Genomic DNA, 1,143,410 nt, shown 5'->3' on the forward strand with positions numbered 1-1,143,410 from the left:
TTGATGGGGGGTGGGAGGGAGGGGAGGGTGGGTGATGGGTATTGAGGAGGGCACCTTTTGGGATGAGCACTGGGTGTTGTATGGAAACCAATTTGACAATAAATTTCATGTATTGAAAAAAAAAGCATAAGAGACTCTTAAAAACTGAGAACAAACTGAGGGTTGATGGGGGGTGGGAGGGAGGGGAGGGTGGGGGATGGGTATTGAGGAGGGCACCTTTTGGGATGAGCACTGGGTGTTGTATGGAAACCAATTTGACAATAAATTTCATATATTGAAAAAATAAATAAATAAAAATTTAAAAGTAAGAAGTAAAAAATTCACTTTCAATGATTTCTTAAGGGAGGAATCTTTCTCATCCTGTTACATACTAGTGTTCTAGTAAAGGTAACAGTTTAAGAACGTTTGCCTTTCTTGGATCCAAAGGAAAGTGCTAGATTAACAAGCACCGGGTTATCGTGCCTGCTATACTGCCTTACATCTCTAGAGTCTTCCATATGAAACTTTAGATACTTCACATTTATAGTATTGTAGTACTATTCTTATTTTATGAATAGTGAAACAAAGGCTGAAGACTAAGGGACTATCCATGATCACAGGTCATGGAATCATAGTAAGGAAGTAAATTCTCAAGAGTGGATCCTCACTCAGTCATTTTGTTGAGATCATCTGACCACAGGGTAGAGAAAATGACTTGTACAGATATGACAATGAGTTTGCCTACAAGGATTAATAAATGCTCTTATTTGAGAGGTTTTCTGACTCAAATATACATTTTCTTAGAGCAACCGAGGCTGGTAGGCATATTCTCCCTAGTCATTATTTTTCACGAGGTACCGCAGGAACAGCGCTTAGAGACTATGAGTATTCCAAGAGTCTAAGAAAATGTTGGAGAAAGGGGACAATATATATGGGAAAATCACAAAATTAGTCAACTTTTAATTCATTGTCTGCAAAATGTAGCATTACGGTATTTTGGCAACCGTGGTTCGACTCATGATTTTGTGTCAGTTATAAAGTGTATTTTAATATCTGATGAGTACATTTGAAACATGTTTGATGTGACATTATGCGTTTCAAAGAATGCCTAGAGCTTATGAAGGACCTCTTTCCTAGGGCTACCTGGAGACAATTATTCATCAAATGCCAGCTCAAGTGCCACTTCCTCTGAGAGCCGCTCACTATTCTGCATTTCTGCTTCCTCTAGGCTAAAGAGGTAAGCACTTACTTCTTGGTGTCCTGATGATAATTTGTTCAGACTGCTATTATAATAGTTGATTATAGTTTTGGATTGTTTGTTGGTTGGTATGCTTTAACATACTGCCTGGATTCTTAGTTTATCGAGGGGAGGGACCAAATATTACTCATCTCTATTCCCAGTATTGAGAACAGTACTGGTAACATGATAGGTGCCCCACGGTTGTTTAATGATTTGAATTACTTTTCTGTGCAAATAACAGAGTATCTAGAAATCTCCCAGTACAATTATACTTTTTGGGGAATCCACATGTATTTATGAAATGTACATAATTTTGAGACTTATACTGGATTGTTTTACCTGGTTCGCTTTGCATCTCTAGTAGTTTTTCCTAGAACTACCTGGGTAGACAAAGAATGTTCGAATTAGGTTTGATCATTTAACTTTCTACCAGTAGCCTGAAGCTTCCCCAAAATGCCTCCTTCCTCCATTCTCTTATTCTATTTTCTCTTCCCACCATGTTTCCCCCTCTTTACTGCTTCCATTTTGGACCAATTTTGAATGAATTTTTGGACCTAGCATCATTTCTTTTGAGAATTATTTATGTGTAAGAACTCTGAAGATTCAAGATTTTCCCTCCTATAAACCTTTTCATAATTTTCTCATTCTTCTAGGCTGTTTGTTTCCTATTTACATGGAGGGAAAAATGCAAGAGACACAACATGAGTGTTCTCTTAATATTTTTACACTTACCCATTCTCGATTAATTACAATGATATGCTGCAGATGTCCAGCATAAACTGCATCATTTAATGTGTAATTACACCTTTTAGATGAATTCCACATCTTATTGCTGTTATTTTCCATGGACTGGAGCAGTTATGTGCCTGAGCAGAATTAAGTTTCCATCATCCCGTGTCATAGGATATTACCTCATGGAAGATGAGAGTGAAGTAAAAACTAGCATGAAGAAAAATTTTTCTCAAGATAGAAAAAGTGGCATTTTGGGAATTCTTTGAGGTTACTAAAAGATAGGAAACTGTCAGATACCACTATTAATTCATGTATAAAAATAATCTCCATTTTACATATAGTGAAACTGTACACATGACAGTGAGTAGTATTGCCTCTAGAGAAATAGGTTTTCAAGAAATATTGTATCATGGACTTGGTAACAATACTGTTCATATGCTTCAACTTTATTCATATGTGAGAATACCTATCTTTTAAACCCAAGAAAAAAATTTTAGTGTTCAAATGATAAAAGGGTAAAAGCAATATATAACATAGGGTTTTTTTGTTTTTTTTTTTTTCTTCATTTTGAACCTCATTTTTTATGTTGTCATAGAACTAACAAGAAGTGCAATTTTGGGGTGCCTGGGTGGTGCAGTCGGTTAAGCCTCCGACCCTTGATCTTGGCTCAGGTCGTGATCTCACAGTTTGTGAGCTCCATCCCGGCATTGGACTCTGTGCTGATGGAGCCTGCTTGAGATTCTCTCTCTCCTTCTCTCTGCCCCTCCCCCGCTTGTCCTGGGCAGGTTCTTCTTCCTTTTCTAGCCTTGCAAAATGCTGGGAAGGTCTGTACCTCGTCTGGCTTACTGAAGACTGTTCTCTTCTGCTCCCTTCCCCTGCCTGCCGCCCAGGAAGCTCAGGGAGCTGGCTCTGTGTGGGCGATGGGCAGCTTCCGGCATAGGGATGGGACTTCAGGGCAGGCGTGCAGTCTGTTGAGTCCCTTAGTTTTATGTCTACATGTGTTTCTTCTAGTAGACTAACATCTCTTAAAAGATAAGACTCGATATTTATTTTCTGACAACTGCAGTACAGAGCATTGTATATAGAAATGGTTGCTAAATAAACAATTGAGTTAATAACCCATTTCTGAATACACTAGAAATTTAAAGGACAATGAAAAACACAGATTACTTTAATAAGGTCTGGACATATTCATACTTAATAATATTGTTTAGATGTAGAAAGCTTAGGAAGATTTTATTTTCTCCCAGTCTTCCTCCTAAACTGTACATATTGTAGTTTTACCATCGACAAAGTAGGAGAGTTAAATGCTTCTTAGTGTGAAAAATAAAAACAAATTATAACTAGGGCGCCTGGGTGGCTCAGTCAGTTAAGCGTCCAACTTCGGCTTAGGTAATGATCTCATAGTTCGTGAGTTTGAGCCCCACGTCGGTCTCTGCTGACAGCTCAGAACCTGGAGCCTGCTTCAGAGTGTGTGTCTCCCCCTCTCTCTCTGCCCCTCCCCTGCCCATGCTCTGTCACTCTCTGTCTCAAAAATAAATAAACGTTAAAAAATATTTTTTAAAAAACAAATTATAACTTAGCATATATAGAAAGCAAAGAAAATATCACTCCCAACCTAACAGTGTAAAAAGTGCAGACAACCTACAAAACCAGGATTTGGGGGGAATCTACTAGAAAGCTGAGGATGTAAGGTAAAGCAGGTTGACTAAATTCCTTAGTTGTCTCCCAAAGGAGAAAGAGGACAAAACAACTATTTTGTCTTGACAGAATGAAGGTGATAGAGATGATTACCATACAAGTCGGTAAGAGGGAAAAAAAACTCTGGACATGGCCCCAAAGACAGTGAGTAAAGAAACATCTATTTAAGAACATCTATGACAATTCAGTAACAAAGGTGAGAGTCTGTAGTATCTGAACCAAGACTGTGTCTTGCTCCCTGTTCCCAGCTCAGTGAGGCAGATACTCTGTTCCACACTACTGCTTTCAAGAACACCAGACATCTTCCTCTCAGCTCCAAGAGGGAGACTTTCTTCCCAGGAGGAGTGGAGCATTGTTGTTTACCTTTTCATCCCCAGCTGCTTGTTACTAAGGTCATGTCCTGGGTGGGTGCATTTGAGAGACGGATAGGTCCCTTCTTCTACTCAGCCCCCACTCATGGGACAGACTCTGCCTTGGGTGCAGCACACTAAAATACTGGGGCCTGGTCAGTTTTGCCCTGACTTTGGAGCTGGTGGTTTCCCACTAAGAGAGACAAGCCAAGAGAACCCTGTGCTCCTGTTCTCACCTACTGAATGCTGAATTCCTAGAGCATGGTGTCACTCAGAAGACTGCCATTGTCCCTATCCTTAAATCCAGAACTTTGGCTCAGAGATCTTGCCTTAGCAGGAGAAACAGGCCAAAAAAACAGACAGCTACTAATTTCTTCCCAAGGCACTGACTTCATTTGCAACAGAGTGAAGAAATTCCAGGCTAAACTCAATTTCAAGAATAATGGAGGTTGTGGTGAAGCCATTTGGGAGGAGATTCAAGCTACAGGCTAAACTATAGGTCAGTTTGTTTCAAGGAGAGAACTAGGGAATAATTCGGGGAGGAGAAGTCCTGGCATCAGAACAAAATGAAATGTTTATCAGAGATTGTTCCTTCAGAGGAGTCATATTTGATTGGATTCGTTTATAGAACAAGTTATGCCCCAGGGCATTATTAACAAAATAGATCAGCTAGCTGGTAATTGGTAAAGTTTAACTTTTAGAGATGATTAGGGGAAATAGATGGAAAAAGTCCTACGAGTACCACTGTCATCTCAGTGTGACTGGGCATACCTGAATTTGTACTACCCTGGGGAACAACATCACAGGCTGACATTAAGGGTAGGGAGAGATTAACTTCACTAAAATAATCCGGTAAGTCACTAGACAAACAAATAATAATAACAAGCCCAATGGTAAGGGGTGGAATAATGTTCAGAGTTGCTACTATATATTATATAAAATTGCCAGTTTCCAAAAGAAAATGATGAGAATGTAAAGAAACAGGACTATATTGGTAAAAAGGTCAATCCATCAAGATAAAATGATTATAGGCATATATGCACTCAACATGAAGCAAAAACAAGAGAAGTAGGTAATTCAACAATAAGAGAGACTTGAACATCCCATTTTCAATAATGGGTAGAAAATCTAGATAGATCAGCAAATAAATAGAAAACTTGATCCACACTATAAACCAACTAGAACTTCAGACATTTTTGGAACGCTCACCCAACAAAAGCAGAATATGCATTCTTCTTAAGTGCTCACAAAACATTCCCCAGGATAGACCATATGCTAAGTCATAAAATGAATCTTGATGACTTTAAAAGGATAAAAATAATACAAAGTATGCTCTCTGGCCACAATGGAATGAAATTAAAAACTGATAGCTGGAAAATTTTGGGAACTCCTAAATATTTGGAAATTAAACATCACGCTCCTAAATATCCAATGGGTCAAAGAAGGAATCAAAAAAGAAATAAGAAAATACTATGCCATTAATAAAAATGAAGACAACATACTAAAATTTATAGAATGAGACTAACATAATAGAGGTAGATTTATAGTAGTAAATGTCTATATTAAGAAGAAAGATTGAAAATCAGTAACCTAAACTTTCACTTGTGAACACTGAAAAGATACCTAAACCTAAAAGTGAGAAGGAAAAATAAAATAATAAAGATTAGAGCAGAAATTAAGGAAATAGTGAATAGACAAACAATAGAGAAAAATCAATGAAACCAAAACGTTGGTTCTTTGAAAAGGTTGCTAAAATTAATAAGTCTTTATATTGATCAAGAAGAAAAAGACTCAAATTATTGGAATCAGAAATGAAAGAGGGAGCTTAACTGCTGATCCTAAAGAAGTAAAATGAATTTTGGAAGAATCCTGTATAAACTTGTATGCCAACAAAATAGATAAATGGGAAAATTCCTAGAAATGCACTAACTACCAAAACTCTGGGAGGAAAAAAAAAAAGACATTTGAACTTGACTTATATAATATGTGAAAAGATTGAGTAAGTAATTTTTTTAAAATCCACCAAAGAAGCCCAGGTGACTTCACCACTGAATTCTACCTAATATTTCAAGAAAAATTAAATCCAATTATTCACAAACTTTTCTAAAAAAATTAGAAGAGGAGGGAATACTTCACAACTCATCTTTGAGGCCAGTATTACTATAATATCAAAATCAAAGATATATCACACAAAAAAATAAAACATAAGTATCCCTATGAATGTAGACAAAACCCTCAAAATATTAAACCAAATCCAGAAACATTAAAAAAAAAAAAAAGAAAAGAAAAAAAACCACACCATGACCAATGGGATTTATCCTGGGAACATAAGGCAGGCTCAACATTTGAAAATCAATGAATATTATATATTACAGTAGTACAATAAAAAACAAAAATTACATGGTTCTCTCAATAGATGTAGAAAAGGCATTTGACAGAATCCAATATCTTTTGATAGAAAAGGCACTCAACATACTAGGATTAGAAGGGGATATCCTTAACTTGACAAAGAGCATCTATTGAAAAACCACAACTAATATGACATTTAATGATGAAAAACTGGATGTTTCCCTTAACATCAGAAAAACATAAGTATGTTGTCTCAGCTTTTATTCAGCATTGTACTGGATGTTTCAGGGCAGTTATGCAAGCAAAAGAAATAAAAGATACCAAGAATGGAAAGGAAATAGTAAGATTATCTCTATTTGCAGAAGACATCATTTAATACATAGAAAATCCTAAATATTTCACTAAAATGAATTAGAATAATAAATAACAAGACTAATTGAACTAAAATAATTAGAACTAATAAAACGAGTTCAGTTAAGTTTGCAGTATACATGATCGATATACAGACATCATTTGTACTTCTGGCTGCTTGGAAATAATACTCCAAAAATGAAATTAAAAATTCATTTGTGATCGTGTAGGAAATAGTAAATTATTTAAGAATGAATTTTACAAGAGAAGGACAAAACTTATAAAAGGGGGAAAGCTAAAGAAGATGTAATAATTGGAAAAATCCCATGTTCATGGATCAAAACACTTAATATTAATTTTTTTATGATGCAGTACTCCTAAAACTAATCCACAGATGTAACATAATCCACATCGAAGTTTCAATGGACTTGTTTATGGAAATTAACAATTCGATTCTATAATGCATACAGGATTTCAAGACCCCGAGAATAGTCAAAATAAATTTGAAAGAATTACATATAGAAGACTCACATTTCCCTATTTTGAAATTAACTTCAAATCTTGAGTAACCAAGACAGTGTCATACCGGCACAAGGATATACAGATCAGTGGAATAGAACGCCTGCACATCTGTGGTCGGCTGGTTTGCAACAAGGGTGCCAAGACCATTCAGTGGGAAAGCAAGAATCTTTTCAACAAAAATGGCTGATACAACTGGATTTGCAAAGAATTGCCCCCCTTCCTCCCACCATATACAGTAATTTACTCAAAATGCATCAAAGCCTAAATGCAAGAGCTACAGCTATGAAACTCTGAGAAGAAAACAAAAAAAATAAATAGGTCAGTGTATTTAATGTACAGTGTTCTATTAGTTTCAGGTGTACCATAGAGTGATTCACCAATTCTATACATTACTTGTTGCTCATCATAAGTGTATTCTTTTTTCAATTTTAATTCCGGTGTAGTTAATGTTGCATTATATTAATTTAAAGTGTACAGTACAGTGATTTGGCAATTCTCTATATTTAGTGCTCATGATGGTAAGTGATCACCTTCACCTATTTCACCAGTCTCCCGTCTACCTTCCATATGGTAACTATGAGTTTATTCTCTATGTTTAAGAGTATTTTTTTGTTTATTTCTTAAATTCCACAAGAGTGAAATCTTACGGTATTTGTCTTCCTCTTATAGACATAATCACTTTGCATTATATTCTCTAGCTGTATCCATGTTGTTGCAAATAGCAAGACTTACTGAGGAATATTCCATTGTGTATATGCCACTTTTTTTATCCATTCATTAATTGATGGACACTTGGGTTGCCTCCATAATTTTGCTCTTGTAAAATAATGCTGCAGTAAACATAGGTATGCATATATGCATTTAATTGGTGTTTTTGTGTTCTTTGGGTAAATTCCCAGTACTGCAATTACTGAGTTGTAGGGTAGTTCTATGTTTAAATTTTTGAGCAACCCACATACTGTTTCCCACAGTGGCTGCCTCACTTTGCATTTCCACCAACAGTACCGGAGGATTCCTTTTTCACCACACCCTTGCCAACACCTGTTATTTCACGTGTTTTTGATTTTAGCCATTCTGACAGGTGTGGGGTGATATGGTATTTTATTTATTTCCCTAATGATTAGTGATGTTGAGCATCTTCTTCTGTGTCTGATGGCCATCTGTATGTCTTCTTCTAGAAAACTATCTGTTCATGTCTTCTGCCCATTTTTTATTTCGATTATTTGCTTTTTTGGTGTTGAGTTGTGTGTATTTATATATATGTGTATATGTATACACACATATATATATACATATATACAAATAAATATACATATGTATGCACATATATATGGCAAAATATATATATATATATATGTGTATATATATATTTTCTTTTTTTGGATACTAATGCCTATCCAGTATGTCATATGCAAATATCTTTGCCCACTCAGTAAATTGTCTTTTAGTTTTCTTGATTGTTTCTTTTGCTATGCAGACGCTTTTTATTTTGATGTAGTCCCAGTAGTTTATTTTGATTTTGTTTCCCTTGCCTGAGGAGACATTTCTAGAAGAAGGTTACTATGGCTGATGTTAGAGATATTGATGCCTGTGCTCTCTTCTGGGATATTTATGGTTTCAGGTCTCACATTTAGGACTTTAATCATTTTGAGTTTATTTTTGTGTATGGTGTAAGAAAGTGGTCCAGTTTCAGTCTTTTGCTTATAGTATAGTTGTTCAGTTTTCCCAACACTATTTGTTGAAGAGAGTGTCTTTTTCCCATTGCATATCCTTGCTTCCTTTGTCATAGTTTAATTGACCATATAATTGTGGGTTTATTCTGGGCTCTCTAATCTATGCCATTGATCTGTGTATCTATTTTTGTGCCAATACCATACTGTTTTGATAATTAAAGCTTTGTGTAGTATATCTTGAAATACGGGATTATGATGATTACTGTAGTTTTGTAGTATATCTTGAAATCTGCAATTGTTACACTTCCAGTTTTAGTTTTCTTTCTCGAGATTGCTTTCTTTGGGGTCTTTTGTGGTTCCATACACATTTTGGGATTCTTTGTTCTAGTTCTGTGAAAAATGCTGTGGGTATTTTGATAGACATTGCTTTAAATATTTAGATTTCCTTGGATAGTATGAAGATTTTAACAATACTTGTTCTCCCAATCCATGAGCATGGAATATCGTTCCATTTGTTTGTGTTCTCTGCAATTTATTTTATCAGTGTTAGATAATTTCCTTGGTTAAATTTACCTCTAGGTATTTTATGATTTTTGGCACTTGTAATTGGGATTTTCTTAATGTCTCTTTCTGCTACTTCATTATTAGTGTGTAGAAATGAATGTATTTCTATATATTGATTTTGTGTACTGAGACCTTACTGAATTCATTCATCAGTTCTAGTAGTTTTTTGGTGGAGTCTTTAGGGTTTTCTATAGATAGTATCATGTGATCATCCAATAGTGAAAGTTTCACTTCTTTGTTATGAATTTGGATGTCTTTTATTTCTTTTCTTGTCTGATTGCTGTGGCTAGGACTTTCAGTGCTATGTTGAATACAATGGTGACATTGGACATCCTTTTCTTATTTTGTCTGTTAGGGGAAAAACTCTGTTTTTCGCCCTCCAGTTTGATGTTAGCTTCAGGTTTTTCATATATGGCCTTTATTATGTTGAGGTATGTTTCCCTAAGCCTACTTTTTTGAGGGTTTTGATCGTGAATGAAAATTAAAAACTTTTTTTGCTTATAAGAACACCATCTAGAAGTAAAAAGACAACACCCAGAATGGCAGAAAACAATTGCAAATCTTGTAGATATTGCTGAACATGAAGGTGAAGCTGGAATGCTTAGAAAAACTTTGGCACCTCAAGCCCCATTCTAAGTGCAAGGTAATAATAGCCAATAGTATTTGAAATCTGTGGCAAAGAGAAGGTTATGAGATAAGTAATAAAATCCATAAATAGTCAAACTCCTGATTAAAATAACAATCCCACATACCGGTAGTATAACAACAACAAAAAAAAGTCATGCTGCTTTGTTAGGCATAAATACTACTTTGCTCAGTCTCGACTATTCCATATATGATAACCAAGAATTTAGTAAAAAATTATCAGATAAAAAGAAAGCCAATCAATAATGAAGAGACAAGGTAATCAAAAGATCCAGTCTCAGAATGACCCAGATGTTGAAATGATATGAAAATTTTATTTCTCTAACCGTGGCTTTTCCCAGAGGGGTAAAAAAAAAAAAAAAAAATTTAAATAACTGGAATTAAGGGCACCTGGGTGGCTCAGTCAGTTAAGCTCCTGACTTCGGCTCAGGTTACGATCTTATGGTTTGTGAGTTCAAGCCCTGCGTTGGGCTCTGGGCTGATAGCAGTCTGGAGCCTGCTTTGGGTTCTGTGTCTCCCACTCTCTCTCTCTGCCCCTACCTCACTCATCCTCTGTCTCGCTGTCTCTGTCTCAAAAATAAATAAATATTAAAAAAATAAAATAAAATAATAGCTATTGAAAAACTGGGCATCATGTAGGAGCAGGTGGCAATTTTCAGAAGACTGGAAGAAACTTTTTTTAAGCATCAAATAAGAATACTAAAACTAAAACCTATAACATAGAGATGAAGAATTTCTCCAGTGGGCTTATAAGCAAACCAACCATAGCTGGGGACAAAATAACTAAATTTGCAGGTAAATCAGTAGTCATTACCAAAACAGAAACCCATGGATTAAAAAAAAAGAAAGGAAAAAAAGAAAGAAAAAATCATCCAAAATAGAACAGAGCATTCAAGAACTTCAAGACAATCACAAGTGGTCTAACATACATGGAATTGGAGTCTCAAAAGAAGAGAGAGAGAGAGAGAATGAATCACAATGTCAAGAGATAATGTCCTCAATTTTTTCTAAAAATGTATGGGGAAAATAAAAGCCCAGATACATGAACCACAAAAACTCTTAGTAAGATAAATTTCCCACAACACACCTATATACATCATAGTCAAATAGCTAAAACTCAGTGATAAAAAGAAAAATTTGGAAAGTAAGCAAAAACAAAAACTACATACAAAGGGACAAAGGTAATAATTTCATCACTTTCATTGGGAAGTGTACACTTGAGAATAAAATGAAAGGACATCTTTAATAAATGAAAAATCTCTCAACTTAGACTTGGTTACTCAGAAAACATGTCTTTATTTTTTTTTATTTTTTTTTTCAGTATATGAAGTTTATTGTCAAATTGGTTTCCATACAACACCCAGTGCTCCTCCCAAAAGGTGCCCTCCTCAATACCCATCACCCACTCTCCCCTCCCTGCCACCCCCCAATCAACCCTCAGTTTGTTCTCAGTTTTTAAGAGTCTCTTATGCTTTGGCTCTCTTCCACTCTAAACCTCTTTTTTTTTTTTTTTTTTTTTTTTTTCCCCTTCCCCTCCCCCATGGGTTTCTGTTAAGTTTCTCAGGATCCACATAAGAGTGAAACCATATGGTAATCTGTCTTTCTCTGTATGGCTTATTTCACTTAGCATAACACTCTCCAGTTCCATCCATGTTCAGCAAACATGTCTTTAAAAATGAATGCAAAATGGGGCACGTGGGTGGCTCAGTTGGTTAAGCATCTGACTTCTGTTTAGGTCACGATCTCGTGGTTCACAGGTTCAGGCCCCGTGTCAGACTCTGTGCTGACAGCTCAGAGCCTGGAACCTACTTCATGGATCCTGTCTCCCTCTCTATCTGCTCCTCCCCCGCTGATACTCTGTCTCTCTCAAAAATAAATTAAAAAAAAAAAAACATTAATAAAAAATGCACAATAAAGACTTTGTCAGGCAAACAACAGCTGGGAGGATTTACTGCCTCAGGCCTGTGCTAAAAGAAATGTGTAGGCAGTTCTTTAGACAAAGGAATATTCTGTCATATAGAAATTGAGACCTCCTCAGAGAAATAGTGTAGCAGAAAGCATAAAAATAATAGTAAGATATGGGCACCTGGGTGGCCCAGTTGGTTAAGTGTCCAACTTCAGCTCAGGTCATGGTCTTGCAGTTCATGAGTTGAAGCCCTGCATTGGGCTCGCTGCTGTCAGCACAATGCTCACTTTGGATCCTCTGTCCCCCTCTCTCTGCTGACCCCCTCCTCTCAAAAATAACATTAAAAAATTAATGGTAAAATATAACATATTTTACATAATCTTAATTGCTTTAAGAGATAATGCAGTAGTAGTAACAATGCCTTACACTATATATGAAATGATATTTGAAGGTTGATTATGATACATTAATGATGTGTAGTCATTAGTCATCATTAATGATGGCAGTCACTTAAAATAATTTAACAGTATTCCTATCTAGTATAGGAAAATCTATGGAAAAAAATGCTGTAGTCTAAAAACAAGTTGTTAAATAATGAAGACCTCATCGCTTCTTAAAATGCATTTGTTATGCATTGAAAATACAAATGCATTTTAATTGTCTTTAATCCCCAAATCAGTAAACTTTCCCTAAAATACCTGTGATTAATATGGCAAAGAATTTAATGGAAAAGGTGACCACCATTTTGTTCTCTTCATACTTACAGCACTATCAAAGTTTAGAAATATTTTGTTCTAAACAGCAAGCAGTAAGATGAGGTCTTTCCATTCCTTACTATAGTAGGAAAAATAGTGAATTTGCATTATAAAATCACCTTTCAGGACATCATGTTTCAAAATATAACATCAAAAATCTGTAGACAGTGTGAAGAGCCCCAGGCGATAAGAGGAATGTTAAATGTAGAGTTTTCCATGTGAAGAAATAACACTGGTCATTTTTTCCTAATATTTTTTATTTTTACTTACACTGATATTTTGGATCCAGAAGACATTGGAGAAATAGAATATTTGTCTTTCCAGTTGTCATAAAACATATTTGGTTCCAATGGAACAAAACAACAAGTAGAATTTTTAATCCTAATACAAACTTTCCTGGTTTTTAAGCTTTCAAATTATAGTTATTGTTGTAATATGATTAATAGAATCACGTCAAACATTTTTTTGGCATTAATTGAACTACATTTATTTCAATCTTGGGTTTGATGATGTTTTTATGCTCTACATGGGAATAGTAGTGACTGGTTTTCTGCAGTGTCTTTCCATCCCCCTTTCTTTTCAGTTCTGCCTCTAGATGCTGCAGTAGATCAAAGCTTTTCAGAAGCAGCATCGTGCTCATTGTCTTTCGAGTCATGGTACGATAGAGAGTGACAAAGAAGAACAAGAATGTTTGGAACAGCTATAATAGTATCTATTATGCATCAATCATAGAAGGACGAGCTGAATTGTGTGGAATTGATATGTGCCTATTGTCAAAGCTTTTTCTGTAACATCAGATAGAAATAATCATTCTGAGGCAGGCTTTCCTGGGAAAGATATCCTCTGTCTCTCGGACGTGCATTTTCAGTGCGGTAGGTGGTTCTGCAATTAACGTAAGGCACAGCAAATGAGTAATTCAATTTCAAAGAATTGGTTTTAATTACTGTGGCAATACTAAATGATCAAGCATTGAAATGGATAATACTACGCAATGAACTGGCAGTCCTCTGAATTAGAAATTGTCTATTTTCATATATATTTTTTTAATCTGGCAAGTAGCTTAAATGTGGAGAAATGCAAATGCTTCACGGAACTGCAAGTGGGTATCTGCCAAGTAGGTATCCATTAAGAGTAAAATATCTGATGCTCTTAAGAATCTTGAAATTTGTTTTCAGAAATCTCTAGGTCACAAATGTCCTACCTGACACATGCATAATTTGTCTTGTATACATACTTAGGGCACAGGTTACTTGGCACCATTTTCTTATGTTCACATTTATAATTTAAATGAAAATGTTAAATATTTTATTCTAATTAATCTTATAAAATATCTGATTATGGCATATGTCATCAAATGTCCTTCAAAAAGTGAAATTCAAGGTCTTTTTGTAACGGTTTTTCAGGGACTCATTAAAACAAATTTTTTTTAACGTTTAATATTGAGGGACAGAGACAGAGCATGAGCATGGGAGGGGCAGAGAGAGGGGGAGACATAGATTCTGAAGCAGGCTCTAGGTTCTGAGCTGTTAGTACAGAGCCCGATGTGGGGCTTGAACCCATAAACTGCAAGATCATGACCTGAGCTGAAGTCGGATGCTTAACCAACAGAGCCACCCAGGCGCCCCTTCAGGGATTCATTTTGTAGGAAGATATACAAATTTATTAAAAACCTTTTGTTAAATAAATAAAAACATTATTTAATAAATATTTTTATTCATTTAATAAATATTTTTAAATTTAATAAATATTTATATTTATTATATTTATATGACATATTACAATATATTTATATAACATAATGATTATATTTATTATTTATTAATTTAATAAATATTTTATTTATTTTTATTTATAATTAAATATTTATTTATTATTTATAAATAAATATTTTATTTACTTATTTATAAATATTTTTACTTATTTATAAATAAATATTTTATTTATTTATTAAATAAAAATATTAAATTAAAAACATTTATTATTTATAATTTTATAAGGTACAAAAAGCATAATTTTTCAATAGACACATTATTCGTTTTTTAACATTTACTCTTATTTTGAGAGAACGCAAGTGGGGAAGGGGGAGAGAAAAAGGGAGGTAAAGAATCTGAAACAGGCTCCAAGCTCTGAGCTCTTAGCACAGAACCTGATGCTGGGCTCAAACCCATAAACCGTGAGACTGTGAGCTGAAGTTGGATGCTTCACTGGCTGAGCCATCCGGGTACCCCACAGACACATAATTAAGAATGTAAATCAACTAATTTTAGATGGATGAACAGTTGTTAATAACATTGTATGTTAATTATACTTAAATAAATAACATTTTAATTTTGTTTCATTTTCTAATTTTAATGAAAATAGAAAAAAGGTACAAAGATGAGTAAGTTCTGTGGATAAATTTTACAGCATGGTGATTATATTTAATACCTTATAAAACATACTCAGAAGCTGCTAAGAGGAAATATTAGGGGATCTCATCACAAGAAAAAAGTTGTAGCTACAGGAGCTGACAAATGTTAACTAATATATATATATATAGATATATATAGTGATTTGATATATATATATCTATATATATATAGTGATTTGATATATATATCAAATATATATATATCAAAAATGATTTGATACATATAAATATATATAATGATTTGATATATATACATACATATATACATATATATATCAAATCATTATATATATACATACACACATACATATATATAGCAAATTATTATGTTATATAGTTTAATACAGTGCTGTATGTAAATTATGACTCAATAAACCTAGCATAAACGTAATTCTTCACTATAAAAAATAATTTGCATTACTGAATGCTAACAAGCTTGAAAATCCAGATAAAATTGGTGATATTCTAGGGAAATTCCAGTCACAAAAAATTGATTCAAGAGATGATTGAAAAGTATGTAGTAACCATAGAGGAATTGATAACTCAGAAGGCACAATTGGCTTCCAAGGAAATCACATCAAATCTTCTAGGATCAGATTTCTGTGCTATTTAAAATATTCTTAACCACCATTCCCCTTTCCAGTTATAATACCTGCATTACACCGTTAACAAAACTAGAAGATGGCAAAGAAAAATATAATTTTGACTCATGTCACTTATAAAAATTGACACAAATATCTTGAATTAAATTTTATCTATTTTCAGGCCAATTTAGTTCTCTTTGATGGGAATTTACATCTTAAGCAAAGACACATGAGAATGAAAGGTGGTTGAACTGAAAGTAATAGAAATAGATAAAGCCTTGATGATTGTGACCTCCTTCCTGCGACTATGATATTCAAAGCAACTCTGCAAATACTTCACATGTTCTTGTTATTGTCGTTTTTCTTTAATTTTGTGAACTTCCTAGTATTTTTGTAGTATATCCTTTTGTCTTGCTTAATTAAGTTGGGCACAATCAGTTTTTGTTGCTAACAACCAAAGAAACCAAATTAATCATAAATTAGGGCTTGCCTTTGTCAGCTGGAAGTGCCTTTACAAAAATACCTTACACTGGATGGCTTAAACAATGGAAATTCTTTTCCCAGTTCTGAAGGCTGGGAAGTCCAAGATCAAAGTGCTCACAAAGTAGGTTTCATCCTGAACCCTCTGCTTTTGACTTACAGGCAGCTGCCATCTCACTATGTGCTCGCATAATCTCTTCCTTGTGTGAGGGGAGAGAGCAGGAGAAGTAGGCTTTCTGTTCTGTGAAAGGGGTTCTATGAGGGTACTAGTCACATCACAAGGCCTCTACTTCATCCATATCAAATTACTTCCTAAAGGCCTCATCTCCAAATACCATCAAGTTATGGTTAGGCCTTTCATATGTGAATTTTGGAAGATACAAGCAGTAATACTGTTACTACTCTTGTTATATAGAGCCTGCAATGTTGTTGTGTGTGTGTGTGTGTGTGTGTGTGTGCGCGCTGTTATTAGCTCACCGTTAATAGAGGGGGGAAATAAACTAAGAATTGGCTGAAAATAGAATAAGAACGTAAAGTTCAGATTCTGATTTAGAGAATGACCTGTAATTACAGATCAAGGATGGATTAGGATATTTACCCCTTTAGGTTTCTAACAATTCCTTCAGTCTTCTTTACAGATAAATTCTGCACACTGTCCACTATTATGGATTAATTGTATTAATCAAAAGTTAAGTTTTTAAAAAGGTAATTAAAGTAATATAAAATATCTTTGTAGATTTTCAGAAAGCTTTCTGTGATATGAAAATAACATGTAAGAGCAGGACAGATAAAAGCAACTTTCTTTGGAAACTACTTTCAAAATAAAAACTCACTGGTGAAGGTAAATTAACACTGAATTAGTAAAGTTATTAAACTGCTTTTAAAATAAACAATGACGAATCACAGTATTTGCCAAATTTTCATAGATTAGATTTAGTAGAACATACTTCAGTTTAACTTTGCCATTGTTTTCATTCCCAACAAATACAATTCCACTTAACATTTACTTTCTAATAAACATTCTGTGGTGGAGATTTGGAAATATGTTATTCCTCAGTAACCAATTTATAGGGTCTTGCTTTTATTTCAGATGCAGATCTGTCAAGTATTGAACTACATTAAACTTGGAAGCCAAATAAATAAAGGCCTAAGGGGCACCTGGGTGCCTCAGTCAGTTGAACATCTGACTCTTGATTTTGGCTCAGGTCATGATCCCAGGGTTGTGGGATCAAGCCCTGTGTTGGGCTCCATGGTGAGCATGAAGCCTGCTTGCGATTCTCTCTCTCTCTCTTTCTCTCTCTTTCCACCCCCTTCCCTCCCTCTCCTTCTCCCTCCCTCCCTTCCTTCCTTCCTCTGTCTCTCTCTCCCCCTCTCCCTCTCTCCCCCTCTCCCTCTCTCCCCCTCTCCCCCTTCTCCCCCTCTCCCCTTGTGCCCCTCAGCCACTCATGTGTGCATGCTGTCTCTCAAATAAAAAACAAAGGCCTTGATATTAATCTGTACATGACAATAATTTTCAAGAAACGAGGGGTATTTAATGCCAAGTTACAATTATCAAGAATGTCCACAAATTAGGGATGATTTCCCAGCTTCAGTTAGCAGGAAATGTATTCATTTAAGGGACATTAGTTCTGTGCAGGTGGGTAAGTAGCCCACTTAATCCCACTAATTCTATGCTATGTCTGTATTCAGGTACTACATTAAACAGAAAGAAAGGAAAAGTCTTTATGTCTAGACAATGTGTGATTCAATAAAGAGATTTGTAGTGATGGTACAAACTATTGATACAAGTCTAGGGCTCTCAAGAACAATAAAGATATATATGTAGATGCAGTTATTAATAAAGGTATCTATATTTATCAGTGCAGATTGGTATATATAGATCTGTGTGTAGGCAGGTAAGTTGGCAAGTAAATAGATCTAGAGAGAAAAAGATCATATGCTGGTTTGTGTCTGATCTTGAGATTCAGGCCTGAATCCTTTCTTTTGATACCTTTCTTTAGTCTATCTAAATCTAATTAAGACAGCTTTACCATGGCCTCATAGAGAGAAGTCACTTCTCCATACCTGCCTACCTGAGCCAAGACAGAAAGTGCTCTTGATGGTCAAACTCTTTTATCAATCACCTCCTCTATGTTTGCACAGTTGTTGGGTTTAAGAGCTTTGCTGCTCAATAAGGACCAATTGTGACGGTCCAGAGGCAGATCTTTCCCATATAGGTATCATAGGGGAAAATATTGAAGAACTTACAGAGAAGTTTAAGGGCAGCTTTTATAGATTTTTTTCCCTTTTTAATCTAAAGTTGGTTGATTTACATTCTTAATAATGTGTCTTGGAAAATTATGTTTTTTGTAGTACCTATAAAGCTATAGAAAACCCTCCAGTTTTGGCCTATAGTTTTTTTTGTTTGTTTGTTTTGTTTTTGTTTTCCCCAAGTGTCTTTAACTGGTCTTGATATCAGGGTAATGCTGGCTTTGTCCAATGAATTTGGAATCTTTTCTTCATCTTCTATTTTTTGGAATAGTGTGACAAGAATAGTATCAGCTCTTTAAATGTTTGGTAGAATTCACCTTCGAAACCATCTGGTCCTAAACTTTTATTTATTAGAAGATTTTGATTATTGATTCAGTTTCATTGGTAGTAATTGGTCTGTTTAAATTTTGTATTTATTCCTGATTTGAAGGTTATATGTTCCTAGGAATTTATCCATTTCTTCTAGGCTGTCCGCTTTGTTGGTGTATAATTTTTCATAAGCTCTTTGATCCTTTGTATTTCTGTGGTTTCAGTTGTTATTTCTCCTATTCATTTCTGATTTTATATATTGAGTCTTCTCTCTTATTGGATGAGTCTGGAAAAAGGTGTATCAGTTTTGTTGGTATTAAAAAAAAACAGTACCTGATTTCACTCATCTGTTCTCTTTTTTTCTCAATCTCTGTTTCATTTAATTCTGCTCTAATAGTTATTATTCTGTTCCTTCAACTGGCTTTGGGCTTTGATTCTCTTTTTTCCCTCCTTTAAGTGTAGGGTTAGGTTGCTTATTTGAGAATTTTCTTCTTGAGATGGACATGCATTGCTATAAACTTTCCTTTTAGAACAGTCTTTGCTATATCCCAAAGATTTTGGACTATTAGGTTTTCATTTCCATCTGTTTCAATGTATTTGTTGATTTTTTCTTTGATTTATTGGCTGACCCATTCACTGTTTAGTAGCATGTTATTTAGCCTCCATGCATTTGTGTTCTTTCCAGATTTTTTCTTGTGATTACCGTGTACATTCAGACCATTGTGGTCAGAGAAGAGGCATAATATGATTTCAGTCCTTTTGAATTTGTTGAGACTTGTGGCCTAACATGATCTGTTCTGGAGAATGTCCCATGTGCACTTGAAAACAATGTGTATTCTGTTGTCTTGGGATGGGATATTCTGAATATATCTATTAGATCTATCTAGTCCAATGTGTCACTATCGATTTTCTGTCTGGATGATCTATCCACTGATGTAAGTGGAGTATTAAGGTCCCCTACTATCATTTTATTTCTGTCAATTTCTTCCTTAATATCTCTTAATAGTTTCTTTCTGTATCAGGTGCCTCCATATTGGGTGCATAAATACTTACAATTGTTATATTCTCTTGTTGGATTGTTCCCTTTATCATTTGGTAATGTCCTTTTTTTGTATCTTGTTACAGTCTTTGTTTAAGGTCTATTCTTTCTGATATTAATTACTGTTACCCATCTTTCTTTTCACTTCCATTTGCATGGTAAATATTTTTCCATCCCTCTGCTTTCAAGCTGCATGTGTCTTTATGTCTGAAATGAGTCTTTTGTAGGTAGCATATACATAGGTCTTGTGTTTTTTTTTGTTTTGTTTTTTTTTGAGAGAGAGAGAGAGCGCGTGTGAGGCAGGGGGGGTGGAGAGAGAGAGAGAGAGAGAGAGAGAGAGAGGGGGAACATCTTAGGTGGACTCCATGCTGAGTATAGAGCATGATGTGGGACTCAGTCTCATGACCGTAGATCATGATGGGAGCCAAAATCAAGAGTCAGATGTTTAGCCACTTAATCAGCTGTGCTGCACAGGTGTCCCCTCGTCTCGCTTTTTGTCCTTTCAGTCACCCTGTGTCTTTTGATTGGAGGTTTTAGTTCATTTACATTCATTTACATTTAGTTCATTTACACACATTATCATTGTAATGATATTTACACTATTAATAGTTGTATACTTATTGACATTTTGTTGCTTGTTTTGTTGTGTTTGTGTGTTTTTTCCCTGTCTTTCTTTTCTTGCTCTCTTGTAGTTTGCTGGCTTTCTTTAGTAATGTGCTTGTATTCCCTTTTCTCTATTTTTTGCATCTCTTCTACAGATTTGATTTGTGGTTACTGTGAGGTTGACATAATAGCGTTCTGTGTATAGTAGTCTACAGTAAGCTGATGGTCACTGAAGTTTGAACTCATTCTAAAAGCACTAAATTTTCACCCCCCCCCCCCAGCTTTTTATACATGTAATGTCATACTTTATATCCTTTTATTTTGTGAGTCCCTTGACTGATATTCTCAATGTAATTGATTTTACTGCTTTGGGGCTTTAACTTCCGTACTGGTTTTATGCATTATTAAGCTAGCACTTATGTTTGTGTATACCCATAAAAAAATTTCTTTTAGTAATTTTCTTCTGATTATGGCCTTTTCTTTACACTTAATGTGTTCTGCAAGGCTGGTATAGTGGCGGTGAACTCTTTTGTTTGGGTAATTCTTGTTTCTCCTTGTATTTTGAATGATAGCCTTGGTGGGTGGAGTATTCTTGGTTTGTTTTATTTATTTATTTATTTATTTATTTATTTATTTATTTATACATACATACATACATACATACATACATACATACATACATACTTTCCATACTTTGCCACTTTCTTCTGGCCTGCAAATTTTCTGCTGGAAAATATCAGTTGATAGTTTTATAGGGTTTCCCATAAAATAGTATGTAACTATTTTCTCTTGCTGCTTTTCAAATTCTTTATCACTATTTTTTGTCATTTTAATTATTATGTATCTTGATGTAGACTTCCTTGGGTTGATTTTGTTGGGGGCTCTCTGTGCCTCTTGGATCTGGGCATCTTTTCCTTCCCAGATTATGGACATTTTCAGATATTATTTCTTGAAATAAATATTTTGCCGTATTTCTATCTCTTCTCCTTCTGAGATCCCTATAATGCATATGTTCTTTTGTTTGATGATGTTGCTGGATTCCCTTAACCTATTCTCATTTTTTAATTACTTTTTTCTTTTTGCTGTTAAATTTGATTGTTTTCTATTACTCTGTCTTCCAGTTCACTGATTGGTTCTTCTTTCTCCTCTAATCTGTTGATTTTCTCTAGTGTATTTTTAACCTCACTTATTGAATTCTTCATCTGTGATTGGTTCTTTTTTGTATTCTCTCTGTTGAATGTTTCATTGAGGTCTTCCACTCTTTTCTCTAGGCCAGTAAGTATCTTTATGACCGTTACTTTGAGTTCTGTATCAGGTATATTGCTTTTCTCTGTTTCATTTAGTTCTTTTGCTGTTATTTTGTCTTGTTCTTTCATTTGGAACATATTCCTTGGTCTCATTTTGTCTAACTTTGTGTGTTTGTTGCTGTGTATTAGGAAAGTCAGTTGTATCTTGTGATCTTAAAGTGGTGACTTTATAAAGCAGAGTTCCTATGTTGCCTTGTAGCTCAGTGTCCCCTGTTCATCAGAAGTAGGTGCTTCAGGGGTCTCTCCTATGTGAGTTGTATGTGCCCTCCTGTGGTGTCTGACCCTCATTTGCTCTCAGTCCAGGGGGCTGCAATGACCCACTTTGCCTATTTTAGGCACGGTTTGGTTCTTGTGCTCTTAAGAGGCTAGTCTGGGGCCACTGTGGGCTTGTACTTAGGCAGTGTCAGCAGTCAGACCAGAGGTCTTTCCCTGTCTATCTGTTGTGGCTGCAGTAGCACAGAGTGGCATGGTTTTCTCCCTATCTTTGTCCCCTGAGAGACATTTGTTGGTGGATGGAGCCAGCACTTAAACCAGATGCTGCCTGGGCTGCAGGTGCACTGACGGTCAGGGCACTTTCTATTGTCAATTACAAGATTTGGGTGTCAGGACTTCCAGGGTACTGGAATGTGGGGTTACCTTTCCCTTTCCTCAGTGCAAGAATCCCTTTGATGCCTCTGATGGGGCTGCTTGCAGTAATGGGATGTGGCAAGAGCTGCTTTGGAAGGACTCCTGCTGATTAGGCTGGTTAGATGGGGCAAATCTGCAGGAAAATTGGAGGGAGGGACAGGACCCACGCTGTTAGCAAGTTAGGTAAAGGGTGTTACTGTTATTTCCTGCAGTGTCTGGCTATCTACATTGGGAGTCAGGGGCAGAAATGGCGTTTGTGAGCTCTTTTGTTCTTGGAGAAGGCCCCTCCAGCTTGAGTTCTGAGATTTGTAGTGAATCTACTTCCTGTGTTCTCAGGGTGCTTTTCAGACTGCTCTCTCTATGCTCTATCTTGGCAGGGTTGTTTGTTATGCTTTCTTTCTCTAAGGGCGGGACCTCGGTTTCCTGTCACCCTCCAGTTATCCCAGAGTAAGCCTGCTCATTTTTAAAGTACCCAGATTTAAGCTCTGCTTCTTTTAAAAGCTGGCAAAGTTAAGCTCCACTGGTTTTCAAAGCCAAATGTTAATTAATGGGAACTTGTCTTTCCAGTGCAGATCCCTTGTATCTGGGATGCCTACTGTTAGATCTGCTCTTCTCCCTTTTTTGTGCTGTGGTGTCCCTCCAGTTTATAGTTAGTCTTTTAGGAGTTTGTTTCATGACAGCATCTCTGCCCTTGTTACCCTTTTTGGTGTCGTCCTCTCTAGGGTTAACTGTGGAAAGTCTGTTCTGCCAGTCCTTTGGTCATTTTTCAGGTTGGATGCACTGATGTACCTGTTATCTAGGTAAGTCCCTGGAGGTAGGTAAGCTTAGGGTCCTTCTATGATGTCATCTTTTCAGAAGTAGAATTTTGTATCTTTTACCTATTTTCTGCCACCCCTAAATTCCCAACACCCCATTTCTGGCAAACAACAATCTGTTTTTTTGTTTCTGTGAGCTTTTTGTTTGTTTGGTTGGTTGGTTTTTTCCAATTTCAGTGTTGTTTTTCTTTTTGTTTTTTTGTTTTTTCTCTCCTATCTGGCTTGTTTCACTTAGCTTAATACCCTAAAGGTCCATCCATGTTGTTGCAAATGGCAGGATTTTCTTATTTCTCACGGTTAAATTATAGTCCATTGTATATACACAGCACACAGCATATTTCCTTTATCATTCATCCTTCGATGAACACTTAGGTTATTTCCATGTCTTGGCTATTGTAAATAATGCTGCAGTGAACATGGGGTGTAGATAACTCTTTGAGATAGTGACTTTGTTTCCTTGAGGTATATATCCAACAGTGGAATTGCTGGATATTATGGTACTTCTGCTTTTCCTCTTTGAGGAACTTCTATACTGTTTTCCACATGACTGCATCAATTTATATTCCCACCTACAGTGCACAAGGATTCTCTTTTCTCCACATTCTCACCAACACTTGTTATCTCTTGTCTTTTTGATTACAGGGTAATGTGATAGCTCAGGGGTAAAGTGATAGCTCAGTGTTGTTTTAATTTGTATTTCTCTGTTGATTAGTGATGTTAAATACCTATTCATATACCTGTTGGCCATTTATCTATCTTCTTTGGAAAAAAATGTGTATTTAGTTCCTCTGCTCATTTTTTAATTCGATTGTTCATTTGTTGAATTGTATCAGTTCTTTATATATTTTAGATATTAACCCCTTCTCAGATATATGATTTATAAATTTTTTCTCCCATCCTGTAGATTACCTTTTCATATGGCTGATTACCTTTTGCTGTGCAGAAGCTTTTTATTTTGGTATAGTCCCTCTGCCTCTCAAATTTCAAAATCTGCCCAGTATTTGTGAAAGCTTTCTCTTTCTTATTCTTCTTGTTTTTATATGTATTTTCTTTAGTTCATTAGACTAAATTAATGGCTTATTTCTTTTATTATGTTGCTGTAGTGCATGGGTTTTTTTGTCAGTTATATATATATGTGTGTGTGTTAACAGTATTTTTAAATTGTGCAGTTAGCCTTCATTAGACACTTTTTTATAGAATTTAATGGTTCAATTTGTTCTTTTGACAATTTAAATTGACTGTATAAGTAAATTCATATTTATTGGTAAAGAATAATTAAAGTAATAAAATTTCATGTGCACACAGCTTTGGGATAACTAATACAAAGTTTTGTCATTGTCGTATGTGTATTTGTGTGTGTTTTTTTTTCCATCTCCATATATTACACAATTGAATAGTTATTTTTCCTCTTTTTTTACCTGGTTTTGGGTAGTGAGTCAGTTCCATCCATCTGTACTACATGTCATATGACCCTCCCACAGTGCTTTCTGTGGGATAAATGGAACACTGGGGAGCTGGCACCTTTATCTTTTGCCTCTTGACTGCACTGTTTCAATAAGTGAGTAAAGATTTGATTGGTATTTTTAGTTGGGCTTGTTATCCTAATGGACTATTTCAACACCTGGCAGCTTGACAGTAAGGTTCAAAATGTCTTTTGATTTTACCCAGAGGTCCCATTTTCAACAAAATTTACGAGGCTTGTAACGAAGAAGAAAGTATAATACAAAAAAAGCAGTCGATACAAATTCCATCTGAAGAACCTTAGATGTTGGACTTACTAGACAAAGACAAAATGATTTAAACTGTGCTCGAAGAACTAAAGAAACTATGTGTAAATAACTGAAGGAAAGTATGAGAATGATATCTCACCAAATAGAATCTCAATGAAGAGATACAAATTATAAAATGGAACCAAATTGAAATTAGAGAGATGAAAACTAACTGAAAAAAAATTTACTATCAAGGCTCACCAGCAGGTTCAAGCATGCAGAAGAAAGTAGTAGTGCACTTTAGCATAGGACAATTTTCCACTCTAAGAAACAGAAGGAAAAATGAAAACCTCACAGGCCTGTGCGATACCAGTGGGTATGCAAACACATACATATAGCAGGTAAAGAAGGCGGGGAAAAAGAGGAAAGGGACAGAAAGATTATATGAAGAAATACGGGCACATTACTGAACACGTTTATAAAGCTCAAGAAACTGTATAACTCTTAGAAGAAAACATAGATATAAAACTTCTTGACCTTCCAAGTGACAAGAGTTTCTTAGATATTGCACCTAAAGCATAAACACAGGAAAAATAGATAAGTTTGATTTCAGCATAATTAAGAAAATGTACATTGAAGGGCACTATTAAGAAAGTGAAAAGACAACACAAACAATGGCAGAAAATGTTTGCAAATCATTTATCTGATAACAGTTTATTATTCAGAACATATGAAGAATTCTTATAATTCAACAATAAAAAGAATCTATTAAAAAATGGAGAAAATATTTGAATAGACATTTCTCCAAAGAAAATACACAAATGGCCAAAAAACACATAAAAAGATGCTCAACATTATAAATTATTCAGGAAATCCAAGGTAAAATCAGAAGTACCACCTCATAACCACTAGAGTTGCTATAATAAAATATATGGGCAATAACATATCTTTGTGAAGATGTTTCTTGGTACTTGAAAGAGTCAAACATAGAGTTACTATACGATCCAGCAGTTGCACTCTTTAATATATAACAAAAGAACTGAAAGCACATATTCACACAACAACTTATACATGAATGTTTATAGCAGTTCTGTTCAGTATCAGCCAGAATATGGAAACAGTCCTGATGTCCATCAACTGATGAATGGATAAACAGGTGTGGTATATCCATACAATGGAATTTTATTCAACAGTGAAAATCACACTTCTCTATTTTTCCTTTGTTTATGCTTCAGGTGCAATATCTAAGAAAGTCTTGCCACTTTTCTTCTAAGAGTTATACAGTTTCTTGAGCTTTATAAATGTGTTCAGTAATGTGCCCATATTTCTTCATATAACCTTTCTGTCCCTTTCCTCTTTTTCCTCGCCTTCTTTACCTGCTATATTCAACAATGAAGTATTGATAAATGGTACATAATGGATAATCTTAAAACCATTACCCTAAGTGAAAGAGCCTGACATAAAAAATCACAGATGTATTCATTTATGTTAAGTGTCTAGAATTGACAAATCAATAGAGACAGAAAGATTAATGATTGCCAAAGAATGTAAATACACTAAAAGTCCTTGATTTTTGCAGTTTAAAATAGAGAACTTTCACCGTGCTTTTGATTTGTATTTCCCTAATGATGAGTGAGATACCATCTCACACCTGTCAGAATGGCTAAAATTAACAGAGTACGTAAGAGAGTTATTGGTGAGGATGTGGGGAAAGGAGAACCTCTTACACCTTTGCAGCCATTCTGGAAAACAGTATGAAGGTTCCTCAAAAAAGTAAAAAGTAGAACTACCTATGACTCAACAATTGCACTAGTAGGTATATACCCAAAGGATACAAAAATACATATTCAAAAGGGTGCATACACCCCAACGTTTATAGCAGCATTGTCAACAATAGCCAAACTATGGAAAGAGCCCAAATGTTCATTGCAGATGAATTGATAAAGAAGATGTGGTATATATACACAATGGAATATTACTCAGCCATCAAAAGAAATGAAATCTTGTCTTTTGTAATGTCATGGATGGAGCTAATGAAGTAAATCAATCAGAGAAAGACAGATACCAGATAATTTCACTCAGGTGGAATTTAAGAAATGAAACAGATGAACCTAGAGTAAGGAAAAAAAGTGAGAAGCAAACCATCAGAAACTTTCTTAACTATAGAGAACAAACTGAGGGTTCATGGAGGGAGGTGGATGAGGGATGGGCTAAAGGGGTGATGGGGTATAAAAGAGGGTAATTAGTGTGATGAGCATTGGGTGTTATATGTAAGGAATCACTGAATTCTACACCTAAAACCAATTTGACCATACATGTTAACTAATGAATTTAAATAAAAACTTGAAACTAATAAAATAGTGAATTTTATGGTATATAAATCATATCTCAACTAAAAACATTTAAAAATGCATAGTTTATTAATTTTCACAATGATAATACTTGTGTAACAATATTTAAGCCAAAAAAAGTAGGGCATTGTCAATATTGCATATCTCCTTTTGGGGTGCCTGGGCGGCTCAGTCGGTTAAGCGTCCGACTTCTGCTCAGGTCATGATCTTGTGGCTTGTGAGTTTGAGCCCCGAGTTGCGTTCTGTGCTGACAGCTCAGAGCCTGGGATCTATTTCACATTATGTGTGTGTGTCTCTCTCTCTGCCTCTCCCCTGCTTGTGCTCTTTCTCTCACACAAATAAAATAAAACCTTAGAAAAATATTGCATATCTACTTTAATGTTGTTTTCAAGGTTTTAAAATCGATGTTTGCACACCAAAGTACTGTATTACTAATATATATGATGTTTTTGCCTATACTCTATTACTCCAAATTATGCATGTGAGGTTCATTAAAGTTGTTGCAAGTAGCTATAGTATGTTCACTTTCATTGCAATATATTTTTTTCTATTTTATTATACTACATTTGATTTAATATATGCATATTCAATTGACAGAATTTGGAGTTTTTTGTATTACAAATAATGCAGTAATCTTGTATATGTTTTTTGATGCACATATGCATCAGTTTTGTTGATTGCATATTTTTTTGGATGTGCATATGAATGCGATTTCTAACAGGCTGAATTGCTGGATTATGGGGTATACATAAGCCTAGCTTTAGGAGATAATGACAAGGAAATTTATACCATCACCAGCAAGTATAAAGGGTCCAGCTGCTTTATTTCCTTAGCGTTGTCAACACTTTGTGTTTGCAGAATACTTGGTATTTGCTTACTGTTTTAGTCAGCTCTGGCTGCTGTATCACAGACCAGGTGGCTTAAACAACAAATTTCTCACAATTTTGGAAGCTGAAGTCCACTATTAAGGTGCTGGAAATTTAGGTTTCATTCCGAGGCCTCTTTTCTTGGCTTGCAGGCCGCCACCATCTCACTGTATGTTTAACATGATCTCCTCTTTGTGTGCTTATGAGAGGAGAGAGAAAAGCAGGTTTTCTGGTGTCCCTTCTTAAAAGGATGCTAATTCCATAATGAAGGACCCACACTCACACCTACTGACCTCCCAAAGGTCTTATCTCAAAATACCATTACATTGAGCATTGGAGTTTCTTTTCTTTTTTTTTTTTTAATATTTATATATTTTTGAGAGAGAGAGCAGGAGCAGGGGAGACACAGAATCCGAAACAGGCTCCAGCTCTGAGCTGTCAGCCCAGAGCCCAATGTGGGGCTTGAACTCATGAAGCATGAGATCATGACCTGAGCCAAAGTCAGATGCTTAACTGACTGAGCCACCCAGGCGCCCTGAGCATTGGAGTTTCAAAGTATGGATAAGGGGAGAGGGACACAAACATTCAGTCATAGCAGTAATTAGCATTGTCAGTCTTTTTTAATTTAGCTATTCTGTCTGACATGGTAGTACATATTAACCTAATATTTACTGGTACATAGTATACATTTAATTTAGATTTACCTGATGATTTATAAGGTTGAGGATTTATTCATATGTGTATTGAATCTTTTCTTTTGTGAATTTTATATTCAAATGGCTTGCCAACTTTTTGGTTGCTTTTTTTTTCTTTTTTATGTATTTTTTTAGTATGGTTACTAGAAATGTTCTTTTTAATTTTTTTTAAATTCCAGTTCAGTGAACATGCAGTGTTATATTAATTTCAGGTGTACAATAAAGTGATCAGCAACCCTATACATTACTTAGTGTTCCTCACAATAAGTTTTCTCTTAATCCCCTTTACTTATTTCACCCATTCCCCCCCACCTACCTCCCCTCTGGTAGCCATCAGTTTGTTTTCTATAGTTAAGTGTCTGTTTACTGGTTTGTCTCCTTTTTTCTTTGTTTTGTTTCTTAAATTCCATACATGAGTTAAATCACGTGGGATTTGTCTTTCTCAACTGACTTATATCACTTAGCATTATACCCTCTAGGTCTGTCCATGTTGTTGCAAATAGCAATATTTCTTTCTTTTAATGGCTGAGTAATATTCCTGTGTGTGTGTGTGTGTGTGTGTGTGTGTGTGTGTGTGTGTGTGTATGTGTGTGTGTGTGTGTCTGTGTGTGTGTACGTGGGCGTGCATGTGCACATGTGCATGTGTACACGCCACATCTTTATCCATTCATCTATAGATGGACACTTGGGTTGCTTCCATAATTTGACTTTTATAAATAATGCTGCATTAAACATCGGGGTGCATATATCTTTTTGACTTAGTGTTTTCGTATTCTTTGGATAAATACCTGTGGTAAGTCTATTTTTAATTTTGTGAGAAACTTCCATACTGTTATCCACAGTGGTTGCATTAGTTTGCATTCCCACCAACAGTGCAAGAGGGTTCCTTTTTCTCCACAACCTTGCCAACACTTGTTTCCTGTGTTTTTGATTTTAGCCATTCTGACAGGTGTGGGGTGATATCTTATTGTGGTTTTGATTTACATTTCCCAGATTATTAGTGATGTTGAGCATCTTTTTTTGTGTCTGTTGGCCATCTGTATGTCTTCTTTAGAGAAATATCTGTTCATTTCTTCTCCTTCTCCTTCTCCTTCTTCTCCTTCTCCTTCTCCTTCTTCTCCTTCTCCTTCTCCTTCTTCTCCTTCTCCTTCTCCTTCTCCTTCTCCTTCTCCTTCTCCTTCTCCTCCTCCTCCTCCTCCTCCTCCTCCTCCTTCTCCTCCTCCTCCTCCTCCTTCTCCTTCTCCTCCTCCTCCTCCTCCTCCTCCTCCTCCTCCCCGTTCTCCTCCTTCTCCTTCTCCTTCTGTTATTTGGGGGCACCTGAGTTGCTCAGTCGGTTGGGCGTCCAACTTCAGCTCAGGTCATGATCTTGCAGTCCGTGAGTTCGAGCCCCACATAGGGCTCTGTGCTGACAGCTCAGAGCCTGGAGCCTGTTTCAGATTCTGTGTCTCCCTCTCTCTCTGACCCTCCCCCATTCATGCTCTGTCTCTCTCTCTGTCTCAAAAATAAATAAACGTTAAAAAAAATTTATTATTTGGGTTATTTGGTATTGAGTTGTATAAGTTTTTTGTATATTTTGGGTACTAACCCTTTATCAGATATGTCATTTCCAAATATCTTCCCCCATTCACTAGATTGTCTTCTAGCTTTCTTGTTTCCTTTTCTCTGCAGAAGCATTTTATTTTGATATAGCCCCAGTAGTTTATTTTGATTTTGTTTCCTTTTCCTCGGGAGACCTATCTAGAAAAATGCTGCTATGCCTAACATCAGAGACATTGCTGCCTGTGCTCTCTTCCAGGGTTTTTATGGTTTCAGGTATTATATTTAAGTTTTTAATCCATTTTGAGTTTATTTTGTGTATGGTGAAAGAAAGTGGTCCAGTTTTATTCATTTGCATGTAGTTGGCCATTTTTCTCAACAGTGTTTGTTGAAGAGAGTATCTTTTTTCCATTAAGTGTTCTTGCCTCCTTTGTCAAACACATGGGTTTATTTCTGGGCTCTCTTCTATTCCACTGATTTATGTATCTGTCTTTGTGCCAGTCCCTTACTGTTTTGATTACTTTATCTTTGTAATAGATCTTAAAATCTGGGATTGTGATACCTCCAGTATTCTTATTTTTCAAGATCAATCTGGTTGTTCAGGGTATTTTATGGTCCCCTACCATTTTAGGATTCTTTGTTCAGTCTGTGAAAAATGCTGTTGATATTTTCATAGGGATTGAATTAAATTTGTAGATTGCATTGGGTAGTATGACATTTTAACAATATTCATTCTCCCAGTCCATTAACATGGAATATCTTTACACTAGTTTGTCATCTTCAATTTATTTCATCAGTGTTTATAGTTTCAGAATATAAACTTTCACCTTCTTGGTTTAGTTTATCCCTAGGTATTATATTATATTTGGTGCAATTTAAACCTGATTGCTTTCTCAATTTCTTTTTCTGCTACTTCATTATTAGTGTATAGTATTGCAACAGATTTCTCTATATTGATTTTATATTCTGAAACCTTATTGAATTCATTTATCAGTACTGGTAGTTTTTTGGTGGAGTTTTTAGAGTTTTCTATAGATAGTATCATGTCGTCAGCAAATACTCAAAGTTTTATTTTTTCCTTACCAATTTTGATGCCTTTTATTTCTTTTTCTTCTCTGATTGCTGTGGCTAGGATTTCCAGTACTGTGTTTAATACAAATGGTGAGAGTGGACATCTTTATCTCTTCCTGATCTTAGGGGAAAAGCTCTCAGTTTTTCACTATTGATTTTGGTATTAGTTGTGGTCTTTTCATATATGGCCTTTATTATTTGGGGGGAGGGCTTTATTATGTTGAGGTAAGATCCCTCTAAACCCACATTGTTGAGAGTTTTTATCATGAGTGGGTGGTGCATTTTGTCAGATGCTTTTTCTGCATCTATTGAAATGATCATGTTTTTTTTTTTTTTCTTGTTAAAATGGTGTATTATGTTGATTAATTTGTGAATATTGAGCCACCCTTGCATCCCTGGAATAAATCCTTCTGGATCATTGTGAATGATTATTTTAAATGCATTGTTGGATTTGATTTGCTAATATTTTGTTGAGAATTTTACATCTATATTCATCAGGCATATTTACATATATTCCTCTTTTTTGGTATAGTTTTTATCTAGTTTTGCTATCAGGGAAATGCTGGCCTCATAGAATGGCTTTGGAATAAATTTTGGTTGTTTTTTTCTTATTGATTTGTAGGGTTTTCAAATATATTTGATGTATAGGTACTTTTTTGGTTTTACGTATTGTAAATAACTTCTTCCGCTCTGTGGTTCATTCTTTGTTGTCTCTTAATGGTGTATTTTATTGCACAGAAATTTCTAAAGTTAATGTCTGATTTAATATTCTTTTCCTTTATTCTTAGTTATTTGATTGTTTCAGAAAGTCTTTGCCTTCATGGAAATAATTATCACGTTTTTCCATATCTTCTATGACTAAGTCAGTATAGGATGTTTATTATTGTCTGTTTTGTGTTATTATTGTTTATCTTTATGTATACATCAAAATACACCTAGAATTTATTTGCATGGTAAAATACATTGTGGGAATCAGGTTTACTCCTTTTTCTTTAAAAAAATTTCTTTAAGTTTTATTTATTTGAGAGAGAGAGAAAGAGAGAGAGCATGAGCAGGGGAGAAGCAGAGAGAGAGAGAATCTCAGGTAGGCTCCATGCTGTCAGTGTGGAGCCCAATGCAGGGCTCAAACTCATGAACTGTGATCAGAATGTTTAATGACATGAATCAGTGTCCATTTTTAAGTGGATCTTTAAGTTATTTTTTTACTTTTGTGACTGCTTTAACTGATTCATAGTTATAGAGTTCTTCATTTCAAGATGTGGTGTGTGTCTAGTTTCACTGAAATGTCACAGTGGGTGCTTATAGAAGTGTGTTGCCTTTCCACTTGTAATAATTAAAGAGCAGGATCTTGAGTTTGATGATGACTTAGATATTAACCCTTGCATTAGTTGATAGACACATTAGCAGTGAAATGGAGAACATTTTGCAAGTTGATACAAAGAAAACCAGAATAACATTAAGTTTCAAAAAGATGTCATTGGTTTGACAGTGAAAATACATATTTGAAATCTTATTTTTAAGAGGTATGTTGGAAACAAACAAAAAAAATATCTCACAGTCTTTTTATGGATTTTTCCTGTTTCTTATTTTTAAGAATTAAATTTAAGACTACTTACTGAAAAAGATACTGCCATGAACATAGCTGTTGGTTTACCTGAAGCACATGCCCTTAACATGCTAAACACAAGGCAGTTATTTAAAGGATGTGTGAATCTTCAGTTCTTATTGTGACATATGTGAAAAATGATTGATGGTCAGGAAGATTAATAGAGCAAAACAAAATCTTACACAGTTTCTTCAGGGTACCATCTAAATGTAGAAAAAGGAATAGGCAAAGATGAAATGGTATAATAGAATGATGTATGACATTTATATGTCAAGAGAACAGTGTTAACCTGTACTTGTTTATCACATATTTGCTAGTTTGCTTACAGATAAATATGCCTTGTCTTATTTGTAATTTATTAATCTAGAAATTGGTCAGTTCTAGTTAAAATACATATATTGGGAAATATTTTTAGCACTTATTGGGTTTATAGAGATTACTGTTGTTCTATTTATAAGAAAATATTTCAACATTGTTTTAAACCAGTGCTGAGAGAACTTTATGGGATGAAAATGTTCTCAGTGTTTTCCATTATAGTGTTTACTGGCAACACATGGCTATTGAGCACTTGGCATGTGACAAGTGCAATTGAGGAAATGCATTGTTAAAATTTTATTTAATTTTAGTTAATGTAAATTTCACATTAAATGTCCACATGTGGCTGATTAGCATAGTCAACAGCATGCTGTTTTACATTTATCTGAGTTAAAACATGTTAAAATACTTAGAACAGTATTTTTTAGATAATCAGTACTTATCACTTGTTGCTATTGTTATTAACATTATTATCTGTATATTTTATAGTATATTTATGTATAGTATAGTATAGTATATTTATAGTATATTTTATTTTATAGTATATTTTGGGAAATAGGCTGGTCACATGAATCCAGCTAACAAGATATTGTCTTAAATATTTATGCACTAAAAGCTCTAAGAATCTGTCAGCAGTACTCTTTGGTATCCATTCTCCTGACATCCACTGGCTTAAAAAAAATGGTTTCATTGGATTCTCTGGTGTGAAATTTGAGATCTTTTCATGATTTAAAAGCTGAATTATATAAATTGTGAACTCTCTATACTTCTTGTTCTTTCTTTCTCTATTTTCTTATTTCTTTTATATTTTTAAAATCACAACGGGGAAGATTTGGATTTACATCAGTAAGTTGTCAGAGGAAGAACAATGCAAATAAAAATAAGTTTTTTATTTCTGAATCTCACATTAAATGATGAAAACAACATAAGCACATATCTCTTCTATCTACTGGATAAGAAAAATCAGTTTTGTCCTTTAAGTTTCATAGAATTGCAATATTCATTTATTTATTAATGTTTATTTACTTTGAGAGAGTGTGTGTGAGCTAGCAGGGGGAGGGGCAGAGAGGGGGAGAGAGAGAATCCCAAGCAGGTCCACGTTGTTAGCACAGGCCCCATGCAGGGCTTGAACTCACCAACCAGAGATGGTGACCTGAGCTGAGATGAGGAATTAGACACTGAACCGACTGAGCCACTCAGGTGCCCCTGCCATATGTATTTATAAGACCTCACACAATGTTTGATTTAAACATTTTAAGGGGCACATAACTTGCACCTGAAGATAATTTTAACTAAGAATACCTTCATTTCTAGTCTGTTGATTTTCTGTTGTTATCCTCAGTTTGGAGCTACCTCAATATGAGATCATGAATTCCCTCAATATTCCTGTGAAACAAGCCAATTTAATTTGGATAATCATTGCTATTATCTTTTTTTTTTTTTAATTGCACTTTTACTACATTTTTCATGTAGTCGCCTTGAGGTCCTTTACAAAACCATACTTAGATTTTAACCTTCTGCTGTTCTATAAGCTTAGGCAAAGATCCTGAATGTAACTGGCTGATAGTTTTAAGCTACAATAAATGCAGCTTCCCAAAATGCTTATGTCCCACAATGCCAGAGGCCAGACTTCAACAACAAGAATAACTGATCCTCTTTTGTGTGAAGTTTTCTAGGACCAGAAATTGTGATGTCAGTAGGAAAGCAGCAGTTAGGAAAAGATATTCATAGAGAGCACAACTAGAATATAGTTAATGGGCTTCAAAAAATTAACTGGGATAAAATTTGAAATTAATCTATTGCAAGGCTGATCAACAGTAATATGTATTTTTTCCAGTCTGTATTCTCACAAAAGGCACTAATGTTGGTAGTATAACTTACACTGAATATAGCTGACCTTATTTAGAACAGATACTGATGGTTGCTTACTTCCTGGCTGTGTCCCCTTTATCCTAACTGTCCTCTGATTTTGTTCAAGGATCTACCTTCATATACTTGTCAGTGAGCTTCATAGGTCTATTCTCAGCCTAGAGGTGAAGGGTGTCAGCCAGCCATGTTGTCCTCATCACCTTTGAAGAGGTTGACTTGGCATGGGCTCCATGTCTCTCCTGGCCAATAAGAGTGCTGTTGCTGGGAGTGCATCCTGAGAAGGGTTTTTTTGTTGGTGAAAAGATACAAGAAAAAAATGGGCCCTGTTCTGCCTCTGAACTTCACTGGGAACACAACAGTGATGCAGCTTGTGTAGCTACCATCTAACCTGTCAGGGAGCTAATTTGAGAACATAGCCTATGAACTGAAACTTGTAAATAACCAGAGTCCTTGCTAAAGGCACGGAGCTTTTGCAATAACCAATCAAAAGAAGTGTTCTCCCAATTTCCCGGTTTTGTGTATAATAATTGCCACATTATTTAAACCATAGGAGTAGGGATTTTCAGTTTCTTGTGGTCCAAAGTTTCATAACTCATATATTTCAGTATTATTTTTATGTGTAAATGAAGATAGGTGTTAAATAATTATTTGAATAAAGGCAAGTTTAGGATGATAATTTCACATTTTTTTCCAGATACAGAAATACCTTTTACTCATGGTTATCTGGATTAGGATTACTATGATTTGTCCATGCCTGCTAGCTTGTATGCTGAATTAGTTCACCTTTTTGTTTCTAAGTTCTATCTCATATAAATAAGAATTTTAAAACTTATTTAATATTCAGGATATAAAGCAGTTTGATTTGTGTTTTTTTAAATGACCATGATAAAATCAAAGGAAAACAACATCAATTAGAACATTTTATTAAAATATTCAGATGTATAATGAACTTAAGGTTCTGATTCAGATGCCATGAAAACATTTAATATATTCAGTAAGAAAATTTATTTGTAAATGTAATAATTAGTATTCTGAATCCCTTCTATTTCTACTATTGCATAAGATGAGTTTCCATCAGATTTCACAGACTAGAATTTTCTATAAACTACATACCCTAGATCATACTTGATCTTGATGGTACTATTTCAGATGATTAGATATGGTCTCCAGGCATCCTGATGTTGTGCCATATAATGGGTTTGAGAAGGAGTATACAGAACTCTAAAGAAAAACACATTGAAAAGGTTAGGATTTTAGGCATTAAAATAATAGACCTCTTTCTAGATCATGCAGAATGAAGTGAGCATTCCTGACTCTCTCCCTAGTACCTTTAGTCCACACTTACTGTTGACAGGCCTAATGTTGGTGTGTGTATCCAAGGCCATTGGGGCATAGGACTGCCTTATCCTCACCTCTGGTGAGACAGGGGAGTGCAGTGGCCAGAATCTTGACTCTTTCTAGGGTGCTGGTTTCTCTAAGTCTGCTGTATTGATCACAGTTGAGTTAAACAAAACAAACAAACAAACAAAAAATACAAAACCACTACCACCGCCAACAACAAAAAACCCCAGCTTTTAGTTCAGAGACTTACAGTTTACAGAATATATTAGGAAACCTAAAATGTGGAGTTTTTTTTAGGACAGACACCTTGATTTCTTCAACAAATCACAAAGAAAACATGAGAGAGAAAGAAAATGGAACCTAGAGATTAAGAGTCTTAGGAAACATACCTGTCAATTTGGATGTATATACCATATATCTATCCTGATTTTAAAAATACAGCAACAACAGCAGTTGAACATTGAATATTTGATGATATCAAGGAATTATTATTAAATGTTTACCTGTGATATTATGGTCATATTTTTTAAAAGTCTTTATTCCTTAATGGTACAACTGAAGTCTTTACATGTGAAATGAAATGATATCTGGGATTTGCTTAAAAATACTCTGGTTGACACCAAGTGAGCCCTAATGTAAATTATGGACTCTGGATGATATGGAGATACAGATCTGTCTGTGTAACAAATGTACCACCTCTGGTGCAGGATGTTGATAATGGGGTAGGCCATGTGTGTGTGTGAGGCGGGGGAGGGGATATAGGAGAGCTCTGTGTGCCCTCTGCTCAATTTTGCTATGAACCTAAAACAGCTCTAAACAAAACAAAGTCTTAAGAAAAAAAAAAAAAAAAGCAAACCACCATCACCGCTCTGATGTGTAGTGGGAATGGGTAGCAGTAGAGGTGAAACAAGAATGACCATGGGTTGGCTATTACTGAAGTCGGGTGATGGATATACAGCAGTTCATTATACTATTCTCTCTATATCAGGATATGAGAATGTTCTCTGAGTTTTTAGAGGAGTATTTTTTGGAGAGGTCAATTTCACTATTACAAAGTCAGGAAAGGTACATTTGGTTTAAAATAAAGTTATTGTTTCTGAAACAACAGAAATCAAAGCAGCAACAAAGTTCAAGAACTGTGACAGATTTCTTCTCTAGCCTTTCTTAATGGAAAGGAAAAAAAATGTGAAAGAGGAATTGTTTTTAATTAGGATAGAGAAAAGGAAATTGTTTCCAAGGTTCTCTAGAGTCACTGACTGCACTCATATGCATACATAGTAGAGTCTTGAAAGCACCTTGAAGGGTGGGTCTTGATATGAACCCCCACCTGTGTGCCAGAGAAGCCATTTCTCAATAGAAAGAAAAGATGTACAGCACCTTCCTAGCAGCTTTTTAATTACTACAAGTTTATAAGATATTAATATAAAAATGCTAAATTTAAGACTACATTTTATATCATTTGTATCTTTCAGATACTAAATGTTAAAGATTTAAAAAAAGTAAATTTTCCTTCCTTTACTAAAAATGAAGTAGCTTTGTGTTACGCCTGTCTACTTTGCCAAGAAGATAAATTACATTAGGCTTCTTAAATATCCATTTATTTATTCATTGGAGGGGCTACATTTTAATTTTTGCTGTGTCTTGATTAACTTGACGTATCATCCAAATTAATTCTCTCTGTGCTCTGTGAAATATCTTCTTGTTTTCATTCCTACCAAAACAATACTAAAAGTATGTATGACATCATTAGTAAATAAAACACACAAAAAAGTCAAGTGTTGTGTTAACCTTCAGCCATATCAACCAACTCTCCAGAACTACTAGAAACTGTCTGATCTGGCACCTTGTTACTCATTTCAGTAATGGTAACAACTGTTCATGGCCTATTTTCATTTAAAAAAATAGGGGGGGATCAACACTTTTGTTTTCTATATGCTCACTTTGACAAGAGAATGAATCAGATATATTTCTAAAATCGGATGTAAGGAGGTTTTCATAGATAAGAAGTGACATGTCAGGCTAATCCTATTTTATACCCAAATGAATGCTCATATTATCTACTTAAAGAGATGAAAAAGATTTTATTGCCCATTTTCTCTCTAGACTACTTATTGCACTAAATAAGGAATGACCCTAAAAAGGCCCAAGAAAGATGTAATACACTTTAATTTTTCCTTTAGTCTTCTGAGTTATCAGGTAATAGCCTTTTACTGCTCACACCTAAATTTAAAGGGAGCACAGAATGCTATCCTCCCTTTTGTCTTTGGGAATAGAATACAAAGAACAGTCAATAAAGAGTTACTACGGGTAGCTGACTAATACTCTGGATTAAACTGATATTTTCCAGATTTGTCAGCTCTCGTTGAGTATGAATAGTGACCACAAAGCCACTTAACAGTGAACTGACTTTACAAGCAGATTGAATCTGTCCTGGAATGGAAAATTCTCACTGCACATTTAGAGCAACTGAAATTCCTTCCCATTTCCAATGAACTGACTCTGCTAAAACATTCCTCTTAGCCATGATGTGGAAACATGTCCAGATGACCCTGTGTGTGTGTGTTTCTGCTTCTGAAACAATACAGTTCACCATTAGCACTTACCTCCGTTTTCTCTGGGTCCCTCCAGTTCCCATAAACTGGATTAACAAATGCTTGGTTAACACTTGCTTTAGTTTTCCTTAAAGCACACAGGGCCATTAAAAGAAAAAAAGAAGAAGTATTAAATGTAGCACCGTCCTTTTTCAGGTTATTATCTGATAGACATATTTGAGAGACACATTGTCTAAACAGCATACTTATTTTTATGAATGTATTATCATAAGTAAACTTTTTTTTTTTCTTTTCTTTTTTTTTTAAGGACACCAAGGCAACCACATTCTTGAAAGCAAATGTAATTTGAACTCTGGATATTTAGATCCAAATAAACACAGGCAAATAAAAAGTGGCATAAATCAGTATTAAAGTTGATTTCTTAAAATGTTACTCAAGTAATACAAAGGATACAACATTAAAAAGTGCTGCCTATACGGAAAGGCCACCTTAGATTTCAAAAGTACCAAACCACCAAATCCTGAGGACTATTTTTCATGACAGTGTCTGTTACAAAGATCTATGGCAATGAATCAGTGCTTAACATTTTAAATAGCAAATGGAAATATGAGTGTTTTGAAGAGTTCTTAATGTTAGTGTTTTTTCTTTAATGAATCATAAGAAATATGTGTTTGATAATGTCCTTGATAATCTCACATAGTGGTCTAGGTCTGCTTAATTTACTCTGATTAACTGCACTCCTAATGATCACTTTCTTTTTATTCTTAATTACTTAAGGGTCAATAGACTTATTAGAAGACAACAAGCCCTGGAATAGTTGGCCACAACTGGAATAAAAAATGTATTCATGACAGGAACAAAAAAATATAACCAGATAACTAAAGATACTTCATTAAAGATTCCTGGAAAGATCCCATACATGTACACACACACACACACACACACACACACACACACACACACACATAATGGAGAATGGAAGACCAATTGTAGGATACTTGCCAGTGTCTTGAAGGCAGCCAGGAGGGAAAAAACAAACATATATAAACGTGTGTGTGTCTGTGTGTTTGTGTGTGTGTGTGTGTGTGTGTGTGTGTGTGTGTGTGTGTGTGAGAGAGAGAGAGAGAGAGAGAGAGAGAGAGAGAGAGAATATTTTTGCCTAGTCAGGGTATAATGGCAATAAGTCTGTCAATAATATACCTGTAAATCCTAAGGGAAAAGGTTATGAAGACGAAACTCTTACTTGTTTTTTCAAAAGAAATTGTCAGAGTTATAACCTCTTATTGTCATTCACCAAACCACATAATCCTCTTCTAAGAAAGAACAGTATTAGTGAGTCCAGCAGCCTAATCTGGGTAATAGTGTTTGACTGGCAATACGTTTCTCCTGTGGATTCAGTCTTCAAAGCTTCCTAATTTCCACTATTTCTATACAACTGGCTTAAATATTCAATAGCTTAACCAGTTCACACTTATTGTGTCTGTGGCTATCAATGCATAGGGACATATATACCATCTATATTTGTGGATTATTATTTGAAAGAAATCATAGAGACACTATTAGTGAGTCAACAAGTATCTGTTAATTCCTTAACTGTATCAAGTGAATACTTATGAGTTGCTACAGTTAGGTTGAATAAATGGTATTTGAGTCTTTGCCTTTCCCTCCTCCAAGACTAGTAAATCCAAGTTCTCAGAGTAGTAAGCTCAGTAAGTGATGTAGTTACGCACAGGCCTCGGCAGGGTTGCTTTTAGAGTTGAGACTGGGTAGGGAGTTGAAGAGAAGTTTCAAGATGCCAAAACGAAGGCTGGAGAGAGAGCACATGGGGGTAGGGAGTAACAAAACAAAATGGAAATTAGGAACTAGATAAAGATCAGACAACTGCAGACACAGCTCAGCACAGCTCAGAAAAATTAATCTCAGCTGAAATCAGGCATGGAATCAGGAAGCAAGAGGAAATCTAAACCATAGGGTCAGACAGGACAGATGATCCAAAAGCCAGGCAGACAACCAGGAACTGAAGGAATAGGCTTGGAAGTCAATTGGATAGAAGTGAGGTACAGGCAACACAAAAGATCTTGATGTGAGAGAATTAGTTTTGGCTTTGCTGGGACCCCAGGTGACCTAGACCAAGATTGGCAGGCAGAAGGAAGGTAAACTGATCAATCTTCCAGTCCTGTTAAATTCAGCTATGGGAGCTACTTCTGAGAGAATTTTAGGTCTTAACTAATGTTCTCTTAAAATGACAAAAGCAAAAAAAAAAAACAAACAACTATAGGTGCCTAGCCTTTGGGGATTGGGTGACCACAAAGAAAAAAAGGTGATACTTAAGGACGTGAAGTTGTAGTAAAAGAGGAAAGGTCACAGTATGAGTAGTATGTGAGCAATGGTAAATTCTTCCTACTTTAAATTATGTTTATTAGCAATCACAGACGACTATTTTTCCCACATCAAAGCTATGTCTCCCAACATTAGAAACTTCTGAATTGTTAGGCTTAATTCTTAATAGCTTTCCTGTTTATAGGGTAAAATATTACCCATCATCCATAGAGAGTTCCATTAAGTAAATTTCTAGCTAGTGTCAACTCCATACGTTTACTATTTTAAGTACTATAATTTTCCATCTGTATCAGTTATCTATGTTTGATATTCAAACATAATTTTACTTAAAATAATAGAAATGAGGAAATCTTAAATGATAGAAATGATTCCCTTGCCTTTGGGGATGTGTCAAGTAAGAAATTGCTACGGCTGAGGTCAGAGAGGTCTTTTCCTGCTTTCTCCTCTAGGGTTTTGATGGTTTCCTGTCTCACATTCAGGTCCTTTATCCATTTTGAGTTTATTGTGGTTTATATACACAATGGAGTACTATGTGGCAATGAGAAAGAATGAAATATGGCCCTTTGTAGCAACGTGGATGGAACTGGAGAGTGTTACGCTAAGTGAAATAAGCCATACAGAGAAAGACAGATACCATATGGTTTCACTCTTATGTGGATCCTGAGAGACTTAATAGAAACCCATGGGGGAGGGGAAGAAAAAAAAAGAGGTTAGAGTGGAAGAGAGCCAAAGCATAAGAGACTCTTAAAAACTGAGAACAGGGGCGCCTGGGTGGCGCAGTCGGTTAGGCGTCCGACTTCAGCCAGGTCACGATCTCGCGGTCCGTGAGTTCGAGCCCTGCGTCAGGCTCTGGGCTGATGGCTCGGAGCCTGGAGCCTGTTTCCGATTCTGTGTCTCCCTCTCTCTCTGCCCCTCCCCCGTTCATGCTCTGTCTCTCTCTGTCCCAAAAATAAATTAAAAAAAAAAAAAAACAAAAAAAACTGAGAACAAACTGAGGGTTGATGGGGGGTGGGACGGAGGGGAGGGTGGGTGATGGGTATTGAAGAGGGCAACTTTTGGGATGAGCATGGGTGTTGTATGGAAACCAATTTGACAATAAACTTCATATATTGAAAAAAAATGATAGAAATGATAGAAATTAAAATGAGGAAAACAAAATGTTTGATTATCAAGTTTTCTGCCATTTCTAACATTGTATGGTACAGTGATAAACCTGTATTAGGCTAAAATATGCTATGTTTAACTTACTGTATTTGTTAATAGGCAGATGGCTCTAATAAAGTTGAGGTTTCAAAGAATCTCACCACCTTCAGGAATCAGCAAGGAATTGGCTTAGAATTTCAGGGTAGAGAGAAAAGGTAGCATGGATCACATGAGTTTTCCATCTATAACTTAATCTTTCATTCCCTTAAATTATTATTAAGCTTCTGTATCCAATATGTACAGACACTGTATACAGTGGCATTTTGAGTGGGCTAAAGAGAGATGTCAGTGTAGAACTAGGATAATTCTGATGGAAATTTTGACTTTAAATTTAGTGAGCATATGTATAACTCTAAAGGAATTCACTTCATGGCTTATTAACTAACAAAATTGTTTTAGTGTTGATTAAAAACATGGAAGTATTGGGGCACCTGGGTGGCTCAGTTGGTTAAACATCTGATTTCTGCTCAGGTCATGATCTGGTGGTTCGTGGGTTCAAACCCCACATTGTGCTCTGTGCTCACAGCTCAGAGCCTGGAGCCTGCTTCAGATTCTGTGTGTGTCTCTCTCTCACTGCCCTGCCCCTGCTCATGCTCTGTCTCTCTCAAAAATAAAAATAAATGTTAAAAAATTAAAAAAAAAAAACACGGAAGTGTTTATCTTAGGTATCTGAAATTATTGTAAATGGTCAATGAAGAAAAACTAAAAAACTCATCTATGTTACTGGATGTAACATAGTTAAACATGACTTTGAGGTAAATGTTTATTATATGTATTTATTAACAGCTTTATTAAATTATAATTCATACACCATAAAAATTTACACATATAAACATGTAATTAAATGTTTCTTAAAATTTTATTATTAATTTTAAATACTGTGGTGTGTGTATATATGTACATATATGTATATATATACACATATATATATATAACATAAAACTTGACATTTCAACCATTTTTCAGTGTATAATTCAATGGCATTCATTATATTCATAGTGTTATGCAACCATCACTTCTACTCACAAAATGTTTTCATCACCAGAAATAGAAATTTTGTAACCATTAAACCATGATTTCCCATTTCTTCCCATTCTCCTTTTCTTCCAGCCCCTTTTCCTTCTTTACCCCTGCTTTACTTTCTGTCTCTATGAATTTGCCTATTCTAGGTACTTTGCATAGATAGAATCATTATAATAGTTATCTTTTTGTGTCTGCTTATTTCACTTGGTATAATGTTTTCATGATCCACCCATATTGTAGCATGTATATAAACTTAAGTGATTTTTATGGCTGAATTATATTCCATTGTGTGCATATGTTGTACTTTGTTTACTCATTCATCAGATGATAGACACTTGAGTTGTTTTCACCTTTTGGTTATCGTGAATAATGTTACAAATGTTGGCAAAAAAATGTTTGAGTCCCCATTTAAGTTATATATCTTTTCATGTGTGTGTTTGCATTTGTATATCTTTACTGAAGAAATGTCTATAAAAGTCTGCTTCTTTTAATCACGTTGTTTTTCTCTGTTGAGTTGTAGGAGTTGATATATATTCTGGATATTAAACTATTATCAGATGTATGATTTCAAATATTTTCTTCTGTAGGTTGTTCTTTGACTTTTTGGATAATGTCCTTTGATATATGAAAGCTTATGGTGAAGTCCAGTTTATCTTTGTTTGTTTGTTTCTTGGGCTTTTGGTGTCATACCTAAGAATACGTTGCTATCTTTTCATGTGTCTGTTGATCATCTGTATGTCTTCTTTGAAAAAAATGTTTATTCATGTCCTCTAACCATTTTTTAATTGGGTTGATTTTTGGATGTTGAATTGTAGAAGTTCTTTATATATTTTGGATATTAACCCCTTGTCAGATTATATCATTTGCAAATATCTTCCCAATCAGTAGGTTGTTTTTTTGTTTTGTTGATGGTTTCCTTCGCTATGCAAAAAGCTTTTTATTTTGCCATAGCCTCAACAGCTTAATTTTGTTTTTGTTTCCCTTGCTGGAGGAGACACATCTAGAAAAATGTTTCTGTGGCTAATGTCAAAGAAATTACTGCCTATGTTTTCTTCTGGGACTTTTATGGTGTCAGGTCTCTATCACATAACCAGGGAGATGCAAATTAAAACCACAATGAGATAATACCTCAAACTTGTCAGGATGGCTAAAATGAAAAGAAATAGCAATTGTTGGAAAGGATGTGGAGAAAAAGGAAACTTTGTGCATTCTTGATGGAAATGAAGATTGGGATAGCCACTGTGGGAAAACAGTATGGATGTTCCTGAAAACACTTAAAACAAAAATGGAATTACTATATGATCCAGTAATTCCACTAGTGGGTATTTACCCAAAGAAAACAGAAACACTAATTCAGAAAGATACATGCACCCTATTTTATTTCAGCATAATTTCTAATAACCAAGATATGGAAGCTACACAAGTGTCCATACATAGATAAAGAAGTAATGTGTGTGTGTTACACATATATTGGAGTAACACAGCCATAAAAGAAAAGAAAGAATTATTTTAAAAAGGGGGGATGAAATCTTGCTATTTGCAACCATGTGGGACCTAAAAAGTATAAGGCTAAGTGAAATAAGTTAGACAAGGAGAAATACCATATCATTTTACTCATATGTGGGATTTAAGAAACAAAATGAAAAAAAAAAAAAAAAAGACAAAAAACCCAGACTCTTAAATACAGAGAAAAAACTGGTAGTTACTAGAGGGGTGGTGAGTGAGAGGATAGATAGATAAAAGGGGAATAAGAGTATGCTTATCTTGGCGAACACTGAGAAATGCATAGAATTGCTGAATCATTATGTTGTACACCTGAAATTAATATAGCACTGTATAATTATGTTTGAATGAATGAATTAATAAATATCTAAATAAATAGCACTGCTAAATACCAGGTCTTGAAGATTCACTCTTACATATTCTTCTAAATATTTTATGGTTTTAACTCTTATATTTAGGTCTTACATCCATTTTGTGTTACTTTTTTGTGTGATGTGAGGTAGGGGTTTAACTCCATTCTTTTGCATGTAGCCATCCAGCTGTCCCAGAACCATTTGTTGAAGAGACTGTTCTTTCCCCGTTGAATGGGTTTGGTTTACATTTGTCTTCTCATTTTTAGTCCATTGATCTACATGTATATTCACTTGCCAATACCAAGTATTTTGTTTGCTGTAGCTGTGTGGTAAGGTTTGTTTGTTTGTTTCCTTGCTTGCTTGCTTGCTTGCTTGCTTTGTGGTAAGTTTGAAATCAGAAAGTATGAGTTCTCCAACTTTGTCCTATATCAAGACTGTTATGATTCTTTGGCGCCCTTACAATTCTAGATAAATTTGAGGATCAGTTTTCCATTTCTGCAAAGAAAGGTTGTTGGAGATTATGTTCAATCTAGATCACTTTGGGTAGCATTGACATCTTGACAATATTAAGTCTTTCTGTGAATTGGAGATGTCTTTCAATTTATTTAAGTTTTCTTTAATTTCTTTTGGTAATGCTTTGTAATTTTAAGTGTAGAAATTTTTCACTTCCCTGGTTAGATTTATTCCCAGGTATTTTATTCTTTTATATGTCATTGTCAATGGGATTGCTTTCTTAATTTCTTTTTCTGCTTTTTCGTTGCTGGTTTAGGAGCACAGCTGATTCTGTGTTTTGAATTTGTATCTTGCAACATTGCTGAATTCATTTATTTGCTTTAGGTGCTTTTTTTTTTGGATTCTTTAGGATTCTCTATGATCATGTCATTTGTAAATAGAGATAGGTAAATATTTTCCTTTCCAATTATTTTGTCTAATTTCTCTGTTTAAGTTTCTTACTGATAGATACATTTATCTCTAGCTTCTTGGGGCTATAAAACCTTTAATAATATAAAACTAAATTGTAATGATACTGTAGTAGAAAGATTATTATGGGAGTGTTGCGTAGTGTTATGGTAGAGTCTGTCACTTAATGTGACCATCTTTAGACTCGATAAGTGAGTAGTAACCTTTATGTAGGTTGAAAGTAAAGGTGACAGTGAGTTCAAGTATCACTCTGAATGTTGAAGAATGGTGGTCAGGAAAATGATAGGAAAGACAGTGCCCAAGGTGTTCTGCTGAAAAGTATATGTTTCAAAATGAACATCTGTTTACACACATCAGAAGTTTATTAATTAGTAATTGTAATCCACTTTTATAATTAGTTTTATTGGGAGTGTCTTATATTACTTACTAAATTAATTGCTATTTTTGGCTATCAGTGGGTTAATTTCTTTTTATTAACAACAGACATGTTTTTCTCTAAGCTACTAGTATGTCATTTGTGTGTCTGACAAACTAGTCAGCCTTCTTAGTCTAATCAATCAAACACCTTAGTCCCCACTACTATCTCATGGGAACAAGCTGTCACAGTTTTTTTCTCATATTAAAAAAAAAAGGCTTAGAAAATGCATAGAGGAAAATGAGCTCAAAACTTTAGTACAAATTACAAAAGTAAAAGGAAATATCATTTGAGATGGCAATGCATGATGATTCCTGTTACATATATGTGGACAGTATCAGAAAACTCTGTTGTACAAACCTCTATGCTAAAAAGTATGGAGAACTATGATCTCAAATTGAGGTAATGCAGCTATCAAGGTGATTTGAAGGAATAAACATAATTTATTTACCAAATATATTGCTCTTTGTGTGTGTGTGTGTGTTCTGTTCTCATTCTTCCACTAATGAAATTATTCGTATATATTGTTTCAAAATGTTGAAGAATATTCTAAAATACAAGAAATGATCATTCTAAGTGCCTGAAGGAAAATTGTGCTCTACAAAGTGATGACTCATTTCTAAAGATGTTCAAATGATAGAATGTTGATGATGTTGTTTATATTTTATATTTATTTAAACGTGTCCAATAATTCTAGGACACATACTATGTACTAAAATATCGTGTTAGTTCCTGGACTTACAGAGTTAACTGTTCAGTATATGGTTCCTGCCTCTAGAACTTTTTTTGGAGTGTGGCAGCTACTGGACTTCTGTCTCTCAGATGAAATTACATGTCTGCACAGTGCCTACCACAAGAAGGTGCCTAGTAATAGTTGAGTGCTATTCTCTTTACCTTTTTTTCTTACTCTTCCCTCCTTTTGTATCTGTATCTTTCTTTTAAGTTTCCTGCTTCTTTCTCCTGACCTCAAAGCCTGATTTCAATGAAGGGGCGTGGGATAAATAAAAATAATAAGGAAGTATCAAATTAGTAATAATCAGTGTAATACTTTTTTAAAAATATATCAATTTACTAATTTTAAGAGCTAGCAAGACCTTTGCAGTCATCTTGTTCATACCTATTTTACAGATAGGGCAGGTGAGACTCTTCTACTAAACCACAAGTCTTCTGGTGGATAAAGTCTTGTCTGGTTTACTCTTCTATCACAGTACCTAATGCAGTAGGAATCAACTGAATATTTATAGAAAGAATAACTTAGTGAATGCATATACTCCAAAGCATTAATGATGATGGAACAAAATCCACTAACCTGCTCTCTGTTCTGTTCCCTCATGTCCACTCCCAACAATACACTTCATCAATACCCAGAGAGAAAAGGGAATCATTTTTACTATTGTTGTCATGGAGCCTTCCACTTAGCCCAAGATTTTAAGTGAGCCAGGGGCCTACTTTTGCCCTCTCTTTGCATTCGTTTTTCAGTTCATTAAGGGCCAGCCCAGAGGAGTAATTTGGGGGCTTCCCTGAAGATGAGAGGAAAAGGATAGGTGTGGACCTTCTATCTCCTTCTATGACATAGAAACTGAAACAGTCATATGATTAGAGAAAAACTAATTTGGTACAAATAACTCATATTAAAGTATTTGAAAAATACAGGTCTGAGTTCCTCATATGTCATATGTATCTCTGAAAAATGAGAGGTATGAAACATCCATGTATAAATATGAGGATCTTGAAATAAATTTTCAGGCTATGAAGTATTTGATTTGCTACTGCTGGGGAAAAATGTTTTCTAACCATAAAAGTACATGTGACCTTTTTTTTAAAAAAAGGATCCATCTCAATTATGAAATACAGTCATTTAAGAGATTGAAATAGAATTCATTTATTCTGGGAATCATGCCTATTTTGTTAAATTTTGCTTAGTCTGATGAATGGTGAATCTGTGGTGTCCCACAGAGGTAAATCTCAACTCTACTCTCCCTGTTTCCACCTCTGTCATTTAAAACTCTTTAATTTGGTTTTTCCAAATGTTCCCAGTCTTAAGACTTTGTTAGTATGCCTCAGCCTTTCTGAGTGTGCTAATCTTCAGATAAAAGGAAAATATAAAATCTTAATAAAATAAAGTATTTCTGGGTTACCACTTTTATTCATCTATTTTTTAAAATATTCATTATTTTTGAAAGCAAGAGAGACAGAATGTGAGTGGAGTAGGGGCAGAGAGAGAGGGAGACACAGAAACTGAAGCAGGCTCCAGGTTCTGAGCTGTCAGCACAGAGCCCGACACGGGGCCTGAACCCACAAATTCACGAGATCATGACCTGAACCAAAGTTGGATGCCTAACTGTCTGAACCACCCAGGCACCCCTTATTCATCTGTTTTTAATTTCATTAAACACATTTCTCTCTGTCAAGAAGAGATCTTTTTAAAGAAATACTTGTTTCTTAATTTGGGTACCACTAATTTTTTTCTCTGTCCCATCATACAGATTAATGAATGATAATTTTTTTTGCTTCCTGATTTTAGATTGATGTAGTGTGTTTCCTATGCAGTTGTCAGTGCCATATGATTCACATATATCATCTTTTTTTTTCTCTCAAAGCCTTAAACAAGTTTTATTTTATACCTGCTATCTGTTCATTTCCAGTTCAAATTTTAGCCAGTTTGAATAAACTGTTTTTAAGGAGAATTATTACAAATTATAAAATTTAGACCTTATTTTGTTCTTTTTGTAGTAAGGACATATTTTCCTTGCAGTGTGCAAAGATAAGTACAATAGAAGAATGTAAAATAAGTAAGAAGTACATAGGAAGTTGAAGAAAGGAATTCTGATAACTGGAAAATAGAGCCAGAGGTGAGGAGATGGACAGTACATGAAATGGATATCATGAGAGTCAATATATTTACTAACTGAAGGATACAACTTTGACTTTCAGATTCTTCTTTAAATTATTTAAATTTAAATTTAAACAGGACAATCAGCTACATAGGTAGTACTTTCAAGAAGAAACAGACCAGGTACTTAAGTAGCACATCTCTAACTCAGGAGAAAGACATAAATATCTGTGTATCTTCTTGGTGTAATCTAGGCTAAAAGAGTAACAAGTCCCCACAACATTATTTAAGAGAGGACATAATGGGTTTTACTAGGTTGTTTCAGTTGATATTTTTCAAAATAATCATACTGAATGCCAAAATGTGCTTCAGTAAAAATTGTCTAGGCGAGAACACCAACTTGTGCTTCAGTAAAAACTATCTAGAAGAAGGTGGTAGCAAGGAGGGGGCTGAATTTTATGGAATTTTTGAAGCACTACAGTGTCTCAGAGAATTTGATTTTGGGGAGCATTTTCATATGTTTGTATTTATTACCAAAAAAAGTCAACACCGAGATTACTTTTGTTGTAGGTAATTACAGAGCAAACATTAAATGTGTTATAAGAATCTGTTGGTAGAATGAAATCACATGACACCATGAGGCATTATAAGAATAAGTTGAGTCTGTTAAATCAACTTTTTTTATTGAAAGTATACTTCTATAAAATACTATATAATCCGACTACTGCTAAAGAAAAAAAATCATGAAGTGTGGCAAATGGAAATATTCAGCGATATAATAGTCTCTATTTCTAGCAATATATTGACTTTTTTTTAAAGAAGACAAACTAGGAGGGAAAAAAGGAAAAAGAAGAACCAAGCCAATTTTTAAAAAGCAGGAATAAATTAGGGGGGAATGTCTGTGACCTCAAGTTTTCATTTCCAACTCTTTAAGGAACAAGCTGAACCAAATGTTTGGGTGAAAAAGTTCAGAAAGAATTGGGTTTGCAAACATAACCAGAAATGCCACAAAAAGGAGAGGAAAGGATTAATCATCTGGGGTCACAAAACCAAACAACTGGGACACTGAATTTTGCTAAACTCATTCACATGATACAGCAGCTGCCATATTTTTCTCCTGCTCTTTTCAGGCAGGAAATAAATATCACGGACTACAAAACCTGTCACTGTTCAACGCGATCTTGCTGTGGCAGAGTGCCTAAATGGGAACATGCCCAGGAATATGGACACGATTAGTATGAATAAAGCTGACCCAGGTTCCTGTAGCTTAACCTTAAGGAGACCCCATGCTGCCAATGTGAGATAGTCTCTACTCGGCTTCTCCTCATCTGAGTGCAGTGTTAGCACATTCACAGCTGCCTAATGCGAACCAGATGCAGAGCTGGGGTTCCTGTGGAAATGTGTTTGATAGCACACTCTGAGAATCTCTCCTGACCTAGTAAAATTACTAGGAGTCAATCTTTAGAAATAGAGAGGAAGACAAAGATTTATACAGAAAGAGGCTCATCACAAATTATTGGTAATAATGAAACATTAGATACAACTTAAATGTCTAATAATAGGAAAATGGTTAAATGATGATACATATACTTGAGAGGACATTAAATAGCTCTTTCAGGTAATAATTGTTTAAGGGCAATGTTTCTCCAAGTGTGGTCTGTGAACTACTAGGGGTCCTAGGACCTCTTAAGGAGGTGTACAAATTCAAAATAATAATAATAATAATAATACCCATTGGTAAAGATCCAAAGTGTGAGCTAGATCAATGAATTTTTATTTTAACAGACTTTTTCATTGTGTTGATATTTGCACAGATGGTGTAAATGCAGTGATGGGTAAAACTGTCAGTGGCCTTGGCAGGAAATGAGGCAATGGTACCCACATGTACATTGCATTCTTCACCACCATATATTCAGAGTAAACTTTTTGAAAAGTCAGTTTCATTTCAAAATGACCTTGATGAAACAACAAAAACTGATTATACTGAATCTCAACTTGTTCAGGTAATTTTTTTTAATATTATGAGAAGTATGCATAAAGTACTTTTATGCCATATTAAAGTGCATGTTATCTTATGGAAAGCACTGCAAGATTGAGTTGCATGCTCAACTAACTTCTTTTTTCATGGAATAACATTTTTATTTAAAAGAATGACTTACAACCTGTGGTCATTCAGACTAGAGCATTTGGCAGACATTTTATTGAAAATGAACAAAAGAAAGGCTGATAATCTCAGAGAAAATACCTGACAATATCTCTTGTTAATGATGAAATCTGAACTTTCATACAAAAATTAGAATTTTGAAAAACTTACGTTTTCTATCATGAGCACAACAGCTTCCCATCATTTTTAAGACTTGTCTGATGAGATTTTTTTCTTAAGTTGCCTAATGAATTGTTTCAACATTTGACAAGCTACATAACTCACTGAACTGGTAATTTTCTAAATGAAAAATGTTTGGCACTACAAAATCATACATAGGTAAAAGATCTATACAAAGTGCTAGATAGACCAGTGAATTTTTAATGTAACAATGCAAAAACTTTACTGATAGTATTTCAGATTCCACTTTACAACTACACTTCAAGAAACTACCACAATGTCAAGTTTTGGTGTAGTAAAAACTATCCATGATTACTCAAAAAGCTATGAAAATATATCTCCCTTTTCAAAAAAAAAAAATACACACACACACACACACACACACATATATATATATATACACACAGATATATGTAAGATTGAATTCTTTACCTTGCTAACACATACTTTTCCTTCAGTAAGATTTTGCTATCTCTTCTAAAAATATTTCCTTTTTCTTTATTCTATAAATGTGACACCATAAGTCCTACTGTTGATAAAGGTCACTTTTCATAAAATGCTATGTATATTATATGTGTATAACATATATATATATATATATATATATATATATATAAAATTATGTTTATGTGTTTTTTCTTAACATTTAGTGGATGTATTTTAAAGTGAACTAACATAATTTAAAATTCTTCTCAAATTTAATTTTTAATATAAATTTCCCTAGCTACAAACCACATAAAAAATTCTTTGGGGTTCTCAATAACTTTTAAAGATGTAAAAAAGGTATCTTGAAAGTAAAATATTTGAGAATGATCAGCATAGGGAAAAAAGAAAATTGCAGACAACAACTCAGATTTCAAGATGCAAGTGTGTGTACGTGTGTTTATGTGTGTGCACACTGATAAAAGTTTGGAAGAAGATCCATCAAAATGGTAACCATATGTATCTCTTAATGTGACATTACTATTTTTATTTTTTTTTATTTTTTATTTTTTATTAACATTTATTTATTTTTGAGACAGAGAGAGAGCATGAACAGGGGAGGGTCAGAGAAAGAGGGAGACAGAATCTGAAACAGGCTCCAGGCTCTGAGCAGTCAGCACAGAGCCCGATGCGGGGCTCGAACCCACGGACTGTGAGATCATGACCTGAGGCGAAGTCGGACGCTTAAGCGACTGAGCCACCCAGGCGCCCCTCTTAATGTGACATTAAAGATAATTTTAAATTCTTTTCTGGCACTTTGTTGTATTTCCCAATTGATCTTCATGAAGTTGTTATGTATTAAGAATCCTGGGGGAGGTGAGATGGTTTTACAATTTGGAGGATACCAGGAGGCATTTCCCCTGCTTGAGCTTTGTACCACCCTGCCCCAACCCCTGGGAAGTCATTTACCTAAGCTAAGATCTGCCCCCCTCACCAGTTTTTCCTGATTGTCCTCTGTTAGCATTTCTTCTCAAAGTTTACAGTTCAGCCTTGCAGCACTACTTAAAGTTTTTGGAGGGCTGTGCTTTTTCATAAATCTTGCTTTTGCTCTTAAGTGCTCTCTTCACTGGCCAGACCCTTCGTTCACTCTGGAGCCAAATAAACTTCTCTTCTTTGTATTCCGCTGCGTGTGGTGCGTTTTACTGTCAGAACATATAGTACTTTTTTAATTGGAATGAAATATTTTTCCATGTAAATTGCTGTATATGAAAACTCTCTCTAATTTCCTTATTGAATTCTCTTAGATACATAATCTCTTTGATTGAAACTGATTGCAATGTTGAAGTTAATTATCAGTCTTCATGATTTCCCTTAGCAATCACCTAGCAACTTACCGCTTTTTAAATCTTTTTAGACAATTTAAAACTTACAGCATTATATGAAAATCTGTCTAGAAAAAAATGGGCTTATTTTATTATGACTCATGAGTTTCCACAAATTTTTAAAAATATACTCTATTTTGGGGGATGCCTGGGTGGCTCAGTCAGTTAAGTGTCTGACTCTTGGTTTTTGGCTCAGGTCATGATCTCATGATTCGTGGGTTCGAGCCCTGTGTCGGGCTCTGCACTGACAGTGTGGAGCTTGCTTGGGATTCTCTGTCTCCCTCTCTCTCTGCCCCTCCCTTGCGGTCTCTCTCTCTCAAAATAAATAAATAAACATTTAAAAATATATATGTACTCTATTTTGGATTTATTAATATATACAGTTAAAGCTCTCAGATCTATGAATAAGTTTAGCTTATACTTTAAAAAACAGGAGAAAAATAAAATTGTATTTTGTTTATTCTCAAACAACCTATTTTAAAAACATAATTAGAAATTATAAGCACCCAAGCATACAAATTAGCATTTTATATAGGTTTCTTGCAAATAATCATTCCCTGTTGATGCCCAATAAATTTCCCACCATTTTTTCTTACATTACCTGTGTTTTATTCACACTAACCATGCTGTTCTCTGTCACAATTTGTGCCTTTACACAAGTTGTTCTGTCTTTGTGATGTTCTTCCTCCTTTCCATCTGGTAGATTTTAGTTCATGAATTCAGATTTGATAAATACAACACACCCTTCAATCTCTCCACCACATTACTCTCACCTCTGAAGCAACGTGAGCCTCTTTACCTGTGTTTCTCCGTTGCTGGGTAGGAAGTGACTGTATGTGCTTAATATATGCTTCTTGAAGAATTGGAATTATCTGCTTTTCTATATTCCTTCTTCACCAGAGTATAAATTATTATTTATTTTTGTATTCCCATCTTTAGCACAATGCCTACCACAAAATAGGTGCTTAATAAATGTTTGCCAACAAATACATGGATGGGTTGCTAACAGTTTATGAATTATGGGTTTCGTTTTTATAAAGATGCATATAAACTGGTCTTTTACATTCTGTTGTCATTCTGTCTTTTGATTCATTAGTTAGCTAGAAATTTTAACACAGTAAACAGATTGTTGAACTAGTAAGAGTATCCCTAAGGATGCTTTAAGGGGAAATCGTGTGAAATATGGTTTGAAAGCAGAAAAGAATCTCTCAGGAGGATAGCAAAGCGATTATTGAAGAAAAATTATGAAACTGATCCCATCCTACCCTTTAGTAAACTCTAATGAAGAAAAACATTTAGCATTCTGATTCTCCAAAGTTGCTGAATGTGTCTGCTTCATGCCGTGGTAAAGCTATAGGATTTACTAATAACACACCCCCTCACTTATCTTCTGCATCCTGTCCTTTCTCATTGAAACAGGCTCCCTCTTTTGAGGAGCAACTCTGATTTTCATACAACACTTTCATCCACTTTGATTTCTTGGACAAAGAAAACAAATGAAACAAGGTCTTCTTGCTATGTAAGATTTATAGTAAACAGGGACAGGTTGCTGTGAAGGTTTGAATCCTTCCCTGGGGACTATTTCTACCAAACAGTCACCTGTATTAATATGGCAAAATGCCTGTCTTCAGATCAAATAATTAGAACATGGGGCTGTTATGCAGTAGAGTGCACTTTATAAGTTTTACACAGATTTTATTAGACTATTTGGAGTCTGTGTCCAATGACTATAGATTTGAAATAGGATAGTTAGCAACAGCAATATATACACTTATACCATAAAGCTTGCATTGTTCAAGACTTGTATTACTCATAATTGCATATAAACTGATTTTGTTTAGTCAGTATCTTAAATGATCAGGGAATTAGTTATTTAAAGAATTACTAGATATTTAGTACAAATAGCAAATGTATTATAAATTCAAATGGAATTTCTAATTTTGTTTCTGTATAAAATATGAATATTACTTTCTTAAAAAGAGTTCATCTATACACTCATTTGGAAAAGATTTCTCTAAGAAAATAGAATGAGAATAATAATATAAATAAAATTGTTAATCAGATTACCAATCAGATTGATAAGATTAGGTGTCAGATACCAGGCAGTGTTTTCAGAAACTTGAGGGCAAAATCTGTCATATGAATAGACATCTCAATGAAATGGTCTAGTATGAGGACAGTATTGAGAGCCGACACGATTACTCTTTCAATTAAATTCAATTTCCTGAAATTCCCAGGCTTTTGGATGCTCAGTTTTTTTCCATAAATTTTAAATGATTATACTTGTAGGTTTTTTGGTATCCTCTAATGTTTGTTATTAATATTCTAGGATTTAAGCTTCTGATTATGGACTGAATTTGTAGCCCATCATGGGCCTCATTAATGAGTCTTCCAAGGGTTACACATGTAGGCATCATTTGGTATTCCTTTATTTGCTTTCAGCTTCCACAGAATATGATACAATTCGGTCAAGCTGGATGGAAATTCTTCAGGTAAACCCAACAATGATATCCCAATGTTTAGAGTCTTCTGCAAGGATTCTAGTACAAATAAATTCTGGAGCACTAAGGCAAGTAAAATATTGCTTTGGAATATAAAATGTTCATTTGGATTCCAACACCCTATGGTAAATAGTTTGAAAGATTCAATTCAATAAAATCATTACTGAAATGAATTCCTAATTGCTACTTGTTGAATTTAGGAATATAAATATGAATAGAACAAGGATCCTGCCATCAAGAGGCTCAAAATATGTTATGAGGCATCAAACCAAAAGTCAATATGGTAAGTGAAAAACAAGGCTAAGAACAAAGCTTTGAAAGCTTAGGAGTGGTTACTTCTTTCTGTCCAAGGTGATCTGGGAAGATTCACAGAGGATACCACTTTTGTGATTAGCCTTTGAAAGTCTTCCCTTTTACATTTTATTTCTATGGTAAAGGAAGAAGTAAACATAGCATTTCTGGAAACTTGCCCTATATTTCTTTGACTAATAAGTTCTTGGCCATTATAGTCTGGAAAGATGGCAACTGGAATCACTCATTCTATGTCTTGGGCGTATTTAGCCCATAGAGCCTCAGTCCGAAGACTCATATATTATTGTAAACCTACAGATCCAAACCATCTGATTTTTCATCTGCCCTACATGTTATTTATGAAATTCATAGTTTGTGTTAGGCTGGGTACAGGATAAACAAATAATGCTGTCCCTGCTTTCCAGAGATTTATCTACAAATAGAATTATGAGTGAGTTCCAGACATTGTTGTTTTTAACCATCAGTTGTTGTTTGGTCAAGACCACCATACAAATAGATTTGTCAACTATCTTGTCTAATAGTTGAATTGTCATTTAGGAATTTTTTAAAATAAGCCTTAACCTGTCTCGGGGTGCCTGGGTGGTTCAGTAGGTTGAGCGTCCAACTTCGGCTCAGGTCATGTTCTCACAGCTTGTAAGTTCGAGCCCTGTGTTGGGCTTTGTGCTGACAGCTCAGGGCCTGGAGCCTGCTTCAGATTCTTTGTCTCCCTCTCTCTCTGCCCCTACCCTACTTGTACTCTCTCTCTCTCTCAAAAATAAATAAACAAATTTAAGCATTAACTATCTCAGGGAATTATAATACAAATATAAAGGTAGGACACCACTCAGATTGAAGACACCCTAATATCTGAAGGTGTAATACAGTTACATTACAACCAGAGAATAATCAGGGCCTAAAGAACCAAGTTCAATATTCTGTTTGAATAATGCAGTTTTGGAGATAGGAGAAAACTTTAAAATAATTTATTATTTCCCATTATGTAGAAGGTGTAACGTGGGTTATAAGAAGGAGTAATTTGTGCAATGTTAACATTTTAACCCTATAGTTATATTTTATATTAAAGGTGGGACAAAAATATATGGATGGCACTTCAAAACCATGCTTTCATGATTAGTGTTTCTTAGGAGAAGGCTCAGTACAAAAAAATAAATAAATAAATCTAACTAGAGATAAATATATAAATAAGAGTGATAGTAAACATAATACATAGGCCCTAAATTGTGGGGGCAGCCTGTAAATGATTATAGTTTGGGCTTTTATACATAAGAAAATACAGAATATCAAAATAGTTTTCTTCCAGTTGCCCAAATCCATCTTTAGTCCTGAGTTTTTGGATCTCTGTTAGTGGTGTTACCAATCACACAGCGCCTAAGTACAATACCCTCAAATCAACTTTGACAATTGCTTTTTTCTCATCTCCTATATTAAGGCATTCATCACTGTTCAGGTTCAAGTATTCATCATCTCTCATCTAAACCTCTTGAGTATGAAGGGTTATGTCCCAAAAGATTAGATCTTTTTCTAATCTATTCTCATGCTCTGCGTTGTTTTTTTTTTTTTTTTTTTTTAAACACAGATATGATCTTGTCATTCTTCTGCTTAAAACACTTTCCTAGCTTGTATCAGTTAAGGCCCTGCCAGGAAATAGCTGACATACTCAAATTGGGAAATTGAATATTTGATAAAGGGAAAGTTTACAAAGGTATGGCCAGGGTGTAGAGAAACAGTAAGCGATAGCACAGTAGACTGGGCCAGTCATCAGGCCTGTTATCACCGTAGGCTGGAAGGAGGAAGAAGAGAGATACTGGAGAAGGTAGCTGCAGTTTGCATAGGGCCTTTTGACAGCCCTGTGACTTCTAGCAGCCAGCAGGAACTTCACTGCAGGAAGCAGCCAGGGTGATGAAAACCCAGCTCTTCTCTTTTTTCCTCCTTCAAAGTACCTCACTTTGGCCAAACATAATGTAAATTCAGATGACAAAGAAGTCCATAAATGCAATCCCTGAAGGCCAAGTCTCCAGAGGCACCTTCTACCTTTCTCTACCCTCTTTAATGGAAAAGAGTGGAGGGGTGGACCTGAGGGGAAAGACAAAATGGCCAGCACTCAGCTCTTTTTTTTTTTTTTTTTTTTCTTAAGTGAATTGAAATCTCCTAAGTAGGTATTCAAAACCCTAATCACCTCTCTACAACATACTTTACTATCTGTAATTTATTGTTCCCCTCCCATATTCTGTAGTTACATGAACCATTTTTTAAACCAGGAGTTTCTACATTTTCTTTTTTTTTTTGAACCCCTTTCCACATCTCCACCTGGTTTATCTTTCAAGTCCCCATACAAATTCCATATCCCTTTTGTAGCCCTCTTCATCTATCCATCTGAATTGCGAGCTCCCTTGAATATGCTGCCTCCATGTGATGGCTCAAGACTTGACCTGTATACCACTCACCCCACTCACGTGAGAGGAGCTCTGGCTCCAGGAAGTCTCTGGTCACAGGGTAGGAAGTGGGTTACAAGAGGAGTAGAAATGTGACAGTCTTGGGACAAATACTTTTTCCTCTAAATACTCTGTCTCTTTTCTACCATTTCAGGCAAAGAAAACAGATGAGAATTAGGGGAAAAGTATCAGGGAACAGGTGGCCTAGGCTTCTCTTTAAAATAGAGAAGAAGAGAGAGGCAGAAGAGGAGGAATCACATGTGACCCAATACCATTTTTAAGGGGAGGATTTTGTATTCATTGATTGACTCATTCATTTGTGAGAGAGCAGGGGAGACAGGCAGAGGGAGAGAAAGATAAAATCTCAAGCAGGCTCCATGCTCCCTGTGGAGAAGGGGAGGATTTTGAAACCCTGTTCTCAATTTCCCTTTTCTAGCTCAAAGCAAACACTTAGCAAGATTGGCAGGACATGGCTACAATATACACAGGGACTGAGATTGGGGAGTTAGGTTCCTAGATCTTAACAGCAGTATTTCTTGTGGGCAAATGCACAGTGGAAAGAGAAAAGGTTTGCAAGAATTATGAAATGACCTTGATTGTTGCCCCGGGACCAGGGCAGGCTCAATAGTGACACCGTAGCTGTAAAAGCAACTGAATTCCTTGAGGCATAGGGTAAGTGGGGTTTTGATTTTTGTTAAGGATAAGTATTCATTCCTGGGCCCAAGTTAGGTCTATCCAGGGATTTCGAACTAGAAGAGCTAAACTTTCCTCCAAAGGTACACATTATCAACATGGTGTTTGTACTGGCAAAAGGTCCAGTAGACAGGATATAATATTATAGGGATAGATACGTTATTTAGGGGCCAGGGGCACTCATTCACCCATCTCAAATAATAAGAACATCTGCATCTCCCATGGGGTTACAGGCAGCTGATTCAGCTTTTGGGATCCTAATCACCTCCTTTCTTATCAGAAATACAAATACCAGCCATTCTCTTGATTATTCTTTCCTTCCATCTTACCCCCCAAATATTTTGGTTTACATTTCTATTATACTCATCACAGTTAAACATGTATTATGAGTCAGAAAGCAGGGGTATCATATATCTTGGAACTTTCTCAAGATTAGCACATCTTAATAAATGTTTGTGGAGTTGAATCATGAGGCATTCCCAAGATCGCATTCAGGTCACATTGTTTATTTTTAACTTTAATTAGTGTATTTATTAAATTAACACATTCCTTCATGAGTAACTACCACAGTGCAGCATAATAAACAGCTATATTGCCATTTTTTCCCCAGGTAAAGAAGATATCATCTAAAATAGAAAAGAAGTGGGTGTATTATGTGGCTTCAGGTAAGGTAAAAATAGTCCACCATTTGTATTCTTTATACTTGATTTTTAAGTACATGTTTGATTATTACATCTACTCTTTTGATTAGTGAAACAACTCTAGAAGGCTGCCATATTTGTTACTTCCTCTAAAGTAGCAGGAGTATAAATCTGGTAGATATTGGGCCATGGGGAAAGGGATACTAGATACCTTACAGAGACCTTTCATGATGACCCCCATATGGCCCCACATTACAGTGCCTTGTATAGAGTGCCTGCAGTCATGTTTGTAGTACTGGCCCTGCCTCATATCTCTTCCATAGTTAATTTGACCAGAAATGGAGTCTTGACCCCAAGTAGGCTAATCAGAAGATCTACCTTTGGAATATGTACTGGGGACAAAAAGATAAACATTTAGTTTCTCCACATGTCTGGACATGTAATGGGTACTGATACCTAGCTACTAGGAGAAACCATTTAGTAATAAAGACAGGGAGTAGAGGAAATATGTCTTCAGAGAGAGAATCACCAAGCAGAGAAGCAAAAAGAAACAGAGATGAGAAGCAGATAAGAATACCATTGGGTCCAGGCCTTCCCATCCCCATTCATTGCTGTCTTTGAGCCCTGGGAAATGTACATTTTTACACTAAATTCTTTGTTTTGATTAAGCTAGCTTGGGATTCTTTCTTCCCCTGCAAAGGGTCCTCACTAATATATTTGGTAGCAAGTAGCTAACAGAAGGATCACAGAATGTATAATAAAATCTAGGAAACAAATCTCTAAAAACAACTTTAAGAGGCTTATTGCTGTATGTAGCACTGAGCCTGCAGTGCTCCATCCTATATTTTTTAAAAAAATTAATAAAATTTCTTTCAAGTCATTGAAGGGTTTCTTATGCTACAGATTGTTTTTATAAAATCTAATGGAAAATCATAAGTTTTATTTAGAGAGAGTGACAAGTTTCCTACTTACATTTATTCCTGTGCAACTCAATTTGGTATTATTTTCAGGGAGAATCAACAGACTTAAAATTTGACATGCAACTTTTTTATTTAAATGTAATCAATAGACAGAAGCAGTGTTTTTGGTGATGCTCAGAAGAAATGATGGTCAATAAAGTGTCCTGTATTGGGCACCGATTATGCATACAGAGGTAGATACTGGGGACATAAAGACTGGTTAATATGGAAATAGTTAAGTAATAACACTACATGATGATGCTGTAATTGTCTTCCTGAGGACATTCTGACAGCTCAGTGACTAAACCTGAAGGAATGCCAGGATGTTTTTGCTTGGTATCCAAAATATATGGGTTTTGATAGCTCTGCCAGGCAGAAGGTGTGGAAAGCCACGTGTTTTGGGGAAAAGGTGAGACTTTAGTCAAGTGTAGGGGCTGGAAGGGGCGGGGTGGTGGAAAGTTAAACTTGGTACAGTGGTCTTTGAACACTGTCACTTGAGTTTCTCTAAGTAACTTAGAAGAGAAAAACTATGCATCTCCTCTTATATGTTTAAGCTAGCATCTAAAATCTTTATTGTAAGTTTCGTGGTTGCAAAGGATATAATTTCTGAAATATTTAGGTGAGCTCTTTCAAATTATTGAATTTGTCTGCCATGAAATCTAAATGACAAAGTCACTCCTGCTTTCTAATCAAATAAAACTTGATTTTCAGAAAAAGACGGACTTCATTGTTCAACTCAAATAGATATGTTAAAATGTGTTCCAGAGCAATCATCTCAATTAATTGAAATTTCACATTCTAAGTGGGAAAGGAGAGAGAAAAGTAACTTGGCAAAAGATTTCTCTCCTGCTCCCCCTTTCAGTACTTCTTAACTCCAATATCTTGCTACACGAATCTCTTTTTGGGAGGCTATATTCTCATGTCATGCCTCTATTTGTCTGCCCCCCCCCCCATGTCCTCCCCTGTCCTCCCCCTTATAATTTATTTTAAAGAGATTCAGGATATGTGTGAGGTAAAGCGACCACCTGTGAAAGAAGAAATGAGAGAGGAGAAGTGGCAGGCCGGATGTACCTTTCTCAGTCGGAAGAAAGTATGTGAAATTTGAACATCACCTAGAAACTGCTTGTGGCATGTACCTTGGAGAGAAGTATTTGAGACTTCTGGTAAGCATCCTCCAGTCAGGAGACCCCTGGTAGAGAGAACGGGATCAACTCCAGTTCTATTCTCTCTGGTTCCTCTGAGGGGCTCCTCTCCTCAGCCCCACAAGTGACCTCAGGGCAAATGTGTAGTGAGCAATTCAGAAGAGCATTAACCAGACTGAGAGTACAGTCCTGAGTGATATTATTGTTAGGCAGTAATAGGGAATAAAACCTTTTGAGATTTTGGAAATAGAAGAGAAGGTACTACGATAAAGTGGACAGGGAGGTAAATCAGAGGGTCACAGACAGAGATGCTGTGGAACCTCAAGCACTGGACCTTGCCTGCCTCTTCCAGGGAGGTAGTTTAAAAACATCAAAGTGCTTGTTTTCGTTTACAGTCATTTACTTCTACTGTGTTCTATCATCATTCTTTGATCTTGGTCCAGTTCACATATCTTGGGCAAATTTTATAACTATATTGTCGCTTTTAATGATTAAAAGTTTTTAATGATTGAAACATAGTCCAGTCCACTTGAAAGCTGTAATATCAGATTCTAACCTCAGTTTGTGTCCTGCTCCTTTCCCATTTCACACTTGACATTTGACCATGAGACACTGCTTACAGTAAGGAAGATGATGAAGGTCATGATCTGGCTTTAAGACCCCCTATCCCTTTTCTCGAGGGTTAACTTTCTGGTGTGGACACAGAAAGAGAGGAAATGGGAGGCTGAAATATCCTTTTTTTTTTTTTTAATGTTTATTTATTTTGTGTGAGAGAGAGATTGACCATGTGCAGGTTGGGGAGGGGCAGAGAGAATGGGAGAGCAAGAATCCTAAGCAGTCCCATGCTCAGCACTAAGCCCCACACAGGGCTCCAACTCATGAACTGGAGCCAAAATCAAGTCAGAAACTTAACCGACTAAGCCACCCAAGCACCTCTGGAATATTCTTAATATCTAGTCAACTATCAGTAGGGGGCCCCCACCCCACCCCTGCCCATTGCACAATGAGTTTATGTAGTTCTGACTTGTTTAGGTGGACTTCCCCTGTCATGGACTCCATGGTGATAGTATATGGATTATGTGTGTTTGTGTGTATGTGTGTGTTTGTGTGTGTATAAGTCAGTTTCATTTGGACCCCTCCTATCATAAATATCTATCAAATAAAAGAAAGAAAAGAAAGACAGTTGTGTCAGCCTTCAGCTCAGCCTGGCCCCTGCTTCCCTTCCAGGAGGGGCATTACCTCACCTAAACTGACAGGTACCCAAACAACCCTACAACTCCAGTTTATCTCCGTTCTCTGTGCTTTTTCAAATGGACTGAAGAAGGAAGTTCTAGGTTCTCTTCCATTCCTTTGGAGGGTCATGCATAACTGTGATACAGTATAATCTCTATTCCCATCTCCTGCCCTCTTACTGTTCCAGGATATATTATGCCACAGACCTTTTAAGGCCAACAGATGCAGAATACTCCCACATGGCTATCTATTTTCAGAACACTAAGCCAAAAATTATCTTAGTGTCTTTCTGCAAAAGGTACATGTGTCAAATACTCCTAAGAACTTTTTTTCTTCTACACTTCGCTTTAATGAGCACTAGGAAGCAAATTTTGAAGATTTTTCACCTTTGTTCTGGGCATTACCAATCTGAACTGTTGATTCTCTTGGGAGCCTCCCATCGTTTGATATTGGGTAGAGCTAGTGGTTGTATATCACTCCCTTTCTTCATAGGAAAGTGGTAAAACCTCTTACCATAAATATTGCACTACCCCAAAGACAATGACTCCAAGAATGCCTTTATCTCTTCTTTCCAGTCCTTTCTTTATGGTAGACTAGAGAGATGAAAGATTGGGTGATGGCAGTATAAATGATTCTACTTCTTCCATTAGTAAGCCTCAGTGGGTTGTATCTGACCCCAATTATCAGTAGTCTTTGAAAGTTCTTCAAAATGTGTGTTCTGTGGACCTTTTATTTGCGGAATGTAGCCAGTTTCACTGAATTTCTTGTGACTCTTCTGTGAGAGGTGTTATTATTGTCACCTAAGAGTTCGATGTGTTCAGACAGGGTGATAAAGGCAATTATATCTAAGCTTTTCAGCTTAAATAATGAAGTTACCCTTTATTTGGGGGACCTCAAAGTTAGGTTCCAGAATATGGAAATGACGGATACTAATGTCTTACGATGTGTAAAGTCAATGTATCTAGAAAAAAAAAGTCTATGTAGAAGTGTAGGAAATGGTTGAAACATAATATGGATCTGGAGCTTGGAACAGAATTTCAGGAAGAGAAAGATGATTTGAAGCCATTAACATATAGACGGCATAAAGCCTTGGAAATGAATGACATCTCCATGGAGAATGTGTAGAAGGGGAAGGGAAGCAGATATAGAGGCAAGAGGAGCATTAATAAGGTTTGGAAAGAAGGAGAAAAGAGACCAGAAGTTGAAAAAAAAAAAAAAAAAAAAAGCAGAGGAAAGGTTAAGAGAGAATGAACAAGGGCTCCTGGGTGGCTCAGTGGGTTAAGTGTCCAGCTTTGGCTCAGGTCATGATCTCACCGCTCCTGGGTTCCAGCCCCACATTGGGCTGTGTGCTGACAGCTCAGAGCCTGGAGCCAGCTTCACATTCTGTGTCTCTCTCTCTCGTGTGCCCTGCCCCGCTTGCACTCTGTGTGTGTCTCTCTCCTAAAAATAAATGTTTAAAAAAAAAGAAAAAAGAGAATGAACAAAGAAACAGATGAAGGGAACACAGAAATAGAGTTCCTTGAAGAAAGAGTATGAAGAACAAGGACAAAGGGAAAGTATAAAACTGAAGGACAGAAATGGGAAAGAAAAGGAGAAATGGCTGTCAGGCTGTGGCATAATGCCAACGGAATTTGCTTGAGAGATGTCTCCATAGCCCCAGTTATACAGGCTGTCCAACACACATCTGTGGGAGTGAAATTTAGGCTGCTTTTTGAATGTTCTCATGGGTTGTGTTAATATGAGAACTTATACATATTGTGATGTTTAATTTTATATGTCAGCCTGGCTAGTCTGTAATGCCCAATTGTTTATCCCAACACTGGTCTGGATGTTGCCATGAAGGTCTTTTTAGGTATGATTAACATTTTCAATCAGCCAAGTTTAAGTAAAGCAGATTACTTCCATAATGTGGGTGGACCTTGTTTAATCATTTGAAGACTTTAACAGCAAAGATTGAGGTTTCCAAAGAAGGAACTCTGCCTCAGGGCTACAAATTCTATATTCTACAAATATAGAAACCTATATTTGTTTCTAGTCTGATAGTTGCCTGACAGATTTTGGACTCAAGCTGGCACCATCAACTCTTACATGAATTTCCGACTTACCAGCCTGCCCTACAAGTTTCATGCTTGGCAGCCCCCATGATCACGTGAGAGAATTTTTTAAGATAAATCTGTTTCATATATTAGTATTTCAAATTATATTAATACACTTAAAAGATTATTTCATAAGTATATTTTTATATAAGTATGATATAAATGAACATATCTTATAGAAATATGTTTATCTTAATATATCTTATTCTATTAAAATGTATTAATATGTTTATGTATTAATGTCCTATATTATATATGTTAATATATTAAGATATTTAAAGATGTACATATACACACACAAAGAGAAACATTACAGTACTCATCTAATTATTTCTGGAACTCTGGAGAACCCTAATATAAGTGTGCATTCTAGCACAAAGTCAGTATTTCATTTAATAGCTTTGTGTATATCTTTCTCACTAGATTACAAATTCCTTTAAGTCCAGACTGTTTCTCATTCATGTTTGTATCCATTTTGTCTGGTATATTTTAGGCACATAAGAAATTAAAGAATTAATAGATGAGTAAGATCTTCTTGATAGTAATAGATTGAAAATGTCATATCTCTTTTTTCTGATGAACACCATAATTCTGTAATAACTTCCTTAATTGATGATGTCAAGATTGGTGCCTGCTAATTACCATGATTGCAGGCTGGAGATCTGAGAAGAATTCATCAAGTAGGAGTCATACAAGTTGGCACCAACGCAAATGCAGTTATCCAGTATTCTGTGACACATTGGTGTTGCTGCAAGTCTAAATCTTTGATCGCAAATTCTGGCATGCAAGAGATGATATATTTTTCTTTAATTTCTTAAAATTTCACTAAATCTAATTCTGAGTCCTTATCTTGCTCAGTTCATGGAAAAGTCAATCACTTTCATTATCGGGGTGACCTGTATCCCATATGGGTGGATAGATGGGTATTGGGTAAGAACTCCCAGGGTCCTCAGTGGCAGTGTAGATTGTAAGCTCTTCTTGGTTTTTTGTTTTGTTTTGTTTTGTTTTGATTTGATTTTGAATTCAATTATGCAAAACATACAGCCTTATATTAAGTTTCAGGTATATATTATAATGAATCAAAAAGTTCTACACATTTCTCAGTGCTTATTAGGATAAGTGTACTCTTCTTCCATTTTATCTATTTCACCCATTGCCCACCCACCTCCCTGCGACAACCACCAGTTTGTTCTCTGTATGAGTCTGATTTTTTGTTTCCTTTTTCTTTGTTTTGTTTATAAAATTACACATATGAGTGAAATCATATGGTATTTGTCTTTCTCTGACAAACTTCTATCACTTAGCATTATACCCTATAGATCCATCCGTGTTGTTGCAAATGGGAAGATTTACTTCTTCCTTACAGCTGAGAAATATGCCATTGTGTGTGTGGACAGAATACTGTCCGTCTATGATGGACACTTGGGTTGCTTTCATAATTTGGCTATTGTAAATAATGCTGCAGTAAACATAAAGATGCATATACCTTTACTGGGTAAATACTCAGTAGTGGGATTACTGGATCAGATGGTAATGCTATTTTTCATTTTTTTCGACGAACCTCCATACTGTAGAGTGGCTGCACCAACATGCATTACCACCTGCAGTGTATGAAGGTTCCTCATTCTCCTCATCCTCACCAACACTTGTTATTTTTTGTCTTTTTTTAATTTTAACTATTCTGACAGCTATAAGGTGATATCTCATTGTGATTTCAATCTGCATTTCACTTATGATTAGTGATGTTGAACATCTTTTCACGTGTCTGTTGGCCATCTGTGTCTCCTTTGGTAAAATGTCATGACCTGACACTGAGGACCTAAATGGTCAGATCCCCTGCCCATTACTAAGTAGATTGTTGTTTGGGTGTTGATTTATAGAAGTTCTTTATTTACTTGGATATTAACCCTTTATCACATATATCGTTTGCAGATATCTTCTATTCAGTAAGTTGCCTTATTTTGTCAGCTGTTTCCTTTGCAGTGCAAAAGCCTTTTTTATGGTATAGTTCCAATAGTTTAATTTTACTTTTGTTTCTCTTGCCTGAAGAGACATATCTAGAAAAATGTTTCAATGGCTGTCTTCAAGGATTACTGCCTATGTTTTCTTGTATGAATTTGTTGGTTTCAGGTGTCACATTTAGATTTTCAGTCCATTTTGAGGTTGTCTTTTTTGTTTGTTTTTGGTGTGGTCAATTTCTTTCTTTTGCATATAACTGTCCAGTTTTCCCAGCACCATTTATTGAAGAGATGTTCTTTTTCCCACTGTATCCTCTTGTCTACTTTTGTTGTAGATTAATTGACCATATAAGAATGGGTTTACTTTTGGGCTCTCTATTCTGTTGATCTATGTGTCTGTTTTTATGCCAGTAGCATACTGTTTTGATTACTACAGCTTTGTAGTTTATCTTGATATCTGGGATTGTGATACCTCCAGTTTTCTTCTGTTTTCAAGATGACTTCAGCTATTTTGGGTCTTTTGTAGCGCCATATAAATTTTAGGATTATGTGTTCTAGTTCCATGAAAAATGATATTGGTATTTTGATAGTGATTGCTTTAAAACTATAGATTACTTGGGTAGTATGGACATTTTAACAGTGTTGGTTCTCCCAGTTCATGAGCTTGGAATGTCATTCCATTTGTTTCTGTGATCTTTAATTTCATTCATGAATGTGTTAAAAGAGGTTTCAGAGTAAGGATCTTTCACTTTGGTTAAGTTTATTCTTGGTATTTTATTATTTTTGGTGCAGTTATAAACAGGATTATTTTATTAATTTCCCTTTCTGCTACTTCATTATTAGTGTATAGAAATGCAGTCGATTTCCAAATGTTAAGTATGTATCTTGTAACTTTACTGAATTAATTTATCACTTCTATTAGTTTTTGGTGGAGTATTTAGGGTTTTCTATAGATAGTATCCTGTCATCTGCAAATATTGAACCTTTTACTTCTTCATTACAAATTTGGATGCCTTTTATTTCTTTTTCCTGTCTGATTGCTATGGCTAGGATTTCCAGTACTCTATTGAATAAAAGTGGTGAGAGTGGACATCCTTGTCTTATTCCTTATCTAATGGGACAAGCTCTCAGTTTTTCACCATTGAGTATGTTGTAAATTGTGGGTTTTTTTTTTCATATATGGCCTTTATTATGTTGGGGTATGTTCCTCTAAACCCATTTTCTTGAGTGTTTATCATGAGTCAGGGTCATGCTTTGTCAAATGGTTTTTCTGCATTTATTGAGATAATCCTATGGTTATTATTCTTTCTCTTGTTAATGTGATAGATCATATTGATTGATTTGTAAATACTGAACCACAGTTATCTCTGGAATAAAGCCCACTGGATCATGGTAAATGCATTTTTAGAGGTATTGTTGGATTTGATTTGCTAATATTTGTTGAGGATTTTTAAACCTATGTCATCAGAGAGACTGGCCTGTAGTTTGGTTTTTTTGTAGTGCCTTTAGCTGGTCTTGTTATGAGGGTAATGCTGGCTTTGTCCAATGAATAGAAATCTTTTTTTCATCTTCTATTATTTGGAATACTTTGAGAAGACTAGGTATTAACTTTTCATTAAATGTTTGGTAGAATTCACCTTTGAAGCCATCTGGTCCTGGACTTTTGTTTGCTGGGAATTTTTTTTTTTTTTTTGATTATTGAATCAATTTATTTGGTAGTAATTGATCAAATTTTGTATTTCTTCCTGATTCAGATTTGATGGTTACATGTTCCTAGGAATTTATCCATTTCTTCTAGGTGTCCAATTTGTTGGCATATAATTTTTCATAATTGCTATAATTCTTTGTATTTCTGTGGTTTCAGTTATTTCTCCTCTTCATTTTGCTTTTATATATTTGAGTCCTGTCTCTATTGGCAGAGTCTGGATCAAAGTATATCAGTTTTGTTAATCTTTTCAAAAAACAGTACCTGGTTTAATTGATGTGTTCTCTTGTTTTCTTGGTCTTTCACTTAGTTCTGCTGTCATCTTTATTAATTTATTCCTTCTACTGGCTTTGGGCTTTGTTTTTCTTGCTCTTTAGGTGTAAGGTTGTTGCTTATTTGAGACTTTTATTCTTGAGGTAGACCTCTGTTGCTATAAACTTCCCTTTTAGAACAGCTTTTGCTGCATCCAAAATATTTTGGCCTGTTGGGTTTTCATTTACATTTGTATCAATGTACTTGTTGATTTTTATTTGATTTATTGGTTTAGTAGCATGTTATTTAGCTTCCATGTATTTGTGTTCTTTCCAGATTTTTTTGTGATTGATTTATACATTCATACCATTGTGGTCAGAGAAGAGGCATGATATGATTTCAGTTCTTTTGAAATTGTTGGGACTTATTTTGCGGCCTAACATGTGATCTGTTCTGGAGAATGTCCCATGTGCCCTTGAAAACAATATTTATTTTTTTGTTTTGGGATAGAATGTTCTGAATATACTTATTAGATCCATCTAGCCCAATGTGTCATTCAAAGCCACTGTTTGTATGTTGATTTTCTGTCTGGATGATCTATCCATTGATATAAATGGGGTATTAAAGTCCCCTAATATTATTTTATTATGGTAAGTTTTTTTCTTTAATATCTTTCAATAGTTGCTTTATGTATTAGGTACTTCTGTGTTGGGTACATACATTTTTTATTATTTAAAAAAAAAATTTTTAACATTCATTTTTGAGAGAGAGACAGCATGGGGGGGGGCGGGTAGAGCGAGAGGGAGACATAGAATCCAAAGCAGGCTCCAGGCTCTGAGTTGTCAGCACAGAGCCCTGACGCAGGGCTCGAACTCATGGACTGTGAGATCATGACCTGAGCTGAAGTAGGATGCTTAACTGAATGAGTCAACCAGGCACCCTGGGTACGTACATTTTTACAATTGTTTTATTCTCTTGTTGGATTACTCCCTTTATCATTAACTAGCTAATGTTGTTGTCTCTTGTTACAGTTGTTGCTTAAGGTCTATTTTATCTAATATCAGGTACAGTTACCCAATTTTTTTTAGTGCTTGCATTTGCATGGTAAATGTTTTTACATCCCTTTGCTTTCAATCTGCATGTGTCTTTAGGTCTGAAGTAAGTCTCTTGTAGGCAGCATGTATATAGGTCTTGCTTTTTAATCCAGTCACTCTTATGTCTTTTGATTGGAGTTATTATTCCATTTACATTCAAAGTAATTATCAATAGGTATGTCTTTACTGACATTTTGTAACTTGTTTTATGGTTGTTTGTGTAGTTCTTCCCTGTTTCTTTCTTTGCTTGCTCTCTTCCCTTGTGGTGCTCTGGCCTTCTTTAATGATATACTTGTCTTCCTTCCTTTTTATTTTTTTGTGTATCTGCTATAGATTTGTGATTTGTGGTTACCATTTGGTTATATATAACATCTTACGCATACAGCAATCTACATTAGATTGGTGGTTGCTTAAATTGGGATCCATTCTAAAAGCACCAGATTTTTACCCCCTTCCAAGTTTTATGTGTATATTTTATGTATCCTTTTATTTGTGAATCCCTTAACTGATGTTTATACATATAATTGATTTCACTGTTCTTCTGTTTTATCTCTGTATTTGTATCATATGTACATATCTAGTACATGTACGTATTTTATTTCACTTTATTTTTAAATTTATTTAATCTCTACACACAGTGTATACAGAGCTCAAACTCATGACCCTGAGATCAAGAGTCATATGCTCTTCCCACTGAGCCAGCCAGGTGCCTCAAATCTGGTACTTTTCTTGTTTTTATTTGCTTATGCCAGGTTTTTTTCATATTTTCTTCTGTTTATAGCCTTTTCTTTCCACTCACAGTCCATTTTAACATTTCTTGTATGACTGATTTAGTGGTGATGAACATTTTTAACTTGTGTCTGTGAACTCTTTGTTTCTGTTTGTATTTTGAATGATAGCCTTGCTGGGTAGAATATTTTTAGTTGCAGGTTCTTTCCCTTTCAGCACTCTGAATAGATCCATCTCCCTCCTTTCTGGCCTGCAAAGTTTCTGATGAAAAAAATCAGCTGACAGCCTGATGGGTTTCCCTTGTAGGTGCCTGTTTTCTTTTCTCTTGCTGTTCTTAAGATTCACTTTTTATCACTACTTTTTGCCATTCTAATTATTATATGTCTTGGTGTGAACCTCCTTGAGTTGATTTTGTTGGGGTCTCTCTGTACCTCCTAGATTTGGATTTGTTTCCTCCCCCAGATTAGGGAAGTTTTCAGCTATTATTTCCTTAAATACATTTTCTCCCCTCTTTTCTTTCTGTTCTCCTTCTAAGATCCCTATAATGTGATTGTTATTACACTTGATAATGATCCTGAGTTCCTTTAATCTATTCTCCATTTTTATTATTATTTTTCTTATTGCTTTTCAGCTGGTTGCTGTCCTCCAGGCTGCTGATCCATTCTTCTGCTTCCTCTTTAGTTTACTATTTATTTCCTATATGTAGTTTTAAATGTTTGTTTATTTATTTTGAGAGACTGAGTGAGTGGGGGAGGGCAGAGAGAGAGAGAGAATCCCAAGCAGGCTCTGTGATGTCAGCATGGACAACAACATGGGGCTCAATCCCAGGAACTGTGAGATCATGACCTGAGCTGAAACGAAGAGTCCAACACTCAACCGACTGAGCCACACACGCACCCCTCCCTATAGCGTATTTTAATTTCAGTTATTTAGTTCTTCATTTCTGATTGGTTGTTTGCTTATTTTAGGTTTTCTGTCTCTTTGTTGAAGGTGTCAGTGAGATCCTCCACTCTCTTCTCTCATCCAGTATCTTTATGACCACCTCTATCAGGTATATTGCTTATCTCCATTTCTTTAGCTCTTCTGTTGTCATTTTGTCCTCTTCTCTCATTTGTGATCTATTCTTCCATCTCCTCATTTTGTCTAAGTCTTTATACTTATTATGTAATAGGAAAGTCAGTTATATTCTGACTTGAAATTGGGGCCTGATGAAGAAGAGGTCCTGTGGCGCTTTGTACAGCACTATCTCCTGTTCACCAGAGCCAGTGACTATAGAGGTGACCTGTGTATTGCATATGCCCCACTGTTGTGGCTGAGCCTCATTTGCCTTCTGTCCATTCAGCTGCAGTGGCGCCCTTTCTCTTTTGTGGGTAGGATTTGGTCCTTGTGCTGTTAAGAGGCTAATCTGAGTCTGTCCTGGACATTAACTTGGGTTAGACCAAATGCCTGCCATCAGCCCATTTTCTGGGGCTGTGGAATCATGAGATTGCAGGACACTCTCCCTGCATTGTCCCCTGAGAGCTTTTCATTGGTGAGTGGGGTCTTCAGTGAGACAAAATCTCTGCCCCCTATCTTTTAGGGTTGCAGTTACCCTGAACTACAGGGCTTTTTCCTTGTGCCGTCCCCTGTGAGGTTTGTGTTGGTGGGTGGTATTGGCAGTCTGAGTAGATATCTGCCCACAGTGCCCTGCTAGAGCTGCAGTGGGATTGATGTGTGTGGTTATTTTCCCTTCTCCCCAGAGCAGGAGTCACTTCGGAGTGGTGCTGTTCACAGTTGTGTTGTTTGCAGGGTGATATTCATCAGAAGCTATGGAGAGACTCCACCCCAGTGGAGCAGGTTGAATGGAGTGAGTCTTCAGTAGAACACAGGGTGTGTGGTGTTAGCAAGGTAAGTGGAAAGTGTTACCGGTTCCTAGCAGGGCTACTTGTAGAATGAGACTTGACAGTCGCTGCTTTGGCGTGACTCCTGCCCAGTTGTGCAGGTATGATGAGGCATATCCATAGGAGGACACTGGGGCAGGGTATGTAGTGTTAGAAAGCTAGGTAAAGAGTGTTCATACTCATTCTTGAAGGTGTCAGGGGGGAAAATGTCACCTTCTGGCTCTTATTTTCTTGGATAAGTCTCCTGATGATCCCTGCCCTTCCAACATCCATTCTGAGATTAGTAAAGATACCTACTTTATGCATACCCCAGGTACTTTTTAAACTGCTGCTTCTATGCTGTATATTTTGGAGGGGTGTTTGTTACACTCTGTCTTTAAGGGTGTGGAGTCAGTTTCATACTGTCCTCTAGCTCTTCCAGAGTAGAGCCTGCTGATTTTTAAAGCACCCAATTTTAAGCTCTGCTGGTTATAAAAACTCCAATAGTTAAGCCCCACTGGTTTTCAAAGTCAAATATTATGGGGGCTTGTGTTTCCAGTGCAGGACCACCATATCTGGGGTGCCTATTGTGAGGTCTGTTCATCTACCTGCTTTGTGATTGTGGTATCCCTCCTGTTTGTGGTTAATCTTGCGGGAGTTTGGTTCCTGACTGTTTTCTGTCCTTTCTGCCATTTTTAATGTGGCCTCTGCTCTAGAATTAACTGCATGGGGCCTCTTCTGCCATTCTTTGGGTCATTTTCTGAGTTAGTTGTACTGATGTGGCTATTATGTAAGTATATCCATGGGAGGAGGTGGACTTAGGATCCTCTTTCTCTGCTGTCTTCCCAGGCTCTCCTTCCAATTGGGGTCTTCCTGGTTTTGCATTAGTTCCTTTAGGTGCGGCAGCTATGGGTCTCTGTTCTGTATATTACTTGGACCATGGGAGTCTTAGCCTGAAACACTGATGTTAAGAGTTCACTGGGAGAGCCAAGAAAATATCTGTTGTGCAGTTCCCCAGGCATCACCAGCAAGTGGGACACTCATGTCTTTTAATCTGTGCAGAATGCCACTTTCCCTTTCATGTCATTATCTAAACTGCTTTTAACATAATGTGAAAAGTAAACTTAAGGCTTTTTACTGAAAAAAGAATGATTATTATTAAGGAGCTCCTACATTATGCCCAGAAAGAAAAAAAATCCATAAAGTATAGAAACACAAAGTTACCTGCATATAAAATGGAGTAAAAGAAAAATAGAGCAAATGAAATGTTTCAGAAAATTGTTTTACCACAGTACCTTTTACTCAGTAATCAAAGGCTTACCTGACTGGTCCTTTTCTGTTTGCAAGAAAACACAAGACTGCAACTGTAATATGAATCATCAAGAAAGCTGATCCAATGCCCAGGAAAGTCCATATGTCTGGAATTTCAAACCAATTAAAAAGATAAATATGTAGTGAAAACCATTACAAATTCCAAATTGAAGGAAATATTTAGTCACAATGTCACCTACTATTCTGAGGGTATATGAAATCTGCAGGAGAAGGGTTAACCTTGATGTGGCATCGATTTCCTTTCCATCCTTGTCCACAACTGAAAATAAGATAAAAACTTAAGTTAAAAAAAAAATAAGTGGAAACATAGTTTAGCAGTACTATCATGGAATAAAATGATGAATGTCAATAATCGTACAAGGGAGTATGGGTAACTTTGATAAGAAACCAAAAATATTAAACCAAAGCAAAAGCAAAATTTTTCTGTTTTCATAATTGTGTAAGATGACTTTCATAAAACTACTTATTACCTCCTTGGGGTAGCTGGGTGGCTCAGTCAGTTAAGCATCTGGCTCGATCTCAGTTCAGGTCATGATCTCATGGTTCATGAAATTGATCCCCACATCAGGCTCTGCACTGACAGCATGGAGCCTACCTGAGCCTCTCTCTCTCAAAATAAATCAATATATTAAAAATATATATTTATCACCTTCTTGATTTTATTTATAAGATAGGAGCTCAGCTTTCACATTCTCCTTTGTTGTTTTCAAAACTGTGACTTGATTTTTGCAATCCCTATCAAAATAACACCAGCATTCTTCACGGAGCTAGCATAAACAGCCCTAAAATTTGTATGGAACCAGAAAAGAACCTGAATAGCTAAAGCAATCCCAAAAAAGAAAACCGAAGCTGGAGGCATCACAATCCCGGACTTGAAGATGTATTACAAAGCTGTAATCATCAAGACAGTATGGTACTGGCACAAAAACAGACACTCAGATCAGTGGAACAGAATAGAGATCCAAGAAATGGACCCATAAACGTATGGCCAACTAATCTTTGACAAAGCAGGAAAGAATACCCAATGGAATAAAGACAGTCTCTTCAGCAAATGGTGCTGGGAAAACTGGACAGTGATATGCAGAAAAATGAACCTGAACCACTTTCTTACACCATACACAAAAATAAACTCAAAATGGATGAAAGACCTAAACATAGACAAGATGCCATAAAAATTCTAGAGGAGAAATCAGACAAAACCTCTTTGATTCAGCCACAGCAACTTCTTACTCAACATGTCTCCAGAGCCAAGAGAAACCAAAGCAAAAATGACCTATTGGGACTTCATCAAAATAAAAAGCTTCTGCACAGCGAAGGAAACAATCAGGAAAACTAAAAGGCAAGTGACAGAATGGGAGAAGATATTTGCAAACGACATATCAGATAAAGGGTTAGTATCCAAAATCTATAAAGAACTTAATCAAACTCAACACCCAAAACAAAAATAATCCAGTGAAGAAATGGGCAAAAGAATGAATAGACACTTCCAAAGAAGACATCCAAATGGCAAACAGACACATGAAAAGATGCTCAACATCACTCATCATAGGGAAATACAAAGTAAAACCATAATGAGATACCATTTACTCCAGTGAAAATGGCTAAAATTAACAACTCAGGCAATGACAGATGTTGGCGAGGATGCGGAGAAAGAGGATCTCTTTTGCACTGCTGGTGGGAATGCAAACTGGTGCAGCCACTCTGGAAAACAGTATGGAAGGTCCTCAAAAAATTAAAAATAGAACTACCCTACAACCCAGCAACTGAACTACCAGGTATTTAAGTGATACAGGTGTGCTGTTTTGAAGGGGCACATGCACCCCAATGTTTATAGCAGCACTATCAACAACAGCCAAAGTATGGAAAGAGCCCAAATGTCCATCAGCAGATGAATGGATAAAGAAGATGTGGTATATATAAAGAATGGAGTATTACTCGGCAATCAAAAAGAATGAAATCTTGCCATTTGCAGCTACACGGATGGAACTGGAGGGTATTATGCTAAGTGAAATTAGCCAGAGAAAGACAAATATCATATGACTTCACTCATATGAGGACCTTAAGATACAAAACAGATGAACATAAGGGAAGGGAAGTAAAAATAATATAAGAACAGGGAAGGGGACAAAATATAAAAGACTCTTAAATATGGAGAACAAACACAGGGTTGCTGGAGGGGCTGAGGGAGGGGGATGGGCTAAATGGGTAAGGGGAATTAAGGAATCTAGTCCTGAAATCATTGTTGTACTATATGCTAACTTGGATGTAAATTAAAAACAAAAAAAGTTACTTGATTTTTACCAGTGTCCAATCCAATATTACTTTATTGATCATTTGTCTCAAACCTTAAAGCTAGCACTCTTTTCAGTAGTGAATGGATTTCTGTTTTCCAATACTGATGGGAATATTCAAATTGAAGATTTACATATCGGAGAGAATATTTATCCCAAAAATCAGGATGATCCTCCAAGTACATAGATTTGAAATCAGGTAAATAATCTCATTGGATATACCTATACTACTACTAGGATTTAATTAACTTTGCTTTATTTAGGGATGTCATAATGAAACCTAGAACACGGGGAGTATTTCTTTTATGGGTGGCTTTCTGAATGTTCAGAAATGGGATTAGTTTGTACATCAAAGGGAAATAAGGTTTATTCTTAAGCAGTAAGTATGTCATTTTTTTTTTCTGGTATAAATGTGTTTGCATGGAAGTGTGAAAACTTACATACTCATTTTTTCCCAAAAATATCAGAATAGAAATGATTATTTGTATTTATGTTTGGTTGAATTTTCTGCCAAGTTCATGGTACATGCCACAAAACAGGATTAAAAAGTAGCTTTTGAATGTTCTGTGCTTTAAAGCTGTGTGTTACAAGCAATGCTTCTTCAGTACACAGTTACTGTATTTTCCCTCAATCTTTTTGAATTTGAAAATTTGAATGCTTTTTAATGTTTATTTATTTGGAGAGAGAGCAAGCTGGGGAGGGTAAAAGAGAGAGGGAGGCAGAGGATCCTGAGCAGGCTCCTTGCTGTCAGCACAGAGCTCGATATGGGGCTCAAACTCATGAACCATGAGATTATGACCTGGGCCAATACCAAGAGTTGGACACTTAACCAACTGAGCCACCCAGGCGCCCCTAGAATTTGAAGGCTTAATGGCAATTCCTTCACAAAAGCAGTAGCTTCTTTCAATATAGAAAGCTTACTGATTCAAGGAAGTCCATTAGAATGCCATTTTTCCTTCACAGAACTAGAATAATACTAAAATATATATGAAACCACAAGAGACCCTGAATGTCCAAAGCAGTCTTAAAACAGAACAATGCTGCAGGTATCACAATCCCAGATTTCAAGATGTACTACAAAGAAGTAGTAATCAAAACAGTATGGTACTGGCACAAAAATACATAGATGAATGGAAAAGAATAGACAGCCCAGAAATAAACCCATGTTTATGTGGTCAAGAAGTCTTTGAAAAAGGAGGCAAGAATATACATGCGGAAAAGACAGTCTCTTCAATAAATGGTGCTGGGAAAACTGAACAGTTAAAAGCAAAAGAATGAAATTGAACACTTTCTTACACCATACACAAAAATAAACTCAAAATGGATTAAAGACCTAGTTGTGAGACCTGAAACCATAAAACTCCTTGAGGAAAACATAAGCAATAATTTCTTTGCATTGACCTTAGCAACATTCTTCTGGATACATCTCCTCAGGCAAGGGAAACAAAAGCAAAATTAAACTATTGGGACTATACAAAAATTAAAAAGCTTTTGCTCAGCAAAGGAAACCATCAACAAAAGGGCAAGTTACTGAGTGGGAGAAGAAATTTGCAAATGATACATCTGACAAGTGTCTGCTTGAATGTGTCTTTTAAGATAAATTCCAGTGGGACGTACCTTGGAATACCAGTTCAAAAAAATACTGGAGAGACTTCTGGGTAAGATGGCAGAGTAGGAAGATCCTAAGCTCACTTCATCCCACAGATACATGTAGGTAACAACCATATCAATGTAAATAACCCAGAGAATGACCCAAAGACTGTCGGAACAGACTCTCCACAGCTAAATGTAGAGAAAAGGTCATTTTGAAGAGGGTAGGAAGGGCAGAGATCAGGTTGGAAGCCAAACTGATCCATGAATGTATGTGGGAGGGACGGATGCTGGTGTGGAGAGGGGAGAGGAACACAACAGACACCCAGACAGGAGACCTTCACTGGGAAGAGGAATCCATTTAAAATTTGGCTTTGAAAACTAGATAGGCTTAACTTCATGAGTTTTTTAACAATCACTGGGGCTCGACATCTGAAACTTTAAAAATCATTTTGTTTTGGGGCACCTGGATGGCTCACTTTGTTAAGTGTCTAAGTCTTGATTTTGGCTCAGGTCATGATGTTACAGTTTGTGAGATCATGTGCCACATCAGGCTCTGCGTGACAGTGCAGAGCCTGCTTGGGATTCCCTCCCTCCCCCCCCCCCCCCCCACCTCACTCACACTTTCTCTCCAAAGTAAATAAATTTAAAATAAGTAAATAAATTAGTGGGTTTGGCTTTGGGAGAGCCAGAGGGCTATAGGAAACTCAGTCCCTGCCCTTAAAGGGACGGCATAACAACCTCCCTGAGATACAACATAGAAGCAGCAGTTTGAAAAACACTGGGGTATATGGTAAGGAGATTTGTTTACTAATCTCAGAACATTTGCTGGAGGGACAGGGATCTGGGAGACTACTCCAAAAACAAAAGAACTGGTGGCACCATTTCCTTGTACCATCCCCTGCCTAGATAACAGTGATACCTCCATGAACCAGCACAGCTTGAACACTCACGACCTAGTTAGTGGTTCTACCCCCACTCACTCAGCAGTTTTCCAAAGCAGCCACAGGTCCCCTCCCACAGCTGACCAGTGCTAACCTTGCTAATACCACTCACCTTGTCCCTGCATTTTTCTCTGTACCCACCTCCTCCCTCCAAACTGGTGCTGGCAGGAGTTTCCAAAGCAACTTCAGGTCTCCTCCTACAGCCAACTTGTACAAACCTTGCTAAAACTGATGTCCCTCCCTTCCCACTGTGTTCTCCTGTGGACCTGCCCCTTTCAACATGCACTTGACTGGAGTCCATCCAAAGCTGTACCAAAGCGTGCACTGTGCAAGCAGCACAGACAGGTACCAGCACCACTTCAAAGTCCTGCACTGTGGGGAGGGAAAAAGAAAACAAAACATACCAGTTTTGTGGTCACAGCCGTAGGCTGGGGGCAGACATGTGCTCTGGATTCAGGCTCTGCCCACCAATGAAAGCTGCTGTGGGGACAGCACCAGGGTGATACCACAGCTCTGGCAAATGCCCAGTCTGATCCAACTGAAGCCCAAGGAGACCCTAGACTGGCCCTTAAACAGAAGGATCAACTCCTGTCCATAGCAAGAAAAGAGAACCATTGCAGGCAACTGGAATGAAAGTAAATGTGGTTCAGACATATTGGTAGGATGCATATAACATATCAGATACACTTCTGAAGCATCAGGTTCTCATGAATGGGGGACATTGTACTATAAAGCTCTATAGGGGTTCTTTTTAATAAAGCCAGTACTTTCAAGAGAAGGAGATGTATCTGAATTTTCTAACACATAGAAACAGACTCAAAGTGAGTTAGACAAAATGAGAGAAATATGTCCCATATGAAAGAACTGAACAAAATCTCAGCAAGAGAGCTAAACGAAATGGAGATAATATGCCTCATAAAGAATTCAGAATAATGGCCATAAAGATACTAAACTTGAGGAAAAGAGTAGAGAATCTCAGTGCCACCTTCAACAAAGGGATAGAAAACATAAAAGAACCAATGAGAGATGAATTAATATGTGAAATTAAAAATACACCTGAGAGAATAAATTGTAGACTAGTGGAAGCAAAATAATGGATTAGCGACCTGGAAGACAGAGTAATAGAAAGCAGTGAAGCTGAACAGGAGAAAAAAAGTGAGATAGATTAAGGGAACTCAGCAACACCATCATGTGTAATACTATTCACATTATTGAGATCCTAGAAGAAAAAGAGAAAAGGGAGAAGAGCATCTATATAAATAAGTAATAGCTGAAAACTTCCCTAATCTGGGGAAGGAAACAAAACCAGATCCAGGAGGCACAGAGAACCTGCAACAAAATCAACCCAAGGAGCTTCACATCAAGATACATAATAAACTGGCAAAAGTAGTGATAAAATTCTAAAAGCAGCAAGAGAAAAGAAAATAGGTACTTACAAAGGAATCCCCATAAGCTATCAGATGACTTTTTAGCAGAAATTTTGCAGGCCAGAAGGGACGTGGCATATTCAAAGTGCTGAAAGGAAAAAAAACAAAAAAACAAAACAAAACAAAAAAACAAGCCCTAAAACCAAGAATACTTTAACCATCAGGGCTATCACGCCAAGTAGATGAAGAGTTTTCCAGACAAACAAAAGTTAAAGGAGTTCATCAACACTAAACCAGTTTTACAAGATATATTAAATTCGGACTCTTTGAGTTGAAAAGAAAGACTATAAGCAGCAGTTAGAAAAGTAGAAAGCACAAAAGCAATAAAATTAAGTATATTAATAAAAATCCATCAATGGATTCACAAAATGAAAGAATGTAAAGCATGAATGACACCATATACCTAAAATGTGTGGAGGAGATGAGTAAAAAGTTAGTGCTTTTACAATGGGTTCAAACCTAAAGTGACCATCAACTGAATACAGTCTGCTATATGCATCAGTGTTATATATAAACCTATTGGTAAACACAAATCAAAAACTGGTTATAGATACATGAGTAAAGATAAAGGAATCCAAACAAACAACTAAAGAAAGCCAGCAAAGCATGAGAGAAGATAGCAAGAGAAGGAACAGAGGAAGAACTATAAAACAACCATAAAACAAGTAACAGAAGGGTAATAAGTACCTATCAATAATTACTTTGAATGTAAATGGACTAAATGCTCCAATCAAAACACACAAGTTTGACAGAATGGATAAAAAAGCAAGACCCATCTATATGCTGCATACAAGATACTCAATTCAGACCTAAAGACGCATGCACATTGAAAGTGAAGGAATGGGAAAGCTTTTGTCATGCAAAATGTGAGTGAAAAGAAATCTGGGATAGCAATACTTATATCAGAGAAAATTGACTATAAAATAAAGACTGCAACAGAAGACAAAAAAGGATAGTATGTAAAGGGAAAAATCCAACAAGAAGATATAATGATTGTAAATATTTATGCACCCAACATGAAAGTACCCATGTATTTAAAGCAGCTATTAACACAAAGGAAGTAATCAATAGTACAATAATAATAAGGCACTTTAACACCCCACTTGTATCAATGGACAGATCATCCAGACAGAAAATCAGCAAGGAAATGGTGGCTTTTAATGACACACTGGACTAGATGGATCTAACAAATATACTCAGAACATCCCATCTTAAAACAGAAGAAAACACATTCTTTCAAGGGCACATTTCCAGAATAGATCCCATATTAAGCCACAAAACAAGTCTCAACAAATTCAAGAAATTGAAGTCACACCATGTGAAATTTGGACCACAACCATATTAAAGTAGAAATGGACACCAAGAAGAAAATCTGAAAAGAACACAAATACATGGGGTTTAAATAACATACTACTAAACAATTAATGGGTAAACCAAAAGGGCAAAGAGGAAATAAAAAAAAAATACATGGAGACAAATTAAAATGAAACACAGTGGTCCAAAATCTTTAGGGCACAGCAAAAGTTGTTTTCAGAGAAAGGCCTACCTCAAGAAGCAAAAAGAATCTCAAATAAACAACCTAACCTTATTTCTAATAGATCTAGAAAAAGAACAAAGAAAACACACAACTAGTAGAAGGAAGGAAATAACAAAGATTAGAACAGAATTTTAAAAAAATAGAAACTAAAAAACAAACAAAAATAATAGAACAGATCAATGAAACCAGCAGCTGATTTGTCAATAAAATTGATAAACGATTATTAGCCAATCTAATCAAAAAGAGAGAGAGGGAGAACTCAAGCAATATCAGAAATGAAAGCGGAAAATTAACCAATATGACAGAAGCACTAAGGATTATAAGAATATTTGTTATTAAAAATTATTTGCCAACAAATTGGTCTACATAGAAGGAACAGATGAATTCCTAGAAACAAATAACCTCCCCAGAATGAATCAGGATAGTCCAAGACCAGATGGCTTCAAAGGTAAATTCTGTCAAACATTTAAAGTAAAGTTAATACCTATTCTTCTAAAACTATTTCAAAAAGAGAAGAGGAAGGAAACCTTTCAAATTAATTCTATAAGGCCAGTATTACCCTGATATCAGATAAAGACACTATAAAGACACAGATCTACAGGTCCACATTTCTGATAAACAAAGATGCAAAAATCCTCAACAAAATACTTCCAAAGTGAATCCAACAATACATTAAAAAAATCATTCACCACAATCAAATGGGATTTATTTTTGGGATGCAAGGATGATTCATTATTCACTAATCAATGTGATATATCACATCAGCAAGAGAATGGTTAAAAACCATATGCACATCTCAACAGAGGCAGAAAAATCATTTGACCAAGTACAACATTCATGATAAAAGCGCTCAACCATCTACATTTAGAGGGAATATATCTGAACATAACATAATAAAGATCATATGTAAAAACACCCATAGCTAACATTATACTCAGCGGTGAAAACCAGAGCTTTTCTCCTAGGATCAGGAACAAAACACATCATCAGTTTTATACAACACGGTAGTGGAAGTCCAAGCCCAGCAATCAATAAGAAAAAGAAATAAAAGGCATTCATATTGGTAAGGAAGAATTGAAACTTTCACTATTTTCAGATGACATGATAGTATCCACAGAAAGTCCTGAAGATTCCACCCAAAAAAACAAAACAAAACAAAACAAAACCCTTAGAACTGATAACTGAGTTGTGTAAGGTCATTGGATACAAAATCAATAAGCAGTAATCTGTTGCATTTCTACACACTAATAATGAAGTAGCAAAGAGAAATTAAGAATACAATCCCATTTACAATTACACCAAAAATAATAAAATACCTAGAAAGAAACTTAACTAATGAGGTGAAATATTTGTACTTTGTTTTTGTTGTTGTTTGCTTGTTCATAAGTAACCTCTACACCAAACATGGGGCTTGAACTTACAACCTTGAGATCAAGAGTCACATACTCTACCACCTGAGCCAGTCAGGTGCCACCTGAATTTTGCAAGCTATTAAAACTTTGATGAAAGAAATTGAAGATGACACAAACAAGTGGAATGCTATTCCATGATCATGGATTGGGAGAACAAATGTTCAAGTGTCCATTCTACCCAAAGCAATATACAGATTTAAGGCAATCCCTCTGAAAATACCAACATCATTTTTCACACAACTAGGACAAACAATCCTAAAATTTGTGTTGAACCACAAAAGACCCTAAATAGAGTGACCTTGAGAAAGAAAAAACAAACAAACAAAAAAACTGGTGGTATCACAATTACAAATTTCAAGATATACTACAAAGGGTAGTAATCTAAACAGTATGTTACTGCCACAAAAACAGATACATAGATCAGTGTAACAGAATAGAGAGCTCAGAAATAAACCCACAGTTATATGGTGAATTAATCTCTAACAAAGGAGGCAATAATATGTAATGGGAAAAAGAAGTCAACAAATAATGCTAGGAAAACTGGACCACTTTCTTACAGCATACATAAAAATAAAGTCAAAATAGATTAAGGACCTAAATTTTAGACTTGAAACCATAAGATTCATAAAGAAAACAATGACAGTGATTTCTTTCACATTGGTCATTGAGTCTTTTCTAGGTAAAGTGCAGGCAAGAGAAACAAAACCAAAAATAAGCTACTGGGATTACATTAAAATAAAAAGCTTCTATAAAGCAAAGGAAACCCAATGAAACAAAAAGGCAACCTACTGAATGGAAGATGAAATTTACAAATGATCTATCTGATAAAAGGTTAGTATCCAAAATATATAAATAACTTCTACAACTCAACACCAAAAACACAATAATCCAGTTTAAAGGTGGGGAGAAGACATTAACAGACACTTCTTCAAAAAAGACATACAGGCAGTCCATGGACACATGAAAAGATACACAGCATCACTAATCATCAGGGAAATGCAAATGAAAACCACAATGAGGTATCACCTCACACTTGTCAGAATGGCTAAAATTAAAAAAAATACAAGAAATAGTTGGCAAGGATGTGGAGAAAAAGGAACTCCTGTTCACTGTTGATGGGAATGCAGATTGGTTCAACCACTATGAAAAACAGTATGGCATTTCTTCAAAAAATTAAAAATAGAATTACCATAGGATCCAATAATCTTACTACTGATTATTTACCCAAAGAATATGAAAACACTAATTTGAAAAAATATAGGCAACCCTATGTTTACTGTAGCATTATTTACAATAGCCAAATTATGGAAACAACCCAATTGTCCATCCATAGATGAATGGATAAACAAGATACATACGCACACACAGGAACATTACTCAGCCTTAAGAAAGAATGAAATCTTGCCATTTGCAACAACATGTATGTACATCGAGGGAATAATGCTAACTGAAATAAGACAGAGGAAGAAAAATATCATATGATTGCATTCATGTGGCATTTGAAAAACAAAACAAAGGAATAAAGGAAAAAGACAAAAACAGACTCTTAAATGAGGAAAAACAACTGGTGGTTGTTTACTAGAGGGAAGTGTGTGGGAAGGATACAGAAATTGGTGAAGGGAATTATTTGTGCCCTTATGATAGGCACCGAATAATGTATAGAATTGTTGAATCACTCTATTGTACAACTGAAACTAATATAACAGTATACATTCACTGTACTGGGAATAAAAAAAAAAGGGAGAAAATACAAACCATATGGGGAAGTACTATGTATCCTCCCTGTGCACCTCTTACCTATCTATATCTTTTTTATATTTAGCTATGCATATGTATTTATAGATTTATATATATAAAACCTGGTGGTGAACAAATGGGAATATCGCATGGCCTCTTCTTTGATGTTTCTTTGAGGAGTTTATACTGAAAAAATTTTGATGTTAATTCTTTTTCAGAAACAGGTATAAATGTGATGGATAAAAGGAAAAATAAAAACAGATTCAGTTGAAAGTTTACCTATGAAAATAACAGGAAATAATCTTCCTTTCAGTAAGTACATAAATATATCACTGATTTTTTTTGTTTATTTACTTATTTATTACTAAAGATCAATTTTGTTAAAGTATAGGTCAAAGTCATGTAATCATCTCAGCTAATATGAGAAAAGTAATGGGAAGGAATGTAGTTTAAGGGTCAAAATTAGTTTCAAAATTAGTTTCAAAATATGCTGAATTTTGTCACCTTTGCCAAAGGAATTTTGAATTTAAAAACTATGAATGAAATTTTGATTTAGGCACTTACACTACAAAATCCTTCAAAGAAGATGATTATATTACAGGAAATTGAGTATGCTACTACAGAAAAGTCTCACTTGTCTGCCATCCTGAAACAAATTATCTCTATGCATGTTTTCAGCAGGGCGTATCTTCTGTAAATATTGATAGGTTTCAATTAATTTTGAAATAGTAAAAATTACTGGAAAGTAAAAATTATATCATGAAGTATAATCTAATCAATAAGTGTGAATATAAATGAAGTAAAAATTATAATCTTGACACCCAAGTGATTCTCAAGTGATTACTTTTTTCTCAGTTAATTGATATTTCTCAGATTAAAAATAATACATGCTTCAAGTCTTAAATGAAGTTATGCACAAACATGTTAAAACATTACTCATCATCCCCATATGCACTTTCATCCTCCTGATGTAATATATTATAAACAGCCAGATATGCCTCCTTCCACTTCTTTCACTTTGTCGTAGAACACACACATGCATTGTATATATATGGGTGTTTGTGTGTGTGTGTGTGTGTGTGTGTCCATTGTAACAGAAACATCTACATCTCTCTTTAAATAGCTTTTACTTGGAACAATTCTTGGTGGACTTTTTTGAGGTCAGGTATCTATATAAACAACCCATATAGACATGAAATTTTCAGAAATTAGCATATTATATATACATTTTTAGTTCCATCTTTCTCTTATTCTTGTCCTTCCCTCTTCACCCCAATATATTGGATGGATGAAAAGGAGGAGAAAGTAGAAAAATAATTGTTGGGCTGCAGAAAGAGGCAGGTAAGAATATTTAACATTTTCATCTATTTTTATCCTAATCCTCTTCCACAGGTTATTCAGTGTTCAAAGTAATTACAGCTGTCTAAACCCTAGACTCTTTAAAAACATCCTTGAAAGGGGTAGGTAGGTCCTCAACCCTTGCAATGAAGCGGTGAGGCCAGCAGTAATGGGATACAAGAATAGCACACTGAAGTTCCATCCATCCTTTGAGCAACAACGATGAAACTAATATACTCCCCCCAATCCACCCCTTGGGACTATGAGCTGGAGGGGAAAACAGAAAATTTTGTCTGCTGTAACTACAGTTTGGTGGATTCTTTTCCTCCAAGGTAACCATAAATGTCTATTAAAAATCATTAAGGTGTTTTCAAAGGAAAAGGGTAGTCTTTTTCTCTGTTATTTTTCACATGCAATCTTGGTGGCAAAAGATATCATAATCAACTTCATTTTTGCTTAGCAAATCAGCCGTATCAGAATAAATGAAAATTAAGAAAATTTGTAATCCTGAAGAGAGAATGCAAAAATTTTTCCCTTTAGTACTAGCATGTTGGGTGTTTTTAGACTTGTTGGGGGTAAAGGTTCTTGTGAGGAGAAATAGGGTAGGGGAAGTACATGAGGTATTGAACAGAACTTGGTGGGCTGTGGCTTTGTGAATGCCAACCAGAGACTGTGAGTGTGCATTCTAGACACATGTATACGGAGCTGGGTGGCCATTAATGTAGGGTAGGTGTGGAGACTGCTGCAGATTGTCTAATGCCACCACTGAGGTACCTAAAAGAATGGGGTAATGAGATTCACCTTATTTGCTTGACAGTTAAGAACCAGAATTATCCTTTCTAGGTAATCTCCTGGCTATTTTAGGACTAAACAAGGATGAATGCAATTGTGGTTTTTACCTCATATAATCCAAAAGGATCCATGAAGACCGTGAACATTATATAATACTTGTGTTAAGATTGAAATGCATCAATCTGTATTAGAATGCTTTTTTTGTTTTAATGTCAAGAAGAATGAAAATAAATGCTGGACATGATACAATTATTTTGGAGGGCTGTTATTTTCATAGTGAGTCATTAGAGCCAATTTAATCAATAAAATTAATTGTTAAGTTTGAGAAAAGGGAAGAAAATCAGTTGTTAATTTATTCAGAAAGCACCCATAAGGAAAAAGTATATGAGGAAAGTAATTTATTGTAATATAGGGCTATTTTGTCATTTATTTCACATACCTGATGAATATATACTGACATTGGGGTATTTCACTTTTATTTTTACAACTATGGAATTTCACAGTACTACCCAATTATAGTGCATGTTGTGGCTGCCTTTCCCATATTCATTTAACCACCCATGCTGTTTCCTTTCCTTCCACCAAATCATAAGCATTTCTGTGGTTAGATTGGGATTGAACCCTCACTTGACCTCTAGGATTATCTCATTCCCATGGTGTAGTGTTTGGATTTAGGACCCTGTCCATCACCAAATGACATTTCTAATCAACAGGGATTGATTCACTAATATGACAAGATAGGAAGACCCTGAATTCATCTCCTTTATATAACACAGCAAATTACACTTATTGTAGAAGAATTCCTGAAGAAGAATGGAGAGCCAGCTGAACAGCTTCCACACAAGGAAAGAGAGAAGAGTAAAAAAAAGAAAAGCAAGAGAGATGGAGAAATGCTAACAAAGGGAACACCCACCTTTAACACTGCAAACTGCAGTGGGGAGGGATAGTATTGAGGGACACAGGAGAGATTCCTTTGTCCTTAGGCACAGGAAAAAGAAAAAAAAAAGCTGCAACTGGTTTATAAAAGAGCCAACCCTGGAACTCTATCAAATGGAGAAGCTACTAGAACTCTCTGGGTCAAAGGGACTGGAAAATGACATAATTTATGCGCCCACCCCCACCCCATGTTGAAAGTGCATACTGGAGCAGGGTCAGCACACCCTAACCTGATTGACCTTCAACAAGGCCAAGTCCCCTAGGCCACACCAGCTCTGGTTGTGGCAAGGCACAGAAAAAAAAAAAAGAAAAAAAAGAAAAACAAAAAAGCCAGGGTTTAAAAGAATAATGAGCATATAAAAGAGCCAGCCCTAGAACTCAATCAAGTGGAGGAAGCTGCTGAAATTCTCTCCAGGTAGGAGGGGCTGCTGGACACAATCTGCGCTCCCCCTATACCTTGACAGCAGGGACCAGTGGACAACCCAGGCGCCCTAACTGGCCTGGCACCTCAGTGAACCCTGGACCCCTAGCTCACACCAGCTCCAGCTATGCCACAAGAAGGCCACAGGGCGGTACACAGTGGGATACCCCTGGTTAGTGCTTACTACTGATCCAGCCTTTAAGCCAAGGTGACACAGGCACAAAGCACCATGGAACACTCCAGGCCCACACCACTTTACTTCAGACAGCTTGCTAGGGCACCCCTGGTTCAAAGTGCTCCAGAACCTGCTGTGCTGCCAGGGCACCCCTATATAAAGCACCCCAAGAACCCCTGGCCCTTGCCTACATTATTTCCCTTTACCCAGCCAGGGGGTTACTTCCTGTGTGGAGTACTTTGGGACACTCCCATCCACAGTGGCCTCAGCTCCAATCATATGGCTAGGGCACCACCTGTGCTGAGCATTCAAGGACATTCAGCTTTTATCCACTTCAACTTCAGGTGGCCGGTCAGGGCACCCTCAGAGTGGAGAGCCCCAGGACAAGCCAGCTTGCAATCACTCAGCTTCAGCTGTTCTGCCAGGGCAGACTTTGCACAAAGAGCTCAGAGACTACACTGGCCCATACCCACTTTAGATTTAGCTGCCTTGCCAGAGTGCCCCCTACACAGAGTGCCCCAGGACCCCCTGTGTGTACCCTGCCTCAGCTCTAGCCACCCACCTCTCCAGGGAACCCTCTGTGTGGAGACTCCTGGAACATGCTGGTTTACACCCACTTCACAGCTTTACTTATCCTGCCAAGGCTTCCTCTACATGGAGAGCCTAGAGGCACCCAGCTCGCATCCAGTTTAGCTTTAGCTGTCCTGCCAGGGCACCTACCGTTTGGAGAGCCCAGGGACTGCACTGCTCTGTGCCCACTTAAACTTTAGCTGCCATACTAGGATGCTCACTGGGTGGAGAGCTCCAGGATCCCCAGCCCATGCCAGCCACAGTTCTAGCCAACCAGGAAAAGAGACCAAGAACACACAGTCTACATAGGGGATGACCATACACAAGACCATTCCTTTAAGTTCAGAAGTAGCTATTCTACCTAATCCACAGAAAAACAGAAAGTATAGGAAAACAGGAATATTCTGCAAAAGAATAAGACAAAGTTTCAGACAACTAAGTGAAATGGAGATAAGCAATGTACCTGATAAAAAAACTTAAAAGTAATGATTATAAAAATGCTCACTGGGCTGCAGAGAAGACTGGGAGAAAGACCTTCAATAAAAATTATACACACACACACACACACACGTATATAATAACCAATCAGGGGTGCCTGAGTGGCTCAGTTGGTTAAGCACTTAACTCGATTTTGGCTCAGGTCATGATCTCACGGTTTGTGAGAGTGAGCTCCAGGTCAGGCTCTGCACTGACCATGCAGAGTCTGCTTGGGATTCTCTCTTTCCCTCTCTGCCCCCCCCCCACTCTCCCGTACACACATGCACCTTCTCTCAAAATAATTAAACATTAAAAAAAAACAATCATAGTAGAAGAATATTAAAAAAATATTCTATGGGGCATCTGGGTGGTTCAGTCAATTAAGTGCCCTGACTTCAGCTTGGATATCTCATGGTTCGTTGGCTAGAGCCCTGTGTTGGGCTTTGTGGAGCCTGACATTGTGGAGCTCCTTGGGATTCTCTGTCTCCCTCTCTCTCTGCCCCTCCCTACTCTCAAAAATAAACATTAAAAAAATCCTCTAGAGGGAATCAACAGATTAGTGGATGCAGAAGAATGTATCAGTTGTCTGGAAGACAAATAAATGGAAAGCACTCAAGCTGGACAGCAAAGAGAAAATCATTTTAAAACATTAGGAATGGTTAAGGGATCTCTTGGACAACATCAAATGAACAAACATTTGCATTCTAGGGGTCCCAGAACAAGAGAGGAAGAGGCAGAAAACTTATCTGAAGAAATAACTGAGTTGGTCTAACCTGGGGAAAGAAATAGACATCCAAGTTCAAAAAGCACAGAATTCCAAATAGATGAATACAAGGAAATCCACACCACAACACATATTAAAATGTCAAAGGCTAAAGTTAGAGAATTTTAAAAGCAGCAATACAGAAGCAAAAAGTTACATACAAGGGAAACCCAAGTAAGGTTCCCAGCTGATTTTTCAGTGGAAAACCTTCGCAGGAAGAACGTGACATGATATATTCAAAGGCCTGAAAGGAAAAACCTACAACAAAGACTACTGGACCCAGAAAGGCTTCATTCAGATATGAAGAAGAAAGTTTCCTAAACAAAAAAGTGAAAGAGTTTACTATCCATAAACAAGCCTCACAAGAAATGTTAAAGGGACTTCTTTAAGTGGAAAATAAATGGTCATAATCAGATATAAGAAAGTTATGAATAAAAAGATGTAAAGTATAATAACATATACATCAAATGTGGAGGAGAGTTTAAAAATAAGAGGCTTTTTTTCAGAATGTTTTTTAGCTCAAATGATCATATATTTAATACAGACTGCTATATTCTTGGGGTGTTATGTATGTACCTCATGTTAACCACAAACCCTAAACCTGTAATAGACACACATACACACAGACCAGAAAGCCACACATAAACACTACAGAAACCCACCAATCACAAAGAAAAGAGAACACATGAATAGAAAGGAACAGAGAACTATAAATATCATTAGAAAACAAAGTGGCAATAAGTACGTACTTATCAATAATTACTTTAAATGCCCTAAACGTTCTAACCAAAAAACACGTTGGCAGAATGATTATTAGAGAAAAAAAAAAGACACATCTATATGTTGCTTACAAGAGACTCACCTCAGACCTAAAGACACAAGTGGACTGAAAGTGAAGGGATAGAGAAATATTTACCATGCAAGTGGGAGGGAATAAAAGTCAGTATAGCAGTATTTATATCAGGGAAAATAGACTTTGAAACAAAGACTGTAACAAGGGACAAAGGCATTACATAATGATAAAGGGATCAATCCAGCAAGAGGATATAACATATGCACCCAACAATGGAGCACCTAAACATAAAGCAAGTATTAATGGACATAAAGAGAGAAATTTATAGTAATACAATATTAGTAGAGGACTTTAATACTTCATTTACATCAGTGGATAGATTACCTATGCAGAAAGTCAATATAAATGTCTGATGCTTTAGACCAGATGGACATAACATACACACACACACACACACACACACACAGAACATTCCATCCAAAAACAACAGGACTCTTTTCAAGGGCACACGGAACATTCTGCAAAATAGATCACATGTGAGGCCACAAAACAAGGCTCAACAAATTAAGAAGATTGTAATAATCCCATGCATCTTTGCCACCGCAATTGTATGAACGTAGAAATAAATCACAAGGAAAAAGAAAAAACACATGGAAGCCAAACAACGTGACACTAAACAACCAATGACTCTTTGGAGACAACAAAGAATCCAAGAGGAAATTAAAAAAAAAATACATTAAGACAAGTGTAAATTAAAACACGATGGTACAAAATTGTTGGGACAGAGTGAAAACAGCTCTAAGAAGGAATATATATATTAATACAGGCCTAACTCAAGAAACGAAAAAAAGCTCAAATAACAATCTAACCTTACACCTAAAGGAACTAAAAAAGAAGAAGAAATGAAGCCCAAGGTGAAAGACAGAAATAATAAAAATCAGAGCAAAAATAAATGATATGGAGACTAAAATTAAAAAAAAAAGAAACCAGCAGCTAGTTCTTTGAAAAGATAAATAAAATTGATAAACTTTTATCTAGACTCATTAAGAAAAAGGAGAGAAAGGACCCAAATAAAATAAGAAATGAAGGAGAAGTAATAACTGACACCACAGAAATACAAAGGATTAAAAGAGAATACTATGAAAAATTATATGCCAACAAATTAGATAACCTAGAAGAAATGTGCAAACTTCTAGAAAATACAAACTTCCAAAACTAAACCATGGAGAAATAGGAAATCTGCGAAGACTGATTACTAGTAATGAAATTGAATAAATAATCAAAAACTGTCAACAAGCAAAAGTCCAGGATCAGATATCTTCACAGATGAATTCTACCAACCATTTAAAGAGGTGTTAACCAAAACTGAAAAGTCACTACAAAAATGAAAATTACAGACCAATCTCTCTGACAAACATAGATGGAAAAATGTTCAATAAAATATTATCACACCACATTTAAAAATAAATTAAAAATACTATTTGCCACAATCAAGTGGGATTTATCCTTCGGATGCAAGGATGTGTCAGTATTCACAAATCAGTCAACATGATATACCATAGCAACAGAACAAAGGATAAAAATCATATGATGATTTCAATAGATGCAGAAAAAATATTTTACAAAATTCAATATCCATTCATGATAAAGATTCAACAAAGTGGCAATGAGGAAACATACCTCAATATAATATTTCATATATGAAAAACAATAGCTAACATCCTACCCAATGGTGAAAAACTGAGAGATTGTCTCTAAGATCAGGAACAAGACAAGGATCATTCTTACCAGTTTTGATCCACAAAGTACTGGAAATCATAGCCATGGAAATCAGACAAGAGAACTAAACAAAAGCCATCCATACTGGTAAAGAAGAAGTAAAACTTTCACTATTTGTAGATGGCATGATACTATTCATAGATAACCCTAAGGACTCCACCAAAAAATTACTAGAAGTGGGGTGCTTGGGTGGCTCAGTTGGTTAAGCATCTGACTCTTGGTTTTGTCTCTGGTCATGATCTCATGGTTCGTGACACTGAGACCTGCATCAATGCAGAGCCTGCTTGGGATTCTCTCTCTCCCTCTCTCTGCCCCTCCCACACTCATGTTTATGTTCTCTCTGTATATATATGAATAAATATTTAAAAATTTACTAGAACTAATAAGTGAATCAATGAAGTTTCAGAAATAAGTACAGTTTCTACACACTAACAAAGTAGCAGAAAGATAAAAAAAAAATTACAGTTGCACCAAAATCATGAACATATCTAGAAATAAATTTAACCAAGGAGGTAAAAGACCTATACTCTGAAAACAATAAAATAGTCATGAAAACAATGAAGATGACGCACACAAGTGGAAAAACATTCCATGCTCATGAATTGCAAGAATAATTTTGTTAAAATGTCCATCCTATGGAAAGCAATCTATAGATTTAATGCAGTCCCTATCAAAATATCAGTAGTATTTTTCACAGAACTAGAACAAATAATCCTGAAATTTGTATGGAACCACAAAAGACCCCAAATAGAGCAATCTTGAAAAAGAACAAAGGTGGAGGTGTCATAATCCCAGATTTCAAGATACATTACAGAGTTGTGCTAATCAAAACAGTGTGGTACTGGCACAAAAATAGATACATAGATCAATGGAACAGAATAGGGAGCTCAGAAATAAACCCAAATTTACATGGTCAATTAGTTTATGAAAAAAAGAGGCAAGAATGTACAATGAGATAAAGAGAGTGTTTTCAATAAATGGTGCTGAGAATACTGGACAGATACATGGAAAAAAGTGAAACTCGGCTACTTTTTTACACCATACACAAAAATAAACTCAACCTGGATTAAAGATCTAAATGTGAGACTTGAAGTCTTTATTAAGAGAATATAGGCATAAATTTTTCTGACATTGACTATAGCAACATTTTTCTAGATAAGTCTGAGGCAAGGGAAAGAAAAGCAAAAATAAACTATTGAGACTGTGTCAAAGTAAAAAGCTTTTGCACAGCAAAAGAAACAAATCAAAAAGGCAGCCTACTGAATGGGAGAAGATATTTGGAAATGATATAATGCATAAGGGGTTAATATCAAAATATATAATTTATACAACTCAACACCCAAAAATCCAATTAAAAAATGAGCAGAGGACCTGAAGAGACAGTCTTCCAAAGAAGACATACAGATGGCCAAAAGACACATGAAAAGATGCTCAACCTCATGAGGGAAATGCAAATCAAAACCACAATGAAATACCACTTCACACCTGTCAAAATGGCTAAAATTAAAAAGACAAGAAATAGTAACTGCTGGCAAGGATGTGGAGAAAAAGGAACCCTTATGCATTATTGGTAGGAATGTAAGTTGGTGCAGCTAATGTGGGAAATAGTGTGGAGGTTTCTTAAAACATTAAAAATAGAAATGCCATATGATCAAGTAATTTCGCTACTGGGTATTTACCCAAAATACATGATAATACTAATTTGAGAAGATATATGCACCTCTTTGTTCATTACAGCATTATTCACAATACTGAATTATAGAAGCAATCTCAAGTGTCCACTGAGAAATGAATGGATAAAAAAGATGTGATGTATACACAGACACAGGAATTTCATGCAGCCATATAAAAGGATGAAATCTTCCATTTGAGACAACATGGATAGGCCTAGGGTGTTTTATGCTAAGCACAATAAGTCAGACTGAGAAAGACAAATACCATATGATTTCATTTACATGTGGAATCTAAAAAAGGAAACTAATAGAACAAATGGATGGTTGACAGAGCATAACAGATGTGGAGGGATGGGCAAAATAGATTAAGGAGGGTGAGCACTATAGACTTCCAGGTATGGAATGAATAAGTCACAGGAATAAAAACCATAACATTCGGAATATAGTCAGTGATCCTGTAATTGCATAGTCAGGTGACAGATAGTAGCTGCACTTGTGAATGTAGCATAACATATAGAGAGGTTGAGTCACTGTGTTGTACACCTGATACTAATGTACTAATGTAGCATTGTGTGTTAGCTGTTTTAAAAAAAATAAAATAGGGATTCATTCATAGACACAGACATACATTTTTCCAGGATCAGTTTTGTCAGGTGTACATTTTGTTGCATAATTGTGCTAAAAGGCAACCTCTTTCCAACTCTGATGTGCAAAAGGAAGCATGTATCCCTGTTAAGCTCAGGAAGTACTCTTGTTACCATTTTGGAACACAAGCCAGCCTGAAGATAAAATAATAGGAAGATAGAGACTGGGGAATCACTGAGAAATGGAGGAAAAACCTTAATGGCATTGTAAACATCTCAGTCAGTTCATCTTTCAACAATGCTGCTGTACATTTAGACTTTTTTTGTTATACAAATTAGTAAGTGTTCTTTATTATTTATGTCAGTTTGATTTGGGTCTTCTATTATAAGCACATATAGAACTTTAATTTTTCTGCTTTTCCATTTCGATCTCTAAAGTTTTCTTCATTAAATCAATATTGATTTAGTGATTTAATCAATCAATGATTTAATATTGATAAGATATTTATTGAATGTCTACTATGTACAGGGTACTCGACTAGATATGTAAAGAATGGAGAAGATGTGTTTGAGAATTTATAGCGTCATAAATTTAAAGAAATAAAATAATTTAAAAATTAAGACAAAGTAAAAAATATATATGACTATAAGAAATCTTTAAAAAAAAAAAAACTGCTGAAGGAGAGAATGAAAGAATTGCTTAAAGAATCTTTATTTTCTCAGACCCAGAAAATTTAAAATGTGCTATCTCAACTAGACTTTTATGGAATAGGTGATAATATTTATTCCAAAAATGAAGTGCCTATATATGTATTATATAACTGTCTCAGAAAAACTGGTTATGTAATATATACATAAATCATCTATACTCATGGGATCTGAAGAGATACGCTCAAATTGTGTTCAAATTGTTAATGGGATCCTAAACTAACCTAGATTTCCCAATCCTTTATTGCAGTATATTTTTTCAGCTAGACTTACTCTAATCTTACAGTTGTTTTAATAATAAAGAAAATCCCTTCAGAAGCAGCATGCATTTTGGATATATTGCAGATTAGATTTACAGCATAATAGCATGAGACTTTTTTTTCTGTTTATTAGGCATTCTGTCATAACATCATGTATATTAAATTCATGTTTATATTTTTGTTTGTTTATAGAAACATGTTTAATTCTACATTTACATTCCATGCTTCAGAAAACTCCAATATACAAAGCCCAATAGGAATTATGTATTGAATGCCTGCCATATGCTAAAAATTTCTAAATACTCTAATATCTTATTTATAATACAGTAATATTACTAGATAGGAGTTATTTCCCCATTTGATAGTTGAGTAAATAAAGGCACAGAGAGGTTGAGTAGGAAGTCACCCAGAGGTATATTCTGAGTTTTACATTATGTCTCTGGCTTATCAGGATATTCTCTGTTCACTGCCTGGCTTTCCTTCCCATTATTCTTCCTGAAATTTATAATGGTGGTTAACCTGACAATTTTTGTCTGCTAGGACAGAAACACTAGGAGAAATTTTTTGTCTTAATGGTCTGAAAATGTCCATTTTCACATTAAGGTTCACTCTGGAAGCATCTCTAGGTGTAGAGGGCACAGAAGTGGCTCAGGAAAAGAAAGTAAATAATAATATCAGGGCAAATGGATTTGAGGCTAGACTCTGCCAGTTTGGTTTTGGAAGAGTCAGATAATTTCAGTTTCTTGTTGTAAGCAATAAAAATTACAACTCACCTCATAGAATGTAGATGAAAATTAAATAAAACAGTGACAAGAGAGCATACTGTTAACTGTAAAGTGTTATCTATGCCAAGTTGTTCGACACTCAGTCTTTTACTTTCTAGTGTATATCATGGTCACGCCTGTTCCTGCTGATTTTATGCCCACATGCCCTAAACAGATTGGTCCTCCACATACCTGCCCTATTTCCCATTGTTGCCTGAGCATCAGTTAAGAATTAGGAAACAGGGAAAAGCCTTTGCCACAGACTCTGTTTTTGTGGCTTATTAATTATGCCATTTTTTTTACATATGAATATGCCTAAAGATTCTTCATCCCATACAAGGGAAGAAAAAGCAGGTGTTGAAGATGCTCACTGCCTGCCATGCTCATTCCTCTTCCCAATACCCCCCTCTGGTTTCTACCTATTAGAGTACTGCAGGCAAGGAGACAGGAGTGCTATCTCAACGTAGCATGAAAGCATCAGCTCAAACCAAGTGTTTTCTGGGTCATGTGCTGAGCCTGTGTCAGCAGAAGGGGAATGGGACAGTTAAGGTACATCCTTAAAAGACCTCCTTATTACTATGGGTGAATTCATTTTAATAGAAAACAACAACAACAAAAAAGGAAAAGCCCCTAAATAATCTCTGAGCCACAAAGCTCTGAAATTCCACATTGAGCACCGGTGATTAATTTGTTTGGACTAATTTCCTCTTGATTAATTAGCTCCAGCATATTTTAAACATTAAGTATTAGGTAGAGTCCACCTGAAACAGAAAGATAAATGTCCCACCCCATTCATGCATAAGGGCCTGTTTTCTTAGCACAAACAGGAGAGAAGGAGAAATAGAATATAATGAGACTCTTTCAGTCAGAGCCAACACCTTACTCTTCTCGAAATTCGAACAGGTCTTCTGCTATTAATAGGTTCTAACCAAGGAGTTACGAAACAACTTACTTCTCGGTCTGTTTGGTAACACCCATTCATCACTCACTAACACCTGAAAAAAGCTCTTTCCATCCTTATTTGTGTGCCAGGCCTAGCTTAAATGTCTCATTGCCAGGGAAAACAAACGAGGACCTATACATTTTCTAAGCATGTGTTCATGGCATAATTTGGTGGGAACTGGTAGAGGCTTTACTCTGTTTTTTAAACTATTTGCATTGTTCTGATAAGTATAAAGTAATAAAAAGACAAATCAAGTGCTAATGTAGAGGCACAGTAATTTCATAAAATTGTAGATACTGCATATTCAAATTTAGAGGAGATTATAAATATAAATTAGCTGATGTGATCCAGTATTTTTCACTGATTCAGGATAAGGGGGAGAATGCATTTGACTGCATTTTTCCTAACAATTATGAAACTAAAGGGAATCTTAATCTGATTCTGAAATAGGACTTTCAAAGCATCAGAAATAAGAATTTTATGCTAAAAAATATGTATAAACACAATTTTTGAATTCCCATATCCATTTCTCCACTTCATCATCTCAGTCACAAAGATTCCATAAAATTACTTCCTGAATGTCTAATGTATGGCCTCCTGCCCCATTCTTCTCTGACCATGTGGCCAAAGTCACTCATCACACTAGTAACAGGTTCATAACTGGATGCCTTGCCTTCAGACTGATGTCACATTGTATAATTTTACTAGTTTAAGCCCTTTACCACTTTCTCATGATTTTCAGAATCCTGTCCAGATAAAGCAGTTTTACACAGAGGCTCATATCTGATACAACCTCTTGATAGCACAGCTGGTTTGATTTCAATTCTCCTTTTGCTCATCAAACCTTTACTCTAATTTGAAACCCCTTCACCTGAGAGATATAATCTTCCACACTTCTAGGACTTGCCATGACATCTATTCTTATTGGCCAAAATGGCTTCACTCCTTATCAATCTGGCTAACTTATATTTACCAATAAGGCCATAGATCAAACAGCATTTACCCTTGAAGAGCTTCTTTTGTGCCCTGAGTTAAGTGTACCCTCTTTGCTCCCATGGCACCCTGCAAACTCCTATGACAGCACTTACCATACAGTACAGCAATTGTCCGTTTTCTTATAAATGCTAAATTATTGAAGGGAAGTACTGTACCTGTTATACTCTTGTATAGTTAGCACAATTCTTCTCATAGATATTTGCTGAAAATATTCCTTACAGTCATCATAATAGTAGTTAACATGTGGATAATGTGTTACAGTGATCAAAGTACTTTTATTTTCACATGCAGTATTTTGTTGGATCATTGGAACAGTTACTTACAACTTGTAGATGCATCAAAATTACCTGGAAGTTTTGTTACATCACAGATTGTTCAGTCAATCCCCAGAGTTTCTTATTCAGTAGGTCTGGGGTGACCCAAGAATTTCATTTTTAACAATTTGCAGGTGATGCTAACTGTGCAGGGCCACACTTTCAGAACCAGTGCCTTAGAACGTTCCTGTGTGGTTAAATATTATTATCCCCAATTTACAAAAGAAACTGAAGCTCAGAGAGCAATGACTTTGTAAGTGGTGAATTTGGTTTCTGGGAACTGCTTAGGTTGTGATCTGGTCATTGTTCCATATGAACATTTGTGAAATACTATATTCCATTTCCTCATAAAAAGCAGTATATATAATATCAGATTCGGTCCTTAGGGGAGAAAAATTTGATAATGCAAATGACATTCTCCTGTGTGACTTCTATTGCAATTCCACTTCAGCTGGTAGTCAAGTGGTAGAGGGTTGCAAATGTAGGAAGGAAGCACCTTAATTATTTCAAATTACAGCACCACAGAAAACCCTAATTGCTTCAGAGTAAAAACCAAGCAGATAAGAAGTGTTCTTTGGTTTTCCTTTTGTTCAAACAGATTGGTGTATGGTGTTGTAGCTAATGTAATACAAAAAGAGAAAAATCCTCAAGTTGATGTTTTGAGTTTTCCACTTCTACTTATTTTTTTCTTCATCTGTTATGAAGTAATATTTCCCTGGAGTTGAATGGAAGGGGGAAAAAAGGAAGAAAATAGCAAGGAAACTAGATAATTCACAAACTGGGCAACTGAAAGTGGGTTACAAATCAATAGAAAGTAGTCTTGTTCTAAGATGAAGAAGGTTAAAGATGTTATTTTGGTGTTTTGTTTTTTTTTTCCTGTGGAATATAGTACTAGCAAGACATAGGTTTTTGAAAATTTTCTCTGTCATCATACAGAGTATGAAAGAATTTTTCTGTAAAACACAGGTTGTAATTTAGGTCCAGCAAGATCATCTTCATGGTTCTTCTCAGTGAACTGTCACACTGAAATACCTACAGACACACACACAAGCACAAATGGTAGGGCTCAAAATTGGGAAGAAAAGGCAATGGGTTGTTGGGCTCTAGAAAGAACTTCCACTAACCACAGTATCCTTAAAGGCCAGGTTTAGCATCCATGGATGTCTAAGACTCACGGTGACCTTTTGGTAAAGTAACAAGGCCCTTTATTTGCTCAGTACAAAACAAAGAATCTTCTAATGGCTTTCCATCAAACTGAGAGAAAAGACTACACTCTGCACTCTTTATTCACTAAGTCGTTATTGAGTGTCTTCTGTTTGCTAGGCCTTTTCTCAGTGCATCACTGTCTATTAAATCCCATGCTTTCTGACCTATAAACTCACTCACTCACAATATGGTAATGTTCTTCCCTAAACACACTAAGTTTGTTCTTGTCTCAGAGACTTCATGTTTTCTGCTTCGTCTGATGGGTAAGCAGCTTGCCCAAATTATGGACTAGCTTAAATTTTCATGGAATTATGTTCTTGGCTCACATTATACTCTCTCAGAAAGGCCTTAATCAACAAGTCTATCTAATATACACCACTGCCATCATTCCTACCCCATGCCTTTCCAGTAATCTGCTTACCTTAATTAATTTCCGTCATTACATTTGTTACTACCTCAATTTTATGCACACACACATGTACATCTATATGTAAACATTTAAAATGTATTTGTAAGTATTAATTTGGAAGTACACATTATATGTAATATATATGAAAAGTAAACTTATATATTATGTTAAATTATATGAATAGAAGCTTGAAAATCTCAATGAATGATTTTGCAATGATAATATAAATTATAAAATTAATGTTAGCAGTAAAAACTCAGAGTTCAATAACACTTAATAACACATGATCCTGAAAAAGTCTTAAAAATTGTTTCAAGCTGAGGCCATTTTGCAGTTTTGTTCTATCAACGTTTCAGGAAAAGGTAATTCTCATGCTTTACATGCTGTTTCAGAATATAAAAATTTACCCAAATTACTTCATAGAGCAAATGTTTGCCTGATAACAGAACCTCAAGAAATAATTTTTCTCAGAAGAGAAACTAAGAACAATGTCACTTATAGATGTTAAAATCCTAAATAAATTCCCAGAAATCTAAATACACTGTGCTATAAGGTTTAGTAAAAATTGCCTCTTCCCTGGGTTATGCAGTTATAATCCATGAAGAATAGACAAATCAATCTGTATAGGGAGCAGGACGCATTGTGGGTTAGTAGTATAAATATAGCAGAAAACCCACTGTTCTATGTTACCAGGAGATTCCTTTCAATAATGTTTCCATCTTGAAGTCACTTTACTGAATATTCTCAGGTGCTAAGTGAATAAATAATCTTTGTGTTATACAAATTCTCCTAAATATATAAAGTTGGTAATAACATTAAACTATTTTATTATTAATGAAAAATCCTTTAACATATTTCTTGGGCTTACATCAATTTCTTGGTGAATTCTCTCAAATTTCTTAATAAACAGATAATTCCCAGATTGTATAAACCCTTCTAAACATATGAAAAGATGAAGGTTATTTAATTTGTTTCATAAAGCTACATGTATCTGGTATATAAATAACATCTAGCATATCCATAAAAGCATAGATCGATCTCACTCAAAGATGCAAAATGCAGGAAAAAAATTCTATTAAGAAGTCTAAACAGTGGACAGCTGTGTGTGTGTGTGTGTGTGTGTGTGTGTGTGTGTGTGTGTGTATGTGTATAATTCCATTGTTTATAAATATGGTAGAGTATATGATGATCTTTTAGGACTACACATTCTTGGAGAAAATGAAGAATGGTAGTCCTTAATGTGTAGCTCTGGTGTTGATGGAACTTTAGGTAACCAGCTGGAGTTGGCACAGATGCAGAATCTCTGCATAAGAATTGGGCGGTGTGCCCACGTACAGAAGCCCAGGACCAGATGGCTTCACAAGTGAATTCTACCAAACATTTCAAGAGTTAATACTTATTCTTCTCAGACTCTTCCAAAAACAGGAGAGTAAGGAATGCTTCTGAATTCATTCTGTGAGGCCAGCATTACCCAGATACCAAATCCAGATAAAGACACCAAAAAGAAAAAAAAAAAAAGAAAGAAAAGAACTATAGGCCAATATCTCTGTTGAAAATAGATGCAAAAATCCTCTATAAAAAACTGCAAACCAAATCCAACAATACATTAACAAAATCATTCACCACAATCAAGTGGGATTTATTTCTGTGATACAAGAGTGGTTCACTCTACACAAATCAATGTAATGTATCAGTAAGAGAAAGGATAAAAACCACATTATCATTTCAATAGCTGAAGAAAAAGCATCTGATCAAGTGCATTATCAATTCATGATAAAAACCCTCAACAAAGTAGGTCTAGAGGGAACACACCTCAACATAATAGAGGCCTTATATTAAAAGTCCACAGTACACATCATACTCAATGAGGAAAAACTGAGAGCTTCTTCTCTAAAGACAAGACAAAGATGTTCACTCTCACCACTTTTGTACCACATGCTACTGGAAGTCCTAGCCTGAGCAATTAGACAACAAAAAGAAATGAATCAAAATCAGTAAGGAACAAGTAGAACTTTTTTTATTTTCAAATAACATGATGCCATCTATAGAAAATTCTTGGGGCTCCTGGGTGTTTCATTTGGTTCAGCATCCACCTCTTGGTTTCAGGTCACATCATGATTTCACAGTTCCTGAGATTGAGACCCACATCAGGCTCCATGCTGACAGCATGGAACCGACTTGGGATTCTCGCTCTCCCTCTTTCTCTGCCTCTCCCCTACTTGTCTCTCTATCAAAATAAAGAAATAAACTTGAAAACAAAATAAACACTACCAAAAAACTACTAGAACTGTTAGGTGAATTCACTAATGTCATAGGATACAAAATCGATATGCAGAAATCTGTTTCATTTCTATACACTAATTATGAAGCGGCAGAGAGGGACATTAAGAAAACAACCCCACTTGTAATTGCACCAAAATAATAAAACACCTGGGGAATAAACTTAACCAAAGTGGTGAAAGACCTGTACTCTGAAAACTATAAAACGGTGATGAAAGATAGTGAAGATGACACACAACAAAATGGAAAGATATTCCATGCTCATGGATTGGAAGAAGAAATATTGTTCAAAAGCAATCTACAGATTGCATTTTTCACAGAACTAGAACAAGCAATTCTAAAATTTGTATGAACACAAAAGACCCTCCAAATACCCAAAGAAATCTTGAGAGAGCATTTGGTGTTGTATGTAAGTGATGAGTTACTAAATTCTGCTCCTAAAACCAATATTTCAATATATATAAACTAAATTTAAAAATACTAAATTTAAAAATAAAAAATGTTAAAATACCAAAAAAAAAAAAAAGCTAGCAGTATCACAATTCCAAACTTCAAGTCATATTACAAAGTGGCAGTAATTAAAACAGTATGGTACTGGCACAAAAATAGATACATAGATCAGTGGAACAGAATAGCCCAGAAATAAACCTAAAATTATGTAGTCAATTAATCTTCAACAAAAGAGGCAAGAATATGCAATGGGAAAAAGTCTCTTCAACAAATGGTATCAGGAAAACTGGACAGTTACATGTAAAAAATGATACTGGACTACTTTCTTTCACCATACACAAAAATAAGTGCAAAATGGACCAAGGACCTAAATGTGAGACATGAAACCATAAAAATCCTAGAAGAGAACACAGGCAATAGTTTCCCTGACATCTGCCATAATGGCATCTTTCTAGAAGTATCTCCTAAGGTAAGGGAAACAAAAGCACAAATAAACTATGGAAACTATATCAAAATAAAAAGCTTCTCTGGAGCTCCTGGGGGGCTCAGTTGGTTAAGCATCTGACTCTTAATTTCAGCTCAGGTCATGATACCACAGTTTGTGAGGTTGAGCCCCATGACGAGCCCCAGGACAGGCTCCACGCTGACATCACAGAGCCTGCTTGGGATTCTCTCTCTCCTCCCCTATCTGACTCTCCCCCATACACTTTCTCTCAAAATAAATAAAGTTTTGTTTTTTTTTTTTAAACCTTCAGCACAGCAAAGGAAACCATCAAGAAAACTAAAAGCCTACTGAATGGGAGAAGATATTTATAAATGGCATAGCCGATAAAGGATTAGTATCCAAAATATATAAAGAATTTATACAACTCAACACCAAACCCACAAATAATCCAATTAAAAATGGGCAGAAGACAGGAACAGACATTTCTCCAAAGAAGACATACAGATGGCCAACGGACATGAAAAGATACTCGACATCACTCATCATCAGGGAAATGCAAATAAGAACCACAATGTATTATCACCTCATACCTGTCAGAATGGCTAAAATAAAAAACACAGAACAAGAAGTGTTGGCAAGGATGTGGAGAAAAAGGAACCCTCTTGTACTGTTGGTGGGAATGCAAACTGGTGCAGCTGCTGTGGAAAACAGTATGGAGATTCCTCAAAAATTAAAAATAGAACTACCCTATGATCCAGCAATCACACTACTGGATATTTACCTAAAGAACACCAGAACACTAATTTCAAGTGACATGCACTCCTATGCTTATTGCAGCATTATTGATAATAGCCAAATTATGGAAGCAGCCCAACTGTCCATCAGTTGATGAATGGACAAAGAAGTGGGTATGTGTATACACACACACACACACACACACACACACACACATATGTACATATTATATACGTGTGTGTGTGTGTGTGTGTATAAAATGGAATATTATCTAGGCATAAAAAAGTATGAAATCTTGTCATTTGCAATGATATGGATAGAGCTAGAGAGTATAATGCTAAGTGAAATGCTAAGTGAAGAAACAAAATAAATGAACAAAGGATAAAAAAAAGACAAACAAAAAAAATCAGACCCTTAACTATAGAGAACAAATAGATGGTTACCAGAGGGAGGTGTGGGGGAGGGGGATGGGTGAGAGGTGAAGGGGATATACTCTTAATAGTACACTTATAGTACCCTTATTTTGATGGGCACTGAATAGTATGTGGAGCTGTTGAATTTATTATATGGTACAGCTGAGACAAATATAATACTATATTTTACACCAGAGTTAAAAATAAATAAATAAATAAATAAAGGGTGGTGTGGCCAGTAGAAGAAAAATTACTTTTAGGGACTATTTCCTGTTGTACAAATCCCATAAACTTAAGGATAATATGTCATTAACCACCTGGCCAGGGATATGCTAGGTGCATAGGGTGAAAGAGAAAGTGTAGAAAAGAAAAAGCAAAAAGAAAAGACGCAAGTCAAGAGCCAGCTGGTGATGCTGATGCATCTTTACTAGAGACATTGTCTTATAGTCTTATGTTTCAGCAGTTTTGTTACAATAAATCCTGCTAATGATTTTACTGCCCTCCATCTACAAAGCAACAGGTATTTCCTGTTAAATTTGAAATGTTTAGTTTTAATTATTTCTGAGCACTTTACCACATTTGCAAGGAAACAAAGATGTGCTAAAATTCAGATGTTTAGGGATTTTTAAATAAGCATAGATTGAAAAATTTTATTCAAGTAACTGTTGCACTGTTCTCTACTTTGCACCACACATTATGTACTAAAACATCTTTTTAAAAAAAATCCTTGAGTTGTTTTGAAATAAGGATTTTATACTTGATTCATTTGTTTAAAAATATTTATTGGGGGGTGATGCTAAGTCCTAACTGTTAGGATAGCAGCACAATAGACAGAGTCCTGAACTCATGAAGTGTATATTTTATTGCGGAAGGTGTGTGGAGAAAGACAATAAGCAAATCTATAAGTAACTATGATGCAGTCAGAGAGGTTGCAATGCCAATGGAAGGACTGAGTTGGAAACAGTGAATATGAACAACTCTTTTGAGAATTTTTATTATGAGTTGGAGAAGATGACTGCTGGAAGCTGGAACAGAAAGTGGGAACAAGTGAGAGTTGTCTTCTTTTTTTTTTTTAAGAGTATACCTACAAGAGCATTGTTTATTAGTAATGAAGTAAACAAGAAGGGGTTGGTGTTTGATGAGAGGGGTGACATAAGAGAAATCCCTGGGATGAGACAGAATGGGTTCCAGAGCCCATGGAGGAACAGGGTCTTTTCTGAGAGAAGACCTGGAGCATGAGAACAGATCATTTGCTGATGGAACAACTTGGGAGTTCTCTGTTAATGAATCTTTTAAAGACATTGGAGGGTAATTGACAGAGATGATATAATCGGGGTGGGGACTGGAGAGTCAGGGGAGAAAGAATAAAATTGGAGTAATTTCTGACTTTGAGAAAGCACTCAATCTAGAAACACAATGGTATTTTCATGCAGTAGTGAGTGCCTATTCGAGGTCAAAATTGTGTGTGTGTGAGAGAGAGAGGAGAGAGGAGAAAGGGGAGAGAGAGAGAGAGGGAGAGAGAGGGAGAGAGAGAGAGGGGAAGAACAGTGGGCATTTTGCTATATGTAGATTTTCATAAATTACTGCATACAAACTGTTCAGAAACTCAGACTTAGGCTCCCAAGTATTGTCCTAAGACAAATACTTTCAATTTCTGTAACTGTTTTTTCCAGTGTGAACTTCCATTTTTATTATTAATATACATATGTGGTTTTTTATTTATCTATTTTATTGCGTTATATAACCAGCATCTCCTTACTCTTACTCACTGCCTCTTAAAGACCTCCCTCCACCACTCAATATAATTAAATCCATATTCAGAATTTTTAATGTTATTACTAAGTAAATATTGCTGTTCATCACTGAGCCAATAGCATACGAAGAGTAAACATCCATTTCCTTTTTTTGCTTTCTTTCTGGAATTAATTATCCAGTTTATTTACATTTATTTAGTTTTCTGTGCTTTGTGGCTAATTCTTGAAACCTCCAGCCCTCCAACAACTTCTCAATACAATTTTCCACCAGATTAAAATATCAGATAGATTATCAGTACTCTATTTCTTTTGGAAACTTCCAAAACCCCCTCTTCTGTTAGGCCAGCCTGGACCACTTACTGTGTAGGCTGCTTTTCAAGAAGTTCTAAGACTTTTGTTCACCATCAACCCTGTGTCCTGGATCCCATTTTATCCTGTTCTTTAGTTTCCTCCCTCATTTCACTACGTCACCGTGTGCATGGGATGTTCATTTTTAAAAATCTATTGTTTGAAATACTATACTTGTATTCAGTTTTTGGTTTGGCTGGTTTTGGAACTCAGGTTTGAAAATCATGTCCTCTCTTCAGTCAGAAGATTTACTAATTTCTAGATATTTCCATTATCTTCTAGTTTCCAGTATTTCTCTGATTATTCTTCATTCTTTGTATGCAAACTTTACATTCACATATAGTGTTGTCATCCCAGGTTTTCTGAAATTTCCCCATGGAGAATCTTAGTATAATTCTTTTTTCATTCACAGTACCTGGTACTTCACAGGTTTTTTTGGTTTTTGGTTTTTGGTTTTTTTTGCATTATTTCATCAAAATTCTTTTTTCTCTGCTTTATTTTCTCTGTTCTTTCTAGAACTCTTTGTGTTTGGATATTGAACATCTTGAATTGATCCTTAAATTTTCTTACTTTTATCACTTACTTCCTTGTTTTTATATATATTTATTTTAGAAGAATGCTCTGATTTTACATTTTTATTAATGTTCAAAAATTTTAATAATTATATTTCCTAAAGCTGTTTTTCTCTATTTTTATAGATATCATGCATACTATATTTCCTTAGTTTCTGAGAACACTGAATAGAATTAAACATTTTCTTTAGATCTCCACATTGTTTGTTTCATATATGTTCTGTTTTTCTATTTGAATCTACTGATTCTGTCTTTCATATTAGTGTCTTTGCTACACATTGGTTATTCTCCAGCTTTTTAGGTGTATTTAAGAGTAAAGTCCTAAACAAGATGAAAGCTGGGTGTCTGTCATTGACTGAACTGGTTCATTGAGGGAGCTAAAGTTTAAGGCTACAGCCTCCTTTTTTTGGCGCTGCCCTATTGTAGAATTTATAGTTCTTTATTCTGCTGCCATTTAGCCTCTCACTTGAGAGAGATTTCAATCTTTCACATTGTGGTGAGGGTGGGAATTTGACATGGGGAACATATAAGATTAACTGCTGCTGCTCTGGACTCTGAAGGAAAGGAAAAATGGGGATTTCACCATGAAACATGCAAAACAGGCCATTTAGGAGTAGCACTTCATGACTGCTCTCTGCTAAACCTGTTCTTCCTGTATCCAGAGTCTTTGGCACAGTTTCTTCAGAGACTAGATCTCCTGAATGGGAGTATGCAGCTGCGGGGTCTGGACATCTTTTTTTTTCTTTGTATTTTTTAGATTTTTTAAAATTTACTATAATTTATTGTCAAATTGGCTAACATACAGTGTGTACAGACTGCTCTTGGTTTTGGGGGTAGATTCCCGTGGTTCATCGCTTACATACAACACCCGGTGCTCATCCCAACAAGTGCCCTCCTCATTGCCCGTCACCCATTTTCCCCTCTCCCTTACCCCCACTCCATCAACCCTCAGTTTGTTCTCTGTATTTAGGAGTCTCTAAGAACTCCTCACAGACTTTCAAAAAGTTATTTCACAGTTATTTTCCAACTGAGTGTTCCAGTCTGACATTGAGGTACTCAGGTACTCAGTACCTCTAACTACTGGGCATTCTAGGGTATTTGTAGAGTGAATGCACTTGCACGTCATTGGGACCTCTTCTGCATGTGCTTAGATTTCAGTTTGTTCCACTCAGGTGAGTCACCCTCCACCTATATGTTATCTCCTAAAAAGTTATCAACTTCTCTTGTTCTTTGTTGTCCATTCTTCATTGCCTTGTCCTTATAGATTTATATGACATTTAATTTTTTTTTATGTATAATTTATTTTATTTTGAAAGAGAGAGTCAGGGAAGGGCAGAGAGTGAGGGAGAGAGAGAATACCAAGTAGGCTCCATGCTCTGAGCACAGAGCCCAACATAGGAATTGATCCCACAAACCGTGAGATTATGACCTGAGCCGAGATCAAGAGTCAGATGCTTAATGAACTGGGCCACTCAGGCACCCCAGATTTATAGGGCTCTTATTTGCATTATTGTTGTTATGTTGGTGGGTGTGGAAAGAAGATGGGATAAATGCATCTGCTTGACCTACCAGCTTTTATAACTTTTCTTCATCTACATTTATCTGCTCTGGTGTACTCATAGAAAAGACACATATTCAGTTTCACTCAGAAGTGAGTTTTTTCCCAAAAAGTGATTCAGAAAGAAAGTTGGAAAGGGAATTGACAATATCACGGAGAAAATACTTTCAATAATGGACCATGGGATTTTAAATTTGGTAAGAATGGAAGTAAAGACAGGAGGAAGATGATAAAGGATGTAAAAACTGGTTTGAGGTCAATGGTTTGGGAATCTGAATAAGAATAGAGAATACTGGAGTGAATATACTATGTAGATTCTGTGGTCTGGACATTATAGGGCACTGGTCAAAAAGAGTGTTATTTGAAATCTAAATAATGTAGCTGTAGGTGGTGACAATGTACAGAATGTGACCATAAAAGTGAATAGATCTGCAAGTATAAAAAAAAAAAAAAGCTAATTGGGGAGAACTCAGAAAACTGAAAGGATTGCGAGTATTTTTAAGATACACTCACTGACTCTTAGCTCACCAAGAATGAGTACGGGGATGTAAATGAATACAGCTAAAAGCCAAACCTCTTCAGGGAGGCAGATGCCAGGAACAGTGCAGAGTGGCCAATGGCGAAGCCAGATAGCACAGTTGTCAAGGGACAGTCTGTTTTCTGTTATAGCACAAAAAAAAAAAAAAAAAAAAATCACTCTAGAAGATGTTGTGGTCATGGGAAAGTTTGTTGATCACACTCTGCAGATGGAACAGAAGGAAATAACCCAGGAAAATAGAGAGAGGTGGGGTTTGATTTCAATTAGCCAATATATTTCACAAAATGAGATTGAAATTCCTTGGTCATAATAGATGGAAGACAAAATGTAAAAAAGTTAAAGTTTAAGCTAATGTCTTGAATGACTAAGTTTTGGTAGAGTTCAAGGCAGCTGCTCTATTCAATAGTGTAAGGTCATGAGCTGTCTTAGGGGAGGAAGGGAATGAACATAATCAATCCAAGTAAGTGCTTGTTTATCTACCAAGACTTTGGTAATGACCTTTGGATTAAATCTAAATTCTTGATGATACATGAAATCTTAGTATTATTTAAAAATAATATTTGTAATAAAATGCAATAAAATGTTTATAATAAAATGAAAAGTAAAAACGTTTCAATAGTACACAGTATGATTTTAATTTTAAAAGTAAAGATACATCAATGTATTTATTGGTGCACTTCTGAATTTTACATTTTTCTACAATAAATACATTAAAATATTACTTTTTTATAAGAGAAAAATACAGGGGGAGGGACTTAAGATGGCAGAATAGTAGGAGGATCATGGCCTTGCCTCACCCCTGGAACACAGTGAGAGCACAGCAAATCATTTTGAACACCTAGGAAACTGATCTGAGGCTTAAGAGGTCCATCTACATAATTTGAGAGAGAGAACCTGGAAGTCTTATTTTAACAAACAAATGAAAATACACCTAGTTAAAGGTCAAACACTCCCCACCGCAAGCAAGGAGGAGTTCTGTAAAGGACTCACCTGTGGGAAAAAGCAGCCAAATCAGAACAGCAGAGTGCACACAGCATGCACCAGAAACACTCCTGAAGTGCTAGGCCCTGGACAGTGTATCACCCCTTCTTAACATAGCATTACTCTCAGGAGCAGGAAACATAACAAGCTTTCAGGACCTGTGAAAGATAGAAACCTAGACAAAATGACAAGACAGAGGAATTCTCCCCAAAAGAAAGATCAAGAAGAAACTACAGCCAGGGATTTGCTCAAAACAGATATAAACAATACATCTGAACAAGAATTTAAAGCAACGTCATAATACTATCTGGGCTTGAAAAAAGCCTTGCTAGGCTTGAAAAGAGAAACCTTTGCTGCAGAGATTAAAGACGTAAAAATTAGTCAGGCTGAAATTTAAAATGCTGTAACTAAGTTGGAAAACCAATTGGATATAATCATGAGAAGAAGGAGAGGAATGAATAGGTGATATAGAAGATAAACTTATGGAAAATAATGAAGCTGAAAAGAAGAGGGACAGAAAACTTTTAGATCATGAATATAGACTTAGAGAACTCAGCAATTCCATAAAGCACAATATCTGTATCAAAAGAGTCCCAGAAGAGTAGGAACAGGGGGCAGAAAGTTTATTTGAACAAATTATAGCTGAGAACATCCCTAATCTGGAGAAGGGAACAGGCATTTAAGTCCAACAGGCACAGAGAACTCCCATTAAAATCAACAAATAGAGGTCAGTATCAAGATATTTCATAGTGAAACCTGCAAAAAAGAGAGATTCTGAAAGCCGCTAGAGTCAAAAGGTCCTTACCTATAATGGTAGACACATAAGACACACCAGGACAGCAAACCTGTCCACAGAAACTTGGTAGGCCAGAAAGGAGTGGCATGATATATTCAACGTGCTATGGGAAAAATATGTAGCCAAGAATACTTTACCCAGCAAGGCTGTCTTTCAGAATAGAAGGAGAGACAAAGAGTTTCCAAGACAATAAAAACTAAAGGAGTTCATAACACTAAACCAGCTCAGCCAGAATTATTAAGGGGGACCCTCTGAGTGGCAGAAATACCAAAAGCAACAAAGACTAGAAGGAATAGACAATCTACAGGAACAGCGACTTTACAGGTAATATAATGGCACTAACTTCATGTTTATCAATAATTACTCTGGATGTAAATGCTCTAAATTCTCCAATCAAAATATACAGGGTACCAGAATGGAGAAAAAAAAAAGACCCACTGATAATGCTACTTACAGGAGACTAATTTGAAACCTAAAGACACCTCCAGATTGAAAGTGAGGGGGTGGAGACCATTTACCATGCTAATAGACAATAAAAGAAAGCTGGGGTAGTCATACTTATAAAAACTATAAAACAAAACTATAATAAGAGATGAAGAAGGGCATTATATCATAATAAAGGGGTCTATATGACAAGAAGATTTAATAATTGTAAATATTTATGTCCCCAACTTGGCATATATCTATATAAATAAATCTAAAAATATAGATATAGATATATAACAAACATAAACTCATTGATAATAATACAATAGTAGTAGGGGATTTTAACACCCCATTTACAACAATGGACAGATCGTCTAAGCAAATCAACAAGGAAACAATGGCTTTGAAGGACACACTGGACCAGAGGGACTTAACAGATACAGTCATAACATTTCATCCTAAAGTAGCAGAATACACATTGTTTTCGACTGCACATGGAATATTTTCCAGAATAGATCACATACTGGGTCACAAATCAGGCCTCACCAAGTACCAAAAGACAGATCATGCCATGCATATTTTCAGACCACAATGCTATGAAACTTGAAGTCAACCACAAGAAAAAATTTGGAAAGACCAGAAATAATGGAAATTAAAGAACTTACTACTAAAGAATTAATGGGTTAACCAGATATTTAAAGAAGAAATTAAAAGTTACATGGAAGCAAGTGAAAATGAAAACATGACAGTCCAAAACCTTTGGGATGCAGCAAAAGTAGACATAAGAAGGAAGTATATAGTAATACAGGTCCTCCTCAAGAAGCAAGAAAAGTCTCAAATATACAAACTAAGCTTACATCTAAAGGAGATTGAAAAAGAATGGCCAAAAGAGTGAAAGAATTGGGCTTTATAAAGCCCAAACCAATAGAAGAAAGAAAATAGTAAAAATTAGAGTAGAAATAAATGATGCTGAAACCAAAAAAAAAAAAAAAAAAAAAAAAAAAGAAAAATAGAACAGATCAACAACAATAAAATAGGAGCTGGTTCTTTGAAAGAATTAACAAAAGTGATAAACCCCTAGCCAGACTTATCAAAAAGAGAAGAGAAAGGACCCAAATAAATAAAATATGAATGAAAGAGGAGAGATCACAACCAACACCACAGCAATACAAACAATTATAAGAAAATATGATGAAAAATTATATGCCAATAAATTGGGCAATCTGGAAAAAATTATGAAATAGAATCCAACAGTACATTAAAATAATGATTCACCACAATCAAGTGGGATTTATACCTGGGCTGCAGGGGTGTTTCAGTGTCCACAAATCAATCATTGTGACACACCACATTAATAAAAGAAAGAGTAAGAACTATATGACCCTGTCAATAAATGCAGAAAAAGCATTTGACAAAATACAGCATTCTTTCTTGATAAAAGCCCTCAAGAAAGTATGGATAGAAGGCATAAACCTCAAGATCATATGGGCCATATATGAAAGACCCACCGCTAATATCATACTCAGTGGGGAAAAACTGAGAGCTTTCCCTCTATGGTCAGGAACACATTAGGGATGTCCACTCTCACCACCGGTATTCAACATAGTACTGGAAGTCCTAACCATAGCAATCAGACAACAAAAAGAAATAAAAGGCATCCAAATTGGCAAGGAAAAAGTCAAACGCTCATGCTTCACAGATGACATGATACTCTATGTGAGAGACCTGAAAGAGTCCACCAAAAAATTGCTAGAACTGATGTATGAATTCAACAACACTGCAGGATATAAATTCAACATACAGAAACCTGTTGCATTTCTGTACCTCAATATTGAAGCAAGAGAAAGAGAAATCAAGGAACCAGTCCCATTTACAATTCCACCAAAACTTTAAGATACCTAGGAATAAACTTAACCAAAAGGTAAAAGATTTATACTCTGAAAACTATAGAACACTTATTGAAAGAAACTGAAGAAGACACAAAGAAATGGAAAAGTATTCCATGCTCATGGATTGTTAAAATGTGTTTACTATCCAATGCAATCTACACATACAATGCAATCCCTATCAAAATAAACCAGCATTTTTCACAGAGCTAGAACAAACAATTCTAAATTTGTATGGAACCAGAAAAGACCATGAATAGCCAAATTAATCTTGGAAAAGCAAGGTAAAGCAAGAGTCATCACAATTCCAGACTTTAAGCTGTATTACAAAACTGTAATCATCAAGATAGTATGGTACTAGCATAAAAACAGACACATAGATCAAAGGAACAGGATAAAGAACTCAGAAATGGACTCACAACTATATGGTCAACTTATCTTTCACAAAACAAGAAAGAATATCCAGCATAAAAAAGACAGTCTCTTCAACAAATAGTGTTGGGAAAACTGGGCAGTTACATGCAGAAGAATGGCCCACTTTCTTATACCATACACAAAAATAAATTCAAAATGATTGAAAGACCTAAATATGAGACAGGAAACCACCACAATTCTAGAGGAGAACACAGGCACCAAAGTCTTTGACCTTGGCTGTAGCTACTTTGGCTGTAGCAACTCTTACTAGACAGATCTCCAGATGTAAGGAAAACAAAAGCAAAAATCAACTACTGACTTCACCAAGATAAAAAGCTTCTGCCCAGTGAAGGAAACAACAAAACTAAAAGGCAATTATGGAATGGGAGAAGATACTTGCAAATGGCATATTGGATGAAGGGCTAGTATCCAAAATCTATAAAGAGTTTCTCAAACTCAACACCCAAAAAATAATCCAAGTAAGAAATGGGTAGAAGACATGAACAGATATTTCTCCAAAGAAGACTTACAACTGGCTAACAGATAAGTGAAAAAATGCTCAATGTTACTCATCATCAGGGAAATAGAAGTCAAAACCACAATGATGTACCATCTCACATCTATCAGTATGGATAAAAATTAACAACTCAGTTAACAACAGGTGTTGGTGAGGATGTGGAGAAAGGGGAACCTTCTTACACTGTTGGTGGGAATGCAAGCTGGCACAGCCACTCTGGAAAAGAGTATGGAAGTTCCTCAGAAAGTTAAAAATAGAACTACCTTACGATCCAGCAATTGCACTGGTAGGTATTTATCCAAAGGGTTAAAAAATACTGATTTGAAGGGGCACGTGGACCCCAATGTTTATAGAAGTAGTTTCAACAATAGTCAAATTATGGAAAGAGCCCAGAAGTCCATCGAGTGATGAATGGACAAAGATGTGGTATATATATGCAATGAAATATTACTTAGCCACCAAAAAGAATAAAATCTTGTCATTTACAATGAAATGGATGGAACTGGAGTGTATTAAGTGAAATAAGTCAGAAAAAGACAACTACCATATGATTTAACTCAAATGTGGAATTTAAGAAACAAAACAGGTGAACATAGGGGAAGGGAAGGAAAAATAAGATAAAAACAGGGAAGCAAACCATAAGAGACTCTTAACTCTAGAGAAGAAACTGATGGTTGATGGAGGGAGATGAGTGGGGGATGGGCTAGATGAGTGGTAGGCATTAAGGAGTACAGTTGTTATGATGAGCACTGGGTGTTATATGTAAGTGATGAATCATTAAATTTTACTCCTGAAACCAGTACTATATGTCTATATGTTAACTGACTTGAATGTAAATAACATCTTGGGGGGAAAAAGAATTTTAAAAAGAAACAACCAGAATCTTTAAAAACATATCACACCATGAATTAAATCATTTATTTATTTATGTATTTATTTATTTTTATTTTTTTAATATGAAATTTATTGTCAAATTGGTTTCCACACAACACCCAATGCTCATCCCAACGGGTGCCCTCCTCAATACCCATCACCATACCCAATGGAATAGTATCTGGCAATGAGAAAGAATGAAATATGGCCTTTTGTAGCAACGTGGATGGAACTGGAGAGTGTGATGCTAAGTGAAATAAGTCACACAAAGAAAGACAGATACCATATGTTTTCACTCTTATGTGGATCCTGAGAAACTTAACAGAAGACCACGGGGGAGGGGAAGGAAAAAAAAAAAAAAAAAGAGAGGGAGGGAGCCAAACAATAAGACTCTTAAAAATTAAATCTTTTATTTAGATACGGCCTTACTTAAAAAAAAAAAAAAGTTACTGTGTGAAACCTTCAGATTAATAAACCAGTTCACTTTGAGATACACAAAGGTCATGACACTTTCATCATAACATTGAACAAGAACTTTAAATCAATGATTTCCAAACTGGACTTAACATCAGGGTCACTAAGAAAACTTTTTTTTTTTTAAACGAGAGAAATAGAGCACTATCTAATGGCCTCACCTGAGAATTACTGAAGTGAGGTAACTTTCTGATGATTAGCATTTTGGAATGCTGTTATAAAACAACATAAAATGAAGAAATACAGTATAAAATGATAATTGTATTGAATCTAATAAATCATTTAATTAATGATCTAATTAGCAGGTAAACTGAACTAGTTATCATGTGTTTTTTTTTCCTCCTTTTTTCTTGTTTTTTTGTTTTGTTTTGTTTTAACACTAGAATCTTAAGTGGAGTAAAGGCATGTCATTTTACTCCTCCCGCTTACCACAAGAAAAAACTGTGGACAAATACCAGAGTCACCTTCAGAAGATTGTAAATGGAAAAGAACAGAAGGCTGTCTGGCTAAGGAGCCAGGGATGGAGTCACCCCGTGGAGATGAGTCTCCTATTGCTTTGTTTATTTTTTCCTTGCCTCTGGTATATATCTGACTGGGAAGTAGGAAAGACCACAACCCCATAAATAAATATCCATAGTTTTAATCAGTAAAGACTCCCTGCAAAGCCTCCTCTCTCTTTATTCACAAAACTGGCCAAAGGTGGCCCAGCAGAACAAAAACCTTTTAACCATACCGACCTGTTGCCTAGACCAATACCAGGGAAGAAATTGTGCCCTTTCCCCATCCCATGGGGTGAATTCTTTTGAAATTGTCTAAAAGCACCCAGATTGTGAGCTGGGGAGCCAATGTCTCTCTGAGGGTTGGGGGAGTCCTCTGGACACTGAATATAATCTTTGCTGTGAAACCCGGGTTCTGCTTTCCTTTTTGAGATTCCATTAAAAGTTCTGTAGTAGGACCCACTCAGCCCAACCGTGATCATGCTCTTGCCCCCTGCCCCCCCCCCCCACCATGATCAAACTCTTCTGTGGGCTGTCATATTAGATGAATATAAGACTTTTCTCTTGAGGGTTTTCACCTTGACATTCTCTAGAAAAACCTAGTCACCTCTTCACCTCATTTATCTACAAATTAAAGGCTATCATGGAGAGTTTTCAGATTAACTGATTCACTTTCTTTGCCCTTACTGCTTTTGTGACAGAGGTGACTTAGGTGACAGGAAAAGCCTGTGATGAACTGTAATCAGGAATCATGTTTTACTAAGTTATATACAGAACTGCACAAAATAGTGCTAAAGCACAAGCAGTTGGAAATGTTAAAACTTGACTTTTCTCTTTCTTTGGGTAATTTGATGACCTTGAGTAAATCATTTAAACTCTCTCTACCTTTGTCTGCAAATACCTACAGTATACTTTTTAAAGTCCCAGAAATGCTATGAATATATAATTGTTTCAAGAGTGGAAAACTATTCTATTTCAAAAAGAATGACAGTGTATAAATTCAATAGGAATGTATGATTTCGTGCAGTAACGAGTGATGAATAAAAAGATTCTCTCTCTCTCTTTGCCTTTTTCCGGCTGCACACTGGTACTCTGAAATGTACTTGTTGTGCCTTGTCCTTCTCCACACGGAGCTGGTTAGGCACAGACTAAATGAATACTTTCACCTTTAATGTTCTTTAAGTTCCATTCAAGCCACCATTTCACTGTATGCACTTTGCTTCAAATAATAAGTTCGTTTACACGTATTCAATTCTAAATACAGTATAGTGCTGCTATTGAATAGTACCTAATCAGTAGCAAAAATATGTGACAAAGCCTTGTCCAGTTAACTTTTTTCTCTCCAGAACTGACTGTAGTAGGTACTAATTACTATACTCTTTCATATTAAAGTAATCTGTGATTCTGTTAACAGATGCTACATTTTTGACACATTTTTAAAACTGTAAAGAATAAAGAAAGAGTAAAAAAATGGGTGTTACACTGAATCTGTTCTCACATTAGGAAGTTATTCGAAACCTCGGATTTTCTCACAAAAGCACGTGACACTCTTTTCCTTGGTTTGTTCTCTGTGATTACATTGTTGTTAAATATTAATCTGGATTTGTTTGTCTTCCTACCAAAGAAAAGTTGTTAAGTGTGGTAGGTGTGATGGGATTGGAGTAACTGAAGCCTCTACCGCCTCTCCTGCATGGAAAGACAGTTTAACAGGCAAGAACAGTTCTTTAAAGAACAGTGATCACTGTTCCTAATTAGGTTTCTCTTTCATAAAAATGTAAAGAAGTATTAATGCCACTGTTTTTATAGCATGCTATTTTTTTAATCAAGTACTTGCGAGAGAAAATACTCAATATTTTGAAATTTGAATTTGAAAATATTCAATATTTCAAGCAAGTGATTACAATTGCTTTGGACTCTCAAAAGCAAAGCAAACCAAAGAAAAATAAAACCGAGGGGCCTGGATGGCTCAGTGAGTTGAGGGTCGACTTCAGCTCTGGTCATGATCTCATGGCTTGTGAGTTGGAGCCCCGCGTGGGGCTCTGTGCTGACAGCTCAGAGCCTGGAACCTGCTTCAGATTCTGTGTCTCCCTCTCTCTCTGCCCTTTCCCCACTTGCACTCTGTCTCTCTCTCAAAAATAACAAACAGTAAAAAAATTAAAAAGAAAGAAAAATAAAACAACTTTTTCACATGGAGAAAGATGAAGGTAGCTTATAAAATAATTAGGACATTTTGAAATGATACCTGACTACCATAAATATGCCTAGTGTCCTGTTCTCCCATTTTCATATAGTCAGAATTCAGATATAACAACTTATTAACAGTGTTTTTGGTTTTGTTTCTTGTTCCCTTCTAACCTCTAAAGCCTATGAAGGCAGCAGTAAAGTCTGTCTTGTTTACTGGTTTGTTCACCACAGCCTGAGACAAGAAGCACTTTGTGGTCATCCAGGATACACATTTTAAATTAAACTATTCTAAATGCTTGTAACTTCTTTTTTGGTATCTCTGATGACTCAGAAAAAGAAGAAAATTCAGAAACCCAAAACTAAAACTGATAACCCACCTATTGCCAGAGACCGGGAGAAATTTGCTCAAGTAACAAATCAGGCAGATTGAGACAAACATACCCAAGCTTTAACATCTTGTATAGGCAGACCTGAACTGTGAGTTCACGGTATGTGCCTAGCAGAGAACAAGGAGTCATTCTGTTACTGCCACGGTGTGCTTTTATCTCTGTCTTTTTCTGCGTGATCCCCCCCACCCCCAGAAAGCAACATGACACAAAGATACCGATTGGGGCACATTGTGTCCTGTGAGATAATGTCGCCACAGCTCAAGTCACTGAAGGCAGGGATGGAGTTGGGGAGAAAATCCTCACAATAACTCAGGATATGCATTGTTCCTTACACAATTCAGTAACTGTGATTCATCAGTCCAACAGATCCAAGGGCCAGCTGGCAAGGATAGGAAATTCAGCTTAGCACCTGAGGGGAAGCCAGAAACCAGACTGTTTGTGCCCATCAATATGTTCACAGTTTGATTTGCAATGGATTTCAAATCACCGGGGCAAAAGTGGAGAGGGGACAAGGGCAACTTATATACTCTATTGTTCCTAATCCACAAGGAAAAATAAATATTCCTAAAAAATTACATCAGGGAAAGCTGAAGAGAACAGTATCCTAAAGATCCAGAGAATGATCTGCTGAAAGAAGAAATGGCTTCTATGAAGCAGACCATTGATGAAGAGAGAAGAAAATGAAATAGAGGTATAAGATAAGGAAGATTATGTGGAAATTTAAAACAAGAGTAAAAAAATTAAAATTAGAATACATATTGGAGGTAGTGGATACAGAAATAGATATTTCTTTTTTTTTATTTTTTTTAACGTTTATTTATTTTTGAGACAGAGAGAGACAGAGCATGAACGGGGGAGGGTCAGAGAGAGGGAGATACAGAATCCGAAACAGGCTCCAGGCTCCAAGCTGTCAGCACAGAGCCCGATGCGGGGCTCGAACTCACGGACCGTGAAATCATGACCTGAGCCGAAGTCGGCCACTTAACCGACTGAGCCACCCAGGCGCCCCAGAAATAGATATTTCAAAAAAATAGTTTATTGGTGGAGAGTAAACTCAAAAATCTCATCCAGTATGTAGAACATAAAGATAATTACTTTATCTATTTGTGCTTCGGTTTCCTCATCTATAAAATACATAAACATAACACCTGTATTATAGAGCTTAACCAATATATATCAATGTGCTTATAATTGTACCTGGCACATATTAAAGAAGTCTATTAAAATTAGGTATTATTATCACAAAGATTTTATTAAGCTCCTAATGTATGCAGTGAGCAGTGCTAATTGTTAGAAATACAAAAGCTAAAGCAACTGACATATTAATAAAAACTTAATCAAATGCCTGGAAGAGTAAATACCAAACAGGTAGGGGAGAGCTCCCTGCCCTAAAATAATACCGATAGCCTAGAAGGAGAAAGGAGGAAAATACACAGACAAGTCATTTTTATGGTCAGTTTGGCAAACAGTCAGTTTTCCACTTTGCGAGTTAAAACAGAAGATATCAAACCATTTGTTTTCCACATTAAACATTTAGATCTGCTGATTTTTCATTTTTTCCCTAAAAAAATTACGGTTTTTTAAATGCCATCTTTCTAACAAAATCAGTGCAGCAATATGATTATTTTGAGAGGTAAACCACCAAGAGAGACCTAGAGTATTTTTCAACTGTGGCTAACATTACAGTGAAAAATAAATGATACAAAATTAGAGGTTATGCCAAGTACCATGGTGGGTATATAGGAGAGAGTGATAAAAGTATACACTGAAAGAGCCCTGCTTGCTCCTGTGGTCTAAGTCAATACCTCTATCCCCATTTACATATAAGGAAACTGGAGATCAGAGAAGTGAGGTAAGCAGGTAGAAATGACCCAGCTTGTGACTGAGCAGCCATCAAAACCCACAACTCTTTAAGAATCAAGATCTCTCTACTATTCCAAAGTGTTGAATGCTTTAATTGTCCTTTGTTTGAAAATGGAACACAGAGACAAGAAAATTTCAGTGACCTCTTCTAACATTCATTGTGGCTCATTACATTTCTGCCTCTCACAATTAAGTGTCTGTGATGTCTATACTCTCAGGTTTTATTTTGGACTGACAAGAATATCAACAATTTATCTACAAGATCCAGGAAAAATGACCATACAGTTATAAGGTAGTACTGTTATTTTCATTGTACATAGGATTCTCAAATATATTTTGATCTTTTCTTAAAAATTTAATATCCTTTACCTGAGTATCAAAATATAATACACATATACTATTAATGTGAGTTTAATCAACAAATACTGGCTGAACACCATGAGCGGAGTGGAAGAGATATCAAGAAGTATAAAAAAAAAATAGACTCTTCTCTTTCAAAACCTATCATCTGTTTGATGTCCTATATCTACATAATAGAATTTTCAGAGAACTTCTGTACATGTTATTTTATTCAGTTCTTAGAATAGCCCTATGAAGCAGCCAAGGCAAACACTGTCATCCCATTTTAAAGATAAAGAAATTAATATTTACAGAAGTCTCACAAATAATAATAGCAAAAGACAGGAATAATCACCTAAGCTCTTAGGTGACCATGGAGATTTTTAATGATTCATGGCTTGTTCATTTTGAAATTAGTGGTATATTTAACCAGTTACTGAATAAATATGTATATAATCTGTAATATTTGATTACACTTTCTTACTTCCTTTACTTCTACAGTTAGACAAAACACTATACTGTCCTTGTAGTCATTTCTTGGTGACTAGGCAGGGCTCCTTTTTGACTAGATCTGCCAGATCTCTAGATGCAGAGGCTGCTGACACAGACACTGGAATATGCTTTCTCTTGGTTTTTGGGGGGAAGTCGCTCTGAACTCTGCGTTCTGAAGAAAGAGAAAAATAAAGCCCCGAGGACTGTGTAGAAGAATATACATTGCTAGGAGGTGGAAGAACGGAATTAATTCAACGAAGGATAAAAATCTAAGCGTAAAGGCCAAATCAGACAATAAAGCAGAGGCTGGACAGGTCAAAGAGAAAAAGGATTGAATTGGATAACCAAGAGTGGTTGGACAACTGTGATCAAAAATATACGAAAATATAAAGGTAAAGTAGGGAAAAGATTGTGAGGGGATGTGGGGTAGCAGGTTTAATCTACAAATGGAGGCATTTGGTGATGGAAGGTAGCAGGTATACAAAAACATAACAATTTTGGCCAAATATTATTTGATCCATATCTATATTGGTATAATATACGGATTTGGCAGCAACTATCCACTTACATCTTACAAAGTAAAAAAAAAAAAAATCTAAGAGCTGGTTTGCAATAGGACAGAACTACAAGGGTTTGCAAGCAGAGTGAGGAAAGCCACTGAGTGCAAAAGATTGAGGATGTCATAAAGGGAAGAGTCCCAAAGGAAAATGTTTCCCGAAGACAAGGTCAAGAGCAATATTGGGCAATCTGAGGGACAACAAATGAATAAATTGTTGCCTGCTGTAAAATCATCATGTTACTCATAAAGTATATAGCTTAGAAACATTTCCTAGAATGCCAATTTTTTGTCTCTTTAGGAAGTTTTTTATAAGACTACATGGAGACTGCAGATAAATAAATGCATAGGGTCGAAGATTAGTTTGGGTCAGACAGAAAAAAACAAAGTTCGTTGTGTGAAATATTGCCAGAGTTTTCTGGGCCACAACCAGCAAAAGGAATACTGAGAATGAATAGTGGTAATTCAGCAAGAAGTAATTGGCCCTTAATATTATTTTAATTCTATTTAATAAAGAAAAAATATCTATTTATAGAATTAGTAAATTGGAAAATTTTGGTGAATATGCCTGATTATTGTTCTCACAAATATTAATTATAACAGCACTATATTGACTATTGTGAACAATATAAAATAAAGCATTCTAAGATAATTTATCTTGTACAGATATTTTTCAAATATGATGTTAAATCTGGTTAGCATAATTAAACATAAAAATGACCTGGAACCATTAGACACTCTAGGATATATTAGGTCTAATAAATTTGGGTTAGGATATCAGATCTAGTTCTCTGTTTTTCATAACCTCTGTAATACAGAACTTTTTCTTAATGCCAATCCACCGAAATAATTATAATAGGTGCAAGAATTGATATGTGCTAGGCATTGTTTTCAGCGTTTTACCAACATTAATCCATTTAGCCTTCACGCCTACACTATGAGGTAGGTTCTATTACAGTCTTCAATTTTCACATGATAATTTTAAAGGTAGTAATGAACTTGCCCAAGCTTATGTAGCCAATTAGCATAAGAGCCAGGGTATATCAATTCAGACACCCTAAATCCCAAACTCTATGCACTCAATCATGATATTCTACTGTCTTAAATCAAGATTTTTTGCAAGTTAGTTCAGTATTGTGACTCTCTAGTAAAGCAGGAATCTGTGGAAATTATAAGAAGATAAATCAGAAATGTGATAGGTCTTCCTATTAGAGTCACTACCTACCTTAAAAAAATTATATCTGGTATTTTTTAGCAATGCCTATGTCATATGTCTAGATGTATCTCATATAGCAACCATTTTATCTCAGGTATAACGGGAATGATCTTGGATAACACCATTCATTGTCTTATTTCCACAAATATAATGACTTTCTGGATCTCTGGGTTCTTTAATATTAAGTGTATCTTCACCAACAGAAGACTGTGGGGGAGGGGAAGGGGAAAAATGTTACAGGGAGGGAGGGAGGGAGGCAAACCATAAGAGACTCTTAAATACTGAGAACAAACTGAGGGTTGATGGGGGGTGGAGGAGAAGGGACAGTGGGTGATGGGCATTGAGGAGGGCAGTTGTTGGGGATGAGCACTGGGTGTTGTATGGAAACCAATTTGACAATAAATTATATTAAAATAAATAAATAAAATCAAGTGTATCTTCAAATCATCAAAAGAGCTGACCCTTAAACATGAGTTTGAACTGCTTGGGTCCACTTAAAGGCAGATTTTTTTCAATTAATACAATACAGCACTGCAAATGTATTTTCTCTTCCTTATGATGTTCTTTATAACATTTTCTTTTCTATCGCTTTCTTTATTGTAAGAGTACAATATAAAATACATATACAAAATATGTTTTGATCGACTTTATGTTATCAGTAAGGCTTCTGGTCAATAGACTATATTGGTAAAGTTTTGGGGGAGTCAAAATTTTTTGACCGTGTGGGGGGTGGCAACCCTAATCCCTATTTTGTTCAAAAGTCAACTGTAGTTACACTGAAGGACAGGCGTAGAGTAATAAATAATATGGAGCAAGTAGGGCCAGTAATGGTCTATCAAATCACTTTTCTGTGTGTATAAATGGCAAACTCCTAGAAACGACCCTTCTTTCAAATCTTATTGGAGAAATTAAAACATTCGTTAATTTGCATTTTTAAAAATTAATTTGAACAGAAGACTGGGAGAATAACCACCACCAAAAAATCCCCAAACGGATGCATAGGTTACTTTTTTTAAATCTCAAATACAGTTCTTCCCATGTTTGCAGCTTTATTCTGTCTACACATTTTCACTATGTGTGATTTTTATCCCACAGAACATAGCAAAATATTGACCAATTGCATCATGTGTCCTTCTCTCTAAAATGAGTCTGATGTTTCACTAACTTCCGTGAGTTTAATTTCAAGTTATTTATCAGAGGAGGACTATTCCTTTGTGTTAAAAAAAAAAAACAAAAAAAAAAACGGAAAATGTTATAGTTCTTTACTCTTCATCTAAGCCAAATACGTCAAATCTTCTTAAGACCTTTATGTAGTAGGTGTGGCAGGAACTGCAACCATCCATAAATATTCAAGAACTTAGCCCCATTACACACTGCTGTGTCTCTCTTTCACATTTCTTTCTTGCATCTGATTCTCTTGATAGTCACTCCCTGATTTCCCCTCTGTCTGTGGATATTTTCAGCTTCAATTTTCATGCTATCTCATTTTCTTTTTTACTGTATTCAACGACAAAGGTAGTTTCTTATGGGAACTTTGTTCCCTAACCTCTTTTTACTTTAAGAATATTGAATTTTAGATTAAACTGAGTTATTTGTTTGCAACTGGGAGTAGTGAATGCAAAGAAAGTCAGCCATTTATTACAGCAAAGGTTTCCTTTCCAGAATATAGTGAGAACAAGAGACTGCACTATTTAATAGGACTCTTCTTTTGAGTTCATCTATGTAGAAATATGAATAATGGTCATTTGTCCCAGCCAAAGACAGCCTTTCTATCTATTTTCTTATATCTTCCTTACTGATGCTTACCTTATAAATCAGCAAAGCATTGATAAACAAGCCTTCACTTAAAGGCTTGAATTATGACTGTGTCTGATGAAATGTACTATGCTGTACATCCTAATAAGATGCATAAAAAAACCACAGTTTTTGATAAAATTTTTTCTTTCACTTCTCTTAATCTTGGTTTAGTTTTTATCCATCAAAATTGTTTTCTTTTGTTTTTTCTTATTGGAGGGAGCCTGCCAGGGGAAGCATTACTCGTACCAGGTGGATGGCAGTGCATATGGGAGGTGATAAATCATTTTGTCATTTCAAGAAAATCACAAATTCATCTGCTCCCACAGGAGACAATATTATGCTATAAAGTCTGTGGCTGCCTTTTACTAATGCTATACATGTCAGGAGGACACTCAGTAGATCAATGATAATCCTACTCATTGTTAACAAAAAGCTTAATTAAACTGTTAACATGTGATTACAGTTCTACTTGGATTTGACCCTCTGGGCGACTGCTGGGATCTGGGATTGCTGCTCAGGAGCAGAAGAGTGCTCAAATCATATCCTCATTAAGGTTTCAAAAAAAAAAAAAAATAGACAAGAGAGAAAAGGCCTAAGTGATACTGAAAGTTCCTTTGTATCATCCCTGTTTTTCTCTCTGTTTCTACTATCCTGTTCCTCTCATTACAAAGTTAATCAGTTAATTAATTAAACCCTAAACTAAGTGTGAGAGCTGTAACGGTGAAGAAGTCATATTTATCTTCATGGGTAGTCGGTACTTTAGTGAACTGAAAGGCACAGGGGTTTAAGGGTAGGATGTCTACAATTTGTAGAATATCCAAAGGATGTCACAGGAAAACAGACTGGATTAAGTCTTTAGACAACTGAAAACTTTATGCATACATTTGCATATATATATATATATATATATATATATATATATATATATTCATTCATAAGGGTAATTAGGAGCCACACACAGTGGTATAGAATTTGTTTTTATTAATAATGGAAAACTATTAAAAATTTTTAAAGTTTATTTATTTTAAGAGAGAGAGAGCACAAGTGGAAGAGGAGCAGAGAGAGAGGGAGAGAGAGAATCTCAAGCAGGCTCCATGCTGTCAGCACAGAGTCTAACATGGGGCTTGATCTCATAATCCATGAGATCATGACCTGAGCTGATACCAAGAGTCCAGCGCTTAAGTGAGTGAACCACCCAGGTGCCTCAATAATGGAAAAACTATGTTAAAATAGATCACCATGGGCCATCAAAGAATAGCTGAGATGATATCTGAAGATTAGACTATTTAGAAGTTGCCTTTGAATTATTTGCGTAGAGGTAAAGAAGAACAAAGTCTTCTAAGAGTACTATGAAAAAATCACAAGTGAACAAAGAAAAACTTGAATAGAAAGGGGGAAATGAACTTTAAACTCTTTCCCAAGGATTCGTCTCTATCCCCCCCCCCCTTTTTTTTCTGCTTTTAAACCTGTGGAAAATGGAACTTTGATCTGAGGGAAAATAATATTCATTACTTGTTTAGTTTTATTCTCGCCAGGGATCTAGAGGATTCTTTGCATTTTTAAGCTGAAAGAAATTTTCAGTTTTCTCCTTTTTAACAAATCGTTATTAACTTCTCATGTTTACTCCATACATTTTTTGAAACATTTATCACATCTATATCCCACGTACCTCCCCAGTTCACTGAGACTGCTCTCAGGTTGCTAATAGCACTGTAGTTGTTCACAAGTGGACATCTTTCTGGGCTCTTTGGACAATTCAGATGACTCCTATTGAAACTTCCCTAGGATTTCATGACACCAACTCTCCCAGTTACCTCCTTTACTCAGATTGTTCCTTATGTTCTTTTCTACACTCCTTCTGTCCCTTGCATTATATTCTGATAACTTCAAAATTAAAACCTCTAGTTCTAAATGTTAAGAGCTACTTGCTTAGCAGGTATAGATTGTGATTGATACATATTTCTTCATATATATGAACGCTAAAGGTAGAAGTTATTCCCATTTTATGGTTGAAAAAAAGAAACGCAGAGAGTTTAGGTAACTCCCATAGGTCACACATCCTGTGGTGACTCAAACCAAAAGAAGTCTGACCAAAACCATCAGCCCTTGCCACCACAATGCACTGCTTCTGATCAACCATCTCGTCTAAGCTGTTTATACTGAACTCTCCAGAAGACACCTCCATGTGGCTATTCTACAGGTGCTTCTGGGTCACTATATCCAAGGCTGAATGCAACATCACCCTGCAAAACCTTCTAATATCTGCCTCACTTTTTTCAGAGATTGTCACTCCTAGCAGCCTAGCTGTGCAAATCTGAGCATTATCTTAAGCCATTTCTTTTCACTCATCCTTATACCTTACCAGTTTTCAAATCTTACTGATTACTCTTACATCTATATATCATCTTTTGTTCCCATAGTTATAACTAACCATCATCCAGTCTTTCATCTTTCCTCACCTTAATTTAGTTCAGTAATTTCCTAAAAGATGCTTCTTGCTTCTGTGAAGTACTCATCCAAACTCCATTCTCAGAGCATCCTTCACTGTGCATATGGGGTTTTACAACATTAGCATCCAAGAATATCCCTCCTCATTGAGAAATGAGGGTAAGCCTTACCCTTCTTATCATGGCATATATGAACTTTCATAATCTTGATAGTGCTTGCCTTTAGAATTTTACCTTCCATGCCTCTCACACATGGGCTATGTTCTTGTAGCACATTGAGAAAACTGTTTTTCTTAGAATATATAACTCCTTGTCTGCTTAGTAAATATCTATTTATTTTTCAAGATTCACCTCAAAAGTGCTTCCTGTCATAAGTGAGAGGCAGAACCCACATTCCATTATAGAAATTGAACACTCCAGATGCTTGTTTTTCCAGCTTCCATGGCAGCCAAGATGTCAGCCTATGACTTAGGCTCTGCCGAAGAGAGGCTCTCACTCTAGACTTTGAATTTGGAGGTAGTGATGCATCATGGGCACCCTTGCTGGAGGTGTTGGCAGTTTCATCATCTGTTAGTTTCTGGGACAATATTGTGCAATAGTGCTATAGGCTCAACACTGGTTTTGCATGGCAGCCATGGTGATGCCCTTTTACCAACAGTTCAAGCTCATTAAGTTGGCCATTGTTCCTGGCTTCATAGCCCCTGAGCAGTGTTCTTCAAGCGTTTCTGTAGATAATGCAATATTTTAAAAATAAATTCCTTTCTACTTAAATTTATCAGAGTCATTTCTGTTGCTTGCAACTAAAAGCCTTGATTGTCATGCCCAGGCAGAATTAAGTAAGCCTACCCTGATCTCATAGCATTTTTTTGCAGAGCTGTTATGCACATCTTTCATTATATTGTGTCTCTCATGCTCATCTGTTTTCTCCACTATATTAATCATTCTGAAGCTAGGATAATTGCCTTCTTTATGTTTCTGTCTACATCCTATCACAGGTCCTGATACATAATAGTGTTCAGTAAGTGTTTAAGTGTTTGTTTGTTTTGAATGAGGATACTATTTAATGAATAATTATGATTCTGAAGTAGTTTGCTTTTCTACTTTATGCATTTTCTCCTTCAAATAATGACCTTCTTTTAAAAATAACAATGAAGCCTAAGTAAGCTCAATCTGCCTACATTGAATCTGATGATTTAAAGTGTTTTCTAAAGATACAAAAAGTTGAGAAATCAAACGACACTGTTTATCTTGTAAAAAATGTTTCTGAAATTAAGATACAGATTAACATAGGACATCTCAACTAATTCAAAGGTGTTCCAGTCCCAATCAGTTTTACCAACTCTTCTTAACTAGAAATATCAATTTCTTAACCATGATAGTTAACTTTAAAAATTACTCTAATTACACTAATGCTTAAATTATTTGCACTTGTGACCATTTACTTTTTTTTTTAAACAGGAAAAGGAGAGAAATGGATTATGGAAAGTATTCCATTACTGACTTCAATTATTCCATTTGGTTCAAGAATAGAGACTGCCCTTTGATATGGACAATGCTCCTGGAGAGGATGAGGAAACGGTTTTCTACTGACCACTCAGTACACTTACAAACAACACCCAGTACAGTCTGCTAACTGTCAGGACTGACTGTCAGGTTGAACTAACACCAATTCTCACTCTCAGTAGGAACTGTTGTTGCAGATTTAACCTAATGGGACACAGAGGAAGCAGTTAGTAGAGGCCTAGCTGACTTAAAAAGATGCATATGAATTGGTTGGGAATCTGGATTGTTAAGAAATACCAAAAGGCTATTACAAAGATATTTGTTGAGGCTGAAATCTAATTTCATTGACCTTAAACAACTCTGTATTACAATTATAAATTGATGTGTCTGTCTCTGCCACAGTTTCTACCTTGAGGATAAGAATTTTGTAGGATTTTGTCATTCATCTTCATATTTCTAAGAATAAGTACTATGCTTGGCAAATTTTTAAAAGTAAATAATCCATGATTAAGATAAAGCCCATAGGCCAATTCTTACAGTTTAAAAGCTGCTTTCTACAAGTCAATTCATTTTTTTTTCTATGACCCATTTAATGGTTTAGAGACTATTCAATAATATCCACTTTATCCTTTCCAGTGATTTCTATATTGTTTTAACCAGTTTTTTTTCTTTTATTATTCTAAGAAATGCTAAGCAATATTTTGCTTTGGTTTTGTAGCATGTGAAAAATTTAACAGTACTATGATCATAGCTGACAATAAACATATGCAAACTTAAAATTTTAATTAATGCTAATATATATGATAATGTTATTTATTCAACATAATAAACATCTAAAATACTTAACTGATTTTCAAAACAAAGCATCTTTCTCAAATTCAAATACCATTCATTGTAGGGCTACCCAGATGATACACAAAGAGCCCAAAGGATGAACTGTTCAAAACACCAATTTTTAAAAGGAATCTTTGTCACAAGATTTCTGAGGTGCACTGACAATGTGGATTGGCCCTTCTGAATCTCAAGCCCAAATTGGATCACAGTCCTGGCTTTGCTTGCTGCTAATATTATGACTTAAATTGTTTCATTTCCAAAAGTTTTGATTTTCTCCTCCCTAACATGGGGATAGCCATAGTATTATTTCGTAGAGAAGCTGTGAGGATTAACTAAGATAATGCATAAAAAGGGCCCAGAAAAATGCCCAGTGCTGTAAAACACCATATATACATGTATATGTGTATACATATACATGTATACACACACACACACACACACACACACACATACATACATACATACACACACATTAAATATACACACACACATATATATAAACCCTGCTTAGGGTTCTCTGAGCTTCCTGGATCCATGGTTTTGTGTTTCACATTAACTTGGGGAAATTCTTAGCCATTATCTTTTTCAAATATTTCTTCTGTTCCTTTCTTTCTTCACCTTTGGGTATCATTATTATGCATATGTTACAAACTTTTGTAATTGTCCTATAGTCCTTGGATATCTTATTCCGTTTTTTGAGTCTTTGTTTTCTTTGTTTTTTAGTTTTTCTGAGGATTCTAATGATACATCCTCCAGTTCAGAGAGTCTTTCCTCAGCTGTTTCCAGTCTACTGATAAGCCCATCAAACACATTATTTCTATGATTACTATTTTTTTTAATTTCTAGCACTTCTTTTTGGTTCTTTCTTAGAATTTCCATCTTTCTACTTGCATTTCCCCTTTGTTCTTGCATATCATGTACTTTATGCATTAGAGCCCTTAACATATTAATCATAATTGCTTTAAATTCCTGGCATGATCATTTTAATACCCCTGTCCTGTTTGGCTCAGATGCTTGCTATGTCTCTTAAAATTGTGTTTTTGCCTTTTGGTATGCCTTATATTTTTTTTCTTCCACAGAGCCAGACATTATATACTGGGTAAAATGAACTGCTGCATATAGATAGGCCTTTAGCAATGAGGTAGAGAGGCATAGGGGAATGGGAAGCATTCTACAGCCCTATGGTTACATCTCTGTCTTTTGGTCTCTGGACTTACGAACTTCACAAGTGTTTCTCAGATGTTTGGTTGTTTCTCTTACCCAATGTGACACAGGAGAGCTAGAATGGGCTAGAGTTGGAGATTTCTCTCCCTCCAGGTCAGCTAGACTCTGTTTAACTAGTTTTTCCTGAATGTAGTCCTTGTTAAGAATAGAATGGTCTGGAGTATTTTAAAATAGTTTCTCTTTTTTTCCCCCTACCCCTGCTGGAAGATTTCTCTGACATTCATCATGGGAACCATGTCAATCACCTGGAGGTAAATCTCAGAATATTGTGAAGATTTGATATGACTGTGTTTCCCTAGAGTTTTCAACTCTCAGCCTTGTCCACAGTGACCTCTAGCAATGTGTCAACATAATTCAGGTTCTCCTCTACCAGCACTGATTTCTGCAGTGGTTTCTGCTCTTAAGTCTCTGCTCTAGTAAACCTAGCCTGCCTGTATCTGCCTGTCTCTTCAATCCTGGGAGCATCAGTTTCCTTTGTGTCCTACCTTCTCTTGTGGCTCCAAGAAGAGCTGTTCATTTTTCAGTCTGTTCAGCATTTAGCTTTTTTTTATAACCTAGTTCATCTCAATTTTTTAACTTAGTATAGGTTCCAAATATTTGTTCTGTAGTTGTTTAGTGTACTGTTCTATGAATATCATTTAAGTTAATTTGGTTGATAGCACTGTTCAGATAATCTTTATTCTTAATTTTTGTATACTTATCATTTACTGTGTGACTGGCATTTAAAATCTTCAACTATGGTTGTGAATTTATCTATTTCTCACTTTAGCCACTGTTGGATTTATGAATTTTGAAGCTCCGTTATCAGTTAAATTATTTATATCATTAGGCCTTCTTAGTTAATTGTCCCTTTTATCAACATAAATGTCTCTCTTTATTTCTTGCAGTACTTAAAGTCTACTTTACCTACTAATAGAGCCATTCCATCTTTCTCATTCTTTCTGTTTGTATAATATATCCTTTCCTATTCTGTTACTTTCAATATAGTTGTGCCTTTAGAATTAGTATCTCTTGTAGACAGGATACAGTTGGGTCTTGCTTTTTTATCCAATCTGAGAATCTTGCTTCTAATTTGAGTGTTTAGTCCATTTACATTTAATGTAATTCAATACAACTATTGACATTTTTTCCCATTCATTGCTTTTCTTGCTTTTTTGTTTGTTTTTGATTCTTGTAATGCTTCAATCCTACTTTTAGATTTTCGGGGTTAATTGAATATTTTTTGGTGGTACGTTTTAGTTTTTCTATTGATTTTTTTAGTTATACCTTTTTAAAATTTTTTTAATGTTTATTTATTTTTGAGAAAGAGAGAGGGAGAAAAAGTAAGCACATGCACCCGAGCAGAGGAGGGACAAAGAGAGAGGGAGAGAGAGAATCCCAAGCAGACTCCATGCTGTCAGTGCAGAGCCCAGTGCAGAGCTCGAACTCACAAACCATGAGATCATGACTTGAGCAGAAATCAAGACTAAGACATTTAACTGAATGAGCCTCCCAGGCACCCCTAGTTATACCTTTTTATATTGTTTTAGTAATTTTTCTAGGACTACAAATAATGCATTCTTATCAATTCTAATTAGGGAAGCTTCACACTTCTACTTCCCACTTAAACTTCTTATTCCCCACTTTACAAATGTAATAAACTCAAAACAGTATAATTTCATTTACACATTTCAACTTGTCCTTTTGCCATTATTATTTCTCTCACTCCCATTTTTTTAAAGTTTCCTACCTCACAATATTACTATTTTCCTTTAAACAGTCAGTTGTCTTTTAAGGAAAAATCAGAAAAACATTGTATTTTTATTTATTATTTTCCATTCCTGATACCCTTATTTTTCTCTATAGATGCAAGCCTCCATCCCATATTTCCATCCCATTTCTCTTCAGACAGATATTCTTTTATATTTCTTATACTGCATGGCTGGTGATAATTTTTTTCAATTTTCAATTTTTGTTTATCTGAAAATGTACTGTATTTTACCTCTGTTTTGAATGATATTTTTTACTGAACAGTTTCTTTTTATTTCATCACTAGATTTTGGCCCAACATTATTTTTCCTTCTGTTACTTCTGACAGGAAGTCAGCCTTAATTTGTATTACTGTTTTTCTATATATAATGCATTTTTTTCCTCAAGCAGTTTTCAAGATTTTTTTCTTTCTTTTTAAATTTGATTTTCAGCACTTTTACTATGATGTACTTGACGTGGCTTTCTTCATATTTATCTTACTTGGCGTTTGCTAAGTTATTTGAATCTGTAAATTGATGGTTTTCACTAAATTTGGTAATATTTTGGTCTTATGTACTTAAATACTTTTATGGGCAATTCCCATTCTCTTCATCTTGGATTCTTGTTACAAGTATGTTAAGTCATTTCATGTCAGGTTACTTAATATGTTCCTAAGGCTCTATTCATCTTATTTGTTATTTTTTTTAAGGGGATAATTTCTATCCTCACTGAATTTTTTCTTTTGCCACTTCTACTACCCAGGGACTTTTTCATTCCAATTATTGGAATTTTAAGTTCTAGAATTTCCATTTTGTTCTTTTTTTTAGTAGCTTCCATTTCTCTGCTGAGATGCCATGTCTGTTTACAAATTAAGACCATATTTTCCTTTAATTTCTTGAACATATTTGTAATAGTTCCATTATAGTCTTTGTTAAATGCAACAATTGGAGTATTTAGGAATTAGTTTCTACTGAGTACATTTTTCCTTGACTATGGGCAATCTTTTTTTTTTTTTTTTTTATCTCTGCATTTTTGTATACTGTATGATTGTTCATCACATATTGTAGAGACCCTGGTAATTTTCTTTTGAAGAGTGTTGATCTTCTTTTGTTTTTCTTTTTTTTCTTTTTTCTTTTTTTAGAAGACAGTTCAATTACTGTTTCATTACCTTTAAACTTGTAAAGTCTTGGTTTTAAGGTATGTTAAAGCTGATCTGCTCTTCAAAGAATTTCCCAAGCTCCTCTAACTTGGCATGTCTCTACCTTCAAACTTTCTCCTTGGCATATTTGCTAAGGTTTGGTTTTTGACTTTGTTAGAATAGAGTAGATTAGGCCTTATTTGGGAGTGTGGTCCTTAATCCTAAAATGAGGTTTTACTGAGAACAAATGGAGGGTGGATGGGGGGGAGGGGATGGAGAGAGGGGAAAATGGATGATGGGCATTGAGGAGGGCACTTGTTGGGATGAGCACTGGGTGTTGTATGTACAGCAATTTGACAATAAATTATATTAAAAATAAAATACATTGAGGTTTTATCTCAGATCTGATTGTATGTGTTTCAGATGAATGCCAGTGGTATTAACAAGGTGTTAACAAGGTCTTTCTACTGTGGCTGAACCAGATTCATGACACTGCTGCCAGCACTACTTGACCTCTATAATTTCTCTTCCATTTTTGACCCCTTAACAATTGTTCTCTGGTAATCCTTAAGTAGTTTGACACTGTGCCTATAGAGTACAACATTCACAGATTTCTGGACCTCTCCCCTTCATAGCTTCTTCTTAAGTGGTGCCCTACTTTGCAAATGCCAGTAGCTTCAAATGCTCTAAAAATCATGCTCTGCTTAGACGCCTGCTTCCTGTGCCATAGTTGGGAAATTATGTCCAGGCAGAGAGTGTATGAAATCATGAGGCCTACCTCATGAGTTTCCCTTCTTCCAGGTATTATAGACTTGTGCTGCCTGTTAAGCCAGTATTGAAAAAAATATTTCCATCATATTTTTTGCCCAGTTGTATCATTGCTTACAATGAGATGGCTAGTTTGGTATCAGTTCATCCAGAATAGCTGAAAGTAAAAGTCCTAATATTTTATATTGTTGATTAAGATGTTCCACCTAGTCTACTTCCTGCAAGTATTTTTGATATATAAGATGTCTACATTCCAGTCTATGACTTTCTTGCTTAAGCAGCTGTAACGAGAATTCCCATATATAACTTAGATTACTATATGTTCTGGTGTGATACAGTAGAAAATATATATGCTGGTCACTGTCCTCAGTTCCTGACACAGTTTCTAAAACTCTTGGAATTTCCTTAGTAATACAGGTGACAGGAATATCATTTGGTATTCATAACCAGACCCTTTCAACCATAACTGAGTTTATCCTAATAAGGTAACTCTTGGTAGGTTCCTAGATAGCTTCAGCCTAGAATATGGTTGCCAAAGAAACCCACCACGCGAATTTCAGCCCCATCCCTGGACCATAGGAGACAAGGGTTGCAGATTGAGTTCAAACACCAATGGCCAATGATTTAATCAATCATGACTGTGTAATAGAAACTTGATTAAAATAAAAAATACTCTTAAATGGGGTTGTGAGAGCATCTGAGTTGGTGAACACATTGAAGTGTTGTAGGATTGCACACTAAGAGAAAGCATGTGAGTTCCATGCCTCTTTTCCATACCTTGTTCAATGCATATATTCCATTTGGTTATTCCTGAATTGTATCCTTTATAATAAATTGTTTATAGTAAGCAAACTGCTTTCCTGAGTTCTGTGAGTTATTCTAGAAAATTATTGAAACTGAGGAGGGGGTTGTGGAAAGCCCCAATTTACAGCTGGTTGGTAAGAAGTGTGGGAAGCTCAGCACTTATGCTTGGTACTGGAAGTGGGGTGCCTGGGTGGCTCAGTCAGTTAAGTGTCTGACTTTGGTTCAGGTCATGATCTCGTAATTCATGGATTTGAGCCCTGTGTCAGGCTCTGTGCTGACAGCTCAGAGTCTGGAGCCTGCTTCAGATTCTGTGTCTCCCTCTCTCTCTGCCCCTCCCCTGCTTGCTTTCTGTCTCTCTCAAAAATATTAAACATAAAAAAATTTTTTTTTGAATTTTGTAGTGGGGGCCATCTTATGGGACTGAGCCCTTTAACTTGTGGGAACTGAATTGTTAGACACCCAGCTGGTGTCTGAAGAGTTGCAGAAATGGTTGGTGTGAGGAAAATACCCACACAATTGGTGTCATAAGTGTGAGCAAAAATAGGTCAGGACTGGTTTACCTGGGACAGTCTTGGCTAGTTTATCTTGCCCAAGTGTGCCCTCTTTGATATTCAAACATGTTCTAGTTAGGAGAATAAATTATAATTACAAATTATATTCTACTTAGCGATATAACCCTGCTCATGGGTAGTTAATCCATAGTAGTGACTTTTTAATAATGTAAAGCTTAATTGTCATGTATGCCCAAAGAGACTGGGCATGTGGGACTCCTTTAGGTTAGTTTTATTCAAACACATTGGTATAAAACTGGTATGCTAAACATGATAGAAATGTCATATCTAACTTTGTGGCATCAATTATACTAAAAGAGTTTTGGAAAACATTATTATAACATAGACAGAAAACAGATATAATATGGTACATATTGTAATTTTTGCTCTTTTTAAAGATAAAGCAGGAGACTATCAGGAAATGACACACTTGCAATGAGCTGCTCCAAGCTGTACCCCTAAAACTTCTCAAGGGATACATATTTGTTTCTTTCTGCTACTAGAGGTCTTTTGGTGGGGAAAAAAATTAAGGAAGACTTACTTCTAGGTCATTTGAGGGTATTTTTCAAGTCCTACCCAGCTTTTAAAATTCTCTCTGTGCTTTTCCTCTGCTCAATAACCTCTCATAGGTCTTTTATCACTCAGTGGTCAGCACAGCTGTTATAACTTTTCTGTTAAAGACTACGTATATACCCAGCACATTTTATGTCTTCAACAACAAAGCAATGCATACTTCTGTCCCTGGTATTCCTGAACCAGGGAGAGGGAAAGGCTATCCTAAGCTTATCTCATTCAATACAGAAAACAACTTTAGGGGGCGCTTGGGTGGCTCAGTTGGTTGAGCATCTGACTTTGGATCAGGTCATGATCTCATAATGAATTCAAGCCCGTCAATGGGCTTGCTGTGGTCATCACAGAGCCCACCTCAGATCCTCTGTCCCCCTGTTTCTCTGCCCCTCCCCTGCTTATGCTCTCTCTCTCTCAAAAATATTTAAAAAAAAAAAGAAATTCGTGAAAAAATTTCTTCTTCGTCATCGTCGTCGTCTTCTTCTTCTTCCTCTTCTTTTCTTCTTCTTCTTCTTTGTCTATTATTATTATTATTATTATTATTATTATTATTATTATTTTCTATATTACTTTTTTAAAGCACACATGTGCCAAACACTGTCCTGAATGCTGGGGACACAGACATAAACACGTACTCAGCCCTGTAATTGAGAAACTAACAGAGGAAGCTTTAAAACCTACTTTAAAGCTAAAATATTTTATATTCTACAAATATTTTGGGCTAATGGTTAACCAAAAGTTGGAAACAATGCAGTAGATGAGACATTAGAATGAGTTCCCCTATTAATAATCCCAGCCAAAAGCCACATGCCAGTACCCTTCCTAATGAAAACTGCTGAAAAAGGAAATACTAACCTTTGGATGTGTCCCAGAGAAAATAAAAGAAAAACAGTGTCATATTTTTAAAAAGAAAAGAAAGAATAAGTACAGGATGACTTCATCCACATTCCAGATAACAAAACTTTGCTTTTCCTTATTTACATGAGCTACAAAACTTGTATGTAGTTAACAAAAGAAATGCAAATGAAGGACAATCAGAATCTGTTTTTGTAGGAAAGAAGATACACTGTTATTTAACATACTGTTTCAGAGTTAAGAAAATAATTTGATTCCTACCCATGTCTTATTTACTGAATTCAGAAATCATTGTCCAAGATTTTGTAAGATACAATGAAACTATTAAACATACAAAAATGATGAAAATTATTTGAAAATGTCTTTGAGTTAGAATTGATATATAATTTATGCCAAGTTCTAATCAGTACCAGATAACTGTTTACATCCAGCTATCAACATACAACTTATTTTATACGCTCTGTTACTTACCCCTAAAGGGACAATGAATGGCTTTATAAACGGTTGCTTTTCTACAAATGCACCAAAACGCTAATCATGAGGTTGATTATTAAGAGATTATTATTTAGAGTCAGTTTCAGTTTATATTCCAGTTTTGCTCCTTGTTGCTACATGATTTGAGAAAGTTAATAAAATGTTTGATCCTCAGGTCCAATATCTGAGAACAACACCCTCATGGATTTTTTTCTTAAGTGAGACAGTCCATCTCATATAGGTCAGTGCTACCTGACCCAAAGTATTATAGAAAATCATCATCATTAATTAGATGAATACCGTCTACTAACACAAATGTTTCGGTCTTGTCATGAAGTTAAGATCTTCTTGGAAAATGCTAATTTTAAGGATTTTATCACTTAGAATCTGAAGATGTCTTGCATGTAAGCATAAAGTCATATGGGTATACATATTTACATCAGTATAAATGGCCTTCCATCACTGCATATGGCCCAAATGAATGAACTGTCTCCTTGTGTTCAACTCTGACACCCACAAGCAAAGCACTGGGAGGTGTAATTTCCTTTTAGCAAAGCAGGCTGATAGGCAGTTATGGTGAGCATCTGCTGAACCTTGATACAAACTTCAATGTCTTTGTCAAATGAGTAACAATAAGGCTTCTTTACCAGACCAGGTATCTAAAATGAATTCAGAAAGGTACTATCCCACCAGATCTCTGGTTTCCATACTTAGGGGCCCTATAAGCTTACAAGCACTACGTTTGAGTGTTCTCACTCCTTCAAATCAAGAGTTTGGAGGAGAAGTGTTCAGTCAGGGGTGTCCCAAGAAACAGATGACATAGACAATTTTGTTTATTAAGGAGGGTTTGTTAAAGGGAAATTTTGTAAAAGTGAAGGCAAGGCTTAGGCAAAGCAACAAGGGGTGGAACAGTATAGGAGGACAAGTACCAGCAGAAAGTTTGAAGAGGCAGAAGCAGGGAGCTCTTTGCTGAGCTCAAAAGTAGAATTGTGGAAGGAAGGGCCCCCTGTCAGAAACTATGTTTCAGAACGGTAGTCAGTCTGCAAGATCCCAGGAGGGAGTGGGCCAGGGAAAACACTCCTTTCACCCTCTGATCCCCACTAGTGCATCCCACTGGCCGAATTCAACTAGAAACCAAAGGGCAAGGGTACCTGTTGATGCAGTCCATGGAGGTCAGCATCCCAGGCACACAGTGTGGGAAAAGAGGGTGGAGAATAGAGTGGGGGTGGGGGATGGAATGTATGCTTCAAGGAGGGGACAGAATATGCATATTTCTATTGTTGATACTGCATATTAATAAAAAAAATCTTTTGGAAAAATCATAATGTCAAAATTTAATTTGATGTGCTAGTGTGCTAGTCAAAGGCTAAAATTGTAAGAATGGGTGCTGATTTCTCCCCTCTGTTGTCAGAATTAATAGAAGTTTCCATTATAAAAAATACGTTAAAATTATTGGCCAGTTTAGCCAAGTACAACTGTGGTTAACTCAGTAAATATTATGCAGAGTCTTATTATGATGAGTTTTTTAAAATTTTTATTTTACCAGGATTACTAGTAATTATGCTAGTTGGTATACAGAAAATTTTCCTACAAATAAGAATAAACAAAGGAAATGCAAAGGCAGAGTGGACGTGATTATTGTCCACAAGGGAATGAGAGATAGCTAACTACAAAATCATTATAATTATTAAGTAATACTATGAATCAAGTTCAATGAAAGCCCCAAGAAGAAGGAGCTCTCTGGAGTCAATGGTAACACCTGTGTTTACATAAATCTGAGACTACTCCCTAAAGACAATCAGAAACACTTTCTCTCATGGTTTCCCTCTAATCTCACAATCTCATATCCCTTATTAGTAATACATGGATGCCAGAAATGATGGATTCTTTCACCTTAGGCTCTCAAACTTGAGCACCTAACAAAGGACTTCAAATTTTAAAGGACCCACATTTTTAAGGAATCTTATCTAAATCGAATTTCAGGATTTCTATATAGATTGTGTTTTTCTGTTATTTGTTGCTCTTGTTGTTCTTAGATCTTTCTAAATTATTCAGAGTATGGTGCCTATCTTAAATATAGGCTTGTCTAGTTGGATTATATGTGTGTTTACAGTACTAATTATTTTGATCTCCCCTCTTCCATTCTGCTCAGTACATTTCTAGCTTGTTTATATATATATATATAATATATATATTATGATTATATATATTATATTATATTATATAATTATATTATATATACTATATATTATATTAATTACTCACATTAAATCAATTATAATATAATTAATTATATAATTATTGTATTATATTATATTATATTATATTATATTATATACTAATATAAATATATTAATATATATTTAATATATTATATATAATTTATAATATAAATATTAATTATTATATAATTAATTATATTATATATTATGTGTATTATATTATATAATTATATATAATATAATAATATATGATTTATATATTAATATATAATATATATTACTTTCTCTTTTCATCTTTCTCTTTTACCGATAAAGTGGAAAGTCAACTATGCAGGTAGGTTGAGTTTTAATAAACAAACTCACTATTATTGGTTGCTTAGCTTAGCATAAGTACTTTCTGTGTCTCTAAGTGGATTTCAAAAGCAAGAGCACATTTTGCTAACCCTGAAAATCATGGAATCCGATATACCAGTATAGCAGAATGACAAGACATCTCAACAGATTTTCTGAAGTAGTCTGTTACCTGTTTCCTGAGTGAACTGAGCCAATATAGGGAGATGCATACAGAAACCAAAACAATTGTTTTGATTGACATAACCCTTAAAAAACAAACTATATTGTATAGTTAATGATAAATTTAGTATAGGATTAAGCTCAAAATCCATCATTTGAAGATCTATTTTTAAAATATGCTTCAGATGACCAACATCAGTTTTCATTTTGAGGGAGAGTACTTACTAATCTTTATTTTGCTCAAAGATAATCTCCAACTCCTACCACTATGAGCTTACTTGTTATTACCAAAAATAAAAGGACATGGTGTGGACATATGGACTGCAACACAACTTGTGTTATTTCACATACATGAGTATTGAATTTACCATTTAACTTTGGGAAACTCATGCCTAGTGATTGGGAAATATTTTGTAAAGCACACTTGTCATAAAATTTAGGCTGCTTATAACAGGAATAAAATCAACTAATGAGCTTGCATAAGAAACAGGCAAATTCACATTAGACTGTAAGTAGAGGAACACGGCTGCAAGGTTCATTCTCTCCTAACAAAAGCTTTCCACTCTAGGAATGTAGCAAATGGTTTCTCAGATTCCTTGAAGGTATTATTATTGTTGCATTCTTTTTTTATTGGGTCCTATAATCTATAATGGAGAACTAGAGCACCCCTAACAAAAAAAATCCTAAGCAAAGTCTAATGTTGTGAAGGGAAAAATAATATCTTCAACAGGAAGACAAAATTATTAATAGGTTTCAAGATTCTATGCTTATAAGTACCACACTTTTTTATAAAGTATTATCCACTTCCATTTTATTTGTATTTTAGAATAAACCTTTTCCTTTTTCATGCAAAGTCTTTGATGAGAAAAGGGCAATGAATGTGCATATAGTTATTGCTTGGCACCCTAATATGTATACTTTATTTATAATATTTTCAGTGTTGTGCATTATTCACTTTCATCATTTTATCTAACAATAATATTTTGAATGTTCTAATGTTCTAAATGTCACTATGCATTACTTGCGGCTTATCACATCCATCATACTATGTATGCCACCATATCAAAACATAGCCCACCATCAAAGAAGCTATACTAAATATATCTTTGGAGCAACCAGAAAACAATTAACAAAATGACAATAAGTACATAGCTATCAATAATTACTTTAAATGTAAATGAACTAAATGCTCCAATCAAATGTATAAGGTGGTTAAATGAATAAAATAAATAAGACCCATTTTTATGCTGGCTACAAGAGATTCACTTCAGATCTAAAGACACACACAAACTGAAAGTGAAGGGATGGAAAAAGATATTCCATTCAAATGGAACCTAACAGAAAACTGGAATAGTAATACTCATATCAAACAAAATAAGAGTTTGAAACAAAGGCTGTACAAAAGACAAGGATAGTACATAAAGAGTTTGATCCAAGAAGATATAATATTGTAAATATTGATGTACTCCAACATATACATTTATATGTATAAATATATATTATACATATATATAAAGTATATATATGTATATATACATATATATATATATAAAGTATATATATATGTATATATACATATATATATATGTGTGTATATATATATATATATAAAGTATATATATATGTATATAAAGACTAAATATATAAAGCAAATAGTCATAGACATAAAGAGAGAACTGATGTAATAAAATAATGGCAGTAGACTTTAATACCCCACTTACATCAATGGGCAGATCTTCCAAATAGAAAATAAGTAATGAAAATTTGGACTTAAATCATTAGGCCAGATGGATTTAATAGATATATACAGAGAATTTCATCCAACAACTGCAGAATACACATTCTTTTCAAGTGCACATGGAATATTCTCCAAGACGGATCACATGTTAGACCACAAAACAAGTCTCAATAAATTTAAGAAGACTAAAATCATATCAGGCATTTTTTCCAACCACAATGGTATGAAACTAGAAATCAATTTCAAGAAGAAAACTGGAAAAACACAAACATGTGGAGACTTACCAGTATGCTATGAAACAACCAATGAGTCAACAAAGAAATTGAAGAAAAAAATACTGTCTTGAGATAAATGAAAATGGAAATATAACTTTTAAAGATCTATGAGATATAGCAAAAACAGTTCTAAGAGGTAAGTTTATAGTGATACAGGCCTACCAAAAAAAAAAAAAAAAAAGAGGGGGGAGGGGGAGAAAATAAAACCTGAAGTTAGTAGAAGGAAGAGGATAATACAGATCAGAGCAGAAATACATGAACTACAGACAAAAGAAAAAAAAAGGAAATATCAATACAACTAAAAGACGGTTCTTTGAAAAGTTAAAGAAATTCACTAAATTTCTAGCCACACTCATCTAGAGAAAAGAGAGAGGGCCCAAATAAAATCAGAAATGAAAGAGAAGTTACGACTGACACTACACGAATACAGATGATTGTAAGAAACTACTAAAAACAATTACACACCAATAAACTGGAAAAGCTAGAAGAAATTAATAAATTCCTAGAAATAAACAACCTATCAAGACTGAATCATAAAAAAATAGAGAATTGAATAGATCATTTACAAGTGATTAAATTGTATCAGTAATTTAAAAACTCCCAGGAAACAAAGGTCTAGGACCAGATGTCTTCACAGATGAATTCTACCAAACATTTAAAGAAGAGTTAGTATCTATTCTCCCCAAATTATTGCAACAAATTGAAGAAGGAACACTTCCAAACTCATTTCATAGGCATTACCCTGATGATAAAACCAGACAGTCACCACAAACAAGGAAATTATAGGCCAATATTCCTGATGAACATAGTTGAAAAATTCCTCAACAAAATATTTATAAACTAAAGTGCAATAATAAAAGGGTCATATGCCTTGATCAAGCAGGGCTTACTTCAGTGATGCAAGGATGGTTCAACATCTGCAAATCAGTCAACGTGATATATACCATTAGCAAAAATGAAGGATAAAAATCATCGTATGATTTTAATATATGTAGAAAAAGGGAAGTACCTAAATTCAACATCCACTTAACATTAAAAAGAAAACTCTCAACAAAGTGGGTATAGAAGAAATGTACCTCAACATACCTCAACATAATAAAGGCCATATAAGACAAGCCCACACCTAACATCATACTCAGTGGTGAAAAACTGAGAACGTGTCCTCTAAGGAAAAAGACAAGGATGCCCATCCTCACCATTTCCATTCAATACAGCACTGGAAGTCCTAGCCATAGCAATGAGGCAAGAAAAAGAAATACAAAGCATCCAATTTAGAAAGGAAGAAGTAAAACTGTCACTATTTGCAGTAACATGGCACTATATACAGAAAACCCCAAAGACTCAAAAAACAAAACAAAACAAACAAAAACAAAAATTAAAACCTTAGAGACTCCATCACAAAATTCCTAAAATTAATAAATGAATTCTGTAAAGGTGCAAGATACAAATCAATATACAGAAATCAGTTGCATTTCTGTGCACTTAATGATGAAGTAGCAAAAGAGAAATTAAGAAAACGACTCCATTTACAATTGAACAAAAAAGAATAAAATGCCCAGGAATAAATTTAACCAAGGAGGTGAAAGACCTATACTTTCAATACTGTAAAACACTGATGAAAGAAAGTGAACAAAAGACAGGTAAATGAAATGCTTTACTGTGCTCACGGATTAGAAGAATTAATACTGTTAAAATGTCCACTCTATCCAAAGTAATCTACAAATTCATTCTAATTGTCATCAAAATACCAATGGTGTTTTTCACAGAACTAGAACAAAAAATCCTAAAATGTATATGGAAACACAAAGATCCTGAATAGCCAAAAAAATAAATAAATAAATAAATAAATAAATAAATAAATAAATAAATCTTAAGAGGAACAATGCTGGAAGTTTCACCATCTCAGATTATAAACTGGACTACGTAGCTATAGTACTTAAAACAGGATGGTTGTGGCACAAAAACAGAGATAGATCAATGGAACATAGATAGATCTATCTAAACATAGATCTATCTAAACATAGATAGATCAATGGAATAGAACAGAGCCCAGAAATAAACTCATAAATATACAGTAAATTAATCTATGACAAAGGAGCCATGGGTATACAATGGGAAAAGCATTCCCTTCAATAAATAGTACTGGAAGAATTGGACAGCTACATGCAAAATTATGAAATTATTTTCACTACCGCTACCTAACACCATATCCAAAAATAAATTCAAAATTCATTAAAGATTTGAATGTAAGACCTGAAATCGCAAAACTTCTGGAAGAAAACAGGTAGTAAGCTGTCTGATACCAGTCTTAGCAATATCCTGGGGGGCCAGTCTCCTCAGGCAAGGGCAACAACACAACAACAGCAAAGACAACTGGGATTATATCAAACTAAAAAGCTTCTGTACAGTGAAGTAAACCATCAACAAAATGAAAAGGCAGCTTACTGAATGGGAGAAGACATTTGCAAGTCATGCATTTAAAGAGAGGTTAGTATCCAAAATATATGGAATTTATACAAGTTAATTTAAAAAAATAAACAATATCACTAGACAATGAGCAGAAGACTTGAATAGACATTTTTCCCCAAATAAGGTATACAGACGACCAACAGATACATGAAAAGATGCTCAACATCACTAATTATCAGGGAAATGCAAATCAAAACCACAATAAAATATCATCTCATTCCTGTCAAATTGGTTATTATCAAAAAGACAAAAAATCGCAAGTACTGGCAAGTATGTGGAGAAAAAGGAACCTTTATGAACTGTTGGTGGGAATGTAAATTGGTGCAACCACTATGGAAAATATAATAGAAGTCCCTCAAAAAATTAAAAATAGCAATGCCATATGATCCAACAATTCTACTTCTGGGTATTAATCCAAAGAAAACAAGAACACAGTTTAAAAAAAAATTAACATTTATTTATTTTTGAGACAGAGAGAGACAGAGTGTGAGCAGGGGAGGGGTAGAGAGAGGGAGACACAGAATCTGAAGAGGGCACACAGCCTGATGTGGGGCTAGAACTCATGAACTGTGAGATCATGACCTGAGCCAAAGCTGGATGCTTAACTGACTGAGCCACCCATGTGCCCCCAAAACCACACTTTTGAAGACATATATACTGCTCAATGTTCACTGAAGAATTATTTATAATAGCCAAGATATGGAAAACTTAAGTATCCACTGAGAAATAAATGGACACATACACATACACACAGGAATATAACTCAGCCATAAAATATAAATGAAATTTTGCCATTCGTGACAACATGGATGTACCTAGAGGGTATTATGCTAAGTGCAACAAGTCAGACAGACAAAGACATATACCATTTGATTTGATTTATATGAGGAATCTAGAAATCAAAACAAATAAACAAAACAGAAACAGACTCATGTACCTACAGGAACCAAACTGTTGGTTACCAGACGGCAAAGGCTTTGGGGAGTGAACAAAGTGATTAATAGGTACAAATTTCCAGTTACAAAATAAATAAGGAATGGAGATGTAATGTACAGCATAAGCAATAGAGTCAATAATATTGTAACAACTTTGTATGGTGACAGGAGGTAGCTAACTTATTGTGGGCATCATTTTGTAATGTATAAAAATATTGAATCACTATGATGTACATCTGAAACTGATAGGATATTGTATGTTAACTGTACTTCAAAAAAAACTTTGGGGGGCGCCTGGGTGGCTCAGTCGGTTGAGCGTCCAACTTCGGCTCGGGTCATGATCTCGCGATCCGTGAGCGTTGGGCTCTGTGCTGACCGCTCAGAGCCTGGAGCCGGTTTCAGATTCTGTGTCTCGCTTTCTCTCTGACCCTCCCCCGTTCATGCTCTGTCTCTCTCTCTCTCAAAAATAAATAAACGTTAAAAAAAATTTAAAAAAAACCCAAACTTTGGGATGTTTAAGTCTTATAAATTTATAAGAAACATAACTTTGGGATATTTAAATCTGATAATTTTAGCCTCTTCCTCTTATTTAAGCCTATATATTTTCTTCCTTTTATTCATTAATAAAAGTGAATATCCAAGAAAAATAAATACACATGGCATTAAGATGATAATAATAGGGGCGCCTGGGTGGCGCAGTCGGTTAAGCGTCCGACTTCAGCCAGGTCACGATCTCGCGGTCCGTGAGTTCGAGCCCCGCGTCAGGCTCTGGGCTGATGGCTCGGAGCCTGGAGCCTGTTTCCGATTCTGTGTCTCCCTCTCTCTCTGCCCCTCCCCCGTTCATGCTCTGTCTCTCTCTGTCCCAAAAATAAATAAAAAAAAAAAAAAAAAAAAAAGATGATAATAATAGTAGAAAGCAATTCCTAGATGACTTCTAGTTGGATATGAAAACTATGTAGCACCATGATTTTTAAACAAAACTCCATTATTGTCACAAGTTCCTTATTAGTCTTTTTTGTTTTTATTTGAAAAACAAAAAATTATTCTATAATTTTCACATCGCAGCTCTTTTGTTGTGTGATAACATGAATGTGGTTATTTCTAGATTGTGTAGAGAGGGGAAAGGTAGAAATGAGAAAAGTGCAAGAAATGAAATGAAAGGAACTTTTTAACCACAGAGTAATAGTGACCCAGAGAGATATGAATTAGAATTAGATGCTGTTGGATACCACATTTTCCAAAATAGTCCAGTGCTATGAAACCCCACAAAAGAATGTGATACAGATATGTTTAGGGTGGCAAGGAATATTAATAAAATGTTGGATATTCAGTTTCAATTTTTTTTGAAGACTTCATAGACATTTAATTATTAAAAAAAAAACTAAGCTTTTTTTTCTTCTCCTTCTCCTTTTTCAGGATTGGAGACACCCTTGGTACTACAATCTTAGACGTCAGAAGTAACAGCTGAGGAGAAGACAAGCAGTACCCTCTGGTGGGCATCATATTCAATGGGGAGTTACTGCATTGAGGGCAAGGGAAGTGACCTGAGCTAATTTCAATTTAATTTGTGCAGCTTTGCTGTAGAAATAGACTCTATCACCACTACTGCCACTACCCCCCCCGAAAAAAAACCCCATATTTTCTGATATATTGATACAAAACCACACATTGACTTTTTAAGGCAGTAGCAACTCTAAGGTTTAATTAATGGTGACTCAAACTACAGCTTGCCCTGTTGAGTTGAAACTATTTAAAGTATCTGTGTTCTGAAAGTAATACAGTGGTTAGCTTCTGGCCAGAGGCATGTACATTGCAAATATGATAGGAGAAAATATTAATGTTCAATTGTCATACATTCATACTCTCTTATTTAAATCCCTCTGCCAATAAAATAATTAGTAAGGCATTTCTCACCCTGATTTTATGCTAAAAGACTAGAAATGCATGCTGATTTCTGTGCACTAAAGGAATGGAACACTGAGATATCAGTGGCTCCTTCAGGAATATTGTGGAAGGCCAAACTCTGATTTTGAAGTGTTATTTTATTTCTGTTATTGATTGTTGATTGTGTATTTCCCAAAATGTATAGTATGAGCTAGGGGAAAGTTGCTTCAAAAGGGTATGGGAGCCTCCATGTGTGGTGGGCAGAGAGTTATTTCAAAGGATTCTTGTGGATGGCTTCCACAAGTCATCTCTTTGACTAAGAGATGTGTCCGTTGAACTATTTCATTTCAGCCATTTTCCTAATCAAGACCATTTAAAGATGACTATACCATGCCACGGTTCTACAGAAAAATAAACATGTAAGTTTCATCCATCTATATATAATTGAACCCTATCTGGTGATATAATGGATGCTTTTTCTGAAATAAAAGCAGTCTTAAGACTAATTTTTTTCTTTGCTATACAGTTTCTTTTTTTTTTTTTTAATGAGGAGAAAAACGTTACATGTTTTTGACACTATTATCTGTCTCTGTATTTGAACTGCTGGGCCATTCCTTACTTCTATTTCCTAACTTACTTTCTGTTAGTTGTATACCTTTGAAGCTCTGAGCTATTTCGCACCGCCTCGCCGCCCTTCCTACCCTCTTCCGTGGGCCTCTGGTCTGCGCTTGACTCTGGAGACTCCCTTCTGCTAATCCTCTGGCGGTTTTCTGGGTTCTTTAGGCAGGTGTAGGTGGAATCTAAGTGATCGGCAGGACGCGCTGTGAGCCCCGCGTCCTCCTACGCCGCCATCTTCCGGAACCCCAAAGCTCTGAGCTATTTCTTTCTTTCTTTTTTCTTTCTTTCTTTCTTTCTTTCTTTCTTTCTTTCTTTCTTTCTTTCTTTCTTTCTTTCTTTCTTTCTTTCTTTCCCTCAGATAAAGCAAATTAGGAATTTAGTTTTCATGAGGCTTCTATTAAAACAACAACAACAACAACAGACAACCAACCTTCCCGTTACTCTGGTCACCCACATGACAAAAAGGAAGTTGAACTGTTTGCTGACATGTTTCTCATGGTTTGAGTCTGGGCTTCCTTCACAAGGAGTCTTGCCAAACACTCAGCTTCCACAGACAATCTTTTGTGGGAGGTGACCTCACTGGAATCTAAGAGCAAAGGCTAAAAAAAAAAATATGCCATAATAATTGCAAACAAACCCTAGCTCTGGTGAAGGATTGCTTGGTTCACATTCCTGAAGTAGCTGGAAATCTACTTCCTGGATAGTTTAATAGAATAGTAGGTCTCTTCTCTTAAAAACAACTCTTCTTCCAGACATTCAAGTTCCGGCTTCAGTGCCACCATTTTCCAAGTTATTAGAAAGGGTTTAGGATAACATTTGAACGTTCCTTCTTCATCATCCCTCACTTCATATTCAATTAATTATTAAGTTCTAACATATCTTTTCCAAAATTAATCTTCTGCTACTCTTTTACCACGGTATCACTTTACTTTTAGACTAGCGGTGTGCCTGTTAAGTTTTATGATTAATTTCAATCTCTCTAAACATTCTCTCCACTTTCGTCTCCACTCTGTTTATCTTGTGCCTTTAACACATTTGACATGTTTTCATAATCCGTGGAGAGAAACCAAGAAGGAAAAAAGAAGGCACATGGCCTTGTGCACTGCCTTGTCTAAATGCTGCTGGACTAACACTTTTGCCTTCTCTCCTGAATTCTTTGACCTGTCATGTGCTACTGTCTTTTTTTTTTAATTTTTTTTTCAACGTTTTTTATTTATTTTTGGGACAGAGAGAGGCAGAGCATGAACGGGGGAGGGGCAGAGAGAGAGGGAGACACAGAATCGGAAACAGGCTCCAGGCTCCGAGCCATCAGCCCAGAGCCTGACGCGGGGCTCGAACTCACGGACCGCGAGATCGTGACCTGGCTGAAGTCGGACGCTCAACCGACTGCGCCACCCAGGCGCCCCTGTGCTACTGTCTTTGTAGCACTATGTGGTTCCTCTCTATGAAAGTGATCTTAAACTTGTTTTGGAGATTGCATCTATCCAGGCATACCAGTATTAGGACTTAACGCCAGGTGCTTATCACATCATATGGCTGGTATATCCGTGGATTCATTTGCTATTTCTGTGAAGGGACTGGGACATTGACCTTCCTAAAATAGAATTTTGACGATATGGCTAATGTGGTAATAAACCATCAATGACTCCCCTTTGACTCTAATTCTGGACCCAGGTAGGCCCAGTATCCAGTCTTGTCACTCACTAGCATGGTGGCAAGCTCCTGAACCTCTCTATGACTAATTACTTCGGTAACAATTGATAAATTGCTTGCAAATATTTCATTTTGGATTTTTGCTCTTGTGTCTAGAAGTAAAATTGGTCTATAGTTTCTTTGCTCTATCCTTATCCACTGTTGGTATCAACATTATCCTGTCTCATAAAATGAGTAGGATGGTTTTTCACTCTCCCTTTTACATTTCTGAAACAATTGGTATAAAATAGGGATTATTGTTCCATGAAGATTTAGTAAAATTCGTTTTAAAAATCACCAGATATGGGAGTTTGCTTTGTAACTGTTTATGAAGTTAACATATATATTTTCTTCAGTTTCCCTTTTTTTAAATATTTTATATCCTTTAATTATGTCCTTTGCTTTACTAATTTTTACAGATGTATTTTTTTTGGCTTTTGTGCTTGCTAGTTTTCTTATTCTTATGCTTCTTTCTTTTCTACTTACAGAGTCTCCCTTAACACTTCTTTTTTCTCTTTTAAGTTTTCGTTTAAATTCCAGTTAACATACAGTGTGATATTACTTTCAAGTGTACAAAATAGTGATTTAACACTTCCATACAATGCCCAGTGCTTATCACAATAAGTACAAGTGCGCTCCTTAATCCCAATCACCTCTTTTCATCCATAACCCCCACCCACCTCCCCTCTGGTAACCATCATTTTCTTCTCTACATTAAGAATCTGTTTCTTTCTTCTGCATGCTGCTGTCTAGAAGAAACAGACTCTTAACTATAGAGAACAAACTGAAGGTTGCTAGAAGGGAAGTGAATGGGGCGATGGGCTAAATGAATGATGGGGATTAAGGAGTGTACTTAAATGATGGGCCCTGAGTGTTACATGTAAGTGATGAATTTTACTCCTGAAACCAATATTACACTGTAAGTTGAGTAACTAGAATTTTTTTTTTATTTTTTTGTAACGTTTTATTTATTTTTGAGACAGAGAGAGACAGAGCATGAACGGGGCAGGGGCAGAGAGAGAGGGAGACACAGAATCAGAAGCAGGCTCCAGGCTCTGAGCCATCAGCCCAGAGCCTGACGCGGGGCTCGAACTCACGGACCGTGAGATCGTGACCTGAGCTGAAGTCGGACGCTTAACCGACTGAGCCACCCAGGAGCCCCTGGTAACTAGAATTTAAATAAAAACTTGAAACATTAAAAAGAAAGAAAAAAAGCAGCACAATAAACAATTGCAACCTTATAGATAATGACACCCTTAAAAAAGTCTGTTTCCTGGTTTTCCTTTCTGTTTCTCTCTTTTTTTTTCCCTTTTCTCATTTGTTATGTTTCTTAAATTACACGAGTGAAATCATATGGTATTTGTATTCTTCTGATTGACTTACTTTGCTTAGCATAATCCTCTCGAGCTCCATCTGTGTTGCGGTAATTGGCAAGATTTCGCTTTTTTACGGCTGAGTAATATTCCATTGTGTTAAATATTCCATGCCACATCTTCTTTATCCATTCATCAGTTAACGGGCACTTGGGCTGTTTACATAATTAGGCTATTGTAGATAATGCTGCTATAAATATCAGGGTGTGTGTGTATCCCTTTTAATTGGTATTTTTGTATTCTTTGGGTAAATACCTAGTAGTGCAATTGCTAGATCGTAGGGTAGTTCTATTTTTCACTCTTTGAGGATCCTCCATACTGTTTTCTACAGTGGCTACACAAGTTTGCATCCCCACCAACAGGGCAGGATGCTTCCCCTTTCTCTACATCCTTGCCAATACCTGTTGTTTCTTATATTTTGAATTCAGCCATTTTGACAGACGTGAGGGGATATCTTATTGTAGTTTTCATTTCTATTTCCCCGATAATCAGTGATGCTGAACATCTTTTCATGTATCTGTTGACCATGTGTATGTCCTTTTTGGAAAAAATTTCTATTCATGTCTTCTGCCCATTTTTAAAGTGGATTATTCATTCTTCGTTGAGTTGTATAAGTTCTCTATATATTTTGGATACTAATGCCTTATCAAATATGTCATTTGCAAATATCTTTGTCAATTCAGTAGATTGTCTTTTAGTTTTCTTGATTATTCCCTTTGCCCTGCAGAAGACTTCTATTTTAATATAGTTCCAGTAGTTTATTTTGATTTTGTTTCCCTTGCCTGAGGAGGCATATCTAGAAAAATGTTGCTATTGCTGATGTCAGACATTGCTGCCTATGTTCTCTTCTAGGATTTTTATGGTTTCACGTCTCACATTTAGGTCTTTAATCCATTTTGATTTTATTTTTGTGTATGGTGAAGAAAGTGGCTCAGTTTCATTCTTTTGCATGTTGCTGTCCAGTTTTCCCAACACCATTTGTTAAAGAGACTATCTTTTGTCATTGGATAATCTTTCTTGCTATGTCAAAGATTTAATTACCATATAGTTGTGGGTTCATTTCTAGGTCTTCTGTTCTGTTCTATTGATCTATGTGTCTATTATTTGTGCCATCTTTCACATTAAAAGACATAAGAAAAATGTGTCTGGTTTCAATGGCCAATTGATAGGGACACTGTTTATCAGTTTATCTAAAGGTGATTATTTTTATTTCTTCATGTCATTTTTTAATTTTTTTCCAGATAATTCCCAATTTTATATTTAAAAATGATTAACAAAGTAATATAGTAATCTCATACTTTGAAAAAGATCTACTCTATCTGTACTTATATTCTTTTTTTCAATCAGGGAAATAAATTTTCCTTTTGATCAATTTTTAATATATACATTCTGATGTTGTGTTGTCATGTGTGTTTAAGTTCATGAGGAATTGTTCTTTTATCCACTTTTATTCCTGTTATAGTTTTCCTAGCCTTTGTGTTCCTATCTTAAATTAATTTTTGCCTCATTTTTACTTTGTCTACTGCTATAGCAGCATTATTTTTATTATTTTGTTCTTGGATATGTTTTCCAACCAATTTCTCTTCAATCTGTCTGTATGTATCTCTTTAAGCAGCAGATAACTGATTATTTTTAAAGCAATAATATAATTGATACCATTAGATAGCTACTTTTTACCCATTTAAATGTATTGTAATTACTGATATTTTAATATTTCTATTATATTATTTTGTGCTTCCTATTTAGTATTTTTTAAATATTTTAAAGTTTATTTACTTACTTTGACAGACAAAGAGAATGTGAACAGGGGAGGGGCAGAGAGAGAAGGAGAGAGAATCCCAAGTAGGCTCTGCCCAGTCAGCACAGAGCCGGATGCGGGGCTTGAACTCACCAATGGTGAGGTCAAGAGTCGGACGCTTAACAGACTAAGCCACCCAGGCACCCCTGTTTAATATTTTTTTATGTTTCTTTTTTTTCTCTTCTCATGGTTTCTCTGGCCGGTAGGCTATTTTTTTCCTTTCCTTTTCTTCTGCTAATATTGGAAATTATACGTTTTATTTTTATTCTTTGGTGGTAATCTTTAAGGTTTAAAATATATTCATACATTTGAAACCAGGGACTTGAAAAGATATTTTACACCCACGTTCATGGCAATATTACCAAAAGGTGTAAGCACCAGCAGTGCCCACTGATGGAGGATTGGATAAATGAAATCGTGGTAGGTGTATGAGAATATTATTTAGCCTTAAAGAGGAAGGGAATTTGGATGCATGCAATGACAAGGATGGACCTTGAGGCATTATACTCAGTGAACTAAGACAATCACAGAAGTACAAATACTATATGATTCCATTTACATAAAGTGCTTCGAGTAGTCACATTTATAGGAGGCGAAGTAGAAGGTGGTTGCCAAAGGCTGGCAGGAGGGTGGGGAGTTATTTTTTAATGAGTGGGAGTTTCAGTATTACAAAATAAAAAGTGTTCTGGAAATGAATGGTGGTGATGGTTGCACAACAGTGTGAATATACTTAATAGTCCCTAACTCTACACTTACAAATTGTAAAATGTACATTTAATGTTATACATATTTTACTGCAATAAAAATGAAAAATGTATTTATAATATCTTTATAAATGTTATGTAAATATAATATTTCTCAGATTCTAATTTTGGAATGTCTATCTTCTGAAAGGAAAAAGGAATTGCAGCACATGTAACTACACTCTGAACTCAACTCTTTCCTCTTTTTCATGCTATTCCTTTCTAGATTTTAGTTCTGCCTTTTTAAAACAAATTTTAAAAATGGGTTATTATTTTTAGAGTTAATAGTTAATAAGTATATAGAAGACTTTACCTGTTTCTTTAATCATCACTGTTTTGTGCATCCTCACTTTCACTTTGGGCTAAACATTTCATTTTGCTTAAGTATTTCCCAAGGAATTATTTATTTTTTACAAAATAATTTTTCCACTTTATTTATTTTAGAGAGAGAGTGTGTGAGTTGGGGAAAGGGGTACAGGGAGCAAGAGAGAGAATCCCAAGCAGGTTCCACACTCAGCACAGAGCCCGACGCAGGGCTCAATTCCACTACCCTGGGATCATGACCTGAGCCAAAATCAAGAGTCAGTTGCTCAAACCAGCTGAGCCACCCAGATGCTTGAGGAATTATTTCTTTTATTGGAAAGTCTATGTGTAGTGAATATTCCTAATCTCTTTATGATGGAGAGTGTTTTTTATCTCAATTTACTCAGGTGTAAAATTCTAGTTTGACAATTATGTTCCCTTAGCGTTCTCTGTTATCATCTGATGTCTATATTCCTGAGAGAATTCCATGATCAGTTTACTTGCTAAAACTTCATCAGTACTATGTAGATTTTCTTCTGAATACTTTTCAAATATTCCCTTTCTCATGATATCCTACAACTTTTTCATGCCACATTAAGGTGTGGATTTTAGTTTTTTGCTTTGTTTTGCATGCACATGTGTGTGTAGCATTTTATGTGCTAAATTTGAATTCATGATTTTATTAAATCAGAAATATTCTTAGCTACTTTATTCTTTCAATATTGCTTTTCTAATATTCTATTTTCTATGTTTTAAGATATTATAGTGGCATTACTAAAGTTCATTAATCTGTCCTTTATATTTCTTTATATATTTTAACAATTATTTCATATGTTTACTTTTTGTCTTTCTGTGTTATATTCTGAGTAATTGTTTTAAAATACCTTACAATTATAAATTCTCCCTTTAACTGTGTTCAACTTAGAATTAGATTTTATTTTTAATTTCCATGACTACTTTTTAGTCCAATTTTTAAAAAATCATAGATGCCTAATTACTTAAAAAACTTATTTTGCATTTTATGGATTGTATTCCTTTCTTTAGATTTTTGAGAACCTTTAACATATCTATTTTAAACATATTTTAAATTGTATTTTTCTTTTTATTTTACCAGGAGTATATTTCCCAGTATTTGATTTTGCTTACTGTCTATTCTATCATTAGATTTTCTTATTGCCTTTCAGCTTCACTTTGGGGGCTCATCTCGCATTGGAGTTTTCTCTCATGATTCTTGCCATGGAGTTGTTTTAGGTTACCTTTCTTAGGTTGGTGTCCATTGTCCAATCAGGTCTCTGGAATCAAACTGCTCTTGGTAAATTTTTATAGTTTACTTTTTTATTTCATCATTTTTTTTATAGCTGTGCAGTCATATTTGAGGTCCCCTGTCTAGTTCATCCTGCTCCATTTGTAGATGAGTTCTATTTAAGAGACTTCTTGCTACCTAGCCCTATCCATTTTCTCCTTCTTCCTCACCCTAAGAACCCTGAAAAACTCCTAGCTGAAAAATTATTAAACCTGTATCTTAAATAAGCATGGATTTTGGAGTATAGTAAAAATAAAACCCATTTTGTCTTCCATAGTCTTCAAATCTACATATACATCAAAATACTAATAGACCTCACGACTCTCCTGCTCAGTTTAGGTAAATTAGTAATGTGATGGTCACTTTAAGTGATAAAATCATCATGTTGGCAATTTAAATGCTCAATTTTCTGTAATAATCAAAACCCTAAACTTAAAGTTGTATTTCTTCCATTCTCCTAGCAGGAGCCAGCCAGGAGGCTGGAGGGTTGCCAAAATTTGGGAGCAGGTTGAGTTGGCATTTTCCTTCTCCCTCAACTACTTTGGTTCATCTGGCACTGGAGTCTGGGAAGCAGATAAAAAGCATCCTTCCTTGGGCTGTGCTTCCAGTTCTCTGGGCCTACCAAGCTTTTAAAGAATCTGTGGATTTTTCAGAAAGCTATTTTGTCCCTTTACTTTCAGGTTCCCTCATCTTCTGGCAAAAACACTCTGGGGAAACATGTTTTGCTTTGTTTTGTTTTGTTTTGTCTTGTTTTGTTTTGTGTGTCAGAGTAACATTACTGAGTAGAATTCTGTCTCCAGGATTTGTGCACTTTTGACCTACTTCTAGGGAAGACATACAGTTGTTTTCCAATGCCCCAGCTACTGTTTCACTGCCTGCCATTATAAGGCAATAGCCACCACCAAGTACCTCTAGGTACCTCGTGTGTATGACAAACACTAGTCCCATGACTCTTATGACTAAGGGAACTATATCAGTGCTCTCGAGAGGTCTCTTTGAAGCCAATCTCACTGTGCTTTTCCTTGAGGAATAGGGTGGGACTCAGTATGGCCAAGAAAGCTTCATAAATCAACTCCCTCGAAAGTCCTCTCTAAACATTTTTAATAACCTCAGTGTTGCACAAGGCGTCCAAAAATCAGCCTCTTATAATTTGATATTCTTACTGATCTTTACCTCTTAATCCAAACTTCCACTGAAAAATCTGTCACAGTACATTTCTTAGGAAAATGAGATATATGTGGAAATTGTCATGTGAGATTCCGGTTAAGCTCCTTTTTCCTTTCTGCCGTTTTTCTTTTCTTTTCTTTTTTTTTTTTTTTTTTTTTTTTTGAGTTGTCTAGGAAGGGGTTATGATAGAGTACCAGGCCTAGGCTGCAAGGTCAAGAGAATCACAGATTTGCTTTTGGCATCCTTGAACAGGTGAAATGATGCCAGTAATCATTTATCTCTAGAATTTTTATAAGAAAAATAATTTTCCTTAGGTTTTAATTTCACTATAGCCAGGTATCTTTTACTAGAAGCTGAATGGGCTTTCTAACTGATACACATACAGAGAGGTTCAGAGAATTGCCAAGGTCCGTCTGCTGCCTCAGACACCTTTCTATGCTTTAATCTGTGGCCTGGGAGAAAATTGCTCAGGGTGCATCCTTATCTCTGTTTCCTTGTTGCTTTTCTTTTGGGTTTAGCCAATGGAGGACAGAAACTGGAGTCTGGATGGTAGAACGAGAGAAAATTTGAGTACGTTTTGTCTGTTTCCTTCAGCTTCTCTGCCAGGGCAGTGCAGCATCTTCCCCAACTACCCTTCCTCCTTCGGCACTGCCCCCACCACCCTCACACACACCCACACCCCCCTCCTCCCCCACACACAGTTCCAGCTCTCACTGGGAACTGGTTATCCATGATCTACCCCTTGGGCCTCCAATTTTGGCTTTCTACTGCTGCCAGTCTCTTGGAGTCCCAACATCCCTTGTCATTACTTCAATCTTGCCTGTACCTTCATTAAAGTAAGTATTCTTCAAAGTTTTGTTATGTTAGCCATCTGGGATGAATTATCTTTCCTGGTGGGTCCCTGACTGACACTGCTATGTAAGTATTAAGTGTAGTCAAGGCAGAACTTGTAATTCCAAGCCTATTCTTCCTTTCCTTGCACCACACAGTATTTCATAAACTGGTTTTCAATGACTAAGATTTATATATTGTGATGTTTTACCATTAAAAAAAACAAAGGGACTTGGCAAAATACTTGTCAATATGAATACATATGTGTTCACTAGGGTGATCTATCCTGGTAAGCAATATATTCTAAAAATAATATAACATACACCGTTTATCAACGTACACCTTTTTATGTATATAGCTTGTATTCCCTCAGCATCATAAAATGCATAACAGGAAAACATAATGCATTATAATTTACCTTGTTACAGAGAAAATTCTTATAATATCGCTTTTAATTCCTACAGAGTGGAAAAGAATAATATATGTAAAGCCTTATTTCCCATATTGAAATCTGTTTTCACACTAAACGCATTCTCAGTCCGACACTCTAACAAGAAAATGGTGCTTTTTATTTTTTATCTACAAAATGAAAAATGCAATTATTAGAAGATATTTATTCCAAAATTAGAATTCTCCATGTATATGTGCAGCAAGCATGCCCTTTTAGTTCTCAGCATTGTTAGATGGTGGGAACCCTAAAATGAAAAGATTGGCTGCGAAGTGATCTTATGTGTTTTATTCTGGATCCTGGAGCCGTAAATTCAAAAGGTATGCATTTCTCTTTGTTCAATACTAAAATGCGTGTTCTCTCGTTTTGTCTTTTTGTTTTTTGCTGCTCTTGTGGCATTTGCTACAATGCATTTGTGTGTTCAGTTATTGCCTCTACACATAGAGAATGAAAAGGCAAGTACGAGTTCTATCAACACTACCACTGTAATCTCTAGACAATTATTTTTCTATATTGTGTGTTAAATTTTCCTATTTTTGTATATGTGTCCCTCAAAATTCTTTATTTTTCAGTACATAGTAAACAGAAGGATAATATGGACCTATAGATGGATAGATCATATAAAGTCTAGCCACTGATCATGAATAGTCATAATTTAATCTTAAACTTGAAGACATAAACAGTTTCCATTACCTCCTTCTTCCTCCTCATGAAAAAAAGGAAAATAAACTAAGTCTATGAAGAAAACAAAGAGATGCCCTGCATCTCAGAGGTATAGATGAACAGCAGATTAAGGCAATGGCAAACATAAACTAGGGCTTTCAGAGGGTAAGAAAAGTCCCACGGGGGTTTCAAAATTAAAATGCATTGAACTACTTAGATCTGTCAACATTTCACTAGTAAGAGGGATAGGTTCAAAAAGTTCTACCTCATTTGCTAGATTTTGCTTCTGTAAGGCAAAGATCAGCCACCTAGCAACAGCACAAAAGATTCTACTCTGACATAGTTAAACTCATGCTGGCTGAGCAGGAAGAAAAGCTATGTAGGATCAGGGCAGAGCTGGATGGCCCGCAGTTCCCGTGCCACTAGGGAGCCTGGTTTGGGAAATTGTGAAATCCGTTCTGAGGAATGACTTTTTCTCAGCATTCTTCCAGGCTCGGGTCTCTGAGCACCTCCACTGGGCTGTGCTTTACTCTCCCATTCAAGAGCACACATACACAGCATGCACAGCAAAGAAAGAAAAGATGCCATTTCCAATCAACTATCCCATGAAAATGTGGTCGTGCACATGCTAGGAAAACTGATCAAATGAAAACTGTGTGGATGAACAGGAACCATTTTCCTATACAGCTATTTTAGGGGCGGTTTTTCAAGTTCCTGCTCCTTATAATATAGACAGCTATCTCTTGTTCTCTCTTTTAAAGCAAGTCCTTTGGCATTAGATACTGCCCCAGAAATAACCCACCACTTTTCTTCCAGGAGGAAAGAAATATCTACTTAACAGTCAGGTCATACCAGAGACTTTGGAAAATATCTGGATCACAAATCCCTTGTCACCAATGACCAGTAAACGAAATCTGGGCCATGTCCGTCCTTGCAGAATGCCCTCCCTGGATGAGTCAACAGGTCATTCAAGAGGCACTTACATCAGATTGTCAAAGCAATGCAGTTTTCAGCTGTGAAAACGTATGCCTGGCATGAAAAATCCAAAAACAATTCAAGTGTACAAACACGTCACAATGCTTTCTTTCTGGGAAAGGGGCAGTGAGGGAAAATTAGGTATTACTGTGCTTTTCATTTTCATGACTCTTTTGGCATAGGTGACGAGAGAAGGATCCAGCGTTGGGAGTGAGACAGGGAGGGAGCCTTGGTGAGAGGGGTTATTTGCTTCATCTTCAATCACATTCCTAGTCTGTCTGGCTTGTTTGGCTCTGCACGAGGCAGAAAGTGTGTAATACTTTCTGACAACAGGGGAAAAAAACCAAGGGACAGGCCCATTTATCTTGGAGACACTGTGAAAAGCAGCCAGTTGGCTCTGCCTTTTACTGTAAGCGATGTTATTATTTTTTTAATACTGTAACTGTTTTTAAGGCCTTTTTAAAAAACTGCATTTCTAAGTTACAGAAGGAGTATTGGTTAAAATAAAAATGGAGAAGCTAAAATATGAAATTGCTCTCTCTCCCAAAGCTAATCTCCTTCTGGAGAGGTCACTTACAACTGTTAATACTTTGATGTGCGCACTGCTAGACTCGTTTTTTTTTCATTTTCTACACTCACATTTACTCATCTTCTTCCCCCATAGAATTTTAAAGTGCATATTATTTTGGAATTTGCATTTTTCACCTAACAATGTAGATACTTTTCTATGTCAGGATTTTTATTTTCCATTAAAAAAAAATGGTTCTATCATATCCCATTACACTATTTTGAACACTGAAGTTTGTTTCAAAACACTACCATAAAATACCAATTTCAACACATTTACGTACATATTTCGTGTAAGTATGTCGGCAGGCTAGATTCCTAGGATGGAGGTTGCTGAGTTAAACGCTGTGAATATTAAAATCTTGAATGGGTATTTCCATTTGTCTTTCCTAAAAATTTCTTTACCTAAATGTTGTATATTTAGCTTCCTAAATATACAGATTATATTCACATAATCTATGTATAAAAGTGCCAGGGCTTCTACACTCTCATAAATAGTGGATATTATTAAACTTATTTTTTTTTTGCCACTTTAGGTAAAACTAGGATTTTCAAGGGTTACCTTGTACTTACCTATTAATGAGGGTTGAATTTTTTTCAGGTATGTATTGACCATTTATATTCCTTCTTCTGTGAATAACCTTTGCCCAGCTATTACCTAATTTTTATTGTTTTGAGGGAACACTTTACATATAAGTAAATAATTAATACAATAATGAATCCCTATCTATAGTATATACTTTATATATATTTTTGTGGCCTGTTATTAATAAAATTTATGATCTTTCACCCTACTGCAGTTTTCATTCTGCTTAAGAATTATCCATGTGGTCAAATTTTCAAATCTCTTCATCTTTTCCTTTATGACTGCTAGTAAACTTAAAAATGACTTCCATACTTCAGGATTTAAAAAGAGTCCTTTATTCTGTATTTTCTCTAAAAATTTTTATAATTTTTTCCCTGTTCATCCCTTTATTAAGTCTGGGATTAATTCCTCACATGAAATATCAATAATAATTTCTATTTTAAATAAATGGCTAACCAGTCGTCCTAATATGAATTATTATTAGTCCAACCCACCCATTCTCATCTACCTGAAATGCTACCTATTTTATCCTAATTTCACATAGCTACATTAATCTATTTGCAGAAGCTTTATTCTGTTGCAATATCCTCTTTGTCTTTGTGTCCTGGCTCCTCAACATATATTACCCATGACTTTATAGCAAACTTTAATTATCAAGTACAATAAATACCAATTCTTAATTTTGTCTTTAAATATTATATTTGTGTTTTCAGGCGAACATTAACATCCACTGGTCTATTTGAAAAACAAGCAAAAACCTAAAACCCTGAGAATGTTCTTTGGTTGTCATTTGTACACTACTAAATATTGCTAATTCTAGAAAGTAAATTCACCCATATCTTTTTCCTATCTATGGAATCAGGTCTTGGACATCCTTCATCTGAGCTTTTCTCTTTTCTTTATGTAGGTCTTCAACATTTACTGTTCAGTGTAGGCCTGTATATATTATAATAATTGCTGCTATTTCAGAATTGAGTTCTTTTCCAATTATCTTATTCAATCATCATCCCTACTGGTAAAAAGGAAATTTACCTAGTCTTGCATACTTTTCATATATCCATCTATCTTTCTGAACCTTTTTTTTAATATATCATTCTAAAAGTATTACGGTTAATCTACTTGAACCTCCTAGGCTGTGAGAATATGCAACAGTATTTGTGTTGCTTCTTTTTCAATACGTTTAACTCTTATTTCTTTGCGCTTGCTCTTTTGGCTAAAACCTCTTAAGCAAATAGAAGAATCCCAGTGCTAGCAGACTGTTCTTGTTCTTACTCCTGGCTTTAAGAGAAATGCTTTGAGTTTTTTAAATAGATATACACATTTAAATTTTTTGGAAGAGAGGGACTACACTTTTGACTTTTAAAATTTCTACTATGTCACTCAATCTACTCAATTTTAACATCGCCTCTTCTTGGGACAATTTTGGTAATTTATATTTAACCATGAAATTGTTTCTTCCGTGTGTTGGATTTGAAAAACATACACTCTCATGGCCTCTCAAGCTTATTGCACAAAAGACAGCTAAATGTCCTCCTCTTTAAACAGACTTTTTAAATTTTGCAATGATTTTCATTTCCAAAACATTCAAGTTTACTATGAATATTTGTTAGTCCTTAGCACTTGGGTACTGTGTGTGAAAAAATAACAACAGAGGCCATGATCTTAAATGTTTATGGCTTGTTCTGTTTTTGACCTCGTAAAGAACTACTGTTGGTTGCTATGGAGATGATTTTGATGATGTTAAATAAGAAATTAGCAAAAAGATTACTAATGCTTCCCACTTAGATACAACATTTTAAAAATATTCTTAAGTAAATAAAACAATTACAAATTGTACATTTCAGTAATATAGAAGCCCTTTTCAATTTGTAGCTCCATTGTGGCAGAGAACGTTATTTCCTTAGTATATAGTCATTTTCCTTTTTCTCCATAGAAAAAGGTTAAGTAATTTATTCAAATTCATGGCATTAGTAAATGGTGGATGGAATTCATACCTAAACTCAGGTACATATGTTTTTAGATTCATATCTCTACATGGCATACAGGATATGAGTCATAAGCATGTGGGCTCAGGGAAAGTTCTAGAGAGGAGGTTTGGACATGATAGATGAATCTGGAATTTTTTCAGGTAGTCCAGGTGGGAAAGTGTAAAATGGGCAAAAAGGAACAATGTGAACATGCAGAGGAATAAAAGTGCACGGTGTATTAAAAAGCAGCAAACGGCCAAGTACAAATAAAGCTTAGTTCTAGATTTTTAAAATTTTTTTAATGTTTTATTTTATATTTGAGACAGAGAGAGAGAGAGAGAGAGAGAGCACGAGCAAGCGTATGAGTGAGTGGGGGAGGGACAGAGAGAGAGGGACAGAATCTGAAGCAGGCTCCAGGCTCTGAGCTATCAGCACACAGCCTGACGCAGGACTCAAACTCACAAACTGTGAGATCATGACCTGAGCTGAAGTTGGACGTTTAACTGACTGAGCCACCCAGGCACCCCTAGATTTTCTTTAAGCATTTGATTCATATCTCTACTCATAGAATCTTGCAATCATAGAATCAGGAGCCATCACATAAAATCTCCAAAGAGGAAACATGTCACAGGGGGTGATAACCTAGGAGTATAGACTTTGGCAAAAGACTTAGGTTTGAATCTGAACTCCTTCATTTTCTTGCTTTTTGTATCTGAGAAAATTACTTAATTTCACTTTTTAAATATTTTTTCCAAAAATTATAGTTTTGTTAGATATTTCCAAGTCTCATTTCCTTTACTGCTCACTTAGTACACGGTCATGTACCTTGTAGGTTTATGTGAAGGCCAAAGGCATGACAAACGCTTAAGAGGTTCTGACATATTATTGTCAACAATAACATCCCCTCCAGATTTTTAACATTTAAGTCAAATGAAAGAACTACAGCAGAGTTCCAGGAACAATTCTACATTTCTTCATTTTCCTTTATGCTGCCCCAGGCAATACCTTTCTTCAGCTGGCTTACAGAGCACTCCTTAACCACCCATATTCCAGTTAGACTCCATCATGTGGTTTACTCTGCTATACGTGGGCATTTAGGTTGTTTCCAATATTTTGAAATTATAAAAATGCTACAGTGAGTAATTCTGTGGACATACATTCTTGTAGTGTTGGAGCTGTACCAGTAATATAAATTCTAGAAATGATATTGCTAAGTCAAAAAGTATATGGATATGTAGTTTTTTTAGATATTGCCAAAATCATCTCCATAGAAATTATACCAATTTACACTTCTCCTGGCAAAATGCTTGTTTTTTCACATCCTTACCCACAGAATATGTTACTCGTCAGAGAGGTGAGAAAAAAGCGTGTTAGTACCATTTAAATGTGCCTCGCTGTTATGAGTTGAATTTTTTTCAAATGTTTGATCATCATTTTATGTATTTCAAAAATAATTGTCAAATTTTTAATATGAAGGTTGGTCTTTTCCCATGTCTTAAAATAGTTCTTTAAATATTAGGGATATTTGTCCTTTTCCTGAGATATCTGACATAAGTATTTTCTTTCAGATTGCCATTTGCCTTTTGATATTGCTTATGGTATTTTTTACAATGCAAAAAATTCTTTTTAGTCAAATTTTTTATGTAGTCAAATGTATCAATATTACCTTTGATTGCATTTAGGCTTGAGTCATTGAAAAAAATCATTTTCTTACATTCAGAATATAGAGAATTTAACCATGTATTTCTCTAGTATATATGTGGTTTCAGCCTGCATTCTGCTCCACCTGAAGATTATTTGTGTGTGTGTGTATGATGTGACGTATGGTTCTAATTTTACCTTTTCTAAATAGCTAACTTGTTGCCCTAACATTTCTTGCAAAAAAGTCCATCCTGTCCAATGATTTGAGATGCCACTGTTATTATTTATTAGCTTTTCATACGCACTTGAATATATTTCTAGATTTTCTACTCCGCTCCTCTAAATGCTTTCAAGTGCCTGTACCATACTGCTTTAACAAGAGGAGAGTTACTCCATTGCTTTCCTTTTCTTTTTTTTTTAAAGTTTATGCATTTATTTTGAGCGAGAGAGAGAGACAGCATGCATGCAAGTAGGGAGGGGCAAAGAGTCTAGTGGGATAGGGTGGCTGCAGACAAGTTGTCTTCAAAGTCTATAAATTAACCCAAGCTTTAATATTTTTCTTCCTACCTTCACTAACTACCTTACTTTTTTTTCTTTGTTTTTCTTTCCTTGTAACATCTTTCTAATCCTTTAGAATTTATATTACGTAGCTCAGTTTATTTTCCAAACATATCGATATGTCAAAAAAATGTAATAATCAAGCCTCCTTAGGTGAGGGATAATTTCCCTCTTTTGGTTCATGGTTTGCTTCTTCAGCCCTCAAACATGCCGCATTATTGGTGTTCCTCAAGAAATGGAAAACCATGATTCATCTAGTAGTTTCTACTCTTGTGGATAATTATAAACTTCTAGCATCCCAAATGGTATTTTTAAAAGTCTCTTCTCCAGGATCATAGGTAAAAACTGAAGGTCTTTCTCAAGGCACCCAAGATCCAAAGAGAAAATCCAGAGGCTTTGGTGATAGGCCCCCTCTTTGTGACCATGACGTTCTTATATTCACAATATCCCAGATGAGAGGTGGGCTTGAGTTTTCTGGCCTTACATCTCTGGGTGACAAAGATCTAGAATTCCCACATGTGGGAATGATAAGGGTTTGACATAAAGCCATCGTCTTTCCATGATGCCCTATATTCACTCTAAAACTTTGTATTCTAAAGCCATCCTCATTTAACCTTAAATCCAAAAAAAGAACACCTGTGTGTGACAAATGACGTGGATATGACATTTAATTGGAAATGAAGTTGATACTAAATGCAATTAGAAATAATTTACATTGTTATTTTGCATTTCAGTAAGATATGTTACACTTAAAGAATTGTGCAAGGATTAGTCAAAGGATGGATGTTATCTGTGAAAGCAAATACTTAATATTGGAACTAAACAAGCATTAATAGGATTCATGAGGTTTTTAAATGATGACACACCCTATATATTACACATTGTATACTACACAGAATTTTTAAAATTATATAATAGTTCTGATGGCTAGTATTCCTGTAGCATCTTTTGTATGTCAGGCATGGCACAGAGCATCTTACACATTTTAACCCCTTTAAATTTCACAACTACTCCAGGAGGCAGGTGCTATTATTTTCTCCAACTTGCCAAAGAAGAAGCCGAAACACAGATTAAGAAACTTGCCCAATACTACACAGCCAGGAAGTGAGAGATCTAGAGCCATATGTACCCACGTGCAACAACAGCAAAATATTTTATGAAGAGAAAAGAAAAACCCATAAACAAGGTGCAAAGTGAATGTGTAAAGTATAATTCACATTTCTGCAAGAAACAAATGCATGCTTATGCGTGCAAATGTGTTTCTGAAAGGAAAACCATATTCAAGTGGATATAAACCATAATACTAATGAGTAGGATTTAAACATCGGGGATTCTGCCTTTTGCCTGATACACTACTGAACATCTTCCAAAATTTATTATAATATACACATAGTTACTTTTGCAGTTCACAATTTTAATGTTATTAGAGTTTGGATGGAGAAACTACCATATTACATATAATATGAAAAAAACCCCTTAAGTCATTTCTCACACCTATGTTGTAAAGAACACTAATTCCACACATTTGTTTGTGTGATGGTCATTAGTTATTTCACTATTTGAAAAGTATTATCTACTATCAAAAATACGATTTTAAAATATGTGATTGGTGGATTTCTTTCTACATTTTGCTGCATCGATTTCCTGCCTCTAGTCCCTTTGCCTCTTAATCCTCCCATTGAATCTTCTCCCCCACGTTAGAGTTTTCTCATGTGAGAGAAACACATTTCAGATGTCACCATCTGGATTTCAAGTTTTAAAGTTTATTTAAGTACAAGAGGATGTTGCCAAGAATGCAAAACTCTGCTTGCTCAGCTGAGACTAGCTACAGTCGAGAACTTTATTGTCTATCTGGGCTAGAGGAGACCAAAATGCAAACCTCCTTACTGTAAACAGCTGACACTAAATGACATTATCCACTCAGCTGACATTCAATAAACATTACTTATGGCATCATTCGCACTTTCTTTCAGAAGACATTTAGAAATTAGTACTATGTATCCTGTCCTTCCATCAACATGCAGCTTGTGACAAGTTAATTTCCATGGAAACTGATACAGGAGAAAGTATAATCTCGTGGAGATGTAAAACAAATTACATCATGAAATAGACAAAACACTTGCAGAAACCCACTAATAATTCAGTGTCAACAATGTTAAGGCAGTGTCTGAACTTACCTCCTCATAAAAAATTTTTGTTGTTTTAATTGGTAGAGATTTTTGCTTTTTTAAGGGATAAACAACTTTTCCTAAAATATGAGTGTTGACTCAGACGGATGTAAGTATTTAAACAACTATTAATCAGTCTTTTCCAGATACTGCAATGTGTTTTGTTATGACTTGAGTATCAACCTACAATCAGTTGTCTAATAAGCAGAGCAATATATCCATTGGTCTGCTAGATTAAAAAGTCATAAACACAAATATAATGGACTATGCATCATTTCCTTTGGAATTTATGAAACTGTTTTGCACAATTCCCTAAAGGGTGAGGGAAAAATCAAGCAATCTTTGATATGCAATATAAATAATTCCCCAAAGAAATCACGAGGACTGTTTTTGTTTATGTTTGCCTTAAGTATGCAAATATATTCCTTATCTGTACCTTAACTTTAGCTGCTCAAAAACATCCATTGCATAAACTAGAAAAAGATCTTATTTATGAATTAATTTTATCCTTTGTTGTTAGAAAAGAGAAATATGAAATGTAAAATAAAAGGGGAGTCAGGAAACACACACACTAAGTTCATCTGAAATAGGATGACACCCATATAAAAAATCTTTTTATAGCCTCGTATAAATATTAAAAACAAGAAATAATGGCTACTATTAAAACTATGTCCTATACAAAATGTTAAGATATAAAATCATGTTAAGTGATTGAATTTTTTTTCTAAAATATACTCATATCTCCCCTTCTCTTGTTCAGACAGACAAATGCATAAAATGCCATTATCCACTATGTTTACCTTAATAACTTCATGTTCATTATGATGTACTGTATCAGCTTCAAGAAAAAATAAGTAAGCCAATGGCAATAACTGGTAGGAGAAAAAGTAGATGATGTTCCTTACCGACACATAGGGCCATTCTTCTCCACTACACAATTCCCACCATTTCTGCAGTAACCCAATGGACATTCTAAAAGGAAGCGTCATAAAAACAAGTTAATTATAAATATTATTAGGAAGGAGGAGGACACATTACTGTTAGTTATTGCATTAAATCTAGTCATTGAGAGTATTTCTTCCCATTTGCCACAAGCACAAGAATTCTCCCAGACTACTTCCCTGTACCCCACAAATTTGTTCAGTGGCCCTTGCTGCCCTTGATGTGTTCATTCTCTTCACATGCCTGAGTGACCACAAGAGAAGACTTTTTTCTTCTCCCCTGGATTAAGGAAAATCTACTTATTTAGAACACGTCTGCATGACATACTTTAATTGTACTGAAATTTGTTCTTTAGTGGAACATTGATTGTCTTCTGTTCCACACAGTAGCCACCATCATGGCGGACACTGCCCCGGCCCTGCTCTTTGCTGCTTGTATCATTCCCTACTTCCAGGTTAGCATGAACATTTATTTTCAAAGGTAGTTTGCTTATAGACTAAAAAGAAGGTAGATATTGTCCCATAGTCATGACTCTGGAAGTGGTTAGTGCCTTTAGGTCTTCAGGGTTCTTTACAGTCTCTTTGTAACAAACCATTCTGATCCACAAAGACCTATCACTTTCTCTACTCACTTACCCCCCAGATCGCTCTCCTTGGCTTTTCTGACACCTTCTCTCTTGCAGGATACCATGTTTCCCTAGCTGGGCTATCCTAACTCTAATACTCGATGGAAGCCTCCACTTCCTTTAATTTGTAAGCCAACACACCGATTCTGAACACCTATTAATGTCTGGTACTAGGCTAGGCACTGGATATGTACCATTAAATAATCTAGGAAGTTTAGATAGTTGCTAAAGCTGCAGGCACCAGAGACAGACTGTCTGAGTAAGAATCTCGACTCAATTTACTTGCTGTGTAATATCAGCTAAGATTGTTAATTTCTCTATGCCTCTGGTTCTTCTCTGTCAAACAGGGTTAAAAAGAGTACCCATCTCATAGAGTTGCTGAGAATGTTTGGAAACAGCCAGCTCATAGTTTTTAGGCAATGTCGACCTAAAAAAAGATATAAGTGTGGTCTTTGCTCTCATTGGCCTTCCAGCTTCATGGAAAATGCAAAAAAGTGACTAGGGCATTAAAATACAGTAGTAAGGGTAATATAATTTGGGATGGATATAATAAGGTTTACGAAAATACCAAGGAGAGCACCTAAATCAAATTTGGGGAATAAAGAAAATCTTTCCAGAAGAGAATCAGGCATTCATCTGGGGAAGGTAGGTGGTGTGTGTGTGTGTGTGCGTGCGTGTAAAGATAAGCATAAAGACTCAGAGGCCCAAGAAGAGAGTGTGGTGTGTTTGAGGAACTGAAGGAAGTTCAGCCTGATTGGACTGATAATGTGAAGCAAGTATGAGAGAAGGTCACAGACACACAGGGGCCAGATCATACAGGCTCAGGGAGGAGTTTAAACTTTAACCTAGGAGGCCATAATTTTAAGACAGGAAGTGGATGTTTCACGCTTTAAAAAGACAATTCTGGATCCAGTATATACAGTTAACAGAAGGGCTAAAACTAAAATTTGGGAGCCCAGTTAAGAGTTTTTGTAATAGTCCTATAAAAAATTATAGCTGCCTGAATGAAAGGGGTGGGGTAGGGAGTTGAGAATTGTGGGGATTTGTGAGATATTGAAATGCTGAGATCGAAACATCCTGGTGATCATTTGGAGGAGTCAAGAATGATGTTCAAGTTTCTGGCTGGGCCACAGAATTGGGGGATTTGTGGGGAATGGAGAAATGTTTTTTTTAGGGGAATGGAGAATTTAAAGGGAAAGACACTTGTGTTTGAAGTGCCTAAGGGGTCATCAAAGTGGAAGTATTCCTTGGACAATACGATTTACAGGTATGAATTCCAGGTAAAACACAGCCTAGGGCATGGATTTGAGGCCTCGGATTTCTTCCTCTGCCTTTCAGGCTTGCCCCCTCCTCTCCCCAAATCACTTGGTATCATGTTTTTAGGTGTCATGGCGTTACAAAGATACAGTGTTTGTCTTTACAGGAGCATACAAACCTTAGCAGAGAGAGAAACCATTTACTTGGGCAGAGAAAGGCTGATGATTATGAACAGTAGTAGAAAAGTAATAAGAAGAAACAGAAATTTTATACAGGAAAATAATCCATTGGAGGAAAACTCTGAAGGTCAACTATAGAGAGTCAGCTTGTGGAGCCAGTCATTGAATATTAGAAGGGGACGGATGGGGCAGGAGGAAAGAGGAAAAATCAGGAAGCAGAGAGGTTGCAGTGTGGGAACAGACTCACAATATGCCATATGTCTGGTGTCCTTTTTGTTTTTAAAAGTTTCCAGTGATTTGCTTTTCCAGGGGTACACAGTTGGCCCCTGAACAATGAGGGGGTTTGGAGCATTGACCCTCACACAGTTAAAAATCTACATATAACTGGGGCTCCTGGGTGGCTCAGTCAGTTAAGCGTCCGACTTCTGCTCAGGTCATGATCTCGCGGTTCATGAGTTATAGCCCCGTGTCAGGCTCGGTGATGACAGCCCAGGGCCTGTAGCCTGCTTCAGTTGCTCTGTCTTTCTCTCTCTGCCTCTCCCCTGCTCTCACTCTGTCTCTCTCCCTTTCTCTCTCTCAAAAATAAATAACCATTAAAAAATTTTAAAATCCATATATAACTACTGATTCCCCCCAAACTTAACTACTAATAGCCTACTGTGAACTGGAAGCCTTAACAGATAGGTAGGGAACACATATTTAGTATGTTAAATGTATCATATACTGCATTACTGCAATAAAGTAAGCTAGATAAAATGTTATCAGGAAAACCATAAGGAAGAGAAATTACATTTACAGGACTGTAAAAAATCTACGCATAAGTAGACCCACACAGTTCAACCCTGTGTTGCTCAAGAGTCAACTGTGTATCTCATCTTGCCTTCCCTTACTCTTCCCTATTTAACTAATTACAACAGGAGAGTGTGGTATTAAATATGGGAATACAGCTACATCCCTCAGGCTTCCGGGGCATGCTCTACTGAACAGAACAGATGTGAAATTTCCTTCATAAACAAGAAATTAGCTGGTTTGACTAAAAATAGCCCACTAGGATGATAAAGCATAAATATCTACAAACCTTTTAGATAAACCATTTTATGCTCATGTTTGGTCTTAAGTACAATTTTAGTCTTCCTCACATAAGGGCTTTGCTTTTTTTGAAGAAAAACCAGTAGAGTGTCTGAAACTGCAGAACATCAAAATACACACAGCTGCACATTTTTTTTCCTGGGGTCATTAATATTTACTTTGACTGCTGAGAGTAAAACAGAGCCTTGCTTTACATCAAAATAATTCTGTGGAAATTTACATATATAACCTCTTACACCAGATAATAGAACACAGTGGAAAAAACACATGCGTTGGCCAGAACAAGGAATAATGCTTGGTGTTTTGGAGGTCAGACAATTTGTAGATTACCTCTACAAGAAGTTCTTTCCAGTTTCTGCTTAAACCCAGGTTCTTTGTCCATAAGATGTAAAGGCACAGTACAATGTACTATCACCTTTAATTTACTCAGAACAATTCAAAGTAGAGAACAGAAAAAATGGAGGAAGGAGATACATATGAGTAGTTAGCAATGAAGAGATGTAATATTTCCAGTAGATAAGTAGAGTTTCAAATGGGAAGTAGGGATCTACGGGGTTGATATTAGAATCAGTATGGGTTCCCAGGCTCTTTAGCCACGTCAGTGTCTCACTGCCTTGTACCCTCTTGTATTGGTTATTATGACCATGTATCTGGAGGCCAATATGATTCAACTGACTGCATAGAAACAGCATTCTGTAAAGAATTCAAGTTCAATTCCACTCTGATGTATCACTCTGGAAAAGCAGGAAAACATAGAAATTGGACACCTATCTTTGTGTGTGTGTGTGGGGGGGGTGTCTCTTTCAGTGTATATGGAACCCAGGAAGTGACAGCTATTGTATTGTGGATTGCTGAGAAGACTGATAGTCACATGAATCCTGGTTTTCCCTCATTGATACCTTGCTCAGTTAATGTGTTATGGAACTTTGGGCTAGGTACTTCAAGTATAAAGTTTTATGTATTTAAAGTGAGGATTGTATCACCTTGCCTTCCAGGGCTGCTGAGAGGCTAAAATGAAATGTATTTATAATATTTCTATACTATTGAATGGTATGCATAACACATTAAATAATCGTTCTCACCCAGTTCTCTATATTTGGAAGTTCTTTAAATTGCCCATGAAACCTCATTTTCATTACCATTGCTCTCTCCATCTTTTCCTCTTCTCCTTCTACCATCAGGAACACCATTACCACTCCATTTACTGAAGACCTGCTCTGTGTCAAGACTGTCCTAAGACTTGTACTGCCATTACCTCATTCAGTCCTCATAGCATTATGTGATATATCCCATATATACCCTTTTTTACATAAAAGTAAAATGGTAAATAATATAACTTGCTCAAGTGAACAGCAAGGGAACAGCTAATAGTGAACTGAATTCCAGTCCTCTAACTCCAAAGCCTGTTAGTCTAAACATTTCAAATGATCTGATGCTATTCAGTTCAGAATTTCTATAACCCCTTACTGTTCCCGATATTATGATCATAAACCTCTCTGAATCGTAAGGTATTTATGCACTGTCATGGATTAAATACACGCATACACAATAACTTGCATAGTTTCAGGAGCTGTACGGATCTAAGAGTCTTCCAGAAAACCAAATGTTTTGGTGCAGGAAACCAAATTCCCAGTGGGCAGAGACTGTTCTCTTTATCTTGAAATCCCAGCACAGGGACTGCAGGGAAGATTAACTATGGCTTAGAAATTTGGAATAGCTCCATAGTACTTTACATGAGAAGTTTTTATTTTGGTTTGGTGTATGCTCCAAGTACAAAAATGTTCTTGTTGAAAAAAAAATAATTTTAACTGAGGGTACCCATTTAAAATAGAGCATATCAGAGGGGAGGTGGGGGGGGGGTGGGTGAAACAAGTTGGGTGAAACAAGATGGGAATGAAAGAGTACACTTAACCATGATGAGCACTGAGTCATATATGGAAGTGTTGAATCACCATATTGTACACCTGAAACTAATATAACACTGTATGTTGACTGTACTGGAATTAAAATTAAAAACAACTTGATAGAAAAAAATTTTAAAAAACCTTCTGAAACGGTTTTAGGCATTATTATTATCATGTTGTTGTTGTTGTTGTTGTTGTTGTTTTGCATTCATAATACCCAATCCTACAAGTTTATATTTTTAATGCCTTTTTCTAATTCTCCTTCAAATGGACAGTTATCATAGTTGTAGTATCACCTTAACATAACTTTCATTAACCTCTACTACTGCAGATGACTGGAAAGTGACTCCCTATTTAAATGAGACCAGACACATCCTGCTCAATAATTTTCTGTTGCATAAGCAACCAAAACTTGAAAATAATATGCCTTTATAACATAACTTGGGGACACACAGGCCTTGTTGAAATCTACTTAACCTGAAACACCTACGCAGAGTCTGAGGTCAATGTTACTGTTAATGACTTAAACCTCAGGTGAGGGGAGACCAGATGCTCACCACCTGCTGTGTGACCAGAGATGTTATTGGACGCTGTCAGGATTGGTCTTATAAAGTCTGTGAAATGCTGACCATAAAGGGAAATAATGTTTGAAAAGAAAGAGGAAGGCGTCATGGGCATTTTAGCATGGATTAAGCTTAGACGCCTTCTTAAACACAGAAGTGTTGACTTCATCATGTTAGTGTGGCAAACTAAGAAGTACATGCAATATAAATAGAGAACAAAAAATATAATGTGGATTTTATTTCTGAAAAGTGTTTCATTAGTTCTTCATATTACTATAACCCAGTACCTGGGGCAGTATGACCCATACTTTGTAAATGAACTGTGTGAGTGAACTGGTGAATGACTAAAATAGATGGGGCAGCCAGAACGTGTTCTCTGTTATTACCTACAGGTTGTCGATCACTCAGGAAGGCTAGTCACTCTTCTGTTTTTCTGGCCACATTTTTAAAGGTGGAATAGGTAAAATCAGACAATAAACCATATCATGGTATGATATATTTGTTCTCCTAGAGGACTCCGCTGAACAAAATCCCATCTTTATGAAAATAAATTTGGATGCTGGACATCAGTGCTTTTTCTTAATAGTTTCAAAGAATGAAACTCATTAGTATCTTTCTTACTCTGAAAAGAAACTGAAAGCGTTTCCTTTTGGGCATCAATCTGATAGAAAAGCATGCCTGGTACAGAAATAATGGCAAAGAGCATTCATCTTTGCATATTTTATGGGACCAGCTTTGCTTGCTTCTTGATTTCCTTTTGTAGTCATAAAATTCAGTGCTCTGTGAGTATTCATTTCAACAGTACAAAAAAATAAGATTTTTTTTGCACTGTGATTTGATTGTAATTACCATGTTTTTGTCACTTATAATAGTCTTCTCTCTTGAAAGATATGAAGAATATATTCTCACCTAGTTTCGATATTAAATATCTCCAATTTGTTTAGAAAATACGATTGAATATATCTTTTATTACCAATTTATATTACCTATTAGTTGTGAGAGATTTATATTGACCCTATCTATTATTTTGTGCCTCCTGCATGAAATAAAAATTCAATTACTAAGGAGAGATGTTAACAATGGACTACAATAAATTAGAGAATTTAAAAGCAGTATTGATAAAAGTATAATCACAAACATCCATTATCAACTCTTATAAATATTCCAGAGTCATGAGAGAAAAATGTTTAAAAGTCAGTCTAAAGCTTAATAAATTGGCTTTTTAATCATGACTAGATCATACAAAAGGATGGCTCTTAATGAAGTGGGAAAAATTACAATGAAAAAAATTAACATGTTAGATTGTGCTTCCTTCTTTCAGAAATCAAGCAATTCACATCAAAGGGACTATCAAATACCAATAACTTTAAGTTATATTGAATTAAAATTAAGGGTGTGATTTTTCTTTACTTGGAGACATTGTTTATATAGAGTAAGCATGAGTCCATTATATTATACAAGTTTTTATACGTGTAGCCATGTTAATATCCTTCCTGCCCCCAACCAATACTAGGAATTCAGTTATCCCATGCTTGCAATTATTTAGAATTTCAGGTTTTAATATTTGCATCATCTACAAGGTTAAGTTAATGGCTTATATTGTAAAGAATATTTTACTGGAAATAGAATACCTGAGCAGCTGGACTCATCAAGCTGGAAATCCGTGCAGCTGGCAAAACCATCACAGCGCTCGTGCACTGGGATACAGCTGTTCAAGGAGGGACACCTCAACGCGCCATCAGAACAGCTCTTATTGGCTGCAAGAAGAAAAACAATAACCATTTTTTAAATGAATTTATTCTAATGAAATAATAAGACAGTTTATTGCATCACCCTTCATCTTTCTAGTCCCCTGTTTAAATTATATATTACAGTTGTTTTTGCTTCTTCAAAAAGAAGTTTTTTGATAGAATTGTTTCCCAGCTGTGCATCCTGCAGTATCATACAGGTATGTATGTATACACTACACTGTGCACACTATGTAGTCTGAATTGTTTTTAGACTAAATTTTTACTCCAAGGCAGAGTTCTCTGTGCTTCTATTGCTCCCTTAATGTCCCTAACGTTATGTGCAACTGAAATGACAGCAACCATTACTTGTTTGAATGTTTATCAATTTCCAGATTGGACGTCACGGATAGTCACTGGGTACATGACGTAGGTCACTGCAGCTCAATGTAGTGTGACTATGTGCCTTTATAGCATGGTGCATTGGGCTCATTCCAGAGTCTCTTGTCAGCCTGACTTCAAGAGACAAGAACAGGTCTTGCTCTTCACATTTGGGTTGCTTCAGAAAGATGACTTCACTGATGGTGATCAAGAGGGCTGATCCTTCAATAGCAATCTAGTCCTGCCAAGTACTCAACCTCCCCTGGACGCTACTCTTAGTCCTGAAACTGTATTTCTGTCTTCCTCTCTCATTTACTCATTAGGACTACAATTTCCTAAAGCAGTCATAATGCTTAGGCTTTTTTTTTTTTTTTTACAAGTTAGAGCTGAATCAGAGCCCTTCACTCCAGGCTGCCATCAGGCGTCTCTTGTCTCCTGTTTGCTCAAGAACCTGGCAACCAGCAGGCCTAGGTTTCAGTCCTGATCTCTGCTCTCTGGTTCTACTCCAGTTTTGTCCCATGCTGGTGTCTGTCATGCCTCTGAGCCTTTTTATGCGCCAGCTGTTCTATCTAGCATTGCTCTGTGTTTGGAATAGAGGGAATGTTGAAGCATGAACCCATTGCACCATCTCACCAGGAGTTCTGGATAGATTTGAAAAGTACTAAATAATAATGATATTAACAAACTTAATCCAAGTCCAACAAGAATGGCTGTGCTTTTCTCGACTTATCTAGTAGTGTCATGCATAAGACCTTATTTGAACATTTTAATCTAAACCTGCTGTGACAATTTCAAGAAAGGATTTACCTGGGAAGTCACTTCTACTGAAACAAAGACAATTAAGTTTAAACTTCTCCAGCTAAATTGATAGCTTAGAACACTTGGGAATAAATATCCTCATGGACGGGTCTTGCAGATTTTGTCAGTATCATCACGATTTCTTTTCTTTCTTCAAGTATTTTTATGGGCTGGAATTGTTGAGTTATCATAGGTTACTGATACAGTTTGACAATTGTCTATCAAACTTAATTTTCAAGTTGGAATAAAATGATGCTTTTAAGAGTGTGTCTTTCTACTGACTAAAAATACCAGCTCTGAAAATTAAAGTGATGGGGTGCCTGGGTGGCTCAGTCAGTTAAGCGTCTGACTTCGGCTCACATCATGATCTCACAGCTTATGAGTTCAAGGCCCGCATCGGGCTCTGTGCTGATAGCTCAGAGCCTGGAGCCTGCTTCGGATTCTGTGTCTCCCTCTTTCTCTGCCCCTTCCCCGCTCACAGTCTGTCTCTCTTTCTCAAAAAATAAACATTAAAAAAAATTTTTTAAAAATGAATGAAAATTAAAATTAAAGTGATGCTTTTCATTGAGTCATCTTTCCTGAGGTACTAGAACATCAATTCCCACTAATAAATATTATTATTGAGCTGGTGCTACATGTGAGACTATGCTTAGCCCTTTAACTGGAGAGTACAGGGGACACTTTTTAGAAAGAGTGATCAGGACATACACAGCAACGAAAGCAAAATGAAAATAGAAAGCAGTTAACAGCTCAAAATAATAACAAGAGAAATGCCATAAGTCCAGGCTTCATTGGTACAGATAAGCATTATAAAAATAAGAGATTCCTTTAGTGCATGGAAGTATACAAAGACTGAAAGAGTAGAGTCTTGAAATGTTTTAAATTTTCATGTGTCCAGTAAAAACCCATTCAGCAGAGTGAGATTAGATCTATAAATGGGGCATCAGTAAGTTTGGCATTGGAACAGTGAGCAAAGCGGTTTGCCTTTCACTGGGAAGTTTGTGTAAGGAGGCAGCACAGACAAACTTAGAAAACAAGGCTGAAAACAGATTGTAGAAATGGCTAAGATCCCAGAAGAGATGATCTTTAAGCTTTTTCAAGAGGTCAAATAATTTTAAGATATACATTGGCAAGATAGATGATATTGCAAACCAAGTGAACTACTATATCGAATAATCTAACTCTTATAAGAGGTATTTGTAAAAAAAAATGAAAACATATGTGTGTGTGTATATATATATATATATATATATATAAATATATATATATATTCATGCATTTATATGTGTGTTTGTGTATATACACACAATTTTATCACCATTATTTTGCATTGCAAGGGGCTGAGCATTCATAAAAGATGGCAGTTTTAAGGTTTTAAATAATAGGTTGAGATTTGCATACAAAGCTGATAATACAGATCTAGTGTTGAAGCATTATTTTGAACACATCTACTTTTGAGAATACTAATCCATCCATATTCCTTCACCCAATTTCCAGGGTGACTGATAGCTTAGTTTTCAAGTTAGCTGTACAGTGAAGAGCCCTAAACTGTATGAGGTGTAAGTCCTCAACTTTGGCCCAAATAGGATTGAAATACATAAAAATACGTAAGCAAATAAATTGTTTCGATTTAGAAAAAGTTTTACTTTTTCCCTTTTATAGAAAGTTTTCAGTTAAGAGTTAAAAAATATTATGAAATTTAAAACTAAAATCGTAGTTTCTATGGCATTTAAAACACTATAACATTAAAACTAATGGATATTTATCAACTTCCTTCTAAAAGCAGGTGGCAAATTATGAATGCAATCAATATTTATTGAGACCCACACAGCAATGGACATTGTTCTGAAAACAGAAAATAAATTAAATCATTACTTTCCTTCTCTCCTTCACGTACCGCATAGACAACAAGGACAAAAAATAGCCTAAATAATCTATATATAAAATTTATAGGAAACCAGGATTTCAAAACGTTTCCCTGGACAATATCTACTTTCGCCACATTCAAACATAGTTAATGTCTATAAAAACACTTATTTCAATCTGTCATCATAGAGGTTGACACTCATACAAAAATAAGCCAGGTAACACAGAGCATGCTGTGGCTTTTAGTTCTTTCACTCAAGTGTTAGAGATACATTAAACAGAAGCAATTCATGAATCGTTTACTGGAGTTAAATTTCCCTAAAACAAAATTCCTTTTATAGATTATAATTGCTGCTTACAAAATATACGCAAAAGTAAAGTACATGTGACTAGGGGTGTGTGTCCATTTACTATTAAGATGAAAACTCACGTATGCAGTCCACATTTCTAAGAGCAGAGCGATGTGGTCTTGAAACCTGAGAATGAAGGCCATCGGTCCTTTAAGGCATATACGTACCCAGTACAGGGAAGGATGGATTTTTACTCTCTCCTTAAACTAAAACAAACTACTACTCTTACTGAACTATCTTAGCACTTTGAGTAAATTTTGTAAAACTCTAAAAACAATTTAATGGGGAAAGAGTGTTAATTTATTATGAGTATTATGCGATGCACCATAATCATCCGATTCTTCAGTATCTCTGTAAAAGAGACAATCACCACGATCTTCATGCTGAATAAAACTGAGCAATGCTTTTGTAAGAAGCTGTCGAATGCGAGGGATAATCTTTACAGTATCATTGATTGAGAAGTACCATAGGATGCTGGAATCCCAGCTAGTATATTTAAAGGCTAATAATAAAAATATCCTGATGATAAAGGTTGATTCATAAATCTGAGGAGTGTGACCCATTGTAAATCCTCTAAATGGCACTCAACTACATAAGACACATCAACTACTACTGGAATATAAGTTAAAGTTAGAAAGCAGGCAGACTGTCCACTTCCCTATCCTTTTCACAGTCATATCCGTCAGTGACGGATAGCTTCTATGTGCCTCTCCTCAAACATTCTGCAACCCCTCTCTCTGTTCCGGATCTAAAGGATGAACTATCAAGATACATCAGCATGCTTCTTGCCCACTAGCTACTCGTTGGGTTTGGCTGATGTGTAGAACCAGCAAGAGATAACATGGAGAGAAGAGACTGGAAGATCGCTAGCTGTTCCCCAACCTTTTATCAAGCCATACCTTTTTTTTTTTAATTTGTTCTAGTTTTATTTTATTTTTTAATATGAAATTTATTGTCAAATTGGTTTCCATACAACACCCAGTGCTCATCCCAACAGGTGCCCTCCTCAATGCCCATCACCCACCCTCCCCTTCCTCCCATCCCCCATCAACCCTCAGCGTGTTCTCAGTTTTTAAGAGTCTCTTATGTTTTGCAAGCCACACCTTTTATCAAGTAGCTCTCTCTGATTCCAGGTTAAGACACATCCTCCCTTCTCCCACATGCTTTGGTCTATGGGTGATAACAGCTCCTGCTTTTACCATTTGTTGCAGTTTCTTTATGCATGCTAGTTCCCTATGTACAACCTCTTTATGAAAATATTCTCAAATTTTATAACATCTATGTGCCATGTATGTCTTGTCAGGATATTGACTGACACAAGATCTGATGAAATGGAGGAATATGGGTAAGAGGAGTGCCCCTAGTTAGGTACTCTGTTCCCATATAATTAAACCATACTTATTTTTCCCTTCTTTCTTTCTTTTTTTCTCTTTTTTAAGGGAAAGGAGATATTTTTGGTAAAGATGTACCCCTTCAGTTTATTTAAAAAAACATGTTTCCACAGGAAAGACTATGGAATATGAATTATTTTTAAATGTTGAACTTATCACAGGTTTGCATAAACGTTCTTATAACTAGAATATTTATCTTTGCAAGAATAAAAGGCCTTTAAAAACCAATTGCTATTGATTTCCCTGCTTAAACTGTAACCACTTCAGAATCCTTATTCCTACACCACATTTAAACATGTGCAGGCCTCTCCAAACCAAACAACCAACCAAAAAACCTCTTATTTTGTCCTAGATCACACTGTAGGTGCAAACTTATCGAAAGGGTTGTCTACAGTTGATTTCTCTCCTTGCCTACTTTCTCTACAAAAGATTGGCATCAGAATTCTGCCCTTTCCATCCACAGCAAGTTCTCTCTCCAAGCTCACCAGGAATTATGTGTTGCTTTTCTCGATTTATATATTTTTAACCTAAGCTTACATGATCTCTTAGAAATATTCCAACCTGTAAATACTCTCTGTACTTAAGGCTTTCTAAATTTCATTTATGGTTATTATTCTCTTTTTTTTTCTGGCTTGTGTCTGTGACCACATCTCAGTGTCTTTCAATGTTTGCTTTTTCTAAACTGTCCGCCACCTTATGTTTTCCTCTCTATATTATTTCATCCACACCCACAGCTTCAAGCCTTGTATGTATACTGAAGGCCATGTGTCTTCTATGCCTTCCCCTCTCTCTCTCCAGAGCTCCACATATCCATCCTGAATACATTCTGAACATTTCTGTGCAGATGTGCCACAAATGTCACAAACACAACATGTTTAAAAATGAAGTCACAATCTTCCACTAAGAGGTACTTCTCCTCCCATTTTCCCCAGCTCAGGAGAAATGGCACATTAGCTGTCCTATTGCCCAAATCAGAAACTTGGAAACTCTTGATCACACACTCTTCTCTTCACCTGAGTGTCTCTAAAGCCTAGTCAAAATCTTTACACATTGTGTTACCCAGTCAATTCTTTTATACTTCGGTTGTGATACCTCCTAACCAGCCCCCTCCTTTACTCCAGTGTATTCTATGTACCACCTGAACCGCAGCTGGTAGGGGCATGATGGGCGAGGAGGGACCCTTCAAGATCTAGTCCTGCTCATCTCTCCAGACTTATTTCTAGATTTCTCACCATAAACTCTACACTAGTTATACCAAATATGCTTCAGGCAAACAACTTTTTCTCTATTTCTGGAACATTCTTTTTTTAAATACTTTTTTTTCATGTTTATTTATTTTTGAGACAGAGAGAAAGAGAGGGGGACAGAGGGTCCAAAGCGGGCTCTGTGCTGACAGCACAGGGCCCTATGCGAGGCTGGAACTCACAAACTGTGAGATCATGACCTGAGCTGAAGTCGGATGTTTAACCAACTGAGCCACCCTGGCACCCCTATTTCTGGAACATTCTTTAGGGGAATCAAGCATCTCTACCTCACTTGCCTAATGACAACCGTCTTTCCGAATTTGCCTCTGTGAACATTTTTCTTATTAAAATTTACAGATTCCCCAGCACCACGGTTAGGAAATACCCTATGTATTCAATAACCCTGCATTTATCTCTGTCACAGAACTTATCACATTTTATTTTCAACTACCGCTTACTAGTCTCCTTCAGGAATATATACTGTATTTACAACCTGAGTTGGTCTAATACCACATCCATCTGTATCATTAATGGCCAATACAATATGTGGCATAAATTACATAAATGAGAGTTTATGAATGAATAAATGAGTGTGAGTTAAAACAAAACAAAACAAAACATACCCTTCTAAATCAATAGGTAAGCCCAGAATAAAACAAAACAAAACAAAAACCAAAAACCAAAAAACATACCTTTAATTGTTTGGTAAACTGTCATCATTAGAGGCTTTTATTCTGTAAATTTGCCCTAGCATTTTTACTGCAGTTTATTCTGACACAGTTTTTTCTATAGAGTCATAACTTAATTAAATATTTTAGAGAGGGACAGAAGCAATACTCTCATGATACCAGTCTATTCCTAGCATGGGCTTATTTCCCTTTAGGAAGAGAACTTCCTATGTTCCTACCTCATCAAATGCCAATTTTGCAACGAGTGTCTGAAAGTATAAGGATACTGTACTTTCCTAAGCTTCTATTTAAATAGCATTCTTATTTGAAGTCAAATATCATATGACTATATTGAACTTAATAAGATTTCTATCAACCAAATTACATTAGAGTCCTCATGGGAATAGGGATAAATAATTTGGCAGGCTTTCTCTTCTTCATTCTCTTCCATTTGTTTACCTTTCTCTAAGAAAATATTCTAAAACTTGACAGGTTGGCTTTATTACAGAAAGAATGTCACAGGAAACAACAGGAACATGGAAAACCAATCTCTCAGCCTAAACTAGGAAAAGAAGTTCACTTATTTAAGACTGAAACCTTTAAATATCCAAACGCTATCTCCTCTTTCTTGAATTTGTCTGTACTCCTTTTCCGATAGTTTTAATTCCTGATGTCCAACCTAAACAAGACACCGAAATAGCCTTATATTTCTTTCAGTATCCACTCTTAACACTCATATTTCAAGCTGCTTTTTACTACTTAAAAATAAAAAGTGGCCATTAGCATGTGGTTTATGTAGTTCTATCACTGCCAACTATGCCAAAATATATAATATAGTATAATATAAAACCAAACAAATAATTAAATGTTAGTGGTGCTGTGACTCACCATGCTTTCATGATCGCCTTAATGATTTGTGAAATTACTTCATAACCAATACTCTTCCTTCCCTATATGAAATAGGATAGTTATAATAAAAGTAGAAAGTACAGAATGCAGGACTGAGGATTTCATGTATTCTCTCAAATCCTCACCGTCCTATAAGGTAGGTATTACATGAATGATGACTGAGTCTAATAACTTTTCCAAGTTTGCATAGGTAATAGGTGACAAGAATGAGATTCAAGCCTATGACCTTAGGATTTACTATTCTATGGACTCTTTTTTTTTTTGAATTTTGTAACAATTATTCTTTTTTAATGTTTATTTGCTTTATGAGAGAGGGGGGACAGAGGAGGGACAGAGAGAGAGAGGTAGGGAGGGAATCCAAGCAGGCTCCAGGCTGCCAATGCAGAGCCCGACATGGGGCGTGATCCCACGAACCATGAGAACATGATGTGAGCCAAAATCAAGAGTTGGACGCTCAGCAACTGAGCCACCCAGGTGCTCCTATTCTATGAACCTTTTTAAGTTTCTTTATTTATTTTAAGAGACTGGGGGTGGGGGCAGAAAGATAGAGAGAGAGAGAAAGAATCCCAAGCAGGCCCTGCACTGTAAGCATGGAGCCCAACACAGGACTAGAACTCATAAACCATGATCTCATGACCTGAGCCAAAACCAAGAGTTGGACACTTAACTGACTGAGCCACCCAGGTGCCCTTCCATCCCTCCATGAACTCATAATGACATGATATCTACCTACATAGTGGTCCAGGTCCAACCCCTAACTACATACCCCATATAATACATACATATATATGTGTGTGTGAAATAAATATATATAAATTATATATATATTAAAGTGAATATTTGCCTAGAGTCCTGTACTTGAGCCATCTTCATAAATATTAATAACTACATGTCCACAATCCATTTCCATAAACATTTGTTAAAATGATATCAAGTCCCATTTACAGCTGCATCAAAAAATACCTAAAGGGGCGCCTACGTGGCTCAGTCGGTTAAGTGTCCACCTCTTGATTTCAGCTCAGGTCATGATCCCAGGGTCACGGGATGGAGCCCCGCATCACGCTCTGGGATGAGCATAGAGTCTGCTTCAGATTCTCTCTCTTGCTCCCTTGCCTCTCACCCCTGATCATGCTCTCTCTCTCTCTAAAATAAAATTCAACTTAAAAAATATATCTAAAAGTAAATTTTTTTTAATTTTTTTTAACGTTTTATTTATTTTTGAGACAGAGAGAGACAGAGCATGAATGGGGGAGGGTCAGAGAGAGAGGGAGACACAGAATCCAAAACAGGCTCCAGGCTCTGAGCTGTCAGCACAGAGCCCGATGCGGGGCTCGAACTCTCGGACCGTGAGATCATGACCTGAGCCGAAGTCGGACGCCCAACTGACTGAACCACCCAGGCGCCCCTCTAAAAATAAATTTAACCAAGGAGGTGAAAGATCTGTACTCTGAAAACTATAAGATATTGATGAAAGAAATTGAAGACAATGCAAATAAATGGAAAGATATATCATGTTCATGGACTGAAAGAATTAATATTGCTAAAAGGTCCAAAATACTTAAAGCAATCTACAAATTCAATGCAATCCCTACCGAAATACCAATAGTATTTTTCACAAGACTAGAACAAATAATGATAAAATTTGTATGGAACCACAACAGACTCCAAATTGCCAAAGCAATCTTGAGAATGAAGAACAAAGCTGGAGATATCACAATGCCAGATTTCAAACTATACTACAGAGCTATAATAATCAAAACAGTAGGGTACCAGCACAAAATCAGATACACAGATCAATGGAATAGAATAGAGTTTAGCAGTAAGCCCATGCATATACAGTCAACTAGTCCATGCCAAAGGAGACAAGAGTACACAATAGGGAAGAGACACTCTCTTAAATAAAGGGCACAGAAAGATGGGACAGCAACATGCAAAAGGATAAATCTGGACCATTTTCTTACACCATACACAAAAATAAACTCAAAATGGATGAAGGACCTAAATTTAAGACCTGAAACCATACAGCTAAAAGAAAACATAGGCAGAAACTTTTGGACATTCGCCTTAGCATATTTTTCTGGATTTGCTTCCCCAGGCAAGGGAAACAAAAGCAAAAATTATTCATTAGGACTACAGGAAACTAAAAAGCTTTTGCACAGAGAAGAATACTACCAACAAAACTAAAAAGCAATCAATTTAATGGGAAAAGATATTTGCAAATGATATACTTGATAAGTGCTTAATATCCAAATATACAACTCAACACACACACATACACACACACGAATGATCTGATTAAAATTGGGCAGAGGACCTGAATAGAAATTTTTGCCAAAGAAGTCATCCAGATGGCTAATAGACACATGAAAAGATGCTCACCATTACTCATCATCAAGGAAATACAAATCAAAACTACAATGAGATACCACTTCACACCTGTCAGAATGACTAGTGTAAAAAAGACAAGAAATGACAAGTGTTGTTAAGGACACAGAAAAAAAAGGAATGCTTGAGTACTGTTGGTGAGAATGTAAAATGGTGCAGCCACAATAAAACAAAAAATAAAACAAAACACAACAACACAAAAAAATTCCCAAGAAACAGTACAGAGGTTTATCAAAAAATTAAAAATAGAACTATCATATATATGATCTGGTAATTTGGCATCTGGGTATTTACCTAAAGAAAACAAAAACACTCATTCAAAAAAATGCATGCACCCTATGTTTACTGAAGCATTATATACAATGCTTCAATGTTTCCATTATATATGGAAACAAACCAAAAGCCCATCAATAGATGAATGGATAAAGAAGATGTATATATATACAATGGAATATTATGCAGCCATAAAAGAGAATGAAATCCTGCCATTTGTGACAATATGGATGCACACAGAGTGTATTAATGCTAAATGAATTAAGTCAGATGGAGAATGACACATACCATACGATTTCACTTGTATGTGGAATCCAAAAAACAAAACAAATAAAAACAGAAACAGACTCATAAACACAGAGAACAAACTGCTGGCCGCCAGAGGCGTGGGGGTTTGGGTGTTGGGCAAAGTAAGTCAAGGGGATTAAGAGGTACAAGCTTCCAGTTATAAAATAAATAAGCCACGAGGATGAAAAGTACAGGAAATAAAGTTAATAATACTATAACAACTTTGCATGGTGAAAGATGGTCATAGCAACCACAAAAAAAGATAACAAACACATAGTAGCATTCCCCCACATGAATGGCCCAGATGTAAATACAAAAGGAAGTCAGAGAAGTTTAACAGAGATTAGAGTGACTACAAACAGAATGTTTCCAGATATGCTAAGCAAGGTCTACATGCTTTGTTTAGTAATACAATACAAACCACTATGTTACGGATGCTAGGATCATGGTAAGACTATAGACAAGTTTGTTTCACCTGTCAAGCTCTCTTTATAATTTCTAAACTGCATTTCTTCCCTGGCACACTGAGTTAGTGAAAATAACTCACAGCAGCTGGATTCATCTTCATTAAAGTGACAGTCAGGCACTCCATCACAAAGCAGGAGGGATGGGATACATTCACCGCTCGAGCACTGGAACTCCATTTCACCACAACGCTGAGAAGGGGGGCTGAGAGAACAATCCATTTCATCAGAGCCATCTATGCAATCTTCCTGTCCATTACATTTCCCTGAGAGAGGGACACACTGGAGTGTGTAGATACAAGAAAATTGATCGGCTTCACAAGGTGATGGCTGTGGTGCCACAGGACCTAAAGAGAGAGCAAGTCATTTTCGTATTAGGAGAATCATCACCCTGTTTAGTGTTGAAACATCATAGGATACATTTATTCTTGGGTAAAAATGAAACATTTTGATAATTTAAGTAATTTAATTTCCAGTGAGGAATAATATGAGCTCTACAAAACATCCAGATGCTATTAGAGAATATGCCTCGTCTTAACCTCAGAAACAACATTCTTTTTTTTTTTTTTTTGAAACAACGTTGTTAAAAATGACACATTGAAATTAAAGAAGAATTTTTGGTTTGTGCATCTTAAATTTGACCACTAAGTCAGGTTTTCCCTGAGAGTAAAGACATTTTACACAGTAAGTTAAGCACTTTGGAAAGCTGAATTCATCATTTTAGAGTTTTGTGAAGGGATTGTCATACTAGTAAATGAGTCAGTTGGATCTGAGCCACATTATCTTCAAGGTTCCTGCCAGTGCAGGATTTCATCTTGCCATCCATTATGATTTCATTGGTGCTTTAGATATGGCAACGCATGACCTTTGAGCTGTCATCAGGACCGAAGGTCAGAGAGCAGTGTGACAAACCCAAAGGTGACATCTACTTCTGTGACTCAGCCCTGACCAGGGTGTCAGAAGCCAAATTTCCCAAGTTGGAGGCACAAAAGTTTTTAAAACCTTGAAGATAATGTGGTTCAAATCCAACTGACTCATTTTACAAATGAGGATACCGAGTCCCATAAATTTTGGGTGTCCAAAGACATAATACTAGTTTAATAAATTTTTGACACATGAAAGTATTCTGTAGCAAAGGTTTAAATCAACTCTAAGCCAAAATTTAAAGCATGAGCAGAGAATGTTGACTTGCTGCTGTTTTCCGTGGTCAGAGAATATACATAATTACACTAACATGCTGGACCATTATTAGTGGAATGGTCCTTACACTTCATATTGCCTCTGTGACAGTTGTTGATGGGCTCATCAGTATATTAAGGGAAACAAATAGGTAATAGCGGGGATCAGTTCAGGAATCGCTTTGTATTCTTTACATTTTAAAACAACTTTTATTTATATATTAGTTAAATTACATATAAGATTATATGTCTTATATAGAATATATATATGTAAGCTATATATTCTATTTAATATTATATAAGAATGATCTGTCTGATGCATGAAGATGGTGCTGTGAATTCATTTGAACTTAAATTTCCAAGTTCCTCTTCCTCCTCACTCACTCAGTAGTGGTAATGTACCTAGAATATATTTACACCCAAACTCTGCAGTGAAAGCCATATATTTCAGAGATCCTTTCATGGAAACCAGCATATTTAACTGGGGTAAAAGCGTGACTTTCAGACATTATTACCATGTTCTTATTTAACGACTAACAGGTCACAGCAGCACATACAGTTGTAGGGCTCAGTGTAAACATCCTAAACTCAAACTGAGAAAGTAAATTAGATTTAAATTTTTACACCTTCATGTATGTATGTGTGTATGTATGTGTGTGTGTGTATCCCTTTATATATTTTTTCTATACCCCTATATATATAATTATATTTATATAATACAGCTCTTATAGTATTTAACCATGGTCAGATAGTTTATTTTTTTTCTTTCCATTAATCTCACATTTCAGAAAATGCGACAATCCTTTCTTTTATTTTTTTCTAAAATATTTTATACACTGAACTCTTATCTTTATGAACTCACTGAAGGTTGAGAAGTTTGGATAAACTCTGTGTATGATAAAAATTCAGAATCAGATTTAGTTATACATCTAATACTTAGCTAAGGTACTAACCCTTTCTGGAAAAAAAAACATTAAGGAAGTAATTTTACTCCCTTCATGATTTTTTACCCTCCTGTTCAAAACAGTGTGCGTGTGTGTGTGCGTTTGTGTGTGTGCTCTGTTACTTTTTTCTTTATATTAGATACATAAATACAAAATAATCTCTTTTATGTGGAGGCAGTGATTCCATTATTCTAGAATTATTTATATCAAAAGGTAGTCAGAACTCACTTGTCCTAGCTCCTTCTTTACAGGGAAGCTGGTGGGCTTATATTGACTTTCATGGACTCTTGTCTTGTGCTTCCCAGGTTCTAACAGCAAGATCAAGGTGTTAATTCCCACAGCTCCTGGGAAGTTTCCCAACAGTTCACAACTGAGTCCAGCCCCAGGAATTTCCCTCTAAAGTTATACACCCTCCGAGGATCATCTCCATTCACTGCCTGGTGCTCTGGGGATAAAATGGCCCGGCCCCTAAGCCTCGGTTTGGGACATCTATGAAAGGGATGGTGCAGCCCCAGAACTCCCGTGACATCGTCTGAGGCCCCTACTGCACCTGCATCTCAGCCCAACTGTCCCCCTACCCAGACCAGTTTCCTCCACTTCGCAGGGGGTGCTGCTCACACAATTTCCAGTAAACCTTGTGCATGAGAATCTGTGCCTCCGAGTCTGCTTCCCTGGGAACCCGACCTAAGATACTCTCCAGCCATCAAAATGTATTTTGTTTTAAATTGAATTCCCCTGAATCACATCTCACATTTTCCACTGAAGTATTTCTGATGCAAGAGGAACATGAACTTGCATCCCTAGGGGAGTCTAAATAGGCTCTTAGCCAGAAGCAGTTCTCCACAAGCTCAGCATTTCTCTTAAGTCTCTTGTTTTCTCTAATGAAAATTCTGTATTCTACTACATAATATATCCATGCTTTCTTCATATAAAAAAAAAAAACTTCCTCCAGGTATTCAAATGAAACAAGTACTCAGGGAAGATATAGTGTATTAATCTTCTGAATTCAATGCATTCTGCTCTATAATCCCTTTGAGAAGTTAAAAAAAGTTCTCCTAAAATTTTAATAACGATGTATTTATTCTTGGGTGTCACCCATGGAGTTAGCTAATCATTACAGGTAATGTAATTCTCATATAATTCTGTAAAAAATGAACAATATTGGGGTGCCTGGGTGGCTCGTCGATTAAGTGTCAGACTTCAGCTCAGGTCATGATCTCACAGTTTGTGGGTTCGAGCCCTGCGTCGGGCTCTGTGCTGACAGCCTGGAGCCTGCTTCAGATTCTGTGTCTCTCTCTCTTTCTGTTCCTCCCCCACTCATACTCTGTCTCTCTCTCGCTCTCAAAAATAAATAAAACATTAAACATTTTTTATTTTTTTAATTTTTTTTCCAACAAATATTTTCTTTTATTTTTATTTTTTTTTATTTTTTAATATATGAAATTTACTGTCAAATTGGTTTCCATACAACACCCAGTGCTCATCCCAAAAGGTGCCCTCCTCAATACCCATCACCCACCCTCCCCTCCCTCCCACCCCCATCAACCCTCAGTTTGTTCTCAGTTTTTAACAGTCTCTTATGCTTTGGCTCTCTCCCACTCTAACCTCTTTTTTTTTTTTTTTTTCCTTCCCCTCCCCCATGGGTTTCTGTTATGTTTCTCAGGATCCACCTAAGAGTGAAACCATATGGTATCTGTATTTCTCTGTATGGCTTATTTCACTTAGCATCACACTCTCCAGTTCCATCCATGTTGCTACAAAAGGCCATATTTCATTTTTTCTCATTGCCACGTAGTATTCCATTGTGTATATAAACCACAATTTCTTTATCCATTCATCAGTTGATGGACATTTAGGCTCTTTCCATAATTTGGCTATTGTTGAGAGTGCCGCTATAAACATTGGGGTACAGGTGCCCCTATGCATCAGTACTCCTGTATCCCTTGGATAAATTCCTAGCAGTGCTATTGCTGGGTCATAGGGTAGGTCTATTTTTAATTTTCTGAGGAACCTCCACACTGCTTTCCAGAGCGGCTGCACCAATTTGCATTCCCACCAACAGTGCAAGAGGGTTCCTGTTTCTCCACATCCTCTCCAGCATCTATAGTCTCCTGATTTCTTCATTTTGGCCACTCTGACTGGCGTGAGGTGGTATCTGAGTGTGGTTTTGATTTGTATTTCCCTGATAAGGAGCGACGTTGAACATCTTTTCATGTGCCTGTTGGCCATCCGGATGTCTTCTTTAGACAAGTGTCTATTCATGTTTTCTGCCCATTTCTTCACTGGGTTATTTGTTTTTCGGGTGTGGAGTTTGATGAGCTCTTTATAGATTTTGGATACTAGCCCTTTGTCCGATGTGTCATTTGCAAATATCTTTTCCCATTCCGTTGGTTGCCTTTTAGTTTTGTTGGTTGTTTCCTTTGCTGTGCAGAAGCTTTTTATCTTCATAAGGTCCCAGTAATTCACTTTTGCTTTTAATTCCCTTGCCTTTGGGGATGTGCCGAGTAAGAGATTGCTACGGCTGAGGTCAGAGAGGTCTTTTCCTGCTTTCTCCTCTAAGGTTTTGATGGTTTCCTGTCTCACATTCAGGTCCTTTATCCATTTTGAGTTTATTTTTGTGAATGGTGTGAGAAAGTGGTCTAGTTTCAACCTTCTGCATGTTGCTGTCCAGTTCTCCCAGCACCATTTGTTAAAGAGACTGTCTTTTTTCCATTGGATGTTCTTTCCTGCTCTGTCAAAGATGAGTTGGCCATACGTTTGTGGGTCTAGTTCTGGGGTTTCTATTCTATTCCATTGGTCTATGTGTCTGTTTTTATGCCAATACCATGCTGTCTTGATGATGACAGCTTTGTAGTAGAGGCTAAAGTCTGGGATTGTGATGCCTCCTGCTTTGGTCTTCTTCTTCAAAATTACTTTGGCTATTCGGGGCCTTTTGTGGTTCCATATGAATTTTAGGATTGCTTGTTCTAGTTTCGAGAAGAATGCTGGTGCAATTTTGATTGGGATTGCATTGAATGTGTAGATAGCTTTGGGTAGTATTGACATTTTGACAATATTTATTCTTCCAATCCATGAGCAGGGAATGTCTTTCCATTTCTTTATATCTTCTTCAGTTACCTGCATAAGCTTTCTATAGTTTTCAGCATATAGATCTTTTTCATCTTTGGTTAGATTTATTCCTAGGTATTTTATGCTTCTTGGTGCAATTGTGAATGGGATCAGTTTCTTCATTTGTCTTTCTGTTGCTTCATTGTTAGTGTATAAGAATGCAACTGATTTCTGCACATTGATTTTGTATCCTGCAACTTTGCTGAATTCATGTATCAGTTCTAGCAGACTTTTGGTGGAGTCTATCGGATTTTCCATGTATAATATCATGTCATCTGCAAAAAGCGAAAGCTTGACTTCATCTTTGCCAAGTTTGATGCCTTTGATTTCCTTTTGTTGTCTGATTGCTGATGCTAGAACTTCCAGCACTATATTAAACAGCAGCGGTGACAGTGGGCATCCCTGTCGTGTTCCTGATCTCAGGGAAAAAGCTCTCAGTTTTTCCCCGTTGAGGATGATGTTAGCTGTGGGCTTTTCATAAATGGCCTTTATGATCTTCAAGTATGTTCCTTCTATCCCGACTTTCTCAAGGGTTTTTATTAAGAAAGGGTGCTGGATTTTGTCAAAGGCCTTTTCTGCATCGATTGACAGGATCATATGGTTCTTCTCTTTTTTTTTTGTTAATGTGATGTATCACGTTGATCGATTTGCGAATGTTGAACCAGCCCTGCATCCCAGGAATGAATCCCACTTGATCATGGTGAATAATTCTTTTTATATGCTGTTGAATTCGATTTGCTAGTATCTTATTAAGAATTTTTGCATCCATATTCATCAGGGATATTGGCCTGTAGTTCTCTTTTTTTACTGGGTCTCTGTCTGGTTTAGGAATCAAAGTAATACTGGCTTCATAGAATGAGTCTGGAAGTTTTCCTTCCCTTTCTATTTCTTGGAATAGCTTGAGAAGGATAGGTATTATCCCTGCTTTAAATGTCTGGTAGAACTCCCCTGGGAAGCCATCTGGTCCTGGACTCTTATTTGTTGGGAGATTTTTGATAACCGATTCAATTTCTTCGCTGGTGATGGGTCTGTTCAAGCTTTCTATTTCCTCCTGATTGAGTTTTGGAAGAGTGTGGGTGTTTAGAAATTTGTCCATTTCTTCCAGGTTGTCCAATTTGCTGGCATATAATTTTTCATAGTATTCCCTGATAATTGTTTGTATCTCTGAGGGATTGGTTGTAATCATTCCATTTTCATTCATGATTTTATCTATTTGGGTCATCTCCCTTTTCTTTTTGAGAAGCCTGGCTAGAGGTTTGTCAATTTTGTTTATTTTTTCAAAAAAACAACTCTTGGTTTCGTTGATCTGCTCTACAGTTTTTTTAGATTCTATATTGTTTATTTCTGCTCTGATCTTTATTATTTCTCTTCTTCTGCTGGGTTTAGGCTGCCTTTGCTGTTCTGCTTCTATTTCCTTTAGGTGTGCTGTTAGATTTTGTATTTGGGATTTTTCTTGTTTCTTGAGATAGGCCTGGATTGCAATGTATTTTCCTCTCAGAACTGCCTTCGCTGCATCCCAAAGCGTTTGGATTGTTGTATTTTCATTTTCGTTTGTTTCCATATATGTTTTAATTTCTTCTCTAATTGCCTGGTTGACCCACTCATTCGTTAGTAGGGTGTTCTTTAACCTCCATGCTTTTAGAGGTTTTCCAGACTTTTTCCTGTGGTTGATTTCAAGCTTCATAGCATTGTGGTCTGAAAGTATGCATGGTATAATTTCAATTCTTGTAAACTTATGAAGGGCTGTTTTGTGACCCAGTATATGATCTATCTTGGAGAATGTTCCATGTGCACTCGAGAAGAAAGTATATTCTGTTGCTTTGGGATGCAGAGTTCTAAATATATCTGTCAAGTCCATCTGATCCAATGTATCATTCAGGGCCCTTGTTTCTTTATTGACTGTGTGTCTAGATGATCTATCCATTTCTGTAAGTGGGGTGTTAAAGTCCCCTGCAATGACCACATTCTTATCAATAAGGTTGCTTATGTTTAAGTAATTGTTTTATATATCTGGGGGCTCGGGTATTTGGCGCATAGACATTTATAATAGTTAGCTCTTCCTGGTGGATAGACCCTGTGATTATTATATAATGCCCTTCTTCATCTCTTGTTACAGCCTTTAATTTAAAGTCTAGTTTGTCTGATACAAGTATGGCTACTCCAGCTTTCTTTTGGCTTCCGGGAGCATGATAGATAGTTCTCCATCCCCTCACTCTCAATCTAAAGGTGTCCTCAGATCTAAAATGAGTCTCTTGTAGACAGCAAATAGATGGGTCTTGTTTTTTTATCCATTCTGATACCCTATGTCTTTTAGTTGGCGCATTTAATCCATTTACATTCAGTGTTATTATAGAAAGATATGGGTTTAGAGTCATTGTGATGTCTGTATGTTTTATGCTTGTGTCTCTGGTACTTTGTCTCACAGGATCCCCCTTAGGATCTCTTGTAGGGCTGGTTTCGTGGTGACAAATTCCTTCAGTTTTTGTTTGTTTGGGAAGACCTTTATCTCTCCTTCCATTCTAAATGACAGACTTGCTGGATAAAGGATTCTCGGCTGCATATTTTTTCTGTTTAGCACACTGTAGATATCGTGCCAAGCCTTTCTGGCCTGCCAAGTTTCAAAGGAGAGATCAGTCACGAGTCTTATAGGTCTCCCTTTATATGTGAGGGCACGTTTATCCCTTGCCACTTTCAGAATTTTCTCTTTATCCTTGTATTTTGCCAGTTTCACTATGATATGTCGTGCAGAAGATCGATTCAAGTTACGTCTGAAGGGAGTTCTCTGTGCCTCTTGGATTTCAATGCCTTTTTCCTTCCCCAGTTCAGGGAAGTTCTCAGCTATAATTTGTTCAAGTACCCCTTCAGCACCTTTCCCTCTCTCTTCCTCCTCTGGGATACCAATTATGCGTATATTATTTTTTTTTAGTGTATCACTTAGTTCTCTAATTTTCCCCTCATACTCCTGGATTTTTTTATCTCTCTTTCTTTCAGCTTCCTCTTTCTCCATAACTTTATCTTCTAGTTCACCTATTCTCTCCTCTGCCTCTTCAAGCCGAGCCATCGTGGTTTCCATTTTGTTTTGCATTTCGTTTAAAGCGTTTTTCAGCTCCTCGTGACTGTCCCTTAGTCCCTCGATCTTTGTGGCAAGAGATTCTCTGCTGTCCTGTATACTGTTTTCAAGCCCAGCGATTAATTTTATGACTATTATTCTAAATTCACTTTCTGTTATATTATTTAAATCCTTTTTGATCAGTTCATTAGCTGTTGTTATTTCCTGGAGATTCTTCTGAGGGGAATTCTTCCGTTTGGTCATTTTGGATAGTCCCTGGAGTGGTGAGGACCTGCAGGGCACTTCCCCTGTGCTGTGGTGTATAACTGGAGTTGGTGGGCGTGGCCACAGTCAGACCTGCTGTCTGCCCCCACCGCTGGGGCCACAGTCAGACTGGTGTGTGCCTTCTCTTCCCCTCTCCTAGGGGCGGGATTCACCGTGGGGTGGCGTGTCCCATCTGGGCTACTTGCACACTGCCAGGCTTGTGTTGCTGGGGATCTGGCGTATTAGCTGGGGTGGGTAGGCAAGGTGCACGGGGGCTGGAGGGGCAGGCTTAGCTCGCTTCTCCTTAGGTGATCCACTTCAGGAGGAGCCCTGTGGCAGCAGGAGGGAGTCAGATCCGCTGCCGGGGTTTGGCTCCGCAGAAGCACAGAGTCGGGTGTTTGCACGGAGCGAGCAAGTTCCCTGGCAGGAACTGGTTCCCTTTGGGATTTTGGCTGGGGGATGGGCGGGGGAGATGGCGCTGGCACCTTTGTTCCCCGCCAAGCTGAGCTCTGCCGTCCGGGGGCTCAGCAGCTCTCCCTCCCTTTGTCCTCCAGCCTTCCCGCTTTCCGAGCAGAGCTGTTAACTTATGACCTCCCAGACGCTAAGTCGCGCTTGCTTTCGGAACACAGTCCGTCCGGCCCCTCCGTTTTTGCCAGCCAGACTCGGGGGCTCTGCTTGGCCGGCGAGCCGCCCCTCCGCCCCGGCTCCCTCCTGCCAGTCCGTGGAGCACGCACCGCCTCGCCGCCCTTCCTCCCCTCTTCCGTGGGCCTCTAGTCTGCGCTTGACTCCGGAGACTCCCTTCTGCTGATCCTCTGGCGGTTTTCTGGGTTCTTTAGGCAGGTGTAGGTGGAATCTAAGTGATCGGCAGGACGCGCTGTGAGCCCCGCGTCCTCCTACGCCGCCATCTTCCGGAACCCCTCCAAACATTTTTTAAATGAACAATATTAATTGTTCTCTTTTATAAACTGAATATTCTCAGTACCACCTTACATACATATTACTAAATTAAGGAAAAAAAAAAACAAACAATGTCAATCTGAAAAGGCTACGTATTACCACATTCTAACCATATGATATTCTGGAAAAGGTGAAACTGTGGAGACAGAAAAATGATCACTGGTTGCCAGGGGACGAGGCGAAAGAGGACATAAATAAGAGGGGCGCAGGGGATTTTTAGAGCAGTGAAATTATTCTGTATGACACCGTAAGGGTGGACACATGCCACACCATAGGCTGAATGTGTCCCCCCAAATTTCATGCTGAAATGGGATGATATTTGGAAGTGGGGTCTTCCGGAGGTGATTGGCTCATGACTGATGGGCTCATGAAGGCAGAACCCTCATGAATATAAAAATAGCTCTTGCTACTTGCACCTAGTGAGGACACAGTAAGAAGGCATCATCTAAGAGAAAACAGCCACAATATACCTCAGAATCTGAATTTTAGCCAGTAACTCATATCTGATGTTTGACTTCTGAAATTTCTATGTTCTGATTTCTCCTAATCCCTTTAATTTAATTTAATTTAAATTAATTAATTTATTTATTTATTAAAATTTTTTTTTAAATGTTTATTTTGTTTTGAGAGAGAGCGAGCAGAGGACGTGCAGAGAGAGGGGGGAGGCAGAATTTGAAGTAAGCACCAGCTTCTGAGCTTCCAGCCCAGAACCCAATACAGGGCTAGAACCCACGTGCTGGGAGATCGTGACCTGTGCTGAAGTTGGCCGACAGAGCCACCCAGCTGCTCCTCTCCAAATCCCTTTTAAAATTCAACATTTAGGGGCCCAGTCAGTTAAGCGTCTTGTTCTTGATCTCAGCTTAGGTAAGATCTCACAGTTCGTGGGTTTGAGCCCCACACGGGCACGCTGCTGTCCGTGCGGAGCCTGCTTCGGATCCTCTGTCCCTCTCTCTCTGTCCTTTCCCCACTCATGCTCTCTCTCTGTCTCAAAAATAAATAAAAGCGCTGAAAATAAAATACAACATTTAAAATATGCGATACTTTGACAAATGTAGGGTGCATAGCTCAAGCACACTGGCCCATGACTTACCACGCCCGGTGAGCTATTTAGTCGGGTTGTTTAGAAACAATGGAACTGAAGTGCAAGGCCAGTGAACACACGAGGGGAGGAATACCAGATCAGCCCCAACCCTAGGAAGCTTCCTTGGAAATGCATGTTGTTCACTATGTGAGAGAGTTACTCTGCGGGACAGCATAACGTGATAAGGGCAAAAGTGAAACCAGGAAATCAAGCTGAAACAGCACATTCAGTGCCCAGAGTGTCATTTTAATATGCCCCAAGGAGCATTGTTAGAATAGGGGAAAAAATGAAAGAAAGTAAGAGAGATAGAGGGCGGTTGCTCACAAATTGGAGACTGTGAAGGAGGGAGAGAGAGAAGCAGGAAGAGACACTCCAAGAAAATGTGGACTCATTTTGACAGTACAATTCACTGTTGAATTTAACGTTGTTTCTTCTTGTTGTTGTTAAGCCAACATTCCTGAGGCTGTATCTGATTAGAGATATTGACCAGATCTGATGCTGGGGCAGGAAGGGGTAAAAGGCTGCTGTGAAAATTTAGTGTACATGCATGCACACACGCACACGTAGACACACTAATATATTCTCTCATACTAGCTGTAGGGGAATGGTTCTCAAATGAATTACAAGCCTAAAGTGTGCTGGGATCAATAATAAAGTCTATCTCAAGTTGTAGCTTGCAATGGATTTTCTCTCTGGATGTTAGAGCTGATTCAAAGCTGTACCAACAATAAAGTTACACTCACTCGCTGTACCCCACCAAGTATGCTTCCTCTAGTGGGGAATAGGTGTGCCTTTATAGAGAGCATTATAAATTATACATAAGTCACTGCTCTCTTGTCTGTATCACATGAGGAGTATGATAAACACATGAGCACTTGCTTCTGTGTGTTTCAACAGGAAGTAAGTTAGAAAGGCTGCTTTAGAGTGCAGGGGATTTGTAGGCAAGCTGATTTTGAGAAAAGTGATTCTGAAACAAGCAGAAAATCCCACAATCAGAGCTATACTAGGTCCATCAAGAAGTAAAGTGAAACCAGAGAAAGAAAGAAAGAAAGAAAGAAAGAAAGAAAGAAAGAAAGAAAGAAAGAAAGAAGAAGAGGAAGAAATAAAGAAAGAATCTGAAACCAGCAGAAAATCCCAGAATCAAAGCTATACTAGTTCCATCAAGAAATAAACTGAAACCAGGAAAAGAAAGAAAGAAAGAAAGAGAGAAAGAAAGAAAGAAGAAAGAAAGAAAGAAAGAAAGAAGAAAGAAAGAAGAAAGAAAAGAAAGAAAGAAAGAAGAAAGAAAGAAGAAAGAAAGAAAGAAAGAAGAAAGAAAGAGAAAGAAAAAAGAAGAAGGAAAGAAAGAAAGAGAAAGAAAGAAAGAAAGAAAGAAAGAAAGAAAGAAAGAAAGAAAGAAAGAAAGAAAAAGAAAGGAAGAAATAAAGAATCTGAAACCTGCAGAAAATCCCAGAATCAAAGCTACACTAGTTCCATCAAGAAATAAACTGAAACCAGGAAAAGAAAGAAAGAGAGAAAAAAAGAAAGAAAGAAGAAAGAAACAAAGAAGAAAGAAAGAAAGAAAGAAAGAAAGAAGAAAGAAAGAAAAAAGAAAGAAAGAAAGAAAGAAAGAAAGAAAGAAAGAAAGAAAGAAAGAAAGAATGAATCTGAAACTGGCAGAAAATCCCAGAATCAAAGCCATACTAGTTCCATCAAGAAATAGCAATTCCATCCTTGCCACCATATATTTTCCAGGTCTTTACCCATTTCTTGCTCTGACTTGTGATTTCGTGTTGAGTTTGGACATTCCAAGTCAGAGATGCAAAAGTTTCAAACTTGAAAATACAGTGACATCTTAATGTCCAAAGAGTTAATGGCAAGAGGTATGTATTCAATAAATAGTTCTCAAATTGATGAATACTAAATCAAGGAAATTTTACTTTCCTTGATAATAGGCAGTTAAATAACAAAAATGGATAAAATAATGAATGAGTTGACAAACTATTTCCATTGGTTTAATAAGCCACAAAATAGGGTAGATCAGAAAAAGAGAAACTGGGAACTTACTTAAAAAATATCCTCCCAATGGATTTTAATAAACCTTTACCAGTTAAAGCTATCATACATTCATATGGACATTATGGGTTTTTACCAACTGCTTCAGTAATTTCATGAAATTTTACATAAAGGACTTTTGCAAACAATGCTCTCTGCAGATATGAATAAATCTGCTCTTTTTGTTTTGTAGTAAGTCTCAGGATAGGGAAAAGGAAAAACAAAAACTAAAACTAAAACACCTGAGATAAGGGGTGAGGAACTGGCATTGTTAACTAACTTCCATATTCCCAGTAACTAAGACATTCCTCTGATCACCACCTTCTGCTTCATTCTGTGCTCTACAGAAAGTTACGATTCCTGACGTTTTGGGTCTTTCTTTGTCCTACAGGATGTTGAGTTTCACTGTTCACTCACTTAGTTTGGGAAGCAGTTGAAATACCTTTCTTACAGCAATGAAAATTATTTCACACTGATAATTTACACTGAAACACAGTGAATGCTTTTATGATTTTCATAGAAGTTCAATAAAAGAACCTTAAGTCTCAAGGATAATCTGATGGATTTTTATCTTTATGATTAATATGTTTAATGAAAGAAAAATTGATTTCCTGTTTTGAAGGGAATTTCAGTTTTAAAGGGCAGGAATTAAGCTCTTGCCAAATATTGCCATACTCAATGACATAAATGGTAAAATGTTCATTGCAAAATATATCAAATATAAATTGGTAATTAATTGTCTCCAACATATATCATTAATAATACTCAAAAATATCACAAAAAGATCACTGTAGGACTATAGGAGGGGGAAAAGATTTTACACACACACACACACACACACACACACACACACACACACACATATATATATATATATATATATATATATATATATAAATACTTCAGAATTCTTGATTGGAGGATATTTTGACTTACAATTTTATGTTCCTATTCCCTGAAGGACCCTTCATAAAGTACAAAAATTTCCATTTCTTTTTACATTGATAATAGTTATCTCTAATTGGGAGTATAACGGAATCATTTTGGTCTTATTTAATTTCAATATCTGATAGCTGAAATATTCCCAGAAAGATGGAATGTGACCTTTGTTTGGTCTAAAGGAAACAGAAGTGTGTGGCACTTATAGAGACATGTGGGGAGCATGCAGAGTATATGATAAGTCAGGAGGGCTAATCTGGCTTGTCAGAAGGGCTACATGAAAGAGCAAAGTCAAGAGTCTGACAGAAGAGACAAAAGTAAGGGAAATCTAAAATTTTCCAGAAGTTGGATCCAGTGTGGAAGCTGATAAGAACCCGAGATGCCAGATGCCAAACAGAAAGTAATCATTATTTTCCAAGTGAAGAGCTATAGCCACTCAAGGCAAAGCTAAGATAAATACAGGAGAAAGCTGAAAGAAATTCAAAATTTATATATAAATTTTGCACAGGCACGCACATGCACACACCGGAGGGTTGTTTGAAGCCATGAAGCTCTTCACTAGTGATAGAAAGGTGGAGAAGGCCTGGCAGGGGATATTGAGCAACAGAAGCAAAAAAACAAGAACAAAAACAAAAACAAAACAAAAACAAAAAACAAAAAACCTGAGACTGTGATAGAGGAGTGAATAGCCCACCGCTGGATCTCCTGCTCTCCCCCAGCTCATATGGAGGTTGCAGACTTGAAAGAAAATCAAGAAGATATTTATGGAAAATCAAGAGCTGAGGAAACAGAACATATTTCAGAGGCCCCCAAAGAGTTATCACTTCTACTCAACATCAAGGTTTGCTACGATTATATCAAACCGCTTCCTAACTACAAAAACAGTGATAGCACGATAAATGACTGAAATTGCATAAATGAAGAATTTTCTGCCATCATATAACCCCAAATAATCTAAAACGTGTGTGAATGTGGGAACATATATAAAAATATAAAATGGTAGAGTTGCTGCTGGTCATTTGTTTCTTGTCATGAAGCCTGGAACCCAGAGAGACCCTAGTGGATAACAGATTCATTCCTATTTTATCATTTCCAGATGGTGCTACGCTCCTGGTCAGATATATCTATGCTAGCGTGACCTCTACTACACACGATGTTGGACCAGGTTACGTACTTGACCTAATTTAATGCTATTCACTTGATGGCTCTATCCCATATTAACTGCAACTTTATTTAATAGTTTAAAAATTCCCCAAATGCTGAACTCTTGACTTCTAAATTCGGGGCCATTATTATTAAATGCATTCCTTTTTAAATTCATGCTTCATATTGCTTCCAGTATACATTTCCCAAAGGAAGATTCCTGCTCGAAAATGGTTCTCTAGTGCCTTACAGGATTAAATCCACTGTCCTTACAGGATGAAGTACCACTGTCCTAATGCCTGACTCAGCCTCACCTGTGTTCTCCCTATCAAATCTAAAACAGCCAAGGAATAATGAATGTTTCAGATATGACGGTATTATACTCTTTGCTGGCTGGGAAGGGACCAGGAAAGAAAATGTCATTGTCAATCCTGTGAGTGGGAAAACTTTTACTTAACAGAAATTTTAAGTATGTTGGCACCGATCAGTTACTAGATTTTTTCTCTAAGTGTAGAAGGCTTGAGATAGAGAGTGGGAAGCTCTCTCTCCATCACACTCCATATACAACTGAAGGACATCTATAAAGAGTTTTAAGCAATCTGTGAGGGAATATTGTTCAATTTCACGCACACTTTGGAAATAGCTGCTGTACATGTCTCGGGAAGGTCAAAGGAGAGAGAGATGATGGCTGGTGGTAGAGAAGACCACTCAGGAGTCAAATATAATTCTACATGGTCTTTCAGAGACCTCTCAGTTGTAGTATCTTGACCACTTCTATGAGCCAACCAGAGAAAGTGGTTGTGATACCACAACTTCCGATTAATAGGGCACTGGCACTAAAGACAGAGATAAACATAGCTGTTTAATTGAATCAGTATTAACTTTTGAGAAATATTAATAAGTAGCTTTACCTAAAGTTTGTAGTGTTGAATTATCATTACTTAAAAAACACATAATTTTTAAGACTAATTTTTGCCTTTCTGATAAAATGATTAAAAGTGATTACTAGGGGCTCCTGGCTGGCTCAGTCCGCGGAGCACGTGACTCTTGATGTTGGGGTTGTGAATATGAGACACCCATTGGGTGTAGAGATTACTTAAAAATAAAATCTTTAAAAAAAGTGATTACTTTAAAATATATTGGGTTATCTTGTCCCATGCGCGATTCTACAGAAGGCATGACTAACATTATGTTAATTATATTACAATCAAAAAGACCAGAAGGGGCAAAAAAGCAAGGTCAGTATATTTTAGAACTTGGACTGATTTCCTAATTGATTAATCATGTGCTCCATCTGGCATAAACAATCTAGCCCACCATTTCTTTAGACCTGTTTTTACCAAAACCTGGCTATTTCTCTAACTTCATGTTTTCTATTTTGAATAAGTTTATATTAGTGAAAAATAACTCATACATATAAACCCATTTATTCTTTGTTAAACCAAGAAAGTTGTGTGTTTTATTTGTTTGTTTTCTATTTTTCCCATTTCCAACTGTTTCCACAAAGAGTGACCAGTTCTTTCTGGGTAAAATGTTCTCACATGCCAGTAAGATGTTATCAGAAAAACTGTTATCAGAATTGTTGAAGTCACCTGGTTTTTAATTTAAAAAAACTTCTTAAAACAGATTTTTTAGTGAAGCAGTGTCACTTTCTTATTCAATTTCTTAGGCAACAAACAAACAAACTTGTTTTCATAAAGTCTGGATATTTTCCAGATAACAACATATGTGTTCCAGGGAATCAGGAAAACCATAATAAAAGTAGACTCTAATAGCCCAAGAGAACAAAACAGAGCCAAATTGACCTTGGCAATGAAAAGCTCACAAAATCTCTCAGACACACTTGGCCTGGTAAAACAGTTGGCCTGCTGAGTATTTCTGAGTGAAAAGAAAGGATTTAGCAAAGGTTATGATAATTTCCAAAAATGACTAGGAATTTAGGAATTGATTATTGTTTCCATATGATAGAGAAATTACTAAATCACCACACCATGATTATATATATATATATATATGTATATATATATATATATATATATATAAAACACACACATATATATAATATATATATATAAAACTTATACATTAAATATTATGTATACATTTATATGTCATACATACATAGATGCATATGTTTATATGATCATAAATAAATACGTTTATATGACAACATCAGTGTTTACATAAAAGCATTCATCTTTAAGACAGAGAGTTAGAACAGTAACTTGTGGTTTATCTTCAGGTTCAGTATAAGGTACTTGTCAAAAACAGGCTAATGGAGTATGGTTCATATTGGGACTGATTTTTCTATGGTTTTCATTTGGATTTCTTCCCCCTAATTTAAAACATTCCTTCCGGCCTGACCATCAGCAGGAAATCAAGCAAGAACCATTGCATAGTATAATATTCAAGTTTCTCCAAATGTAGTGAAGGGGGAATCCGGGTCTTGCTCCCACAAGCCTGCTTGGTATTAGCTTTTAGTGCCATTTTCTGGTTCTTGTGTGTGTGCGTGTGTGTGTGTGTGTGTGTGTGTTCCTTTAAATGTAATGTCCTTCCCAGAGTAAAAAGGAATTATCCCATCCTTTGATAAACTATGAGGACTTCATGGCCTACAATAATAGATATAAAGGCTAACAATATCCAAAAGCCAGTAAGTGAACTGGGGTTGACTGATTTTCATTTTCTTTCGGCTTTTTGTACATTAATCACTATTAATTTTAAAATTAGACCCATGATCACTAAATGAATCAAAATTATAAGAATGAACCACACATTAAAGTGTTTTAAGTAATTTTTCTACAATTGCTCTACCACTTCTGATATAAAATGAATATCTACTCTGTATCATATACTGATTTAAATTTATTTTATATTTTTCCCCAGCAACCTAAAAGTTAAAGATCACTCATTGTCACTAGAATTAAAACACACACACACACACCACCACCACCACCACCACCACCACCACCAACAACAACAACAACAACAACAACAGCAACAATGACAGGATAATGACAATGGGGATTTTTCAACATAGAGGACCCCAAAAATGACAGAAAATAAGCTATGCATATCACAAAATACCGTGTAAGATATATTAGAGGAGAACTGCAAAGTTCAAGTTAAGAGAATCTGCAAAAGGGGCTGGCTTCCTGTGGAGAGTATTAAGGATAAATTCATGATAAAAGGTGGCTTTGATCTGCCCTTGAAAGTGGAAAAGCATTTATACAAGAGGAGGTAAAGGGCAGGGCATTCCCAGCCAGAGAAGTGGTAGGACTAAAATCATGGAAGTGAGAGAATATGGCGCACAGCTGAATAGAAGCAGGAGGTCCTACTTTAAGGGATTATTTTATGGACAGAGAAAGATAAGCCAAGAGTTGTACTAAAGGATAAGAAATATATTGAGTATGCAATTGAGAGCCGCTATGGATTTTTCTTCTTCTTTATAACTTGTATGAGTTTGTATATTTTGATTAGTTTCCCTTTTATTTCTTCTCTCTACATTGAAGTACAGACAGATAATTTATTATTCCTGGTCAGCTTTATAATTTGGTCCATATACTGCAGACTATCCAAGCTTGATTATGATTAAAACAAGAAGAGGAATGGCCATCATGCAGACATGAATGATGTGGAGATTAGATATGAAAGAGTATAACTTTTAGGGGACTCTGAAGTATGGGCTTGGTCAATGCTATGCTTCCAACCAGCTCTTTTAATTATGATGGAGTGACACAGGGACCATTAGAGATTGTTCATAGTGTGCATGGCAGGGGAGTAGATAGACCAGCTTCCTAAACAAATCTTCAAAGACCGTGGAATTAGCCAGTTTTACCCTCTGATTTAGTTCATCTTACTTGCTTCCCTCTCATTTTTCTGTGTTAGATTTTCAGTATTACATTTAATTTTGGAACTATCCAAAATCCTTCCAATAAACTTAGCTTCTACTTAAGTTAGCCCTAGTCAGATTGTGTGGCTTGTAATAAAAAAAAAATTATTTTTGATGTGTTGAATAAGAAAGATGTAAGGTCTACTTTTCTGGAACTTACTTTATAATAGGTGTTAGAAGATGAATTTGGTAGCAGTATATGTGACAGTAAATTAGATAAATCAGTTATGCAGCCATTATGGAGATTCCTGTGAATAATAAGGATGCCTTGAACTAGAGTTTGGGCAGTAAAATGGAAGCAGGGGGTGGGGCGTGGGAAGAAGGCAAAATCTATAGAATTCGCTGCTTGAGGTGTGTTTACAGTAAGGGAATGCAGGGGTAAACACACACACACACACACACACACACACACACACCAAAACAAAAAAACTTATATTCTTATCTTCCCTTCCAACCCAAATCCAGGACAGCACACAGCACATTCTCAACAAACACTGACTCAATAAAGGGCAGGCCTGCTCAAGTTCACAACACACTGTGCAGTGATGAGTCTTCTCTAACTACAATGACACCTCTGCTTTCACCTGCCGGCCCTAACCCCTGAAACCTCCTTAACTGCACCCCTCCTCCTTCTCCCTGGAGTCTCTCCCTCTCTTGGTCATTCTCTATGCATTCCTTCTGCTTTCCTGATTCTCTTGTACAAATCCAGTCCTGATCATAAAATGGCAGGTTTGGAAGGGACTTAAGAGATCATCTACTTCATTTTCCTGATGATAAAACATGGTCTCAAGAGCTGAAATGATTTTCTCAAAATTATACATTTAGGCATGATTAGACTCATGTCTCCAATATTTTAGTCCATTTGTCACCTCTCCACCACTCAATACATGTTTGCTCCAAATGTCAGATATAACACTTTAGGTAACTACTCTCTCCATACCTTCAAGTAGATCCAATGAGGTTGCAACTGTTTATTTGGTGGTGTTGCATGCTCCCTGGCATGTCACTATGGGGTTCCACATACCCCCATTTGAGAAACATTGGTTTAATGCAGGATTTTCTAAAAACATCTGCTTGAATCAACCATGAAGCACTGTTGTAAAAACTATGCGTAGAGATTCTGGATTTTGGATGGGGACGGGGTGGGGGGGTTGGTGGAGGCACTTCTTTTACAGAAATGTACAGAAAGAAGACAACTTGTGGTTTAATGCCAAATGTCTTACTGTTTCTTTTTTTACTACCCTTGAAAGTATAATCTGTTCTGTAATATAGTAGGCAACAACCCAATTATACTGATGCAAATGTTAGAGATCCTGCTCATACGATCAGTTATAACCATTACTGTGATTATTTAGAATACTGATGTTTCAGCCCATGTTTCCTACACCTTGTGATGGGTTCTGGAGATGAAACAGACATGTTTCTCCTGCTCTTGAGGAGCTCAAAATTAGTCGGAAGTGATAACGCATGTATGTGTACGTACATAAAGGCATGTTTGCATGTGTGTGACAAGAGCTAAGAATAAGTAGGGGAAGGAAAGAAACGGAAGGAAGGACAGAGAAGGCTTCAATGGAATGGTGACTGGGAGGAGCTAAGAATAGAAATGACCAAGCACATTTACTGTTGGAAAGACAGAGGTTTGTTTTTGTTTCTTCCCTCAGACACATGGTGACAACACAGAGTGTGGTTGTGGAGACAGGCACATTTGCAGGTGGAAAAGAGGTTTAAGGGAGTTTGTTACAAACGGCAGTTATTTTCTATTCAAAGGATACGGGAACATTGGCAGAGTGAACAAAGTTCAAGGGAGCAGCTGGGAGATTTGAGAATTGTTGTAGAAAAGCAGTGCCAGGAATGGGAAAAAGATGTGTGCAGGACCCTGGACTGCCCAGCTAAGGTGATAAACCAACATTTTTAATGGCCTCAACAGCATGACTAGCAGCAGCCTGGAAAATACAAAGGGTTATAGTAACCCAGTTTCGAAGACTGGTAAGGTCATTATGACTGAGAATGACATAGATACTTGTATTTATTCTACAGAGTTGGTCTGATAAATAAATGTGTTAATACATGCAAAGTAGTCAGCACAATGCCTGGCACATAATTAGAACCCAAATTTATCTCTAAAAAATTGGACATAAAATAATTCAAAGTGCTGACTGACAGTGGTATTGAGATTTGGATCATTAGATCTGGGATTATTAGCGGGAAAAGTATAAAGAAGCTGTTTTACTGGGGGGGGGGCGGGAAGCAGGAAGCATTGAGAATCTGGGATTATATTTTTTCTTATTATGCTGGAAAACAGGTTTAGGAAGAGTAATCAGGAAGTAGAGGATATAATGATCAGATGAGATTTTCAGCCCTAAAATTTCAGATGGAATGATAGGACTCAGGATGTAAGTGTGGGAGCTGGTTATGGAGGAGGAAGACTTATGAAGGTGACTAGAATTGAGAAGGTTAATATTTCACACAGGCTGAATAACCTGGAAGGTGAAATTGCCCAGGATTTAGGTTCCAGAGAAAAACCATTAGAAGGATAAGAACCCATATCTGTGGCCTTAAAAAGAAGAAACGTTTTTATGTTTTTAAATTTTTAAAAATTTTTATTTTTTTAAACTAATCTCTACTCTCAATTGGGGCCCAAACTTACAACCCCAAGATCAAGAGTTGGATGCTCTACTGACTGAGCCAGCCAGGGATCCTCAAAAGAAGAAACTATTAAATGGTTCTATAAAAAAATTTTTTTGAAAGAGGCATAGCATAGCCATAAAGGCAATAACCCTATTATTTAACTTTGAAAATCTGAAGACTTTATAAAGAACATATGGCTACTTCAGTGGGAGCATCGTAAACAGCAGAAATTCAGATTTCAGTTCAGGGAATGATTTCTTACAAAAAGAGTTACTGACAAGATTCTAGGATTCTTTATACAATAAAGAATTCTAGAATTCTAGATTATACAGTAGAAACACTGAAGAGAAGGGAAATAGCCTAGAGAATGAGGGAAAGTGAATGTGGATGGAAATGATGGTTTGGAAGACGATGGGTGACCAGAAGAATCTTTACCTTGTATACTATTGCGAACCTTCAGAAATAAAGAAAGCAGACAATAATGCTCTTTTAATAGAATTAACTTTCCTCTATGTCTCTTAAAGAACTGTAATTGAAGTAATTTGGTTGCCTAGAGGACATGAAAACTTTATGGTTAAGCTCACTGCCAGAAAAACTTTACCTCCTACAACATATTTTGTTCTTCCTTCAACGGACGAATGGTACTGTACCTGGACACAAATGTTATTCATCAGGAATTCCCAGTTCTTCTATTTTTAGATAATAAAAGCAACATTTGCACATCCCATCTACTGACGAAATTACTCACCTCCAAAGACACATTCTGGGGTGAAAGAGATGTCATCAAGGGCTATAAAAACGTCTTCACTTCCAGCCAAATCAGCTTCAAATGCCACTTTAAATGCACTGTTACTAGAGAGCGGTACATATCCATACATCCAACCAGTTCTTTTATTTCCAATCACTGACCACACCAGGATGTTCAGCCCAGATTCCTCAATGGTATATACCTAATAATGGGATGGAAAAAAAAAAGAAAGAAAAGAAAAGGCACCCTTTTATGGTTTGCATGTTGTACATATATGGCATCCAGGTTTAATGAAAGAATGGAGTCTGCCAACGTGACAACACAACACCTTGACTATGATATTTCTATCTGTACATATGGGGATTACAAAGTGAGTTGTGTTTTCTTTAAGTTGTTAGATCTTCGTTTGGTTTCGTTTTGTCATGTCAATTTCCGTGTATCATATTAGGTATGGCCAAAACCTAAACAATCTTAAGAATCTATAAGAGCTGTAGAAAATATTAAACTAGAATTTCTCATTGCTAAAGGACTTCAACCATGTTTCACTGAGGTTGTTTTAAAAGAAGAGAACGCTTACAGTAAGTGAACATGATCGTATACATATTTATGTATATGTACCTATGTATGTACATATACATACGTATTTCAGAAGCCAAAACAATGTGCAGAACATATTATTTTCACAAACAGGAAATCTTCCTGAATTAACTAACATCAGTATCTAAGACCTTTTTTTTTAAGTGCAAGGACTAACATATTTAACAAATAAAAAGTGAAATAGCAATAAAGTTAGCTTTAAAACCAACCACCATGCCAAGTCCCAATAATCTTTTTAAACTGTAAAAACAATTCAAAACAAAACAAAAAATGCCACTTCCTAGTGCTCTTCAAAAGAATCTGTATTTTAAACAACAACAAAAACAAGTAAGGTTGTAAACATATTTTTCTGTATTACCTTTTTGTACCTAACTTTCAGTTATCATTTCCCTAGAAATGATAGTTATATATATTATAGTTTGTAATATAATTTAATAATCACTTACACAACTCTTTCTTTTACACGGGAAAAAAATATGACCCAGAGGAATGAAAACCCATGGACAGTAATTTTCTTCTATCGCAATGGTGTTTTTGTCCAATGAAATTCCTCCCTACTAAAAAAGTCTTACTTTCTCTCTTAATATCTAAAGATAATTTATCCTATAAAAGTTTACCCAAATTTTATACTACCAGGAAAAAATGATACCACTCATTCTGTTGCATGTAATGTTAATACTGGCATTCCACAAATATTCCCAAGAGCCACTAAATAATCTAGAGTCAGAAATTAGCACGCTGCTAATGTTCACTATTACAAAAAGTCTAAGTCTGAAATCCATAGATATTTATCCAAAGGATACAAAAATGCTGATTCGAAGGGGCACACACACCCTGATATTTATAGCAGCACTACTGACAATAGCCAAAGTATGGAAAGAGCCCAAATGTTCATCGACTGATGAATGGATAAAGAAAATGTGCTATACACACACACACACACACACACACAATGTAATATTAGTCAGTGATCCGAAAGAATGAAATCTTGCCATTTGCAATGACATGGATGGAGCCAAAGTATATTATGCTAAGCAAAATAAGTCAGAGAAAGACAAATATCATATGATTTCACTCATATGTGGAATTTAAGAAACAAAACATATGAACATAGGGGAAGGGAAGCAAAAATAAAATAAAAACAGAGAGGGAGACAGACCTTAAGGGACTCTAAAATACAGAGAACAAATTGAGGGCTCCTGGTGAGGTGCTGGGTGGGGGGATGGGCTAAAAGGGAGATGGGCGTTAAGGAGGGCACTTGCTGGGATGAGCACTGGTGCTACATGTAAGTGATGAATCACTAAATTCTATTCCTGAAATCATTATAACACTATATGTTAACCAACTCAGATTTAAGTTTCAAAAAAATCCACCTCTTAATGGAAGCTAAAACAATAAAATACATCAAGATGATCATAGACAAAGAAAAACAGAAAAAATTGCCCAAGGTTAGGAAACATGAAAAGTGAGATCTAACATCAACAGTGTGGAAAAACACACATTTTCTAGCAAAAATCACTTTTTATATTGATTCCTCAATAAGCGAAATAAGCTGAATCAATATGAAAGGAATTTGGGTCATTTGAGTGTTTCCCATCTCACACATAAGCAAACACTCATCCCAAAGAGCATTCAGTTTAAGGATCTGGTGGGTACCTATTTCTAAAATTAAATTAAAATTTTTAAAAAGAACTAAAAAGGTAAGAAGCTTCCAATTCAATATAATAACAGGACAACTTTACAAAATCAACCTAAATTGAACTGTCTCAGTCTCTCTCTCTCTTTTTTTTTTCTTCATAAATCCTAGGTTACATCACAAAGATTTAAAAGGGGTTGGTTTTATTTTATTTATTTTATAACTCTTTTTTCTGGAAAAACCAATTTAGAAAATCAAATTACATGAAAATAAAACCCCATACTTCCTGTTTTTCAAAACCCTAGTATAAATGTATTTTATTAATATATCTATTTTTATTGTTTTTCACCTCATTTTTCTCTCTGCTTTCAGTCTTCTTAATCTTCAGTCGATCTTACGTGCTCATGCCAAATTCCATTTCCTCCATCCTTCTTTTACTCTGCTTCTCCCAAATCCACCACCACATCCCTGCCTGTTCTCCCTCCCCCTGCGCCCCATCAAGCCTATCAACTCTCCAATAAACTTCAACCCATGTCATCTCATTATTTCACCCTAGTATAGTCCACATTAATTCTGAGAAATTTCACTAATTCATTATTTAATGCCAGTGAAACTTTTTGACAATCTCACGGGCTGTTTCAATCGTAACATGTATTATTAAATTGAATAATTGCATGTTATGTCCAGTGTTTCTGTAGCCACAATGGCCAATGGTAAAAGTAAGAGGATCATGTAAAGATTCCAGATGGTGATTTTTTTTAATATGGCCAATGAGAAACCCACAAAAGGATAACATTATGTATTTCTGTCTTTCAATGAAAATAATGTTCGCTGTCCAGAAAAATTGTTGTGATAACCATCAGCAAAATAATTGTGTTTAAAAAACTTTTTAGGGGCACCTGCGTGGCTCAGTCAGTTAAGTGTCCAACTCTCGATTTTGGTTCAGGTCATGGTTTCATGGTTCCTGAGATGGAGCCCCATATCGGGCTCTGATCAGCTCAGAGACTGCCTGGGATCTCTCTCACCCTCTCTCTCTGTGCTCCTGAACCACTAGTGTGCATGCACATGCACACACTCTTTCTAAATAAATAAACTTAAAAATTTTTTTTAAACATTTACTTCTTTGAAAAAGTAGAATGGCTAATATCCTTGAAAAATAGTTTAATTTGTTCCTAATTTTATATTTTATTACACATACTTTACTGAAAAACGATTTATGTTGCAATAATAACTTACTACTTGAAATAGCTTCTCAAATCTGCAACTGGACAAATAATTTGGCTACTTCTATTTTGATATTCTAAATTTTGGTTGGATGCTTACCCATTGATATCATAATAGTCAACATTATACGTTATAAAACATTTTATCATGATTTTTAACACAAAACAAAATGGATTCAAAGAAATATATAAGCATATTATGTTTAGACATTATAATCAAGATTATATTATATTCAAAGATGATGTCATAACTGAAACTATTTATGATACAGGGCAGGGAAAACTTGAAGAGAACTTGCTAAATCAAAACGCAGAATAGAATTATGTGTCATATACATACAAATATTATAATAATATCCAATTAAATTTATGTTAAGTTTTTTGAGGAGGAAACTCCTCAACATTTATTTAGGACAAGCATACCTTTGGAGGAAAATATCAACAGATATAAAGAGGTAATAGAAAATATGAGTGCTAATAATTAAATTACAGGACAGTATGGAAATGAGAGAGAAGCTATTTCGATAATGTCCGAGTTTGTAGGTTTTCCAGGTAAAAAAATTGGAAGAGTCTGAATAGTAGATTTTCCTGAAGTTCCTCTCCTGAAGCCAGTCACAATCTCTAAGGGCCTACAACACAGAAGGTAGGCTGATGCTGACTTAAACTCTCTTAATGGACACTTCTGGATATTAGAAACAATTTATCTATTTCACTATATATTTATCTTATCGAAATTAGTGCATGAAATGCATCAGTAAGATGAAACCTTGCCTATACATGGTCCCAGTAATTCCCAGCTATTCTGCTAGATGTCTGTTCATTAATCACCACTGATAGCACAAAGCAGTGAACTGAGCTACACTTAATCCATATCAGTGCAGTTTCTCTTGATTCATTTGCAAACACTTTAATTTATATAATAGAAGAAAGAAAAAATCAAAAGCAATGAGAGAAGAAATTTGCCTCAAAAAGAAGTTAGAGGCTATAAACTCATTTAATTAAAGATAGAAATAATCCATATTAATGAGAATTTAGTACATTCACATACATTATGTTATGTGAACCCTACTACACATGTGGGCCTATTGACTGCCCTCTACACATCTGGATTCGAGTTGTAGAGAGATATTAAACAATTCATTAGTCGTACACAGCACAGACTTACAGTCCTCCATATAGCATGTAAGGAGATTAGAAATCATCATTCCAGTCTTCGCAACAAGGAAAAGGCTGAGCTGAAAACCAACAATTGTTCTTAGATCCATCAGATAATTATTGTCACAGAGTAATCATGACCACTGCCCCCCAATTTGGGGAGAAAAATAGGCAGACACAAAGAATCACAACTTACCAGGGCAGAAGCCCAGGCAAAGAAACTCCTGTGGGGACCAGTAGTAGGGTAGGAGAACCTGGATTGAAATTGATGAATTGCTGGGCTTGTCACTCTGGATAAGTTTCAAAGGCAAACATTCTTGAAGGGATCCCACACTTTTGTGAACTTGACTTCTAGGAGCCCTACCAGTCTCTCACGTCGAAAATCAGAGAAAATTTTGGCAAATAAAGAGGAAAAGTAGCCATTTTGAAATAGGCACAAAGCATTCTGTTCTTCCTGGCAAGACTTGCCCTTAAGACAAACTACTTAAAGAAAACAACCTCACTGGAGAAAAGAAAATACCTAATTCCAACTCCTGGTACCTTTCCAGGTGGGGAAAGAGAAATTCAAGCCACGTCTACCCTTCCTGTCTTACATCAGGAGTGGAAACACAAACAAACAAACAAACAAACAAACAAACAAACCAAAAACTGGAAAAGCAATTGTGAAGGATACAACCCACGGATACTAAAGGACTCACTGAGACCTAATCATAGGCTCCAAACTTACCAACACATGAGGAGGGCTTCTGTGTAAGAACAGGGAAATACAATGAAATAATAGCACACTGAAGGCCTTGTTTAGAAATAAATCTCTCTGGGAACCCCAAGATAACAGGGAAGACAAAAAGAAAGACAACAGAGGAAATTATAACTGACATCTATAGTTACAACAGAGAGTAAACATATCCTAACCTCTAGCCAGATACCCATAAAACCTCACATAAAAGGCCTAATTCCTTCTACCCAGTACATCATGGCAGTCTGTCAAAAAAGACAAAAAACACAGTTTGAAGAGACAGAGCAAGCATCAGAAACTGGTTTAGATATACTAAAGACATGGGAATTATCAAGCAGGGAAGTAATACAAGTATCATTAATAAGATAAGGGCTCTAATGGAAAAAGTAGACAGTAGGCAAAAATAGATGGATAGTATAAACAGAGAGATGGAAATTCTAAGAAACAATCAAAAGGAAATACTGGAAATAAATAAAAACACTAAAAGAAATTAAGCATGCCTTTGATGGGTTCATCAATAGACTGCACACGGGAAAGAATCAGTCAGCTTGAAGATATGTCAAGAGAAACCCCCAAATCTGAAATGCAAAGAAAAAAAAGACTGAAAAAAATGGAACAGAATATCTAAGAACTGTGGAATGGCTACAAAAGGTATAATATGCATAATGTAAATACCAAAAGGAGAAGAAAGAGAAAGAAAAGAAGAAATATTTCAAGTGATAATGAATGATGCTTTCCCAAAATTAATGACAAATCCCAAACCATAGATCCTGGAAGATCTCTGAACACCAAATATTTGTCTACACCTGGTCATATGATATTAAAACTGCAGATATCAAAGACAAAAGTGAAAATCTTGAAAGAAGCCAGGTTGTGGGGGAATACCTTACTTATAGAGAAGCAAGGATAAGAATTACATCAAATTCTCTTTAGAGCCATGCAAACAAAAAGACAGTGGAATAAAATATTTAAAACGCTGAAAGAGAGAGAGAGAGAGAGAGAGAGAGAGAGAGATGGAGAAAAAGACTCCAAATTAGAATTCTGTATCCAATAAAATTATTTATCAAAATAAAGAAGAAATAAAATTTTTCTCAAACATGAGTTAAAGCAATTTTTCATTAGTACACTTGCCTTGCAAGTAAAGTTAAAATAAATTCTTTAGAGAGGAGGAAAATGATATCAGTCAGAAAATCAGATCTACATAAAGAAGGATGTTAGAGAGGAACATATGAGGTTAATAAAATAGTTTATTTTTTATTATTAATTGATCTAATAAGTAAGAGTTTGTGCAAAATAATAATAGCAATATTGTATTCAGTGATTTTAGTTTTGGCATAAGTGAAATAAATGAATGGCAGCATATCTAGGAGATGGAAAGGAGGACTTGAGAATATTGTTTATAATGTACTTACACTACCTATAAAGTGGCATAGTGCTATTTGAAAGTGGACCTAGATTTACAAGTGTAAATGCATACTGCAAACTCATGGGCCAAAAATTAAAAAAAAGTTAAAAAGTATAACTAATATGCTATGAAAAGAGAAAAAAAAGGAATCATATAAAATGCTCAATTAAGACAAAAGCAAAACAGAGTGGAGGATAAGAAAGAAAGAAAGAAAAAGAAAAGAAAAGAAAAGAAAGAGGCAAAGGAAAGAAAAGAAAGAACAACAGCTCCCAGTATAAAAGAGAAATAAATATGCTAGATATTAAGCCAAGTATGAATAATCACTTTAAATGTTTGTTTTCTAAATATACCAATTAAAAGGGATTGTTATAGTGAATTAAAAAAAAAAAAAGACCCAACTATATGTTTTCTATAAGAAACCCAGGTATCAAGGCACAGATAGATGAAAAGTAAAGGGATAAAGATACACCATGTTAATATGAATGAAAACAAAGCTGGAAAACCTATCTTAACTTTGGACAGAGCAAATTCAGAGAAAGGAAAATTATCAGGGACAAACAGGGTATAACATAACGAAGACAGTGGACAAATCTCTAAGAAGACATAACAATCCTAAATGTGTATGCAGCTAACAGCACATCAAATACCTGAGGCAAAAACTGGAAGAACTACAAGGAGAAATAGATTAATCCACTCATACAGTTGGAGACTTCAACATCCCTCTGTCAGCAATCAGATCAACAGGCAGCAAATCGGTAAGGTTATAGATGAACTGAGCAGTATCAGTCAACTTTACGTTTGTAGAATACTTCAGCAACAGCAGAACTCATATTCCTCTAAAATTCACGGGGAACACTCAGAAAGACTGATGACATTCTGAGCAATCAAATACACTGTAGTAAATTTAAAAGAATACAAGTCATACAATATATGCTCTCAGATCACAGCGGAGTTTAACTAGAAACCAGTAACAGGAAAATAGCTGGGAAACCCAAATCTACTCGGAGATTACACAACATACTTCTTAATAACACATGGGTTAAAGAAGAAATTACAAGGAAAAAAAACCTAAAATTATTTCAAACTAAATGAAAATGGAAGTAAAATTAATTAAAATTTGTGGGACACAGTGAAACAGTGCTTACGGGGTCATTTTATAGAATTAAATGCGGGTAGTAGAAAGGAAGAAAGATCTAAAATCAAGCATCTGAGCTGCTTCTTTGAAAAGAGTGATAAAACTTCTAGTCAGGCTACCTAAGCAAGAAAAAGAAGAGGCAAGAATAAATATCAGAAATGAAAGGGGAGCTATCTTTACTGATCCTGTAAAAAGATAAGAAAGGATTATTAACAACTCTATGTCCACAAATCTGATAAACTAGATGAAATGTACTAATTCCTCGAAAAGGCGTATCTTCTCAAATTTCACACAAGGACGAATAGATAATCTGATTAGGCCTATAATATTAAAGAAATGAAATGAATTATTTAAAGAGAAAGCACCAAGCCCAGACAGATTCATTGGTGAATTCTACCACACATTTAAGAAATTATACCAATTATCTACGATCACAACCACAAAACAGAAGCAAAGGAAACATTTCCAAATTCATTCTATGAGGGCAGTTTTACCCTAACATCAAAACCAGGCAAAGACATCACTAGAAATAAAACCTATACACCGAGATCTCATATAGATTCAAAAATTTCACCAAAATATTGGCAAATTGAGTCAAGTATGGTGTAAAAAAATCATAAATAACATTAGGCGAGATTTATTCCAGGTATGCTAGGCTGACAAACATTGGAAAATCAATTAATGTAATCTATTATGTCAGCAGGTTATAGAAGAAAAATCATATAATAATATTGATAGATGCACAAGAAGCAGATGACAAAATCCTATACCTATTCATGATAACAACTCTTAGGAAACTAGAAAAAGGAAAGAAGCTTCCTCAACTTGATAAAGAACATCTTTATTTTTGTTTTAAATTTTTTTTTAACGTTTATTTATTTTTGAGACAGAGAGAGACAGAGCATGAACGGGGAGGGGCAGAGAGAGAGGGAGACAGAATCGGAAGCAGGCTCCAGGCTCTGAGCCATCAGCCCAGAGCCCGACGCGGGGCTCGAACTCACGGACTGTGAGATGGTGACCTGAGCTGAAGTCGGACGCTTAACCGACTGAGCCACCCAGGCGCCCCTAAAGAACATCTTTAAAGAACCTAGTGAAAACCCCATTCTTCATGGTGAGAAACTATACACTCTCCTGCTCAGATCAGGGAACAAGCAAAAACAGGTGCCTTCACTGCTTCCATTCAACATTGTACTGGAAGTTCTAGCTAATGCAATAAGAAAAAAAAAGATATACTGATCATGAACAAATAAAAATGCCTTTGTGTGCCAGTGACATGATTGACTATATAGAAAATCCCACAGAATCAATAACAACAAAAAACTCCTAAAACTACTAAGTAATTTATAATAAAGCAAGGTTGAAGGATACAAGGTTAATATACAAAAGTCATTGATTTTCTTATAATCCAGCAATGAACGACTGGATTTGAAATTAAAAAGACAATACTATTTATATTAGCACAAAAGTACATGATTCATATGAAGAGCATTATAAAACTAATGAAAAGAACATGGAAGGTATAAATAAATGCATGATATTCCATGAGGCAGCCTCAATATTGTCAAGATGTAAGTTCTCAACTTGATATATACGTTAAAATCCCAGTCAAAACCTCAGCAAGTAAGTGTGAGGCGTCTGTCAAACTCTTTTAAAGTTTATAAGGAAAGACAAAAGACATACAACAGCCAATACAATATTGGAGAAGAAGAAACAAAGTCAGAGAACTGATACTACCCGACTGCAAGACATTTTAAAGCTACAGTAATCAAGGCAAGGTGGACTGGTGAAAGAACAGATGAATTGATCAACAGAACCGAAAAGGCAGCCTGGGCACAGACCCCCATATAGTCAACTGATTTTTGATAAAGGAACAAAGGCAACTCAATGAGAAGGATTAGTATTTTCAACACATGATACCAAAACAACTGATTCCAACTGCAAAAAAGGCAATCCTAGATACAGAACTTCCATATCTCACCCAAATTAATTAAAAAATGGCTTACAGACTTAAATGCCCACTGGCAAACTATAAAAATACTAAGAGATTATATAGGAGAAAATTCTATGTGGTCTTGGGTTGTGAGATGACTTAGCTATAAAACCAGTATCATGATCTATGAGTGAGGCGAACCTCACTGAAATTAAAAACTTCTGAGGTGCCTGGGTGGCTTAGTTGGTTGAGCATCTGACACTTCATCTCAGCTCGGGTCTCGATCTCAGTGTTTGTGAGATAGAGCCCTGAATCAGCAGGGAGCCTGCTTGGGATTCTCTCTCTCCCTCTCTCTCTCTCTGGCCCTCCCCCACTCACACATGCTCTCTAAATAAATAAACAAACAAACATTTAAAAAAGCAATTAAAAACTTCTCTGTTAAGGACACCCTTATAACAATAAAAAGACAACACAAAAACTGAAGAAAATATTTTAAAATACAAATCTAATAAAGGCCTAGTATCCAAAACACTAAACTCTTATAACTCAAAAATAAGAAAACAAACAACCCAATTTAAAAAGGGACAAAAGATCTGAACAGACACCTCACCAAAGCAGCAATACAGATGGCAAAAAAGCAGAGGAGAAACACTCGACATCAGATATCATCAGGGAAATACAAGTTAAAACAGCTAAAACACCTATGAGGACAGCCACAATCCAAATCACCGAAAACATCAAATCCCAGCAAGGAACTCTTTCTCATTGTGGATGGGGGTGCAAAATGGTATAAATACCTTAGGAGCCAATTTTACAATTTCTCACAAAATTGAACATACTCTTACCATATGATCTAGCAATTCTGCTCCCAGAGGAGTTGAAAACTCACATCCATACAAGAAATTGCTCCTGAATGATTAGAGAAGCTTTATTTATAATTGTCAAAACTTGGAAGCAAACAAGAGGTTCAATAGGTAAATGGGCCAACAAACACTGGTGCATGTGTACATTGAAATCTTATTTAGGGATAAAAGAAAAATGAGCTATCAAGCCACACAAAGACATGAGGGAACTTAACTGTATATTTCTAAGTGAAAGAAACTAATTGGAAAAGGCTATAAAACTTCTAGAGGTAATGTAGGAAAAAATCTAGGTGACCTTGGGTTTTGGTTTTGGTTTGTGTGTGTGTGTGTGGGGGGGGGGGGTTGTTGTTGTTGTTTTTGGTTTTGCTGGTTTTAGTTTTCGAGTAAGAGACAAGTTTATGGATAATAGTATGGAACAGAGTGGGTCGATGTCAGGGCTTGTAGTAATGAGCTTCCCAGTAATAGACAAACAGACAGGAATAGTCCAGACAGATAAGCAGACAGACAGACAGACAGAGGGACAGGAAAACAAAGCCGAGTGGGTAAGAGGCCAGGACCAGCCTCCGCACCTGTCGATGGGCTTCAGATCCAGTTCTGCCCTAGAGACCTAGAATATGGGCAGGGCTGGCATGGGCCTCAGTTCTCATAGTGTTCATTCTCTTCACTCTATCTCCTCACTCCTTGAAGCCAGGGGACGTTTTCCCTGTGGTTTCCTAGACTATGGAACAGTTGTTCCAGGAGTCAGGGACACAAAGGGCCAAATGTCTTGGAGACTCCCTGGGGAGGTAGAGGCCTGGGTGATGTGGGGTTAACAGCAACAAGGGGGAGAATACACTCAGTAGGACCTCTGTGTCTGGAAAATGTCCCCCACACTCCGTCCACCACACCAACATGGTGAGGTAAATAAAGTTTCAAGAGTAATTCTAACTTTATAAATTTCTGGAACATGTAAAACTATAGACATAGTAAGGAAGATCAGTGATTGCCAGGGACGTGGGAGAGGGAGGGAGGGAGGGAGGGAGGGAGGGAGGGAGGGAGGGAGGGAGGGAGTGGGTGAATAGGTTGAGCATAGGGAATATTCAGGGCAATGAAATTATAGTGTATAATATTGTAGCTATAGGTCATTACACATATGTGAAAATCTGTAGAATGTACAACACCAGGAGTAAGCCCTAATGTACTCTACAGACTTTAATAATAAAGTGTTAAGGGGCACCTGGGGGCCTCAGTTGAGCCTCCAACTTCGGCTCAGGTCATGATCTCACAGTTCATGGGTTTGAGCCCCGCGTCGGGCTCTGTGCCGACAGCTCAGAGCCTGGAGCCTGCTTCAGATTCTGTCTCCCTCGCTCTCTGCCCCTCCCCCACTCGCGTTTTTTTCTCTCTCTCAAATGAACATTAAAATTAAAAAAATAATAATAATAAATAAATAATACTGACTCCTCAATTACAAAAAAGTGTGCCAAAGTAATGTAAAATATTAATAATCATGGAAACTTGATGTGTAAAATATTAATAATCATGAAACTTGATTAATAATATGGGAACTGTGTGCATTCTGCTCATTTTCTCTGTAAACCTAAAACTGCTAAAAAATAAAGTATTAATTTACAAAATACTAAAAAATACAACTATACACAGTATAGAAATTATGGAGCTAATATGGAATTTTCCTTATTTTCTTTAATTCACTCAATTGCCTAGTTTTGAAAGGTTTATTTTTGACAGAGAGAATAAGAGCAGGGGAGGGGCAGAGAGAGAGAGAGAGAGAGAGAGAGAGAGAGAGACAGGGACAGAGGATCTGAAGCTGGCTCTGTGCTCACAGCAGAGAGCCTGAAGTGGGGCTTGAACTCACAAAATGTGATATCATGACCTGAGCCAAAGTCAGAAACTTAACTGACTGAGCCACCAGATGCCCCCACTCATTTACCTATTTTATTGGAAAAACATAAATGTCTCATTCATTTCAACACCAATTAAGCACTATTCAAATGGTCACTTGGTCTTCTAAACACATTCGCTCTCTCTTTTCTCCCTTGTCTCATTCCATCAAGCTTTCTACTTCCAGTATTGGACATTTAAAAAAGTCAGGTGGCACACAATCTCTTACCTTACAAAGGTCAACTACTTACCCCAATTTCCTCTAAAGAAACCAAGCATCTTTGCCTGATCAGAGGCAGATTGCCCTGATCAAAGTAGCAGGTATGTTAAGCTAGCAGTTTTCTAGAACTGAGCCTCACAACACAGGTAATAAAAATGTCCTTCCAATGGTATCAAAATTTCTTCAAGCTCTCTCTGCCCCACCCCTTCTTCCACATCTCACCACTCTCTCCATGAGGATCCCTTGCCACTCCTCCTAAACACCAGGGACACTCCCAACTTGGAGTGTTGCACTGTTGGTTTTTTTTTTACTCTCTCTCTCTGTTTGAAATGTTCTCCCATCTCGGCCCCCATATTTGCATGGCTCACTCCCTGGTCTCTTTCAAGAGTTGGGTCAAAATTTACATTCTCAGTGTGGCCTCCTCTGACTATACCCAGCTCTACCAATCCTCTTACTTGGCCACACTTTTGTTACATGGTCTTTGCAAAGACTACCCAACCTACTTATTTATCACATTTCCTGTTTAATGTCTGTCTCCTCATCATAGCATATCCTCTTGGGGCAGGGAATTTGTTTTGTTTACTTAGGTATGCCTAGAATACTGTCCTGCACATAGTAAGGGCTCAGTAAACATTTGCTAAAAATGAAAGAATAGAAAAGTTCAAGATTTAAGAACTTTAGGGTTGGAAAGCCATTTCAGAGACTTGCTAGTCAATAACTTCAGAGGGGACCAGGGAGAACGCCTGACTCATTAGTCAGTGATGGAAGCAGAATCCCATGTTTCTCATTGTGCGGTTTCTACCTTAGCAGATTCACTATTTTATCTGAAAAAGAAATATATCTACTTATAAGAACCAAGATTTTTCAGGTACTGCAGTGAGAGTTACCAATGTTCTCATCACTAAGTTTACAAATAATTGCTTGTTCACAGTAAAACATCACCACAGCTTTTTGGGCTTGGAGGTCACTGAGTTATAAATAACTTATGGTGTCTTAAAACACGGAATTTACCATAGGTTAAGTAGAGGAATGAGTGGCTAAAAAATGAACAACAATAACAATGAACAACCCCTCCCCCCCCCAAAAAAAAAAACTTGGAACAATGAGAATTTGAATTGAAGAACAATCTACATTTCAGCTCTGTCTTTAAAAGTTGAAGAAATATATCACTCTTTTCTTTTTGTCTTTCTCATTTGAGATAGGAGATACAGAACCCCAGCCTGTTATCTAATATCTCAAAGAAAATAAAATAACTTCATTCACATGGAGTCATTGTTAAAATTCAAAAGGACTACCCAAAATTGGTTGGTGATTATTTGTGCTATAGGGAGGCATTTCTGGTCATCTATTTCATATTTAAAAAGCATGAAGCCTTGCTTTAGTGTTTAAGTTACCTAGCAATAAGAAGGCTGAACCTTCTTATTATGATCAGGGGCTAGAACCTGATTCTAATCCTGGCCATGCCAATATTAATTGGATGTCTTAGGCTGAATTATTTAATCTCTTTCAACTTTGATTTCTTCTCTATTAAGCAGAAGAAATATTAATCCTTATTTGATAAGTACAAATTAAAATAATGTATATAAAGTAAGTACCCTTCCTTTTTACGATTTATTATTCATGTGTGTGCTATTAAATACCCTATTTTGCCTATTCTAAAAAAAGATTTAATGTATCAGGATAAGTATGTTAAAGAGAATGTTAACTGGATGACTTCATTATGAAAAGCTGATATTCTTTCATGGAATTTGAAAAAATGATTTCAGGATGCAATTTCAGGTTTTTCAGATCTTTTACAAAAGCACTTTAAATAAAGGGAACAAGAACCAGAGAGTTTTGGAAATATTCTAAGTTTCCAGTCATTAGTAACTTAGAAAGCTGGGTCTGGGACACAGGTTTCCTATATTCCAGTTGATTACTTTTCCTGAAAATCACTCAGTTTTCAATAAACAGCACAGGCTACATCAGAGAAGGATTTGCTGAGAAAAATTACAGCTACTATCCATGTAGCAATTGAAATGGCTGATTTGTATGTAGTTCTACAACATTAACTTCTCTTTCTTTGAAAGGGGCAGACTATTTAGGAGTAATCAGAAATAAAGAAACAACCAAATGTTTCTTAATAGCAGAATGACCTGGGTGGCATTCAGTATTAGGCTGATGCTCACACACGTTTTTCTCACCTAACAGTATCACCGTACAGATCAACTTCAAAATGCTTTCCAAATAACTTCTCTCAAAGTGAAGGAGAATTTACCCTGCAGAACAGCAAAGAGGAAAAAAATGGAACTGTGACCTGATTTACTTTTATTTTTTATTTTATTTATTTTTTTTTTATTTTTTTATTTTTTTGGGACAGAGAGAGACAGATCATGAACGGGGGAGGGGCAGAGAGAGAGGGAGACACAGAATCCGAAACAGGCTCCAGGCTCCGAGCCATCAGCCCAGAGCCTGACGCGGGGCTCGAACTCACGGACCGCGAGATCGTGACCTGGCTGAAGTCGGACGCTTAACCGACTGCGCCACCCAGGCGCCCCCCTGATTTACTTTTAGAGTATTCTGCAAAATTGTAAATATATGGAAAAAAAATGGTCTCTGGTTCTGATGGCTAACTGAAAACATATATTTACCTTATATTCCTCAAAAATATTCCACCACAAAGACAGGAAAAATCCTGAAATAAATCCACAGAACCTGGAAAATCATGGGTACAGGTACCAATATACAAAAAAAAAAAAATAGTTTTTAAATGACTTTCTGCAAGTTTTAAAACAACGGGAAACTGGGGGCACCTGGATGGCTCAGTTGGTTGAGCGTCCGACTTCAGCTCAGGTCATGATCTCACAGTTGGTGGGTTCGAGCCCCGCATCAGGCTCTGTGCTGACCTCCTGCTCAGAGCCTGGAGCCTGCTTCAGATTCTGTGTCTCCTTCTCTCTCTGCCCCTCCCCTGCTCACGCTTCGTCTCACTCTGTTTCTCAAAAATAAATAAATGTAAAAAAAAAATTTAAACCAAAGGGAAACTGATAAAAATACACAAAATTGAGACACTTACAAACACATAGGTGAAATAAAGATGAACAAGAAAGTGTTCCCAGCAGAATTTCAGAATAACCCGAACTGGTGGAGAACAAATTGAAGGAGCTGTGCATGTGTCACCAAATTATTCAAAGAACTTTCTAAAAACCTAGATTAGGGGCGCCTGGGTGGCTCAGTCGGTTAAGCGTCCGACTTCGGCTCAGGTCACGATCTCACGGTCCGTGAGTTCGAGCCCCACGTGGGACTCTGTGCTGACGGCTCAGAGCCTGGAGCCCGTTTCAGATTCTGTGTCTCCCTCTCTCTCTGCCCCTCCCCTGTTCATGCTCTGTCTCTCTCTGTCTCAAAAATAAATAAATGTTAAAAAAATAAAAATAAAAAATAAATAAAAACCTAGGTCAATCCTTTGTGTGAGAAGCTGTTGATTCTAGCATTCATAGCTAGAACACCCAGGGCGGGTAAACTCACTCATGAGTTTCCACGAGGGGACAAAGGGACCCCAGAAGTGAGATGATAGTCTCTTATGACTGCTATGAAGAAGTTTACCTCCTCCAACAAATAAAGAAGCTACCAGTGCACCTTTACACTAGAGCAAAAAACCAGAGATCTTGAATCAGAACACGTATTCCCTGCTCGGGGAACAAAGTTTCTTATTGAGCCTGAGGCAATAAAATACATACAGTAATAGTATTCAGCCTAGATTTATCTACATATAGGAACAGAAAACTGATAGTAAATAACCTGAGAATGGAGAAAAATTCTTAAGGAGAGACATTATATTCAACAGAATACTGAACACCATGAGGATGGCTGCTAACAGAATAAATGGGAAAGAAAATAAAGAAATATCATTAATTTCCTTGTGATATTTGGGCATCCATCATTTCTATAAGATAGAACAGGCTGATAGGAAAAAGAAGCATTTAGAGTTCCTAGAAATTAACAAAATTATTGCTAAAACAAAACCCTCAGAGAACTGACTCGCAGAATCAATGCAGATTAAATTCCAAACAGTAGATTGGAAAATGAAACAAAGCGATCCTTCTAAGACCACAATACCAGAGAACCAAGACAGAGAAACTTTGAGAATATTTATGAAGGGTTAGCAAGGATAGATACAGAATTTTCCACGTGTATTTCATAGACTTTTCTAGAAGAAGATAATCAGATAAATTACAGATGAAAATCTCCCTGAGATGAAAAATAAGGACCCATCCAATTTCTGTAGGGATTTATGAACTCCAAGGATAAAAAGAATATTTACCCACTTCCTGAGAGAAAAGTAAAATATGTAAAAATCCTGGAGGGGAAATAATCAGACATTGGTCTTCTATTAAGGCAGGTGGATAATGGATGTTAGAATACATCGCAGCAATGCCTTCAATTACTTAAGAAAAACTAATTTCGAACCAAGAACAATCAAATCACCCTTGTAATACAGGTGTGTGTGTGTGTATGTGTATATATACACATACACACATACACATTTTTTTTTTCAATAAGGAACTAAAAAAGTGTACCACCCATGCACAGTTTCTGAAATGTATGAGCAAAACATGTTAGGACTGAATAGGCCCCCACACAGAGTTCATATATTGACCCCTAAACCTCAGTACTTTAAAAGATGACTGTATTTGCAGATAGGGCCTTTAAAGAGGTGAGTACATTAAAAGGAGACCATTAAGATGGGCCTTAATCTAATCTTGCTGGTGTCCTCATAAGAAGAGGAAATTTGGACACAGGAAGACATATGGGGGACACACACAGAGGAAACACAACATGAGGCCATGTCTAGAAGGCAATCATCTGTATGCCAAGGAGAGAGGACTCAAGAAATCAAACATGCCTATACCTTGATTTTGGACCACTAGCCTCCAGAAGTGTGAGAAAATAAATTTCTGTTGCATAAATCACCCAGTCTGTGGTATTTTGTTAAGGCAGCCCTGGCAAAGTAATATACCTTCTCAAACAAAAATGAGCTTCTAACCTCTCGCCATATATACACAAAATGAATTATAAGTGGCTTAATTAGTTAAGTCTAGAAATCAAAATTACGTAGTAATAACTAAAACTAATGAGAATATTTTGTTACTTTATGACAGGAAAGGGCTAAGCAAAGCATTAAAGTCAGGGTCTATAAGACATTGACAGCTTTCTCAAAATAAAAATGTAAAAGAAGGTTGCTTTATCTTTGACTATGTTAATTTTTTTTTTTTAAGAAGTCATATTCAGCTTGGGACTCAGACTTCTAGGCAAAGCTGACTTTTGGTTCTTCCTCAAGGTGACTTTGCACCGAGTCCGTTCGCAGGCAGGTGTAAGAAATACCTTCTCCGGCAAATTCCCACATCTCTGTCTTAAAACTGTGACTTGATTTTAATATTTAGCAGCACAGCTCTTTGACTTGAGGTCACTCTTCTTTTGATGCTCTTATTATATTCTAGAGGGTAAGTCTAATTTGAAGGTCAGCTTAGATTAGCTCCATCTCTCAAGCGTCAACCATTGCATTCTCTGTGGTAATTTTCCAGCCTCATCATTTATAATTTAACAGCAACTTAGGCAAGTGTTTTTACCATCCCAAAGTTAATTTTTCTATATTCTACAAGGGAAGATACATAGCACAAGTCAGCACAGAGCTATCAAAGTATCATTGCTGGGGCACCTGGGTGGCTCAGTCGGTTGGGCGTCCGACTTTGGCTCAGGTCATGATCTCACGGCTTGTGAGTTCGAGCCTTGCATCCGGCTCTGAGTGGACAGCTCAGAGCCTGAAGCCTTCTTCAGATTCTCGATTCTGTGTCTCCCTATTTCTGCCCCTCCCCTGCTCACACTCTGTCTCTCAAAAATGAATAAACATTAAAAAAAAATTTTTAAAGTATCATTGCTGTAAACATCTGCATGCCTACCTTTGCTAGGCTGTTCACATAAGCCTGTGATTCTTACTATGTGAGAGGTAACACGTGTGTCTTTGACCCATTCTCCTATATGTAGCCAATCACAGGGGCCTAAGTGGTAAACTACCTAACAAAATGCCTGGCACACGGATATAATCTTACCTTTCTCTTCTAATCAACGAGACCTATCAAATTAAAATAAAGGATACTGATATTATATAGGAAGACACTTGAGTCTATTCTTAGGGAGGAAATTGTTAGAAAAATACAACGGTTCAGGGCGCATGGGTGGCTCACTCAGTTGGTTAAGCGGCTAACTTCTGCTCAGGTCATGATCTCGCGGTTGGTGGGTTTGAGCCCTGCATCAGTCTCTGTGCTGACAGCTCAGAGCCTGGGGCCTGCTTCAGATTCTGCGTTTCCCTCACTCTGCCCCTCCCCTGCTCACACTGTCTCTCTCTCTCAAAAATAAATAAAAATTAAAAAATAAAAGTTAATCACTAGAAACAACAGAAAAGAAGGATTAAATGATACGTAAGACAAATACCTTAGGCATCCCCCATGGCATCTCACACACACTACACATTTAAGGAGGCACATCTGACCATTTAAATAACGATTATGTCATTTTTTTGTAAAACTTGCAATTCAATCTGAATTTATTCTGAAAACTACAATATGCAGAATTATAAAATATGCAAAGTACCTTTTAGAGAATAACTATTGGTATAAAATAAAATATGACTTTGGGTTTTTTTAATGTTCATTTTTAATGTTTGAGAGAGACAGACAGTGCAAGCAGGGGAGGGGCAGAGAAAGAGGGAGACACAGAATCTGAAGGAGGCTCCAGGCTCTGAGCTGTCAGCACAGAGCCTGATGTAGGGTTCCAACCATGAACCGTGAGATCATGACCTGAGCCGAAGTTCGACACTTAACCAACTGAGCCACCCAGGTGCCCTGAAAATATGAGTTTTAATAATAAAAATATAGAGCATAAAATGTACCGTAAAAGTAACCATCTAGTTCTAAGAGGCAGTGTAGCAAAGTAATTAAAAGTGCAGATTGGAGCCACTGGATCTGGGGACACCCTGGCCTGCCATCTCCTAGCTCTATGACCTTTCACAAGTTCCTGGAGCTTTCTTGATCTCATTCTCCTCCTGTGTTAAAATGTACATAATGTCAGTATCTGCCTCACTGGAGGTTGTGAAGATTAGATTGATCTATCTATCTAATCTATCTATCTAGGACTTCAGTGTATGGCACATAGTAACCATCTGATATTTTTCCCAGTCTTTTTTTTCCCTCTGCTCTTACCATCTTCCTAAATGTCACATTAAAACAAAACAAGACAGGGGCGCCTGGGTGGCTCAGTCGGTTAAGCGGCCGACTTTGGCTCAGGTCAAGATCTCGCGGTCCGTGAGTTCGTCCGTGAGTTCGAGCCCCGCGTCGGGCTCTGGGCTGATGGCTCAGAGCCTGGAGCCTGCTTCCGATTCTGTGTCTCCCGCTCTCTCTGACCCTCTCCCGTTCATGCTCTGTCTCTGTCTCAAAAATAAATAAACGTTAAAAAAAAAAAAATTAAAAAAAAAAAAAAACAAGACAAAATTCACAAGCATGGTCCCACAAGAACAATAGTTTCCTGAGTGGAACTTCTACACGGTAATTCCCATAGGTTTTAGCAGAAATCATTTGGGTCTAAAACTCAACTCTAAGGTAAAGATCATCTTATCACAGTAGGCCAACTTCTCTGAAATATGAACAATCAGCTTCTTGAAGTCCATTCAGATGTATTAATTCATCTGTTATTGCTGAAGGAAGTTTTAGGAAGTAGTTCATTTTTTTCCCCCTGAGCAATTAGAAATTTCTGTAAATGACAAAAAAATGTTATGAAAAGTATCAGTTCCAAAAGTTCCCTCATTTCCTTTCTGTGTCTTTAAAAATGAGTCTGGAATAATAAAAGGATATCGGTCATTTTTAAAGAAATTCTCTTTTCCTGTGACAAACTTTACTGCTTTTGTAGATATTAAATAACTCACCTGAATTAGCTAAATTTCAAAACAAGCCAGAAGCTAGGAAGCTGAACTAATGGAACTAAGTAATCTCACGGGAAATTATCTGGTTCACTCAGGGCTCTATTAGCAACGTGGATCAAAATGTGGCCAGCACCATTTTAAGGAGTGCTTTTAATTTTGTATGTAGGTAGGTAATTGAAAGACAGAAAAAAACTGACCTAGAAAATAAAGTATGTTTTACTATTATTCTCTTATTTCCCAAGACTTTGAATCAAAGAACACTGATGTATATATGAACATTTTATTATTCCGAATATTATCCATTTACTATTCCAAATATTACTCCTTTAGATCAGGGTTCCTACTTTCTATAAAACACATGCCTTCTTTATGCAGGCTATTTTGCCAACTTTGCAGGCTGGGATAAATCTGAATTATTTGACTTTTTATCCTAAAATGTAATAAAAATCATAATTGAATTTCACCTTGATCTCATTGACTGTACGTGTCTTATCTACTTTGGCTTTATATACTACTCTTCATTAATACGCTAATAAAATTAGAGCGTGTTTTATTTAGAAAATAATCTATGCCAGTGAAGATCTAAATATTCATCATGTGTAGAAATTGCTTACCAGTTTATCCCTAGACTTCACTGTAAATGAAGCCACATCTTCTCTGCTCTGGACTCCTAGAAATCGTCTTCTAACTCGCCTCCTGTTGCCCTGCTACGTCTGGCCTCCTCCCACCCACCAGTCCCCACCCCTTCCCACACAGCAGCCAGACAGATCTTTTAAACTTTCGTTTTTTTTTTTTAATTTTTTTTTTAACGTTTATTTATCTTTGAGACAGAGAGAGACAGAGCATGAACGGGGGAGGAGCAGAGAGAGAGGGAGACACAGAATCGGAAGTAGGCTCCAGGCTCTGGGCCATCAGCCCAGAGCCCGACGTGGGGCTCGAACCCACGGACCGTGAGATCGTGACCTGAGCTGAAGTTGGACGCTTAACCGACTGAGCCACCCAGGCACCCTGGATCTTTTAAACTTTCAAATGAGGCTATATTATTCCACAATTTAATACTCTTGCTACGGACTGAACATGTCCCCCCAACCCCAATTCACTATCAAAGCTCCAAACCCCAATGTTTTGATTTTTGGAGGTGGGGTTTTGGGGAGGCAATTAGGTCATTAGGGTAGAGGCCCCATGAATGGGATGAATGTCCTTATAAGAAGAGACATGTGAGAGATGATCTCTCTTTGTGTCAGGTGAGCACACAGCGAGAAGCAACATCTGCAAACCAGGAAGAGGGTCCACACCAGGCACCAAATTGGTCAGTACCTCAAACTTGGACTTCTCAGCCTCTAGAATCCTGAGAAGTAAATTTCTGTTGTTTAAATCACCCAGTACGCAGTAACCTGTAATAGCAGTCCAAGAGGACCAAGACCGTCTCCAATGACTTCCTATGGTTCTTAGAATAAAATCTAATTTCCTGTGTCCCTACAAGGCCCCACATACATGAGCTGGATCTTGCCTGTTTCATCATCTCGTTCTCTCTTGTGTATTTTGCTCCGGCTATACTGGCCTTCAGATACCTTCTACGTCGAGCTTTTTCACTAGCCTGTTCTGTCTTCCTAGAACATTCTTACTCCAGATGTTCACAAGGCTGGCTCCTTCTTTTTTTTTAAGCCTAAAATCAAATGTCATCTTTCTCAGAGAGACTTTCCTACCATTCAGTGTAAAATAACTCTCTCAGCAGACCATGAGTAACTATTTATTACAGAAAACTGTTTTATTTGCTCCAGAGTATTGTATCACAAATTGAGGTTTTCATATTTGCATTTTTTAAAACTGTGTTTTCTGTCTTCCCCAGCTGAAGGGCAAGTTTTTAATAAGTTACTATAAGGAGGACAAATTTAAACTGACTGGGCTTCAGTCAAATGTTTTCATTATGTTACAAGTTAATATCTTCAAAAGATTTGTGTTTTCTTTGGGGCGGGCACTTATACCAGATAGGGCCAAACTAGAAAATATAAACTAATCTAATGTATTTCTTCTTTATTTTGACACTCTAAAAATTTATTATTAATTTTTTTTAATATAATGTATTGTCACGTTAGCTAACATACAGTGTATACACTATGCTCTTGGTTTGGGGGTAAATTCCTGTGATTCATTGCTTACATACAACACCCAGTTCTCATCCCAACAAGTGCCCTCCTTAATGCCCACCACCCATTTTCCCCTCTCCCCGCCCCCCCCCAACCCTCAGTTTGCTCTTTGTATTTAAGAGTCTTTTATGGTTTGTCTCCCTCTCTGTTTGAAACTATTTTCCTCTTCCCTTCCCCCATGGTCTTCTGTTAAGTTTCCCAAGCTCCACATGTGAGTGAAAACATGATATCTGTCTTTCTCCAACTGACTTACTTAGCAAAATACCCTCCAGTTCCATCCATGTTGCTGCAAATGACAGGATTTCATTAGAGAAATCTTAATGTAGAGAACTGGTCACAAAGCTTATGGAAAAGGTGAGAAATCACCAAGGAAATCATGAAGTATTCTAGGAACATAGTCTCACTTCTAAAACTAGAGTCAAAGGGAGGTAGTAGGTAGTCACTGAAACTGAGTTGCTTAGAAGATGGAGTCTGGCAGCCACACTTAGTGGAGGGAGGGCTTGTCTGGGTCATAAATGGAATGCAGTTAGAAACTCAGCCTAGACAAAGGACATGAGAAAGGAGGGGAAGGGTAGAACAGGAGGAGGAGGAAGAGGAGGGAGAAAGGAGGAAGAGGGGGAGGAAAGGATACGGGGAGGAGAAAGGCCTGTCTAGTCTTCCTGCTCTCAGATCTTTGGCCAGTGCCTTCCACTGGCCAAACCCATGCAGGAAAGCAGAGAGCAAAGGAGCTTGGAAAGTGGAGTTCTCTGGGATACGGAACAAAACACAGAAGGGGTAGGGATGCCTAGCGCTTAATACAATTACATAAAATTTGTGAGGACCAGAAAGCATCCTACCACAAACTACAATTTTAAATCTCTCTTAGGAGTGCCTTGCTATTTGTATTGCCTCCTAGGCTCTCTACTAAAAATCTTCACCTTAGGTATTTTCTTTGCCATATCCTTTCTAAAGGATTTATGTAATTAACTTAAGAAATAGTTTCAGGGGCACCTGAGTGGCTCAGTTGGTTAAGCATCCGACTTCGGCTCAGGTCATGATCTTATGGCTCGTGAGTTTGAGCCCCGCATCAGGCTCTGTGCTGACAGCTCAGAGCCTGGAGCCTGCTTCAGATTCTGTATCCCTCTCTGGTTCTGTCCCTCCCCCACTCACGTTCTGTCTCTCTCTCTGTCAAGAATAAATAAACATTAAAAAATGTTAAAAAAAAGTTTCAGACGAGCATAATTATACCATGTGCTTCAGAACCACATACATATACATATATAAATATATAAATGTATATGTGTATACACACACACACACACACATATATATATATACACACAAGATTTTCCAGACCAATAGTTGAGAAAGTGAGACTTTTCCTTATGCTCATCAGCGACATAAGGATACATCATGAAAACAATTTCTCTTAGATTTCTGTTACACTTAGGACTTTTCAGTAGCAAGTAACAAAAAGAGAATTTTATTGGCTCAGACACAGTAGGATCCAGGATTTGAACAGAGCAAAAACCATTCTGTTTCTTCCTCTTTCTTCAGTCGGAGTCCTTCTCTGGATTAGCTTCTTTCTCAATATCTCTCCCCACGTTGGGAAAGATGGCCTCCAATAACCCAAATCCAGCCTACAACCTTGTGCCTCATAATACAGAAGAAAGACAAATCCTCCTATCACCTGCACCAACTATTGGAGAAGGCTATGCCTTGAGTCAGCTGTCGGGGTGGGAAAAGCAACCTACAATGATGGTCAACCCTATCAAAACAATTTGTAGTACGGGAGGGTGATTTCTCCACAAGAGGCAGATGTCAGGCTTTATAATTTCCCCTATTCTTCTCAGGAGACCTGTCTGAAGATTACCTGGAGCATAAAAGCATTGCTACACTTACCTGCCGCTCTCTGGTTAGAAAAAACGATAGTCACCAAGAGCAAGGTCTCAAAAATCAAGACTTGAGGGCAATGTTTCTTTTCAAAGTTTACATATTTATAGAAACATGGCTAAAAGCAATGGGTAATGGAAATAGCTGTCTTAGGATTTCACATATGAATTTGGTGGTGGTGGGGGACTTTTAGTCTGTAGTACTAACTAGCTGGTGAACAGCTACAAGAAATAAGGATGCTCTTGGGGTGCCTGGGTGGCTCAGTCGGTTAAGTGTCCGACTTCGGCTCAGGTCATGATCTCACAGTTCGTGAGTTCGAGCCCCGCGTCGGGCTCTGTGCTGACAGCTCAGAGCCTGGAGCCTGCTTCACATTCTGTGTCTCCCTCTCTCTCTCTGCCCCTTCCCTGCTCATGCTGTGTCTCTCTCTGTCTCAAAAGTAAGTAAACATTAAAAAAAAAAAAAAAAGAAATAAGGATGGTCTTTTTGAATAAAGAGCGTTTTAACATAAACAATAGACTAATCTACTGAGTTTTCATATATTGTATATAAAAACAATGAAAAAAAAATCCCAAATCCTCACAAGATCTTCATTTACTCACCTTCTGAAACTGTTAATAATGAATCTCTCTCTGTTGTTTTTTACTAGTTTCTCTTTAGGAAAATAGACATCCATGTAGAATCAGTACAAATTCTCTATATTTTTACTTGAAAAGCTCTCTTTTCTATCAACGGCTAGTTTTTGTATTGTAAAATTGGGGAAAATACTCTACTTCATGAGGTGAATGGAAGAATCAAAAGGGAGAGTGCACACAAAGTTTAAACACCCAGCCTGAAAGATAGGAATCACTTACCAACTGCTATTGTTTACAAGGGACAATGTTTGAGATAAAGTCAATGATTCCAATTATATTTATTCAGACAACAGGTGGTTGTATAATTACAAAGCAATAACACCAGGTTCTGTGTTCTGATGTATAATCTTTCAATTAGAAATCAAGATTTCAAAATTGCTTCTGGCTGATTGAAAAGCTTGCTGATATTTCATATGATGAACTAAAAATGTAGCAACCTGCTTCTTCAAAGACATTTGTGTTTGAGGCAGATTCTTGTCTTAAATTAATCAAAAAGGGAGCAAGCCTACTGTTTTTAGGGTAAGCTGACATATGCTGAAGATCTTAAATGTCTTTGCCTTTACCTTGTTTGGGGAAGAAAATTCTTTTTATCATTATCCCTCCCATCACAGTTCTTCATTTTCCCTATCTAAATTGTTAGTAGAGGACTCATGCACAATATGCCCATACTCTTTTATCTCTAGATGATCTTTTAAATAGCATGCACCATAATTGAGTTCAGGTGGCAGCCATGAATGAGATAAATCTTGAATGAGATTAAGATGAATGACAGGACTGCTTGCCAGAGTCCCACTGTCCCAGAAAGAAACGAGAGATTAATGGAATCAGCATTGGTGTTGTGTGATTTAACAAGAAAAAATGTTTAAACACATTCTATGAATATTTCAGTGAAACAGAAATCTCTCCCTTCCTTCTGTACCTTTAATATCCCCATATTCCTGGGATCAACCATGTAGAACCAGAACCGAACAGTACACACTCCGAGGCTTGCTGGAAAGTACTGGGAAGTAGTGATTCTTGCCGTGTAGCCTTCTTTGGGGCCAGATGAGTTGACATACAGGAAGTGCTGGCCACTACCTTGAAACAGATGAATGCAACACTATCAGTACAATGATATGTGTTATAGCATGAGGAAGAATATATTTAAACCATGTGCAAATTTCACCCCCCCACACACACACACACAATTAAACACAACTCATTTTCTTTCTGTGGAGTCATATATCAATAGGGTTCAATTCTTTTGGACCAAAAAAGAAGAAAAAGAAAGTCACTATGATTATATGATTCACAAAATTCACCTCAATAGGTGACTCTTGAATTAAGTGATCAGATATTTCTGTTGACTCTGAAGGTCTATTCCTTTTCTTCTAATTTGCTCAAACCTGTCAGTTTCAAGTAAGTAAAATATTTTGTATGCTGTGAGTAGAGCAGGGACACAGGGTATTAGAGGCTGATTGGTACTGTATCTCATTTTCAGTTGCTCTGATTCCCACACTGATCAGAATAGTAGTGAATGTAATGGAGTACCAGTAAAAAAACATATATATATATATAATTCTAAAAGTGACCATACTATTTTTTTCTTAGTGATAACTTCTTTTCTCCTCAACTGCATCAGTATGTGAAAGATCTCTTCATTTAAACACCAATGGATCTTTTTTTCTACAGACATCATTGTCATAATTCATCATAGCTGCTATTCCCTTCATGGCTTTTACTATGAAAGAATGAAAAAAATATATATATAAGTATAAATATATATATATATATATACACATACACCTTTATATAACCTATATAACCTATATATAAATAAATATAAATATAAAAATATATATAAATATAAATATAAATATATATATATATATATATATATATATATATATATATAAACTTTTTCTTAGGTTAAATATTTGTAGCTTTAAATCAAAGCTATTAAAATATTTTCCAATTAAAGGTATTCCTTTTTTCCTGTGACATTTTAGTATTGTTACTGAGATACGTGGTTTCAAACCATGAATTGTGAGTTAATAGTACAAGAGGCTTCTGTTATGAAGCTTTCCTATTTAAGAGCTGGTTGTCAGGTAAATTTAGTACCCTCTGAGGAATCAGTATGTTAGTTACCTTTATCTGCCCCAACACTGAATTCTTCAATGGAAGGAACACTCATGCATTACACCCTTGAATAGAGTTAAAAATAGAAGTAGCCAGAGTGAATTGCAAAGGAGAGTTAGGTGACCACATTCGCACGAACTGATGCCATGAGTTTCTGCCTGTTCATGTTCATAGAGAACATTATTTCACCATATGGATTGTTGGTAAATACAAATATGTGGCAAATGAGACAGGCTGGATGTAGTCCTCATACGGCCTAAATAGAGATGAAAGTCTTAAGGGATTGCTTGATCTTGTGCCCATTAAAAAAAAGTAATAATAATGGGCTTTATGTTTTTGAGCAGTTTTAAGCTTAAAGGAAGTTGAAAGGAATCACAGAGTTCTCTATACTCCCTCCTCCTCCTCCTCCCCCCTACCACATGTAATTCACCTATTATTAACACCTTGCATTAGTGCAGTACATTTGTTACAGTTAATGAATGAGCCAACATTGATGCATAATTATTAAGTAAAGTCCATAGTTTACATTAGGGTCCATTCTTTCCCTTGTGTATTCCACGGACTTTGACAAATTTATAATGACATGCATCCACCATTACAGTATTGTACAGGATAGTTTCTCTGTTCTAAAATCCCCTGTGTTCCACCTCTTCATCTTTTCCTCCCTCTCTCCCCACCAAACACCTGGCAACTGATCTTTCAAGTATATCCATTGTTTCATCTTTTTATTCTGCCATATAGTTGGAATTATACAGTATGTAGCCTTTACAGTTAGCTTCTTTCACTTAGCAATATGCATCTAAAGTTTTTCCATATCTTCTTGTGGCTTGCTAGCTCATTTCTTTTTATCACAGACTGAATAATACTCCTTTGTATAGATATACCTCTGTTTGTTTATTCATTCACCTACGAAGAACATCTTGGTTTCTTCTAAGCTTTAGCAATGATGAATAAAGCTCTGAGAGCCACGGTGTGCACATTTCTGTGTAAACATAAGTTTTCAATTCGTCTGTGTATATAATAAGGAGCACAAGTATTGGATCTGATAGTAAGAGTATGTTTAGTTCTGTAAAGCACTGCCAACTTGTCTTCCAAAGTTGGCTGTACCATTCTGCACTCCCATGAACAATGAAGGAGAGTCCTCATTCCCCTTTATCCTCATCATCATTTGGTGTTGTCCGTGTTCTGGATTGCAGCTACTGTAATAGGTATGCACTGGTATCTCATTTTCATTTCAACTTGCATTTTCCTGATAACATCTTGTCACCATTTTTGTTCTTATACTTCTCTGCCACTTGTATATGTTCTTCAATAAGGTATGTGCTCAGATCTTTAGTCTATGCTTTATTGGGGTTGTTTTTTTATTGTTATGTTTAAGCATTCTTTTTATATTTTGGGCACAGTGCTTTCTCACATATGTGTTTGCAAATTTTCTCCCAGTTGCTGTCTTATCTTTTATTTTTCTTAACAGTGTCTTATACAGACCAGAAGTTTTCATTTTTTTTTTTTTTTCTAATTTTGAGAGAGAGAGAAAGAGTGCATGTGAGCAGGGGAAAGGGGTGGAGGGAGTGAGAGAAAGAATCCTAAGGAGGCTCCATGCTCCTTGCAGAGCCTGACATAAGGCTTGATCCCACGACTCTGGGATCATGACCTAAGCCAAAATCAAGAGTTGGATGTTCAACTGACTGAGTCACCCAGGTGCCCCTAGAAATTTTACTTTTAATGAAGTCCAACTCACAAACTCTTTTTCATTCACAACTGTGGTAATGCATCTGAAAAATCATCACCAAACCCAAAGACACCTAAATGTTCTCCAATTTTGTCTTTTAGGAGTTTTATAGTTTTACATTTTACTTTTAGGTTTATAATCCACCTTGGTTAATTTTCATGAAAATTTTAAGTTCTGTGTCAAGATTTTTTTTTTTTTTTTGGCATATGGATGTTCGGTTGTTTCAACACCATTTGTTGAAAAGACAATACTTTCTCTATTGAATTACCTTTGTTCCTTTGTCAAATATCAAATGATCCTATTTGTGTAGGTCTATTTCTGAGCTCTCTGTTCCATACCTTTTATCTATTTGTCTATCATTTTGCTAATATCACGCTGTCTTGATTACTATAGCCTTATGGTAAGTCTTGAAATAAGGTATTATAACTCCTCCAGCTTTGTTTTTTAACTCCAATAGTGTGTTGGTTATTTTGGGTCTTTTGTCTCTCCATGTAAACTTTGAAGTAAGTTTATTGATATCCACAAAATTGTGTGCTAGAGTTTTGATTGGAATTACATTATATGTATACATCAAATCAGGAAGAATTGATATCTTCAAAATATCCATTCTTCCTATCCATGAACATGGAATGCATTCCTATTTATTTAGATATTCTTGGTGAGTGAAACCATATGGTATTTGTCTTTCTTTGATTGACTTACTTTGCTTAGCATAATATATTCTAGCTCCATCCATGTCATTGAAAATGGCAAGATTTCATTCTTTTTGATGGCTGAGTAATATCCCATTCTGTGTGTGTGTGTGTACACACATACCACATCTTCCTTATCCATTCATGAATTGATGGACATCTGGGCTCTCTCCATAGTTTGGTTTTGTTGATATTGCTGCTGCTGTAAACACTCGGGTGCAGGTACCCCTTTGAATCTGTATTTTGTATCCCCTGGGAAAATACCTAATAGTGTAATTGCTGGATCATAGCATAGTTCCATTTTAGTTTTTTGAGGAACCTCCCTACCTCCAGAATGGTTGCACCAGTTTTCATTCCCACCAACAGTGCAAGAGGGTTCCCCTTTCTCTACATCCTGGCCAAAACCCATTGTTTCTTGTGTTCTTAATTTTAGCCAATCTGACAGGTGTGTGGTGATATCTCATTGTGGTTTTGATTTGTATTTCCCTGATGATGAATTATGTTGAGCGTGTTTTCATGTTCCTCTTAGCCATCTGGATGTCTTCTTTGGAAAAATGTCTGTTCATATCTTCTGCACATTTCTTAACTGGGTTGTTTATTTTTTGGTTGTTGAGTTTGACAAGTTCTTTGTAGATTTTGGATACTAACCATTTATTAGAGATGTCATTTGCAAATATCTTCTCCCATTCCATAGGCTGCCTTTTAGTTTTGTTGATTGTTTCCTTTGCTGTGCAGAAGCTTTTTATCTTGATGAAGTCTCAATAGTTCATTTTTTGCTTTTGTTTCCCTTGCCTTCGGTGTCGTGTCTAGTAAGAAGTTGCTGCAGCTGAGGTCAAAGAGGCTGTTGCCTGTGTTCTCCTCTAGGATTTTGATTGTTTTCTGTCTCACTTTTAGGTCTTTCATCCATTTTGAATTTATTTTTGCATATGGTGTTAAGAAAGTGGTCCAGTTTCATTCTTCTGCATGTTGCCATCCAGTATTCTCAACACCAATGGCTGAAGAGAGTGTCTCTTTTCCATTGGATATTCTTTTCTGCTTTTTGCTGAAAATGAGTTGACCATATAGTTGTAGGTTCATTTCTGGACTTTCTATTCTGTTCCATTGATCTATGTGTCTGTTTTTGTGCCAGTATTGCCTTGCGGACTACACAATTGAAATATATTTAAAATGTACATGATGATTTGATACACGTACACACTGTGAAAGGATTCCCACAACTGAGTTAATTCACACATCCATCCATCACCAAACATATTTATTATGTGTGTGTGTGTGTGTGTGTGTGTGTGTGAATACTTAAGATATACTCTCGCAGCAAATTTCAAATATATAATATGGTATTATCAATGATAGTCACCATAAAAATATGGAATATATATATCATGAATTCATGTGTCATCTTTATGTAGGGACCATGCTAATATTCTCTGTTTCATTTAAATTTTACTCTGCTGCAGAAGCAAGCACTGAAGATATTCTTTATCAAGTTAAGCGCGTTCACCTTAATTCTTAGTTTACTGAGGCATTTTATCACAAATGAATGTTGGATTTGGTCAAATGCTTTTTTCTTCATTTATTGATATGACCATTACATTTTTCTGCTTTACTCTGTTGATGTAATGGATTAAACTAATTGCATTTCAAATATTAAACCAGGCTGACATACTTGGAATAATTCCCACTTGGTTGTGCTGCACATATTTGTTTTCATTAGATTCGATTTGCTAATATTTTGTGGAGAATTTTTGCATCTGTGTTAATGAGAGATATTAATTTTTAGTTCTCCTTTCTCGTAAGGCCTTTGTTTTTGATTTGAAATGCTGGTCTTATAGAATAAGGACAGAAATGTTCCCTTTGTTTGTATTTTCCGGAATATATATAGGTGGTATAATTTCTTCTTTAAATGTTTGGGAGAATTCACCAGTGAATCCATTTAAGTCTAGTGCTTTCTGATTTAGAAGATTTTTAATTATGTATGCAATTCTTTATTAGATACAGGGTTGCATCAGATTATCTATTTCTCATGTGAATTTGGTAGATTGTGTCTTTGAAGGAATTCATCTACTTAGATTATCAGATTTGTGGGCATATAGTTGTACATAATATTTTTCTATTATCCTTTTAGTGCCCATGGGTAGGTAATGATGGTTTACCTTTTATTTCTGATAATTACAAATTTTTTAAAATTTATTTTTAGTTTGTATGGCAAGAAGCTCTTCAATTTTATTAATCTTTTCAAATAACTAGCTTTTGGCTTTGATTTTCTCTATGATTTTATGTTATTTTATTTTATTTTATTTTATTTTATTTTATAGTTCACGATTTAATTTAAATTCTAGTTAGTTAACATATAGTGCAATATTAGTTTCAGGAGTAGGATTTAGTGATTCATCACTTACATATAACACCAAGTGCTCATCACAAGTGCCCTCCTTAATACTCATCACCCATTTAATCTATCCTCTCACTCACCTCCACACCTGTACCCCTCAGTTTGTCCTCTATAGTTAGCAATCTATTCTATGGTTTGCCTCTCTCTCTTTTTCCCCCTGTGCTCATCTCTTTCATTTCTTAAATTCTACTTGGGTGAATCATATGATATTTGTCTTTCTCTGAGTTATTTTGCTTAGCATAATACACTCTAGCTCCATCCACATCATTGCAAATGGCAAGATTTCATTCTTTTCATGGCTGAGTAATACTGTTATATATATAAATATATGTATATACACACACAACTTCTTTATCCATTCAACAGTTGATGGACATTTGAACTCCTTCCGTATTTGACTACTGTTCATAATTCTGCTATAAACATCACGGTGCATGTGCCCCTTCGAATCAATATTTTTGTTCCTTTGGATAAATACCTAGTAGTACAATTTCTGGATCATAGGGTAGTTCTATTTGTAACTGAGGAACCTCCATACTGTTTTCCAGAGTGGCAGCACCAGTTTGCATGTCCACTAACAGTTTAAGAGGGCTCTCCTTTCTCCACATCCTTGAAGAACAACTGTTGTTTCCTGTGCTGTTAATTCTAGTCAATCTGACAGGTATGAGGTGGTATCACATTGTAATTTTGATTTGTATTTCCCTGATAATGAGTGATGTGGAGCATTTTTTATGTGTCTGCTAGCCATCTGGATGTCTTCTTTGGAAAAATGTCTATTCATATCTTCTGCTCATTTCTTAACTGGATTATTTTGTGATTTCCTGATTTCAGCTTTATTAATTTCTACTTTAATTTTTATTACTTCTTTTCTTCTGCTTATTTCGGATTTAAATTACTCTTATTTTCCTAGTTTCCTAAGTACACATTACTGATTTTTATATCTTTCTTCTAATATATGCATTCAATGCTAAAAATTTCCCTCTATACACCACTTTCACTGGATCCCACACATTTGTATAAGTTGTATTTGCTTTTTTATTTAATTCAAAATATTTCAAAATTTCTCTTGAGATGTTTTTCTTTGACTCATGTTATTTAGAAGGCTACTTGTTTAATCTTCAAGTATCATGGAATTTTCCAGTTATATTTCTGTTATTGATTTCTACCTTAATTCCAGTGTGGTCTGAGAGCACACATTTAGGATTTAAGTTTGTTAAGTGTGTTTTATGGCCCAAATGTGGTCTATCTTGGTGAATGTTTCATGTGAACTTGAGTAGAATGTATATTCTGCTACTGTTGGATGAAGTATTCTATAGATGCCAAAAATATCCGGTTGATTGATGGTGCGGTTCAGTTTAACTATGTCCTTACTGATTTCTGCTTGGTAGCCCATTTACTGACAGAGGGGTGTTGAAGTCTCCATCTATAATAGTGGAGTCATCTATTTCTCCTTGCAGTGCTATTAGGTTTTTTTTGTGTGTATTTTGAAGGTCTGATGTCACGTGCTTACACCATGAAGGGTGTTTGGTCTTCTTAGAGTAATGACCTTTTTATCATTTTGTAATCCCCACCTTTATCCCTGATAATTCTCCTTCCTCTGAAGTCTTCTTTGTCTGAAATTAACGTGGCCACTGCTACTTTCTCTTTATTAATGTTGACATACTACACCTTTTTCCATTCTTTCATTTTTTCCCCCATTCTTCACCTTTAATTTACCTATGTATTTATACTGCAAGTGGATTTCCTACTGATGATGATATGTGGTTCTTTAGTTTTGTTTTGGCTTCATCTTCTCTGTCTCAGTCTTTTAACTGGTGAATATAGATCAGCAACATTTAAGCTGATTATTGAGATAGTTGGAATTAACATTTACCTTATTTGTTTATTATTTGCGAATCACTGCTATTGTTCTGTTGTTGTTGTTGTTCACTCTTTTTTGGTCTTCTCTGAATTTAATTGAGCATATGATTTCATTTTTTATCATCTCTTATTCATACCAATTGTTTATAACCTTTTTAAACTTTTTCTAGTAGTTGAGAGTGGGTTTGCAATATACATTACAATTAACCCAAGTTCTCTTTAAAATATCACTATGCCACTTCATGAACAGTACAAGAAACAACAGAATTTCCCAGTAATCTCTCCCATCTCTTAAACATTATTGGGTATTTCTTCCCTGAGGTCAGTTAGGTGCTGGTAAAATAGCTTCTCTTGAAGGCAGGCTTTGTTATGAAGTGCAGAATGCTCTGGGAAATTTTCAGAATGGCTATTCTTCCCCTCCACTTTCTGAAAGTAGAAAGGACTTTCCTCTTATCCTCACTGTGAGAAACTAATAAGACTCCTGAAATCAAAACTGAGAAAAGTGTGGGGGCTCCCTAACACTGAATCCCCCTGGACTATCTCTCCAACTTATCCACATTGAGACTGCAGCAATCCATTGGTTACTGTTTAGGATTTCTTGCCCCATACTGACTCCTGTAGAGGTTTCTGTTCATGGGTGCCTCCTCCAGTAAGTTGTGATTTTCTGTTTCCACCTTCTCATCTCCAAGCTGGGGATTGTGGTTTGCCTTGAGACCTCAATTTTCTAATAAATCTAAAAAAAGTTGTTGATTTTAGTTCATTCAGCTTTTTTATTACTTTTTCTTATTAGGAAGAAGGGAATAATGACTTCCAAACTCCTTAAATGCCAGACTGGACACTGGAAGAAACTTGCATCTATTTTTTTTTTTTTAAAGTTCCTTACTGAAAATATTTTCTTCACTTAGAACGCTTCATAAAGTCTGGAAAAATAAAAAAAATCAAGAAAAATAACCAAGGAACATGACATGTGAATTATTGCTGCAAGATTTTCCTCAATATAAAATAGTGGTGGAAACAAGTTGAAAATTTTCCTGGCTTGCATGAGTGAACTGTTTTCTATCCTCACTGTTTTATGAAACACATGTACTAACAAATATTGGATTAGGAAAATTGTACACAATTTTTAGTGCAGCCACAGAAAGGTATTCTTTCCTATTTCTTTCCAAAGATGTCATATGTTTGTTTTCTTATTTGGAAAATGAAAACATACACATGGCATGCACAGCCTAGATACACCTAGACTCTGTCTGTCAAATCTACTAAAAACTATGGCTTATTCATTAAGAACATCCATTCTTTAAATCTATGCTATCTTTGATTAAATAAGAACATCTAAATGTTCCCTCATTTTATTGCCTTTTACACCCTTAAGGATTCCCAATGCATCTGGACTACAATATCAGACAAATTTTACAACATTATCCTGAATAAGGATAATACAGAATAGCCCAACTAGCTCAATTATAACTTTACTTATATAGTTAAAGCATATCATGGAATCTACTCATCCTATTTTGGGTATGAAGAAATAGCTCTGACCTAATTCCAAATAAGGCAAATTACCTTTAAGTATGTTTGTATAAAACTGCATTTCATAGCTCAGCTCTTAATTAGTATGACATACATAATGAGAACTAATATACTTCTATCTCAAAAGCAAATCATGTATAACTCAGACTTTAAATATATATCTTTCCATGCTTTACTGCTAACCTGATGTTGAAAATCAAATAGAGCAATGGAAAAAGAAATGATTGTGTTCATGGGCACAAATTTAATATGTTTTAAAAATTAGGAATTCTGGTTTAAAACCTTGTATTTTGGTAAATTTCTTCCTTTAATTGCATAAATGCATTAACCTTTCACTAACTCAGATGTCTCTTTTGAATAATTTTAATCATGTGATATTTATTTTTAAAAGGTAGGTTTTACGTTTGCATGGCAACCCGAATGCAGTCTACCCGAATTCTCCATCCTCTGTCACTGCCTATGGGCTCCTCATGTAACTCTGGTCCCAGCATCCTCAGGGTCTCAGTAATTTTTTCATGGCACCCCAGGTGGGAAGCAATATTTTGGTTTTGTTTATTAAGTAAGTCCAAACGACTTAATACTTGTTAATATTCTAACAACACTGCAGGCATTTGAAAGACTAATACACACAGATTGAAAAAAAAAATCATTCCTAAATAACTACAATCACTTGCCCCTGGAGAGTGTACTTATTAGGCATGGCCTGAACTCTCAATCCTTGAAATCAAAGTGAACATCACCACCTTTATTTCCTATCTCACTCTTATTTTCCCAAGTACTTACTTTTATCATAGTAACTACTGAAAACCAGCTTGGTAAAGATATGACGCCATTGAAAGGAATGTAGAACAATGTAATGTTTGCATTTAGGGCTGTATCATACATACGTACTTAATGTAAAAAAAAAAAAGTAAATTCACTGGGGATGATAATAACCCATCCATTCACTGCAGTATATTTATTTCAGCACAAGACAAACAGTGTTATGTAAGACTCAGCATCAAAGGCAGCAATTCCGATTATTAGTTAGGGGACTCTGGGTGAGTTTTCAAAGTCTACTCCACCTAGCCTCGTCTAATTTGCATATTCAATTTGGTCTAATAAAATCCTGCAGTCAAACACAAAAATTACCAAAGTTAGTTCCTGGCTGATGTATTAATGCATGCAAATGTGAACTTTTATCCATCTTAAAATTTAAGAATACAAAACTATGCCTGGCAATTTAGAAGCAACCATTGCAAATATAGTCATTGTGGATTTTTAATTCTAGAACTCTAGCATATCCAAGCTTGGTTTTGTAAGGGGAATGGATGTGTTGCAATGCCGTATTTTTTCTTCAGCATCATAAAGGTGAAAAGTTGCTTAGCTTCTTGAAATTATTAATAGAAATATATGAATTATCCAGGAACTATGTACTGTATCACAAAGTTATAAAAGCTTACATTGAATTATATTTTCAGAAATAGACTCATTTTTTATCTAGCACACTCAGACTAGACCCACTTTCAAACATTTATAAACTTTCAGTTGCTCCATTGAGAGCCACCTATTTATATATGTAGCAAAATCCTTGGGGAAGGTCAATCTAGCTTCCCACACAAAGTTCCGAATTTGTTAAAGCAGATAATAAAACTTAAAAGTCTCAACTGCCACAACATATTTAGGATTTAATGGTAAATCATTGAACCACTTGACTTTATCTATATGTGACTCTGGAATGATCAACCACCTTCATTTCCTATACTAACTACATTTATTTTCCCCAATGCTTACTTTTCCCAACATTCATGAAATACACTTCTATGGAAGCAGAATTTTTTGATTGCTGGTTTGAGGCAGTTTTACAGCTTTCGGCTGGCCATTTTAAAAGTTACTTAATTCTGACATATTGTATCAGAAAGTGTTCACTTAGGTTTGTAAAACTGGAATTAAATACTGCCAGATGTAGTACTCTGGAATGTGGGCATTTATTATCCATGTCTGAATGTTAACCTCTCTCTACACTCAGCCTCCTGACATTTTCTTTACATTTCAGTGTAATATTTCAATTTTGCTTGTACAGGTTTTAGGATTACAAATTCTTAAGATTCCTAGTGTACAGATTTTATATGTCAGATCTTAATTAGTTAAAATCAGGCACTGGATGGAAATTTCTCATTAATATGCAATTTTTACCTTAAAAGCTGTAAAGAATTACACACATTTTAAAAAACTGGGGCCACTTAGTGTGAAATAGTGTAAATTCAGCATCACTTTGTTCGGAATACCATTGTTATTTGACGTTAGAGTGCCAAAATATATTAGCCACCTTCAGAATCTATCAGTGTGCTTCATGGCCATTCTTTCTCACTTTGGGGTTGGCATGCAGTAAAGACTCCAATTTGTCTTTTAGATGTTATTAGCTACAATCTTGAGTTTTTGAAAATGTTTCATCAGGTTATTATGTCATAAGGTAATAAATTTGACATTTCTTTTATAAAAAGACAGTTAATACCATATTTTTTTCAGCTCCAGTGCCCTCAGAAGAATCATACTCACTTGTACTAGGGTCACATCATAAAAGACAATTTCCCACTTCAAGTGATCTGAATTCACTTCCAGCTTTAAATTGTAGGCAATTTTAGTCTTTTTTTTTCTTGCTCATAAAATAAAGCTGCCTAATGGTTTTTTAAAATGCGATGCAGTATGCCTCTCTTTCAAAACAGCAAATGCTCCCTTGTTCAGAGTTAGACTTACTTAGCTTGGTTCCAAATCCTCTATAATTTCTGCCTGTCCCTCAATCTACAACAGAGGGGATACAATGATTATCTGTTGAAATGCCCTCAATCTCTTTTCGTCTGCAAGTTTTAAAGGCTATGAAATGTAAACATGCTCAGAGAGAGAACAAAAATTTCCTTAAAGTTGTCAAAATGGCAACCACAGATACTGTGACTCTAGAGTCAAATGAAATTTTTTCATGGTATTTGATGAAAATGTCTTTCAATATATCATTTCGATTTGCTTTTTGAAAAGCTGTATAATGAATAGATTTGGCATTTCTTTATTTCTACCTTTTCTAACAGTTTATTTTTCAGGCATCACTCTCTGTTGAGAGTAATTATCACCTATTTAAAAAAAATACTTTTCACAGGGATGTAGCATTTTAATACCATTCACCAAATTTTGGTTCTATAAACTGTCCCCTCTCAAGTAATCACTGATCTGATATAAAAATGAAGCTTATAGTTGAGACATGCCAAAATGGGATATATCCGTCTATGGTGAAAGCTTTTAATTTGCTCAGCAGCAAGAATACCTCAATCACATGAAGGTGCTATATGAATCGAATTAGTTGGCACTTCCTATAAGTCGAGGTAGAGACAAAGGATTCTGAATCTCTTAATGTTCATAATGAAAGAACCCTGAAGAACCTCTTTATATATCATTGTCTTGTCAAGATGCCTTTAGAAACGTGCATTTGCTTAATAGCATTTATGTAACTTGATTTTATTTGCCAAATTGAGATTAAAAAGAAAACTTGTTTCCTAGTCATGTAGGAAGGCAGAATTAATAAAGCATAATATAATCCCTTTAGGTAATTGAGAAATGGTATGAGTTTTGCCATTTTTCGATTTCACAGCCATTTTACCCGAAAGAGCATGAAAAGCATATGAGAACAGAGGAAGATTTATTTTCATTGAAACAGAAAACAGTACTGTCGGTTATTTTAATGAATATGTAATGAGCAGAAACTGTGGGCGGTGTTGTCCAATGGTTAAGCTTGCAGGCACTTTAGCTGAAGGTTTCCATTCAAATCCTGACTACACCGCTTATTAGGTATGTGACCTTAGGCAACCTATGCAAATTCTCTCAGACTGAGAAGCAAAAAGAGATTATTATAGTAAGTAGATACTTGACCTCATGGGGTTTATATGTGACACACTACATGTAAAGTGCTTAGGCCAAAGGTGCAAATTACTGCTACTCTCCTGGGGAATTCAGAAAATGGATATAAAGATGATTCTAGTAGTACAAGAAAGATAACCCATCACAAGTTATTGATTGGACAACTACTACAGAGAAGGCACCAAGTCCTGTATTTGGATGTTAAGGATATGGACAAGTTATCGCTGGGAAAATATGAAACACACCCGAAAGAATCTAACAACAACAAAAAAGCTAGCAGCAGGTAGTATTCAGAAGACAAATTCTGGGTCAGACTATCTGGGTTCAAATCCAAACTCTGATACTTGCAAGCTTTGTGACTTTGGGAAAATCACTGAATTCCCACTATGTCTCATATTCATCATCTATCAGGTAGGATGATAATAATAATAATAATTATAATTATAAAACAGCTCACTGGGTTTATTGTGAGCCTATAATACTAAATGTTGATGTAGGTTGTAAATGCCATGTAGTTCAACTGGTAAAAGATGGCTTAAATTGGGAGACTCAGAGTAGACTTTATAGAAAACATGTCATTTTATTAACATGTTAAAGAATATAATGGAGACTGTAATAGGCAAAGAAAACAGTTTAGAGTGGCAAAAGTTCATTCTTAAAAAAAAATGAGTAAGAGGATACTTCTGGTTTCCACTACAGTGGTTTCCACTGTAGCATGTAAGAAGCTTAGGCAGCACAGTCTCATCTTCACAACAACAAAAAAGCCAGACAAAATAAAAATTAAAAACTCTTCTTAGATCTAGCAGAGAATTAGAGTAGACATCACAGGGAAACCACTGGAGACAGAAAGGCAGATACAGAGAATCAGAATTTAGTGCAGCAAAACCACAGGAGCAGGAACCACTAATGGAGCCAGCCAGCCCTGGGTGAGGGAAACTTAACCTGTAATTAAGAAATTGCTGGAGGCTTATTGTGGAAAAGCTTGAGAGATAAGAACTCCCTGGGGATGAGTCTAAAGGGCATCTCCAAAGTGTTATCTCCAGAAGCCCTACCAGATTCCCACAGTGAAGACTGTAAAAATCCCCTTTGTTTCCTTCCCGTGGGGAGGGGAAAAGTAGCCATTTTGACATGTGCCTATTTTTCTTAAAATGGTCTGTGGAGCACCTGGGTGGCTCAGTTGGTTAAGTGTCTGACTTCAGGTCATGATCTCATGGCTCATGAGATCAAGCCCCGCATCAGGCTGACAGCTCAGAGCCTGGAGCCTGCTTCAGATTCTGTGTCTCCCTCTCTCTGCCCCCCTCCTCCATTTTCTCTCTCCCTCAAGAATAAATAAACATTAAAAAAATATTTTTTTTAAATAAAAAAAAGGTCTAGACTTCCTATCTTACCTAAGAGGGCGGGAGAACTGGGAAACACGTGTGAAGGTCCCAATGAGAGAGCACAAGCTCACTGGAAGACTGAAAGAACACAGAATCCTGAAAGGCTTCCATTCCGATGACCTTTCCACTCACGGCCTCTAGTCTTTACCACCGCGTCAATAGGATCCTATATATTAGCAGGGGGCTGCAATGGAAATAACTCCATCTCTCAGGCCTTATTTTTTATTTTAATTAAGTTTATTTATTTATTTTGAGAAAGAGAGCAAGTGGTGTAGGAGCAGAAAGAGAGACGGGAGAGAGAGAATTCCAAGCAGGCTCTGCACTGTCAGCACAGAGCCCAATGCGGGGCTCGAACCCACAAACTCTGAGGTCATGACCTGAGCTGAAATCAAGAGTCCACCGGCTGCTTAACTTCCTGAGCCACGCTGGCACCCCTCTCTAGCCTTATTTAAGAAGAAGTTGCTAGGGAGGGGCACCTGGGTGGCTCAGTTGGTTGAGTATCTATCTGACTCTTGATTTTGGCTTAGGTCAAAATCCCAGGATTATAAGATCCTGTGTTGGGCTCCACACTGAGCATGGAGCCTGCTTAAGACTCTCTCTCTCTTGGGGTCACTGGGTGGCTCAGTCAGTTAAGCATCCAACTTAGGCTCAGGTCATGATCTTGCAGTTCATGAGTTAGATCCCTGGGTTGGGCTCTGTGCTGACAGCTCAGAGCCTGGAACCTGCTTCAGATTCTCTGTCTCCCTATCTCTCTGCCCCTCCCCCCCCCCCAAAAAAAAACATAAAAAAATTAAAAAAAGAAGATTCTCTCTCCCTCTGCCTCCCCCCACTGCTTGTGCATGCACACACACACACTCTCTCTCTAAAATAAAGAAAAGGAAATAAAAAGAAATAAAAGTTGCTAGGGAAACCAAAACACAAGGGAGATGCCAGAGGAACCAGGATGTCAGAGGACGTTATACTTTCTGACTCCTGCAGTAATAGTGTAAACAGAATATAGTAAACATGACCTTACTTCCTTCAACAGAAAAATTCACAAAGTAGGCCTGTTTACCTTAGTTCCTTTTACCTGGCACATTGCATCCACTATCAACCACAAATTACAAGTCATGCTAAAACAATGATATGACCGAAAATTGACATTTATAACACCCAGAACATATCTGAGGAACAAGAACACAGAGTTTGTGGGAGAATACAAATCAGAAATTCAACTTGGGGAAGAACTTGGAAAGCCCTTAATGATGCCCTAAAAGTCAATGAAGGGCTTCTGATCATTTGCAGGATCAGGAGTCACCATTCAAGAGTATTAATTCTGCATCTGTGTGAAGAGTGGCCTGGTTTAGGAGAGTATTTGCATTGGAGATGAGTTTCTTTGACATTTGCAATAGCCCAAGAGTGACTTAAGATGATAGAAGTGAAAATGCAGAGAAGTAAAAACATGTAAATTGAGAATAAAGAGCTGAATGAACATGAAAATGAGGAAGAATTGTGTTAAACAATAACAATGTCAATCACAGAAATATTAGGAGCAGGAGGAGGCGATTCTTTCTTAAAGGAAGGTAAGTTTGAGTTTGGATATGGGACTTGGAGACGTCAGAAATTATCCAGCTGACAACTGAAAATGTGAGAGCCGAACATGGAAATAGAGACTAGAGGCAGGCAGAAATTTGCAAATTTTGAGCATGGAAAGAATAAAAACTCTGAGCCAGCAAAAAGTATAGGAAGGGGTATAAAAAGTAAAAGTCAGAATAAGGGGTTAGACTCACATTTAGGTTTTGGAAGGAAGAAGAGAAAGCATCAAAGACATACATAACATTAGGAAATACACATCACAGTCCACTGCAGGTGGAAACTTCAAGAAGGTGTGCTTTATCAGTAATATAAAGTGCAACATGAGAAGAATCAGGTCAGTATGGTTATAAAATCATGAAGTCTTCAAAGAAGCTAGGACATAAGCTCCATGAGACCTGGGACTTATTTGGTAAACACACCTCACTACAGTGTGAAGATCAGTGATCAAGAGGGGGTGGCCAATAATTATTTGCTGAGAAAATAATTTTTGTAGAAAACAGATTTTAGGCCACCAAAGATGTAAGTTGGTATAGAATATAAATAAATGTGTGGGGAAAGGCAATTTGAGATATGAGAAAAAAACCAAAAACAAAACAATAGTACTTTAAAGTGAAGTTAAGAGATTAGTTTTTTGGTTTTTTTTTTCAAGGTAAGAGAATTGTGATGCTTGAAAGCAAAAAGTATGATATGGTAATAGAGAGGCAGTTTGAGAACACTTAGAAAAAAAGGAGTTAATACAAAGAGAAAAGTTTTTGAGAAGATAGAAAGGAATAAGTTTAAAGGTTCATTATTTTACTGAGAAATAAAGTCTATAAATAAATATGAATTTGGTAAATTCCTTTTAGAGAAACTATAATGCCCAGATACTTATAAAACGATGAAATAATGAAGCTGCAAATTATGGAACAAGGTAGTATCATATTTGAGCAATAATGCCAAAACCATTATTTTTGGACGTGGAAATTGCTGATATCATAAGAAGACTGTGTCACTGTTTAATGGATGTACTCTGTTAATATACATAATGAAATATTCTGAAGATAATATATTGGACTAAATTATTATAATTACACCACTTTGCTTTATAAGCAGCTTCCTCTTAAAGGAGCTTGGAAGCTGAATAGATCATCTTTGCAGGTCTTAGCTGGCAGAGTGTGAATTCATGAACAAGAGATTGCCCATCTTCAAAGATATCCAGAGACGTGTACTTTCCAATATTTCCTTAGTCGAGGCTAGTGTTTTAGTCACTTTGTATACAAGAAAGTCTTCCCTATGTGTGTGTACTACAGAACAGGGCTGTCCAATAGAAACATACTGTGAGCCATATATGGAGTCTTTGAATTTTTAGTAGCCACATTTAAGAGAGTAAAAAGAGGGGCTCCTGGGTGGCTCAGTTGGTTAAACGTCTGACTTCAGCTCAGGTCATGATCTCAGTGTCCATGAGTTTGAGCCCCGCATGGGGCTCTGTGCTGACAGCTCAAAGCCTTGAGCCTGCTTTGGATTCTGTCTCCCTCTCTCTTGCCCCTCCCCCACTTGCACTCTGTCTCTTTCTCTGTCTCTCTCAGAACTAAATAAACATTAAAAAATTAAAAAAAATAAAAGAGTAAAAGAAATAGGTGACATTTTAGTAATATATATTTTTTAACCCAATGTATCCAAAGTGTGATTTCAATACATAATGAATATACAAAAAATTATTGATATATTTTTATGTTGTTTTTTTGTACTCCATCTTTGAAGTCCAATGTGTGTTTTACTCTCATAGCACATCTCAATTTGGACCAGCCACAGCTCAAGGGCTCAACAGTTTGTGTGGCTAGTGGCTATCATATCGGACAGTGTAGGCAATAGAAGAAAAGTCTTTTGAGTCAGAGAGTTTAATATTCAAGTCCCCCTGCTCAGTCACGCCCATGGACTTCATCAGCTTTTTAAATCTTTCTAAGAATTTATATCTTCCACATCACAATGTTTTAAAAATATTAAATCAGACAACATGCCTATCTTCTTTTACACTGCCTGACTCTTAGGAGACATTTAACTGATTTTAATACCCTTTTTCTACATCCCTTTGAAATTTCTCCTCATTTTGTTTAAAAAAATTATTTTGCTTGGATTGGAATGAATGGATAAAAAGAGCAACTATTCAACACCCATTCAACCCTTTATAAAACTGAAAGCAGTAATGCAGGCCCCTTCATCCCAGTGGCTCCACATGAACATTCCTTTAATTTACCTGCCCTTCCCCCAAGCCCAAAACTCCTAACCAGCACCACCCCCCCCACCCCCCCCCCACCCCCCGGTCTCTGGCTCCTGATCGATTCTTCTTTTACCACTCTACTTTTTCCATTTTCCCCCCATGGCATTTATCAACTTCCAACAAATTATTGTATATATAATATACATTATATACATTAATTAACATCTATTAATATAATATTAATATATTAATATCATCTATTAATATAATATTAACATATCAATACAATTAATATAGTATTAATATATTAATACAATATAATTAATGTAATATAAATATATTAGTATAATTAATATATTTAATTAATATAACACATTATAATATGATATAATTATATTAATTATAACACAATGTAATTAATTAATATAATTAATTAACATCTATAATATAATTAATATATTAGTCGATATTAATATGATTAATATATAAGTATTATATATTAATATATATTATATAATTTATTTATAATGCTTGATATTGATTTTCTATCCCTCTGCTACAATGTTAGCCATGTGATGGCAGAGATCATTCTCTGATTTGACCTACATGTATTCTAAGTACCTAAAACAGTGGCTGACAAAAAATGGACTCAACGATTATTTGTTAAATGAATGAACGGGGGAAAAATAGCCATTTTTTCACCATGCCAATGAATATCATTTTGTTTTCCATTTAGTCACATGTATTTTTAAAGTGGTGGCTGAAGCATCACACAAATCACATTTCCTCTTAATACTCTTCTCAGACTTTAATGTGATTATTATTATTACGGTACATTAGTAATTAACTCCCCTTGGAGTATCCGAAAAACATCCAATTTTAAACAGAAATCTGTTCTGACTTGGTATCATAATAAAGTCCAATGTATTACTGAAGGATTAGATAAAAGAAGGATTTACAAATTACAGTCTTTGATCTATCTCAGTATAATTTGAAGATCTAGGGAAGAGACTAGTTTTATTATTATCATTTCTGTGTCTTCCCTTCTACCTGTTTCCAACTCCTTTGTTGTTTTCCTACTACCCAGTTCTTATTTCATGCTAGATGTCATACTGTCAGTATCTCTCACTTTGTTTATTTATTTTCTTACATATCTATTCATTTTTTTATATTTTGACTTTTTATTTTTTTAATATGAAATCTATTGCCAAATTGGTTGTTTAAGTCACATTCATATTTTGAGGGAACAATTTTTTTTAAACATCTTTTCTGGAAAATCTCAAATTTCTACCAAAGTAGAAGAAATATTATAATGAACTTCCACCTACTCAAGGCCTTGCTTCATTAATTTCAACCCACAGTCTGTCTTGCTTCCTCTGTATTACCACCTATACCCTCAACACCACTAATTCTGAAGTAATCCTGGATGTCAAATTAGATCTCCTTTAAGCACATCAGTATATAGTTCTACAAGATTAGACTTACTTTTTTCATAACTAGCATCTTATACTTAAAAATAACTATGTTTCCTTTTTATAATTACATTTTTGGTCCATAGTATGCATATTTTATTATTTAAAAATTTTTTATTTTAAGTAGGCTCTATGCCCAATGTGGGGCTTGAACTCACAACCCTGAAAGCAAGAAGAAAATATAACAAATGTCCACTACATTGAGTCATCCATTTCCTCCGGGGATAACTGTTCTTTTCACATTTTCATCTCTCTCTTTTGTGATACTGCTTGTCTTTAATTGCCTGATGAGTTTTGGTTATTCAGTGAAAATGCTGAATGAAGGCTTTTGTTGCTTAATGTAGGTAACTTGAAAGAATTTCCACTGCTGTTAATACAGAACTGTTTTCCTGAAAGGCTTCTCCTTTGGGAGAAGGAAAAGCAGGTGCTATAGAGGTGGGCTGGGGGTGTATGCTTTCCTGTAGGGAAGTAGTTCCTGGCCTCAGCTACACACTAAAATCTTGTGACTAGGTCTTAAAAATCTTGGTGCCTAGGCCATGATACTAACCAATTAACCAGGATCTCTGTGGACAGACACAGATACTAGTATTTTTTTTTTTAACTCTTCATATGGTTCTGATAGGAACCCACATTTGAGAACCACGTTCTTTGGTGGGGGGACTAAGGGGTAAGTTAGTAAGCAAGCAGACAGGCAAACAGAGATGCCCCAATTTTTTCTTCTTGGATGAGGTTCTCTTTCTTTATTTCCCCCTGCAAACCTATAGTGTTGATCCTGTGCAAATCCAAACATGACTTTGCCTCTTTTTTATGTTGTAATTACGTCAGGATAATCTCTTCCTAGGCCCATGTCCGATTATCTTTAGATGGCAGGGATCTGATTTTACTTTATGAGTTAAAGCGCTTCTGTGGTCATGGGAGGGGCACACAACGGGACCTGAGTGCTGGTTTTCAGGGAGCTCCTCTGAAGAACTCTTCACCACCTTTGTTGGTATTTGTATGTCAGTTCAGCCTGACCCCCCCAAAAATGCCACAAACTGGGTGGCTTCAAAAACAGAAAGTTATTTCCACACAGCGGTGGAGGCTAACATTCAAGATGGAGGTGCTAGAGGGTTGGATTTTCCTGAGGCTTCTCTCTCTGGCTTGGAGGCTCCTCCTCGTAGCCTCACATGGTCTTTCCTCTGTGTGTGCATATCCCTGGTGCCCCTTACTCTTTTTATAAGGACACTAGTCCTATTGGATTAGGGACCCATGCTTAAGACCTCATTTAACCTTAATGACCTTCTTGCCCTATCTCAGAATGTAGTCACATTGGGCATTGGAGCTTCAATATATGAATTTTGGGGTGACACAATTCTGTCCAGAACAGTATTTTTTACTTTGATCTTAGAATATCTGTGTAGCTTCCCTGGAAAGACGTGTAGTGAACCATGCTTCCCTGGGCTGGAATTTCTGTTTTTTACTCAATTCATCCTGATCCCATCTTGCCTGCCTCTTCCTGGAATATCTCAAAAATTTCTGGTCCAATAATTAGATTTTAAATGTGATTATTTAAAAAATGTGATACAGTACAGTTATTTTATAGTCTCTTTAATAACTGATAACCATGTGTGTGTGTGTGTACACGAGTGTATGCGAGTAAGATCAGTGAGTCTAGTAAACTATTGAATTAAGATTGGCTTTAACAAATTTTTTTATTTTTTGTGAGTGACAGAGAGAGAGGGAGACAGACAGTGCACAAGCACACAAGCAGGGGAGAGGCAGAGAGAGAAAGAGAGAGAGAGAAAGCAAGAGAGAGGATCCCAAGCAGGCTCTGTGCTGTCAGCACAGAGTTGAACGTGGGGCCGATCCCACAAACAGTGAGATCATGACCTGAGCCAAAATCAAGAACCAGAGGCTCAACTGACTGAGCAACCCAGGCACCCCACAAAGGCTGAGTTTTATATATCTAACTGTATCCTTGACCAAGCCCTAACCATCACAAGGAAATGAATATGAGGGTCTCCCTCTACTCTGTCGGAGACCAGAGTGAGATGGTAATATCACCTAGACCAAAATAGAGATTAAGTGGCCCTAAATATAGAGATTAAGGAGATTCAAGCAAGAGCTTGATATATCATAATTTATAACATTACGTAATGGTAAACTCCTAAATTATTTCCTAACACTTTCACTACAGTAAACAACACAATCGTTAATACCCATTAAGGACAAAGCACGCTACCAGATGTCCTGGAGTGGCCTTGGACTAGGCTCCATACACCAGGGATTTAGTTCTGGGTTTGTCATTTGCGATACAGGCTTACACAAGTCATTTAGCTTTTCTTGTTCGTCATCTGTAGGAATAATAATAATGCCTGTACCATCTACTGAAAAGGAAGTACAATTATCCTCCGTCTAGCCCCCAAGGCTCTGTCAACCAAGTATCAAGTAAGTTATATTTGTTGAACACTCAGTACCTTAAACTGCTATTGTACACATCAAGGCATTAGTATCACTAAGATTGTTTTGGAGTATTTTTTGACCTTGTGTGGTGAATACTGAATTGCACAATAGTAACTGCATGTGGGCTATAATCAGCCAGCATATTTCATCCCAGTTACTTTACAAACATCTAGTTAATTCATACCCTCAGTTAGCAACGCGCTGTGTATTTAGCGGGCACTCAGGAAATGCTTGTTGCATTCATTAGTCCGAAATACATTGCTGTTAATAAATACAGAAAGAGACAGACAGGGAACGTGAGACCTGCATAAGTATTTATCAAGTGGTTTTCAGTCTTAAATGCTGGAGGGAATATAAAAAGAGCAAAATATGTGACTCCTATCCTACCAGATTTTAGAGTTTAATTGTGGATATGGTCAATTATACCATTAAAAAGAAAATAAAGTAGTGAAGAAAGGGGGGGAAAAAAAGAGACAGAAGCTTTTGTTTTATACCTTCATTAGTTCATGTCACCCAAATGTCACTCTTGCCATTAAGTCCCGTATATACTAAGCCTAAACACTATTCATGGGCGCACGAGAGTGGATTAATGTCTGTAGTTTCTCTCCACAGCTTCCGCAATGGCTCCAAAAAGACTCATAAATAGGCCCGTGATGGGCATTGAAAATGTCCTCCTTATGGATCTAATTCTTCATCTTGGTAACAATAAGTGAAAAGATCCATAAATACAGTTTTAATTAACAGCAACGTTGAGATGTTTAGAAATAGACTGTAGGCCCTTTGAATCTGTTTGGCCTTCTCATAAAGAATTTTGTTTTTCCCAGAGGGTCAAAATTAATTAATGTCCCTACAATTTATTTAGCAGCCCATTGTTTCAGAGATGCCTAAACAAGTTCAGTGAGCCGTATTAGTGTATCAAAGATGATATAATCAGGCTGCTTTGAAGAGACTGCTCTGTAAAAATATCCTGTCTCAAGTACTGATTAACAGGGGGGGATAATAAAGTATTCTGTCAGAATGATTACTTTTCTTTATGTGCGGACATTACTTGTGTACAATATTGCATAATGACCAGATTCAAAACTTTTCATGTGGCCTCTAATGAACTCACATAAGCTACAAAAGTTCAAAAAAGAAAATATAGCCATCAATAGTCTTTAATTATTCCATTAAAAGGTATTAACTGATCACTTATGTCTGTTTTCTTTTCTTTTGAACAATGCACAGAACTTTTCCCATGTCCACCGATTATATTATTAACTTTTCCTAAACTGAGCCTAGGATACTTTTGGGCCATTAGCAAGTGTTATACTAGCAGCCGTGCTCTGGAATTTTCAAATACTGTCTTAAGATAAGGAGATACTGTTATCTAGAGACCTCACAGACATTGTATGGAAATGTCACTGTCTAGATCTTGGTTGCAAAAATGAAAATTGGCTTCTTTCTCATAAGTTCTCATGGGAGAGAAACAAGGATTTATCCTCAAGAACTATCATAAAAGTAAAAAAACAAATATTCAGCTAAATGTATATTCACTGTTGTGATGTTTACTATAGTGAAAGTGTTGGGAAATAATTTAAGAGTTTACCATTAGATCACTTTATAAATTACACGATATCCCAAAAGTAGAATATCATGTTAAAAATATTTCATAATGTATAAACTTGTTCATGAGACATTTATCAAATCACGGAATCTAGTAGAAACCTATTTTTATTTGAAAATATGTATATTAAGAAAGAATGGCAAGATACACAAACATAAAGCTTATAAACGATTATATTGCTCTATTGGAATTACTAGGCAACTTTTTTCTTTTTTTTCTACTTATTTATATGTTTAAAATTTTAGAAAAAGATGTATTACCTAGTAATGTAAAATTGATGAAAAGAAATAATAAAGAAAAACTAAATATTAAAAGAGTAGAAAAGATGATCATTCATTGTTTTTAAGTGGTAAAATTAAAAATATCCAGCTCATTTTCTGTGGGGAACAAGCTTAGGAATTCCCTGAGCCGGCACTGATGGGTTAACAAGGCATAAAGAATTAGAAAGGCATAGGATGAACACACCCAAGTTTGGGTAAACAAGATTAGGTAAATAAGGTTAGGTAAATGGGGCAAAGGCCTCCAGTGTAGGACAACAGTATAGGACAATAGCAGAAAGCTGTTTTCACAGGAAGGAAGGACCAAATTAGGTAAACAGGTAAAAAGGCCAAAGACCATAGCAGGGCAAAGTTTCCCAGAGGGGAGCTAATTAGCAAAAGAAAGATGCCTTGTTGACCCTCAGGTAGCAGGCTCTTCCTTGTTCCCTAGGCCAGTTTAGGTAATCAGAAGTGGGGCCTCATGTTTGCTTTAAACAACCTTCCACCCAGCACTAGAATCTTGTTTTGTATTGACCCAAACCCCTAACACCGCATATCTCCAAAACCCCTTTTCTCCATGCCCATGAGTTAATATTCATGGCCATGAGTTAACGTTTACAGTTTCATTGTCTCTCTGTGCATGCCCATCACACCCATCATGCTTGTAAGCCTTCTGATCTTAATAAAAAGCAGCGCAAAGATGCTTCTTCAGGGCTCTCATCTTCTCCCAGACGTTAGCCTCTCTTGCACTTTTAATCCTGTGTCCTGCTCTCTTGCCGGACAAGAGAGAACTCCAGACCCAGAGGCTATGACAATTTTCCACAGACACATGTAGGTGCTACCATCATGTATGTTAGATTTTCTTTTGAGGTGCAATTCCTGTTTTTACTTCTTTTCTTTCTTTTTTTTTTTTTTTAGACTTATTCTCCCTCTCCTCTACTCCAACCCTATCACTCATCCAAGTAATCCAAGTTAATAATATATATATATCCTTTTTAAAAAATCTTTCTCTTCATGCTTAGTTATTCATAGAGATATCTATGTAGAATTATACACGTGCACAAATAAAGGGGCATGAGTCATTGTTTTAGAAAAAAATTGTATCATACTATAATCATTTTGCATATTGCTTTTTGCCTTTAATACGTTTTGTAAATCCCTACGAATCAACTGTATAGTGCTAAACTCACTCTTTTTAGTGGCTGCATGATGTTGTATGCTTGGATTTAACAAGTTACAGGAGCCTCCAGGCTGTTCCTCTAGTTCCCAACAGGGGGCAATGTTGTCCCCAGGAGATAGCTGCCAATTTCTAAAGACATTTTGAGCTGTCAATACCAGAGAGAAGAACACTAGTAGTATCTAGTGGGTACAGGCCAGGAATACTGCCAAACACTATGTAGTGTATAGGGCAGCATCTCAAAAATTAATTAAATTACCTAAAACATCACTCGTGGCCATGGGGCACACCCGCAGACCATATTCTGATCTCAGGGCACTTGGCATTGGCTGTCTCTCTGACTGTAATCCTCCTCCCTTAGGAATCCAAATAGCTCATTTGTCACCTCCTTCAAGTCTTTTTTGAATGGCATCTTCTCACTGCCACCTATCTAACCAGCCTATCTACTGCAACACACACAACTATCCGTATGCCCACTCAATCCTACTTAGTCTATTCCTTTTTCCACTCAGCTTCTAATGGGGGACATAATTTATTTACTTATGATATATGTTCAATGATCTCTTCCTTTCTCCTAGAATGGGAACTCTACTGTGGAAGGTGTGTTTTATATTCACTAATGTATCCCCAATACCTAGAACAGTGCCTTGCATGCAATAGGCGAATAAATGAATAAGAGAACAAATAAATGATTGTATGAATGAGAGACATTCATTTTATTTCCCATTATTTTAAAAATTTTTAAAGTTTTTATTTATTTATTTTAAGAGAGAGACAGCATGAGTGGGGGAGGGGTGGAGAGTGGGGGGCGCGGAGAGAGAGGGAGAGAGAGGGAGAGAGAGGGAGAGAGAGGGAGAGAGAGAGAGAGAGAGAGAGAGAGAGAGAGAGAGAGAATCCCAAGCAGGCTCCACACTGCCAGCACAGAGCCCAATGTAGGGCTGGAAATCACGAAACTGCAAGATCATGACCTGAGCTGAAACCAAGAGTTGGACACTTAACCCACTGAGGCACCCATGTGCCCCCTCCATTATTTTGAATGACAAACAATGCTGAAGTCAATATCATTATACACATGTGCTTATGTGTTGGTTTTTTTATTTCTCTATGGCCAGAATGCTTTCCAAAAGGACATTTCCCCATAACTATGTATGAGTATCCTTCTCCAGCTACAGACTCTGCATTGCTCAACCATCTACTGATGGCTTTTGAAAACCTTCCCCAGCTGCTTATTTTGATTTGGATTTTTCTGATGACATGTGGACTTGGGCATCATTTAATATTGTTGTTGATTATTTGAATTTGATCATCTGTGAATCAGTTATGCAAATCTTTTCTGGCTGTTGAAACTGACACCTGTAGTTAAGTCTGTAAGTTATCCATATGTATCCTACTTGTAATTGGCACCATTTTTTTTTGTCTAAACTATCGTTTGCCTGTTGATTTTGTTTATGGAATTTTTAGGCCACAGCTATAATTTTATACCATCAAATATGTACATCTTTTCTTTTGTAGCTTCTGGGCTTTTAGAAGTGAGATCCTGCCTTTACAGTGCATATAGTTTTACCCTCTATTTTCTTACAAGAGTTTTATTGTTTTTATTTGTTGCATTTAAGCCTTTAGTCCATCTGAATGAATTTCTGTATATAAAAGACACAAAAGAAAACCTGGGGTTTAATTTCATTTTATTTCAGCTGTATAACCAGATATGCCAAAACCACACTAAAGACTATATCTTTTACCCCACATAATTGACCTTTGTTATATATTAAAGTCTCCTAATTACTGACCTCAGTGTCTTAATTTTCTATCCTGTTTGTTAACTTACAATCTAGTGTATACTAACTTCATGCTTTTTAAGGAAAAAAGAAAGAAAGAAAGAAAAAACTTGGTGAGGAAGAGTAAATACAACTTGGCAGGTCAAAAGGAATAAGAATATTCAATTTGGATATGAATTAGGGACCAAATTTAAAACAAAAAAGGACAGCTACACTGTAATTGAAGGTCATATTATTTTCAAGCTGCCCAAATATAGAAATAAAAGTATTCTTCTCTGTTTACTACCATAAAACGGCTGAGACAATTGCCCATACTTTTTCTTTGAAAAGTCACTTTAATTAATCCCATAAAACCTTGTTCTTTTTTCATTGGACCTATGCTTCAATTGTTTTGACCGATATTGTATTAAGTAGAGTTCTCTGGAGAAGCAGAACCGATAAAATATGTATGAATCTAGAAAGACATTTACTATAAGGAATTGGCTCACATAATTATAGAGGCTGGCAAGCCCCAAATCTGCAGTGTGGGCTGGCAGGTTGGAGACTCAGGAAGGCCAATGTGTCAGATGAAGTCTTAAGGCAGGCTTGTGGGGAATTACATCTGCTCAGGGAGGCCAGTCTTTTATGGTCTATTTAGGCCTTCAACTGCTTAGATGAGGCCCACCCACATTATGAAGGGTGATCTACTCAAAGTTCACGGGTTTAAATGTTCACCTCATCCGGGGTGCCTGGGTTGCTCAGTCGGTTAAGCGTCCGACTTCGGCTCAGGTCATGATCTCGCGGTTCGTGAGTTCGAGCCCCGCATCGGGCTCTGTGCTGACAGCTCAGAGCCTAGAGCCTGTATCAGATTCTGTGTCTCCCTCTCTCTCTGACCCTCCTCCGTTCATGCTCTGTCTCTCTCTGTCTCAAAAATAAATAAACGTTAAAAAAAATTTAAATGTTCACCTCATCCAAAAACACCATCCAAGTTGACACAGAAAAGTAACTGTTGCAAATACCTAAGGTCATTTTTTATCACTAGAAGAGCTAGATTTTATCCTTAAGAGAATTTAGAAAAGGTTTATCCCCTAAGAAAAGTTAGATTCCTAAGGGGGGAAAATCGCAGAGTACACAAGACTTCAGGGTAAAAGTAAATAAGAATAAAAGTTGACTTCCACTCTGACTCTATTACCCATAAGACCATGAAGGATTACATTAACCTCAAATCACAAGGAAGGAGGCAAAACTTGTGAAAAGTATGCTGATGTTCATTCTTACCATCATCACTTTATGTCTCTGCCCCTACATTTCAGAGGGACTGAAATAGAATGGGTGGCTGCATCATCAGCAGGAGAACTCTTATTACTGCTAATTGTACATCTTTGCCTATTATATGCATTAATCTGAATGCCCCTACTTGTTCCTGCCCCAACTGGACACTTTTTGACTCCACCTTTATGGGATAGTAAATAAAATCTTTGAGGCTCTTAAAATATGAGTCGTGGATTTCCTTGGTGTGGCAATGTCAGTTCTGAGTCTATTCAATAATCCAGAGTTTAAAAACAAGGACTAACTTTCTTTTCATGAGTTCTACCCACACACAGACATAAGGAATACTCTCTGATACTCATCCAAATTGTTAATACAGATTTCCGTGAGTGGATTATTTGGCCTGTGTGTCTCTGGTAGACTTACCTGGTGTGTGATCAAAGTCTGGACTCAATGCCTCTGCAGGAATTCTACTGCCAATGGCCCAGTCTAAGTCATCTTGAGAGTCCTGAATAAGACTGCAGGCTGTGGTCCAGTTTCCCGAAGTTGTTTCAAAATTACAACTTCCTATTGTGCTCGTGTACTGGCCTAAGGAAATGAAAATATCAACAGAATGTTCTGAAAATATATATTATATACTTTATTACACTACACTTGTGATTATTTAAAATTAATACTTGCATATTTTAATTATTTATTAATAAACGTAAAGAACCAGGACATTTGCACTCATTGGTAATATCAGTTGTCCACTGTAGGTTTTTTTTTTCTTTTTTCATCATAAAGTCTAGAAGTAGTGCACGAATACTGTCATTTATCCATGAAGGAGTTATATGGGTTGACTAATAATATTATAGATGATTGATAAAACTGTGTCTACACATGAGCAATGAACATAATATTATGATAATGCAGATAAGTCAGGTCAAATAGATCAACAGCTCCAGTTGTCTAGATGTTTAATTCAGTCCCTCTGTTTACTCTGGTGTTTGAACAGCACAGACCATTAGAGGGGCAAAGTCATTAACTAAAGAAAAGGTGCCTTTGGAGAAGTAGTAAACTGCAGAGGACACAGATGCTCTCGGCATACCATACCAATCATCCACATACATTTCAGAGCTAGTCACGAAATACTGAAAAAAGTTCTCTTCTAAGTGTTGATTGATAACTCATTAAAAATTAAGTTATTTACAATGAGAAAAATTACTATTTAATAACTGAATGTCTACTACCTAGTCATCTATGAAAAGTACCATCATCACATGGTGATATATACTTTCATTTTTCTTTATTGTTTTTCTTCTTTTCTTTGCACAACAGTTATTATTTTTGAGCATTCACTGTAAAACTGTTGTACAGACAGAATGATTGGGTTATTTAATCAGTATGAATCTACTGAGATTGTCATTGATTTTTTCCTTCCTTTTTAGAAAGATGAAGTTTGAGTTACTTTTAATATTTCTTCTCTGGATGGTTTCTCTTCATAACTTCTTCTTAACATAAAATTAATACTAGCATATAGAAACTTTATCAGAAGAAGAACTTGGCATCAAATGGATGCCAAACATATAGCAAACAAAGCTTTAATATTTCTTCAGAAAATTTTCTGGATCCCTGAAAATATTTCACTAAATATCCATATTTTTACTTCTCAGGCATGATTGCATTTTATCCCTAAATTCTAGAATCATTTTTAATTATGTACATTTCTTTCATTCATTCTACATGACATATAATGTATTTAATTCTATATTCTTATTTATGGGCTCTCTATATCCCCTTTTTATGTTTATCATTCCAGTATTGTGAAAAAATAGGTTTATATTATGGTATACAATATGGCTAAAAGAAATCCAGTTCTCCAGCTGTTTAGCTAACACAACCACAAACATGCCGAATATTCCAATATAAATACAAAAAACAGCCATATGTGTTCTTTAGAATGATGTCACATACAGCTTCTGCACTATTGCATTTCTATGTAACTGACTCCCTAACACATACGACCTACAATAATTATTCTATATCCTTTTTGAATCTCTGTAACCACTCTTGAACCTTCTGTCCCACCTTGTCTAATATATGACTTTATGTATGACTCTGAAGAGATCTATACAATCAAGATAAAATTTCTCTTATATTTCATTCTCTCTAACTCAAATTATGCCATTTTCCTTTCTCTTTTCTAGAGCTAATCTCAGTTTATGATCTCAACACCTTACCAAACACTGCTATTAGCATTCCACAGCTTCAGTGATTTCAGTTAGAAAACTTTTCCAGGCCCTTCAGTCTCATATTTTCTACCAGTTCCTTTCTTATAACTTGCAGACATAGCCAGGTGCCCCTCTTGATTTAATTTTACATGCCTAAATTTCTCACTCTGTATAGATAGCTTCACTCACCCTGGCCCATGGTCCTTCACACTTTCATGCAGATAGCCTCCAAATCTGCAGCCAGGATGAAATGGAGATGTTTATCTTCAAATGTGGGCTGAATATTCCACTTGGAATCTGCAACTATCATCTCAAAACCAAAAAGCCTAAAGTGAACTCATCACTCACCTCTCGAAATTAGTTCTTCTGAGATTATTGCTTAATTTCAGAGCATGAATCTTCTCTCTCTTTTTAAAGATGTTAACTTTGGAGCTATCTTTGATTCTGCTTTCCTCATTTCCATGTCCAATCTATCACCAACACTTGCAGGCTCTCCCTTCGAGAACTTACTCACTCTTTTCCTTGAAGTTCATAACCCCTATTACAGTTCCATTGGTTCAAGCCCCTGGTTTATTTAAAGAGTCTACTTTTTTTTTTCAGTATAGCCTTCATCATATCAACTTTACAAACCCGAACCACATTAGTTATCTCTAAGAAAGCTCTTGTGTTTTTTCCATTGCTCAAAATATCCTGTTTTTCACATTGTTTGAATATACTCTCTTAAACCCCTCGCCTTGCGTACAACAACCTTTCCTATGATGCAAAGTGTTCTTGAAACTCAATCTCAAAATTGCCTCTATGCCAGACAAATTTTTTTATAAAATTGTCTCTTAAATAAAAACAGATTTTTTTTTCAACTTTTATGTTTAGGACTACTTTTCTCTCTTTTACGAATGTTTCTCTCACCGTGGGATGCTCATTTATCAGTCATTTCTTCCCTCTCTTGTAGAGGACAGACTGCCATTGCATTTGACTATTCATCTTCATTCACTCAGATATCTAGAGATGACTTATAATTTATTTAAGCAATTGTGAGGTGCAATGTTCTCTTCTTTCCTTGTACTGATTAGTTTAGCCATAGTCTTGGGATACAATTCTAGACAATGAGCCATATTGTGAAAAAGGGACCTAGGAAAAGTTTGCCTTGTTCTTAAGAACAAATCAAAAGAAAGAGAATCTGTTTATCCTTTCTGAGGATATCACTATAAACATGTTATCCTTGGGACTGAAGAGATTATATGGATAGGTGACTTGATTAAAAAGTCAGTTATATGAAGATGGCAAGGATAAAGAAGGAAGGAGTCCATATAGTTCTAATATTTTGATAAGAAAAGTTGTTGCATTCACCAACTTTAAGGCTCCTTGCTTTTCACTTCTTGCTATTTTAGATAACACATTTTCCTTATTATATCAATCAAAAATGCAGTTGGTTCCAACTAATAAGTATACTACTAAACCCAAGTAATAGTAGCTAAAACACACAGGAATTAACTCATCTCAATTAAAAATGAGTCAGGAAGTTGTCCGTGTAAACACGGCATTGTGGTTCAACTGTGTGGTTGTAAAGCATATATTTTCCATCTTTTCTGTCATCTCGTCATCCTCAGGCTCTTCATGGTTGCATGACTGTTGTTCTTACCAGTATCACATATATTAAAGGCATTAAAAGAAGTGGGAAGAGGAGGGGTATCTGGGTGGCTTAGTTGGTTGAGCATTTGACTCTTGAATTCCACTCAGGTCATGATTCCAGAGTCGTGGGTTGAGACCCACATCAGGCTCAGCACTGTGTGTGGATCCTGCTTAAGACTGATTCCCTCTCTGTCTGTGCTTCCATCCCTGCTCATTCTCTTTAGGAAGGAAGGAAGGAAGGAAGGAAGGAAGGAAGGAAGGAAGGAAGGAAGGAAGGAAGAAGGAAGGAAGGAAGGAAGGAAGGTGGAAGGAAGGAAGTGAGGGAGGGAGGGAGGGAGGGAGGGAGGAAGGAAGGAAGGAAGGTGGAAGGAAGGAAGGAAGGAAGGGAGGGAGGGAGGGAGGGAGGGAGGGAGGGAGGGAGGGTGGAAGGAAGGAAGGTGGAAGGAAGGAAGGAAGGAAGGAAGGAAGGAAGGAAAAAAAAGGAAGGTGGAAGGAAGGAAGGGAGGGAGGGAGGAAGGAAGGAAGGGAGGAAGGAAGGAAGGAAAGAGAAAGGAGAAAAGCCTTTTTTTTTTAACTATCCTGGGGCTTTTCTTTCTAAAAGGGATACCTTCTCAAAATTTCCATGTATATCTCATTAGCCTCTGGTGGCTGCAGGGAAGTCTGGAAAAGATGGCATTTGTATTTGGTCACAAAGCTGCCCCAAATAAAACCAGAGTTCTGTTTTTAAGAAACAAAAAGGGGTGCTAGGCAACTAATAGGAACTACCATGATGTCTAAACTTGTTGAGGTCGAAATTTCTGCTACAAGCATATTAATTAATGTATCTTTTCCATTCCACCTAGCAAATCCTACTCACCTTTGAATGCTCGATTTATGTCTTATCTTTCCTTTTCAGACCATTTCAGTTCTCTGAAATTATGTGTACATGTGTGGTTTATGGCACTTAACAGCAACTATAGTCATTAGAATTCATTTGGAAATTCATTACTTCTTCATTGTAGATCGTCATCGTAATTGTTTACCATTGAATTACTAAAAACATTTCTATGTGAGTGGTATTACTACTTAACCCTGTTACAACCATAAGTGCTTCCATATAGAACTATTAAATGATAGATGATACAAGGAACTCTGTAATATTCCTTGGTGATGATTATGTGGTCAGTATTTTTTAATGGTTATTGTTTTAGAAAAAAATATTTTCTAAATTGTGACCTTTGTCATGATTCCTCGAATAGATTCAAAGCATTACTAACAACATTTAAACTACTGGCATTTTCCCAGTAGGAGGGTATTCAGCCACATGGTTGTATGGTTAGTGTAAATTTTGGTCAATTTATATTTTTTAAGAGCTGGCCCCGTAATTGATTATTGTTCATTACTCATATCCACATATTTGCCTTATTTTGCTATACCATAATGTATCATACTTGAATATTTAATACTTTATCCTTAGTGTGAAATTGCTTCATAGAGCACTACATTGATAAGAATCTCAAAGAGTCTCGGTTCAGTGGGAAAGAAGGATCTGACTGGATAATGATGTTTGTAACTGTTGTAAAGGCAGGCGAGAATGTTTTCACCCACGCCTTGCACATCCCTAGCCTAGAATACAAAGCACACTTAATACAAGCTTTAGGTGACAATGTTCTTCCATGTAAGAAAAGAGCACATTTTTTTTAACAATTTTTTTAACGTTTATTTAGTTTTTGAGAGACAGAGACCGAGCATGAGAAGGGGAGGGGCAGAGACAGAGAGGGCGTCACAGAATCCGAAGCAGGCTCCAAGCTCTGAGCTGTCAGCAGAGAGCCCGACAAGGGCTTGAACTCAGGAGCCGTGAGATCATGATCTGAGCTGAAGTCAGACACTTACCTGACTGAGCCACCCAGGTGCCCCCAAAAGAGCACATTTTTAAACTCAACTGTTTATTTTAAAAAGAAGTGGTTTCATTTTTTCTAAATGGTGCATTTTTGCAACAGAAGTTAGAGATGCAAACGAAAATTTTAGCTTTATTTATAACCTGCAGTAAAAATTTACTCATGAGGAACAGCTACATTTAACTTCTAGTAAGTATAAAGTCCATGAAATATATACACTATGACTGATAAGTTTCAAGAGAATATAAAAATAATGAAATGGAAGAGGCCAACATTATTAATCCTTGAAGACGGAACAAATATGTTCTTTATGGCATTTAATTCTCAAAGCACTCTATAGGTTGGATGTGATTATATCTAATATAAAGATGAGAAAATGAGTCTCTGAGAATTTAAATAATCATTCAGCATGTGAGGGTCAATATCAAAATGAAGTCTTCAGTTTAATAAACCAAAAGTCCATTTCTTCCTTCTATTTCCCCAAAGGTCATTTAAAAAACTTTGTCATTTATTTCATCATCCACAATAGATTATCGGATTGCAGGAATCTAACCCTGATGCATCCAATGTATCCCAAAGACTATCAACATAAAATTCTGATGAAGTCAATTTGCAGAATCAATAAGTCACCTGTATACTCCTGTGTGTGGATGTGAACAACGCCTATCATAAAGGTCTTTAGGAAAGTGACTATTTCATTTGTCAACATATTGTTTCAATTTTATTAAATTCAAATACAGCTTGCAGTTGTCCACCAAAGTTGTAGGTAACACGAACAAATATAAGTACATAACGGACTCAGTTTCTGAAAATCAAAACGGCCTTTGTACTGTGGGAAAATAAAAATCACATAAAGCAGTCCGAGAAGAAAAATGAGTGAAGGCAAGGAAACAAAAGCAACATTCATATTTGAAAACCAAAATACCTAATAACTATTTATGTTTTATAAGCCTATATTGCATGGGCACATGTAATTCTGCAACTATACTTCCAAAATAAACCATGATAACCTTATCATTATTATCACTTGTTACATTTCAAAAGTAGTAAGAATTTTTAAAATTTATTACCAACTTTAAAAAAAAACAAAGAACACTATATTTTACTATATTCCCCCTGCCCTGCCCCCACCCCACACACCAGTTTTTGCCTCCACCGTTACTACGGTTATTGAAGTTTATGACAAAGTCTTATTCATTTTTATACATTCGTTGTTTAGAAAGTTGTTCCTAGCCCATACTAAGAATAGGAATAAATGGAAGAACATATTCCATATGTAAATGTTTTCAAAACATTCCTCTCTTAAAATGAGACGAAGAAAAATTTTTAATTCTTTAAATTAAATTACTTTAAATTATTTAATTAAGTAATTATTTTTCTATGTGCATGTGAGAGCTGTCCTTTCTCCTCACTGGATTATGTATATCAATGTCATAATGTTCCAAGTATTTTTCCTTAGAATCTTTGTTTTGCTGGCGGTTATTAAATACTCTACTTGTTAGGCCCGGTGGAAAATTAGTGATTTCACAAATGGTTTGGAGCACTGTTTTAGAGCACCATTGGAATCAGTTCTCTACTGTCAGTATCAAAAAAATATTTTTTGGTGCACCTAAGGAAAACAGCTGGAAAGAACAACTAACTGGAATTTAAGTAAAAACTTAAAAAAAAAAAGAATACTAGAAAGTATTTTTCAATGTATTATAAATTTTGTTGGAGATTGCATATATATTATAAGGGAAATAAATAATAGTTTATAAAATCAAGATTATTATAGTACTGTGGCACTGACAGTACCATTTTAAGAAGTGCCTATGATTTTCACTCCCTTTTATATTTTGATTTTAAAATGAAAGTATAGGATTAATGTTGAGAAATTTATGCTAAATGAAATAAGTCAGTCACAGAAAGACAATTACTGTATGATTCCAAATACTGTGTAAAGTACCTAGAGTTGTCACATGCATAGAAACAGGAAAGAAAATGGTGGCTTTCAGGGGCTGGGAGAGGGAAAATAGATGATTATTGTTTATTTTATTTATTTTATTTATTTTTTTTAAATTTTTTTTTTAACATTTATTTTTGAGACAGAGAAAGACAGAGCATGAATGGGGGAGGGGCAGAGAGAGAGGGAGACACAGAATCGGAAGCAGGCTCCAGGCTCTGAGCCATCAGCCCAGAGCCCGACACGGGGCTCGAACTCACGGACCGCGAGATCGTGACCCGGGCTGAAGTCGGACACTTAACCGACTGAGCCACCCAGGCGCCCCTAGATGATTATTGTTTAATGGGCATAGAGTTTCGATTTCTCCAGATGAAGAAGTTCTGGAAATGGATGGTGGGGAAGTCTACAATAATGCGAATGCACGTAAGGCCACTGAACTGTACAGTTAGGAATGGTTAAAATGGTAAATTTTATATTATGTATATTTTACCACAATTTAATAAATGTAATAAATGAAAACAAAGAGAAAATGAACACTTCAGAAGCATCATTACTATAAGATGCTGAGGAATGAAAACGATATTAAGTTTAAAATAAAAACTTAAACATGACTTCTGTGGTTCTCCCTTCCTATACATGCATGACATTTTCCCAGGGGTAGAGTTGAACCCTTTCTCTCTTTGACTCTAAGCTAGACTTTTTAATTTGAATGGCCATTAGAAAGAACCAAGAGTGACATTCTAGACTTTCCAAGGCTAAGCCATAAGAATTCTTGTTGTTTTTTTCCTATGGATCCTAGAATGCTTGCTCTTGTTTTTAAATTTTATTTTTTTTAATGTTTATTTATTTTTGAGACAGAGAGAGACAGAGCATGAGCGGGGGAGGGACAGAGAGAGAGGGAGACACAGAATCCGAAGCAGGCCAGGCTGTGAGCTGTCAGGACAGAACCTGATGCGGGGCTAGAACCTGTCAACCGTGAGATCATGAGCTGAGCTGAAGTCGGATGCTCAACCGACTGAGCCACCCAGGCGCCCCTAGAATGCTTGCTCTTGAGATCATTTACTCTGGTAAAAGCCAGTCCCATGCAAGATATCTGATTATCTTGTGATAGCTATGTTATGGAAAACCCAAGCCACATTTGATTACCCTGGAGGATGAGACGCCATGTCAAACCAAACAGAGAGACCAAAGAGAACCAATGTGCCAAACATGGAGGGGATAAAGCTATCTTTAAAGTGACTCTCCTGTTTCAGCTATACTAGTTGAAGACATGTAAATCAGAGACAACTGGCATTGCTGATTCTTTTCGCAGTTAATGATCCACAAAATTAAAAGCCAAATGAAACTTTTATAGGCCCCTAACTTTTAGCGTAGTTTCCTATGCAGCAAACACTGCAACAGGTAGCCTGTGTGGTACCAAGATTCCATTCGAACGCTCGTCAGCAAGACATATGAAAAAAACTTCTTTGGATTTAAATACATACTCACATTTTAAAATTACGTACTTGCTTTTATACATGACTTTTAGACATCACTTGAATTAAAGCTTCAATTGAAAAAACAAAAACAAAAACAAAAACAAAAACAATGTGGCCAATCTAGTCGTCTTTTCCCAGAGCAATGTAACTGATAAAATGAATCATTAAACTAGTATTTATTTAAAGTGCTCATTTTTAACCTCATGTATAAAATCAACCATCTTTTGGAAAAGGCATGGAAAAGGAAATGAAAAGCAATGAAGAAATGTAGATGGCTAGGTCAGTTTCTGGCAATTAAAATTCTGACCCCAGACACAGTTCTGCACAATGACATGTTGAGAAATTTCTGTGACGAGATTTGCTGCAGTGTTTAGTATGGGGGTAAAATGGTTGAGAGAGCTGAAATTTAGATATGTGGAGAGAGAAGTTGGAGAAAAAAAAAACCCAACATTTTGGCTACTTTAAATCTACTCCAGTGCATGAAAAGAACACGTCCTCTCAGTCACCAATGCCGATATGTTACTTTCCTAATAAAATGCAAATCTGTGCTGAATGGGCTGCATTAGAGCAGCCAAGTCCACTTACCACAGTGAGCCTCATCAGACCTATCGGAGCAGTCTGGTTTATAGTCACAGACAAGGTGAGATGCAACACACTTGTTGTCACGGCACAAAAAATCAGTGGCTTCTGGGCAAATCTCAGAAGTCTCTCCCACTGGGGAAAAAGATAAAAGCAAAAAGTCATTTTTATAATATTTTATTCAATATTAGTGGTCTCTTAGTGGTTTTATAGATTCCACACTTAAATAAATGACTGATTTTTAATAGTTGTCCAAGGCAGACTTCTAGACAACCCCACCCACCTCAGTACCACATCCAATTTCTCAGTAAGTTTATGTGGATTGCACTTTCAAAATCACCTTTGATCGGCCGAGGGTTGACCATTATCTATTATCTAAATAAGTCTTATTCAAGACCCTAAAAATGTTTTGCTTTGGTTCTGGCTTAGTTTTCTAGTCTCATTTTCTGCAACTGTCCTCACGAGCACCTGCAATGAAACTACCGTATAAGGTTTCACAGATAGATCACTGGCTCTTCATCCTTCCACGTGTCCACATACATTGCTTCCTTTACCTACCCTGACCATTCCCTCCTGTGCCCCTGGTGGTCTGCTCAACCTCAAGACTCAAGGAAACAGCTGCTCTGTCCCCTTGTTTTGCCTTTTCTTTGTCATCCAAGCCCCAGGTTGGGTACCTACGTTTAATGTCCCCTAAGAACCTTTCTTATTCCTATGTGAAATGTTTACCACCTCATATAAGAGCTGTATCACATGTCTGTCTGCCCTCCAGTCTCCAAACCCCTTGGAAACCCAAGTGGTGGATGTGTTTTCTGAGGCCAAACCCAGCATCTAATCTGTAGTTTGTACTTAATAAATGCTGGGTATAATAATTGAAGACATAATGGTTTCATCTCAAGGAAGCTTAGGAAAGTGAATTAACACACAATTTTCAAAGCATTTCACACCTTTTAATTGAACATACAGGGTTCAATTAAATTAATTGAACATAATTAACATACAGTGTTATATTAGTTTCAGGCATATGATACAAAGATTTAATAATTCTATACATTACTCAGTGCTCATCAACGTAAGTATACTTTTAATCCTCTTTATGTCTTTCACCCATATCCCCACGCACTTCCCGTCGTAATCATCAGTTTATTCTCTGTATTTAAGAGACTGCTATTTTGTTTGTCTCTTTTTTTGTCTGCTTGGTTTGTTTAATAAATTACACATCTTAGTGGAATCATATGGTATTTGTCTTTAGCATTATATCCTCTAGGTCCATCCATGGCTGAGTAATATTCCATTTTATTTATATTCCACATCTTTATCCATTCATCTGTGGATGGATACTTGGGTTGCTTTGATGTAGTTGGCTATTGTAAATAATGCTGCAATAAACATAAGTGTGAATACATCTTTGCGAATTAGTGTTTTCATTTGCTTTGGATAAATACCCAGTAGTGGAATTATGGGATACTACAGTAATTCTATTTTTATTTTTTTTTAAGTTTATTTATTTATTTTGAGAGATAAAGAGAGATAAACAGAGAGAGAATCCCAAGCAGGCCCTGGACGATCAGCACAGAGCCTGATGTGAGGCTCAAACTCACAAACTATGAGATCATGACCTGAGCTGAAATCAAGAGTCTGCTGCTTAAACCACCCAGGCATCCCAGTAGTTCTACTTTTAATTTTTAATTTTTTGAGGAAACCCCATACTGTTTTCTGCCATGGCTGCACCAATCTCATTCCAATCAATAATGCACAAGGGTTCTTTTTCACTGCATCCTCAAAAACATTTGCTATTTCTTCTGTGTTCTGTTGCTGTGTTATTGTTTTTTTCCTTTCCTTTGAGTCATTCTGACAGGTGTAAGGTGATAGCTCATTGTTTTGATTGCATTTTTCTGATGGTTAGTGATGTTGAACACTTTTTTCATGTGTCCTCAGGCCCTGTGTATATCTTGTTTGGAAAAATGTCTATGTGTCCTCTGCCCATTTTTAAAATATGATTATTATTTTTATTATTCAGTTTTGGTGTTGAGTTGTGTAAGTTATTTATATATTTTGGGTATTAACCCCTTATTAGACATATCATTTGAAAATATCTTCTCCCATTGAGCAGATTGCCTTTTTGTTTAGTTGATGGTTTCCTTTGTTGTGCAAAAGTTTGTGGGTTTTTGTTGTTGTTGTTTTGCTTTTAGGCCCAATAATTAATTTTGCTTTTGTTTCCCTTGACTATATATATATATATCTTCCCTTCAGGATATATATAGAGAGAAAAATGTTTCTATGCTTGATAGCAAAGAAATTTCTGCCCATGTTTTCTTCTAGGAATTAGTTTCAGGTCTCATATTTAGGTCTTTAATCCATTCTGAGTTTATTTTTGTGTATGGTGTGAGAAAGTGGTACAGTTTCTTTCTTTTCCATGTAGTTGTCCAGTTTTTCCAACACCATTTGTTGAAGAGACTGTCTTTTCCCCAATGTATATTGTTGCCTCCTCTATTGTATAACTGCGGGTTTATTTCTAGATTCTCCTATTTTGTTCTATTGATGTATGTGTTTATTTTTATGCCATCACCATGCTATTTTGATTACTACACTTTTGCAGTATATCTTGAAATCTGGGATTGTGATACTCCAGCATTGTTTTTTTTTCAAGACTGCTTTGGTTATTTAGGGTATTTTGTGGTTCCATACAAATTTTAGGAATATTTTTTCTAGTTCTGTGAAAAATGTCATTGGTATTTTGATAGGGATTGCATTAAATCTGTACATTGTTTTGAGTAGTATGGCCACTTTAACAATTGTAACAAGTAAATTCAACCATTAAAACTTTTTAAAATGTTTATTTATTTTTGAGAGAGAAAGAGAACAGAGCGTGAGTGGGGGAGGGGCAGAGAGAGAGGGAGACATGGAATCTGAAGCAGGCTCCAGACTCTGAGGTGTCAGCACAGAGCCTGACACAGTTCTCTGGCTCACAAACCATGAGATCATGACCTGAGCCGAAGTCAGATGCTTAACCAACTGAACCACCTAGGCGCCCCAAATTCCACCAAAGATTTAAAGAAGTGTTAATACCAATTCTTTGCAAACAAACTATTCAAAAAATAAATAAATAAAGAAGAAGGAAAGTTTCCAAATTCATTCTATAAGGCCAGCTTTACCCTGATACTGAAACCAGATATAGACAATACCAAAAAAGAGAACTACAAGCCCATATCTCTGATGAACATGGATGTAAAAATCTTCAATAAAATATTAGCAAACCAGATCCAGCAATACACTAAAAAAATCATTCACCACAATCACGTGGGATTCATTTCCTGGATGCAAGGATGGCTCAATGTTCAAAAATCAATCAACATGACACATTACATTAAATAGAGAAAGGACAAAAACCATACGATCATCTCAACAGATGCAGAAAAAATTATTTGAGGAAGTACAACATAAATTCATCATAAAAACTGTCAACAAAGAGTAGAACATACTTCAACCTAATAAGGGCCATATATGAAAAATCTACAGTTAACATCATACTCAATGGAGAAAAACTAAGAGCTTTCACTCTAAGATCAGGGAAAAGACAGGTTGTCCACTCTCACCACTTTTATTCAAGGTAGTACTGAAAGCCCTAGCCACAGCAATCAGACAAGAAAAGGAAATAGACAGCATCCAGACTGGTAAGGAGGTAAAATTTTCACTATTTGCAGATGAGGTGATACTATATATAGAAAACCCTAAAGACTCCACCAAACCTGCTAGAACTAATAGATGGGATTCAGTAAAGTCACAGCATACAAAATTAATATACAGAAAGTGTTGCATTTCTATACACTAATAATAACATTGCAGAAAGAAAAATTAAGAAAACAGTTCCATTTACAATTGCACCAAAAATAGGGGCGCCTGGGTGGCTCAGTCAGTTAAGCAACTGACTCTTGCTTTTGGCTCAGGTCATGATCGCACAGTTTGTGAGCTCGAATCCTGCACTGTCAGTGAAACCCTGCTTGGGATTCTCTGTCTCCCTCTCTCTCTGCCGCTCCCCCTTTATCTATCTCTAATAAATAGAATTTTAAAAAAAGCAAAAAAAAAAATTGCACCAAAAATAATAAAATACCTAGGAAGAAACTTAATCATGGAACTGAAAGACCTGTACTCTGAAAGCTAAAGAACATTGATGAAAGAAGTTGAAGATGATACCAAAAAATTGAAAGATATTCCACTCTCATGGATTGGAAGAACAAATATTGTTAAAAGTCCATATTACCCAAAGCAATCTACAGCAGTTCACATATCTGAATATCATTGTAAATGAAATTAAGTCCAATGATGAAACTTCGTACCTTCAAAGAAGTATGCAGTAAAGGTCCCAAACTACTTTTGTCTAATTCAACAAATTAAATAAAGCTCAGCAATCCCTTTGTTACATAGATTATTATAGGTTTAGAGCTGGTGTGCCTAAGGGGAGGGTAATTCATTCGAGGGGAGGGTAATTTTCTCAAGGTTCGGTAAATCTCTAAGGATTTGATAAAAATTCATTTCCCTAGTTTTGGAATCATCCCCATAATACAATAGTTAAAGCCTGTATAATTTCTAGAAATAATTTACCAGTAAATTGCAGTATAAATATAAAGAATGAAGAGAAGGCATCTGAGAAAACAGCAAATATATTAACTGTGGGCATCAACAAGAAGAACTAAAGGTCATGTTCATTGAGTGGTTTAGAATCTTTGCCACATAATTTTTAATTAACACTAGTGAGAATTTACAGTTAACCCAGAGCAGTATGTGGATATTATTTAGTATGCAAGTCTGAGCATTGGAGATTATTTTATTTTTCCATGCCATAGGCTGTGGAGCCATATATAATTATCCCACAGAGGAAATGTGTTTTGACTTTAAATACGTAGTTCTTTAGTTTTTAAAAATGACTCAAATAGACTACATAACTCAATGAGGCTTATTTCCTTAACAATACGGAATAGCAAAGACAGGAAAAGAAATCAAGTCAGTGCTTTGAATTGCAGCAAACCAAGCAATGACTAATTTCTATAGCATATGAGTCTTACCAAGAAAAAACAAAAAAGAGCCTATAATTCTTAAAAAAGGTAGATGTTCTTTAAGACAAGAATATAATCAGACAGTTGCTACCAAAATCATTGCAGTAAATAGAAAAGGTAGATTATTTTAGTGAGAATGTCTTACATGTATTCAGCCATTTTCAATTTATTAATTCAGACAAACTGATAAAAGCAGTATTTACTAACCGGGTTGACAAATATACAAAATTAAAGATAATCCCACATATTCTGTAGTTAATAATGTAAGAATGGAAAGAACACTGGTGTTCGGAATAGAGAGTTGAAGACAATTTGGCTGGCAGAAAATGGCATATAAAAACCACTAGATTAAATATTTATTTTAGAAAAAAAAAAAAACTGACAGAGTCCTAAAGACCTAAAACTAAAGCCTAAACTTAAAAATCCTAGAAAGAAGAACAGGTCTATAATATACTATAGCTGTAACATAAAATATTGGATCCCATAAAAGCATGATGTATATGTAAAACTAATCCACTGTGGATTTGAACAAACTGCCACCAACCTGAAAATAATTCCAATTTAAAACAGATTTTATTCTGCTCTGAAACAGAATTTACAACCAAGAAGCTCTTGTACCTTTAATTTTATGTATGGATTAAAATAATTTTATACACAGGGTTCATTATACATAACTAGATATAATCGTTCTATAGACTATATTTGTGGGCAAACATTAGTTTTATCATCTTTTTCAAGGCAAGATATTCAATATGTTCTTAGTTTCAGACAGTAAGTTTCACGTGGGCATGTGTATTTTAAGCACCTTCATTTTTCATGCAGAATATACTTATCATATGCAAGACATAAAAGACATAATGGGCATATTCCCTGCCTTTGAAGACCATGCTATTGAGTTGGTAATGTCATGTCTTCTTAGGTGACTCTTCACTCTGACAGTTTCTCAGGTTTCCCAGGTTGCTGATGACTTACATTTGGAGAGTACTGGCCAAGTATTTTGTAGGATATCTTTCTACTGGCATTATTTTCCTCCTCTTGATAGAATTAATGGGTTTGGGGAAGAAAGAATACAGAGGTGTTATTTTCATCACCTAATGACAAGGGTACACGCTATTAATAGGACTTGGCACTGTTTCTGTTGACCTTGTTCCCCTGTCTGGTGAACCATGATTCTCCACCGTAAAGTTACTCTTTTTCTATCCCTTTCCATACTGCATTCTTTGGAAGGAAATTACTGGGTGCAGGCCACATCTAAGGTGAACTATGCTCTCTTCCTTCAGGGCACAGAATCTACATTGATTAATCTAAGTTAATTATTTGGAATTCTTATACATGGGAACGTTGTCTCTTCTCTCTCATTTATGTATTTATTCAGTCAATATTTATATTGTTATGGACTCAAGAACATGTATAATTTGAGTCATAATAGAAGGCAACTTTGTTGCTCAAACTGTTCAAGCTTTGGCCAAGAGGAGCTCTTTTAATTGGCTCCTCTGTCCCTATGACACACCCCATCAATGTAAACTTTTCTCTTTTTTTTACAACGTAGACTTTTCTTTTTACATACTACCTTATTTTCTAGCACTATCGGTTGCTTCACGCTCATCTTGTGTGTTTCCTGGCCCAGTCCTAGAATTTCTCCAAGAAGCCTTGATTCTTTTTAATGGAACATGCTATCAGAAACCAATCTCTGGGGACTACATTGCTTCTTGCCATTAAGGTGTCATTGTTCCTAAGCTATAATGACTATATGTTTACATCCAGCGATGTTATCAATTTGGAATCTTATTTATTCATCCTAGAAACACATATTGAGCAATTGCCAGACAACATGGTGGATACTGCAATAGTTTTTACCTTCAAAGAATTTACAACCTGGTGATAAAAGCGTATTAGTTATACATGTTTAGCCTTATAATTAAACGTATGCATGTGTTGCTCTCAGACAACAGTAAAAAGTAGTACTAGCTTATAGTGTTGCATTAATAAATATTTAATACAGTTGATTTAATTCAGTTGATGGCCTTTCAAAGTGTCTATCATCTCAGTTGGTCATTTAACCAATTAGAAAGATAGACCAGACCACCTGACTGAGACCAAGTACTTTCTTATGAATTTCCTTTTTAAAACTCCATCCTTGTTGGTTTCCTTAACACGTCAGTTTGGCAACATGTTGAAAATATGGAAGATTCAGATCTGTTTGAAGAAAGAGCAACATCTGGTGTAGAGGAGAAATAGGCTAAAGAGTATTTTGGAAAAAAAATCACGCACCTCAAACCTCCCTTCACAGATGAACTGCGTATTTCGCTTGAGTGCTCTCTGGTTCTAGAAATGCTATCAGGGGCAAGTTTGCAAGTGAAAGGAGATCTCAACACTGCTGAGGGCTTAATATCGCCTGACCCGTATTTTCAAGCATCCAGAAATTAACAATACCTTCCATAGTTTCTATTCAGCAGGAGCATTTAAATCCATCTTATGTTAGAAAAATTGCTAGGTTTTAAGAAGGTCAGTGCACATATCAGACAATTCACAGCAGGACTTCTGAAAATGCAACCTCAGTGATCTCGTGTTGAAATTATCGGAAGTGTTATCAGAGTTACTCCCCCATGTCTTAGTGTTTAGGGACACATAAAAAATGAGATTTGACTGGTGATACACAGAAGCAAGGTGCACACTAAATGGTAAATATCCTAAAGACTGATTTTTCATGTTTGTACGCAAAAAGGCGACTTTATAAACTGCTCCTAGGCATGAGACTCAGATTTTCAACTTTTAAGATTTTTTTTTCTTAGATCTGGACATATGTTAAATATCCAGTTTTCTTTATGGACTCTTCATATTATTTAAGAGCAATAGAGGCACCTGGGTGGCTCAGTCAGTTAAGCATCCGACTTAGCTCAGGTGATGATCTCAGTGTTCATGGGTTTGAGCCCTGCATCGGGCTCTATGCTGACAGCTCAGAGCCTGGAGCTGGCTTCGGATTGTGTGTGTCTCTCTCTCTACCCCTCCCCCACTCATACTCTGTCTCTCTATCTCTCAAAAATAAATGAACATTAAAATAAAAAAAGAACAAGGATTGCTGAACCCTATGCCATACACACATCAAATCAGTGACTTAACGGTTTAGACAAAAATTATTATTAGAAGGCCTGAGAAGAAGGAGGGAGAAATTAGAAGAAAACAAAACACCACCACCAACAAAACTCAGAATGTGATACCTTTATGCAAGAACAAACACTTTCAGTGGTTTAGTGATTCAGACGTCCTCACTCTCTCCCACCTCTTTTCTATCCTTCATATCCTTGTTCAGCTATCTGATGAGTACCTGATTGCCATTTTAAAAGAAGCATCAACCCTTTCCATTCTGGACCTCACAGTTGCCTCTGATATGCCAAAAATGCCTTCTTTTTCTAAACCCTCAGTTCCTTTAGCTCCTTGGCTAAACGAATGAATCCTTTTCCCGCTACTCTGCCATTTCTTCACCTTCCTTCTCATCTTGGCTCCTTTTCCAGGGCAAGTCTTTTAAATGCTAGCAGGAAAAATTGTAACCCTGCTTTATTTTGCTCTGCTCTTCCTTGGGCATCATGGTTTTATTTGCCACCTGCGGGCTGATAATCTGCTATCCACATCTCAATCTGAATGTTTTCCTGAGTTGAGAACCTTACGATACATTGTCTGTTGGATTTTTCTACAACATGTCACACATGATAAACATGACAAAAAGATGCACATCCTGCCTTCTTTTGCCTGTTACTTTATCTTTCCCTACTTCCGGCCTCACAAATATACCTCGTAATGCTCACCTATGCATGGTCCACAGATGCACATCTTTTTCACCCATTTTTGCCTTTATTACGTTTCTATGCACTCATCTCATAATCATTAGCAAAAATGACCTTGATTTTCTTAAGGTTGGTAAAATTGGTTTCAGAGAAAGAAACTCAAAAAGAATATAAGCAGTTAATCGCATCTATTATTGATCTGTATGGGTCTGACTGTAGAAGGAGGAGGACTACAACAATGGCCAATAATACACGTAATAAAAAATAATCCCATGTAAAAAAATATACAGCCTTCCTAAATTTATAAGGTTCTAGCGCCTCTCTGATTTCTATATCATTAATGGACTTTAATGAAGAATAAGAGATTTTGAAATGCTGAACAATCTAATTCAGACTTTTTAATTAGCTCATCTTGTCTATTATTTATGTAGTAACGTTACTCCAGGACACTGTTATATAATTTTCAATTTATGTGCAAATTTCAGGGTCAAACAATGATCAAGTTATGCTTTTCTGCATAAAATGAATACAAACAAGTCTAATAACAGTATTATCTTTGACTCTTGCTATTGAACTCCTTCTTATTTGTAAGATGTATAAAATTTTATTCTGCGCTCTATCGTCAATAGAGTATTTCAATCAGATCTTCAGAATTTAATAGGAGCACTGTGGACCGATGATGATTATTAAAGTTGAGACTCAAACATTTGGAGGTACTCTGTAATTATAAACTAATTTACAAAAAATTTCAATATTTAAAATATTTTTTAACAAAATCTTAACATCTGCCTGAGTAAAATCTGTAATAGCTGTGTGATTTGGTTAAATTAATTGATCTTTCTTTTAAGTTTTTTTTTTAAGTTTATTTATTTATTTTGAGAAAGAGAGAGAACAGGGGAGAGGCAGAGAGAGAGAATCCCAAACAACCGTGAGATCTCACAAACCGTGAGATCATGACCCAAGCCAAAATCAAGAGTCAGATGCTTAAATGACTGACCCACTCAGCCACCCCAAATTACTTGATCTTTCTGAGGAGCAGAACCCTCTCTGACGGATGCAGATATTCAAGTTCCTATATGGATTTGATGTGAACATTAAATGAGATAATGTATGCAGAGTTTTCAGTATATGCTGGACAGTTTGGTAAATGTTCTATTAATGTTAGCGTTTCCATATTTTCTTGATTATTGACTGCTTGCTGTCTCAAAACCTTAATTTCTTTATGTATAAAATGGGTTCTTATAAGATTTAGCTGAAATAAAATATATAAAGCTGGTGAAATTGTCCTTGATTTATAGGTGTTGGAAGTCGTAATTCATTCATCCTACGCCAGCATTCTTTCTATAACAAAACACTATTTGTGAAAACATTAATAATATTTTATATTATTTACTTTTTTAAAACATTTTTTTAAGTTTATTTATTTTGAGAGAGAGAGAGAGAGAGAGAGAAAGCACGAGTTGCGGAGGGGCAGAAAGAGGGAGAGAGAGAAGAGAGAGAGAATCCCAAGCAAGCTACACACTGTGAGTGTGGAGCTCCATGCAGGGCTTGAACTCACAAGTCGTGAGCTCATGACCTGAGCCAAAGACAGATACTTAACTAACTGAGCCACCCAGGAACCCCTATATTATCATTTACTTTCTAAACAGAATTAGAAAATGATATCAGTATTAACAGATTGTACTAATTGTTGATTACAATATGCTATGTATTGTTTTAATTACTCTGCAAAGATTAAATCAATACATTTTCACAGTAAATCAATTTTATAGAAGAGGCACAGTGTGGTTAACTAACTTGTCCCAGTCCACACTGCTGAGAAATTGTAGCATTAAAATTCAAACTCAGGCAATGATTTCAAAGCCTATCAGGCTATATAATATCTAAGATATTGGTTTTCCAATCAAAAGAAATCAAAATGAGAATATAATTAAAGTGCATGTTCTATACTTTTAAGGAAATTTGGAAAATGATAAAAATATTTAATAGTAGAGGTTTTCTTAGAACACAAAATAATACTTTTAGACTAGAAACACCTGGGTAATCAATAGATTCACTGTCAAACTCAACATTGTATTTAAATTGCTTAATATGTTTCATAAGTTATTTTAAAGAAAAGCTCACCAAACAGTACATTATTTCCTAAAGACTAAAGCAAGACTGACATCTGGGGAAAAGATGTACATTTTATATGCTAAGCTTTCAAAAAAATATATTATAATTTTTCATAATACATGTTACAAAACATCCCAAACACCTTCATGTTAATACTGTATTTGACATTTTTAAAAAATATTATGGACAGAAAATCATTTTTCGACTAGCAGTTTTGGCAGTGTTAGATTTTAGTCACCTTATTAAGACCATCTAAGAGGAAATATCTACATTGTGTAACAAAATATTGAAATATGTTTTCACATATAGGAGTCTTCAAAGCCAGAAATGGAATGGATTCAGCCAACTGGAAACTGCTATTGAAATCTGCAGACAACTTCACTGGCTCAGGACCTACTCATGGCAGGGATTTATTGGAGCCTCCCACACAAAAGTGAATAGCCGACTTATACCTGCTGCCTTAGAGTTAATAGGAAACCTGCCCCTGAGAAGTGGTAGATGGATATATATGGATATGAATATGGATGCATATACATATGGCCATACAAATATATGTATATGTATATGTATATGTATATGTATATGTATGTCTATGATATCCAGTATCATATACATATGAATAACAAAAGGCAAACAAAAAGCCAAGACACTCCTGTGAAAGATCAAAGTCAAGAGACTATATACTTCAGATAAATAAACTTAATTAAACATTATAATAAGCAAGATGGTGTGGAAATAACAAAGGGGTAGACTGACAGACCACTGAAGCATAAAAAAAGACCTAGAACTAAGCCTCATGTCTTTAGGAATTTGATTTCTGGCAGACCTGACATGTAGATCGGAAGGAGAGGAATGCACAGGGACATCAGAGAGTACGTAAAGATTTTACAATAGGGATAAAGGAATAGAGTTTTAAGGAAAGTGATCTTTAGAACTCCATTTCTAAATATGAAGCTTCTTAAAATGGACGTGCCCGTGAATGCGCCTGTGATCAGCCCGGCTTTCCTTTGTGCACTTCATTTTGGAACCATCCTTGTCACTTTACAGAAGACAGACCTTTGCATCTTTCCCTCTATTTGATGTTCAGAAATATATATGGGCAGGCTGTGGCAGTAGAGATGTAATATTTTTAGCTCATTTAATGTCTCACACGTTTTAGCCCCTATTTTAAAAAAAAAATGCTTCATTTAGACGGAATTTCATGAGATTGAAATTTAAAAAATTAGCATGAAACCATTTATACAATAGGATTTACTGCCAAAGCACATCACTAAAAATAAAGCTATTTTTTTAATTGAGAAAGCTGAAATACAAATGCGAATAAGTTTGATATTTACAGGCTCTCATCCACGTTGCCTTTGGAAGTTTATACAAATCAGCACTGCATACAGTAAAAGCTAGAGAAGTTGACACATCTATGGAAAAATGAAAGTGCTCACTACATTACTAGTAGCTACAACTTGGAAGTTCAGTTCATCACCTCACAAAACTGATTCTCTGTAATGACATCACTGTCCTTGAAGAATGAATATCAGAAGTCATTGTTCAACAGACTGTGTCACAGACTATGGGAGATCAAAAAAATCTATGCGTGAGAGCAAAGAAATTATGTTACTGACAAGAAGATAGACAAATGGCCAATAAGCACATGAAAAGGTGCTGGCCATCACTAATGGAAATTAGAAAAATGCAAATCTAAACCAAAATAAGATACCACCTCATACCCATTAGAATGACTGTTATTAAAAAAAAAAAATCAGGGGCACCTGATCTATTAAGCGACCAACTCTTGATTTCAGCTCAGGTCATGATCTCACTGTTTGTGAGATCAAGTCCCATGTCAGGCACAGTGCTGACAGCAAGGAGGCTGCTTGAGATTCTCTCTCTCCTCTCTCTCTGCCCCTCCCCCCAGTCTTGCTTTCTCTCTCTCTCTCTCAAAATGAATAAATTTTTAAAGATATCAAGTTTTGGGGGGAATATGGAGAAATTGGAATGCTTGTGTGCTGCTGTTGAGAATGGCTCAGTGACCACAAGTAACAGAACGGTGGCCTTGAAAAAACTAAAATATGATTACCATATGACACAACAATTCCACTTTTGGACATAAAACTAAAAAGCAAACAAACCAACAACAACAAAAAAACCAAAATGAAATCAAGGCCTCAGGTATCTATACACCCACATTCATAGCAGCATTCACCAGAGCCACAAGGTGGAAGTTATCCAAGTGCACGCTGACAGAAGAATGGATAAATAAAATACGTTATATACCTAAAATGGAATATAATTCAGCCGTAAAATGAAGGAAATTCTGCTGTATGCTACAACATGGAGAAGCATCTTATGCAAGTGAAGTAAGCAAATCACAACACCTATATGAGGCACTTAATCAAATGCACAGAAACAGAAAGTAGAATGCTGGTTGCCAGGGGCCAGGGATGGGGGGACATGGGGAGTTACTATTTACTGGGTACAGAGTTCCAGTTTTACAGGATGAGGAGTGATTAGATAGATGATGGCGATGGTAACACAACAATGTAAATATCTTCGGGTCATTGAACTGTACACTTAAAAACGATTAAGATGGTAAATTTTATGTTCTGTGGATTTTACCACAATTAAGAAAATGTTTAAAGGCAAAAATATTTGCTGATTGTCTACTGAAGGCTGGGCACCGTGCTAGGAGCAGGTGTTATGCAAAGCCTGGCTTTATGTTCAACTTAAATTTGGAAACGGTTTTACATTTTAAGTACACATAAGAAATTTCCAAAGTATAGATAATGCGCTTAATTTGTGGACAGTAACTTGGGGAATCATTTTATTCTAACATTAAGCTGAAGATATAATTTAAAATACTCTTCTTTTATATGCATAATAAGGGCTCACATTACTGGCTACACATTAGAATTACCTAAAGCCTGAAAAATTATGGAAGCCTGAACTCCATACCCAGAGATAAAAGTTTAATTGGTCAGGAATGAGGTCTGGGTAGAGATATTATTTTAAGCTCCCCAAGAGATTTTAGTGTGCTGCCAGGGTTGAGTGCCACAATCACTGATGCATTTCACAAAAGGAAGTAAAATTGTTTTAGCAAATTCAGCAAAGAAGAATGAGAGAGAAAGAGCAGGGCAAGAGAGAACCACAAAAAGAGAAAAAGAGAAAGGAAAGAAAACAAAGGTTTGCCTTCTCACAAAAACACAGTTTTCATAGTAGACTATGTCTAACATTAGCAACAGAAACAATGAGAAAAAAGGCTATAAAATTATGCAGGGAGAGGACTGATTTCTGCACATGGGCTTTCTGGGATCCTGGACAACTGGAGATTCTAAATTTTTCAGGTCATCTGATCACAGGCTACAGTTGACCTTTTGTACAAGGACTCCACCTGCCTCACAGTGCATATGTCCTCATGGTCTCTTGAAGACATTCCATAACTTATGGGCAAGTGCACCCCATGCCTCCCAAAAACTGTATTCCACTCAACTTCATTTCAAAGTACTTACAATATTTAATATGTACTGAGATAATATTCAATGACTCAACTCATAAAAGTATATCTTGGCATAAAATAGCTCATGCTAATGATGATCTAGAGATATATTAACAGTAGTAACAGATTAGTGAATAATAAAATGATGAACTTAACATTTTCATTTCTTTTTGGTTTACTTTCTTTGTTTTATAATTCAGTCAACATATTTAGCTTTAGTATAGAATAAAAGAACCTTTTAATACTTTGGACTATGCTTATATTTAAAGCAATTAAGAAAATGAAAGCATCACCCTTCCAAATGAATTCCTATGAGTCCTTGATAATCAGGATAATCACCTAATTCCACATTTTAGTTTCCACCAGAGTAAGACAATTAAGAGAATTCTAATTAACCACTAAGAAATAAACAACTAAAATGAAACTAGGGTGTTCCCTCAGTGCAAAGCACAACAAATTAAAAAATAAAATAGATCACACTACTAGGAAAGTAAAATGTTACCAGCATGTTGTAAAAAAGAAAACAACAACAACAACAACAACAACATGGTGAATTGTTTGGGTAGGGAACTTGGGAAAAAGGAACAACAAAATATATAAAGCATAATAAAAGTTAGACAAAATATGGTGATGGAGAAGTATGGTGCAAAGACATTTCAATATAAGCACTAAAATATAAAGATGAAAAACAGAAAAACATGAAGAACATTTTTAATTTCAGAGTATTTCTTAAACTTAATGACAAAAGCAAACCTATAAAGTAAAACCTTCATTAAATTAAATTCAATTAAATAGAACAGAATTAAATTAAACCAAGTAAATGAAATGTTCTCAGTGAAAGTTCTATAAACAATATGAAAAGACAATTAAAAGCATGAAAAACATGTTTAGTATATATCTTATAAAATGGTTTATATAATCAGTGAAGAAAGAGCATGTCCCAAATAACACAAGAAAGCAAACAACTAAATAGAAATCTTTGGCAAGGAAATGAATGGGCAATTCTCTCTCTCTTTCTCTCTCTCTCTTTTTTTTTTTTCTGATTTTATTTTTTTACGTCAATCATACCCCAATAGAGTGGTTTATTTATTTTTTGTAGATTTTTTAAAATATAATTTAGTGTCAAATTGGCTTACATACAACACCCAGTGCTCATCCCAACAAATGCTCTCCTCATTGTCCATCACCCATTTTCCCCTCTCCCCCACTCCCCCATCCACCCTGTTTTTTCTCTGTATTTAAGAGTCTCTTGTGGTTTGCCTCCCTCCCTCTCTGTTTGTAACTATTTTTCCCCCTTCCCTTCACCCATGGTCTTCTGTTAAGTTTCTCAAGACCCACATATGAGTGAAAACATATGATATCTGTCCTTCTCTGCATGACTTATTTCACTCAGCATAATACCTTCCGGTTCCATCCACGTTGCTGCAAATGGCATGATTTCATTCTTTCTCATTGCCAAGTAGTATAAATTGTATATATAAACCACATCTTCTTTATCCATTCATCAGTTGATGGACATTTAGGCTCTTTCCATAATTTAGCTATTGTTGAAAGCAGTGCTATAAACATCGGGGTACAAGTGCCCCGATGTAACAGCATTCCTGTATCCCTTGGGTAAATTCCTAGTACTTCTATTGCTGAGTCACAGGGTAGTTCTATTTTTAATTTTTTAAGGAACCTCCGTACTCTTTTCCAAAGTGGCTATACCAGTTTGCATTCCCACCAACAGTGCAAGAGGGTTCCCATTTCTCCACATCCTCGCCAGCATCTGTAGTTTCCTCATTTGTTCACTTTAGCCACTCTGACCAGTGTGAGGTGGTATCTCAGTGTGCTTTTGATTTGTATTTCCTTCATGATGAGTGACGTTGAGCATCTTTTCATGTGTCTATTGGCCGTCTGGATGTCTTCTTTGGAAAGTGTCTATTCATGTCTTCTGCCCATTTCTTCACTGGATTATTTGCTTTTCGGGTGTTGAGTTTGGTAAGTTCTTCATAGATTTTGGATACTAATCCTTTATCTGATATGTCATTTGTAAATATCTTCTCCATACCGTCGTTGCCTTTTAATTCTGTTGATTGTTTCCTTTGCAGTGCAGAAGCTTTTTTATCTTGATGAGGTTGCAATAGTTCATTTTTGCTTTTAATTCCCTTGCCTTTGGAGATGTGTTGAGTAAGATATTGCTGAAGCTGAGCTCAAAGAAGTTGTTGCCTGCTTTCTCCTCTAGGGTTTTGATGCTTTCCTATCTCACATTTAGGTCTTTCATCCATTTTGAGTTTATTTTTGTGTGTGGTGTAAGAAAGTGGTCTAGTTCCATTCTTCTGCATGTTGCTGTCCAACTTTCCCAGCACGATTTGTTAAACAGACTGTCTTTTTTTGAATGGGCAATTCTCAAAAGAAATATGAATGACCAATAATGAGCATATTGGTTAAAAAAAAAAGATTTAACCTCAGTATTAATTGTGTATGTAAATTAAAACACTCTATCAATTCACTTACTAAATTAGAAAATATTTCCTGGTCAAGAAATTACGAAAAAGGAAAACAATCTTGAGGGATGACAGGGGGGTTTAAGAAAGGTTTAAGGGCATGACTTATGGGGAGACACCCAAATTCTGAGAACTAAGCAGTAGTCACCCTTAGCAGAGAGCATATGGAGAAACAACAAAGAACAGGATGTTGTGAAGAAGGGTTTGACAATATACCTTTAAAGTCATAATTCTGTATGCTCTTAGGCTGAGAAATTGCCTAGTAGGAACTTCCGGTAGGCTATTAGGTCTCTAAACAAATACTCACTCCCTTCTTCTTCCTTAGTTTTAAATAAACATGGATTTCCTCATGGTTTGAACATGCGACAGAATTTTGGCTAATTAGTTATAAGTTAAATTGATATGCAATGTTTATAAGGAAAACTTAAAAAAAAATTTTTACAGTTTATTTGGTTATTTTATTTATTTTGAGAGAGAGGGAGGGAGACAGAGAAGTGGGGAGCATGGGTGGGGGAAGGGCAGAGAGAGATCCCAAGCAGGCTCAGCACTGTCAGGGCAGAGTGACACAGGGCTTGAACCCACGAACCATGAAATCATGATCTGAGCTGAAACCAAGAGTCAGGTGCTCAACTTACTGAGACACCAGGTGCCCCGTCTTTTAAATTACGCTTGGTATATGCTCTTTGCCTCTTTCTCCACCTTTTTTTTCTTCCCTGCCAGCTGAAAGGTACACATAAAGACTAGAGCTAAAAGTGCCTATCCTGAACTGTCATCTTCCCCACAATTGTCCATAGACCCTTCCCCCCTTCTCTGTTCCTACTGCATACTCTAAGTCGATAATGAATAATGTATTCATCTGTGTACTATACTTCAACACTTGTCTGTGGGAAGTATTATGTTAATATTTGTTGCTTGAGTGATTTGTTGCGTGAACATTCTAAGAATACATTGTCAATGTGCTCCCCATGGACTTGTTTATTGTTTACCTCATTCCCTTCATGTGATGATTCCCTCTCATCCAAATGGTCACCAGGCTGGGGTCCCAGTAGGCTTATGTATACCATAAGTCTGATGATGGTCATTTGACACAAGCTCAGTCAATCAGAGTCCCCTAACAGAGAACTTAGAAATATAACTAATGGGTTTCTGCAACAATTATGAGGTGTAGTCGTGTGTTCTGCCTATGCATGGTGAAGCGGAGAAAGCTGGTTCCACAGAGTGAGGGCAGTGAAACAGATGTACAGAGAGATGCAGTTAAGAGACGAGAGGCCCAGAAAAAGCACAACTCAAGATCCCTCTTCAATCTTGGTTTTAGAATGTTCCTGAAGCTGGACTGTGTTCCTGATCTTGGGTCTCCTCAGATTCTTGCTATCCTTAAATAAACTCCCTTTGTGTTTAATACTATTGGCAATTAAACTAGACCTAATTAATCTAGAGACTTCCCAGAAATTATCATGAGAATGTATAAAGACCAAAAGACCAAAAAGCAAACTAGTGGAAAGAAATCCAAACCACACTTGGTTTCTTTTGCTGAGCTCTTTCCTGACCTTTGAATCAACAATTTAAAACTTTGTATTTCCCAAATCTGCTGAGGCAACTCTCCAGACAATTGGTGTGACTTATTTTGCTCAAATCCTTCAAGAACCCATTCTGTATTAAACATCTTTATTCCTTTCTTAAAAGAAACTATGTATGTGCAGGGGTCTGGTTTGACCTTGGCACCCACTAGGTGTCCAGTATGTATCAGTTTCCTTTTACTGTCTCCATTTTTACATATGCAATGCATGTTTCCGTAGAACAATGGAGATTGTATGCAAGTGGCCAGTGAGGGAATTGGGCCAATACAACACAGAAGTAGTGTTGATTCCTACATGATTTTCTTCACTAATGTCTTTGCCACCAAGGAGGTATAGCAACACAGCTGAGCCAGAGAGCCAAGAAAAGATACAGGCTGTTCAGCAAGTTCTTTACCTAGTCCACTCATTCTCCACATGCTCTCTTTTGGAAGTACTTATGTATTGCATAGTTTTCCCAGTCTTTGGGCACTTTTTCCTTGTCTCCAAAATTAAATGGTCTTAATGTTTAAGTTTATTTATTTATTCTGAGGGAGACAGCCAAGAGTGAGTGTGCATGAGTGGGGAGGGGCCGAGAGAGAGAATCCCAAGCAGGCTCCATGCTGTCAGTGCACAGCCCAACATGGAGCTTGATGTCATGAAATGAACTGTGAAACCATGACCTGAGCCGAAACTAAGAGTCTGATGCTCAACCAACTGAGCCACCTAGACACCCCTTAAGCTTTTTTTATACCACCCTTCCATCACGATTTCTTGCTTGCCAACTCAACCCCCTTTTTAGGTAAAGTAATACATTTACTGAAAAGTTCCTCTATTATAATCTTAAAATGCTTTATACTGTGCTAGTATTTTTATTATGGTGGTTATTGTTTATATTAGCAGTCTACAACTCAGTTACCTATGCTTATAGTGGCTTGCCCCAATCCTATTTTCCCATAAGTCCTTTTTCTCATGTGATTATTCAAAATATGAGGTTTTTCAGAAACTCATATATGCCTCTGTGTATATGTGTTCCATCAAATAGACAAGAAATTTCGTTTCTAGCCTTGGCTTAATATATACATACAAATTTTATTGAAACCTAGTTCTTTATGTTTGATCCAATTAAGTTTCTTGAGTTCTACCTCTATTTATTTAAAGTACACCTGTAGCTTGTATATATATTTGTAATAATGTTTCAAAACTAAAGAACATACCATTCAACTGAGTAATATAAAAATTAAAAAAGATTTATCATTAATTTAAAATGGACGTCTTATTGATATGAATATTAATTTTGAATAGAAAATCATTGTTAAAATATAGTTCAGTAAAAATTGAAGTGCCATATCATCATAAATACTCTATGCAATGGTCTTACTGGCCAAGATACTAAATGTGGAAATGTTCATTGTAATTAAAACAGATTCTAATTAGAAACTACATGAACCAAGTATAATGTTAGTTTTCAGATTTATAGTGGCCTTAATAGGGGTATTTCAAAGGATATTTCAACCATACTGAAATGTATGCTCAAATAATTATTTTTCCTTAATATTATGAATGAATCAAGTTATATCATTGTGCCTGGATCATAATCAAGTATAATCACATCAATTATAGTATTTAGTTTATTGCTGTGATATGATTATAATCACAGCTTTAAATATGGACCTTTTTGACAATGGAACACTAATCTTATCAGTCATACTAAAAGTTAAATATCTGATTATTTTCTAGGTATGTAATAAATGATTTCAATATAATATTGAAGTAACTGGATCTATCCATGTCTTTGATTTTTTTTAATTTAAAATAGCTGATTAAAAATATAATAAACTCAATTGCATAGTTCGGTGTTTAAAAATATGGGCATGGGACCAAGAACAAGAATCTATGCCCTGATTTTACAAGAAGCAAATAAATCAGTTCTAAGGCTTATTGAAGAACTATGTTGGTGGTTGACTGTGACAATGAAGCGTCTCTCCTGAGGCCTTCTCAAATCAATTCAAGCAATAAAACAAAATGAGGGCCATAGTCGGCAATGATTGGGAGCAGGGGGTTGGTTTCACAAAGACTCTCCACCTCTTGCTTCTGAATTTGGCTTAGTGTCAACTTTTTTCCTCCTGACTACTTTCCCCACAAGTCTAGAGCCAGGGTTGCTGAAAGTTCTTTCTTAAAATATTTAGCATATTAGAATTGGAAAGGTAAGTATCCTTCTTTTTTACATCTTCAGCTTGAGAAAATCTGCAAAGGATTGATAGCTTGGTTGTGATTTCTTTTTGCTCATTACTCAAGCCACCACAATCCTCAGGATGTAACCTCAAAGACAGAAACGTATCTGCTCCCAAGGTTACAATGTTGGACAACCCAATGTCAAATACAACCCTGCATATGTACAGTAGAATTCTATGATAGCTCTAGCTATAGAAGTATTCCCCTCTGGAATACAGGAAATCACATGGCATGTTAGGTAAGACTAAGTAGATTATAGGACACAAAAAAAATAACCCCCAAATATCAGAAACACCATTTTTAGAGGGTCACTTAGTATACATATCTGAAAAAAAAAGTGTGAGAGAGACTTTCTCCTGGGACCAGGCAGATGGAGACAAAACATCTGGAAAATAAGGCCTCCTCTACCACAGCATTAGGAGGGAGACCCAGAGGGTTGTCCACCAGCTTGTCAACGCCTCTGCCTGGAAATGACATGTCACTTACTGAGAGCACATTGGCCACATCTTTTCACATTAATCCACTTACCCAGAAGGGTCTGGGAAACATGGGAAGAAATGGATATTTTGCAAACAGTAAATAATCTCCACAACAAACAATGATAGGCTTAAAAAATCTGTAGTCTTTGTTTATAAGTCAGCAAATTGATATCACTTTTCCGTATTGATGAAGAATCAAAATTTTTGAGTCCATAAAAATCAGTTACCTTCATTTGACTGCAGAGTCAAAATGATGAGTTTTTACATTTTATGGCATATATTAAATAAAATACACATTTATATATGTCCATGTTACTAATACTGATAATTTAAGTTGGAAGCATATAAACTATGACAAAATATCTTAAAATTTGCCCTTCACACTTTTTTAAAGTTTATTTCTTTTGAGAGAGAGAGAGAGAGAGACAGAGAGAGAGAGAGAGACAGAGAGAGACAGAGAGAGAACAGGAGGTGCAGAGAGAGAGAGGGAGAGAGAAAAAATCCCAAGCAGACTCTGCACTGTCAGCTCAGAGCCTGAAGCGGGGCTCGAACTCCTGAACCGTGAACTCATGACCTGAGCCACCCGGCACCCCCACACTTTTTGTTTTTAATAAAAGATATTTGCAGGAATGTGAAGTATTTACTTTAAATAAAGCTAATTTTTCCATTTAAGAAACTATGGGCATTTTACTTAGCCAATAGGTAAAGTTTAATTTGAAGTACCAGGTTTAAAGATATTATCTGTGCTGATATAAAGAGTATATTTAACAAATTTGGGGTATTTGCCAAGAGGAAATGAAAACACTAATTTGAAAAAAATATATATGCACCATTATGTTTATTGTTTATTATTTATAATAAACAAGATATGGAAGCAGCCCAAGTCATCTATAGATCAATGGATGAAGAAGATGTGGTATACACACACGAAGACACACACACACATACACACACACACACACATGCACGTGCTGGAATATTAGTCATAAAAAGAGAATGAAATCTTGCCATTTGCATCCACATGGATGGACCTAGAAAGTATGATGCTAAGTAAAATAAGTCAGTCAGAGAAAGACCAATACCATATGATTTCACCCATATGTGGTATTTATAAAACAAATGAACAAAGAAACAGAAGAAACAAACAAAACAAAACAAAACACAGGCTTTTAAATACAGAGAACAAATTGCCAGAGGGGAAGTAGGGAGGCAGATGGGTGAATCATTATGTTGCCCACCTGAAATTAACATAACACTGTATATTAATTAGACTTAAAGTAAAAGCTCAAAAAAGAGAATAGGATTAGCATCCCACCGCTCTCCCCACCAAAAGAGTATATTTAATAAATTTATGTCAAATCTTGGCAGAAAATTTTAGCCTTAGACACAGAAGATATGATGCAGTTATAAGGAAACCTAGAATAAAAATAGGCAGATATAATCAGATAAAGAAAGAACTGCCTTGAACTGGAACTGGTTTAGTTTCTGTAACATTTGTACATCAGGTTTACTTTATTTTCCCTCCCCCTCCTTATCGATTTTTTTTAATCCAAAATAAAATAAGCCCATAACAATAAGAATTTGTTGAATATTAAAAACTTTAAAAACAGGTTTTACAATGTTTTAAGATACTTAAATTAGTATTACTGAAACACTCCTATCAGCTGATATGCTTGATATGATATTTTAAGAGCATTTGAAATTATAGAGAAGGTAGATATGACAGGTCCGGGGTGACTGCTTTTACCCCTAAGGCATTTATCGTGATTTTAGTAATATTCCATGCTGTTGTGGCTCACTATAGCTAAGGTCCTATGCTGTTAAGCATCAGTAAGGAAATCTACCTGTCTGGTATTAGTTATTACAACCTCTGGGTACCTCAATTTTCTGGCATTTTACTGAAAATTAAACTAAATACAACGATGATGATTATGACGATAATCATATGCTTAGCATTTATTGACTAGTCAACATACAGAGTTTCTCCTCAAAGCTCTTGGCACATATTAATTTGTTAAATCCTCACAATTACCCTATAAAGTAGGTCTCGTTTTTATTGCCATAGAGAAACTGAGGCACAGAATTGATAAGCATTTATTTAAGGTCACAAGGCCAGTAAATGGCAGAGACAGAACTTAACCCTAGGGAGACCCACTCCAGCCTGCTTGCTTAACTCCCGTACTGTAAGAAGATCCCCAGTACAGAGCAGGCATTTCTGATGACAAATTTCTGAACGCTGAGACCCACTGCTATCCCCCTACCCTTTTTTCCTTCTGCTCCAGCAATGTGCTTTTCTCCTAGTAAAATTGCCTGGCAGGTCCTGAGGCTGAGGAATGCTTCACTGAGATGTTTGCACGGTCACCTCTTATTTCATTTAAGACCTTGTTCTACTGTTACCTCCAAAGAGACTGTTTCTTACCATTCTAGTCAGGGTAATAATTCTCCCTCACTTTCTCCCTGTATTATTCATAGCATCTGTAATCACATGACACAATATTACATATTACTTTCTTTATTATCCACAACTGCCACCAGAACGTAACTCAATGAAGCAGAAACTCGCTCTGATCTGAATTTTCACACATATACCAAGATTTGAGTAAATGGTTTCTATTAATCAACCTGTCTGCCCATCAATCCAGCCGTCCGTCCATCCATCCTTCTGTTCTATGGTGCTCCAAATTATCTATCCATTAGTTATTAAAAATGGGTGACTTTTACATATTTCATTAGGGTGAGGTGTTTCATTATTATTATTTTTTTACTCATTGCCATCATGGCTTTCTTTTTTTTTTTTTCCTTTTCTTCCTGGAAACATATACTTTAAAAGAAAATTGTTTGAGATCTAAAAGCAACACTTGCAGCACTCATATGTTGAGCAGAAATACAACAGCTTTTCATCTAAACTAAGTAAAGAAGGTTAAGTTTTGAAGTCAAACTCTACAGGCTTCTGTTTATAGATTTATGTATTCGTGAACTTTATATAGAGCAATCACTGTTTTGTGATCTCCCAAGTTCAATTTGAATCCAGAGTAATGCTGCACTGAAATCATTATCATCAAGCCACTATTTTTCACTCCAGATCAATTACTGTTTAAAGGACACTTAGGAGTCATACATACAGTTTTTGAGGGGAAAAAAATGAAAGGTGTGAAAGTGGTTATAATAAAAAAGAAAGCCTTTTCAGGTTTCTGTGAAGACAATTCACTAGACATCTAAAATTATAATGATGCTGGCTTCTCTTACTTTACTCCCAAGGTATTTCCTTCCATTCACATTGAGGATTATTTGGGGAGCATGATGTGTTTTGCTCTGTAGGAGTTTAGAGAAAGACAGAGTAGCTACTGTGCTACTGTCTACTTAGAAGATTTTATTGACTTCTGGAAGCATTTTCTATTCCCTAAATTACTCCTTCCTTTTCCCTGAACTAAAATCTGGTCATCATTCAGTTCAATCTTCTAGATATTTTAGTGAAAAGGCAACATCTTACACTGTTACTGGCTTCCACCCTAAGGTATGAGGTTTATGAGTTTCTTGGAGACAAATCACAGAGCAGTCCAGGCAATACAAGGCACAGGGGGCATATAGGGAAATGCCCGCAGTCAAGAAAGGGGCACTGAGAGGAGAAATGGTAAATCAATAAAGCCAAACACTGTATAACACATGCATTCCAGCCCTGTTGTGAGGAGATGTTCATAGTACATTGCACAGAGTTTTCTGCAATCCTAGAAATCGATAAATGTTTGCTGAACATGTGAACAGAACAGAACCAGATCTTAAACGATGATACAAAAATTGTTCTGCCTAAAACAATTATCAAGTCTTCTACTCTTGTTGTTCCTTTATGCTTTCAGCTAACAAATATTCGGTGTTTACTGTATCTCATGCATTCTTGAAAGCACTTTGCATAAAGTAAACCACCTAGTTCTGTGAGATGTCTATGAGATGGAAGCAGTATTTTAATGATTTTAGAGCTGAGAACAATGAGACAAAGGAAGATCCTGTGATTTTCCCCAAACCACAAAGCAAATAGCAAGAGGGAAACCTAGATTGCACCTAGAGGTCTTGAAGAACAGGCTCCCAAGAGCTGACATAAATGCTACTTAGTATTCATGCTAAACTCTGTAAGTATTGGCTGAATGATTATACTTAATAGGTAATATTCCGCTTGAAAACTGAGTAACTATTTAAATTGAGAATTGACACTTTTATAATTACAACAATGGACTATTTCTTTCCCGTCAATATAAATTTCATTCCTACTTCTCTCTTCTATAGAATGGCAGTTTCATTTTATAAGACTTTGATTAAAAAATACCATTTTAAATCAACTTGAATTTAAAAAGAGGAGATATCAAGTTCATAATCTGTCACTTGTTTTTCTATGAATAAGCTACTTGCTTCCTTGTTACCTTATCCAAAAAGGAGATGTGTCCCTGGACAGACCAAAGACTAGGACTAGGCCTATGCTTTTGCCATATTTTTCTTTTTAGAAAAACACAATAGATTTGATAGTAAATTGAAGATAGTGCCATGATGTATTCTGAATGTAAAGAAATAAAAAATAACGCATAGAGCTTTATGTGGGCCATGTACTAAATATTATCTAATAAATTGAATTGTAAGTTTTTGAATGGAAAGTAAAAAGTAACTATGAAGCTCAAAAAGTTTTATTTGCAGGTAAAGTAGATAACCACCAGATATAAATATAAATATAAATATAAATATAAATATAAATATAAATATAAATATAAATATAAATATAAATATAAATATAAATATAAATATAAATACCATATATATTCTCTAACTCCTTCCACACCCACTTTTAATCAATTTTAAACTTTGTTCTCAATTATTCTGAAACTTTAAAAATATGCATAGATTCTAGAGTTGTCAGATGGTCCCAGGAAAATCTCAGAGATAGTCTATCATGATCCTGTCATTTTGCAAACGAGAAAACTGAAGCTCTGTAACAACGCAGCCAAAGTTAGAGGATTATTGCTAAACCCCTGAAAAAGATTGTAAGTCTATAGAAGCTATATAAATCTATAAGAACATATGGTGCCTTGCTTTCTGAGATTTTTCTAGCTTGTCCCCATTCCCTGCTTTGACGTGGGTCTTCTCTTGCCTTCATTTTTCCCTACTCAGTGCCGTGTCTGCTCCTGTTTTCTTTGCTTGGTTTTTGTGTGCGAACTGCTGGAATGGAAGAGACTCACGGTGGCTCCAGTTTGAGAGTTGATGGCGTCAACTGCTCCAACCCCTCAGAACCTACCACAGAGCCCTCGGGCCCACTCATTCTATAAGTGAGTGACACTCTCCAGTTCTAGCTGTTATTCTCAAACCACCTGGCTGCATTTTCCAGTGAATAGCTGCTGGCTCTTTGGTGATTCTCCTCTTCTCCCTTACAGACATAAATACAACACAAGTCGTGTGGTTGTTGGTGGTTTGCCCCTATTTGCTTGTATACTGGGTCGGTAGGGACGCATTTTCACTTAATTTTGTTGTCTACGTTTTCCGTGACTCACTGACTAGGTGGTCTGTTTAGATGTGCGAACTTGGGAAAATCCCAAAACTACTCTGCCACCACGATGACCACCACCACCACCATATCCCCGTAACTCTCCTGCTTTATATATTTTTTAAAAACTTCACTGATTTATAATTTAGAATTTACATACCATTAAGGTCACCTATATTAAGTTTACAATTTAATAGCTTTGGAATATTCATGAAGTTGTGCAACCATTGCCATAAAAATATAGAATATTGGGGCGCCTGGTGGCTCAGCTGGTTGAACGTCCAACTTTGGCTCAGGTCATGAGTTTGGTTCACGAGTTCGAGCCCCACGCTGCACTGGCTGCTGTCAGTGTGGAGCCTGCTTTGGATCCTCTGTCCCCTCCTCTCTCTGCCCCTCCCCTACTTGGACGCACACACTCTCTATGTTTCTCTGTTTCTCTCTGTCTCAAAAATAATAAACATAGAAAAAGAAAAAAATGTATTTTCATCATCCTATCAAAAAAAGGCCATATTCATTAGCAGTCACTCCCCACCCTTTTTTCCTTCAGCCCTAAGCAATTACCTCTACGCATCTGCCTGTTATGGATATTCCCTCCAAATGGTATCATATAATATATGCTCTTTTGTTAGTGGCAGTAGGTGGCAGGAAAACAAATATGACGTCATGTTTTAAGTTCTTTACTTTAAATGGCAAATAGCAACAATTCCATGATAGACTTTTTATGGCAACGTGTTTGCATATGATTTGAAGTCTGTTACCTAGTGCAGGACAATAAAACACCATTTGAAAATATAGCATGATCAATACGAATGGTGACATAACTGTAACTATAAAATGTGATATGTAAGTTTCACTATGTATCTGGACTATTCCAAGCACGTCACATATACGAATGTATTTAACATTCGCAGACATTTATGATGGAAGTACTACCATTATCATCTACATTTTATTGATAAGGAAACAGAGGCAAAGCAAAATAAAGAAAGTCACCCAAATTAGTCAGTGGCAAAGCTGATCCCAAACATAGTTTGACTCAAGTCTCCTAGTTCTTAACCACTCTTCTATAGTGCCTGAGTTTTAGGTGTTTAGTTAAATGCCATTCTCTTCTAAATTGGGGATAATGTTGAGCAGTTTAGGGTAACATATTCTGAGTAATTGATATTTTACTGGAAAATAATTTAAACCTAAGTGGACAAAATAATCATAATCTTTTAGTTCCATAAATATTCTTTCAAACTTTCCTATAGTGCCTTTTTCTTCTATCTTAACTACAACATAATTTGAAAGCCTTCATTATCTGTAGCAGATGGGGTTTTAATTGTTTTCGATAAAGCAATGGCTACTTTGTCCTAAAACATATTTGATATACAAGTGACCATATTTAAATACAATTGGTTACCACTGACCTCTTTATTTTGATGACATAGAAAGAACTATAGACCTAAAAGAAGTTGACCACTAAACATAAGATATTAAAATATTTCTCAGTAAGCTCAGCATTAGATTGAGTTGAACAAAATTAATTATAATCAAGTAAAATCTCATAGGACTTTACAAGAAAGGGGGAAAAATAGTGCAGACTTCATGAAACTGGCAAAGTTGGAATAATAACTCTCAGATTTCTTCTGTCCTGAATCAACCCATCTAATAACCATTCTGCCTCCCGTGGGAGGAAAGGAATCTCTCCTGTTTAATAAAAGCTTCTTTCTTTCTAAAATCTTAGAAAAGGGAATTGAAGATTTCTTTTGAAGTTACCAGGATCAAGAACTAACTAAAATAGAAATTTAGCAAATTACTAGGAAGGTGACTGGCAAAGAGTGGAGGAAGCACACTCTTCTAGAATAAGCAGATATCTTCTAAGATACATTTTCACAATAAATGTTCAGAACCTCATTCTCTGTTGTCCAGCACCCTGTTCCAAACATCCCCGAGCCCAAATCCCATCCCCTTCTTGATGCGCATGCCCAGAGCTCTGTGCTCCCTAGATCACCTGGGATCTTTGACACGGCCCTGCTCATAAAAAGAGCAGCCGCTGTAACATCACCAAATACCGAATCACACTTTTGACCTGCCTCGGTGACATGATACTTTAATGTGAGAGCAATAATAAAATTAAACAGTACTCAAGTTTAGCTCTCAGTCCCAGGAGCTCGCCTAGAAGTGAATCAGTGTCGAATTTGTTGGCGGGGTGCACTACATGGCACTATTTTGGAAATCAGATGGAATAGTGCCTTCTCAGAAAGAACTTTTTGCCAGTTGTGAAATTGTGCAAGTGAATTTATAATTATTTTTGACATTTTCTGGGTAGTTCCGTAAAGAAAATCTAAGTATAGTTATACTTCACATTTGGAAGTGTGATAAATGATAGTCAAGTTTTTCAAGTTGCTGTTCACTTGCTAGAGTAGAATTTTAAATATCCAAAGCCTTGCTCTCACAAGATCTGCCTGAATTACACCTGGTTGAATTCATTTCTCATGCATCCACTAAGTGACAGCTCTCTGACAAGTTTTTACTGGTTCACTTCAAATTAATTTGGATAAATATATGTAAATATTAGGCATGCACTTTAAATCGTGTTGAAAAATAAATGCAACAGGGAACACTTCTACATGATGGAAAGTGGATGGTCTGAAAGGAAGAAAGGAATCAAGAGCTTGGGCGGTTGCGGAATGGGGAAGCAATCCTCTCTCAACATGTCAGTTCGACAATTAGGAGATTATCTCTTTCAATTGATTTTTACGGATGCACCAAATATACAAACAGCAGGACATTTTATAAATGAGAAGATAAAATGGCTGGACGAGGAAAGTGGGTCCAAATAGAAACGAATTCCAGAAACTCACCAGTCGTGCAGTTTTTAAATTCAATGTCATCAATGGCGGCTCCTCCTCCCAGATCCCTTGTTCTGATGCCTTGAAATATGACTTCAAAATTCCTTAACTTGCCCAGCAGGATGACTGCCTTTTGCCAATGATCACCGGAGTTCCGCTCACTTTCTTGCCACACTTTTGACAGTCCTTTCTCCGTCTGAAGGGAACAAGTTTGCATCAGAGAAAAAGAAGAAAAAAAGCCAATCGTTTAGAATGGAAGCATTTGATCAGTGAAAACTGGTGGAAAAACAGACACTGGAACTCTGACACTTTCCATAGTGTTTCCTAGCAGACGTACTGGTAACTCTGTTTGAGTGTTTTCAGAGACACCATTATTTAAAAGTATCCTACTCAGTCCATTCTGCCTCTCCTTTGTATGCACACAAGCTTCTCGATATCTGATGGGATCTGAACATTTTACAGAAGCCCTGGATTTTAGCTTGGGATGCTCACCTAAACGTCTATTCATATTCTGTAATTATTTAGATTGCATTGCCCTTCAAAGAGCTGAAATAACTTACATGCGCAAAGAGAAAAAAGAGATGAAAGGAAGAACGTGTGGGAGAAATCATTATCCCTGATGATATGACAAAGGAATTATGAAATGAGCCATGGTGGCAAAGTGATGATTTCTAAGATCCGTAGGATTTCAAAAATACTATTATTTGTTATTTTGGCTTAAAAAATCTATTATAATATGATTGCTATGTGAGCATCAAGTACAACTATCTCTACACCACATTTTTCACTTGCAAAGGAAAAATAAATTTTCTGAAAAAATTATATAAGTATCTCCTCTGAATGTTTAAGGTTGGTTTCATTGTTCTTTGCTATTCTGGGCCTAGCTCCTCCTGAGAATTAGATGTTTTCATAAATCATGATGAGGGACACATAGCAAAGAAAGAGAAATAAATAAACTATACATTTACTATATATAGCATTACACATATATATACAGACACACACATCCATCCATCCATCCATTCATCCATCCATATATGATTATGTTTATGGTTACCCCCAAATAATTACTATCTCAACAGAAAGATGTATTGAGGGGAATGGCAATCAGAAAATCAAGCAAGCTGTTCCAACAGATTCATAGCAAACAGCTATGAAATACATAATATACAGGTTTGTTTTTTTTAATATAGGCTAAAGAAAAAGAGAAATATTTGCAAAAAGAAGATCCAAAGGAGTTATATTTTTATAGGTTTGTGCTTTTAGGGCACTAATGTTGATAAATATGGCTGACACCTTGTTCTGCTGAGGGAGACACAATCGAGCAGCTCCTCCTCGGTTGAATTACAGAGAAAGTGGAACCACGTATCAGTTAATACAAAATTAACCTTGCAAAAACAACTAACAGTGTGTAGATAGATCTTTGAACATCTTTTCCCAAAAAGATGACAAATCTTCACACCCAGAGACTCATGTAACTTTTGCCTTGAAGGGGATGGGAAATTCACACCTAATTAATGGAATTTCATATCTTTTTTGATGACTAAAGAAGAGAAGTCTTTTTAAAAGTTAATCTTTGAACGTCAACGATGTGTTGGTGATGTGGAATCAAAGGAATGATTAGTTAAATTAAAGATTAAAGTAGAGGGGGACTGTCTGACACATAGCAACATAACAGCCATAGATATTGATAAAGTCTGTCTTAATTTACAAACTCAATTCACTTTGCTAATATTTCCTATTAATCAACTTCTGAAGTTTCCAGCGCTACTCATTAACTACGACAAGCCCCCAAAGGGTTTTCCACAAATACCATCACAGAAGATTGTGTGATCACTTTAATCAATGACATAAAAACCATTTCTTAAATCTTACAACTGACCTTCTAATAAAAAAGGATATTTGAATAATATATCCATTAGCATTTTATGTAGGAAGAAATGAAAATGAGGGTGAATTCTTTTGGAAACCAACCATGGATCAATCTAATGGCAGGTTACTGGAGAATATCATTCTAATATATTTACTATTATTTCACTTTAAATATAACATATCAAATCTTATCCACATAATTATCAAAATTATTCATCAAAATGTAAAATAGAGATTTACTTTTTGACCTATATGTCCATTTATTCATTTATTCAGCAAACATTCGATGTTCACACATACTGTAATGTTAGATATCAGGAATAAAAAGGTGGAAAAATAAAGACAGTCTAACCTGTGGAGGTAAAGATCTATTATGAGAGAGTCATAAAAATAACTTACTATAAAAGGGCAATATAAATATAAATTTTATTTATTTAATATATTTATTTTCTGATATATATCAATATATACCAGACTATTTTCTAAAAAATTTTTAACGTTCATTTATTTTTGAGAGACAGATCATGAGTGGGAGATGGGCAGAGAGACAGAAAAACACAAAATCCGAAGCAGGCTCCAGGCTCTGAGCTGTCAGCACAGAGCTCGACGTGGGGCTCAAACCCACGAACTGTGAGATCATGACCTGAGCCAAAATTGGACGCTTACCCGAATGAGCCACCCAGGTACCCCAGAGTACTTTTTTAAAAAAGAAGTTAAATATCAATTTAATTTTTGTTCCACACACATTGTTGCTTTATTTATTTAGCTAATATTCTTATTTTAATTGTTTCTAAATTAAGAAATGAAAAACCTCTGGCTTTCAACTCATGACTTTGCCACTGGCCAAAGATTTATCTCTTACATTCATTCATAAGGATGTTCAATTCAAGAACCCAAGGCAATAAACATTAAAAATGATTGGCCACGCTAATAATAGTAAAAATAGACATTAATACAACAATGATCAAATTATAGAAATCAAAGGAATACTCTCTTCTTCTTATTTAGCCTTTTACTCAACTTTGAACCGATATTCCATGTATTGCACATACTGACTCTTTATCTTACATATTGCATATTTATTATGGCAATGTATTTGACCACATATTTTATGTCAGCATTTCCCTTTTGTGCTATGAAAAGAAAAGTAGTAAGAAATACTAAAATGATAGAGTACCTTCAAGATATACATTAATAAGGTATACCATTTAGAATATTAGTTTCAGAGGTTTGAGGTGAATATATAAAATTTCCCTAAATATTAGCCATTTTTTCAAAACCCATGGATCAACAACTTTCTATCAGCTGACATCTTTTTCATATTTGGAATCTGTTTCTGGAGTTTCTGTATCAGTCTCTAATCTCTCAACTGCTCCATCAATGTCATACTTACTTAGTTACCATATTTTCTTTTTCTGTAAAGATTTGAACAGATCTGTTTTCCATATCCCTCCTCCTAATAATAACAATTCAAACCCTGAACATTACATATAGTTTTATATAAACATAAGAAAGTTCTGAAAAGTAGAGAGAAGACAGACTACCTGGGAACATCAGGACTCAAGGAATCATAAAATAGTGAGTTTCCTAAGTTTTTTTTTTTTTTTTTTTTTTTTTTTTTTCGTCTCATATATTGCCAAATGAGTATGTGAATCTGGCAACATGAAAATCCAACAGGCATAGACTACTCTCTCTAGGCAGAGGGCCAGGAAAAAGAAAATCGAGCAAGAAAGAAAACATTTTGATAATGACTGTTCTGTAACAGCCAGACATCATAGAAAATGTATACTCTATCCCCAAACCCAACAGCAAAGGCTAGGCAGAGAGCCCAGACTTCCACCCACATCAGGTCCCAGGGACCCCAAGACCCCTCTTCCCAAGACTTTTTCAAATGAAGGAAAACTAAAAATCTGTCACCAGTAGACACCCCTTAAATGAATGGCTAAAGGAATTTCTTTAAGCATAAAAGAAATGATAAAAGAATGAATCTTATGCTATCAAGTAGGGACAAACACACACACACACACACACACACACACACACACACACACAGCAAAAATGAGTAAATGCAATAAATTTTCTTATCCACAGGGTTTGGATGAATGCAGATGTTGCTTGTTCTGTATCTCAAGGCCAGAAAGATGAGTTAATTCTTGAAGGAAATGACATTGAACTTACATCAAGCTCAGTTTCTTTGATTCAGCAAGCAACAACAGTTAAAAACAAGGATATCAGAAAAATTTTGGACGGTATCTATGTTTCTAAAAAAAGGAACAATTCCTCAGGTTGATGAGTAAGATCTAAGTTGTCCAGCTCTAGAAACAGTAAGATGCCAGATGATTTTTCAGACTTATTTGTGATATTTTAATGATATAATAAAAGCTGTATTGATTTCAGGCTTTTTCTTAAACAGTACATAGATAGATAGATAGATAGATAGATAGATAGATAGATGATAGATAATTTTTGATGGTTGAGTAAAAATTAAAACACTGTCTAATATGGTTCTTAATGTATGTAAAGGAAAGAGTTAAGGTATAAACATTATGAATACAAGAGAGTAAACACATAAAGGGAGGTAAAATGTCTACACTTGAGTCTATTAAGTCTTAAAGTTACATTATAATAGGTCACATTTTCATCCTCAATTTTTTTCTTTTGTTTTTCTCATATATTCATTCTCCCAAAATGAATCGTAGAGTAATTTAATGAATAACTGAAATATTGAATTGTTTTACCCTGAGATATCATATATTTTTTGACTTGTTCAGGACTCTGCCACTTACTAAAATTTTAGTCTTTTTAATAAATAAGTTACCTACTTATTATAATGTTTATTTAGACATATGACGACGTGTTTTACAATGGTGAGTGGAATACAGCAAATGACTGGCCTTCTTCCTTTTCATAAATTACCAGAGACAGCAACACACATCACTATAGATGCGTGAGTTCATAGGCCACAGTTACGAGTCTCCGAGAGGCCAAATAAATATTAAAAGATGACGATAAGCTGAACAATATAATACCTAATGCAGAATTTTAAAAACAGATGGAATCAGAGTTTTAGTACTGGGTACTGTATGGAAGTGTTCAATCACTATATTGTACACTATATTGTATGCATGAAACTAGTATTACACTATATATGAACTATCTAGATTTTAAGTAAAGACTTTAAAATATATATTAAAAAAATAAAAATAAAAGGCTTCATGCATACACCTAAGAAGAGAACTGAAGACATGGCAATATAAAATAAAACTGGAAATAATAAAAGTAACTAGAAATATTGCATATGAAAAATATAATATGTACATAAAGAACAAATAGGTATAAAATAGCAAGATGGTTACAACTGAAGAATTAATAAATGAGTAGAAAGATTCAATTCTGAAACTCAGAGAAGCCAGCAACAAAATGAAGAGTAGGAATTGTTTTAAAAAATCTAAAGAGTATTTTAAAGATAAAAATAGAAAGGCCCCTATATATATAAAAGGAGTTCTATAAAGATTAAGAAATAAGAGGAGAAATGGAAACATATAAAAATAATACAGATAATACTTCAGAAGTGAGAGAAGACTGAAAGAGATCATGAAATGCCAAACAAGATAGAAAAGGAAGACAAATGCACTTATGTGCTTATGATAAAATTTAAGGATATGAAAGAAGAAAATGCAAAAAGTTTCCAGAAAATAAAAGGTCAATAATTATATGGAAATCAGACTTCTTCATAGTAACCTTGGATACAGGAGGATAATAAACTAATAACTGCAGGAACTGAATGAAATGATCTTGAACCTTGAGTTTTATATCCAGCCAAACTGTCAAATATGAAAGCATAAAAAAATTACCATAAGATATACAAGAACTCAAATTGGTCATAAAAAAACACATTACAAATACTGGAGATGTTAAAACAAGAAAGGAAATCCAAGGGAATCTCGCAAAAGATATAGAAAGTAAGGGTTGTCTTAAAATACAAAAGTTGGGACCAAAGAATACAGAAAGTCATCACAAATACTCCAGAGCCAAAGATATAGAAATTACTAACATTTTCAGTTCTTGTGACAGTGGAAAGGAGCATAAGAGAAAGGAAAGGAAAGGACAGAGATAACATTGTCATGAGAGCATTATAAAGGGCTTATCTAGTTAAGAGGAAGAAATTAACGGGGGTAAATAAACACAAGTATGTGTTTTTAACTCAAAGGCCAAAACCATCCGAAAAACAAAAATCAAATGTAAAACTTAAAGAGAAATGAAATAATAGCAGTAAGACTTACCATAAGAACGATAATAGAAATATAAAAAGGTTAAAGACTAAATCATAAAAATAGCTCCATAAAGTCAATAGGAAAAATGAAAGAGCAGAAAAAAAATATCTAAGAGATATTTACGAACAATTTACATAAGAAGAAACTTTAAAGATCAAATGACATATAGGGAGATGCTCAGACTGTGGAAATCAGGTAATGGCAGGGTGAATTGGTAAAATATGATGAGTACACCTCACAGAGTGTTTTGCAGCAGTAGGAGATAATTAGCTGGATGCATATACCCAAACAAAGATGGATCTTTAAGATACAGATTGAAGGGGAAAGAGTAATAAACAGAATGAAAGTTAGGACATACTAAAAAAAAATAGGACACATATTATAAAATGCATTTAGCCAAGCGTATATATTAGACTGGTTGCCTGGAAAAGAAATGAGACAAAAAATGAAGATAAAAAAATAACTAAAATTGATACAATACACAGTGAAAGGGCAAACTCAAAACAATAGCACACATAAATTAAAAGTTGGCTAACCTATGATTTTTTTTTAAAGGTCTATTTATCATGGAGAGACAGAGAGACACAGAGAGTGAGCAGGGGAGGGGCAGAGAGAGGGGGAGACACAGAATCCAAAGCAGGCTGCAGGCTCCAGGCTCCGAGCTGTCAGCACAGAGCCCGACGCGGGGCCTGAACTCACAAACTGTGAGATAATGACCTGAGCCGAAGCCGGTTGCCCAACCAACTGAGCCACCCAGGCGCCCCTATGAGTTTATTTTTATATAACTATATTGTCCTTGGGTAATGTGCTGATTCTAAGTAGTTGTACTAATTTCTCAATATACAGTATTAGCATTTTGTAATCAATCATATTTTCTTTTTACATAGGTTTTATTTGATCCTTGATAATATTTATTCTTCTGTCTTTAAAATTTTTTTAAATGTTTATTCATTTTTGAAAGAGACAGACAGAGTGTGAGTTGGGGAGGGGCAGAGAGAAAGAGAGGGAGACACAGAATCCAAAGCAGGCTCTAGGCTCTGATCTGTCAGCACAGAGCCTGATGCAGGGCTGGAAGTCATGCACTATGACCTGAGCCGAAGTTGGATGCTTAACTGACTGAGCCACCCAGGCATCCCAGTTCTTTTGTCTTTTTATGTTATTCTTACACTGCCTTGAACTTCCAGAACACTGTCAAATAATGGGCATGATAGTGGTTGTTTCAAGCCACTTTAAAAGAAATAAAAATTATCACAAACAAAAGCTTAATCTGTAAGTATTTTAGAAGTATAACCTGTGAAAATTTTGAGGAAATTACACCTTGAATACACATTCATGACTTAATCACTCCCCGGGTTCCCTGAAGAAGAGGCATAACCGTGAGGATAGACAATCAGTGGTGTCAGGGAAAAAGTGACCTGCCAGTGGAAGTTGGATGTATCTTCCCCATACCCAGGAGGACATTGGACAGACCTTGTGGGAGTTTTTATGGACCATTATTCACATTGAAATTTCCAAAATGGGTTGTCTCTCTATATGAGCTGGTATGGGTCTAGTGAGTACAAGGAAAACTCATTCATCATTGAAGAGGACTCATTAGCTTAGCTGGATATTAAAGTGAGCAATCAAAATAACATTAGGGTGACCTCACCACTATTAGAATGGCTACTATTAAATAAAAGAATAAGAAATAAATAAAATAACCAATGTTGGTAAGGATGTGGAAAAACAAACCTTTGTGAACTGTTGTTGATAATGTGAAAATGGTGCAGTCACCATGAATCACAGTAAGGCAATTCCTCAAAGACTAAAAATATAACTACAGTATCATCCAGCAATTTCTCTTCTAGGTATATACTGAAAGGTATAGATCTTGGAATCAAGGTCTTGAAGAGAAATATTTGTATATCCATGTGCATAGCAGCATTATTCACAATAACCAAGATATGGAAGAAACCCAAGTGCCTATTAACAGATGAATGGATAAATAAAATGTAGTAACACATACAATGAAATATGATTTGCCCTACAAAGGAAGGGCATCTTACACATCCTATAACATGGATAAACCTTGAAGACATTATACTAAGTGAAATATGCCAATCACAGAAGGACAAATACTGTATGATTCCACTTATATGAGGCATCTAAAGAAGTCAAATCCAAAGAGACAGAAAGTAAAACAGTGGCTACCAAGGGCTGGAGGAGAATGAAAAGGGGGTTCTTTTTAACAGGCAGAGAGTTTCAGTTTTCCAACATGAATTCTTAGATGGATGATGGCGATGGTTGCACAATAATGTGAATGTACTAAGTACCACTGAATTGTACACTTGAAAACTGTTAAGATAAATTTTGTGTGTTATGTATTTTACCACAATTTTAAAAATAAATTTAAAAAATCATATCAAAGGCCCTATTGAGGTATATTTAAGAGCAGAGGGAGGGCACCTGGGTGGCTCAGTCATTTGAGCATCTGACACTTGATTTCAGCTCAGGTCATGATTCCAAGGTTGTGGATTGAGTCCTGCATCAGGCTCTGTGCTGAGTATGGAGCCTGGTTGGGATTCTCAATCTCCCTCTCCCCACTGCCCCCCACTCTCTCTCTCTCTCTCTGTCTCTCTCTCTAAAATAAAATTAAATTAAAAAGCAGAAGCAGAAGTGTTCTTACAAAGAAACTATCAATAAAGGAATACATTTTTTAGGAAGACATAACAATTCTTAACATGTGAGTCCTTAACAGTAGAGCATCCCAATTACACAAGGCAAAAACTGATAGAACTGCAAGGAGAAATAGATGAATCCACTCTCATAGCCAGAGACCAACACCTCTCTCAGAAATGGACAGACCCAGCAGGCAGAAAATCAGTAGAGACATAGATGAACTCAACAGCAGAACCAATCAGCTGGACACACATGATATCTATAGACTACTTCATCCAAAAACAGCAGAACACAGATTTCTCTCAAGCTTACATGGAACAGTCGCCAAAACAGATCACGTTGTGGGCTATAAAACAAAACTATCAAATTGAAAAATGATGACGAAAAGAAATCATACAGTATGTTTTCATACAACAATGGCATTAAACTAGAAATCAGTAACAGAGAGATAGTAAAAAATCCTTAAACACATGGAGATTAAACAACACAGTTTTAAGTGACACATGAGTCAAAGAAGAAATGTCAAGAGAAATTTAAAAATATTTTGAACTAAATGAAATGAAAACATCAAAGTGTGTACAATGCAGTGAAAGCAGTGTTTAGATGGAAATTTGTAGCATTAAATGCATGTGTTAGAAAAGAAGAGAGATCTAAAACTAATAACCTAACTTTTTATTTACCAATATAGATGTCTTTTTCTTTTTCTTGTCTGATTGCTGTGACTAGGCCTAGAAATTTCTATCTTGAAAACTAGAGCAAGAAGAGAAAATTAAATCCAAAAAACAGAGAAGAAAAAAAAAAAAACTTCAGCAGAATTCATTGAAATTGAAAATGGAAAATTAATAGAGAAAATCAGTGAAACCAAAAGCTTTGTTTTAAAAACAAAACCAAAAACTGATCAATATTTAGCCATGGTAAGACAGAAAAGAGAGTGTACAAATACTAATACCAGAAATGAAAGAGGAGACATCACTGTAGAGGCTATGGCAATTAAAAAGATAATAAAGGAATGCTATGAGTAACTCTTTGCCCACTAATTTCACAACCTAGATAAAATGTACCTACTCTTTGAAAGACACAATCTGCCAAAACTTACACAAGAAGAAACAGATGATCTAAAAATGCCTGTAGCTATGAAAGAAATTGAATCAATAATTAATAACCTACCAAAACTGAAAGACTAACCCAAATGATTTCATTCGTGAAATCTACCAAATACTTGAGAAATAAATTATATGAATTATCTACATTTTCTTTCAAAAGAAGCAAAGGGAATAGTTTCTAATTCATCCTATGAGGACAGGGTTATCCTAATAGCAAAACAGACAAAGACATTATAAGAAAAGAAAACTATAGACCAATATCTCTTGTGAACATGAATGCAAAAATCCAGAACAAAATATTAGCAAACTGAATCTCACAAAAGTATAAAAAGAATTTTATACCATAACCAAGTATAATTTATCCCAGGTATGCAAAGCTGGTTCAACATTTGAAAATAAATTAATATAATCCATCACATGAATAGACAAAAAATAAAAATCACATTATTATATCAAAAATGCAGCAACCATTTATGTTAAAAATCTCAGTAAACTAGGAATATAGGGGAACTTCAACTTGATAAAGAATACCTACAAAAAAATCTACAGGAAATATACTTAATGGTGAGAAACTCAGTTTTCCCACTTAAGATCCTGTATCTTAGGCAAGAATGTTGTCTCTTACCATTCCTTTTAACATTGTACTCTAAGTCTGTGTCAGTTCAATAAGGCAATAAAAGGCAATAAAAGATAATACAGATCGGGAAGGAAGTTATTAAACTGTTTTTGTTCATAGATGACATGATTGTCTATGTGAAAAACTTGAACCAATCAAAAAAACAAGCAAAAACAACAAAAAACTTCCTGGAAAAAAAACATGATTAAAGCATAGTTATAGGATATCAGGTTAACATACAAAAGTCTATTGCTTTCTTACAAAGTGGGATTTGAATTAAAAACACAATGCCATCTACATTAGCACTGCACCCCACTCCCCCCAAACACGTCTAACAAAATACATACAAGATCTATATGAGGAAAACTACAAAATTCTGATGAATGAAGTCAAAGGACTAAATAAACTGAGATATATTCCATGTTCATGGATAAGAAGACTCAATATTGGCAACATGTCATTTCTTCCAACTTGACCTATAAATTCAATGCAACCCCAATCAAAATCTCAGCAAGTTATTTTGTGGATACTAACAAACCTATTTATAAAGTTCATAAAAAGACTTAGAACAGCTAACACAATATTAAAGAAGAACAAACTTGGAAGATTGATGCTATCTGACTTAAAGACTTACTATAAAGTTATAGTAATCAAGACAAAATGGTATTGATGAAAGAATAGACAAACAGATAAATAGGACAGAACAGACTCCTAAAGTAGATTTCCACAGAGTGAGCTGATCTTTGACAAAGAAACACAATCGAGCAAAAAGTCTCTTCAACAAATGGTGCTGGAACAAATTGGACATCTATATGAAAACAAATGGACCAAGACACAGACCTTACACCCATCACCAAAATTAATTCCAAATGGATAACAGACCTATATGTAAAATGTAAAACTAAAAATCTCCTCAAAGATAACATAGGAAAAATCCTAGATGAGTTTAGAGTATGGTGATACCTTCTTAGATACAACACCAAAGACAAGATCCGTGAGAGTAGTTAGTTGATAAGCAGGACTTCATTAAAACTCAAAACACCTGCTCTGTAAAAGAGAATTAGAAGACAAGCCCACATTGGGAGAATATTATTTGCAGGAGATACTTCTGATAAAGGATTGTTATCCAAATTATACAAAGAACTCTTAAATTCAACAATAAAGAACTCAATTAAAAAATAGCAAAGACCTTGATAGTTCACCAAAGAAGATAGTCAGATGGCAAATAAGTATATGAAGGGGTGTTCCACATGATATGTCATCAGAGAAATGTAAATTAACACAACAGTGAGATGCTACTACGCATCTATTAGAATGGCCAAAATCCACAACACGACAACACCAAATGATGGTAAGGATGTAAGCAATAGGAACTCTCATCCATTGCTTGTGGGAATGCAAAATGACACTGCTACTTTGCAAGACAGTTTGGCAGTTTCTTCCAAAACTGAACATGCTCTCATAATCCAGCAATCGTGTTCCTTAGTATTTAACAAAATAAGTTGAAAATTTATGTTCACATAAAAATCTGTCCATGGATATTTAATTGCCAAAACTTGGAATAAATCAAGATGCCCTTCAGTGGGTAAATGGATAAACTCTGGTACATCCAGACAATGGAATATTATTCAGTGGTAAAAAATGGGGTGAGGGGAGTATAAAGACATGAAAAGACATGGAGGAAACTTAAACGCAAGTTACCATTAAAAGAAGTCAGTCTTCAAAGACTCCAATCCACACTGTATGATTCTAACAATATGTATTCTCGATAAGGCAAAATTAGGGAGATAATAAAAAGATCAGTGTTTCTGCAGCTAGTGGAGTGAGAAATGAATAGGTAGAGCACAGAAGATTTTTATGGCAGTGAAAATACTCTGTTTTATAAATGTTCCTTGTCATTATATAACTTTTGTCCAAATCTACAGAATGTACAACATCAAAAGTGAACCCTGGGTAAACTATGGGCTTTGGATGATGATGATGTGTCAATCTAGGTTTATACTTGGTCAAAAATGTACCATTCTGTTGAGTGATAATGATAATGGGGAACACTATACATATGTAGGAGCAGGGTATATATGGGAAATCTCTGTACCATCCTCTCCATTGTATTATAAACTAAAAATTGCTTTAAAAAATAAATTCTTAACAACAAGAAACTATCAAAAATCTTAAGGAAGTTCATTAAGTAATTGAAATGGGTAATTTGAGAACATGAAGGATTGAGGGATATTCAAAAGTCATTTCAGGAAAAAGCTAAAACTAAATCAGAGTGTTAATATTTCTAGAAGCCAAATATGTTATGCAAAATATGAAATGGAATTATCTCAAAATACAGGATGTGGAATACTTATGTGTCTCCAGGCTTTGAAATCAGACTCCTAGGTTTAAACCTCAGCTCTTCCTGGTGCTAGTAGTTATTCCATCTATAAAATGCATAGTAAATGTGTTTATCTCATCGGGTTGTTGTGGGGATTAAAAAGAAGTAATTTTAATAGAGCTGCTACATTCATTATTGATATCATAATGTTTACCATTATTTTTTGCGCAAAAATGTAAATAATTGAATATTATGAATGAAAGAAAAGACAAGAGATGTGAAAGAGTTAGAAAACCCATATTTGAATATAAGAGTTCCAAAAAGAAAGGAAAAAATAAATTGAGGAGAAGCAATAATCCGAAAAAATAATAAAAGAAAACTTCCGAGCTAAAGAACAACTCAAAATTTTAAGATCGAAACATTCTTGTGCAACCTCTAAACTCTAAATGTAAGAGAAACTGTCACAAACTTCCAGAAATAAGAAGTAGTTTACATACCAAAAAATGATCATTATATTGTTATCAGGGTCTTCTTAAATGAAACATTAAATATGTAAAAAAATAGAACAAAATTTTCAGGCCTCTGAGAGTCACAGAGAAAAAGAAAAAGCAAGACAAGACAAAAAATTAAAAAAGGTGATCCTAGAACCTACAGCTAAGCCAACATATCATTTTTGTGTCAACTACAAAGATTTAAGCACATTATTGTGTTCTTGTCCTTTGGAAGTGCTTGTCATTTCCTCCTGTCATGGAACTCTTTAGCAAAAAAAAAAAAAAAAAAAAACACAAAAACAAAAACAAAAAAAACACACACACTCCCTTTTCCCAATATTCATAATGCCTTTAATGTTTAAAGAATCATTATAGTCACTCCAAAATGCTTCTGTAGAAGACAATTGTCATGACATTCTGGAAAAGCCAAATCTATAATGATGGCAAACAGATCAGTGGCTGTCAGTGAGTCAGTGGTAGAGAGAACTGAATAGGGGAAGCACAGGGAATTATTTAGAGCAAAAATTTTTCTGTATGGTATAATGGTAAATGAGCATTGAGCATTTGTTAAAACCCATGGAACTTTATGGCACAAAGAGTAACCTTAATGTATGTAATTTAAAAAATCCTGTAAGAGGTTGAAATATCCTAGGAAAGAATGCATAATGTGACAAAACAACCTAAATGTATTACAAGTAGATGGAAAAAGCCCACTGAAGGGATGGGGGAATAAGGTGCTCACCCAAGTTAATTTGGAAATGAAGAGAGACAATGACTAATGCGAAAGAACTGCACATTAGCACTATATCCTAGTTGTTTCCTGTGGGAGTAGGGGTGAGCAATTCTAAGCTACTACACATGTATTCTACAATTGAACAATTAATTAAATGTATAGAAGATGGTGAGAGTCAGGTTTCTCATGGACTGAGAGGCTACATATAAGCTAAGTGAGAAGGCTAGAATAAAGATGTAGTGATTGATTATATTGGAGACAATATAAATTTGTATTTAGATTCATACAGATATAGATGGTCACAAATAGAAATATTTATAGATAAGTGTATATGTACAGATTAGTATACACACACATATCTCCTAGCTCTGTCAGCTAAGAGATCCTACAAGCAACAAAACCCCATTAGCAAGGAGCATGCCTAGTGTCCAGATCTAGTTTCTTTAATAAAAGGCACCAAGTGTCCTTGGAGAAACTGGTGATTATAGGACTGGGTCAGAAAATATACAACATGAGCCTGGGGCATCTTGTAGTACCAGAAATAAAGAAATACTCACCCACAACCCCCACCAAAAAAAGGAAAACAAAAACAGAATACCCACAATGATGGGAGCATGTCAAAGGGACGCAGGAGTTCCCAATGCCCAAAGCTGGAACAGCGTGATAACAAAATAAAGCAGTACTGGATTATAACCCACAGTCTAAAATAAATATCAATTAGTCCATACTGATATAAATAAATGGTTGAATAAATTAGACAAATCTATAGTGAAAAATTGCAAATAATTAATGTAGATATTCTACCCTTAAGAAGGAGTACACTAATTTCTCACTTCTTTAATGTGAGCTGCAAGAGTGCAATTCCAAATTTACCATATGAAAGGGGGTAAAGAGTAAATTTCACCTGCCAAACCTGTCGAACATTACCTCAAGCCATGTGATCAAAATTAACAACGCAGTGATGTTTCCTTTTGATAATACATACCTTTAATATAATAATATGTTAATCACAACACATTATGCCCAGCCTAATCATAAGAAAAACACCAGGTTAAATACTAATTGGTGGACATTTTATAAAATACCTGACCAATAATCCTCAAGATCATCAAGGTCATGAAAACCAAGGAAAGCCTGAGAAACTATCATAGCCAAGAGGAGGCTAAGAAGGCATGACTGTTGCAACAGAAAAATGATATTAGGGGAAAACTGAAGAATTCTGAATAAAGGGTGAACTTCAGTTACTAATAATATATGACATTGGTTAGTTAATTGTGACAAATGTGCCATACTAGCATGAGATATTAGTAATAGGAAAAACTAGGGTGTGGGTATACAAGAACTTTTTATACTATCTTTGCAATAATTACCATAACTCTAAAACTATTCTAATACAGTTTAATAAATGCAATTTTAAAAATCTCTCTCTATATATATACATAAATGTAATTATATCTGCATATACTAATATATATTAAGTATTTTATATAATTTTATATAATTCCCATGAGAAACTAGAATTTATCGAATCAAATCTATGAGGCCAGAAAAAAAAAATAACTGTAAGAACTATTTGACCTTTACTCATTTGTAAGATAACAAAGCACAGTTTCCAAATACTCTAATTAAACTTTTTGTGTCTGGTACATCCATGATTTTTTTTTTTTTTGCTACTTTTTTTCTAATTTTATCAGTCAAAAAAAATTTAAACATGTTTAAATAAGCATTATGCTCATAAAAGATTGAGCACATAAAAGATAGGTTAAAAGATGAAAAGTCATATAGGAATCATTTTGAACCTAACCAATAAAAGAAAAATCATTTAATACATGGCTGGCCCTAATCACTGGCATAGCAGCCTAGTTTCATCCTTTGCCTCTGGACAACAGTAAAACATTGAAAATTTGAAGCCACATGGATGATTTTACTGGTATTAAAATCTTCCAGAGTTATAATGTTTTAAAATATATTTTAAGGGATGGAAAGGAATGGTTGAAACTTAGAATAATACCTGTATCAAGCAGATAAATATATATAGTTCTGTAAAATAAAATAGAAAATATTTTCTAAAATATTCAGTATTTAAAAATAAATGCTGGAAATTTCCTTACAACTGCAAACATATTGTTTATAGTCTATATAGAGGTTAATGCTATTTTGAATTTTCAAAAATAGAATGAAATCATGTGTAGGCTATTTTTAAATTGCATAAAATCTCTTCCACAGAAATATCTTACAAACAGTCATTATACTTGGGGTAATAATTTTAGTCAGTGGCTTTTGTGTTTAGAGAAAGTTTTCTGCTGGGGGGCGGTGATAATATTGAGAATTAGATCAATATACTCACTGGGTAGACACATGCGGTTTTAAATGTACATTTGGTGAAACCATTTTAAAAAGAATACTGTTACATTTTTTTGCTAGAATATTGTTCCTTTAAATCCAAAACATGCATTTCTTGACAAATTTCTTTAAAATGTTAGGCAACCAATGTGTGCCACTTAAGTAAACAGTTTAATGCGAATATAGAGAGCAATGAAGCTGAAATTGTATAATTAATTTCTTATGATCACTTTCATTTTATCATACCAATTCTTCTGTTTTCCATGATTTCCAATTACAATCATAAAGTTGTTTACAGTATACAACACAGAAAATTAGTTTTTCATTTGTAAAAACATATAAGTCTGATATAAATATCCTTATTTACATTCCTATGTATTTTTGCCATATCACAGCTGCTGAAAGCTCTTCCAGGATCTTCCTTTGGGACTGGGAGCCACATGTTTACACAATCTAGAGAAGCTCATGCCATGTTTGTCCCCTGTTTGTTTACAGAATGATCACAAAATCCCATGCATGACTCTTACTTGAGTTTTTCCATTTTCCACACAAATATTATTTTTTTCCATGTTCACAAGGCCACTTTCTTTCACGTTCATTGCTGAAAGTCAATAAAGTGAAACCTAACAACTGTCTTTAGGTCTTCAGATATAGTTAGCAGAGCTAAGGAATTTCTCTACGACAATGGCCTAAAATGAATTGTCCCTGTTCGTTGGGTTTAGACATCAAGAGTGCCACAACATATCTGAACCATGACCATTTTATCATCCAGTGAATAGGTCATTAAGATATTCTTTAACCAGGGGCATGTGGCTGGCTCAGCTGGTTAAGACATCCAAGTCGGATTTCAGTTCAGGTCATGATCTCAGGGTTGTGAGATTGAGCCCTGTGTTGGGCTCTGCACTGGGTGGAGCCTGCTTAGGATTCTCTCCCCCCACCCCACCCCTCTGCCCCTCTCACACTTCCATTCTCTCTCTCTCTCTCTCTCTCTCTCAAAACAAAACAAAACAAAACAAAACAACTTCTTTAACCAAGAAAGCATGAAGTGCTAGTGCACCATCTTGTAGGCCAGCTGTCACATGGACACATCTATCCTGATGGTAGAGAAGATCATGAGAAGCAGTGCATACATTCAATGAGCAGTATGGGGCGCCTGGGTGGCTCAGTCGTTAAGCGGCCGACTTCGGCTCAGGTCACGATCTCGCGGTCCGTGAGTTCGAGCCCCGCATCGGGCCCCTGTGCTGACAGCTCAGAGCCTGGAGCCTGTTTCAATTCTGTGTCTCCCTCTCTCTGACCCTCCCCCATTCATGCTCTGTCTCTCTCTGTCTCAAAAATAAATAAACGTTAAAAAAAAATTAAAAAAAAAATAAGCAGTATGGCTGACATGCTGTTAAATAAAATTTGGCCCTATCAAATGATCTCATAAAATCAGTGTTCACATGATGACATCAGGAGGCTGCTATGCTCGATTAGCAGACACTTTCAGTGTCAACATTAAAGTGGCTCAGAGGCGCCCTGCCCAACCTGATTTCCCACCAGGCTTCTCTTCCTTCCTTCCACTTCAGCAGTCTTCTAATGGCCCACACTCCTTCCCATTTCAACACATGTATATGAAATGCTCTTTTTCTTTCCTTCTTTCAATCTAGTTAATTCCCACTCATGTTTCAATGGAATCATCACTTCCTCCTGCAGCCCTCATTGATCTCAACTAGGATCACACCTCCCTGCCGCAGACTCTGAGAGATCTACGCACTCCTCCTTCACAGCACTTACCACACTTTTAAATATATAAAATCGTCACAAGTGTGATGATCAGATAAATATCTGTCTCTCCCGTCAGATACATGGAATTCAATGCTGGGCAAAATCCAATAAACGGTACCTGGCACAGTGCTTTGCCTATAGTAGGTGTTCAATGAACAACCACAAATGGAATGCATGTGTCTATGTAGACATATTTGTGTGAAAAGGAAACAAAAGCACCTTATTACTGATACTAAGTGAGTATGTAATATATAGAATATATTCTGAAAATGTTTTTGTTATAAAGCATCTAATATATTTTGATTTCCTTTTCAAACTGTTGGCAAAGACCCAGAATATTTTGAGTTTGGGGGAGGAAGAAAGGAAAAAAACTGTATCAGGAATCCAATTCCTGGAATTACAGAAATGCTGTATTTAGTGATTGGATATTTTTCTTCCAGGATCAACTTGGAGAAGTGGACAGGACTTTCAGGGTGGGTTCTCTCCTCACTCAGTAGTATCACCCTACTTTGTCGTTGATAGTAACTTTGACTTCTCATTTTTCAATACCAGCTTATGTTTTAATTACTTCAATATTTGCTCATTGTCGGGTCTTTCCCACCATAATTTAAGGTCCATGGGGATGAGCTTTCTCCGTCTTATTCACCTCTGTGTCTTAAGGCCTCAAACAGAGCTTGGCATTGGGTAGGCACTAAAAAAAGCATTTCTTTAATTAATTAATACATATTTAATTTCAACTTGGTGAATTAAGATATGCGTGGAATTGCTAGTACTAGCTGAAAACTGGCTCAAAATTTCCCTATAAAACTTCTAGTCAATTTCAGATTCTCTGATACAGGTAAAAACTAATTTTAATATGTTTAAATTGCATAACTTACTGTAATAAACATTTAAAAACTCACCCAAATGTATGTTTTCCAGACAGTGAGTTATTATATTCATATAATTTTCCTGAGACATACTACAATTATTCCAAGTTGTAGGTGATACACAGAGGAGTAAGAATTATCCATAATAAAGAATAGGCCAGGGAGCTGACAAAGTTATCCTCACAATGATCCTTGCAAGGTCTTTACCATTCTCTTTATAGGAAAGGCTCACTAACCCAATTAAAATTCCCAGTCTATGATATTCAAGGTGATTTCCTACTTAGTGGTTGATGGCTGGTTTCTATTGTCTTTCACGCTACATTTGGTTCTTGAAGGAGAAAAACATTCATGTGGTTAAACACAGAAGAACAATGGGAAAAAATAAAAATGAGAAGTCCTTAGGAAGCATCTGACAGGAAGAATAATCAGAGGAGGCAGCAAGGTCTGGAGCAAAATGTCAGTCATGAATGATTGTATCTGTCCCCTGGCACAGTGCTATTCATGAGAGTTGATAACCATTCAATGCAAACAGAGGAACAGCGTTTTATGACAAAATTATTGGACATAACTCAGTTTGCTGTCTTCCTTGAGGGGTGGGGAATAACGAGAGAGAAAATAAAACAAATATATGAGTGTAAAGCAGCAAATGTGCAAATGAATAGCAAACTTGAGCTAGGATCCTTGCACAAATGTTTCACCCCAAAGGGACACCAGTATACACTGTTTATAAAATATGAATACAAATCTTTCAGTAGAGTATTAAAAGTAATATCCTCAATTCAAAATCCTCTAAAAATTAATACTGTCTAATGAACACAGAATACAATGGATGAAAGTATTACTACTCAGGAAAGTATATATTATGAATATATAAAGAATGGGAGAATTTTCTTGCCTGAATAAATCAATGGATTCCCCCAAACAAGAAGAACATTTGGTATTTAACAGACAAGTAAAAAAGAAATGCCCAAACTTTTACTCTCAAAGTATATAATAAGGAAATAAAAAGATAGATTGAAAAAAAGATTATAAACCTAAAATGTGAGGCCAAACATGAAAGACCAAACTACTATGAAAATTAAGTCAATAATAAAAGAGATAAGACTAGCCATTAATTCACACAGGGTAGGAATTAAATTGGATAAACAATGGTTTATTAATTAAAGATTAAAACCCCAACTTGATAATATGAACTTACTCATTTTTCTACTTACTTAACCCATATATTGAGCATTGACTCTAAATCAGGCATCCTTCTACTTGCTGATAAAATGTTATAATGACAGAAACAAAAATTTTAAGTTTGTTTTACATCAACTCAAAGGAGGCATGTTTAAATTGCTAACTACATTTTAATATTCCCTGATGCATGTGAGGACAAGTAATGAAATCTGAACAGATATGATTCACATGAATGCTGTATTTTAATTTCAATCAATTATTATTAGCTATCTTTTATATGCCATTAATTCAGCTGAGTGTCAAGAAAACTAAGAAGTGAAAATTTAAAAGCCTCACAAATAAAAAGGGAAGAAAAACACTATATTGCACTTGAATGTGAACAAATTCCCTTGTGTGACAGAAAATGGTACAGTGCTTTGGAGAGGTTGTAGTGAAATGAAGGGGCTGTGTGAAATTAGCAAGATGCATTAAACGATGTAGCATTTGAATTGAGCTTTGAAAACTGAGCAAGCTACCACTAAGTATATAAGGTATATGAGAACATTCCAAGCAAAGAACTACCACGTGATTAAAAGCACTACTATATAGAACTATTTGAATATTTGGGGAGGCTTGAATAGTCTGATGTAATTAGAATATCAAAAGGGAATTAAAGGGATGCCTGGGTTGCTGAACCAGTTTAACACCCAATTCTTGATTTTGGTTTAGGTCATGATCCCAGGGTGTAGAATCGAGCTCTGAGTCAGGCTCCTCACTGAGCATGAAGCCTGCTTGGAATGTTCTCTCTCATTCCCTCTGCCTCTCTCCTCAAATCATGCGCTTCCTCTCTCTTAAAAAGAAAAAAACAAATAAAAAGACTGAGTAGTCAAGACTAGCTATATAGACCAAGTCCATATCATGGAAAGAGTCATTAATGCTATTGTAAGAATTTAAGACTCAGTCCTATAGCCAATGGGCAGCTACTAATAGCTACTAAGTAAGGGAGTAATCTAAATTACTCCCTTAAATCTCATTAATCCAGGATGGATTAATGAGAACTAGTCATGGAGTTATGGAGAAAAGAAACAGAATTACAAGTGGGTTGGGATAGGGTAAGGTTATCACGAAGGTATGAAACTTGAGGAACAATGGCTGAGGGGTCGGGGAGTAGGTAGGGCTTTATAACAAACAGAAAACTGGAAGGGCTACATGGATGACCCAACTGAAATTGGATTTCATAAATTCGTTATGAAACAGATCAATATAAGTGCATGGATTTCTCAGTAGCCTGAAACTAAGAACTAGAAATCACACAAAGATTGTTGAAAATATGAAGGTAAAATGCATACGGCAGAGTTCAGAAAACTTATGGCTACAGCATTTATCAGAAGCTGCATACCTAGAGATCAGGTTCCAGAGTGACTTTGGAATCTTAGTTACGTCACTTACTAGTGTGTGACTTTGGGAAGGTCGCTCCATTTATTTCGGCCTCTCTTTCCTTAGCTGTAGAGTGGAGATGACAGCAATACTCATTCACGGTCTGTTATTTCAAACTTTTGTGCTCGAACATGTTTTTTAATTCAGAATTTTTCAGATTTTAGGAAGACATTACAGTACGCATACCATATTTTAGGTATATAGCCAGTGAGTTTGTATAGTCAATTCCATAATAAGATATATGAATACTTCCAAAGTAAAATATGACTATTTATGTTCAATGAATAATTAAAGACTACAAATAGCCTCTTCTCAGTTTGTGTCAGGTTTTGATGCCAGATTAGTAAAAAACATTGTTTTTAATTTTCAGAGCTTTTTAGATTTTGAATTTACAGTTAGAGAAGCGTGGACCTGTGGCATCCAATACGTAAGGTTATAATGATTAAAAGAGATAATATATATAAAGGATTTTGTAGACCACCAAGCATGTGGGAAACGATCCTCTTATGATGAGGATGTCTGTGGTGGTCATGATGGAGAAGAAGAGGCAGAGATTAGGAGAATGAGGAGGACTTGGGGTCACCAGGAATAGAAGACAATATTTAGTATCTTGAAAAAGAAAATGACAGATGGTAGTAATCAGAGATTAGAACTTCAGAGTTAAAGAATGGAGACTTAGAGGAATTTGAGGTAAAGAAATGCCTTTTGAGCAGTTGCCTTGTGGGAAATTTAAAGAGAAGGGAAAAGAGGAAGGAATCCACCAAATATGGAGCCTGCAGTTAATGGCCACTAAATCTTTTCAAAAACACCCACTCACCTCCATACTGCCAGTACTTCATCTCCCAAAGCCTGTCTCCTCACCCCAAGAAGACATAAAAGTAAGTAAAGGAAAGTAATGTGGGGTCAGAATTCTGCCCACAAGGTAGGAACAATGACCTAGAACAGTTGATACTGGTCAGAGATTCTGGACAGGTGATGAGAAACAGGTCAAGTATTTATAGCTCCTGATGTTTCTAGTTCAGGAAATTACTGCATGTGATTTGATATTTTGTCTGCTTGTATGTGTATACATATAATTTTAGTGTGTATATATATATATATATATATATATATATACTATATATATATATACACACATATATATATATTTAGTATATATATATTTAGCATATATATATTTAGTATATATATATTTAGTGTATATATAGTGTATATATATATAGTATATATATATTTATATAGTATATATATTATATATTTATTATATTATATATAATTTATATTTTATATAGTATATATATATTATATATTTATATAGTATATATATAGTATATATATATTTATATAGTATATATATATAGTATATATATATAGTATATATATATATATTTAGTGTATATTTAGTATATATATAATATATATATACTATATATATATTATATAAATATATACATACACTATATATATATATTTATACACTATATATATATATATAAATATATATATATATATTTATACACTATATATATATATATTTATATGTATTTACCTTATTGGGATGAATTCCTTCATGGGAAATTCCATGTCTTATTTTTCGTGTTCTTCTATCAAAGATGGCATGTAAAATATCTCCTACATAGAATTATAAATAAATTGAAGTTTTTGCTCTCATATATGTATATGCTATACATGAATTATAATAATATTAACATAATAATAGCTGTAGTTATTCTGGGGTCGTAGATTCAGTCTTATAATGATAAAAACAACCACATTAATTCACTTTATTAATTATCTTTATAAATAAGAAACCTGAGTCTAGTGGTTAGGAACCTTGAAGCAAGCAATTTAAGGGTATAACTCAGATTTGTCTGAATCTAATGCCCATGCTGATGCCTACTACCTGGAATTGGAGAGCTATGCTAAGAAGAGGCCATCTGTAAGACATGGCTTATGCCCTTTCTAAGCCAAATGTATTATTTCTCTTTAAAAAGATAGTAACAATATTCACTCTGTGATTTATTATCTGGGCACTTTAACTGTTGAAATGCTAGAGTGAGAACTAACAATGAAAGTTTGATTTGGTTTAGCCTTTCTTTTTTTTTTTTTTTTATTATTATTATTATTATTTTTTTTAATATATGAAATTTACTGTCAAATTGGTTTCCATACAACACCCAGTGCTCATCCCAGAAGGTGCCCTCCTCAATACCCATCACCCACCCTGCCCTCCCTCCCACCCCCCATCAACCCTCAGTTTGTTCTCAGTTTTTAACAGTCTCTTATGCTTTGGCTTTCTCCCACTCTAACCTCTTTTTTTTTTTTTTTTTTTTTTTTTTTTCCTTCCCCTCCCCCATGGGTTTCTGTTATGTTTCTCAGGATCCACATAAGAGTGAAACCATATGGTATAGCCTTTCAATTTAATATATATGCATATATATAAATTTATATATGTAAAAATACATACATTATATATAAATATAATCCGAGAGCCATACTAAGGTTTAATATTAAAGAGCTGTGTGTGTCCCTTAAAGTCTTGGGCAACAGCACTGAGACACAAATGCCCATTTGTTGTGAGTTAATTACTCAGCGATAGGTGGTAAGAAATTTACTAGAAGAAGAACACTACATGTAAGGAATAATTATAGCATTTATTTACTCACATTCTTGTTCCAAAATTTAAAAATGGAGATACTAGGGTAAAACAAGATAAAACTAAGAGATAATGTTATGGTTAAGAAAAAAATTGTATTTAAAATTAAGTAGATCCTAGTACACTGACCTAGATGTCAGCCGTTGACATTCCTCATGGCCACATTCATTAGTGAAAAGAAGCTGCAAATAGACACACACACACACACACACACACACACACACACACACACACTGAAATGAGGAACATAATTAGAAACATATTAGGTGAATATATTAAAGAGAATAAAAGTGATATAAAGTTCTATCCATAGAGTTGAGATGCCAAAGTTTCTTCTCATTTATCAAAAGCTGAAAACTCCAAAACTACATGTGGACTTAGCAGAAAAAACAATTAGTGATGCCTTCCATGAGACTTGGATGGGAGGGTAGTGCTGCTGTTTCCCCTAAACCACATGGTCAACGATAGAGGAATTGCAATCTCTCACTTTTTTCAAATCTGACTCAAGTATTTTGAGCTTTATTTTGAGTTCAATGGAGTGTAACAGAAATAACCCAGTTCTCTACTAATTAGACATGTTTTTAACCACTGTGAGCCTCCTCTTCTTTATGTGAAAAATGAAAACTGTCATATTTACCTTGCCTTTTGTGAGAATTAGAGATGGAGCATTTGAAGCTTTTAACACAATGCCTGGCATGTAGAACGCATGAACATTTTACCAACATATTCACACATGAATATTTAAGATTATTATTAGTAAATGAAAAATAGATTTATAAAACAGAAATTATCATTGTGTAAACAACGTCATCTCTCATCCTATTTTCTTTCCAATGAGATGTTTTGGGAGAGAGACGAAGAAAAATAAAAATAAGAAAAACCTATAAGTACAAATATATAAATATGAGATCTATAGATCTCTCCTCAGTCTCGAGGATTAGATTAGTGCCCTAGCATTCCTGGCAGTGGGGGTGGGGGGGGTGGGGGGGGAGGAGACTAATGAATGAGCTGGTAGCTTATGACTTGAAGGTCACTCTAAGGACAAAACGGTTACCCTGCAATCAGCCTGCTGCGTGATGCCCTGGACCAGAGAGGTCTGCACATTTGTCCTGTCAAGAAGGAGAGCCAAACGTCAGCTGGATATCTTTTCCCTCTTACTTCCTTCTACAGTTCTAACCGTCTCAGGAGAATGCCTGCAGCTCCTTTACAACAAGAGACCAAAGAGGCACCGGGTCATTCACTTCTGCTCTATGCTTGCAGTTTACCACAACCTGCTAAGAACATTCATATCCTCCCTCTGATCCACTCGTTCGGATCCACTGAAAGTATATCTATGTGTAGGCATGTATATACATACATGTACGAACAGACACATGTGTATATATGTATCTACTATACCATGTATGTACACACGTGTATATATCTACTACCACACCGTGTATATGCACACACACATATGTATATCCACCAGAGCCTTTTCAATGCTACTGTTCCTTGAGGGTCACCAAAGCCATTTGCTTTCTCCTAAGGGTAAGTCACTAATGATGAAAGAAGAGAGAGATCATCAGTCACAGGTAAAGATCAAACTGGGGTGAAATAAAAATAAGCAGCCCAAAATCTATTATTGAGGCTAGGAATAAGACTGATTTTTTAAAGGACCGATAAAGAGGGGGGTAGATTACATTGTCATTTAACAGCTGTTTTAGGGCAGATCACTACTGCCTTGGAAACGACTCTGGCAGATGAAGAAAGGAAAGACATAGCCCCCAATCACTTTTTAATGATGTGATTATATATACAACTACAGTGTTTAAAAAGACAAACCTCAAAAGCAATTCATGTCAACCATTAATATCTTTTATGGAAAGTGGTCTTCCTGTTCTAGTCCTATCCTCTTCCCCTATGTGGCATTTTTTTTTTTTATATTCCACTCTTGGAATCTCGACCTCCAATTTTAAACAGCCACCCATTTTCACCCACACCCCCAAAATTCTCTGGTATCTGATGTTAATCTGTTTTCTGGCCAAGGAAACTAAGCTTCAAATTTTGTCGCTTTTGGATGAAGGCCATTTCAAGACTTAGAGAGCAAGAACTTGTGATTTTTAAGCCAAATGTTAATACTGAACACCAAGCACAACTAGAGGAACTTCTAAACACGAAAGAAGAAATAGTGAATTGCCAATTTCACAAAAGCATCAAATGCATTTCTGTAATATTTTAATTGCATACTGAAAATAACTTTTTGGAATGTCTCTGTAAAGAGGCAGATCTCATAGTAATGTCTCTGTCTCTCTCTGTCTCTCTCTGTCTCTCTCTCTCTCTCCCTCTCTTTTGGTACTTCTTGAGTTGAAATTAGTTAAGATTCCATTAAGGAACAATTGGCATAATTCCAGAAATATGAGCTAGATTTCCAAACTCTTGTTTCAATTAATTTAATTAAATATATATTCCAAACAAATTGATTTCCTTTTTTTCTTTTTTGCTCTATTTTAGACTCTACACGTTCTATCAATCTCTTCTTTGACTCGTTTCATTTATATTCTTACATTGTCATCCCTAATTAGATTAATGCCAAACATAAATGATCCACATGACATGGTCATCTCATTTCATTCTTGTGATATTTGTCAGCCTCTTCCTATGTCACACTGTGTTCATTGGTAGGATGGTTGTCCTTATGCTGATTGAAATCAGATTCCCTGCTGGATCCTGGCCTTCATGAACAGCAGAAGGAGGTGCTTCAGGGTGACATGAAGCTGCCAATTATACAAGTCTCCCTTCAGCTTTGTTAAGAGTTAGGCTCTGGGCATCAGGTGTGGAAAGAACGCTCGCCCTTCTTCCCATGGCCCCACTCCATTGATTTCTCTTCTCTTAATTCTTGGCGTCAGGGGCGGTTGGTTGTCTCATAGCTGTAAACACATGGCGACCTGCCATTGGAGTCTCTCAATACTGTGATACTCTTCTGTGGGCACTCAGAGTGCCACCTGCACTACATTTCTTGTAAGCAGGATGCTCATGATTTAATGCATTTAGTTTAAACCTTGATATCGTCTTTTGCATAGAGGACTTCATTGTAGGGTGTTTGTTTTTGGTTGCTTCTGCATCATATTAACTTTAAAGCCTACTATTCCTAAATCATGGTCAATTTGAGTTAAGATAGACTATTTTAAAAGTAGTAGAAATAATTATTATGGTATTTGTTCACAGAGTTATAGTAAATTTCTGTCTCCAAAGAAACAGATTCAGAGTAAAACTTAGGAAATAGGATTGCATTTTACCACAGAATGGCAAGAGTATAAAATATGTAGATCTATGCTTTGTTGGAACAATATAAACAATTAACACCTTATACAGTCTTCCAAGCCAGATTTAGCTGAACTTCATATAGCAAACACTAGGCTTCACAAAACTTCTTCAATTGGAAGGAGCACATTATTTTTTGGCTGAATCTCTCATTGTTTCCATCCTAAGGGGCCTCTTCCAATCTGAGAGCATAACCCAGCAGCCATTGAATACAGAGTGAGCACGGCAAGGGCTTGCAAAGCTCATCAGGGGCTTTGGTGCTTAGGAGAAGATTAGTTCTGATCACAAGTGAGGGCAGAGCCTGGTTAATGATGGAATTGCCCTAAAGTGGAAGAGAAAGAAGAGTGCAGACCCAAACTACTTCCCTTGGGGGTATACTTGAAGTACAAGAGTGAAGAATGAAAATGCTATCATTATTCCACATGTGGCATTTCTCATAGAAATTTCCAGCCCAATTAGTGAGGCTTCATCAACTTCCCACATTGAAGGGAAAATGGAAACCCAGGCAAATAAACTTTAGGAAAGAATTCTGGGTAAGAAGTAAAATCTGGCTTAGAAGATTATATAATGTAGTCATTATTCTACATTGTTCCAATAAACCATAGATCCAGAATATTCTACATCTCATCATTGGGTATAAAAATGCAATTCTCATTTGTTAAATTTCGCTCTAAATCTGAATCTTTGGATTCAGAAAGCAATTACCACTCTATGCACAAATACTATGCGGTAATATGCACAAATATTATGGGGTAATGATTATCTTTGTCATTCTTACATTCTAAAGTGTTGTCTCAGAAGCGTTCAGGTTTTCATTTCATGACCTCTCCAAGTATTGTAGGTCTTCTGGTTGTAGTCTACTTGTTATGTTTATTTTCTGTATATGACATTTTAAATATCTAAGATATTTATCTTGCTAATACTTTTATTATTGTTTTGTTTGAATTCATTTCTCATGCATTGATTACTATGTTCTGGCATAAGGGTATTTTATTGATCATAAAATTGCAAAGATATTGCACAGTGACATTCCATCTCACTGGGCTTCATCGTCAATTTTACTAAATATTCTTAGCGCCAGCATGAGGTTAGAAGAGAATATAAATTGGGCAGAGCTCACATAGAAACAGTGAGTCTTCTTTAAAGGCTAAACAAATGGATTTCCTTTCTCCAAATTTCTTCCTGGAAGAAACGCTGTTTTTCTGCACCAGTATCTTTATCAGCCTTCCAGAGGATTTTGTTCACTACTGGGATCATTCACTGCTCTTTGTTGTGTTTTAATTATTTTTTGTTGCATCATCAAAGGCAATTTGCTACAGATGGGTCCAGTCATATGCTCCTTCCATCCTTCTTCTTGGCACAAACATACTAACTTTGGCTCTGGTCTTTGAAATCCCTGTAACTAAGCCAATCTTTCTACACGTCTTTCAAGTTGAGGGTTTTAACCCTGTCCTGGTTTCAAAGAAAGGAAAGACGATGCAATAACCGTCTGCCTTTGAAGACTGGGAGGAATACAATGAATTATAAAAATCTTCTTTATGAATTACTGACAAGCCAACACTCTGAGCGTGGATGAAAATCGGTGAATTTCTAACCATATTAATTTGAATAGGATATACAGGATATATTAACAGAGCAGCAATTGCTGCATTTGGTCAAATTTGCAATGATAAGATGTGTTTCTTTCTTATACCCTTCAGTGTATAAAGCTTTTAAACATTCTCTAACCCTGGAGTAATTATCCAGGGACACAGTAATTATAAGACTTTGGTGTCTATAATGTCTTGTACTTATTTCACTGTGGCCTCTAACCAAGAATTAAAAGTGCCCTCTTTTAAGACTGTCTTGTCCTACAACGACCCCAAGTGAATTAGGTATTACTTGTTTTTCCTTACTTAAGTTAGTGAGTTTCTTTGCACATCTCCAAAGCCACCATTATAATGTCAGTGCTCAGAACCAGAGTGCATTAGAGAGCCAGGGTTCAAATCCTGGTTCTTATTAGCAGAATTTCTAGAATACAGTGTGTTACAAATTCCAGGTTCAAATAATACACATGCAAACACACATGAGTGAACACACACACACACACACACACACACACACACCGGAAACATTTATAGTGAACAGAAAAAGATAATACTAGTTTATCATTGTTTTGATAGGTTTGGAAAGGAAGCCCTGTGAGACATGGAAATAGCACAGGATCTTTTCCATTAACTTAGCTATTGTGCCCTTCATATCTTTAGTGAGATTTATCTTCATCTTTGAGAATCCATAGTGGACCAATAGATAGAGCCATTCTGGAAGTATAACAGAGGGTCCTCAGCTAAGTTATGTGAGTAAAATAAAAATGAAATAAAAGTAGCCCTACTTTTTTTTTTTTTAAGAAAATGGAATGTACACATTTGATACTAGCGGTGAAGATGATTTCACACTCCCACATACTTTGTAGTTTCTCATAGGAGGGATGTCGTGAGCCTTTGGACACATCACTGCCCTCTTTACACTACATTTGTTGTTTAAATCTTCATTCCTGAAAACTTCTGCAAAGAAAATGTATTCTTTTATTTTACAGTATTGCTATCCAACATGGACAGCAATGATCTGATCCAGGCAAAGAGAACAAATGCAGAGAAGACTGTAACAGACACAATAATAACAGGGCTTTAAAGACAACATGCTCCATTTCTAGCTGAAACTTGATTAAATGACTTGTAACCCAGACCGTGATTCACTGATGAACATTAGTTAAAGACAGAGATGATGTGAGAGAAAACTGGTTCTTCTCTTCTTCATATTTGATGAAGAAAACAGGGATTCCACAAATAAGATACCATGGAGACAAATGAGTGCTCCTCTTTCTGCAGATAACTTCTCTATTTACATTTAATAGAGGACAGGGAAAATAACACTTCATTTCAGGTCTTCTTTTTATTTTTTCCCTTCCTAATAACAGCATTGTATTTAGTCCACTGACCCATTCAATAAACATTCATCATGCCTGGCCCTGAGCCTATGACTATGGAAAGTTCACTGGCTTTAGGAATTCAGAGACTATGGGAGAAGATATAAACATTTTATATAATATAAAATACTACAACTAATACAACTGAAGTATGAGTAAAAGGTACAGGCCACCTGTGTTTTGGGCTGGAGTATTTCATGGAAGTGGTGCTACTGAATTGGTTTTGAAGAGTAAGAGGGATGGATTTTTTTTTCATTTGAAAGAAATAATATCATTCTGAAAGGACCTTGCATAAGACTATGAACACCGCAAATGAACATCCATTGCTGAGGGAGATGTACGTATTAATAGACCAGAGAGGCTGGAGTATAGACAGTGTGGGACTCAGCTGGCAGTGGAGAGAGTTGGGAAAACAAAGCAGCTAGCTAGAGAAGGTTGCGCACATTAAAACCATTTGAGTTCATCTCTAGGGCTACAGGAGTCTGCCAAACAATTCTGAACAACGAAATGAACGGATCACATATGTGTTTCCGAATCCTGCTTTCTGTGGATGGATCAGGAGGCAAATTTTGGACAGAGACTGCTATCCTGGCAGTTGAGGGACATGCGAAGACAGAACGTAGAGAGGCTAGTCTCAGAGTCTCTGTGTGATGAAGACCCGACCTAAGATGTTGGCCATAAGGAAGGAGGAAATTATAAAAGGTTTGTGGATTAAATTAATAGAAAATCGAGACCAATTTAAGAAATGAGATATACATTCGTTTTCCTTACATTCATGGATAAGGAGACATTCTCTATATGACTCTGGAAAGAAGCTTTTCATCATGTTTAATGTATAGAATATGACAAGTCTTCATTTTATAGTAATTTTAGTAACTAGAGATGTACGTAAGGAAAGCCAAATGACCACAACAACGTGACTACCATCCTACTCTGGAATTATTATCCGTGATACGAAACTACTTGGACATCAGGGGGGCACTAGAAACCAACAGGTATTGTAATTTTATCACACACTAGACGCTAGCGTGGGTATTGGAGCTTATTCGGAGAACAAAACCTTAACCCCAACCTCCAAAATGCTTATGCTAACAAACAAAATATGTAATATACAAACAAAATATAAAATATACCTAAAAATAGTGACTGAGATTGAAAACTATCATCTTTGTTTTCTTTATTTATTTATTTTAGTTCAGAATCTTCTAAGCTATGGCATTAATGTTTGGAACCAGTGCACATGTATGTATAGGGGCAAGTGATGTGTATTTTATCCATCTGTCTCTATTATCTAGCTAGGTGAATATCTCTCTCTTTTTTAATTTGAGGGAGAGAGAGAATGAATGCTGGGGAGAAGGGAGAAGGGCAGAGTGAGAAAGAAGGAGACTCTCAAACAGGCTCGAACTCAGCATGGAGCACAACACAGGGCTCAATCCCACGACCGGAGCCAAAATCAAGAGTCAAACACTCAACCAACTGAGCCACTGAGGCATCATCCCTGAATATATATACATATATGTGTACATATACATACACACATGTGTACATGTGTGTACATATACACACACATGTATACATATATACATATATATACACATATATATACATATATATACATATACATATATATATATATATATATCTCATAAGCACCTACATTATGATAGTTATCTAGGGTGAACTACATTTATCCTGAATCTTTGCATTCTTTGTGATCATAATATTCATGAGGTCATGAATATAAAATTGGTAAGATCTTTCTTAGGTGACTCTATTTGCCTTAAGAAAAATGAATCCAGAGGGCAGGGGTCTATGCATGTATGTGTTTGCTGTAACCCCAGTGCCAGGCACACTGTAAATACTTAGTAAACATTCATTGAAACACAAGGAAATGATATTAACACTAAATATTAACACTACACCACCAATGTATATGATGTGATGTGTATTGTAATATATATGTCGTCTATTTTATCTATCTATGTATCTACTATGTATGTACTATGTATGATATATCTATCATCTCTCTGTCATAACTTTGAAATGAGATCCCTATACTCTACATTGTGGCAAAGAAATGAATAAAAATAGCAGTAAAAATAACTGCACAAGGCATAAATAAAAACAAATGGGGTCAATCTAGGAAAAGCAATTTTTACTCATTTAAGCCTATCATGAAAGCATATTGTCTCCATTCAAATCTGTTACATGCGCTTACTTTTTAGATATTTCTGCCTATGTAAATTATTACAGAAAGGTTAATTAACAACTGTACTTAGAAGTAAATTTGTTTCATTGCCTAGAGCTAAGACTGCATTTATTTTACAGAGTTTATTCCTCCTTGCCATATTGATACATTAATTGAATTAGAAGAATATTAAGCACCAATTTCTCCTTCTGGTTGTGTTGTATGTCATGACAAATATAAAAGTGTAAAATCCAATTTCAAAAGTAAGTATTTACAACCACTCTGGGGAAGATAAGTCATATATACATGAAGGTATTATAAAAATAAGGGAGCATAAAAGCATACATCAAAATCAAAGCTTAATTTGGATATGCTAAACTTATTGGCAATCAAATTTTTTAGGTAGTTTGATGTGAGACCAGCAAAACAGTGGACATTTAAACTATATGAAAGGACAAAACAACATAAGGATACATGAAGAGAAAAAATGAGGACACAAGGATTATGCCCTGAGGTCGCTCAGTATTTTACAAGTTGAGCAGAAACAGAAGAATTTGGAAAAGGATATGAAAAGGAAAAGATAGAGGTGTTAGATTAAAACCATTAAGGTATCGCATCCTGTAAGCTAAGAAAAGAAAAAAAGAGAGTGTTTTTACGAAGGGATGGACACAGATGTCGAGTACTGCCGAGCAGCCAAGCGATTTGGGCATAGAAAAGTGTTAATTGGCTTCAGTGAGATAAAACTGGTAACCTTTCCAAGAGAAGATTCAGTGAAGTTTCAAGGGGTGAATACACATTGGAGAAGTGACAGCAGGGAAGCCAAATAAAGAGACGGTAACTGAAGTAAGAAACGAGATCGATAGAGGATTTTTAGAAGACATCTGCGTGCTGACTTGATGACGCAGCGAGAGGGTGAGACTGAAGACACAGGAGAATGGATGCTGTCAAGGAAGCAAACAGAGGGAGGAGGAGAAAGATTACAATCCAGAAAAAAATACTTGGATGGAGATGAGAGCAGTTGTCTGAGATGAGGAGGTGAACGATGATTTCTGTCAAACCGCTGAGAGTGATTTGCAAGGATTACAGGTTTGAATTTTCCTTTTTTTTTTTTTCACCTGGGCAGGAGGCAATGATGAATATATATAAGCAAACGAGAACTGTTAGAATTTACATCAATGTAGATTAATCTGGTAGAGGTTATCAGGCCTTCCCTGTGGCAGCTAGCCTCCCGAGTGGCCCCTAATCCCCCCCACCTAGATGGTAAAAGACTTCTGCCTTGCTCCCTTGGGCAAACTAGTTGCCATGCAATCAGTGCTTTCTTACAAACATATAGACAATTTGTTTATAGCTGGAAACAAACAACAAAACTTCCCTTAGATTATTTTTCCTTAAAAGCCTTATTCGTTTAGTAAATAAGTAGGTGAGTGTCTCTCTTTACTACATGCATTTCCTGATGCTTGGAATTTGTCGATGTCCAAAACAGACAAAAAAAATCCCTGACTATGTCAAAACAAGTTAACTGCTCAAAGATCATAAAAACCATGAGCATGCCCTTTCCTACTGGCAGTATTACATAGCCAGGGTTTTTCACTTCTTAAAATTCTTTTCTTATCCCTATTAAATATGAAAACTATCCTAGGATCTTTTAAAAGGTAATTCTCATGTGAAAGTCTGCAGAAATCACCTACTCCCTAGGATCTCTTTCTTAAAAGAGCACACTCATGAATTAGAAAACAAACAAAAACAGCCATTAAAATGGTCTGGTAATTGGTGTAAGTCCTATTGAAACAATTCTGCTTTCCTGTCTGATCTACATGTAGAAATGCATGTTGATTGCCATTTATCACATTTAAATATGTGAATCAACTCAATTAGCCTGTAGACCATGTAATAATGCATTATTTATGAGAAGACAAATCATTTTAACTAACAGAGTCTCAGAAATTGGATTGTATCTTTAAATTATTGATTTTGCTTAATAACTCAGAAGGGGGAATCCCAATACCATTAACTATTTTTCAAAAAGTTTATGCAACTAACCTTCATTTAAATGAATACGGATCTTATATTGATTTGAAGACACGATCAATGCCCAAAAAGAAAAATCCCTTTATGGGGCGCCTGGGTGGCTCGATCGGTTAAGCATCCTACTCTTGATTTTGGCCCAGGCCATGATCTCACAGTTCATGAGTTCAAGCCCCACACTGGGCTCTGGGCAGTGCAGAGCCTGGTTGGAATTCTCCGTCTCTCCCTCTCTCTTTGCCCCTCCCATACACTCTCTTGCGCGTGCATGCACACATACTCCTTCTCTCAAAAATACATAAACACTTAAAAAAAGAAAAAGAAAAATGCTTTTATGGCTGTGTCTTGTTAGTATGTGTGCTTAGTTGGTCGGTCATCCATCTGGGTAGCTATTAAGGCTCTTATCATCTTCACCCAAGTTCTGCATACCCTGTCCATCTCCTGTCAGGCATTCTCTTAAGTTTAGCTATTGGAATCAGAAGACTGGATGAGCCATCTTCCATGCCCACAACACGTGATTGATTCATAGGCCTTCTTCCCATCCCAATCCTACTTCCTTGGTTTTGAGGATATAATATAATTTTTGGTAAGAGGCCATAGTGCCCCACCATCAATAGTTTAAAGCAGTTCACTGAAACCTTCATAACATCTTTTTTTTTTTTTAATTTTTTTTTTAAACGTTTATTTATTTTTGGGACAGAGAGAGACAGAGCATGAACGGGGGAGGGGCAGAGAGAGAGGGAGACACAGAATCGGAAGCAGGCTCCAGGCTCTGAGCCATCAGCCCAGAGCCCGATGTGGGGCTCGAACTCACGGACCGTGAGATCGTGACCTGAGCTGAAGTCGGATGCTCAACCGACTGAGCCACCCAGGTGCCCCCATAACATCTTAAGTCCTATAGTTTTGTCCACAGCTCTGGGGTAGATGAATTTGAACACAGAACTAGGAAGTGCCATGATTTGAGTTTCTCAGTGAGAGACATCTGTCAATTAAAAGGGCAGTGTCATCAATGTGAAGACCTGGGACTCTGAGCTCAGATACTGAAGTCCAGTCGGAGACACAAAGTAAAACAAACAAATATGTGACAGAAAAAAGAAGAATGATGGGTCAGAAAGGACCTTCTGCTGTGGAAGCAAGGAGAAAAATAAATATGGAAAAGAGAACAACGTAAAATAGAGAAAATTAATCCACCGGAGAATTAGAAGAAATTTTAACCTCAAAGCGTTAGGAGAGACAGTCAGAAAAGTTTGGTGCTTTCAAATAAAAACATTTGCTTTAATTATAATTCAAATAATTAAAATGAACCCAACTGTTGGTGTTGGCAATATTCAAAAGCCAAGGAAAAAAAAGCTGAAAGTACTGAAATAAAATTAAATGAACAGAAAACTACAGTAAACGTTCAAGGACTCTGAGATTGCCCACAAATTCCTGTTAGTCTCCATATCTCTCTATTTAATTTATCACTCCCAAAATAAATTTAATTTTTTCTCAATTGCCCACATCCAAAAGTAAATCTCCAAACCCATTTTACTCAGGGCATATTTTCCATTTGGTTTACTTATCTCTAATTCAACACTTTTAAAAATTATTGTATCTATTGAAGGTTATTTTGTCTGTCCCGTGTGCTTCATCATATTTTTGGTATTTAAAAACAAGAAAAAGATGTTTTCTATACCTATTATTTTAACTTCAGGTATAGAACTGCATTATAATTTCAATAGGGTTTTATAGACTGGTTTCTGAAACAAGCCATGATTTACAAGATTGTTTCTACAGAAAAATGTGTTGCAAGTTCCATTCAGCTGATTTACTGATGATCCTTTGAAAAATAAAACATCCGCGCACTTGGGGCTGCCTAACATCAATGTGAAGAAGGTCTGGCTTGTAGTATAAAGACTTACGGTGTATTCAAGATGCTTTCTTCTCTTCTTACATTTATGTAGAAAGTTATGCCATTTATAAATTTTGTAAGAAATTTTATAAGACCCACGATGGTCCAGAAAATTGCTAACCCACAGAGTTCTTAGAGGGATACGTGGCTCAGAAGATGCTGATTACAATATTGATTGTCAATAGCTGTCCCTTATTAACCTTTATGTCCCTTGCCACAACTTTAGTACGTTTCTGAGTTAACTACCAATTTTTCACCTCCCACTTCAGCATCTTCCTGGCCACAGCTGCACAATTCAAATTACACGTTCCATGTCATATAAGCACTAAGACAAAACCTAAAACTAATTCATCATCTTCCTTCCTAAAATTAGCTTGGTCCTCCTCTGATTTCTCTCTTCTTCCTACTTAACAATTTTTACCCTGGCCACTCAAATTCAAAACTTAGGAATTTTATACTTCTCTTTACGTGCCTTTCCAATTCCAAGTCACAAAACACTTATTTAACAATGTATTTTAAAATCTAATTCCCATCCTATTTGCGACAAAATGGCTTATCAATAATTACTTCATGAATTTTACATTACACCTGAACAGACTTTATTGTTTCTCTCCTTCAAGTTCATCCCACGTGCTACCATTAGAACAACCATCTAGAAAAGGAGTAGAGATATTTATCCAGAAGTCTAATTACTGAACACAGTATGTTATCATATAAAGGCTATACCATCAAGGAGAGCTGAAAAAAAATACTGAATAATAAACTCCATTTAAAAGGAAATTAGCTCACTGGGAAGGAGTGGGAAGCAGTGATGAGGAAAGAAATTGGTAAACCCACAATTAAAAAAAACAAACAAACAAAAAACCAACCCACTCATTGTATACTGGAGTAGAAAAACAAGGAGAAACCAGAGAATAGTAACCCAACAGATGAATGGAGAAAGTTGGGAATGCAAATAAACATTTTCTAAAATTCTTACATTTTTCATGATTAAAAGAGAAATAGTACAATTGAAATGTGTGCACCAAATAGAAAATCAGTATATATTTTTCTAAGCACATATCAAAAATTGTGAATAAAGAGAATCTCTCAAAAGCAACCTAATAGAAAATAGGGAATTGGAAAGCATAGTAAATTGAGGATTAATATTGAAATATCATTGTGCTTTCTCTGAGAATTTTAATCTATCAATGTCTCAGAACTAAACTGAAGTAGTGTTGCAAAATGATAAAAGAAGTAAAGGGATTTTATAAAATTCCAGCATAAAATTATCAATAGCTCCAAATTTCAAAACTATTTAGTAGTTCATTGTTATCAAAAGCTATGATGTGAGATTTAAAATCTTTGTGTCTTGGGGCACCTGGTGGCTTAGTTGGTTAAGTGTCCAACTTTGGCTCAGGTCATGATCTCGCAATTCATAAATTCGAGCGCCGCATCAGGCTCTGTGCTGACAGCTCAGAGCCTGGAGCCTGCTTCAGATTCTGTGTCTCATTCTCACTCTGTCCCTCCCCTACTGAGGCGCTCTCTCTCTCTCCCTCTCTCTCTCTCTCTTTCTCTCTCAAAAATAAATAATAAAAAAACATTCAAAATCTGTGTTCAGTTCCACATCTGTAAAACGTAACAGATAACTGCTTCATAATGTTTTTAAGGAAATTACAATACATTACATACATTGTGCAATGTGCCCGCACAGAGAAGGTACTCCATAATTGGTATTTACTATGACTTTCTATTCAAAGATTTCAGTCTGGGTATATCAAGTGGGCTTAACATGTAAGAATAAGATTATGTTCTAAAATGCATTATACAGGAGGCTCCTGGGTGGCTCAGTCGGTTAGGCATCCGACTTCAGCTCAGGTCATGATCTCACGGTTCGTGGGTTCGAGACCCGCAATGGGATCTGTGCTGACAGCTCAGAGCATGGAGCCTGTTTCAGATTCTGTGTGTGTGTGTCTCTCTCTGCCCCTCCCCCACTCATGCTCTGTCTCCCTCTGTCTGAAAAATAAACATTAAAGAAATAAAATAAAATAAAATGCATCATACAGAAATGACTTTTTTCCCTTTCTCTGTAAACTTCAAACTTGCTCAATGTTTTAAGCATCTAACATTTAACATGACCATGAGAGAGAACAGTGATATGCCAATCATGGAATTCCCCAGATGGTAGGCAAATTTTCATGGAGAAACATGGAAAGATATAATCTTGGGAACTGAAATGGCATGATAGTTCTTTGGCTTTATGATGCGTGATACAGACTTGTGGTGGCTCACTTACTATCTTGGTTTGTCATTTATTCATTGCAAATCCATCCTTTGCAGGAGGTTGTGTGTTTAAATTGTGACCACGTCCTTGTAGGACATTAAGTTTAGGACATTAACATAAAGTTTCAAGTTGTCCTACATTCCTTTCGGTACTTATCTTTCAGTTCAGTATGTCTCCCCCTATGCAGATAATGTGCATTGAGACTTAACACTGAAGCATTTTACAAATCTGGGTTTTCAAGTTATTTCAGAGACCTTCTAGGCCCCACACACCTCCGGAGAGATGGCAAACATTTTTGTTGCCTTTCCTTGCTAGTTGATGTACTTTTACTTGTACAATTTTTATTGATTACTGGTTAATGCAATATATGTGGGCTAATTATATGAGCCCAAACTCTTACCCTTCTTTAAAAGTGTGGATTCCATTCTAAGCTTCTTTAAATACAGTGTGAGTTACAAATTTTACTTACACAACAATCATTGTGAAATAAAGATATCATAAATGTATCAGAAAAATGTGTGTATATCTCCCACACAGCTCATACTTTGTTTAAAATTCTTTAATATAGTTCTAAAGTTTAGTAGTAAAATGTTTTCTTACCAAACTACAACTCACTATCACACTCAAAGAATTCTAGGAAAGTACTTAGTGCCCTTTGGCTGTTTGCTAGATGTTGAGTGAAGGCTGTATGCAGAATGGGTAAATCTCCAAGTCCTACAAGTTGAGAGGCAGCTGCGGTGATGGTTAGAAGCCTGAATCCTCAAGTTGGACTGTTTCGACTTATACTCCAACACTTACTAAGTTGAGCAAGTGAATGAGTACTCTGTAAGCTATTCCATCGAAGTAAGAATATAATAATAATGCCCTCTTCTTAGAGTGATTGTAAGGATTAAATGAGATGATGGATTAAAAGAGGGTTCAGTTAGTAAGAACAGATGAGTAAGACTTAGCCACCACTGTTCCATTAAGCATACATTTATTCATTGCCTATTAAGTGTTTGGAAGTCTTTGGGTAATTTAGATATCCATAGTGATAGCAATACTGGGTAAATAAATACTAGCTGCTGCTGACGCTGCTACTTGTTTTTAGAACTAGGCGTTATCTATTCGCAAACCCAAACATTTCAAGTTATGTTCTTCATATCATTACTTAGCTCAAAATGGTAAACGGAAGGAGTCTAAACAGTATCTTCTTACAAGCCTGAATTGGAGACATTGAGGGTTGCTCCACTCATCCCTGTAGACAACTGCTACAGCACACTTCAAAAATGTCCTTCTTGGGGCACCCGGGTGGCTCAGTCGGTTGAGCGTCCGACTTCAGCTCAGGTCATGATCTCGCCGTCAGTGGGTTCGAGCCCCGCGTCGGGGTCTGTGCTGACAGCTCCGAGCCTGGAGCCTGTTTCAGATTCTGTGTCTCCCTCTTTCTCTGACCCTCCCCTGTTCATGCTCTCTGTCTCAAAAATAAGTAAATGTTAAAAAAAAAATGTCCTTCTTCCACTTGCTGTTGGCTAAGAGGGTGACCCAATATTCAACCTCTTCTTAAGCAAAAAACTGTCCACTCTGATATCATATTAAATCATGTATTCACTGATAATACTTCTCTGAAAATGAAATGGTAGCACATTTACCAAAAAAGCCCAGTTATGAGAGAGTCAGTAAAATAAACCTGGAAGAAAAATCCTTATGGCCAAATCACTTATCATGAGAGACTATGTTGCTAGGAAATATTGTCACCAAGAAGGTTCTTTCTTTTTTATGTTCTTTTACACAAATTCAGTTTTCGATAGAGTGGGATCCAAGTGTGAAATTTGTGAAGTACCCCAGGAACTAAAAAGAATTCTTAGAATATTAAATCTGTCATCTATTTGCTGCTGCCATGCGACATTTATTGCCACATGTGCCTAGTTTAAAGTAGGTCCTCATTAAAACACCGGAAGGAAGAAGGAAGGAAGGAAGGAAGGAAGGAAGGAAGGAAGGAAGGAAGAAGGAAGGAAGGAAGGAAGGAAGGAAGGAAGGAAGGAAGGAAGGAAGGAAGGTGATCAGTTCATTAGCTTCTGCCTGTTTTCACGTTCCCACATCTATTACCAAGGTTATTTCCTGAAGTGCACAATATTCACACTTAGCTGAGAGATTTAATTTAGATTTCCAGGGGTCAAGGGATAGGCTTGTACTATGCAATTCTTTTGGTTTGAATTACCTGACTACAGATTCATCAGAAAGTGAGAATTATTTCACCTAAAATTTCAAAGAACTGAGAAAAATGTCTGTTTTCTAGACTTCACATTTGTGACAACTGCTTCGAGTTTCATTTAGAGTGATTGTATGTAATGATGTAAAAAAAAGAATTTCCAAACTGAACCTGGGCCATGAAATATCAAAACCATTTAGCATCTACCAGTTAAAATCTAAAACTTCATACAGGGTAATATAGATAATATGAAAAGCAGAGAGTGTGAAAATATACATTTGTAAATATGAATTGCTGAGATAAGGGTAAAATAGAAAAGACACTATAAGTAGCCAGGGATATTATCTGTGTACTAATTTCGAGACATGACCTGTAACATACCCAGAGCAAGCTTCCAATTAACTAAAATCTGGAATACCATAAGCTAAAATTATTAGGGTGTCCATTTTATGATATCATAAACTATAGATCCTACAGAGCTAACTCTAATGTCACAATTAAGAAGATGGAAATCCTGGGGTGCCTGGGTGACTCAGTCAGTTAAATGTCTGACTTCGTCTTAGGTCATGATCTCGTGGTTAGTGAGTTTGAGACACAGGTCGGGCTCTGTCCTGACAGCTTAGAGCCTGGAGCCTGCTTTAGAGTCTGTATCTCCCTCTCTCTCTGCTCCTTCCTTGTGTGCTCTCTCTCTCTCTCTCTCTCTCTCTCAAAACTAAACATTAAATTTTTCTACATAAAAAGAAGAAGATGGAAATACCTTCAAATTGTATAAATGGCAGAGATATCTTAGTTGTACATAAGGTGAAACACAACCACCATTAGGATTTGAATTAAACACAGTTCTTTTTGTTTGTTTTTGCTTTTTTGTTTTTTTTTTAGAGGGAGAGTGAGTGTTCATTCCACTGGGGGTGAGAAACAGCGGGGGCTGAGAGAGAGAGACAGACAGAGGAGAGAGGGGGGAAGGAGACAGAGAGAATCTTAAGCAGGCTCCACACTTAGCAAGGAGCTCAATACAGGGCTCGATCCCACAACCCTGGAATCATGACTTGAGCTGAAATCAAGTCTGACACTCAACTGACTGAGCCACCAGGTGCCCTGCCCCCCAGCTTACAGTTATGTTTTTAATGTCTATTTATTTTTGAGAGAGAGAGAGAGAGGAGAGAGAGAGAGAGAGAGAGAAAGAAAGAGAGAGAGAGACAGAAATCAGGGAAGGGGCAAAGAGAGAGGGGGACAGAAGATCCGAAGTAGGCTGCTGACACAGCCTGATATGGGGCTCAAACTCATGAACATGACCTAAGCCATAGTCAGACATTCAACCAACTGAGCTACTCAGGCACCCCTATAGTTATTTTTAATTGAACTTATTTTGAGATAATTATAGGTTTACATACAGTTTTAAGAAACAATGTACAGATGCCCTTTACCCAGGTCCTCTGGGAGAAACTACAGCACAGTACCTTCACCAGGATACTGCTGCTGATCCAGAATGTTTCTACCACCTCAAGGATCACTCCTACCCCTCACTGTTCTCTCCCACATCCAGCCCTCCTTATCTCTTAGCAACCACTCATCTGTTAATCATTATTTTTATAATTCTGTTACTTTGAGAACATCATATAAATGGAATCATATAGTTTATACAGTTTGCGGATTGTCTTCTTCCATTCAGCATAACTCTGGAGATACATCAGTTTGCTCCATGTATCGATAATCTGTTCCTTTCCATTGTAGAGTCAGTATCCCATGGATGGGCCACAGTTCAGTTAATCATTCGCCCACTAAAAGAAACAGGAATGATTCCTAGGCTTTGACTATTACAAGTAACGCTGCTGTAAACATTTGTGTGCAACTTTTTGCGTAAACATAAGTTTTCTTTTTTCTGGGATGAATACCTGAAAGTTCAATGACGAGATCATATGGTAGTTGTATGTTTTTATAGTCAATTTGTTTCAAGAAAGTGCCAAGCTGTTTTCCAGTGTGGCTGTACCATTTCATATTCTCAGCAACACAGAATTGACCCAGTATCCCTACATGCTTCTCAGCATTTGGTGTGGACATTATTTGTTTTTATTTTAGCCATTCTGATGGGTGCGCAGTGATATTTCATTGTGGATTTAACTGGTATTTCCCTAATAGCAAGTCATAGTGAAAACCCTCTTGTGCTTTTTTCCCCCATCTATATATGTTCATCAGTGAAATATGTCTTCACGTCTTTTGCCTGTTGCCTAATTGGATAGTTGAGTATTTTGTATGTTAATGTATTTCACTAATGTATTAACATTGTGTTTACATATCACTCATTACTTAATTGAGTCTACTTATGCATGAAGAGGACAGGTTAGGTAATTCCTTGAAAATATTCAAAGGAGGGTCAAAACCGCAGTAAAGGAGCAAGGCTGAGAACCAGAACGTTCTCAAAGAGGGAATCCATGTGTGAAAGTTTGATATTTATTTTTCCTTTTACGTTAAGGGAATAGTCATATTTGATCATTCTCTTACTGTCTGATACTTGGGTCGGTCCCAGCTTACAACTTCTATAAGCTCTTGGCTTTGAATTATTTTTTCATGACTCCTGGACACATGAGCAAGTATTTTTGTGGAAAATGTATAAAAGAGAAAGACAACCAAGAGAATATGCACAGCTTCAATTTTACTTAATCCAACCAAGTTATTTTCCAAAATTGTTATACCAGTTTACACTCCCACCAGGAGTGTTCAAAGTCTTTCATTGCTTGTTCGGCATTCTTGGCAATATGTGGCACTGCCTTTTAAATTCGTTGTTTTTGTATGGCTTTGTTATTGCTGTCATTTTGGTTCTAAAATGCCTTTTGAATTTTTTCTCAACAAATGAGTATGAAATAAGATCTGCCCATGTTTTGATTTGCATTACCTTGATTACTACAGTGGTAAGCATCTTTACATATGTTCAGTGGCCATTTTGTACTTTTGCTTGGGTGGAATACCCACTTATGACTTTTGCTCATCTGGCTATCCTTCAACAATTTTAGGAGTTATTTATTTATAGATGCAATAGGGTATGATGGCTAAAAATGAAGATTCCAGAGCTTAAATTTGGAGATTTAATCCAGGCTCAGGTCAAGCCAGGTTCTAGGATGGGGGTACAATCAAGACCAAAGGTGTAGGACTTAGCCTACATCAGGAGGAGATACCCCTTCACCATTTAAGACAGGAATAAAAGCCATACATGTATTTGGAAGTGGAAGATGGACACAGCGTTATACATGGAAAACCAACAAAAAAATCTAAAATAAAATTAATCATTAGATTATCCTTCTCATACTCAGTGCTTTTATGAAGCACTGGCATTCTGATAACATGTGAGCATTGTAGTTTTTTCTGCGTAGAGAGCTACTGAAAGAGTTGTCCACAGCACCATGTCATGTTAGTGTTCTTCTACCTGTGAGATGTGGTGATTATTTGAAAATGCATCATGTGAGAAAAGGGAAATAATGCTTTTTAAATAGGATATGTCGACATACCTCAATGCCCTCACTTTACCTTAAAAGCAAACATCTTATTTTTACCTGGGTATTTATTTGTCATGAATAACCCACCCCACGACAACATTCTGCTTTTTTTTTTTTAACATTATCTCCTAATTGGTGGACATCCTTAGCCAGGTTATGGGAAGCAAACAATAAAAGCTTGTACTCTAAGCTTAACACCTGACGGAATCTCATCAGGGCTCAGCTATCAGTGAGCACAGGGACAAGGTTCCATGCACACCCATCCAAGCAGACAATGTGTGAGAATAAACACAGATAATGAGTTCTGACATAAAAAAAAAAGACACTTAAATGGTACCAATAATAAAAACTCTCAGTTTTTGGAATATATATATATATATATATATATATATATATATATATATATATACCTTATTTTTAACAAAGTAACAAAAATAAATAATTCTGAATTATTCATTTCTATCTTTCTTACGCTTACTTTCCATTAAAAATTTTAAAAATGACCTAAAACTTATCAAATGCTTTAGAGTTTCCAAAGCACATTCTCACCCATTATTATAGCATCTAATGATCCTAAAACTATTTTAGTTCATGTTATGACTATCATTTTATATAGAGCAACATGGATGCTAAGTGATTTGCCCAAGGTCATGAGTAATAAGTGGCACAACTAGGATTCAAATCTAAGTCTCTCCCTCTCTGGCTACATGTCCAACGTTCTTTTATCATATTCAGAAGGCCACGGTGACACTCTTGCCAGATAAACACCTCATACTTTGGAAATGAGCTGAGATAGGTCATGGCACTTTTTAATTGCTCTGGAAAAAGGGAGGAAATTGCATCCCAAGTCAAGATCAATTGCTATGTTTAGGGGATGGTGTTATTTGAAACTGGAATCTATCTGTGCACTAGAAGGATAGATCATGTAATTCTTTAAAAGGCTCAAAGGAATGCCAAAAGTGAAGCAAAAAATAAGGCTCTGAACTAGTTTTGTTTCCCTTCCTATGTTCTAAAATTCAAATTAGATTCAAACGTTCTGTAAAATCTATGACATACACGTAAGACTTGTGTTGGTGGTTTAGTTTTGAATTACTGGATGGGATCAAAGGGGAATGTAATTTTCTTCCTTGGTTAAAAACAGCAAGGTGACTACAGAAGGGTATCAAGCCAGGGGCCTGAGTCTCAGATAGCAACTAGAAGAAAATAATCAATGGCCAAAAATTTTGTTGAGAGTTACAAGTAGAAGTACATAACACTGAGAAGCAGCTTCCTGGTGAGCAACCCAGTGGTAGATATAAAAACAATACCAAAAATACTAGGAAATTGTTACCTTTTAAAGGGGTGGCCTTTCTTGTCCAACATAAATTTCTACAAAAGTAATGAATTTGTCATATAGCTTCTTATACATACTAATAGTACCCCCTTCCTTCATCAAAAATAACAAGGAAGGAGTCTCAAGTATCTTACAAAATTCACATATATAAAGAAAATTAGAGTAACGTGAATATATACAAAATAATCACTAATGCCTCATTTCAAATCTGACTTTCACAAATTTTACCAAAGTACTGATTTTTTGTTGTCATTATAAAATACCTATTCAATAAGATGCTAATTGTTTTCATGAATGCATATATAGACTTTGTGTTTATGAATATATTCACAGGAAACTATAAGGAAAAATCAGTAACTTTGCTTTCTTTTCTCTGTATATAGAATTTCATATATATTTGCAGTGATTATCACATATAAGAAGGCACAAAAGGACTGAGTACTGTGCCTTGTATAATGATTCTGAGCTTAGCAATTCACATTGAAGTTATTAAATTGGACAGAACTTTTATAAGTGCTAACTTAAAAGAAAATATAAGTAATTTACATTATGTGTGTACAATATAAAATATAATATGGAGCTATCATTCCCCCAGAGATCTAGGAAAACAAAATGAATCTACAGTAATCCGTCAGTCAGTCAGAATAACATCCTGCCATTTATTTGTCTTTAGCTCAATGTCTGACTATGTCTGCATTCATAAAATTTTGTTAGAAATTTTTATAGTGTCTAAACTACTCTAAAAACTCCATATATTTGGAACTAGAGAGGTTGGAGGGAAAAAATGAGATATTTTCAAAAAAGCAAGATATATCAGAAACTTCTCATAGGAAATAGAAGGTACTACCTCTTGGCTACAGATAAATTATCTGGAGCTCCAGTTCAATAATTTGCCTTTAATTGTTTTACAAAGTACAAAAACATTTTTCAAGTACTGAACTATCTGTTTCAAAGTATCATATAGTTTTTCCTAGTAATGTTTATTACTGCATGGATGGGAAAGTAAGAAATAATAATAAAAAAGCATAAATACACTCTAAAAGCACTACTACCTGCATACGTATAAAAATAAACCTGTTCATAATCTCTTCACATCTAAATAAACAAAATAAATTGCAAAAAAAAATGCATTTCTATGGCCCATCGTATTTTATGCTCAAATGTAGGAAGAAAATGAAAACAAAAAAAGATTTTCTATAATTTTGACTATTTCTTTTTCTAGGTATCTTCGCTTCAGACATTCTTTGGAATAAAAAAAACCCTCAAAAGGAACAAAATTGCTTTCAAAAGCTTAGCTTATTTAATGCCATTTAAAGTTATATTTTCTACTTTTCAATTTATGTGTTTGTAGATGTATATATTCTTTTGACTACAAAGGAAAGTTAGCTCCAATTCTAATGTAGCTAAGACAGTTATTAACTTCAACATTCTACCTTATAATTTAGAGCTTTTATCAAAAGTAATTTCAATGAACTCTCTCCCCACCCCCATCGCCTCCACCAATTAAGTCCTCCCCCTATAACTTGAAGAATTTTATCACCATTCTGTCATTCAGGAATCATAGGCACTTCTAATGTTGGTGAGATTTTACTTGCTGACTGACCCCCAGTGAAGTTAAAGAGTCAAGATAACTCATTAAAAATATGACCCCTAAAATCCTTAGGGGTCCTGCATGCTGATGAAAAGAAATCCATGAATTCACAGAAAATATTATTTTACCCTTCTTTTTAACCTCAAGTATCTATGTCACGGCCACACTAGCACTCAGAATAATGATCCCTCAGCTCATAAAACCGAAGAACTAAGTACTCTCTCTTGCCACCAGCAAGTTAGCATAAAAGAGGACAGAGCGATGCAGAATGATCATCTACGGGACATAGTAAATGGCGTGTACTGAGTGAAAAATACAATTTACCAGTGTTTGAACCCATATCAAAGTCTTCAATGAGTCATTCATGGAAATGTTATATGCATGATCTAATCCATAAAATAAATCCGCCAATAGATGGTCTAATTAATAAAAAGAACAGTGTTCCAGCTAAATATACTTTTAATATCTATTTTTTCCATTCTTAAGAGAAGGATATTAACCACAACATGATAGAATATTTTAAATTAGGGCCACAAAAGTAGTGGTTTTATATAGCATGAACAATCTGTCTAGATTGCATAGGTGATTCTGTCTTCGCTCCCACTCAAAATTTACCCCAAATCTTCCACTTTGCAAATTCCTGTTATTATGTATTTATATAGTGTTCTCCTTGCCTATATTTAAGCTTTTTGAGACACTGAGAATCTGGCTTATTTTTTCCAACATTTTTTTTTTTAATTTAAACATTTCACTGATGTACTAGGTAATAATATACTTGGGGTAATCATACACTTTATCACCTAAGCTGAGATACTTTTGAGAATGAAAGGGCAGCTACTGATAATTACATGGGGACAGGTTACACAGCAGCTGTCCCATGTAAAACAGATTTCCATCATCCTATGTCTATCACAAGTCTGTGCAAATCTCTCTGAAGTAGTGCTATGATCACACTCCGAACATACATCAGACTTCCGTGGTTAGGGACTAATCTAAGTCTTCTCTATAGCAGTGGTCTTAACCTGAACAACAAAATGCTAATCTAGAGCTGATATTTTAAAAATCAAGGCAGGAAGACTGGAAATCACACAGGGAAAAACACAATGTTAACAATTATGATAAAGGTTGATATAAAAACCATATGGATATGAGGTTGAAGAGCACACAAATCGTAGAGTATCTCAGACCTATTTGGGAAAGGGTGGGTGTGGGCACTAGGTCTTGATGCTGAGGTGATATTTGTGACAGGTGGCCCATCACTGATCTTCTAGAAACCTAACAGATATAGGCCTTTCCCTTCTCCCTTACCTCACTTAGAGGATGATGACATAGAATGTTGTATTAGTTCCAGGTTTACAACATACTGATTTGACAACTCTATACTGTATGCTAATCAATGTTCACCATGACAGGTGTAGTTACCATCTGTTACCATACAATGTTATTACAGTATTATTGACTATATTCCATATGCTGTAATTTTCATCTCTATGACTTATTTATTTTATAACTGGGAAGTTGTACCTCTTAATCCCTTTTATCTATTTCACTCATCCCCCTTCCCACCTCCCTTCTGGCAACCACCAGTTTGTTCTCTGTATTAAAGAGTCTGGGTTTTCTTTGTTCACTTATTTTTGTTTGTTTGTTTAGATTCCATATATAAGTGAAATCATATGGTTTTGTCTTTTCCTGACTTATTCACTTAGTAAAATACACTCTTGATCCATCCATGTTAGTGGAAATGGGAGGATCTCTTTCTTTTTCTGTGGTGATAGATAGATAAACACGTAGACACACACACACACACACACACAATCTTCTTTACCCATTCATCTACTGATGGGGATGGGGGTTGCTTCCATACCTTGGCTGTTGTAATAATGCTGCAATAAACATAAGGTAAATAATAAGTATTTCCTCTAATAAGTATTTTACATACCTACAATGAGTCATTCATTATGAAGGACATAAAAGAAATTGTAGTTCTATCCTACCTTCAAGATAGTGGTAAAAAGTGACAAGTACCAGCAGAATGTAGAAAAAGACATTGATCTTTTAAATTATGAATAATAAAAGGCATGGATAAGAGCATAAAAGATAAATGTGTATGGGGATGCTTGGGTGGCTTAGTCAGTTAAGCACTGGACTCTTGATTTTGGCTAAGGTCATGAACTCACTGTTCGTGAGTTCAAGACCCATGTCAGGCTCTTAGCTAACAGTGTAGAGCCTGCTTGGGATTCATATTCTCTCTCTCTCTCTCAAAATAAATAAATGTTTTAATTTTTTTAACGTTTATTTATTTTGAGGGAGAGAGAGAGACAGAGCATAAGCAGAGGAGGGGCAGAGATAGCGAGAGACACAGAATCTGAAGCAGGCTCCAGATTCTGAGCTGTCAGCACAGCGCCCGATGTGGGACTCAAATTCATGAATCGCCAGATCATGACCTGAGCCGCAGTCAGGTGCTTAACTGACTGAGCCACCCAGACACCCCACTTATTTTTAAAAGATAAATTTGTATGATAATATGTGGCTGTATTTTCCAGATGAAAAATATTTAAAGAGCAAAAATAAATTTAGCAATGGTATTAAGTTAGAAAGCTTGTCCTGAGAAAAGATGGAAAAAGATGGCCCACAGAAGAGGAGGAGGGGCATCATAATTGAGATCTGCAGAGAGGCAAGTAAAAGAGTATAACATGCTTCTTTAACGTGGCCAAAAACTGGTTCTTGGGGATTAAAATTTTAGATATCACAAAGGTTTGAGGACTTCCAAAGCTCAATGTTACCCAGAAAAATCTTATTCATTAATTGCTTAATCCTATTGTTTTTTAATCACATGAACAGCATTGACATGGAGTTCTTAAAAATTACATAAAATGTATACAAGATGGGTGTTACAAAATGTTGGTAAATGGGTGGCTCTGACTAGAGAATCCTCTATTGACTGATTTCTCAATATTAAAGTCATATCATGAAAAGTAGGCATTGTGTGTCTTTGGCTGCCATTACCTATTTTTATCAATGCTGTTTATATTTGATCTTAGGAGATTTTACCCATAATTTGAACTATGAGAACTAAAATTTATATATTTTTAAATTTAATTCTATGAAAGTTGCCCAAACCATCATGTCAATTACTAAAATAAAATTTCAACAACGCTTGGAGGAATATATAACACCTTAGTTGAAATTTGTTTTCTCATATCAAGCAAAATTTAACAGTTAAATTCATTAAAAACAATCTTTAAGAATTTAATTTTCAAGTGTTATCCTTTTGCTCTTCCAAAAGCAGTTTGAATTATCTTTAAATTTGATTTCAAGTGTTTACTAGTGTTTACACAGATTGCTAATTTCCAATTATAATTTGATGCATTACAATTTACTTATTGTGACTCTATAAACATGGTTATAAAGTTAAGTTAAAGCTACAGATGGCCCAGGCACCATATGCTCTGGAACCCTCCAGCCCCGCCTGCATCCAATCCAGCCTCTTCACAAATATGACCCTCATGTGAAGTGATCAAGGATACCCCAGGTAGTACCCATACCATCTCTAAATATCCTGCAAAACTGGCTCCAGTGCAGTGTGCCATGGGACTCTCTCACCAGACCACATCTTCATCAGCTCCAGCTGGCCTGCCAAGGTACATCCAGCAAAATGTGACCTGAGATCCTACCAAGGTGGTTCTGGCACAGCGCACCCAGTGACCTCACAGCCTATACCCACTCCAGCTCCAAGTGTCCTATCAATGTGGCACTGACCCAGTTTGCCTGCCAAAGCCACCAGGGACACCCAATCTACACAGGGGATGCTCCTACCCAAGGCGACTCCTAATTTCTAGAAACAAAAACAACAAGTCAAACAAAATGAGGAAACAGAAAACTGAGTCCCAAATAAAAGAACAAGATAAAACTCAGAAAAAAAAGACAATGAAAAAGAAATAAGTAATTTTTCTGATAGTTCAAAGTAACAGCCATAAAGATGCTCACCAAACTCAGGAGAAGAATAGAGGAATACAGTGAGAATTTGAACAGAGTTAGACAGTTTATGAAAGAACCCATCAATGCTGAAAAATATAATAACTAAAATGGAAAACCAATAGTTGGAATCAGCAGCAATTTAGATGATGCAAAAAAAAAATCAGTGATCTAGAAGATAGGGTAGTGGAAGTCACCCAATCAGAACAACAAATACAAAAAATAATTTTAAAAATGAAGATAGTTTAAGGGAGCTCTGGGACAACATTAAGCATATGAGCATTCACATCATAGGAGTCCCAGAAGGAGGAGGGAGGGAGGGAGGGGCAGAAAATGTACTTTTAAGAAATAATTGCTGAAAACTTCCCTAACCTGGGGAAGGAAAAAGACATTCAAATACAGGAAGCACAGAGCATCCCAAAGAAAATGAACCCAAAGAGGTCCACACATAGTATAATTAAAATGTCAAAAATTAAAGAGATAGTCTTAAAGGAAACAAGAAAAAGCAGATAGTCACAAACATGTAAAACCCCATAAGATAGGTGATTTTTCAGCAGGAACTTTGCAGGCCAGAAGGGAGTGGCATGGTATATTTAAAGTACTGAAATGGAAAGACCATCAGAAATACTATACCCAGGAAGGTTATCATTTATAACTCAGAAAGAAATAAAGGGTTTCCCAGATAAACAAAAACTAAAGGAGTCCATCGCCATTAATCAGGTTTTATAAGAAATGTTGAAGTGTCTTATTTAAGTGGAAAAGAAAAGTCCATAAGTAGAAACCAGAAGTATATTTAAAAAATTCACTGGTAAAGAAAAATATATAGTAAAGATAGTAGGTAGGTCACTTAAAAAGCTAGGGTTGAGGTTAAAACACAAAAACAGTAAAATCAACTATAAGTACCTAAAATTAATAAAGTAGTGAAAGGATACACAAAATACAAAGATGTAAAATATGACATCAAAAATATGGAGTGAAAAGGTAGTACTTTTAGAATGTGTTTGAACTTGTGACTATCAAATTAAACAGATACTCTATGTAAAGACTGATATACATGCACATTATGGAAACTACAAACCAAACACAATAGATGCACAAAAAATACAGAGGGAAAAAACCCCTAAACATAACACCAAAGAAAACCATCAAACCACAAATGAAAAAACCACGAGAAGACAACAGGAACAGAGAACTACAAAAGGAAAAAAAGAAAGAAAGAAAACAATTAACAAAATGCAGTAAGCACATACCTATCAATAATTACTTTAAATATAAGTGGACCAAATACTCTAATCAAAATCATTAGGTGACTGAAGGGACAAAAAGAAAATAAGATCCATCTATATACTGCCTATAAGAGATGCACTTCAGATCTAAAATACCCACAGATTAAAAGTGAAGGGATGGAAAAAAAATATTCTATGTAAATGGAAATAAAAAGAGTGCTGGAGTAGCAATACTCACAGAGACAAAATAGTCTTTAAGACAAAGACTGTAACAAAATGCAAAGAACATTATAATAAAGAAGTCAATCAGACAAGAGGATACAGCATTTGTAACTATTTATGTGCTCACCATAGGGGCACCTAATATATAAAGCAAATATTAACAGCCATAAAGAGAGAAATTGACAGTAATGCAATAACAGAGACAATGTTAATACCTTAATTACATCAACAGATAGACTACCCAGACAGAAAATCCATAAGGAAACATTGGCCTTAAATGACACATTACACCAGATTGACTTAATGGCTGTATGGACAACACTGCACCCAAAACAAGCAGAATATACATTCTCAAATGCACAGGCAACATACTCCAGGATAGTTTGCATGAAGAAAAAAAACAATAAAGCAAAAACATGTAGGCTAAACAACATGCTACTAAAAAAAACCCAACGAGTCAACGAAGAAATCAAAAAATCAAAAATACCTTGAGAAAAGTGAAATGGAAATACAACTTTCAATCATCTATGGGATGCAGCAAAAACTGTTCTAAAAGACAAGTTCAGAGGAGTATAGGTCTACCTCACACAAGAAAAATCCCAAGTCAACAATTTAACTTTACACCTAAAGGAACAAAACAAAACAAAACCAAAAAAGGCCAAAGTTAATAGAAGGAAGGTAATAATAAAGATCAGAGCAGAAATAAATTAAAAAGAAACTAAAAACAAACAAACAAAAACAAAAAAAAATAGAAAAGATCAATAAAATCAAGAGCTGGTTCTCTGAAAAGATAAACAATATCGACAAACTAGCTATAATCATCAAGAGAAAAAGAGGGCCCAAATAAAATCAGAAATGAAAGAGGATAAGTTATAACTGACACCACAAAATACAAAGGACCATAAAAGACTGCCACAAACAATTATATGCAAACAAATAGGAAAACCCAGAAAGAATGGATAAATTCCTAGAAACACATGATCTTCTAAGACTGAATAAAAAAGACATAGAAGACCTTAATAGGCCAATTACAAACAATGAAAATGAATCAGGAATAAAAACTACCCCAAAACAAAAGTCTAGAACCAGACAGCTTCATAGATGGATCTACCAAATATTTAAAGAAGGGTTGGTACCCATACTTCTCAAATTATACCAAAAAACTGAAGGAAAATAAGAATGCTTCCAAATTCAGTTAACAAGGCCAGCATTACCCTGATATCAAATCCAAAGACACCATACAAAAAGAAAATTATGTGGCAATATCTCTGATGAACATAGATGCAAAACCCCTCAACAAAATATTGGCAAACCTAATTCAACAATACATTAAAAGGGACACAAACAAAGCTTAAGTGGGATTTATTTCAGGGATGGAAGAATGCTTCAACACCCACAAATCAACATGGTATACCTCTTTAACAAAATGAAGGATAAAAATAATATGATTTTCTCAACATATGCAGAAAAAGTGTTTAGGATAAAAATTCTCAACAAAGTTGGTATAGCAGGAAATATCTCAACATAATAAAGGACATATATGTCAAACCCATAGCTAACATCACACTCAGTCATGAAAAACAGAGCTCTTCCTCTAAGAGCAGAAAAAAGACAAGGATGCCCAACCTTGCCACTTTTATTCAATATATTAGAAGTCCTAGCAACAGCAATTAGATAGTAAAAAGAAACTAAAAAAAAATCCAAAGTGAAAGAAAGATGTAAAACTTCTTTTCAGATGGCATTACACTATATACAGAAAACCCTAAAGACTCCAACAAAAAACTATTAGAACTAATTAATGAATTCAGTAAAGTTGTAGGATACAAAATTAACGTACAGAAATTCATCATCTTTCTATACACTAATAACTATGAGAAAAAGAAATTAATGAAGCAATCTCACTTACAACCACATCAAAATAAATAAAATCCCTAGGAATAAATTTAACCAAGGAGGTGAAAGATCTGTACTCTGAAAACTCTAAACATTGATGAAACTGAAGATAACACAAACAAATGGAAAGAAATACCATGCTTGTGGATTGGCAATGTTAACATTGCTAAAATTTCCATACTACCCAAAGCAATCTACAGATTCAATGCAATTCCAATCAATATAACACTGACATTTCTCATATACTAGAACAATAATCCTAAAATTTGTATGTAACCATGAAAGACCCAAAATATCCAAAGTAATCTTGAGAAAGAACAAAGGTGAAGGTATAATGGTCTCTGATTTCAAATTATACTACAAAGCTATAGTAATCAAAACAGTATGGTACTAGCACAAAATAGGCATGGAGTTCAATGAAATAGAGAGCCCAGAAAAAGCCCCACACATATATGGTCAATTAATCTATGACAAAGGAAGCAAGAATACATAATGGAGAAAAGACATTCTTTTCAATAAATTATTTTGGGAAAACTGGACAGCTACATTTCGAAGAATGAAATTTAGCCACTATCTTATACCATATACAAATATAAATTCAAAATGGATCAAAGACTTGAATGTAAGCTTGAAAACATAAAACTCCTAGAAGAAAAGAGGCAGTAAGCTCTTTGACATTGGTCCTAGCAAAATTTTTTGGATCAGTCTTCCGAAGAAAGGGCAACAAAAGACTAGAATAAAAAAAAATGAAATTATATCAAAGTCAAAAACTTTGCACAGTGAAGGAAACCATCAGCAAAACAAAAAGGCAACCTACTAAATGGGGGAAGCTATTTCCAAATCATACATTCAATAAGGGGTTAACATCCAAAATACATTAAGAATTTATACCACGATATATATATATACACACATATATATATACACATATATATATATATATATATGTATGTATATGCAATCTGATTCAATGCAATCTGATTAAAAATGCATAGAAAACTCCAATAGACATTTTTTTCCCCAAAGAGGTCATACAGATGGCTAACAAACACATGAAAAGATGCTGAACATCACTAATCATCAAGGAAATGCAAATCAAAACTGTGATGAGATATTACCAGTCAGACTGGCTATTACCCAAAAGACAAAAAAGTAACAAACGTTGGTGAGTCTTAGGAGAAAAGGGAACTCTAATGTACTGCTGGTGAAAATGTAAACTGGTAGCAGCCAATATGGAAAACATTACAGAAGTTCTTAAAAAAATTAAAAATGGGGGGCCCCTGGGTGGGTGGCTCAGTCAGTTAAGCATCTGACTCAACTTCGGCTCAGGTCATGATTTCACGGTTTGTGGGTTCAAGCCCTGCATCAGGTCCAGGACTACTGGTGCAGAGCCTGCTTGGGATTTTCTCTGTGTCCCTCTTCTCTGTCTCTCCCCTTCTCTCGTTCTCTCCTGCTCTCTCCTTCTCTCCCTCCCTCTCTCTCTCTCAAAATAAATAAACTTAAAAAAAAATAGAACTATCATATGATCCAGTAATTTCACTTGTGTTCATTTATCCAAAGAAAATGAACATGACAATTTGAAGAAATATATGCACCCTGTGTTTACTGCAGCATTATTTATAATAGCCAAGGTACAGAAGCAATCTAAGTGTCCACTGATAAATGAATGGATAAAGAAGATGTGGTATATATATACAATGGAATATTAGCCATAAAAATGAGTGACATCTTGGGGCGCCTGGGTGGCTCAGTCGGTTGAGTGTCCAACTTCGATTCAGGTCATGATCTCAGGGTTTGTGGGTTTGGGCCCCGCGTCAGGCTCTGCGCTGACAGCTCAGAGCCTGGAGCCTGCTTCGGATTCTGTGTCTCCTCTCTCTCCCTGCTCCTCCCTCCTCACACACTGTCTCTCTCAGAAATAAAGATTAAAAAAAAATTAAAAATAAAATGAATGACCTCTTGCTATTTGCAACAACATGGATGGACTTGAAGGGTAGTATGCAAAGTGAAATAAGTCAGACGGAAAATGAGAAATACTGTATGATTTCACTTACATGTGAAATCTAAAAATCAAAACAAACGAAATAAAACAGAAGCAGTCTCACAGGTACAAGAAACAAAATGTAGGTTACCAGAGGGAGATGAGTTGGGGGAAGCAGGTAAAATAGATGAACTAGATTAAGAGGTATAAACTTCCAGTTACAAAATAAATAAGTCATGGGGATATATTGTACTGCACAGGGAATGCAGTCAATAAATAATATTATAATAAATTTGCGTAGTGACAGATGATAACCAGATCTATCATGGGCATGATTTTTTAACATGTAAACATATATACCTGAAACTACTATTATTTTGTATATCAATCATACTTTAATAAAAATTAAATACATTCATAAAATATAGTATCCCCCCCAAAAGACAAAAAGTAAATATAAGTTAATACATCAGAAACAACTGCAAATTATAAATACAGTAAATTTAAGCAATACTGTGTTAAATATAGTAGCTTCACATGATTAAATATAAACTGAAGAGTTAATTAATGCTTACTTTATTATTTGCATTAATATTATGTCTTTATTACCTGATAATTGGTAAACTCAGGGCCTACTCAATACACCTTATGCTTCTCTACCTTTATGTGTTCTCTCATTTGAAATGCTCTCTCTTCGAGCCAAAGCATAAGAGACTCTTAAAAACTGAGAACAAACTGAGGGTTGATGGGCGGTGGGAGGGAGGGGAGGGTGGGTGATGGGTACTGAGGAGGGCACCTTTTGGAATGAGCACTGGGTGTTGTATGGAAACCAATCTGACAATAAATTTCATATATTGAAAAAAAAATGCTCTCTCTTCTTTCCTCTATTTATTTAAATTCTTCTTGATTGTTAAGATCTAGTTCACTTTTGTATTTCCTCTGAACACTTTCAGTTCATAAACATGTTAATAGCTTTTGAACTCCTAAGATGTTAAATGTTTTTTGTATATAATTGGCATTTAATTATGCACTGCTCATACTTTCACTCATTCAATTAAAATACCTACTGTACACAAGGCACTATGCTAGGGCTAGAAATAGGACAGTAAACAAGGCAGATGCAGTCTATGTGTCATTAAAGCTCCCTGGTCATTGGAAAATAGAACTTTATACACAAGGTCATCGTGCAGTGAAGTAGGACCACAAAAAAAAGACCCTGTGATATGGGAACACTATGCCACTCAATTAGGACCCATCCCATGAAGCTTGGAGCGGTTCCTGTTCCAGGAATGGAGCACAGGAAGTCATAACTCACCTTCTCAGAAAGAGGATAATTTCAGAAAGAGGACAATTAAATATTGAAGAACATCCAGGGACTAATGGGAGAGCTCTGTTTCTGATAGAAAGGCTGAGTGGCATACTGCTGCTTTTTGCAAACAGCTAATTTCACTCTAAACCCACAAGCTCCATGTCAACTAGGAGTGTATTTAGTGGAAGCTCCCTAAAGATGTGTTCGAATGCATGAACTGGAAGCAAGTGGTGGAAAATGTGGGGACTGGGCTAGAACTCGGTGTTTGCAAAGGAAAGCTGTGGTCCTCAACTAAAGAGATTGTTAGTTAGCAAAAGACTATATAAATCAGTGCATAGTATATCCCAAGGTACCCTGATTTTCTTTCTCTCTCACATAATGCTATCCATAGAAGTGGAATCACAGCAGAATTTACAAAAGGCCATTGTTGAAAAAAACTAAACATCAATAGAAAATATGTGAAGATGTGAAGAGATGCACTAATCTGTAAAGTGTAAGTTTAAGCATAAATATTTACTCATTGTTAAAAAATAGGTTTTAAACATTGGTTTTTACTGAAATTCACCAGAGATTACAAATAGGATTATTTGATACATTCATGTCTTACAGAGCAAAGATTGCCTACATTATTAGAATTTTATTTTGATAATGCATATGAGGGTGAATCATGGGGGTTTTCTCTATAAAAAAAAATCTGTGATCTATAATTAGTAAACACAGTTCTGTGATCTATAATTAGTAAACACAGATTGGAAATCTTGTAGCAGCCTCTGAGTCAGAGATGCAATTCAATTAGAATAATCAGCCCACAGACAAGCAATTCTAACCTATTTTCACAGAAGGCTGTGTCACAAACTGCACAGAAAATTCACAGCACAGTTATTAAAAATTAATAGCACAGTTAATTCTGGAACTTATGGGTTCCAGAAAGACTTACTATCATGTGCTGAAGACTATTATGATTTTCCAGTCAATGTCCTTAAAAAAAATGTAGTGAGAGGAAAAAGGGCTGCTTTCCCACGATAAGTTTGTTTGAAACAGTTAAAATGCAATCATCAGGAAATAAACAAATGTGGAAGTGAAATTAACTAGCACACAGGATTCCTATATAAGGCAATTCTGTACAAAACTGCGCCAATGACTTTTCTGTGGACAAGTGATCAGTAACCCCATGAAGCAATGAGCTAATTATACCTTAAACTAGGTAAATTACAATATTGTTTTTCTTCTCTGCCTTCTCCCGTATCTTACATTACATAAAAGCTCAACAGCTATGGCTACTTATGACATTTGAAAAAATGAAAATTCGGATGACAAATCTCAACATATTAACCGACTGTACCTGGCTATAAGCCTGATGCACTAGTTCTTTGCCATGACATCACCTACACCTGTTTACAATTAGCCTGTTTGGAACTTGGTTCAGATAGAATGTCATCTTTGGTGCCTTTGTGCTTCAATTACAGTGAAACCTTGGTTTGAGAGCATAATTCATTTCAGAAACACATTTATAATCCAAAGCACTCGCATATCAAAATGAATTTCAAGAACCATTGGGTCAGTTGTGATCATGTGACATTCAGTGTCAGGTACTTCTCCTGTTGCAAGACATGGCTCCTCTATCAAGTTAAAATTTATTGGAACGTTTGCTCGTCTTGCAGAACACTCACAGGACACGTCACTCGCAATCCAAGGTTTTATCGTATTGGGAATGGGAGGCACACTGATTTTTCTTAATAAATCATTGTAAACGCTGAACATATAAGAGATACCCTTATAAAATTAAAAATTTGCAAGGCTCCTTACATATAAAATACTGGTTTTCAAGAGGTTGTAACATGGATGAGAGAACTATGTCTTTATTTTCACTAGCTTCAGTTAAAATTTGGTATTTTCTTTAATCATGAATTCAAACAACAAATCATTGTTTTAGTAGTACCTGTGACTCTCTAAGAAATAATAATGGCAAATATTTTAATATCACATTACAGTTCTGGGAATATCTCAAAAATGTCATATATGCTTATCAGTCCTTTAACGTAATAATATTATAGTTACTCTATCCTCCTTCATATCTTGTCATTTAACATACATTTACGAAGTCTAAATTTGGGATTTTAAAAAATATTTTAATAATTGGTATTATTTTGTTTCCTTTGTAATGCTAGCATTTTATTTTATACATTTAAAACAGTATTATGAGAACTAAGAAGTTCTCAGACTGCCAAAGAGGTCTGTGACACACAGAAAGACACACACACATGATTAATTCTGCTTGTAAATTAGAATGTCTCTGTTTTCAGAGGGGAAAACTGTCATTGACCAAGTTTGACCATACTAAAAAAGCTGAGAGAGGAAGACTCCCAAAGAATAGATATGTGCAACTTTTTATTTATTTTTTTAATTAAAAAAAATTTGTTTGTTTATTATTGAAAGACAGAGAGAGTCAGAGCGTCAGCGGGGGAGGGGCAGAGGGAGAGGGAGACACAAAATCCCAAGCAGGCTCCAGGCTCTGAGCTGTCAGCACAGAACCCAAAGCGGGGCTCAAACTCACAAACCGCGAGATCACGACCTGAGCTGAAGTCTAACACTTAACCGACTGAGCCACCCAGGCGCCCCTATATGTGCAACTTTTTAAAGTTTTCATGTTTGAATAAAAATTAACATAATTAAGGGATTTTCTCTAGTTTTATTCTTATAGAAATCAAATTATATTATTTCTAATTCATTCTTTCCTCATTAACATTAATGTGCAGCTATTAAGTATGATTTTGTAATTTTTGAATTATAGAGGTGAGGAAGAATGATTGAGAAATATATATTATTACTAGCTGTTGACAAGCTAAGTTAGAAAATAAATAAAACTCTCTCTCTAACATATGTAGATCAATACTGTAGATTAATATGGAGAGAAGGAAATCTCTAATTTGTATGTTCAGACCCACTGGAAAACATTGATAGCAACATCACTGCTTTCTGGATATGAGAATGTTTTCAATTTAATAGCAGAAGTTGAATGTAGTGGTTTAGAGGATGGATTTTGGAGTTAGAATTGGCTTTTAATGCTGATTATACCATTTACCATTTACGTGACCTGGGTCTCAATTTTGTGGCCTGAAAAAATTAGGACAAAATATTTACCTCGCAAATTTATTCTGAAGAACATTAAATGAGCTAACAAGTGTAAAAGAATTAACACATCATATGGAAAAAAAGGAATCAGTTCATAACTGGAAGCTAATCACAAGATTAGCAGCAGTAGTGGGAAGAGAAATGGAAGGAAAATAGCAGATATGGTGTGGACAAATATTCTTTAGAATTGGCCATATGATTCTCTTGAAAGAGAAACTAGTGTAATCAATTAAATAACATTGTTAGTATCTCTTTAACAAATTTTTTAAATGTTTATTTAGTTTTGAGACAGACAGAGACGCAGCATGAATGGGGGAGGGGCAGAGAGAGAGGGAGACACAGAATCTGAAACAGGCTCCAGGCTCTGAGCTGTCAGCACAGAGCCCGACGCGGGGCTTGAACTCACAGACCGTGAGATCATGACCTGAGCCGAAGTTGGAAGCTCAACCGACCGAGCCACCCAGGTGCCCCTAAAATTATTAGCATCTTAACAGGAACCCTCTCTTCACGACACAAGGGGGTCCAGGGGCACTGGCTGCTCAGAGCCCTGGTGGGTAGCATTAGAGGCATCTGAAAGAGGGTAAAGGATGTGGGGATAAAAGCAAGAACTTTAGGAAAATCTTACTTAGTCAACAATATGCCTGGAACAAATACTGCCACATTCTCCAAGCTGATAAAAAAGGAACAATGATTTTATATAAATCAGGGCACTGTAAGCTTGTGACAACAAATTTAATGAAACTCTGGAAGTACCGATATCTCATATGCTATAGCTTAAAATGCAAAAGTCAAACTGTTTTCTCTCTCAATTTGGTCCAGGTCAATAATATAATACAGTCCAAACTATGTAGATTGAATTGTTAACATGCTGAAACAATTCTGGAATAGCAAGTGAAGTTCTGGCACTAAAGGTTCAGTTTAATTGATTTACAGTCCAAAATCTACAAGACAGTCTTTGAAAAATCAATTTTCTATATCCAGATTCTATGTATCCTCTCTGTCCATGTTCTCTACATCCTTAACTCTGAAATAATGAATAATATGCCAAGATGACTAAAATAGTATCAGATGCTCAGTAGGCTGAAGAGATGAAAATACGCCTAAATCTGAAAATGCATCTGACACACTCCAATAGTTAGACACCTGTAGTGTTAGCAATTAGTTGTAAATCTGCACAGATTAAGACTGTAGTGAGCATATGTGTAGGGGGATGGGGTAATGGTGAGTTAGGAAGGACAGAGAATGTTCACTTCTGGGGGTTAACCCTTACACACAACTGAGGTGCATTGCTTACTAGACTGAGGGTAAAGGCAGACCCAGAACAGCCACAGTCTTCTAAGCAGACAAAGGAATCCGGCCTTCCGTTCATTGATTTGACATTTTTCACTGAACAAAATCTGTATTTCCATATTGAATATGATCTTTACAGAGAATTTCCAGGTAGACAAATATCAGAGCTCTCAATCAGAAGTCAGAAGAAAACTGGACTCATACTCTTTTTCTTAAAGTACCATGTGAGCTGGGGCAGGAAATATAACCTCCATAATCTTAGCCCCTTCATCTGTAAATGAAGAGTTAAGACCGAACAAATTACAGGCAACCCCATCTGCTCCAAAATTCTCTGAACCACTAAGCAAGATAAAACAATGAACTCATTTAGTAATGGTTTTTCAGCATAACTCATTTGCTATAATCAGGAGGCCTCTCCTGAAATACATTATTTTTTCTCCACTTCTGGCTTGAATATATTATTTTTTTTCTATCATAACAGTATAACGGATAGTCCTGAGTGCCTTCAGTCAAATATATTAAAATTCCCTACAGCACGCAGTCATCTTGATTAAAATATCAACAGTTTATTACAGATGGAGTAGTTCCAAAACATGATAATGCTCTTCAGGTAGCAGGTGTTCCTGGGTGTTATTCAAATGGCTAGCTGCAAAGATGCAAAAGTCTTTTGTTTCCTGATGAGGCTAGATAGACTTTTACCTATGGAAACAAACTGTCAAACACAAGTAAACTTAAAAATCCCTAAACATTGCTTTTAGTGCATTAAAATCTGCGTATTACTCATCTTTAATTAACCCCATCAGAAAACGAGTCACTAGAAAAATAGGTAAAATTAAATATATATGTAAGAACAAGTTAACTTCTATGCCATATGACTCTTATTCTACCCCTAAGCACTTATTTCATTTTGTGTTTTAAATCTTAGTTTGAAAAGCAAAACTTTTAAATTTAATGAGATACTTAATACTGAATGTAAATGAGATAAAATAGGTGAACATGATATCAAGAATAAGTTTACTATTTTTTAAAAATATTTATTTATTTTTGAGCATGAGAGACAGACGAGCATGAGTAGAGAGAGAGGGAGACACAGAATCTGAAGCAGGCTCCAGGCTCTGAGCTGTCATCACAGAGGCCAACATGGGGCTTGAACCCACAAACTGTGAGATCATGACCTGAGCTGAAGTCAGATGCTTAACCTACTGAGCCACCCAGGCGCCCCCAAGATTATTAAAAAAGCGGGGGGATTGCAACATTTAAAAAAGACCTATCCAATGCATTTTAATGTAATTATCCACATCCAGTTTTCCTCTATAGAAAGAAACAAAACTGATTGTATAACATTCTAATTTTTAATTTTTATATCACCTGAGTTCAGGTCCTAGCTCATCCACTTATAACCTTGAATTTAATAAACTAAGTCCACCTAAGTTTTGACTGACTCACCCTAACTGAAGGCAATGAAATAACAGAGATCACAACCAGTTCCCATGGACTAAATCCCACTCACAAAGTGGTTTGGCCCAAGAGATGACTGATAGTCAAATTTTCTATGTGGTAAATTACTCAATCTTATAAAAATTAGTTATATTTTAAAAATTTATTTCTCTTGAAAAATCCATTTTATTATGTGTATGTGTGCTTACAAATGTAACTAAGCCAAACTCAAAGGAAAGAACAAAATAAAGTTACGTTCTCAACGAAATACTCTCTCCATCTTCTTGTAATTCACCCAGCACTTCCAGACACAAAGATTACATTTGTTCCAGATACATCTCTTTAGAGAAAATTAGTTCTCATGTGACTGTAAGCAAGAAATATAGAGGTATAATATATACAATATGGATAACTGTAATGTTCTTTACTAAATGCTTCCTAAAAAACAGCTTTGCTGTGCTGGTATTCCCCTAAATTCACTCCTTTATTACAGGAGTCTGTCACTGACTGGTTATGTAGCCATAAGAGGGTTAGGTTGTTTCTATGAGACCCCTTTGGGCACCCTTCAGTAAAATAGGGTTCACATTTTTAACTCCAAGGATTGCACTATAAGAATTACATGAAATCGGGGTGCCTGGGTGGCTCAGTCCATTAAACATCCGACTCTGGATTTCAGCTCAGGTCATGATCTCACAGTTTGCAGGTTCAAAGCCCCACTTCAGGTTCTGTGTTGACAGCTCAGAGCCTGTTTGGGATTCTCTCTGTCTCTCTCTTTCCCTCTCTCCTTCTCTCTTTCTGCCCCTTCCCCCTGAAATAAATAAACAGACTTTAAAAAAAGAATTACATGAAATAGCATTAAGTATTAAGCGTTCATGTTCAACAACTGGTATATAGTTGGTGTTCAATGAATAAATCTATACTGTTGTTAAATTATTGCTCAATGGTTGCATGTGTCTGGCATGAGATTGCATATATATATTTCGGAGTTCGATAACAAAGTCTCCAGATGAGACTTTTTATTGAATTATATCTGACATACAATACTATACTAGGTTCAGGTTTATAGTATACTGATCCAATATTTTTATGTGCTATGAAATGATCACCTCAAGAGGTCTAGTTACCATCTGTTGGTATACAAAATTATTACAATCTTATGACTGTATTCCCTATGCTTTGCATTTCATGCCCATGAGTTATTTATTTTATAACTGGAAGTTTGTACCTCTTAATCCCCTTCACCTATTTCAACTGTCCCCTTACCACCTCCTTTCTGGCAACCATCAGTTTGTTCTCTGTATCTATGAGTCAGTTTGTTTTGTTTTGCTTGCTTTTTTAGATTCTACCCATAAGTGAAATCAGATGGTACTTGTCTTCTCTGACTTACTCACTTCGCACGATGCCCTCAAGGTGCATCCATGTTGTCACAAATGGCAAGATTTCATTCTTTTTTTTATGGCTAAACTATAAATATACCACATCTTCTTTAACATTTACCTATCGATGGACACTTAGGTTACTTCCATATCTTAGCTATTGTAAATAATGCTGCAATAAACGTAGGCATGTATATATGTTTTCTAATTAGTTTTTTTTTTTTTTTTGCTGCCTTTGTATAAAAACTCAGAAGTGGAATTGCTAGATCATACGGTAGTTCTATTTTTAATTTTTTGAGGAAAAGTTCATACTGTTTTCCACAGTGGCTGTACCAGTTTGCATTCCCACCATGAGTGCATGAGGGTTCCCACATCCTCATCAACACTTGTTATTTCTTGTGTTTTCGATGATAGGCATTCTGACAGAGGTGAGGTGATGTCTCATTGAGGTTTGGTAAGGCAGCATATTGAAGAATCTGCTTTTTCTTATCCATTTAGGCACCCTATGTATTTTGACTGAAGAACCGTCCATTTCCATTTAAAGTAATTATTGATAACCATGTACTTACTGTCATCTTTTTAATTGTTTTCTGGCTGTTTTTGTTGATCATCTCTGTTCTTTCCTTGGTCTGTTCCTCATATTTTGTTTGTTTTCTTCATATTTAGATTCTTCTGTCTTTTATTGTTGTGCTCTTAACTATAAGATTTTTCTTTGTAGTTACTGTGAAGTTCATATATATTATGTATATAAAAGTCTCTTTTAAGTTGATAGAAAGTTAATGTTGAACATATGCCAAAGCTTTATATTTTTACTTCCCTCCCCTACATTTTGCATTTTTGATGACACATTTTACGTCTTTTTATTTTATTTATCCCTTAACTAATTATTGTAGTTTTAGTTAATTTTACTACTTTTCCTTTTCTTCTTCATATTTGTTGTATATGTTGTTGATCCACAACCTTGATTACATGTCTTTTCCAGTTAGATTTTTAACCTTCATTTGTTTTTTCGTTTGTTTTTTTGTTTGTTTGTTTTTACCTTAGAAGAGCCCCTTTAACATTTCCTGTGTGCTCAGTTCAATGGTGGTGAACTCTTTTAGCTTCTGCTTTCTGGAAAACTCTTAATCTCTTCTTCAATTCTGAATGATAACCTTGCCAGGTAGAGAATTCTTGGTTGGGAATTTTTCCCTTCAGTGCTTTGAATGCATCATGCCATGCCCTTCTGGTCTATAAAGTATCTGCTGAAAAACCTACTGATAGCCTTATGAGGGTTCCCTTTTGTACAATATGTTGCTTTTCCCTTACTGCTTTTAATATCTTCTCTTTATTATTAATTTTTACCATTTTATTTTTTTAATGTTTGTTTTTCAGAGAGAGAGAGACTGACAGAGTGAAATTGGGGGAGGGGCAGAGAGAGAGGAAGACACAGAATTGGAAGCAGGCTCCAGGCTCCGAGCTGTCAGCACAGAGCCCAATGCGGGGCTCGAACCCACGGACCATGAGATCATGACCTGAGCTGAAGTCAGACGCTCAACTGACGGAACCACCCAGGCGCCCATAATTTTTACCATTTTAATTTTAATGGTCTCGGTGTGTTTCCCTTTGGGTTCATCCTATTTTGGAACTCTCTGGGCTTTCTGGACTGGAATATTTGTTTCCTTCCCCAAATTAGGAAAGTTTTCTGCCATTATTTCCTCAAGAATTTTCCTGGCCCTTTCTTTCTCTCTCTTCCTCCTGGGATTCCTAGAATGAAAATGTTATTCTGCTTGACACTGTCCCTTAAGGGGACATCCTGTCTTTTTAAAATCTTTTTTTTTTCCTTTATTTTCCCGCTGTGATTGGGTGCTTTCCATTGCTTTGTTTCCAGTTCACAGATTCATGCTTCTATTCTATCAGTTCTGCTGTTGAACCCCTCTAGTGTATTTCTCAGTTCAGTTTTAAACTTCCGTTTGGTATTTTCTTATATTTTCTATCTGTTTGTTGAAGTTCTTGCTGTGTTCATCCATTCTCCTCCCAAGATCAGTGAGCATCTTTACACCCATTACTACGAATTCTTTATTGTGTTGCTTACCTCAGTTTCGTTAAAGTCTCTCTGTGGGGATTTCCCTTGTTGTTTGGTTTCGGATATATTCCTCTCTCTCCTCTTTTGCCTCTCTCGGTTTCTCTGTATATATTAGATGCAGTGGCTCCCCCTTCAGTCTTCAAAGAGTAGTCGTGTGTAGGCATTGTACAGTGTGAGCCAGAAGCACAAACTCCCCACAACCTCCCCACTCCACGGCCCCACTCTATGGGCATCTGCTGTATGGGCTGCGTGTGCCTGCCGGCTATGACATGGCATGGTTGCTGTGCAGGGAGGTGAGGGCTTATGTCACTTACCCATCCCAGTTCTGCACAGGGAGGGCAGGGCTCAGAGCACTCCTCTGATCTAGCTGTACCTCGGCTGCTGCATGGGGAGGATGGTCTTTTTGCAGCTCTCGTATGGCTCAGGGTGGCTGAAACATGGGGTACTCTCTCAGCCTGGTTATGTGGTGGGGAGGGCAGAACACGCCCTCCCTGTGTTAGCAGGCTAGAGGGAGGGCACCAAAAATGGCAGCCATTTACTCCATCACCAGGAACTTAGTTGCAAAAATGGCTTGTACCAGCACTTCCATCCCTGGATAAAGTCCTTACAGGTTGCTTCCTGTAAGGCAAGAACCTTTAAAATCTGATAGTCCCTTTAAAAATCAGTAAGGTACTTTTCAATCTGTTTCTCTTGTGCTAGATCTCAGGTGAGTGGGTTTGCATATGAGCCCTTTAAGAGTGGGATATATGTCCTCTAGAATTCTATGATTCTTCTGGTCTTCATCCCCATTTCTTTTTTAAATCAGGCATTGTGTGTGTGGTGGTTCATCTTTCCAGTGCTAGCCCTCAAGGTAAGAGTACCTGATATGGGGTACTATCTCTTTACTCCTTGTGGGAAAATTCCAAATTTGGAGAACTTTCCCAATTGTGGGGTCACTACATTTGGGGTGGGTTCTCAGGAAGGCCATGTCTCTGTCTCTCCTATCTTTCTCAAAGTATTTCTTTTGTCTTTTGTTGTGAAAGTGTTAGTCTTATAATTCTCAAGTTTTTTGTTTGTTTGCTTGTTTTCAGAGAAAAATTATTACATATGTAGCTATAAGTTTGTTTTATCCATGGAAGGAGTTGAACGCAGGGTTTTCCCACACCACCATCTTGAACCTCCCCCCCCCCATTCCCAGAATAGAACTTATCGTCTTGTATGTAACACATAATCAGCCACTTTTTTCAAAAGAACTGTCCCCAGAAGGGATGTCCTGAGACTGGCAGTGGGCTCTAAGGGGCCACCACTTTTTTTCCTGCAGTCCTTTCTCTGAAGAGATAAGAGGGACATAAAGACTAAAACCTCAAGGTCTTGCTCTCAAGATTTAATGACCTGTCTATTGAAAGACAGTTGAACATCCAGTGAGAAAGAGGAATTTCTGGAGCTGTGAGGGACACTCTGAGAAAGACTAATCATGACAAGCAAAAGTGGTCAAGGAAAGTTTTGTGAAGGGCTGAAGCTACCAGATTGTGTTGGGCTTGGTGTGGAGGCAAAAGAAGGAAACACAGAAGGAGGCATTCCTGAGAATAGACAGGGGAGACTGAGCCAGAGGCAACACATGCATAAATTGAGACCATTTCAAAAGATGAGAAGTAAAGAAAGAAAGAAATAAAAGGCAGAATCCCTGCCCCTATTGTGTTTGCCATCTGGCCAGGATGCTTTCAAATTAATGAGCAGGTTAAAAACCAGCATGGTTCCACACAGAGACTAGCCTAAGAAGTACTTTGTAATGATGATCAAAAATATGTATCATATTAATTACCAAAATAAAATGATTGCCCTAAAATTCCTGAACATAAAATCAATCTATGCTATGAAAGATTTCTCTTTTGCAGTAAATGTCACTAAATGAGGATAAGCATGTTTTTTTAAACAAGTGTGACTATTTGTTTGTTTTCAATATGGTAGGAAGACAGTTGCTTTAAAGTGCTGTTAAATGTCCGTAAGACATTCCTCCATTGGAGGAACCATAGGCATTCAACCGAACTTGATAACAAGATGTATCTCAAAATAGTTTAATTTTGCATTTTATAGTAATATAAAGTTTGCTACTAGGATATAAGAGAGATTAAAGGTGACTATGAGTGAAGCAAAGCCCACAAAGTGGTACAAAGTCCTTCACATGGTAGACACCACATCATCAAGTATCCCATTCAAAGGAGTGCCAGCAAAATACTCTTGTGAGAACTTTAGGCATTATATTTAAGCTTCCCTATTTAAATATAAGAAGAAATCATTGTGGTATTTGCTGCATGTATTTTATTAGGCAGGCATTTCTGATTATAGGAGAACCCTAAATTATAAAGTTAACTCAAGTTTCAGATAAAACATGGACGATGCAGTCATTAGCCATTCAGATGTAAGAGCCCTTTGGTATTGTGGTCAGGCATTTTCCATCAGTGCAAGGCACTTCAGCAAACTTCGTGTGTGATAAAACAGCAATGGCCTCTAGAGTGTGTTTTTAAAGTGAGTTTTCTCAGAATTCTAACTAGATTCTAGAAATGAACAGACACACGCATACACACACACACACACATAATCAGCCATACACACGCATACACACACACACACATGCATGCACGCTCATCTCCTTTTTTGCTGCCGTTTTAACTTGCCAAAGAATAAAGGTATATGAACCGAGTCTTATTAATATTAATATATACTTTGTTAGTTTGCTCCCTGAACACTGTCACTTTGTTATACTAAATTAAAGCCCTGACAGAAACATCCAATTAATCCTCACTAAGAAAATGCGTTATTGTGTCATCGTTAATAAGCGGTTCAATGTAATCACACCTTGATCATGCTCCTGAATGGGTTCAGTCCTTTGCATGGCGTGCTTAGAACCAAACTGTCTAATATTAGTTCCCTTAATGATCGTTCATACAGGAGTTAAAATGGATAGTCACTCTCCTTTCGGATGTACAAATAATCTATTTTCTTTTACTGAGAAGGCTAGGGAAGGAGATGCCTAAACAGAAAGGAGAAATTCATGAGTCTTAGACTAACTGTTATCATAAGAGGAGACTCTGGGATTCAGTCATAACCACAGGGTATGATGTTGAGCTCAAAGCTAGTTCCCATGCCCCGCTTATCAAACCCCGCCGAGCATTTGAACCACAAGTGGAAGCTCCCCGTGATGAAAGGAAGCTTCCTCTGGCCAAGTTAGCAGAGCTATGATAAAGTCCCTTTGGCCATGTGCTGCCTGTAGGAAGCCTCGCTAAGCTCAGAGGCATCACAGATGAATACCCTACCTTAATGAGAATCTGAATGGACCCTGTAGCTTTTGCAGATATGAAATACCAGAAGCTTATGGTGCAGGCAGCACTGGATTCCTTCCACACAGCACTCTTGAGGTGTGCTTCTTCGCCCTGAAGGCCCACCGGAGTAGCCTCCAGATACAAGAAGTGCCCTAGGAACAAGGATAGCATTCACATAGGACAGAAATAACAACGAGGGGATCATTTTAGCTTTTCCATCTTAGTTAGGGTTTTTAATTATATTTCATATGATATGAGCTGCCAAAGGCATTTCCATTTGAAACAGAAAGAAAATCTAATAGCCTTGCTTCTAGCTCACTGACAGAACAATTTCCAACTGTCTATGCTTTTAGCAAAGGACTTCACAGTATGCAAATTAACCGATCTGACAGGATATTTGTGCTGCTGAATCAACAAGATAGTTAGAGAAATCATATAATGGACTCCTCCAACTATCGAGTTCTTGTAAAACAATGGGAAGATACTACCTATGAAATATAAATAAAGGAATATGATGTACTTTTCAAAACTTCACTCATCTATTGAGTATATAAATAAAATGCTGAGAATTTTAATATGTAACATGAAAGGTACATTATACTTATGTATCTAATACTCAAAACATTTTACATATGTAGAGCTGAGTGTTTGCATGGGACTCAGACCTTCCTTTCTCTGTTGTGGTTATTTTGGCTTAGATGGCTTTGTTTTATCAGAGGCCTGTGGAATTTCCACCCTTAGATACCTCTTCTCTTATTCTGTAGCATCCAGGAATTCAGGGTCCTTTCTTCATTCTGCTAACGTCCTCTGTCCTTTGACCAATGAGTCTGAGACTTGACCTCATCTACTTACTGCAAAAATGAGGCACTCCCAACACTTCTGACATATGTGATCTTACGGTTACATCTGCATGGCACTTCTAGTTTTCAAATTGCTTTCCCTCCATACATGTCATCTCGCTTCTGTAATCCCTGTTTGGTACACAGGGAAAACTTTATTCTCTCCCTATGCAGATGGGAGTTTTGAAAATCTGAAGAGCTACATGATGTGCTAATGATCAAAGAAGTGGCAGAATTCAGCGACACTAATTATAAGCACGTGTCATTGAGGAAAGGTGCCTCTATCGATATTACCATGTATCTACAATGATCAGAGTCATATTAAAATGTGGTTGCTCCCTGTTATATGTTGAATTGTGTCCCCCCAAAGATGGTGAAGTCCTAATTCCAGTTTCTGTGAATGTGACCTTGTTTGGATATAGGGCCTTTGTGGATGACCAAATTAAAATGAAGTCATCAGGGGGGCCCTAGTCCACACTAAGATTGTGTTGTAATGAAAGGGTAAATTTGGACATAGAGGCAGACATGCATAGAGGGAAGGCAGTGTGAAGACACAGGATAACATCATCTACAAGCCAAGTAATGTCCAAGACTACCAGAAGCTAGGAGAGACGCATGGTACAGGTGATTCTCTCTCTCAGCCCTCAAAAGAAACCAATTCTACTGAGACCTTGATTTCAGACTTCCAGCTTCCAGAAGGGTGAGACAATGTCTATTGTTTCCATTTCTGGTAATTTGTTATAGCAGTCCCAGGAGACAAATATATTTGTGAAATGCCTGACTTGCTGGCCATGGTACTATGGTAGTCTCTCTGGAGCTCTCCAGTTGCTGTTGGGGAAACAATGAGATGCTCACTGTGAATATGATTAGGATTGCTGTAACAGCCTAATAACCTACCATATTTGTTTCCAAGTGTGTGGTCTTTGGGAGGTCGTAGGCTTTGATGAGAGCCAACCCCCAAAACCCAATCAAAGTTTTCAGCCAGGGAGTTTTGCCAGCCACACCAGCCTTTCTCAAAAGTACAGGAGGTACCACATTCAGCTTCATCAGTATAATCTCCACAGTCATCTACGAAATTACAGCTTTGCTCTGGTTTATAACATTTGCCATTCTGACATTCCCGATAGCCATGAGGGCAGGGACCTAAAAAACAGAAAACAAATGAAGATGAGGAGACACTACTAACACATCAGTGAGGTTAATAGCTAGTAAGAATGGATTTACTTTAACATATAACAAAACATGGTATTCTTAAGAGTTTGAGTTATCTGACCCCCATCTCTTTTCTAATCTCCCTCAGGGTTCCGGCCAATAGATCACTCACAAGGATTATTCAAAATGAAAAAAAAAAAATCAAGTATCATTTTACTGATCGAGGAAAGTACCCCAAGACTCCTCAAATAGAGCATTTCCTGTAAGCTGAGTTCAAGAATATATATTAGATCTGAAAGCCAAAGTGTGGCTTTCCATTTTTTTAGCCTGAAACAAAATCTTTAGGGTATTAAGAGCTTATGTATTATGGTGTATTTGGAAGTAAATTCCATTACCACCCATGCATTTCAATATTTATCAGAAGCCAAATACTTATATGGTACTTTTTCAGAAGCAGGGGTATGAATATATAAGTAATATTCAACTTTCTAACAGATTTTTTTTCTCCAAAATGCATATATACCTGTCAATTGTTTCGATTTTTAGAAGCAATTTCCCTACAAAGCAATGTCAACAATAAAGACTTTTTTTTCCAGAAAGCTTAAAATAAAAAGCAATGTTTTTGAAGATCTGAGTTTGAACTCTGGTATTGATACTTCCCAGTTATGAGACTTGGATCATACCTATACTTGAAGAGCTTTCTAAAAAGAAAAAAAGAAAAAAAAGGACAGTAAAACCTACAGAAGGTAAACTAACTAAAGAGACTATTGTTTATATCCCCAGTACCTGGAACAGTGCCTGGCCATGAGTAGAGGATCAGAAAATATTAGTCAAATAAATGAATGTGTGAAATACAGGGCTCTGGAAACAGCAAAGTAGTTCAATATGCACATTAAAGGTATTGTTATTATCCTGCTCCAGTATTACAACAGAGCATAAGCACCAGTGTCCCAATATTTCAGTAGGAAAGGTTGGTCAAAGATGCAACTTGGGATAGCCACTTCCCAACTGCTCTATGACACTATGGCATCAGAAATTTTCTTCCTTCCTGTCCCCCCCACCGTCTAGGGAGAGAAGCTGATAATGCCTCCCTACTTCACTTCTACATGGTAGCTTCCAGAGCCTGGTGTTGTCTGGTGGTTGACAGACCACCTGGTCTGTCTAATCCACTGGTGTGGATTAGAGCTGGGAGGTGACTCAGGGATTTATTCGAAGGTGTTCTGGGAGCTGGAAACTCCTGCTGATAAAATCTCATAAAGAAGATTTTATGTCCTAGATCAGTCTCACATTTTAGAAAATAGACGGCTAAGAGGGAAGAAGTGGGAGGAGATGGTGGGATGCCATGTAGAAACCGCTAGGGAGAAGAATGGTATTCCAAAGGCTTCTAGCCATTTTGTGTGCTAAGCTGTTTCTGGGTTGTTTCTTAAAAAATTGCCTAATTAAATGCCCTTTACACCTGCAAAGCCTTTGAAAATAACTTTCAACCATGCATTCTGCCTTTAACAAAACTTTTTTGCCTGGGTTAATTGCTAACATTTTCCTTTCTTGCAGTGTGGGATTAAGCTATTTTTATTTAGGCTCCCAACTCAGTTTTAGCAGACTGGGGGTAAGCAAAAGACCTTTAATGTTTCAATCACAGAACTTGACTCAGAATCATAACATTAAAGCATTTTTGAGCTACACAGAAATGGATATCACTTACATTAACTCTCATTTATAGATGAAAAATAAATGAAGATTATAGATGTTAAATGGCTTGATGATTTTTCAAGAGCAGAGGTACAATTTGGACACAGGTCTATTGTCTTCTGATCTATTTTTTAAATCTATTGACTTGAAAAGAAGAGCAATGATACAAGTCAACTATCACAAGACAAGCCCACCAAGGAACAAAAGTGGTGGTGTTGACTACCAGATGCATTATTTCTCAGGGGGCCGTTGAGACTCTGCAAAATTACTAGATCATTTAGTTTTACACAAGTTGGCATTTGTATTGATTCTGTCAATTCCAACTTGTTTGGGGAGTAAAAGCAAAACTGGTTTCTAAGATTATTTTCTTCAAAGGGACCAAATCAAGCTAAAATTTAATTCTTTCAAGACAAACAAGAAAATATTTTGAACATGTTTCAAAATGGAAACACACCATAGACCCCAATATATTACACAATCAATATAGAATCATAAAAATTAAGATTGTTTTTTACATTTCTAAAACATAAATAGCTACACAATTTAAAAAAAACACAATAATTCAAATATTACACAAGATAAATTTTGAACAGAAAGCCCTTTTCACTGCTATCATGTGTTCTACCCATAAAATATTTTTTTTGCTAAATATCAAGGAAAATTATCAGTGAATGTTATTTACTTATTTCCAAATTATTTTCCATGCCTGTTGTTTTGTTCAAAGAAACCAGCTACTTACAGGTAGAGTGTATATCTTTAAGTGATTGTGATATGAAAGCTTTTATGCAATTGTATAACTTTGATTTTTAGTAAAAATATATTCTTATTTCAATTAGGCAGAGACCTTCTTAGTGGGCACTTTCTTTCTATAAAAAAGAACAAATTATAAAAGCCAAAAACCTACAATGTAAATAAATCTTAAAGACATCTGAAGCTTAACGATGTTAACTGAAAACTCTGATTCTTCCCCTCCAAACTTTTCCAGCCAACAGATTTCCTCAACTGGGTTTATGGCAATTCTATAACTACAGTTACTACAAATCTTCTAAGGGGCTCTGTGTAGTAGTGTAGTAGAGTCTGATTCTACTTTTTGATGTTTGACGTCATTGCTGAAACACAGTAAGGTAGTCCCAGTGCTCCCCCTATTGGCAGGAGGTTCAAATCATTACATGCCCTTACCTGTGCACAGAAATTCTCACCCCAGTCCCATCAGCCACAATGAAACTCTACGCCAGTTTTCCTTTCTCACTCTCTAAAACTACTTTTAGACATGCTTTGAAGCTACTCTAATGTCCCAGGAAGCCTAATTATGTAATAGACATTTTCAATCCTCTTAGTATTGTCAGTCTTAACATCTGAACCCAATTTCATTATCAATTTTCTTTAAGTGATTTTATTTATTTTTGAGAGAGAGTGAGAGAGAGAGAGAGAGAGAGAGAGCGAGCATGAGTAGGGGAGGGTAGAGAGAGAGGGAGACACAGAATGGGAACTAGGCTCCAGGCTCTGAGCTGTCTGCACAGACCCCGACTCTGGGCTCAAACTCACATGAACCATGAGATCAAGATGTGAGCTGAAGTCAGAGGCTCAACTGACTGAGCCACCCAGGCACCCCTACATCTGCACCAAATTTTGAATGGAGGTCCACCTTGTAACTGAGGATGGGCCCAAGTTTTATACACATACATAGCATATGAGTTATGCTATATATATGTTTGTGTGTGTGTGTGTATATATATATATAGCTTATATATATATAGTTTATATATATATATATATAACTCATATATACGTGTGTGCATATATATATACACACATATATATATACATAATTTTTAATATTATAACTCATATGCAATCTTCCTTCACAATTACTGTTTTGGTCCAAGCAACCAACATTTTATGTGAGTTTATTACAATTCTTTCCCTTCTGATCTTTGTGTCCTATCCGTGACCCTTAAGGTCCATTAAATAAAAAAGAACCATGTGATATTTTAACATAATTGAATATCACTCCTCTGTCCCAAACTCTATTTAATTAATATTCCCCACTAAAAGGAACCAGGTCTCCTTGGGAAAATGATCTATTTGGAGCTAAGAGCAAAAATTTTCAAGATGAGCCTAGATATTCTTTGTCACAGAAAATAACAAAGTACTCAAATATTACAGCATTATGATGAAAGGTTTAAGGAGCCAGCTTTTAGAGAAACTTACTGGCCAAATCAGAGACAAATTGAGTATCAAAGTAAGTAATAAGACCTGCTCCCAGCATATACACAGTAAGAAACAGTAATAAAGTATGAAATTATCCTTCGGCAATAAACAACTAGAAACCAGGGCAAAACATATAAAACAAGTATTTTCAAACATCGGACATCAGGAAACACAGGATGGTGATCCCTTAGAAAAATGAAAAAAAGACACATCCTATGATCACCCCTAGATTTCTGCATGGAAGCATGTTCTAGACTGTAACTCTCAAGGGTCAGCCCATCAGAAAATGGAGTAACACTGAGTTGAGGAGATACAGTCTGGGACAGCTAAAATTTTCAATGTTCGGTTGTGGGAGGAAAGGGAGCTATATAGAAAAGGAGATCAAGAGACGCTTAAGTCTTTGTCTGAATTCTAGCTTTTTTATTTGTAGGATAAAATCCAAAAATAGAGACAGAGAACAACTAAGAGAATAATAACTAGGAGCTATAAACTGAAAAAAATTACCAGAGTCCACAAAGGGTTACATAGCTTTGAGTTTCTACCCGCCAGAATGAGTGGAGTCGTTGGTGAATACACAGAGCATTCAGTATGAATTCCAGAAGGGTACATTTTAGTATGGGGCAAAGTAACTCTTGAAGGAAATAGACTCTAGACTATGCACTGGATTGGCAACCTACAGTCTTGGGACCAAATCTGGCCTACCACCTGTTTAAGTAAATAATGTTTTATTGGGACTTAGCCATGCCCGCTTGTTTACACATTATCTATGGTTACTTTCACACTAAAATGGCAGTTAAGTAGTTGCAATCAAGACCATATGGCCTGCACAGCTGAACATATTCACTCTCTGAACATATTCTTTTAACCTCAACTTGTTTTTACAGTAGATTACTTTAAAAAGAGGACTTAAGTTTCCTGAGTTAAAAAAAATACAGAAAAAAAATTTGTGAAGAGGAAACGGATAAAGAGGTACAAACTTCCAGTTATTACTTTTTAGGTCTTTTTTAATGTTTATTTATTTTTGAGAGAGAGAGAGCAGGGGAGGAACAGAGTGAGAAGGAGACAGAGAAGCCGAAGCAGGCTCTGCACTGACAGCACAGAGCTCAATACGGGGCTCGAACTCACGAACCATGACATCATGATCTGAGCTGAAGTCGGATGTTTAACTGGCTGAACCACCCAGGTGCCCCCAAACTTCCAGTTATAAAATAAATAAGTCACAGGGATGAAAAGTACAACATTGGAAATATAATCAATAATATTGTAATAAAGTTATATGATGAGAGATGGTAACTGTTATTGTGGCGAACATTTTGTAATGTATATTAATTACACTTTTATGCATTTTGTAATGTATAAATCACTGTGTTGCACAACTGAAACTAATATCGTATTGTGTGTTTATACTTCAAAAAAATTAAAATTAAAAAAAATGCTGACTTCTGTTCTAACCCTGTCTTTAAAAAAATTTTTAAATAAATCACAAAGGACCCAAACAGTACTTAAGTACCTCTAAAACAAAGTTCAATTATTTTTAAAGGAATATACAAAGTCTTAACACTCAGCAACAGAGAATTCACAATTCCAGCATCAAATTAGAGATTACTAGGCTGTGAAGCAGGGAAATGTGATCAATAACCAGGAAAAAAATTAGTCAATAAAAGTAAATATAGATACAAAGAAGATGATGGAATTATCAGGCAAAGAAAGCAAAGCATAAATGTGCTCAATACATACATCTAACAATAATACAAAATCTACAGAAAGCTCTTGTAATAACAAATAATTTTAGCAAGATTATATGTCATCAATATACAAAATCAATCACACTTCTGTATGCTAGAAGTAAACAACCAGAATCTGAAATTTTTAAAAAGTCCTTTAAAAGAGCATTTTAAAACATGAAATTATAGGGATAAATTTAAAAAAATAGATAGCTGGCCTTTACATTGACAACTACAAAATATTGATAGGAAAGAGACCCTAATTACATGGACATATATATCAGGTTTATGGATCATAAACCTTAATATTGTTAAGAACTCACATCTCCTCAAATTTATCTATAATTTCAATATAACCTCTATCAAAACTTCAGTAGGATTTTGTAGAAATTAACAAAATGATTCTAAAATATATACAAAAAGGTAAAGCACCTAGATTAGCTACGAAGTTAGCAAATATACAACACATGATTTCAATAAATACTATAAAGCTATAATAATTAACACTGTGTAGTACTGATTTATGTATAGACAAAGCGACCAGTGAATCAGGATATATCATTCAGAAATGGATTCAGAAATATATGATCAGGGCACCTGGGTGGCTCAGTCGGTTAAGCATCCGACTCTTGGTTTTGGCTCAGGTCATGACCTCACAGTTTCAGGAGTTCAAGCCCTGCGTCAGTCTCTTCGCTGATGGTGTGGAGACTGCTTGGGATTCTCTCTCTCTCTCTCTCTCTCTCTCTCTCTCTCTCTCTCACTCTCACTCTCACTCTCACTCTCACTCTCACTCTCTCTACTTCTCCCCCACTCATGCTGTCCTTGTGTCTCTCAAAATAAATAAACTTAAAATAAATTAAAAGGAGAAACACGATTAATGGATTCTCAAGGAAAGGTGACAAATTAATGTAGTATTTTCACCAAAAAGGAATGAACTGAAATTAGATATAAGGAGAAATCAACAAACACCAACTGAGGGATACTCTGCAAAATAAAAGGTGTATACTTTTCAAACATGTCAATGTCAAAGAAGACAACGAAAGGCTTAATAGTTGCTGTATATTAAAGAAATATAAAGATAATTAAAACCTAAAAGCAGTGCATGATTCTTGAAGAGATCCTGAACCAGGCAAAAGACAAAAATTACATAAAGGACATTTTGAGGGAAATTTATAAATTATGAATGAAGCCTATAAATTGAATAATAACACTTATCAATGTTAATTGATTATACATGTAAGTGAATGTCCTCTATTTTAGGAAAGAGACAATGAATTATTTAGAAGTAAAACGGCATGATGATATCTGCAACTTGCTCTGAGATGACTGGAAAGAAAGTAAGATTATATATAAAATAAAAGGGCAAACTGATAATAATCTGCAAATCTGTACGAAATATAAGTTCTGTATAGTTGTTGTAATATTTCCATGAATTGGAAACTATCCCCAAATTTTCTAAAAATATAAAAGTTAAAAAGTTAAAAAAATAAAACCTTCCAGTGTCATCCCATCTCAATCAGAGTAAAAGCCAAAGTTCTTAAAATGGCCCACAAGGACTCCATAATCTTGACCCCATTCTCTCTTAATTGTCTTCCAGCCAAAGACTACTAGGCACACTGTAGTTGAATAAAGTTGGGTTTATCATTTGTTGCAGTGATGGAGAAAAAACACCATGGGGAACCATGGGGCCGTTCAGTGAGAGGGCATGAAAAATGATTTATGGGATTAGGGCTTTGGTTAGGTTGCTTTGGGGAAGGGTCGAAGGAAATGGAGTTTTGATCCAGATTAGGTGCTATCAGGAAGCAAAATAATTATGTGATTGAATACCTTAAAGATTCTTACCTAACAATGGGAAGACTAGAATAGGCTAAAGTTGTAATTGGTTGGAAACACTCCTATGAGTCAAGACACAGGGATGTTTGGTCATTTCTGTGGCTGGGACAGTGTTTGTGTATCATCTGTGCTCAGTCACAATTACAAAAGTGATCTTGTTTTTACTGTGATCCATGGTTCCAGAGTGGCTTTGTCCGACGTTGATGCTCTGTGAAATTGTTTATGTTCAACAGGAGAACCACCAGCTCATAGCAACACTGAAGCCTAAATGATACAGTAGTAGGCCGGGTCCCAGATTCCAGGAGCTGCTTTTCTTGCTCTCACTTTGTAATTCTACTTATGTAGCAAGAGAGTTCTGTGGAGCAGCCAACCCTTCTAAGGGATATAAACTCTTATGGTGCTTTTTTTTTTTTTTTTTTTTTTTTTTTTTTTTTGTGGCAGGTTAAAAAAAAAAAAAAAGGTAGACCAGTTGCTTTGAGAGATCCTGAACCATTTGAAAGGCCTTCATATTTGTTATTTTTTAAGCCCCTATATATTTCCCCTTAGTAGTTTGCAGCAAAAACCTGAAAATGTGAAGGTGCTATCGCATTTTCTTTAACGTTAGCACAAAAGGAGGTAATATGTGGAAAGAAATTCCATAAAATATAATCCTAGCCATTAGGAATGGACAAAGAAAACAGGGAGAGGAATTGTGATCTACATTAAGAAAACAAGAAAAACATAGAAGGAAGTCTAGGCAGAAAAGAAGCCCCTAAGCTTTGAGGAGAAAGGTCTACCACAGTTCCAACTGGCTTACTACTGCAATGTGGCTGAGGCTCTCGTTCAGAGGACAGCGGATTCTGTTTCTATGTTTCCTAGGCAATGTTCACTAGCCCTGGGCTCAGCCCTTGACTGAAAACAAACTGCAAATTGGCTCAAATACTGTTCCTGCAGTTTCCATCTTCATTCCAAAAGGTTCCAAGTCAAATATTCAAAGGACACTTTCTACAGTCTTGATCAGCATGGCAAAAATTTACACTACACTGCCACTCCTGTCATTCAAAAAGGTATTTCCAGAAACAATGGTTTATTCCTCAGTTTTTTAATTACCCAGTTTTAACAGTTAACAGTTAAGAAATGTTATGCTAACATTGCATGCTAACATTCAACTAGTTCTAACTCTCTGCTGTAAAAGCACTAAAACAAGAAATCCAAAGGTCTATTTAAAAAAAAAAAATCTATATTCTTTCATGATTCTGACTTGGAGGAAATTTCAGATGTTTTGGTGGTGAACAATTTGTGTACCTGGGTTTCTAGTGTATCATATTTAAGAATGTAAGGTAATGAGTTTGAGCATTAAAAATAATTATTTTTTGAAGTTTCAAATTCAACTACCAGGGATAACATGAAGACAGTCGAGTGAATTCTTTCTCCAGTGATTATGATAATCTTTTATTGTTTTTCAATATACCTGATAGAGGCTTTGAATATTTAAAGAGAAATGGTTATGTCTCTAAGTACATTTCAAATGGAGCTGCTACCATGAGGCGGAACTAGAGTTAGAAGTCTGAGATAGGGATGAATCTCAAGATCAAAACACTTCAGGAAAATTATATTTTGTACATTTATGCAGTCAACTTTGTCAATCTTTCCTTTTATGTTTTTTGACAATCCAATAGTAAATGAAATTCTCTCATATTTTTTCTAGTACTTGTGATTACTGTATAATTTCGTTTTTTCTTTAAATATTTTAAACTCTTGAGACAAATGAAATTTACTTGGTATATAGAATAACTGACAATATTTTTAAAGTGAGAGAGAGGAATACATACACACCCACAAGATACACACATGCTGGTGTATTTAGTGGATGTTTCTGGAAAGATACATAGGAAATAAGTGGTTCCACTGGAAACAACATAAAAATGGAAGTCAGAAGAAAAAATTTTTTTAATCTAGCCCATCTCTGACAATACTATGTGTGTGTATTTAATTAAACGTTTGTTTTATTTAAAAACAACATGCCAGGGTCTCTACCTACGGTAAAGAAGGATTCAAGTAGTAGAGTTACATTTGGGGAATTCAAACCAGGCTGAAGCTCCTTTGATGAGTATTAACCTGGACTGAGGGACAAGAATGTTGACAGTTTTCTGGAAACCATGATTTATGCCAAGTGGAAGCCTGCACGCTCTCCACTCCAGGGGGGCCGTGGAGGAAATAGCGAAATTAAGGAAGAACCAAATTCCAGTTTAGAAAAGTAGATATAAGGAATGAAATACTCTATGAAATATCTAAGATCTGTACTAAATTGATAGTGGAGTATGAACTGCAACAGGTAGAAGAGAGAAGGGAGGTAGTGGTAAAATAATTCAGGAGAAATTGGGTTAGTCATTCTCAATCCCTGCTTCTCCTTCGTTTCCCATATTCATTCAATCACTAACACCATCCTATTTTACTTCATAAATATTTCCTGAATCACGCATTTCTCAAGAGAGAAACTCATGTCTCTCCTTGACTAATGAAATGGCTTCCTAATTGATTGCTCTGCATCCACTTTAGTCTTCCTGAAATTCATATCCTACATTGTAAACAGAGTAGTTTTCAAAATGCAAATTGGATCACTATGCTGCTTGAAAGTCGTTAAATGGCTTCCTACCAGAGTTAAGATAAAGATCAAATGTGTTAATGGGCTAATGGACACAGATTCAACTCAGAGTCTGTGTGCTACTCATGTTTGCAGCCTCATCTCCTGTCATGGTACCCCTCACCTCCCCACAACAAAAACCTACTAACCTTCTTATAGCTCCTCCAACCATAGATACCTTACATATGCTGGGCCACCTGCCTCTAGAAATCTCTCCTTGAAAATCTTGCAGATTTCAGCTCAATAGCTACTTTCTGCAAAAATCTTGACTGGTCAACACCGTCCATTACAGTCTCTCACCATACCAGGTAACTCTTCTTTACACAACTTTTGTAACATTCAGCATCATACTTGTCTACATGGTTATGGGCATAATGACTATCCCCTCTGCTAGTCCACAGGGCCCATGGGAGATAGAAACTACCATGTACTTAGAAAGCGTGCACTATACATTCTCCTGGGTAAACAAAGAAATGAATGAAGGAACAAATGAATGAATGAACTGAAGAAAGCAAGGAGGAGGCGCATGTATCAGTGAGTGAATGAGAGACTCCCAGGAGACAACTCACTAGAAGATAAGTCGCCATTTTGGTTTTTGGACAAAAATGCCAGGGATGGAGCTGTGTCTGGATTGCTGAACTTTGAGATGTCAAGAATGAAGGTATTAGAGAAAGAGAATCAACCACCTCTGACTTATTTACTGTGATGAAATTGACCAACATTTCTGGGTTTCTTTCTTCTGTTTTAGATAGTAACAGCAGCTATTCCATTTGTTCAAAATATGCGTTTCTAACACTTTCAGCAAAGACTTCCCTATTATGTCTGTAGACAGAATTCTACAGTCACAATCCCAATTTAATAATACCTTTGTATAATTTGATCTATAACAAAGCAATTTCCATTTTTAAACCTTGCCGACCTGGTGAAAACAAATTCTATGTAATGTAACCAAGACAATTATCTAATTCAAAGCGGAAAATAAAAGAAAACAAGTCACCTAAGCTAAATTCTGTTAAAAGGAGGCGAAACAAATGCATGGTATTTGTATGCCTACATACCACTCCAGTATGTTCACAATTAACTGTGATAAATTATATTTGAATTTGATTCAAGGTATATATTTTTTACTTTGTATTCATCATTCATAATGAATAGAGCACAGACTTCTTTTAAACAGGATTAGGAGGGCTCTTTTTCCTTAAAACGTACTATCAAAAATAGAGTAAGAGTGTTCTCCAGTATTTGTGTGTGTGTATGTGTGTATACACACACATTATTTATGGGTGTGTGTTACATAATTCACACATATTACATACAAATGTGTATGTTGTGCATGCGTGTATTACATACATGAATTCACACATGTATAAACGATGTCGGTAAAATCACCGCAGAGCAATGGAAAAGTGGCTGAAAACTACTTTTTCATGATGATAATCACCTCCTACACGCTACGCTTTTCGCTGGGTACTTTATGAATATTATCTCTAATCCTTATAACAACATTGTAAGAAATGTTAATTACCTCAAAAAAATTTTTTTTAAGTTTTCAGATTCCAGTTAACATATGGCAGAATGTTAGTTTCAGGTGTACAATATCATGATTCAACCCTTCCATACAACACCTGGTACCCGTTACAACAAGTGTACTCCTTCATCCCCATCACCTGTTTCACCCACCTTCCCTCCGGTAACCATCAGTTCATTCTCTATAGTTAAGAGTCTCTTTCTTGGTTTGTCTCTCCCTCTTTTTTTCCTCCTTTTTTTCCCTTAAATTCCACAAGAAAGTGAAATCATATGATTTTTGTTTTTCTCTGACTTATTTCACTTAGCATTATATTCTCTAGCTCCATCCATGTCATTGCAAATACAAGATTTCATTTTTTATGGCTGAATAATATTCCTTTGTGTGTGTGTGTGTGTGTGTGTGTGTGTATTATATACATTATTATATATATTATTATATACATATATACATACATTGTATATATATATTTACACATACTACATCTTCCTAATCCATTTATCAGTTGATGGACACTTGGGCTATTTCCACAATTTTAGTACCTCTGTTTTCAAAAATGGCAATTAAGGATAAGAAGGCTTAAGTGTCAGGGAGCCTGGGTGACTCAGTAGGGTGAGGATCCAACTTCGGCTCAGGTCATGATCTCAGGTTGGTGAGGTCGGTTTGTGAATTCGAGCCCTGCATTGGGCTTTCTGCTGTCAGCACAGAGCCCGCTTCAGATCCTTTGTCTCTTTCTCTCTCTGCCCCTCCCTTGCTCTCTCTCTCTCTCTCTCTCTCTCTCTCTCACACACACACACACACACACAGTCTCAAAAATAAACAAACATTTAAAAAGTTTTTAAAAATTTTTAAAAAGAAAATTCAAGTGCAGTTTCCAAGATTATATCTAGTATGCCTGACTCCAAATTCCCTAACTTAATTAAAATTTATCAAACATGTACAAAATAAATAATAAAATATCAATAATAGCCAATAACATAATAATCAAGTATTTAATTCTGTCTGGCCCTGTCGTAGGTGTTTGCTATATATTATGTCATGTAATTATCAAAATCACCTTATGAAGGGGATACCACTGGTACAAAGAACATCTATCATGGCGTTGTGCTAGGGCTGGACAATTTATCTCACTTTATCAGTCATCTAATCTGATTAAGCCACTCCAAACCAATATGCTCCAGGGAAGGGCTAACAGCCCTAGTGTCACATATCCATTTGAGCTGGGAATTCACACACTATGCCCCTGTTTTGGTTGCTGTGCCCACTCGTGACTCTCAGAATAATGCAAAGACTATGATTTTTCCATTCCTTTATGTGGTAAGGAGAAGGGAAAGAATATATGAACCCTTTGTTTAACACTGAATGGGTAGCAACTATCATGAACATGGGAACCTTGAGTACACTGAATTCAGGTTTGCTGGAGAATCTTTCAACAAAGTGTGAGAAAAAACAGGTTGAGGAGTCAACATGTTAGAATCACCAAAGATTTCATCTGGCCAACTCCAGCCTCTTGTATCAAGCAAGTCTTTTAGTGTCTTAAATCCAGATGAGTTGGTACACATGTCGAATAATGAATAAACATGATTTCAGAGATTAGCATAGATATGTTTTAATATTTTGTTTCTTTTCCATAAGAACTGAAGTGATCAAATGGGTAAATTAATTGAATCACCCCTATATAAGGAGAGACTAGTACAATGAATCTAGATACAAACTTAGAACACAAAAATCATCCTGCAATTATAATAATTAGGATACAAGATCATTCAGAGTAATACAAAGGGAGGCATAAGGAATTATAAAGCTGAGTATCTGTAAGATAAAGTCACACTATTTGCTTAGGAGAAACATAGCACGCCTTGACACTATGCTGCAAAGAAATTTCTCCCATGGATCTTCAATATTGTAAAGTGCATATCAGAAAGAAAAGGAGAAGGAGAAGGAGGAGAGGAAGAAGGAGAAGAGGAAAAAGGAGAAGAAGAAGGCAATGACAACATTAAACCAAGGGAATTAAGCTTTTTAAAGCTTTTGATGAGACCAAAAGTACCACAAGAATTTTCATGTCATTGCTTCACTTATTCCTTTATACAATCAAGAATTAACAACTGTCTCCTTTGTGCTCTGGCATAGGGAGCATAGCGTTGAAGAGGACCGTGTTTGTCCCCATGGTGTTTCTCCTCCAAGGAGAAAGATAATGATGGAACACACACACAGAAGAAGTAACAGTAAATCATGTGTGGGGGGAAGAGGAGGTGGTCCTTTGTAGTCATCTCTAAGGATGTAACATTGGAGTAAAGAACATGAATAAAGTGAAAGCAGAAAGCCATGCACAGTAGGCCAAGAGAATCACAAGTTCAAGGCCTTCTGGTGGGAAAAAGCTTGGAGTTATGGAGGGCTGTCAAGAAGCCCATGTGGCTAGATCCTAATGAGAATGGTTCTAAGTCATGGGAAGAGAGAGAGAGGAGACCAACAGAGGGGCTCCATGGCCATTGTGAGGACTTTGGCTTTACTCTGTGATGGGAGCTACTGGCAATTCTTACTTAGAATAATGGGATAATAAATAGCATAAAAAATTCTAAAAAAAAAAAAAAAATTGGCTGGCACATGGAAAGTGGACAATAGAGAGTAACATGAATACATAAAAAAGGACAAATTAAGAGGCTATTATAGTAACCCAGTTAGGCAATGAAGTAGATTCACACTAGCAGTATTAAGAGTTATTAAGTAGGCAATGCCTGGAATATAGTAATTATCCAATAAATGTGAGATATTATTATTGTTAGAGTGACTACAGGGTTGATAGTGAAAAGGCATTAAAATTTGAAAATGTTTTGAAGATAAAATCCACAGAAATTGCTGATAGATTGCAGACACACAATCAGAGTGGGAGAAATCAAAAATGGCATAAGAAACTGGGTGAATGATGTAAACTTTTACTCAAGTTGGGGGAGGGGAGAAGTTTGAGGCAGAATAAAGTTCTATTATTATATGTAAAAAGAGAGAGATTAGGATCATACTGGAAAATAATATAAAACACATTTATAGGACATTAACATGTATCATTTTAATTTTTTTTAAGTTTATTTATTTTGAGAGAGAGAGCAGAGGAGGTGCAGAGAGAGACAGAGAGGGAAAGAGAGAATCCCAGGCAGGCTCCAGGCTGTCAGGGCAGAGACCAGCATGGGGCTCGAACTCACAAACCATGAGATCATGACCTGAGCCAAAACCAAGAGTCAGACACTTAACCCACTGAGCCACCCAGGTGGCCCTTAACATATATTATTTTATATTAGTCTCATCTCAATTCCAAGGAGATGTAGAGACCAGGATCCTTTTGTATAGATGAGAAAATGGAGCTGGTAGTAAATATAAATGGCTTCAAACTCTATAAATCAGCCAAGGTATATTATCACAGCTAATTATGCCTTAGCAAATATTGACTATACCACCGTATTCAACTGTAATCTCTGGAGAAGGATAATGCTGAACTTTCCCTGAAATTTGCTGATGAGTAACTATATATATATATATATATATATATATATATATATATATATATATACACATATATATATATACACACACACACATATATATATATAATGTATTTATAAAGAGAAAGGGAAATAGTCATAAATTACAAAGAATACATTGAGAAATTAATTGAAGGAGAAAGTAATGAAGGTAATCAAAGGTACCTTCCTTTTAAAGTTTTTAAAAAATATAAAACTTTTACTAATAACAATCAATGTAAAGAAAAGCTGGGGCGCCTGGGTGGCGCAGTCGGTTAAGCGTCCGACTTCAGCCAGGTCACGATCTCGCGGTCCGTGAGTTCGAGCCCCGCATCAGGCTCTGGGCTGATGGCTCGGAGCCTGGAGCCTGTTTCCGATTCTGTGTCTCCCTCTCTCTCTCTGCCCCTCCCCCGTTCATGCTCTGTCTCTCTCTGTCCCAAAAATAAATAAAAAAAAAAGTTGAAAAAAAAAATGTAAAGAAAAGCTATTTTTTGAAAGATTTTTGGCTGCATAATCAAAACACCAAATAATTTTGATGAATATGTACAAATGCCAGATAGTTTCAGCACCACAAATTTCACTTTTGGTATAAGAAGGCTTTGGAGGAAGCACAATAGTTAACTAAGCCTAGCACCAAAAATCACCACACTGAGGTCAATTCACAGAGCTTCAGCAACTCAATGTCTAATCTTAATCAGTTCTTTTAACTTTTCTGTATAAAAATGTTTCCATTACTAAAACAGTTATTACAAATGACCTCACTTACAAAGCTGTTTTGAAGTCTAAGTATATAATTATAAAATATTTTGGGGGGAAAAACCCCAGATCACAACTTAAATGACTATATCAAAAGAAATTTAGGTGAATATATGTTTTCATTAAAAAACTGAAAATATTCATTAGTAGTCATCACTTTCATGATCATAGCTAAAATTAATTGAATGCCAACCAATACCAGACATTTTGCATATATTATTTCTAATACTCACAACTTTGAAAAGTAAATATTACCTTGATTTTACACCAAAATTAATTAAATTGGACATATTCATATTGTTGGCACATGGGGCAGTTGGGATTTAGACTCAAATGGATCTAACACTGAAATTGTGTTCTTTTTCATTATAGTCCATTGTCTAAAATCCTAGGCCAAACAGAAAAACTAAGAAGTAACAAGACACAAATGGTTACATCTCTGTCCTAACGGAGTTAAAAAATAACACCCGTGTATGCAGTTACAGTAAAGGTTCACTAATAACACAGTTCAATATATGGGGAGAGAGCTGAATGACAGTCAACGCCGTAAAAGACCGCTGACACCAGAAGACACAACACTGAGGTCACTGGGGTCACGGCAATGGCTCCACAGAGGCAGCAGATGCTAAACTGCCTTAATAAGAAGACTAGACTTCATGGGAGAAATACAGAGAATAGAAAAAGCCTTTCCAGCAATTGAAAACTGACATGACTAATAAAAACAGGCATGATTCACAGCATACTTGTGGATTAAGAATCAAATCAATCTTGTTTGAGATCCAAACTAATATTTTTATAGCACTTGATAATTTACAAAGCACTTCCGATCTGCGTGCATGTGTAGAAATATATGCACATGTACGTGCATGTACATACACAAGTGTATGATCACACTTATTCTGCATCAGACTTTAAGAGCGACCATGGAGAGAACAAACCAGTCAGTACTGGAGCTGGAATTCAAATTCCATATCCTCTCAGAGACTCCAAAATTCATGTACGGAATTCGTGGACATAAAACCATATAGGATTTTTAGTTGTCTGCTTCACGGCCAAAGCATTTCCTCATCCCCGTCCTCACTGGGATTTATTGATTCTCACCCCCTGAGTATATTACTCAAAGCCACTCACAAGCCAGGCCCATCTTTCTGGCATTATTCCAAATCTTTGCCACACCATCTACCTTTCATTCACACTAGGCATCTTTCCATTTCTTTAAATACACTTTTCTTTAAATGGACTTTTATGTACCTGAGTCCTTGATCTTCTTCCCAGTTTTAGATATATCTTTCTCTATTTAAAGGTTACTTTTAGATCCAAATAAATGAACGTTACCAGTTACCTTATTCTTTAGAGAAAAGAGATAAAGAAAGGAACTGAGTGTGGTAGTCTGAATAAAAATACCTGCTCAAATCTCTGCAAATGTGTTACTTCACATGGTGGGGGGGAAAATGTGATTTTAGCAGTTGTGATTAAAGGTAAGGATCTTGAACTGGGAATATTATCCTGAATTCTCCTAGGAAACCTAATCTTACAAATCCTATAAAGTCCAAGAGGAAGGCAGAAGAGTGAAGTCGGAAAACTGAGAGGTGGAAAATATTCAAATTACGAGAGGGACTGGATCCACTGTTACTTGCTTCGGAGATTGAGCAAAGAGAGCCGCTAGCCAAGGAAGGTGGGTGGCCTTGAAAAGCTGGATATAACCCTCAGATGACAGCCAGCAAGGAAACAAGGAGCTGAGTCCTACAACCATGAGGAACTGAATTCGGCCAACAGCCTGAATGAGCAAAGAAACAGATTCTCTCCTAGAGCCTCTAGAAAGGAATGCATCCCTCAGACACTGTGATTTTCCTGCAGTGAGACCTGAATCAGACTGCTGACCTACGGAGCCATGAGATAGTAAATCTGTGTTATTTAAAGATACCAAATTTTTTTTTAATTTTATTTTTTATTTTTTAAAATGTACATCCAAATTAGTTAGCGTATAGTGAAACAATGATTTCAGGAGTAGATTCTTTAATGCCCCTTACCCAGTTAGCCCTTCCCCCCTCCCACAACCCCTCCAGGAACCCTCAGTTCGTTCTCCATATTTATGAGTCTCTTCTGTTTTGTCCCCCTCCCTGTTTTTATATTATTTTTGTTTCCCTTCCCTTATATTCATCTGTTTTGTCTCTTAAAGTCCTCATATGAGTGAAGTCATATGATTTTTGTCTTTCTCTGACTGACCAAATTTGTGATATTTTCTTATGGCAACCACATAAAAGTAATACAGTGGGGCATGGATGTTGTAATTAGGCAAATCTGAGCATGAATCCCACTTTTCTTTATATGATTTGGTAAGTCATGTTTTCATGAAATTATATCATTTGTAAAAAGAAGATAATCTTTCACAAACAAATGTATCTAAAATTCCAAACAGTGCCCTGGTACACAATACATAGCAGGCTATCAACAAATGATGCTATTATTATTATTATTATTATTATTATTATTATTTTAATTATTTCTTTTTGGAGGATCTTCATAATGCTTATGTTTATCACAGTACTACTGCACATAGTGTGATATTTTTAAAATAATTATTCATTTACAAGGATGTCTCGCCTAACAACAAGAAACTGTAAGTTTCTTAAAAAAAAGGAAAAAGTTTATGGCATTCATCTTTGCATCAGTAAAGCCTAGAATATTATTATATACATAGTATCCATTCAATAAATGTATGGTGAATTGAACCAAAGTGCATACCTATCTGAGAAGCTTGAACTTTTATCTTTTAGCAAAGGAAAGCTATTCCTTTCTCAGCAGGGGGGTGATGTGGTCAGAATATTGTTCTAAGAAGTTTAATCTTTTAAAAGTGAAAAATGAATTGAGATTTGGAATGGCTACAGGCAGTAAGACTAGTTAGGTCTCAATTAGTTTCTTTCATTTGAAATTTGACACATTAGAAAACTGGCAGAGACTGAAGTCACTTACTTAAGGCTACATTTTTAGCTCTGAGGAGACAAAGGGCTAAAACTCATTAAAAAATCAACTCCAATATTTTTCCGCTGTATAGCATTATTACACATGGTTTAGAGTCTGGTGGTGAACTTAATGCAGAAACTTGAGAAGCAACATCACCTGCAAACAGTATCCAGTTTCCAAAGAATAATGGAAAATTAACTAGGGACAGCCTTCCCTGGCCCAGCTTACTTTGCAAGGAAGGACTGATTCAGGGGGCTGAAGCTGGACATAAAATTATGCAGATATTTCTGTGATCTATGCCAATAGTAGCTTTCGGTTACATTAGGTCTCATAAGACTCAATAACATTAAGACTCATGAGGAACCAAATATAATCATTACTGGAGGCAGAATCTATGGATAGGGATCATCCAGGCTAACAGGATTCTTTGAATCAGAGACCCATCTCTCAGGAGCCCACACCGGTCCGTTCTCTCAGTGCATCTGATTGGGACAAATAGACCATGGGGATTTGCATCAGGACACAGCAAGAATTCACCACTCATTAGCTACACCCAACCTTCAGTCAATGAGTCATCTAAATATTCTACTAACAATAAGGTGAACTGTTGTGTGATCTTATGATTATTTTTTTTAACGTTTTATTTATTTTTGAGACAGGGGGAGACAGAGCATGAACAGGGGAGGGTCAGAGAGAGGGAGACACAGAATCTGAAACAGGCTCCAGGTTCTGAGCTGTCAGCACAGAGCCCGATGCGGCGCTCGAACTCACGGACCGCGAGATCATGACCTGAGCCGAAGTCGGCCGCTTAACCGACTGAGCCACCCAGGCATGATTATTTTTTTTAAACAACTGATCTGGATGTTAGCTGTTCAAATGAGTGAACTAAGACGACATGCTTCAAATGCATTGAGGCAAGATACAAAATGAAAGTATATTCTTAAAAAATTAAGATTCGACTTAAATTCATCTATAATAAATGATAAATTCTTTTAAAATATGTATATTGAACCAGGAGACAATTCTAGGACCGGGCATGGAAACATGTGATATGTAAGATCTGACTGCTACCTGCTATGAGCTTAAAATCTTCCTAGTAAAATAAATCATCTATTTTTTAACAGATTAAAAATCTATTTTTTAATAGATCAATAAACCAATCTATTGTGTATGTGAAACATACACAATAAAGACCGCGGTTTGCAGACTACTGGTCTAAGGGAAGAATAATAGTCTTTCAGCGTAGTTACTGGGACTGGATGACTGCTGCCACCCAGTGGACACCAGCAACTTTTAGTCTGGCCAAGCCATCAACAAACCAAGTCCAAGCATCCTCAAGAAATTCCTGGAAGCAGGCTCCCAAGGTAGTCAAAGACTTCTGTTCTTGGTTAAGGGGGAAGTGAAAGCCTCTAACGATGTGCCTGTGACTATTCTGCATGAAGAATAACTGCAGAGATGGCTTCTCCCTTGAATGTACCGTCTCCATCTAGTAAGAGAAGACCGCTGAACCTTTCCAAGTCTGCAGTTAGCACCTGAGTGTCCCCCAACCCAACATGGGACTATCCAGGCACAATGTTTCCCCTGGAAATCCTGTGAAAGGTATGTGGTCTCCAAGACTTCCCAGCAGTAGACCAGTACCTATTTCTCAAATGAATGTAGCGGTAGGCCTACTGGGGAGGCAATGCATCCAATACCTACAGGAAACCACCAGGCAGAAGCTGCCTCCTTTTTTCAGAGGCTCCAATCACTGTAGTCATCAATAACAGACACCTGCAGTTCAGAAGGAACCTTGGGGAATTTAGGCCCCAAGGCAAACGCTGCTGAGACAGCCTGTTGCACTGCCTCCAGTGCTGTGTGCTGCTCAAGATGCCAGCTACACGGAGCACATTTTCTGGTCAGCTTGTACAAAATCCCCAGATGAGGCAAATATGCTCTAATATCCAAACAGCCTGATTAGGTGCTGGGCTTCCTTTATGGTATTGAGGGCCACGGGGCCAAGTAAATCTTCCTGTCCTATCTCAGAGATCAAGCTTTGATCCTTAAACCTATATTGCTCCTTAGAATCTGACTTGGTTGTCAAGAACTGTGGAGGGTTTGCAAGTTTACCCTCACTGCAGGCTAGTAAGTTATCCTGCCATAGTTTTATGGATGTTATTAGAAAACACAGGACTCTGGGATCAGAGATGAAGGACAGTTCAATATTCACAGTAATAGCAGTAGCCAGAGCATTATCACTTTGTGAAGTGTGTTAGTTCCCTGAGTCTCAATTTCCGTGGGATGAGGTGAATAAGAGTTCATGGCACCTGCACAAGAACTGGGTTGCATTGAAGGAGAGGAACTCTGAGCAACTCCCGGGAGCTCTGTGACCTCCTTTTCTCCTCTTAGAATGTTATATTCTTTTTTTTTTATACACAAACAGGAAGCCTATTTGGTGGTTTTATGGGCACTAGTCCTGCTACTGCCTTCCTAGGAGATGCTCTTTGTAATCAGAAAAATCCCACTTGGACTTGATGAGCATTCATAGTACAAGCAGGTAAAACATCAAGGTCCATTATATGTTCGGTAGCATGCACAAGAGAAGATGTAAGAGTCAGAACGATCGTAACCCAAATGATTGTAGTTACCTCCCTTGCTGATATCACTCCAGTTCCAAATCCAGCCAATTGAATGCTTGGTTTACCACTCGCAGAAGAACCTGATATGCAAAGGGCACAAATATTTGTATCTATCACTTTCTTCCCCTACCCCACTGTAACTTCACTGGGAATTCAGGCTTTCTGTCTCACCTGTAGTTGGGAAACCTAAGGTCCACCCTGGTTCTCCCTTTTCCTTAAAGGCTGTCAAATGAGAATACTGACGTCCAAAGGTCAGATAGTGGAGAAGCCCAAAGATTAATTTATTCTAAGAGCCACACCCTTCGTTTCTCCAGTAAAGGAAGATTTATTTCTATGGAAGAATTTGGTTCTATACAAGTGCCTTCAGTTTCAACTAGTTGCATAATTGCCTGATTGTCTTGGATTGTCTTCCATGCTTTCCTTGGTTTAGGGAAGAGTCTATCTTTGCCCTGGGCATCTTTTGGCTCAAAATGATGACGGCCTGCTACACAGGGCTTCCTGGTACTAGCAACACGTTTAGTGAAGCCCTCCATATTGTGGAGTATTGTGCACCTCCATAGGTGCAGCAACCTTAAAACTTAAAAATTCTCTGTATGAGGGACTCATGTTCAGAGCTGTCATTCTGTCAAATTATACAGCCAGAATGAAGCAGCTTTCACTAGCATCCTCTACGGGATTGCATGGAATTTTACTGGCCTTGGAGAAGTGTCCCTGTGTTAGCTATAATATAATCATAGAAACAGATATCCAAAGTAGCAAGCTCTGTTGCGGGGCAGATTTGGTCCTCAAGTGAATAACAGTAGCTTGAAGCATAAGGTCATGTGTGAGGTGGTTGCCATTTGCCCTCTAAGAACACAACCCTTTTTTACTGCTTCTTCTCACAGAGGCATCAGCCAAGGCTCTAACATCTCTGCAGTCTTTTATCTAAAGGGGTCCTGGATTTCCTTTTTCTTTGCCTAATTATACATCAGCACCTCAGTAGCAAAGGGGCACTTTGACATCCAGTGATGGCTCTCCCTGCGCCACATCTGAGGTACCCAAGATCCCAGGCTTCATCCCATTTGTGATAAGCAGCCAACAAGCCAGTTCTTCTCCCCTAGGGAGAAATCAGTCACAGGAGAGTCACTCTTTGGTCATCTTGCCCTACTTAATTGCCTTTGTGACTAGCTACAGAGAGTGCTCAATGTCAAGGGACAGTCTGGTACACTCGTCAAGAACATGAGATGGGCTGATGGTACACTTTCTGTCCCAATAATACGTTAAAACTGAAAAGTAGCAGTTGAATTATTTCTAGAAGTAATGATAAAATGGAACCAACTGGTATCATGTGATGCATATTCTATACACCCCACTTTTCTGGATTTTAACACTATTTATTGTAATAAAGTTGATAAACTTTGATATGGCAAAGTAAAGCCAGTAAAAATAGACACCTGTAAATTTGAAATCAAGCTGTAGCTTTTAGTTAATAATAAGTTGATTTAATGGAACTGCTTTTTAATGAAGGATGCAAAGTTATCAACAAAAACAAACTCAAGAGTATACAGAGCTGGCCTTTTGCTGAAGGGAGTAACAGATCACTGCACATGTGAGATGTGCCCCTTTCACTCCCCCCTTCACAGCCAGTCCACCATGGCACCTTGCCCCTAAGAACATGAAAAATAAACAAAAGCCAGAAAGGAACTTTTGTCCTTTTCTCACGTTTACATCATAAGACAACTTACATATGCTCAGTCACCTGAGCCTCTCGTTCTGAATACCTTAAGCAATACCTTCTATGTTTCATAGATTTACAACGGCATCTGTAAAGGGAATCATCTGATTCACTCAAAATGGAGACTCAGTAAATACCAAATGGCACTGTAATTGTATAGCAATCACAGCCCACACACGTCTTGTGGGTAGTAGGTATTCTAAGTACTTAAGTTGAACCACATTATTGTTCTAAGAATAATCTACCGTGTTGATGAGAATTGCTCACGTATGAATAGGTTTGTCTTGGAGCAGTCAGAATATAGGTAGAAAATGAACAAAATGAAATAAAATGAATACTAGTCAAATGACCAAAAATGTTTTAAGTAGTGCTACAGACATAGAGAAGTCCACCTTGAGAGGTCTGCTTTTGGAGAGCAAAGACAGCTGGGGAAAATCTTATGATTTATTTAGATGTGCTTTCAGTGCAATTCCCTGTGTGGCTACAGGCTATGATTCCAGTTTTACTATCCACATAAAGCATATATTATTTAAAATGAAGAGAGGGGAGGAGGAAAGAAGGAAAGGAGGAGGAGGAAGAAGTTTATTTTAAAACACTTATTCTTAGTTCTTTGTTACTGAAACAAACAATATTAACAACCAAGAATAATGGTGACCTGGTACACAACCACGTGCTCATAAATCCTGGTCTTCCAACCCCCTTAGGCCTGTCGCTCCTGTAGTTAAGGTTTTGGTGTTTGGTGTGTTTTATGGTTCCTCGTTCTCCAGGCACATGACGCTTAGTGCTATTTTCTGTTACGTACTCACCAAAGAGAAATATTTCTCCTCTATAAACATGACCATCATTTAAGGTTCTTCCAGGGAAGGAAATGAATGGCAGCATGACTTCAACCAGGTATTTATGTGGAAGTCTACGGACTGGCCTTAGTGTGTAAAACAAACTCTGTGGCTAGTCTGTAAACAAAGAGCTGAGAGCTCTCCTTGTTGCCTAGAGTCACAGTGGAGCAATTCATTTATGTGGCTCTTCTCTTCCTATTTCTTTAGCATTAGTGGCCTCTGGGCTGTGCACTCGCTTGGCAGGGCAGCATACGAAAGCACTCTTACTCCCAACAACGGGTTGTAGAACAAAGTCTAGAAACAATTTATTTTCAGAAAGGATTGGGATTAAGAAAATCGAGGTAAATGTGACACTTATTTAAAGCTGGTTAAGAGGTCCACGCAAGGAGCACCTACTGTGATCATTCAGATAGGCTGTATTTTCAGCTCAAAACGTTGTCAAGTTTCCCTTGTGATTTCTTCTTTGATCGATTTATTTAGAAGACTATGACTTAATTTTGTGTATTTGGGATATTCCAAGTATGATAATATTAATGCCTAATTAAATCCCATTATGTTTAGAGAACATGCTATATGATTATGATAATTAGCTGCATAATTTCCATTCATTTAAATTCACTGAGACTAGTCGTAGGGTTCAGTATCTTGTTGAATGTTTTATGTGCACTTGAAATCAGTGTTTCTGCTATAGCTGCATATAAGCCTCCTACTGTCATGTTACAGATTTCCTGAAATTTGGCAACTTAACAAGACCCATTTATGATCCGAAAGTTTGGGTTATCAGAAGTCTGGATCGGCTATACTGGGTTTTCTGCTTCAGGTCTCACAAAATGAAATCCAGGTATTGGTCAGGCTGAACTCCTATCTGGAAACTTGGAGAAAAATTTACTTGGAAGCTCATTCAGGCTGTTGGCAGAGTCCAAATACTTGCAACTGAAGGTGTGAGGTCCCAGGCTTCCTTCCTCAGGGACAGCCAGGGACTGCTCCTCAGCTCCTATTCGAGCTCCCTCCTTCATTCTCAGAGCCAGCAACAACTTCTGCCCTCCCGCCAGAAAAATCCCTCTACTTTTAAAGGGTCATCTAAGTGGGACTCCAGAGGCTTATCTTCACGTCAACTGACTTGAAGCTTGCATTTGTAGACAAAACACCAGGATTCGTGTTTGATTGAACAAACAGGGAACAGGAATCTTGACGGGGTGGAAGGACATCATCAGAATTCTGCCAGTGACACACGAGGTGAAGTGTCCTAAAGATACGAATTGTAACAATACAGTTGCTATTTTTTCAAATCTAGATGTTTCCTGATTTTGCTCTCATTCTCTCAGTTACTGAGAACACTAAAATCTGGTACATATATAATTGTTCTATTTCTCCTTCCAGTTGTCAGTTTTTCACGTGTTTTCATGTATTTTGGAACTTTGCTGTTGAGAGCATACACTTTTAGAAATATATGCCTTTATGATGAGTTGACCCTTTTATGATAAATTCTTTTTTCCTGGTAATATTTTTTTTCTGGTAATATTTTTTTGTTTTAAAATCTATTTTGTGTGAAATTATTACAGTCATTCCAGATTTCTTATTATTAGTGTTTGCTCTCTATATCTTTTTCTTTTCTTTTTTTTTAAAAAACTTTTTTTCTTTGTTTTTCAAGTAGGTTTCTAAAGTTTATTTATTTTGAAAGAGAGAGAGAGACAGAGAGAGGGAGTGCAAAGGGGATGGGGCAGAGTGACGGAGAGAGAGAGGATCCTAAGCAAGCTCTATGCTGTCAGCACAGAGCTCTAACTAAGAGACCATGACCTGAGCTGAAACCAAGAATTAGACACTTAATTAAGTGAGCCACTCAGGCACCCCTAAAGTAGGTTTCTTATAGCAGTATGCAGTTGAATCTTGCTTTTTAATCCAATACTTGAATGAAGTGTTTAGGGTAAATTGTTGGTGATTAAACTTGAATCTCCCTTATTAGCAACTGTTTTCTATTTGCCCTAAGGATTCCTTGTTCCCACCTCTTCCACATATTTGTTCACTTCTATTTTATATTTTTTCATGTTATTCAGCATTATTTTGCATTTCATCTCTTACAGTAATTGTTCCGCCTGTCCTTCATTCCTTCTTCTCTTCTTCTTCCTTTTTTGCTTCTTTTTTTTTTTAATGTTTTATTTATTCTTGAGAGACAGAGTGTGAGTCGGGGAGGGGCAGAGAGAGAGGGAGACACAGAATCCGAAGCAGGCTCCAGGCTCTGAGCTGTCAGCACAGAGCCCCATGTGGGGCTTGAACTCACAAACTGTGAGATCATGACCTGAGCTGATGTCAGATGCTTAACTGACTGAGCCACCCAGGTGCCCCTATTTTTTATTTTTTTGCTTCTTTTGAGTATTTGTAATAATTTACTTATCACCTCTCCCGGCTTACTGATTTACTGTCTTTTTTTTTTTTTTAGGGAATTCCTCTTTGATTTAAAATATGCATCTTTAGGGGCGCCTGGGTGGCGCAGTCGGTTAAGCGTCCGACTTCAGCCAGGTCACGATCTCGCGGCCCGTGAGTTCGAGCCCCGCGTCAGGCTCTGGGCTGATGGCTCGGAGCCTGGAGCCTGTTTCCGATTCTGTGTCTCCCTCTCTCTCTGCCCCTCCCCCGTTCGTGCTCTGTCTCTCTCTGTCCCAAAAATAAATAAAAAACGTTGAAAAAAAAATTAAAAAAAAAAAATATGCATCTTTAACTTATAACAGTCTACTCTCAGCTACTGTCATCTCTGTCAATAAACAAAAGTAAGAATCATAAACACATACATACTTCCTCACCCATACCCTCTCTGTGCCTGTGCTGTCAATATTTTCCTCGTTTATTACTGCTTTGGTAAATTTATTACAATACATTTTAAGTATTATTCCTTTGAACAATTATCTTTTAAAGGTTTTTTTTAATGAGAAAATGATGTTTATATTTATAAACATATTTACCATTTCTGGTGTTCTTTCTTTTTTTTTTTTAATTTTTTTTAACGATTATTTATTTTTGAGACAGAGAGAGACAGAGCATGAACAGGGGAGGGTTAGAGAGAGAGGGAGACACAGAATCTGAAACAGGCTCCAGGCTCTGAGCAGTCAGCACAGAGCCTGACGCGGGGCTCGAACCCACGGACCGTGAGATTGTGACCTGAGCCTAAGTCGGACGCTTAACCGACTGAGCCACCCAGGCGCCCCAAGTGTTCTTTATTTCTTATTTAGATCTGACTTTCTAGATGATATCATTTCCTTCCACCTGTAGAAATCCCATGACCAATTCTTGTAGCATATGTAGAGCGGTGAAGAATTCTCTCAAATTACAAAAGATCTTTCAGTTTAATTTTTAAGGCTAATTTTACAATTCTCTTTTAACATTATTGTAGCAATTAGATTGCTTATCTTAGAGGCTTTCTTTTTATTTACCCTGTTTGGTGTCCACTAAAATTTTGAGTCAGTGGGTATATAGAATTGATCAAATATGAGGATATAGAGGATATATACATTTGATATATGAGGATATATACATATATATATGAGGATATAGACATTTCCTCAAATTATTTTCTACTTTCCCTTTCATTCTAGGATTCAAACTAGCAGTATTTTAATTCATTTGATATTGTCTTGCAGGTTACTAAAGTTCTGTTTTTTTTTTTTCCTTTAATCTTTTTCTCTCTCTGCTGCAATTTGGATTATTCCCTTTGCTATGTCTTCAAGTTTACTGGCCTTTTGGTCTGCACTAACATTCTGTTAATCCTATTGATTGATTTTTTTTTTTATTCTTTGTGAAGATTCATTTTTTTTAAATTTAATTTATTTTTTTAATTGACATCCAAGTTAGTTAACATATAGTGCAACAATGATTTCAGGAGTTGATTCCTTAATGCCCCTTAGCCATTTAGCCCATCCCCCCCTCCCACAACCCCTCCAGTAACCCTCTGTTTGTTCTCCATATTTGAGTCTCTTATGTTTTTTCCCCCTCCCTGTTTTTATATTCTTTTTGCTTCCCTTCCTTTATGTTCACCTGTTTTATATCTTAAAGTCCTCATACGAGTGAAGTCGTATGATTTTTGTCTTTCTCTGATGGACTAATTTCACTTAGCATAATACCCTCCAGTTCCGTCCACATAGTTGCAAATGGCAAGATTTCATTCTTTTTGGTTTCCAAGTAATACTCCATTGTGTGTATATACTACCTCTTCTTTATCCATTCATCTATCGATGGACATTTGGGCTCTTTCCATACTTTGGCTATTGTTGATAATGCTGCTATAAACATTGGGGTGCATGTATCCCTTCAAAACAGCATACCCGTATCCCTTGGATAAATACCTAGTAGTGCAATTGCTGGATCGTAGGGTAGTTCTATTTTTAGCTTTTTGAGGAACCTCCATACTGTTTTCCAGAGTGGCTGCACCAGTTTGCATTCCCACCAGCAGTGCAAAAGTGATCCTCTTTCTCCGTATCCTCGCCAACGTCTGTTGCTGTCTGAGTTGTTAATGTTAGCCATTCTGACAGGCGTGAGGTGGTATCTCATTGTGGTTTTGATTTCTATTTCCCTGATGATGAGTGATGTTGAGCATTTTTTCATGTGTCAGTTGGCTATCTGAATAGACACTTCTCTGATTGAATTTTTTATTTCATATTTTTCATCTCTAAAAATTCCATGTATTTTTCTATATATATATTCTACTTTTTCCCGATTATGTTCATAGTTTTCTTTAAAACTTTGATTATATTTATAATTACTTTCTTAATTTTGTTCTCTATTAATGATTCTATGATTCTATTTTTTTGTTACCATTGATTAATTTTTAGTAGTGTGCGTGTGTGCATTGGCCATATCTAGCAACTTCTGATGGAATAATGGGCATTGGAAATATAACTTTATTGATTATCCTATCATTTCTTTCATTTAAAAAGTCTGGCCTTGAGAGGGGCATCAGCAAGATGGCAGAATAGGAAGTCCCATCCTTGTCAACCCACACAAACACTTCAATTTACCACACAAACAATTTACCAAAAATATATGGACCAAAATACCTTTATGAGAAGTCTAGATCCCAGTTAATTGGTTACAGTACTCCAGACAATCACAAAACTGACAATAATTGACTTAAAATGGACTAGAAGAGCAATTTCACTCTAGCTGCATCAGCCCCTCCCCCAACATGGCAGAGCTGAGTACAAGGAGAAAATGTATCCACTTTCAATTTCTTCTTTGGGGAAAAGAGAGTGGAGCACGCATCCAATGTTCCAGCCGTCTAGTACACTGCCTGAGAGACTGGATCCTAACTCACATCACATGGAGCATTGATGGAACCAGAATGGTTTTGACAGATGGTGGCAGCTAAGATGAAAACAATGAGGCAAGCAACTTACTGCTGCCTGCATGATTCTGTAGGGCTAGGAGAAGGTGCAAAACTTTGTAGCTTTTCCCCTAGGAGATAAAAAATATTGGAGCTTGTCTAACATCCTGTCTTTCAGTGCACTGCCCTAGGAACCAGTTTATATCTCTTCTTACCTGGAGTGCTGAGGGAATTAGCATAGCTTAGACGCCTAGGGACAGATCAGAATAAAGTAAAGGTGTGGGCAGCTTACTGAATCCAGCATGGTTCTTTAAGATTGCGAGAAGGGGAAAAAAAGATTGTAAGATGATGCAAAACCTTGAGGCTTCTCCCCCAGGCAGAATAGAGAATGGTAGAGCACGCCTCCAAAATCCCATCCTTTCAGTATACAGCCCTAGGGACTGGTTTCTATCTCACCTCACTTGAAATGCTCATGGAAGTAGCAGGGTTTGGTGAGGACAGAAAACATGGTCAGCATTGTACTGTGCCCAACACACCTTTGCCACAAAGAGGAAAGGAGACAAGTGGAGAATGCCTTCAATGTGCCATACCACAGCATAGCAGGAAGATGCCACAAAGAGCAAGAGATCATGGGATCTTGAAAAAAAAAAAAAGAAAACAGGATATCCTTATATTTAGAAATTTATACTCATAAATCCAGAGAGTACAATCCATTGAAAAGAAATGAGTAGCTCCTGGAATCTCAAATTGGGCTCACTGTTGAAGCCAGACTATAAAGCTGGGAGAAGTGACTGTTTCTTCAAATGACACCAATACTAAGTTACAAGGAACATGAAGAGTCAAAAAAAAAAAAAAAAAAAAAAAAAACCATGACACAAACAAAGGAACAAAATAAATCTCCAGTAACCAACCGTAATAAATGGAGATCTATGGATTTACTGACAAATAATTTAAAATAATTATCTTAAAGTGCAGTGAGTTACAAGAGAACATGGACAAACAAATGAATTCAAGAAAATAATACTTGAACAAAATGAGGACATCAGCAAAGAGATAGAAAGTATAAAAAGGAACCAGACAGAAGTTCTAGAACTGAATAATACAATAATAGACTGAAAAAAAAAAAAAACCATCCACAGAAAGCTTCAGCAGCAGATTTGCTCAGACAGAAGTGTCAGCAAATTCCAAAAGAGGTAATTTGAAATTATCCAGTCAGAGAAGCAAAAAGAAAAATAACGAAAAAGAGGAGAGAAAAAGAGAGGATTTATAGGACAAACATCAAGTCAACCAACATATGTATTATGGAAGTCCTATAAGGAGAGGCTAAAGAGAAGGAAGCAGAATGCTTATATAAAGAAATAATGGCAAAAAAAAGCCTTCCAAAATCTGAGGAAACAAATGGACATCCAGATTCCTGAAACCCAAAAGACTCCAAAGAGGATGATTCATGAGAAGCCTACACTAAAACACATTATAAGTAAACTGTCAAATTTAAACACAAAGACAAATTTGAAAGCTTCGAAAGCAAAAATATTCATTACATATAAGGGATCTTCCATAAGACTATCAGACTATTTCTCAGCAGAAACCTTACTGGTCAGCGGGAAGTGGAATGATATATTCAAAGTGCTGAAAGAAAAAAAACCCTGCCAACCAAAAATACTCTATCTCATAAAACTGTCCTTCAAGTGTGAAGGAGGGACAAAGACATTCACAGACAAACAAAAGTTGAGGGCATTCATCGCCACTAGAACTGACTTACAGGAAATGCTAATGGGAGCCCTTCACATAAAACTGAAAGGGTGATAAACCACAGTAAAGCATAAAAGTATACAATTCCATGGTAAAGGCAAATATATAGACAGATACAGAATACTGTCGTAGTGTTACGATTATGTGTAAATCACTATTAATTCTCATATGAAAGCTAAAAGACAAAGTATTAAAAATAACTACAACTATAAAAATCTATTAACGAATACACAATATATAAATATCATTTAGGAAAATAAGTGTAAAAACATCTGGTCCATAATATCCACATTGTTTTATCTACATATACCAGTGTACCTGAGACTTGGCTTCTTCTTCCATTTCTCAATAAAATTAGCTTACAAGAATTAGAAATAACTACTTCTATTAAGCACAATAATCCCTGGTGAATTTTCCAGAAAAAGGAACTAACCCAATATTAATTATGTGCCTTTTTTTTTATTTTTCCCTGTGTCTCACTGACTTTGCATTGGTGTCTTTAATATCTCAGCGCAAGTCAGTTCTTATTTTTGTACCTATAGCGGAATGTTTATCTTTATATCATTATATTCAATTCCCTCAGCATTATTGTGTGTCCATTTATTTTTCATTTCCAGATTATGCTATAGTTTTTATGTATGTGCACTTTTCTGGCAAAAGAATTCTTAACTTTAAATTGTGATGATACTCCCATGTTTATTGAATTAAAGAGCCAGGAAGTAAGTGTAACCCTTTGCTATTAACCTCATTCTTTTGTCCCTGCAACGAACGCTTTATTTAGGCCTAGTGTTTGCCCAGGACAATATTAAGCACAGTGGTTAGAAATACAAAACACTCCATTTAAAAAAAGAACTAGATTTCTCTAGCATCTTGAGGATTGCAACAAGAATTATTTCTGTGTACAACATCTTGTTTTCATTCAGCCCTAAATATTTCTGATAGTTATTTTTAATGCTGTCATGTCTGAGATTAAAGCATATGACTACATTTCAATAATTATGCCACACAGCCCTTCATGGATGCAAAATATTTCCTTGATGGCCTCAGTGAAAGGCTCAACTCGTTGTGAGAAATAAAATAGCTACAAAATTTGACTGTCTCTTGAGCCTTTGGTAACTAAATCCCCATGTGTCTGTTTTGTGTGGAGTGTTGGCTATTTTCAGCTTATTCTTGTGGCTTTCACTTTAGACCTCCAGTCAAGTTGACCCATCCTTTCAGCTTGGCATGCCTTCACTAGGCAAATAACCCACTCAAAACAATTGTTTTGTAAGTGTATTTGTGCTTCTGTCACCTGTTAAAGGTCAATGTTTACAAAATTGTTTAAGCTTTTTTTTTAAATGTGTGCAACTTCTTAATACATCTGTGTGCCTTATATACAAAGCATGTATGTCAGCAAGAAGCCACACATACTCAACTATCATGAAGGCAACAGCATTAGCAAAGGGTTTTGTTTTGTTTTGTTTTGTTTTGTTTTAAAGAATATGCTTGGACTGGAATTGTGGCTTTTGCATCCATCCTGTCTCTCTTCAACTGTTTGACACACACTAAAATGTCTTTAATAAAACTGTAACCCACTAGCGTGTTTGTAAGGACTAATAAAGGTAAGCTTTCTAGCAATGTTTGTGGCATAGTTACTCATATTTTTTCTCCTCAAACCACCATTATGATGGGGATGGTACATGTCTGTTATGATATAATCCAGACTGCTCTAATCTAGTTGTCTACAAGGTACCCAGATTTTGGGGGTCACTATTTCCTCTAGTATTGAGAAAAGAGACTAGATCAAGCATCCATCTCATGTAACATGGAAAATCCAGAGCCCTCCTCAAGATTTCTCTGGATGATAAACATTTTTAATTAGTCAGTTCTCCACTTACATAAATTCTGCCTGTTCTGGTGAAGTTATAATACTGACTATTTTGCTTCTTAATCCAGAATCCCAAGATTTATCTTGATTATATCCCAGGTTCTACCATTCTCTATGTCCAGTAGCTTCTGCGATCCAATTATCTCTTTAATTCATTTCTCACTACAGTGGGCAATGGTCAAATATATTCTGGGCTATTGTGTTAAGGAAAACTATCCAATATTTTGGAATAAAACACAAAAGAGGGCTATACATACTTTCAGTATCCTACTGTAATATTAATAAGCTCATCCAAAAATTATTTAATTTTTCGCTTTGCTATATATTATTAAGGGATAAGACTCAATGACAGTATATGGTGACATGTAAACTTGCAACCAGTAGAGACACAAAGAATTTTGGTAAAAATATATAGATTGATAGATGCAAACAAAGATTAGACTTTTTTGTCCAGTTGGAAGTTAACCAGACTAGTCCTCAAATTTAAAAAAGAAGAAGAAGGAGGAGGAGGAGTAGGAGGAGGGGGAGGAGGAGAAGAACTCAGTTCTAAAATGCTGATTGAATCCATTTTAAGATCTTGCTGAACTGCTCATTAACTTGTTAAATAACTTTAACCTTTATTCTTTCTATGAGATTGATCCCTTCCAAATTTCTATGAGTTGTGTTTTTAACTTTTGAAGATTATACTGTGATGATGATAACAATCTTTTTGCTCATTTTAATATGGTTTCCAATACCGCTGCTGGAATGATAGATCTAAAAAGCAAATCTCATCATGATATCTATTCCTTGCTCATTTTTTTTTTGTCTTATTATACTTTTATCCTACTTTAGTAACTAGGATTTCTAGTACAATGTTGAAAGGAAATAGTGAGAAAGGACATCCTTGCCTTGTTGCTGATCTTAGCGGGAAATCTTCCATTATCTCATCATTAGTTATGATACCACTCTAGGTCATTTTGTAAATGTTCTTTATCAAGCTGAAGAAATTCCCTTCTATTCTTTGTTTACTGAGAGTTTTTTCATGAATGAGTGTTGTATTTTATCAAATGTTTTTTCTGCATCTGTTGAGTTGATCATGTGATTTTTCTTTTTAGCCTGTGGATGTCATGGATTATATTAATTGATTTTTGAATGTTGAACCAGGCTTGCTTACCTGGGATAAATTCCACTTGGTCAGGGTATAGAATTCTTTTTATACACTGTTGGATTATAATGTTTTCTAATACTCATCTAATGTTTTGTTGAGGATTTTTGCATCTATGTTCATGAGGAATATTGATCTTTAGTTCTCTTGTAATGCCTCTGTGTTGGGTTGATATTTGTGTAATGTTAGGCCTCAAAGAATGAGTTGGGAAGTACTTCTATATTCTGGCAGAGACTGTAGAGAATTGGTATAATGTCTTCCTTAAATGTTTGGGAGAATTCACTAGTGAACCCATGTGATCATAATGCTTTCTGTTTTGGGAAGTCATTAATTATTGATTCAATTTCTTTAATAGATACAGGCCTACTCAAATTGTCTATTTCTTGTGTGAATTTGGAAGATTCTGACTTTTAAGAAATTGGTCCAGTTCATCTTGGTCATCAAGTCTTTGGGAACGGAGTTGTTTATAATATTTTTTATTATCCTTGTAATGTCCATGTGATCCATTGCAATGTTTCCTCTTTAATTTCTGATACTAGTGATTGTTGCCAAAAGATTCAGTAACATGTATTAGGTCCTATAAACAAATTTATTTCTGAAACGTGGTAAGATTCTAATTATTGAAGACATAGTATACATTCTTTTAACTTCTGGAGAAACATTGAAATTCCTAATGGAATTTCATTATACAAGCAAGCCTCTAGATTGTTAGACATTCATGTGTACAAAAGGGTCCTACTATCTGTACCTTCTGGCCAATTGAGGTTAGGGTTCCCTGACTTTATAAGGACTCCCACAGCAGACCAAGAAAGTTTATGGAAAGCACAAAGTACATATGTAGAGCAAAGCCAGGATCAGGGCCTTTATCTGAATTAAACAGCAGGTGAAAATCCCAAGTTATTACTTCATCACCCCTATATTATATAAACCCAAAACAGGACAAATGAAACTGTATTATAAAAATCAGAGTTATGAAAATTAAGAGACATAAATAAGAAAATATGGCACCTAGGATGTAATCATATAAACCTTAGCAGATATGCCAAGAATAAAACCATTCGGCTAATATGACTTTATGCCAATGCTCCTTTACACACTCTTCCTTTCTCTCTCCATCTCTCAGACAAATAGACATGCATACCACACACACACGCACACACACACACACACTTCTGTCAAATATCAGATGTTATATACATCACAATATTGTACAAGTTGAAAAAGGTATCAAACTAGCACATTGTGAAAGTGATCTTCAGTTATTTGGATTTTTTTAATGCAGTGAGATCTAAGACTATCATTTTCCTTAATTGTTAAAGTCAGGATGCATTTAAAAGAAGGGAAGTGTTTTTAAGTTCAATAATCTATAAGCTATTTTTCAAAACTACACACACCTGAATATATATACATACAAATTATATAGCATTTGTGATCATGTTTTAATAGATAACAGATACCAGACAATTTAGTTAAAACTTCATTCAAATAGAAATACGTGTTTTTCCCTGAACTCTTATATTGCGTTATGTTCCAGGAAATTAACAATAACCTTATTTTTAACAGAGGCAATAAGGAAAATTATAGAAAATCAGATACACTATAGATCTTTAAGGAGAACTACTTGGAGATAAAACATTTGACTAATGTGCCTGCAACAGTTCCAGTAACTTAATTGACTACTGTGAGATGAAATTTAATGCAAGAATTTGTTCAGCATTCTCTCCATCAGATTAGGTGCATTCATCTTCTTGGGGAAATATGTAAATGAGATTTACATACCTTCAATCTTAAATGTAATACTATGAAAGTAGCAGTCATAGTATAATCTATATTGTATTTTTATGAATATTTTACTAAGATAGAATGGCTACAATTCCTAATGTGGATAAGATATTATTTCTTCCATTAACTCTGATTTCACATACATTAGCCCTTGAGATAAAAATGAAATAGATTCTATAACGGAAAATTTAAATCAAGTAAGAAGTGGAGTTGGTACCATTTCTTCTTTTCTTTGCTATCTTGTGCTAATTATGTTCCCTTAATTTTTTTCAAATGGTTGACAGTGGAAAAACAACTAGATAATACCCAATTTTAGTATTAAAAGTCCTTTTAGAAAACAAGAAATTATACTACTACATTTATATGGTCATATAATTTATACAATAACAAATAAAGTTAACTATTTATAAATAACTGTCTTGTATCCTATTTTGTTGCTATAATATAAATTTACATGCGCTTTTTTTTTTCGGGGAACTCAGTAAGTAAGAAAGACCCATTCATAGTGGACATTTTCTGTCCATTTTCCACTATTAAAAAAAAGCAGAAAAAATCTCAAATTATTAAAAAGAGGTGACCACCACTGTGGAAAATCCCTATCCCTCCAGTAAAAATCACGCAGTGAGGGTTCCCTTTACAAGAAATATAATACAGAAGGCCTTTTGGGGTTCATGCCCGAAGTAATAGATAACAATTTTATGAGTGATAGGAATAAATGTGTAGGGACAAAAATTTAAAACTCATTTGTGAAGTGCATGGATATTAAGGCATAATGAGTTGTTAGGCCGTAAAAAAATCGGGTACATTATATTGTGCAATATGATATCCTAAGTTACTGAAATTGTACAGGACTTGGGCAATGAGATACAAAAGTAATACGCCAAGGTGTCGCAAGAACTAGATAGTTTGGTGGCAGTTGGATCAGAATTGAATGATACTAGATATTCACCATAGAGAATCTTTTCCAAAGAACTAGAGGATTCACAAACCACAAAATTCGCCAGGGGCCAGGTAACGACCTTGCTCCCTAAGACATGACTGCTACGTATAAACCATACATGTATGGACATGTGTAAGACCATCCTCTGGGCACTGTGCAAGGTGTTGTGGCAAGAGGGAATTGGCCTAGCGCTTGATGAGCAAACTGCCTGGAAAATATTAGTGCTGTGATAGGATATATCCACTGATCACAGAGAATCAGTTTCTCCTATGTAAATGCAGGGTCAAAATTTGAAGTAATGACACTGGCTGTATATGATGATTAAGTTAAGGCTTGAGTTCAATTCCTCCACACTTTCTATAACATTCTGAAACCTCAAACAATCCTACAGAGTGGAAAACAGATCCTTGACAATAAAAGCCAAACTATGATGATCGGTCTTTAGTCCTCTTAATCTATACTTTCATCATCAATAAACACATTTTCTCACTCATTGTCTGAATGTGCAGCTGAATTTGTAGTCAAGACAAAGCCTGTATTCACCTTGTCTTTCCAGAACTTTAGACTCCCTATATATAACTCCCTATATATATATATATATATATATATATATATATATATATATATATATATATATGGCTATAATATAGCTCCTTAACATATTTCTCTACCTGAAACCTCCTTAGATATCTAGAACTCAACATGTCTAGAACTCCCTGGGCCTCTGATCCCAATTGCCACATATTAGGTTATACAAAGGGACCAAAGAGAAATCATAGGTTCATTATGGTCAATCCTCTTTTGTCTCTAGTCCCCAAACTGTGTTGTTTCTACCCAACACTTCTCAAATATCTCTCCCCATCCTATCACACTCCCGTGATTCATATATTCCTTATCTTTCATCTAGAATACTTTGCTAGCTTTTCCCTTCCTCTTCATTCATCCTACATGTTTTCAGTCTCTATAATTTTTCTAATTAACAAATAAATATATCACCCCCAAGGACCTAAAAAGCCTTATGCTATCCAAAGGTTCATGAGCTCCATCGACTCCAACATGAATGTTCGTGCTCTTTACCATATCATTAAAGGCCTGTTTCAAGTGTATCCAAATTATCATTCTCATATCCAAGGTCTCCCCGCCATGAGCCAAACACATTCCCTGTCTGCATCCAGATCTCTGAGCATTCCTTTCTTTCACTGTGGTCTGGTTTCCTTCGTGTTTCTACTATGCATTCTTCAAGTTTCGGCTCAAATATCACTGGTTTATTGACAACTTTATTCCTAATTTGTGCTAAGTGTTTCTTCATTCTCTGTAGTCCCATGGTATACCAACAGCACAACCACTGCCTCACTAAACATGCTGAATTTAATTATTTTAATTACCTAACTTAGTCCTTAACACATTACATATGCCAAAATGGTTTTGAATGAGTAAACAAATAAATAGAAGAGTGAATGAATGAACAGTGCTCCAATATTGAGGATGGAATCAGGAGACCTGGATTTTAGTCACAGATTTGCTACTAACAAAATGCGTAATCTTGGAAAAGTCATTTAAATGCTGTAGGACTCAATTTTATTATCTCTGAAATGCAAGGGTTTGTTAGGTTACCTCATTTCTTAAGTCATTCGTGTCTCAATCAAAATACTGCTTTGTTTTATATCTTAAATCAGGAGACAAATGATTAGTCATAATCTCATGTCTGTATTTTTCTCCAAGCAAAGGGGTGATTCACTTACACTATATGAGTTTGAAACCTGTTGGACCAGAGAGAAATGTCATATGGTAGCAGGGAATGTTTAATTTTCACTTATTTACTGGGATGTCACCACGATTTTCTCATGATCAAAGTTTGGTTTACAATATATTTCACATATTATTTACATTTATAGTCTTTCAGAAAAAGCTCCATGTTTTTTTTTTCTTTTTTACATTTCTTTATAAATGCTATTCTCCTTAGGCTGAGATTTTAATCTTTTGTAATGGTGTTATCTGTACATTGAGTTAAGAAGCCACATTAATTTAATTTCAACTCAGAGATGTGAACAATGAAAACAACTAATGTAGAAAATACCTAATGTGGAAAGAAAGTCACAGAAGAAACACAAGTAGATTTTTCTTAGCTGGATGCTGAGTTTGAGACTGAGAATCCCTGTCTGCATACCTGTGGCTGCAGATTCTGCGGAAGCATCTTCCTGGCACTTGTAAAGATGTGTGATATGCTGATATGTACATAACTAACATTTGAACGATGTATGTGGCACTTCTATTTCTAGGAAATTTTGTGGACCTTAAATTCTGAAAACCTACTGCAATACAGCATTTAACAGTGATTATTAAATAATAAATTGAAAATTAAATTAAGAGCATGCACATACATAGACCCATTCTTACAATGAGATGAGCCTTTACAGCATGTAAGTCGAACCCACTGAAGTCAGAAAGGGAACAGAAAGAAAATCCAGCAGTGAAGCTGCTAAATCCACTGAGGAAATGTAGAGAACCATGTGGAGTAAATCAATGTTTCCCAACTTTGCTACTTCACGACACATGCAAAAATTAATTTTATTTATTTGCCGTGATAAATGGTTGGCTATTTACTGGTAGAAGCAACCATCCTAAATGCTCTGGCTTGCCTAATGCTGAATGCTTGTGAGCACCCAAACTGTATATGCTCAAGCCCTAATCCCCATGTGATGGCATTTGGAGGTAGGGCCTTTGGGAAGTAATTAGGTCATGGGAGTAGAGCCTTATCAAGAGTATTAAGGTCCAACAAAAGAAGAAGTCCGAGTGCTAATTAGTTGTCTTTCAGCCATGTGAAAACACAGAAAGATGATAACCTTCTATGAACCAAGAGTAGGGCCCTCACAAAAACCTGACTATGCTGGTACCCTGATCTGGTACTTCCGATCTCCACGAGAAATACATGTTGGTTGTTTGAGCTACCCATTTCATGGTATCTTGTGAGAGAAGCCAGAGCTGATTGAGACACCCAGTCCAATTCTGTCTGAATTGAGGGTTAAGGGGATCAACGGCTCGGCACACGCTAAGCCGATTAAAACACACCCACGTACCATGAAGGGCCAGCTGGGAAGCTTTAGCCAAGGGCTTTGTAGTGAAGAAGACTAGAGTCAACCCTGGCCCTTTGAAGTTGCCGGGAGCTAAGAAACAGACAAAAGCTCATAAAGCTGGAGCCAAGAAGAACACTATTCAAGAGAACAAAATGCACTGTTTTTGAAAAACCAGCATAAAAATCATTGTGTGTTTAGACCTCAGATATAAATGGAAGTAAAATTCCTTGACAATTAAATATATATGTGTGTGTGTGTGTGTGTGTGTGTGTGTGTGTGTGTGTGTGTGTGTGTGTTTGACTGTCTACACTATCTGGCCAGTCCTTTAGACCAAGCTGAAAACTACATTTGAAACCACACAGGCACAAAATGTGAGCAAAATTATATCTGCTTGGGGTAACACAGACTTAACCTCAGCCTCAGAGAAATCACACAAGTGACCTTCTACCAAATATTAGTTCACAATCAAAATTCAAAACATATCCTAAGCCAGTGTGAGCAGAAACAATCACCAAGCATCTGAAACAGACTCACAAAGACTTCAAAATGGATGTTACTAAAAACAGAACATAAGACAAATACATTTAATAAGATTTAAATAAAAGAGGAGATTGGAAACATGACACTATCCAAACTGTCCGGGGAAAAAAAAATTAGTAAAATTTATAGACCCTGAACTTAAACTCCAAGAGAAACACTAAGGAGAAGATTATGTACGGGTGAAATAGCAATTAAATAGGAATGCAAATCTGAAGTCCTCATCTCAAATGAAACAAAGACAAGAAAATGGAAACATGAAACAGTTTGAGAAAGAAAGTGATAGAGTGGCAACAGTTAATCAAAATTCCAGGTGAAAGAAGAGTTAAATAAAAATAAATACCATCAGTGTTAAACACACCCACACAAACAGAAGACGTTAAAAGGACCTGCAGTAATTACAGATTACTTAATAAATAATAATATAATGAATTCTCAACAGCAACAGCAGAATCCTGAAATGAGTGGAATGACATCTTCGAACCCCGAGAGAAAATAGTGGTCAACCCAGAATTGCATGCCACTGAAACTGCCATCAAAAATGAGTGAAGGGAGGGAAGGAAAAATAAGATAAAAACAGAGAGGGAAGCAAAGCATAAGAATCTCTTAAACATGGACAACAAACTGAGGGTTGCTGGAGGGGCGGTGGGTGAGGGGATGGGTTAAATGGGTGATGGGCATTAAGGAAAGCACTTACTGGGATGAGCACTGGGGGGTTATACATAAGTGATGAATCATTGTGTTCTACTCCTAAAGCCATGACTACACTGTATATTAACAAACTTGAATTTAAATTTAAAAAAAATCATAACAAAAAAAATTTTAATGAGTGCTTATTAAAGACATTTTAAGGTAAAATGTAAGTTTATCATCTAAAGACCCCTGCTATGGAATACTAAAAGCTGTTTTCTAGGAACAAGTCAAATGATCCTAGAAGAAAAATCTGAGATGTGAGAAGAAACATAAAGAAAATGCTACAGGGAGGGTAACTATTACAAAACAATAAAAGCAATAAGGTCAAATTTTGATGTAAAAATATCAAAATAGAAAGCACTTGAAAACAACTTCATGTAAGTGATTAGAAGGCAAATGGGGGTTAAATGATTTTAAATTGTATGTAATATTCAGAATATATCAAATTAAACATAATACATGCACAGTAAAATTCTAAAGTCTAAATTCAGTGTATATTTTCCAAAGAGGTAGGGATAAAAACTTTGTAAAATAAAATTTAAAAATCCTTTTGTTAGGGGTGTCTGGGTGGCTCATTCAGTTAAGTGTCTGACTCTTGATTTCAGCTCAGGTTATGATCTCATGGTTCATGAGACAGAACCCCATGTCAGACTCTGAGCTGACAGCATGGAGCCTGCTTGGGATTCTTTCTCTTCCTCTTTCTACCCCTCCCCCACTTGCTCATTCTCTCTCTCTCTCTCTCTGTCTCTCATCCAAAATAAGTAAACTTAAAAATCATTTTTTTTTTAAATAAAAGGCTAAGCAAAAGGCAAAACAAATCCTTTTACTCTTACAGATCTGGGAGATCTTATGATTCCATCCCATTAGGATAAAGAGAATAAGTAGAATTCAAGCTGGGAAATACTTCCAAACGCAAAGAGGGGCATTTTACAATGGTAAAGGCTAATTTAATCAAGAAAACATAACAGTCTTAAGTGTACGTGCACCTAATTAAATAAAGCAAAAATGGAACAGAGCCGAAAGGAGAAATGATAGGCAAATCACAATATTAGTTGGGAATGATACCACTTCTCTTCCAGTATTGACAGAACAAGTTTAAGGATATAAAAGACTTGAACTCATTATCAAGCAAGTTGACCTAGTTAACATTCATAGAACAGTGCACCAAACAAGAGCAGAATACACATTATTTTCAAGGGCATTTGGAAGGGTCACCAAGTAGGACCATATGCAGGGCCATGAAAAAATTTAAAGAAAGGAGATCATACAGAGTATATTCTCTCAGCACAACAGAATTAAATTAGAAGTCAGGAACAAATATATATCTGGAGAATCCACCAAATGTCTGAAATTAAAAAAAATGCTTATAAATAAGCCATGGGTCTAAAAGGAAACACAAGGGTCATTTCGAATATATTTGAATTGGATGAAAATGAAAACAGCTCTTCAAAATTGATGGGCTGCAGCTAAAGCAGAGTAGGTATATATATATACCTTTAAGTGCTTACATTAGAAAATTTTAGAAGGTCTAAAAGCAATTGTCTAAGTTTCTACTATAAGAAGCTATGAAAAGCAATTTAACTTACAGAAAGTAAAGGAAGAGAAATAATAAAGAGAAGCCAGTGAAAGAAAAAAGAAGTGAAAAAGATTGGTGAAACAAAAAGCTATTTCTTTGAAAGTATCAGTAAAATTGATAGTCGCCATTTACATTTATTGAAAAAAGTAAAAATGAGATGCAAATTACTAACATGAGAAATGAAAGAGGGGCTATCACTGTGTGCTGTGCAGACATGAAGAAGATAATTGGTTGGGGGCGCCTGGGTGGCTCAGTCATTTGAGCACCTGACTTCAGTTCAGGTCATGATCTCGCGGTTTATGAGTTTTAGCCCCCATCGGGTTCCCCACTGTCAGTACAGAGCCTGCTTCGGATCGTCTCTCTCCGCCCCTCCCTGACTCACCCTTTCTCTCCTTCTCTCAAAAATAAACAAACATTTTAAAAAAGGTTTTGTGTTTTTTTTAAGAATATAATAGGATTTAGGGGGGTATAGAAGACTCAGTCAGTTAAGCATCCCAATCTTGATTTCAGCTCAGATCATGATCTCACTGTTGTGAGATCCAGCCCCACATCAGGCTCCATGCACAACAGGCTCCACGCTTAGCATGGAGTCTGCTTGAGATTCTCCCTCTTTCTTTCTCTCCCTCTCTGCCCCCGCCCCCCTGCTTGCATAGGCAGGCCCACATGTGCTCTCTCTCAAAAAAAAAAAAAAAAAAAAAAGGATAATAGGGTTTATCTAAATAATTAAATCCTATTCACAAAAAAGATCCTAAGACAAAATTTAGCTGATGAATCATATCATACTTAGAGAGAAAAAAGACTATCAATCCAATATTTCCATCAAAAAGAAAAAGAGGAAGTGTATTTTATGAAATCAGTATTACTATAATGCCAAAAAATTAATAGATCAATATTGCTCATGAACCCGGCACAATATTCTTTGATAAATTAGTGAATAAAACCCAGTGATATATATAATAATGAACATGTTGATGCCAGGATGCACGGAATTTCTCTGCATGTTAACATAAATAGCCATACACACAAAATAATGGGGGGAATAAAAAGCACAAAATCTTAATAGATTCAGGAAAATATCTTACACGTATCAGGGCAAGAGCTAGATGACACAGCTGGTGACAGGCTCTATTCTCTTCCAACTCACCACAACGCCATGGGCTCTCATTTCTTTTGTCCCTTTGCCTCTGCAAATCAGGACGCTTCCATGGCAGCTACAGAAATACATATTTGAACTGGAAAGCATCTGCTGGTAAGGTGGTACAAAGGGAGTCTAGAAAACACATTTCCCTCCAGCAAATCAGCTTCTACCAGTGGACTGTATCTTACCATCATCAGCATCATCATAAAGTGCATCTAGGAAATCAGAGTGGAGAAATCTCTTCTGTTCAATGAGGCTTTGGGAAATTCAAAACTATTAAATGTCTTTCAATGAATGTAATACACATTATTAAAGCTTCCGTGTAATTTTAGTTCCAGATACAGAGGTGACTTCCATACAATATAAATTCTAGTGCTTGGTCTCCAGGAATCTTAATTTTGGTGTGAAAACATCATACACATTCAATAATTAAATGATTAATGTTTTCTAATGAGCTATGTAATGGGTGGTAGGGAAAGATAGTGTCAATTAATCAAATTAAGTTTTTAAATCTGTATATCACGTTTATTTTATCATGAAATCCCCGATGATTCATAGGTTAACAAAACGGGGAAAAATGTGAATTAAATTGCATTGGGATTTTATTACTGGCAATTACCAATAATGTCATAAAACTGAGCAAATCCATGCTCAAAGAATATTTAAAAATCTACTAAAAATAAACTATATATTAATTTTATCAACTTTGGGTTTATTAATTTGTCTGTAGACTGTTGACAGTACTAAAAAAAAAAAAAACCCTCAGAAATCACAATCTACTATTTCTTCAAATCACATTTAAACTATACCCGCTACTTTCTTTGAACATAAATGCTCACAGTAACAAACCTGGCCCTAATTCAACAAGAGTCAAGTGATGAATGGTAATTATTAGTATCAATAACAAAACAATAATTATGACTAACACTTATAAAGAATTTACCAATTAGGGGTGCCTGCATGGCTCAGTCAGTTAAGCGTCCAACTTCAGCTCAGGTCATGATCTCACAGCTCATGAGTTCGAGCCCCATGTTGGGCTCTGTGCTGACAGCTCGCAGCTTGGAGCCTGTTTCAGATTCTGTTTCTCCCTCTCTCTCTCTCTGCCCCTCCTCCACTCATACACTCACTCTCTCTCTCTCTCTCTCAAGAATAAATGCATATTAAAAATTTTTAAAAAGAATTTACAAATTTCTAGTCATTCTTATAAATGCTTTACATACCTTATTCAAGCTTTACAACACCACGGAGTTGATTTGCTTAGTCACCCCATTTTACAGGTGAAAAATATTATGAACAGGGGTAGAGTGCCTTGTTCAGGGCCACACAGCTAGTAAGGAGCACAGCTGTGAGAGGTGAATCCAAGTAATGTGGTTCAAAAATCCATATTCTTTTTTTTAAAAATATTTATTTATTTATTTTGAGAGACAAAGATTGGGGAAAGGGCAGAGAGAGAGAGGGAGAGTGAGAGAATCCCAAGTGTAGGCTTACAGAACCCCCCCACACTGGGCTCAGTCTCACAAACTGTGAGATCACGACCTGAGCCAAAATCAAGAATCAGATGCTTTCACCAACTGAGCCACCCATGTGCCCACCCATATGCCTCCGAAAATCCATATTCTTTTTTTTTCAGTTTGTATATTTATTTTGAGACAGAGACAGAGAGAGAGAGAAAAAAAATCATGCAAATTGGGGAGGGAGAGTAAGAGAAGGAAAGAGAGAATCCCAAGTAGGCTCCGCACCAGCAGCGTGGAGACCAATCTGGGGCGTGAATTCACAAACTGTGAGATCACGACCTGAGCCAAAACCAAGAGTCAGACATTAAACCAAGTGAGCCACCCAGGAGCCCCTGAAAATCCATATTCTTAAACACAATGCATATTGCTGCTTGCCTGTCATTAAATGTGTCTTCATAAAAATTTTTTAGTTCAGGAACATATACTTGTTAATGTTTACTTAATGGATAAAAACCACCAATATATCTTTTAATTTTTCCTTTTTTTTAAAATAAAATATCAAACCACCTTTTTTTTTATTTTTGAAATGGCCCTAAGCTTTCTCTCCATTTTACGAACATTAATTAACAAGTTATATGGAGATAGCCAAAAAAATTAAAGTGCTTGAATAATGTTTTGAACTCCAACATTTTGCCTAGTTTTGTTTATGCCTCAACATATTTGGCAACAATATGTTAAACTGTATTTTTAAATTTTTTTAATGTTAACTTATTTTTGAGAGACAGAGAGAGAGCGAGAGCGAGCATGAGCAGGAGAGGTGCAGAGACAGAGGGAGACACACAATATGAAGCAGGCCCAAGGCTCTGAGCTGTCAGCACAGAGCCCAACACAGGATTTGAACCCACGAACCACAAGATCATGACCTGAACCAAAGTCAGCCACTTAACCAAGTGACCCACCCAGGTGCCCCAATATGTTATACTTTTTAACTTACCATTTTGTACTAACAGAGAATCATGTTGCAAGAATTGTAGAATATGTTTTATGTATCTTACTATGCCAATCTTCTCCTTAGATTTAATAAAATTTGAAAAGAGAGTCCCTCTTCTATTTCTATGTAGTTTTCTTCTTGATAGATCAAGTTAGTACATTCTCTTCATAAGAATGAAATGAATTCCTCGGGGCGCCTGGGTGGCTCAGTCGGTTAAGCGTCCGACTTCGGCTCAGGTCACGATCTCACTGTCCGTGAGTTCGAGCCCCACGTCGGGCTCTATGCTGACAGCTCAGAGCCTGGAGCCTGTTTCAGATTCTGTGTCTCCCTCTCTCTCTGACCCTCCCCCGTTCATGCTCTGTCTCTCCCTGTCTCAAAAATAAATAAAACGTTAAAAAAAAATTTAAAAAAGAATGAAATGAATTCCTCCCTTTTAAAATACTGTCCCTTGAATGGGATAATACATCAGCTCCTTGGCTTTAGAACCTTTTTATTCTCAATTGTTCGAACAGTGCCCCACATCAAAGAATATCCAGCAAGCTGCTGTAGGGAAAGTAAGGTTATGGTGTCTGGAGACCTCTCTTTTGACGTTCTTTTGCCACCACATGTAATTGCTTCTTGAGGGGCTCCTCAGATAAGCAGAAACTCAGTGCAATACAACCTGAAAATCCTTGTATTAACTGCAGAATCATTGGCCCAGATTAATTTGGGGTAGGAATTTGATGAAATAAAATATTTCACACTTACAATTTGAAGGGCATGAGGATAGGGAAAAGAAAGAGACCTTCTTTAAGCACTTTGAAGAATTTTCCAGGGAAACCATGAAAGCCTGAAGATTTCACTTTACAGAGCTTTGTAATTATTAACTCAAGTCCTTTAATGGTTATAGTGCTGACTATTCAGGTTTTCTATTTCATATTGGTTGACTTTTGGTAGTTTATGGTATTCAAGGAATTGACTTCTGTCCCTTCTTATAATAAGGAAATGAAATTTCTGACATCTATACCAATGATTCTCAGCCACATCATGTATCAAAACAACCAATGTATCCTTTAAAAAAACACAGTTAGCCAGGCTGGGCTTCAGGCCTTCCAACTTAATAAGGGGATATGAGGAAAGGGTCAGTGTGGCAGAATGTCTATATTTTTAGAAGGTTTTGCAGGTTATTTTGTCATGTCAACATAGTTCCAACTATTATCATAAAGTCCAAAATACTTTTCTATGATAACAGCCTTCTCTTCTCCCAACAGCCCCTTCTCTCACCATCACAGTAAAATTCTTTCTCTGTAATAAACATTACACTAGATCAAACTGCACCCTCCTATATCTATCTATGCCAGCTGCCTTATTTCTTATTCTTCTGAAGTTGCTATTGATGAACTTCCCCTTGGCATATACTGAGAAGCATTACTCAAACAACTGAAACATTAAAGTCACCTATTATACCTACTGCTGGGAATTCTGAATGTATGCCAGGGGAAGACACTATCAGGCTCAGAACTAAGGGAAACGATGTTGCTATTGAACTGATTATCGATTACAGCTATGGATGCTATATCTTACCATAATTTTATTTTCCTTTCGGTCAAAAAGAGGCTTATGATAACATTTCTGGTTTGCCTATAGAAAGTGTGGAATACTATAGGGCATGAATTTCTTGTGGTGACTCTTACTTTACAATATACGATTTTGTAGCACAGCCCTCTTTGCCCCACGTATTGTACTCTGCTTCTGTTGTATAATTTTTGGCTGGATACAGGGCTACCCAAAAAAAAAGTCCATTTCCCAGAAACCTTTAGTGTGATCATGTGACTAGGTTCTCACCAATGTCAGGTAACCCCAAATGTGCTGTTGCAACTTCCAAAAATGTTCCTTAAAGTAATATTCTTTATCTCTTCATCCATCATTTTCACCACTTCTCCAACCATCTCACTACCACCATCTTGGGTCATGAAGACTGAGGACTATGAACAATTGCCTTAAATGGAGAGCAGTGACTTGGAAGAAACTTGGGTCCCTACTCCCTTGGTTGAAAACTCCCTCTCACTCCCTCTCCTTCTCTCTATAAAAGTATGTATATATGTGTGTGCATATATACTTAGATACACATATTATGCATGTGCTTCTTCAAATCACTGACGAAATAATATATGATACTAAATAAAAGCTTATAACTGTCTCAAAAAATCGCACAGAACTTCAGAAATGCTAACTAAGTTGGTGACAGCTTATAGAAAACAGCTGACACCATCTGTGCTACTGGGCTTCGTACCAATTGTGAAATCTCTAATGTGAACATTTATCATGAAAAATATCACATTAGAATTTTTAATTTATCTGAAATAAACTATAGCATTAATATAAATTGAAATCTCAGTTATATGCCCCAGAAAGATTATACAATATAATTTCTAGTATATTAAAATGTTCTCTATATTACAAGAAAATGGATTTCTACATCAGTACTTTATTGTACTATGCATGCAGTCTATCGAAAGCGTGTAAAAAATAGTAGTGTGTGCTTATATATGCAGTCTGAGTCATTGAAAACATTTAAAAAGTAGCTAACGCATGCACATGTTTAAATGAGCTTTCTTTGAAAAGGCAATAAAGATGTCAAAATTAAAGTCCCTTCACAAATAGCTTCTCAATTTACCAGTATAAACAATAATTTATGCTAAGTGAGCAGTAAAGAACTGCATTTCATTCAGTTCAATCGCTTTTGCATCGTCCAACATGAAGAAGAAACATGCTGGTCACAAATTGTTTCGAACTAATAAATGTGTTTTCTTGAATATTCAGTGCAAATCTGACAGACGATTCCAAGTTTTCTATTTCCATGCTGAACTATATTCTTACTTTGATGTCTGGGTCACAGCCACAAAACAGTGCAAAAAAACTTCCAAAGCCCCCTGGCTTACTGACCTTTGTAATTTTTAGGAAAACACTGTGAATGATGTTCAGCCCACGGATCCAAGGGCAATTCAAAGTGAGGAACAGTACATACAAAAGCGTGAGAGGGGCTCCAGTTCAGATGGCAGTGGAGGAGATTCCTGAACTCACCTCCTCCCACAAACACAGTGAAAAGGCAGCTACATATGGTACAGCTTCCTCTGAAGAAAACGTAAAAATTGGCATTGCAACTCCTTTGTATCAATGAACAAGAGAAGGCCCACATTAAAGCAGATGGTAACACTGAGGACCGGAGAGGTGAAACCTGTGCTGGAAGCCACACCCTGAATGCAAGCTCCATGAGAGCAGAGTCTGTTTTACATTCCACTGTATCCCCAGGGCCTACAGTAGAAACTGCCTCATGAAGCAGGAGCTCAATAAATCACTGTTGGGGAGGTGGTTCAAAATGGGGTCATAGGAAGATCCTGAAATGACCTCCTCCCATAGACATGTGTACATCTACTTATAGAAACCATTCCCTGTGAGAATGAGCTAACCAGCTCCTCCACAAAAGTGGACAAAAGGGCCACAATCAGACAAAGAGGCACAGACATTACCTCACCAAATCCCCACCCTCGGCACAGATTGCCACAAGTGTGAGGGATCTTCGAATATGGAACTTCTCCCTTTGCAACAAGGGGTTTGTGTTCCACGTCAGGCACCCCCAGCCTTGAAACCTACGTGACAAACACAAGCCTCCAAAATGTCTGGCATTTGAAAAGCAACTGGACTTAACATCCGGGAGAACTACAGGTCGGTGAAGAATGGAGATTCTGCTCCTAAAGGGTTACACGCAGATTCACCAGCCTCAAGACCCAGTGCAAAAGCAGTAGTTTGAAAAGAATCTGAACCATATGCGAAGGAAACTCATTCACGAATCTTAAAGAGACCGCAAGAGGGGCAAAGAACTCCTGGAACACTACCCAGGGAAAGAGATGCTTGCAGGCACCATTTTTATGTTCTCCCTTGATCTGGTCAGTGCTGCCATTGCCAAGCACAATTTTTGCACATTCTCTCCAGCTAGTGCCCGCTGCCTTTCCCCACCCCCTCCGCCCTGTGCCCAGGTGCCGTGGCCCTGCCAGAGGCAATCCGTGAGCACTACATCCCCACGTCCTACTTCCACAGCCCCGAGCACCCCACTCCCCCACACTGCCCCACCAGAGGCAGTAGGTGAGTGCTTCACCCCCACCACTCACACAGAGGCTGCCAGAGGCAGCAGGCAAACACTCTGTCTACCCACTGCCCTTGCGGCACCCCAAAGCCACCCCATGCAGGGCCCACCCAAGGGCTAACCCCTTGACCACCAGCTTGTAGTGGACAGGTGTGATTGCATTTCTGTACCCAAGGGGTCTGAATCAATCAGCGAGACAGTATGAGGGACAACCAAGGAAAAGATCAAATAGTAAGTTACAGCTCTCACAACAAGGCCACCTATTCGGGAATGGGAAAGATAGATATTATACAGAGAAATGAACACAGAGTCAACCAAAATGAGGAACTGGGAACATGTTACAAATAAAAGAATATGATAAATCCCCAGGAAAAAAAAAATCTTTATTGAAATGGAGAGAAGTAATTTACTTGATAATGATACAGAATTCAAAGTAATTGTTATAAAGAATGTTCACTGAGAAGAATGGTTGAATGCAGAGAAAACTTCAGCAAAGAGACAGCAAACATGAAGAAGTACCAGACAGAAATGACAGAGTTTAAAGTATATATAATAGCTGAACTGAAAAATACATGGGCGGGATTCAACAGCAGACTAGATGAAGCACAAGACGGATCAGTGATTTGGAATTCAGGGCTGTGGAACTCACCCAAATGAGGTACAAAACAATAAAAATAAAACTTTTAAAAGGTGAAGACAGCTTATGGGATTTATAGAACAACATCAAATGAAGTAACACTCATACTACAGGGCTCCCAGAAGGATACATGAAAAGAAAGCAGGGTGGGGGGTGCACTTTCTTCCCAAGTGCACATAGAACATTCGCCAGAACATATCACATGCTTATCACAAAACAAGTTCTAATAAATTAGAGATTTTTAAAACTTTTTTTAAATGTTTATTTATTTTTGAGAGACAGAGAACAAGCAGGGGAGGGGCAGAGAGATGGAGAGACACAGAATCTGAAACAGAAACATATTTGCAGAAATGATGGCTAAAAATTTCCCTAACCTGGGGAAGAAAACAGACATTCAGTTCCCGGAAGCCTATGGAGTTTCAAATAGTAAGAACCAAAAGAAACTCTTAACACACATTACAATTAAAATGTCAAAAGTTAAAAAGAGAAATTCTTTTAAAAAGCAAGAGAAAACAACTTGTTACATACAAGGAAACACCATAAGGTTATCAACAGATTTCTCAGCAGAAATTGTGCAGGCCAGAAGGGAGAAACATGATATATTCAAAGTGCTGACAAGAAAAAACTTGCAACCAAGAATTCTCTACCAAGAATACCCTATAAAGAGAATTGGAAAAGTGATAAAAAGTTCTCCACACAAGCATACACTAAAGAAGTTCACCACCAATAAACAAGCCCTACAAGAAGTTTAAAGGAACCGCTTTCGGCTGAAAAGAAAGGGTACTAAATTATCAATAACAAAACATAAAGTAAAAATCTCCCTGGCAAGGGTAAATATATAGGCAAGGAGGTGGACTAATTACTTATAAAGCTAGTACAGAGGTTAAAAAGAAAAAAGAGTAGAAAAAATAACTCTTTTAATTAGATGGGGGAGACATAAAAATGTAAAATGTAATATGAAAAACATATTGATAGGAGGAAGTGAAAATGCAGGTTTAGAATGCATTCAAACTTAACTTGCTATTAATTTAAAGTAGACTGCTGTGTTTGTGTGTGTGTGTGTGTGTGTGTGTGTGTGTGAGTGTATCTCCCCTTCTTATATGTGACCTTCATGGTAATCATAAAGCAAAAATCTAAAGAGACATAAAAGGGTAATGAAAAAGAGATTTAAGCATAATACTATAGAAAGTCATGAAACCACAAAAGAAGAAAAAAGAAGAAAGGGATAGTGAGAAACTACAAAACAGCCAGAAAACTGAACAGAATGGGCTTCTCAATACCATACCTATCAGTACATAACCATCAGTAATTGCTCCATATGGACTAAACACAGACTAAATCCTCCAATCAAAAGCCACAGAAAGACTGAATGGATTAAAAAACAAGACCCAACTATATGCTGCCTAGAAGTGACAGTGTCAGATGTAAGGACACACAGAGATGGAAAGGAAAGGGATGGAACGAGATGTTTCGTGCAGATGGACACCACAGGAAAACTAGGGTAACTACCCTTCTACCAGACAAGAGACTTCAAAACAAAGACTGTGATGAAAACAAAGAAGTGTATTACACAACGAAAAGGGTCAATCCAAGAAGAACATATAGCACTTGTAAACATTTATGCACCTAACACAGAGGCATATATATGTGTGTGTGTGTGTGTGTGTGTGTGTGTGTGTGTGTGTGTGTGTGTGTGTATAAAGCAAATATTAACAGACCTAAAGGGGAAAATTGACAGCAATACAATAATATTAAAGGTCTTTAGTATCCCACTTACATCAATGGGTAAACCATCCAGACAGAAAATAAATAAGGAAACATAAACATTGGCCTTAAATGATACATTTGACCTAAAGGACTTAATAAATACACCACACTCTACCCAAAAGCAGCAGAATACACTTTCTTCTCAAGTGCACATAGAACATTCGCCAGAACATATCACATGCTTATCACAAAACAAGTTCCAATAAATTAAAGATTTTTAAAACTTTTTTTAATGCTTATTTATTTTTGAGAGACAGAGAACGAGCAGGGGAGGGGCAGAGAGATGGAGAGACACAGAATCTGAAACAGGCTCCAGGCTCTGAGCTGTCAGCACAGAGCCCGACGCAGGGCTCGAAATCACAAACCGTGAGACCATGACCTGAGCCGAAGTTGGACGCTTAACCGACTGAGCCACCCAGATGCCCCCAATAAATTTAAGATTGGAATCATACCAAGTAATTTTCTGTCTGCACTGGTATGAGATTACGAACCAATTATATGAATAAAACTGGAAAAATAAAAAATATACAATGATTAAACATGCTACTAAACAACCAATGGGTCAACAAGGAAATCAAAGGAGAAATCAAACAATATTTTGACACAATAAAAATGTCAATACAACATGCCAAAATCTGTGGGATACCGCAAAAAAATCTGTGGGACACTGCAAAAGTGGTTCTAAGAGAAAAGTTTATAACAACACAGGTCTACTTTAAAACAAGACAAATCTCAAATAAGCAATCCAAATTTACACATTAGGAACTAAGGGGAAAAAAAGCCTAAATTAGGTAGAAGAAAGGAAATAACCAAAACCGGAGTAGTAATAAATCAAATAGGGACTAAAAAGACATTGGAAAAAAAGTCAATAAAAGATGGTTCTTTGAAAAGATAAAATTGGCAAAGTTTTTTCACTAAGAAAAAAACAGACATGGCCCAGATAAATAAAATTGAAAATGAGAAAGGAAAAATTAAAACTGATACCATAAAAATATAAAGGATCATAATTATAGACCAACAAATCAGACAACTAAGAAATAAGTGGATAAATTCCTAGAAAGAAACAATCTTCCAAGACTAAATCATGAAAAAACAGATAATCTGAATAGGACAAATATTAGCAAGGAGATTAAATGACAAATTAAAACACCTTGAAACAAGAAAGGTTCAGGACCAGGAGGTTTCCCTGGTAAAGTTTAGCAAACATGAAAGTCTTTAAGTTTATTTTGAGAGAGAGAGAGAGAGAGAGAGAGAGAGGGAGGGAGGGAGGGAGTACAGAGCCTTATGTAAGACTCAAACTCTTACAGTGCAGAGCCTTATGTAAGACTCAAACTCACAAATCATGACATCATGACGTGAGCTAAAATCCAGAGTGGGATGCTTAACCAACTGAGCCACCCAGGTGCCCCTAACAAACATAAAAGATGTAATACCTATGTTTTCCAAATTCTTCCAATAACCAAGGAAGTAGGAATAGTCCCAAACTCATTTTATGAGGCCAACATTACCCTGACACCAAAACCAGACAAGGACACCAAACACACACACACACACACACACACACACACACACACACACACAATACTACTACTACTACTACTACTACTAATAATAATAATAACAATAAAGTAAATAATCACAGGCCAATAATCCTGGAAAATAGAGGCAAAAATCTTCAACATAATATTAGCGAACTGAAATCAACAGTACACTAAAAGGATCATACATCATCATGAAATACGACTTCTATAGACGTAAGGATGTTTCAACATCTGCAAATCAAACAATGTGATACAGCACATCAGCAAATTAAAGGACAAAAATCATGTGATCATCACAATAAATGCAGAAAAAAGCATTTGATAAAATGTTAACCTCATTTAGGACAGAAACTCTCAGTGAGGTGGGTATAGAGGAAACATATCTCAATGTAATAAAGGTCATACATGACACTCCACACTAAAATCATGCTCAACAGTGAAAAGCTGAAAGCTTTTCAATTAAGACAAAGAACAAAACAAGGACCTCCACTCTTCCCACTTTCATTCAACATAGTATTTGAAGTCTCGGCCAGAGCAATTAGGCAAGGAAAAGAAATTAGGACCAAGCTGGAAAGGAAAGAAGACTCCACAACACAACACAACACAACAAAACAAAACAAAACCTGTTAGAATACATGAATTCAGAAAAGTTTCAGGGTACAAGATTAATATACAAAAATATGCTGTGTTTTTATATACTAACAAAAACTATCAAGAAGAGAAATTAAGAAAATAACCCCATTTACAATTGCTTCAAAAAGAATAAAATGCCTGGGAATAAACTTAATCAAGGACTGAAAGACCTATATTCTGAAAACTATAAGACACTGATGAAATAAACTGAAGAAGACACATAAATGGAAGATTATTCTATGCTTATGGATTCGGAGAATATATTGTAAAAATGTCCATATTACCCAAAGCAATATACAGATTCAATGCAATCCCTATGACATTTTTCACACAATAGAACAATCTTAAACTACGTATAGAAATGCACAAAAAAAATCCTCAGTAGCCAAAGCAATCTTGAGAAAGAACAAAGATGAAGTCATTGTGCTCTCTAATTTCTAACTATATCACAAAACTATAGTAATCAATACAGTATGGTATAGGCATAAAACACAGAACAATAGAGCAGAGAGTCCAGAATGAACACAAGCAGACAGAGACAATTTGTGATACATAGGCAAGAATACACAATGGGGAAAAGACAGTCTTTTCAACAAATGGTGCTGGGAAAACTGGATGCCAATGCAAAAGAATGAAACTGGACCACTATCTTACATCAAACAGAAAAACTAACTCGAAATGAATTAGAGACTTGAATGTAAGACCAGAAACCATAAAACTATTAGAAAAAACCTATAGATGGGGCGCCTGGGTGGCTCAGTCAGTTAAGTGTCCAACTTTGGCTCAGGTCATGACCTCACAGTTCATGAGTTCGAGCCCCGCATCGGGTTCTGTGCTGACAGCTCAGAGCCTGGAGCCTGCTTTGAGTTCTGTGTCTCCCTCTCTCTGCCCCTCCCCTCCTTTCTCTCTCTCAAAAATAAATAAACATTAAAAAGAAAAGAAAAGAAAAAACCTATAGAGGGTAAACTCCTTGGCTCTGCCCTTGGTGATAAATATACATTTTCTGTTACCTGACTCCAAAGGCAATGACAATAAAAGTAAAGATAATAAACATATGGGACTACATCAAACTAAACAGTTTCTGCAAAGTGAAGAAAACCATCAACAAACCGAAAAGCAACCTAATGAATGGGAAAAGATATTTGCAAGTCATATATCCAAATAAGGGGTTAATATCCAAAATATATAAAGAAATCATATAGCTGAACAACACAAAAACAAACAATCCAATTAAAAAATGAGCAGATGTCTTAATAGACATCTTTCCAAAGACATACAGATGACCAACAGGCACATGAAAAGATGCTCAACATTACTAACCATCAGGGATATGCAAATCAAATCCATAATGAGATATCATACTTGTAAGAATGCCTATTTTTCAAAAAAGACAAGGAATAACTAAGTGTTGGTGCAGACATGGAGAAAAAGAAACCTTCATGCATTATTGGTGAGAATGTAAATTGGTACAGAAGCTGTGGAAAATGTTATGGACGCTCCTTAAAATTAAAAACAACTGCCACAGTGCAGAAATTCCACTTTTGGGTATTTATCCAAAGAAATCACAATACTAAGTCAAAAAAGGTATATGCACCCCTATGTTCATCACAGAATTATTTAGAATAGCCAAAATATGGAAACAACCTATTTATAGATGAATGAATAAAAAAGATGCAGTGTATATATACAATGAAGTACTACCCAGTCATTAAAAAGAATGAAATCTTGTCATTTCTCCCAACATGGATGGACCTTGAGAATGTTATGCAAAGTGAAATAAACCAAACACAGAAAGACAAATAACATATGATTTCACTTATGTATGGAATCTAAAAGGCAATACAAATAAACAAATACAACTAAACCAAACAAAACTCATAGAGAATAGATTGGCAGCTGCCAGAGAGAAAGGAGGTTGGAGGGGGTGGGTAAAATTGGTGAAAGGGATGAAGAGACACAAATGTCCAGTGATAAAATAAATAAGTCATAAGGATACAATATACAGCAAGGTGATTAAAGTCAGTAATATTTAAAAGTTGCTAAGAAAATAAATCTTAAAAGTTATCACAAGAAAAAAGTTATAATTTTGTATGGTGGCAGATGCTGAAGAGACATTGTGCTGATAAATTTTCAATAAATACAAATGTCAAACCTGATGTTTTACACCTGAAACTAACATAATGTATGCCAATTATACTTCAATAAAAAAGTAAGAAACTTATAAGAACACATTTCCTTAAAAAGTTTTACAGAAATGTTTCCTTCATGCTTTACATTATCATCCTCTTTCTTTCTTTTTGTATTTAGTATTTACTAAAATGCAAAAGAAACCTTCAGTAAACAAAAATGAGATGAACTTTTATCTTCATGTTCTACTGAAATAGCATATATTTTAGCAATGACTTACTTTTTTCCAAAAAGTGTAAATTCACATTTTCTAAGAAATTTAATCTTTAAAAGACCACTTGAAAATATTCATTTGGCCAGAGGACTTTAATTCACAAGAATATTGATTTTTACATCATTAAATGATCTTAGATTATTTATGAACACTATAATGACAAGGAAAAATACATTGTCTGATTGACAACCCCAGTCTTAAGAAACCTGATGACTTTTTATAAACTAGACAAGTTTTATCTTCATTATATATAACCTTCTTATCTAGATAAAATTTACTTTGAATCAATTTTGTTTTTTTATTAAAATAATACATGTATGGAGTTTTAAAAGTTGAATACTATATCAGATAACTCATGTCTCCTTCCACACTAAGTCTATTACTATTACTTTAGATCGATTCATTTTCAGTTTTTTTTATCTATTTTGTCTGGTATTTTCTGCATGGGTATAAATAGAATATTTATGCTAATCTTTGATTTTTTTAATTTTAGGTATAATCTATTGCTTTTGTCCTTTGGGAAATAAGGACATAAGTCTTACGCTACTCTTTTCTCCAACACATATACTCATATATTCAAAGGTTTTTATAATTTTTGGTTAAATTCATATTCGGTGTTCATTATTATTGAAAATAAATACATATTGTCCTTGACTTAACCACATATATATTTAAGTTTATTACACTTAATTTATACAATTATTACTTTCCCTGTACTCAAATATTCCCTATTTCTCTTTCACTTGATTGTAAAATAGAGTTACAATCTCCTCTGAATATAGTCAAATCTATGATTTAATTCTTCACTTGTATGTTTTCTTGAAGATATTGCTTCTGAAGTTTATGCCTCCTCCTGACCCAATCTTGGCTGACTGCCTTGTGAAGCAACTCCATACCCACATCTGTGGGAATTCCCTTTGCCTTTCTCATTAATTCATTTAGAAAATAATTATTGAAGGGTGCCTGGATGGTTTACTCGGTTAAGCATCTGACTTTGGCTCAGGTCATGATCTCACGGCTTGTGGGTTGGAGACCCACATCGGGCTCTGTGCCGACAGCCTAGAGCCTGGAGCCTGCTTCGGATTCTGTGTCTCCCTCTCTCTCTGCCCCTCCCCCATTTGTGCTCTGTCTCTCTCTCAAAATAAATAAACATAAAAAATTTTTTTAAAGAAAATAATTATTGAGTTCCAATTACGTGCCAAGTGGAGGAGGGGGGGAGAGAAGGAATTTTTAAATTGCCTGAAAACATGCAATAAAATTACAGGAGAGGATATAGAAATATATAAATGAATGTGATATATGGACTATAAAAGATGAGATAATTGGAGACAATGTACAAAATAAGAAAGTTACAGAACAATGCTTTTCATTTATATATATGCAAAATCTCCAACGAAACTTTTCAACTAAAATCTAAAATGTAGACAGGACAGCACACTCTAATCAAGTGAGGTGCAATCTAAGAATGCAAGGCTTGTTCAAGATTTAAAAACCAGTTAATGAAATACAGATATAAAAGGAGAAGTAGCACACAATTTTCTTCATAAATCCAGAAAGAACATTTGACAAAATTTACTATCCGATCATGATTAAATCTCTCAGAAGATCAGGAACACAAAGAAACTTTTTCAAACTAGAAAAGGACTCTACTTTAAAAATGTACAGCTAACATCATCCCTAAGGGAAAAAGGCAGACTGCTTACCCCTAAAATGCGAAGCAAGGCAAAAAGTATCTGCCTTCCACTTACTTTGCTGTTGTCCTGGATATCCATTCTAGCCAGCAAGAAAAATAAATAAATAAAGCTTTCAAAGCTTGGAAAAGAATAACACTGTCTTTTATCATGTTCAATGGTTTTAAGTCCTAAAGAATTTATGAAAGGTGACTAAAGAATTAACATGTGAATTTTGCAAAGCCATAGATATAAACTCATCACACAAAGTCAAATATACTAACAATGAACCTCTGTAAAATAAAACGGTACCACCAACAATAGCATTAAAAAGTTAGAGAGAACTTTTTTACACAAGGACGAGACCTATACAATTAAACTAGAAAGCAGTACTGAGAGAAATGAAAGAATATCTGAATAATTGGAGATAGGTCATGCCCCTGGATGGAAAGACTTAGTATTATTCATATATCAATCCTCCCCTAATTGACAGGTATAATGCTATCACAACCAATGTTCCAGTAGACTCTAAGATTAAGATAAAAATATACAGGATGTAGAATATAGGTGGTAAGAGTAGACAAATAGACCAACGGGAGAGAATAAAGTGCCAGTTTTAGTTCTACACTTATATGATTAATTAATTTTTGACAAAGGCTTTCAGGCCATCAATAGGTAAATAAAAGTCATTTCAATAAATGACTCTGGAACACATACATGATATTAATTCATGATAAATCAGAGACCTAAATATAAAAGCTAAAGTCCTAAAATATATGAGAAAATATAGAAGAGTATCTCTGTGACCTTGGGTAAAGAAAGGTTCCTTCGTAAGGCCGAAAGTATGAACCATTATAGAAGAAATTGATAAATTGGACATTTCTCATTAAAGAAATTGGATACCAGTAAAGAAGTAGGACACTAAGAAAAAATTGCTATATATATATATATATATACATATATATAATATAAGTATATAATATATATGTATATTATATACATACATGTGTATATATATTATATATACTATATATATATATATATATATATATATATCTCAGTATTCAACATACAAGTGGATAAAAAAATACACAGACATTCTATCGAGGAATATATACAGAGGATCAATAAGCACAGGTAAAAACCATCAGGTTAAAGTAAACTGAAAACACAATGAAACATCACTTCACACCCACTAGAACTGCTAAGATTAAAAAAACAAACAAACCAAATATTGGTGAGGATAAGGAGCAACTTGCAATCTCATACACTGCTGTTGGGATTATAAAATAATATAATCATTACTTTTTTCTTGTTTCTTATAAAATGAGACATACATCTGTCCTATGACCAAGCAATTGCAGTCCCAGGTATTTACAAGGAGAAATCACATGTCGACAAAATGATGTATACACAAATTTCAACAGCAGCTTAATGCACAGTATTCAATAATCTGAAACAACCCATGTGTTCATCAACAGAATGAGCACATAAAAATATATTCACACAGGGGCGCTTGGGGGGCTCAGTCAGTTAAGTGTCCAACTTCGGCTCAGGTCTTGATCTCACAGTTCATGGGTTCGAGCCCCACTTCAGGCCCTGTGCTGACAGATCAGAGCCTGGAGCCTGCTTCAGATTCTGTGTCTCCCTCTCTCTCTGCCCCTCCTCCATTCGTGCTCTGTCTGCCTGTCTCTCTCTCTCTCTCAAAAATAAACATTAAAAAAACAATATATTCACATAATAGAATACTATTCATTGATAAAAATAAACTAATGAGGAATACACTTGACAATATAAATTTCAAAAATCTATGCTGAGGAATCCCTAGGTGGCTCAACTGGTTGGGTGTCTGGCTCTTGACTTCAGCTCAGGTCATGATCTCATGTGTTTGTGGGATCAAGCCCTGCATTGGGCTCTGTGATGATAGCAAGGAGCCTACTTGGGATTCTCTCTCTCCTTCCCGCTCTGTACCTCCCCTGTTCACAATCTCTCTCTCCCTCTCCCTCTCTCTCCCTCATAATGAATAAATAAACATTAAAAACTATTCTGAGAAAAAGGAGTCAGATATACCATTGATGGAAAACTCATGACAGAAAAATATATAGTGATAAACGTCAGAGCATTGTTGTCTCTGACTGGCGGGATAGGGGAAGTATTTTTTTAGGGGACAATATTAATGAGGAGAACAAGGAAATGTCTGGGGTGATGGAAATGTTCCATATTTTGATGTGGTTTGGGTTATACAGGTATGCATTTGTCCAAATTCATTGCATTATATACTAAAATGTGCACATTTCACTATATCTAAATTGTACTTCATTTTTTAAAAGGAAAAAGAGATGAAAATATCCAAAATAAGTTTCCAGAGATCTAGAAAGAAAAGACTGAATGGGGGAAAGCAATATTCAAAGACATAATAGCTTAGAATGTTTAAGAATTTACAAAGCACATCAATCCCCAGGTTCAGAAAGTTCAATGAATCTCAAGCAGGATAAATAAGAGAACTACCTGAATTCACACAATTTAGTGGAATACCAGAAAAAAAGAGAAAATCTTAAGAACAGAAAGGGAAAGAAATGTTACATATGAAGGAATAGCAATTAGATTAGAGCTGATTTCTTAATCTCAACAATAGAAGCCAAAATACCATGGGAAATGTTCGTTAAAAATATTTAACAGAAAATAATAGCCAAACTAAACCTGTATGCCCAATGAAACTATCTTTCAAACATTATGTTGAAATTAAAGCATTTAATCAAATTAGAATTTATTATCAAAAGACCATCATTAAAGGGACTTCTTACAGATATATTTTAGGAAACAAGTAAATAATCTCAGAAAACAATATCAGAGATGTAAATAGGAATAAATGAACAAGAAGTCTGGATCTAAAACTGTTACAGCTTCTTTCTGAAAACATTTTTAGATGAAAAGATTTCAAAGATAGAAAAGGCATTCTGGCATACAATTTTACATTAGCAAATGTGGTATTTCAAGTAATATTCTGATTAAGTAATTTTATTTTGGTTGTCTATCCATATGTCTGTTAAAGCAGATAATGTTCATTGGAAATTCCAAATATAGTTAAAATAATAGCCCTCAGATATCCTAATTTTCAGTATTCTTTCCACAAAATAAAATAAATGGCTCATGTGGAAAAAATCCTAAATTGAATACAGGACATTTTGTTGGACTATAGTTAAAAGTTAAAGTATTTTAAACTGCATCTCTCCATTACTACATAAGTAGGGTAGAGCCAATTGGCAGTTCAAGTGAGGCTGAAATTTCCCGACATATTAAGTTCATTGGGTCGTGAAATATATTTGATTTCACATAATTATATTTTTCTTCCAAGAGAAACATAATCTCTGTTGTTTCACTTACGCTCAACCATTCAAACAGCTTATCATATGACCGTTCTTAGTTTTTATTTAACTAAAATATATTTTGGGGGCTCAAACAAAAAGAATAGCTTAATTTTACTTTGATAACCAAGATAATATGCTGATAGTGTTATGATTTCTAAATTTGATTATAATATAAATATTCCAATCAGGATCAAGTTTACAAAAAAACACAAACACATACATTACTTAAGAGATCATAAATGTAGTGTTCTTTTGTAGGGTTCTTAAAAACCAAACTGTTAATGCAAAGGAACATACTTAAGTTACAAAAGCATATTTTTGAGAATTATGTAATGCTATCACTATCACTGATCATTTAACAAGAAATGAAATAATCATTATAAACTGGTTTATTGGGTACTACACTTTAAATTACTTCAGTACTAATTCAACAAATATAGTACAAAGTGCTACCTGTGCAAGGTTCACAGAACACAGTCTTTAGTTAATTCCATTCTCGATTTTCATCATTTCCTAACACTTCATCTGAAAACCAGTGATTTCTAGTGTCCAATCCTTTCTTATTTTCTCATATAAAAATGGTTTTCCCTTCTTCCCCTATGCTCTTTTTTTTAACTTAAGTATCTTTTTCCAACATTTCCCATCATATGCTATAATTCTATTTGCAAGCAAACTAGTCCATATTCTCAGAATCAGAATGGCACACTTAGAAAATTCATACCACAGGTGATCAAAACAATAACATAAAACCTTTGGTACCAAATGCTTGATCAATCAGGCTTTAAAAGCGGATAAGATAAATTACTGTAAGTACTTTAAACAGAAGGTGATTTTATAGAAAGAATTATAAATATTAAAAATTATTGAAATAGTTAAAGGAGTTATCTGTTGTGTGGTCCCCCAGGAATGACTCCAGAAATGACTTTCCAAGAAGCCAATTACCAACACAGGAATCATAGAACATCTTTGTTGGTGACATGTGGAAAACTAGAGATCTTCTAAGTATAACTAAAGACAAGCCAATGTGCAGATAAACATAATATGCAGCATCTAACAAATGCAGCAAAACTAAATTCAACAATACACTGAAAGAATGATTCACCATGATCAAGCAGGATTTATTCCAAGTATACAAGAGTGGTTCAATATTATCAAATCAAGCAATGTGATACATCACATGAACAAAATAAAGGACAAAAACATATGATTATCTCAATAAATGCAGAAAAAATACTTGACAAAATACAATATCCATTCATGATAAAAACTCCCAGCAACTTGGGTTTAGAGAAAGCATACCTGAACTTAATAAAGTCCATATATGAAAACCCCACATTCAATGATGAAAACCTGAGAACTTTTGCTCTAAGATCAGGAAGAAGACAAGGATATCCCATCTCACCACTTTTATTCAATACTACTGGAAGTCCTAGCCACAGCTATCAGACAAGAAAAAGAAACAAAAGATCCAAATTTGTAAGGAAAAGTAAAACTATCACTATGTGCAGATGCCAAACTATATATATCTGTGTGTGTATACATATGTGTGTGTGTGTATGTTTTTGTGTGTGTGTGCGTGTGTGTATGGCTAATCATTTCACAAAAAAACCTCTGAATTTAGTAAAGTTAAATACAAAGCAAAATACAAAATTAACATAAAGAAATCTGTCATGTTTCTAAAACTAGAAATAAAGTAGGAGAAAAAGAAATTAAGAAAACAATCTCATTTACAATTGAATCAAAAAGAAGAAAATACCTAGGAATAAATTTAACCAAGGAGTTGAAAGACCAATACTCTGAAAACAATAAGATGCTGATAAAAGAAACTGAAGATGACACAAACAAATGGAAAGATATACCATGCTCATGGACTGGAAGAATTAATATTGTTACAATGTCCATATCATCCAAAGCAATCTACAGATTCAATGCAATCCTTATCAAAATACCAGTAGCATTTTTTACAGAACTAGAAAAAATAATGCTAAAATTTATATAGAGGGGTACCTCGGTGGCTCAGTCAGTTGAGTGTCTGACTTGGGCTCAGATCATGATCTCACAGTTTGTGAGTTCAAGCCCCGCATCGGGCTCTGTGCTGACAGTTTAGAGCCTGGAGTCTGCTAAGGATTCTGTGTCTCCCTCTCTCTCTTTCCCTTCCCTCACGCATGTTCCATCTCTCTCTGTCTCAAAAACTAAATAAACACTTAAAAATTTTTTAATTTATATGGAGCCACAAAAGACCCCAAACAGCTACAGCAATCTTGGGGGGGCGGGGAAAAGAACAAAGATGAAGGTGTCACAGTCCCAGATTTCAAGAAATACTACAAAGTTATATTAATCAAAACATTAAAGAATTGACACAAAAGAGACCCAAAGATCAATGTAACATAAGAGAGAGCCCAGAAATAAAGCCACATATATATGGTACATTAATCTATGACAAAGGAGGCAGGAATACAGAATGGGGGGAAAACAGTCTCTTCAATAAATGATGTTGGAAAACTGGACAGTTACAAGCAAAAGATTGAAACTGGCTCTCCTTCTTATACCATACACAAAAACAAACACAAAACAGGTTAAAGACCTAAATGTATGACCTGAAACCATCAAACTCATAAAAGAAGACGTAGGCAGTAATCTCTTTGACAACAGCCTTAGCAACATCTTTATAGTTGTTTCCTTTGGAAAGGTAAACAAAGGAGAAAAAAAAAAAAAACTATTGGAACTACACCAAAATAAAAAGCTTTTGCACAGCAAATGATACCATCAACAAACAAAAAAGCAACTTATGGAATTTTAGAAAATATGTGCAAACTTTATATCCAATAGGGATTAATAGCCAAAATATATAAAGAACTTATACAATTCAATAGCCAAAAAATTTGATTTAAAAAAGGGCAGAGAACCAACTGCTCAGTTGGTTGAGTGTCTGACTTCCGCTCAGGTCATGATCTCGCAACTAGTGAGTTCGAGCCCCACATTGGGCTCTGGGCTGACAGCTTGGAGCCTGGAGCCTGCTTCGGATTCTGTGTCTCCCTCTCTCTCTGCCCCTAACCCACTCGCATTCTGTCTCTGTCTCTCAAAAATAAGTAAACATTAAAGAAAATTTTTTTTTAAAAAAGGGCAGGGAACCTGAATAGGGATTTTTTCCAAAGATATACAGATGGCCAAGAGACTCATGAAAAGATATTTAACAGCATTATTCATCAAGAAAGTGCAAATCAAAACCAAAATGAGATATCACCTCACACCAGTCAGAAGGGATAGTGTCAAAAAGACAAGGAATAACAAGTGTTGGCAAGAATGTGGGGAAAAAATGAACCCTCATGCATTGTTGGTGGTAATGTAAACTGGGGCAGCCACTATGGAAAACACTGTGGAAGTACATCAAAGGAGTAAAAATAGAAATAGCATATGATCCAGAAATACCACTACTGTGTATTTACCCAAAGAAAACAAAAGCACTAATTTGGAAGGATATATGCACACTTATGTTTATTGCAGCATTATTTACAAAAGCCAAGATATGGAACAACTCAAGTGTCCATCAATAGACAAATGGATAAAGAAGATGTGAGATACAAATACACATGAATGCACACACGCACACACACACACACACACACACACACACACACACACACAAATGGAGTATTACTTAGTCATAAAAAAGAATGAAATTATGTCATTTACAACCACATGGATGGACCCAAGGATGTTATGCTAAGTGAAATAAGTCAGACAGAGAAAGACAAATACCAAATTATTTCACTTATATGTGGAATTTAAAAAACAAAACAAATGAACAAACAAAAACAAACACACTTAAATACAGAGAACTGGGTGTTGCCAGAGGTGAGTGGCATGATGGGCAAGATAGCCACAGAGAATTAAGAGGTGCAAACTTCCGCTTATAAAATAAATAAGGAGGTCAAAAGTACAGGACAGGAAATATTGTCAATAATATTGTAATAACATTGTATGGCAGCAGAGAGTGACTACATTTAGTTGTCATCACTGAGTAATGCACAGAATTGTTGAATCACTATGTTGTACACTGGCAACTGATATGACAGCGTATGTCAACAAAAAAAAATAATGAGATTCTTGTTTTGGCATTTAAAAAATTTTTAAAATGTATAGAAACTTCAAAACATTACTGAGAAAAAGTAAAAATCACCTAAATAAATGTACTTACCCTTGCCATATACAAGGTTAATGTTATAAAACATTAATTGCTTGTCCGTACACCAATGGAAAACTAAAAATGAAATTTCAAAAAGACACCACTTACAAAAACATTAGTTTCATCAGCATAAAAATATTAAATGCCTTTACCATGAAACCATAATATACTATTAACTCTTTCAATCCATGGTAATAACATGTTTTTCCATTTACTACAACAGAGAAATGTTATGTGTCTAACTAAATTTTGAGAGTTTTATCACTACAAGACACAGAAAAAATGTCTGTTTCAGAATAATAGCAGACTAGCACACCTCCAATCTTGGGTGATTCCATAAAAAAATAACACCTTGGTTTCACAGCAGCACTTACTTTTATATAGTTAATTTGTGTAAAAATATAGTGTAATAAACCTTTATGAAAGAATAAATTTTCAATAAAAAATTCATTGGTTATCTCAGGGCACCTGGGTAGCTCAGTCAGCTGTGTCCAACTTCAGCTTAGGTCATGATCTCACAGTTCGTGGGTTTGAGTCCTGAGTCAGGCTCTGTGCTGACAGCTCAGAGTCTGGAGCCTGCTTTGGATTCTGGGGTCCGCCTGTCTCTGCAACTCCACCCGGTCATGCTCTGTGTCTCTCTCTCTCTCTCTCTCAAACGTAAATAAACATTTTAAAAAAATTAAATATTCATTGGTTGCCCTAACAATTAAAGAAAATGTGTTCTTTTTATTTTTTAAATATTTATTTTAAGAGAGAATGTGCATGTACATGCATGTGAACAGGGGAGGGGCAGAGAGAGAAGGAGAGAGAATCCCAAGTAGGCTCTGGACCCAACCCAAAGCCTGAAGCAGGGCTCCCTCTCATGACCTTGAGATCATGCTCTGAGCTGAAATTAAGAGTTGGATGCTTAACTGAGCCAGCCAACTACCCCTAAAGAGAAAATTTCAATTAATACAATGCCAATATTAGCAAACATGTAATATTATTTGCAATATATAACATTACTAATTTCTACTAACACTTTCTATAATTTTGTAAGAAGTATTGATTTCATGAATTGAAAACTGATACATGGGATAAGTAATATGGAAGAAGCTGATGAATAAATATTTATAAACCCGCTTACTATGTTATGATATATCCCAAACTGATTTCAAGTATTCTAAACCCATTGGCTAGCATTTCCGGAGAGGTTCTTTCCACAAGTTGTGTTGAGTTTTATACAATATCTGCTGTATAACCTGTGACGTTGGAAGAAGGAACATTCATAAACTAGAGTCTGTCGCCAGCAGTAGAGAAACGTGGGACGTGAGAAAGCGGAAGGCCACGCAGACACCTAGCTGCCATAATGAGAAAAGTTTTGTTTTTCCTGGAATATAGAAAAAAGAAGGAGGGTTCCAGAAAAATTAATTGTATTAAAGAAGAAAGGGGAGGCGATGGAGTTAGTTACACTATTAGTTGGTACATCCATGAAGACGGGTATTTTTTTTCAAAAGACCTACATGGCACAAAATAAAGCAGAACTTTTAAACTTGAAAAGGCCCAGTCCATCCCTGACTGCTCAAATTTGAACTCACAAGTCCAAGCGCGGGCTAACTGTATCCATCACTGTGTCCCATTGGAAACAAGCTAAGCATAGCCCCTTCATGCACACCGTCAGTAATGTGTTCCTACAAGGCAGATAACGGGTTTTAAAATGCTACATCCATAGCCAATTCTCCATTATTCAGAGGGGAAAATGACAATGCAATACACATAAACCCATCCATCTACAACTAAGTTCTAAAAATGCAAATGAAACACAGTGAAACACCAATGAAGGTATTGTATTTATTACTGTGTTTTGAGAGCCATAAGTTCATTGGAGCCAGCAATGTCTATCAGTTTGATTAGCTGGTCTTCTGAGCCTTCATTTTTGTCCTTCTGAGACTAACATTACATGTTGTATGAACAGACTTAGAAGCGAATCAATCAATGAGAAATTCTAAGAGTTCTCTGTTTTATGTATTTAATTTTTTTGGTCTACCTCTTCAAAGCCAGCTCTTAGTCAAACTGTTGTATTTTAATTTCTCTTCTATCATAATCTCTTTCACTTGCTTTGTTTTTCTCTCCACAAATTTCTTCAACACTTTCTCAATTTCCAGGGGCATTCATTATCCAAATTGGACAAAGCATGACTACATGTGAAAGTCACTGAAAAAACATAGTCGCGACAAACATACAATGAGATAATAGCTTGTGGTGCATTTGCTGCTGTGATAGCCTTCTCTTAACCATAAAAATGTCCAAGATGAATATCTTCTGTATTGCTACTGCATGAAATTTTGAAAACATCTTTGTCTACCAATTGTATTTGGAATGGGACTTGAGACTCTTCCTGTACAATATATTACCTAAAGAGTATTCTAATGAGTTTGGGGATGATGTAAATATATTTTCCAGTGTAAATATTAGTGCCCCTCCTAACAACAAAAACCGAGAAAGAAGAGATACAAGCATTCTATGAATTTGAGTATTAGAAACTCAGTTTTTTAATTGAGGTGTTCTAATTTAACATTCACTTTGAAAAGTATTCTGGAGAGTATGCCTGTATATTTCAAAAAGAACTTCTTTCCTCTTCCCTATCCCCACATCATACCCAACCGAGTCATTCACTTCTGTGATTCTCATTAATATTTCTTTCCTCTCCATTGCTTACTATGAATAATAAAATTAAATCAGAAAACTCAGCAATTAGATATTTGGGGCTTTTGTGAGAGCAATTTCCTTGAAGGAAATGAGAAGGGAAGAGGAGGTCTGAACCCTTGTTTTGAGCAAAAAGTAGAACATGATGGAGAGAAAATAGCAAGTAGGCAATATGCTCTCAATAAATTTCAATGTATGCAGAGTTAAATTTCATAGTCTCTCTAGCAGGGAAGAGGATTAACAGAAAAAAAAGAAATAATATTTGCTGACCACCAACTATTTGCCAAGTATTGTTTAAAATGCATTATATAATTATCTTAACTATTTTTCAAATCACTCATAAGTAGATTCCAATAGTCCCATTTTTAAATTTTTTTAAACATTTATTTTTGAGAGACAGAGTGAAACAGCTCACGAGTGGGGTAGGAGCAGAGAGAGGGGGTTACGAAGAATCCAAGGCAGGCTCCAGGCTCTGAGCTGTCAGCACAGAGCCTGATGCGGGGCTCGAACCCATAGACCACGAGATCACGACCTGAGCCGAAGTTGGCTGCCCAACTGACTGAGTCACCCAGGTGCCCCAGTCCCATTTTTAGACAAGAAAGGTAAGAATTAGAGAGGTTAAGTAGATCAGGTGAAATCATAACATGTAGTTGGCCTTGCAAAGATCCAAGTTTATGTCATTAAACCTCAGGCACACACACTTTGCTCTAAGTATTGTGTACAGGGTTCACTAAATTAGAGCCAAGCACAATCAGTCGGATTTTCCTAACTCAAGACTCTGCCTGAGCTGCTGTGCCGGCATTCTCATCAGTAGGTAGCAGCCCTTTAAACTACTGCCAAAGGGGTGCCTGGGTGGCACAGTCGGTTGAGCGTCCGACTTCAGCCAGGTCACGATCTCACACTCCGTGAGTTCAAGCCCCGCGTTGGGCTCTGGGCTGATGGCTCAGAGCCTGGAGCCTGTTTCCGATTCTGTGTCTCCCTCTTTCTCTGTCCCTCCCCCGTTCATGCTCTGTCTCTCTCTGTCCCAAAAATAAATAAATGTTGAAAAAAAAATTTTTTTTTAAACTACTGCCAAATATTTCAGGGAAATGAGTGACCTCAAAGAGGAGCTAATCCATTTAGTCCTCATTGCCTTACATACATTTTTTAAAGCAAAAGTTGATTAGCATGTGATATCCCAAAATATATTTGTTGTATAACTCATATTTGGAAATAACTGTGGGGATTTAAAACATACATGCACACACGTGCGCGCGCGCACACACACACACACACGCCTGGTCTCTGCCTTCATTATGCTTGGAATTTTTAGTAAATATCTGCCAATATAGAGAATATGACATTGGCTAAATTTGCATGTGGACATTTAGAAGAGGAATCTTGGTTGCCTTTTTCTTACTAAAATTCATTAAACAATTATTTTTATCCATCATCATTAAGCAATTAACAAAACTGCCATCATAATAAGCTCTTAAATATAACTTCTAAAGACTTAATAATAATTTAATATGACTTTTGCTAATAAAGCCCTGGGTCTTACTTGACTAGTTAGAATCACTGATAGCAGATTCAGTTCAATTATGTCTTCCTAAATATTTATGTTTTGCCTCCTCTTGTCTTCCCTATTTTAAGCTATCCTTGATGGAGTTGTTAGCCCACACACATGACTACAGATGAAAAGGAGGTGAACAAGAGTCATCTCCAAAAGTCTAATGGATGTAGCCACTGTCTGTGGGACATAATGCCATTTACCCTTCTTCTATCTCTGCAAGTTCCAAGTGTTTTTGCAGTAAAGAGTAATTAACAACCATTAAGTATTTCAAAGATACACACATACACACACATTTTCCATGACACATTGAAAATACCTAATTAGAGAGGTTGTCAATAAATGATAAGACTGGATGATAACAATGCAATAAAAAAATTAGATGCTTGTGCTCTATGCAAGAAAAACAATTTTGTCAAAACCAATGGTAGAAACATGTTCTTAATAAATTGCAAATAATGGAGACTTACTCTCAAATATCTACACCACCTAAGGAATACTGACAAAGATACCCAAAATAAAGAATCATATAAAATGAGTTGACTTTATTGAATAAACATCCACCCTGTATCAGACATGAGACTAGGCAAATTACCATAGGCAGTGACCTCTTTATTCTCAAGGGCCTAAGTTGTAAGTAATATTCTCTCTGCTTTATGGATGAGGAGACTCAGTCTCAGAAAAGTTGTACAATACACAGCTAGTAAGAAGGGAGTCTGAGATTAGTATCTAGTGCATTCAAACATGACACCCGTGGTCTTGAGGTACCTATTTGTGCTTCTATTTAAATAATAACACAACTGCAATTCTTGGGAATTTACAAATGGCAACCTAACTAATGGAACCCCATTGTCAGGAACGGACCAGAAAGTGCCCTAGGATATTCACTTCACCTCCTGTACTGTCCACTAGGGTGGCCATTACCCTAAGTGGCTATTGAGCAACTGAAATGTAACTAATCCCAAATGAGGTGTGTTGTGAGTGTAAAACGTACATGGGAGTTAAAGACTTAATATGAAAACAAGAATGAAAAATATCTCATTAATATATTTGTCTTGTTTTATATTAAAATGATAGTTTTGGGGCGCCTGGGTGGCTCAGTCAGTTGAGCGTCTGACTTCAGCTCAGGTCACGATCTCGCGGTTCACGAGTTCAAGCCCCACGTCGGGCTCTGGGCTGATGGCTCAGAGCCTGGAGCCTGCTTCTGATTCTGTGTCTCCCTCTCTCTCTGCCCCTCCCCCATTCATGCTCTGTCTCTCTCTGTCTCAAAAATAAATGAACGTTAAAAAAAAATTAAAAAATAAATAAATAAATAAATAAATAAAATAAAATGATAGTTTTGATATACTGAAGTAATGAAAATATATTAAAATTATTTTCACTTTTAAAAATATAACTTCCAGAAAATGCAAACTTACATACGTCGCTTACATTTGTGACTCTTTTTATACTTCCATTAGACATTCATGATATCAGTGATGTGTTCAGGATATCACCCTCCTCCACCCCCCAAAACCTATACAAAGAGAGAGACAAAAACTATATAACTATTTGCTAAATAAAATGAAAATTAAAAAATAAATAAATAAATAAAAATAAAATCATCAGTGACTCCAATAGAGTCCTCTAAATTCATGATGAAGTCATAGTTTGTCAGAATCACTACACAGTTGAAGTCTAAGCAAACTTTCGCTTTTCACTTTTACCAAGAGAAAGCATATACTTGAGCACTCATAATAGTATAGACCTCTGGGTTTTGTTTTTTGTTTTTGTTTTTGTTTTTTTCCTCTTGGGGTCTTTCTACTGCAGCCATTTCTACCAATGATCATACTTTGTATAAATGAATACTGTGCCTCCTTTTTACCTTGTACTATTTTCTTTGCTCTCTCTCCCTTTCTTTTCTTCCTTCCTTTCTTCTTTCTTTTTTATTTGTTTCCCAAGCAGTCAATACATTTTCAGTGTATGATCATTTGGGGAAGAAACTAAAACAAACTAATATTCAACGCGGTCCCAGTTTAGCTCCCTGCTTCCTTTGTAGTATTATCTCAGATAATCAGCGCTACTAGGTTCCTGCTTCAACCAAATCACCCACTCACAGGCCACCTTGGCAGCCTGTGTGTCACCATCTCTGATCTGTCTCATGCCCTTATTCCTCCCCACATTTGTTATTTGTTCCACTGCGCTCACACTTGGTGCCCCTATCCCACAAACTGAAGGAGTCTTTCCTTCAAATAAGCCCCAGGTATGGTTCCAAACTCCTGCATGCCCTATAAATAAATCTCACATCCGATGTCCTCAGCTGGGTGTTTTCTTCATTTGCTTTGCACCCTCGTAAAGTTTTACATATTTCTCCTGGCATTTAATTATATCATACCACATATTAGAGTTATTTGAGGTGTTACTCGTATTCTCCCTCACCATAATACTGAGTTGGTCTTAAAAGCAGACCTTCTTTTTATTTTCCATTCTTCAAAAAAATTTAATATAGTACCTTAAATATTGTAAGGATATAAAAAGAACTCTACCTTTATTAATATGTGCCCTTCATTTGATAATCAACATATATTTTATACCAGTTTATAGATATTTCAAAATTTTCCTTTGGAAATTTTTTAAAATAAATTTTATTGGGGATTTCACAAATTTAAGAATGATATTCCCAACAAGATTGATTTTTTCCTCATGCATTCCATTTTGTTTGTTCATTAAAGTTGGAAGCAATTCAATGTAAAACTTGCTCCCTCAGTACTCAGAGCCTATATGATAGGGTTTTTTTTGGTTTTTTGGATCTATACCCAAGCTGATACAGCTGCCATCCAAAGAGTCAACACAGAATGGAAAGTAAAGCTTTTCTCAAGGAAGTAGATTAAGTCTGAGGTATCTGAAATGCTCCTGCATTACATTTACATAAGGATACTAATCCCTAAACAGCCTTGAAATATGTTTGTTTTTCTCTATAGTATTCCACATATTGCTAGAAACAGGTCAGGCGAAGACTGTTCAACTAGTTGTCTACTGGGGAATGCTCTCTTAACCAAATTAAAATACTCCCTTTGGCATGAATGGAGAAGTCAAGGAAGAAACACAATGTTCCTTATTTCATCTGCCATGCTAAAAGCCAGAACAAACTTTCATTCTTTTTAAAGCACTATTGTTTTTCACCAATTATAAGAGATAAAATTTATATACCAAAGGAATGGCATTTTTGGTATCTACACGAAACTCATGGTTTAAATATTAATATGTCATATCAATTGACAAAATTTGCTGTCTTGTCATTTTAATATATATATACCATATTTGTTTTCATTCCATCCCTCTAATATATCATATGGATTAATGGTGCTTGTTATTTCCACTGCTTACAATGCTGTCACTATATGTGTATATTGTGTATATGTGTATATTGAACATCTACCAACTCAACATTTTAATATAATTCTTTAAGCAAATTACCACAAGATATTTTAGTTTAAAAGACTTTAGGAGCATATTCAATCCCCTAAACTATTTAAATATGTAAACTCAACCATTCAAATCGCAATGTCCACTGGTCTAAAAAGGATAAAGTAAAAGGTCCATCCATAGAAATGCCCAATTAAAATCGAATAACTCTGTTCTTGATGTTCTTATATTTTATTGAGTAAATTGGTATTTGTTAAGGATTGAATTCTGAATCGTACAACAAACAAGGGAGATTTCTCTTATTTCACGGATCTAAGACGCAGCTGACTCAACAGAGAACTCAGACACTGGTCAACATACTGAGGCTTGGAGAAAGCCTGGAAGACAGTGTGATGAGTCTGAGCTTGAAAGATTTTTTTTGTTAGATTCAGAAAGATTTTGTTCTTTATGAAAGCAACGAATCACTAGGTGTTTATATCATTTCTTTTCCATTTCTTTCCTTCCTTCCCACCTTCTATTCTGTGAAAATACCAAACAGTCACAACTTAAAACGTACCTGTTGGGAGAGGTGCTGCTGGTTCTTCTTTCATGGACCAATGGGATGGCAGACAACTCTTTGTAAGCACAATGTCATCCAGGGCAATATCACCACGGTGCCCTTCCCCAACTCTACCTTCAAATTTGAGTTGGAAGTCTTCATCGCCAGACAGTGATATTTCTTTCCGCTGCCAGAAATTGCCCTGTTCTACAGTGAGGTTAAGTAGGACCTTCGTTTGGTTTGAGATGGACACCTGGCTCAAGGTGAGTGCCCCAATGCCATTTCCATACATGTGATAATGAAAAATTATCTGTAACCAAAAACAGGAATATTATATATAAATAGTACAATTGATTCCATTTTACTTTCAAGTATATCATATTGTTCTCTCCTTCATTAACAGAGTCAAAGGAACACGAGATCTGCATATCCTAATGTTCTGTGAGTACTCTAATACTGAGTGAGTTTAGGCCCACCTTAAGTCCTAAGCTATAATACATGGGAGACAGTGTAGTCAGAATCAAATAGAAATTTAGGTGGGAAAAAAATGAGCAGATTTTATTTTCTTTCTCTGACTTCTAAATGCATAATTCCTCAATAAACTCTTAAACTCCACTGTCCAAGGAATAAAATAGCATTAAAAATTGATCCATCATTTAAAGACTTTTCATGATTAAGCAATAGCAGGAACTAAAGAAGAACATTTCCAGTCTCATAAACCTTAAATCATTTTCTCTGAAACAGTATTCTGTTGCTTATTCTAATACATTCTTGTACTTGGAACACGTTTTTTAGTTCCACAAGATCTTTAGGGCTCCACCATATACCACAAAACCACCAAACAGCAGCTATCCAAATTTAGTTGAAATGCTAGGAACATGATCTAGGATAGCAACCTTGGGCACTTCCCCCCAAGAAAAATTAACAGAAATATTTCCAAGGATTAACATTTCAGTGTTTCAAAGGTGGAGTTCACCAGATTTTTACTAACAGTTACACTGAAGGGAAAATTCAGGGAGAAATTCTAGGCGAAAAAAACAGTGCAGGTTAGAAACAGTAAGAACTCAGAGCATTTTAAAGCTTTTGTCTTGTCATTTGTATGAATGAGGGAACACAGCAAAGGTGAGTGATCTCCACACAGGAAAAAGACATTTCTGAACACTAGCAGTCAGCGATGTTATTCTCTAGAGAAAGAAAAAAAATGAGTGTGCTTAAAGGGTAAAGTATATGATTAAATAATATATGCAATGCATACTTCAAAAAGCATCAATTTAACATAGGCAAGCCATGTGCAAGTGACTCTACTCAGATCTCCTAGTTGATGGTGTTCTTCTAGGATCCAAAATTATTCTTCCGTTGATAGACCTTTCCAACATCAGCTCTGTGAGCATTATGACATGCTCTGGGAGAGGACCCATGAAATCTGGGTTCTGTGACTCGACTAAGAAACATAAGGGGCCCAAGGACAACCTCTTGACCAGCAACAACCAGCCCCAGAAGAAATGGTATGATGGGCATCACACACGGCTATGCGGAGCCCCTGCTGCCACAGAGATGGTCTTTCTAGTGCTCTGCCTTGTTTTGTCCGATTTGAACAACAAATCTGAGGTCTATGTTTCCTGTCACAGTAAACACTTCCCTGCCTTTTTGAGGACATTTGTTGAATGACCCCATCTGGTTAACATGCAAACAAGCATAAAAACACCTCCATTTCTAGAGAAAAACATTTGACAACAACATAGTCTAGTTGCAGGGCACTGTGAGGGAATAAAAGTCTTCTAAGCACCAAATTCTTCTGACGAGGCTCTTTCACTGGAAATTTCAGAGTTACTCAAAGGTCCCCATCTCTTCCCTCCTCGATCTGTCTCATCCCTCCCACTACCTATCCCTCAAAAGGAAGAAAAATCTTCCATTTGATTTTTTTTCTGCCTGAAGGTATTCCACAAGGTCAAGTGACAGAAAGGATTTTCATGAAAATCCAGGAGGTCACTCTGCTTACCCGATATACATATTTTTTATATGAGAGACACAATCATTCCCAGCGTGACCTTTCCTCACTTCTTTGTATTCAATCTATATCATAAATATTCATAAAATGAACCATTCATCATTAATTTTTTGACATTTCTTCTAGGCATATTTCATCATTCTCACACAGATGTTTAAAACAGTGGGGACTACAGTTCCAGGACCAGGGAAAGAGAGAGATGGATGAAATCCTTATTTGCTACAGTATGAAAAACAAATCTTTTTCAGCATTTTCAGACAAAGTCTAAATAGAAAAGTTGAGAAGTTAAGCTAGAATTCTATATGGTTTATGCTTAATTTTTAATTAGCTTTCTAAGACTAAAACACATTTGCAAATTTCAGGGTATCTACAGATACAGAAAGAGAGATTTATAGATAAAGACTAGGCATATAAAATCTGGTGTGTTTGGGTTTGATTTTTGAGAAAATACCAACTAATTTGGAAAACAACAAAAACAAACAAGAAATGTATTTGCTTAAAACTCATTTTCTTTGGCCAAACTAATTACATAAAGTTTAATGTTATTCTGTATGATTTGTTATATCTGCTTGAGACTGCTGAGTTATCTCTCTAAAACTCTGATCTGATCATGTCACTTCTCTTGCAGAAAATTCTATCAAATGCACCTGAAGAGACAAGAGAAATGAGGCTACCCCCTGAGAGTTAAACTATAAAATCAACTTAAGACGAGACAGAAAAACTTCCAATACAAGCTAAAGACTTAACTTCTATTAAGACCATGACAATGGTAGGAAGAGAAGGCTGATCAGCACAAAACAGAGGAGCAAGCATCTGTAATGGGTGCAGGCAATGTGGGGAGCCTTTGAGCAAAGGCTAAAAACAACTCCTTCCAAGGGGTAGGGCTCTCACTATTGTGGAGTCAGGTACACAAGAATATTATAATTTGAAGACAACAAAGATTAAATCACATTATTGTCTCCCAGCCCGATTCTTTGATCAACTTTCTGGACGTAATCTGCTTTCCTTTCAGTGTTCAGACACTGGAGAACACGCCAGTCAGAATACATGCGTTCAGATCTTATGGAGATCACATTTCTCATTGTAAATATAAATAAATGGCACATTTATTCATGTACCATTCTCTTGTAAGCAAGATTCTTGAGAAGTCACCTCTGAATGTTTCATTTACATTGTATGTAAAGCTAAGTTTAGTTCCTAACTCAGCTGGCTCAAATCCTTCATGAAATTAAAGACCACCAATCAATAAAGAAAAAGTAGAGGACCTGAAAATACACACTCATCATAGGAGGCTGCTTGTCCTGAAGAACCATACAATCCTATTTATGATTTTAATAGTACAAATGATTTCCTTAAGTTTCCCTAGGATAGTGGCCAAACCATCTTTTCTTCTTGCCTACAGAAAGTCTCCCTTTTTAAGGGATAACTTGAGCCTTTCCTTTTCCATAAAGACTCTTCAACCATTTTATAGTAGCTCCAACTACCTCTGATACTCATTCTTGGAAATATGTAACTATCTTCTACTTGTTGTTGAATTTTCCGATGACAGAATTCTCACATTCCCAATAAGTACTAAATTCCTTGAGTGGAAGCAACTTGATTTTACTTTTCTACTATCCATAGTGACGGATAATAACCATGAAGCTTCCCAGTGGTTTCCGAAATTAGAATATCTATGGAATTGATTGATATGATAAATTCTTCCCACCGTTCTAAGCATCCTTCCCTTTTCTCCTTACTTCACTTTCTCCTTCCCATACATATCCCAGGTTGAGTAAATTTAAAGTTGGCTTTTGCCTGGTCCTGACCATTCCATTTCTCTGTATTAGCTCGAGCTATCAGCAGTCGCTTACAGCATTTGTTTTGCTTCATTTTTTTTCCATACCTTGCAGTTTTTGCTTCTTCTACTTATGACTGGGCTTGAGATTCTGGCTGCTCTCATGGGCTGCTGAGGGAACAAGCTCTTTATAAAGATGTAATGACCAGAGGAGTTCCGGAAGGTGTGATCAGCAGCTGGTTCCGTGCCTGCAGCAGGGATGCTGCTAGCTTTCAGATTCCAGTCAAAGTCATCATCCTGCTCCTGCTCCCAGGAACAAAGGTCAAATTCAAAATCACAGTGCCCACTGGAGGTACCTGGAAAACATTTCCCAATTTATGGTAGAGAGAAAAAGGAAATTAGCTGACTTTAGGACATACAATGCAAATTATAGTGATATTGACACATCATGGAATATTCAATACCTAAGAATATCATCCTGACACTAGCATTAAAAGAGACTATTTTAAACCCATGTTTAGTAATTGATGTTTCAGCATTTCATCTTATTTGGAAAAGACTTAAATATCCAATGAATTTAACCCAATTTATCATTTAACTGAGCAAAGCTTCCAAGTTTTAGGTTACCAAAGATTTTGAAAGCTATTTAACAGTCTATAAACCTTTTTTTTATCTTTCAGCCCACTTGTTCTTTTTTTAAAATTTTTTTAATGTCTACCTATTTTTGAGAGAGACAGAGTGCAAGCAGGGGGAGAGCAGAGAGAGAGAGAGGGAGACACAGAATCTGAAGCAGGTTCTAGGCTATCAGCACAAACCCCAATGCAGGGTTCAAACTGACAAACCTTGAGATCGTCCTGACCTGAGCAGAAGTCGGACGCTTAACTGATCCATCCAGGTGCCCATCCACCCTCAAGTTCTTAACAATTACCCATGAAAATGTCCTGAGACAAAATAAACCATTATCTTAAGTTATTTTTGCTGGCAATTTGCACCAGGTACAACATGAATTCAACTAATAAATTCAGATAGAATAAAAGCTGATTATCCAGAAAGGGTTGGGGAGACACAGGAGTAGAGCAGCTCACAATTGGTTACTACTTAGTTTTTATTGGGAACTAAGGTTTCTAACAGTTAAAATTCTGGTAAGTGTAATTAAAATTCTAGAATGGATAAGGGAAGCACTATGTATTTTGGAAAGTAAGATGCATAAGAAACGCATAAGCAACGAAATATATTTTCGTTAAGGGGAAAGAGTAGTTTTGTCTTAAAATGAGACTAGCTATTTAAATAGAGAAGGCTTACAATAAAATCTGAATTGAAACTTGTGAAACGTTTGTGAAGGGGAATCTTTGGAAAAAAAATTTATCCAGGGTTAGACTGGACAATAATTGGAATAAATGAAATTTATTTTATTTTTTTTATTTTAGAGGGAGAGAGAATGGAAGAGGGTTAGAATGAAAGAGAGAGAGAGAGACTGACACTCAGTGCGGAGCCCAACGCGGGGTCCAATGTGGACTCAACAAAGGGCTTAACCCCATGACGTTGATATCATGAACTGAGATGAAATCAAGATTGGGATGCTCAACCAGCTGAGCCACTCAGACACCCCAGAATAAATGAATTTTTAAAGTACACTGCTATAAATTTGAAATCTGGCTTTCTCTCTGCCAAATAGGTTTCTTGGATTACTTCTCTGTTCTTAATAAGAAACTGTAAGTAAAGTTTCTGTTTTGTCTTTATCAGTTCTTTAATTACATGAAACGGTTAAAACTTAGCAAAATAAAAGGAGCAAAGTTTTGCTAACAGCGAGACAAGCCAATGCTTTTGCGTTTGGAATCTCTTGTTGCCAGCTTGGTTAAATAAATAATGAAACAAGTTTTATAGTGATCTTTGATCCTATTTAGGCATGTGCTTTAGAACCTTCTGATATTTTATAACAAACTTCCCAAAAATTTAAAATTCTCAGTAAAGTCTTTTTGACTATAAAAAAAATGTATGTGCACACACACACACACGTACGCACAAACACACATGTACGTGCACACACACACACACACACACACTATTTTAGTTTCCTACAGAAAGCTATTTCCGTGGCTTGTACAAGTCTATTTCTCTACAAATCTGGTTCCCAGTCTCAAAATCAATAAGAAGATACTTTAGCATTACACACACATTTCTTCCCCCAAACACCTATTTGATCAATGTAATTTATTTCTTCTCTCTTCTCATCTTTGCTCCTCGGGCCCTGGTAGAGAATTTAGGAAGTTTCTTGTTCTACTCAATACAGCTTGGCTTGGAAACTGCTGCCTAAAGCAAAAGTTATTAATCATTGCAATTGTTTTTAAAACATAATCCTTATTTTAGAGATGAGAAAATTGTGCAACAGAAAGGTAAAGAGTGTATTAATTGGAATTTATGATAATAAGCTGCAGAAATTAAAAATGTTAATTTGCACAAAATAGCAACTATCTCCCAGGTTCTTAAAATTATTTCATTACTAACATTGCTTAAGTCTTTTCTTCCACTTCCAGGATAGCAAGAATTATTGAGTTCGACTATGACCTTATTGATTTTCTGCCTGCTGGATCTATCCATTTCTGATACATGAGGGTGGAAACCTCCAACTACAATAGTGAGCCCATCGATTCTCCTTGCAATTCCGTTAGGTTTTTGTCTCATGTTGTTTGACATTCTATTGTCAGGTTCATACACATTAGGGATTGTCATGCCTCCTTGGGGAATGACTCCTTTACTATTATGTAATACCTTTATTTACCCTTGGTTACTCTTAAAAGCTTTTATTTTACCTTCACTCTCCAAAGCTTTCTTTCCCTTATGCAAATCTGAGTTTCTAATCTATACCGTTTTTCAATCCTCTAAAAACAAAGGTTTTCTGGCAAAAAAAAAAAATTCCCTCAGTCTGTGTTTGTCTGAGAAAATTTTTGTTGACTCTTCACTTTCAAAGGAAAATTTCAGAATACGAAATCTAGGTTGGTAATTTGTTGTTATTGTTGTTCCCCCCCCACACACACACACAACATCTTAAATATTTCACTCTTTCTTTTTACTTGCATAATTTCTGAGACATCAAGTGTAATCCTTACCTTTGTTCCTCTATAGTTAAAGTGTCTCATCCTTCGGACTTCTCTCAGGATTTTACTTTGATTTTCTGTGGCTTGAAAATGATATACCTAGGTGTAGTTGTTGTGTTTTATTTGGGGGGGGGGGTGTTGTGGGGGGTTTTTGGTATTTATCCCGCTTCATAGTTTCTGCACATCTGGATCTGTGGTTTTGCATCCAACATTAATTTGGGGGAAATTCTCAGTCATTATTCTTTCAAATATTTCTTCTGTTCCTTTCTCTCTTTCTTCTCCATGTGATACTCCCACTAAGCACATTACACCTTTTGTTGTAAAGTCCTTGGATATTCTGTTGTGTGTTCTCAGTCTTTGTTCTCTCCACTTTTCAGTTTCTATTGTGATGGCTTCTAGCTCAGGTATTCCTCCACTGTGTCCGGGCTAATAAGGCCACCAAAGCCGTCCTTCACTTTTGTCACAGTGGGGTTTTTTTTCCCCTTTATTTTATTTTATTTCTTTATTTTTGTTACTGGATCAGATGATTTTTTTTTTATTCTCAAGTTAGTTAACATAGTTAACTTGGCTTCTGGAGTAGGGCCCAGTGATTCATCACTTACATATAACACCAAATGCTCATCCCAACAAGTGCCCTCCTTAATGCCCATCACCCAGTGCCTCCCCCGCCCCAGCAGCCCTCAGTTTGTTCTCTAAATTTAAATGTCTCTTGCAGTTTGCCTCCCTCTCTGTTTTTATCTTGTTTTTCCTTCCCTCTCCCTATGACCTTCTGTTTCTTAATTACACATCTGAGTAAAATTATATATTTATCTTCCTCTGACTTATTTCGCTTAGCGTAATACACTCTAGTTCCATCCATGTTGTTGCAAATGGAAAGATTTCATTCTTTTTCATTGCCAAGTAGTATTCCATTGTATATTTTGACCACATCTTAATCCATTCATCATCAGTTAATGGACATGTGGGCTCTTTCCATAATTTGGCTATTGTTGATAGTACTGCTATAAACATTGGGGTGCATGTGCCCTTTCAAAACAGCATTTCTGTATCCTTTGGATAAATTCCTAGCAGTATAATTCCTGGGTCGTAGGGTTAGTTCTATTTTTAATTTTATGAGGAACTTCCATATTGTTTTCCAGAGTGGCTGCACCAGTTGGCATTCCCACCAACAGTGCAAAAGGGTTTCCCTTTCTCCAAATCCTCTCCAACTTCTGTTGTTTCCTGAGTTGATAATTTTAGCCATTCTGACAGGTGTGAGGTGGTATCTCAGTGTGGTTTTGATTTGTATTTCCCTGATAATGAGTGACATTGAACATCTTTTCATGTGTCTGTTAGCCATCTGGACGTCTTCTTTGGAAAAGTGTCTACTCATGTCTTCTGCCCATTTCTTCACTGGATTATTTGTTTTTCAGGTGTTGAGTTTGGTAAGTTCTTTATAGATTTTGGATACTAATCCTTTATCTGATATGTCATTTGCAAATACCTTCTCCCATTCAGTCGGTTGCCTTTTAGTTTTGATGATTGTTTCCTTTGCTGTACAGAAGCTTTTTATCTTGATGAGGTCCCAACAGTTCATTTTTGCTTTTTTTCCCTTGCCTTCAGAGACATGTCAAGTAAGAAGTTGCTGTGGCCGAGGTCAAAGAAGTTGCTGCCTGTCTTCTCCTGTAGGATTTTGATGGTTTCCTGTCTCACATTTAGGTCTTTCATCCATTTTGAGTTCATCTTCATGTGTGGTGTCACAGTGTTTTTGATTGCTAGGATTTCTTTCCGATTCTTTCTTAAGATCTCCATCTCTCTGTTTACATTGCCCATCTTTTATTGCATGCTCTTTTATCCACTAGAGGACTTAGCATATAGTTTTAAATTCCTGGTCTGATAATTCCAACACCCCTGCCATGTCTCTTTCTGATGCTTCTTCTGTCTCTTCAAAGTATAGTTTTTTTGTTTTGTGTGCTTTTTGCCTTTCAGTATATGCCTTGAGATATTTTCTTAATAGCTGGACATGATATATTGGGTAAAAGAAACTGCTTTAAATAGCCCTTTAATGTGGGGAAAGGGGATATTCTAGGATTCTGTTATTAGTTCTCAGTCTTTCAATGAACCTATACCTCTGGACTATGAAATTCACAAGTGTTTCTCAGATTTTTTTCTCCCCCCTTACATGGAACAGTATAACTAGAAAGGTGTAGCACTGGATATTTCCCTTCCACAAAGTCAGTTAGGCTCTGATAATACCCTGGCAGTTTAGAATTTTATTATCTGAGGGAAGACCTTGTTAGGAACAACAGAGTTCTGTCTAATATATATATACATATATATATATATATATATGTATATATGTGTGTGTGTGTGTATATGTATATATACATATATGTGTGTGTATATATATATGTATATGTATGTATACATTTGTATATATATGTATATGTATGTATATATGTATGTATATATATGTATGTATATATATTTGAGAGAGAGAGTGAAAGACTGTGCATGAGCAGGGGAGAGGAGCAGAGGGAGAGAGAATATTCAGCATGCTCCAAGCTCAGTACAGAGCCTGACATGGGCCTCAATCCCACAAACCATGAGATCATGACCTGAACTGATATCAAGAGTCGGACACTCAACCAACTGAGCCACACCTTATAAGGTATCCCTAGAAGGGGGTTTCCTGAAGGTTTTCACTCAGGCTTGTCCACACGGCAACGCCAGAACTTCATCAGCATCATTTCACCTTTTCCTACCCAGGTGCGGGTTCCTTTAGTGGATTCTTCTCCTAAGTGCCAGGTCTGATAATATGTGACTCCCTGTGTTCACTTGCCTCTCTCCGATCTTGGGACAGCAATTTGCTCTGTGTCCTCCCCTCTTTTATGGATTGAATAAGAGTTGTTGATCTTTCGGTCTGTTCAGGCTTTGCCTTGTTAGAAGAGAGCTGTGAGTTCCAATCTCATCATACACCAAGCTAGACTATAGGAATTACACAAACATCTTCCTATAATTTTGCTGGTAAATTATAAAGCTAATAATGTAAGTGAAGATGTTGTAAAACTGAGCATTCTGCTACTAAGAGTTTGTATCTTATAAAATTATATTCAGGATACTTTTCATGTTCTTTATTTTTAAATATATATGCATGATGCAGCATACAGCCCATGAGTGATTCATTTGATCATACGTAATAAAATGAACTATTTAGAATTCTTTGATAATAGTAATTCTTTATTAAGTTCTCCCTGAATATTAAACTGAAAATGAAAATCTTGAAAACCATAATTATAGGTGAGATGGTACCCAAAAACTAAAAATACTTAAGAAGAACCTAACTTGTAACACATCAATAAGTATTTATATAAAGATTTATCTCTTTAAAAAAAAGCTTATTTGGGGCGCCTGGTGGCTCAGCCCGTTAAGCATCCAATTTCAGCTCAGGTCATGATCTCAGGGTTTGCAGGTTCGAGCCTGGTGTTGGGCTCTGTGCTGACAACTCAGAGCCTGGAGCCTGCTTCAGATTCTGTGTCTTCCTCTCTCTCTCTCTGCCCCTCCCCTGCTCGTGCTGTCTCTGTCTCTCAGAAATAAATAAACAATAAAAAATAAAATTTTTTAAAAAAGAAAGCTTATTTGAACAAGTACCCAAAAAATCTCCGGAAAGTTAACGTAAATGAGAATAGGAATGATTCTGGCAACAAAGCTCTCAGGGACCTGTGCTCTTAAGTGCACATGCCAAAGGAAAGCAGGTGCACATCCCAGCTGAAGCCACAGCCATTCTGGGACAAAGATTCTACACTATTCTTTTTCTTCTCTTTTTAAATGTTTATTTATTTAGAGAGTGCATGCACACAAGCGGGAGAGGGACAGAGAGAGAAGGAGACAGAAAGTCCCAAGCAGCTTCCGCACTGCCAGCACAGAGCCAGACCCTGGGCTTGATCTCACAGGCCCTGAGATCATAACGTGAGCCAAAATCAAGAGTCAGTCACTTAGCTGACTGAGCCACCCAGGCACCCCCTACACTGTTCTATAACAAAAAACTCTTTAAGAATTTCCAATTATGCTAGGCATCAAAATTATGTCTTTATGGACTTATTCTTACAATTAGCATAGGTCAGAATAAATGAAATACACAAAATACCTTCTATGTTATTTGTACCTAATAAGGTGGAAAATTTTAAAACACATGGGCTTTATCATTATTTGAATACCATTTTGGAGTGTAAAGACCACTAAGATGAAAGTTAACTTGGGGTACCTGGGTGGCTCAGTCAGTTAAGCATCTGACTTCAACTCAGGTCATGATCTCACACTTCATGAGTTCAAGTCCCACATTGGGCTCTGTGCTGACAGCTCAGAGCCTGGAACCTGCTTTGGATTCTGTGTCTCTCTCTTTGCCCCTCCCCAGCTCACACTCTGTCTCTCTCTCTCTCTCTCTCTCTCTCTCAAAAATAAACATTAAAAAAAATTTTTTTTAAGTTAACTTTATCACAACTTCCAGGAAAAAGAAAAAAAAAACACTTGCCAAACAATGAAAATACCATTTTCAGTTTTTGAGATAATTAAAAATTAACAAAGTTAAAAGGCATCAAGACTAATGTGCTTTTAAAAATAGTTTAACAGCCAGGCTAACACTGATTTGTAATATTTTCAAGGATACAGAATTTTCTGCCATAATTCTGTCACCAAATGAACAAGATGGCATTTATAATCCAATTGCTGATTCAACTTTAAAACTGTATTTGAGGGGCACCTGGGTGGCTCAGTTGGTTGAGCAACTCATGTCATGATCTCAGTTTCGTGGGTTCAAGCCCCCATGTCGGGCTCTGTGCTGACGGTATGGAATGCGCTTGGGATTCTCTGTCTCTCCTCACTCTCTGCCCCTCCCCCACTTGTGCTGTCTCTGTCCCTCTCAAAATAAATAAATAAAATTTAAAAAAAAGAAATAAAATAAAGTTACATTTGAAACTTATTTCGGTAATTTACTCTTTCTGAGAATAGACTGTAAACAGCCTGTTAGCTCAGAATACTAAAGTTCTCCTATGTATCTTTTCAGAGATCTGGGAGGTAAAAATATTTAGCATCATGTTTAGAATCTGAATAGTTATCTTAAGCATTATAAAATGAAGTGACTAATTCAGTTGACCTTGTACTGGAAAATTTAGCAGCCCATGAAGACTAGATTGCCATATAGACCAGCATCTAGAAAGGCCACTTGTATAAAAAATGATGTGTGCTGTTGAAAAACAGATCTGTTCTGTTTTTAAAATCATACAAATGCTGCTACATGAATCTCTATCATTTAAATTCTGTATTTCTTTTGAAATTTACTATAGTTTTGAGGATGTGTTTCCTTGGAAAGTTTAATTGTAACCTATCAGTGGGGAAAATACAATAAGCAGGCCTAAGTACTTGGGATTTCACATCACTGTGGCGAGAGGGAATAACTTATAATTTCATATTCCACAATTTCCCATGGATGCCAAGTGAGGAAAGCAGCAAACAGTCTTCCGTGAAGATGCCAATTCCTGTCATTTCACGGAGCAATTAATGCCAGTGCCAGGCAGGTGTGCCATCAAGAAGAAAATGACCACCTTTGTCTACAGCTGTATCATCAATCAAACCAGTTTCTACCTTTCTAAATGCTATCATTTTTCCATCTATCACTATCTTCAGGAGCATGAAATATCGGTTTCATTAAAAAAAATTCTTAATTTTCGAAGACCATAACCTAATTCTTTTTAAGACCCAACTAGCGAATTCCTAAAATTAAGTTCTCACCATTCTATTCAATCATTCTTTTAATATAAATTTATTGAGGATATGCTATAAGTAAAGCACATTTAGGAAGATAAAAACACTGACTGGAAGGGGGGCTACCGTGCACTGACCATGTGTGTCGGGTGCTAAGCATTCTCCTTATTTGTGTTATTTTATTTAAGTCCCACAAAATCTGAATATAATAGTCATTATTCTTCTTTTGCTTGATGTGAAAGCTGAAGTTCAGAGTATGATCCTAGACAAAGTATCATACTGTAAGTAGCAGGGCTATGAGTTGAATAATGACAATGATGGAACCCTGTACTACTACTCCCCTTTATACTGTGGTATGCAGCACTCCAGGGTGAAGGCTTCACCAAAAAAAAAAAAAAAAATTGACAACTACTACAGGATAAGAGAATGTGTCTATGAGGAAATTCTTGAAGAGATCTCTTTGTCTATAGGTAGGCAGCCATGAAAATATGGCGGTTATCCACTTTGGCTTCATTTTTCTTGAGATAGCACGGCATAGTTTATCAATTCTTTGTTCATCTAAATATGAATGTCTTTGGGCACCTGGGTGGCTCTATCAGTTAAACATCTGGCTTTGGCTCAGGTCATAATCTCATGATTCAGTTTGTGAGTTTCAGCCCCACGTCAGGCTCTGCGCTGACAGCACAGAGCCTGCTTTGGGTTCTCTGTCTCGCTCTTTCTCTGCCCCTCCCCTTCTCTCTCTCTCTCTCTCTCTCTCTCTCTCTCTCTCTCTCTCAAAATAAATAAATAAATAAACACTTAAATATGAATGTCCTGCGGATGCCAATTTGCCATCCAAAGGAAGAAGTTTCTGCAGTCAAATGAGTATGATGAATCCTATAAATTATATCCCTCTTTGGGAGATTTAAAAACACACTAGTATATTATTAACACACTAAGTCTAAGAATTCCCACAGTATGGAAACTATTTCTTTTTCTTTTCTTTTTTTTTTTTATAGTAATCTGTGTAAGAAGTCAGCCCTCACTTTTTTTTTTTTTTTTTGGGGGGGACAGAGAGAGAGAGACAGAGCATGAACGGGGGAGGGGCAGAGAGAGAGGGAGACACAGAATCGGAAACAGGCTCCAGGCTCCGAGCCTTCAGCCCAGAGCCTGACGCGGGGTTTCGAACTCACCGACCGCGAGATCGTGACCTGGCTGAAGTCGGACGCTTAACCGACTGCGCCACCCAGGCGCCCCAGGAAACTATTTCTTTATATAAAAAAAATATTTTTAACTTATCTAAGGAGGCTATGTACTTTTTTTTTCTTTTTTTTTTTACTTATTTGTTTAACAGAACCAAGAATATCATGTCGATTGCTACCGTGGTGATGCACAGGACAAGTTTTACAAATACTATTATTAAAAGAAAAAAGAAAAAAAGCATAATTTGAGAAATTAGTTTCCAGTTCTAAATGGGGTAACTTCTGGGCCGTGTGACCTTAGGGAATGCATTAGTTTCTTAGCACTCGCATAATAAAGTACAACAAAAAGGGCAGCTTTAAACAACCAAGATTTATTCCCTCAAAGTTGCTAAGGTTAGAAGTCTGATATCAATGTGTCTACAGTACCATGATCTCCCTGATGGCCCTTCCTTGTCTCTTTGCATTTCTTGCTTACCAGCAATCTGAGCATCCCTTGGCTTGGTTTGTACATACAGCCCTCCAATCACATGTAATTCTTCCCTATGTGTTCCCACACCATCTTCCCCCATCTTCCCTCTGGGTGCCTATGTCCAAATTTCCTTCCTCTTAAAAGAATGCCAGTCACTGGGTCAGGGCTTATTTTAATCTAGCATGAACTCATTTTAATTCAGTACATCTGCAAAGACCCTGCTTCCAATTAAGGTCACGTTCACAGGTCTTTGGTGGACATGAGTTTGGGGGAGCCACTATACAGGGCTGGAATGTTTACATTGTTTTATGTTATTCTCTTGGGCTTTTGAGATATATAATCATATCTTTAGAAAATTATTACGATTTAGTGTTACTATATTTTATTTTACGCCTTACATACTGACTAGAACCAGAACAAGAATATTAAATAATAACATCAATAGTAAGTACTCTTGATATAACCTTGATTTGAATGAAAATACTTCCATTCATTCCTTCACATTCATATCAGTTATGATATTTTCACTACTTCCTTTAAATAGGGTAAGACCCTCACCTCAAAGAGTATGATATAATGATTCTGTTGCTGAATTTGGTTTGCTAGCATTTTAAGTTCTTCTACATTTATATTCACATGCAGTTTGAACTATAGTTTTCTTACTTTTCTAATTTTTGGAGGCTTCATTATCAGTGATATATTAGCTTCATAAAATAAATTTAGTCATTTTATATGGTTAGAATAGCTTCTTTGGCCATTATCAGGTCATTAAAATGTGATAGAACTCAGTAGTATCTATCTCGAGAGACAAAACTGAAGGACGTTTGTTGATAACTTTATTTGATAGTTAATAGTCTGTTGAGGTTTTCTGCTTCATTAGTTAATTTTGGTCATTTTTCTCATAGAAAATTAACTATTTCATTGACATCTTCAAACTTTCACAGAGTTATTGGTCTCTACATGGTTATTAATTCCCCTTTAACAAGACTACATTATTTAAATGTTTTCCTCCTTTTTAAAACTAAACTTTGGTGTTTTAACATCTGTCTACTTTAAAAAACAACATACTTCTCTATTTATGATTTGAATTTTTTGTCTTCCAAACTAGTACTTCTTTCTCCTGAGTTTCTTTTTTTCTCTTTTTTCTCAGTTTCTTAATATTATTTCATTTCTTATAAGTTTTTATTTTTAAATAAACTCATATTTAAAGAAACATTGTAAGGGTAGCACAGTACCAGAAACCCTATTGATATTTAAATAATAGAAAGGAAAAACCATCATGAATAATACATTTATTCTAAAAAATCAACAACTTGGAAGAAATGAGAAAAATACCTGTAAAAACACCTTAAAACTGAAACAAATCTAAATGACACTCTATTAACAAAATTGAACTCAAAGTAAAACTTTTTCCACAAACCCAACTTTCATTTCAGATGGCTTGATGGGTAAAATCTACCAAACATTTAACGATGAAATGGTACCAACTGACACAAACTCTCAGGACATAAGGAAAAGAGAACTCTTCTCAACTCTCTTAAGAAGCCAGTATAATACCCATAACAAAGCCAGACAATCAACTACTAGAACAGAAATTTAGAGACTAATATCCCCCACAAACATAGGTGCAAAATCTTTAACAATACATTTTATCAAGAAATGTGTTTGACTTACTGCTCAAAAATCAAATAATGTAATTCATCACTTTAACACAAAAGGAAAAAATATCATATGATGTCTTCATCTAGACGCAGGAAAGGCACTGATAAAATTCAAGACTTCTTAATGCAAAACTTGATGTAAACAAGCTATAGAAGGGAGCTCCCTCAAACTGAAAAAAAGTGACCTGTGAAAAACATACAGGTCATGTCATATTTAAATGTGAAATATTGAATAATTTCACCCAAAGACTGGAAATAGGGTAAGGCAGTCCAAAAGCACCCTTTTATTCAACAACTGTCCTGAAAGTTCTAGTAGCAGGTGTCCAAAGTAAACATCAAGAACACTGGAACATATCAATATCCTAACTCCTGATATGATGTACTGAGAAGGACCCATGATTATATCTGTGGTATTCGTGTTAACACAGTGAATATTTTTCATAGTTATAAGATTGACAGAGATTATGATTGTGATATGACTATACTTGTGAATATTTCTATTTTTATGTTAATTCTTTCGTATTTTATTTCATGCATTTTGAAACTCTTATACATGCACATTTCTGACATAACTTGATAATTACTTTGTGATAATACAATTTTCGTTTTACTATTTGTAATTTTTCAAAACTCGTATATCAATTTGGATAATCTGTACATATTATACTCACTATTTGTAACAGAACAATTCTATTTATTTATTATTTATTTATTTATATATTTAATTCATTTTATTTGTTCTCATAATAATTCTCTGAGAGAGAGTGGGGAAGGGATGGGCAGAGAGAGGAGAGAGAGAATCCCAAGCAGGCTCTGCACTGCCAGCACAGAGCCCAATGCAGGATTCAATCCCATGAACAATGAGATTCTGACCTGAGCCAAAATCAAGTCAGATGCTTACTGACTGAGCCACCCAGGCACCGCCAGAACCATTTCAAATATAAATTCAGTGATAGTTTGAAAGTAAAAGGTTAGAAAAATATTTATCAAATAGTTGTATCATGCTTTTTTAACCAATCAGAAATGTTTACACTTTAATTGGTATGATTAGAATAGTTGCATTTGATATAATTAATGTTATAGAAAGATTTATCTTTCATTTTATTATATTTTTGTATTTAAAAACATTTTCGCATTTGTTTTTTATTATTCTATTTCTCCTGTGTTTTTAATTTTAATTCTTCATTCTCCATTTTAATTCTTCTATTTGGTTTTTATCTGTATCTCTTTACATTTTAGTGTTGGTCGAGTGATTGCATGTGCATACTTTACCATCACTATCTAGAGTTCATACTGTTCTTCATACAAAATTTAAAAACCTTGGTACATTTTAATTCCACTCACTTCCTGTTCCTTGAGCAATTTTTGTCATATTTATCTGCACTTGAATATAAAAGCTACAAAATATGTATGTTTTATTTAGAAAAGTCACATACCTCTTAAAGAAGTTAGGAAAAGAGAAAATGTGGTCTTGTATATTCACCCACATAATTATTATTTATATTTTTCTTCATTCCTTTCTGAAGATTCAAGTTTCAATCTGAAACTTTTAGCCATAAACACGTCCTTTAACATCTTTTACAATGAATGCTGATATCTCTTGCTGTTCATTTATTTAAAAATGTCTTTAAAAAAACGTCTTCACTATGCCTTCATTATTGAAGGGTATTTTCTGTAGATACAAAACTCTATGTTGGTACGTCCTTTCCTCTTCCCCCATTTGAGTATTTAAATTCATTCTTCCAATATAATTAGGCCTTTTTTGTTGTTGTTGTTTTTCTGATGAGAAGCTTTCAATCATAGGATTGTTAGATTATATATGAATTATTTTTCTGGTGTCTTCCAAGATATTCTCTTCATTTAAAATAAATTTTTATCAGTGAATTAGGAGGTACCAAGATGTACCAATTTTCATTTATGTTGTCTTGATCATCCTAATCACTTTAAGGTGATGTTTTCCACAAATTTGGAAAGATTTTGATAATTATTTGTTCAAATAATTTGCTGCCTCATTTTTCCTCATTCCCTTGTGTTGTTTCATGTACATGTACATAAGAATATATGATGGAGTTGTGTAGATCACTAAGGCATTGATCAGTTTATTTTCTTTTTTTCTCTTCTTAATTAGATAACTTCTAATTAGATCTGTCTTCAAGTTCAATGATCTTTCTTCTGTTGTCTATGTATTACTAAGTCCATCCAGCAAATTTTATTTTAGATAATGCATTTTTTAACCCTAGAAGATTCCCTTTGTTTATTTATTTTAGTATTCTTCCTTTTTCCTTTACCTCCTCCTCTTCCTTCTTCCTCACCCTATTTTTCTTCTCCTCGTTCTTCATTTTAATTTCTCCACTGAGGTCCTCCAAATCTTTTTGTTCATTACAGCTATATTCTTATTTAAATCTTCAAAGACATTTGTAATACCTGCTTTAAATCCCTTGTTTATTAAATCTAAGTTTTCCATTATCTTAGGTTCAATATCTATTGACTATTTTTGTTCTCTCAAATGTATGTTAATTTTCCTGTTTCTTGACATGTGTAATTTTTTTTTCTTTTTACTTATACGCTGAAATTGTAGATGGCACATTATAGCAAATTTGAGTTATGTCATGCTCCTTAGAAATGTGTTATATTTTTTACAAACAGTTAATTTTTGACAGATCCTTTTCATCTAATCAGGCTTATTTTTTGGTTAGGTATATTAAAATTTTCCACTTAATCCTACATTATGTTCTGTATTCTTTAAGAAAGTTTAATGAACTATACAAAAACACAGGCAATAACTAAACAAGATTTGGAGAACAATGCATTAACAAAAATGAGGTGTTCAACAGAGAAAGAACAGCCGTCTCACACACACACAAATTCTATAGTTGAAAAATACAATAACTGAATTGAACAATTCAATTTAGAGTTTCAAATATATTCAACCATTCAGAAGAAAGAATCAGCCACCTGGAGAATAAGACAGCAGAAATTATTCAGTCAAAAGAGAAAGAAGAAAAAAATGAAAAAGAGTGATGGAAGTCTATGGAAATATGGAACACATTGAAAAGAAACAGTATGTACATTATGGGAATTCCAGAAAAAGAAGATAAAGAAAAAAAAACAGAATGTATATTTAAAGCATTAATGGCTGAAAACTTCCCAGGCCTGGGAGAGAAATTATTCAGATTCATAACACCCAAAGGACTGTGAATACATTGGACCTTAATAGGGCAAGACTGAGACACAGTTTAATTATAATTGTCAGAAGTCAAACACAAAGAAAAAATTTTAAGAGCAGTAAGAGAATACAGAAAAGATATAAACAAGGGAATCTACATAAGACTTTGGTGTATTTCTCAACACAAACTATTCAGGCTAGGAGAGAATGGGATAACATATGTTAACATTTTGGAAAAAAATATAATAATAACTGTCAACAAATAATTCTATACCCAGCAAATCTGTCCTTCAGAAATGAAGGAGGGACAAAAATTTTCCCAAACAAACAAAATGTGATGGAGTATATTGCCACCAGACCTGCTTTACAAGAAATGTTAAAGGGAGTTGAGTGGAAGTAAAAGAAAGCTAATTAATAACAAAACACAAAACATAAAAGGTGAATTTCACTGGTAATGTTAACTATGTAATTATAGTTAGATTATGCAATATGCTAATAATGATGCATAATTCATTTACAATTCTAGTTTAGAAGTTTAAAAAATATAATGAAATCATGATAACTACCATAATATGTTATTCCTTTCATAATATTTTTAAAACATGTAAATTATGACATAAATGATTTGAAAATGTAAGGGGAGGGGGCACCTGTGTGGCTCAGCTGGCTGAGCATTCAACTCTTGATTTTGGCTCAAGGCATCATCTCATAGTTGGTGGGCTGAGCCCTGCATTGGGCTCTGCCCTGGATTCCCTCTCTCCCTCTCTCTCTCTGCCCATCCCCTGCTTGTTCTCTCTAGCTGTCTCAAAAATAAAGAAACATTTTTAAAAAATTTGGGGGGGAATCAAAAGTGTAACATTTATTAATTATATAAAAGTTAAGTTGTTTTCAGTTTAAAATAAGGTGCTAAAATTTAAGAAATTTTATGTAAGCCCTATGGTAACCACAAACAAAATTCTGTGGTAAAAACACAAGAGAAAATGAAAAGTTGTTAAAGCATATTGACATCAAAAGATATCAAAACAGGAGCACCTGCGTGGCTCAGTCAGTTAAGCATCCGACTTCAGCTCAGGTCATGATGTCACTGTTCAGGAGTTCAAGCCTCACATTGAGCTCTCTGCTGTCAGCATAAAGCCTGCTTCAGATCCTCTGTCTCCCTCTATCTGCCCCTCCCCCCACTCCCTCTTCCTTTCCTACTGTCTCAAAAATAAACATTTCAATAAAATAAAATAAAATAAGAAGATATATGTTAGCTGAAGATATATGTTAGCTGAAACTGTTGTGGTATCATTTCACAATATATGTAAATAAAACCATCATACTGTACACACTAAATTTATAAAAATGATGTAAGTCAATTATTTCTTAATATAACTGGAATAAATTGATTGATGATAGAATGAAGATATGGGGAAGGCATATAACCATTCAACTAGATTGTCTGTTTACACTGATTATATGAGTTTGGATAGGCTCAATGATTGGTAGAAACTTTGATAATGGAATTTTAATATCAATAAGTGGCAATTCCTACTTTTCAGTTTAAATGTAAATGGATGAGATAGGTATCATCCAGAATGACTGCAGGTGGGGAATAGATTTAAAACCACTGCATGTTAACAGTAATTTCCAAACCCATATTTCTATCACTTTCTGAAAATGACACTTGGTGATTGCCAATTACCCACTTATTATTAAATCTAATAGAGATTTTTCAGTACTTATTTGATGTTCGCTTCTTTGGTAATGTTACCCACTTTTTCCTTTCAGAATTATAACTTTCCTTGTCTTCTATGACACCAGGATCTGGGTTTTTTTCTTTCCTTTTCCTTCTAGTTACTTCCTTTCTCTCTCTTATAAGATTCTTCCTCATAAATATTGGTAAATTCAGGGTTTGATCCTATGCAATTTCTTCTCTTCACATTGTACATACCCTCCTTAGGTGATATTATCCATTCGATTATGTTAATTACCGCCATATATTGATGGTTCCCAATTTTATGTCTGCTGCAGAAATGCCTTCCCAAGCTTAAGATCTATTTAGCCATCTTTTTATTGGACAGATCTCCATTTGGAAGACCCACACATATCTCAAACTAGACAAATCAAAAAGTGAAATAATGTCCTTTAAAACCACCTCATTCTCTTGTTTCATTAATTAAGAAGAGTAAATGAAACTTCCAGTTACTCATTTATCCAACCCAGAAATCCTCCACAGTTAACAATCACATTTATAGATTTTTCTCTTCTAAACATGTATTCACTTCTTTCCATCTTCATTGAATGTACCCTGAAACTATTATCTCTTTAATGGAATACTAATAGAGTTTCCTGACTAATCCCCATGCATTCATAATTACTGTCAACTACACTGCTGTCAGAGTGATTTTTCTAAACACTAAATTTTATTATATTATTTCCCTATTTAATATCCTAAAATGACTTTCTGTTACTCTAAATTAAAACACAAATTTCTTAACGTGTACTACCAGATTCCCCTCCTTGTCTCTCTGAACTCATTTCTAGCCATTTCCCCCTCTTAATCTAAATGCTTCAGATGCTAAGATTTCTATTCCACAAACTCACCAGGTGGTCTCTCTTTCCTTTGAGTCTTTCCTACTATCTTTGTAATTCTTACCATTTGGAATCTTCCTTATTTGTTATTTATTCATGCAACTTCCTACTCATTGTTCTTAGTCATGATCAACATAAGACTAACTAAAAGAATAAAAACTAAACTCCTAAAATTCCTAGGCTGTATGAATCTGTTACAGTAGATGAAAAAAGGGGGATACTGAATATTTTTGTGATGGTCTAATTCTAATTAGAGTACTGTGGTATTTTCTGAATACTTAATTCTCATGTTTAAGGGAAAATTTGAGAATTGAAACCATACATTAAGAGGAAGGCCAGAGAGTAGAGCTCTAAAATCATGCATATATGATGTTATTAAAGAATTCAAGAATATTTATACAGACACTATGACTACAAACATGAGAAAGAAGAATAAGAAAAGATGTGCAGAATCAATGGTATCTGTTGCCAATTCTTCAAGTTTTATCATAGAGAATTACAAAGAATTACAAGAAAGATTATCATTAAAAACCCATACTGTGCAAATATGGAAATACTGATTCAATATTAGGAAAAACATTATGACAAGGGTTTCCTTTAGATGAAAAGAGGTAGTGTACTATTTCGTATGAAAGCGTTTAAGCAGGAATTAGGTGAATCTCCCTACCCACCTACTTTGTCTGCCAGGTTGGGGAAGTTATAGAAATGATTCCTTTATTTGTTGGTAATTCATTTATCACTAGCAGTAGCAATTTAAATGTTGGGGCTGATCCACCAACAAACATGTCCTAGTGGATTTCTCTCACATTTTAATAGAGTGTGATATGTGGTAGGATGGAGATATAGGACTAATTGTAATTGAGAAAAATGAGTCCTTAGCAGAAGTCTTTGTGTTAGATCCTATTCCAAAGAGGTTGGACTAACTTCTTTTACCCTCTCAAATTCTAAGATTCTTTGTTTTTATAATTCAACTACTTGAACTTTGAATCATATTTTGACAAATTACTTATGTTGTATTTATAAAAGAGTTAGTAGCTATGTCTCCTCTTTAATTAATTGGCATTTTCAATTAAAAAAAATGATTAGCAAAGCAAAGAGAAAGAAGACATAAGTCACTTATAGTAGAAATGAAACAGGATATATCAAACCTTGTGGGTATCAAAAAGATAACACAACAATGATATAAACAACTCTACATGCACACTTGACAACTGACATGAAATGGACCCGTGCTTTGCAAAGCACAGTCTTAGCCAATACAAAATAATTTGCACAAATTCATAACTATAAAGGAAACTGAACTCATAATTTAAAAATCCCTGAAAAAGAAATCTCTAGGCTCAGATGAATCACTGGATATTTCTACCAAATCTTCAAGGTACAAAGACCAGAAAGGAAGACTTCCAACAGTCCCAATTTTCAGATGATATGTCTACAGAAGAAATCTAAAGAATGTATTGTAAAACTCTGAAAGCTAATAAATGAGTCAGCAAGGTTGCAGGACACAAGTTCAATATATAAAATTAGTTGTATTTTTATGTACCAACAATGAACCCATAGAAACCAAAATTAAAAATGTAATAGCCTTTGGGCACCTGGGGGGCTTAGTCCATCAAGCCTGCTTTGGATCCTCTGTCTCCTCTCTCTCTCTCTGCCTCTCCCTGGCTCTCACTCCTACGCACACTCGCACTCTCTCTCTCTCTCTCAAAAATAAATAAAAAACAAAAAATGTGATAGCATTTATAATCCTTCAAAAAATGAAATATTTAGGTGTATATTTTATAAAGAGGACAAGGATAAGTCACCCCAAGTTGGGCCACTCTGGCAGGAAAATTATTTTGCATTAAAAGCAAAATCCCAGCAGATTCAGGGAACGCTCTTTACCTCTTGCCCCTCAACTGCCTGCTTGTACTATGAAGACAGCTATAAACAGAGATTCCTCCTTCCCTAAGAAACTCACCTACATAATAGGGCAACCTTTGCTTTCCAAACATCTTCTCCCACTCTCCTGCTAATGTTCTTTCTCACCTTTGCAACCTCAAACCTCTATCCATCTCCTTAGCTCACCGAAGCATCATGTTGCCTCTCTGTTTTTGGAATTTCCATGTCTGTGTTGATTGTACATACACAACAAAAATTTTCTCCTGTTAATCTGCCTCATGTCAATTTGATTCTTCGTCCAGCAGAAGAACCTTGAAAGGCAGAGGAAATTCTTACTCCTCAACAGTATGTATGGGACTTTTAAGATGAAAACTACCAAACACTGATGAAAGAAAGAAAAAGAAATCTAAACAATGAAGAGACATACATACATACTGTGCTCAAGGACTAGAAGACTCAACATATAAAGTATGTAACTATCCCCAAGTTGATATATGTGCTTCATGAAATTTTTATGAAGCTAAACAAAATTTTATTTGTATAGAACAGGATTTTTCTAAAATTTTTATGAAAAGTCAAAGGAACTAGAATAACATTATTTTGAAAAAGAGGAATATTAGGAGGAATCACTCTACCCAATTTCAAAATTATATAGCTAGCTTTAGTTAACAAGACTGTAGTAATGATGGAGGAATAGATGCCTGGATCAGTAAAACCGAATAGAGAACCCAGACATAGCTTTACACAAGTACAGTCAATACTTGGCCAAAGTACAGAAACACTAAAATGAAGGGAGAACAGTCTTATCATTCATGATGCAGGAATTATATAGTCATAGGGGGGAAATATCTTGACCTAAACCTCACACCTTAAATAAATATTTAAAACATAAGTAATAAATTTAAATATAAAATATAATGCTATATGAGTTTTAGAAATACGGAAAAAAATTAGAGATTTCAGACTTTGTATTTTCAGATACATTATCAAAATCATGATCTCTAAAAGGAAAGATCTAAGGGTTATACCAAAATAAAAATAAACATTTGCTCTTTTCCTATTAAGACTATGAAAAGACAATTTAAAACCTGGGGGAAAGATTTGCCACTCACTTATCTGTCAAAGGACTTATATCTATATTTACAAAACCTTCAAAACTCAACAATTTAAAAAAGTTAAATTAGGAAACAGGCAAAAGACATGAGGAAACATTTCACCAAAGATGATATATAGATGGCAAAGAAACATACAAGAATACATTCAACATCACTAGCTGTCACAAAAGTGCATATTAAAACCACGATTAGGTATTATTACTCCATACCAGAAAGCCAGCAAAAATAAAAATAGTAAAGATACTAAATACTCACAAAGAACCATATAAACTGCATCTCTCATGCATTGTTGGTGGTAATGTAAAATAACACAGCTGCTCTGAAAAATAGTACATCCATGCCACGAGACATGACTCAGGACCAAAAAAAAATAATAAAATAAAAAATGACTTATACATACAATTTTGACTGATCACAAGAGGTTATGCTGAATGAAAAAAAAAAAGTTTCAAAAGGGCACCTACTGTATGGCTCCATTTACATAACCTTCTCAAAATGACAAACCATAAAAGTGGGTAACAAAGTAGTAGTTTCCCAAGGCTGGAGATGGGAGAAGTAAGTATAACTATGAGCGAGTAGCTCAAGGAAGATCTTTATGAAGATGGAGTATCTTTTTTTAATGAATATGGGATATCTTGATTGTGGTAATGCTTACATGAATTTACACATGTAATAAATTTCCATAGAATTTACACACGCATATGAAACCAATGTCAGTTTCCCAGTTTTAATATTATAGTAGCATTGAGGGAAATGCAAGAAGGGTACACAAGATTTCTCACTACTATGTTTGTAACTTCCTATGAGTTTATAATTACTTCAAAATTCAAAGTTAAAAAAAAACATCATTTTCCAATTTTCATTGGATGACATCACTAGGAATTTAACTTCCTTTGTATTTCCGTATTCTATCAAGTAATAAATTCTCTAAGAAAAATTTTCCAGACTGTTTCACAAAACAAATGTTCAGTACAGAAAATATTTGTTCCCATACAAAAAGGGTTTGGGGGACAATTTAGAAAATTTTATTGATAGTACCAACCTTTTGAGAATTTGCAATGCACAAATTGATTGAACAATGCTCCTAACATAGAAATTGTTTCTGATAACTACTTGATTTCGAAATATAAAAAATACTACCCTAACACGTCTCTTAAAACACTGGGATAGTGAGAGCAGGAACCAGTATCGATAATTTTGGAAAGACTGTAAGGGTTAAATTGTAGTGTAGGGCTAACGCTTAGCTTGAAAAATAACAGCTTTGTGTTGATACTGAAGGTTAAGAGATAACAGCCTTGCTTTACTCTTATAAATTAGGCTTCACCAATTAAGGAAACAAAAGTTCAAAGAAAACAGCATCAGAGGCAGGGTCAAGGAGATCCACTGGTTGCAACTTAGAGGCAGAAAGTCTAAAATAAACACCTCATTAGGCAACTGTTTCTAACTCATCTGGCAACTGTTTCTGACTCATCTGGAAACTGTTTCTTTGTTCTGTTCCTAGGTGATGATAAAACGATGTGATCGGCTATAAAAACTCTGTACCCCAGCTGTTCGGGGCCGCCCTCTTATCAAGAGTGTTGGTCCCTATTGGTCGGCCTTGCCTCTCATTGTAATAAACTTGGTTGTGACTGTCACTGGTGCCCGTAGCATTCTGTTTCAGGAGTCGCGTGGATGCAACAAGACAATGAGAGCTTTCTGAGCCCCATTCAGCTACAGTCTACAATAATGAATCTCTGATGCTTAAGACATCACAGGAAGCCTGCTTTTTTAACACATTATGATACCTGGCCTGCTTCTCACATAACCTCCCAAAGAAACCAAAAGCTATTCACAATCTATGATTAATAAAGTCTCTAAAAACACACTAGTTGTTTTCAAGCTGATGTATTACTTTTGAAAGGTCAAGCTGGGATTAGTATTTCATATATAACTAAATTACCTCCCTTTATCCCCTCCAAAAGTGATTTGTACTTATTCTGACTCTCATTCATAATGCAAATGTTTGCACCTGTCTCTTTTACTAGACAAGCAGTGCCACAATTATTTAGGTTGTATCTTGTTTTTGTTTGTTTATGCTCCAGGGCCATTTATATCAGTGGTACCTAATGTTTACCAAATAAACAAATGGAAAGTAAATTTGTGTTAATTTACAAGTGCTTGTTAATTACAAAGTGCTTTAATTACAAGTGTTAATTACAAAATGCTTGTTTAGACTTTATATGATCACTGACAAAGAATGAAGTAATTGTCTAGGTCAGTGGTTTTCAGTGATGTGCCTTACTGCACTGTCACCCTCCTACCGGGGGACCCTACACTTTGAATTGCATTTTTGCCACAAATGAACACAAATTCTGATGTGCTAAAAAGTTTCGTATGGAGCACTCAACTGGATATGGTAGATAAGCAATTATTATATGTAATCTTACAGTCAGCAAAAAGTAAAACATATATCAGAGTATCAAACCACACCCTCTGGTCCCCCAAAATTCATAAAAAATGTGCGAATTCTGCTATAACAAATGAGAGAGGGAAGTCAGGATATAAATAAGTCAACTCAAAACAAAATCCTAAAGGATAACTAAGTGTGTTGGGAAATTATAGTCACACATTTATAGAAATCAAAGGACATTGCTATTGACATGGTGAAAATATAGAAAGGATTATTTTCATTACTGCTGACTTCTAAAATATTTTTTGACTGTTTTAAAAAATTCAGTCACAAATACCTGATATAACTTAGCTTAATCCATTTTTTTCACTTTGTTCAAATTTTAATTTCTCAATAAGGACTTCTCTGGCTGCCCTATTTGAAACTACAGCCACCATTCCAGACATTTTTTTCTATTTTTCTTTATTTAACATCTTGCTAGAGCACTTACCATTATGAAATAAATTGTGCCATTTTACTTATTTTGTTTGTTTGTGTCCCTCCGCACCACCAGAGTGACCACCCAACCAATGGAAGCTCCATGGATGCAGGAAATTTGTCTACATCATTCACTGCATCCAAACCCTGGCACATAATAGATGTTACATAAATATTCCTGAATGAATGAATGAACGGTCATTTAAAATTTTTCTTAGTATCTCCAAAAAACTATATCTGGTAATCAAATACATACATAACCACTAAATCCTGACTTCGATATAACTGTACCAATTAAATTCATCAAGAAGATATACACAAAATTATTTTATTTTAAAACACTAGTTATTGCCAATGATTAAAAGCCTGATACATGTGCATGTGTCAATAAGAAAATAACAGTTCTCTCTTTTCATCAACAACTTTTTCAAAACTGTGTACTGTTTAGATTAGCGCTTGTTATGCCCGGAATTCGTGATCCCCAAAGACCACTAGGGAGCCAAGTCCGATGCAAAAGCAAAAGAGCCTTTATTCGAGCTAGCTCGAGCTCAATCCCCTACCTGCACCGACGCAGCGGTGAGATACCAGGGAGAGAGAGCGAGTTTCAAAAGCACAAAGGTTTTATAGGGGTCTAGGGGCAGTTGGTGAGGTAATGGCTGTGGCCTCAGCCGATTGGCTGGGGAAGGGTCGTGGCCTCGGCCGATTGGCTGGGGAAGGGTCGGAGTCCTGTTACGCAGGTCGCTGGGCGGGTTTTGATCAGGAAGTTTGAACGGGTGAGAGGGAGGTTACTCAAGGGGAGGAGGCTTGGTCTGAGGTTTCTGCAATTTTCCCGGAAAAGGGGTCATGTCGGGGACATAGTCACTCAAGGTGGAGAACACAGAACAAGATGGAGTCGGCCGGCGTAGGCCCGCCTTTTCACGCTTCTCAAATTTTAATGCACATACGACTCACCGAAGAATGTTGTTACAATGCAACTTATAATTCTGGGGTGGGTACTGAACTCTAACAAAAGATTTGTTTGTCCACAGACCCAGATTTGAGTAGATGAGTTTAGATTATTTTCTAACAGATAAATTGCACGCTGATATAATATTTCTAAAAAATGGTATTTTGAGGATGATTTTATTCAGTAGGAAAAATGTGTTTAAAAATACTTGTAATGACTTTAATGAAACCGTTATTTTGTAATTGAGTATAAGAGTGCACTACATTATTTATCAAACATCCTTTTACCATGAGAGAACCTGAAGTAAACTACGGAATGTGAGGGACACATCGATGTAGGTTCATTGATTGTAACAAATCACCACCCTGGTGGGGACACACTAATAATGGGCAAGGCTGTATGTGTACGGTAGCTCTGATTTGCTGTGAATTTCAAACTGCTTTTAAAAAAATTCTATTAAAAATAAAAAGTAAAATAAAAATGGCAACCTACAGAATGAGAAAAAAATCTGCAAATCATGTATTTGATAACAAGTTAATATCCAGAATATATAAATAATTCCTACAACTCAACAATAAAAGACAAATAATCCACTAAAGAGATGGGCAAAGGATTTCGACATTTCTCCAAAAAGACATACAAATGGCTAATAAGTGCAAGAAGAGCCATGAAAATGGCTTAACATTATTAGTTAGTAGAGAAAGGCAAATAAATCAAAACCATAATGGGATTCCCTTCTATACGCACTAAGATGGCTATAATAATTTTTTTTTAAAGGTAAAGAACATGTACTAAGTCCCAGACCTGCCTCAAAGATTTGCTTGTACATTTTTCATCCAGGTCTGTTCTTATCACCTCCTTAATACTGCAATTTGCACTCCCTGCATTTATGGTGTCCCTCAATTTACTCTGTATTTTTTTTAAGTTTATTTTGAGAGAGAGAGAGAGAGAGAGAGAGAGAGAAAACGAATAGCGTGGGGGAGGGGCAGCAAAACAGAATCCCAAACAGGCTCCGTGCTCAGCTCAGTGTAAACCCCTACACAGGGCTTGATCCCATGACTGGGAGATCATGACCTGAGCTGAAGTCAAGAGTTGATGGCTCAAGGGACTCAGCCACCCAGAGGCCCACACTGTATTTTCTCAAAGTACTTGTCACCTTTTAACAAACTCTGTAATTTATACACAAATGTGGCGGTGGGGCAGGGGGAAGGGGAGGGAGAACATTTTCTGTTTAAATCAAGAAAATGAGGAAAAGGATTTTTGTCTGTTTTACTTACTGATGTAACTAGGTGTCTTCAACACTGCTTGACACATAACTTCTCAATAAATTTATGCTCAAATTTATTTGCTATTTCTGTTTTCTCTACTTCCCTTGATCATTCTTGACAGGGTTTTAAAATTTTATGTGTTTTCCAACCCTCTCCATCTTAACAACTAAGTTCTATACCATTAATTTGCACTATTAGGTAATTAGTTTCTAATATAAGGAGTTGAGTCTATAAATTTTCCTTTAAGTACTTGCTTAGCTAAATGGCACAAGATTTTTAAGCATTGTTATTATTACTATTTATTTAAAACCTTTTCTTATTTTACTGTAATTTTTTTTGGAGGGGAAGCATAGGTTATTATTAAAAGTGTGTTTCTCCCAACCAATAGGTATTTTCCTGCTTTTGTTTTCCAATAGATTTCAAGCCTAATTAAAAAGACAGGGTCTATGTCACTTTAATCCACTTAAAACAATTGCAATTGCTTTAATGTTTCATAATATAATCTCTCTTTTTTGGTAAGTATTCTGTGTGTGCTTGCAAACAATCGATATCTGCAGATAGTAAATACAGTGTTACATTTGCCCATTAAGTTCAGATTACTTACTAATTGTGTTGATTAAATATCCAGCATCCTTACTAATTAGGGTATAGAATTAAATTATTTCCAGTATGCGTGAGACCCTCTTAATTGTGTATGAACAATAAATATGCTAATTGGAGTATATGGTGAAACAAAAAATATGGTTGCTTTCCAAAGGTGCATCTATATCAGTGGCAAAGATACATTCAGATAAGATTTTAGAGTTGTTGGATGTACAAATCACTTTCTTCTTTGACCATATCCCATATTTTAGACATGTTATTTAAATAAAGCCAAAAATAACATTTTCATCTTTCTGCCGAATTTTGTTTTCAGAGTCTATACTAATCTACAGAAAATTAAAGCAGCAAGTGCTTTTGTTTTTTAAAGGATTCTTTTATAAAATGATATAAAATATTACATTATCAGAGATAATCCATTCCTGTAAAAAGAGTTTTTAAATTCCTTCCACTATTCCTCCATGGTGTATTTCTACTTAAGGATACTTGGGAAATTTTCTTAGAGTCATGATATATGATCAGTCTTTACCTAGAATTCTCAAGAAACCAACAATTAAACACCCCAAATACAGTGGAATTTCAGGCTAAATATTTGACTAGTTACCAGCCAAATTTCTTGAAATCAGTTGCTATGGTAATTGTCAAGATTTTTTCTTCCTATTCTCCTGGGTCTAATTAAAGCATCAAAGTTTACATTATACACAGGATAATAACTCATAATTCATATAGCATATTCTAGCCACTCTATAAATAAAACATTTAATCCTGTAGAATGGGAATATAGGTGAATTTTTTAAATGTTTGTTTATTTTTGAGAGAGCAGAGCTCCTCACAAGATCCTCTTGTGAGCAGAGGACGGGGAGAGAGAGAGGGACAGAGGATCCGAAGCAGGCTCCACGCTGCCAGCAAAGAGCCTGATGGGGGCTCAAACTCACAAACTGTGAGATCATGACCGGAGCCAAAGTCAAATGCCTAAGCCACTGACTCACCCAGGTGTCCCTAGGAGAATTTTTAAAACTACATAATAAAGGGGCACCTGGCTGGCTTAGCAGGGACAATATGCAACTCGGGATTGTGAGTTCAGGCCCCACATCATGTGTAGCGATGACAAAAAAAAAAAAAAAAAAAAAAAAAAAAAAAAAAAAAAAAAAAAAAAAAAAATTAAATAAACTTAAAAAAATACATAATAGGAGCACCCAGGTGGCTCAGTTGATTAAGCATCTGAGTCAGTTTCAGCCCAGGTCATGATCTCCTGGTTTCGTGAGCTCCAGTCCCACATCAGGCTCCCTGCTGACAGTGCAGATCCTGCTTGGGATTCTCTCTCTCTTTCTCAGTCTCTCTCAAAATAAATAAATAAACTTAAAAAATAATACGTGGTAAAAATAAACAATGTTATTTAAAAAATCATACTCATGAGGGTGCCTGGGTGGTTCAGTCAGCTAAGTGTCAGACTTCCAACTTGGGCTCGGGCCATGATCTCAGTCAGGGTTTAGGAGTTTGAGCCTCACATCAGGGGCTGAGGATCTACTGTCTCCCTCTCTCCTTGCCCCTCCCCATCTTGCACTTTTTTTCTCTCTCTCTCAAAAATAAATAAAGATTAAAAAAAACATATTAACGTATGAGAACCAATATCGAAATGTGGGTTTCTTTTTAGGGTTTGTTCTGACTTTTTGTTGCCGTTGATTCATTCCAATGAACTGAAAAAGTTGTTCTTTTTTTTTCTATATGCTGTAATATCTAGAAGCAATTCAGCCATCATGCTCCAATATTATTGATACAAGTAACCCCACTCAAACTTTTCACAAGAGTGATCTGGCAATCAATTCACTAAAAAGCACCTTCTGGTACAACTTTCCCTCCAAAGGCTTATGATTACTTTTTTCTTTGTTTTCATACAAAAGGACTACCAATATTATGCTAAGTGAAATAGGTCAGAGAAAGACAAATACCGTATGATTTCATTTATATGTGGAATCTAAAGCACAAATGAAGAAACAAACAGAAAGCAGAATCAAACCTATAAATACAGAGAAGAGACTGAGGGTTGCCGGCGGGGAGGAGGGGAGGGGGAGGGGCAAAATGGGTGAAGGGGAGTGGGAGACATAGGCTTCCAATCATGGAATAAGTCATGGGGATGAAAAATACAGCATAGGGAATATAGTCGATGGTATTGTATCAGCCTTGTATGGTGACAGAAGGTAGCTTGTGAGCACAGCATATTGTACACGGTTGCTGAATCACTATATTGTACACCTAAAACTAATCTAAGAGTATGTGCCAACTATACAAAAACAAAACAAAACAAAACACTACCAAGACAGTAAGGTCCCAGATTTTCAGACTCTCTTAGTACATCAGCATCCTTTCCTAAATACAGATAAAGCATTCCTAGAAATATTTACAAACTTAGAACATAAATACACAGAGTACAGGGAAAACTTAACCATAAATAAATCGATACTTTAACTATTAAAAAATGGCATCAAATTTGATCTCGAGAAAGAGATACATTTGCCACATGACTCATAAAATTCAAAAGCAAAATGTCTGTTCTATATGACTGATAACCTAAGAGATTTCTGTGATACTGAAATGAAAATGACAATGAAGAAAATGTAAAAGCATGTGATGCAGAAAGTAACTAAATATGCAGAAAATATTTATAAGGTAAAGATATATATTAATATAGAATTCAAGAGTCGCCAAATAGTTTTGCTTGGTTCATCTGTGGTAATAGATGTAAGAAATAATCCACAACTAAAGGAACAGTTACATGATATAAATAGGACTTCTACATGTATAACATTTTTATATGTATTTTTAAGGTTCGGTTTTACACATAGCTGGAAGGGGAGCTTGGACAAAGAAGTGAATCATAAAATACCTGATTCTATGACCAATTCTGTCAACATCAGTCTTAAAACTGACAAAACATAACCATGTCTGTTAAGAGCTTCATCTATGGAATGCACTAATAATATGTGTCCCACTCACCCTGCAGGGCTTCTATGAAGATCAGGTAGAGATTAGTAGATAAAAGGGCTTTGAAATGTAAAAGTTCTATACAAATGTGAGCTCTTCTTATACTGAAGTTGTTCTGGATATTCCAGATTTGGTTCAACAGACCAAAAACAAAAACAAAACAATAAAAGGCTCAAACTATAATATTCTTGCTCAGAAATTATTACAAATGGAATAATTTGTCAACCTTCATTTTGACAATCTGTATTCAGCTCATTTGCGATGAGATGGGTAATCACTGGACTGCATCGCACAATTTACAGACTTACCCAAATGAGCATATATGGCCCATTTAGCTGAGGATATCTTAATAGGTGCTGTTTATTACGAGTTGGTCTCCTACAATATCATATAATTGATACGTATATCCTTTAGAAGATCACTTTGTCTAATATATTATCTGGATATTTATTTTTTTAACAATTTATCACATCTCATAATTTACATAAAGGAATGACAACTCTAAAATGCATCAAAGGATAGAGGCTTGTCGGCCCTGCATGAATTTGTCAGCCCTGCATGGCTTTAAAGGACACTTTGCTTGTCTTTTCTCCAAAACTTGCCTTCACATGAAAAATATTAGTTTCCATTCTGTTTGTCTTTGAAGACGCTTGTTTCCCAATCTATAGCCAATTATCTCAAACACACCAAGTTCCCAACTCGATTTTTTAAATGTTTATTTATTTTTAAGAGACACAGCATGAGTGGGGAGGTGCAGAGAGAGAGGGGGACAGAGGATCTAAAGCAAGATCTGTGCTGACATCAGTGAGCCCGATGCAGGGCTTGAATTCATGAATGGTGAGATAATGACCTGAGCTGAAGCTGGATGCTCAACCGACTGAGCCTCCTAGGTGCCCCCACCAACTTGTTTTAATGTTTTTGTTTGTTTTTGACAGAGACAGACAGTGAGTGGGGGAGGGGCAGGAAGAGAGGGAGACACAGAATCCGAGGCAGGCTCCAGGCTCTGAGCTGCCAGTACAGAGCCCGATGAGGGGCTCGAACTCGTGAACCATGAGATCATGACCTTAGCAGAAGTCAGACGCTTAACCGAATGAGCCACCCAGGCACCCCCACCAACTCATTTTAAAATGAATTACAGTTCTAAATTTAGTGCTGAGAGAAAGAAAGAAACATATTTAAATAGGTCAATCACCTTACCTGCTCTGGGTGCTGAACCATACATACTTTTTCTATGTTTCAGCAATTAACACACCACATACAGTGCAAGGTTGTAGGAGATAAAGGCAAAAGCAAGGAAACAGAAAACTTCCACTTACTGCAAATGAAAGGAGACTCATCTGAATTATCAGCGCAATCATTCACAAAATCACACAGCTTGTCCTTTGCAATGCAGTGCCTGTTTGCACACGTGAATTCTTGAGCAGTACACTTTCTGTCTGGGCTAAGTAGGGGGGAACAATCTTGAAAGGAAATATCATCCACTGCTACATCTCCCATGTAACTGACACCACGCTTTGCCCTGAGGACAATCTTTAAAAAAAAAAAAAAGAAAAAGAAAGATGTCAATTGAGCCGTCCAAGCATTCAAAAATTGAGGCAAACATTAAATACAGGATTATCAGGCTGGAATCTCGTAACGATACTCCCATAATGAAACTGACCCAGGAAGTCTGAGGGTCATGTGATATCTGTGCCACCCTCAACACCTAAAATGTGAAAATGGTAATATCAGTGCCTCTTGTTTAGATTTTTAGGACAGGTGGCACCGAAAACCTGTAGGAGCCACAAACCCACCCACTGCTGCCTATGTGGTTCTCTGATCCAAAACAATACCTGCTCATTTCTTACAGCCTCACTGCATATGGAGAGGAGGCCAATCCAGTGACAGAGAGCACCAAGAGAATGAGGATGTGACACACCCTCTGTTCTGCCCAATTCTTGCCACTTCTCAGATCTATCAATCCCAACTATGTGAAAACAAAGATATCAAACCTCAATAACATGAGCTGTTTTTTTTTTTTTTAATTTCCCACATCTTTGAAATTAAAAAGATTTGGATTTGCCTTTGATTAACGTATGTGGTGAACAAAATCCTTATGTGTTCCACTGTTTGACAGCGAGCTTCCATTTATATGGAATCCAAAAGAATTAGAAATGATTAGAAATAATAACAGGAGTTGCTAAAATGTTTAGAAATCCCACCTTCAGTTTGTGACATTACCACTGCTTAGACGAACAATGAACACTGTTTCATGGAACATAAATAGTCACAAACTGTTTAGTTTCAAATTTCTGAGTGAGATTAACTCAGAGTACTTCTGTTATATTTCTCTGTGTGCCAAATATCTGTTTGTGTGTTAAGATAAGAAGTATTCATAAATTTTATTATTTTTTAAGTTTCGTTTTGTTTGTTTTTTTTGTGAGACAGAAGGAGATAGAGCGTGAGAGAGGGAGGGGCAGAGAGAAAGGGAGACACAGAATCTGAAGCAGGCTCTGGGCTCTGAGCTGTCAGCACAGAGCCTGACGTGGGGCTAGAACTCACGAGCTATGAGATCATGACCTGAGCCAAAGTCGTACACTTAACCAGCTGAGCCACCCATGCACCCCAGAAGTATTCATATATTCTAAAAAAAATTTAGAACAGTTAGAAATGAGTTAACAAGGACTAAAGATTTACCTCAGTGATTTTATACAAATATTTATTGTGCAAACTCAAGAGCACCTTTTGACCAAATCTAAACAATCATTTTTCATGAAAGAATTATCATTTGTCCCTAAGATGTGTTATCCTTTTATATGACTATATGAAAACCTATGTGTTTTCCTTTTAAGATGAGACGATAGAATAAATGCAAATAATGTCTCTCAAATTATCAAAACAAAAAATAAAAATTAAATTTCAAAAATTCATATGACAAATTTATATAAATTGTTCTTCATAACAGATATGCTGGAAAAGAAAAATAAATTTGATAGATTGAGAGATTGGCAATTATTAAAAAGAGGCAAAACTGGAAAAAATAATAAGGACTACAATGTTTTTATAAGGAAATACTGATACACAAAAGGAAAAGGGTTCTTTATTGTCTGGATACATCTAACCACTTAAATATGTGATGCAATGTTCTGTAAATAAGAAATCAGATAAGTGTTCCTTTATTAATTTGTTCATGTGCAGTCCTATAGACAGAATCTCAGGTGTCTGCCATGTCCAAATGATCAAATCATTGCTTATGATCCCAATGGTCCATAAAATGTTAAGAGTCCATAGACTTGAATACTGATTACACTTTTCTAAAAGAGTAATTATATTTTTTTTCAGTAGTATAAATGCAGGGTCAACTATCTTGGAAAAGCTGGGAAGCAATATGGCATAGCAGTTGGATTATGGACTGGTAGATAAACTGTCTATGTTTAAAGCCTATCTAAGCCATTTTGTAAAATACAACTAGAGTAAGTTTCCTAATGTGCAGGTCTTTCTGTATTCTAACCTAGAAAATGGAGAGAGTGATTATGCAATTATTGGAAACACTAAAGGAATAAACATTTCAGAGTCATGGTATAGTACTTAGCATTTATTAAGAGCTATGTGAATGACTGTTCTAGTTATATACAAAATATTTTAAATAAATACTCTGTTTAAGTTTGAGGTCTCCCAAATAAAACTCTGAAAACCACCCAGTACTGATTCAGATATTTCAAAAAATATCTTCTACTCTTACTCAATGGTTAGAGGTATTCCTCTTTCTGAGGTGAAAGGGAATCGTATTGTAAAAATGGAAGAATCATGGAGAGTATGCCTGGCTCATCACTCTATCTCCAGTGCATGGGAATGAGCTTTGCCCATGGTAGGGTGCTTAATAAGTTTGTATTGTAGGAATGAGTGAATCACAAAAAACATCAAATATTCACAAGCCATTAATATCTAAGTTTAAGATTCAAACAACATGGGCATATTCCTCTTCAATAAAATTTCAATAAATGACAAACCAAATTTCAGAAAGGCTAAATTAATAATTAATTCTTCCTGCTGAAATCTCCTTTGTTATTTTGAACACGATTTTACTATATAAGCATTCTGCTTGCACAGAACTAGGTAAGAATTCATTGCGTAGGGTAGAGCCTATGTCTGGCAGCAGCAAAATCTTCTACATGTTCTTGCTGAGGCTCAGTTAAAAGATCTTGGACACTGAACAGGTGGAATCATTTTGATATTAAATTTCATGTTGTGTAATACGAAATTGCAGTCCAAAAATTACACCTTCAGGGTGAACTTATTTCTTCTCAGTTTACTAAATTAAATACAAATGACCCATAAGAAAAGTGGACTTCAGTGAGAGATCAAAAATACGTGGAATTCATGGGGTGCCTGGGTGGCTGAGTCAAGTAACCGTCCAACTTCGGCTTAGGTCATGATATCATCATTTGTGGGTTCAAGCCCCTCATTGGGCTTTGCACTGACATTGTGGTGACTGCTTGAGATTCCCTCTCCCTCCCTCTCTCTCTGCCCCTTGCCCACTTGCACTCTGTCTCAAAATAAATAAACATTTAAAAAATATATATGGAATTTATAACACCTATCATTCCAAGAAATTGGGGACAATGCTCTCTGTATCAATGCCTTTAGACAACTGTAGCTAGTCTGGGCTTCCACTGGAATTGAGAAGGGCTGATCTATCAGACACAGCACATGACTGTACCTCCTGAATATTCACAGGAGAACTGGCTACTATTTCTACTTATGCAGAGGACTGGAAACACAATAATTAGCCAAGATATTGTATCTTCTATCTAGAGATAAATGGTTTTAAATTCATGAGATTAAGCTTTGTGCAGTTAAGACTAAGAAATGTCCCCAGCATAAATACCTCTGGATTCTCACTCTCCAGATCCAGGTCTTAAAAATCTTAATAGCTAAGCCTTATCTTCCAATAAAACCCCTCTTCTGTGAAACACACACACACACACACACACACACACACACACACACACACAAACACACACATGTCCACGAGCTCTTATTTTCTTGATAATCCATAAAAAACAAAACCCATACCAATTACCTTGGCAAGTAATTATCTTCAGTTCAAGCATTTTAATCTATGCCCTACGTGTTCTTTTTGCTTTAATTATTAGATACATATAGGTCTTATCCTCCTAATATTATTGTCATCTCCATGAAGGCAAAAATACAGCATCACACAATTTCGTGCCTCCCCAAAATATTTTTGAATTAAGTAAATTATCTCTAATAAATTTCAACAACATAATGTGCTTTCAAAAGTCTGTCGTTTTAATTAGGTTTGAAATAAATTTACATAATTACTCCAATGTCCCTGAGAATACATTTGTTAATAGGGGGAGGTGTTCTTTATATGAGGTAGGCCGATTATGAAGTGGAGCATGGTTGGCATTACATATTCCTAGAATATGGTTGTCTAACTAGGAAGAATTAGGACATCTGAAGCTGTAAGTTCCTTACGGAAATTCTACATGGAGTGGGAGGTATTCATGTAACACATCAGAAAGGGGATGGGAGGGCAAGAAGGCCATGAGCAGAGGAAATAGAGTAGGATTAGAGAAAAAAATCAACAGAATTTCTTCATCACCCAACTACTTGGATTACAAACCTGTATATGTGATTGAACACCTAAAAACACTTCTACTCTTTTCCACTGTGCACCCTGCTGTCCACTTTGAGCCCACAGTTTAGAAGTAACATTGTCTTTCTTGCTGAGTACCTACAGAAATAAATCAAGTAAGAGGTGTTAAAATATTCTGTATTGATAAATTTTAAACATTTAGAATTCTCCCAGTGATTTTTTTTTAAATTTTAATATCAACATGAATTCCCTTGGAGAAAAGCAGGGACATTTTTCATTAGATGTCTTTGTTTTCCGTACAGCAATGTGTCTCCAGGGTACCTCACAAGCTTTGTGTAATAAAAGTGTACACAAATATCTGTCAGTCAAGTCCAAAGGATCTGGGCAACATTTAATTAAGAGCTCTTAACCACATCAGCTGTTAAAAACCTGACAGCAGTAACTATTGGAATTTTATGAATTAAATAATATTCATGGAGTCGACTAAAAAGCACTTATTACTTCACTTATTACTTACTAAAGCGCTTTTTTCAAGATGACTTTACTTCCTTATCCTCTTGGGTTCAATAGGGACAGTGGTGTTATAGTGGGAGCCCATTCAATATTTTTAACAGCACACGTGGGTGGTGTGTGTGGGCACTGACTCATGCTGTGATGGGAAGAGCTCCCTACCCAAGAGCCGTGAAACCCCAAATTCTCCCCAGTACTATATCCTTATTCCAAAGGGAAATTCAGATTTGTCTTAGGAGACAAATTATCATGGCTGTCCTAGAATGCTACAAAATGAGCCAACAAGAGAGTAACTGAAGAGAACAGGGACAGGATAAAACAATTCCACATTTTAAAGTTAATTGACTTAGATGGCTAATTTAATTATATCACAACATTACTTTTTAAAAATACAATGTGTACAACCAAAAGAATCATTCTGGTAAAGGGTTTGTGAGGGTTTTGACTTTCGAAAGTGGAGGTAATCCTGTAATGGTTTTGTTATTGCTTTATTTATGATTAAATTCAAACAGTTATTTTTCTTGGAGTATAATTAACAAATTATTATAGAAGTAGAGTTTCTAGACCCTTTAGAATTTCTAATATGAGACTAACAAAAATATCACAAAAGTTTTGCTACATATATAATTTAAGTTAAAACAACGTATTATCAAGGTCAAGAAAATACAATTTCTAAAAAAATAAAAATCATTTTTGATGAATACTTTTAAAAAATATGGGAAATAGATCTTGATACACATACCACTCTATATATAAATCACTATGAAAATGTATTCATGCACAAAAAATAATATCACACATTACTATTTTAATTATTTGAAAACTAATTACTTATGATATTTTAATAATATCTTATAATTTTTCACCTACTAATACAAACCTGTACCTGAAAAAAAAATTTTCAGATAATTAATTCTTAATCATAAAATATACCAGCTAAATAATTCTCATTTTTTCTGATGAGAACCCTGCAGTAAGTTGTACAATTTTGCCAAAAACCATTTTTTGAAAGCCAATGTAAAAGAAGTGATAAGCTGTGGAGTGCCTGGGTGGCTCAGATGGGTAAGTGTGTGACTTCAGCTCAGGTCATGATCTCACAGTTTGTAAGTTCAAGCCCTGCATCGGGCTCTCTGCTGTCAGCACAGAGCCTGCTTGGGATCTTCTGTCTCTCTCTCTGTCTCTCTTTCTCTCTCTCTTTCTGCCCCTCCCCTGCTCATGCTCTTTCTCTCTCTCTCTCTCTCAAAAATAATAAAAGCATCTAAAAATTTTTTAGAAAAAAAAATAAGTTGTAACTTTAATTCCTAAGACTCCTGAATGCTTTTAGATTATTAAACATGCACACATACTTCTTTACAAACAAGTTTATTTTTAAATCATTACAGGTAAGGAGTCTGACCTATAATGAACAAGATAATTCTTCTAAAGCCGATATATAAATTTAACATATTTCCAGGTAAACAAGTAAACAATAAAAACTACCTATATTTGTGAAATATGTGTATCTAAAACTTATTTGGAAAAATAAATGTTTAATACAGTCAGGAAAATCTTAGATTAATACAGTGATCAAATGGAGACCCAAAGTACCTAATACTAAAATTATACTCAAGGTATGGGGAAGACGTGATTAAGCAGCTGGTCTGCAGTCTGTTTCTCTCTCTTCATTGGACAGCATGTAACCTAACTGTAAACTCTTGGCAAATATGCTAAACATGGACTTCTTGGCAAACAAATTGATAGTATTTGACAAGGGGAGAGCCCTTTTCTGTGCCTGCTTTTAGCAAGATATCCCTGCTCTAAAACTTCTAGAGCTAAACAATTCTAGGACTTTGGGATTTATCGTTCAGACATGGCTTCCTGGAAAGTGCTACAAAGGCTATGAAACGGTACAAATGGAGATGTTTGAAAACTGAGTTGGCATATTCTGTGTAAGTGATGCATCTCTACATATTACTTAAAACCTCATATATTATATATGGCACAGCCAATATGGGAAAACAAGATTTAGGGATCTGCATTGAGATTCAAGAACCTCTCTCTGGTTTGCTTGTATAACTTGGTCTTCTAAAAGAAACCAGGACCCTCTGGAAAAACAGTTAACTCCAGGGATGGAACAGGATAAAAGTAACAGAAGTCTGGAACATCTGCTTAGACAGACATGAAGGAAATGCTCAAAGACTGATGGGCTTGTCAAAGAGACAAAAAGTCAGCTTAAAGAGTATCCTATGAGCATATCTGGGGCAAGGTAACAATCAATAAATAATGATAGATGATAACAAACTGAATACAAAACGAACCCATGAATCCACACTGATTTAAGTCAATAAATGGAGAGCTAAATGGAGAAGTGATTTTGTTGGTGGTGGTGTGGGTGATGGTGTTTTGTACAATAGAAAACCAATGTACAAATGTAAACAGAATAATGGAGTTAAAAAATCACAATTAAGCCATCATCATAGTCAAATTAATTCCAGCGAAAAATATTAAAGAATGCAAAAACTAGCAAGTAAAATTGACTTGAGAACAGGATTTTACATACCATCAAAATATCTCTTCACAAAATATTTATTGATAACACAGGGTATAAAAATAATGAGACCTATAGATATCATAAACTACCATTAGGATGCAATTAAAAGAACACAATGTTGATTATAACAAACATACACATTTAACATTAAATCTAAAATGAGTAGATTCTACATACTGGATTAGACTATAATATTTTAAAATACCAAGGTCCTAAGAGTCTAGAGAAGATTAAGGAATTATTCCAATTTGAAAAGCACTACAAAGAAATAACTGGGTACGATAAGTGATCCTGTATGGAATTTTTCCTATAAAAGATAATACCGGGACAATGGACCAAAAAAAAAAAAAAATAGGAACTCTGAGTAAAGGTTATATTGGAGTTATCTGTGAGATTATTGAAACAGTTTGAGACAGTCTAAACAGTAATTCTGAAAAGAGTTTAATTTTTTTCACAAGGAAAAAATTGAAAAAAGATAATTGGGAAACATAGCAGCAATACCATCAGTATGAAGAATGCACATTCAAACATCACCAAAGTGTGTCTAATCCATATGCACTATTCTCAGAACATTGGTATTCTTAGAACATTGATACTAAAGCCTACATGAAACATTTCAAGTACAAAACTGTATTACAGAAGCTGTAACCTCATAGTAAAGATAATAACCATAAACCAAATAGTAAAACCAATATCCTACTAGCCATTCAGGTCCCATTCTGCTACAGCTCTCTTTCAATCATACCATGGTGAAACGAGTAAGGTGCTGACAATTATCCATTGTCACATATTAGCAAACTATATTTTAATACCACTAGATTGTACTGTATGAGTTTTTATAGAGAAGTTTTAAAAAGTGCAATTGCTTAAGTAATACCTGGAGAGAACCAACCGTCGCCCCATTCATGTGAGTCCAGAACACCAGAGTACATTTTGGTCCCAGGCGTGAAATAACAGGAGTGAGTATATCAGCCATATCACCAAACTTTCCATTTGAGCTATCAGCATACAGATACCAGCCATCTGTGGTATTTCTGGGGAAAGTACAAAGCATTTATCAGATTAAAAAAAGAACAATAAAACAGAAGAGAATCATAAACTATAATACAGTTCATCATTTTTGGGTATACTTTATATAGTTCATCATTGACCACAATTTATTGCTCTATAAGTTTTCCTAAAGTATAATAATGTTTTATAGCATAATGATAACTCATAATCTTCAACAGAAATAATTATTCTACTGCCTCTTACTTGTAGCCAAGAGGTTGCCACAGTCTGTTCAAGACTGGCTACATCTGACCCCTTTCTGGGCACTGGGGACTAAGGTAGAAGGCCTTGGCCTCATCTCATCCCTGAGACATTAGGACAGGAGAGTGGGAATTCTTTCCTCCCACCCAGACGAGTTTTGCCCCCACGGATGCCTTTCTAAGGGAGTGTATTGAATGTTCATTTAAGACATAGCCTATTTGGGGGCACCTGGGTGGCTCAGTGAGTTGAGCATCCGACCGACCCCGACCCAGATCACAATCTTGTGGTTCACAAGTTCGAGCGCCGCCCCTGGCTCTGTGCTGACAGCTGGGAACCCAGAACTTAGAGCCTGGAGCCCGGGCCCAGAGCCTCTTCAGATTCTGTGTCTCTGTCTCTGTCTCTCTATCTCTCTGCCCCTTCCCACTGTGTCCTCTGTCTCTCTCGCTCTTTCAAAAATAAATAAAACTTTTAAAAAAATGTTTAAAGTGGGGTGCCTGGGTGGCTCAGTTGGTTAAGCGTCTGACTTCAACTCAGATCACGATCTCGCGGTCTGTGAGTTCGAGCCCCGTGTCGGGCTCTGGGCTGATGGCTCAGAGCCTGGAGCCTGCTTCCGATTCTGTGTCTCCCTCTCTCTCTGCCCCTCCCCGTTCATGCTCTGTCTCTCTCTGTCTCAAAAATAAATAAACGTTAAAAAAAATTTTTTTTAAATAAAAATAAAAATAAAAATAAATAAATAAAAAATGTTTAAAGAAATAGCCTAATTACAGCTGGAGGAGAAATGTGCCCAACACTGGTGGAGATCTGACTCTCACTAGGGCCCTGGCCTCCTTCACAGCCCTGCCAGTAGTGGTCCCAGAGCAAATGATGGCAGAGAAGGGCACACACCCAGCATTCCCTCTGCTCCGTAACCCTGGGTTGCTAAGATCACTCAGCAGACTTTCTCACAGCCTTCTTGCGCCTGGACATTCCCTGCCTCTATCATTCCCTTCCTCCAAGATTCTCAACTCCTTGACATATTGGCTGACTCCTACAAAACCAGTGTTTGGAGCAATATGATTATTTTTGCTTCAGCCTTTTTTCTAAGAAAAGGTAAAGAGCGGGCATTGTGGGAATCTTCCTTCCATGCCTTTGTGGTGTACCTCTTCAAGAAGAGAGATTTTAATAGGATGGATGTCTGAGTTTCAACCTCAGAGTACCTTTGGTAAAAGTACTCCTTAAGGAGGGAGACCCCTAACTCTCTGCCCTCACCTTGCTCCATGTTGCCTGGGCTTCCGGCCCCGCCCACCAAGTGCATCTCTCACCTTTAATCCTGGGTGCGCACTCCCCATATCTGGGGCATCGCTGGCTCTTGGGTTATGGCTCCCCCCTGACTCCTTTCCCCTTCCTTGGCCTGTGTGGTGGCCATACAGGCACGGCGCTACTGGAGTCGCTTAGGAACCAGCAACCTGACAAAGGCCAAGCTTGGGGCTGAGGCCCAGAGATGGTGCCTCGGCGAACCTTCCACACCTGGCTGGGGCACAGCCTTCAGGACGCCAGGCCCGTCTCTGATCTTGCCCGCTAGGCCTGGAGGACAGGGACTCCTGTCTAGAGAGAAGCCTTCGGAGGGGAAACCAGGAGGTGGGACTTGAGGGTTGGCTATCATAAGCTGCCTCAGCCACCATCTAGAGGTGAATGCACTGCCACCCATCGCCTGCAGGTCCCCACATCTGTTTCCACGAGAGGCCACAGAAGGGAGGGACTTTATTGAAGAATATTTTAAAGAAATCTTTTGTACCCCCTGGGCCTCCTTCATCAAAACAAGGGACTATGTGGCAGAGTTTTAACGTTCGTGTGCGGCTGACTTGGGTGCAAGAGAGGTTTTGACCCAGGCTCAAAGTTAGTTTCAAATACCACTTAATAAATCTATTTTTCTTTATTTTTTTTTTCTGGCACAGAAGCTGGTAATCTAGGACCTACATGTGAACAACTTTATGTGAATATTTTTTGTACTTAGTTTACTTGGGTTGGTAGGATACATTATATTTAAATTCCTTGAACACTGTGCATCCCCCTAATGTGTATGAATGACTAAGGCTTTGTAAATTAAGGAATGTTGGCGAATAAAGTTATTTGATGGGATCAAAGAAACCAAAAAAAAAAAAAAAGAAATAATTATTCTACTATTTTGATTTTAAATCCATGTATCATTGGTACAATGTGCACAAATTATGATAAAGGCTGAAATTACCAAATCTAGTCTGTAATAATTTGGTTGTGTGGGTTTTTTTTTTTTTTTTACAATAATACTGCCAATAATGTGGTCAGCTTTGTACAGCGTATTTTCTTTTTTTTTAACATTTAATTTTTTATTGTAGTATAATTGACATACAATGGTATATTAGTTTCAGACGTACCACATACTGATTTGACAATTGTATACATTACTCAGTGCTCAGCATGATAAATGTAGTCACCATGTGTCACCAAATATTATTACAACATTATTGATGATAGTCCCTAAACTGTACTTTTCATCTTTGTGACTTACTTACTTTATAACTAGAAGTTTAAAGTATGTACCTCTTAACCCCCTTCACCTATTTTGTCCATTCCCTGCCCCCATCCACCTCCCCTCTGGTGGCCACCACTTTGTCCTCTGTATTTAGGAGTCCATTTTGTTTTTTGTTCATTCGTTTTTATAGATTCCGCATTTGAGCGAAATCATATTTTCATGTGGGTAAAATGGGCCCTAAAGAACTGAATATGTTTAGAAGAGGCACATAAAGAAGAAATTATATACATACATATATATACATATATATACACACACATATAAATGTATACATATATACATGTCTATATGTGTATACATTTGTATATACACACACACACACACACACACACACACACATATAAAGCATGGAAAATAGACAGGAAACTGGTCTGGGGTTCTCCTTATAGGTCTAAAAGGTTTTCAAGTCTCAAATTTAGTCTCTATTAATTTAGGTCAATTTTATTTAAATATATTTTAATAAGCTTATAGATAATTTTTAAAATGTGTCTTTCCCTTCCTAGCTCCAAGTCAAAGAGAAAGAATCAGGATGAAAACAATTAAATATCAATGTAATCTTGCCATAAAAGACAGAGTTTATACTCCCACTTTAAATATCAATTAAAAAAAAAAAAGAGATAAAACATTAAAGACATCTAGGTAATATGCAGCCTTTCGAAGTATTAAGTGAAGAGGTGATTTCTCACAGTATGGGCATTCTGGCACTCTGATTAATTAGATTTCTTACCACTTTCTCACCTACAGATTATGCTAGATACTATAGAATGTAAATTTGCTACTTATTAAAACCATTTTTATTTTGAAAGTTATATCTTTTTTCTTTTTTGAGGAAAGAAATGTGAATCACCAATAGCAAATGGATGGAGAAGTTACCACATAGTTATTGAGTGGATCTTTGCGTCTTGCCTGCCCAAGTCACTGGGAACATGATTGTGAGAAGCCCACAACAGAATGTGGCCTCTGGCCTCATCATTTACTGGGTAGACAATATTAGGCAGGTTAGTGAATCCTGCTGAATATGTTAGTTTCTTCATTTATGAGATGTTCCATGTATGGTCTTAATAAGAATCAGAAATAAAATAAGGGAATATCTAAAAGAGTACCTGGCCCATTCTATGTATTTAATAAATTATAGTTGTGATTTGCAGTTATGTTTATGTCATTAGTTGCTGCTAATAGAATAAAGGATTTAGTGTCCCATAAACCACAGAGGGTATGAATTAAGACCGTTTTAAGAGGCAGAACTATTAGTCTGAATTATGTCTCAATAAGTAAGCACTTCCAGTTTTGTTCCTTGTGTGTTTAATATTCCAAGATCCTAGGGATAACAAGGACAGAAATGAATATATAATTTATTCATAGATTCACTGAGACCCAGCACAATTTCCACAGACATTTCTTCCTAGTTATTGACAGATTCTAAGCTTCATCTAGAAATCTAAAGGACTAAGAATAGCAAATTTTAATGTACAGAAAAACAAAGAGAATTTAATAGGTCAATTCATTATAAATGTGGAATAATCAAGACAGAGCAGTACTGAAGTAAAGATAGGAAAATGGACCAGATAAATGGACAAAAGACTCCTGAAACCAATTCACATATATTTGTACACCTGATTTTGAAAAGTGTGATTCTTCAAAGCACTGAAGGAAAAGACAAGCTTTTCAATGTGGACTGAATAGATCAGGTAGCAATGTGGGGGGAAAAACAAAACTTGCCTCTATTTCACAGCTTTAAAAAATAATGAATTCCAGGTAGATTGTACCTTGAATATAGAGGGTGAAACAATAAAGTTTCTCTAAAATAACCTAATAGGGGCACCTGGATGACTCAGTCTGTTAAGCATCTGACTTCAGATCAGGTCATGACCTCACGGTTCGTGAATTCAAGCCCTAGGTCGGGCTCTGTGCTGACAGCTCAGAGACTGGAGCCTGCTTTGAATTCTGGCCTCCTTCTCTCTCTGCCCCTCTCCCACACATGCTCTCTCTCTCTCTCAAAAATAAACATTAAAAAAAAGAAAAAAGAAGATAACCTAATAATATCTTTATCATGTGGAAGAAAGTTTTAATAATATATAAAAATTGCTAACCATAGGGGAAATATTTAAAAATGGGACTATATTCAAATTAAGGATTTCTGTTTATCAAAGATGCCAAAATGATGATCAAAATCATCACTGAATCATCATTAGCAAATGGGAGGAAAGCATACATATCACATACATAGAATATAACACGTACTGACTGCTTACTATGTACCATGCTCTATGCTAGATGTTCAACAATGTGTGTGTGTGTGTGTGTGTGTGTGTGTGTGTGTGTGTGTGTGTAGGGACCATGTCTATTTTGTTTCCTATGCAGCAAACTGGATCATAGGCCCTCAAAAAATACTTGATAAAAACTTGATAAATGAGTTTAAAATTAGTAGAACAAATGTGGAAATAAAAAGACCAATGAAGTGACAGAACTATAGATTCAGATCAAATCATTCATGAAAAGCTGATAATGTGTTTCATGCTGGGGGGAGAAAAACAACATAAGAAAAGACAAAACAAAGTGAACAGATCTGGAGACCATGGAGGAACGAAGTGACTAAAAGTCATTAATTCTGGCAATGATAAAATTATCAACAATTCTTCAACTGGAGGTCTCTGTATGAATTGCCCAGAATTAAACACAATTAAAAACTATTCATGTGTAATTTTCCCAATCCAATATAACTTGATATAATTCAGTCACAAAGATATATATAAATTACTAAAGAAATTCCTTATAAGTATATATCCCTGAAATATCCCCCATCTGCAAGGAAAAGAAAAAAGGGACACATATCAGGAGATTGACTTGCAAACCACAAACAACAAAACTACATTTGTGTCTTCACGTCGTACTATGAACACAGAACACAGCACTGCATCCTGTGGTCACCAATATTACATGCATTAATTGTGGGCACATGATGTATGCATGATTCCTAGTGGAAACTTGAAGAATTACACAAACACTTGCTTGTGTTTGGGATGAGATCATCCAAGCACGTACTTGCAGAGGAAATCAACCCACCCCATGGAATGGGCAAAGCAGTTATGACCACACCTAACAATGCTGTCACCCACAAAATATCAGTATCTCTCTACTGGCCTTAAAATTGTCCTTTCTCATATAAGGTAGGAAGTAGGATGTTTTATAGGCACATATATTTTCTAATAAAACATATCGTAAACCACATAGGAAGTGTTATAAGACAAAGAAAGTGTTACACACCGAGTAGTTGCACAAGGAAAGATACTGGGTGATGATGTACAGGTCAGTTAAAAAGTGATTATAAAAAGAGATCTTACTTACTGTCCGTGTTATTTTTTAAAAAGTCTCCTAGGCCTCATAGGATAATCAGTTTCTAAAGTCTTAACCATGACATAAATTAACCAATTAAAATACTGAATATTTTCCCTTATTTGAGAATCTCGTGGGTATTCACCCTAAATAAATTAGTAAGAAAAAAAATATCCTTGCAAGGACAAGTCAAATTATTTCTGGGTGAGATAAACTGACCTGTGATCCTGTACATATACAACATCAGGGACATATTGTCCAGGTGTATTCTTTGGGTTGAAAAATACCTTTTAATTCATTCTGATACTATAGGCCTTTTTTAAAAATTTTTTTTAACATTTATTTTTGAGACAGAGAGAGACAGAGCATGAACGGGGGAGGGGCAGAGAGAGAGGGAGACACAGAATCGGAAGCAGGCTCCAGGCTCTGAGCCATCAGCCCAGAGCCCGACGCGGGGCTCGAACTCATGGACCACCAGATCGTGACCTGAGCTGAAGTCGGATGCTTAACCAACTGAACCACTCAGGCGCCCCACTATAGGCCTTTTTTTAGCATAACGAGTGAGATGTAATCTACTAAAAGTTGTCATGGACTTTTTTAGCTTCGTGAGTAGCAGAAAATACAAAGTGCTCAATAGTGCAGCTCTTATAATAGTTTCCGTAACACTACCCTAATATCTGTAGTGAACTATTCTCGTGGTGTGAAACTGACTGTTCCCCTCACCTCAGCCGCCAACTTCTCTGTAGAAGACAAAATCCCTGACCCACCAACTGCTGCGGTAGGCTTCCTAAGCAAGCCAGACTAATCAGAGTTCTCCTGTGGGATTTTTTTTTATTTTATTTTTTTTTTAATTTTTTTTTTAACGTTTATTTATTTTTGAGACAGAGAGAGACAGAGCATGAACGGGGGAGGGTCAGAGAGAGGGAGACACAGAATCCGAAACAGGCTCCAGGCTCCGAGCTGTCAGCACAGAGCCCGACGCGGGGCTCGAACTCACGGACCGTGAGATCATGACCTGAGCCGAAGTTGGACGCTTCACCGACTGAGCCACCCAGGCGCCCCTCTCCTGTGGGATTTTTAGAATATAAAAAGGGAAAAGGAACGTTCCCTCTTCAGTGTCAAATCTTACTAGCTGACTCCCCAAGTTGTGAAACCAGTTCCTTCTGATTCCAAAACTCCACACATGGCTGTCTATACTATGCTTTAGTGATGCAGAAGAAGAGTCCAAAAAAAAAAAAGTTTCCATTGACTTTATTGGGCCTTTCTGAAATACACATCTGATCCTACCATCCTGCTTAGAAACCTTCAATATATCCTCACTAACTCAAAGTAAGACCCTTGAACTAAACTGTATGCTATTGGACTACAGTAAAAAGCTTTAGTGAACTCTACAACTATACGTCTACTTACTACACACACTGTCCAGATCAGCTGACATATTTTTTTTTCCAGAGCACAGCTTTCTTGATAAAAGAAGCAGTGAACTAACTTGCATTCTAGTGCAAGCTCCTTATATCGTCAAGTATTTGTAACTAATAGTCCACAGACTGATATTCCACACTGCAACGCTACATAACTGGGTCAGATTTTTTTTGTGAAGGCCATATAGTAAATATTTTAGGTTTTATGGGCCATAAGGTCTCTGGTACAACTATTAAACTTCTGTCTTTGTAGCATGAAAGCATCCATGGACTACTTAAATGAATTGTCACATTCCTGCTCCAATAAAACTCTATTTGCAAAAAACAGGCTTCAGGCCAGAATTGGCCCACAGGCCATCCTTTGGTCACCACTATTCATTCTATGGATAAAGTCTCAATTCACTGGGATCTGACGAATAACTTTCTAAAAAAAATTTGGCATCAACTTTCATACATTACTTTACTCAGACACTCGGATATATACCCAATGCATATGCTTGTGTAATTACTTGAATACATCATGCACTTTCTTTTCTCGGTCTCCCTTATATCTGCCTTCTTCTGAGCACTCTTATAACCTGTGCTCTTGGTCTTTCCTCTATACTACTTTCTCAACATATCTCCACAACATATCTCAAGTATATTCTCATTTCCAAGCCTTTTTAGATGCCTACACTCAAAATTCCTTGATTCAAAATTACCCCCTTACGGAAGAATTTTAGAGCACTTATACACAACTTTTTAAATGTATTTTTCATGTTACGTTTTAATTCACTGAATATAAAGCTTTATTCCCCAGTAGATTCTACCCATATCATGGCACAGATTTTAACTTATTTATCTACCTCACCTTGTATATCCAGAAAGCCTTGTAAAGCGACTTAAACTCAATTGGTACTCAATAAATATTTCCTGAATCTGTTGCTTAAGATTAAATAAAAGTGTTAGAGAATTCTTGCTTTTCTATATCAAAATTCTCCTTTACAAGTGCAAGGAATCTCAATTTAAAAAACATACACACAATTTTAGCAGAATGCTTTTGGGTTTTTCTTTCCTAGTCTCATGAAATATAAATGAAGTAATGAACAACATTTGCTGAAATTTTATATAACCACCTGGGGCTTTACCAACTCAAAATTCAATATCAAATGTATCAAAGCCAACTATTTTAATTAGGCTCCCCCACAGTTCCTGTTTCAATATTGTATGACATTCACCACAGAAAAACTCTTTGCGAGTCAAATAGAAACACACACACACACACACACAAAATAACAATGGATAAATTTTAAAGCTGAAGAAATTACATAATGTGGTTGTATTTATTTATTTATTTTCTCTTTTCAAAACAGAATTTTTAAAGGCTCATTAAAGTAATTATATTCTTTGTAAAACAGACTTTAGGCCAAAACCCCATTAGTTTCTGAGATACATAAACTAAAGTATCTGAGGTTTTTAGATCAGTCTTTAAATGATCTTTCAATGAGAGAGTATTAAGTAATAGTTTGTCATTTAATATTTGTAACAAATCTGAGAGGCAGGATTATAACCACTACTACTTCACAGAGAAGTAAAATTAAGTAACTTGTCAGTGCGATCCTTCTCCCATGTTTTATATTCTCAACTAGTTGTCCTCTAACTATGGGGTCAGAAACAGCACATCAGGATTACCTGAGAACTTAGTTTAGTCACCAGTTCTTGGGCCCTAATGCAGACATACTGAATCAAGAACTCTGGGCTAAGAGTGCCTGGGTGGCTCAGTCAGTTGAGCGTCCAACTTGGGCTCAGGTCATGATCTCCTGCTTAGTGAGTCCGAGCCCCGAGTAGGGCTCTGGGCTGACAGCTCAGAGCCTGGAGCCTGCTTTGAATTCTGTGTCTCGGGCTCTCTCTGCCTGTCCCCCATGAGTGCTCTCTCTCTCAAAATAAATAAACATTAAAAAAAAAAGAACTTTGGGCCAGAGCTTAGCCATCTGTTCAACAAATTCTCCAACTTACTCCTGTGCATGCTAAGTTTTGAGATCCACTCTTCAAAACCACTTATGCTAACAGCTAAAATAGTACCTTCAAGTCCAAGATGCAAAACCAAGATACCAATCCAAAAGGAATACTTAGAAAAGTGGACACTCATGGGGTGCCTGGGTGGCTCAATCAGTTAAGCAACTGACTCTGGGTCAAGTCATGATCTCACGGTTTGTGGGTTTGAGCCCCGCATCAGGCTCTGTGCTGACTGCTCAGAGCCTGGAGCCTGCTTTGGATTCTGTTCTCCCTCTTTCTGCCCCTCCCGTACTCACACTCTGCCTCTCTCTCTCAAAAATGAATAAACATTAAAAAAGAAGAAGAAGAAAAAAGAAAAGTAGACATTCAAGCTTAATTTTTCTTCCCAAAATAAACACTCTGGGGAAAACAAATACTTGTAAGATTAAAGAATTTTTTACCCTTGTTTTTCTGGCACCTTATTTTCTATTACATACTGTGTAGAACATAGGCACTGCATTTTACTTAAAAAAAAAAAAAAAGAAGAGTTGACTGGGAAGGGTATAATTTGGAATTCTTAGTCCAATATATTTGAGAAACTCAATGGACAATTCCAGAGTACCATTTACACACACACACACACACACACACACACACACACACACACAGAATTTGATGTAAATAATTCTTTAGGAATTGTGTAATCAATTTCCATTATACTCTCTCTTTCTTTATATAACTCACATATCCTTAATGTATTTGACCAAAAAAAATGTCTGTCACATGATAAGTACTCAAAATATTTGTCAAGTGAGTGAATGAAACAAACAACTGAAGGCTTATTTTTGAGAATTACTAGATAAACAATACCTTCTAACAAAAACTTATTGACCTAAATTTCAAAAAATAATTTAGTAATTTAAATTTTTGAGATTTTAAAAATAATTTTTAAAATTAAAAAAATACTTTATCAGATATGACCATTATTAATCCAAAATGTATTCCCATGTTACTATGAATTGAAAGTTCTATTTGTTTAAGAAATTTTTTTTTTCAGGCTTCAAGGCAAAGAAAATCATCAGGAATAAAGAATTTTATTACATAATGATAAAGAGGTCAATAGTACAAGAAGACCTAACAATCGTTAATGTTTATGAGCCTAAAAACAGAGTGTCCAACTATGTGAGGCAAAAATTAACAGAATTTTTTAAAAAAGCAAAAAGCAAAAACAAAAAACAGATGAATCCACTAACATCATTAGAGACTTCAACACCCCTCTTACAGAAAAGGACACATTTCACAGTCAAAAGATCAGTAAGGACAAAGGTGAACTCAACATCATTAATCAGCTGGATGTAAATGATGCCTAACACTGCTTTATCCAATAACATAAGACTATACATTCTTCTCAAGCTTACAGCGAACATTTACATCTAATAAGGACTGTTAAACAAAACATACAGAAAATTCTTAATACTTAACAATAAGAAAACAGACAACTGATTAAGAAACGGGCCAGGTTTGGGGTGCCTGGGTGGCTCAGTTGGTTGAGCGTCGAACTTTAGTTCAGATCATGATCTCACAGTTTGTGGGTTCGAGGCCCACATGGGGCTCTGTACTGACAGCTCAGAGCCTGGAGCCTGCTGTGAATGTGTCTCCCTCTCTCTCTGACCCACTCACAGAATGTCTCTCTCTCTTTCTCTCTCTCAAAAATAAATAAAACATTTAAACAAATTTAAAAAAAAATGGGCCAGGTTTTTAGAGTTGTCTCTTTCCCGTCACGGGTTTTGTAGAGTGAGCTCGTGGGTCTGTGAGACCCAAAAATTGAGAGCTGCTTCACTCCCAAGCAGCTGCACCCAGCATCTATGTGGCTGTCTCCAAGCCACAAAACAAATACTCGAAGCACAGTGGATTTCTTTTGTATTACCACGAGAAAAAGGGAAAGAAGGAAGCTGGCAAGGCTCATGAATGTTCAAAGAAGGCCAAAAAAAAAAAAAAAAAAAAAAAAAGATGATTAGTCTGAAAGCCAAGCTTTACCATAAACAGTGCCATACTGAGAAAATACAAATGAAAAAGACTATCAACATGCAGGAAAATAAAAACAGTAAACAAAAGGATGATGAAAAGTTTCTACAAGGAGCACTACTTGCATGCCTTCTGGACAGGGAGGGACAGTCCCCAGCTAAAGTACTTTCCAACATGATTAAATAAAAACAAAGAGAAAGCAGGAAAATGGGAATTCCCTTTGCCCAAAGTTCATGCCCAGGGACAAATGGAAGTATTAACAGTTATTCGAACAGGATAGAAAAAAAGAGCAGGCATGGTAGAAGATGGTTTCTAAAATTGCTTTGCTGGAGATGGCTTTACTCGAAAATCACCTAAATAAGAGTGATTCATTAGGTTAATGGCCTTACGTTTCAAAAAGGCCCATGTAACACATCCTGAATTGAAAGCCACTTTTTGCCTGCCACTACTTGGTATAAAAAAATCCTTCACCCACACTATGCACAACTTTGGGTATTATTACCAAAGGTACGATCACTGAGGTGTAAGTGAGTGAGTTGGGCCTTGTGACACAAGAAGGCAAGGTTGTATGGGAGACACACAGCCAGGTTACACAATCCTGAAAATGATGGATGCATAAATGCAGTCTTGCTAGTTCAACAGCAGTTTCAGACAAATAACTCCTCATAAGTACTAAAGACTACACACCAATCAGGAAAACCACTATGATTGTGCTCGTTCTGAATACTAGCAAATAGCTTTATATACCTGCTGTCATCAGAATTATTTATTCCATTGTAAAAGAAATAAATTAAAACATCCCAGTTTTACAAAAAGAGAAAAAGAGAGGGGCACCTGGGTGGCTCAGTAGGTTGGGCATCCAACTTTGGCTCAGGTCATCATCTCACAGCTTGTGAGTTTGAGCCCCACATAGAGCCTGCTTTGGATCCTGTGTCTCCCTCTCTCTCTCTGCCCCTCCCCTGCTCATGCTCTCTTTTTCTCTCCCAAAAATAAACTGAAAGAAAGAAAGAAAGAAAGAAAGAAAGAAAGAAAGAAAGAAAGAGATGGTGAGAAAGAAAGAAAAGAAAGAGACCAAACACCTGAAAAGACACCTCATGAAAGAAAATATACAGGTAGCAGGTGCTCCATACATATGTCATCAGAGAAATGCAAATTAAAACAACAATGCAATGTTACTATATACCTATTAAAATGGTCAAAATCCAGAAACCAACAATATAGAATGCTGGTAGGAATGTGAAGTAATAGGAATTCTCATTCATTAATGGTGGGAATGCAAAATTGTATAATCACTTTAACAGGCTGTTTGGTAAGGTTTCTTACAAATAAATACACTCTTAATCATATGATCCAGAAATTAGGCTTCTTGGTATTTATAACCAAAGGAGATGAAATTTATGTCCAGATAAAAACCTACACATGGATGTTTATAGCAACTTCATTCATTACTCCAAAAACTTGGAAGCAAGCAAATATCCTTCTGTAGGCAAATGGATAAATAAACTTTGGTACATTCAACAATGGAATATTATTCAGCACTAAAACGAAATGAGCTATCAAGCCATGAAAAGACAAGGAAGAAACTTAAGTGTATATTAATTATGAAGTGAAAGAAGCCAATTTGAAAAGGCTACATGCTCTATGATTCCAACTACATGACATTCTAGAAAAGGCAAAACTATTGAAACAGTAAAACATTAGTAGTTGCCAGGGCTTTGGCAGGGAAAAGGGAGGGAGGAATGAACAGGCAGAGCACAGAGGATTTTTAGGACAATGAAAGTACTCTGTATTGTACTATAATTCTGTATATATGCAATTACGCATTTGTCCAAACCCATAGAATATATAACACCAAGAGTGAACTATAATGTAAAATATGGATTCTGAGTGTTTGGATGTCATGTAGGATCATCAATTGTAAGAAATATACTGGCATTAATTCTAGAGAATGAAGCAGGTTTCTCCTTGCACATAAGGGAAGAATCTAAAGGTACAGAAGCTGATACAAAGCAAGAGGCATTACAAACAGAAATGAAATAAAAGACAGAAAACTACTTGATAAGTTTCAATCTGTTACACAAATGATACAGCCATTATTCATTGATTTCAATTTGAGGCAAAAATAAGTTAAAAGGGATTTTTTTAAGTTTATTTACCTTTTTTGAGAGAGAGAGAAAAAGCGAGCGAGAGTGACAGTGGGGGAGGCACAGAGAAAAAGGGGGAGAGAGAATCCCAAGCAGGCTCTGCTCTTTCAGTGCAGAGCCAGATGCAGGGCTTGAACTCATGAATGATGAAATTACGACCTGAGCTAAAATCAAGAGTAGAACGCTCAACTAACTGAGCCACCCAGGCGTCCCTAAGAGAGAATTCTTACTATTTTCTGAAACAATATGCACTAGCCATGTTTGCAGTAAATACATCTATTTATTAATCTGACCTGATTTAAAAAAAAAAATCAATCTTTCCAGCACTGATCTCTAAGGCTATTTATTCAAAATTCTACTTGTAACCTCACTGGGATTTTGAAATTTCCCTGTAATGAAACTAGCAAATTGGATTCTGCTCACTAGATTGATGACTGTATCCAGTTTTATGAAATGGACTTATAAAATTTCGGGATTGTGAAATCAATACAAGACATAGCCAAAACTTACTTTGAAACATATTATAGATGAAATCCCAGTAGGAGAAGGGATTGAAATGGCTGTGCACTCCCTCTCCCCAGAGATAACAATTGTAAATATGGCATAAAATATATAAAGTTAATTCTAAAATACAAACCGGAAAATTTCCAAAGCAGACAAAAATCAGAGGAAAGCATAATACACATACAAACTTGCAACTCAAAGTGGTGAGAACAGTGAGTTTGTGTCTTTTTGATCTGAAAAAATTGACAATCTCCCTTACCCTTTGGCTATGTTTGTAAAAACTGACACAATGACAGTCTTACTGGCTAAAGGAATGAGAGATCAGAGTTCAGAAGAAAATTTAAAAGAGAAATCCTAGAAATCCTAACAGCAAAGCTACACAGTTACAGGGGCGACAACAGAAAGCATGGCAAAATGCAGGTAGGGACCAGAGAAAAAACTCTCCTGAAAGATTAGAGCTATGTGGACACAATCTTCAAAGTTAAGGTTTTTTTTAACAGTATAGTTTTTAACCGTATATAGCTCAAACACCAGAAGGCACAAAGCTTTATGTCCTTGTGGACTTGAAGTTTCAGAAAAGAGAGTCTGAAACTGACACAGCATGGATAAAGAAGGAATGCACAAAAAAGCAACACTGGAAAATGATAAAAACAGAGCAGAGAAAGGAGTAGCTACATTCGGTGCACTAGATAAAGTTTACAGTTTATATATATATATTTTTTAACGTTTATTGATTTTTGCGACAGAGAGAGACAGAGCATGAATGGGGAAGGGGCAGAGAGAGAGGGAGACACAGAATCTGAAACAGGCTCCAGGCTCTGAGCTGTCAGCACAGAGCCTGACGCGGGGCTCGAACTCACGGACCGTGAGATCATGACCTGAGCCGAAGTCGGCCGCTTAACCGACTGAGCCACCCAGGCGCCCCAAGTTTACAGTTTAAAACCAAGTACATTAACTACCTATGTATGGAAACAGAAAACAAAAATCTTAACACGAACATTACAGAATCCAGAGTCACTAAAATGTATTATCAGTAATATCTAGTTTTCAATCAAAAACCTCTTGACATACAGAAAAAAATGTAGTATGATCATTATCGGCTAAAAATAAACAGCCAATAGAAAATCACTCCAAGTGGGTCAAGATGTTGACTGTATCAGACCAAGATTTGATAGTACCTGTCATAGATACATTCAAAAAACTAAGAAAAATTATTTAACCAACTGAAGAACATTAGGTATCAATGGATGCATAGATAATCTCAAGAGTAAATGGGAATTCTAAAATAAATAACCAAATTATAACTCAGAGACTGAAACCTACAATAACAGAAAATAAAAAATAAGATGCTAGCTGGGTTGAATAATAGATTGGAGATCACTGAAGAAGAATGAGTAAACATGAAAATACATTACTGAAGTTATCAACTCAAGAATCACAAAGATTGACAAAAATTAACACCATTCGAGACTTGTAACACAATATGAAACAATCCAAAATTGATATAAGTGGAATCTCAGAAGAAGAGAAGACGAAAGATAAAGTATTTGAAAAAATAGTGCCTGGAAAGTTCCTAAGTCTGGTAGAAAACAATTAAAGATCTAGTAAGCTTAATAGTAGATACACCATAGCCAAAATGTTATAAGCCAAAGATACAGAGAAAATCTTATAACTGAACAAAGAAAACAAAGAAAAATGATGCATAAAGAGAAACAACAATACGACTAACAACAGCTATTTCTGAAACTAGTATAGATACTGAAATTATATGTTCACAGTGCTGAATAAAAATAAACAGAAAAATTAATTCTATACCCAGTGAAGCCTTCTTTTAAAATTGAAAGGGAAATAAATTTTTAGATTGAGGAAACAGGGAGAATAACTTGCCAGCAAACCTCTACTAAAAGAAATACTAAAGAAATTATCTTTAGAAAGACGGATGAAATAACACCAGCTAGGAATCAGATTGAATAAAATGATAAATATGTTATATTAAAGTGTATGTATATATAATTTATATATCCTGCACATATATATTTTAAATTATATATGTAACATATATATATGTGTGTGTGTGTGTGTGTGTTCTTTTTTTTCTCTTAATCCTGCTAAAAGACAAAAAGACTGAATGAAGCAAAAATAATAACACCGTTTTGATAGATTTGTAATTTATATTTACAATATATATGACAATAATAGCACTAAGAATAAGTAGGAGTAAATAGAAATAAACAGTACTAAAATCCCTATATTTAACCTTGACTAACTCAATATTAACACTAGGTACACTGGGTCAAATTTAAGATGTTTGCTGTAACATCTAGAGCAACCAATAAAAATTGCAAAGATATATAGTAAAAATAGAATGATAAATTTTTTTAATTAAAATTAAAAAAAAACAGGAAAGGTAAAAAGAGGGAATTCTAAAAACTGAGATACGTTTAAAAAATAAAAAATAAAAAACCTAAATATAAGCATATCAATAATTACATTAAATGTAAATGGAATAAATATCCCATCAAAAGACAGAGATTGTTGGTTAGAATAAAAGAGCAAGAAACAACTATATATCATTTACAAGACACTTTAAATACAAAGACAAATGTAAACTGAAAGTAAATAGCTGTGAAAGAAATACTGGTAACCTACGAGCATAAGAAAGCTAAATAAATTATATTAATATCAGGCAGGATGGATTCCAAGACTGATATGTTTCAGTCTATATCATGTACACATAATATGTATATATGTATCAGTATATATCATATACATATTAATTGAAACTGAACCAAAGCCTTGAATGCAAGAGCTAAAGAACTCTCAGGAGAAACCGAGGGGAAAGACCTCATGACTGCATTTGGCAACAATTTCTTGGATGTGACACCAAAGGTAAAGATAAAAATAACAACAAAAAAAATACACTGGACTAGATCAAAATTAAAGCTTTTGTGCATCAATGGACACTACCAACAAAGTGAAAATTCAACCCACAGAATTTGAGAAAATATTTACAAATCATATTCTGATAAGAGATTAAAATCCATAATATAAGGAACTCCTACAATTCAACAACAACAAAAAATAAAAACTAATTCAAGATGGACAAAGGACTTGAACACACATGCAAATTACCAATAAGCATATAAAAGGATGGTCAATGCCACTATCCTAAGAGAAATGCTAATTAAAACCACAAATCACTTCACATGCATAAGATGGCTATTGTCAAAAACAAAACAGAAAATAAGTGTTGGCAAGGATGTTGAGAATAGGAACACTTGTTATATATGCGAAATTTTATGTTACATATATTTTAAGAAAGAAAATTTTAATTAAGAAAATTTTAAATTATTTTACCAGGATGCCAAGTTTTTATTATACTTGTTTAAAAAAGCATTAGTTCTATTCAAATCCAATATTTAATATCTTCCAATATTTCACTTTACTTCTCTTACCATAATATAAACATAAACATTTTATCTTAAATATTATATATATAAATAAACCCTCAAATATCCTGTAATTTACCCAAAGTATTACTAGTATTATCATTTCCTATAGGATTCAGAAGTACAGAGTGTTGGGGCAGCTCATTCTGTTGAGCATCTGACATCAGCTCAGGTCATGATCTCACAGTTTGTGGGTTCGAGCCCCCCATCAGGCTCTGTGCTGACAGCTCAGAGCCTGGAGCCGGCTTCAGATTCTGTGTCTTCCTCTCTCTCTGCCTCTCCCATGCTTGCATTCTGTCTCTCTCTCAAAATTAATAAACATTTTAAAAATTCAAAAATTGCCTTAAAAAAAAGTACAGTTATACTCAAGCCTCCTTTCCTATTAATTGGCCAGTTAATTTAATTGTAGGAATATATGAAATAAAAGTCAAAGGAGAAATTGAAGGGAGCAGAGATACAGCATGGTCTCAAAAAAGTAATCTCTGTAATGGAGATATTATTGAAAACTACTATTGCTAGAGATAGGAATATGGCAGCAGAGGAGGACAGTGGGCTCACCTCATCCTGCTGATCTTTTAGATTCCATCCATATCTGCCTAAATAACCCAGAAAAATGCCAGAAGACTAGCAGAATAGACTCTCAGGAGCCAAGGTAGACAAGAGGCCCATGGAAGAGGGTAGGAAGGGTGGAGAGGCAGTGCGTGCTACAGGGACTGGTGGGAGGGAGCTGGGGCAGTGGAGGGGCAGCCTGCCGAGCAAGGCAGAGCCCCTAAAGTCTGGCTTGCAAAAGAGGAGGGGCCGGACTCCGTGACTTCTGACAGCCAGCGGGACTTAACATCTGGAATGTTGTAAGTCAACAGCTCTGCTTTTGGAGAGCGGGGAGTGCGTTAGGATGTGGGGAGGGAGAGTTGTTAAGCCCCAGAAGGACAGAGGTTGGTGGGGGAACAAAGGCGCTGGCAAGCGCCATTTCCCTCTCCCATCCCCTGGCCAGAATGTCAAAGGGAACCAGTTCCCATCACCCAACTTGCTTGCACCACACAAACACCCAACATTGTGTTTCTGTGGATCCATCCCTCCGACGGGCCTGCCTCCCTCCTGGTGCTGCAGGTCCCCTCCCGCAGGGGACTACCCATGGCAAAACTAGCTAAGCCTGCCCCTCCCGTCCCTTGCACCTTGCGGATCCACCCCAGCTAATATGCCAGATCCCATCGAAGCAGCACCACAAGCCTGGCAGTGCACAAGAAGCCCAGATAAGGGCCACACCACTCCACAGTGAGTCCTGCCCCTACCAGAGGGGAAGATAAGGTATACACCAGTTTGACTGTGGCCCCAGCGGTGGGCTAGGGGCAGACATCAGGTCTGACTGTGGCCCTGCCCACCAACACAAGTTTTTCGGACAACAGAGGAGAAGTGCCCTGCAGTTTGGAGTTACCACAGGGAATACCCAAAATGATGAAACAGAAGAATTCTCCTCAAGAGAAACTCCAGGAAGTAGCAACAGCTAATTGATCAAAACCAATTTAAGCAATATAAGGGAACAAGAATTTAGAATAATAGTCATAAAATTAATTGCTGGGCTTGAAAAAAAGCATAGAGGACAGCAGAGAATCTATTGCTACAGAGATCAAGGGACTAAAACATAGTCATGAGGAACTAAAAAATGCTATAAATGAGGTGCAAAATAAAATGGAGGCAGCCATAGAAAAGATTGAAGAGGCAGAGAAGAGGTGAATTAGAAGATAAATTTATGGAAAAAGAGGAAGCTGAGAAAAAAAAGAGATAAAAAAAATCCAGGAGTATGAGGGGAGAATTAGAGAACTAAGTGATGCAATCAAATGGAACAATATCCATATCACAGAAGAAGAAGAAGAAGAAGAAGAAGAAGAAGGAGGAGGAGGAGGAGGAGGAGGAGGAGGAGGAGAGAGAAGAGAAAGGGGCTGAAGGTGTACTTGAATAAATCATAGTTGAGAACTTCCCTGATCTGGGGAAGGAAACAGGCATTGAAGTCCAGGAGGCACAGAGAACTCCCTTCAGACAACTTGAATCAATCTTATGCACAACATATCACAGAATTCCAGAAGAAGAGAGAGAGAGAAAGGGGCTGAAGGTGTACTTGCATAAATCATAGTTGAGAACTTCCCTGATCTGGGAAAGGAAACAGGCATTGAAATCCAGAAGGCACAGAGAACCTCCTTCAGACATAACTTGAATCGATCTTATGCACAACATAGAGTGAAACTGGCAAAATACAAGGATAAAGAGAGAATTCTGAAAGCAGCTAGGGATAAATGTGCTCTAACATATAAAGGGAGACCGATAAGACTAGTGATGGATCTCTCTACTGAACTTGGCAGGCCAGAAAGGAATGGCAGGAAATCTTCAATGTGATGAACAGAAAAATTATGCCGCTAAGAATCCTTTATCCAGCAAGTCTGTCATTCAGAATAGAAAGAGAGATAAAGGTTTTCCCAAACAAACAAAAACTGAAGGAATTCATCACCACTAAACCAGCCCTACAAGAGATCCTAAGGGGGATCCTGTGAGACAAAGTACCAGAGACATCGCTACAAGCATGAAACCTACGGACATCACAATGACTCTAAACCCATATCTTTCTATAATAACACTGAATGTAAATGGACTAAATGCTCCAACCAAAAGACATAGGGTATCAGAATGGATAAAAAAAAAAGACCCATCCATTTGTTGTCTACAAGAGACTCATTTTAGACCTGAGGACACTTTCAGATTGAAAGTGAGGGGATAGAGAACTATCTATCATGTTACTGGAAGTCAAAAGAAAGCTGGAGTAGCCATACTTATATCAGACCAACTAGACTTTAAATTAAAGACTGTAACAAGAGATGAAGAAGGGCATTATAATAATAATTACAGGTTCTATCATCAGGAAGAAGTAAAAATTATAAATGTCTATGCACCGAATATGGCAGCCCCCAAATATATAAAACAATTAATCACAAACATAAGCAACCTTATTGATAAGAATGTGGTAATTGCAGGGGACTTTAACATTCCACTTACAGAAATGGATACATCATCTACACACAGGATCAACAAAGAAAAAAGGGCCCTGAATGACACATTGAATGAGATGGACTTGACAGATATATTTAGAACTCTGCATCCCAAAGCAACAGAATATACTTTCTTCTCAAGTGCACATGGAACATTCTCCAAGATAGATCACATACTGGGTCACAAAACAGCCCTTCATAAGTATACAAGAATTGAGATCACACCATGCATACTTTCGGACCACAATGCTATGAAGCTTGAAATCAACCACAGGAAAAAGTCTGGAAAACCTCCAAAAGCATGGAGGTTAAAGAACACCCTACTAAAAATGAATGGGTCAACCAGGCAATTAGAGAAGAAATTAAAAAATAAATGGAAACAAATGAAAATGAAAATACAACAATCCAAATGTGTTGGGATGCAGTAAAGGCGCAGTCCTTAGGAAAATACATTGCAATCCAGGCCTATCTCAAGAAACAAGAAACATCCCAAATACAAAATCTAACAGCACACCAAAAGGAAATAGAAGCAGAACAGCAAAGACAGCCTAAATCCAGCAGAAGAAGAGAAATAATAAGATCAGAGCAAAAATGAACAATATAGAATCTAAAAAAATGTAGAGCAGATCAATGAAACCAAGAGTTGTTTTTTTGAAAAAAATAAACAAAATTGATAAACCTCTAGCCAGGCTTCTCAAAAAGAAAAGGACAGGACCCAAATAGATAAAATCATGAATGAAAATGGAATTATTACAACCAGTCCCTCAGAAATACAAACAATTATTAGGGAATACTATGAAAAATTATATGCCAACAAACTGGACCACCTGGAAGAAATGGACAAATTCCTAAGCACCCACACTCTTCCAAAACTCAACAGGAAGAAATAGAAAACTTGAACAGACCCATAACCGGTGAAAAAATTGAATCAGTTATCAAAAATCTCCCAACAAATAAGAGTCCAGGACCAGATGGCTTCCTTGGGGAATTCTACCAGACATTTAAAGCAGAGATAATACCTATCCTTCTCAAGCTGTTCCAAAAAATAGAAAGGGAAGGAAAACTTCCAGACTCATTCTATGAAACCGGCATTACTTTGATTCCCAAAATAGAGACCCAGCAAAAAAAGAGAACTACAGGCCAATATCCCTGATGAATATGGATGCAAAAATTCTCAACAAGATACTAGCAAATCGAAATCAACAACATATAAAAAGAATTATTCACCATGATCAAGTGGGATTCATTCCTGGCTGGTTCAACATTCGCAAATCAATGTGATACATCACGTTAATAAAAGAAAAGATAAGAATGATATGATCCTATCAATCAACGCAGAAAAAGCATTTGACAAAATTCAGCATCCTTTCTCCTTTCTTAATAAAAACGCTCAAGAAAGTCAGGAGAGAAGGGACATACCAAAACATCATAAAAACCATTTATGAAAAGCCTGCAGCTACTATCATCCTCAATGGGGAAAAACTGAGAGCCTTCCCCCTGAGATCAGGAACATGACAGGGATGTCCACTCTCACTGCTGTTGTTTAACATAGTGTTGGAAGTTCTAGCATCAGCAATCAGACAACAAAAGGAAATCAAAGGCATCAAAACTGGCAAAGATGAAGTCAAGCTTTCACTTTTTACAGGTGACATTATACATAGAAAACCCAATACACTCCACCAAAAGGCTGCTAGAACTGATACATGAATTCAGCAAAGTTGCAGGATACAAAATTAATGTACATAAATCAGTTGCATTCTTATACACTAATAATAAAGCAACAGATAAATAAAGAAACTGATCCAATTTCACCAAGAATCATACAATTGCACCAAGAATCATAAAATACCTATGAATAAACCTAACCAAAGATCTGTATGTTGAAAACTATAGAAAGCTTATGAAGGAAATTGAAGAAGATACAAAGAAATGGAAAAACATTCCGTGTTCATGAATTGGAAGAATAAAAATTGTTAAAATGTCAATACTACCCAAAGCAATCTACATTCAATGCAATCCCAATCAAAATTGCACCGGCATTTTTCTTGAAGCTAAAACAAGCAATCCTAAAATTTGTATGGAACCACAAAAGACCCCGATTAGCCAAAGTAATATTGAAGAAGAAAACCAAAGCAGGAGGCATCACAATCCCAGACTTTAGCTTCTACTACAAAGCTGTAATCATCAAGACAGCATGGTACTGGCACAAAAACAGACACATAGACCAATGGAATAGAATAGAGACTCCAGAATTGGACCCACGAAAGTATGACCAACTAATCTTTGACAAAGCAGGAAAGAACATCCAATGGAAAAAAGACAGTCTCTTTAACAAATGGTGCTGGGAGAACTGGACAGCCACATGCAGAAGAATGAACTAGACCACTTTCTTACACCATTCACAAAAATAAACTCAAAATGGATGAAAGACCTGAATGTGAGACAGGAAACCATCAAAACCCTAGAGGAGAAAGCAGGAAAAAAACTTCTCTGACCTCAGCCACAGCAATTTCTTAGTTGACACAACTCCAAAGGCAAGGGCATTAAAAGCAAAAATGAACTACTGAGACCTCATGGAAATAAAAAGCTTCTGCACCGCAAAGGAAATAATCGACAAAACTAAAAGCAACTGATGGAAAAGATATTTGCAAATAACATATCGGACAAAGGGCTAGTATCGAAAATCTATAAAGAACTCACCAAACTCCACACCCAAAAAACAAATAATCCAGTGAAGAAATGGGCAGATGACATGAATAGACACTACTCTAAAGAAGACATTCAGATGGACAACAGGCACATGAACAGTTGCTCAATGTCACTCCTCATCAGGGAAATAAAATCAAAACCACACTCAGATATGACCTCACGCCAGTCAGAGTGGCTAAAATGAACAAATCAGGACACTATAGATGCTGGAGAGGATGTGGAGAAATGGGAACTCTCTTGCACTGTTGGTGGGATTGCAAACTGGTACAGCTTCTCTGGAAAACAGTGTGGAGGTTCCTCAGAAAATTAAAAATAGACCTACCCTATGACCCAGCAATAGCACTGCTAAGAATTTACCCAAGGGATACATAAGTGCTGATGTATGTATACACATAAGTGTATAAGGGCACTTGTACCCCAATGTTTATAGCAGCACTTTCAACAATAGCGAAATTATGCAAAGAGCCTAAATGTCCATCAACTGATGAATGGATAAAGAAGTTGTGGTTTATATATACAATGGAATACTACTTGGCAATGAGAAAGAATGAAATCTGGCCCTTTGTAGCAACATGGATGGAACTGGAGAGTGTTATGCTAAGTGAAGTAAGTCATACAGAGAAAGACAGATACCATATGTTTTCACTCTTATGTGGATCCTGAGAAACTTAAGAGAAGACCATGAGGGAGTGGAAGTGGGGGAAAAAGAGAGGGAGGGAGGCAAACTATAAGAGACTCTTAAAAACTGGGAATAAACTGAGGGTTTATGGGGAGTGGGAGGGGGGAAAGTGGGTGATGGGTATTGAGGAGGGCACCTGTTGGGATGAGCACTGGGTATTTTATGGAAACCAATCTGACAATAAATTTAATATTAAAATAAAAAGAAAGAAAACTACTATTGCTTATTCCATAATCTAAAATCGGCATAAACCTGCTAGTGCAGGGGCATAAAAGAAATGTACAGTCTGTTAGCAGGTAATAGACTTGTCAGATGTAAATAACAATCACATGTATGCAAATGAATCAAGGGTTTCCAGTCAGATTCTTATTCTTTCAATATTACCGGGGTCTGGGGGAAAAAAGTGTCACATACTCAAAATGTAAATGACTCCTATATTTCAACAATCACAAATGGAAATATCTTTCAAGATGTGAAAGGTCTTGTGATTCAAAACAGTTCTACTTTTACACCATGTTTTTAAAACAGCTGTGCTATACTAAACCAGAGATTAAATTGGTAATAGAGCAGGAGTAACTAACAGCAATCATGTTACAATGGTTACTATCTATTCTCCTGTGTTATACACAGAAAGCTGACCCTCAGATTTAGACATTCACTGAAAGAGCAGATAATTTGGTTTTAGTTCTTAACCTCCTCACATTCACATTTACTTAAGGGGATTCATGTCATGCCATTCCTCCCCCGTGCTTTGCCACCAGGGTTTAATATCAGTATTTTAATGCCTTGTATACTTTAAGGATGAAAGTGAATTATCATACTTTGACCTTTATATTATTCTACAGCATTCCTCATCAGCAATTGCCATTATCGGTTATTTATAGCATCGTTGGTGTGCGGTGGAAAGGCCAGTCTGAATTCTGAATATACTGAATATGTAGATCATGTAAGAAGTATTTAAAAATGTAAACAAGCACCAACCACAGTGTTTGGTGGCTGATTCTGTTTTTCTAATGATGTGAGTACAGAATGTCACAACTGGAAACTACAGTAAAGGCAAAACTAGCAATGAATGGAAATGATACAAGCTACAACAGTTAAGCACTGTTAAAATGGAATTCTTTTTTTTTAATTTGAACATGGACAGTGATGAAATCCAGGATAATTTAGAACCAGATATTTCCATCTCCTAAAAAGCTTACCATGTCCTTTCATTTAAGACTGGGCTTTGAAATATGTTGATTCTATTGACCGGAACTACTGGCTATTCATATTTATATGTTCTAGAAGTTGTGTTGATAAAAAGTATTGATTTAATATTTTAAAGTAATAATAAAACAAATAAAATTTAATTTTTAAAATACCTTTTTTTAATTAACTAAAAGCTTTCCCAGAGTACTATTTTGAGTTCATGATATCCTAGCCAACAGCATGACTGTGTTTGGTTGGAAAACTTTGCGTTTAATCTAAACGAGACTGAGATGTAATCCCTGGTAGGTAATTTAGATCTCCGCTCTAAAGAGAATATGAGAAAATTTAATTTTAAACCTAGTGACTTCCCCAAAGAAATTCTACCTCAAAACATTTTTCTTTGTCCTTTTTTTAACAAGAAACTTCATATATTTCATGTAAAATATATCCAAAGTGAATAAAAGTTATATATTTGTGCATGAGTTAAGACTATAACATATAAGGAAATAATTCATAAAGGCATTACAGTTATATCGATAGCAGCTTAGGAAAGAAAACTAATTTTATCCTCAAGATTTTATTATGGTCACCAATCTCCTTCGGCTTTGCCTTTGGCTCTTTCTTCTTCAAGTACTCTTCTCTTTTCATCTAAATGTTAGATGTTTCATCTTTGTTGTCTTTTCATCATTGATAGTATCCCTTTTTCTCATTGTCACCTGCTAAAAGATAAGGCCTATGCTAGGTGTTAACTAAAACAGTAAACTTAGTCAATGCCTTTCCTTTGAGTTAGACAAGTAAATTCATGTAGATGGTATTCTGGGACATATGCTGTAGTATACAGATAATACCCAGAGAAGAAGAACTTGAATCAGACTAAGGAGAGGGACCAGAAAAAGTCTCCCAGAAGAACCTTCAAGTCAGTTTCAAACGTTAGGCAATTGTTGAACAAAAGCACCCTGGCATGAAATACTTTGAGAATAAACAGATTTGTTGGATGGATGGGAGAGTGGGCTCATGATGAGGCCAAAATAAGAGGGCTGAGTCCAACAAGTAAAGATCCTAATGACGGGTATGCTAACCAATATTATCGTGATAATACTCATTTTGCAAAATATACCTTATAGAACCACTATTTCTCACACCTTAAACTTATACAGTACTTTATGACAAGCATATTTCACTAAAGCTGGAAGCAAAACAAAGATCTCAAGCCCAAGTTGGAGACGATGAACATCTACGTGGATGTCTGCTGGGTGCATTAAAGAACTCAAAAATAAAATCAGGTTTCGTTTTTCTGTTTCCACAGAAAATTCCTAACTGGGCTCCTGTGAACCCAGGTTTCCAAGTTAAAAACTAATGGTGCTCTTTAGTGGCTATTTTTCACCTTGTATTTCCAATTAATCATCAGATTGCACTGCATTTACTCATCTGTGTATCCTATCAACTTGTATCATCTTTCTTCTTTATTGTTCTTCCTAATTTTGCCCCTTACTCATCACTTAGAGTATTTCAACAATAAAATAGCTCCCAGGCACAAAGTAATACACTACCCCAATCAATGTTACCAACGACTTCTGTTTAAAAAAATCTAAGCACATCTTTCATTCATGAACTCTTATCACTCTACTGTTTGAAGAATGGTCTCAACTCTGAGGATCTCTATAGAATGCATCATCCAGGCTCCATTAGCTTCTGACTTCCAATTCTATTTGGCTAATGTAAGACATTAGCAGGAGACTGGAGGGTGAGAGGAAAAATTTTCAGGGTATTTACTCCCATAACCCCAACCACTTTGCTCTCTGCCTCACCATGGTAAGAAACTGTGCTCTTTTGAGGGTTTATCTCTTTTGTGGCAATGCCTCTTCTACAGCTCCAGGTTTTCCTAGATTTCTATGACCCAGTCTCCTTCTTTCATCCCTTCAAGCTTAGAGATGATAATGGTTTCTTTTGGCTGGTCTTTGGGTGCATCACCAGCTCTGCCCGTGACCAGCTTGAGTTCATCATGACATCAGAGAGGCCAACTGCGTATTTGGCAGTAACAACTAGCATAGAACCCATTTTTCCTATTACACTGTAAGCCCTTTAAGGGTAGAGATGTGTTTTTTTCTGTCTCAGGCACCTCAGATTCCAATACAATGTTTGGAACAAAAGAGCTCAGCTAATGTAAATTTCCAAATTCAGAGTTAAAAAAATACAATTTAATCTTCAGAAAAAATTATTTTGCACTAAGAATATGATAAATCAAGTAAAGTTAAACTAAGAAAGCAATGCAATGAGCTAATATATGAAATAAGATTGCTTTGTTTTAGAACATTGAAGGAGTGATGCTACACTTTGCAATCCTGGTTTTGAGCTTGAATTGCAAGTCAGAATTATGAAAGACAAACAACTGGAAATTACAGAGTTTAAGGTCTTCCTTCCTATTGCCATAATTCTAAATTTAACGGTTGTTATATAATTGTTAAAGGAACCAGAATTTCTATTGTTTCTGTTTGCCAAATGTATTTCCTCCGACAGAAGAGATGTGTGCAACTTAAATTTATGAATTTACATGGAAATCAGAGTAGAACTTGCATTTTCTCTAACATGGTGTTCTTGACTTTATAATTAGAACTTCCAAAGAACAACAGCGACCAATATTTAACGACTTATAATATCTCTTATTTTCTTTGTTTACTTACTTCTATTATTTACTATGCATCTTTTAAGACAAGGAATTTTTACCAACATGTGTCTACTTATATTTCTGGCAATTATCAGAGAATACTATGAAAAATTATATGCCAACAAACTGGACAATCTGGAAGAAATGGACAAATTCCTAAATACCCACACACTACCAAAACTCAAGCGGGAAGAAATAGAAAATTTGAACAGACCCATAACAAGTAAAGAAAATGAATCCATTATCAAAAATCTCCCAACAAATAAGAGTCCTGGACCAGATGGCTTCCCTGAGGAATTCTATCAGATGTTTATAGCAAATTTAATATCTTTTTTCTCAAGCTGTTCCAAAAATAGAAATGGAAGGAAAACTTCCAGACTCATCCTATGAATCCAGCATTACTTTGATTCCCAAACCAGAGACCCCAAAGAAAAGGAGAACTACAGGCCAGCGTCCCTGATGAACATGGATGCAAAAATTCTCAACAAGATACTAGCAAATCGAATTCAACAACATATAAAAAAGTCATTCACCATCATCAAGTGGGATTCATTCCTGGGCTGCAGGCCTGGTTCACTATTCACATATCAATCAATGTGATGCATCACATTCATAAAAGAAATGATAGGAATCATACAATCCTGTCAATCAATGCAGAAAAAGCATTTGACAAAATATATAGCATCCTTTCTGAATAAAACCCTCGAGAAAGTCAGGATAGAAGGAACATACCTAACATCATAAATCCATATATGAAAAGCCCACAGCTAATATTATCCTCAATGGGGAAATATTGGAGCTTTCCCTCTGAGATCAGGAACTCAAAAGGTATGTCCACTCTCACCACTGTTGTTTAACATAGTGTTGGAAGTCCTAGCATCAGCAATCAGGCAACAAAATCAAATAAAGGACATCAAAATTGGCAAAGAAGGAGTCAAACTTTCACTTTTCTCAGACAACATGATACTCTACATGGAAAACCCAAAAGCCCACCAAAAGACTGCGAGAACCAATACATGAATTCAGCAAAGTTGCAGGGTACAAAATCAACGTACAGAAATTGGTTGCATTTTTATACACCTATAATGAAGCAACAGAAAGAGAAATCAAGAAACGGATCCCATTTACAATGATAGCAAGTACCATAAGATACCTAGGAATTAACCTAACCAAAGATGTAAAAGATCTGTGTGCTGAAAACTATAGAAAGCTTATGAAGGAAATTGAAGAAGACACAAAGAAATGGGAAAACATTCCGTATTCACGAATTGGAAGAATAAATATTGTTAAAATGTCAATACTACCCAAAGCAATCTACACATTCAATGCAATCCCAATCAAAATTGCACCAGCATTTTTCTCAAAGCTAGAACAAGCAATCCTAAAATTGTATGGAACCACAAAAAACCTTGAATAGCCAAAATAATACTGAAGAAGAAAACAAAAGTGGGAGGCATCACAATCCCAGACTTTAGCCTCTATTACAAAGCTGTAATCATCAAGACAGCATGGTATTGGCACAAAAAAAGACAATAGACCAATGGAATATAATAGAGAACCCAGAATTGAACCCACAAATGTATGGCCAACTAATCTTTGACAAAGCAGGAAAGAGTATCCAATGGAAAAAAAGACAGTCTCTTTAGCAAATGGTGCTGGGAAAACTGGACTGCCATATGCAGAAGAATGAAACTAGACCACTTTCTTACACCATACACAAATATAAACTCAAAGTGAATGAAAGACCTGAATGTGAGACAGGAAACCATCAAAACCCTAGAGAAGAAAGCAGGAAAAAACCTCTTTGACTTCAGTTGCAACAATTTTTCTCGACACATCTCCAAAGGCAGGGGAATTAAAAGCAAAAATGAACTATTGGGACCTCATGAAGATAAAAAGCTCTGCACTGCAAAGGAAACAATCAAAACCAAAAGGCAACTAACAGAATGGGAAAAGATATTTGCAAATAACATACTGGATAAAGAGCTAGCATCCAAAATGTATAAAGAACTCACCAAACTCCACACCTGAAAAACAAATAACCCAATGAAGAAATAGGCAGAAAACATGAACATGCTTTTCCAAAGAAGAAATCCAGAAGGCTAACAGACACATGAAAAGATGCTCGATGTCACTCATCATCAGGGAAATACAAATCAAAACCACACTGAGATACCACCTCACACTGGTCAGAATGGCTAAAATGAACAAATCAGGAAACTGTAGAGCAAGGATGTGGAGAAACGGGAACCCTCTTTTACTGTTGGTGGGAATGCAAACTGGTGCAACCACTCTGGAAAACAGTGTGGAAGTTCCTCAAAAAACTGAAAACAGAACTACCCTATGACCCAGCAATAGCATTGCTAGGAATTTCCTAAGGCATACAGCATTGCTAATGCATAGGGGCACATGTACCCCAATAGCCAAATTATGGAAAGAGCCTAAATGTCCATCAACTGATGAATGGATAAAGAAGATGTTGTTTATATATACAATGGAATACTACTTGTCAATGAGAAAGAATAAAATCATGCCATTTTCAGCAACATGGATATAACTGGAGGGTATTATGCTAAGTGAAATAAGTCAGTCAGAGAAAGATAGATATCATATGTTTTCACTTATATGTGAATCTTGAGAAACTTAACAGAAGACCACAGGGGAAGGGAATGGGAAAAAATAGTTGCAAACAGAGAGGAAGGGAGGCAAACCATAAGAGACTCTTAAATACAGAAAACAAACTGAGCATTGATGGGGGGTAGGGGAAAGGGGAAATTGACTGATGGGCATTGAGGAGGGCAATTGTTGGGATGAGTACTGGGTGTTATATGTAAGTCAATCTGACAAATTATATTAAAAATAATAAACAAATAAACAAACAAATAAAATGCCACATTGGAACAGATGGATTTAACTGATAATGTTCATAACATTCCATCCTAAAATAGCAGAATACACATTCTTTCCAAGTGTACATAGAACATGCTACAGAAGAGATCACATATTAGCCCACAAAACCAGTCTCAACAAATTCACAAAGATCAAAGTCATATTGTGCATCTTTTCTGACCACAACACTAGTTCTGACCACTACGCTAGTTTGTTCTGACCACAACACTTCTATTAAACTAGAAGTCAACCACAAGAAAAAATCCGGAAAGATCACAAATATATGAATGTAAAACAATAGGCTACTAAACAATAAATGGTTCACGCAGGTAATCAAAGAAGAAATTAAAAAGTACATAAATCAAATGCAAATGAAAACACAATGGTCCAAAACCTTTGGAATGCTGCAAAAGTGATTCTAAGAAAGAAGTTTAGAGCAATACAGGGCTACCTCAAGAACAAAAATCTCAAACAACCTAACTTTACACCTAAAGGAGCTAGAAAGAATACCAACAAAACCTAAAACCAGGAAAAGAATGGAAATAATAAAAATCAAGCAGAAGTAAATGGTATAGAAACTGAAAAACAATAGAACAAAGCAATGATATCAGGAGTCAGTTCTTTGATAAAAATCAAGAAAATTGATAAACCTCTAGCCTCATTTACCAAGAAAAAAAGAAAAAGGACTTAAATAAATAAAATCACAAATGAGAGAGGAGATATAACAACCAACACCACAAAAATACAAACAATTGTAAGGGAATGGTATGAAAAACTAAACGCCAACAAATTGGACAACGTAGAAGAAATAGATAAATTCCAAGAAACATATAAACTGAAACAGGAAGAAATAGAAAATTTGAACAGACCCATAACCAACAAATAAATTGAATCAGTAATTGAAAGACTCCCAACAAACAGAAGTTCAAGACCAGGTGGCTTCACAGAGGAATTCCACCAACATCTAAAGAGGAGTTGATACCTATTCTTCTCAAACTATTCCAAAAACAGAAAAGGAAGGGAAACTTCCAAATGCATTCTACAAGGCCAGCATTACCTTGGTACCAAAATGAGATAAAGACAGCACTAAAAAAGAGAACTACCAGCCAATATCCCTGATGAACATGCATGCAAAAACCCTCAAAAAATACTAGCAAACTGAATCCAATGATACATTAAAAATATCTTTCACCCTGATCAAGTAGGATTTATTCCTGGGTTGCAAGGATGGTTCAATATTCACAAATCAATGGGATACACCACATCAATAAGAGAAAGGATAAGAATCATATGTTCATTTCAATAAACGCAGGAAAAGTATTTGACAAAGTACAACATCTATTCATGATAAAAACCCTCAACAAAATAGGTTTAGAGGGAATATACCTCTAAAGAATAAAGGCCATATATGAAAAACTCACAGCATCATCCTTAATTGGGAAAAACTGAGAACTTTTCCCCTTAGGTCAGAAACAAGACAAAGATGTCCACTCTCACTACTTTTATTTAACATAGTGCTGGAGTCCTAGCCTCAGCAATCAGACAACATATAGAAACAAAAGGCACCAAATCAGTAAGGAAGAATTAAAACTTTCATTATTTGTAGATGACATGATACTACATAGAGAAAATCTGAAAGACTCCATGAAAACCCTGTAAGAACTGATAAACAAATTTATTAAAGTCACAGGATAAAAAATCAATGTAAAGAAATATGTTGCATTTCTGTACACCAATTATGAAGCCACAGAAAGGGAAATTAAGGAATAAATTCCATTTACAATTGTACCCAAAATAATGAGATACCTACGAATAAACCAAGAGGTCAAACACCTGTACTCTGAAAACTATACAACACTGAAGAAACAAATTCAAGACAACACAAAGAAATGGAAAGACATTCCATGCTCATGGATTGGAAGAACAAATATTGTTAAAATGTCTATACTACCCAAAGCAATCTACACATTTAATGCAATCCCTACCAAAATATCAACAGCATTTTTCACAGAACTAGAACAAACTATTTTTAAATTTGTACGGAAACACAAAAGATCCCCAATAGCCAAGGCAATCTTGAAAAAGCACAGCAAAGCCAGAGGCATCACATTTCTAGACTTCAGGTTATATCACAAAGCTGTCGTGATCAAGACAGTATGGTACTGGCATGAAAAATAGGCACATAAAAGAGGTTAGAGTGGAAGAGAGCCAAAGCATAAGAGACTCTTAAAAACTGAGAACAAACTGAGGGTTGATGGGGGGTGGGAGGGAGTGGAGGGTGGGTGATGGGTATTGGGGATGGCACCTTTTTGGGATGAGCACTGGGTGTTGTATGGAAACCAATTTGACAATAAACTTCACATATTTAAAAAATAAATTAAAAAAATAGGCACATAGATCAAAAGAACAGAATAGAAAACCCACAAATAAACTCAACAATTATATGGTCAATTAACCTTCAACAAAGCAGGAAAAATACCCAATGGGGAGTCTCTTCGACAAAAGTGTTAGGAAAACTGGGCCACTTTCTTACACCATACACAAAAATAAATTCAAAATGGATGAAAGACCTAGATATGAGACCTGAAACCATAAAAATCCTAGAAGAGAACACAGGCAGTACTACCTCTTTAACATCGGTCATAGTAACATTTTTCTAGATATGCCTCCTGAAGTAAGGGAGGCAAAAGCAAAAATATAGGGACTACATGAAAATAAAAAGCTTTTGCACAGTGAGGGGAAAAAGTCAACGAAACTAAAAGGCAATCTACAGAATGGAAGAAAATATTTGAAAATAACATATTCTATAACGAACTAGTATCCAAAATATATAATTTACAAAACACAATACCCAAAAAATAAACAATCCAATTAAAAACTAGGCAGAATACACGAAGAGACATTTCTCCAAAGACGACATCCAGATGGCAAAAAGACACATGAAAAGATATTCATCATCACTTACCATCAGGGAAATTCAAATCAAAACTACAATGAGATATCACCTCCCACCTGTCAGAAAGGCTAAAATCAACACTCAAGAAACAACAGGTGTTGGTGTGGAGAAAAAGGAACCCTTGTGCACTGTTGGTGGGAATTCAAACTGGTGCAGCCACTCTGAAAAATAGTATAGAGCTTCCTTAAAAAGTTAAAAATAGAACTACCTTATGACCCAGCAACTGCACTGCAAAGGTATGACCCAAAGAATACAAAACCACTAATTCAAAGGGATACATGCCTTGGGTAAATTCCTAGCAGTGCTATTGCTGGGTCATAGGGTAGGTCTATTTTTAATTTTTTGAGGAACCTCCACACTGTTTTCCAGATACCATATGGTTTCACTCTTATGTGGATCCTGAGAAACTTAACAGAAACCCATGGGGGAGGGGAAGGAAAAAAAAAAAAAGAGGTTAGAGTGGAAGAGAGCCAAAGCATAAGAGACTCTTAAAAACTGAGAACAAACTGAGGGTTGATGGGGGGTGGGAGGGAGGGGAGGGTGGGTGATGGGTATTGAGGAGGGCACCTTTTGGGATGAGCACTGGGTGTTGTATGGAAACCAATTTGACAATAAACTTCATATATTGAAAAAAAAAAAAAGGGGATACATGCACCCTATGCTCATAGTAGCATTTACAATAGCCAATATATGAAAGTAGCCCAAGTCTCCATTGATTGATGAATGGATAAAGACATGTATGTGTGTGTGTTTTATATATGTTTATATTATTATATATAATATGTATATGTATATAATACACACACACATATACATACAATGTGATATTATTCAGCCTTAAAAAAGAATGAGATCTTGCCATTTACAACAATGTGGATAAAAGCTAGAGAGTATAATGCTAAGCAAATTAAGTCAGAGAAAGATAAATACCATATGATTTCACTCATATGTGGAATTTAAGAGACAAATAAGCAAAGGTAAAAGAGTGACTGAAAGAGACAGAGACAAAGCAAGAAACAGACTGTGGATTATAGAGAACCGATAGTTACCAGAGGGGAAGTGGGTAGAGGGTTGGGTTAAATATGTGATGGAGATTAAGGTGTGCATCTGCTGTGATGAGCACCGGGTGATGTATGGAACTGTTGAATCACTATATTGTACACCTGAAACTAATATAACACTGTGTGTTAACTAACAGAAATTAAAATACAAACTTAAAAGGGGCACCTGGGTGGCTGAGTCAGTTAGGGGTCCAAGTCTTGATTTTGGCTCAGGTCATGATTTTACAGTCATGAGATCTAGCCCTACATCAGACTCTGCACTGAGCGTGAAGCCTGCTTGGGATTCTCTTTCTCCTTCTCTGTCCCTCCCCTGCTTGCATGCATGCACATAAGCACTCTCTTTCTCAAAATAAATAAATAACCATTTTTAAAACACTTAAGAAAAATACAGTTGTCTTTAAATTTCTGATATACCTCTTTGAAACTGATGTTAATAACACTACGTTGGTAAAAGGGTTAGAGAACGTATTTAACTTGAATAAATGAAGTTTTGAAATGATATGCTGTTGCTTTAAGGTTAAAGTGGTTATTGTAAAAACAATGAACCAATTTCTCAATATGACAACCTGAAAGGAAAATAGTATTTTCAGATTGAACTCAAGTATATCTGGAAAAACTTGAGTATCTGAATTTACTTTTTCAACTATAAAACTTGTGAAGTCTACATAGAAAACTATTCCCAATAGATATTTAGTATTCAAATTGCAATGTGAAATGTAAAATTCACACTGGTATTGAAAATTGATCATAAAAATACTCATATAATATCTTAATTTTATATTTCTTGTATGTTGAAATGAAAAGTTTATACATACTGGGTAAAATATATCAGAAATAATCTCATCTATTTTTATTTCTGTGTAATATGACAACCAGAAAATTTTAAATTACACATGTGGCTTACATTATATTTCCACTGGACAGCACTAGAATAGCATTCTAAATATATGGATAAGTTCAAGTCAATTATATGGCTTACATTTTCTACATACTTACTGATTTTTGCTCAATGTCCTTCTGAGAGAGCTGTGTCAAAATCTACCATTTTAATTAGAAATTTGTGTATTTGTACCTTCTGATCACTCTGCAAATTTTTAGTTATACATTTAAGGGTAAGTTATAAAACACACAAACTTAGAACAGCAGTCTATGTTTGGTGTAATGTCTATCCACTCATTATCAAACGGTCTTCTACTTCTGGTAGCATTTTTGACCTAATGTCTATTTTCTCAAATGTTAGTATCGCCACACTAGCTTTCTTGTTTTGGTCTTGGAATGGCATAAGTCTGTTTTTTTTCAATCATACTCTTTTTAAACTTGCTAAATTCTTATTCAATGCATTTGTCTTATATGTACCATATAGTTGGGTTTTGTTTTATGTTCCCTTTTATCCAGTCTGACTATCCTTCTCTTTGACTTTAGTATTTAGTCCACACATGTTTAATTTAAACATTGCTACTTTAATCTCCCTCCAGAGCATTTTTTCCTTTGTTCCAACATTTTCACATTTCTTGTCCCTCCTTTCATCCTTCTACTGAGTTAGTCAAGGCTTTTTTTTTTTTATTCTGCTTCCTCCTCCACTCTATTAGCCTGTCAGTTATAATATCTTTTTAATTTTAACATCCTTTTAGAGATTAAAACATTCTTGATTCAATTGTGTCTTTAAAAATTCACTTCAGACCTACTGAACATGGGAGTCTAAAATAAATTTACCCCTTTCCTGTTTATTTTTACAATAGCCTTATTGAGATGTAACTCCCAAATCATAAAGTTCACATTTATAAAGTACATAATTCAGAGAATGTTAATACACTCCCCGAGCTGTGAATCCATTAACACTATTCAGTTTCACAACATGTTAATTACCCCCAAAAGTGGCTTCCTATCCATCAGCAGTCACTCTGCATTGCACCTGCCCCCATCTGGGTAACCATGTAACTACATACAGTATCAACAGATTTGCCGATTCTGGACACTTCATATCAGTGGAATTATAAAATATGTGGCCCATATATATGTATTTTCTTTCCCTTTTCTAGCCCTGCTATCCTAAAAGAAGATACTCTATAGTCATGTTCCTCTCTTACAACAAAGTGACCACATTAACCCTTTGGCATCGATGATTTCCAATAGTCACAGAGAATATACACACATATTCCTAAGGGTTTATGTTTCTTAATACAGTAGAATGTTCCCTCTCCGATAACATTTTTCTTTCTTTGTCTTTCTTATCTGCTGTCTTGCAAATCATCTCCTCATGAGATCTTTATTTCTGGTTTTGTTATCACTACTCTTCCAGTCACCAAGGCACTGAACCGGGAAATCAAACATTTCCCTGCCAGCCACTTGCTCTGAATTATTAAGTTTGTATATAACAAAACTCATGTTTATCATCCCTCCATAAGGGGTGTAACCACTACTTTATCTTGGCTTGATGAAATTCTGTGCAGCTCTCCAAAGCCACCTCAAAAATTACCTTTTTCACAATGCTTTTCTTCTTTGTACACTATCAAGGATCCCTCCTCTGTGCCAGATAACAAGGTACTTTCTTTAAGGTCTTTAAATTTTGTTTTAAATGATACGGAATTTTTTAAATCTATCTTATCTGTACTCCTAAGTTTTAAGATTCTTGCATCTCCTTCTGTTACTTATATAAAGCATTTCTGGTAACTCGTGTACAGAATTATTTCTTAAATTACATTTTAACAAGTCTTTAGAAGTAACGTTTCTTAGGGAATATAATGTTACAGTTTTCATATTTATGAAGCTGCCTGTGTAGTCACTACAGTCGTACAAAAATTTGACTAGATATATAGAGACAATTCCAAAAAAATGGCAAAGATGATACACTTTTTAAAATCTAAAATCTGAACCCAAACCTCATTATCCCATAAATGCATTACGTGTATTGTTGTGCCACAACAGTACCAAAGCATTTTCAGTTGCCTAAAGAAATCATCCACATATACTCGCTCTTTTAATCTTATGATTGTATAATTTTAAGAACTCTTTTTAATTATTTTATGCTGAATAATGAGGAAAATGAAATTACTTCATCACAATGAAAACAATTATAAGTAAATAATAAGGTATTTCAATTAAAACAAAGTTCACAGAATTAGTATATTTCCCATGGGAGCATTAACATCACCTGCACTTCCTCAATTTACTTTTTGTTACTTTAAAAATCTCACCTTGTTATAAAAATATAACGCTATTTACAAAAATACAAGTGATAAAGTGTGATATTGTAAACTAAAAGACACACATACACAAATATACAGATGAGGTAAGACTAAAAGGAAATAAGAGTTGAAACACTAAAAGGAACCCCGGATAAAACCAGGTCACAAAATGCATTCTCTAAGTTTTACAGAATCACTAACATGAGATTAAATATGTGATTCTGAGCTTTCTATGAGCTCATATGATCAGGGGGGCATAAAAGAGTAAGAGAATTCGGAGCCTCAAGGGAACCCCAAACTGAAGAGGCTGCATTAGCCCTTTGGCATCAGTGAATTCTTACAGTCAGGAACACACACACACACCCACTGTTGATGGGCTGCATTTCTCAATACAATAGAATGTTGGTAATCGTGAAACATGATCAATTAGAAGCCCATTCCTGTATGAGAATCAGGGCAGGAAAGAGTCCCTGGAGCTTGTGTTTTATCTGTATGAGGCCTGGATATCCATACCTTTTAACTCTGTCTCCAGGTAATTCCAATGAGCTGCCAGTTGGGAGAACAGTATCTTGACTAAATAAATGAGACCACAAAGTGTGGTTCCCAGACTAGCAGGGAACTACGTCACCTGGGAACTTGTTAAAAATGTAAATTCTTACAGTCTACCCCAGACCCACTTAATCAAAAATTCTGGAGTGAGCCCAAGATTCCTGTGTTTTAATAAGCTCTACAGGTGATTGTGATGCATGCTCGAGAACCACAGGACTAAAACAATCCTTGGCAAAGAAGAATGAGATCACCTTGACTGGCTGGTGGCCATAAAATTTGAAGTCTTGACATTAAGAAAGAAGGAAGGCAAAAATGGTTTTGGGTGCTGGACATTTCCTGATGATTGTTTTCTCTTCAAGTCACCATCACTAACACTTCACTGATCTTATCTGCCTTTTTCTTCAGAACTACAGACTACCATTTTCCTCTCTTCCCGTCTCCTGTCAGGGCATAAAACTGAAAGCAAATCACGTCATAAATCTTTTAAATGCTTAGCTTTTAAGCAAGAGAGATTCACGACAACATGTAGGGCTGTGTTTAAGAGCACAGACTTCAGCATCTGTGAGATTTGGATTTAAGGGTTCCAGCTCACAAGCCGACTGAATTGTGGGCTCCTAGGCAAGCCGGTTAACGTTACACTTGGATTTGCTCACATGTAAACCAGGAATAATTTTACCACCTCTACAAGTTCCCTGTGAGGAATAGACGTGATTATGTATGAAAGGCATGCACACAAAGCCTGTCATGTAGTAAACACTCAATTAGTATTGCTTTCACTTCGAAGATGCTTCATTATATGAAAGCCACCACTTTTCACATATCAGACCTGTTAGCTTTGCGTCATCTGAGAGGGCATGCTGGAAGACATACACCTACTTGACTATCAGAATTTACTTATAAACTTGGCATTTCCCCCCATTTTCTTTAACATCATTCAGTTAATTGTTTGGGTATTATTCTTTGAAATAGCCAAAGTAAGGGTAGGCTTTAAGTATAAACCACAGACATAATTTATTGTTATTCTATTTTAACGTTGCTACTGACAAATCACTTTAAGTCTCCAGAGGAAAATAATTTAAAGCAGAAATACTTGAGTTAATATAGTTCTTTCCATTAGCCAACACAGTTATATTTTCTATGAACTGGTAAGCACATTGGTGCTAGTATCTATTATGTACAAGACTATGCATTTTTTTTTTACAAATACAAAGATTTATTTATTTATTTATTTATTTATTTATTTATTTATAAGAAAGAGAGAGCATGAGTGAGAGTGGGAGGGGGGAAGGGCAGAGGGAGACTCTGAAGCAGGCTCCACGCCCACTGTGGCTCAATCTCAAGACGACGAGATCATGACCTGAACCGAAATCAAGAGTCAGTCACTTAAACAGCGGAGCCACCCAGGAGCCCACATGCAAATATTTTCATGGATACCTTTTAAATAAATACTGTAGCCAATCTATAGAGTGAGTCAATCTATGGATCTATTAATGAATGCGTGAAAAATAATATCCTATAATCTTTATTATGTCACACCTCAATCTTCTATTTGGTTACAAACAGAACAGATATATAAAACAACAAGAATATAAACAAACCTTTTGGTAATCGACTATTTAAAAAAAAAACTAATCTGATCTGACCCCTTGGTAAACTAAGGCAATACCACTCTTCTTGTATACTAATGTCACTAAAAACTTGAAGAAAATTAGTTCTAAATAGCAACCCTGCCGAAAAAAATCCATGAGATTTATCCATGAGATAAATGAACTATATTTTGAATTTCATTATGACTGTAGCTCTAAAAGATAGACTTTGTAAGATCAATGCAAATAGTACCTCGGAGAAAAGGTCTGTGCCAGACAGGATTACTAAATGAAAACTACCTTTGCTCCTAGTTTATGGTTTAATTTAAATATCACATAAACTCTCAGGAATAATTTATATTCTTAATGTCAGTGATATTTGGATGGCTGCATTAAAGTCATACCATCCTGCAAATAAATATCTTTTTAATATGCAAAACATGAGCATTAGATTTAAGCAAAAACCTTCACTCCATAAAGAAAATGCAATGTCCTCCCTTACCTGTATTTCTGTGCCTACTGAATGCATAGACAACAAATGGAGGAGATAATAGAGCTTTCTTTTCTGCCTTATTAAAGTTCACCCTGTACTTCTTATATTAAGCCTCATATAGATTTTGTTAACTTTTGCTCAATTTATTATAGTATCTCAAAATCCCCAATAAAGTTTCAACTGAGTTTCTTTTAAATAGACAGAAGTCTAAAAACCTACTTTTATGGTAATACTTGATGACTGAAAATATTAAACTAAATTAATAATGTTTATAATGAAGATTAAAATGTCAGATTGCAAGTAGAACTAAATCAAGCAGGTGCAGGTGAAGAAATGTTCCCATCAGAATAAAATCATCTAAGAATGCAGATTATAGTAAGAGATGCACTTGGCTAAATAGGAAGCCACTTTATAAAGTAAACTTGAAGCATTTTCAAAACACTTTTCTTAGTGCTGATATTTAAGAAAGACAGGAAAGGAAAAATATTAAGGCCACTGGGGGAATTTGGGCGGCTCAGTTGGTTGAGCATCCAACTCTTGATCTCAACTCAGGTCATGATCCCAGGGTTGTGGGATCGAGCCCCACATTGAGCTGCATACTGAGCACAGAGGCTGCCTACGATTCTCTCTCTCTTACTCTTCCTCCCTCCCCTGCTCGCTTTCTCTCTCTCTTTTGCTCTCTCAAATATTTTTTTTTAAAAAAGAGTTTTAAGAAAATATTAAGGCCACTGGATTCTAATAAGACTTGCAACCTAGTAGGAGAAAGAAAATAAACCCACATGGATATATGCAGAAAACTCAACTGATGGAATTAATGCTAAGTATCTGTATAATAAGGACAGCCATAAAGTATATTACTGAAATAAATTATAATTCCAAAGTCAGAAAAAAAGTTCTCTCTTTCCATCTCAACTCCACTTGCAGATACAGCTTACTTGACAAACATTCCAAAGCTTAAATGCTACCATTCATTTCCTTCTTAGCATCATGACCATAGCAAAATATGTTCTCCACTATCCCAGCAACCTCTAGTCAAGATTCTCATCTAATATAATTCTGATATAAATATTCAGTGCCCTTAGACTTTAAAATAATGCCATTGCATTGGGGAATCAGTAGCGTTATTATCTGGACATATTTGGTCCATAGTATTTTTTTACGCTGTCTTCCATACCATGAGATATGATGCCAACCCCAGAAGCAAAAGTTCCTTTTACTTCTTTCCCTTGTTAACTCGTTTTCCGTCTTTTCTAAGTAGCACCCTTTACTTTTGTGAATTTCTTTATTGCCTTTTAGAAGCCCATCCTCTTCCCATTAGGGTTGATAGTAATTCATAACGTATTGGGGATGAATGTATATTAAAACAGAAAATTCTCCTTTAGTACTCTGGAGAGGCAATCATTCATAATTAATGGTAAAAAAAAAAATGGCATGGTTTCTGCCTTCCTGGAGCTTATGATCTGGAGAAGACACAAAAGGTCTTTACTTTCCAGAGATACTGGTTTTCTTTAGTTCATGTCAATAAAAGGTCCTCAATAATTTCAACTAATTTGCTTCCCTCCTTCTTTTCTCAATCCTCTTTACACTCAGACAACAGAATTTTTAATGCCCTTCTATTATCTTCTGACTCATTTGCATGAAGAGCCTAAATGATTCCTGTATGCCCCAACTATCTGCCACTCCTGCCAATATTAAACTAACTATCTTCTGCCCATTTTTTTGATGAAGAAACCAAAATGGAGAGAGTTCATAGCATCACCTATATCCACACAGTTAATGAATGCTGGCTCTGGGATTAAATTTAGTATTAACTTCGTTTGTTCACTACAGTAAGTTAAACAGTGCCCCTCAAAGATATCAGATCCTAAACCCTGGAACCTATAAAATTTGTGATCGTATACAGCAAAGCCTATGCAGATGTGATTAAATTGACAGTCTTCAGGTGGGGACAATTATCCTGGATTATCTGGATGAACTCTTCATGTAATCACAAGTGTCTTTTAAGAGTGAGGCAGAGAGAGATTTGACACAGACAGAAGACAAAGAAATAATGTGACCATGGAGGCATAAAATGGAGTGATGTGGCCACAAAACCAAGTATGTTGGCAGCCAAGAGAACCTTCAGAGTGGGAGTACCCTGCCAATACCTTGATTCTGGCCCAGGAATACTTATTTCAGATTTTTGGCCTCCAGAACTGAGAAAAAATGATTTCTGTTGTTTAAACCCACCAAATTTGTAAGAGTTTGTTACAGCAGCCACTGGAAACTAACACAAGAACTGAAACCCTGTTTTTACACTGCCACCTACAGGCAAACCCTCTGGTTCCCAAGTCAGAATCAATCTCCGTAGGAATTAGAATGATGGCCACAGAACTAAGTTCAAGGGCATTATTTCCAAGTGTGTAGTAGCCTGGATAGAAAAATCAAACAGCCCAAACATGAAGGAAATGGGGGCCCACAGGCTGAGAACACTCATCAAATTAGAATTAGAGAGGCATCAAAGAAGACATAGGCCAGGAGTAACCCTAAATACCCATGTTAGCTTCCTTTAGATGTTCTACTGAAAGAAAAGTTGGTTCTTGAACTTCGTAGGGCTAATCCCACAAGATGGAAACAGCTGATTGTTCCTGAAGTGGGAGATTTCCATGTAACAGCAAACTAGTGAGGTAGGTTGGATGGATGTAGTCACATGCATGCATTGCCGGATAAACATACAAGTGGCAACATAAAAGTAGAGCCCTGGTTGCATGTGACAGAGCTTTGGCTGTGGCTTTGACTGATGCTATTCAACATGTATCAATAAGCGTCATCAATACAAAGACACCAGGATAAGATGTAGATTTTGTCACCCAGGGCTATACGTCTTTCCGTGACAAAGTATAGTGAGTTAAATCAGATTGAACTTATAGGAGCACCGTGGAGATATTGGGGGTTCAGTGCCAGACCACCACAATGAACCAAACATCGCAATAAAGCAAGTCAAATCATTTTTTTTTGGTTTCCCACTGCATATAAAAGTTATGTTTACACTATATTGTTCTCTTAAGTGTGCAACAGCATTATGTCTAAAAAAACAATGTACATATCTTAATTTAAAAATACTTTATTACTAACAAATGTAAACCATCATATGAGCTTCCAGCCGGTTGTAATCACTGATCATAGAGCCATATAACAAATCAAGTAATAATGAAAACAGTTTGAAATACGGCAAGAATCACCAAAATGTGACATAGAGACATGAAGTGAAAGAATGTTGTTGGGGAAAAAAAATGCCACCAATAGACTTGCTCAACACAGGGTTGCCACAAACCTTCAACTTGTTTAAAAAAAAAAAAAGTAGTATCTGCAAAGCACAATGAGGTATGTCTATGCCCATATTAAAAAGTGTTAAACTGATCAGTTATTAAGGAAAAAGAGGTATTTTTTTCTCATAACATTCACCAAAATAAGTTGTTAGATGAATTAAGTACATAGTTGCAAAACACTGAAACTACTCAAATACAGTAGAAAATACAGGTGAATTTGGTATGAACATGGACACAGAAGGCCTTTCTAAGCATAAAAGATGGAGTGATGTCAGTAAGATGGCAGGAAAAATGGTTTGTTCAGTCCCCTTCAAAGAAAGACCTTCCAGCAAGTATCCACAGACAAGTCACCTTTGTGAGAATCCCAGAACCAAGGGTGAGGCTCAACTACCCCTTCGGCTCACAAAAGAAGAAAAAAAATGCATTTGAAGAGTAAAAGAAGCAGTTTCACTTTGACCCGATCACCCCTTCCCAAAGCCAGCACAGCATGGCACCAAAACGTATCCCTAGGACCTCTGGTTTCTCCAGTGAGAAAAAGAGCCCAAGGGGGGGCATTCAGCTTTCTCAGTGTTACAAGTGCTTCCAAGAATGCCCACCTCAGTCTCAGCTCACAGGGATCACTGGGGAAATAAATGGGGTTAGACCTCCAGGTATCAGGACAGAGAGGAAAAAGGAGCTCATAGCACCTAAGGCAGGGATCATGGTGAACTGTAGTCCTGCTGGGGGCAGGACCTGACCAGACATCTTGGCCAGTGTCTCTTCCCATTTGCAGAACCAAGACCATGAACACTCTGGCAAAAGAGCTCAATAGGCTGGGTCTGGGTCCCCAACCAATGGTCCCTATAGACAGAGACAATTTTATAGTCTGCCCACACAGGGGAGGAAGTGAGCAAACCCACCCAATGGCTGAACACTGCCTCTGGCCCTACCTGACCGGGAAGCCTAATCGTTGAGCCCTGAAAGGTCCCACAGCCCAGGTTATGACCCCACCCAGACAGGGAGCCAAGCCAGTAGCTCTTCCCAACTGTTGAGCAAAGACTACAGCCCTGCCTAACCAGGACATATGAATAGTGACCATGGGCAGCCTTAGAGCTCAACATACAGTATTGCCTGGACACACAGCATAGCCAAATGCCCTGGACGGCAGTGTAACCCAGTCCACAGCCCTGCCTGATTGCTGACCACAGCCTGAGGTCCCACCTAATCTCAAAGTGGCCTTACCTCAATGCTGAGTCAAGCCAGGGGCACATTTGGATGGGGAGCACAAGCTGGGTCCTCACCCAAGCGGGGCCAGTTGCAGAACCCATCCTGCAGCCACACCTAAATGCAGAGTCCATCCGGTAGCACTACTCTGCTGGGGAACACGGACTGGGACCCCAGCCAACCAGAGGTGAATGCTGAGTGCAGCTAGTAGCTCCACGTGCCCACGGAGCCAAACCAACAGCCACTCGACCAGGGAGCCAGCCAGGAGCCCAGTTTGAAAGCCAAGCTGAGTCAGCAGGCTCACCCAATCGCAGACTTTAGCCAGAAGCACTCCCACCTTGACGAACAGACACTAGCCTCACCTAATTAGAGACCCTGACAGCAAGCCTCTCCTACCCACAATTACTACCATCTGACCCATCCTAGCCCAGAGGTGAGCTATTATTGGCTTAAAAGAGAATGCTGAAATTCGAAGATAGTTTATGTATACCTCATGGCAACAATGGAGAAAAAAACCTGTAGTAGATTAAACAAAACATTGAGATGAGGAATCAAAGCAAACCGCTACAAAAGTCATTATATCACAAAAAGCAGACAGCAAGAGACAAAGAAAACAGCACAAAAGAACTACAAAACAGTCAGAAAATAATTACCACAATGGCAATAGTAAGTCCTTACCTAGCAGTACTTTACCTATCAATTACTTTATCATAGGTTGATGAAATTCTCCGATTGAAAGACTTAGGAAGGCTGAATAGTTAAAAAGCAAGAAACTAGATCAAACAATATGCTGCCTGTGGGGAAACAGGTTCAAGAATTCCTTACACTTAAGGGTTAAAAAAAGCTTAGGGCAGAAAGCTGCCCCCACAGGATGAAAGCACCCAAGGTTAGTGAATGAGACATTATAAAGGGATCATGAGTAACTTGTTACAGGAAACTACTTTCCATCTGGCGCCAATATACTATCGTGCCCTGATCACAACTCCAAATGCCACTTGCCCTCCAGACCCTTAGCTTCTCACACACACAAGTTATTGATTACTATCTGATTTTCTTCACGTCTACCATGTGTGTAAGATCTTGAGGGCTCAATAAATACGGAGACAGAACCCCTGTTTGGGGCTCTTGTCTTCTCCCAGACATTGGCCTCTCTCATATTCAATTCTGCATCCACTCTCTTGCTGGACAAGAAAGAACTCCAGACTCATAGTCTGCGACAGTTGTCTACAAGAGATTCACCTTAGGTTTAAGGACTCACATAGGCTGGGAGCTAAGGGATAAAAAAGATTCCATACAAATGGTAACCAAAAGAGAAGAGGGGTGGCTATACTTGTAGCAAACACACTTTAAGTTAAAAATAGTCACAAGAGACAAAGAAGGTCATTGTATAATGATGAAAGGGTTATTAATTCATAAAGAAGACCTAACGATTGTAAATATTTATGCATCCAATAGCAGAACACCTAAATATATAAGGCAAATAATAACATAACTGCATGAAGAAATAAACAACAATACACTAATAGGGACTATTATTATTAATATTCTACATCCAATAATAGATGGATTACTCAGACATAAAATCAATAAGAAAACAGCACTACAGTGTTATGTGAGTATATATATGACTGTATATAACACTTGACTATGTAATGTGACTATACATTATTTGAGTTAACACTATATAGTGTTAATAGAACAACACTATAGACCAAACAGACATAGCAGACATATACAAACATTGTATCCAATAGCAGAAGAATGCATATTCTTCTCAAGTGCACACAGAACATTTTCTAGGATAGATCATATGTTCAGCCACGAAAAAGTCTTAACAGATTCAAGAAAATTAAAATTATATCACATGTCTTTTCTGACCACAATGGTATGAAATCAGATAGCAAAACAGGAGGACATTTTGGGAATCTACAAATATATAGAAATCAAACACACACTCTTAAATAGAGCAAATGATGGATCAAAGAGGAAATCAAAAGGAAAATAAAAAAAACATTGATACAAATGAAAATGGAAATACAACATGCTAAAATTTATGGGATGTGTTAAAAGCAGATCTAGGAAGAAAGTTTACAGTTATAAACACCTACATTAAAAAAAGAAGGATCTCAAATAAACAACCTAACTGTACACCCCAAGACCTCAAGGAACTTGAACAAACTAAGGTTAAATTTAACAGAAGAAAAAATAATTAAGATTAGAGCAAAAAGAAATGAAATATAGAATAAGGAAAATAGGACCAACTACGGGTTAATTTTTTTGAAAAACTAAACAAAATTGACAAACCTTTCACTCGACTAACCATGAAAAAAGAGATAAGACTCAAATGAATAAAATTATCAGTGAAAGAGGAGACATTACAATTGAAGTCACAGAATTCCAAAATATCAAAAGAGACTACCACAAACAATTGCATGCTAACAAATTGGATAATCTAGATGAAAGTGATAAATTCCTAGAAACGCACAATACACTAAAACTGAATCAAGAAGAAACAGAATATCTGAACAGATTAATACTGAGTAAAGAGATTGAACCAGTAATCAAGTCTCCCAACACAGAAAAGCTCAGGAGCAGATGGTTTCAATAGTGGGATTCTACCAAACGCTGGTGAATTTAAAGAACTAAAGCCAACACTTCCGAAACCCTTCCAAAAAACTGAAGAGGAGGGAATACTCCCATATTCATTTTATAAGATCAGCACCATCCTGATATTAAAGCCATATAGACACTAAAAGACAACAAAACTATAGGCTAATATTCCTGTTGAACATAAATGCAGAAATTCTCAAAAAAATACTAACAAATCAAGTTAACAGCACATTAAAAGGATTATATACTGTGATTAAGTGGGATTTATCCCTGGGATGCAAAGAAGGTCCGACATAGTCAACAAATGTGATATACACGTTAATATGATGAAGGATAAAAATCCTATGATCTTCATAATACATGAATAAAGCATTTGACAAATTCTTTGGGAATGAATTGTGTCCCTCTCTCGTCTCAAAAATAAATAAACATTAAAAAATATTAAATTATAAATCAAATGTTTCAAAAATATATAAAAATTCTACCCTGTTTTTTTTTTAATTCTTAGGACATAATCTGCAATGTGGACAAAACCTGTATATTGTTCAGGAAAGACTAAATTTGTGCATAATCAAAAGCAACTCATAAATCAAATAGTGAGGAAATGAATTAGTGAATGATGGTACATTCATTTAATGGAATACTACTGGCTCATTAAAAGTATTGGTGAGGGGCGCCTGGGTTGCTCAGTCGGTTGGGCGGCCGACTTCGGCTCAGGTCATGATCTCACGGTCCGTGAGTTCAAGCCCCGCGTCGGGCTCTGTGCTGACAGCTCAGAGCCTGGAGCCTGTTTCAGATTCTGTGTCTCCCTCTCTCTCTGCCCCTCCCCCATTCATGCTCTCTCTCTGTCTCAAAAATAAATAAGCGTTAAAAAAAAAATTAAAAAAAAAAGTATTGGTGAATAGTTGTTTACAGATTGTATATAAAATTAAAAGCAGATTAGAAGACAATATGGTGATTTTTATTAAAAATGCATATACACACAATGCTTTTATCAGGATGGTTTAATTATCATTGATGTGGTTTATCTTTCCTACCTATATTTAAACATTTTCCTACAATAAAAATGAATTTCTTATTTTGTGGTAAAAGGAAAAAATTCTTGTAGAAATAAAAAAAATTAAGAAATTCCTAAGAAATTAAGAAACTCCTAAGGGAGTCAGTACGTGGTCTTTACCCAGAGTAATATCTTAGTTTATTTGTACTATCCAATAACATCCAAAAATAGAGATTCCCCTCAGGTATTATTAAAGACACATACCCAACCAGGGGCACCTGGGCGACTCACTTGGTTAAGCATCCGACTTTGGCGCAGGTCATGCTCTGGCAGTTGGTGAGTTTGAGCCCCCCGTTGGGCTCTGTGCTGACAGCTCATAGCCTGGAGCCTGCTTTGGATTCTGTGTCTCCCTCTCTCTCTGCCCTTTTCCCGCTTGCACTCTGTCTCTCTCTCTCTCAAAAATAAACACGAAAAAAAATTTAAAGACATATGTACAACCAAGATAGACTTGAGGACTTGATAAGATCTTTTCTGAGCCTCCCAGTGGACCTCTCTGTCAAGCAAGTAACCCTTCCCATTACACATTACACATCTATTCATGAGTATGTCGGTTCCATGTGTGATTAAGTTTTCTATTCTCAGGAAATACATGCCTAATATAACAAATTGTGTGCCCTAACCAGGGCTACCCCTGCATCTTTCAGGCCATAAAGTTCTCTGGTGTTTCTTCTAGAGTATGTATAACAATAATAATTCTGTGCAGGAGATAGAATAAAAGTATATTCATTACATTTTAATGTAGTCAAAACATTTATTTTTTTTAATGTTTATTTATTTTTGAGACAGAGAGAGACAGAGCATGAGCAGGGGTGGACAGAGAGAGAGGGAGACACAGAATCCGAAACAGGCTCCAGGCTCTGAGCTGCCAGCACAGAGCCCGACGCGGGGCTCAAACTCGTCAACTGCAAGATCACGACCTGAGCCGAAGTGGGACGCTCAACTGACTGAGCCACCCAGGCGCCCCAAAACACATATTTAAAAAATTACACAATTAAAAAGCATTTTTAATTTCTGAATGCATTTATAACCATGATATAAAATTATTTTATTATTAAACAGTGATTTTTGGTAACAACATCATACACTGTATGATGAATATATTCTTCAAACTTTACCTTGTATAGCAAATATACTACCTAACCATTATATATGTTATTTTAGGTTTGGTTTACAGGTATTATTTTCAGCATAGATTTTTTCTTAAATTCCATGTTTTTAAGGCACTGTAGTCAACTTTTAAAAATTACTTATCAAGCTAAAATACACGGAATAAAATTACACTTAAAATGATTTAATTCCCTTAATTAACACAAATTATTAATATGTATGCAAATATAAAGAATAGTTGCTTAACTCAAGTACAATATAAATAAAAGCAATTTTGCTTGTGCGTTAGGTTTGCTTCATACTCAAGTCCTGTGGTCACACTGCCAGAAATGCTGTTTCCCACAAGGATTACAACAGTTAAAAGAAAATAATTACAGTTAATTTAGATTTTGACTGCACTTTTATTTTTATTTCGGCAAAACTGTTCCTAAAGCCTTGTATTTAACCATTATTCTAGATTTATAAACCTGGATCTTTTAGAAATTATGTTGAGAGAGTGTTAAGGCATCTAAATTGGCCTATAAAATACTAGCTTATCTTCTTACCAGAGAAGGCTCTAAGAAAGCAGTAATTCTGGTATTGAATGTCTAAGAGATTAAGGCTTTGAAAAGTGTTATTGTTGCAGAGCAGAAAACATTAAAATATTTTCAGTCTCACTGAACCTTTTATTCACATTTACATCCAGCACTTAGATACATTATGATATGCACAGTTATGTCACAGGGACAGTTGGCATTATTTATGTGGCTTTTAGTTTATAATGAGGTTAACTCTGCACAAATGCATAATACATACAGGAATGTAGGTACATTTGCAACAGTGAGGACTATAACTCATTTCCACCTGAAAGACAATGACAAGTGTTGTGAAGTAAAAGGAAAAATCTAAGAGAAAGTACTTCTACTTGACAAAGAAAACACTGAAGAAATTGTGTTCTATACATAATCTGCATTTTTAATGAGATAGTTCGTATTCAAATAGTTTCTCAACAATCTGTAAGCAAACTCTAAAATCTAGTGTGTTTTAAAGTATCTGTCTTTTCCATATAGGCAAAAAGGCCTGAGAAAAAAATGTTGGGTATTAGACAATGAATGAGGCAATATAGAGGGGGCCTTGAAATTATGTCTTCTAGACTGGGGGAAAAATTTCTCGCACACTATTTCTCAATTATAATAGTTATTTTGCAAGACAAAAATCTTATTTTTAAATGCAATTCCCTTAGAACAATGTTTTTCTTTCTCCTGAAACATTTTGTCCTATTTTTTTAACTAGTCACTAGATTTAGAGAAAAATGAATCTGCTCTGAACAAAACTGGAAAAGCAAAGTGAGAAAGCCATCCTGTCTTTCAGCTGTGCTTACAGCTCAGAGCCTGGAGCCTGCTTCAGATTCTATGTCTCCCTCTGTCTCTGCCCCACTCCCGCTTGCGCTCTGTCTCTGTCTCTCAAAAATGAATAAATGTTTAAAAAATTGGTAATGAAATATATATAATATTTTTAAATTTTTAAATTTAAATATAGTATAAATAAATTTATAAATTTAAATATTATTTATCATTTATAAATAAAATATATTAATTTTTTTAAATTTAAATAAAAATTTTAAACAGACTGACAGTGGTCCCTGATCACCATTTTGAGAAACTTCCCTACGTAAGGCATCTATGAGCACAGTTAGAAATCACCAATGTAGAATAAGCACCCATATTCCCCTAGACGTCATCCCATATCAACAGTGAAGTGTGGAGAACTTAATTATGCCTGAAGGGATGATTTTATATTCCTGATAAATCTTAATATTAAACCTCATTCAACCAACAGATGGGCATTTAGTCAAATAAATAGGTATGAGGGCCACGAACTCAAAACTTTGCTCTCCTTGCCTTCTAGTAGTAAAAATCAGTAAGTTGAATCAAAGGCTTTTTCCAGGACACAAAAACAATGATAAATTTATGGTACTTAGCTACGAACCAATTTATTTATTATGGTAAAATGGCCGGGCTAAAAGACTAAGCCAATTAAACTGATTCTAGAGGTAAGAGTCCAGAAGTCAGAGATCATCTAAAACTACAAATGGGGAGAAATCATCACACAACAATTCTAAATGTACAATATCCTAAACATATTTAAATCTCAATTAGCTACAAAGCTCAGGTGCTAAGTGATCAAATATCTTAATCCAATGTTAAGCAAATAACAATTAAAAAAAATTCTCAGCTGAGTAGGACTAATGTTTTTGCTAAGTTCCCTAGTAGTTCCTGGAACAAGAATGGATATATACTCACTTTTCTTCTGCTTTTCTTTTCTTTTTTTACTATATAATGTTTCTTTTTTCAAAATACTAAGAAAATAACTTTTCAATTAAATGTTCCGTTACTGTGTAAGTTAAAAGAAATGGAAATTTTACCCATACCCAATCTCAAAAAACAAGCAAATTGCAATTGATGATATTTACAATGAATGAATTTTACTTTATTAAGTCACCAGAGTATAGCTGAGAATAGTATTATTTCTATATGCCTTGATTTCAATCCTGTGAAAAAATCATGCTTGCTGCCTTTATTTGGGCCCTGCTGAGCAAGGTGAAGAAAGAATCCACTCATCAAGTCCTGTGCCAAGGCCATGACTACATATCCCCAGCCGGAGAAGAAGAGGTGTCTTTTCCTAAGTCATGTCAAAGTGTTGAATAAACCAATTGTATGGAATGGTGTTAACCCTCCCCAAGGTGAAAAATAAAGATGTAAACCCCCCACCCACACTTTTTGTTAGACCGCAAAGTTCACTTCAGATACTGAGATACAAAGCTTACTGGTTCATTAAAGTCTGAAGGCAAAACAGCAGAATGTCACTTGGAACATCCGTTTATGCGTGAAACACACACATTAAGATCTGAGTACACAATGAAAACTTCCCTACATCATCCCACACCACCATAACTTTTCTAGACTTTTTATTGCCTCATTAACATGTCAAGTGAGAGAATATTTTGAAATATAATAATGTGCTCTTTTTCTTTTGCACTTGTTTATGAATGATCTTCACCAACCTGAGTGGCTGAATCAATCTTTGCCACAAGGAAAGCTGGGATCACAGAATGTGAAGACGTAGAAAGAACTGGTGCAGAGCTTTTTGATTTTCTTTTTTTTTTTAAGTTTTTATTTATTTTTGAGACAGAGAGAGACAGAGCATGAACAGGGGAGGGTCAGAGAGAGAGAGGGAGACACAGAATCTGAAGCAGGCTCCAGGCTCTGAGCCATCAGCCCAGAGCCCGACGCGGGGCTCGAACTCACGGACCGCGAGATCGTGACCTGAGCTGAAGTCGGACGCTTAACCGACTGAGCCACCCAGGCGCCCCAGAGCTTTTTGATTTTCAAAATCGGTCTTGAAAACGATTTCTAACACAATGGTCTTAAAAACCTGGCTTTAAATTTCTGGAGCCACACATCTGAGAGAGAAAAGCATTTTCTAAATTAGAAAAGCTTTCCTTTAAATGTAAAAAATAAAATTTGGAAAATAGAGTTTGGAGATTTACTATAGGCCAGTGAGCAGGCTGGATATTTGGTGCATAAAAACTATTTCTTACGACAAAGTGAAAAAATGTCAAACCTTCCCTGGCTGCACAAAGAGCCTGGAGAAGAGAGGAGAAGTCTAGGGGAGATACAAGCTTAGGGACTGCTCCCTTCTCCTGATTCATTGTCATGTGGAACACATCTATTAAACATTATCTGATTATTAAATATTCTCCTTTAAAATATATTTAATTTTGGGGCGCCTGGGTGGCTCAGTTGGTTAAGCTTCCGACTTCGGCTCAGGTCATGATCTCGCGGTCCGTGAGTTCGAGCCCCGCGTCGGGCTCTGTGCTGACAGCTCAGAGCCTGGAGCCTGTTTCAGATTCTGTGTCTCCCTCTCTCTGACTCTCCCCTGTTCATGCTCTGTCTCTCTCTGTCTCAAAAATAAATAAAACGTTAAAAAAAATTAAAAAAAAATAAAATATATTTAATTTTTTGCTTTGCAGCATATAAGTATAAAGCATAAATACATAAGTTCTTATCATCAACTAATTCATTCAACAAATAATTATGGAGACTTTTTATATATCAGTCACTTAGAAATAATGCAATAAAAAGGGAAGTCACAGACCCTGCGACACCTCAGAGAATGTGCAGTCTATTGGGGGTTGCAGGGAGGGGAGAGACAAACAAGTTAGAAGCAAATTACATTTCTGTGTTTATAATAAGCTACCACATTTCTATGTATACCTTTCCCACATACAAGTGAGATTCTAGTCTGCCTTTTTCTTTATGGAAATACAGATGATTGACTCAGTGTGGTTTATTTGCAGGTGCCAGAGAAACTTTCTGAAATTATCCTTTGCTTTTTTATTAGAAGCAGCCCAAGGAAAATTTGTATACTGAAATTTCCAAAATTAATCGCCAACTGTCAAACATGATCAAAACACTTGGTATTCATATCTGCTACTATATATATACTTTGGGCAACATGGCTGCTAATCCTGAAATCGAATGATAGTAAAACTGGAACCATTTTAACAAAACAAAACCACAAAAGAGAACTCAGAAAATCAGAGTGCAAAAGTCAGCCCAGAAGATATTGTAGCTCTCCTTGAGTACCAGGTCACGTTGGGCAAGGCAACGATGGACTGGCAGTGGACACACCATTAGTTTTCTTTGAAACAGAAGCCACAGAAGTGGAGCTCATGAAACTTTAACCGCAAAGAGGTTTGAAGGTACAAAGGTTTTTAAAACATTCTTGGTAATACAAATGGGGATCCCTTTGTTGTCTTCGGTAGTCCTTCTATGAAATCACTAAAAGGAAAGAATGAAGGATGGGATCTTAAGGAAGTCAGCACTCAACGTATCTGTGGACTCCAAAACAGGTTAAGGTATGAGCTATGAAGCCTTGGAAACAAAAGACCAAAATAAATGAAGATCAAAGACTGGAAGAGGAGGAAAAGGGTTAAGGAGAAAGATGAGCTAGAAAAGGAGGAAATAGGGAAAACAGATTTGGGGCACGGGGTGGGGGGAAGGGGAGAAAGGAAAGAGTAGATAATTTTATTCTTTTTAATTAAAAAAATTTTTTTTAAATAGGCTCCATGTCTAACATGGGGCTTGAACTCATAACCCTGAGATCAAGAGTCACATGCTCTACCCACTGGGCCAGCCAGATGCCCCAGATCATTTTGAACAATATATTAACAGTGCTTTTCAACGAGTGGTGATACTACAAATTATTTTTCTTATACTTTTCTCAAGTTTCTATGACTTTTACAAGAGTATTTGCAGCTTTTTTTTTAACTAAATAATTGGTTTTATTTTCAATTTTATATGAAAGAGTGCACGTAGCCCACTTACTCTGTAACTTAAACATTCATCTTTATAATTGCAATGGCTTTCGGTAAGGTGGTATGTCAGGAATTTGGGAACTGCTTAACACACAGTTCTTAAAAGACATGTTCAAAATATGTAGTCACTTACGTTGTATGATCCACCGATGGCCTGTGATTCTCTTCCCCATGATGAATACTGGTTCCATTGCCAAGTCCCCACCTGAATGTGTTTGAATCTCGAATTAGATTTTCTGGGATCGGCTGGTACCATTCACACAGGCTTCCTTTGTCAAAGCTGCAAACTTTCATGGCTTGAAGAGAAAAGAACAAAGACAAGATGAGCGAATCACAATAAATGTGTCAATAAATGGCCATTTCTACCTGTATCAAGCACTTTCTTACTGTTGGGCTTCTTTATTATCATTATTATTATTATTATTATTATTATTATATCATTTAAGCATCATTAAAATAATTAGGCAAATGATTTGTATAGTTACTAGCAGAGTTTTAAAGAAATCTGCGTGTACTATATTCAAATATCTATAGTAGCTATAACATGGGAATAAATGCAAAAACTAAAGAATTTGATAAGGAGGTGAGATTTCAGTCAGGTCCTAAAGCAGCAATCTAAGCATTGGCAGTTTCTTCTCACATAGTACCTACGTTGCTTACACGACCCAAGTTCTGGTAAGTCTGTTCTGTAACCACAGTATTATTATAGAGCTAAACTTGACTTTGGTCTCTGAAGGAATTAGTCCAAATTCCAAACTACTCAAGTTCCAAGCAATAATATTTACAATAACTTCTATATTGGACCTCTTTCCTTGAAAGTTCTCAATATTCTTGTAATGACTATGTTGTAATATCACATGAAATTACAAGTCCACTGATTTTTGAAATACATAGGTTGTGTGCGAAATGTTTTCTTCCTCTTTCTCTCTGAACATGTTCATGTGCCTTTTGGTCTGTCTTAAATTACCCACTGTTCTTGTGTATGCCATAGAAGATGTACTGGACACATCAGCTTTTAAATGGAATTAGCAGTGTTAGCAAATCGCTGAGTTCATGATTTAGTGTAAAGTTTGAGAAGGAAACACTCCATCAAAAATAAAAAGTGATTTTTAATCTTGACATTCAGGTGTGTTATTTAATTTCTGACGTTAATATTGATCATATAATTACATTTATCTTATGAAGAGATTTAATTTTTTTTTTCAACGTTTTTTATTTTTGGGACAGAGAGAGACAGAGCATGAACGGGGGAGGGGCAGAGAGAGAGGGAGACACAGAATCGGAAACAGGCTCCAGGCTCCGAGCCATCAGCCCAGAGCCTGACGCGGGGCTCGAACTCACGGACCGCGAGATCGTGACCTGGCTGAAGTCGGACGCTTAACCGACTGCGCCACCCAGGCGCCCCTTATGAAGAGATTTAAAATTCAGTAGAATTTTGTTTTTCATATCATTAAAAAAGAAAAGAATCACTGTTGTTTTTTTTTTAATTAGAAGGCATAAAGTTTCAGTCAAGCAAGACAAATGAGCTCAAAGATTTGCTGCAAGACACTGTACCCAGAGTCAACCATAATGCATTGTACACTTGAAAATTTGTTAAGAGGGTAGGTCTCATGCTGTGTTTTTTTATACACAATAAAAAAAAACATTGGAAAATGTAAGACCATAACCGGCAGATTTTTAGTTATAGTTCATCTTACAGAAAGATGGTGGAGGCAAGAGCATATAATTTGTTCAGAATTTAATAATTCAGTTCATGGGTATTTAAAATAAATAAATAAGGGGCGCCTGGGTGGCTCAGTCAGTTGAGCGTCTGACTTCAGCTCAGGTCATGATCTCACGGTTGATGAGTTCGAGCCCCGCGTCAGGCTCTGTGCTGATGGCTGGGAGCCTGGAGCCTACCTCGCAGTCTGTGTCTCCCTCTCTCTCTGCCCCTCCCCTGCTCGTGCTCTGTCTCTTTCTGTCTCAAAAATAAATAAACATTAAAATTTTTTTAAATAAATAAATAACACCATGCTTTTAAAATAATAATTTAATAGGAGCCCTTCAGTCAGGACATTTGAAGAACTTTCTCAAATCTTCCCACCCCATCATAAATTACATTACTAAAATTACAAAGTTGAACTAAGAAGAAAGTCAGTATTCGCTAAAGGCATTCATTAATTAACTAGATTTTGTGTAAACTTTTAGAAACGCCACAACTTATGTACCATCCTGAGAGGATGTTGTCTCCCCATGAGGAAGTCTGAATACTACACAATCTTCCATTACTTTATCTTCCATCTGCAAAGCGTAGCCTATATTCCTCGCCAACTTGAGTTAAGGGTTAAGAACCTCTTATCCACGCAGTGAGTTAGCTTTGATTTTATGAGTTTTGGGGTCTAGATTAATTTATTGTATATTTGTACATTAAAAAGCATTTCTCTTCTTAAATTAAGTATGAACCTTAATTGACTTTGTAAGTTTTAGAATTTCTTGACAATGCTGACAGAAGACAAATTACAGTTTCAGCTATACTCTGTATTTTCTGCATGGCCCGAACCCTTAATATCATCAAGACACTTGAGAAATATTACAGTAAATTCATATACTATCCAATATACAGTAGGGAAGGGGAATCATGGGAAAGTGTTCACTCCTTCTGCTCTATCTTGTGCTTTGTCCACTCAGACACAGATTAATTTTTCTCCTCTAAGATTGTGTCTTTGCTAAGAAGTTCACTCTTAAATTACAAATTTGCCTTAAATGCCATGGATTGGCAGATGCCAATAAATGAAAACCATCTTTCAATGAGACACAGGTACTGAAGCGTTCATTTGTATTGGTTCATATGAATTCTACACATTTAACATAGTATTCCTTTTATATTTTGGCAATGGAAAACTTGGACAAATTCATCTAATTTGAGGGTTTTATAATACTTCCACCTTAAACATTCCCATTTCACGAGTGTGAGGAGTAGAAGAGAAACAAACAGGGATGGATAGAAAAGAACTAGTAAACTGTAGTCTTGGAGTCAAGTACAGTCCATGAAACGAGTGTTTTTAATCTTGGGGCGCCTGGGTGGCTCAGGTGGTTGAGCGTCCGACTTCAAGTCAGGTCATGATCTCGTGGTTTGTGAGTTCGAGCCCCACGTTGGGCTCTGTGCTGGCAGCTCGGAGCCTGGACCCTGCTTCGGATTCTGTGTCTCCCTCTCTCTCTGCTCCTCCCCTACTTGTGCTCTATCTTTCTCTGTGTCTTAAAAATAAATAAATGTTAAAAAATTAAAAAAAAAACAAGTGTTTTGAATCCAAAAAATTCAATTTAAAAACACTTACCTCTTGTTGAGCAGCACAGAAGAATGAATGCTGATTCTTCTACTATAATTTCCTATATGAATAGCTTTTATATTAAAACCTGCTCTAAGCCAGGTTGAAAATTTGTAACTAGGACACTAGGCCATGCTACTTAGAGATTATACTAGTACTGTCTGTTTTGTGGCTATATTTAACACAAAATAGGAATTCACCTACCACAGAATGCTTCATCTGAATGGTCAGGACAGTCATATCTAAAATCACAGTTCTGGATTTTTTCAACACAGTGACCACTGGACCTGCAAACAAATTCACTGTCTGTACAGTTGTGTGGAGGTAATGTGACTGGAGCTGACATTTCAGGTGGAGTTGGGAGGTCCACTGGCAAATTACCTTGATAAGAGATAACATACAGGCATCATTTAGCAGGTTTTTCATGTAAGATTTCACACAATAAGCTTTTCCACAGATGTTTCACATTCAATATTATGAAGAATGTTTGGTGGCCTTTGGCGATATGCTGAACTTTATGTAAGCATGTAAGTTGGAGTTCTAGGTCTTAGCAATAACAAGTAGCTGGATATAAATAGATGAAGGTACAGATGGAAATTACAGAAAAACTACTCAAAACTTGCTGAATAAATGGAAGGCTCGAGGGCAGGGCTAGGATCACTGGGAACCAAGGGAGTCTCAGATGCTAGCATTAGGAACCAGAGTCAAGGCCTGGTTAAACCTTCTAGGCCATTAGGTAAAGAAACTTTGTTCTTCCACCTGCTACAATTAATCCAACATCTCCTCACCCTGTTTCAAACGTCTTCAGATATTCAGGATTCAAAGTTGCAAGAGAGAACTAAACCAGAAGTAGTCACCTGGATGTATTTACATAATTAAGGTAATAATGTATGACATTACAGAACTTAGAAGACATTTATAGAATTTACACAGCAAGTTAGTCCATCAGCATTTATTAAAAACACCCTGTGCCACGGACATGTAGGTATAATGCATTGAAAGCCAAATATGCCATCATGGCTGTAAAATAACTTACTGACTAGTGGATAAGGCACTTGGGTAAATCTTTCATTATGGTTCCATGGGATATGTTTATGATACAGATTATGACGCCATGGGGGGAAGAACGACACCTACCCTTTTACTCCTGCATTCATAGCACAATTCCCAGACCACAGTACATGGTGGGTAGACAATCACTGTAGAATGAGTTAAGAGACGGGTGGAAAGATGGATGAATGGATGACACAGTAAATGAACAGATGGACAAATGGAAGACTTCCAGAAAAGTAATGCTTAAGTTAAAAGTTTTTAGCTTTAAAGGATGATGAGTTACTGCCAAGATGAAAAAAGGTACAAGGTCTTTTTGGATGATAAGAGAAGATTTGTGTGAAGGCAGAAAAATATACTGGCCTGTTGTTTTTTGTTTCACAAAACTGTGAGAGTTTGGCACAGAGAACATCTCGTGATAGAGTAAGAATGCATAAGACAGTCACTAGATGTGGAACTAGACAGTAGACAATTACCACATCATAAAGGGCTAAGTGGGTCCAATTTAGGGCTTGAAATAAATACAAAAACTGGTAGAGAAATGCCAAGGTATACAATTTCCACTGTAAGAAATACTTTTCTAGCATTAGTGTGAAGAATGATTTGCAGGTGGTTCTGACACAGAAGAGAAGAGTGAATCTTTTACTTTAATCCCAGGGAACTAATAAACCAAAGCACAGGGTTTGGAGAAAAGAGCAGAGACCTGAGCAATATCAAACATCCGGTACCCAGAGGACTGGGGATTCAGGTGCTATTGGGAATCTGAGGAAAATCCAATAAGTAGGACTTTCTTTCTTAGCTCAAGTTTTGCAGTAATTAAGAGCTAAGACTGAAGCAGATGGGAGATCAAAATATCAACTTGTTATGATAATGATATTGGTAATGATATTGATGAATGATAATGATTGATAATGAAATTGATAATGATGAAAATGATTTATACCTATAGACAAGTGGTCTTTTAACGTATAAAACTCATGAAAGAAACAGCCTAGGTTATAACCTGTGCTGAAAACTTCCAGCTCTTCCTGTACGGAAGCTTACCATTGAGAACTACAGCAAGAAGCGAAGCAGATTTCATGCCCTCTTTAGCTAACTAGCTCCAAAAAGAAAAGAGGAAACTAAGAGAACAGGTATGCATGTCCAGGCCTTCCTTGCAAACTCAGCAATCCATTGTTGGTTTTCCACAACTGACATTAGGATTCACTCTTGGGTTTCATTATACCCTTTTCCTCCCTCTCATCTATTCTATATTTTCTTCTTAATTTTGACAGTCATATTATGTCTCCTGTTCTATTTTTCCATATTTGGTTCCTCTCATCTGGAGATTTCTCTTTTTTAAGCTCAATTTAACATTTAAATAAATGCGTGTTTGACATTTCTAGGTGTATACAGTATCGTAGTGTTCAGATCACCTGGTCTGCCATATTATTAAAACCAGTTGTCATATTTGCATTCTTAGGCCTGATTTCAATTTAAATGAGGTAATAGTTCCCCTTAAGAAGATATCATGAACATGAGTGGATGTCTTAGAAAAAGATGGTTGATGAGCCAATGCTCAGGATAAACAGAGACAGCTCATTTAGTCTATCAGAAGTGAGCCAGGAATGATAGGTAAAAGGACCAGTACTGTAAAAAGAAATTGGAAGATCCTGAAATTCTTTGTCCTGTCCTCATTATTCCTTGTTATTCTGCCAGAATGAGTACATCTTAAAAACCAAGTAAGTCCAATATGTTTGTATTTAAGAGTAAACAGAGGAAGTGTCTCTTACTCCTGAGCCAAACTTTGGAAACGGTGGTGTTTATAAGTATGGAGTTGTGTGTGCCTGATTCCTTGGCATCTGGCATGCACAAGAAAAACAGAGGCCTGAAACATTGTTAGGCCAAGACTCAGTTTGGAAACTGAGGCATGCAAAGGATTGCAAGCTTTCTGACACATTCTCCGGCCTGTGAAGATGGCCCAGACTTTCATCTAACGACCATGAAAGTCAACTTGTTTTACTCTGCAATGACCTCAAGCAGTATTTCCTAAAGTATCATACTCTAACTCAGGGGATACTAGAAATTACTTCATGTAGTATATGGATAAGTTTTGTTAATTTTTTAAATATGAATTTTGAACAATTTTAATAGTGAAACATATCTAGAACAATAAGCCTATCTTAGTTTGGACTGCTATAACAGAATACTGTAGACTGGGTGGCTTAAACAACAATTTATTTGTCAGAGTTATGGAGGCTGAAAGTCCAAGATCAGGGTGACAGCATGGTTGGATTCTCGGATTCTGGGTATGTCCTCTCATGGCTTTGCATACTCATGCAGAGAGAGAGAGAGAGAGAGAGAGAGAGAGGGACAGAGATAGACAGAGAGAGAGAGAGATCTTACGTCTCTCCTTTTCTAATAAGAGCACTAATCCCACCATGAGGGCAGCACTTTTCATGACCTACTCTAGTCCTAATTACCCCTAAAAGGTCCCACCTCCAAATACCATCACATTGGGTGTGAGGGCTTCAACATATGAACATTGGGAGCCTACAAACATTCAGTCCATTGCAAAAGCTATGACAGTTATTTTTAACCTATAATTGCTTAAAAAGCTAGAGTTGATGGCAATGATAGAGTTCAGTGTCTTCGAACAAAATACCACAAAAAACTTTGCATATTAAACAAAACTGCAAAGGTGAAATGTAAATGACTGAAATTTACACTAAGAAGCAGAGATTAGTCTGGTTTGAGCTGATCTTCTTCCACATCCCTAAGCCACAGGGAAACCAACGCACCTGTGCACCTGTCCTCATAGGTAGATGACTCAGGCTCCAGAGGGACTCAGTATTCTAAGTTCTTGCTCTGTGAATGCTTGTAGCAAGTATACTTCGTGCTACCCTAATGTAATCTTTCTGATAAAACAGATTTTCCATTTATTTTATATGAGACTCCACTCCCTACAGCCATTCCCACATTGGTAATTAAGAAAATAAAACCGGTATTTTAACACTTCTAGTCCTTAATAAATTATTGCCAGCTTCAACGTACCATAAATATGTGAACTTTTTGACTGATATGTCTAGTTGATCTTCATCTATCTCCAGGGAACAATGTCTACGGTTTTCCTGGGACTTCTGATGGTAAGATATATATTTAATTTAAAAAATCTAAAAGTCTACTTGAGGTTTAAACATGATCAATCTTCAGAAAATTTAAAAATCTGAAATATCTCCAGGGTAAAAGTGTATTTTTTTTTCTTTTGCACCGAACACAGTAATATAGTCCTACCCACAAGGCGAAACAACTACATTCAGCATAAACGTACTGAATGTCTGTATAAGGTCTCCTTTCCAGGAGTAGGTTTTGCTAAAAGTTAGCTATTCTTTGAATAGAATTTATAACAGCTATGTGATACACTGTTTGCCACATATTTTGGAGGTGTCTTTTTTCTCGTCTGCAACGACAAATCAGCTCTTCTGCAACGACAAATCAGCTCTTTAGAAACACTGTTGCTTTCACCCATGCATTCAATGAAATTTTCTAGGTGGTACAAAGTATTTGCCATCTTTACAGACACTATATTGTATATCAAAGTGACTACAAATAGACTGAAGTAGTAGTTGAACAATTTTCAAGCTAAAATCTAAGTATTTTAACAGCCTTGTCCATTTTTGGTATTTAGCATTTCTCTCAGATAAAAGATGACAAAATTGTAAATTTTTAACTTTAAAATAGATTAAGTTACTTAGTTGTCCAATTTCATTTTCTAGAAGCACAATTAAAATACTAAATTGAATGGACCACAGGCTTTGGCCAACTTTTTTCCTATATATTTTCTATATATTTCTGTATATTGCTAATATTCCTATAAACTTCCTATATTTTGCCAGACTACTCCAAACATGCTAAAACCAGAATATTTAAGACTGCAATCATGAGTGTCAAATTTCTTGATGTTCCCTTGAAGTCTTTTATCAAACTGTAAATATTTCCAATAATTTGTATTTTTTCGGGGTATGTATTGTATTCCCTTTAGAAAAATATGGTAGAAAGACCTTAACACCAGTGCTTTTATGGGATGTATTGTTCTGAGGCAAATGTAACAAACACACCAAGCAGCTTAATATTATAAGGTAAAAAGCTGCTGGTGAGATCTTAAAAGTGAAGACAAAAGTACCCATACTTTTTCCCTTGCCTCTTCATTCCCACTGAAACAAACATTACTGTTTGCAGAAAGAAAGGAGCCCTCAACAAGCACTTATAGATAAAGCTGATGAGACATTGAGGTTAATGAGGAGGGATGCCAAGAATTCAACCAAATCAATCAGTTTAACAACGAAAACAACCAAAAGCATTCAGCGGGTGGGAGAAGACATCAGAAAAATTGTGCTGAAGCATCCTACGGTTACCCTCTCAGTTTTAAGCCATCATCAGTTGCAAGACATGTCGCTGACTTAGTAACAATTTGCCTGAGAGAAATAAAACACTAAAATCTTGGGATGCTGATATTCATTCTAATAATTGATATTTGTAGCAAGTAATAATTCTGATAATGTGGAAGTCTAAATTTTTAGAATAGGATGGATGAAAAGTGTTTGGGCAGTGTTTTTCCCAGTTTGTAAGCAGTATGTTGTGAAGCCATGTAGTTACGGCTTTAGTTTTACAAATAACCCAATTATCTCACGAATAACCCTTGACGCAAGATAGAAAACTGTCATATGTGTTCTTCTGAAGGGAACACTAGTCTTGCTTTTCTAATGTAGTTTGGACAAAAGAAGAATGCAAACAGATAATTCTTTGGATTACTTATATTTAAATCTGAATGTTGTCTGGCAACAATTCTTACTTAAGATCTACTCTGAAGATCGGATTCAAAGTGAGGGGATTTAACCTTGCCATCATTCTCCATTATTACGTACTCTGGAAATGAGTGACATCATCATACACTGATGCCAAAAAATTCACAGGATTCTATTGCATGGCTAAGTTTGTCTACTTTCCCTAGAAATGTGATTAACCTTGCCTAAAAAGTCTTCTCTCCAGTATCCTCCTGGATTAGTTTTAAAACAAGAATCTATATTCATCAAAGTATTGAAACAAAGAAGGTACAATCCATAATAGAGAATGGATTTGAAAATTAAGTTAGAAACAACCAGAAGTTAGAAAAGGAGAAAGAGCTGACCTGGAAAAGCGCATAATTGATGTTCTGGGAAAAAGTGAAAAGAACCTAATTTATAGCACACATACTTTGGGGGTAAAATTAGTAAAAGTTTGCGGTTAAAAAGCTTACCATTCAAGTCAACGCTACTCTGAACCAAGGTAACAAGGGGAAAAAACAGAAGAGATGGGAGAAATATTTTGGAGACAGGTCAGCAGGATTTGCAAGTGAGCAGTTTTAAAGGGAATGGCAAAGAATGCTGTGGAATTTCAAGCCTGGGTTGCTAAAGAACAGTGATGTCATTAGAAGGAACAAGAAGGAATGAAGGAAAGAGGTTGATTTTGAGGGAACAGGTAAAAAAGAAATAAGTGACTCCTTTCGGTCACTTTGAGTATAAAATAAAAGTTGTAGGGAATGAGCCAATCCACACACTGGGGGATCAGGTCAATATTTTGCATCTGTGTGTATGTGCTTTATAAGTTTTTGCTTTATTTTGTTTTATTAGCCAAGGAGGAAAAATGCTGTAAATAAATCATCAGTTTATATTGAAAACAAATCAACGTCTGTAAGTGAATCTGTAAGTGCTGATCCCATGTCAGCTAACAGGAGAAAAAAAACTGGTAATCATCAAGAGCAATATTTTTATTGACCATTTTTGCTTTTATTTTCATCTGATGGCAAGATTACATCAAATTCCTCTATGAAACCTATAGCTTCAACAGGCTTTGTGGTTTCAACCCAATGTTTCTTTTGCTATGAAGCCAATGTTAAAACCACACAGTTCAGGCAGCTTTTTAAAGTCCATATTTTTCTTCCAAAACTTGAACGAGAAAACCAGGACTCATGGTCTGTAACTGATATTTCTCATCTCTGCCCCTAGGTCTGGCAGCTCTTCTCCCTCTCCTTTGGAACCATTGGTCACAGAATCTAATTATCAAGATAACTGGAGTAGCAACAGGATCAACCACAACTTGTTTTCCCTTTCTGTATTCTTTCATGCTCCCCTCTGCCACGGGGGTCACAGTGATGCTCCATAAGTTCAGAGTTGGAGGCCATGTGGGAAAACCCTGGTCACTAAAACCAAACACACTTAAGTGAAACTCCCATTCTTTCCCTCAACTGGGTATTTTCATCCAGGTCTCTTGTGCGGTTTAATTGTTCGTATCTATAAAGTAGAAATTGTATTGTCTTCCTTTAGAGGTTAGTGTATTTGATGTGTGGTATGCCAGTGGTTAGCACTGTGGTCCAAAGAAGCAGATGTACTTTGCCACTTTCTAGTTAGGTAGCCTTGGGCGGATGATCCCCTTCTCAGCTTGCTCCATAAAACTGGGATAACAGAAACATCAATCCTATCCAACATTTAATATCTCTTCACCTGCAAAGGACTAGACATTATTCTAGACTCTTAAAAGGTTAGAGGATTATATAAGATGATACATATGAGTGGTAAACTATATTATTGTGCCATTTATCAGCTCTCGCTCTCTCTCTCATAAGGACCGTCTGTATTCCCTACCCTTGCCAAGCTTCTTATTGTAGAGGATGCTTCCCCCTCGTTAGGCTTGCCCACATGACTTGCTCCAGTCACTGGACATGAGCAGACATAATGCATACCACGTCTCACCACAAGCGTTAAGTGCGCTTTCTTTTTTCCCACTCTTCTGCTCGACAACAAAATGTCAGATAAGACCCTCATCCTTTAGCTTTGGTCCCAGATAAACACAAGCAACAGAAATACACAGCTTGAAGCTCGCTTTATAGATTTATAAAGAGCTATGGACAAGAAACATATACTCTTTCCATTATTGTTTTATGCCCACCCACATAGTTGAGAGCAAAAATTAAATGCTTGTAGTTATAAGCCACTGAGCTTTGGCTTTCAACAAATCTGGCATATAACAGAATCTTGCACATAAAAATAATTAATATTCTAGCAATAATAAACTAAAATACATACCAAAGGCATATAAAGTACTTCAAAAGATAAAAGCATCTATCTATCCACCCATTTATCCAACAAATGTGTATTGAGTAATATTACATGCCAGATACTGTTTAAGTTTCTGGAGATAAGGCAGTGATCAGATAAAATTCCTGCCATCATGCAGTTACCACTGTTGGGGAAAACAGAAATAAAACTATAAGGGTGATAGGTGCTATAGAGAAAAATAACACAGGGGAAGGAGATAGAAAATGTTAGACAAGGAAGAGACTGTGAACTGTGTATGTGTGTGTAATGTAGTGTAGTGTAGTGTTCAGAGAGGTCTTTACTAAAGAAGAAACTTTGGGGCAGATCAGAAAGAAGTAAGGAAGGGAGTCAAGTGCATATCTGGGTGCAGCACAATCCAGGATGAGGGAAAAGAAGGTGTAAATGCCCTGAGGCACAAATGGACTAGAGTGTTGAAGGATTAGCTAAGAGGCCTTGTAGTGGAGAGAAGTCAAGTGGAGGCACAGTGGTAGAAGGCGAATTCCAGAAGGGATGAGGGGACCAGTCATGGAAGCTACTGCAGAAGTCTGGCTTTGGCTCTGAAGGTGATAGGATGTTATTGGTAGACTCTGAAGACAGGATGACATGGTCTTATCTAAGTGTGAAAAAGATCATTCTGCCTGCTGTATTGAGAATCGATTATACAGTTCAGGGGTAAAAGCAGAGATCATCTAAAAGACAATCTAACAATCCATGCAGAGACGATGGTGGCTGGCACTAAGGGAAGAGTGCTAAGAAGTAGTCAGCTTTGGATATATTTGAAGCTAGTGGCTAACCAGATTTGTAATGAAAGTAAGCAACTAGAAAGAGGCTGTCATTTACTGAGAGAGGGAGGCATGGAAGAATGGCAGGATCGAGCGGCCAATTAGTAATCAAGAATTTACTTGCAGCCATTGAGAGATGAGGGTAAATTGTTGAATTCTGATCTCCTTTTTGCTGGCTTTATCCGGGGAAGGATTTGGCTCTCTGCAGAGCTCTGTGGAAACCACTGCACAGAGGAGTTAAAGCCATTAAACCTGCCAGGATGATGAGATAGAGGAACAGAGCTGAGTCACATGTACACAACTAAGACAACTGGAATCGGCCCCCCGATGATGTCTGGGAGAGGCTGGTGCCCTTCTGACCGATAACACTACAGTGATGGCTCAGGGATGAAGGTGAACTTTTCAGCACTCAAGCGTGCTCTCTACATGGATTATTGCGACTGATTTTTAAATGAACATGCTTCTGATCCCTTCAGGAAGGAAACTGCTCCCTCTTGCCATGCAATGTAAGAGCCTCCAACTCAGTACCAGGATTATCCACCAAGAGCTTGATGCCCAGTCCTATTAGAGCACTATGCACTGGCCTGGAATGGGTTTCGCCCAGGGTGTTGGTGTTAGTTTTATTTGAGTTTATCATAGCTTGTTTTAGGCTATTTTCCTTTATCGTCTTTGAGGTGTCTACTAAACATCTCAATTGAGATGTTGAGTAGGTAGGTAGTATAGAAGTATGCATTTCAGGTTAAAGGTTGAGAATGGAGATATAAATATGGGAAAACGTATTTGTTTTTAAATAAAAGAAATGTGTAATACAGAGAAGAAATGGTTCACAACAATCCTTAGGAATATTTCACGTAACCTGACAGTAAAACATCTCTGAAGGTAACTGAGATTAACACAGTCTCCAAAACAATGTAATTATAAAGCAACCAGTTTGGGTTATTATAACCCCTCAAATATAATGATGTTACAGTTTAACTTCAGATGTGATTTCCTAGTGTTTTCCATGTGATGAGACATAAGCACAGCTGATTCAAACCTCTGCACTATGTTTGCAAAGACGTTAAGACTAATTACCAGCAGATTCGCAATAATTTCTCCCAGGGTTAACAGATTAGAACAGAAGAGAGGGTATATTTAGAAAACTTACAGAAATGAAATAGTGATTTCCTTGACAGTTTTTTTCCAAGTAAACAGGTTTGAAAATGCTCATATATTAAAATATTCTTCCTGGGGCACCCAGGTGACTCAGTCAGTGAAACACCCGACTTTGGCTCAGGTCATGATCTCACAGTTCACGGGTTTGAGTCCCCTGTCACGCTCCGTGCTGACAGTGCAGAGCCTGCTTAGGACTCCTTCTCTCCCTCTCTCTCTGTCCCTCCCCAACTCGTGCTTTCTCTCTCTCTCTGAAAATAAATACATAAACTTTAAAAAAATTAAATATTCTTCCTTACCAGGGTAAAGGGTACAATCCATGAATGACAAATCATCAATTGCAATGTCTCCGGTGAAGCCATCTCCTACTGAAGCCTCCACCAAAATCTAAGAAAAATATAAGAAATTTGTTGATATTGTGAAGGATTTTAATTTATGGAAACTCATGGTAGAAAAAAAATCAGAATTTACTTAAACAAAATTTTCTTCTGAACCACTGAAAACAAAAATTCCAGTAGTATCTATTAGTAGGCACCTTGGCTCTACCTAGATGCTTCCAGCAACAGGAAGCTCCTTTGCTTCTTGGGCCCATTAGACCCATGAAGCCCAGCGTGTTTCTGGCGATTTTCTGAAACTATAACATATCAAATGTATATCTACTTCCCTATAACTTTCAACCTTTAGTTCTAGACTTGCCATATTTTTTCATGATCCTTTAAGTATCTGAAGGCAAATCACAGTCTCCTCTTCCCACCTTTGCCCAAGGAGTTCATCTGTTTCCAAGGTTAAATCTCCTCATTGTTCAAGAAATCCAATTTGTGGCCACAGGTACTTGCTAGAACGTACATTCTTAAGACTTTAAAATTTTTCCCACGCTGACCTTATTCTGTAACACTTTATGAAACTGGCTAATGGTTATTAGATCTCCTTCAGAACCACATTAATCATGGGGAACTCAGATGACATCTGTGCTGTTACAGGAGCTGCAATTCCACCAAAATTCCAGTAAAATACGAAATACTGACAAACCACTACAGTATATGGCAGATTGTGATTAGGGCTGAAATTTACTATAATAGAATTAATCATGATAAATTATTTTAATACTTATGCAAATTCAGTTGCATACTGAATAGGAATCCTGCTATAGTTTAATAATGAAGAACTTCAAGCAAACTCAAACTTAAAAAACATTTTTTTCTTCCACTGTTATGTGAATATACGTTCCTGTTTTCATTTTTTCCTCACAGATGCTATATGTAGAAGCTGAAATTTTATTTCATTTTTTTTAAAATTCTGTGCTTCTATTCAAAGTTATCTCACATGATTTATTGATGTCTCACTTGGAGAAAGTTTTAAAAGATCAAATTACTGACCCCAAACCTCTTGGCATCTTCCCCCAACTTCCTAGTGTTTCTTGAGAACTACCAGAATTTTCTCCGTAATTTGTCAGTAAGGAAATCAATCAACGTGGGAAAAGTTTATGGATCCAACTAATGGGCAAATATAACCCACTTAATATTGCCTGAGGAACATTTATTTAGCAGTGCTATCCACAATCATGAATCAAAGAATAATACAGGCCAGGAAAACAAAAATGCAGAAAGAATACTCAGTACGAAATCATACAATTCTTCTAATAAACTAAAAACCAGCAGTCAGGATTTAGCAGAACACACTGTAAGAAAATATTTTTTGTTCTATTAAAAACAAAGACTGCAGTTGGGTAAACAATAGGACAAAAGCATATGCAAAGACTGATTACTAACAAATTCCCTGGACCAGTATGTCTATCCCACTGCAATACAACATAGGACATTGTAACAAAGACTCAGAAGATGCAAGAAAATGGAAAAATTAGGGTAAATAATAAGAAACACTGCTTTTGTCACATTGCTCATGAATAGAATAGCTTATTGAGAAAGGATAGAAAATTGATATCAAAATCTCAAAGTTTATGGAAAGTACCATTCTTATACATAAAAGTATCTGTAAGCTAACTTGGGGATATACACATACATAGCTCCACATGAGAGTATGGGCTCAACTGTTCCAAAGTATTTCTTTTTTTGCCATTATGTAGTCACAAATTTAAAAACTGGGCCATTTGAGGGGCACCTAGGTGGCTCAGTCGAATGAGCAGTTGAGCATCTGACTTGGGCTCAGGTTATGATCTCACCCCTCGTGCTCTGTGCTGATAGCTCAGAGTCTCGAGCCTGCTTTGGATTCTGTGTCTCCCTCTCTGTCTGCCCCTCCCCCGCTCACACTCTGTCTCTCTCTCTCAAAAATAAATGCACATTAAAAATTTTTTTTTTCTAAATGGGCCATTTGTGAAAATTACAAATTTTCTCATTTGTGGGCCGTACCAGGTAAGTAGCATCCGAGTGGATGCTATTTGCACAAAGCTTTTTTCTGGAGTTCACTGTATATTATGTGAGAAGCATTTTGAGAGTGCTTGTCTCACATTTAGATACCAATAAGAAGACACAAAAATAATTTGAGGCAGAAGACACTTGGGTCTTGCACTAAGACACAATGTAATCACAATTTTTGCCAAAATATATTCAATTTCTGAACCCTCTAAATGTTAGCATTCTTGAGAATAAACAATAGCTTCCACTTAAAATACTAAAACTCTCAGTTTGCATGTATATTTGCAGTTCCAGCCTCTTTTGAATATTAAATTAAGTCAGCCATTTAAAAAAAAGCCTATTTGATAACACATCACATCTTGAGAAAAAGTTACGAATGTTCAAGCTTAATTCTACCTTTGCCCTATATTAAATGTGGTCTTGCAAAAAGCTTGGCATGTTAGCCTAGGAAACTAGTCCTAAGAAAATAGTCACACAAAAAAAGAACAAACCCAAGTGTCTCTGTTCTGGAAAATTCACTTTCATTTCTGGTGTTTTTCCCAGAATAAATGGAAGGATATTAAAACACAAACATTATTGTATGCAGGGCGGTATTGCCATTTTAGAAATCAGAGAAGCCACATTTCACTCTTAAGTGCCATTAGTACCTTACTGAATTACTTAAAGGGCAACTGAAAATTCCAGTTTGGTCTAAATGACCCGAATTATCTGTAGAGACCAATTCTATTTACATTAGAACTATCACTGGCTTGGAAATTTTGTAAAGTCATCCAGCCCTTCTAAGTTGTTCTTTTCATGGGCTGCCACATCTAGATGCTCCAACTAAAGACAGAATGGCCTTGTCAACTATATTGCAACTTTTAGTTTTACTATAACCAAAGATTAACAAGGGTCTAAAGACTTGCCTGAACTCATCTGTCTCTATATTTAGGAATCTCTGAATTACTGACCAAACATTTTAAATGATCTGGAAACTACTGTCATTGTATATGTGTAACACACAATTTAATCATAATCTTACTATAATATTTTCAATTTACTGACACATCTATGTATATATGTGGGTGAATTAACTCATAAGAAAGAAAAAATGGCATTAACTCCCCCTGACACCTACTACTTTAGCCATCCCGTGTTTGTAAAAGAACACAAAATTCAAGAATATATCAATTTTTACTATAATGCATCTTCAGAAAGACTTGAAAGAAAGGACTTCTTTGAAATTAAAATGTGTGTACATACAAACACACACACACACACACACACACACACACCCAACATGAAGCATCTAGAACTCCAATGCATTGTTGATGGGAATCTAAAATGGCACAGCCACTTTGAAAAATGGTTTTTCAGTTTCTTTTAAAATTAAACACACTTCCCTATAATGTGGCAATCCCACACATAAATATTGCTTGTCCAAGAGAAATGAAGACATACCAAACAAAAACCTGTTCACAAAGTTTATAGAAGCTTTATTTATAGTCTCCAAAAGCTGAAAACAATCCAAATATCCCTCAACTGGTAAACAGTAAGGCAACTTATGGGAAATCTTTACAACGGGATTCCACTCAGCAATAAAAAGAAACTAATGGTACATATAACAACAGCTGTGAATCTCAAAAGCATTATACGAAGTGGGAGAAGCCAGACGCAAAAGGCTACGTGCTTGATGAAACCATTTATACAACAATGTAGAGCAGGAAGAACTACGGATAAAGAAATCAGATTAGTGTTGCCAGGGGCTGTGTGGGGAGGAAGGTCATTGATGACAAAAAGGAATGGGGAATCTGGGGGGATGATGGAAATACTGTCCTAGTTGTGGTGGTGGTTACACAAGTGTGTAAGTTCGCTGAAATTCATAGAGCTGCTCACCTAAACAGGTGAATTTTAATTACATGCACTCTACCTCAATAAACAAATAAAAACATTTATTCTATACTATTTTACATTTATTCTATTCTATACTATTTTACATTTATTCTATTCTATTTTATTTATTGCCATAAATCATCATTATCTTAAGTAGTATTTTCACTGTTTCCTGAATTGCTAATTTCATGCATGGCATTTTATAATTAGCACGTAGTAATCCCAAGTATCTCAATGTATTTTTAAATTTAGCTATGAAAATTCTCTTGCTATCCACTAATAATTTTCCAGAGAGTATCTGTTTTTCCTTACTCTTCTTAGTGATGCCCACTTATTTTCATTTACTATTTCCATAATTATAAATGCAGAAACAAAGAAAATGAAAGACATTATAAAATTCTCTTTTCCCATGTATTTTATAGTTGACTAACAGCTGAGGTAGCCAAACTCCTATAAACTCATTCAGACAACTCACCAATATTTTACCACATAACCTATAATTTTAGGGGCTCATAGAAAGCCACTTTAGGATCCCAAACTTTCTAGGCTAATAGTTAGGGAAATAGATTCAACATAAAAAAGGGTTTTGTTTTGTTTTGCTGTCTTTGTTTTAGACACAAAGCATGAGTGGGGGAAAGGGGCAGAGGGACAGAGAGAATCTTAAGCAGGCTCCATGTTCAGAGGCTTGATTCCATGACCCTGGGATCATGACCTGAGCTGATATCAAGAGTCTGATGGTCAACTGACTGAGCCACCCAGGTGCCCCAACGTAAAAAGGTTTTTAAATCATTGTTGGAGTTTTTATATAACCTTGAAACTAAACTCTATGAAATAAAACTTAGATTTCTTCCCAGCAAATTTTAGTTTTCTGAATCTTTTTTCTTGTATGTTTCTGGCCACATCACATACAAAAAAAAGTGCAAAATAATTAGAGTTTTCCAATTTGTATATTTGTATATACATGTGAAAACCATTTATCATTAGACATGGGCCACAAAGCTCTAACTAAATTGTGTATACATTGAACACAGAAATGGATAATAAAAAATAAAATAACAGCACTAGCAGAGATGAAATAACATGCTGGGACACAGGTTAGTAGGACAAGCACTATAAAAGAATTACTTAAAAGAAAACATCTGATGTCTGACTCATCTGTGTAAGACCCTATTTGGGAAAAAAATCATGGCAAAATTTTTGTTGTTATTTTGGCTTTTCACCATATTTCTTATTACCATACTTCACCATATTTCTTCTGAGCTAATGTCAGGCAATGTCATATATGGCCTGCTAAGATTTTTTTATTCGTCAATGACTGTGTGCTTCGGTATTATGCCAAGTGTTTCCATGGTAACCAAAAAGAAGAAAAAAAAAGTCCATCCTGCTGGTTTCTCACCATCTAGGACAGAAAAGTCTAAATGGTGACAACTAGGGTGGAAGGAAGCAGGGGTGGGGGAAGCGGGGAAAATGGGTGATGGGCATTGAGGAGGGCAGTTGTTGGGATAAGCACTGGGTGTTTCATGTAAGCGACGAATCACAGGAATCTACTCCCAAAGCCAAGAGCACACTGGATACACTGTATGTTAGTGAACATGACAATAAATTATATTAAAAAAAAAAAGGAAAATGAAAGAAGAAAATTACTAATCGACATGAAGTTTTGGAATTTATTAGGTCCTTTATCCATGCTACCCTTACTTCCCATTTTCATAGATGATTCGCATACAGCTTAGAAGGAAAATTTTGAGTTTAGGAGATTGCCACTTTTTTATAATTAGAGTCTAGATAATTAATAAGTTGAACCTTAATTTTGAGAATCTTCACATCAGGTAAGATATAAACGAAAGTCTTCAGCGAAAACTAACACTTTAGGAAGATTTTCTTAAAATAGGAAGCAAAGCAACATGCTCCTGGGTTGAGAATACTCATTGCAATTTTACCCTAAAGCAAATATTTTACTTTTGATATAAAAATCTTCAAAAATAGGGTCTGAAATGGAACTGCTGGCAAATCCTTGGCTACAGAGTTGCTATTTGGTACAACTATAATGACTAATGTTTCTTTGGGAAGGACTTGAAAGCAGCAATAATAAAGCTCAGTTTTATAATTAAAAACAAAAACAAAAACATAACTCTGAGGCTGAGTGTCAGCTGTCATTTATTATTTAACACCTGACCGACTTCCGATTCCTGTCCCTTGCCTGGTTCCCATAGGCATCTGAGTTTGCAATTCCTTGTGCATGTTAGGTCAAAGACCATGAAGGATCTGAGAGTTTACCCTATTTGCAGACTAACAAGGCAGACTGCCACTGTTTCACAGACACATACCAGGTCCTCGATTTAGAGGGACAGCAAAGAGCACCAGCCAGAAAAATACCTTCCACTGGTTCCGCAATTCCCAGGGGCAACATGATGATGCCCAGGTGTCCCCTCCACGTGAAGTGGGTAGTACCATAGAGAAGGATCCCAGACATTAGGAGCCTAGCTCTTATAAACTGCTGGTACACCTGCTTCTCTTCAACTCCAGAGAGAGATGATAGGAGGAAGGAAGAGAGGATGCTTAATCTGGAATTAGTGAGCAAATGTCTCAGGGTAAAAGCTATTCACTCTTTACTCAGAGGCTGAGCTGTGAAGAACATAAGAAATCTATGGAGAATTATCTTACAACAGTGAAGACGGATGGTTGCTACACTGCTGATACATTTAATTTGCGGAAGCACCATGACTCCCCTTAATGTATGTGTAAATTAAAATGTTTATATCAACTCAGCCTCCTTTTCTCTTACATAATACCTAATTTCATACTATTTGGAACAAAATGGGCATAATTTGTTGTAGTCTTCCAGAAAAGGCCACCCACCTGCCGTTGGCCTAGCTCCTTTTACACCCACAGTATCTTTTTCCGTCAGAGCTTCTGTTGTGTTGAGAGTAGAGATTAAAAAAAAAATCAAGGAAGGGGAATGTGGTTGAGGAAATAAGGTCATTCAAAATATCATTCATGTTTCTTTATTTAGATAGAATTCTTTCTGTTACTCTTGAATGAAAGAAACAGAAACCTTAAAAAATAATTTCTAAGTATTCAAGTCATATGAAATTGATTTGCTTTCCATGGTTGTGAAAGGGTTGGCAAACTACAATTACTCTGATACATTTCTTTCCAGGTGGTTTCAGATGTACAAAAAGGGCCAAAATTTGGGTGAGTCCCCCCTCCTCCAATACAGTCGCCTAATATGCCTCAGTTTAAAAAAGAGAAACGTTAATCAGTTTTAAACTAATTTGCTACTTGAAACTCTACAAACCCACATCCTATTTTAAAGTATCCTCCAGAGACTCATATACCATCCAACCCATTTCACATCTCATCTATTATTTGAAAGAGGACAAATGGTACTCAATTTCTTCAGTCCTAAGAATTTATGGAACCTATTGGATTGGAGGTTACAAAGAAGCATTTAATTGAAAAGAGCCTGGTCGGTATTAGAGAGAAAAAAGTCAAGAAGGTTTGGAACTATTAATTTAAAAGTTCATGAAAATAGGTTTTTATCATTTAAAAATGATACAATATGTATAATAAGATTTTAATAGAATGCAACACAATACTGTCCTCGTGACTGGTTCATACATGCCAGAGTGAAATTCTCATTTAAATGGCATAGGTCTAAAATTCATAAATGCTATTTTTTACCCAATAATCAGGCAAGTTTTTCATCCCCTACACCACTAAAGAGAATACTTAGAGGAAAATAAGTGATGCTGCAATTTATTATTTTCATATACAATGTCTTTTTGCAACACTAGTCATCTATCCCTCATTCTTCCTGTGTGAAAGGAGGCTCCAAATAATAACCCCTACTTCTATGTGGCAATTTAGAACTGACCCAGGCCTAAAGCAACAAAAATTAGGTCACAGATTAAAACCCAAACAATAACCCTCATTTGCCTTTTGCTTTGGTTTAATATCCCATTAATACTCACCTAGTAGTTATTGCGAATTAAAAATCCTTTTTCAATGTTACTTCCTCAGAGAAGCCTTCACACAAGCTCAAGAAATTTCCCTTTACAAATTTCTCATAACTTTTAATTGTATCAGTATTTGTACATTTAAATGTTTGTCTCTTGTAGGAGACTTGAGGGACGGGCTTCATGAGGTTCATTGAGGACACACAGCATTGTAAACACGCTTAACAAGTACCGGAATATTTTTAGGGAAAAATGCAACTTCTAATTTCAACTGAAATTACTGATGTTATTCAATGCCATCCCTATCAAAATGCCAATGGCATTTTTTCATGGCACTACAACAAAAATCCTAACATTTGCATGGAACCACAAAAGACTTGCAATACCCAAAGCAATCTTGAGAAAAGGAAGTTGGAGGCATTACACTCTGTGATTTCAAACTATACAACAAGGCTATAGTAATCAAAACAGTATGGCGCTGATACAAAAATGGACACACAGACCAATGGAACAGAATAGAGTCCAAAAATAAACCTACACTTATACAGTCAATTAATCTTTGACAAAGGAGGCAAAAATAGGCAGTGGGAAAAAAGACAATCTCTTCGAGTAATGGTGTTAGGAAAACTGGATAGCTACACATAAAATGAAACAGGGCCACCTTGTTATACCATGTTAAAAAGTAAACTCAAATGGATTAAAGATTTAAATGTAAAACTAGAAACCATAACATTTCTGGAAGAGGGCATAGGCAGTAAGCTCTTTTATACTGATCTCAGAAATATTTCTTTAGATCTATCTTCTCAGGCAAGGGAAACAAAAGCAAAAATGAGATTATATCACACAGATTGCACAGTGAAAGAAACCATCAAGGAAATGAAAGCTCAACCCACTGAATCAGAGAAGATGTTTGCAAATGGAATAACTAATAAGGGGTTGGTTATTATCCAAAATATATAAAGAACTCATACAATTCAATACCCTGTCCCCAAAAAATCTTTTTTAAAAAATGAGCAAAGGACTTGAATAGGCATTTCTCAAAAGATGACAAACACATGGTCAACACACACATAGAAAGATGCTCAGGGTCACTCATCATCAGGGAAATGCAAATCAAAACACCAATAAGATACCACATAACATCTGTTGGAATGGCTATTACTGAAGACAAGAAATAACCCGTGTTGGTGAATATGCGGAGAAACCTAGGGAAGGAACCCTAGTGCACTGCTGGTGGAAAGCAAAATGATACAGACACAATGGAAAACAATATGGAGGTTCTTCAAAAAATTTAAAATAAAACTACCATAGGACTCCCTAGTTCCACTTCTGAGTATTCATGTGAAGAAGATGAAAACACTAATTCCAAAAGATATACATACCCCTATGTTCACTGTAGCATCATGTACAATAGCCAAGGTGTGGAAGCAACCTAAATATCCATCAATAGATAAATGGATAAAGAATATGTGGTGTGTATATGTATGTGTGGAATCTAAAAAAAAAAAAAAAAAAAAAAAGATACAGATAATAACCTGGTGGTTGCCAGAGGGGAGAAGGGTGGGAGATGGGTAAAATAGGGGAAAGGGATTAAAGGTACAAATTTCCAGTTATAAAATAAGACAGAAGGATGCAATATACACCATAGAGAATATAGTTAATCATATTGTAACAACTTTATACAGTGACAGATGGTAGCTAGATTTATCATGTTGATCACTTTGTAGTGTATATAAATGTTGAATCCCTACGTTGTACACCAGAGACATAATAGTGTATGTCAACTATATTTAAATTAAAATAAAACTATTGATGTTACCCATAATGTAATACCATACTGCCCACATGTTTCACATGACACATGATTATCACATAAACAGAAAAGCACAGTACATATTGATTTGTCCTTGTATTTCACACCGCATATCTAAATTATAGACAAATTCTGCTTCTTTCTTCTTTTACAACTCCCTAGATCTTTCCCTTCTTTACACAGCCTTGTTCCCAGATTCCAATTCAACTTCTACCTGTATTTGCATAGCTTTCTTATGCTTTTCTCCCTTTTCCATTTCTAATGCAGATATATCTGCACTTCCAGGTTCTTCCATTTAACCTTCAGTCATTTTGGAATCATTACTTTGTTTCTGTAATAGTATACATTCCATTTGTTACAGGGATTTTATTTCCATGTATTTGTTAGCTATCTCAATTGCAGACAGTCTTGCAACTTTTTTTTTATTCTATAATTTAAGCACGTAGCATCTGGAATCCAAAACTCTTATTTTCTATTTAAATAAATGAGACCCAGAAGGTTTAAATAACTCACCCATAGGTCCACATATAGACTCTGTAGGGAAAATGATGTCCAAAACGTTCACAAAAGAGTCTAATTCTTAACTAGTTTTAAAAATTCAAAAACTTTACTCAAAATTTAACTTTTCATTTTTCTTTTTCCCTTTATTAGGCTTCTAAGTTTTGTTTTGTTTTTGTTTTTGTTTTCTGTTTACTAATCAGTGACTGATAGGAATTAAAGAACGGGGGAATCCATGAAAATAATACAAGATCAATTTAGATAGTTCTTTGTATCTAGATAATTATTAATTCTGATTACAAATTTGTAACAACTGAGTATGTAGCACTGTTACCCTACTAATATAATGTCTTCCAAACATGTCATACTTTAATTTTCATGGTACATTATATTCATTATGTATTTATACTTCAAAGTCCTACCATAGATGAGATTTCCTCTACACTATACTTCAAAACCAACACTTTTTCCAAGTTAGATTTTAAAATATAACGTTAGTTAAAATAGTAATTGCTTTTGAAACCAATGCTTTGAATTACATTTTTTTCTCTCTAAAAACGTAATATGCCATTTGCAACATAGCTTTAGGTGTTTGCCACTATTAGGCGCACAGGCACTTTGCAGATGCTCTTAAAATCTGATTTTGAAGTCATCTTTATTACCCACATGTGGAAATGTGAGTAACCATCCCAACTATTTATTGCTGAATAGATATTTGAGAGTATTGGGATTGGTAAATTTAACATAATGGGCATTATAATGTAGCTTCAGCAGGGGGAATCTGGTTCATCAAAATCCCTGATTTCACATATATTCATGCTTCGGCTAAAATATATAATGGACCTCACTAAACCACAGAATGACAAGAACAACAGACAGGAATATCCACAGCTGTTGCACACCCTTTCACACAGTAATTAAATATCCCTCCCTAAATGCTTGGAAAAGTGGATAATTTTAACTACAGAGACCTAGAGTAAAATCCACACTGTATTTTACATCCGGGAAGTCCCTGCAACCCAAGTGAAATAAAAATAAAAAGCAGATATCAATTTCTGACAAATTAGTATATTACCTCCCCTTGAACACAGGGAATTCGTTATCAAAACCTCTGTGACGGCACTTTCAGGTGGGTCAGCTGGATGGCCCTTTGTCCCAGTTCTGCTTGAGGAAAATACCCCAGCACAAGACACCTCGGCTTCAACTGATGGGAAATAAGCCTGAATTCTCCTTTGTTCTCTATTTTGTTCTTCCCTCTGGTGGCCAGTCTCTACCCTGGGGCTTCTTTGCAAGAGAACGAGTTAGTGTCCAGCAGTGTTTCAAATAATAATTTACTTTAGAGTGCTGGGTCGGAAATCCCAGATCAATTTACATCCGGGTTTTCTCCTTCATACCGAGCCACTCCATAGCCGAAGAAAACAAACAGTAAGGTCTTGCCAGCCTTCTCTCAATATCTGCAACTCAGTACAGTCACCTTGAGTCTGGTCTTTAGTGACCCAGGCATTTGTCACAAAAAAAGAATAGAAACCAAAAAATGCCAATTTATTAATATAAAATTTAGCAGCATAACTGGAAATGTGCCTCAATACCTATGTCAGCTGGTCATCAAACAAGGTTTTCAGGAGAGGAAATCAACTTGAACAAAACCAAGATCAGAAGCACATTTAGTGTGCATACAGAGTAGAGGGAAGGTGGTGTGGAATACTCTGGAGAGACCATACCACCAAGCTAACATAGTCAGTTGTCCACCTGATTGAAAGGCATAGCGTCCTTTGTGTAGCACACAGATAAAATCTTCACCAGTAACAGAAGCTTGTATTAGGAGTATAAAACATCAGGTTATTATAATTCAACTATCTTCCATTAACTAAATCTAAGTCAGTGTCTTTTTAAGGCAATTAAGAGAGAATATAGGCCCCTTGATGCCATTTGAGAGATAAGCTAAATGGAATAATCACATTTACAAGTTATCTCCAGGTACTTTAAAAATAGACTCAGACGTGAAAATAACCGTGGCTCCTAATTTAGACATCATTTAATCCAATATTTCCTAAACTTGTTTTACCATCAGAATCACTAAGGGCTTTTGTTAAAAATACAGATTCTTAGGACTTCCCTCTGGAGCTTCTGGTATGATATGTGTAAAGACTGAGAATCTGTATTTTTCTTAAAAGAAAATATCAGATGGTTCTGATAATTAGGAAAATTTCAGAACTACTAATCTAATCCACATTCTGTGTTTAAAAGGACAAGGTAAATTCCTAGAAAAGTTAAAGCCCTTTGCCAGATGAGGTGTTAATATGCATTTTATATATGTATGTGGGTATGAATATAAACACAGACAAATGCCCTAGAGACATAGTAGTCTGCCTTATAGTAGAGATAAAACATAGTATAAGAATGCCTGTTTTTTTTTTTCATGTTTATTTATTTTTGAGAGAGAGAAACAGAGCGTGAGCGGGGTAGGGCAGAGAGGGAGACACAGAATCCAAAGCAGGGTCCAGGCTCTGAGCCGTCAGCACAGAGCCTGATGCGGGGCTCAAACTCACACGCTGTGAAATCATGACCTGAGTCGAATTCTGACACTTAACAGACTGAGCCACCCAGGCGCCCCAAGACTGCCTCTTAAACCAGATTTTTGTCCATTCAATCATGTTACCAGAAAGCATATATTATGCACAGATTTATTTATTGCTCAAAAGGATTTTTTTGTCTTTTTCCTAAACTCTGGAGGATTCCTAGTTGTATCTTGTAGCCTCTTGTATGCCAACTAAAGCCTTAGGAGAAAACTGTTTTCCATTTAGATAAGCTCCCTGTTCAGTTTCTACTACCTAAGAATCCATTCTGTTTTCTCTAGTTCTCCACTGCTGCCTATAGTATACCTAAAATAATACTGTCTCACAGTGAGCTCTTAGCATTTAAGCTTTTAAGGAATAGCAATCTCCTTTAATGACATTTTAAAACTGAAACAAATTAGAACTAACACAATATGAAAGCTACTTAATATAGAATTTATTTAGATGTGCTTTTCATTACCAAGATTTTGAAGGTACACTTACTTATACTATGCTTCAAGCTCATGGACAGAAATCACAAGTTACCGAAATGCTAACTAAAATCAGTTGAGAGACCATCGTCACCACCCGGGTCCTGATCATCCCAGCTCACTGTTCCCTGAGGAAGGTACAGATGACAGGGACATCTCACACCCAAGGCTGCAAGAGTTTCATAAGTGCTAAGGAAACCAAGATCCAGAACGATCAGTTGACATTTGGTCTGGCAGATGAAGTCTGCAATAACTAAGTCTTAAAGTAAGTCTAAAATCTAAGTGTATATATATAAATTAACTGGCTTTTCTAAATGTCCATCAACTGATGAATGGATAAAGAAATTGTGGTTTATATACACAATGGAATACTACGTGGCAATGAGAAAAAATGAAATATGGCCTTTTGTAGCAACATGGATGGAACTGGAGAGTGTGATGCTAAGTGAAATAAGCCATACAGAGAAAGACAGATACCATATGGTTTCACTCTTATGTGGATCCTGAGAAACATAACAGAAACCCATGGGGGAGGGGAAGGAGAAAAAAAAAAAAAAAAAAAAGAGGTTAGAGTGGGAGAGAGCCAAAGCATAAGAGACTGTTAAAACTGAGAACAAACTGAGGGTTGATGGGGGGTGGGAGGGAGGGCAGGGTGGGTGATGGGTATTGAGGAGGGCACCTTTTGGGATGAGCACTGGGTGTTGTATGGAAACCAATTTGACAGTAAATTTCATATATTAAAAAATAAAAAATTAAAAATTAAATAAATAAATAAATAAATAAATAAATAAATAAATAAACTGGCTTTTGAGTGACATATTGACATGTCTGCCAGTTCTACAGAAAATACAAGTAAATACTGGGTGGCTCATTCAGTTAAGTGTCCAAATTTGGCTCAGGTCATCTCGTGGTCCGTGAGTTCAAGCCCCGCGTCAGGCTCTGCTGACAGCTCACAGCCTGGAGCCTGCTTTGGATTCCGTGTCTTCCCCTCTCTCTGCCCCTCCCCCATTCATGCTCTGTCTCCCTCTCTCTCAAAAATAAATAAATGTTAAAAACAATTTTTTTAAAAAAAGAAAGAAAATGCAAGTAAGCAATGGCCTTTTAAAATAAGGCATTAGCCTTGGAGCTCTCCTAATTTTGAATTGCATGGAAATTGGAAGTTTCACCTCTCACTAATCCCTTAAAAACTATTTTTACATAAAATTATCTAAGCATTCAAGGAAAGGTGATACCACAGGAAGAAATCAGTGGGGGAATAAATGTAGTAAATCATACATGAACAGCATGACATAATGTGGTACTAAAAAAGAATGTCACCTAACGTGTTTTAAAATATGGGTAAAAGGGCTATTCTTAGAAAACTACAGATTAGTTTTGAATGCATTTTTAGGTAGGAGAATAAACGGATTAAAAGGGATTCCTTCAGCTTAACTTAAGAAGAGGACATTCACTTGCATGTAATTCGTAAGAATCTTCGTGCTAAAAGGAAGGTTTCCCTTCTCAAACCCTCACTTTTATGCCCTCTTCCATCTCCTTCATCCTTGTGTTAGTGACCTCTTTCCAATCTATTCTATTAAACTTTCTGAAAATAAAACAGATGTGCTCATCAGAGAACCGCCACTCCACATCTTAGCCTTCTGAACCAGAAAAGTGGTTCTACCCCATTTCTTCTTAGTATATACAGTTGATCCTTGAATAGTGCAGGAGTCAGAGGAGCAAACTTCTCTGCATTTGAAAATCCTGGTAGAAATTCTGACTCCTCCAAAACTTGACTACTAAACCTTGACTACTACTTGACAACAACAAACAGATGATTAACACATCCTTTGTATGTTATGTGTATTAGACAGTGTGTTTTTATAATAAAGTAAGCGAGAGAAAAGAAAACATTAAGAAAGTCATAAAGAAGAGAAATACCGTTACAGTACTCTACTGTATTTATGGGAAAAAATCCACGAATAAGTGGATCTGTGCAATCCAAATCCATGTTGTTCAAGGCTTAACTGTCTTCCCAAACTTAGATGACAAAGAGGTACTGATATAGCAACATACCTCTCAGTTAATGAATGTGTTCTGTTCTCCCAGGTAAGAGAGAAAAGGCCTACAAGTGTTGGTTATATGATTATGAAACCATTGAAATAAATCTAAACAGGGGCGGCCTGGTGGCTCGGTCAGTTAAATGTCTGATTTCGGCTCAGGTCATGATTTCATGGTTCATGAGTTCGAGCCCAGCCTTGGGCTCTGGGCTGACAGCTTGGAGCTCAGAGCCTGGGGCCTCCTTCAGATTCTGTGTCTTCCTCTCTCTCTCTCCCTCTCCTCCGCTTGGACTCTGTCTCCCTCTCTCTCTCTCAAATAAACATTAAAAAGAATTTTAAAACAAGAAAGAAATCTAAACAAATCATAATGCTTGAAAATATTCAAAAGTTATGTTGAAAGCAGTAACCGATAATGTGGCAACCTGGGAAAAAAAACAACAAAGAATCATGACTACGGATGACTTAGAATTTCTAAGATCATCAACAACAGCAAAACACACTTCTTCTATTATATATTGAAACAATATAATAATCTTGTGGAATCCACAGGGACTCATTATAAAGATCACGGCTCAGCAAACTTGTAAATATTTTTTTGTTTTTTTCTTAAACTGGAAGTCTTATGGGGAAAAAAGAAGTTTTTTCTTTAATTGAAACATAGCCATACCAACTTGTCTTGTGTTCTCTTAAGCTGCTTTCATACTACAGTGACAGAGTTGAACAGTCCTACCAGTGACTCTAGAGCCGTAGAGCCTAAAATATTTACTACCTAGCTCTTGGTAGGAAAAGTGCACAAATGCCTGCTATAGATTACAACTGTTTTGACTGTCAGAATCAATCACACAATGAAAAAGCCCTTTAGAACCTCTGAGTTTTTAAGTAAATAACTGAAAAATATAAAAATATGCTAACAAATCGCTTAATGTTGAATAATTAAGGCTACACTCTTTTAAAGTTGCCCTTTTAGGATCCATATTTCTTTTCTATCAAAGTAAATTTAAGAGCTTTGTGTTCAACTCAATTGAAAAACTGCAAAAAAAAAAAAAAAAGCATTGGAAATATCTGTTGATCTTTGCAATTTTAAGACTCCTAGCTAAACTTGTGAAATGAAAAATACATTGTATATAATATACACTTAGGTGAAAGCAACTCCTAGGTGAGGCACACAAAAAAGGAAAAGGATATCTGCAATACTATTTAAGTTATTTTAGAAAATTACAACTTCATCTGTAAAGCCAAATTTTCTACATAGCAATCTTCTCTTTCATGTGCTTGTGGTGGCTTTGTAGGTAGAACTAGCCCTAATTTTAGAGATATAAATATCTCCAAATATAAATATTTCTAAAATATCAAAATATTTTCTCTACCCTTGGGGCACCTATGTGGCTCAGTCGGTTAAGTATCCAACTCTTGGTCTCCACTCAGATCATGATGCTGTGGGATCAAGCTCCGAGTTGGGCTCCGTGCTGACAGTGTCGGGCTTGTCTCTCTCTTCCTCTCTTTCTACCCCTCCCCTGGTCTCTCTCTCTCTCTCTCAGAATAAATAAACATTGAATTAAAAAATTATTTTCCCTAATGTGATGGAAAGTATTGAAAGATGGCATTTTATCTGAGAGATTAACTCTGGCAGAAAGAATGATGGGCAGAGTGAGACAGGGAAGAAAGGGTGGCTTATAAGGATTAATTACTTGTCTATCACTGTGCCAGGACCTAATGGGCCTTCTGAGGTACCTTAAGAAATGATTTAAGAATTCTCAATCAGGGAGGAGAAAAGGGCTTCATCCCACTCATGAATGGCCTCATGGGCACAAACTCTCCCAGACTTCTGGGCTGCACCTGTAGGAGTATCTCACCTCCTACTGACAGAACCCTGAGATGGGGGCCAGTTCAAGCATATATACCGACACCATCTGGTCAAAGCCTGAGATCAAAATGTGTGCTTGAAAAGTCACCTGTTTCTGCTGTCTTTATGTATTCTCTATGTTCTCCCTGCGTGATCCAGTTCTGTATTTTCAACTACCACTGACATGCTGAATGATTATCCCAAATCTTACTTCATAGGTATCTCTGCCCTAAATTGCAGACTTTTCTCCCAAGCACTTGCTGGGCATTTCCACTTTGATGTCTCACAGAAATGTCAAAGTTTTAAAATGTTTGAAACGAATCATCTTCCTCCCTAAAACTCCCTCTCCCTTTCTCTATTCTTTCAACCAATGGCTCCTAAAGTTGTCTCTACCAGAATCCTGAATGATCTTTGACCATTCCCCCTCATTTATGTCACATGTGCAAGCTCAATGACATCACTTTTTAAATATTTCTTGAATCCTTTTCACTCCATCTTTATCTTATGTTCCCTTTTTAGGCCCAAATTGACTCTCACCTGGACTAATATATATATTTGTGTATATATACATTAAAAATACACATATCATATATTACATATGTTATGTATATGTATATAGTACACTATATATATGCCATTATATATATATATAAAATATATAAATATATAACACATTTAATGGTATGTATAGTATATTGTGATATATATTTAATAGTATATTTAATGTTATATATGCCTGCATATATTTAATGGTAGCCCTACTTCAAACATGTCCTCCTCACAGGCATTAAAGTGAATCTATATAAAATTCTCTTCTGATTAACTCAGTTAATGGATTAAAAGCTTTAATGGCTCCCATCACCTGCAGATCAATGCATTCATTCTTGAACACGACGTGTGAGACATTCCCTGATTTGGCTTCTGTAAACTTCTCCCTGCCTCAAGCTTTATGCACCATGAATTCTAGAACTGCTTAGTGGTTGTTCACAAGAGCATGCTTTGCATGCTTTTTTTTTTTTTAATTTTTTAATGTTTATTTATTTTGAGACAGAGAGAGAGAGGAAGCCAGGGAGGGGCAGAGAGAAGGGGAGAGAGAATCCCAGTGTCTACACTGTCAATACAGAGTCCAACATGGGTCTCAATCTCATGGACAACGAGACCATGACCTAAGCCGAAATCAAGAGTCAGACTCTTAACAGACTGAGCCATCCAGGTGCCCTGAACATGCTATCCCTAATGTGTGTATATTTGCATAGGTTTCCTTGTCTCCTTAATCCCTGATCCCCACCCCAACATGGTCTTCTCCTAATACTTTAAGATATAAGTCATACAACATCTTCATGGAAACCAGCATGCTAAGTCAGATGTCACTCCCTTTTTTATTTTAATTATTTGCTTGTCTCTGTCTCACTTTGTCCCCTGTGTGCACTATGAAGACAATAATCATCTAGCATTCATGTTTGTATCCTCGCCAAATAGCACAGTGCCTAGGGCATTGTAGGACCTAATATCAGTGAAAAATGAATGTATCAACAGACATGAATTAACACTTAAATAAAAAGGTTACCTTTGAACTAAGTTAAAATTTATACAGGGAGATTATACTCAAAAGTTTCTTTTTTAGTTTTTTAATGTTCATTTACTTTTGAGAGAGAGAGACAGAGAGAGAGAGAGTATGAGCAGGGGTAAGGGCAAAGAGATAGGAAGACACAGAATCTGAAGCAGGCTCCAGGCTCTGAGCTGTCAGCACAGAGTCTAATGCGGGGCTCAAACTCATGAACTACAAGATCATGACCGGAGTTGAAGTCAGATGCTTAAATGACTGAGCCACCCAGGCACCCCTCAAAAGTTATTTTTTGCTATTTATGTTCCATTTCTTTCAGGAAATTAATTATTTCCTTTCATTATATCAATATTTTTCACATATAAAAAAGAAAGAGGAAGTATAATGGCCTTATCTAAGACTATGAAAGTAGAGTTCTTGACATCCAAGAATAAAACTTGAATTATCTGAAAGGAAATTAAAAACACACTGTGATCTTAAGTATATTTTATAGATACTTAAAAATAATTGGAATTTATAGTAGTTTATACTAGAAATTAAGGAAAGCTTTCTTTAAAGATATGATAAAGCTAAGTTTAAGTTTCTAGTAAAGATTGTTGCGACTTAAAATATACAAAAAAAATTATCAGTTGTGAATTTAACAACTGGAATTTATAGAATTTTTTAATTGAAATAGTTTGTAGATCACTTCATTATTCTAATGAGGCATTAAGTAAGTGAAAGATTAAGGAACATCTATAAGATCACAAGGTCCCTTAGTAAAAACTTTAAACATATGAATTGAAGTATGGTAATTCCTGGCTTAAAGTTATTTCCACTTTATCATATTGTTTCTCCAGTACTTTAAAAAAAAACCTGCAAATAGTGAAAGTTCTACTTCTTTCTTACCAATTTGGATGCCTTTTCTTTTTTTGTTTGTTTGTTTGATAAATAAAAGTAGTGAGAGTGGATATCCTTGTCTTGTTCCTGATCTTAGAAGAAAAGCTCTAAGTTCTTCACCACTAAGTATAATGTTAGTTGTGGGTTTTTCAAATATGGTTTTTATTATGTTGAGGTATGTTCTCTCTAAACCTACTTTATTGAGAGTCTTTATCATGAATGGATATCGTATACTCTCAAATGCTTTTTCTACGGGCACCTGGGTGGCTCAGCCAGTTAAGCATTGGACTTTGGCTCAGGTCATGATCTCACAGTTCATGAGTTCAAGCCCCACATCAGGCCCTATGCTGACAGCTCAGAGCCTGGAGCCTGCTTTGGATTCTGTCTGTCTGTCTGTCTCTCTCTCTCTTTTTCAAAAATAGATAAACATTTAAAAAAAGGCAAATGTTTTTTCTATATCCATTTAGATGATCATATATGGTTTCTATCCTTTCTCTTGTTAATGTATCACATTGGTTGATTTGCAAATATTGAGACATTCTTGCATACCAGGAATAAATCCCACTTGATCATAGTCAACGTATTTTTATTGTTGGATTCAGTTTGCTAATACTTTGTTGAGGATGTTTCCATCTGTGTTCATGAGACATACTGGCCTGCAGTTTTCATTTTTTGTAATATCTTTATCTGGTTTTGGTACCAGGATCAATGTTAGCCTTGTAAAATGAATTGGGAAGTTTTGGTTCCTCTTCTTTGGAATACTTTTGGAATACTTTAAGAAAAATAAGTATTACCTCTTCTTTAAATGTTTGGTAGAGTTCATCTGTGAAGCCACCTTGTCCTAGACTTTAGTTGGGAGTTTTACGATTACTGATTCAATTTCACTGCTAGTAATCGGTCTGTTCAAATTTTCTTTCTTCCTGATTCAGTTTTAGAAGGTTGTATGTTTCTAGGAATTTATCCATTTCTCTAGGTTGTTCAATTCTTTGACATATAATTTTTCATAATATTTTCTTAGAATCCTTTGTATTTCTGTGGTGCCAGTTGTTATTTCTCCTCCTTCATTTGACTTTAAGTGCTCTTTTTTTTCCTTTTAAATAAGTCCTTCCAAGAGTTTATCAATTACGTTGATTTTTTTCCAAGAACCAGCTCTTGGCTTCACTAATCTGCTCCATTATTTTTTAGTCTCTATTTCATTTATTTCCACTCTAATCTTTGTTATCCCATTCCTTCTGCTGGTTTGGGGTTTTATTCTTATTTTTCTAGCTCCTTTAGGTGTAAGGTTAAGGGCTTTGAGATTTTTCCAGATTTTTGAGTAGGCCTATATTGCTCTCATTTTCCATCTTAGAACAGATTTTGCTGCATCCCAAAGATTGTGAAACATTATGTGTTCATTTTCATTTGTTTCTATGCACTTTTTAAATTTCAATTTATTGGTTGATACATTAATTATTTAGTGGTATATCATTTAGCCTCCATGGATTTGTATTCTTTCCAAATTTTTTCTTGTGGCTGATTTGCAGTTTCATACACTTGTGTTCAAAAAAGGGGCATAACATGACTTCAAACTTCTTGAATGTATTGATATTTATTTGAGACTACATATAAAAAGCCTGAAAGATTAGACCAACAATTGATTGGAACTGATAAATAAACACAGTAAAGTCACAGGATACAAAACTGGTATACAGAAATCTGTTGTATTTCTATATACTAATAAGAAAGAGAAATTAAGAAACCATTCCATTTACAATCACACCAAAAATAATAAAATACCTAGGAATGAACTAAACCAAGCAAGTGAAAGAACTGTACTCCGTGAACCACAAAACGTTGATGAAAGAAATAGAAGACGACACAAACAAATGGAAAGATATTCCATGCTCATGGACTGGAAAAACCAATAGATTGTTAAAATATCCATATTACCCAAAACAATCTACCACTTTAATGCACTACCTACCAAAATACCAACAACATTTTGCACAGAACCACATCAATCAGAAAAGATTCCCAAAGCTAATTCAATCTTGAAAAAATGAATAAATAAATAAATAAATAAATAAATAAATAAATAACAAAGCTGAAGGTATCACAATCCCAGATTTCAAGATACATTACAAAGCTGTAGTAATCAAACCAATATGGTACTGGCACAAAAACTGACACAAAGATCAATGGAACAGAATAGAGGGTCTAGAAATAAACCCATACCTATATGGTCAATTAATCTACAACAGGGAAGTAAGAATATATAATGAAAAAAAGGCAGTATCTTCAACAAATGGTGGTAGTAAAACTAGACAGCTTCATGCAAAAGAATGAAAGTTTGTTTTCTTACACCCTACATAACAATTAACTCAAAATTGACTAAATACCTAAATGTGAGACCTGAAACTATAAAGCTCCTAGAAGAGAACACAGGCAGTAATTTCTCTGATATCAGCCACAGAAACATTTTTCTAGACACAGCTCTTCAGGAAAAAATAAACTATTGGAACTATACCAAAATAAAAAAGCTTTTGCATAGGAAAGGCAACTATCAACAAAACTAAAAGGCAATCTACAGAATGAGAGAAGATATTTGCAAATGACATATCTGATAAAGGGTTAGTATCCAAAATGTATTAAGAACATATACAACTCAATGCCAAAAAACAAATAAACAAATAAAAACCAAACAACTTGACTAAAACATGAGCAGACAATCGGAATAAACATTTTTACAAAGAAGACATACAAATTGCCAACAGACACATGAAAAGATGCTCCCTATCACTAATCATCAGGGAAATGAAAATTAAAACCAAAGTGAGATACTATTATACATCTCTCACAATGACTACAGTCAAAAATACAAGAAATGACGAGTGCTGGTGAGGATGTGGAGAAAAGAAAACCCTCATGCACTGTTAATGGGTATGCTAATTGGTGTAGCCACTGTGAAAAGCAGTATGGATGTTTCTCAAAAATTGAAAATAATTCTACCATATGATTCAGTAATTCCACTGCTGGGTATCTGAATAAAGGCCAGAAAAGGACTCATTTAAAAAGATATGTGCACTTCTAGGTTTACTGCAGTATTATGTACACTAGCCAAGATATGGAAGCAACCTAAGTGTTCCTTCATAGATGAATGGATAAAGAAGTGGTATGGGTATGTATGTATATAATGGAATATTATATGGTTGTGTGTGTATATACATATATAATGGAATATTACTCAGCCATAACGGATGGATCTAGAGGGTATAACGCTAAGTGAAATAAGTCAGTAATAGAAAGACAAATATCACATGATTTCACTCATATGTGGAACTTAAGAAATAAAACAAAGGAACAAAGGATAAAGGGAACAAACACACAAACAAACAAAAAAACGGTCTTAAATACAGAGAACTGGTAGTTGCCCGATGGGAGATGGGTGGATGGATGGGTAAAACAGATAAAGGGAATTAGAAGTATGTTCATCTAGATGAGCACTGAGAAATGCATAGAATTATTGAATCATTATATTGTACACCTGAAACTAATATATCAATGTATGTTAGTTATACTTTATAAAAATGAGAACTTCAATTTGCTTTACATGTATAACACCAAATATTGAATTCAGCATAAAGGCATAACAATCATGTAATTATCAAAAACAAAAGAAGAAAATTCCATATTAAAAGCATCTTAAAGTAAATGAATGTAATTAATGGGGTAATCAAATAGGAAAACTTCTTACAAAGGTATTTTTCTCCCCCCCCCCAAAAAAGAAACATTGAAGAAATAAGATAAATTCTTTATAAACATGTTGCAATATAAGCCAATTCATTTTAATTCAATGCTTCAAACTGAAGCAAATTCAATTTGGAGTTATTCTCATTTTTCATTACAATCTTGTTTTCATTACATTATGCTTCATACAAGATATAAAATCTATTTTTCATCTTAACACATGCTAGAATTACAAAGGTTCACCATGTTGGAATCAGTATGAAGAATTATTTGTTTCCAACTAAAATTTTTTAAAGCTTCTTACAAAGGTTTTATAATTGAACGTCTTTATTCAAACAAAATGATTCTTCCTTACCCCAAGAACTCAGGTCTGTAAGGAAAAGGAAAAAAAATGCTAAAGGTGACAAAGTGCTAAAAATATCATGTTATTAACTATAGATGTGGCAGGACAAGCTGGCATTTCCATTTTTGGAACACTGAAAAGCAAGAGGTAAGAGGTTGGAGGTCATTTACTTAGGCACTTATTTGGGCATTGTCACCACTATATTCACTGAAATTCATCTGCATGCTTCCATACATACTTTTGATTCTAGCTGATATGGCGAAAATTAAAACAAATCGGTCCCTGTTAAAGAAAAAAAAAGAAATTGGTCCCTTTTCTTAGGTAATTATAATCTAAGTGCTAATATTAGACTGATAATTTGCATAAAAACTAATATCCATTACAGAACATTTCAGCTGACTACTGTCTGAATACACACTCCATTTCACTCTGTGCAAAAAAGGGCACAAATTCATGTCATAATGTCCTGGTTTGAGTCCAAGAGAACTTTTATTTTAAAAGCAATTTAAATTAGTAATTAAGAACTTTAACTCTGAAAGCCACATTCTAAATCTTAAAAACCTGGTTCTACTGCCCAATATTTCAAACAAATTATTTTGTCCTAATTTTAAACTTATAGAAAAGATGCAAAAATAACACAAATAGTCTCCTTATGTCCTTCTCCCGACTTCCCCTAAGGTTAACATTTTAGTGAACAATCCTCATTTTCTCCATGAAAAAACAGAACCCTTGTCTTGGACTTTAGAAGGATAATGGAAAGATAATGTCCAAACACAGCACATAGCACACAGAAAGAGTTAAGTACTAGCTATGGCAATTGTTTTGTTTTATGCCTACAGGAGTAAAGCTTTGGTAGAAACAGAGGCTAGACAGAAAAACAAAGGTGAAACTCCATAATCCGGATTTGAGCTTCTAACTAATTAAGGTTATGGCCAAAATCTAACAGAAATATGTTTCAGGCCAGATTCCTGAAAAAGAGGTTTGAGATGGAAATTTGGGTACAGAGAACTCCCTTGGCATCAAAGCCTGTAGAGAGTGAAAGAAAGAGGAGTGGGTGGAAGGAGTTCAGCTGCTATACAGTCACAACAGACGCATCAGCCAATCACACAGGGAGCTCAGGAACTGGGATGCCCTAAACTGAAGCAAGAGTAATGAACTTTTACACCTGGCAATGGCCATCCTTCAGATATGGGCTGTCTCCACAGAGAGGCATCTCCTTGGCAAATCAACTCTCTTGAGGGAAATTTCTAAAGAAAATCAGCTGGGAGACACTAGCTACCAACAATCACAGTATTTGGGGGAGGAATACTTCCGCCTGAACAGCATTTGGGTCATGCACAACAAACTATCCAGGACAAAGTTTTCACGAGAACACACTTCGTGTGGGCAGAGCTAACTCATGGCCAGTGAATCAAAACTACATCTCTTCTGTTAGGTGACAGACATCAAAAAGATAAATTGAAATCTATAAGTTACTCCTCAAAGTTGGCTGAAACATTTGTCTTCTTCTATGATTTCTTTCTTTTGCTCTTCTTTATTTGTTTAAAACATTTACAGAGAAATAATTGCTAATCTAATATGGAACAGCCCAGAGTAAGGGGAAGAGAGAGGCTAATTCTCTCAACCGTGTCCAGAACTCAAGACCATTGAAGATCTTAAGCCTCCTAAACTTTGTCAGCATTCACTGATGACACGTGTGGATTGAATATAGCTAGGCTTTTTTTCAATGGGCAAAGAAGTCTTTGGGTTACATTAAGAAATTTTATGAGTAGTGGAAATAAAGGTTGAATCTAGATATTTAGAACAAAGTGAATGATGCGATGACCACAGATAGAAGCTGTTTGTTTTGTTGCTGCATTGTTTTGGTCATGCGTGGACCACAAAAAACTGGAGGTCATAGTTGAGAAGAAAAAACTTGTTTTTTGTAGGTGAAAGCTACTGATGAAATAAATTTAGGTCACATATTACATGCAAGTCCAATAGAGTCCTGGAAGGCAAATATAAGGCAGTAATTAGACTAAATATCAGCCAGAGGAACAATGAAAATGCCACACCCAGAGAGGCTACAGAAGTCCTGGAAGCAGGTGCCTTCTCTATTACCAAAGCTAATGAAATGGAACTCAAAGAGAAATGTATTATCACATATAAGTGGAAGACAAGCACATTCTGAAATAACTTGATTAATCATTGGTAATATATTTTGGTAGAAATTTCTCCTCTAAATATTTCAGAAAAAAATACGTAAAGCTAAACTCAGGTCCCTTCTAAGAAACATATAGCTTTCCTATGCCAGTTTATTTTTTCTTTACCCAACACTTTTTTATATTTAATTACATGAGTTAATGATGTATGGTGAAGAATGCACTTATGCAGGCAAAACAAACCTTTTACAAATTCCTTTAGCATGCTCCTTCATTTTTGTTTCAAACATAATTTAAAAATTACACAACATCAAGTCATGCAAGAAGGGAAGTCCAAGACAGCAACGCACGAAGGCCCTGAACTCACTCTATTTCCATGGACACACGGAGTCTGCACTTATATACAAAGCCATTCTTCCAACAAAAGAAAAACAAAAACCTAAGGGTTGACTGAACAGCTTCTGCACAACAAACAATACAAGGACCACAGAAAAAAAAAGGTAGAAGAAAAGACAAGGTAATCATAGGAACTCCAACCCCCAATACTACAGTAACCTGCAGTAGGAAGGGATAGCATTGAGAAGCCCATGTGCAGACTCACCCACCCTAAAATACAACCAAAACATTGCAGTTTAAAGGGCAACTATATTATAAAGGAAAGACATCCATTTCATAAACCCAGAGCATCTACCAAATGGGCAAGAAAGTTTTAACTCTCACCAGGGGCAGAGGTACCAGCGAATGTCATTTTTTTTACATTCTCTCTCCATTTTGATAGTGGGAGCAGGGTCCAGGTGCTCTAGTAGGCCTGTAAGGGCCACCCTAGTGTGCCCTTGGTCCCTGTTTCATACCAGCTCCAGCCATCCCCAAAGATGGTTTCAGTGAAGGGTGCCTTGGGACAGCACCCCCCCCCCCCCCAGCCTATACCCACTTCACCTGTGCTGTCCCACCAAGCAGTCCTGGTGTGGCATGACCTGAGAACCCTGCCCACACCCACTCTAGCTCCAGCCAACCTACCCAGCAGCCCCAACACAGTGTGCTCCAGGACAATGCCCCCATTGTCATGGCCTATTCCCCTGGCCCATGCCTCCTCCCGCTCCAGCAGGCTGGCCAAAGCCACCAGGCACATACAATCTCCACAGTGAATGGCCCTACACAAGGGCACTGCTTCAAAACCAGGAGAGGTGGAGGTAGCTGTTCTGCCTTATTAACAGAAACAAATACAGAAAGTGAACCAGGATGAGGAGAGAGAGGAATAGGCTACAAATCAAAGAATAAGATAAAACCCCAGGAGGAATGAAAAAAAAAAAACTAATAAAACAGAGACAAGTAATTTGCCTGATAAAGACTTCAAAGTAATGGTCATAAAGATGATCACTAAAATTGTGAGAAGAATAGAGAAACAAGAACTTCAGCAAAGACTTAAAATATTTCAGAAAGAATCAATCAGAGCTGGAGTATAATAACTGAAATAAAATATACACCAGGGTAACCCACAGAAGATTAGAGGATGCAGAATACAAATCAGCTATTTAAGACAAAATAATGGAAATCACACAATCAAAAACATAAAAAGGAAAATAAATTTTAAAAACTGAGGATAGCTTAAGAGTCCTCCAGGACAATATCGAGTGAACTAACATGCACACCATACTACTCTCAAAATGAGAAAAGAGAGAGAAAAAGACAGAGAACTTATACAAAAAAATAAGGGCTGAAATTTTCCCTAATCTAGAGAAGGAAACATACATTCAGGGTATGCAGAGGATCTCAAATAAGATGAACTCAAAGAGATCCACACAAAGACATGTTATAATTAACTACAGAAGTTAAAGATAAAGAGAATCTTAAAGGCAGAAAAAAACCAAAAAACAAAAAACTAGTCACATACAAGGGAAACCCCATACGACTATGAGCTGATTTTTCAACAGAAACTTTATAGGACAGAAAGGAGTGGCAGGATATTTATTTAAAGTACTGAAAGGAAAAAACTTACAACCAAGAATACTCTGCCCAGCTAGCTTATCATTCAGAATTGAAGGAGAGAAGCAAAAACTGAAGGAGTTCATCACCACTAAATCAACCTTACAAGAAATGTTACTAGTTTTTTTTAAAACAGAGAAGATCCATAACCAGCAAAGAAATTGAATCAGTCATCAAAAATCTCCCAACAAATAAGAGTCCAGGACCAGATGGCTTCCCAGGGGAGTTCTACCAGACGTTTAAAGCAGAAGTAATACCTATACTTCTCAAGCTATTCCAAAAAATAGAAAGGGAAGGAAAACTTCCAGACTCATTTTATGAAGCCAGTATTACTTTGATTCCTAAACCAGACAGAGACCCAGTAAAAAAAGAGAACTACAGGCCAATATCCCTGATGAATATGGATGCAAAAATTCTCAATAAGATACTAGTAAATCGAATTCAACAGCATATAAAAAGAATTATTCACCATGATCAAGTGGGATTCATTCCTGGGATGCAGGGCTGGTTCAACATTCGCAAATCGATCAACGTGATACATCACATTAATAAAAGAAAAGATAAGAACCATATGATCCTGTCAATCGATGCAGAAAAGGCCTTTGACAAAATTCAGCACCCTTTCTTAATAAAAACCCTCGAGAAAGTCGGGATAGAAGGAACATACTTAAAGATCATAAAAGCCATTTATGAAAAGCCCACAGCTAACATCATCCTCAATGGGGAAAAACTGAAAGCTTTTTCCCTGAGATCAGGAACACAACAGGGATGTCCACTCTCACCGCTGTTGTTTAACATAGTGTTGGAAGTTCTAGCATCAGCAATCAGACAACAAAAAGAAATCAAAAGCATCAAAATTGGCAAAGATGAAGTCAAGCTTTCACTTTTTGCAGATGACATGATATTATACATGGAAAATCCGATAGACTCCACCAAAAGTCTGCTAGAACTGATAAATGAATTCAGCAAAGTTGCAGGATACAAAATCAATGTACAGAAATCAGTTGCATTCTTATACACTAACAATGAAGCAACAGAAAGACAAATAAAGAAACTGATCCCATTCACAATTGCACCAAGAAGCATAAAATACCTAGGAATAAATCTAACCAAAGATGTACAAGATCTGTATGCTGAAAACTATAGAAAGCTTATGAAGGTAATTGAAGAAGATATAAAGAAATGGAAAGACATTCCCTGCTCATGGATTGGAAGAATAAATATTGTCAAAATGTCAATACTACCCAAAGCTATCTACACATTCAATGCAATCCCAATCAAAATTGCACCAGCATTCTTCTCGAAACTAGAACAAGCCATCCTAAAATTCATATGGAACCACAAAAGGCCCCGAATAGCCAAAGTAATTTTGAAGAAGACCAATGCAGGAGGCATCACAATCCCAGACTTTAGCCTCTACTACAAAGCTGTCATCATCAAGACAGCATGGTATTGGCACAAAAACAGACACATAGACCAATGGAATAGAATAGAAACCCCAGAACTAGACCCACAAACGTATGGCCAACTCATCTTTGACAAAGCAGGAAAGAACATCCAATGGAAAAAAGACAGTCTCTTTAACAAATGGTGCTGGGAGAACTGGACAGCAACATGCAGAAGGTTGAAACTAGACCACTTTCTCACACCATTCACAAAAATAAACTCAAAATGGATAAAGGACCTGAATGTGAGACAGGAAACCATCAAAACCCTAGAGGAGAAAGCAGGAAAAGACCTCTCTGACCTCAGCCACAGCAATTTCTTACTTGACACATCCCCAAAGGCAAGGGAATTAAAAGCAAAAATGAACTACTGGGACCTCATGAAGATAAAAAGCTTCTGCACAGCAAAGGAAACAACCAACAAAACTAAAAGGCAACGAACGGAATGGGAAAAGATATTTGCAAATGATATATCGGACAAAGGGCTACTATCCAAAATCTATAAAGAGCTCACCAAACTCCACACCCGAAAAACAAATAACCCAGTGAAGAAATGGGCAGAAAACATGAATAGACACTTCTCTAAAGAAGACATCCGGATGGCCAACAGGCACATGAAAAGATGTTCAACGTCGCTCCTCATCAGGGAAATACAAATCAAAACCACACTCAGATATCACCTCACGCCAGTCAGAGTGGCCAAAATGAACAAATCAGGAGACTACAGATGCTGGAGAGGATGTGGAGAAACGGGAACCCTCTTGCACTGTTGGTGGGAATGCAAATTGGTGCAGCCGCTCTGGAAAGCAGTGTGGAGGTTCCTCAGAAAACTAAAAATAGACCTACCCTATGACCCAGCAATAGCACTGCTAGGAATTTACCCAAGGGATACAGGAGTACTGATGCGTAGGGGCACTTGTACCCCAATGTTTATAGCAGCACTCTCAACAATAGCCAAATTATGGAAAGAGCCTAAATGTCCATCAACTGATGAATGGATAAAGAAATTGTGGTTTATATACACAATGGAATACTACGTGGCAATGAGAAAGAATGAAATATGGCCTTTTGTAGCAACGTGGATGGAACTGGAGAGTGTGATGCTAAGTGAAATAGGCCATACAGAGAAAGACAGATACCATATGGTTTCACTCTTATGTGGATCCTGAGAAACTTAACAGAAACCCATGGGGGAGGGGAAGGAAAAAAAAAAAAAAGAGGTTAGAGTGGGAGAGAGCCAAAGCATAAGAGACTGTTAAAACTGAGAACAAACTGAGGGTTGATGGGGGGTGGGAGGGAGGGGAGGGTGGGGGATGGGTATTGAGGAGGGCACCTTTTGGGATGAGCGCTGGGTGTTGTATGGAAACCAATTTGACAATAAATTTCATATATTAAAAATAAATAAATAAATAAATCTTTATTTTTTGAGAGAGAGAGACAGACAGACGGGTTGCAAGTGGGGGAGGAGCAGAGAGAGAGGGAGACACAGAATTGGAAGCAGGCTCCAGGCTCTGAGCTATCAGCACAGAGCCTGACGTGGGGCTCAAACATATGAACCGCGAGTTCATGACCTGAGCTGAAGTCAGACGTTTAACGAACTGAGCCACCCAGGCGCCCCTATCATTAATTACTTTAAATGCTCCAATCAAAAGATAATGATTAGCTTGAATAGATAAAAAAAAGAAAAAGAGAGAGAGAGAGAGAGAGATCCAATATATGCTACCTACAACAGACTCACTTCAGATCTAAAGACACACACAAACTGAAAGTGAAGAGATCGAAAATACCACATGAAAAGGAAACGAAAGCTGGAGTAGCAATATTTATATCAAACAAAAAAGACTTTAAAACAAAGACAGAAACAAAGGACAAAGAAGGTATCACATAATGAAAAAAGGGTCAACTCAAGAAGAAAATATGGTATTCATAAATACTTATTCACCCAACACAGAAGCACCTAAATATATAAAGAAAATAGTAACATATATAAACAGAGAAAGTGACAATAATACAGTGACAGGGGACTTTAATACCCCACTTACATCATGGATAGAACATCTAGACAAAAACAATTTAAAGCCTTAAGCAATATATTAGACCAGATAGATACATACCGAACATTGCATCCCCAAACTGCAGGATAAACATTTTTTTTTTTCAAGTGCACAAGGAACATTCTTCCAGGATAAAGCACCGTGTTAGGCCACAAAACAAGTCTCGATAAATCCAAGATTTAAATTCCAACAAGCATCTTTTCTAACCTAACAATTGTACAAAACTGGAAATCAATTACAAGAAGAAAACTGGAAAAACACAAACATAGGGAGACTGAACAACATGCTACTAAACAACAAATGGGTCAGTAAAGAAATCAAAAGGAAATCAAAAAATACCTGAGACAAATTCAAATGGAAACACAGCTTTCCAAAATCTATGGGATACAACAAAAGCAATTCTACGAGGGTATTTCACAGTGATACAAGCCCGCCTTAAAAATACAAAAATAAAACCTCCCAGGGCACCTGGTTGTCTCAGTCAGTGAGCATGTAACTTCTGATCTCGGGGTTGTGAGTTTGAGCCCCAAAATGGATGTAAAAGAATACCTAAAAATAAAATCTTTTTTAAAAAATCTCAAATAAATAATCTAGCTTTTTATCTAAAGAAATACAAAAAAGAGCAAAGCCTAAAGTTAGAGTGAAATCAAAAAGATAAATGTGGAGATAAATGAAATGGAGACTAAAAAAATAACAGAAACGTTCAATGAAACTAAAACTAGTTCCTTGAAAAGACAAATGAACTCAATAAATCTCTAGCCATACTCATTAAGAAAAGAAGAAAGGGCTCAAATAATAAAAATCAGAAGTAAAACAGAAGTTACAACTGACACCACAGAAATACAACACTATTATGAAGAAGTATTTGCCAATAAATTGGAAACCTAGAATAAATTCCCAGAAACACACAACCTTCAAAGACAGAATCATGAATAGAAACTGAATACACTGATTACAAGTAATGAAATTGAATCAGTAATTTAAAAACTCCCAATACACAAAAGTCCAGGACAAAACCGATGCACAGCTGAATTCCAGCAAACATTTAAAGAAAAGTTAGGACCTATCCTTCTCAAATTATTTAAAAAAAAAAAAAACAAAAAACTAAAGAGGAAGGAGCACTCCCAAACTCATTTTGAGACCAGCATTACCCTGATACTAAACCAAAGACACCACACACAAGGAGGGAAGGAAGGAAGGAAGGAAGGAAGGAAGGAAGGAAGGAAGGAAGGAAGGAAGGAAAGAAACAAAGAAACAAAGAAAGAAAGAGTGAATATAGGCCTATATCACTGACAAACTTATGCAAACATCCTCAGCAAAATATTAGCAAATGGAATTTGACAATATGTTAAAAAAGATCATACAACAAAATCAAGTGGGATTTATTCCAGGGATGGAAGGATAGTTCAATACCCACAAATCAATCAACAACATACACCACATTAACAATAGGAAGAATAAAACTCTTATGATCAACTCAATAAATGCAGAAAAAGCAAATGACAAAACTCAATATCCAGTTACAGTAAAAACTCAACAAACTGAATATAGCAGGAATATATCTAAATATAACAAAGGCTATGTATGGCAAATGCACCATACTCACTGGTGAAAATATGAAAGCTTTTTCTTTAAGATTAGAAATAAGACAAGGGTGCCCAAACTCACCACTTTTATTCAACATAATATTGGAAGTTCTAGCCACAGCAATAAGGTATGGAAACAAATAAACAAAAGCATCTAAATTGGAAAACAAGAATTAAAACAGTCACTAATTGTTTATGACAATACTATACGTAGAAAACCCTGAAGACCTCACCAAAATAAAATAAAATAAAATAAAATAAAATAAAATAAAATAAAATAAAATAAAAAGAATAAAGATTCATTGAGGTCACAAGACACAAAATCAACAGAGAGTAATGGGTTGCATTTCTATATGTTAACAATGAGATGTAAGAGAAATTAAAAAAATAATCCCATTTATAATTGCACCAGAAGATTAAAGCGTATAGAAATAAATTTAACCAAGGAGGTGAAAGAATTGTACTCCGAAAAGTATAAAACATCAATGAATAAAAAACTGAAATCAGAAACAAATGCAAAAATACACCATGCACTTGAATTAGAATTAATGTTGTTAAAATGTCCATATTACTCAAAGCCATTTATAGATTCAATGCAATCCCCATCAAAATACCAATGGCATTTTCACAGAACTGAAACAAATCATCCGAAAATTTGTATGAAACCACAAAAGGCCCTCAAAGGCCAAAGCAATCTTATAAAAGAAGAACAAAAATGGTGGCATCATTCTCCCCATTTTAAACATAGCTACATAGCTATAGTAATCAACAGTACATTAACATCACAAAGCAGACACACAGATCAATAGAACAGATTAGAGAACTCAGAAATAAACCCATACTTACCTAGTCAGTCTCTGACTGGCTACGACTACCAAGGCAAGACTATACAATTTGGAAAAGACATTTTCTTCAATAAATAGTGCTAGAAAGACTAGACAACAACATGCAAAAGAATGAAACTGGACCACTATCTTACAACACGCACAAATATAAATTGAAAATAGATTTAAGATGTGGATGTAAGACCTGAAACAATAAAACTATTAGAAGAAAACATAGGCAGTAAGCTCTTTGACAACAATCTTAGCAATATTTTTTGTATGTCTCCTCAGGCAAAGGCAATAAAAAGTAAAATAAATAAGATTATATCAAACTAAAAAGCTTTTGCACAGAAAAGGAAACCATCAACAAAATAAAAGGACATTCTACTCAATGACAGCAGATACTTCCAAATCACACATCCAGTTAGGGATTAATATCCAAAATACTTAAAGACTTACGCAACTTAATATCAAAAAATAAAAAATTAACAAAATGGGCAGAAGATCTGAATAGACATTTTTTCAAAGAAGACATAAGGATAGCCAACAGGCACATTAAAAGATGCTCAACAATAGTCATCATCAGGGAAATGCAAATCAAAACCACAATCAGATATCAGTTCATACCAGTCAGATTAGTTGGTATCAAAAAGACAAAACAAAACAAAACAAGTGTTAGTGAGGATGTGGATAAAAGGGAACTCTTGTGTATGCACTATTTGCGTGAGTGTAAATTTTTGCGAACACTATGGAAATCAGTATGGGGTTTCCTCAAAAAAATAAAAGTAGAACTACCTCAGGATCCAGCAATTCCACTTCAGGGTATTTATTCAAAAAATATTAAACACCAATTCAAAGATATATATGCATCCCGTGTTCACTGCACCATTAGTTACAATAGCTAAGATATTAGGCAACCTAAGTGCCTGCTGATAGATAAATGAATAAGGACAATGTGGTATACACACACAATAGAATATCCCTCAGCTATAAAAAAGAATAAGATATTGCCATTTGCACCAGCATGGATGGACCTAGAAGGTATTACGCCAAGTGAAATAAATTAGACACAGAAAGACAAATAGCCTATGATTTCATTTCCATGTGGAATCTAAAAAGCAAAACAAACAAAATAGAAATAGTCTCAGACCCAGGAAACACACTGTTGGTTGCCGGAGGAGAGAGGGGTGGAGGGGACAGGTGAAATAGATGAAGGGGGTTGGAAGGTACAAACTTCCTAGTGTAAAATAAACAAGTCATAGGGGATATGATATACAGCGTAGGGAGTATACTCAATAATACTGGTTTATCCTTTCATCTGTTCATAGATACTATCTGTCATGAACTTTCAACACGTCATTCCTTTGTGCTGTCATGCTTTTATAGCTTTGTGTTGACATGTTTGCACAGGAGTGGAGCTGCTTGGCCATAGGGTCAGTCGCATATTTAATGTTACAATAAACTGACAAATTGCTATCCAAAGTAGCCGTTCCAGTCTGAATTTCCATCAGCAATGGGGAATACCAGTTGCTTCAGACCCACACCAACATGGGGCATGGTAGGTTTTCATTTTGGCCATTCCAAGGGATGTGAAGCGTTACTTCAATGTGGCTTTAACTTGCATTAAACTTGCATTTCCCAGAGGATGAGAGACATTAAGCACCTTTTCATTTGCTTATCGGCCATCTGTATGTCTTTTTAAATAAAATATCAGATAATTTGCTCATTAGGTTGTTTTCTCATTATTGAGTTGTTACTTATTCCTATGTTCCAGATACATGTACTCGTTGGGATATATTTGAAATTATTTTTTCCTAATCTGTGGTTTGCTTTTTCATTTCCTAATGGTGTTTTCAATAGCAAAAGTTTTAATTTTGAAAAGTCTAATTTATGATTTATCTTTGCTTTTCTTAATTAGAAAATTTTCCTATTTCAAAATCATAAAAACATTTTCATCAATAATTTTTATAATTTTATATTTACATTTATGTATATGAAAGATCTTGAGTTACTTTGAGCCTATAAGTGTTAAAATTATTATTTTCCATTTAATATTCAAGTTTAACAGCACCATTAAAAAAGATGATTTCCCCCACTGAATTATTTTGGTGACTTTGGAGAAAATCAGTTGGCTATATAAGGGTGAATCTCTAAGTGTTTTATTGTTTTACTGATACAGATGTTTTATGTCAATACAAAGCTATATTGCTTAATTCAGATTTATTCCCTGAAATCTAGAATGTGAAGTCCTCCAACATTGTTCTTATTTTAAAAAACATGTTTTGGCTATTTTAAGACCTTTGCATTTTCATAGAAATTTTAGAGTGAACTTTGCAATTCTTCCAAAAAGGTTCACATGGTCAGATTGAGAGAGCGCTGATTCTAGAGCTCAACTTCGAGAGAATTATCATTTAGTAAGTATTAAGCCTTTATCTATGAACTCAATATATATTTCCATTTATTTAGGCTCTCTTTAATAGCATATGTCAGTGTTTTATCAATTTCATACCAGCACCTGCTTCCTTAAATGTATTCCTATTTTATCATCTTTCACTTAGTGTAGTGGAATTATTTACATAATTTTCTAATTTCTTATTGATTATATATGGAAATACAATTAATATTACTAACTTTTTATCCAACAAGTTTGCTAAACCTACTTATTAGTTCTAGAGCTTTCCTCAAATTACTAGGGATTTTCTTTGTATACATTCATATCACTTGAGAATAGTGTTGCTCTTCCTTTCTTGTATGTATGCCTCTTCTTTTTCCTTCCTTCCTTCCTTCCTTCCTTCCTTCCTTCCTTCCTTCCTTCCTTCCTTCTCTCCCTCCCTCCCTCCTCTCTCCCTCTTTTCTTTCTCCCTTTTGCACTAGTTTGAGCCTCAGTACAATAGTTAAAACAATAGTTCAAAGAACCGGGGGGAGAGAATATCTTTGCATTTTCCCAGTCTTAGGGAGAAAGCAGTAAATCTTTCACCATTAAATATTATGTTAGCTGAAGATTTATTTTTAAGTTTATTTATTTATTTTGAGAGAGCAAGAGAGAAAGAGAGAGAACACAAGCAGGGGAGGGGCAAAGTGAGAGAGAGGGAAAATCCCAAGCAGGCTCGGAACTGTCAGCACAGATCTCCATGCGGGGCTCAAACCCACAAACCATGAGATCACGACCTGAGTTGAAACCAAGAGTCAGACCGTCAACTGACTGAGCCACCGAGGCACCCTAAGATTTTTTGTAAACACATATAATTGGCTTAAAAATATTCCCTTCTGTGGTCAAAAAATATTAACTTTCCATTATAAAATAATTCCTGGGGATATAATATACAGCATGGTGACCATATTTAATACTGTGTTGCATACTTGAAAGTTGTTAAGAGAGATCTTAAAAGTTCTCATGACAAGAAAAAAAATGTATAATTATGTATGGTATGAATGTTAATTAGATTTATTGAGATGATTATATGAGACATGCCTGGTTGGCTCAGGCAGTTGAGCATCCAACTCATGATTGCTGCTCAGGCCATGATCCCAGGGTCATGGGATCAAGTTCTGCATCTGGTTCTGCACTAAGCAGGGAGCCTCCTTAAGATTCTCCCCCTGCCCCCAGCTCACACACACGTTCTAGAAAAAAAAATCTATCTATATATCTATCCATCTAATCTATGTATATATAGACATACATCAAATGTTGTACACCTGGGGCTCCTGGGTGGCTCAATGAGTTGGGGGTCCAGATCTTGACTTCAGCTCAGGTCACAGTCTCAGGGTCATGAGATGGAGCCCATGTCAGACTTCACACTGGATGGGGAGCCTACTTAAGATTCTCTCTCCCCGTCTGTGCCTCCCCGACTCATGCTCTCTTTCTTAATCTCTCTCTCTCTCAAAAAAAAAAGTTATACACTTGAAACCATTGTGCTATATGTCAATCATAATTCTGAAAAAAAAAGAAAGAAAAAAGAAGAATGTTCTCTATTGTTAATTTGTTGAGAAATTTTAAGGTAAAAGGTTGTTGCATTTTGTAAATTCTTTTTATGAATCTATTGAGACGATCTTGTCTCCTTTCTTCTCTTAATGTGATAGATTTTCAGATTTTCATTACAGATATTGCCTTCCCATTTTTTTCTCCCAGGTCGTCTCTGGTTGTTTTTCCTGTCAGGATAATATTCGTCTCAGCTGGAAATGGCCCTCCTTTTTTTTTTTTTCTTTGAAAGACTTTAATTTAATAAATGAATATACCTGGGCCTGGAGTTTTCCTTGTGTGAAGTTTTTAAACATGAATTGAATTTCTTTAATACAGGGTGCTTTTGAGTTTCCTAGCTTTTCTTGAGTCAGTTTTGGAAATCTGTGTTCATTTCCTCTAAATGGTCCAATTAATCGGTATAAAGTTCTTAATATTCCTTTACTGTCCTTTGAATGAACTCTGTCATTATGTACCCCCATAACTGTCATTCAGTACTATTGTCACATTGACCTTTTATCATTTATACATAACAAGAAAAGGAACAAGCAGTTTGTTCTGGCTACCATCAAGAAATGCTATTCTTTCTGGGGCGCCTGGGTGGCTCAGTTGGTTAAGCGTCCGACTTCAGCTCAGGTCACGATCTCACGGTCTGTGGATTGAGCCCCGCATCGGGCTCTGGGCTGACGGCTTAGAGCCTGGAGCCTGCTTCGGATTCTGTGTCTCCCTCTCTCTCTGCCCCTCCCCCGTTCATGCTCTGTCTCTCTCTGTCTCAAAAATAAAAAAACGTTAAAAAAAAAATTAAAAAAAAAAAAAAGAAATGCTATTCTTTCTTTAATTAGAATAATTAGTCATGAAGAGAGAAGAAATGCTTTTTATCTCCTCAACCATTTAGAAAGGGAACAGACATATAATGTTAATTCTAGTTTGGTGACAATCTTTGATTTTCATTTTTCAACTTAATTAATATCTATTATTATTTTTACATATAATATGTTGTTTTATTTTATTTTATTGTTAACATTTTGGCAATTACTGTATGTCTGCCTATTTTCCAAGTATATATAAATATATGTATTAATAAATATAAATATATGTAACATATATTAGTAGATGCAATCTTCACAAAAACTATGTAAGGTAGGTACTATTGCTATAACCAATTACGAGTGAAGAAATTGCAACACAGAGAGAGCTTACATAATTTTCCTAAGGCTACAGTAGCTAATTACTGACATAAAGGATTTACACTTTAGTAGTTTTATTCCACAGTTCATATGGTATCTTGTTCAATAGCTTGAATTCACTCTATAATAAAGTAAAAACTAAAATTTATTGTACCAAAAATACAATAGTAGCTCCAAGTTGATGTAAAGTTATGACATTGTATAAGTTGTAATAGTAGCATACTATTGTAATTTGTAATGTAAGTATAATACTACAAACTGTAGTTATAAGGTATATAAGGCCTACTTAGAATGACACTCATGTAGAACGTCTACTTCTGTCATTAGCAGCTGTATGAGCAGGGATAAAGTCAAGAATTATCGAGGAGGCTGTCATTACCTATAAGAGCAAAGACAGCAGAGAAGCCAAGAGAGAAGCATACATAAATCTTAAAATGTGATCAAAGATCAGAAAGCCAGGGACAACAACACAGGAGGAGCCATGGGGTCTTAGAGGTCAAAACAAGTAGTTATGTCTATGATAAGGAAACATAAAGCCTTATCCTAAGATAGAATCTGGGTGGCTCTCTGGAGATTTGGCACTTTTAACTGCTGTGCTATAATTTAGATGAAGTTACAGCCAGAGACACTGGGTGAAGGTCTGCTCTGTGACTGATGAAAGCAACAATAGGAACACTTTAAAAGGTTAATCATACTAATAATACATATGAGTCAAAATCATGGTTATCATGCTAATGACAAAGAAAATACTAACCTACGTATTTACACACATACAGATGACCACACAACTGTGAATTTAGAGACACAGGAATATGGAAATAGCCATACCTAAGAAGGATTGCTATGTACAGGGATACGCATTCCAGATTTTCCAGAACAATCTTCAATAGGCTAAGAAGTTTCTAGAGACCTCTCAAATATCCTGGAAGTTTAATGGATCCAAACATAAATGAAATTTCCAAACACTGCAACTCACACAGACATTGGGAGAAAAAAGTCCTTTCTAAGATATTCAGTGCAAACAGAGGCTTTAGGTACATCATGAAATTCCCCCCAAAAGATCACGGGTTCAGCGTTATGTTGAGTCATACTTCTATTTTTATCATTTTGGGGACTTTTCTCTGTCTTTATTTTCTACTCTTAATCCTCCTGGAGACTGGCTCAGAAATCCATAAATAAGTTGAACACTAAACATTTCAGAATTGCATTCAGTCATATATTTGCTGTTCTACCTTTGGCAGAAGGCTTTACATCATAAAATGTAAAGAACATCTATATAAGTACAAAGCAGGACTAATAATTTTTAAGTTCAATAAAAAGTTCAACATGGTAACAATGAAATAATCTGTTTCCAACAGAAATAATGACATCATAAAGCAAACTAGAATGTGTATTTGAGTAAAAATGTACTTGAAAGATAATATCTTGAATTCCACTTCAAGAAATTAGTTTTCAAAAGTTTATAATCAGATTTCAGTTTGGCAATAGTTGACAAAGCTGTTTTGAAAATAATTTCAGAATAGCCCCCAGAGCAGTTCCAAATGGCAATCCCAATATAAGTAAGAGAAATTTTGTTAAGACCAAGAATACTGAGTTTCTTTTCAGACCTTCAAATTCTGGGAAGCGTTGGAGTAATAATCACCACAGTCTCCTTTTAACTTATAAAGAAGTATTTTTACCAAAAATTTTAATTAAAAAAATGGATATGAACCCAAATCATCAAGCTGAAATATTTAAGAAAGAAAAAAACATTGTGTTCCTAATCTATAAAGTTGATAAGTTCCATAAGCAATTCTGGAAGGAGGCTGCACTGAGAGCATAAATTGATATAGATCGCTTTGCTCTCATAGCAACACAATATTTTTTGCTGAATGAGAAAAAGTTTGAAGGCATAAATCAAGATAAAGCAATCATCTGACAAAGAACTACAAAAAAAAAAAAAAAAAAAAAAAAAAAAGGTCCCATACCTTTTCTTAGTGAACACTATGACACATTGATTTTCTACTGAAGATAAAAGCCAAAATCATGTGTCATCAATATAAGCAAGCAAAACTATTTGGTTCGATATGTTATACTTAAAAAAAATACAGGAAAAAGGTAAATTGGAAACATTTCACATGATTAAACAAGTTTAGATCAGCAGAGGAAAAATACCTTTAAAAGAAATTTCATATAGGTTATTACTACAGAGTCAACAATACATTGAAGGAGAATAAATGGTGGCTGTTATTTGCCTAGCTCGATAAAGGGATACTATCTGAATAAGAAGATTCACATCCAGTGTGCTTTGTGAATGTATAATTTTTGGCAAAATAATTCAGCCTTAATAGTCTAATGTACTTTACTTCATATGGCAGCTTCATACAAGTACAGTTAAATACCTCCTTGTAAAAAAAGAGGCCAGGAGGGCAGCTGTTAGCATATCCAACACTTTTGCATAAATTCCAAAATGGCATGTAAATTCCACAAGTGATGACTTCAAGCCCACCCTGGGCCCCTTAGCTGGACAGCCCTGCTGCGGCAAAATTTGCAAAATCAAATATGGCAGCTCCCCAACTGGGTCAATGTTTTCTCATTCCATTCTACTAAATCTAGCCAGAAGGCACAGTAAAGGGATTTGGAAGTATTCCTGAGCAGAAAGGGCCCAAACAGTTTATATCTGCAACACCAGAGACAAAAAGAAACAAACAAAAACATAGTTACATGAAGTTTCAAAATAGGGCACAAACTGAAAAAGGATAAGAAACACTGGAATGAAAGCATTCATTTGTACTTAATAGTTTTCTAACTCTTGTTTTACAAACCAATTGCCAATTAAAAAAAATTCAACCCAACAACCAAAATCTCATTTTTCTTTCTTTCAACATAGGTTATAAAAATATTTGGATATTACCAGATGATACACTAATTTTTATGATTTTCCAATGCTTAATGACCTACATTAATATATATTATTAATATATATATAAAGTATATTTCCAATATTTAATGACCCATAATAATATTCTACTGTAATTTTGGAGGGTCAAAACATTAGATGCCATTTAGTACTATAGAAGTCATAACAGGGGCGCCTGGGTGGCTCAGTCGGTTGAGTGCCCAACTTCGGCTCAGGTTGTGATCGCACGGTTTGTGGGTTCCAGCCCCGTGTCGGGCTCTGTGCTGACAGCTCATAGCCTGGAGCCTGCTTCGGATTCTGTGTCCCCCTCTCTCTCTGCCCCTCCCCCACTCATGTTCTGTCTTTCTCTGTCTCAGAAATAAACATTAAAAAAAATTTTTTAAGTCATAACAAATAACAGTAGAATTTACATAATGGATTTGCTAGCATATTAGACTGGTTTTCTAGTCCATACACTCTTGTAAATAACCTCTACCTAGCCTTTTCTTCTCCCTTTTAATTTGTTCCTCACACTGGAAAGCAATCTCATTAATTTGCGTCAGAAATTGATAGAGTTGACATATTAAGCTGTGGACATTTGAATTCAGCTGAAGAAGATAGCCTGTGAGAAACAGAAGATTGTGAAAGAAGATTTAGTATGCTGTTCGGTAAGCAACAAATCTTTGAGTATTGCTCACACAGGCTTCAAGCCAGCAGACTCCATCCAAAACCTTTCAATGCAAATTTCAGCAAACTACACACACTTGGAAGAAAAATGTTTTATGAGGCTGCATATATAATTTATACTTTTAGCATTTCTGTGTGTAATTTCACAGAAAGTGGGATCAAGCAAAAAATATTAAATACGATCCTGCTCTATTTACAACATAACTCCAGAAACATTTTTTCCTAGAAGTAATGAAAAATGATGCACCATTTAAAATTTAAAGGCATATGCCACAAACAAAAAAATTAGGATTAAGATTTTTTTTTTTATATCTTTCACCTCAAATCTACCTGGGAAAAGTCTGTTTTTCTTTATTGCTGAAGGATGTTATCAGAACACAACAGAATTTTTTCAGATTTAATCAGAGAGTTCCATGGCATTGAAAAGTCTAGCTGGAGAATCCTTTCTTTGAAAGCCCGAGAGGCTTACCTCATACATAAATATACACTTGAGGAAAAGAGGTCATGTTAGGAAGAAGTGAGCTCAAGATAGTAAGTCCCAGTTTCTCTGGTGCCAAAGAATTAATAAGTTGAATTAAAGTGTTTTTTTTGGTAATACTTATCAGCGAATACCACAATTACTGAATTCATGCCAAGAAACTCAATTATCCAAGAGAAAGGCCAAAGAGAGGCAGATTTCAATTCTGCAGAATAAAGCATTTTCTGTCAGTGTGTCCTCGAGTAAGATAGAAAACACCATAATGTAATAAATTCTCAACACTAGAGGTACTAGAATACATCTGGGTCAAATATGTAGAAAGGAAGTGCTTAGGCTAATTTGGCTGTGGCACAATTAAGAATATTTTATGATTCTGATGTAAAATTTGTGGTGTATCGACAATAACATCAATTGAGAACATCAGACAACAGCTACTTGTGTGAGATCGTCAGTTTTCATTATGTACCTAGACTCTCATTTAAGTATTAGTAAAAATGAGACATATATGTAATATATAGTATAAATGAGGCCAGATATAATAAAGAATCTCACTGTATTTCCTTTGTTAGAAACAGTCCTTTTAGAAAGTCAGTAGCAAATTCACTATCACAAGAGTTGAAACCTCTTTAAAAGTTATAACTGGAAATTTTCTTCAAAATAGTTGTGGTAAAGTATCATTTCTCTCTTATTTTCATTCAATAGCTTCTACAATTGAGCATGACTCAAATACCTTTCCTTTTTGATGTATGAATGTCCCCCAACACATAGGGTACTTTATAACAAGTTGCTTTGCTATATTGATTTTTCATGGAAAATGCATGCTAGTAATACAGACTCAAGAGAAAGAGAGGTATCTCCTATCCAAGAATCATTCTGGAAAAGTGAAATAGTAAGTTTTAAGAAATTCTAAATAACTTCCAAAATACTGAAGCAAGTATTAGTGAACACATTAGCTAAAACCAGCATAGATAAAGTAATAAAAATCTTTCAAAAGAAAAAAATAATAGCTGTCTGGACTTCAAAAATTTAAGACCACCAATCCAAGAATAATCTAGGATAACAAGTATAGTAATCTGTAGTGGACCCAAACTTTTATGTATTTATGTATGTATGTATTTACTTATTTAGTTACCTATTTATTTTAAAGTTTATTTATTTATTTTGAGAGAGACAGAGAGACAGTGAAGGGGTAGAAACGGGACAAACAGGTTTTACTCTGTCAGCACAGAGCCTGATGCCAGGCACGAACCCACCAACCCTGAAATCAGGACCGGAGCCAAAACCAAGAGTTGGATGCTCAACTGACTGAGCCACCTAGACACCTCTGGACCCAACGTTTTAGTGATAGAGTTTAGTTATATTCTTCTGGTGGTAGTATTCTGAAATAAATGGAACATCTGTTTATCACATCCAAAAGTATCCCACGATATTAGTATGCAGGATCACAGATTTACACGTACTATCTCATCCTCAGATCCACACTTCTAAGAGTACACCATTTGAAATACAAAATATCGAAGAATATCTTTGGTAAAGGAAACATGCCCTACAGCTGATACACCCTACATATACAAACCATTTTTCTGCAGTATTCTGTATGATTTCATTGAGAACAATATATTGTTTAATATTTAGTTTAGTTTATAAGTATATGTAAATTTTTATATATATAAATTATATATATATATATATATACAGTATATATAAATTGTTTAATAATTTAGTATAGTATATTATTCAACCTAACATTACACCTAAAGAGTCTGGAAAAAGAACAGCAAATAAAGTCCAAAACAAGCAGAAGGAGGGAAATAATAAAGATTAGGAAATTAATCAATGATATAAAAAAAAAAAAGAGTAGAGGAGATCAATGAAGCGAAGAGCTGGTTCACGGAAAGAATTAACAAAATTGATAAAACCCTAGCCAGATTTATCAAAAGAAAAAAGAAAGGACCCAAATAAATAAAATCATGAAGGAAAGAGATCACTACCAACACTGCAGAAACTTGAACAATAAAAAGAGAATATTATGAGCAATTATATGCCAACAATTTGGGCAATCTGGAAGAAATGGACAAATTCCTAGAAACATAAACTACCAAAACTGAAACCAGAAGAAATAAAGTTTTGAACAGACCCATAACCAGTAAGTAAATTGAATCAGTAATCAAAAATCTCCTAACAAACCAGGAGCCAGGTGGCCTCCCAGGGGAATTCTACCAAACATTTAAGGAAGAGTTAATACCTATTCTTTTGAAGCAGTTCCAAATAAAGAAAAGAAAAAAAAGAAAGAAAGAAAAGAAAAAAGAAAGGAAACCTTCCAAACTCATTCTATGAGGTCAGCATTACCTTAATTCCAAAACCAAAGACCCCACTAAAAACGAGAATTACAGAGCAATTGCCCTGAACAACATAAATGCAAACATTCTCAACAAGATAGTAGCAAATTAAATCCAACAGTACATTAAAGGAATTATTCATCATGATCAAGTGTGATTTATTCCAAGCCTGCATGGGTGGTTCAATAGCTGCAAATCAATAAAAGTGATAAATCACATTAATAAAAGAAAGGAAAGGGACCACATGATCCTCTGGGGCACCTGAGTGGCTCAGTCCATTAAGCTTCTGACTGAAGCTCAGGTCATGATCTGACGGTTCGTGGGTTTGAGCCTGGCATCAGGCTCTGGGCTGACAGCTCAGAGACTGGAGCCTGCTTCAGATTGTGTCTCCCACTGTCTCTGTCCCTTCCCGTCTGTCTGTCTGTCTGTCTGTCTGTCTCTCTCTCTCTCAAAAATAAACATTAAAAAAAAAAAGAACTACATGATCCTCTCAACAGATGCAGAAAAAAGCATTTGACAAAACACAGCATCCTTTCTTCATAAAAACCCTGAAGAAAGTAGAAATAGAAGCAACATAGCTCAAGATCATAATTGCCATATATGAAAAACCCACAGCTACTATCATCCTCAATGGGGAGAAACTGCGAACTTTACCCCTAAGGTCAGGAACATGACAAGGATGCCCACTCTCACCACTATGGCTCAACATAATACTGGAAGTCCAGGTCTTAGCAATCAGACAACAAAAAGAAATAAAAGGCATCCATATCAGCAAGGAGAAAGTCAAACTTTCACTCTTCGCAAATGACATGATACTGTACATGGAAAACCCAAAAACTCCACCAAAAAACTGCTAGGTCTGATACATGAATTCAGCAAAGTTGCAGGATATAAAATCAATGTACAAAAATCGGTTCTGTTTCTATACAACAATAATGAAGCAGCAAAAGAGCAATCAAGGAATTGATGATTCCACTTACAATTGCACCCCAAACCCTAAGATACCTATGAATAAACCTAACCAAAGATGTAAAATATCTATAAGCAGCAAACTACAGAAAGCTTATGAAAGATACTGAAGAAGACACAAAGAAATGGAAAACTAATCCCTGCTCATGAATTGACTGGAAGAACAAATACTATTAAAAAGTCAAAACTACCCAAAGCAATCTACACATTCAATGCAATTCCTATCAAAATAACAGCAGCATTCTTCACAGAGCTAGAATAAACTATTCTAAATCTTGTATGGAACCAGAAAAGACCCCAAATGGCCACAGTAATATTGAAAAAGAATACCAAAGCGGGAGACATCACAATTCCAGACTTTAAGCTGTACTACAAAACTGTAATCATCAAGATAGTATGGTACTGGCACAAAGAAAGACACATAAATCATTTTTTTTTCAATATATGAAATTTATTGTCAAGTTGGTTTCCATACAACACCCAGTGCTCATCCCAAAAGGTGCCCTCCTCAATACCCATCACCCACCCTCCCTCCATCCCACCCCATCAACCCTCAGTTTGTTCTGTTTTTAAGAGTCTCTTATGCTTTGGCTCTCTCCCACTCTAACCTCCTTTTTTTTTTCTTCCCCTCCCCCATGGGTTCCTGTTAAGTTTCTCAGGATCCACATAAGAGTGAACACATATGGTATCTGTCTTTCTCTGTATGGCTTACTTCACTTAGCATCACACTCTCCAGTTCCATCCACGTTGCTACAAAGGGCCATATTTCGTTCTTTCTCATTGCCATGTAGTATTCTATTGTGTATATACACTACAATTTCTTTACCCATTCATCAGTTGATGGACATTTAGGCTCTTTCCATAATTTGGCTATTGTTGAGAGTGCTGCTATAAACATTGGGGTACAAGTGCCCCTATGCATCAGTACTCCTGTATCCCTTGGGTAAATTCCTAGCCGTGCTACTGCTGGGTCATAGGGTAGGTCTATTTTTAATTTTTTGAGGAACCTCCACACTGTTTTCCAGAGCGGCTGCACCAATTTGCATTCCCACCAACAGTGCAAGAGGGTTCCCGTTTCTCCACATCCTCTCCAGCATCTATAGTCTCCTGATTTGTTCATTTTGGCCACTCTGACTGGCGTGAGGTGATATCTGAGTGTGGTTTTGATTTGTATTTCCCTGATGAGGAGCGACATTGAGCATCTTTTCATGTGCCTGTTGGCCATCTGGATGTCTTCTTTAGAGAAGTGTCTATTCATGTGTTCTGACCATTTCTTCACTGGGTTATTTGTTTTTCGGGTGTGGAGTTTGGTGAGCTCTTTACAGATTTTGGATACTAGCTCTTTGTCTGATACGTCATTTGCAAATATCTTTTCCCATTCCGTTTGTTGCCTTTTAGTTTTGTTGGTTGTTTCCTTTGCTGTGCAGAAGCTTTTTATCTTCATGAGGTCCCAGTAGTTCATTTTTGCTTTTAATTCCCTTGCCTTTGGGGATTTGTCGAGTAAGAGATTGCTACGGCTGAGGTCAGAGAGGTCTTTTCCTGCTTTCTCCTCTAGGGTTTTGATGGTTTCCTGTCTCACATTCAGGTCCTTTATCCATTTTGAGTTTATTTTTGTGAATGGTGTGAGAAAGTGATCTAGTTTCATTCTTCTGCATGTTGCTGTCCAGTTCTCCCAGCACCATTTGTTAAAGAGACTGTCTTTTTTCCATTGGATGTTCTTTCCTGCTTTGTCAAAGATGAGTTGGCCATACGTTTGTGGGTCTAGTTCTGGGGTTTCTATTCTATTCCATTGGTCTATGTGTCAAAAACAGACACATAAATCAAAGGAACATAATAAAGAATCCAAAATCCACAAATGTATGCCCAACTGATCTTCAACAAAGCAGAAAAGAGTATCCAATGAAAAAAGACAGTATGTTCAGCAAATGGTGTTGGGAAAACTGGGCAGCAACATGCAGAAGAATGAAACTGGACCTCTTTCTTACACCATACACAAGAATAAATTCAAAACAGATGAAAGACCTAAATGTAAGTCAGGAAACCATCAAAATCCTAGAGGAGAAAACAGGCATCAACCTCTCTGACCTTGGCCACAGCAATATCTTACTAGACATGTTTCTGGAGGCAAGAGAAACAAAAGCAAAATGAATTATTGGGACCCCCAAAAATGAAGATAAAAACCTTCTGCACGGCAAAGGAAACAATCAGCAAAACTAAAAGGTAACCAATGGAATGGGAAAATATATTTGCAAATGACACATCTGATAAAGGGTTAGTATCCAAAATCTACAAAGAACTCATCAAACTCAATACCCGAAAACCAAATTACCCAGTGAAGAAATGAGCAGAAGACATAAACAGACACTTTTCCAAAGACGATATCCAGATGGCTAATACACACATGAAAAGATGTTCAACAACACTCATCATCAGGGAAATACAAATTAAAAACATAATGAGATACCACCTCACACCTGTCAGAATGGCTAAAATTAATAACTCAGGAAACAACAGTTGTCGATGAGGATGCAGAGAAAGGGAAACCCTTATGCACTGTTGATGGGAATCCAAACTGGTCTGCCACTTTGTAAAACAGTATTGACATTCTTCAAGAAATTAAAAATAGAACTACCATACAGCCCAGGAATTGCAGTACTAGGTATTTATCCAAAGGATACAAAAATGCTGATTTTAAGGGGCACATGCACCCCAATGTTTATAGCAGTGGTATTAACAATAACCAAATTATGGAAAGAGCTCAAATGTCCATCGACTAATGAATGGGTAAAGAAATTATATGTACATATATATGTACATATATATGTATATTATATATTAGATTATATTTTACATTATATAATATATATATGTACATATATATGTTTGTGTATATATAACATTATATATATGTACATATATATTATATATATACTATATATATACAATATATACATATATATATACACACACACACGCACACACACAACACACACACACATATACACATACACACACAATAGATATTATTCGGGATCAAAAAGAATGAAATCTTTCCATTTGAAACAATGTGGATGGAACCAGAGTGTATAATACTCAGAGAAGTCAGTCAGAGAAAGACAAACATCACATGACTTCACTCATATGTGGAATTTAAGAAATGAAACAGATGAACCTAGGAAAAGGGAAGCAAAAATAAGATAAAAACAGAGAGGGAAGAAAACCATAAGAGACTCTTAAATACGGAGAACAAACTGAGGGCTGCTGGAGGGGGAGTGGGCAGGGAGATTGGCTAAATGGGTAAAGAGCATTAAAGAGGGCACTAGGTGGGATGAACACTGGGTGTTATATGTAAGTGATGAATACTAAATTCTACTCCTGAAACCAATACTACACTATATATTAACTAATTTGGATTTAAACAATTCAGTCTAGTGTACTATTAATATTAGCATAGTACATTATATAACTACTACAAATAACTAGTGCTACAACAACCAAACACATCCCAGAAATAACTAGGAGCTCCAGAAGTTATCATAAATGCCATTATTCTCCTTCATATGGCTGTTATACCATAATTTTTTCTGTATCATGAAAATCTGAAAATGCCCTCTAAAATATATCTAGAAACTATGTTTGCAAATTAGCCTTTTGGGATAAATAAATTCTCTATGGCATATAAACACATTTTTCAGACCACAAGGGCAGCATCTGGAACAGTCAAAATTATTACTTTACAAAATTGTTGCATTTATTGGAAAAATGGTTTACTCAAGGAATCACTGGAATCATTGATCTTTGAGTTGCTACATACTGAATCTGGAGATCAAAATATGCAACATTATATTTCACAGTGTAATATCTCTTAGTACTTTTGCTCATTTAATATGAAATTATGTTTAACTATGTGAGTAATGTTGATTAGAGTATTATAGTATCAAGACTGTTGAGTTGAATTGTCTACTCTTTCTTTTTAAATACCTGTAAAGACATTAGAGAGATTTTTCTGGATCTTCTTTTTTTCACCTATATAATAAAAGGGTTGTCCTAAAAAATCCCTTTCTGCCTGTAAGTTTTCTAAATCTATGATTGAGCTTCACCTAGAAAACAAAGTCTATCTTCTATACCAATTAATGATGGAAATGAAGACAACCATGTCTTACGAAATTAACCTTACGAATATTAAAGTCAATGGCTCTAAGGGACTTAAGTGCACGTGTCACAGGAATTCTAAAATACTATAGAACTAAAAGTAATAAGTACAACAATTTTTACATGTCTGAAGAAGATTCAAATAATTTATACGTACACAGTAGCTTGCACAGAAGAAAAAAGGAAGGCACTGTCAATGTCTAAACAGAACTTTTACTACTTCAAAGTAAATCTAAAATGATACTCACCTGCCATAATAAACGAGTACTTTTCAGGTGAAACATAGCTTGATCTTATATTTTAAATGTACATAATAAGCCAAAACATAGGGAATCAATTAACAGAACAATTACTGAAACTTAAATAAAAATTCCAAATTATGAAAGCCCCTTGCATGTGTAAGCCAATCACTTTTTAAATGAATCTGACATAATAGCTCCATAGTTTCAAATCACTAAGAAACTATCATAAATACACAATAAAGAAACCAAAATTAAGTACAAAAAACCTCCAAAGAACTGGAAAGGAGTTCTGGATCTCTATTCACTAAACAGAACCTCATTCATGCAGCCAAATAGTTATTCAACATTTCCTACACATCGGCCAGATCTGATGTACTGTGCTATATGCTGTGGCTACAGAGACATATTTCTTGCATTGACTGATTTCATTGTCAAGTGAATAGATACACATGAAAACTGTATGATGAAACTCTGTCTACAAAGAGTACATGAGAATAAGTGGCCAATTCCATGGAGGCGTATGGAGCCATTAGGAAAAACCTCATAAAACAGTAAAACAAACTGAAGTGAAAGCTAATCTGAATCTAAAAAAGATCAGTGGCTAAATTTCAAGTACGTGGGGAGAAGGAAAGGTGCAAGATGAAGTCTTCCCAACCATAGGAAGAGAATGACCTTAGTGCACTCCTGACAACTACTGACATTCAGGAAGCAGGAGTAGACTTGGACAAGGAGAGAAAGTCGAAATATGGAGACACATATAGGAATTTGGACTCCATCCCATCAGTCATGGAAAACCACTAAGGGTTTATAAGTAAGAAGTATCAAGATCATGTCTTTTGCCCATTTCTTCACTGGATTATTTGTTTTTTGGGTGTTGAGTTTGATAAGTTTTTTATAGATTTTGGTTACTAACCCTTTATCTGTTATGTCATCTGCAAATATTTTCTCCCATTCTGTCGGTTGCCAAAGAAGACATCCAGATGGTCAACCTACACATGAAAAAATGCTCAACACCACTCATCAACAGGGAAATACAAATCAAAACCACAATGAGATACCACCTTACACCTGTAAGAATGGCTCACATTAACAACTCAGGCAACAACAGATGTTGGCGAGGATGCAGAGAAAGAGGATCTCCTTTGCATTGTTGGTGGCAATGCAAGCTGGTGCAGCCACTCTGGAAAACAGTATGGAGGTTCCTCAAAAAACTACAAATAGAACTACCCTATGACCAAGAAATTGCACTATTAGGCATTTATCCAAGGGATACAGGTGTGCTGTTGCGAAGGGACACATGCACCGCCATGTTTATAGCAGCACTATCAGCAATAGCCAAAGTATGGGAAGAGCCCAAATGTCCACTGATGGATGAAGGGATAAAGAAGATGTGGTGTATATATATACAATGGAGTATTATTCGGCAATCAAAAAGAATGAAATCTTGCCATTTGCAACTACGTGGATGGAACTGGAGGGTATTATGCTAAGTGAAATTAGTCAGAGAAAGACAAATATCGTATAACTTCACTCATATGACGTCTTTAAGAGACAAAACAGATGAACATAAGGGAAGGGAAACAAAAACAATATAAAAACAGGGAAGGGGACAAAACAGAAGAGTCTCATAAATATGAAGGACAAACTAAGGGTTAGGTTACGGGAGAGGTCGTGGGAGGGAGGATGGGCTAAATCGGTAAGGGGCACTAAGGAATCTACTCCTGAAATCATTGTTGCATATATGCATTGTGTGCACTGTATGTTTTAATAAAACTTAAAAAAAAAGAAGTATCAAGATCAGGTTTTCATTTCAGAAAGATCAATTTTGTTTCAGTGAGTAGGTACAAGAATGATGGCAGTACCAGTTAAAGAGGACTAATACAATTAGCCATGGTTGGAGACAACCTCAACTGAGGTGAAACTACTGATAAGAAATATGAGGGAAACGGGGCTCCTGGGTGGCTCAGTTAAGTATCTGACTCTTGAACTCAGCTCAGGCCATAATCTTGCAGTTCGTGGGACTGAACTCCACATCAGGCTCTGTGCTGATAGCATGGAACCTGCTTTGGATTCTCTCTCCCTCTCTCTCTGCCCCACCACCCGCGCTTGCTGTCTCTCCCAAAATAAATAAATAAACACTAAATTTTTTTAATATTAAAAAAAATAAATGAATTTGAGGGAATGAACTTAAGAGCAATTGGCTTAGTCTCCCCCTGTATCTATTTCTACATCTGTAATACGGGAATTTAAAAAAACCTATTACCTGAACCTGAACTTTTATTGTTACTTGAAGATTAAATAACATTTTGTAATAACAACTAATGTTCAAGAAATATTCACCAAGTCTTGAGAATTGGAAAGAATAAGAAAGAAAGGAAAGGGAGGGAGAAGGATAAAAGTGAGGAGGGAAGAAAAAAATCTTAAGGAGAAAGAGAAAGGTAGAGTATTGCATAACCAGTTAGCAGAGGCTCCCTCAAGGAAACTGCATTTTTTAATACTCTGCCTTTCTCACATGACTGCAATGGAAAAAGGCAGTGAATAACTGACCAGTCAGAAAGAACAGGTAAAGTACCATATTGGTGAAGAACCACTAGAAAGAATTAGAGGTAACACTTCATGTACTCACAAAGGTCCAGGAATAGCACCTATTTTTACCAAACTAGAAAAACTTTGCTTTGCAAGGTATTCTCCAGGAAACACAGAAGAGTCTTTCCTCAGTAGTGGGAAATAATTAGCCCTAAACTAAGTACTGATATGATCTCACCTAATAAATCTTAAAAGCAAGACCAGAAGTGATCAAACTCTTTCCAACTAATTTAAATGCATACCAGCATAAGCACAGGAACACAGACACACACACACACACACACACACACACACACACACACCCTACCCTGGCCAGTTGCAACACACACACACACACACACACACACACACACACACATCATCCAGTAAGATAAAATTTACCATATCTGCCATCCAGACACTAATTAGGAGGCTTTTCTTAAGTTTATTTATTTATTTTTGAGAGAAAGAGAGAGAGACAGAGAGAGAGAGAGAAAGAGATGAGGGGAGGGGCAGAGAAAGAGAAGGAGAAAGATAATCCCAAGCAGGCTCCACACTATCAAAATAGGGCTTGAACTCACGAACTGTGAGATCATGATCTGAGCTGACTGAGCCACCCAGGTGACCCTACAAGGAATTTTTAAAAAGCAGGAAAATATGGCCCATGGTGAGAAGAAAAGTATTCACCTGAAAGTGACCCAGAACAGGTACTATTCACTAACCATTGCTAAAAATATTGGTGAAGGACATTAAAACAATTATGTTTTCCCAGCTTCGTTGAGGTATAATTGACAAAAATTTTATAGATTTAGGGTTTACATCATGACTTAACACTCACACACACTGTGAAGTGATTAGAACATCTATCATCTCGCATAGTTACCATGTGTGTATGTGTCTCTGTATGATGAATATACATATGATCACTCAGAAAATTTCAAGTATATAACAGTATTAACTATAGTCACCTTTCTGTTTCTTAGATCCCCATAAGTTATCCGTCACTGAAACTAAATCCTTTGACCAACATTTCCCCATTTCCTCCACTTCCCAGGTGTGTGTGTGTGTGTGTGTGTGTGGTTTTTTTGAATTTACACTTTAAGATTCCACACATAAATGAGATCATACAGTATTTGACTTTCTGTCTGACTTAACTTAGTATAATGTCCTCCAGGTTCACTTATGTCACAAATGATGGGATATCCTTCTTTTTTTAAGGCTGAATAAAGTATATAGTGTACATATATAGCATATTTTCTTTATTCATCAACCAACAGACACATAGGTTATTTCCATCCCATGCCTATCGTGAATAATGTGGCAACAAACAAGGGAATGGGGATATCTTTTCAAAATACTGATTTCATTTTCATTCAATATATATATACTAAAAAGAGAAACTGCTGGATCAGATGACAGTTCTATTTCTTTAGTAATTTTTACATTATTTTCCAAAACGGCTGCAGCAATTTACAATCCTACCAACAGTGTATAAGAGTTTCCTTTTCTCCACACCCAACACTTTTTAACTTTTGATGTTTTGATAAAAGCCATCCTGACCGGTGTCAGATGATATCTCATCATGGTTTTGAATTGTATTTCCTGATGATTAATGCACATGCAAAAGAATGAAATTGAATCCTTATCATATACAACTTGCAAAAGTTAACATGAAATGGATGAAAGGATTATACGTAGACCTAAAACCATAAAATTTCTATCACACAGAGAAAAATCTCCTTGACAATAATCTAGACAGTGACTTTTTTCATCAGATACCAAAAGCACAGGCAACAAAAGCAGCAATAAATGAGTGGGGCTATAACAAACTTTTGCACAGCAAAGGAAACAATCAACAAAATGAAAAGGCAACTTATAGAATGAGAGAAAATATTTACAAACCACATATCTGATAAGTGGTTAATATTCAAAATATTTTAAAGAACGCCTACAACTGAATCTCAGTTAAACCAATAAAACAATTGAAAATGGGCAGAGGATCTGAATAGACATTTTTTTAAAGAAAGTGTTAGATGGTCAGTAGGTTTATGAAGAGTTGTTCAATCAGGAACAGTGATACCTCTAGCTTTGTTCCTCTTTCTTTTGGCTATGTGGAGTCTTTACTGGTTCCACACAAATTTTTGGACTTTTTTTCTATTTCAATAAAAAGTGCCAATAAATGTCTATTGGAATTGCATTGAATCTGTATGGACATTTTAACAAGAGAAATGCTTCCAATTATTGGAAACAGTGTATCTTTCAATTTACTACTCTTATAAATTTTTTCATCAATGTTTTACAGTTCTGAATGTATAGATGCTTAACTTTCTTGTTAAATTTTTCCTATGTTACTCTTTTCGATGCTAGTGTAAATAAGATTTTCTTAATTTTGTTTTCAGATCATTGTTTGTATAGAAAAGCAACTGACTTGTATGTTGACTTACATCATACAAATGTACTGAATTCATTTATGAGTTCTAAAAGTTTTTGGTGGACTGTTTAGGATTTTCTGTCTAAGAGCATGTCATCTAACAAATACAGACAATTTTATTCTTTTCTGATATGGATGTGTTTTATTTTTTTCTTGTCTAAATGCTCTGGCTAGGACTTCTGGTAATAACTTGAATAGAATTGATGAAAGTGGGCATTCTCAGTGTTTTTTCCTTGATATTAGAAGAAAAGCTCTCAGCTTCCACTATTGTTACATTAGTTGTGTATGTGCCATATATGGCCTTTCTTATGTTGCATTTCTTCTATAGCTAATTTGAAAAATCTTTATCATGAAAAGATTTTGAATTTTGTCAAGTGTTTTATCTATAAGTATGACTTGTATCATATGACTTTAGTCTTCATTTTGTTAACATGGTGTATCACATTCATTGATTTGCATAAAATCAACCATCCTTGCTTTCCAGAGATAAATCTCACTTGATCATGTTGTATCTTTTCATTTTTTTTAATATATATATATATATTTTTTTTTTTTTAATTTATATCCAAGTTACTTAGCATATAGTACAACAATGATTTCAGGAGTAGATTCCAGTGATTCATCCCCTATGTATAACACCCAGTGCTCATTCCAAGTGTCTTCCTTAATACCCCTTACCGATTTAGCCCACCCCCCACAACCCCCACAGCAACCTTGTTTGTTCTCTATATTTAAGAGTCTCTTCTGTTTTGTCCCCCTCCCTATTTTTATATTATTTTTGCTTCCCTTATGTTCATCTGTTTTGTATCTTAAATTCCACATATGAGTGAAGTCATATGATATTTGTCTTTCTCTGACTAATTTCACTTAGTATAATACCCTCCACGCAGTTCCATAGCATAGTTCCATCCATGTAGTTGCAAATGGCAAGATTTCATTCTTTTTGATTGCCAAGTAATACTCCATTGTGTGTGTGTGTGTGTGTGTATGTGTGTGTGTGTATGTGTGTGTGTGTGTACACACACACACACACACACACACACACACACCACATCTTCTTTATCCATTCATCTGTTGATGGACACTTGGGCTCTTTCCATACTTTGGCTATTGTTGATAGTGCTGCTATAAACATGGGAGTGCATGTGCCCCTTCAGAACAGCATACCTGTATCCCTTGAATAAATACCTAGTAGTGCAATTGCTGGGTCATAGAGTAGTTCTATTTTTAATTTTTTGAGGAACCTCCATACTGTTTTCCAGAGTGGCTGCACCAGCTTGCATTCCCACCAGCAGGGCAAAAGAGATCCTTTTTCTCTGCATCCTCGCCAACATCTGTTGTTGCCTGAGTTGTTAATTCTAGCCATTCTGACTGGTGTTAGGTGGTATCTCCTTGTGGTTTTAATTTGTATTTCCCTGATGATGAGTGATATTGAGCATTTTTTCATGTGTCTATTAGCTATCTGGATGTCTTCTCTGGATAAGTATCTCTTCATGTCTTTTGTTCATTTCTTCACTGGATTATTTGTTTTTTGGGTGTTGAGTTTGATAAATTCTTTATACATTTTGGATATTAACCCTTTATCTAATACGTCATTTGCAAATATCTTCTCCTATTCTGTCGGTTGCCTTTTAGTTTTGCTAATATCATGTTGTATCTTTCCAATGTGCTATTAATTTTGGTTTGGTAGCATTTAGGAGGATTTTTACATCAATAGTCATCAAAGATACTGGCCAATATTTCTTAAAGTGTCTCTGCTTTGATACAAGGATTAATGTTGGCCTTGCAAAATAAGGTTACAAATATTCCTTCCTCTTCTATTTTTGGAAGAATTTGAGAAGGATTGGTATTATTTTTCAAAGTTTGTTAGAATTCACCAGAAAGACATCTAGTCCCAAACTTTTATTTGGTGGGAGGTTTTGATTACTGATTCAGTCACCTCATTACTGGTCTGTGCAGATTTTCTGTTTCATCATGATGTGTTCTTCTTTGGTTGTGTGTTTTTAGGAACATATCCATTCTCTCTAGGTTATCCAACATTGATCATATATTTGTTTATAGTAGTCTCTTTTAACTGTATTTCTGTGGCATCACTTCCATGTCTCCTCTTCCATTTCTGATTCTATTTATTTGAGTCTTCTTTTCTTAATCTATCTAAAATTTTGTCAATTTTGTTTTTCTTTTCAAAACATCAGGTCAAAGTTTTATTGATCTTTTCTATTATTTTTCTAATCTCTTCTTCATTTATATCTACTCTTATTTTTATTATTTCTTTTCTTCAACTAATTTGGGGATTAGTTGTTTTTGTTGTTTGTTTGTTGTTACTGTTATCTAGTTCCTTGAAATAATGTTAGGTTATTTGAGAACTTTTTTTTGTTCCAATATGTATTTATATCAATATTAATTTCCCTCTTAAAACTGCTTTTGCTTCATCTTTTAAGGTTTAGTATGTTGTGTTTCCATTTTCATTTGTGTGAAGATAACCCCTTATTTCCTTTTTTAATTTTTTTTTGACCCATTGGTTGCTCAGAAGTGTGGTAATTCCCACAGATTTGTGAACTGTCCACTTTTCTTCCTGTTTCTGATTTTTAGTTTCATAGCATCATGGTTATAAAAGATATGTGACATGATTTGAATCTTCTTAAATCTACTAAGAACTGTTTTGTGGCTTAACATATGATTTATCCTGGAGAATGTTCCACGTGTGCTCGGGCAGAATGTACACATAGCTGAATAAATGTCTACTAAGTCCACCTGATCTGATGTAGGGTAAGCCCATTGCTTTTTTATTGATTTAATCTGTATGATCTATCCACTGATGAAAGTAGGGATTTGAAAGCCCTGCAATCATTATATTGATGTTTTTTCACCTTCCATCCTGTTACTATTTGCTTTATATATTTAGGTATCCCAATGTTGTGTGCATATATATTTACTATTGCTATATGCTCCCAAAGAATCATCCCCTCTATCCACTACTTAATGACTGTATTTGGCTATTGTGACTGTAAGAGTTTTTATCTGATATATGTAGAGCTAGCTACCCCTGTTCTCTTTCGGTTACCATTTGAATGGAATATCTTTTTCTAACCCTTCACTTCTAGCCTTTGTGTGTCCTAAAATTAACACAAATCTCATAGGCTGCATATTATGGTATCTTGCATCTTATTGTTAGCCATTCAGTCACTCTATGCTTTTGATGGAAAAGTTTAGTCCACTGTAATAATTTAAAAAATTATTGATAGTTAAGGACTTAATTTTTCATTCTTTTCTTACTATTTTTTTGCTTTTCCTTTCTTCCTCTCTTGCTGTCTTCCTTTGTAATGTTTTGTAGTGGTATGTTCTGATTTCTTTTTCTTTATATCTTGTGTATCTACTGGAAGTTTTTCTTTGTGGTTTCCAATGAGGCTTGAATAAATCATCTTACAGTTACAACAATCTATTTTAAGCTGATAACTTCAACTGCATTTTATTTATTTATTACATACATGTATATATTTTTAACATTTATTTATTATTGAGAGACAGAGAATGAGCAGGGGAGGGGCAGAGTGAGGACGAGACACAGAATCCGAAGCAGGCTCCAGGCTCTGAGCTGTCAGCACAGAGCCCGATGCGGGGCTCGAACTCACGAACCGTGAGATCATGACCTGAGCTGAAGTCAGACGCTTAACCAACTGAACCACCCAGGCACCCCATAACTTCAACTGCATTTTAAAACTCTCCAGGGGCGCCTGGGTGGCTCAGTCGGTTAAGCGGCCGACTTCGGCTTGGGTCATGATCTCACGGTCCGTGAGTTCGAGCCCCGCATCGGGTTCTGTGCTGACAGCTCAGAGCCTGGAGCCTGTTTCGGATTCTGTGTCTCCCTCTCTCTCTGACCCTCCCCCGTTCATGCTCTGTCTCTCTCTGTCTCAAAAATAAATAAAAATGTTAAAAAAAAATTAAAAAAAAAAAAACTCTCCAAACTTACTGCTATTCTCCCTCCATATTTTACGCTATTGATGTTTTATATTGCATATAAATTGTATCTCTTTATATTGCATATCCAATAACAAGTTACTGTAGCTTCAGTTATTTTTAATACATTTTTATGATTTTGTACTAGTGATACTAGATTTGTGCACCACTACAGTATTAGAGCAGTTTGAATTTGACTAAATTTATATTTACAGTAAATTTTATACTTCCATCTGTATTCATATTGTTACTTATCATACTTTTATTTCAATTTAAGGAGCCCCTTCCAGCATTTATTGTAAGGCATGTCTACTGGAGATGAACTCCCTCAGCTTTTGTTTATCTAGGAATGTCTTGTCTCTATTTCATTTAAAAGAATAGCTTTACCACGTATAGTATTAGTAGTGGGCAGGTTGTTTTTTTTTTTTTCTTTTAGTACTTTGGATATATCATCCCATTCGCACCTGGCCTGTAAAGTTTCTGCTAAGAATATCACTGATAGCCATGTGGTGGGAGTTCCCTTGTGTGTGACAAGTCACTTTTCTCTTGTTGCTTTCACAGTTTTTGTCTTTACCTTTTGGCAACTTGAATATAGTGGGTCTCAGAGTAATCTTCTTTGAGATAATCTTGCTTTGGAATCCTTTGAGTTTCATTATCTGAGTGGTCAAATCCCTTGATGATACAGGAGTCTTCTGTCATTTTTCTTTAAATAAGTTTTCTGCTCCTTTCTCTCTTCCCTTTGTGGGACTCCCATAATGCATATATTTTTCTCTAGTTGAATGTCCCACAGTTCCCATATGCTTCCTTCACTCTTGTTTTTCTTTCTCTTCCTCTCAGTGGCTAATTCTGAACACTCATGTTTAAATTCCCTGACTCTTCTGCATGAAGAGTCTGCTCTTCATGCTGCTGAAGCTCTCTAAAGAAGTTTTCAGTTGTGTCACTATTCTTAAGCCTCAGACTTATTTGTTTTATATTTATGATTTATATTTCTTCACTAAATTTCTAATGTTGTTCATGCACTGTTTCCTCAAATTCATTTAGTTGTGTAAATGTGTTCACTTTAATCTCAGTGAGCTTAAGATGACTTCGAATTTTTTCGTCAGAAAATTTGTAAATTTCCACTTCTTTGGGGGTCAATTATTGGAGGTTTATTCATTTACTTTGGTGGCATCACGTTTGCCTGAATCTTCATGATCCACGTGGCCCTGCTTTCCATCTGTGCATTTGAAAAACCTAACCCTCTTCCAATCATTATGGATTGTTTTCAGCAGTTAAAGACCTCTTTCTGTCAGGTCCTCAGGCTTCCAGTATGCTTCCAACATCACAGTTGACCAGAATTAGAGCAAGGTCATGTGGCTGCCCCTGAATCCTCAGTGGGTTTTGCAGTTGTCAGGCCTGTTACCAGAGGCCTGGGTTGACATAGATCACGTCTGGCTCCTGATTGGAAAGAACTTCCTCCAGAACCTTGATCAGTATGGCTGGCACAGGACCGAGGTCTGCCTCATGGTCTGTATTTGGGACTGTAAATGCGGGCCTGTTACCAGGGGTGCAGATCAATGTGGTTCCCACGTGGTTCTTCAGAAGGCTCCCCTGTCAGGTCACTGGGAAAGTCCCTGGGTGGAAAGGAACACCTCCTGAGCATGACTGTGAGCAGTTAGAACTGGGTTACAGTTAGACCAAAGTTGGAAGGCCTACCTCCAGGAAAATGGATGGACACAATCCTGGTGAGTCCCTGGGCAGGTAGGATCACTCCTGTACCATGACTGAGAGGGAATGGAGATTTTATAGTGCGGATTCAGGATCTATTGTTGGACTGAGATTGGTGGGGTAACTTTTTGGGGCATGGATGTAACCTCTGGCAGCTCGCTGAGCAGACAGGACAGTTCCCAGCCTGAAGTTGGATCCCAAAGCTACCTCAAAGTCATCTTTGTCCTTGGATGATTACCAAATCATTGTTGGGAGGGGTACAAGCAGGAAATCTCCTTTACCAATATCTTGTTTCTATCACTTCAAACACCTAAAACAGTTACTAAAACTATTCTAATATATTATATATATTCTAATATATATATATACTATATATTCTAATATATTCTAATATTCTAATATATATATTCTAATATAGAGACAGGGGAAATAAAGGCCAAAATCAAAATTTAGGTGTAAAATTGACAATGTAGGAGATGAAAACATACACTGGAATGGATTAATAGATTAGCCATTAAGATATAAAGGTAGATACTGTACAAAATAAAACAAAGAAGGAAAAGAAAATTAGAAAAAAAAAACTGAACAGAGCAAGAATATGCTCTGGGACAACTTCAAGCAGCTTAATTTACATGTAATCAAAGTTCACAAAGGAGAGGAGAAAGAGGAGATGAAAGCTTAGGGGATCTGAGTTAGTAATAAATTGGACTTCATCAAAATTAAAAAGAGTCTCTTCTATAAAGAATCTATTAAAAGAATTAAAACACAAGCTACAGACTGGGAGAAAAAGCTTGTAATTAACATATCTAAAAAAATAGGCTTGCATCAGAAAATATAGAAAAGCTCAAAACTCTATAGAGAAAACAAAAATCCAATTTAAATATTGGGTACAAGATTTAAATAATAATAATAATAGGGTGAAAGATTTAAATACACACTTCAAATTATGTTCCATTCGGCAAGCATAGGAAATATAACCAACATAATTAATGCTTAGGGCAATGCAAATTAACACCACAATAAGATAATATATACTTCTAACACTAAAATTAGGAAGACTGATAATAACAAGCACTGGGTAAGATGTGGAGGAACTGGAACTAATATATTCCACTGATGGGGATAAAACACAGTTCCTGCGAAAACTTGTTTAAGAGTCTCTTAAAATGTTAAACACAATTCTAGCATGTGATACAGCCATTCCACTCCTGGGTATTTACCAAGAAAAATAAAAACAAATGTTTATATAAATACTTATATGCAAATGTGCACAGCAGATTTACTTATAATATCCCAAACTACAAGCAACCCAAATACTGATCAATAATTAAATAGATAATCTGTGCTGCATCCATATAATACTATTCAACAATAGAAATAAATGAATTACAGATACATTGTGTAACATAAAAGAATCTTCTGAATGCAGTAAGCAGAAAAAGTACATACTGTATAATTTATATAAAATTTTGGGAAATATAAATTAACGTGTACTGAGAGAAACCAATTCAGTGGTTGTCAAGGAATGGGAGTGAGGACCCAAAGGAGGTATTACAAAGAGACATAAGGAAACGTTTAGGGGTGAAGCATATTTATCTATTATCTTGATCGTGGTGATGGTTTAAAATTTCAATATTTTTAGTTTGTTATATGTCAGTTTTACTTCAATAAAGATCATAATAAAAATCAGTTAGAAGTTTGGCATGAAGTTTTACATGTAATGACCAGCTGAGCCTTTACAGACCATGCCACACATAATAGCAGTGGTCAGTTACTTCAACTGACATCAATAAGCCGAACAGTTCCTATACCTACATGCACAATCTAGTTCTATCCTATGTATTTCACTTTAAACGAGCAATCGTGAATTGAAAGCACACAAACTAAACAGCGGAAAGCTAAAAGAACTTTTAAAAAGGGGGGGGGGTAGTTTAATAGACCTCTTGGACAACATTAAGCAAACAAACATTCACATTATAGGGGTCCCAGGAGAGGAAGAAAAAAGTGTGGAAAACTGATTTGAAAAAATAATAACTAAAAGCTTTGCTAACCAAGGGATGGAAATAGACATCCAAGCCCAAAAACCAAAATTCCAAATGAGATGATCTGAAGGAGGTCTGCACCACCACGTATATTCATTAAAATGTCAAATGTTAAAGAAAAGAGAATCCCTTGTTGACCTAGGAAAGTAGATAGAGTAGAAAGGCTCCAGGCTCACTTCATCCCATGGATACACCTAGATAACACTTATATCAGAGTAAATGAACCAGAAAATGACCCGAAGACTGGCAGAACAGATTTTCCACACTAAATGTAGAGAAGAGGTCACACTGAGAAGGTAGAAAGAGTGGAAATGTGGCCAGGAGCCCAACTGACTGGTGGCATTGTCTGCAAAAGGAAAGACACCAGGACACAGAAAGGGAGATGATCAGACCCCACACCAGGCACCCCAGGCACAGGGGACCCATCTGGGAAGACAAATCCCCATAACATTTGGTTTTAGAACCCAGAGAGGGCTAATTTTGTGAGTTCTTACAGTAAATAGGGCTTAACACCTTGAATTTTAAAGATCAGCAAATCCAGCTCCAGGAGAGCCACCCAAAGTGCAAGAGGAAACCGAGTCCCTGCCATTAAAAAGACAGCACAAGAAACAGCCCCCACTGAGATACAGCATAAAAGCAAAAGTTTGAAAAAATCCTGGGGTATACAGGAGGGAGATTTATTTACTAATCTCAGAGCATGTGCTAAAGGGCAGGGATCTTTAGAAGACTACTCGAAGAATAAAAGAGCTCATGGGCAAGATTTCCTTGGCCCAGCACCCAGCCTAGATATATGGACACCTGCAGGAATCAGTGCAGTGCAAACACTCTCCACCTAGCTTCCTAAGAGTGTACCCAACCTCTGTGATCGTCTGTAGGCTCACCCCCTAACCATGGCCTGGCCTCAGCATGGGTTTTCCCACTGGGCTACAGGTCCCCTTCAATGCCTGGCACCGTGCACCCTACCTCCATGTTGTCTTATGGACATGCGTCCTTCAAAATGCCCTTTGCAGAAGACCATCCAAAGTGGGGCCACAAGCATGGCAGGGTGCAATCAGACCTGACAGGAGCTAGCACCACTCCAAAGTGACTCATGCCCCGGGAAAAGGGGAAGGTAACCACACATACATGACCGTGACCAACTGCGGTGGGCTGTGGGTAGACATCTGATCTGATTACAGGCCTCACCCACCAATGAAAGTTTCTGAAAAGACACAGGAAGAGTGCCCTGCAGTTGGGTGCTAATGCAGCTCTGGCAAACACTGGGTCTGGTTCAACTCAAGCCCTAGGTGGCCCCAGACTGGCTCAATAAAAACAAAAGGAACAAACTCTGCCCAAAACAGGCAGAATTTCCCTAACACATCGAAACAGACACAGATTTAGAAAAATATGGAGACAGAGGAATATGTCCCAAATGAAAAACACAACAAAATCACAGCAAGAGAGCTAAATGAAACGAAGATAAGTAATATGCCCAAGAGAGGATTTAAAGTAATAGTCATAAAGATACTCACTGGACTTGGGAAAGGAGTGGAGGACCTCAGTGAGACTTTCAACAGAGACAGAAAAATATTAAAAATGGACCCAATCAGAGATAAAGAACTCAATAACTGAAATTAAAAATACACAAAAGGGAATAAATAGTAGATTAGAGGAAGTAGCAACCTAGAGGACAGAGTAACGGAAAGCAATCAAGTCAAACAGGTGAGAAAAGAAAGAATAAGAAGAAATGAGAATTAGATTAAGAGAACTCAAGTGACACCATCAAGCATGATAACATTCATATTATAGGAGTCCCAGAAAAATAAGAGAGAGAAAAGGGGGCAGAAAATGTATTTGAAGAAATAATAGCTGAAACTTCCTTATCTAGGAAAGGAAACAGACATTCAGACCCAGGAGGCACAGAAAGCCCCTGACGAAATCAACCCAAGGAGGTTCATACCAAGACACATAAGAATCAAAATGATAAAAATAGTAATAGAAAATTTAAAAAATACCAAGAGGGAAAAAACTACATACAAGGGAAATAAGACTATCAGCTGATTTTTTCAGCAAGAATTTTGCAGGACAGAAGGGAGTGGCATGAAATATTCAAAGTGCCGGGGAAAAAAAACAAAACCTTCAACCAATAATACTCTATCCAGCAGCCTATCATGACAAATATCAGGAGAGATAAAGAGTTCTGCAGACAACCAAAAATAAAAGAATTTCATCACCAATGAACCAGCATTAGAAAAAAGGTGAAAGGACTCCTTGAGTGGAAAGGAAAGACCATAAGCAGGATTAAGAAAAGTAGGAAGCACAAAAGCAGAAAAATTAAATATAATTATAGAAAATCAGTCAAGTGATTCACAATAAAAGGATGTAAACTATGGCAGCATATACTTAACATGTGGTAGAGAAAGGAGTAAAAATTTAGTGATTTTAGGATGGGCCAAACTTAGTGACCATCACTTAATACAGACTCCTAATAAGATTCTATAGATAAATGTAATGATAACCACAAATCAAAAAACAGTAATAGATATGGAAATAATAAAGAGAAGAAATCCAAGTACATTACTAAAGAAAGCTAGCAAACCCTGAGAAAAGAGCAAGAGAAGAAAGTAATGGAGAATACAAAAACAATGATAAAATAAGTTTAAAAATGCAAATGATTATGTACCTGTCATTAATTACTTGAAATGCAGGTGGACTAAATGTTCCAATCAAAAGACATAGGGTGATGGAATAGGTAACAAGGAAAACCAATGTATATTCTGCCTATAGGAGACTCATTCCAGTCCCAAAGAAATACACTGATTGAAAGTGAGGAAATGGAAGCATTTATCATGCAATGGAATTGAAAAGAAAACTGGGGAAGCAATGCTGATGTCAGATGAAATAGACTTTAAAACAGGAGATAAAGGACACTTTATCATAATAAAGGAGACAATGGAATAAGAAGACAGAACAATTATAAATATTTATGCACCCAACATATAAACAAATTCAAAAAGACAGTCATACCATGCATCTTTTCTGACCACAATGCTATGAAACTAGAAATCAACAGCAAGAAAAAATCTGGAGATTACACAAATACATGGAAGGTAAATAGCATGCTGTTAACAATTTCTTGGCCCACCAAAAAAATCAAAGAAAAAAAGAAATGTTTAAATACATTGAGACAAAAGTGAAAATACAACAGTCCAAAATCTTTGTGTTACAGCAAAAGTGGTCCTAACAGGGAAGTTTATAGCAATACAGGTCTACCTCAACAAGCAAGAAAAATTTCAAATAAATAACCTAACCCTACACTTAAAAAAACTAGAAAAAGAATAAACAAATCCAAAACCAGGAGAATGAAGGAAATAGCAAAGAGCAGAAATCAATGAAATGAAAGAACAACCAAAAAAAAGTGAACAGATCAATGAAATTAGGAGTTGATTCTTTGAAAAGGTCAACAAAATTAATAAACATTCATCCAGAGTGACCCCCCCCCCCCAAAAAGAGTGAGGACTCAAATTAGAAATGAAAGAGGAGAAATAATGGCTGGCATCATAGAAATACAAGGGATTATAAAAGAATATTATAAAAATTTTTATGCCAACAAAATGGACAACCTAGAAACACGGATAAATTTCTAAAAACATATGACCTCCCAAAACCGATTTAAGAAGAAAAATGTAAATTTGAACAGACCAATTACCAGCAATAAAATTGAATCAATAATCATACAACTCCCAAAAAACAAAAGTCTAGGACCACATGGTTTCACAGGTGAAGTCTACCAAGCAGTTAATATACTTCTCAAATTATTCCAAAAAATAAAAGAGGAAGGAAAGGTCGCAAATTCATTCCATGAAGCCAAACCGGATAAAGACACAACAACAACAACAACAAAGAACTACAGGTCAGTATCTCTGATGAATATACATGAAATTAGCAAACTGAATTCAACAATACATTAAACAAATAGTTCTCCACAATTAAGTGGATTTTATTCCGGGGATGTGAGTGTGGTTCATTATTCTCACATCAATCAATATAAATAATTTGCCATGATCGAGTGGGATTTATTCTTGGGATGCAAGAGTGGTTCTACATTCACAAATCAATCAGTGTCATAAATCATATCAATAAGAGAAAGGATAAAACTATATGATCATTTCAATAGATGCCAAAAAAGCACACAAAATCCATTCATGATGGAAATCCTCAACAAAATAGGTTTCAAGGGAACATACTTCAACATAATAAGGGACAGATATGAAAAACCCACATTTAACGTCATTTTAATGGGGAAAGACAGAGCTTTTCCTCTAGGATAAGGTGCAAGACAAGGATGCACTCTCTGTTTTATTCAAAATAGTACCAGAGTCCTACCTACAGCAATCAGACAAGAAAAAGAAATGAGGGGGACCCATATTGGTAAAGACAAAGTAAAATCTTCCCTATTTGCAGATTATATGAAAATACTGAAAACACTACCAAAAAACTACTAGAAGCAATAAATGAATTCAGTAAATCTGCAGAATACAAAATCGATATCCAGAAATTGGAGGTGTTTCTATACATTCTAAATGAAGTAGCAGAAAGAGAAATTTAAGAAACAACACTATTTAAAATTGTATCAAAAACAATAAATACCTAAGAGGTGAAAGGTCTGTACTCTGAAAACTATAAAACCCTGATAAAAGGAACTGAAGATGACCCACACAAAAAACAAAGATATTTCATGTTCATGGACTTGAGAAATTATATTGTTAAAATGTCACCTCACAGATTTAATGCAACACCTATGAAAATGCAACAGCATTTTTCACAGAACTAGAATAAAAAATACTGAACTAGAATAGATAATACTGAAATTTGTATGGAACCACAAAAGACTCAGAATAGCCAAAGCAATCTTGAGAAAGAACAAAGCTAGAGGTATCACAATCCCAGATTTCAAAATATATGAGCTGTAGTAATCAAAACAGTATGGTACTGGTAGAGTAATAAACATATAGATCGATGAAAAACAAGAGAGAGCTCAGAAATAAACACATGAATTTACGGTCAATTAATCTATGAATAAGGAAGCAAGAATAAACAATGGGGAAAACATGTCTCTTCAAAAAGGGCGCTGGGAAAACTGGACAGCTACATGAAAAAGAATGAAACTTGACCACTTTCTCACACCACACACAAACTCAAAATGGATTAAAGACTTAAATGTGAGACCTAAACCATAAAAATCCTAGAAGAGAACACAAGTAATTTCTCTGACCTCAGCTGTAACAATATTTTTTAAAATACATCTCCTGAGGCAAGGAAACAAAATAAAAAACAAACTATTGGGACTACATCAAAATAAAAAGCTTTTACACAGCAAAGTTTACCATCAATAAAACAAAAAGAAACCTACTGAATGGGAGAAGATATTTACAAATGCTATATGCAATAAGGGGTTAATATCCAAAATATATAAAGAAATTATACAACTCAATACCAAAAAAAGACAAATCGATTAAAAAATGGGCAGATGACATATACAGACATTTCTCCAAAGACATTCAGATGGCCAACAGACACACAAAAAGATGCTCAACATGACTAATCATCATGTAAATGCAAATTAAAATCACGAGATATTACTATATAGCTGTCAGAATGGCTAAAACTGAAACACAAAAAATAAAAAGGTTTAGTGAGAATGTGGAGAAAAAGGAATCCTCATGCACTGATGGTGGGAATTCAGACTGGAGCAGCCACTGTGGAAAATAGTATGAAGGTTGCTCAAAAATTAAAAATAGAAATATCATATCCAATAATTCCATTAGTATTTACCCAAAAAACACACTAACACTAATTTCAAAAGATAGTCAAGATATGGAAGCAAACTACATGTCCACCAATAGACAAATGGATAAGAAGTGGGATACAGACACACACACACAGACACACACATATACACACAATGAAATATTATATAGCCATAGAAAGAATGAGATGTGCCATTTGAGACAACATGGATTAATCTAGGGGGAATTATCTTAAGTGAAATACATAAGACAAAAACTATATAATTCCACTAAGTGGAATTTTTTTTAAAAAATTAATAAATAAACAAAAAGCAGAATCAGACCTATAAATACAGACTACTAACTGGTGATTGCCAGAGGGGAGGGTATGGGGCAAAATGGTTGAAGGTGAGTGGGAGATACAGGCTTCTAGTTATTGAACATGTTAATTATATTGTAACAGCAATAAATGAGGACAGGTAGTAGCTACACTTGTGGTGAACATAGTATATAGTCTTGTTGAATCACTATGTTGTATACCTGGAATTAATGTAATATTGGATGTCAACATACGTCCTTGAAGTTTTCTTTTAAACAAACATTAAATGAGTACCTGTTGTCTGCTGGACTGATAGTAGGTAATTTCACCTACAATATCAGAGTTAAATAAAATCTTGCTTATTCCTGCTGTTGCAACAACTATGTATACTCATTATTCAATCAAGAAAAATATCTAGCTGTTTAAATTAGACCCAATGTTTACTATCTTGGATAATTAATCTACAAAGCATGCACAATATGATTTCACCTTTTCATGCCCGAATGTCATTGAAAAAAATAAAAAGCCGAGAAGAACCATTGCATAAAATCAAACAGAGCACTCCATGTATAATCCAAAATGAGTCTCAAACTTCAATCTCTGTGTTTTAGATTCACAACCAAAGCATTTCTTGGAAAGTTCCATATTCATCTGAATGTGAAGCAGCCCCCTTGCCAAGGTTATTTTCTCCTGGCAACCGATTCTTGAGTAAATATCAGAAGGAGAGTTTATCTACTGAATGCCAGTTTGACCCAAATTACAATTCATCTGATTAAATATTAATTTGCAGTGGATGAGCCATTATTAAATGAAAGTCAAAGAACCTTCCTTCAGTTTCATTTCATATCATTACAGACATCTTACCATTATGGCTAACAGGAAGATAACACTGTACATATGGCAGATTAGTTCCCATGACTACAGCCTATGTCTGTCTGGACAAATCACCACTCTCAATGCATTCTCTAGCGAGCCAAGTACAATACATATCTACCATGGCTCTGAACGGGTGGCTTGGAGCTAAGTTCTTGGCTATAAAACTGTTAACTCAAGACATTTAAATAGAGACAGTGCTCAGGGCACGTGGGTGGCTCAGTCATTTAAGCATCTGACTTTGGCTCAGGTCATGATCTCACGCTTCACGGGTTCGAGCCCTGCGTTGGGCTCTGTACTGACAGCTCAGAGCCTGGAGCCTGCTTCGGATTCTGTGTCTCCCTCTCTCTCTGTTCCTCCCCCGCTCACAGTCTGTCTCTCTTTGTCTCTCAAAAATAAATTAACACTAAAAAATAAAAAATAGAGACAGTGCTTTAAATTAGGGTACCAAAGAAATTTAGTACATGTAAAAAGGAAAAAACAATTTTGCCTGGATAGGTAAGAAGTTTCTCCTTGTATATTATACATAGATCTGTTAGAGCAAAGGGAAAAAAAGAATATTCAACCCTCCTCCATGTGACAGGCTGTATGATATATTACAAAGGGAATGAACGTGAATTAATTGGAAATGTGGGTCCCAGCCCAAGTCCCCATTCTGCTGCTCAATATCTATTTGGCTAGATATAAATAACCTCTTTGAGTTTTTTTTCTTTGTATCTGTAAAACTGACAAAAAGGATCTCTGACTTACCCACTTCAGGGAATTGCTGAGGGAATCAAAGGGATAGATAATAGATGCTAAATTCCTTCGCAAAATGGAAAAAGCCACATAAGCATTTAAACTTGCCATTCCAAGTTTTCCTTTTAGGTAGGAGAAGGTAGGTGAGAATCTGAATAAAGAATATTCCACCGGGTGTAAGGAGACCTAGACTAGCTGTGTGTTTTATGCCCCAGAGTAGCTGTGTGTTTTTCCAACAAAGCATGCACTCTTCTTGAATTTTTGTTGCTTACCTATAAAATGTGGGAAAAGTCAAATGAAGTATTCAAAATAACAGATTGAAGAATCTGAACTTTTGGCACAATACCAGAATTTGTGCAAAACTCCTTTTCCCTCCAGATTTTTTTTTTCAGTAGAAAAATTACTTAAAGTCAGAGGGACCTTCAGCTGCTTCCAGTGACATGTGTCCACCTTTAGAAATGTTAATCACCCATTATTAGGGGTATTCAGGGAGGAAAGCAACTTAACAAGCTCTGGTACCCCCTTAATTGAATGATAAATGTGTACTGAAGTAACTTTGATCAAATTCCACTTGCTTTTCATTCAAGAACACAGCAATCCTTCATATTCCCTAGACATCCTGATGCATTTTAAATACATATTACAAAATCCATTATCCATACCTGAAAAGGCCGCCTGCTGGAAATGTTGAGGTGTGTCCTTGTCCATCTGTTGCCTTGGTTCCCAAATATCTGCCACAGCAGCTGTCCTCTTGTGTTACTCCAGACCCGCTGGTAGATGGCCAGCCTGTAAATGTGCTTCCCAAACATGTGGTAATAGAAGCGGAAGGTGCAGCCGTCTGCATCAGTGGCATTAAGGACAGGACTGAGCAGAGCGGCTCTGTTTTGGAAAACCTGAGGCTCCGAAGATTCTATGTAGAGATAGTGCCCTTTAGCTGTGCCCCAAGTATTATCCTTCATTGGCCCTGTATTAAGTGTTGGGGTTGGACCGTGCTTCCTGGTCCAATCAAAGTCATCTTCTGTATCTTGTTCCCAGTTACAAATTCCATTTTCAAAGTTACACTGTAGCTCAGGTACTGAAATCGGCATTAAACGAGAGCAAAAGAAAATTAAGGACAAAAATAACTATGATTAAAAATACCAGGGGCGCCTGGGTGGCGCAGTCGGTTAAGCGTCCGACTTCAGCCAGGTCACGATCTCGCGGTCCGTGAGTTCGAGCCCCGCGTCAGGCTCTGGGCTGATGGCTCGGAGCCTGGAGCCTGTTTCCGATTCTGTGTCTCCCTCTCTCTCTGCCCCTCCCCCGTTCATGCTCTGTCTCTCTCTGTCCCAAAAATAAAATAAAAAAAAAAAAAAACGTTGAAAAAAAAAATACCAGTTGATATTTTGCTCCTGCCAAGGTTAACCATTTTAACTTTTTTCTCAAATGCAACATTAAAGTTTTTAAAAAGTGAATAAATCCTAGACTTAAATCAAGTAATCATATTTTATAGACTGAAGGTGGCATCACTTCAGCCATTATTTTCCAAATGCCTTTTATGCCCATCCCTCCATCATTTCTAGCACTATAACTCTATGCAAATGGTCACGACACCATGGCTGACCCAACACAACAAACTTCTGGTTCAGCTGATTTCAACCTTAGCCGAATGTTTCAATCCCCAGTGAACATGAAAAATCAAAACAAAACAAAACACACTAAAGCGGAGAATTCGTCTCCGGAGACGTTGATTTAATTGGTACAAACAGTGCATCTGGACTTCAGGATACTTCATCATCTCCCTTGGTGATTCTCACACACGGAACTGAGAACGGTCATATTTTCATAGGTCTCGACCTTTCAGAATCACCTGAGGTGCATGGTGTAATTGCTTAGTCCACGGCGAAGTCCTGTACAAATTACTCGCTTGTCAGACATGGGGTGAAGCCCAGGAATCCATATTTTAATAAGCACCCAAGATGATCCTGATGCCAGTGTTTTCCAGACCCCATGCTGAAAAACTCTTCTTTCTGGCACCATCTTGCCACAGTAACACGCCAATGCCAGAATGACCATTCTTCCACGGCAGTTTATCATTTTCCTTCTGTGTTCAAAATCCCTCCATAGATACTCATTTCGACTTAAGCCTAAATTCCTCTATCTTTCAAGCTTCACCTTTCCCAAGTGAACTTCCTGTTCATACCCTTCCCCTTGGCATAGGCCATCTTCTACATGTGCCTTAAACACCTCGCCCCTCTCTCCTTCCTCTATTCATGCCTCCTGCTGTGCTGTGTGCCCAGTGGACTCTTGGCTGTGTCTCCTGGGAGGCATTTTTTTTCTTCTCACTGGATTGTAGCACCTTTGAGCCGGAGCTTTGAAACTTTAAACTCCTTTCAGTCACTAGAAGGATTCAAAGCACTTAGGAAAAACTGACTTGTCCCTTGTCAACTAGCTGATTAATTTCTAGGATAATAGAGGGATTCATTTCTCAGGATGTGAGCATTTTGTTGACACCAAGGATTGGTTTAGAATAAATGCAACAGAATGTACATCTAGCGTTAGTTGGGGAGGAAAAAAAAAATAGGAATTAGAATTAACGAGTAGTTCTACATTTTAGTTTCATTTACATAAGCTAATATTTAAAAAAAAAAACAAATGTCAGTTATCTTTTAACTATTCATCTTAGTGAGCGCACTTGGTGCCAAAGGTGAATAAATACGCTGAAACAATAAATACAAGCATATGTGGATAAATGCAGCCAGGCAAGAACAAATCATCTGTCTTTGAAAACCACAGAACAGGGGCTTAGACCTACTGAAGGGAACCAAGTGAGTAAATGTCAAATGGGAGATGAGCTTTCATTTGATATTTCCTCACTTGTGACTAATCAAGCCCAGCTGTGACGTGAACTGGGGCCCCACGGTGCACTCGCCAGGTGTCAGTCTTTGGCGGCGGAGCAGAAGGAGAACGTCAAGCTGTGAGGTTTTTCGACATATAACTGGCACTGAAGCCAGGAGATTTCGATACTGCCGGTCTTCATACTGACTGCATGCTCAGTCTTTGCTTCAAAAGGGAATACACGTAGCTCCACCTTCAAATAAAACACTATGTCTCTAAACATGGGAACCTTTAGGAAATACAACACAGATTTCTGGATGTCTAACGCATTCTATGTAATAAAGTAACAGGTCTATACGGAGAGCTGTAGGAGAAACTGACAGTCTAATGCCACTATGATTTCCTTTCATTAATACTTAGTCACTGAAAGTATTTTGCTATTACACTTGTACGGCCGTAATTCCCTGCTACTAAGTTACTACTGGGTAGTCGGAAGGATAATTTGCTTCTTTCCAGCAACAGATCAACATTTTGTGGAGGAGTAGGATGTGGAGACCTTGGAAAAGATGAAAAAGCTTTCTGAATTTGCAAAAAATAAATTGCCTCAATGAAAAGTAACACTTCTTATGTCAGCCCCTGTCTAAATTATCAACTTTATTTATATCCACTCAAGGTATTAGCTGTGTAATGAGACGCATGGTAATTCTGACTTCAATCTACCTATATCAAAAATCACATATATGCAACACTCTCTACAATAATTTATATGGAAATTTCTTGATGCAGTGTTTCCTATGATGTACCGAGCATATTATGGCTTCCCTTTGGTTTATAATTAGCCCCACAATTTAATAGGCAAATAGCTTGAATTTTAAGAACTGTTGCTATTTCTAGACAAGGAAAGATGCAAACTCTTTTTCTGACTGATTTTTGAAATCTGAAAAAAAACCCCAACTCTGAGCTTCTAATTCATTTTCAAGATCAAGTACACTGGGCACGATATATCTGGAGCTAGGTTTATTAAACTGCAAACCATATACGATCATCAGATACCATAAACTTCTTGGTTAATTTAAACCAAAGAGTCAGGACGTATCTTTGACATGCCACTCTCTGCTCCCTATAGCCAAAACACCATCAGATGTCCCTCCTAAATATCTCCCCAAACATCAGTCCCTCCATCACCATCACTATCGCTGGGACGCAGGCTGCCTGCCGCCTCCTTAGTTGACTACCACAATGGCCTCCTGATAGGTCTCCTGAAACCTTTCTCCTCCAATCCACTCATCACAATGTATTTACAGTGACATGGTTTACGAGCCCAATTTTATTATGTTACCATCCTTACCAAAAACTTTCAAATGAAGAAAAACCTCCCTAATATGGACTACCGAGATCTGCAAACCTAGCCTCCCCCACATCTCTGTCCTTATGCTGCACTCTGTCTCCCCTTGACCTCTCGACTCCAGCCACACTGGCTGGCCTCCACCCGCCATGCAGTCACATATCAGGGCTTTTGCATGTATGCTTCAATTGACTATTTGTCAGATCTCAGCTAAATCATCACCTCTAAAAAATTCAATACATTATAAAAATTCAGAGCATCTCCCTCTGTAATTCCTATCTAAGCTGCCATTTTGTAGTTAATTTTTAACTATTTGAACAATATATATCTCCTCAGTTAAACAGTAAGCTCCATGAGGTCTGAGACTCCGTAGTTGTGTTTCATCACTGTATCTCTGGTATGGATTTTATGAGTCTGCATAACAAATACTGGTAGCCCAATTAACTGAACAGTCATCAACTTTGGAACAATGCTTAGTGTCTTTGCTTTGATTGCCTAGAAAACAGTGACCTGATCAAGATCACCACTATCAAAATAAGGACCAAAAAAAAAACAAACAAACAAACAAACACACAAGCAAAAAAAAAAAAAAAACTTACCACAGTTGACCTCATCAGTGTGATCACCGCAATCATCCACCAGATCACATAACAGAAGCTTTTCTATGCAAGCCTTGCTGTGTCGACACCAGAAAAAATCTGGCTCCTCGCAGCTCTCCGCAGGAAGGGGAAGAGTGCAATTTTCAAATCTGATGTCATCAATAGCCGAGACCCCATCATAAATGCCAAGACTGACTTTATCTAGTGACAAATGGAAGGGCTGAGTAAGGCGCCCAAGCTGAATAGTCGCCTGTGACCACTGGTTGCCCTGGTTATATAATACTCTCCAGAGTACTGTAGGGTCACTGGAATTTTCCACATGTAGCTGTAGCTCAGCTGCTCCCACTGACAGACCATAGTTATAAAACCTGAAAAAGAGCAAACACAAGAAATGGAAACGATTTATGGGATCGACTAAATATTTAACTTACAGACTCTCGCACCTGGTTAAAAGTCAATTCATTATTAGTTATCGTAATGGATGCCTTTATTTCTTGCAGTAACTGTGGTTGCTCATATCTGCTGAGGTGCATTCTCTGGAGTGCGGGATCCCGGGAGCCTGTCTCAAGGAGGTCAATCCAGTGTTAAATCAAAGCAGTGTTAACTCAATTATAATCCCTTGTTGGAGGGGAAGAGTCCCTTTCATCTAAAGAAAGAACACAACAAATATGGATAATATACTCCTAAGTAAAATGCTAACTGTATAAATCAAATGCAATAGCTATTTTTAAAGCCAAACCCAGGGCAAATCTGAAAGTCCAGTAAGTTCAGGAGTATGCCTGCAACCACTGGGCTGCAAGGGTAGCTGACCACAGATTTTAGTATTTTTTTTTAACGTTTATTCGTTTTTTGCGAGACAGAGAGAGACAGAGCATGAATGGGGGAGGGGCAGAGAGAGAGGGAGATACAGAATCCGAAGCAGACTCCAGGCTCTGAACTGACAGCATAGATCCTGATGCTGGTCTCGAACTCACGGACCATGAGATCATGACCTGAGCCGAAGTCAGATGCTTAAATGACTGAGCCACCCAGGCATCCAAGATTTTAATATTTACCAGAAGGAAAGTGTGCATCCAGGTCCTGCCTGGCTGAAAGTTGGGCTCTGGAGTTTAGCAACTTGTGACAAGCTTCTGCTTTTCTTCAGAATGAACATAAAATGTCCTATTGAAATACAAATACGTAAATCAGCCAACTGAGTTGAAACACCTGCCTTTTAACCCTACACTGAATTCTACACCTGACAAAAATTAAGACTATACAATTAAAAATCAGTAACAGTGATTGTGAGTCAAGTCTACTCTTATAAATACTAAACTAGTATCTACATCTAGGTGAAAATGTCCACAAAAGTTAATAATTTCAGTGAATTCATTCAAAAAGAGAACTGGACTCCCTCCCCACCACCCATAAAGGAGTCATTTCATATTGACAACGTAAGAATAATTGCCAATATTCAAACGTCATACAATTTGTCGTAGTAACGTAGAACTTTAAATGCTTCTCTTTCTCTTCTCAGACCTGACCAAGGGTGAATGGAAGTAGTAACTAAGAACCTCTCCTTGTGTCTTACCTTGAGCTGTTCTGTGAGTATGATCCCAAGGTGGAGCCTGTTGTTCAAATTGAGCTGAAATGTTACTTCTAGAGTTCCATACCCAGTCAAAATGGTCACCACTAATTGCTTCAAACCAACCACAGCTATTTGCTTCAAAGTCACATTTGGAACCTGAAGAACAAAATGGGACTCTTAGGGTGGCTTTCCAAAGTATTCACACGCTTTAGAAAGGATAGAGATCAACTGAAATCACCTTATTATACTTCTCTAAATAGTTTAAAGGACACATTTGAGGAAAAAAAGGATCCTATCTGATCTAAAAAAAATTAAAACGCAACAGAGTTGTTCTTTTCATACTGGAAATCGATAAAGCAGAATTACCAAGAAATTAAACTTTTTTCCACATATTTTTTCAAGGAAACAGCATTAGTCAGCCATATTCATTATAGATTTGCCAAGGTTTGCCTAATTTATCCTGATACTCATGTTACTTCTCTGCCACTATTACATCACCTGGAAGATTTAATTGTTCCTACAGATTATTAAACACTAAAACATGAAAAGTAGCCACTTTAAAAATTTTTAGTATTTGAGAATTCCAGATTATATTTAATATAATGTTCACCAGCAATTTTGTAGAGCTGAATTATTTACCAAAGCATTGTATGCATTACGTAATTTGTGCAGGGCAGAAGAATTTGACCCGCTTTTCAGGTGAATATGTAAGAAACAGTTAATTTCCACAAAGCCATAAGAAAAAAAGAAAGAGAAGGACTGGGAAGTCATAATAATAGTGTCAAATTATGGCTGATATTTAGCAGATACCTTATGTCATAGACTCTGAACCAAGTGCTTTATATAGATCAAACTTTCACAATAGCCCAGAGGAAAGTGTTATTGTTGTAGTTGTTTTAAAGAAGAAAAAAAGAAAGTTCAGGAAATTTATTAACTTAACCAAGGTCCTATAATTATGAAGATGTAAGATGGTCTGAAATCCAGGTATTTTCACTCCAAATCTAATATTCTTTCTGCAACTATTGACAATAACTGTTAATTGTTGTGAGACTGGAAAAAAAGATAAACCCAAAAGGCACAACCTGGGTTTGTTCAGTGTGGACATTCAGATATTACTATATATCCCAATGCAAAATGAGATCTGATGATTTTGCACTGGAATCCTTGGCCATTAGTTATTTTTATCCAAGGAAAGAATACTAAACTGCATAGATGTGCCTTTATAAAAAGACTTAGGAAGAAAGCAGGAAGCTTAGGGAATAAAAGTATAAAGTAAATCACTCAATGAGATTATAAAATTCAAACTCACAAGGGAATTTTAACCTAGTGAAAAAATCATTTTCAATTTTGAAAATGCTATACCGACACAGAGAGGAAGGTGAGGTGAATTGTAACATTATAAACACAAAATATTATAAAATGATTTACAAATACTATAAATCAATATTATTTCTTAAGTTTCTGTAAAATATCTGATTTCAAAAATATACCTGCTTTCTGTCAGGTTTCCTGACCCAAAATGTGACCAAAAGTCAATGAGAATGTATAAAAATAAATACCTTTAAAAATAAATACTTTTTTAAATATTGCATCAACTTTAATAAGCAAGGAATAACTCCATTTCATTATATTAGGAACCAGAAAAATCAACAAATTACTGCTATATTTAGAATGAGGATCTCCCAAGTCAAGTTTAGAAATTTATGGTGAAACAAAATTAAATGCTGCTTAAGAGCAAAAAAAGAATCATGATAATTATGAGAAGTTAGGGATAAATGTTAAGAATATTGAAGACTTTGAATTTTTAAAAGCCATCTCTGTTTGCAAATGCATAATAAATAAATAACCCATAAATATACATAGATTCCCGTGGTTTCAAAATATGTTGCCATTTCATTGTTCAGTATTCAAATGTTGCCATTTCAATCCCTGGGAAAGCAATGCTTTTGATTCCTATTTCAGACAATCCAAAAAAAATAAATAAATAAATAAATAAAGGATCCAGGAGTTCTTGTTATGCAAATATAGAAAGGAAACAAGTTATTGCTGCTGTATAATAGCTATTGCACATAGCTTCCTGGAAAGGGAGCCTTGTTGACTCCTATCCAGAGAAATACTGATGTAGAAATAAATGAATGTTCTAGTGAGAGTAAAATTTTAGAAACCATTATAGCAATTTGCCAGTTCTCTTAGATAAGGTCCATCAAAGATGACAACTTTTAACAGATTATGTTGTTTAAATTCAAATATGCCTGTTTAATATATTTTGTTCCTAAATATTTAGATTTCTACACACATTTTAAAATCTCACCTCAGTTAATCAGAGAATGTAATAATCAGCTGAAATTGATCTGGTTAGCTGTTAACCAAATATAGATTTATTAGGACAGCTTTGAAAATTATATATGCCTTATTTTTAATGTTTATTTATATTTGAAAGAGAGAACGCAAGTAGGGGAGGGGCAGAGAGAGAAGGGGCAGAGGACCTGAAGCAAACTTCCCGCTGAAAGCAGCAAGCAAGGTGGGGCTTGAACTCATGAACCTCAACATCACGACCTGACCCAAAGCTGGACGCTCAACCAACAGCACCAGCCAGGTGCCCACATACGTCTTTTTCTGTCTTAGAAATATAATATCCTGGATACGTCTTAAGAACTGAGGTTCAAGGATTGTTCACTTTTTTTGGAACATCATTATCGACTTTCTCAATTATCCTCATCATCAGAAACAACATAATTTGCACGAACATTTGCAGTTACCACTACCTCAGGGTTTACTGTGTACCGACTTTGTGCTAGGGGCTGGTACGTTCATAAGTGGATACCTGTTGACATAAAGTTTCTAAAAATTAGTTGTCTGTTTCTATGGCTGTGGGTAAAAAAAGCTAGTGACTCTAAAGCAGATTGAAATTATTTTGAGTAAAACTATCTTTGTTGCCTCTATTAGTTATTTAAATATAATTACAGTAGCTGCCCCTGAGGAAAGGGTACTAGAGGATATTTGGTGACTGACAAACAGGTCCATCATCCTACACTATCACTGTCGTGTTGACAGCTTTTCACTGAGACAGAAGAAGATAAATTTATATAGGAGCTAAGGAACCTGCAGAGGGGAAAAAAATACAGAATCAGTCTGTCTCATATCAGAATCACTGTTGAACTTCTTTGATGGTTTGGGATAATGCCTAAAAGCAGTCATGTGTAAGAAATAAACATGAAAGGTACAAAGCGTCTGAGCTGATAATTTGGGTCTCACACAAAGACTTAAAAATTTATACGAGAGTCCTCCTTGATACTTACCCAAAGGAGCTGAAAACTTATGTCCACACAAAACCTTCACATGGATATTTACAGCAGCTTTATTCCTAATTGCTAAAACCTGAAAGCAACAGAAATGTCCAGCGACAGAAATGTCCCTCAATAGGTGAATAGATAAATAAACTGTCATACATCTGGACAGTGGAATATTATTCAGCACTAAAAAATGAGCTAGTGGGGTGCCTGGGTGGGTCAATCTGTTAAGTGTCAAACTTCAGCTCAGGTCATGATCTCATGGTTCATGGGTTCAACCCCTGCATGGGGCTCTGTGCTGATAGCTCAGAGCCTGGATGGAGCCTGCTTCAGATTCTGTGTCTCCCTCTCTCTCAGCCCCTCCCTCCCCTGCTTGTGCTTTGTCTGTCTGTCTCTCTCTCTTTCTCTCTCTCTCAAAAAGAAATAAACATTTAAAAAATTATTTAAAAAAATAAAAAATGAGCTATCAAGCCATGAAAAGACACGAAGGAATCTTAAATGCATATTTCTAAGTGAAAGAAACCAATCTGAAAAGGCTCTATACCGTAGGCTTTCAGCTATATGACATTCTGAGGGACACCTGGGTGGCTCAGTTAGCTGAGCGTCCAACTCTTGATTTTGGCTCAGGTCATGATCTCATGTTTCGTGAAATTGAGCCCCTTGTGGGGCTCTGTGCTGACAGTGTAGAGCCTGCTTAGGATTCTCTCTCTCCTTCTCTCTCTCTCTTGCCCCCCCCCCCAATAAATAAATCAACTATATGACATTTTTCAAAAGGCCAACTGTGAAGACAGTAAAAAGAACAGTGGTTGCCAGAAGTTGGAGGTGGGGGGAGGGCTAACTAGGCGGAGCACAGAGTATTTTTATGGCAGTGAAAATATTCTGTATGATACCATGCTGACAAATGGATTTTACTCTCTATTCTTCCAAACCCACAGAATGTACAACAGCTAGTGTGGACCCTAATATAAATTACGGGCTTCGAGTAATTATGATGCAGCAGTGTAGGTTCCTCACTTGTAACAAATACCCCACTCTGGGAGGAAAGGCTGATAGTCAGAGAAGCTGTACACATAATGGGGCGGGGGGTGGTGGTGGGAGGTATACATGAAAACTCTGTACTTTTTCTGTGACTCTAAAACTGCTCTGAAAAAAAAGTATTAATAATTACCTAATAAGTTAATGTAAGTACTACAAAGAAAATCAAAACAAAAATTTATAGGAAAAAATATGTTCTGATACATCATGTACTTGAACCCCAAACTCCCTCTGTTTTTAGCACATCAGCAAAAAAATTCTCAGATTTTAGGGGAAAAATGGAAAGTGGCTAAACATGTAAGTGGTTAATTATAAAAATTAAACCTGAAGCCCAGCTGAAGGCCAAACTGTGGTTTGCAGAGAGATCTAAACCAGTAAAGACATAACTGCAGTGTGGGGGACATCCATTTACTACAAATGTCACATCTTACCTAACTCTCATGAAATACAGAAGATATTATTTTCCCCATTTTAGAGATGAGAAATATAAGGTTGAAAGGGGAATAACATATAATTTCTCAGTGCTCATTATTACGGACAAAATTCCAACCCAGACCTAATGTCAAAGCCTGTGCTTTTAAAAAAGTATGCTGCTTCTTGTAGTTAAAAAAGAGTGATAATAATGATAGCTAACAAATTTAGAACTGTTACAGGCCATGCCCTGTGCTATGTGTTTTCATGCAACATCATATAAAATCTAAACATGTATAATCACAGGACACACTCTGGAAGTAGACTTTAAACTATATAATACTAAAGGCATACCTTGTTTTATTATGCCTCACAAATATTGCATTTTTTTAACAAACTGAAGCCTTGTGGCCTACAGTGATTAAGTCCATTGAATCCATTTTTCCAACAGCATTTGCTCACTTCATATCTCTGTGTCATATTCTAGTAATTCTCACAGTATTTCAAACTCATCAATTATATTTGTTACCATGATCTGGAATCAGTTATCTTTGATGTTCCTATTTTAATTGTTTTGGAGCACCATCAGCTATGCCCATACAAGACGGTAAACTTAATAAATGCGTCTGTGCTGGCTGCTTCACCGACCGGCCATTCTCCCATCTCTCTCCTTCTCTTTTGGCCTCCCTATTGCCTGAGACACAAAATACTGACATGAGGCCAATTACTAACTCTACAATGGCCTCTAAGTGGTCAAGCAAAAGGAAGAGCCACACGTCTCTTACTTGAGGTCAGAAGTTAGAAACGATTAAATTTAGTGAGGAAGATGTCAAAAGCTGAGATAGGCAAAAAATTTTGGCCTTTTGAGACAAACAGTTAACGAAGCTGTGGATGCAAAGGAGAAGTTCTTGAAGGAAATTAAAAGTGCTGCCAGTGAACACACAAATGGTAAAAAAAGCGAAGCAGCTTTATTGCTGATGTGGAGAAAGTTGGAGTGGTCTGGAGAGAAGATCAAACCAGCCACAGCATTCCCTGAAGCCAAAGCCTCATCCAGAGCAAGGTCCTAACTCTCTCCAATTCTATGAAGGCTGAGAGAGGTGAGGAAGATGCAGATGAGGTTAAAGCTAGCAGAGTTTGGTTCATGAGGTTGAAGGAAAGAAGCCATTTACATCATATAAAAGTTCAAGGTGAAGCGAAAGGTGCTGATGTAGAAACTGCAGCAGGTTATCCAGAAGATGTAGCTAAGATAATCAATGAAGCGAGCTACACGAAACAGGGGACTTTCTGGGATGCCTGGTGGCTCAGCTGGCTAAGCTTCCAACTCTTAATTTTGGCTCAGGTCATGGGCACAGGATTCATGAGGTCGAGCCACATGTAGGGCTCTGTGCTGACAACACACAGCCTGCTTGGCTCTCTCTTCCTCTCTCTCTGCCTCTCCCCACACTCGCCCTCACTCTCTCAAAATAAATAAACTTTAAAAAAATAAATAGTGTATTTTCAATGTAGATGAAACAGCTTTATAGTAGAAGAAGATGCTTATGGACTTTCATAGCTCGAAAGGAGAAGTCAATGCCTGGCTTTAAAGCTTCAAACAACAGGCCGACTCTCTAGTCAGGGGCTAATGTACATGGAAGGCAATGCTCAGTTACCATTCTGAAAATCCTAGGACCCTTAAGAACTCTGCTAAATCTACTCTGCCTGTGCTCTAGAAATGAAACTACAAAGCCTAGATGACCATGCAACTATTTACAACATGGTTTCCTGAATATTTTAAGCCCACTGTTGAACCTACTGCTCAAAAATAAAAGATTCCATTCAAAATATGACTACTCCATGACAACGCCTCCACTCATCCCAGGGCTCTGATGGACACATACAATGAGATGAATGTTGTTCTCATGCCTGCTATTACAACACCCATTCTGCAGCCTGCAGATCAAGTAGTCATTTCAACTTTCAAGGCTTATTATTTAAGAAATACATTTCATAAATCTCTAGCTGCCATATATAATGATTCCTGTGATGGATCTGGGCAAAATAAATTGAAAGCCTTCTAGAAAGCACTGACCATGCTAGATGCCATTAAGAACATTTGTGATTCATGAGAAGAGACCAAAATATCAACATGAACAGGGGTTTGAAAGAAGTTGATTCCAGTCCTCGTGGATGGCTTTGAGGGGTTCAAGACTTAAGTGTAGGAAGTGACTACAGATGGGCGGAAACAGCAGGACAGCTAGAATTAGACACGGAGCCTGAAGATGGGACTGAAGTGCTGCAATCTCTGATGAAACTTTAATGGATGAGCAGTTGCTTCTTATGGATGAGCGAAGAAAATGGTTTCTTGACACATAACTTACTCCTACTCATGGAGAATCTGCTGTGAAGATTGCTGAAATGACAACGAAGGATTTCAACTACTGCACAAACTTAGTTGATAAAGCAGCAGCAGGGTTTGAGAGGACTGATTCCAATTTTGAAAGAGGTTCTACTGGGGGTAAAATGCTATCAAACAGCATCACATGCTACGGAGAAACTGTTCGGGAAAGGAAGAGCCAATTAATGCAGCGAATTTCACTGTTGCCTTGTTTTAACAAATTGTCATAGCCACTCTAACCTTCACCTACTACCACATGATCAATCACCGTCAACACAGAGGTAAGACCTTCCACCAGCAGAAAGACTCCTTGAAAGCTCAGATGGTAGCAATTTTTTTAGCAATAAAGCATTTTTTTAATTAAGGTATGTACATTGTTATTTTAGACATAATGCTACTGCACACTTAACGGACTACAATAAAGTATAAACATAACTTTTATATGTGCTGGAAAACCAAAGCATTAATTTGATTTGCTTTATTGTGCTACTTGTTTCACAGCAGTGGTCTGGAACTGCACCCACAACATCTCTGAGGCATGTCTGTAATAACTGTAAGTCCAATAGATTAACTCTCCTTGTTTAGGTCTTTTTTTTTTTTTTTTTTGTCTCTCTAGATTACATGACCCTCCTGAAAGTTGCATGAAGGAGGACAAAAGTTAATTGAGTATTCCAGTACACTGGCTTAAGTTCATTGAGGTTGTACTTTATTCGATTAAGCTGAGGTTATTATAAACTTCAAAGGCATTCATACTATATATACTATTTTAGAACATGTTCTCTACTAATAGTATTTCTTTGAGTTTCAGGCTTTTCATGCATTCAAATGGTTATACGTTCAGAGTCATGATGTTAAAATAATTGAACTACAGATGTCATCAATAGTTAATATTCATCAGTTATTTAAAACATAAAATAGTAAGGAAATATTTACAAAATTGCCATGAAATAAAAAAGATGTCTATATAAATAAACAGAAGTAATGAAATAGTTTAAAGGAGAACCAATGCATAAATAACAATAACATTTGGCATTCAAAATACTGAACTTGAAATGAAAATGATTAATAACATTACCCTACATATGGTTTTAAGGGTCTCCTGTCATTTGACCAACAGAGACACTCTTGGGACACAATTCACAATGGGTCTCTTATGTTTCTGCATGTCTTACAAACTGTCATTAACTGCCCCTTTGTTCCAGGCCATCTTTTCAAGGATATTTAAATAGCAAACAGTTATGAAAAACAGAGGTAGTGACTCTGTCTATAACAGAGAGCAAATTATCTTGTATGATATAATAAGGAAAATGTCTTCCCCTAAAACAAAGGTCAGACACATTTGCTTGAATCACAATATAAAAGATTTGGGTTCTATAAACTCAGGCTTTCTTAGCTGTGATGCAAAACCCAGTTCATCCACCTGGGCCCCTCTGTGTTGCTCCTGGGACTCAGGGAGCAAGAGGAACCAAGGCAAACAGGATGTTTATGCTGTGTTATACCATAAGTAGTACTACACCCTTTGTCTCTGACCCAGGAGTCTCACCCATTCTGCCAGCATCCATGAAACTATGGCAGGCTAGCTTGTAAGAAGGGTAAATGTCAGACCTTTCACATTTCTCAACACACATCAAATTATATATTAAATTATTTATATATTTATTATATATATATTTATATATATAATACATAAGTATTTTGTGTGTGTGTGTGTATGTTACCTTTACCTTTCATGAAAGAGGAAAAATGATTCAGAGGGAGAAACCAGTAGTCCAGATGTGGAAAAAAGAACCCAGATCTTGCAACCAAATCAAGGAACTGCAGCTAACATTTTCCCAGGTGAAATTTCAAAACTGCTTTGAGCCAGTGCCTTGTTTACCTTCCATTCTCTCCTTCTCTTTTTTGAACTAAAATGTAAGGTGTTGTCCTGATGCCTGTCTTATGACTGCATGTTAAGAATGTTGGATGCAGATCACTTACATCCTTAATTTCACAGCTCAACAGATGGAAGGTATGATGCCAAGAAGCCGTACCACATCTAAACCCGAGTAGATACTTAAGTGATGATTTCTAGACCTCTGAACTCACTACATTTAATTGAGCATTTAGACCTTTTCACTATGGCTCTAATGGGGTGAGATCCTTGGAAATCGTGGGAGATGGTGAACAGATTTTGCATATGAGAGAAATCACAGCGACCAGAGATTAAACTATAGTAAAGAAGAACTATAATATAGCCATCATGGTCTCAAACCCCTGCTGCTATAAGTTTATTAGGTTATGTTACACGGCTAAGGAGTTTTGCCAACATAACTAAGGTTACTAATCAGTTGACCTTACGATATGTGAAGATATCTGTGTAAGCCAACCTGATCAATACATCCTTTAGGAGAGCATTTGTCTCTAAATGATTACAGAATTCAGAGAGGTTGGACGTGTAAGTGTCTGCCATTGCAGGTTGAAAGATGAATGGGGGCATTAACAACATTAATGTCATTTCAAAGCTTTCATCTCTTGCTAACATGTTTTTCTGGAAGGAAACTGATGCCCCAAATACCAGCAGCAAAAACAGTGCCTTCTAAAATGGTTGTGGGCAGGTATTTGATCAACTGAAAAAAAGTCATGACCAAAACTTAAAGTTAGCTTTTTCTTTGAAACTAAAAACGAAACACAAGAATATTCTCATTATAATAGAAACTCAAAGTGGTCTTTTGAGCAAGAATTTAAATTTTAATTTCTAAGTTTTTCTGGAAACATGCTACATGCATAATCTAGCACACTATCATAATAAATAAGTCCCCAAATAGTACACATGATTATTAGGTTTTAAACATTAGCAATAAGAGATCATATCCTCACTAAATCCCCACATAAAAAAGACTGAGTAGTTTGAAAAAGTAAAGAAATCAAAAAACTAAAACAGTAGTGGACGGGGAATGAGAAGGAAAGGATGCCACAACAGTAATCTTAAAGCTGAGTTCATGTAGTCTTTTAGGAAAGCAGTGAACTGAGGCAGGAAAAAAATGTAGAATTAGGTGGATCAGTCAAGGAGAGGCACAAGTCTAGAAGGGGGCTCCTGATGTCCTGACCACTACTCACATGTCTTGTTGGGCACGAAAGCCATTGCAACCCTCTTAAAACCACAGAGTTCATCCATTCTGTTACTCTTCTAAGAAAAGTTTCTGTCTACAACCGTAATAGGTTTCTGATTCACATGTTCTTCTCCTCTCAGTTCCCAAATCTACTCTTCTCTACTTGGTTCCTAACTAGTAAGTCCTCTGTGTCACATGAGACAATGTGCATACCAAATGTGTACAATTTTTATTTCACTTATACTTCTCCTATATATCTCCCTGATGACACAGACTCCCTATTACTTCATGATAATTCTAATCTAGTCAAGGGAATTAAATAAGGACTCAAACAATGTGTGATGAACAGTAAAGCAAATAAAAGAACTGTATGTTCATGAGCCACATGACAGTCACTTATAGTTTCTTATCTCTTTTGTAGCCACTCAAATTCCAGTGCGTGGTGGCTACCCAGAAATGAGAGCACATAAACTCTGACAGCATCACAATTACTTACTGGATATCAAGTACATTCTAGGCCTTAAAATAGGGACTGGAGATAAAACCAACTATAAACTTCTGTATCCCCTACTGGCTCACATTCTGGTAGATCACAGCATTGTTCCCATTTAGTGCTTCCCAACTTGATTCTTCACCTCTGTAACAAAATCTTGGTCATCACTTCTGCCCTATCGAGTACATCTAGTAAGTCAATAACAACCCATCCCACATTACCAGAGCACTAACACTCTTCTAAAAAGTTTAACTATAGTAATGACTATTATTAAAATGTATTCATTAATGAAATTTCACAATCGAAATGTAAATATGGTGACCCTTAGGGATGATGAGTCTGAGTTAAGTTACATTTATTTCTAAATATATATTTATAGCACATGCATATGCACACACACACTCACACGCACACATATAACCCAAAGAAAATAAATGCAGGTTCTTGCTAAGCCTAAAAATTCGAGAGGTAGTGACATCACCAAGATGGTGACATAGGCCATTCCTGACTTCACTCTTCCTCACAGAAACAACAACTAACTACTCATAAAGAAGAGAAAATCCCAGAACACGGGGATGAAACATCCCCTGCACCACAGAGATAAGACAGACTACACTCAATGGTTAAGAGAAGAGACTACACACTGACGGCTTTGCCCCTCTCCCAGACAAGATCAATAACCCATGGAGAAGTCTTCCCGGAGCCTCCATTCCTCCAATGGGAAAAAAGGACACAGGGGGCTAATCACCCCCTTGCATTGTGGATCACTTCCTGACAGCCCCTACTCTAGCCTTGCCTCATTAGAATCGCAGGGGAAACCGTGGGGTTCTCCCACAGGAATCTGACAGTGACAGTGAAGGCAGGGTAGCTTGCAACAACCAGCATACAGATCTTGGCAGATGTAGTTTCTGACTACAGCACCCCAAATAAAGTAGTAATCTAAGTAGTAACCCCAACCAGTAGCTTTGATCATCATCACCAGAAACAAGTCGGGGACATACTCTGACCAGAGAACTCACTGAAGGGCAGATCTGCCTGATTTGGGTACTCACACAAGGAGTGTTGCTGACCGTAGATCCTGGCTTGTCCATGCCCAAGCGAGGAGTCATATCCCCCCCTCCTCCGCCATCAGGGACAGTGTCTCCTGACTCCATCTGGCCAGTGTGTCTGGCAAGAACACATGGAAGCTGTACAGCTCCACAATACTCCAACCAAGAGGGAGGTGGATGGAGCTGATAGCTCCCAGAGCAAAGCCAGTACAGCGTATGAAGAATTCCCCTACTACAACACACAGCCAAGGTTGAGGGTTCTTCGTGGCCCATGGTTTCAAAAGGAAAGCTTGTTTCTAGAAAATGTGAGCGAAGCCAGGAGTGGCTCCTCCCAATCCTACCCAAGCAAGTGATCTGAAACATAGCCATACCCACTGTGGCTCCCAGGCCCCACCTGACCAGAAGGGCTGGCAAGACACCTGAAAGCTATGTAACCAACAATGCTTAAACCAATAAGCAGAAAGGCAGAGTCAAGAGCAAAGCAGGGCAAAGCCAGCACCAGGTGTAAAGGGGTGGCCTGCTATACCTAGGCAGGGGGATTAATTCAAAGCCAATATTGAGGGTAGTTCCTGACCCCTGCTGACTGAAAAGACTGAGAAAAGCAGAGAAGCCTGGAGCAGCCCTCCACTCTCCCATCCAGAAAAGGGAATTGAGACAGCCACACCACTGTAGATAGTGTCTTCCAGCCCCAGCTGATCAGAAGGGCTGGTGAAAATATCTGGAACCATAGAAAGCCAGCAATGCTACAGCTAAGAGACAGACAGGCAGAGCCAATAGTCAGCAGAGCAAAGACAATGACTCTACTTGGCCAGGGAACTTGGGGCATAGCTTAGCTCAAGTTAAGACAACAAGCAAAGAGCTTTACTGCCTTTAGAGGTGCTTTTCCCAATGCTCCTGGGCAGAGAAACAAATTCATAGGCCCAAATCATGGCTCATATAGCCTTCAGCCTGTGTGACTGGGGAACCTAACCAGAGCACATGGGGAACTGCCACATAGTCCATCCAAAATCCCTGCTTCCAGTTGCACTTTAAAAGAGAGAACAGCCTACGGCTTTCTCCATTTCCAGAGAAAACTGTTGGCCTTACATGACCAAGAAATTCAGTGTGCACTCTTGCATTGATTCAGCCCCCCCCCCCCAAATGAGCTATACAGATCCTGTATCCTGTCCTACTATCCTGCTCATGAAGGGAAATTAACTCACAGCTCTATCTACTACTAAATATAGTACCCATTACAGACCATCTAGTCAGCCTGACCAGAAAATCCAGACAACTGGTGAGACCATCCAAAGACTCACTTGTCTAGAAAACCAAGTCAGTAGTCCTATCTAACTGTTCTCAGACGGTAGCACAACTCCTTCCCCACAGCCAACCTTAGAGCTCAGACAGTTGCCTTGTCAAAAAATAGACCGTAATAGCATTCCACACCTGCCCAAAGTCACAGACCTAGAAATCCAAACAGAGCTGACTACTGAAGATCTGTGTCTGCCAAAGCAAATCTGTAAAATCTGGAAGAGAAGCCCAATTATTCAAATGTGTAGATACCAACGGAAGAAATCAACAATAAAAAAACCATCACAGGAAACATATAAAGTTCCAAAAACTGACTCAAAGAAAATAGAGATCTATGAATTATCAGAAAAGATTTCTCATAATTATCTTAAGTTTAGATAACCATAAGAGTACATAGACAATTAAATGAAGTTAGGAAAACAATGCATAAACAAAACAGTAAGTTTGACAAAAAATACAGAAATCAATAGAAATCCTAGAGCTGGAAAAATAATTAAGCTGACGTATTCAACAGAAAGTTTCAAAAATACAATGCAGAAGAAAGAATTAGTGACCTAAAGAATAAGACATAGGAAATTATCCAGTCAGAGAAACAACAACAACAATAACAAAAAGATAACAAAGACTAAAGTAAGCCTATGGGACTCACAGACTCAATGGGAATTCCAGAAGAAAAGAATGATACAGGGATGGAAAGTAAATTTAAAGCAATAGTGACTGAAAATTTCCCAAGCCTGGGAAAGAAAATGGACATCCAGATCCACGATTCCCAAAGTACCAGAAATACACTGAACCTGAGGAGGGCTACACCAAGACACATTATAATTAAATTGCCAAAGCCAAGGAAAGAATTTTAAAAGCAGTAAGAAAAAAAAAAAGAGAGAGAAAAGATACATATATGGGAACCTCCATAAGACAATAAGCAGATTTCTCAAGAGAGACTTTTAAGGCCAGGATAGAATGGGATGCCATATTCAAAATATTGAAGAATATAACCAAGAATTCTATACCCAGCAAAACTATCCTTTATAAATGAAGAAGAAATACTTTCTCAAACAAAAGATGAAGGAGTTCATTACCACTGGACCTGCCTTATAAGAAAGACTAAGAGAATTGTTTGAGTGAAAGTAAAATAACATAAACTTCATAAAAATATAAAAAGAAAGCATAAAACTCACTCACTGGTAATGGTAAATACAGAGTCAAAGTTAGATTCTGTAATATGGTGATGATAGTGCATAATTCACTTACAACTCTCATGTAAAAGTTAAAATAAATGTAGTAAAAATACCATAACTACCGTAATTGTTATCAGTTACACACATAAAAAATATGTGAATTGTATCAGAAATTACATAAATATGAGGGAGAAAAGAACAGAAGTGATAATTTAAGGATTTTTATGAAGGAAAGTTGTTATAAGCTTAAAACAGGGTTTATAATTTTATGATGTTTTATGTAAGCCTCATGAAAACCACAGAAAAAACCCTGAACCAAATACACAGATAAACATGACAAAGAAGACAAAGCATACTATTATCAAAAGACATGAAAACACAAAAGCAAACAGGGATAAACAATGCATCTATAAAACAACCCAAAAACAATTTTTGGAATGGAAAAAATCAACAGATATAAAAATTGTAGATATTTACGGACCCAACATCAAAGCATCGTAATAAATAAAGCAAAAACTAACAGAGGTAAAAGGAGAAAAAAACATCAATACAATAACAGTTGAAGACTTTAATACCCCACTCTCAACAATGGATAGATCATCCAGAGAATGAATAAGTTAATAGATTTGCGCAACACTAGAGACTGAATGTACCCAATAGGCCTATACATAACATTCTATGCAACAAGAGCAGAATTCACTCAAGTGTGCGTGGAACATTTCTAGCATGAACTATATGTTAGGCCATAAAACAGATCCTAGCAAATTCAATGTGACTGAAATCATACCAAATACCTCCTCTGACCATGATGGTATGAAAGAAATCAAAAATAAGGAAAACTAGAAAATTCATGAATACACAGAAATTAAATACACATTCCTGAACAACCAATGAATCAAAGAAGAAATTAAAGGGGAAATAATAGTACTTTGAGTCAAATGAAAATGGAAACATAAAAGAAATTAAAGAATGGAGCAAAAGCAGTTCTAAGAGGAAAGTTCATAATATTAAGAAGAAAGATCCCACATAAATAACCTAACTCTATCCTTAAGAAATTAGAAAGAGAGAGAATAGGGAAGATGGCGGCGTAGGAGGACGCTGGGCTCACCGCGCATCCTGCTGATCACTTAGATTCCACCTACACCTGCCTAAATAACCCAGAAAACGGCCAGAGGATTAGCAGAACGGAGTCTCCGGAGCCAAGCGCAGACGAGAGGCCCACGGAAGAGGGTAGGAAGGGCGGCGAGGCGATGCGCGCCCCACGGACTGGCGGGAGGGAGCCGGGGCGGAGGGGCGGCCCGCCGGCCAAGCAGAGCCCCCGAGTCTGGCTGGCAAAAGAGGAGGGGCCGGACGGAGTGTGGGACTGTGTTCCGACAGCAAGCGGGACTTATCATCTGGGAGGTCATAAGTGAACAGCTCTGCTCGGAAAGCGGGAAGGCTGGAGGACAAAGGGAGGGAGAGCTGCTGAGCCCCCAGACGACAGAGCTCAGTTTGGCAGGGAACAAAGGCGCTCGCCAGCGCCATCTCCCTCGCCCATCCCCCAGCCAAAATCCCAAAGGGAACCAGTTCCATCCAGGGAACTTGCTCGCTCTGCACAAACACCCAACTCTGTGCTTTTGCGGAGCCAAAACTCCGGCAATGGATCTGACTCCCGCCTGCTGCCACAGGGCCCCTCCTGAAGTGTATCACCTAAGGAGAAGCGAGCTAAGCCTGCCCCTCCTGCCCCCGTGCACCTTGCCTACCCACCCCAGCTAATACGCCAGATCCCCAGCAACACAAGCCTGGCAGTGTCAAAGTAGCCCAGACGGGCCACGCCACCCCACAGTGAATCCCGCCCCTAGGAGAGGGGAAGAGAAGGCACACACCAGTCTGATTGTGGCCCCAGCGGTGGGCTGGGGGCAGACAGCAGGACTGACTGCGGCCCCGCCCACCAACTCCAGTTATATACCACAGCACAGGGGAAGTGCCCTGCAGGTCCTCACCACTCCAGGGACTATCCAAAATGACCAAACGGAAGAATTCCCCTCAGAAGAATCTCCAGGAAATAACAACAGCTAATGAACTGATCAAAAAGGATTTAAATACTATAACAGAAAGTGAATTTAGAATAATAGTCATAAAATTAATCGCTGGGCTTGAAAACAGTATACAGGACAGCAGAGAATCTCTTGCTACAGAGATCAAGGGACTAAGGAACAGTCACGAGGAGCTGAAAAACGCTTTAAACGAAATGCAAAACAAAATGGAAACCACGACGGCTCGGATTGAAGAGGCAGAGGAGAGAATAGGTGAACTAGAAGATAAAGTTATGGAAAAAGAGGAAGTTGAGAAAAAGAGAGATAAAAAAATCCAGGAGTATGAGGGAAAAATTAGAGAACTAAGTGATACACTAAAAAGAAATAATATACGCATAATTGGTATCCCAGAGGAGGAAGAGAGAGGGAAAGGTGCTGAAGGGGTACTTGAACAAATTATAGCTGAGAACTTCCCTGAACTGGGGAAGGAAAAAGGCATTGAAATCCAAGAGGCACAGAGAACTCCCTTCACACGTAACTTGAATCGATCTTCTGCACGACATATCATAGTGAAACTGGCAAAATACAAGGATAAAGAGAAAATTCTGAAAGCGGCAAGGGGTAAACGTGCCCTAACATATAAAGGGAGACCTATAAGACTCATGACTGATCTCTCTTTTGAAACTTGGCAGGCCAGAAAGGATTGGCACGATATCTTTAGTGTGCTGAACAGGAAAAATATGCAGCCAAGAATCCTTTATCCGGCAAGTCTGTCATTTAGAATAGAAGGAGAGATAACGGTCTTCCCAAACAAACAAAAACTGAAGGAATTTGTCACCACGAAACCAGCCCTACAAGAGATCCTAAGGGGGATCCTGTGAGACAAAGTACCAGAGACATCGCTACAAGCATAAAACATACAGACATCACAATGACTCTAAACCCGTACCTTTCTATAATAACACTGAATGTAAATGGATTAAATGCACCAACCAAAAGACAAAGGGTATCAGAATGGATAAAAAAACAAGACCCATCTATTTGCTGTCTACAAGAGACTCATTTTAGATCTGAGGACACCTTTAGATTGAGAGTGAGGGGATGGAGAACTATTTATCATGCTACTGGAAGCCAAAAGAAAGCTGGAGTAGCCATACTTATATCAGACAAACTAGACTTTAAATTAAAGGCTGTTACAAGAGATGAAGAAGGGCATTATATAATAATTACAGGGTCTATCCACCAGGAAGAGCTAACAATTATAAATGTCTATGCGCCGAATACTGGAGCCCCCAAATATATAAAACAATTACTCATAAACATAAGCAACCTTATTGATAAGAATGTGGTCATTGCAGGGGACTTTAACACTCCACTTACAGAAATGGATAGATCATCTAGACACACGGTCAATAAAGAAACAAGGGCCCTGAATGATACATTGGATCAGATGGACTTGACAGATATATTTAGAACTCTGCATCCCAAAGCAACAGAATATACTTTCTTCTCGAGTGCACATGGAACATTCTCCAAGATAGATCATATACTGGGTCACAAAACAGCCCTTCATAAGTTTACAAGAATTGAAATTATACCATGCATACTTTCAGACCACAATGCTATGAAGCTTGAAATCAACCACAGGAAAAAGTCTGGAAAACCTCCACAAGCGTGGAGGTTAAAGAACACCCTACTAAAGAATGAGTGGGTCAACCAGGCAATTAGAGAAGAAATTAAAAAATATATGGAAACAAATGAAAATGAAAATACAACAATCCAAACGCTTTGGGATGCAGCGAAGGCAGTCCTGAGAGGAAAATACATCGCAATCCAGGCCTATCTCAAGAAACAAGAAAAATCCCAAATACAAAATCTAACAGCACACCTAAAGGAAATAGAAGCAGAACAGCAAAGGCAGCCTAAACCCAGCAGAAGAAGAGAAATAATAAAGATCAGAGCAGAAATAAACAATATAGAATCTAAAAAAACGGTAGAGCAGATCAACGAAACCAAGAGTTGGTTTTTTGAAAAAATAAACAAAATTGACAAACCTCTAGCCAGGCTTCTCAAAAAGAAAAGGGAGATGACCCAAATAGATAAAATCATGAATGAAAATGGAATGATTACAACCAATCCCTCAGAGATACAAACAATTATCAGGGAATACTATGAAAAATTATATGCCAACAAATTGGACAACCTGGAAGAAATGGACAAATTCCTAAACATCCACAACCTTCCAAAACTCAATCAGGAGGAAATAGAAAGCTTGAACAGACCCGTAAAATAGAAAGAAATAGAAAGGGAAGGAAAATTTCCAGACTCATTCTATGAAGCCAGTATTACTTTGATTCCTAAACCAGACAGAGACCCAGTAAAAAGAGAACTACAGGCCAATATCCCTGATGAATATGGATGCAAAAATTCTCAATAAGATACTAGCAAATTGAATTCAACAGCATATAAAAAGAATTATTCACCATGATCAAGTGGGATTCATTCCTGGGATGCAGGGCTGATTCAACATTCACAAATCAATCAACATGATACATCACATTAATAAAAGAAAAGATAAGAACCATATGATCCTGTCAATCGATGCAGAAAAGGCCTTTGACAAAATCCAGCACCCTTTCTTAATAAAAACCCTCAAGAAAGTTGGGATAGAAGGAACATACTTAAACATCATAAAAGCCATTTATGAAAAGCCCACAGCTAACATCATCCTCAATGGGGAAAAACTGAGAGCTTTTTCCCTGAGATCAGGAACACGACAGGGATGCCCACTCTCACCGCTGTTGTTTAACATAGTGTTAGAAGTTCTAGCATCAGCAATCAGACAACAAAAGGAAATCAAAGGCATCAAAATTGGCAAAGATGAAGTCAAGCTTTCGCTTTTTGCAGATGACATGATATTATACATGGAAAATCCGATAGACTCCACCAAAAGTCTGCTAGAACTGATACATGAATTCAGCAAAGTTGCAGGATACAAAATCAATGTACAGAAATCAGTTGCATTCTTACACACTAACAATGAAGCAACAGAAAGACAAATGAAGAAACTGATCCCATTCACAATTGCACCAAGAAGCATAAAATACCTAGGAATAAATCTAACCAAAGATGTACAAGATCGGTATGCTGAAAACTATAGAAAGCTTATGCAGGTAATTGAAGAAGATATAAAGAAATGGAAAGACATTCCCTGCTCATGGATTGGAAGAATAAATATTGTCAAAATGTCAATACTACCCAAAGCTATCTACACATTCAATGCAATCCCAATCAAAATTGCACCAGCATTCTTCTCGAAACTAGAACAAGCAATTCTAAAATTCATATGGAACCACAAAAGGCCCGAATAGCCAAAGTAATTTTGAAGAAGAAGACCAAAGCAGCAGGCATCACAATCCCAGACTTTAGCCTCTACTACAAAGCTGTCATCATCAAGACAGCATGGTATTGGCACAAAAACAGACACATAGACCAATGGAATAGAATAGAAACCCCAGAACTAGACCCACAAACGTATGCCCAACTCATCTTTGACAAAGCAGGAAAGAACATCCAATGGAAAAAAGACAGTCTCTTTAACAAATGGTGCTGGGAGAACTGGACAGCAACATGCAGAAGGTTGAAACTAGACCACTTTCTCACACCATTCACAAAAATAAACTCAAAATGGATAAAGGACCTGAATGTGAGACAGGAAACCATCAAAACCCTACAGGAGAAAGCAGGAAACGACCTCTCTGACCTCAGCCGTAGCAATCTCTTACTCGACACATCCCAAAGGCAAGGGAATTAAAAGCAAAAATGAACTACTGGGATCTTATGAAGATAAAAAGCTTCTGCACAGCAAAGGAAACAACCAACAAAACTAAAAGGCAACCGACGGAATGGGAAAAGATATTTGCAAATGACATATTGGACAAAGGGCTAGTATCCAAAATCTATAAAGAGCTCACCAAACTCCACACCCGAAAAACAAATAACCCAGTGAAGAAATGGGCAGAAAACATGAATAGACACTTCTCTAAAGAAGACATCCGGATGGCCAACGGCACATGAAAAGATGCTCAATGTCGCTCCTCATCAGGGAAATACAAATCAAAACCACACTCAGATATCACCTCACGCCAGTCAGAGTGGCCAAAATGAACCAATCAGGAGACTATAGATGCTGGCGAGGATGTGGAGAAACGGGAACTCTCTTGCACTGTTGGTGGGAATGCAAATTGGTGCAGCCACTCTGGAAAGCAGTGTGGAGGTTCCTCAGAAAATTAAAAATAGACCTACCCTATGACCCAGCAATAGCACTGCTAGGAATTTATCCAAGTGATACAGGAGTACTGATGCATAGGGGCACTTGTACCCCAATGTTTATGGCAGCACTCTCAACAATAGCCAAATTATGGAAAGAGCCGAAATGTCCATCAACTGATGAATGGATAAAGAAATTGTGGTTTATATACACAATGGAGTACTACATGGCAATGAGAAAGAACAAAATATGGCCCTTTGTAGCAACGTGGATGGAACTGGAGAGGGTGATGCTAAGTGAAATAAGCCATACAGAGAAAGACAGATACCATATGGTTTCACTCTTATGTGGATCCTGAGAAAGTTAACAGAAACCCATGGAGGAGGGGAAGGAAAAAAAAAAAAAAAAGAGGTTAGAGTGGGAGAGAGCCAAAGCATAAGAGACTGTTAAAAACTGAGAACAAACTGAGGGTTGATTAAGGGTGGGGGGGAGGGGAGTGTGGGTGATGGGTATTGAGGAGGGCACCTTTTGGGATGAGCACTGGGTGTTGTATGGAAACCAATTTGACAATAAATTTCATGTACTGAAAAAAAAATTAAAAATAAAATATTATAAAAAAAAAGAAAGAGATTAGAAAAAGAAAATAAACTGAGCCAAAGGTTAGGAGAAGAAAAGTAAAAAATAAAAATTAAAGCAGAAAAGATGGAGAAATGAAAAACAATTTTAAAAATTAACCAAAATGAGTTGGTTCTGTAAAAAGATTAACAAAATTGGGGCACCTGGGTGGCTCAGTTTGTTAAGCATCTGACTTCAGCTCAGGTCATGATCTCACAGTCTGTGAGTTCAAGCCCTGTGTTGGGCTCTGTGCTGACAGCTCAGAGTCTGGAGCCTGGTTCAGATACTGTGTCTCCCTCTCTCTCTTCCTCTCCCTTACTTGCACTCTGTCTCTGTGTCTCAAAAATATATAAACTTTAAAAACAATTTTTAATAAAAAAAAAGATTAACAAAACTGACAAACTTTTAACAAGTTTAAAAGAAGCGGGGGGGGGGGGGCGACCCAAATTATAAAATTACAAAGGAGACATTACAATGGATACCATAAAAGTACAAAAAAGTATAAGGGTTACTATGTACCAACAAATTGGACAACTGAGAAGAAATGGAAAAATTCTTTGAAACACACAATTTACTAAAATGGAATTGGAAAGAAATAGGAAAACTGTCTCGACTAATTACTAGTAAGGAGATTGAATCAATAATTAAAAAATCTCCCAATGAATAAAAGCCTACAACCAGATGGCTTCACTGGTGAATTAACCCATCAATTTTCTCCAACTTTTCCAAAAAATCAAAAAGCAGAGAATACTCCCAAATAATCCTTATGGGTCAGCACTATCTTGATACTCAAAGCCAGATGAGAACCCTACTAGAAAAGAAAACTATAGGCCAATACCCCTGATGATTAGAGATGCAAACATTCTCAACAAAATATCAGCAAACCAAATTTAACAGCCTATTAAAAGGATCATTCACCATGATCAAGTGGGATTTATCCCTTGGATGAAAGGATGGTTTAGAATATGGAAATGAATCAATGTGGTATATTGTATTAATGGAATGAAAGAAAAAAAATCATATGGTCATCTCTATAGATATAAAAAAAGTATTTGACAAAATTCAACAGTCATTCATGATAAAAACAGTTCACAAATTAGGCATGGAAGTAACATATCTCAATATAAAAAAGGCCATATATATCAAGTACACAGCTAACATCACACTCAATGTGAAAGGTTGAAAAATTTTCCTGTAAAAACAAGAACAAGATAAGGTGCCTACTCTCACCACTCCTATTCAATACAGTACTAAAATTCCTAGCCAGAGCAAACAATCAACAAACATAAAAGGCATCAGAATTCAAAAGGTAGAAGTAAAATAGCCTCTTTTTGCAGATGACATGATTCTATACAGAGAAAATCCTAAAAATGCAACCAAAAAACTATTAGAACTAATTAAAAAACTCAGTGATGTAGCAGGATACAAATTTAGCATACAAACACCAATAGAGTTTCTATATTCTAACAACAAATTTTCTGAAAAGGATATAAAAAATTAATCCCATTTACAAATGCATTAAAACAATAAGTTTCACTAAGGAAGTGAAAAATCTCTACCTTTAAAACAGACTATGATGAAAGTGATTGAAGAAGACACAAATAAATGGAAAGATATCCCATGTCTGGGGATTGGAAGAAAATTATTATAAAATGTCAGTACTACCAAATGCCATCTATAGAGTCAATGTAATCACTATCAAGATTCTAGTGCACTTTTTTTTTTTACAAAAGTAGAAAAAATGTTCCTAAAATTTATGTGGAACCAATAAAGACCCCCAATAGGCAAAGAAATCATGAGAAAGAAAAAAGCAGGAGGCATCATACTTCCTGATTTTAAGATATACTATAAAGCCATAATCACCAAAACAGTTGGGTATTGGCATAGAAATAGACAAAGAGACCAATGGAATAAGGAGAGGGAAATAAACCCAAGCAATACAGTCAACTAATATTTGACAAGGAAGCCAAGAATGCTCAACGAAGAACTGTCTCTTCAACAAATAATGATGGGCCAACTGGACATTTACATGTAAAAGAATGGCAGTGGACCCATATCTCACATCCATCACAAAAACTAACTCAACACTAAATAAAGGCTTAATGACCTGGAACCATAAAACTCCCAAGAAAAACAAAAGAAAAAAGGTCCTTGACATTGGTCTTGGTGATGATATTTTAGAAATCACACTTAAAGGATAAGCAAAAAATAAAAAATAAGTCAGTAGGACTATATCAAACTAAAAAGCTCTACACACCTGAGAAAGCCTTCAACAAAGTGAAAAGACAACCTACAGAATGGAGAAAAATATTTACAAATTATACATGTGATAAGGGCTTAACATCCAAACCACATAAATAATGCACATAGCTCAACAGCAGAAAAACAACCCAATTTAAAAATGAGCAAAGAACTTAAAAGATATCTTCCAAAAAAAGATCTACAAATGGCCAATAGACACATGAAAAGATGTTCAACATCACTAGTCTTTAGGGAAATGCAAACTAAAACCACAATGAGATATCATCTCACACCTGTTAGAATGGCCATCGTCAGAAAGACAAAAGATGACAAATGCTGGCTTGGATGCAGGGAAAAGAGAACCCTGTGCACTGTTGGCAGGATTGTAAATTGGTGCAGCCACTGTGGAAAAGAGAATGAATGTTCCTCAAAAAATTAAAAATAGAACTAGATACAATCCAGCAATTCGATTTCTGGGAATATATCCAAAGGAAGTGAAAACACTAACTAGAAAAGATAAATGCACTTCCCTATAAATAGCAGCATTATTTATAATAGTCAAAATGGAGAAACAGCCTAAGTGTCCATCGATACATGAATGGATAGGGAACTTTTGGTGTATACAGCTGTCCCTGAACAAAACAGGGATTATAGGTGCTGATCCCGCACACATCTGAAAATCTGCATATAAATATCAAGTGTCTAAAAACCTAATACCCTATCATTGACTGGAAGCCTTACAAATAACATAAACAGTCAATTAACACATAGTTTGAATTATATACTGTATTCTTACAACAAGGTAAGCTAGAGAAAGGAAAATGCTATAATGTGTACCTTAAGCCTCACACGGTGATGTATGTCAACTATTTCTCAATAAAACTGGAAAAAATAAGATGAAGAAGGGTACAATTCTCACTTACCTTTTTTGAAATATTTGCAGTAGCCTATTGACTCCTCTTTCCTGAAGGACCCTAGGGGCTTAGGAGTCCAAACTGGGAGTTATTCATCCAGTGAGTGAAAAAAAAATGTGCTCTTCTTTTTTTATTATCAGAGTCCTTAGTATTACCCAAGAAGCTTCTACTTCCTCATTATTCCCAGGTTCCAAAACAAAATTTCCACAATTATCATCACCACTCCTCCCCACCTTCCAGTGTCTAACCTTATATGCTCCATCTTTCCTCTGTTACCACAGATAAACTGTTTGGGTTCCTAGATGAGGCCATTTTCTTCTCGTGCGCTAGATGACATCCTCTGTTGGCTACCTAACTGCATCTCTCCAGAAAATCCTCCCTTCTCTCATGTCACACACTATCCCTCCCTATTCTATCTTCCCCATAAGCCCATAGAAACATGCTGTTAAACTCTCTTGACCCCATTTCATTGAACACCACCCACTTTATTTCTCAGTTTTCCTTCCTAAAGTCTTAGAAAGAAACTCATGAAAGTTGTTCTCTTCTCCAGTTTTCTCCTGAGCCCCTTCCCATCAGGCTATACTCCTCATATCGAGAGCCACAAGGACCTCATCACATATTATCCCAAGTCAATTCTTAGTCCTCATCTTGATCAGCAACAGGTGACAGTTAACCATGTTTTCCAACTTCTTGAAACACTGTGCATACTTGGCTTCCAAGAGAGCAAATCCTCTGAATTTCCCTCCTCCCTCCCTAGTTGTTACTTTCTTCATCTTCTCTGCTGGTTCTTCCTTTTACCCTTGCTTCTAGACCTTTAGATCTTTTACATTCATTACTTCAGAGAATTCTAGGGTCAGGATTTAAATTCCATCTATATGCTGATGTCTCACCAATTTATATCTCCAGCCTGAACCTCTCACTTGAACTCCAGATTCATATGTCTAATTCTCTATTAGACATCTTTACCTGAGTATCTAATTGACATTTCAAATGTAATACACCCAGGATTAAGCTCCTGAGCTTTTCCTTCAAACTAGTTATTCTTGTAGTTTTCCCAGGTCAGAAATGACAACACCACCCTTCTAAGTTTCTACAGGCAAAGACCTTGGTTGGACACCTTAACCCCACTCTCTTGCTCTTCCCCCACATCCAATCAAGAAATCCTTTTTCTTCTATTGCAGAATCCATCCTGAATCTTCCCATTTCCCGCCACCTCCACTGCATCATGCTGGTTCAAGTCACCATCATATCTGTCTTCAATTTTAGAATATCCTCCTGTTTGGTCTTCTTGCTCCTAACCTTGCCCCTGATGGTCATTAGTTGTCAGCTTTCCTGGCCATGTCAGCTAGATCTCGGCGTTACCAGCAGCTGGCCTGCCAATAACAGCAGGGCTACCGTGCTCTTCTGTTGAACATGATTGTCACATACCATGAACCTCAAGGACATCATGTCGAATAAGAAAAAAACAGACAAAAAGAGGACCACTCTATAATCATATTGGAGCACAGGCAAAAGGATCACTGTGCCAACTCAAAAACTGTGTAAATATCCTACTCTCCCGACTAACATGAGTAACTGTTGGATCTTTACTGTTTCATTTCTCTCACTTTCCATATAAAATTTATTTAGACACACAATCACAGAATTATCCTGGTTTTGTAAACATCCAATCCAGAGTGAATTCCAGCTCTCTTGCACCCTCCCGCAAATCGTGCGACAAAAGCTCAAATGCTATTACAAGTTCCTCGCAACACTTCCTTGCTGAGTGTTCCACAGATCCCCAAGGGAAGCCATTTTCCTTGTTTACCAAGTATCAATAAACCCAACTTTGTAACAGCTATTTTATTGGTGGTCTTCAATGCACATTAATGCTCTCCTGTTTCCCCTACAGCAAGCATAGTAATTCTGTTAAGTCAGATCCTGTAAATAAATCCTCTGTTCAAAATGCTCCAGTACCTCCCCATCTCATTCATTTAAAAGCCAGTGTCCTTACAATGACCTGTAAGGCCTTAGGTGAATGACTGTGAACCTTGGTTGCTTTTTTTCTTTTTTTAAGTAGGCGCCACACCCAGCATGGAGCCCACCATGGGGCCTGAGATCCAGACCTGAACTGAGATCAAGAGTCAGGAGCTCAACCAGCTGAGCTCCCAGGCACCCCCTTGGTTGCATATTAAAATCACATGGGGAGCTTTAAAACTGACAAATGCCTGGGTACCACCTCCCAGTCGTTGTAATTTAATTGGTTATGGCATCCAGAGCTTTAGAAGTTCTCTAGGTAGCTTTTCAAAAGAAGCCAAGATTGCGAACCACAGCTCTAGATGGGCTTCTTATTCCTTTCACCTCATATCCCACTTTTTCTCCCCATAAACACTCTCTTCCATCACATTGGTCCCCTTGCTATTGCTCAGACTCACCAAGTATGTTTCTGTCTCAATTCCTTCTTTGTGTCTGACACACTTTTACCTAAAATATCCTCAGGGCTTATTTCCTTACCTTTTCCAGTCTTTGCTTTAAATCACTTTGTCATTGAGACCTACTATAACCACCGTACTTAAAATTGCAAAGTCTTTTGCCAACCACCACATCATTGCCCCATTACCCTTACTCCACCTTGTTTTTCTCTTTGGCACATATGCCCTTCAAAAATAATGTGTAATTTACTCATTTATTATAGTTTCAGTACCTCCCCAATTAGGAAGCAAGCTCTAAGAGCAGGGGGATCTCAGATCATGCCTGGCACGTAGCAGGCATTGTTACGAGCACTAACGACTTTACTTTTTCCAGTATGAATTTTTTTCCTTTCTCATTTTCCCCAAAATTCTTGGTTTTATTACAGAGTTAGACCATTTAGTTGGTACCCAATACAATCCTACTTAATAGTCCATTCACTCCTAATTTTTTCAAAGGTTTATCTTTCCTCATATTTCCCTGATTGTGAGTTTCTCCTTAGGGTTTGGTATTTGAACCTTTATACTTCTTTATTTATATTTACCTTAATTATCACTCTCCTCTGAAGAGAGGATACTTCATCTTTCATACTTCAGCCAGAATGGAAAACTTCAAGTGGTGCCACCATGCCAAAATTGTGGTTAAAAACATTGGATCTTTCTCAATACTCTCTCCCAAGTAAACCCAGCATAGTATCAAAGCTTCAATTACTTTCTGTCAATAAATCCAAAAATTACTTCTCTAACGGAGTGTTCTCTTGTTAGAACTCCAAACAACAGAAAATAATGATCTCCTCCCTAAATCCTGCTCCCCCCAACCACTCTACATTTTTAATTCAAGACAAAAACTAAGGAGTATTACTTACAACATCCCTTTTCCCTTTCTCCCAAAACTCAGCAAAGTGTTTCTTTATTCTACTTAAATTTTTATTATGACATATCTCTACATGTCACTTTTGTTCCTGATAATCTCTTACCCTTCCTTTTAAACCCTCCCAACTGAAACCATTATTTCCATTCTCTCCCCTTCAATTCATTCTACACACTGCAGCCAAAGTACAAACACTTAAAGACATTTAAAATTCAAACTTGATCATGAAACTGAATAAAAATCCTTAAATGGATTTCCTATTGTTTAAGTATAATAATCCTTACCATGGTTAAGCTAATATTCAACAATCTCTGTGCTTCTCTTGCATTTATGCTTAAACGAACTCTATTATCACAGTTTCCTTAATAAATCAAGACTACTGTCCTTCTCACTCATTTCAATGCCTTACCACAGACCATTTCTTCTGTTTGGAACCCCCCATTTATGTTCACTTAGCTATTCAAGTATATTCTATCACCATTCTTTTAAAAGATAATGAGACTCAAATATAGTCACAATTGATCTTGACAAAGGACTAGACAATACATTGGAAAAAAAGTATTTTCAACAAATGGTAGTGAACAACTGAATATCACATGCAAAAAACTGAATCTAGACACAGACTTCCCATCCTTTCCAAATATAAACTCAAAACAGATCACAGTTCTAAACATAAAATGCAAAACTATGAAACTTCTGGAAGAGAACATGGGAGAAAATGTAGAGGCCTTTGGGTAAAGCAATGATTTTTTAGATACGACACCAAAGCACAACTCATGAAAGAAATAGCTGACATACTGAACTTCATTAAAATTAGAATTTTCTTCTCTGCAAAAGACAATGCCACAAGGATAAGAAGACAAGGCACAGATGGGGAGTAAATATGTACAAAAGTCCCATCGAATATAGGACTGTCATACAAAATATACAAAAACAAACTATTTAATAAAAAAAAAATATGGGCCAAAGACCTGAACAGAGACTTCACCAAAAGAGATTTACAAATAACAAATAAGCATACGAAATGATGCTCCACATAATATGTCATCTAGGAAATGCAAATTAAAGCAAGATACAACCAAACATCTACTAGAATGGCTAATATCCCGAACACTGTCAACGACAAATGATGGTGAGGAAACAGAGCAATGCTGGTGAGAATACAAAAATGGTTGGACCATTTTGGATGATATTTTGGCAGTGTTTTTATAAAACTAAAAGTATACTTAAAATATGATTCAGAAATCATGCTTGCTGGAATTTACCCAAAAGAATGAACAACTTTTGTCTACACAAAAACTTGCACAAGGATGTTTATAGCAGCCTAATTTATTTGGAATATCGAACAATGTAATATTACTCAGTGAAAAAGTAATGCGCTTATGCGACATGAAAAAACAGGGAGGAAACTTAAATGCATATTACTAAGTGGAAAAAAATCTGAAAATACTATATACTGTGTGATTCCAACAACATGAAGTTCTAGAAAAGGCAATAGATATTATGTAGGCAGTAAAAAGATCAGTGGTTGCCAATGGTTGGGAGCAGGAGAGGGATGAACAGGCAGAGCACAGAGGATTTTTAGGGCAGTGAAAATACTCTGTAGGATACCATAGTGATGTACACATGTTGTTGTACATTGGTCCAAAGCCACAAAATGTACAATACCAAGAGTGAACCTTGAGGTACATCGTGGACTTTGGATGACTATGATGTGTCAAAGTAGATTCATCAGTTGTCTCCCTCTCTCTCTGCCCTTCCCCCACTCACTCCCTGTCTCTCAAAATAAATAAATAAACATTAAAAAAAGAAAGAAGAAACAATGCACATTTATATTTTTTTATTTTCTAATGTATATTCATTTTTTAGAGAGAGAGACAGAGAGAGACAGAGCACAAGCGGGAAGGAGCAGAGAGAGAAGGAGACACAGAATTCCAAGAAGCTCCAGGCGCTGAGCTATTAGCACAGAGCCCGATGCGGGTCTCGGACTCACGAGCGTGAGATCATGACCTGAGCTGAAGTCAGACACCCAACTGACTGAGCCACCCAGGCATCCCATGTTAATGCATTTTTAAAACATGCTATCTCCACACTAGTGCTAATCATAGAGTAATCATAACTTTCACGGGCGACTCTGTAACCTTATATACTATGCATCAAAACTGGAATTACATATGGGTTGGTATAGACTGTAATCTCTATGAAGTTAGAATCCACATATGTCTTGTTCTCTCTGTAAACAGTTATAGACCCACGTATACTGTTTGATAAATACTTATTGAATGAATGAATGAAGTGACCCTGAGGACAAGGGTTTTATAACACCTGCATCCTATTATTATCCCATCTTTCCAGGCACCCTCCTCAAGTACTCACTCCTCCACCACAGTGATGTAAAATTAACTTCACAGGTAAACCTACTCTAACCAACCTGCCTCACTTTCATTTTCAGCAACTCAATTCTCCAACTGAAACCATGCTTGTAGCCAATTCCCCTGCGTCTTACGGAATTTCCAAATGATGTCAAAAATGCCTTTATTCCTAAACTTTTCATTAATACCCTCCTTGTGATCCTTATCTTAGACTCTTAAAGATTCCTGTCCTAGTCCAGCTTTTATTGTCCATGGAACAAAACCAGCTTTTTCTAGTCATTACTTTTTTGTGTATATTTTTTATCTTCACGTCTTTGCATACTCTACACAATTTCTTTCAGCAGGTATTTAAAAAGTTTCTTCTTGGGCACCTGGGTGGCTCGGTCGGTTAAGCATCCGACTTCGGCTCAGGTCATGATCTCACGGTCTGTGAGTTCGAGCCCGGCGTCGGGCTCTGTGCTGACAGCTCAGAGCCTGTAGCCTGCTTCGGATTCTGTGTCTCCCTCTCTCTCTCTCTACCCCTCCCTCACTCATACTTTGTCTGTCTCTCTCTCTCTCTCAAAAATAAATAAACATTAAAAAATTTTTAAAAATAAATAAATAAAAAGTTTCTTCTTATCATTATTATTATTAACAATTATATTTGAAGGGCAATAGATTATTATGGCTTCTTTTATGCACATGTGTTTAGATTCTCTCTCGAGATTCTTTTTCCCTAAAGGAAAAACTCCTTTCTATGTCTACCATACAAACCTAGCAAAATGACAGAAATGTTCAAACGCTCTTGAAATATAGTCAGTCAGTGGAAATGAAGATATATTAGCCTACTTAAAAGCCTTCCTTTTAAAATCCCATGAGTGTAAAGAGGTTTATGTTGTTTGTGAACCATACACATTTAATTGTTCTGGAAGACTTAGTGAAAGGAAAAGCAACACTAAGATCCATTTCACACTCCCACCCCTAACCCTGAAGTAACTGTGTAAAAAGTGCCACGACATTCATTCTCTTTATGCCTTACTTCTCCTAACTGTAAGTTAATTAACACATATAAATACATTCCAAACAATGTCAGGTACAAAATAAGTGTTTTATAGCTAACTGTGTGTTAGTATTTATATTATTATCACATGGTATCTTTAGGCATCTTTAAATCTATACCCCAGGCATAGATGTCAAGTGTCTTTAAATATCTATCCCAAAGAGAGAGGTTTATATCAACACTGGAAGGAAATGTAAATTTCACTGTCTACAGTGATAAAGTTCTACAAGGCTAGGAGATATGGATTGCTAAAAGCATGTGGTGTTGAATAGGGGAGGATCATTACCCATTTTTATACTTTTCATCACACACATTGCTAGTACGAAAAGAGAAATAAAATGGACAAGAGCAGTACTTATGGGAGAAAAGGACTCAAGAAGTTTTGACATACAAGCAAAACAATGCCAATTATGGTTCTAATTTATAATTTTCAGAGTGAAGAACAATGATCTGCAGAAAAATAAAATCCAAATGAGCTCAAAGTAATGACAGATAAAAAACCTACTCTCTTCATAACATCCCTAATATAATTCATTGAAATTTAATCTTAAATACTCATAGAAAAATACTGTATTATTAAATACAGATTTTATCCTCAATAGAATTTTCAACTGAGAAATAAAAAAAAAAAAAAACCTTTATTTCTTTTTGTCTTGGCTCTTTATCATGTACTTTATTATCTATTTAATTATTTTATCTCTACTGTCCTGAATTTCTCTAACAACATAATTGTCTGCAGCAAAGATTGTTCATAATACCATGGGTTATTTACCAGATTTTACTTGTCTGCAAAAATATCTTCCCCCCACCACCCCAGGGATCAGTGACTCCATAAATGAGAATGGACTTTTTCTCCACTCACTTCTTGGTTTTATGTCACAGTAATGATGAGCCTTTACCGCAACAATTTCTCATTCCAGTCTTTAACAACTGCCTTTGTCTAGAGAAGTGTGTTTGTTGACTGCAAAAAAGTGTCTAAATTATAATTTGAGGGCAATATGACTAAAACAGTGAAAATTCTGTTTACTAAGAAAAACATAACTAAATATCCTTTTTTCTACAAGGATTTATTTGCTAATATACACTTAATAAAAAAAATAAGATGTTAAATAATTAGAAAATTTAGGTTTATTTTGTAATTAGGCCTACAGAAAAGAGCAGGAGCTGGAAAGGAGAAAATAGTAGCTTCTATTTCTATTAAAACAAAAAGCAGTTTGTAGTTATAAGGAGAGGTGCATTTTAGAAAGTCTTTAATTCTATAAGTTTAAATATGTCAAATCTCACACACACACACAAAAAAACCACCTTCTGAAAACATTTTTTTTTTTCAGAACACATGCAGAAAAAGCCAGCCCTAAAGAATCAAGATACACACACACACACACACACACACACACACACTCACACACTCACACACTCATATTCTCAATAAAATACACAGCAAAAGAAACATAGCTAGGGGTAATTCAAGCTTTCTTCCAATGCATGCATGAGTTAAAAGAAGTTGCTAAATCTCAAAGCACAATACAAAAGCTCCTACTGGAGTGTAACGAATTTCTGATACACATGGAGGTGGCCTCTGAAACACCAACACATAAACTCATTAAGTCTCTATTTTATACCTCAGCTGCAGATGTGCTAACCAACATTTCTATATTTAGCAGATATAGTAGTTTGGAGGAAATACACAACCGGTATTTAAGTTTGAAAAAGTAAATCAGAAAAATCATAAATCTTTCCTTTTTCCTATACTGCTCAACCTGTCTTTGCCTAGTCTTTACTGAATTCAAATACTAAGTATTGACTTAGGTGGTTTTTCCTGTGAGCAGACAGAAAGTAGAACATGAGAAATGGTTTAGATCTTTAAAAACAAAACAAAAAAATCTCACGTGATAAAAGTCTGTAGGCAAAAATAAGTTACAGTGTTAAAAAATATTGTTTGGGAATATTAAAATATCTTTACTATGTATGGAGTTGTTTATGAAATGTTGGCTATCTCATCTATATTACATAATGTGGATTAGGACAAAATAATTTACATATGTCCTTTTGATACAATGTGGACTTGAGAACAGGAACCACTGATGCTATCTTCATTTTCCACTCTGTAAGTTACTTTCCAGACTTAAAGCAAGCTCTGTGTAAAGTAATATTACCTATTTTAGTCTTTAAGAAAGCTAACATTTGTTCACAAAAATAGAAACTTCTGAAGAGTATCTTCATGACCATGAGAGAAGGAAAAGCAAATTTTAAAATGCACTTCAAGCACAGAGAAACTGGAACACTTCCAACTTTGCTAGTATGACTATTTTTTAACCCCTAGGCAAAAAAAAAAAAAAAAAGGCAGGAAGACAGGCTTCATTAGGTATACTTACACTGTAACCAAAGTAGTTGTAATTTTATATTATAATATAAACAAGGAAACATTTCATTAAATGATCCAAGATTACCAATAATCTGCAAAATGCCATAACCTCTACACATTCCCAACCTTAAAATAAATACTAACTTTGTTCCCTTACCAAAATTGAGTTAAAACATATATTTGGTATTTTTTTTCTAAAAAATTTGAAGAGATTTTGGAGGCACCAAAAACCTAAATTCATTGAAGTTTAATAACCCTTTTGAGGTAAGTCATAATTGGTCTCATCTAAAAAAAAAAAAAAAAAAAAAGAAATCAAATTGGGTTAGAGATGCTTATGAAAATGAGAAAATTAGAATAAATTGCATTAAAATATTAAGTATCTGAAATTCTAGATACCGATATTCCTTTTAAGGAGGATTCATGTTTATGAAGAGAAATCCTGAGAGTGGTATTGTATTTTTCTCCTCAGAGGAAACGTGTGTTTTGTCAAGCAATTAAGTTCTCCACGGGGAAACTGATATGCTAGTCAGTGCAGTGCCAGCCTCTCTGCCTAAAATCCACAGGCTTCCTTTTCTCCTTTTGCTACAAAAAAGAAAAAAGATCCCTACCCACTCTTACCCCCCTAAATTTTTTTAGCGTCTTTACCTCATCTCAACTCGGCATCAGAAATTTTAATGCATAGATTCAAAAAAATGGGGTAAAGGAAAATAATTTCTATAAATAAACAGCTTCACAGTGTAAAATTAACTGCAAAAACAAAGCAGGCAAAGAAATGAAAACAAAGACACTAGAAGGCTGGAGTTCATTTACTAATTTTTTAATTCTATTCACTATGATCATGGGGCCATTGCCAAATGGGGCCATTGCCAAACCGTGGTCTCCGATCGTCTTTCCATGTCTATAAAACTATCTTATGAAATGCAGTGTGATTAAACAAATAATTACAAGAGGATAAAGTATTCTTTTTATAAAAAATAAAACAAAACAAGGAATGATGTCATCAAGATGGGAACATAGGTTATTCCTTATACTTCACCCCCTTCGTAAGAATTACAACTAACAACTATTCTGCCTGGGTGGCTCAGAGGGGAGTCTGCTTGGGATGCTCTCTCTCCCTCCCTCTCTGCCCCTGCCCTGCTATGTGCTCACTCTCTCTCTCTCCTAAATAAACTTAAGAAGAAATGAAGAACAGAACATTATTGAGAGAATCCTAGAACAAGGGAGTGAGGCTGAAGCACTCCCTGCCCCTCAGAGTGCCTGGGAAGAGAGGCAGCTGTATACTGACCACACTGCTCCCCCTACCCCTAAGCCAGCTCAGCACCACCCAAAGGTCTCCCCTGAGCCGCTGGTTCCTCAAAAAGAGCCCAGGCACAACAACTAACTCCCCAACTCAGCACTGGAGGTGCTTTGTGGGAGCCCCGACTCTGATCTCACACCTGCACAGGGATTGCAGAGAAACTATGGGCTCACATATTGGGAATCTTCCATACATATATTTACCTTACCAGAAATGCTAAAGGAAGTTCTTTGAGTAAAAGTAAAAGAACATCAACTAACATCATAAAGCATAAAAAGATAGTGCCAATCTCACTGGTAATAGTAAACATACAGTCATAGATTTTGCAATATGGTCACAGTGGTGGTGAATTCGCTTAAAACTCTAGCTTAAGTTTAAAAAATGTAGTAAAAATAACCATAACTATAATCTGTTACTAATTATACAATGTAAAAATATGTACATTATACCAGCAGTAACCAAAAAGGAAGAGAGGGAGTAAAAGTATAAGGTTTATAAATTTTATTGAAGTTGTTACCATTTTAAAATGAGTTGTTAGGGATGCCTGTGTGGCTCAGTCAGTTAAGCATCCAACTCTCAAATTCAGCTCAGGTCATGATCTCACGATCTGTGAGTTTGAGCCCTGCTTTGGGTTCTGCCCTGATAGCATGGAGCCTGCTTGAGATTCTCTCTCTCCTTCTCTCTCTGCCCCTTCCCTGTTCATTCTCTCCCTCTCTCTCTCTCTCTCTCAAAACATATAAATATACTTTTTTCAAAAATGAGGTGTTAAAATATATTTTATGTAAGCTTCATGGTAACTACTAGGAAAATCCCATAGTAATTACATAAGACATGATAAGAACTCAAAGCATACTGATGCCAACAGGCACCAAAGCACACACACACAAAAATATCAGGTTTAAATAAAAAATAATGGACATACAAAGCAACCAGAAAATGAACAAAATGACAATATTTAGTCCTTACCTATAAATACCTTAGTTGTAAACAGATTTCTCCAATTAAATGGCACAAAATGGCTGAATGGATTAAAAAACAAGACCCAACATTATGTGCCTAAAAAAAGACTCACTTTACTCTCAAAGACACACAGACTGAGAGTAAATGGATGAAAAAAGACATTGTTAGCAAATGGTAATCAAAAAAAAAAAAAAAAAAAAAGACTAGCTTTTACTTATACCAGATACCAAACTCTAAACTAAAAATAATAAAATAAACAAAGAAGGTTATTATATAATTATAAAGGGGTCAATACACTAATAAGACACATCAATTATAAATATTTTGTGCACTACATTGGAGCATCTGAATATATAAGGCAAAAACTGACAAAGCTAAAAGGAGAAATAAACCATATTACAAGGGATAGATCATCCAGGGAACCAACAACAGTGGATCTGAAAAACACTACTGACCAAAAAGACCTGACACATACACAGAACATTCTCATCAACAACAGCAGAACAGATATTTTTCTCAAGCACACAGGGAATACTTTTTAGGACAGGCCACATGTTATGCCACAAAAGAAGTCTTAGCAAACTCAGGAAGACTGAAATCACACCAAATATCTTTTCTGACCACAATGGCATGAAACTAGAAATCAATACTAACAGGAAAACTGGAAAATTCATGAGCACATGTAAATTAAGCAACACTAGCCTAAAAGCCGTTTGACCAAATTAAAAGCTAAAGGGGAAATTGAAAAGAAAGGTTTTTTTGAGACAGACAAAAATGAAAATACAACATACCAGAACTCGTGGGATTTAATAAAAGCAATTCTAACAAGGGAGTTTATAGTAAATAACCTACATTAAGAAGCAAAAAAGATCCTAAATAAGTAACCTAACTCTATGCCTTAAGCAACTAAAAAAAGTAGAATAGAGCTCAAAGGTAATAGAAGAAATAAAAATTAGAGCAAACATAAATGAAATAGAGAATAGAAAAACAATAGAAAAGAGTAACCAAACTAACAGTTAGTTCTTGAAAACATACATTTCATTGGCAAACCCTTAGGTACGCTAAGCAAAGAAAAAGGGAAAGGAAACAAATAACTAAAATTACAAACGTAAAAAGCACATCACAAGGGACACCACAGAAATACAAAAGATCATAAGTGGCTGTCATAAACAACTATCCACCAAAGAACTGGACAACCTAGACGAAATGAAAAAATTATTTGAAACACACAAATTACCAAGACTGAGTCAGAAAACAATAGAAAATCTGACTAGACCATTTTCTAGTAAGAGGACTGAATCAGTAATCAAAAATGACCCAAGGGAGAATAAATATTGTTAAAGTGACCATACTACTCAGGCACTCCACAGATTTAATGACATCTCTATCAAAATGCCAACAGCATTTTTCACAGAACTACAACAAGTAATCCTAAAATTTGTATGGAGTCACAAAAGACCCCAAATAGCCAAAGCAATCTTGAAAAAGAAAAAACTAGAAGTAGCACAATCTCAGATTTCAATTTGTGCTACAAAGCTGTAGTCATCAAAAATAGCATGTTGCTGGCACAAAAAACAGACACTCAGATCAAAAGAAAAGAATAGAGAGCCCAGAAATACACCCACAGCCATAAGATCAACTAATCTTCAACAAAGGAGGCAGGAATCTGCAATGGGAAGAGGACAGTCTCTTAAAGAAATGGTGCTGGGAAGACTGGACAGCTACCTGCAGACAAATGAAACTGGACCACTTTCATATACCATATACAAAAACAAACTCAAAACAGATTAAGGACCTAACTGGGAGACTTGAAACCATAAAAATCTTAGAAGAGAACATTCATCATGATGATCACTAAGTAATGTATAGAATTGCTGAATCACTATATTGTACATTTGAAATTAACACTGTACGTTAATTACAGTAGAATTTTAAAATTAAATAAATTTTTTAACGTTGCAATTTCCGTCCCCACATGGGCATCTCCCATTACCATTACCTGATTAATTTTCCTCATATGATAAACATTTTACTTATTTCTTGTTTATTGTCTATATCCCACTTTTTTTAACGTTTATGTATATTTAAGAGAGAGAGGGAGGAGAGGCAGAGAGAGGGAGACAGAACCTGAAGCGGGTTCCATGCTGATAGCAGAGAGCCTGATTCAGGTCTCAAACCCACTCTGAGATCATGACCTGAGCCAAAGTTGGATGCGTAACTGACTGAACCACCCAGGCACCCCTACATTCCAGTTCTCAAATTCCACTAGGGCAAAGAATTTTTGTCACTTTGTCCAATGCTCACTCATGGCACATAAAAAGTGTTCAATAAATATTTGTTGAATGAAAACAAAAATGCCTGAAAGAAGAAAAGTCTAGGGCCAAACGGCTTCCTTGGTGAATTTTACCCAACATTTAAGAAAGAATTTACATCAATACTTCTCAAACTCTTCCATAAAATCAATTATGAGACAATACTTCCAAACTCATTTAGGAGGCCAGCACTATCCTGACAACAAAATCAGAAAAGAACTACTAGAAAAAAATTACAGGCCAATAAACTGATGAATACAGACGTGAAAATTCTCAACAAAATACGAGTACACTGAATTCAGAAGCCTATTAAAAGGATAATTCACCATGATCAAGTAGAATTTATCCCTGAGATGAAAAGATGGCTCAAAATATGGAAATGAATCCATGTGATACATTACATTAATAGAAAGAAAGAAAAAACTCATATGATCATTTCTATAGACAAAGGAAAGTTACTTGACAAAATTCAACGGTCATTCATGATAAAAACAGTTAAGAAATCAGGCACAGAAGTAACATATCTCACTATAATAAAAGACATATATGAAAAATCCACAGCTAACATCACCTTTAATGGTGAAAGGTTGAAAACTTTTCCTCCAAAATCAGGAACAAGATAAGGTACCCACTCTCACCACTCCTATTCAACATAGTACTAAAAGTCCTAGCTAGGACAATCAGTCAAGAAAAAGAAATAAAAGGCATCAGAATTCAAAAGGAAGATGTACGGTGTCTATTTGCAGATGGCAGGTTTTTATATAGAAGAAATCCTAAAAACTCAACTAAAAACCTGTTAGGGCAACCAACTAAACTCAGTATAGTTGCAAAATGCAAAAGCAACATACTTTAAAAGTCAATTGAGGGGCACCTGTGTGGTTCAGTAGGTTAAGCATCTGATTCTCGATTTCACCTCAGGTCATGATCTCACATTTCCTGAGTTCCAGCCCTGTGCTGGGCTCTGCACTGACAGCAGGGAGCCTGCTTGGGATTCTCTCTCTCCTTATCTCTGCCCCTCTCCTACTTGTGCCCTAGTCCTTGTCACAATAAATAAAAGAAAAAGTCAATAGAGTTTCTATACACTCACAACAAATTTTCTGAAAAATAAAGAAATTGATCCCATTTTACAATTGCATCAAACACAATAAAATACTTAGGAAAAAATTTAACTGAGAAGGTGAAAGATCTCTACTCTGAAAATTTTAAGACACTGATGAAAGTAACTGAGGAAGACACAAATAAATGAAAATATGGATTGAAAAAATTAAGTCCTAAAATGTCAATACTACCAAAAGCCATCTATAGATCCAATATAAACCCTATCAAGATTCCAATGGCCTTTTTTTTTATAGAAGTAGGAAAAACACACCTAAAATGGAATAAAAAAAAAAAAAACTCAAATAGGCAAAACAATCTTGAAAAAGAAGAACAAAACAGGAGGCATCACACTTCCTGATTTCAAGCTACAATCACCAAAATAATGTGGTACTGGCTAAAAACAAAGAAACAAATGGAAAGAACAGAAAACCCAGAAATCAACCCAAGCATAGACAGTCAACCATTACTGACAAAGAAGACAAGAATACTCAATGAAGAAAAGACAATATCTCCAATATATGCTGCTGGGGTAATTGGATATTCACATGTACAATGATGAAACTTGGACCCATATCTTATACCACTTACAAAAATTAACTCAAAATGAACTAAGACTTAAATTTGAGACCTGAAACCATGAAACTCCTAAAATAACCATAGAACTTAATTTTCTTGGTATAGATCTTGGTGATAATTTTTTTGGATATGACACCCTATACACAAGCAACAAAGTCAAAAATAATGTAGTGGGACTACATTAAACTAAAAATCTTCTGCACACCTAACAAAAACATCAACAAGGTGAAGAGACTACCTGCAAAATGGGAAAAACACATATTTGTAAACTATCTCCCAAGGGATTAAAATACAAAATATAAAGAACTCAAGGGCAAAAATGAATAATCGATTAAAAAAATGTGCAAAGAACATGAATAGACATTTCTCCAAAGAAGATATACAAAGGTGTTCAACATCACTAGTAATTAGGGCAATGCAAATTAAAACCACAATATTACTTCACACCTCTTAAAATGATTATTACGAAAAAGACAAGAGAACAAATACTGGAGGGGACGTGGAGAAAAGTTGCGCACTGTTGGCAAGAACGTAAATTGGTGCAGCCAATATGGAAAATGGCTTTGAGGATCCTCAGAAAACTAAAACTACCATGCGATCCAGCAATCCCACCTCTGGGAACATAGCCAAAGGAAACAAAAACACCAATTCAAAAAGATATCTGCACCCCCATGTTCACAGCAGCGTTATTTACAACCGGCAAGACATAGAAACAACTTTAATGTCCATCAATGAGTGAATGGATAAAGAAGTTGTGGTATACATACATACGTACACACATATACATATATAGAATGGAATATTATTTATTCATAACCAAAAAAAAATGAAATCCTACCATTTGCAACAACGTGGATGGAGAAGACATTGAAGACATTACGCCGAGTGAAACAAGTCAGAGAAATACAAATGCTGAATGATCGCATTTAGATGTACAATGCAAAACAAACAAACTCATAGAAAAAGAGATTAGGCTTGTGGCTCCCAGAGATGGAGGTTGGAGGGGGGTGGGAGGAGAACTGGAAGAAGTTGACCAAAAGGAACAAACTTCTGGTTACAAGATAAATAACCACTAGGGATCTGAGGTACAAAATGATGACCATAGCTAACACTGTCGTACGATATAAGAGAGGCTGGTAGCAAAGTAAATTCTAAGCCTTCTCATCACAAAGAGAAAAGGGTTTTCTTTTCTTCTTTCTTTTTATTGCATCTGTTTAAGAAGATGGGTGTTAGCTGAACCTACTGTGGTAATCATTTCACAATATATGAAAATCAAGCAGCGATCACGCTATATACCTAAAACTTATACAATGATGCATGTCAATTATTTAATAATAAAACTGAAGGGAAAAAAAGAAAAAGAACATTAGAGTTATAGTCAGCATTTACCATTCCAGTGGTAAATGACCTTTGGAAAATGACCACTTGATATCCTAGGGGCCTGAGGGCATGATGCCTCCTCCAAAACTGAAGTCTTCATCACTGGCTTCATAATTCCGATTGCTCAAAGTGGATATGAGGGCAACCATTCATTTCTGAAAAGTACCAGTCTTAATGATGCCTTTGAAAGGCTGTATGATGTGTGGTTAAGAGTGTGGGGTTTGGGGACGCCTGGGCGGCTCAGTTGGTTGAGTATCTGACTTCAGCTCAGGTCACGATCTCACAGTTTGTGAGTTTGAACCCCGTGACAGGTTCTGTGCTGACAGCTCGGAGCCTGGAGCCTGGTTCAGATTCTGGGTCTCCCTCTCTCTGCTCCTCTCCCCCTCTCAAAAATAAACATTAAAAAAAAATTTTTTTTAAGTTTGGGGTTTGGAAGCTGACTGCCTAGATTCACTATGAGCTTCCACCGCTTACAGACCTGGCAATGCTGGGCAAGTATGCACATCATAAATTTATTAGCCTCAGTTCCAAATCTACCCTTCCTTGCCCTGCTGGACTTTGTAAACATTTCTCTTTTGAACTGCTCATATGATGTTTGGTTTTGTTAGTAGCAACACAGGATGGATACCACAAAGCACAGTAGGGTAAGAAGCTTCTCTTTTGGGGTCCAAGTACTTTGGGGGATTTTGTTTGTTTTTGCCCCACCCCTTCCCGCAATTTAAAGTGACCCACTTACAGTCACCCTTCAATGAGTTTTGCAGGCATCTTGATGGATAAGTTCTTCCTTGGCCTACCAGCTACTAACCAAATCTAGCTCACAACATCCCAGCAAGTTTCTCTACCTTCCAATGGGTCCCAGTAACACCCTCTCCAATAAAGTATAAATGTCATTGTTGGGATATGGGGAGGCTGCACTCATCCAATTCACTCCTCCCTTGGATTCTCTGTCTCAGCACTAAAGGTAGTAGTTGGTCCACATTCGCCATTCCTTTCTTTATTGCTCTTTTATTTCTCGCTGTAGATAACCACTTTTTAAAATTACATAATAACTCTTTTCATTACACTTGCCTTGTTCAAACTACTAGTGTGGTTTCTGTCTCCTGAATGGACACTAATCGTTAAGAAAGTCTGTAAATGAGGCTAATAATAGTAACATCTTAGATTTGTTTTGATGATACAGGAGTTCATATGGAAAAAGTTCTTAAACCATGTACCTTTGGTAACAGTCTTAATGTATTCAGAGACAGGCTTACAACTGTTACTCCCTGGCAGAACTTTCAATGGACAGTTCTTCTGATATAGCAAGATAAAACAAAACATTTTAAGAAGTTTCTGCTGAGAAATGATCTACCTTCTAAGGAATATGATCTCCAATCCTTAGAGGTGTAACAGAAATTTATACACCTAATTATACTGCAACACTATTATACACAATGTATTTCTTCCTCCAATGGATTCTTGAGGGAAATCATCACATTTTATTCTTTAGTGAATCTCTTGGTATAAAATAGATGCTCAATATAAGTGGGCGATGAGTCATAGCACAGCTCCCTTGCCAATGTATCATAACCTAACAATGTCCCTGATTTTTCTCATAAATCTGATCTATATTCTTTTTATTTTATTTTTTACGTTTATATATTTTTGAGAGAGAGAGACAGAGCATGAGTAGGGGAGGGGTCAGAGAGATACGGAGACAGATTCTGAAGCAGGCTCCAGGCTCTGAGCTGTCATCAGAGAGCCAGGCACGGGGCTCGAACTCATGAACTGTAAGATCATGACCTGAGCTAAAGTCAGACACTTAACTGGGACACTTAACTGGGACACTTAATTGGGACACCAAATGAGGCACCCAGGTGTCCCAATCTGATCTATATTCTGCATGGATTGTTGGAAGAGTCTATCCAACTGGATGCTCCATCAAGCCTCATAAAAATGCCCATGACCCTACACTGCCTTGACTGAAAACTACTTGAGCTTCATTTCAGGTATGGGTGATCAATAGAATGTGATATTCTTATAACCTTCCCTCTTTTCTGACCTCATTGCCTTCAACAGTTTTTTTTTAATTTTTTAACATTAATTTATTTTTTGAGAGAGAGACAAAGTGCGAGCAGAAGAGCGGCAGAGAGAGGGAGAGACAAAGGATCCGAGGCAGGCTGTGTGCTGACAGCAGACAGCCCGATGCATGGCCTGAACCCATGAACGGTAAGATCATGACCTCAGCCGAAGACAGATGCTTAACCGACTGAGCCACCCAAGCGCCCCTTCAACAGGAGTTTTTTAAATACTTTTGCAAATATTGTCCACCAACACCATCCCCTTCTTTTCCTTCTTTAATAATTTTCCAAGGATGGTAGGATAACTTTAGATTCATAGAAGCTTAATGCAGAAAGAACAGATGCCCCGCCTTCAGAAAAGAAAAAATTAAAGTAGACTCTTAAAGATTTAAAAACATACAGAACTAGCCAAGATCTATAGTTTTAGGACCAATTTATTGGTACTATAGTTTGAAAGAACGTTCTTAGGCATTATACAGTCCTCTGCTACTAGAATGGCAATTATTTAGAGGAAGAGTACATATCCAAAAAGAATTTAGTAAAGGAATGTCTTCAACACACTCCTGTTCCTGTCTTTTGAGTTCTCTCTTGCATTTATTTCAAATTCTATACTCCAACACAGCAAAACTGAGGGTTACAGAGGTCTCTTCATTTTTTTTTTTTTTCCTACTGTTTTAAAGCTAATCTGGTTTGCTTTCAAGCACAAGTCATTTCAGTTGTACAGAGGTCTCCATTCTGGCTGTCTTCATTAAACAATATTCACCTGAGTAGTGCGCACTTTACATTCAGAGAGTAGTAAATACGTACGTTGACCCAAGGTCAACCACAGTTAGGAAGCTGATGATCCTTTTTCTGATGTATTGCCCAAAGGTCAATAGTAGGTTGCCTTTTAGTTTTGCTGATTGTTTCCTTCACTGTGCAGAAGCTTTTTATTTTGATGTAGTCCTAATACTTCGTTTTTGCTTTTGTTTCCCTTGTCTCAGGAGACATCTAGAAAAATGTTGCTACAGCTGATGTCCAAGACATTACCGTCTGTGCTGTCTTCTAGGATTTTTATGGTTTCAGGTCTCACATTTAGGTCTTTAATCCATTTTGAGTTTATTTCTGTGTATGGAGTAAGAAAGTGGTCAGTTTCATTCTTTTGCACATAGCCATCCAGCTTTCTCAACACAATTTGGTGAAGAGATGGTCTTTTTCCCATTAATTTTTTTTGCCCCTTTTATCAAAGATTAACTGACCACATAATTGTAGGTTTATTTCTGGGTTTTCCATTCTGTTCCATTGATCTATGTGTCTATTTTTGTGCCAGCACCATACTATTTTGATTACTACAACTTTGTAATATAAGTTGAAGTCCAGAATTGTGATACCTTCAGCTTTCTTTTTCAAAAGAAAAACAGGTCTATTCGAGGTCTTTAGTAGTTCCAGATAAATTTTGGGATTTTTGGTTCTAGTTCTGCAAAAAATGCTGTTACAATCTTGATAGGGACCATATTAAATCTGCTACTTTGGGTAGCATAGACATTTCAATAATATTTGTTCTTCTAATCCATGAGCATAGGATGTCTTGCCATTTCTTTGTGTTGTCTTCAATTTCTTTCATCAATGTTTTATAGTTTTATAGTCTTTCCCATGCTTGGTTAGGTTTATTCCTAGGTATCTTATCATTTTTGGTACAACCTCCTCAATGGGAGAAGATAGTTGCAGATGACATATCCAATAAAGGGTTAGTATCCAAAATATCACCCATCATCAGGGAAATGCAAATCAAAACTATGAGGTATCATGTCCTATCTGTCAGAGTAGTTACAATCAAAAACACAGGAAACAAGTGTTGGCGAGGACATGGAAAAAGGAACCCTTTTTTCACGCACGGCTGACAGGTATGCAAACCGATGTAGCCGCTGTGGAAAACAGTATGGAAGTTCCCCTAAAAGGTAAAAATAAAACTACCCTATGATCCAGCAATCACACTACTGGGTATTTACCCAAAGAATACGAAAACACCAATTTGAAGGGATATATGCACCCCTAGGTTTATAGCAGCATTATTTACAATAGTCAAACTATGGAAGTAGCCCAAGTGTCCATTGATTGATGAAGGAATAAAAAAGATGCGGTATATTCGTACTCATATTTGTTCTATATTTATTCAGCCATAAAAAGGAATGAAATCTTGCCACCTGCAGTGACATGGATGAAGCTAGAGAGTATAATGCTACGTGAAATAAGTCAGAGAAAGACAAATACCATATGATTTCACACATATGTGGAATTTAAGAAACAAATGAGCAAAGAAATAAAAAGAGAGAGGAACAAACCAAGAAACAGACTCTTAGCTGCAGAGAACAAACTGATGGCTACCAGAAGGGAGGTAGATGGGGAGATGGGTGAAATGGAAAATGGGGATTAAGGAGTACACTTGTTGTGATGAGCACCTAGTGACGTATGGAAATCTTGAATCACTATATTGTACAACTGAAACTAATATAACACTGTATTTTAACTACACTGGAATTTTTTTAAAAGGTCAATAGTAGCCTAATACTACGTCACAATGACTACATTGTTCACCTCATTTCATCCCATTAGGGAGGAATTTTTATCAACTCACATCATCACAAGAAGGGTAAGTACAATAGGTATTTGAGAAAGACCACATTCACACAACTTCTATTATAGTACACTGTTATAATTGTTCTATTTTATTATTATTGTTCATCTCTTCCTGTGCCTAATTTATAACTTAAACTCTATCACAGATACATATGTATAGGAAAAAAACATAGAATATACAGGATTTGGTACTATCTGTGGTTTGAGGCATCCACCGGGGGTCTTGGAAAGTATCCTCTATGGATAAGTGGGGACCACTGTGCACATAAATCTCAGCCAAATGACTAAGTGATTAAAGTACTGACTCACCACAGTTGGCTTCATCTGCTCCATTTGGGGAATCAGACGTAAAATCACAGAACTTGCTGGATGAAATAGAGCCTGCATCCTCACGTGGCACAAATCCAGCTTCAAAATTAAGAGATGGAGAGGACAAAACGTACTCTTCCCCTTCAGCGAATAAATGGAATGTATAATTGCTTTATGAATACTAGTTTTTAAATATGCTAAGGACACAGAAGCTAGATAAAAAGGCCAAATCAGGGGCGCCTGGGTGGCTCAGTCGGTTAAGCGGCCGACTTCGGCTCGGGTCATGATCTCGCGGTCCGTGAGTTCGAGCCCCGCGTCGGGCTCTGTGCTGACAGCTCAGAGCCTGGAGCCTGTTTCAGATTCTGTGTCTCCCTCTCTCTGACCCTCCCCTGTTCATGCTCTGTCTCTCTCTGTCTCAAAAATAAATAAAACGTTAAAAAAAAAATTTTTTTTTTTAAAAAAGGCCAAATCAGAATTCTGTTTTCATCCCGTGGATGGTGCTTCAAATGTATACATAAGGCACTAAGAATTGCTCTCAACTGTTATAGCCATTTGCATGCTGATTAAAGCCTTCCAAGGCGTTAATTCAAACACAGGGTCTAGGTAAATCTCTGGCCATCCTGCCCCACAAATATAACATAATTCATGACCAGTGGGACTTGCCTTATTGTTTAAGGCCTATTCTAGTGCCATCCCTAAGTTTCTGCCCAGTAATAACACTAAATTCCACAAGGGAGATCTTATAATTACCTATTGAACAAATCTACACAAACAGTAAAAAAGGTTGTTTTTTTTTTTTTTTTCTCTTTGTGTAAAACAATTGGCCTTTCAGGAAAAAGTCATAAAATTTTGTCTGAATTAGAATTATGCTCTAACATGGGGCACCTGAGTGGCTCAGTCAGTTAAGCGTCTGACTTCGGCTCAGGTCATGATCTCACAGCTCACGAGTTCGAGCCCCATGTCAGGCTCTGTGCTGACAGCTCAGAGCCTGGAGCCCACTTCAGATTCTGTGTCTCCCTCTCTCTCTGCCCGTCTCCCGCTCACACTCTGTCTCTCTCTATCCTTAAAAACTAAATAAACATCAAAAAAAATTAAAAAAAAAAAAGATTTATGCTCTAACCAACTAAGATGATACTTGGATCGAAGAACACATAAACTGAGTTTTGATTTCCTTTCTGAAAAGATTTCTCTGTCAGTGAGATCAAGTACTCTCAGAGACTTCTGCTAATGTTAATTTTAGTGATAATTTAAAACTTTTAACCACATTGTTGCCTCCAGTTGCATTCTCTTCAATGTCAACTTTCTGCGATTCCAATTCTGGTCATGTGGTATTTGATTCGGGGAAGGAAAATGCTAATCAAATAACATAAATAAGGTAATTCTGGTTAAACCCTCAAAAACATTAATCATTAAATCTGTTGCTTTGCACTCCTCAATGTCTATATCAAAACCACTACACATACAGAGCTTAGAAAGGTTTACTGTAAGTTCAGAACACATGTTCTGAATAAATATATGGCACCATATAAAGTTAGTACACAGACTTGTACAATCTTACCAGTGAAAGATGTCTTTAGAAAAAAGGACTATTAATTAAAATTCTTCAATCCAGTTCTCAATCCAGGACTGTTTCTCCTATATTATCCTTGATTACTGCACCTGGTTCCTGGAAGAGCGCTACTTTTCCATTTACTAAGTATGTTGTTTAATGAAACATAACTTCAGAATATGTGATGTGCCTCATTTCTAAATGCAAATAATATTCGTGCATACAGACAAAAAATAAATAAATAAAGTGCGGTGGTTTGCAGGCAAAATCTTTAATGTTGTCTATTTACTCCCCCTGGAGTAGGAGGGATCAAAGGCATCAGTGTTAGGATGACAAAGTATCCACAGGCATAATGTATGCTGTTTCAACCCATTCTCAGAACCGAAATAATGGTTGGACTTTCAAAAATGCCTATATGATTTTTATGACAATCTTTCTGTACCTTAATTGAAACGGTCTATGAAATATTTAGTCAAAGAATTAGCCAAACTCCATCTGTTACTTGAAAATACTATGTTCTGAATTTAAACAGAGAATTTTAGGGTCAGCATTTAAATTTTTGGCTGGCCTTAAATTACTTTTCCAAACCCAGTAAGTTTTTTTTTTTTTTAACTCCTAGGTAATTCTGAAACACGAATTTCTCTATATTTTCATTTGAAGTGCCAAACAAAATTAGGATAGAATTAAATTCTTACATAAGTGTTTTTATAATACGCAAAATAATTAAAATTCTTTCATAATTTTATAACTAAAAAACCACATGTGACAGTTTTAGCCACAAGGATAGAATATTATTGGAAGAGTCTCTAAAGCCTAGACTGTGAAACAGCACATACATATTTCAAAAATATATTTCAGTTTTGAAGGATATGTGATATAATCCACATCCTGGTATTAGCTATTAGTGAGCCATATTACTGAAGGACTCTAATATATTTTAAATTTTGGTATCAGGAGGAACTAATTATTTTAATGTTTAAAACTGCAGGAACTACAAAAAAAAAAAAAAAAAAAAAAAACAAAACAAAACCAAAAAAAACCAACTCACCTTTCTTTAGTATGCTGGTACCTGGAAGTGACTTATCTGAAATTTCACATTCCTGAGATATACTGATGTCATCTAGAGCAACAGTAGCATTTGATGATAAAACAGCAGCTTCTAAAATCAACTATAATTACAGAAAAACCATCATTAAAAATATACCATAAGTGTCTTACAATCCTATATCTTTATGTAGAGAAGCTCATTTGCATCTGTCCCACCTTTCAACCTAATTTTAGAGAACCGTTTTGACCAGAACATTCAAATTATAAATTTATAAAGTCATAACGGCTCTGACAGCATCTTATGTAACCTTAATGTCTTAGGTAACCTTGTTTCAATTAAAAGTTGAAACATTCATCACGACTGAAGGGTTGCCTTCCCATTGGAGCCATTAAGAGTCATATGCATTTAAAATGAGCTCTTTGGGGTAATCAACTGTGTGGTTTACAACTCAATTTAATTGAGATATGAATTCATTTGTAATGGGTCTGCTGGAGGCACTGATTCGTTTTCGAATCAGAATATTTAAATACTAATATATATTATGTATACATATAGAGAAACCCACTTAATGAGGTAAAACAGAATCAATAACCACATAGAGTAGTTAATATTCATAAATTAAAACACTCAGAGGCATTTAAATTTAATTTATTCTAACACTCTGAATAATGACTGATATAATTTGTTTTCTTTCTTGTTAATCACATTATTCTGTTGTTAATCCAGCATTTTAAAAAAAGAGAGAGAGAAATTATGTCTGGAGTCTTAAAGATATGTAGCGGGACTGCCAGTCTAGGACACCGTAAGTGACCCATCCCCATCTTATCAGCGAAGACCTCAGATCCCAACGATCTTACAATTTACTTGGTGTGATGCATTAACAACTCAACTACAGGGCAAGTTGTCTACAAAGACACACGTATGTGTGTAAGATACTAGGAGAATCAAAGGAAAACACTTCATTATTTCTGTCAAGCAGGTGAGACAAAATATGGAAAAAAAGTTGGTAAAAATATTAATTACCTAATAGTCAATAATTAATTACCTCAGTTGCAACTGCTGTTTTGGATTTTGTTGGAGAAACTGGTAACGTTACAAGCAAAAGCAAGGAGATGTGAAAGTGTATGGTAATAATTTAGAACGCTCTGGGTGAACGGCTCGCTCTGGAGCACATATACTAGAACACTCTGGGTGTTGTAGGATTATGGGGTTCCAGACATGCTTTCCCAAAATATGGCACACCTTGGCATATGGCATACTTCAAGTTGGAGGAATTTAAGAATTGGCATGTGCAGGACCTGACTTTCTGATCGCGCCCTGAAGCAGATCGCAATGCCTTCATGAAAGAGGTGCCCGCCCTCTCTGTAACTGGAGGAAAGGAGCATCCTTATTTGGGAAAACAAAACGACACACACACAGAGGAACCTGGATGAACAAGCCTTGCTAAGTTTCTCCCTGTTTACTACACACAGCTCACACTCTTTGCCCTATCACATCTTTCCACGGCTGTCCACTCTTCATCAAACCTCGTGTAAAAGGCTCAGGATTAACTGCTTCTTAAGGTCTTTCTGTCCTTATTAAGGCTCCAGTGTCAGGTAAGATTTACCTTAAATAATTTTGTACATTTTCTCCTTCAGTCTGCTTTGTTAGTTTAATTTTCAGACCCAGCAAGGAACCGTTGGAGGGAAACATTTTCCTCCCACACGTAGAAGGATTTTAAGAAAGCGATGAGTTAAGTAATAGAAGGAACAAACTGACTGCATTAACTGGTGCAGCCCAACTAGAGGGCAAGTTGATGCCATCTATTAAAAAGAAAAATAGCACACACTACAAAGATTAAGCTCACTTCTCAGCATTCATGCTAGAGAGACATTCATACGAATACACACGAAGGCCTGTCCTGGAATGTTTACTTCAATGTTGCTTCTGATAGCAAATGAATAGAAAAATGTAAACGTGAATCAAAAAATAAATAAATGGCTGGTTATATAAACCATGGATTACCATGCCCGTTAAAAATAATATCTATGTGCTAATATGGAAAGAACCTTAATATGTGTTTCTCGGTGAAAAATTAAATTACACAAAAAAGTTTATAGTATGATTCTACTAGGCTAAAATCATAATGGTTTTTATTTCTAGATATATGTAGTACATACATATATATTACATAAATAGAACAGAGTCCAGAAGTAAAAATAAACTAATGTCTATACTAACCTCAAGATAAAGACTCCACGGTCAGGAGGGACTATTGCCTTATCTGCAATGTCTGATACTTTATAATGAGATGTACATAATTTTAATGATTTTTCAAATTCTGATTAGAACTGGGGTTTTTTTGTAGATTCTTAACCAACTAACAAATTTGGACTTCATAAAAATGCAGAAAATAATAACAGGTTCTAAAGAAGGATGTTGAGGTAACATATACAGGCACTGTAATAGAGAAATACAGTGCGCTGAACGGCATTAAGTTATTGTCATTTATTTTGGACAGCTCTAACTTTGAAACTTTTTTTCCTTTTATTCATTATTAGAATTCATCTTGAACTAAAGTCAACTAAAACACAGATGCTTAATTCTTCGGACTCATTAGACAAGCCCTTATTGACCATCATAATTTTTCAGGCTCATTACCTTTATTGACCACCATATTTGAAGCTCTGCACAACTTAAAGGAAAGCTGAAGAAAAGAATGTTTGGGGTATTTCTCCATGCCTCTAGAGAGGTACATGTTCCCATTCTTTGAATAAAGTGGGTGGGGCCCTGGGACAAGTTGAAATAGCACTATGGAATAGGTCTGTTCGATATGGTTATATCTTTTTGTCTGAAGGGAACCACTAGACTTTTGAACATTCATATTAAAATGTTAGTATAATATTTTACTTCCAAAGCCAAATAAAAATCATTTTAGGTCATCTACACCTCTGCTTGCTTACTTCTATAGAATTAAATTCAGAACTATAAAATGAAAAATTATAATTCTACCATGAATTAAAATCTTCCACATTTAAAAAGAAAAATGACCCCTTCCTTTAAAAATGTATCTTATATCTATAAATAATACCATCTGATGATTCCAAAATCATCTTGGCTATTTCTATTTTGTATTGCTTGTTTCAGCTAAGCTGATCTTTTGATTTGTGACCAAAAGCAGTTCCTTTTGGGAAAATATAGAACCAATTAATAATCAGTAAATGAGAAAGAGTTCACTCAGAAGAAATGTTTCAACCATGGGTATTTTAACCATGAATGAAGGAAAAGCAAAAACTTCATTCTGGAAGATTCTCAAGCAAATTTAAATTTCAAGGGATGGGCAGAGGTCTCTCCTTTCTAAAACTATTTTTCAGGATCTTGCTGATACTTGTTTTATTCAGTGATATTCTATTACTCCCTGAAAAAGCAAAATCATTTCTTGTTTTTGCTTTCAGGAACCAAACAACCTATAAATGTTGCTTATAACCAAGTGATTACTTTTTATATCTGAAAGGCCAAGGTAAGCCTTTCCAGAGAAATACTCAACTAGCACATTGAGATTTTGATTCTTTGATACCTTGTTTTGAAAGAAAAAGGACTAACAAAAACAAAAAAAAAAAAATACAAATCTAAGAGGAAATGGAGAACGTAGGATTATACCAAGTAAAGAAAAACTGGAATATAGCAAGTTTTGGATGATGGTACTATCAATAGTAAGAGCAACCACAAACTTCTCTAAAGCTTACTACATACCAAGAACATCCACTTATTTTAGCCTTGTGAAGATGGTGCTATTTTCATCCTCATTTTATTTTTTTTAATATATGAAATTTATTGTCAAATTGGTTTCCATACAACACCCAGTGCTCATCCTCATTTTAAAGCAAAAGAAACAGAAGTTTCAGAGGTAAAGCAATTGGTTGAAGGTCACACATCTAATAAGAAAAATATGTAACCTGAGCCATTAATGATTACGCTATACTGCATTGCCAGAATAAAATAAAAAGATAACTGGTCTTTAGCAGATACTGCAGAAGAGCACTGTCTGGTGAAACAATATTCAATGCAGTCCTAAATTAAGAAGGCCGAGGACATTGTAACGTTACGGAGACTAGACCAGCTTTTACTATTGTACTATAAATCTTACTCTTCCCTGAATCTTCAAATAATGTCAGGAAATTGTTATTGATTTATATCATGGACTGATACAGAGTGAACATGGCATCAATCATTGTGGAAAATTTCACAAAAGGGTTGTTTTAAAATGAAGTCTAAAATATGACACAATTATGTATTAATAGGAAACTCAGAGTAAATCAGCTGGAAATCAATGGGCAGTACTCAGAAGAAGTACCACCTTTAGATATTAAAACTAAGAACAGCAGTTAGGGGGAAAGAAAGTGTAAATGAAACGAATAGATTTCTGTAAAAGCTCAACATACCGAGCAAGCAGGCCAACTTAAAACTTAGTTAATAAGATTCTTCTCAATTTTTCAAGTTTTAAGTTTCATTTGACTTCCACTCTTCCAATAAAAACCACACAGGAAACGGAGAGAATATTGAAATGTTGTTAATTTGCTGTTCTTACAGAATAAAGGGTCAGCTTTCTCTTTTTCCACCAGGAAGAATGAAAGACCTACCTAACTAGGGGTGTTTATTCCTAAGAAACTCAAAGTGATTTGTACTCTGCTGTGATGTCTACCAGAAACAGTAAAAGGACCACACTGCACCAGAAGTTCATGGCTTGAAGGGCACACAGAGGTCACACAGTTTGATGCCTTTCTCCTTTCCAGTGTTCAGATTGGATTACACTGTATAAATATATTCAGAGGTTAGTCACATGGCAGGATAACTAGGTGCTGACTAAGGTCACTCTTAAATGACTCAGTCTACTAAAGTGCCAAAGAAGCTGGTTTCCAAGATATAAACTTTAAATATTTGAATATTTAAAAGCTAGACTATTTGTAGGTAGAGTACCTTCTGTTTTTGTTGTTGATAAAAGAATGAAAGAGAACTGCAGCGACCTAAGGACGCCTGTGTGGCTAAGTAAGCTAAGTGTCCGACTCTTGATTTCAGCTCAGATAATGATCTCAAGGTTTGTGAGACTGAGCTCCGCATCAGTCTTTGCACTAACAGTGCAAAGCCTGCTTGGGATTCTCTCCCTCTTTTCTCCCTGCCCCTCCCCCTGTTCATGTTCTCTCTCGCTCTCGCCCTCTCTCTCGCTCTTTTGCTTTCTCTCTCAAAATAAATAAACATTAAAAAAAAAAATTGCACCTACCTAGAATCCTTATGCATATTTCGTATTTTTAAAATGCATTTACAGAAATCAGATTAAAGCCAACATAATATCTGCAATTTTTTTTCCAGCAGAGGACAAGGAAAAGAAATGGGTACAAAGAGGACAAAAGCTGTACTTCTTACATGCAAACAGGTATTATCATTATAAGCAAACAAAATGCTAACAGTTCATTCGTGGTGTGAACACAAAGATGTTTGCCTCTCTCTGCACTTTCTCCTTGTTTGAAATATGTAACATACACGTAATAACAATGTATTAAGTACTACCACGTGCATATTAGTTGTATTAACTACAACTAATCTTGAGTGACTATCAATGTATGACTGTGTATTTTTACATATCACATGTTTGTGTGTCTGTATAAAATCTGGACTGATTCACATCAAAATATGAACACGGGCCAGCGATTCCTTATCTCAAGTATTTGGGGCCAGCTGGGTTTTGAACTTTGAATAGTTCAGAGCCGAGAATGTTAATCTAACACATACTGTATCACATGATACTCTCAGGGAGGTCAGGGTGGCACTATACATGCAAACAGCTCACTAAATGAACTCTTCAGGGGAGGTCATGTGTGATCTCTAAATTCGTTTTTCAAAAGCTTACTGTTCTCCAAATTTTAATTTTCCAAATTGTTGATTAGAGATCGTGGACCCATAACGGGCTTCTTAATGATGAAAGCTGAGAAGATTCTTATTTTTCTTTTAACTCACCTGCAGTTTCTAAAACAAATGTGTCCTACAGCCACGTAACAGGATTAAGGGGGACAGAAGCGGAGAAGATAAAAACTTCTCCAGGGTGAATTAAGACCGCACAAGAACCCAGGACCATTCCCTCCCCTCAAAAGCCACCACAATTAAAACTGAGGCTGATTGATGTGGATTAGGATCCCCACCTGGAGAGAGAAGCCCACACAAGGTGCTGAGACGCCAGGAGAGGGATAAGGACACAGCAGAGCCAGGCTTATTTAGGAAGCATCACAAATTAGGGCACCTGGGTGATTCAGTGGGTTAAGCACCTGACTCTTGATTTGGGCTCAGGTCATGATCTCATGGTTGTGAGACTGAGCCCCTCAGCGGGCTCCACGTGGAGCATGGAGCCTGCCTGGGATTCTCTCTCTCTCTGTCCCTCCCCCCCAGTCATGCTCATCCGCAATCTCTCTCTCAAAAGAAACAAACATACCAAAAAAAAAAAAAAAAAAAAAAAAAAAAGACAGCATCACAAATCCACTGCTGCCAAATTATAAAATCCTATCAAACCACTGGTCAACCTACAAAGCAGTTAATACACCCTGGGTAATAAAAAGTAATCTCACTTTGCACTACAAAGCCAAACAAAACAAAAACCAGAACCCCAAAGGAAGAAATACTAAAGAGGAAAACAAAATGAACTGCTGAATCTCTTCAATAACGTGATGGGTTAATGAGTGCCTCCAGGCCCGGAAAGGAATGGCATGTATTTTAACTCAAAATATTTCTCAAATAACCAGTTCTAACAGAAGACATTCTGGTTTCATTTATTAAGATTTTTAGAGCAGTTTTAGGCTCCCTGTAAAACTGAGGAGACGATGCTGAGTTTTGTGCTACACCCCCTGCCCCAACGCATGCACAGCATCCCCATCATCATCTCCCACGAGCACGGGACATTTGTTACAACTGATGAGCCTCATAATCACCCAAAGTCCATTGTTTATATCGTGGTCCATTCTTGATGTTGTACATTCTGTAGGTTTGGCCAATGTAAAATAACGTTTATCCATAATCGTATTGTCATACAGAGTATTTTTACCACCCTAAAAAATCCTCTGTGCCCCATCTGTTCACCCCTCCTTTCTCCCTGCACCCCTCCAACCCCTGGCAACCACTGATCTTGTTATTGTCTCCCCAGTTTTGCCTTTTCCAGAATGCCATATAGTTGGACTCACAGAGCATGGAGCCTTTTCAGATTGGCTTCTTTCTCTTAGAAATATGCACCTGAGGTTCCCCTGTGTTTATTCATGAGGTGATAGCTCATTTCTTTTCAACACTGAATAATATTCCATTGTCTGGATGTATGACAGTTTATCCATTCACCTACTGAAGAACAGGGATGCTTCTAAGTTCGGGCAATCACAAGGAACTCATGAATAATTATTCATGTGCAGGTTTTTCTGTGGAGAAGGACATTCTAATTCCCAAGAAGTCAATTAACAATGGACTCTCAAAGGTCTTCACAGTAAGTTTCATTCTAACCAAAAGCAAACCTAGTGAAAAAACTGTTAACACAGAATATAAATAACTGAAGCAAAGGGTTGGATTGTTCTGATCTTGTCTGTCCTGTCACATGTGATGGGGATTGATACTTAAATGATTCCATGACTGGCCTTTACTGCTTTCCTATGAAGAATCACTAGATTCATAGTGTTTCCTTCCACCAAATATTGTAGGGGAATCATAAATACGATCCTTGAGAATCAGGGATTTTAGAGACCTTCACTGAGTGAAGCAGTTTCTAATCATTGAACCTAGAGTCCTGATGAAGAGGAGACTCCTCTTCCAAATAAAGAAGACTAATATTTCTTGAGTGCCTACTATTCCTAGACAACATCCAAGTGGTAATCACAGGAATAATAATGGCTACCTTTGTGTGTTCACTCTATGCCAGAATACCCCCTATGTGCTTTATGTGTATAAATCATTCAATGCTTACAGGAGTTCTATAAAGAATACTGACAGGAGTCCATACTTATTCCCTATTCCTCCAACTTCTAGGGACAGGAACTTCCCTGCAGTAACACTGCTGTTACTTACCCATGACTCTCCCATGGAGAGGAGGATCTAACCAATTAGTGATGTTAGAATAAGCCGGATGTGCTAAACATACTCTTTGCCTCTCCTTCAACTCCCACTCTTAGATGCATGCATCCTGATGTTAGCTCTGGCTAATAGGAAAAGGTTTCTCCCAAAGTGTGTGAGTCCTGGATTTCCCTGGCAGAGTCCGTTGTTCTCTGGGTGAATCTATTTATTCTGAGGTGAAGTGTTATTTAAACATATGGCTGAAAATTGTAAGGCATCTTCTCTAAAATTTTTACTCTGTCTGACATCTATATTTATCTTAACTGGTACAGAAATGAGGACCAATAAGGTATGTTATCAGGGGCTCCCAACACTCCAACAATGACCCTCACCCCCATTCACAGAATGAACAAATGTAGAGGGATTAAGCACTTACCTCATTATACACCTGGCTTGAACCCCAGACTCCAGAGCCCATGTTCATGGCCACCATTTTAACTTTCTCTTTAATATTCAGACTCCCCAAAAGTACTGCTCTTATCATCACTATGTGTTTTCACAGATAGAGAAATGTGAGGCTCAAGGATGTAATTTGTAATCGCTTAGCAACCCATGAGCAGAACAGAGATCAGAACTCAGACCACCTTACTCCAAAAACTCTGTGTTTTCATCTATAATATATCATCCAATCTAGTTTGTATAATCGCTCCTTTCGAACGTCATCCAGAAGGTAGCCATGCCCATTTGGGCATCCATTTGATTAGCTACAGTTCCCTTCTTTTATTATTAGCCAAGAAAGTGACATAAAAGGTTGATTAAAAGTCCTCGATATCGGGGCAGGTGGGTGGCACAGGCAGTTAAGCATCCGACACCTGATTTTGGCTCAGGTAATGACCTCACAGTTCATGAGATTGAGACCCAATCGGGCTCTGCACTGACAGCATGCAGAAGCTGCTCAAGACTCTGTCTCTCCCTCTCTCCCTCTCTCCCTACCCCTCCCTGTCTTGTGTGTGCACTCTCTCTTTCTCGCTCTCAAATAAAAATCATTTTTTTAAAATCCTCAGTATCAATGGGCAGCAGAAAATAAAGCACCAGAATTAAAATGTGAGCATGGTCAGGTTTTTTCACTACCTCATATAATCCACCACCCTCACTTAAAAAATAAATATTTTCCTATTATTCTTCTCTTTGCCATGCCATCCTATTCAATTCTTTGTGTTCTTTTCTTCCTCCTATTCAATTCTTATCTCCACTTTTGCTAAGCCTCCACACGTACGTCTTGAGTACTCAAGTCAGTTTAACGTCTGTACTCATCCCTGATTGTGAATGTGCCTGTTGTATTACTATCTGAACAACTTATATATGTTATGTATGTTGTTCTCTGGAAAAAAAAAGTAGTATTAAATTAGCATCCTCTGTTGAGTTGTATTAATTTCTTACATGCTTACCTGAAAAGGTAGAGTAGATTCTCCAGGCTTCACATAGAGATTGATTTTTGCTTGTTTCCACTGAGATGTGGAGATTCCAATCAGATCACCTTGCTTTTGCAAATCCCCAGACAGTGATGTTCTTGTAAAAACCGAGAGATGTGAATGCCAAGACAAATAATACCAAAATCGCACCTGTTGAAAATGTTTTTGAATGATATCAATATTCCAGTTACCTGTCTCCAGGAGCTTTTCTATAATTAAAAATATCACGCCCATGGGGGAGGGGAAGGAAAAAAAAATGAGGTTAGAGTGAGAGAGAGCCAAAGCATAAGAGACTCTTAAAAACTGAGAACTGAGGGTTCATGGGCGGGTGGGAGGGAGGGAATGGTAGGTGATGGGCATTGAAGAGGGCATCTTTTGGGATGAGCACTGGGTGTTGTATGGAAACCAATTTGACAATAAATTTCATATATTGAAAATATATATATATATCACCTACCATTCTGGTGTTCAATAGAATCTCCCCAATTCCCCTTTCCTCCAAACACACAAGCCCAGAAAATGCTAACTCTGTCCTTTGCATTCTGCCCTTAAGAAAAGGCTCAGGGTAGCCCTACTATCTGGTAAAGTGGTTTAACACCTACTGTAAAGACGTCTAGGGAAATGGGATACTAGCAACCAAGACAAGTTTGAGGACACGTATTTGTCCGCATCACCACGGGCAGTTCCACTCTGCTTCCAGAGGAGGTTCCATGCTCTTTCCTTCTATGAAAGGACCTTTCTCTCTTGCTTCTCATGAATCTGGGGAGGTACACATTCTTAGTGTACAAGATCAGGTTTGACTTATGTATTCCCTTTGCTGTCTCAAACAATAAACCAAAAAAAAAGTTTTGTTGAAAAATTATTTTCTCAAATAAAAGAAAACTGTAATGAGTACTTTTCATTAATTTCTTCTCATGGGGACATTATCAAAGAACTTGGGAGCTCCTATAATACTGTTAATTCATAATTTAATTCAAGTAAAGAAAACATCCTTTTTTGGGAGTGGGAGAGTGATCCTTTCACCTCCTAGTCATTATCAAAGATGACATAATTAATCTAAGGGTTTGAGCAGTTAACTGGGTAGTAAAGAAAACGTAAAGAGAGAATTATTTTGGGTACTGACAGCAGTAGCAACAACATCGAATTCAGGACGCTCATTTATCAAACACATATTTAGTGGGCATTTACTAAGTAACAGGTACTGTGTGAGGACCAACCTCAATAATTGGATGATTAACTCTATAAAACACGTCAACAAAATCTCCATAAAAACAAGTTCAGACACAGGGCATTTTTTTTTCTTTTTCTCATTAGGTCTTTGAAAAGTGCAGCCTTAGGATTCGAAGAAAACACAACGTTCAGAGATGAGGCCTCTCAGAAATAAAATCCTTCTCTTTGGATTAAAACAGACTCCTTTTCAGTTTCACCATATTTTAAATTCTTGGGTTGTTTGGTTTTTTTTTTTTCCTTCACTGCTATCGTTTTATTTTGTTACATGGACAGATTTTAGTACACGTATGGTCTACCCATTTATTTCATAGTTGGTACCAATTCCAGTGGAAATTAAAGGTGAAAAGTTTTATATGCTCTTTTAAAAAGTTGTCCAGCTTTAAAAGATCAAGCATTCTCTGTTCCAATGTAGTGCACAGTTTTCCAGTGTCCACTTAATGGCCACAACTTGATCAAAAAATTCTTTCTGGCTATTCACTTCATTTTAGACATGACTACCATGCTCCCCTAAACTCAGGTAAGCAAGGCAGGTAAGTAAGAAATGTAAAGGCAAACAGAGTGTTTGATTAGATTTTATGGAAAGGGAGGATTTACGTTCCTCACGGACAATTAAATTTTAGATCCCTGTTAGAGTCTCAGCCTATTCCTAGCTTGTAAATGTGCAAAACAGAGCTTTAAACTTAGTAGTACAAGAGATATGCATGCCCTATCAGAATTTCAAGCTGTCAAACTGTCATTCAGTACATCACCAGTGCTAAGGTATTTCAACAGTGTATTAAGAGTAAATACCAATGGGATCCATATTTCACAGGATAAGAGCTCAAGACTTATATTTAATTTACTACTTTAACAGACTCGGCATTGTAAAGAATTAAGGAGAATTCTTCAGCTTATTACAGACAAAGAAACCTTCCAAAGTTTTTTTTTTTTTTTCAAATTTAATATTGGTAAGAGTGAAATCATTGAATAAAGTTATTAATACAACTGTGATTTCAGATAGGCACCTGTCAAATGCACAAGCTCTGTGCCTTTCAATCTGCTACCCACTGGGAGTAGAACACTAAGTCATGAACGTCAAATCACCAGGCGTGTCGCGAATTCCTTGCAGAATACATTACGGCAGTTTGTATTCAGATTTTGTTAATAGGTACTTTTTGGAAAAGAAGAAGAGGTGAGCAGGACTATTAGCATCAGTGCTTACGTAAACGTCTGTAAACTTCACCAGAGAATGAAAAACACTGCTCTGTGTCAGAAAAGGTACAAAGCATGAGGTGTCCTTAGGGACTCCAGAGTTTTATGGGGGAGAATGAAAAGAAAAGGGAACAATTAACTAGAATGCATACAGTGGCAAAGATATGAACATAGTGTGGTTACTCACACACAAATTAATTAAAATGAAACCAAATGAAAGATCCACTTCCTCAATTATAGTCATTACAACATATGCTCAAGAGTTATATGTAGTGAGTTGCAACCATTCTGGACATAGCAAAGAAAAACTTCTATTATCATAGAAAATTCTATTAAACAGAACTACAAAAACAGGTATGTTAAGATTATACCAACCATTTAAAATGTATTTACTACTTACAATTCTAAAAGGAAATTATTTTTGCCATCCATGCCTGATTCAGTAAAAAGTAGTAAGATAAATGTTAATATTTAGAAATGTTTTACTTCTCTTGGTTTTCACTAAGGCACGGTTTATATGGAGTGTGACTGGGCAAGGCACTGAATTAGTGTATTCAGGACAATTTCATGTGGTTAAAAGAGCTTCCAACAAAGCAGTTCCTTTAATTGCAAATTGGAGAGGGAAAAAAAAGAGGGGGAAGCTCAAACTATTTTATTGGTTTTAACTGCATCCTCTGTGCATTATTTATATTTTTTAAAATTTTCCAATCATCATTTTTATTACCAAAGGAAAGGACAGCTTTTCAGGTGACTTACGCTAATAGTTATGAGTACAGGTGAACAACTAAGCTTGCAAGGGTAATGGCCTTGGCTACACCACTTGCTCTTTGGTTCCTACAGTGCCCCGTGACATTCTCCGGAAGAGTGCCCAGCTCTACAAAGGAGTAATTAGGCTCTCTGATACTTAACTCTGTGAAGTGACCTAACAGGGCATTATTTAAGAGTTTACTAAAACAATTTCTTCCTATTTGTTTCATTTGATTTTGGTCTGTGCCCAAATGAATCTCTACTCTTGAAAAACTCTGCTTCTTTCCTCAACTTCCCTAGAATCTTTCTTTCGACGGCTCCTCCGTCTTAGAACTCCTTGGCCGGATCTTCATGCCCTTTCCAAGCTGCATTCCAAATGCTTGGCTACCCTGGCTTCTCTGCCTCATATCGGACCCTGCCTAGTATGTGCAATACCTGTCTTATCTTCAAGATATAGAAGAAAGAAGAAGGAGGAGGAAAGGGAAAGGAAGAGAAGAGAAAAAAGAGGCAAGAAAAAGAGAAGAGAGAGGAGAGAGAAAAAAGAAGATATCTTTAGTTCCTCCAAACTCAGCTGGGAGTTAGGTCCGTGCTGGGAACAGGATCATTCATCACACACGCACACGCCCGCACACACACACCCGTAGTGATTTTTCTGACTCCTAGTCATAATTATGTTTTTGCCTGAGTATTCTTCCTCTGAATAAGCTTAATTAGAAGTTTAGAATCTCCAGTAAAATATAATCTGTTGTCGGGGTGCCTGGGTGGCTCAATCGGTTGAGCGTCCGACTTTGGCTCAGGTTGTGATCTTGCAGTCAGTGAGTTTGAGTCCCACATTGAGCTCTGTGCTGACAGCTCAGAGCCTGGAGCCTGCTTCCGATTCTGTGTCTCCCTCTCTCTCTCTGCTCCTCCCCCAATCACGCTCTGTCTCCCAAAGATGCATAAATGTTAAAAAACAAATTTTTTTAAATATAATCTGTGGTTTTAATTTATAAGATTAGCCTCCATGTGTTTCGCTCAGTTTTATAATATAATATAATCTGTGGTTTTTATTTTAATATATATATATTTTAAATATAATCTGTGGTTTTAATTTATATGATTAGCCTCCATGTGGTTTGCTCACGCACAGGTGGAGAGAGTACCTGCTCTACTTTCCCCCATACCATGTTGTTTCCTCTAGAATCCATCCCATATGCTAACATCTATCCTTGGATTAAACAAAACGATCAGGGAACGAAGTGTGGTTGCACCGTTCCAAGCCCCACTCCGTAATTACTTGATTTTTTTTCTTCTAAATTTCTCGTTGAATGTGAGTTCATCACTCTACTGGGAGAACATTACAAGACATGGTCTTTCAAAACTTGTCAAGAGAACTGTTATAAGTGGATTATGATTGTTATGCTGTACTCACCCTCTTAGAGCACTTAACACTGAATTGTCATCAGAATCCCTAAAACCGACGTTTCACTGGGGCAAGCGCATACTTAGGTGGTCCCTATTGCATTCCAGGCATCCAGGCTGTGAGCAGGTAAGCAATGTGTGTGTACTGAGTCAGAGAAAGAAGGTTTACGTTGTGATCACCATGTACACTCAGGAGAGAATTCCCCAAAGAACTATTTTTGCTTTGTAATTTTTACCACCTTGAATCTAAACCAAATGATGGCTCATCTGTCTCTACTAGTTGCTGGAAAACTTAGTTCGAACGTGTAGCCTGGCTCTAATAAACTTTATTTGTGGAACCAACCCATCTCTTGCTTCATCTATCTTTTCCCTGATATTCTCATTCACTTTTTAAAAAAATTACGATTTCTTTTGAATTCAACAATATTAAAATAAGTGCAAAACAAGCTGAAATTTATTTTTTTAAACAGATGAATATGCCAACTAGTTCGAAAGCAGAAGCTTTGTGTTCTCAATCTTCCTGCTTTTGATGAATTGTGAAGTCCTAAAAGTAATTTAGTACAGTAACTCAAATATGAGAACTCAGAAAATATTAATACCTAGCACAAATATCCTTCATATTTGATATTTCCTAATTAATTCAAAACAGTAACTACACTTCAACATCAGTAAGAAATGGGAGCCTCTGGTTCCCATGTGTTGTTCCTCCTATCTCCCGGCTATTCCAAGGAAACGTGCTGAGTTTCCAACAGTGACTTGAAGGGACTTCTGATACTTTTAAATTAAAGTCCACATCTTGAGCAAGGTGGGGGAGCGGGGGGAGGTGTAAGAAAAATTGTGCATGTTGATGCCATGTGCTGGCTATAGGTTAAGGACAAGGGAACTTGTGCAAAATGACTCCACAAGCCTGTTGTTAGAAAAGAAGACTCAAAAGAAAGCCTCATGTTTTTAAAGTCCTTTCGAAAAAAATGTTCTCAAGTGTATCAGCTTCATATGATTATGTAGGGAAAAGTGTCATTTCATAAAATGAAGACATTAGTCGTATCAAAGCACCCAACTATAGTTAGCTCACTGCCTCAGTTTACCATGTTATAATGAAGAACAGTGCTATTCCACAAGTATAACTATTATCAGTATGTTCCAGTTAGGAAAATTGACAAGCTTTTCTCATTACTCAAGAAGATACGAATTTGGTTGTTTCGCTGTTCTGTAAAGTACCACACATTACCACAGACTTATAAAAAAGTAATACTATATTCTTAGAATACTTTGTTGGGAAAGAACATTAGCTTTGTGTATCTCAGACTATAAATAACCTTCCTCCTCTAGCTAATTCTACTTCCTAGACCAAAAAGTACTATAAAATAACCCAAATATCCCTTCCTCTAACTCAAAAGCACTAACATTCAAGCAGAAACAGACAAAAGGGGGAAAAAAGAAAAAAAAAACAGATACCTCTTCTGGCAGCCTGTAATGGCTCCTTAAAACACTCTTCCTTTTCCAAAAAGCAAGGAAAACCATTAACACTGAAGCCTTGGGGGGTTGAGTACTTGGTTCTGAGAAATAAATCAAGTGTCTAAACTGCCCATGGCTTTCACTGAGGCCCCACCACAGCTAAGCTCCAAGTTTAAGTGACAATAGAGAAAACTGTTCCCAAGTGGAAGCAATCGTAAATTGATACATAATCCCACTGACCACGAACTAATGGCTACCAGCGCAAAACAATAGGAAATGTAGGTCATCTTCACAAAGAAAAAAATGTATATGATTTCTAATTGAGTCTCTGGAATTACTAATAAGCTCTTAATGTTTACTTCCGAATTTCTGCAAAACAGGAAGAATACATTTTATTGTTTTGCATCCCATGTGTTATGTACACAACAGTGACCACGATCACATCACTTCAGTATATGGCCTTGAATTAAAGCTAAGCAAGTGTGTGACGTACTTTTACAGATCGAATAATTGCTTCAGGAGTTCTCAAAAAAAAAAAAAAAAAAAAAATTCCGTATCTATTGCATAGGATTTAATAGAAATAAAACAAAGGTGGGCAAGCGTAGAGTGTATTTGGGTGAAGGGGAGTCCAGGCAGGTATTTTAAATATAATCCCCATAAAGAAATGGGCAGGAAATAACAAGGGGAGGGGGCAGGAGGGGGAAGAGGGAGGACAATCCATTAGGAGTTCTGGGCACTCCCATTCAGATTTATATCAAGCTGAACATATAATTAGATTTATACCTCTGAATGATACGTAATTTGTCACCAGGAATACCGGAATAAACTGCTGTACCCCTACACTTACAGATGATGAATTTAGTGTGCTGCAGTATCGATCTCCATTACTTTCTGATAACTAAAAAAATAAACTGGAATCCTAAAGGGCTTATGGGCATGCTAGAACTCTCAAAAGGACTGAAAACAAGGCACGCTGAACAGAAACGTCTAACATAGGTGTTCATCTTGTGGAAAACAAAGGAATTTTGTTTAGTAAACATCTATGTGCCAGATCCTTTGTCCGGTACTTTATTTAATGACATTTTAATCCTGACAACCCTGTGAAAAAGCGTTGTGAAAAAGCTAATACTAGGCTTCCAGTGTGGATGCTCTCCAGGAGAGTATGTTATCTGTGGCAGAACTTGTGGTAGGATCCCTACCCTAAGGAAAAAAAAAAAACACAAGGCAACCTGGCTATATGCATAGGTGACACCATCCCTCAGGACCTTGTAACATGAAACCACTTAATCAGACTACATGTTTGTGTGTTACCATATAAAAAACTACGCCACATGGCATTTGGGGCTCAGTTCTTCGGTACGCACCCAACCGAGAGGTGCCCGCACAAATAAAGTTGCTTCCTGGAAAGAAAAGCCTCGGTGTCACGACTGTGCGAGAATCCTGCTACAAACTGAGATCTGAACCAGGTCTGCCTCCAGGGCCCTTCTCTGCTTTCTTCTCTCTTGTGCTGTTGAAATGGCCTGAGTATTACTTGGTCTGTGTTTACTTGGCACCAGAAAGACTAAATGAAAAAATAAAATTGCACAAAATGGAATTCTTTTTTTTGGGCCCATGTTTATCTCCCTTTTTCCACCCTTTCATCTTACTCTCAACAAGCACTTGTGTAGATTATTTTATTTTACTCAATTAACACTGTTGGCCAAAATAATCAGCAGTTTTGGCAGCATGTATCCAGTTTGGGATTCTTGAAAGGACTGCGTGGAAAGAATACAAAATGACAGAAAAATTCGTTAATAGGCCCCCAAAAAGAACCGTTGAAGTTATATGTTGCAAATGGTCTTTTGGAAGGACATGACATTTCATGCTGAAACAGCTCATATAAATCTCTCAGTTCATCATGAAAACAGTAGTAAAAGATAGCAGGCATTTACTGGCAGCAGTAACCCACGCCCAAAAGTTTACAACCACAGAATGGTCAACCCAAATCCCAATAACTGGTTACCTGACATGGGGTAGAGGCAGTGTGTGCTTTTGTAAGAACAGGACTTCCAAGTTTGGCCACTCCTGGAAATTGACATGACCTGAAATAAATGAATGATCCTACAAAAAAAAAAAAAAAACCAAAAAAAAAAAACAAAAAAAAAAACTGTAAAGGCACATGGATATAAATTCTACTATCGTATATTAGTAATTCTTTGCTCTTACACCTTATCCTTGTACACATTCAACTGTCAATCAGATAAAGAAAATTACATTTTTACTTATGTACCATTTAGCTCTGTAGATAACCAAAAGTTCTTTCAAATGGATAACATTAAATATCTAAAATAAAATCCAATGGATTAAAATCAACTCTTGGTCTAACCCCCCTAAACAAATATTTTTATTGGCTTACGTCGTGTCATAAGTAGAATCTGAAATCAAATGAAATTCAATGAAGCTTCTAAGTTTACAATTGGACATCCAACATGCCCTTATGAAATTCTCACGAGAGCATGATTTTTAAGTTTCTTCACAAAGTACTGAAGGATGCCAGCCTGTGGAGTTTGGTTTCTCCTGGGGCTTACATGTTTGACATTGTTGTCTGTGCTAGTGGGGATGAAAGCTTAATTAAAGATCTAATCTGAACGTTAACAAAATAACTGCTTTTAGATTTTAACTACAGTAGATGTGCTCATGGCAAATGTACGAGGAGATAACATCTCTTAGCAGCTCAAAAGATCACATAGTCTGAACTGCTGTCAGGGGTAGCCTCATTGAATATTGAAAATTTACAAGGAAGGCTACGCAGAACAATGTCAAGGTCTGATCCTGCCCTTTGATAATCATGAAGTGATGGGCAACTTGGAAAGCCAACTATTTTGACTGAAAAATACCATATTCAGAAGGTGATTTTCCTAGATACAAGTACGCAGAAAGGAAAAGATTTCATAATTAAAATGTATTATTTTATAGATACCACCATGTATTTAACCGAACAACCAGGGCTGCAAATCAGCAGTATCATCTCTGAATGAGAAAAATAGGACAGTTTATATGGGCTTTTTTTTTTTTTTTTTAAGTAGGCTCTACCCCGACCTAGTCTCTGCATCCAATGTGGGACTTAAACTCATGACCGTGAGACCAAGAGTCACATCCTCTACTGACTGAGCCAGCCAACCACCCTTATACAGGGTTTAAAATCCCAAAACCAACAGGAAAGAATAAAACCTCTTATTCCCTAATTTCAAACTAAGAGTGATACAAACTATATAAGCTCATTAAATGGTTTCACCTATAAAAGAATAGCATAGGAAAAGAGGATTTTGAAAAACTTATTCCAGCTTAAAAATCCCCAGGTTCAAGCAAAACTCAATTGAATACTTTTAAAAGACAACCAAAATTCTACAAATTAACAAATACTCAAAAATCTTGGTCCCCTGGTCATTTAAAAACAATATGCACAATTTCAAACAAGCAGTTAATTGAAGGATGGGACGTACAAACTAAAACTGCAAAATCTAAAAGAAGCAAAAGGTTTGAATAAATTTGTTTTACCACAAAAATGACTCGTAAAGTGATGAAAAAAAATCTTATGGAAATGTCTGGCACCACAGGTGACTTCTAATCAATTTTTAAGGAATATTTGTAACATTATTCAAGGGATCTTAAGTCTTAGAGATATATGGAGCTCAACTCATTTTACATTGCCAGATAGCTCTAATTTAAAAGTTATAGAAATAGGAACATAAAAAATAAATTGCAGAGCAACGTCACTCATGATCATAGTATAAAATTCTAATTAAGAACTTATCAATTACATTCGAAACCCTTATCCAAAAATATGTCCTGACCAATCAGTGCTTTCCAAGAATGGAAGCTTGGTTTAATCTAGCCACTCTATCAACATAGTCAAATAGATCAACAAATTAAAGGGTAAAATCAGACTTGTACCAACAAATACTGAAAATCCTGTGGCAAAAAAAAAAAGCCATTGCAAAGAAAATAACCTTAAGAAAATATTAAAAGTAGGGGCACCTGGGTGGCTCAGCCGGTTAAGTGTCCAACTTCAGCTCAGGTCATGATCTCACAGCTCGTGAGCTCAAGCCCCACATCGGGCTCTATGCTGACAGCCCAGAGCCTGGAGCCAGCTTCAGATTCTGTGTCTCCCTCTCTCTCTGTCCCTCCTCCACTTACAATCTGTCTCTTTCTCTCAAAATAAAAAAACATAAAAATTTTTTAAATAAAAAAATATTAAAAGTAAACAATTAAATGAAGATTAATGGTCAACCCCAAAATAAATATCCTAAATGGCAAACAACAAAGTTATTTTCATTAAAATGAAAAAGTAGAGATTTATGTCATGATTATTAATAACAGATAATATTAATTATCTTAGACTAACATTATCTTATAGGTCTAATGAATGCAATTGTTAAGAAAATAATATATTTAGTAATCATAATAGAAAAAATAGAGACAGTTTCCATGTTTTGCCAATAATATATTCCTAACAGTAGATACCCCCAAGACTTATGTTTTCATATAATGACAAATATTAATAAGAGAATTTGGTAAGGTTAAATCATTTTTTTTAACTTAAACACTAAAACCCTAGACATAGAAATGGTGAGAAATACTCTCTTCACAATTACATTAATGTAAAATATGTAGGAATAAGTCTAACAAGAAAAGGACAGAACTTTTATGAAGAACATTATAAAAACTTGTAGAAGACCATAAACCCTGTTATTAAATAGAAAGAGATAATAGATAATATATTTTTAAATGGAAAGATATTATAAAATTATTAATTTAGTGAAAATTTATTTGCAAGCTAAATGAAATCCTAAGAAAATTTTAATATTTTGAAAACATAGAATACAGTATTAATATTTATATGGGCAGGTAAGGAGTAAAGAGAATATGAACTCTGAACCCAGACCCAGGGACTTCTAAAAATATGTCTCTGGATTTAAGTCTGGTTTGCAGAATGTACTAAGAGAACTATGGAATTACAGTATATCAAGTAAATTGTTCCTGGTAATCTGCATGGTTCATTGTAAAACACTTATACACACCCAAGAGGGGTGACAGGAAAAACACAGTATAAAAATTAAACAATGAGGAGATCAGCCTCTGTGGGTTAAACTGTCCATGCCAGCCTCAACCTCATCTTTTGCAAAGCATGCATCCGCTTTTAACATAATGGTCTAGAAGGGACTACTTACATGATGTGAAAATATTAGATAGAGGACTTGATAATGAATCAAATATGATATAAATATCACAAATATTACCATAAAGAATAAAAAGTCAGAATACAACAAGTAAAACCAACCAAATGAGATTTGGTTCATGAATGCAAGGGTGGTTTAATATTTGAAAAATTTACGTTATAAATAAACAAAAAAGATAATATGGTGACCATATGGTTATCACATATTCAAAAAACATTTGACAAATTTTAACATACATTCATATATATATACACACAAAAAAACACATTATGAATAGAAGGGAACATCGCTATCTGATAAAGCAAAACAATCTTTCAGCAAATATAGCACTTAAGGTTGAGTTATTAACAGCTTTCTTCTGAAATAAGAACAAGTTTAGAAGCTATCACCTGTTCTATTCAACATTTCCCCAGAATAACTAGCCAGTGCAATGACACAAAGAAAACAGAAGGCTTCACATTCAGATAGAAGGAAATAAAATTGTCATTATTTGCAGATAAAATAATATATGCATATATATTCACAATTATTTTAGGTTCATACACACACACACACACACACACACACACACACAGCTATAATAAATAAAATTAGCAAGGTCATTGGGTACAGGATCAATATTTAAAATACAATGGCATTTCTCTATACCAGCAAACAAAAACAGTTTTTAAAATATTATAAGAGCTGAAAACCTATCAAAAACCTAAAAAATGTAACAAAACATTTTTAAAATATATACACTAAAAGCTTCAGAATTTTAGAGAAATTAAAGAAGCTCTAAATAATCTAGGAGATTAGAAATATTTGAAAAGATCTTTTTCAGTAAAATACAATAAAGATTACAAATGAGCAACCATTTTATACCCACAGATTAGAAAAATTTAAAAGACTATAATGCCTGCTGCTGGTAGACAAATGGGAAAAAAGCACTCTTATTTTGCTACTGGAATTTTAAGTGTTAAGATTTGAAGGGAAAGTACATATCTTTCTGTAAAAACCTAGTAGTCTCACTCATAGTTGTTCACTGCATAGAACTAAAAGCACCCTATATAAGAAGGTGTGTACAAGAATGGATTTTAATTTTTTTTTTAACGTTTATTTATTTTTGAGACAGAGAGAGACAGAGCATGAGCAGGGGAGGGTCAGAGAGAGAGGGAGACACAGAATCTGAAACGGGCTCCAGGCTCTGAGCTGTCAGCACAGAGCCCAACGCGGGGCTTGAACTCATGGACCGTAAGATCATGACCTGAGCCAAAGTCGGCCACTTAACAGACTGAGCCACCCAGGCGCCCCTGGATTTTAAAGCACCGTCATGATATTGTCACTCAATAAGAGGATAGCTAGATACGTTATAGCATATCCAGACCAAAGAAATGAAGCAAACAAACACAAAGAATTTTAAATGTAAGACAATGAGTATGTAGGATCACAGGATAATGATCTCTAAGACAGGGAAAATAAACGAGTTATGCCATACAATTTCCCCAGCTTACTGCCTAAACAGTTTCCAGCTGCCGTGTAGGGAGTGGGGAGCCAGAAGGAGTGTGACAGTCTCTTCAAATTGAAAAGATGGACGTGCTACTTTGGGGACACTCAAGTGGCTAGAGTCCACAAGGCAGAGGACAGGAGGACAGGGCTGCAGAGAGAGAGATCCAGAGATCCACAGAGTCTCCCCCTCCCCCAAATCTCCACCTGAGTACTGACCAGTGCATGGAGGTCAGGAAACTTAAGTGAAACTGGAACTTCAACTTCTAAAAGGCCCAACTGGAATATTTCCCAGAGGTCAAAAAGGGCCAGAAATCAGAGGCCCTTTCACTCAACACCAGAAGGAAAACATTAATTAAACAAAGGAACTGGATAGAGTACTCAAGTCAAATGAAAACTTATGTCCAAAAACAAAACAAAAAAAAAGGTATGCAAATCTTATAGCATGTTCATAATCACCAACATTTAGAAACTAAAATATCCTTCAACTGATCAATGGATAAACAAACTGCGCTTTATCAATGCAATTGAATACTACTCTGTAGTAAAAAAGGAAGGAGCTGCAATCAACAAGGATGAAAGTCAAATCCATTAAGCTAATTGAAAGAAGACCAACTCAAAAGGCTACATAGGACATTAGTATATTTATATGACATTATGGAAAGGGCAAAACCATAGGGACAGAAATCAGATCAGTTAGATGCCGGTGGCTAGACGTGAGATGAGCATTGACTGCAAAGTGGCATAGCATTTGGGGGGAGAATGGAACTCTTTCAGATCTTGAGTTTTCTGATAGTTATACAACTACATATGTTTGTTCAAATTCTGTGAACGGTACACCAAAAAGGTTGAATGTTGCTGCATTTAAATTACACTTTAACAGATGGACAATGAGTTGTCCTTTCTGTTTCAAACTTTAATCCACTCCATCACAAAATCTTAAAGAAAAAATAAGGTTAACAGGCGTGCACGCACGCACACACACACACACACACACACACACAAATCAGGACCTTACTCCACTGTGAAATAATAATCTGGGTTTATAGTTTTAGACAACAGATGGACGGCCAAAGTCTCTCTCTCCATCCATTGACATGCCCCCCCACCAACCCCAGTTTGCAATGGCTATAATTTAAAATACAGTCAACACTGCTAATTTGGCATACTTCCTTGGAAATCTCAAAGGAGAGACAGAATAATGTTCAAGAGGGTTGTATGAGCTTAAAGAGGATTGACAATACAGTTGTGTTAGTATAAAGTTTTAATAGGATACTAATATACCTAGGCAATGACATCTACACAAAAGAGAGAAAACAGAACAAAACCCTTCTGTTTTCCTTGGAGATTCCCAAACCTTGATTGAAATGCCATGTGTTGTTATAATTGCTCTATATTAAGATGCTATATGAAAATTGTAATGGTACTTAAAAATACATGAGAAAGAAGATTGTCACAAAGAAATTTTAAGAGTGATTAAGCTGCATTCAAGTATTTGTCAATTTATTTTATAGCTGGTGCCAAATCTCTGTTCTCTGTTTCCAGAAAGAAGATTAAACTATTTTTCTTTCTGTTTTGAAAAAATTGGATTGCTCTAAAAAGAAGGCACACCTGTTGTACATGAGTTCTGGCAACTAGAGAATATTATCAGAAGACTCCCCCCCGCCACCCTCATGCCTTCAACCCTGTAAAAAACGTGGCAACAGGGGTGCCTGGGTGGCTCAGTCAGTGGAGTGTTTGGCTCAGGTCATGATCTCATGGTTCATGAGTCTGAGCCCCACATCAGGCTTTCTGCTGTCAGCACAGAGCCAGCTTCTGATCTTCTGTCCCCCTCTGTCTGCTCCTCACCCACTCGTGCGCTCTATCCCTCAAAAATAAACATTAAAAAAATTATAAAACAAAAAGTAAAAAAATGTGGCAAGAAAAACATTGGTTATTAAAACAATGTTCTTTTCGGGAAACTCAATTAATTACAAATTATCATGTTGATCATGACAGTTTAAAGCAAGACAAACCAGAGTTCTATGTATATAGTCTATAGCTAGAAATGAAAATACATAGTAGCACCATTCTGCAACATGAAAGACAACAAACATTGTTTTAAGAGGAAAACGTCCTACCATTATTTGTGTTTGCTATGTGATCAGCATCAGGTAGGTGGTTGTCTCCACTGGCCAATCCTTTCATGAACTCCCAGTGTGAATCTTCTGTGAGAAATGGTTCCCAACCACAGAAACCAGACTCAAAATCACACGTGAGATGCTGTGCTGTTATGCATGGGGGGAAAAAACAGATGAAGAGAAATTAAGGAGGAAACTTAATTCCTGAAATACAGACTTTATATTAGCCAATTAACTTCGGAGGGCAGAACAATCATTCCACTTAGTAATAATCGTTTTCTGAATATCAGAATAGTTTACTTTTCCCTCAGAGTTTTCCACGTGATGTGTGAGGCATCGCCCTTCTACATTCTTCTAACTACAAGGTTGGCACATTTCATTCTGGCTGTGGCCATCTCTACTGTGCTCAGTGATGCACCATCAAAGTAGAGCTTTCTTTGCAGGGAGTAACTGATTCCTCTGCCAAGACCAACAAGATTCAACAGCTCAGTCAGTAGTTTAAAAAGATCCATTTGAAAGAGGGGAATTGATTCTGGACACCCAAACAGTTTATGGTTGGTGCCTTGGTATTCATTCTGTTACACTATTTTAATAGTTTCTCAAAAAAAAAAATTGCCTAGTCACAGTGGAATTGCAGGTAAATTAGACATTCTGAACTTTGCTTTTCGTTTCCCTCTTAATACACAACTAAAAAGTCAGGAAACACTTATGTTTCTACATTAGTCACAAAAGAAAACAGTATGGAGGTTCCTCAAAAAGTTAAAAATCAAACTATCATATGGCCTAGTAACTGCAATAGTAATTGTAATTGTAATTATACTTACCCAAGGGACACAAAAATACTGACCTGAAGGGATACATGCATCCCAATGTTTATAGAAGCATTATTTACAATAGCCAAATTATGGAAAGAGCCCAAATGTCCATCAACTGATGAATGGATAAAGAAGATATGGGGGGTGTGTGTGTGTGTGTGTGTGTGTGTATTCTTCAAAAAGAATGAAATCTTGCCATTTCCAATGACATGAATGGAGCTAGACAATATGCTAAGCTAAATAACTCAGTCAAAGAAAGGCAAATACCATATGATTTCACTCATATGTGGAATTAAAGAAACCGATGAATGGGGCGGCGGGGAAGAGAGGCAAACCAGGAAACAAACTCTTAAATCTAGAGAACTGATGGTTACTGGAGGGGAGGTGGGTGGAGGGAGGGGTTAGATAGGTAATGAATATCAAGGAGGGCACTTGTCCTGATACGCACTGGGTGTTGTATGTAAGTGACGAATCACTAAAATTCTACACCTGAAGCTAATATAACTGTATGTTAACTAACTTGAATTTAAATTAAAACTTGGGAAAAAAGTAATACATACATACATACATACATAAAATAACTTTAAAAAAAAGAACTAGTTCTAGATTAATTCAATGTTTGGGATAAGCTTCATAGGATCTTTACCACTTTTGCCACCAAATTAGTAAGAAAAATGCAGCAAGACTGGGCAGTAAACTAGAAACTGCAACAACCTGACTTGTGCTTTTGAGAAATTAGTTTTTATGAGCTTAAATTCCCTTTACCTACAATAAGAATCATAGTATCAGGCTATCTTAGGTAATAGCTTGGGGAGTAAATTAATACAATTTAAGAATTTATTTCCAAATACTCCTTTTCATGCATATGCATTTTTACAGCACTGGGACAAAATAATTCTTGGTCAAAACATACCCGAAGTTTTGACAAACTCCAAGTTTTAACAAGCTCCCTAGGATCAAAATGCTATCATCTTGGGGCAGCTGGGGGGCTCAGTCGGTTGAGCGTCCAACTTCGGCTCAGGTCATGATCTCGTGGTTCCTGTGCCCGAGCCCCGCATCGGGCTCTGGGCTGACAGCTCAGAGCCTGGAGCCTGCTTCGGATTCTGTGTCTCCCTCTCTCTCTGCCCCTCCCCCACGTGCGCTCTGTCTGTCTGTCTCTCTCTCTCAAAAATAGGCAAACATTAAAAAAAAAATTTTTAATCCTATTATCTTTAGTAATAAGAACAACAGACATGTGACTGGAAGTACCCAGTGTGGTGCCGGGGGTTTTGCATACAGTACCATTAGTCCTCTCAATTACCCCACACAGTAAGTGTAATCACCCTTCAAAGAGAAAAGCAGCTCTAAGTACTTGTCTGTGGTAAATTTAGTAAACAGAACACCTGGGCTTTGAAATGTCTGTCAACAAAGCTCTTTAACTATGAAGCCACCCTAAACCAGGGACTACACTACCATATGCGTGCTCCTAACCATTATTTTCAATTTTAAATAATATGACCAAAGTGACCAGTATATTGAATGAGCTCACTATATCTTAATAATCAAAGGATCTTCAAATTTCTATAAACAGGGATGCCTGGTTTCATGACCAGATAGTTCATCACTAACGTGTCAACTCTTAAAACACTGAAGCCCACTATGCAAGTAACACTACCACTTAAATTTTCTCTACATGTAAACATTTAGATCTCAGAGCTTGCTTGTTTAGACAGTCATAAAACTGACATATAATGCTATTTTTTTCTTTACAAGCAAATATTGTCTTCTCCCTGAAATGGATTTCCCAAAAAACAAACACGACTACATTATAATAATGAAAAGATGTTGCATACTACCTAATGGTGAATCCACATGACAAGGAAATGCCATTCACCCATAAACTTAACTGGAAATCTTCTGGATGTGTTTTTCTTTACTCAGCTCTGGCTACAGAGTTCAGAGGGTACTACTGATAAAAAGTTAATCCTCAAAGAAGAATCTCTTCTGGTTTTTGACAGTCTTAAGCACCAATAACAAGCTGTGACTGTTTCCTGGGCCATCTGGAAAATCCTCTGGTCTAATTCCTTGGTTCTCTATGAACTTTGCCACTTATTAAGTGACCTCAGACTCTTCTCAGTTGGTAGAGTGTAGAAATACGCAAGACTCAAAATACATATCTGACCTCTGAAATGTGCTTAAAGGTTCCAAATCCTTGGTTTTGGACATGGTAAGGAACTTTTCCACCTACTCCCAAGGGTACCCAAAATTCTCCCCTGGAATACACCTCCCTGGAATAGAAAATCTTCCATGGGTGGGGTGACCACCCATCTGGGTTGCCACAGTTCATGCCTGTTGTCCTAGCATAACAATTAAAACCTCTTTTTTTCTCCCTCTCAAGCATTCCTGTTTGGGTAATAAATTCAACATTGCCCTGTTGGGCAATACATATTAATATACAAAGGAAATAAATCCGTGCAAATAGCAATCTTATTCACTGCAGGTAGCCACGGATTTAACCAGTAACCATCCTATTGCCCAACTAGGCAATACTGTGAATTGGCAATAAGACCAAGAACTGTGGATGGAAAGTACAATGTGACCCAAACATCACCCCACTGTTCCAGAGGCTCTTCACAACTGTGTCTATGTCGCTGAAAGGCAAAGATATAAAGAGGATTTCAAGACAAAATAACTTTGGGTCATGTAAATGTTGAAATGTGGCACTGGGAGAAAAATTGATCTCTTTCATTATCTGGATGTTTCACCAGTTAAAATGTCAATCGTTGCACTTTCCACAAAACATGAGAAACACCCTGTCCTTTGAAAAATGAACATTTGTTTTTGAAATCCATCACCCTAAAGATAGGTGGATGTGGAAGCAAAATGGTACAGTCACCTCCATAAAAATCTTGCTGAATTGCTCAGCTGTTTCTACCAATGACAGTTATCCCAGTACACTTCAAAGGACATTTTTAAAAGTATTCTAGAATTTATCTGTGCTATAAAATATAAATCAAATTCCAGTCACCAAAGTTTAGGTTTTTCCATTAAAATTCCCCTACATAATTCAAAAAGTTTAAGTTGCAATTATAAATATCTGAAGAAAACCAGGGGAGCCAAACACATTTTGGCCACTAATAAATGCCTGACACCATATTGTTAAACGCTAAGTATTTATAAAATCTAAAAAATCATCTATTCATATTATAAGTGTTCATTACAGTGATTTTTGATTATTTGGTTGCTTTTAACTTCCTGTGATTATAGAACACACTTCACTATTTCTAATCAGAGCATGAGAAATGGCACTGTTCATAATTTTAGCAAAATTTTGCTGAGTTCATCAGAGTAATATTTTAAAATTATGACAAAGCTTTCTCTTGCATATTTAACCACTGCAGCATATTGGCCAAAGAAAAAATTCACTGTAGCAGCTGAGGAAAATTCTTGTGGATTACAAAAATTAAAATATTTATGAATCTTCTAGTTCAGAAGTAAATCGCTTTTCCGTTATATAAGGGGGGAAAAGTATGTATGGGAATAAATGGGGAATGTTGCATTCCATAAGCATATATTAGATCTTAATATGATTATATTAGGTAAACATTTTAATACTTACTGTAAACCCACAAGGATCTTTTCTCCACTACATATATTATTTCCCCTGCCTGCAGGAAATTTTTGGCATAAAATTTTTCTTCAAAATATGAAAGACATCCAGAGATAGCACCACAGTGAACATTAAATGCACTGCTTTGGATTCTTGGTTAAAACTTCCTTCACTTGAACACTGTATCAGCTTCTCCTTTATTTTTTTCTGACTTCTCCTTTAAAGTATACTTTAAAGTACTAGCATTTTAAATGCTCTGAAGAATCCTACAATTAAAAGAACTTTTTTTTCCACCAGAGTTTCCCATACTATTTGATTCGGACACAGATCTGTCCAACCTTGCATCCTTTTTGAAACACATATGCAGTCTTTTTCCATGTTATGATTGAAAAGGGTATATAAATTATTGTATTTTTGTGTGGTAAAATATAGGTGGCATAAAGCTTATCTTTTTAACCATTTTAAGTGTAGTTCAGCAGAATAAGTACATTCACACTGTTGTGTAACCATCACCATCAGGCATAGTCCAAACTTCTTCATCTTTACAAAGTGAAACTCTATACCTAGTAAACACCAACTCCCCATCTTTCCCTCCCCTCATCCCGGCAACCCCCATTCTGCTTTGTTTCTATGAATGTGACCCCTCTGTGTACCTTGTGTAAGTAGAATTATACAATATTTGTCTTTTTGTGACTTGCTTGTGCTATTTAGCATAATGGCTTTAGGGTTCATCCACGTGGAATGTGTCTAGAAATTAGGTATATTTTATATGTAAATTGTTCAGCTTGCAAATGTATATGCCTTTAGATATGTTTGGAACAAGGTATATTTTAATTATTTTATTAGAAGCATTTAAAAATAGGGGCATCTGGGTGGCTTTGTCTGTTAGAAGTCCAATTCTTGGTTTCAGCTCAGTTCATGATCTCACAGGTCGGTGGGATCAAACCCCACATCAGGCTCTGCGCTGACAGTGCAGAGCCTGCTTGGGATTCTCACCCTTTTCCTCTCTCTCTCTCTCTCTCTCTCTGCCCCTCCCCCACTCATGCTTGCTCTCTCTTTCTCTCACAAAAATACATAGATACGTTTTTAAAAGAAATATTTAAAAATACATTGCAATGCAATGTCCCTCTTTTATACAGGACCATATTAGTAAATGTCAAAAATCTATTGTTTGGAATCATGCGGTATTTGTCCGATAACTGGCTTATTTCACCTAGCATAATGACTCCGCTTATATGAGGAATCTAAAATATTAAAACTCCTAGAAGCAGAAAACAGATCAGTGGTTATCAGGGGCCAAGGGTACAGGGAAATGGTGAGTTGTTGTTCAATGGGTATAGCGTCAACTATGCAAGATGAATTCGTTTAGAAGTCTCCTGCACACTACACAGTCAACAATACTGTGCATTTTTTTTTTTGCAATACTTTTATTTAGGGTTTTGTCGAAAATACGGCCTTTCATAAATTATTTTCAGAACGGAGAGACAGAAAAGGGACATGGGAAGAAAAAAAAAAAAACACCTCACTTAGCTGCTCGCTAAGACACGTTCGGCAGGACCGTTTTCCCCCCTCGTTTAAACGATGTATTTGAAGCTCAAAGTGCTGTCACAGGTGTTTGCCTTTGAAACTCCCCCACAAATCTCGATGACAGGGACTTTTAGGGTCGGCGCGGCGAAGTTTTACGGAGCAGAGGCATGGAGTCTGTTTACAACTTTGACAGGTGCTCTCTTCCACTCGAGAAGAGTTCTAAGACTTCTGTCTGACAAGTTCTGCAATCCTGCCTGAAGGAAACCTTGGGGGTGCCCTGGACCCACATACCTGGGCACTGCGCCATCGGCTGCTGCAGTCCTTGCAGTAACCGCCCCACTTCTGCTCGAAGAACTGGAAGCGCGGGAGCTCCCGGCCCGGCGGGGGGCTGCCCGGCGGGACGCCTCGCTCCCTCGGGGCTGTCACCGCGGTCCCGGGCCCTCCCGCCCGCCCGCCCGGGCTCCGAGCGCGCGGGCGCCCGCCGCTGGGGGCCGCCACGCCTCCCTGCATCCCCCGGCCTGCGCCCGCTCGCCGCGGGGTCGCCCCCTTCCGGGAGGCGGCGCGGCGTCAGGAGGCCACGGGCGAGGCCACGGCCACAGCGCGCGGGAAGAGCTCGAGGCGGGGGGCGGGGGGGCGCGTTCGGCCGCCGCCGCCCGCCGCGAACGCGGGGTCGGGGGCGGGGTCGGGGATCCCTGCACAGCAGCGTTAAGTGCTTCCCAGCGAACACGACCCCTAGACCTCGCGGCGCCGGTTCACCGGCACGGCCCGGGGGCGGCTGCTGGGTCCGCGGGGAGTACCCACCTGCTGGAGGGCCAAGAGCAGCGCCCGCCCGCCGCGAGCTGTCGAAGTCCAGGGCGGCCGTCCGCCGCGGGGAGGCCTGTGAAGACCGCGAGGCCGCGGAAGAGGAAGCGGGAGGGTAGTCCCCGCCCAGGTGCCGCCGGCCGCCCGACCCGCTGCGCCCCGGGCCCGGGGCGGCGAAAGGTGGCGGGGCGAGCCGCCCGGGTTCGAGTAGGGGGCGCACGCTACGGTAACCGGCCAGCGTCTGTCCCCATGTGTGCGGCCACACGTGCCGCCCCACCACGTTGAAAGGGTAAAACTCTCACGTTCAGTGTTCTTACAAGAAGGACACAGAAAAGCTCCTGGACAAAGACCGGGTGTATAACTCAACAATCACAGACATTAAGTATGTGCATTTGTGGTGCGTCCATTGTTCTTCAATAAAACTGGTTTGAAAATCTATCGTTCGGGTGCCTGGGTGGCCCAGTAGGCTAAGCATCAGACTCTGGGTTTTGGCTCAGGTCCTGATCTCGGTTTCCTGAGTTCGAGCCCCAGGTCGAGCTCTGCGCTGACAGTGTGCTTGGGATTCTCTCTCTCTTCTTCTCTCTCTACCCCTCTCCCACTCGTGCTGTCTCTGTCTCTCAATAAATAAACTTAAAAAATAAAATCTATCGTTTGGTATTATAGTGATGCTCTTAGGAATTAGTTATGGGAATTTTAGCTTCTCTCGTGAAAGGTCTCTTGACTAGTTTGCCTTAAGTCTACTTTTTATATGCCGTTTGTTTTCTCTCTCAGCTGTGGCTCCATTTCTGAAGACTGTTTGGCTCAGCGGTTCTCAAACTTTAATATGCAGAGGAACCACCTGACACATTGTTAATGGCCAACTTTGGGTTCTGTAAGACTGGGCTATGGCCTGAGGTTCTGTATTTCAAAAGAGCTCCTAGATGATTCCGATGCCACTGGTCCACAAAGTACACCAGAGTAGCAAAACTCTAGCAACACTCCTTTTCACTTAACAATTAACTGCTTTATAAAAGGAATGGGGCTAGAGGCTAGGTCAACTACTCTTGTTAAAAGTATCTAAAATTAAGAGGAACTTGGTAATGAAAGAACACCTGAGTGAGTGTGACTTTTGGGAAAAGCACACTGACTACATAATCCCAACTAACAGTATTCTTTAGTTACTATTTCCTGAGTCTCCAGTAAGTACTCGTGCTATTCGAACTGCATATATAAGCTACACAGTCCTAGAGATCCATCCTAAAATGGGATAAAAGGAAGGTATAAAAGCATGTTGCTTGTGCTTTATGAACATGGGAAACCATAAGAAAAGTTTGCGTTACAAACTCAATTTGTAAAATACAAATTTAAAGTAGGTGTAGAATGTTTCAAGGTGGTTTTAAATTTCAAAGGGAACAATATATATAAGCGTGTGTAACAATATATATAAGCCTGTGTATATATGCACAAATATATTATTTTAGCACCCAAAGTAGTGTAATATAAATTCTAGTAATTCGATTGCTTTATAACTTCCTCAAAACAAAAATGATTGAACAAATATGTACATGAAATACTCATGTCAGCATCAAAATATATGGACATGTATGCATCAATATATAAATATTTCATAATATGTAATATGGCTACATTTTTATGTCACACCCTCTATATGAAGTTGGTCTCAATCAAGCAAACATGTCAGGTTTTCTTTGTTCAAATGAAATGACATAATTTGGAAAATTTAACACACTAGGAAATAACACTATTTGTTGAAAAGCACAGACATCTGTCCCTTCGCTCAAAGGAAATAGCAGAATGGTATCAAGATATACTCCCCTGGAAAAATCCCATCTATGTAACCAATGAAACTACAAGAAAAAAAGAGAAATGGGAAAATATGTTCAAAATCAAATGCTAAAATATCTACTGATACTCCGGGTGGAATTTGATTTACAAAAAAAGAAACAATTACAAGGAGAACATAAAAAACCCTTCACTGGAGGGGGAAAAAGGGAGGAAAAAAGCTAAGTGTCAATATGTGCAATTGAAAAGAGAAGAAATATATTTACTTTCAGCCAATGAACCCAAGAATAATGCAAACTATTAGTAAGGTGAATTTCTCCAAAAGAAATGACCCAAATTGTTTGTAAGAAATTTTAAGGCACAGAAAAGACATTGACGGGGTGCCTGGGTGGCGCAGTCGGTTAAGTAACCTACTCTTGATCTCGGCTCAGGTCATGATCTCACAGTGAGTTCTAAACACCTGCATCAGGCTCTGTGCTGATGGTGTGGAGCCTACTTGGAATTCTGCTTCTCCTTCTCTCTGCCCATCCCCCACTGTGTGCACGCACCTGCGCGCTCTCTCTCTCTCTCTCAAATAAGCTTAATACATTTTTTTGAAAAAGAAAAGAAACTGACACATTAGAGAAAATGAATTGTCCTCACATATTTTTTGAGTGAAAAAAGACTGTACCCAAAAATTCCACCAAGATTATACTGGTAAGTAGATTTTTTTTTTAATCTAGTATTAAAACCAAGTGTCTGAGGCATTAATGGAATTGCTGTTTAAAAACAGGCAGAGGGGGGCGCCTGGTGGCTCAGTCGGTTAAGCGTCCACTTCGGCTCAGGTCATGATCTCACAGTCCGTGAGTTCGAGCCCCGTGTCGGGCTCTGTGCTGACAGCTCAGAGCCTGCAGCCTGTTTCAGATTCTGTGTCTCCCTCTCTCTCTGCCCCTCCCTTGTTCATGCTCTGTCTCTCTCTGTCTCAAAAATAAATAAACGTTAAAAACAAAAAATTAAAAAAAAATAAAAACAGGCAGAGGATTTCTCCCTCACTTTCCCATCTCCTCTTTCCTGCATCCTGTTCCATTGCTCTTAATAAAATCTCTACCAATCAACAGAAGCATTTTGTACAAAGAACTTTTCATTTAAAAGGTGACACGTTGCAATATTTCTTTCAACATAATACATCGCTAAAACTGCAGCAAAACAAATGGCAAATTTTTAATAATTAAGAAAACCCACTTGTTTGTGATATGGGATTTGGATTCATTTAGTTAGAATTCATTGTTTCCAAAGAGACGCAAGTATCTTAGTTGCTAAGTTACCTCATATGGGAACCATCATTTGGGTTTTAAATTAAATTATATTTCCTTTCAAATACAACTAGACTTGAATAATAATGGGACTTCTTGTCATCACTCCTATCAAAGCCTCTCCATAAAAATCCTAAAAGGGAGGTGCTGGACCTAAATTTTGCCCAGTCATGAATACCAACCACGGCTGACATTTCTACAGGCATCATGGCTGCCTACAAGGCAATGGCAGCCCTCCTCTTGAAACCCTCCCCACAGCTTTCTGTCTAATTGGTCAGAATGCAAAATGCCCTACACTTAATAAAGGTCAGCAATCCATAATCTATGTCTCCAAAGGGAAAAGTATAAAGGGGTTGCCCTTCCCACCCATTTTCCTCTTTAAAACGCACACATACCATAATACAATTACGCACTTGTTCAACAAAGTTTGCAGTATTAACAAAAAGTACCAAAGCCTTAAATTAGCTTAGAGACCCCCACAAAGAATAGTGCTAATAGCTTCAGAGTGAGAATAAACATTCACCGTATTTCATACATGTTAACTTTACCTCACTCGGTGCAAAGACTTTTAAATCCAACCACAGTCGTGAATGTGAGCATGTGAAGAAGTAAATCATTAATTCACTTACAGCAAGTTGCCGGGTCTTCATCACTGTCATCAGAACAGTCTGGCTGAGAGTCACAGACCAATTCTTGGGCGATGCACTGGCCACCAGCACAAGTGAATTCCTCTGTAGAGCAAAGCTTTCTGGATGGAGCACGTGCACAGGCATAGACCCAGAGCTGATCCAGCCCAATAAAACCTTTCTGGCTCAGAATGGTCCCTTCAAAGATAATCTTCAAAAGGCAAAAAATGAACAATTTATGAGTTGATAATCTCCTTTAAAAGAACCCTCCAGGGGCACCTGGGTGTCTCAGTCGGTTAAGTGTCCGACTTCGGCTCTGGTCATGATCTCGCAGTTTGTGAGTTCGAGCCCATGTCTGGCTCTGTGCTGACAGCTCGGAGCCTGGAGCCTGCTTTGGATTCTGTGTCTCCTTCTCTCTCTGCCCCTCCCCCACTTGTGCTCTGTCTCTATCAAAAATATATAAATGTAAATGTAAAAAAAAATAATTTAAAAAAATAACCCTCCAAAAAGAATAGACATTTAATAGTTACTGAGAAAAACACCTGTTGAAAGAGAAGCAAATACAACCAATAAAGTTCCTACTTGAGAAGCCTGACCCACATGTATAATTGGTCTGAATGAAAAAAGCCCTACATTTAAGAAAGGTCAGCAGTCCATAATATATGCCTCCCAAGGGACCAGGACAAAGACTATGGGCACAGCAGATCCACTGACACCTCTGAGAACCCACCCATGAGCAAAAGAAATACTACATGCCACTTCACCCTTGGCAATGTCCCTGACTGCAAACTTGTTACTTGAGCATCATCTTCACTGCTCTCTTTCTTTAATATTCGGGGAAAAGAATAAGTATGATCACTACTTAGAGACCAAAAGCTATAACCGCATCTGGTTTTTAAACTACTGATATCAGCATTGGAATGCAAGAAGGGAAATGTTAGGCAAATAGTAAGGGAACACAACAGAAGAATAGAACATTTAAAATAATAAATATAAAAATCTATTTTCAGAGAAGAAGAATTTCTCTAATAATCAAACAAGTGCTAATTAAAAGAAATAAGTCTCATTGTCTCCAGCTGAATTGCGAGGTTTTTTGAAAGTATACGGTATTAGCAAGTGCAATGACCATACTTGCCAGTCCAATGTAAGATAATATCAAAGTATTGTCCTTGAGCTTCTATCAAGACCAATGGCTAGCTGTCTACCAGAGTGGACAAGAGGTATGAATACCTGACTCTACTAAATAACTATTTCTCTGCCATCCAATATGGTAGCCACAAGCTAGAAAGGACTATTTCAAATTAAGTTAACGAAAACAAAATTAAAATTCCATTCCTCAGCCACACTAGCCACATTGTAAGTGTTCAGTAGCCACGTGTACTACCATACCACGTGTATGGTAGCTATTGGCTACCATATTGGAGAGCACAGATACTTAAATTTCCCCTTATGACAGAAAATACTATTGAGCAGCAGTGAACAAGATGTTGTTAATGTGTAAGATACTAGAAATAGAGACTAATTCCTTTGACTTTCTTCCAGCTTAAAGTCTCTGAATATATTTTCTCCTTTGCAAAAATATGAATATGTATACATATACATATATACGTATATATGTGTATATATGTATACACACATATATACATATATGTGTATAATGCTATACATATATGTATGTATGTATACATATGTATACATATATACACATATATACACATATATATGCAAAAATATGAATATGTATACATATATATATGTATATACACATATTTGTTTGTTCAGAATTACTTAAGGGGGCACCTGGGTGGCTCAGTTGATTGAGTGTCCAACTTCGGCCCAGGTAATGATCTTGCCATTCATGAGTTAGTGCTGACAGCTCAGAGCCCGGAGCTTGCTTCAGATTCTGTGTATCCCTCTCTCTTTCACCTCCCCCACTCACACTCTGTCCTCTTTCTCTCTCTCTCAAAAATAAATAAAAACTTAAACAAAAGAATTACTTATGATCAAGTTTCAGTTTGTAAATACAGCTAACAATTTAGTCTAGAAAATAATATTAAACTTAAATCATATCTAATAATAGAAAAACTTTGTATGCTGCTATATACCATTCTACATATGAATATACTATATATATATATAGTATAAATATATATAAATTATTGGATCTACAGTTGTATATTTTTATAGCAGCAAGAGATCAAATGTGCATAAACGATATCAGTTTGGGTTTCAAAATTGATGAGTTTAAACTTAGGTCTCAAAAGGGTGCTATTGTTGAAAAGTTAATTACATTTAATATGCACTTGGAAATCTAGAATAGCTCCCAAATTACTCCCTTTATATTTTGTTTTATCTCTGAGTTAAATAACAAAACAAACTTTAATATTCAGTTTATGTAAAAAGAATGAAACTCTAACCATTTAGTACCTCTTTCAGAAGTTATAAAGATAAATATCGCTTAGAAAATTAAAATAGTGCCAAATGTTATTGCAATAGGCTATGATATAAACCTCAACTTTGCTGTGATTAATACAAAAATGCTATGGTTCAGAAATTCCAATCTGAGCAGTAAATGGGATTCTAAAAATCTGCATGGTTATACTTCAGTTTCATTCGGGTTCTCCCTTTCAAACCTAGAAAGATGTACATATGTGGTATTATCATAAAGGAATGAAATTGGTTTCATGAGCCACATGTACAATCAGTCTTATTATTTTATACTCACAGCCCAGCAAAAAAATATTTATACACTCTATATACAATACAATAGGAAAGGAATCTTAAATAAAATAATGCACTTCAAAAACAGAATTATGAATGGCAATTAATAATACCAGCTATTTAAATGTTGATCCTACTGACATGACTACATTTTACAATATTGCTATATTAGAAAAGAAGGAAATGACAGGTAAATATTTAATATGAAAGGTAAAAAAATATCAGATATGCTTTTCTGCACAATCTCAACTCTATACACAACATGGAATCTTGAGTTAATGTGCTTAAGAGATAGTATTCCCACTGAGCACATGTATATTGCAGACATATCTTTGCAAAGGTAGAGTTATCCATGTTTCATAAAGATGTAAATTACTGCATTCAAAACATTTGCATAGTCTTCACTGATTTTCAATACCAATTTATTATTTATCTGCTTCGTAATGCAGTTTGCTTCCTTGTTTTCAGTGCATGGTGTTGGAGGTGGGGGGTGCTAGGGAGGGAGCCCGTGTAAAATGAGGACGCTTTAAACATGAGGAGTCACACTCTGGCTCTTCTACTCGGAGGAAATGTGGCCTGAGAAGGGCTAAGTACAATGAAAAGAAGCAGGCAATGGCTCTCCCCAAATATAGAAATCTGTATCATGAATTTAAATGCTAATTTAAACTTAGAAATGGATGACAAAATTCACTACTGCCAAACTACAAATTAAACTTATGATATAAAAAAGTGCTTGTTTTTCCATTTTGTACCTTAAATGTCTTCAGTCCTTCTGGTATTAACACCTCTGCTTTCACCCATTTTCTGTCAGTTGATGCGCTGTATGTCCAAAATATTTCTTCTTCCTTTGATTCAAAGAAAATGACATTACTAATTCCCCAAATTCTACTCTCATATTCGCGTATGTGCTCTCTCAATTACATTTCAGTTGATATGAAAATACTAGGAAGCCTAAAGTACTGGTAAAAAGGTGTTTAACATTTTTTAAAGGAACAATAAAATGGAGGCAGGGGAGGATGAAAAGGCAGAGCCCAGAGGATTTTTAAGGCAGTGAAAATACTCTGGATGATAACATACAGTGGATACGTGTCATTGTACATTTGTCCAAACCCATGGCATGCACAACACCAAGTGGGAACCTTAATGTAAACTATGGACTTTGGGTGATGATGATGATGGTCAATGCGGGTTCATCATTTATAACAAAGGTACCACTCTGATGGAGGATGTTGATAAGGGGGAAGGCTGTGCACGCGTGGTCCCAGGGGGAAAATGGGAAATCTCTGTACCTTCCCCCTAATTTTGCTAAGAACCTAAAACTGCTCTATAAAAACAGTCTTAAACAAATAAGAAAATAAAGCATGTCTATATATTTATTTTTTAACAATGGAGAGTAAGGACAGAACAAAAATTTGAACAGAATCTTAAATAAAGTTTTGTACTTCAAAAATACAACTCTAAATAGAAATTCATAATGCCAGCTATTTAAATGTTGATTCTGCTAACACTACTACACTTTACGATATTGCCATGACATTAGAAAAGAAAGAAATAACACGAAAACACTTAACATGAAAGTTTAAAATACAACATTAGGGGCACCCAGGTGGCTCAGTCAGTTAAGTACAGCTCAGGTCATGATCTCAGGGTTCATGAGTTCCAGCCCCATGTTGGGCTCTGTGCTGACACTTCAGAGCCTGAAGCCTGCTTTGGATTCTGTGTTTCCCTCTCTCTCTGTCCCTCCCCCACTCGCACCTCTCTCTCTCTCTCTCTCTCTCTCTCCCTCAAAAATAAATAAATAAATAAATAAATAAATAAACAAACATTAATAAAAACCACGATGTTATCAGATATATTCTTCTGCACAATCTCAACATATTTTTTTCTATGGGAGAATTCACTCCAAGTTCCAAACAATACAGTTATTGTCTGGAGATTATATTTCCATTCGACTCTCTTGTTCTTTCAAAGACCTTTTTGTGCCTTCTAGAGCACAATGCTCTGTCATGCATTGGTAAAATGATCATCTTCCAGGTTACAAAGTACATGCAAAATTATGCTCCTATACACTATGAGGTAAAAGTCTATAATGTACTCCAAAATGTGGCCTATGTTATTGTGCCTTATGACTTGTGACCATGCTGTTACACTCTGAAATAACGTATTTCTTTAGATTCTGTCCAACATGCAAGTTAATTTGACAGTTCCCTGCTAAAGATAGACCAGATTGTTCATAATGTTTACCCGTAAGATGCACTGATTATTTCAAATTTCAATAGAGTGAATATGCAGAGTGGCATAAATATGTCTCAGGTTGAGCTCTGCGACTGCCTGTGCCCTCCTTCCACTGTGAGATAGAAAACAGCACCGGAAGATAACTTCTCGTTGTAATTCATATTTCACATGACACTCACACTTTTTCAGACTCCTGTAAGCATTTGTCTCCCCTCAGCCTCACTTATTTCATTCATAGCCAACACTTTCTAAAAACGAATCTATTTTCAACTCAGTCCTTTACCCTCTGATGTCTGCTCCAATTTCCAAGTCTTGAATATTTCAGAAGATAGTCTAAACCCATTAAAAAAGTACTTCATTTTATTACTTATTCATATCAACTATTAAGACTTCCACTAGACAGTGAAACATCCACGGCAGACGTATTTTCAGCTGACAGCCCCCAGGTCACTTCAGGATGAACCAGAGCGACCCAAAGTTGGGACACACAACTAATTTTTCTTTCAATAATTTCCTACACAACCTCAGTTATTTAGCATCAAGACACTTAACGTCCTCCACAGACGGTTTTAGTGACACTGCTTGGCAAGTTGCATTCAGCACGTCCCTTCACTTTCATTTAGGAAGATAACTTAGAGCAATCCTGCTTTTTTTCCAATGACAAATTAATTCCCCTCTATTCTACCTGAAGAAGAATGTGTTTACAGTTTTTTGAAAAGTGCGCAGCATTCTTCTTAAACTTAAATGGCTTTTTGTACACTAAGTTAACGGTATGTTGTGTATGAAATACAGATTTTTCTAGCACATTTTCCTGTCTGACAGCACAAGTAATGAAAAAGAAAAATAATTTCTTCCAACTAAATAAGTCAGCTTTTATTTCATTCTCTCTTCAATCTCAGACTCTTATGTAGTTACTTTCAACAGGTGCCAATGTAAAAAAGAAACCCTCGGCTCAGAAAAAGCGTTCACGTGAAGTTCTAATTTTCCGTTATCTTAAAATCATTCAATCAACCAATCAATACAAATTCTGAAAATGTCCTTACTCTCCCAGACCAGGATCAATAATGCCATTTTACCTTTCAAGGAAAGAATGACTATATCTCCTGGAGACCTCAGCTTCTCCTTTCCTCTTCCAGTAAAGAAATCAAAGGTACCAAACTCAAGGTTGTTGTTTTTGTTCTTTTTAAACTACTTTCTAAGGCATTTTCGTCCCTGCCTGCCCCAGCTATGTGTTCTTCCCATTTGACATTTGGGAGGTTTTTTGTTTGTTTGTTTGTTTGTTTACCAGTTTAAATTTTTTTCATTTTTTCCCAGTTTTATTGTTATAACTGACAAATAGCAATGCATATGTTTAAGGTGTACAATATAATGATTTCATATATGTTGTGAAATAATTACCACCATAAATTTAGTGAACCTCCAAAACATCATGAAGTTACAATTTTTTTTTCTTGTGCTGACTTTTAAGATCCATACTCTTAGCAAATTTCAAATATACAAAACCATATTGTTAGCTATAATCCTAATGAATAACCAGTGGTTTTTAATGTTAATCAGAATATGTACAACGCACCACAGGCTGGTTCATTGATAATGGAAACTCTCTTCAGAATAAAATACAGGCTGTTACTATGACTATTACTTTATAGATGATAAAGACCTAATCTCAAGGATCTCTATATGGTAGAAATTAGAACTCCTATACACGTAAGGTGACCCTAAAAAGAGTCAACTTTTTATTTAACAACTTCCCTGTATTTTCTACTTCTCAAATTCTAATGTCCTCTGAAAATAAAGAAAACCACCTTCAGCATTTTACTAGATATTTCTTGATTTACCTGCATATACCCTAAGGGTTGTTTTCTTTATTCTATTCATGGAAGATATAAATGATCATTTTCATCAAGAGCTATTTTTTTTAATTATAGGATTGGAGTCCTTTTTAAGTCTGTGATAAAACATCAACATGTAATTTAAATGTATTTTGATGCAGATTTTTCATTGGTGACCAATATGTTATATGTTATGTATATAGAGCAGAGCAAATAGAGTGTGAGAAAAGATAGCATCTTGCCTTGCAGAATACTAGGTAAACTAATGAACCAAACATCACTCAGTACTCCAAGATTTACACCCAACTGGTTCTGATTAATACATTAGATCAGTTCTCCATGATTAACTTCTTTTCTTATAATGTGGGAGATGGAGTTTTGATTACTATTCTTATTATATGGTGTATCTGAAGTCAGTTTGTTTATAATCTTTTCTTATACAGTCCCAAAGTCACCAGAACACTGATATTGTTCACTTTCAATGATTCATAACTCCCTTATATATAATATATAAATATAAAATATTTATATGAATATAATCTATATTAAATATAAAATATATATAAGTTTATATATATAAACATATATATATAAACTTTTAAAATCCATCACTGTTGTTCAGGGTAGATTAAAATAATCTTTAGTATTAGAATATATATTACACAAATTTCTACTCTAAGACAACTTGGTCAACATTTAGTGAATATCAATTACCTGTGAAAAGCAGTATCATAAGATCATATATTTTTTAAAGCATCTTTAACTATGATATAAATTCAACAAAACTATTCTAGTGGCAAATACTACTGCAAAAATGTCACAAAAATAAAACATAGTACGGAATGCTAGAAATTGTGTCCCATCCATGAAAAAAATATATTAGGCCATCTAATGAGCTCACTCATCCAATTTTATGCTTTAGAACTCTGTGAATGTTCTGGAAAAGAAGAGGTCAAAGAAAAAAGACTGGATAAGAAGAAAATGATACAAAAGAAAAAGAAAGGGGTGTTGTGATAGAACTAGGATAAAAAGGAGAATTTCTCTGGAATTTTCAGATCTCTTAGTAATAGGTAATAGGCAATACCCGAGGATTAATTATGATGGCACTTCAGAATTCAGAAGAAAATAGAACCAAAAAAAAAATGCTATTGACAGATGGTTAGTGATACTTGATAAGAACAAACGCTAAATTAATAAACTTTTCTTGGAAAATGCATTTGGCTGATGTCAGGAGGAAGTTACAACTAGATTTATTCAAAGCACCTCAAGCCAAAAGAATTTGACTTGGATGCTTCTACTGTCTTTTTCCTATGTAAGAATTCGTGCAATTATTATCAAATGTTTCCCATCGCTAGAATGACCACTATTTACCCCTGTGATTTTTTTTTTACTTCTATCAATAAATAAATTCTTCTTCACAATAGAAATTCTGAAAGCATCTCAGATATTTTCCCACTGGTGGCAGATTGTTTTCATTTCAAGTTAGGTTTAGAAAAAAGGCCTGAATTTGTTCTATTTGCTAATATTAACACTGCAACTTTCACTCTACCCAGTGAGCCTTTCTTTGCCCATTCCATTGACTCATTTGTTTATATTTAATCAGTAATTACCAGTCTCTAAAAACTGTATCTACTGGTACCATAACAAGTAATTTGTTTCCATCGTAATTATAGCTCTAGATATGTGGATCTAAAATCCAAAACAGATCCCATCAGAATGTCAACACAGAGCCAACATAACAGAATCTCAAAAATCTCATTTTTATTAGATCTATTATTTCTTTAATATATCTCCATGAATTTTAACAATTCTGTAAAATAATATGGTGCAAATCATCACACGAAATTGTCTACGTGACCGTATCTCTTAAGCTAGTTCTTAACATTTCTTTTCAAAGCTATACTAAATAGAGTCAAGTTAAAGACTATCTAAAGCCTACGCACAACTGAGAAATAGAAACACAAATTGCCAAAAGAGAAATTTCGCTTATTCAATGAATCTGAAATAAATGCAAGTTTCTTCTCACCTTATTACTATATAGTCCTACTCTCAGAACACTGTTTTCCATAGAGTAATAGAATTGAAGATGGCATCTCTTGCCCAGGCAGTGACACACAGAGCTATTTAAATAAGCCTTGCTGTCTAAACGGTTAAGAGTAGAAGCATCCTTAGCTCCTATCCACATATAGTAACCTGAAAAATAAAGGGAAATGAAGCAATTTAGAAAAATCAGCTGCTTTCTGTTTGGACAAAATTATTATATTCCCGGGGTTTCCAAAATCAGGCCTGAAAGACAAAGATTGTATTTAAAAGGCTATGCTGTCGTAAATGATTACATCGATTACAAATTATAGGTTTTCATTTCCATATGTATTTTCAAATGCATTGAAATTGGCTCCTAATTCCTGAAATTAGGAAATTTCAATTCATTATTCTTATAAAAATAAATCTGCTGATATAAAAATCTCTATGCTACAAATCATTACCATTTTCTTTAAAATGTCACAATTCAACCTTTCTTTAACCAAGAATTCTACACCTTTCTTCCCAGAATTCTTTCCTCTTTTATTTCTCTTTTACTTTTTAGGTTTAGAAAAACCCTAATAGTTTCAAGGGACTTTAATTTGAACTCCCTCTTTCTTACCAAACCACAGGAAAGTATCAGATATCTACAGCCCCATTAATCTGCACCTATGAATTTCATAGTATGTGAAAATATTGTCAATCAATTTTAACACATCTGATACTTAAAACCAATTTACACTGTTCTTAAATACAATAATATAGACAAGGTGAAGTTATTTCTATGATTTTACAACTTCACCTTTCATTAATGAAGCCTTTTAATTCTTTATTTCTGTAAGTTAGTAAATATTCCTACAATTTCTAAAAACTATGAATTTAAGCAAAACTCTTATTTATTTAAAATGTAAGAATTTAAGCAAAATACCATAGCAAGTTAATACTTTGCCTCTGATATTTAAACAAAGAAATGATAAATAAGATAAAAAACACATTTTTATAAAAGTTGAGACCGATCCATTGCAAAAAACATATCTAAAAAGATAAGGAAAGAACAAGTATGGTGAGTAGGGTTGAACCCACAGAACTCTTGAACTCTGAGACCAGACTCAAGCTCTGGTAGCTTAGATTTTGACTAATTTCAATATTACCAAAAAAAGCTGGAAGAACAGTCAAATTCTCTCAATGAAGTTGAAGACTAGAGTTGAGGAATTCTGCTCTTAATCTGAGGTGGAAAATACACCAACATTCACTACCTTGGGCTACAACTAAGTGACAGCATATGCAAAACTCCAACCATTATCGCGAAGTACGAAACCCTAAACTAATATTGTTACTAAGGTTGGTCTTAAGGAAATACACGTGAGAATACACCTGGATTATTCAGGTATTAATAGCAAGGTTTGTACTCAAAAGTAACTATTTTACCACCACGTTACTAACTGGAGTTTGACTAGAGCCTAATTGACCTAGGAGAAGAGAGATACCAACTCCAGCAGGCTCTAGCCTTCCACAGGAGAGGAGGAAAATACCCAGATCCAGCCCTGTCTAGCTTTCCTGTCTCATCTAAGGTTGGGGAAGGAAGCATTTTTGAAGATCTTGTAACAGAGGAACAATTTCACTAAAAGACTGAAGAATATTTTTCCTCCACCTCACAATTGGTTACCATATAAAAGGGGATCCCCCTACAAGGGAATACTATTCAAAGAACTGTAGGTCTCAGACCTCATTTAAGAATATGTCTCTAGGGAAACCCAAAGACAACGAGTAAGATAAAATCAAGAATACCAGGTGAATTTTTAGCCTCAGGCATTTATAGCTGCAGCAAAGAGTAAAGAGTCTAATCTCTAGTTGCATAAACATAAAAGGTCATTCATGCTAAATACCTATTGATCTTAATTACTTTTACGTAGTACATCATGTCTGGCTTTCAGCAAAACATTACAAAGCATACTGAAAGGCAAAAAGAAAAAAAAATCCATAGTTTGAAGAGAAAGAGCAAATATCAGAACCAGACACAGATATGGAATTGTCAGACTGGGACTTTAAAACAACTATAATTAATAGTTAAGAGCTCTAATGGGAAAAAAAAGTAGAAAATATGAAAAATAAAAAGACTGACAAATGTAGTCAAAAAGCTGGAAATTCTAAGAAAAAAATTTTAAATGCTAGAGACAAAAAATCAAAACAAAAAACAAAAACCACTCCAACAGGAATGAAGATTGTCTTTAATGGGGTGACTAAGTAGACTGGTACAGCTGAAAATATGTCAACAGAAACTTCTAAAACTAAAAAGCCAATATATTTTTTAAGTGGAAAAAAAGGAATAGAATATTCAAGGACTGGGGAATGACTACAAAAGTGACATATGCCTAATGGGAATACAAGAATGAGAAAGACAAAAAGGAACAAAAGCAGTATCTGAAGCAATATCGACTGACAATTTTCCCAAAATTAATATCAGATTTTAACCACAGTTCCAGGAAGCTCAGAAAATACAAAGCAAAATAAATACCCAAAGCCCTACATGTAAGCATGTCATATTAAAACTGCAAAGGATCAAAAACAAAGAAGAAACCTTAAAAAACAACAACAACAAAAAAAAAACCAACAAAAAAAAGGAAGGGTGCCTGGGTGGCTCAGTCTGATAAGTGTCCAACTTCAGTTCATGCTCTTGTGGTTGGTGAATTGGAGCCCCACAGTGGACTCTGTGCTGATAGCTCAGAGCCTGAAACCTGCTTTGGATTCTGTGTCTCCCACTCTCTCTGACCCACCTGTGTTCATGCTCTGTCTCTGCCTCTCAAAACTAACATTAAAAAAAAGAAGAAGAAGAAAAGAAAAAAAAAACCCAATCTGGAATTCTGCATCCAGCAAAACTGTTCTTCAAAAAATGAAGGAGAAATAAAAACTTTCTCAGACAAATGAAAATTGAGAGAGTTTGTAGCCAATAGACCTGCTTTGTAAGTAATGTTAGGAGAGGAAGTTGGCAGCAGACTAGGAGAACCCTAGACTCATCTTATCCCATGAACACAACTAGGTAACTATCAAATCATCTTAAACAGCCCAGAAATTGAGGCGAAGACTGGCAGAACACACTCCACAACTAAAGGGAGAGATGAGACCACATGGAATAAAGTAGAAAGTGCAGAGACATAGTTTAGGGGAGAAAGAGACCACAGGTGCTGCAGAGGGAAAGGAGCTGCCGTCACAGAGAAGGGCAAGCAAGAGAGGAGCGCACAGGGGAATGCACGAGAAGAAAGTTGCAAAGAATCATTGGCCTGGAAAAGAAAAGGAGCTGAATTCTGTGAGTTCTTGCAACCAGGAGGGCTTAAAGCCTGGGGTTTTAAAGGTCAGTGAGCTTAGCTGGGATAGAGCCCAGAGGGCACTGCACTGCTCCTGGAGAGAAGGCAGGCAAACAACCTGAGGGCAGACAGCACCAAAAACACCTGGGGAACACAGGGAGGAGATTATTCGTTCTTCTCCGAGTACATCCCTGGGAGGCAGTGTTCACAGAGATCCCTCTGTGAAGACAAAGGAGCTGGCCAGCACCATTTCCTCCCCTGTCCTCAACATAAACACAGAGCCACCTGCAGGAAACAGTGCAGCTCCAAAACTGGGTGCCTAACCAGCTTACACTGAGCCCCAGCCCCCTGTGCTTTGGCAGACTGTCCTTCTCAGTGAAGCTTGTCTTGGTCCCAGCACGGCATCCCCTCCCCCAGAAGACCAGCACAAACCCCTACCCACACCACATCTCCCAACCATGGAGTTCTGCGGGGCTTCAATTCTGGTGGAAGTGGTGTCAGGTTTCATTTCACAAGCAGCCGAGAGCACACATAGTTTAAATTCACCACATTCAGGCCAGACACCCAACACTGCCCACACGCAGCAGGTGAGAAGAGCCTCTGCAGATGACTGACCTGAAGGACAGAGCAGCCAAAACACAACAGCAGAGTTCATCCAGCACATACCAGAGACACACACTAAAGCACCATCCCTGGACACTGCATGACCTCTTCTCCATATAGCCATTATCATCAGGAGCAGAAGACATAATCGGCTTTTCTAACACGGAGAAGAAGGCAGAGATTCAGACAAAACACAAAGACAGAGGGATTGATCCCAAATGAAAGTACAAGCTAAGGCCACACAAGAGATCTCAGTAACACATATGAGTAACATTTCTGATGGAACATTTAAAGCAGCAATTGTAAAGATACCCACTGGGCTTGGGAAAAAATAGAAGACATCAGGGAAACCCTTACCACAGAGATAAAAGTTAAAAAAGAATTAATCAGGGACAAAGGGCACAATAAACGAGATTGGAAACAGTCTTGATGTATTAAACAGCAGGCAGGAAGAAGCAGAGGAATGAATTAGTGACCTAGAAGACAAAACAAGGGAGAACAATGGAGCTGAACAACAGAGAAAAATTATGCAACATGAGAATAGATTTAGGGAATTCAGTGATCCCATCAAACATAATAACTTTCATATATAGGAGTCCTAGAAGAGGAGAAAAGGGGGCAGAAAATATATATCAAGAAATAATAGCAGAAAATTTCCCTAATCTGGAAATGGAAACAGACATCCAGATCCAGGAGGCACAGAGCACTCCCATTACAATCAACAAAAGCAGGCCAACACCAAGACATATAATTAGATTTGCAAAATATAGCAACAAAGGAAAAATCTTGAAAGCGGCAAGAGAAAAGAAGTCCTTTGCTTACAAGAGAAGACCTTTAAGGCTAGCTGGAGATTTCTCAGCAGAAAACTTGGAAAGCCACAAGGGCATGATATATACAAAGTGCTGATGGGGGAAAAGCTGCAGCCAAGAATACTCTATCCAGGAAGGCTATCATTCAAGAGGAGGAGAGATAAAGAGCTTCCCAGACCAACAAACACTAAAGGAGTTCATGACCACTATACCTGCCCTGCAAGAAATATTAAAGGAGACTCTTTGAGTACAAAGGAGAGACTAAGAGCGACAAAGACAAGAAAGGATCAGAGAGAATCTCCAGAAACAATGACAAAACAAGTAATAAAATGGCAATAAATGCATATCTATCAAGAATCACTTTGAATGTAAATGGGCTAAGTGCTCCAATAAAAAGACACAGGGCATCAGAATGGATAAAAAAAGCAAAACCCATCTATATGCTGCCTACAAGAGACTCATTTTAGACCTAAAGACACCTGCGGATTGAAAGTGAGGGGATGGAGAAAAATTTATCACACAAATGGAAATCAGAAAAAAGGTAGAGCAGCAATATTTAAATTAGACAAAATAGACTTTAAAGCAAAAACTGTAACAAGAAATGAAGAAATGTACTAAATTATAATGAGACAATACAACAAGACAAAACAATTTAAATATTTATGCCTCGAACATGATAGCACCCAACTATATAAAACAATTAATAACAAACATAAAGGAACTAATTGATAATAATACAATAATAGTAGGGGACTTAAATACCCCACTTAGATCAATGGACAGATCACACCTATACAGAAAATAAACAAGGAAACAATGGCTTTGAATATAAGTAATGTTAAAAGAAATTCTTCAAAGAGAAGGGAAGAGATTAGTCATAAACTCGGATCTAAATAAAGAAAGGAACAGTACTAGGAAAGCAATAAATAAAGCAAATCAGTTACCTTCAAATTTTGGCAAAACCTTTTATTTTTAATATTCTGAATTGATCTAAAAGAGAACAGTTCAAAATAGCAATAGCCACAATGTATTTGATGATTATAGTTTGCATATAAGTGAAATGAGTGATAACAATGACACAAGGGACAGGAGGGAGAAATTAGGAATATTTTATGATTATAAGATAACGTGCACTTTGTGAAGAAGTATGAAGTTATTTCTTTTTTTTTAACGTTTATTTATTTTTGAGACAGAGAGAGACAGAGCATGAATGGGGGAGGGTCAGAGAGAGAGGGAGACAAGAATCTGAAACAGGCTCCAGGCTCTGAGCTGTCAGCACAAGGCCTACATGTGGCTTGAACTCACAAACCGTGAGATCATGACCTGAGCCGAAGTCGGACGCTTAACCGACTGAGCCACCCAGGTGCCCCAAGAAGTATGAAGTTATTTCAAAGTGGAGTTGGATTAGTTGTAAATATATTTCATACACTCACAGCTAGCACTAAAAAAAAGGGGTAAAAATGGAAATATAATTGAGATACTAAAGAAGGAAACAAAAAAAGAAGCATATAAAATCCTCATTTAAAACTACAAAGGCCTAACAGGAATGGGAGACAAAAATAAGAACAAAGAATAAGAGCAACAAATAAAAAACACTAACACACAGGCTCCCAGGACATGTATTTAATAGGAACTCAAGAGGACAAGAACAGAGGGACTGAAAGAAACTTCCCAGAAAAGAGTTAACATACCATGTTCACAAGTGATAACATATATGCATTCTGAGCACTAAAAAATTTAAATAAAATATATTCACATCATTACTAATAACGATGATATTTCAGACAGTAGAGATAAACATTTTATTAAATCTCCATAAAATGGAAAAAAATTAGATGAGCTCAGACTTCTTGATGACTACAGTAGATATCAGTAGCTAAAGAAGAACCATCACTATGTACTTAGAAATAAAATGAACAGATTTTCATTCAAAAATTGTATGACTAAATAGATTATTATTTAGGAGTGAGGCCATTAAAAACACTTGAAGCTTATAAATGCTTAGCAAAACCATCACCACAGATCTTTTCTGAATAAAAAAATAATTACTAAGTGAACCAATTCAAGAAGGAAAGGAATCAAGGGCATGAAATAAAAGAAACAATGGTGAATAAAGAAAATGATAAAGATAAAAGACCAAAACCCAAAGGCCTTAACAGACACCTCACAAAAGAAGACATACAAATGACAAATAAGCATCAGAGATGTGCCATATCATAAGGCATCAGGGAAACGCAAACTAAAACCAAGAGAAATCGCTACACACCTATTTGAATGGCCAGAATCCAGGACACTGACATCAGCGAAATGCTGGAGAGGGTGTGAAGCAACAAGATCTCTCATTCATCGTTGATGGGAATGAAAAATGATACATTCTCTTTGGAAGACAGCTTAGGAGCCTCTTATAAAACTACACATATTCTTACTAAACGATTCAGCAGCCATGCTCCTTAGAATTTACTCAAAAGAGTTGGAAACCTATGTTGACACAAAAACCTTCACATGGATGTTTATAGCAGCTTTATTCATAATTGCCAAACACTTGGAAGCAACCAAAATGTCCTTCGGGAGGTGAATGAACCCTGGTACATCCAGACAATGGGATATAATTCACTATTAAAACAAAATAAGCCAACAAGCTACGAAAGGGACAGAGAGGAACCCTAAATGCACATTAGTAAATGAAGGAAGCGAATCTTAAAAGGCTACCAACTGTATAACTCCAATTATATGACATTCTGGAAAAGGCAAAACTATGGAGAAAGTAAACCAACATGGAAGTAGAAAAAATAGCTATTACTTTCTGCTGTGACAAAATTTTAAATTACTAAATTAAGAAAAGACTAACAATACCTCCTCAAAAAAAGAAAGAAAGAAAAAGCAGTGGAAAGAAAAATAAACAGACACCACAAATTTAATGTTAGATGAAAAGAAAGAAAATCATCGATAACACTAGTGAAAAGGAGAGCTAGTCAGCTTTATAAAAGCGTTTTAATACTTTACCTTTTTCTTCCCACAATATCTACTATCTGTTGATGATTAAATAATAAAACTTATAAAATTAAAAGTTAACCTAGTATAATTCTTTCTTTACACTGTCAATAAAATGATTTTTTTACTTTCAATATCTATGCAAATATAGCTTCAATAAAATACACTCAGTATATACATCAAGATCCCTGATGAAATATCTTCATACTACCCACAATAAGTCAAAATCCTAAAAATCATATATACAGAAGATTATTTTTTATTTCCTACCTTCATCATCACTACTTTGATCCTGCTGAGGTATAGATTCTAATGCAAGAACCTCTCTTGCTTTTGTGCGCATCCAGGAAATTCGCCCAGCAGATGTTTCTGATGCCCAGTCACACATGTCAGATTCAAATCCACAGACGTGACATACTACAGAAAGCCAAAAAAGATCTTGGTGAACCATCACAGTGTACTAGAGTAGCTGCTTAGCCATAGTTATGTATTATAATCAAAGCTTAACACGCGCACACATACACACACACACACAATTTCATACCTACAAATTTTGGTTCAATAAGCCTTAGAATATACCAGCAAATGTGTTTTTCAGAAGTTCCTCCCTTGATCCAGATAGGCATCCTCCCAAATGGAAACCACTGCCATTCAAAAGTGAAAAGAAGTTTCCATTTTTTCTTGTACACTGCTCCTATTACAACGTTTTAAATGGCACATATATAATCTGACCTTACCTACCTTATGAAATTAGTTTAAATCACTTGTTATTCATAATCACATGGAAATTTTAAAGAACAAACACTCTATATAATTGAAAGCTGGTCTTTAATGGAACTACTTTATAAAACATCACCTTAAAATTACATATTTAGTATCTTTCATGTTTTGAATAAAGCATAGACTTCCAACAACACTCCAGCTAAAATTAGGACATAAATGTCAACAAAGGTTGGCAGGTGAGTATCCTTCATAGTGGTCTGAATTCCTAGCAGTGGTCCAAGTCTCATGGATGGCTACATACCATCATGGTGGGCATCTCGATTTAACACTTACAGCTCAATCCTTCATCTGTAGAATCAAAATTGCAGAGATGTGAATCTAGATGGCACAGTTCCTGCTCGGTATTCAGTGTTTCTTGACATGGTAAAATTTCATCTGTTAAATTTAAAGAGAGGCAAGAAGGGAGATGTAGGTACAACTGGAAAGACTCATGCATTTCCTAAAATGTTAGCATTTGTTCTAGAAAGCACTCTTCACCCAACTCCTCTCTGTAACAGCATCGCTCCCCAGGCAGCTCCATCACACAGAGAGTCAGAGAGAATAATACAACTATGCCAGTGCTTCTGGGATTTAATCGGATCTCTGTGGTGACCGCCAAGCCCCCAAACCAAACCGTCCATGTCTCCATGGAAGTAACATGGCCTAATGTGGAAACAAGGAGCCTATTAATAGAAGGATAATTGTACCTGTGTCAACTATGACATATGCTGATATGCTGTCCTCTTTAACTGGAAGCTGATCTCCTGGAACCGCGGTCCCTGAAATCCTCTCCCTGCTTGGTGTCTGTTTTTCCCTCCACTGCCCGCCCAACACAGGGCTGGAAAGTGGACTGGGCCTCCCTGCTCCCTTGCCACTTCCACACAATTCTCAGTCCCATCTTCCCAACCACCTCAGCTTTGAGTCTCCCGACATCAGATGACATCCCTCATTGTGCCAGCTTGTGGCAGTCACCGACAGACACTGTAGGGTGCACCACCCCTCCACCTCGAGGATTTTGACTCTTGGCAGTCATCGTCATTTTGATATCTACTTTCATCTTGTCTCTTCATCTCTTGCTTTTTTCGTATTGATGGTCATGAAGAAAGGTTGAGGAAAAATGACCTCTGCCACCACGCCTGTGAGTACCATCATTACAAGTGGTAACATTTCCTTTATCTTAATTACAAGTGGCCGACTCCTCAACCATCACCTCTCTCCACTCATTCCTCCTAGTATCAGCGCTAACAATTTTTTGACAGCACGAGGTCCCACGAGCTACTGGTCCGACAGTTTTCCAATTCCTTTCATGCTTTTTCATGTTCTCTTTTCCTCTCTCACAGACTTTAGAGCCACTCCCTCTGGCACTCCTGTGCTTCCTCATACTCTCAGGGCAAAAAATCTGGTAAGTACAACCCTACAGGTACTGTAGGTATCTGACAATTCACTTTTTTTACATCATAATGTGCTAAAGAACAAGAATTCAGGGCATCTGGGTGGCTCAGTCGGTTAAGCATCTGACTTCAGCTCAGGTCACGATCCTGTGGTTTGTGAGTTTGAGCCCCACATCGGGCTCTCTGATGTCAGTTCAGAGCCCGCTTCAGATCCTCGGTCCCCCTCTTTCTCTCTGCCCCTCCCCATCTCATTCTCTTTCTCTCTCAAAATAAATAAATAAACTTAAAAAGAGTTTAAATAATGTATTTAAAAAATAAAAAATAAAGGACAAGAATTCAACCAGATGAATTTGAAGATCTGATTGGTTTCATTAGCAATAAATTAAAGCAATAATCAGACAGCACCCCAAGTAGAAAGCAGAGGGGAGCTCTGAGGAGCCATACCAAATGGAAGGTTTTTATAGGAAGGAGTGTAGAACAAGACACTTATTAGCAAAAGAAAACAAAAGATTGTTCCAGGCAAGGTCACGTTCCCTTGGAGAAGGTCAAGGGATCTTACTAGGTGGATTACATCATCTTCCTTTGGAGGATGGAGAGGGCCCATGTCATAGAATACCTAACTAGTACTGATCAGAAGGTTCCTGATTGACAGGTTAAGACAGACCTTTCTGAAGAAGTTGAAACTGTAATTAGGTTAGACATTAAGCCCCAGTTTGGTGACTTAGCCTAGTTCAAGTGACACCATTTTAGGCCTGTGGTTTTCTTTTTAACAGATGAGAGTGCCTGATATTAAACTTTTGATGGCTGAGGGCGCCATTTCAAAGATATCCATCTGGAATAAACACATTGCTAGCCACACAACTAGATCAGGAACCTCTTGAACTCAATGAAGGCAGACCCCTGGATCCATGGTCTCTCTCCACAACCTTGCTGTGTTGCCCTTGGACACCCTGTACATCCTCCAGGACCTATGTGTAATGAAACTTGTTTTCTCAGAGTTCCCTGATGGTTGTTGCTGAGGTGTATCCTGTAATCCTAACAAGAACCACAAGGTCTGGGTCAGCCACAACACGGGCTCTGATCAAGGAAACATGTGTGGGGGCTCGTCACAAGCAGCGTGGGCCCAGATGACTGCCCCAGGCATTTCCAGCCCAAGACATGGCTATTGGTAGGCTGAGACCACCAGGGAACTGGTCACCCACTCCAGCCTGCATCTGTGGGGCTGAAGATGAGTGATGGAGCCCACCACCATGCTGATTAAAATGGTTTTATGTCTGTGACTACTCACTCCATCTCATCGTCCACCATGTTTCCCCTTCTTTCCTTTTCCTCCATTTCCTCTTTCCTTTTCCTCCTAGACAACTATTCAAAACTCTTTACTTCCTCCTTCAAATTCCAACTCCTCCCCTATCATCCTTCTCAGCCAATATTCTTGCTCCACATTTCATCGGGAAAATGAGAGGAAACAGCAGAAAACCTCACAAGTCCCACTACCTATCTCCCTGAACTGCTGCCTGAGTACCTTTCTTCTTGTAACTGTGGGTCAACCAGCCATGCTCTTCTCTGGGCCCCTCTTTGTTTCTACAAAAAATCATCTCCTCTTCCCTGTTTTAGGAATTATTCCAGTAATTTCCTCCCCTCTTTTACATCAACAGGTTTTCTTTTCCCTTCGATACACAAAGGCGCCAAAATTTCATCCATCTTAGGAAAGCCCTCTGACCCTCCAACCCCCTCCAACTAACTTCTCTAAGTTCTGCCTATTCACACTGACTCCAACACCAATTCTCCCCACATCCTTCCTTGAACCTGCTCTAGTGAGGTCTTTTTTTTTAAGTTTTTTTTTATTGAGGTAACATTCACATAACATAAAATTCACCATTTTAACCATTTTAATTATTTTAAAGTATACAGTTCAGGGGCTTTTATTCATAATAATTGTGCAGTTATCACCACTAATTCCAAAACATTATCACCCCATAACCCATAAACCCATTATATATAAAACCCATAAATTATATAAAACCCATAACCATTATATATCACTCCCTTTCTCTGCTCCTCCTTGGACTCTGGCAACCACTAATCTCCTTCCCATCTCTATAGATTTCCCTATTTTGGATATTTCACATAAATGGAATCATACAATATATGGTCTTCTGTGCTTGACTTCTCTCACTTGGCATAATGTTTTCAAGGTTCCTTCATGTTGTAGCACATATCAGAACTTTTTTTTTCTTTTTCATACCCTTACCACTCCACTGAAAGTGCATATATCAAGAATGACCTCTGTATTGTTAAATCCAACATTTAATTTTTCTTCCTTATCATACCTGACATGGCAGTAATATTGAAACTAGTCGATCACTCAATCTTTCTTGAAACGTTTTCTTCACTAGGTTCTAGAACATAATTCTCTCCTGGTTTTCCTCTTAAATTACTGGCTGTTCATTCTCAGTCACCTTTGCTGGTTTTTCCTCATCTCCACATTACACAAACATGAGGGGGCTCTAGACCTCAGTCCTTGGATTCCCTTCTCTTCTCTACACCACAACCTTGTTAATATCACCTCACCTCATGCCTTTAAAACATTTCCTTCTTATCAAATTATATTTTAGGCCTAGTTTCACTGGTCTCCAATATAGACATCCTGTTGCTGTCTTGGCCCTTTCACTTGAAGAGCTAACATGTATCTCAACAGAAATAGGTCTAAAATTAAACTTCTGATTCTTTCCTCCAAAGCTTCTCCTCCCACTTTCCTCCCCATCACAGTTCGTGATAATTCCATCCAACCTATTTCAGGAGGAAATCTGGATCCATGACCCATCTCTCGCTCTCACCCATCACGCGATTCATCAGCAAAGCTTTGCTTTCTCTATGGAACACATCCAGAATCTCATTACATCCTACTGCCTCTGCTACTACTACCAATTCTGACTCAAGGAAAATCACTCTTTCTGGATTACAGTAATAACTCTGTATTTTGCTCCCTTGTTGCTGCCCTTGTCTCCCTTTGACCTTTAAATATATGAGTCAGATCACATCTCCTCGGCTCAACATCGTTACATGGGTTTCTGTCCTTCATGAAATAAATACAGAAGTCCTCACCATGATCTTCCTCATACAGACAAAGCTGACTCTTGCCTTGAGACCTTTGTATTTATAGTTCCTTCCAAAATATGCATGGCTTTCTCCCTCAACTCCTTGGGGTTTTTTTGTTGTTGTTGTTTAGAAACATATTTTCCACGTGACCATGCCTGACGAAAACTTCACTTTACCTTCATCTATGGCACTTCTTATCTTGGCTTTCTGCTCTATTGTTCCCCACAGCACATATCACCACTTGACATAGTTTTTTTTTTTTTTTATTTGCTTAGTATCTTTCTCCCTTTGACTAAAATGTAAGTTCCATGAACACAGGGATTGGTGTTTGTTTTTCGTTGCTGTCTCCCCATTGTCTGAAATAACTCTTGGCACAACGTAAGTATCCAATATATAGTTGTTTAAGGAATGAATAAATATAATTCAACAGAATACTTGACAATATCATCGATCCTATGTAAAGTGCTTACGTTTTTATTTGGAATACAATTGAAGCCACTGGTTATGAAACAATTTATGAATAACACCCATAAGCTGATTTCTTATAATAGGAGCTTACAAATAATGAATATGCAAAGCCTTTGAATGTAAGATCCTCTGAAAATAAAACTGCATATGCAATTAAGGGAGTGTAGGTAATAAATGAAGCTAAGGTTGCACAATAACAATTAACATGAAACAATTAAAACTGTAATTTTTGTTGATTCACATAATAGCTGCAGATCTTCTGCTTCCTGGAGCTAAATAATTAAGTATTGGCCATAGTTCAATTAAGTGTTGTATATTATCTCTAATTTTTCACTATTTATACAAGAAAAAAAATTCACAAAGGTACTATGAACAAAAATAGCAAAATAGTCAAGTATCAATTGCATGATATTAACAACATAGCTTGTGTCAATTGGTATGAAATATCTTTCACCAATGTCAACCATTTTTACTACCTTCATTCCCCAAACTGGAATTTGTAACCGTAAAAACAGTAGATGGGGGTATAAGTTGACAGTTAATCTTCTGGACACTTCTTTTTCTTTCAGTGCATTCAATCTCAGAGCTCAATACTATTTCAAGAAGTCAGTTATCTATATTTACATTCATACGCATTTTTCCTACATCCCCACCCTCTTTCTATCTCATTCTTACATTGCACCACAGTCTAGCAGGAGAAAATTACTTTGAGGATTTTAAAATCCTCCATCCATGATACATGATCATCAGGATGCAGCTTTGCCAACGTTTCAAGGTCTCTATACCAATGAAGCCACATTTCCTTCAAACCTTATCTTGTACAAGCAGGTTGTATAAAATTGGCCAGACTCTCTCTCAGATGGTAGAGAATGAAGCACAAGTCTCAAGGCCATTGCAGTAAAAGTTATAATTGACATCCACTTTTGACTCCAGGGACTTAGGACAGTTTCTTTGTCAATGTTCTTAAATTAATAATGAATTTCAAGGGACAGTTATTAGATCTTAAAAGGTAACTAGAAATTAATAGGACAAAAAAGGTAACTAGGTCCTTGGTTATTTAGCTGGATAATATGTATGCACCATTCAGGTTCTCATTAAAGATGATTTGTATATTTGGGGCCTTCATAAATGAGACTAACGCAGTGTCCTGGCAAACCAATCTAAAAATCTTCAGAGAATATTCACAATATTCTGATTATGAACCATAGCATGCAATTTTTATAAAAAATTATAATAAGCAATTTATTGAAGAATCAGTGTCATTCAAGAATCAGTGACTAAACACATATGTATTCACAGTCACGAAGCTCGACTTTTTTTCACACATGCCACTTTGGTAAAGTCTAAAAAGATTCTCCTTTCAATGAATGTGCAGCGAATTTTCTTGGAAAAGGGCAGTATTTAGCATGATACTGTTTGAAGGTGTGGGCATAATCTAAAAGATTTCCCTAATATTAGAGAAAGAATTTAGTTGAATTTTCCAACTCACAAAGTGTTCTGAAACCATAAAGATGCCTATACCTATACTGTAAGCACTTATATAAAGTTTACATGTTTACGATAAAGAGAAATATGTAGAACAAAACTAGAAAGTCGTGCTTTTTCCTTAACGGTAATACTACCAAGGGCTCTGTGTAGCAGCTTCCTCACCATGAGAATCTTTTCAGCTTTAAAAAGTACTATTTCTTCTTTAAATTTATTTAACTTAACATACAGTAAAATCCATCCTTTGGGTTATTCAGTTCTATGAGTTTTGACAAACATAGACCCATGATCTTTCAATCAATCAATACTCCATTTATTTAGTCAGGTATTCTTGATGTCTTTGATCATTATTTTGTAGGTTTCAGAATACAAATCCAGCACGTATTTTGTTAGATTTATATATAAAAATTTACTTTGATTGTATTACAAATGGCGTCATTTTTCTAATGTCAGTTTTCAGGTGTTCATTGCCATTAGATAGAAATACAACTGATTTTATACTGACTTTGTATACTGCTACTGTGATAAAAATAAAATAATTTTAAAATAATTTTTATTTATTTAAAAATAAATTCTGTGATATTTTATCCATAGACAATCACGTTATCTGCAAATACGGCAAGATTTATTTCTTCTGTTGCAACTGTATGTGTATACCTTTACTTACATGTCTTGCCTTATTGCATTGGCTGGGATTTCCAGTAGGTCTTGAATACAAGTGTTAAGAGTGGACATCACTGCCTACTTCTCAGTTTTAGAGGTGAAGCACTCATTCATTATGGGTATGATGTTAACTGTTTGATCTTTGTATATGCTCTTTATTAGGTTAAAGATATTAATAGTTTGCTGAGGTTTTTAATCATGGCTGTTTGATGAATTTTGTCAAGTGCTTTTGCTGCATCTACTGAAATCATCACATGCTTTTCTTTTGTCTGATACATGGTAAATTACATTGATTGCTTTCTAAACATTGGACCAGTTTAGATGATTGTAATGTAATCTCCTGGATGACTGTAACGTAATCTCTTTCTAATGTATTACTGGATTCCATTTGCTAATATTGTGATAAAGATTTTTTTGTGAAAGAAATGTTGGTCTGTAGCTTTCTTTTCTTATAATATTTTTGTTCAGTTTTGGTGTTAGGGCAAAGTTGCCCTTCTAGAATAAGGTAACAAGTATTATCTTCCCTTATATTTTCTGAAATAGAATGTATAAAACTGGTGTTATTTTTTCCCCTAAATATTTTATACAATTTTCCAGTGAAACCACGTGGTCCAGGAGTTTTCTTTAATGGAAGATTTAAAGTACGTGTCCTATTTTGTTAATAAACATAAAACTATTCAAATTATCACTTTCTTCTTGAATGGCTTTTGATTATTTGTGACTTTCAGGGAATTTGTTCATTTCACATACATTGTTAGATCTATGTACAGAGTTTTTGTAGTATTTCCTAATTACTATTATCCTCTAATACCTGTAGAGTCTTTAATGTTAGCTCTATTTCATTCCAAATTAGGTAATATGTGTCTTTCCTCTTTTTGTCTTGGTCAATTCAGCTAGAACTTTATCATTTTTTATTTACCTCTTCAAAGAACCCGCTTTCGGTTTCAATAATTTTCTCTACAACTTTCTCATTTTAAATTCCATTATTTATTGTCTCTCTATATATTATTTTCCCACTGTTTGATTTAGCTTTTATATGTTCTTCTTTTTCTGCTTTCATTAGATGAATAGTTAAATTTACAGGCTTGAGACCTTTTTTCTTTCCTAACAAAAAAATTTATACCTATTAATTTTTTCCTCAGGACTGCTTTAGCTATCTTACACAAATTTTAGTACGTTATATTTTCATTTTCTTTCAGTTCAAAATATTTGGTTCTTTCAAAGTATGTTTTATTTAAATTTGTGACATTTAATTTCCAAGTGATTGTGGATGTCCCAGATTTGTAGTTTAATTTCATTTTGCTCAGAGGATATATTTTATACCATTTCAATTGTTTTAACATTCTTAAGGTTTGTTCTGTGGCCCCAGTAGTACTGCTAAGCCATATTGGAGCTTGGAAAATTCAGTAATACTAATACCATCGTCATTTAACATTTTTATATTTTGTTTATCATTGATTTTTTCATTAATTGTGAGCTTTTAATGTGTGGTATTAAAATATTACTTATCTTAATTAGCGCTTGTCTTACCTTGCTTGGGCTGCTATAACAAAGTACCTAGATTGGATGGCTTAAGGAGCAAAAATTTACATTCTCACAGTTCTGGAAGCAAGAAGTACAAGATGAGGTTGCCAGAGTGTCTGACTTCTCGTAAGGGTCTTCTTTCTGGCTTGCACTTGGCTACCTTCTCACTGTGACCCTCACATGACAGAAGGACAGGGAGAGAATAAGAGAGAGGATGACAGAAAGAGAGGGGTGGCGGGGAGGGAGAGAGAAAGCGAGAGCGAGATCTCCTCTTCTTATAAGGCCACAGTTCTATTAGATTAGGACCCCACCTGTATGATCTAATTTAATCTTAACTACCTAAGACACTATCACCGATATAGTCACATTGGGGTCTAGAGTTTCAACATATGAAATTTGGAGCGGGGCACAATTTGGTCCATAACAAATTTTTAGTGTCCCCTTAAATTCTGCATCTGGGGGAGGATCTCCCATGCCTCCTTGAGTCTTGCCACTGGGCCCAGGCTATAGTCTTAGTTTACTAGTGAACGTTCAGCATGCACTGAAAAGAAGAAGTATTCTGCTATAGTTTTAAACGACTTGTTTAAAATGTCAATTATATCAAGTAGGTAGATAATTTTCTGCCTTTCCATAGATTGCCTTTTCATTTTGTTTCCTGTTTGTCTCTTTTGCTGTGCAGAAGCTTTTTAGTTTGATGTCTCGTCCCACTTGCTGATTTTTTTCTTTGGTTGCTTGTGATTTTGGTGTCACATCCAAACAAGAAAAAAAGTTGCCAGGTTAATGTCCTAGAAATTTTCTCCTATGCTTTTTTCTAAGAGGTTTATGGTTTCAGGTCTTATGTAGAAGTCTTTAATCAATTTAGGGTTAATTTTCATTAGTGGTATAAGGGTTCAATTATCCCAGCACCATTTATTGAAGAGACTATCCTTTCTCCATTAACTATTCTTGACTCACTATCAAATGGTAGTTGATCGATATGCAGTGTTTTATTTCTGGGTTTTCTATTCTGTTTCATTGGTCTGTGTGTCATTTTTTATGCCCGTATCAAATTGTTTTAATTAGTATAGTTTTGTAGTATAATTTAAAATCAGGAAGTATAATGCTTTCCTGTTCTTTCTCAGAATTGCCTTGGGTATCTGGGCTCTTTTGTGGTTCCACAGAAATTTTAGGGTTTTTTTCCCCCACAGGTTTTGCAAATTCTTGCTGACTTTTTTGTATACTTTTTCTGTTGATTCCTGAAAGATGTGTATGCAAGTCTCCTTGTATAATTGTAGGTTTGTCTATTTTTCCTTTTAGTTCTAACAGTTTTACTTCATGTGTTTTGGAGTACTGCTTTTAGGTGCGTACATATTTAGGACTCTTCTGTTTTCTTAATGAATTTACCCTTTTATCATTATATAATGTTCCTCTCTATGCCTATTAATTTTCCTTGTCCTGAAGCACATTTTGACATTAATATAGCCATTCACCCTCCTTTTAATTACATTGCTTAATGTATCTCTTTTAATATGTTTAGGTTTTTTTAGTTGCTCGTTTATTCTTTTTTTAAAAGTGTCGTTGAAACACAATGTTACATTAGTTTCAAGTGTATGACACACAGATTCAGCAACTCTCTACATTATGCTCACAAGTGTAGCTACCATCTGTCACCATACAACACTATTAAAATACAATTGACTATATTCCCTGTTGTACTTTTTAACTTCATGATTTATTCATTCAGTAATGGAAGCCTGTACCTGCCACTCCTCTTCACCCATTTTATCCGTCCTTCTATCCCCTGACACCCATCAATTTGTTCTCTGTATTTATGGATATTTTCTGTTTTTTTATTCATTTGTTTTATTTTGCTTAGATTCTACATATAAGTGAAATCATATGGTATTTTTCTTTCTTAGTCTGACTATTCACTTAGCATAATACCTTCTAGTTCCATCCATGTTGTCACAAATAGCAAGATCCCATCCTTTGTTGTACCATCCTTTGTTATAGCTGCATAATATTCATATATATAAATCAATATATATATTGATCAATATATATATATTGATATATATATCAATATATATATTGATCAACATATATAAATATATATAGATCAATATATATATTGATCTATATATATATCGATCATATATATATGATATCATATATCATATATATATGATATATATATGATATATATATATCATATATATATATAAAATATATATATATATTTTATATCAACATATATAAATATATATAGATCAATATATATATATATTGATCTATATATATATCGATCATATATATGATCGATATATATATCGATCATTATATATATTGATATATATTATGATCGATATATATAATCATCTATATATATGTTATACCATCCTTTGTTATAGCTGCATAATATTCATATATATACATATAAAATCATATTTATCCATTTATTGATGGACCCAGGTTGCCTCCATATCTTGGCTAATGTAAATAATGCTGCAATAAACATAGGGGTGCATAGATCTTTTCAAATTAGTGGGTTTTTTTACATTGGGTAAATACCCAGTAGTGAAATTACTGGATTGTATGGTACTTCTTTTTAATATTTTGAGGAATTTCCATACTGTTTTCCACAGTGGCTGCACCAATTTATGTTTCTACCAACAGCGCATGAGAGTTCTTTTTTCTCCACATCTTCATCAATGCTTGTTATTTCTTGTCATTTTGGATTTTAGCCATTCTGACAGGTATAAATGATATTTCACTACAGTTTTTGATTTCCACTTCCTGGATGATTAGTGATGAACATTTTTCATGTGTCTGTTTGCCATTTGTATGTCTTCTTTGGAAAAATGTCTATTCAGGTCCTCTGCCCATTTATTAATTGGATCATTTGTCTTTTTGACTGTTGAGTTGTATAAGCTCTTTACATATTTTGATATTAACCCTTTATTGAATATATTATTTGCAAATATCTTTTTCTATTCATTAGGTTGCCTTTATATTTTGTTGATGGTCTCCTTCACTGAACAAAATCTTTTTATTTTTGTGTAGCCCAAATAATTTATTTTTGTTTTTGTTTCCCTTGTCTAAGAAGACGTAACTAGGAAAACACTGCAAAGGCCAATGTCAAAGACATTACTACCTATGTTTACTTCTATGAATTTAATGGCTTCATGTCTCTTATTTAGGTCTTTACTCCATTTTGAGTTCATTTTTGTATTACGGTGTAAGAAAGTGATTCAGTTTCGTTCTTTTGCATGTAGGTGTCCAGTTTTCCCAGCACCATTTATTGAAGAGGCTATCTTCTCCCCATTGCATATTCTTCCTTCCTTTGACATAGATTCATTAACTATATTTGAATCCCTTAACTTTTAATTAATCTATATCATTATTTTTTAAATGAGCTTTTGTAGTCAAAATGTAGTTATTTCTTATCTTTTATCTAATCTGACAATCTCTGACTTCTAAAAGGAATATAAATGCCACTTATGTTTAATGTAATTATTTTATTATCATAACTAATTTATTATTATTTAAATTATTAAATAGTAATTTATTATCATATAACATTAATAATATAATAATAATTAAAATTATTTTTTTCAGTTTGTCTCTTCTGCACTTATTACCCATTATTCTCTTTGCCACCACCCTGCTATCATTTCTGCCTTCACCATCTGTTTTTATTTGTCTAATGGATTATTTCAATATTTTAATATTTTTATGCTCAATTTTAATGTATCTATTGTCCTTTATATATGCCTGTTTGGCATTCACTACAGGCACAATAATATGCACACCTCAGTTTAACACTGTACATAGAGTTTGTTAACATTTTAAATAAAATGTAGGTGTCTTAAACCTATGGATTTCTACACTCCCAACTTTATGATATACTTGTCACATATCTTACATCTACATGCTTTGAACCCACCAAAAGGGTGTTCAAATATCTGCTTTCAAGAGTCCCGTGTACATTAAAAATCTTTACAGAAGAAGAACATTCCATTATATTTACTCTGATATTTATAACTTCAGCTTTTTTGTTTTTTGTTTTCAATAGGCTCTACACCCAGCATGGAGCCCAACACTGGGCTCAAATTCATGACCTTGAGATCAAGATTCAGAAACTTAACTGACTGAGCCACCCAGGCGCCCCTCAGTTGTTCTTTCTTTCTTTCTTTCTTTCTTTCTTTCTTTCTTTCTTTCTTTCTTCCTACTGATACATTGACCTCTGATATTTTCTTTGTTCAGCCTGCGAACTAACTTGCGTTAGCATTTCTTTCAAAATAAATTTGGTGATGAAGTCTATTACTTTCTCTTGATCTGAGAATGTCTTTATTTTTCTCCAATTCCTGAAGGATATTTTCAATGGATATAGAATTCAGAGTTACTTAGTTTTAGCATTTAAAAAATGCATCCCTATATTCTGGCTTCCATACTGATGGAAAAACTATAGGCTTACAGAAAACGTACAGACTACCATGTCTCCGAAGAAGAAACTGCAGTGGCTACAGATGAGAAAGAACTCATATGTCATAGAATTAGTTCAGGAAAGCCTCTATATTAGTTTGCTAGGGCTGCCATCACAAAGCACCACAGATCTGGTGGCTTAAACAATGTAAATTTACTTTATCATGATTTGGGAAGCTAGAAGTCCAAGATCAAGGTGTCAGCAAGATTGGTTGCTTCCGAGGGCTGCTCCCTTGGGTCTGCAGATGACCATCTTCTCCCTGGGCTTTCCCACGGTCTTCCCTCTGTGTGTTTGTTTGAATCTCCGCTTCTTAGAAGGACACTAGTCATTTTGGATTAGTACCCACCCATGTGACCCCATTTTAACTTAATTTACCTCTTTAAAGACCCCATCTACAAATACATTTGCATTCTGAGGTACTGGGGGTTAGGACTTCAGTATATGAATTTTGGAGGGTGGACATAATTCGGCTCATAACAGTCACTGAACAAACAGTAACAATAAAAACAATAATAACAGCAAGAATATGTTCCTGAATGGCATGTGTTATTTATCTTTGTTCACTTTTAACAGTTTTTCTGTACTGTTGATTCTCAGAAGTTTGATTATGATGTGTGTGGGCATGGTTTTTATTTCAATTTTCCTGGTTGGGGTTTGTTGAGAAATCCTTGGAATTGTGATGGCCATGAAAACCAGCAGCCCAGGAGCTTCATTTTGGCTTTATTTGACCTGATTCTGAGCTCATTCATCAAAAAGAGCCTTTTCCCAGAGGCAATTAGTTGATACCAGAGCTACCTGGAGACAGCCGTTGCAAACTGGGGCAAACAAAGAGCTGACCAAAACAACTTAAAGGAAAAAGTCATAGAAGGAGACGTCTCCAAGGGGGGCTTTGAGAAGCTCTGACATATCCCAGGATATATAGGAAGCAGAGAAAAAGTGCAAGTTTATGCACATGCCCAGGAAAGACCCTTGAAGACTCTATTCTCCCATGTGTGGGTGACCTTGAGACTCTGCACAAGCAGGAAGTGAATGTTGAGGCAGGGTGGAAAAAAAAACTATCTGACCTGCGTTAATGATATGCTCCCATGCCACACTGAGCCCTTCAGCACTGCTACAATTTAGTTCATTACTAAGACAATAAGTGATTATTACATTTGAGCAGTTATTAATTTCTCCTCCCACTGATTCTAACATTCTTACTTTAAAATATAGCTTTCATTATTACTTAGGAATGTAAAGGCCAACACATCAGAAGATAACTACCATTGAGAAGATAGTTTGTTTTCCTCACAGACTCCAAGAAGATGGGGTACACCATGCAATGAGTTAGGGGTGGGAGGAAGTACATGGGAAAACACCAGGGTTAGTCAGGAGGCAGAGGGAGAGAGGGGAAATATGGGCAAGAGCATTTCTTGTGGATTTTTGGGAAGGAACTGGTAAGGTAGCGTATGTAGTCTTAGAATTGTCTGGTGGGAATAATTTCAGCATGCTCTGGGGCAGAAGGGACTGTCCTTTATTGTCTGGTACCTTGCTATTATAAGATGAATCATCTCCCCATGACCCACCAATTCATATGTTGAAGTCCAACCCCCCACTACCTCATTATGTGACCATATTTAGAGACAGGCTCTGTAAGGGGGTAACTAAGATAAAATGAGGTCATGTGGGTGGGCCTTAATTGAATATGACTGTCCTTATAAGAAGAAGAGTTTAAGAGACAGATACACACAGAGGGAATACCATGTGACAAGAGGGACTAGATTGCCATCCACAAGCTAAGGAGGCAAGACTCAAAAGAAAGCAAACTTGTTGAAATCTTGATTTTGGACTTCTAGCCTCCAGAATCATGAGAATATAAATTTCTGTTGCTTAAACCACCCAGTTGGAGTTATTTTGTTATGGTAGCCCAAGGATACTAATACAGCGACCCTGGGGTGATTACGGCAGGTGCAAAGTGCCCAGAGTGTGAGAGCCTGAAGAGGTGGTTGGGGATAGGGGCCCTGGATGGGTTGGTTTGCATTTGTAGGGTGAACTGTTTTTTGTAGCTCTAGGAATTGGCTAACCCTGGAAGAGACAGTCTCTCCAGGGTCAGCAAGGCCCTCAGATATCAAAGCATCAGAATATGGAAAATAAAAGGCATGGTTCATCGAATTCTCTCGAGTTTTAAAAAAAATCAGAACAAAATCTTGAAAGCACAATAGTTTGAAGACATAAAAAAAACTAAGGAAGTCTTGTCAGTATACCTTACCATCTTAAACAAAAACCTTTTTATAAACCAAAATAATCTATCAAAAGATAACTATATTAGAGCACTCATTTCCAACTATTACTCCTTCCTAAGTACTATTTTTCTGCTACAAAATGACAAAAACGTCTATTTTGCACTAAAATATAGAAAATGTTTGGTCCAGATTAAATCTCAGATAAAATCACATTAAGTAGCTTGGGGACATACCTTCATTTTTTATGTTAAAACAGAAACTGAAAAATCACATATATTCTTAGCATAAATATAAGTCCTGCTAAAAAAAATAGTCCCATGATATTCTATTTAAATCTGTGTTTTGTGAAATGGAGCATATATAGCTCAGAGAAAAGAAGAATTTATTTGAATTCCTGAATGGTTGGGTTCTTAGAGGACTGTAAAGGAGGAAGTTGGACTGGTGTGCGAGAGCAGGGTCACGGTGAGCTTAGAAATTCGAATTTTTGAGAATCCGTAGAAATCTGGATTCTATCCTGGAGGCAATGAGAGTGACTGACAGATTTTAACAAAGTAGAGACTGGTCATATTTGTATGTTAGAAAGTATAATCTGGTGGACAGTAGTTAGTACTGGGTGGTAGAGTTGAATAGATCGAAACCAGAAGTTTTTAAAATTCAGCAGGAAAAAAATATGCACTTAAATGAAATCGTGGTTGGATACATAATAATAATAAACAGGGCAGATAATTTGAAAAATATAAGGGCACGCCCTCAATACTATTTTTTGACCAAATTAATACAGGGGAAAGAAGAGAGGAGAATGATTTAAGAATGACCGACCCCTAGACTACTAAGTGAGACCAGATGTCAATAATCTAAAAAGGGAAATATAGGCAAGGCAAGATATTTTGGAAGAAAACTGAAATTTACTTCTAAATAAGCTGATGTTGAGTTTCTCTGGAAAATATGTTTGCTCACTCAATTCATAAACCTGTTCTCCTTGCCTGCCTCTGTTACAGAGGCTAAATCCAAATACTCAATTTTATTAGTCTCCCTAGCAACCAAGGTTACCACGTGACAATCACCTAGCCAATGGCATGGCCAAACACATTGCCCTTTCCCATTTCTGCCTTCCTCCTACCTTGGATGTGAGATGTAAAGAATCTCAACAGTCACTTTAAGAACATAAGGTGACAAGCATGAAGTAAATACCAAGAAAATCCCTTAGTCCTTGACTTTAATAGTATTGGAGTTGAAAATCTATGCCATAACTGTCCATCTCCTCTGTTTTCTTAAGTCACCTAGGAAAACTTGTCTCTTTTCTGGCATCCAAATGCATTCCTAACTCCACCCTCCACTTGATTAAGATTTCTGACGGTGATGTCTGGAAGACGTTGAGTGGGCTTCTGCCCCCATGTCTTAGATGCACGCTGATCATCACCATCAGGACTGCATGAGACTGAAACCACTGATTCTAGTCAGCTGGAACTCTGTCTCAGAGCAGTCACTGTGAGTGTAGCAATCCAGGGACCAGGCTGTGTGGGATACAAATGCTAGTTTGGTTCTTAAATCCAAGGTCAGTTGGCTTCACCAAAAGTGTCCTGAGTGCCTTATTTAAAATGTAGGCCTTATCCTCAGTGATTCCCATCTAGCAGGTTTGGAGTAAAGCCCAGAATCAATCACTCCTCTTTGTGATTCTGGTGACTGACTAGGGTTAGTCTATCATGATAGCATCTGAACTTGACTGGAGAGCATCATTTGCAAATTTAATGTTATATAATTTTACCGTATCTCACATTCCTACCATGTGCAAAATGCAACTCCATCCACGTGCTAATCCTATTCCATGACACTTTATTCTTTTTCTCCGTTATTAATCCTCATGCTGCTGTGTTTTCCTCCCAAAAGTTTAATTGTGCCATCAACCCTCATTCTATTTGAAGAACAAAAAATAAAACTCCTTGCACCCTCACCTTCAAAGAACATACTGTGTGATCCTACCTAAATAAATAGGTAGGATCCTACCTAAATGAATACTGGCTTTTTTTCTTTTTAATTTTTTTAATGTTTTTTTTTTTTTGAGAGAGAGAGAAAGAGACACAGTGTGACAGGGGAGGGGCAAAGAGAGAGGGGTCCACAAAATCCAAAGCAGGCTCCAGGCTCTGAGCTGTTAGCCCGGAGCCCCATGCAGGTGCCCCATGCAGGTGGGGCTCGAACCCACGAGCAGTGAGATCAATATACTGGCTTTTTCTAACAACAGACTAATTCCTTTGCAATTGTCCCAAGGGATGGCATCCTTTCCCAATGCCCCATAAAACACAAGGCCTACAATTAAAGTTGCCACTCTTCTAAATCCCCAGTGTCGATTCATTTGTTCTTCCATGTGTAGAAATATCTTGGCTCCTAACACACAACTTACTTCCCTAGATCTAGGTTCATGAATCCATATTCATGGAAGACTTCAGTTTGGGATGTCAAAATCTTCTCTAGCCCCACACCCAGTAATGTTGTACAAATTTAATAGCCATGTGAAAAGGTTAGCCGATAACTTAGCTTTAAAATTCATGCCTCATCTTCAGTAAACTTTATTTCCCCACCACCTCAAAAACAATATGGTTATAATATTATCTGGAACTATTGTCTTAGAAACTGCAGACACCAATATTTTTCTACTTGGCCACAACCTTTCATTGAATGTCCAGCTGGCTGATGCTCTCACTCCTGTGACTACTGTTTTTTCACTTCTATAGTGATTTTATAGAGCTCTTTTAAGTGCTTACTAAAAACCTGGCATTTGTCTTCTGAATATTTATCATGGCCCATCTACATTGGCCTTTGTCCCAGTATGTGGATCACAGGTAATTAAGGAAATGGCTTTGGTTCCCAGGTCCAGAGATGCAGAGAAAGGTCATATCTGAAATGATAGCAGAGTCCTATTACAGGCGATGTCAAGTCCCAGGCACAACCCCAGCATGCTCCTGTGTACGTCTGTAATGCAAACAAAGCTTCATAGCAGCGGCCAGTTCCTAATTTTCCTTGCAATGAGGCAAGTCCAGCCAAAAGCTGACCTCATTCCTTATTTTCTTTCGGGTTGATTAAGCTAGCCTGAGCAATAAATAGGACTAGTTGGGGATCATTTAGTTTGGCAGACCTCAGTTTCTGCAGAAACTATAAAAATGGGATATATAAAGATACTGCTAAAATGATCACAGTTAGGGACTAGCTGCCTCAATAAAAATCAAGCATAAGCTGGCTGCTCTCTGGACCCGGGAATACCATGCAGGGTACCAGAAGAGAGAGCATTAAGGGAGACTGAGTTGTAGAGTAGTCAATAGTTGAGTCTGTGCTGCTTGTAGTCAACAGTGTATTCTATACTGATACATTGCTGCCCTTCTGTTAAAGCCAGTAAACGTTATCTTCTGTTGGCAAAAAGACATTAAGGTTCCTACTTCAACTATTTACTTCTAGGAACAGGTGGAGGTTACCGTCCGCTCCTTTCAAGTTCTGCAATTCAATGTATCTATATTTCAATTTATCATATAGTGATTTCTTACCTAATATAGACTGAGAACTGATAATGTAAAGATGAAAAAAAATTGTATGTGTTCCAGTGTGGAAGGGGCTGTCATTGGCTCCTATAAAACCCTACCGTGGTCCAAGTGGCAAGATACACATTCTTATAAACACTCTTATCAGACCAGCAGAACTGCTGTTCAAAATCCAAGCATAATACAGACAGCCTTTATCAAGATTCCTTGGTCTCCTTTTAAGTAGACCAACTCATCTTTGCTTTGAACTGCTGTTCAAAATCCAAGCATAATACAGACAGCCTTTATCAAGATTCCTTGGTCTCCTTTTAGGTAGACCAACTCATCTTGAAATATAATTTACCACAACTATCATACTTTCTACAAAATTAGAATTTAGAAGCCTCTCTACAAAAATAGCTATCTTTATTATGCTACATCATACTACAGTACAATAACATTTAAAAAGGAAAAAAGATCTATCAACTACCTATGATCATATACATATGATTCTTGTTTGAATATTAGACTAAATTAATTTTATCCTGACCAATGGATAATTTTAACATTAAACTGTTCTATTGAGACCAATGTGCATGGTGAATTAATATTATTCAGTTAATATAATCAAATGACCAATAATGGATAATTTTTTTAGACCTGATACATGTGGCTTATTGATCGAGTTGTTTGTCTCAAAAGAAAATAGATTATAGCTAATATCTCTCTCCATATGTGTCTTTCAGTGGAAAAGTCAAGTCCGTTCCCCAAGAAGACAATTTCAACCCTATGGAGGACAGCTTTCACTTAGTCTCCCAGAAGGCAGGAAGCTCTCTTGGTGATTTAACTGGCCGGTTGAATTTTGTAACATTGCTACAAAGTTTCAAATCTGACACTAAATTACCCCTTTAGGTCTCTATAGCATCAGAATCGGTGGAAAAATAGCCTATTTTCACTTCTAGCATAAACCTAGACATTGTTATACAATGTAAAATAGCCCACTTTAAAACATCGGGCCAAAAAAAAAAAAAAGCAAAGAAAGAAAGAGCAGATGAAAGTCATTACACAATGTTTAAATTGCACTGAATTTATGTACACAATAAGGATCAAAATGAGAAAAAGTTCTTACCATTTGCAGGCAAACAGCCTGAACTGAAAGATATATCATCAATAGCTATGACTTCATCTTGTTCAGGAGTTGAAATTATTTGACCTTGAAAAACAACCTGCACAAGAAAAACAAGATGAAAGCACAAAGCAAGGAACATCACTGTCTCGAAGTCTTACAGCACAGAGCCTACCAATAAAAAACTTATCACTTCCTAGAAGCATTTTGGTGACCATTCCAATTCCAAGTGGAAAGAGATCTAAGCATACACTCTTAAGGACAAGAAAATATAGTCATCCATGCATCTCAAATAGTATACACCAGCTCTTTAGTATTTACCAGATCTTGGACCCAGCTGCCTCTTGATCTCTGGTTTTTTGCCATTTTGCAACTGTGTCCCATTTCCACTTCTGGTTCTCTAAATTTTGCTCACAGACTTGGATGTCCTTGTGCTGTATCCTCCTGTGCATTTTCTGCTATTATATAAACAAAACTTGGGACAGTGACTGGATATGGTTGTTCAGCGACTTCTTATTAAAATGAGTGAACGTGATACTGGGACATGAAGGCAACCCAAGTATGCCCCAAGAGGAAATACTCTGGTATAATAAATCTGAGAACCTTAGAAAGAAACTACTCTCCAATTTCCTAGTTATTTAAATCCATTGAAAATTGGTGTGTGGGTGGAGAGTTTTATCCCAACCTCACTAATGAATACCAATGATGTTTGAGTCTTAATCAATGGATGCATTAAACTTGTGGGCATTGTTTAGCCTTGTTTATGACATAAACATCTTATTATTTCAAAATGTCAGCACTGTTTTTTAACTTAACCATTAGTCCGCATACAGTGAATACAACTGACCCTAGTAGATCATTTTGCTGTGGTGCATTCTCTTTTCTTTCCTGTACAACATGATGTACTGATATATTTCCTTTCAAACCAGATGTACTAGACTATTAAAAATATGATGTGAAACACCCACAACCTATCGGGTAATGTGTCAATATGTAGCCCTAAGAAAGTGAACTTTTCTTCACATAAAACAGAATGACCACGTGACTACTTGTAAAGCAGGACCATGTTGGAAAAGACCTATCAAAGATTGCTGCGTAGGCAAAATCATCCACTTGGTATCTAAAAAGGTGAGCGCTGGTTATACATTTGAAATAGAAAATTTTGAGCAAAAATAAATAGAATGGGAAAAGTACTTGGCAAACAGTAGTAACCAACTCCAAATGTTTTTTTCACTCCAGATTTGTGTGATCTCTGGTAGAGACTAGATCTTTTGGGGAATACATATATGCAAGTAGGTTAAGTGTGACTAACCTTATACCACATCTAGAAGACAAGAGTTACAAAGAGTTTAGTCTCAAGGTTTATTTGTAGCACCCAGCAGATCGTTTGCAAAATCCCTTCATCGTACATTAGTATCAGAATCATGAGTACAATGGGAGAGTTTTGCAAGCATACTAATTGATACTTTCTCAGTATGTATTTTTTCTCACCACTTCCAGAATTCTCTGTAAACCCAACTCCTAGGTTTGTAGTTTTAGTCATTCTTTGACAGTTTCTAAAAATTTAGTTTGTAGATTCCATTTGGAAAGAAAATTAGTGGATTTTCTTTTCCAACTTAACGCTTGAACATTATTTCTGATGTTAATATATAGTTTTGGTTACTAGATTTTGGCTACTATTTTTTTTAATGTTTATTTATTTATTTTGAGAGAGACAAGGTTGGGGAGGGGGGTAGGGGCAGAGAGAGATGGAGAGAGAGAATTCCAAGCAGGCTCTAGCTTTCAGCACAGAGACCAATGCGGGGCTCGAACCCATGAACCATGTGATAATGACCTGAGCCGAAACCAAGAACCAGATGCTTCGCTGACTGAGCCACCCAGGTGTCCCTGGGCTACTCTTCATCATGGAAAAATCTTATTTTGGTATTGGTGTAAGATTCAATGAATGACTTTAGTTATGTGAATCTAAGAGTTATACGTCAACCATTTTGCATCCCTTTTGTGACCTAATTTATAAACATTTAAAATCATGTTGCAATTTTGCTTTGCTGTTTCATAAAAAGCTGTTTCAGAGGGTAAGAAAGAAAAAAAAAAGACTGCTATATAGGAATGGTTTTATGTGAGGGCAGTAGAGCATAGTGATTGAAGTATGTATTTGGAACTAGACTAATTGGGTTCAAATCCCAACTATACCGCTTAATAACAACAGGACCTTGGGGAAGTTATTAACATCTCTGTACCTCAGTTTTCTTCTTTGTAAAAATGTACTGATAAAAAATAATAACTCTTTACCTATATGAAAAGATTTTCAAGGACAAATGAATTATTACATAGTTCACATTAAATAAGTATTAGCTGTTATTGTAACACAGTTATTAAAGTATTTAAGTATTAAAGTATTTAAGTAATAAAGTATTTATAAAATATTTATAAAGTATTAAGTATTACATGAATGTTTATAGATTTCCCGTTGGATACATTCCTTTGTTCTTGCCAAACTAAGAACACACCTGTAGCAGCCATATTTAAAGAGAGAAGCAAACTTTAAGTGTTAACTCATCACCAGTCTCTTCCTTCTTTCTCCACACTCTCCCCACAAACCCATCAATCTTCAGGGTTTCAACTGTCACCCAGGCTGATAAAACACAAATTTATATCCCAAAAGTCAACCTCCCCCCCCCCCCCCCCCGAGCTCTCTGCGCATATCTCCACAGACTTCTGGACATTTTTACCAGATGACACAAAGTCACTTCTAAATCATAATGTTTTTCCCCTCAAACTGTACGTGTCCCTGACTCCTTTTCTCTGACAATGGCACCAGAAGACTGCCACTTTTCAATGCTCAGAACTCCAAAGCGACTTGCAGAACCACTTTCTCTTCCAGCCACATCTCCGGTCCATCAACACCTGTTAAGCTTTAAGCCCTCTCTCCGCTCCATTCCTACTTCTACTCCTGTATCTTCACACCTGATCTAATGAAAAGGCTTTTAAATTACCTTCTTGCCTTCAATTCCCTCCATCAGTTTGCAATTATGTATATTTGCTTGGTTCAATTAAATTATATGTTAATTCTGTCTAACTGAAGTAAAGTTAGAGGGAAAATTGGCTGCCATTTGAGCCCACTGGTCCAGCAAGAGGAAATGTTTTTCTTAGGGAGAACCTTATTTCTCCAAATGTAGGAAATTCACCATTGGGTCTGTGTAGCTATAAAACATAAGACCTATCGGGCATAACTTGATACTCTAGTTAAATATATTTAAACAGAAAGACATTCCAGAGATTTTGGCTGGGATCCTGAAAAGAAGGATGGGTTGAACTAGCTCAAGAAAGTGGAACCTCGAGATCATGTTTTTTAAAAAGCCAGATCTGTGGTCGGAAGCCATATTTGCGTATGATAGTTGTATTTCTAAGAAAAGTGATGCCTACCATTCCTTGTTTTCCTCAAAACTTTGGCAAATACGTTTTTCCAAACATCTACCTCATTTTAACTGTTTTAGGGGAAATCAAGAAAGAGTAGCAAACTAGCAAATAATGAAGTTAGAAGTTGGGCAACATCACAGAAGTCAAGTATGGCCTGCACTGATCCAATAGTAAATAAGACACAAATTGCTTTCACGCCAAACATTTTAAGAGAAGATGGCCTCTGAGGGAGGCAAGGGGTCAGCGCTCAAGCCACTTGATTTAAATTCCCGATGAAACTTTGACAGTAGAGAAATAACAGACATAAACTGACTTGAATGACACTCGTAACTACATGATCAGAAACTCTTGTAGCTGTATTTATTGTATTAGACTTTTCTTAATTAGTAGTGTACATTCAATATAATTATCAAACGTGTGAAACAGAAAAAGATGAAAGTAATTTTTCACCATCATGTGTTCACATAGTAAATGTTTTTTCTTTTTCTTTTTTTTTTTTTTTTTTGAGAGAGAGAGAGCACGCACAAGTGAGCAAGGGGCAGAGAGAGAGAGAGAGAGAGAATCCCATGAGGTGCAGAGACAGAGGGAGAGAGAGTGCAGAGCCCAGAGTGGGGCTCGAGCTCACCCGATGGTGGGCTCGAACTCACAAACCGTGAGATCATGACCAGAGCCAAAGTTGGATGCTTAACCGACTGAGCCACCTACGTGCCCCAATATTCTTAAATTACGAGGTAAAATGCCTCAGTTATGCTTTAGAAAAGTTTGCGAGTAGAAATTTTTTTCAGTTAACGATTTGTATCTATTTTTATGAATAACTTCTCTTTTGTCTGTGCTAATAAAATGTACTATTTCTGAATAGGACACTGCTAAACACCCTTTGGCGTGTCTAAATGGAATATCAAAGAACTGACAAGCAGATAATTGCATATGAAAAATGTTGCAGCATTTTTTTAAAATTCAGGCAGTAACTTCTCGTTTACTTTAAGAATCCAAACATTCAACTTGAAAGCCACGGTCAGGGATGCACTTAGTAGTACAGCATTCCTTCCTTCCTACCCATAAAACTAATACTTAAGCTCTTTTCAAGAACAAAGAAAAGGAGCGTGAGAGAAGGTGTCACTTGCATCTGAGCCCACATTTCTGCTACAGGTTGAGCGTGGTTTATTCTTTGCTTCTGCAAATATTTTAGGGCAATAGCAAAATTAACTGCTTAAGTCTACAATTTTGAGTAATGCAATTGCAGTCAATTAGCAGAATAATGTTTAATAATGTTTTATCCAACACAGCAGACAAAGGAATGCTTAATGAATCACATGCCACGTATTTGACCAAATCTAGAAGTTGGATTTTTTTTCTTTTATAAAGCCTTATAATGCTTTAATATGATAAAAAAAATTATCATGGCTCAGTGAGTAAATGATTGAGATGTGAAATCACACTATACTGGGTTCTAATCTGGATGTGATTTAATAGGCTATTGCACTCTCTAAAGCTAATAATCCTCATGTAAACAGTGGGGTATATTATAATTTGGATTCAGAGGACTGCCATGAAGGATCAATAAAATAATATACACAAAGGACTACGTAGTGCTTTGCACATAGTAAGTGCTCAGTAAATACTAGATGTCATTATTCCTTAAGCACCTTCTGAAATTTTCTTCGATGCTGCTATCTTTGTTGACTAAATGCATAAACACCATTCTTTGTTTATGTAGCAGTATTCCCTCAGAAATGAACGTGCTTCAATTTTATTAAGGGATGAACTTAGTACTTTACAGATAAAGGTGATAAAGCCCTCACATGGCAGCTAGATCCAGAGGCTTTTTCAAAGGAGGGTTTTTTTTTTTTAATGTTATTTATCGAGAGAGAGAGAGAAAGAGAGAGAGAGAGAGAGAATGAGCAGAAGAGGGACAAAAGAGAGACACAGAGTCTAAAGTAGGCTCCAGGCCCTTAGCTGTCAGCACAGAGCCTGACATGGGGCCCGAACCCACGAACTGAGAGATCATGACCGGAGCAGAAGTCGAAGGCTTAACTGACTGAGCCACTCAGGCACCCCCAGAGTTTTTTTTCAGAAACCCCTGCTAAGTGAGGGCCCAGCTGAAACTAAAGTCTCTTACATGGACATTTCTAAAGGAAACACACGAATGGCTTTGAAACTGTCAGAAAGCATCACAGAGGAGAAATTGCAGAAAACAGAAGAATTCTCAGAGGCTTGCAAAGTGATGAGGCAGCAGATATTGTCTGGAGATGCTGATTACAAAATGCCCTCAAATAAGCCTCTTGCTAAAGCTGTTCAGGACCAAGCTTTGAGAGGGTGTCGGGCAGCATGAGACACACAGCACATCTCTGTGGCTCAGCTAAAAAAAAGCATGTGAACCTCTGCTTCCCTGCTGACAGGAGAGAACTAAAACATACCTGCCATCTTAAGGACTGGTGTAGCCCAAGGATCCCCAGAGAGTCATACGGCTTCCCAAGTTTTACAAAGCCTCTAAGGTAGAGGCACTGTTTTCATATCAGCAATAAAGTATTTTGGCAAACAAGTTAATATATTGCACATGCATCTGCTTTCGTTGGAGCCACTGCTGTATTTTAAAGCACTCAAGTGAATAACCACACTGCCTCAGCTCCAGCTGAATGGCCCTGGAGGTGATATATTTGGGAGTTTTAAGTTTTATATCTAGTGGCTACACATATTTAATCATCAACCCCTGCAATGTGCCATTTGGGAATGGATAGCTGTGAAAAACGAGGAAGTTGTTTTAAAAGGTTTAACGCTCAAGACTCAGCAGGTTCCAACTCTAGCCAACATCCAAATAAATCTCTGTTGGGCTACTCACTAGGAAAGACCCTGACCTTCAGTTAGAGACAGAGATAAGAAGGCACAAAGCTTGGCGAAGATAGGTTAAGACTCTTTTACCATCCACTCTGTTTCAAAGTCGGAAAATATGTGTAAATGCTGACAAGGTTCCTACACAGACAAAATTCCATTTCTGCCATTCAGGTGTATATGGGCACACAGGGGGAAGGGACTTCAGCAAGTTCATCCTTTAGCATCTAGTCAGTGTGACTCAATCCCCTCAAAAGCACTCTTGGCTCTACTCTGTTGCTTTGTTGTTGTTGTTGTTGTTGTTGTTGTTGTTGTTGCTGTTGTTGAGAGAAGACAGAGAACCATAGGGGAGTAGGAAGAGAAGTGTTAAGAAATAAACTAGAAACTTCTCTAGTGGTTAATGACACCTGAACATCCACGACAAATTAGATGCATTATTGGTACTCAAGGCTCTCATTCTGCACACACACCCTCAAAGCCAGGAACACATAGTTTTTCTTCCACATGCCTAACAAAAATCTTCTCCTTGCAAACCATTTATCAGATAAGGGGTTAATACCCAAAATACATAAGAAACTCATACAACTTGATGAAAGAAAGAAAGAAAGAAAGAAAGAAAGAAAGAAAGAAAGAAAGAGAGAAAAGATTCCCCCCCCCAACACACACAAATAAAATGGTTAAAGAACATCACTGGAAAGATATAGACATCATCCCAAAGAACACATACGAATGTCCCAACAGGTACATTAAAAGATATTCAACATCACTTATCATCAGGGAAATACAAATCAAAACCACAGTGAGATATACTTCACACCTCTTAGAATGGCTGTTATCAAAAAGACAATGGATAATGTGTTCACAGGGGTGTAAAGAAACAGGAACCCTAGTTCACTGTTGGTGGGAACGTAAACTTGTGCAACCATTATGGAAAACAGTATGGAAGTTCTTCAAAAAATTAAAACTAGAACCACCATATGATCCAGCAGTCCCTTCTAGGTATATAATCAATGGAAATGAAATCACTATCTCAAAGACATATCTACACTCTCATATTTATTGAAACATTATTCACAGTAGCCAAGACATGGAAACAACCCAAGTATCCATCAGCAGATGAATGGATAAAGAAAATTTAGTGTATACATACAAAGGAATAATTTAGCCAAGAAAAGAAGGACATCCTGTCATTTATGACAATATGGCTAGACTTTGATGGTATTATGCTAAGTGAAATAAGTCAGAGAAAGACAAATACTCTATGATTCACTTATATATGGAATCTATAAAAGCCAAATTCATAGAAACAGAGAGCATTTTTTTTGAGAGAGAGAGAGAGAGAGAGAGAGAGAGAGAGAGAGAAGCAGAGGGAGAAAGAGAGAATCTTAAGCAGGCTCCACGCCCAGTACCAAGCCCACCATGGGGCTTGATCTCATGACCCTGAGATCATGACCTGAGCTGAAATCAAGACTCAGATGCTTAACTGACTGAGCCACCCAGGTGCCTCCCAAAAGAGTTGTTTTTAGTTGCAAGGGCCTGCATGGTGTGGGAAATGGGGAAATGCTGGCCAAAGGGTACAAACCATAAAATTTCATGGGTACAAACCATGAAAAAAATTGTCGTTATGTGATGTTGATGGATATGTTAACTAACTTTATTGTGGTAATCATGCCACACTGTAGGTTTACCAAATTATCACATTATACACCTTAAACTTACACATATATCAACTATATCTCAATAAAGCTGGGGGAAAAGTCTTTTCTTTACATGTACTAAGAACATTCCTTGAATCCCACCTAGTGCATCCTGAGTGTCCCAAGCGAGTCTTTGTTCAATTAATGAATTGGTCATTCACAGGAAGACTTAACTGCCTAATGGCTTAAGATACCCTGCCCAACACACACCAATATACCTGACTTCCACAGAGTGCAAAGTTCTAATGACAGAATTGTGTTTCCAACCATACTGTTCCTCTAAAGGCTTATCCTCTGCGTGTCATTTAACCATCCACTAAGTGATTTTCTTTGATCCTCTTTGGATCCCCATTTAGTTTACAAAAGCCTGAAATTTCAAACTCCAGTGAATTTATGACAGATCAATTAAGAAAATGTACCATTCGCATATCTAACAATACAATTTTGTAATAGAAATCCTGCTCATTCTCCCATCCTTCCTCTTAGGCACTCAAAATAACTGAAGTTAAAATTCAATCCAATTCAATCCCTATTCTTAAGCAAGTGCTAAATCCATCACATATCAGATGATTTTCTACTCTGTATCAAAACTATAAAAATGATTACTATACTATTCAAATAATAGATTATAAAGGAAACCTGCTTTAGCCGAGTTGGCTAAATTGGCCTGCAAACCAGGTTTAAAAAGCAAATTCATTCAGAATAAAATGCTTTAAGATCCTGTTTTTAATGGGAAATTTTTCTTGGCTTTCCCAAATGTAAAAATATGCAATGCTTTACCAAGAACTCTGGTAATAATCATTAGATTATAATTTCCACCATACATAAGTTTTATTAGGCTGCATAAATAAGTTTGTCTTTTATGGGCTTGCTTAGGCTTTCACTCTCAAAATTATTTTGGAAAATAAAGGCTGTATTGAATAATTTGAGACTAACCATGAAATGAATATGACAATTATTCTACTTCAACAGCATTTGGAATTAGTATTTAAATCAAATCATCTATTTCCTCATTACACAATATAACCCCCTTCTCTCAAAAGCATGAAAGAAGTCGAGAAGACAAGTAATTCTTACGAATAGAATGAAAAGAAAGAGAAGGTTGGAATAGTAAGAGAAATATCATAAAAAATTTATATTTTACTGAAATATTAATATGTTAGTATGTATCAACTCTAGTTCTTATGCACGTATTTAAAAACTTCCTTTAAATTTTTTTAATGTTTATTTATTTTTGAGAGAGAGAGAGAGAGAGCCAGAGACAGAGTGCAAGCCGGGGAGGGGCAGAGAGAGAGGGAGACACAGAATCCGAAGCAGGCTCCAGGCTCTGAGCTGTCAGCACAGAGCCCGAGGCGGGGCTGGAACCCACAGACTGTGAGATCATGATCTGAGCTGAAGTCGGACACTTAAACAACTGAGTCACCCACGTGCCCCTAAAACCTACCTTTAAAAGTGTTTTTTAGGGTGACTGGCCATCGCAATATCCTAAGACTGTTTGGTTTTGGTGCTTCAAAAGTCCTGGCAAATCCCTCAGGCCTTGACCAACTGGGGCAGGGGTCATCCTACTTTTAATTCACCTACCGATAAATATCTGTATTTTATCATTTTTCCTTCAATGATAAGGTTAGCAAATATACCACACATACCTGAAATTTCTGGTTGCTCTGGATGCTCATGACATTTCTCTCCCATTGATTCTGGAGCCCAGCTGTGTTTTGCCATAAATGCCGAACGGGCCCACCACATGTAGTTTGAAGGCCAGCTCTTAATTTGCCACCCACTTGACTGGAGAAGTAATAAAATGTAATCTGTGAAAAATAAGGAATGTCCAAATGATTATAAAACAGAAGTTCCCAACTGTGAAAAGTATTGAAAATTCTGCGTCTTTTCAAATACCTGACAGGCATGTTGGATATTCGTGGGAAGAAACACTCTGCTTCTTAAGTTTGAGGAAGTAGAATCCACCTTGGAGACCAGTGACAGGAAGTGGGCTGTTAGCAACAATAGTCAGCATGTTACAGTCAGAGCAATCCTTGGCAAACTTATTTAGCACACCATGCAAAAATTCAGGCCCATATGCACATTAGGTCAATATATTTCTGTTTAAAGAATGAAACATGTAACCACATCATCTGCTTTTGCAAATGATCTGACTGATAGTTTTACTTCATTAGGTAACCCAGCAAAATAGCTCATTGTGATTATACTCCCTATGACATTATTATCGGCTGCAGGCCACAACCCAAATTATCTCCTGTCACATAGAAAGTTAGAGCCTTGCAAAGATGGTATCCAGGGAGAGCATGATACTGGGACTGCCCACCAAAGTAAGCAATTCAATGAAAGATGCAAAGGGGTTCACTGTTTGCTGTGATTTTCTCTAGAAAGAATTGGATCAAAGAGTCGTAGCTTGCCCCGGGATCATAGAGAACAATGCAGAGCCCGGACGTTCTCCCGCATAGTGCGGTAGGGACTATGCCAGCGGACGGTTACTGTTTAGAAGACTATAAAATAAATGTAGAACATTCCCTGGGCTTTCATAAATTTCCACAGTGCCTGACAAGGTTATAGTGTGTAATTGGGGAACCGGTGTGTTCTACTACTCTATTTGGCGTTTTGCTATTTGTCAAAAGGAATGACAAAATTATATTCATGATTATGACAACCTATCTACTGAGTTATTCATGGTAGTTTAAAGCTGGATTGGAAATCAAATTTAATTATCACATCATTGCGAGAATCGATAGCAAAATTAAGAAACCTAAAAAACCTCTTCTTCTCTACACCTATTCCAAAACTGTACCCTAATTAAGTAGAAAATAATGACATTAATGATTGTTATAAATATGGCCAGAGGCATAAATGAAGTCCCTGCAATAACGGAAAACCATTCTGAGGATGTATTCCCTGGAATAATGACATAAACATAATTTAGATGAGCTGCTGGTATCACAGTGATACAAGTGGACAATTACTAGTTGGCTCTTGCTTCATTTTCAGAAGGTAAAGCAAATGTCAAGCAAGTAAATAATCAACTAAGCATATGAGATATTATATTTATTTTATATTATTATTTACATACAAGTGTTATGTAAATAATATTAGCAATACAAACGGTAATAGTATTCAACAGGCCCTAAGTTATTATTTATAAGTATTCACCTATTAAAACCATCGATGAGATATACAGAAAATTTTCATTTATCAAGGAAATTACTTGGGTAATTTTCATTTATTATTACTCGAGATAAATTTTCATTTTTCAAGGAAATTACTCAATTACTTGAGTTTGGGCTTAAAAATAAGATTTGACTCTATTAAACAATAGGGTAGCATTTACAATAAAATAATAAATTATTTCAATACTTAAGTAGCATGTTTTATAAGTATAAAGTACATCATTTGGTACATAACACTGTAAATTATTCTGTATTTTGTCAAAAAAACCTAAACACTCATCTCCAGGTTATCATAAAAAGAAAACTTTGAAATTCAGAAAACAGCTTGAGATCTTTTGACATTTATCGAGTAATAAATAAACTTTCTTTTCATGGGTGAAAACAAAAACAGCATTCAAAATGCACCCAATACCAATATCTATTTTCTACCTTCAATTCCAATTTAGTGGCAATAGGAAGCATTTTTTGAAATGCACACTCAATTTTCCCTTGCTCCCTATGGTGAGTATAGAATTTCTTTAATTCATAGATGAAGATGTTCCTCAGGGACAAATACCATCTTATAGAAAACTCCCTCTTGTTTTCCATAGGACCTTAGTCATCATGTCTACGGGTATAAAAGAAAGAAGCACATTTTTGGCAGCATAAGTTTTTCCCACATGTCCCATCTTTCATCTTATACCCCCTCCTACTGCTGCTTCCGACCACTGAGAAGAGACTTAAGAAGCTGATAAACAAAAATGTATCCAATGTTTTCTGTACACACCCCTCTCATCCCTTATAGTAGCCCAATGAGCAATCACATCATACACATATACAAATATAATTGTCACCGTTGTAAATTGTCTATTAATCTCTACCATATTCATTTCAGTTTGTTGATATCATTCATAAATTCCCACTTTATACCTGCATCCATAAAAGCCACTGCATAGCATATCTTTAAAACGTATTTCAAAGAATCTCATAGCAAATTGCTAATTATTCAAATGACAAAATAACAATAGTGTCATTTTATTGATAATGTTAAATGTTTATATTAAAGGGCTTTCAAAAAAAATTTTTTTTCTCAGTTGCTGGGTAAGTGTTGGAATAAAATCCTAACATAACCCAAGACTGATGACCAAAAAAAAAAAAAAAAGGAAGTATATAAAATATGAAAGCAACAAAAAACATGAATCAAGTCTGCAGGGCTAAATCCAATAACTTCGGCAGTGCATTTCACCAGCCTTGATCCTCAGGAAAAGATAACGTAGAATTTTCAGTGTCACCGTCTTCAACTATTATTGACAGCAGCCTTGCATTTCTTCCTTTTCCCAAGTTCTAAGTGATTAATAGGAATGCGTGGGAGCAGAAGGAACATAAATCCTACTGGCATGTTACAGAGTAACCAACTGGCTCAAAGGAACTTAAAAAAATTGAGTATTCTGACAGTGAGATAATATCAGTTCTCAAGAACATTTCCCCAAAAATCAGTCTGCAGGAATGGATCATCATGACAAGGTCCAAGGCCCGAAGCAAAGGTTAAAGCGCCAAAACTTTTGGAAAGGCAAAAGTGTTCTCTTCTATGACAGAAATGTGGCTAAGTTCAGATAACAGAGAAGAAATAATAGTCTTCGATATAAACTGCTTCAAGTTGTTAAGTTCTATGTGTTAAATTCTCTTTCCATTGAATCGTAAGTTTGTCTCATACCTGCTTGTTAAACTAACAAGCTCATCACAACCACATAATATTTGCTAAAACTGTATCTCCTAAAGGATGTCCTCAAATACTAATCTCTTAAAATGGCTGGCAACGTATAACTGAACGCAGCCATATCAATTTAAGCCTGCCTCGGTGATCTGGAGCTAGAGGAATCACTTTAGTGCATCATAAAACTTGATTATACACATGAGGGTGATGTTAACCAAAATGCCAATGAAAATACCCCTCAAAATTTACTCCTCTATAAAGGCAATGGGGAAAAAAACTGCCCCCCCCCCAAAAAAAAATGGTCATAGCAAGGCTTGGCAAACTGGGGAGCTTTTATTGAAGAAATAGTGGAATCTCAGTAAAAACAGTGAGTTTTATGGGTTTTTTTTTAACTCGTCTTATTCCCGTCGTCCACTGCCAGCTCCAGAACAACTTTGAGAAGTAGCAGCCCAGCATGGCATCCACAACAATAAGCAGAATAGAGTTAGAGCTCTGTCCAACCTCCATTACCAAATAATTGTCATCATTTGACATGTGTGGTATTTCCCGAAGGACCCCACTTACGAGGCTGTCTGAAATTCACCCTATTAATACCCGGTCCACCGAAAAAATTCTTCTTTGCAGCAAGCATTCGAGCTAGTTGGTCACTCTGTGACAAGCAGTAGATTTATGTTACTTCTGCTCCCAGGCATTCCTAGTAATCACTTACAACATGGGAGATGGAGGAAACCCAAGGTAAGTAGTTTAACTGTACATTTGCCTGAGGCTGTGGATAATAATAGTTGGGGCTTAAGTGGGCTAACCAAAAAGCTTAAAGCAAACTCTGAGGAATGAGATGTCACATAGGACAATATCTATTTTCTACCTTCAATTCCAATTTAGTGGCAATAGGAAGCTGTGAAATGCTCCTATTTTTCCTGCAAATCTAGATAGACATGTTCATGCACAGGGCTGTACACATGCTCTGGAAAGACCTGAAAAGGCCCTCTGCCCTCATCTCTGGCTGACTTTGAGGCTCTATGAAAGCAGAAAGTTAAAACTAAGACAGAGTTGTGAACTTCCTGGTTTTACTGAAGGTGCATCCCAACACGCATACAAAGTCCCTCAACAAACACTGGGGGATTTATTGATTCCAGGGATTTAAGGAACTCTCTTTTCTTTTTTTTTTTTTAAGTTTATTTATTTATTTTTGAGAGAAAGAGAGAGTGAGAAAGAGTACAGGGGAGGTGAAGAGAGGGGGAGAGAAACAATCCCGATTAGGGCTGGATCTCACAAACTGTGAGATCATGACCTAAGCCAAAATCAAGAGTCAGATGCTTAACCGACTGAACCACCAGGTGCCCTGGAACTCTCTTTTCAATCATTAACTGACCACTAATCTGACCATGCAGAGAATTTAGTGGCTACACATGAAAAAAAAAAAAAAAAGACTACAGAATTGGTCTAGAAAAGTCACTGAAGTAAAAAACAACAAACAAACAACTATAACAACAAAATGTGAAAGGGAGGAAGCAAGACTCTCAGATTTGTCATGTTATACTGTTTTAAATGTCCATGTTGCAAAAGAAATTGTGAGAAATATAAAGAAACAAGAAAATATGACCCGTGCAGAAGAAAAACAAATCAATAGAAAGTATCTCTGAGGAAGCCAAGGCATTGGACCTACTGGATAAAGACTTTAAATCAGCTATTTTAAATCTTTCAAAGAGCCAATGGAAACCATATCTAAAGTACTAAAAAAAAAAACCCGTATGAATGATGTCTCACGAAATAGAGAATATCAATAAAATAGATGATTGAGAACATCAAGAAATATAAACCATAAAAATCAAAAACTAATCATTATAATTGGTTGTTATAATTGATAAAAATAAAAATTAGAATTCACTGTTGATGGGCACACAATATATAAAGATGTACTTGAGGCAGTAAAGGTATGGAAAATGGAGATAGATAAGACAACTTTCCTTAATATACTACTGCAATTAAATTGGTATGAATCCAATCTAGTTTGTTGTAATCCCTAGGCAGCCACTAATAAAATAATTCAAAAAATACATAGTGAAAAAATAAATTAAGATGATATACTACAAAATATCTGTGTAACAGAAAATAGTAATGGAGGAAAAGAGTAACAAGAAAAACAGGAGACAGACAGAAAGCAAATAGCAACTGGCAGCTGTGAAGTCCATCTCATAAGTAATTATGTTATATGTAAATTGGTGAAAGTCCCCAGTCAAAACTCCAAGGTTGACACATTGTATAAAAGTATGATCCAATAATATAATTATCCAAAGAGGGTGAAAATAAAGGGATATGAAAACCATAATATACAAATAATAACTAAAGAAGATCTGGAAATTCAGGAAAAAAATGAACATGCACAAAAAGATTTGCTATTAGGGACAAACAAGTACAATTTATAATGATAAAAGAATCAACCCATCAAGAAAATATAATAATTACCAACATATGTTCCTCAAAATAGAGCCTAAAGTATATGAAGCAAAAGTCAATAAAAACAAAGCGAAAATAGACAATTCAACAATAAAAGTTGGAGACTCCAGTACCTTACATTTAAGATTGGATAAAATACTTAGAATATCAGTAAGGAAATAAAAAACTTGAGCAACATGATACTCCTCTTAGACCTAACAGACATATAGAACACTCCATCCAACGACAGCAAAATACATATGCTTCTATGGTGCACACAGAATATTCTCCAGGAATGACCACATTTTAGCCATAAAACAAGTCTCAATATATTTAAGAAGATATGAATTAAACAAGTAATGTTCTATAGCCACAGTGGAGTCATTTGAGTCAAGAGCAGAAAGAAACGTGGGAAAATCCCAAATATGTGGAAATCAAACAACATACTCCTAGGAACTAATGGGTCAAAGGAGAAACCAGAAGAGAATTAGAAAATACTCGAGATAGGGGCACATGGGTGGCTCAGTAGGTTAAGCATATGACTTCAGCCAGGGTCATGGTCTCCCAGCTCCTGGGTTTGAGCCCAGTCTCTGAGCTGAGCCTGGAGCCTGCTCTGATTCTGTGTCTCCCTCTCTCTCTCTGTCCCTATCCTGCTCGTGCTCTGTGTCTCTCTCTCAAAAACAAATGAACATTAAAAAAATATTAAAGGGGAGCCTCGGTGGCTCAGTTGGTTGGTCATGATCTCACAGTTCATGAGTTTGAGCTCCCTGTTGAGCTCTGTGCTGACAGCTCAGAGTCTGGAGCCTGCTTTAGACCCTGTGTCTCCTTCTCTCTCTCTGCCCCTCTCCTGCTCACACTCTGTCTCTTTCTCTCAAAAATAAATGAACATTAAAAAAATATATTAAAACAAGAAAATACTTGAGATAAATAAAATTGAAAATACATTGCATCAAAATGTATGGGACACAGTTAAATCGGTGCTTAGAAATAAATTTGGAGCTCTAAATTATTAAACTTAAAAAAAGAAAGTTTTAAACACAGTCTAACCTTCCATCTTACAAAGCTAGTAAAAGAAGAGCAGACCAAACCCAAAGCCAGCAAAGGAAGAAAATAATAAACATTAGAACAGAGATAAATGAAATAAAAAATAGACAACAGAAACCAATTAAACCAAAAGTTGGTTCCTGGAAAGACAACAAAATTAACAAACCTTTTACTAGACTGACTAATAGGGGGACAAAAGGACTCAATTTGCTAACTGAAGAGTCAAACAAGGGTCAGAACTACCAACTTTATAGAAATAAACTGTAGGGTAATATCATCAACATTTGCAAGCCAACGAATTAGATAACATAAATGATATGGACAAATTCTTAAAGACACAAACACTGACTCAGGACCAAAACTAACTCAAGAAGAAATATAAAATCTGAATAAATTATAACAAGTAAAAAGAATGAATCAGCAATCAAAAAACTTCCCACAAAGAAATTCTCACTCACGGCAGGATTCACCAGTGAATTCTATAAACCACTTAGACAAGAATTAAAACCAATACTTCACAAACTCTTGCACAAATTGGAAGAGGAGAGAAGACTTGTCGACTCTGTGAGGCCATTATTACCTTGGTATCAAAACCAGCCCAACCTATGACAAGAAAACTATAGATTGATAACTCTAATTAATATAAATGTAAAAATACTAAACAAAATACAAGAAAGCCTCATCATGCAAGATATGAAAAGGATTATTCACCATGACAGGTAGAATTTATCTCAGGAATTTAGTTAGCTCAACATATGAAAACCCATCACTATAAAACACCACATTGATCAAGGAAAGGCCAAAACCACATGATCGTCTCAACAGATGCAGAAACACATGTGACAAACTCTCATGATAAAAACACTCGATACATGAGTCACAGAAGGGAACATCCTTACCTAACAAATTACATCCACAAAAAACCCTCACCTAACATCATACCTGATCGTAAAAGATTGAAAAATATTCCCCCTAATAGGAGTAGGATAAGAATATCTGTTACTACTTCTGTTCAACATTGCACTGGAGTTTCTAGCCAGGCAATTAGATAAGGAAATGAAATAAAAGGAATCTAGAATGGAAACAGAAAGTAAAACTATCTCTATTTGCAAATGACATGATCTTACACATAGACTTTCCTAAGGAACCATGTGATTACACTGGGCTCACTTGAACAGTCCAGATTAAATTTATTTTAAGGTCAGCTGATTAGCAACCATAGTACATCTATAAAGTCTTTTCACAAAAGTACCTAGGTTAGTTTTGACTGAAAAACCAAGGGTTGGGAATCTTGGGAGGTACATCTTGAGAATTCTGCCAGCACAATTAGGTAGGCATTATTTGGTTCTCCTGTTCCACTTGCTACATTTTAGGGTGGCTGACCAGTCTATGAAGCCTAAACTCGCTGAGTTCTTCTAAATTCTTCCTTGACTAATTCAGTTGTAGGACACACTGAATCAATGTATCTACTCATCAGTGTTGCCAGACTTCATTTGCAAAGAAATGAAATCCGCTGGGTCCTTTCCAACTGCTTTAATTGGTGAAATTCCCTGCCCACTTTCATTTGGGAACATAGCCGGCTACTGGCCATTTGGCTGTGGTTCAAAAGATATATTCTTTGAAATGTGTATTATATTTATTTTAATACACTACTATTTGATTTTATGAATTTCTGTTGAGTATATATTTTTTCACTTATGGCTAAATTAATTTGAAGAATATATACCCACATAAATTTAACATATAAACAAGCCATCTGCCTGTAAAGATAAGATTCCTGCCAAAAGAAAAACAAATGATACATAGGAAAAAAATTCCGTATTTTTACAGAGAAATTATGGAATGTGTTATTTTTAGCTCCAATCAGTGGAATAATATTGCTTACCTTAAAAAAATTTGACAGCTTGACTACTTATTGTTAAATGGAAAAATTTCATTGATGTCCTATCAGTTAATTCAAATAATCATCTAAGTTGTCAACTATGATTACCTGACTGGTGTATTACTCTGAATTTGAAATAAAAGAATTGGGAAAATAAACAGATATTATATTATCTAATAAAAAATAGACATCAATTTTGTTCAGGAATTCTGAAAACTTCACGTAGCTCACTAATTTAAAATGCACATGCATGCAGGCGCACATCCAGGACCTTGATATTATTAGCTTGACAATCAAAGAATTTGTGGAAGAAATAAAGCTCTCTGCAAAATACTACCGGAGGCAGAATGAATCACTAAGTACCAAATATGTATGCCCTTGAAATTCTTTGTGCAACTTCTCAGACACTGCCACACATCCATCAATGTCTTTCATTTCTGCTGCCTGGTTGGCCAGCAGCAGAAAGAGGACCGTCAACTGTGAAGGAGTTGGTAGAGGAGGGAAAACAGGGAAGGCAATGGTACTGAGGCACGAAATCAGTAACCTTTGGGTGACATAATTCTTGACATTCCCAAATATACTTTTGGCCTAATCTTCATTTCCAAAGACAGTATCCTCTAGCCAGAACAGACTGTATATCACTGCCTGAGCACACCGATACACCGAGCATCTCTACATGGTCCTTATGTGGTTCTTTCAGTAGCGAATATCATGTCTTTCACTTCCCTATTCACTGGAACACCACTCATCTCTCAAGTCCCTTCTCAAGCCCTGTCTTAAAGTGATGACATCAGGGGGTGCCTGGGTAGCTCAGTTGGTTGGGTGTCCGACTCTTGATTTCAGCTCCGGTCATGATATTAGGGCTCATGGGTTTGAGCGCTACATCGGGGCTCTGTGCTGACGGTGTGAAGCCTGCCTGAGATTCTCTCTCTCTGTCTCTCTCTCTAGCTCTGTCTCCCTCTAGCTCTCTGCCCCTCCCCCACTTGTGCATGTGCTCTCTCTCTCAAATATAAACTTAAAAAAAAGTGATGACATCAGTTCCCATTTAGAGTGGCTTTTTTCCCAGGGTCAGAATTTGCCTACATCCACAGAATAATACGCTCCGACTAACATCACAGCATTTTTCAAATTTCCCCTGTATTATAATTAATTGTTTTATTCTCAAGAATGCTTTCCAAAGAGATCATATCATATGCAACATATATTTCAATAGTCTTTATAGTATTCACAGCATTTGTCATGATGGCTTACCCACTCTAGGGTTAAAAAAAGCTTTTGAACTGAAATTCACAATTGTCACCACGTTATATAAATACATGTACATAAGCATAAATTTTCCATGTTTAATTATTTTTTTACTTTTAAAATGGTGTAACTACAATATTAAAAATGGAGCAAATAAAAGAATATACTGAATTCCATCCATAATACAAATCTTGTTTTTATTTTATTGTAGGGAACAGGCTTAACTACTAAAATAAAATCTCCTCCTTAATTGAAAATTCAGGTGAATTTTTAAGTAATAGCATAATGAAACTGATTCTTACACAGAATCAGAGTATACATCAAGGTACACCTCACCTATGTTTGCTACAAAAGTGAACACTAACCACTAAAATTAAGATTATAATTTATTTGTTAGTTCTTGGAGGAGGAATTTTATTTTATACTCATACATCCCCAGGAGTGCATATTGTCAGATGCAAAAATGCTCAACTAATGTTTACTGACAGCAAACTACGACTCATATATAAATCTCACTTGCCGGGGCACCTGGGTGGCTCAGTCGGTTAAGCGTCCGACTTCAGCTCAGGTCACGATCTCGCGGTCCGCGAGTTCGAGCCCCGCGTCGGGCTCTGGGCTGATGGCTCAGAGCCTGGAGCCTGCTTCCGATTCTGTGTCTCCCTCTCTCTGACCCTCCCCCGTTCATGCTCTGTCTCTCTCTGTCTCAAAAATAAATAAACATTAAAAAAAAATTTTTTTAAATAAAAAAAATAAAAAAAATAAATCCCACTTGCCACCAGATTTTGTATAGCCTGAGAGCTGAGGGTTGTTACATGGGTTAAATGGTTGAAAAAGTTTAAAAGAAAAATATTTTCTGACACGTGAAAATTATATGAATGATCAACTTCAGGGTCCATCAATAAAGTTTTATTATAACACAGCCATGCTTAATCTCTATGTATTACCAATGGCTACTTTCACAGTGTAATAGCAGAATTGAGTAGTTGGGACATAAACTGCATGATCTAAAAAGCCAAAACTATTTACTATCTGGTCCTTGAAGGAAAAAATATGCAGATTCCTAGAACAGAAAAGGTATAAGGTTTATGTCTCCATCACTAGATTGCGAGTTCACTGGGACAAGAACTGTGTTCTTCTACACTCTTATACCTGCAGGTCCTATAATATATGCAGAGCAATGTAGATCCTCAGTAAAAAGTGTTGGAAATAATAAATATATAAAATAACAAGTAAACATTAACTTTTCACTGATTTCAGAGATGAAGACTATAAAGACTGAGAAAACTTGATCTAGGAAGTGAATAGGAGGTTCTTTCCAGTTTTTGTCTCCTGCTATTTATTAGTAAAATAATACAACTCACTGTCTAAATAATGCAGCTCGCTAAGTAAGTATTCAGAAATACATTATGGTTCCTAGTGCCCTTCACAAAGGGCAGCATGGAACAATTTAGATATGCTGATGTGAGAACACCCAATGATAAACAGAACGCTTATACAGAAAAACCTACAAGTTGAGATCTCAGGAGGCTTTAAAGATAAACCAAAGCGGCATATTTTTATGAGAACAGAAACTTGGAGGAAAGGATCAGAACAAGGTAGATTCCTTCGGGCTATGGCCTGAGGTTAGGCTGCAGTGGTAGCTGGAGTGTGAGCCTAAATTCTTTTTTTTTTTTTTAATTTTTTTGAATGTTTATTTATTTTTGAGAGTGAGAGACAGAGTGTGAGAGGGGGAGGGGCAGAGAGAGAGGGAGACATAGAATCGGAAGCAGGCTCCAGGCTCTGAGCTGTCCAGCACAGAGCTCAATGCAGGGCTTGAACTCAAGGACCGCGAGATTGTGACCTGAGCTGAAGTTGGAAGGCCAACCGACTGAGCCACCCAGGTGCCCTGCGGCTAAAATCCTGATAGAAAGACTGTTCTCTTCTTGGCCAGAAGAATCAACCAAAGGAAGCTAGGACAGCCAGGTCCGCAATGAATAAAGGGAAGAATTCTGGGAAGAGGAGAGCCAGAAAAAGAGGTAGCCTGTGTTCTATGAAAAAACTACCCAAATCTCTGGCTAAAATTAAAACATGCATGTACAGGGAAGGTGTACTTCTAGTAAAGGTTAAAAGAACTGAATTGATATTTGAACTGCTGTGCACAACAAACAAAACATCTTCCATTGGAGGCTAAGCAAATTAACCAGCCACTTAAACTAAATTAGAAACACCTTAGAGAAAGATCTGGAAGTTCTCGTAAAACTGAACATACATCGACACAGCATTTCACTTCTATGTATTTACCCAAGAGATTTAAAAACAGAAAGACACAAAGACTTATATAGAAATGTTATAGCAGTTTTCTTCATCATATTTCAAAACAGGAAAAAACCATACATGTCCTTCAATGGGAGAATGGATGAATAAATTCATATAATTGCATACTACCTAGAAATAAAAAAGGAAAGAACTCATGATACATGATACATGCTACAACATGGATGAATCTGAAGCATTAGGCTAAGTGAAGAAAACTTTGAACAAAGTATGTATACTTTATGAGTTGATTTATATGAAGTTCCAGAACAGGCAAGACAAACCCACAGCAGAAGAAATTAAAACGGTGATTATCTTGGGAGTGGAGGATGGGAGCAAAGGTTGACTAGGAAGGTATATGAGGGAATTCTGTGGCGTGCCGATAAGGCTCTACATTTTGTGAGGTGCTTAGGTTGCACAGGTGAGTGCCTTTGTCAGAACTTATCAAATAGTACACTTATGATTGTGTTTGCATATAATGTAAATATGACCTCAAAATTAAAAAAAAAACTGTAATGAATATTGAATTCTAGCACAGGGCAAACACACTTTTTCTTAAAGTGCCGAATAGTTTAGGCTTTGTGGACCATATGGTCTCTGTCACAACCACTCAACTCCAAAGTTATAGCACAAAAGCAGCCACAGTCACTTTGTAAATGAGTAGGAGGGCCTGGGTTGTGATAAAACTTTCTTCCGGGGTGTCTGGGTGTCTCTACTGATTCTTGGTTTCAGCGCAAGTCATGATTTCACAGTTAGTGAGCTTGAGCCCCGAGTCGGGCTCCATGCTGACGGTGCAGAGCCTGCTTGGGATTCTCTCTCTCTCCCTCTCACAATAAATACATAAACTTTAAGAAAAAGGCTATAAAAAACCCACTGTATTTACAAAAACAGGCAAATGACCCACAGGCCATGTTTTGTTGACCACTGTGTCTAGATACTCGTATACTTGGGGCAAAGTGATTCCTGCAACTTCTTTGGAATGCATTGAAAATATGATGGATTGATAAATGGAGAAATGGATTGGCAGATGGATAGATAGATATTTGATAAAACAAATACAGTAATTTTAGATATATAACCTAAATTGTGGGTATATGGCTATTTATAGTAAAGTTTTCTGGAAACTTTTCATATGCTAGAAATAACTGTAATAAACTGGGATAGGGGCCATACAAATAAAAAATAAGTGGACATATAGACCCTGCTTATAGCTTACTAGGCAAAATAGAGTTAATATGGCCATGAATTAAGAAACACAGTGTAAACAAAACTTTCAAAGCTATTATATGCTACCCAGCAATCCCATATGATCAAAAAACTGCCCAGCAATGGGTCATTGCAGGTGCGGCCATAGAGAACAGGGGCACTGGCTGGCTCAGTCAGTTAAGCGACCAACTTTGGCTCAGGTCATGATCTCACCATTCATGAGTTTGAGCCCCGTATCAGGCTCTGTGCTGACAGCTCAGAGCCTGGAGCCTGCTTCAGATTCTGTGTGTGTGTGTGTGTGTCTCATAAATAAATAAACATTAAAAAAAAAACAACCTCATGTATCACCCTTAATATCACCTGAACTTCAGAATTATTTAAAACTCTATATTCTGATAAGTTCCAAGAAAAACTCATATTTAATTCTTTTTTTAATTAAAGTTTTACCATTGTTGAAAAGATGTATTTGAATTTTTGTAGTGATACCATTTCATCTAAATGTGATGCTATATACTTTTTTAAATCAATATTATGTTTTAATCACTGTGCCCTGAGCTTTAGTAGACTTCAAATATTGACACAGTGATGTTTTTAATGTTCTGATAGATTTTCAAACTTAGCTCTGAAAACTTCTCAAGGCATTGATTACATGATGAAAAATATTATTTTGGAGCACTACCAAATTATTTCAAGAGTAAATTAATCAAAAATTTTATTAATACTCATGAAATAAGGATTTTTGAATGAAGACATGATTCCAATAAGATTATTTTTCTATAAACATCTTCAAATAGCTAATATCTAAAGGCAGAACATTTGCTTATTTAAAATTATATGTAGACAATACTCATATTTTAGCATTTAATTGTAGTTACAAGAGATGCATCACTATTATTAAAATCATCAGCCTTCAATAACTTTGCCAGGCAATATTTTGCCGCTTTTTCCTATGAGGCTTTTCTTATGATTATTCCCACTTTACAGACAAGGAAATTGAGACTACATAACTAGCAGTTTGACAGGCAGGGTTCAAACCCATCTAGCCTGACTCCAGAGCTCTGAACTCAGACCAAGTGATCTCACTACAATGGTGTCTGTCTATATAACATCACAATTTTGATGTGAATTGCCCCCATTTTATCTCTTGACTATCAAACAAATCAGCATGAGAGAAGAGTAGGAAGAAAAACAAAGAAAAAGGGAGGAAATGGAGGAGGGAAGGAAAGAGGGAAGCCGGAAGCAGAATGACAGAGATCCTGGTTGTCTAACTCCCAAGATGAGGAGGCCCAAAAGAAGAATAGAACAAGAGCCATAGGCAACAAAAAGATAAAATATCAGATATTCTGTCCATGAAGAAGACTAGGATAAGTAAATGTATGCTGTGAAAAGTTTTTAAGTAAAAGAAAGAAGCAGCAGGGAGATTCTAAAGGAGAGATACACAGAATCAAACAACTGGCAAGGTATTGCAATGGCTAAAAATTGGGAACCAGATTCAATATCATCACCATCTAACATAACTGGATATGTAATAAAAATGTTATATATTGCAGTGAGTCATTGCTCCTGTTTGTGAAGTTGGTCCCTTGTTTGAATAAAATTGGCTTATTCCTAACAATTGTTAACAGTTATTTTTGAAAAAGTATTTTTGCCAAACAAAATAACAAAGCCAAGCAAAGTAACAAACTCCAGTTCACTTACATCGAAGTTAAAGTCAGGAACACCAAAATTATTCAGAAATGTACTAAATAGCAACTTTTTTTGAATATCAGATGTTTTATGGCAAGTTTTACCAACAACATCCCATTTAGCTCTTATATCAACTACCTACAGACTAAGGATCATTGTTCCCCTCCTCAGAGCTGAGAAAAACACAGCTTAAGAAAGTAAATTGCTCAAGATCATATAGCTTGTAAATGATGGAGCCAGGATTCTAATTCCACATGTATAAGTATTCGTGGAATTGCATGTAAACATTTGTAAACATACATAAACGTTTCCAAAGAATTAATGCCTAATACCCAAAGATTGGCTTGCTTTAAATTATCTCTAGGGAAATACTCACATTTAAAATTTGATTGTGTTTATTTGAGAAAAGCATCACTTTTACAAAAAAATCACCAGCCTTCAATTAGTTATGCCAGGCAATATACGACCTCTTTTCATATCAAGTATAAGCCCATCAGATGAGGAAAGGCATACAGTTGATTTTTGTTCACTAAAATATCTTAATCACCTGGTACAAAATGGCGAATGAATGTGAAGTTGGTTAGTTATCAAATAAAGAAATGAATAATGTCTGGCCCCAGAGCCACCTTAAGGACTACTGAGCAGCCCATGGGAGCTGAAATCAGCATAGCCAAGAGCAAAATAATATGATTAATTAATCTATGTAGCATTATCACATTAAATTTTACATTTTCCATGAAGAGTCAAAATAGCTAGAAAATCCCAAGGATTATTTAGATAGACCTTTAGGACCCCAGGAACCCAATTTTGAGAATCCAATGTGATATTTTATATAATAAACATCTTGAAAGTGGTTAAAGAATGCATAAAGTTAGACATTATAATAATTGATAAATACAATCACCCAATAATTGCTATATAAATAATCAACCACTTGACCAAAACAAAAAAAGAAGAAAAGAAAAAAGAAAGAAATTCGAAGCATTTACCAGACATATTACCACTGTGATCATAAAATGGAAGTGAGTGACCGGCCATCCCATTTCTCTTTGTCCAACCAGGTTGCAGACTCCGATCTTGTGTCATACTACAGAGCCCATTCTCAAAATCACATCTTTCATAATTGGAGCCTAATTGAGAGAGGAAAAAAATGAGCTTTCAGAACCCCATTTGGCTTAAGAAATCAGACAATAATAGAAAAAAAAAAAGCTCAGCCACAAATGGCAGAAGTAGATTAACATAAGGACTATTTTCCCCATTTTAAGTCTACTTTATTAATGTAGAGCTTTTTCTGCAGATGACATTCCAATAAATCACCACACACAGAAGCCAGAAGCCCGTGTGGTCAAACAGAAAGAAGGCCACTTAGGGTCAGAAGACTGAGGACCTAAGCTCGGTTTTGTCTCCTATTACCCGAGTGCTTTAGCTAAACCACTTAACCACAGCAAGCCCTTTTCTTCCCTTGTAAGATTAGAATAATGACATCCTGCCCTCTCTCGCTCAAATGATTGCTATGGGAATCTAATGACATAATTCATATAAAATACAACTCTTAGAACCATAAAATATGAGGAATTATGATTGTTATATCTTCAACTCCACCTTGATATGCCCCAGGCATATCAGAATTTCAGGAGTGGGCAGACCAAATCACCCAGGACTGAAACTCAAAGATCCATAGCTGTGATGCACTCCTGGAACTAAACAGAGCACCTTCCTGTTACATATCATTGTTCTTGGAATTCTGGGTGCTTTTATCACAACAAAGGCGATTTCTGGCCCTTTTTGTATTTGTCCTGAGTTTAAGTGATCCAAGAGGCTTGGTAGAAGCTGAAGGGTTTGGACATTTGGTTGTTCACAATAACAATCAGGTAGGGCTTTATTTCATTATCCAACATCTGCAAAGGTCCCTCTCTAAAAAATAGATTATCTCAACCACAAATAGCCCCTGCTGGACTATACTTCTCAGCAACTGTGGAGATTTTCCTTTGACAAGTTTGTTCTTGCCCTGACTGGTTGCATTAGCCACTGTGGGAATAGATATGCTGGTTAATAGTTAGGCTGTGCTTGGCAACCCAGTCACGAAATCATAATTTGACTTAAGCTCCTTACGGGCAAAATATTATATAATAATAATAGATCTGGTGCATGTTCTTGAGATCATACAGGAGTACTCAAAGCTGATTTAGAAATATCACTTAATGACATTAAGTAAACGTGCTTTCTTGCCGGTGGTCTATTTCATTTATTTTACGCCTAGATCCCTTATTTTGAAAAATTTCATGGTCCAGCTATATTCTGTAATAACAGGAATCTTAATAGCTACAATTTATCAAGAACAAACAATAGTTTGTTCTGTGCTAGGCATTCTATTTGCAGTAGTTTATTTATTCCTTACATCAACCTTATGAAGGAGGCATTTTCTTCGATTTTAAAAAGTGAGGAAACTTGGGCCATGTGTCATTACAAGGCATAAAGTAGCTCGCCCGAGACAGAATAGCTAGTGAGCGCTGGCACTAACATTAGAACCCAGGTCTTTCTGACCTCAGAACATGAGTTCTTAAAGCTCATCTTCTGAGGTCTAATTATTAGTCCGCTGTTCTATTTTTATCAAAAGCCTACAAAGTTCTATGAGAATTTCTAGTCGGCCTGAGGGAACCAGTATTTCCAGACAGAATTGATGTCATCCCATCCAAAAGCTAAGAAATTTGATTAGTCTATGAATCATACCATGGCTAAATTTACAATTGCCATAAGGCCTTTGAAATATTTAAAATAACCGGAATACGCCAATTATTACCTCATGGACCTCTCGTAACCCAGAGAATCTGATTGAACAAAAAAGGAACTAAACTATATAATTATTTGTATAAATGTGTGCGTGTCATTCAATGAACTATGCATGTATCTGCATTAGTATATTTTCAAATTTCCTGTAGTTCCCAGCAATTTTTACAACAATCTATATGTGATTCTAAAGTATTCTAAACTGTTTTTATCACCAGGTTTCAGCAATTGTGTGTATAAAATGTACATACATTCTCACGTAAGTGTCAGACATTTTTTAAATACCAAGAAACTACTTTGCATTACAATTACTTCGTTGATGTCTATTTGCAATGTCTTTTGTTCTTTTTAACACATAAAGATTATGATAATGATTTCTGGAAGTGTTAAAACTAGAAAAATAGCTAAATAGAACATTTTTTCCTTTGGAATAGTCTCAACAGGGGTTCTTTTTGTTATAAAATAAATCTAATGAGCACACACTTTCAAGTAATTCTTATAAAAATCACAAACTCCTAATAACCACTGGATTATTCAAAAATTGCATCCGAAAATTTTCAATTTATTTTCCCCCAACAGAGAATTGTATATTTTAAACCGTTTGAACAATGTTTCTTGAATTGTAGCTGATTTGCCTTTTTGTTCCATATGCCACACATCTACATTCAAGTCTGAAACTATTTGTTAAAATCTGCCTACATAGAGATTTTTGCCTCCACAGCCATCACTAAATGGTGTTGAGTAAGGCCACAGTTGGACAGGATATGGAACAATAACGAGCAGTGTGCAAGAACTTATCAGTAGAATCCATGTTCCTGGGCTATTTGAGTGCGTGGAACTCATCATTTTTCCAATTTGTGATCTCAAAGGTCAGACATGCTGTAGTCAAAGAAGGAGACTGTCTCCATGTTGTGATCTGAGGGTGCTTAGAAGGCCCAATAATCCCCTGAATTGTCTTCCACAGTGCCAGATTCGCATTAAAAATTCGCTGAAGTGTTCCTCAGAATCAATCACTGACACCATCACAGGAAGAAAAATATTAACTTATATTCCTCAGTGATAGTTGACGTAGGGCACTTTTCTGAGAAAATGTGAAGGAACAGAATAAACTTTTAACAGTGGTAATGGTGAAGAAATTGGTACAGACCTCAGGATTGGGTATATCATCACAATATAAAGTTCTTAGAAGACGGAAAATATCAGAATTAGGAAAAATCTAGAAAGGGAGAGGTAGAAGAAACTAAAAGCAAACCACTTATTTCACAGTTTTGCTTGGGCCTATATTAATAGTGCACATCTCTCTTCCTCCTAAAAGGTCTACGAGGCACAATTGTAGTCTTAATGATGAGTCCTGCTCTTTTCTGAAAAAGTGTGGCAAAATACACAACACAAAATGTACCTTTCAACCATTTTTAAGTGTACTGGTCCATAGTACTAAATACATTCACATTGCTATGCAACCATTGCCACCATCCAACCCCAGAGTCTTTTTTTTGTTCCAGCTGAAACTCCATACCCAATAACACTAACTTCCCATTATCTCCTTCCTGACCCCACCACTCTACTGGCACCCACCATACAGTATACAGTATATAGTATAGTATTGTTGTATCATGTAATAATTCTGCTTTTAATTATCTGCCATTTCGCAGAAAAGCTAAAAGATTTTGCATTCCCACCACATTGCACAAGCGTTCCAATATCTCAACATCTTTGCCAACACTTGTTATTTCCTGGGGGTTTGTTTGCTTATAATAGCCATTCTAATGGGTATGAGCTGATAATCTCATTTTTACTTTGATTTGCTTTTCCCTAGTGACCAGTGATATTGAACTTTTCATGTGCTCACTCACATTTGTATATTGTCTTTGGAGAAATATCTGTTCAAATCTGTGTTCATTTTTAAATGAGGTTGTTTGGGGGTACCTGGATGGCTCAGTCGGTTAAGTGTCTGACTACAGCTCAGGTCATGATCTCACAGTTCGTGGGTGTGAGCCCTGAGTTGGGGTCTGTGCTGACAGCTCAGAGCCTGGAGCCTGCTTCAGATTCTGTGTCTCCCTCTCTCTCTGCCCCTCCCCTCCTCGCACTCTGTCTCTCTCAAGAATAAATAAACATTAAAAAATTAAATCAGGTTGTTTGTAGTTGTTGTGAGAGTTCTTTATGTATTCTGCATATCAACTTCATATCAGATATATGACTTGCAAATATTTTTTTTCTGATTCCATGGATTGCCTGTCATTCTGCTGGTGTCCTTGGATACACAAAAGTTTTTCATTTTGATGAACTCTAATTTATCCAGTTGGTTGTTTTTTTTTTTTTGGTACCTATGATTTTGGCGTCATATCCAAGAAATCATTGCCAAATCCAATATTGTGAAGCTTTTCCCATGATTTCTTCTAAGAGTTTTATACTTACAGTTCTTACATTTAGGTTTTCAACCCATTTTGAGTCAATTTTGTATACAGTGTAAGGTAGGGACCCAACTTTAATTTTTTTTTTTTTTTTTTGCATGGAGATATACAGTTTTTACAACACTATTTATTCAAACGGCTGTTCTTTCTCTACTGAATGGTCTTGGCTCCCTTGTCAAAAATCATTTGAGCACATATGAAAGCTTATTTATGGGCTCACTATTCTATTCCATTGGCTTATGTGTCTGTCTTTATGCCAACACTACACTCTTATAACTACTGTAGCTTTGTAACAAGTTTTGACATCAGGAAGTATAAAGGCCATAGCTTGTTTTTTTTTTTTTCAAAATCGTTTTGGTCATTTGGGGTCCCCTGAGATTCCATATGCATTCGAGAATGGATTTTACTATTTCCACAAAAAATATTCTCTGGATTTTGATAGGAATTACACCGAATCTGTACATCACTTTGGATGATACTGACATCTAAAAAAATATTGATTCTTCCAATCTGTGAACATGAGATGTCTTTCCATTTATTTGTTTCTTCTTTAATTTCTTTTAGCAATAATTTTTAGTTTTCTATGCACATGTCTTTTGCCTCCTTGGTTATGTTTTATTTTGTAGAGGAAGAAGAAATGTATTTTTGTTGAAGTATCATTTACATACAATATTATATGAGTTTCAGGTGTACAACATAGTGATTCAATATGTATACACCTTGCAAAATGATCACCACAAAAGTCTAGTTGCCATCTGTCACTGTACAAAATTTTTACATTATTGTCTTACATATTCTCTATGCTATACATTACATCCCCATGTCTTCTTTATTTTATAACTGGAAGACTGTACCTTTTAATCCCCTTCACATATTTTCCTCTATCTCCTCGTCCCTCTCCCCTCTGGCAACCATCCGTTTGTTGTCTATATCTATGAGTCTGTTTCTCTTCTATTCTGTTTATTCACTTGTTTTGCCCTTTAGACTCCACATACAAGTAAAATCATATGGCATTTGTCTTTCTCTGCCTAGCTTATGTCACTTAGCATAATACCCTTTAGGTTTATCCATGTCATCACAAATGGCAAGATTTCATTCTTTTTTATGGCTAAGTAATATTTCATTATATACCACATCTTTTTATCCATTCATCTATTGCTTGCTACAAGTGGCTTCCATATCTTGGCTATTTTAAATTATGCTATGATGAACACAGCAGTGCATATATATTTTCAAATTAGTGTTTTCACCTTCTTCAGATAACTACCTAGAAATGGAGTTTTGGGATCGCATGATAGTTCTATTTTTAGCTTTTTGAGGAACTTCCACACTGTTTTCCACAGTGACCATACCAATTGACATTCTCACCAACAGTGCAGAAGGATTCCCTTTTCTACACATCCTCACCAACATTTGTTACTTATTGTCTTTTGATAATGGTCATTCTGACAGGTGTGAGACAGTGTCTCCTTGTTTTGATTAGCATTTCCCTGACAATTAGTGATGTTGAGCTTCTTTTCATGCACCTGTTGGCCAAATCTATGTCTTGTTTGGAAAAATGTCAGTTCAGAACCTCTGCCCATTTCTTTTAAAAAAAATGTTTAATGTTTATTTCATTTTTGAGAGAGAGAGACAGAGCGTGGGCAGGGGAAGGGCAGAGAGAGAGAAGAAGACACAGAATCTGAAGCAGGCTCCAGGCTCCGAGCTGTCAGCAGAGGCCAACATGGGGCTCAAACCTGCGAACCGTGGGATCATGACCTGAGGCAAAGTTGGACACTTAACGGACTGAGCCACCCAGGCACCTCTGCCCATTTCTTAACTGAAATGTTTTTGTTTCTTGATATTGTGTTGTATGAATTCTTCATATATTTTGAATGTTAACTCCATATCAGATATATCATTTGAGAATACCTTCCCCCATTCAGAGGTTGTCCTTTCATTATGTTGATGGCTTCCTTCACTGTGCAAAAGTTTTTTAGTTTGATGTCAACCCATTTGTTTATTTTTGTTTTTGTTGTCCTTGCCGGAGGAGACAGATCAAAAAAAATATTTATAAGACATGTCTAAGATCTTACTGCCTATGTTTTCTTCCGGGAGTTTTATGGTTATGGGTCTTACATTTAAACGTTTAATCCATTTTTAGTTCATTTGCTTATATGGTGTAAGAGAGTGGTCCATTTCCATTATTTTGTATGCTGCAACCCAATTTTCCCAACACCATCTATTGAAGATATCTTTTCTTCATTGTATATACTTGTCTTTTTTTATATACATTAAGTGACCATATAAGTGTACATTTATTTCTGGGTGCTCTATTCTGTTCCAATGATTTATGTGTCTGATTTGTGTGTGTGTGTGTGCATGAGTACCATTGTGTTTTGATTGTAATAGGAGTGTAGTATAGTTCAAAATCTGGGAGCATGATACCTCCAGCTATGTTCTTCTTTCTTAAGACTGCTTTGGCTATTTGGGTTTTTCTATGGCTCCCCACAAATTTTAGGATTATTTGTTCTAGTCCTGTAAAAAAAACTGCCATTGATATTCTGATAAGGATTGCATTGAATCTGTAAATTGTTTTAGGTAGTATGGACATTTTAACAATGTTAATTCTTCTAATCCATGAGTATAATATATCATTCTACTTATTTGTGTCACCTTCAATTTCTTCATCAATGTCTTGTGGTTTTCAGAGAAGGTCTTCCAACATCTTGGGTAAAGTTATTTATCTAAGTATTTTATTCTTTTTGATGCAATTGTAAATTGCATTGTTTTCTTAATTTCTCTTTCTGATAGTCTGCTATTAGTTTGTAGAAACTAATTTCTGTATATTAATTTTGTACCCTACAATTTTACTGAATTCATTTAGTAGGTATAATAGTTCCTTTGGTGGAGTCTTTATGATTTTCTATATGCAGCATCATGTCATCTGCAAAGAGTAACAATCTTAGTTCTTGGATGCCTTGTATTTCTTTTTCTTGCCTAATTGCTATGGCTAGCACTTCGAGCACTATTCTGAATAAAAGTGGCAAGAGTGGGCATCTTTGTCTTAGAGGAAAAGCTTTCCTGCTTTTAGAAGAAAAGTTTTCAGTTTTTCCCCATTGAGTATGATGTTAGTATGGGTTCATCACATACAGCCTTTACTATGTTGACATACAATCCCGCTATAACCATTTGGTTAAGAGTTTTTATCATAAATGGATGTTGAATTTTGCCAAGTGCTTTTTTTTTCATCTGTTGAGGTGGTTCCTAAGTATTTTATTCCATTTGATGCTACTGTAAATGGAATTGTTTTCTTAATCTCTTTTTCAGATTGGTCATTGTTAGTATATAGAAACACAACTGGTTTTTGTGTATTGATTTTGTGTCTTGCAATTTTGCTAAATTTGTTTATTTGTTCTAACAGGTTTGTTTAAAATAACCTTTGAGTTATCTACATTAAGATCACATTTTCTGTGAAGAGATGATTTTACTTGTTCATTTCCAATTTGAATACTTTTCTTGTCTAAATACTCTGACTGGGACTTTCAGTAGTACACTGATAGAAGAGATGAAAGATGGCATCTTCGCTTTGTTCCAGATCTTAGAGGAAATGCTTTCAGTCTTTCAACATTGAGTATGATGTTAGCTGTGGGTTTCTCATATATAAACTTTGTGTTGAGGTAATTTCCTTCTATTCCAAGTTTGTTAAGTGTCTTTAACTCCTTCCCCGTTTGAGCAAAGCTCTGGATTACATAGCCAAAAAATTTTACATGCCACTTATTTTACTATTTAGAGAATTATTTCCTTCATGTAGATAACATATTAAAACATTGTCCACAAAAATTATCTCCCTCACTCTCATTTAACATAAAAATCAATGGCCAGTTCCTACAAGGGATGAGAGGAATCTAAGATCTTCGAATTAAATAAAAGTAAAATTTAATTATTCTGAAAAGTAAATTTCAGTGAGTTTGCTCTTATTTGGCCTCATAAATTGAAAATATTAATTAATCTTTATAAGGAAATATTTATCTTTCACACTGAATTAATTTTAATATTTTCATTGAGACAGACACAGGAAAAATCCTAACTCACAAAGGTACACGATGGCAAATGGAATTAGCACTTTCAGAGCTCACACCAGAATTATCCAATATTATTTTGGTTAGCTTCTTGTCATATAATCACCTTTATTCTCAAGTCATTGAGACTGTCTTTGATAAGAATTGAGTCATTGACAGTATCAAGACAATGAGAAAAGGATACCCAAACCATGTTTAAACTTTAACATTGTTTCAGGATTAGTAAACTTCAAAGAAGTTCAAAGGAATGTTTGTGAGTGCCTGGTGATTTCTGTAGAAATATTGACAGGGCATGGCATTAACTCCGGGCTACAGCAGTATTCACTAGAGTATTATAAATGTCGCATAGCTGTTTACATATAATTTTCTATTCCAGAGTAGTAGCTTAGCCAAAGCGTCTTATGGCTTTTCAGTAGTATCTATAATGGTGAATACAGGGACTCTAATAGGAAGTTATATCATCTTGCGTGAAGGAACTTTGCATGACATAAACTAATTTGGGAACAAATAAACTCCTGTCATGTTTTTTTCCTTCCCTAAATAGGTTTTCAATTTCTTTCAAAATAAGCAAAATTTTTCTTCCAAATCCAACCAAGCATTTCAAGAGTTATGCATTCACTTGAAAGTCAAAATTATTTCTGGGTAGTAAAGAACATTATATTTTATTTCCATCTTTTATGGAAACTTATTTAAAAAGTTGTGATTCAAGGTTATTGCCTTCATAAATTTGGTAACTTTAAAAACAGAATGCAAAGCTTTTCTCAGGATTCCTAGCCAAGCCTTTAGTGCCAACATGCACGTGTAGAAATGGTGTTTTTTGACAGAGAAGGTACGTAGGATGACAAGAATTGCAGGAGTTCTGACTATGTATATATTTTGGCTTCAGAAGCTATTTTGCTTGTGGAAAAAACAGTCTTCTATTTGGTGTCACCAGGTGTCTTTGAACATTTTTCAGGGAACTGGGACACCTGGGTGGCTCAGTTGGTTGGGTGTCCGACTTCAGCTCAGGTCATGATCTCACAGTTCATGAGTTCGAGTCTTCTGTCAGGCTCTGTGTTGACAGCTCAGAGCCCAGAGCTTGCTGCTGATTCTGTGTCTCCCTCTCTCACTCTGCACCTCCCCCACTCATGCTCTGTCTCTCTCCATCTTTCAAAAATGAATAAACGTTTAAAAAAAAACAAAGAAAATATTTAAGGGAACTCATAAACCAAATGTCTTTCTTGGACAAAATCAATTTGCACACTTGGGTTTGCAGAACAAGCAGGGACTGCATTCTGAGACCGAGTAGTTTCATCCAATTCCACGATGAAAGAAAACAGTGCAGCAGATAAATCCAACCAGTTAGCAAACCAGTAATTAGCCAGTCTAATATTTATGGACTCTATGTGCCAATCAGTCTTCTAGGAAATGGGGTGAGCGAGGCAAATTTCCTGTCCTTATGAAGTTAATATTTTGCTTTTCCATGACCTCCTTCAAAATATTAATGAAACTGTTGGCACCTCTGGAAGGCTCACACCCATGTCGGCAAAGACTGGAGCCTTCGAAGATTTGGGGTGCTTTCGTAAAGGTCTTATGAATCTAAAACCTACAACCCTCTTGGGTCATCTTAAGGACTAGAATTCTAGAATGAGGACCTGTTCCCATCTGAAACCAAATCAGAATATTGTATCTTAACCCCACACCCAAAATGAGTATTTCTCTGGGCTTACCTAAAAATTCAGACACAAATTCCAACTTTTGGAATATGAAGATAATTCTTCATAGTCTCACTATTTGCTCCCCAGTGGAGCCCGATGCTGTGACTGTGTATTTTGGTGAATTCCACAGTTATGCCTGTGATGCCCAGGCAGAAGAAAAATTGAAAAAGCAGTAAATTGGAATATATAAAATAACAGTTTCAGTATATCAAAGTGTTACAAATAAAATGAAAGAGGAACAATGCTTTCAATGTGTTTGACAAATAGTTCTCTTTCAGGTAAATATATCAAATGAAAGATGTGGTCTCTCATGGAAATATGGGTAAAAGTTGAAAAGGCAACTCACAAAACTTTCAGAAAGGGAAACAACCACACATGATGAAGTGATCAACTTCACTGGCAATCATAAGTCACAGTTGAGTTTTGAGGGAAAAAAGAGATAGGAGAAAGAGACTAAAGGAATTCTGGTCAGCATCATGTCACCTACATGTCTAATATGACTTTGCTTCACTTCTATAATAAGCACAATAGAGCAGCTAACAGAAAGCTATTTATTATTTGTAAAATGCCATTTTATTTTCATTTTAAAAACAATATATGCCATTTTAGAAAAGTTGACATATAAATATGCACAAAAAAAGTCACTAATAAGTCCAACACATAGCCATTATTCTGTCTAGTGCTTTTTAAAGTTTACTTATTTATTTTAGAGAGAGAGAGAGAGATAGTGAGAGCAGAGTTACGGCAGAGACGAGGGAGAGAGAGAATCCCAAGCAGGTTCCACACTGTCTGTGCAGAACTGTACTGGGGGCTCAGTCTCACAAACTGTGAGATCATAACCTGAACTGAAATCAAGAATCAAATGCTATTTGACAAAATTCAGCATCCTTTCTTAATAAAAACCCTTGAGAAAGTCGGGATAGAAGGAACATAACTAAACATCATAAAAGCCATTTATGAAAAGCACACAGCAAATATCATCCTCAATGGGGAAAAACTGAGAGCTTTCCCATTGAGATCAGGAATACGACAGGGATGTCCACTCTCACCGCTGTTGTTTAACACAGTGTTGGAAATCCTGGCATCAACAATCAGACAACAAAAGGAAATCAATGGCATCAAAATGGGAAAAGATGGAGTCAAGCTTTCACTTTTTGCAGATGACATGATATTATACATGGAAAATCCGATAGACTCCACCAAAAGGCTGCTAGAACTGATACATGAATTCAGCAAAGTCGCAGGATACAAAATCAATGTACAGAAATCAGTTGCATTCTTATACACTAATAATGAAGCAACAGAAAGACAAATAAAGAAACTGATCCCATTCACAATTGCACCAAGAAGCATAAAATACCTAGGAATAAATCTAACCAAAGATGTAAAAGATCTGTATGCTGAAAACTATAGAAAGCTTATGAAGGTAATTGAAGAAGATATAAAGAAATGGAAAAACATTCCGTGCTCATGGGTTGGAAGAATAAATATTGTCAAAATGTCAATACTACCCAAAGCTATCTACACATTCAATGCAATCCCAATCAAAATTGCACCAGCATTCTTCTCGAAGCTAGAACAAGCAATCCTAAAATTCATATGGAACCACAAAAGGCCCCGAATAGCCAAAGCAATTTTGAAGAAGAAGACCAAAGCAGGAGGCATCACAATCCCAGACTTTAGCCTCTACTACAAAGCTGTCATCATCAAGACAGCATGGTATTGGCACAAAAACAGACACATAGACCAATGGAATAGAATAGAGACTCCAGAATTGGACCCACAAAAGTATGGCCAACTAATCTTTGACAAAGCAGGAAAGAACATCCAATGGAAAAAAGACAGTCTCTTTAACAAATGGTGCTGGGAGAACTGGACAGCAACATGCAGAAGGTTGAAACTAGACCACTTTCTTACACCATTCACAAAAATAAACTCAAAATGGATAAAGGACCTGAATGTGAGACAGGAAACCATCAAAACCCTAGAGGAGAAAGCAGGAAAAGACCTCTCTGACCTCAGCCACAGAAATTTCTTACTTGACACATCCCCAAAGGCAAGGGAATTAAAAGCAAAAATGAACTATTGGGACCTCATGAAGATAAAAAGCTTCTGCACGGCAAAGGAAACAACCAACAAAACTAAAAGGCAACCGACGGAATGGGAAAAGATATTTGCAAATGACGTATCAGACAAAGGGCTAGTATCCAAAATCTATAAAGAGCTCACCAAACTCCACACCCAAAAAACAAATAATCCAGTGAAGAAATGGGCAGAAAACATCATTAGACACTTCTCTAAAGAAGACATCGGATGGACAACAGGCACATGAAAAGATGCTCAATGTCGCTCCTCATCAGGGAAATACAAATCAAAACCACACTCAGATATCACCTCACGCCAGTCAGAGTGGCCAAAATGAACAAATCAGGAGACTACAGATGCTGGAGAGGATGTGGAGAAACGGGAACCCTCTTGCACTGTTGGTGGGAATGCAAATTGGTGCAGCCGCTCTGGAAAGCAGTGTGGAGGTTCCTCAAAAAATCAAAAATAGACCTACCCTATGACCCAGCAATAGCACTGCTAGGAATTTACCCAAGGGATACAGGAGTACTGATGCATAGGGGCACTTGTACCACAATGTTTATAGCAGCACTCTCAACAATAGCCAAATTGTGGAAAAAGCCTAAATGTCCATCAACTGATGAATGGATAAAAAAAATTGTGGTTTATATACACAATGGAATACTACGTGGCAATGGGAAAGAATGAAATCTGGCCTTTTGTAGCAATGTGGATGGAACTGGAGAGTGTGATGCTAAGTGAAATAAGCCATACAGAGAAAGACTGATACCATATGGTTTCACTCTTATGTGGATCCTGAGAAACTTAACAGAAACCCATGGGGGAGGGGAAGGAAAAAAAAAAAAATAGGATAGAGTGGGAGAGAGCCAAAGCATAAGAGACTGTTAAAAACTGAGAACTGAGGGCTGATGGGGGGTGGGAGGGAGGGGAGGGGATATAATGGGCATTGAAGAGGGCATCTTTTGGGATGAGCACTGGGTGTTGTATGGAAACCAATATGACAATAAATTTAATATATTAAAAACAAAAAATAATAAATAAAATAAAAATAAATAAATAAATGAAAAGAATCAAATGTTAAACTGACTGTCCCACCAGGTGCGCCTATCCTATCTAATATTTTATAGGCAATGCCATACTATATTTTTAAGTGTATGTATTGATCAGTAATGGTAATTTTTCCTTTGACAATATATCATGAGCTTTTCCCCATTTTTAAGTAGTATTGAAAATGATAGATGGCACGCAGATGTCCAAAGTATAGATGTATCCAAACTTCTTTAAGCATTAACCTAATATTATGAAATTACATTATTTGCAATTTCCAGCATTTTTTTAGATGTATGTTTATCTTTGAGAGAGAGAGGGAGAGAGAGCGCACACGCTCTCAAACGGAGGAGGGGCAGAGAGCAAGAGAACCCAGAGAATTTGAAGCATGATCCTCACTGTCAGCACAAAGCCCAACATGGGGTTCCAACCCACAAACCATGAGATCGTGACTTCAGCCGAAGTCAAATGCTCAACCACTGAGCCATCCGGGTGCCCCACCCACCATCTTAAATAATGCTGTGATGACACCTTTGACATGAACTCTTTCTAAATGCTTTCTTGGAATGAATTCCTATATGTGAAATTACTAGTCAAAGGGTATGAACACTTTAAACATCTTATTCATATTTCAAAGACACTATCAAAAATGTAAGAGTTTGTACTACTCCTGCCGACAGTATATAAAAATTCTCATGTTCTCATACCCTTCACAAACATGGACATTCCTTTTTGTAATTTATGTTTAATTAATTTTTAAAATATTGGGAGCTTTTGGTTTTCGACTGTGACATATGATTGACAGTGAAGTTGATCATAGGTGGTTGTTTCCCTTTCTGTAAGTTTTACAAGTTGCCTTTTCAGGACTTTTACCCATATTTCTATCAGAGAATGCATCTTTCATTTGACATATTTACCTGGAAGAGAACTATTTGTCAAATACATTGAAAACATTGTTCTTCTTTCATTTTATTTACAATGCTTTTGATACACTGAAATTGTTATTTTACATTTTATATATTCTGATTTACTGATTTTTGTACTTTCTTCTTTACATGTAAAGCATAAAAAGGCCCTTCCTCATCTGAATATTTATACAATGTCAATATTCAACAAATATATTTTGAGGGTTTATTATACCTCAAAGCAAAAGAGAAACTCCTGACTTCAAAACTTACCATCAAGAACAATAAAGACTATGGCTTTACTTTTCACATTTAACACTTTACCTTTTGGAAGTCTTGATATGTGGAGTAAATAAGAAATTTATTCCATGAAATTGCCTCATATTCATTTGTTGCATATAAAAACACAGTCAGTGTTGTATGGTGGTTAGAGTTAAGCATTCTAGAATCAGACAATTGGCTGTGAATGTCAGTCCTTCCACTGAATAACTCTGTGTCCTTTGGCATTTTAGTTTACTTTACCTGAGCCTTATTTTATAAAGCTATAAGTTGGGACCTATAATAGTTCCTACTATCTTGGTGTTTGGTGCAGATTAAATGAAATACTCTATGGAAATTTCTTAACAGTGCTTGGCTTATAAGAAGTACTATAAACTGACTTGGAATGCCACCATTATTTTTTAATACATTATAGATATATTTCTTAATGTTTCTTATATATAGGAAAGCTGAATATTTCTAGTGATCAGATTCTTTTCTAAACATGAACTGCCACAATGTTGGGGTAGTTTACATGATACCTATTGCAAACCTACTAATAAAAGTTATTCCCTGTTGTTAATCAAATTCTTCTCCCCCTTTCTAGCTATTCTCACTCATTTTTCTGGATGACCTTGCCAAGTCCCTTTGATCAGATTCCAAAATTTACCCTGGTTATACTCTGTATTAGAATTTAACTAGATTGATTTCATGAACGTTAAAATGTATCTATTTACACTGTTGAAACACCGTATTAAGAAAACAATCTTATCATGAGTCTTCCATACATCAGTAATTTTTTATAATTTTCTTCAGCTAGGCTCTATAGATTTATTATTAGATTTCTCACATATATAATTTTGCTGTGCTATGGACTGAATATTTGTATCCCTTCAAAATTCATAGGTTGAGGGGCACCTGGGTGACTCAGTCGGTCAAGCATCTGACCTGATTTCAGTTCAGGTCATGACCTCGCTATTCCTGAGATCGAGCCCCACATAGGGCTCTGTGCTCAAAGCACAGAACCTGCTTGGAATTCTGTCCCCTCTCTCTGCCTCCCCACCCCTGCTCACATTCTCTCTTTCTCTCTCTCAAAATAAACAAAGTACAAAATTCATATGTTGAATCCCTAATCCCCAGTGTTATGGTATTCGGAGGTGGAGCCTTTAGGAGATGATTGGGTCACAACTATGGAGTCTTCATAATGGGATTAGTGCCTTTACAGAAAAGGAAGAGTTCTCCACCACCACCACCCCCCCCGCCCCCCCAGGTGAGGACACTGAAAAACAGCTCTCAGCAAACCAGGAGAAGCGCCTTCATCGGACATGAAACCTGCCAGCCTTTGATCTTAGACTTCTCAGCCTCTAGACTCTAAGAATTAAATGTTCTTTTTGTTCAGGTCACCCAGGTTATGGTATTTGTTATAGAAGCTCAAACTAAGACATTTTGCTTAGGATTTTTAGTTGTTTCAGGAAAATATGCATCAAACATTTTGCATACAATGCAGTAGTAACTTAAACGTTGTAGGTGAAATCTCACATTTCACTCTATTAATGCTTTAACTTCAAGTATTTCAATGAACCAATTCCTTTTTCAGGTAGTTGACATGTCACCCTATTGAGGAAGCAATGTTTATACTTAACATCGTCTGATTAAACCCTGTCACCTCTCGGATTTTGAGAACGCACCTCTAAGGTAATCTTTACCTATTTCACATAAAAAATTAGATTTATAAAAAGTCAGTACCTTTTGAAAAAAACTCTTGTTTCTAAATTGAAAAAGTGTGCAAAAGAAATAAAGTAAAACCTCAAAACCTTGTGATGTATCCCATCCAATCAAAGTCTAAAAATAGACACCAATTCCCTATAAAAAATACTAGACCAAATGGGAAGTTCTTAAGTATGACATGTAGGTAGGAGAAAAAAATGCCAGATTAACGGAATATATATGTTTTTCTTTTGAGTCACAGTCAATTTACCTCTGCAAGTGAATATATAACAGTGAATTTTAGTACGAACTTCTGGTATGCAAAAGTAATTATCTAAGAATATTTTCTGACAACACTTCAGTGGTGAGGATCCGTTGCATGGGATATATCTCCACATTGTATCAACAGTTTATAATCTTCTGGTTGACTTGGATCTGAATGGTAGCAATATAAGCAAGACTACTATCTTTATCTCCAAGTAAAAATACAAGAGTAAAGCCTTTGTACTCAAATAATTTTGAGAAATTGCTAGGAGAGAAGCTAGACTCTCTCTATACTTGATATGATTCTGATATTAAAATAAACATACAAATCAAAGAGAATGAGGGAAAATGGGCAATGGGGGTCAGCAAGGAAGCAGACAATGCAATGCTTGGAACATGATTTTAAAACAAAATACCCAGGGGCCACCTGCGTGGCTCATCCAGTTGAACGTCTGACTCTCGCTTTTGGTTCAGGTCATGATTGCATGGTTTTGTTTGTGAGTTCGAGCCCCACGTTGGGCTCTGTGCTGATGGTGCAGAGCCTGCTTGAGACTCCCTCCCCCTCTCTCTCTCTCTTTCTCTCTCTCTCTGCCCCTCCCTGAGACTCTCCCTTTCTCTCTTTCTCTCTCTTTCAAAACAAATAAATAAATTTTTAAAAATTTTTAAAAATGAAACAAGATACCCAGTACTACAGCATTTATTTCCTTGACTCAGGATGTCAATAAATTATAATGAAGAAGAACTCTTGTCAACATTAGAGCCAAACAGTTGTTATACCTAAAAATTATTTTTCTTGATCACTATATATTAAGTGCTTGATATAAATAGAATTTATTTCATTGTGAAGATTCAGTCTTTCTAAATAAACCTCATATCTTAAAAAAATAATTGTGAGTCAAACCAACAGGTTCAAGTACTCTGAAAAAAGAGACCCATCATGTAAAATAAGAAAATTCTCAAAAACCTATTAATAGGATCAGTTGCATCTGAAATTCAACTATGCCAATTTCATTAAGGAAAGTCAACATAGTAATCTATTTCTTTAAAGGTCACACCATTTGGATGCTAAAAAGGGGCACAGACTGATTTTTTTTTTCAAAAAGTAGCTATTTTACCATCATTATAAAGTTAGCTTTAAAAAAAAAATCTCATCCATAAGTTTCGCATCACAAAATTTTAGGGGAAAAATTGGCCATCATTATTCCTTCACAGTATTTCCCCCCTACTGTGGTGTACAAAAGAAACTCACACTTCAAAGCGATTCTTGATTTTATCTACAGGTTATGGTCCACATTTGAAATAAAATACCAAAGTGGAAACTTCTCAGAAATGAAAATGAAAAGCGAAACGCCAAAAGGTGATCTCCTAATGTAATGCTGAAAACGAAATCTGTTTATTCGACAGATCTGTTCCTTCATTTTCCTCCACAGCCATGAGTTATTAGAATTTTTCATGCAGTCAAGACCTTTCGCACTCAGCTGCTTCCTCCTTCTTTCACATTAACCTTTCCTGAAGTAGGCCCGTGCATGTTATCACAGCAAGCGTGCTAAGGGAAGCTGCGTAGAGATTAATAGCGGAAGGGACTTTGCACTTGTCAAACCAGCCAAGTGGTTCCTCTTTGCTGCTCACCAAAGAGCAGTGAGGGCTTTCCTAGGCAGGTCAGAGACGGACAGTACACCCACATTCAGCCTCTCTGGGTAAATTGGACACATATAGATGAATCCCTGTCTTCGGCTGCATTTTGTATTTAACAGTCACTAACAGCACCATCGGTGTCCCAAACTATGGGAGACAGATCAATAGCTCGTTTTCTTCTGCAGAGAAGAAATTTTTCACTATTCACTGTTCTTGTTCTAAGATCATAACAACTGAATATGTAACTGGAGGACAACAATAGCAAAACTGAATATATAGAAACTTGTTTTAGCAGAAGAAAATGAACAATTCTATAAACATGGATTCACATAGCATCCGGGGGAAAAAAAAAAAAAAAAGAAAAGCACAAGGTGCTCTAAAATACTAGAATTAGTGCCTCCAGGTAATTGACTCAATAGTTACTCTGAACCACAGTGAACCAATTTAACTTGATGAAAATGTGGTTTACAAAGGGTGATCGTATTGTAAGAAAAGCACGAGTTCCACTGATGACATGCAATATTCCTTCAAGATGTCACATTACAAGGGAAACCAGAGAAACATACACATCTTTGCCCATGTCTTTCCTTGGTGAACAGGCTCCTTTTTCATACTAGACCAGTAAGCAATGGAGCATCTTCCCACTGCTGAGAGTCAATGTATCTTCCTTTACAACCATTTGTAATGAGAAGGAGGTACAAGATCACACAATTAGCACATGGTTTATGCGGGATCCAAATCCAGGTCCTGCACTCGCAAGCTGGTGCTGTTTCCTGTGCCCCAGAATCAAAGGATACAGGCCAGAGTTGTGCTGTGTGTGCAAATCCGTACCAACTCACTTGGAGCTAGTGTCCTATGAGCAAAAATAAAATCTACTCATCCAACCTAAAATTCATTTTGAACATTTCCATATTGAATCTAAGTTTAAGCTCATCATTTCCATCACAGCATTTTTAAGCTTCAGCAATGAGCTTCTTTTGAATTTTGCTTCCCTAATACATTAAAAGTGATATTACCGCTTATCACTTTTTATATAATCCGTAAAAACTGGTTTAAAATACATTCCCTCCAGCTAGACTCTTAGCAATTGTATATTGTTTAAGTAGAGTCATTTTGATGTATGAACCCATCTCTTTATTAAAAAGTATATTTTAGTTTCTGATTGACACTACAGGCGTGTCCGTGAAGTCCATACGGGCCAGGTATCTAGCCGAATCTCCCTGGACTGCCCATCAGCCCCTGGTTTGAAGGTGGAACTGAAACCGGAGAAAGGAGAAGAATGACACTTACACTGCTGTTCATCGCTCCTGTCCCCACACTGATCTGTAAAGTCACACACGTTGTCAGGAGGCAAGGACAACCCATTGCTACACTGAAAGGCTTCGGTTCCTTGCTGAACCCACGGAGAGACGAAAACACAAGAAATCCAAAGGAAACAAAAAGCTTCATTCCTTGGGAATGCTACCATTTCGGCCAAGCAGAAGAGCAGCACTTGATAGGTCTCTGGGAGATCAGGCAGTTGTAATGGATGAATCCATAATCAGAAACATCGTTTCTCTTTTCCCTACTCTTTCTTTTCCAGATTTGCCTCTTACTCTTACGAGCGAGCGGGTAACTATTGGTAAATGCCTGCAACTCTCACAAGTGACTCCCAAAGCAGTTCACTTACTCTTTCAGAGGAGTGTCTTTAGAAAATATTTAACCTGAGCAATTGCACCATTTCTGTATCTAGCTAAACATGGATATTTATTGCCCTGTGTATGTCCTATGTAAACAATGTCAGCCTTTATGACCATGCTATCTCCTGAAAGAAAATTTTAAGAACCAAAGGGCAGGCACATAAATGGTGTGGGGCTACAATAAAGTTATACGTCACATAGCAATGTGCTGTATTAATTCCTATGCCTCTTTAATTGCATTCATGTAATTTAGAACATCATTGTGGTTGCTGAAACTTATTAAAATATTTCAGGCCTGATTATTAGAATCTCTCTGTGAGCATGAAATGCAGATCCTTAGCTATTAGACAGAAACCCTGTACTGCTTGTTTGGATGAATTGAGAACCATAGGATTTTAAAAGCGGGAGGGACATTGGAAGCCATTGTTTTAGATATCACACAACTTGGGCGCCCAAAGAAGTTAAGGGTATTTATGGGGAAATACAGTAACTTGGGGTTAGAAACTAGAAGGCAAGTTTCCGACGGCCGAGGGCAGTATTCTTGGTTGTCTAGCACCCTGATCCTCTTGTCAGCTCATCTTAATTTGCTGCACAACCAAAACATGATTGCAGAATGCATATTCACAATGAACAGTATTCTGAAGTTTGGGACACACTGATGTATTCATAATAAAATTCCATGAAGCTTAATAATCATAGAAATCATATGAAGTTGAATATTCAAAATGTCCCTTTACATTTGATTTCTTAAAGGCATATTGAAGCTCTTTCTCAACCACTTTGTCATTTCTGCAATATAACCACGAGAAACAAAGCTACTCCATGAGGGGCGCCTGGGTGGCGCAGTCGGTTAAGCGTCCGACTTCAGCCAGGTCACGATCTCGCGGTCCGGGAGTTCGAGCCCCGCGTCAGGCTCTGGGCTGATGGCTCGGAGCCTGGAGCCTGTTTCCGATTCTGTGTCTCCCTCTCTCTCTCTGCCCCTCCCCCGTTCATGCTCTGTCTCTCTCTGTCCCTAAATAAAAAACGTTGAAAAAAAATTAAAAAAAAAAAAAAAGCTACTCCATGAGACTGTAAGAAGCAAATGGGGAATGTGGAGTGCAAAGGACCACAGATCAAGGGCAGGGATGCATCCACCCATTGAATAACAATGTTGGGAGAGTAAGATTTTCTCCATATTCTAGAAAAAGGACCCACTGTATATATAAAGGTCTAATGTGTGGGCATTCCAGATTCTAGGAGGAAAATCCATAATTTTGCCCTATCGTTGAGCACCCCATGCTCAATCTGGCATTTCATTGTTCTGTGCTTTACTCCAATTTCAGAAATACTTCTTCTTCTTACCTCTGTTTTATACATGAATATTAATTCATACCTAACCTACTTCTCTCTTTTGTGTGTCTCTTAAATGTTGATTATCCTCATAGTTCCATCCCAGTCTTTCTCTTTGCTCAGATTATACTTTTTTTTTCTAGGCTTTTTCTTCACTATGGTGATTCTGAGCATCATCTATGTATTGTCCCAAATCTATTTCTGAAGGCTGATATGATATGTTCCTCAAATCTATACTGTAAGCTTTCTTTCTTTTTTAAAAAAAATTTTAATGTTTATTTTTTGAGAGAAAGAGACAGACAGAGAGATGGAGCGTGAGCGGGGAGGGGCAGAGAGAGAGGGAGACACAGAATCCTAAGCAGGCTCCAGGCTCTGAGCTGTCAGCACAGAGCCCAACACAGGGCTCGAACTCATAAACTGTGAGATCATGACCTGAGCCGAAGTCTGATGTTTAACCACCTGAGCCACCAAGCTGCCCCTTTCTTTTTTTATTTGAGAGAGAGAGAGAGAGAGGGAGAGACAGAGAGAGAAAGTGCACGCATGCACAGGTGAGCGGGGGAGGGCAGAGAGAGAGAGAGATTGAATCTCAAGCAGGCTTCAAGCTATCAGCACCGAGCCCGATGTGGGGCTTAACCTCATCACCCTGAGATCATGACCTGAGCAGAAATCAAGAATCAGATGCTCAACAGACTGAGCCACCTAGGTGCCCCATATACCGTAAGTCTTCTTTCTTAGTGCACACGTGCACGTGCTTGCACGAACACACACACACACACACACACACACACACACACACACACCACATAGCCAGGTGGCATAAGAATGCAAAAGTAAGCTCTTCTGCATTCCCCAACCCACTCAGCTAGCTAATACCCACCTTCTATATTTCAGTGAATGGCACCTTCTTCCGTCCCAAACCAGGGAATTATGCATTGTTCCTGGACCACTCTTGCCCACTCCACCCATCAATCATCAAGTCTTCCGCATTCTGTATTTCAGTTAAAGACTCTATCAAATCTCATCTCAGCAACACCATGAACCAAAAGTCACTGCTACCCACACTCATTTTCCATCCCTCAGTCAGAATCATCATTTTAAAGCACAAAGATATTCCTACATATTTTCCTCTGAAATCAGTATAAATGCCATATTCCTTAGCATGACCTAGAAACATAGCCTGTCTTTCTAGGTTCATTGTTATGCCCTCTGTTATGCTCTCACTCACTATATTACTGAATTATGGGGGCACCTGGGTGACTCAGTTGGTTGAACGTCTGACTCTTATTTTCAGCTCAGGTCATGATCCCAGGGTCATGGGCTAGAGCCCCACATAGGGCTCTGTGCCGAGCATGGAGCCTGCTTAAGATTCTCTCTCTCTCCCTCTGCCCCTCTCCCCCACTGTGTCCTCTCTCTCTCTCTCTAAAATGAAAAATAATATTACTGAATTACTGTACTGGCATTTTTCTGAACATGCCATCTCTTGACTCCTGATCTGAGATCTCTTCCCCACTCCATTCACCAGAAAGAAAATTAATACTAATTTTTCTTTATTTTTCAGCTTTGGGGACTTTCTCTAAATCTTGGCTGATTCCCCAAGGCCGAGCTAAGTTTGACTCCTGGATTCTCTCACAGGCTGCTGTTCCCAGGACCTACAGCTCTGGAATGGTCACTATGTGTTTACTTCAGTGATGCCTCTGCTAGTCTGTGAAATAAAGCAGGACAGTGACTTTTTCACTGTTATATCCCCAGTTACTAGCACAGTTCCCAGCAGATAGTAGTTGTTCCATAAGTAATTGCTAATTGAATGGAATTAATGAGAGCTTTACAACCATTTTAACTTGTGCTAGGCACATATAAATACATGCAATGAAGATGTGAAACTTTAAAACACCGGTACATAAAAGATTTATATTCTTGTGTTTATTGCTGCTTTTCCATTCCCGAAGGGGACGGGGAGGTACAGGCTTCCAATTATGGAATGATTAAGTCATGGGGATCAAAAGTACAGCATAGGGAATATAATCAATGGTACTGTAATAGTTGCATTGTAAAAAAGCAATCGATCTATGAAGCTTGTGCTACTTTAAAAAGCCTTTCAGATTTTGAAATTGCAATTTTGTATTACGTTAGCAAAGCGCCCCACCATCCTCCCTGCACTAATTAAGTAAATGTCAGAGCTCATTTCAGGTTCCCTCTGGAAGGAAGGAGGGAAGGAAAGGGGGAAAGAGAGAAGGAGGGAGGGAGGGAGGGAGGGAGGGAGGGAAGGAGGGAGAGAAGGAAGGAAGGAAGGAAGGAAGGAAGGAAGGAAGGAAAAAAGAGGGTAAGGGGGAGGGAGGGAGGAAGGGAAGAAAAGAAGGAGGATGGGAGGAAAGAAGGAAGGAAAGAAGGAAGGACAGGAGGGAGGAGGAAGGCAGAAAGTGAGGAAGGGAGGAAAGAAGGGAAAGAGTGAAAAAGAGAGAGGAATAAAGGAGAAAGAGAAGGAAGACAAGAGGGGAAGAGGGAAGGGAAACAAGAGTAAAGAGACATACAAACCCAGAAACATTTCAATTTTATATCCTGATTCTGAATTCAGGCCCTGTGACATTGTATACGTTCACTGTTTTCCATTTAGAAGAAAGAAATCACATATTTTGTTGCTGCCATAGCTGTTTATTGCCTCGTTTCAGCTGGAAAACTCCTTTATTAACTGTTACTTCCTACTAAAAATAACATTACCCTATACTGTTTCAAGTGGCATTCATCATTTAGACAAGAAATGAACTAGAATCGCCCAAAATAAAGCAGAATAATCCAGTAGCATAATATTTTATAAGGCAAATTTATATTTTGTTGCCAAAAAATAAAATTATTTTCAATTGATATTTCCTTATCACTTTTTCTCTACATGCACTGAAAAGGACAAGGAATACATAGATATTAATAGCAAGGTTCTCCCTACCTGTTTTTCTGAGGAAGGGATGAACGCCCTGTAGATCCCAATGTTCTATCCCTGAGCTAGGTGCTTCATACGTATTGTCTCATTATGTCCCAAACACCCTCTTGTGCTGCCTACTTTTGCTTTAAAAGTGTCACTCACTTGCCCAATATCACATGAGTCTTAAATGATGGGGCTTGGCTATGACCCAAGATAGAAGAAAAACGACCATACAATGTTAATTGAATTATATGGCCAACAATTTTCACAAGGCATTTAAAAACTTCTGAGTGAGACTTCCAAGTAGCAAAATATTCAAAAGTGACACAGCAAATTCATTTTCAAGTAGATACACTGTTTATCTTTTTTTTTTTAAGACTGAGCACCTATTTATACTAGACCCTGGGCATGGGGGCAAGAAGACAGGAGGGGTACAATAGAGAGTAAGACAGTGTCCAGACTTAAAAGAATGTACAACCTGGGAATGGAGATCTAAAACATTTATGAAAAACGGACACATGCTACTTCCAGTTTTGGCAACAACAATGGACTCTTTTTCTGTAAAAACATATAAGCCAACTAACTATAAAAATGTTAGATGTGGAATATAAAATGCCTTTAAATGTATAACTGAGTCGTGAGGCTGTAAAACGTAAAGCAAATCCCAAGACCTGAAAGGGAGATGAGAGGAGACCAAGCCAACGCAATAGACAGTTTATTACTGGATGACCATCGTCAGTAACATTTTCAGAACAACTCCAGAATTGATGCAAAATAATCACTGGGAGATGTTAGCAAATGCAAGAACAGTGAGGAAAGACAGAAGCTGTATTGCAGATGAAAGCAAGCTAGAACCCCAGTCATGAACGTGGAACTGAGAAGGGTAATAAAAGAATTGAGATCTGCATAAGATAAGCAACTACAACTGACATGTTTGCATAAAGCCAGAGGAAGAATCTGCTAGGAAAAAAAAATCCCTAGCACCTTCGTAAGGCATGTCAGAATTTCCATAAATTATAGTCATCCAAATAAGGGCTCATGGTGAAAAATTAACTGGCAAATGACAAACACATTGCTTATGATTCAGAGCTAGCACAAATAATCAAATGAACGAAGGCACAATAAGATACCCAGATGTTTCATACATTGGCATTATGGGATAATGAATATAAAAAAAATTATGTACTAAATATACACAAGATTAAATTTTAAAAATAAGCACAGGGAAGAAAAGACCAGGTATGATTTTGCAGAAGTGACCTGGAAAGATATAATCGTTCAAAATAAAAACAATGAATACATATACTATATGTATATTTCCTATTTATGCCACTTGTTTTTTTAATTTTTTAATACTCATTTCTGAGAGACAGTGTGGGGGTGAGGGGGAAGGAGCAGAGAGAGACGGAGACACAGAATCCGAAGTAGGCTCCAGGTTCTGAGTTGTCAGCACAGAGCCCGACGCAGGGCTCGAACTCACAGACTACAAGATCATGACCTGAGCTGAAGTCAGACACTTAACCAACTGAGCCACCCAGGCACCCCATAGACTGGCAGGTAACTTTTCAACAGCAACGATATAAGCCAATAAGATAGTGGCATCTGTAACAAATGTAAGATAATGGAATGATGGTTTTATAGTGATGAGAAAAAAATCACAATGGAACTTAAGAGTTAGCCGTGACCGGAATGTTTATTCAGGATAGGGGATAAAATAATTTTGAAATGATTGAAAACTGACGGACTTTGTTTTCAACACACCCTGAGCAATGGATACATTCTAAATTCTGTACCCAACAAGAATACATAGAAATAAAATACGAGTCCCATAACACTAATTTCAATATATTTCAAAGACTTAGTGTTACCCAGATGACTTTCTCCGCTGGCAATGACATTCAGTGAAGAATCAGAAAATTGAAAAGAAATTAAAAAAAAATAAAGGTGCAAATTTTAAAAATGCCATGAAGGATACAGCATTGTGAACAGACGCCCTGGGAGCGTGAGCCATCTGCTTGTGGCGCTTATCTGGGACTTCAGGCCCTACTCAACTCTGTCTTGTATATACTGCTTTCCCTGATGATGGATTGCTGCTTGGCACACTCAAATTACATCACCTTCAATTTATTTTAAGTGGCTCAACTTGCAGGGTCATTGCTGTTGCTTGCTCAGGAATTTAGTCTCAATCTGCGCCCAACAGCTACTTCTTGAGAGGAAGATACCTATGCGCTGGCTTTACTCCCAAATGATAGGAACCTGTAATGTGATTCACTGACAGAGTGGGACATACTCTTATCAAGGCGACTAAATGTTCACAGATTCTTTCACTGCGCTCTTAACAAATTCAAGAACATTGCCTTGTATTAGGTACTACACAGATTTATGTTTTGTTTTATACATAGCTTGTATCTGAAACTCAAATAAGCCAACCAAGTTTCCTGTATCTTTCTTAGAGGTATAAAATGCAAGACGAGGTGAATTTTCTCTCACTGTAAGAGTTATCTTTCTTTATTCCAAGGAACTTCATGAATGTGTTAGCACTCTGAATATCTATGGGGTTTATTACCCAACCTATATGAACTTCTATATGAACTTCTGAATATCTATGGGGTTTATTACCCAACCTATATGAACATCCTATATGAACTTCTCCCAAGTATTTTAAAAAGCTGCCCACCTGTGCTTATCAAATTCTGTCAGATTATTGCCATGTCTGCAGTGAATGAGCATGATGTGTCGTGCAATGGTGAGACAATCCGGGCATCTACAGACCATATATGCCTCAGAGCAAGTGAGTCGATCGTGCTCTGCCATACAACAATGAAGGCATATTGTTGTCCCTCCTGACTGAAAACAAAATTTGTCTAGAGTTCTCTGCTTATTGGAATAGAACAAATCCATACATCTTCCACAGACACAGCTACACAGAGGCTTTGCTGGCTTGCTTCAGTAAAGAAACTACATCTAAAGAGCACTGTTATCAAAATCATCATCTGGTTATCCTTTCAACGATCATCCATTACTTTCCAAGGCTCAGCCACCTCTGCAAAGGACAAAAGGCAAGTCAAATTAGTTGACAGGAATTAGTGCCCATGGTGGTACCAATCTCTGCAGTTCCCCCAGAGGTGGGGTTTCACTTTATTTATTCCTACCTATGAAGAAAGAGTTAACATGGCAGGACCAGCTAACATCCATGTCCAAAAGGCATACTTTCAATGTTGGCCCTTGGCTAGCATCTAAGAACTACCCGTTCCTACCATTCTAACCGATTAAGAGGAGCTCACTCTGCCTAAACTGTTTGTACAAACAAAAATATAATTTATGCTGAACACCTGCTTTCCTTCTGGGAGTCTAGAATTTTAATATGTTCCAGGCAGAAACTGCTTACATGATCAACCACCAATAAAAAAGTCCATGGCACTGAGTATCTTAGGATCTCCTCTGGTTGTCACCATTCCACCTGTGTTGTCACAACTCATTGCTGTAATTAAGTGTGTTCTGTGTGACTCCACTGGCAGAAGACTCTGGAGGTGTGCCTCTGGTTCCCCCTAGACAGGGCCCCGTATATCTTTTCCCTTTGTTGATCTTGCTCTGGATTTTTTCACTGTTGCCATGAGTACAACTATAGGCTGAGTCCAGTGCGTCTCCCTAGAAAATCATTGAACTGGGTTTTGAGGACCTCCTGACACAACTACCATAACAGAAGTCATTTAATGGATCAGGAATAAGTGGGAAGATACTACCAAATATTGAGTACATCTGCTCCAACTACTCATTCAGCTAGTAGAAAAACAACCACAGCATGGTTTTATAGAATCTGTGAGCCACTGAGAAGTGGACTTGGACCTAAATTCCACTCATCACCTAACCTTCATATGTCCCACCTCTGACCAATAGAACCATGGTGATTTTCTAGATATCCAGGAACTAATACCAGCTTAGAACTAGGATTGGAGTATTTCCCATTTTCCAGCCAGCCATTACCATCCAACGGCATAGGCACCAGACTCAGAAGAGTTTTTTGTTGCTGTTTTTACATCAGGTCATGTAGGGTTTTCATAAGTGGCCCACCTCTTTTATTGCTATGGATCTCAAGTTCCATTAGCCACCAACAAAGGTCCCGAAATTGAGTACCTGGCTTTGCTGACTACTATGATAACGTTGTAGTAACCATGCTAACCTGGCCCCTAACAATCGCGTTTTGTTACTGGCCAGCATCACTTTGAGATACCGTCATCTCCACTTTATGTGAGATCTGAATAGGTCAGCCATTACAGCATTTCGTAAGAATTCTGACAGTCTCTTCAGCAAACTACTTCTAAATGTTTTCCTACCCGTGGCCTTGCAGGACATCTCAGTTTATATGGAATAGGAGGAGAATAAACAAACTACACCAAAAATGCTATTGGTTACCATTTGGTATTGGCTACCAGACAATCCACTCCAACATTCCTGTTTTCCCAAATCTTGAATTTCTGTCTCTTCACTATTAGCGTCTCAAATTCATTTATCGTAAACCTCCAGAAGGTCCAGGTCCCAGTCAGTTGAACTGAGCAACCGATTAGAAGCCCCTCTAAATGCTCAAAAATAAAGAAATCTTCAACCCAATTCGAAATTGCGTACCTGAACCAGGCTCTTGATTTGCACACATGGTTCCCATTTTCTACTGATATGAGTTAGCAAATAATCAAAATCCTTTTTGCGTGTTAGTTTGCCCTTCACAGATCTGCTTCTAGTTTGGAGAGCAATGAGGATGGTGAGAATGAGACATGAGGAAAACTCGCAGGCACATGTGAGGTGATCCTCAAATGAGGTGGTGGCATATCTCCTGACAAGGTGGAACCAGGCTTCTCAGAGGAGGAAGGGCTACTTCGTTTATCAAGGGAAGCTGGTAGTGAGGGTGTCAGGCGTTAGAGGAACTTCCAGTCATCCAAATGCTCCCCGATTCTCCATTCCAGTTCTTAGGATCTCACATTCTCATGAACAATGCCCTAGCTTTTTCATAAGAGGCTTAAAGAGTCTCTCAATTCAAACTACATTGGAAATCAACAAATTGCAAAAGCTAACTCAGTCTACAACAACAGCAATAATACCTACAGAGGTTATTTTAGGGAACCATAAAGTTTCCTGGTCCTCTCACTATGCCTTGGCCCTTTTTTTTTTTTTAAGAATTGTACCCACCCAATACTACAATTCTGGAATTCCTCATTCTCAACCATAATGGTTTTCACAGCGGCAACCTGATCTGCTAAAGCGACCTGATCACCTTCAGTATGTCCCACAGTCCACATTGACAAAGATGAAATTGCACCACTCTTTGCCACAAAATGTTAGTGCCACGTCTAACGCTAACAGGATTTTCACTGCTTTAAACCCCAAACAAGGTCAGATACCCCAGCCTAGGTGTAGTTTATTTTAGAAACTACAGTTGGCAACCATCCTTGTGAACAAGTGTATTACCAACTAAGGATCAGTAGCAAACAATAGAAAGTATTCCATTGGTTTCAGCAGAAGTAATTTATTATAAGCTTTTAGATAGTTTCAAAATAATATGCAAGGGCTGAAGGAGTAAACTTCACAAGGCATTTCTAGGAATAACTCACAGATTCCAAAATCACAATTCTGTCTTGGAGTCTACTTTTTGAAGGACCTGGATTAACACACCCAATATAAAGTACACCTAAGTTAATGTTCATAGGAACTTTGAGGAAGAGTTTGGAGAATAATCATAGCCCGTATTTGTCCTGTGAGCACAATTATTCTTCCCAGCGATATGGACACTTTTTCAGTCAATGTGTTACAGATATGAAAATTGACTCAAATCAGGCCTATATTTAATAAGGAAATACAATTGACCAATAACTTTCCAAGCAGAAAGCATCAGGCCCAGATGATAACATTGGCAAACTGTACCAAACATTTATGGAAGAAATAGTTCTAATACTCTACAAACTCTTCCAGAAAATAGAAGCAGACAAAATAACTCCTAATTCATCATTAAGACAGCAATACCCTAATAACAAAACCAGACAAAGACATTTAAAGAAATTCAAACCAATATGTCTCATGGACATAGATGTAAAAATCCTCAACAAACTTTTAGCAAATAAAGCCCGTCAATATGTAGAAACAATTATATATCATGACCAAGTGAGATTTATTTCAGGTATATTATACATCATGACCAAGTGAGATTTATTTCAGGTATATAAAATTAGTTCAACATTCAAAATCAATTAATTTAATCCATCACATCAACAGTCTGAAGAATAAAAATCATATAATCATATCAACTGAAGAAAAAACACTGGACAAAATCCAACACCCATTTACAATAAAAACTCTTAGAAAACTAAGAACAGAGGAGAATTATCAACTTGATAATTAATATCTACCCAAAATCTACAACTACATCATACTTATTGATGAGAAAATAAATGTTTCCTCCCTGAGATCAGAAACAAGGCAAGGATATCCCCTCTTGCCATTCCTATTCAACCTCATACTGGAAGTTCTAGCTAATGTGGTAAGGTAAGAAAAATAAATAAAAGACACACAGATTGGGAAGGAAGAAATAAAACTATCATGTTCAAAGGTAATGTAGTTTTCTATGTATAATATCTTTAAAAATCACATTAAAAAAACCCTAAAGCTAAATGATTATAGCAAGGTTGCAGGATACAAGGTTAATATATGAAACTGCTTTCCTATATGCCAAGAATGAATAATAAAATTTGAAATTAAAGACAACAACAAAGCTATTTTTATTAGCACCCCAGAAATGAAATACATAGGTATAAGTCCAAATCTATCAAGATATGTACATAAGCAATGTGAGAAAACCAATAAAATTCTGATGAAAGAAATAAAAGAAAACTTAAACAGAGAGATATCCCATGATTATAGACTGAAAAATTTAATGTTAAGTTGACAGTCCTTCCCAACTTGATGTACAGATTCAACACAAGCACTGTCAAAATTTCAGCAAGTTATTTTACCTACAGGTGACTGTAAAGTTCTTATGGAAAGGCAAAGACCCAGAATAGCCAACACAATACTGAGGAAGAAGAAGTGTCAGAAGTGTGACAATACCTGACTTCAAAAATTAGTGTAAAGCTACAGTAATTAAGACAGCGTGGACCTGGTGAAAGAATAGACATATAAACCCAAATAGATCAATGGAACAGAATGGAGAGTCCAGAAATAGATCCACATTAATATAACCAACTGGTTCTTGACAAAAGGGCAAAAGCAACTGAATAAAGAAAGGATGATCTTTCCAATAAATGGTTAGAAAAATATTAATATAAAAATACTTTTAAAATATTGATATAAATACAAACTTTAGTCTTTTCACAAAAATTAACTCGAAATGGGTCATAAATCTAAATGTTAAAAACGTAAATATAAAATTTCCAGAAAATAACGCAGGGGAAAATCTAGGTGACCTAAGGTTTGGCTTTTTCTTTTCTTTTTATTAAAAAAAGTAATCTCCATACCCAATGTAAGACTCGAACTCACAGCCCCAAGATCAAAAGTCACATGCTCTACCAACTGAGCCAGGCAGCTGCCCCTGGCAATGACTTTTAATATACAACATCCAAAGCAGTGTGCAAGAAAGAAAAATATAGATATGTTTGATTTCATTAAATTAAAACTTATTCTCTGTGAAAGATGCTGTTAAGAAAATTAAAAGACCAGTGACAGACCAGGAGAAAACCTTTGCAAAGCACATATCTGGTAAAAGCTTGTATCCAAACTAAGAACTCTTAAAATTCACTAATGAGAAAACAAATAATCAAATTCAAAAATGAGCAAAAGAAAAATGAATTAAAGACTTGAAATGTAAACTTCTAGAAGAAAGCATAGGAGTAAGGTCCTTGGCATCCATCTTGGCAATAAGCTTTTTGGATTTGACACTAAAAGCAAAGGGAACAAAACAAAACTAAACAAGTGGGACTACCTCAAACTAAAAAGCTTCTGAAAAGCAAAAAAAAACAAGACTAAAAGGCAACCTACCAAATGGGAGAAAATATTTGCAAATTATATATTGGATAAAGCATTAATATTCAAAATATGTAAAGAACCCATACAATTCAATATCAAAACAATCCAATTAAAAACAGGCAGAAGAACTGAATAGACATTTTCCCAAAGAAGATACACAAATGGCAACAGGTACATGAAAAAGTACTCAACATCACTAATCATCAGAGAAATGCAAATCAAAATCATGATGACATATCACTGTTAGAATGGCTATTATCAAGAAGACAAGAGGTAAGTGTTGAAGATGTGGAAAAAAGAGAACCCTTGTGCATTGTTGGTGGGAATGCAAATTGGTGCAACCATTTTGGAAAACAGTATGGAGTTTCCTCAAAAAAATTAAAAATAGAAATGCCATATCATCCAGTAGTCCTACCTCTGGGAATGTATCCAAAGGAAACAAAAAACAAGATATTGAGCATTTAAGATATTTAAGCATTATCGCAATATCCAAGATCTAAAAATAACTTCAGTGTCTATCAACAGATGAATGGATAAAGGGGAGTGCCTGGGGTGCTCAGTCAGTTAAGTCGGACCTGGGCTCAGGTCAGGATCTCGCAGTTCGTGAGTTTGAGCCCCACCTTGGGCTCTATGCTGACAGCTTGAGCTCTGTGTTGACAGCTTGGAGCCTGAAGCCTGCTTCAGATTGTGTGCCTCCCTCTCTCTCTCCCCCTCCCCCACGGGTGCGCGTGCACACACGTATGTGTGCGCGCATGTACGCACTCTCAAAAACTAAACATTAAAAAATTTTTAATAAAGTAAATAATTATAAGATATTATTATAACCATGAAAAAGAAGGAAATCTTGTCATTTGCAACACTACGGATGGACAAGGGCATTATGCTAAATGAAATAAAACAGACAAAGAAACACAAATACTGTGTATCACTTACATGTGGAATCTAAAAAAAGCGAAACTCATAGAAACAGAGAAGAATGGTGGCTACCAGGGGCTGTGGGATAAAAGAAATGGAGAGATATTGGTCAGACAGTACAAACATCCAGTTATAAGAAAAATAAGTTTTGGTGATCTGATGTACGGTACAGTGATTATAGTTAATAATATTATATACCTAAAAGTTGCTAAGAAAGAATTTAAATCTTCTTATCCTGAAAAAATAAATGGGAATTATGTGACACAATGGGGAGGTTAGCTAATGCCACAGGGGTAATCATTTTGCAACATATAAATATAGCAAATCAACACATTCTATACCTCAAACTTACACGATGTTATGTCAATTTTATTTCCATAAAGCTAGAAAAAAATTTTAAATGGCAAAAGACATGAACAGACCCCTCACCTAAGAGGATATACAGGTGGCAAATAAGCACATGAAAAGATGATCAACAATGTGTTTGGAAAAATGCAAATTACAACAATGATATACTATTGCACACCTATTAAAATGGCCAAAATCCAAAATAGCAGGAACTCTCATTCCCTGCTGGTGGGAATGCTAAATGGTATAGTCACTTTGAAAGACGGTTTGGATAACAGAAACCCATGGGGGAGGGGAAGGAAAAAAAAAAAAAAAAGAGGTTAGAGTGGGAGAGAGCCAAAGCATAAGAGACTGTTAAAAACTGAGAACAAACTGAGGGTTGATGGGGGGTGGGAGGGAGGGCAGGGTGGGTGATGGGTATTGAGGAGGGCACCTTTTGGGATGAGCACTGGGTGTTGTATGGAAACCAATTTGACAGTAAATTTCATATATTAAAAAATAAAAAAAATAAAAAAAAAAACAAGCTTCAAAAAAAAAAAAAAAGAAAGACGGTTTGGCAGTTTCCTACAAAACTAAACATACTCATACCATATGATGCAACGAGCACACTCCTTGGTATTTAACTAAATGACTTGAAAACCGTCCACACAACTCCTTCACATAAATATTCAGAGCACTTTATAATAACCAAAACCTAGAAATAATCAAGATGTCCTTCAATAGCTGAATGGATAAACCAGTCGTAGTACATTCATACAAAGGAATATTATTAAGCGATAAGAAGAAACAAGCTCTCAAGCCCTGTAAAGACACAGAGAAAATTAAATGTTTATTCTAAGTAAAAGCAGCAGGTCTAAAAGTTATACACTCTTTGATTCTGACTATATGACATTTTGGAAAAGGCAAAACTGTATAGATAATAAAAGATCAGTAGTTGCCAGGGGTTCCAGGGAAGGAAGGGAGGATGGAACGAATTGTTGGAGCACAGAGAATTTACAGGGTGCTGAAACTATTCCATATAACACTGTTAACGGTGGGATACATGACACTATAGGGTAGGGGAGAGAGGGTATCTCAAAGCTCTCTATAGTTCCTGTGCAATGTGCAATTCTCCGTGAACCTAAAATTGCTCTAAAAAATAAAGTCTTCTAGGAATTTATCCAAGGGATACAGGAGTACTGATGCATAGGGGCACTTGTACCCCAATGTTTATAGCAGCACTCTCAACAATAGCCAAATTATGGAAAGAGCCTAAATGTCCATCAACTGATGAATGGATAAAGAAATTGTGGTTTATATACACAATGGAATACTACGTGGCAATGAGAAAAAATGAAATATGGCCTTTTGTAGCAACATGGATGGAACTGGAGAGTGTGATGCTAAGTGAAATAAGCCATACAGAGAAAGACAGATACCATATGGTTTCACTCTTATGTGGATCCTGAGAAACATAACAGAAACCCATGGTGGAGGGGAAGGAAAAAAAAAAAAAAAAAAAGAGGTTAGAGTGGGAGAGAGCCAAAGCATAAGAGACTGTTAAAAACTGAGAACAAACTGAGGGTTGATGCGGGGTGGGAGGGAGGGCAGGGTGGGTGATGGGTATTGAGGAGGGCACCTTTTGGGATGAGCACTGGGTGTTGTATGGAAACCAATTTGACAGTAAATTTCATATATTAAAAAATAAAAAAAATAAAAATAAAAAATAAAAAATAAATAAAAAATAAAGTCTATGAAGACAAAAAAAAATATTGGCATGAGTTCAGGAACTGAGCAAGTGACCATGATTTTTACTGTGCAACCACCCTCAACCTTCTGCGTCTCCATGTTTGCTTTCCCTGTTGGTAGATGTTAAGCAGCACCCTCACTGGCTGCCCATCTGTGTTTCCCCTTAGGATGCCAAGTCCTACTGACCGTGTTCACAACTCCCTGTGGGTCAAGACCCCTTGGCTGCCTCTCTGACCTTGAGAATCATTATGGACCTTCAATTGCAGCCTCTGGGCTCCTGGCAGTCAGAATCTGCCACCTGGTCTCCATTTCTCCAGGACCTCATCATGCCCGTGGGTACGAATGAGCCCAGTTCTGCGACCGCTTCTCCTGCCAAAAGCTCCAGCCTGCAGAGGAGAGCTGCCACTGAACGTGCTCATGTATTACTCAGCAGCACATTCCTCACGGTCTTGGCAGGTGATGTGCCCTCTGTGTCCTCCCAGAACCCTCTAATGCATCTCTCTCCATTTCTATCCTCTACCAGGGAGAGACTCGGGCACTTGCACTCCACCTGCCTTTGGCCATCGCTTTCTCCAGGCTTGTAAGGGTCACCCTAGCTATGAGTTCTCCCCATCCCCTGGGCTACTTGCTAGGGTTAAATATCCTGTGTTCTGAAAAAGTTCACCCAGGTCAATGGATTACTGCTTATTCGGCCTTACATCCTGCCACCTTCAAAATCCAATTTTGGAGGGCATGGCGGAGGGCACTGGGAAGGCATGTGGGGAAAGGGACACCATGGACAAGAGAGCGCACCAAGTGCAGCCGGTGCAGCCCGGACAGGAGCCCCCTGGAGCCACCCTGGTGAGTGACTGAGCGAACAAGGAGATGGTGGCCATATCATAGAAGACAGTAGAGTCTGACCCACCATTTCTGCAGGAACCAGCCCAGGAAGTTAAACCACAACTGCCATGGTGACTGACACAGACTGCTTAGGACTTGCTCCACAACCACCAGCTTCACTCCTTTTTTGCTCCTGCTTCCAAGCGGGGATCAGCCAGAGGTAGTCAAGTATGTTCCCCAAACCAATCATATAACAGGCCTCACTCTTAGTTAGCTAGGCCACCTCCCCATGCCAGCAATGTCCAAGCAGGGCAAGCCTGAAGCCCTTTCTTCTTTCTTCATTATACAGCTTCCCTACCCCTCTGCCTGCCTTTGAGTCTCTCTGCAATGGCTGACTCTCTTCCTATAGCAAGCTCTGAATAACAGGCTCTTTTGTTCTCGTTTGGGTGATCTTTGTTCATTTCCACACTGGTAAGAGGGTTAACGCTTCTGCCCCCAGCCCGCTCCAGCTGTCCTGCCTGCTCTGTGAAAGAAAATGCATCAGCTCGGGAACTTGAGGAAGAAAATGCATCGGAAGTATTTAAAACCTCATCTTACCACCTGTCTTCTTAGACCACTCACAGTACCATGTGTTACTCAGGTACCCTAGGAGTAGATACTAAAATGGAGGACAAGAGGTTGATTAGGGCACCAATAAATAAAGGGCTGGGAGCTGGAGAAGAAGGAAGTGTCTTCTAATACCTTGCAGAGAAGAGGGAAGGGGACTGGGCAGCAAGGATCTGAGACTATTGCCCAGAGAAATTTTCAGAAACCATCTCTTAACTGTTTAGATGTGATAACTACCTAATGAAACCACCTTAGAGAAATAGTATTGTATTATAACAGTCATTTTTCCCCCAAACTAAACATATAATTTTTGCCTTTAAGACTTGAAAATGTTTTGTTGATGATTTCGTTCCCACAGGACTTGGGCATATAGTGCAATGATCACATTCCTAGTTGAAGAAGAGCCATCCGGAGACTCTGGAGTAATCAAAATTGTATGATCTCTCAGACTGTGGAATTCTACCGCTTTCCTCCACAGTGGGGTGGGTGTCTGTTATTATTGGTTTCTGCCATAAAATAAATATAACTCTACAGAGAGCTAACTGTGCAGAAGTGAAGAGAGTGTAAGAGAGGTCAGATTTCCCACACATATTAGACTTTCTCTTTTCAAGATATCTATTAGCACACAGTTACACTTTTCCATCCCCTTCTCACTCGGGGCATTTAGAATTTTGACTTTTTTCTTCTTCAGTAGAAGACATGACCTGCACCAACCCAGTACGTCTGACCCGAGTTCCCCCCCCAGAAAAACCAGAAGCTGATCTGGGCAGTACCACCCCTCCCACTGGGCCTCTGGACTGGGGGCATTCACTCCACAAGGCAGAGGCCCAAGAAAAAATTATTCCATAGATTCTATCAACCTGTGAATAAGAAGGGAAAAAGGAAGAGATGTTGAGTTGCTTTGAATGTTAAATCTTTGTGGTTCCTCCCTCCTCTCTCTCCTGAAACCCCTTCCACACCTCCCATTTCTATTACTACCCAGTAACGGAACAAGTGTATTTGGTTGACAAGGCGGTTCTGTTCAGAGTTTACAAGCTGGCCTCTTCTCCTTTCACCTCCTCCATTCTGTCCCTAGATACATAGCCTTGTGTCACTGCAATGTCTCACCTGGCCTTCCACCCTCGCAACACCCAGTTACCTAAATCTCCTCACTCTGCCCTCAGAATGTCTTTCTGATACTTCCAAGTGCTAAGACATCTACCCTCTGATAAGTTAATTCACCTTGAGAAAACAATGGATCTCCCAGCGAATTTGCACTGTTTAATGGAGCTTAAAAAGAAAATAATGTATTTAAAGGTGTTGAATTTCGAACAATATTGAAAAGGGTCAGGATCTCTGGCTATTTGGGGGAAACAGTTTCCATCAGGAGGAATTCTTATACAACCAGACTCATTTAATGCTGTAACATAGATGAAGAAACTGCTTCAAAATATCAAGAATAACACAAGCATTATTTCAGTCTCAGTTCTGTTAGTTGCCAGTAACAGCATTATTCAAGTCACCTCCAAAGATGGGTAAGGAAGAAGGATTTATTGGAAATACCTATTAGGACTGGAGTTAATTCAATCAATCCGTTTCTAACTGATAGCCAAGCACTTTTCTAAGTTTTAAGGACACAATGATAAATAAGTCAAATTTCATGTTTTGTGTGCTTGTATTTTTTTTCTGAGACAGAGAGAGAGAGTGTGTGTGAGCAGAGGAGGGGAAGAGGGAGAGGGAAAGAGGTAATCCCTTTTTTTCCCCAAAGGCGTTTTCTTCACTATTTTATTTTACTTTGATAGAGAGAGCACGCACATGCACACACGAGCAGGCAGGGGCAGAGAGAGAAGGAGAGAGAGAACCCCAAGCAGGCCCTGAGCTGTCAGAGTGGGTCCCACTCTGACATCTGATGACCATGAGATCATGACCTGAGCTGAAATTGAGAGTTGGACACTTTACCAACTGAGCCACCCAGGTGTCCCAGTGTACTCATATTTTAATAGAGTCATCCAAAGAAAACTTAAACAGTTAATATAGAAAGAAGAAAGAGAGAATAGCAGGCAGGGACAGGAAGAGAGAAAATGAAGGAAGAAAATAAGGGAGGGGGGAGGAAGGAAAGAAAGAAGGAAGGAAGGAAGGGGGGAGGAAGTTTTCAAATACTATTAAGTTCTATGAAAGAAACAAGATATGGTGACAGAAAATAGATAGCAAGGTGATTTTTCAGAAGGTGCCCTTTAATCTGAGGGTTAAAGAGGCACCATGGGAAGATCTGGAGGAAGTGTATTCCAAACAGAATGGCAAGGGCAAAGGCCTTGAGGTGGGAATAAAAATGAGCCCCTAGGACATATAAAAGAGGGAACAATGCAGTGCGATTGGGGCACAGGCAGCCTGTCAGTGCAGCTGAGTCCATGGATGAAAGAAAAGAAGGGCCAGCAGTGAGGCCAGAGAGGTGGGAAGGAGCTAAATTACAGACAGAGTTTTGCCTTTAGTGTATAAGCAAAGGAAAGCCATTGGGGAATTTTTTTTTTTTTCAGAAGTGGTCCATCAACTGATCTACATTCTAAAAGGTCATGTTGGCTCCAGTTTGGAGAATGGGTAGGTGAGGAACAGGAGTGGAAGCAGAGTAATGACCCGGAAGGCTGTAGCGGGACAAAGGTGATGATGGAGGGCAGTCTGCGTGGGTATTGGAGGAGGTAGATGAGAAATTCAAGAGCGGAGATGTCTCTGGAGATGAACAACTTCTCCCACTCTCTCTCTCTTGTTCTCACCCTGGTAGTTTGCACACATGGAGGTTTTCAGGCCAAAGAGCTGCAGGTTTCCCCTCTCTCTCCTGGGAGCTTCAGGTGTTTATGCATAGACTTTGCTTCCTCAGCTGTTCAATTGTGGCTTAGAGATAATCCCTCTCTGGGCCACTCTGACACCCCAGATGCCAGAAGCTTTCAGTTTTAGTTTTATCCCTTCATTCATTCAGTCTTGATGCTGATTAACCCATCTTTCCTAAACAGAGTCGCCCAGCTCTTCATTTTCTGCCAGCCCAGTAAAGTCATGTCAGGAGCCATCCTAGTGATGGTGGGTCTGGTCTGGAGGTACTCCATGGCCCAATCAGCTGCCCCAAGAAAGGATGATCCCAGAGCCAGAAACATGGTCCTTTCGGGAGCACAGGCTGAGGTGAAGGCAAAAGAGGTCAGAGGGCCCCTTTATTCTCCCCTCCAAGTTCACCTGTCAATTTGTTTCTTCTGTACCCATTTACTTATTTAACTTTTTGGAGAGACCTTATAGTTTGTTTGTTGTATAGTTGTTTCTGTGACAGCCAGCTTACATTTCTGTTCTAGACTCCATTTTGGGAGCTTCAAAGTCTGACCCTCTCCTCTAAACTGTGTGACCTCTTTAGGACTTTGAAATTATTCATCTACGTATCCTCACTGCTAAGTATAGCATTTGTCACATATCAGTGCCCTATAAATATTCAATGAATGTATACATGAATGAATAAGCATTATATTATAAAAATAACTGCCTCTAATTCTTACTGGGTTTTTAGATTTTTGTTTACCTGCCTAGCATACATTTCACCCTTTTGATGATAGCAGACTCATTTTTTTTTTCCTTTGAGAAACCACACAAGCTAATTCTAAGCTCCTGAGATTTCATAGGAGTTGGAGATGTGGATGGAGGACTCAGTCCTGGACAGTCAGACCCGGCTTCCCTCCTGGCCACAGCAATTTGTGGCAGGGCAAACATGTGACCCAAGCTAAGCCATGGAGGAGGAGCAAGTCCCAGACTTCAGAAACTATCAGAAAAAAAAAAAGGGTGTTCCTTGTGCTGAGGTGGCTAGGCCAAGACACCATAGGCCAGATTGTCCGGTGGCTGTCTTTGGTAATATTTGAAGAAAACTTCTTTTAGATTGAGGCCAATACAGACACTAGCTGGGCCCAGAGATGAAAATGGATACATTTCTGTGTCATTGCTTAGGTCCCTAAATACAGCCATGCTGAAAGCTGAATCCATACCCGAGGTTGTTCATTTACATAAGCTGAGAGAATTTTGTATTTAGTTGGATTTCTCTCCTAGTCAACCAAAAATGTTTGGACCAGTATATACAATTTTCTTTCAATATATTTAATATTGATTCTGAATTTAAGGAAAAAGACATATTTCTAAGTAAATCTCTCCTAGTTCTCAGTTTCTCTCTATTTCCTAAAAATTATAACCAAGCCAGAGATTTATCTCACGGCCTTCAATATGAGGCTACATAAAAGAAAGGTTTGCGTAAGATAAGTTTACATTACGATATAATGAGAATGTCAATAGCACACTCATGGGCTTGCTGGAAATTCATAGGAAATCTAATCTCATAGCTATACAAATTTTTTTGGTTTTTGGAAGTTGAAAGTGACTCTCTGATAAAGTATGATGGTAGAGAACCTAAGTAGTAAATACAAGATGAAGGTGATAGGGCCCCTTCTCCTAATAGGGGTGCACTCTGTGTCATACTCAGTTTCATTGTGAGCAGGACGGAGCAACCAGCAGGTGCTCATTGGGTCACGAATCCTAGAAGAGGAGAAAATAGAGTACAGTACTTGAAGTTCAAGTATAAGTCTCGCGATCTCCTGTTGGAACAGGAGACAAGCTGGAAGAGAAGCTTCTCCATATTTCCCACAAGCAAGACAACACAATCACGTAAGAACTAGGATATGGTACGGTAAGGTGGGAAAATTGGGAAGTTATCCATGCCCGATACTATTTTATCTGAGGTTGACTCGATTAATTTTGTATTATACTGCGAATGTTATAGAGGGAAAGAATACTCCGTTTTCATATAAACAGATATTCCCGGGTAAAATCTATACCAAAGAAAGCTTGTGGGTATATGAAATCCTTAAACTTGGCAATACTAAAACTCCATTTTGGAAAAAGAATCCCATTTAACAAAAAATGGAAGTTAGCTTGTGAGTTTAGAAAAATGTACGTTAAATCTGTAAATTTACCACGTAAGAAATACCTGCTATTCCAAGCACTCAGCTTGGCACTAGGTATACAAAGCTACTTACGGCACTCTCCCAACTTCATGGAAGTAACAGTAAGTACTCAAGACCCACACGCCAATCTATCCCATAAAGGATGTATTTTGATGGATTCAGTCTACATTCAGAATCCGTATGAACTCTGTGGAAGACACAGAGAATACTTCTTTTAGAAGGACATCAACAACACTGTTAAGTGGCTCTCATCTCTGCAGGCTGTATTGCAAGGGCAGATGACATCCTCATCTCTCTCTTTTAAAACTCCCTCCCGGTGGTAGGTTATGGATAATTTTTATTTCACTCGCGTGATTTTAAAAATTTGCAAATATTAATAAATACGTTTCAAAATAAAAATAATGTTACAAACTATACATTACACGAGGTAGCTAAAAGCACGATACAAAATCTAATCTGAAGAAATGACAATCATTGCAGCAAGGGAAGTCTGAGTTAGTGCTGAGAATCTGATTCTAGCTCAAGGGAAACACTTATATGGCAGCAAATTTATTTTCAAGGGATGAAATACAGTCTCAAAGACTCAAATAGATCACAGGAAAGAAGTTTGATTTCATCCCCATCACAGCCCCTATATAACCCATCTACTGAAGTCTAGGACTTACTCTGTCTCCCTGATATGGAAGCTAATACAGTGGGTTATAACAACATATGCCCAGGGCAATACTTTTTAAAACTTCTGAATGATTTAGCTCCATTGAGTGACATAAATGGTACTCCGTACACAAAATGCAGTCAGCTACTGAAACTAGGAATTCACCAGACCAAATGAAAAGAGTCACAGAGTTTCTTTAAGTAATGACGCTTTCAAAAGTTTCTTGAAGTATGACTTTTGAACACTTCCAGTAATGTCAAAATGTTCCAATTTTCTTTATCTTTCTTGCTTAATTAACGCTTAAACAGAAAATCCACACTCTGGTCTTAGAATCCAGAAGCATTATTGCTGTGACCTTACTTAATTAAAAGTATATCAGTCTATATTGTGGGTTTTCTGTTAAATCCATGTAAGTCTTAAGACTTCCGTTCACCCATAAGCTTAGCTCTGCACCCATCTGATAGATGGCAGTGAGATAATTAATGCCTCTAAGTCAGTTCGACTCTCCCAGAATACTGAGACAACTCAAGGAAGACATTACAGCTGGTCATCTTGCAGAGACTTAAAGCTGGCAGGTGCTTCAATGTGGCTGCCACACAAATGAAGCCTTGCCTAGTATTAATCTCATGCTAATTCTCAGTAATCATATAATCATGTATCATGCAACGACCCACGTGCCCGCTCTCCAGGAGAACTGAGGACAAGGATGAGATCTTCCTCAGTGTGTCCTCAGTGCAATGACAGAGTAACCCCGCAGAAAACGTACTCACAACTAATAAACAATGGCAACTCTACAAAGTATAGGCCAGGGTTTGATATCGATCCAGGAAAACGTTTTAGAATAGCTGAGAGAAAGTGTAATGACCATTAAGGAAGAAAACAGTCCTGATTTCACCTAGTCCTTTGATAACCTCTGATATCGGGAGTTAGCTGAGAAAAATGTGTGTCTGATGTGAACTACAGTTATTTAGAATTCCCTTCTCGTTTAAAAAAATGTTCCAAACAATTCCAAAATATATGATGTCAAAGTAAAAGTAGATAGGTAATTGCATGCTGTTCTACTCTGCTTTGACCTTACTACTTGCTTAGATGAGGGACTTCTGAAGACATTCTTCAATAACCAGAAGCTATGGAGAATAGCTAATAATGTAGATGACAGAATCAGGTTCCTAATTTAATGTCTTCTACTCAGCTTAAAAGATAACATTTTCAATGCGTGCCAAAAATCTTTTTTTAACCAAGGCATACCATTTCTACAATTTTCTCTAAGGCAAGAACAAAACTGTTCAAAACTTTTTGTATTTCTTAAAATAGGAGGAAATGTAAATAGTGAAAGAGTTTAATAAACATGATACTTACAGGGGTGCCTGGGTGGCTCAGTCGGTTAAGCATCGGACTTTAGCTCAGGTCATGATCTTGCGGTCCATGAGTTTGAGCCCTGCATCTGGCTCTGTGCTGACAGCTCAGGGCCTGGAGCCTGCTTCGGAATCTGTGTCTCCCTCTCTCTGCCCTTCCCCCACTCATGCTCTGTCTCTCTCTCTCTCTTTCCCAAAAATAAACATTTTAAAAATTTAATAAAATAAATAAATAGGATACACACATACATTTCAGTTACTGAAAAATCATTATATAGACCAGAGTTGGCAAAATATGGGCTGCAGGCCAAGTTTGGCCCGAGGCCTGTTTTTGTATGGCCTGTGAGTTAAAAAGTGGTTTTTACATATTTGTAGCTATATAAAACAAAAAATAACAACAACAAAACAAAGAACCACTATGTACCAGAGCCTGCACATATCTCATGAAGTTAAATAACATACTTGCTATCTGGCCCATTATAAAACAAGTTTGCTGAACCCTGATAAAAATGGACACGAAAGGATGTTGGTATAATAAGCAGGATACAAGACAGCACGTGTAGTACTTCATTTGATAAAATTCTAATGTGTGTGTATACACACAGAAATATCTAGAAGAAAATATCTGGCAGTGGTAACTTCTGGGTTGTGAAATTGTACGTTTTATCTTTTTCATTAACAGACTGGTTTTTAAAGTAATGTACAGGTATCATCATTACTATAAAAGGCTGTTTTCGTTTTGAAAAAGAGAGCCACCTTTAAATACAGTAAATGCTAATACTTATCAGCCTTCTTTTATAGATTAGCCATGGCTCTCAGGACTTGGCATGCATTTCCTCACACGAACCCTTGTGATGGCCAATAACACATACACTTTTCTAATCTTATTTTCAATTTCAAAACTAAGAGAGAGTTAGTCACCTGTCCAAGTTTGCACTTGTAGTGGAGCTGGGGTTATAACCTCAACAGGGCTGTTCCTAAGACTACGTGTCTACCTAGACAGTAGTGCCCTAGAAAGACAAGGATCAGATGTGGCCTCAAGGCAAGGCTGGGGCAAAACTCTTTGGTCTTTTTTGATATCAACCTTTATGCAATTTACCGTGTGATATGACATCCAGAAAAAGATAATCAAGTCTTCTGTTTCATAAGCAGTATCCAGGCCCCAAGTTCTAGTTCTGCTCCATTGTCTAGAGCATCTGACAAAATCCTGAGAATTGCAATCAGTTCTGAACGTCCTGCTTGGGAGGAAAAAATGACAGTCTGAAACATTTCAAAGGGAGGACAAAAGAATCATCAGGATGGTAAAGCAACCTGGATGTTTGTCCTAAGAAGTTTAGCAGAAGAGGGGCGCCTGGGTGGCGCAGTCGGTTAAGCGTCCGACTTCAGCCAGGTCACGATCGCACGGTCCGTGAGTTCGAGCCCCGCGTCAGGCTCTGGGCTGATGGCTCAGAGCCTGGAGCCTGTTTCCGATTCTGTGTCTCCCTCTCTCTCTGTCCCTCCCCCGTTCATGCTCTGTCTCTCTCTGTCCCACAAATAAATAAAAAAAGTTGAAAAAAAAAAAAAAAGAAGTTTAGCAGAAGAGAGAAATTAAGGAAGAGCACACAACTGTCTTCACTGTTTGAAGACCATGCATAAAGGAAAGCTGTCTTGTTCTCTAGGACCTCAGGTGTAGGAATAAGACCATAAGGTACAAATCATGAGGAAGTACCTCTTACCCAAAAATCTGTAAGAATGTTTTTTCCTAACACCTATAGCACAAAAGTAGACTGCTCACTTTAGTGGTATAGTGCTTCCCCAAAACTTATAAAAAAAAAAAAAACACAAAAAGAAGGCTGGGACATTCCTCTAAGGGGAATGCGTGTGCCAGCTTAGTCACAAATGGCATTGTGAAAATGGCAACAGGCTGAAGGGTAAAATTCCATGCACTAGAAATAACCTGGACACCCAAAATTTGACCAATCAGATCAGGGTTTTCAAACTTCATCCTAGGAATACCCACCATTGGCTCAAAAGTAATCATCTCCCTCTTCATGACGAGGATGTGAGAAAAGGCACATTTATTTTTTGGCAGTTGAATTCTTCAAGGATATGCATAAGGCAGAAAGTGAGCACCAAAACCATCACCCGCAACACTCAGCCCAGATTTTGAAACCAAAACCACAACTTACTATCTTCATAAACATGGCTCTGCTACCTTTTACTATTTTCATTACCATTTGTTTACCCTTCAGGACTGCCCTTGGGTTTGCACCCTACAATGCCTCGAATCACTGCTTCAAAACCTTCACCCTGCCGTTCCCAACAATCCTGAACTCTTGTATTATGACTCTTACCCAATTCTAATCAAGTCTTTGCATTGAAAGACCTACCTCAAGCCAAACTGCGAATTCTCTGAGATAGTGCCAAAGCTTTGTGAGGAGGGCTTCTCTCTTCCCATGGTAGGCAATAAATTCAGCTTTGTCTTATCAAAAGGCTTTGTTGTGGGGTGCCTGGGTGGCTCAGTCGGTTAAGCGTCTGACTCTTGGTCTCGGCTAATGTCATGATCTCATGGTTCGTGGGGCCGAGCCCCAGTTCAGACTCTTCACTGACAGGGCAAGGCTTGCTTGGGATTCTCTCTCTCTCCCTCTCTGCCCTTCCCCTACACTCTCTTTCTCTCTCTCTTAAAATAAATAAACATTTTTTTAAATCCTTCAATTCAAAAAAAAAAAAAAAAGCTTTGTTGTAATGTTTCGGGAACTGGCTTTTGACAAAGGCAGCTGGAGAAGAATGGAACCAAACAATAAAGATTACAGAGAGAGACAGAATTAGAAATTGATAACATAAGGAAGATTAAAGTACTAAAGTATAAACAACTTGGCAATCCTATAATGATGATAGACGCTGTATGGTCTGGTGATCAGTTCAGGAAATACGTGACTACACATAAACAAATTAATTTCACGTCCGTGTGTGTTTGTGTTTAGGAAAAAAAAAAGTGGAAGTTGGATTATGCTACTTTTGTTATCTAACAAATGATGAAGAGTCTTATCCCTCCACATGACATATGGAAGACCCAGCACTGTAGGCTTAAAGATAGAAGCTAGACAAATAAATCAGACACGGAATATGCCAAATGTCGTGATTAAATCTTGGTAATGCTCGCTTTCTTGACATTTGCTTTTGTACTTGCCCTTTACCCTTTGTTCCTTGGCAAGAGAGCAGAGGTAGGAGCGAGAGGAAGGGAGCCATGGGATAAGCCGCTTATTATTACAAACTTCATAGAATGGAACTTGAAAGGCTTGAAAGAGAACAAGAAGATGTTCAAGTGAAGAATAGAGAATGATTTTTTTTCTTTTTTTTTTTTTTTTTGCTCTTCAGTGGTAAACAAAGACACGTCTGGTATTTCTTGCTCTATTCACCGTTCTATTTGCTACTACTTTTGCTTCGGCCTCTTAAAGGCCCAGCTGTGTTAAGAGTTCTTAGAATTACAGTTGAATAAGCTCAAAAGTCAGAGAATATAAGATGTGTATGGTATGTGCTTGGGGTGAGAAAGTGTGTGTGGATCAGAGACCATTGCAGCCAGACATTGAAAGCTGCGTTTAAAGCAGATGATTAACCAAAGCAAACTGGACTGGGAAAGAAAACAGAAAGATTCACCAAGGTAGAGAGAAGACCGATCACCAATAAGAAGTTGAAATAGCAGCTATATTGAAGGTTAGGTAACTATAAGTGTTCAACTAGAAAGTGGAAAGTAAAATGAAGAAAGGGGGGGGGGGAATGCCATCATTTACTGTGTGCAGGTATGTTGTAGAAACATAAAGAAATCACTTATGAAATGATCCAAAGGTACACAGTGAGTATAATTTAACTGGGTAGACGGATACAGAGCATCCAATCCCAAAGAAGATTATAGAATACGATCGTTGTGAACAATTCTGGAATCTAATGAAAAGATATACGCTATTTTCATCAAGGCTACGTGTGGAGTCTTTTACAGGAAAATGTGAATGGTATTCTTTGCTTATTCTCACCCCTGGAAAAACTGTGAAGAAGTAAAGAAAACTAAAGCACCAGGGGATGGAAGAACAAAATTGACTGTGATAAGAGAGCCAATAAGTGGGAAAGAGGAAAGAATTCATCCACTGAATCTAAGTGCCAGGTGATGTTATCATCCCCTGCTGGGTTGCAGAAGTATGGATGGGTAGCGCGAGCGGGAAGTCTCCGGGTGGCATTAAGAGAGAAGCCTCTTGTGCTGTGCTAGTCCATTCGGGCTGCTATAACAGAATATCATAGCTTGGGTGGCTTATCCACAACAGAACTTTATTCTCACAGTTCTGGAGGCTAGCAAGTCCAAGATGAAGGGGCATCGGGCGTCTGGTGAGGACTCGTTTCCTGGTCCATGGACGGCCGTCCTCTCCATGTCCTCACATGGGGAAAGGGATAAAGGAACAATCAGTCTCTTTTATAAGTGCACTCATTCCATTCCTTATGACCTTATCACCTCTCAGAGGCCCTACCTCCAAATACCATCACCTCGGGGATTCAGTTTCAACATATGAATTTCAAGGAGACACAGACTCAGTCTATGCGACACAGGAGGCAAAACCCAAGAGATGCAGGGGTGTGGGATGAAGATAATGCAGAGCTGGAACGAAAGAAAGAGTCTAAGGGGATCTGAAATGGCACCCAAGAAAAGCTGATATACCAACAGTTTTGAAAGCCATGATATAGGATGGGGAGTAGCAAGGCAGTAAGAGGAGAAACTTTCAATCTAGGGTCACTTCAGTGTTCCAAGGTCAGAAAGATAAGGAACAGACACGGCAGAGAAGCAACAGCTGGGGAGGTAGGATAAAACAAAGGACAGTGTGGCATCCCACGAACTAAATTAAGGAAGGAATTTAAGTGGAGACGGTCATCAACTATGTCAAATGCAGCGGAGGGAGAAGCTGAGAAAAGAATGGACGGCCACAGCAACAATGTGAAGGTTAATGGGGACTTTGTCAAGAGCCTACCAGGGGTTCAAGACTGGATGCAAGGAGAGGAATTTGGGGAAGTGATGAGACGTAACGTTTTCCAAGAAAATGGGAGAAAACGGTGGGAGAGTCACTGAAAACAGACGTGAGATGAAAGGAGCTTTTTTTTTTAAGAATAAAGAAAAGGGGCGCCTGGGTGGCTCAGTCGGTTAAGCGTCCGACTTCAGCTCAGGTCATTATCTCACAGTCCATGAGTTCGAGCCCCGTGTGGGGCTCTGGGCTGATGGCTCAGAGCCTGGAGCCTGCTTCCGATTCTGTGTCTCCCTCTCTCTCTGCCCCTCCCCCGTTCATGCTCTGTCTCTCTCTGTCTCAAAAATAAATAAATGTTAAAAAAAAAATTAAAAAAAAAAAAAGAAGAAAGAAATAACATGCTCCTATGTGTATGAGGATAACACAGAACAAAGGACAAAATTAATCATGCAAAGGAGGAGAACATTGCTTCAGGATCACCTCCAGTCTTCAGGGGCAGGAGTTGCTGGGCCAATAGGTCCAGATTTACTGGAGATGGGTCAGATGATATACAGATGCAGACTGAGGTAGGCAGACAGTTCATAGTGGTGGAGTTCTCTTTGGATTACTTCGGTTTTCTTGGAGACGTAGAAAGCAAAATCAAGAGTGGAGAGTGAGCACAGAAGAGGGGATACTAGAGGCCTGAGATAAAAATGAGAGGCATACAACGGTCCTACCAGAGAAGAGGGGAGAGTAAATGCACTGAGGACAACCGTACCACAGCGAGACAGCATTCAGAGCCCCCTGGGAGATGACACGGGGCTTAGAGCACAGACTCCAGAGCCAGGGAGCCTCCAGGGAGGCGGAGAAATCAGCTTCCAGCAGCTTTTACTGTCAATTCCAATTTTTGAAAACTTTTAAATATTATGTTGCATCATATAAAACCGCTCCTTGTCTACAACAACTGAATGCAATTCAACTATTATGTTGCCTAATTTGCGTCAGACCCACTTTAGCAGAGCGACCTAAGCCCTAAGAGGCTGTGGGTTTTTCAGGGCTCTATTGCCCCAATGCCGAAATACAACTGCCTTCACAGCCTCTCCATATCTTTTCCTGAATCTATTCCTATTTTATTCTAGAACCTCGCGACATTCACACACACACACGCACACACACACACACACACACACACATACCACACAACTCTAAAAACTGTTTTTGAAAAGAAAAATCACTGTCGAGAAGCATATTTTTTTTTTAAATGGAAGAAAGAGGCATCTAAGTCAGTCAGGAGAAAAATGAGTGATAAACTCTCAGAAGCTGAAAGGGAAGTGATGGGTCCTGTGAGTAGAAAGGCCAACTGAGGCCTGGAGGGAGCAAACGGAGCTTCAGCAGGGACTACTCCGGGGCCCATGCCTGAAACAGAGATTTCCTGGAAAAATATCACAAAGATGACGGATGACCCACAGGAGAGGCAAAACCCTCCAAACAATAACAAACCAAACGAAACCAAAACAAAACCCTAAAGCAGTCAGCGCTCACTGAAGGAAAAAAAAAAAAAAAACACAAAACAAACCAAAAACCCTCCAGTCTGAGACAATATGGCTTGCATTGTTTTTTCTGCAGTACATAACTCCATGGATTCCCCTCGCTCAAACATTTGTTCCATGCTGAAATTTTCCAAATGACAGTGCAATTAGCCAGTTTGGGTCACAAGAGTCCATTAAAAAGGCACCTTAACTCTTCTGAACAGGTTTAGGTATAGAGCGGCCGGATAATGATTTACCTTTAAAAAAAAAAAATGCGGTCACAGTTTCTGAAGGGCGAAAATATCATTTAAATTCAATCTGCTGCTTCGGTTGTGAGGGAGGCCGCGTTTGCTGTACCTCCAAGCTGCCTTCCTTTAAACCGGGGAGAACGCCGGGCGGATGTTCAGGCTGCAAAGTCTCCTGGGTCTCTGGGCTTGAGGAGAGCGTTTCTCCAACATAATCAATTTTAAAATATGCAAATGTCTGCCTATGTTTACACAGAGACGATTTCATTTTCTACCTTAAATGGCAAAAAAAAAAAATAAGTTATATTTCCAGAAGAATTCACTACTAAACTACTTCATGTTGAAGTTGACTTGCCAAGACGCATCATGCATATGTAATTTATGTGATTTCTACACATTTTAATTGCCAAATTCAAACGGAATGAACTATATTAATGAAAATCCAAGCAGTTGCAGTAACCCTTGGCTTAATCCATATTTAGCAAGTATTGACAGGCTTTTCTTTTTATTAGGAAGGCAATAATCACACACCATCTGCTGCCAGTTAAATGGAACTAATTCAATTGTTAAATTACGAATGTAAAGGACTGAGTTATAAATATGTTTGATTAAAATGGACCCTGGGCAGATTTCTTTCGGTAGTGTCAGGTGCCACCAACTCTCAGTCTTTTAAGGGTGGATAATTCAGTTCCTTGCTTGCTTTCTTCCTCTGCTTTGCAGTTTCAGGGTATGAACACTTCTGTCAGAAAATGGGCAAGAACAAGATGTGACACGTATACATACATCCGTGCAAGGTGTATGACTCCATGTTAAAAGCAGCAACGATGCATTGTTTGGACTTGTTTTTAAAGGACAAAAAGTGGCCAAAATGCTTGGCTGTATCTAATAATAAGCCTAATCTATCTATATAATAATCTAATAATAAGTCTCCGTATGGCAAACGCAAAACAGAATTTTTCATTGGACCACAGAGTGTTCAGATTCATGAATTTCTACACTCACAGACATATTTAGTAAATAAAATTGTTATGAATCACCGCTTAATTTATTCCATCCTTTCTGAGTCCATTTATGAAATTTATATTCTCCATGAGTCAACTTATAAAAACACCTAAGAATTTTGGTTAAACATAGCAGATGGTCTCTTTGAGTCCTGAGCTAACTAATATAAGAATAAAAAACCAAATATATATTATATATATATATATATATATGTGTGTGTGTGTGTGTGTGTGTGTGTGTAGAAGTACAAAGAGATCAGGAAAGAAGAGACTAGTGAAAATGAGATTTCAACAAAATTTTGAAAGACAGAAAGTAGATGGAGAAATTGTTCAATGATTTCACAGAGAAGAAGAGGACAGAAGGTTACACATCTCACAGAAATCCTGAGAATTTCAGCCATTGGAGACACACCATGGAAAGCAGAGTTGAGTTGCAGGAATAAAAATTAGGACTTTATTAAAGCTGGTATACAAATCGTAGCCTCTCAGGTCTCTCCTTAACCCAGCAGAGTCAGGCCACTGCCCTAAAGGCAGTCCTTTTCCTTTCCATTCGTTACAGGGAAAACTGAAGTCTGACCTCAAAGAAATTCTAAACTTTCCATATGCAGTTTACTTGCATCATTCATAAATGAGAATAGAGCAAAGGAACACTAATATTTCAAGAAGGCTCAGTGCTAGATAGCCTCCATTTGCCTCTCCAGAACCACCCCGCTATCACAAACACTCAAGTATGACTCAGGAAGCCAAGCCCTACAGACTGTATCATCCAGGCTCCCCAGTCCTGCCTCCGGTGTGAATTAGGTGAATGGGAGGCACCAGCCACAAATCACGGGTGAAGGAACAGTGGATTTCTCCCCCTCCTGGGCCACAGGTTAGCAGTAGCAACATTCCCTTATCAAACAATATATTATTTATTCAACAATCTAATGATGACTTTTTTTAATATGAAATTTATTGTCGAATTGGTTTCCATACAACATCCAGTGCTCATCCCAACAGGTGCCCTCCTCAATGCCCATCACCCTCTTTCCCCTCCCTCCCAACCCCCCCCATCAACCCTCAGTTTATTCTCAGTTTTTAACAGTCTCTTATGGTTTGCCTCCCTCCCTCTCTTTTCCTTTCCTTTTCCCTTCCCCTCCTCCATGGTCTTCTGTTAAGTTCTCAGGATCCACATAAGAGTGAAAACATATGGTATCTGTCTTTCTCTGTATGACCCAGCAATAGCACTGCTAGGGATTTACCCAAGGGATACAGGAGTGCTGATGCATAGGAGCGCTTGTACGCCAAAGTTTATAGCAGCACTTTCAACAATAGCCAAATTATGGAAAGAGCCTAAATGTCCATTAACTGATGAATGGATAAAGAAATTGTGGTTTATATACACAATGGAATACTACTTGGCAATGAGAAAGAATGAAATAATGGCCTTTTGTAGCAACGTGGATGGGACTGGAGAGTGTGATGCTAAATGACATTTTTTTTAAGTTGCTACTTTCAGGCAACCCTCTTCTCCAGCGACAACTATGATTAGTGATCTCTCCAGGTTCCAATAATTTCTCCCTCCCCTGCCCTTTAGGCCTCAGGGAAGTAACAGCTCTTTGCAGCTGCTAACCTCTGCTTTTCACCCTTCCTTGTCGTTAATCCTTAGCCCTACAAACAGACCTCACTTGAGTGTGCCAACTGTTACCTACCAGAATCCTATCGATACAGCCTCTGACTTGAAAGTGACTGAACAAGTCAAACAAGGAGAAACATCTTTTAAGAAGTAGCTGGTAACATAGGAACAGAAAATATAAAAAAAAATAACATCAGAGAGTTAACGATGGTATTAAGATAATAGATTTAATAAACAATAATAAGAACATAATGCTAGAGGAAAGAAACCATCAGAGAACCAAAACACTCTCTTGGAAATTAAAAATTTACGTAACTGAGACAAAAACATAAGATAAAAGATAGAACAAAGAAAATCTACCAGAAAATAGATCAAGAATTACCAAAACGGGAAAACGGGAGAGAAAATATATAAAAATTTGAGCATTAATCCAGGACATAGAATATCCCACAGATAGGTGTTCCAGAAAGAATGAAGAGAGAAAACAGAAGGAACAAATTATCAAGAAAATAATTTTAGAAATCAGGGAATCTGTGTGAGGGATGGACAAGAATTATTTGTACTATTTTTGCAACTTTTTTATAATGTTAAAATTATTTCAAAATGAAAAGATTTATTTATATAGTATATGTACACACATATATAACATACATAAAATTTTATTTGGCTATCTACATTGAATTAAGAAAAAACATGCAATATATAAAGAATCAAAATGGCCCTGGACTTCTCAAAGGCCATGAGGATGTGAAAGTAATAAAGCAATAATGTAAGCTTGGCATTTTAATATTAAGTGCATATATTAATTTGATAAAAATAAAAGTAATTGAAAAATAAGATAAAAATACAATGACCAAATGCTCTTTATATGTCCTATCATTAATAATAAGATCTAGTTAGATCTGCATTATTTGGATATCTATATCCAAAGATAAGCTGAATTAACTTCAAGAAGCTTCTTGGTGAGATAAATAACCTGTGGCATGGAAATAATGATGTACCTTAAAGTCACCTCGATAAAAGCTCATCCGTTCATACCTTATTTGATTTTCCAGAATAGTCATAATTTCAAATATTTTATCCTACTGTCTTGATAAATATGCTTATGCTTGCCAGATAACGTGTCCTAATTTTCTGATTGAAAACTATTGTTACTCTACCTTTAACCTATCACTAATGTGATTTAGACACATCAAAGAACTTAATGCTGTGCTATCACAAACCTTTTACACAAGATACAGAAAAATCTATTGCCTACGTCTTCAGTGTGATAAAGGTCACCTTCAGACAAAACAATCATCGCGCTGTTTTAGCCTTGGCATTTAAAGAATTACAGCTACGGTTCTAGAAATATAGATCCATTTCGAAATCACCTGCCACAGTTTGCTTAACCTTTTCAGATAGCTAAATCATAAGGTGTGTTGCAAGTAAAGTGAAGAGCTTTAAAAGAAAATACATAAGTGGTTGATCATGAGGCAAGAGGAAAAAAGAAGCATCCGCGCTTTCATATCCACCTTCTCACTGAGTTCTCTTTTTTAGATATTTTTATTGAGTTTTAAATTTAATTCCGTGTTGTTTACAGTGTTACATTCGTTTCAAGTGTACAACACAGAGGTTCCAGAATTCTTTACATCACTCAGTATTCATCATAATAAGTGTGCTCTTAATCCCCTTCACCTATTTCACCCATTCCCCCACCTACCTCCCCTCTGGCAACCATCAGTTTGTTCTCTTGTAGTTAAGAGTCCGTTTCTTGGTTTGTCTCTCTCTCTTTTTTTCCTTTGTTCATTTACTTTGTTCCTTAAATTCCACACATGAGTGAAATCATATAGTATTTGTCTTCCTCTGACCAACGTATTTCACTTAGCCTCATTTTCTCTAGCTCCATCCATGTCATTGGAAATGGCAAGATTTCATTCTTTTGTTACGGCTGAGTAATATTCCAGTGTGTGTGTGTGTGTGTGTGTGTGTGTGTGTGTGTGTGTGTGTGTGTGTCACATCTTCTTTGTCCATTCATCTATCAATGGACACTTGGACTGCTTCCATAATTTGGCTATTGCAAATAATGCTGCAATAAAAATAGGCATGCATGTATCCCTTTGAATTAGTTTTTTTGTTTGTTTTTTTTTGTGGGTTTTTTTTGGTAAATACCAACTAGTGTGATTACCGGATGATAGGGTAGCTCTATTTCTACCTTTTTGAGGAACGTCCACACTCTTTTCACAGTGGCTGCACCAGTTTGCATTCCCACCGAAAGTGCAAGTATCCCCTTTCTCCACACCCTTCCCAACACCTGTTGTTTCTTGTGTTGTTGGTTTAAGTCATTCTGACAGGTGTGAGGTGATATCTCATTTTGATTTTGATTTGCATTTCCCTGATGATGAGTGATGTTGAGCATCTTTTCATACATCTGTTGGCCATCGATCTTTCTGAATTTGTTGAGACTTGTTTTGTGGGCTAACATGTGATCTCTTCTGGATAATGTTGCATGTGCACTTGAAAAGAATGTGTATTCTGCTACATTAGGATGGAATGTTCTGAATATATCTATTACATCCATCTGTTCCAGAGTGTCATTTAAAGCCACTGTCTTCATGTTGGTTCTCTTTTCGATAATCTGTCCATTGATGTAAGTGGAGTATTAAAGTCCCTTATTATTATTATATTATTATTGATTAGTTTCTTTATGCTTGTTGTTGGATGTTTTCTGTATTTCGGTACTTTCTTATTGGGGATATAAATATTTACAATTGCTGTATCTTCTTGTTGGATTGTCCCCTTTATTATTATATAGTGCCCTTATTTGTCTCATTACAATCTTTGTTTTAAAGTCTATTTTGTCCAATAAAAGTATTGCTACTTCAGCTTTCATTTGACATCCATTTACATTCAAAATAATTATTAACAGATGTACATATATTGCCATGTTGTCACTTGCTCTGTGGATGTTGCTATAGATTTCCTCTAATTCTTCTTCTCTTGCTCTCTTTCATGGTTTCCTGGCTTTCTTTAGTGATATACTTGGATTCTTTTCTCCTTATTCATTGCATATCTATCACTTGTTTTTGATTTGCAGTTACCATTAGATTTGCATATAACATCTTCTGCATATAGCAGATATATTAAGTAGATGGTTGCTTACATTTGAACCAATTCTTTATTCCTCCCCACCCCCCAACACACATTTTAGGTATATGGTGTCATATTTTACAGGCTTTTATTTTGTGAATCTCTTTACTGATTTTTACAGATATACTTATTTTTACTTTTTATCATTCCTAATTTTCATACTCTCATTTATAGTCTTTCCTTTCTACTCAGTGTCCCCTTTAATATTTCTTAGGGCTGGTTTAGTGATCATGAATTCCTTTAGTTTTTATTTGTTCGAGAAACTCTTTACCTCTCCTTCTATTCTGAGTGATAGCCTTGCTGCATAGAGTATTCCTGAATGAAGATTTTTCCCTTTCAGCACTTTGAATATATTATGCCATTCCCTCCTAGCCTATAAAGTTTCTGCTGAAATATTCGCTGATAGCCTTATGGGGCTTCCCCTTGCATGTAACTGTCCTCTTTTCCCTTGTTACTTCTATTTTTTTTTCTTTATCACTATGTTTTGCCATTTTAATTACCATGTGTCTTGGCAAGGCCCTCCTTGGGTTGATTTTATGGGAAGATCTCTGTGCCTTTTGTATCTGGATATCAGTTTCCTTCCCTAGATTAGGGAGCTTTTAACCTATTATTACTTCAAATAAAATTTCTGCCCCATTTTTTCTCTCTTCTTCTTCTGGGATCCCTATAATGCAAATGTTATTTTACTTGATGAAGTCACTGAGTTCCCTAAGTCTATTCTCAATTTGCATTTTTTTTTCTATCTCACCTGCTCAGCTTGATTACTTTCTATTATTCTGTCTTCCAGGTCATTATTTATTCCTCTGCTTCCTCTAGCCTACTATTTATTCCATCAAGTGTATTTTTAATTTCATTTATTGTGTTCTTCATCTCTTGTTTCTTTTTTATCTCTTTGTTAGGAATCTCACTGATGTCCTCCACTCTTTTCTCAAGACCAGTGAGTATCTTTATGATCATTACTTTAAATTTTTTATCAGGCATATAACTTAAATCTGTTTCACTTAGGTCTCTTGCTGTGGTATTGTCCTGTCCTTTCATTTGGGACACATTCTTCTGTATCCTCATTTTTTCTACCTCCCTGTGTCTGTTGCTGTACGTTAGGCAAGTCAGCTACATCTCCTGCTCTTGAAGGTAATGGCCTTATGAAGAAGAATTCCTGTAATGCCCTATAGTGCAGTTTTCCCTGTTCCCCAAAACCTGGCACTTCAGGGAATGTCTCCAATGTATTTTGCCTATGTTCTGTTGTGTCCTGGCCACTTATCCCTTCAGTCCAATCATCTGCAGAGGCTCTCTTTGCCTGTTGTGGGCAGTGTTTGGTCCCCAGCCAGGTGGGGTGCATTTTAACAAGATGCGTGTTGGTCTGCTTGCAAAATGAGACCTATGGTTGCCACCACCAGGCACCCCATGATTCATATTTTCTTAATCCAACAGCTTTTATCCATTTGTTCAAAATGTTTGTTGAGCCACTACTATGCACCAGATACTGTTTCTGGATGTTGGGATATGGCACTGGATAAGAAAATGCCTTTGGTTTCACAAGTTTACACTCTATTAGGAGGAGATAGATAAGAAAATATGCAATTAAAATGGGCAATTTCATGTGGTAACAAATCCTTAAAGCGCGCACACACACACACACACACACACACATCTTCATCCATTCATCGGTCTATGGACACATAGGCTCTTTCCATAATTTGGCACCTGGGTGGCTCAGTTAGTTGACTGTCTGACTTCGGCTCAGGTCATGATCTCATAGCTTGTGGTTTCAAGCCCTGTATTGAGCTCTGCACTGATAGCTCAGAGCCTGGAGCCTGCTTTGGATTCTGTCTCCCTCTCTCTGTCCCTCCCCTGCTCACACTCTGTCTCTCTCTCTCTCTCTCTCAAAACAAATAAACATGATAATAAAAAAATTTTTTTAAAGAAAGTACGAATCAGATACAGAAAATTCAGTGGTTTCATGGAGAAGTAGGCATCTATGTAGAATCTTAATAGTATCGGTGGGGGTCACCACAAGGAGAATAATATTCTGTCCAGCAAGCCAGCCTCCACAATTTTGGTAACTGTCACCATACAACATTAACATTTATCTTGATCTTGACATATTGGTGTGAGACCTTTATATCTCACCCAGCAATTATTTACAAGGGACAATACCATCCCCTTAGGGCATATTTTTTTGTTTTATTTTGTTTTGGCTGTGGGGAACTTTTTGACAAACATATACAACGAACAGTACCTGCAGAGTTTTGCTGGCCTGAGACCGAGAAACCTAAATATCCTGAAATGTACTGGGCAATCTCTCACCATGAAGAATTACCCTGAAAAAAAAAAACAAAAACAAAAACACCAATATTGCTTCTCTTAGAGACATTACAGGGCTAAGCTTCGTAGCTTCATTGGCTGCTGTGACTAGGAACCAGAGAATTCGAATGCTCTCTTTATGAACAACTATACCTGCTTACTCTCTGGCAAGAGAATTCTCTTCCTCTGCCGATACGTCTACCCTTAGCCCAGAAACATTTCCTGGACTGCTTCTTCCAAGAATTCCTTACTTCTAATTCAGATAAACCTCTTTATATCTCATGCCTTAAATGATCAACATTTTAGTAAATATCTGACAAATGATTTTTCCCACAGTCTCTAGTCTCAAAAGGAGTTGAACTAACAGCATTATAGGTCTTGAACAAAATTTTTAAAAACAATGTTTTAAGATGATGATTCACTCATTCATGCAACAAATATTTCTTAGTGATTTCTACATACTAGGTGCTCCTGTGATAATAGAGCAATTAAGAGGGATCTGGGGAAGATGGTGGCATAGGAGGACGCTGGGCTCACCGCGGGTCCTGCTGATCACTTAGATTCCACCTACACCTGCCTAAATAACCCAGAAAACGGCCAGAGGATTAGCAGAAAGGAGTCTCCGGAGCCAAGCGCGCAGACGAGAGGCCCACGGAAGAGGGTAGGAAGGGCTGCGAGGCGGTGCGCGCTCCACGGACTGGTGGGAGGGAGCCGGGGCGGAGGGGCGGCTCGCCGGCCAAGCAGAGCCCCCGAGTCTGGCTGGCAAAAGCGGAGGGGCCGGAAGGACTGTGTTCCGACAGCAAGCGCGACTTAGCGTCTGGGAGGTCATAAGTTAACAGCTCTGCTGGGGAAGCGGGAAGGCTGGAGGACAAAGGGAGGGAGAGCTGCTGAGCCCTCGGAGGACAGAGCTCTGTTTGGCGGGGAACAAAGGCGCTCGCCAGCGCCATCTCCCCCGCCCATCCCCCAGCCAAAATCCCAAAGGGAACCAGTTCCTGCCAGGGAACTTGCTCGCTCCGCGCAAACACCCAACTCTGTGCTTCTGCGGAGCCAAACCTCCGGCAGCGGATGTGACTCCCTCCCGCTGCCACAGGGCCCCTCCTGAAGTGGATCACCTAAGGAGAAGCGAGCTAAGCCTGCCCCTCCCGCCCCCGTGCACCTTGCCTCCCCACCCCAGCTAATACGCCAGATCCCCAGCACCCCAAGCCTGGCAGTGTGCAAGTAGCCCAGATGGGCCACGCCACCCCACAGTGAATCCCGCCCCTAGGAGAGGGGAAGAGAAGGCACACACCAGTCTGACTGTGGCCCCAGCGGTGGGCTGGGGGCAGACATCAGGGCCAACTGCGGCCCCGCCCACCAACTCCAGTTATACACCACAGCACAGGGGAAGTGCCCTGCAGGTCCTCACCACTCCAGGGACTACCCAAAATGACCAAACGGAAGAATTCCCCTCAGAAGAATCTCCAGGAAATAACAACAGCTAACGAACTGACCACAAAGGATTTAAATAATATAACAGAAAGTGAATTTAGAATAATAGTCATAAAATTAATCGCTGGGCTTGAAAACAGTATAGAGGACAGCAGAGAATCTCTTGCTACAGAGATCAAGGGACTAAGGAACAGTCACGAGGAGCTGAAAAACGCTTTAAACGAAATGCAAAACAAAATGGAAATGACGATGGCTCGGATTGAAGAGGCAGAGGAGAGACTAGGTGAACTGGAAGATAAAGTTATGGAAAAAGAGGAAGCTGAGAAAAAGAGAGATAAAAAAATCCAGGAGTATGAGGGGAAAATTAGAGAACTAAGTGATACACTAAAAAGAAATAATATACGCATAATTGGTATCCCAGAGGAGGAAGAGAGAGGGAAAGGTGCTGAAGGGGTACTTGAAGAAATAATACCTGAGAACTTCCCTCAACTGGGGAAGGAAAAAGGCATTGAAATCCAAGAGGCACAGAGAACTCCCTTCAGACGTAATTTGAATCGATCTTCTGCACGACGTATCATAGTGAAACTGGCAAACTACAAGGATAAAGAGAAAATTCTGAAAGCAGCAAGGGGTAAACGTGCCCTCACATATAAAGGGAGACCTATAAGACTCGTGACTGATCTCTCCTTTGAAACTTGGCAGGCCAGAAAGGCTTGGCACGATATCTTCAGTGTGCTAAAAGGAAAAAATATGCAGCCGAGAATCCTTTATCCAGCAAGTCTGTCATTTAGAATAGAAGGAGAGATAAAGGTCTTCCCAAACAAACAAAAACTGAAGGAATTCGTTACCACTAAACCAGCCCTACAAGAGATCCTAAGGGGGATCCTGTGAGACAAAGTACCAGAGACATCGCTACAAGCATAAAACATACAGACATCACAATGACTCTAAACCCGTATCTTTCTATAATAACACTGAATGTAAATGGATTAAATGCGCCAACGAAAAGACATAAGGTATCAGAATGGATAAAAAAACAAGACCCATCTATTTGCTGTCTACAAGAGACTCATTTTAGACCTGAGGACACCTTTAGATTGAGAGTGAGGGGATGGAGAACTATTTATCATGCTACTGGAAGCCAAAAGACAGCTGGAGTAGCCATACTTATATCAGACAAACTAGACTTTAAATTAAAGGCTGTAACAAGAGATGAAGAAGGGCGTTATATAATAATTACACGGTCTATCCATCAGGAAGAGCTAACAATTATAAATGTCTATGTGCAGAATACCGGAGCCCCCAGATATATAAAACAATTACTCATAAACATAAGCAACCTTATTGATAAGAATGTGGTCATTGCAGGGGACTTTAACACCCCACTTACAGAAATGGATAGATCATCTAGACACATGGTCAATAAAGAAACAAGGGCCCTGAATGATACATTGGATCAGATGGACTTGACAGATATATTTAGAACTCTACATCCCAAAGCAACAGAATATACTTTCTTCTCGAGTGCACATGGAACATTCTCCAAGATAGATCATATACTGGGTCACAAAACAGCCCTTCATAAGTTCACAAGAATTGAAATTATACCATGCATACTTTCAGACCACAATGCTATGAAGCTTGAAATCAACCACAGGAAAAAGTCTGGAAAACCTACAAAACCATGGAGGTTAAAGAACACCTTACTAAAGAATGAGTGGGTCAACGAGGCAATTAGAGAAGAAATTAAAAAAATATATGGAAACAAACGAAAATGAAAATACAACAATCCAAACGCTTTGGGATGCAGCGAAGGCAGTCCTGAGAGGAAAATACATCGCAATCCAGGCCTATCTCAAGAAACAGGAAAAATCCCAAATACAAAATCTAACAGCACACCTAAAGGAAATAGAAGCAGAACAGCAAAGGCAGCCTAAACCCAGCAGAAGAAGAGAAATAATAAAGATCAGAGCAGAAATAAACAATATAGAATCTAAAAAAACGGTAGAGCAGATCAACGAAACCAAGAGTTGGTTTTTTGAAAAAATAAACAAAATTGACAAACCTCTAGCCAGGCTTCTCAAAAAGAAAAGGGAGATGACCCAAATAGATAAAATCATGAATGAAAATGGAATTATTACAACCAATCCCTCAGAGATACAAACAATTATCAGGGAATACTATGTAAAATTATATGCCAGCAAATTGGACAACCTGGAAGAAATGGACAAATTCCTAAACACCCACACTCTTCCAAAACTCAATCAGGAGGAAATAGAAAGCTTGAACAGACCCATCACCAGCGAAGAAATTGAATTGGTTATCAAAAATCTCCCAACAAATAAGAGTCCAGGACCAGATGGCTTCCCAGGGGAGTTCTACCAGACATTTAAAGCAGAGATAATACCTATCCTTCTCAAGCTATTCCAAGAAATAGAAAGGGAAGGAAAACTTCCAGACTCATTCTATGAAGCCAGTATTACTTTGATTCCTAAACCAGACAGAGACCCAGTAAAAAAAGAGAACTACAGGCCAATATCCCTGATGAATATGGATGCAAAAATTCTCAATAAGATACTAGCAAATCGAATTCAACAGCATATAAAAAGAATTATTCACCATGATCAAGTGGGATTCATTCCTGGGATGCAGGGCTGGTTCAACATTCGTAAATCAATCAATGTGATACATCACATTAATAAAAAAAAAAGAGAAGAACCATATGATCCTGTCAATCGATGCAGAAAAGGCCTTTGACAAAATCCAGCACCCTTTCTTAATAAAAACCCTTGAGAAAGTCGGGATGGAAGGAACATACTTAAACATCATAAAAGCCATTTATGAAAAGCCCACAGCTAACATCATCCTCAATGGGGAAAAACTGAGAGCTTTTTCCCTGAGATCAGGAACACGACAGGGATGCCCACTCTCACCGCTGTTGTTTAACATAGTGTTGGAAGTTCTAGCATCAGCAAGCAGACAACAAAAGGAAATCAAAGGCATCCAAATTGGCAAAGATGAAGTCAAGCTTTTGCTTTTTGCAGATGACATGATATTATACATGGAAAATCCGATAGACTCCACCAAAAGTCTGCTAGAACTGATACATGAATTCAGCAAAGTCACAGGATACAAAATCAATGTACAGAAATCAGTTGCATTCTTATACACTAACAATGAAGCAACAGAAAGACAAATGAAGAAACTGATCCCATTCACAATTGCACCAAGAAGCATAAAATACCTAGGAATAAATCTAACCAAAGATGTAAAAGATCTGTATGCTGAAAACTATAGAAAGCTTATGAAGGTAATTGAAGAAGATAAAAAGAAATGGAAAGACATTCCCTGCTCATGGATTGGAAGAATAAATATTGTCAAAATGTCAATACTACCCAAAGCTATCTACACATTCAATGCAATCCCAATCAAAATTGCACCAGCATTCTTCTCGAAACTAGAACAAGCAATCCTAAAATTCATATGGAACCACAAAAGGCCCCGAATAGCCAAAGTAATTTTGAAGAAGAAGACCAAAGCAGGAGGCATCACAATCCCAGACTTTAGCCTCTACTACAAAGCTGTCATCATCAAGACAGCATGGTATTGGCACAAAAACAGACACATAGACCAATGGAATAGAATAGAAACCCCAGAACTAGACCCACAAACGTATGGCCAACTCATCTTTGACAAAGCAGGAAAGAACATCCAATGGAAAAAAGACAGTCTCTTTAACAAATGGTGCTGGGAGAGCTGGACAGCAACATGCAGAAGGTTGAAACTAGACCACTTTCTCACACCATTCACAAAAATAAACTCAAAATGGATAAAGGACCTGAATGTGAGACAGGAAACCATCAAAACCCTAGAGGAGAAAGCAGGAAAAAACCTCTCTGACCTCAGCCGTAGCAATCTCTTACTCCACACATCCCCAAAGGCAAGGGAATTAAAAGCAAGAATGAATTACTGGGACCTTATGAAGATAAAAAGCTTCTGCACAGCAAAGGAAACAACCAACAAAACTAAAAGGCAACCAACGGAATGGGAAAAGATATTTGCAAATGACATATCAGACAAAGGGCTAGTATCCAAAATCTATAAAGAGCTCACCAAACTCCACACCTGAAAAACAAATAACCCAGTGAAGAAATGGGCAGAAAACATCAATAGACACTTCTCTAAAGAAGACATCCGGATGGCCAACAGGCACATGAAAAGATGTTCAACGTCACTCCTCATCGGGGAAATACAAATCAAAACCACACTCAGATATCACCTCATGCCAGTCAGAGTGGCCAAAATGAACAAATCAGGAGACTATAGATGCTGGAGAGGATGTGGAGAAACGGGAACCCTCTTGCACTGTTGGTGGGAATGCAAATTGGTGCAGCCACTCTGGAAAGCAGTGTGGAGGTTCCTCAGAAAATTAAAAATAGACCTACCCTATGACCCAGCAATAGCACTGCTAGGAATTTACCCAAGGGATACAGGAGTACTGATGCATAGGGGCACTTGTACCCCAATGTTTATAGCAGCACTCTCAACAATAGCCAAATTATGGAAAGAGCCTAAATGTCCATCAACTGATGAATGGATAAAGAAATTGTGGTTTATATACACAATGGAATACTACGTGGCAATGAGAAAGAATGAAATATGGCCTTTTGTAGCAACGTGAATGGAACTGGAGAGTGTTATGCTAAGTGAAATAAGCCATACAGAGAAAGACAGATACCATATGGTTTCACTCTTACGTGGATCCTGAGAAACTTAACAGAAACCCATGGTGGAGGGGAAGGAAAAAAAAAAGAGGTTAGAGTGGGAGAGAGCCAAAGCATAAGAGACTGTTAAAAACTGAGAACAAACTGAGGGTTGATGGGGGTGGGAGGGAGGGGAGGGTGGGTGATGGGTATTGAGGAGGGCACCTTTTGGGATGAGCACTGGGTGTTGTATGGAAACCAATTTGACAATAAATTTCATATATTGAAAAAAATAGAGCAATTAACATCAGAAACATTGCTACTGTCATGGAGGTCCCATTGTAGCAGAGGAAGATTAAAAAATAAATAAAATAGCAAATAAGCAATAAATAAAAGATAAAGCATAACAGGTGGTCATAAGTGCTCTAAAGGAAGAGTGGACAGAGAGGGAAAACAGCAAGTAAGAAGGGCTGGTAATAGAATTTTAATAGAGTGATGAAGGACCCAGCAAGGAGGTGACATTTGAGGCAGGCCTGGGAAAAAAGAAAGAAACAGGTCATGAGAGACAATAGGAAAAGCGAATGCAACAAAGTGGGAGCCCCCCTGGCAAGTTCAAAGGATAGCAAGGTAGGGAGGGGAGTAGATCATTAAGGAACCTTGCAGGCCATTGGAACAATGTTGGCTATTACTTGTAATGAGATGTGAAGCCATTGAAGGAATTTAAACAGAGTAGTGCCATGATCTTATTTACATTTTAATAGAAACATTCTTGCTCCTATGTTGGGAATAAATTTAAGGCCAAGGTAGGAGCAGGGAGAACATCCACATGAGAGAAAACCTAGATAAGAGAATGTTGGCTTGTACCAATGTTGTAACTATGAAAGTTGTGAGAAATGGTCACAATGGGACCATATTCTTAAGTTAAAGCTGCCAAGCTATGCTAAAAAATTATTTCTGAAGTCAAGAATGATTTCCACACATTGCCCTGACAACATAAAGAGGTACAGGGCTATTTTTTATGGAAATGGGAAAGGCCACAAGAAGAGGACATTTGGGGGTGCGCTTATCCTAAGAGGGTAAGGTGAAATCCTGGGGGTTCTAAAGATCCATCATGGTTCCCCCTAAAGCCTCAACATCAGGTCTACAAGGCTTTAGGGCTTTCCAGTGCTTAAGAGTAGAACTCTGCAAAGCAAAGCAAAGTATTCCCTGTCTGGTCTAAAAGCTCCTCCCAAAAGGAGAATGAAAGTGGGAAATCTAGAAAGGCATGAAAGAGAAAGGAAATCCAACTCTGATCCATGAAACACAAAGAAAAGGCATATGGCTGTCAAATTTCAGACCGCAATTACTCATCATCCAAAATGCAACTTTAAATCCCTAGTGCACAGGAAGAAGGAAGTTAGATGAAAACAGTATTAAGAGATGGTGGAAGCAAGAGGGTATCACGGAGAGAATTCAGAATGACAGAAAGCCAAAATGAAAGAAAGGCAAGCAGGCAAGAAGGGATGGAGGCAGTGAGGGAGGGGAGAGTCACCAGAATGATATCAGCACTCAATGCTTTTGTGTCATTTCAAATACCTTGTGGAGAACAAAACTAGAAGACCTTTTCCTAGCATTACTTGCAAAACGTGCCCTTGATGGTTGCTGGTTACTTATTAGCACTCGTTTTAGTCTTTCCCCTTCTTCCTTTTTGGCCAAGAGTGTTCCCACAGTAGATACTAAAATGTATCTTCTATCCCTCCATTTTTCTGCTCCTGAGGGCTATTGTGCTGGTACCTAATGCTTAGGGCCGCGACAGCTGCCCAGTTAGAGGTGGCAGTTGATACCAGGAAGACATAACCAACACTCACCGTCACAGCAGGAGTAACAGAGTGTGGGCCCTTGAAGACCCTGTGCCAAGGAACCAACTCTGGGACTTAGGGTTTCTGGATTTCTTCTTCCACAGGATAATTTCTATTATTTGAACCACTGAAGTCAGGGGTTTTATTATTTGTAACATAAAGCATTCCCACCCGAAGCACTTGCTCTGTACCACTGGTTCTCAAAGTGTGATCCTCATACGAACAACAAGAGTCTCACCTGGAAACTTTACAAAAACACAAGATTCCCCAGGCCTACCCTAGCCTCTGGAGATGGGACCCAGCAATCTAGTTGAACAAGCCTTCCAGGTGATACCCCTACAGTTCTAGAACCCCTGCGCTGTACTCTAAGCAGCAGGGGCAGAAGGATACGAAAATTTTCATTCGATTCTCCTGAACTCTGACTCAGAAGTGCAGGGTCTATCAGGGCAGCACGAAGAATCTATTTCAACAGAACGATCTATGCTTTTATCTTGGAAACTGTTAGCAGTAAACCTATGGGCAAAATCATGAAACATTTGAAACGGCCCCAGTCTTTGCCACAGGTTTATCCTCCTGAGTATAATTATTCATGAGGGATATTGAAAACTTAACTACAAGGAGGAGAAAAAGGTATTAAGTCCTGCTACAGGCTCAAGAAAGGCCCTTCCCCTCAATATGCCACATCAAGGCCGAAGCTAATTTCACAGCCACTGCTAATACCCTTTCTATATGCATATTTTAACCACCTCACCTATAATCCCGAACTTGGTCCCAGCTGTTAAATTTATATATCAGTTGCTGGCAGCAGCTAAGTTTTTAAGCATGGCCAATCATATTCCATACATTCTGAATTTAAAACATTTGAAACTAATTTAATGTTTATGTCTAGCATTAGATATTTTAAGTGCCGCAATAAAGTCTTATTGCTTTCCTGACTTGTGGAACACATAATACAATTGCCACTGTGTGTTTTGACTGTCAAAATGATTCATTACATCCTGTATGAAACTTGTTTTTTTACAAAGAGAGGACAGTTACATCAAATAATTTGGACGGAAGTTTAAACCCAAGGTCATCAAAGTGCTTGACACACCTCTTGGAATTCATTGAAATTCAAGTACATTCTCTGAAATGATTTGAAGTCTCTTCCCAAATACACAAGTCTCCTGAAAGCCACAACTTGCCATCGTGCTAACTGAGCTGTTAAGCAATTATCAGTGACAGCTGTAGCTCAGGGATACGCCAAGCAAGACCTGCACGCAGCCAACTTTTCGAAATTCTTTCAGCTGACATTTACTGGATTAACATCTGACACAGTTCAACCAGCTCCACTTTATCTGGGATAATGGGGTCCCCAGATACAAAATCCGCTGAGCACCTACTAAGTGCCAAGCTCAGTGCTGCATAAATCCACACATATGACCCCACACACATTTGTCATCACAATTTCAAGAAGAGGAAACTGACTGTTACCACAACTCTAGAACTCATGATATTTGAGTTCAGATGTCTCTGATTCCAAAGTGCTGCTGCTTTTTTTTTTTTTTAAGGTTTTGTGTATGTTTAGGGTTATTTTCCCCCTAGGGTTTTGTGTATAATAATTTGCCTAATTCTTAAAACCGTTTTGTCACATGAGAAGCCTATATCCTAATGTTTAAGAAATAGGACACCTTCCACATTTCACTGTAAATTTGAGAACGAGATGTCCCGTTTTGAGCCAGTCCTCGACTAAATCATGACTACATTAAGCTCAGGGGCTGTCCCACTTCCTTTTGGGAGAAAAGAGAGTAGAGAAAGAGTGGGTAAAGAAGGAAGGCAGGCAAGGACCCAGGCACTCACCCAGTCCCTACCCTGTGGTAGCCATGGTGCCTGATCATTTCTGCACATGTTAATTTATTTAACATTATTCTCCCCACTACCCAATGAAGTAGATATTTGTTCCAGTGGTGAAGCTGAGTCTTAAATTGCTGAGATAATTGCCCGGAAATTAGAGGAAACTACTCAGAGGTACAACTGGGATTAAAATTTAGTTCTGCTTGATCAAAAGTAATTGCCTTTCCCTTCACACCTTTAGGATATATGCACTCCCTCCTCTCTCTCTTCCTGGAGTAAAGCTCTAATAATAAAATTTTAGGCAACAGGGCAAGTCCCCTATTCCCCACTGTAGACAAATGCTTCCTTTGGCCATGCTGGCTTTGGTCCCGACTAATACTGAAAAATATGTGACTGCATCAATCAAAAACTTCATTTTTAGCCAAGCCCTTGAACTGCTATTCTCTTTACTGCTGAGCTCCGTACTTGGGTTTCACCATCTTTGATTTCCCCCGGGCATCTTTTTGTTGGATTCACCGTGAAAGCAGGGTTGAAAAGAGGAAGACAACCAACTAAGAAGTTTACAGTATTATGATTGGAAAATCAATGCAGCTCCCTTACAACCCATACATTTTATTTAAAATGCAAATATTAATTACAGATTGATTTACATGAAGTATTGCACAGGCATTTTCACTAAGAAACTGCTGGTTTGTGGTCCATTCATTCCTTTACCAGATAGGAACTTTACAAAATCTAGGACGCATTAAAGGGACTGCTTTATAAAATCAGAGTAGAAAAATTCTTACTGTAATGTTTTCCTTCATTTTAACAGGATTCTCAGCAGTTTCCCATGTTGTACTTCTCAGCACTCATTTATCAAAATAAAGAAGGTTCAGACCTCCACATACAGTTAATCTGCAATGATTGTCAAATGTATTCTAATTGATTTAATGCCCATTAAAATTCTATTTTGACATATAAGACACCCAGACATGTAATAAATAAATGATCAGTCATCTAGCACAACCAGAAAAATCACATTGATTATAAATTATTCAAAGTGAAATGGTGTCTCAGCAAAATCTTTAGACCATCTCTGAGAATTAGATAAATAAGGAAGAAGAAAAATCAAGATTTTAAATGGATTTGCATGGCCAAATTGGTATTATGCTTCAAATGCCCATTAATAGTTACAAGAAAATAAGGCTACAACAAGCTTAAGTATTTACATTACTCTTGCTATATTCCACGAAAGAAGATAAAATCAAGAATGTTTCATTAAAATTATGAAGATTATTTATTTTGAGGTTTTAATGTTAGACCAACTACTTTCCCAGAAATTTAATATGCCATGAAATGAATCTTGAAAAGCATGAAGATATTTTCAAGAAAACAAGATGAATTTTGTGCTTGTGAGAAAAAAAAAGGAAGCAGACACACAAGACTTAACACACTTTAAGCATTTCACTCTTCGAGAGAGTATTTGTAGATATATCTATACATCAGAGAGAGACAGAGAGAGGGAGAGATGAAGGGAAAGGGAAAGCATGAGAGCAGAAAATTTGGAAACATATGAAAGATTTGGCATATTTGACCATGTTAAGTGTGGTAAGGAGCTTGTCAGATGATAATTTACAAAACTGGATTGGATGAATCTAACAGCCAAGTGAAATGGGCTGTGTGCTCACCAATCATCATTTCATCATCGGGTTCTCTTGGGTTAGGCTAAATGTATAGGAATATTCAGCAAAGATCAGAAACAGAAATCATCTGATACACTGTGTCACATATTTATGTACAAGGATTGAAGTAAAAAGAAAAAAAAATCTGAGTTAATGTGTGGTGTTCATTGTAATTTTGTCCAGCACATCTAAGTATTCATTCCTTTGGGCAAACTCACTTTCCCAGCCCTTCCAGGATAGCTTAACCACATGTGGCTCAAGAGGTTCAATCTGTGCCTGAGACTGAGGTGAATAGGTTACAATTATTGATTCAGAAATACATAGGTGACTGACTTCCTATCACTAAGATGCAAGAAATTTATTGTGGCTTCTAAAAAGGATGTTTACGCACCCTTATGAGAGACTTTCTAGAAGGGAACTTCTCTCTCCCTAGTGTTGACCAGAAAACATCTATCCCTGGGAATGGTTGTTATCATTACTTAAATAAGAAAAAAATAAGAATAAAGCTGACATGGGGTGCCTGGGTGGCTTGGTTAAGTGTCAGTTAGTGTCCAACTTCAGCTCAGGTCATGATCTCGTGGTCTGTGGGTTTGAGCCCTGCTTTAGGCTCTGTGCTCACAGCTCAGAGCCTGGAGCCTGCTTCAGATTCTATGTCTCCCTCTCTCTCTGCCCCTCCCCTGCTTGCTCTCTGTCTCTCTCAAAAATAAACATTAAAAAAATTTTTAATAAAAAAAAAGAATAAAGCTGACACTGTCAAAGGCAGTACAAAGAGACATAGATGAACTCAATAGTTGATGAACAGAGCCACTATATCAAACCAGGCTCAGAGACTCTTACCTTTATATTTACTGATATATAACCAGTGAACTATCTTCACTGTTCAGGCAAGTTTGAGATGGTTTTCTCTTACTTAGAACCAAACCCACTAAAAGTGATGTAATTTATAAAGTGTCAATCCAATAAAAAATATGTATTTAGCTTCTACTTTTAAAAAGGAACTAACATTTTGGGGCACCTGGGTGGCTCAGTTGGTTAAGCATCTGACTCTTGATTTCAGTTCAGGTCATGATCTCGTGGTTTCTGAGATCGAGCCCCACATCAGGCTGCATGCAGACAGCGCAGAACCTGCTTGGGATTCTTTCCTTCTCTGCCCCTCCTCACTACACATGATCTGTATCTATCTCTCTCAAAATAAACAAATAAACTTTTTTTTAAAAAAGGTACTAACATTTATTAAAATAAAAAGGGTCATACTTCCAGACTACATCCAGATGATAAAATAGAACTCCGCATCACTCAGCTTTTATTACATTACATGATACTAACAGACCACCCCAAGATTCCATGGCTTATATCAACACAGGATTATTTTTCACTTTGGTTACAAGCCCATTATTGGCCTCCCCCATGTTGTCTTCATTCTGAACACCTGTTTTTGTGATGTAGCCTTGGAGACTAGCTTACAATCTCATCAAGCAGCAGAGCCTAACATGGCTCTGCCCAATTTCTTAACACAGTCTCCAGCCCCACTCATCTGTGGGGTATATTTAAAGGCCCTCCCCAAACAGAGAGACTGAACAGTGACCTTTACCAAAGACAAAACACAAGGAATGGCCTACTCAATTGCAAAGCTTACCCTGAATACTGTTAGGGCACAGCCTGAGGCTATATCTGAACATCAAGTCATGCCAGTAGGACCATCCAGTCAAGGAATACACCCTAAGACTCCACCCACCTAGAAGTGATCGTAGATCATGGCACTCAGTCCTGCCCACTGTGGAACACAACTAGTGGCACCACCCTGCCAGAGAACATGGCCTAAAAACCTACCCAACCAGAGGTGATTACAGAACCTGCCGAAGGCCCCATCTGATTGTGGTAAATAGCCAGCAGGCCCACTCAATCAGCGATCAACCCAAAAGACCCACTTGAAAACAGAACCCAGGCAGCAGGCTCACCAAACCAAAGAGGCCACCTACAGGCACCCCTCAACCCCTCACAATTAGAGCACAGTCAGTGGCCTTGCTCAACTAGAGACCCCAAAAGCAAGACTCACCTGTTCACAGATACTACCAGATGCACCATCCAGTATGCCAAGCTGACCTACTGGTAAAGATCTTTCACTACTGAAATGAATCTATAAAGTCTGGAAGAGGAGACCACTTATTCAAATGTACAGATACCAATGCATATACAAGGATCATAAAGAATCAAGTAAACATGACACATAAAGGTAACTAATAAAGTTCAATGACTGATCCTAAAGAAATATGGATCTATAAACTCTTTGAAAAACTAAATTCAGAATAATTCTCTTAAAGAAGTTCATTGAACTACAACACAAAGGCAATTAAGCAAAATTAGGAAAACAATGCATGAACAAAATGAGAAGTCCAACAAAGAAGCAGAAACCACAAAAACAATCTGAGATGAAGACTGTAATACTTGAACTAAAAAATTCAATAGAGTACAACAGCAACTTTATTACAATATATAAATGTATCAAAATAATGCACTATGAACCTTAAATTTACATAATGTTACATGCCAAATTTATTCAATAAGAAAAGAATTCAATAGGCAGTTTCAATATCAGACTCCAAGAAGAAAGAATCAGTGAAGTTGAAGACAGATCTTTTGACATTATCTGAATTATAGGGATTATGCAGAAGAGAAAGGGACAGAAAGCATATTTAAATAAATAATGGAGAAAATCTTTCCAAATTTTGGGTGAGAAATGGACATCCACATGCATGAGGCTAAAAGAGCCCAAATAAGTTGAACTTGAAAAGTTCTATACTGAGACACATTATAATTAAGTTGTTAAAAACCAAAGATGAAGAAAGAATTTTGAAAGCAACAGTAGAAAAGCAACTCGTCACAAACAAGGGAGCCGCCTCCCCTCCCCAATGTTATCAGCAGTCTCACAGTGGGAATTTTGCAGGCCAGGAGACATGGAAGATATATTCAAATTCTCCAACAAACAAAACTCAACCAAAATTATTATATCTGGCAAAGCTGTCCTTTAGAAATGAAGTAGAAATAAAGAATTTACCAAACAAACAAAATCTAAGGAAGTTCATCACCCCTGGACCAGCTGCACAAAAAATGCCAAAGAATATTCTACAGTGGAAATGAACAGAGGCTAATTAATGTTATAAAAACATATGCATGTGTATAACTCATCAGTAAAGGTAAATGTAATCAAACTCAGGTTCTCTAATATTGTAATGGTAGTATGTGAACCACTGAAAACTCTAATTTAGGAGTTAAAAAATAATAAAAATAAACTAGCAACAATAGTTTGTTATTAGAAACACAATATAAATAAGATACAAATTATAACATCAATAACCTAAAATGTGAGGGGGGGAATAAAAATTTATGTATTCTATAAATTTATTATCAGCTTAAAAATGGGATGTTATAAGGTATTTTATGTAAGTCTCCTGGTCACTGTAAAGGAACAGCCTTTAGTAGAAATACGAAAGATAATAATAAAGGTGTCAAAGCATACCACCACAATATCATCAATCATAAGAAATACAGCAAAAGAGGAAGCAAAGAACAAAGTATCTATAAAACAGTCAGAAAAAAATTAACAAAAAGGCAATAGTAAGATCTTATCCATCAGTAATTACTTTGAATGTAAATGAATTAAAATTCTCCAATCAAAAGGCCTAGGATGACTGAATAGATTAAAAAGATCCACAGAAAGCTGCCAACAAGAGGTTCCCTTCAGCTTTAAGGTGACACATAGACTAAGAATAAAGGTGGTCAAAAGGTACAAGCTTCCAGCTATAAAATGAGTAATTTCAGCCAATCTGTTGTACAGCAAATATGGTCTTGTATTGAAGGGTAAAAGAATAAACTTTAAATGCTCTCACCAGCCCCTCCCAGAAAAGGGTAACTATATAAGGATGTGTTAACAAAATGAAAAAGAGAGAGGGAGAGAGAGAAAGAGAGAAAAGAGAGAAGGAAGGAAGAAAGGAAGGAAGGAAGGAATTTTCAGTGTACTATAGATATAATGAATCCTATATGTCTTTAGAAGAAAATAAACACACACACACACACACACACACACACACACACACAGGATTGGAAACTGCAATGGCATGAAACGTCTCCCTTTTCAAACAAGGTCACAAAAATTTTGCTTCCAAAGTAACTCTTCTCAAGAAGCATGGAAAAGATACGCTTTACCAAAAGCAGAACAACCGAGAAGGAAGAACACATGGGAGCCAGGAAGCAGTAGTCTACACGAGAGGAGCGCAATGTCATCACCTCATACATGACACGTGGCGTAGATGTAGAGAGCAGCAATCAGCATTAGAGGAAACAGGTAGAAGTCTCTAATCTCCAGGACTGATATCCCCAAGGGAACCGGCGGGAGTTGCGTTTGATTGACTTGAGAGGCCAAACACACAAAAAAGGCAGCATCTTCCAAGGAAAACAAGACTGTACATCAAAGCAAATATTATCACTGAGTGCAGTGTAGTTCACTTGTCGATAATATTTACATATTATCAATACTATCATATTAACAATATTACCAGAGGATGGGACAGGGAGCTGCTTTTTAAAATTAGAATCCTCATGGTACTACTTGACTTTTAAGTTATGTCCAGCTATTTCTTTAACGCAAAATATTAAATTTAAATAAAAGAAGTAAAGAGAATAATTTAAATGCTTAAAAGTTCTTTCCACAGTTTTCAGTCTTTCAAATGAGCTTAATTTCCCGTCTCTAAGACGAGGAGCTGGGCCAAATTCTATGTTCTCTCCCAATTCTATTATTTATTCTGTGTCCATGTGTCCATAGTTATAATTTATCTCATTCCACTGGTGAAGAATTACGAATGTGTAAAGAAATACACCAGTGATTCATTTTTTTTTTCCTTGAGCCTTTTTCTAGAGTTCACATTTGCTGAGTTAACAGGTTGTTTTTCAGGAATCATTTAGGCATTGTCCTTATATTTCTGTTCGTGTAGTGTGGCTAATCTTTATCTCTGTACTCCAACCTTTAAGAAGACTCATATCCTTAAAAGCTGATAAATGTCTGTGAATTGCATGATAGAATGATCTTTTAGGAAGGAGATGGTTCCCTGGATACCAAGTAGTTCCCATTTCCTGAATTTGCCCACATTCTAAGTGACTTTTAAGACGTATTTTTCTTTTTCTGAATTTATAGAGTTACATTTTGAAAATGAATCTTGTGCTAAAACTAATGATATAGAGACAACCCTGACGGCTTTATGACAAGGTGAACTCCAAAATCAAAGATGCCCAATTTCCTTTTTCACATTAAAGGTCACATTTACAAAATGTCTCTCAAAGGCACAAGTATGCTTGTCATCTTTATCAAATAAGATCTGGATGTATTGATTCAGTCATTTTGATTGGTAACCCAACTATAAAGGATATGCCCTACCAGGAAGATTACCTAATGCTACATTACATCCTTCTTACAGATACTAAAGCTGAAAAAGCAGAACCAATTTGGCAGAGTTGCTCCTGAACTTTTATGGTATATAAGTTTCACCTTTCTTATATAAAGCCTCTTAGAACCCACGAGCAATTATATCTGAACCTTCCCCACTGAGACAACTAATGCTATATTATAGAGATGATCATGTGAATTTGGCCTATATATTTTATGGCTAAATCAATCAACCTTTTTAAACCTTTAATGAATGGAGATATCAACATTTTTTTCTCAAAATAGCAAAGAATTTTTTTAAAAATACAATGGAAATGCATCTGATGTGCATTTGCAGTCAAAATATTCTAAAACAAGCTAAGAAGTACTGTACTTTATGTAAAATATTTTCAGCCTTAAATAGAAATTTAAACAACCAGAAAAACTGTTAAAGCTAATATTGAAGTACTGGTTGAGCATCTCCTTGGTAACAGTCCGTGTGTAAGGAGCCTTGATTGGCCAGAGGCTAAACTTCTCACAAGGTCAGGAAGGATTCTTAGTGTATTCCTCCTTCAAAAATAAATCACTGCCCACTTGTTTCTGTATTATACTAAAGAAGGTAAAATGGGAGTTTTAATGCTAAAGCATTCACTGATCCTGAAATTTGAAACTTGCAATGGTTAAATATATTTTAGTTTTAAGAGTAAAAAACCCTGAGTAAAATCAGCATTTTTTTTAAAAAAGGAAGTTATTATTTATATAGCTGAAAAGTCCAGTCCAAAGTGTGAAACGCTCTCATAGGATTCAGTTTCCTTCTCTCAGCAACGCCTTCTTTGTGTTGACTTCATTCTCAGATTTTATAGTTAAGAGAGCCAGGTATGCACCCTTCCTGACAGCAAGGGGCCAAATTTAGCAAAGAAAGCACATGCTTCCCTCCCCCAACAGTCCCAGCAGACATGCCCTTGGCTCTGTTTGGTCTCAAGCCCATCATTAAACTAATCCTTGTGGCAGGTGAATGTGTTGCTTGAGGGGGCCAAGACTGAGTTACAGGTCTACCAATTCAGTACACAGACTAAGAATGGGAGTGTGAAATAATAAGAAATATATATATTGGTCTCTGCCCCGGGTTCCTGCTAATATTTTGTTCTTGGTCCTGTTTCCTGACACAAAGCTCCTAAAACCCTTGTAATTTCTTAAGTGATACAGAATTCCTAAATCTCTTGGGATTTCTTTGGTGTTACAAGTGTCTTTTGTTCTAGGGATGCCTGGGTGGCTCAGTCAGTTAAGCAACTGAATCTTTTTTTTTAATTGTTTTACGTTTATTTATTTTTGAGAGAGAGAGAGAGCGAGAGAGAGAGAGAGAACGCACCAGTCGGGGAGGGACAGAGAGAGGGGGAGACAGAATCCAAAGCAGGTTCCAAGCTCTGAGCTGTCAGCACAGAGCCCCATGCAGGCGTCCCATCATCTGAATCTTGGTTTTGGCTCAGGTCATGATCTCACGGTTTATGAGACTGAGCCCCAGCATCAGGCTCTGCACCGACAGCACGGAAACTGCTTGGGATTCTCTCCCTCCTTCTCTCGCTGCACCTCCCCCACTTGCACTCTCTTTCTCTCAAAATAAATAAATAAACATTAAAAATAAAGAATTCGGAGTATCTGGGTGGCTCAGTTGATTAGGCGCACAACTTCAGCTCAGGTCATGATCTTACAGATCATGGATTTCGAGCCCCAGGTTGGGCAGGTTGGGCTCTATGCTGACAGCTTGGAGCCTGGAGCCTGCTTTGGATTCTCTGTCTCCCTCTCTCTCTGCCCCTCCCCTGCTCATTCTCTCTCTCTCTCTCTCTCTCTCTCTCTGTTTCTCTCTCTCTCTCTCAAGAGTAACATTAAACATTTTTTTTTTTCTAAAAAGAAGTGTCTTTTGTTCTAATAAGGTGACTCTCAGTGGGCTCTTGTGTGGGTGCTGGTCACCAGAGGCCACTCCATTATTAGAAGTTTGGGACTTTTAGCTCTACCTTCCATTTCCAGAGAGAGGAGGAGGGAAGGAAGTTGAGTTTAATGAATCGTGTCTACATCATGAAGCCTCCATAAAAACCCCCAAAGTATTGAGCTCAGAAAGCTGCCTGCTTAATAAACAAATCCACATGCCTGGAGGGAGGTGCATGTGTGCCTCAGACCCTTTTGGACCTTAGCCTATGTATCTCTTCATCTGGCCACTCATCTGTATTCTTTATCACATCCTTTATGATAAACTGCTAACCTCTCAGCAAATATTTCCCTGAGTTCCGTGAGCCATTCTAGCAAACTACCAAGTCCACGGTTCCCAAGATTTTCCATTTACAGCCAGTTGGTCAGAAGTACAGATAACAACCTGTGACTTGAAGTTGGCATTGCGAGTTGGGGCAGCCTTTTGAGACTGAGCCCTTAACTTGTGGGATCCGACACTAACCCTCACCGATAGCATCACAATTGAACTGAACTTCGGGACACCCGGCCGGTATTAAAAAAAAGGTCAGTGTGAGAACAACCCAACAACTTCGGTGACTAGGAGTAAAGTATTTCGTGTAAAGGAATGGACAGTGGGCTTTTTTCTAGAGAGGAATGTATGATTCTCCAGAAGAAAAATGGAATATTTGTCCCCTCAAAAAATAAATGGATACTGGATAGCAAAACCAAAAACCATCTGTTAAAGGCCCTGACTGCTCTCTCATTCACTTTCTACCTAAGTACAACTTCCAATGTGCTCCATAAAGTTTTTTAGAAAGTTTGTTCACTGCTAGAGTTTTGTCAGTGCTGTACCAGAGAGGGCTCATAATCTCCTTGATTCACAGTTTCATCTAAAACGTAATTTTTGTGCACCGCTCGCCTCCCCATGCTATTATAAGTTTCAGAGGCACAAATGAAGGTCTTAATTATGATAATGATATGACAATAATCACTGGTGTCTTCTATTCATGGTATATTCTAGTGTGCTAACACTTCTGACGCAAATACATGCATTTCAAAATTTCGATTCTTAAAACCAACAACGTAATGTTGTCATATGGCACCTTTAAAGGGCACAGTAAATTCATTTTTCAGATTAAATATTAATGACACACTGGTTTAAAAGCAAATTTCCACTTTCAAAAAATAGTTAATCAATAGTTTTCTTTTACAAAGGACCTTCTAATCTGTATGTTCCTCAATTGCATTTGAAGAAGTAATTGCAAATATCACCTCGAGTTTTACAATGAGGCATGGTCAAATTGCTTATCCTATAAGATTATGCAGCAGTTAAGACGTAGGACTGATAGCCAGGAAAAGGAAAAGCCCAACAACTCCATCCAGTCAATGAAAATCCAGGGGACAAATGGCATCCCATAAGCTGTTGTCAGATCTTCAGACAAAGATGTAGTTTCCAAAGCTCTTTTCAATTTCATGACATATACAGAGTCACCTTTACATGTGACTTCCATGCATTACTATTATTCAAATAAGACTGTAGGCTCTTTTGACCACCTCTTTTGAAATAATCATTTGAAAACAAAAGACTTGACCTACTACATCAGACTGGTCTGCTCAGTCTAGATTTCTTTCTGACTGATTGATTCCAAGTGACTTCATGTGACACGATACTCTGCAGTGACTACATCTTTCAAACACCCTAAGCTTCCTTTGGTAACATATTATATATAGTTAATTCCCATTATTCACTATAGTTATGTTGTGTAAAGTCATTGTGAACACTGAATTAATGAAGACTGAACCATTGCTTCTAAGCAAACTCAGGATTTGGGTCCTATGAGTCTCAACCGATCAACAGATAATCTTGTTCTACGTGTATTTCTGCTTAAAGCCCCCCCCCCCCCGTTTTTTCTCGGGAGGGGGGGCTTTAAACAATACATATATTGTTACACATATTGTTGAATCATTAACATTGAACTCACAGCCAATAGCACTAGAATTCATGCCTGAAGGAAGCTTATCTAACACGTGTATTTTCTCTGTAAAACACATTATGCTTCCTTGCACTTAGGTACGCTGGCCAGCACTTGGGCACTCTCCCTGGAGATCACTGTAACGACAAAATCACCAATGAAAAGCATGAACATGTGGAATCTCCATACTGTTTTCCCCAGCTTCTGTGTCACTTTGCATTTCCACCAACAGTGTACAAGGGTTTTAATTTTTACACGTCCTTGCCAACATTTGTTGTCTTTTGTCATTTTTTTTTTTTTTGATAATAGCTGTGCTAACAGGTGTGGTTTTGATTAGCAGTTCCCTGATAATTAGTGACACTGAGCAAAAAACATGGGACTAAACAGACCGTGAAAAGGACACTTGTTTACAGTATGAAGGCTGAGACAAGAAGGTGTAGGCATCACTTTGTTCGACGTCATTTGGGAATACAAGCTCCAGGTGACTCAAAGTTTTTGCGAATCTGCACATACCCACGCCTGCAAAAGCATGGTAAGTATTAATTAATCGGGGGATTACAAATAAATTTTAGCATGCAGGTAAGTTTGAAAATATGGTGTCTATGAATAATGAAGACTGACTATATCTCCTATCCATGACTTTTTTGCATCCTTCTTTAATTTTTATAATGTCCTTGTTTTACTAGCCACTAGGTAAACCGATATTTTATTTATTCTGAATTTATCACTCTTCTAGCTTTTATAGCCATCTTTTCGTTACTCCCCTTTGCTATTTTTTAAAGATTTGAACAAGCTATGTTTTGTTTTTCACTGTTTTATATTCCAACTCCATTTTCACGGAACTAGCACAATGTACACGTTCATGTGCACTAATACGTGACATGCTGCCTTACTTTAGCTTTTTAGATGCTATGTTGCCCTGTTTCTGTATCAATAGTTCAGTTCACGCCATAAATTAGACATCAGTTGAGATTTTTAGGCTTCTCTAACGTGGCAGCTTCTGAGGACTTGAGGCCCACACGAGATTTACATGATGCTGCATTTGGAGACTGGAAGCTAAACTGGAATTATTTGTGAGGAACGTCTCCAGTACGGTCTCTTTCTTCTCAATCCACACTGAAGACACAATCAACAGATACCTCAAACCAGAAATACGAGGCCAAGAACCAACTCTGAAGTACTTCAACCCCCTCTATCATAAAGAGAATACTTTTTCTTAACTGTAGAGTTTAAGACTATGGAGAGCCACCAAACTCCCAGCACCTTTAAAACTGGGTCCCCAAACCCATTTCAATTCCTGCTATAACTCTTTTCCACTTGCCTGTGCTAATTAGCTGTATTTTTAAAAACACGAGAAAATATTTCATATCTTAACTCTTAGTAAAAAAAAAAAATGTCAAATATTCTACACCTTTCCCTTTTACCAAAGTATTTACTTGTAAAGGATTAAAATAGTTACTTTGTGTCCAATCTAGATTGTACTTTGAAATATTAGCCTGAAGATATGTGAAGAAAGAATCCTTTTGTTGAAATGGTGCTCAGAGACTTTCTTGAATTTTCTTCATAGCTCCTGTTTCTTAATAGCTTTCTCTTATCCCTTCTCCCCGCCTGCCAACACATGATACTTTTTTGCCCGGTGTCATCTCACTTGCCACTCAGTGCAACTAAATTTCTATCCCAGAGAAGCTGCAGCAGATCAAAGTTCAAATTTATGTTGCTTTATCTTTGTTCCTTGTGTCTGAACCTTGGCCTAATAATCCACAGCATTCATTCTAACCACAGGGAAGATCAAGATGGGGATAAGGGTTGAGTTAGTGCTGTAAAAGATAAAAGAAATCAAAACCAACATCGATAGTGACTTTTGTTTGAAAGTTAGCAGTCCGTAGGTGGTTCTTATCTAAGCTGCAGTTGACCAGTTATTAAACTGAGATACTTTGTGGTCTGTTTTGTTTTGTTTTTTACCTATTTCAATGTTTGAGGAAACTAACTGTTCTCTGGATTTGCCGTTGAAAGCTCAATCTTGGGAATGGAAACTATTATTTTAGATGTCAAAAGCATAGGTAAGGAAGCCACATAAATTTGAAATAAGAATGTAGGCTGCTCTATATTATCTGTTACATAAAGGACCTCAAAGTTGAAGGTAGAGTATCCTAAGGACAGAAAATCCAAAGAGGTCATCCTACTCATTTTCAACCCTCATGACATCTGTCCCTTTACCACTGGAGGCAGATATCAGGACGGGCACACGCTGACTCAAGAGCTCAGAGGTGTGCATCTCTTCCGTCAGTAAGTTTGCAGTAGCTTGAAATTGGCCATGACAGAGAATTTACAACTCAAAAATCAGAAATGATATGAATCAGGCTTTTTCTTGAAAAGACACTTACTAAATATTTACCAGCCCACCACTGTTACAGCTTATTCTAGCATTTGTAAAAGGAGAAAATGTCTATTTCCCAGATCAGCTGGCTTCAGAAAGGAGTAAGACCACAGCTCAGTAGATTGATTCATTAGGTGTTAAGCCTTCTGGCTTTTCCCTTCAACCTACACAATGTGAAAGTCACAAATTGCCCCACAGGCTACTGAGTGGTTATGTGATCGTCTGTGATAAAAGGTTACTAGACAGACACTGCTCCAGATGTCAGAACTGGACACCCAGGCTCCTTTCACACAGTCCAAGATGGCAACCTCCACAGCCCAAGCAGAGCAGGATGAAGGAAGGAGCAAAGAAGAGAAGGTGAATGGCAAGGACTTGCGACCTCCTGAAAAGGGTTCAAAATGATTATAACCTATTACCCAGAACTTGGCCATACCAAATTGCAGAGGAAGTAGAAAAACAATTTTACCAAGTATTTATTTATATGTACTAATATTACATGTTTTTCTTCCCTTCATATATTAATGTAGAAAACTATATTGACAGATCCTCTAGTGTTAAAGTTAAATCACTCTTGAATTTCCGGGATCGCTCTGTCAATTTAAGTTTTACCACAAAAAGATGTTGGTTTATTCCTGGTTTTTTCTTCTTGACAAATTTTTGCAATCCGTATTTTTCTTTTTTTTTTTTTAACGTTTGTATTTATTTTTGAGATAGAGAGAGACAGAGCATGAACGGGGGAGGGTCAGAGAGAGGGAGACACAGAATCTGAAACAGGCTCCAGGCTCTGAGCTGTCAGCACAGAGCCCGACGCGGGGCTCGAACTCACGGACCATGAGATCATGACCTGAGCCGAAGTCAGACGCTCAACCGACTGAGCCACCCAGGTGCCCCAATCCGTATTTTTCTAGAATATTGTACATTTCATCTGTGTTCAAATGTGTGAGAAAAAAAAGGTATTCAGAGTGTTTTCTTACGCCTTTTGAAGTTTTCAGAGTGTCTGTACTTATGAGTTCTTTTTCATTTCTAAAACTATTTAACCGTGAGGGTTTCATTTTCTCAGTAACATCTGATGGCATTTCCTCTGTTTTAACTAACGTAAATTATTTTATTGCTTTATAACCACACTGTGTTGACTCTCATTTCCTACTGGATTCTGGTCCCTTCATAACCTCCCAACCAGACTGCATACCACTTAAGTTAGTAAACAATCCCATTTTAATATTTAATGAGAGCTTACCTATTTGTATTTGTCAAATTTATTTTTTAATTTATTAATTTTTAACTTATAATTTAATCTCAAAATTAGTAATCACTATGTTGATTATTATTGGTGAGGTAATTCTTATTGCTGTTTGTCACAGCCAATGGTTAGATAGAATTTCTCCTATACTTACCAGTTCTTTTTACACATGATTGCTTCTTAAATCCCACTTCTTATTTCCGGGATCAAGGTCCTTCTTATTGAAGTGCAACCCCTAGTAGCCCTTTTGGAAATTATCTGAAATTTAAAAACAAAAAAACAAAAAACCTTCTCAGGCTCGCTTCAGTTATTCCTTTTTACTTCACCCTTAAATGTTACGTTAGCTGAGCTTTGACTTTTAGGTTCCAGCTTCCAAAGACACTGTTCCTTCTAAAAATACTCTAAAGATAAATGTCTGTTATCAGTATAACTGTTATTCTTTTTGGATAATTATCTTTTTTCTCTGGTTGCTTTAAGTTCTTTGTCCTGTGTTTAATATTCGTAGTTTCATTGCAGTGTATCTACGCAGGATCTGTTCTATTTATCCTATGTCTTAAAAACCAGGGAGTGTGTGGAGTTCAGATTCTTGTCTTTTGTTTATTTAAGAAAATTTCCACCCATTATGTCTTTGAGGACTGCCTCTCCTCTGATTCTCTGTTTTCTCTCTGTAGACTTCTAATTGATTACATTTGGTGATCTATACATTCCATTCATATTTTTTAGTCTGTCATACTTTCCATTTCTTTATCTTTCTGGAGTCTATTCTGAGCCCCTCAGCTACATCTTCTGGTTTACTAAATCTCTTTAGAGCATTGTCTAATATTCTCTACAACCATTTTCAATGGTTGTATTTTCAATGACTGTATTTTTTATTTCTAGAAGTTCTGGTTGGTATTTATAACAATACTGTCTATTCTTTCTTCATAATCTTCATTATAGTTTCAATTTTTTATTGCTGGAAAATTTTCAAATTGATGTTGTATACTCTTAGATTTTTATTTCTAATTTTGAGAGTGTCAATTCTCTCACTTTACCTCTCTGACTTTACCTTCCAATGGCTCCCTTCCTTGTGAGGGTTATAATTTTTTAATTGTGCAATTGCCTTTGATGCAGATTGCTTACTTTGAGAGTCCAGTGTGCCTAGTTCATGGATATGTCCACATGTAGACTGGTTTCCCCTTCTTTTTCTGGAGAATCTGTTATTTCCCCTCTACTGGATTAATGTTTAAGGCTGAGTTTGGGTTTTCCACAGCAAGCATGCTGTGTAAAATCAAACCACACTTCCATATCTTGGTATTTGCTCTCAGGGAAATTCTGTAATTTTTTTCACTGACAGTTTGAGATATCACTGCTTCTGCATGTTCCGTAGTTTTTCTACCCTGCTTAATTGACTGGGAAGCTCTTCTAGGGTCTCAACTACAAAACACTGGTTGCAACTTTCCACTTAGTGCAGGACCAAGACCATAAACACTGTTCCCATGTTCTGGTTAAAATTACAGCCTCCTCCAAAGGCTTATATCCTTGTCTAATGCCCTATGGATTGCTTTAACATCCACTATAATTCACAACTATTCTTTTCATCTTTATCTTTTAAATTTGGAAATGTCTCCTACCTTTTTTCTTTTCTCATGAGCATAGTAATATTTAAAAATTCTTTTATTGGGGCACCTGGGTGGCTCAATTGGTTGAGCATCCAACTTTTGATTTCGAGTCAGGTCATGATTCCAGGGTCATGACATCAAACCCCTTGTTTGGCTCTGCATTGGGCATGGAGCCTGCTTAAGATTCTCTCTCTCTCCCTCTGCCTGTCTCCCCTGCTTGCTCTCTTTCTCCAAAATAAAATTTTAAAACATACTTTTATTGTATTGTATCCAGAATTTCTCTGCATTTGTACTAGTAGCCTAGGTATGCATCAGCTTAGACCATCTTTAGAGTTCCTCTTTTATAAAAGAATTTCCAGATTCCCCATTCCCTAAAATATACATGTAAATCAGTGGAGGGAATTTCAGTTAACAGACACCATGTTATAGGCAGTATCACCCCACCCCACGACAACTGCTCTAATTTGTAACTGGGTCAAGCTTCTCTGCCTGACTCCCTCTTCTTTTTTGGGAACAGTTCTCCTTGAGGAAGCATCTCAGTCCCTCAGGCAAGATCTTAACACATATTCCCTATTAGTTCTCAGACATGTCTCATGTAGTTTTACACTAAGCATAAGCTCGATCTGGGAACTCCTTCTATGCATAGAGATCATCTCATAAATGAAATATGTATGAACAAAGTAAAAAGGTCCTCAATCAAACAGTGCACATCATAGCACAGAGAAAGAGATAAGACAGTATGAATCATGAAGAAACAAAGAAAAAAGAATACTGTTAAAATCAGTACCTTAGTCACTCTAGTTAAATGATACCACAAAAATTTTCTTAATGAAAAGGAACTAGACACATCAAAATCCAAGGCCGGTCTTTTACTTTTCAATCTGGTCTTTCGGGTTTCTCTGTGAAAGATTTTATCTTCTTTCCAGTTGTGTAACCAGAACGCAACACTGTTGGTTTCATTGGATTAATCAATCCTTGGTTATTGGTCATTATCAACCAATGCATGGCCTTACTTAATTTAGTGAATTTAAAAAATATAATGGCCAATTTTAATTGACTGTTCAAAACAAGTACTTGTAAATTAAGAATAATTTAAATCTACCTATGAACTCCTCTTTTCTTATCCCATGCCTAGTTCTCCCCCCTTCAAACCTCCTCCTGGTGATAACACCTAATCTGAATTTATGCTAATCATTTCCTTCTACATATACCAAAACAATACGTTGCTTACTGTTTCCAGCTTTCCAACTGTGTATCCAATTGTATAATTTTTCTTTCAAAATTATACAATGAATATTATCTATTATTACATATATTTATAGCTGAAGTATCCCATAGTGGAAACATACCACAACTTATCACTATTAGATAAATATTCAGGGTTTTTTTTTTTTAATTTTTTGCTCTTAAGAAAAGGGACGTTACTTTTCATTTCTCCTGGTGCTTCTGGATAAAACTGTCTCTTGAATATATAGCTGGGATTGGAATTGCTACATTTTAGGGCAAGCAACTAAAGTAGAATGGCCAATGCTTTTACGCAGACTTATTCCCAGCATATAAACTACCAGCAATATGTAAAGGATCCAGCTAATCCATATCTCAAAATTGGCAATTGTCAGACCTCTCAATTGGTGCCAGTTTGAATTTCTCCTTCTGCGAAATACCTATTAAAACATTTTACTCATTTTTATGTTGTGTTGTATTTTTATTGATTTGTAGAAGTTTATTTAAATAATCTTAATTATGTTACTAGTATTATGTCAGGTATTTATATTATATTTCCTAGATTATAGCCTCTGTTTTCAGGTTTTTCAAGGTGTTTTTGGTAAACAGAAGTTCTTAATTTTAATATCACAAATGTACTCATAATTTCTCTACCACTTGGCTTTTTTTTTTTTTTTTTTTTTTTGGCATGTCTTAAGAAATCCTTTGTAATCCTAAAACCAGCAGGACATTTCATTATACGTTCTCCTAAAAGTTTCAAACTTTGGCTTATGGTAGTATATCTTTAATCCATTAAGGATTAAATATTTAGTGTGGTACAATGTAAACATTCAACTTTCTTTTCTTTTCCTATGGTTAACCAGCTTTTCCAATTTCATTTAGGAACAGTGTCTCCTTCACCAAGGATCCATTTTGTCGCTTCTGCCAAATCATCAAGTTGTACATATGCACGGTCTAATTCTAGTCACTCTATTCGTCCATCTCTGCATGAACACCATACTGTATTAACTACTATAGTTCCATAGGAGTCTTAATATACGTTAAAGCAAATACTTCTTCATTCTTTTTTGTGGTGTTTTGACTTTTCATAAATCTTTATTCTCCCATATAAACAAGAAAATTATCTTGCCAAGCTTCATGAATAACTCCATTGGGATATTTGCTGGCCCTGCATGGATTTTATAAAGAAATAAGAAAAAAGTGAATTATTAATGATATTAAATCTCCTCATCCATGAATTGGATATAACTCATTTGCTGAATCTTCTTCAATGGCTTTAATAAAATTTTATAATTGTATATCTTGCTCATCATATGTTAGATTCATTTACATGTATTTTATAACTTTGGTCGCTATTATAAATGATGCTTAAAAACTTTTTTTTCTGGCAAATTAGGATATAGTTGATTTGTTTGTATTAATCTTATATCCAGTCATCTTGCTCACTTTTTTTTTAGATCTAATAACTTCAAATAATTCATCAGATTATTTTAAATATTTTTAGGTAGACAATTATATCAAGCAAACACAGCAATGGTTGCATGTTTTACTTTTTAATCTTTATGCTTTTACTTTCTTTTTATTGACTTACTGCATAGCCCAAACTTCCGGTTAATTCTTAAATACAAACAATGACAGGGGCATATCTGGATCTTTGTTGTTTTTTAAAGGAATTCTGCCCATGTTTCTTCCTTTAGAAAGATGACTGTTGGGGGCACCTGGGTGGCACAGCCGGTTAAGCATCCAACTCTTGATCTCGGCTCAGGTAATGATCTCACAGTTCGTGAGCCGGAGTCCTGCACTGGACTCTGCTCTGATGCTTGGGATTCTGTCTCTCCTTCTCTCTGCCTCTCCCCCATTTGTGCTCTCTCTCTCTCTCTCAAAATAAATAAATAAACTTTAAAAAAAAGATGATTGTTGTATCCATATAACAAGCACTGTATATATATTAGCATTATCTATAGCCTTTTTATTGTTAGCTACTTTTGCTGCTTTAACTTGATTTTAAAAAAAACTGTATTCCATTCTTATTAATAATTTCTGTATTTTTCACTAGTATTTATAGTATATTTATAGTATAGTACAGTATAGTAAATACTATATATGATAGTATATCATATCATATCATATCATATCATATACATTACATATAACATTTACACTATAGTCTTTACAATTACTTTTGCCTTCCTATCATCCCTCCTTCCTTCTCTATAAAAAAAACAACAACAAAAAACAGAGTAGGGCGCCTGGGTGGCTCAGCAGGTTAACCATCTGACTTCAGCTCAGGTCATGATCTCGCAGTTCATGGGTTTGAGCCCCACATCGGGCTCTGTGCTGACAGTTCAGAGCCTGGAGCCTGCTTCAGATTCTGTGTCTCCCTCTCTCTCTGCCCCTCCTCCATTCACACTCTCTCAAAAATAAATAAATGTTTAAAAAAATTAAAAACAGGACACATTTTAAATGATTTATGCAGGAATAAAGTTTCACCTACCCCAACCACCAACCTGAAAAACCAGTACGTTCAAGTTACAGTAATTGCCAGCTGAATAAGAAGCCATCTTGACTAAAACAGCAGCAAAAAGGAACATTTACCTCCTTCTCAGATCACAGGCGCTGAGGACAATGTAAACCAGGAGTACAAGGAGTCAGCTTGGCTAAGATGTGCAGAGAGCCTGCCTGATAATTAATAAGCTACCAAAGAGGGAAGTGAAGCTGGGAAATGGAGAGCGACAGTTCCCTGGTCCAATAATGCTTGAAAAATAACCTTCACCTTTCAGTTATATGTGCCCAAAACTCCTACCCACATCTACTACCTTTATCTCGACCATGTTGATTTTCATTTCTTCCACTTACAGTCAAAAGAATGCTAAACGTCACTTTGGTTTTTTTTTTAAGTTTATTTATTTATTTTGTGAGAGAAAGAGAGGGAGAGAGAGGTGCAGAGAGGGGGAGAAAATCCCAAGCAGCCTCTGCAGTCTAAGCACAAAGCCCATCACGGGCTCAAACCCACCAACCCCAAGATCATGATCTGAGCCAAAATAGGACACTCAATCACCTGAGCCACCCAGGCACCCCTGTTGTGTTTTTTTAAGTTTCTTTTTTTTCCAAGTTTTTTTATTAAATTCCTGTTAGTTAACTTACAGTGTAATATTACTTTCAGATGTAGAATTTAGTGATTTGTCACTTACTTACAACACCAAGTACCCTTCTTAATACCCATGACCTATTTAACCAATTCTCCCCCACACCTCCCCTCCAGCACCCTTCAGTTGTTCTCTATAGTTAAGAGTCTCTTTCCTGGTTTGACTCTTCCCCCACCCACATTCATCTGCTTTGTTTCCTAAATTCCACATATGAGTGAAATCATAGGGCATTTGTCTTTCTCTAACTTATTTTGCTTACCATAATACTCTCTAGCTTCATCCAAGTCATCACAAGTGGCAAGATTTCATTCTTTTTATGGCTGAGTAATATTCCACTGTGTGTGTGTGTGTGTGTGTGTGTGTGTGTGTGTGTATCATATCTTCTTTATCCATTCATCAGTTGACGGACATTTGAGCTGTTTCCATAATTTGGCTATTGTAGGTAATGCTGCTATAAATCTCAGGATACATGTATCCCTCCAAATTAGTATTTTTGTGTCCTGCGGATATTCAGTAGTGCAATTGCTAGATTGTAGTGTAGTACTGTTTTTAACTTTTTGAGGAACTTGCATACTGTTTTCCTGAGTGGCTGCACAGTTTGCATTCCCAGCAACAGTATAAGACAGTTCTGCTTTCTCCACATCCTTGCCAACACCTGTTTTTTCCTGTGTTGTTCATTTTAGCCATTCTGACCAGTCTGAGGCAAAATCTCATTGTAGTTTTGGCTTGTATTTCCCTGATGATGAGTGATGTTGAGCATCTTTTCATGTATCTGTTAGCCATCTGGACGTCTTCTTTGGAAAAACGTCTATTCATGTCTTCTGCTCATTTTTTAACTGGATCATTTGTTTTTGCATGTTCAGTTTTATAAGTTCCTCACATATTTTGAATACTAACCCTTTATGAGATATGTCATTTGCAAATATCTTCTCCCATTCTGAAAGTTGCCTTTTAGTTTTGTTAATTGCTTCTTTCACTGTGAAGAAGCTTTTTATCCTGAAAACATCCCAATAGTTCATTTTTGTTTTTGTTTCTCTGGCTTTAAGAGACGTATCCAGTAAGAGGTTTCCATGGCCAATGTCAAATTGGTTATTGCCTGAGTTCTCCTCTAGGATTTTGATGGTTTCCTGTATCACTTTTAGGTCTCTAAACCATTTTGAATTTATTTTTGTATATGATGTAAGAAAATGGTCCAGTTTCATTCTTTTGCATGTTTCTGTTCAGTTTTCCCAACACCATTTCATGAAAAGAATGTCTTTTTTCCATTGGATATTCTTTCCTGCTTTGTCAAAGATTAGTTGATCATATAGTGTGGGTTCACTTCTAGGTTTTCTATTCTGTTCCACTGATCTCTGTGTTGCTTTTGTGGCAATACCATACTCTCTTGATCACTACAGCTTTGTAATACAACTTGAAATCTGGAATTGTGGTGCCTATAGCTTTGTTCTTCTTTTTCAAGATTGCCTTGGCTATTCGGGGTCTTTAGTGGTTCCATACACATTTTAGAATTATTTGCTCTAGCTCTGTGAAAAATGCTAGTAGTATTTTAACAAATATTGCATTAAATCGCTTTGGGTAGTATAGACATTTTAACAATATTTGTTCCTCCAATCCATGAGCATGGAATATTTTTCCATTTATTTGTGTCCTTGTCAATATATTTCATCAGTGTTTTATAGTTTTCAGAATACAGATCTTTTGCCACTTTGGTTAAGCTTATTCCTACGTATCTTACGGTTTTTGGTGCAGTTGTAAACGGGATTGATTCCTGGGTTTATCTTTCTGCTGCTTTCATTATTAGTGTATATAAATGCAACAGATATCTGTACACTGATTTTGGGTCTTGTGACTTTACTGAATTTGTGTGTCAGTTCTAGCAATTTTTTGGTGGAATCTTTTGGGTTTTATAGAGAGAGAATCATGTCATCTGCAAATAGTGAAAGCTTGACTTCCTACTTGCTGATGTGGATGCCTTTTATTTTGTTGTTGTTGTTGTTGTCTGATTTATGAAACCAGCACTTTCTAGTACTATGTTAAATAACAGTGGTGAAAGTGGACATCCCTGTTCCTGACTGTAGAGGGAAAGCTTTCAGTTAATCATCACTTAGTTATTATTTACTCTCTGTATACCTCAGTGGTCCATAAACTATGAAAACAGAAGCCATATCTATTCTACTCACCACTGTATTCATGGCACCCATCATAATGGCTGGTACATAGTAAATAGTTCATTTTTAATGTATCAATGAATAGACTAAGCATGTATGCTAAAACTATATTTATTTTTCTATATAGAATATAAGCTGACATATTCTCATATCAATCTAAGTTTCTTTTGAAAATGTAATCTTTTATGCAAAACCCAAGAATAATAAAGAATAGAGGTCTTACGAATCTTTTCTGTCATTTTATGGTTGTCGCTCTTGATGGTCATTTTTTTCTCCTGCTCTTATTTGAAGGTTGTGAACTCTTATTACTGGTCTTGTCCTTCTCTCCTTCAAACATTCAGTCACAAAGCAAGTAACCTATGCCCATATTACTCCATGGTAGACACTTCAGAAGGCTCATACTGAATAACATATATTCACCCCCTTCAAAAATCATCTCTTGTCTTCCCCATGAATTCCAAATGTTTTATGTGAATATCACAGAAACAAAGCACAAGGAGGGGAAGAGAACTGTGGTTACCATATGGCTTTCTACTAATCCAAATAATAACGGGCAATAGGTATGTGCAGAGGTAAAGAAGAAAAACAATAACAAGGCGGGGGGGGGGCGGGGGGGGTAATATGATGAAGAGGTAAAAAATAAAGAGAAATGAAGACAGCCAGAAACATGTAATTAGAATGGAAACAGATGCTGAATTACCATCAGCATCTTTAAAATCACATTTTACAAAAAGCCAAATGTTTGTAAAATCTTAATCTATAATCAACATTTTTTCAGACAAATGTCTATATTTAGCTAGAACTATAGAAGTCTGCATTTATGCAGTAGACCCAAGAAAGCAATGATCTGAACTTAAGCTGTTGTTGCAATTATTAATTTAGCCATTTAGATACCAGTGAGGCAAAATATTAAGCCTCAACATTTTCATCTGGAAATGTAAAATGGGGAATTTACAACATTCTGACTAACATGGATATTGGGAAATAAATAAACTGATGCATTCAAAAGCACAACACAACGGACTTGATAAAATTAAGCAGTGAAAATGGAGGGGTCACTACATCAAGAGAAATATCTTCTACTAAAACAAAAGAAGTGTCATAAGTTCTGTGTGCCAAGCAAGACTTTTCTAGGTTACCATCAACCCCAGAAACTGTTCTTTTCTTTTCCAAACCCTATAAATTCCTCCCAGTGGCATAGCATGGATCAGATAGTTTATGGAGCAGTGATGCAGACAGAAATCAATAGTGGATAAAAAGCCCATTCCTAGGATAACAGGGTGAAGGTACTTCTCAGGGACTTTGATAAAGGAGAAAGAATCTTCTCATGAACTGTCTTTGTTCAGATACTCACAAGTCATCAAAATTAAGTAGATGTGTTCGCTGACTCTTAGTAACCTACAGAGGATCTATCAATGGATGAATGGATAAAGAAGATGTGATACACACACACACACACACACACACACACACACACACACACACACACACAGGAATATTACCCAGACATGAGAATGATGGAAATACTGCCACTTAAAGCAAATGGCTGAATCTTGAAGTCATTTGGCTAAGTGAAGGAAGTCAGACAGAGGAAGAAAAATGTTCTATGATATTATTTATACGAAGAATCTAAAAGAGCCAAACTCATAGAAACAGAGAGTAAAATGGTGGTTACCAGAGGTTGGGGTGGGGGAAATAGGGAGATGTTGGTCAAAGAGTACAAACTCCCAGTGAGAAGATGAACGCATTCCATGGACCTAATGCACAGCACTGTGATTGTAGTTAGCAATACTGTATTATGTACTTGAAAATTGCTAAGATAGATCTTAAATATTCTTACCATGTTAAAGAAGTGGTAATTATGTAACATCATGGACGTAGTAGCTAACACTGTGGTGGTAACCATGTTGCAGTATATAAATATATCAAATCAACATGTTGTACATCTTAAACTTACACAATGTTATCTGTCAATTATATCTGAATAAAGCTGGAGAAAAAAGACATTTGTTGTATCTATTTGATTAGATGGAAATGTATATGTGTATAAATATACATATACCTAATATTTACATACATATACACATTCATATATATTCATGTTTTAGCTAATTGCTAATATTTAAGCTGGTTGGTAAGTAAAAATAAACAGAGCTTATCTCAAGTGGACTCAGTCATTCAAATTAATTATAAATATGTCTTTAAAACCTTAAATTAGGGGCACCTGGATGGCTCAGGTGGTTGAGCATTCAACTCTTGATTTCGACTCAGGTCATGATCCCCAGCCCACGATGGGCTCCACGCTGAACATGGAGACTGCTTGAGATTCTCTCTCTCTCCCTCTGTCCTTCTCCCCTATTCATGTACTCTCTCTCTAAAATAAAAATAAAATAAAATAGCTAAAGAGCACCTATATTTTTTTCTCAACCATATTCTACATGCAGTGTTGAAATTATAAATGGTGTTTCTTTCAGTTGTCAGATCCGGATGATGAGAACATTCAGGAGGGTCTAGACACTTGGAAGGAGAAGGCAGGGGACGAAAGCTACTTAGAGTAACAGGGAAACAGCCTTCTCACAATCAGTTCAGAAGTATTTGAATATTTCAACAACTAGTTGACTGGGTCAGTATGTACCCTATATGCATCCCCAGTGAACAAGTGCAGTTAGGATCATGGTACCCACAGCGGACAATAGGCAACACCCCTTACAGCATGGTAATGAGATCTGAACAAGGTCTGCCCCTGCTTGGAAGAATTATGGGAGAACCCATTATATGGCCGATCAAGAAAACAATAAAATATTCCCTATTTTGTGCAAAATAAATACGCACATGTTGTCTAAGTATTCTGGGGAAGGGAAAAAAAAAAGATTCTATTAACCCACCAATATTACAGCATGTGTTTCAATCTTTTTCCAGCAATGGTGATGGCCAAATGCTTGTTTCCAGACTCCTGCAATTTTCCCCATGACAAACAGCTGTATCCCTTCACACAAAGTGGCCAAGAGAAGCGTTCAACATGCCTTGTGTTCCAACAGAAGCAGACCCAGAGCAAAGATTCAAGTGCCCAGTAGTTTGACAGGCTCAGGAAATTATTGTCAGAGTTGGGATGTAACAGCAAAAGGAAAGCAGACAGAAAAGGTTGTGTCACTAAGCCAGCCACTGATGTAGTTGCAAGATGATTTAGAACACACCTGCAGAGTTATCCTCCAGAGGCCAAGAGTCCGACACCATCAGCCAGTGTTTGAGAGCTGCTGAGGGTGGAGACAGCCCTGGTAAATTTCTTGGCATTTCCCAGACTGCAGACTGAGCTGCCATTTGATGCTTCAGAGAAAGCCTTCAGACAAGTTACAGTAATTGGAGTTGAAGCATAACCTTCAAACAATGAAGTGGGGCCTTAATCAGCTCAGGTTGTCACAACAAAATACCATGACTGGGTGACTTAAACAAGAGAAATTTATTTTCTCACAGTTCTGGAAGCTAGTAGTCCAAGATCAAGATGCCAGCAGTCAGTTTCTAATGAAATCTCTCTCTGACTTGTAAATGGCCACCTTCTACAAAAAGAGGGGATGGGGTAGGAGTGCAAGCTCTTACAAGGGCACTGATCTCATGACGACGGCTCTGTCCTCATGACATTATCTAAGATTATCTCCCAAGGTCTTATGTCCAAGTATTATCACAGTGGGGTTATGGCTTCAACATACAAAATGTGGGGAACACGGTTCAATCTATAATATTGGTAAGGCCCTCAAAACATGGGCAGAATACAGGCTACATACTTCCAAACCTAACTTGGCCACATGGAAACAGGCTACAATCTTGATCTATCAGTTTTCTGGTCTAACCATACACAGCCAAGAGACACCCACCTTTGCATCAAGGGCAGACTTTAAATGTATCCCTCTCTAAAGTGATTATCATCATACTTTCTCATGAATATTTTACTAACATTTTACTTACAGCTATTCAAAAGTCAGACGAACTGAATTACAATGTCCCCATTTCCCTATGCAAACGTAAAGTTCACAAGTATTAAGTGGAATTTTAAAAAAAATAATTGGCAATGAACATTAAATCTTATCCTAAAGAGTATTCCTTTTTATGATAAAACAAAACTAAGTAAAAATATCAGTGAGGATGGTTTAAATTGGAAAATCATTCACTGTGTAATAGAAACACCAAATGGATTTGTAGATGGAAACTAAATGGGCTGGAAATGAAGGAGTAATGTAGTAGGGCTGCTATTCTTGATGTCATGTTTCTTGTATCTGATGGAATCTGAACTGACCACCTCCCCAGCATCTCATGAGATGGAAATGCCAACATTGAAGAAAAATGCTATAACTAAAATTCTTATTGTTCATGGAATTCATTTATCTCAACCACATGAAGTTTAGAGCATCAATGATCTTTCCAGGTACAAGTATATGATCTTCCTGCAATTAAACTACAAACCAAGTTCCTTGAGGATTAAGGCCACATCTGAACAGACCATACCTTCACTTTCTTCAAACTATATAACAATTCAACATTAACGCGATTGAGAATACATAGTGATGACCCTTACTGCAACCAATCTAACATGGTGCACATTTTTTTCTGTCTTCCTTTGAATATCCTCATCTATATTCACACAGCTTTATACTCATCATGACACCTGACATATAATTTTATGTTGCCAGGTTACTATAGTGCCTTCAAATATTCTACCAAATTGATTTAACAATTTATATAACCATTTCCCTTTGTCTCTAATTCAGTCTTTTCAAAACTTTTATATTACGAATAACTTTGCAACCAAACACTCCATGCACATAGATTTTACTTTATTTCAAATTAGGTCCATAGGATACGTTTCTGGAATGGTTTACATTTTCTAACCCAGCACTGGGGTCTGGAAATGCTTTGTACACAGTAAGCACACAATAAACATTAATCATAAAACTGGAAATACTCAAGGAAGAACATCAGGAATAGTGATCTTGAAAGCTGGCCACTGAAAGAGGGCAGTGGGACCATAAGGATCTCACAAAGCCTACTAATTGAACCCATTGGATGAAAATAAATATTTTGCATTGCCAGGAGGAGGAATGTAGAATGATTTAATAAAATAAGGAAAATATAACACAGTTTGAAAATCTAATTATTGAATGCTTATAATATAGTTTGCAAAAGGTAATATAATGTTGTCTGTGTCTCAAAATGTTGCTCAGCAGGTGGTTGTCCTTTGACCCAACTCCTGGCCCTCCACAAGGTCATCCTTCACCTGCACTCTGTGTACCCTGCCCTTTTGGATGACTCCACAAAGTTTCCAGGTTAGTGGCTGAAAATCTGCATTCAAATACATATAACACTCACCCCTTCAGGGTAAATTCTCTCTATTCTCCTCTCTTCCATTTCAAGTAGAACTAACCAGTGAGATAAACTAATTTAATAGGATTTTAGTAACGTCTCCTACCTCTGCTATTTCGACTCTTCCAATTGAAATAACAGATCAGACAGGGAAGAAGGCAACACTTGGACAGCTCAGTAGGAAAAATATCTTTTGACGGGTAAACAAGACCTTGCTGAATATGACCTAGAGATTATTGCATGGCCCACCTAATTTTGTGTAAAAGAAACATTTATGTTTATTTAGAGTCTATTTAGTATCACATAAGCAATTCCAAACTAATAGCATGAAAGAAAAATAGAAGCCCATTCACCCAATTTCATAGTTTTTATACTTACAGGAAGATTAAGAAGGCAGAATAAGAAGCAACCTAGACTAGGAGGACTTCAAACAGGCCTGGAGCCACTGGACATCCAGGAAAATGGAACAAGTGGCCGCACAGAATACTGAGTGGCATAAATTTGTGTAGCCCTTTTGGAAAACAATTTGACACTAGCTATCAACAGACATCTTAAAAAATTTTTCTTATCTTTCGATCCACTAAATTTACCTTTAAGATAAATCCTAAAAATCTCATATGTGAAAAGTTTCATGACCAAAACATTCTTCTTAGAAATATTCATAATTAGAAAAATAATTGTAGGGGCACCTGGGATGGCTCAGTCCATTAAGCAACTGACTCTTGCTTTCGGCTGAGGTTGTGATCTCAGGATTCCTGAGAATGAACCCTGTGCTGTCAGCACAGAGACTGCTTGGGATTCTCTCCCTCTCTCTCTCTCTCTCTGCCCCTCCCTCCCATGCTCATGCTCTCCTTCTCTCTCTCAAAATAAATAGATAAATGTTAAAAAGTAAAGATAAAGAATTATAAACAACTTACATGTCCATCTTTGGGACTTGGGTATGAATCTTGGTTCTTCCACTTTCTAGCTGTATCCACTTTCTAGCTGTATAAGTATAAACGGTAAGTATACACTTAAAATGGTTAATATGGTAAATTTTATGTAGATTTTACAACAATGAAAAAAAATCTCAAAAATAAGCAAATAAAATCACATAATTAACAAACTTCTTTGTTCTTGGGGAACATAGTTAACTCAACTTGATCATAATACTAGGTTAAAAATGAGATTATTCTAAAAAATTTTTGTTAAGTGAAGATAGATATTTCTTAATTGTAAATCTTTTTTTCCAGTATATAATATTTCTTCTCTGCCTGTTTAATAGTGGAGGTTTCCAAGAAAGGCAGAAAAGGAGACAGAGACAGAAACAGAGAGATCTCACCAGTATAAATGGGAGATAAGAACTTAGATCCTTAGATAGAGAGTAAAAACAATCAATTCAATCTGGCATAAGCAGTAAAAGCCATTTATTTTCCCAGGTTAACTGAAAAAAGCAGAGGTGGGCAGAAGTCAGGTTCAGCCTATTCTGCTTGTGGGATTTCCTCAGCCTCCCCATCGTGTGTCTCAGCCTTGACCTCATACTTGGATTCTAGAACAGACACAGAAAGAGGAATATCCTGTCCTTGAAGCCTCTAGTAAAGCCTGTCTTTAAAGGTTATTGTTTCAAATTAGATCACAAACCCATTCCAACCCCTGGCAAAGACAGTGTTATAAAGTAACCAGCTGAAACTTCCAAATTCTGAACCTACCACCATGGCAAGAGTAATCAAATTACCCAATGGCTTAGATTTTGTTTTAATGTTTATTTATTTTGAGAGTGGGTGAGAAGGAGCAGAGTGAGAGAAGGGAGAAAATCCCAAACAGTCTGTGAGCTGTCAACGCAGAGCCCTACGTGGGGCTAGAACTCATGAACGCATGGGACCGTGACTTGAGCCAAAATCAAGAGTTGGATGTTTAACCGACTGAGCCACCCAGACGACCCCCAATGGCACAGATTAACAAGTATCCTTCTCCCTGAAGTTGGAGTCCATGCTCAAGGGATCACCAACCACAATGATGCATTAAATTCTTCATTTTAGGGGCGCCTGGGTGACTCAGTCGGTTGGGTGGCCGACTTCGGCTCAGGTCATGATCTCACGATCTGTGAGTTCGAGCCCCGTGTCAGACTCTGTGCTGACAGCTCAGAGCCTGGAGCCTGCCTCGGATTCTGTGTCTCCCTCTTTCTCTCTCCTTCCCAGCTCATGCTCTGTCTCTCTCTTCTCAAAAATAAATAACCATAAAAAAAATTTAAATTCTTCATTTTATTTCATATCCTGGAGAAAGAACACAGTCATCATAGTCTAATACCTGCTTGAGCAAAAACATTTGTCATGTTTTCTTTCTAGGCAGCAGGGACATATATGAATGAGATGGACAGAGTGTAGCCCAATGGGAGAATGGGACATTAAAGTTAATTATACCAGTAAATGATTAATTCTATTTAAATAAATGCTGAAGGGGAGAATCAGCATAGTGTGAAAGCTTAAACGTGGGGTAACTTATCTGTTCTGGATGTCTTCATGTTCTGAATGACAATGATTTTAAGCTGAGTTCTATAGGATAATAGATTAAAGAGCCCATGTAAAGACTCAGAGAACCACAGAAGCCTGGCCTATTTCAGTACCAAAAAATGCCCACTGTGTAGATGGTGAGAGAAAGTCCACCTACACTTTGCCTTTTAAGCACTTAACAGGTTTTCTTTAATTGTAGTCTATTACTATTTATTTATTGGCATGATTTTACTTATTATGTATCTTGCTCATGAGATAATGAATTCTTCAAGGAGAGGCTTTTTCTATCTTGCTCTCCATATCTTAGCATGTAGCCACACACAAATGAAGTGTGTTCCACGAATATTTGTGGAAGGAGGGAAAGTAGAAAGGGAGGAAGGGAGGGAGGGAAATAGATGGAGAGCACTGGAACCTGAGGTTTGGCTATTTAACACACAAATACTAATACAATAGCCACTGTCAACAGTGGCAACCAATCAATCAATCAATCATACAGAATCAGGTAAAACCACAAAGTGGGAAATTTTGCAAACTTCACCAGATCCCATATAAATACTGACACAGCATCTTTGCCTCAAAAATAAAGGATCTCAAGCACAGAATACACCCCCAATAGGATTCAGCGTTCCTTGTCAAGCTTAGATCATAAAAATGAAGTCTTGATTGCTGTGGCAGAAATCAATCATGATAAAATTAGAAAATAAAACCAAATGTTACCAATTTTAATTTTTCAACTTTAAGAAGGGAGCATCTCAAAAGGGAAAATAATATTCAAACAATCAGACAAATAATGAGTCAAGTCCTAAGAAGCAGGCCTTGTAGCTTGAACAAAGACCTCTTATGGTAAGTTAGAAATGGAGTAAATCACTATGAAGGGAGTTAGTGGAAGGTGTTTTAGCAAACGTCCCTAGCCATAAGTTATTTGTGGATGATCTATGAACATACCACCAGAACTGAGGGTTCTCCCAAGTTTCTGGCCCTGATTCCACTTTAATCGTAGTTCAAATTGTCCTTATTTAAATAACATATTACATTTTAGATTTTTTATATTAAAATGGACTTCTCAGAGGAATTGGTCTAAATTTATACCATACAACATCCATCTTACAACATTTGTGATATTCTTGAGGTACCTAAAGGGAAGGATTCATGCTGAAGGTCTGTAGCATTTTTTTCATTTCAGTAGAGCCATGAGCAGCTCAGAGCAGTTTGCTTCTTCCTTTTCAATTTTAGATATTATCTCTTAATCCTTGCCTCCATCCCTGCCCCCAAAGGATACCTGGCTCAATGGTTTGGGAGAAAAAACCCTCAATAAACTCATGTACCCAGGGGTCTTCAGAGAGTTGATGCATTTCTGAGAGAAACAGGATGTCATCCTCAAGGATGACAAGATCAGGGCCTTGGTTTAATTTAGGAAATGTAATAAGAAGTTAAATAAACTTAACTAGTTGGCAGCTCTCATGCGAAATATGTTGGAGGTCAGCAAATACTGAGAAATTGTGGAGTGGAGCTATGGGGCTAGATCTTGATGCTTCTTTCTGAACTTAATAAATATTTAACAAATTGATTGATGATGACAACCTTAGAAGTCAGGTGGAAGATAATTAACAAGTGAATTTCCCACGAGTCGTTTTGTTGATGGAATGAAGGTGGGAGGGAGAGACTTGTAATATTGGCAGGAGGCCTGGCCAGAGAAAAAGGCGATTTTGGACTATATTCAGGGGAATGTTAGGAAATATGGAAAGCTGAGACAGAACAGATTCACACTGAGAAAGTAGAAATAATTCATGGCTGTGAATTTAGGGAACTAGGGGAGTAAGAGGCAACTTCCAAGACCAGGAATGTCTGATTCAGAATGCAGGGGCAAGAAGAGGGTGAAAGCAATCCTAACAATTTAGGAACAAAGGAAGAAGTTGAAGCCATTATGGTCCATTAATGGGATCATGGGAAGTGGACGTTTGTCCTTCTTTCACTTTGCTATTTCTGCTTTGTTTCTGTTCTTGTGCTTTGTTTTGTTTTTCTCTCTTCCTCTTACAACTTTGAAACTCTAGTTCATATCCAGTTCTTATTCTTGTACTTTCTGATTAAACAACATGTTATTAAATTTTGAATAACAAAAGTAGTTTGAATGTTGCCTATATTACCCTATTTTTTTTAAATTATTTTTCTCGTATAGAATATGACCCTACTTTTACTTTTATTCTTTGGATAAATGACTCTCAATAGATATATGTTCTAACTTTCTTCTATGCAACTATAATAAATTTATTAATTTATAATAATTTTTCTGATCACAGTGTTTTATAGCACCAGAAGAAAGATCTTCTGAATTAGTATCAGTTGTTAGAGCGGTATTATTTCTGAGAATGGTATAAAGCTCTAAAAGTAAAACTCTTAAATAATTTATTGTTTTGCATTAACATATTCCTTGGAATTTTGTTTCAAAGTAGTAATTAATGAAAGACAACATAACCATTTAAAAATATTCTTAAATCAACTATACCCACCTACATTCAATTCTTGTGAATAGTTCCAAATCTGTAAAAGTTCTTTAAAACGTAAAAAAAATCATGTAATCTTAAAATCAATAATATTAAATACATTCTGACACCTGTCCAGAGTGCTAAAATCCCAGTTCAGAAGAAGTTTAAAAACCATAAAACTATTATGATTTTCCAAACACAGATTTTTGTACTGGATATTTGTTGAGTTTGGGCTATTTACAGTCATTCCACCTTCTCTGATAATGACAACCTAATTTCCTTGTGCAAAATCACGTCTTCCCTATTTTGATAACAGGAAGGAATTTTAATCAAGGTAAAACTTGCTAACGCTTATTTGTTCCAGCTATAATGACCAGAGCAGAATGATCCTACCTTGCCTAACAAATAGTTGCTAGCAAACCTCAACAGCTGTCCTAGCCTCCATCCATTACCAAGTCTGGCTCTCCAAACTTTCCATCCATCTGGGAGCTCCTTGATTTCCTTTACCCATCTCATAAATTCCTTTCTTTTTTTCTTTTTTTTTTTTTAGGCTTGTAAAGTTGGTTTCTGTTGCTTGCAATTGAAATAGGCTTTGAGTCAATACTTGGAAGTATATATTTCTATGAATTCATATTTCTATGAATTCTAACACTGATGATAACAAAATCATTGCTTAGCAAGGAGAAACACAGAAATCGATCAGAAAATCTTACAGACTCACCATGAATGAAGTATGGCAATGGTTAGGCAACCCAGAATGATCACAGAGGTTAGACAGCTTATAAAAGAAAGAACCCTGGGTAAGTAGCAGGAAGTGACTCGAGTCAGACTGCAGGATGATGAAGACCAGGTAGCCACAGGAAATCCACTGGACCCAAGGAAATGTAATTGCCTGGGATAGCAATATCATTTCTAAACCCATACCTACCTAAAGGGTAGTTGAAAGAGATTCACCTTCAAAACCTAATGTCAACATCATTTTACTTTTCAAGTTTAGAATTTGCCAGAACATCCTATACATTTCACAAAAGTAGCGAATGTAATTTTAATCCACTGTAACGAAAAAGAGAAATAAATATATGCCATATCACCCTTATCATAACAGATTAGCTGTTTAGGTGCCCATAAGAAACTTACTGACAATTTTCGATGACCTTCATATTTGCAGTAACAATGACAATCACTGTAATCTATTGCAATCTTCTCTTCTTCCAACAGTTTAAAAAAATAGCAATGTTTGATTTAATTTTCTTAATTTTTGATAATCAACCTTTACTAAAAGGACCAAGAGACATGCAAGAGGAAAACAGTGAAATGGGAGGAACATGAAAAATTCACAAACTATATAATCATCTGCTGCAAAATTAGAGTTGCCTACAAAATGGCCATCGCCACCTGGGTGGCTCAGTCAGTTAAGCGGCCGACTTCGGCTCAGGTCATGATCTCGCGGTCTGTGAGTTTGAGCCCCGCGTCGGGCTCTGTGCTGACAGCTCAGAGCCTGGAGCCTGTTTCAGATTCTGTGTCTCCCTCTCTCTGACCCTCCCCCGTTCATGCTCTGTCTCTCTCTGTCTCAAAAAAAAAAAAAAAAAAAAAAAAAAAAACAAACATTAAAAATAAATAAATAAATAAAATAAAATGGCCATCGTTTGTTCAGGAAGACAAATTAAACAGAATAAGGAATGACCCAAACAATCATGCAGCTGCTATGAGTATATAGCAGCCTCCTGTGAATGTGGAAGTCGCCTCGGACAAAATAATATACCTGAATATTTAGTTCCGGCGGAAGGTCAAGTCCTCATACAGACTGGCAGAAATGTTGAAATTTTCTTTCTGGCTTTATGAGTCTGAGTCTGTGAAGTTAAAGATTCCAAAAACTATTCTTATTATTTTACAGACGCAGTTTAGCCAGAACACAAATGCAATTGTTACAGCATCTCACTCTCATGGTTCTCAAAGAAAATTTCTTCAAAAATACCTTGTCAGACACATTCAGGAATGGAAATCTATTCTCTTAGGAAACAACAGAATACTGAAAAGGCAATAAGAAATCAATTCTATCCAAGTCAAAGAAAAAAATGAAAGCTATTTACTTCCTATGTCTACATGTATGGCATTCAGACAATGTGCTGAAAAATAATTGAACACACACACCAAAAAACAAAACAAAACAAAACCTAGGTCTTTTGTTTTAGAATCTCTCTCTCTCTCTCTCTCTCTCTCTCTCTCCCTCTCCCTCTCCCTCTCCCTCTCCCTCTCCAAAATTGTCAGGAGCAGGAGATGAGAAAGTCTAAGGTAATAGAAGCGTTCACTCGAAAACACTAATCTATAACCAAACCCCCAAATGTTTCTATTCTTAGCACCATCTAGTTTCTTTCTCCTAATTTGAAAAATCGTAATTCCTAGCCTCATAAAGATATACCTACAGCACAGAATTTTTAACAATATTTCAATAGAGAAATTATACGAAATGAAAATATTGATCTAAAAAAAGATTATCACAGAAGACAGATGGAGATCTTACTGGTTTCAACTAGAATGAAAACAATGGCATGTGCAGGTGTGAGATTTTAAAATATTTAGTCAGTGAGATCACCAGATGCTGGAGAGTGTTGGCATCTAATTCTGTAAGAGGATACTAAAGAGGACCTTCCTGTTTTATCTCCGTTTCCATTTGGTCCAACTGCACAGTTGCCGTGGTCAGCTTTTCTCTTTCCTGGCTCTACTTCCTCCCCCATCTTGAGCTGCTGTTTCTTTTTATTTATTTTTGGGACAGAGAGAGACAGAGCATGAACGGGGGAGGGGCAGAGAGAGAGGGAGACACAGAATCGGAAACAGGCTCCAGGCTCCGAGCCATCAGCCCAGAGCCTGACGCGGGGCTCGAACTCACGGACCGCGAGATCGTGACCTGAGCTGAAGTCGGACGCTTAACCGACTGCGCCACCCAGGCGCCCCTTGAGCTGCTGTTTCTAATCCTCCCAGCATTTTTCTCCGGAAAAAGGGTATCGGTGAAAAGGCAAGTTTGCAGGGCTATGTTTAGATTTAATCTCACGGGCCCTCTGGAGTGGCAATGTCCTCAGGTGGCCCTTTCTTCTGTTGGTGCACATGTGTGTGTGAAACACACAAACACATCTCCTCTGCTGGCCATATATAACTGGTGTGGTCCCTTTTTCTCTCTGGGACGTCTTAAGTGGCATCCTAAAAGGACCACAGAGTGCCCTCCTCGCACACGCACACATGTGCATGTGGGCCAGTGACACTTTTGCATAGCAGAGGTGAAAAAGGAGATTATCACAATGATGTTCAGGTTTCCGATCAGAGCAATGGTGTAGATACTGCTATTACATACTGAAGAGGATGGTGACCATGAGACGCAGGGAAAGGCGACACAGGTAAAGGTGATTTCGGTGTGGGACATACCAAGATGGAGTTGCTCGAAACTGCTGGTGTAGTCAGGGAAGCAGTAGCTGGAAAGAGAAGAGACCTTAAAACAAAGTGCTGAAGGATCTATTTGAACGGCCAGGGAAAAGAGGATGAGTCAATAAAGGAAGGTGAGGGGTGGCTCAAAAAGTAGGAAAAAAAGGAAATGTGTGGATTTCAGAAGAACCCGAGAAAAAAGATGGCTTTTTTAAAAAATTTTTTTTAACGTTTATTTATTTTTGAAACAGAGACAGAGCGTGAACAGGGGAGGGGCAGAGAGAGGGAGACACAGAATCTGAAACAGGCTCCAGGCTCTGAGCTGTCAGCACAGAGCCCGACACGGGGCTCGAACTCACAGACCGTGAGATCATGACCTGAGCCGAAGTCGGACGCTTAACCGACCGAGCCACCCAGGCGCCCCAAAAGATACCTTTGAACACGTCGCAGTGGGCAGCTACACAAATGTCTGCTGAGACGTCAAGTAAGCTGAGGACTGAAATTGCTAATTAAATTAATCCCTGAGGAAGTCATTTGTGATCTAATTGTATTTGGTTTTATGCAGCAAGACTCATCAGCTTGACTGCCGGCCAGGGGAAGGGTGATAATTAGGTTCAATCAGGAGTAGGGCTTTTGCCCGAAGTTGTGGCAAAGATGGGAAGGGAAAAGAAATTTAGTTCGTATTTTTTTACTAAGTTAATACTACATATTGCTTTGTTTGTTTTCTTTTTAATTTTATGGATATTGTGCTATAGTAAGGAGAAAACAGGTGAAGAAAGAGAGAAGGCTGGAAGAACTCAGTGAAAATATCCCCTTCCCAATTTTGCCTCAGCCCTACAAAGAGGGAGCTCTTAACAATAGACAAGAGGAGGTCATCAAGGCCAGACCTCACTCCACCGTGAATTCTAAGAAGAATGGTAAGGTAGCTGTGGTGCTCACTGCTCTCCATGCAGCATCTTGAACGGATGCCAGATATTCAAAAACTTTAACAAATAGTTAAAAGCTAAATAAACATCAGGTGCAAATTTTTAGGAACTTAAGGGAATGCACATATCTCTCCCCAACATGTTTCAAAATACTGGGACTATATGTGCTTCTGGGGACACCAAAAGTCTTAGTGTCTCCTATTTAGAGCCGAAGTAAATGTCATAAAGAAACCATGTTTGTGATTTTTGTGAACGACTCTAATATTATGTATTCAACAAGCTCGTGTACCTAGAACAAAAATTGAGAAAGCAATCTTCTAATATAAACTGGGAACGTTACTATAACAGCCTCTTAAAATATCTAAATATTGACTTTATTTATACGTAAATACCTCAAAAAATTGAGGGAAAAATTGCGAAAGCAATATTCTAATATAAACTGGGACCGCTTCTACAAAAGCCTCTTAAAATATCCAAATATTGACTTTTTTTAGACCTCAATTGAGGTCACACAACAGAAGGTCATCCCAAAAACCGGAGACACAGGCACACAACCACTCACAGAGAATCACAGTACACCAGGAGCAGAAACCATCATTGGAGCCAATAACTGCGAGGGAAATTTAAAGGGTAATTAATTTATTGCTGCAAACTGAGCATGGACAATATTGAAGGACAAGAATTCTGGGGAACCCAGCCTTACAGAGATTCCCCTCAAACGCTTTCATGAGCTTGCTTCCAGGAGTCCCACTGGGTTCTTAAGGTAAAAATTACGGGGAAAACCCCTACATGTTTCCAGCAGGGGGAGGGTGAAGTAACCACTTTTAAATATTCCCAGAGCTCAATTTTTACCAGACTGTAACTGATATGGGTTTCACTAGAGCCTCCCAACTCCAGGCAGCCCTCACCTGTCTGTCTCCTCCAGGAGGATGTAAGGGATGCTGAAGACAGAGAAGCATTGGTGAAAGTTATAGCCAAAGATACAGGCTCACCAAAACACTGAGACCCAATCATAGGATTACAGGGATTCCCCCTCTCTACTTTACCAACCCATTCATCAAGCTCCTGTATAATAGCAACAGATTACAGCTGAAAGAACTAGAAACCTATTTAAGAAGAAATTTCTGAGGAAACCCAAAGACAACACGGGAGATGAAAACAAGGCGGCCAAGGGAAATTTTAGTCTCTAAGATTGACAGCTACAGCAAAGAGTAAACACAGCCTAACTTCTATCCAGATAAACATAAAACCTCAAACTAAAAACCTATTTACCTCAGTTCCTTTTACCCAGTTCATCATGTCTCCCTTTCAACAAAGTATTACAATGCATGCTAAAAAGCAAGAAACACAGGCTAAAGACACTAAGCAAGCATCAGAAACCGACTTAGATGGGGCTGAGATTTTGAAATTGTCAGACGGGGAATTTGAAGAACACCTATTAAGGAGCTAAGAGCTTGAATGGAAACAAAGCTAAAGGAAAGAACAAAGTTGGAGGACTGGAATTGCCTGACATTAAGACTTACAAAGCTACAGTAATCAAGACAGTGTAACATAGACTGAAAAATATATAGATTCATTGAACAGAATAGCCCAGCAATTGCCCCACACAAATATAGGCAACTGATCTTTGACAAAGGAGCAAAGGCAATTCAGTGGAGAAAGGGAAAACTTTCCAACAAATAGTGTTGAAAAAAACAAGACATAACACACGCGAGAAAATGTATCCAGAAAGAGATGTTACACCTTTCACAAAAAACTAACTCGAATGGATCATACACCTAAATGGTAAATGACAACTATAAATCTTCTAGGAGATAGCATCGGGAGAAAATCTAGGTGATCTTGGGTTTGGCAATGACTGTTTAGCTAAGATAATAAAAGCATGATTCACAAAAGAAAAATAAACTGATAAGTTGGACTTCATTAAAACTAAAAATAATCCATCAGCTACATGCCTAAGTATTTACTGAAATGAGTTGAAAACTTATGTCCATACAAAAGTCTGCACATGAATGTTCGTAGTACCTTTATTCATAGCTGTTAAAAACTGGAAACAACCAAACCATCTATAGATATGAATAGATCAATAAGCTGTGGTACATCCATACACAGGAATATTATTATTGAGCTGTCAAGTCATGAAAAAACATGGAGAAATCTTAACCACATATTGCTAAGTGAGAAGTCAGTTTGAAAAGACTATATGCTATATGATTCCAACTCTGACAATGTGGAAAAGACAAACTACAGAGACAGTGAAAAGTTCAGTGGCTTCTAGAAATTCAGGGATGTGGGGGGACAACGAGTACAGAAAGCACAGGGCATATTTAGTGAAGTGAAGCTTCTGTAGAATACTGTAATGGTAAGCCATGGCATTATGCATTTTTTCAAAACCCACTGAACTCTACAATACAAAGAGTAACCTTAATGTAAACTGTGGACATTGATGAATGAAAATGCACCAATACTGATTCGTCAATTGTAACACATATACCTACTAAGGCAGGATGTTAATAGTAGGAGGAAGTATGTGCAGGCGAGAGAGGGGGGGATATGGGAATTCTCTGTATTTTCTGCACAACTTTTCTGTAGATATAAATGTGCTCTAAAATGTGAAGCCAGGGGCGCCTGACTCAGTTGGTTGAGTGTCCGACTTCAGCTCAGGTCACGATCTCGCGGTCCGTGAGTTCGAGCCCCGCGTCGGGCTCTGTGCTGACAGCTCAGAGCCTGGAGCCTGCTTCAGATTCTGTGTCTCCTTCTCTCTCTCTGCCCCTCCCCTGCTGACTCACTCTCTCTCTCTCTCAAAAATAAATAAACAGTAAAAAAATATATTTTTAAAAAATATGAAGTATATTATTAAAATATAGTAAAATCAAAATATAGTATTATTATGGAAACCATGTAATCTATAAAGACTGTTAAAATTACCTGTAATAGTATCCCCCAGAGTCCAATACTATGATTTTTTCTACTTCTAATTAATATCTTCTTCTAGCTATAAGTGGAATAGGTTATGCCATATATTCATTCATCTATTCTGCTTTTCTCATTTAATACTATGCCTAATATGTTTTACCTATAAATAAAAATTGTACAAAGATGCCAGTTTTCATAGATTTTATGTTATGAATGTGTTTACTTATTCTCTCTTCCTGTTGTCGTTTTCATTGTATCTTCAGGTATGTGTTGTACCTGTTACTCTGTATCTTGAAACAGTAATGTGGTAGAAATCTCTCTCCATTAAATTTTGCCTGTTTTTTTCATCTTTTAAAAAAAAGAAATTCATAGAAGTAGAATTACGAAGACTAACACTTAAGGAATTCCTTAAGAGGGTGTGCTTTACACTTAGAAAATCTCTTATGAATATTTTAACTAAATATTTCAAACCTTTCACACAGAAGATATTACTAACATTTGGCAATAGTTCTGATGCTTGCCATTCTTTCTCAATCAATGAAAACATGAAGGGGGAGTCTGGGTGGCTCATTCGGGTGAGTGTCCGACTTCGGCTCAGGTCATGATCTCGAGGTTTGTGAGTTGGAGCCCCGCGTCGGGCTCTGTGCTGACAGCTCGGAGCCTGGAGCCTGCTTCGGATTCTGTGTCTCCCCCTCTCTCTGCCCCTCCCATGCTCATGCTCTGTCTCTCTCTCTGTCTCTTAATAATAAATAAACATTTAAAAAAAAAAAAAGAAAGAAAACATGAAGATATTTGGTAACTCAAACATAATTTTAGTGCTATTTTGCTAAATACAAATGTAAGTGAATCAGTTATAAACAGCTACATGTTGAAGTAAAACTAAAGTATAGGATTTTTAGATCAGAATTTTTGTCATCCACACTACACAAATAAATAAATGAGATCAGGAGCCAACGACAAAGAGATTGAACATTCAAAGGAGTTAAAATTATAAAGTACTGTGCTCGCTTCAGCAGCACATATACTAAAATTATAAAGTACTTGAATGCTTTCATTCAGAAAGCTATCATAATGGTCTGTCATTGGCCATTTTGGTCACATTTTCAATCCAGCATCTCCAATTATAACAACCATCAGAGTAATGTTTACAAAATGGTTTCTATTAAAATTTCCTATTTTCACCAGCATATAACCCCTTTGAACAATCTCCGTTGGTTTTACACATTACCTTTCCCGGTTGTTGTTGAATGATAAATTTGAGAGATATGGTAAAAATTATTTTAGCTATAATTAGTTTCATCTGCTAAACCTACTATGAAATTAACAGAGTCAAAACGAGACTTTTCCCTTTTTTTTTCAAATTTTGGCATATTGAAGCATTGGTAGTATAAGGAGGAAAATACATGGGAAAGATTATGAAAATATATCAGGTATAAACAGGGGTACTATTAATGTCTGAAGATGGTAGTGTGTTTCATGTGACTTTCTGATTTTCTAACGCCATAAAATCTATGCCATTCATTCATTGTATAAATGGGTCCTTACTACTTGCAGAGCACTATGCCAGGTATCAGTAATTTATGTGCAAAACCAATAGCGATTTCAGTATGGCCTTTAAATACGACATGTTGTGTGTCATGGAATGATTGAAATATAAAGTTACTTTAAGAGCTATGTCGGGGAGCCAGGTGGCTCAGTTGGTTAGGTGTCTGACTTTGGCTCGGGTCATGATCTCACGCTTTGTGAGTTCCAGTCCTGAGTCCAGCTCTGTGCTGTCAGTTCACAACCCGGAGCCTGCTTTGGATTCTGTGTCTCCCTCTGTCTCTGCCCCTCCCCCGCTCATGCTCTGTCTCTCTGTGTCTCTCAAAAAATGAATAAACTTAAAAAATTTTTTTTTCTTAAGAGCTATGCCATTCCTGGAGCACCTGGGTGGCTCAGTCAGTTGAGCATCCAACTCTTGGTTTTGGCTTAGGTCATGGTCTCGTGGTTCAGGGGTTCTAGCCCTAAAACAGGGCCTGCTTGGGATTCTCTGTTTCCCTCTCTCTCTGCCCCTCCCCTCTATCAAAATACATAAAAAGCAAACAAACAAAAAAAAAACCTTAAGAAAAAAAAAGTTATGTCATTCCTAAGTGAAATAAGTCAGAGAGAAAGATAAATACCATATGATTTCACTTATATGTGAAATCTAAAGAACAAAACAAATGAACGAACAAAAAGAGTCAGCATGGGGCTGGATGGCTCAGTCGGTTGAGCATCCGACTTCAGCTCAGGTCATGATCCCACAGCTTGTGAGTTCGCGCCCCACGTCAGGCTCTGTGCTGACAGCTCAGAGCCTGGAGGCTGCTTCTGATATTTTGTCTCCCTCTCTCTCTGCCCCTCCCCCGCTCATGCTCTGTCTGTCTCTCTCTCTCTCAAAAATAAAATTAAAAAAAAAAAAGAGTCAGACAATAAACACAGAGAACTGCTGTTTGCTAGAGGGGAGGGGGTGAGGAGATGGGCAAAATGGGTGAGAGAGAGAAGGTGATACAGACTTCCAGTTATGGAATGGGTAAGTCACAGGAATACAAGGTAGAGCATAAGAAATATAGTCAGTGGCATTATAATTTTTTTTTAACGTTTATTTATTTTTGAGAGAGAGAGAGAGACACAGCATGAACGGGGGAGGGGCAGAGAGAGAGCGAGACACAGAATCGGAAGCAGGCTCCAGGCTCTGAGCCATCACCCCAGAGCCTGACGCGGGGCTCAAACTCGCGGACCGCGAGATCGTGACCTGAGCTGAAGTCGGACGCTTAACCGACTGAGCCACCCAGGCGCCCCAATGTGGCATTATAAAAGTGTTGTGTGGTGACAGATGGTAGCCACACTTGTGGTAGGCACAGCATAATGTACACACTTGTCGAATTTCTCCGTTGTACACCTGAAACTAATGTAACACGCGATATCAACTACACTCAAAAAAATAAATAAAGCAATAACGTAAAACAAAATAAAGAGAAGGGGGAAGAAGAAGGAATTCATCAAAAAAGAACAACTGTTCACAGGGATATCATGTAGGGCAGAGTGACTCCAGTTAACAATACTGTATTGCATATTTGCAAGTTGCTAACAGAATAGATCAAATAAGTCTTCAACATAAAAAAAAGTTTTGCAACTCTACATGATGATGCATGTTAACTAGGCTTATTGTGTTGATAATTTTGCAAAATATATGAATATTAAATCATTATGTGCAACACTTCAAATTTATATAGTGTTATATGTCCATTATACCTCAATATAACTTTTTTAAGTTAAAAAAAAAAGTTACGTGATCCCATCTTCTTGAAGACAATAACGCCCTCAGGGTTCAAGGGACTTGCCCAAAACATATTCTCTATTTCACAAGTGATAGATGGGAACATCTGGGTTCATGAAAAATTAAAAGTATCCTGTTTTTCAAATAATTTACTGATCTGTACTGAGTTTTAGCCATCTGGGTTTTTTGCATGAGGCATGGGAGAAAGGAAGAAAGAAAAATTGGTATGACTTTCAAAAGGAAAGGGCCAGAAATACACCAGATATAGAAAGAACAAAACCCACTGCGTTACAGCCATTTTAAAATAAAGACTTTACTCAGGAAATCAAAGAACTGGGTTCTGTTATGTAAAGCACTTCTGCTTTTACATGAAAGGAAGACAGACTCAAGGCAGAGGACTCAGGAGGAGGAAATAAAGGGGAAATATCACAGTAGGACAAATAAGAAGTCTTTACTAACTTCTAGTAGCAGGGGCGGGGATGCTGTGGAGTTTTCTCAAAAAATGAAAAAGGACAAAAAACAAAAAAACAAAAAACCCAAGAAATCTATTTTTAACAAGTTTTAAACTATCTTTTCATGTCTCTCTTCAGGGTTTACCACAGCATATAGATTAATTAGTCAATAAAACAGTGGCCTTTATAAATACTTGAAGGTTTTTTAAATGCATAAACATATCTTCATAAATGTCACCAGTGTCCCTGTTTCAGCATTTTCCCCTTGCCCTATCAGGACCAAGGTTCTGATCATTTTTCACCATTCCTTTTTTGGACATCAGCCCATCTTCCTTACCAGTAGAGAAATCGAGCCCAGCCCCATTATTCAACCTTTATCTTTAGAGCTGAACTTTTCAGATAAATCATATCAAAAGTAAATGCTAAGAGCTTGGGTGTCATTAAGGTCTTTTCCCCCTAGGTCCTAAGTACACACCTAAAACTCATTTCCACACCTGTCTTCTCTTCGGCTGCATCTTCTGGAGCTTTCTACCTACTGCCTAGCCTAATAGGGCTTGTCTCGCAAGTAAACACGATGGGTCCTAATCATATCTACCCCATACTCCCTAAGTACACACTAGAGTGTAATTTAGTATTTCTTATCCTCATAATTAAATTATTCATCTTGTTTTGCATTTCTTAATGCCTAGTATAGCAGCAAACAATCAAGCCATACTATTTGATTGATTTGATCTTGTTAAAAAGAAAGAAAACAAAAATAGACCTAAAATGGAGTCACTTGCACCCATGACAGCAAACAGACTTTAACTTCAGGAATGTGAGCTTTAAACAGTCAAAATGGGATCTCCAGATCAGCAGAAGTAAAATCATCTGCATGACAGACTCCTGCCCTTCTTTTCTTTTGCTGGTAACTTTCTTGTCCCACCCCCATTACTATCTTTTACGGAAGCCTTCCATTTGTACACCTCCTCAGGGCTCTAGCAAGTAGAAAGGAGCTGAATACAGCCAATTAGATCTTCAAATTTAATCAGAAACATTTTGTTCTTTAAAAATCTTAAGGTAATTCTTCACCGCATCCATTTCATTTCCTGCATGCATTTCCAGGTAAATAGTGGACGTGTTTTATTAAACATGGAGAAAAAAATTATGTCCTTTCCAATCAATATGAACTTTAAGTCTTTATCTTAACGTGGTATTAAATAAATTGCCATTCTACTTCTCTTCTGCACTATTTGACTCCCTCCTGCTATTTTTATTCTCAGAAAGGGCAAGTCTGGTAAAATGGACCATTTTGTTTTTTTCCCCTGCACTTCACTTCACTTTGCCACTATTATTACTCCATTTTTCCTTTAGGTAAAAATGTGGGCCAGCCAACAAGACAGCTCAAAGAACCAGTGTGTGTGTGTGTGTGTGTGTGTGTGTGTGTGTGCGTGTGTGTGTGTGTGCGCGCGCGCATGCTCGTGCGTACATGCCCAAGCACACATGCACACTATTTATACAGAGAATAAGTAAAATATAATTTTACATTAGCCTTAAGTAATTTTGTGTTACTTGAGTACATTCCATATAGATGCAGTATACAAAAGACTTTTGATGTGAAATATTGGGGTTCGGGAGTGTACGGTGAAGAAACGTACTTTGGTGCAAAAAAGGTTGTTTCATTAAAGCACAGGGACAGGACCCATGGGCAGAAAGGGAAGCACTGGGGTTGTGAGGAGCGACTGATTATACACTTTCAAGTTGGGAGTTAGGGACAGCGGAAGTCTCTAAGGAATTTGGAAGCAAAGTTTCCAGGAACTTAAGGGGTCATTTACTACTGTCTAGTAAAACCTTAGTCTTGAGACACTTCAAATGTATATCAGCAGGCCATAAGCTTGGGGAATGATCCTTAAATATATCCTGGGTGGGGGAGGGCAGAGGTAAGGAAGTTTCCAAAGGAATTTTTATATGTTAAAGAAGATTTACAGGATCCTGGAGGCTGGGCTAATGTCAAGCTAAGGCTGCCTTTTGTCTCTAACAAAGTATTAACAATGAGGCAGAAGGGCCCATTGAGGAAGTCTCTCTTCCTGTCTTAAATTGTAAGGAAATTTAATTTTTTCTACATTTCTTCTTCCTTTGTGCTCCACATCAACTTTGAGACATTTTCACAAGGTGGGCCCTTTTATTTCTCTAAATGTTTACAAAGACATTTAGAGCATAGGTGTCAAATGATTATATTTTGAATTGATTTGAATGGAGGAAAAAAATCTTCTATAGGCTTGGATATACATTTCATTATGTTTTTTATTTTTTCACTATGAATAAAGAACTTGCAAATTTGTTGGAACTATTTTATGAGAGTGTCTTTGGGTGCTACCTCTAATAATTCCAATAAATCTGAAAATTCTTAAAAAGCAGATTAGAAACAGTAGACGGTTAACTAACCGGAATTTAAAGGAAAACTTTAAAAAAAATAAATAGAAAATTACAACTTTTATCTCATAGAAAACTATAGTAATTTCAATTAATATTGTTACAGGCAATTGAGCAGAGCAAAATGATAAGCTTCACAATGCCCTTGCCCACATTTGACAAACAAAAATATAAGACACACAGCCGCTTATTACTTAGAAGGATACTGAAGCTTGAAGCACACGCATTAAATTTGGGCAGTCTTGGTGAAAATGAGAACGGGTTTCCTCATTATAAAATCTGACATCCTTCATCTAAAACCAAATGAGATAATAAAGTAAGAGAAACGAGACATTTTCTGCATAAAGAACCATATAATCCTCTACCTCGTTTAAATAACAGATTCATAATTTTGTTCCAACCAAACTATTCGGTGAAACATGAACATGTTTGATAATGCCACATGCTTGAAATATACTTCCTATTTCTGTATAAATATAAAGTGCCCAAGTACTCGCATGTTTTGACTTGGGGCTAGTTATTTTTATGGAGCTTCTCATGTGCCACATATTCTAAACCGTGGGTATATAAGGAGGTAATTTTTCAAAAATAGGACAAACTACTTTTATATAAAACCGAGTCAATGAGACTGAACTGATGACATTAAATGCACCCATGAAAATGTTAAAATAATGTGCACCAGTCTTAGAAAATCTCATTTAGAAATGGAATTTTTAATTCCTTGAAGAGATAAAAAGAGAACCTTAAGCAGGCTCCATGCTGAGCACAGAGCCTAATGCAGGGATCAATACCATGATCCTGAGATCATGACCTGAGCCAAAATCAAGAGTCAGATGCTCAGCGGACTAAGCCACCCACGCACCCCACTCTATTCTTACACTTAAAAACCGCGAGATCATGACCTGAGCGGGAGTCAGACACTCCCCCGACTGAGCCACCCAGGCACCACTGAAATATTTCATTATTTGAAAATAATTTTAAAATACAAGTACCAACAAAATCCCTGAAACTCAGAGTTTTATAAATGATTATGCTTCCACATTCAAATATTTAATACAAAATGTAAATATAAAATTTACATAACATAAATTATAATGCCTAGTACAATATCATGCTTCTCTCCACAATTCTTAAAAGCAAATAATAACTATAAAAATTAGTTTTCTAAGATCATTGAGCCAAAAGATCTTTAACATTTTAGTTACTGTTTTTTCTCTCTTTGACAGCCCTTTATGAAGTCACAAAAAATAAATTCCTTAATTCAGTTCAGCAAATAATACCAAAAAGGGATCTTCTCTAGGAATTCACTATCTAATGGAGCATCATAATATAGCAGCAGATAGTCATGGAGGTTTTTTTTTTTAAATGATTATTTACTTTTGAGAGAGACGGAGATGGAATGCAAGTGGGTTAGGGGCAGAGACAGAGGGAGACACAGAATCCCAAGCAGGCTCCAGGCTCCAAGCAGTCAGCACAGAGCCTAATGTGGGGCTCGAACCCATGAGCTGTGAGATCATGACCTGAGCTCAAGATGGACGCTCAACCAACTGAGCCACCCAGGCGCCCCTCATGGAGGTATCTTTATGAACTATATTTTATTTTCAATAACTTAAATAGAGTTCACTTTTACTGACATACATATGCTAATAAAATTCTAAAAGAAAAAAAATATATCTATCTCCAAATCCAAGGTGAGTGGGAATATGGTACCCAGAAGCTTTGGAGTTCCTAAAAGCTTTAGTTGTGAGAGTGGGGATATTGAGCTCCAGCCAAGATACAAAAAGACCTACCATCATCTTGCCTCTTCTGGTCCCATCAGCACCATTATAATGATCTGTACATTAAATCCCTCTCTCCTCAAAATATGCAGAGTGGTTTGTTTTCTCTGAGTGGACACTACTGACTGATAACACTAGTAGGAAATAGAGCCACCTATTTTATTTTAATTTAGGAGGGCAGTTGGCAGTTTAATTTAGGAGGGCAGAAAAATATCAACCAACTACACTACAATTACAGATAAATCTTTGCTGTCGTTATTTTACTGTATTTTTCATTTTTTTGTTGTCATTATTTTATAGAACCTACATAGATATAAATGGAAGAACGCAAGGTCAAAAAAAAGACTACAGTCTGGAATAAAGGGCAAATGCATAATATGCTATATTCCAAACAATTTATCTTCAGATTCACAACCAACAGTCCCAACGTACATTAGGTGAAGGAAAGACCATGAGCACTAGGGTAGGGTCCGGGGCACCTCTCCTAAAATGAGACAGGTGGGTGTCCACTCACTGATGAAGAGCCCTTCAAACAGAATCCCTGTCAATCTGAATAATTGCAAAATGCTCTGTTCTTCAACACACTGCATTGTAGCTGCCAGAAACAGTAAACAAACAGCAATCTAAATGTGTTAACATGTATACAATAAAAATCCCATGAGAAAGCAAGAGGGGAAAGTCAGTACATTTAGGTAGGTCACTGAAAGCTAATGTTATATTTGAAAATTCTAACGGCCTGTGCAAACATGGAATAGATTACTATCATTCCATGATTTTTTTCTGATTGACAGTTTATTAGCTAAGAAATATTAGAATCACATTTATTATTTTAAAAATATATTTTTAATAACCCTAGCTTTCACTCTTCATTGATTTAATGCAACATTTATTGATTTTCTACTACGTGCTAGGAATTCCAAATATGAAGAAAGCCAGAATAATACCAATTGCCTTAACAATCTCAGAGCCTAATCATTTTCCCCTTAAACAATAGTCTCCCTGGCTATGTTTCAACTTTAAGTTATGAAAATGTGACACTCATTTTGAAGCAGGAAGACCTGAGTTTGTTTTCCAGAATCAGTATTTTACTTGAAGAATAAAGTTTTTACTTACATAATAAATTATTACACTTCAAAACAGAGAAGAAATTCAGTTAACATTGAAGGGTTTGTATTAAAACTCTCTGCCATTAAAATAATGTGTAAAGTGTTAGAAATTATGAAAACCCAATGATATAAGTTATTCTTTGTTGCTTCAAAGAGATATTGATGGTAAACACACCATTCGGAAAATGAAGATTTCTTGTGTGCTTACTATGTGCCCTTCAGTACACTGGGGTACTGAGGAATACACTGCAGGTCTATCTCAGGCACTCACAGGTCCAATCAAACTCTCTTTACATGTAAAAGTTGTCACTTTAAGGAACCTCAAAAAGAAAAATGCAAAATTCTTACTTAAAATGATGATATATAAAGTACATATTAAGTACGTTTGCAAAAGTCCTGTAATACATCAGAGGCTTGGAGGCTGGCTTCTACCTTAATTATTTCTTGCAGTAATTCTGAGAAATGTAGGTGGACTGAAAATATAAGTGATCATAAATATAAATTTCCACTGAAAGTGATTTGGACCCAAATTACCTCTGAGAAACATTAGGAATTTCAAATTATATATTTGAAGCCTTGTTTTATTATGAGCTCTGTATTTTGCTTTAAAAAATGCTTACTGTGACTTTTTTTTGTTTCTCTTCAATTTAAAATATTATCTACTCTAACTTATTCCTCTAGGGATGAACATTAGAAAAATGGCATTGTTCTATAAGATATGATAAACCAAATGTGCTTATTTCTATAAGATAAGCTACTTTGTGTCATAAGGCTGGCAGTAAATAGTAATATCTACTGACAAAATTAATATCCTGTAAAATTTAAAAATGATAATTGATTATTATATCTTACACGAATTCATTATCAGGTATGCCCAAAACATGAAAATTTGCTATTCACGCTGCTTTTCAACATCCTACAAAAGCATATTTTCAATGTGAGGAAAAAGTGCATAATGACTATTTATCTCAGCTCATATTTAAACAAATACATATAAAACTCATTTCATAAAAATTGCAGCCTTTTGGCAGAAAAGGCAAAGAAAAAGAAAATGTGATTTAAAAGAGAATAAACATCACCTTGAATCTGTCCCTGTTCTCCATTCCTGTCAAACTTTAATTGGCTTCAGTGACATGAGAAAGGAAATACCTGGTCATTTCAATGAGGTGTTTTGAATTACTTTTATCCATACTCATCTCCAGGTTCCATACAAATAGATTTCTTCAAAAAAAACAAACAACATTTTTCCACACACACCTAATCCTGAGTACCCACATTCTGGGTTGTCCTTAACATTTCTTTTTTCACATGTTTTTACTGATCAATGACATTTCAAGTTTACGTAAGAATCTAGCCATTGATAAAGCAGATAATTTACTATGTGTTAGATAATTTTGTCTAAACATATAGAAGTTACTGTGTTTCGGAGAAACTGCATTAGGTACGAGCTAGAATATCTGTGATTGATTTCTTGCACAGTCTGAACTGGGTGAGTTACAAACAGAAAACATTTATTGTTTGATCATTTTTAAAAACCTCTGACTTCAAAAATGCTTTTTGTCTTTCCTTCCCAAGATGCCTTAAGACAGATTTTATAATTTATACTTTTCTTTATTAAAAGTCTGTACAGATTTTACTTCTAATAATCGTAGAGTAGACGATTCTCCAATGGATAGCAACTATGTACTCTAGACAAAATATGAATAAAAACAATCCTTTTAAGTTAAGGCACTAGAGAGTGAGCAAAACTCTGGGAACTTAAGGAGAAAACACCTATGAAAGAGAGTAAGTGCACTGAGTGAAATTTATGTTCATGCAACTTTGTTTGAGAGGGCACTTCCCAGTCTGAACAGCCCAAGACATTGTGTACTCAGACGATGGAGTGCAGTTCCAAATGGGAAAATCCCCAATAAAGAGAACTATAAACAAAAGAGAATAAATCTGTTTATAAATTCTACCCAAATCCCTGGCTGATCTCTGAACTACACATACTTCAGGGGACCAGGCAATAAAAACACTTGAGGCTCAAAGAATTGATGGGAAATTTTAGCTATTTGCTCACCAGCGTTGTGGTAAAATTTGAAGTCACAATTTAGCTAAGTTAATTGCCTGCTAGGACTAAAACCAAAGTTTTACAGTGAAAGACAAAAAAAAAATCCAGAACCCCTAAAATACATCAACTACAATGCCCAATATACAATAAAAAATTACTTGACATTAAAAAAAAAAGCAAACAGCAAAACAAAAAGTGTCCTACAGTCAAGAGAAAACCAGTTAACAGAAAGCAACCCCAAGATTTCCCAAATTTTGGAGTTGGCACAGATTTCAGAGAAGCTATTATAAACATGTTCAAAAATACACAGAAAAAGAGACTTGGAAGCTATAATAGTGAACCAAATGGAAATTCGAGAACTGAAAATTACGATGTCTAAAATTAAAATTTTGCTGGACAGCCTTGCAACAGATTTGACCTTCCAAATGAAAGGCACAGAAAACTTGAAGAGAGATAAATTAAAATTTTCCAATCTAAGGAATAAGAGAAATATTTTGAAAGTCATTGAAATCATTCCTAAAAAATTTAAATTATGTCATTCATAGAAATAGAAAAAACAACCCTAAAATTTGTATGGAACCACAAAAGACCCCAATTAGACACACAAATCTTGAGAAAGAGGATCAAAGCTCAAGGAATGATGCTTGCCAATTTTAAAGTATATTACTAAGCTATAGTAATCAAAACAGTACAGTATTAAGATAAATATACACACATAGATCAATAGAACAGAATAGAGAACCCAGAAATAAGCCCAAACATATATCATCAATTAATTTACAACAAAGGAACCAAGAATATACAATGGGGAAATGACAGTCTCTTATATAAATGGTAGTGGGAAAAGTGGTAACAACTTGCAAAAGAATAAAATTGGACCACTATCTTACAACTTACATACAAATTAGCTCAAAATGGATTAAAGACTTGAACTTAAGGCCTGAAACCATAAATCTAAGCTTCTTGACTGTGGTTTTGGTGACAACTTTTTGGATTTGACACCAAAAGCAAATGCAACAAAGGCAAAAATAAACAAGTGGGACTATATCAAACCAAAAAACTACTACACAGCATAGGAAACTGTCATCAAAATGAAAAGGCAATCTATGAAATGGGAGAGAATGCTTGCAAATTGTATATCTGATAAAGGATTAATTTCCAAAATATATAAAGAATTCAAACAACTCATTAGCAAAAAAACAATCTGACAAAAAAAAAAATGGGCAGAAGATCTAAATAGAAATTTTTCCAAAGAAGACATACAGATGATCAACAAGTACACAAAAAGGTACTCAACATCACTAGTCATTAGGGAAATGATTATCAAAACTACAATGAGATATCACCTCACAACAATTAGAATGGTTATTATCTAAAAGACAAGAAATAACAAATGTTGAAAGGATGTAGGTAAAATGGAACCCTTGTGCAGTATTTATCTCTCTGTATCTGGCTTATTTAATAACTTTCTCTAAGTTCTTCCATGTTGTCCCAAATGGCAGGGTTTCCTTCTTTTTTAAGGTTGAATAATATTCCACTGTGTGTGTATGTGTCATTTTCTTTATCCATTCATCCATTGATGAACACTTAAATTGTTTCTAACTTTTCAAGGTACTATTTTCATTTTCTTTTGATAAATACCCAGAAGTCGGGTAGCTAAACGATACAATAGTTCTATTTTTAATGCTTTGAGGAAACTCCATAGTGTTTTCCATAATGCCTATACCAATTTATAATCCCATCAACAGTGTACAATGGTTCTCTTTTCATCATAATACTCAACAAAATTCTGACAGTGCAATTCAACAGCGCATTAAAAGGACCACATTCTACGATCAAGTGAGATTTATGCAAGAATAGTTAAATATATGCAGATCAACAGGTGTAATATACCATAATGACGTATAAAAATCATACAATCATCTCAACAAATGCATAAAAAGCAGTTGACAAAATTCAACATTCTTTCATCATAAAAACCTTCAACAAATTAGGTATAAAATGAATGTACCTCAAAATAATACTGTATACGAGAAACCCATTGCTAATATCATCAGACCAAATAATAAGAAGCTGAAAGCTTTTCCTCTAAGATCAGGAATAGGACAAAGAGGTCTACTCTTGCTACTTGTATTCAACATATTATTGCAAGTCCTAGCCAAAACAATTAGGCAAGAAAAAGATATAAAAGACATCCAAGTCGCAATAATTTTTCAAGTATTTAAAGAATACAGATTATATTCTCTGTCCACAGTAGAATTAAATTAGCAATCAATAACAGAAAAAAATATGAGAAACACCCAACTATTTGAAAATTAAACAACACACTTCAAATTACATAAGTCAAAGAATTCACAATGGAAAATCAGAAAATTTCTTGAACTGAATGTGGAAAAAAATTACAACATATCAACATTCAAGTAATGCAGCTACAGTAGTGTCATCTGGCCCTTCTTGCATTATCCTGCAGGAATTGAGGCTCAGAGAACCCAGACCAGAAAATTATGAAACTAAAGCTACTGTTAATGTTGTGAGTAATAAACTGTCCTTTGCCTCTGACCTAGGAGTCTTGTATCTTCTTCCAACACCTATAAAACTGTGGCAGGCTAATTTGTCAACTTATAGGTAGGGTAAAATCTCAAAGCCTTCATTGTCCTTGACAGAGACCCATTACACATAATCCAGAAATATATCTAAGTGTACTTGATAAGTTCATGTTTGACAAAGGAGAAATTTTAATGCAGTGAAAAACCATGACTTATTTAACAAATGATATTGGGAAAATTAGTTTTCCAGCTGGGAGAAAATTAAAGCAAACCCATTCTTCCACCGAATACATAAATAAATTTCAGAACTAAATATTTAAATGTAAAACATAAAATTGCTACACAACATACAATCTAAGGAGATTTTTCTTTACAATGGATAAAAACTCGGTAACTATAAAGGAGGAGATAAACTTCTTTGAGATCTAAATTTTAAAAAGAAGTAATTTTGTATGATGTAAGATACCAGAACCTAACGGATGAACAAGAGATTTTGAAAATATCACACAAAGAATTAACATATAATATAAATAACATAATAAAATTCTGACAAATAGCCAAGGAAGAGGTTAAACTACCCTGCAGAAAACATACTAAGGACATGGAAAAGCAATTCACAGAAGATATCATCCAAATAACATAAAATGCATTAGAAAAATATATCCAACTATAGTAGCAATAAGGGAAGTGTAAATTAAAGTTACTGTGATATATCACCTATTCCCATATAATTGGCAAACACTATAAATTATCTTATCTCTTACAGATAGAATGTAAAGGAAACTTACTCTCATATACTTTGGGGAGGGGGGGAATTTGACTTCTCACAACTCTATTGGAAATCTTTTGGAAAGCAATCTATCAACAACTATTAAAATTAAGAATATCATACCCTTTCAGGGTGCCTGGGTGGCTCAGTCAGTTAAGCCTCTGACTTCGACTCAGGTTATGATCTGTTTGTGGGTTCAAGCCCTGCATAGGGTTCTGTGCTGACAGCTCAGAGCCTGGAGCCTACTTCAGATTGTGTGTGTCTGTGTCTTCTCTGCACCGCCCCCCCTGCTCACACTCTGTCTTCCTCCAAACATAAATTAAAAAAAAACCTTAAAAAAAAGAATATCATACCCTTTCAAACAGCCGCATGAAGATATATGTATAATATTGTTAATTGCAACACTGTGGATAGTGCTAAAATTGCAAACAAACTGAAATGCCCATCATCCAGGGAATACTGGACAACTTACAGTACACCCAACCATGACATTATGTAGCAAATAAAAAGAATGAATGACAGCTAAATCTTTGAATTTGGAGAAACTTCCAAATGCCATTGTTAAATGTGAAAAAGTAAAATGCAGAAAACTGTGTATATTTCAATATGATTATTATTCACATCCATGTATATTTTATATGATTATATAAGCATGAAGACAATAAGAAGAATGTGTTGTTAGCATGGCGTACATATGTGTAGATTGAGCATCTGAGTGATGGGATGGGAGAGGGATGAGAGTTGGGGGAGAAGTTCAGCAAAAAACATATAGGAGGATGCATAGTATGATAACATGAACTTATGGCGTATGTGTGTGTGTGCATGCATATGTGAAAACTTTAAACATCAAAAAACAGAGGACTGTTTGAATATCAGAAAGTAATGGGCTCTCTAAATCATAGTAGTAAAAGGGGGTAATGTATTCATTTCAGTTAAGTAAGCTGGCGTCAAATTTTGCCTTTGCAGGTTACTAGCTACATCACTTTAGATTAATTAAATAACCTCTTAGAGCCTCAGTTTCTTAATTCATCAAATTTACCTAGAAATGCAACCCATTATCTACTCTCATGGCATTGTTACAAAGATCAAATTCTACAAGGCACATACAATTTAATAAATTGTAAAATTTGCACTGCACAACTGTTGTTATTATTGTGTTAGAATTATATAAATTATAGATTTTTGTTATGGTATTTTCCATACCCACTAAAGTTATCACTAAATAGAAATTATACAGTCTTACTTTTGAAGTAAGGTAATGAGGTCACCAAAATGAAAAACAAAAATGATCATCATAAACATACAACCAGGCAGTACTGTACTATAAGCTTTTCCTACAATTACCACGATTGTCATCATCACTCACTCCCAAATTTTAGGTTAAGTGTAGGCCAGCCTAAACTTCTTCCTTCAGAAATGTAGATCATGTACAATTTGTTCTTTTTTTTTTAACTCTGTATTTATTTATTTATCAAATTTTAGTTAACATACAGTACAATATTGGCTTTAGGAGTAGAATTCAGTGATTCATAACTTTACATACAACACCCATGCTCATCCCAAGTGCCTCCTTAGTAACCATCACCCATCTAGCCCATCTCTCACCCACCTCCCTCCATCAATCCTCAGTTTGTTCTCTGTCATTAAGAGTCTCCTGTGGTTTGTTCAACTCTCTCTTATTCCCCCGCCCCACTTCTCATACATATATCAGTTTTGTTTCCTAAATTCCACATATGAGTGAAATCATATGGTATTTGTCTTTCTCTGGTTGACTTATTTCACTTAGCATAATGCATTCTGGCTCCATCCAGGTCATTGCAAATGACAAGATTTCATTCATTTTGATGGCTGAGTTACATTCCATTGTGTGTGTGTGTGTGTGTGTGTGTGTGTGTGTGTGTGTATACATCTTCTTTATCCATTTATGAGTCGATGGACATTTGAGCCCTCTCCATAGTTTGGCTATTGTTGATAATGCTGCTATAAACATCAGGGTGCATTGCCCCTTCAAATCTGTATTTTTGTATCCTTTGGGTAAATACCTAATAGGGCAATTGCAATAGGGTAGTTCTATTTTTAGTTTCTTGAGTCACCTCCATACTGTTCTCCAAAGTGTCATGCACAATTTGTATTTTACCATGTTCATGAGAAGATTATTTAACAGACATTATGTTTTCTGATCCTATATTACTGCACCTCAAGGGTGGTCATTGGGAAGGGAGGCAGCACATCTCTGTACAAGTTCTCCCAGGGGCCACTGGTACCAATGGCTGTGCTGCTCAGCCCCAAGCAGTGTCACCAGCACCAGTGGTTGGAGTAGTAATGAAGAAGAGGCTAAGTATAGCATAGGAGTGGGAAACCTTGCTCTGGAGATACTTTGGGAGACTGGCTGTAGTAACAGAGGCAGGGCTCTTGATGCTCTGTGTGAACAGGGGTTGTTAAGGGTCAGCACACAAAGGATGGTTGGTTTTGAAGCGATCCCTTCTGGACCCTCATACTACCTCATGTTGCCTCACGTGACTTGGACAAATACAGGTTACATTATACGATATCTCTACATTTTTGTCTTCTAAGACAGAATCTCAATGTGGTTAAGCCATTATTTCTTACAGACTTCTAAATTTTTAGGGCAGAAGAGTTTCTATGTGTTCAGCATATTTTTCCACTTGGAAGCAAAGCACAGTAGATTGACTTACATAGTGCTAGCGGTAATATTTATAGTTAATGAAAGAATCAGCTTTCATTTTTTAAAGCTATTTTTCCAGGATGACAAAAAATGATTGCTAATATATTATCTAGCTTTAGACTACATTTTTTCTTGTCAGTGACAATGAAAGCGTACTGTTTTTATATGGAGCAGGTTTAAAAAGATGTTTTCCATATTCTTAATTGAATTTGGTGATTATATAATCATCTCTCCTCTGAGGGAGACCAATAGCACTATATTTTTTTTCCCACTCTCTGAACTAAACTTCTACAATCAAACAGGGAGAAGGCAGGGCAAAAGTGTATATTCATTTATAAGTAAAATAAATTGAACCTTGACTTATTAGGAAATGCAATTTGAGAACAGAAAAATTACTTGCTTCATATAATGGTTTGCCATTTCTCATCCTTGCATAAATCTGTTCCTTTTAAACTCTTAGCTTTTAGGCCTTGGCTGCTCTCATTATATTTAGGAAAATTGTCTTCAATTACATGACCCCAAACAAGGCCCTGGGCTCTTTACAAATCCATTTCTAATGTGTCGATCTTTATGCTGCACCTTAAGGACTCTTGTATCTAAGACTGAATAGAACTGCATAATGGCAGAGAATTATTATTCCCAGCATCTTAGACACCAAATGAATAGTGAAGCAAAACAGAATTCTCGTGTTATGTAAAACTGTCCCTGAGAAGTTAAAACACAAGATTTTCCAGATCTCAAGTATGAGCCCAGTTTCTCCTATCCCATAACCTCTGTTACATTCGGGACTTACGGTATGGGCTATAAACAAATTTTTGACATTTATTCAACACAAATTTATTAAATACCTACTATGTGCTAGCCACCGATCCATGTATGGGGTTAGGGGATGAACAAGGTATATGGAACTGTTAATAATTATATGTGACTCAGTGTTATTCTTTATTGATTCTATTTCTATTTGTAGATCCTGGAAAGAAATAATGACATATGCTAGTTTTGATTAATTTTTAAAATGAGACTGGGTACCAGTTTTTATGACTTCAACACATGCTAACAAGAATAAATATAGTATAAACTACTGTATTTATCTGACATTATATGCTGTTCAGCTCCTTAGCTTCTACTTCTTATTGGATCTCATTTTAAACCACTAAGAGGAACAAAACAGATTTGAAACAAGCATATTCTTCTCTCTTTACTGATTCAACTGTAATTCAGAAATCTCAAGTTGTAGGCCCAAAACGTTGTTTCCAAAGGCAGGAAGCAATAAATTGAGGAAAGCAGCCTTCTTGGAGTTAAGTAAAGTTTTTGATGTTGTTGCATTTTTTTTTGTTTTTTTACTATACACACTTTCTAATCTTTTCAATGAAAAATAAAATTCTAGGCTTTCTTGGAATGTATTCCTATTGAAAAAATGTGGGTATAAATAAATGCATAAAAAGATGTACCTTGGATCAGTGTTTTAACAATGAAAACTACAGGTACCATCAGAGTCCATCATGGGATCATATTAATAAATTTTAGTGCAACCAGATTGTAAGGTACTATGCAGAATTAAAATCACGCTACATTTGAATTGTGGCAGATTGTATTAATGACTTCAATTTTTCACATCTCCCCATGCTCATATCCCCACACTGACTCTAAGCTTGGCTTTCTACTGTCAATAGGACAGTAGCAAATGTGATGCAAACAGATGCTTGACCAAAATTCTTGTATGCTTCTTCATCAATTCTTGGATCCCTGCCTCCATGATTATAACATGCCCGAGCTAGCCTCTTGAGAAATGTGAAAGATCCTTGGAGAAAAGCCAAGTTTTCCAGTTGAGGCCATTATACACCAACAAGCTCCTAGCTGACTTGCCAGCAGATGCATTCAAAAACCAAACCAGGATCAGCCTAGATCAGAAGAACCATCCAGCTAACAACAGATGCATTAGAAATAACAAATCGCTGTTGTTTTAATTCACTAATTTATGGGGTATTTTGTTACACAGCATCACTGTGGCAACAGATAATTGAGAAATATACTAGCACATAATAATCTCAAAGATATATAATTGAGTCATAAAAGTCAGTTACTGGAAAATGATTATAGAATGGTTGTGTTATATAAAAAGTAAATCTGATTCATGTATTTTTAAAAAGCTAATCTGGAAGGACAGAAACCAATGTTGACAATATTTACCTCTAGGGAGAAAGGTAGATTATATATAATGGATAAAATAAAGTCTTGCCTTTAAAATCTATGTAATCTTTATTGATTAGTTGTTTTTTCTTAGCAAGCATATTTTTACGCACTACTTATGTAATGTTAAGAACACCATCAAAATAAAGCATAGCTATAGGAAACTACCACAACAAAACAGATTTTTCTCTCTGCTGAGCTCATTTTTAAAAGAATATTATGCTGTGGATGATAAATATTTTAGTGAAATTTCATCTGATTTGCAGAACATCTTGAAAGTCTAGGAACTTGAAAGAGACTCTTCAAGGAAGGCATATGACAAATAGGCAGACAACAGAAAGTAAGTGTAGAAGAGTAGATCCCCTTTTACTGAATTGTTGATACTATTTAATTGTGGCTTTAATTTTGACAGATGGGCAAAAATAGACACAGGAAACTGAAAATCATCTTAAATGACCTTGGAGAATCAGCACTGTCACTACAATGGATCTATTTCCTTGATCCCAGAATTGTCCCCAATACAGTTTCAAGACATGTATCATTTTAGGGCACCTAATTCTAAAGTATCTCTATTAAAGGAGTTTCCATTAAGAAAGCTGCTATGGTCTGAATGTTGGTGCCCCCCAAAATTTACATGTTAGAATCCTAATGGCCAAAGTGATGATATTAGCAGGTGAAGCCTTTTGGGGTGCTTACGTCATGAGGGTAGAGGTTTAACAGATGGATTAATGTTCATCTAAAAGAACCCCAAAAATTTCCTTGTCCCCTGTACCACGTGAGGATAGAAGGAGAAATATGGGGCCAGGATGAAGGCCCTCACCCAACCATGCTGGCACCCTGACCTCAGACTTTCAGACTCTTAAACTGTAAGAAATAAATTTCAGTTGTTTATAAGCCACCCAGTCTGTGGATTTTTTTTTTTTTTTTTTTTTTTTTTTTTTTTTTTTTTTTTAGCCATCCAAGCAAACTAAGACAGAAGTCACAGCTTTTGGGTTAGAGAATCGAGTATCTGAGTCCGACTTTGGCCACTTTTTTCCTCAACTTTTTGAGCCTAAAATTTTTACCTATAGAAAAGAATTTAATTCCATGCTCTCACAAGATAACTGTGAGGATTCAATAAGATATGTAGAGGAGGAAAAAGTTTGCCTCGACCCTCTTAGGGTGTTCCCTGCTGGGTCTGAAAATTAAACTGAAAAAGACAGATTAATGGGAGAAAAGCATACACATGTATTTTATAAATTTTCTGTGATGTGGGAGCCTTCAAAAGGGAAGGGCAACCCAAAGAAACAGGTAGACCTGAGTAGTTTTATGCTACATTTGATAGAGAGTGGACAGTCATGGAAGAATGTGACAGGTTAAAGTCAGGAAGGCAGCATCAGGCATGTTTCCTCAGCTGTCCTCACAGCAGTACAGAGTTTAGTCTTCTTTGACCCTGTCTCAACCAACTCGGGTGCTAAAGAATAAGATCTCATTGGTGGATGTGGGTGCCATATCAGTTTGGTAGCCCCATGACCACACAGAAACCACTCTCTCTTGTAAGAGTCCTAACAGATACAGCTTTCAGGGACTCGAAGAGCCAGTTACATGCATCACCACACTCATGTAGCCCAGAGCATGGTTTCCCACTCATAATTCTCCTAGAGCAGACACAGTATAGCAACAGCGGCCCATTTTACCGTTAGAAATATTTCCCAGTAACATAGTTGACATTCCACCTTTATCAGGTTCTGGGGGGAAAAAAAGCCCTTGGTTCATGATAAAGCTATCTTGTAAAACGGGAAAAAGTTTTGTCAAGTCTTTATTCTCAACCTAAGTTGAAGGAACTTGATCTTATAGGCAACAGAAATGAATCCAACCAAACTTGCCCTTTAGGAAGAACATTCTGGTAGCAATGTGAAGGACAGACTGAAGAGGAATGGGAGGCCTGGGTTTTGAGAAACCAATAAATAATTCATTGCAATAATCCCTAGGATCATAAACTAAGGTAAAAATAATAGAAAATTGAAAGGAATTGATGGCTAATTCAGGAGAGGAGGTGGAAAAGAGGCATATGTCAAAGGTAACTCCCACATTTCTGGCTTTCATGACTTTCAGTTACTAAAACAGAAAATATGGGGAAAGGAATCCTGCCAAAGGTTGTCCTTACAAGAGAAAATGAATAGCAACTCAGCAGCATTTACAAAAGAAAAACACAAAGCAAATCTTGATTTATATGTCTTATGTGATATCTTGACCTGGAAAGAATGCCTTCGTTTTTAGCTTAGAGCTATCTAAATATAGAAAGGAGTGGTACAAAATGCATTCATCGAAGTCAGAGCATTTTATATTAGAACTAAGAGAAAATGAGATTTTGCTATTCTAATGCTTACCTGCAGAACTCTATAAATCCAACCCATTTGATGTAGTAGCTTAGAGGTCCTCTCATGAATAAGATGATGGTCTGATGGTGAAGGGAAGATCATTCCTGGTGCTTAATTCATGCGTTGCATACACCCCAAATCTTGGTGTTTTTCCTACATAAGCCTTATGTTTTGCACTTGAAACATATATGTTTATAATAAGGCTGGTCATTGCCTTAAAGAGGGAATGAAAATTATAAATATTTTAAAAATAGGCAATATTCTCCTTCTAGACCACAGTTACTTAGGTTAATACTTTCCAACTAATTTCCCAACATGAAATACATATAGCATGGTCATGTTTGTGAGGAATACTATAATAAATGGGGAAAACATTTCCATTTCCAATCTGACAACCCTACAGTCTACTGGTTTGGGTGCTGTACTTTAGATTGCACATGTAATCTTCACTTTCTACTATCTCCCCAGCTTCCATTTCATTTGAGACCCAAAGCCAACCACACAATCTGTTTGAGGAAGGATTATTTAAGGCCTGGTGGGCCTGGGCTTTGAGAAACATCTCTGAACAGTCACTAAACCCATACCTTTCCTATTATCGCTCCATGTGTAATACATTCTATGCCTTGAAGAGCAGAAAGACAAGAGAGTAGAGTTGATTAAAAGAAAAAAAAAGTCTCCTTTCGATCAATCCTTCACATAAATCAAATAATCCTTCATGGATTCTAGAAGGATGCACAGAACAATGCTTTCCTTCCAACAGGTCATCTATTATTATCCACAGAGTCTATCTAGAATGCCTTCTCTACTTGTCTCTAGAATGCCTGTTCTACTTGTCCCAACAGAATCTTAACAACCCAAGGAGGATTTCTAGGCTTTTTCTCAGGGTCACTCAGAAAAATGTCACCTTCTCCTGGCAGTTCATATTTGAATGGAAAGAAAGTACAGTCCATAACTTCTCCTAAAGTCCTTCTGACAGCTAACAGATTACAATATTTGAGTCTGCACAGATAGGTAGAGCAATCTTTCACTACAGATTCATGCCACATCAAAACCCATATATCGCCCCATTCAGCTCAACCTATCTGCTTCTTACAAAGCTGACAGGCCCTCATTTTAAACCGTAAATATTTCCAAAATTTCTCTTTTCTCCATTCTCTGTGCTAAGGATGTTTCTATGTTTTAAAAGCAGTTGTTCACTCAGCTTCTTTTCCTCCCTTGGGAGGTGAAGATATTCTGTTTCTATCAAACTTGCTTTTTCATTATTTTCTTTTGGTTATTGTTGCAACATCCAAAAGAATGCAGAGAATGACAGTGAAGGAAGTAGGGAAAACACTGGAAGAATTCAGAAGAGTCACTAATTCCAATATTGAATAATAATTTTTTTTAATCTGGGAGAGAATGGAGAGCGAGACAAAGATCTACACTGGAGTTCCTGGCACATGTCATTCCTGGGGAGTCGTTGATGGGGCTGCATATTGGCACAATCACAGCCCCTTCTCACCTCAAGGTTTCCTGAGGCTTTAATCTTCCTTAGCCTTTGGTATTTCCATTTATATCTTACAATGAAGGATGTCTGCCCATGTCAGCAACTCTCTCTGCTGAGCAGTAAACATTCCTGAGCTGTTGCTCTCTGCTCACACTGATGTAAACAAAGGGCTCCCTCACTGCAGGTGGGAGTCTGAAGACCACCAGGAAATGAATGGGCACCATAAGAACACTTCTGCACAATTCTTCCAAAACAAGTGAATTAGAGGGCTAATGATGAATCTAAACCTCATGAAATCCCCTTTCCCTATTAGAAGCAAATTGGGCTATTACTAATAGCCATGTTTCAAATCTCTATGAACTTGATACTTTAACATCTGTCCTACAGGAATATGCTGGACATGCCTTCTTCTGGACAACCTGACAATACACCAGAGTCATCTTGCCTTGGTCTCCTGCTTCTCTCAGCATCCCCTTCTACCTTCCATCCCCTTCCCTGGAAGCAGACCTCCCAGGGGGTGACTTTTCAAATACAAACTAACCAAACCAGAGTCCACACTCTTATTGAATTATCCAACCACCTTTCTTATTGAATTATCACACTCCAGGCCACTATAACCTGCCTTAATCACTCCAAGGCCAGGCACCAGACCCCTAGGGTAGCCGTTCTTCCCCAGAGCCTGATGAAATCATCCAGACTAGCCAACCCTAAGCCTGTTTAGTCTAACTCACCCATTGCTTCCTGTAGAAGCCTCAAAACCTAAGCTCTTGCCCACAGTTCCCCCCTCCCTCTGCCTCATGACCAACTCCAATGCTTCCCTGTGTAGTTCCCACTGGCATGGCACCCCCCCCACCCCCACCGGGAATTGTGGGCAATAAACTTTTTAATGACAATTGTTTCCAGAACTGTTAGTCTTACTATACCTCAAATTTTCTATTAACAGAGTGTATTTTAGGGCAGTCACTCTCACCATAATATAGCACTGAGAATAGAGTAGTCATAGGGACTGGAAGAGAAATGTGTAAGCCAGGCATTAAAGCTAAAATGTTCCTCCCTAATAACCGCCATCTGGAAGGAAAGGCTGGCAGGGAGCAACCTGTTTCCCAAGCGGCTTTGTGGCATTATCTCCTCCTGCAGGAGAACAGAATAGTGTATCAAGAGTCAAACTTCTCAAGCTTTAGCAACCCCAGGCTGGCTTCAATGCTTCCCTAATTTATTTGACCATCTCCTTGACCGTATAATATGAATAAGATAATGGTTTCAAACCCATGGTGTGTGTGAGGAGTAAAGAAGTAACCACGGTGGAGTTCCTGTTACAGTGCTTGGCACACAGTAGGTATAGTCAATAAATGGTAAATATTGTTACTGATGTTGTTAATATCACCATAACCATTTTTTAAAAATTTTTATGTAATGTCTCCCTTGTCGCTGAAATGGTAAAAATCCAACCAGGTCTCAAATTTCTGAAGTGTTTCAAAAATTTTTTAAATGAATGAGTCATCAATCAAAAAACCCACAAGATTTGTCATTTCATCACTAACTCATCAATTCAAAACTCTGATTTGCTTTCATAATAAGCAGCCTGCTTGTCATGTTACAGCCAATATAAGTTGTAAAGTGTTCATTCTGAAAGGGAGAAAAATCATCATGATTGTGACAAGGCAAGAAACCATCAAGCATTCAGTAACAAAAAGACATAAACATACCATGAAATCTTTCAGTAAAACATTTAAACGTCAATAAATCTTAATTAAAAATATCACAGCATATAGAACCTCGGTACGCATAATGCTGGTGTGATGTCTGATGGTTTCCATGCTGTGCTGGTTAATTTTATGTCAACTTGACGGAACGATGAGGCGCCCAGATATTTAGTAAAAGATTCTTGGTGTTTCCATGAGGGTGTTTTGGGATAAGATAAACACGTAAAGTGATAAAATGAGAAACCAGTAGACTGAAATGTGTAAATTGGCAGATTGACCTCCCAAATATGGCTAGGCCTCATCCAATAAAGCAAAGGCATGAATAGAACAAAATAGTAAAATAGGCCTGTCCCTACCCTAAGTAAGAAAAAATTCCTCCTGCCTGACTGCTTTCCAAATGGGACATTGACTTGGAACTCAAACCGAAACATCAGATCTCCTAGGTCTCTAACTTACTAATTCACCCTGCAGATCCTGGGGCACATCAGCTACCATAATTATGTAAGCCAATTCCTTAAAATAAATAGATGATAGATAGATAGATAGATAGATAGATAGATAGATAGATAGATAGAAATCCTATTGGATCTGTTTCTCTGGAGGAACAAACAGGCTAATACATGTGTACCAAAGCATGTAATAATAATGAGAATAAATAATCACAGAAAGTTTACTATGTGCCAGACACCGTTCTAAGTTCTTTCTAGAAATTTCTGCACTCCTTACAAACAATCTGATGCAGCAGGTACTAGTGATAATTTCAGTAGGGAAAACAGGTAAAATAATAGCTTAACAGCAGCTTATACAACCAGAACTTGAACCTACACACTGTGGCTGCAGTATTTGTGCCTCTCCTTCCTCTGTTGCCTCTATCTGTGCCTCTGTTTCCCGTATGGACAATTCTGGGTGACTGCAGTCCCATACTCTTGTCTTCTAAAAAAATGACCAGTTGGGGCGGGGGGGGCGGCCTGGGTGGCTCCGTCGGTTAAGCACCTGACTTTGGCTCAGGTCATGATCTCGCGGTCTGTGAGTTCGAGCCCCGCGTCGGGCTCTGTGCTGACAGCGCAGAGCCTGGAGCCTGTTTCAGATTCTGTGTCTCCCTGTCTCTTTGACTCTCCCCTGTTCATGCTCTGTCTCTCTCTGTCTCAAGAAAATACATAAACGTTAAAAAAATAAAAAATAAAAAATGACCGGTAGGAATTTCATAAAAATTAAAACATTCAACTCATATGAATGCTTACCATATTTTCCTAACACACTGCTGGTACTTAATGACCGTCACTTCTTTGTCCCACTGTGAACAAAATCTGTATTCTAGTTTAATAAACATAGACTACAGTAACCTATGAGCATTTCTCCTCACCAGAAAGCAATGCACTTCTATGTTCTTTGACCCTTTTCTCTTTTCATGATATATCTCGCGTTCACTTTCAAAATTAGCAGTAAACATAAAAGCAACTCAGTTTTAATACCCACATTTTTAAAAACTTACACCATGCTTGCCGTGTTGTAAAACAAATTTTCGTAATTTTACATTATAAAATGAAAAAGATCTTGCATTCTGACATTTAAAATAATATGCCTTCTCTAAAAATAATATACCTTCTCTAAGAGCTCTAACTTCAGCCTCACTGATATGACAGGTTGTTTTGCTATTCTAGTCATACTTTATGCGGGAAATTTACTTGTCAGACGAACTATATACAAATTGCATTGTTCATTATTCCTTATAAAACAGAAACTACAAGAGCTCATAATTTTCGCACCATGTGAATTGATATCAGTAGCAGTAATGTTTTGTATACCTTGCACTTCTTTACAGAAAGCTCACGACATTAATATCATTAGTACATTTTCATCCAGAGAGGAGTCAAAGTCATATCCATAAGTTAACTTGTCTGCAGCTAAGGAAATGCCAATGTTTTTCCTTCAGCTTTTTATTCTTGCTTGGCTTCAATTTGAATCTAGATGTATAAGCAAATGCAATCCTTTTTTTAACCTAGGTTTTGAGGCTCCTACAGGAAGCAATGGGTGAGTTAAACTAAACAGGCTTAGGGTTGGCGAGAGTCTGGATGATTTCATCAGGCTCTGGGGAAGAATGGCTATCCCTAGGGGTCTGGTGCCTGGCCTTGGGGTGATTAAGGCAGGTTATGGGTGGCTCAGTCAGTTGAGTGTCTGATTCTTGATTTCGGCTCAGATCAGGATCCCAGGGTTGGGAGACTGAGCACCACATCGGGCTCTGTGCTGAGTGTGGGGCCTCCTTAAGATTCTCTGTCTCTCTCTCTCTCTCTCTCTCTCTCTCTCTCTCTCTCTCTCTCTCTCTCCCTCCCTCCCTCTAACCCTCCCCCACTCATGTTCTCTCTCTCTCAAATTAAAAAACAGATTTAACAGCTTTACTGAGATATAAATGACGTACAAAACACTGCACACATTTAACTATATGATATGTTTGACATATGTATACAACTGTGAGACAATCTCCATAGTAAAGATAATAAACATCACCTCCAAAAGTTTCCCTCTGCCCTTTTGTAATCTATCCCCCTTTTCAGCAGTCCTTCCATCTCCAAATGTGGTGCACAGACTCCAAGGTGGCCTCTTATTCATGCTCTTGGATAATCTCCTCCTCTTGAGAGCGGGCTGCACCTGGGACTTGTTTCTAACCAACAGAATATGCAACCGTGATGAGATGGACATGAGTACATGTGCATAAGTAATGCACATGGATTGTGATACACGTAATGTCTCCTTGCTAGCCTTGAGGAAGCAAGCGACCAATTTGTGAGTTGCCATATGGAGAAGGCCATGAGGCAAGGAACTGAGGGCAGGCTCCAGCCCCCCACCAGAGAGAAACTGATACCTCATTCCAGCAGCCTGTGAGGAACTGAATGCTTCTAACAATTGCATGAATTTGAAAGTGGATCCTTCCCCAGACTGGCCTCAAGTAAGAACCCAGTACTGGCCAACACCTTGAGTGCAGCCTTGCATTCAATAAGCCTTGCTTATTAACAGGCCCCACAGTTAAGCTGTACCCAGACTTTTAACCGAAAGTGCCAGATAATAAATGTCATCTTAAGCTGCTGAACTTGGGGTAATATTATTACACAGCAAAAGATAACTAATATATCACGCAACCACTGATCTGCTTTTTATAACTGTAGATTAGCCACATTTTCTAAAATTTTATGTAAAAGAAAATACAGAGTATGAACTCCTTTGTCCACCTTCTTTCATTGAATATAATTATTTGAGATTTATCCATGTTGTTGGATGTATCAATAGTTTTCTCCTTTCTGTTGTTGAGTAGTATTCTATTATATGGATACCCCATAATTTGTCTATCTATTCATCTGACAGTAGACATTTGCGTAGTTTCCACTTTGGGATTATTACAGATAAAGGTGCCATGAATGTTTGTGTACAAGTCTTTGGCTATACATTTTAATTTCTCTTGGGTAAATACCTGGGAGTGGAATGGCTAGGATTACATGATATGTCTGGGTATTTCACGTCCCCAGCAGCAGTGTGTAAAATTTCCACTTCTTCCACATCCTCACCAGCACTTGACATGCTCAATCTTTCGAAAAGGTGTGTAGTTATATCCATTGTAGTTGTAATGTGCATTTCCCTAAAGATTAATGACATTGAACATCTTCTCAAATGCTTATTTTCTCTCTGTATGTCTTCTGTTTAAATTTTTGGCCCGTTTTTTCAAAAATTGGGTTGTTTGTTTTCTTAGTAAATAACTGAATGCTGATACTTCTTTATATATTCTGGAGGCAAGCCTTTTATCAGATATGTTCTCTGCAAATATTTTCTCTCAGTAAGTCTTTTCATTCTCTTAATAGTGTCTTTCAAAAAGTAAAAAAATCCATTTTGATGTTCAATTTATCACTTTGCTATTTTGTGGGTTATGCATCAAACCAGACTATTCATTTCCAAACAGATCACAATCATGAGGACTTTAACCAGTGTATCTTTCTACTTATAAAAACCAGGTCACTTTTCAAGTTCTTTTTTTTTTTTTTTTTTTTTTTTAATTTTTTTTTCAACGTTTTTTATTTATTTTTGGGACAGAGAGAGACAGAGCATGAACGGGGGAGGGGCAGAGAGAGAGGGAGACACAGAATCGGAAACAGGCTCCAGGCTCCGAGCCATCAGCCCAGAGCCTGACGCGGGGCTCGAACTCACGGACCGCGAGATCGTGACCTGGCTGAAGTCGGACGCTTAACCGACTGCGCCACCCAGGCGCCCCACTTTTCAAGTTCTAACACTACCTTAACACTGAATCACATCAGTCTTCTGCAGTGACTTACTTTAACACTATGATGCTTATTGCCTGTGGTTTTCATTTGCACCTCACACATGCAATCGAGTACAGTGATTATCAATTCTTCTTATGAAAGCAGTGATCATGTGTGATTCTAGTCACTACTGTATCATAAAGACCTAATGTAGAGAGGCAAACCAAGAAATGGACTCTTAACTATGGAGAACAAATTGATGGTTACCAGAGGGGAGAGTGGTGGGGGATAGTTAAATAGGTGATGGGGATTAAGGAGTACACCTCTTGGGATGAGTACTGGGTGATGTGTGGAAATGTTGAATCACTATATTGTAAACCTGAAACTATACTGTATTATGCTGTGTGTTAACTACCTGGAATTTACATAAAAACTTAAAAGAAATAAAGACCTAAGGTAATGCCTGGCAAATAATAAATAGTCAATAAATATTTGCCTTCCAAAATATAACTTTCTTTTGTATTTCCAACCACTTCATGCTAGGTGGGGATCTAGTAAAGTCAGCTGTATATGAGGATGATTAATAATAATAAAGAAAATTAGAGAAAAAACGGAGAGAACTAGCAAAAGAAAAGAACAGGATTGGTGGGGAAATGCAAGGACTAAGGTTTTTAGTGACAATTTAATGTACATTTTTCCTTTTAATCAGTGATCATGGTAATCATTTGATACTGAATTAAACCTTGTTTACAGCATCTAGTTTTTATACCATCTAGCACATACATACTAGATGGTTTGTCCTTATTGTTGAAAAAAATATTTAAACTATCTTCTATTTATATTTAGCTATTCACAACTATTTATATTTAGCTATTCACACAGCACCTAAACTGAAAAAAAAAAAAAAAAAAGCTAACTGATCTCAAACTACAGCTTTTTCTTCCCATCAGGTCAAATCAATATGCATCTCCTGAGTGGTAGGGAAAGACAATGAATAGGAATGATCATTGTCCTTGAGGAAATTTTATTTGCAGTGTGGACTTAGAAACATAAGAAGATGATTCCAATACAATGTATTAAAGTACAATGAGAAACAACTTCAAGGACTTAAAGCCTGCAAAGCAGGCAAGTAGCTGTGTGTATGGAGCTATTTGCCAGGTTTTATCAGAAATATGTTCACTGAGTTTGGTATTAAAACTTTGTCATCCTGCTAGAACTGTCCCAAAATCTAAAGGTTTAAACTATAGGATAAGGGAATTTGAGCACAAATTCGAGAGGAAAATAATATGCAGAATTCTTCTTTTATCACCATCCACAGGGAGTCCCACCCACCTCCACTCAATGTAAAAGGTCCATGCATTCTGTTGAAGGGGTAATTATATTAAAATCAGGTAGAGGAAAAGCCTCTACATTATTCCGATTAGGTTTGTTAGAAGTTCAATTATCACAAATTAAATATATATAAATATATACATTATATTTATATATATTTATATATATATATACATATAATACATATATATTATTTATATATATATATATATGTATATATGTATATATATATATATATATAAAACCAGAAGACTCCCTAAAAGTTTTTTAAAGGTCCATAATTGACACCACGTGGCTAATGAAGCGATTTAAAAATTACATGGCCAAGACCTAGATAAAGAGAGATATCCAAAGAGGTGAATCTAGCATGTAAGGCTATTTTCCCCCTATGGATATTTTCTAATTCCAAAAGAGGCAGATAGAGAGAGAGAGTGCAGCTGAACAGGGCTTTGCAAAATTCACGAGGCCTGGGGACCAAAACTTGGAGTTCAAGACCAGCTGAAAAGGGACTATTAATATAAATACTTTTCCATGGCCTTCCCACCAGATTTGAGGCTGTCACATAATGATAACTCAATTCCAAGAGGAAGAATCTCAAGAATAAACATGTCAAGAGCCCCAGGTGGAAGTTGCAAGGCTTCCTGTGACTTGCCTCAGTAGTCATGTGGCATTACTTTGTCCATGTTCTACTGGTTAAAACTGAGTCACAGTGTCAGCCCAAACTCAAGGGTAGGAGACTACACAATGCGTTGAATACTGGAGGACATGATTCATTGAGGAGAGCATCTCTGAAGGCTACTTACTACAAAAGGACTTTAGGTTATAGAAAAGTACACTCCCAACTGACAACCAGCATCGACTGCCCACCACATGAGGAAGCCATTAAAAACACCCATCCTAATTAAGCCTTCAGATGACTACAGCCCTGGTCATCATCTGACTAGAACCATATAAGAAAACCCAGGTGAGAATTCTCCAGGTAAGCCCAGCCACCACAAAAATATGAGAAATAATAATAAATTATTGGTTTAGGGCATTAAGTTTTGTGAAGGTCTGTTATGCAAAATTAGATGACAGAAACATCTTTCATTGTCCAGACAATAAAAATGAGGTTAGAATGTATGCTATAGTATCCAGGTAACAACTTAAAAGAACAGAGAAGTGACTGTATAACTAAAAAGTCAATAAAGAGGGATAATAATCAATGCAGATAAACTTGAGTGTATAGCTATTTTACAGTAGACCAGAGCTCTTGCAGCAAAAACTAGGAAAAAATTAATTATTTGAATCAATTTTTAAAGGTACTAGAAAACTGCAGAAGCAAAGAATTAGACAAAATAAAATTCCAAGAAGAATTCTAAAGCAAAATATCTAAGAGGGTAAATTTTCTCAGGGGAGCTAATAACATCCAGTTATTTCCCCTACAGAACATGGGGTAATGTCAGTTATAGATTAAAGATCTAGTTTGTCCAAGCTTCAGGTTTACCTAAGTATAGAGCCTCTAATGGGGGGAAATGTAAACTGGAAAAGTGTGGGTAATCATTGAAGAAATAGCAAATTGAAAACCTGAAGGAACTAGAACAATAGCTGATATATTCATAGGGCTTACCCTGCATTCTGAGGCCATGATGGTATAAATGGGCGTGGGTTAAAATCTCCTAAAGGTAGATTGAAATTCTCTCCATTTCTCAAGCTTAGGGAAAAAAAACTTGCTTCAAGCACATTGTCAACTTTCTCTTTCAATATTTGCCACATTTTGAAAATATGCAGGGTGTGACCCTGGAGAATTGGCTCTGATGGATAGAACCAGAACTACTACAGTGGTTCACATCTGATAAAAATAAGATCATTCAGGCCCTAAATCAAATGTAAGTCAGAGGTAGACTGTGTAAGTTAAACTCAAACTCATCTATAACTCAGTTCAGCTTTGAACTGGATTGAGATAAGACTCTTGCTCTACCTGCTCAACAGAGGACAAAGAAAATCCTTCACACAAAGCTAGAAGCTTAAGAGTAAATTAAATCCAAAAAGTAGGTGGAAAAACTTTAAAAGAACTAAAATTAATAAGATAGAAAACAAAACATAAAGGTCATCAACAAATTTCAAAATCACTTCTATGAAAAGACAAATAGCAATGATACACAGCTAGCAAGACTGAGGAAAAAATCAAGACAGCTCAAATAAAATATTTGAAAAGGGTGCATCACTACAGATCCAACCAACAAGTAAGATACCTTAAAATAACTTTATAAACAAGTTATAACAATAATTTAGACATTTTAGATTAAGTGGACAAAATCCTTCAAAAATGCAACCTAACAAAACTGACACAAGAAGAAATATTAAATCTGACTGCATTTACAAAAATTTGAAATAAAATTCATACTTTTAGACTGCCCACACAGAAAACTCCAGTTCCAGATGGCTTTACCAGCAAATTCTACTAAATACATATTTAGTAGAATATTTAGGAAAATACATAGCAATCTTATTTTCACACTTTCAGAGAATTGGAGGTGGGAGGATGTTGAATGGAAGAAAGAAATAGCTAAGCAATTTCCCCATATTGTATTATGAAATTAACATAACTTTGATAAAAAACATCATAAGGATATCACAACACAGGAAAATTATTGTCCAATCTTATTAAGGAAAATAGATACAAAAATACTAAACAAAATAAATGTAATCTGAATCCAGTTGTACATAAAATGTACACACATTTAATGTGTGTACACATACATAATACGTACACATATTTTATGTGTGTATCACACAATCAAATGGGTTTATTTCAGGAATGCAGGGTTGGTTTAAACATAAAAATCAATGAGACTTATTTACTACGTTAGCAAATTAGAGAATAAATATTTGACCATCTCAAGAGAAGCAGAAAAATAATTTGATAAAAGTCAACATGCACTTATCATTAAACAAAATGTATAACAAATGTAAAACAGAAAGCAACTGCTTTAAGTTAACAAAGAGTGTTTACCTTCAAAAAATCCCAAACATCATACCTAAGGGTGATACAAAGCTTTTCATGAACGAGAAAAAGAATGCTCAAATCATTATTTCAAGTCAATATTTTACCAGAGGTTCTAGACAGTATGGTAATGCAAGAAAAACAAATATGTGAAAAAAGGAACAAATGTTCTTACTCAGAAATAACTTTATTGGATATTTAGAAAATCCAAAGGAATCTACAGCCTAATTATTAGAGTTAATAAATGATGTGTAAAGTTTGCTGGGTACATGACTAACATAGAAAAGCATTTCCATGTGATAGCAATAAATAACAGAAAATGAAAGTTTAAAAAGATGTACAATGGCAACAAAAAAATGCCAGAAATTCATAAATAAAGCTAACAAAACATGTGCAAGACTACTATAAAACATTCAGGGAAATTTTACAAGATATAAATAAATGGAAAAAATTATCGTGTTCAGAGACAGGAAAACTCAATATAAAAGATGTCAATTTCCCATATGATGAATCTATGGATTAAATGCAATCACCAAAATATTTCAATACTTTTTTTGTGGAAATAAATTGATTCTAAATATTTTACAAAAGCAAAGAGCCAAGAACAGTCAAAATCCCCTTAGAGAAAAAAAAATTTTTTTTGAGAAGATTCACAATGCCAATATTACAACTTATTGTAAAGTTAAAGCAATGAGGGGTGCATGGGTGACTCAGCTGGTTAAGTGTCTGACTTCGGCTCAGGTCATGATCTCACAGCTCATGAGTTCAAGTCCCACATCAGGCTCTATGCTGATAGCTCAAAGCCTGAAGCCTGCTGTAGATACTTTGTCTCCCTCTCTCTTTCTCTGCCACTTCCCGGCTTGTTCGTTCTCTCTCTCTCTCTCTCTCTCTCTCTCTCTCTCTCAAAATTAAATAAGTAAAAAGTCAAAATAAATAAATAAAGCAATGAGAGCACTGTGGTATTGGCATAAAGGCACACAAAAACTAATGGAACCAAAGTAATAATTCTAAAACAGACTCATATTTATAAAAACACTTTACATATGAGACAGATGGTACTATATATTACTGAGGAAAGGACAGTCCTTTCAATAACTGGTCCAAGGTCAAGTGGATATCCTTGGGGGAGAAAAATAAAACTTAGCATACTCACAAAAAAGTTTAGCGTGGACTGTAATTCTAAGTATAAAATATAAAATACTTCTAGAAGTCTTAGTATATTTTCAGAATGCTTTTAGAAGCTTTTAGTATATTTTCAAAATATTTTTCTGACCTTAAAATATGAAATTATTTCTTACACAGAGACACAAAAAAAGCACTAACCATAATGGAAAAGATAACTACATTGGGCATTAAAATTAAGAATGTCTTTATATCAAAAGACAGCACTAAGAAATGAAAAGCCAAGACACAGAGTGGGAGGAAATCTCTGCAACAGTTACAGCAAAACAAATCATTCAAATGCAGATATAAAGCCATTCCATACATTCAGACAGCCTAATTTAGAAATAGACAAAAACTGGAAATGGTACTTCAGAAGAGAATAATCCAAATGAACAACAAATATGAGAAATAATACTTAACGTGATTCTTACCACCATTAGTCACCAGAAACATAAAAATTAAAATTACAATAAAAGACCACTAGCCATCCACCAAAATGGCTAAATTTTAACATGCTGACAGCACCCGATTTTGTTGATAATGTGAGAAAACAGGATACCTTTTTTTTAGAAGTTTATTTATTTATTGTTTTAATATAATTGTTTCCATAAAATAATTGGTTTCCATAAAACACCCAGTGCTCATCCCAACAAGTGCCTTCCTCAATGCCCACCACCCACTTTCCCCTCTTCCCCACCTCCCATCAACCCTCAGTCTGTTCTCTGTATTTTAGAGTCTCTTCTGGTTTGCCTCCCTCCTTGTCTGTTTGTAACTTTTTTCCTCCTTCCCCTCCCCCATGGTCTTCTGTTAAGTTTCTCAAGATCCACATATGAGTGAAAACATGGTATCTGTCTTTCTCTGACTGATTTATATCACTTAGCATAATACCCTCCAGTTCCATCCATGTTGCTGCAAATGGCCAGATTTCATTCTTATTGTCAAGTAGTATTCCACTGTATACATAAACCACATCTTCTTTATGCATTCATCAGTTGATGGACATTTGGGCTTTTTCCATAATTTGGCTATTGTTGAAAGCACTGCTATAAACATTGGGGTACATGTGCCTCTATGCATCAGCACTGCTGTATCCCTTTGGAAATTCCTAGCAGTGCTATTGCTGGGTCATAGGGTACTTCTGTTTTTAATTTTTTGAGGAAACTCTACACTGTTTTCCAGAGTGGCTGCACTAGTTTGCATTCCCACCAACAGTGAAAGAGTGTTTCCATTTCTCCACATCCTCACCAGCATCTATTTGTTCATTTGCTTTGTTCATTTTAGCCACTCTGACCGGCATGAAGTGGTATCTCAGTGTGGCTTCGACTTGTATTTCCCTGATGGTGAGTGACATTGAGCATCTTTTCATGTACCTGTTGGCCATCTGGATGTCTTCTTTGGAAAAGTGTCTATTCATGTCTTCTGCCCATTTCTTCACTGGATTATTTGTTTTTCAGGTGTGGAGCTTGATGAGTTCTTTAAAGATTTTGGATACTAGCCCTTTATCTGATATGTCATTTGCAAATATCTTTTCCCATTCCAAAGGTTGCTTTTTAGTTTTGTTGATCATTTCCTTTGCAGTGCAGAAGCTTTTTATCTTGATGAGGTCCCAATAGTTCATTTTTGCTTTTAATTCCCTTGCCTTTGGAGATGTGTTGAGTAAGAAATTGCTATGGCTGAGGTCAAAGAGGTTGTTGCCTGCTTTCTCCTCTAGGGTTTTGATGGTTTCCTGTCTCACATTCAGGTCTTTATTCATTTTCAGTTTATTTTTGTGTATGGTGTAAGAAATGGGTCTAGTTTATTCTTATGCATGTTGCTGTCCAGTTCTCCCAGCACCATTTGTTAAAGAGACTGTCTTTTACCATTGGACACTTTTTCCTGCTTTGTCAAAGATTAGTTGGCCATACATTTGTGGGTTCAATTCTGGGTTCTCTATGCTATTCCATTGGTCTCTGTGTCTGTTTTTACGTCAATACCATGCTATCTTGATGATTACAGCTTTGTAGTAGAGTCTAAAGTCTGGGATTGTGATGCCTCCCGCTTTGGTTTTCTTCTTCAATATTACTTTGGCTATTTGGGGTCTTTTGTGGTGCCATACAAATTTTAAGACTGTTCTAGCATTGAGAAGAATGTTTGTGCAATTTTAATTGGGATTGCATTGAATGCGCAGATTACGTTGGGTAGTACTGACATTTTAACAATATTTATTCTTCAATCCATGAGCATGGTTCAATATTCACAAATCAATCAATGTGATAATACACATTAATAAAAGAAAGGATAAGAACCATATGATCCTGTCAATAGACGCAGAAAAAGCATTTGACAAAATACAGCATCCTTTCTGAATAAAAACCCTCAAGAAAGTCGGGATAGAAGGAACATACTTAAACATCAGAAAGGCCATTTATGAAAAGCCCGCAGCTAATATCATCCTCAATGGGGAAAAACTGAGAGCTTTCCCCCTGAGAGCAGGAACATGACAGGGATATCCGCTCTCACCGCTGTTGCTTAACATAGTGTTGGGAGTTCTAACATCAGCAATCAGACAACAAAATGAAATAAAAGACATCAAAATTGGCAAGAAGAAGTCAAACTTTCACTTTCCACAGATGACATGATAACTCTACATGGAAAACCCAACAGACTCCACCAAAAAGTCTGCTAGAACTGATACATGAATTCAGCAAAGTTGCAGGATACAAAATCAACGTACACATATTGGTTACATTTTTATACACCAATAATGAAGCAACAGAAAGAGAAATAAAGAAACTTATCCCATTTACAATTGCACCAAGAACCAAAAAATACCTAGGAATAAACCTAACCGAAGATGTAAAAGATCTGTATGCTGAAAACTATAGAAAGCTTATGAAGGAAACTGAAGACACAAGGAAATTAAAATAGGATGACCTTACTGAGTGCTGGGAAAAGTGTAAATGGGTAAAGCCATGAAGGAAAAATTGCTGCATATACCAAAGTTGCACATATCCTCTTGTGATCCAGCAATTCCATCCCAGATGTATAGATATCCAACAAACTGCATGTGTATGTTTAGCAAGAGACATGACAAAATGTTCATGAGTGGCATGGTCATTGATACAAAACACAGGAAACAACCTAAATGTTCCCCCCAAAAGTAGAACAGATTGTGATATATCCCTATAACAAAATACATAAACTGAATGAACCATAGCTGGTCAAGACAAATCAATCCACCATATAGGCATATGAATCAACAAAAAAACAGACCCACGTAATACAAACATATCATTCTAATTAGTAAATATACCAAAGCTAATAAAGGAGAAACTAAACTATAGTGTCAAAGGTAAAGATCGTGATTCTCTTTTTAGAGAGGAAACAAGAAGATTGAGTGAGGGCACTGAAAAGTCGTATGTGATGCTGGCCATATTCAGGTGTTTTTTTTGTTGTTGTTGTTTTTTTACCTGGATGGTGGTTATAGACTTCGTGGCAATTCATTCAGTTGAGCACTTATGATTTGTTGGGTATTTTGGATGGGTATGTCAATAGAGAAATTTCAAGCCATGTAGATCAATTTGTTTTTAAAAGATTTTAAATAAATCAACATCTGATTTTAATAAATCAGCTGAAGCACTGGGTGTTGTATGTAAGCAATGAATCACGGTAATCTACCCCCAAAACCAAAAGCACACTTTGTACACTGTATGTTAGCTAATTTGACAATAAATCATATTAAAAAAAATAAATGAAAAATAAAAATAAAAATCAATCAATAAACTGATATATTAAGCAAAGATTTATGAAATAATTCTTCCAGCATATATCTTTTTGGCAAAGAAATGTAAAGGCAACAAGACAACGTGGGATGTAGGAGCAAGGAATGAAAGAGGGATAGTTCCAAGGAAAGACAGCCTGCATTGGAGATGTTTGTTAAAAGGCCAGTCTGTGAAATTTTCTATCAAACCATGATATAATAACATAAAAACAAACTGAAATTTTCAAGTAATCACTGAAGAAAAATGTATTTTACTTGTTTTCCTCCTCTACAGGAATTCATTTGACTAAGCCTGTGACATAAATGAATAGGCATTGCTCTCTGGTATACAATCACAAAGTTTGGGGCAGAAAATTGTCTATTTATTTGATCTTCACAAAAGATGTCACATTTAGAAACTCCTATAATCTTGATCATGTCAGTATCTAATTCTATTAGATTTATTATTTGAACAATTATGTAGGGATTTGCCTTAATAACTACTAGAGAGAGAGAGGAGCCAGTAGAACTTCACAGTTATTGAGCTGGAACTTTGTGTAATTCCTTAGTGGAAGTCTGATTACGTACATCAGGACTCCAGAACTGCAGGCCTCCAGATCTCCAACTCAAAGGGGTGAGGCAAAAAATTTTCATTTGCCAAAATAACAATGATAACATTTAATGTTCCTGACACCATGCTACAGTAGAGACACAAAAATAAAATACATGATAACATAACATTATCAAGTGTACTGTGTTCAAATGGAGCTATGCTTATCTAATTATTCTCAGGGAAAATAAGCTTGTGATACTGTAGGAAATATATGCAAAGGCACAGAAGAAGTTTAAATTTTTAATTAATTGAAAGCAATATATTTTAATCTGATATGAGGTTTCCTTCTCTCCCAACAATTCTACATGCATGAAAAACAAATTAATTGCATTTATGAAGCACTGTATAACTTCTAAACTTTGCATTCAATATATTTCTCTATAATTTACATACTTCCTACCTTTCATTTGTATCCTATTTTTTTTAATAATTTCAGCTTTACATCATTAGAGGCTAGTTTATTACCAGCAAACAGAATGTCTTTAATAAACTCCACTTACTCAGAATACAAAAATGTAAGATTCTGGAGCACTAAATTCAACCAAAAAAAGTAAGACTTAATATGGAGATTTATAAATCTTACTAAAAGTGATCAAACAAGATTTACATAGGGGTGCCTGGCTTGCTCATTCAGTTTCTTTTTTTGAAAAAATGTTTATTTATTTTTAGAGATAGGGAGAGAGAGCAAGAGCACGCACACACACACACACACGTGCAGAGGACAGGCAGAAAGAGAGGGAGAGAGAGAATCCTAAGCAGGCTATGCACAGTCAGGTAATGATCTCATGGTTGGTGAGCTCAGTCCCTGTGTCAGGCTCTGTAAGGACAGCTCAGGGCCTGGAGCCTGCTTCAGATTCTGTGTCTCCCTCTTGCTCTCTGCCCCTCCAATGCTTGTGCACTTTCTATCTCTGTCTCTCAGAAATAATAAATGAATAAACCTAAAAAAAAAACAAGGTTTACATAAGGCAAATCTTTGTACTACTATTTTAATTGATAAAGGATTAGTATCAAGGATATATAAACAATTCCTACAATCAATTAAGAAACGACACATGGTCAATAGAACTATGAACAAACAAACAAAATAGTAATTTCACAGAGAAGTAAGAAAGATGCCAGTTTCTTGACTTAATTAATAATCATAGAAATGTAAATTAAGGCCAAATAAAGATAACATTTTATACTCGTTAGATGGGCAAAAAATAAGAAGTCTGGCAATACTGTTTTGGCAACAATGTGGAATCATGGGATTCTGATGGGATGGATGTAAATTGTTATAACCACTTTAGAAAGCAATTTGGTAATTTCTGGGGCACCTGGGTGACTCAGTTGGTTAAGCGTCTGACCCTTGATTTTGGTTCAGGTCATGATGTCGCTGTTAGTGCGATCAAGTCTCATGTCAGGCTCCCCTCTGATCATACGAGCTTGCTTGGGATTCTCTCTTTCCCTCTCTCTCTGCCCATCCCCCATATGCGTGTATGTACTCTCTCTCTCACTCTCTCTGTCAAAATAAATAAATATTTTTTAAAAAGAGAAAGCAATTTGGCAATCTTATGAAGTTGAAAATGTGCATATCTTCTCATCAATTTTATACCTCAGTATACGACCCACAGAAATATTTGCATATGTGCATCTAGATAAGAGTATGATAAAAACAGGCAACTTTGTTAGTAATAGCAAAAAGATTCACTTCAAACAACACAAGTTCCAACAGAAAAATGAAAAATTATGGAATATTCATGCAAACCATATTTTATAGCAGTAAAAAGACTGACCTACTCAATATATGAACTATTGGTATAGAACCTCTCAAACGTAATCTGAGTTTTTTTCTTTAAAAAGCTATTTTAATAAAGCTTGTAAGTAAACAATATGAATTAATATATCTTTTAAAAGAATGGTAAATACCAAAATCATAAAAATAGTTACTGTTCAGAGCAAAGGTGCAAGGGAAGGGAATGAGGAGCTATATTGGTAGTGGTCTAGCTCAGGGGTCAGCAGGATATGACCATAGGTCAAAGTTAGCCACCCAATTGTTTTGTAGTTTTATTGGAACACATTCATTAACATAATAGAGCACAGTGGTTTTTCCTGCTACAAAAGCAGAGTTGAGTAGTCGCAACAAAAAAACCCACAAAACCTAAATATTTTCTATCTGGTCCTCTAAAGAAAATATTTGTGTACCTCTGTTCTAGTTCATAAATTATAAACAGGTTCTTGGCTTACTATGCTTCATAACTTTCAGATATGTTCAATTTTTTTTGTAGACATCGTTACATAATTTTTCAAAAAGGTGTTTCTTACAGAAATGGTGCATTTTTAGGTTACTTGAATTCGCATGGCTTTATATTAGTGTCGCTGAGGGTGAACTTGATCACGCCAGCCCTCCTTTCTAAGGTCATTGCTTACTTTTCATTATATCAACCATGCAAATTACCTGGTCTCAATCATGGGGAAAATCAGCAGATTAGACATAACATAAGTTAAGAGAGAAGTAGGAATTACAATAATAGTAATGCTAAAAATAGTTGGTATATTAATTTGCTAGGGCTGCTGTAATAAAGTACCACAAACTGGGTGGCTTTAAACAAAAGAAAATTTTTTCTCCTACACTTCCAGAAGACATAAGTCTGAAATCAACTATGTAGGCAAAGCCGGTTCTTTCTGGAGTTTCTGAGGGAGAATCTGTTCTGTGTCTCTCTCCTAGCTTCCAGAGATTGCCAGTGATTTTGGTGTTCCTTGGCCTATAGTCATATAACTCTGATATTTGCCTTGGGAGTAACATAACTTTTGTATAGGACATCAGTCATTAGACTGGAGCCCTCCCTAATTCAGTATGACCTCACATTAACTAAAAACATTATGGGATTCCAGGTGGACACAAATTTGGGGGGGGGGAGGGGGATCTATTCAACCCAGTACAGCTGGTATGCCCCAAGGGAAGTAATTGTGCTTCTATAGTAGAGTACAGAAAAGCATTTTTTCAAGTTTATTTATTTATTCTGAGAGAGCACGCACATGAGCAGGGGAGGGGCAGAGACAGAATCCCAAGCAGGCTCCATGCTGTCAGCACAGAGCCTGACACAGGGCTCGATCCCACAATGGCAAGATCATGACCTATGCCGAAATCGAGAGATGGAGGCTTAACTAATTGAGACACCCAGGCACCCCTAGAGTACAGAAAATTCTGAAAATCATAATTATAGCAGGGGAAAGTATATCATTCAGGGACCTCTCAGGGAGACAGAAACTGCTCCAAATATTTAAAATAGAACTAAATTAAAATAATTGGTTACAGTGGTGTTTGGAGGGTTAAGGACGTCAAATGGGAAGATGAGGCAACCCAGAAGCCGCTCCTACTCATAGACTGGAGAGACAAGGGAAGTGATGTTACCAGAGTCCAGGCATCAGAATCACTCATTCCACAGTAGGCAAAGCAAGTGCAGGCATGCCAAGCCAAAAGGGTGGTTGGGGGGGGGGGGTCCTTGAGACAGAGCAGCTGGCAGAGATAGATCAGGGCACAGGTGCACAGAGGAGAGAACAGCTGGGGATACCCTGTAATTTCCCACCGACATCCCATTTGCCATACCCAGCTGGAAGCCCACAGCACCTGGAAAAAGCAGCTTGCATGTGTTGACCCCTACTGCCAAGGTAAGAGAAAGGCTAGGAATGGCTGGAGGGCAAACAGGCCATAGCCAGCCCAGCAAACAAGGAGAAAGGTAAAAATTCAATTTCCCAGATGCTACTCATTTGGATGGAAGACTGAAATCAAACATTTTAAGAACGAAGGCATGGCCTCAAATGTTTCCACTCTGTTCAATCTTCTCACTAATAGGAAATGTTGCTTTATTAATTCTTAGAAAACTGACAATTTTTTTTTAAAAATTTTAATGTTTATTTATTTTTCAAGAAAGAGAGAAAGCAAGAGTGAGCAGTGGAGGGACAGAGAGAGAGGGGGACAGAGGATCCAAAGTGGGCTCTGCCATGACAGCAGAGGGCCCCATGTGGGGCTCAAACTCACCAACCATGAGATTGTGACCTAAGCTGAAGTCCGACATTTAAATAACTGAGGCACCCTGAAAATTAATAATTTAATAAAATTTATTTAATGGATTTAGGAAAATCCCTAAAGGAGTTTAGTATATTTTTAAAATGTTGACTACCATGTGTAACTTAATAGAATAATATGTATTGACCTAAAATTCTAAATACCTGTTTTCTAATTTTACCTCTTCTCAAGGCTTGTTTTGAGCATTTTATATAAGAATATAAAAGCATTTTCTGTAAGAATAGCCACATTAATAAAGCAAATAATGAAAAGTCCTTTTCACGTCCTCTTTCCTCCCCATTGGAATTAAAGAAACATAAAAGTATACTCCTTGAAAAAAGTACAGTCCTCCTTACACATATACCAGAAAAACAAATGATCTGATTAAAAATGGACAGAAGACATGAATAGACACTTTTCCAATGACCACACACAGATGGCCAGCAGACACATGAAAAGATGCTCAACATCACTCATCATCATGGAAATGCAAATCAAAACCACAATGAGATATCACTTCATACCTGTCAGAAGGACAGTATCAAAAAGATGAGAAATAACAAGTGTTGGAAAGGATGTGGAAGAAAAAGAACCCTTGTGCACTGTTGGTGGGAATGTAAATTGGTGCAGGCACTGCAGAAAACAGTATAGAATTTTCTCAAAAAGTTAAACAGAGAAATACGATATGATCTAGTAATTCCATGGCTGAGTATTTACTCCCCGCCAAATGAAACACTAATTCAAAAATATATGTGCACCCCTGTGTTTACTGCAGCATTATTTACACTAGCTAAGATAGGGAAGCAGACTAAGTATCCATTGATAGATGAATGGATAAAGACAATGTGATATATGAGAGCTATAGATATAGGTATCTGTGTAATGGAATACTACTCAGCCATTAAAAAAATGAAATCTTACCATTTGTGACAACATGGATGGACCAAGAGGGTATTACACTAAGTGAACAAGTCAGAGAAAGATAAATACCATATAACTTCACTTACAAGTGACATCAAAACAAAACAAGGAGAGGCCAAGATGCCAGAATAGCATGGAAGTTTTGTTGCTGTTTTTTTTTTTTTTTTTTTTGCATCTCTCTCCCTGAAATACAGCCAGATCAACACTAAACCATCCTGCACACCTAGAAAACTGATTTGAGGATTAACACAACAATATGCACAACCTGAACCAGAGAACTCAGAAGGTATGTGGCACAGAGAGGTAAACTGGGGGAGAGAGAAGCCACAGAGGGCAGAGAGCTGTTTTGGCTTGCAGAGAGAGGATGGACATGGGGGAGGAGAGTACAAAAGCAGCTGGAGAGAAAAGAAAGAGTACATAAGGGACTGAACAAAAAAGGGAGAAAGGAGAAAGGAGAGGGTTTAAATTCCATTAAGACTATATTAACAGGGGGAGCCCAGGTCTGAAACTCCACAGCTTGATACCTGGTGGTGCTCTGGTGGGAAGGGCAAATCCCCAGGAACAGAGTGAAGTCCAGAAGCCTTCAGGCCACATAGGGAGAAGTGGTTCCCATGCCAGGAGGACATCTGGTAGAGGCTGTGGGGTCCCCACAGGTAAAGGCCAAGTGGACCCCGGAGAACAACCACATTCATTGATGCTGGAACAAGGACATTAAGGATGAAGCCTGGTGCCAGATGTGTATTGTGATTTTCTATAATCCCTGAAACACTGATGCTACACGACTGTGTGAACTTTTTCAGGGGCAGGCTGGCAACCAGCCACAGTTCCTAGGCATCGTCAGCAGCACAGCCCCATGAATATTCTTGGGTGTGACCAACACCCAGCCATTGCTTAGCAAGACCCTCCCCGAGAAAGTCTGAGTGGGTCAAAGTTGCAGTCCCTCACAAGTGAGGGGTTGGGGAACACAGCCACATCTGAGATAAAACTCAGGACAGAGGTGCCGCCTGGCAACATGACAGCTTGGTCACAAACAGTGTAAAGCGGGGAATTGACGGAAGCTGGAGACAAAGGATGAGTGCACGATTGCTGATGGGGGAGAAAAGAGTTCCAATACTACAGACTGGGTAATTGGGTGATACCATTTTCACCCCTCCCACACATGCACGTCCAACCTACATGCACCACTACAATCCGCCCCAGTAAGCTGAGCACCATCTACTGGAGAACAGAGCCATTACACTAAGCCTAGCCCAACTGGGCCAACCTCACTCTTCAGGAATACCACAAGTCTCTCTGCCTGCTTAGCTTATGGACTATAAAGTGCTTCAAAGTTTGACTTCTAGGAGAGACTGATGTAAATTGTATTTCAGTCTCTTTGTTGATTCATTCGTATTTCAGTCTGTTTGCTGGTCCATCTATTCAATTTTTTTTCTTTTCTTTTCTCATTGTTCAATACAGAAAGAGAAGAAAATTATTTTTATTTCCCATTTTATTAAAAATATTTTTCTTTAATTTTTTTCTACTATATTTTTTACTTTCCTGTAAATTTTTCAAATTCTATTTTACTTCCATCATTTCATTTTATTCTATTTCAGTGTATTCATTTTTTCAAATTTTTTCAAATTTTCTAACATTTTTTTCCTTATCTTTCCCTTTTTTGTCTTATCTATCAAGTTCCTATCAACAATCAGGATCTAGGATACTTTATATGAATTTTTTGTGTTATTTTTAATTTTTTAAGTTTAATTTTTTTTACCTTATTAATTCTTTTTCTTCCTTCAAAATGACGAAATGAGAAATTCATGCCAAAAGAAAGAACAGGAGGAAATGACAGCCAGGGACTTAATCAACATAGATACAAGCAAGATGTCTGAACCAGAAGAATCACGATAATAAGAATACTAGCTGGGGTTGAAACAGATTAGAATCTCTTTCTGCAGAGATAAAAGCTAGTAAGGATAAAATAAAAAATGTTATAACTGAGCTGCAATCTCATATGAATGCCACAGCAGCAATGATGGATGAAGCAGAGCAGTGAGTCAGCGATACAGAGGACAAATTATGGAGAACAATGAAGCAGAAAAAAAGAGGAAGACTAAGGCAAAAGAGCACAATTTAAGAATTATAGAAATCAATGACTCATTAAAAAGAAACAACATCAAAATCATAGAGGTCCCAGAAAAGGAAGAGAGAGAAAAGGGGTAGAGGGTTATGTGAGCAAATCATAGTGGAAAACTTTCCTAACCTGGGGAAAGACATAGACATCAAAATCTGAGAAGCACAAAGGACTCCATTAGATTCAACAAAATCTGACCATCAACAAGGCATATCATAGTCAAATTCACAAATTACTCAGACAAGAAAAGAATCATAAAAGCAGCAGGGGAAAAAAGTCCTTAACCTACAAAAGAAGACAGATCAGGTTTGCAGCAGATCTATCCACAGAAACTTGGCAAGCCAGAAAGCAGTGGCAGGATAAATTCAATGTGCTGAATTGGAAAAATATGCAGCCAAGATTTCTTTATCCAGCAAGGCTGTCCTTCAAAATAGAAGGAGAGATTAAAAGTTTACCAGACAAACAGAAATTAAAGGAGTTCGTGACCACTATATCAGCCCTGCAAGATATTTTAAGGAGGATTCTCTGAGGGGAGAAAAGATGAAAAAAAAAAAAAAAAGGCCAAAAGCAACAAAGACCTGAAAGGACTAGAGAATACCAACAGAAACTCCAACTCTATAGGCAACATAATGGCAATAAATTCATTTCTTTCAGTACTCACTCTAAACGTCAATGGACTAAATGCTCTAATCAAAAGACATAAGGTAATAGAATGGATAAGAATATGCTGTTTACAAAAGACCCACTTTAGGGGCACCTGGGTGGCTCAGTTTGCTAAGCGTCCAACTTCGGCTCAGGTCATGATCTCAGTTTGTGAGTTCGAGCCCCACACTGGGCTCTGTGCTGACAGCTTAGAGCCTGGAGCCTGCTTTGAATTCTATGTCTCTCTCTCTCTCTCTCGGCTCCTCCCACACTCGTGCTCTCTTTCTCTCTCCTTCAAAAAAAAAAAAAAAGAGAGAGACCCACTTTAGACCTAAAGACACCTTCAGATTGAAAGTAAGGGGATGGAGAACCATCTATCATGGTAATGGTCACCAAAAGAAGGCCAGAGTAGCCATACTTAGACAACATAGACTTTAAAATAAAGACTGTAACAAGAGATGAAGAATGGCATTATAATTAAGGGGTCTATCCACCAAAAAGATCTAACAATTGTAAACATTTATGCTCCAAATGTAGAGCACCCAAATATATAAATCAACTAATCACAAATGTAAAGAAACTTGTTGATAAAAATACCATAATAGTAGGGGACTTCAACATCCCCCTTACAGCAATGGAGAGATCATTTAAACAGAATATCAACAAGGAAACAATGGTTTTGAATGACACACTGGACCAGACGGACTTAACAGGTATATTCAGAATATTTCATCCTAAAGCAGCAGAATACACATTCTTCTCCAGTGCACATGGAACGTTCTCCAGAATAGATCACATACTGGGACATAAATCAGCCTTCAGCAAGTACAAAAAGATTGAAATCATACCGTGCATATTTTCAGACCACAATGCTATGAAACTCAAAATCAAGCACAAGAAAAAATTTGAAAAGAAAACAAACACTTGGAGACTAAAGGCCATCCTACTAAAGAATGAGTTGGCTAACCAAGAAGTTAAAGAGGATATTAAAAAGTACATAGAAGCCAATGAAAATGATAACACCACAACCCAAAACCTCTGGGATATAGCAAAGGCGGTCATAAGAGGGAAGTATATAGCAATCCAAGCCTTCCTAAAGAAGGAAGAAAAGTCTCAGATACACAACCTAACCTTACACCTTAAAGAGCTGGAAAAGAACAGCAAATAAAACCCCACACCAGCAGAAGACAGGAAATAATAAAGATTAGAGCAGAAATCAATGCTTTCAAAACCAAAAAAAAAAAAAAAAAAAAAAACCAGTAAAACAGATAAATGAAATCAGAAGCTGGTTCTCTGAAAGAATTAACACAACTGATAAACCCCAAGACAGCCTGATCAAAAAGCAAAAGGAAAGACCCAAATAAATAAAGAATGAAAGAGGAGACATCACAACCAACTCAGCAAAAACACAAAAAATAATAAGAGAATATTACAAGCAATTATATGCCAATAAAATGGGCAAGCTAGAAGAAATGGACAAATTCCTAGAAACATATAAACTATCAAAATTGAAACAGGAAGAAATAGAAAATTTGAACAGACCCATAACAGTAAAGAAATTGAATTAGTAATCAAAAATCTCCCAAAAAACAAGAGTCCAGGGCCAGACGGCCTTCCAGGGGCATTCTACCAAACATTTGAGGAAGAATTAACACCTATTCTCTTGAAGCTGTTCCAAAAAATAGAAATGGAAGGAAAACTACCAAACTCTTTCTATGAAGCCAGCATTACCTTGATTCCAAAACCAGACAAAAACCCCACTTAAAAGGAGAACTATAGACCAATTTCCCTGATTAACGTGGATGCAAAAATCCTCAACAAGATACTAGTCAACTGGATCCAAAAACACATTAAAAAAATTATTCACCACAATCAAGTGGGATTTATACCTAGGGTGCAGGGCTGGTTCAATATCCACAAAACCATCAATGTGATACATCACATCAATAAAAGAAAGGACAAGAACCTCATGATCCTCTCAATAGAAACAGAGAAAGCATTTGACAAAATACAGCATCCCTTCTTGATAAAAACCCACAAGAAAGTAGGGTAGGATCATACCTAAAGATAATAAAAGCCATATGTCAAAGACCCAATGTTAATATCATCCTTAATGGGAAAAAACTGAGAGCATTCCCCTTAAGGTCAGAAACAAGACAGGGATGTTCACTCTCACCACTGTTACTCAACATAGTATTGAAAGTCTTAGCCTCAGGAATCAGACAACACAAAGGAATAAAAGGCATCCAAATCAGCCAGGAGGAAGTCAAACTTCCACTCTTCACAGATGACATGATACTCTATGTGGAAAACCCAAACGATTCCACCAAAAAACTGCTAGAACTGATTCATGAATTTAGCAAAGTCGCAGGATATAAAATCAATGCATAGAAATTGGTGGCATTCCTATGCACCATCAATGAAGCAACAGAAAGAGAAATCAAGGAATTGATCCCATTTACAATTGTACCAAAACCCATAAAATACCTAGGAATAAATCTAACCTAAGAGGTGAAAAATCTACACACCGAAAACTACAGAAAGCTTATGAAAGAAATTGAAGGAGACACAAAAGAATGGAAAAATATTCCATGCTCCTGGATAGGAAGAACAAATACTGTTAAAATGTCAATAATACCAAAAACAATCTACATATTCAATGCAATCCCTATCAAAATAACACCATCATTCTCCACACAACTAGAACAAACAATCCTAAAATTTGTATGGAACCACAAAAGATCCCAGATAGCCAAACGAATCTTGAAAAAGAAAACCAAAGCAGGAGGCATCACAATCCCAGACTTCAAGCTATACTACAAAGCTGTAATCATCAAGACAGTATGGTACTGGCACAAAAACAGACACTCAGATCAATGGAACAGAATAGAGAACCCAAAAATGGACCCACAAATGTATGGCCAGCTAATCTTTGACAAAGCAGGGAAGAATATCCATGGAATAAAGACAGTCTCTTCAGCAAATGGTGCTGGGAAAACTGGACAGCGACATGCAGAAAAATGAACCTGGACCACTTTCTTACACCGTACACAAAAATAAACTCAAAATGGATGAAATACCTCAGTGTAAGACAGGAAGCCATCAAAATCCTCAAGGAGAAAGCAGGCAACAACCTCTTTGCTGTTGGCCGCAGCAACTTCTTATTCAACACGTCTGCAGAGGCAAGGGAAACCAAAGCAAAAATGAACTATTGGGACCTCATCAAAATAAAAAGCTTCTGCACAGTGAAGGAAACAATAAGCAAAACTAAAAGGCAACTGATGAAATAGGAGAAGATATTTGCAAACATTAGTATCCAAAATCTACAGAGAATTTATCAAACTCAACCCCTAAAATCAAATAACCCAGTGAAGAAATGGCAAAAGACATGAACAGACACTTTTCCAAAGAAGACATCCAGATGGCCAACTGACACATGAAAAAATGCTCCACATCACTCATCATCAGGGAAAGACAAATCAAAACCACAATGAGATACCACCTTACCCTTGTCAGAATGGCTAACATTAACAACTCAGGCAACAACAGACGTTGGCGAGGATGCGGAGAAAGAGGATCTCTTTTGCACTGCTGGTAGGAATGCAAACTGGTGAGGCCACTTTGGAAAACAGTATGGAGTTTCCTCAAAAAATTAAAAATAGAACTCTCCCATGACCCAGCATTTGCACTACCAGGTATTTATACAAGGGATACAGGTGTACTGTTTCGAAGGGGCACTTGCACCCCAATGTTTATAGCAGCACTATCAACAATAGCCAAAGTATGGAAAGAGCCCAAATGTCCATCGATGGATATGCACATACACAATGGAGAATTACTTGGCAATCAAAAAGAGTGAAATCTTGCCATGCAACTACATTGATGGGAGTAGAGGGTATTATGCTAAGCTAAATTAGTCAAAGAAAGACAAATATATGACTTCACTCATATGAGGAATTTAGGATGCAAAACAGATGAATGTGAGGGAAGGGAAGCAAAAATAATATAAAAACAGGGAGGGGACAAAACGTAAGAGAGTCTTAAATATAGAGAATAAACAAAGGGTTGCTGGAGGGGTTGGGAGAGGAGATGGGCTAAATGGGTAAGGGGCATTAAGGAATCTACTCCTGAAATCAATGTTGCACCATATGCTAACTTGGATGTAAATTAAAAAAATAAATTATTAATTAAAAAATAATACAAAAATAAAAACAAAACAAACAAAAAACCCAGAAACACTCTTATAAGTACAGAGAACTGCTGGTTGCCAGACGGGAGGGAGGTGGGCGGTGCTGGGTGAAAGAGATAGGGGCCTTAAGAGATACAAACTTCCAATTATAAGATAAATAAGCCACAGGGACGAAAAGTGCAGCATAGAGAATACAGTCAATAGTATCGTAATAACTTTGCATGATGACAGACGGTAACTACACTTATTGTGGTGAACACTGCATAATATATATATAATTGTTGAATCACTATGCTGTACACCTAAAACTAAGATAATATTGTATGCCAACTATACTTCAATTAAAAACAAAAAAAACCCTTTAAGTTCTAAAGTATTCAAAGCATTTCGATTCTCCTATAGAAGTGCAGAAAGAATGTTTTTACCTTGCATTGATTTGATTAAAAAAAAAAAAGTATGGAAACATTATCAAGATTGACATTTGTGAATTGTCTATAACCTGAGTACAATTCAGTATCCCCACTAAGAAAAAGCGAAAAAAGAACTCTGAAGAAATGGATTGCTTCCAAAGCTATTAAAACCTTTCATGTTTTGGACGGATGCCAACTGTTTGCTCTCTGCCCATTTAAAATATTCATTGTTACCCAAATAGCTTGGATGCAAACCCATCCCCCGAATGACAGCACAACAAATTACTGGGACTTGTGGTGATTTCTTGGATTTAGTGATGGCAATATTACATATAAAAAAAAAAAAAGAAGAAGAACAAAATGAGATGGCTGAGCTAAGGACGGTGTTGGAGAATTTGCAACCTAAAACACTCTTGGCAGATGGTGCCGAGTTGTCCAATCATCCTTGGGAAATAGCAAGAGATTTATTTTAAAATTTCCCTTCAGATCTTAAAGACTTGGCAGACAGCAAGAACTCACGGCTGTGGGGTTCTTCACCAGCTAAGCTTTGGCGGGTCATTTGCCCCAGTCTCAGCATAAACAAACAAATAGCAAAACAAGTGGTTTATACATTGTTTAATGATTTATGAAAAGTACCATTTATGAAATTTACCATTTCATGATTTATGAACCATGGAATGGTTCATGATTTATGAAAAGTACCATTTATGAAAAGTACATTTATGAAAAGTACCAACATAATAATCTTTCGTTAAAAATCATCCAGAAAAAAAATATCGTTTAGACAAATGCACGGTCAAGCTATCTTGAAGATTTTCTTAAAACTTAAATAAATAACATAATTTTGTGCTTTCAGACTATAAAAGAAATACATTTGAGCACTGCACTGTGGTCTCCAAAGGTATAATTTAAATACAAATCAATGGACTTTCAAGCCCAGTAAAATGCTTTCCTTCCCTTTTATTTGTGAGACGATAATGCAGTCACATTTGCTTTTACATAAAGAGAAGTATTCTGAGAGTAAAGAGAGCTGATAGAAGACAGATCTGAAATATAATTACAATTCATTGATCAAACAGGAAATTTTACCACAAAATTTAAGCACTGGCTTACATAACAAACAATTAAACATAACTGAATTCTTCTTTGGTTTGAATCCATCATTGTTTTAAGGGGTGGCTTGCCTAGCCAGATACGAGCTCCGTAGTGGTGAGAAACCCAGGCTTTGGAGGGTAGTACAACTGGATTAGGAATTGAGCTCCACAGTTTACAACACGTGTGACCTTGGGAAGTCACTTAAACTATGCTTCGGTTTCATTATTTTCAAAATGGGATCATAATTGTATCTCACGCATTTCTTCTAAGAAATAAATGACACAGTTTATCAAAAGGGCTCTCAGAGTCTGGTACAGGGTAATTGCTCAGTAAATGATTTTACTATTGCTTTCTATTGTTATTGAAGCATGAGCTTGTAAGATGACGAATTACATGGTTTTCTCGAACTGTGGCTACAACAAGTGACTTTAAATGTCAGTCAGATCAGTTGAGTTGAATAGTATGTCCTTAAAAATAGCTGAGGAAAATCTTTTATGAGAGGAGAAAAGCCGACCAGTATCGTTCTAAGAATTGTTTGCTGTTCAAATTCTCAGAAGGCTCAGAGGAAGAGGTTGTGCTGACCACGGGGCAAAGCAGGGCCCCAGAAATAAAGTGGCAGTTCAACAGCTGTTCAGTGGACAATCTGAATTTAGCAAGAGGGGTGGGGGGAATACCAAGGTGTGGTAAAGGTCACAATGAAAAATGTTTAGTTCTTCAAGGTCTTTTAAACATACAATTTTATGACGCCAATAAAATCATTACTTCCTAACAACTTACACAAGAGAATGAACAATAAGCTAAGCTTTGTGGGTTTTTTAAAATGTTTATTTATTTGAGGGGAGTAGATAGTGTGAGCGGGAAAGGAGCAGAGAGAGAATCCCAAGTAGGCTCTGTACTGTCAGCCCCACGCAGGGCTCCATCTCACGAACCCGTGAGACCATGGCCAAAAGTGGCCGACTGAGCCACCCAGGAGCTCCAACTATAAGCTAAGTTAATGTGACCTTAAATGTATTAAGGTAAAATCTATACTGTGGTTACAGTCATTAAGATTAATGCAGGGATATGTGGAAGCAGAGGAAACAGGAAAGAAAGTGTGAGGGAAAACATTTCAGCAGAATGTTCAAGACTGGAAGGAAGATGGAAGAGGGGTTTAAAATGAGAGTAATTCCTTCATGAGGTTAAGGGTAAAGAAGTCCTTAACCAGGAATGGCTAGGGTTTCCCACCCAGGTTATTGCCTAGTTAGTTTTGTTTGTCCATCTGGTCAGATTAAGAGCATAGGTTCTGGAGTCAAATGTAGGGGTTTGGAGACCTTGGGCCAACCCTTACAGCCTCGGTTTCCACACTTGCAAAGCAAGAATAAAAACGGTTGTCTCTTAGGACTGCTTTGAGGATTAAAGAAGATAATGTACGAAAACCCTAGTACAAATCAGTAGTCGTTCAACTGATCACTATTCTTCTATGTCCGCCACTGATGTGCTTCCATAATTCATGTTGAATTTCTCACATTTGCATTTGAAAGGAATAATAAAAGACTCTCCAACTCCTGAATTTCCTACATTCTCAAGGCTAATGCAAGAACTATTAGGAACAAAAGTAACTAGAAATGATCCATTCATCTCTCTTCTGGTAATATTTCCTAGGGGAATAATCTGAAATATTAGCAAAGGTTTATGTACAAAGACATGAATATACTTAGAAATTATGCTTACCAGGAGTTTAACGCCAGAGGAAAACTCTAATATTGCCTGAGAAGAATAAGACTCAAAATTTGATCTGCAGTCCCCAACTTAGCTATTTTAAGACGCACAGAGATAAAAGGATGGAAACAAAAATATGCTTTGAAATTGACCTCTACCTTCCATACAATGCCTGGGACCACAGGCTTTCTTTGTGTGAAGGTGAAGTTTTTTTAGACCCTCCTGGTTTTCGGCAGTGGCATTGTATCTTCCGGGCCAAATGCTGCCTGAAAGACTCTTGCATTATTCAGAACCTCACTGCTTTATGAGTGCCCCTATCCTTTGCAATTACACACGGCCCGGCTCTAATGGCGGATATAAAAATCTGTGCCACTGCTCCAATACTGCACTGTAGCATATGAAGTTGTGTTGACCCCATGCAGGGGAATTATTTCTTCAGTCTTTGGAATTCTTGAAATGGCAATAAAAACCATTGCTTCCCCGGATTCCTTCTGTTTCCACTATGTCGGGAATGCCTCACACCCAGACTGAGAGAACTTCAGCACGACTGTTCCTTCTAACAAACTCCATCTCCCTCACCCACTGTGCAACCACGAAGAAATAACATATCCTAAACCAAAACGTTAATTAGATTATTCTCACAACTTATTTCCTAACTAACAAAACCCATACTTCAGGCAGTTTTGCCTCAGACCCCAGTCTGAATTTTTCAGCCAGACCGCGCCATCCAGAACACAAGAGAATGCCTCTCCATCCTCCTGTCATAATATCTCTTCACTGCCTCTAATTTTGCTCACAACACTCCCTCAGGTTAGAACAGTCTTCCCATCTTTCCTCTCAGTCTCATTCTGCTCAAACTGCCCTCACAGTTAGCTTTTTGACTCTTCCTGCCTCCAGAGTTGACGGCACACCTACTATTTCCCGCATGGCGGCCAAACGGACGTTTAGCAATTGGCTCTTCTCACTGCCAGCGACTTCTGATGACCTCAGAGTAAGGTCAGCAGGACATGTGGGACACCAACAGCCCAGCTCCCCACACATCTCCCTCTGAACTGTCCTCACTGTCCTCAGCACTCCACGCTCGTTCCCGACCCTGGGTCTTTTGCTGCCCCTCAAGCACGGCAAGTTCATTCCGGCCTCTGAGCCCTTACACCGGCTTTGCCCTCCACCAGAGACATTCTTCTCCCTCCTCCACTTACCTCCCAAACTCCTCACAGCTTTCTCCTTCATAAAATTCAAGTTTCTGCCCAAAGGTTACTCTTCTCTAACTGCTCCATCTAAAATAAGGCCCCTCCCACTTCTTGATCACACTTTATTCCTTTCCCTGATTACTTTGGCATTTATTTGTATTATTTGGAGCATTAATTTTCTTATTGAAAGACGAAATGTACAAATAAACAGTGACTAGATCATATGCAAGAACAGAGCTCTGTCCCACAATCTACTTCAACCAGCCCAAGAAGCCAACCTATTATCTACAAATCAGACTTGTAGAAAGTCCGACTGCTATCTCTAACAACCCTTCCAGGAAGCCAAACAATAAGAGCCTCCGATCAGGGCCTACCTGAAGCCTACCCCTTTTCTCTGTTATAAAGGTTTCCCACTGCTCTGCCGGATGCATGTAATGGTGGTGGCTCACTTCCTTTGTTATAGCAAGCGCTGAGTAAATATCATTGGCTTATTCTCACTATTATCATTGGTCTCCATTCATTTCTACATTGTCTATCTATCTTGATCTATACCTGAAATCTCCAAGGACAAAGTGTGGCTCTCTTATTCACCACTGATTCTTCATTATGCAGAATGTTATTTGGAACATATGCTAGACTAAACTATTAAAAGAATAAATGAGTAAGCATCTTTCCTGAGTATAAGAGCCAGAATGTACCCCTTATTCCTCTATAATCCCATATAATCTACCTCTATCACCTGTGGGGACCCTATCAGACTGCTCTGTAGTATAGAACCCCATACCCTATATTGTCTTCTCCTAACTGTAAATTACTGGAATACAGAGAATTGTGCATTTATATATATTTTTTCACGGTAACAGCTCAGGCTGTCCTCTAATCATGTCTTCGATAGTTTTGTACATGTCGGTCTTGTCTCTAAACAGGACTGTTCTCATTTTTATTCTCCCTTAATTTATGGTATGACCTCAGGTGAGGCAAAGCTTCTATGAACTACAGCTGGCTTGTCCGTCAAAGGCAATGGTTGGACCATATGATCATCAAAACCCCTTCTAACTTCACCAAGCTGTGATTATCTTAGGGCCTGTGGTAAAAGACCAAGAAAGCAAGAAGGGTCCAGATTTCAAAATGACTCTCCATTTAGTGTATTCCATTAATATGCAAGTTGTAAAGTCAGTTGTTATGCATTGCAGGTAAAGCTTATTTATATTCAGAGCATTGGGAAAGTTTCCGTGTAAAACACAAGAAATGTCTAGCATGCCAATGAAGTTTCTGTCCTTTGAGGACAATCCAACTTGAAAAACAGGACAACAAAACTGAAGAATTGCTGGAGGTAAAATGTGTCAATCTTTCATGTCTTACGGCAACAACACTAAGGAGTTTCCCATCAGACATAAATAAAGTTCATTAATGCAGAAAGAGTTTTATCATCTCCCCAAATTATGCAGCCCAAAAACCAAAGGAAAGTACATTAGTAATAGATGTAGAACTTCTGAGACCTTTGTGTTTAAGTTTTTCTTTAAACAACCACCTATTAATTGTGAATATTAATTCACCATCTCTTTACTGATACCTACTGTATCCAGCTCTCGGCTCTGCACTACTAGCTATGTGAGTTTGAGCCAGTTATTTAAGTTACTCGTGCCTTAGTTTCCTCATCAGTTAAATGGGGATGATAGTACCCAATTCATGGAGTTGTTGTATGGATTCAGTGAGTTAATATGTACAAAACCCTAAGAGAGGGACTAGCACATACTTAATATTTAAGGGATTCATATTATTGTTGGTGTTACTGTTGTTGTTCTCTTACTGTTCTTTTTCCATGGAAAGCATTCAGCTTAATAGGTGGGAGAATTACAAAAGAGATCATAAGGGTGAGGAAAGGATAAATAGGCAGAGCATAGAGGATTTTTAGGGCAGGAAAAGTACTCTGTATGATACTATGATGTCAGATACATGTCATTATACATTTACCTAAACTCAAGAAAGTACCAAAGAAACACCAAGAATGAACCCTAATGTAAACTATGAACCTTGGGTGATTATGATGTGTCCATGTAAGTTCATCAATAATAACAAATGTTCCACTCTGGTGAGGGAGGTTGATAATAGGGAGGCTGTGCATGTGTGGGAGAAGGAGGTATATGGGAAATATCTCCATAGTCACTTCAATTTTGCCATGAACCTAAAACTACTCTAAAAACTGTCTTAAAATTTTTCAAAAAAACATAATATCCATTCTTGCCCCTCAAAAACTTTGAAGTCATAGGAGAGGTAAATGACTGTACTAAAAGGTAAAAATAATAATGCCACATGACAGATTAAGATAAAATGCTACGAAAATAAGGAAAAGAAAGAATCATTTGCATAAATTTCCACTGGAACCCTTACCACACCATGTGATTTTTTTTACATGCTGTGTGTCCCTCCTCCCCACCCCCACTAGAATGAATGTCACCCAGAAGGTAAGTATCACGGCTAATTCATCTTTGACTCACTTGTCTCATGCAGAATACAATATAAAAAAAGACTTCACAACAGAAAGACAAATAAAGAAACTGATCCCATTCACAATTGCACCAAGAAGCATAAAATACCTAGGAATAAATCTAACCAAAGATGTAAAAGATCTGTATGCTGAAAACTATAGAAAGCTTATGAAGGAAATTGAAGAAGACATAAAGAAATGGAAAAACATTCCGTGCTCATGGATTGGAAGAATAAATATTGTCAAAATGTCAATACTACCCAAAGCTACCTACACATTCAATGCAATCGTAATCAAAATTGTACCAGCTTTCTTCTCGAAGCTAGAGCAAGCAATCCTAAAATTCATATGGAACCACAAAAGGCCCCGAATAGCCAAAGTAATTTTGAAGAAGAAGACCAAAGCAGGAGGCATCACAATCCCAGACTTTAGCCTCTACTACAAAGCTGTCATCATCAAGACAGCATGGTATTGGCACAAAAACAGACACATAGACCAATGGAATAGAATAGAAACCCCAGAACTAGACCCACAAACGTATGGCCAACTAATCTTTGACAAAGCAGGAAAGAATATCCAATGGAAAAAAGACAGTGTCTTTAACAAATTGTGCTGGTTGAACTGGACAGCAACATGTAGAAGGTTGAAACTAGACCACTTTCTCACACCATTCACAAAAATAAACTCAAAATGGATAAAGGACCTGAATGTGAGACAGGAAACCATCAAAACCCTAGAGGAGAAAACAGGAAAAGACCTCTCTGACCTCAGCCACAGCAATTTCTTACTCGACACATCCCCAAAGGCAAGGGAATTAAAAGCAAAAATGAACTACTGGGACCTCATGAAGATAAAAAGCTTCTGCACAGCAAAGGAAACAACCAACAAAACTAAAAGGCAACCAACGGAATGGGAAAAGATATTTGCAAATGATATATCGGACAAAGGGCTAGTATCCAAAATCTATAAAGAGCTCACCAAACTCCACACCCGAAAAACAAATAACCCAGTGAAGAAATGGGCAGACAACATGAATAGACACTTCTCTAAAGAAGACATCCCGATGGCCAACAGGCACATGAAAAGATGCTCAACGTCGCTCCTCATCAGAGAAATACAAATCAAAACCACACTCAGATATCACCTCACGCCAGTTAGAGTGGCCAAAATGAACAAATCAGGAGACTACAGATGCTGGAGAGGATGTGGAGAAACGGGAACCCTCTTGCATTGTTAGTGGGAATGCAAATTGGTGCAGCCACTCTGGAAAACAGTGTGGAAATTCCTCAAAAAATTAAAAATAGATCTCCCCTATGACCCAGCAATAGCACTGCTAGGAATTTACCCAAGGGATACAGGAGTACTGATGCATAGGGGCACTTGTACCCCAATGTTTATAGCAGCACTCTCAACAATAGCCAAATTATGGAAAGAGCCTAAATGTCCATCAACTGGTGAATGGATAAAAAAATTGTGGTTTATATACATAATGGAGTACTACGTGGCAATGAGAAAGAATGAAATATGGCCCTTTGTAGCAATGTGGATGGAACTGGAGAGTGTGATGCTAAGTGAAATAAGCTATACAGAGAAAGACAGATACCATATGGTTTCACTCTTATGTGGATCCTGAGAAACTTAACAGAAACCCATGGGGGAGGAGAAGGAAAAAAAAAAGAGGTTAGAGTGGAAGAGAGCCAAAGCATAAGAGACTCTTAAAAACTGAGAACAAACTGAGGGTTGACAGGGGGTGGGAGGGAGGGGAGGGTGGGTGATGGGTATTGAGGAGGGCACCTTTTGGGATGAGCACTGGGTGTTGTATGGAAACCAATTTGACAATAAACTCCATATATTGAAAAAATAAAAAATAATAAAAAATAAAAAATAATAAATAAAATAAAATAAAATAATTAAAAAAAAAGGCTTCAATGAATCTTGATTAAAGGAAAGTAAATGTGACTAAGTTCAGATTCAGATAGATGGCATTTGACTGTAAACATGGCATCCACATAGAAATATCTAACAAGGAGTTAGAAACAGCAATTAATTCAAGTTTTCTTGTGTGAAAAAAGGGCCATTTACTGTGATTTGTACTTTAAGAAAATATTCCGATAAGGACGCCTGTGTGGCTCAGTCAGTTAAGTGTGCAACTTCGGCTTAGATCATGATCTCAAGGTTTGTCAGCTCAAGCCACTCATCAGGCTCTGTGCTAACAGCTCAGATCCTGGAGCCTATTTGGTATTCTGTGTCTCCCTCTCTCTCTGCTCCTCCCCTACTCACTCTCTCTCCCTCTCTCTCTCTCTCTCTCTCAAAAATAAACATAAACATTTTTAAAAAAAGGAAAATATTCTGATAGTTGTCCATAGGATGAATTGGATAAATCAGGAAGCCATTTAGATTTTTCAGTGTTATTACAGTGTAAAAAAAATAATTCATGCAACATATTTTCTATTTTGTTTTTTTTTTTAATTTTTTTTAACGTTTATTTATTTTTGAGACAGAGAGAGGCAGAGCATGAACGGGGGAGGGTCACAGAGAGAAGGAGACACAGAATCTGAAACAGGCTCCAGGCTCTGAGCTGTCACCACAGAGCCCGACGCGGGGCCCGAACCCACGGACCGCGAGATCATGACCCGAGCCGAAGTCGGACGCTTAACCGACTGAGCCACCCAGGTGCCCCCATATTTTCAATTTTCCTTGAGGTTTACGTCTTTAACTAATACTTATAGAAAACACTTCAATTGCATTACTCAGGTGGTACTATTTGCTTCATTATTAAAATCAAAGGAGAACGTTCTAAATGCGCCCATTCAGCAGATATGGACTTTCATTAGTTTTAAGATAATTCATGTTGTTGGGGCTCAGTGGCTCAACAGTGAGCCTGGGTGGCTCAGTCAGTTAAGCATCTGACTACGGCTCAGGTCAGGATCCCACGGTTCGTGGGTTTGAGCCCTGCGTCAGGCTCTGTGCTGAAAGCTCAGAGCCTGGAGACTGCTTCTGATTCTGTGTCTCCATCTTTCTGCCCCTCCCCTGCTCACACTTGTCTCTATCTCTCAGAAATAAACATTAAAAAATTTTTTTTAATTAAGATAACATTCATGTTGTAGATACTGTCAGAAAGAAGGATCTTAGAACAGAAACGTAGCTAAGAAAAATGTATCGGGGAATCTATGATTGAGATTTTCCACACACCTAGTCCCTTCCTTGAGGCTTGGACTATAACCTGAAGCCTTTGAAAAATAATTTAGGACAAAGGCTTCACAATTACACAGAGAACAGAATTATTAAGTCAGCCTCTTCTATCCAGAAGAAACCGTGGTTAAAGTAAAATGTCCCCTGTAGGAATCACATGACACCTCCCAAAATTTTGGTGTTTGCAACATACCTTCCCACACTGCAAGGCAGTTATTTATATTCTTTATTTCCTTCTTCCCCAGGAGCTCAGACTAACTGAAATGTTGGTTCCTTACGTTTCTGAAAAGATGATGAGACTTTTGTTTCTAGCCACTTGGGAATTAACACTCTGAACCCACTACTCCAACCTGCTGCATTAAAAATAAATAGATGCAGGGGCTCCTGAGTGTCTCAGTCAGTTAAGCATCCAACTCCTGATTTCAGCTCAGATCATGATCTCACAGTCCATGGGATTGAGTTTTGTGTCAGGCTCTCTGCTGATAGCACAGAACCTGCTTGGGATTCTCTCTCTTCCTCTCTCTCTGCCCCTCCCGCACATGTGTGTGTGCACACTCTCTCTCAAAAATAAACATTTAAAAATTAAAAAAAACATTGAAGAAGGCATCTTTTGGGATGAGCACTGGGTGTTGTATGGAAACCAATTTGACAATAAATTTCATATATTGAAAAAAAATTTTTAATAAAATAAAATAAAAATAAAAATAAATAAATAGATACTGGACACATTACAAAAATCATATTTTTCAAATGCATTGCTAATCTGAAAAGGAAGTCTGGAAAAAATCCCAAAAGGCAACAAATAATGATGATAACAATAGTAATAAAAGGCTAAAAGTAGAATAAGAAAGAGAACATAAGAAGCTGGAAATGTTCTGGGGACAATGCCAACAACAGGAGTCTAGAGCACTGGGCATGGAAGTCTCACCAAGCTGGTAAGTGAGGAGAGGACCCTGGGACTTTGCCAAGATGGAAACGGCTAAACATAAAACCCCACACAAAGAAAGAACTCTAATCAGGATGAAAGGACAAGTAGGCAATCCAGCCCTGCCACAAAGGGAGCTAAAAAGAAAACCTGTCTGTCCCAGCCTTGGTGCCAGGGGAGAAATAAAGAAGAAAAATCGCCTCATAAAAAATGTTAGCCATAGACCTGCCAGCACATGTGTCCTGGGCTTGATTTCATATTATATGTATGATTTGGGAGAGAAGAAGCCAAAATATTAATTAAAGTCAACCTAGAATGATCACACAAATCCTCTCTGGAGGAAATCTAATCATCATCCAGGTAGACCCCATAGGATTTTCCCACAATCAAATATTAGTCCAAAATAATTACCAAATGCATACTAAAACAAAGTCATCTTGGGTGAGGGACAGGAGAAACAGAAACCACAGATTCAGATACGTAAGGATTGTATTATCAGAACACACAGAAGAGAAAACAATCAAGTAATAAAATCGTTAAGAATAAAGAATCAGACTATAGCCAGGGATCAAGAAAATATTAAAAACAACCAAGCCAGTTTGACAAAGAACCAAGTAAAAGGTCTTAAAAAAAAAAGAACCATTGAAGTTCAAGAGTCAAATAGCACACAAAACAAAACCAAAGAGAATTAATAAACTAGAAAATAAATCTGAAGAAATTACCCAAAGGCAGCATAAATAAACAAGAGTTTTAAGACGTACAGAAAATAGAATGAGAAGCTTTAACATCTATTTCTTTCTGTTGAAAGAATCCAGAAATTGGAGTAAAAAAAAATCTAAAGAATGGTGCCTAAGTGTTTTTTAGATATGATAAAACACACAAACACTGAAGCAGGATTTAAAAAATAGAAAACCACAGCCTACATACACTACATTTAAAATGCAGAAAACCAAAGATACAGAAAATGTTCTTTAAAAATTCATTAAAAAAGCATAAATCAATGTAAGATAAAGATCAAAGCAGAATTAATAAAATACAAACCAAAAATAAAAACACAAAGATGTTCAATTTATCCCTGTCATACCAATGAGCACGTGACTCCCCACTGGGACCCTCTGGAACAGGAAGCTCCCAAATCGACCATCATGTACATGGAAACATGACATATGACAGAGAAGGAATGCTTTGCCAATCAGTACAGAGGAACAGGAGCTTAAATAATAACGCCAGAAAATGGATCAATAAAACAGTGATGCTGGAGTACATGATTACACACATTTTAAAAAAATGGAAACTGTATCTCACACCATACAGAAAAATCAATTCTAGAAGATAAAAGACTTAAATGTGAAAAGACTCTCTTTTAATTTATATAATAAATAAGTAAATAAGTAAATATGTATATGTATATATACGCACACACACACACACACACACACACACACACACACAAATATCTTCACCTGCAGTAAGTATGACTATTTTTTTAGAGAGCATGTGAGCAGGGGAGAGGGGCAGAGAGAGAGAGAGAGAGAGAGAGAGAGAGAGAGAGAGAGAATCTTAAGCAGGCTCCACACTCGGTGCAGAGCCCATGAGGGCCTTGATCCTACAACCCTGGGATCATGACCTGAGCTGAAATCAAGACTCAGATCATCAACTAAAACACCCAGACACCCCTCTTTTTTTTTCTTTAAGGGTATGACTTTCTCAAACAAGACACAAAAGCCTAAGTCCTGGTGATAAATAAATACATTTGACCTATTAAAATCAAGATATCTTTACATCAAAAGATATTTTAAAAGAAAATGTAGAATCAACAAAACTAGAAGATACATTTGTAATCTGTAGAGCATAAACCAGGGTACATAAATAATTCTTAATCAAAAAGAAAAAGATAAACAACCAATTGAAAAATGGGCAAAGGGAGACATATAAATGCCTAATAAATAAGTCAAAATGTGCCCACTCTCATTTTTAATCAGAGTTATGCAAGTTAAAACCAGGAGAGAATATTTTGCACTCACCAAGTTGGCAAAATTTAAAAACCTGACTTTAGCAAGTAGTAATGGGTACAATGAAGAGCAAACAATGCCTTGTTAACGTAAGGTAAATTGATTCTACAATTTTGGAAAACAATTTGGCTTTATTTTGTAATGCCACTTGCCTGTGAAGCGTATCACACTTTGCTTTAATGCTTATTCAATAATAAAATTGTTTTCTTTCTCTTCTGCCTTTGTGGAGAGGTTTCCTGGGTTGGCAGGAGTTCTTGTTTTTAATTACATTTCCTCAACAATAGCAAAAGAAAATCACAGAAAAATACCAAGTGGGATATCATGTATGGATAATTCAATATCCAAAATTGATTAATATCATGTTAAAGATATGTACAAAACTTTTTAAATGCCATTGAAAACAATGGAATTATAAAACAAAAATCAGAATAGATATTATTGGGAAGGGGAAGAAGAGAGTTTGAATGGAAAAGGTATACAGGGAGATACAGCATTATTGGTTTTATTCTCCTCCTTGATCTAGTTGGTGAGAACCCTGATGTTTGATTTAATATTCTGTGTACTTTTTATACACACTTTTTATACACTTTTTATACTTTTTATGGGTTCAGTTCATGTGCACCCAGATCCAAGACTTTATCTTGCTGTCTCAACAGAGGAACCCTCTGAGATGAGGGCTCCTAGTCTTTCATGCCTGTCTCAACACACCTCATCCCTGCCTCACCACACCCCTCACCCTGTACTTCAGCCTCCACCCGAGATGTCCCCTTTGTCTCTGAGTCATGAGGCCAACAATGCAGGGCAGAGAATGCACGGGGGTTGGCAGTCTGACAAGATAAAATTTGACAAATAGGAGGCAGGATGCAATGGATAAATAGTCTACCTGGGGGCAGACTATTTGTTGGACGGTAGCTTTGTGGAGTCCCTTGAAGGATGCCAAGGTATGAATGAGTGACTGGCTTGCCATGAAAACATGAGCAGCCCAATAACATGCCAATTCATATTCACTCCCTCTCCTTCCCTGCCTCACGCTCCTTTGGTCCCAATAAAGCTTTAGCAACAAAGCTTTTGCCTCAGGCTCTGTTTTGCTAGGAAACTCACGCTAAGAAAAACTTAGACATGTTTTAAAAACATCCATGTAAATGTACACAGTTTTAGGAAACAGTAACAGAATTATTGTAAAACAAAAATAATGCTAACAATATAAAAAGATGAGTAAAGACAAATCATCCCAAGGGCAATGGGATCCAGAGAACAAGTGGAAAGATGACTTCAGCATTAACTACCCAGGTTGAGATGAGAAGAGAAAAGAATACGATGAATACATAAGAATTTGGGCAAGGGAGCTCATGTTACATCTTTTCTTTCTGTCAAACAGAAATCATGGCCATTTACTGGGACTTACAGTGGCAAGGAGAAAATTAAGAATTGAGAAAGAGGGAAGAGTAGTTCCTGTACTCTTCGTAGATGAAGTGTGCATCCAACCCAGAGAAGTGTCGGTGGAGGGCAGGATGAAATGGTCAATGGGAATCCGAAATGGACAGCCTCTGTTAGTTCTCTGGCTCCCATGGGCAGTGATTTCTGGTTCCAGGACAATGGCGAGGCAGCAGAGGCCAAGGGGACTGGAGGTTATCCAAGACTACAGTCCAAGTGTAGAGTCAATGGTCATAGATCAGCACAAATTAAATGACCTGCCAAGATGGCAAAGTAGCAGAGTCGCTAAAACCTTCTCCCCAAATTCAACCGTAGAGAATATATAGACTCAGGAAGCAAACATGGATTCCAGAACTAGGAAACAAAAAAAAACAAATCAAATGAACAAACCAAATGTGAGAACTACTGGAGAGAATGAAAGCTGCCTTGAATTGGTGTATGTGTAGGGGAAGGAGAAGGGGGAGGAAGGTGAGTGACAGCTGTGGAGGATGGTGTGGAGGAAAGCCCTTTCAATGTTACTCCTTCCTCTCTCATATGCTGCCCTGAACAACCACTGTGTCTACACTCATCACAGAAATAGGCAGCAACAGCACAGGCCTCTGGTGCAGTTAGGGAGGAGAGTAGCTAGCACAAAACCTGTGACAGGGTTAGGAGGTGGTATAGTCAGGTATGACCTGACCAGGGCCCTACTGCGTAACTCCTCCACTGCCTCCTGAGACAACAGAACCCAGGAAGACTACGTCTGCCCAGTGCTGGCTGTGTCAAGGAGCAAAGGTGGTCCTGGGTGTGGTTATCCCTTGAAGAGTCCATAGTGACTGATGTCTCCCCACCAACAGTCTCCCGGAGTAACAGAGACTAGGGCCTGGATTTCTGGCTCTTCCCAAACTCACACTGCCCACGGGTACCCCAGAAAAACACACACAGGCAAAAATAACCACACAACATGAAGCTTCACATGACCTTGTCTGAAATAGGTTCAGTCAGCAACATATAAAACCTATGGAAGAATTCGTGAGGACCAGGAAACAGAGTAGATACCTCTTGGAGAGATATTCAAAAGGATATTCACAATTTGAAAGAAGGAAAAGTAATCACAAGTAGGGCCAAGTTTAATATTAATTATGAGAATATAATATTTGGGATAAATACAACATCTAATTTAAGCAAGAAGATGATTATTTTTTAAACACATTAGAGAATTGGAAATATAAATTGAGAAACTGAGAAAATGGAAACAAAGGATAAAGAAAGAGAATTTCCTTTCAAAGCTAAAGAATCTGGAAAGATGTGCCAAGATACAGATTACAAGAGTTCTAGGAGAGAAGTAAAAAATGTGAAGGGGCAAAGTATTGACGAAATAATAGAGATAAATTTCCAAGAATCAGGTGGACAAAAGACCACAGATCAAAAGGGATCACAGAGTGCTAAACATGAGAGATAAGAAAAAAAGAATCCACAGTAAAACAAATGGTGGGACATTGTAAGAACATCAAACAAATAGAAAATTCTAAAGCCTTTTGGAGAGAAAGGAATCCAAAAGGAACAAAAATCATATCTAGAGTGAAGCCCAAGAATTTGCATTTCTAAGTTCCCAGCTGATACTGAATCGGCTGGTCCAGGACCACACATTGAGAACCACTGAAATATATTTCACTCAGAAACTGAACATCAAGCAGGAAAAAAAAAAAACAACACAGAGATCTAAACTACCTGAATAACGTACTCATAAGTCGTTAGATGAACAGAGAATTCTACATCTAACAAAGAATACGCACTCTTTTCAAGTACCAATGGGACATTTTACTGAAACAAACTATTAGGCCTCAATATAAGGAAGACTCAATAAATCCCAAAGAATAAATACTGTATGGACCCTACCTTCTAACCATAATGCAAAAAAAAAATTTTTTTTAATTAAGCAAAAATTAATTTTCTAAGAATAAAACTGGTGGTGCAGGATAGAAGTCAAAGATACAACGGTGTTTTTAAGGTGGAGAGGGACAGGTGTAGATGTCCCTCTATATATACATGGGGTACCGTACATCATATATATTGCAGTTCTATTTACTAACAGGCATTAGAAATCAAAATCAACACATCTAGTACTCAAATCTTGGCCTCCAAATGTCATTCTCCAACAAAAGAAGCAGGGCCTCTTTAAAAACTGGTTGATTTCAAGGTTAGGGCAGGAAAAACATAGGGTAAGTAAGCCTAGAGTAATTTGTGCTGTCAGAAAGTAAAAAGTGTCTAAAGAAAACAAGGATGGGAGCATGTCAAAGAGCATGGGAACAAACCTGGATAACAAAAAGAGGATATTTAGACTCAAAGTATCACTGCCTAAATACTTCCTAATTTCAAAGGGAAAATAATTACTTTTGCATTAGAAAATGCTGATCAACACCACCTTAACCAACCGATCAAGGTTAACAGCACCAGTAATATATTCTATCATCACCGACCCCTGATATTATGTTCTGATACCTTTGTGGCATCCTCCCCAATTATGCATACCCTCATTCTGTTCGTGCAGAATCGTCAGCTACACTCAGAGTAAGGGACAGTCCACAGCATGACTGGCCAATACTCTTAAAAGTGTCACAGTGAAAAGACAGGGGAAAATTGAGGAACCGACACAGATTTGAAAGAGACAGAACAAGGAAATGGGTTGCAGAATCCAGAACTGGATCCTGGGAACAGAAATAAGGCATTACTGGAATACGGGTGAAATCGAAATAAGTCCTGTACGTTAGTTACTAGCATTGTACCTAAGTCAGTTTCTTAGTTTTGATCACTGCTTGGTGTTACATCAGATGCTGACAGTGGGGGGAGCTGAGTGAAGGGCGTCTGAGAATTCTCTGTTCTACTTCCACAACTCTTCCAGAAGTCTAAAATTACCTCGAAATAAAGAATTAACTCTTAATTTTTATTGACGGCATACCCAAAACCTCAACAAAATAGAAAACTATTTTAAATGTATATCTGTACCCATAATGGAAATTTTAACACCCAAAAGGCATTTAGTTTCATCTTTTCATTAATAATAATTCAACATATACATCAGACTTTTGCTTCCATGGCTCTTCAATCCATATTTTGCAGCAATTCAAAACAAACAAGAATCCTAAGAGTAAATATATAGATGTTTTATGTTACCAAAATATTGAATGTGAAAGTCTAGAAAATGTTAAATCATAGTATACAGTGCATATAGCAAGACAGACTTTGTAATTCTTGTCCCCACCCCACACCACCCACGTGCCCAAGAACTTTCCTCTTGCCATGGCTAATTCATCCTGGGGTAGACAGCTGAACCTGAAGAAAGCAATCCATTGACTGGATGGATTCACTCAGATGCTCTCTCCAGTAATTCAGAATCCAGACCCCAGACACTCTAGTACCTTATTTTACTGATGCTAAGATGCACAGTTTTGCACATTTTATCATTTCTAAAATCACTACGTACCTTAGAATAGCTTGTGCACCGTATTTAACAACGTGTTTTCTTAGTACTATATAAATTAATGGTGCACCATAAAATATTCAGGATACACAGTACAAATATAGTATACGTCTCTTGAATACTTGGGCAGGAAACCACATGAGTCTGGTAATCCTATAAAGAGAAACACAGGAATGAAGCCAACATACAGAGGGAAAACAAAGGTGAGTGACCTTGTGACGTAGAGAGAGACGAAAGGTAAGGATTGTGCTCTAGCTCCTCACCGTATTCCATTTTTCTTTTTTTTTATGTTTTTTTTATTTTTGAGACAGAGAGAGACAGAGCATGAGTGGGGGAGGGGCAGAGAGAGAGGGAGACACAGAATCCAAAGCAGGCTCCAGGCTCTGAGCTGTCAGCACAGAGCCCGATGCGGGACTCAAACTCACAGACTGTGAGATCATGACCTGAGCCGAAGTCGGATGCCCAACCGACTGAGCCACCCAGGCGCCCCTGTATTCCATTTTTCTTATCCAATCTTTTGTGTGGCCCAATGGCACTCTCATCATTAGGTTCTGCAAGTTACTTTCACATCCTTATAATGAAGCCTTTTTATTAAAAATATATTATACTAAAATTGAAATACTCAAGGACACCAAAAAGATGAGTACATCAGCCAAATTTTCCAGGATTTCAGGAAGAAATTTGTCTTACGCATTGAATGTGTCTAATGTGAAAGGTGATGCTGTTTGGTCTACATTCATCCTAACGAAAGGGTTGTTACCAAGCCAAAGCTGGATAAAGATCACAAAAGGATATTTAAAGATGAAGGCAAATCAGATGCAAGAAGATAATTGTCTTATACTGTACATAAATTCAATTAAGTTGCTAAAATGAATACAAACTTATGTGTTCTCCCTTACAAAAACATCACCGTGGGGTAGTGGATTCTTTGCTTCCTATATTTTCCTCCGTCTTCACAACATTGATGTTTCTAACTTCGTTTGTGGTGTTAATAGGCATGGAAAGTGAATTCCACATGAAGTTTACATATTCAGCAGCACCATTTTTATGGGTTGACTTGTGGACTTGAATTTCGAATCGGACAAATAAAAAATATTGGGAAGGGAGCTATAGAGCACACGTATCTATCTCGCAAAACAAAATAAAAAGAACACCACCTCAAAGGCAGTGATGGAGTACCACGTGAGCAATTAAGGTTGCCATTGTTTAAGGTTCCCATTGTTCCCACTGCTTCAGAGTCTGTCTCCCTCTCTCTCTGCCCCTCTTCCCCCTCCTCAAGAAAAAAAAAGAATACTTCAGAACCTGAGCCTTCCTGTCTTTACCCTTTTTTCCTGCTATCTCGCCTCAGTTTCTCCCAAAAAGGCAGTCTGAGACAAAAATGTGCATGCAGCTAGTTTATTCTGGAAGGTGACTGTAAGAAAAAGAAATGAGAGACTAAGCAGAATAAGGCAGAGAAGGTATGATAATAAGAAACACATACGTGGTCTTGGCTTCCAATTCCTGACACAGGGCTTCTAAAAGTCTTAAAGTTCTTGAGGAGCATATTTTGTTATTCATAATGAGCCCCTTTCTACCTTTATTGAATGTACGCTAATGAGGTGACATTTGGGTCCCTAGTTAGATTGTCTCACGATGGGGCCGGTTGCCAGAGAAAGCCACCAGGTGATTGGAGGGTTGGGACTTTCAGCTCCATCCCCAGACACCTGGGGAGAAGAGAGAGACTGGAGATTGAGTTGGATCACCAAGGCCAATGATTTAATCAATTGTGCCTACATAATGGCACCTTCATAAAAACCTCTAAACAACACGCTTCGGAGAGCTTCTGAGTTGAATACATCAAGGTGCTAAGGGGTTGGCACACACAGAGAGGCCACAGAAGCTTTGTGCACCCCTCTCCCCTCACCCTATGCATCTCTCCCATCTGGCTGTTTGCTGAGTTGTATTCTTTATGATGTATCAGTAAACCTAAATTAAGTGTTACCCTGAGTTTTCCCTGAGCCATCCTAGCAAACTGTCTAACTGAGAAAGGGGTGAGACAGGGGGCAGAAACCCAATCCATTTTAGCCGGGTGGCCAAAAGTAGAGGAGGGCTGGACTTGAAATTGGCATCTAAAGCGGGGGCACTCTGGTGGGACTGAGCCCTTTACCTCTGGGGTCTGTGAAAAGGCTGGGTAGTGTCAGAACCGAAGTGAATTTAAGACATCCGGTTGGCCTAGGAGAATCAGTTCATGTGAGGAAATAAACCCCACGCATTTGGTGTCAGAAGTGATGTAAGTAAAAACACATAAAAGGCGGTGAAGTCCATCTAAATGTGCCTTCCTGAGTTGATCACCACCGTGAGCAAGGGGAACCCCCTCCTGCTATCCCTGCTGCATGCACTTCAGAGTCGTTTACATGAAGAGCAGGAAAGGGAAGTGCTGATGCATAGGTTTCTGCTCCATGGGGAAGGACTACCCCCTGAAGTGTGAACTCCCTCACCCTTGCAGGTCTATGCACAGGTCCAAAGGGGTGAGTATATTCCCACGGACGTCCCACACAACAGCAGCAAAGAAGTCTTCTTGAGGCACAAATACTAGATCAGCTGAGACAAGGTTCTATCAGGTTATACCTCCGTGTAGCTGTTACCACAGCAACTAGAATAAAAAGGCAGGCTGTGAAGGTTTGGGTGGGGAAGGGGACACAAGAGGTGAGCAATACTGTCGACTTCCTATCCCTCTTAACCATCACGTAAATTATGTTCTCAAACATATGCTGCATTTGTTTAATAAAGTTCCAAATTAACTATTTCAAAAATTAATTAATTCTCCCACTAGTCAGTTTCAAAAGCAAATATAAATTTGATCCTGTTTGATCTTTCATCTTAGTGGTGTATCAAAGCATTTATTCTTTTTTTTTTTTAACGTTTATTCATTTTTGAGAGACAGAGAGAAACAGAGTGTGAGCAGGGGAGGGGCAGAGAGAGAGGGAGACACAGAATCCGAAGCAGGCTCCAGGCTCCGAGCTGTCAGCACAGAGCCCGACGCGGGGCTCAAACTCACAAACTACGAGATCATGACCCGAGCTGAAGTAGGACGCTTAACCGACTGAACCACTCAGGTGCCCCTCAAAGCACTTTCTCTTAACATAATTGTGCATGATATGGTAGTAAGCGATTAGCTGAAAACACAATCCTAAATCATTATTGCACAAGGCTTGATTTTCAAAACCAGTTTATGATTCCAAGGCCCTTGCCTTGCGATGAATACTTCTCTGCATTTATTCTATCAGTATAAAAGGCACATCTAAACTTACCATGTGCAGGGAGGTGGATTTATGCCAATAATGAAGAACAGACACAGCTGCACAATGTGGAATGGACTGCTGTATGGAACAAAAAGCTCAATATTCATTCACTGAAGCATGGTATCATGGTATATTAAGTGAAGAAAAATGCACATGTAACCGAATAAGCAATAATAGACATGAAAATGCCGTGACAGGCAAATGCTAACCATCAGGATCAGAGAGGAGCGTAATGGAATTAAATATGTTGAAGGAAATAGGGGAACCCACGTAGAAGGTGAGAAGGATACAAGCTATGCTCACTTGGCCATCTCTTGACTCTTCAGGACCCCTGGAAGGAGACGGGTCCCACAGAGGCCCTTGCTATTATAGGAGGCTTCGGGATTTAGCTTTGGCCAGTATTTTCAGTGCCCAATATCAACTTAACCTCCCCCTTCCTGGACTCATATTTTCTTCCTCTACCCCACTCCCCCACCAAAAAAAAAAAAAAAAAAAAAAAAAAAAAAAAAAAAAAAAACAAACAAACCTATTCCCACTTCAGATCATTTCCCATCTTCTATCCTTAACTGTTCTAAAGCTGTATTTGTGCCCAACCGGAAATTGTGGGTCAGTGAATATTTTAAAGGACTTGTGTTCACCCAGCTTCTCCAACTCTATTTCACTATTCCGAAGCTGCTCAGAAAATCCTGCTACACACCCAGAGCCAACACTGGCAAACCCTCCTCTACCCCCATTGTGTGGAGTGTTCTCTCTACCTTGCTTGTGACTCCTGCCCTTGCTTGTTGAGGATGATTATCACTGACACTAATTTGAACCGTGAGGATGTGGGGCTCCAACTCACAAACCATGAGATCATGACCTGAGACAAAACAAGGAGTGGGATGTTCAACCGACTGAGCCATCCAGGCGCCCCTGTATTTTATTTTTCTTAATTCAACCGGTATAGCATACTTTTTATGACAGTCAAAAACTTTTGTAGAGTCAGGTGACAACAAATAGGTGGTGTTTTGCTTCGATTTTATCGATACTTTGTTCATTTGCTTCATTAGAAATTCTTACATACATATATGAAATACACAATGATGCCAATAGTAAGGGAAGATGTAGAAGATCAATGGAAAATTCATATTTTTCAAGGAGAAAAAATAGATGTTAATAAACACTGGGAATGCTATTTACAATGATGTATTGTCAGTCGTTCAGGAATCATGTATAGGATGTGGTGGTTTTAAAACATGGCCTCCAAATTACACACCTCCCATTGAAAGGTGCCGTCTATGCTCCCTCCTCTTGAATTGGGGCTCCTTGAAAAACTGAAAAATAGAATATTGCGAAATGAACACTGCTTCTGTTTCTGAGCCCAGGGTTATGAAACTGGCAGCTTTCACTTTCTGTCTCTTAAGAGACTTGCTCTTAGAACCCAACCACCATGCTGTGAGGAACTCCAAATAGCCCATGGACAGGCCCAGGTAAGGAGGAACCAGCCCCCAACCCACAGTACTGCCTCAGTTCCCAGACAACAGCCTGTACCAACTTGCTAGCCATGTGAGACAGCCATCTTGAAAATGGATCCACTAGGCTCTACCAAGCAGCCCCAGCTGATATCCAGTAGCAATGAGCTGCTCCCTGTCAATCCCTCTCTGTCCAAATTGCAGATCCATAGGAAAGGGGAAAAAAAGATTGTCATTTCAAGCCACTATGTTTTGGGGTGATGTATATATACTATAGAAATTAGAACACAGAATTTTATAAAACACCCTAAAAGTTCTTAAAAGTCTTTAACTTTTGGGGCACCTGGGTGACCCAACTTTGGCTCAGGTCATGATCTCGTGGTTCATGAGTTCAAGTCCCACATCGGGCTCTGTGCTGACAGCTCAGAGCCTGGAGCCTGCTTGGAATTCTGTGTCTCCCTCTCTCTCTCTCTCTGCCCCTTTCCCACTGATGCTCTGTCTCCCTCTCTTTCTCAAAAATAAATAAACGTTTAAAAAAAATTTTAACTCTTTGACTTTTAACAAGTTAAAAGAAATAAAATTATGAGCACCTGAGTGGCTTAGTCAGTTAAGGGTCTGACTCTTGATTTCAGCTCAGGTCATGATCTCACGGGTTCATGAGATTGGGCCCCGTGTCAGACTCTATGGTGACAGCACGGAGCCTCCTTCAGATTCTCTCTCTCTCCCTCTCTCTCTTTCTCTCTCTGCCCCTCCCCCTGCTCTCACTCTCTCTCAAGATAAACACACATTAAAAAAAAAGAGAATTAACAATAAGTACATACACATCTTACATGCATATATCAGATATATTTGATACACCGACATCAGTTCTAGAGATGTTCACGTGTTCTCATTATAAATGAGAAGATGGTCACCAAAGGTTAAGGGATTTTTCCCCAAATTAAAAATTTAATAAGGAGAGTCATCAGGATTAAAATGCAATGCTGAGCCTCCTACTTTGATGTTTTGTCAATAGGTTGTGCCCCTTTGCACACAGCCTATGTTTGAAGGGCATTTGCTTCCTAGGGCAAGTCTGCACTTAATTGGCATTCTTTAAAAGATGAGGCTAGTGCTAATCAGGGCAAAGGAAGTGCACATTACACTCGAAGTCAAATGCATGTCCCAGATGTAAACATTTGATTTAGGGTCAGAGCTCCTTCCGTAAGCCTTAAATAATAGTATTTATTAGTTACTGGCCACAGGACTCTATCCAAACATCTGTGCAACACACTCAATGATACCATTCAGTGAGGAAAACAGAACCGCATAAATGCCAACAATAACAAAAACAATGGCCAACCAAATTAAAGTTTTAAAGGGTATCAAAATAAATATGTCAGATAATAGGCTTTAATTGTGTACAACTTGAGAATCTACTGACCCACCCTTGGAAATAAATTTAAGATAGAGATGTCCACCTGTCATCCCAGAAAACCACTTGATGTTTCCATTCCTAGGACACATTTACTGAGAAGGGACCCTAGGTAACCGGTATTTCCTACTGTACTTGCATCTTTTTAACACCCACTAAACATAAAACAGCAAAATCAAAGTAAAATGCCATGTGGAAGAGGTTAGACAAATCTGATAAAGCCAAGTACACACAGGAGAAAATGTAAGCAAGCTGTAACTCCTCTTTGTAACTGAAATACCTTGAGCACAGCTCAGGATTCCCTTCCACAGCAAACCAACAAAACAAGAAACTTTCTCTCCTGACCAACAAGACAAATATTTCCCTCTCCTATAGCAGTGTTTTGGCACATACGAGTCCAATGAATATATAAACAAACCTAAATCATAGCTCACGTTTACCGGCTATTCTAGTCAAACAATCTCAACAGCCAATAGATAAGGTCCAGGCCTGGATGGATGACAATTTTCTTTTTATATCAAATTTCTGTCTGGAAGTAAGTTCTACAACTGCAATGACAGACGTTTGTTTTTTGGGGACTTTCCCTGCTTCGATGTCTCTTTCTTAACACAACTGTGTCCCATTGTTTCCAAGGAGTACTTCAGAATACATTTTAGGTACCTGTTGACTGAGCTTCTCCCATAAATTCTAAGTGCTAGATGTAAAACACCTGTTACTGATTATATAGGATACTTCATGGATTTGTAATCATATAGTGGTTAAGAATTCAGGATTGGGAATCAGCTAGACCTTGGTTTGAATCTTGATTATCTTCCATTAGCACTATGACACTGGGAAAGGTAATAAACCTCTCCAATCTCATCTGTCTTTCTGAGGATTAAAGAGGATTAAATAAGAAAAAAATTTTGAAGATTTTTTTATTCACCCATGGATGAATAAACAGCCTAATTAGCAATAAAACGCAATCCTGTCTATCTCCAAAGCCCCTAGTTCAGCTACTGCATAATACTATTTCTAAAAGTATACATGAAATATACACTGAAACACATAGCACAGAGTTATTATTCTATGCAGGGATTTTTTTTACCGGCATTTAAATATATTGTCATTGTAAAACTTTATGCAAATATCACATTTTCCAGAAAATATAAAAATATCACTACAAGTGCTTATGAGAAAATATCTCCTTATAACAACTGTTGGAAGACAATTCTCCAGGGGCCCCTCTGCACCTATGAATGCCTTATTGGCAAGGCACTGACTACTTTTCATTCTGGACTATTCTTTCAAGGATGTTTGTATATAAAATAGCCTTGGAAGATAGAGGTTCATTTCTCCCTCAGGAGCAAGAAGTTGGTTTGCTCCCTTGGCAAAGATAGTGTCTCTCTCCAGAGTAGAGGGCACACATGCTTTCTGAACAGTATAATAAAATAATGCTCCTTCTGAAGCAAAGGGCAGTCTTGCTTACTGCCCATTATAAAAGATTCAAGTTCCCTAAACTCAGAGTTCCTCTCCCAAAAATCAACCTGTTGTGTTTGCAGGTGTATTCTGACTGTGTTCACATCATACAGTGGGAACGGGGGCCCAGGGAGCTGGTACAAAATTCTGATGCTTGGGCTACTGGTATCGCTGTGAGTAATGCATCACCCTTCGTGTCTGCACCAGGATCTTTGTGTGTTCCTCCAGAACCTGTGAAACTGTGACAGGCTAACTTGTGTCTGCACATAGTCAGATCTCAGACTATTCACAGTTCTTGACAACAACTTATAATGCATCTTTTACAAAATTGTGCTCAAATTTTTGAAATTAAAAAAGTAGCAACAATCTACTAAAGAAGTAGATTTCATAAAGTGGTAAGTCAAGGGGAGCCGGATAGAATATTCCGGCTCTGTGAGAACACTAATCTCACTGTCAGACCTCAGAAAGTGTACTGGTGAAAGAAGAGAATGCTTAAAACTCTTATTATTGTTGTCAATCTGGAAAGAAGCCTATCAGGGTACAGAGATGGGAAACCTCAGAAAATTTGTTAAAAAACAAAAAGCTCTCAGGACAAAAAACCATTGTAACCACCATAGTATAGTCAGGTCTGTAGTGAATTCATCATCTCCATGACTCTTATGGACTGAATGGGATCCTCCTCAAAAAGATATGTTGAAGTCTTAGCCCACAATACTTCAGAATGTGACTGTATTTGGAAATAAGGCTGCTTCGGGGGCACCTGGGTGGCTCAGTTGGTTAAGCATCCGACTTCGGCTTGGTTGAAGTCGAGGTCATGATCTCGTGGTCCATGGGTTCGAGCCCCGCGTCAGGCTCTGTGCTGACAGCTCAGAGCCTGGAGCCTGCTTCAGACTGTGTCTCCCTCTCCCTCTGCCCCTCCCCCCATTATACGCTCACTCACTCTCTCGCTCTCATTCTCCCTCAAAAATAAACATTGAAAGAAAGAAAGAAAATAGGGTTGCTTCGGAGGTAATTGGTTAAGATGAGGTCATCCTGGAGCAAGGTAGTCTCCTAATCCAATGTTACTAGTGTCCTTATAAGAAGACAGACACACTGGAAGACAGCCACATGACAATGGAGGCAGAGATTAGACATGAATCTACAAACTAAGGACACCAAGGATTACTGGCCACTACCAGAAGCTAGGAAGAGTCAAGGAAGGCTTCTACCTGAAGTCTCAGAGAACGTATACCCTGCTGACACCTTGATTTTAGACTTTTGGCCTCCAGAACTCTAAGAGAGTAAACATCTGTTGTTTTAAGGTACTCAGTTTGTGGTATTGTGTATGGCAATCCTAGGAAACAAATGCAATGACTAAAGTGAAGGCACAATCTGAACCTTGGGGAATAGACCCATGAGAACAGCACAAAGGCTGCATGAAGCCCAAGTTAATCTCAACAGTCCGCTCCCCCCATAGTGCCCATCTCTCCATCCTACCACCATCTCAACGAGACAAAAATGGGAACGGGACAAAATGTGCTCCTCCTCTTCTGTAATCAGGGAAGACACATCTTTAGTCTCTTTTTCTCTTTTAGTTTACCTTGCCCAATAATACAATTCTTTTTTTTTCTGAGTCATATTTATCTTTCTGAACTTTCATGCTCTTAAATAACTATGCATCTAGTAAAACAAACATTAATATTGTACATTTCCTTTGCATTATCATTAGCCACCTAAGGATGTATGACACCCCTCGAGAATAATTTTAACAGACATACAAGGGATGGAGTAGAATTTGCAATTATGTTCTTTAAATTCAATTCTGAAAGTTTTTGAAAAGAGTAAAACATTCCTCAAAGCAATGATTTCAAACCTTGAAATTATACAAACATAGAATTCAAATGTGTGGCTAGCCAACACATGGCCAGTGTATATGTTCTCTACTGTGTAAAATTCCCATTGCCCAAAGTTAACATATAAACTTGTCATATATAATAATGAGCCCAACACAACGATGTGTATCACAAGGCTAGCAAGGCATTTACAAGTATATAAACTGTTGGGATAAATTATTTCCTTGACTTCTTGGATTACAATGTTATTGGAGCTTGACATTTGGGGGAATTGGAACTTAATGAACGTTAGATGAACTGGGATATGGGCGGTTGCCTCAAATGAATCATTGTGACAGAGGCTTCTTTCCTTCCTCCTTTTTTTTAAATAGGAAAGTGAACTCAGTGAGAGTTACAGTTTATTTCCATCAAAAGCTCAATAAGAATTCGCAAGGTGAGTGCAAGTATAAGACTTTTTTTTTTGATAAATAACTAAAAGGGTTCACTTGCCAAATACTAGCTATCCAACAGTTTGCCAAGCATCTAGAAAATATAACCTTCCATAATGTTTTACAAAATAAACTTGGAAGCAATTTGGAGTACAATTTTTCTCCAAAACAGTTCATTGGTCAAAAGCAACCTAACTTCCCACTGGCACACTCTCAGCATCAACCAAGGTAGCTGCCTTTCAGTACACAGGCGTTAATAGGCTTTGCTTGACAATTTCTAAGAAAGGAATTGCAAGGCCAAAAAAAAAAAAAAAGGTGGAATTGCCCAATTCTTGACCACAAACCAAGAGATACAAATTCTGACATCAACTGACCCTTCTAAGAAGAATTTCATTTATAAGCAATAATTTCCATATACCCACCATGTCTCAGAGTATCATGATTCTTCACAAAGGACAAAAAAAAATTCTACCACCTCCTCATTTAATTTCCCCTCCTACCTTTTCTTCTTTCCCTCTTCCTGCCAGCACTCGTGGCTATATGTTTGCATCCCTATCCATTTACCTTTGAATTATAGGGTAACAGAGCTCCCTTAGAACAGGCACAAAATCACTGCTAATCACCTAAGCAATTAATCTGAGTAATATCTGAGTAATATCTGAACATCCATGGGGAACTAAAAAAATAAATCAGGAGGAACGTCTTCTTCCTGATGCAATTTTTTCTACTCTTGTCTACTCCTGATGAAAGAACAATGCTTATTAATGACTGAGATATTATGTAATTTAAAGTAACATGATGATCCCATGGGCATGCTCGAAATACAGCCCAGCTCATTTGAATTCATCATGGCTGAAACACAGTCTAGCTGGCAGTTAAAAAGCTTCTGGTTTTATTTTCCTGCAAGACTTTTTTGAGCCTGACCCTGCCAACTTGTACAAACGTGTGCAATCATACACATCATTCAGTTAGCAGCCTCTTAAACACAGGCAGGCTACAGTGTATCATTAATGTCCAAATTCTCTCTGTTTTCATTTTGACTTGGCCACATAGACTAGAGAAGAGATAGATCCACTGTTCTAAATGATGTTGGTGCTGTCACATGAACATTTGCTCTCCTTGTGGGATGTTGTCTCTGGAGAGGGAGATTAAAAGACAGCAGGCTGGTGCTGGCCAGCCAGTGGGACTAAAAGGTTGTACCTTCTATATCCTTTTATCACATCTCTAATCTTCCTAAATTATCTATGAGTTGCTTTGCCTACAGACCCTACCAGGTCTAGAGCCAGACCATCAAGGTTAGAACCCAGATTCACCACTCTTGGGTGAGTCACTCGTCTTCTCTGTAACTCAGTTTCCCCATCTGTAACATTAACCACATGGGATTGTTGTAATGACTGAAACAACTCTCACAGAACGAAGCCTATGGCATACTTGATTGGTGCTGGTGCTGGTGTTAGTGAAAAGGACCAGATCTTCTTTGCGACTGTACTCCCAAAGACTCAACTTAGTGCTTAACCTTAGGAGAGAGCTGAAAAAGCAGGCTAATTGTGTAGCCTTGGGCAAGATATTTATTTATTTTTTCAATATATGAAATTTATTGTCACATTGGTTTCCATACAACAGCCAGTGCTCATCCCAAAAGGTGCCCTCCTCAATACCCATCCCCCACCCTCCCCTCCCTCCCACCCCCCATCAACCCTCAGTTTGTTCTCAGTTTTTAACAGTCTCTTATGCTTTGGCTCTCTTCCACTCTAACCTCTTTTTTTTTCCTTCCTCTCCCCCATGGGTTTCTGTTAAGTTTCTCAGGATCCACATAAGAGTGAAAACATATGGTATCTGTCTTTCTCTGTATGGCTTATTTCACTTAGCATAACACTCTCCAGTTCCATCCACATTGCTACAAAGGGCCATATTTCATTCTTTCTCATTGTTGGGCAAGATATTTAAATTGCTTGAGCTATAGGAAAGAAAACTAGTGGGCATGTAGGGAAGAGAGAGCATAGGTGAAACAAGATTGACAAATAGTAATTCTTCAATCTAGGTTTCATGTGGTTTCTTTACACCTTTAATTTAAGGGTTTTTACTTAATGATACTTATTTTGAGACAGAGAGAATTGCAAGCAGTGGAGGGGCAAAGAGAGAGAGAGGGAAAGAGAGAATCTCAAGCAGGCTCTGCACCCGACGCGGGGCTCCGTCCCGCAAACCATGAGATCATGACAAGAGCCGAAATCAAGAGTCAAAGGCTTAACTGACTGAGCCACTCAGGCATGATTTTCTTTATCCTTATGCATGTTTGAACACTTCCATAATAAAATTTAAACAAAAACAATTATCTGAGCCTCAGTTCTTTCACCTGTAAAATAATGACAATAACAGCATTCTTGCAAAGTCATAGAAAGGATGAGAACTGCATGCAGAGCAGAGCATGATGCATAACAAGGGCTAGACACATGGTAACTACTATTCTTATGCTGCTTACTAGCTGATGAACTAAACTATTATGCCAGTCTGAACCAGTAATACCTACATGGAGGCAGCTTGTTCCACAGTCCAGAGTTTTTGGGGGGGTGTCTAGAAACTCAATTGTATCAATGCACCAAGAGAGCTTCTAAGAACCTGATTAAAACTAACCACGTAAAAGTTAATAAATAAACCTTCCACTGAAGCTGCTGGGATGACCCAATTACTGGTGAGGCCAAAACTCAGAAGCAAGCTGACCCCAGCAGACATTTCTTCTGTGCAGGAAATGCATAACAAACTGGAACTCCCTCTCACTTCAGTTTCTCTCTCTGTCTCTGTCTCTCTCTATATAGGGTAAGATGCCAGACTCTTGGCTTCAAATATCTCTCTTCCCAGGCTGCAGAGCACCTCTCTTTCTTCAGATGAGTTAATGCTAGCAATCAAGCTATGCTTCCATTTCAGTGCTCAACCTCTCCCAGGTAAAAACAAATGAAAACATCATCTCATTTCCCTTCTCTTTCCACATACTGTTCTACCTTCTCTCAAGCTTCGCCTTCATAGTCTCACCTCTTGAGAAAATGTCCTGCATGTGTCTCCAGTGCTTCACCCGTTGCCCCTTTCTCCACCTTCGTGTGGCTTTCACAACTCAAAACTACTCTCCGCCTCAGGTCGCCCTTGACCTCGCTGCCAATTAAACGTTAATAACTTAATACTTTAGTCTTAGAATTGTATTATCACTTTTCAGATCTCCAGAACATTCCACGCTGATGACCCATTTCCTTTCTAAAGCCATGTTGTCCCTGACATCACACTGTCTCTGGTTATGTCTTCACATTCTGACTTCACCTTTGCTGGTTCAGCCACTCCTTACTGCCTTGAGATTTTATAGTTTGGCTAGGCTCAGACCTACCCTGTACTTTCACCACTGAATGCTCTCTTCCTAGATACACCAATATTTATTAACTTGACATTTTCCCCCCAAACTCTTCTCTGAGTTTCAGATCCACATTAACAGGGGCCTTCTTGACATCTCTAAGATGTTACAAAGTCACTTTGCAGTATATACAAAACCGAATTCATTATCTTGTCTCAACCCAACTCACTTCCTGTGTTCCCCACAAGACATCCAGTCTACATGCCAAAAACAAAACGAAACAAAACGAAAAAAGTAGTTTCCCTGACATCCTCTTTTCATTCATTTCTTCATTTCATGTGAGGAATTACATATGTAATTCACACATATGAATTACACATACGTGTGTATATGTGTGTGAGTGAACATCCTAGGAGTTTTGCTAGGTAGTTTTGAGTGTCTGCCGTGCTTGTGATAACTAATTTAAAGGAAAATCAATCGACAGAGTGTCTGATTTGCTCTACAAACATTCAGCTGCTCAGAGCAGGTGCAGAGGTTGAACAGTCAAGTTTAACTGGGGTTGGGTTTTACAAGGTGAGGATAATGGTAGAAGAAAAGGGCAGGGGTTTGGAGAATTACAAGACAGCGATCATAATGATGGATCACGGAGTCTGTGTTGAGTAGTGGTAATATAAAAAGGAGTGATGCATGATAAAAACAAGGGTGATATCAGTGGATTAGAGGTCTCCATGGGATCAAAAAAAAAATTAATGGAATGCTTAAAACCAAGGAATTAAGAGACCAAGTTCTGAGAAAGTCAGAAAACATATCAAAGTCAATGTAAATTATTATGGGGAACAAAGGCATCACCAGGTCAAATCTATTCCTTTGTTTCCACCATCACACCCAGGTACATGTTACCATGTGTGGAAATTCCCAATAATACACCAATTTAATACAACACATATAGCAATTTTATATGCATTTCTGTGGGTAGGACCAGAGTTATTTCTAAAATCTGTAACAATATTTTTCTTAAACAGAACAACAACAAAAAATAAGTATATCTACTGAGGATAATATCAGTGTTGGGTAGAATCTTATATAAAAAATAAAATGCACATTACAAAAAACATAGCTATAATAAACACTTTAGTAAAATTCTGTACATGTAGCAAGTCTGAGAAAAACAATTAAAAATATAAATACAAATTTTAAAATTATATTTCCTTCATAATATCTGAATAAGCAAGTGTGGTTAACCAATTTTCAGTATATTTTATTTTCACAAGTATCTTACATATGGCCATGTAAAAAGAATGATACCTCCACTGATGTTTAAAAAAAAAATCCAAGAATTTGCATTCCTAGTAAATAGTCTGCTATGGCCTGAGAGATGGGGCTTAGGGACTCTCACAGGCAACAGAAATAATTATTTCTACATTGTATTTATTTTTTAGCCAAAAATATCTGAGTTGGCAATTGAATGAATCATGTAGTAGAAACTCTATTATAAAATTGGTCAAGACAGTATGGCACATTGGGAAGATATTCCAAGGGCTCATAATTATATTATTTCTGGTAAAGTGCTGCAAGTATACTTTTATTTTTAAAAAGAGAATATATGGGCGGGGGGGATGGGATGGGCGGCGCCTGGGTGTCTCAATCAGTTAAGTTTCTGTATTCAGCTCAGGTCATGATCTCACAGTTCATGGTTTCAGGCCCCACATCAGTCTCTGTGCTGACAGCTCAGAGCCTGGAGCCTGCTTCTGATTCTGTGTCTCCCTCTCTCTCTCTGCCCTTCCCCCCACTCATGTTTTGTCTCCTTGTCTCTCTCTCTCTCTCTCAAAAAAAAATATTTTAAAAAAGAGAATATACGGGAAATAAATATGTTTTGTTGTATATAACGAACAATATCATTTCAAAACAATTTTTAAAAACCATGGTGCTTCTCTATCATCTCTGAAGTGCATTAAACTCTAACATGAACACAGTTATACAATGAATGTTAAGGTATTTCATACACTTTTTAAAATTCTCTAAATTAGTTTAAACTGAGTGTCAGCAGTACTGTCTAAAATAACTCAGCACAGTACATACCAAATCTAGCAGCATAAATGTAAATAAACATTTTTATTGGTGATGATATAAAATTTAAGCCTATGACTTGCAGACAGAATTATTAATTTTAAATGTCTACAAAAATGCTTCTAAAGGAGGAATTATTTCATTATCCTAAAAGCATATCCTTTTAAGAAGAACCATCCTTTTAAACTGTCAGACCCGCACAATAAAATACGCCATGCCAAACCCCACCGATACAGATAAACCCTTGAAAATATCGATTTCACACTGCTTTAAAAATTTTTATTTCAATGCAACTGTAACAGACCAGAGTAGGTGTGAAACCCAAAGATGTGAGCACCATATCTTATCATTGCTTCCCCTGAAGCTGAGTCACAGACACAGCAGTGAGAGCACATAGATTGATCTTTCCTACTTTTGCAACTACATGAGGAAAAGGCCTTTTTTCTAAGGTAACTAAAGTCCCATCATAACACTTTTCACTTAAAGTCAGTGTCTCAAATTGCAAACTGCAAGTGAATCACAAAACTGCTATCATGCCCATAATCCTCATATTTCTCAAGGAGATGGGCCAAAATGTTCAATTTAAAGAAAGAGTGGTATTTCACAGATGTCATGAGGCTGTTGCTTAAACAGAAAGGAAAGCCTCAAAATGCAAATGATACTCTCTGGGATCTTTTGGGAGGACTAAAAAGAAGGCTGAGGGATGAAATTACAAAGATTATAGAAATGAGAAAACAATTAAAATGGTTTATCTATAGATGTCAGGGGTTACTAGTGCTACTGAAGATACAGTATCAATCATTCAAAAATGTTTTCTAAAAACACACTATTTTTTTCAGTTTTTATTTTACTTGCCGTTAGTTAGCATACAGTATTAGTATGTATAGTGATTCAACAGTTCTGTACATCACTCAGTGCTCATCACAAGTGCACGCCTTAATTCCCATCTAAATTTTAAACACAAAACGCAGAGAAAAATATCATTTCAAAAGCAGAAATCATATTCTCCCTCCCTTTCCATTATTTCACTGTCCATTATTAGAGAACAGAGAGAGGAAAGTTAGATTTCAAACCAGATAAGTTCTGCAACTTACTCCTAGTTCCGAAGAATGTTTTGGTGGCCGTGCACAGCGGGTCATGGGGAGGATGGTTTATGGTCAAGAAATTGGCTTACTAAAATTTGTAGCATGCAGGGGCACCTGAGTGGCTCAGTCGATTAAGCGTCTGACTTCAGCTCAGGTCATGATCTCACAGTTTGTGAGTTTGAGTCCCGCGCTGGGCTCTGTGCTGACAGCTCAGAGCCTGGAGCCTGCTTCAGATTCTGTGTCTCCCTCTGTCTTCCCCTCTGCTGCTTGCACTCTGTCTCTAGCATTGTCTCAAAAATAAATAAACATCAAATAAATAAATAAATAAATAAATAAATAAATAAATAAATAAATAAATAAATTTGTGAGATGCAGTAAAAGATGTGTTAGGGTAAACTTACAGCATTAAATGCATATTTTAGGGGAAAAAGTATCTAAAATCAGCAATCTAATCTTCTACCTTAGAAACTAGAAAAAAAGAACAAATTAAATCTAAACCAAACAAAATGAAATAATAAACATTAGAGAATAAATCAATGATACTGAAAACAAAAAAGAACTCAATGGGCAAAATCAATGAAACAAAAGCTGATTCTTTGTAAAGATTATTAAAATTGATAAATCTCTTGCCAAATTAACATAGGACACAAAGTACCAATATCAGAAGTGAAAGAGGGGCCCTCACTACCAATCCTATGGAAAATAAAAGAATAAGAAAGGAATATTAAGAATCCAATGTCCACAAATTTAATAACTGAGATGAAATAGACAAATTCGTTGAAAACCACAATCTATTAAAACCCACACAAGGAGAAAAAAGCAAACTGAATATAGGCCTATATCTATTAAACGAATTAATTTAATTATTAATAAGCTTCCAAACAGAAAACACCAGGCCCAAAAGGGTTCACTGGTGGATTCCACCCAACATTTTTTAAAATTTATTTATTTATTTTGAGAGAGAGAAAGTATGTGTGCACGTGTGTGCACATGGGTAAGTGGTGAAGGGACAGACAGAAAGGGAGAGAGAGAGGGAATCCCAAGCAGTCTCCATGCTGTTAGCACGAAGCTCAACACAGGACTTGATCTCACAACCATGAGGTCATGACCTGAGCCAAAATCAGGAGTTGGACGCTTAACCGACGGAGCCACTGAGGCACCCCTACAAACAAACATTTAAAGAAGAAATTTATGCTAATTCTCTATAATCTCTTCCAGAAAGCAACAGAAGAGTAAGTATTTTCTAGACTTCTGAATCATTCTATGAGAGCTGCATTATCCTAACATCAAAACAAAGACATTAACAAGAAAAAAAAAGCTACAGACTAATATGTCTCATGAACAGAGATGCAAAAATCTTCAACAAAATATTAACAAATCAAACCTGACAATGCATAAAAAGAACTATACATGACAGTCAATTGGGACTTATTCCAGGTATAGAAGGCTAGTTCAACATTCAAAAATCAATTGGCAAACAGACCAATGAATCAAAACAGAAAGCCCAGAAATACACCCATACGGTCCATTAATCTTTGACAAAGGAGCAAAGGCAAATAAATGGAGAAAAGATACTCTTTTCCACAATGGTGTTTGAATAACTATGCACAAGCAAAAAAAAAAAAATCTAAACCCATATCTTATGCCATTCAAAAAAATAAAATCAAAGTGGATCATAAAACTAAATATACAATGAAAAATATAAAATATCTAGAATAATTTAAAGTAAATCTAGGTGACCTGGGGTTTCGCATTTATGTCTTAGATGACAGCCCAAAAGCATGATCCATGAAAGAAAAAAACTGATAAGTGTACTTCATAAAAATTGAAAAACTCCTGATCTGTGAAAGACACTGTTAAGAGAGGAAAAAACGAGCCATGCACTGGGAGAAATTCTTTGCAAAATATGTCTGCTAAAGGACTGGTATCCAAAATATACAAAGAACTCTTAAAACTCAGCAAAAAGAAAACAAGCCAATTTAAAAATGGGCCAAAGATTTGAATAAACACCTCACCAAAGAAGAGATGCAGATGGAAAATAAGCGCATGAAAAGACGCTCAGCATTGTGTGCCATTAGGGACGTGCAATTTAAAACCATACACTCACCACAAGATCCAGCAATCACACTTCTTGATACTTACCCAATTGAATAGAAAACTAATACACATAGAAAAACATGCATACAAATAATTATAGCAGCTTTATTCATAATTGCCAAAACTTGGAAACAACCAAGATGTCGTTAGATAAATGCATAAACAAACTGTGGTATATCCATTCAGAAGAATATTATTCAGTAATTTAAAAAACTGAGTTGTCAGGCCACAAATGACATGGAGAAAACATAAGTGCACGTTGCTAGGTGAAAGAAACCAATCTGCAAAGCTTACATGCTGAAGGCAAAACTATGGAAATGGTTAAAAAAAGAAAGAAAGAAATGCTTTCCAATGTTGCAAGAAGAATGAAGGAGAAATAAGTGGAACACAGGGAAATTTTAGAGTGGTGAAACTATTCTGTATGAATCTATAATGGTAGGTACATGCCATTACACATTTGTCAAAAACTAATAGAATGCATAACCCTTACATAAACTATGGACTTCTGTTAACAATAATACATCAATATTGGCTCATTGATTGCAACGAGTGCACCACACTAATCCAAGATGTGAATAATAGAGAAAATGGAAAAACAAGGCAAGGGGAAGCCTGTGAAAGTGTATATGGGAACTCCATGCTTTCTGCTCATTTTTTCTGTAAACCTAAAACCGCTCAAAAAAAATAAAATCTGAGGTACCTGGGTGGCTCAGTCCATCAAGCATCTGACTCTTGATTTCTGCTCAGGTCATGATTCCGTGGTCATGAAATCGAGCCCCGTGTCAGGCTCTGCTCTGAGCGTGGAGCCTTAAGATTCTCTCTCTTCTCCCCCCCCCCACCCCTCTCTCTCTCTCCCTCTTCCCCTCTCCCCCACTCACTCTCTCTAAAATTAAAAATAAATTTAAAATAAATAAACAATAAATAAATAAAATTTAGTTTAAAAACACCAAAAAAAATTTGTCTGTGCCCCTGTAGGAAGGTTTTTAACTCGAATTCAGTTTCTTTGATACCAGGTTATTCTAGTTACCTATTCCTTCTTGAATGATATTTGTAGTTATACATTTTGTATATTCCTTCTAAATTGGTGAAAGTATGGGGGAAAGCTTGTTTATAATGTTCCCTTATTATGCTTTCAGTGTCTGTAGAATTCCTAGTGATGATCTTTCCTTCTTTCCTTTCATTGGTAATTTTTCTTTTTTTTTTCTGATCAGTCTGACTAGACATTTGTTTTTATTGATTTTCTCAACCAACCCACGTCTGATTTCATTGATTTTTCTCTCTTATTATCCTCAGTTTTTGGCTAACTGACTTCTGCTTACATTTCCTTTCTCTGCTTACTTTGGGTTTAGTTTGTTTTTTTTTTCCCTAGTTTGTTAAGGAGGAAACTCAAGTCATTAATTTGAGAACTTTCTTCTCCTCTAATAAAGACACTTGTTCCTATAAATTTTGAGACACTGTGATTTTCTTTTCATTTCATTCCAAAAAATTTCAAATTTTTCTTTTGATTAGTTCTTTGACATGCGAGTTTAGAATTGTGTTTAGTTTCCAAATATTTGAAGATTTTTCAGAAGTATTTCTGCTAGACTTCTAGTATAATTCTACATAGTTAGAGAATACACTTTGTGGGACTTGAGTCATTTTAAACTTATTTAAACTTGTATTATACGGTGCATAATTTGGTATATCTTTGCAAATGTTCCATGACACTTAAAAAGAATGTGTATTCAACCCTTTTATGGAGTGTTCTTTTTTTGTTTTGTTTTTGTTTTTTGTTTTGATGATTGTGTTTTATTATTCCTACCAACTGCTGTTACACAGACTTGAGCATCCAACGTCTATCTCCTAACTAAAGCTGATTTATTACTTTATTTTATTTATTTTTTTGCTTTCCAGAGCAAGTTTATTTTTTATTTTCTAATATAATTTCTTATCAAATTGGCTAACATACGGTGTGTACCCTGTGCTCTTGGTTTTGGGGGTAGATTCCCGTGATTCCTCGCTTACATACAACACCCGGTGCTCATCCCAACAAGTGCCCTCCTCAATGCCCATCACCCATTTTCCCCTCTCCCTCGCCATCCATCAACCCTAGTTCTCTGTATTTAAGACTCTCTTATGGTTTGCCTCCCTCCCTCTCTGTTTGTCACTCTTTTCCCCTTTCCTTCCCCCATGGTCTTCTGTTAACTGTCTCGAGTTCCCCATATGAATAAAAACATAAGATATCTATCTTTCTGTGACTGACTTATTTCACTTAGCATAATACCTTCCAGTTCCATCCACATTGCTGCAAATGGCATGATTTCATCCTTTCTCATTGCCAAGTAGTATTCCATTGCATACATAAATCACATCTTCTTTATCCATTCGTCAGTTGATGGACATTTAGGCTCTTTCCATAATTTGGCTATCGTTGAAAGTGCTGCTATAAACATTGGGTGGAGTGTTCTATAAGTGTTAATTAGATAAAGTTGCTTTTCAAGTCAACATCTCATCAATTTTCTATATAATTGTTCTAGCACTTATCCAGAGAGAAGTACTGGAATCTCCACTTTCAGTTATAGATTTGTCTATTTCTCCCTGCAGACTTGTAAGTGTTTGTTTCATGTACTTCAGTACTCTCTTCCCTGGTTAAAAAAAAAGTCTCGTATTGGTAAGTCTTTTCACCCTACATCATGATGAGGTGACTACACCACCTCATGAGTCACCCCACATCATGAGGAGGTGACTATTCATCCTTAAGAATATTATTTTCTCTGAAATCCATTTTGTCTGACATTATCAGACACTCTATTTTGACTAGTATAAACATTATATGTATTTCAACCTTTACTTTTAGTCTATTTGTCTTGATGTTTAAAGTGGATTTCTAGAAAGTAAAATATAAATTGAGCCTTGCTTTTTTATCCAGTCTTACAATATTTGCCTTTTAATGGGATATTCATACCATTTAAATTTAATATGGCTACTGATATAATTTAAGTCATGATATTTGCTGGCTATTTACCTCATCTTTTATTTGTTCCCTTTTTCTTCTTTTTCCAATTTCTTTTATTTTTTTTTATTTTTTTAAGTTTGTTTATTTTGAGAGAGAGACTGCATGAGTGGGGGAAGGAGGGGAGACAGAGGAGAGAAAGAATTCCAAGCAGGCTCCACACTGCCAGTACAGAGCCTGACATAGGGCTCGATCCCACAAACCATGAGATCATGACCTAAGCCAAAATCAAGAGTCAGATGTTCAAATGACTGAGCCATTAAGGTTCCCCTAATTTCTTTTAGGTTGAGTATTCTTATGAATTCATTTGATCTCCTGGCCTATTGGCTATAATTTTTCATTGTGATATTTTAGTGATTGTTCTAGGGTTCATATTCTACATCTTCATTTAATCACAACCCACTTTCAAATATACCATGATATTAGAAAAACATGGTATAACAACTTTATAAGAATATACTTTAATTTCTCCTCTGTGGGTCTTTATGTTATTTTTGTTACATTTTTACATATATATGTATATATTATAAATATAATATATATGTATTATAAACCCTACAGTACAGTTATATGGGTTTTTTTGTTTAAACAGTCAATTATAACTTTAGGAGATTTAAATAAGGAAAATATCTTATGCATTGACTGGTAGAGTTATCATTTCCAGTGTTATTTATTCCTTTGCTTGAAATTTATAAAAATTTCCAAATTTGGAAAATGTTCATCCATTATTTTTCAAGTCTTTCCTACCCATCTCACCTTTGGGAACTACAATTACATGTATATTAAGTTACATTCAGTTGTCCCACAGCGCAATGATTTTTTTTTATTTCATTTACTCTCTTCATGTTTCATTTTCAATTATCTATTACTATGTCTTCAAATTCACTAATCTTTTCTTCTATGATATCAAATCTTCCATTAAAGCAACTCTGTATAGTTTTTTCTGATACATTATAGTTTTCACCTCTAGAAGTTTAAGTCTTTTTATATCTTCCATGTCTCTACTTAATTTTTTTGAATTTTTGAATTATTTATTTTAGAGCTATTTATTCCACCCTACTGAGGCAAAACCTCTCTGATCTCTCTACCCAGTGCCCCATAATCGTGAAGTTTTCTAGACTCGCTGATAGGACAGGTACTATTCCAACCTTGACTGGCTGCCACATAATGCTCCTGGTAATCCTTTTGGATGGTTTCATTCCCTAGACTCAGGTTTACTGGTTTTTCACATATATATGCTCATCAATACTCTGCTAACTACTCAAGTGGGTCCTCCTGCAATCTCAAGAGTTATTTCTTTGTACAACTCTCTCTTTTCCAGGACTCTGTTCTGTGGACTGCTGATGATTCGGCCACCTTGAACTCTCAACTCTATTTCTTCAATTCAGGGTGTCCTCTGGGTTCTACCTGAGTCTACCCACCCTATATTACAGCATGGAAATTCTTTCAAGCTACTGTAACAATCATAGGGCTCACCTGACTTATTTTCTCTCTCTCTCAGCCTTCACTGTCCTTCATGCCTGATGGCCAATGCCTTGAAAATTATTGTTTCACGTATTTTGTCCAGTTTTTTGTTTGTTGGTTTGTCTCAGGAAAGTTATTTAGTACAGATGAGACATTTTAATTCCGGAAATAAAGTTTGTTTCTGACTTAAGTGACAGTAAAAATTTCTATTTCTTAAAAGCAATCACATAAGAGAGAAGGAGTTAAGATGGTGTAGAAGTAGGGGGACCCTGGGCATTCCTTGTCCCTCAAACACAGCTGTATTGAGGTAAGATCACTTGGAACACATAGGAAATCAGTCTGTGGACTGTCAGAAGGATCTCCACAGTTGGAGGGAGACAGCTTGGCAGGTGTCAGGTACATGGAAGTGAATTGGGGAAGAGAAAAATAGCAGTGTCAGGGAAGGGAGAGAACTCTTTCCATGGAGTCCAAAACGGAGAGACAGAGGGTGGGGTGAGAAAGTGTGGTACCGAGTTAACACAAGAGGAAGACGTCTCTGGACCAAGGACTGGAGAACAAGAAGTACTAAGTGCCCCAAGTTTGTTTTGGGGGTTTTTTGTTTGTTTTGTTTTGTTTTGCTTTGTGGATTTTGTTTGTTTGGGTTTGTTTTGGGTTTTTGGGTTTTTTTGTTGTTTTTTTTGGCAAATACCATATGGAGCTCAAACTCTGAGGTTTTGGATGTGTGCAACTTTCTCCAGAGCAGAGCTGTGGTATCTGCTCCTGGGGAGAAGGGAACTGTCCCCTGAGTGCACAGCATGGTGTGGGGATCTCCGGGGCACACTGGAAGAGAGCATTCCCCCTTCTGGAGTACATTTGGAAGAGGGTATATTGCCTCCCCAAGGACAAAAGACCCTGCAGGTGCCAGCCAATGGCCTTTCATCAGCAGGGGACAGAGGCACACCCAGAGGGAATGTAACCTTTGCTGCTTAGTAGTGCGACACCATCAATTCCGTGCACTGTGCAGGTGTGTTTTTCAGGGACAGAGGACCTCACATAGCATGAAGAGGCTCTGCTCCAGAGGAGGGGAGCAGATCCACATGGTACCAGGTTCTTTAAGACTTCAGGTTTTGAATCCCAGCTGTGTGCCAAAGAAAAAATGCAGGGTAGTTGTGATACAGGGCAAGCTGCCTGCCCTCTCTACTCTCTGAAGGCTGTCTGAATAGCAAGGGGTGAAATCCCCGGTCCAGGATGAGAGATTGGGGTGGTGCCATTTTCCCAACACCAACATGGTGGGACTTCAGAGAGCTGCACAGCGGCTCCCAGTGGAGGCAGGAGACCTGCTTACACCAAACCCTGCTGCCCCCTCCCCTATGCCTGGCAACTGCTTTGCTGGGGCAAGACAGAGTCTGAGCCAGAGCAGCAGATCCGTCCCCCAGAAAACCAGCAGAGCCAGCAGCTCACAGGCACCAATTGCACTGAAAACTGAGTGCTTCAAAGTGACACCTGCAGTTTTTATTTTGTTTCTTTCTTCTTTTTCTTTTGGAATCCGGCTCATAGTTTCTTGTTTGTTTGTTTGTTTGTTTGTTTCATTTCCTTTTCTCCTTTTTTTTGGATCCGGCTTTGTTTATACTTTCCTTTGTCTCTTCTTCTTTTTTTCTTTTTCTTTGGATCACCCTTATAGTTTTTTGATTCTCTGTTAGGTTTTTGTGCTTTTTTTTTTTCTTTTTTTGGAATCAGGCTTCCTCCCCTGCCCTCTTTTTTCCAGGGTCACTTCAAGGAACAATAAAAGCACACATTCTTAAAGGTCCAAACACTCCCCCACTACAAGCAAGGAGGAGCTCTGCAGAGGACTGACCAGTGGGAAAGAGCAGCCAAAATGCAACAGCAGAGTGCACACAGCATACACCAGAAACACTTCCTGAAGTGCCAGGCCTAGGACAGTGTATGACCCATTTTTAATATGGCGGTATTCTCAGGGGCAGGAAATGTAACAAGCTTTTAAAACACACAAAAGATAGAAAGTTAGCCAAAATGCCGAAATGGAGGAATTCTCCCCCATAAAAAGGTCAAGAGGAAGGAGATCACAGCCAGGAGCTTGCTCAAAACAGATATAAGCAATATATATCTGAACAAGAATTTAAAACAATGATCATAGGACTACTAGCTGGGCTTGAAAAAAGCATAGAAGACACCAGAGAAACCCTTGCTGCAGAGATTACAGACCTAAAAACTAGTCAGAATGAGATAAAAAATGCTATAACTGAGATGCAAAACCAACTGAATACAGTGACAACAAGGATTGAAGAAGCAGAGAATAGGTGATATAGAAGATAAAATTATGGAAAATAATGAAACTGAGAAAAAGAGGGAAAGGAAATTATCATATCATGAGGGGAGACTTAGAGAACTTAGTGATTCCATGAAATGAAACAATATCCATATCATAGGAATCCCAGAAGAAGAACACAGGAAAAGGGGGCAGAAAGTTTATTTGAACAAATTATAGCTGACAACTTCCCTAATTTGGGTAAGGAAATAGGCATTCACGTCCAAGAGGCAAAGGAACTCCCCCCAAAATCAATAAAAACAGGTCAACACCATAACAGAGCATAGTGAAACTTGCAAAATACAAAGATAAAGAGAGAATTCTGAAAGCAGCTAGGGACAAAAGGTCCTTAACCTACAAGGGTAGACACATAAAGTCAGCAGCAGATCTATTCACTGAAACTTGTCAGGCCAAAGGGAGTGGCAGGAAATGTTCAATGTGCTGAATGGGAAAAATATGAAGCCAAGAATTCTTTATACAGCAAGGCTGTCATCCAGAATAGGAGAGATAAAGAGTTTCCCAGACAAACAAAAACTAAAGGAGTTTGTGACCACTAAATAAGCCCTGAAAGAAGTACTAAGGGGGACTCTTTGAGTGGAGAAAAAAAAAAGAAGACCAAAGCAACAAAAGACTACGAAGGACCAGAGAACATCACCCAGAAACACTAACTCTACAGGTAACACAATAGCACTAAATTAATTTCTTTCAGTAATCACTCTAAATGTAAATGGACTAAATGCTCCAATCAAAAGGCATAGAGTTTCAGAATGGATTTTTAAAAGTCCATCTATATGCTGCCTACAAGAGAATCATTTGGGACCTAAAGACACCTGCAGATTGAAAGTGAGGTGATGCAGAACCAACTATCATGCTAATGGAGGCCAAAAGAAAGCTGGAATAGCCACATTTATATCAGACACACTAGATTTTAAGCCAAAGACTATAACAAGAGATGAAGAAGGGCATTATACCATAATTAAGGCATCCATCCATCAAGATGTAACAATTGTAAACATTTATGCCTTCAACTTGAGAGCCTCCAAATGTATAAATCAATTAATAACAAACATTAAAAAAACTCATTGATAATAATACCACAAAAATAGGAGACTTTAATACCCCACTCATAGCCATGGACAGATTATCTAAGCAGAAATTCAACATGGAAACAATGGCTTTGAATGACACACTGAACCAGATCAGAACATTTCATCCTAAAGCAGCAGAACACCCATTCTTCTCAAATGTACATAGAACATTCTCCAGAACTGATCACATACTGGGTCACAAATCAGCCCTCAATAGGTACAAAAAAGATCAAGATCATATCATGCGTATTTTCAGATCACAACTTGAAATCAACCACTAGAAAAATATTGGAAAACACTCAACTACACAGAGGTTAAAAAAGATCCTACTAAAGAACAAATGGGTTAATCAGGAACTTACAGGAGAAAAAAAAATACATCGAAGCAAATGAAAATGAAAAGATTACACCCCAAACTCTTTGGGATGCAGCAAAAGCAGTCGTAAGAGGAAAATAAATTGCAATCCAGGCCTATCTCAAGAAGCAAGAAAGGTCCCAAATACACAACCTAACCTTACACCTAAAGGAGCTAGAAGAGGAGCAGCAAATAAAGCCTAAAGCCAGCAGAAAAAAGGGAAATAATAAAGATTAGGACAGAAATAAATGATGTCGAAACAAACATACAGAAACAGTAGAACATATCAATGAAACTAAATGCTGATTCTTTGAAAGAATAAACAAAATTGATATATCCCTCACCAGACTTATCAAAGAGAGAGAGAGAGAAAAACCAAAATAGATAAAATCACAGATGAACAAACAAATCTAGAGGAGAAAACAGACCAGATGGCTTCCCAGGCGAATTGTATCAGACATTTAAAGCAGAATTAATACCTATTTTTCTCAAACTGTCCCAAAGAAAAGAAATGGAAGGAAACGTTTCCAAACTTATTATATGAAGCCAGCATTACCTTGATTCCAAAACCAAAGACCCCACTAAAAAGGAGAATTACAGGCCAATATCCCTGATGAAACTTGATGTAAAAATTCTCAACAAGACACAAGCAAATCAAATTCAACAATACGTTAAAAGAATTATCCCCCATAATCAAGTGGGACTTATTCCTGGGCTGCAGGGCTGGCTCAATATTTGCAAATCAATCAACACAATACGTAACATTAATAAAAGAAAGGATAAGAACCATATGATCCTGTCAATAGGTGCAGAAAAAGCATCTGACAAAATACAGCATTGTTTCTTGACAAAAGCCCTCAGAAAAATAAGGATAGAAGGAACATAACTGGGGCACCTGGGTGGCTCAGTCAGTTAAGTGTCCGACTTCAGTTCAGGTCATGATCTCGCGGTTCGTGAGTTCAAGCCCCGCATCAGGCTGTGTGCTAACAGCTCAGAGCCTGGAGCCTGCTTCAGATTCTGTGTCTCCCTTTCTCTTTGTCCCCACCCACACCCTGCTTGCACTCTGTCTCTCTCTCTCTCAAAAATAAACAGACATCAGAAAAAAAACTTAAAAAAAAAGAAGGAACATACCTCAACATCCTAAAGGCCATATATGAAAGACCCACAGCTAATATTATCCTTAATGGAGAAAGACTGAGAGCTTTCCCCTGAGATCAGGAATACGACAAGGATGTCCCCTCTCACCACTGTTGTTCAACATAGTACTGGAAGTCCTATCCTCAGCAATCAGACAACAAAAAGAAATAAAAAGCATACAAATTGCCAAGGAAGAAGTCAAACTTTTACTCTTTGAAGATGACCTGATATTCTACATGGAAAACCTGAAAGCCTCCACCAAAAAACCCTGCTGTGTCTAATACATGAATTCAGCAATGTCACAGGATATAAAATCAATGTACAGAAATCAGTTGCATTTCTATACATCAATAATGAATCATCAGAAAGAGAAATCAAGGAATCAATCCCATTTACAATTGCACCAAAATCCATAAGATACCTAGAGATAAACCTAACCAACAAGGTAAAAGATCTATACGCTGAAAACTATAGAAAGCTTATGAAAGATACTGAAGAAGACACAAAGGAAAAGCATTCCATGCTCATGGATTGGAAGAACAAATATTGTTAAAATGTCAATACTAACCAAATCAGCAATTCCTACCAAAAAAACACCAGCATTCTTCACGGATCTAGAACAAACAATTCTAAGATGTGTATGAAACCAGAAAAAAAACCTGAATAGCCAAAGTGAGGTTGACAAAGAAAACCAAAGCCAGAGGCATCACAATTCTGGACTTTAGCCTGTATTACAAAGAAAGCTGTATCATCAAGATAGTGTGGTATTGGCACAAAAACAGACACATAGATGAGTGGAACGGAATAGAAAACCCAGAAATGGACCCATAAATGTACGGCCAACTAATCTTTGACAAAGCAGGAAAGAATATCCAGTGGAAAAAAGAGCCTCTTCGGCAAATGGTGTTGGGAAAACTGGACAGCGACATGCAGAAGAATGAACCTGGACCACTTTCTTACACCAGACACAAAAATAAACTCAAAATGGATCAAAGACCTCAATGTAAGACAGGAAGCCATCAAAATCCTCAAGGAGAAAGCAGGCAAAAACCTCTTTGACCTTGGCTGCAGCAACTTCTTACTCAACACATCTCCAGAGGCAAGGGCAACAAAAGCAAAAATGAACTATTGGGACCTCATCAACATAAAAAGCTCCTGCACAGTGAAGGAAACATTCAACAAAACTAAAAGTCAACCAACAGAATGGGAGAAGATATGTGCAAATGATGTATCAGATAAAGGATTAGTAATCAAAATCTGTAAAGAACTTATCAAACTCCACACCCAAAAAGACAGATAATCCAGTGAAGAGATGGGCAGAAGACATGAAAAGACATTTTTCCAAAGGAGACATCCAAATGGCTAACAGACACATGAAGAGATGCTCAACATCCCTCTTCAACAGAGAATCACAAATCAAAACCACAATGAGATACCACCTTATACCAGTCAGAATGGCTAAAAATAACTCAGGATTGGGGGGGAGGGGGGGTGAGGATGCAGAGAAAGGAGAACATTTTTGCACTGTTGGTAGAAAAGTGCTGCAGCCACTCTAGAAACCAGTATGGAGGTTCCTCAAAAAATTAAAAATAGAATTACCCTACAACCCAGCAATTGCACTACTAGATATTTATCCAAGGGATACAAAAATGCTGATTCAAAGGGGCACATGCACCCCACTGTTTATAGCAGTACAATCAACAATAGCCAAATTATTGAAAGAGCCTAAATGTCCATCGACTGATGGATGGATAAAGAAAATGTGGTATGTATATAAATGGAATATTCCTTGGTAATGAAATAAATGAAATCTTTCCATTTTCAACAACGTGGATGGAACTAGAGTGTATAATACTAAGCGAAATAAGTCAGAGAAAGACAAGTATCATATGATTTCACTCATGTGGAGTTTAAGAAACAAAACAGATGAATACAGGGGAAGGGAAGGAAAGATAAGATAAAAACAGAGGGGGAGGCAAACCATAAATCCAGAGAACAAACTGAGGGTTGCTGGAGGAGGGTTGGGTGGGGGGATGGGCTAAATGGGTGATGGGCATTAAGGAGGGCACTTGGGATGAGCACTGGGTGTTATATGTAAGTGACGAATCACTAAATTCTATCACTAAAACCAATACTACACTATATTTTAACTAACTTGTATTGAAGGGAGGAAGGGAGGGAGGGAGGGAGGGAGGGAGGAAGGAAGGAAGGAAGGAAGGTAGGTAGGTAGGTGGGGAGTAATCAGATAAGAGTTCCCAGAGTTTTTAATCGGCAGAAGACAAATGAGACTCACCAAATAAATGCAGAGAAACTCCTAAGAAAAAAAATAAAATTACCTTTTCATTGTATCCCACAAGTCATTCAGTTCATTGTACCACTTATTCAGCAACTGGAAAAATTTCAATGACCCTGAATACAGGATTGCTCGTTCATGCCATCCTTTACTGCTATTAACTGCAGCCTCCCTGTATTCAACTATAATTGTAAAGCTTTCTCTCAGAATGAGGCATTTACTTTCTCCTTGTAAAGTTTCCCAGTCAACGTTTTCTGCCCATCAGCTGTCACTGGAACTTAAAGGAAACCTGCTACACCCTGGTCATATTTATTGCTCCCACAAAAGAAATTGATAATGGAATCAAGCCCCTGTAAGTTGTTTCTGCAGGGTCACAGATAGGGGAATCTGTACAATATTGCCAAATTGGATTTTCGTGCTCCACACAATGTATTTGATATTCCTCTGACATAAACCTATCTGGTCTGTGTCTCTCACTACATGGGACCCCTGAACACAAGATTTCAGGCAGAGCGTTTTTTGGTATTGCAGCAATAAAAATGTTTCCAAAGGCAAAAAGAAACATTTATTGGTAGGCTCATTATTGTATCAAAGGGGATCCTTGAGTTCTTACTTTGTTTCTAGATATTTTAGAATTTTTAATGCACTTAAGGCAGATTAGAAATGTTTAAACACTTGATGCTTCAATTAAAATATGTATTTAATATCTATTTAGCGATGGGCACTGTACTGTGCAGTGAGAATATAGAAATGAAGTAAATCAGCTGTGCTGTTAAGATGCTTATAGTCTGCAGTGAGTCTTATGGTTATATAGGCAAATAAGTGTGAAACTGTAAAGATCTGTTTCGTTTCCATAAAAGATCATACCCAAAATGAGCTATTATGGAATTTTAAGATTATAGAATAATAATAATAATTAATTGTAGAATAATAAGATCACAGAGATAGAGCTCACTTATCATCACTCCTCTTAGGTTCTACCAAGCAGGGGTGCCTGGGTGGCTCAGTTGGTTAAGCACCAGACTTTAGCTCAGGCTCAGGTCATGATCTCACAGTTCGTGAGTTCAAGCCCTGCCTCAGGTTCTTTGCTGATAGCTCAGAGCCTGGAGTCTGCTTTGGATTCTGTCTGTCTGTCTCTCTCTCTCCCTCTCTCTCTCTCTCTCTCTCTCTCTCTCTCAAAAATAAATAAACATTAAAGAAAGAAAGAAAAAACTCTACCGAGCAAATGTTCCACACAGTCTTCCACAGAAAAATGATATCAGACCACAAGCCTGGCAAACTATGGCCCAAATCCCAACTGCCTTCTCTTTTTATAAATAAAGATTTATTGGAACACGGCCATGTTCACTCATTTACATTATTGTTTAAGGCTGTATTAGCCTACCACTCAAAGTTGAGTAGCTGCGACAGAGGTCACATGGTCCCCAAACCAAACATATTTACTCTCTGACCCTTTATAGACAAAGTTTTCTAACTCCTTCATCAAATGGTTAACTTGTCAGTCCTCTATCTAAACTAAGATTAACACTCAGCCGCTTTGAAATCTGCAATAAAGAAAATTACACAACCCATTAACCAATTTTATATTCAACAGTTTGACCACTGCTTTCTTTACACTTAGCCCATGTCTCCTTTGTTTGCTTGTATAATACCGATTGCCTTTATTCCACCCTCGGTGGAGGTACAGAACACCTGACCATTAAACTCATTAGAGTCCTCTATATATTTTTGTATATGTCACCTTTTCCCCCAAAAAGCAAAACTTTTCAAGGTTCTTAGAGCCCTCATAATGCAAATGGCACAGTGCAAACCTTGAAGCCAGTTCCATCTGCTATGTGACTCCTCACGTGCATGCTGATCTGTCAGTCTGTTTCTCTGTATTACCCTGAAGTGGTGAATGCCATCAAATTATCAACTATCTCTACTACTATCTTCTTGAGAAGTTTTCTTGCAGTCTCTTTGTAAAAAGGGAACCATTATCTCAACATTAATTTCTCGCATTCTGCTTTTCTATCTTCACCTTTTGCCAATAACATAGGTGTTGTGTTTACAAATACTTCCAGATCCCTAACAATTTAGCCATGACATAGCAGATTTCTCTGCCACTCAGTTTGGAATTCCTTGCATCAGGTAAAGCTGCATTAAAATGTCATCAGTTACTCGCAAATAGACCATTAGGGAGCTGAACAAACTATACTAACTCAAAGTGCTAAGAAATCTAAAGAAGACAAATCAAAAGAAAATTGCTTAGAACTGTAAGTAAGCTTCCTTAAAAATAATAAGTCATTGGTGTTAACAAAGGTGTTTCTCAGAAAAGAGTCGTGCGGAAAATGTTTGCATCTGTATGTCTAAATGGATGTCCATATTTCTGTCTTGATAGATTCCAACTGGTAGTTGTCTTGGTCAGATTGAGCTGCTCTAACAGAATACCACCAACTGGATGGCTAAACAACAACCACTTAATTCTCACAGTTCTGGAGGCTGGATGTCCAAGAAGAGAGTACCTGCATAGTCAGGTCGTTGGTGTAGGACCCTCTCCTTGGTTATGTCCTCACATGTCTACATTTAGACAGAGAGATCTGTGTTTCTCTCTCTTTCTCTCTCTCTCTCTATCTCAGAAGGCCATTTACACATAGGGAGAAAGAAATCTCATATTTCTTCCTCTCTTTAAAAAGGCATTCATCCACATGAGGGGTACACCCTTACAACCTCCTATTTACCTCCCATAGGCCCCACCTCCAAACACCATCTCATTGGGGATTATTAACATACAAATTTTAGGGGAACAAAAACATTCAGTCCACAGCAGTAGGACTTACCCGCTAAAAGGAAAATACATCTGGATAGGAAATGTCCATCTCTACAGACTTCATATTTATAGGTGAGCTTTATTTCTACTTCGTTTAACCTACTCCCTCTTCAAATCACACTTCTAGAATCGCCAAGGCTACTTTCAAAAATGAGATTGCCTCAAGGGTCCTCGGCTGAAGGAACTAGGTAAGTGTTCATATTTGTATTTATCAATTTGGGTCAGTCAGTGAGGAGGCCGACTTGATCGTGGCTTATTTCCCAGAACTACCTGCCGTATTTTAGAGACATTAACACCTTCGTGGGGTTTGGGTGGGGGGAGGGCTATGCACTTGCTGTATTATTACTGCACTTTAAACATTTCAAACAGTACTATGTCTAGTCACCGAGCTTATTTATGTTACTTCTTAGGAAAGTCAAGAATACAGTCTGAAGTTTCCAAAACACAAAGGCAAAGCTCCTCTTCTACCTTGTGTGATTCCCTTATTTCAACACTAGGTAGTATGTGTACAGTCCAATGAGATTTTTTTTTATTTCATTTATATTTTTACACGGCAATTTTATATGCATTAAATGTAATAATATGCAATAATAAAGCTAATGTCATGATTCCAACTGCTGTCTTAACTTTAAAAAATTAACTCCCCCCTGGTTTTACTCCTAAAATACATTCTGCGTATTTGGCAATTAGTTTCCTTTTCTTTACTGTTTCTCTGTGAACTCTCGTTTTAAGTAAATATTTATCTTTTTCAGCCTAAGCACCCTCAGAACTATTTACCAAAATCCATTGCTTCCTTGTATCTCTAGATTTGTTATTTTAAAAATCAGTGGATAAAGATCACTAGTTTTCTTTTTATAACTTTTTTTTTTTCTTGACATGGTCCTCTGATGACAACAGCTTTAGTACAGTACAGGGAAAATAAGCAACATGGGCTGCTTTCTCTCTAACAATTTTATGGTAACAACATGGGTGTCCAAGGCAAAGCACTTTTCACGTAAACTACTCCAATACCCTGTCACTTTGAGTTCCCTACTCTAAATACTGACCACTTGGGAAATAGCAAGGCCTTTACATAAATGCCTTTTGATGCCAACAATTGCTCTCAAACTTATTTTTTTAATGTCAAGCCAGTCCACTGATACCAGAGTCATATTTCAAATGATTTGTCTGAAGAGTGTGTTATTGGAAAGATTAGCAAAATACACCCATCCAGGAAAATATAACTCCTTTTATTTGTAGTACTATTTATTTGTGCCCCTCTGGAATCACAACTTCTGCTTTAGAAGTTATTGCTCTATTTAGAAAGGGTAAAATTTAATAATAATAAAAAATGATAATACTAGGGGCGTCTGGGTGGCTCAGTCAGTTGAGCTCAGGTCATGGTCTCCTGGTTCATGAGTTCGAGCTCCGCGTCGGGCTCTGTGCTGACAGCTGAGAGCCTGAAACCTGCTTCAGATTCTGTGTCTCGCTCTCTCTCTGCCCCTCCCCTGCTCATGCTCTGTCTCTCTGTCTCTCAAAAATTAATAAACGTTAAAAAAAATTTAATGACAATACTAATAATAGCTATCATTTAATAAGCACTAAATGTATAAGACTTGTACTAGGTACATTAAATATAATATAATCCATTTAATCCCCACCATAATCCTAGTAATAGTTCCTTTTTACACATAAAGAAATCGAGACCCAGGGCACCTGGGTGGCTCAGTTGGTTACGCGTCCGACTTCAGCTCAGGTCGTGATCTCATGGTTCATGAGTTTGGGCCCCGCGACGGGCTCTGTGCTGACAGCTCAGAGCCTGGAGCCTGCTTTGGATTCTGTGTCTCCCTCTCTCTCTCCCCCTCCCCGACTCATCCTCTGTCTCTCTCTCCCCCTCCCCCACTCACACTCTGTTTCTCTCTCTCTCTCAAAAATAAATACACATTAGAAAAAAAAAAGAAAGAAATCGAGACCCAAAGAGGTTAAATAAAATGACCAATGGTAGGTAGCTATTAAGTCACGGAGTTCGAGAGCACATCAGTGCCTGAGTCCCAAATCCATGCCAGCTTCAACACAGCGCTGTCTCTTATTAAAAATGGCTATACTTGGGGCATCTGGCTGGCTCAGTTGGAAGAACATGCTGCTCTTGATCTCAGGGTTGTGAGTTCAAGCCCCACATGGGGTGTAGAGATCACTTAAATAAGTAAGATTTTTTTTAAATATGGCTGCACTGAGTTGTAGAATTTTAGTGGCTTCCATATTAAGGCCAAAAAAAGTAAGCCAAACATCTCAGGGTAACTCTTCATAATTTCTCTCAATTAAAATAGTATTGACCAGTTTAGGAAATTCAAATGGCAATTTTACCTTCAGAGAAACCAGAGTCTATTATGAACATCCCTCACTTAGTTTATCCTATTGAATGTAAACCTACAGATTGTAAGGCTAGATGTCTCTTTTTTTTTTTTTTAGTGTTTATTTATTTTAGACAGACAGAGAAAGAGAGAGAGAGAGAGAGAAAGAGAGGCAGAGCATGAGTGGGGGAGGGGCAGAGAGAGAGGGAGACACAGAATCTGAAGCGGACTCCAGGTTCCCACCTGTCGGCACAGAGCCTGAAGCGGGGCTTGAACTCATAAACGATGAGATCATGACCTGATCCAAAGTCGGATGCATAACCGACTGAGCTACCCAGGTGCTTTGAGGCTAGATGTCTCTTATTTAGATTTTTAAATTTTTCTGAAAACAATGGACATTTAGCAGTAGATCTGGAGAAATTGACTGCTCTTTGCTATTTTGCTCAGATTACTCCCCGCTCCTTCTAGACCATTTCTATTAAATTCTAGAAGGCAGCATTATAATAAGCACTACACACTGAATGTAGGTGGAATAGTGTTTCACACATGTATTTATTGTTATATTTCAAATATACATATATTTTAGCGATTAATACATTACAAATTATTCAAAGTACTCTTTTTTTTTTCCAAAGTATTCTTAAACTCATAGAACTTTTGTCCTGTCAACCACCATAAAAAGTATAAGTAATAGGGGCACCTGGGTGGCTCAGTTGGATAGGTGTCCGACTTCCACTCAGGTCATGATCTCACAGTTCCTGAGTTCGAGCCCCAAGTCAGGCACTGTGCTGACAGGTAGGAGCCTGGAGCCTGCTTTGGATTCTGTGTCTCCCTCTCTCTCTGCCCCTCCTCCATCTGCATTCTGTCTCTCTCAAAAATAAATAAATAAAAATATTTTTAATAAAATAATATTTAATAAAAATAAACAGGGGCGCCTGAGTGGCTCAGTCGGTTGAGTGTCCGACTTCGGCTCAGGTCATGATCTCACAGTGAGTTCAAGCCCTGCATCAAGTTCCACGCTGACAGCTCAGAGCCCACTCAGGATTCTCTCTCCCTCTCTCTCTGCCCCTCTCCCACTCATGCTCTATCTCTCTCTCAAATAAATAAAAAAAAAAATTTTAAAAGAACGACATTGTTTTATTCCCTCAAGTTGCCCACATCGACACCCACTTTCCTAAATGCATTTTATTCATATCTCCTCCTCAGCTCTGAACACTTCTTTCAGTCTATACAATGCCCAGTGGCTTTGAACAACCCGCCCATGAAACAGGATTGACTAGGAACAGACTGAAGGAGGCACAGCCAGCAAAGTGAAATCATTAGCATGGATCTCGCCAGTCCTGTTTGCAGTGGCTTCTCTCCATTAGCTTGATTCATCCTCAATGGAGTAAGTTTAGTTTCAAGAACCATTTAAGTAGGTGCTAGTCACATGACAAGATGAAATTCACAGTTGTTGCCAATTCAATCAGAGGTAAAACACATATGAATGAAAACATACAGGTCTTTTTCATTCACGACAACATTGGTTAAAGTATAAATAAAATTGTTGTCACAAATAAAGTGTTTCTGGAGTTCATGAATGCTAAAAGCTGAGTGTTTGGATGCTGTGAATTAGATATGCAAAAATCATTCACAACCTTATCTTTTTCTTAACTTCTGTAATAAAGACGAGAGAATTAAGATACTTTTCCAGAATCCTCCACAGCTGGGTTTAGCCATGTGACTCACTTCCAGCCAATGAAATGAAAGCAGAAGTCATTGACAAGGCTTTTTGAATGGACAGTGTTGTAAGTTTTAGCATTCTGCTTTTACCCTTTATCTTTTCCCTTTTTTCTACATGGAACAAGGATACAATGCCTAGAGATGGAACAGCCATCATATAACCGTGAGGATGAAAAACACAGTTTAAGGATGAAAGGGACCCAGGTCCATGATGAAACCACTAAACTCTCCCAAATGAAACTTCCCACTTCCAAATTTCTTGTCACATGAGACAAATAAATCTCTTACTTTGTTAAGCCACTATTCGTTGAGTTTTCTGTCACTTACAATTGAACTTTATCCCAGCTGATGCAGCCTAAATGGAGAATAAAAATTTAGTTTTACGGAGGAGAATGGGAGAGAATTACAGTTAGGAAAACAGCAGGAAACATGACCATATCCAAGAATGCCTGCCTTGTGTTTGGAGAAAAATGAACAAAATAAAGTCACCGAAGCCAAGGATATACAGGAGGCAGTTGTAGATAAAATAGGGTTGGGTCTATGGAAAATGGTCTAGATAAACAGTGTCTGAATGCCAGGACAGAGAATGGGGCTCTGTGGGGGCTCACTGAAGGATTAGTGGGGCAAGACACAGGAGTTTTATATACAGAATAGTATAGTGTAATAGTCTGCAAATTTTCAGTTGCTGACTTCACGTATACATGGAGCTGGTATTTTTCATTTTGTAATTTATTTATTTTGAGAGAGAGAGAGAGAGAGAGAGAGAGAGAGAGAGAGAGAGAGAGAGAGAGAGAGAGAGAGAGAGAGAGATAGCATGAGCAGGGAAGGGACAGAGAGAGAAAGAGACAGAACCCCAACCAGGCTCAACACTGCCAATGTGGAACCCGATTCAGGACTCAAACCCACGAACCGCGAGATCATGATCTGAGTCAAAACCAAGAGTCAGATGCTTAACCAAGTGGGCCACCTAAGTACCCCTGGTACTTGTCATTTTTAAAGATCTAGAATGGTACAACCATCTAGCATGTATTTCTAGTCATTTGCTCTTTGTAATCTGTGAAGTAGCCCTCCCTCAAATCCTCTAGACTGAGTGGTACTCAATCCAGAGAAATACTAGGGATAGGTCTCAAAATAAAAAGGAAGTATGTATTTATCACCTAGACACTTCTGTTCCTTACATGATACATCAACTCTTGACTTGCTCTGATCTCCCACATCACTTGTGACATCAATAGATGTTGCAGTAGCAACACCCAATCCCAGCTTCTCCTGCACCTCAGGGGTAGCTCAAATTTTACTTCATCACTTTAACTTCCGTTCTACACATTGAAAGAACATGGGGCTCTCCGACTGGGACCCCCTAGAAACAGATGCTGATACAAATATTTGAATACAATATGTCTATTTGGGAAGGGAAGGAACATCAGCTAGGAAATGGAGAAGTCAGTCAAGGAAGGAAAAGTGTTCCATAAAGAGGGTTCCTAGTGCTTAATCCACTAGGAATTTGGAAGACTCCTGGATTGAACCTGAGGGAAAAGGACCTGGTGTATTTGGATACTACCTCCCACCAGCTAACAACTGAGAGCCAACAACTTTGGGCCAGCCTTCACTTTGCGCCAGCCATGGACATAGGCAGAGTTTTTACTTTTCAGCTTCAGAGAAAGTCCTCTGGAAGACCATGGTTTGTGGAAGTCTGATGTGAGGCACAAACATGGTAAGTCCTGAGAAATAGGGGTGGGAAACCAACAGCAAATGCTACAACATGCTTGGGCTGACCAATGACTGAGTGCAGGAACCATTTTAAGTAACAAAGTTCCAGTTCTACAGAAATGACAAAACACAAGAATTAAGAACTCACCAACAGAGCATAAAAAGATCTTCCTTTCTTTGCTGCACTCTAGAAGTCAGATATGGAACCCAAGATGATTCCAAAAGAGAGCACTCAAGTGGGGTTTGCTTTTCCTCTGCAAATTTTATGGTAGTCTGACTGTAACAAGAGCCCTTTTGAATGAAAGTAAAAAATACTAATGAAAATCACAGGTGGTCACAGAATTATTCCTTTCACATTTGGCAAATCCAGTAAGAGGAAAAATCAAACTATGTGATCTGGATGGCAAAGAAGTCAAATAATAAGATCAGAGTCTATATCTGAATAGCTAGGCAAGAATTGGGAGAGAAAGCCATACATGTTTCCTCAAATGGGCTATGACTTTTTGCATCCCTAACTTTATTTTTCTCTATTTAACTACATTAATATAATGCTTACTATGTGCTTGTGACTGTTATATACGCTTTATACAGAAAACTAATTTAATTTTTCTAACAATTTTACAAAGTACTTACTAATATTTTTATCACCATTTTACAGATAGAAACATGAAGAAGCTAAGTAACTTTCCCAAGAAAAATCTACCTCCAAAGTATTTTCTTTTTTTTCTCTGCAATCTTCTGCCTCCCTCTAAATAAGAATTTGGTCAATATTGTGGACATATGATTGTTCCTGAATCCCTAATACAAGTTTCTGTATCCTTATAATTATCATTGGCCTATCCTTCGATTGTAAAGGGAGCAACAGGAGAGAAGAAGTGAGTCTTCTGGCAAAAGTTCATTGCTAGGCTAATTATAACAGCTACACCAGAAATCACCTCTATCCTTAGAGGGTTTGGTACAACCGGAAGAGGTTCAATTGACTAAAGCAAGCACAAAGTAATTGCACTGGAAAATCTAGAATACCAGCCAATTGGATTAGCCTTTATTATCCTGTAACCAAAACAATAAAGAACCACTTAAAAATCTGAGAAAGAAATTAAAAGCATGTACACGCGGTCAAGTGTCTTACGAGCAACAAAAATTGCGGAAGCATAGTACTCAACGGCAGGCAATTGGGATTCCAGGAAACCACAACTCTCTGGGAAAGTCCACCTCGTCACAAGGGCAGAACATAATTACTCCCATTCTAGCCTCCTAAAATGCAAGTAACAGGGAAACAATAACAGGTGTATTCACTTTGGAGGAAAAACACATTTCTGCCTTTTAATGGGAACCTTCATGACCATGGACACCAACTGGCTTCTCTTGGTCCATGAATTCATTTTCAAGACAAATCACACAGAAAAAAATGCTATTGTCTTTCAATAGGAGCCACTTGGAAACACACAGGCAAACATTCCCTCAAGGACTTGTTCCACCCAGACCCCCAAACGTGTTCAACAACTGCTTTTCCACACCTCCACTTGATAGCCAAAGACTTTTGGACATCACTTGGCTTTAGTATTGACAGGTATAGGGCTTCGTAGCTCGAGTTCTGTGCCTTGAGCGATGCAGTTTCTAAAGGGCATTGCCATCCTTGCTCATCTTCACATTTTTCCACCTGAGAACACATCATAGATGTGCTCCATAGAGCTGACTATACTTCAGAATCTCTGGGTTTTCTTCCACACATGCCCAGACTCCAATTCCAGACATTCTGATTCATGGCTTTGGGTTAGAACTGGAGCATGTGTGTTGTTTTTTTCTTGTTTCAAACTCCATGGGTGACCAATGCCACGCAGGGTGAAGAATGACAGCACCACAATAAAAATGATGACAGTTCACAACTTTGGCATGCTTGCCGTGTGCCAGGCGCCCGGCTCAGAAATCTACGTGTCTCAATTCGCTGGATCTTCGTAACAACTTTCCGAGCTTGGAACTATTATTATCTCTGCTCTTCTGTTAAGAAATCTGAGAACTGATAAACTGAATAACTTTCCCCAGGTCATATGGGAAACACATGATGGAGTCAGGATTGAAATGCAGGCAGTGTGCTATAAATATACATACACATGCTCCTTACACCAAGTAAGAAAAAGCAGTTTCCTTCTATGGCCAGCGTGATGGCTTAATAAGCTTTCACATCTTAAAATCTTAAAGCATCAAGACATAAGATTTAAAAGATATTGGCTTGAGCCTCCATTGAATTTTCTACGGAAAGTCTAATGACCTCCCCCCAAATTTCTATACTGGCTCTTTTAAGCAGTCGGTGCTGACTCCAAGCTCTGACTGTCATTGAATTAGCTCAGGTCAGGGAGCACACTGACCACCGCCTTGCACTTGCCCGTGTTTTGGTCTCTGTTGGCCCATGGGACCACCACACATGGTAATCAGCCACTTCACACTATTAAAAAAAAAAATGCTAAGCTAAACAAGTTACAGTAGGTTTTCTAAGGTAGTATGTAGCAAACTTCTTTGCTGATTTCTTGGGTGAGACAGAGAATTTACTATTTTTTTAATTGCAGTAAGACAAACTAAAATTGAACAGTGATGCCTTTTATTAAAATTTCTCCAGCCACTCAGTATGCCAGTTACTCAGACACACTCTGTTCCTTTTGTTCTCTCCCCCCTCCCCGCACTCCCTACACCACTCTCCTATTTTATCCAGCCTTTGCTCTCTCTTCACCCCTGAACTTCTCTTATCTCTAAAACAAAAGCATTTAGTAAGTTCATCTGTTGCCTCCGGTGTATTCTTTTGCTAATATCTGCTTTCAGGTGCTCACATTTAATCTTAAGTAGTTTATCAAGTATTAAGCAAACGAGCTTTCTATGAGTGGTATTCTGTTGTGGTTTTGTGGGGGGTTTTGGGGTTTTTGTTTTGTTTTGTTTTGTTTTTTGTTTCACCTTCATGTACCTTTTCTTTGCCAAAAACCGGGCTGTGTCAATAGTTACATAAAATAAGGTTGAGAAATCATCCCTAATCAAAGAGTTGACAGTTTAGATGGTAAGGCAAGATATGTGTAAGACAATGTCATAAGGAATTAATACATAAATAAGTGTTCTAGGGTATAGTGAACTTGGAAATTCAGATTAAGAAAAAGACCAGAGATGTAGAAGAAAATGTTACGGAGAAGAAAAAGCTTTGTGGCTCAGTAGGATTCACATCAGAGATATGAAATGAGAAGTCACCTGTGTCCCATCCCAGGTCAATTCAATCAGAATCTTTGTGGACGGGACCTGGAGTAAAATACATTTTTTAAAGCACCCCAAGTGATTCAACTATAACCATGGTTAATCATCACTGTTCTATTTAGGGTCTCATGACTGGACTAGTTAGGGAAATATCAAGCGAAGTAATGATATTCAAGTTTCTGACATGGAATAACATCCCAAACTTTCTAATGGACCTTTACATTATATACACAACAGGCTTCAATGTATTCTGTGTGCTTTACTAGAGATCTGACATAGTCTAAATTATCATCAGAATTTGGGTGAAAGACAATCTGAATTCTCACCATCTAATCTTATTATCTCTCTTCTAGTTGTTACAGTAATAGCTACTGCAGCATTTGGAAATGGGTACCTGTCCACCAACTCTCAGGTGAACAAAGCTTCCCACTTAAGAGAAATACTGTAGAATGCACTATTTGATTTCAGCGTTCATGGATCGTGAATTGATATTGGTAGGAGAGGGAGAGCAATGACATCAACATGATTCCAGAACAACGATGAAATTTGCTTCCAGAACTAAATCAATGGGCTCCCAGACAAAGCCCGCGAGAAAGACTTCCATTCGTGTCTACGACAGTTAGTTGGTGTCACCCATTTGATGCTGAAATCTAGGAAACCTGGGTAGAATACTTTTTAAAAAGAAAAACAAAAAGAACAAAAACACAGAAGGCAAGGTGCTTCCAAGGCAGCAAGGACTTGAGGGGCCAATATCCCCAAGAGGCAACGCTCAAATTCATTATCATCTCCCTTGAGTCATTGGCTTTTTTTTAAGTGGTGGCCAGGAAGGTGAAAAGCTGAGCAGAATGCAAGAGTTCAGTGGTCTCAGTACACTGAGGAGATAAAAAAATGGAAAAGGAGAGCCCACCAAGGGGAAGAACCCAGTCAACACTTCTAGACTCACTTAGGACTCATAAGGGGCTGGAGCAAAGGCAACTAGAAATACAGCAGCTTTCACAAAAATTTAAATACAGCTGCGAATCAGCTCAATTCCAGATGAGAGTGAAGAGTCCTTCCCCCAAACTTCCTGCATTCCAGAAGCAAAAGTAAATTCGCTGTGCAGGAAGGTAACAGGTGGAGCCTCAATATCGCTCTATCGTTTTTCACACACAACAGCTACAAGAAATAGTCATTTTGGTAAAATGGGGGGAACCAAATTTACTACAGAATAGGTTCTGTAGTTATGAGGATTATAGAAGAGGTCTATAAATTACCTGCCACCATAAAAGCTTGACAAAGGACACTGAGGAAATGTTTATAGAATATGTCATCTGTGTTTTAAAAAAGGCTTCCTTTTAGGGGCGCCTGGCTGTCTCAGACGCTTAAGCGCCAGACTTCTGCTCAGGTCATGATCTCACAGTTCGTGAGTTCAAACCCCATGACGAACTCTGTACTGTCAGCTCAGAGCCTGGGGCCTGCTTAAGATTCTGTGTCTCCCTCTCTCTGTATCCCTCCTCCACTCAGGCTCTGTCTCTCTGTCTCAAAAAATAAAATAAAAATAAATAAACATTAAAAAAAATTTAGCGCTCCCTTTTATTCTTTCTACCAGAGACATTAGGTAATTGACTTATAACTTTGCATTATGAAAGAGAGAAAGATGGGCTGGCTTTATAATTAGATTGACATTAGTATTAGGAGTCAGAGAGGGACACTTTCCCCTTTCAGTTCCTCAGCAAGCAATCAGAAGTCAGCAAAAAGGACAGTTCCACACGAATGAAGCCAGCACAGCTTGAAAAGCTCTTAAACCTTACTTTTCTAGCCATTGTCACCATGTCAAATCCCGGTCTGTTCTGTTTATAATTAAACAAAATTTCTGCATACAGCATGGCAACCTAGTGTTTCATAATCAAGGGAAAATAATTACCTTTCACTATGGGTGTTCTTAATGAATGAAAATGAAAATGTATTATCCATGCTTTTAAAGCCTCAATACTGTGCTCCACTTAGAACATCAGAATATAGTGGTGAGATATTAGGAATTAAATGTACTTCAAATTTATAAAGTGTTTTACAAACACGTATTTTTATACCTTTAAGTAAGGATTGTGTTTATTTCTACACTAAAGCCTGAGAATATGAGGCATACGGAACCTAAATGCCCGTAACAGTCCCCGTAATACTAAATTTGAGCACAAATGGTGATTTCAATTTTACTTGTGCCATTTAGTCATCCGGTTTATAACGTGACTTCAAACTAGATTTGAAATCTCCAAATACTACTTTGAATAACTGTGCCCACGATTTTAGATCTACCTCGGCCAGGAGAGTTGGACTGATAAAACACACAAGGTTCTCTAAAAGGGAAAAAAGTTGAGATTAAAAAACTTCTGACCTCCCCCCACCAGCGTGCGCCTTCCACTTTCCTCACCGCTGGGATCCAGCCCGCCCGCGGCCCCTGCTCTGCCTGACCACACCAGCCCATACAGCTCTGACAGCATTACCTGGGGACTGGAGGTGAGTGACTTCAGTAAGAAGGTGCCCATCGTCGTGGGCTGCAAGACTGACCCGAGCAAGGCGCCGGTGAAGAGGCTGCGGAAAACGAGCTGGCGCGCCCGTGACCCACCACGGGGGCCAGCAGGTGGTGGGGGCCGAGGGCACAGTGGCCTACCTCCAGCGCTGGCCCTTCCAGACGGCCGCCCACATTCTGGCTACGGATTACGCGGAGTTTGGACAGGGTGACCTGCCCACCAGTGTCACCGCCCCAGCCGCTTGGCCAGGAGCCGGCGCTGACCTTGCACCTGCGGGCCTGGCCGCGCCCAGGCCCAGGCTGTGACCTCGGAGCCGCACCTCCAACAGACAGGCACCACTGAGGCCGGCCCAGACCGGGGCCGGACTCCTGCACGGGAGCAAAACCTCTGGGAGGCTTGAGGAAGGGGCTTCCCGGGCCCACGGAGCCTGTGGAGGGCCAGCTCTCGAGGCCCCTGGAATCTCAGGCTGACTCGCAGCTGCCAGCCCTTGATCGCACATCCTGGTGCAGCCTGTGCAGCCTGGCGCCACCTGGCGGCTGTTTCCGGGGCTTCACCTTCAGGACCCGGCTTTCCTAGGACCCTCTGACCAGAACCCACACTCGGCTGGCTCCTTTCCACCGTGCCCTGTGCATCCCAGTGGTAACAGCTGGTAACTGAAATAACTAAAATGACATCACTTGTCCAAAAAAATTTTCATGAAATAAACAACTATTTGTTTCACAAAATAAACCAGTTGTCGACCACTATGCCATAAACCCTACATTGGCAATGACTCACTTAAAAAAGGACACCTCTAGAGGGATGGAAGGATTGGGATTATTTTACAAATCCTAGCTTTCTTACAGTTCTTATTCTTTTTTTTTTTAATTCTTTTTAATGTTTATTTATTTTTGAGACAGAGAGAGTGAGCACGAACAGGGGAGGGGCAGAGAGAGATTAAGACACAGAATCCGAAGCAGGCTCCAGGCTCTGAGCCATCAGCGCAGAGCCCCACGAGGGGCTCAAACTCGTGAACCAGGAGATCATGACCTGAGCCGAAGTCAGACACTTAACCGACTGAGCCACCCAGGTGCCTCTTTTGTAATTCCTATTCCTAAGAGACAATAAGATATTCCAAGAGGCAAGGGGTCTAAACTACAGTAAAACTATCACACTCCACGTAAGGAATTTCTCTTTCCCAAAGGACGGAGGAAATAAAGAATAAAATGTGGAAAACTGGAGACATGCAAGGAAAGCCCATGACTGCCGACAGACAGGATATGAAATACAGAACAAGGGAAAAACAGTCACATACATTGACAGTTTTCAGCGGTGTTAAATCAGACAACATTTTTGGATGACAGGAAAAAGAAATATTGGATCCTTGGCCTTTAAACAGCTTGAAAGAGCCACCTACATATTAAAATGTATTCTGAGACTTGCAGACCATGATGTGACATGATAGATAATGATAGTAGTTCAGTAGTTCAGCTAGTGGACAACAATTGTTGGCTGAAGTACTGTTTTTTGCTTTAGGAAAAATCCAGTTTATAATAGCCACAAAATCTGTAAAATGCCAACGAATTAACATAAGAATTGATGTACAAGAGAGGTATCAAGAAAGCTATTAAATTTAAACTTTACTGGTGGACACAAGACAGGATCAGAGAATCACACCTTGCTCTGGATTAAAGGTAAAAAATCAGAAGCCTATCAACTTTCCTCAAATCTGTAAAATCAATGCAGTCTTAATCAAATTCAAACAGAAATTTAATAGAACTTTACGAAGTGATTCTGGGATTCAGTTGAAAAAGTACACGAGCAAAACAACAAAATCTTAAAAGAAATGGAAGAGAATAGGGGTGCCTGGGTGGCTCGGTCAGTTAAGTGTCCGACTTCGGCTCAGGTCATGATCTCACAGTTCGTGGGTTCGAGCCCTGCATCGGGCTCTGTGCTGACCGCTCAGAGCCTGGAGCCTGTTTCAGATTCTGTGTCTCCCTCTCTCTCTCTGCCCTTCCCCCACTCGCGTGCGCTCTCTCTCTCTCTCAAAAAAGTGAATAAACATTAAAAAAAATTAAAGAAATGGAAAGGAATAGTGAGTGATTCACTTGACAACTCAAATACCAAACCATTGAGAAAAGTTTAGTAGCTAAGAGAGAGTCTAATTGTCCTAGCAATGATGGAGTACATAAATGGATCCAAATACGCAGAACAGACCTAAACCTATAAGAAGAATTCATATATAAGAGCGTTGACATTTCAGTAATTGAGAAAAATAGTGTTAAAAAATTATTCATTTGAAAAGTTATATAGATCATCATATCACATATTCACAAAAATAAGTCCCTGTCATACTAAAGATCTAAACAAGAAAACGACTAACTTTTAAAAGAAAATATAGAAAATTACATTTTTGCAAAGAAAGTCTTTATAAATGAAACCAGATGCCATAAAAGAGAATTTTATAATTTGATTTAATAAAACTGAATAACAAAATCCCTTAAACAAAAGAGAGAATGAGGATTATAGTATATAAAGGATTTCCACAAATTTATCTTCTAAAGAAATAGAAATGCCTTTAACACATATATAAGCAATTATATAGAAATAAGAATAAACACAAAGTTCAAATAAACATATAAAATGATAAATCATTAGAAACTGTGGGAATTCAAGTTTACCAGCAACTTAGAATAAACTGAAAAAAAAAGAAAAACAATAAAATCTAATATTGGCATGTCTTTACACTACTGGTAAGAACATAAAATGTTGGGGAGCCTGGGTGGTTCAGTCGGTTAAGCGTCTGACTTCAGCTCGGGTAATGATCTCGCAGTCTGTGAGTTCAAGCCCCGCGTCGGGCTCTGCGCTGACAGCTAAGAGCCTGGAGCCTGTTTCAGATTCTGTGTCTCCCTCTCTCTCTGACCCTCCCCCATTCATGCTCTGTCTCTGTCTCAAAAATAAATAAACGTTAAAAAAAATTTTTTTTTAAAGAAAGAAAAAGGGAAACCTATGCGTTCTATCATAGAAAATTCTCCCAAATGTAAGTTAAATTATTGAGGCAATATGCAATATATACATTAAAATGCAATTTGTGTTTTTAAAATATAGATATACGCATATATATGCAAATTAATAGAAAGCTATGTGAAAATATAACACCAAGCATCAACATGATTAATCTTAAGGAGAGGTAAATGAGTAAGATAACCCACCTGAAACTACTCATAGAGGGGGCACCTGGGTGGCTCAGATGGTTAAGCATCCGACCTCAGCTCAGGTCATGATTTCATGGTCCTGGGTTTGAGCCCCATGTTGGGCTCTGCACTGACAGCTCAGAGCCTGGAGCCTGCTTCAGACTCTGTGTCTCCCTTTCTCTCCACCTCTTCCCCACTCACACTCTGTCTTTCTCTCTCTTTAAATAAACATTTAAAAATTTTTTTTAACTATTCATAGACTAAGTGGTAAAAAGTTATAGCCAGCCTACATTATAACATCATAATATGTACCTACTAACTTTATATTGTCAATAAAACTATTATTTGATACATAATGCATGCATTAGTGATCCCATAGACTGACTTGTCAAGACATAAGAAAAGCAGGACTAACATTCATCATGAAAATATAATCAATAAAACTACTTTCTTTGAGTTTTCATTTAAATTCCTAGACTTTTGAAAATATACCTGACAGTTGTTTCCACATGAATAAATATCTATATGTGAAACCAAAATGAAACCAAACTTAACATTATCATCATCCTTATCAATTCTAGATTATTCAGGCCCCAAATTGATCTCATGAAACGTAACAAGCTAGCTTATGTTTATCCTTAAAATGGTTATTTTTCATTTGTAATTTTCAGACATTCATAGGGTACACTTAAATAACTGTACATTTGCAGTTATTTGTTTTGACCAATATTTCTTTTTTTTTATTTTTTTTAAACGTTTATTTATTTTTGAGACAGAGAGAGACACAGCATGAACGGGGGAGGGTCAGAGAGAGAGGGAGACACAGAATCAGAAGCAGGCTCCAGGCTCTGAGCCATCAGCCCAGAGCCCGACTCGGGGCTCGAACTCACAGACCGCGAGATTGTGACCTGAGCTGAAGTCGGACGCTCAACCGACTGAGCCACCCAGGCGCCCCTGTTTTAACCAATATTTCAAGGCATTTCAAAAATTTGCATTGCAAGCATCTGCCCTACAATCCTACCAGAGGTCTATGAGAAAGGTAAAAACAAGCCATTTCATCAAATTGCCCAGCTGAAGCCTTTCAGAATTCTTCAAGGAAACTGAGGAATAAGCGAAAATATTATACAAAGCCATTCGCTTCGCCCCATCACACCAAACCCCCCATTCAGGTGTGATCAGAGATAAATGATCACTTCTCTGTAAAGACTCCTCACCCATCCTTGTGGCAAAACTCCCAGTGATCTCAGTGGTCTCAAGTGCTTCCATCCATATCCCCTGTTTCAAATACCCTAGATATTTTCATAGTCTAGGGGCGCCTGGTTGGCTCAGTTGGTTAAGCTTCTGACTCTTGATTTCGGCTCAGGTCATGATCTCACGGTTTCTGGGATCAAGTCCTGCTTCTGCCTCTGCACTGATGGAGCAAAGCCTGCGTAGGATTCTCCCCCGCTCTCTCCCTCTCTCTTTCTCTCAATAAACAAACATTTTTTTAAAAAGATATTTTCATAGTCTAATTGGAACGGATGAAAGATCAGAGTTTCACATGTCAAAGGCGTTTCACCATTTAACTGGCAAAGACAGCTATCTATGTAGCCTTAAGTACTCTCCCTGTCTGTACTACAGAATGACTGCATTTTCTGTCTGTATTTTCCTGTCTGTACTACAGAATGACTGAACTAGATGATCTCTAAGATTAGGCCAATATTCATTGAGCTTATGGGCCAAGCCTCCAAGCTTAAGAGAACCAGAGAAAGGGCATTATGTGGTAGGAAGGGGGTGGTTATCAGGTATTTCCAGTTAGCATCAGTTTATACTACGTAACGAACCACTCAAAACTTGGAGGCTTAAAACAACAAACATTTACATCCCTCATGATTTTGTGATTGAGCTGAATAGCTCTGGCCAGCTTACCTGGCACTGGATGGTTTAGGCAGGAGTCAACAAACCTTTCCTGTAAAAAATTTTATGGACCATATGGTCTCTGAGGCAGCCACTCGGCTCTGCTGTTGTAGCACAAAAGTAACTGTAGACAATATGTAAATGAACGGGCATGCCCGTGTTCCAACAAAACCTTATTTACAAAAGCAGATGGTGGGCTGGATTCTGGATTCGACCCATAAACCATAGCTTTCCAAGCCCTGGTCGACGTAGTCTAACACACAAGTCTGGCTGGCTGGTTTCATATCTGCCAGGGTGCTTCAGTTTCTTCCACATAGCCTCTCCTTCTCCATGAGGCTAGCCTGTGTTCATTCGCCTTGGGTACTTGGACCTGCGAGATAACAAGTCCTATTGCATAGCATTTCTTAAGCGTCTGCTTATGACGGTTTGCCCCATTGGCCAAAGCAAGTCACATGGCCAAGAGCTGAGTCAAGAAATGAAGAAATAGATTCCACCCCTTGAAAGGACCAATGGGAGGGGTGCCTGGGTGGCTCAGTGGGTTAAGTGAACTCTTGATTGAGGCTCAGGTCAGGATCTCACCGTGCGGAAATTGAGCCCCACATCAGGCTCAGCACAGAGCGTGAGCCTGCCTGGGATTCCCTCTATCCCTCTCTTTCTGCCCTCCCCCGCTTGTACTCACACACACACACACACACACACACACACACACACTCTCTCTCTCTCTCAAAATAAATAAATAAACTTTAAAAAAAATAATAAAAAAAGAAAGTACCAATGGGAAAAGTCAAAATATAAAGTGCTGTGCATACGGGAGTGGAAGAAATCTGTAGCCATTTTTATGATATGCCACAGGGAACCCACTATAAAACTGTATCTACGACACATGCAAATTTCTAATCATTTGGGTTTAACTAACCCTGAGCCAATTAGAAAGATGATGTTTTGGGATGACATGAAATGTACTTGATTTCTCCTAAAAGTGATTTTCACCTTGTAATTATGTCAAGCTTCTCCACATGGAAAGGAATATTATCACCTGAGGAATTCCAGAGTTTGTCTGACAATATAAACCGTAATTTATAAGGTTTGTGGAGATGAGACCATTAAAGAACAGATTAGTAGAATCTTTTTAAGTTGGATTTCTTCCCCCATCTTTATGTGAAAAGAGGTGTCTACAGCCTACAGCAATAAGAGTACATTTATCACTTGTGACTAGACATACAAAGTTCACACGGTCATTTTCGGATCTGTGCTCCAGGCAACAGAGCCTTGCCATGACGAAGGCAGCAATCAACACAGAAATTGACTGCTTTTATTTTATAGCAGAAAAGTGTCGGAGAGAGTGGTCTAAAAAAATTGGAGAAGTACCCTTAAAACACTAAAGGTGGAATCCCCCCTGAGCGCTTTGTCAAAAATAGAGAAATAAAGGTGAGAATGCTTAGTAATTTGAGCTGGCTTTTGAAATAATAGACGGCATATTATGGCAGTCACTGTGGAATCTAGGACTAACACATATTTATCTTATTTTAGTTTTTATTTTAGAGAGAGAGCTTGCAAGAGCAAGAGCTGGGGAGAGGGGCAGAGGGAGAGGGAGAAAAAGAATCTTAAGCAGGCTCCACACTCGGCACGGAGCCTGACGTGGGGCTCCATCCCATGACCCTGGGATCGTGACCTGAGCCAAAACTAAGAGCTGTACATTTCACCGACCGAGTCACCCAGGTGCCCCCTAACACACATTTATTTTAAAAAATACATTTATTTATATGAAAGTGGATCTTTAATGTGTCAGCAATAGAGAAGCATAAAGGTATACCAGATAGGCATTTGAAACAAAATTGTAAGTTTCCTCTACATGACAGAGATGCCATCTACGGAAGATTTTATTTGTTGTTCTTAAGATGAGCTTCATGAGAACACTTTTCCCCTGCCTACTTTCCAATTCTCAGGAAGGGAAAAATAAATCTTTAGGGTAACCCTTTTAGAGAAGAAGCCATCGACATTCTTATACATGAAAGCCGCTAGGTAAGTTATTTTATAGATTACTTAATGTGGAGAGGTCAGAGAAGGGAATGAACTCACTTAAGAACAGGGGTTCTTAAAGTGTGGCCCTTTACCAGCTGCATCGGCCCCAGGCATTAGCTCGTAATTTGTTAGAGATGCAAGTTCTCTGGCCCACGCCCTAGTCAGTGTGCCAGAAACTCTAGAAGTGGGATCCAGCAATCTGTGTCTAACAACCCCTTCAGTTGATTCTGATGCAATCCAAGGTTGGTAAGTACTGTATTTGAATATAATCCAATGTGATTATTACCTTGAGAGGGACTACTAGAAGCAATTATGTCCAATGATTTTAAATTATCTTTCCGCACTCTTCATGGCCGATTCGCTGAAAGAAAGAAAGAAAGAAAGAAAGAAAGAAAGAAAGAAAGAAAGAAAGAAAGAGAAAGAAAGAAAGAAAGAAAGAAAGAAAGAAAGAAAGAAAGAAAAAGAAAGAAAAAGATATCCAATCAGAAATTTGTAGTTATAGGAACACAAGTTGACTACTGACAATAAGGTTGATTATCAAATCATCATAGTGCAAATGCCTACTTTTATTTCGCATTTCTATTCACCTTAGGTGGGATCAGTGTAGCTAAGAAAGCATTATTAGTTAAATGAAAAAAAAATATCAGGGCATGGAAGTGAGATAAAATTCTGTTTCCTTCCCTACAATAATTTTCAAGCATTGTGTATTTCCTATGACTCCAGGGGATCGATTTGGATGATTAGAAGAGTAACGAAAACTTGTCATTCCTGCCTGAAATCGCACAATATGAGTCCAGCATCAATGGAAAGAAAAAAAAAAAGAAGTGGAATTTCTCTTCTTCTAATGAAACCGCAAAAAGTAAACAGACCCTTGAAAATGTTATAAAGACACGGAAAAGTGGATAAGAAACTAGTCCAAAAGGGAATTTAGCAAAACGTAGGACAAAAATGATAGATGGACGCTAAACCAGATACAATATGACATAGGAAAGAGTTCCAGAATGTCACGCGGTTTTTACTTCTATGGTGGGCTCCCGTGAGTTTACAACTGTGCCTGGTTTTGCTGGTTTCCGCCTTCATGGATGAAGTAGTGAACAGCCAGGATGTTAAAGGTACAGACTACCTGCTCCTTCTCAGCCGTCCTCCATCTTGCAGCCACCGTCTGCATTCTGTTCTCACTTTTGAACACATTGTCTTGGTAGAAACACACATCTCATAGGACTTGCCAACAGTTACTTAGTTGTAATCACTTTCCAAATAATTCTCTACCCCAGGAAGCATGTAAGTGCATGTAAGCATGCACATTCCCAAGTGCATTTACCAGCCCCAAAAATCTTAAGCCTCAATAATGTAGAGGTTGATGGGGTACAGGACAAACTACCCCAAAATATGGCACTTTGGCATACTGAATATCTTAACTGAAGCAGTTTGAGAAAATGGCAGAAGGAGGCAGGTGACTCAGATCCTCTCCAATCCTCCTCCCCTGAAACAGGTCATAAAATCTGCATGTGAAGGGTGCCCTCCCTATATCTGAAGGAAAAAAGCATTCTCATCTCTGAAGACAAAGGGACCCAAAAATAATAACAGACCTTGCTTGCTAAGTCTTCTCCAGTTTACCACACTAACGTCAGACCCCTTAATCTATCATCTTTCTAGATAGCTGCTCACTCTGAAACCGTGCCCTGTAGGGTTAATGAGGTTAAAAGTAGCAGAAAAGTTAAAGCTTGTTTTTCAGAGAACTGTTTCTTCCCAGTCGGCTGTTGTGTCTTTTCAGACCCCACTAACAAACCCACCGGCTGTCTCTGCAGAAGCCTGGATTCAAGATCAACTGAGATGCTTTCAGCCTATGAACAAGCAAGACCTTGCATTCCTTACTCAAGATAACGAGCCCAAGACCCCATCCAGTTTATACCAGCTCTCAGAGCATGGCCACCCTTCTTCTCCTTGTCCTACAGAAACTTCCATCCCATGGCCCACATGGAATGTACGTAACATATATATGTTTGCTCAATGCACATGCTTTGTCTTGCCTCATGAATAGTTTTAGGTTTCTCTGCCCTTTTCATCAATATGTGTGTAAACTCAACCCCCTTTTCCTTTGGCCGCCTCTGGAATAAATCCTTTCCTTGTTACATGCCTGACATCTCAGTGATTAGCTCTGCTGCGCGTAGGGCAGATGCACTTGGGTTCAGTTACAACTCTTCACTGAACCTCGCTGAAAAGAGACAAGTCTGTTTAGGTCTTCGTTTCCTTATGAAGGCTCCTGTGTCATGAAGAACTGATGTTAAATACTTTTGCATGTTTTTTTTCCTGCGAATCTGTCCTTGCCATTTAAAATTTCAGACTTAGCCAGGGACCCTAAGAGGGTGGAGAAAAACTTTTTTCCTCCCCAACAAGGCAACAGAAACTCATGAGAGAAAAGATCATCTTAAAAGCAAAAAACTGGTGTTTTCTTTATGTATATTTTACACAGTTGATTGCCTAGAGGCATGGCTAATCGAGGTCATTCCATAGGTGACAATTGCTAGGAGTATGGCTCCCTGGAATAAAGGTGGGAGTAAGGAAGCTTTACTAATTTGGATTACTACCAACCAAAGCAAAGCACCACCGACTTGGGTCGGTCTGAAATATTCAGAACTGAAATTTCTCTTCCCAAAGCCTCCAACTTGGAAATGATATTTTACATAGAATTATTAGAGGGATTATAATTAATCCAATAATATGTGCTCCTTTTATATTGTATGAAAGATTGATTTTTACATCTTTAAAAAACAAAGGAGCCATAAAACATTGACGCTAGTGATAATGTTAGGATATTTCCTTATGCATTATATTGTATGACTAGCTCATTGAAAATAATTATTTGCCAAGTTTTAAAGCTTTATACATGAATGACAATAATCTACCAACTGTGCAGATATTAAGAGTATGATTTTGGAGCGCCTGGGTGGCTCAGTTGGTCAATCGTCCAACTTTGGCTCAAGTCATGATCTCACGGTTTGAGTTCAAGCCCTGCATCGGGCTCTGTGCTGACAGCTCAGCACCAGGAGCCTGTTTCAGATTCTGTGTCTCCCTCTCTCTCTGCCCCTCACCCACTCATGCTTTCTTTCTCTCTCTCTCTCTCTCTCTCTCTCTCTCTCCCTCTCTGAAATAAATATTTAAAAAATTTTTAGAATTACTTTTTAATATTTAACCAACTTTAGATGCCACAAATTGTTGCCCACCATAAACTCATTCCATTCTCAGAAGAATGTGAATGTGTCAAATTCAAATAGTAACTCCATCAAAGATTCTGTTCAACAGAATCGCACAAGTCAACATATTTCCAAATGCAATTACAGAATTTTTAAATTACATTTTACACCATTTGCACTCCTAGTCTTTATCAGTTCTGTGTATTTGTGGGGATTTATTTCAAAGTCTCCTTTTTTGCAAGGTCTGTTTTCAGTAAATGCTATTTGATAAAAGTTATTTTACCAAAATCTAGAACAATACCTAGCCCAGAATAGACACTCAACCATATTAATAAATCAATCTATCAAAATTTGAGTAAAGTATACTAAGGTCTGTAGCTACAATTATCGATTTGGCCTTTTTTTTTTTAATTTTTAAACACTTATTATTTTTCAGAGACAAAGAGACAAATCATGAGCAGGGAAGGAGCAGAGAGAGAGAGAAGGAGACACAGAATCCGAGGCAGGCTCCAGGCTCCGAGCTGTCAGCACAGAGCCTGATGCAGGACTTGAACCCACGAACCATGATATCATGACCTGAGCCGAAGTCAGATGCCCAACTGACTGACTCACCCAGGCACCCCTGGATTTGGCCTTTTTTAAAATTGTGGTTCTATTTTTGTTTTATATTTTCTGAGGCAATGTCATTGCATGAATGTAATTCGACAGCACGTCTTCTTGGTGGGTTATCCTTTTTATCAATATGATATTCCTGTGTCAGTATTCATTGATTTTTGCTTTGAATACTATTGTATATGATAAGGTTATGTCATGTTTTGTGTTACAATTTTTCCATCCTTTTATTTTCCAATCATATAATTTGCTTTCTCAAGTATGTCTCTTGAAAGGATTATTTCATTTAATCTAAGACCATCACTGACTGTACAAGCACCATGATATTAGTTATTTCTGTGAAAGAAAAACCTCTGTCAATTAGTGTGTAAATATGTATGTAATAATAAAAATAACGTATAATACAAATAAATATAAATAAAGATACTGTATAAAAATAATGTATTTATTACTTAGAACTATAATTTTGCACTCACTGAAACAACTCTTACTAAAACAGTATTTAGGAACTGGTTGTTTATACCCACCAAGCGCATATATTTTTCCAAAAAGGAAAACATAAGCATGGGGCGCCTGGGTGGCTCAATCGGTTGAGCGTCTGACTTTGGCTCAGGTCATGATCTCACACTTTGTGAGTTCAAGCCCCACATCGGGCTCTCTGCTGTCAGCACACAGCCCACTTCAGATCCTCTGTCCCCTTCTCTCTCTGCCCCTCTTCTCTCTCTCTCTCTTCCTCTCCCTCTGTCTCTCTCTCAAAAATAAATAAGCATTTTTTTTAAAAAAGGAAAACATAAGCAAAATAAAATGGGAAGTAAGGGTATTCCTAAAACAAAATTTCTTCACATTCAGAATCCAATGCTTCTGAATTGCTTTTTACTCAGAGTTGTTGATATTCACATTTTTCCATACGCTATTATCCTGTGTGCCATCAAGAGGGTGGGTGAGACATTTTTTAAAGAGTTTCATTCTTGTCTCCAGAATTTCCTTCCAAGCTGCTGACACTCATTCTGACAAGGTTTGATATCAGCGTTTTCTTAAACTTTTCCTAAGATGTCAACAGAAGGTTTTCAAACAGTGCAGACTTAGATTTCTTTCAAATGATCCCTAATGATTTGTTGACTGGAACATCAAAGGGTTGCTATCGCCCAATCTTGCCACCAGGAATACTAAGCAAGTTGCACAGCCTAGTGACAACAACATCACAAGTGTCACCTAGACATGCGGATCATGTCTATAATGCCTAAGATATTTTGTAGTTTCAGAGTTGTCAAAAGTGAAAATAACATGCATCTTAGAATCGATGACACATAGACTTTGGCTTTATTTTCTTTAATGAGTCTGAGAGACAGTGCTAATGGATTTAAACCCCTTTCTATTTATAATTATTACTGATACGTATGGACATAATTCTGTCATCCTGTTGTGTATGCTTAATATAGTAATAGGAAGTTTCAGCCTCTATGCAATCCAACATCTCAAACATGAATTTTCTAAAATCCACTCCTTTTTAAAAATCCCTAATGCAGTATAGAAACAAAAGCAAAAGGGGCGCCTGGGTGGCTCAGTCGGTTGAGCGTCCGACTTCGGCTCAGGTCATGATATCACAGTCCGTGGGTTCGAGCCCCGCGTCGGGCTCTGTGCTGACCGCTCAGAGCCTGGAGCCTGTTTCAGATTCTGTGTCTCCCTCTCTCTCTGCCCCTCCCCCACTTGCACTCTGTCTCTCTCTGTCTCAATAATAAATAAACATTTAAAAAAAAAAAAAGAAACAAAAGCAAAATACCCTTTACCTCTTTGTTGTATCATAATAGCTCACTGCCAAATGAAATCTAAATTTTTGCTTCAGTGGGTGATGAAAATTAAAATCACCAGATCATTATTGCTTGATGATGCAGATATAAAATATGTAGATGGGGGCAGGGCAGGGAACCGTACTACTCCTGCCTTCAATATAGTGCATTGTACCTCATAAATCTAAAAGGTAAATTTTTTTGAATTGTGTAATATCTATAATAAGGCCATCTCTCTTTCTTTCTTCTGTTTTTTGGGTTTTTTTTTTTTTGTTTTGGGGGTTTTTTTGGAGAGAGAGAGAAGGAGAGAGGGGCAGAGGGAGACAGAGAATCTTAGGCAGACTGCACGCTCAGCAAGGAGCCCCACATGGGGCTTGATCCCATGACACTGAGATCATGACCTGAGCCAAAATCAAGAGTCAGACACTCAACTGACTGAGTCAACCAGCCACCCCTATATGAAGGTGATTTCTGACAAAAAGGATGTACTCCTTGTAGGAATAAAATTGATTGCACTGAATCTTTCCAATGAATCCATTTAATTCAAATAAAATCCTTCCTGAGTGAAATACTTAATATTTCAAAATGGATTTAATTACCTATGTTACCATTTTTACCTTCTGAATAATAAAGATAAAGGTATATATAGAGACATAATATATAAAGACAAAGGTATATATATAAAGGTATAAAAAGATAAGGTTTCACAAACACTGTAACATTCTAAATCCAAAAATGCACCCTGATTTCGGTGCAACTTAGAGAGAAAATGCCATTTACCCGCAGGAGTTATGAGAACGAGGATACTTACTATTCACTTTACAAACTATGACAATGTTTTTTCAGGAAACTTTAGGGCAGGAAACAGTAAGACATTATCTTCGAGAAAAATGCGGGCTTACTCTGATGGTTTTCAAACCCAATACTTCTTCAAAGAAAGAACCCTCTGCTTTTAAATGCAGTTCATTATTGCTCCCCCAGAAATGCAAAGAATGGCATGAAGCAGGAAAGGATTATTATTTCTACTTTGACTCCTATTCTCTCTACATTATGCCACTAAATGCATGAGAAACGGAAGAACTTTAAGGAGCAGTCATTAAACAAGCCCAGAAAGGGAACAAACTATAATGAAAAACAATACTGATAGAGCAATTTTTTTTTTTTCTCAGCATCAGGGTCTCATTAAATGCTGTCTAACTTTAATAAGTTTGGCAAGTTAAAAAAATGTCTTTTTTGTGTTATCTTACTAGTTACCAAATAACTTTATACCCTATAGACTCCCTGAATACTTAAAGGCACAGAATCTCCCAGGACAAATAGACAACATTTTAGGGAAAGACCATTGTCTCTATTTCTCTACAAATATTTCAGGATAGGACATGAAAAACTACTAGGCTGCTTTTTCTTTAATTATTTGGGGCTGTATAAAATAAGTGGACTGTCTATTTTAGCCTTCAGTGGCATTGTCTAAATTATGTTTTCGAGCTCGGTGACAGAAAATATAGAATAAGGACAAAAATTGTTTACCTTTCATACAACCCAGACATTAAGGATGACCTCAAATGGCCCAAGGAAGGTGTACTCCCTTCTGTTTTAAATCACTTTCAAAATTCCAGAGTCATCTTGATCTAAGTTATTAAGGAATCCATGACCTGTTCCACTCAACACAAGGGAGAGTTCACCAGAAACAAAGAAAGAACACACAACTAGCTCCTTCAAGGCAAGGTTTTGTCTTATTTTTCAATGTAGCCCCATTGCCTTGCACAAAGTCCGACTACATCATTAATAAATGTTTGGTGTCTATTGTGTGTTGAAAGAATTTTTAACTGAGCTGACCCAACTACATAGGAAAATGAACTGCAACCTTCCTTCTCTCCCCAATTTCTACCTCTTTCACACGCACACGTACACCCACACATACGCACAAGGACACACACACACACCCCCCAAGGAAGTTGGCAATAATCATTTTGCTTTGTTAATTCTCTCCTCCTTTAATATAGCAACTACATTTCTATTTGTGCTCACATGCAGCTTTCTACAGTTTTCTAATTATGCTTCCAGAGAGTCAAGGGGAAAGAGATTTTGTTGAGGAGCCTGTCTGTCTGAATTGTGCGGTAAATTGCCTCTGACAATGACATTTATACTTGCCAGACATTCAGTTGGGCAATATGACTACTGTAGCAGCATAAATTTATGCAAGCCTGTATAATTGCCGATGATGGGAGCAAGATAATTGAGCTTAATATTTGATGAGAAAGACAGAAAAATTACGATCCCTCCTAGTCCCCAGTATGCTGAGTTCCCAATTATCAGCATTTGAAGCTGAGTGCCACAATGAAAAGAAATAACAGCGGTGGTGAGCCTCACAGAGAATTACAATTTTGCCAGGGGGAGAGATTAAGGCCTGCTAACGGTAGGTGAAGGATTGGTCCAGGGATTCAGCCCAGACTGAAATCGGAACACGCAGGCTGTCTCTAAATCAGTCTGAAAGGCAAAACTGAGGCTGTGTGACAGAGGGAGTGAAGGGATGGGGTAATAATGGGAGCAGCCAGCATGCCAGAAAAGCATGGAACAGGCAGCTTTGAGTCAATGGAGCATGGAAGGCTTTTCATTTCCATTTCAATTGACCACTCGGCCAGCGATCCTATGTGGGACAAAACCCAGGATTGACACCTGGCTCCTGGACTTCAGATGTGACAAAATCAGCTTGGTAGGCCCATGGGGATTGCTCTGGACATGAGGAGACCAGACCATTCTTGGCATCAGTGCACCTGGATTGGTTTTCCCTTGTTGCTAATTCGGTCAACAGACAATCCTTAGTATTCATGAAGTCTCCCCTCCTAAAATAAATACCATTTTATGCATTCATCCATTTAGTTGAGCCTCACTAAGCCTTTCCGATCTGGAAAGGAAGGTTTTGCTCTTACTAGGTGATGTAGCATCAGAGGCAGCTTTGTGGTGTGAATGGGAGTGTAGAAATAAATAAAATGTAAATATTATTATGTGGTTGTGACTAAAATGATATTTTTTCTGGGCCAAATGACCATCCAACATACTCCTATTTAACAAGATTCCATTTTGATTTTTCTTCTCCCTTGACGATGTGGACAGAGTTGCATCAGTTTTGAGAGAACTTCTCAAGGAAATTGGGTAGAAGGAAAAAACTTCGTAATTACTACACCCTCTTCTTTCTACCTTGAACACAACTGAAATTGTTCCTGCTATGGGGTCCACGATCTACCTTCTCATGTAGGCTTCTCCCTATAACTATGGCCCCCTAGGGCATCCTGAAATAGAACAGCCAAGATAGATCCCAGTCTTCCTTCCAAATCTGAAGAAATGCTAAAGACCCCTTGATCTTTCAGTTTTATGGAAACAAGAAAAAGGTCGTCTCAAGTCCAGATCAATAAAGTAAAAATGGAAAGCCTTAACTCTTCTTCTCTTTATTCACTGTATCAGTTTCCTATGGCTGCTAAAAAGAAAAAGAAAAAAAAAGGAAACAAAATAGTACTAGCTAGGTAGCTTAAAAGAACAGACGTTTATTCTCTCACAGTACCAGAAGTCAGAAGTCCAAAATCAGTATCACTGGGCCAAAACCAAGGTGTCGGCATGGCCACACTTTCCTGCAAAGACTTTTGGGAAGAATCTGTTTTTGCTTATTCCAGTGTCTGGTGACTGAGGGCATTCCTTGGTGTGATGGTTAATTTTGTGTGTCAACTTGCCTGGGCTAAGGGATGCCCTGATAGCTGGTAAAACATTATTTCTGGGTGTGTTTTGTAAGGGTGCCTATACAAGAGATTAGCATTTGAATCAGTAGATAGTCTAAAGAAGATTGCTCTCACCAATACAAGGGGGCACCATCCATTCTGCTGGAGACTTGAATAGAACAAAAAGTCAGAGGAAGGGCAAATTCATTGTCTCTGCTTGAGCTGAGACATTCATCTTCTCCTGCCCTCGGACATCACTGCTCCTGGTTCTCAGCGTTTCAGACCCAGACGGATTTACATCATCAGCCCCCAGATGTTCACTTGGACTGAGTTATAACACTGGCTTTCCTGGCTCTCCAGCTTGCAGAAGGCAGATCGTGGGACTTCTGAGCCTCCATACCCACCTGAGTCAATTCCTAGAATTATCCTATTGGTTCTGTTTCTCTGGAGATCCCTGATCAATACACTACGTTTATGACCAGAGCACTCCACTCAGCCTCCTTCGTCACACTGCCATCTTTTCTGTGGGTAGTCTCCTGCTGCCTTTTATTAGCACACTTGTGATTGCCATTAGGTCCACCCAGATACTCCAGGATAATTCCCCCATCTCAAGATCATGAATTTAACTGCATCTCTAAACACCCTTTTGCTATAAACGATAACGTTTCCAGTTTCCAGGGATTCGTACCTGATATCTTTGGGGCCATTATTCAGACTACTGTATTCATATTGCATAATCTTTCCAAATGCTCTTCAAGTTCAACCCCTCCCATTCCATGAGAAGAAGCACAAATATTATTGAGAGAACTGGGGTGAGTAATCTCTACTCCCATATCAGAGATATTTGTCCTCAGGGGATCCATTTAATGGTTTTATCTTTTTTATATCAACTCTTAGTCTCTAGCAACATACAACCACAGCCAACTAGATCTGAAACAAACTATTCTGTTTCCTGCCTGATTCCAGGCACTCTGACATCTTCAGATATCACTGACTCCCCCTATATTTTTATAATCTTGCAGATCAAACTTGTTAAAGGTAAAGCACCCCATCTTCACCCCCAACAAATTCTGTCTAGGCCAGCAATTACCAAAGGAACCACCCTCAATTACTTCTGCCCCAAAATGTTAATTGATGCTGATGGGGAGAAATAGGACTCATGATCAAGTCAGTTTGGAAAATCCAACATTAAAAAATGTTGAACACATTTTACTATAGGCCTACTGAGAGCCTCCAATAGGCTGGTGTATCCTGGGATTCTCCTAGAGGAGGTCGGTGTGTGTGACATTTCCTAGTCATGGCACCCTTTTATGAGAGATTAACTTAAGGGGAGGGTGAAGGTGTGTAGACAATAGCTTGTAAAACACTAATCAAGACTGCACACACATTACAAAGTAAATACTGCATGGCCATAGCTGTAAAGAAATCCAAGTTAAAACAGCTGTAGGCATTCTCTCCAAGACAGCTTCGGGAAAGGAAGACAGTCTACAGCAAGTTTGAAATATTTCTGGGCTTGGGCTTCCACCTCTTTAAGCTATATATGCTCAATATATGTACCTAATTTTTTAAGGACCTTCTTTTTACTTTTTTTTAAATTTTTTTTTGGAAAGAGAGAGAGAGCATGAGCAGGGGAGAGGGGTAGAGGGAGAGAGATGGAAAGAATCTTAAACAGTCTCCTTGCCCAACACGGGGCTCGATCTCACAACCCTGGGATCATGACCTGAGCCAAAATCAAGAGTTGGACACTCAACCTACTGAGCCACCCAGATGCCCCAAGAAACCTATTTTAACTAAGCAAGTGTGGTGCTATCCCTCTGTAAGTAATGAGAGTAATCAAATTCTGCCAATTACAAAAATGTGCTCTATGGCATATCAATATGGAGGGCTAGATACTATCTGAAAAACAGTATTTTCTGAGTGATCTGTAGGGCAGCATGACTATTATTTTACTTAATGGGGCCAAAGAGGAGAAAAGTGTTCAGTGATCACTGGAAACACAGTTCATGCCAGGACTTGCCCACCCTGCTTGGAGAGGTAGTCCAATCAAAAACTATAGGAAAACCAAAGAGCAGTCTTTCTGTCCTGCCTCTAGAGATAAGCAGATAGGCATAGCTGACCATAAGATTATGTTAATATCTTGATTATGCTAATCAACACAATAACAAAAATAAGTATGGGACATTACAATCATGACAAAAATCTTTTATGTAATGGTTCCTCCAATTACCTGAACCTCAGCAACACAAAATCTAATAAACCCATTCAAAAAGACATTAATCCTGGAGGACTTGAGGCAATGGTCTTTGTAATGAAGTGTCATTGGAGCCCTTCAGCCTCAGAACTGACCAGTGAAAAATCCTCATAAAAGCACTCAGACACATGCATGGAAAAACAAGGAAAATACAATGTTATTTTTACTCTATCCACACATTTCAAAAGAAAACAGCCTGAGGGAATGGTCAGATGGGAAGAATCACTAACAGGCAGAACCAGCCACATCATTTCCAAGGCCCAGTGCAACATGAAAATGCGGGACCATTTTGTTCACAAAGCAGGTGAAAAGCTCCTTCCTTGCTTTTGCCATCTGTCTCTTGACCTGCCCTGGTGTTTTTTTACTTACTATTTAATGTTACACTCTCTTGGGAGAGCGAAAACCTCTCAGCTCCACCCAGCTGGGCACACTGGGTGCACACCCAACCCCCAGCCTTCCTGCACCCACACCCGGGCCCTCCGCTGGGGGTGAAGGCAACAAGGCAGTTGCTGGGAAAAGCCAGAGAGCAGGTGTCTGATCATCTGTCCTGAGGAGGCACCCAAGTGGCAGAAGGGAGGACCCCACTTGAACCATGGCTCCAAGTCCCTGGCACATATTCCATTGTCCCCTTAGACTTCAGTCCTATAGTACAAATTCAAAGATGAGATTACTAAGAATTTCAAGGTGGCAACTGCAGGGCGTTAAACTCCAAGTGCCTGCACTGGTCACACACCCATGAAACAGGTCCTAGTAACAGAGGGTCATCCAAGCCAGTGCATATGGACTGATTGGACGATGACAAATGAGGGCTGACTGAGCCATGGAAATGGTGACTCTGGCACAAGAAAATCCTCCCCTCCCTATTTTTTCTATGCTCGGTTGAGCTACCAAAAAAGAACCAAATGAGATTTAACCAAATATGGGATGAAAGGGAGACTTTATGAGATGTGCTTCAAGTGGCTTCTACATTTTCTTTTTCTTATTTTTTTTTTTTTACGTTTATTTTTGAGACAGACAGAGACAGAACATGAACGGGGGAGGGGCAGACAGAGAGGGAGACACGGAATCGGAAGCAGGCTCCAGGCTCTGAGCCATCAGCCCAGAGCCCGACGCGGGGCTCGAACTCACGGTCTGCGAGATCATGACCTGAGCTGAAGTCGGACACCCAACCGACCGAGCCACCCAGGCGCCCCTCTTTTTCTTATTATTGACAACACTTTTAATGAACAGCTTTGCTGATACTGGATAACTATAAAAATGTTTAGGAAATCAATCTGTTCTTTTTACCTCTTTCTACCTCTTACTCAAACCACTTATTTCTTTATTAGTGCCAAGGAGATCCACAGATTTTAATCTAGTTTCGATTAAATTTAGTTCCCCCACTAGTTAAAAGTTACTGTAAAAAGAATGTACAATTACGTATTTGGTAGATGGTGATATAATCAGAACAATTTTACCTAGTAAAATTCATACTTGATATGTCTGCTGGGGTTATCTAGAAAAATCTTTATGTATTTTTTAATTGTTCTCATGTGCTTGGTAAAAATTTACAGGGATTGAGACCCATACATTTCACAAAGAGGGCAGTTAGTGACTTTTTAAAAATGTAGCTTCCCTTTGCCAAACTCAGAGAATCTAGAACACATTAAATAAATCATCAAAAAGATTAAGTCCTCAAAGCTAGAGGAGATCGTTAGTAACAAAAGGCTGCTAATGAGAGCTGCAAAGTTTTATTACAACTTCCTGCAGTTCTTTCAAAATTATGAAATGATTTATAAGGTTCTGATAAGGGAATACTATAGCATCAGATGCAGTCTTATTAACTGTAAAGCATCTAATTCTTGAACAGATGCACTATCCCTATTCAACCACCTCCAGGGCCTAATTCAACACCACAGGGTTTAATTTGAGGGAAAAAGAGAGTACTTGTTTTTTCTTAATCATATCCTACTTTCAGCCTGCTTTGCTGCGGTTTTAAGAAAAGGACACAGGAAAAATAGCCCTGAGTCCCAGCGGCGAAAACACCTGAGGGGATGAATCCTTCCCAGGGCTTTTGTCTATTACTATTTTCGACCCAACTGTAGAGATCTGGAAAGATCAACATAGAGTCTAACGTGGATAAAAGGGTAGTGAAACAGAGTTTCTAATGGGATGGACATTCAGCAGGAGACAGGATCTTCACAGAGCCAGCTGATGATAAACAATTCCTGGAAGGAAAAATAGGAATTGTGTTCTTTAGAACGAATGCGTCAAAGCAGGCTTAAGTTGTTTTCCTTTTAATTTCAAGCAGAACAGCGTGAATAAATTATTGACTTATATTTGGCAAGATTAGCACACTTATAAGGACAAATAAAGGTTATTTTCAACTGTCCACTAGATGTGCTTCAAAGGAAATGCATGTTTGTTTAACGGCTGTGTCCCCTTAATCATCACCATTAAAGGAAACATTAGGTAACCCTGATTATTAAACACAGTTTAAATGGGGGTTTTTTTAGTTCATTTATTTATTTTGAGAGACACAGAAAGAGCGTGAGCGGGACAGGAGCAGAGAGACTGGGAGAGAGGGAGAATCCCAAGTAGAACCCCATGGGCATGGTCCGTGCGCAGAGCCCAGATGGGGCTCGAATTTGCGAAACCACGAGATCAAGACCTGAGCCAAAATCAAAGGTCAGACATTTAACCAAATAATCCACCCAGGCACCCCATAACACAGCTCTAAATTTTAATCTGTCTCACAGTATTTCAAATCCCCCAACTCTGACATGGAGCCATTTATCAACTGCTTTGTATCCTGCAGGACATATTATTATTATTCTGTTGTATGGAAGAATACTCTAGAGATTATCCCCTATATTATACAGAGTTTTCTTCATGTAGACCCATAAGATAAAGTTCTCTCCAGTTCATGAACATAGCAGAAATATGGATCGATGATATTAAGCAAATTATTTGTTTATATCCTATGGTCATTAAAAAACCATCCATCATTAGTCATCAGGAAAATGTAAATCAAAATCATAATGCAATACCACTTCACGACCACTGAAACAGCTACAATTTAAAAAAATTAGATTAAAAGTGTTGGCAACTACATGCAGTAATTGGAACCCTGATCTACTGATAGTAAAAATATAAAATGGGGCACCCGCTTTGGAGAACAATGAGGCAGTTCTTCAAAGGACTAAACATAAAGTTACTATATGATCCAGAAACTCCAGTCTTGCATGTACACCCCAAAGAAATAAAATACATTCCACACAGAAACTTGTGTATAAATGTTTACAACAGCACTATTCATAATAGCCGAGAGGTAGAAGCAACCAAAAAGTCCATCAGTAGAATAAGTGGATAAACAAAAATATGACTTGTCCAGATGAAGGAATATTATTCGGCCATCAAAAAGGGAAGAAGCATGGATAAAACACTACAATATAGTGAAACATGACATTAGGTCAAGTGAAGACAGCCAGTTACTAAAATAAAAACAAAAAACAAACAAACACATACCATATGATTTCATTCATATAAAAATCCAGCATGAAAAAAAATCTATAAAGACAGGAAGTAGATGAGTGGTTTCTTATGGCTAAAGGGTGAGGTGTTGACTGAAGGATAGAGCGTTAAAAGCTAAAGTGTACAGGGTTTCTTTTTTGAGGTGATAAAAATATTCTAAAACTAACTGCAGTGGTGAGCACACGTATTTGTAAAGATGATAAAAACCATTGAGTCACTCGCTTTCAGTGTGTGAATTGTATTGAGTTATCTCCATGAGCTAAGTTTTTTTAATTGAAAAAAGAAGAAAAGCATATAACCTATTTTATTGCCTACTACAAAGAAGTCAGTCAAATTTCTGCATGATTTCAGCAAATGTATAGACTTTTCCTTTAAGTGTATTTTTTTTGAGAGAGAGAGAGAGAGAGCAAGCACATGCACACATAAGTAGGGGAGTGCCAGAGAGGGCAGAGAGAGAGAATCCCAAGCAGGCTCCACACTGTCAACACAAAATCAAGAGTTGGACACTTAACCAACTGAGCCACAAATGTATAAACTTTATAGATTATGTCTCAAAATATTAATTTTACTCTAGCTTTATTTTCCATTTTTTTGCCTTTGCCTTTCCATCTCTCTTACCACCAACACTTTAAGCTATTTGGTCACCTATACGATTTGTTCACCTCTTTATTTTGCACATATTTATTGTCTAGTGAAATTTGTACACTGCCTTATTTCCTCTCTGGAATGATTACACTATTATTTATCATTTAAACTGCTGTTGGAGCGCCTGGGTGGCTCAGTCAGTTAAATGTCCGACTCTTGTTTTTAGCTCAGGTCATGATGTCACCGTCCAGGAGATCGAGTCCATGGTTCGTGAGCTTGAGCCTTGCATCAGGCTCTGTGCTAACAGTGCAGAGCCTGCTTGGGATTCTCTCTCTCTGTACCTCTCCCCTGTCTCAAAAATTAATAAATAAACATTTTAAAAAATTAAACTGTTAATATAACTGTTTCTTTAACCAGTTGGTTGGGCAAACCTAGTCTTAGAGTAATAAGAGACACCAGATGTATAATTTCTTCTTTAGGGAGACAAAATTAAGATTCACACAAAACTTTTATTTGATGAGTTTCCCATACTTGAAAATCTCATCTTCATTTAATTACAAGGTAGTATGATCCCTTTCTGGTAAGTATTTTCAGAACAGTGGTTATGTCTGTACTATCCTCGGGAATTTTTGTATATTTGAAATCGAGGGATGACAAAAACTATCAAAAACATTTACCTTGAAACAGCTATTAACTTAAAGAAAAACTGCTTAAACCACTGCTATTTTTACTGTGTTCTTTGATGCATTCAGTTTTGGCAGGGAATGCAAAATGAGCACAGCCTGCTCTAAAACCAGTCTGTTTTTGTTATAACAGTACTTCATAAAGTTAAACATAACTTTCAAGTACAGGTCTACTATGTAAAATTTAAAGGAAAGACAAACTGACACAACTTGGCTTCTTTTGCTAAGAAAAGAATATTTTTGTCCAAGGATAATAATTTTTATCAAAATGTTAATGTATGCAATACCAAACCTCAGCTCTTAAAAATCACGCATCTCTCTTGCGTCCAAGCAGAAGGCAAAAAGAAGGCCATGAACTTCACAACAGTAAACATAAATAAGACAACATATATGACATTTTCTTCAGTTGGACAATCTCAGCCTCACGTCTAATTTCATAAAAGCAGGATGCAGTACTCCTCCTAAAAGGATGTAGTTAATCCTAGTTGCCAAGGTAGATGGCACTTTTATAATTTCGATTTTTCACCCTATTATAGTAAAGCTTTTCGTATTATTCAGCCTCTTTCGGTAAAAGATGTTAACTCTATTGAAAATCCAGTTAACATGCTCCCTCTGCTGGCTAATAGCTGTCTTCCTCAAGCATAAGGACGGTCAAGTTCCTTATCTGTTTCTCGAATATGCAGTTCCTTTACACATCAGGATTTCTATTTTATTCTTCCTTCTAAAGAACCAAGTTACCTAAGTAAGCTACGAGCGAACAAGTAAATGAAAAATTCTTAAAACTGTAGGTTTTTATTGAACTTATTATATGCAAAATCTTCCTTCTGGCCAAATTCCAGCTGTTTTGAAGAATTTGGTAACACGATCAAATGTCTACTCTCCTCTCTTCCATCTTCTACAAACTAATCTCAGGAAAAATACTATCTTTTCCCTCATTTCCAACAGCCACTTCTAAAAACTTTTACTAAAGCCATCCTGCCTCTAAGATAAGTGACTACGTAACCTCTGATATCACAAACTACTTCCTAAAATATTTGGAACATTAAATATAAAAATTAAAATGCACACAGAAAATTATTCATTGCATTCCATCAACTACAAAATCATCTTCAGTTACATAACGAGCAATATCTTCCTTTTATGGCTTTAATCTCCGTTCCTACAGCTGCCTTTCTAGTCCAGATCATTTTCCTTTCATATTTACATTTCTCTACCCCCAGCTCTTTCCCGGCTCCAGTCATCTTAGTTACACAGTTACCAGAAAAATTTCCCTAAACCGGAAAAATGTCCCTAAACCCAATGCAGTAATTTCACTCCCCTGCTCATAAATCGATGGTCATGTTGAAACAAACCATCTCTGCTGTATTTCTTCCATTAGCCTTTCAAGAAGTTGTAAATCCCTGCAATTAAATACAAAATTTTGCATTTGTATACATAGGCACAGCTTTCATTAGCTTATCGAAAGGTTCTACAACACCCCTTCCAAAATGTAAGAATTCACCTCTTCTACGTGTCTACATGCACCTTGCACCTTTACACATAACATTAATGTTTACACCTCATTAGCCCCTTTACTCCGCTGGATCCCACAGCCAGAACGACTCCCTGTTCCACATCCATCTACCCAAGTTCTAGCTTCCTCCAAAGTACCACCTTCCCCAACTGTTTGCTGAATTTTTATCCCCCTTTGAACAGCAGCTCTCTCTTAATTAATCATTCTTTAATAATTTCCAGCTATGATCAAATAAACATTTCTTAATGTTCGTGTCATGTGTATTGGTTTTATTTTCCCATCTAGGCTGCACATGTCTCTATTCTATCGTTTAGTATATTTTGTCATCTATTTGATTGTGAGCTTCCTGAGAGCAGAAAGCTCTTATTTTATATATCCTTTCCCACTGCCCAGTATTGCATCTGGTGTAGAGATTCCCTAACGTTTGAGGAATAGAACTATAAACACTCTGAAGGAAACAAAACATCTCATTATTTTGCTTGCTTCGATTAAATAGGTACTCCAAATTATACTCATTTACGGATTTTAAAAAGATTTTGTAAAAATAGTCACATCTAGGGGCGGCTGGGTGGCTCAGTCAGTTAAGCATCAGACGTCGGCTCAGGTCACGATCTCGCGGTCCGTGGGTTCGAGCCCCGCGTGGGGCTCTGCGCTGACAGCTCGGAGCCTGGAGCTGCTTCGGATGCTGTGTCTCCCCGTCTCTCTGCCCCTCCCCCGTTTGCGCTCTGTCTCTGTCTCGCTCTCAAAAATAAATAAACGTTAAAAAGATAATAAAAAATAATTTTTAAAAAATAGTGACAATCTAAGCTTTTCCTTACTTGGAAAATAAAGAATAAAAAGGTATCGCTCTAGAGAGAGAATGGCATGCCTTGGAAGTCATAAGGCCTAAATACTTCAGTCTCTAAAGAAAATGCATCATTCACTAAAAAACATTTGGAAGTATATTTCTATAAAAAACGGATGGCAGGAGACAAACCCAAATCTCGTTTTTAGGGAGATTACATCCTTATTTCCCATGGATGTTGTTAAAACCTGGTGGTAGTTGCTCTAATTACAAGGTACAAAACAATGTCTTATCATGTTGCTTTCCCTTTTGGGCCTCCATGAAGCAATTTGCCATCTCATTAAAGTCCATCCTATACAATATAAACTTTTACATTAAAAAGACATGGGAAGTAACAGTTAAAAAGGCAGAATTCAAAAAAAAAAAAAAAAAAACACCTCAGTCCTAATTTAAAAACTTCAGTGCATTAACGACCAACAAAATTGCCTAGCTATTCTCAACCCTGAACATCATTAGAATCAACTGGGAAGCTTTCAGAAGAACACAAAGACCAGAATTCTAGCCCAGTTTAATTACTCTGAGGTAGAGTCTAGGCACTGTTTTCCTAAGCTCCCCAGATAATTCAAATGTAAGGTCAGGTTTGAGAATCTTGGCCCTAAACTTAATCAAAATCATATCCAAACAGTGCTTATCGAGATAAATTATACAGTTCGGTAAACTAAATTCTGGAATACAGGTTCTAGGCATGAATGAGAAAAAGAAAGGCAGGGAGTTAGGAAGGAAAACAGAGGAAGATTGGAATTATCACAAGGGAAGGGAAAGGTAATAGAGAAGACATGACACGGTAAAACCTTGCTTCAGCCATCTTCAGACCAACAATCAGAAAAAATATTGCTCCAGAATTCCACAGCTTCCCAGGTGTTAGCCTAAGGTCTCCTAACCCTTCAAAAAATCATTTCATTAAATTGTCTCATGAATACTTTTTCTGAAAGTCCCTTGATTTTAGATGAGTGGCTTTCAAACGTAGCTGAATCATCAGATTTAATTTAAAAAAAGTTTTTATTATAATTACAGATTTCCTTTCCTGCCTCCAAAAGCTTGTGATTCAGTAAATTGCAGTGGAGTCCAAGAGTTGATATCCCTAGAAGTTTTCCAGGCATTTCACATGCAGGATCAAGAACTACTGATCTAGATTACTAGATAATAAACTCCTTCAGGGCAAGAGCACGCCCAGTGCTAGGATCCCCAAATCGACTTTTGCAAAATAAACACATGCAGAGTCAACCCAAGAGACTCATTCTGCAGGGAAAGAGTTCGGACTGAAACATTTGTATATTTTAGCGGCTCAACTGAAGCACCTGAAGTTGAGAAGCTCCAGCATAACACATTGTAAAATTTCAGTGAGTTGAAATTCAATGAGTTGAAATGAGTTGAATACACCAAAGAATGACTCAGTATAAATATCTGTGGCTTTTGCCTCCTTTTCATCTTACAACTCACCTTGTTTTTGATTGTAATAGTATTTTTATTCTACTTCTCATTTCGGGGACAGGATGCTCCTTCAGAAGTATGGGTCTCCTAATTCCTAGGAAGACTTGATAAAAACAAAGACCAGTTTGGCATGTGCAGATATTGTCTTCATGAAGCCAGGATTCCAAATAGCCATTAATAATGGCACGCCGCAATCCTACCTGAAAGGCGTACTACGTTCTTCAATGAAAACATTGAAGAATCTCAATGTTAGTAGATATCTTGGAGCAAAAACTATGGCTTGTCTGCCCTTACATCCAGCGTCAATAAAACAGCTGACTACTTAAATAATACGCACTTTCATCATATCGTTCACTTACCAAATCGGAAACAGGGGAGAGGGGAAGGGTATCCTGGGACTGTATTTTTAACAAGCACTTACAGGTGTTTCCATAATGAGGCAACATTTGAAAACACTGAAAGAGGAGAAGAGTGAAAATCAGCCAAGACCTGAAGGGAAGGTAGGATAAACAAGGCGTGCTTAATCCAATAAATAAGGAAAGGCAGCTGGTCATCACAGTACACAATGTAGATTGCAAGGCATTAAAACCACGTCTCAGATGTAAGAAACAAGGAAGACAGCATTTCACCAAAGTGTGTGGAATAGTAGTTAAGAAGCACAGCTTTAGGTGTTCCTAGGTGGCTCAGTCATTTAAGCGTCCAACTTCAACTCAGGTTTGTGAATGTGAGCTCCACGTCGGGCCCTGTTCTGTCAGCATGGACCCACTCGGGATCCTCTATCCATTTCTTATTGCCCGTCCCCCCTCAAAAGAAAATAAAAATATAACAACAACCGAAAGAAGCATAGCTTTTAAAAGTAATCAGTCTCATTAAGTCTGCCCATTCTTCCCACTTCAAGAAATGATTTGGACTGGCTAACAATAAAACTACAACTTCAACTACAAATACGTGGATGTTGAATAAAATAAAAAGGTCACTTTAGAATAATGATGGAAGGTAGCAATTAATATCTGTGAAACTCTGACTGATGAAAGCTACAATAGCTGAACTCCATGGTTTGTCCTGAACTTGCTAGCAAACTAAGTAACAGGGAAAGTTACTCCCACCTAGGAGAGGAAAGCACATCTGCTCATCAGGCGAAAGAAACTTTTTCTTAAATCTTAGTGTTAGGAAAATTTGTCCCGAAGGTCTTTATATAAGGACCATTGAGAATGTAATGGGCTGTGAACTTTAAAGCAGTAAAGAACAAAGAATGTCATTCAACATATGGCTATTTTTAATATCAAAGTCTCTGTAAAAGCAAAGAGCATAGTGCTAATGATTCTGTACACGTATGCAGACTTCTGGTAACTTCCTCCAATGGAAGAATGACTAGTATCACATTATGCTCAGAAAAGCTTGAGAAATGAAAAAATCCATTAAGCCTGTGTTTCCCTAAGTTAAACATATGTAACAATCACACAGGAGCTGTCAAAACAGTATCAATTCCTATAATGCTTCCTAGGATCTCTGGGCTGGGACGAGGAATCTATATATAGACCAAATGTTCTTCAAGTGATCGTAGGGAGCCACCTCTAAGAATTGCCACTTTCAAAAATCCATTCTCACTGCTGGCATTGCTCTAAATCAAGATGAAAGAAACAAGGAAATATACTGATGGAAAGTAAGGGGAACCAAGGTCTCTAAGATCAGTTTGTCCAGGTATGGCCCTTGGTAGCTTTCTAAAAATACATATAAAGATACACCCCAGAGCGGGAAAAACCCTTTCTTGGTGATGGAATGCAGGAATCTGCATTTTAACTAATATTCCCAGTGATTCTTTCACAATAGAGTTTGAAAACCTTCGGTCTAGCTATTGGACATACGAATGGAAGAGAAATGATAAGAGATACTTTATTATGAGAAGTAAAGTTTCCAAATTTGAAATATGGCCAGAGTGGAAAACTTGAAGCTCACACAAGTCATCCAAGATTTCTTAGAGAGCAATTTCAAATCTGTTCCAGTGCTCAAACCAGAAGTCAATTGAATATCGCAGCATCCGTGATGAGTAATTAATCTAAAAGTTCCAGCAACATTCAGCTCTAGGAAATGTCCTATTAAATATGGCATCAGTTGACATAGCAAACCTATGCTTCCAAATATAATTGTTTTTCCTCTGAAACCCTTAAACAGTACCAGAGCCAGACGACTTTCCAGTTCTTCGAATTAAATTCTCTCGCTTTGCAAATGCAGAGAGCTGAAGACCAGAGGTCGTGTCCAAGGTGACATGGCTAATTTTGGCACATATAGTTCAAACTTCTGGGCCCTGACACTACCGTTATACAATTCCTTCTATTACAAACTTGTTGATGCAAACCAAAGTTGTTATTGGTTGGGTTTGGGTTTTTTTTAAAGAAAGGCTGAATTTAGGAGTTATGAAAGCAAGAATTCTCTTAATAGGCTATTTTTCGTATACTAAGAAGATACTGACCTATCCTCATTAAATGTTGATTTTTTTTTAAGGAAGGGAGAGAATTTGACTTGGTTTTAGTTTTCATTTGCTATTTGTTATATATTATTTTCATTTGGGAGATAATACCTTTGTGGATTTAGCTGTCTATTCTCTTTACCCAGACCTCATTTTTATAAGGTTCCTACTGTGAGCAGGGATGAAACTTACACTTTTGAACAAACAAAACCCAATGGTCTGCTTCTTAATCCTGAGTATTGCTTTGACCATTATGGAATAATACTGTTTTTACGGTTTTTATTTTAATTCCGCTTAGTAAGCTAACTTGTGTTCGTTCCAGGTGTACAATACACTGATGCGATGTTTCCATACAATAGCTCATCACAGTAAGTGCACTCCTAAATCCCCATCATCTATTTAACCCATCCCCCAATCCACCTCCCCTCTGGTAACCGTCAGTTTGTTCTCTATAGTTAAGAGTCTGTTACTTGCTTTGTCTCTCCCTGTCTCTTTTTTTCCCCTTTGCTTGTTTTGTTTCGTACATTCCACGCATGAGTGAAATCATACGGTATTTGTCTTCCTCTGACTCATTTCACTTAGCATTATACTCTCTAGCTCCACCCATGTCATTGCAAATGGTAAGATTTCACTCTTTTTTATGGCTGATTATTTTATGGCTGATATTCCATTGCATATAGATATACCACTTCTTAGGGCGCCCATGTCGCTCAGTTGGGTAAGTGTCCGACTCTTGATTTCGGCTCGGGTCAGGATCTCATGGCTTGTGAGATTGAGTTCTGCGTTGGGCTTCGCATTGACCATGGAGCCTCCTTGGGATTCTCTCTCTCTCTGCCCCTCCCTCACTCGCATCCCCTCGTGCTCTCTCTCAAATAAGTAAACTTTTTTTTAAAATATATACCACTTCTTCTTTATCCATTCATCAATTGATGAGCAGTTAGGCGGCTTCCATATCTTGGCTATTGTAAATAATGCTGATATAAATATAGGGGTGTATGCATCTCTTTGAATTAGTGTTCCTGTATTCTTTGAGTAAATACCCATTAGTGCAATTCCTGCATTGTCAGGTAGTGCTACTTTCAACTTTTTGAGGAACCTCCATACGGTTTTCCATAGCGGCTGAATCAGTTTGCATTCCCACCAAGAGTGCATGAGGGTTCCTTTTACTCCACATCCTCATCAACATCTGTTGTTGCTTGTGTTTTGATTTTAACCATTCTGACAAGTGTAAGGTGATATCTGTTTGCAATTTTGATCTGCATTTCCCTGATGATGAGTGATGATGAGCATCTTTTCATGTGTCTGTTGGCCATCTGGATGTCTTCTTTGGAGAAAAGTCTGTTTCATGTCTTCTGCCCATTTTTAATTGGACTATTTTGTTTTTTGGCTGTTGAGTTGTATAAATTCCCTGTATAGTTTGGATACTAGCCCTTTATCAGATATGTCATTTGCAGGTATCTTCTTTTCTGTAGGTTACCTTTTAGTTTTGTTGATTGCTTTATTTGCTATGCAGAGCTTTTTATTTTGATGAAGTCCCAATAGTTTACCTTTGCTTTTGTTTTCCTTGCATCAGGAGACACATCTAGTAAGAAGTTGCTACAGGCGATGTCAAAGAAGTTACTGCCTGTGCTCTCTTCTAGAATTTTTATGGTTTCTGATCGCACATTGAGGTCTTTAATCCATTTTGAATTTATTTTTGTGTGTGGTGTAAGAAAGTGGTCCACAGGCACCTAGGTAGCTCACTCAGTTAAGTGTCCAGCTCTTGATTTTGCCTCAGATCATGATCGAAGGATCATGAGATCAAGCCTGCATCAAGCTCTGAACTGAGAGTGGAGTCTGCTTGGGATTCTCTCTGCCTCCCCCCTGATAGCAAACACATGTGTGCTCTCTCTTTCTCTCTCTCAAAATAAATAAATAAACTGTATGTCCATTTTTCCCAACACCATTTGTTGAAGAGATCATCTATTTCCCATTGGGTATTCTTTCCTGCTTTGTCAAAGATTAATTGATAATATAATTGTGGGTCTGTTTCTGGATTTTCTATTCTGTTCGATTGATCTATGTGTCTGTTTTTGTCCAGTACCATAACTGTTTTGATTACTACAGCTTTGTAATATAACTTAAAGTCCAGAATTGTGATGCCTCCAGCTTTGCTTCTCTTTTTCAAGACTGCTTTGGCTACTCTAGATGTCCTTTGGTTCCGTACAAATTTCAGGATTGTTCTGTGAAAAATGCTGTTGGTATTTTTCAGAGATTGTATTAAATGTGTAGATTGCTTTGAGTAGTATAGACATTTTAGAAATATTTGTTTTTCCATTCCATGAGCATGGAATGTCTTTCCATTTTTTGTGTCTATTTGAATTTCTTTCATCAGTGTCTTATAGTCTTAAGAGTGCAGATCTTTCACCTCTTTGGCTAGGTTTATTCCTAGGTATCTTATTATTTTAGGTGCACTTATAACTGGGATTGTTTTCTTAATTCCTCTTTCTGCTGCTTCATTACTGGTGTATAGAAATACAACAGATTTCTTTTTTTTTTTGTTATTATTGTTACAATTTTTTTCACGTTTCTTTATTTTTGAGAGAGAAACAGAGCATTAGTGGGGGAGGGGCAGAGAGAGAGGGAGACAGAATCTGAAGCAGGCCCCAAGCTCTGAGCTGTCAGCACAGAGCCTGAAACAGGGCTCAAACCCATGAACCATGAGATCATGACTTGAACTGAAGTCCAGCGTTTAATCGACTGAGCCACCCAAGCACCCCTCAACAGATTTCTTTTGTATTGATACATTGGTTTTGTGTCTTGTGACTTTACTGAATTCATGTATCAGTTCTAGCAGTTTTTTGGTAGGGTCTTTTGGTTTTCTATGTACAGTATCAAGTCATCTGCAAATAGTGAAGGTTTTACTTATTCTTTACCAATTTGGATCCCTTTTTATTTGTTTTTCTTGTCTGACTGCTGTGGCTAGGACTTCCAGTACTATGTTGAATAAAAGTGGCAAGAGTGGACATTCTTGTCTTATTTCTAACCTTAGGAGAAAATTTCTCAGCTATGAATTTTTCATATATAGCCTTTATTATGTTGAAGTATGTTCCCTCTAAATCTACTTTGTTGAGGGTTTTTATCATAAATGGGTGTTACACTTTGCCAAATGCATTTTCTGCATCTACTGAAATGACTGTATGGTTCTTATACTTTTTTATGGATGTAATATATCATATTGATTGATTTGCCAATATTGAACCAACCTTGCAACCCAAGACTAAATCCCACTTGATCGTGGTGAATGATTTTTTTTCTATTTATTTTTATTTTTTATTTTTTAAAATTTACACCCAAATTAGTTAGCATATAGTGCAACAATGATTTCAGGAGTAGATTCCTTAACGCCCCTTACCCATTTAGCCCATCCCCCCTCCCACACCCCCTCCAGTAACCCTCAGTTTGTTCTCCATATTTATGAGTCTCTTCTGTTTTGTCCCCCTCCCTGTTTTTATATTATTTTGGTTTCCCTTCCCTTATGTTCATCTGTTTTGTCTCTTAAAGTCCTCATGAGTGAAGTCATATGATTTTTGTCTTTCTCTGACTGACTAATTTCACTTAGCATAATACCCTCCAGTTCCATCCACGTAGTTGCAAATGGCAAGATTTCATTCTTTTTGATTGCCGAGTAAGACTCCATTATATATATATATACCACATCTTCTTTATCCATTCATCCATTGATGGACAGTTGGGCTCTTTCCATACTTTGGCTATTGTTGATAGTGCTGCTATAAACATGGGGGTGAATGTGACCCTTCAAAACAGCACACCCGTATCCCATGGATAAATGCCTAGTAGTGCAATTGCTGGGTTGTATGGTACTTTTATTTTTAATTTTTTGAGGAACCTGCATACTGTTTTCCAGAGTGGCTGCACCAGCTTGCATTGCCACCAACAATGCAAAAGAGATCCTCTTTCTCTGCATCCTTGCCAACATCTGTTGTTGCCTGACTTGTTAATGTTAGCCATTCTGACAGGTGTGTGGTGGTATCTCATTGTGGTTTTGATTTGTATTTCCCTAATGATGAGTGATGTTGAGCGTTTTTTCATGTGTCGGTTGGCCATCTGGATGTCTTCTTTGGAGAAGTGTCTATTGATTTCTTCACTGGATTATTTGTTTTTTGGGTGTTGAGTTTGATAAGTTCTTTCTAGATTTTGGATCTAACCCTTTATCTGATATGTCATTTGCAAATATCTTCTCCCATTCTGTCAGTTGCCTTTTAGTTTTGCTGATTGTTTGTGAATGATTTTTTTAATGTATTGTTGGATTCAGTTTGCTAGTATTTTACTGAGGATTTTTTCATCCATATTCATCAGGGATATTGGCCTAGGGTTCTCTTTTAGTGGTGTCTCTATCTAGTTTTGGTATCAAGGTAATGTGGGCCTCATAGAATGAATTTGGCAGTTTTCCTTCCTTTTCTATATTTTGGAATAGTTTAAAAAGAATAGGTATTCATTCTTCTTTAAATGTTTTTTTAGAATTCACCTGTGAAGCCATCCAGTCCTGGACTTCTGTTTGTTGGGAGTTTTTTTATCACTGATTCAATTTCTTTGCTGGATATTGGTCTGATCAAAGTTTCTTTATTGCCTCCTGTTTCAGTTTGGTATGGATATGTTTCCAGGAATTTATCCATTTCTTCTAGATTGCCCAATTTGCTACGATATGGTTTTTCATAATATTCTCTTATACTTGTTTGTATTTCTATGGTGGTGGTGATTATTTCTTCTCTCTCACTTTTGATTTTATTTATTTGAGTCATTTCTCTTTTTTTCTTGATAAGCCTGGCTAGAGATTTATCAATTTTATTGACTTTTTTTCCTAAGAACCATCTCCTAGTCTCATTGATCTGTTCTATTATTTTTATAGTTTCTATATCATTTATTTCTTCCCTAATCTTTATTATTTCCTTCCTTCTTCTTGTTTTGGGTTTTGTTTGTTGTTATTTTTCTAGATCCTTTAGGTATAATGTTAGGTTTTTTTTATTTGAGATTTTTCTTGCTTCTTGAGGTAAGCTTGTATTGCTATAAATTTCCCTCTTTGGGGCACCTAGGTGGCTCAGTCAGGTAAGAGTCTGACGCTTTCGGCTCAGGTTATGGTTCCAGGGTTGTGGGATCAAGTCCCACATCAGGCTCTGTGCTGAGAGTGAAGCCTGCTTAAGACTTTCTCTCTCTCTCTCAGGGGCGCCTGGGTGGCTCAGTAGATTAAGCATCTGACTTCAGCTCAGATCTTGCATGATCTCACAGCTTGTGAGTTCAAGCCCCACCTCGGGCTTTCTGCTGATGCCTCAGAGATCAGATCCTGGCTCTTCATATTCTGAAACCTGCTTCAGATTCTGTGTTTTCCTCTCTTTCTGCCTCTCTCTCCCTCTCTCTCAAAAATAAACATTAAATTTTTTTTAAGATTTCTCTCTCTCTCTTCTCTCTCCCTCTGCCCCTCTCCCCTACTTGTGCATGCACTCTCTATCTCTCTCTCTCTCTCAAAAGTAAAAAATAAAATAAAAAATAAACTTCCCTCTTAGAACCACTTAGGCTGCATCTGGACCATCATGTTTCCATTTTCATTTGTTTTCATGTAGTTTTTAGTTTCTTCTTTGATTTCCTAGTTGACCCATTTATTGTTTAGTAGCATGTTATTTAACCTCCATGTATTTGTGGTTTTTCCAAATTCTTTCTTGTGGTTGACTTCAAGTTTCATAGTTTTGTGGTCAGAAAAGATGCATGGTATGATTTCAATCTTCTCGAATTTGTTGAGGTTTGTTTTGGGGACGAGTGTGTGATCTGTTGTGGAGAATGTTCCGTGTGCACTTGAAAAGAATGTGTATTCTGATGTTTTAGGATGGATGTGGTGTATGTGTTAAAGCCTAGTGACACTGGATCTATCAGGAATCTACCCTTTCATAAAAGAAAAAAAGTTCCTTTCTGACATTTTCTAATAACACTGCCCAGATTTCTTGAAGTAAATTAATCCTGTCTGAAAATGAGTGTAGTCCCCCCCCAAAACAAATATAGATCTGACCCTGAGATTACACATTTTAACTTTATATTCAAAAATAACTCAGAAAGAAATAATGCTTTTTCTCTAGAGTTTTTATCTGCAACTGTGTTACCCCTAAGTCTTCCTAATGGTCTACAAGTCTGATTTTTTTAAATGTCTTCAAAGAGAAAGACTCTAAATAAACACTAATTACTTCCCTGAGACATTTTAGAGTGTACATTATCTGTGTACACATTTTTTTTTTCTTATTACCTTCATCTGAGCAAAGCCTTGTTAGCGTTTGATTAGAGGAGTCCTAAAATCCTTCTAATGGCAGCTCTGAGGAGGAGAGGGCATTAGAACACATTTTAGAAAAACAAGCTTAGCAAACAAGCCCCTGCATTTAACAGAGGATGAGATGCTCTTACACCAGAAGCACTATTTTACCTGAAGATCTACTCAAGGAAAGAATATTTTTAGTAAAACTTAAGGAAAAGATGTTGTGCACCCCTTGTTTAGATTTATGGAATATAAGAACATGTATTGAGTAGGGCAATCAATGACTAACAAATCCTGCCACCAAAAACTATGGAAATCTGATGTGATTTCTGTAGTCTTGATGAAAAAATTGTCAAGTAAGATAGGTGGAATTTATTTTTAAAAATCCTGGTTTAGGATGCCTGGGTGGCTCAGTCAGTTAAGCAACCGACTCTTAATTTCTACTCAGGTTATGATCTCACAGTAGTGAGAATGAGCCCTGCGTCAGGCTCCATGCTGAGCGTGGAGACTGCTTGAGATTCTCTCTCTCTCCCTCTCTCTCTCTCTGCCCCTCCCCTGCTTTCACTCTCTCTCTCCGAAAATACTACTACTAATAAATACTAAGAATAAAAATTCTGTTTATTATGATTACATTTTTAATCCACTTACATTTCAGGGACTATAACCAAAATAGAAGCTGTCACCCAATGTAAGATTCATTGATCACTTACTAGTTGCCATGGTCCATTTACCACACTGCCAATAGGCAAAAGTCTTTTATATTCACTCAACACTTTCTGTAAATCATTTTTGCTTCTGGGACTAGGAATACAAAGAAAAATAAGTTTGGAGCTCTTCCTGTTAAGAGTTTGTTGACATGTAAGAAAATAATTACAACCCCTTGTGGTAAGCACTAGACGTTTAGATGCTAAAAAGGTCCTTGAAACAATCAACTTTTTTCCTGGAACAAAAACAGAGATTTATTTCAAAGCTCTCTTCAAACTGAGGTTTCTAGAATAAGGAGTTGATCAGGATGTATGCAAATCCCAGAAGGCTGTCTCAACAAAGAGAAAGGAGGACAACAACTGCAAAGTCAGGGCCATTAACAGGGTTAGCATGTTCAGAAGACAATTCATATCCTGGTGTGTGCACCTATGTTGGGGAAGGAGGTGCTAAGAATGGAAGGAGGTTAGGGGAGAAGAGCATACAAATGCCAGATTATAAAGGGCATGTGCTCAGTATTCTATGCAATGATTTTTTTTAACCTTACTCCACAAGTGTTGGAGGTCAAGAAGGACATAAACTAAAGCAATGGGGATAAAAAAGATGCAAAACACATAGGAGGTATTTCTATATCTGGTGGTAATATGTGATAAATTACTTAGTTTCACAATAAACATAACTAAGTTTCAAAAATTAACACAACTGTGAACAAAGGCAGAGTCGACACTGTTTAGGTAAATTGAGGTGCTTTTTTACTTGTATTCTCAATAGTGAATTTAATTTAAAACTCTAAATTTAGGGATAACAAATGACAGCTATCATGTCTTGAATCTATTTTTTTTTTTTTTTTTTGCATTCACTGAACTTGGGTGCTTCTATCCTTTTATACCTGTAGTTTATCTCAGTTCCACATTTTCATCATTTATGTTGTGACTCTTACCAGCATCCTACTGCGGTCTGGCTTGAATGGACCCTGAAACATCACTCTTCCTTAGCATCATCTAGAGACTTTCCTCCATGAGGCAGTTCAGATGAATGTCTATTGAACACTTATCCAAAAACAAGATAAAAATACATAACTATATAGTAAGAGCTTTGAAAATTGAGCTGTAAACACCCAATGCTAAAACAGAACAGAAATATAAAAATGCCATTTTGTAAGGGTTTTTCAAGGTCTTAAAGAAGTAATTATCATGGAATACAGATTGATAAGAATATTGACTTCCACTCAGGCTCTTCCAGGGATATTTCAAGTTTCATCTTTTCCATAGATAATGGATCAGCTAGAGATGTCAATCCCACCCAACACACACACACACACACACACACACACACACACACACACACGAACACACGCTGGTGCACATGCGCACACACACACACACACACATACACACACAAGAAGTTATCTCCTTCTTTCACACCCCCAATCTTATTTGTTAGCACATTCTACTGGCTCTACCTCCAGAATATATATGAAATCCAACCTCATTTCACCACTGTGATAAGAAATCAGGAGAATAATAAATAGAGGGATGTCAAGAAAGGAAGTTTTATGACAGGCATATGGTTTGTAGAGGAAGGTGCTGCAAAGGGGAAAAAACTATGGTGGGTGGGAAAATAATAGATGAAAAAATGATTTAAAGAGTTTACTGTGTGCTTTTTATCTCCTTCATAGTGTTTGGGCAATACTCTATGGGTAGATACTTTAATTACTTTTATTTAGATTTGGTGAACTGCATGTCTTTGGGTGATGACTCTATTTTCTGTATAAATCATAATAAGGTCTAGCTTAGTAGAAGAATTTTAGAGTCTTCCTTGATTGTTTTCAGTCTTTCCCATAGCCTCCATATTCTCCTGTGTAGAGGAATATATTTATACCTCTAGTCCTGCTTTCTGTTCTGGGCACCGATCTTATATTTTAATTTGCTTCTCCTCAAATATATTATCCTCAAAATTTATTTGCCATTGTTCCTTCTGGTCTTGGTGAACAATTTCCATTCACCTAGTTAAACAAAATCAACTTTGCCTCCTCCCTTCCTTTGCCCCGGACATTCAGTCAGTTACCAAGTCCTATCTTTTCTGCCTTAGCATCATCACATCAGTATTGTGTTGAGTAGGTCCTGACGAGAAGTAGATGGCACACTCAGATTAGGCAGTGTGAAGAGAGGTTAATAAAGGTATTGATACAATGTATGTAGAGGAGAACCCATTACTACCCCTAGGACTGAAGAGCTAACACAAGGGGAAAATGGTAGTGGAAATAGAAAGCCACTTAACAGGCTAGACTTAACAGGAGCTATGACCTTGGACCTCAGCAAGACCATAATGATCCCCAACAAAAGATCCCCAACAAAAGAAGCCGGTTGAGGTGGGGGGAGGGGTGTATAAATATCCTAATCTCATACTCTGCCACTCCTCTGATGTCCAGCCAGAACACATCATTGTCTGAACTTAACTGGAAGCTAGAATAAAAATACCTATTGATGTAGTCCAAACTGTTCAATTCCTGGATACTAACATTCTATACAACAGTCTACGGAGGGACAAATGGAAGATATACAGCACAGTTAGCATCTTTATCTCCTTGTTACTCCATTAATTTGGGACCCTATTTTCTCTTCCCTGATCTGTTGGCTTCTAAAGATCTGCTTCTTTACTCCTAATACACCAAACAATCCTGCCTTTTACTCTAGAAGACACTATCTCTCTCTCCCATGGATGTTCACTGTACAAACATCCTTGAAAATAGTCCAGAAGGTCACCTTAACAACCATCCACAGAGGTCTGGTCCCTAAATTGTCCAACCCACATCCTTTCTGGATTTCCATGGTATGCTCTACACCATGTCAGCTTTTGAAACTATCACAGGAAGAGACCATTACTTGGTATCTGAAACTAAAAACTGAATTTATTGTGTACCTAAGTAAGGGAGAGCTATGCTGACCAGGCATACTCTTTTGGGCAAAGGAAATTGCTTATTTTATTTTATTTTACTTTATTTTGTTTTATTTTAATGTTTATTTATTTTTGAGAGAGAGAGAGAGTGACAGAGCATGAGCAGGGGAAGGGGCAGAAAGACAGGGAGATGCAGAATCTGAAGCAGGCTCCAGACTCTGAGCTGTCAGCACAGCGCCTGATGTGAGGCTCAAACCCGTAAACCATGAGATCATGAGCTGAGCCAAAAGTCGGATGTTTAACCAATTGAGCCACCCAGGTGCCCCCAAATTGCTCATTTTATATGGGGTTTTCAGAAACCATTCATTTCAGAATAGTGTTGGCTAATTTAACATGAGTTAATTTAACATGAGTTAAATGAGTTAATTTAACATGTTTTCTACTTGTTACAGAGATAGGACTGAGTTAACATCAATTTTAGATGCATACTCGTTGGAATGGGTTCACAGTCTATTGTCTGATTTTCAAAGTGTGAGGCTGGCATTCATGGTTAGACCTTAGATTTGTGTTTAACACAAGTGGGTAGTCCATGAGTCAACTAAAGAAGTTTAAACGAGGTCTGTTGGTTACTACCATAGCTATAGAACTGTCATTGACTGATTAAACAGATTTAAAAAGAATTTTGTTGGTTTACTAGTTATCTTGAATATAGAACAATACTCTTTTCCCTAAATTTATTTAAAGAGAAATCCTGTTCTTATAAGACTTTTGGCTCTGCTGCCTCCTAACTCACATCACCATGGGCTAAGGGTGCATGATCTGGGATATCCTTTCCCAAGTCTCAAATATGACTGTATTTCTTTCCTGTCCTCGAACCAATCAGAGTGGATGAGTTAACTTCAAATGAAAGAATCTAATTTAACTCAAACTACTAGAAAGACTACTGTGCCATCCACTTGCCACTGGTACGAATCAGAATCTATGCCAGAAGATGTGCCCTTTCATGGTATCTCTTGGTCCCCAATTCCAATATATCAAATCCCCTGCTATTATTCTTTGCACCTCAACCCCTGCTCAATCCTTAGAGAGCTAAGGTCTCTGACAAGAAGATAAATGGACTGTATTTCAGCAAGCCTAGGAGACGCATACTACCACAACAGATAGATCTCCCAAAAGAAAGGAGGCCATAAATCAGAGAACAATTTTGGAGTGATGCTCATCTCAGAACATCTGCTCTTTACAGCCCTGATGGAGTAGAAATGCTGGACAGATCTGAAGAGCCCATGGTGTTCTGCCTCAGTTTCCCTTCCTTCCACCCCCATCACTCCCTTGCATACTCATCCTGTGTTCCATCAGATCCTCCAAATCTGGGCATCCAGGGATTCTCCTTCAGAGTTAGAACTCTTTCATAGAAATTTCATTATAGAATATTGAGAAACTTCAGGTCATGATCTCACAGTTGTGAGTTCGAGCCCTGATCTGGGCTCTGTGCTAACAGGAAGGACCCTGCTTAGGATTTTCTCTCTCTCTCTCTCTCTCTCTCTCTCTCTCTCTCTCTCTCCCATCCCTGCTCCCCCACCCTCAAAATAAATAAATAACTTAAAAGAAAAAGAATATTGAGAATCTTAGTAAAGCTGTAAGATGTAAGATGAGTTTTAGAGAACTTTAGGATTTTGAATCCTACCCCTCTACCACTTTCTTTCCATTCTTGGATTATTAGTAAGAATAAATTCCATTCCGTAAATCTTTATAAACTGTTCCTAGTTTATCTTGCCAGTTCATAACCACTAAGTATCCTTGTATACTTCATAGCACTAATGTTACAGGAAGAACGAATGTTATTAGTGGACATAACCCATTATTTGGCCACATAAATGTCTCAGCCATTTGAATCCTACACTGTGGATCAGTATCCCAACACAATGACTTCACACTCATCAGAACAGCTTTGTACAGAGACCTCAGCTGAAACCTGGAGGTGAGTAATAGGAAAGAAGCATCATAAAACAACTATAGAAATGGAACCCTAAGCTGAATTATTCTTAAGTCTATTGTGCCACTTGCAGAACCCTGAGCATAACTAGGAGTATAATTATGCTTCGCGGAGTCATTCAAGTGAAATAGAAAGCACATTTTCTGCTCTATAGCAGTATATAATTTAATAGTAAAAAGTGAATGAACAAATAAAAACTGAATAATGTGTGAAAGGAGGGGCGCCTGGGTGGCTCAGTCGGTTAAGTGTCCGACTTCAGCTCAGGTCATGATCTCACAGTTCGTGAGTTCAAGCCCCAGGTCGGGCTCTGTGTTGACAGCACAGAGCCTGGAACCCACTTCGAGTTCTATGTCTCTCCCTCTCTCTCTGCTCCTCCCCTGCTCGCGCTCACTCTCTCTCTCTCTCTCTCTCTCAAAAATAAACATTAAAAAGAAAAATAATGTGTGAAAAGAAAACGTAAGTACAGCTAACTACAATTACCCATTCTTCAGTTCTCAAGTCAAATGCCAGTCACATTTTCCTGACCACCATCAATTTGATTTTGCTCTTAGAATACTGCTATAATTTCCTTTATTTTATGTACCCAGTTGTTAAGTTTTATGTACGTGTGTGATTATTTGATAAGTGTCTGTCTCCTGTGCGGGCCTGTAATCTCCACATAGATGGATCCCATACCTGCTTTTTACTCACTATTTTACTCCCCAAACCTCATCTATTGCCTGGAACCTACTAGTACTACTCAATAAAATATCTCTGACTGAATGACTGAGTTTAAAATGTTTCCATTATATTTTTATCACTAGTTCTATCTTTAAAAGAGTATCCAGTGGTTTAAATAGTCCACTATTGAACGGACACTAACTTATTAGGAAACCCTGAAAATGTCCCTTCTCTCTCTCCCTTTACTTTGTATTTCCACAGCACTAAAATGATGATTAAAAACATCTGACTAACCTGGGACACCTGGGTGGCTCAGTCAGCTAAGCCTCTGACTTTGGCTCAGGTCACGATCTTGCGGCTCATGAGTTTGAGTTCCACATTGGGCTCTGTTTTATCAGCTTGGAGCCTGGAGCCTGCTTCAGATTCTGGGTCTCCCTCTCTCTCTGTCCCTCCCCTCTTGCTCTCTCTCTCTCTCTCTCTCAAAAATAAACAAGCATTAAAAAAAAACACACACCCACACATCTGACTAAGCTATTTTTTCTTATACAGCTGCTCTTCCAGTTACTATTGCTACATAGCAAACCAAAACTTCGAGACATAAAGCAATGATTCTATTATGCTCACAAATTCTGTAAGTCAGGAATTCAAATGGAGCAGAATGGACTTTGTTGTTTCCACTCCAAGGTGTTTACAGCCCCAGTTGGGAAGATTCGAAGGATGGGGGTGACTCAACGGCTGGAAGCTAATTTTCTGGAGACATCTCCACTTACATATTTGGCAATTGATACTGAGTGCTGACTGGGAGCTCTGCTGGACCATTGGTCGGAAACCATCACGTGGCCTCTCCAAGTGGGCTAGTTTTGACTTCCTTACATAAGAGTAGCTGAGTTCCAACAGGAAGCATCAAAAGAGAACCAGGAAAGAATGATAGTGTCATTTAGGATCTAACTTCAAAACCAACTAGTTTCACTTGCATTGATGCAGTCTCAAGTCTTCTGGGCTCAAAGTGACAGAGATTATAGACCCGACCGCTCAATGGAAAGAGTGGTAAATTCACATTGTAGAAAAAGCATGTAGGTGAGAAATATTGTTCTGGCATTTTTGGAATATACAATCTGCCACAGTTGCTTTGATGATCCGAGAAGGTACCAGGAGAAATGCTAAACTGCATCTTCAAGAGTTAATTTTGGTCCAAATCTTAACCCTTTGTTAGTCTAGCAAAATATTTGAATCATGCATTTCTGAAGTTTCCTTGTGGTCCCTATTGGCATGGTTATACTGCTGTATTGGTTCTTGGTGGAAATTCAAACCTTAGGAAAAAACAGAAACTCTAATTTTTTTAAAAAAAAATGGACAGACATAAATCACCGCTGGAAGTGAAAAAATGATTAATTAAACACGGGAAAATCATTAACTGAAATGTTAACAAAACACTAAGATAATATTTATCTGCCAAATTAGCTTAAAAATGACAAGGCCAGCAAGGACTCTATGCCAACTGCTGGTAGGGAGTGGGTATTATTTATCTATTGATGTGTAACAAATGATCCTAAAGTGTAACAAATAAAACAAAAAGTATTTATTATCTCACACAGTTTCTGAGGGTCAAGAATCCAAGAGTGGTTTTGCTGGGTGGTTCTGGCTCAAGACTTCTCATGAGGTGGCCAGCAAGATGCTGGCCAGGGTTGCAGTCCTGAAGGCTGGACTAGGCCCGGAGGATGTGTACAAGACGGCACATTCATATGATTGCTGGCTCTCGGAATGGAGTGGCAGTATCTTGCCACACGGAGCTCTCCTTGGGACTGCTTACGTGTTCTCATGCTACAGCACCTGGCTCCCTCAGAGCACGCTATCCAACAGAGCACAAGACAGATACAACAATGTCCTTTCTGACCAACCTTCATTTCCATAATACCGTGTCGGTTTACACAGGCCAACCCTATTCATGATGGAAGGAATTACCCAACAGCATAAATGTCAGGAGGTAAATATTGGCATAATCACCAATAAATTGGTATCACCACACTGAATAGCAATTTTACAATATGCATCAAAAGCCTTAAAAATGTTCCATAGCTCAAAGCTGGCTTTCAAGGACCCTTGTTGCAGGAATGGTTAAGTAAGTAAATAACTCAGAAGTTCCAATCCTAGGAACCAACTCTAAGAAAATACTAAGATATAGATGACAAAGATTTATTTCTTAAGATGTTTGAAACATTATTTGAAACAAGGGTGAAGTAGAAATACACTAAATATCCAAATAGCAGATTCATGAAATGAATTACATCTTATTTTTTAGTCATTAAAAATTAAATTTTCATCAAAACCTTAGAGGAGAAAGCAGGAAAAGACCTCTCTGACCTCAGCCGTAGCAATCTCTTACTCGGCACATCCCCAAAGGCAAGGGAATTAAAAGCAAAAGTGAATTACTGGGACCTTACGAAGATAAAAAGCTTCTGCACAGCAAAGGAAACAACCAACAAAACTAAAAGGCAACCAACGGAATGGGAAAAGATATTTGCAAATGACACATCGGACAAAGGGCTAGTATCCAAAATCTATAAAGAGCTCATCAAACTCCACACCCGAAAAACAAATAACCCAGTGAAGAAATGGGCAGAAAACATGAATAGACACTTCTCTAAAGAAGACATCCGGATGGCCAACAGGCACATGAAAAGATGTTCAACGTCGCTCCTCATCAGGGAAATACAAATCAAAACCACACTCAGATACCACCTCACGCCAGTCAGAGTGGCCAAAATGAAGAAATCAGGAGACTATAGATGCTGGAGAGGATGTGGAGAAACAGGAACCCTCTTGCACTGTTGGTGGGAATGCAAACTGGTGCGGCCACTCTGGAAAGCAGTGTGGAGGTTCCTCAGAAAATTAAAAATAGACCTACCCTATGACCCAGCAATAGCACTGCTAGGAATTTATCCAAGGGATACAGGAGTACTGATGCATAGGGGCACCTGTACCCCAATGTTTATAGCGGCACTCTCAACAATAGCCAAATTATGGAAAGAGCCTAAATGTCCATCAACTGATGAATGGATAAAGAAATTGTGGTTTATATACACAATGGAATACTACGTGGCAATGAGAAAAAATGAAATATGGCCTTTTGTAGCAACATGGATGGAACTGGAGAGTGTGATGCTAAGTGAAATAAGCCATACAGAGAAAGACAGATACCATATGGTTTCACTCTTATGTGGATCCTGAGAAACATAACAGAAACCCATGGGGGAGGGGAAGGAAAAAAAAAAAAAAAAAAAAAAAAAGAGGTTAGAGTGGGAGAGAGCCAAAGCATAAGAGACTGTTAAAAACTGAGAACAAACTGAGGGTTGATGGGGGGTGGGAGGGAGGGCAGGGTGGGTGATAGGTATTGAGGAGGGCACCTTTTGGGATGAGCACTGGGTGTTGTATGGAAACCAATTTGACAGTAAATTTCATATATTAAAAAATAAAAAAATAAAAAAAATAAAAAAAATAAAAAAAATAAACCCCCCCAAAAAAAAAAAATTAAATTTTCAAAGAATTTTAATGAGATGTAACATTCCTGATATAACATTAGATGAAAAATGCACACAGAATAAAAAGCAATACTTAAATATGATCCCAATCAGTTGCATTCATATGTGAAAATAAAGAATACTGGAAGGAAATACAACGAAGAGTTAACAAAAGTTCTTTCCAGTTGCATGTTGTAGTTTTTTTTCTTCCTTCTACTTCTCTGTACCTTCAAATTGTTTATATTGCACTTATTTTTATAATCAGAGATACTATTTTTTGATTCTGATTTACTGCTTTTCTCATGCAATTTATTCTCACCAGCTCATGCAGTCCTGCATAACCTTGACAACAAGGTCATAGCTAAACTTTTGCACTTTTCTATTATGTTTTCTAAAATGGAATTTTTCATTCGTAGTATTGAGATATTTGGGACATGTTGGATATTCCAGTGCAATGCTCATTTAAGTCTTTTGCCAAGCATTACCCTAAATTTCAATATTTCAAGGTATAATTCCTATGTAAACGTAAGACTACAGTATACCTTAATTTTAGCATTCCTCCCAAACAATTAGCCTGCTTCTCTGAAGATCAGTACTGTGTTTTACTCATCGTTTATTAGAGCTACAGCCAAGCACGTAACAAGCACTACGTGGAATTGATTTGAATATTTATGATCCCTGTCTAGGCCAACATTATCATATTAGCATCTTGTAACTGACAAAAAAAGAGAGGGAGGGGGAAGTTCTTCAGGGAAAGCTCATAGAAAAGTGCACAAAATTCTCAAGTTGATTACCCAACACTTGTATCTGGGGCAAGAGAAACATATTAGAGCAAATGTGGCAACTCTGAGCCCTAGAGGCTGTCTTGATGTTCCATAGGGAATTCCTAATGGTGTGGATTTCACCTGAGTCAAGGGACACGAATCCTTTGCCAAAGGTGTGAGGCTGTGACTATTTTAACTTCCTGCGGTCAAATGACTAGAATGTCTGATTTTTTTCCTTTCCATTAACTGGGTCATGTTTTGGCTGAATGGATTAGCAGGGTCAGTGTTGGGACATTGGACATTGGCACCTTCCAGTTCTGTGTGTGTCCTGTCCCCAGTCCTAGCAGGACATGAGGGAGAGTTCTAACTTCCTGGAGTGTTCAGGCTGCACCAAAAAACGTAAATGGTCACTAATGCCGAGATTACTTTTGTGACGGAGAGATCTTATGGTGGAGTTTGTAAAAAGGATTAATAGGGAATTTTTTTTAAAAAAAATCATTATTGTTAAATACATTTGTTAAGCCACAGTAGCTATCTGTCTGTCCAGACAACCATGTATCCATATCCCTTCCCAGCATATCAACATTGCTGTACTTTACTACTTTTAGCAGCTGGTTTCTCTTCTTCACTACTGTTTTCTGTTTTATTTTCCTACTGGCCATTTATCATCCCTTTACATCCTTAACTCCCTTCAAAGTCTTATATGATAACTTATTTCTGGAACAATGTCTTTCCATCCAGGGAAAGACCCAGAAGCAACTTAAGGTATGGGACTATGTCTGCCAAGTGGCGGTTATGTGAGAAGAAGGAGGACATTCACTGAAGAGGAGGTGAAGGAGGCCAGCAGAGAATAAGAGCAGAGCTGCGAGTCTCGGGGGGACGGGTAGGTAATCCACACCACGGGTGAAGGTCTCCTCTCACTGAGATGCCGACAGTCTCTGAAGCGGGTAGACCGTCAAGGGATGCAGAGGTCAAGAGAGTCAGAATCATAAGTCTGATCAATCCAGGAGATTCAAAAAGGTGATCAAGACTAGGATAACAGCCACTTTCTGAAAATGGAACTGGAGAGGAACCATCTATCCCTGCCCCCCTGGCGGGACCTCAGCTTCAATTCCAACTGGATGCTCAGCCTTGGAGGCGGGGAGGAGGAAGCACCCACTCTTTCACAGAGTAGGACCAGGCAGCAGCCTGGTCACACACAGCAGACGTTCGAGGGGAACCGCCTGAGTGATGTCTGTTCTAGAACACCACCGCCAAATCTCCTTGTGCCTTCGCCCTATGCTTTTGTGTAAGCTATCTACAATGCCCAGAATCCCAAACTCCACTCCTTAAATTAGGAGAACTGCCCTTACCTCTTAATGTCAAGTGTACCATGCCCCCTCCACCTCATGGATGAGACGTCCTTCCTCTGTGCTCCCAGTCATAATCGAATTGTTTTTTTTTTTTTTTTTTTTTTTTTTTTTTTGTCTTGAAACAACACGAGTTTATTATCTTACCATCCTGGGTTTCAGATATCTAAAAGGCATCAGCAGGGCTGCATTCGTTTTCTGGAAGTTCTAGGGAAGAAGACATTTCTTTGCCTTTTCCAGCTTTTAGAGCCTGCCTGAACTTCTTGCCAGTCATAATCGAATTGTAACAGAATTATATATTTGTCACCCCCACAGACAGCGAGTTCCTGGAGGCCAGAAATCACATTTTTTTTCATCTCTGTGTCTCCATAATTGCCTTACACGTTGTGCTCAATACATACATGTTGATGAGCAAATCCACAAATAAAAGAAGGAAAGGATGATACATTCCTGAGCATTTGTGGTTTTGACAGGGAGACCACTGACCATTACCGAAACCTGCTGGCACTGAGGGTTTTGGTAAGGGGGATGAACCAAGGGTAGGGAATGCCGTCCTCTCACTGAGCTGGAACAAGAGGCAGAGCTGTCTACACACACTAGGTGCCCATCAGACACACAGCGACGGCAGATGGAAAGACACAAGTGCGGAAAGCTCCTCTGATAGCAGTACCTCTCGGACACCTGAAATCACTTCCCTTTTCTTCCTGCCTCCAGCCGGAGTTAAGGAATGAGTAAGTGCACACTGCTGATATTTCTCATTAGGGTATTTTACACTGGAATGGACTTTCCTGCTTAGGAAATAAGCCCTTTGGCGAAATGACTACAACTCTATTCTGTACTGCAGAAAGTATGTTATCACCATAGAGATAATAGCAATGCCACCTCTAAGGCTAGTGATAAGAAGTTAGCTTAAACTTTTCTGGGAGAACGGAGATTAAAGAAAAGAATAATTACAATATTTCAGGGTAAATCTGTTCCACAAGTTTGAATAAGAGAAAGAGAAAAAAGTCTCAACTCAAGCCTCTGTAGTCAGTGATTTCAAGGGCAGCAATGGTGTTTTATCCTTATCAATGAGTTTATTCTCACACAATGCATAGGGCTATAGAAAAATGGTTAAGTTTTAAAAGGAAGAGGAGATTTTTGCTACCAGAAAGCAAGGATCTGATTCTTTCTTACTAGGTTGTCCACTGTTTCTTAGAAATCATGCTTAGGAATGTCTCATCCAACCCCCCACCCTCAGAAAGTGTCACCCGTTTTGTGCTTTCCAATGTGAGCTGTCAGGCCATATCAGAGAAATTAACAAGTGTAGTAATACTCTGAAGCCTAAATAATGGAAATCAATTAATGGTATTAGACCTTATAATTTACATATATTTATGCATTTTTCCATGAATGAAGAAATAAAAATTTTTAAGTCTCGTACTGTAACTTAGAACATAAAGAATGAATAGCAATGCAAAAGAATGAAACTTACATCATACAAAAAACAAACTCAAAAATGGATTAAAATTCTAAATGTAAGCTGAAACCATAAAACCCCAAAAAGAAAATATAAGTAATCACCTCTTGGACATCAGCCTTAGCAACCTTTTCCTGAGTATGTCTCCTCAAGCAAGGGAAACAAAGGTAAAAATAAACTGTTAAGACTGTATGGAACCAAAACGCTTTTACACAACAAAGGAAACCATCAACAAAACAAAAAGGCAATCTACTGAATGCGAGAAGAAATTTGTAAATGATATATCTGATAAGGGGTTTATAGCCAAAATATAGAAAGAACTCCTGCAACTCAACATCAAAAACAAGCAATCTGAGCAAAAAGGGGACAGAGAACCTGAATAAACATTTTTCCAAAGAAGACACACAGATAGCCAGACAGCCAAGAGACACATGAAAAGATGTGCATCAAAATCACTAATCATCAGGGAAATGAAAATGAAGACCACAGTGAGCTATCCCCTCACGCCTGTCAGAACAGCTACACTCAAAAAGACAAGCAATAACATATGTTGGCGAGAATGCGGTAAGCGGTGGTAACCACACTTATTGTGGTGAGCACAGCATAATGTAAAGATTTGTTCAATCACTATGTCATACACTTGAAACTAATATAGCATTGTATGTCAGCTATACCTCAGTTAAAAAAAAAAAAGGACCAACAGCAAAGTCTAAATGCAATACACATTCCTCATCTCTAATCTAATATACTCCCTAAGTGAAATGGACATATATGTGTCCTTTGATTTTTAACAAAAAATAATGGCACATTGTTACCCTGTTTTACAGATTAAAAAGTTTAGACTCAGAATCATGAAGGAGGATGTTCAAAGTCATATAGCTCACATACAATAGAACCTAGACTTGAACTTGCGTCCCTTGAATTAATGAGATGAAGGTAAATAGAGAATTCTAGTAGATGGATAAATCAACTTTTATTTGACTATAGACATTATTCAAATTCTCTATAGTCTTTTCCTTCAAAATAAATAAGAATATGATTTATCATAAATGGGAAAATGACATAAAACAAAGTTCTCCAAGACTTTGCAATCATAGCACCAACAGTACAAATTACTGTATCTCTTTGGGAAACATTTTCTAACCTGTGCCCTTCAGCACCATATTTTTACAGGATATTTAGAGATATTACATGGAGGGAAAAAAATATTCAACAAAAATCAGTTGCATTTCTATACACTAACAATGAGCAGTTCCAAAAGGAAATTAAGGAAACCATTTCATTTAAAATAGCATCAAACTGTATTAACTAACCTTTTGTAGCAATCATTTCACAATATATACATCCAACAAATCATTACTTAGTACACCTTAAATTAGATAATGGTATATGTAAATTATATCTCAATAAATCTGGGAAAGAAATTTAAAAATAAAAATAATATAGCATCAAAAAAGAATTAAATACTTAGTCATACTTAGTAATAAACTTCATGGGGGGGGGGGGCTCAGTGGCTCAGTGGGTTAAGTGTCTGACTCTTGATTTTGGCTCAAGTCATGATCCCAGGATCATGGGATCAAGCCCTGCATTGGACTCCGTGCTGAGCATGGAGCCTGCTTAACATTTTCTCTCTCTTGGGGCGCCTGGGTGGTTCAGTCAGTTAAGCGTCCAACTTTGGCTCAGGTCATTGATCTCACTAACGTGAGTTCGAGCCCCATGTCGGGCTCTATGCTGACAGCTCGGAGCCTGGCGCCTGCTTCAGATTCTGTGTCTCCCTCTCGCTCTGTTCCTCCCCCGCTTCACTCTGTCTCTCTCTCTCTCTCTCAAAAATAAATAAAGATTAAAAAAAAATTTTTTAAAGATTCTCTCTCTAAAAATATAAATAAATAATAAAATAAAATGAACTTCATCAAGGAGGCAAAGGCTAAAAAATTACAAAAATTGCTGTAAGAAGTTATAGAAGACACCCATAAATGGGAAACCATTCATGCTCATGGATTGGAAAACAATATTGTTAAGATATCAATATTACCCGAAGGGGTCTACACATTCAATGCAATCCCTATCAAAATCCCTATCAAAGACATTTTTTTGCAGAAATACTAAAATCAATCCTAAAATTAATAGGGAATCTCAAGAGACCCTGAACACCCGAAACAATTTTGAAAAAAGGAACAAATTTAGAGGTCTCACACTAGCTGATTTCAAAACTTACCACAAAGCTACAGTAATCAGAGAAGTGCGGCGCTGTCATAAAAACATATATTCTTTTTTAAAAAATTTTTTTAACGTTTATTTATTTTTGAGACAGAGAGAGACAGAGCATGAACGGGGGAGGGTCAGAGAGAGGGAGACACAGAATCTGAAACAGGCTCCAGGCTCTGAGCTGTCAGCACAGAGCCCAATGCGGGGCTCGAACTCACGGACCGCGAGATCATGACCTGAGCCAAAGTCGGCCACTTAACCGACTGAGCCACCCAGGCGCCCCAAAACAAACATATGTTCTAATGTACTAGTATAGACAGCCCCAAAGCAAACCCTCCCATAGGTGGTCACATGATTTTGACAAGGGTTCCAGGACCATGCAAGGAGGAAAGGGGAGTCGTTTCAACAAACAATACTGGGAGAACTGGGTATCCACATGCAAAAGAACAAAGTTGAACCTCTACCTTACACTACATTCAAAAACTAACTAAAAATGAATCAAGGACCTCCTTCGTCCATACTCCTTTGTATCTCAATAAAGGGCAATCGCATCCCAACAGTTGGTCAGACCAGCAGCCTCAGTCACCCTTGTCTTCTCAAATGTCACACTATATGTTCAGACCATTAGGAGACCTATCAGCTTGTCCTTCTACATATATCCTGAATCTGACCATTTCCATTACCTCAAAGATATGCTTACCTTCTCCTCTGTGCAGAATTGTTATCTGGTTCCCTTTACTTCTTCTCATCTTTATATATGTTTCACACTGCAGAGTCATTTCTTTTTTTTTTTTTTATTTTTTTTAACGTTTATTTATTTTTGAGACGGAGAGAGACAGAGCATGAATGGGGGAGGGTCAGAGAGAGAGGGAGACACAGAATCTGAAACACACTCCAGGCTCTGAGCTATCAGCATAGAGCCCAACGCGGGGCTCGAACTCACGGACCGCGAGATCATGACCTGAGCCGAAGTCAGACACTCAACCGACTGAGCCACCCAGGCGCCCCCAGGGTCATTTCTTTAAAACAAACCAGATCATGTCTCTCTTCTGGCCAAAACCCTGTAATGGATTCTTATCTCATCCTAAGTAAAAGCCAAAGTCATTATGGTGGTCTAAAAGTTCTATACCAGGGGCGCCTGGGTGGCGCAGTCGGTTAAGCGTCCGACTTCAGCCAGGTCACGATCTCACGGTCCGTGAGTTCGAGCCCCGCGTCAGGCTCTGGGCTGATGGCTCAGAGCCTGGAGCCTGTTTCCGATTCTGTGTCTCCCTCTCTCTCTGTCCCTCCCCCGTTCATGCTCTGTCTCTCTGTGTTCCACAAATAAATAAAAAAAACGTTGAAAAAAAAAAAAATAAAAATAAAAGTTCTATACCATCCACACTCCCTTGCAACCTTTTTGAGTCATTTTATGTAACCCCCTCCTCATCCACTCTGCCCCAGCACATCTGCTTCATTACTTTACCTGCACAGCACCCAGAATGTTTCTACCCCAACACCGAGACGCCTGCTATTTTTTTTTCCACCTAGAAGTTCTTCCACATACCTGCAGGCTTGTCCCCTCCTCTCCTCAGGTCTTGATTCTAATATTTCAGACCTTCTATGACCACCTTATATAAAACAGGTCTGGGGGCACCTGGCTGGCTTGGTCGGTAGAGCATGCAACTCTTGATCTCAGGCTCGTGAGTTTGAGCCCCACTTTCAGCATGGAGCCTACTTAGAATAAAATAAAAATAAATATAAAATAAAACAGGTCTGCCTACAGTGTTTTTAGCTTACTTTGGATTTTACTGTGCAAACCAAAATTTAAAGTTTTATACATGGTATATGTTTACTTGTTTAATGTCTATCTCTCTCCACCAGAATATAAGCTCCATTAGAATAGGGAGTTTGTTTTGTTCACTATTATATCCCCTATACTAGAGCCTGCCGCATGCAAAAACTCAAAAAATATTGTTATGAATGCAAATATTGTTATAGTGTGAGTGAATGAATGAACATAATTGCTGCTACATTTATACACGTAACTAACAACTCATGAAATTTACAATTTACTTCATTGCACCAATTAAATCCTTAAAATTGAGTATTATCATTTTGGTCATAAATGGTCATAGCTCAATTTAGTGAACAAAAATTAGCTTTTAAATTATGATGCAGCCCACTAATGGAAAAAGAAATTCTATTGCTTCTTGTATACTGCCTTACAATTTATATGAACCCTTGCCCCAGTGATGTCTTGGTCAGTTGGACCATGAAAGAACCTGAAAAAAAAAATGATCAGTTTTTCAAAGTCTTGTCAGTCATTAGTATTTTCTTCATGGCTAAATGACAAACAACAGAACTGATGAGTGTGGCTCTCACTTTGCTGATTTGGAACCATTGTTACCACAGTCATGTTCCTGTGTTGTGTTAAATTTCTGGTCAAGTAAATTTATTGTTTCTCTACCCACACTGGATACACACTGTGAATCAATAACATCTCCCTAAACTTCTTCCAACCCTAGACAGAAAAAAATACTAACGGTAGTTTCCTTTTCCTTGTAGGTTCTTTCCACGTCTGTACAAAACTAACCTCCATACAAATTGTACACTTTTTTATGCTTCAACCCAGTAATAGATTTTATACTGCAAATGAGGAGTCCTCTCTGACCCTTTGGGATGTTGATTCTCATACAAGAGTCTGTTGTCAATGTCCACCCACCAGATCAGTTCCCCAGGGTGAACCTAGGCTCAAGCACTCACTGTGCTCATGTCTTCTCCATTCAAAACGTAAATCTCAGTCACCTGGGTGGCTCCGTTGGTTGAGTGTCTGAATCTTGATTTCAGCTCCGGTCGTGATCCCAGGGTCATGGGACTGAGCCCCATGTCGGGCTCTGTGCTGAGCATGGAACCTGCTTAAGATTCTCTCACCCTCTCCTATTCATTCTCTCTCTCTCTCAAAACAAAAAATAAAATAAAATAAAATAAAGTAAAATAAAATAAAATAAAATAAAATAAAATAAAATAATGTTAGAATGTCATTGTGCAGCATCCCAACCCCCTCAGTGTTTAAAAAAGAAATGCACTTCTTGGGGCGCCTGGGTGGCTCAGTTGGTTGAGCATCCAGCTTCAGCTCAGGTCACGATCTTATGGTTTGCAGGTTCAAGTTCCGCATCGGGCTCTGTGCTGACAGCTCAGAGCCCGGAGCCTGCTTCAGATTCTGTGTCTCCCTCTCTCTCTGCTCCTCCCCTGCTCACACTTTGTCTATCTCTCTCAAAAATAAAATAAAACAATAAAAAAAATGTACTTCTCATATTTTGGCGAGAACTAATATGCTGATCCAGGCCGAGGTATAAAAATAAATAATAACTTTATGTGAATATTTTGAAATGAGAAATATTTTTCAGCACTACTCCAATCATACCACATAGGGAGTTATTTATTAGAACTTAATATTATAAGTGCCTTCTCAGGAAGCAAACAAATGCGGCTGGGCCCACCATGAGAAAAGTAGTCAGGCAAACTGCATCAATCCACTGAATGGAATATTGTGACATTAAAAATGATATTAACAATGATTAAACAGCAAGATGTGAAAATATATATAACTTTAAGTTAAAATCACAGACATAAAATTGCATGTAACATGATTATATCTGCTAAAAATATGTATGGATTGAGGTAAGGACTGCAAAAAAACCATAAAAAATAAATGCGATTTATATATCAGATTCTTCCAATTTCTTTCTTTGAAGTTTGAAATTGATTTTATAGTTATTTTAGGTTAAAAAATGTAATTTTATGGAATGTGTTATACGAATATGTTCTGTCTTCTGGGTTTCCTTTTGAAACTATTCTTTATATAATCTTCAAAATTAAAATAAATATGCAGATATTTTGACCATTCTGACTTATCTTATGATATATCACAAAAAGTCTAACAAACACCTCATCTACTCAATGTGGAATGTTTTTATTTGTTTTCTTTTAACTTTTTTTAATGTTTATTTATTTTTGAGAGAGAGAGAGTGAGACAGAGCGTGAGCGGGGGAGGGCCAGAGACAGGGAAACACAGAATCGGAAGCAGGCTCCCGATGCAGGGCTTGAACCACTGAGAATATGACCTGAACCGAAGTCAGATGCCCAACCAACTGAGCCACCCAGGTGCCCTTCAATGTGGAATGTTTTAATTAAATAGTAAAAAAAAAAAAAAAATTCCCATTTTTTGCATTAATTTTGTAATTTATGATGATTATATGGAGTATTTAAACATCCTCCTGTTGTAATATATATTATATTAGGACTTTCATGTGATTCTCTTTAATGATATCTTTTACTGAAAACAATCCTTACCTCAAATAATTTTTAAAATTATTATTTATTCCAACAATGGCATACACTGCTAGAGAAGAAGATATACTTATCAAATATTAAAAATTATCTATAATTTTTCCATCATCAGGATTTATTTGACATGGCAGATTTAATTTCATTTCTGTCAAACTGTACCTTGAAAAGATATACATCACAAAAATCCTATGAAATCTTGAATTTGTAGCAGTAAAATGTGTGCCTCTGACTGACATTTTATTTTAGCTGCAAATGATTTTGATAAGCACTAAATATCCAATAAAAATATCGACTTTCAAAGTCAGATTTGGACAACTTGGCCAAAGAGGAAATACTTCTAACATACCCTTGTTTTAGAGCATTTTAAACACCTTCCCCCAGCATCATCCCATAAAAATAACAAAATAACGATTCCACAAAACCGGGTTCCAGAAAATAATTAGATAGGGTTGAAAATAAATCCCTCTCTTGTGAAGAAGTGATCAAAGGGATGTATGATTGCCGGAGTAGGAGAGAAATTTCACAACCAGTTTTCACATCGGTTTTCCACTATAACTAAAAGCAAGAAGAGACTCTTCTAACAAAATGCATGTGGAATGACCCTTGTGTTACCCTGCATAAGCTCAACAGAAGAGCACAGAATTCTCAATGTAGAGCTATAGCATTGATTAACCATAAACCCACGTCAGCATTTTATAGATTGTAAGTAAGAATAGAGAATGCTTCCAACCAATACCCTAAAAGCCATTTCCTGTTTCTTCCATTCATTCACTGAAAACAATATTTATTGAGCACATGGTATAGTCAGGCGCTCCTCCAACACTCAGACTATAACTGCAAAAATAAAGGCAAAATCCCTGCTATCAGAAAGCCTATGTTGTGCTGGAGAAAGGCAACAATCAGTCAACTGAATCAATAGGTAATTAATATTGATATGTGCTCTAAGGAATTAAAGGGCTGGCAAGGCTCCTATGTTTGATGGGGGTTCGGAGAGAGACTCTCCGATTAGGTGACACGACATTGGATAGAAAACCTGAATGAAGTAAGGCAGTGAGCTAGAAGGCTATCTGACAAAAGTGCTTGTGGCAGGAGGAGCACCGTGGGCCAAGGCCCAAGTGGAGTTAGCATGAGCAGGGATGCCACAAGGAGGTATTGGCTGGAGTAGAGTGAGGGAGGCCAAGATCGGGAAGAGATGTAAAGAAACAGTAAAGGCCATTTCACTGAGAACATTATTTGCCATGGTAAGCACTTGGGATTTCATTTTGAATAAAATTGTAAGTCATTACTGGGTCAGGAGTAGGGGGTGATCACAGATTAAGAGGGGAAGCTGGGAGGCACATTAGAAACCTATTGCAATAGACCAAGTGAGAGATGATGGTGGCTTGGACTGATTTCATCGATAAACTCAAGATTAGGACACATGTTGAAAGCAGAGTTTCTGATATTTTGAAATATGGGGTTTAAAGGAAAGGTAGATACTTTTTGAGAGTCGAATATCCAGGTCAAGATGAGATAACAACCCTAGTGAGTGAATAGAAACAGAGAAGAGAAAAGATCCAAACCCTGCACCTTGAGAGACTCCAATATTTGAGACCACAAAGCTGAGTGGGATCCAGCAAAGAAAACAGAGAAGCAGCAGTCCGATGAGGCAGAAACAAAACATAAGGGGAATGATATTCTAGTGACCAAGTACAGACAGTACAAGTACAGTGTCAAAGAGAAAGGACCAATCAATGATGTCAGATGCCGATGCCCAGTAAGTAATATGAGGACTGAGGGTTCACCACTGGGTTTAGCAACATGGAGGACGTAGAGGGTATGAATAAGAAACAGGTGTGGAACTAGGGAAGATCGGAGTGGGTTCTGTGGAGAATGAGAACACACAAAGTGCTGACACTGCCTCAAGGAAGTTTGCCAGTGAGAAAGGTAAAGAAATTAGACAGAAGCTGTGGGATATGAGGGGTCAAAAGAAGGTTATTGGATAGAAATGTTTCAAACATCTTTTATGTTTTCAAAGATGCAAAACGATCCATCCTTAAGTTATCCCTTGGCAAAATCAGACTTTCGTAGCTTCATTATAAAGTCAATACGCAACTTCATTATAAAGTCATTCATGGGGTGCCTGGCTGGCTCAGTCAGTAGAGCACATGACCCTTAATCTTAGGGTTGTGAGTTCAAGCCCCACATAGGGCATGGAGCCTACTTTTAAAAAAAATTCATTCAAAAAAAAAAAAAAACCAAATAGATATTTTTCTCACTCCTACAATTTTCATGGCAATCTTTAAAGCATAGTTTCTAAGTAATCTTTAAGGTACATTTCCTCATAAAAATACAGACTTTTGAAGAAAATATATTTTTTAATTCTTTTTCTTTTTAATGCTTATTTATTTTTTGGAGAGAGACAGAGACAGAACACAACCAGGGGAGGGGCAGAGAGAGAGGAAGACACAGAATTCGAAAAGCAGGCTCCAGGCTCTGAGTTGTCAGCACGGAGCCTGACATGGGGCTCGAACTCGTGGACTGCGAGATCATGATCTCGCAGTCACTGAAGTTGGGCACTTAACGGACTAGGCCACCCAGGTGCCCCTGTATTTTTTAATTCTTGATATAAGATGAGCTAACCGTAAAATTTGTTTCGCTTCCCACAAAAAAATAATAAAATTATTCATGAAATGGGAAGTAGAAGGAATATTACTATTACCCTGTTGTACTTCTCATTTTCAAGAGAGAGGAAATTCCCCACTAGTAACTTCATTAAGAATATTTAATGACACGTGGGGAGCCTGGGTGGCTCAGTCGGTTAAGTGTCTGACTCTTGGTTTGGGCTCAGGTCATGATCTCACAGTTCGTGAGTTCAACCCCCACGTTGGGGTCTGTGCTGACAACTCAGAGCCTGAAACCTGCTTCAAATTCTCTCTCTCTGCTCCTCCCCTGCTCGGTCTCTCTCTCTCAAAATAAATAATAAATAGACTCTTAAGAAAAGAATATTTAACAACACAATGAATGTTGCTAAATGTGTGTATCTTCAATAACAGTATATATTCCATGTGGATTTTTTTATAACAATCTTCTAACAAAAAAATCTTAGAACATATAATTCTTTGAGTAAATTTCTACAGCAAATTATGTCATCTAAAATATGAATCTATAAATTTTTTCACTCAGATGTGGAACTTGAGAAACTTAGAAGACCATGGAGGAAGGAAGGGGGAAAAAATAGTTACAAACAGAGAGAGAAGGAGGCAAACCATAAGAGACTCTTAAATACACAGAACAAATGGAGGGTTGATGGAGGGGGAGAAGGGAAAATGGGTGATGGACATTGAGGAGGGCACTTGTTGGGATGAGCACTGGGCGTTGTATATAAGCAATGAATCATAGGAATCTACTCCCAAAACCAAGAGCACAGGGTACACACCATATGTTAGCCAACTTGACAGTAAGTTATGTTTAAAAAATTAATTACTTTAATTAAATATTGATCTAGGGGCACCTGGTTCAGTTGGTTAATCGACCAACTCTTGATTTCAGCACAGGTCACGATCTCATGGTCCATGAGATTAGGCTCTGAGCTAAGCATGGGGCCTGCTTAAGATTCTCTCTCCCTCTCCCTCTGCCTCTTCTCCACTTGCACATGCACACGAGCCTGCATGCCCTGTCTCTCTCTCAAAAAAAAATAATAATAATAATAAATCTAACTTTCTGGTGATATTATATTAGAAAACCCAGAAAAACAAATGATCAGCTTATCTCTTTGGCCATTTTTCAGACTCACACACGTCCCTTCAAGGGGTCTTAAACAAGCCTACCTACAACTTAAACAAGCCCACCTACAACTACAGAGGACAAGGGACTCAGTATGTCTGCATACTCTCAATCCCTCTGTGGCAATACCAGCTGAGAAGAGCCTTAGATTATGACTCCCATACATGCATTGTTTCAATCTGTCTTTTGAGACAAAAGAACAGTAAAATCCAGCCCAGACTCTCCAACAAGTACCTAAGATGCAGAATAAAGAGATCCCGTTCGCTGTAAGTACTTGATGGGCCAAGAACAAAGTTGGGTTGTTGCTATCAAGTTTTAGAAGCTTATCTGAAATTCTTTTTTAGAAGAAGGAAAACTCCAAAAGCACCTGTAGCCAGCGATAAAGGTGTCCTCATGTAGCATCTTCAGATGGATTTAAAGGCTAAGATTAAGGGAATCAGCAAGATGATCTGTCAGGATTACAGAATAGTATAGCTTCTATTTACATTTATTGTTATTTGTATTTCATCCCTTTAAAATTTCTATTGTGTGTATGTTTTATAATAATCATAATATTTAGTAGAGTTGTACGTTTATATGATATACATAAACATATATTTTAAAGGAGATGCTCAAAAAAAATCCGGACATGGCGTTCAGTCAGAAAGTTCAGGATTGACTGTATAAATGTGGTCTTAAAACTACTTTGGTTTAGGGGCACCAGGTTGGCTCAGTCAGCTAAGCATCCAACTTCGGCTCAGGTCATAATCTCGAGGTTCATGGGCTCAAGGCTGCATCGGGCTCTGTGCCGAGAGCTTGGAGCCTGGAGCCTGATTTGGATTCTGTGTCTCCCTGTCTATGCCCCTCCCCCACTCACGCTCTGTCTCTCCCTGTCTCTCAAAAATGAATAAATGTTAAAAAATATTTTTTTAAACTACTTTGGCTTGGGAATGCATAGAGGATAGCATTATTCACCTTCCACCTTGGCTGAAGATTACCTCAATGTGGGCACTCTAAAAGTCACAGCTTTGAGAAGTATCGTGTTCTGGTACGTCTACCTTTGGAGAGGTGCCAATGTTTTTTGTTTTTTGTTTTTTGTTTTAATGTTTATTTTTGTGAGAGAGAGACAGAATGTGAGCAGGGCAGAGGCAGAGAAAGAGACACACACAGAATCCGAAGCAGGCTCCAGTCTCTGAGCTGTCAGCACAGAACCTGATATGGGACTCGAATCCACAAACTGTAAGATCATGACCTGAGCTGAAGTCAGACACCTAACTGACTGAGCCACCCAGGTGACCCAAGGTGCCAATGGTTTAATGGCTTATAAATCCAATGGGGAGAGGTACAAGAATCCCCATCACACCCCGACTCCTGTGTTCATGGACTGCTATATTCCACCATATTTCCGGTGCTTAGAACAGTGACCAGCTCATAGTAAGTGCTCAATAAATATCACTTCCAAAATTATTCATTCAGCCAATATTTTATTGAGGACTTATTACACACCAGGCACTGTTCTAATTTAGCCATTCATGAGAAGAACACTCTGGATGAGCTATATATTATGGAAATCTGATACTGATAGATTTTACCAAAGCTTTCTTTTTGCCATAATTGGATTTTTTAAATACTATGTGGGAACAGTCTATAAGATCACATGCTTTTTTAAAAACCTCTTTCAGGTCTATTTGCTGCAACTGTCATCATTCAACATAACAGCCTAACAAAAAAAGCCAAACTCAAAGAAACAGTAAAGTGGTTGCCAGGGGCTGGAGAAGGGGGGAAATAGGGAGAGGCTGGTAAAAGAATACAAACTCTCAGCTATAAGATGAATAAGGCCTGTATAACTAATGTATAACATGGTGAAGACAGTTGGTTACACTGTATCGCATAATTTGAGATTTCCTAGGTGAGTAGGATTTAATGTTCTCACCAAAAAAATTAAAAAGATAAATACGTGGGATGATGGACATGTGAGTGAACCAGCTGGAGCAAATCGCTACGCGTGTATCAAATCACCATGATATACACTTTAAACATCTTGACAACTTTATATGTTAATTACAAAGCTGAAATTATTTCAGAAAACAGACTGATTCTTGAAACCATTTGCATTGGGATTTGGCAACGTCCTTGATGATCACGTGCTCATCTTTCAAACCAATGATTGTTGTTTATGATGGTACTTTTTTGCTCGGGGCATCAAAAGTCATCTCAGGGGAGGGGACAAAACGGCGGAACAGCATAGAAGTTTTTTTTTGCATCTCTCATCGTTTTGAAATTAAGCCAGATCAACACTAAACCATCAGGCACACCTAGAAAACTGATGTGAGGATTAACACAACAATCGACACCACCCAAACCACAGAACTCAGCAGGTAAGCAGCATGGAGAGGTGAACTGGAGGAGAGAGAAGCCACAGAGGGCCAGGAGCTGTTTTTGCTTGCAGAGAGAGGACGGAGATGGGGCTGGTGGGGAGGGGAGTACGGGGAAGCATCTCTCTCCATCCCTCCCGCCCTGCCCCAGTCTAAGAGCAGCTGGAGAGAAAAGAAAGCGTACACAAGGACTGACCAAAAAAGGGAGAAAGGAGAAAGGAGAGGGTTTAAATTCCATTAAGACTCTATAAACAGGGGGAGTGCAGAGTCTGAAACTCCACAGCTAAATACCTGGTGGTCTGGTGGGAAGGGCAAATCCCCAGGAGCAGAGAGCGAGGTCCAAGGGGTCCAGGCCACATGGAGAGAGGCAGTTCCCCTGCTGGGAGGACATTTGGTAGAGACTGTGTGGTCCCCACACAGGCAAAGGTCCCGGTGGACCCCAGATAATAACCACATTTACTGGTGTTGGAACAAGGTCGTTAAGGGGGAAGCCTGGCACCAGACATGTGTTGTGATTTTCCATAATCCCTGGAACACTGCCGCTACATGATCACAAGACCTTTTTATGGGGTGGACTGGCACCCAGTGGCAGTCTCTGGGCATCGGCAGCAGCACAGTCCCGCGAACTTTCCCAGGGGCAGTCTGGCACCTGGCCATTGCTCAGTGAGACTTTCTCCCAGAAGGTCAGATTGGGTCAAAGCCACAGTCCCTCAGAAGTGAGGGGTCAGGAAAAACAGCCACATCTGAGATAAAACTCACAAGGAGGGGCTGCCTGGCAGCCTGACAGCTTGGTCACAGACAGTGTAGAAGGGAGTGGATGGAAGCCAGAAACAAAGGAGGGGTGTGCCATTGTTGGTCAGGGAGAACACAGAATTCTGATACTAGAGACTGGGTAGCTGGGCGATGCATTTTCACCCCGCCTGCCCATGTGCATACCTGCCTACACGCGCCACAGCAATCTACCCCAGTAAGCTGAGCAGCTCCATCTAGTGGAGAATGGAGCCATTACACTAAGCCCCACCCAACTGGGCCAACCTCTCTCTTCACGAAAAACACAAGCCTCTCCACCTGCTTAGTTTTGGATTATAAAGTACTTCACAGTTTGACTTCTAGGGAAAACTAATATAATTTCAATTGTATTTCAGTCTGTTCACTGGTCCATCTATTCAATTTTTCTTCTTCTTCTTTTCTTCTTCTTGAATACCGAAAGAAAATATTTATTTTTATTCTCAATTTTTATTAAAAATATTTTTAATTTTTTCTACTATATTTTTTACTTTTTTGTGTATTTTTAAATTCTATTTTACTTCCAACATTTCATTTAATACTATACTATTTTATTTATTTTTCAAATTTTCAAACGTTTTACTTTTTTTTCTTTTCTCCTATTCTTTTTTCTTTTTTTTCTTTTCTTATCTTTCCCTTTTTTATCTAATCAAGCTTCTTTCAACAACCATACCAAAACACAGCTACGATCTAGCATCCTTTATTTGATTTTTTGTGTTGTTTTGAATTTTTTATTTTGATTTTTTTTTACTTTATTAATTCCATTTCTTCCTTCAAAATGACAAAATGAAGAAATTCACCCCAAATGAAAGAACAGGAAGAAATGACAGTCAGGGACTTAATCAACACAGATACAAGCAAGATGTCTGAACCAGAATTTAGAATCACAATAAAAAGAATACTAGCTGGGGTTGAAAATAGATTAGAATCCCTTTCTGTGGAGATAAAAGAAGTAAAGGCTAGTCAGCATGAAATAAAAAAATGCTATCTGAGCTGCAATCTCAAATGGATGCCACGGTGGCAAATATTGATGAAGCAGAGTAGTGAATCAGCAATATTGAGGACAAAGTTATGGAGAATAATGAAGCAGAAAAGAAGAGGGAGACTAAGGCAAAAGAGCACAATTTAAGAATTAGAGAACTCAGAGACATATTAAAAAGGAATAACATCAGAATCATAGGGGGTCCCAGAAGATGAAGAGAAAGAAAAGGGATAGAAGGTTTGTGTGAGCAAATCATAGCGGAAAACTTTCCTAAGCTGGGGGAAAACACAGACATCAAAATCCAGGAAGCACAGAAGACTCCCATTAGATTAAAAACAACAACAACAACAACAACCATCAACAAGGCATATCATAGTCAAATTCACAAAATACTCAGACAAGGAAAGAGTCATGAAAGCAGCAAGGGAAAAAAGTCCTTAACCTACAAAAGAACACAGATCAGGTTCCCAGCAGACCTATCCATAGAAACTTGGTAGGCCACAAAGGAGTGGTAGGGTTTATTCAATGTGCTGAATCAGAAAAATATGCAGCCAAGAATTCTTTACCCAGCAAGGCTGTCATTCAAAATAGAAGGAGAGATTAAAAGTTTCCCAGTCAAACAAAAATTGAAAGAGATCATGACCACTAAACCAGCCCTGCAAGAAATTTTAAGGGGGACTCACTGTGGGAAGAAAAGACATAAATAGACAAATAAATATATAAATAAATAAATACCAAAAGCCACAAAAACTAGAAAGGACCAGAGAATGCCACCAGAAACTCCAATCTAAAAGCAACATAATGGCAATAAATTCATATCTTTCAGTACTCACTCTAAATGTCAGTGGACTAAATGCTCCAATCAAAAGACATAGGGTAACAGAATGGATAAGAAAACATGATCCATCCATATGCTGTTTAAAAAAGACCCACTTTAGATCTAAAGACACCTTCAGATTGAAAGTAAGGGGATGGAGAACTATCTATCATGCTAATGGTCACCAAAGAAAGCTGGAGTAGCCATACTTATATCAGACAATATAGACTTTAAAATAAAGACTGTAACAAGAGATGAAGAAGGGCATTATATCATAATTAAGGGGTCTATCCACCAAGAAGATCTAACAATTGTAAACATTTATGCTCCAAATGTAGAGTAACCAAATATATAAATCAATTAGTCACCAACATAAAGACACTCATTGATAATAATAACATAATAGTAGGGGACTTCAACACACCATTTATAACAATGGACAGATCATCTAAACAGAAATAAACAAAGAAACAATGGCTTTGAAAGACACACTGGACCAGATGGACTTAACAGATATATTCAGAACATTTCATCCTAAAGCAGCAGAATTCACATTCTTCTCTAGGTATATGCAATGTTCCCCAGAATAGATTGCATACTGGGGCACAAATCATCCCTCAACAAGTACAAAAAGATCAAGATCATGCCATGAATATTTTCAGACCACAATGCTATGAAACTCAAAATCAACCACAAGAAAAGTTGTGGAAAGACAACAAATATCTGGAGACTAAAGACCATCCTACTAAAGAATGAATGGACTAACCAAGAAGTTAAGGAGAAAATTTAAAAGTACATGGAAGCCAATGAAAATGACAACACCACGGCCCAAAACCTCTGGGATGCAGCAAAGGCAGTCATAAGCAGGAAGTATATAGCAATCCAGGCCTTCCTAAAGAAGGAAGAAAGGTCTCAGATACAGAACATAACCTTACTCCTTAAAGAGCTGGAAAAATAACAGAAAATAAAACCCCAAACCAGCAGAAGACAGGAACAATAAAGATTAGGGCAGAAATCAATGTTATCGAAACAAACAAACAAACAAACAAACAAAAAAAAAAACAGTAGAACAGATGAATGAAACTAGAAGTTGGTTCTTTGAAAGAACTAACAAAACTGATAAACCAATAGACAGTTTGATCAAGAAGAAAAAGGAAAGGACCCAAATAAATAAAGTCAAGAATGAAAGAGGAGAGATCACAACCAACACAACAGAAATAAAAACAATGATTAGAGAATGGTATGAGCAATTATATGCCAATAAAATGGGCAATCTGGAAGAAATGGACAAATTCCTAGAAACATATACACTACCAAAACTGAAACAGGAAGAAATAGAAAATTTGAACAGACCCATAGAAAATGTGAACAGACCCATAACCAGTAAAGAAATCAAATTAGTAATAAAAATCTCCCAGAAAAACAGAACCAGGGCCAGATGGCCTTCTGGGGGAATTCTACCAAACATTTAAGGAAGAGTTAACACCTATTCTCTTGAAGATGTTCCAAAAAATAGAAATGGAAGGAAAACTTCCAAACTCTATGAAGCCAGCATTACCTTGATTCCAAAACCAGACAAAAACCCCACTAAAAAGAACTCTAGACCAATTTCTCTGATGAACATGGATGCAAAAATCCTCAACAAGACATTAGCCAACCAGATCCAATAATACATTAAAAAAATTATTCACCATGACCAAGTGGGATTTATACCTGGGATGCAGGGCTGGCTCAATATCCGCAAAACAATCAATGTGATACAGCACATCAATAAAAGAAGGGACAAGAACCACATGATCCTCTCAACAGATGCAGAGAAAGTATTTGACAAAATATAGCATCCTTTGGTGATATAAACCCTCAAGAAAGTAAGGATAGAAGTATCATACCTCAAGATCATAAAAGCCATATATGAAAGACCCAATGCTAATGTCATCCTCAATGGGGAAAAACTGAGAGCTTTCCCCCTAAGCTTAGGAAAAAGACAGGGACGTCCACTCTCACCACTGTTACTCATCAGAGTATTGGAAGTCTTAGCCTCAGGAATCAGACAACACAAAGAAATAAAAGGCATCCAAACTGGCCAGGAGGATGTCAAATTTTCACTCTTTGCAGATGACATGATTCTCTGTATGGAAAACTCAAAAGATTCCACTAAAAAATTCTAGAACTGATTCATGAATTCAGCAAAGTCGCAGGATATAAAATCAATGCACAGAAATCGGTTGCATTCATATACACCAATAATGAAACAACAGGAAGAGAAATCAAGGAATCAATCCCATTTACAATTGCACCAAAACCCATAAAATACCTAGGAATAAATTTAACCAAAGAGGTGAAAAATCTATACACTGAAAACTACAGAAAGCTTATGAAAGAAATTGAAGAAGACACAAAAGAACGGAAAAAGATTCCACGCTCCTGGATAGGAAGAACAAATATTGTTAAAATGTCAATACTATGCAAAGCAATCTACATATTCAATGCAATTCCTATCAAAATAACACCATCATTCTTCACAGAGCTAGAACAAACAATCCTAAAATTTGTATGGAACCAGAAAAGACCCCGAACAGCTAAAGCAATCTTGAAGAAGAAAAGCAAAGCAGGGGGTATCACAATCCCAGACTTCAAGCTGTATTACAAAGCTGTAATCATCAAGACAGTATGATACTGGCACAGAAACAGACACTCAGATCAATGGAACAGACTAGAGAACCCAGAAGTGGACCCACAAACATATGACCAACTAATCTTTGACAAAGCAGGAAAGAATATCCAATGGAATAAAGACAGTCTCTTCAGCAAGTGGTGCTGGGAAAACTGGAAAGCAAATTGCATAAAAATGAACCCGGACCACTTTCTTACACCATACACAAAAATAAACTCAAAATGGATGAAAGATCTAAACGTAAGACAGGAAGGCATCTAAATACTCCAGGCAAAAACCTCTTTGATCTTGGCCACAGCAACTTGTTACTCAACACGTATCTGGAGGCAAGGGAAACAACAGCAAAAATGAACTACTGGGACCTCATCAAAATAAAAAGCTTCTGCACAGCGAAGGAAACAATCGGCAAAACTAAAAGGCATCCAACAGAATGGGAGAAGATATTTGCAAATGACATATCAGATAAAGGGTTAGTATCCAAAATCTAGAAAGAACTTATCAAATTCAACACCCAAAAACAAATAATCCAGTGAAGAAATGGGCAAAAGAATGAATAGACACTTCTCCAAAGAAGACATCCAGATGGCCAACCGACACATGAAAAAATGCCCAACATCACTCATCATTAGGGAAATACAAATCAAAACCACAACGAGATACCCCCTCACACCTGTCAGAATGGCTAACGTTAACAAGTCAGGCAACAACAGATGTTGGCAAGGATGCAGAGAAAGAGGATCTCTTTTGCACTGCTGGTGGCAATGCAAGCTGGTGCAGCCACTCTGGAAAATAGTATGGAGGTTCCTCAAAAAACTAAAAATAGAAGTACCCTACAACCCAGCAATTGCACTACTAGGTATCTATCCAAGGGATACAGGTGTGCTGTTTTGAAGGGGCACATGTACCCCAAAGTTTATAGCCACGCTATTGACAATAGCCAAAGCATGGAAAGAACCCTAATATCCATCGATGGATGAATGGATTAAGAAGATGTGGTGTATATATATACAATGGAGTACTACTCGGCAATCAAAAAGAAGGAAATCTTGCCATTTGCAACTACGTGAATGGAACTAGAGGGTATTATGCTAAGTGAAATTAGTCAGTCAGAGAAAGACAAACATCATATGACTTCACTCATATGAGTGATACAAAACAGATGAACATAAGGGAAGGGAAGCAAAAATAATATAAAAACAGGGAAGGGAACAAAACATAAGAGACTCTTAACTATAGAGAACAGAGGGTTACTGGAGGGGTTGCGGGAGGGGAATGGGCTAAATGGGTAAGGGCATTAAGGAATCTACTCCTGAAATCACTGTTGCACTATATGCTAACTAACTTGGATATAAATTTTTAAAAACTCATTTCAAAGAAAATATAAAACCAGTGCGTGTTCCCCAAAATGAACGACAATCAAACAAGTTTGTTTTTTATGGAGAGTATTTTTGTTTAGACCTTGCTCTAAAATAATGCACATATGCCTCCTATAATCTCCTTTCTCCCCAGAAGGCTTATAACAATGAGAGAAAAAAAAACCTTTTGCTTAACGTTTGAGAACTCCATCATTTTCTTCCAAAAAAGAAAAAAAAAAAAAAAAGTGAGCACTCAACAAACCACAGAGCCTTTTGATTTAATGATTTTACAAAAATAAGAAATGAGTCTAAAAGACAAACTTCTGCAGCCATATCCTATTTGATAATGATGACTGCTAAGTTCAGGAATCCCCCCCCCCCAAAAAAAAAGTTTCTTCCTTGAGAGTACCCAGCTTGTGCTGAGACACACAGAGGTAGAATGAGAAGCTGATGCCAAAGCTGAGGAGAGATTCTGAACTGAAATATAAAGGGTGAGAAGGCTTTGAGAACACTGTTATTTACACTCGCAGAACAAAGCTATTTCCAAGTCCAGTGAAGCTAAGCACACCGACAAAAATGAAATACCATCCATGCTCAGAATTTAGTCAAGTATATTTTATCGAGTTCGACTACTCTGTGTGAAATGAACTCACAGAGGAATTACAATCCAAGTTCAGATGCTTTCGATCACCATTTTCTCCCGCCCTGGGAAATGACACATTCTTCAGAATGCTTTACGTTAGAGGATTTTACAAATGTGCTGCTTCCTAGGAAGCTTGGGCTTTCTCATTTCTTCACTTATTAACATACACATACGACAAATAGGGGGAAAAATCATTAACAACAAACGGTATCTATCATTGAAAAAACAAAACAAGTTGTGCCTGGATTTTGTACTGTCCGGAGAGATAAACATGTTATGTCAGTTAGAACTGATGGATGGTGTTGGCTCCTTCGGACTCACTTGGTGGCAGCCTGGTTCCTCATCAGTCTTGTGCCTCAGCAATGGCATAAATACACGCATGCGCACATACACGTGCACAACCTAGTATTTCCAACGTCACATGCTAAGTTTCAGAGCATTCAGGGACAACGAAAACAAAAAGATCATCTTTGGGAAATGATTCAATTTAGATTTAGAAGGTGAATATAAACACAAATGATTCACTGTCAGGGAAGCAATCCTATTAAAGTATCATTTCCAAGGCCCCCAAGTTTTTATTATCACTTCGTTATGGGGACGCTTATAATGGGCCAAGGCAGCGACAGACAGGTGCTATGACTTGAATGTTATTCTCTAAGTATTAGTCCTATCTGTATGCCTGGTAGTCCCTTACAAAGTGAACGTCATAGGTATTCAATAAGTACTTTTTAAATTGTAGGGAATAAAGTCAATAATGACATAAATCACTTACAGCTCATGATGTTTATTTGAGAAAGGCCAAAAAGGCCTGAGGAATCAAGGATCAAATTCAAAGCCAAGCAATTTGTGAACATTTAATAATGTAAATGCTCATGTCTTCTTTTGATCACAAAGTCATATCTTCATGAGAAGATGGCTGAGAGCCAGACTTCGAGACCTTTGCTATCATGGCCATGGACAGCATGAGAAACATCTGTCAGGGAGCCTGTGTGGCTCAGTTGGTTAGGCATCCGACTACAGCTCAGGTCATGATCTCATAGTTCATGATCTCATAGTTCATGAGTTTGAGTCCTGCGTCGGGCACTGTGCTGACGCTCGGAGCCTGGAGCCTGCTTCTGATTCTGTGTCTCTCTCTGTCTCTGCCCCTCCCCCCCTTTCTCTCTCTCTCAAAGAAAGAAAGAAAGAAAGAAAGAAAGAAAGAAAGAAAGGGCTTTCACATGGATGGAGGTATAAAACACAGGATCAGTCAAAACCGGTGTTCCTAGTGATCTCTATCCTCTAGAGGGTTATCCACACTTGGGCAGATTTCTCACCCCTGCCATTTGGGGACAGGCAAGCAATTTAGATGAGATCTCTGTGATTGATTACGTTTGCGTGTCTGAGCCCATGCTGAGTACCTCAGGTCAGGTTTTCATCGTCTCTGTCTGGACTATCAGAGCAGCCTCTCACCTACATCCCTGCCGATTGCCCTTCAGTCTTCTGACACACCGTGCCAAGCTCATTTTTCACACATGCGTACCTGGACTCACTGTACTCCTACCAGAGCCTGCCCAGTTTCTCCACTGCCAATAGACTAAAATCCAAATGTGTTAAAATACCAGACGTGTTTGTACTAACCTAACACTTTAGCTTTATATCCCCCTTCTTAAATATACACACACATACCCACCTCCGGACTCCTCCAATTCCTCAGTTGTTACCCAAAAGTCGTAATGTTTCTGCTTTCGTGCCTTTGTTTTGTGCTGTTTTTCTTCCTAGAATGCCCCTAAACACCTAGAAAACTCCTAATCATTCTTCAATGCCCAGGTCTAACACTGTCCTCACTGTGAGGACCCAGGGTTCCAGGCAGCACAAGTTGACCTTTTCTTTGTTTCTTTAACAAGTGATACCTGTGTCTTGTAGTGAGATGTTACAGTTGTCTATCTTCCTAGCTTGATTTAAAATCCTTGAGAATGAAAAAAAAAATCCTTAGGAATGGAAAAGTCATTTATTCAAAAAACTGTTATCGTTGTCATTAGTTGTTATATTTGCATAATTATAGTTATTATAATTATTATTCAGTACTTACCCCTGGAGCCAAGGCTATAGCAATGAACACAACAAACAAGATCCCTATCCTGTTGGAACTTACATTCTATTAGGAAAGAGACGATAAACAAAATAAACATATAGTATAATATAGAAGGTGATAACAACTATGAAAAGAGTTAATCAGGGAAGCAGGACAGGAGTCCTGAGGTTGACGGTTGCCATTTCAATTTGGGTGAGCAGGAACAGACTCACTGAGAAGACGATATCTGAGCCAGGATACAAAGACAAGGCAGAAAGCCATATAGATGGCTACAGGAAACACACTGCAGACCGAAGAAACAAGTGGAAAAGGCCCTGATCTGGGAGCATGTGTGGCACATTCTAGGGCCATCAAAGAAGTCAGTGTGACTGGAGAGGAGTGACTAAGGGGAAGAGAATAGGAAATAAAGCAAAAACGGTAATGGTAACCAGATCACGGAAGACCCCTTCCCCATGGTACAGATGTAGGGTTGTTTGTTTGTCTTTGTTTTGTTTTGTGTCGTTTTGTTTTTTGAGTGGGAAGTTAGGGCATGGGAAAGTTTTGAGCAATAAAGCAATTTGGTGCTTACATTTAATAGGATGGCCATGACTGCTATGTGCTCACCCAGTATTTCCTCCCCGTATACACAGCTCAGCACAGTCTCCAGGTTTCTCTTGCAGATGCTACCATGTGACTGACTTCCCCAATGGGAAACCGTCAGAAGTGACGTATGCTACCTCCAGTGCTGGAGGTAAGAAAATTCACACGCTGCCCACATTCTCTGCCACATGCAGAGAATTAAGTAGAGAATTCCACATTATAGAAAAAGACGGACCCACTAGATGGAAGAATCCTGGGTTCCTAAATGACCATGTAGATCAGAGCCCCTTCGTTTACTTACTATCGTGTGAGCAAACAACCAACATTTGCTGCACTAAGCCACTGAGATTTTAGAGTTGTGTTACAGCAGTTGGTGTAACACACGAGTCTATCGCAGTAATCCAGGTAAAATATTACACGTGGTAACAATGGTAGAAACAGAACCTTGATATAGCTTGAATATGAGCCAGTAGAATTTACTCATAGATTATATTCGGAATGGGAAATTAAGAGAGGCGTCAAAGGTGAAAGAAAGAGCAGTCCAATATTTCTGGCCTGAGTGGCCACAAGGATAGAATTGCATTTATCTGAGCCTGGAAAGACCGAGAGGATCAGGCCCTGGAGAAAATCAGGAACTGAGTTTAAGAAATAAAAAGTTTGAGATCCATGTTCAAATGCCATGGAGGCAATTAGAGAGAGAGAGAGAGGGAGAGAGAGAGAGAGAGAGAATCCCAAGCAGGCTCTGCACTGACAATGTGTAGCCTGATGAGGGGCTTGAACTCACGAACCCGTGAGATCATGACCTGAGCCAAGATCAAGAGTTGGACGCTTAACCAACTGAGCCACCCAAGCGCCCCATAGCTAACAAACTTTAAAGTGCATTGTAAGAGGTGACAACTCAGAAATGTTTTATTCAAAAAAGGGTAAGAATCTCATCTGGAATGGCCCATATTAACATAGAAATTCAAAATCTCCTTCTTTACTAACAAACATTGAACAACAAATATATTTAGGAAAGTATAGCAGTACCAAAAATAACACAGACATACAAATTAGTTCATTACAAATGTTCATATGAATCTTTCAGACCTAAAATTAAACTTTTTATTTCATTGATGTATGCGTGTGACTGTGTGTGTAATCAGTTTTAAACGATAAGAGTACATTTATTCGCCTGAGAGATTTGGAAAACAGCTAAAATTGGTATATATAAGCAGGAGATAGGACATTGGCCAACGTACATTAGGAATTCTAAGACTTAAACCCAGTTAACACCACCATATTATCTGATATGTAAAGGTGTCATAAAATAAAGCAAAATGATTATGAAGTCAAACTAGATATCAAGTTCCATCCTAGGAATTCTAGGTATCAATATTCTATTGAATATGCTTAAAATTGCCATGAGTTGAATAATGATCAAGTTAAAACTTGCAATCTGTAAGATCTGTTGCTTCTGAAATATTACTTCACCAACCTAGAGAAATAAATTGTCCCTTTTTATTCTTATATCACAAGTGTCTCAAAAGATTTTCTTCACAGCTACCAAATTTTGCTTCCTGAAATTTGATATCATTCCAAAATAAAGATATAATTTCTAATGAGAATTGTTAAGAAATCATCTACTCTTTGCAATATAATCTTCTGTTCCGTGCAAAATTCTTTGGTTTCATTGCAATCTCATTGCAAATAGACCTGATATTCAAAACCACCAGAACAAAATCTCACCAGGATCTTCTGACATGTTTTGTATTTATAAACTCTTCTTTTTTTTTTTTAGCTTCTAAATACAGCTTTAGACCCTGAGCTATGTAGTGATGAAGGGATAATTGTTAAAGAAAAAAATTTTAATTGTAATAGATATACCACAATGAATTTTTTTAAATGGAGTCATCCGTACCACACAGTTCCAATTTCTGACAGTACAGGCTGGGTTCCATAACTGATCCTCCAATGCAAAACAAATTAAAATGCTAACTCAGATATATTTGTGAATCTTTTCAAATGCCTATATCTAGCAAGAAAGTAATATTCAGATGCCAAAATATAAGTGAGGGCAGAAACCCAGCAAGGTAAACAAAGAATTTAAAATAGATTATTCCTTGAAGAAAGCCAATTTCTGAGCTCAGGAATTTTAAGCTTTGGCTTTTATTGCTTAAAAAGTGCAGGAACAGGAAACAATGTCCAAGGCATGCACAAATAAGAGTTTAATAGGAGGAGAGGGAAAGAGGATGAATTATGGGAAATAACTGACTAAACAATGACCTCAACTTTCTAAAATTTCCAGAAGACCCCTCTCCACATTTTAATAAGCTTCACAAATATCAGGCAGAATAAAGAAGGAGAAATCCACATCACAATGAAACTACTGAAAACCAAAGAAAAAGAAAAGTTCTAACTAGAACCAGAGGGAAAAATAACAGGTTACCCCTAAAGGAATAATAACTACATTAGCAGGGGTGCCTGGGTGGCTCAGTTGGCTAAGCGTCTGATTTGGGCTCAGGTCGTAATCTCATGGGTCATGTGTTTCAGCCCCAGTCCCACACGGGGCTCCACAATGACAGCGCGGAGATTGTTTGGGAAACTCTCTCTTTCCCCTTCTCTCTGCCCCTCCCCTACTCACATTTTCTCTCTGTCCACAGGCTCCTCTGTGGTACATCCCACCCTTTACCACCAGACAACCACAGATAAATATTTTTGCGAGTGTAGCATTTTCTATTCTTTTTAGCATGAATGGCGTCATACAAAATGCATTTTTTCTGTGGACCCTTTCACTTAGCATACGTTGATTCGTGTTGTATTATGAATCAGTATTTCATTGTTTTTTATTTCTGAGTAATATTTAGTTGAATATATATGCCACATTTTTAAAATTCACTGACAGGCATGTCAGTTTCCACCTTTTGGCTATAGTGAATAAAGCTGTTACAAACATTTACCCTTGTGTAAACATTTTATTTTAAATGTTTATTTTTATTTCTGAGAGGGAGAGAGAGAGAAAGAGAGAGAGAGAGCAGGGGACGGGCAGAGAGAGAGGGGGATAGAGGATCCGAAGCAGGCTCTGCACTGACAGCAGTGAGACCAATGCAGGGATGGAACTCACAAACCATGAGATCATGACCGAGCAGAAGTTGGATGCTTAACTGACTGAACCACTGAGGTGCCCCAGTGTGGAAATTTTTTCATTTCACACATGGAGTGAAATGCCTGGACCATACAGTAAGTATATGCTTACTTATTAAAGTAAGTGTTAATTTTCCAAAGTAGTTGTAATCGTATGAAAATTCCAGTTGCTTCACATTCTCAAGAATATGTGTATTCTTAGTAATTTTAACGTCAGTGTTCTACTGATAAGTAGTGGCATCTTATGGCTTCGATTTGCATTCTCCTAATGATGCTGAACATCATTTTATGTCTTGTTGACCACTGTTTCCTAAAGTATCTATTGAAGTTTCTTGCCCATTTTTAAGTTGGGTAGTTGGTGTTCCTATGTATGTATGTATGTATGTATGTATGTATGTATTTTAGAGAGAAAGCATGAACAGTAGGGAAGGGCAGAGGGAAAGAGAATCTCAAGCAGGCTCCACACTCAGCACAGAGCTCAAAGTGGGACTCAATCCCATGACCCTGGGATCATGACCTGAGCCAAAATCAAGAGTCAGACATTCAACCAGCTGAGCCACCCAGAGGCCTCTTAATTAAGAAAGTCTTTATATATATTCTAGATATAAGTCTTATCAGAAATATGTATTGCCTGGGAATGCAAGCTGGTGCAGCCACTCTGGAAAACAGTATGGAGGTTCCTCAAAAAACTAAAAATAGAACTACCCTATGACCCAGCAATTGCACTACCGGGCATTTATCCATGGGATACAGGTGTGCTGTTTCGAAGGGACACATGCACCCCCATGTTTATAGCAGCGCTATCTCCAACAGCCAAAGCATGGAGAGAGCCCAAATGTCCATCGGCGGATGAATGGATAAAGAAGATGTGGTATATATATATACAACAGAGTATTACTCGGCAATCAAAAAGAAGGAAATCTTGCCATTTGCAACCATGTGGATGGAACTGGAGGGTATCATGATAACTGAAATTAATCAGTCATAGAAAGACAAAAATCATACGACTTCACTCATATGAGGACTTTACGAGACAAAACAGATGAACATAAGGGAAGGGAAACAAAAATAATATAAAAACATGGAGGGGGACAAAACAGAAGAGACTCATAAATATGGAGAACAAACGGAGGGTTCCTGGAGGGGTTGTGGGAGGGGGGAAGGGCTAAATGGGTAAGGGGCATTAAAGAATCTACTCCTGAAATCATTGTTTCTCTATATGCTAACTAATTTGGATGTACATTTTAAAAAATAAAAAATAAAATTAAAAAAAGAAAGAAAATATGTATTGCAAAGAATTTATTCAATTCTGTGGCTCATCTTACATTTTCTTACTGGTGTCTTTTGAAGAGCAAAAGTCTGTAATTTTGATAAGGTTCAACTTACCAATTTTTTTTCTTTTGCAGTTCATGCTTTTTGTGAGGTATCTAAGAAAACTTTTCCTACGCAAAGTTGCAAAAAATATTTTATCCTATGTTTTCTTCCGGAGTTTTTTTTTTCTTTTAAATTTTCCATTTAAGTCTATAATCTACTTCAAGTTAAATTTTGTGTATAAGGTAAGGATTGATATTTTTTTACATGGATATCCATTTTGTCTACCAGTATTTGTTGAAAAGACTTTCCTTTCTTCAATAAATTGCCTCATAACCATTGTTGAAAACAAGTTACTGCATAGAAATAGGTTTAGTTCTGGACTCTCAATTATCTCCCATTGATCTACATATCTATCCTTTCACTAAAACCATTTTATGGGTAAGACTCCCTGAAATCACAAAATAAAATAATACAGATTATTGTAAATACATTATTAATTTAAAATTATGTATCAACTAAATGTTTCAATTTAAGAAAAATGAAATTACATTTAATTTGGTATATCTTATTTATGGAAAATATATAAAAAACATAGAGATATAGAAAATAAAAAAGCATCAAAATAGAAGTTTATACACTAAGGGGAACCTGGATGGCTCAGTCCGTTAAGCATCCGACTCTTGATTTTGGTTCAGATCATGATCTCATGGTTCATGGGTTTGAGCCCCACATCAGGCTCTATGATGACTGTGCAGAGCCTGCTTGGGATTCTCTCTCTCTCTCCCTCTCTTTCTGCCCCTCCTCCACTCTCACTCTCTCAAAATAAGTAAATAAACTTAAAAAATTTTTAAGGAAATTTATATGCTAAGCAAATATTAACCAAACGAAAGCTTGCATAATTCCTTTAATACCAACAATTCACTTATAAACTAAGATCATTACTAGAAATAGGTCAATTCATAATGATAAAAGTTTCAAAAAACAGTTTCAATATACATGGAAGAATATCAGGCCTAAAATTATATGCAACTAATAACATAAATTCAATGAATATAAAGCCAAAAAGTTAAATAAACACAACGAGAAAGAAAAACATCTACCAACGTAGTAGAATGTTTTAAATATATCCTTCCCATTAATAATAGACAAATCAGGTATCATGCAACAATATAGCTCAAATGAAAATGCAAAAAGTGTCCTTAAACCCCATAGGTCAAAAGAAACCCACTCAAAATATTCCCAGCAACAATACCACATACAAAATATCTGAAGCCCTCCACCCTCATGGATTTATCACCTCATTATTCTCTTACCAAAATTCCAAGCTTTTAATATGCCTGAACAGGCAAAGAAATATGATTGTTTTTGTTCGGATTAAGAAAAATAACACAGAGTTCTACAACAAATAAACTTACTAAATTCCAGTTATCTAAACAAAATAAAAGTTTCTTTTTTATTCCCATTACAATCCAATTGAAGATTTTCTTCCATATGGTCATTCAGGGACCCAAGTAACTTCCCCTTAATGGTTCCACTTAAGTCCATAGGAACTTAAATTTGTTGCTCGATCTGCATCTATCCAGAATTTGGGGGAAGAGAAAGAATGGAGGGCTATGAGCGTTTCTGGGCCAAGCATGAAAGTGTTTCTACAGGATTTCATCAGATGGCCAGACATAATTGCAAGGGAGGCCGGAAATTACCATCTGATAGTGAGCCCAGGAGGTAGATAAAATGGTTTTAAAAAGCACATAGCAATGTCAGTCACAATGCCCCACCATCCTATTTAACAGGAGAGCAAGCGATTCTATCCCACTCTCTGTAAATGCTTTCAATCTGTATCATCCTTTGTAGGAGAGAATTCTATAATTCCCTTCTTAACCTCTTGTACTCTTTTCCTCTCTACGTCCTTGAGGCTTTCAGAACTCTTTCACAAAGGAAGGAAGATGCACTAAGGGAACAATTAAGTAAAAACCATTGCTTTTTCTTTTTTTTTTTTTTTAATTAAGGCATGATCTCCATATTGTAAAACCCCCATTTTAGTCAACAGCTCTCTGAGTTTTGACAAGTAATAAAGTTGTTCAATCTGCACCACAATCAAAATCTAGAATAGTTGCATTAACCCTCCTTCCTCCCCAAAAAACTCCCCTTTACCTTCTGTGGTTAATTTTTACTCCTACTCCCGCCCCTGGTAACTACTGATGTATTTTCTGTTAAAAACTAGCATACGAATTGTTCTAGCAGCTTTATTCATAATTGCTAAAAAAACTACAAATAACCCAAATGTCCTTCCACTAAGAAACAGATAAACAAAACTATTACTCTTCAGTGCTCAATTAGGCCATTTATGAGCACAAAACAAAGGTTCTAAAGTTTGGTATATGGGCAAGTTATCTCATATTAAACTGTAATCTTAGCTCTATACTATATTTTAGAAGGAAAGTTTGCTGTTTTGTTTCTGTTTTCTCATTTCAATGAACCATCAGTTCTCTTCAAGGAAACAATGGAAAGAGAGGGAGCTGATGTCTGGGGAATGTGTGAGGTTGAAATCTCTATCAGGCCAAAAAAAGACTGTGAGAAAGATTGCTTCAGATGAGACAGTCAGTCATTGGCGCTAAGCAATTTCAGCTGTGTCCTAGATTCCTAAAGCAAAGTCAATACTGAGCATAGTGCTTCCTCAAGAGCTCATGAAGGTCTTATTGACGACTGGGCTCTCACAATGAATATCCATTTCCCAATCATTAGGCAAAAGTTGCATCCAATACATTCTTAGTAAACTAGGCCAATTTTAAAGACAATATTCTGTGTGAGTCATCCAGACTTCCAACATGCCTAGGCATAAACCTGAAACTACTGGGTTTTAAAGAAATGCTTGTTACGTGCTATCTTTCTCACTCTTACCTTTATTGTATTTTTTCCTTGAGATATAATTGACATAAAACATTATGTCAGTTTCAGGTGTGTTACATAATGAGTCCATATTTGTATATATTGTGAAATGATTGCCACAGGAAGCCTAGTTAACATGTCATTACACATAATTACAAATTTCTTTTCCTGGTGATGAGAACTTTTAAGATTTACTCCCTTAGCAGCTTTCAAACATACAGCACAGGACTATAAACTATAGTCACCATGCTGCACATTAAATCTCCAGGACTTACTTATCTTATAACTGGAAGCTGGTATGCCATCCTTAAGTTTATTTTTTTTATTTTTATTTATTTTTAATTTTTTTAATGTTTATTTACTTTTGAGAGAGGCAGAGACAGAGTGTGAGCAGGGCAGGGGCAGAGAGAAAGGGAGACAGAATCCGAAGCAGGCTCCAGGCTCTGAGCAAGCTGTCAGCACAGAGCCTGACACGGGGCTCAAACTCACAAACCGTGAGATCATGACCTGAGCCGAAGTTGGACGCTTAACCAACAGAGCCGCCCAGGGGCCCCTGCCATCCTTAAGTTTTGTTTTTTGTTTTTTGTTTTTTTCCCAATTTTTAATTGTTTCATGTTTAATTTTTTATAATTAATTTGTAAGTTTTCTCTAATTGTTATAGAATATTCCCAATTTAATTCCCCACAACATACTTGCAGAAATCTACATTATACATTAGTAAGTGAAAAGCTTGTCATCTACGTATTGTAAAAGCTTTGAAAAAGACTGGGGCGCCTGGGTGACTCAGTTGGTGAAGCAGCAGACTCTTGATTTCAGCTCAGGTCATGATCTCATGGTCTGTGGGTTCCAGACCCACATCAGGCTCTGTGCTGACAGCGAGGATCCTGCTTAGGATTCTTTCTCTCCCTCTCGCTCACTGTTCCTCCCCCACTCGTGCTCTTTCTCTCTCTGTCTCTCTCAAAATAAATAAATACTAAAAAAAAAAAAAAAAGCTTTGACAAGACCCATGTTTAATCTGTTGACAGAATCCTAGGGAGGTGACTGGCCAGAAATACAAGGGGAAAAAAGGACCCAAATCCAGAGATGTGGGGCTGACGCACAATGGAAGTTTTTCAACCGTATTTGAGACCCCTCAGAATGGTTCAAGGACGCGTGCGGGAGGATCACTTTTACATACCGAAAGGAGTGTCCAAAGCAGAAGGAGGGTGTGAGAAAGATAAAGGTCATCATCACCCACGGCAGGAGACTGAAGCCTCAGGCGCCCACAGAGCCGCATGCGGCCCTGGTATCAGCAGCTGGGCGATGGAGAGATGCTTAGCCTGGCATCAGAGCAAGATTAGCGAGCCCCTGGCAGTAAGTTCCAGGCTTCAGACTCTTAGGGGGCCCCCCAGGCAAGCACTTCAGAAGTGAGACAGCCGGCTATCAAGTGGAACAAACGAGATGCACGGCAGCTAGCGTAGCATCTCAAGGCCCATCTAGTCCACTGCCACGCAGAAAAAGAACTTTACACAGAGGCTAGGTTCCAGTGCCCCCTGGAGGAGGATGAGTTGAACTGCAGAGTGCCAGCTTCAGCCATACCTGATTCTCAGTCTCAAAAATCTTGTGACCTGGAGAAATTGGTATTAGAACAGTGATATTTAGGGGCGCCCGGGTGGCTCAGACGGTTAAGCATCTGACTTTTGATTTCGGCCCAGGTCATGATCTCCCTGTCTTGAGACCAAGCCTTGCATAGGGCTCTGCCCTGGTGCGGAGCCTGCTTAAGAGTCTCTCTCTCCCTCTGCTCTTACCCCCTCCCAAAAAAAGGACAGTGATACTTTATTGCTATTTCGTATTCAGCAAAAAGCAGGAAGTTCATTCACGTATTTTCTTCGACTAAATACATGGTAAATAGCTCTCAGAAAATGTCTCCGAAAGCAACGTTGGGCTTTTCCTCATAACTAAAAGAAGTTCCAAATTTTATTTTATTTTATTGTTCAAGTTTATTTATTTATTTATTTTGAGAGAGAGTGTGTGTATGCAAATGGGAGAGAGGGAAAGCGGGAAAGAGAGAGAAACCCAAGCAGGCTGACACTGAGTGTGGAGCCCAACGCAGGGCTCGACCTCACGACCGTGAGATCATGACCTGAGCCAAAATCAGGAGTCTGACACTTAACTGACTGAGCCACCCAGGTGCCCCAAGAAGTCCAAATGAACACTAAAGGTTAACACACTATTTTGAACTCTTTCGGAAATCAAATGCAACGACTCAGAGTTTTTCCACAGATGAAACAGAAGATGTTTTTCTACCGAGGTTAACTTTCTCTTAGAATTTACTGGATGAAATCACACGAGTGTATATAAGCAGAAATCTCTAGATGGACCAATATTTTAGAAATAAAGATAGCTTGTCTCATATTATCAGAAGAATTTGAAGTCCATTCTACGTTGCATTCAGGTTCTAAAAAATAGTATTTGGAAATACGAATCAACTCAATGACTCTTTTTTTTTTTTAATCGGTTAAAACCATCAGAAAAACAACATTTTAAGGAGGGAATATGCCACAGTGGTGGATGACAATCCTTGGGGTCAGTAAATGTGAGTTGAAATCCCACCTCCAAATCCCACCTCAGACGAATCAATCAACCTCTTTTCCCTACATTTCACCTTCTCACTTGCTAGAAGACAATACCAACACCTACCTCACAACTGAGCAGGTCAACTACTCTGTGGACCCCAACTCCTCCAGCTGCAAAAGCGGGCCTTTGATACGGGTTTCACAGCCTTACTCTGAGAATTGACAAAACCTACTACAACACATTAAATGCGAGGAACTATATAAATTTCCTAATTGTGCTGCTTTTTATTATTGGCAGAACATGCTGGCGTATAAATTAGTAAGAAATAAAATACATATAATTATTAACCTAATTTGTCAGTAGAATTACCTAGTCAATTGTCAAACAGGGTCTCAGGCTTGTAGGCTAATTAGAAAGTCACATTTGGAAATGGCCTGATTTACACTATCCTTGCCTTTGTGACACCGAGTGGGTTTGTTAGGGAGATAAATGGCCGCCAGGCATGACCAGACAAACCCATTTTACCTCACGACCTGGTCAAATCTGAATGCAGGTGAGCACGTGAGGTAAAAATGTGGCTGAACCTTGGCACTGTTCTTACTGTATCAGTTTTCGGCTCGGGTTTCTTCCAGGAGAGAGCTTTTATACATACATACATATATATACATATATGTACACATATATACATGTACATATATATACATATACATATATATGTACACATATATACATATATATACATATACATATATATGTACACATATATACATATACATATACATATATATATATAGCTTCATCTCAGTCTCACAAACCCTAGAGTATAACATTTCTAGAGATTTCTGCACAGTGATGAGAATTCTTTTCCACACAAAAACAAATGTCTCAGACTTTTGCTGTTGTTCTGACATATTCCTTATATCTTTTTCTCCTTCAGACCCTAATGCTAAACTAGAAAGTGGCTTTTTAAACTTTTTTTTTCATCTCACACAGTCATACAGGAAACTTTAATACAGTTGTAATATCCTTGAAATCTCCTTTTTATAATGTCCCCAGGTGATAGCATTCACTATTACCACTTTCATGACAATTATTAAGGATGGGAAGGTTTTCTTTTTTCTTGTTTTTTTTTTTTGTTGTTTTAATAAGACATGTAGAGAAGGTACTGCAGGGAAGCACATTTTTTTGTAATTTTTTTTATGTTTATCTATTTTTGAGACAGAGGGAAACAGAGTATGAGTTGGGGTAGGAGCAGAGTGAGAGGGAGACACAGAATCTGAAGCAGGCTCCAGGCTCTGAGCTGTCAGCACAGAGCCTGACACGGGGCTCGAACCCACCAACTGTGAGACCATGACCTGAGCCAAAGTTGGACGCTTAACCAACTGAGCCACCCAGGCGCCCCAGATGGGAAGGTTTGCTTAAATAGAACTTCAAGGTGACAACCAGTGCCCTCACTATAGACCTCAGAATTCACTGAGCTTAGGAGCTGGCAGCTTCCTGATATTTAAATATATTTAAGTGTTTCTGCCTGAGCACATTGTCAATTTTGAAATTTGTATAAGGCCAGTGTAATAACATACCTAAAGATAAACACTTTTAAATCTTTATAATGAAACATTTAATACATACAACTAGTAGTATGCATGACTGTCTTCTTTCACTTGGTTGTAATGCATTTAAGTTTCCTCCATGTCTTTTCATGACATGATAGCTCACTTCTTCTTAGCACTGAATAATACTCTATTATCGGGATGCGCCAGTTTATTTATCCATTCACTTACTGAAGGACATATTGCTTCCAAGTTTTGGCAATTGTGAAAAAAATTTCCATGTACATTCATTTGTGTGAATATGAGTGTTTAGGTAACTGCTGAAGAGCACAATTACTGGATTGTAGGGTAAGAGTATGTTTAGTTTTCCACCAGCATTCAGTCTAATTAGTGTTCTGGATTTGGGCCCTTCTAGCGGGTGTATAGTGGTATCTCATTGTTGTCATTTGTGATTTCCCAACAAGGTATGATGTTGAGCATCTACTCACACGCTTAAATCATCTGTACATCTTTTATTCTGGGGGTTGGGACAAATAGAGATGTACCATGGTTCAATTTTACTCCAAGTGGATAACACATATGGTGTAGGAGCAGAAGGGCAAGAATGCAAGTAGGCAGACCACCTAGGAAGGGTGTGCAAAGTTCATGCCAGGGATTAGGATGACCTGGACCCGGAAGTAAAAAAGATGGTGAAGGGGTCAGATTCAATACAAATTTTAAAGTTAGGACTCATGACGGGGCATCTGGGTAGCGCAGTTGGTTAAAGCATCCAACTCGATCTCAGTTACAGGTCATGATCTTGTAGTTTGTGAGTTCGAGCCCCGTGTCTGGCTCTGCCCTGATGGCATGGAGCCTGCTTGGGATTTCGTCTCTCCTTCTCTCTGCTCCTCCCCCACCTGTGCTTGCTCTCTAAATAAATAAATAAATAAATAAATAAATAAATAAAAATAAAGGTAGGGCTCATAAGATTTGCTGAAAGATTGAATCTGGGGGGGGGGGAATGAAGAAGGAAAAAGTGTAAGGAAGATTCCTCCTCCCCACCACCACCACCACCACCATCATCATCCTCATGGCTAATATTATATTTATTATGCATCAGGAAGTATGCTAAGTCCATTCCTCTGCATGCATTTCCCCCTCTTCTTCTTCACAATAACGCTTTAAGTATTTTTATGGTATCTATTTTACAGGTGAGGAAACAGAGGCTCAGAGAAGCTCAGTAGCCCAGCTAATTAGGAGAAAAATCAAGATTTAAATTCAGTCCTGCCATTAAAGCCCAAGTTCCTCCCACTACATCCCTGACTCTCATGCTGTTACCACTTCTATGGTATTGCATGCTTACCCTTCACTTGGACAGCACGTGCTCAGCCTGTTGCTGAGTAATCACAAAATCATTTTGTTTCTTATTCAAGTTTTTAATACGTTGCTTTATGCAAGAGTCTTGTGATATGGTTTAGCATCACAGTTTTCATTTCAACTTTCTATTTATCCATTTATCTTGCTTAGGGAGTAAGGCTTTTATTCATACTTCTTAGGTGCCAGCCTACTTGGAAAAGCTCCCTATGTTCTATTGGCCAAAACGCATAGTTTTAAATTGGTAAGGGTAACAATATAAACTGGTGGTGTATTTCAGGGTTTTTTTTAATGTTTATTTATTTATTTTGAAAGAGAGAGAGAGCTTGAGTGGAGAAGGGGCAGAGAAAGAAAGAGAATATTAAGCAGGCTCCACACTGTCAGCGCAGAGCCTGAAGCAGGGCTCGAACTCACAAACCATAAGATCATGACCTGAGCTGAAACCAAGAGTGGGACACTTAACTGACGGAGCCACCCAGGCAACTTTGCCCTCTTTTTATTTATTTTTTTTTTTAATAATGCTGGGAAAGAGAAAAGCAGTCCCTGGCATCTAGGAGTTGACCCGACACTCACAGGTAGGACTTGCTGTACTCCTGTTGAACACAAACAATTTTACAGAACATCAACCTCAGATAAAGACATTCTATGGCCATGATGGATCAAAACAAAAACAAGATCACTGTGTGTGTCCAACACAGGCAAAACATGAACACTGGCAAAGCCACATTAATGACCAAACATCCCTATCCTAGCTAATATGAGTAAATGCCTTACCCTAGTCTGACCTTCTAGATAAGATTATTTAAGACATCTTATGTGAGCTGAATTGTGGCCCAGCAAGATTCACATGTTGAAGCTCTAACCCCCAGAACCCTAGAAGTGACTAATTTTGGAGGTATAATCTTGGAAGAGATAGTAAGTTAAAAAAAAAAAAAAAGGTCACCAAAGTAGGTTCTAGATCAATATGATTATGTCCTTATAAAAAGAGATTGGGACACAGACTGAGGGAAGACCATGAGAAGACACACAGAGGGGATGGCTATCTACAAGACAAGAAGAGAGGCCTCAAAAGAAATCAAACCTGCCAATATCTTGCTCTTAGACTTCTAGTTTCTAGAACTGGGAAGACATAAATTATGTTTTTTAAGTCACTGAGTCTGTGGTAATTTATTATAGCAGCCTGTCATATAATAGGAAATATATTTGGACTTCATCCTGGTTTCTGACACAGAGCTAATAAACTCTAGTAATTTCCGAGGTGACAGGGGTGTCTTGTTATTCATATCAAGCCCTTTGTATCATACCTGACTTTATGCTAATGGGATGACTTGGGCAGGGGGGTCCCTACATGGCCATCGGATGGAGCTGGTCACTAGAAAGACCAAGTGATTAGAGGGTTGGAATATCAGCCCCAGCTACCAGCCTCCAGGAGAGGAGAATGGTGGGCTGGAGGTTAAAGTCCTCAAACTCTCGAACAACAAGAGTTGTTGGGCTGGTGAACACCATGTGCCTGGAGGGTGGTGCACCCCAGTTCCATGGGGACAGAGGCTCCTGCTCTTGAGACCCTTCCAGAACTCACTTCGCATATCTCTTCACCTGGATGTTCATAGGTATTATTTATGATAAACTGATAAGCTAAGTAAGTAAATGTTCTCCTGAGCTTTGTGAGCCATGATAGCAAATTATCAAACAGTAGGAGGAAGTTGAGGGAAACCAATTTATAGCCAATCAGTCAGAAATACAGGTGACAATTTGAATTAGCATCTGAAGTGGGGGCAGCCTTGTGGGACTGAGCCTTTAGCCTGAGGGATCTGATGCTATTTCTACATAGAAGATGTTAGAATTAAATTAAATCTGTAGGACACCCGGCTGGTGTCCACTGAGACTTGGAGAATTACTTGGTGGGGTTGGCAAATGTTTCGGACAGCCCTAGAATATTAACACAAAACCTGGTCATAGACTTACCTACCTCTTTCCACCACCACCCTCTTCCTGACAGCATCCAATCTAGAATAAAGTTCTGCTTTCTGAAACCATCCCCCACTTGCCTAGCACAGGCCCAAATGCTGTAAGTCCTTTCTTACTACTTATTACTGAAACACCTCACTGTCCCCAAAATGTGTGTCCCTGGTTCCATCTATAGGTGTGTTCTTGGTGGGCTTTGGCTGAAGGGCATCGACAGTGTCTTGATGTCATTGAGAGGTTTCCTTTGTTAAACACTCTCGAACGCTTATAATCAGCAGCTTTGCTAAAGCACAAGAGATTTTCCCACCCAAGTGGTTCCAGTGGTTCAGCTTAAAAGACCACCCCGTGATCACCCACCCCATCCCACAAAAGACAGCCCCAGGGGGCTTGTGTCGGGAAAACACCCTCAACACTCTTGGTCAGGACCCCCTGCACAATCAAGCAAGATGCCAGGTGCTTTATATAACTGGTGCTGTTTAAGAAGAGCCTTCAGGGGCGTCTGGGTGGCTCAGTCAGTTAAGTGTCCAACTTCAGCTCACGTCACGATCTCGCGGTCCATGAGTTCGAGCCCCGCATCAGGCTCTGGGCTGATGGCTCAGAGCCTGGAGCCTGCTTCTGATTCTGTGTCTCCCTTTCTCTCTGCCCCTCCCCCGTTCATGCTCCGTCTCAAAAATAAATAAAACATTAAAAAAAAATGTTTAAGAAGAGCCTTCAGCAACCCTATGAACAGACATTAACTTTCTTAATTTAAATAAAGGCTGCACCAGTGAAATAAACGCTAAGGCAGAATTTCAATTCAGTCCTAATTCCATCTAGGGATGGAGGGATTTCTGTAAGACTTTGGGAACTTGGGGCACCTGGGTGACTCAGTCGGTTGGGCATCTGACTTCAGCTCAGGTCATGATCTCATGGTTCGTGAGTTCATCCCCCGCATAGGGCTTGCTGCTGTCAGCACAAAGCCAGCTTCAGATCCTCTGTACCCCTCTCTCTCTCTCTGTCCCTCCCCCACTCACACTGTCTCTCTCAAAAAATGAATAAACATTGATTTAAAAAAAAAAAAGACTTTGGTAACTTAAATCCTCCATTCCAAAGGACACTTCCAGATTTAGGGAAATCACCCACTTGTTGGGGATAATTCCCATTCTCAAGTTGCTAGAGACTGCACTGAAGAGACAGCAAAAGGAATGAAAAACACTTTGTGGTCATGTTACAAACAAAATGTCTCTCAGCAGTTCCTCCCTCCCTTTTTTGTGCATGGTTGTATGTACTAGTTAAAAAGGCACCATGTTGCATGAAAGAAAACAGACATAATACATTGATATGCAAACTGCTTTTACAGATTACATATTTTATAGATTAGATTAGCTATTAGAAGCGTTCAGAAAAGGAGCGTTCAGTAAAATATTTTGAAGGAATGAATGAACGAGCAGTTTTACATTTTCACACTCTACCCTCACAAAAATCCTCCGAGGTAAGGAAAAGTGGCCCCAGGAGTGATTTTTTTTGATCAAGAGATGTTATCTTTTAATTTGCTAAGAGTAAGGGAATCATTACTAAAGTTTTGCTTCAAAGACAAAGGCATTTTTTTTTGCATTTATTTTTTTTCCATTTTACAGCATAGCTCCTTTCATATCAAACAGACCTAAAATTTATCATTTTGTAATGTAGTGCTCTTTTCTTTGATCAACTTACTTCTAGGACACTTGGGATATGATAGAAAGGAATAATAGAATGACAGTTGAGGTATAATGAATGACATCAATTTTCTGATTAAAAAGACATGAATTTTCTCTCAAAATGAATTTCACTACACATGCTTATATATTTATGAAGTACAAAATCATACTGGCTTAATAATAAATAATTTTGTTTTCGTTTTTTAATAATAAATCATTTTATAATATTACTGAGCTTTTCATTTAGAAATCTTTAGAATTACATGGGGTGCTTGGATGACTCAGTTGGATGAGCATCCAACTCTTGATTTCAGTTCATGTCATGATCCCAGGGTCATGGGATTGAGCCCCATATGGGGCTCCACGCTGAGTGTGGAGCCTGCTTGAGATTCTCTCCCTCCCTCTCTCTCTGCCCCTCTCTTCCCCTTGCTCTCTCTCTCTCAAATAAAAAAAATTTTAAAAATTAAAAAATTTGTATAAACTTTCAGAATTACAACAGTGAATACACATTGATCTGATTACTATTCGCTGGTTCCTCACAGTACATCATATCTTGGCAAGTGATTGGAGAGCGGTTACGCACTCCGACCAGACCACTCTCGTACGTGGTCTACTCAAGACCCAGGTCAGCATTCTCATGCTGGAAGGAGAGTCCACTTAGTTTTGAGAATTTCTGAATATTCTGTCTGCCTAATTCTGAACATCATCATTAAAATTTTGGATTTGAGAGAAACAAACACAGAATAAGTTCATGAAGTTCTCTCAGATACTTTTCACGCACAACTTCAATCATCAGAGGGTTCCGGCACAGAGTAAGCACATCGTGACTCTGACACATACTAGTTTACAGAAAATTCACACCCTAGCAGCCTGACAGAGTCACTTCTTCCAAATATGAGTAAATTACTCCCAGTCCTAATATGGAGAAAATTATAACTGATAGAATTCTGTGTCTTGAGATCTTTCAAGTAAAGATTTTTTTTTGGTAGAGTTTTAATATTTCTGAATGGATTCTGAATCCCTGTAATTTCTTTTCTTAAATTTGCTACTTTTTTTTTTAATTTTTTTAACGTTTATTTATTTTTGAGACAGAGAGAGACAGAGCATGAACGGGGGAGGGTCAGAGAGAGGGAGACACAGAATCTGAAACAGGCTCCAGGCTCTGAGCTGTCAGCACAGAGCCCGACACGGGGCTTGAACTCACGGACCGCGAGATCATGACCTGAGCCGAAGTCGGCCGCTTAACCGACTGAGCCACCCAGGCGCCCCTTAAATTTGCTACTTTAAATGGAGTTCATTTCTAATAGACACTGGAGTAGGTAGCAGGTTTCTGTCCTACTTTGCCCCATCTGCCTGCAGAGGTACGCAGTTCCTACAAAAGACTCTCTGTGAGTCTAGTCACATTGAGAATGGTATTAGAAAAGCCATCTCTTCTTTGACAAAGTTCCCCTACACCTATTCAAAACATCATAATTGATAACATGATCTCATAGGATTATTGAATTTTTAGTGTATCAATAAATTAGTGCAAGCTTTCTAAGATTAAAATGTTCTAAAAAGGTAAGACTATGATTAAGGATGTCATGTTTTAAACTGAAACTTTCATTTCAAAAAAGCATAAAGGAACTAGAGATTTCTGATACAATAATTTGGAATGTACAAAACGGGTTTTTAAATTCTAGAATTCTGGGAGGTGCCTGGGTGGCTCAGTCAGTTAAGTGTCTGACTCTTAGTTTTGGCTCAGGTCATGATCTCGCCGTTCATGAGTTCAAGCCCTGCGTCAGATTCTGCACTGACAATGCAGAGCCTGCTTGGGATTCTCTCTCCCTCTCTCTCTGCCCCTCCCCTGCGTTCTCACTCTCAAGAAAAAAAAACAAAACCCAAAACAAAATTTAAAAAAACTTTAAATTCTAGAATTCCGGGGTGAGGGGTGGGAAAAATGGGCAAAGGTGGTAAAAAGGTACAAACTTCTAGTTATAAATAGAGAAGTCCTAGGGATGTACAGCATAGTGACTATAGTTAATAACAGTGTGCTGCAAATTTGAAAGATGATCAGAGTAGTTCTTAAAAGTTCTAATCACTAGAAAAAAAAATATGTGCAGTGAGGGATGTTAACAAGACGTCCTGTGGTGAACATATATCATTTGTATGATATATACAAATATTGAATCACTATGTCATACACCTGAAACTAATACAATGTTATATGTCAGTTATATCTCAATAAATAGATGGTATGGGGCGTGTGAGTGGCTCAGTCGGTTAAATGTCCGACTTCGGCTCAGGTCATGATCTCACGGTTCATGGGTTCAAGCCCCACATCAGGCTCTGTGCTGATAGCTCAGAGCCTGGAGCCTACTTTGGATTCTGTGTCTCCCTCTCTCTCTGCCCCACCCCACTCATGGTCTGTCTCTCTCTGTCTCCCAAAAATGAATAAACGTTAAAAAAATTAATGGAAAAAAAAAAGGTGGTATCATTCTGGAATTCTGGACACTCTTTCCTCATGGATGGTCCTGTATGAGGTTATGCACACACACACACACACACACACACACACACACACACACACACATCTCTCTCTCCCTCTTTCTCCCTCTTGTCTCCCAGAGAAAACAAGCAGAATTAATTAGCAATAGGTTCAATGTCTGTTCAACTCAATTTATAATTTGTTAGAAAGTAAGTAATGGGGATTTTTCTCACATTGGCCATGTAGGATCCGGAGAAGAACAGAAAAAGTTCTCAAAGAAATAAATACTAGAGAGTAGGAAAGTTCTTGGAAATCAGATTATCCAGCTTTTTGAAGACCTTTCTAAACTTTTCACGTTCCCAATTGTCTCTGGGTTGTATGAGGCATAAGTAGCTGAAGCGAAGCAGAGAATGACCTGGCTGTGCAGGCACTTGAGACTAAGAAAGTGACAAAATCTTGAATCCTGGAGATCAACAAAAGCCAAATGGCAACTGAGTCACAGAGCACAGCACAGCCACGCTGCGGATCCATTGAGCCAGGGAGCAGAGGTGTCCCCAGGGGCAGCGGGGACAGATCTGCACTGTTAGGTCACTCTCAACGATAGCTGGTGTGGAGGGAGCTTGAATGACAGTTGGCTTCTGGATGTAGGTCCTTTCTTATCAGATAATAACACGGAGTGAAGAGTCCAAGAGGTCTGCTGGAGAGAATCACGGCGCACATTTGAGGGGGTGTTCCTGCTGATATGTCGCAGCCCCTCCGAAATGAAGTGTCGAGAAAATCAAAAGAGAGGCTATGAAGTAAGAGAGTTAGGAGAGAAGAACAGTATCAAGGGTTTTCAGCTTCCGCTGGCTCAGATGAATGGAAGTGGTTCAGTTTTGTTGGGTTTTTTTCTGTTTTAAGTAGGCCATTTTGTTTGATATAAACTCATTGCTATATATGTGTATCTTTCTTTAAAATTCCCACAAAGTACAAAAAGAAAAATCCTCTAAACATCCAAATTGACCCAAAGGTTACACAGCTCTCAGAAAAGAAAAAGTGTGTGTTTCTTATCTATTATTGAATTGGGCTGTATTCCCCTCTTATCTTTCCAAATAAAGGATAATATCAAGTTATATTCATGAAATCTGATTTTCCCAGTGTCAAGGCAGCTCCCTGGGAGAGGAGGCATGGACGCTTTCAGTCCTACATGGCAATACTTATTTAAAAGCCTCCCTAATGATTTTTAAAATTAATATATCGTCGGCATGTACCAAATACACTAACTGAATTAAAGGAGCCATAAAGCCATCTTGGTACTACAACAATTCATTCTACCCCATAAATTAAAGAATTTGAGCCCAATGGTCCAGAACGATTAGCATCTGAGGTTTTATGAGGGATTTCCAATAAACCACTGGTGAGTTTTCACAAACTAATATTTCACCAAAAAAGAGTGGTTGTTCAGTTATTTGAAATTGCGACAGTAACTAAAGTTACAGGGCCCCCTAAACCATTTATCACCAAACCCTTGTATGCCCACCATAAAATTCAGGTTGACAATGGTTTTTTCACTTACAATAATGTTGCAGTCACTGGCTTTTAAATAGGAGTAAGAACAAAAATGTTTTTCCTGTGCTTACAGTGGGACTAAAGACCACAGAGAAATAACACATTTTTCAAAGCACTTCCCTCACACTTTTGACTTCTAATACTACCATCTGCCCCAAAAGATGACATTTTGTCTTTCTTTACCTTAAATTGTTTGCCATCACAACGTCAATCAAACGCAAATTTACACCCAAGACAGGTGCAGAGCATAGCTTTTCCATAGTATTTTCTTTTGTTGTCGTTGTTTATTTATTTGAGAGAGACAGAGACAGCACGAGTCGGGGAGGGGCAGAGACAGAGAGGGAGACAGAGAACCCCAAGCAGGCTCCGCACTGTCAGCACAGAGCCCCGTGCAGGGCTGGAACCCACAAAGCCGTGAGATCATGACCGGAGCCGAAATCAAGAGTCGGAAGCTTGGCTGGCTGAGCCACCCAGGTGCCCCTTCCATAGTATTTTCCAGGGCAAGGAGTCGTTTGTCCATCAGCCAAAGTGTACGTAGTCGTATTCACAGAGCAACAGGAACTTTCTGGAATCTCTGGAGAGCCAGAGTTACTTTCAGTGGAGCAGGATCATTCACAAATTTACCAAGCCGCAGAGAGGCCTTTCGCACCGCTTTTGCCCCCTTGCTGAAACCTCTTGATTGTCACTACCTGAGGGAAGAGCGAGCGAGCTCTGTCACAAAAAGTGCAGGCAGCATCAGCAAAGCCATCCAGCAGCGTCTCTTGCCCTTTTAGAAATCTCAGACCCCGTTGAGAATCCCGGAAAAAAGTTACGAATCGTGTCCCCAGAAACAAATACACGTGGGGCTAACCACAAACACGTGTGTGGTTTCAGGCATTGTCACATTCCGGGAGCTCCGTCACGGACCCCAGGTTAGAATTCTTGCCCGTGGCTTTTGAAACGGGTTCAGTCACCAGGGTGGCGACTGCTTGTTGCCACCCATAGCTGCACAGTGGCTTAAGATGGTGACCCGCGGACAGAAAACATTTGACTCTATTAACCACTGTCCCCAAATGGCTGGAGTTTTATTTCCCTACGATCAGCCCCCGGCACCATATTCCGTTTCCCCCCCTTCCTTAAGGACAAAGCTTCCGTTAGTTCTTTTCTGCCTCTACACACAACCCAAATGTTTAGACATTTTTCCTCCCTTTCGGAGGACGCTTACTGTTTTAGCCCATATGTGACCCCGTAGGCTATGCACAGAGACCCACTTCCCCACATTCCATACATTGCCCTCTCACTGCCTCCGCAACCCTTCCTTTTGTCAAAAATTGTTTCCCGACTCAATAGTAAATGCTGGTTAAATACACAGATTGGCTTCCTCACCACGTGCTTCACATTTCTGGTTTCCCTAGTACATTTTTTTTTTTTTTTGGACCTTTAAAACAATTTACTTATTTTTTAATTTGCATCCAAGTTAGTTAGCATGTAGTGCAATAATGATTTCAGGAGTAGAATCCAGTGGTCCATCCCCTGTATATAACACCCAGTGCTCATCCCGACAAGTGTCCTCCCTAATGCCCCTTGCCCATTTAGCCCATTCCCCTCCCACAGCCCCTCCAACAACCCTCAGTTTGTTTCCTGTATTGTAGAGTCTCTTATGTTTTGTCCCCCTCCTTGTTTTTTTTTTTTTTAATTTTTCAATGTTTATTTATATTTGACAGAGAGAGAGAGAGATACAGTGTGTGGGCAGGGAGGGGCAGAGAGACAGAGACAGAATCTGAAGCAGAACCCAGGCCCTGAGCTATCAGCACAGAGCCCAACTCGGGGCTCGAACTCACCAGCTGTGAGATCATGACCTGAGCCGAAGTCAGATGCTTAAGCCACTGAGCCAACCAGAAGCCACCCGCCTCCTTGTTTTTATATTATTTTTGCTTCCTTCCCTTTATTTTCATCTGTTTTGTATCTTAAATTCCTCCTATGAGTGAAATATCGTATGATATGTGAAAAATCATATTTGCAATATCATATGATATTCATCTTTCTCTGACTGGCTAATTTCACTTAGCATAATACCCTACCGTTCCACCCACATAGTTGCAAATGACCCTAGTACATTTAGAAAGCATCAGAGAGTCACTGTCAGGCCCTTTGTCAATGTCCTTTCAGGTCACGGGCCTATCTCTTGGCATCGACAAGGAGAATAAGAATTCTCTGGCCTAGTCTATATATTATGTCCACCCTCCAACCTCTGTTGAGCTCCCTTCTCTTCCCTCTTTTTAATTTGTATTGTATTTTCTTAACTAGTAATTTTTATTGTCTGATGGACTAACCTAGAAATCCCATTCTTAATGAACCAGTAGCACTTTTTTCCCAGGACACAAAGGTCTACTCTTATCAGGTCAAAGGCCAGGGGAACTAATCTCCTAGGAGCTGGTAACTGTAATTGCCAATCTCTCTGTGTATACAAACTAGTTGAAATACGTCAACTTTACTCCAGGGCAGTTTCTGCGGGCTGTCAATTAACCAACGAGGAAAAGAAGAAATAATTAATTTATTCACTCAAGAAATATTTACACAGCTCCAGACTGTTATCAGTCTGGAAGTGTGGAAGGAAAAGAGACAGACAATGCCTCTCCTCCGTGAAGTTACATTCTTGTGACGGGATAAACAGAGGATCGTAGAAGATAATTTCAGATAATGAAAACCACTATTAAAAAAAAAAAAGCCAGGGGAGGAGCCATGATGGTAGAACAGCATGAAAGTTTTGTTGCGTGTCTCGTGTCCATGAAATACAGCCAGATCCACACTAAACCATCCTGCACACTAGAAAACTGATCTGAGGATTAACACAACAATCTGCACAACCTGAATCACAGAACTCAGCAGGTCCGCGGCACGGAGAGGTGAACTTGGGGAGCGAGAAGCCGCAGACACAGGGAGCTGTTTTTGCGTGTGGAGAGAGGACAGAGACAGGGGGCGGGAGAATACGGGAAAAGCACCACCCTGCAGAAGCAGCTGGAGAGAAAGTAGAAAAGTGGAAACAGCCGCAGGGACTGAACTAAAAAAGGAGAAAGGAGAGGGTGTAAATTCCATTAAGACTCTAAAAACAGGGGAAGCAGCAGAGTCTGAAACTCTGCAGCTCGTTACCTGGCAGAGCTCTGGAGAGAAGGGCGAATCCCCAGGAGCAGAGTGGGGTCGGGCTTCGGGCCACATGGGGAGAGGCGGTTCCCCTGCTGGGAGGACATCTGGTAGAGGCTGTGTGGCCACCACACAGGCAAAGGACCCAGTGGACCTGGGAGGACAACCACAGTCGCTGGTGCTGGAACAAGGTTGTTGGGGGTGAAGCCTGGTGCCAGATGTGTGTTGTGATTTTCCATAATCCCTGAAATGCTGCTGCTACACGATCGAATGAACCTTTTCAGGGGCGGGCCAGCACTCGGCCGCAGTCTCTGGGCATCAGCAGCAGCACGGTCCTGAGAAAATTTCTGGGTGCACCCGGCACCCGGCCGTTGCTCGGTGAGACCCTCCCGCAGAGGAGCAGAACGGGTCAAAGCTGCAGTTCCTCTGAAATAAGGGTCGGGAAAAACAGCCACATCTGAGATAAAACTCAGGAGGGAGGTGCTGCCTGGGGCTTGGTCACGGACAGTGTAAAAGCTGGGAGTGGAGGGAAGAGGAAGACAAAGGACAGGTGCGCTATTACTGATCAGGGAGAATAGAGTTCCAATACTAGGGTAGCTGGGTGATGCCATTTTCACCAATCCCACGCAGGCGCATACGCACCTACAAGCGCCCCGACAATCCACCGGAGTAAGCTAAGCAGCGCCATCTAGTGGGGAACAGAGCCATTACACTAAACCCCACCCAAGTGGGCCAATCTCCCTCTCCAGGAACACAAATCTCTCTGCCTGCTTAGTTTACAGACTATAAAGCACTTTATAGTTTGACTTCTAGGGGAAAACGAAGTAATTTCAATTGTATTTCAGTCTGTTCACTGGTCCCTCTATTCAATTTTTTTTTCTCTTTTTTTCTTTTCTTTTTCTTGAATACAGGAAGAGAAAAAATTTATTTTTACTTTCAATTTTTACTAAAAATATTTTTCGTTAACTTGTTTTCTACTATATTTTTTACTTTTGTGTAAATTTTTTCAAATTTTATTTTGCTTCCATCATTTCATTTTATTCTATTTCAGTGTATTCATTTTTTCAAACTTTCAAATGATTTCTTTTTTTTTCTTTCCGCTTTTTTCTCTAATCTATCAAGCACCTTTCAACACCCAGACCAAAACACACCTAGGATCTAGCATCATTTATTCGATTTTGTGTGCATATGCCTGTGTGTGTGTTGTTTTTAATTTTTTAATTTTAATTTTTTTGTTTTAATTTTTTTAATTTTATTTTTTTTTTACCTCATTAGTTCCTTTTCTTCCCTCAAAATGATGAAATGAAGGAATTTACCCCAAGAGAAAGAGCAGGAAGAAAGGACAGCCAGGGACTTAACCAACATAGATACAAACAAGATGGCTGAACCAGATTTTAGAATCATGGTAATAAGAATACTAGCTGGAGTTGAAAATAGATTAGAATCCCTTTCTGTGGAGATAAAAGAAATAAAAGCTAGTCAAGATGAAATAAAAAAATGCTATAACTGAGTTGCAATCTCAAATGGATGCCCTGGTGGCAAGGATGGATGAGGCCGACCCAGAATCAGCTATATAGAGAATAGTCTTATGGAGAATAATGAACCAGAAAAGAAGAGGGAGACTAAGACAAAAGAGCACGATTCAAGAATTAAAGAAATTGGTGAAACATTGAAAGGAAAAAACATCAGAATCATAGGGGTCCAGGAAGATGAAAAGAGAGAAAAAGGGGTAGAAGGGTTATGTGAGCAAATCATGGCAGAAAACTTTCCTAACCTGGGGAAAGATGCAGACATCAAAATCCAGGAAGCACAGAAGACTCCCCTTAGATTCAACAAAAACCAACCATCAACAAGGCATATCATAGTCAAATTCACAAAATGCTCAGGCAAGGAAAGAATCATAAAAGCAGCAAGAGGAAAAAAGTCCTTAACCTACAAGAGAAGACAGATCAGGTTCTCAGCAGACCGATGCAGGCCACAAAGGAATGGCAGGGTATATTCAATGTGTTGAATCAGAAAAATATGCAGCCAAGAATTCTTTATCCAGCAAGGCTGTCATTCAAAATAGAAGGAGAGATTAAAAGTTTCCCAGTCAAACAAAAATTAAAGGAGATCATGACCACTAAACAAGCCCTGCAAGAAATTTTAAGGGGGACTCACTGTGGGAGAAAAGACATAAATAAATAAATAAATAAATAAATAAATAAATAAATACCAAAAGCAACAAAGACTAAAAGGACCAGAGAATGCCACCAGAAACTCCAACTCTAAAAGCAACATAATGGCAATAAATTCATATCTTTCAGTACTCACTCTAAATGTCAATGAACTAAATGCTCTAATCAAAAGACATAAGGTAACATAATGGATAGGAAAACAAGATCCATCGATATGCTATTTACAAGAGACCTACTTTAGACCTAAAGATACCTTCAGATTGAAAGTAAGGGGATGGAGAACCATCTATCGTGCTAACGGTCACCAAAGAAAACTAGAGTAGCCATACTTATATCAGACAATATAGACTTTAAAATAAAGACTGTAAAAAGAGGTGAAGAATGGCATTATATCATAATTAAGGGGTCTATCCACCAAGAAGATCTAACAATTGTAAACACTTAGGCTTCAAATGTAGAGGCACCCAAATATATAAATCATTTAATCACAAACATAAAGAAACTCATTGATAATAATACCATAATAGTAGGGGACTTCAACACACCATTTACAGCAATGGACAGATCATCTAAACAGAAAATCAACAAGGAAACAATGGCTTTGATTGACACACTGGACCAGATGGACTTAACAGATATATTCAGAACATTTCATCCTAAAGCAGCAGAATTCACATTCTTCTCTAGTACACATGGAATGTTCTCCAGAAAAGACCACATACTGGGACATAAATCAGCCCTCAACAAGTACAAAAATATAGAGATCAATCTCATATATGCATATCTCATATATGCATATATTTTCAGACCACAACAATATGAATCTCCAAATCAACAAGAAAAGTTGTGGAAAGGTAACAAATACCTGGAGACTAAGACCATCCTACTAAAGAATGAATGGGCTAACCAAGGAGTTAAGGAGGAAATTAAAAAGTACATGGAAGCCAATGAAAATACTACCACAGCCCAAAACCTCTGGGATGCAGCAAAGGTGGCCATAAGAGGGAAGTATATAGCAATCCAGGCCTTCCTAAAGAAGGAAGAAAGGTCTCAGATACAGAACCTAACCTTATACCTTAAAGAGCTGGAAAAAGAACAGCAAATAAAACCCAAAACCAGCAGAAGACAGGAAATAATAAAGATTAGACAGAAATTAATGCTATAGAAACTCCCCCCTCAAAACAAAACAAAACAAAACAGTAGAACAGATGAATGAAACCAGAAGCTGGTTCTTTAAAGGATTAACACAATTGATAAACAACTAGCCAGTTTGATCAAAAAGAAAAGGGATCCAAGTAAATAAAGTCAAGAATGAGAGAGAAGTGATCACAACCAACACAGCAGAAATAAAAACAATGATTAGAGAATGGTATGAGCAATTATATGCCAATAAAATGGTCAATTTGGAAGAAATGGACAAATTCCTAGAAACATATACACTACCAAAACTGAAACAGGAAGAAATAGAAAATTTGAACAGACCCATAGAAAATTTGAACAGACCCATAACCAGTAAAGAAATCAAATTAGTAATAGAAATCTCCCAAAAAAACAGACTCCAGGGCCAGATGGCCTTCCAGGGGAATTCTACCAAACATTTAAGGAAGAGTTAACACCTATTCTCTTGAAGATGTTCCAAAAAATAGAAATGGAAGGAAAACTTCTGAACTCTTTCTATGAAGCCAGCATTACCTTGATTCCAAAACCAGACAAAAACCCCACTAAAAAGAACTCTAGACCAATTTCTCTGATGAACATGGATGCAAAAATCCTCAACAAGACATTAGCCAACCAGATCCAATAATACATTAAAAAAATTATTCACCACGACCAAGTGGGATTTATACCTGGGATGCAGGGCTGGTTCAATATCCGCAAAACAATCAATGTGATTCATCACATCAATAAAAGAAAGGACAAGAACCACATGATCCTCTCAATAGATGCAGAGAAAGCATTTGACAAAATACACCATCCTTTCTTGATAAAAACCCTCAAGAAAGTAGGGAGAGAAGTATCATACCTCAAGATCATAAAAGCCATATATGAAAGACCCAGTGCTAATATTCTCAATGGAGAAAAACTGAGAGATTTCCCTCTAAGGTCAGGAGCAAGACAGGGATGTCCACTCTTGCCACTGTTATTCAACATAGTAATGGAAGTCTTAGCCTTAGCTTTTAGACAACACAAAGAAATAAAAGGCATCCAAATCAGCCAGGAGGAGGTCAAAATTTCACTCTTTGCAGATGACATGATACTCTATGTAGAAAACCCAACAGATTCCACCAAAAAACTGCTAGAACTGATTCATGAATTCAGCAAAGTCGCAGGATATAAAATCAATGCACAGAAATCGGTGGCATTCCTATGCACCATCAATGAAGCAACAGAAAGAGAAATCAAGGAATCGATCCCATTTACAATTGTACCAAAAACCATAAAATACCTAGGAATAAATTTAACCAAAGAGGTGAAATATCTATACACTGAAAACTACAGAAAGCTTATGAAAGAAATTGAAGAAGACACAAACAAATGGAAAAATATTCCATGCTCCTGGATAGGAATAACAAATATTGTTAAAATGTCAATACTACGCAAAGCAATCTACATATTCAATGCAATATCTATCAAAATAACAGCAACACTCTCCACAGAGCTAGAACAAACAATTGTAAAATTTATATGGAACTAGAAAGGACCCCAAATAGCCAAAGCAATCTTGAAGAAGAAAAGCAAAGCAGGAGGTATCACAATCCTGGACGTCAAGCTGTATTACAAAGCTGTAATCAACAGGACAGTATGGTACTGGCACAAAAACAGACACTCAGATCAATAGAACAGAATAGAGAACCCAGAAATGGACCCACAGATGTATGGCCAACTAATCTTTGACAAAGCAAAAAAAGAATATTCAATGGAATAAAGACAGTCTCTTCAGCAAATGGTGCCGTGAAAATTGGACAGTGACATGCAGAAGAATGAACCTGGACCACTTTCTTACACTAGACACAAACTCAAAATGGATTGAAAGACCTAAATGTTAAGACAGGAAACCATCAAAATCCTAGAGAAGAAAGCAGGCAAAAACCTCTCTGACCTTGGCTGCAGCATCTTCTTACTCAACACGTCTCCGGAGGCAAGGGAAACAAAAACAAAAATGAACTATTGGGACCTCATCAAAATAAAAAGCTTCTGCACAGCAAAGGAAACAATCAGAAAAACTAAAAGGCGACTGACGGAATGAGAGAAGATATTTGCAAATGACATATCAGATAAAGGGTTAATATCCAAAATCTATAAAGAACTTACCAAACTCAGCACGCAAAAAACAAATAACCCAGTGAAGAAATGGGCAAAACACATGAATAGACACTTCTCCAAAGAAGACACCCAGATGGCCAACCGACACATGAATAAATGCTCAACATCACTCATCATCAGGTAAATACAAATCAAAACCATAATGAGATACCACTTCACACCTATCAGGATGGCTCACATTAACAACTCAGGCAACAACAGAAGTTGGTGAGAATGCAGAGACAGAGGATCTCTTTTGCACTGCTGGTGGGAATGCAAGCTGGTGCAGACACTCTGGAAAGCAGTCTGGAGGTTCTTCAAAAATTTAAAAATATAAGTACCCTATGACCCAGCAATTGCACTACTAGGTATTTATCCAAGGGATACAGGTGTGCTGTTTCAAAGGAGCACATGCACCCCAATGTTTATAGCAGCACTATCAACAGTAGCCAAAGTATGGAAAGAGCCCAAGTGTCCATCGATGGATAAATGAATAAAGAAGATGTGGTATATAGATACAATGGAGTATTACTCGGCAACCAAAAAGAATGAAATCTTGCCATTTGCAACTACGTGCATGGAACTGGAGGGTATTATGCTAAGCAAAATTAGTCAGAAAAAGACAAATATCATATGACTTCACTCATGAGGACTTAAAGACAGAGAACAGATGAACACAAGGGGAGGGAAGCAAACATAATATAAAAACAGGGAGGGAAACAAAACATAGAGACTCTTAAAAATGGAGAACAAACAGACGGTTACTGGAGGGGTTGTGGGCGGGGGGGGGGGCGCTAAATGGGTAAGGGGCATTAAGGAATCTACTCCTGAAATCACTGTTGTACTACATGCTAACTAACTTGCATGTAAATTAAAAAAATAAAAGGAAATAAAAAAAACTTTAAAAAAAAAAATAACTTGGAGAGCTACACTTGCAAGTGACTAGGGGCCTCTGGCCTTGTTTGCATTCTCTTTCACCTGCTATTTTGTATGTTTATTAAAAGCTTTTTTAAGCATTAAAAAAAAAAAAATCCAGGTGATGTGACTTTGGCTGAGATCAGAGTTACCCTTAGGTTTGGAGGGCAAGGAAGACCTTACTGGGGAGGAGGTGGTGGGGAGAGATACATTTGAGTGGAACCTGATTAAGCAGCCAGTCATGCAAAAATCGGGGAGCAGAGCTTTCTAGGCAGTATGAACAGCAATGGCAGAGGCGTAAGGTCAGAATGAAGCAGGCAATTTATCTAGGAACAGCAAGATGTCTGTGTGATTGGAACCTGGTGAGCAAATGGGAAAGTGTCACGAGATAAGGCTGGTGAGAAAGGGCTCATTCCTTTCAGCTTCATAGCACGAGCAAGAGAGTTTAGACTTTAAATACAAGAAAACCAATGGAAAGTTAAGCAGAGGGTGAAATAATCCTATTTACATTGCTAGAAGATTACTCCAGTTGTTATCTGCAAATAGAATGTAATGGGCCAAGAGTAGAAGCAGAAAAGGAAAGAAAAATCAACCATCAGTGTTCTGTGCTGAGGAGAAACTACTATTCCTCACACAATTTTTGAAAAGTGGTTTCGGTTTTTTGGGGCCTCCTAACAACACAAATCCGTCCAACCGAAATCACAACATAGGAGAAGAGTCCCTCCTTATCCAGACCACATTCACATAACTCTTATTACAGCATATTGTTATCATTGTTTTATTTTACGATTAGTTACTGGTGTTCATCTCCTACCGTGCCTAATTTATAAATTAAATTTATTGTAGGTGTGTACGTATAGAGGGAAAAAAGAAACAAAATGTATATAGGGTTGGGTAGTACCGTGGTTTCAGGTTTGTGGGTTTGAGCCGGGCACCGCGCTCTGGGCTGACAGTGTGGATGGAATCTGCTTGGGATTCTCTCTATCCCTTTCTCTGGCCCTCCCCACCTCAAAATAAATAAGAAAGAAAGATAAGAAAGAAAGAAAGAAAGAAAGAAAGAAAGAAAGAAAGAAAGAAAGAAAGAAAGAAAGAAAGAAAGAAAGAAAGAAAGAAAGAAAGAAAGAAAGAAAAGAAAGAAAGAAAGAAAGAAAGAAAGAAAGAAAGAAAGAAAGAAAGAAAGAAAGAGGGGGAGGGAGGGAGGAAGGAAGGAAGGAAGAAAGAAAGAAGAAAAAAAGAAAGAAAGAAAGAAAGAAAGGAAACATACATAATATGATATTTTAGTTGTGTTTTGACCAGAGCTCTGAAGTTTTAAGTAACATTATAGTGCTTATAATACTATAAAACTGGATACAAATTCTTGGAGTCGCCTGGTAATTATCCAGAGCAGGGATCTGCATCTGGGTAAAATGGTTTCTCCTGCTATTACTAAGCTTTCAATCATATTAATTGCATTTTAAACAGAAGGAGCAGCAAGTGTGGCTAGTAGTTCAAAAGAAAAGAAAAAAATACCAAAATGTGTTGATATGATACAAAGACCTATTTTTCATGCATCACCCTGAATATCTGAATCTTCCAGAGCCACGGCATGACCTAGTGCTCTAGAATGTTCAGCATATTCATTTTTGCCCTTTCCTTCCACTATCAGCACAACTAGTCCCACCTTTTTAATCACTGTCCACTGCCCAGTGCACCCGCGTTCTATTTTAGTGGCTTTTTCTCACTGCGAGGAGGGAAGCAATTAATCTAGAATGGTGATGGCTATTCATGTTTAAGATATTTCTCTGTCCTGATAACAGCCATTCAGAAACCCAAATTAGGATGCAAAGCTATAAATGTCATTCTAATGGGAGAAATTGCAGACATCACTGGATGCTTTAGAAACCCAGTGATGCGGGCTGGCCCTCAGGCTCTGCACAAATCCTATAACTAAAGCCCAACGTGCGTCCCACATAGAAAGTTACCTTATCGATCACCATTGCCCTATCATTCCCACACATGGAAGATGCTCGCTGTTTGAACATCGTCCAGCTGGAGGAGAATCAACCGTGGAACAAATACCACCAGATTTTTCTTCCCTGCAGTTCAATTTTCTGTAAAAGTGCCAAGCCTTTGTAACTTTAATGACTTCTTCCTCTTACCCAGGCCTTTTCCACAGATCCTCTTTCTAAAATCTCAACTCTTACTGTGCCAAACAGCAAAAGGCACCCATTCAGCACCATACATTTTTTTAGCTAATTTACTAGCTATTCTCATCATTCAGATTTGACAAGCCCAAATAAAAAAAAAATCAATTTCTGTCTCTGATGACAGATAAGAAAAGCCAAAGTACGGTGAAATGGTGTCTTTGTCAATGCTTAATGAATAAACCGCATAAAAGGAATAGCCTGATATATTTTTTTCTCGGAAATCAATAGGAACACTCTCCATTTTTATATTAATCCACTCTGCATTAAAACCTAGAATTGCAGATTAAGCCTTTCATGTCTCTGTACTCATTTCCCAAGCTGCCCTCTTTGGTGATGTGTTTTTTCTAGGCATTGAACAATTGTCACTCACCCCTGCATTTCACCAGCTCCCTGCAAAGAAGTTATTTGCTGACACGCTGATCTATGAAGCAACATGCAAAGAAATCCACAAGCTTGTGTTTCACTGAGTCATAAAAAGCTTAAGAAAATCCAACAAAGGGCTGTGAGCAAAGGGAAACTTAATTAGTTTAAGTGAAACTGACTCAGACAAATATGCTAATTTGCTGACTCCACCAAGATCTGGTTTTCTCAGGAACAGACTTCCGTGTCTGTTTCCTCTATGCTCAGTTTTGACTTTCAAGCCACGTTTGTGACTGTAGACTGTCACGGGCCCCACCCTTCCAGGCCAGGGTTGATGTGGGTTTGGTGACAAAGAAGACCAGCCAGGCAGGAAAGCCAGGCCTCGCTCAACAGGGCCTGTTCTCACAGTCAAGTCAAATAGGGCTTCTTGAAGGAGGGGGGAATGTCACTGGTTCCCCCAGAAGCAGCTAGAAGACATCGAAAACACAGGGCAGAGTTGGGCCTACTCAGGACGTCAAAGTACAAGTCTGAGCTACTTGGTGAAACAAAAAAGGGGTCAATGTGAGACAGGTTATATGCATTTTAGATGATGCTTGGGATAAAAGGTTTTCTTCCACCCACACAGAGGCGACTTCAGGTACCATTGGTCAAGTGAGAATGATATTTTGGACTGAAGGAAATCCTGCTCCATACCTCTGAAGTAGCACCTGCCTCTATAAGCAAAAGTGTCTTAGGGTGGCATGATAAGAGAAATCCTGAGGCTCCAGATACAAAATATAATCAACAGAGTTTTCATGGGAAACATGCCTTCCTTAGGTGGTTTTACGTCCCCAAGACTGAGTCCCAAGATGGCCGTTTGGGCCTGTCTGGAGTCCTGAATGTTGTAACGTGCCTCTTCAAAATAGCAGGTTGCTCTTCTCCTCCTTTCCCTTTCCTGTGGGAAGTTAGCAGCACTGAGGCCATTAAGGAAAGAGGTGTAGAAGTGGCAAGCTGAGGTGACAGTCTAGTCAGGCAGTCTAAGATTACAGAGAAGCTTGAGCTGGTAAGTCAATATATTGGGATTAATGGAAGCCTGGTTTTTCATTATCGGACGAAGAATTTACAGATGCAGAAAGTTGGAAGGCCATAAAGAACCCAAGTGTTGGGGTGCCTGAATGGCTCAGTCGGTTATGCCTCCGACTTCAGCTCAGGTCATGATCTCATGGCTTGTGAGTTCAAGCCCCGCATCAGGCTCTGTGCTCACAGCTCAGAGCCTGGAGCCTGCTTTGGATTCTGTGCATACCTCTCTCTCTTTCTGCTCCTCCCTCTCTCACACTCTGTTCCCTCTCTCTCTCAAAAATTAATATTAAAAAAAACTTTAAAAAAAAATTTTTTTTTTAATGTTTATTTATTTTTGAGACAGAGAGAGACAGAGCATGACCGGGGGAGGGTCAGAGAGAGAGGGAGACACAGAATCTGAAGCAGGCTCCAGGCTCTGAGCGGTCAGCACAGAGCCCGACGCGGGGCTCAAACTCACGGACCGCGAGATCATGACCTGAGCCGAAGTCGGACACCCAACCGACTGAGCCACCAAGGTGCCCCTAAAAAAAACTTTTTAAGAAAAAAATTTAAAAAGAGAACTCAGGTACTGAATTGAAATAAGGGTTACCAATGTAAACTCCCGATTTCTTTTTTTTTTTTTTTTAAGTTTATTTATTTTGAGAGAGACAGATACAGCTCAGTGGCGGAGGAGCAGAGAGAGGGGAGAGGGAGAGAATGGGATATAGGAGCCAACCGTAAAGAATTTCCAGTAACCAGAGCTGGGATAATTTGGTCAATGCCACAAACAGTAGTAGTGGATTCTAAGAATAAAATAAATATTCATAATGTAAGTAAACGATTGAATCAATATACAATGGGGACACCTATTTTTATAGAAGAATTCCAAATAATAAATGTAGGAGGAATGTGAGAAATAGAAAATCATTAGAATTTTACAGTAGTTATTATTGCCACAGGGAAATTCCACTGATGGATGTTTAAATTAGTGGTCAGAACTTTAAAGAAAAATAGGATATTAGCATAGCTTCAAAACATCAGCCATAATATTTAGTCATTGTTGTGGTACCTGTTAATTACTGTGGTTCTGGGAGGTGGAATTGAATTACCTTTTTTTGAGTGTGGCCTGGATTTAGTGACTGGCTTCTAATGAATAGAACATGGAAAGGGAAAAAATAAAACTTTACAGGCGATAAACCTAACAGAGACCACCTTAACCAAATCCATCAAGGTTAATATCATCAGTATGAGTCATGTTCATATCCTATACCCATTAATAGGTCACGATGACAAGTATTCTCCCCCCATTCATAATTCCAGTCCAGTTTGTCATGAGATATCATCAGACAGACCAAATTGAGAGATACTCTGTAAAATACCTGCCTGTTACTCTTCAGTAGTGTTAAAGTCATGAGAAACAGGAAGAGACAGAGAAAGCACCAAAGACTAAAGAATACTAAGCAGACATGACAACTAAATGCAATGTGATACCCTGTGTTGGATCCTGGAACAGAATGGGGACATTAGCAGAAAGCTGGTCAAATCTCAACAGAATGTAGTTTAGCTAAGTGAGCTGTTCCAGTGTTTAGTTCTTAGCTGGGATCATGTACCATGGTCATGTAAGATGTTAACATTAAGGGAAGCAGGGGGAAAGGGAAGCAGGGGGAAAGGAAAAAGAGAACTCCCAGTGCTAATTTTGCACTTATGTACATCCAAAATTATTTCAAAATGAAAATGTTCTTTAAAGGACTAGAAAAACAACCTAGCCACTTAGTATTTTACAGTGGAAAAAAAAGGAAACCCACAATCTTCTTTAGCTGCTCGAATGCTATTTCTTGTGACTCTGCTATCAGTTTCTAATTAAATTTTCTCTCTAATTCACAATTTTCTTGAATTTGAAAGATTGACCTAGGTCACGAGAATGAGAAGACAAGCCACAGATTGAGAGAAATATTTGCAAAAGACATATTTGATAAAAGACTGCTATCCAAAATATACAAAGAACACTTAAAACTCAACAATAAGAAAACAAACCAACCAATTAAAAAATGAGCGAAAGAAGGGGACACCTTACTGAAGGAGGTATGTGGCAAATAATCTTATGAAAAGATGCTCAACATCATACATCGTTAGGCAATTGTAACTTCAACAACAACGCCACACCACTATATACCTATTAGAATAACCAAAATCCAAAACACTGACAACACCAAATGCTGAAAAGGATGTGATGGAACAGGAACTTTGATTCGTCGCTAGTGGGAATACAAACACTTTGGAACACCGTTTGGCAGTTTCTAATAAAATGAAATATATCCTTATAATATAATCCAGGAATTATAGTCCTTAGCATTTACTCAAGAGACTCAAAAACACAACCACGCAAAAGCCTGCACACAGATGGTTACAGCGGCCTTATTCATAACTGCCGAAAACTTGGAAGCAACAAAGGTGTCCTTAATAAATGAATTCATTAATAAACTGTGGGACCTCCATAAAATTGAATATATTATTCAGTACTAAAAAGAAATGAGCTATCAAGCCACGAAAAGGTATGGATGAACCATAAATACATGTTACTGGGTAAAAGACGGTAATCTGAAAATCATACATATTGTATGATTCCAACTGTATGACATTCTGGAAAAGGCAAAACTATGGAGACGGTAAACAGATCAGTGGTTGCCAGAGACTGAGGAGAAAGAAAAGATGAAAAGGTGGAACTCAGAGGATTTTTTTTTAATAGACTTTATTTTTTAGGGCACGTTCAGGTTCATAACAAAATTGACAGGAAGATACACAGATTTCCCATATACTGCTGCCCCTGCATATGCACACCCTCCCCCACCATTAATACCCCCCACCAGAGTGGAACATTTGTTACAACTCATAAACCTACATTAACATAGCTCCATCACCCAAAGTCCATAGTATGCAATAAGGTTTGTTAATTAGTTAAATTTTTTTTATTTATTTAAAGCACAAGCAGGAAAGAGACAGAGAGAGAGGGAGAGAATCCCAAGCAGGCTCCGCACCATCAGCTCAGAGCCCCTCTCAGGGCTCGACCTCACGAACTGTGAGATCATGACCTGAGCCGACCGAAGTCAAGAGTTGGACACTCAACTGACTGAGCCACCCAGGTGCCCTATGGCTCATTCTTGGTGTTGTATATTCTAAAGGTTCAGACAAGTATGTAATGATATGTATCCATCACTAAAGTGTTTCAATGCCTTAAAAATCCTATCAATGTAGGTTCATCAACTGTAACAAATAAATCACATCAGTGGTATATGCTGATAGAGGAGGCTGTGCATGTGTGAGAAGGGGGTTTGGGGGACCCTCTCTATACTTGTGCTCACTTTGGCTATGAATCTAAAATTTCTCTAAAATAATAAATTTACATTTAAGGGAAAAAAAAAGATTGTCCTAGGATAATGAATGAAGAAAATTTACCAAGTAAAGAAAACAACTTCATGCTTATTGATAAAATAGTACGTTCACTGGAACACGGCATCTGCTATGTGTCTGACATATTCCAAAAGCTTTGTATATATAACCGAATAATCACGACATTTCGGAGGAAGCAACTTTTATAATTATTCCTTTAGAGGTGAGGAAACAGACGCAAGGAGCTTAAGATACTTGCTGAGAAGACAGAAAAACATGGCGCCAGGGAAAGTCTGGTTCTTACTTTCTGGGGAAACCAAACACAGAAACCGAGGTACATTAAAATTTATAAGTGTTTATTTGAGCAAACATCCATTTAAATCAAGCAGCAGCAAACTGAAAGTGGTTAGGAGCTTTCTGCGCACAGAAGCTAGAAGGAAGCCTTTTTACAGGGCAGATGCAGAAACAGAGCAAAGCAATTTGATTGGCTATAGCTCCACTGGCTGCTTTATTGGGGAAAACCTAGCTGGCTGCTTGTACGCAGGGGTTCTTGAGTTGTTTCCTCAGATTTGAGTGCATTGACTCTGGCTTAGGTTTTAGTGTGCTTACATAGGCCCCCAAGGTATCAGAGTCACCTCGGTCTAATGGTCTCCTTGTTTATTAACAGAATATAGCTAAATTTGGAGGAATTAGAGCCTTACTTCCAACATGCAACATGAAATTTTGTATTTCTTTTTAAGTTTATTTATTTATTTTGAGAGAGAAAGGGAAAGCATGTGTACAAGTGGAGAAGGGCCAGGGAGAGAGAGGGAGAGAGAGAGAGAAGCCCAAGCAGGCTCTGCGCTGACAGCATGGGGCTAAAACTCACCAACCGTGTGATCCTGACCTAAGCCGAAACCAAGAGTCAGACGCTTAACCAACTGAGCCGACCAGGCACCCCCAAATTTGATATTTCTTATATTAACCTGTAAACCTGACTGAAGAATCAAATTTACATGGAAGTACAGTAGTCTCAATGGAAAATCACATTGTTTTTTGTGGATTCAGAACACAAATTGTTTCCATATATGTTACCTTAATCGTATGCTTATTACCGATTTGTGATACAAGTACTGAAAAAGGGGAGCACAGTTTCAAAACAATGCCTATTTTGTGCTACTGTAAGCCAACATCCACTAATTAGTTTACGTTATCAACATTTGACCCAAGGCAAGTTTGATCTACAGTGTTTGTATTCACAACTAATTACGGAAGAAGCTCAAGTTATCGGAATATATATTATAAAGCATGCTCTCTTGGGGTGCCGGGGTGGTTCAGTCAGTTAAGCATTTGACTCTTAGTTTCAGCTCAGGTCACGATCTCCTGTTTGTGAGTTCAAGCCCCACATCAAGTTCTGTGCTGACAGCGCGGGGCCTGCTTGGGATTCTCTCTCTCTCCCTCTCTCTCTCTGCCCCTCCCCTGCTTGCTTTCTCTCTCTCAAAATAAACTTAAAAAAAAATTAAAAGTCGGGTGCCTGGGTGGCTCGGTCAGTTAGCCGTCTGACTTTGGCTCAGGACATGATCTCACAGCTCATGGGTTCGAGTCCTACATCAGGCTCTGTGATGACAGCTCGGAGCTCGGAGCCTGCTTTGGATTCTGTGTCTCCCTCTTTCTCTGCCCCTCCCCCACTTGCACTCTGTCTCTCTCTCTCCTGCAAAAATAAATAAACATTAAAAAAAATTTTAATAAAATAAATTAAAAATAAATTTAAAAAATTAAAAGAATGCTCTCTTTGCATCTGTCATTTAGGATATGTCAATTGAAATTAAGATCCCAGAGGAGAATAAATAACCTTAAAACACAGTACCCCCTGTCCAGAGGGAGCCATAGCAAGTCTAACGTGAGGCAAAGGGAAAGGCTAGGTAGGGTTGACCAACTGCTTTAATGAAAAGCAATCTTTTAATTAGAAATGAAGATAAAGAATGAACAGGAGAAGGAACAGAACAAAAAAAAGAAATAAGGATTGATTTTCCCCTCCTTGTTTTAAACTTGCACGTTCTTCTTATTATCAGTACAATAATCTCCAAAGTCTTCACGTGCCACGGTAGCTCTTTGGGAATCACTAACTCCTAGGCTGCAATTACCAGGCATGAGTCCCTAGGTTCCAGTTCCATAGAACCACTCAAGGTCTCCAGACTCACTCTTCACTTTCCGGCCTCCGAGCCTTTGCCTCACATATTCCCACATCTTCGAATGTCCTCATTCGAGCTCGAATGCAAACGCCAAGAGGCCCAAAAAGCTATCCCAGAACACATTTCATTCTCCCTTTGAAGTTTTCCTTTCCTCCCTTTTCCTGTGTTACCAGTGCATTTTATCCCTGCGTAAGAGCCCTTCGCACATTCTGACCTGATGGGCCAATGAGCTGAGACTAGGACCTACCTCCCCTGCTGGGCTGGAATCTGAGAGCAGAGACCACATCTCTTCATCTTGTGCTCCCCAACACATCTACGGCAATGCCTGACCTGTAGAAGAATCCTAGAATCTGAAACTCAGAGTTATGAAGGAAACTGAGAGATGAAATGGGACATATCATCGGGTGTCAAGACAGGTTTGATGCAGGAATGATTGAGGAGAAAGGTTAGGAAAAGAAAATTAGAAAGGGCAAGAGTAATAATAAATATTTGTTAAGAATTTATTGTGGGCCACCAAATTCCAAGCCCGCTGTATATATTCTCTCACTTGATTTTCACAATTTGACAAAGTAGGTGTTGTTGTCATTCTCCTCCTAGCAGAGAAGCAAACCAAGACACGGAGTCAAACAAATTGTTCAAGTTGAGCAGGTGAGGAACGGTGGGGCCAGAACCCCAACCCGGGCAGTTTGGCTCTAATGTACACGTGTCAGTAACATAAAGCTCAGTAAAGGAGTACGTCACACAAACCACAGGGAGAGGGGACCTTCAGGAATGGACAAATGCAATGAACTTTCCATCCTGCTAACCTTTGGATGCCCACGCTAAGTACACTGGGTGTAGTTGTCTTGAAGTTCAAAAACCTTAGCCACGATGGTCAGCATTCACAAAGTATTATAAAACATTCATATAATATGACATTTTCAGAAAGCACCTTTCTGTGATTTTTAATGCACAAATCCCCATGAAAGGCACGCATTTGGTAACCAGCCCAGCCATTGTAACCACAATAGAGGAAACTCAGTGAATTTAATCAAAAGCATGGACCTAGCCACCAGGGCCCCTTCGGGAATGCTTGCTAGAAAAACCACATGTAGCTTTCATTTTCTATCATCTGGCCCTAACACTGCCCTTGTTTTTTTTTTCTGCTTAGTAATAATTCAAAGCAGGTTGCCTGTAGGAGCAATTTTGAAAAGACTAATTTTTTATAACTTCGATGTTAGGCAAATTTTTCAAAATTTCCCATTACAATCAAAGCTTAATAAAATATTTATGAACTACTGAAGCTGATGGTTTGTTAATTTTCATTTTTTAACCAGAATGGGATAACACCAAGTACTGATGTCACATACATTCTCTGTAGTCACACAGACAAGTTGTAAAGTCGCTTTGACTTTAAGAAATAAATAGGTCAGTTCAGGTAGCAGAAACCTCCTTAAACTCAGCGCAGTGTGATAGAGGGGCACATTTTAACGTTCAGCGAGGTGGGGCGCGTGGGTGGCTCAGTCTGTTGAGTGTCCGACTTGGGCTCAGGTCATGATCTTGTAGTTCGTGGGTTTGGGCCCCATGTGGGGCTCTGCACTGGCAGTGTGGAACGATTCTCTCTCTCTCTCTCTCTCTCCTCTCTCTCTGCCCTTCCAAAAGAGTCTCTCTCTCTCTTTCCCTCTCCCCCACTCTTGCTCTCTCTCTCAAGTAAATTAAATGTATATATATAAAGTTGAGCAAGGAAATGCGTTGGTACAAGAAGTATTTGACCAAAAAACAAAGTACGTCCTCAGTTCATGTTCAATTAAACACACACACACACACACACAGCACGCACACTGCCCCAATTCCCTGCCCACCACTGTGCTGAATACTTCTGGGGACACCACTCATATTGAAATCTAAATAAATGCTCCTATCTTGTGTTCCTGTGTTCCTCCTTCTCTTTTCTTGCTGGAATGTCTTCCATTAGGTGGTCTCACAGTGCCCCCATATCCTGGAAATACCAGATCTCTTGCCTTTCATTCATATTATACAAATACCACTACTGATTCAGAGCTTAAAGAGCCAGGCTTTCTTCATGTTAACAGGAAGGGGGAAATGCTCTGACAGGATTAGAGCCTAATGCTTAAGGCTTTGGAATTTCAGGCATCAGTTAGCAAATAACAGAAAATATCTGGGGACATCCAAGCATCTCATCCTTAATAAATCACATCGATGAGCACCTCAACCTCTTATATTAAGCCAGCTCTTCTTCGGAATTTTCATGAAACTTCCGCGTCATTCATCCCCTGGGTTTCTGCAGGTGAACTGGATACGTGGTGTAGCCTAAAGAGACGTGGGTGGAGAAGCAGGGCACTCGGAGCTCAAGTCCAGCATCACTGCCCTCGGGCACGATATGGGTGCTTGTCATGTTCATTGCATCCCTGTTTATAGAGCTCCAGACGTCAAGGGACAGCGATAACACTACCGTCTCGTAGGGCTGTGGCGAGTTTGCAGAGTTCGCACAAGCACACGTCGAACGCAATCCTCGTGGCACTCGATAGATGCCAACGAGCATGCTTAAATATCTCTAAAAGGTATATGGGATCCATCCCTAAAGCAATAGCCCCACAACTTCTTGCTTACAAAAGCTTGCCTTTACTCTTCCCCAGGATTTCATTCCTGTCTCTCCCACCAAGATGACGGGACTGCAGATGTTGTTTCTGCTTCCTCAAATCACAGAACACCTTCGATGCCTCACTTTCAATCAGGACTAATAGGCTTTAATTGCAGACATTATCAATGCGAACGGTGCTCCTTCCTGATAAATGAGCACAGGGTGTCCTGCTAGGATGTGTAGATGAGCACAGGGGAAACAGTGTCGTTCCACAAAGCACTCAGCACCTGGGACTCGGGTGGATGGCACCTGGCAGTCTCCTCGTTTCAGGGCAGGCGGCCGTGCCAGCCGCTGGCTGTCATCAAACAATACGCTCTAATATCATTCTGTGGTTTGCTTTTAAGGAGATCTTTTCCAGAACAGGCCAACTGATTAATTTCCAGCCACTAGCAAACATAATCACGTAGTGTGGGCAGAATAATAGAACGCGTTGGTAGCTCACATTTTTCTGAGATAAAATTAGGAAAAAAATCACAGACTGTGTTTTGATGAAAGACTGAGAATGAGAGTTTCCAGGGTCACAGGGTACACACACACACAACTTTATAATGGTATTTTTTGCAAGGATTTTGAGTGAATCCTTTGATTAACATTTACGCTATAATGTAACATCATCTTTACCACAGAAGTTTTATTCTACAGCTGTTTAAAGCTTTAGCATTTAACCTCTCAGCCTCCCCAATATGTTACTATGTCACAGATGATTCCAAAAAAAAGAAAATGGCCGGGAATGTACTTGGCTTGAGCCACGTACCATAAGTTCAACCGTCAGTGAAACTTGAAAAAAATGAAAATAATGCTTTCGCTCAAGTCTATTTCACAGAACATGGAGGATATGGAAGAAAGCAGTCAGAATCAGAAAGGAAGAAATTCTCTGATTTTCCCTGTTGAATTTTGAAATCTTTAGTTATAGGGAATCCATCATTCCTGCAGAGCTTCTCTGACTCCAAGATGTGTTATTAAAGTTAAGCCCTGAAAGAGACACCTGCCTCCGGCCACACTGGTCTGAGTTCAGCTCCTACAACTACCTCACCCACTTTTTCCTCACTTCAGACCCTTCACATGCTGTTCTCTCAGGGCAGAGAGAACACCCGTCCTCCCCGTCTCCTGCTTACCCTTCAATGTCAACTTAAACGTCATTCTCTCATAGAGATCATCTCAGACACCATGTCCCCTTGATCCAGGTTTCCTTCCCTCACACCCTTACACTACCACTAATGCCCCCCGACTCCTTGGTAATGCCCTTCATGTGTCCCTAACACTTAGCTTGAGGACTGTCGCATTTTAGGTACTCGATAAGTATTTGTTGGATTAGTTGATACCGTATGAATGAATAAATTCAGGCATTCTGACGCACTTTTACAGGGAAGGCATGGATTGGCACTGGAGACTGTTGCTTTTCCAAACATGACATCATAGGGCTTTCAGAGTCTCCACAGAGTATTCTGTGTTCTGGACACATGGTGTGTAGATGCAGCCTAAGAGGGAAAGGTGAAACCAAAGGCCCACCTTTTGTCCTGGGATGTTGCGACACCAATCAAGACTAAGAAATTATGGGGTGCCCGGCTGGCTCAGTCGGTACAGCACGTGCCTCTTGATCTCAAGGTCACGAGCTCAAGTCCCACTATTGGGCGTAGAGAATTACTTTTAACAAAGACTAAGAAATTGTTCTTCATTAAAGCAGACGGTTCTTTATTAAGGCACGTACTCTGGCCATTTGCCAGTTTCTAAAGAGCTGAAGGAATCCAAAAATGTATCTATATCCTAAAAAGAAAGAAAAAAGAAAAAAAAAAGGAAAAGAAAGAACAATCACACAAAATACTACCCAAAATACACAAGTTTCACATCCCGGTAAATTGGTTATCAAGGTTAAATGGAACGTGAGTGGAATACTGATTTCCATGTCACAGACTGCATCCAGGTCCCCTCTAGACTGTGTCACCTGACCATTGTGGGGGAAGTGAAAAGTGTTCTCCTCACCAGGGGAAGGAAGTGAAAATATACAAAGAAACTGCCCTACATATGAGACGAGTGATATTGTCTCCATAGATATAGACCAGTTAGGAAGTTTAAAAAGTTATTTCAATGGATGGGCTGCCCTTTGCATTTTGACTCTTGCTAGATATAGAGCTAAATTATGGTAGGCTACCCTAGGGTAACAAATAAAACCTGAAATCTTAGTGGCTTAATACCATAGACCTCATTTCTCCCTCTTGCCACAATGCCTCTTCCATCTTGGGGTCTCACCATCCACTGGTTTCAAGTTTAGCCAGGACACTGGAGGAAGAAGTCAACCAGAAGTAAAGCAGTTTATTTCTACTTACATTCCACTGGACAAAACTAGCCACATGGTGAATCTAACTGTAAGCGAAGATGAGAAACAAAGACGTACACACACATGTGGCTGAGTGTAGACAGTCTCTCCCACAGTGTAGTGTGGTCTCAATAAGAAGTTCTGCTTTTTGACACATGGTCTTGATGACTTAGCTAAAAGGCTTATTTCCTTCATGATAACTGAATTTAGCCCAGATGCTCCTTGAATATACTCTCAGAAGCCCGTAGCTTTGCATTTATATCCTTTGGCAGTGTGCTCCAGGATATACTTAAGGTAGCACGTTCTTTTTTTCCATATAACAAATCATCTCAAAAGTTAGCAGCTTGAAACAGAAAGCATTTATTATCTCAGTTTCTGGGATCAGGAATTGGGATGTGGCTTAGCTGTACCTCTGGTTCAAGGCCTTTCCTGACCTTGCAGTCACACTGTTGGCTGGGGAGAGGACACAACTGAAGGTTCGTTTGGAGGAAGGTCCACTTCTTGGCACGCTCTCATGGTTGTTGGCAGGACTCAGTTTCCTCACAGGTTGTTGGACCGAGGGCCTCAAGCCCTCACTGGCCGTGGGCCAGAGGCCTCTCTCAGTGCCTTGCACAAGTAAGTGCCTGTCCATAGGGCAGCTCGCAACATGGCAGCTGGCTTCCCTCAGACCCAGGGGGCGAGAAAACAAGAGAGAGCAGCAATAAATGGAAACCAATCTTCTGTAACCTAATCCAGAAGTGGCATTTGTAGCTGTCTTCTGTTCATTAGAAGTGACTCTCCAGGTGTAGCCCCCATTCAAGGGGAGGGGATCACACAAGGACATGAATACGAAGAGGCAGGGATCATTGGGCGTCGTCTTAGAGACTACTTGCCACTGATGTTTCTTCCAGGCCACCTTATTTTTGGTCATCCTATTTCAACTGTTTTGTTTCTTATTTTCTTCCCAAGTTCAGATTGATAGGGTTACTTTAGTGCCGTAAGTCAAATAGTATTTAGAACGTTGGCTTTGGTATTCTTCTCAGGCCGTGATGTTGAATATGGCCTATAGAAGATGGAAATTGTGGGCAATCCATCTCTGAACATTATAGTAGATCCAAGTTGTACAGCCATCTAAAAAGAAAGAAGTATAGCCTTTCTTCAGCAATCTAGTTAGTTGTGTTTGTGTATACTTTCCTAGTTAATCCTGGGATTAACTTTCCTAGTTTCCTAGTTTCCTAGTTTCCTAACTTTCCTAGTTAATCCTAATACTTTCCTAGCTAATCCCCTGCAGGACTTGCTAGTTTTAAAAATTTCATCTGATACTGCTCTGTCAATTAAAGTATCTTTGGAGAAGTGAAATGGACTTACATGGATGGCTTCCCATTCGTGAGGAGTCAGGAAGTTCAATTTTTCCATACGTCCAGAATGGAGGAGAACCAGAAATGTTTGCAAACAACACCAATGACCCACACCCCCTTTAACCTTATCAAATACCACCGTGAGGAAACCTTTTCTTTATTTTCAAGTTGAAGGTCAAATAATCCTATTAACATATTCATATTTGGGTTTGTGATAATAACAATTTATATTCTTTCTTTCTCTTTTAATGTTTATTTTTGAGACAGAGAGAGTGCAAGCGTGAGCTGAGGAGGCGGCAGAGAGAGAGGGGGACAGAGAATCCCGAGTGGGGTCAGTGCTGACAGCAGCGAGCCTGATGCAGGGCTCAAACTCAAACGAGCCGCAAGATCATGACCTGAGCTGACTGAAACCCTCAGACACTCAACCGACTGAGTCACCCAGGCACTTCATAACAATTTATGTTCTTTCTTAATACCCTATGTATTCTTGGAACTGCCATCCAAACTGCTTGGACCTTCAGGATTTGATGAAGCCTAGACATATTTGCTTTTGTCATCAGTAATCTCAAACTAAGCATCATTGGTATTTGTGCAAAGTCTGGTAAATGGGACCTGGGTGTTTCTTCTGTGTCTCTTAATATCCAAATAAAGGAATCACTGGTTTTCATATGTTCTCTAAATTCTAAAGTATTATATGATATATAGATATTTGAGCTACATTAAACAACAGAAGACAGGACTAACTAGCCTAGAATTTCTTTTAAAATATATAAAGTTTTAATGTCTAAGGATTTTGACAATAATATATATAGTTGCATATAAAGAATAAAAACAGGGGTGCCTGAGTGGCTCAGTCAGTTAAACATCCGACTTTGGCTCAGGTCATGATCTCACGGTCGGTGGGTTCGAGCCCCGTGTGGGGCCCTGTGCTGACAGCTCAGAGCCTGGAGTCTGCTTTGGATTCTGTGTCTCCCTGTCTCTCTGTCCCTCCCTGGCTTGTGCACTGTCTCCCTCTGTCTCTCAAAAATGACTAAATATTTAAAAATAAATAAATAACATATAAAGACAAAATATATCGTTTTATCATAATTTTTATCACTCTTTACAATGGACTTTTATTTTCTGGTCTCTGTGCCTAATGTAGTTTCCTCCTTGACCTAAATTCTATCAGTGGGAATATTTTAACATAAATTCAGATTTCATCACTGCCCTGTTCACAACCCTTCAATATCTCCCACAAAGCTTTGAAGAAAAGCTGAAGTCCTTACTACGGATTTGTATCTGGCGACATCTCTAATTCGTTATCTTACCCCTTTCCTGTTGGGGGCTCACTGGTCAAATCCCATGGGCGCTCTACTCACCAAGAGCAAACCTCATGAACTTTCCCTTCTCTCTACCTACGGGTCTTCACAAAGGTCTTCCTTCACACCTCTGCTTAAAGTTCAAAACAATAAATAAATAAAGTAAATCGATACAGAGACCTTCCCTGACCAGCCTTTCCTTTCCCATTACCTCCTTCTGCTTTCCTTTGTACCACACATCACTGACGTTATGCTGTGTATTTATTCACATGCTCCTCCTCGTTAAGTAAAAGCTTCATGAAAGTAGGAACTGGGTTTTAGTCACTGCTGCACCCAGGGCACCTGGAATAACAGCTGGCACATTCTAGGAGTCCCCTGGACTTGGAAGACCCTTCCAATAAGATAATTTTAGAGGAAACCCCAGGCGGCATCTGGCTGGCTCAGTCGGTTAAGCGTCCAACTCTTGATTTCAGCTCAGGTCACCATCTCACAGTTTGTGAGTTTGAGCCCCGCACTGCACTTTGTGCTGACAGCATGGAGCCTGCTTAGGATTCTCTCTCTCCCTCTCTCTCTGCCCCTCCCCCTCTCTTGCTCTCTCTCTCAAAACTAAATTTTAAAAAACCATTAACAAAAATAAAATAAAAGGAAACCCCAAGAGGGTAAGAATGTTCCTTCCCCGACACTGTAAACCCCATACCTAACAAAGTGCTGTGCTGTGTAATAGTCCTTACAGAAGAATCTGCAGTTGAAACAAATGAATACATGTCTACATTGAAAAGAGTTAGTGCTACTGATACTCTTTTTTTAAATTTTTGAATGTTTATTTATTTTTGAGAGAGAGAGAGAACGAGTGCGAGCAGGGGAGGGGCAGAGAGAGAGAGGGAGGGAGACACAGAATCTGAAACAGGCTCCAGGCTCTGAGCTGTCAGCACAGAGCCTGACATAGGGCTTGAACTCCGGAATGGCGAGATCATGACCTGAACCAAAGCCAGACGCTTAACCGACTCAGCCACCCAGGCGCCCCTAATGCTACTGATGTTCTTAAAATGCGTAATAAAATACTTTTTTCTCAGTTGATAATACCTTCTAATGCATGCCAACCAAAAAAACAAAACAAAAACATGTTAACTGGAGAAAGCCTGACAACGCTTTCTGAAAGGTCTGAAAAGACCTCTTAGTGGAATTCGTCTAATCGTGCAGTGTAAAAGCTCTGTATCACTGAATCCCCTTGAAGAAATGACCCCGAGATCCCTCTGACATCACAGCCAGACCCGAGAGGAGAAGGCAAAGTCCTGGTGTGCGGCCCCTCTTGCCTGTTCTTCCATCAGAACAGGAGACACTCGTCAATCACAGGGTTTTTCACTCCGAACACAGACTTGCTTCAGAATCCTCAGCAAGTCTCTCTTCGAAGTCATGACCGCCCATACTCCTGACAGCATTTATTTGTCATTGTTGCTTGTATTTGTTAGTCTTAGGCAAAGTTAGCAGAGACTGAGAAAGCACAGATGACTACTTTTGTCTGCTACCTAAAACAAAAAATATAGAACTCGGACCTCAGTACAAGCAAACCGCGAATCCAAAACGTAGTCTTCATTACTTCAGCCGTTATCAGTGGATAGAGTGATCTTCATTTTGGAGACAGGAAATACAAGCTTCCTGTGGCGGGAACATGATCCATCTTAGAAGGATTCAACTTGAACTCTTGAGTACATCTCTTTAGATGTTTTACATCTAAGCTTTGAACGTGACCTGTATTCAAGTCCATTCAGATTCATAAGTATTTACTGAATGTCTGCTCTATGGAAAATGCATTACCTGGAAGGAATTGGTTATAAACAGATGGAAGGAAGCTAATAGATCCCTGATGGCAATTGTATTCAGAAATGACATTTCATAATATCATAAACTTTTATATATAATGATTGCTTAAGGGGCTAATATAAACCCCATCTTTCATTTTTTTTAACATTTATTTATTTTTGAGAGACAGAGAGAGACAGAGGATGAGTCAGGGAGGGGCAGAGAGACGGGGGGAGACACAGAATCCAAAGCAGGCTCCAGGCTCTGAGCTGTCAGCACAGAGCCCAGCTTAAGGTTCAAACCCACGAACTGTGAGATCATGATCTGAGCCAGAGTCAAACGCTTAACCAACTGAGCCACCCACGCACCCATAAACCCCACCTTTCAGATGTGACCAATCCAAAATTCCTAACAACTAAGGCAAGTCTATTCTAAAGTTTACTTTCAAAATTTCTTTGGGAAAAAATACGTTAGTAAGCAAATTTGCAACATAAGGTAAATGTAACAGTATTTTTAACCTACTCTTATGTAGGGAATCCAAAATTTTCAGAAACTCCAGAAACATTTATTAAATATCAACAATAAAAGTCAATTAACAACAAGTCTCATCTGTCCATTAAAGCCAGTCCAGCAAGATCTACATTTTGGCAAAATAATCAGCAATTTATTCAAGATAATATAGTAGCTTGAGAACATTAAACATTTTAGATTTTTAAAAAAATTCATTGTTCAGATTTTCTACTGATACACCTTGCTTCTTCTTCCTGTGACTCTGGATTGGTCAAGTGTTATCTGTACAAAAGAAATTTTTAAACATATATTGAGTCTTTCCATTGCAAAATCACTAAGAACTTTCTGCAATAGGAAACCTTCAATTAAATGGCCAAGAGGATTCAATATGGCAAAATGAAATCCTGTTCTGCCATCTAGAGGACACATACTAACTGCCTAGAAAATATTTTAAATTTCAATGGCCCCTGAAGTTTAGAATATAAACTGTTAAATATATATATATATATATATATATATATATATATATATATATATATATCTCATATGGCATATGATATATATGGTGGGGGAGAATTGTGAAAGAGATTGGTTCTTTTTCTCTCCGACACTATTAGAATTCCCCACACAGAAAAAAATACTTTATCTTAAAAACCACTTTTCAAAAAACTGTGGATTAGGTATGTATCAACTTGACATTTACACCTTGCCAAATTTGCTTGGCCCCATCTGGCCTCCAAGGCTTTGGCCACTTGCAAAGGCAGAACCCCACATTGGGTACATCTCCTAAGAACACCATCTTGGAGTTGTTGGACCAGTTATTGTTGATGGTCTTTTCTCGATATTTTCCACTGAAATTTTCAGTCCCACATTTTAAGATTTTCTAAATTACCTTACCTAATACATACCCAGCGTTAAGTAGTAGTATAAATTGCAAAGTGACATTTTATAGGTATGAAATATTTGCTTTTCAGCATATATATATATATATATATATATACTCTCAGCAGAGTATACCATTACATAATATATACTTACAAAAATCAGGAAACAGAGGGTCATCCATATCATCAAAGAACTTCATAACCAAAGGGGACAGTAAAGATCATCTTCAATCTCTTCACCTCCGCGGAAGAAACTGAGGTCAACAAAGAGTCCATGCTCCGTTCAACATCGCACACTGGTTACTGGAGTTTTCACTACAACCCACGTTGCCCAATCTAAGTCCATTTTTTTTCACTTCGCTTATGCATTAATTCAACAAGTATTTAATACATGCCTACTATGGGCTAAGCATTGTGATAGGCACCGACGGGGTAATGACACATGAGGGAGACATCGTCCCTGCTGTCTAAGAATGAATAGTCTGTTGGGGATGAGACATTACATTTATATAAAATTATAAAAATGTAGGGGACTAAGAAAGGCCTGGAGATGGGAGGCAGCATGATGCTGTTGCGGAACTAAAAGATGAGTGGGACATGTTCGGATGAGAGTGCAGAGGCTGCCTGGGGTCTAATCACCTGGAGACAGACGACAGACAATGAGCAAGCTATGAAGAGTTTCAAGAAGAAAGAATTAATCAGATTTGTGCTTTCGAAGGATTGCTGTGGATCCGGTGAGTGACAGAGAGAAAGGAGGCAAGAATGGACTGAGTACGAGACCAATTAAGAGGCCACATGTGACAGCAGTGCCATGGCGATAGACAAGTCCCCCGGGATAGGGGTCCATGTCAGCAGCGTCTCTTGGAGTTGGGCAGTACACTGCCTGCACTTCCATACTTAGCCGTCCTGGAGGAGGAAAGACCGATGGTGCTAGAGACTCAATGTTTGTGTCCTCCCCCCACCCCCACCCCCGCTCACCAAATTCATATGTGATGGTATAAGGAGGTGGGGTCTTTGGGAGATGAGTGGGTCATGAAGGCGGAGCTTTCGGGAATGGGATTTGTTGTGCTTTCTTTTTTAATGCTTATTTATTTATCTGAGGGAGAGAGGGAGAGAGGTGCATGAGTGGAGGAGGGGCAGAAAGAGAGAGAGGGAGAGCGAGAATCCCAAGCAGGCTCCACACTGTCAGCACAGAACCTGACATGGGGCTCGATCCCGCGAACCACGAGATCATGACCTGAGCCGAAATCAAGAGTTGGATGCTTAACTGACGCAGCCACCCGGGGGGCCCCAGGAATGGGATTTGCAGTTTGTGCCCGTTAGGAAGCCCAGAGAGCTCCTGCACGGCTCCCACGGTGTGAGGACGCAGTGAGAACACGCCGTCCGGGAACTAGGGACAACCACAACAAATCTGCCCAAGAGAACAGAAAAGGGCTGCTTTCGGCAGTGGGTAGATCCCGCATTCTATCATGCCTGCTCGCTAGGAATACACAAGGCTTTTGCCCACTCGCAGGGGGTCTGTCACTCCACTTGTTGGGTAAGGTCTGCGTCTCATTCACTCTCACCACTAGCCTGGGGATACACAATCACCTCAAAGCCTAGACGTCGAACTTTTCCGGGCTCTCACACTAGGGTCTGCCAGCCTCTCTCTCCTGTAGTGACCCCAGCAAGCTTGGACTGCGCTGCCTGATGTTCATGCTTTCAACGTGGATTCCCAATTAACGTTACTACCGAGCAACCCTTCTTTTCCCTTTCCAGGACCCCCCCCACCCCCACCCCATCCCTGATAAGATGAGCTCCGCCCCTTTCCCCTCTATCCACTCTCTCAGCCTTTCCTGCAGAAATAATAACAGTCACGCTTTGTCAAAGGAAGAGGTCATCCGTCGATATCTGAAACATATTTCTTCCGAAGCAAGGAAGAATCTGACTTGCAAGCCGGTGGTTCTCTAACATGCCTTAGAGTCACCTACAGAGCTTAGTGACACAGATTACTGGGCCCTGACCTCCAGAGTTTCTACTTTGACGGGTCTGTGTTTCTAACAAGTTCCTAGGTGATGCCAATACTAGGCACTGGGAACCACTGTGGTAAGGGTTAGCCTCTGTGAACAAAGCATAAGGTTATCTTATATACTGTCTGGATGGAATCCAGAGATTGGGACAATTTTAGGCTCTTTATCAAATTCCTCCAAAGTGGAAGCATGGTCACTGATTGTTATTGATTGGCTGATTTTCCAAAGCATTGAACCGTCCCTGACGACCGTCAGAGGCGTATATGCTGATGTGAGGCTGTCATTGATGGCCTGGGACTGGTTTTAGTTTTGTGCTTACCTGTGGGATTATAGCAAAAGGGCAGTCTCTTTTACCTGAATCTGGAGTATAAAACCTTTTTATTCTCACCTTTATGGGCACATAGTTAGATTGCTCTTCCCCTTTTTTTTTTTTTTTTTAACGTTTATTTATTTTTGAGACAGAGAGAGACAGAGCATGAACAGGGGAGGGGCAGAGAGAGAGGGAGACACAGAATCGGAAGCAGGCTCCAGGCTCTGAGCCATCAACCCAGAGCCCGACGCGGGGCTAGAACTCACGGACTGCGAGATTGTGACCTGAGCTGAAGTCGGACGCTTAACCGACTGAGCCACCCAGGCGCCCCGCTCTTCCCCTTTTAAAAGCAGGGGTGTTCAGTTTCTCCCACAAGAAAGTTCATCAAAATCTGTCTCTTAGCGGAAGATATCACCAAGGGAGAGTCACTAAAAATGCGGGGGCCTCTCTGCCAATGTGGGGGGGGGGGTGCGGGTTCACTGGTGTCATTGGAAGTCATCGGCATTAACATCCATTGCTGCTGAGGATTTCAGTACAGTAAAATTTCATTCAGGAACACTGATCAGTGCTGAATTTTGATTCTCTTTATTTTTCCTTATTAGCTCAGATCTGAGCAATCTCTATGGACGGGATCCAGGGAATAATAGAGACGGGGTAGTGGTGGCTCCATCAGTTAAGCGTCTGACCTGGACTCAGGTCATGATCTCATGGCGTGTGAGTTCGAGCCCCATGTGGGGCCCCGCGCTGACAGTGTGGAGCCCACTTCGGATTCTCTGTTTCCTCCTCGCTCTGCCCCTCCTCGGTTCATGCTCGCTCGCTCGCACGCTCTCTCTCTAAAAAATAGATAGATAAATAAATAACGTCAAAACTTTTCCCCTGACAGATTTCTCCCTATCACAATAATGTGTGTACCCATCTCTGAGGAGCTCTGTGGGCTCTTTCAGGGAGAATCGGTCACAGCCCTAGGCCCTCAGTCTGAAGGCGGAAGACGGTCTCCACAATGTTCAACGGGAGTGGAAGCCATAAACACATGAAGGTGGCCGTTTCCAGGGAGGAGCACTGTGCAGTCTGAGAAGACACTGACAAGTAGTGAGTACATATGTTCACTTTCTTTGTTAAGTTGTACCATTGTTTTATGCACTTTATGTAAGTTACAAATTCACAAAAACGAGGAAATCATTAAGGCTGATGAGGAAGGAACAGAAAAGAACAGGTTTCAGAGAAGCGCCACTGGGCTTGTTTGCTTTTAGTTCTGTTTTGTTTTTAAGCAGAGGAATTTAGAGTTCTTTTTTAGCTCAGTCAGGCACATAGTTCGGATTCCGCGCAGAATGAGAATCCTTCTCCCAGCCCTGTCTGCCTCTTCTGAGCACGGGGTCTCTGTTCAGAATCCAAACCGTCTTTGTTAGCCAGGGGACTTCCATTATGCCTATATATCCCCTGTGCCTCCTTATTGGGCAAAGTGTATTTATAGGGAGTTTTTCATTTCCCTTTCATTCTATTAACAGGAGAAAATGAAAACAGTGCTAAGCTTCTAGAACTTTCTCCATGATAGTTAGCAGCTTTAGAATGACAGATACCTGTTTTGAATCCTGGCTCTACCACTAAGTAACCTTGTGACTTTGGACAGGCCACTTTACCCCTCAGAATCTACCTCCTTTTGCCTTCATTAAGGTTGTTGTAGCAAAATGAGTTAAAATAATAGAGTGGCTAGCAAAGGGCCTGGAATGTGGAATGTTCAAAATGGTAGATGTGACTTCAACTCATGACAGTTTTCTGATCCTCTCAAACACATTCTTTTTTTTTTTTAAGTTTATTTATTTAAGTTTGTTTGTTTGTTTCTTTATTTATTTATGAAGGGGCACCTGGGTGGCTAAGTCGGTTAAGTATCCAGCTCTCGGTTTCGGCTCAGGTCATGATCTCACAGTTTCGGGAGTTTGAACCCCATGTTAGGCTCCACGCTGACGGTGCAGAGCCTACTTGAGATTCTCTCTTTCTCTCTCTGCCCTTCCCCCACTCACACTGTCTCTGTCTCTCTCAAAATAAATAAATAAATGCAACAAAAATTTTAATGATAAAAAAATAAAAATAGAACATTAAAATAATTCCGAATAGGATCAGGCAATAAATAGATTAGGCAATTCCTATCAAGTATAAAGTATCCTGAGTTCCAGTTACATACAATGTCATCTACTGAAAAAATAAGGTAATTAATTAGAAAGAAATGACAGAATAACCAACCCATTTGGAAGACAGATTATCATTATAGAATTCACCTTGTATTTGTTTCTGTGCCAGAAGAATCCTCTTGGATAACTACAGAGCTAAGTCTCAAAATCTCCTCAAAAATCTCAACCTACTAAGGTGAGAAGTCAAATTTGCTTAGGACTACATAATTGTTTTCTCAGTGGGAAGGGTCCTTTTTAAACAAAGGGTCTTTTATTTTATTTTTTTAACGTTTATTTATTTTTGAGAGAGAGAGAGACAGAGCATGAATGGGGGAGGGTCAGAGAGAGAGGGAGACACAGAATCCAAGGCAGGCTCCAGGCTCTGAGCTGTCAGCACAGAGCCTGACGTGGGGCTCGAACTCACAGACTGTGAGATCATGACCTGGGCCGAAGTCAGACGCTTAACTGACTGAGCCATCCAGGTGCCCCTAAACAAAGGCTCTTTTAAACCAAGAATCAATATATGGAGGTTACTAAGTCAAATCCACAGAGGCACCTGAGTGGCTAAATTGGCTGAGCATCCGACTTTGGCTCAGGTCATAATCTTGCCATCTGTGAGTTCGAGCCCCACGTCTAGCTCTGTGCTGACCGCTTGGATCCTGGAGCCTGCTTCAGATTCTGTGTCTCCCTCTTTCTGCCTCTCCCCTGCTCACACTCTGTCTCTCTCTCCCTTTCAAAAATAAATAAACATAAAAAAAATGAGTCAAACCCACAGTATGATGCTTTTGTGTGATGTTTAAGAATAACTTGGGGCGCCTGGGTGGCGCAGTCGGTTAAGCGTCCGACTTCAGCCAGGTCACGATCTCGCGGTCCGTGAGTTCGAGCCCCGCGTCGGGCTCTGGGCTGATGGCCCGGAGCCTGGAGCCTGTTTCCGATTCTGTGTCTCCCTCTCTCTCTGCCCCTCCCCAGTTCATGCTCTGTCTCTCTCTGTCCCAAAAATAAAAAAAATAAAAAAAATAAAAAAAACGTTGAAAAAAAAAAAAGAAAAGAAAAAGAAAAAAAGAATAACTTATGCGCAGTTAGTATATAGAATATGTGTAATATTTAATATTTGTCACATTAAAGAATCTAACACACTAACTTATGATTCATTGTAACTTAAAATACATGAATGATTTTAGATTTGTTGGTTTTAAGTTAAAAAGTATTAAGAGGGTGGGAATGCAAGCTTGTGCAGCCACTCTGGAAAACAATATGGAGGTTCCCCCCAAAATTAAAAATAGAACTACCCTACGACCCAGCAATTGCACTACTAGGCATTTATCCAAGGGATACAGGTGTGGTGTTTCAAAGGGACACACACACACCCATGTTTATAGCAGCACTATGGACAATGACCAAAGTATGGAAAGAGCCCAAATGTCCATCAATGGATGAATGGATAAAGAAGCTGTGGTATATAGATACAATGGAGTATTACTTGGCAATCAAAAAGAATGAAATCTTGCCATTTGCAACTACGTGGATGGAACTGGAGGGTATTATGCTAACTGAAATTACAGAAAGATAAATATCATACGACTTCACTCATATGTGGAATGTAAGATACAAAACAGATGAACATAAGGCAAGGGAAGCAAAAATAATATAAAAACAGTGAGGGGGACAAAACATAAAGGACTTAAATATGGAGAACAGACAAAGGGTTGCTGGAGGGGTTATGGGAAGGGGGATGGTCTAAAGGGGTAAGGGGCATTAAGGAATCTGCTCCTGAAATCATTGTTGCACTATATGCTAACTAACTTGGATGTAAATTAAATAATAAGTAAATTAAAAAAAAAAGTTGTAAGAGGGGTGCCTGGGTGGCTCAATTAGTTAAGTGTCCAACTTCGGCTCAGGTCATGATCTCACAGTTTGTGGGTTTGAACCCTGCATCAGGCTCTGTGCTGACAGCTCAGAGCCTAGAGCTTGCTTCAGATTCTGTGTTTCCCTCTCTCTCTGCCCCTCCCCTCCTTGTGCTCTGTTTCTCTCTCTCTCAAAAATAAACATTAAAAAAAAAATTAAGTTGTAAGAAAATTTGCTAAGGGTGGATATTTAAGAGAGCTAGGATTTATTATTTAATACACTTGTTGGATTTACTAGAATTATCCAAGTACATGGGAAGGTTTAGACAGATTTGAAGTATAGTTAACTATCTACCTATAATCGACCCTGGTGAAAAGTGTATTCGAAAGTTGCTAAGAGAGTAAATCCTAAAAGTTCTTATCATAAGGAAAAAAAACTTGTTTTCCCTTTTTTTCTTTTGTATCTGTGTGAAGTGACAGATGTTAACTAAGCCTATTGTGGTGATCATTACACAATGTAAGTCAAATCACTATGTTGTATGCCTTAAACTTATGTCAACTACGTCTAATAAAATTGAAACAGAAAAAAGTTGAACTTAAACCTGTAAGGAAAAATTAGATTTAAAAATTTATAAAAAGCTCAAATTAATTTAATACCTAGTTTTTCTCTGTCTGGAATAGCCACGGAAACCACAAATTGACTGTTTTTCCTAAGTAAAATCTCTGCTCGATTTTCTCTAGTTCACTGATCTTTAATAGTTTAGGAAAACACATATGGTCTTGTAATAATTTCCTACTGCTGCTGTAACAAATTACCATGGATTTAGTGGCTTGCAAGAACATGTATTCCAGAACTATGGTCTAAAATCCAGTTGCCAGTAGGGCTGCATTCTTTGTAGGCTTGGGGGGACAAGCTCTTCCCCTGCCTTTCCCAGCCTCCCGAGCTAAAGGGTACTGAACCAAAACAATCTCTCATGCCAGCACATGGCCGCTTTCTGAACCAACTGTAATCTGGGGCAAATCCTGGGTAGCTACCAAGCCACTGCCCAGAGGGCCCTCTAGTTTGGTTCCCCCCAGAGCTATTGGTTGCAGGAGATTATCCGCCTAATTAGTCTGGTTTAAACCATCCTGGGCTTTGAGATAGCAAACCAGAGAGGCTGTTCAGTACTAGTTCAATATTTACACTGGATTTCACACTTTTTCACCAGAAAAGTACTGTCTCTTGGTTGTCTGATTCCCTTCCCTGCAGTCCACTTTGTATTCCATACGTTGATAGGGTTTTCATAAAATGAAAAAAATTATTTCCTGCTTTGAAAATTTTATCCAAGACTCGGAAAGAAGGCAGAAAGATTACTATGCCCTTTCAAAGTCATCCTAGGGCATCATCCTCCAAGTCTGCTGAAGGGCCCTCACGCTATAAAGTTAGGCAGAAACAGGTAGAAACGAGTAAGTTTGTAAGTTCTTCTAATGTTTATTTTTATTTTTAAGAGACAGAGAGACGGAGCACGAGCAAGGGAGGGGAGAGAGAGAGGGAGACACAGAATCCGAAACAGGCTCCAGGCTCTAAGCCGTCCGCACAGAGCCTGATGCAGGGCTTGAACTCACAGACCTCGAGATCATGATCTGAGCCGAAGTCAGACGCTTAACTGACTGAGCCACTCAAGCGCCCGTTTTTCTGAAGTGTACCTCTTTGAATCAGATTTGTAGCCTGCTGTTTCCCTAACTACTGACTTAAACAAAATTTTTGACAGATGCTCACTATATAGTTACAGAAGAGTTTTATACTTCCAAAAATTATACTCTGACATCAGACTTTTCTGTTTAGAAAACAAAGAAAAAATTCCACTCCCATGAAGCATGTTCTAAGCAAGCTTGGGCTAGTGATGACAAAGCTACATGGATATTAAGAAAACTACACACAAATTATATGTGGAGGCTACAGAGGATTGTTAAGTCAATTTAACCGTGTGATTAGCCAGAACTCCCCTATCGATGTCCCCATATTTGGCCATCTATAAATGAGGAATGGCATGAGAAAGGCATTGCTAAGAGGATGAAAAGGCAAGCCACAGACTGGGAGACAACTGTAAACAACGTATCTAATAAATGGCTTATATGCAAACTATGCAACTCTTGAACCTCAAATCATAAGCAAATCCAATTAAAAAGGAAGAAAAGATTTGAACAAAACGCTTCACCAAGATAGAAGGATGGCAAACAAGTACATGAAAAGATGGTCCTCATCAGTCATTAGAGAAACGCAAATTAAACTTACAATAAGACCCTTATGTCTAAAATCAGTGACCAGGACAATGGCTGGCAAGAATGTAAACCAACTGTGCCTCTCACACACTAACAGTGGGAATGTAACCGAAGGGACAGTCACTTGGAAAAAGTGTCCCAGTTTCCTAAAAAGTGCAACACACACTTACCGTAGGACCCTGCCATTCCATTCTTAGTTTGTGTGGTTTACCCAAGGGAAATGAAAGCAAATGTTTACCCAGAGACTTACATACGAATGTTCTATGGGTCTAGCAGCTTCACTTGTAATAGCTAAAGGCTAGAAACAATACAAATGTCCACTAACAGGGAGTGGACACATTGTGGCACATCTATGCAATGGAATACTTCTCAGCAGAAAAAGGAATGCGCCGTGGATCTACGCAATGAAATGAGTGAATCTCAAAATAATTGTGCTGAGTGATGTTATAAAATTCTATGAAAGCAAAATACAGCAACAGAAAACTTGGACGTTGGGATGTGAGCAGAAGCGAGGAATTACAAAGGACACTAGGAAAATTGGAGGAAAAATCAAGAGAATTCATTATCTTGATGATGTCATGAGTGTATACACATGAGTTTTTCAAATCGTGCACTCTCAACATGTCTAGTTTATGTGTTAATTATACCTGCGTAAAGCTGTTAAAAAATAGGCACGATAAAACCTTATGGAGGTTGAGTGTTTCTCATAAGAAATTGGAATGTTTGGCTAATGAAGTCCTATAGTGTAGAAGAACTCTTAAACTGAGGCTTTCCTAACACTCTATACAAAATTGCAACTTTGTGTGTGATGTGGAGAACAAAGGCATGAAAAGAATTAAATTTCCTTTGCAGCCCATTGACAAGTACTTGGGACAGGCAGGGTGACCTTCCTCTAGGAACTCAGCAGTTTCAATGTGAATACTTTGCTAAAGGCAAAAGGCAACCTTGGCTTGACATTAGCCTGATATATATATATATATATATATATATATATATATATATATATATATATATATATATTTATATATATATTCATTTCTTTGGAAACTTCCTTTATCTCTCTCTACCTGCCCCCCAAGCTATATGTTAGTAATCATCCTCCAAACTTATGGCCCACTGACATACAACAAAAGGTTCTGGTGACTAAGGGTTTACTAGACAGTAGTGACCTTATCCTAACAGCTAGCCTCTCAAGGTCCTGAAAACCTTGTTTCCAAATTCCTTAGAGACTTATGCTATCCCTAACCCCCTTCCAACTTGAAAGTATGTAATCAGTCACTTCTCACAAACCCAGTGCAGCTCTTTCCACCCATGGGTCCTGTCCCTGTGCTTTAATAAAACCACCATTTTTGCACCAAAGACGCCTCGAGAAGTCTTGACTGTTCATTCCCGGATCCCAACGTTTCACATGAGTATGCAGGTGTAATTTTTCAGTGTGGATATCTTTCATCGCATTCTCAAAGAGGACTATGAAAAAAAGGAGGGTGTTAAGCCACTACCCTTCAGGAACCTAATTAATGAATATAATGAAGACGTATGGTCCTACAATATTAGATTACATCTCAATTTTTTTTTTTTTACAAGAACACAATTTAAAGAACATACAATGTGTGGAAGATTCCAATTACACCTCACAGTGGGGTACACATTCCAATGTGTTTTTGCAACATCACCAAGCAATTCTCCGATTCTTAGCAGATGTTGATTGGGTGTCTTACAACGTAGCTCAATTCTGATACTATCCACTTGGAGATAGGGTCAGATCCCATAGACTAAAGCCTCACTCTCACAAAACTGTACTTTCCCCTCCCTCCCCACTTCAGATGCCAAGCTCAGATTGTCATTTGTGTCTCTGGCTATAGAGGGGAGGTTCCCGAAATCCCTTTCTTGGGTTTGATTAATTTGCTAGAGTGGCTCACAGAACTCAACAGTTACTTATATTTACCAGTTTACTATAAAGGATACAGAAGAGCCAGATGAAGAGGTATATACGGCAAGGTCTGAAAGTCCCCATAAAACGGGTGTACCACCATCTGGGCATGTGGATGTGTTCACTAACCAGGAAGCTTATCAATCTTGTTCAAGTTTTCCCAGTTTCATCAGCAGCATCCGCTTCCCTTCCCAGAGGCTGATGGGTAGACAAGTTCCAACCTTCTATTCATTTGGTCTTCCTCTGGACCAGCTACACTCAGCCTATCTAGGGGTCCACGCTGAGTCACTAACATAATAATAATAATAATAATAATAATAATAATAAACATCATCATAATAATGAGTCATTAACATAAGCTCAAAGGAGCCTTCTTCTGAATGAAAAAAAGACACTCTAACCATTCAGGAAATTCCGAGGGGCTGAGAAGTTTTGTCTCCGGACCACGGTACAAAGACCAAATAGATTTCCTCTTATACCCTTACACACCCACTTGGACTGCCTTAAAACAGCTCAGGGATTCCCCGTCTCTGTTAAGTGTTACCTTCCCCCAAGCCACAGTTGTTCGGACCAGAAGGAGAAACTGACCCAATGCAGGGAAGTGAACCATCCGAAACCCACTAAAAGCATAAACTGGAACAAAAATACAAATGGCTGCATTAAGGCTTCAGCTAGGCTCGATTTTTCAACTAAGTGACCTTTCTCCCCTCCTCCGCCCACCACCCCTTCCTTTCTTAGCCTCTTGTTTGAGGAACCCCGTATCACCCCGCACACCTGACCTACAAGGCTGGCAGCCAAGTTCCGGACTCCTGCTGAAACCGGCTAGATCCTGTATTTCTCTGTGAAATTCCTCAGCGCCTGGGCTGGCAGTTTTGGAAGGTCTTAGCCTGCTGCAGCCTCCTTCGCCCAGAAAGCGATAAAGCTATGGCTCCTCTTTATCCCAAACCCTGTCTTCACGTTCTATTTTGACTCAGAAGCATGGAGGGCGGCTTCTGACAACGTAACTAAGAACCTAACGACCATCTGACTTCTCCCTTGGACAAAGATTGAACTACAGGCGCAATTTGATTCGGGCATTTTCCGCCACGTGGACTGCCTGGGAGACAAGTGAAAAAGAAGAGATGGAGAGGATAAAGGACTCTGGTTTCTCTTCAGGGTCCCTGGGTCTCTGGTCCTAACCTATTCAAAAACCCAGTTGTGTCCTTGACCTTGGGTTCCATGAGCACCCACAACCTGACCTCTCAGCCTTATAACAAATTCCTTGCTTCATTATCTTAGGTGGGTTTCTCTCCCTCGCAACAAAAAGATTGTTCAAACAGATTGTCATCTTTAAAGGAAACCACCGGGTTCGTGACATATTGGAAAAGTAATTATTTATTATGACAAAAATAAAACTGTTGACGGGAAACAAATGAATGTTACACTGTATTGCACCATGATTGCAAATGAGCCAAAAACCTGTCTGAAAGATGAACATTCCAGAGCAAACAGCATCCTTTTTACTTGGGTGAGTAGGCATGCAAGCAACTCAGTATAATTGCAGAAATAAAAAAAATCATGAGTACCAAGCAACCTAAACTGAACATATACAAAGAAGCATTTTACAACAGTCATGAAGCTATTAAAAAAGTTAAAACGTGTCTTTAAACAGCCCCACCATTAGTAGAACATGCTTTGAACCATTTGCAAGAAGTGATGGTGTGAATGCATTAAGTAATTGGTTTGCTCTTTGAATTTTATTGATGCTATACATTAGACCGACAGCACACACTTCAGTTGCTTGGTTGGGATTAAGAAGCACGGTTTGTGGTGTCAAAGACATTCTTTTTTTGCCCTCTATGCAATAGGGTGGGACCCACAGAGAGATCCAATTCAGACTTTTGTCAACAGTAACACCGCCTGTTGGACCAAGCTGATTAGTTCCGATATTGTTACAGCTTTTGTAGAAAGCCTGAAGCTTGATGGGTAACAGTTTGTACTGAAACCTTAAGAAGGGAACATAAATATAAATATACTTTAAAGTAGTTTTCTATTCTGAGGCAAAAAGTGTATTAGACAGGGCCTGCTGTTTCCTCTTTCATGCTCTAAAGCACCAATTTATGTTAAGATGGCAATGTGTGATTATAATCATTATATTCTGAGTAGGAGAAATACAGGAACAAGGTTGTAATTGCTTTTGTTTTTGTTTTTTTTTTTAACCATGCTCTGTGCAATAAATAGGGTAAAATTTAAAACTATTACATAATTGGAAAAAATCATAACCATCATTTTATTTCACACTTTTAATGAAATAGCAGCTACACTTTTCTTTTTAAATCAAAACTTTCATAGCTAGACTGAACAGTTTACTCCAAGAGAATAAAATAAGAGGCTTGTTGATTCCCTGAACTTCCTGAGGGAAAATATAAGCGGATTAAAATGACAATAGCCTCAAGTGAATAGGGCCAAAATACGCAAATAAATGATAGTCATCTGATATCTCCCCAACACCGGTGGAAATATAGTCACAGTATATAATCGATCAAATTTTAGGGTTGTCCTTGCCCTTGATTTTAATGAAACCAAGTACTGGCTGAGCACTGGCCTGTGAGCTTTAATGAATCTGCAAAACCGTGTTAACCCTGCTGGCGGCAAGTAAGAATAAAACAAAACAAAACCTCCAAGGAATGCTACCCCTTCATTGTGAACTTTGCATATTTCAAATACAGTTTGGGTGAAGGGGGTATTGATGGGTGAGGCATCCCACAAGCTTGAGCAAAGCACCTTATGGATTGAAAAATGAGGTAATTTTTTAATTAAAATATTACAAAGTTTGTGCAGGAGAACATTTCCATTCTCCTAGAACTTTGTTATCTATTTCAAAAGATAGGCACAGCCTATCTTTTGATCTATATCAAAAGATATTTCAAAAGATATTTATTCCCCCATTTCTAGGATACCGTGCAGATTACCATTTAAGGAAAAATAAAAAAGATGTGACTTGAAAACACGAACAAATTCTAAAAAA

The 1,143,410-nt window shown here is 37.1% G+C and overlaps 1 protein-coding gene, 1 long non-coding RNA gene, 1 other non-coding gene and 1 pseudogene across 4 annotated transcripts; 2 read left to right on the forward strand and 2 right to left on the reverse strand.

The window, feature by feature from the left end:
• Window positions 1-36,116: 36,116 nt before the first annotated feature.
• Window positions 36,117-806,403, reverse strand: MALRD1 (MAM and LDL receptor class A domain containing 1). Of its 2 annotated transcripts, none has more exons than XM_053896000.1 (41): window positions 806,061-806,403; window positions 786,903-787,043; window positions 771,147-771,241; window positions 770,897-771,058; window positions 761,308-761,404; window positions 741,650-741,751; window positions 740,864-741,010; window positions 732,893-733,059; window positions 727,552-727,644; window positions 724,082-724,289; window positions 713,647-713,793; window positions 706,825-706,922; window positions 698,775-698,948; window positions 689,275-689,395; window positions 686,678-686,776; window positions 640,712-640,864; window positions 640,197-640,302; window positions 639,142-639,509; window positions 635,046-635,458; window positions 563,409-563,496; window positions 553,218-553,394; window positions 549,842-550,004; window positions 494,292-494,448; window positions 490,402-490,512; window positions 486,089-486,302; window positions 455,338-455,585; window positions 451,463-451,754; window positions 376,426-376,671; window positions 374,684-374,841; window positions 303,974-304,157; window positions 274,422-274,550; window positions 265,124-265,285; window positions 236,283-236,440; window positions 209,987-210,188; window positions 188,108-188,371; window positions 176,912-177,037; window positions 169,627-169,693; window positions 74,939-75,018; window positions 74,749-74,845; window positions 39,154-39,229; window positions 36,117-36,430 (listed from the first exon to the last, which is right to left on the reverse strand). In XM_053896000.1, the coding sequence occupies exons 1-41, from the start codon at window positions 806,236-806,238 to the stop codon at window positions 36,350-36,352; spliced, it is 6,549 nt and encodes a 2,182-aa protein (XP_053751975.1). In that variant the 5' UTR covers window positions 806,239-806,403; the 3' UTR covers window positions 36,117-36,349. The 2 variants fall into 2 exon arrangements, with proteins under 2 accessions (XP_053751975.1, XP_019316168.2); XM_019460623.2 differs by having other exon boundaries at window positions 686,678-686,818.
• Window positions 241,263-241,365, reverse strand: LOC128775155 (U6 spliceosomal RNA). Its single transcript, XR_008419806.1, has one exon. It is a non-coding gene; the product is annotated as a U6 spliceosomal RNA (small nuclear RNA).
• LOC109273623 (ribosome biogenesis protein NSA2 homolog) lies at window positions 497,861-506,638 on the forward strand (annotated as a pseudogene).
• Window positions 690,699-696,439, forward strand: LOC109273665 (uncharacterized). The gene is made up of 4 exons (XR_002083189.2): window positions 690,699-690,869; window positions 691,815-692,005; window positions 694,621-694,684; window positions 695,272-696,439. It is a non-coding gene; the product is annotated as an uncharacterized LOC109273665 (long non-coding RNA).
• Window positions 806,404-1,143,410: the final 337,007 nt, after the last annotated feature.

The sequence above is a fragment of the Panthera pardus genome, unplaced genomic scaffold (genome assembly GCF_024362965.1).
Source record: "Panthera pardus isolate Hobbes unplaced genomic scaffold, ASM2436296v1 HiC_scaffold_6, whole genome shotgun sequence".
In the NCBI taxonomy this organism is placed as follows: Eukaryota; Metazoa; Chordata; class Mammalia; order Carnivora; family Felidae; genus Panthera; species Panthera pardus.

Excerpts from the sequence above, each read along its gene's own strand:
- MALRD1 (XM_019460623.2), bottom strand. The coding sequence starts at position 806,238 with ATGGTAGCATTCCCAAGGAATGAAGCTTTTTGTTTCCTTTGGATTTCT. Across the intron at positions 724,290-727,551 it reads AAGGACTGAAGACATTTAAG|ATTATCTTTGAAGGGACCAT; the intron begins GTACAAAATGGA and ends TGCCTTTTGAAG. Across the intron at positions 455,586-486,088 it reads TGAGTCTCCTTTCATTTGCA|GTACCTCCAGTGGGCACTGT; the intron begins GTAAGTGGAAGT and ends AATGTTTTCCAG.